The sequence below is a fragment of the Homo sapiens genome, chromosome 7, assembly GCF_000001405.40.
Source record: "Homo sapiens chromosome 7, GRCh38.p14 Primary Assembly".
Lineage (NCBI taxonomy): Eukaryota > Metazoa > Chordata > Mammalia > Primates > Hominidae > Homo > Homo sapiens.
The window spans coordinates 287,190-1,373,319 of NC_000007.14; the positions used below are offsets into that span (position 1 = coordinate 287,190).

General features: G+C 55.8%; 14 protein-coding genes, 18 long non-coding RNA genes and 1 other non-coding gene across 189 annotated transcripts, besides 218 other annotated features; 21 read left to right on the forward strand and 12 right to left on the reverse strand.

The window, feature by feature from the left end:
* The first annotated feature begins 2,980 nt into the window (after positions 1–2,980).
* FOXL3 (forkhead box L3) lies at positions 2,981–4,299 on the forward strand. Its single transcript, NM_001374838.1, has 3 exons — positions 2,981–3,087; positions 3,464–3,632; positions 3,874–4,299. Exons 1-3 carry the CDS (start codon positions 2,981–2,983, stop codon positions 4,297–4,299), a joined length of 702 nt encoding a protein of 233 aa, NP_001361767.1.
* On the forward strand, positions 4,040–7,233 carry FOXL3-OT1 (FOXL3 overlapping transcript 1). The gene is made up of 2 exons (NR_164665.1): positions 4,040–4,494; positions 7,044–7,233. It is a non-coding gene; the product is annotated as an FOXL3 overlapping transcript 1 (long non-coding RNA).
* Positions 34,995–35,244: a silencer, noted in NCBI's record as "silent region_17803". NCBI's record gives its function as "represses an Ori minimal core promoter by ATAC-STARR-seq in GM12878 lymphoblastoid cells {active_cell/tissue: GM12878}" and the evidence as "EXISTENCE:reporter gene assay evidence [ECO:0000049][PMID:35858748]".
* On the reverse strand, positions 42,438–46,076 carry LOC105375118 (uncharacterized). 2 transcript variants are annotated; one of them, XR_926965.4, is made up of 3 exons: positions 45,899–46,076; positions 44,858–45,020; positions 42,438–44,174 (listed from the first exon to the last, which is right to left on the reverse strand). It is a non-coding gene; the product is annotated as an uncharacterized LOC105375118 (long non-coding RNA). The 2 variants fall into 2 exon arrangements; XR_926966.3 differs by having other exon boundaries at positions 44,881–45,020; positions 45,899–46,000.
* Positions 45,547–45,736: a silencer, noted in NCBI's record as "silent region_17804". NCBI's record gives its function as "represses an Ori minimal core promoter by ATAC-STARR-seq in GM12878 lymphoblastoid cells {active_cell/tissue: GM12878}" and the evidence as "EXISTENCE:reporter gene assay evidence [ECO:0000049][PMID:35858748]".
* Positions 45,996–46,657: an enhancer, noted in NCBI's record as "H3K27ac-H3K4me1 hESC enhancer chr7:373151-373812 (GRCh37/hg19 assembly coordinates)". NCBI's record gives its function as "activates a minimal SCP1, AML or CMV promoter by ChIP-STARR-seq in naive H9 embryonic stem cells {active_cell/tissue: H9 hESC(naive)}" and the evidence as "EXISTENCE:reporter gene assay evidence [ECO:0000049][PMID:30033119]".
* Positions 46,658–47,317: an enhancer, noted in NCBI's record as "H3K4me1 hESC enhancer chr7:373813-374472 (GRCh37/hg19 assembly coordinates)". NCBI's record gives its function as "activates a minimal SCP1, AML or CMV promoter by ChIP-STARR-seq in naive H9 embryonic stem cells {active_cell/tissue: H9 hESC(naive)}" and the evidence as "EXISTENCE:reporter gene assay evidence [ECO:0000049][PMID:30033119]".
* Positions 49,000–49,811: an enhancer, noted in NCBI's record as "H3K4me1 hESC enhancer chr7:376155-376966 (GRCh37/hg19 assembly coordinates)". NCBI's record gives its function as "activates a minimal SCP1, AML or CMV promoter by ChIP-STARR-seq in naive H9 embryonic stem cells {active_cell/tissue: H9 hESC(naive)}" and the evidence as "EXISTENCE:reporter gene assay evidence [ECO:0000049][PMID:30033119]".
* Positions 49,812–50,621: an enhancer, noted in NCBI's record as "H3K4me1 hESC enhancer chr7:376967-377776 (GRCh37/hg19 assembly coordinates)". NCBI's record gives its function as "activates a minimal SCP1, AML or CMV promoter by ChIP-STARR-seq in naive H9 embryonic stem cells {active_cell/tissue: H9 hESC(naive)}" and the evidence as "EXISTENCE:reporter gene assay evidence [ECO:0000049][PMID:30033119]".
* Positions 56,404–57,033: an enhancer, noted in NCBI's record as "H3K4me1 hESC enhancer chr7:383559-384188 (GRCh37/hg19 assembly coordinates)". NCBI's record gives its function as "activates a minimal SCP1, AML or CMV promoter by ChIP-STARR-seq in naive H9 embryonic stem cells {active_cell/tissue: H9 hESC(naive)}" and the evidence as "EXISTENCE:reporter gene assay evidence [ECO:0000049][PMID:30033119]".
* Positions 57,672–63,751, reverse strand: LOC124901809 (uncharacterized). The gene is made up of 2 exons (XR_007060633.1): positions 60,996–63,751; positions 57,672–57,950 (listed from the first exon to the last, which is right to left on the reverse strand). It is a non-coding gene; the product is annotated as an uncharacterized LOC124901809 (long non-coding RNA).
* Positions 64,904–65,638: an enhancer, noted in NCBI's record as "H3K4me1 hESC enhancer chr7:392059-392793 (GRCh37/hg19 assembly coordinates)". NCBI's record gives its function as "activates a minimal SCP1, AML or CMV promoter by ChIP-STARR-seq in naive H9 embryonic stem cells {active_cell/tissue: H9 hESC(naive)}" and the evidence as "EXISTENCE:reporter gene assay evidence [ECO:0000049][PMID:30033119]".
* Positions 77,605–78,105: an enhancer, noted in NCBI's record as "H3K4me1 hESC enhancer chr7:404760-405260 (GRCh37/hg19 assembly coordinates)". NCBI's record gives its function as "activates a minimal SCP1, AML or CMV promoter by ChIP-STARR-seq in primed H9 embryonic stem cells {active_cell/tissue: H9 hESC(primed)}" and the evidence as "EXISTENCE:reporter gene assay evidence [ECO:0000049][PMID:30033119]".
* Positions 78,541–78,756: a silencer, noted in NCBI's record as "fragment chr7:405696-405911 (GRCh37/hg19 assembly coordinates)". NCBI's record gives its function as "represses an EF-1alpha promoter that drives an FKBP-Casp9 reporter gene in an ReSE screen in HepG2 liver carcinoma cells {active_cell/tissue: HepG2}" and the evidence as "EXISTENCE:reporter gene assay evidence [ECO:0000049][PMID:32094911]".
* Positions 81,841–82,365: an enhancer, noted in NCBI's record as "H3K27ac-H3K4me1 hESC enhancer chr7:408996-409520 (GRCh37/hg19 assembly coordinates)". NCBI's record gives its function as "activates a minimal SCP1, AML or CMV promoter by ChIP-STARR-seq in primed H9 embryonic stem cells {active_cell/tissue: H9 hESC(primed)}" and the evidence as "EXISTENCE:reporter gene assay evidence [ECO:0000049][PMID:30033119]".
* Positions 84,785–84,985: a silencer, noted in NCBI's record as "peak6332 fragment used in MPRA reporter construct". NCBI's record gives its function as "represses an SCP1 promoter by STARR-seq MPRAs in K562 erythroleukemia cells {active_cell/tissue: K562}" and the evidence as "EXISTENCE:reporter gene assay evidence [ECO:0000049][PMID:32103011]".
* On the forward strand, positions 92,236–95,690 carry LOC442497 (uncharacterized). The gene is made up of 3 exons (NR_033960.1): positions 92,236–92,354; positions 93,229–93,325; positions 93,660–95,690. It is a non-coding gene; the product is annotated as an uncharacterized LOC442497 (long non-coding RNA).
* Positions 104,196–104,737: an enhancer, noted in NCBI's record as "H3K27ac-H3K4me1 hESC enhancer chr7:431351-431892 (GRCh37/hg19 assembly coordinates)". NCBI's record gives its function as "activates a minimal SCP1, AML or CMV promoter by ChIP-STARR-seq in naive H9 embryonic stem cells {active_cell/tissue: H9 hESC(naive)}" and the evidence as "EXISTENCE:reporter gene assay evidence [ECO:0000049][PMID:30033119]".
* Positions 127,619–128,167: an enhancer, noted in NCBI's record as "H3K27ac-H3K4me1 hESC enhancer chr7:454774-455322 (GRCh37/hg19 assembly coordinates)". NCBI's record gives its function as "activates a minimal SCP1, AML or CMV promoter by ChIP-STARR-seq in naive H9 embryonic stem cells {active_cell/tissue: H9 hESC(naive)}" and the evidence as "EXISTENCE:reporter gene assay evidence [ECO:0000049][PMID:30033119]".
* Positions 132,893–133,649: an enhancer, noted in NCBI's record as "H3K27ac-H3K4me1 hESC enhancer chr7:460048-460804 (GRCh37/hg19 assembly coordinates)". NCBI's record gives its function as "activates a minimal SCP1, AML or CMV promoter by ChIP-STARR-seq in naive H9 embryonic stem cells {active_cell/tissue: H9 hESC(naive)}" and the evidence as "EXISTENCE:reporter gene assay evidence [ECO:0000049][PMID:30033119]".
* On the forward strand, positions 138,273–152,200 carry LOC116435278 (uncharacterized). 3 transcript variants are annotated; one of them, NR_165239.1, is made up of 2 exons: positions 138,273–138,527; positions 150,515–152,200. It is a non-coding gene; the product is annotated as an uncharacterized LOC116435278 (long non-coding RNA). The 3 variants fall into 3 exon arrangements; NR_165237.1 differs by lacking the exon at positions 150,515–152,200 and adding an exon at positions 140,092–143,645; NR_165238.1 differs by lacking the exon at positions 150,515–152,200 and adding an exon at positions 140,106–141,152.
* Positions 138,354–139,271: an enhancer, noted in NCBI's record as "H3K27ac-H3K4me1 hESC enhancer chr7:465509-466426 (GRCh37/hg19 assembly coordinates)". NCBI's record gives its function as "activates a minimal SCP1, AML or CMV promoter by ChIP-STARR-seq in primed H9 embryonic stem cells {active_cell/tissue: H9 hESC(primed)}" and the evidence as "EXISTENCE:reporter gene assay evidence [ECO:0000049][PMID:30033119]".
* On the reverse strand, positions 139,860–144,612 carry LOC112267991 (uncharacterized). The gene has a single exon (NR_165236.1). It is a non-coding gene; the product is annotated as an uncharacterized LOC112267991 (long non-coding RNA).
* Positions 145,850–146,686: an enhancer, noted in NCBI's record as "H3K4me1 hESC enhancer chr7:473022-473858 (GRCh37/hg19 assembly coordinates)". NCBI's record gives its function as "activates a minimal SCP1, AML or CMV promoter by ChIP-STARR-seq in primed H9 embryonic stem cells {active_cell/tissue: H9 hESC(primed)}" and the evidence as "EXISTENCE:reporter gene assay evidence [ECO:0000049][PMID:30033119]".
* Positions 146,687–147,522: an enhancer, noted in NCBI's record as "H3K4me1 hESC enhancer chr7:473859-474694 (GRCh37/hg19 assembly coordinates)". NCBI's record gives its function as "activates a minimal SCP1, AML or CMV promoter by ChIP-STARR-seq in primed H9 embryonic stem cells {active_cell/tissue: H9 hESC(primed)}" and the evidence as "EXISTENCE:reporter gene assay evidence [ECO:0000049][PMID:30033119]".
* Positions 148,269–149,468: an enhancer, noted in NCBI's record as "MED14-independent group 3 enhancer chr7:475441-476640 (GRCh37/hg19 assembly coordinates)". NCBI's record gives its function as "activates an origin of replication core promoter dependent on BRD2, BRD4, P300/CBP and CDK7 cofactors, and independent of MED14, by STARR-seq in HCT116 cells {active_cell/tissue: HCT116}" and the evidence as "EXISTENCE:reporter gene assay evidence [ECO:0000049][PMID:35650434]".
* Positions 148,269–150,030: a biological region, named in NCBI's record as "MED14-independent group 3 enhancer GRCh37_chr7:475441-476640".
* Positions 149,195–150,030: an enhancer, noted in NCBI's record as "H3K27ac-H3K4me1 hESC enhancer chr7:476367-477202 (GRCh37/hg19 assembly coordinates)". NCBI's record gives its function as "activates a minimal SCP1, AML or CMV promoter by ChIP-STARR-seq in naive and primed H9 embryonic stem cells {active_cell/tissue: H9 hESC(naive and primed)}" and the evidence as "EXISTENCE:reporter gene assay evidence [ECO:0000049][PMID:30033119]".
* Positions 158,236–158,896: an enhancer, noted in NCBI's record as "H3K27ac-H3K4me1 hESC enhancer chr7:485302-485962 (GRCh37/hg19 assembly coordinates)". NCBI's record gives its function as "activates a minimal SCP1, AML or CMV promoter by ChIP-STARR-seq in naive H9 embryonic stem cells {active_cell/tissue: H9 hESC(naive)}" and the evidence as "EXISTENCE:reporter gene assay evidence [ECO:0000049][PMID:30033119]".
* Positions 159,039–160,259, forward strand: LOC124901566 (uncharacterized). The gene is made up of 2 exons (XR_007060174.1): positions 159,039–159,195; positions 159,455–160,259. It is a non-coding gene; the product is annotated as an uncharacterized LOC124901566 (long non-coding RNA).
* Positions 164,457–164,526: an enhancer, noted in NCBI's record as "active region_25469". NCBI's record gives its function as "activates an Ori minimal core promoter by ATAC-STARR-seq in GM12878 lymphoblastoid cells {active_cell/tissue: GM12878}" and the evidence as "EXISTENCE:reporter gene assay evidence [ECO:0000049][PMID:35858748]".
* Positions 165,157–165,476: an enhancer, noted in NCBI's record as "active region_25470". NCBI's record gives its function as "activates an Ori minimal core promoter by ATAC-STARR-seq in GM12878 lymphoblastoid cells {active_cell/tissue: GM12878}" and the evidence as "EXISTENCE:reporter gene assay evidence [ECO:0000049][PMID:35858748]".
* Positions 172,491–173,218: an enhancer, noted in NCBI's record as "H3K4me1 hESC enhancer chr7:499317-500044 (GRCh37/hg19 assembly coordinates)". NCBI's record gives its function as "activates a minimal SCP1, AML or CMV promoter by ChIP-STARR-seq in naive H9 embryonic stem cells {active_cell/tissue: H9 hESC(naive)}" and the evidence as "EXISTENCE:reporter gene assay evidence [ECO:0000049][PMID:30033119]".
* Positions 173,219–173,946: an enhancer, noted in NCBI's record as "H3K4me1 hESC enhancer chr7:500045-500772 (GRCh37/hg19 assembly coordinates)". NCBI's record gives its function as "activates a minimal SCP1, AML or CMV promoter by ChIP-STARR-seq in naive H9 embryonic stem cells {active_cell/tissue: H9 hESC(naive)}" and the evidence as "EXISTENCE:reporter gene assay evidence [ECO:0000049][PMID:30033119]".
* Positions 183,775–184,731: an enhancer, noted in NCBI's record as "H3K4me1 hESC enhancer chr7:510601-511557 (GRCh37/hg19 assembly coordinates)". NCBI's record gives its function as "activates a minimal SCP1, AML or CMV promoter by ChIP-STARR-seq in naive H9 embryonic stem cells {active_cell/tissue: H9 hESC(naive)}" and the evidence as "EXISTENCE:reporter gene assay evidence [ECO:0000049][PMID:30033119]".
* Positions 187,603–187,897: an enhancer, noted in NCBI's record as "tiled region #3057; HepG2 Activating DNase matched - State 8:EnhW". NCBI's record gives its function as "activates a minimal TATA promoter and a strong SV40 promoter by Sharpr-MPRA in HepG2 cells {active_cell/tissue: HepG2}" and the evidence as "EXISTENCE:reporter gene assay evidence [ECO:0000049][PMID:27701403]".
* Positions 188,220–189,114: an enhancer, noted in NCBI's record as "H3K4me1 hESC enhancer chr7:515046-515940 (GRCh37/hg19 assembly coordinates)". NCBI's record gives its function as "activates a minimal SCP1, AML or CMV promoter by ChIP-STARR-seq in naive H9 embryonic stem cells {active_cell/tissue: H9 hESC(naive)}" and the evidence as "EXISTENCE:reporter gene assay evidence [ECO:0000049][PMID:30033119]".
* Positions 192,731–193,251: an enhancer, noted in NCBI's record as "H3K4me1 hESC enhancer chr7:519557-520077 (GRCh37/hg19 assembly coordinates)". NCBI's record gives its function as "activates a minimal SCP1, AML or CMV promoter by ChIP-STARR-seq in naive H9 embryonic stem cells {active_cell/tissue: H9 hESC(naive)}" and the evidence as "EXISTENCE:reporter gene assay evidence [ECO:0000049][PMID:30033119]".
* Positions 203,451–204,230: an enhancer, noted in NCBI's record as "H3K4me1 hESC enhancer chr7:530277-531056 (GRCh37/hg19 assembly coordinates)". NCBI's record gives its function as "activates a minimal SCP1, AML or CMV promoter by ChIP-STARR-seq in naive H9 embryonic stem cells {active_cell/tissue: H9 hESC(naive)}" and the evidence as "EXISTENCE:reporter gene assay evidence [ECO:0000049][PMID:30033119]".
* Positions 204,231–205,010: an enhancer, noted in NCBI's record as "H3K4me1 hESC enhancer chr7:531057-531836 (GRCh37/hg19 assembly coordinates)". NCBI's record gives its function as "activates a minimal SCP1, AML or CMV promoter by ChIP-STARR-seq in naive H9 embryonic stem cells {active_cell/tissue: H9 hESC(naive)}" and the evidence as "EXISTENCE:reporter gene assay evidence [ECO:0000049][PMID:30033119]".
* Positions 208,258–209,179: an enhancer, noted in NCBI's record as "H3K4me1 hESC enhancer chr7:535084-536005 (GRCh37/hg19 assembly coordinates)". NCBI's record gives its function as "activates a minimal SCP1, AML or CMV promoter by ChIP-STARR-seq in primed H9 embryonic stem cells {active_cell/tissue: H9 hESC(primed)}" and the evidence as "EXISTENCE:reporter gene assay evidence [ECO:0000049][PMID:30033119]".
* Positions 209,180–210,100: an enhancer, noted in NCBI's record as "H3K4me1 hESC enhancer chr7:536006-536926 (GRCh37/hg19 assembly coordinates)". NCBI's record gives its function as "activates a minimal SCP1, AML or CMV promoter by ChIP-STARR-seq in primed H9 embryonic stem cells {active_cell/tissue: H9 hESC(primed)}" and the evidence as "EXISTENCE:reporter gene assay evidence [ECO:0000049][PMID:30033119]".
* Positions 210,069–233,511, reverse strand: PDGFA (platelet derived growth factor subunit A). Of its 17 annotated transcripts, none has more exons than XM_011515415.2 (8): positions 233,208–233,511; positions 231,750–231,879; positions 230,209–230,301; positions 225,162–225,266; positions 223,620–223,807; positions 213,927–214,053; positions 213,242–213,310; positions 210,069–211,385 (listed from the first exon to the last, which is right to left on the reverse strand). In XM_011515415.2, exons 1-7 carry the CDS (start codon positions 233,277–233,279, stop codon positions 213,255–213,257), a joined length of 771 nt encoding a protein of 256 aa, XP_011513717.1. In that variant the 5' UTR covers positions 233,280–233,511; the 3' UTR covers positions 210,069–211,385; positions 213,242–213,254. The 17 variants fall into 17 exon arrangements, 15 of the variants coding, with proteins under 15 accessions (XP_011513717.1, XP_011513718.1, XP_047276413.1 ...); XM_011515416.2 differs by having other exon boundaries at positions 230,205–230,301; XM_047420457.1 differs by lacking the exon at positions 233,208–233,511 and adding an exon at positions 232,771–233,037 and having other exon boundaries at positions 230,205–230,301.
* Positions 216,509–217,286: an enhancer, noted in NCBI's record as "H3K27ac-H3K4me1 hESC enhancer chr7:543335-544112 (GRCh37/hg19 assembly coordinates)". NCBI's record gives its function as "activates a minimal SCP1, AML or CMV promoter by ChIP-STARR-seq in naive H9 embryonic stem cells {active_cell/tissue: H9 hESC(naive)}" and the evidence as "EXISTENCE:reporter gene assay evidence [ECO:0000049][PMID:30033119]".
* Positions 223,107–223,614: an enhancer, noted in NCBI's record as "H3K27ac-H3K4me1 hESC enhancer chr7:549933-550440 (GRCh37/hg19 assembly coordinates)". NCBI's record gives its function as "activates a minimal SCP1, AML or CMV promoter by ChIP-STARR-seq in naive H9 embryonic stem cells {active_cell/tissue: H9 hESC(naive)}" and the evidence as "EXISTENCE:reporter gene assay evidence [ECO:0000049][PMID:30033119]".
* Positions 223,615–224,122: an enhancer, noted in NCBI's record as "H3K27ac-H3K4me1 hESC enhancer chr7:550441-550948 (GRCh37/hg19 assembly coordinates)". NCBI's record gives its function as "activates a minimal SCP1, AML or CMV promoter by ChIP-STARR-seq in naive H9 embryonic stem cells {active_cell/tissue: H9 hESC(naive)}" and the evidence as "EXISTENCE:reporter gene assay evidence [ECO:0000049][PMID:30033119]".
* Positions 225,139–225,646: an enhancer, noted in NCBI's record as "H3K27ac-H3K4me1 hESC enhancer chr7:551965-552472 (GRCh37/hg19 assembly coordinates)". NCBI's record gives its function as "activates a minimal SCP1, AML or CMV promoter by ChIP-STARR-seq in naive H9 embryonic stem cells {active_cell/tissue: H9 hESC(naive)}" and the evidence as "EXISTENCE:reporter gene assay evidence [ECO:0000049][PMID:30033119]".
* Positions 227,763–228,057: an enhancer, noted in NCBI's record as "tiled region #8552; K562 Activating DNase unmatched - State 14:Gen5', and HepG2 Activating non-DNase unmatched - State 10:DNaseD". NCBI's record gives its function as "activates a minimal TATA promoter and a strong SV40 promoter by Sharpr-MPRA in K562 cells, with weaker activity in HepG2 cells {active_cell/tissue: K562 | HepG2}" and the evidence as "EXISTENCE:reporter gene assay evidence [ECO:0000049][PMID:27701403]".
* Positions 228,433–228,934: an enhancer, noted in NCBI's record as "NANOG hESC enhancer chr7:555259-555760 (GRCh37/hg19 assembly coordinates)". NCBI's record gives its function as "activates a minimal SCP1, AML or CMV promoter by ChIP-STARR-seq in naive H9 embryonic stem cells {active_cell/tissue: H9 hESC(naive)}" and the evidence as "EXISTENCE:reporter gene assay evidence [ECO:0000049][PMID:30033119]".
* Positions 229,604–230,526: an enhancer, noted in NCBI's record as "H3K27ac hESC enhancer chr7:556430-557352 (GRCh37/hg19 assembly coordinates)". NCBI's record gives its function as "activates a minimal SCP1, AML or CMV promoter by ChIP-STARR-seq in primed H9 embryonic stem cells {active_cell/tissue: H9 hESC(primed)}" and the evidence as "EXISTENCE:reporter gene assay evidence [ECO:0000049][PMID:30033119]".
* Positions 229,684–229,783: a silencer, noted in NCBI's record as "silent region_17805". NCBI's record gives its function as "represses an Ori minimal core promoter by ATAC-STARR-seq in GM12878 lymphoblastoid cells {active_cell/tissue: GM12878}" and the evidence as "EXISTENCE:reporter gene assay evidence [ECO:0000049][PMID:35858748]".
* Positions 231,449–232,370: an enhancer, noted in NCBI's record as "H3K27ac hESC enhancer chr7:558275-559196 (GRCh37/hg19 assembly coordinates)". NCBI's record gives its function as "activates a minimal SCP1, AML or CMV promoter by ChIP-STARR-seq in naive H9 embryonic stem cells {active_cell/tissue: H9 hESC(naive)}" and the evidence as "EXISTENCE:reporter gene assay evidence [ECO:0000049][PMID:30033119]".
* Positions 231,627–231,716: a silencer, noted in NCBI's record as "silent region_17806". NCBI's record gives its function as "represses an Ori minimal core promoter by ATAC-STARR-seq in GM12878 lymphoblastoid cells {active_cell/tissue: GM12878}" and the evidence as "EXISTENCE:reporter gene assay evidence [ECO:0000049][PMID:35858748]".
* Positions 232,177–232,316: a silencer, noted in NCBI's record as "silent region_17807". NCBI's record gives its function as "represses an Ori minimal core promoter by ATAC-STARR-seq in GM12878 lymphoblastoid cells {active_cell/tissue: GM12878}" and the evidence as "EXISTENCE:reporter gene assay evidence [ECO:0000049][PMID:35858748]".
* Positions 232,597–232,686: a silencer, noted in NCBI's record as "silent region_17808". NCBI's record gives its function as "represses an Ori minimal core promoter by ATAC-STARR-seq in GM12878 lymphoblastoid cells {active_cell/tissue: GM12878}" and the evidence as "EXISTENCE:reporter gene assay evidence [ECO:0000049][PMID:35858748]".
* Positions 232,787–233,126: a silencer, noted in NCBI's record as "silent region_17809". NCBI's record gives its function as "represses an Ori minimal core promoter by ATAC-STARR-seq in GM12878 lymphoblastoid cells {active_cell/tissue: GM12878}" and the evidence as "EXISTENCE:reporter gene assay evidence [ECO:0000049][PMID:35858748]".
* Positions 233,202–238,043, forward strand: PDGFA-DT (PDGFA divergent transcript). The gene is made up of 3 exons (NR_033963.1): positions 233,202–236,127; positions 236,891–237,091; positions 237,665–238,043. It is a non-coding gene; the product is annotated as a PDGFA divergent transcript (long non-coding RNA).
* Positions 234,215–235,136: an enhancer, noted in NCBI's record as "H3K27ac-H3K4me1 hESC enhancer chr7:561041-561962 (GRCh37/hg19 assembly coordinates)". NCBI's record gives its function as "activates a minimal SCP1, AML or CMV promoter by ChIP-STARR-seq in primed H9 embryonic stem cells {active_cell/tissue: H9 hESC(primed)}" and the evidence as "EXISTENCE:reporter gene assay evidence [ECO:0000049][PMID:30033119]".
* Positions 234,792–234,871: a silencer, noted in NCBI's record as "silent region_17810". NCBI's record gives its function as "represses an Ori minimal core promoter by ATAC-STARR-seq in GM12878 lymphoblastoid cells {active_cell/tissue: GM12878}" and the evidence as "EXISTENCE:reporter gene assay evidence [ECO:0000049][PMID:35858748]".
* Positions 234,992–235,131: a silencer, noted in NCBI's record as "silent region_17811". NCBI's record gives its function as "represses an Ori minimal core promoter by ATAC-STARR-seq in GM12878 lymphoblastoid cells {active_cell/tissue: GM12878}" and the evidence as "EXISTENCE:reporter gene assay evidence [ECO:0000049][PMID:35858748]".
* Positions 235,452–235,761: a silencer, noted in NCBI's record as "silent region_17812". NCBI's record gives its function as "represses an Ori minimal core promoter by ATAC-STARR-seq in GM12878 lymphoblastoid cells {active_cell/tissue: GM12878}" and the evidence as "EXISTENCE:reporter gene assay evidence [ECO:0000049][PMID:35858748]".
* Positions 243,498–243,694: a silencer, noted in NCBI's record as "fragment chr7:570324-570520 (GRCh37/hg19 assembly coordinates)". NCBI's record gives its function as "represses an EF-1alpha promoter that drives an FKBP-Casp9 reporter gene in an ReSE screen in phorbol 12-myristate 13-acetate-treated (for megakaryocytic differentiation) K562 erythroleukemia cells {active_cell/tissue: K562(+PMA)}" and the evidence as "EXISTENCE:reporter gene assay evidence [ECO:0000049][PMID:32094911]".
* Positions 245,833–246,390: an enhancer, noted in NCBI's record as "H3K4me1 hESC enhancer chr7:572659-573216 (GRCh37/hg19 assembly coordinates)". NCBI's record gives its function as "activates a minimal SCP1, AML or CMV promoter by ChIP-STARR-seq in naive H9 embryonic stem cells {active_cell/tissue: H9 hESC(naive)}" and the evidence as "EXISTENCE:reporter gene assay evidence [ECO:0000049][PMID:30033119]".
* Positions 251,473–252,416: an enhancer, noted in NCBI's record as "H3K27ac-H3K4me1 hESC enhancer chr7:578299-579242 (GRCh37/hg19 assembly coordinates)". NCBI's record gives its function as "activates a minimal SCP1, AML or CMV promoter by ChIP-STARR-seq in primed H9 embryonic stem cells {active_cell/tissue: H9 hESC(primed)}" and the evidence as "EXISTENCE:reporter gene assay evidence [ECO:0000049][PMID:30033119]".
* Positions 252,417–253,358: an enhancer, noted in NCBI's record as "H3K4me1 hESC enhancer chr7:579243-580184 (GRCh37/hg19 assembly coordinates)". NCBI's record gives its function as "activates a minimal SCP1, AML or CMV promoter by ChIP-STARR-seq in naive H9 embryonic stem cells {active_cell/tissue: H9 hESC(naive)}" and the evidence as "EXISTENCE:reporter gene assay evidence [ECO:0000049][PMID:30033119]".
* On the reverse strand, positions 262,008–441,745 carry PRKAR1B (protein kinase cAMP-dependent type I regulatory subunit beta). 11 transcript variants are annotated; one of them, XM_047420607.1, is made up of 11 exons: positions 440,681–441,745; positions 424,140–424,338; positions 393,367–393,537; positions 390,040–390,131; positions 320,202–320,263; positions 319,004–319,050; positions 308,957–309,115; positions 297,319–297,379; positions 292,067–292,188; positions 264,200–264,281; positions 262,008–263,413 (listed from the first exon to the last, which is right to left on the reverse strand). In XM_047420607.1, the coding sequence occupies exons 2-11, from the start codon at positions 424,314–424,316 to the stop codon at positions 263,241–263,243; spliced, it is 1,146 nt and encodes a 381-aa protein (XP_047276563.1). In that variant the 5' UTR covers positions 424,317–424,338; positions 440,681–441,745; the 3' UTR covers positions 262,008–263,240. The 11 variants fall into 11 exon arrangements, with proteins under 11 accessions (XP_047276563.1, NP_001158231.1, XP_047276564.1 ...); NM_001164759.1 differs by lacking the exon at positions 440,681–441,745 and adding an exon at positions 440,466–440,487; XM_047420608.1 differs by lacking the exon at positions 440,681–441,745 and adding an exon at positions 425,147–425,165.
* Positions 265,256–265,756: an enhancer, noted in NCBI's record as "H3K4me1 hESC enhancer chr7:592082-592582 (GRCh37/hg19 assembly coordinates)". NCBI's record gives its function as "activates a minimal SCP1, AML or CMV promoter by ChIP-STARR-seq in naive H9 embryonic stem cells {active_cell/tissue: H9 hESC(naive)}" and the evidence as "EXISTENCE:reporter gene assay evidence [ECO:0000049][PMID:30033119]".
* PRKAR1B-AS2 (PRKAR1B antisense RNA 2) lies at positions 274,769–278,430 on the forward strand. Its single transcript, NR_132384.1, has 2 exons — positions 274,769–274,821; positions 277,912–278,430. It is a non-coding gene; the product is annotated as a PRKAR1B antisense RNA 2 (long non-coding RNA).
* Positions 284,927–285,695: an enhancer, noted in NCBI's record as "H3K27ac-H3K4me1 hESC enhancer chr7:611753-612521 (GRCh37/hg19 assembly coordinates)". NCBI's record gives its function as "activates a minimal SCP1, AML or CMV promoter by ChIP-STARR-seq in primed H9 embryonic stem cells {active_cell/tissue: H9 hESC(primed)}" and the evidence as "EXISTENCE:reporter gene assay evidence [ECO:0000049][PMID:30033119]".
* Positions 285,696–286,465: an enhancer, noted in NCBI's record as "H3K27ac-H3K4me1 hESC enhancer chr7:612522-613291 (GRCh37/hg19 assembly coordinates)". NCBI's record gives its function as "activates a minimal SCP1, AML or CMV promoter by ChIP-STARR-seq in naive H9 embryonic stem cells {active_cell/tissue: H9 hESC(naive)}" and the evidence as "EXISTENCE:reporter gene assay evidence [ECO:0000049][PMID:30033119]".
* Positions 303,820–303,966: a silencer, noted in NCBI's record as "fragment chr7:630646-630792 (GRCh37/hg19 assembly coordinates)". NCBI's record gives its function as "represses an EF-1alpha promoter that drives an FKBP-Casp9 reporter gene in an ReSE screen in HepG2 liver carcinoma cells {active_cell/tissue: HepG2}" and the evidence as "EXISTENCE:reporter gene assay evidence [ECO:0000049][PMID:32094911]".
* Positions 314,344–314,453: a silencer, noted in NCBI's record as "silent region_17813". NCBI's record gives its function as "represses an Ori minimal core promoter by ATAC-STARR-seq in GM12878 lymphoblastoid cells {active_cell/tissue: GM12878}" and the evidence as "EXISTENCE:reporter gene assay evidence [ECO:0000049][PMID:35858748]".
* Positions 315,194–315,253: a silencer, noted in NCBI's record as "silent region_17814". NCBI's record gives its function as "represses an Ori minimal core promoter by ATAC-STARR-seq in GM12878 lymphoblastoid cells {active_cell/tissue: GM12878}" and the evidence as "EXISTENCE:reporter gene assay evidence [ECO:0000049][PMID:35858748]".
* Positions 315,656–321,313, forward strand: PRKAR1B-AS1 (PRKAR1B antisense RNA 1). 2 transcript variants are annotated; one of them, NR_110054.1, is made up of 2 exons: positions 315,656–316,108; positions 320,676–321,313. It is a non-coding gene; the product is annotated as a PRKAR1B antisense RNA 1 (long non-coding RNA). The 2 variants fall into 2 exon arrangements; NR_110055.1 differs by lacking the exon at positions 315,656–316,108 and adding an exon at positions 316,209–316,427.
* Positions 316,349–316,398: an enhancer, noted in NCBI's record as "active region_25471". NCBI's record gives its function as "activates an Ori minimal core promoter by ATAC-STARR-seq in GM12878 lymphoblastoid cells {active_cell/tissue: GM12878}" and the evidence as "EXISTENCE:reporter gene assay evidence [ECO:0000049][PMID:35858748]".
* Positions 316,459–317,144: an enhancer, noted in NCBI's record as "H3K4me1 hESC enhancer chr7:643285-643970 (GRCh37/hg19 assembly coordinates)". NCBI's record gives its function as "activates a minimal SCP1, AML or CMV promoter by ChIP-STARR-seq in naive H9 embryonic stem cells {active_cell/tissue: H9 hESC(naive)}" and the evidence as "EXISTENCE:reporter gene assay evidence [ECO:0000049][PMID:30033119]".
* Positions 316,459–317,188: a biological region, named in NCBI's record as "H3K4me1 hESC enhancer GRCh37_chr7:643285-643970".
* Positions 317,079–317,188: an enhancer, noted in NCBI's record as "active region_25472". NCBI's record gives its function as "activates an Ori minimal core promoter by ATAC-STARR-seq in GM12878 lymphoblastoid cells {active_cell/tissue: GM12878}" and the evidence as "EXISTENCE:reporter gene assay evidence [ECO:0000049][PMID:35858748]".
* Positions 317,459–317,818: an enhancer, noted in NCBI's record as "active region_25473". NCBI's record gives its function as "activates an Ori minimal core promoter by ATAC-STARR-seq in GM12878 lymphoblastoid cells {active_cell/tissue: GM12878}" and the evidence as "EXISTENCE:reporter gene assay evidence [ECO:0000049][PMID:35858748]".
* LOC105375119 (uncharacterized) lies at positions 325,772–327,385 on the reverse strand. The gene is made up of 2 exons (XR_007060176.1): positions 326,650–327,385; positions 325,772–326,382 (listed from the first exon to the last, which is right to left on the reverse strand). It is a non-coding gene; the product is annotated as an uncharacterized LOC105375119 (long non-coding RNA).
* Positions 326,256–326,756: an enhancer, noted in NCBI's record as "H3K4me1 hESC enhancer chr7:653082-653582 (GRCh37/hg19 assembly coordinates)". NCBI's record gives its function as "activates a minimal SCP1, AML or CMV promoter by ChIP-STARR-seq in naive and primed H9 embryonic stem cells {active_cell/tissue: H9 hESC(naive and primed)}" and the evidence as "EXISTENCE:reporter gene assay evidence [ECO:0000049][PMID:30033119]".
* Positions 326,757–327,257: an enhancer, noted in NCBI's record as "H3K4me1 hESC enhancer chr7:653583-654083 (GRCh37/hg19 assembly coordinates)". NCBI's record gives its function as "activates a minimal SCP1, AML or CMV promoter by ChIP-STARR-seq in naive and primed H9 embryonic stem cells {active_cell/tissue: H9 hESC(naive and primed)}" and the evidence as "EXISTENCE:reporter gene assay evidence [ECO:0000049][PMID:30033119]".
* Positions 353,070–353,270: a silencer, noted in NCBI's record as "peak6334 fragment used in MPRA reporter construct". NCBI's record gives its function as "represses an SCP1 promoter by STARR-seq MPRAs in K562 erythroleukemia cells {active_cell/tissue: K562}" and the evidence as "EXISTENCE:reporter gene assay evidence [ECO:0000049][PMID:32103011]".
* Positions 364,150–365,349: an enhancer, noted in NCBI's record as "BRD4-independent group 4 enhancer chr7:690976-692175 (GRCh37/hg19 assembly coordinates)". NCBI's record gives its function as "activates an origin of replication core promoter dependent on BRD2, P300/CBP, MED14 and CDK7 cofactors, and independent of BRD4, by STARR-seq in HCT116 cells {active_cell/tissue: HCT116}" and the evidence as "EXISTENCE:reporter gene assay evidence [ECO:0000049][PMID:35650434]".
* Positions 388,737–388,911: a silencer, noted in NCBI's record as "fragment chr7:715563-715737 (GRCh37/hg19 assembly coordinates)". NCBI's record gives its function as "represses an EF-1alpha promoter that drives an FKBP-Casp9 reporter gene in an ReSE screen in K562 erythroleukemia cells {active_cell/tissue: K562}" and the evidence as "EXISTENCE:reporter gene assay evidence [ECO:0000049][PMID:32094911]".
* Positions 409,224–409,724: an enhancer, noted in NCBI's record as "H3K4me1 hESC enhancer chr7:736050-736550 (GRCh37/hg19 assembly coordinates)". NCBI's record gives its function as "activates a minimal SCP1, AML or CMV promoter by ChIP-STARR-seq in primed H9 embryonic stem cells {active_cell/tissue: H9 hESC(primed)}" and the evidence as "EXISTENCE:reporter gene assay evidence [ECO:0000049][PMID:30033119]".
* Positions 409,725–410,225: an enhancer, noted in NCBI's record as "H3K4me1 hESC enhancer chr7:736551-737051 (GRCh37/hg19 assembly coordinates)". NCBI's record gives its function as "activates a minimal SCP1, AML or CMV promoter by ChIP-STARR-seq in primed H9 embryonic stem cells {active_cell/tissue: H9 hESC(primed)}" and the evidence as "EXISTENCE:reporter gene assay evidence [ECO:0000049][PMID:30033119]".
* Positions 425,289–425,368: a silencer, noted in NCBI's record as "silent region_17815". NCBI's record gives its function as "represses an Ori minimal core promoter by ATAC-STARR-seq in GM12878 lymphoblastoid cells {active_cell/tissue: GM12878}" and the evidence as "EXISTENCE:reporter gene assay evidence [ECO:0000049][PMID:35858748]".
* On the forward strand, positions 439,510–499,286 carry DNAAF5 (dynein axonemal assembly factor 5). 3 transcript variants are annotated; one of them, NR_075098.2, is made up of 13 exons: positions 439,510–440,126; positions 442,536–442,658; positions 453,630–453,754; positions 454,158–454,276; positions 467,400–467,632; positions 469,593–469,805; positions 474,564–474,707; positions 476,617–476,785; positions 483,282–483,429; positions 486,859–487,009; positions 487,817–487,973; positions 492,764–492,955; positions 498,328–499,286. NR_075098.2 is itself a non-coding variant. In NM_017802.4 (13 exons), the coding sequence occupies exons 1-13, from the start codon at positions 439,532–439,534 to the stop codon at positions 498,462–498,464; spliced, it is 2,568 nt and encodes an 855-aa protein (NP_060272.3). In that variant the 5' UTR covers positions 439,510–439,531; the 3' UTR covers positions 498,465–499,286. The 3 variants fall into 3 exon arrangements, 2 of the variants coding, with proteins under 2 accessions (NP_060272.3, XP_024302581.1); NM_017802.4 differs by having other exon boundaries at positions 442,474–442,658; XM_024446813.2 differs by lacking the exon at positions 492,764–492,955 and having other exon boundaries at positions 442,474–442,658.
* Positions 439,583–439,782: a silencer, noted in NCBI's record as "silent region_17816". NCBI's record gives its function as "represses an Ori minimal core promoter by ATAC-STARR-seq in GM12878 lymphoblastoid cells {active_cell/tissue: GM12878}" and the evidence as "EXISTENCE:reporter gene assay evidence [ECO:0000049][PMID:35858748]".
* Positions 440,033–440,082: a silencer, noted in NCBI's record as "silent region_17817". NCBI's record gives its function as "represses an Ori minimal core promoter by ATAC-STARR-seq in GM12878 lymphoblastoid cells {active_cell/tissue: GM12878}" and the evidence as "EXISTENCE:reporter gene assay evidence [ECO:0000049][PMID:35858748]".
* Positions 440,143–440,252: a silencer, noted in NCBI's record as "silent region_17818". NCBI's record gives its function as "represses an Ori minimal core promoter by ATAC-STARR-seq in GM12878 lymphoblastoid cells {active_cell/tissue: GM12878}" and the evidence as "EXISTENCE:reporter gene assay evidence [ECO:0000049][PMID:35858748]".
* Positions 440,293–440,372: a silencer, noted in NCBI's record as "silent region_17819". NCBI's record gives its function as "represses an Ori minimal core promoter by ATAC-STARR-seq in GM12878 lymphoblastoid cells {active_cell/tissue: GM12878}" and the evidence as "EXISTENCE:reporter gene assay evidence [ECO:0000049][PMID:35858748]".
* Positions 443,677–444,176: an enhancer, noted in NCBI's record as "H3K4me1 hESC enhancer chr7:770503-771002 (GRCh37/hg19 assembly coordinates)". NCBI's record gives its function as "activates a minimal SCP1, AML or CMV promoter by ChIP-STARR-seq in primed H9 embryonic stem cells {active_cell/tissue: H9 hESC(primed)}" and the evidence as "EXISTENCE:reporter gene assay evidence [ECO:0000049][PMID:30033119]".
* Positions 464,636–465,835: an enhancer, noted in NCBI's record as "BRD4-independent group 4 enhancer chr7:791462-792661 (GRCh37/hg19 assembly coordinates)". NCBI's record gives its function as "activates an origin of replication core promoter dependent on BRD2, P300/CBP, MED14 and CDK7 cofactors, and independent of BRD4, by STARR-seq in HCT116 cells {active_cell/tissue: HCT116}" and the evidence as "EXISTENCE:reporter gene assay evidence [ECO:0000049][PMID:35650434]".
* Positions 480,316–481,515: an enhancer, noted in NCBI's record as "P300/CBP strongly-dependent group 1 enhancer chr7:807142-808341 (GRCh37/hg19 assembly coordinates)". NCBI's record gives its function as "activates an origin of replication core promoter dependent on BRD2, BRD4, P300/CBP, MED14 and CDK7 cofactors, with strong dependence on P300/CBP, by STARR-seq in HCT116 cells {active_cell/tissue: HCT116}" and the evidence as "EXISTENCE:reporter gene assay evidence [ECO:0000049][PMID:35650434]".
* Positions 480,965–481,492: an enhancer, noted in NCBI's record as "H3K27ac-H3K4me1 hESC enhancer chr7:807791-808318 (GRCh37/hg19 assembly coordinates)". NCBI's record gives its function as "activates a minimal SCP1, AML or CMV promoter by ChIP-STARR-seq in naive H9 embryonic stem cells {active_cell/tissue: H9 hESC(naive)}" and the evidence as "EXISTENCE:reporter gene assay evidence [ECO:0000049][PMID:30033119]".
* Positions 494,618–495,817: an enhancer, noted in NCBI's record as "CDK7 strongly-dependent group 2 enhancer chr7:821444-822643 (GRCh37/hg19 assembly coordinates)". NCBI's record gives its function as "activates an origin of replication core promoter dependent on BRD2, BRD4, P300/CBP, MED14 and CDK7 cofactors, with strong dependence on CDK7, by STARR-seq in HCT116 cells {active_cell/tissue: HCT116}" and the evidence as "EXISTENCE:reporter gene assay evidence [ECO:0000049][PMID:35650434]".
* Positions 502,264–510,630, forward strand: LOC124901567 (uncharacterized). The gene is made up of 2 exons (XR_007060175.1): positions 502,264–502,334; positions 509,914–510,630. It is a non-coding gene; the product is annotated as an uncharacterized LOC124901567 (long non-coding RNA).
* Positions 510,400–510,900: an enhancer, noted in NCBI's record as "H3K4me1 hESC enhancer chr7:837226-837726 (GRCh37/hg19 assembly coordinates)". NCBI's record gives its function as "activates a minimal SCP1, AML or CMV promoter by ChIP-STARR-seq in primed H9 embryonic stem cells {active_cell/tissue: H9 hESC(primed)}" and the evidence as "EXISTENCE:reporter gene assay evidence [ECO:0000049][PMID:30033119]".
* Positions 522,936–523,436: an enhancer, noted in NCBI's record as "H3K4me1 hESC enhancer chr7:849762-850262 (GRCh37/hg19 assembly coordinates)". NCBI's record gives its function as "activates a minimal SCP1, AML or CMV promoter by ChIP-STARR-seq in naive H9 embryonic stem cells {active_cell/tissue: H9 hESC(naive)}" and the evidence as "EXISTENCE:reporter gene assay evidence [ECO:0000049][PMID:30033119]".
* Positions 523,413–523,573: a silencer, noted in NCBI's record as "fragment chr7:850239-850399 (GRCh37/hg19 assembly coordinates)". NCBI's record gives its function as "represses an EF-1alpha promoter that drives an FKBP-Casp9 reporter gene in an ReSE screen in K562 erythroleukemia cells {active_cell/tissue: K562}" and the evidence as "EXISTENCE:reporter gene assay evidence [ECO:0000049][PMID:32094911]".
* Positions 525,880–526,444: an enhancer, noted in NCBI's record as "H3K27ac-H3K4me1 hESC enhancer chr7:852706-853270 (GRCh37/hg19 assembly coordinates)". NCBI's record gives its function as "activates a minimal SCP1, AML or CMV promoter by ChIP-STARR-seq in naive H9 embryonic stem cells {active_cell/tissue: H9 hESC(naive)}" and the evidence as "EXISTENCE:reporter gene assay evidence [ECO:0000049][PMID:30033119]".
* Positions 526,445–527,008: an enhancer, noted in NCBI's record as "H3K27ac-H3K4me1 hESC enhancer chr7:853271-853834 (GRCh37/hg19 assembly coordinates)". NCBI's record gives its function as "activates a minimal SCP1, AML or CMV promoter by ChIP-STARR-seq in naive H9 embryonic stem cells {active_cell/tissue: H9 hESC(naive)}" and the evidence as "EXISTENCE:reporter gene assay evidence [ECO:0000049][PMID:30033119]".
* Positions 528,368–587,745, forward strand: SUN1 (Sad1 and UNC84 domain containing 1). Of its 75 annotated transcripts, none has more exons than NR_160282.1 (23): positions 529,454–529,484; positions 545,316–545,412; positions 551,609–551,797; positions 554,757–554,941; positions 556,017–556,043; positions 556,152–556,331; positions 561,229–561,426; positions 562,331–562,414; positions 562,734–562,844; positions 564,195–564,293; positions 564,761–564,854; positions 565,420–565,478; positions 565,621–565,763; positions 566,220–566,396; positions 567,731–567,817; positions 569,169–569,212; positions 570,639–570,768; positions 572,939–573,193; positions 574,191–574,275; positions 578,763–578,878; positions 582,197–582,327; positions 585,281–585,373; positions 586,026–587,745. NR_160282.1 is itself a non-coding variant. In NM_001367705.1 (23 exons), exons 2-23 carry the CDS (start codon positions 545,336–545,338, stop codon positions 586,140–586,142), a joined length of 2,751 nt encoding a protein of 916 aa, NP_001354634.1. In that variant the 5' UTR covers positions 529,454–529,484; positions 545,316–545,335; the 3' UTR covers positions 586,143–587,745. The 75 variants fall into 75 exon arrangements, 72 of the variants coding, with proteins under 72 accessions (NP_001165417.1, NP_001354634.1, NP_001354607.1 ...); NM_001367705.1 differs by having other exon boundaries at positions 566,220–566,429; positions 582,160–582,327; NM_001367678.1 differs by having other exon boundaries at positions 565,624–565,763; positions 566,220–566,429; positions 582,160–582,327.
* Positions 528,447–529,188: an enhancer, noted in NCBI's record as "H3K27ac-H3K4me1 hESC enhancer chr7:855273-856014 (GRCh37/hg19 assembly coordinates)". NCBI's record gives its function as "activates a minimal SCP1, AML or CMV promoter by ChIP-STARR-seq in naive H9 embryonic stem cells {active_cell/tissue: H9 hESC(naive)}" and the evidence as "EXISTENCE:reporter gene assay evidence [ECO:0000049][PMID:30033119]".
* Positions 529,140–529,569: a silencer, noted in NCBI's record as "silent region_17820". NCBI's record gives its function as "represses an Ori minimal core promoter by ATAC-STARR-seq in GM12878 lymphoblastoid cells {active_cell/tissue: GM12878}" and the evidence as "EXISTENCE:reporter gene assay evidence [ECO:0000049][PMID:35858748]".
* Positions 529,800–529,909: a silencer, noted in NCBI's record as "silent region_17821". NCBI's record gives its function as "represses an Ori minimal core promoter by ATAC-STARR-seq in GM12878 lymphoblastoid cells {active_cell/tissue: GM12878}" and the evidence as "EXISTENCE:reporter gene assay evidence [ECO:0000049][PMID:35858748]".
* Positions 531,143–531,437: a silencer, noted in NCBI's record as "tiled region #7003; HepG2 Repressive non-DNase unmatched - State 4:PromP". NCBI's record gives its function as "represses a minimal TATA promoter and a strong SV40 promoter by Sharpr-MPRA in HepG2 cells {active_cell/tissue: HepG2}" and the evidence as "EXISTENCE:reporter gene assay evidence [ECO:0000049][PMID:27701403]".
* Positions 543,005–543,900: an enhancer, noted in NCBI's record as "H3K27ac-H3K4me1 hESC enhancer chr7:869831-870726 (GRCh37/hg19 assembly coordinates)". NCBI's record gives its function as "activates a minimal SCP1, AML or CMV promoter by ChIP-STARR-seq in naive H9 embryonic stem cells {active_cell/tissue: H9 hESC(naive)}" and the evidence as "EXISTENCE:reporter gene assay evidence [ECO:0000049][PMID:30033119]".
* Positions 544,720–544,819: an enhancer, noted in NCBI's record as "active region_25474". NCBI's record gives its function as "activates an Ori minimal core promoter by ATAC-STARR-seq in GM12878 lymphoblastoid cells {active_cell/tissue: GM12878}" and the evidence as "EXISTENCE:reporter gene assay evidence [ECO:0000049][PMID:35858748]".
* Positions 544,840–546,039: an enhancer, noted in NCBI's record as "P300/CBP strongly-dependent group 1 enhancer chr7:871666-872865 (GRCh37/hg19 assembly coordinates)". NCBI's record gives its function as "activates an origin of replication core promoter dependent on BRD2, BRD4, P300/CBP, MED14 and CDK7 cofactors, with strong dependence on P300/CBP, by STARR-seq in HCT116 cells {active_cell/tissue: HCT116}" and the evidence as "EXISTENCE:reporter gene assay evidence [ECO:0000049][PMID:35650434]".
* Positions 560,069–560,118: an enhancer, noted in NCBI's record as "active region_25475". NCBI's record gives its function as "activates an Ori minimal core promoter by ATAC-STARR-seq in GM12878 lymphoblastoid cells {active_cell/tissue: GM12878}" and the evidence as "EXISTENCE:reporter gene assay evidence [ECO:0000049][PMID:35858748]".
* LOC124901568 (uncharacterized) lies at positions 579,727–584,961 on the reverse strand. The gene is made up of 2 exons (XR_007060177.1): positions 584,681–584,961; positions 579,727–580,504 (listed from the first exon to the last, which is right to left on the reverse strand). It is a non-coding gene; the product is annotated as an uncharacterized LOC124901568 (long non-coding RNA).
* Positions 586,372–586,431: a silencer, noted in NCBI's record as "silent region_17822". NCBI's record gives its function as "represses an Ori minimal core promoter by ATAC-STARR-seq in GM12878 lymphoblastoid cells {active_cell/tissue: GM12878}" and the evidence as "EXISTENCE:reporter gene assay evidence [ECO:0000049][PMID:35858748]".
* Positions 588,946–589,835: a silencer, noted in NCBI's record as "silent region_17823". NCBI's record gives its function as "represses an Ori minimal core promoter by ATAC-STARR-seq in GM12878 lymphoblastoid cells {active_cell/tissue: GM12878}" and the evidence as "EXISTENCE:reporter gene assay evidence [ECO:0000049][PMID:35858748]".
* Positions 589,365–609,247, forward strand: GET4 (guided entry of tail-anchored proteins factor 4). Its single transcript, NM_015949.3, has 9 exons — positions 589,365–589,611; positions 598,867–598,945; positions 599,380–599,461; positions 600,181–600,330; positions 603,739–603,877; positions 605,089–605,229; positions 606,551–606,626; positions 606,710–606,782; positions 608,145–609,247. The coding sequence occupies exons 1-9, from the start codon at positions 589,457–589,459 to the stop codon at positions 608,231–608,233; spliced, it is 984 nt and encodes a 327-aa protein (NP_057033.2). The 5' UTR covers positions 589,365–589,456; the 3' UTR covers positions 608,234–609,247.
* Positions 589,886–590,025: a silencer, noted in NCBI's record as "silent region_17824". NCBI's record gives its function as "represses an Ori minimal core promoter by ATAC-STARR-seq in GM12878 lymphoblastoid cells {active_cell/tissue: GM12878}" and the evidence as "EXISTENCE:reporter gene assay evidence [ECO:0000049][PMID:35858748]".
* Positions 590,915–590,964: an enhancer, noted in NCBI's record as "active region_25476". NCBI's record gives its function as "activates an Ori minimal core promoter by ATAC-STARR-seq in GM12878 lymphoblastoid cells {active_cell/tissue: GM12878}" and the evidence as "EXISTENCE:reporter gene assay evidence [ECO:0000049][PMID:35858748]".
* Positions 596,873–597,629: an enhancer, noted in NCBI's record as "H3K4me1 hESC enhancer chr7:923699-924455 (GRCh37/hg19 assembly coordinates)". NCBI's record gives its function as "activates a minimal SCP1, AML or CMV promoter by ChIP-STARR-seq in naive H9 embryonic stem cells {active_cell/tissue: H9 hESC(naive)}" and the evidence as "EXISTENCE:reporter gene assay evidence [ECO:0000049][PMID:30033119]".
* Positions 598,435–599,148: an enhancer, noted in NCBI's record as "H3K4me1 hESC enhancer chr7:925261-925974 (GRCh37/hg19 assembly coordinates)". NCBI's record gives its function as "activates a minimal SCP1, AML or CMV promoter by ChIP-STARR-seq in naive and primed H9 embryonic stem cells {active_cell/tissue: H9 hESC(naive and primed)}" and the evidence as "EXISTENCE:reporter gene assay evidence [ECO:0000049][PMID:30033119]".
* Positions 599,149–599,862: an enhancer, noted in NCBI's record as "H3K27ac-H3K4me1 hESC enhancer chr7:925975-926688 (GRCh37/hg19 assembly coordinates)". NCBI's record gives its function as "activates a minimal SCP1, AML or CMV promoter by ChIP-STARR-seq in naive and primed H9 embryonic stem cells {active_cell/tissue: H9 hESC(naive and primed)}" and the evidence as "EXISTENCE:reporter gene assay evidence [ECO:0000049][PMID:30033119]".
* Positions 600,387–600,556: an enhancer, noted in NCBI's record as "experimental_100798 CRE fragment used in MPRA reporter constructs". NCBI's record gives its function as "activates a minimal promoter by MPRAs in K562 erythroleukemia cells, with activity observed for the introgressed 7:927298 or rs79351189 variant allele {active_cell/tissue: K562}" and the evidence as "EXISTENCE:reporter gene assay evidence [ECO:0000049][PMID:34662402]".
* Position 600,472: a transcriptional cis regulatory region, noted in NCBI's record as "Neanderthal adaptively introgressed variant 7:927298 (GRCh37/hg19 assembly coordinates) or rs79351189 in the experimental_100798 CRE". NCBI's record gives its function as "modulates activity of the experimental_100798 enhancer by MPRAs in K562 erythroleukemia cells {active_cell/tissue: K562}" and the evidence as "EXISTENCE:reporter gene assay evidence [ECO:0000049][PMID:34662402]".
* Positions 605,839–606,038: a silencer, noted in NCBI's record as "fragment chr7:932665-932864 (GRCh37/hg19 assembly coordinates)". NCBI's record gives its function as "represses an EF-1alpha promoter that drives an FKBP-Casp9 reporter gene in an ReSE screen in K562 erythroleukemia cells {active_cell/tissue: K562}" and the evidence as "EXISTENCE:reporter gene assay evidence [ECO:0000049][PMID:32094911]".
* A 1,463-nt stretch (positions 609,248–610,710) lies between the features above and the next one.
* On the reverse strand, positions 610,711–668,218 carry ADAP1 (ArfGAP with dual PH domains 1). Of its 5 annotated transcripts, none has more exons than NM_001284308.2 (11): positions 668,104–668,218; positions 648,186–648,316; positions 639,364–639,455; positions 632,779–632,861; positions 617,871–617,983; positions 616,937–617,083; positions 613,344–613,427; positions 612,913–612,975; positions 612,230–612,301; positions 611,844–612,072; positions 610,711–611,760 (listed from the first exon to the last, which is right to left on the reverse strand). In NM_001284308.2, exons 1-11 carry the CDS (start codon positions 668,216–668,218, stop codon positions 611,732–611,734), a joined length of 1,158 nt encoding a protein of 385 aa, NP_001271237.2. In that variant the 3' UTR covers positions 610,711–611,731. The 5 variants fall into 5 exon arrangements, with proteins under 5 accessions (NP_001271237.2, NP_006860.2, NP_001271238.2 ...); NM_006869.4 differs by lacking the exon at positions 668,104–668,218 and adding an exon at positions 667,207–667,491; NM_001284309.2 differs by lacking the exon at positions 668,104–668,218 and adding an exon at positions 658,573–658,627.
* Positions 611,585–612,172: an enhancer, noted in NCBI's record as "H3K27ac-H3K4me1 hESC enhancer chr7:938411-938998 (GRCh37/hg19 assembly coordinates)". NCBI's record gives its function as "activates a minimal SCP1, AML or CMV promoter by ChIP-STARR-seq in primed H9 embryonic stem cells {active_cell/tissue: H9 hESC(primed)}" and the evidence as "EXISTENCE:reporter gene assay evidence [ECO:0000049][PMID:30033119]".
* Positions 612,173–612,759: an enhancer, noted in NCBI's record as "H3K27ac-H3K4me1 hESC enhancer chr7:938999-939585 (GRCh37/hg19 assembly coordinates)". NCBI's record gives its function as "activates a minimal SCP1, AML or CMV promoter by ChIP-STARR-seq in primed H9 embryonic stem cells {active_cell/tissue: H9 hESC(primed)}" and the evidence as "EXISTENCE:reporter gene assay evidence [ECO:0000049][PMID:30033119]".
* Positions 614,388–614,457: a silencer, noted in NCBI's record as "silent region_17825". NCBI's record gives its function as "represses an Ori minimal core promoter by ATAC-STARR-seq in GM12878 lymphoblastoid cells {active_cell/tissue: GM12878}" and the evidence as "EXISTENCE:reporter gene assay evidence [ECO:0000049][PMID:35858748]".
* Positions 614,818–614,877: an enhancer, noted in NCBI's record as "active region_25477". NCBI's record gives its function as "activates an Ori minimal core promoter by ATAC-STARR-seq in GM12878 lymphoblastoid cells {active_cell/tissue: GM12878}" and the evidence as "EXISTENCE:reporter gene assay evidence [ECO:0000049][PMID:35858748]".
* Positions 620,513–621,211: an enhancer, noted in NCBI's record as "H3K4me1 hESC enhancer chr7:947339-948037 (GRCh37/hg19 assembly coordinates)". NCBI's record gives its function as "activates a minimal SCP1, AML or CMV promoter by ChIP-STARR-seq in naive H9 embryonic stem cells {active_cell/tissue: H9 hESC(naive)}" and the evidence as "EXISTENCE:reporter gene assay evidence [ECO:0000049][PMID:30033119]".
* Positions 621,726–621,945: a silencer, noted in NCBI's record as "silent region_17826". NCBI's record gives its function as "represses an Ori minimal core promoter by ATAC-STARR-seq in GM12878 lymphoblastoid cells {active_cell/tissue: GM12878}" and the evidence as "EXISTENCE:reporter gene assay evidence [ECO:0000049][PMID:35858748]".
* Positions 635,711–635,770: an enhancer, noted in NCBI's record as "active region_25478". NCBI's record gives its function as "activates an Ori minimal core promoter by ATAC-STARR-seq in GM12878 lymphoblastoid cells {active_cell/tissue: GM12878}" and the evidence as "EXISTENCE:reporter gene assay evidence [ECO:0000049][PMID:35858748]".
* Positions 636,361–636,410: an enhancer, noted in NCBI's record as "active region_25479". NCBI's record gives its function as "activates an Ori minimal core promoter by ATAC-STARR-seq in GM12878 lymphoblastoid cells {active_cell/tissue: GM12878}" and the evidence as "EXISTENCE:reporter gene assay evidence [ECO:0000049][PMID:35858748]".
* Positions 637,560–637,669: an enhancer, noted in NCBI's record as "active region_25480". NCBI's record gives its function as "activates an Ori minimal core promoter by ATAC-STARR-seq in GM12878 lymphoblastoid cells {active_cell/tissue: GM12878}" and the evidence as "EXISTENCE:reporter gene assay evidence [ECO:0000049][PMID:35858748]".
* Positions 638,512–638,661: a silencer, noted in NCBI's record as "silent region_17827". NCBI's record gives its function as "represses an Ori minimal core promoter by ATAC-STARR-seq in GM12878 lymphoblastoid cells {active_cell/tissue: GM12878}" and the evidence as "EXISTENCE:reporter gene assay evidence [ECO:0000049][PMID:35858748]".
* Positions 640,846–641,432: an enhancer, noted in NCBI's record as "H3K4me1 hESC enhancer chr7:967671-968257 (GRCh37/hg19 assembly coordinates)". NCBI's record gives its function as "activates a minimal SCP1, AML or CMV promoter by ChIP-STARR-seq in primed H9 embryonic stem cells {active_cell/tissue: H9 hESC(primed)}" and the evidence as "EXISTENCE:reporter gene assay evidence [ECO:0000049][PMID:30033119]".
* Positions 641,688–641,777: an enhancer, noted in NCBI's record as "active region_25481". NCBI's record gives its function as "activates an Ori minimal core promoter by ATAC-STARR-seq in GM12878 lymphoblastoid cells {active_cell/tissue: GM12878}" and the evidence as "EXISTENCE:reporter gene assay evidence [ECO:0000049][PMID:35858748]".
* Positions 649,766–649,815: a silencer, noted in NCBI's record as "silent region_17828". NCBI's record gives its function as "represses an Ori minimal core promoter by ATAC-STARR-seq in GM12878 lymphoblastoid cells {active_cell/tissue: GM12878}" and the evidence as "EXISTENCE:reporter gene assay evidence [ECO:0000049][PMID:35858748]".
* Positions 657,712–658,626: an enhancer, noted in NCBI's record as "H3K27ac-H3K4me1 hESC enhancer chr7:984537-985451 (GRCh37/hg19 assembly coordinates)". NCBI's record gives its function as "activates a minimal SCP1, AML or CMV promoter by ChIP-STARR-seq in primed H9 embryonic stem cells {active_cell/tissue: H9 hESC(primed)}" and the evidence as "EXISTENCE:reporter gene assay evidence [ECO:0000049][PMID:30033119]".
* Positions 657,712–659,235: a biological region, named in NCBI's record as "P300/CBP strongly-dependent group 1 enhancer GRCh37_chr7:984861-986060".
* Positions 658,036–659,235: an enhancer, noted in NCBI's record as "P300/CBP strongly-dependent group 1 enhancer chr7:984861-986060 (GRCh37/hg19 assembly coordinates)". NCBI's record gives its function as "activates an origin of replication core promoter dependent on BRD2, BRD4, P300/CBP, MED14 and CDK7 cofactors, with strong dependence on P300/CBP, by STARR-seq in HCT116 cells {active_cell/tissue: HCT116}" and the evidence as "EXISTENCE:reporter gene assay evidence [ECO:0000049][PMID:35650434]".
* Positions 658,464–658,758: an enhancer, noted in NCBI's record as "tiled region #8554; HepG2 Activating non-DNase unmatched - State 4:PromP". NCBI's record gives its function as "activates a minimal TATA promoter and a strong SV40 promoter by Sharpr-MPRA in HepG2 cells {active_cell/tissue: HepG2}" and the evidence as "EXISTENCE:reporter gene assay evidence [ECO:0000049][PMID:27701403]".
* Positions 661,721–662,366: an enhancer, noted in NCBI's record as "H3K27ac-H3K4me1 hESC enhancer chr7:988546-989191 (GRCh37/hg19 assembly coordinates)". NCBI's record gives its function as "activates a minimal SCP1, AML or CMV promoter by ChIP-STARR-seq in primed H9 embryonic stem cells {active_cell/tissue: H9 hESC(primed)}" and the evidence as "EXISTENCE:reporter gene assay evidence [ECO:0000049][PMID:30033119]".
* Positions 662,367–663,011: an enhancer, noted in NCBI's record as "H3K27ac-H3K4me1 hESC enhancer chr7:989192-989836 (GRCh37/hg19 assembly coordinates)". NCBI's record gives its function as "activates a minimal SCP1, AML or CMV promoter by ChIP-STARR-seq in primed H9 embryonic stem cells {active_cell/tissue: H9 hESC(primed)}" and the evidence as "EXISTENCE:reporter gene assay evidence [ECO:0000049][PMID:30033119]".
* Positions 665,941–666,552: an enhancer, noted in NCBI's record as "H3K4me1 hESC enhancer chr7:992766-993377 (GRCh37/hg19 assembly coordinates)". NCBI's record gives its function as "activates a minimal SCP1, AML or CMV promoter by ChIP-STARR-seq in primed H9 embryonic stem cells {active_cell/tissue: H9 hESC(primed)}" and the evidence as "EXISTENCE:reporter gene assay evidence [ECO:0000049][PMID:30033119]".
* Positions 666,678–666,887: a silencer, noted in NCBI's record as "silent region_17829". NCBI's record gives its function as "represses an Ori minimal core promoter by ATAC-STARR-seq in GM12878 lymphoblastoid cells {active_cell/tissue: GM12878}" and the evidence as "EXISTENCE:reporter gene assay evidence [ECO:0000049][PMID:35858748]".
* Positions 667,178–667,667: a silencer, noted in NCBI's record as "silent region_17830". NCBI's record gives its function as "represses an Ori minimal core promoter by ATAC-STARR-seq in GM12878 lymphoblastoid cells {active_cell/tissue: GM12878}" and the evidence as "EXISTENCE:reporter gene assay evidence [ECO:0000049][PMID:35858748]".
* LOC124901569 (uncharacterized) lies at positions 667,665–668,301 on the forward strand. Its single transcript, XR_007060178.1, has 2 exons — positions 667,665–668,075; positions 668,179–668,301. It is a non-coding gene; the product is annotated as an uncharacterized LOC124901569 (long non-coding RNA).
* Positions 667,687–667,842: a silencer, noted in NCBI's record as "fragment chr7:994512-994667 (GRCh37/hg19 assembly coordinates)". NCBI's record gives its function as "represses an EF-1alpha promoter that drives an FKBP-Casp9 reporter gene in an ReSE screen in HepG2 liver carcinoma cells {active_cell/tissue: HepG2}" and the evidence as "EXISTENCE:reporter gene assay evidence [ECO:0000049][PMID:32094911]".
* Positions 667,687–668,384: a biological region, named in NCBI's record as "H3K27ac-H3K4me1 hESC enhancer GRCh37_chr7:994600-995209".
* Positions 667,698–667,797: a silencer, noted in NCBI's record as "silent region_17831". NCBI's record gives its function as "represses an Ori minimal core promoter by ATAC-STARR-seq in GM12878 lymphoblastoid cells {active_cell/tissue: GM12878}" and the evidence as "EXISTENCE:reporter gene assay evidence [ECO:0000049][PMID:35858748]".
* Positions 667,775–668,384: an enhancer, noted in NCBI's record as "H3K27ac-H3K4me1 hESC enhancer chr7:994600-995209 (GRCh37/hg19 assembly coordinates)". NCBI's record gives its function as "activates a minimal SCP1, AML or CMV promoter by ChIP-STARR-seq in primed H9 embryonic stem cells {active_cell/tissue: H9 hESC(primed)}" and the evidence as "EXISTENCE:reporter gene assay evidence [ECO:0000049][PMID:30033119]".
* Positions 671,039–671,098: a silencer, noted in NCBI's record as "silent region_17832". NCBI's record gives its function as "represses an Ori minimal core promoter by ATAC-STARR-seq in GM12878 lymphoblastoid cells {active_cell/tissue: GM12878}" and the evidence as "EXISTENCE:reporter gene assay evidence [ECO:0000049][PMID:35858748]".
* Positions 675,691–676,278: an enhancer, noted in NCBI's record as "H3K27ac-H3K4me1 hESC enhancer chr7:1002516-1003103 (GRCh37/hg19 assembly coordinates)". NCBI's record gives its function as "activates a minimal SCP1, AML or CMV promoter by ChIP-STARR-seq in primed H9 embryonic stem cells {active_cell/tissue: H9 hESC(primed)}" and the evidence as "EXISTENCE:reporter gene assay evidence [ECO:0000049][PMID:30033119]".
* Positions 677,301–677,410: an enhancer, noted in NCBI's record as "active region_25482". NCBI's record gives its function as "activates an Ori minimal core promoter by ATAC-STARR-seq in GM12878 lymphoblastoid cells {active_cell/tissue: GM12878}" and the evidence as "EXISTENCE:reporter gene assay evidence [ECO:0000049][PMID:35858748]".
* On the reverse strand, positions 677,663–688,360 carry COX19 (cytochrome c oxidase assembly factor COX19). The gene is made up of 3 exons (NM_001031617.3): positions 688,239–688,360; positions 685,992–686,103; positions 677,663–682,267 (listed from the first exon to the last, which is right to left on the reverse strand). Exons 1-3 carry the CDS (start codon positions 688,318–688,320, stop codon positions 682,189–682,191), a joined length of 273 nt encoding a protein of 90 aa, NP_001026788.1. The 5' UTR covers positions 688,321–688,360; the 3' UTR covers positions 677,663–682,188.
* Positions 679,881–680,381: an enhancer, noted in NCBI's record as "H3K4me1 hESC enhancer chr7:1006706-1007206 (GRCh37/hg19 assembly coordinates)". NCBI's record gives its function as "activates a minimal SCP1, AML or CMV promoter by ChIP-STARR-seq in primed H9 embryonic stem cells {active_cell/tissue: H9 hESC(primed)}" and the evidence as "EXISTENCE:reporter gene assay evidence [ECO:0000049][PMID:30033119]".
* Positions 680,382–680,882: an enhancer, noted in NCBI's record as "H3K4me1 hESC enhancer chr7:1007207-1007707 (GRCh37/hg19 assembly coordinates)". NCBI's record gives its function as "activates a minimal SCP1, AML or CMV promoter by ChIP-STARR-seq in primed H9 embryonic stem cells {active_cell/tissue: H9 hESC(primed)}" and the evidence as "EXISTENCE:reporter gene assay evidence [ECO:0000049][PMID:30033119]".
* Positions 687,583–688,465: an enhancer, noted in NCBI's record as "NANOG-H3K27ac-H3K4me1 hESC enhancer chr7:1014408-1015290 (GRCh37/hg19 assembly coordinates)". NCBI's record gives its function as "activates a minimal SCP1, AML or CMV promoter by ChIP-STARR-seq in primed H9 embryonic stem cells {active_cell/tissue: H9 hESC(primed)}" and the evidence as "EXISTENCE:reporter gene assay evidence [ECO:0000049][PMID:30033119]".
* Positions 687,583–688,534: a biological region, named in NCBI's record as "NANOG-H3K27ac-H3K4me1 hESC enhancer GRCh37_chr7:1014408-1015290".
* Positions 687,765–687,834: an enhancer, noted in NCBI's record as "active region_25483". NCBI's record gives its function as "activates an Ori minimal core promoter by ATAC-STARR-seq in GM12878 lymphoblastoid cells {active_cell/tissue: GM12878}" and the evidence as "EXISTENCE:reporter gene assay evidence [ECO:0000049][PMID:35858748]".
* Positions 688,075–688,234: a silencer, noted in NCBI's record as "silent region_17833". NCBI's record gives its function as "represses an Ori minimal core promoter by ATAC-STARR-seq in GM12878 lymphoblastoid cells {active_cell/tissue: GM12878}" and the evidence as "EXISTENCE:reporter gene assay evidence [ECO:0000049][PMID:35858748]".
* Positions 688,255–688,534: a silencer, noted in NCBI's record as "silent region_17834". NCBI's record gives its function as "represses an Ori minimal core promoter by ATAC-STARR-seq in GM12878 lymphoblastoid cells {active_cell/tissue: GM12878}" and the evidence as "EXISTENCE:reporter gene assay evidence [ECO:0000049][PMID:35858748]".
* Positions 688,466–689,346: an enhancer, noted in NCBI's record as "NANOG-H3K27ac-H3K4me1 hESC enhancer chr7:1015291-1016171 (GRCh37/hg19 assembly coordinates)". NCBI's record gives its function as "activates a minimal SCP1, AML or CMV promoter by ChIP-STARR-seq in primed H9 embryonic stem cells {active_cell/tissue: H9 hESC(primed)}" and the evidence as "EXISTENCE:reporter gene assay evidence [ECO:0000049][PMID:30033119]".
* CHLSN (cholesin) lies at positions 690,775–851,068 on the reverse strand. Of its 24 annotated transcripts, NR_188533.1 has the most exons (8): positions 741,069–741,180; positions 722,761–722,954; positions 713,281–713,362; positions 710,457–710,615; positions 698,026–698,245; positions 696,010–696,187; positions 693,075–693,282; positions 691,970–692,864 (listed from the first exon to the last, which is right to left on the reverse strand). NR_188533.1 is itself a non-coding variant. In NM_001424326.1 (6 exons), exons 2-6 carry the CDS (start codon positions 840,194–840,196, stop codon positions 691,759–691,761), a joined length of 678 nt encoding a protein of 225 aa, NP_001411255.1. In that variant the 5' UTR covers position 840,197; positions 851,010–851,058; the 3' UTR covers positions 690,775–691,758. The 24 variants fall into 24 exon arrangements, 11 of the variants coding, with proteins under 11 accessions (NP_001411255.1, NP_001411254.1, NP_001411256.1 ...); NM_001424326.1 differs by lacking the exons at positions 691,970–692,864; positions 693,075–693,282; positions 696,010–696,187; positions 698,026–698,245; positions 741,069–741,180 and adding exons at positions 690,775–691,872; positions 840,068–840,197; positions 851,010–851,058; NM_001424325.1 differs by lacking the exons at positions 691,970–692,864; positions 693,075–693,282; positions 696,010–696,187; positions 698,026–698,245; positions 741,069–741,180 and adding exons at positions 690,775–691,872; positions 840,068–840,197; positions 851,000–851,058.
* CYP2W1 (cytochrome P450 family 2 subfamily W member 1) lies at positions 695,992–702,451 on the forward strand. Of its 3 annotated transcripts, none has more exons than XM_011515441.4 (10): positions 695,992–696,196; positions 697,223–697,385; positions 697,761–697,910; positions 697,977–698,134; positions 699,435–699,608; positions 699,918–700,056; positions 700,158–700,342; positions 701,088–701,229; positions 701,446–701,518; positions 701,772–702,451. In XM_011515441.4, the coding sequence occupies exons 1-10, from the start codon at positions 696,023–696,025 to the stop codon at positions 701,839–701,841; spliced, it is 1,428 nt and encodes a 475-aa protein (XP_011513743.1). In that variant the 5' UTR covers positions 695,992–696,022; the 3' UTR covers positions 701,842–702,451. The 3 variants fall into 3 exon arrangements, with proteins under 3 accessions (XP_011513743.1, XP_011513742.1, NP_060251.2); XM_011515440.4 differs by having other exon boundaries at positions 701,936–702,451; NM_017781.3 differs by having other exon boundaries at positions 701,446–702,451.
* Positions 701,199–701,268: a silencer, noted in NCBI's record as "silent region_17835". NCBI's record gives its function as "represses an Ori minimal core promoter by ATAC-STARR-seq in GM12878 lymphoblastoid cells {active_cell/tissue: GM12878}" and the evidence as "EXISTENCE:reporter gene assay evidence [ECO:0000049][PMID:35858748]".
* Positions 701,578–702,178: an enhancer, noted in NCBI's record as "H3K27ac-H3K4me1 hESC enhancer chr7:1028403-1029003 (GRCh37/hg19 assembly coordinates)". NCBI's record gives its function as "activates a minimal SCP1, AML or CMV promoter by ChIP-STARR-seq in primed H9 embryonic stem cells {active_cell/tissue: H9 hESC(primed)}" and the evidence as "EXISTENCE:reporter gene assay evidence [ECO:0000049][PMID:30033119]".
* Positions 705,878–705,967: a silencer, noted in NCBI's record as "silent region_17836". NCBI's record gives its function as "represses an Ori minimal core promoter by ATAC-STARR-seq in GM12878 lymphoblastoid cells {active_cell/tissue: GM12878}" and the evidence as "EXISTENCE:reporter gene assay evidence [ECO:0000049][PMID:35858748]".
* Positions 708,503–708,552: an enhancer, noted in NCBI's record as "active region_25484". NCBI's record gives its function as "activates an Ori minimal core promoter by ATAC-STARR-seq in GM12878 lymphoblastoid cells {active_cell/tissue: GM12878}" and the evidence as "EXISTENCE:reporter gene assay evidence [ECO:0000049][PMID:35858748]".
* Positions 710,049–710,589: an enhancer, noted in NCBI's record as "H3K4me1 hESC enhancer chr7:1036874-1037414 (GRCh37/hg19 assembly coordinates)". NCBI's record gives its function as "activates a minimal SCP1, AML or CMV promoter by ChIP-STARR-seq in primed H9 embryonic stem cells {active_cell/tissue: H9 hESC(primed)}" and the evidence as "EXISTENCE:reporter gene assay evidence [ECO:0000049][PMID:30033119]".
* Positions 712,046–712,635: an enhancer, noted in NCBI's record as "H3K27ac-H3K4me1 hESC enhancer chr7:1038871-1039460 (GRCh37/hg19 assembly coordinates)". NCBI's record gives its function as "activates a minimal SCP1, AML or CMV promoter by ChIP-STARR-seq in primed H9 embryonic stem cells {active_cell/tissue: H9 hESC(primed)}" and the evidence as "EXISTENCE:reporter gene assay evidence [ECO:0000049][PMID:30033119]".
* Positions 716,970–718,882, forward strand: LOC124901570 (uncharacterized). The gene is made up of 3 exons (XR_007060184.1): positions 716,970–717,223; positions 717,600–718,256; positions 718,599–718,882. It is a non-coding gene; the product is annotated as an uncharacterized LOC124901570 (long non-coding RNA).
* Positions 735,744–735,837, reverse strand: MIR339 (microRNA 339). Its single transcript, NR_029898.1, has one exon. It is a non-coding gene; the product is annotated as a microRNA 339 (primary transcript).
* Positions 735,948–736,505: an enhancer, noted in NCBI's record as "nonconserved acetylation island sequence 100". NCBI's record gives its function as "activates a minimal heat-shock promoter by reporter assays in Jurkat T cells {active_cell/tissue: Jurkat}" and the evidence as "EXISTENCE:reporter gene assay evidence [ECO:0000049][PMID:17135569]".
* Positions 740,356–741,090: an enhancer, noted in NCBI's record as "H3K27ac-H3K4me1 hESC enhancer chr7:1067181-1067915 (GRCh37/hg19 assembly coordinates)". NCBI's record gives its function as "activates a minimal SCP1, AML or CMV promoter by ChIP-STARR-seq in naive H9 embryonic stem cells {active_cell/tissue: H9 hESC(naive)}" and the evidence as "EXISTENCE:reporter gene assay evidence [ECO:0000049][PMID:30033119]".
* Positions 740,356–741,824: a biological region, named in NCBI's record as "hESC enhancers GRCh37_chr7:1067181-1067915 and GRCh37_chr7:1067916-1068649".
* Positions 740,568–740,777: a silencer, noted in NCBI's record as "silent region_17837". NCBI's record gives its function as "represses an Ori minimal core promoter by ATAC-STARR-seq in GM12878 lymphoblastoid cells {active_cell/tissue: GM12878}" and the evidence as "EXISTENCE:reporter gene assay evidence [ECO:0000049][PMID:35858748]".
* Positions 740,808–741,587: a silencer, noted in NCBI's record as "silent region_17838". NCBI's record gives its function as "represses an Ori minimal core promoter by ATAC-STARR-seq in GM12878 lymphoblastoid cells {active_cell/tissue: GM12878}" and the evidence as "EXISTENCE:reporter gene assay evidence [ECO:0000049][PMID:35858748]".
* Positions 741,091–741,824: an enhancer, noted in NCBI's record as "H3K27ac hESC enhancer chr7:1067916-1068649 (GRCh37/hg19 assembly coordinates)". NCBI's record gives its function as "activates a minimal SCP1, AML or CMV promoter by ChIP-STARR-seq in naive H9 embryonic stem cells {active_cell/tissue: H9 hESC(naive)}" and the evidence as "EXISTENCE:reporter gene assay evidence [ECO:0000049][PMID:30033119]".
* Positions 743,477–743,576: a silencer, noted in NCBI's record as "silent region_17839". NCBI's record gives its function as "represses an Ori minimal core promoter by ATAC-STARR-seq in GM12878 lymphoblastoid cells {active_cell/tissue: GM12878}" and the evidence as "EXISTENCE:reporter gene assay evidence [ECO:0000049][PMID:35858748]".
* Positions 743,637–743,766: a silencer, noted in NCBI's record as "silent region_17840". NCBI's record gives its function as "represses an Ori minimal core promoter by ATAC-STARR-seq in GM12878 lymphoblastoid cells {active_cell/tissue: GM12878}" and the evidence as "EXISTENCE:reporter gene assay evidence [ECO:0000049][PMID:35858748]".
* Positions 748,697–749,219: an enhancer, noted in NCBI's record as "H3K27ac-H3K4me1 hESC enhancer chr7:1075522-1076044 (GRCh37/hg19 assembly coordinates)". NCBI's record gives its function as "activates a minimal SCP1, AML or CMV promoter by ChIP-STARR-seq in primed H9 embryonic stem cells {active_cell/tissue: H9 hESC(primed)}" and the evidence as "EXISTENCE:reporter gene assay evidence [ECO:0000049][PMID:30033119]".
* Positions 749,220–749,741: an enhancer, noted in NCBI's record as "H3K27ac-H3K4me1 hESC enhancer chr7:1076045-1076566 (GRCh37/hg19 assembly coordinates)". NCBI's record gives its function as "activates a minimal SCP1, AML or CMV promoter by ChIP-STARR-seq in primed H9 embryonic stem cells {active_cell/tissue: H9 hESC(primed)}" and the evidence as "EXISTENCE:reporter gene assay evidence [ECO:0000049][PMID:30033119]".
* Positions 753,465–753,972: an enhancer, noted in NCBI's record as "H3K4me1 hESC enhancer chr7:1080290-1080797 (GRCh37/hg19 assembly coordinates)". NCBI's record gives its function as "activates a minimal SCP1, AML or CMV promoter by ChIP-STARR-seq in naive H9 embryonic stem cells {active_cell/tissue: H9 hESC(naive)}" and the evidence as "EXISTENCE:reporter gene assay evidence [ECO:0000049][PMID:30033119]".
* Positions 754,480–754,987: an enhancer, noted in NCBI's record as "H3K27ac-H3K4me1 hESC enhancer chr7:1081305-1081812 (GRCh37/hg19 assembly coordinates)". NCBI's record gives its function as "activates a minimal SCP1, AML or CMV promoter by ChIP-STARR-seq in primed H9 embryonic stem cells {active_cell/tissue: H9 hESC(primed)}" and the evidence as "EXISTENCE:reporter gene assay evidence [ECO:0000049][PMID:30033119]".
* Positions 756,476–757,031: an enhancer, noted in NCBI's record as "H3K27ac-H3K4me1 hESC enhancer chr7:1083301-1083856 (GRCh37/hg19 assembly coordinates)". NCBI's record gives its function as "activates a minimal SCP1, AML or CMV promoter by ChIP-STARR-seq in naive H9 embryonic stem cells {active_cell/tissue: H9 hESC(naive)}" and the evidence as "EXISTENCE:reporter gene assay evidence [ECO:0000049][PMID:30033119]".
* Positions 757,137–757,626: a silencer, noted in NCBI's record as "silent region_17841". NCBI's record gives its function as "represses an Ori minimal core promoter by ATAC-STARR-seq in GM12878 lymphoblastoid cells {active_cell/tissue: GM12878}" and the evidence as "EXISTENCE:reporter gene assay evidence [ECO:0000049][PMID:35858748]".
* GPR146 (G protein-coupled receptor 146) lies at positions 757,357–772,072 on the forward strand. 6 transcript variants are annotated; one of them, XM_011515116.4, is made up of 4 exons: positions 768,181–768,294; positions 768,915–769,059; positions 769,458–769,640; positions 770,303–772,072. In XM_011515116.4, the coding sequence occupies exons 3-4, from the start codon at positions 769,611–769,613 to the stop codon at positions 771,326–771,328; spliced, it is 1,056 nt and encodes a 351-aa protein (XP_011513418.1). In that variant the 5' UTR covers positions 768,181–768,294; positions 768,915–769,059; positions 769,458–769,610; the 3' UTR covers positions 771,329–772,072. The 6 variants fall into 6 exon arrangements, with proteins under 6 accessions (XP_047275820.1, XP_047275821.1, NP_001290402.1 ...); XM_047419864.1 differs by lacking the exons at positions 768,915–769,059; positions 769,458–769,640 and adding an exon at positions 757,357–757,469 and having other exon boundaries at positions 758,148–768,294; XM_047419865.1 differs by lacking the exons at positions 768,915–769,059; positions 769,458–769,640 and adding an exon at positions 757,357–757,469 and having other exon boundaries at positions 766,875–768,294.
* Positions 757,807–757,856: a silencer, noted in NCBI's record as "silent region_17842". NCBI's record gives its function as "represses an Ori minimal core promoter by ATAC-STARR-seq in GM12878 lymphoblastoid cells {active_cell/tissue: GM12878}" and the evidence as "EXISTENCE:reporter gene assay evidence [ECO:0000049][PMID:35858748]".
* Positions 764,810–765,790: an enhancer, noted in NCBI's record as "H3K27ac-H3K4me1 hESC enhancer chr7:1091635-1092615 (GRCh37/hg19 assembly coordinates)". NCBI's record gives its function as "activates a minimal SCP1, AML or CMV promoter by ChIP-STARR-seq in primed H9 embryonic stem cells {active_cell/tissue: H9 hESC(primed)}" and the evidence as "EXISTENCE:reporter gene assay evidence [ECO:0000049][PMID:30033119]".
* Positions 768,280–768,985: an enhancer, noted in NCBI's record as "H3K27ac-H3K4me1 hESC enhancer chr7:1095105-1095810 (GRCh37/hg19 assembly coordinates)". NCBI's record gives its function as "activates a minimal SCP1, AML or CMV promoter by ChIP-STARR-seq in primed H9 embryonic stem cells {active_cell/tissue: H9 hESC(primed)}" and the evidence as "EXISTENCE:reporter gene assay evidence [ECO:0000049][PMID:30033119]".
* Positions 768,280–769,691: a biological region, named in NCBI's record as "H3K27ac-H3K4me1 hESC enhancers GRCh37_chr7:1095105-1095810 and GRCh37_chr7:1095811-1096516".
* Positions 768,912–769,131: a silencer, noted in NCBI's record as "fragment chr7:1095737-1095956 (GRCh37/hg19 assembly coordinates)". NCBI's record gives its function as "represses an EF-1alpha promoter that drives an FKBP-Casp9 reporter gene in an ReSE screen in HepG2 liver carcinoma cells {active_cell/tissue: HepG2}" and the evidence as "EXISTENCE:reporter gene assay evidence [ECO:0000049][PMID:32094911]".
* Positions 768,950–769,279: an enhancer, noted in NCBI's record as "active region_25485". NCBI's record gives its function as "activates an Ori minimal core promoter by ATAC-STARR-seq in GM12878 lymphoblastoid cells {active_cell/tissue: GM12878}" and the evidence as "EXISTENCE:reporter gene assay evidence [ECO:0000049][PMID:35858748]".
* Positions 768,986–769,691: an enhancer, noted in NCBI's record as "H3K27ac-H3K4me1 hESC enhancer chr7:1095811-1096516 (GRCh37/hg19 assembly coordinates)". NCBI's record gives its function as "activates a minimal SCP1, AML or CMV promoter by ChIP-STARR-seq in primed H9 embryonic stem cells {active_cell/tissue: H9 hESC(primed)}" and the evidence as "EXISTENCE:reporter gene assay evidence [ECO:0000049][PMID:30033119]".
* Positions 775,215–775,384: an enhancer, noted in NCBI's record as "active region_25486". NCBI's record gives its function as "activates an Ori minimal core promoter by ATAC-STARR-seq in GM12878 lymphoblastoid cells {active_cell/tissue: GM12878}" and the evidence as "EXISTENCE:reporter gene assay evidence [ECO:0000049][PMID:35858748]".
* Positions 777,164–777,458: a silencer, noted in NCBI's record as "tiled region #11358; K562 Repressive non-DNase unmatched - State 7:EnhWF, and HepG2 Repressive DNase matched - State 12:CtcfO". NCBI's record gives its function as "represses a minimal TATA promoter and a strong SV40 promoter by Sharpr-MPRA in K562 cells, with weaker repression in HepG2 cells {active_cell/tissue: HepG2 | K562}" and the evidence as "EXISTENCE:reporter gene assay evidence [ECO:0000049][PMID:27701403]".
* Positions 778,515–778,684: an enhancer, noted in NCBI's record as "active region_25487". NCBI's record gives its function as "activates an Ori minimal core promoter by ATAC-STARR-seq in GM12878 lymphoblastoid cells {active_cell/tissue: GM12878}" and the evidence as "EXISTENCE:reporter gene assay evidence [ECO:0000049][PMID:35858748]".
* CHLSN-AS1 (CHLSN antisense RNA 1) lies at positions 778,542–790,873 on the forward strand. Of its 5 annotated transcripts, NR_187851.1 has the most exons (5): positions 778,542–778,895; positions 786,369–787,344; positions 787,444–787,585; positions 788,752–789,022; positions 790,575–790,873. It is a non-coding gene; the product is annotated as a CHLSN antisense RNA 1 (long non-coding RNA). The 5 variants fall into 5 exon arrangements; NR_187850.1 differs by having other exon boundaries at positions 786,369–787,585; NR_187852.1 differs by lacking the exon at positions 788,752–789,022.
* Positions 782,610–783,393: an enhancer, noted in NCBI's record as "H3K27ac-H3K4me1 hESC enhancer chr7:1109435-1110218 (GRCh37/hg19 assembly coordinates)". NCBI's record gives its function as "activates a minimal SCP1, AML or CMV promoter by ChIP-STARR-seq in naive H9 embryonic stem cells {active_cell/tissue: H9 hESC(naive)}" and the evidence as "EXISTENCE:reporter gene assay evidence [ECO:0000049][PMID:30033119]".
* Positions 783,394–784,176: an enhancer, noted in NCBI's record as "H3K27ac-H3K4me1 hESC enhancer chr7:1110219-1111001 (GRCh37/hg19 assembly coordinates)". NCBI's record gives its function as "activates a minimal SCP1, AML or CMV promoter by ChIP-STARR-seq in naive H9 embryonic stem cells {active_cell/tissue: H9 hESC(naive)}" and the evidence as "EXISTENCE:reporter gene assay evidence [ECO:0000049][PMID:30033119]".
* GPER1 (G protein-coupled estrogen receptor 1) lies at positions 799,929–806,621 on the forward strand. 3 transcript variants are annotated; one of them, NM_001039966.2, is made up of 3 exons: positions 799,929–800,055; positions 801,009–801,132; positions 804,218–806,621. In NM_001039966.2, the coding sequence occupies exon 3, from the start codon at positions 804,540–804,542 to the stop codon at positions 805,665–805,667; it is 1,128 nt and encodes a 375-aa protein (NP_001035055.1). In that variant the 5' UTR covers positions 799,929–800,055; positions 801,009–801,132; positions 804,218–804,539; the 3' UTR covers positions 805,668–806,621. The 3 variants fall into 3 exon arrangements, with proteins under 3 accessions (NP_001035055.1, NP_001496.1, NP_001091671.1); NM_001505.3 differs by lacking the exon at positions 801,009–801,132; NM_001098201.3 differs by lacking the exon at positions 799,929–800,055 and having other exon boundaries at positions 800,924–801,132.
* Positions 808,304–809,013: an enhancer, noted in NCBI's record as "H3K4me1 hESC enhancer chr7:1135129-1135838 (GRCh37/hg19 assembly coordinates)". NCBI's record gives its function as "activates a minimal SCP1, AML or CMV promoter by ChIP-STARR-seq in naive H9 embryonic stem cells {active_cell/tissue: H9 hESC(naive)}" and the evidence as "EXISTENCE:reporter gene assay evidence [ECO:0000049][PMID:30033119]".
* Positions 813,320–813,820: an enhancer, noted in NCBI's record as "H3K4me1 hESC enhancer chr7:1140145-1140645 (GRCh37/hg19 assembly coordinates)". NCBI's record gives its function as "activates a minimal SCP1, AML or CMV promoter by ChIP-STARR-seq in primed H9 embryonic stem cells {active_cell/tissue: H9 hESC(primed)}" and the evidence as "EXISTENCE:reporter gene assay evidence [ECO:0000049][PMID:30033119]".
* Positions 821,056–821,599: an enhancer, noted in NCBI's record as "H3K27ac-H3K4me1 hESC enhancer chr7:1147881-1148424 (GRCh37/hg19 assembly coordinates)". NCBI's record gives its function as "activates a minimal SCP1, AML or CMV promoter by ChIP-STARR-seq in primed H9 embryonic stem cells {active_cell/tissue: H9 hESC(primed)}" and the evidence as "EXISTENCE:reporter gene assay evidence [ECO:0000049][PMID:30033119]".
* Positions 823,002–823,842: an enhancer, noted in NCBI's record as "H3K27ac-H3K4me1 hESC enhancer chr7:1149827-1150667 (GRCh37/hg19 assembly coordinates)". NCBI's record gives its function as "activates a minimal SCP1, AML or CMV promoter by ChIP-STARR-seq in naive and primed H9 embryonic stem cells {active_cell/tissue: H9 hESC(naive and primed)}" and the evidence as "EXISTENCE:reporter gene assay evidence [ECO:0000049][PMID:30033119]".
* On the forward strand, positions 825,586–844,503 carry LOC102723758 (uncharacterized). Of its 3 annotated transcripts, XR_007060183.1 has the most exons (4): positions 825,586–837,353; positions 838,465–838,557; positions 842,767–842,882; positions 842,992–844,503. It is a non-coding gene; the product is annotated as an uncharacterized LOC102723758 (long non-coding RNA). The 3 variants fall into 3 exon arrangements; XR_428090.4 differs by having other exon boundaries at positions 842,767–843,388; XR_007060182.1 differs by lacking the exon at positions 838,465–838,557 and having other exon boundaries at positions 842,767–844,503.
* Positions 829,212–830,411: an enhancer, noted in NCBI's record as "BRD4-independent group 4 enhancer chr7:1156037-1157236 (GRCh37/hg19 assembly coordinates)". NCBI's record gives its function as "activates an origin of replication core promoter dependent on BRD2, P300/CBP, MED14 and CDK7 cofactors, and independent of BRD4, by STARR-seq in HCT116 cells {active_cell/tissue: HCT116}" and the evidence as "EXISTENCE:reporter gene assay evidence [ECO:0000049][PMID:35650434]".
* Positions 837,116–837,285: an enhancer, noted in NCBI's record as "experimental_97501 CRE fragment used in MPRA reporter constructs". NCBI's record gives its function as "activates a minimal promoter by MPRAs in K562 erythroleukemia cells, with activity observed for both the introgressed and non-introgressed 7:1164026 variant alleles {active_cell/tissue: K562}" and the evidence as "EXISTENCE:reporter gene assay evidence [ECO:0000049][PMID:34662402]".
* Positions 850,618–850,667: a silencer, noted in NCBI's record as "silent region_17843". NCBI's record gives its function as "represses an Ori minimal core promoter by ATAC-STARR-seq in GM12878 lymphoblastoid cells {active_cell/tissue: GM12878}" and the evidence as "EXISTENCE:reporter gene assay evidence [ECO:0000049][PMID:35858748]".
* Positions 850,678–851,127: a silencer, noted in NCBI's record as "silent region_17844". NCBI's record gives its function as "represses an Ori minimal core promoter by ATAC-STARR-seq in GM12878 lymphoblastoid cells {active_cell/tissue: GM12878}" and the evidence as "EXISTENCE:reporter gene assay evidence [ECO:0000049][PMID:35858748]".
* Positions 851,188–851,287: an enhancer, noted in NCBI's record as "active region_25488". NCBI's record gives its function as "activates an Ori minimal core promoter by ATAC-STARR-seq in GM12878 lymphoblastoid cells {active_cell/tissue: GM12878}" and the evidence as "EXISTENCE:reporter gene assay evidence [ECO:0000049][PMID:35858748]".
* Positions 851,328–851,467: a silencer, noted in NCBI's record as "silent region_17845". NCBI's record gives its function as "represses an Ori minimal core promoter by ATAC-STARR-seq in GM12878 lymphoblastoid cells {active_cell/tissue: GM12878}" and the evidence as "EXISTENCE:reporter gene assay evidence [ECO:0000049][PMID:35858748]".
* Positions 858,253–858,946: an enhancer, noted in NCBI's record as "NANOG-H3K27ac-H3K4me1 hESC enhancer chr7:1185078-1185771 (GRCh37/hg19 assembly coordinates)". NCBI's record gives its function as "activates a minimal SCP1, AML or CMV promoter by ChIP-STARR-seq in primed H9 embryonic stem cells {active_cell/tissue: H9 hESC(primed)}" and the evidence as "EXISTENCE:reporter gene assay evidence [ECO:0000049][PMID:30033119]".
* Positions 861,661–873,007, reverse strand: ZFAND2A (zinc finger AN1-type containing 2A). 4 transcript variants are annotated; one of them, NM_001365383.1, is made up of 6 exons: positions 872,775–873,007; positions 870,969–871,068; positions 870,467–870,561; positions 868,264–868,395; positions 865,884–866,035; positions 861,661–865,155 (listed from the first exon to the last, which is right to left on the reverse strand). In NM_001365383.1, the coding sequence occupies exons 2-6, from the start codon at positions 871,021–871,023 to the stop codon at positions 865,047–865,049; spliced, it is 543 nt and encodes a 180-aa protein (NP_001352312.1). In that variant the 5' UTR covers positions 871,024–871,068; positions 872,775–873,007; the 3' UTR covers positions 861,661–865,046. The 4 variants fall into 4 exon arrangements, 3 of the variants coding, with proteins under 3 accessions (NP_001352312.1, NP_001352310.1, NP_872297.2); NR_158186.2 differs by lacking the exon at positions 861,661–865,155 and having other exon boundaries at positions 865,718–866,052; NM_001365381.2 differs by lacking the exon at positions 861,661–865,155 and having other exon boundaries at positions 865,718–865,942.
* Positions 872,109–872,623: an enhancer, noted in NCBI's record as "H3K27ac hESC enhancer chr7:1198934-1199448 (GRCh37/hg19 assembly coordinates)". NCBI's record gives its function as "activates a minimal SCP1, AML or CMV promoter by ChIP-STARR-seq in primed H9 embryonic stem cells {active_cell/tissue: H9 hESC(primed)}" and the evidence as "EXISTENCE:reporter gene assay evidence [ECO:0000049][PMID:30033119]".
* Positions 872,624–873,136: an enhancer, noted in NCBI's record as "H3K27ac hESC enhancer chr7:1199449-1199961 (GRCh37/hg19 assembly coordinates)". NCBI's record gives its function as "activates a minimal SCP1, AML or CMV promoter by ChIP-STARR-seq in naive and primed H9 embryonic stem cells {active_cell/tissue: H9 hESC(naive and primed)}" and the evidence as "EXISTENCE:reporter gene assay evidence [ECO:0000049][PMID:30033119]".
* Positions 872,624–873,650: a biological region, named in NCBI's record as "hESC enhancers GRCh37_chr7:1199449-1199961 and GRCh37_chr7:1199962-1200475".
* Positions 872,946–873,485: a silencer, noted in NCBI's record as "silent region_17846". NCBI's record gives its function as "represses an Ori minimal core promoter by ATAC-STARR-seq in GM12878 lymphoblastoid cells {active_cell/tissue: GM12878}" and the evidence as "EXISTENCE:reporter gene assay evidence [ECO:0000049][PMID:35858748]".
* Positions 873,137–873,650: an enhancer, noted in NCBI's record as "H3K27ac-H3K4me1 hESC enhancer chr7:1199962-1200475 (GRCh37/hg19 assembly coordinates)". NCBI's record gives its function as "activates a minimal SCP1, AML or CMV promoter by ChIP-STARR-seq in primed H9 embryonic stem cells {active_cell/tissue: H9 hESC(primed)}" and the evidence as "EXISTENCE:reporter gene assay evidence [ECO:0000049][PMID:30033119]".
* ZFAND2A-DT (ZFAND2A divergent transcript) lies at positions 873,185–878,769 on the forward strand. 6 transcript variants are annotated; one of them, NR_110070.1, is made up of 5 exons: positions 873,596–873,637; positions 875,163–875,354; positions 875,580–875,702; positions 876,263–876,306; positions 876,972–878,769. It is a non-coding gene; the product is annotated as a ZFAND2A divergent transcript (long non-coding RNA). The 6 variants fall into 6 exon arrangements; NR_110065.1 differs by lacking the exons at positions 873,596–873,637; positions 875,163–875,354; positions 875,580–875,702 and adding exons at positions 873,185–873,434; positions 874,175–874,492; NR_110067.1 differs by lacking the exons at positions 873,596–873,637; positions 875,163–875,354; positions 875,580–875,702 and adding exons at positions 873,185–873,434; positions 875,773–876,028.
* Positions 873,496–873,545: a silencer, noted in NCBI's record as "silent region_17847". NCBI's record gives its function as "represses an Ori minimal core promoter by ATAC-STARR-seq in GM12878 lymphoblastoid cells {active_cell/tissue: GM12878}" and the evidence as "EXISTENCE:reporter gene assay evidence [ECO:0000049][PMID:35858748]".
* Positions 873,651–874,163: an enhancer, noted in NCBI's record as "H3K27ac-H3K4me1 hESC enhancer chr7:1200476-1200988 (GRCh37/hg19 assembly coordinates)". NCBI's record gives its function as "activates a minimal SCP1, AML or CMV promoter by ChIP-STARR-seq in naive and primed H9 embryonic stem cells {active_cell/tissue: H9 hESC(naive and primed)}" and the evidence as "EXISTENCE:reporter gene assay evidence [ECO:0000049][PMID:30033119]".
* Positions 882,260–883,235: an enhancer, noted in NCBI's record as "H3K4me1 hESC enhancer chr7:1209085-1210060 (GRCh37/hg19 assembly coordinates)". NCBI's record gives its function as "activates a minimal SCP1, AML or CMV promoter by ChIP-STARR-seq in naive and primed H9 embryonic stem cells {active_cell/tissue: H9 hESC(naive and primed)}" and the evidence as "EXISTENCE:reporter gene assay evidence [ECO:0000049][PMID:30033119]".
* Positions 882,797–883,186: an enhancer, noted in NCBI's record as "active region_25489". NCBI's record gives its function as "activates an Ori minimal core promoter by ATAC-STARR-seq in GM12878 lymphoblastoid cells {active_cell/tissue: GM12878}" and the evidence as "EXISTENCE:reporter gene assay evidence [ECO:0000049][PMID:35858748]".
* Positions 883,236–884,209: an enhancer, noted in NCBI's record as "H3K4me1 hESC enhancer chr7:1210061-1211034 (GRCh37/hg19 assembly coordinates)". NCBI's record gives its function as "activates a minimal SCP1, AML or CMV promoter by ChIP-STARR-seq in primed H9 embryonic stem cells {active_cell/tissue: H9 hESC(primed)}" and the evidence as "EXISTENCE:reporter gene assay evidence [ECO:0000049][PMID:30033119]".
* Positions 889,975–890,024: a silencer, noted in NCBI's record as "silent region_17848". NCBI's record gives its function as "represses an Ori minimal core promoter by ATAC-STARR-seq in GM12878 lymphoblastoid cells {active_cell/tissue: GM12878}" and the evidence as "EXISTENCE:reporter gene assay evidence [ECO:0000049][PMID:35858748]".
* Positions 893,606–894,805: an enhancer, noted in NCBI's record as "CDK7 strongly-dependent group 2 enhancer chr7:1220431-1221630 (GRCh37/hg19 assembly coordinates)". NCBI's record gives its function as "activates an origin of replication core promoter dependent on BRD2, BRD4, P300/CBP, MED14 and CDK7 cofactors, with strong dependence on CDK7, by STARR-seq in HCT116 cells {active_cell/tissue: HCT116}" and the evidence as "EXISTENCE:reporter gene assay evidence [ECO:0000049][PMID:35650434]".
* Positions 906,134–906,635: an enhancer, noted in NCBI's record as "H3K4me1 hESC enhancer chr7:1232959-1233460 (GRCh37/hg19 assembly coordinates)". NCBI's record gives its function as "activates a minimal SCP1, AML or CMV promoter by ChIP-STARR-seq in naive H9 embryonic stem cells {active_cell/tissue: H9 hESC(naive)}" and the evidence as "EXISTENCE:reporter gene assay evidence [ECO:0000049][PMID:30033119]".
* Positions 935,984–936,278: a silencer, noted in NCBI's record as "tiled region #5475; K562 Repressive DNase matched - State 12:CtcfO". NCBI's record gives its function as "represses a minimal TATA promoter and a strong SV40 promoter by Sharpr-MPRA in K562 cells {active_cell/tissue: K562}" and the evidence as "EXISTENCE:reporter gene assay evidence [ECO:0000049][PMID:27701403]".
* Positions 938,329–939,493: an enhancer, noted in NCBI's record as "VISTA enhancer hs293". NCBI's record gives its function as "enhancer in: midbrain (mesencephalon)[8/10] | forebrain[8/10] | branchial arch[3/10]" and the evidence as "EXISTENCE:transgenic organism evidence [ECO:0001131][PMID:17130149]".
* UNCX (UNC homeobox) lies at positions 945,683–950,137 on the forward strand. The gene is made up of 3 exons (NM_001080461.3): positions 945,683–946,102; positions 946,331–946,506; positions 948,643–950,137. The coding sequence occupies exons 1-3, from the start codon at positions 945,829–945,831 to the stop codon at positions 949,786–949,788; spliced, it is 1,596 nt and encodes a 531-aa protein (NP_001073930.1). The 5' UTR covers positions 945,683–945,828; the 3' UTR covers positions 949,789–950,137.
* Positions 946,688–947,232: an enhancer, noted in NCBI's record as "H3K27ac-H3K4me1 hESC enhancer chr7:1273513-1274057 (GRCh37/hg19 assembly coordinates)". NCBI's record gives its function as "activates a minimal SCP1, AML or CMV promoter by ChIP-STARR-seq in naive H9 embryonic stem cells {active_cell/tissue: H9 hESC(naive)}" and the evidence as "EXISTENCE:reporter gene assay evidence [ECO:0000049][PMID:30033119]".
* Positions 947,405–948,233: an enhancer, noted in NCBI's record as "H3K27ac-H3K4me1 hESC enhancer chr7:1274230-1275058 (GRCh37/hg19 assembly coordinates)". NCBI's record gives its function as "activates a minimal SCP1, AML or CMV promoter by ChIP-STARR-seq in naive H9 embryonic stem cells {active_cell/tissue: H9 hESC(naive)}" and the evidence as "EXISTENCE:reporter gene assay evidence [ECO:0000049][PMID:30033119]".
* Positions 954,465–955,363: an enhancer, noted in NCBI's record as "H3K27ac-H3K4me1 hESC enhancer chr7:1281290-1282188 (GRCh37/hg19 assembly coordinates)". NCBI's record gives its function as "activates a minimal SCP1, AML or CMV promoter by ChIP-STARR-seq in naive H9 embryonic stem cells {active_cell/tissue: H9 hESC(naive)}" and the evidence as "EXISTENCE:reporter gene assay evidence [ECO:0000049][PMID:30033119]".
* Positions 961,580–962,125: an enhancer, noted in NCBI's record as "H3K27ac-H3K4me1 hESC enhancer chr7:1288405-1288950 (GRCh37/hg19 assembly coordinates)". NCBI's record gives its function as "activates a minimal SCP1, AML or CMV promoter by ChIP-STARR-seq in naive H9 embryonic stem cells {active_cell/tissue: H9 hESC(naive)}" and the evidence as "EXISTENCE:reporter gene assay evidence [ECO:0000049][PMID:30033119]".
* Positions 967,222–967,722: an enhancer, noted in NCBI's record as "H3K4me1 hESC enhancer chr7:1294047-1294547 (GRCh37/hg19 assembly coordinates)". NCBI's record gives its function as "activates a minimal SCP1, AML or CMV promoter by ChIP-STARR-seq in naive H9 embryonic stem cells {active_cell/tissue: H9 hESC(naive)}" and the evidence as "EXISTENCE:reporter gene assay evidence [ECO:0000049][PMID:30033119]".
* Positions 973,590–973,790: a silencer, noted in NCBI's record as "peak6338 fragment used in MPRA reporter construct". NCBI's record gives its function as "represses an SCP1 promoter by STARR-seq MPRAs in K562 erythroleukemia cells {active_cell/tissue: K562}" and the evidence as "EXISTENCE:reporter gene assay evidence [ECO:0000049][PMID:32103011]".
* Positions 984,021–985,582: a meiotic recombination region, noted in NCBI's record as "meiotic double-strand break mapped by DNA meiotic recombinase 1 chromatin immunoprecipitation followed by single-stranded DNA enrichment and sequencing in the germ cells of some male individuals with PRDM9 AA, PRDM9 AB and PRDM9 AC genotypes". NCBI's record gives the evidence for it as "EXISTENCE:chromatin immunoprecipitation-seq evidence [ECO:0000229][PMID:25395542]".
* Positions 984,021–985,950: a biological region, named in NCBI's record as "MS31A repeat instability region".
* Positions 984,869–985,949: a repeat instability region, noted in NCBI's record as "repeat instability region; instability of the VNTR region has been observed". NCBI's record gives the evidence for it as "EXISTENCE:polymerase chain reaction evidence [ECO:0000082][PMID:9670029]".
* Positions 984,871–985,950: a tandem repeat.
* Positions 1,002,787–1,003,661: an enhancer, noted in NCBI's record as "H3K27ac-H3K4me1 hESC enhancer chr7:1329612-1330486 (GRCh37/hg19 assembly coordinates)". NCBI's record gives its function as "activates a minimal SCP1, AML or CMV promoter by ChIP-STARR-seq in naive H9 embryonic stem cells {active_cell/tissue: H9 hESC(naive)}" and the evidence as "EXISTENCE:reporter gene assay evidence [ECO:0000049][PMID:30033119]".
* Positions 1,014,222–1,014,723: an enhancer, noted in NCBI's record as "H3K4me1 hESC enhancer chr7:1341047-1341548 (GRCh37/hg19 assembly coordinates)". NCBI's record gives its function as "activates a minimal SCP1, AML or CMV promoter by ChIP-STARR-seq in primed H9 embryonic stem cells {active_cell/tissue: H9 hESC(primed)}" and the evidence as "EXISTENCE:reporter gene assay evidence [ECO:0000049][PMID:30033119]".
* Positions 1,033,814–1,034,314: an enhancer, noted in NCBI's record as "H3K4me1 hESC enhancer chr7:1360639-1361139 (GRCh37/hg19 assembly coordinates)". NCBI's record gives its function as "activates a minimal SCP1, AML or CMV promoter by ChIP-STARR-seq in naive H9 embryonic stem cells {active_cell/tissue: H9 hESC(naive)}" and the evidence as "EXISTENCE:reporter gene assay evidence [ECO:0000049][PMID:30033119]".
* Positions 1,063,990–1,064,190: a silencer, noted in NCBI's record as "peak6340 fragment used in MPRA reporter construct". NCBI's record gives its function as "represses an SCP1 promoter by STARR-seq MPRAs in K562 erythroleukemia cells {active_cell/tissue: K562}" and the evidence as "EXISTENCE:reporter gene assay evidence [ECO:0000049][PMID:32103011]".
* Positions 1,070,653–1,070,702: a silencer, noted in NCBI's record as "silent region_17849". NCBI's record gives its function as "represses an Ori minimal core promoter by ATAC-STARR-seq in GM12878 lymphoblastoid cells {active_cell/tissue: GM12878}" and the evidence as "EXISTENCE:reporter gene assay evidence [ECO:0000049][PMID:35858748]".
* Positions 1,082,053–1,082,172: a silencer, noted in NCBI's record as "silent region_17850". NCBI's record gives its function as "represses an Ori minimal core promoter by ATAC-STARR-seq in GM12878 lymphoblastoid cells {active_cell/tissue: GM12878}" and the evidence as "EXISTENCE:reporter gene assay evidence [ECO:0000049][PMID:35858748]".
* Positions 1,082,968–1,083,492: an enhancer, noted in NCBI's record as "H3K4me1 hESC enhancer chr7:1409793-1410317 (GRCh37/hg19 assembly coordinates)". NCBI's record gives its function as "activates a minimal SCP1, AML or CMV promoter by ChIP-STARR-seq in naive H9 embryonic stem cells {active_cell/tissue: H9 hESC(naive)}" and the evidence as "EXISTENCE:reporter gene assay evidence [ECO:0000049][PMID:30033119]".

Consider the following 1,086,130-nt stretch of genomic DNA (forward strand, 5'->3'; position numbering starts at 1 on the left):
CGTGGTGGCGGGCGCCTGTAGTCCCAGCTACTCGGGAGGCTGAGGCAGGAGAATGGCGTGAACCTGGGAGGCAGAGCTTGCAGTGAGCTGAGATCGCGCCACTGCACTCCAGCCTGGGCGACAGAGCGAGACTCCATCTCAAAAAAAAAAAAAAAAAAAAATGTGTCTGATGTCTAAGGAAATTCAGCACTAATAAATTTGTAGTTAGAAATTGGCAGGTGATTATTCATATTATGAGGTTCCTGACATTACGTGCTCCCCAGATACATTTCATTATGTTTGATAAATGAATTCTGACACATTCAACAGTCCATAGACATCAGAAATCAAGTTTTTGAACCATATTCTATGACGGCAGTTTACAAACAGCACTGACACTCCAGAATTAGAAACACAAACACCACAGTGTGAGCAGCGGCCAGCTCGGAATCATGGAGTTCTAGGAGATGTTTTATACCTTCTTCTATTTTATAAGCTTTCTGCAACAAAAACTGCTTTTAATTAAAAATGTACAAGTAAGATATAACCTGGCCGGGTGCAGTGGCTCATGCCTGTAATCCCAGCACTTTGGGAGGCCAAGGCAGGTGGATTGCTTGAACTCAAGGGTTCAAGGATCAGCCTGGCCAACATGGTGAAACCCCGTGTCTACTAAAAATACAAAGATTAGCTGGGCATGGTGGTGGGCGCCTGTAGTCCCAGCTACTCCAGAGGCTGAGGCAGGAGAATAGCTTGAACTTGGGAGGCGGAGGCTGCAGTGAGCCGATATCGCGCCACTGCACTCCAGCCCAGGTGACAAGAGCGAAACTCCGTCTAAAAAAAAAAAAAAAAAAAAACAACAACAACAACACATAACCAGCATAACCAGATATCACAGAGATAACCCTGAAGTCCCCCATGTTCCCTACCAGTTTCATCCTCCTCTATCCCCTCTAGGCCAAATACAAACATAGATTTGATGTTTATCAAGATTACAATTTTATATTTTTGCCACGTAGATATGCATCAGAAACAACCTAAGTCACTGTTCTATTTTCGGGGTTGATTAATGGCGTCTTATTGCTCGTGTTGTCTAGAACTCACACATTTCGCTGGATGTGTCTGAGAGCCGCTGGATTTGTGAGATTCACTGCTGGTCTTTGAGAACGTCCCCAAAACAGGCTGCAGCTCCCGACTGGCTGATCGCCGGCTCTCTGTTTCCCTTGCGCGTGTGGGAATCAAGTGATTCTCCTGCCTCAGCCTCCTGAGTAGCTGGGACTACAGGCGCCCACCACCACGCCTGGCTATTTTTTTTTTGTATTTTTAGTAGAGATGGGGTTTCACCGTGTTAGCCAAGATGGTCTCGATCTCCTGACCTCGTGATCCACCTGCTTCGGCCTCCCAAAGTGCTGGGATTACAGGCGTGAGTCACCGTGCTGGCCGCGTTTTTAGTTTTGACATCCGATTAAGGGGACAATACGGAGTCACTGAAGTGTGTTTCAGCTTGAGTGTGACTCGGATCCCGAGCGAGGCCAGGCAGCCACAGTGCCCACTGCAGAAGGAGGAGTTGCATGTGCCCACCCCCACGTGCCAGGCTTCTCCTCCAAGGGGGACCCCAGGGGCGCTGAGCCCGCCTGCAGATGCGGTTTTACCAAGGGCAGCGACAGCTCCAGGCACCCCTGGGGCCAGCTGGGTGCAAGCAGCATGAGTCACCTCGTATTTTAACAACTTCATTCATTCATTTATTTTTTATAGAGACAGGGGTCTCACTCTGCTGCTGAGGCTGGTCTCTAACTCCTGGTTTCAAGTGATCCTCCCACATCGGGCTCCCAAAGCGCTGCGGTTTCAAGTATGAGCCCCCAGGCCCCGCTGTCTGGGTCGTTTCAGAGCTGAAGGTGCTGCTGTGAAGATGACATTTCCTGGTGAAGGCTGTATCTATCCCGGGCTTTCTGGCCTCAGGCCGACTCACAGACACGGCTGTCGGTCAGAATTCTGCAGATTATTCCTGGAAATACTATTCAGTCTCATGTCTACTGTGAAACAAAACCCCCTACTCCCGTAAGATCCCGCCTCTCTACTTTTCTCCAGAATTTCCTAACCCGGATGGCTTCTCTTCTCTTCCCTCTGCGTGCGCCTAAAACGGAGCTTCGACCCAGAGGGGACCCGTGAAGCGGCGACTCTGCGGATGGGAAGTCCCCCTCCCTCCGGGCCCTGGCGGGGACTCACTTCCAGGCACTGAGAGGCCGCTGGACGGGAGCACAGGGCGCTGCAGAAAGCGCTGGGACCTGGGTCTCTGGCTCAGCTGACCCCCTGACCAAGGCCGGGAGACGCCCGCCGGGCCCCACGGATTTGGCCTGGACCCCCCGGCCGCTCTGGGGTGGAGAGCGGCGGACAGTGCAGGTGGCGGAGGGGGCCACAGTCCTGGTCTTCGACGCCGGCTCCGGGCTGTGCTCTCTGCTGAGACCCAAGGGTCCTCCCGGGGATCCCGGCGCCCGGAAAGCACCACCGAGTCTCAGGCGCGCCCAGGGCGCACGGGACCGGGGCTCACGGCACCGGGGCGCTCCGAGGAGACTTCCGCCAGTGCAGGGAGCCTGCGAGGACACCCCAAGCTGCCTCCAGGGACGGGGACGGAGCGAGCCCTGCCCTGAGCGCCCCAGGAAGGGAGCCGGGTAGGGGGGGCCGCCCCGCCCGTCGGACCACCCAGCGCGCCGCCTCCTCCTCCCTCCCCCCGCGGCGGTCAGAGGGTCACCCAGACGCCCCACACCGCTCCCCTCGGCCGCTTTACCGGTGGCTGGGGCCTCCCCCGCGCCGGGATTGGATGCGAGAGGACGGGGTGGGGGCAGGCGGGGGACCCCAGGAGCCCAGGTTCCCGCTCCGGCGGAGAGAAGCCCGCAGTGCAGTCGTTGCTGGGCCGCGTAGAGAGGGCTCTGCGCGAAGCCGGCGGGCGGCGCGGAGGAGGCGGCAATTGCAGCCGGGACCCCCAGCAAGCGCCGAGCGCGCCAGGATGTTTGACAGCTCGCAGTATCCCTACAACTGCTTCAATTACGACGCCGACGACTACCCCGCCGGCAGCTCCGACGAAGACAAGAGGCTCACGCGGCCCGCGTACAGGTGACTGCGGGGGCGGTGCTGGGGCTTTGGGGGACAGTGACACCCCCTGCAAGGGTCCCAGGTAGCCGGGACCTGCCTGGGACGAAGGAAGGGCGGGGGAGCTTTCTTCTCTCCGGCGGCGGAGCTCAGAGAAAGGACGCATTTGTCCCTACTTTGGGGAGAGCCAGGGAGGGTTCTTGGCCTCGCGGGGAGGGGCCTCCGCAGGTCGGGAAAGAGCTTCTGGGGTCTGGGTGGCGCCGGGGACCGCGAGCTGCGGGGACACTTTCCCCAACACCGCCTCGCTCCTCCGCCTCTGCGCCCCACGGCGTCCTGCGGGATGGGGGGAAGGACGGGGGGCTGCCCGGTGGAGACCCCGCCTGACCCCCGGGCTCCGCAGCTACATCGCCTTGATCGCCATGGCCATTCAGCAGAGCCCCGCGGGGAGGGTGACCCTGTCCGGCATCTACGACTTCATCATGCGCAAATTCCCCTATTACCGCGCCAACCAGCGCGCCTGGCAGAACTCCATCCGCCACAACCTGTCCCTCAACAGCTGCTTCGTCAAGGTGAGCGCCGCCCCCGACGGGCCCCGGGTGTCCCAGCGTGGCGACACCTGCGCCAGGGCCTCGGTGGCGGGGAAGGGAGGGCACCGCGGCGGCTTCAGGGAGGTCCGTCCTCAGCCCACGGGGCCGCCTCCACCTGCGCAGTGCGCCACCCTCGCCCCGGTCCAGGGCGCCCCGAGGGGACAAGGCGGGCGGGCGCACCGTGCAGCGGAGCCGCTCCCAGCCCCTCCCTCCGCGCGCGCAGGTGCCGCGGTCCGAGGGCCACGAGAAGGGCAAAGGCAACTACTGGACGTTCGCGGGCGGCTGCGAGTCGCTGCTGGACCTCTTCGAGAACGGCAACTACCGGCGGCGGCGGCGGCGGCGCGGCCCCAAGCGCGAGGGGCCGAGGGGTCCGCGCGCGGGGGGCGCCCAGGGGCCGTCGGGTCCGTCCGAGCCGCCCGCCGCTCAGGGGCGCCTGGCCCCGGACAGCGCTGGCGAGGGCGCCCCGGGCCGTGAGCCCCCCGCCAGCCCCGCTCCCCCGGGGAAGGAGCACCCCCGGGACCTCAAGTTCAGCATCGACTACATCCTGTCCTCCCCAGACCCCTTCCCTGGGCTCAAGCCGCCCTGCCTCGCACAAGAGGGCAGATACCCGCGGCTGGAGAACGTGGGACTCCACTTTTGGACAATGTGATGTGGAGCCACCCTGGAGGCCCCTGCAGTTCAGTCTGGGGTCTTCCCCGGACCCTCCCTGGAAAGACGATTCCAGCCCCACCTTGAGCCAGGAAGCCAGGGTTCGGCAAATCCTACAATTTCTCCTGCAGACAGAAGGTCAGGTGCCACACCAGGCCTGGACTGGGGGGACAGGCGGAGGTGGAGCTCCTTAAAGGTATAGACTGTGAGGCTGTGACTTGACCTGTTGGGAAAACAGTTCTCTTGCAGGGAAAACCCCACTGGGTTCCGGTTTTACCTAAGGGTTTGCTCTGGACTGACCTAGTGCTCTTGCTCTGAGGGATAAACACAGGGTCATGTTCCCTGGAGCTGGGAGATATTTCATTCCTCAGTCACTTGAGGGCGAGTTTTCTAGGCAGCCACACCCCAATAAGCCACAAGTGCCCAGTGTGCGGTCAGTGGGCTGGTTCGCGTCGTCCCCATGGTTAAAATAATAGTGGTAAGGCACAAACCGTGAAGAGAGAGGGCAGTCAGCCCCACGAATTAGTCACCCCAAAGCTGATGATGGTGTCCGTGCTAGCGGTGACGTGCTCAGAAGTGACAAATGTATCTTGTTGTGTCAGCTGAGTATTTTGGTGACAGTTTAAGAAATCCATTGTGCTTTTTATACCAGAAGGGAGAAAGACAAGGTGGGAAGGAGGGGCCCAGATTTGGGATGATACTGGGGCAAAGTCCAAATTTCTTGATTCTTCAGAGCAGGGAGTAAGCCCTGATTCAGGCACCTTCCATCAACTGGATTCCCAAAAAATCAGGCCCCCAAGAGAGCAGGCTGTTGATAAAATTCCTGTGACACCTCTCAGTGCACGGTTACAAGTATCCGAGGTGGGTGCACTCCACTTGAAATGTAAAGGATTTAATTACTGTGTGGAGACGGGCATTCTAAAAACACAATTATGCACAGTGAAACTATTTGACCAGCCTCATCATTTTTCACCAGCTCATTTTTGCAGAGTTAATTGCTTTCAGTGACTTAATTTGAACATTAGTATGGATTACACCTAATCTGATTCACTCGGTGACAACGAGTGGCTAATTTTGTGAATGGCAAAAACACGCCCAAGGAGGCTGGCTGTCTCGTTTGGGAATCACATAGTCTTGCTCTATTGGACCCTTAAAAACAGGGGCTGGGCGGCCGTGAAGGCAGGCGGGCTGCAGAGACAGACCAGAACATGCAAAAGATGCTTGGCCCTAGCTTCGTCTCTATTCGGAAGAATCCAAGTATTCCCCCACTCACCTGCCCTGTAAATAGACTCGATGTGTTTGGTTCATTGTTTTGAGAAAAGGGAGGAAGCCGTTGCTGACAGACGCTGTGAACGCCTGGCCCGGTGGTGATGCACCCACTCCCTGGCCTCCGGGCCCGGACAACCGCAGCCTCTGCCTACAAGGGCACCCTTTGCCCAGGGAGAAGGAGTCGGAGTCCGGCCTCAAATGCCTGTTCCTGGAAGTGGAAATGAGGCTTGCAATGTGGACACCTTTCCTTTGCAAATATCAGCTTCTGGTTTCCAGAACTCTCTGCTGGGAGAGCAGCCACGTTCCTGGTGCTCCCGCCGCCCACCGGGTGTAGGATCCTAGGAGATGGGTGCTGCGGCTCTCACACCCGTTTCACAGATGGGAACCTGCATCACAGGCATGCAGCTCCGGGTTGGCTCCTCACCCCCTCCATGCTGGCTTGCACAGGCTACCAGCATGGTGTGTACACGTATGTGTGTGTGTCTGTGTGTATCATGGTGTGTGACCTGTGTCTGTCTGTACTCCTGTTATTTATATCCCTTTGCTGGTTGTGCTAAAAGCATAGATTTAAATCATACAAGATGTAATTTAGATGGTCATAAGAGGCAGATGCTCCCATACATAAGTATATGGCAAAGAAAGTATCTGAAGATATATTTTTCTGCTACCAACAGAGGAAATAAAATTTACATTTTGTCTTTTGAGTTCCTGCACTTTGCTCTGGTAAGCAAAGCCTGATTTGGAACAACAACAGCAAAACCCCTTTTCCTAAACACTCTTGGGGGCCTCAAAATAAGTCAAGGTCTTCATAGCTCATCCTCTCTGAGGATATATTTGCGGCCAAAAGTAGACTCGACGCCTGGGAGAGGCAAGGGCGGCACTGGGGGAAATCTGTGTACTATGAGGTGTAGCATTTGTTTTGCAAAGGATATCAATCATATTTTTAAAAGCAAAGGGACATTTTCAATTTGCCAGTGCATGACACCCTGCAACTTCAGAAAGGTTCCCAGCCCTTAGAGTGAATGGCATTTAATACCAGCAACAAAACAGGGTGAGGGCTGGCTGTGACCTATTCAAATGTCGCCGCCACCACGCACGCTTGCCCAACGCAATTATAATTAAATACTTTATGCCTTTCTTGCAAATCCACTGATTGATCATCGATATGTACATTACCCCCGAGCAGATGTCTGCCACACGTGGGTTACGGATCACCAGGCTTCCATTAACAAAGCTGGGAGGTGCTGCCGAGCGGACGTTTGGGGCGGCGTGTGCAAATGACTGTGCTTGGGACCAAAGTTCCCAGGCTGGGTGGCACCTGGGCCCTGAGCTCCGTTTCCCGAGACTTTAGGGCGCCCCTTCTCACAGAAGCTGGGCAGAGGCTCCTCTACCAAGTGTCGCAGGAATGAGGGGTCGGCCCCCGGTTGTTCCTGGAGGGTGGAGAATCCCAGCCACGTTTATCCCTCCCTCCCACAGATGGAAGCAGGACAGCGGCAGATTTGAGAGCAACCACCAGGTCCCTGAGTGCAAACTGACCACAGATGAGCCCCTCCTCCCCACTGCTGACTTGCTGGGTATAGCGGAGCAGCACCCCTCCAGAGAGCCCTCCTGGGCTGACACCTGCCCTTTGCACCCAGCTGAAATAAAACTCTTGGAATCTGCTGTCCATTGGCCCCTGGTCTGCCTCCTGGGGAAGAAGAGAAAAAAAGCCTCCTTCCTCTTCAAATTCCTTCGGTCCTTGATTGAGCAGGGTGGGGGCTGCTTGTTTATTCATTAGCAAACATTCGTGAGCCCTGAGCTAGGAGATGGGGCGCAACCATGAACCCAAGAGGCCCAGACTGCAGCCCCACAGCACACGCGTGAAGTAGACAGGCGGCTTCTGCGTGCTTGCAGAGCCCCGCGCCGGATGTGTCAGGAAGGGAGCGCACAGGGCGCTGAGCAGAGGATAACTGAGTGTGCAAAGTGCATGGCCAGGCCGGGCTCTCGGGAGCTGAGGCCGTGACGGTGAGCTGGAACAACGAGCCAGGAGGAAAGGGCATTCCGCGTAGGGGGCAGCCTGTGCCAAGCCCTGTGCTGGGAGCCAGAGGCCAGTGTGACCGGAGGGAGGTGCAGGCAGGGAGCTACGCCCGCCCGGCCCCCAAGTCCAGGCCAGACTGACTGTCTCTTCAGCCCTTGATATGCAGCTCCTGCATCTGCCTCCATTTGTCCCTGTTCCTTCTGATATGTCGAACTCCTGCACAGCCCAGAAGGATAATCACCTCCCATGGTCTGGGCGCTTGGCCTTGGTTAATGTGGCCTCAGCATACACCACACACTACTCTTGCTCCTGTCCCCAAGTGTTTCTTCCTGGCCAGTTCCTTCCTGTGCTCATGGAAGGTGAGGATGGTGTGCAGAGGGTGGGGGTCTCCATGAGCCCCTCCTCAGTGTCGCCCAGCCAGGACAGCTGCCCTGGAGGTCTGCAGTGGCACTGGTTTTCCTGGGAGAGAGGGGCACCAGGCGGGAGTCGTGCCACTGTGTGTCCTCGGCAGGGTCCTCTGCCCACTGGAGTCTGAGGCTCCTTGCCCGTGGCACAGGCTGTGCACAGCACCATCCAGGGCTCAGGCGAGAGGCTCTCAGCTGGACTCATGGGCCCTGGCCCAGCTCTGCTCCCACCTCACGCCCCAGTGCATCTGCCTGGCCCTGGGACCCAGAAAAGGAAGGGGCCAGCTCCCTGGGGTATAAAGGCCTGAGCTGGGCGTCCCCGTGGAAACTGGCTCCCCGCAGTCCCCAGGCCACGGCGGCTTTCTGGGCACCTCCCTTCCCGGAAGCAGCCCCCGGACTCCCTGCCTCTTTCCCTGGGACACCGTGGTCTGCCCATGGGCACTGTCAGCTTCCTCATGGCCCCCTCCCATCTGACTGGCAGGCCAGGGGACAAGGACTTCCTCAGGATGGCACCTGGGCTGTGAGGGGCCAGAGGACATGGCCCCTGGTGGGCTGGGACTGGCACCAGGACACAGCTGGGTGTTTCCCACCTGGATTCTTCTGAGAGGCCTACACTGGCCTCCGCGCGGGGGTCTGGCGGCCCTCCCCTCTCTATCTTGGTTTCCTCTGTGGTTCTGCCTGGGTTTGGGGATCAGGGGTGCCACCACTCCCATCACCCCAGGCTGTGACAGGGCTGGGCTCCTGAAACTGCTCGGTTCTAACTTTCCGGCCCCCGCCCTGCCCCAGGGCCAGCCAAGTTCCTCTCCATGCTGAGGGCCCTGGAGTCTCTCCGTGTACACATTCCAGAGGAGGAACCCAAACAGGCTGTTTCTCACCAAAATATGAAACTGAAAACAAGCACAGGGCCTGCCGGAGGCTGCCTGCGGCCTGGGGACTCAGGGTCCGACTTTGCCCCCTCCCGGCACTGCCTCACCACCCCTACACTCCCCAGCCTCCCCTTGGCCCCACCAGGCCCCACCTTGCACCCCCGCCTCCCTCCCCCAGGTCCTGCCCAGCCCCTCCTGGTGCCCTCAGCCCTGCCTGGTCCTCCTGGCACCTCCTGGTCCTCCTGGGTCTTTTCTGCCTCCTAGCCCCTCCCATTCTCCCCCCAGCCCCTCTCTACCCCCAATTCTTACTGGCCCTGTGGCACCCCCAGGTCCCCAGGCCCCTTCTGGACCCCCAGCCCTTCCAGCCTTCCCCCCGACCCTTGAACTCCCCCAACTCTCCTGGCTCCCCATGCCCCTCCTGGCCCTGCCTGGTCCCTCTTGCCCCCCCCCACCCCGCCCCTCCATCCTCCCCGAGCACAGCTGGCCCCCAGCTGCCAGGAGTCTGGGGGCCACCGGCGGCTTCATCAGACACAGGAGACTGTGCTTTGCACTCAGGCCAGTGCACCTGAAATAGCTGCACGTGTCCAGTGCCTCAGGCCACCCCTGGGGCTAGACTGAGGGTCTCACTGACAAAACTCCACTAAAGATGGGGCTCAGGGGAGCAAGGTTTTGAGGGTCTTTGGTCAGGCTGAGGTCCCACAGTAAGTGTCTACTGAGAATGCCTGCCCCAGCATTGATGACGGGACGCAGGGCTGCGGGGTGGCGGGAGGAGGTGCTGGGAGGCACTGGACGCGTGGATGACGGGACGTGGGGCTGCGGGGTGGCGGGAGGAGAAGCTGGGAGGGAGTGGACTCGTGGATGATGGGACGTGGGGCTGCGGGGTGGCGGGAGGAGGTACTGGGAGGGAGTGGACGCGTGGACGATGGGACGCGGGGCTGAGGGGTGGCAGGAGGAGAAGCTGGGAGGGAGTGGACACGTGGATGATGGGACGTGGGGCTGCGGGGTGGTGGGAGGAGGTGCTGGGAGGGAGTGGACGCGTGGACGATGGGACGCGGGGCTGAGGGGTGGCAGGAGGAGAAGCTGGGAGGGAGTGGACACGTGGATGATGGGACGTGGGGCTGCGGGGTGGCGGGAGGAGAAGCTGGGAGGGAGTGGACACGTGGAAGACGGGACGTGGGGCTGCGGGGTGGTGGGAGGAGGTGCTGGGAGGGAGTGGACACGTGGACGATGGGACGCGGGGCTGAGGGGTGGCGGGAGGAGGTGCTGGGAGGCACTGGACGCGTGGAAGACGGGACGTGGGGCTGCGGGGTGGTGGGAGGAGGTGCTGGGAGGGAGTGGACACGTGGATGATGGGACGCAGGGCTGAGGGGTGGCGGGAGGAGGTGCTGGGAGGGAGTGGATGGAGCACATTCAATCTTGAGAATTCCTACGTGTGGGTCACTTCCTCTCCTGCACACGGTGGGCGCCCTGCACACAGATGATGAGTAAATTCACAGGGTCCCAAGAAAGAAGCTTCTGTGAGGGGAAGAGATAGATGGGGAGGTCGTGTCATTCATGACTGTGCCATATCCCAGCAAGCCCAGGCCCAGTGTCCCGGGGTCAGCCCAGGAGGACATCCTAATCCTGGTAGAAAGAAGGGCTGGCGTTTGCCGAGGGCTCTCCATGTGCTGGGCATGGTTCTGAAAACACTCAGAACACTCACCCCCCAGGACCCCACGGAGCCAGCAACACGACACCACCCAGGGCACGCGTGAGGCTTGGAGAGGGTCACGTGCCTGGCCAGTGTGCGGAGGGGTCTGAGCTCAGGGGTCAGCAAATTGTCTGAAGGGACCCACAGGGTCAGTGCCAGGGCCCTGAGAGTGGCCGACAGCATTTGGAGGAGGGGAGACAGGTCCTCCAAGCACAGGTGCAGGTCCAAGGGCCCAGTGTCTCCACACACCCAAGCCTCTGGGGCTGTGCCGCTGCCTCGCAGGGCCCCCAGCTCTCCCCACCGAAAGGGGACGATGTAATGACAGTCCAAGAGAGAATGGAGGTGCGGTCCCCTGCAGTGTGAAGCTCGGGGCTGTAGGCGGTGGGCCCCTTGGCAAGATGCTAGGGGCCGCCACTCTCATCTCCTCAGAGGTGTGGACCCCACTCCAGCAGGTGCAGAGGGAACCCCAGTCCAAGCTGAAATGTAAAGGAGCTCGGTTCTCGTGGCTCTGCTCTCCCGCAGGGGTCCCGCCCTCCTCCAAGCCCCAACAGCCCTGTGAGCAGAGCACGGGGCAGACTCCACAGCTCCACGGTACAGAGGAGGAAAGTGAGGCTCAGAGGGGCCTCTCAGAGCCTGCTGGTGCAGAGGCTGGACTCGCCTGATCCCAGGAGCCCAGGATGCCCAGCCGAGGGCAGAATGACATCCTCTAACCTGGAAGTTAACGGGCACAGCCTCAAGGCCTCCTCCATCCCCTAGCTGTGGTTCTGTTCGACTCCTGAGCGAGCGTCAGAGACGGTGGGAACATTCCGGATCCCAGGGGTCCCACATCGGGGTGTGGCCGTCTCCCCACGCACAGCCTAACCTCCCCCGGCTCTGGAACGTGGCTGGGCAGGACTCACTGCTGCGAGGTAGCCCTGCTTCTGGGGGACACCAACCGTGCTCACCCCTCCCACTTCCACCAAGAGGGGCCTGATGTTCCACGCTTGTCATAATTACATGAGAGACCCAGGAAAGGGGAAGTGCACACAACCTATTACCTGTAATTTGATTTTGCTCTTCAGCCAAATTAACAATCTATAAACATTTGCAAAATTACATGTTTTCATCCTGTGAGAAATACCAAGTGCCTCTTATGCAAATGTGCCCGGTCCTCGTGCTCGGCCGTTCTGGAGAACGGCTCCTCAGAACCCAGCGCGGGGCTTGTCAAGCCAGGCTGTTCACCGTGGATTGCAAATTAACGGGCCTCACATGCTTGTCTACAATTACATTCCCACCAGCTTTAGGCAACTGTAGACCCAGATTCCAAATAAGATGTGAGTTCACTCAACTGAAACTTGCAGTATTAGATTTATAATAAACGAAGAGAGGTCACGCGGCGATGCCATTTTTTAAAAGAAAAGGAAATTGAATGACACCACCCGAACCTGGCTCAACTTCCCCTGTGTGTTGGTGTGACTTCAGCATACACCACACACTCCCACTCCACATGGGCCTGCACTGGTCCCTGGTGGACTCTGTGTCGAACGAGTCACGTTCAGCTTCCCCTGCACTGTGTGGAGCGAGACAACAGAAGAGTACAGAGCCTTCGCCAGCCAATGGAGGCACCACAGCTGGCAGCCACACCTGATGCCCGCCCGCTGCACCCTCCCAGTCACCTGCCCCGAGCCAGGGCCAAGGGGGCCTTTAGGTGCCTGCACCGACCGCTTCCAGCATCCACACTGCTCGCCATGGAAACCCGTCCCGTCCTTTGGGACCGCCTAACAGGTCCTTCTGTGCCCCCAGCAAGCCTATGTCCAGAAACCCACCCACGATTGCTAATTCTCACCCAGGGACACCACCTCTGGATCCTTCACATGGACTCAGCTCCTGCAAAGTGAGGTCAGGTAGCAAAAGAACCACCGCATTATTTGTTCCCGAGTTTGGGGTAGGAAGAAGAGAGGGTTTGGACCAGGCCTCTCTTAAGACAGTTACCTGAAGCAATTTGGTTCCAGAGAGCAAGAAAAATCTGCCCACTCGTGCAGTTCATTGTTTAACGTCGTTAACAGATGTGATGCTTCTCCACAGGTTAGCCTGGTGGAGTCACAGGCCCTGTCTGTGCAACGCCGCTCCGTCCTGGGGCTGCATGGGGTGCTGGACAAACAGCAATGGACATGGGCAGAGCGATGCCTGCAAGGGCCCTGCCCCGTGAGGGCACCCCGTCCCATTCAGAGGCTCCTCACGATCTCTCGATAGGTGCTTTTGGCCACCAGTAACAGAAATCCTGGGTGACGACGGTGTCAACAAATACAGGACGAAGTCTGGGGCAGGGCATAAGGCTCCTCCCTGGGGCAGTTTAATGTGTGAACCCAGCAGGAGGGATGAGGGCAGCCCCGGCCACAGATTCTGGGCCTCGTCCACACAGGGAAGGCCAACTGCTTTAGCCAGAGAAAGACAACACATGAGGAAAGGCAGGTGCATTTGGGGGAGAGGAAGAGGGGAGACGGGTTGCCCCCCTCAAAGACACTGCGTCCAGGCGGAGGGCTCCAACAAGGCAGGGCCTCGAGAAAGTTCTGCGAACCGTTTCACCCACAGCCTCCTTTGTTTCTAGCACCCAGGGAAGGTGCATTCAGGCTGCAGAAGTCAGCAGGCTGCAGGCTGGTGAGCCTGTTGATGGGAAGTTCTGGTGTTGAAAGTGTGTCTTGTGTATCATTCACCGCGAGGTTCTGCAGAGGAGGAGGACTTTTCTTTGGGGACTCCGAACAGCCACCACCTTATCACCCAGGGAGGCTGCAGGGCAGAGAACACTCTCCTCTGACAAGTGGGGAAACTGAGGCTTGAGAGGGACCACAGGTTTAAAGCAGCCAAACCCAGGAATAAATCCAGCCCTTCAGATTCCCATCCCAGGCTTGTTTCCAGACAGAGGAGGGAGAAATGGTTTATTTCATCCAGTTCTCCCACTTGTCCCCAGGACCAGCAGGTCCCCTCTCTGGCGTCCTGAAGCCTCCTTGCGTCTGTGGCTGACCAAGTGCAGATGTGCCTGGCTGTCTAGTGGGCCTGGCTTCATAGGCCTGAGATGCAAAGACAGAACATCACATGGACATGCACACACACACACATGAACACACACACATGTACATAGACATATGTGCACACACACACATGCACACCAACATAGGCACACACGTGAACATGCACACATGTACACAGACATATCAACATACACACATGCACCTGCATGCACACCAACATAGTCACATACATACGTGAACATGCATGCACATACACAGGCATATCCACATACACACATGCACATGTGTGCACACCAACATAGGCACACACACGTGTGAGCACACAAACACGTACATAGACATATATGCACCTACACACATGCACATCAACTAGGCACATGCACACGTGAGCATGCATGCACACACACGCCCGTATGCACAAGCACGCACACATATAGCCACACACATGTGCATGCACAGCGCACAGCGTGTGAAATGCCCACGGCTATGCTTGGGCAGAGTGAGAATGTTCCTCTCTCTGTCTACAGGCTGGGAGAGAGAATGGGTCCTGCTGAGCTGAGGCTGCTGGCTCCGTCTGACCCGCCACGGTCACGCTTCCACGCCCTCACGCTTGGTTTCCTCCCTCTGCAATGCCTTTTTCATCTTTGTAGCCTCGTAAAAACCCACTTGGCTTTCAAGGCCCTGGTGCAAAATGTCCTCCTCTGCTCAGCCCCCAGGTAGAGCAGAGCTGTTTGGGTGCACGCTCCCAGGCCGGGAAGTGAGGAGGCATCTCATATTTAATGGGGACATCTCATCTCCTCCCCGTGTTACAGACGAGGAAACTGAGGCACAGAGACCTGCCTAGGGCCGTGTGATTTGAGGTGGGGTAAGGATTTGCACAAGTCATGCTGGTTCCAGGGTCCCTGCCGCCGCCCACCCGAGGGAGGCGGGAGGTCCTCACGCTGGTGCCCCCAGCTGACCTCCCGAAGCTCCTGTACCTCCCGGCTTCCCGGCCTGCCGCTGACCCCACACACAGTAGGTGCTGCGACGTGTTTCTTGGGCATGCTCCTGCCTACCGTAAAGCCTGGGCTCGCAGAGCAGGCACGTAGGTGGCTCGGCCGTCCCAAACACAGAGACGAGGAGCCACATGTGTCTGGAGTTTCTGAAAAGCTGGGAACAATTTTTCTCACTGTTTTCTGTTTAGATGAACTGATTCGGCCAGATGTGGGCCAGGAAAACCCTGTTTCAAGGTGTCTCCCTCAACACAGAGGAAGCCGGCAGCTCGGTCCCAGAAACCTCAGGCTTCCCTGCTCGCAAGGGGCCCACGCCTCTCCTCCGTGGCGAGTGGTCTAGGCCCGGGTGGATGGGGGGACCCTAAGCTGTGCTGGGTCTGGCCTGAGGACCCTGGGATCCCCAAGGGTGTCTGCCCAGCTGGGGCTGGGAGACACACTCTCCCTGCCTGTGACTTCTGGGGCCTGCCTGGGCCCCACCTTCCCTGAGTCAGGACCAGTGCGCTGGGGAGTCTGCTATCCTGGGCCTGAGCTGGAGGACCCCATGGGCCTCCAGAAGCAACAGCCCTCCCAGGCTCAGTGCTCAGCGCCCGGCAGCATTTTCAGCGTTCACAGCAGCTCCGTGAAAGGTTGGATCGGTTGATTTGATCCCTTTCTGTAGAGGAGGAGACTGAGGCCTAGAGAGGAGGGACTCCTGCAGCAGACAGGCTCTGGGACCCCCCAACAGCCATCCATCCCAGGGCCAGGTGTGGCCTCCTGTCAGCCGTGAACCAGGCACAGCGGGGCTAGGAGCCACTTTCTCTCCACACTGGTTTGCTTCAACAGGGCTAAGGGAGGTTTTCACTTTGGTCCTGTCATGCCTGGGCCATGGGGGCCTCTTCCTGGGAGCATGAGGACAGGGAGGGTCCCGTCTGTAACCGGCCATTTAGAGTCACCTTTGATGGGGTTTCCTCTGGGGAGCAGCCCCTTGTCCCCTGCCTGCTGGTTAGGGTGGGGGTGACCTCCCTCATCCTTTTTTGTTTTTTTTTTTTGAGACAAGGTTTGGCTCCATCGCCCAGGCTGGAATGCAATGGTGCGATCTTGGCTCACTTCCACCTCCACCTCCCAGGCTCAAGCAATCCTCCCACCTCAGCCTCCCCGGAAGCTGGGATGACAGGTGCGCACCACCACGCCTGGCTAATTTTTATATTTTTTATAGAGATGGGGTTTCACTTTGTTGCCCAGGCTGGTCTTGAACTCCTGAGCTCAAGTGATCTGCCCTCCTCGGCCTCCCAAAGTGCTGGGATTACAGGCGTGAGCCACCACACCCGGCCCACCATTGCCTTTGAGTGGGTCCCTGACCCAGGCCTCACCACCTGACCCCTTCCCATCGGCTGCAGAGATTGAGGTGGAGGCATCACGTGACCCAAAAGCAAGGAATGGACCCCAGCCCTGGGCTTCTACTGGAATGGATGGGGAGGGAGCGTTCACACAGTGGAATGTGGTCTGGGCCTGTAGGTGCCACCTGCGGCCGCCCAGGGAAAGCCTGTGGGAAGATGGACTGCACAGCGGAATGCAGAGCCAAAGGGCGGGAGAGGCCGGTCCCTGAGGGCTTGTTTCCAGCACCAGGCTTAAAGCCCAGTGTTGCCTTCCAGTCACCTAAGACAATCATTCTCCACTGGGCTCAGGGCGGTTTGGGTAGAGTCAGACAGATGCAATGGAAAGTATCCTGATTTATACAAAAGCAATTCAGTATTTGCTTAATAATGGGGGATAAGTACTTTGATCCAAGAAACATATCCCTAAAGGTGGAATCGTGACGGACAAGATGGGCACAGCAGCCTCAGGGCCCCAGGGTAAGTGTGGCTACCAGCCGTTACGTGAGAACTGCCTGGGAGATCGGACGCAAATGCAGGTTCTCCCTCAAGTTCTGAGCGGCTGCAGCTGAGGCGGGGCTGGAATCTGCTTTCCCAGAAGCTGCTGAGGCCCAGGAGAGCGTGGGAGCTGTGGTCCTGGCCTCTCCGCTGCTGGGGACAGTTGTGAGGGGCTGGAATCTGCATCCCCAGAAGCTGCTGAGGCCCAGGAGAGTGTCGGAGCTGTGGTCCTGGCCTCTCTGCTGCTGGGGACAGTTGAAGTGGGGCTGGAATCTGCATCCCCAGAAGCTGCTGAGGCCCAGGAGAGCGTGGGAGCTGTGGTCCTGGCCTCTCCGCTGCTGGGGACAGTTGAGGTGGGGCTGGAATCTGCATCCCCAGAAGCTGCTGAGGCCCAGGAGAGCGTGGGAGCTGTGGTCCTGGCCTCTCTGCTGCTCAGGACAGTTGTGAGGGGCGTGCCCTTTGGGTGGTCAGGACCCAGGGCTGGGGGCTTGGTTAGCGAGGGGACAGCTCTGCAAAGACCTTTGGGAAGAAGAGGGGACGGCAGAGGCACTGACCACCTCACCGTTTGTTCCCTGCTATCCCGTCGGTCCCCGTCCAGGGCTGGGCTCAGCCTAGGGCCCCTACACAACGCTCGTGACTCTCAGGGTCCCCAGTGCACTGAGCCCCAGGTGCCCGGGCCACAACCTGCCCTTTAACCTGCACTTGCTGCCCTCCCGCCCCTGTCTCCATTCCCCACCATCTCCTGGAACCCAAAACACACTGCCCCACATCTGTCTGTGGAACTTCCTGGATCACCTGGCCCGGCCACCTTCATCCAGGTGTGAGTTGAAGTCCCGTCCTGCACAGGCACCCTGGGGTGAAGGGGGCGCTGGGGTGTCTGTTCCATTGCTTCTGCCATCCGCGTATTCCGTGTGCGAGTGAGCATCGGGTGTGTGCCCACGTGTGCACGTCTGCTGGGTGTGCCAGTGTGTCTTTGAGTGGGAGTGAGTCTGTGTCCTTGGATGAGTGTGCACGAGTGTGCATGAGTGAGGGTGAGTGTGCATGTGAGTGTGATGTGTGCAGTGTACATGTGAGTGAGCGTGAGTGTGTATTGAGTGTGCATGAGTGTGCATATGAGTGAGCATGCATGTGTATGTGAGTGAGCGTGCATGTGTGCATGACTGTGCATGAGTGTGTGTGCAGTGTGCATGTGAGTGAGCGTGAGTGTGTATTGAGTGTGCATGACTGTGCATGTGAGTGAGCGTGTGTATTGAGTGTGCATGACTGTGTATGTGAGTGAGCGTGCATGTGTGTATGACTGTGCATGAGTGTGCATATGAGTGTGTGTGCAGTGTACATGTGAGTGAGCGTGCACGTGTGTATGACTGTGCATGACTGCATGTGTGTGTGCAGTGTGCATGTGAGTGAGCGTGCATGTGTGTATGACTGTGCATGAGTGTGCATGAGTGTGTGTGTGCAGTGTGCATGTCAGTCAGCACACGTGCTTGTGCCAAGTGAGTCTGCCCATTAGAGTGTGCACACAAGTGTGTGGTGTGGGTTTCTGTGCACTCGTAGGGTGGGGCTGTGACGGGGCAGCTGTGGGAGGCTGCAGACATGTGAGGGGGTCTCTGGGAACCCACACCCCTGTCTGTCAGCTGAACAGTCTCACGGCCCCGCAACTGCTCACATCAACACAAACTTGGCAGCCACTGTCTTTTTCAACGCTGTTTGTACAGAGAAAGGGGTGCACAGAGCCGTGGACCTGCAGCTCCTGGAGCTTCCCGGAGCTGGTCCTCCAGTAGAGGTGCTGGGGATGGGGGGACGCAGCCACGGCCTTCATGCACCAACCTGGGGTCTCCACGAGCAAACTCTGTGTTCAAGGAGGCACTCGGCCTGGGGACGCGGTGGGAAGAGCTATCGGAGGAGCCCCTCGGAGCTGCCTCAGCACAGCTGATGAAAGCAATCAGCGCCCGCCTGAGCTGGATGTAAAGGTTAATACATAAATCAAAGGGAAATGTCAGGTGCCTTTTAACACTGATTGAGATGTAATTGGGCAGGGACCGTGCGCCAGGCACCCGCGCTCACGGAACCACGGCAGGACGTGGAAGAAATTATGTGGCTTGTTTGTGTGTCTGCAATCGCGTCAAGACCGATGGTCCCTCGGCTCTGGACAGACGCCCCCCCAGCCAGCTGAGGATGCGAATATTCATGGCCTGGTGCCGGGTCCGGGGCTGGCTGGTGTTGCTGGGCACTGAGGATGTGCCACGTACATGGAGTCCAGACCATGAGAGCTTTTCAGATGTCCCCAAGAAGCCACCTCATCTGCAGTCATCCCTGGGGTCACGGGGCCGACTCGGGGCAGAGTGACCTGCAGTCATCCCTGGGGTCACGGGGCCGACTTGGGGCAGAGTGACCCAACCCCTTGCAGGCGCGGACCTCCCGCACACCCTGTGTCCTGCGCCCTCCAGCCCGGGCCTCTGCCCTCTCTGTCCCGGCCCTGGGCACCCTCTGGCCAGGTGGCTCCCAGCCCCAGGGAGGGGCTCCAAACAGAGCTAAGTTCCTGCCCAGGGCAGCCTTGCTGCTTCCTACGGCCGGAATCCCAGCCCAGGGTCTCAGGCGTCGGGACGCAGGGGGCTCCAAGCTTCACATGTGTGAGGGCTGCAGACAAGGACGCTTTATGAGATGAGATTGCACGCAGACATGTGTGTGAGAGAGAAATGTGTCAAATTACTCAAAGTAAACATTAAAAATTTTAAATAACAATTTAAAAAGGTATAGTTATGTTTGGCCAGTCCTCCCATTTTTGAAAATAATCCCTTCTCCCGCCTTTTTTTTTTTTTTTTTTAAGACAAGGTCTCACTTCATTGCCCGGGCTGGAGTACGTACAGTGGCGTGATCACCGCTCACTGCAGCGTCAACCTCCTGGACTCAGGTGATCCTCCCACCTCAGCCTCCCAAGTAGGTGCCACCACGCCCAGCTAATTTTGTGTGCGGGTGTATACACACTATATATCTAATATTTATCATATATTAGAGACGGGGTTTTCCTATGTTGCCCAGGCTGTTCTCAAATCCCTGGGCTCAAGTGATCCACCCACCTTGGCCTCACAAAGTGCTGAGATTACAAGCCACCATGCCCAGCCAGTTCTTTATTTTTTTAACATTCCTGTGACGGCAGTAGATACAAGTGGCCTTGTTCCCTCTCTGCCTGGAGAGACCCTGACCACACTCCCCCACCCAGAACTGGGCACCCTCAGCTCCCCCACCCAGAACCGGGCACCCTCAGCTCCCCCAGCCAAGCCTGCTTTCCTCGCTGCTTCTCTGTCAGCCTCCGGAGCTGCTCTCTGCCTTGTTCTTCGTCTGCTAAAAAACAAAATGTTAGCTCCTGTGCTTAGGGAGGGCATCTTTCCCCCTCTCAGCTCAGCTAACCCCTATTTGTGCCCCGAGATGCAGCTCCCAGGCTGCCTCCTCCAGGAAGTCTTTCCTGACTGCCCCTCCTCTCCAGGTGGGGTTGGAGACACCTGCCCCAGTATTTCTGACTTCCAAGCACCAATTTCCGTCTATTTTGATCACAGCACCTCCTAGAAGGGCCCTGATGTTCATGAGGAAGGATTCCAATCTTCCCTTTATTCCTTTTGGTGCAGAGCCCACCAGGCACCGGGACCCTGCCTGCCTGGCCTCCACCTCACCTGCCATGTGGACCCTGATCTGTCACCAATGGCTTGAAACTTCAGAGACTCAGATTGTGCTTCACCCAAAAGCAACACTGATGATGACAATGGCTTGCACTGTATGGAGCTAACCACGTGTGGACGCTGCTTTACTTTACCTATATTTACTCATTTAATCATCACAGCAACCCTCTATGATAGGCACCACATCATCCCATTTTACAGATGAGAAAACCAAGGCACAGAAAAGTTAAGTTACTTGCTTGAGGTCACATAGCCAGCAAAGTGGTGAGGCGAGCATTTGAACACAGGCAGCCTGGGTCCAGGGTCCACACTTTTAGGCTTTTCTTCCCACAGGGTGGCAGATTTAATTTTTAAAAAAGATACCAGTACCATGTGAAAAGCCTTGGCTGAGGCCGAGCAGCTCAGCGAAGTTACTGCTGACACAGGTAATCAGAAAGGCTCATCCAAGGTCAAGAATGTTAGACAGAAATATGGAAATGCAGCCAGGGAAACCAGGACGGTAAACTTTGGGATAAATGCAGGTGTATATTAATTGTACAAAGCAACAATTATTAGGTCTTGTGGAGTTAAAATATGCAAAGAAATAAAATGCAAGAAGACCACAATGCAAAATGAGGAGGGTGTAGAATTCAAAGCTTCTAAGATTATAGCAACATAAATACAGCTGTTATTAGTAATGGTAATAATTGGATTAGACCATAATAAGTCAAGAATACATTTTATAATTGCTAGGGCAAACCTTATAAAAGAGGTAGTAAAATAATATACAACTCACAAATAATGGAAGAAAAATGTTAACCCATTCAAAGAAAGTTAAGAAAGGAAGAAAAAAGGAAACAAAAAACTAATGGACAAAAAAGAAAACAAAACAGTAAGAGGGTAGATCTAAATCCCATTAAATGTAAATGGATAAAAAACCCACTGATGGTCAGACTAGATCAAGAAAAAATCAACTGTATGTTGCTTACAGGAGACACATTTTAACTGTAAGGACACAGAAAGGTTAAAAGTAAAAAAACTATATAGCACGAGGACACTAACCAACAGAAGGTTGGTGTAGCTATATTAACAGACGAAACAGACACTAGTGCAGTGGCTCACGCCTGTAATCCCAGCACTTTGGGAGGCTGAGATGGGTGGATCACCTGAAGTCAGGAGTTCAACACCAGCCTGGCCAAATACTGAAACCCTGTCTCTACTAAAAACACAAAAATCAGCTGGGCATAGTGGTGGGCACCTGTAATCCTAGCTACTTGGGAGGCTGAGGCAGGAGAATCGTTTGAATCTGGGAGGTGGAGGTTGCAGTGAGCTGAGATCAGGCCACTGCACGCCAGCCTGGGTGACAGAGTGAGACTCTGTCTCAAAAAAATAAAAAAACAGATAGTAAAGTTAAAAACTTTTCTATAGATAAAGAGTGACATTTCATAATGGTAAGATCTAACAACAAGCTTAACCACATGTCATATACACAGGCCAGTACTCCAGAACATGGAGTCACCATCCTCCCAAATTCACATGAAACATTTGCTAAATTGATCGTACGTTGGGCCATTAAGAAGCCTCAACAAATTTTAACAGATTGTAAAGTATGTTCTCTGAATACAATAAAATTAATCTAAAACTTGATTAAATATAACTAGAAAAACTCCAGCTGCCTGAAAATTAAACAACACATTCCTAAATAGTCCATGATTCAAAGAGGAAATCAAAATGGAAATGATAAAATATTTTGTGGCCGGGTGCAGTGGCTCACGCCTGTAATCCCAGCACTTTGGGAGGCCGAGGTGGGTGGATCACCTGAGGTTGAGAGTTTGAGACCAGCCTGACCAACATGGAGAACCCTATCTCTACTAAAAATACAAATTAGCCAGGCGTGGTGGTGCATGGCTGTAATCCCAGCACTTTGGGAGGCCGAGGTGGGTGGATCACCTGAGGTTGAGAGTTTGAGACCAGCCTGACCAACATGAAGAACCTCATCTCTATTAAAAATACAAATTAGCCGGGTGTGGTGGTGCATGCCTGTAATCCCAGCTTCTCGGGAGGCTGAGGCAGGAGAATTGCTTGAACCTAGGAGGCGGAGGTTGCGGTGAGCCGAGATCACACCATTGCACTCCAGCCTGGTTGACAGAGTGAGACTCTGTCTTAAAAAACAAACAAAAAAAATAGTTCTAAAAGGTAATGAAGATGCACCCAGCCAAACTGTGGGATGCGGCCTAGGCAGCCCTTCGGAGGAGACTTACACCCTTCACGGAACGCAGTAAAAAGAAGAAAGGCAGAAAGATCAACAGTGTAAGGGTCCCTCTTCATCAGAAAAAGAGCAATGAACCAAACCTATGAATAAAAATACTAGAGATGAGAACAGAAAAACAACAAAATATGAAACAAAAGTACAATGGGGAGGCTCAACAAAGATTTTTGAAGATCAATAAAATTCACCGAGGTGTGAGAACCGAAAGCCCGGGCTTCGGGTGGGGATTTCGGCTTCCGCGTGGCCCTGGGTGAAAGTGCAGCCGTGGGATCTTGGTGGAGAGAAACGCTGGGCAGGGAAGAGGGTGGGACAGAAACACGGAAATGCGGGGCCCAGGCCCTGGGGCTGTTTCCACACAAACTGGGTCCCCAAGCCCTTCAATTCATCAAAAGAACCCAAGTCCTCAAGGACAAAGGGAATGTGGACAGCAGTGGCTGGAAAAACCAACTGAGAGCTCAGATGAGAAAGGGGCCATGACGGCTGTCCTCGCATCCCTCCTGAAGGTGCCACAGCCATCGTCTCTGCGAGTCTCCACCCCTTTGCTCTCCTGCTGCCCTGTCCCACGCAGGCAGTGCTCTCAGCGGGGGTGGTTTACCTCCAGGGCAAATTCGGCAAAGTCTGAATATATTTTTGGTTGTCATGACTGAGGGGTTCCCAGTGAGAAAGGGCAAGGATCCCAGCAAACACCCTACAGTCCCCACCACAACGAATAATCCAGCCCTAAATGTCGATAGTCAACAGTGCCAAGGTTGAGAGACCCTGATATGGGTGGTGTGGTGGGGTTTAACCTTTAATTTTTTTTTGTTATTGTTGTTCTGTTTTTTGTTTTTGTTTTTGTTTTTGAGACAGAGTCTTGCTCTGTCACCCAGGCTGGAGTGCAGTGGCGCGATCTCGGCTCACTGCAAGCTCCGCCTCCCGGGTTCACGCCACCCTCCTGCCTCAGCCTCCCGAGTAGCTGGGACTACAGGCGCCCGCCACCACGCCCAGCTAATTTTTTGTATTTTTAGTAGAGACGGGGTTTCACCGTGTTAGCCAGGATGGTCTCGATCTCCTGACCTCATGATCCACCCGCCTCCGCCTCCCAAAGTGCTGGATTACAGGCGTGAGCCACCGCGCCCGGCCTAACCTTTAAATTTTAGGACATTGGTTGTCAACATGGGTTATGACTGGACCAGAAGAAGAGTGAACATTACCCAGAGGCACTGGATGAGGAGGTGGATGTAGTAACTGACGAGGCTTTGCAGGGCTGCTGAGTATAGTTGTACAGGTTGTGTACTGCACAATCAGAAAGTACCACTCACACTGTAGATCCTATAAATGTGTGTATTTTTTGGCCGATTTTCTAGCAGATGGCAGTAAATGGTCTGATTCTAACAACATCAGCATGTACTAAAATTTTCTGATATGCATAAATAAAGCCCCCTGAGGAACCTCAGTTTTCTAATTTTTATTTTTTCTAATTTTCTAATTTGCACATGGGGCCACATGGGCTTCCAGTAGCCCTGAGATGCTGGGCTGCCACGATCAGGCAGAAGGTGAGTGCGTTTTACTCTGTACTAGGAATAATTGGATTATGTGAACTGGGGGTGCAATCGCGTTGCCTGGAAGTTCAGGTTCCTTTGTTGGTTGGGCATCTGAGAGAGGCTGTGGTGAGCGTTCGACATCCCACCAGACACACAGCGTCTCCGAAGGATCTTCTCGCACGTGTACAATTCCCTGCATTGTGATTTCCGACTCTGTGGCAGAAGACATGCAGCAACATCTCTATCACCCTCGTGGCAGGGTGTGGGTGTGTAACGCGGCTCTTCCCAGACCAGGGGCACCAGATGGATTTGTAAGTAATCTCTGTGAGTCTGTAGCCGGGTGCAGAGGGACTGTGGCCAGCTTGCTGGGAATCCAGTGCTTCAGGGACAACTGTGGCAGAACCTCTGGGAACCCGCGCCGTGGTTCTCAACCAAAGATGGCATCTCCTCACCCCGGAAGGCCTTGGGAACGTGCTTGTATTTTTGGTGGTTGTGATGACTTGGGAGTATATTGACAAGCGTTGGGTGTGGACTGAGATGTTAAACACTCAGCAGTAAACGAGACCACCCCCGCCCCCCTCCTGGAGGAGGCAGCCTGGGAGCTGCATCTCAGGGCACAAATAGGGGTTAGCTGAGCTGAGAGGAGGAAAGATGCCCTCCCTAAGCAGAAGGGCTAATGTTTTGTTTTTTAGCAGACAAAGAACAGGGCAGAGAGCAGCTCCGGAGGCTGATAGAGAACTAGCAAGGAAGGCAGGTTTGACTGGGGGAGCTGAGGGTGCCCGGTTCTGGGTGGGGGAGCAGGGTGTGGTCAGGGTCTCTCCAGGCAGAGAGGGAACAAGGCCACTTCTCAAGATGCCAGCCTGCCCTACTGAGAGACACTGTCCAACGTGGCAGGTGCCAGGCAGGGGCGACAGTGAGGCTCCCAGGGAGAAGCCCCCACATCAGGGCTGGGCTTTGTTTCTGGCTGGGCACATTCAGAGTTCAAGTGCCCTGAAGTTTGTTAATAAGTGTTCTCTCTGCTTAATCTTAGCCAGAGTAGCTGCGTTGCTTGCAACCAAGTATCGTGACTGACACAAGTTCCAGCTTGTTCTTATAAACCCCAGATTGCTCACTGTTCTTATTGTTTTATGTAGCAAATACCTGGATAGCTGTTTCCAGATGTTTGCCATTTTCTTCACTCATACTTTGTTCTCAGGTCCCACTCCTTCCTTCTGGGATAGATTTCCTTCTTCCTGAATTAGATCCTTAAGTAGTTATTTCTGTTTGTGGTGATATCTCAGTCTTAGTCTGAAAAGTAATGTCTTCCTCCATCCTTCCCTCCCTCCTTCCCTCCTTCCTTCTCTTTCTTTGTTTCGATTCTAAAACAAGTATTGCGTTATCTCCTGGCATATATTGTGGTTATTTTAAAATTTGCTGTCTATCAATTGATCAGTCCTGACCATTACCATCTCGATATTTCCCACTGACATCTCATTATCAAAATTTCAAGCAGGAAGAATTGCGCAGTGAACAGCCATAGACCCACCACTTAGATTCTGCAACTGTTACCATTTCATTATATTTGCTTTACCACGTGACATGAACCATCTAATCATTCATCAACTTCAAAGTGAGTTGCTAACATCTGCGCAGTGAACAGCCATAGACCCGCCACTTAGATTCTGCAACTGTTACCACTTTGATATACTTGCTTTCTCACATGACATGAATCCATCTAATCTTTTATAAACTTCAAAGTGAGTTGCTCACACTGGTGCGCTTCACCCCTGAATATTTCAGCATGTGTATGACTAACTAGAGCTCGACAGTTGTTTGCAGAGTTTTACTTTTTTAGGTAAACTTTACCCGGAGTGGAATGCAGCCATTGTAAAGGTGCCATATTGTGCATTTGCATAAATGCCTGCAGTCGGTGGTCGGACCTGAAGGAAGAGAAAGACAATTTCCCCGACTCCAGAAAGTTGTCTCCTCAGTCAGCGCCGCGGGCAAACCTGTTCTGATGTTTTTCCCCACAGATGAGTTTTGTGTGTTGTAGAACTTCACACAATAGCTACTTCCTGGGACAGGGCTTTGAGACTTGTCTGGATCTACGCGTGCATCCGTACTCAGTTCCTTTCCATTGCCGAGTAGCGTTTTGCTCATTTATGTTGGCATTTTCTCTTTTTTATATTTGAGTTGTAGGACTTCTTTATACACTCCTGATAAAGTCCTACGGGTTTTGCACAACTTTTTCTCCCAGTCTGTGTCTTGCCGATTTATTTTCTTCATGGAATATTGACAAAAATAATTTTTAATTTGATAAAGTCTGATTTGTCAAAAATTTTTTCTCTGCCTTAAGAAACCTTCCCTATATCCAGGACATAAAGACATTACCCTGCACTTTTGTCTGGAGGCCTTACAGTTTTATATTTTACATTTGGTAATATCTCCACCTAGAATTAAGTTTTGGGTAATGGTGTCAGATAAGTGTCAAAGTTTTTTCCCCATAAAATCATCCTGGCACCGTTCGTTGAAAAGATTTTGTTTCCCCAATGAGATTGTTTTGATGTCTTTGCCGAAATCAATTTCCTATATGTGTGAGGGTCTATTTCTAAACTCTCTGTTCTATTCCATTGATCTATTTGCCTATCTTAACATAAATAGCACGGTATTTATAACTGTACCTTTACAATACATATTGAAATCAGGTACTGAGAGTCTTACAGCTTTTCTTTTTCAAAGTTGTTTGGGCTATTCTAGGTTCTTTGCAATTCCAAATAAATTGTATAATCAGTTTGTCAGTTTATACGAGAAAACCCGCTGGGACTATGATTAGGATTGTGTTGAAGCCATAAATCCGTTGTGGGAAAACTGACATCTTAGCACGTAGCTCAAATTTTTATAGTACTCTAAATGACGTTTTTAAATTTTCCATTTCTGATTATTTCTCAGTATGCAGATATAAAATTAATTTTTCTCTGCTGATTTTATATTTTTCCATCTCACTAAACTCACTTATCAGTTGTAATTGCTTTTTGTCGATTCCGTAAGATTCTCTACCTACAGCCCGTCTTCTGTGAATACAGGTTTACCGTTTCATTTCCAGTCTGGATGCTTTTCACTTATTTTCTTGCTCTACTGCCCTGGCTGGAGCCTCCAGGACCGTGTTGAATAGTAGGAGCAAGAGTAGACATCCTTACCTTGCTCCTGGTCTTAAGAGGGAAGCATTCGATCTTTATACCCGTTATAAAGTTTATAGGCCACAGGTTTTTATACATAGATACCCTTTATCAGGTTGAGCAACTTTCCTTCTATTCCTAGTTTACTGAGAGTTTTTACTGGGAATGGATGTGATATTTTGTCAAATGATTTTTCTGCACTTACTGAGATAATTATAGGGATATTCTTTTCTGCTTTACTAATATGCTTCATTACACTGATTATTTTGCAAATGTTAAATCATCCCTGAATTCCTGGAATAAGCTCCATTTGGCAATTATAGATATACATACATATATGTGTTTTTAGAAACAATGTTTTACTCTGTCATCCGGGCTGGAGTGCAGAGTATGGGGGCACGATCGTAGCTCAGCGTAACCTTGAACTCCTGGGCTCAAGTGTTCCTCCCACCTCAGCCTCCCCAGTAGCTGGGGCTACAGGTTTATGCCACCATGCCTTGTTAATTTTTTTAAAGAATTCTTTTCACACCAGGTCTCCCTGTGTTGCCCAGACTGGTCTCGAACGCCTGGCCTCAAAGTGATCCTCCTGCATCACCTTCCCAAGTAGCTGGGATTACAGGTGTGAGCCTGGCCCGGCTCTAGTAGACTTTTTATATGAGGAGTATTAGCCTTTAGTTTTCTTTTCTTCTTATGACTTTGACCTGTTTGGGTATTAAGGTAACGATGACTTTGTAGAATGAGCTAAGAAGTATTCCCAGCTTTTCAATTTCAAATGGGCCATTTTCAAGCCTTTATTTCTTTAAAAACATTTGCTGCCCCACCCCCTGCCTACTTTCGGGCACCCCAATTATACGTACATTAGTCTCCTTGAAGTGGCTTCTGCGCTCACTGATGCCCTGGTCATTTTCTCACTCTGTGTTTGCCGTGGTTTTACCTTAGATCGTTTCTATTGCTATGGCTGTAAGTCCACTAACCTTTTCTTCCGCAATGTCTCATCTGTTGTTACTATCATTTGTCGGTTTTTCATCTCAGGCATGATCATTTTCATCTCTGGAAGTGCAATTTGTGTTTTTTAATATCTTCCACATAACTACTGAACTTTTGGCGGGGGGCGCATAAAGCACAGTTATAATAAGTGTTTAGTGTCTTTGCCTGCTAATTCTAACACGTATTCAGTCTGGGCTGGTTTAGATTGAATAATTCGTCGTCTCACTCTGGGTCATGTTTTCCTGCTCCTTATGTGTGGTAATCTTTAATTAGATGATAGACATTGTGAATTTTTCTTGGTTGGATTCTGGGTATTTTTATATTTCTATAAATATTCTTGTGCTTTGTTTTGGGAAACTTCTCAGCCAATATCCCTTCAAATATTTCCCTTCCCTATTTTTCCCTGTGAAACCGCAGTTAGACATATTACAGCATTTTAACTGAAGTTACTTGGAAACAGTTTGATCCTGAGCAGGAAAGATCAGTGTTTGGTTTAGGGCCAAACAGTTCCCGCTATGGAAGTGAGACTCCTCTGTGCTCTCTGCCCAGTGAGCCATGAACACACGAGGCTTCCGGTCTGGCTGGTGGGAACAGGCACTATTCCCTTCTCCTGTGTGGGCACCAGGAACTGGTGCCACTAATCCTTTCAGGTGGTTCTCTCTGAAGCCGTGGGTACTCTCCTCACATAAAAATAACGCTGATGAATATTTAGCTGAATATTCAAGCGGCGGGGGTTTCCTCAGCAGATACCAGAACTCGCCTGTGCCCCTCTGCCCTCTCCTTCACTCTGTCCTGTGAACTCTCCCGTCTTAGTTTGTTCTTCCTGAACCCTCAGTTCTGTGTCCAAACTCCAGGAGTCTGCTGGGCTCCCCTGGATTCCGCCTCCCTGAGCCATGTCCTGAGAACGTCTTCAAGGCAGTAAGCCGGGGCGGCTGTAGGGCTCACCTTGCTGTTCCCATCGCTCAGAGATCATTATACTTTGTTACTTGATGTCTCGTTTCTTGAAAGCTCTTGTTTCACATAGTCTGTCTGGTTTGGGTTATTTTAGGTAGAAGGGTAAATCCAGGTCCTGTTACTCCATGTTGGCCAGAAGCAAAGGTCTCCAGCTGCCTTTTTCTAAATCATCTTTGCCTTTAGTTTTCTTCTCTTTCATTACAACGTGCCATGTGAGAATTCATTTTTTTTTTTTTTTTTTTTTGAGACGGAGTCTCACTCTGTCGCCCAGGCTGGAGTGCAGTGGTGCGATCTAGGCTCACTGCAAGCTCCGCCTCCTGGGTTCACACCATTCTCCTGCCTCAGCCTCTGGAGTAGCTGGGACTACAGGCACCTGACACCACGCCCGGCTAATATTTTGTATTTTTAGTAGAGACAGGGTTTCACCATTTTAGCCAGGATGGTCTCGATCTCCTGACCTTGTGATCCACCCGCCTTGGCCTCCCAAAGTGCTGGGATTACAGGCGTGAGCCACTGCACCCGGCCAGAATTCATTTTTATTCAACCTGCTCAGGACTTAGGATTTTGCATCTGGAGATGCATGACTTCCATCAGTCCTGGAAATCTCTCAGCCATTATCTCTTCAAATGTCTCCCTTCCCTGATTTTCCCTGTGGAACTCCAATTAGACACATATTACAACATTGTAATCTTTCAGGTAGATAGATCTGGGAAAGGAGACGTTTAAAGAGATAATGGTTGAGAGATTAACTTCCACAAAGATTAACTTCCAAAACAATAGCTATTTATCTATCTGTCTCAATCTTGGTAATTGATTCAGATCTATCTTATGAACTCTCAGTAGCTGTATCTACATTGTTTTAATTTCAGTGACTGTATTTTTCATTTTTAGGAGATTTTTTGTTGTTGTGGTTCTTTTCCAAATTTGCCTGGTTTTGTTCCATTGTTTGCTGATCTTTACTCATTTTTTAAGATAGCTTCTTTCCATGTTTTTAATTGTTTGACAATTTTTAATGCTGTGTATTTGATGACTCTTTTGTCTGAATTTCTTGAAGACATCGTCTTGCTGCCACACTGCTTTGCATACTTTGCATTTCTTCTTTGCAGGGTGTATAGGTTTCTCCTGTGAGTTCGTGGTCTGTAGTTTTATCTGGAAATCCTGCGTGGCCGCTGTTGAGGGTGTGTCCCCAGGGTGGTTTGCAATTTGCTGTTGAGGGTGTGTCCCCAGAGTGGTTTGCAATTTGCTCCTGCCAGAGGCCCCCAGGGATTTCCAGGCTCATCCCACTTTTCCCCCAGTTCCTCATTTGGGCATTCCCTGGCCTCATGGTGGTGTATTTTCTCAGCCTGACCACACTGCGGGCAGTTTTATTGTTATAATTCTTAGCAGAAACTTTCTTCCCACGAGAGCTCAGACTAAAACAAACAAGCTCCTCTAGCGCCTGGGCTCCATGCGAGGGTCACGGTTCTAACCCCCGGCTTGTGTGAGTCCAAGGTCTCATCTTTTTTCCATTGACGGGCATTGAAGCACAAGCCCGCTCACACACCTCCCGCGGCCGTTTTCAGCTTGGACTTTTCCTAGTTTCTCAAAGCGCAGGTCTGCATTTGAAAGGGATCTGCCATGTTTTGGGATCTTTCTAAGGGATTTACTAAGTGATTAGTCAGACGTCCTTTTGGGGCAGTCCACAGCATTGCTTACACCAGATATAACCCCATTTTACAGGTAAGCAGACTGAGGCCACAAGCCCTCCCCAGTGACACAGGCTAACACGTGCGGAGCCTTGGATGACAAGGAAACTTGCTCTCGTGGAGACAGCAGAGATGCCTCAGTCAACAGCAGGGAGGCAGGACACGCACATTCTGACGGCACACCCTTCCCCGATCTGCACCAGATGAAACGCAGAGAAACTCCAGTAACTTCCAAAACGATAGCTAACCAGGAACCAAGGATTACCGCTACACCCGGCCCACCCGAATACACCCTGAATTCCCTCTGTGCAGATCCCAGGACTTCTACGTTCTATTTCTGGCATTCTGGGATTCAGCCCGTTGACAAACCTGCCCCAGGCCAGGCCCAGCCAGGCAGGTCCTGAGAACAGGGTGCCACTGTGCCTGCGGGCAGCCCGCCGTCAGCTGGGAGGGATGGAGAAGCAGCAACTGCACCGGACATCTGCCAGGCAGTGTCGACGGCCACAGGGCACGGGGGCCAGCCAGACGTTATGAGACAGAATCAGCACCCTGTTTATTTGAAGCCACCTTTTCTCTCTAAAGGATAACCAATTTGGTCTAAGTTTCTTAGATGATAGAGTAAAAGGTGAAAACCCCATGTATCCTCCCTTTGTATGCGTCAGCTCTTGCCATGACAATGCAGGGGAAAAGCCACCCAGCACCCAGCGGCTCTGGCAGGAGTAACCGCTGGTCAGGGCAGGCGCAGCCAGTGGCCATTCACAGGCTTGGGCAGCAGTAACCACCAGTCAGGGTAGACACAGCCAGTGTCTATTCACGGGGAGCTGAGCTGTGCTTTGCCTTGTGGGTTGGGCTCAGCCATCTGTGCTTTTTTCTGGGGCTCAGGCTCAGGTGGCAGCTACCCAGGGGGACGCTTGTTCCAGGCGGGTCAGGAGAGGTTCTGGAGTGCAGCCCTCACAGCGTACACAGCAGCTCAGCACTGAAGCCCCATGTTCAAACAGGTTCCACGCCAAGCCCAGTGTCAGGGAGTGGGGACGTGCCCTCCTTCCACAAGAGGGTGGGGATGAACGTTCTTTAATAACAGTTTTATCCACCTCACCTGCCTCCCTTCAACCCCAAACCCCAAAGGCAGCTGCCCTGAGCACCAGCGTGTGCCCTCTGCACACTCGTTTCTCTGCAGACGCAGACCTCGCATTCTAGTTTTTGTCACACAGATTGGATCCCGCTCTGTGTACCATTCTGCCTTTTCCTCACCAGTAATCCCTCCCAGGTATTCGAGTCAATATTTGCCGAGCTCTATTTCCCCAGCTCTGTGCTTGTGATCTTGCCAAAAAGGGTCAGGCGTAGCCTCTGATCTCTGGAAACGTGCACCCAGCATGCGTCTCTCTGCTTGTCTGAGCTGGCTTCCCTGAGAGAATCTGAGAACATTTTGGGATAACAGCACCCTCCTGTTTATTGCCTGATACCACATGAGCTCTCAGTCAGCCTGGGAGGTCAATCCCACAGGTTAGCCCTATTTTTGGCGAGGGCACATGGATGCTAGAGAAGTGGCCAAGATCACAGAGCAGCTGAGAGGCTAAGTTTAGTCCAGCCCCAACCCGGGCAGCTGCAGAGCCATGTTCTTGACCCCTCTCCACGCCCAGGGTTGGATGGTGCTGGAAGCGGATGATCTTCCTGATTCCAGGTGGTTCGTGGAGCAAGAGGGGCAGCCATGAGCACTCGGAGATCAGCAGGGAGAAGGCTGAGGTCACAGGGATCCCCTGTTACAAGGGTCAGGGGAACTTGGCTCAACATCACAGGTTCTGGGGGAGGGCAACGGTGGCGCAGGATTGGGGTGAGGGTTTTTGCCAAGGAATGCAGGAGATGAGAAGAGCAGGAGTGTGGGATGGGTCACCCACAGCCTCCCCCTTCTCCCCACTACCTATCTATAAGTTATCACTGGCTCACACACAGAGGATGCTGTGGCAGAGAAGGAACTCACGCCCTGCCCAGACAGCTGCCCCTTGCTTGAGAGCACTGTTTGCTGAGCACTGTAGAACTTTATGCAGAGCCCAGGTAACTTCAGCCAGAGAGGGAATGCGATTTAAAATCTGGCCTAGACTCAACAGTAAAAAGACAAATAATTCAACTTGAAAATGGGCAAAGGATTTGATAGACATTTCTCCATAAAAGATTGGCCACTAAGCACCTGAAAAGATCATCAATGTCACTAAATTATTAGGGAAACACAAATGAAATCCACAATGAGACTCCACTCCACACCCACTAGGATGGTTATAATTTTTTTAAATGGGAAATAACAAGCGTTGATGAGGATATAGAGAGACTGGGACCCTCATACCCTGCTTGTGGAACATAAAATGGTGCTGCCACTTTGAAAAACAGTTTGGCATTTTCTCAAAAAGGCAAACATAATTACTGTAAGACTCAGAAATTCCAATCCTAGGTATACACCCAAAGGAACTGAAACAGGAACTCAGAGAGATACTAGGATACAAAGGTTCACAGCAGCATCACTCACAACAGCCACAAAGTGGAAGCAACCCACCTGTCCATCAACAGATAAATGGAGAAACAAAGTGTGGTTTGTCCATGCCGTGGAATATTATTCAGCCATGAAAAGGAATGAAGCACAGACCCAGACCATAACCTGGACAGCCTCAAAGTCACCCTGCTCAGGGAAAGAAGCCAGGCACAGCAGGCCACTGTTTCCATGATTGCATTTGTATGAAATGTGCAGAATGGGCAAATCCACAGGGAGGGAGAGCAGATGGGCGTTGCCAGGAGCTGGGGGAGGGACACTTATGAGGGACAGCTAACAGGTACAGGGTTTCTTTTTATGGTGATGCAGATGTTCTGGGATTAGGTAGTGGTGATGGCTGTACAATATTGTAAATCTACTGAAAACAGCTGGCTTGTACACCTTAAAATGGTAATTTTCTGTTACAGGAACTGTGTCTTTTTTTTTTTTGGATGGGGTTTCACTCTGTCACCAGGCTGGAGTGTGGTGGTGCAATCTTGGCTCACTGCAATCTCCGCTTCCTGAGTTCAAGTGATTCTCCTGCCTCAGCCTCCAGAGTAGCTGGGATTACAAGCACACCAGCACACCCAGCTAATTTTTTTTTTGTATTTTTAGTAGAGACAGGGTTTCACCATGTTGGCCAGGATGGTCTCGATCTCCTGACCCCGTGATCTGCCCGCCTCGGCCTTTCCCAAAATGCTGGGATTACAGGCGTGAGCCACCGCACCTGGCCCTGTGTCTTCGTTTTAAAATGGCACACACACAGTCTGGCCCAGGATGAATCCTGCAGCCCCTTCCTGCTGGGTAAGACAGAGCACTTCAACTCTCTCTGAGCCTTCAGCTTCCTTGTGCCTGAAATAGGGGCAATAGTGCCTGACTCACAGGCTGTTACGCCAATTAAGCGAGATAAGGAGAGAAACACCCAGGACTATTGTGCTGAATTAATGAGATCATGCAAACAATGTAACCCCGGGATCGAAAATAGGGCCATTTAAAAACGTCACTTGGCCCTGTTCCCATCACACCTGTGGGTGACTTGGCTTGACACCTGGCAGTGGGCCATAACCTCCCTGGATCTCTCCCCAAAGCAAATCCTTCAGCCTCTGTGCTGAAGTCCTAACAGCCTGGCCCTAAGCCCCTTTGCCCAGGACACTCACCTGAAGCCAGCATGTCCCTACCCACTCCAGCCAGGCCTGCAGGGAGGGTGGGACTTCTGAAACCACATCATGTCACACTCCTTTTCCCCGCAGCCCCCTTTAGGAAACCCTGCCAGGTACCTAGAATAAAGTCCACGTCTTTATGGCCCACAGAGCTCTGGGATCGCCCTCCTCCACCTGCCCCAGGCCTCGGCAGCAACCGGCTTCATGCATCACTCCACACCCAGCCCACCCAGCCACAGCAGCGCCCATGGGACAAGCCCAGGCTGTGGCCTTCCGGCTTTGCTGTGTTTTCCACTGCACTTCCCGCTGTGGGAAGTAGCTATGCCATGCTTTCTGATGTTAGGCTGCGTTCATTGCATGACAGTTTTGTGTGCCTGTTTCCTTGTTTGCCCCACAGGCTCCATCCACAGACCAGGCGGCGAGTGGTCAGCGCACGGGAGGACTGCCCTTGGGAAGCGCCGCCAAGGCCTTTCTAGCCTCAGTTTCCCAGCTGGAAAACGAGGGGTGCGGGCCCCTCATGCGCAGCCCCTCCTAGCTCTCGAGGTGCAGCGCGGGACTCCCTAGCCCAGGTGGCGATGTGCTTGTCATAAGCCCCTCTCCCTGTCTGGCCACGGAAGCCGAGGCCTGACCGGACGCTGAGGAGTGGGCAGCTTTCCCGTCATCCCACCCTTTCCAGATCTGTCCCCTAAAGCCGGACGTCCGCGCCCGCCCAGCAGCCGCCTTCCAGGAGCTCGGTGCACCTGCTGTCCCGCAGGTGAGGCCGAGGCTGCACGGCCGCGCCACGCCACCAGGTGGCAGCAGAGCGCCAGGGATGGGCCGGGCCGCGGGCTGGGCCAGGCGCAGAGGGCGGTGATCCGGGCCCCGCCCCAACCCCCGGCCACGCCCCCCGAGGCCCAGGCCCCGCCCCCGCCGCCCCGCAGACCCAGGTCTGGGGTCCAGGCCTGCAGCCCGACGCCCCGAAAGAGAGCAGCGCCCTGGACGGAGCGGGGTTGGGGTGGCAGTGGGAGGGCTCCACCAAGAAGGCTGGCTCTGTAAGCCCCTGACACCCATCTTCTCGCGCAGTCACTCCCACAGCCACCCTGTAAGAGGGGCTGAAACGCGGGGAACGCTTGCAGAGCAGCTGTCCTGGTGCTCAGCGAGACAGTGACCTGCTCAGCCCCTGGCGTCCAGTCCGGCTGCCCTCAGGCCCCTCCCTACCCCATCTTTTCTCAAATGCCCTTTAGGGCCTCTGCACCAAATTGAAGCCGAGTGGTCTCTGGATTCACTCCTGTCCTGACCTAGGAGGGGTCTTGCCCAGACCCCAGGCCTGGGGCCTTGCTGGGGCCAGGAGGGCAAGGCGGGGAGGGGGCCCAGGGATGTTGAGCAGGAGACAGACCCAGGCCAGAGGTTTGCTGAGGACAGAGGGGCAAGGAAGGGCCCCAGGGACCCTAAGCAGTTGCCCCCTGGAAAAGACCCCACCCAGGGCCCTTGCTGAGGACAGAGGGCAGGGGACAGGGGGCTCAGGGACCCTGAGCAGCTGCCAGGAGAGGGACCCAGGAAGTCCGGCCTCTCAAACTGAGGTGCCATCCACTCCCCTTGAGGGAGGCTCGGAGTCGGGAAATCCAGGCAGGTGGGAAGGCGCCCCCCTAGTGTCTTCTTCCTCCGCTGTGCTAGTTACATAAAAATTATGGAAGACCATGGTTTTGAACTAAGCGCCTGCTCTGGGTAAAAATCAAATGCAGTCACCCATGGTCAGGCTGTCTGTCACCAAACCCAACCGAAGTTGTCATCTGACCTTCCAAAAAATCAAGAGAGGGCGATTGGCCAGACACGGCGGCTCACACCTGTCATCCCAGCACTTTGGGAGCCTGAGGCAGGAGGATGGCTTGAGCTCAGGAGTCTGAGACCAGCCTGGGCAACACAGTGGAACCCTGTCTCTATAAAAATAATAAATTATTTTAAAAAACAAAAAAGAAAGAAAGAAAAGGAGAGAGAGAGAGAATGGCCAATTTCCCAAACAGGCCGGTTCCAGTCTTCAATCAGTGTGGAATGAAGTTCCCTCTGCTTTAATCCTTAGCCTGAAGTCACCCGATGTGAGACAATCGATTGGTTGTTTTTGTATTTTTCTGCTCCCTGTCCCCGCCCTGCAGGGACAGTAACTTTGAAACGACCCCTCCGCCTGTGTTCTTTGCCTCTGCTTTCTTCTAGGAAGCCCTTTCCATCTGTAAAGCCGCCCCCTCTGCTCAGCTCGAGGAAGCACTAGTTCTGTTTTACAGAGGGACACATTGCCCGATTCTAGAATCGAAATAGAGTCCATTAAGATCTTTAAACTACATGTGTTGTCATTCTGTCCGTTGACAGTGGAAAACCATTTAACACATTGTTTTGTACTAAAGCAAACACAGATGTCCTCTGGAGTTGAATGCAAAGTTTCCATGAAATCCTGTTTAAAAAACAGAAATGTTGAAGCAATTTTGAACCTGGTGGGTGCTGTGTGGGGTTGTGCCCCCAGATCACAGTGGGGCCACACATTTGGCGTCCTCTGATTTTACAGGTACGCCCACAGAGATGTTTGAGAAACCACACAAAACCCATGGTCCCCACTAACAGGGTCATAGGAGAGAATTTGCTGGAAGTCTGGAGGGATGTCAGTGCTGGTGTGGGCAGGACACCAACGCCACAGGGTGGGGTGCGGGGTTGGCCCCCATGGCCACTCTAGCAGTGACCATTCCAGCCTCATGTGCATTGGGGGAGGCCAGCGTGGGGGCAGTGCTACGAGGAGGGACTTGTAGACAGGCCGGGAGGTCGTACTTGCAAACCCTTCCCTCTACGTCCCCAGGCAGCATCTCCTCCCATCTTTCCCTGGACCTCCCACCCCAGCCTCCCCCAGCTCTGCCCTCTCCTGAGCCCCAAACCCACCTCTGATGGTCAAGAGTCATATTAATAGAGTGTTGAATTTTAAGGTAAAAGCATGACTATCCTACAAATATGAAATGCAGCGAGGATTTTATTGAACGCCTTAATTAGCAAGGAAACCAATAAGACGTTAGAACTGGCTCACAGGAGAATTCAAAGCACATTATATAGAAAATAAGGAATGGGCCGGGCACGGTGGCTCACGCCTGTAATCCCGACACTTTGGGAGGCCAAGGAGGGTGGATCACTTGAGGTCAGGAGTTCAAGACCAGCCTGGCCAACATGGCGAAACCCCATCTCTACTAAAATTACAAAAATTAGCCGGGTGTGGTGATGGGCACCTGCAGTCCCAGCTACTTGGAGGCTGAGGCAGGAGAATTGCTTGAACTCAGGAGGCGGAGGTTGCAGTGAGCCGAGATCGCGCCACTGCACTCCAGCCTGGGAGACAGAGCGAGATTCTGTCTCAAAAAAAAAAAAAAAAAAAAAAAACAAGGAGCACCGAAGTGGATTTACAGATGATGTAATGATCGACGGCATTCCACCAGACAAGGTTAACTTGCATTTTTACGGACACGCATCATTTGTATTATTGTATTATTGTCAGGTTTCTGCAAAAGAGCGTGAAAGGCCGCAAGACCCCGGAAGGGTGCGGGAGACGGGACACACAATCCTTTTTGCCCATTTCAAAGTCTTAAAATTTTCCCGACACAGGCAAAACTGCCTACTTACCCACCATTGTCCCAAACACTAAAGGTCGCAAGCCAAGTCGGTCCTTACCTCCCCCGTCCCGCCAGTCAGCCCCATGACCGTCTCCGCAGGTGTCTGGGTCTTCACCCATCTCCTCTCCGAGTATGAGCCTCTGGTCTGCCCAGAAGCTGCCACCCGCCACCTCCCTGTCCCTCAAGGGTGTCATGTGGGAGTGGGTTCCACAGGCCCAGGTTCAAATCCTTTACTGGCTGTGTCATCTTGAAACCTGTGGTTCTGTGTCTCAGTCTCCACATTTGAAAATGGGAGTGGCATTGGCAGCCACCTGCCCACCCTTCTCCTTCCACGATGGAGGGAGACGTTGCTGCCGAGTGGTTGTGAGGACGGCGTGAGTCCACAGTGTGGGGTAGAGCAGACGGCTTCCAGTGCCCCACCCAGCCCCTCTCCCTTCACCCACTGTCTCTGCCCCACACACCTCCTGGCCCCAGCCCCCACACCCCACCTCCCCCCTCTCCAGCTGCATAGACCTCCCTCCCTCCAGCCGAAAGCATTCCTAGCTCCTGATCATCTTAAAAATAAAACCTGAATGCCTTGTGCAGGGGCAAGCTCCCTTCCATCCGGCCCTGAGTTCCAGCTCTGGCTCCACTGTTCAAGCGTCCGTCCCCCACCCATCCGTCTCTGTGTGCTTGGGCCAAGCTGCCCACAACCCCTCTTCCAAAGGAGCCGTGATTCCCTCACATTCGTCACACAGTCCTCTCCCCTGGCCGTGTGCTCACACAGTCCTCTCCCCTGGCCGTGTTCTCACATAGCCCAGGCATCCAATCAGGGTGCTCCTCATGCAGACTGCAGGGACAGACACATCCTCTCTCCTGGGCAGGGTGGGATATGCGATGTGAAGCCTGGCACTGCAGCAGCTATTTTGTGCCCATGAGGAAGAGCTGGCTTTGGAATAAGGCCAACTATGCAGAGGGCAGAGATGGAAAGAAATTGAGGCCGTGACAGCCTCGTTGAGCCGCTGGGTCAAGCCAAGCCTGAACGCCACCTGCCTCCAGACCTCCCGGCATCAGTCCGTTCCCTCTCAGTGAAGGCAGTTGATTTGTCTTTTCTGTTCCATGCAGCCCATTGCTTCCTAACTCATTTCTTCCCCTCATCTGCACCTGTAGCTGGTTTCTGTCCTTGTGCTGTTTTCCTGGATACCCCAGGCACTGCGTGGCCTGCTGTCTGTGTGTCCAGCCCACTCACTCCCTGTCCTTCCCACCAGCTAGCTGGCACTTATGGCCAAGTTTCCAGAGACCCACAGAGGTGGCCACTGCTCAGAAACAAGGCTTGTTCCTGGGGCGGTTGAGACAGAGATGGGCGCTGGTCCCCGTGTGAAGCTGTGGATACACCAGTGGGCAGCTGTCATGTTCAGACCCAGGACCCAGTACCCGGCGTGGCCGCCCTGGCTGTCGTCACGGCTTCTTTTAAGGGGGCAGAGCAGATTGGCACAGATGTCAGGGGCCCATGCATGTCCCTTGGCCTGGGGGACTTAGAAGTTTTCTCTGTATTTGGTTTCCCCTCTCTCAGCACTTTCTAATATACAGACTAAAACCCCAACTCACTGGGAGGCCAGGATATCAACGGGCTGGAGATTTATGAGGGAAGAGCCGGGTCCCACCAGCAGGCACTAATAGCTCCCTAATTCCTGTCATTAGTTAACGAGAGCCCCTAGGTTCTCTCTACACAGCAGCTCGAATGTAATTACCAGCTGGGAGTGCTGGGCACACAGGCCTTGTGTCCTGTGTTTTGCAAAATTCCCTGAAATGCACTTCATGATTCTGGAAGCTTCAGTCGGCTTGCAATTACAAGTAGCCCTTATTAAAAATCCATGCAGCCTCCCACATCAAACAAAATTAATCAGTAACAAGCTGTAAGGCTATTAGGTCATTTCCCAACACAGAGCAACTCAGGAGTGGCCCTATCTGATTGGCCCATGCACGGAGGCAGGAATTCTCCCATGTTTCTCTGAATGCCGTGAGCCTGACATGAGATGTTTGTCTTTGCTTGAATTACGTTTGGGTGTTATTCTGCTGAATCTATTCCCATTGGCCTGGCAGGCTCACTTTGCAGCGCACACACCACCAAGATGGTCATCTCATTTTGGCCAAGAGCATGAGGAAACATGTGGTCCCTGTTAGGGGAGGACCTCAGGTGTGGCCCTCCTCACCTCAGCCAGGGGGCCGAGCAGGAGCTGTGAGACAGGGTCCTGCCCAGTCTCCCCGCACCCACCTTGCCCTTTGCATGCAGCTCTGGCGCACAGGCAGCCAGGATGAGTCCTTTCAGCAGGCGCTTTGAATCTCATAGCCACTGTCCTTCCCGTCCACCTGGCCCATCCCGGCCCGCCAGGCACCTGCACTGTCGGGTCTCTGCCGGCCTCTATGCCTGGCTCTTCACTCTGCCCACTGGCTGCCCCATGGTGGCCACAGCGACATCTCCCAGCCCAGCCAGGGGCTCTTCTTATGAGAGACTGATAGGAAGGTGGGGTCCAGGCCCCTGCCCTGGCCTCCAGGGTGGGCTTGTGGCAACGGCAGAAACCATCTGCGTGACTTGTGGGGTCTGAAGTCACGGGAGGCGTCGGTGTCAGCCTGGTCTCTGGGAACAGGCACGTGCAACCCCGAGCTGTCCAGTTAGCCGTCTGGATGCTCCGAGGCCACCGTGCTGTGAAACTATCGCACGTGGAGAAGCCCTGAGACCATGGGGAGAGAGAGAGATGCCCGCCTGCCCGCCACGGCTCCCAGGCAGAGCCTTGGCTCATTCTAATCTCTCTGCCTGGACCTCTCCTCCCCGCTGTCTCCACGCGGCCGGCCCCTTTGCATTCTTCACCTCTCTGCTCAGATGCCACCTCCCCTTCATATCACCCTCTGTGAGGGAAACGCCGGCCCCATGGTCCCCCACAACTCCCTCCCTCAATGTCCCGTTCATTCCCTCTTGTGGGGTGATGCTGGTCACAATTCACGCTCCCATATTCACTTGCTGACTTGGGTATTGTCTGCTTCCCCAGCCAGAACATGGTTTCCCACACCTGCCTGGTTCTCTGTTGCTTGCCCGGGGTGCCTGGTACGCAGGACACGCTCAGGATCATGGCCCACTGCCCCGCTGCCCGGACAGGTGCGTAGAGGGATGGTGGCCATTCCCCTCCGCCTCTGTTTCTGTTGAAGACTCTCCTACCCAAGGTTTTACCCTTGAAGGAAATCTTTGCCACTTCGTTGGGCCAGTAAAATGTCATTTTTTTTTAAGTACTGGAGAGGAGGGTATGTTTTTCCTGTGTTCATCGTGGGTGTTCCTTTTTTCTCTTAGAAATTGCTTGGCCAGTCCTCTGCCCATGTTCCTGTCGGCCACAGTCCCCTTTCAACCCACCCTGCTGCCACCCGGAAGGCCTGAACGCCAGCGCCCGTGATGACCTCGGTGCCTGCCCCTCACCTGGGGCCGCCCACCTGTCCCCACCCAGGCTGTGTCTTTGTGTCTCTCTATGTCTTTTTCAATCAATTTTGAACAACTTAAAAGCGAGGATTGATTGAATCTTCTACTCTCTTGTCCCTGCAACACCCAACATGGCAGCTTCATTCCGACAATATTGTGAGGACGATATAGAGGCTCAGTAAGCACTTGCTATTTGCTCGGTTGGTTGGTTAACTTCGTTTAGTTTCCCGTAGCTCTGGCCTCAGTTAGCAAAGTTAATGACATTAAATAGCATATTTTAGCAGTAGCAAAAACAACAAACTTCTAGGAATAAGCCTAATAAGAAATATGCAGGACATCGGTCGGGCGTGGTGGCTCACACCTGTAGTCCCAGCACTTTGTGAGGTCGAGGCAGGCGGATCACCTGAGGTCAGGAGTTCAAGACCAACCTGGCCAACATGGTGAAACCCCATCTCTACTAAAAATACAAAAATCATCCGGGCGTGGTGGCATGCGCCTGTAATCCCAGCTACTGGGGAGACTGAGGCAGGAGAATCACTTGAATGAGGGAGGTGGAGGTTGCAGTGAGCCGAGGTTGTGCCACTGCACTCCAGCCTTGGAGACAGAGTGAGACTCCATCTAAAAAAAAAGAAAGAAAGAAAAGAAATATGCAAGACATACATTTAAAAATATTAAAATACTGCAAGCCAAAGTTAACAGATAGCCAACCAACTGAGGAAGAGGTATTAGCAACTCATACGGTAGACAAGATGCTACTTTCCCAAATACATTTAAAAAAACCCTCCTGAAAACAATGAGATAAAGACCAGCAAACTCATCAAAACATGAGTAAAGAACTTAAATGGGCAACTGGCTTTTTTTTTTTTTTTGACAGAGTCTCGCTCTGTCGCCCAGACTGGGGGGCAGTGGACCAATCTCGGCTCACTGCAAGCTCCACCTCCCGGGTTCACACCATTCTCCTGCCTCAGCCTCCCGAGTAGCTGGGACTACATGTTCCCGCCACCACGCCCGGCTAATATTTTGTATTTTTAGTAGAGACGGAGTTTCACCGTGTTAGCCAGGATGGTCTCAATCTCCCAACCTCGTGATCCACCCGTCTTGGCCTCCCAAAGTGCTGGGATTACAGGCGTGAGCCACAGCGCCGGCCGGCAACTGGCATTTTAACACATAGAAAGACACCCAACCACACTGGTAACAAGGAAACACAAATTGAAACTAAATGGAGGTTCCATTTTATGACGGGTCAGACTGGCAAAAAGCAAAATGCCAGGCAACCCTCAATGTTGACAGACTTGTGGGGAAGCAGGCGCTCTCGTACATAGCTGATGAAAGGACAAGTTAGCACAACGTTTATGGCCACGAAGTTGGCAACATCAATAAAAATGTAAATGCATCTGCCCTTTGGCCCGGCAATTCTGCTTATCCTATAGATACCATTGCGCACAGGTGAGGCCGTCTATGTGTGAAATTACTCACTGCAGCATTATTTACAATGGCCTAAAAGCCCGTTGATAAGAGGTTGTTATATAAATCATAATAGATCCATAAAGTGAAACACAACTGTAAGAAAAACGAGGAGGCTGGGCACAGTGGCTCACACCTGCAATCCCAGCACTTCGGGAGGCCTAGGCGGAACGCTGGGCAACATGACGAGACACCGTCTCTACAAAAATAAATTAACCGGGCATGGTGGTGTACACCTGTGCTCCCAGATACTCAAGAGGCTGAGGCGGCAGGATGGCTTCAGCCCAGGACGTTGAGGCTGCAGTGAGCTGTGACCGCATCACTGCACTCCAGCCTGGGCAAAAGAGAAAGACCCTGTCAAAAAACAAAAAAATAAAAAGGAGTCCACTTTTGGCTTCCATCAACCAGGTTGGAGAAAACAAATGACCACATGTGTCTCAATGTGTCAGAGAGTTACCAAGGCAGCCAGGACCTGAAGGCCCAAGACATTGTGGGGGAGGGAAACGCGTTGAGGTGACCCGAACTTCTGCACCCTTTGGGGCAACCGCAAACTCATAACTGGCATGAGCAGAGATGCTGAGAAGCTGAGCAGGGAGGTCTGCTGAGAATCCGAGAAGCTCAGAGGAGCTTTCAACACTGTCGTGCCAGCAGGAAGACGAGAATCAGAGTGCAGGACTGCTCACACAGCCAGGGCTTGGAGAGACAAGATCCCGGGGAGAGGAAAGGATCCCAACAGTCCAGGGTGTCTGTTTGCAAGCAGCACAGGGTGAGCGCAGAGGGGCTGAGCAGAGGCTGCTAGGAATCTAAGCAGAACTGCGGGAGCCCTGCAGTGCCGGAGAGGGAAAGACGGGCTCAGACCTGTCATGCCAGAGGATCCCTCGGAAGCACCTGAAGCTTTCATATGGACCCCTGAAGGACAACCTCTCCTCTCAACTCTAGATTTAAATCCAAGAGGTTTCTTGAGCTTGAAGTCCAGCAGGCATCTCAGCCAGGACATGCTCAGAACAAACTCCCCATTGTCCTCCCTGCACTGCCCTTCCCCACTCCCCACTGGGTCAGCGTGGCCTCATCCCTCTAGCTAGTTAGGCGAGACCCTGGGCTCAGCCCAGACTCTCCTTTCCTCTCATCCCCACGCTGAATCTGTCAGCAACTCTTGTTGGCTTCACCTTCAAAACATACCTGGAATCAGACCCCTTCTCCCCACTTCAGCACCATCCTTTGGCCCAAGCAACCATGTCCTCTCCCCCGTCCCCCGGCACTAGTACCCAAGCCACCATTTCCTTCTTTCTGCATTGGTATAATAGCTGTCCGGCTGGTATCTCAACATCCACTTGGTCCCGAGAGACACACCACCTGCAAAAGTAAAATCATTGTGCTGACACTGACAGCAAAGCCCAAAACCCTTAGAGTGACCCACAGGATCCAACCTTAGAGTGACCCACAAGATCCTATATTATATCCTCTCTCAACTGTTTTTAATGAAACTTTTATTTTAGATTTTATGTTTAGATTTTTTTTTTTTTTTGAGACGAAATTTCACTCTTGTCACCCAGGCTGGAGTGCAATGGCTCAATCTAGGCTCACTGCAACCTCCACCTCCTAGGTTCAAGCAATTCTCCTGCCTCAGCCTCCCGAGTAGCTGGGATTACAGGTGCCTGCCACCATGCCCAACTAATTTTTTTTGTATTTTTAGTAGAGACGGGGTTTCACCATCTTGGCCAGGCTGGTCTTGAACTCTTGACCTCAAGTGATCCACCGGATTTTATGTTTAGATTTACAGCAAACTTGTGGAGATAGCACAGACAGTTAGGTCTACCCTGCACCTGGCTTCCTCCATTCCTGGCATCCTACCCGAGGACAGGGCACTCGTCACATTAAGGATGCAATACTGGCACACCAGCATTAACTAAACTAGACCTTTATTTGGATTTCATTACTTTTTCCCCACTGGGTTCCTTGCGATTTCCAAACCTGCCTGTGACTGAACTATTGGTTAATGAAACTATTTATTTTTTAAAAGTATTTCTTAATCCCACCTGGCCCAGGAGTGGACACAAACCCGTGAGTCAGGTTCCGGGACTCACAGGTCCCCATCTGAGACACATGACGTAGAGAGTGCCGGGGAGGTCAGGCCGCTGCCGCTGTGTGTTTCAGGGTTGGGGGCTGCCCTCCGGGGTGCCAGGAGCTCCTGTGTGTACACTGGGCAGGACAGAGGGCGGGTGGTGAGGTGCTGTGCCTGGGAGCTTGTCCAGGCCCGATGGCTTTTCTGCAGGCTGGCTGAGGAGCTAATTATCGAGGCGGCGGACCGAGGGTGTTTGCCTCTTGACCTTTTGTGATGCCGCCTGTCGAAGCACGCTTGGCCTCTTCCCAGGGGAAATGCTATCCGAAGTGCGAAGTTGCCCACCGCTGGGGTAAGGGGAGAGGGCGCCGCAATCACCCAGCCCTGACCTGGAATGATCATTTCCTGGTGTGGTGTGGCCGTCCCGTGGATGCTGACAGCCCCAGGGGCAGGGGTGAGCGGGCTGGGGGCTCTGCCGGCAGGTGCCAGGGCAGGGGTGGGCGGGCTGGGCCCTCCCACCGGGCGCCGGGGTCTCCCTGGTCCACACACCCTCGCCTAGCCTCAGACCGCCAGGGCTGGAACTGTGCAGGCTGCGGACTCCAACAAGAACACCCAGTGGAGGGCCTGGGGAGAGGCTTGGAGGCGCTGAACCCAGTCCCGTGCCCCCACCCCAGGAGAGGGCTCCTTCGTCTCCACGTGGCCTCGGGCCCTGCAGGTCCCCCGAGGGCGCAGCCGCCAGCAGGGGGCGCCTTTCTCTAACCTCCCGGGGAAGCGCAGGTGCCGCCCGCACCTCAGACAGCGCTGCCGCCCGCGCCCGCCCTGCGCCGTTCCGTTTGCTCCGGTGTCCCCCAGCTTGGGAGCGGGGCCCCCCAGCCCTGGTTTGAGGCATGACGTTGGTAGGAAGAGCCCCTTCCGTGGAGCGCGGGGCCCGCCGGGGAGGCGGCCCTGGAGCCCCCTCCTCCCACCCGCCCAGGATTGACAGTCCCTGCCTCGGGCGCCCTCTGACCCCCGCGCTCACCGAGAGAGGACGAGGCCCCAGACAGGTTGGGCCGCGATGCAGGTGGCCCTGGGCTCAGGTCCCAGCACCGGGGTTCCTGCTGAACGAGCTCCGCCCTTGCCCAGGGAGGGGCCGGCGGGGGGGGACCCTGCGGAGGGCATTGTCCTGAGGGCACCACGGCCCGGCCGCCCCGCCCAGCGCCGCCTGCCCTCTGAAAGGCCTTTCATCCCGGAGCCGGCAGCGCCACTGGCCGCATCAAAGAGCGTCTATGGAAAGTCATATTTTTCCCCAAACCAGAAAAGTTCAGGCTGGGAGCACAGACATTCAGCTCATTATTTAGAAATAACAAGTCCTCTGGGCCCTGGTATCAGATCAAAGCTCGGAAATTAAATTCTCCAGAAAAGGGGGCGGCCCGGGATCAGCAGATTTGTGTTTGCTTATTTTTTTTCATTCAGCAGCTAAAAAAAGGGACTCAAAATCTGCCTAGCGGTTTGGAAGTCTGGCCCGCGGTGTGTGAGCGGCGAGGAGAAGCGAGCTCCGGAGGCTTCTGGGCGTGGAGGCTGAAAATATTTGGTTGACATGACAATGGGGACGGCCTGGCAGCTTGTCAAGCGCCGGGTCCAGGAATGTCCTTGTCCCGCCCCACCCCCCCAAGCCAGTTCAGACACAGGCACGCACATGCACGCAGAAACACACACACACACAAACGCGCACACATGCACACATGCACGCAGAAACACACACACACAAACGCGCACACATGCACACATGCACCCACATGCACGCAGAAACACACGCACAAACAAACGCGCACACATGCACACATGCATCCACATGCATGCAGAAACGCACACACAAACGCGCACACATGCACACATGCACCCACATGCACGCAGAAACACACACACAAACGTGCACACATGCACACATGCACACATGCACCCACATGCACGCAGAAACACACAAACGTGCACACATGCACACATGCACCCACATGCACGCAGAAACACACGCACAAACGCACACACATGCACACATGCATCCACATGCACGCAGAAACACGCACAAACAAACGCGCACACATGCACCCACATGCAAGCAGAAACACACGCACACACGCGCACACATGCACACATGCACACATGCACCCACATGCACGCAGAAACACACACACACAAACGCGCACACATGCACCCACATGCATGCAGAAACACACACACACAAACGTGCACACATGCACCTACATGCATGCAGAAACACGCACACACACAAACGTGCACACATGCACACATCCACCCACATGCACGCAGAAACACACACACAAATGTGCACACATGCACACATGTACACATGTACCCACATGCACACAGAAACACACGTGCACACACAAACGTGCACACATGCACACGTGCACCCACATGCATGCAGAGACACACACACAAAAGTGCACACACACACGTGCATCCACATACACACACAAACACATACAAAAGCTCATACATGCACACACAAACATGCACACACAAGCACACACACATATACACAAATGTGCATACATGCACAAAGAAACACACACGCACACGCAAACACATACAAACGTGCACACATGCACACGTCCACCCACATGCACACAGAAACACACATGCAGGCACAGACGCATACACACACACACAAACACGCACATATGCACACATGTACCCACCTGCACACAAACACACACATACATACGTGCACACAAGCACACATGCACCCACATGCACACACACAAATGTGCACGCATGCACACATGTACCCACGTGCACACACAAACATACACACAAAAGCTCATACATGCACACACATGCACACACAAGCACACACATATACACAAATGTGCATACATGCACACAGAAACACACACACAAACACATACAAACGTGCACACATGCACACGTCCACCCACATGCACACAGAAACACACATGCAGGCACAAACGCATACACACACACCCACACACCCACATGCACACAGAAACATGCACACACATAGGCACACATGCACCCACATGTAAGCAAAAACACACATGCAAAACCCATGCACATACACATAAGCACACAGAAACACACACACAAACACATGTGCACACACAAGCACACATGCACCCACGTGCATGCAGAAACACACAGTCATACAAAGCACATGCCTATGCACGTGCACACACGCTCACTCACACAAACACAAACATGCATACACACACGTGCCTGTGCACAGATGCTCACCTGCCCAGGAGCTCACATCCCCAGGGCACACATATGCCATATTTACTCGTGTACACACAGGGACACTACAGTGGTTAAAACCAGCTGGCACAAGAATCAGGAGTGTGGCTCTTTGCTCTTGCCCCAGGAGTCGGGGCCGGTTTGAAATTTGTGGCACACCAGAGGACCACAGACCTGCTCTAGAGAGCGCAGGGGCCTTGCTGCCTCCAGATGTGGGCAGAGACGCCCTTGGCAGTGATACTGCCTCTTGCTGTTCCATCCTCATCCCCTCCAGAGGTCCCCAGGCCCTGGCTGCAGGTTTGCGTGGCCCACCAAGGGTCACAGGTGCACAGAAGGCACTGGGCACGGTGCAGTGGCCATCACATTCCCCTGGGGTGCCCTGGATGGGGCCACCTTTGTCCTCTCCAGCTGGGGCCATACTGGGATTATGGCAGAGGTGCCGGCAGGACAGGAATCTCTAAGAAGAAAAGACCACATAGCCTGTGTGGAGGGCAAGAGGGAAGGTGGGCCCCTCCTGGCCCCACTTCTGTGCCCCTAAGCATGCCCAGGTGAGCATCCTACACCTGGCCACTGGGGCACCTGACTCAGGTCCAAGCCGAGCACCATAGTCCCACTCACAGGGCACCAGGGTTGCCTCACTTATGGGCATATGGCCCAGTCTCAGCAAATGAGATGGCAATGCTTTGGCTGCCCAGGCCCCAATCCTGAGCAGCATGGACGGGGGGACACCCGGGCCCCTCCACCACCATGGGGACATCCAGGGCCTCTACCACAATGAAGGAGGCCCATAGTGGTAGACAGTTCTCCACCACCCAGGCCCCTCTACCATCATGGGGGACATCCAGCCCTCTCCACCACCATGGGGATGTCCAGGCTTCCATCGTTCCCATGATGGGGAACATCCAAGCCCCTCATTATGGGGGACATCCAGGGCTTCTACCAGGATGATGGAGACCCAGGCCTCTCCACCACCACGGAGGACGTCTGGGCCTCTCCCCCACCACGGGGACGTCCGGGCCTCTCCCCCACCACGGAGGACGTCCGGGCCTCTCCCCCACCACGGAGGACGTCCGGGCCTCTCCACCACCACGGGGACGTCCGGGCCTCTCCCCCACCACGGAGGACGTCCGGGCCTCTCCCCCACCACGGGGACGTCCGGGCCTCTCCACCACCACGGAGGACGTCCGGGCCTCTCCACCACCACGGGGACGTCCGGGCCTCTCCACCACCATGGAGGACGTCCGGGCCTCTCCACCACCACGGGGACGTCCGGGCCTCTCCCCCATCCACGGAGGACGTCCGGGCCTCTCCACCACCACGGGGACGTCCGGGCCTCTCCACCACCATGGAGGACGTCCGGGCCTCTCCACCACCACGGGGACGTCCGGGCCTCTCCCCCATCCACGGAGGACGTCCGGGCCTCTCCACCACCACGGGGACGTCCGGGCCTCTCCCCCATCCACGGAGGACGTCCGGGCCTCTCCCCCACCACGGAGGACGTCCGGGCCTCTCCCCCACCATGGAGGACGTCCGGGCCTCTCCACCACCACGGGGACGTCCGGGCCTCTCCACCACCATGGAGGATGTCCGGGCCTCTCCACCACCACGGGGACGTCCGGGCCTCTCCCCCATCCACGGAGGACGTCCGGGCCTCTCCCCCACCACGGAGGACGTCCAGGCCTCTCCACCATCATGGAGGACCTCTGGACCTCTCCACCACAACGAGGGAAGCTGTCCCAGGACAGGGCCAACACCACAGATGGCCCAGGCAGCCAGGTCCTGGGTCACATAGCAGAGCTGAATCAAATTCACCCTGAAGTCCACAATGGCAGCCAACCTAAGAGTCTCACAAGCCCATTTAAACCCTTTCTTATGTGGGGTAGTCTGAGCCGGGCTTCCTCCTAAATGCCACAGACATGAAGCCTGCGGGCAGAGCCCCTCCTCCAGGCATCCTCCTGGCCTCTGTGAAACAGTCCCAGGTGCAGAGGCTGACGCGTGGACACAGGCCCCACGGGCAGCCCCAGGTGCAGAGGCTGACGCGTGGACACAGGCCCCACGGGCAGCAGGATCAAGGGCTCCCCCAGGCGCCGCAGAGTCGTTTCCCTTCAAAGCCTTGAAGTCAGCCCCGCCCCTCGCAGAGCCCTTTCTTGCTATATAAGGGAACACCAGGTTCCAATGTGGGTATCGTGTCTCTTTGGGTGGGTGGGCGTTATTCTGCCTTCTGCCTGTGCGTGTGTGAACAAAACAGACGTGTGTGCACCCGGCCCCATGCCCACCTGTGTCTGCAAACAGACAGACAGACAGACACGCTGCCTTAGTCCAGATTTCCCAAAAAGCAGAGTCTGAGGCAGGGATTTCGGTGCAGGTGGTTTATTTGGGAGGAGACCCGAGGAAGCCGGAGGAGCGGAGGGGAAGTCAGGAGAGGACATATCCATGAGCTGACCGCTGCCCTGGCCACTGCTAAGCACACACGGGACCCCGTAGCTAGGGATGCGTCTGTGGACTTCGCGCCCCAATCAGGGCCTCCCTGGACCAGTGGAGGAGCCTGTCGTCCTGGTCCCTCATGGGTGAAGCTTGTTAACCCCGAGGGCCCCTGGACCAGCGGAGGAGACTGTCGTCCTGGTCCCTCGTGGATGACGCTTGTTAACCCCGAGGGCCCCTGGACCAGCGGAGGAGCCTGTTGCCCTGGTCCCTCGTGGATGATGCTTGTTAACCCTGAGGGCCCCTCACCAGAAGAGAGGCGTGTTCGGGTTTAACCTGTGGAGAGGCTGATATCCTTGCAAACGTCTCCCAGCACTCCTGCCTCTAAGTTTAGTGCCACACAGAGACCAAATAAAGGGGAAGGAATGGGAAACATCTGGAAACACTGACAGTGTGACTCTTTTTTTCCTAAAAAACTGATAAAAATAGTGTCATAGACAAGTTCGTTTTCTAGGCAATGTTATTTTAGGCAGGATGTGTTAATGGCATGAGAATTAGTACAAATTAAGTAATTAGGCTAGGCTGGCAGCTAGAGCTGGCAGGCGCCAACAGCCCGCAGTTCGACAGTTTCTGTCCTGACGCTGCGTGTTTGACAACAGCGGTGAGGGAAGCATGCCACACAGCAGAGGATGCGGGGCAAGGGCACGGGTCGGTGGCCAGGGTGCTCTTGAACACCTGTGTCCTCTGGGTGTCCCTCTGGGACTCGGGGACAGGGCAGCCCAGACTCAGACTAATCCCGTGGGCCTGGAGTGCTCAGTGGACACCAGGCCAGCCAAAGCCCTCCTGCCGGCTGTCTGGGCAACGACCTTCACTCTGGACAGAGCTGTGGGGCCAGGAGACCCTGTGAGGCTCACCGACCCCCAACCCGGTACCCCGCTCTCTTGCAAGGGTGTCTGCCTGTGCCAATTTTCACAGCAGCGGGTGGGTTCCGTGGGCCTCCACAGGTGCCTGGCTGGACAGCAACGTTGGTGATGGCTCCCTCATAGCGACCCGCTCTGAGAGAACTGCTAGCCCCTTTCACAGATGGGGAGACTGAGGCTGCAAAGATGAGCGGATTTCCCAGAGCATCAGAGCCGGGGGTGGGAGAGCTGGATCGCTCACTCTCCTCCATACCTTCCCAGGTCTAGGGCAGGCAGGACTCCGTGCAGGACCCCCAAGAGCCCCGCTCTGTGCGACGAGGATGGCAGCGTCCAGGGCACGTCCTGGCTGCCGGTGTCCTAAGGGCAGGATGGGCAGCTCTGCTGGAGGCCTCCAGGTGCTGCTGGTGGGAGCCATGCACCCAGCAGCTCTAGCACGGCAGGTTGCTGTGCATGGCCCAGACAAGCCCCTCCTGTGCTCTCAGCCTTAGTTACCTCCACTGCAGGAGAGGGCTCCAGGCTCGTTGGGAGGGTTTAAAAGTGAGATGCACCCTGGGGGACACAGGAAACACTCAGCAACCATCATCCTTGCCGCTACTGTGGGCCCTGGACACACCCTGGACTGAAGTCCTGTTCCCTCTGTGACCTCCCAAAGCCCAAGCTTCAGTTTCTCTCTTAGTCAGTCCATCTTCCAGAGAAACTTAGCTTTCAGCAGAATCTCCTTTCTTTCTTAATTTTTTTTCTTTTTTTGCGACAGGGTCTTGCTCAGTCACCCAGGCTAGAGTGCAGTGGCGTGATCATAGTTCACTGCGGACTTGACCTCGTGGGCTCAAGGGATCCTCCGCCCTCAGCCTCCCAAGTAGGTGGGACTACAAGTGCACGCTGCCACACCCAGCTAATTTTTAAATGTTTTGTAGAGACCAGGTCTTGCTATGTTGCACAGGCTGGTCTTAAACTCCCAGCTTCAAGCCTTAGCCTCCAGATCCTTCTGCCCAGCCAGAACATTCCCAGATGGAACCAGGTGCCTTTTCCCCATTATACTCCACTCCCCTCTCACTGGTGCACCCCCAGTGCATCCCAGCACCTTGCCCAGCACACACTCAGTGCCCAGAAATCATTCACTGGGGGCTTGGATGGCCAAAGCCCATACCAGCCCCTCCTCCCCAGAGGCGGCCCTCCATCCCCAGGCTGCTCCAAGCTCCGTAGGAAACAGACCACATGCCTCCCTCACAGCACTGGGAAATTCCTGGAGGCGGCCACCATTTGGGGCCTGCCATCTTCCCACAGGGGCCTCGGAGGAAGCCCCAAGACCCAGCCTCTGGCTACCTTGTGACATCCTCTCCTAAAGGACTGGCCTAAGCAGGAGAGCAATTGGATCCCAGCACGGGTCTCACTTTGGATTTGCCAAAATCAGGACTTAAGGCAACGGTTCGGTGGAGGATGTGCTTTGGGAGGTGGTCTCAGAAGCACAGGGAAGGTGTGGGTTGAAGACCCACAGAGGAGCAGGTTCTGCTGCAGGCAGCTGGGGCTCCACCGTGCTGGCAACCCCTGAGGAGCTGTTGTGAAACACACCTCGACGCCACCCTATGGAGGGACAGGAATCCCGGGGCATCTCCAGGACTGGCATCTGTCACTGGCCTGAGGTTGCCCCTGGAAACAATAACACCTGGCACTTTGGGGCTGTCCTGAGTGAGGCTGAAAACGTTTCCAGCCCCCTATGCGAAGCTGCAGTGGCATACAGGGACCTGAGAGAGGCGTCAGTCAGGGTGCACGGGAGCCGTCCGATGCACCTGCAAGTGGACTGAAAGGGGACCCAAGGGGCCGTGGGTCAGTAGGCTTAGTGTCTATTAAAGCAACAAATCCCTCTGAGGGAGGAACGGCACCATCTGTGTGGCACCCCTCTACGCGGCACACGGGAGGGTGCAGTGAGTGTGCCATGCACAGGAATATGATAGCGACCTTGCCCGAGGGTTACTGAGGAACAGGGAAAAGGCTGTGTGAGGCTCCTGGGCATCTCATCGGAATACATTACCGTGCACAGCAGGGCTTAACGCAACAGAAGGGCGTCTGAACTGAGGAGGCCGGCAGGGTGGGTCCCCCTGAGGGCCACGAGGGAGCGTCGGCTCCAGGCCCCTCCCGCCTCCGGTGCTGGCCGCGGTCCTTGCCACTCCTTGTCTTCTGGCCATGCCACTCGGATCTCTGTCTCCATGTCTCTGTGGCCCGCTTCTCTCTGTTCTCCTCTTCTGATAAGGACACTTGTCATTTGATTTACGGCCCACTGGACATCCAAGAGGATTCCAGCTTGAGGTCCTCAGCTAATTACATCTGCGAAGACCCTGTTTCCAAAGGTCACATTCGAGGGTTTGGGTGGGCACGAATTTTGAGGGGATACCGTCCGATCCGGTGCAGGGACTTTCCAGCCGCAGGCTCTAGGGAAGGCTCTGTGCTAAAATGCATCCCCGGTTCACACTGCAGGGCAGGAGTGTGCGGGCGGAAGGAGCCATGCTGTTGAGGGGCCTGGGTAACTGTATAACCTGAGGGTCTCCATGTTTTCCGGCCTGCGTGGGTGCCTCTTCCACGTGAGCTCTCCCACCCCCCCACTCCAGAGGGGCGTCCCCTCAAATTGTCATCTCTCACCACCCTGGACTCTTCAGGGCAAACCGAGCACTGCTTAATGGAAACATTGTTTCTTCAGAGGTGACAATTCCCCCACACCAGCGTCGTCTCCAGCCTGGGTAGTCGAAGTGGGGTTCCTGGGCCTGCAGCTCCAGCATCACAGGGCTCCGCCCCGACCTCCTAAATCACAAGACCCTCAGGCGATTCCTGCATTTGACAATGTGTGAGAAGCACCGGCCTGTGTGGCCAAATCAACGGACAAATTCTCCCCCGGCATCCACGCTTGTCCCCCGGCATCCACGCCTGACCCTAGTGGTCTTCATCTGGTCCAGAGCTGCCCGAGGAGACAGGACAGAATGCAGCAGTAAGGACGACATTTCCTTCTGCTCACGGGTCCACACCAGGCATGTTTCTGACAGCAAGGGTCCCCAGCAGCCCTCAACACTCCAGAGATACTGGGATCCGGTGTGTAGGTTCCCACTACCCCTGCTCACTTCAATGACTCCAAACTTTTTCTGACCATCAAGCATGTTTTTCTAGAAACCCTGTCTTGCCGGGGCAGGTGTTATCAGCCACGTCCTGGTCTGTCCTGCAAAAGGAGGAAATGGCCACGCGCCACCTCCTAGTTCACCTGCACCTGTGTGGGCAGGTCCCGTGCACCCTGACTGCTGCCACACCTGCTGGGGCGTGAGGACTTTCTCGGGCCCCTCGATGTGGCTGTGTGTCCAGCTCCCAGGCACTCAGCGCCCTGTCCCTTGTCCCCTGTCTCCCGCCCCCTTGTTTACCAGTGGGGAAGACAGGCCTGGCCGGTGGGGGTGTGAGTCTGTCCCTGGCCCCAGCTGTGGAGCAGCTGAGCTCATTGGAAACCAGGCTGCGGGCCTGAATGCAGCCCTTGTCTCCTGGCCCCTGTTAATAGCCTCTATAACTGCCCAGCATTTCTATTGACTCAAGATAAGTTCCGGGGGCCGGAGAACAGCTCACTGTTTGGCACATGTCTGCTGGCCAGGCCTGGCCAGACCGGGATGGCAGGGTTTGGTGAGTCCTGCAGGCCAGGCCCCAGCGGTTGGTGCTGGCAGCTCAGCAAACAGCCTGCCCGGGCCACATGTTGCCCTCCTTATCCCTCGGGCCCCGGCCAGTAACCTTGCGGCGATTACACTATCAGCCTCCCTTGGCAGTGCCAGCGTGTGACACACGTCACATGTTCTCGAAACTCTGTCCAGAAACAGGTGTTCGAGGTGACATCATATCTGACCAGAGATCACTAAGTCTTCCGACTTCTATCAATATTTGCATTTCCAGCTCCACGGAGAATCTAATCAGACTTCTGATGACACCTGCCGTGTTTCTGACCCACTGTGCTCCTGGCTGTGGGTATCGAGCCCCCGTCTCCACTCATTTTGGATTTTTACCCTCCTGAGGGCCTAGTGAGCTGACAGGAAGGGCCTCTGGGGTGGCCAGATGAGGGGAGCAGAGCCAGGGGGTCAGGAAGGAGGCCCTGGAGCAGGAAGAGGTGGGGTCCAGGCTGCAGGCCTCAGCCTGGGTAGGAAGAGCCCTTGCTGGGCCCTTGGCCTTTGGTGGCTCTGTCCACACCTCTCCAGGACAGAAGCTCAACATGCAGGCCCCAAGCGCAGCGGAAGACCCAGACTCCAATGGCCAAATCAGGCCCAGTCCACAAGTGCATCCCAGAGGCCGGAGCAGGGCAGCCCTTGGCCACCAGACAAGAGCCAACACTCTGAACCACCACGGATGGGTCCCTGCTCTAGCGGAGGAAACCGCACCCTTTTTAAAAGAAAGAAGCAGAAATAAGAAAACAGAGCCCCGTGGCACCTGCAGGCGGTGGCGTCTCTCAGGCCTCTGGAGCTCAGGCTCTGGGGAGGGGTGAAGCCCCTCGTGGGCAGTGAGTCCCCTCTCAACCAGCCCCAGAGGGCCCCAGAACCCCAGAGAAACTCCCAGCAGCATCTGGGGTTGTATCGAGAAGCCACGAATTGGAGATAACGCCCACCTAATGTCAGAACAAATACGAGGCTGAAACCAGAGAGGCCTGGGAGAGATAAGACAGGCGCTCGCCCGGGCCGTGACCCCCGGCCACCCGCACCCCCATCCCAGCCCAGGAGAAACAAAGCCTCCAGAGCCTCCCGCGTTAATCATTTCTGGGCAGTCCGGGGCAGGGAGGCCCCGTTTCTTGGCTCCCTGGAGGCCCCGCCTGCCAGACCAGGCCAGACCTCGAGGTTTCTGGGGGTTCCCGTGCCTGGAACCCAGCACCGTGAGACCAGAGGACCCAGCAGTGAAGGAGGCAAACCCTGTCCCCGAGCTGCACACGCTGGAGCTGCACACGCTGGAGCTGCACACGCTGAGGGTCAAACGTGACATGCAGGCTATTCAGAGAACCACACAACCACACTAGTTAGCGGACAAAGGGCGGCGTGCCCTGAAGCCCGGGGCCGTACAGCACTGTGGGGTTCCTCACAGGCAAGGGGGATGCGGTAACAGCTTGAAGACGCACATTCCGACTTCAGGAAGCGCCATGAGGCCGGGAAGGGCTCCGTGCCTGTCCCTGGCTGAGGCTTCACTGGGCATATGAGGAGCATGAGAGGGACAAGCTCCTCCAAACCCAGGCCCATGTTGAAGTCAGTGTCCCCCAGCTCCCCTGCTGAAAGAACTGGGTGTGACTGGGCAGGGGAGGGAAGGGGAGGGGAGGGCCTCTCAGGATTCCGAGGAGTCTGTGCTCATGGGGATGCCCAGGCCGCCCCCCAGCCACTGGCAGAGAGGAGCCGTGGTGCCCAAGCCAGGCGGTGGGTCAGAGGCCGAGCGGAGCCTGGCTGGCTGGCTGTCCATGGGCGGCCTCGGTCCGGTTCTTGTCCATTCTTGTCCAGGGCAGTGAAGCTCAGCCCTGCAGAAGCCGAGTGGCTGGGGGGAGCCTGCTTGCACCCACCCGCGGGCAGAAAAGACGCCCTGGCTGGGTGGGGCGGGGAGTCTAACCCCTGCCCTGGCAGGTCAGGTCTGCGGCAACTTCTCCGACATGGGGGGCAGGTGGTCTTCTGGGCCAGGCTGGGAGTTGGCAACTGGGAGAGGGAGCAGGAGGAGAGGGAGGCTGAGGGCCCTGGGGGCCACTAACAGGGGAGATGGGGAGGGCCAGAGTCGCCCCCACAGCGGCCACAGGACAGGACAGCGGCGGGACAGTGGCTGAACCCAGTCCCAGGTGCCAGGTGCTCCTCACCTGTGGTGGAGGACTCCACGCACACGCCAGTGGGATCTTCCTTCGAACGGACACATTCCAGGGGAGTGTAGATTATTGGGCTCACACAGAGGAAGTCGGGAAGCACAGATCAGGACCTGGGAACCCCGTTCAAGACCAAGCAAAGACCTGGGCCACAGAGCAGCAAGAGCTGGAGTGTGGGCTCAGCCGTGTGACCCCAGGTCCTCCCTGTTTCCATGAAGGAGAGGCACGTTCCAGGCAGGGCAGGAGAGCTCAGCTGGCCCCAGGCAGGGAGCGTGTATGCAGGTGCGTGCTCGTGTGTGCACGTGTGTCTGAGCGCGTATGTGTGCGTGTGCAGAGTGAGAGCGTGCTGACCCTGGTAACAATTTGAATTCCAAAAGCTTTATTATAACCTTGCCTTTGTTCGTGGATGTTCAGTGAAAAGGTATTTTCCAGAGCAAACACTATCGATCCGGTGTCATGAATCCTGGACCAATGGTCTAACCTTGAAGTCCGTTTCCAATCAATTTTTCATTTGCCTGAAATTATGTTCACAGAGCTCATTTTTCTTCCATTTCCGTTTTACAACAAAATTATGATTTACTCTGAGTTCTTTGTATCCGTGTTCATGATCACGGCTTCTCACACGGGGGTCCTTTGGGAACCTGTGGACAGGGTGAGATCAGTCGCTGGGGCAGATGCAGGCCTCTCCCCACTCACTCCTCAACATCCCCATCTTTGTGGAATCAACATCCACTTTTTGGGAGGTCAAATGTTGCAAAATTCTTTCCCTCTAGCCCAAAGGAAAATTGGCTGTGGATATGTTAGTGGGTAACGATTACTCTGTATGGACGATTTCTGCTGTTTTTTTTACTTCTTAGAGAATTATGTGATCTCCTGAGCTCGTGATCCACCCACCTCGGCCTCCCAAAGTGCTGGGATTACAGGCGTGAGCCACCACACAGACCATCCTGGCTAACACGGTGAAACCCCGTCTCTACTAAAAATACAAAAAATTAGCCGGGCGTGGTGGCTCACGCCTGTAATCCCAGCACTTTGGGAGGCCAAGGTGGGAGGATCACGAGGTCAGGAGATTGAGACCATCCTGGCTAACACAGTGAAACCCCATCTCTACTAAAAATACAAAAAAATTAGCTGGGCGTGGTGGCGGGCGCCTGTAGTCCCAGCTACTCGGGAGGCTGAGGCGGGAGAATGGTGTGAACACGGGAGGCGGAGCTTGCAGTGAGCCGAGATCATGTCATTGCACTGCAGCCTGGGCGACAGAGCGAGACTCCATCTCAAAAAACAAAAGAAAAAAAAATGAATTATATGAAAGGCTGATATTTTGTGGGGTTTTCGTGTTGTTTTGTCTTGGTTTTGTTGTTTTGGTTTGTTTTCAGTGAATCCTGGAGAAAATCGTGAGCTATTTTATGTGACTGAGAAAAGAGAGAGACAGGAGAAGAGGGAGAGGGGGAGGCAGAGGGGCGCAGGAAAGAAGAGACAGATGGTCAGGGTGGGCAGGGTGTGAGCGGGACAGCCTCCAAGCTCCACAGGATGCATGATTTGTGTCCCCTTGACTGGGTCACGGGTGCCTAGTATCCGCCTAAGCATTATTTCAGGGGTGTCTGAGGGGGTGCTTCCGGAAGAGCTTGGCATTCGAACTGAAAATGAGCGAAGATGCCTCCCCAGTGTACACGGGCACCACTCCAGCCCTGAGTGAGGCTGGTTTGCACTCTGCCTGCCTGAACGGGATCATCTCATCTCCTCCTCCTCCTCTCCTGCCCTAGGACGGGGCTCACTCCATCGGCTCCCGCGGTTTCAGGCTTTCAGGCTCGACCGGAACGCACTGTACAGGCTCCCTGGGTCTCCAGCCTGCAGACGCAGGTGGTGGGACGCCTTGGCCTCCTTAGTCGATGAGCCTGGTCCTCACGGGACATCCCTATACCTCTGCCTCCTGTTGGTCTGTTTCTGTGGAGAACCCTCAAAAACACACCATGAGGTCAAGAGCCCCCAGCCTGGAAGTGATGAGGTTGTGTCTCACGCCAACCACCACCGCTGCCACCCGGGGTCACACGCCAACCACCACCGCAGCCGCCCGGGGCTCACACGCCAACCACCACCGCCGCCGCCCGGGGCTCACGCGCCAACAAACACCGCCGCCGCCCGGGGCTCACACGCCAACCACCACCGCCGCCGCCCGGGGCTCACACGCCAACAAACACCACTGCCACCCGGGGTCACACGCCAACCACCACCGCCGCCGCCCGGGGCTCACACGCCAACCACCACTGCCGCCGCCCGGGGCTCACACGCCAACAAACACCACCGCCACCCGGGGCTCACACGCCAACCACCACCGCCGCCACCCGGGGCTCACGCGCCAACAACCACCGCTGCCACCTGGGGCTCTCATGCCGACAAACACCGCTGCTGCCCAGGGCGGCCTCTGGCATCGGATGTGCAGCGGTGGGCGTGCTTTGGGCCTCAAGACTCAGACAAACACCCCAGTGACAAGGGGGTGTGGGCGGGAGGCAGGGGGTGGCCACGTGGTCACCCTGGGAACCAGTGGGGAAGACCATATGGCCAAGGCCACCGCCCCTCCCATAAACCCTCCTGTCCCTCCCAGAAACACCCTCTAGGGTGGGCCTCTGAAGCTAGTGGAGCGGGAGTCCCCCCAGGGTGTCTAGACATCTCCCTGGTCCACAAGCAGACACATGCTCTGAGTGAGACGGGCCGGGCGACCCCAGCTCTTGCCTGATCCCTGGACACACGTTCTTGCCCTTGGAGACTGAGGTTCCTCCTTGGTGGACAACATCAAGCTCTGCCCAGGGGTCAGGGCAGGGCCTCGGCGGGCTGTAGGGATCACCCCAAGACGCTTCCAGGTAGTCCTTCCCTCGGGCCAAAGATGTGGCCAACAATTTGCAGAAGGGAACGACGCCAACGCTGACCCCTTTGCCATCACTGACCCCTCCACCAATGCTGACCTCCACCAACACTGACCCCCTCCGCCATTGCTGACCCTTCCACCAATGGTGACCTATCTGCCATTGCTGACCTCTCCGCCAACGCTGACCTCTCCTCTGTCGCTGACCCCTCCGCCATTGCTGACCTCTCCGCCATTGCTGCCCTGAACTCACCTTGACTGGTTCAGAGCAGAACCAACGGCCCTGCCCTCCCGGAATCTTCCCGCACTTGGGAACAGCAGTTGCGCTCGCTTCTGCCCCTTGGGAAGCTGCCCACAAGCCCTGAGGGGCCTCCCAGCCATGGAAAACCCTGCCCTGTGGGTTGCATTCCACCAGCCTGCCCCACAGTCCCCGCTGAGTAGCGCGGGAAGGGAGGCTCCTGACCCCCCAGCCCCCCTCCGCTCCTCACCACGACCTTCTCGTTGACCCCAGGCCGCGGGGACGGGGTTCAGGGTCCCTGCCACCAATCCCATGTCCACTATTGCCTCGACAGAGCTCCAGCCCCAGGGTGCATGGGGCAGCTGAGGGGCCCCAGCTCCATCCCAGGTCTGAGCCATTCCTGAGAAGGTGGAAGACAGCACCCAGAACACAGAGGCCCCCACCGGGCGTCTGGGGGCAGGGCCACAAGCGGAGGGAGGGACATCTCACAGCAACATCTCTCTTGCTGGGCTGGAGAAAACCAATTTCCTCTCCCTGCTGTGTCTGTGGGCACGCCAGTCCCTTTTTAATTTAACCTGAATTAATTACCAGGGCAGAGGCAGGTGTTCCTCCTCGGTTTCTCTCTCCGGCTCTTTGCCTTGTCGCTTGCAAGCGCTGGGCAGCCTGCGGGGAGATCTGTCCAACAGTGCCAGGGTCCAAAGACCGAGGGGCCCCGTGCAGGCCTGGGCACTCACGTCCGTGGCACCTCAGGACCACCAGCAGCTCCGGGGGGCTCAGAATCCCTCCAGTCCCTGCTGGGGGTCCCTTGTTGCTTTATCTCTGCAGCTCTCGATTCCTAAGCCTTTCCTGAGTACAGAGATTCAGATTCTAAATCAGCACAGGATCAAAGAACCAGGGGCGACCCACGGACATCCTTGCTGGGCCCCGGAAGTGTGGCTGAGCCCCTGGTGGTCCGGGGAGAGCACAGCCTTCCAGGCCTGACCATGGAGACCCCGGCTTGGTCCCACCTAATCTCTGCAGACCACAGGTTGGTGACGGGTCTCTGGGATGAGGCTGGAGCTGGGAGCACCTCAGGCTCAAAGGAACTTAGCATTTTGCTCCAGGAATAGATAGCCCAGGGTGGGCGGCTGCGTTTCCATTTTCAACACACCCAACCTCAGCACAAGACTCCCAGATCTGCAACGGGGATGGTGACAGTCTCAGTCGACTGTGGCCAGAGGGAAGAAAGGCCCAGGGGCCGTCAGTGGCTTTCACTTCACTTTACAAACGGAAAAACGGTGTCCAGGCGGGGCAAGGTCAGTGGCAAAGACAAGATTCATGCTCAGGTCCCCTGGCCCCAGACACTGCCTCTCAGTGAACACTGGCTGCCAAACCTACCAGCATTCCTGAGACACAGAGAACCCAGTGGGGTCCTCACAAGGCCAGGCATCGAGGTCCTTATCAGGGACCCTCCAGAAAGGAGACCAGGCATCTCGTGTGCCCAGCCCCGCTGGGTGCTTGTCCCACAGGCACGGTGGAGGAGAATCAGCAAGTACAGGAGTCATACACCAGTGATCGGATGTGGCTTAGACTCAACAGGACCCACGGGCCCAGGACGCAGGAGAGGAGGCACTCGCCCACCTGGACCTGGACACCGCCCCTGCATGGGGGACTCAGGAGAGCAGGACCACGTGAGCTGCTGGGATACACATGAGCCGCCCGGGCAGCGGGTCTGCACCCCATGGGAAACACTGCAGAGAAGATAAGAATCAAATGTTTAGTGAAACAGGAATCCTAGCAGCTCCTGACCTGCACCAAGGACCGGGCTGGGAGCCAGGGCAGCCTCAGAGGCTGCCACGCAGGTGACCCAAGGTCCCCTCGTGATCCTGCCATCTCAGGCCCGGAGGAGAGCGTCCCATCTCCTCCCCGGAACCGCGGCATCTGGCAGCCGGCCAGCTTCGTGTGTCCTTAAAGGCGGGGTTCTCCACCTCAAGGGTGCGGCGCCCACCTCCTCCGGGGCCTGTGCCTCTTCAGGTCTCGCCTCAGTGCCAGCGGCAGACCCTCTCAAAGCGTGGCCTGCCGACGCCTGTGTCCATCCTCATTAACAGCCAGATTCAGGGACACCAGCAGGGTGTCACGGGGCAAGTACCTCATGTTCGAGTTCTCCACGCCACAGCCTTGCTGCTGAGAGACCACCCACTATGGAAAGAGCAGGCGTGCACAGCTATGGGTCAGCAGGGCCTCAGATGGACGGTCTCTCCCTCTGCAGGCTGTGGTCAGCAGGCCCCTGGATGCAGGCTGGCCCTGGATGGACGGTCCTCCTCTGCAGGCCGTGTTTGGTGAGTTCGGTTCACATGCATCTCGTCCTCCATGGTCCAGTTGGCTCACTGGACTGTTCGCTTTTCGGCCTGGGCAGGACCACAAGAGAGCAAGGCCGAAGAAACCCGCACTGGCACACATCAAAACACAACTCCACACAACGTCCAAAACTCATGCTCACACACATCAAAACACAACTTCGCACAACGTCCAAAACTCACACACACACACATCAAAACACAACTTCGCACAACGTCCAAAACTCACACACAAAGACACGACTTCACACAGCGTCCAAAACTCACGCTCACACACATCAAGACACAACTTCACACAACGTCCAAAACTCACGCTCACACACATCAAAACACAACTCCACACAACGTCCAAAACTCACGCTCACACACATCAAAACACGACTCCACACAACGTCCAAAACTCACGCACACACACGTCAAAACACAACTCCACACAACGTCCAAAACTCACTCTCACACACGTCAAAACACAACTTCACACAACGTCCAAAACTCACGCTCACACACATCAAGACACGACTTCACACAATGTCCAAAACTCACGCTCACATACATCAAAACACAACTTCGCACAACGTCCAAAACTCACGTTCACACACATCAAAACACAACTTCGCACAACGTCCAAAACTCACACACACACACACAAGACACGACTTCACACAACGTCCAAAACTCATGCTCACACACATCAAAACTTCACACATCCAAAACTCACGCTCACACACATCAAAACACAACTTCACACAACGTCCAAAACTCACGCTCACACACATCAAGATACGACTTCACACAACGTCCAAAACTCATGCTCACACACATCAAAACTTCACACAACGTCCAAAACTCACGCTCACACACATCAAAACATAACTTCACACAACGTCCAAAACTCACGCTCACACACATCAAAACACAACTTCGCACAACGTCCAAAACTCACACACACACACATCAAAACACAACACACAACGTCCAAAACTCACACACACACATCAAAACACAACTCCACACAACGTCCAAAACTCACGCTCACACACATCAAAACACAACTTCGCACAACGTCCAAAACTCACACACACACAATCAAAACACAACTGCACACAGTCCAAAACTCACGCTCACACACATCAAAACACAACTTCGCACAACGTCCAAAACTCACACACACAATCAAAACACAACTGCACACAGTCCAAAACTCACGCTCACACACATCAAAACACAACTTCGCACGTCCAAAACTCACACACACACACGACACAACTTCACACAACGTCCAAAACTCACGCTCACACACATCAAAACACAACTTCACACAGCGTCCAAAACTCACGCTCACACACATCAAAACACAATGTCCAAAGCTCACGCTCACACGCGCGTTGAAAGCAGCCGGAACAACACAATTTCCTCCAAGGGGAAATGCCGATTCGAATGACAGCGAATTTCTCATCGGAAACCATGCAGGCCAGAAGGAAGAGGCACAGGTTTTCGGGCTGGTGGGGGCTGCAGAGGAAGCCGGCGGGGCCAAAGCGTTCTGTGATTGAAGGCGCTGACATCGGCTTCCTGGTTGTGACACGGCGCTCAGCTTTGCGAGATGGAACCATAGGGGACATTGCAAAAAGGGCACACAGAATCTCTCCGTATTAATTCTTAAAATTGCACAGGAATCTACAGTTATCTCAAAATAAAAATTTAATTAAAAAAAAAGTGATATCCTAGAGTCCTGCCCCACCCCCAGTATCTTCCAAACAGGACCTGTTGTCACCAAGTCCCGCTCCCAGCACCGCAGAGAGACCTTGAGCCTGTGCCTCGTGCCTCAGCGCAGTCCGCACCCAGCTCACTCCGTCCCCGGAGCCAGCGGCTCTGCCTTCCCATCGTCCTCTCTCCCTCCAGCAGCCGGGGCCACAGCCTTCAGAAGCACGTGAAAGCAATGCCCCCCGCTGCTCACACCCATTACGGGCTCCCTCTTCCTCCAGGGACGAGCGCCCCGTGGGCCTCCATCAGAGACCTGCTCCCGCCCAGGGTCTTGGCACCTCCGCCCTCCAGCCCGTCCCCAGATCTTGGCTTTGCTGCTTCTCGTCACGCAGGGTGTCCTTGCGTCTAAGTCAGCAGCCCCCTCCTGCCCGGCTCTCCCCACCCTCTTGCCTTGCTTTGGTTTCTTCTGTGTTTGATGTCAGCTGACTGATCTTGCTTCCCTCTCTGCCCGCCTGTCTGTGTCCGTCCCCGCCCCAGGAACTGGTGTGTCTGTGTCAGGAGTCGGTCCAGGCTCCGGCACCTGTGGGGTGCCCGCCGTGTGGCCTGCCTTCCACATGGATGACCGGTTGAAGGGGTGCGGCCTCCACCAGCTTGTCCAGGCTGCGGGCGTCCATGCTCTGTCACTCGGATCCCCCCTAGCTACAGCCGGGGCGTTGCAGGGCTGGGATCTGCTCTGGGAGACCTCTCTGTTCCCACGGCCCACCTGGATCCACCAAGGTCCACCATGGCCTGGCAGTGTCCAGTGAGCGAGGGCCACGATTCTGGGGACGGATGTCTCCCTGACTCCTCTCCCAGATCTCAGCCCTCTTACCCCATCCATCCTCTCTGGCTCGCAAAACACCCTCCAAGGTGAGGCCAAGCCGAGCTCATTCCTGGCCCCACCGGCCCTCCCTGGACGCCCTCCCTGGACGCCCTTGTTCTTTCAGAAAGTCCCGCCCCTCCCCAAACAAGGCACTCTGTCTCCGGACACTCCTTTTCCTCCACCCTACTACACCACACAACCTCACTCCTATTAGCCCTTGGCCCTGTACTCAGCTGAGGAAGTGCCGTGGGGTGCACACCACCTCCCCACCTCACTTCCTCCACCCAGTAGGGACCCCTGGCTCCATTTTACAGGTGAGAAAACAGGCTCTGAGACCTCGAGGAACCTTCCAACGGGCCACGTTCTCTGTCGATTGGCTCCAGTGCTTTAGAGGCCCAGGCCGATAGGATGCATTTTCTCTTCCGGTTTCCAGATTCAGTAGAAACGCCACAGCCCCAAGGCACCAGCTTGTGGGTTCTCGAGCCGTAGAGCCCTTGGTTCCAACAGACTTGCAAAGAGGAGGGGGCCCTTGGGAGGCCCTGATTGGGACACCGCTCACCACCCATTTATGGGGTCTTCAGGGGGTGGGGGCTGGGGCTCTGACGCCCCCGGCTTTCCTGTCCCTCTCTCTGCCCCCTGCTATGGCCCCTTGGGAAGCTCTGAGTGGGAACCATTCACCCACCCTTTTGCAGGGCCTGGAGGGCGGGGGCTGGGGCTCTCGGCTTTCCTGTCCCTCCTCTGCCCCCTGGTACGGCCCTTGGGAAGCTCTGAGTGGGAACCATTCACCTACCCTTTTGCGGGGTCTTCAGGGGGTGGGGGCTGGGGTTCTGATGCCCCCGGCTTTCCTGTTCCTCTCTCTGTGATCCCTGCTATGGCCCTTGGGAAGCCCTGAGTGGGGCACCACTCACCACCCATTTGCAGGGTCTGCAGGGGGTGGGGGGTGGGGCTCTGACGCCCCTGGCTTTCCTGTCCCTCTCTCTGCCCCCTGCTACGGCCCTTGGGAAGCTTTGAGTGGGGCACTGTTCGCCCACACATTTGTGGAGCCTGGAGGGTGGGAGCGGGGAGTCTGATGTCCCCGGCTTTCCTGTCCCTCTCTCTGCCCCCTGCTACGGCCCTTGGGAAGCTCTGAGTGGGGCACTGTTCGCCCACACATTTGTGGAGCCTGGAGGGTGGGAGCGGGGGGTCTGATGTCCCCGGCTTTCTTGTCCCTCTCTCTGCCCCCCGCTACCGTGTCACCGGCCCCAGTGTCCGCAGAATCTGGGCGATTCCGAATTATGCAACGGCAACCGGGAGGCGAAGGGGATGGGGTACAGGGACACTGGGCGGGCAGGCCAGCTGCTCACAATTCAGGTCTCGCCCAGAGGATGTGGGCGCAGCGCCCAGAGGGGAAGCCCTTTAGGACCAGCGCCTGCCGTCCGGCATGCTCCGGGAACATTCCTTCCAGGCTGGATGTGCGTTGCCAGGGAGTGAGATGCCAGGAGGGAGTGTCATCACCACAGTCGGCCACCACAGGATGTGCCCAAGTCTGGCAGGGTCCCCAGGCTCACCAGACCCATTGAGGGCTCCAGGGAAGGGGCTGCAGGGGCGGCCAGTGCGGGGGCAGCCTGGGCGCTGGAGACGGAGGCCTGGGGCCGGGTCCTGTCCTTCACTCCGTAGCAGGACGGCCTTGGACAAGTCCCACATCACCTCCTCAGGCCCACGTGAGACCCTCAGCACCACAGCGTGTACACCGTACGTGCAAAAAGAGGGTAGTCTGTCTTCAAGAAGCATGGCCTTGTGCCACCCATGCCCATCGGGGGTGAAATGACGTCTTGTCCAGGGGAAGTCTTGACACCCCACTTCTCTCCAGAGAAGAGTCAAATTCCAAGCTCTGTCAACAGCTCTAGAAAGGGGGCCTTTGGGGGCTCCAGGGGTCCAGGCCTGGGAAAGAGACTCCTGGCCCGTGTGTGGCCTCATCGAGGAGGACGTTGCTAGTGCTTGTGGATGAAGTCGTGAGCTCACTGGAAGGGGTGTCATCCCTTGTCTCCCAGGAAACGGATGTTCTGGGAAACATAAAAATCAGTGGCAGCGTGTGTTCCACAGCAGAAAATCGAGCCTGAGCCAGGAGGGCCTTTGGGGTTCCAGGCGGACATGTCCTGCTGTCTCACTAGTCAGGCCCGAAGGAAAAGGGCCAGCCCGAGGTGGCAAAACTACACCCCAGTGGGGCCGAGGCCTCAGGATTTATGATGATCCAACATCACCGCTGCACCCTCCCAGCACCACTGACGAGCCCACGGGGCCAGCCCGGGGTGGAGATCCAACACTGTGTCCACTGCCTGGGCCCACAGCCCCTGCCCCGTACACCTGTGAGACCCTGCTGCCTACAGGCCCTAGTTCTTCCAAAGCGTCTCTGGGGAGCATCCTGATGGGTTCCCGGATGGGTCCTTTGCCCTCAGTGGCAGCGGGCAGACGTCACAGCTGCCCCTGTGCCAGGGGTCTCTGGGGGCTACTGCATCCGTCACAGCTCTGCCTGCCTCATGGGCTGTCCTCAGCCCTTGGGGGCCACAGCTGTGCCGACCCCCTTCGCAGTCAGCCTTGCCCTCGGTCTCCTGGGGCCTGAGGCAGAGCCCATGGGCCTCGGGCCTCTCACACTTCCAGCAGCTTCCTCTGCAGCCCATGTCCTCTCCACAGCAGTCAGGCCTGGGTTGGGGTGGGCCGTCCTGTCCTCCATTTACAGAACACAGTGGTCGAGAACACGGGCTCTGGAACGAGTTGACTGGGCCATGTGCCAGCTCCTGGCTTACTCACTCTGAGCACAGAGCCCCGAGTCGGGTTCTCATCATCAACATCCCCCTGTGCATAGGGACTGTCTGGCTCAGGGGGTGTCCAACTCTGGAATCACCTGGGGATGCTTAGCAAGCTCTGTGCCTGGCTCCCACCTCAGGCACTCTGACTTAGTTGGTATGGGACTGAGTTAGCACTGGAATTTTAAAAACTCTCCAGGTGGTTCATTGGTTCAGCAAAGTTTGGGAACCACTGACCTAACTCACAGAGTGGCTGTGAGGGGTAAATAAGATGACATATGCAAAATACATAGTGTCAAGCCTGGCTGCAGACTGGACTCGGTGGATGGCCAGTATCGTTATTGTCATTTTTAGTATCACCACCACCAGCACCACCAGCACCACCATTATCACCGTAACCACCATCATTACCACCATCACTGTTATCATCATCATCACCATCTTCATCATCACCATCATCATTGTGACCATCATCCTTACCACCATCATCATCATCACCATTATCATCATCACAACCGCCATCCACACTGTCATCACAATCACCATCAATATCACCATCACCACCATCACCAGCATCACCATCACCATCATCACCATCGTCATCACCATCATCACCATCACCACTATCACCACCATCACCATCACCACCATCACTATCATCATCACCACCATCACCATCATCATCATCACCATCACCATCATCATCATCATCATCATCATCATCACCATCATCATCATCATCATCATCATCATCACCACCACCATCACCACCATCACCATCACCATCATCACCATCACCATCACCACCATCACCATCACCACCATCAGCATCACCACCATCAGCATCACCACCATCAGCATCACCACCATCACCATCACTGTCATCACTTCTGGATTGCTCTTTCTATATTTTCATCGGAAACTGATGCATAAAATTCTTCGTTCTTTTTCCAGCCAGAAAGCTTATCTATATCCACTGCAAGTGTAGGCAGGTTGCAGGGGAGTTACTATCCTCTGAGTCAGTGTTGGCTTACATATACTTGGGACTGCTGGTTACTTCCACGTTTTAAATTTCTAAGGAGCTTCTCGTTTAAACCTCACTGTAGCCTTGGCATGTGGGCAGTTTTTGCTATCCCATTTTACAGATGAGAAAACAGAGGTTCAGGAAAGTTAGTTGATGTGTCCACGGTCCCACTGCCACCTAATGGTAGATCTGGGATCTAAATCCAGGTGTCTAATCTCAAAACACTTGCAAATTAATTGTCGCCTAGAGTCTGGGGCATGGGCTGACCTCCTGAGACTCTGGTGTCCCGGTGTTACCCTCAATGCCTTTGTTCCTCCTGCAGATGCCTCCCCTTCTGCTTGGATCACAGGAGGCCTTGAGAAAAGGCTTCCAAGGGCTTTGGGTCAGCAGAGCGGAGGAATGAGGCTTCCACGGCGCACTCTGTGCCAGGCCCCCAGCCCACCCCTGACCGCTCTGCCGGGATGTCAGGCAGGGCTGGGCTGTGTCTGGCTCAGGCAGCCGAGGGACACGGCACAGATCGGTCCCTCCTCTCTCCCCAGGGAGGCCTCCCTCTTCAGGCTCTCTCCAGCCTCACCTGCCTCATCTGTGCCCAGGGGCTTTGGCGGGCAGGGAGGATGCTCTGACCCTAGGAAGCCCTGCAGCAGGGAGGGGAAGGGGGTTGACAGACAGCGTCCGGAGCAGGCTGCTGCTGCGGGAACAGGGGAACCCTCAGACCAGAAAGACCTCAGCTCAGGCTCCAGCACGGGCCTCTGCCCCCCTTGGATGGAGGCTGCTCCCCGTGCCAGCTGCTGGGCACTCAGAGCCTGTCCCCAGCCTGGGCCAAGCAGTGCCGAGGGCCAGAGAAAGCCTTTGGATGACGAGTCCTTGAGGTTGTGTCCACAGCAATGGCAGCCCTGGGAAGCCGGTGGGGATGCAGTGGGCTCTGTGCTCGCCTCCTGAGAGGCACGGGGCTGAGGACCTGTGAGCGGGTGGGGATGCAGTGGGCCCTGTGCTTGCCTCCTGAGAGGCACGGGGCTGAGGACCTGTGAGGGATCCGGGAGGGGAGGTGCACAGGGCCTGGCAGTCTGACAGGGAGGGAGTGTTTTTCTTGCTGCGCTTTTTGAGGGAGAGAGGAAAGGAGAAGGGAGAGCACGCTGCCCCAGGACCTGTGACTGTGGGAAGCAAATGGTGTCTAACGTGCACGAACTGCTCCCTGGCACTCCAGGGAAGGGAATTTTCCCAAATCAAACTAGATCTGCTTCCCACCATTGGCTCTCCCCCAGGGATGATAAGTTCAAGTTAGAAGCTCTCAGCCCCGTCCTGCCCTGCGGGTGGGGCCCTGGGGCTCTGCAGGAGGCAACCCCACTGCCCTGACCCCAGGAGCCCTGGGAGCTGTGAGATGTCCCCTCCGCAGCCCAATCACTCAGCCAAGTGAGCTGGCTGTGCTCGCCGCCCAGGCCTTGGTGTCTGCACCATCTCCAGCCCCTTTCCTGCCCACCCACCCTGGGACCCTGCTTGGAGACAGGGCCGTGAAGCGGCTCTCCTCACATTCCCACATTAGCAAGCATCTACAGCCCCGACTCCATAGAGGCACAATGGTCTCCACTCCTGCCCCTTCCAAGAGGAGAGCAATGCTTAGCTTCTCTTCACGCCTGCTTACCCGCTTCTGGGAATAAGGCAGGCCTTGAGAACAAAGGCCTTCCTGTGAGACTCTGGAACGGTGACTGAAACAACAACAAAAAAGCCATCAATCTATCAACTTCACAAAGATAGTTTTGGCATGATGTACCTTGTAACTCCTGTTCTCCTGCTCTGTAAGAATCTTTGTCAATTTTTGTGATAGTCCGACTCCACAGTGGGCCTCAACAATCATGGCCTCCTGGTGTTCACACACTTAGCTGACCCCATGGCAGCTCATGACAGCCATTGCAAGGCCAGGCACGGTGGCTCAAGCCTGCAATTCCAGCACTTTCGGAGGCTGAGGCAGGAGGCTTGCTTGAGGCCAGGCATTCAATAACAGCTTGGGCAACACAGTGAGACCCTATCTCTACAACAAATTTTAAAAATTAGCTGGATGTGGTGCTGGACGCCTGTAGTCCCAGCCACTCAGGAGGTGGGAGGATGGTTAGAACCCAGAGTTTGAGCCTGCAGTGAGCTGTGATCACACCACTGCACTCCAGCCTGGGCAACAGAGCAAGACCCTGTCTCAAAAACAAAGTCACTGCAGCTTAGTCTCTTGGATTGCTCATTCTGTAGAGGCTGGCAGCCATGTTGTAAGGAGGCTCAAGCAGCTCTGAGGAGACCCCCCCCCCCCCATGGGGAGGAGCCACCCTTCCAGCCACATGCAGGAGCCACCTTGGAAGGGGCTCCTCCAGCCCAGCAGACTTTCAGCTGACAGCAGACTCATGAGACCCTAAGGCTGAGCCACTCTCAAGTTCATGACCCATAGAAGCCATGAGAGATGATAAATTATTATTATCCTTTGAAGCCATTAAGTTTTGGGGTGATCTGTGACACAGCAACAGATAACACACTTTTCAACAGTTCTGGAGTTTGCATTATGGAGCTTTTTCAGGGGTCACTGTGGTAAAGTATGAGGCCTTAAGGTTCAAGGTGGACCCCAGTGTCAAAGAGAGGCCCCAAGAGAAGAGGGGTTCCCTTCTCTCTGTCCCCTGCCCTTCGGGAGCCCCCTCCACACATGCCCCCACAGGCCCACGCACCCCAAGCTGTGCCTGGGGAAATAGGTCAGGCCTCCAGCCCAGACCCCTGCAGGTTTCTGCTCCAGAGGAGCTCTTCGAGGGGTTTCCTTGACCACCCCTCCATTAAAAACCGGGTGTCTGGAAAAGTCTTTTGCAGGGAGGACCCTGGGCATTGTCCTCGAGCCACGTTCTAGGGAGGCTGCGGGTGTCCCTGCCTGGGGATGTGGGTTCCTGCTTTGCCAATCCCGCATCCTTGGCCATTTATCCCATTGTGTTGCCAGCCTGTAGGGAGGAGAGAGACAGAGAAGATCCTGTTTCTCCTGCTCATATCAGAGGCTGGCAGGCCTAGAAGGGGCTGAGGGATGGAGCACGACCCTCAACCTGTACAGACAACGGCCCAGAAAGGCTGTGGAATCTGCCCGGGGCCACCCAGCAGGCAGGCAGTGGTGTGGCGGCCCGAGTCCCTCCTCCGAGCCCAGCCTCTGCCCCCGACCCAGGTTCCTCCCAAAGGGTGTTTTCTCACAGACGTCTCAGAGCTATTTTTTCTCTGAAAGCTAAACAATCACTCCTTTGCTCTTAGGATGAGATGCGGTTTGTGTCTACACACAGCAGACCCGGCTGCCCTGGTCCCCAGGCCGCCACCATCTGGCCGTGCACACACTCGCCTGGTCCTGGCCGGACCAGAGGGCGTCTGCACAGGTACAAGGTGGCGGGTGGAGCCCAGGACCCCTGGACAGCCAGGCCATCCCGGGGCTTGGCCGGAAACCAGGATGGCCTGGCCTGTTTTCCTGGCACCTCCTGCACCAGGGCCGTGGCTGCCTGCAGGTGGGGGCCCTCCTCCCAGGTGGTCTGGGGAAGGCGCCCAGTGAGTGGGGCCGAAGCCGCTTCCTGGGGAGGGTTGCTTCACCGCAGAGCCCAGCTGGGCACCCAGAAGTGGCTCAGGGCTGTGTGTTTACTCCTACCCTGACCACCGGCGAAAGGGATTTGAGGGCTGGCTCGTCTGTGGCAGCCACCAAAGTCAATGGAAAAACCACACGGGAGGAAGGGAGGGATGTGGGGTGTTTGAGCTGCAGGAGGGGCATCCCCAGGACGCACGCTGGGGCCACATCTGGGCGGAAGCAGGTGTACCAGCCCAGCCAGGGCAGGGCAGAGCCCCAGGGGCGGGTGGGGGCCACAAGCAGCCCAATCCAGCTCCAAGTAGAATCAATTCCTTTCTGTTGAAAGTTCCGTTTCTAAGAGTGATCGTGTTCCCAGCAGAGTGAACACAGACGTCGGTGTCGGCTCTGCACAACGGCGGTGCGGGGGCCCCGTAAGCACTCCAGGAGGACGCCGAGTGAGCCCTCCCCTCTCACACCCGACCCTCCTCTCTCAGAAGCCACTGCTCTGGTGTGTGGCGGCCGCTGCCTTGCCTTTTCCCATGCAGTTTTGCCATAGACTATTTAGCTTTGTTTCTTAACTCCCAAAACACAAAACTGAACCCCCAGCGATGGCCTGTGCCCCATTCCCCAGTGCACAACGCAAGCCTCCTTCCCGCCAGCGCCAGCACGTCGCCCCGCGGTGCTCCCCGGTGTGAAAGGGCTGAGCCATCCCTCTGCTGTGACTGGCTTCCGGCGGTTTCCAGCGTCTTGCTTTCTGAGCAACGCTGCCGTGAACATCCCACAAACTCCTTGAGTCTGCCATGCACGTCTTTAGAGATAGGTGGAGAGTCGTGCCGGCCCCACGCGGGCAGCCCAGCAGCTCCGGGTGTTGGTGCCACCGGGCACTGTCTGGCCAAGGGTCCCCTTGCTCCGTCCTCGCCAGCCCTGGGTAGGGCCAGGCTTTTTAAGTTTTGCGGATCTGCTGGTGCGTAAGGGTCCTTCGTGGTGATCTCAATTTGCGTTTTCCTGATTGCGAAGGAGCCGAGCGTTGGTCACGCCTGGGAAGCTGTTCAGTGACTCCGTGTGCCCATCTTCCGCCGTCGGGGGCTTTGCTTGTCGACGCCTGTTGACGTTTTTAAATCTTCTGGGCCTCCCTTTTTTGGTCAAATATATATATGGCACATGTCCTGCTTCGGGCTTGTCTTTTCACTCCTTTTATGGTAGATTTTAATGTAACAGAATGTCTTTATTTTAATGTTTTAGAATTTACCAATCTTTGCCTTTATGACGAATAATTTTGTAGATTGTTTCACAAATCCATCCCTAATTCAAAGTCATGAAAACAGCCCTTTAAATCCTCTTCTAAAACCATGACGGGGTTTATTTACATTTAGGAATTTAATCCATGCAGGTCTGCCTTTAGTGGTGTGGAGAGGGACAGCACTCTCTGCTTTCTGTATGTGGGCGTCCGGTTGTCCCAAAGCCACGCTCCCACTCACGCCGCTGCCTCCCTGTCCCGACTCCCTCCCACTCACGCCTCAGCCTCCCTGTCCCGACTCCCTCCCACTCACGCCTCAGCCTCCCTGTCCTGACTCCCTCCCACTCACGCCTCAGCCTCCCTGTCCCGACTCCCTCCCACTCACGCCGCTGCCTCCCTGTCCCGACTCCCTCCCACTCACGCCTCAGCCTCCCTGTCCCGACTCCCTCCCACTCACGCCGCTGCCTCCCTGTCCCGACTCCCTCCCACTCACGCCGCTGCCTCCCTGTCCCGACTCCCTCCCACTCACGCCTCAGCCTCCCTGTCCCGACTCCCTCCCACTCACGCCGCTGCCTCCCTGTCCCGACTCCCTCCCACTCACGCCTCAGCCTCCCTGTCCCGACTCCCTCCCACTCACGCCGCTGCCTCCCTGTCCCGACTCCCTCCCACTCACGCCTCAGCCTCCCTGTCCCGACTCCCTCCCACTCACGCCTCCGCCTCCCTGTCCGGACTCCCTCCCACTCACGCCTCAGCCTCCCTGTCCTGACTCCCTCCCACTCACGCCTCAGCCTCCCTGTCCTGACTCCCTCCCACTCACGCCGCTGCCTCCCTGTCCCGACTCCATGCTGTGTGGACTACTGTTCTGTCCCCACCTCAGCATCACCTTGTCACAAATGTTATGACTTTTTAATAAGCCTCAATACAGACATCCCCAGTTCCTGCCCTGATCTCTGCCCTTCGAGAGTGATTTAGCTATTCCCAGTTCTTTGACTTTCAACATAAATTGTAGAGTCAGTTTTCCATGAACCACCACAAACAATTGCAGAAGTCTGGCTATGGAGTACGTGAGATGCCTGAATTCCTTTGGGGAGAGTTGACATCTTTGTAACTTGGGACTTCTCGGTTCATGAATACAGTTATTTAAGGAACCATTCACTTGAGTCTTCTCAAATGTCTCTCAGCCATGTTTTTTTACATCAGCTTCCTCTATAAAAATCTTACACATTGTTTGTTCTTCCTAGTATTTAATAGGCTCAGGCTTTTGTAAATGACATCTTTTCTAAATTTCACTTTGTCTCTGGCATATGAAGAAAAACAGCTGATTTTTGTGTATATTGATTTTGTCTCCAGCAAACTGCCCAGCTGTCTTACTGATTTCATAATTTACCCTGGTGCTGTTCAGCTCTTCGAACACACATAACCGTATCCTCCGTGACTGTCAGAAGTTGTATTTCTTCCTTTCCGATCTCGTTAGCTTTCATTTCCTTTTCCTGCCTTGGCCCGGACCTGCGGAAGGACGCTGGTGAAATGGTGCTGGAACGCACCGCCCCTTGGTCCCGATATCAAAGCAAAAGCTTCCGGGGGTGCTTCTGCTGTGGGTGTTTGCACATTTATCAGGTTAGGGAGGCGCTGCTGTTCCTACTTGAAGTATCTTTTTCCTGAAAGGACGTTGACTTTTATCAAACATTCTTTTCTCATTTGTTGAAATGACTGTAAGATTTTTCCCTTAAACCTGTTGGTGTGGAGGATTCTATTCATTGCCATTGTGACACTGAACCACTTCTAGTCCTGGGATAGACACGGCAGCCACGAGGTGCGATCCCGTCCACGCGCTCAGCCGTTGAGCCTCACTGCCATGTTTTAGGAGCTGTTATCTCCCTTCTGTGTCAAGGGCCTCTCGCCCCCTGAGATGGGATGGAGAATGCTTGCTTCACTGCTGTTCTCTTGACGGGTTAAAGATAGTGTTATTTGTTTCTTGAATATATTGATAAACATCACCAGCGAGGGCATTTGAACCTGGAATTTGTTTTGTTTTGAGACAGGGTCTGGCTCTGTCACCCAGGCTGGAGTGCAGTGGTGCAATCACAGCGCACTGCAAGCTCTGACCTTCCAGGCTCAGGTGATCGTCCCACTTCAGCCTCCCGAGTAGCTAGGACTACAGGCATGCACCACCACATCCAACTAATTTTTAAAATGTTCTGTAGAGACATGGTCTCACTATGTTGCCGACACTGGTCTGAAACTCCTGGGCTCAAGAGATGCCCCTGTTTTGGCGTCCTGAGTAGCTGGGATTACAGATGCATGCCACTGCACCCAGCTACATTTTGCATTTTGTAGAGACAGGGTCTCACTATGTGGCACAGGCTGGGCTCGATCTCCTGGCCTCAAATGATCCTCCTGCTTTGGCTTCCCGAAGTGCTGGGATCATAGGCATGAGCCACTGCACTCAGCCAGGCTGCCCCCTTTCCTTAGTGGGAAGACTCTCATGCATTGCTGGCAAGGGAGCAGCTGATGCATGCTCTTCGAGTAACGGTTCTGTAACATCCACTCAGGCTCCGAAGCCACGTGCGACTGCCCAGCAGGCCCCTGGGACACACCAGAGGCTGAGTTCATGCACCTGCCCAGGACACGCACGAGCACCCACGTCTGCAATACTGGTGACCGCAAGAAGCTGGAGACCATGCAAACGCGGATCTGCAGGGGAGCAGGTCAGGGGACAGAACACGCCCGGATGGGCCTCGTGGCATGACATGGAGGGAAAGAAGCCGGAAGCAAAAGAGTGCACATAGGAGATTTCAGTTGAGCAGCCGGCAAGCCTGGGACGCGGGGGGCCCTGAGAGTCAGGCCCACAGCTACGCAAAAGCCGCGCTGACAGGAAGTGCAGGAGGCAGCCTGTGGCATCCTGAGAAGGTTCTGTGTCTTGTAAAAAAAATTCTCTGATCTGGGCTGGGCGCGGTGGCTCACGCCTGTAATCCCAGCACTTTGGGAGGCCGAGGCAGGTAGATCACGAGGTCAGGAGTTCAAGACCAGCCTGACCAAGATGGTGAAACCCCGTCTCTACTAAAAATACAAAAAGTAGCCGGGCGTGGTGGCAGGTGCCTGTAATCCCAGCTACTGGGGAGGCTGAGGAAGAGAATTGCTTGAACCCGGGAGGCGGAGCTTGCAGTGAGCCAAGATCACACCACGACACTCCACCCTGAGCGACAGAGCGAGACTCCGTATCAAAAAAAACAAAAAAAATCATTGATCCAAGCACTTAATATTAGCACACGTCACATCATACCCTGTGTGTTATACGGCAATAAAAAGAACAGACACGATACAACTACGTTGCAGAGATGCCCCCTCCCCACTGTCACCACTGCTGGATGTTGGCTGTTCTCTCTGGATTCTGTTCCTTGACAAGCCTGTGTGTGGGGTGCAAGGCCAGCGCCCACAACAGCTTCAGATCCTCTTAGGCCTCGACATGTCACAGGTAATTTTCTGATTCGCACAGGGCTGTGACACCACCAAAGTCAGGTCACGTGCATCCTTCACTCAGGGTCTTTCTGGTGAGCTGTTCCAAGTCAATCACCACACTCAAAGCTGGACACGTATGACCTCCCTCCACCTCTTCGGAGGTCCGAAAGGATCATACACCCATTTCACAGATGAGGCCACCGAGGCTTCCAGGCAAGCCACTCACCCCGGGCCAAGAAGAGAAACGTCTGGGCCTCCTCCTGCCGACTCAGCCCCTCTGACCCCAGCAGTCCTTAGAGAACCAGGACTCAGCCCCTCTGACCCCAGCAGTCCTTACAGAACCACGACTCAGCCCCTCTGACCCCAGCAGTCCTTAGAGAACCACACGGATCCTTGAGGCGATGCCTCCTGAGCTGTACATCAGCTGGGCTACTGGCTTTATCGCCCACTCCCTGCACTTTCTGTTTCTGCAGAGGGTCTCTGCTTGTCCTTCGCTTCTTTACTTACTGGGATCTCAGTGTTGTTGCTTTTTGTTGTTGTTTTTGTTTTGTTTTTTTGAGACAGAGTCTCGCTCTGTTGCCCAGGCTGGAGGGCAGTGGTGTGATCTCGGCTCACTGCAACCCCCACCTCCTGGGTTCAAGCAATTCTCCTGCCTCAGCCTCCTGAGTAGCTGGGACTACAGGCACCCGCCACCACGCCCGGCTAATTTTGCATTTTTTTAGTAGGGACGGGGTTTCTCCACATTGGCCAGGCTGGTCTCGAACTCCTGACCTCAGGTGATCTGCCCGCCTCGGCCTCCCACAGTGCTGGGATCACAGGCGTGAGCCACCTGCGCCTGGCCAGCGTTGTTGTTTATCATCATCAATTTGCATATGTCTGCATGTCATTAAAATGCTAATTCCTTGCCATGGTTGTTGCAAATGTGGCACCCATTTAACTTGCCTTTTACCTTGATACACAAAAGCTTTGAATTTCCACTTAGATAGATGTTTATCGGAACATACTAAGTTCAGAAAAAAAATCCACAGGTGCCGAAGTGAGGCTCCCATTCACTTCTGTGTAATCCTTACTCTTCCGCACCTCGACGGCTTCGAGGCCAGCTCTGACGCTTGTTGGTGCCAGGGCTTGTGAGTCTCACTCTCTATGAGCCTCAGTTCTCTCATCTGAAAAATGGGCACGAATTCCCCGACACTGCTGGTTGTTTCAGGATCCCCTGAGATAAAGTGTGCAAGGCGGTGCCGTCCTCATGCAGGCCCTCCGCCGGCCGGGGAGCGGCTGGGGACCACGTCAGCGTGTGGGTTTTTGGGATGACAATGAAACAACTGCGCGTGTGTGTGGCATCGAGACCGATGTTGGGACTCGTGGATGCAAAGCGTAGTGATCAAATCAGGGAGATGGGCGAATCCAGCCCCACTGACATCATCCTTTCTTCCCGTTGTGAACATTCAAAGTCCTCCCTTCTAGCTTCAAAAATACACAATAAATTATCGTTAACTGGAGTCACCCTCCAGTCCCACAGAACCCTCAAATCCATTCCTCTGGTCTCACTGTAATTTTGCATTCATTAGCCAAGGTCTCCCCCACCATCCCCCTCCCAGCCTCTCATAGCACAGCGCTCCTCTCTAGGAGCTCAACGCTTTTAGCTCCCACACATGAGTGAGGACCTGCGGTATTTCTCTTCCTGTGCCTGATTTATTGTATGTGGCAGAATGTCCTCGGGGCTCCTCCGTGTTGCCTGGAATGACAGGATTTCACTCTCTCGTATGGCTGAATCGTAGCTGTACTGTGTGCATAGATCACATTCCCCTAACCCCTTCCTCTGCTGATGGACATGCGTTTATTCCACATCCTGGTTGCTGGGACTCGCGCTGCAATGAACAGAGGGAGCAGATCACTCATTTCTGTGCCGATTTCCTTTCTCTCGGACAAACACCCGGTCCCGGGACTGCTGGATCACGCGGTCATTCTGTGTTTAGCTTTTTGAGGAAGCTCCATACTGTTTTTCACCGCGGCTGTTACTAGTTTACATCCCCCCATCTGTGTGTGACAGCTCCCCTTTCTCCACATCCTCACCAGCATGGTTTTTTGTTTTGTTTTGTTTTTTGTTTTTTGTTTGTCTTTTTGGTAATAGCAATTCTAACTGGGACAAAATAGTATCTCACTGTGGTTTGGATTTGCATTTCCCCAATGATTAGTCATGCTGAGCATTTTTTCATATACTGTCTCTCAGCATATACAAAAACCCACTCAAAATAGGTTGCAGACTGAAATGTAAAACCCAAAACAATAAAACTATGAGAAGAAAAACATAAGGAAGACACTGCAGAACATTGTTCTGGGGAAAGATTTTATGGCCAAGACTTCAAAATCACCAGCAATAAAAACAAAAATAGACAAACGGGGCTACATCAAACTAAGATGCTTCTGCAAAAGGCCAAGGAAACAGTCGGCAGAGGGAAGAGGCAGCCACAGAAGGGGAGAAAATATTTGCAAACTATTCATCTGACAAGGGACACATATCCAGAATCTACAAAGAACTCAAGCAATTCAACAGGAAAACACACACACACACACACACACACACACACAAGTAACTTGACTGAAAAGCAGGCAAAGGATTTAAATAGACATTTCTCAAAAGAAGACACACAGATCACCCTGACATTTAAAAAAATTCCTGGACCTCACCCAGCCAGGTTCTCCAATGTGAGCACCTTCAGAGTCACCGGCAGGGCTTGAGAAGGCCCCCGAATTTGCATTTCCAGTGGTTCCTGGGTGACACCGACACGGCTGGTCTGGGGGTCATGTTTTGAGAACATCACCTTCTCCAGAGAAGAGACCTGGAAGTGAGTCTTATAAAGCCACATACAAGATTGTGTCACACACACACCTGCCTGGGGCCTTGGGGGCTGGAGTAGAAGGCGCAGAGGCTGCTCCAAAAGGAGGAGGCCAGAGGGCACTTCTGCAGGGGGGCTGCAGCACCCACACCAGGAGGGCAGCAGAGTGTTTGCAAACAAGCCACCCATCCAGACTGCAGCCTGGGGAGGAGGGAGGGGGCCTCTCCAGGCCTCAGGCCGCTGTGCCCACGGTAGGCTGGTGGTGTGAGCCGTCGTCCATCCATGATGGTGAAGAAAGCCTCTCCAGCTCTAAGGCCACCTCCTGTCACCCAGGCATGGGAGAAAGTGGCTGACGCTGAAGACCCCAGCCCCCTCACCAAGGGAACCCCCAGCCCCAGCCCCTTCTGGAAGGCATGGACTGCCTGGAGCCCAGCCCGGTCAGCCAGCTGAGCTAAGAGGATCTGGTGAGTTTAAAGTCGGTCACACTTCTCTGGGCTCTGTAACGAGGGAATGGACTAGATGGGTTGTCAGACATGAGAAACTCTTGGTTGGGGTGGCTACTAGACAGGCCCTCATGAAGAAAGGGGCTGTGGCCATCAGCTCACTGAACAGGTGGGGAAACTGAGGCCCAGAGAGGGATGGGCCTGCCTGAGGCATGGAGGGAGTTGCCCAGATCTGAGCCAGGGCCAGACACCCCTGGTGTGCTCGTCTTCCAGCTGCCACGTGGAGCAGATCACAACATCCCCCCGACCCAGCGTCCCCCCACGGACCCCAGCTCAGAGCACACGTTCTCAGAGTGTGGCTCAAAGACCCCCACAGTTGGCCGGGCACGGCGGCTCACGCCTGTAATCCCAGCACTTTGGGAGGCCAAGGTGGGTGGATCACGAGGTCAGGAGATCGAGACCAGCCTGGGCAACATGGTGAAACCCCGTCTCTACTAAAAATACAAAAAATTAGCCGGGCATGGTGGCGGGCGCCTGTAATCCCAGGTACTTGGGAGGCTGAGGCAGAAGAATCGCTTGAACCCGGGAGGTGAGGGTTGCAGTGAGCCGAGATCGCACCACTGCACTCCAGCCTGGCAACAGAGTAAGACTGTCTCACAAAAATTTTAAAAAAGATCCCCACAGTCGGCAGCAACAGAGGGGGCTGCCGGGCCCACCAGGGCTTATCGAATCATAGCCCTCAACAGCCTATTCTGTGGGTGCTCAGAACAGTTGTCCCCAGTGACCCCACTTCTCCAGGGGTCCACCTGACCTTGATGTGGTCTGCGCACCGGCCACGGAGGCCTGGTGTCTCCCCGGCAGCGGGCACCCTGCACTTCACCAGGAGGGTGGAGAGAGGAGAACGCTTTAGAGCGCCAGCAGCCATCGGGGGTGGACAAGCCCTCCCGGGGCCGCAGCACAGAGCCCCGCCTGGACCACGGCGTCTGGTGACCAGCAGCGTCTCCTAATGTCCCACAGGGTGCCCCGCGTCTGTGGCTGGAACACACCCTCCCACGCCTGCTGTGGTCCAGGTTAGCTGCTCCTGAATCTCACTGGCTGGCTGCTCAGGGACACGATGTGGCTTTAATCACCTGGGTGCTGTTTCAGTATCCACAGGCCCCGTGCACCGTGAGCCCGGAGTCACCCCCGCCTCAGGGAGCCCCCGGCCGAGATCCCTTCCCTCTTCTCGGATTCCTGTGGCAACACCCGCTCCTCCTGCAGGCACTGGGTCTGGCCGCGACTGCGTCCTCCCAGAGGCTGTGAAGGGACACGTTGTGTGCGGTGGCTCCTTAACCTGTTGTCACGGAAGGGGGAACAGACGCCTGGGTAGCAGACGGCTTCGGGAGGGGCGTGGGGCATTCCTGGGCAAGAGCAGACACGGGCCTCGGCGGCCAGGAAGCCGCCCCAGCCGAATTCCGGATGTGGGACCCGGCACATGCCTGGTCTTGTGGGACAGGGGGCCCCTCCCGGTGGTGCTGACAGCCCAGCCCCCCAGGGCAGCCTCTCCGTGCTGCAGGTGGCCTCTCGGAGGCGGAAGATCAGTCCCTCGGGGCTGGGAAGATGGGTCGCATTCCTGGGTCCCACCACGCACCCTGCGTGCCAGGCCCGGGGAACGGATCACGGCACTCATGCCCTTAGACGCGGGCTGACCGAGGCTCCAATCCGCCGTGGCCAGACGCCCGGCGATCGTCCACTGTGCCGAGGCCCCGGGCCCCAGGCTGGCTGCAGAGGCGAACGACGCGGCCGGCCCCGCGCTGCAGACGGGCCGCCTACCCCAGCGGTGCCACCAAGGCCGCTCTCAGGCTGCCCCACAGCTGCGTGCCAAGCCCCTGACGGGCACTTTATGGCACGTTATCTCGCCTGTGCCCCACAACAACCCGGCCGGGTGGGAATTCCGCTCCCATTAAACAGATAAGGAACCGGGATTCGGAGAGGCGAGGGCGGCCCCAGGTCCCGCGGGTTATAAAGCAAGGGCTGGACCCAGCCCGGGCCCACCTGACTCCGAGCCCACCTGATGCTCCGGCACGGGCCCACGCCCCGTTAATAAAATGTAATAAATAGACTCTTTGTTTCAAAGAAAATGTTTTTAAAAGCAAGGCAGCCAAGCCGGGCCCAGGTAACAAGCAGAGGGAGGAGGCCTCAGAGGGAGGAGGCCTCAGCTTCGGACTCAGCCCAGGCCTGGCCTCCCGACTCCCACCACCAGGGGCCTGGCTGTACCTGTGGGGGCTGGAGCCCCAGGGCAGACACTTCGCAGACTCTGTGCAGGGCCAGGTGAGCCCCAGGGCGGAGCTGGCAGCTGAGGGTGCTCCGTGGCTCGGTGCACTGGCCCTGACTCACGAATGCCGCAGCGCGTCCTACGGGAAGCCATGTCACAGCCTCCGTCCTGCAGGGCAAAGGGGGCTGCTGCGGGCAAAGATGGCCAGTGATCTTCTAGGTTACTGGGTGCAGGAAGCAGGAAAAGGCCCAGAGACACTCTCAGTTCTTCCAGAAAGCCCTGGGGGATTTGACTTTGACCACAGTGCGTGCGTCCAGGTATTACCTCATTCCTTGGCTTTTCGCTACAGACAGACTGACCTGGCTGGCCGGGTTGCCGCCTCCCAGTCACAGCTATCAGGTGCAGACCGTTATCTCATAAAACCCAAGGCGGCCTATTAGACGCACCTGGGTGAACACGGGGGGCTGTGGCCACATGAAGGCCAACCTCGGACATGAAAGGCGTCTGGTCGGGGCCATGCTTCCATCTGCCTCCTGTGGACTTTGTTTCCCCAACTAAACATTCATTTCTTGGAGGGCAACGACTGAGCCTTACACTTCTTCCAACACCTGAAGGGTCCAGCGCACAGTAGGCATCCAACACACCCAAAGGGCCCAGTACACAGTAGGCACTCAACACACCCGAGGGGTCCAGCACACAGTAGGTGCTCAACACACCCAAATGGCCCAGCGCACAGTAGGCGTCCAACACACCCGAGGGGCCCAGCGCACAGTAGGCGTCCAACACACCCAAGGGGCCCAGCGCACAGTAGGCGTCCAACACACCCAAAGGGCCCAGTGCACAGTAGGTGTCCAACACACCCTACGGGTCCAGCACACAGTAGGAGTCCCACACACCCGAGGGGCCCAGCACACAGTAGGTGCTCAACACACCCAAATGGCCCAGCACACAGTAGGCATCCAACACACCCAAGGGGCCCAGCACACAGTAGGCGCTCAACACACCCAAATGGCCCAGCACACAGTAGGCATCCAATACACCCAAGGGGCTCAGCACACAGTAGGCGCTCAGCACACCCGAGGGGCCCAGCGCACAATAGGCCTCCAACACCCCCGAGGGGCCCAGCGCAGAGTAGGTGCCCAAGACAAAACGAGATGTTGCCTGGGGCAGGTGACTGCACAGGGCCTGTGAGGGGTGTGGGAGCCTCCCTTGGAGAGTGACAGTCCTTTGGGAGCAAAGGTCAAGGGTGCTGAGCTCTCCCTGTCCTCTGTGTCCTGAGTTGCCACACCCTCCCTTCCAGGTATCTGGAGGACAAAGCACCAAGGCCAACAGCTCAGTCGAAACCGCAAGTCCATTATTCTCTGGGTGGCTCAGTCAGATGAGCCTCAGTTTCCTCCCTTGTGAAATGGGCACATGGACCTCACAGAGTCACTGTGTGAAATCACGGAGCTGTACATCACGACTCTGGTGTCTGGGGAGGGTGTCCCTCTGCATGTACCCAAGAGCCTCCATTCTGAGCCCTGTTACCAGGAGGATGCAGAGGTGGGGCCGTGGTGGGCGACCCTCACTCTCCTCCTTCCTGGTGGGGGGCGACCCTCACTCTCCTCCTTCCTGGTGGGGGGTGACCCCCACTCTCCTCCTCCCTGGTGAGTGGCTACCCCTCTCTCCCTCTTCCTGGTAGGGGGAGATCCTCCCTCTCCTCCTCCCTGGAAGACCCAGGTCAAGCCTCACGGACCCAAATGCCTTTGAGACCATGAAGGAACAGCCCCGCCAGCCAGGCAAGAGGGAAAAGCAGCAACTGAGCCGAATCCACTTCTGGCTTTGGGAGCCGGGGGTGCCTTCAGCAACAGCCTCCTGCTGCCATATGAGCTCGGATCCAATGCAGGCTACAGGCAGCTACGATGGACCAGGCCTTCCCACCTCACGGGCGGCCCTTCACTGCCTCTCCACGGACTGCCCTTGAGGCAGGATCAATCCACCCTGTGCAGAAGAGACGCTGGGCCCGCCCGGCCACACGTCCACCCCACACATCCACCCCATGTACGCTGGGCCCGCCCGGCCACAAGCAGCAGACATCGGGCCTGGACGGGACCCCAGCGAAGCGACTCTGCTCCCTGCGTTCCCCTGCGTGCTGCTCGGGTGGCCGGAACGCCGGGCTCTGGAGAAAGTGTGAGCCGCACTCAGGACAGCCATCCTCACGGGCCTGTGGGTCAGTGGGCTCAGAAATGACCCAACGGAGGCCGCGTGCAGTGGCTCACACCTGTAATCCCGGCGTTTTGGGAGGCCGAGGCGGGAGGATGGCTCGAGCCCAGGACTTCGTGACCAGCCTGGTCAACATGTCGAGCCCCTGTCTCTATAAAAAATTTAAAAATTAGCCGGGTGCGGTGGCGTACACATGTAGTTCCAACTGCTTGGGAGGCTGAGGCAGGAGGATCGCTTGAGCCCAGGAGTTTGCGACTGCAGTGAGCTGTGATCGCACCACTGTACTCCAGCCTGGACGACAGAGTGAGACCCTAACACTCTCCCACTCCCCACCCCCAACGCCAAAAAAGGAAAGAAACGCTCCGAGGGCAACCACGACCGAGCTTGTAGTCCAAGTCCAAGCAGCCCTGTCCACACTCACACCAGCCCTCGACCCCCTGGGCATCAGGACCGCAGCCAGTGCCTCTCACCCAGACTCTGTGCTCCACCCTTGGAGAGTGGGGCAGGGCTGGGCAGAGACCCCCTTCTCTTCCCCACTGTGAGGCCTCCAGCAAGCCCTATTCCCTCCCCGAGATGGCCCCTCCTCTGCAGGAAAACTTCTCCACGTGTGGCCCTAACACGTCGTCTTTAACCGCCGGTCAGCCCCAGAAGGTGCCGGACACCACCTGGGCACCACCAGCCCACAGACAGACATCTGCGTCTCTCTTCTCCCCGGGGCACAGAGGCCAAACCTGCCCCAGCTTCCTCCTCACCCAGCCGCCAAGCTGGGGCTTAGGGGCAAGGATTCCAGAAGCGCTCGCAGAGCCAGAAACCATTCTTCAAGTCAACAAATCACCCCGGCCCCCACCTCCACCGCCGTTTTTAATGGTTAACCAGCACAATAAACACAGCGATAATAGGTTTCTGATCCCTTATCGCCGTCACACCGAGGAGGCTGCCGAGGCTGCAAGTGCCCCCTCCGGGCCGGACCGCAGGCTGGACGCCCCTTTCATCTGCAGCCAAGCAGCTCAAAGGGGAGAGTGTTTCCAAACCAAGCCCTTTCCAGTGCAAATTTTGCAGCAAAAATAGAAAAGGAAATTCTTAATCTGCTGTTTCATGTGTGACGAGCGGTTCTGTGGTGGGACAGCGGCCCCGAGAATGCCCTGTCGCTTTATCTGAGGCCTTCCCCACACAAGTAAGGCTGCATAGCCCAGGCCTTTTGTGCTCTGCGACCAGTGGGCCAGGGCTTTGTTGTGGGCACCCGAGACTGGGCCGGGCTGCCCCATTCCATCGGCCTTTGATCTGAGTTTGGCACCGTAAATGTGGCCGACCGCCTATCCGGGCCTCGGATGCCTGGAGCCTGGTTCCCCACCATGCAGCTTCATCAGGCTTTGAAACAACCGTGCAGGGAGCTAAGCCTGGACGCAGAGGCCGCACCTGCAGCTGACAGCGAGGGAAAGTGGAGGAGGGTTTAAAGCAAAGTCCAGACTCGGAGAAGTCCCGCAGGGGGACCTTGGGCGGTGGAACCTGCTCCGTGCACCCTTCCCCCTTTTATCTCTTAGGAGGGCCTGGGACTTGTGAACACACTTTACCAAAAAACCATAAAGGAAGAAAAGAAGGGGGGGGGAGGGAGAGAGAGAAAAGAAAGAAGAGAAGAGAGGAGAAGGGAAGGGAAGGAGGGTGGGCAGGAGGGAGAGGGAGGGAGGGAAAGGGAAGGAGGGAGGGAGGGAGTGAAAAAAGAAGAAAAAGAAAAGAAGGAAGGAGAGAAAGGGAGAGAGACACAGAGGGAAAGAAGGAAGGGAGGGAGGAAGGAAGGAAAGAAGAAAAAAGAAAGAAGGAGAAAGAGACAGAGGGAAGGAAGGGAGGGAGGAAGGAGGGAGGGAGGGAGGGAAGGAAAGAGTTCAGAAAAATAGTTCCGAGCGACACTCTCTGAAGTTTTAAGAACCTGGCCTCTGTTATGTGATGGTGCCAAGGGCATGAATTGAGGGAGTCGGTGAATGAATGAGCTGAGCCAGCCGTGTTCCTCCCCAGCCGTGTTCCTCTCCCTCTTCCAGGGAACAGCGGGGCCAGCGGGGGGGGACCCCCTTTCCAGTTGGGAGGCCTCAGAGATTCTTCTTTCCCCTTAAAAGGCCTGTCTCCGTGGAATGCCTGCCTCCCAGTGGAACCAGCTGCTGCTTCCCAGTGCAAAAACTCACCCGGGGACCTGGGGTGCTTTTTGCAAACACTGTCTCAGAAGAGCAATGGCGGGGTTCCAGGCCTCGCACCTCACCCCACTCCCACCGCGGCGGCTACCTCTTTCCTCGCACGCTCCATGGAGAGCTGGACCTGCGGGCCGACGGAGGGAACCCTGTACACGCCCCCTCACTCACTCGCCATCCCCTGCCCCAAATGCAGTGAATCTCTCCTGTGGTCCCGGATTCACCGTCTCCACTCAGAGTCGCTAATTCTAGAGACAAGGACGGCCTTGTTCCAGCTGGAACGCACACGGAATGGGAAGGTGAATGGGGTGGGAAGCGTGCGTGGGTCCTGCCACTTGGCTCGTGGGCAGCCCTCTGTGCTGGGGGTCACGTGGGGCCCACGGCCGCCCGTGAAGGAGCCTCCCCTGATGGAGGAGACCTGAGCCCAGGCCGCTGAGTGAGCCCTGAGGTGTGGAACTTGCAGGAGCCCACAGGGGTAGGATGTCTCACAAAGGGTACGGGGTCCGTGTCGGCACCCACGCCACCACCGGACCAGCTGGGAGATCCCGGGCTCAGAGGCAGCCTCTGCCCCAGCGTCTCCTGTGCAGCTGGAGACAGCCAGGTCCTCACTTGGGGACCGAGCCGGCCTCACCTGAGACAGGCCCTTCTGCCCTCAGGCCTGCCTCTCACAGCCTAGCTGCCCATCACAGCTTCATGTTCTGGGCGGGCCGCTCGACCTCTCTGACCCCCAGTGACCCACATCCAAGCTCCGTTTTGGCTAAAGGCGCTGAGATTCCAACCCTGCGGTCCGCGAGGCCCACGGCCCAGAAGCTTGGAACTTGTAGCGTAAGACCTGAGCCTGCTCTGGACTTTCAAAGCTCCACGGGGGCCTCAGCCTGCACCGCATGCATCTGGGGAGGTGGACGAGCAGAGCTCGCCGGTCTCACAGATGGGGAGACTGAGGACCAGATGCTAGAGCCAGAGGAAGGTGCCAGAAGTCCCTGGAAGCAGCAGGGCCTGTGCGTCCATCCCCAGGGCAGATGCTCCTGAAAAGACGCGGCTGCAGAGCGGGACCCGGCAGCGCCCGGAGAGATACTGGAGTGACTCGAGTTAAGACACAGAGGCCACTTTCAGTTCACTGACTGTCCCGGTGCCCGGACCACGGAAATCACTTCCTCGGGCCGTGGGAAAAAACGCAGCCACGGGGTGGGGGGAACCGAACGGGCACGGGGAGGGGCCGCTTTGCATCTTCACACTCGGAGGGGCCTGGCCCTGAGAGGAGAGGAGCCAGGGGCATCCCCGAGGATGGGCAAACAGGCCACCGGCTGACGGAGGCACAGCGGGGCCAGCACTGGGATCCAGCAAAGACGCGGCCGGCAGCTGCCCCGAGAGAGCGCGTCCGTCAGGGAAGAGCGCGTGGGGCTTCCGGTGACCACCCTTCCTTTCCTGACCTCACACCTCGCACCTCTGATAGCTCTTCCCTTCTCAAGAGCTGTCCGTGGCTCCCACTGGCTGCCAACTCAAGCCCCAACGTCTTCCCAGAGGAAGTGGCATTTACACAGGGCCTCGGAGTAGGGGAGGAGGGAGGGCACCGGGCAGGGTGTGGGAACAGAGACCCAAAGGAGACCCGAAGGAGTGGACGTGCATGGCCAGCGCGGCAGGAAGGGGGGTGTGAGGACGGAGGAGAGGGCGGCCCCCCGAGGAGCTGGCAAGCCCATCCTCTCCTGAGGGGACTTGGTGGCTCGGGAAGACCCCCGGGAGTGAGTAGCCCCGGCTGCCGGTGCCCCGGAGACAGGCTACCTGGCCAGTGGCTGCTCAGGAAGACGTTCTGCTTTCTCTCCCGCTGGAAATGGAAGGAGGGGAGGGCGGGGATGGGGGAGCTGCAGAACAGGGGGCCCAGCGAGGGCTGCGAATGGCAGGAAGGCTGTGGGCGGGTGGCGGCTTGCTGAGGCTGGAGGGGCTGCCTGGCCAGGCATTTGCCGTGCAAGTCGGGACGTGCAGCCACCGGCAGCCTCCCCTCAGCCCCCGACTCACAGCCGCAGGCCCCGGCCCACCCTGGGCCCTTCCTGCCCCCGCTCCTGACTGTTCTGGGATATTCCTGGCTTCACGTCCACACTCCGCTGTCTCCTGCTCCGTCCTCGCGGCAGGTCTGGGCCTGTGCGCTGTGGCGACTTGGGCCCGAGGTCTGATGTCTGCTCCGTGACCAGCCTGGCCCAGGCTGTGGGGACAGAGGGTTACTTCTGCAGCCCAGCAGGCACGAGACACAGGCTGGCCCCCAGGGAACAGCCAGACGGTGGGTGGAGATGGGCTGTGTGCCCCCCAGCAGGAGAGCAGGCACCGGGGTGGGCTCATGGCTGGGAGCCCCGTCCTCGGGTGGCCTCTGGGCTGGGCGTCTTTGGGTGGGTGTCTTTGCTGGATCCGTCAACCCTACCTGAAGCCGGGGTTTCTGAGGCATGAGACCCAGGCCCCGAGGTGCAAGGGTGGTGGGCGGGGCGGCAGCTCCCGGCGGACACACCCAGGGCGTCCTACAATGCATTTGAATGTTCAACGCAGCATTCGCCTCTCTGGGCCTCAGTTTCCTCCTCTGTGACTCAGGACAATGGTCCCAGCCCCGTTTCCAGGAAGGCAGAGGACCTTGAGGCCGGAGTCTCGGACGGGGAAAGCCTGTGGTCCCCTGTGCCCATGGGAGAGGCCGTCATTCTCACCGGTCCCATGTCAGGAAAATAAATCAGCGCTGACCACCCAGGGCTTGAGGCCGGCCCCCCCTGAGTGTGGCAGAGGACAAGGCAGCCGGGGCGCCTGGGGCAGTGGATGGAAGGGGGTAGGTGGAGGCTCTGCTGGGGAGGGCATGGCAGGACCCCAACAGGCAGCCCCACCCACTCCCACCCTCAGGGCAGGGACCTGACTTGGCACGGGGGGGCCTTAGGGGCGGGAGACCAAGGGCTTCTGAGACCGGGGCCAGGGCGGGACGGCCTTCTCCAGCGAGCAGGAAACAGATGGGCTGACCAGGGCAGCTTAGGCCCCCAGAGCAGGTAACCAGCCTCTGCGGAGAGGGAGTCGGGGGCTGGAAGTGAGGTTGACCTAGCGCCCCTGTCACAGCCCCACCCAGGCCTGGCAAGGCCACCTCCGACCCAGCCACACCCCAGGTGCCCCTGTCAGCACGGTGAGGACAGCAAGTCTGAGGCCAGGCACAAAAGAAGCCGAGGGGAGTAGGGCCGGGTGGGCGGCTGGGGCTCCTCCCTCTCCTGGGCTCAGCAGAGAGCACGGGCGTAAGGCTTCCGTCCGCACCCCGCCCATCCCAGCCTGACCCTCCTGCCGGCTGACCAGAGCCTCAGGAAGCGGGAGAGAATCTCTGTGGGCTCAGCCAGGCCAGGGAAAGGTGACTGTCCACAGCACGAAAGACCTGCCCCTTCCTGCCCGCCAGGTGTGGACCTGGCCCTGCTCCTGGCATTGGGTACTGGGCAGAATCCCAGAGGTTAGAGCAGCTCACACCCCTCTCGGTGGGACACCCGGCTGTGAACCCCACTCACAGCCCTGCGGCCTTGGGCCAGGGACTCACTTTCCCAGGGCCTCAGTTTTCTTCTTCTTTCTTGTGAGACAAGTTTCCCTCTGTGGCCCAGGCTACAGTGCAGTGGTGTGATCTCCACTCACCGCAGCCTGGAACTCACGGGCTCAAATGACCCTCCTGCCTCAGCCTCCTGGGTAGCTGGGACCACAGGCGTGCACCACCATGCCTGGCTAAAGTTTCTATTTTTGTAGAGACGGATCTCCCTGTGCTGCCCCGGCTTGTCTTGCGCTCTTGGACTCAAGCGATCCTCCCGCCTTGGTCTCCTAAAGTCCCGGGATTACAGGTTCTAGCCACCATGCCCGGCCGAGCCTCAGTTGTCTTATCTGTGAAATGTGAAGACAATAATAGCCACCTCCTAAATCACTGGGAACAGTAAACCGGGAAATCCTCACTGCTCGGAACACAGAAAACAATGAATAGCAACAATTTTCTTCACCATTAATTTATTTTTCATTCACGAAGAAGCCCGTGGGGTACAACTGAGTTAGAGACACAGGACGCTGCGCCGGCGGTGCCAGCTCCTGAACCCGGCCACCTGCAGTCACTCACACGTCCTGGGAGCTGACAAGCTCAGCCCCACTGCGTGGCGGCCCAGGGCCAAGGGTGTGGAGGCTGCCCCGTCTGCGCCCATTTCACGACTGTGGGACTGCTCCACACCTGGGGTCTCAACAGACCCCCACACCAGTCCTAGCGTAGAGAACCGAGGATGCCCTCCTTGCAGATGACAACCCCAAGGCCAAGAGCAGGGAAGGGCCCTGGTCACCCAGCCAGGCCGGCAGAGCTGTGGCTGGACCACGCCGGGTGAGAGCCTCCCCCACCTGGACGCATGGTCTGGCCCACGGCCTGTCCCCGCTCTCAGGCTGCTTCTGTGCTTGCCACGGAGCAGGATCCTCACACTTCCTCCCGCCCAACAGCCCCGCAGGCGCCAGGACCCCCAGGCCTGGGGTGTATCTTCTCCAAGAGAAGCTCCCAACCGCCCCTCTGTAGGTCCCGGGCTGCTGCCACCTCGGGCTCCTTCCCTGGGTCGCAGGGGTCTCTGGGGGCAACTCCTCTCCATGTGTGGCCCGACAGGGAAATCTCCTTCATAGCAAAGCATGGGTGGGCCCGGGTCCCGCCGACCACGGCCCCTGTCCCAAGGCCGCCTCTGGACACTCCAAGCTGTACTGCCTGGAGGACGAGGCCGGCCCGGGACCAGGGAGGCTCAGGTGCGGCTCCTCAGGTGCAGGACGCGGGGCAGCAGGTCTGGGGAGGGCACAGGGCTCGGAGGACTTGGCTGTGAGCAGCCGGGCACTGCCCGAGCTTCCTGCTTCCACAGCCCCGCGGCTGTCCACGTCCTCCCTGCTCAAAGTCCGGGGCGGGACCTCCTGTCACAGACTCTTCTGAAGCTGCCCCGGAGGGGAGGGGCCACCCACAGGACTCCTGCCCCATGCTGGCACCGCCATCCACTTCTCTGAGCCTCGTCCGCTCATCCGTGAAGTGGCCGTAACTGTGGCACCTGCTCAGGACGCCTGGAGACCAGGAGGAGAGGGGTGAGGGCCTCGCGTGGCTCCCAGGAGAGGGGCCGCCCCGGAAGGGCTCGTTTCGTCCCTGGGGGCTGGGCCACCTGCACTCGAGTTTCCCGGTCTGTAAAGCGAGGACGCGGCTCTGGATCAGCAGACCGGAGACTGGGGCCAGCCGGGTGCTGGGCGTGCGTTGGAGGCGCTGTCTGACACCTTGGAGGCGTCCTCCCGGCTTCGTTCCAGTTTCTCCAAAGGCGAATCGCGCCAAGGACCCGGCCCAGCCCAAGAGGAAGGCGCATTGTCCCGAGACTGGCCTGGGCCCGGGAGGGGAGGGAGCGGTTGGGGGTGGCCCTTGCCGGGAGCCCCTCTCTGGGGGGCGTGGCCTGGGCGGGGGCCAGTGTCCTGCGGTCTTGGACCCTGGGCTGAGGTAAGCGTCGTCCTGGGAAAGTGTGGCTCAGCAGGAAGGAGCGGAGCACAGTGAGAGCCGCAGGGACTTCCGGGAATTGGAGAGGGAAGTGTGGGGAGAGGAGGCCGCGGCAGGTGCCTCTGGGGTGGCTTCCAGGCAGGCGAGGAGCTGCTCTGGTGGCCCCCCCGGATGATCCACCCCCAGGTCAGCAGGACTCTGGGCTCCGGTCGCCCCTCCCTCCTCAAGGGTTTATTCCACATGCCCCACGGCCCACCCCGCTCTGCGCAAATTTCCCCTTCGTATAAGGTCGCTGGGTCCGCCCTACTCCTGTGACCGCATCTAAACAAATCACAGCTGCGACAACCCGGCTTCCAAATATGGCCACACACGGAGGCCCCAGAGGTTCGGACTCCACACATGGATTTGGGGAGACACGAATTGGCCTATAACAGGCTCTTGTGCAGAAGGGGAGGTGATGGAGGTGGCTTCTATTCCCAGGACCCTCAATGCTCAGAACGGAGAGTGGCAGACAAGGGGCCTGGTCTGGAAAACTGATCCCCAGCAAAGCCTCCTGCTGAGTGACGTCTTCGTGCAGGTGCAGCTCGGACAGAGGGAGGGAGGGGAGGGGGCAGGGGGACAGAGGGAGGCAGGGGAGGGGGCAGGGGGACAGAGGGAGGGAGGGGAGGGGGCAGGGGGACAGAGGGAGGGAGGGGAGGGGGCAGGGGGACAGAGGGAGGGAGGGGAGGGGGCAGGAGGACAGAGGGAGGGAGGGGAGGGGACTGGAGCAAACAGCAGGTGGTGAGCTCCTGGGCCAGACACAGCCAATTACCAGACACAAGGGACAATCCCATGGCCACTTGGGACCCCAGCCCTCTCCCCGGGAGAGCCAGGGAGGGAAATTCACCTGCCTGCCCCTTCTCATCTCCCAGGTCCCGCTGGTGACCGTGGCCCATGGGATGTCTCTGACCTGCAGCAGCGTCACTCACCCCTCTGAGCAAGCTCTGGGAGGCAGCGTCCCTGTGGATCTGGCATCTGTAGAGACTGCACCATGAACAGCCTTCACTCAGGAGGCAGGTGATGGCCAGGACTCCCTGAGACAGGGGACGCAGAAGGAAGGGGCAGCGGGCTGTGCCCTGGGGGGATCACACTCCCCTGCTCGCAGCTCAGGGGAGCTGGGGGTGGGTGCTGGATCCCCTGAGGCAGCAGGAGACCCCTGCCTTCAGCTCAGAGTGAGCCTCCCCTTTGTCCTGCCTCCCATCAGCTTGAAGCTGCCTCAGTTTCCCTCCCTCCTGGCCCTCATGAACCTCCTGGTGGGTCCAGGGCTTTGGCCAGCAGAGCTAGTGCATGAAGTGTGGAGATGCGGGATGGCATTGCCCCCGGCAGGGACCCCGCGAGCCTGCATGCACGCTGTGCAGACTGATGAGCCGTCCACGGCACTGACTCAAACCATCCAGAGGGGAGTGGGGGATGCCCACAGGTGGGGACACTGAGGCACCGAGAAGGGACCGACCCAGGGTCCTGCTTAAAGAGAGACATCAGGAGACGCCTGGCACAGACAAGACTTATTTTTCCGGGTGCCTCCCACTAAGCCCTGCTATAAATCCAGGAAACTGCACGTGCAGTGGACAGAAAATTCCAAAGCATGCAAGTGGTCAGGGCCCAGGTGGGAGAGACGGCCGGGTGACAGGAAGGAAGAGAGCCAGGCTGGGCATTTCCTGACTCCCAGCCTAGCAAGAGAAGGCAGCTGGGGGGTGGGAGCCATTCCCCTGCCAGGTGCAACAGGGGCCTTGAGCAGGGGGCTCGGCACAGCAAACCACGCCCAGAAAGCCCCTTGGTCCCTGTGGGCCTGAGACCCTCCTCCCCACCAAGAAGTACGGGTGGCATCGGTAGGGGAATGCCACAGCATGCTGGCTCAGCACAGGAAGCGACCATCGGGTAGAAACTTCCTTCCCCACCTAGAGCTGCCACATGGCCGGGGAAATCCCCGGCCCCTCAGGAAGCACCAGTGGAAACTCTGCCAGCACCAGATCAACCAAGGATACCCAGACGGCACCACCCATCCCAAAGAGTAAAAATGTCAGGAACCACAGTTCATGACACCAGCCAGGACCTGGTGCCAACCTACAGGGCGGTGGCCTAGGAAAATAAAGTACATCCACAGGACTCAGAGTCTCTAAGCAGGGCCAAAATGCCCAGGATACAAGCAAAAGCTGCTCATCACAGCAAAAGCTGGAGGACACACACGTGAATGAGAAAAGACAATGAATGACACCAGTGCCAGGACCAGCTCGAGGCTGAGGACACGACCAGGAGGCCAGGGTTGTCACCACAGGGCACCATGACAAAGCAATGCACTCTCCAGAAACAAATGAAGTAGAAGACCTCAGCAAAGACACAGAAGTTATCAGAAAGAACCAAAGGGAATACACAGAGCTAACAACTACAAACACAGAAACAAAACTCTCCGGATGTACTCAGTAGTAAAGTGAAGATGGCAGAGGACACAGCCAGTGAACCTGAGGACACAGCAGTAGAATGGGCCCAATAAGAACCATAGAGAGAGAAAGGGAGGGAGGAAGGGAGGAGGGAGGAAGGAAGGGAGGAAGAGAGGGAGGGAGAAAGGAGAGGAAAAAGGGAGAAGTGAGGGAGGGAGGGAAGGAGGAGGGAACAGAGGAAGAAAAAACGAACAGAGCTTCAGGAACCAGTAGAACAATAACCAAAGACCCACCCGATTTTCAGGAAGAGAACAGGACTGACTGAGGATTTGAATAAGTAATAATGGAATACTTCTCAAATGTGGTGAAAAACATAAACTCACAGAATGAGTGAAAATAAAAATACATCAAAATGTGTGGTATGAAGCAGAGCTTAGAGGGAAATTTATAGTACCAAATACTTAATATTAGAAAAAGAGAAAGCATCTCAAATCAATCATCTAAGTTTTGGCCTCAGGAAACTAGAGAAAGAAGAACAGATTAAATGAGAAGTGGGAAGAAGGAAGGAAATGATAAAGGACAGAAATTAATGAAATTGAAAACAAGAAAACAACAGAGAAAATCAATCAACATAAATTGGTTCTTTTGAAAATCTGTAAAATTGATAAACCACTAGCAAGACTGACAAAAATAAAAAGAAGACGCAAATCACCAATGTCAGAGATAAAACAGGGGATATCACTACAAATCCTGTGGTCATTAAAAGGATCATAAGAAAATACTATGAATAACTTTACACTCATGAGTTTGACAACTTAGAAGAAATGGACCAATTCTTTAAAAACATAAGCCATCAAAACTCAACCAAGATGAAATAGATCATTTGAATAGTCTTAGAACCATCACAGCAGTTGAATTCATAATTTAAAAGTTCCCCAAAAAGAAATCTCTCAGATCAGATGGTTTTACTGGAGAATCTTACCAAACATTTAAAGGAGCAACACCAATTTTACACAATTTCTTCCAGAACACAGAAGAGGAAGGAACACTTTCCCACTTATTTTGTGAAACTGGCTCTATCCTGACACCAAATTAAAGACTAGTTTTAAAATCCTACTACAGACCAGTGTCTCTCCTGAACATAGAGGCAAAAATCCTCCACTAAATACAAGCAAATATAATCCAACAATGTATAAAAATAATTATACACCAAGAACAAGTGAGACTCATACCAAATACGTGAGATTGACTGAGCACTGAAAAATCAGATGATGCAACCCATCAGATTAACAGGCTAAAGAAGAGGAAAATGATATAACTTTATCAATCTATGCAGAAAATATATTTGAGATTGGCTGAGCATTGAAAAATCAGATGGTGCGATCCATCAGATTAACAGGTTAAAAAAAGAGGAAAATGATATAATCTTATCAATCTATGCAGAAAATGTATTTGGCATAATTCAACACACATTCTTAATAAAAATTATTGGCAAATTAGAAGTAGCAGGGAACTTCCATAACTTGCTAACAAGCATCTACAAAATCCCTGCAGCTAACCTCACTTAATATAAAAGGCCAAATGCTCTTCCCTGAGATCAGGAGCAAGACAAGGATATTCATTCCCACCACTTTCATTCAACACGCTGGAAGTTCTATTCACTGCACTAAGGTAAGAAAAATAAATAAAAGGCACACGGATTGGAAAGGAAGAAATAAAATGATCTCTGTTTATCAAGGGCATTATTATTCACATGGACCATCCCAACAAATGTACAAAAAACAAAAAACTAATTAGTGAGTTCAGTGCAATCACAGGATACAAGATCGACATTCAAAAAATCAATCACATTTCCATAGACTAACAATGAAAATGTGGAAACAAAATTTTAAAATGTATTATCATTTACAAGCACTCCAAGAATAATGAAATGCTTAGACATAAACTTGATAAAATATGTCTAGTACTTGTAGGCTGAAAATTACAAAATGCTGATGAAAGGACCAAAAAAGACCTAAACAAATGAAGAAAGATATACCATGTTCATGGATTGGAAGACTCAACATAGTGTCACCTACCATGAGACTGATCTATTGATTTAATGAAATCTCTATCTAAATCCCCCAAGTCTCTTTGTAAATATAGACAAGCTTATTCTAAAATTTATATGGAAAGGCACAGGCTCCAGCTAAACAATCTTGGAAAAAGCATGAAGAGCTACTCTGCTGGGTATAAAAGATTACTGTCTTCACCAAGTCCGTATCAAAAGAGGTTTGGACACATAGATGAATGGAACAGCAGGGAACTCAGACATAGACCCACACAAATATGCCCTGCTGGTTTCCAACAGAGGTGCAAACATAATTCCGTGGAGGATGGGTGGCCTTTCAACAAATGGTGTTGGAGCAATTGGACATCCATAGGCAAAAAATGAGTATCCACCAAAACCTCACACCTTATACAAAATGCAAACAAACAAACAAACAAAAAACCTGTTATATTGAAACCAAAGTTTGAAAACTCGACACCAAAGGAAAAATTCGTAAATTGCACTTCATCAAAATTAAAGACCTTTACTCTGCAAAAGACCTTATAGATGAAAAGGTAAATGCAGACTGAGGGGAAATGTTTGCAAACCATATTTCTAAATAAGAACTAGAATCTCATATATATAAAGAATACTTAAGAACTCTCAGCCAGGCGCGATGGCTCACGCCTGTAATCCCAGCACTTTGGGAGGCTGAGGCGAGTGAATCACGAGGTCAGGAGATCAAGACCATCCTGGCTAACACAGCGAAACCCCGTCTCTACTAAAAATACAAAAAAATTAGCCAGGTGTGGTGGTGGGCACCTGTAGTCCCAGCTTCTCGGGAGGCTGAGGCAGGAGAATGGTATAAGCCCAGGAGGAGGAGATTGCAGAGAGCCGAGATCACGCCACTGCACTCCAGCCTGAGCTACAAAGCAAGACTCCATCTCAGAAAAAAAAAAAAAGATTGCTAAACGTGAACTACCATATCACCCAGCAATTGCACTCTTGGGCATTTATCCAGAGAAATGGAAACTTATGTTCACACTAAAACCTGGACTTGGAAATTTATATCAGTTTTATTCATAATAGCCAAAAACTAGAAACAGCCTAGATTTCCTTCAGCAGACGAGTGGCTGAGTAAACTGGGTGCATCCACGTCACGGGATGTGGCTCCACAAAGAAATGGAAGAAACTAGAACTCTGATGACTCTCTAGGGAATTTTGCTGAGTTAAAACAACCCCAAAAGGTCTCATACTATGTGATTCTCTGTATATAACATTCTGGAAATGACGAAATTGTGGAAATGGAGAACAGGTGAGTGGTTGCTTGCGTTTCCAGAGAGAGAGAGGGGTGTGGTTATTAAAAGGCAGTGGGGTTCTCATGCTGACGCGTGTCTGCCTCTTGACTGCAGTGGGGGCTCAACCACCTGCACCTGTGATCAATTGCATGGGGCTAAACACACACGTGTGTGGTACACCTGACATGGCTTAAATGCTTGTCCTCAAAAATCTCATATTGAAAACTGATCCCCCGTGTTGGAAGTAGAGCCTGCTGGGAGGTGTTGGATCATAAAAGTGAGTCCCTCTCAAATGGCCCAGCACCATCCCCTTGGTGACGAGTTCCTGCTCAGTTAGTTCATGCAAGGATCTGGTTGTGTAAAAGTCTGAGACCAGACCGGCACAGTGGCTCATGCCTGTAATCCCAACATTTTGGGAGGCCAAGGCGGGCAGATCATCTGAGGTCAGGAGTTCGAGACCAGCCTGGCCAACGTGGTGAAACCCCGTCTCTACTAGAAACACACACAAAAAATTAGCCGGGCGTGGTGGCGGGTGCCTGTAGTCCCGGCTACTCGGGAGGCTGAGGCAGGAGAATTGCTTGAACCCGGGAGGCGGAGGTTGCAGTGAGCCGAGATTGAGCAATTGAACTCCAGCCTGGGTGACAACAGTGAAACTGTCTCAAAAAAACACAAAATGTCTGGGGCCTCCCCATTGTCTGTCTCCTGCTCTGGATCTGCCTTCAACCTTCCGCCAGGTTGGAGCTCCCTTAGGCTCTCACCAGAAGCGGATGCCAGCGTCATCTTTCCCGTGCAGCCTGCAGAAACATTAGCCAAATAAACCTCTTATAAACCACCCAGCCTCAGGCAGTCCTTTCTAGCAACACGAGAATGGCCTCACACAACACACAAATGAGAGACTCAAACAGTGCAAGGTTCTGGTCGTGGGGCAGCGCTACAGACGCCACGGGAGGCTGAGGGAATCAGGAGTGCCCCCTTCACCCTTTTTCTATTCTTTCTTACGGCTGAATATGGGTCTACAATGATCCCAAAAGTTGAAAAATGTATTTCAAAAAAGGGCCCAGAAAAGCCTAAAATCCCAGCCCACTGATGTCGGTTGTGCTCTTTCTGTGATGTGACTTTGTTTTTGTTTTTGTTTTTGTTTGTTTGGTTTTTTTCTTTTTTGAGACAAAGTCTCACTCTGTTGCCCAGTCTGGATGGAGTGCAGTGGTGCGATCTCACCTCACTGCAACCTCCGCCTCCCGGGTTCAAGCAATTCTCCTGCCTCAGCCTCCCGAGTAGTTGGGGTTACAGGCACGCACCACCACACCTGGTTAATTTTTGTATTTTTAGTAGAGATGGGGTTTCACCATGTTGGTCAGGCTGGTCTCGAACTCCTGACCTCAAATGATCCACACACCTTGGCCTCCCAAAGTGCTGGGATTACAGGCGTCAGCCACCGCACCCGACTTGTGACGTGACTTTGATGCGTGTGCAGGTGGGAGACAGCATCATAAATGCTGCTGGTTTGAAAAACCACGGCCAAGTACAGGATGCGGCGTTAGAGTGGGCTGGGGCGACGGGACCGTGAGCGGCAGAGGCCAGCGCCCAGCAGGGTCGGCAGCCAGGCCCGGGGGCTCCTCGAATGCCTCCAAACAGGCCCCCTCTCTGTTGGGTCCTGCACCACTGAGGGTTTCAGCTCCAAAGGTGGACAGTGGTGCAAGTACGCAGGACTGCTCTTGGGGTCAGAAATAATCCCAAACAGCAGCAAATCTTAATAAAGGGGAAAATCCAGAGACAAGCAGCAGAAACAGCTCTGGGCCCTGCTGTGTCCAGGTGCCCTCCCCGGCCCTTGGCCACCTCTGTCTATCCTCCACGACCCCAGGCGAGAATGCAATCCCCAGTTCACAGATAGGGAAACTGAGGCGCAGGAAGGGCACGGGGCCGCCCGCGGTTCAGCACCTAATGGGGCTCCGTCCAGAATTCTGCCCAAGTTTTCCTCCGTTTCCCTGGTCCTGAGCCCTGGGGAAAGTTGTGTCATTTTTCCTGTATTTCTTAATGCAATTTCGGCTCCTGGTGAAATTGTTGCGGCTGTGCTGGACCCGGACGTCCCTCCTGACAGCTCCGAGCCGTGGATGGGGACAGATGGCTGAACTGCTGGGAACCTAGGCTGGGAGGCAGCCCCCTACCTTCAAGGGCACCCCTGGTTTGGGGTAGACAGACAGTCGGCTCAGCTCCCAGCAGGGACCGGCCACTTGTGGGAACATGGAAGACCCAGGGTGGCCACATCAGAGGGCTGCGGCGGTCTCTTGGCCTCACCCTGACCTGGGCTGGCCGTTCACTTCCAAAACACCCTGGCTGGGTTTGAATGGTACGTGGGATGTTCTGTTTCCCAGAAACCAGCAAGATGTGAAGCAAGATGGCAGAATGTCAAGGTTTGGCCGAGCTGCAGGGTGGGTGGAGGGGCCTCCACCATGTTCATCCTAGGTATGCGGGATCCTCTCATTCACCACATGTGGGGCCTCCTGGTTCCAGCTGCCCTGAAATGGCCTCTCCAGCCACCGACTTCCTTTCCTGTGTGTCTGGACGCCCTGGGCAGGGAGCCGTTGCTAAACGTCCCTCGGCCTCCAGATCTGAGCCTGTTGTGGAGATGGAGATTCCGGGAGGAAGAGGGAAGGCTCATCCCCTCCCCGTCCACCTTCCTGCAAAGGAAGATTGGCTGGCAACAGGGTAAGGGAAAGAAAGCGGAGAGGGGCAGATTGGACCCACATAACGAGGACCGAGAAGGGGACAGAGCTGGCTCTGGCCACTGGGAGTGGAGGGGCAGGGCCCCGGCTCAACGCCCCGTGCGGGAGGAGGAGGAGGTTGGGGAGAAGCATCACCGGCCGCTGCTCTTCGCGGGAGAAGTGAGGGGATCCAGCTCACGAGGCAGTTGCTGGCGTTTGGGCTGTGAGCTCTGACCAGGCCCCATCCTGAGGCTGGACGACAGGGATACAGGAATCCCCAGGAACCCATGAACCTCAGCGCACGGCCCACAGAACACCACGTACTCCTCAGCGCCAGGCCTGCAGCCACAGGGAATCGCAGCAGCCCAGCCTATGCAGAGGCCATAGCAGGGCTGCCCCATCCTGCCCCATCGACCTTGCAGGCAGATGCCCCGCCTCCCTGTGAAGTGCTCTCCACCGCTCACTCCAGCCGGCTCCCGGGCAGGGAGCCAGGAGGGAGCCGGACACGGAGCGGCCCCGCTCTTCCACCCCCGGCCTGGCCTCTCAAATCCTGGCCTTTGGCTTCAGGACAGCGATGCTGCATCCACATCACCCAGAAGGTGAGGGCTGTGTCCGCCCAGGGAGCCGGGATCAGCTGCTGGGTCTGGAGATCTGAGAGGAAACGGAAATGGCCCCTTCCAAAACGCACCACGAGGGTAGAGCCTCCAGGCCTCTGGCATTGCCCTCGTCCGCACACCCCGTTTTCAAAGTAATCACCCCAGAGAGCAAGGCTGCAGCTGCCGCCCGGGCGAGGGTCCACTCTGGATTTCCAGTCAGAACAGGAGCCACTGCGGTAGCTGCTCTTTCGATCCCCCAGCCTGGGGATGTTTGTCGCGCGGCAGTAGCGACTGGAGTATCCCTGACTGGTGCTCCCTGCACGGCCAGTTCTCTGCCTGGGGCTGGGGCCTGTGCTCTTCTCTGAGGGGCTGACTCCTGAGCTGGTGAGTCTCGGGTGGTTCCCCTCCAGGAGCCCTCACGACCCTGCCCTAACCACTGGTCATGCACCAGCCCCTTCTTCATGCTCTAACATGCTCACTGGACACCTGCTACATGGGATCCCCGTCGGTGAGACTACCCTGTGGTTGAGATAGACAGGTCCCTGCATCCTGAAGGAGCCAGGTCCAGGAGTACATTGCGTGAAATCAAAGCGTGCAGTTAGCGAGGGGGCCCCAGGGTTAAAGCGTAAACCCAACTCCTCCCCAAGGCCCACCGGACTCTGCGAGACCCCGAGCCTGCCAACCTCTCCGACCCCAACCTCTCAACCCCGTGAAGAGCTTACCCCGCCCTCTGCCCTGAGTTCTGTTCAGGGGCATCTCTCTGGCTTTGCCGAAACTCACAGCACAGTCAGTGGTCATGTCTCAGAACGGTGAGAAGGGACAGAATTCCCTTGATACCCTGTCTTTTTCCGGAGCCACACTAGTGTGCTTGTCAGATGTGTGGGGCTTAGAATCCTTGCAGTGGGTCAGCCCCGCCCTGACATCGGCACTGTCTTAGCTCCTGCTTACATGGGGAGCTCACCTCGCCACGCAGCAGGAAGTGGGGCCCCCTGTGCTGCACCACCCCCCAGGCTTTGCAAGTTCTTCCTCACTGGAGCCCAGGGCTGGCTTCCTATGGACAGCAGCCGTGAGCCCCAAGCCTTCCCTCTGGCCTTCCCACAGCCGAGGGACAGGGGACCAGGCTCCGGCCCCACGGCCCCACCTGCCCCCAGATGTGCTGAGTGCTGGTGCCACCCAACCTGCAGTCCATTTGAGGGTCAGCGACCAAAGGTAGAAGAGAGCCTGGGGCTCATTCATTCGTTCAACAAACACCTGCTGAGATCTTTCCTCCGGGCACACGCAGGGCTGTGTTCTCAGGGAGAGACAGACCAGGAAGGGAGACACAAGGCGGAAGGCGTGAGGGCAGGAGGGTGGGAGGAAGGGGAATAGCGGGCAGATGGGAGGATGAAATCACAGCAGGGTGGGGCCAGGTGGCCAGGGAGGGCCTGGCCGGGAGGCAACAGTCTCCACATGTGCAAAGGCCTCAAGGCAGGGTCCACTGGGTGAGGCTGCAGCCGAGTGCAGGAGGTTGGGAGAGAGGCCAGAGGGTGGGCCCGGCCCAGCAAGGGGGTCCTCTCCTTCCGGCAGGCAGCGGCCCTCTGAGAAGGCGCCTCTGCCGGACTCTGGGAAGGCCCCCTCCCCGGCTCTCCTCCTCTCTCCCCGCTGCGGGACCCGTGTCTCAGGGCCTAAGCTAAAACACTTGTTTCCCTGGGGATTTGTCTAACTGCATGAGGCCTTTCTGAACCAGACTTTAGGGCGGAATTTTTTCCTCTCCAAAGAGAGGAATTGGCTGTCAGGAGTTAAAGACAGAATCTTGTGGCAAAGCCAAGCTCAGAGCCTGGGTCCAGGCTGGCCAAGGAGAGGGTGTGGAGGCCACCCAGACGCTGGCCTGGGGGCTGCAGGGGCTGGCGGTCCTGGCCAAGTGACTTTCACCGAGTGGCTGGGGCCGGGGTTGAGTTGGGACTCACCAGTGAGACCCACAGCTGTCCACACCCGTCCTGTGAGGGGGTAAGAGCTGGGGCCTCCAGGAGCTCCTGAGACATGCAGACCCCCTCCTGAGAGGGCTGGGGGGCTGCACGCAGCCTGGGCCTATTCGGAGGCCTTCCTTGGGGAGCGGGAGGGGGCTGCACGAAGGACGGTGACCCCGGAACCACCAGCAGCTCAGGGCCTGAAGGGTAGGGGCGGGCGGTCAGCACGGGGCCTGATGGGGAGGCCTGAGTGAGTGTCAGCCCAGGGGAGTCGTGAAAGGAGGTGAGTGTCGTGCAGCTGGTGTCCCTGCCCAGAGTGGGGTCCTGAGGTGCCCTGAGGGAAGTGGCTGGGGAACAGCTGACCAGAGCTGACCGTCCCCCAGCAGCCCTCAGCCCTAGGGGAGGGTACGGGCTCCTGGGGGCAGGCTCTGTTCCTGTCCCTGAGGGCTCCGCTCCACCTCCTGGCTCATCGAGGCTGGCTCCAGATGTGGGGTGTGTGGGCTCCACTCCCGGGCTCACCCAGGCCAGCTCTGGATGCTGAAGCCACCAGGCACGGGGCTGTGTGTGCAGAAGCAGCCAGGCAGGGCGGCCCAGCAGACGCAGGGAGCGGCCGCCAGCCGCTAGGATCCCGATGCCGCCGCAAGTAAGGACAGGCCCGGGTGCTGCCGCAGGAGGCCAGGCCTGCGCTCGCCGCTGTGGAATGTGTGTTTGTCTGATGAGCATCCCTGCAGGGCCCCAGATGGAGGGTGTGACAAGGATGGGGGCTGAGTCTCCAGGGCCCGGGGGCACCTGCACGCTGCCCCTGGCAGGGGCCCGGGCATCCCACCTGAGCTGGCAGCCCTGAGCCTGAGACCAGGGCTCTGACTCACTTCTGGGCCGCCCTCCTCACAGAGATCTGAGAGGGGCTTTCCCGGAGCCAGGCAGGGAGGCGGCCGTGCACCTGCGGGGGGACTGAGCCCCCCGGAGGGACGAGCTGCATGATGACAGGGAGGGACCCTGGCCTCGCCACCTGTGTGCCTGGGGCTCCCTTCCCAGGGCCTCTCTGCACCCCTCAGGCCCCCTGGGCTTGGCACCTGGGCCCCCAGAGCTCTGCCTAACCAGTGTTGGAAGAGGTTGGGTAAGTCCTGTGGGTGGGAATCCATAAGGGATCAGGCCCCATGACAGAGTCCACAGCGAGAACAGACGCTTCCAGCCAGCCAGGATCGGCCAAAGCCTAATCACGAGCCGACCTGAGCTCGCAGTGTGGACGTCCACCAGCTGCAGTGTTCAGATATGGGAAGGAGGGTGCAGCAGCCGCCGTGGACGCTTTCGCCCTGCAACAACAGAACACACATCAGCGGTGTGCAAACCGGGGCCCAAGGCCAGACAAGACGCAGGCCTACGTCACAACACAAGGTTCTGCCCGAACGCCGCGACGCCCACTGGTTGGAGTATCGTCTGGGGCTGCTGTCTCACCACAGGCGCGGAGTTGAGAGGTTGTGAAGGAGATTGATGGCCCAAAAGCACAAAATCTTTACTGTCTGGTCCCCCACAGAGAAAGTCAGCAAGCCCACGCACACATGATAGCAAAACGTGGCAAAATGATTAGGAAGTGGTGAGTTTTAAGGATTTATTACATTCTTAAAAACAACTTTAGGGTGGGTACGGTAATCCCAGCACTTTGGGAGGCTGAGGTCTAGAGTTCAAGACCAGCCTGGGCAACAAAGTGAGACCCTAACTCTGCAAAAAACGCAAAAATTAGGGGCCGTCGTGGCTCGTGCCTGTGGTCCCAGCTACTGAGGTGGCTGAGGTGGGTGGATCGCTTGAGCCCAGGAGGTGGAGGTTGCAGTGAGCTACGATTCCGCCCTGGGCCACAGAGCCAGAACCTATCTCAAAAGGAAAACAAAACAAAACAAAAAAACAAAAACAAAACTTTATAGTGGTATAATTATCATAAAATAAACTGCATTTTTAGGGTAAAATTGATACATTTGACATATAAATGAATTCCTTCGAAACCATCACAGCAAAATAACGAATATATCTACCGCCCCAGGCTAGTTTGCATTTCCTAGAATTCTGTACAATAGAATCATATCATATGACATCATAGTTTTTAGTTTGTTTTGAGGCAAGGTTTTGTTTCTAGTCACAGCTTTTGTCTTGAAGTCCATGTTGTTTGATGTCAATAAAAGCACCATGACTTTCTCACAGCCACTCTTGGCATGGTACATCTTTTTCCATCCTTTTTTACTTTCAATGTATTTGCACCTTTGGACCTAAAGTGTGTCTCCTGTGGACAGCATAGAGCTGGATCTTTTTCCTTTTAATCTGCTCAGACGATCTCTGCTTTTGATTGGATTGTTTAACCCGTTCACGTTTAGCGTTACTACTGATATGGTTGGATTTACGCCTGCCATTTTACTTTCTGTTTTCTTTCTTTTTTTTAAATTTATTTATTATACTTTAAGTTTTAGGGTACATGTGCACATTGTGCAGGTTAGATACATATGTATACATGTGCCATGCTGGTGCACTGCACCCACTAACTCGTCATCTAGCATTAGGTATATCTCCCAATGCTATCCCTCCCCCCTCCCCCCACCCCACAACAGTCCCCAGAGTGTGATATTCCCCTTCCTGTGTCCATGTGATCTCATTGTTCAATTCCCACCTATGAGTGAGAATATGCGGTGTTTGGTTTTTTGTTCTTGCGATAGTTTACTGAGAATGATGATTTCCAATTTCATCCATGTCCCTACAAAGGACATGAACTCATCATTTTTTATGGCTGCATAGTATTCCATGGTATATATGTGCCACATTTTCTTAATCCAGTCTATCATTGTTGGACATTTGGGTTGGTTCCAAGTCTTTGCTATTGTGAATAATGCCGCAATAAACATACGTGTGCATGTGTCTTTATAGCAGCATGATTTATAGTCTTTTGGGTACATACCCAGTAATGGGATGGCTGGGTCAAATGGTATTTCTAGTTCTAGATCCCTGAGGAATCGCCACACTGACTTCCACAATGGTTGAACTAGTTTACAGTCCCACCAACAGTGTAAAAGTGTTCCTATTTCTCCACATCCTCTCCAGCACCTGTTGTTTCCTGACTTTTTAATGATTGCCATTCTAACTGGTGTGAGATGGTATCTCATAGTGGTTTTGATTTGCATTTCTCTGATGGCCAGTGATGATGAGCATTTTTTCATGTGTTTTTTGGCTGCATAAATATCTTCTTTTGAGAAGTGTCTGTTCATGTCCTTCGCCCACTTTTTGATGGGGTTGTTTTTTTCTTGTAAATTTGTTTAAGTTCATTGTAGATTCTGGATATTAGCCCTTTGTCAGATGAGTAGGTTGCGAAAATTTTCTCCCATTTTGTAGGTTGCCTGTTCACTCTGATGGTAGTTTCTTTTGCTGTGCAGGAGCTCTTTAGTTTAATTAGATCCCATTTGTCAATTTTGTCTTTTGTTGCCATTGCTTTTGGTGTTTTGGACATGAAGTCCTTGCCCATGCCTATGTCCTGAATGGTAATGCCTAGGTTTTCTTCTAGGGTTTTTATGGTTTTAGGTTTTCTATGTCTCATTAATATTTGCTCCTCTGTTCCTCCTTTACTTTTTCCTTTTGTATTTAGTGGAAATTTTTGACAATGTCATTTTAATTCCTTTGATTACTTTTCTCTATCTATATATTTTTATATATGTCAAATATATTGTATTTCTATATGTTACAGTTCCAACAGTAAAATTGTATACATATTGCTTTATTGCAATTGTTTTTTAAATCAGTTAGGAGAAGAAACATGAATTTATACTATCTTTTACAGTCATTTTCACTTTTGTAGTAGTTTCTCTAGGGCTAATAATTTATATCTTAATAGCACTTTTACTTCAGATTTATAGTCATTTATTTCAGGCAAGATCTAGAAATTTTACTACTATAACTATATAAGTCCATTCTATCCCCCGTTTGTTCTCTTATTGTTACACCTATGCCCAACATGTTATATAATTACTGTTTTAAAAGATTTCATGCCAACCTGGGCAACATAGCAAGACCTCATCTCTACAAAAAAAAAAAAAAATATATATATATATATATAAATTAGCCAGGTTTAGTGACACATGCCTGTGATCCCAGCTTCTCAGGAGGCTGAGGTGGGAGGATCACTTGAGCCTGGGAGTTCAAGGCTGCAGTGGGCTGTGATCACACCACTGCACTCCAGCCTGGGTGATGGTGAGACCCGGTCTTTAAAAAAGCAAAATTTTTTTAAAAATTAAAATAATGATTGTATGCCTTTCAAAGAAGCAAAGAGAAGAAAATACATTTACAGAGGTTTTTAAGACATACATGTTAGTTTCCTTATTTGCCACGTCTGGTTCTCTTTGTTGCATCCTGTGGATTCCAGTCACCTCTGAGCACCGTTGCCTCACTCTGATACAGCTTCATATCTGCCAGGCTCCTCATGTTGTCCTTGTCAAATATATTACATTTCTACATGTTATAGGTCCAACAGTAAACTTGTAGAGATATTGCTTTATTGCAATCATTTTTTAAATCAGTTAGGAGAATAAATGTGAAATTATTCTATCTTTTACAGTCACTTTCACTGGCACTCTTTGTGTTTTGGTGTGAATTCGAATTTGAATTTGAAATACTCAAGGGAGTTTCTCAGATGCCCCTCCTTTTCACTTGAGAAGCCTCCTTGACTATTTCTGTTAGTCAGGTCTGCTAGCAAAAAATTTGCTTGTTGTTTTCTGTTTGTTTGTTTGTTTACTAGGAATATCTTAATTTCACCTCTGTTTTTGAAAAATCATTTCCCTGGCTATAGAATTCTTGGTTAGCAGGACTTTTTTGTTTGTTTGTTTGTTTGTTTGTTTGTTTTTTCCAGCACTTTGAATTGCCATCCCACTGCCTCTGGCCTCCATTGTCTCAGATGAGAAGTCTGCTGTTAATTTTCTTGAGGTTCCTTTGCACCCAAGGAGTCATTTTTCTCTTGCTGCTTTCAGGATTTTTCTCTTAATCTCTAGATTTCAACATTTTGGCTGTGATATGCCTGGGTGTGGATCTGTTTGCATTTATCCTACTTGGAGGCTGTTGAACTTCTTGGAAGTAGATTGTTGTCATCCATCAAATTTGGGAAGTTTTCAGCCCTAATTTCTTCAAATATTTTTCTCCTCTCCTTCTATATTTCCATTATGCAAATGCACATGTTGGTGTGCTTAATGGTGTCCCACGCTTCCCCTTGGCTGTGTTCATTTTTCTTCATTCTTCTTTCTTTTCTTCTGGTTATATAATCTGTATTGATCTATCTCAAGTTCAGTGATTCTTCTAGCCAAAATCTACTGTTGAGCCCCTCGAGCGGATTTTTTATTTAGGCTATTGTACTTTAAACCCCAGAATTTCCATTTGATTCTTTTTATAATTCATCCTTTTTTATAGTCCCTATTTTACAGCTCATTATCATCATGCCTTTGTTTTATTCTTTCAACATGGCTTCCTTTAGTTCTTTTGTTTGGTTTTGTTTAGTTCTTTCATATTTTCAATAGCTTCTTTTAAGTCTTTGTCTGCTCAGCTCAACATCTTGGCCCCTTTGAAGCAACTTCTATTGCCTGTTGTTGTTTTTTTTTTTCCTGTGTATGAATCACACTTTTCTGTTTCTTTGCAAATCTTAATATTTATTGAAAATTGAACACTTGAGGTAACATGATATTGTAGCAAGTCTGAATCCTCATCTGCCAACCAGGGGCTTATTATCATTGTTGTTATTTGTTTGTTCACCTGTTTTCTTGTTTGGTGATTTGACTGAAATAATTCTGTGACATCTATATCTCCTGCAGTATGCATCCTGCTCACACTTGTCCCCTCATTTTTATCTTTAAGCCAGTCCTAAGTGTCACCCCTCGATTTAACACAATTTAGTGGTCAGCCACTTGTTCTTAAGCCTATGAGGCCTCCCAACCCTTTGCTGATGGATCTATCTGTGGTTGGAAACTGCTCACAGAGAGTGTATTCATTTATCCCACATTCAGGCACGGACTAGAGGTTCCAATGTCCCTCCCATCACTCCTCAAAGAGTGCAGTCTTAGGCATGCACACAGTCTAATGGACCGCCAGGGACGATGGTGTTAGCTGGAGTCTCTGCCGCTTCCCATGATAAGCTTCTGGTTGTTCTGCCTCTATTGGCATCACCCCACGTGGATACTACCTGATTGCTCTATTGTTTTCAACAATGCCCTGGAGCATTGTTGCTCCATAGCCCACAGTCTGATCCAAACAAAGTAGAATCACTTGGCCAGAAAAGGTGTTGCTTTGAAGCTTGCTATGACCCTCCCCTGAGCAGAAGCTCTGTGCTATGGAGCAGGAGCTGGGAAGTGGGGGACCTCACTCTTCACCAATCACCCCACCTGTATCTCACTATGGAGCAAGCGTTTAGGAAAGGCAAGAGCAGTAACTGAGGTACCACCTGGCTGACTCCACCACCCAAGACATATTTTTAGCAGCACAGAGCCAAGGAGGATGGGATTCCCAATGTTCACTGGTTGCCAAATACACCCTAAGTAGCTCTTCTACACTAGGATGCTGGAAGACGGGAGCTGCCACACTGCTGCTGAACCCACCAGGATAGCTCTTCTGCAGCACAGAGCCTGGGGGAGGAGGAGTGTTGTGTTATCTTCTCTGCCTAGATCTTTCCTATGGAGCAGTTGCTGGGATGGGGGAAAAGATAATTCCGCCCAGCTGCCTGCTCAGTATAGCTCTTCTGCAGCATGTTGCTGATAGAGACTATTAGGAGAGAAATCTACTAATAGTGTCTGGCCATTGGATACGCCCATGGAATGGCTCTTCCATTTCAGGGAGCTGGAAAGGTGGAAGCTTTGCACTCAGCCACCAAGGCTTCTGGAATAGCTCCTTTGCAGCAGAGCCACGGGGGGATGTGTGCAACCCATGGCTCAGATGCCAAGGCCTTCCACAATGTTTGGCAAATTTCACAGATTTTATTGAATAAATGCTTCTCAATTTTTCTATGAACCTTTTGATCAGTCTCCAGAGACTTCAAACGATTGTCTCTGTTTATTTTGATTAGTCTAACAGATGTCTGTCTGGGGAAGAGGTGTTGCCAAACTCCACACACTGCCATTTGCAAAGCCCAATTATCTTTTAAGGAGACTTAAATAATAAGAGTAAATCTAGAACTCGGTGTGGTGGCTCATGCCTGTAACCCCAGCAACTCAGGAGGCTGAGCCAGGAGGATCACTAGAAACCAGGAGTTCAAGGCTGCAGTGAGCCATGATTGTACCACTGCACTCCAGCCTGAGTAACAGAGTGACATCATGACTCTAAACATAAAAAAAGAGTAAATCTTACAGATTTACCCTGTGCTTACCATTTGTGGTGCTGTGTGTGTGTGTGTGTGTGTGTGTGTGTGTGTGTGTAGATAAAGGCTTTCTTATTATACAAGTCTGCTGTGGTGATGGATTCCTTCAGCTTTTGCATGTCTGAATAGTCTTTAGTTCACCTTAAAAAAAAGATATTATTGTTGGGTATAAAATTCGAGACTTACAAGATTCTTCTCTATCAATAGTTTAAAGACACCATTCTCCTGTCTTCTAGCTTATATTGTTTTCCGGTGGGAGATCTGCCATCACCCTCACATCACTGTCCTGGTGGGAGATCTGCCGTCACCCTCGCATTGCTGTCCCGGTGGGAGATCTGCCGTCACCCTCCCGTTGCTGTCTCAGTGGGAGATCTGCCATCACCCTCCCGTTGCTGTCTCAGTGGGAGATCTGCCGTCACCCTCCCGTTGCTGTCTCGGTGGGAGATCTGCCGTCACCCTCACATTGCTGTCCTGGTGGGAGATCTGCCATCACCCTCACATTGCTGTCTCGGTGGGAGAACTGCCATCACCCTCACATTGCTGTCTCGGTGGGAGATCTGCCGTCATCCTCACATTGCTGTCTCGGTGGGAGATCTGCCGTCATCCTCACATTGCTGTCTCGGTGGGAGATCTGCCATCACCCTCACATTTGCTGTCTCTGCACATGGAGCATCACTGCTTTCTCTCCAGCTGCTTTTAAGATTTTCTATTTATTACTAGTTTTGAGCAATTTATAATGTAGTTTGGTGTGCTTTTCTTTGTGTTTCTTGCACTTATATGTTATTGCGTTCTTGGATCTGTGGATTTCTATCTTTTATCAAATTTGGAAACTTTTCAGTCATTATTTTTTCTAATATTTTTTGTCCCCTTCTCCCCATCTATCCATTCTTTCAGGAACTCCACTTACACTTCTATTAAGCCACATGTATTATGTATTGTCCCAAAGCTCACTGATGCTTTGTTCATGCTTAAACTTTTTTCTCTGTGTGTTTGATTTTGGATAGTTTCTATTGATACGTCTTCAAGTTTGCTAATCTTTTTTTCAATAATATCTAATCTGCCTTTTTTCACTCCAGTGAATTTTTCATCCCATTGTGTTTTTTTCATCTCTAAAAGTTTGGTTTGATTGTTTTTCCTATACTTTCTATACCTCTATCTAACTTTGCACATGCAGAATAACATGCTAATAACAATTCTAATGTCTTTGTCTGCTAATCGTAACAGCCATGTCAGCTCTGAGTCAGTTTCAATTGATTGATTTTTCTCCTTTCAAGAGTCAGACTTTCCTGCATCTTTATATGGCTGTTATTTTTGTTGGGTGCCACACATTGTAAAATTTGCTTTGTTGGTAACATGGTCCACACTTGAGGCTAGACCTTCTGAATAATCTCCCCCATTCCATGAATCCTGAGATGTTCCAGTTTGGCAGATAAAAACAGCCTCAATTCCTGACTCTGTGTGTGCTACATACTGTTCCCTCTAATAATTTCAGGTAGGTTTTCTTCCCCTTGCCTTGAACACCCAAGCACCAATCCATCCTCTCTTAAATATTTAAGGACCATACACAATTTTATGGAGTTTCCTTTCATGCAATTATGTGTCCTAAGAACTCAGCCACTGTGGTCTCCCCACACTCTCTGCTGTATCTCCTCCACACAGGGGGTCTGCTGGGCTCCATCTCATTTCCCGCTCCCTACCTCACAGCCCAGAAAGTGTCCCCAGGCAGTGACTATAGAAGATGAGGATTCTTCAGGGCTTGTCTCATTGCTTCCCTTCTCTCTGGGATCACCACCCTTCACTTTCTGGTGCCCAGTTTCTTGAAGACCATGATTTCATATATTTTGTCTGTTTTTAGGTTGTTTCTGGTAGGAGGGTAAATCTGGTCCTCTTGTCAATGCATCTTGGTGACACAAGTTCTCACATATAGATTTAGTTGTGTAGAAGAAATATGGTTGCTCTAGTTTTCTGTAACTCAATGATCTCAGGGCCAAGGGTTACACCTATTCTATTTCCTCCCATCTTCCCAGCACCTAGAGCAGTACTTGCTACATAGTAGGTGCTCAGTAAATGATCAACCCACTGTGTGACTGAGAGTTTTCTCCCTCATTTAATTTCCCTCCTTTTCTCCTGTTATACGTGTGTAATGGAACGGCCCTCAGGGTGTTGGGACCCTGGCCAGGGGTAACAGACAGAGGTGTTGGGGCCCTGGCCAGGGCGAGCAGATAGGACAGGGGAGATAGAAGCAGTGAGATAAGCTCACCCACTGCCAGGGCTGTGGGTACAGATCAGGCAACGGCTGTGAGGACATGGGGAGGGGGGTATGGAGGAAGAGGATAAACCCCACCCAGGTGTATTAGGGGAGGGGGCTTCTCAAGGGAGTCCAGGCCTGTGAGAAGGAGGCAGAGGACTTAGCCAGGGGCAAAGGAAGAGAAAAGACAGCAGACCCATCAGCACATGGCCCCCACGAGAAGCCATCAGGTGAGCCAATGATTCCATATGCTCCAGCCTCATGTGAATGATGACATTTAACAGCATGGACATGGTATGCTCTGCTGTGTTTTTGTGTTTCTTGACATGCAGCTTACATGAAGTGCACAAATCTCAAGTGTGCAGCTCAGGGTGGGACCCAACGTGGCACTGAGGGGCCATAGGGGTGGGAGATGAGGGGCTTCTGCTCCCAGGGCCAGGGTGGGACACCCGTCTCGAAGGAGCAGGAAACAGATGGGCTGACCACAGTGGCATCAGCCCCTGGAGCAGGCACCCAGCGTCTGCAAAGAAGGGGTGGAGGATCCGGAAGTGAGGTCAACCTAGAACCCCCTGTCACAGCCCCACCCAGGCCCAGCAAGACCACCTCCAGCCCAGCCACACTCCAAGTGCCCCCATCAGCACAGTGAGGACAGCAAGTCCAAGGCCGGGCACACACACAAAAAAAAGCCGAGGGGAGCAGGGCTGGGCGGGCCCCTGGGGATCCTCCCTCTCCTGGGCTCAGCAGAAAGCATGGGCATGAGGCTTCCGTCCACACTCCACTCACCCCAGCCTGACCCTCCTGCCAGGGATACAGAGAACTCTGGCCAAGTCCAAGCCAAGGGCTCATGCCTGGGGTGAAGGAGGGTGGGTCAGAGACTCTTTGCCAAAAAAACCCCACAGAATGAGCAAAGCAATGTTGGGGGGCAGTGGTGGCCTCCCCAAGATGTGTGCAAGGCAGGCAGGTGCATTCTGCCACCTCAGTGGCCAGGAGCAAGTCTCACAGCCTCTCTGGGCCTCAATTTCCCTCTCTGTAGAGGACGATGGTGAGACAGTTCCATCCACAGGTGCGTGGGAAGGGCAGGCCTGCAGGATGGACAAGGGTGGGCGAGGTTATGGGCCTCACTCTCTGAATCCTGGAACACCATCCTTGGGGTCCCGTGCACACTCTCTCCCACCGAGGGACTTAGAAATGTTGACAAGGGAATGTCTGAGCAGTTTAAAGGGGACAGCAGTGGCCGGCAGGGATGGGGGTGGGGAGGGGTGGGGAGGCCCAGCAACGTTGAAGACGTCACAGTGCCACTGGAGGAAGCGGGTCCTCACACCTGCAGAGGAGACAGATACCGTGAGCTTTCGAGGATGCCAGTTCCCTGTGATGCCGGCCTCAGGGCCACACTGTGCTGGGTGGCTCAGGAAAAAGGCCTCAGGGAGCACAGAATGCACCGTGCAATGGTTCCTTAAAAAGGTCAATAGGCCTCGGCCCCAGCCCATCGATCTCACTCCTGGATATCTGACCGAGACAAACGAAGACAGCCACAAAAACAGCCACAGGAGAATGTTTATAGGAGCTTTCAGGTAGGAGGTGGGCCTCAGACACTGGACCAGATGGAGGACTAACTAAAACAGGGCCAGAGGAGAAGCAGCTTTCCACAGAAACCTCCACCAACGTGCCACATCAATTTACCATTGCGATGGCAACACCTGGGAGTCACCGTGCTTTTCCATGGCAATGACCCAGTGAGCCAAAAGTTCCTACCCCTTCCCTAGAAAGGTCTGCATAAACGGCCTTTTCATCTGGGTGACATTAAATGTGGATATAAACATGGCTGCAAAACTGCCCTGAGCTGCTACTCTCTACTTGCGGGGTACCCCTGCTCTGCAGAAGCAGCCGCGGAGCTCTAACACTGCCGCTTCCATAAAGCTGTTTTATTCTCCCTACCACCAGCTGACCCTTGAATTCTTTCCTAGGTGGAGCCAAGAACCCTCACAGGCTAAGCCCCACATTGGGGTTCACCCGTCCTGCATCAGCTTCGCTTACGGGAGCCAAAGCCAGGAAAAAACACACGTCTGACAACAGGAGAACACGTTCATACACCAGATGAGCACAGGAGAAATCACCCGACAAGAGCACGCGTTCATACACTAGATGAGCACAGGAAAAATTACCCAACAGGAGAACGTGTTCATACACTAGATGAGCACAGGAGAAATTACCTGACAGGAGAATGAGTTCATATACTAGATGAGCACAGGAGAAATTACCCAACAGGAGAACCCATTCATACACTAGATGAGCACAGGATGAAATTACCCAACAGGAGAACGCGTTCATACACTAGATGAGCACAGGGTGAAATTACCCAACCGGAGAACCCGTTCATACACTAGATGAGCACAGGATGAAATTACCCAACAGGAGAACCCGTTCATACACTAGATGAGCACAGGATGAAATTACCCAACAGGAGAACGAGTCCATACACTAGATGAGCACAGGGTGAAATTACCCAACAGGAGAACGCGTTCATACACTAGATGAGCACAGGAGAAATTACCCAACAGGAGAACGAGTTCATACACTAGATGAGCACAGGAGAAATTACCCAACAGGAGAATGCATTCATACACTAGATGAGCACAGGGTGAAATTACCCGACAGAAGAACGAGTTCATACACTAGATGAGCACAGGGTGAAATTACCCGACAGGAGAACGCGTTCATACACTAGATGACCACAGGAGAAATTACCCGAGAGGAGAACGTGTTCATACACTAGATGAGCACAGGAGAAATTACCCAACAGGAGAACGAGTTCATACACTAGATGAGCACAGGGTGAAATTACCCGACAGGAGAACGCGTTCATACACTAGATGAGCACAGGAGAAATTACCCAACAGGAGAACGCGTTCATACACTAGATGAGCACAGGAGAAATTACCCAACAGGAGAACGCGTTCATACACTAGATGAGCACAGGAGAAATTACCCAACAGGAGAACGAGTTCATACACTAGATGAGCACAGGGTGAAATTACCCGACAGGAGAACACGTTCATACACTAGATGAGCACAGGAGAAATTACCCAACAGGAGAACAAGTTCATACACTAGATGAGCACAGGGTGAAATTACCCGACAGGAGAACGCGTTCATACACTAGATGAGCACAGGAGAAATTACCCAACAGGAGAACGCGTTCATACACTAGATGAGCACAGGAGAAATTACCCAACAGGAGAACGCGTTCATACACTAGATGAGCACAGGAGAAATTACCCAACAGGAGAACGAGTTCATACACTAGATGAGCACAGGGTGAAATTACCCGACAGGAGAACGCGTTCATACACTAGATGAGCACAGGGTGAAATTACCCAACAGGAGAACGCGTTCATACACTAGATGAGCACAGGAGAAATTACCCAACAGGAGAACGCGTTCATACACTAGATGAGCACAGGAGAAATTACCCAACAGGAGAACGAGTTCATACACTAGATGAGCACAGGGTGAAATTACCCGACAGGAGAACGAGTTCGTACACTAGATGAGCACAGGAGAAATTACCCAACAGGAGAAAGCGTTCATACACTAGATGAGCCCAGGGTGAAATTACCCGACAGGAGAACGAGTTCATACACTAGATGAGCACAGGAGAAATTACCCAACAGGAGAACGAGTTCATACACTAGATGAGCACAGGAGAAATTACCCAACAGGAGAACCCGTTCATACACTAGATGAGCACAGGAGAAATTACCCAACAGGAGAACGCGTTCATACACTAGATGAGCACAGGGTGAAATTACCCAACAGGAGAACGAGTTCATACACTAGATGAGCACAGGAGAAATTACCCGACAGGAGAACGCGTTCATACACTAGATGAGCACAGGAGAAATTACCCGACAGGAGAACGAGTTCATACACTAGATGAGCACAGGGTGAAATTACCCAACAGGAGAACCCGTTCATACACTAGATGAGCACAGGGTGAAATTACCCAACAGGAGAACGAGTTCATACACTAGATGAGCATAGGGTGAAATTACCCGACAGGAGAACGAGTTCATACACTAGATGAGCACAGGTGAAATTACCCAACAGGAGAACATGTTCATACACTAGATGAGCACAGGGTGAAATTACCCGACAGGAGAACGCGTTCATACACTAGATGAGCACAGGAGAAATTACCCAACAGGAGAACGCGTTCATACACTAGATGAGCACAGGAGAAATTACCCAACAGGAGAACGAGTTCATACACTAGATGAGCACAGGAGAAATTACCCAACAGAAGAACAAGTTCATACACAGGATGGAGCGCAGGATGGAATCACCACTCAGCGAGAGAAGGAAGCCAGCCACGACACATCAACAGACAATGAGTCCCAGAAGCAGCACCCTGCGTGAAGAGCCAGGCGCACAGACATGAAATCCTAGCACAAGCAAAACCGGCCAAGCTAAAACTCAGCTCAGTGTTGCTTTGGGAGGGCCGGTGCCGGGGACAGGTCGCCGGGAACCTCTGGGGGACATACATGTTCTGCCTCAGTAGGCTTATGTTGAAACCAGCTGAACGGTACAGCTAAGATCTGAACTCTCTGCTGCATCCAAATTCCACTTCCAGAAAAGACTGCCAAGGAAATGAATGAAATCAAAAATCAAAAGCCTCACAAAAGTAATCAATGGGTAGAAGTGGGGATGACAGCCACCCTGAGTCAGGGAAGGGGCAGGCGGGCTCTGGGTGCTGGCTGTGTTCTGTTTCCCGGCGTGGTGCTCCCTCCTTGGACAGGCTCACTTTGTAGTGAAAGGATTGTGCTGTGCATCTGAGATGTGTGTGGTTTTCCACACGCGTGCGATATGTGGATATTCAAAACCACAGAATTTAAAAGTAGGTTCTGCCTAGACTGGGAGCCACGTATGTCCAGGGTGGAGGCCACACAGCCCCCTGGCCCACAGCACCCTCCTGGCCGTGGCCATGCCCCTTCACCACCCCAGGACCACACTATTGACCTGAGTGCAGCTCCCTGAGCGGTGACGGGGGAGTCCACCTGCTGAGGGAAGTGAGGGGAGTCTGTGGGACGCCCAGCTCTCCAAGGCATGGCAGGAGCTCCGGACTTGCTTTCGCTTCCCGCCTCTCAGGCCCTGGGCCTGAACCCCCACACCCCCCATGGAGGGGCCGTTCCCCTCTGAGGCCGAGCCTGGCCCCCCCAGAGCATCTGTCTCTGAGTCTGTGCCTGTCCCTCTGCGAAGGTGAAGTCCAGACAGCTTTGAAGCCCCCATGCCCCCATCCTCGGGGTGGCCCGGGACCAAAGACGAGGCAGGAGCCAGCTGTCAGAGTCTCTGGAACCCAGCAGGAGAGGGTAAGGGCTGGACTACCAGCTGGTGTTTTGAAAGAATGAAGACCTGCAGCTCCAGGGGGAGGGCCTGGCCTGGCCAGCCGCCGAGCCTCCACCCCCTCACCAGAAACCCCTTGGGCTGCGGGCCACCGCCTGACTCTCCCTCCCTCCTCCAGACCACCCTGGTACTCACTCAACCTGCCTTCGCCAAGAGCTGGGGGCGGGGAATCTTTTGCATGACCGGCCCTGGGCCTGACTCCTCTGGTGCAGGAAGAAGCAGATCCAGCAAGGGGGTCCTCCCATCCCTGGTGGGGCCAAACCTTCTCCAACAAGCCCTCAGACAGAGCAGTGTACGGAGGCTTCCTTTGAATGTCGAGGTTTTCCAAAGATCAAAACAGAAAGCAAGGTATTTTGGAAACACCTCATGTGCCAACTAATTAAGTGTCTGGCTGTTAGCAAGCCCCTCACAGAGGAGGGAAGAGCCAGCCGGATCCTCAGCCACCCTCCATAGAAGTCAGATAAGGAGAGAGTTTCTCATCAGAAAAGTACAGGCAAGAAAACCAAAAATAGACAAATGGAATTGCATCAAACCTAGGAGTCTCTGCACAGCGACGGAAGCAATCAACAGAGTGAAAAGGGAAACCCACAGAGTGGGAGAAAATATTTGCAAACCGTCTATCTGATAAGGGGTTAATCTCCAGAATAAATAAAGAACTCTTACAACTCAGCAACACCAACAAAACCAAACAACACGATTTAAAAAATGGGCCAAGGACTTGGGTAGACATTTCTCCAAAGAAGACAGACAAATGGCCACCAACATCTGAAAAGATGTTCAACACCTCTCATCAGTGGGGAAATGAAAATCAAAACCACAGTTAGATATTGAGAGCTCCATAGATAAGATTTCCACATGATCCAGGAATTGCACTGTTGGGGACACACCCAACAGAATCGAAGGCAGGATCTTGGAGAGATGGTTGGACACCCCTGATCTTGGAGAGACGGTTGGACAGCCCTAATCTTGGAGAGACAGTCGGACAGCCCTGATCTTGGAGAGACAGTCGGACAGCCCTGATCTTGGAGAGACGGTAGGACAGCCCTGATCTTGGAGAGACGGTCAGACAACGCTGATCTTGGAGAGATGGTCAGACAACCCTGATCTTGGAGAGATGGTCGGACACCCCTGTTCACAGCTGCATGATTCACAATGTAACCCCAGAGTCCATCAAGGCATGAGTGGGGAAGTGCAATGTGGTCCGTCCACATGGTGGGAAAATTTTCAGCCTTAAACAGGAAGGAAGTTCCAACCCCTGCTACAGCCTGGAGGGGCCTTGAGGACGTCATACTCAGTGAAATAAGCCAGACTCTGAAGGACAAATACCGTCTAATTCCACTTATATCAGGTAGTAGAGAAATTCACATAATAGAGACAGAGAGTGGAATGGTGGGTGCCAGAGGCTGGGGTGAGAGGAATGGGGAGTCCATGTTTAATGGGGACAGAGTTCAGTTTTGGAAGGTGAGAAAGTTCTCAAAATCTGTTGCATAATCATGTCGACATATTTAACACTACTCACCCATATGCTTAAAATGGCTAAGGTAGTAAATTGTATGATATGTGTTTTTACCACAAAAATAAAGAGAGGGAGACACAGAGAGAGAAATAGAGAGATTCTCCTCCCACATCCTGAAACCTGAATTTTCACAAAGGGTCCTGACCATCACAAGAATAAGGCTGTACACTCGTGGTGCCCGCAGCCACCCTACTGACTTGGATGGCTGCAGAGTGGGCACAAGATTGGGGGGTTGGGGGATACCACATCAGGACCGCTCCCCACACCCAAGGCTGTGGCTGCCCCTCCCTGAGCTTCTTCATCTCTCCTCAAAAACCTGACAACTGCACCCTCTGCTTCACGGAGGGCAACCAGTAAGGGCTAATGAGACGGGGACTCACTGTATGAACCGAGGGTGGCAGCTGAGGCAACTGTGGTCAGAGAGAAGAAACGTCCTGACCCCAGTGGCCCAGGGCTTGTTACCAACAGAACCACAGCTGGAGCTCAAGCCTCCTTCCTCCCTGCTAACAGGTCTCAAAAAAACTGCCAAACATTCATCCATCCACGTACTCATCCATCCACCCACCCATCCATCCACCATCCACCCACCCGTCTATGCACCCACCCAGTCATCCATCTATCCATTCATCCACCCATCTATCCACAACCCATCCATCCACCCATCTATCCACCCACCCACCCATCCATCCATCTATCCACCTACCCATCCATCCATCTATCTATCCACCCACCCACCCATCCATCTATCCATTCATCCATCCATCTATCCACAACCCATCCATCCATCCATCTATCCACCCACCCACCTATCCATCCATCTATCCACCCATCCACCCATCCATCTATCCATTCATCCATCCATCTAACCACAACCCATTCATCCACCATCCACCCACCATCCACCATCCATCCATCTGTCTATCCACCTATCCACCCATCCATCTATCCATTCACCCATCCATCCACCCACCCATTCATGAAACAAATATTCATCATATGCTTCTGTGCTGGAAGCATAGAGAGGATGAGACCAGAAATGCCCCTGCCCTTCTGGCACTCACAGCCTAGGTGGGGAAGATGAATACATGGTAGGTAGATAGGCAAGTGACAAAAACAATACCAACCAGGTTACTAGGATCTCAGGAGAAGGCAGCAGTCATTTTACAAAAGTAAAATAGGATACAGGAGTGGTGAGTGGTGGGGACAGCAGTGGGGGTGGGGGAGTCCCCTGTTGGGAGGGGACCCTGGAGCTGCTACCTGCAGCACCGGCAGCTGTGGGGATGGAGGGAGGAAGCTCCCACCTGGGGAAAAGGCTTCGGCCAGGGAGGCAGGCAGAGGACAGCACCTGTGGCTGGAACAGGAAGGGCGAGGGAGGCGCTAGGTGGGAAGAAGGGCTGTGGAAGCCCCTGGAGAGTCAGAAGGAGACACCGCCAGGCCCTGCTCTGCACCACGCGTGGGGCGAGGGAGGGGAGCCGCCCCTTATCTAGGGTTCGATGAACAACGTGATCCCGGGTTCAGTGGCAGCAGCTCAGGCCAGACTTTGTATCCTCCATCGTACTGACTCCTCCCACACCCCTTCCAGGGTCTGTCCACCCAGACATGAGACATGGGGGGTATCCAGGGCCTTCGCTCTGTGCTGGAGGAGGCACGGGGAGACCTGAAGGCTTTGAAGGCCCCAAGATGAATCCCTTTACCTCAACTAATCCGGGCTCAAAGGCAGCCCTGCCCCCAGAAGGGTGGCCCTGGCAGGGTTGTGGGAGCCCTCACCTGGAGAAGGGGCCGCCGGGCCGGCTAATCCCCACCAGACGATTAGGGCCTGATCAGGTTTCCTGACCGACCACTGAGGCCCGGCTTTCCCAGGGCCCGGATGTGTGCGGGACCTCGGAAGACCAAGGTGCTCTCAGGGTCATTCAGACCGTGCTAAGTGCAAAGAAAAGGGAGATGGCTCCGAGTGTCCAAAGGGTAATTATCTGGGATTAGCACCACAGCCCAGCTGGCTCACTCTGCCCGCCTGCTCCCCGCCCGGCCCACCTCGCCCCGGCCCCACTCAGCCCCGCCAGGACCTTGGCTGGGGGACCCTGCTGTTCTCTGGGCCCCTCCAGCCTCCCCCTCCCTAACAGAGCCTCGTCATGGACGAACGCGTGAGTGCCTTCCCAGGAGCGGCGTGGAAGTCGCACACGCTGTTTCCTCAAACGTCAAGCGATCTCCCCTTTGGCATTGGATAAAACGGGAGCGGGGCCTGTCCTCTTTTCCATCTCCGGGGGCTGGTTTCACACTTGGCTGCCTCTGGTTTGGGATTTTCAAGGCACTTGTCTGCAGGGCTGCAGGTGGCATCCCAGGAGGGCTGGGGGCTGGCAGGAGGCCTGGGGGGACAGAGTCACAACCGGCTTTCCCCTCCCTGGCCTCCAAAGACTCCTGCCTCTGCCCCCGAGAATGACACCCGGCCCACTCATCCCACTCCCTTGCTGTGTTGAGTCTTCCAGATTCAGAAATTTTGAGGCATGGTGCTTTGGTGTGTGTGAGGCACGACTCAGCATGCAGAAACGCACCCAGAATTCACGCTGAACCAGGCTTGTCCCACGGTTTCCTGCAGGAGCTCCTCAGGCCAACAGAAATTCGTGTTCCGTGCACAGCTGGGGACCTTGGCCCCACTCGGCTCCCGGGACCTGGGACGCCTGGACCTGTTGACGCCCAGGGAGGGGGTTGTCAGCAGTGTGACCCCAGGAGCATGGGTGCAAGCCCAGGAGGGAAATAGGTGAAGAGGAGGGAGGGGAGGGCTGGGGCAGGAAATGGGGGAATGGAGGGAGGGATGCACCTGGGGGAGGTTGAGGCTGTGGTCAGGCTGCAGCAGCAATGTACTGACCCTCTGGCCCCCAAGAGGACAGTCGGGTGGACATTCCCAAGCTCATGCTGGACACTTTACGTAGGCAGCCACCTCCCCCCTCAGCAAACCCTGCTCTCCACAGCAGGTGCCAGCAGGACACAGAGCCACCGGATCTGAGGGTGCTGAGCTGTGCCACAGGCCTTCGACACAGCTTTGGCTGCCTAGCAGGGAAAGGACAAGCCGGGTCACGCGGGGTGTGACTTCTGCAGGGGCAGCCGCACACCCCAGGACAGGGCATCATGTATGGAGACGCGGACCTGCGGCAGGTGGCAGGGATGCCTGTGGCGTTTCATGTCTCCACCGTCTTGGACAGCAGGAGGGGCCCGGTGGGCCGGCCGGCACAAGGACAGGGCATCCTGCAGGGAAGACACAGACACAGACCCTGTGAAGGAGACAGCCACGTGGTGTGCGTGGCCTCCCCGCAGCCCGCAGCAGCATTCCTGCAGGGCAGACCCCACCCGGGTCTATGGCTCTGTGCTGTAGACAGCCTGCTGTCATCGTCACCATTGTGAAGGACTGGAGGGGTCCTCCCCATGGCCCTCCCTGCAGCCCCAGCTCCAAACCACACCTTGCAAAGGCCCAGCGAGCAGACCTGTCCCCAGGACCTGCACACCAGGGGCAGCCTCTCCAGCCCGCAGGACCCGCACACCAGGGGCAGCCTCTCCAGCCCGCAGGACCCGCACACCCGGGGCAGCCTCTCCAGCCCCAAGGACCCGCACACCCGGGGCAGCCTCTCCAGCCCGCAGGACCCGCACACCCGGGGCAGCCTCTCCAGCCCCAAGGACCCGCACACCCGGGGCAGCCTCTCCTGCCCCCAGGACCCGCACACCCGGGGCAGCCTCTCCAGCCCGCAGGACCCGCACACCCGGGGCAGCCTCTCCAGCCCGCAGGACCCGCACACCAGGGGCAGCCTCTCCAGCCCGCAGGACCCGCACACCAGGGGCAGCCTCTCCAGCCCCAAGGACCCGCACACCCGGGGCAGCCTCTCCAGCCCGCAGGACCCGCACACCAGGGGCAGCCTCTCCAGCCCCAAGGACCCGCACACCCGGGGTAGCCTCTCCAGCCCGCAGGACCCGCACACCAGGGGCAGCCTCTCCAGCCCCAAGGACCCGCACACCCGGGGCAGCCTCTCCAGCCCCAAGGACCCGCACACCCGGCGCAGCCTCTCCAGCCCCCAGGACCCGCACACCCGGGGCAGCCTCTCCAGCCCGCAGGACCCGCACACCCGGGGCAGCCTCTCCAGCCCCAAGGACCCGCACACCCGGCGCAGCCTCTCCTGCCCCCAGGACCCGCACACCCGGGGCAGCCTCTCCTGCCCCCAGGACCCGCACACCCGGCGCAGCCTCTCCTGCCCCCAGGACCCGCACACCCGGGGCAGCCTCTCCAGCCCCCAGGACCTCCACACCCGGGGCAGCCTCTCCAGCCCCAAGGACCCGCACACCCCACCCAGGGTAGCCTCTCCTGCCCCCAGGACCCGCACACCCGGGGCAGCCTCTCCTGCCCCCAGGACCCGCACACCTGGGGCAGCCTCTCCTGCCCCCAGGACCCGCACACCCCACCCGGGGCAGCCTCTCCAGCCCCCAGGACCTGCACACCCGGGGCAGCCTCTCCAGCCGCTGAGGGTTCACCCACCCAGCCGTCCAGGACGGGGACCCACAGTGGGTGCTGGTGGACCATAACGGGTGATCAGGGAGGGACCCCAGCATGGGGCAGGTGGAGAACAATTAAACGAGTATTTGCAGCCGCCTCCGTGTGAAGGAGGTTCTGGGACATGCTCGGAGGTGAGAGCACGCTCAGTGAGCCGCCTCGGCCACGCGGCAGCCCAGCAGCAGGAACAGGTGGGAGGCTGAACACACACGTCCACTTCCTGGAGGAACGAGTCCCCGGGGAGGTGCTCCTGCAGCCACCAGAGGCCTGCCTAGGTGCAATCACTGAAAATCGTCGCATTCTGCGGCAGGACAGATGCAGAGAGCTTCAAAACTGGAGAACTCCTCAGAGAGTCTTTGGACAAGCCCTTCAGGTGACCAAACGGAGGCTCAGAGAGGTGACAGCTAACCCAGGGCCTGTGTCAGGCTCAGCATGGCAATCCACACCACGTCACACCACACCACACGCTCACACCACGCCACAACATGGCAACCCACACCACGTCACACCACACCACACGCTCATACCACGCCACAACATGGCAATCCACACTGTCACACCACACCACACACACACACGCCACGCCACGCTGCACCCAGTAGGTGAAACTCGGCTGAGGCAGGACACAGATCCCCCAAGGGGCTCCCACATCCCCTGGAGACACCTGGTTCAGTGAGACATGACCCTGCCTGTCACAGCAGGGTCTCCGCAGGCCAAGCTTTGTCCGTAACCTGCTCTCCTCGCTACCAAAACAGGTCCTGCCACCCCAGAATTCAGCTGGGACTTGGGGGAATATTCGGAACACCTAGGCTGTTTTTCAGTCGAAATCGGAGCTGCTTCCTTCTTTTCTCTCTGACCTCCTCTGTAGCGTGCAAACATTCTCTAGATGAATCCATTGCCCTGCATCAGCGGGAAAGTGGTGAACTGCTTCGCTCTAAACCACAGCCAGGCCGGGCGCGGTGGCTCACGCCTATAATCCCTGCACTTTGGGAGGCCGAGGCAGGCGGATCACGAGGTCAGGAGTTTGAGATCAGCTCAGCCAACATGGTGAAACCCCGTCTCTACTAAAAATACATAAACTTAGCTGGGCGTGGTGGCGCATGGTGGCGTGGACCTGTAATCCCAGCTGCTCTGGAGGCTGAGGCAGGAGAATTGCTTGAACTGGGACCCACGAGGCGGAGGTTGCACCGCTGAGCCGAGATTGCGCCATTGCACTCCAGCCTGGGCAACAAGAGTGAAACTCTGTCTCAAAAATAAATAAATAAGCCACAGCCAGATGCTCAAGGCCTGCAGTCTGCCAAGGGGTCTGGGAGGGAGGGGGATTTTGAAGGAGCCCTTGGATGACGGCCCTGACACCTTTTTTTTTTTTTTTTTTTTTGAGACAGAGTCTCTCGCTCTGTCACCCAGGCTGGAGGGCAGTGGCGCGATCTCGGCTCACTGCAAGCTCCGCCTCCCGGCTTCACCCCATTCTCCTGCCTTAGCCTCTCGAGTAGCTGGGACTACAGGCGCCCGCCACCACGCCTGGCTAATTTTTTGTATTTTTAATAGAGACGGGGTTTCACTGTGCTAGCCAGGATGGTCTCGATCTCCTGACCTTGTGATCCGCCCGCCTCAGCCTCCCAAAGTGCTGGGATTACAGGCGTGAGCCACCGCTCCCGGACCGACACCTTGTTTTGAAAGAGCTGGTCCACAAGCATTTTTCTTTCAGAGCTCCACGTTTTGCTCATCAGCTTCTCCAACTGCCAAGCAGAGGCCCTGGCCCCCGTGAGTGTCTCCCACGGCCACACCACGCCGGAGCAGAGGAGCTCGAAGCCTCAGTGGTCGGGCCTTTCCTGACACGCCCCGGCCGTTCAAGCCCCTGGCAACCTTGAGAAGGTGCCCTTGCCGGGTGGCTGAAATGCTCCTCGAACTTGTCCAGCGGCAGTAACGGAGTCTCCAGCCTGGGCGGGGTCCCAGCCCTGACCACTCTGAGCCATATGAACACGGGCATGTCCGGTCACCTCTCCACGCCTCGGCTTCCTCGGCCGGGAAGTGGAGCCCACAGAGGCTGCCTTTGGGCTCTGGGAGGCCTGTATTTTCAACCACTGAAGACCCCTCCTCCTCCCCCCTCCTCCCCTCCTCTTCCCCTTTCCTCCCTCTCCCCCTCCTCCCCGACTCTTCCTTCTTCCTCCCCCTCCTCCCTCACCCCCTCCTCCTCCCTCCTCCCCCTCCTCCTTGATCCTCTCCCTCCTCCTCCCCTCCTCCCTCCTCCCCCTCCTCCCTCCTCCCCCTCCTCCCTCCTCCCCCTCCTCCTTGATCCTCTCCCTCCTTCTCCTCCTTCCCCTCCTCCCCCTCCTCCCTCCTCCCCCTCCTCCCTCCTCTCCATCCTCCCTCCTCCCCCTCCTCCCTCCTCCCCCTCCTCCTCTTCCCTCCCCCTCTTCCTCCCTCCTCCCCCTCTTCCTCCTTCCTTCCCCTCATCCTCTATCCTTCTCTCCGTCCCTCTTCTTTCCCCCTCCTCCTTTTTTCTTCCCCCTCCCTCTCTTCCGCTTCCTCCCTCCTCCCCTTCTCTTCCCTTCCTCCTTCCTCCCCCGTCCTCTCCGTACTCCCCTTCCTCCTCCTCCCCCTACTCCCCTTCCTCCTCTTCCTCCTACCCCACTGTTGTCACCGTCACCATCATCTCATCATCACCATGAAGCACCTGGGCCACCCACCACCCCATGTGTGAGACATGGGTGGGGCTTCCACCTGTCACCCCTGGCCAGAGCCCTGGTGTGAAAGGAGCTGATTTGCCACTTTCCACAGACAAAGGGGACCCCAGTCACTTTGTAGCCAGGCAGGGAAAGCAAACGTGACTTGAGTGTTCCTGACCCCATGAGTGTCGCTGAGACACTGAGGCTGGGAGGGAGTGAGCACACCCTGAAAACGGGGATCCCCTCTCCCTGGAACAGGCCTCATGCTGGGTAAAGGGATCTCCTCTCCCCCCGGAACAGGCCTCGTGCTCTAAAGGCTCCGGATTCCTGGCGCCTGCCCTGTCCTGAGTCCTCATGTTATATAACCCGGCACTGGCATCTGTTTTCGTCCTCACTTCACAGAAGGGAAACCAAGGCATGGAGAGGTTGTGCGGCTCACCCTGGGTCACACGGCCAGCTTGCAGGGGACGCGGCCTGTGGTGCCCTCCAGGCTCAGCCTGGGTGACAGGGCCAGCTCACGGGGGATGCGGCCTGCGGTGCCCTCCAGGCTCAGCCTGGGTGACAGGGCCAACTCACGGGGCCCGTGGCCTGCGGAGTCCTCCAGGCTCACCCTGGGTCACAGGGCCAGTTTGCAGGGACAGCAGCCTGCGGTGCCTTCCAGGCTCACCCTGGGTCACGCGGCCAGTTCGCGGGGCCCGTGGCCTGCAGAGTCCTCTAGGCTCACCCTGGGTCATGCGGCCAGTTCGTGGGGACAGCAGCCTGAGGTGTCCTCCAGGCTCACCCTGGGTCACGCAGTCAGCTCACGGGGGCCGCGGCCTGCGGTACCGTCCAGGGAAGCGGGGCCCTGTGGGCGGGATGGGATGAGACCTTCAGCAATTGTGGGAGGAGGGGAGTGGGGGTCAGAGAGAGGCACCAGCCGGCTGTGAGGAGTGAATTGTGTCCCCCAAAAAGATGCACTGAGTCCTGGCTCCAGCACTGTAGAATCTGGTCTTACCTGGAGAAGAGGCCTTCACAGAGGTGATTAAGTTAAGATGAGGTCATCAGAGAGGCCCTAACCCGGCATGACACGTGTCCTCACAAACGGGAGCTTTGGACACAGGCACGCGGGGCAAACGCTGGGGGAAGACTGCAGCGACGCCGTGGCTAGCCAAGGAGCTGCCGAGCCGCCGGGAGCTCAGAGGGCCTGGCGCCTTCCTGAAACTCCTCATGCTGGTGTTGGGGACACAGAGGTGGGTCCCACAGGGTGGGTCTGCTCTCGAGGGGCACCAAGCAGGGGAGAGAAGACAGAGCAGAGATCAGTGAGGGAACTGCACGCCGATCCCGGGCCAGACCCCGACTTTCACAAGGAGACACACGTCGGGGACGCCAGGGAGGCAGGAAAACGTTCCCAGACACTCAGCGGGGCCCGCAGGCTGCCCAGGAGCAGAGACTCCAGACGTTCATGCCACAGAGGCAGAGAGGGAGAGGAGGCACTGGGGCCCCGAGGCTGAGAGGGGCGCAGGGAGCAGCCTGCCCACCACGGGGCTGGGCCTCACCTGCACCTGTGCTCTCAGCGTGGAGGCAGAGACCGGGAACCTGTCCAGGGAAAACCAACAGCCTCCCCAGGAGACCTCACAGTGTCCGCTTGGCAAAGACACCCCTGTCCACCCCTGTGTTCTGGCAAAGCCCCCACAGAGTCACCCTAACCCCCTCAAAGCCGAGCACCTCAAAACCCATGCCCGCCTGGAGAGTTCTTGCCCTCTTTCTCATGCGATGTTTTATTAAAAAAAAAAAGCGGGGGGGTGTAAAGGATATTAGAACTATTAGAACTGAGGCCTGGCCTCAGAGGGTAGTGAGCACTAAAGGGAAAAGGAAAATGATGGTCAAAATCATTTTAAAGCCAGGACAATATGGTGAGACCCCACCTCTGTAAAAAATAGAAAAATTAGCTGGGCGTGGTGTTGTGCACCTGTAGCCCCAGCTACTCGGGAGGCTGAGATGGGAAGATCACTCAAGCCCAGGAGGTTGAGGCTGCAGTGTACCAAGGTCACACCACTGCACTCCAGCCTGGGTGGCAGAGCCAGACCCTGTCTCCAGAAAAATCATTTTGGTTGGAAGAAGGTAGCTGATGAAAAGTCCTAGTTTAGGTTGACTACTGGGAAGATGCTGATCTTAAGCACTGAGATGGCATCAAGCCAGATTCCCCGCCGGAGCCGCCTTACTCCGTGGTGTGGTGTCCAGCGCAGTGGCAGGTCACTGCCCGGGGGACCGGACCGCCGAGGCCATCTCCAGGGTTTTTGGGAAACTGCAGAATGGGTTGTTCTGAGGGTGCAAGGCCCTGGGTGGTGCCGGGGGGGTGGGAAGAGGCAGGAGTGGGGTCCCGTGGGGCCTGTGGGCTCCCCATTGCCCCCCAGCTCCTGGCTTGCTCAGCTATCTTTGTGGCAAGTCAGAGCCCCTGGGGTTCGCTCCCCGGGCCCCTGAGCCAACCTGAAATCAACAGGAAGCCCCTGAGCTGGCCCGGTGCCTCTGGTTTCAGAAGCAGCCAGCGGCCACTGCTGAAATATAGCCCTGGAGTGATGCGGGCCTCAGACTGGCTCCAAGGACTGAACCACAACGCAGGCTGCAAAGGTCATTTTGTGAGAACCCATAAAGTCCTCACCCAGCATCCCCTGGGCTTCAGCCCTTACCTGTCCGCCAGGTGCAGGCCAGCCTCAGAGCCCAACCTCGCCCAGCAGGCCCAGTCCCCATCCTGGACCCTCCCCTGCTCCCACGATCCTCCCAGCAGTCATCTGACGGGTCACCTATACCCATTCTAAGATGAGGAAACAGGCCCAGCCGCTGAACTCAGCCACAAACCTAGGAGGTGAGCGAGCTGAGCCTCTCGGCCAGGTTAGGGGTAGACACTGACTCAGGAGTGTTGTGCCCTCCCCAGGGCACAGTCTTGTAACAACCTGGTGTTCTGATTGACGAGACACTTCCAAAACAGCATCCTGAGGACTCACATGTGAGACAGGCAGTGTCCTCAAGCTGAGAGGGCCTGAGCTCGCTGCCTCCGTTCAGCCTCCCCTTTTGGGTCTCTCACCCCCGCCCCTGGGCCTCAGTTTTTCATCTGTAAAACAGAGCATGCGAGATGCTCTAGACAAACCCTGTGACCCACCTCTACTGAATTAGACCCTCATCGAATGCTGGCTGATGATCCAGGTGAGCCTGTTTTCACACCTGTGCACTGTCTGAGACAGGATAAAAACCCAGAGGTCCAGCTCTCAGTGTGGTTGCAAAGAGACTTACGCGAGACGCATGGGGAAGATGTTGAACAAATATCACTAGTGCTTGGAAGGAAGAGGGTCTCTGAGCCCAGCTTATAATCCCCTAGACCCTGAGTCCTCGAGTGGAGACAATGTTTGAATCATCTTTAGCTCCCCAAGGCCTGTACAGGGCCCAGCATATAAGGGCTCAACATACATTTGAGGTAAAAAACAGTGGGGAAAGCATGTTTTCCTAAAGATGTTGTCTCCAGCCACACACCAGGGTGCCTGACATTCCACTGCTGGAGGTGCCTCCCTTCCCCAAAGGGCTGGCAGGGCAGCAGGGTTTAGTCCATTTACGTTTATTGTACATATCAAAATAGTTGAATTTAAGTGTGTCATTTTGCTACTTGTTTCCTATCTGTATCATACATATTTTTGTTCTTCTGATTTTTCTTCGTCTTCTTTCCTGCCTTCTTTGGTGTAATCAAATATCTTACATCATCAGTTCTCTAAGTGTAACCTGGGGACCCTTGAGGCATCCCGAGACCCTTTCAGGGGATCCATGGTGTCCAAGTCATCATGTGCATAAGCTGTCATTTGTCCTTCTGGCTCTCATTTTCTCATTGGTCTAATGCAAACGCGGATACGAGAATCCAGCTGCTCTCTTGCAAGTTCAAACATTAGAGAAATTTGCAAAAATGTAAAACAATGCTATTTATTTTGTACTGTGGAGAATATAGTTTTTTCTTTAAAAATATTATTTATGTCAATGTGTCATGGGCTTGTTATTGTGAATAATTATTTTACTGAGATTTAGTAAAAAAGACTCAGTTTTTATTCCCATTTCAGGGATGAGCACACAGCAGTTCTCCTCCTTCACCTTGATGTGACTTTGGGCTGAGCCGGCTGTCAGCCTTGGCCTCAATCCTTGATTCCAGGACAGAAGTGCTCTCTCTGCCCGCTTGGCCTCTTCTGGTCTTGGCAGGAAAGGTCCTTGCTGACACCTTCCCTCCCCACCCCCAGTCTGTAGGAGGCCATGTGGGCAGTCCAGCCAGGATGGCCAGGAGAGCAAGATGTTTTTCTGGAATCGCATCCCAGTTGGCCAGAGGCAACTCCGTTTTGTCCAGGGAACCCTTGGCTCCATCCCCCTGGAATCCTGCCCCTGTCTGAAGCTCAAGTCCAGGCCTGGAGGGGCAGCCAGGAGTGAGCGGGAAGGCTCTGGGCCAGGCGCGTGGCCTGGGAGGGTCTGCAGGAGCTGACTCTGGAAGTTGGAGGCCCGGAGGCTCTCTCCACGTCAGTTCCTGTCTTAACTTCCAGTAGCCCCAGAACAGCCCTTCCCATCACCATCCCACGGACAAGCCTGGGGTGTCCGGGGCCCTGGGACTGAAGATGCAGCCCTGCCCAGGACAGGCAAAACCTCCTCAGCCCTCTCAGTCCCAGCTCCCCTCAGTCACCCCTGCAGCCTCACCCAGGGCAGGCAAAACCTTCGAAGCCGTCTCAGTCCCAGCTCTTCCCAGTCACCCCTGCAGCCTCGCCCAGGGCAGGCAAAACCTCCGCAGCCGTCTCAGTCCCAGCTCCCCCCAGTCACCCCTGCAGCCTCGCCCAGGGCAGGCAAAACCTCTGCAGCCGTCTCAGTCCCACCTCCCCCCAGTCACCCCTGCAGCCTCGCCCAGGGCAGGCAAAACCTCTGCAGCCGTCTCAGTCCCAGCTCCCCCCAGTCACCCCTGCAGCCTCGCCCAGGGCAGGCAAAACCTCCGCAGCCGTCTCAGTCCCACCTCCCCCCAGTCACCCCTGCAGCCTCGCCCAGGGCAGGCAAAACCTCTGCAGCCGTCTCAGTCCCAGCTCCCCCCAGTCACCCCTGCAGCCTCGCCCAGGGCAGGCAAAACCTCTGCAGCCGTCTCAGTCCCACCTCCCCCCAGTCACCCCTGCAGCCTCGCCCAGGGCAGGCAAAACCTCCGCAGCCGTCTCAGTCCCAGCTCCCCCCAGTCACCCCTGCAGCCTCGCCCAGGGCAGGCAAAACCTCCGCAGCCGTCTCAGTCCCACCTCCCCCCAGTCACCCCTGCAGCCTCGCCCAGGGCAGGCAAAACCTCCGCAGCCGTCTCAGTCCCACCTCCCCCCAGTCACCCCTGCAGCCTCGCCCAGGGCAGGCAAAACCTCCGCAGCCGTCTCAGTCCCACCTCCCCCCAGTCACCCCTGCAGCCTCGCCCAGGGCAGGCAAAACCTCCGCAGCCGTCTCAGTCCCACCTCCCCCCAGTCACCCCTGCAGCCTCGCCCAGGGCAGGCAAAACCTCCGCAGCCGTCTCAGTCCCAGCTCCCCCCAGTCACCCCTGGTGGCCCCAGGCCTGGCCATCTCTGATGGCTATCAAAGGACAGAGGTGAGAGCTGCAGGAACCCCCAGAGACCCATCCCTGGGCCCTCCCTCTGGAAGGCCAGGGCATCCCCTTTGATGAGACCAGCAGTGTCAATCCTGACAGGCACCTGAAGACCCCGGGGCCTGACAAGCGGGCCCAGGCAGCACAGATGGGCTGCCCACCACTGTCTGGGTCTATGATCAGTGCCCCCCGCCCAAGGGGCCGCTGCCCACCCCTCACTGCAGCTCTAAAGATGGAGGGTGCTTCCTGTGTCCCTGCCAGTGGCTGGTAGAGGAGGCCCACTATCTCAGCGGCTACTTCCGAGGGCAGGCTGGGCCTCCACCCCTCAAAAACTCGCTGTTTCCCAAGCTCCTGCAGGATACCGTGGAGCCCTTGGTGTTTGTCCTGAGTTTCTGCTTTGGAAGTACTGCCCGACATTGTGAAAAACCCGACACAGAGGAACCCAGGAGCCACGGCCTCCAGCCAGCTCCAGGCTGGCCTTCCCCTTCAAAAGGGGTGGGGGACACAGCCAGGATGGGGCCCTGAGCAGTTCACAGTGGCAGAAGGTCTGTGTGAGCATTTCTGCACCCAGGCCCTCCTCCAGGAGCACTGGCCCAGGCCCCTGAGGCAGACGGACAGTGCAGGGGCTTCTCTGCAGGGGCTCCGGGGAGCAGCAGCCCTGGGCACAAGCCCCCCGCCCACTCTCCCCCGTCCCACCCCTCCAACCTCAGTGACTCCACAGTGAAGGTCAGGGGGCCACGTTATGCAGCCTGGCCCAAGAACAGCTCCCCTGTCCCCATCAAGAAACACCAAGCGGTGGGACCCAGATGCAAGGCTGTCCTGACACAGCCACAAAGGGGCCCCCACGGCCCCTGCCTGCAGGGACCTAAGGGCCTCCGAGTGGTGACCAACCTACAACCAGCTCACGAGGAAACGATGCTCCGCACGGTGCACCTGGAAACGACGCTCCCCAACATGCACCCGGAAACAACGCTCCCCACCGTGCACCCGGAAACGATGCTCCCCACCGTGCACCCGGAAACGATGCTCCCTGCCGTGCACCTGGAAACGACGCTCCCCAACATGCACCTGGAAATTACGCTCCCCACCGTGCACCCGGAAACGACGCTCCCCACCGTGCACCCGGAAACGATGCTCCCTGCCGTGCACCTGGAAACGACGCTCCCCAACATGCACCTGGAAACTACGCTCCCCACCGTGCACCCGGAAACGACGCTCCCCAACATGCACCTGGACGACAACCTTCGAGTCCCGCCCACCAGCTCACGAGGAAACGATGCTCCCCCTCCCCACCGTGCACCTGGAAACGATGCTCCCCACTGTGCACCTGGATGACAGCCTGCGCGTCCCGCCCACCCGCCTTCTCTTAAAGGGCCCCGGGAGCCGCTGGCGGCCTCTGGCTGGGAGAAGACCCTACTCATACTAAGAGAGAGCCAGGCCCCATGAATCCACAGTCCGCAGGCCAGCCTCAGTCTCTGCAGCCCGGGGACGGCCCTCCCTGTCCCAGGAGCTGTGGTCATCAGGCGCGGTGCCCAGGATCAGGACAGGGGCAGCCCCAGCCCCCTTTGAGCCCTCCTGAGGTCCTTCCTGTCTGTCCATCACGGCCAGGGCCCTGCTTGCAGGACACGACCTGCAGGCCCATGTACAGGGCCCGGCCATGCCCACCAGAGGCTTCCTGGTGTGACCAGAGCCACCGCCTCCTCTTTCCCAGTGGACACAGATGCTCTGGGGAGGACGGGCCACCCTGAGCGTTGGGGACCCTAAGCCCTGGATAGGAAGGGTCCCGTGCAGCTGCCTTGGAAGCAAGACCCCAGCTGTACACTTTGGGGTCTTTACAACACCAAGGCTGAAGAAGTGCTGGGGGGGGGTGATGGTGGGAGCCTAAGGCGAGTCGTGGGGAGAGGACCCCATGCCAAAAACAGTTAATTTAGGGAAAGGCGGTCAGAGAAAGGAAAGCTGAGCCCCTGTGGGGGGAATGAGGGAGCTCAGGACCCCACCGCGGCCAAAGGGTTCCCTCCACAGGCTGCAGGGTCCTGCAGGCGGACGTGGGTGCAGGACAGCTGGTCCGGGCAGGGTCCGGGTGCTGGGCACACCTGCCCACGGCAGAGGATTCCTTCTCAGACACCGCGCAGCCTGCGGGGCAGGGGAAGCTCCCACGAGGGGCTGCGTGCCTGACACTCCCCTCACCCTCCACTCAACTAAGCTCGGGCTTGGGGGAAGGAATAGGAGAGCTTGGAGCTTTGTGAACGGAGGCAGCTTCTTGCCACCTGCCCAGAGGGGAAAGCCTGCCGGCCTCCGGGGCCGCATCGTCTGACCCTGTTGGACAAACACCTGCTGGGCTTCGACCGGGAGCCAGGCCTCTTCCAGCTCTTTATAAATCCGAGCTCATCTGAGGCTCAGGAACCCAGGAACCAGGCACTCTGCGGCCTTCCCATGTGACAGATGCAGCCACTGAGGCCGGAGACCTCCAAGACTCCCCCAATATGCCCAGCATCGGACGGAGACCCCCGAGACTCCCCCAACACTCCCAGCATCAGACGGAGACCCCCGAGACTCCCCCAACACGCCCAGCATCGGATGGAACCCGGGTGTTGGTTCCAGGGGTCCCCGCCCTATGCACCGCACCCCCTGCTCAGGCCGGCTTATCTTCGAGGGAATAAGAAAGCATCGTGTCCACCCCAAGACCCCCGCAGGCCCAGTGTCCCCAGAGGGCCGGGCGCCCCAGGCCTAGTGAGGAAGGGGCACCCACTGAGGCTGCTGGGAGCTTTCAGGGTGAGGGGTGTGGCACCGGGGACGGAACGCCCAGGCCAGGTTTCAGGCTGGGATTAAGGGTCCTCCAGACCCTCCTTGAATTTTAGGAGAAGCACGAAGGGGTGGGGGCGTCTCTCTCTTCTCTTAGGAGATCTGGAGGAGACTTCGGGCACTGCACTGTGGCCTCCACGACAAGCCGAGGAACAAGGCCGTCCACCCCTGAGAAGGCCACGCAGACCACTCACCGAGGGTCCTGGGGGCTATGGACAGAATGTTTGTGCCCCAAACTCCTGCTCTGAAATCCTCACTCCTAAGGTGTTGGTGTTTGGAGCGGGGCCTTGGGGAAGCGATGAGGTGAAGCCCCGTGGATGGGTTAGTGCCCTTACAAAGGAGGGCTCCAAGAGCTTCCTCACCCCTGTCCCATGTAAGGACACAGCCAGAAGGCACCATATATGACCCAGGAAGCCCTCAGCAGACGCTGAACCTGCCGCCGCCTGGTGTCCACTTCCAGCCTCTGGAGCTGTGAGGGATGAATTTCGGCCGCTTATGAGCTGCCTGGTGCAGAGTTTTCTGTTCCAGCAGCCGGGAGGGACTAAGACGAGGTCCCACAAACTCCATGTGGAGATGGCCCCATTGGGGGCTGTGTGGCCACTCTGGGCCCAGAACACACCCCCTGCCTGGCCCCCGGCTTCCGTCTGGGACCCTCCTCGACCTCTCATCCTTGTGTCTAGGGGGACCAACCCTGCTCCATCTCAGGTGGGCACCTTCACAGATCCGGCCTACGAGAGGACCAGTGATGGCCAACAGTGAGCAGGAGGCCCTGGGGACCCACACACACTGCCCAGGCTGTCCTCAAGAAACACTGGGAGAGCTGCACATCTTTAAGCCTGGCAGGGGTGAAGGAGGTCACACCTCTTTACACGTGGAATGTGGGTGCCTCCCTGCAGCAGAAACCATCCCAGAGGGCAGCAGGACAGAGAGGGAGGCAGGTGCAACCGTGGCTGAGCGTCCAAGTCCCTGGATCAGACCAGACCTGAAGCCGCACGTTCCCCCAGACTTTGCAGCCCTGTGACCCATGCGTTCTCGCTGAGATGGAGGGAGTTTCCTTCACTTGCAGCCCAGAGAGACCCAGCATCGGGAGCCGCCCACCCCTGCCCATCCCGCCCTGCAGGATGCCCCTCAACCTCCTCCTGGCATGCACGGTGGCCAGTGACGCCATGCCCACACTCCACCCCCCAGAGAACACACTTCCTTTCTCGCTGTCTACACCGCCCTTAGGATCAGGCATGTGGAGGGCCCTGGGGAAGGAGCCCAAGAATGTGCTCTGCCCTACCCGGACCCATGGGACTCAGGCTGAACTCTCTCCAGCACAGCTGCAAGACCCTGAGTTCTAGGAGAAGCAGCCCAGACCTGCAGCCCCATGGGCAGCCGGCACTGGACATCCTACCCCAGGGGCCTCAGAAGGAGGGAGCTGGGCTGGGGTGGGCACATGGGCTGGAGACACCAAGGCCTCTGCCCCACTGAGGCTCTGCTCCAGCCAGGAGTCACCCCAGGAAGTGGAGGTCAGCCTTCTCCCTCCTACCTCCTTCCTGGTGGGCTCATGGGCTCGGGGCTGGGAGGGGAGAAGGGGGGCCTGGGAGGAGGCAAGGTGTCTGTGCCAGAGACTGGTCTTTGCACCGAGGCTGCTGACAGGTGGTGTCAGGGAACCTGGGTGCACGTCAGCACCTGCTGTCAGCAGAAGGCAATCCTGCTGAGGGCGTTCAGCTGCCAGGTGGGCAGGGCCCATCTGTCTCTGCGTGGACCCCGTGTATCTGGATGCTGCTCCTTGACTTTGAGGGAGGGGGTCAGGGATGGGGAACACCCTTGGGGCTTGGAAGCAGCCCCCCCCACACACATCAGGCCTCCCGCCTGGTGGAAAATATCCCCACAGTGGGTGCATCCGGTTGGCGGGGAGTTTGGCAGGGCAGGCCCCAGGGGACGTCCCTCAGGGCACGTGAGCCAGCCTGACCCCAGGGCAATGGACGGGAACCTGCCCACTGGGAAACTGAGGCCCTGCAAGGATAGGCACCCTGGCCAGCGAGGCCGTCCATGGGATGGGAGCGGCCCCTTGGAGCTTCCCCTGCCCCGTGACTCAGCGTGCCCTGGCACAGAGCCCCCGGCCCGGTCCCCGCTCCCCAGGGGCGGCCGCTGCTTTCTTCTCGGCCCTGGCTCGGTTCACAAACCCCTTTCACTGTGTGCCCAGCCCTGGCCAACAAGGGCTTATTCAGCACCGGCCTGTGTCCCGTTGCTGGGGAGGGCAGGGCCGGAGCGGGAAGAACATTTGTGTAACGTGGAAGGCATGCTTCTCTCAAAGGGTGGGAGCAGGCGATTCCCAGAGAAGGACACGCAGGGAGGCCGTCCGTCGGTGACCAGACGCCTGACCTCATACACCGGCAATGATGCACATGTCAGACCCAGCTTGTAGCCGCTCAGCCCACCCGACAGACAGCACCAGTGCCCAGTGGCAGCCAGCCCCATGCAGATGAAAGAAAAAGGCACAGCCCAGGGCGGATGCTTCTGAGGTGCAGGTGCCTGTCTGTCATCGGGCAGGAGCCCGCAGGTGGACAGCATGGGGCCCGCACACCTGGGGACCGGGCGAGGGGTGTGGAGCGCCGTGGGGCACCCTGCAGCATCGGGTACATCTGCGTGTGGACAGCAGGACATCAAGAGTCGAAAAGGTGCGATTAACAAGTTGCAGAACAGAACGGCCGTGAACCCATTTTATCTAAACGTGGTGTGTGCGTGTGTGTGTTCGAGGGTGTGCGTGTGTGTGCCTGTGTGTGTGTGTGCGTGTGCGATAGTGTGAACTGAAAAGCCACTGGGCCTCTGGTCAAGGCAGACGGGGCCACTCCCCCCCCAAGCCTGCTCGGGAACTAAGCCCAGGGATGCATTCCCACGCCCAGGGCTTGTTCTAAATGCTCCGCGGGAGGGAGGTCGGTCCCTGGAGGCAGAGATTGTCCTGCTGCTGCTCATGTGAGGACACGGGGAGGGGCTGGGCCCCCAGACCAGGTGGGGAGGGCCCCTCACGGGGCCGGAGTTTGGCCACCTGCCTCTGTACCTGTGTAGCCGAGGAAGGCCCTTGCTGGGCCCGCTGAGGAGGAGACAAACTCTAGAGGGTGGCGACCCGATTTGCAAATGGCCCTGAGCCATCTGATGAATGACTGGCCCTTCGTGGGCCGTCCAGCCGATGGGTTTGGGGCTCAGAAGCCACACTGAGCTGCCCCAGGAACAAGCACGGCTCCTGTAGGGGTGGAGAAGGCAGAAGGAGGGGCACCTCAGTTCCAGGCTTGGAAATATAAGAGGTGTCTGGACCCACCCTCTCCTCCCCTCCCCTCCCTTCCCCTCCCCTCCACCCTCCCCTCCCCTCCACCCTCCCCTCCCCTCCACCCTCCCCTCCCCTCCAACCTCCCCTCCCCTCCAACCTCCCCTCCCCTCCACCCTCCACCAACACTCGCTGTCCTGCACCCGTCCTGTTTCCACAGCAAGTCCACACACGAAGGCCGGGCACTCACTCTGGGCCAGGACTTGTGCTGGGTGCAGGAGGCACAGCAGAGTTGATGCTGCCCTGGCCTCAGAGACTCTCCCTGAGTGCAGGCGGCACAACCCAGTCGAGGCTGCCCTGTCCTCAGAGACTCCCCTGGGTGCAGGTGGCATAGCTGAGTCGATGCCGCCCTGTCCTCAGGGACTCTCCCTGGGGGATAAGGCAGTGCCTCCCTGCCACTCCCCGTGCTGTGCTGGCAAACGTCTAACAATCAGCAACCCAGGAAGACCCTGACTCGCAGCGACTGCCAATTTCCGTGGTGTAAACGCTGCTGCCACAGCCATATTCATGCAGCCCCTGTGATGTCACTGAACATGGCACTGGCAGAAGAGAGCATGGTGGCTCCCAGGAGCTGGCGAGAGGCAGTTCCACTCCCCACCACCCACTCCCATTGCTTTCTGATTCTCCTAATGGGGGAAACTTACACCATGACCCGCCCAGAGTAATAAGAGAACACTCCATCCCTGACTGTATTTGGAGCTTCTTCAGCACTTTATTGTGAAGCCCGGCACCTCTGCCTGGATTCTACGATCAACACTGGCTCATTTCTTCACCATAGACCCAGTCACCTCTCCGTCCCCCCACCCCTCCGTCAACCCATCTTATTTTATTGGATGCATTTCACAGGAAGTTGTAGACAACAGTATATTTCAATACAAATATTTCAGAAGTATTAACTAGAATCCAATATCTGTCAACAGTTCTCTTGTTTTAGGTAAAATTTACAGTGGAATTCACAGATCTTAACAGTTCCGTGAGATGAGTTCTGAGACGTGCACACACCTGCGTCTCCCAAACCCTCACCGGGAATATTGTCAGCCCCTGTGGAGCACAGTAAAGAGATTTATCAAAGAACTGAAAACAGAACTCATCCAGCAATCCCACTGCCCCAGTAAAGAGATTTATCAAAGAACTGAAAACAGAACTCATCCAGCAATCCCACTGCCGGGCAGCTACTCGAAGGAAATGATTACATCAAAAAGACACCTGCACGTGCACGTCCATCACAGCACCATTCACAACAGCAAAGACACGGAATCAGCCTAGGGCTCCACCAACAGACGGCTGGAGAAAGAGAATGTGGTGCATATACACGATGGAGTACTATTCAGCCATGAAAAAGTGTAAAATTGTGCCCTTTGCAGGAACGTGGATGGAACGGGAGAACATAGTGCTGAGTCAAACAGTTCAGAAACAGAAGGACAAAGAGCACGTGTCCTCACTTACAGGTGGGAGCTAAATGATGTGTGCACGTGGACACAGAGTGGGGAACACTCACCCGTGGATGCTCAGGAGGGTGGGGCGAGGGATGAGAAAGTTCCCGGTGCGTTTGATGTACGCTCTCTGGTGATGGCTACACTGACAGCCCCGACTTCACCACTACACAGTGTTTCCATGTAACTGCACTTGTACCCCTTATATTTACAAATAAAAAATAGGCCAGGCACAGGTGGCTCACGCCTGTAATCCCAACACTTCAAGAAGCCAAGACAGGAAGATGAGTTGAGCCTAGGAGTTCAAGACCGGCCTGGGCAACATAGCGAGACCTCATGTCTACAAAAAGTACAAGATTAGCCATGCGTGGTGGCACGTGCCTGTAGTCCCAGGTACTCGGGAGGCTAAGGTGGGAGGACGGCTTGAGCATGGGAAGTTGAGGCTGCAGTGAGCTGTGATCACCCCCCTGCACTGCAGCCTGGGCGACACAGCAAGGCCCTGTCTCAAAAATTAATTGATTTAATTAAATAATAATAACGATACAACCACTTTAAAAAGCCAAAAAAAAAAGACAATATGTCATCAACCTAGACATGGTCCGATATGGTAGCTATTTATGTTTACACTTAAATTCATTAAAATTAAATAAAATTTAAAAGCCGGCTCCTCAACTGCACAGGCCACACTTCCTCAACTGTACGAGCCACATTTCAAGGGCTCAGCAGCCACACGTGACCAGTGACCACCACGTGGCTCACACAGACACGGGCATTCCCGCCACGTGTGACCAGTGACCACCGCGTGGCTCACACAGACACAAGGATTCCCGTCTCCACATGTGACCAGTGACCCACCGCGTGGCTCACACAGACACGGGCATTCCCGTCTCCACATGTGACCAGTGACCACCACGTGGCTCACACAGACACGGGCATTCCCATCACCACAGACACTCCCACTGGACAGGCTGCCCTAGGAAGTTCCCGCAGACCACACTTGGTGTTTAAAACTGGGCTTTCTTCCTCCCTGTTACCCAAAGCCTTTTTAAAAGGCTCTTGGTGGTGTGCTGAGCCCCCTGCACCGGGCGGTTTCCCCGTGGCCTGTGGGTGAAGGTGGAGCTGAGGATGAACTCGTGGGTCCCAGGGGAAGACCATTCCCTTACTCCCTGGTGAGAGGCGCGGTGTCTGCAGGATCTACAAGGCCCCTCGCACGAGGGACATTTGGCTCATCCATTGGCAACATGGGCGGCAGGACCGGGGCGCTGACAGCCAGTCGGCCGTGCGAGGACCCCTGCACGGGCGTCGCGAAACTTCCCAGCGGCTTCCCGACGCCATCATGCATTTTTCATGCAAGGCAAATGGTCTGCGCGCTACGTGGGCCCAATCCTGACACAGCAGCACGGGACCCCTGCAGTACTTCAACCCCATATAAATAAATCACAGGGTGCAGATTGCAAGCCGTCGGTTATGCGTTCCAGGCAGCCCTGGAGAGCCGCCTTCTCGCAGGGAGGCTGCTGCCCCAGGAAGGAAGCACCTTCTATCCTCAGGCACGACGGGGCCCTGCTCTGCACTCCCTCCTGCACGTCTGTGTGGCCTCAGCCATGCTGCCTGGCTCCTCTGAGCACCTGGATCACGGAGAGGAGGCAGGAGGTAGCCGCTGCCTGTTGGCTCCCGTCACCCCTGGGGCAGAGTCCAAATTCCTCAATGAAACCCACTGAACCCTGCACAACCTGGGATCCGCTGAGCCCTGGGGCCTCCCCTCCTGCACCCCCAACCCTCAGTCTGGACCCCTCGGAGACTCTCAGGCAGGGAGAGCTCACTCTTCCCTCCTCCCGCCTTCACCGGCTGTGTTTCCACCGAGAACACGCCTGCACCGTCATGGACGGGGCCTAGAGCTCTGTGGAGGCCCAGGCACTACATGGGCATTTAAATACAGCCGACCCGGCCGATGCCCTAACGCAGGCAGGGCCCAGAGACCAAGAGAGGCCCATACACTGCACGTCCTGGCGTTAAATAACACCGCCCCGGCTGATGCCCCGTGGAACTCGCAGAGTAGCCTCCGTGCTCCCGCCGTGACAGACTTCACACCAGCCTGGACGTTCAGACTCAAGGTTAGAAATCTCAGCTTCCCGAGGACACACAGCCATGCCTCCTGCCTCCCTCCATCGCCTCCGGCTTCACTCTCACGGGAAGGGGGCTTCGGGATGCCGGGCCCGCACTCCGAGTGGCCATGCTGGGTCCGGGTCCTGCACAGAGCGCCCTTGGCTGCCCCCACACCAGGCCCAGCACCGCAGGCAGAGGACTTGGAAGAGGAAGACACGTGGTGCTCGTGGGACCTTTGGGGCAGGAGCCTCGGGAACCCCAGGGCCTTGAGGTACTCAGGATGGGATTGCGAAGGCAGCTCAGGCCTCAGCGGGGCTGGAGGGGAACTACAGGTCCCCTCTTGCCTGGGGCTGAGGGTGATGCTGTCCTCGCCGGGGCCTTCACGGTCAGACCAAAGCCTCGGTCTTGTTGGGGTCTGGTGTGAATTGCAGCCGTCACACAGGTGGTGTGCAGAGCCAGCTCCTAAGAGCTGAGCCTTCATGTCCTGGAATCGGGTGAGCTGGCCGTCATACACAGAACTATTAAAATTAAATCAGCCTGGCGTGGGGGCTCATGCTGTAACCCCAGCACGCCAGGAGTCCGAGGAGGGAGGATGGCTTGAGGACAGGAGTGAGAGACCAGCCTGGGCAACACAGCAAGATCTCATCTCTGCAGATAAAAAAATAAATAGGCCAGGCGCGGTGGCTCACACCTGTAATCCCAGCACTTTGGGAGGCTGAGGCAGGCGGATCACGAGGTCAGGAGACAGACAATCCTGGCTAACACGGTGAAAACCCGTCTCAACTAAAAATACAAAAAAGTTAGCCAAATGTGGTGGCAGGCGCCCGTAGTCCCAGCTACTTGGGAGGCTGAGGCAGGAGAATGGCGTGAGCCCGGGAGGCGGAGCTTTCAGTGAGCCGAGATCGCGCGGCTGCACTCCAGCCTGGGTGACAGAGCGAGACTCTGTCTCAGAAATAAATAAATAAATAAATAAATAAATAAATAAATAAGCTGGATGTGGTGGCGTGTACCTGCGGTCCCAGCTCCTCGGGAGGCTGAGACAGGAGGATCACTTGAGCCCAGGAGGTTGAGGCTGCAGTGAGCTGTGGTTGCGCCACTGCCCTCCAGCCTGAGTGATGGAGCAAAACCATATCTCAAAAACAAATTAAATCATAAGAACTTACAAATAAAGAAGTCACTAAAAACAGAAGCGCTGAACACAGCACGCGCCACTGCCTCTCACGCTGCGGCCCTGTGCGCTCCTCCAGGATCCAGAGGTTGGTCGTGGGTCGTGTCTGTCTGAGGTCGGGTCACGTGGGTGTCACCGCAGGGTGCCCGCCCCTGCCTGCAGCATGTCCCCTTGGCAGCTCGAAGCCAGCCCCGGTGGGAGCATTTGCACCACAGGTATTGGCAGACACTCCCCATCTGGGCTCTTTCTTCCTCGGAGCCGGTGGTCACGGTCAGCAGCCCACCCCGAGCCGCGGAGGTCACAGCAATGTCAGCCTGACTGCGTTCCCCCATTCCAGGCTGCCCTCCGTGGAGACGGAGATGCTCCTCGCTGAAAAGCGCTGCTGGGGTGGAGGAAATACCCGCTCTTAGGAAACCCACTCAGCCAGCAGCGGGGAAAAGCTGAGCTTCTTTTCTGTAGGATGTTTTCTTTTTAAAGTTCTTATCTGAAAGCAAAGAAGAGGCTGGATATGGGCTGTCCGAGGGCTTCAGCTTGCCTGGGTCCTGGGGGCCTCTGGGCTCTGTACCTCCGACCCTCTGCTCCCTGTGGCCTCCCACCTTGGACCGAAAAGGCCACGGTCAGCAAATGCCCCAACCAAGGGAAGAGGAGGTGGGGCCGGGCAGCTGCTGTGAGGTTGGGCGAGGCCTTGTGGCCACAATGGATGTTCCCCTCCAGCCTAGAGCTGGCCGCAGAGTGCTGCCGAGAAGGCCGGCCCCATGGCTGGGGCTGTGGGGGGCAGGGGCTGGAACAAAGGAGCAGCTGGGCTGGACAGCCTTGGCCCTGTCCCCAGAGGCTTCCAGACACATCTCTGGCCCTGAGCTCGAGTGCCTTGTGGCCTTCCAGGGAGGCCGGCACCCGCTTCCCCAGACTGGGCAGCCTCGCCTGGTCCCGTGGTCCTGGGGAAAGACAAGCCTGGGCCGGGGACAGGGAGAGAGCTGCGGAGTTGAAAAGGGATGCAGGCCCCTGGGAGCAGCTGTGGGGCGGAGGCGGGGGGTGGGGGCCATGGCCAGCACTCGGTGGGCTGGGAGAAGTTTCAGGGCTCTGGGTTCTGGGTTCAGGGCTGGAAGATGGATGGAGGGACCAGCATTGGCTTGAGAGCAAGGCTCCGCCGTCCTGGGGCTGGGCTGCTGTGAGCCCTCAGGCCATGCGTCTGGGAAGCTGGAGGTGGGGGTGTCCGAGGGACAGGGGACAGTGGACTGGGCCTGCACCAGGAGACTGGCCGGGGCAGCCATCATAGGCAGGTGTGTGTGGGTGGCGGTGAGGCTCAGCCTCGGGACACAGGAGGCCACACATGAGCTGTGACCTGCACTGGCACCCAGACCAAGCTGCCCTGGAGCTGTGGGTCCTCCCAGACAGGCACGAAGGCCCAAGACCATCTTCCTCCTGCGTTTCCCAGAGCTCCTCCCACCCAGGGCCCGGGGAGTTCTTGGGGCTGGGAAGCATCATCCGTTCTGCAGGGCAGGGGCTGAGCACAGACTGCTGGGCTTGCAAAGGGAGTGAGCGCCAGCTGCCCCTACAGGCCACGGGGTGGCCGTTGCCCTTCAGGGGCTCCATGAACAAGTTTCCTCAGACGTGATGAGCTCCCTGTCACGGGAGGTAAGCAAGAGGGGTCCTCGGACGTGATGAGCTCCCTGTCACGGGAGGTAAGCAAGAGGGGGGGTACTCAGCCCTCTGTGGTGTTTGCTGGCCAATCTTCAATTTTCCCTTCCAGCTAAGACTCTGATTTTCCTTTGGGAAAGTGCTCCATCTCAGTCAGTGTGGCTGGGGGCTCCCCCACCCTAGGCCCCCAGTGGGCCCTCCACCCAGGGCTGGCCCAGACCCCGGTGATTGTCCCAGAGGTGAGCAGGGACCCAGGCCGAGTCACTCAGACTCTGGGACTGGGACACTCAGAGGCCCCTCCCTGCAGGGCCACCAGAGTGTGGGGAACCTGCCTGGGAATGCAGCCCAGGTGGAGAAAAGCAGAGCCAGAAGTGGGAGAGTCCACGCCCTGATCGTGCTGTTGGAGCACCTGAATCCAGCCGTGCCTGAAGCCCACCACCCCGCACTTTCTGGTAGGAGCCAGAAATATCCACCTTGTAAATACCCACCTTGACCTCAATCAGTCTGAGCAGGTTTCTGTCACTCGGACCTGAAGAGTCCTTGCTAACGCCCTCTGCTAGGATGCAGCCCGCCCGGTCTGTCTGTGGCTCTGCCAGCTTCCCGAGCGCCTCTGCAGCTGTGCCTGATGACAGCCTCCTGGGGTTGCCATCTCTCCCTGCCCCTTTGCCCCCCTTATCTTGCATCTTGGGGCGAAGCCTCCTCCCTTCCCTCCCAGAGTCTTCAGGCCCTCCGGAGCCCCACCCAAGGCTGCAGTGCCCCCACCCTCGTTCCAAAGACACAAACTGAAGCAGCCACACGGGGAACCCAGAAGAAGGTCTCTGAGGCACAGCCTGTCGCCCCATAGAAGCCGACTCTTCCTCAGCCTGCCTTGCCAGCACAGGGCGAGGTGGGACATGGGGAGAGGACCCCACACAGACCCCATGTCAGATCCCCATTCCCCGCCCCCTGTCATTTCCAGCTGTGTGACCCCAGGCAAGCCACGTCACCACTCCAAGCCTCTCAGGTTAAAGATGGGGCCAGTAACTCCAGCCGCCTCCTCCTGGAAGTGTGGAGAACACGCCCGCCCAGGCTGCCCGGCCACGGCTGCCCTGCTCCCAGGCAGCGGCACAGGGCTGGATCCCAGGGGTTCCTTGGGCCAGGGGTGGGGCTCAGCTGGATCCTGCAGTGCTGGGGCATCCACCTGACAACCGCTATCCTTCTCACCGACTCCATAAAACCCACCAAGAAAAGCCGTGCAGGACATCCCGGCACACAGCAGTTCACAGTTACTCAGATGCTGCTGCGTCCAGCTCAAGGAGTGAAGGAGGGGAAAGGAAAAAGGAAGGAAGGGGGTGCGTGCAGTGGCTCACACCTGCGAGGTCAGCACTTTGGGAGGCTGAGGCAGGAGGATCGCTTGAGCCCAGAAGTTCAAGACCAGCATGGACAACTTAGGGAAACCCTTCTCTACAAAAAATAAAAGAATTAGCCGGGTGTAGCCGCAGGCCCTGTAGTCCCAGCTACTCGGGAGGCCGGGGCAGGAGGATCCCTTGAGCCAGGGAGGTCGAGGCTGTAGTGAGCTGAGATCGCACCACTGCACTCCAGCCTGAGTGACAGAGCAAGACCCTGTCTCAAAAAACATTTTTTTATTTTAATTTTTTTTTTTTTTTGAGACAGAGTCTCGCTGTCGTCCAGGCTGGAGTGCGGTGGTGCGATCTCGGCTCACTGCAAGTTCCGCCTTCCGGGTTCACGCCATTCTCCTGCCTCAGCCTCCCGAGTAGCTGGGACTACAGGCGCCCGCCACCACGGCCGGCTAATTTTTTGTATTTTTAGTAGAGATGGCGTTTCACCGTGTTAGCCAGGATGGTCTCAATCTCCTGACCTCGTGATTCACCCGCCTCGGCCTCCCAAAGCGCTGGGATTACAGGCGTGAGCCACCGCGCCCGGCTGATTTTGTTTTTTGTATTTTTAGTAGAGACGGGGTTTCGCCGTGTTAGCCAGGATGGTCTCGATCTCCTGACCTCGTGATCCGCCCGCCTCGGCCTCCCAAAGCGCTGGGATTACAGGCGTGAGCCACCGTGCCCGACCCCTGTTATGCCCCTTACGATTATTATTGTATCTTTATGAGCTCAAGCTGCTGTCCCCTCCGAGTCTGGCACATGCTGGCTGGAGACCGGCAGCACCCGGATGGGGAAGAGCAGCCGTTTGGAGTCAGCATTGACAGAAAATCGAACACTGCTGCTCGAGGATTCAGAAGCGGCCCTTCTGAGCTCTGCTGTGCACGCCGCGGGCTCTGGAGAGATTGGCTGGGTCGTCCCCCACCTTCCTGGGGCAAGGGACCTGCCGAAGAGAGCCGGGGAAGAATGTCAACATTGTTAGGAAAACAAGCTTCAGACAGAAGCTCTGCATAGCGGCCACCCGGAGGGAGGTGGAATTTTGCAATGCGCCCCTCCCCGTGCAGGGCGAGTGGCCCCAGGGCACACGAAGGCCCTGGCTGCCGTGAGTTGATTTAAAGCTCGGCTGCCTATCTCTGGTGACAGGTTATTTGTGTAACCTACAGTTTTCTATGCACGTAGTAATTTCCACCTCCCTCCATGTCACACAGAAGACACGTTTTTACCCTGAGTCGGAGCAGGAGAAGTGTCTAAACGAAAGTGACTTCACAAAGGGCTTGACTGACAGGCGGGCGCGGGGAGAGCCGGGATAATGTCCGGGTTATCAAAGCAGACGCAGGTGGGCAGGTGAGAACGGGCATGCTCCCCAGCTCAGAAAGGCCCGTTCGGCTCGCAGGAGGTCCCAAAGCAGGAACTAACAGGCACAGGGATCGCTGGCCCCGTGCGTTTCCCTTTAAACACTGTCTAAGCTGTAACGAAGTCTGATTACAGTTTAGCTGAGATGGAAACTGAGAGGAAGGAACTATAATATTCAGCAATTACAATCACCTTCCTCTTTGGACAATCCCATTTCACTCCTCGGCTTATGCCTGTTCCCCGTGGATCCTGACTACACACCCTAACCTCATGCTTGGCAGTTCGTAAACAAGATGCCGCTCTGTGGTGACGGCGTACGCGAAATGAGAAGCACGACTCTGGGGGCCAGAGAGGCCTGATCTCGGTAGCTCCCAGGCTTAGTCTCTGCGCTACCTGGGCCGAAAGAGCTGAATTCTGCGAAGCTCTGTGTCCTTGCCTGTAGAAGGGGGAAGAACGGAACTTACTTGGAAGACTTGTGTGACTCGGGTGAGGATTCAGCTGTGCACACACAAAGGGACATGAGTGAGCAAGCGTCTGGCACGGACACAGCCGGGTGTGGAACAGCAGCCCCGCCCCGTTGGCTCAGAGGCAGCCGCACGCACAGAGGAGCTGTCTCAGCTCAGAGCCTGGCCTGGCCCGTCCACCTGGCCCTCTGGGAGGGCCGCCCCCCTTGCTTCTCTGGCCAAATTCCTACATCTGGGGTCTCGAGGGGAAGAGGCCGGGATGAGTTGCTGGGTGGCCCAGCAATAAATCTTGAACAATGAGGTGGCTCAGTCTCCCTCCTACCAAATGGACCAAGTTACCTCTGAGGCCGTGGGAGGTGAATGAGTCAGTGTTTGTGAAACACTCTGTGGATCAGATGAAAGGGCTCCAGGAGGGGCTGCCCATTAGAGGTGATCACAGGGAGCTTGGCCCACGCCCCCCAGAATGAGGGCCAAGGGGCGGGGGCGGCAGGAGGCCTGGACGCAGAGGAGGCCACAGCCAGGCCCCACTAAGCCACCTGTTCCCGGCACAGGCATCCGAGGGCCAAGGCTGCAGGAACCGTCTCTGCTGGTCACGTCTGGAGTGTGAGGCCCTGGAGGCCCCCGTGCACGTCCGTGCGATGATGCCGCCCACAACCACCGAGATCGGCCGGAGGGAAATAAGGCCGGAGGCAGCAGCACCCGGGGTGGGGCCTGGCGTGGCCCGGACCACGTAACCTCCTGCGCTTGGACAGCTTCTCCCACCTACCCGGGTCTCAGCACCCTCAGTGGTCTGCGGGGAGCCTGCTGCCATGCAAGTCCCTATAATCTGAGGGTGTGGACGCCCTTTTCTGCCACCATGGCCTGCTCCAGTCGGGGGCCGTGCCTGAGAGTGGGTGAGGGGGACCTCCCCAGCCCCTGGAGACCCTGGCTTGCCCAGGCCATGTGGCCCAGTGGACACAACAGAACCAGAGGCCAGATCCACCCCGGTGCCCACCTCCAGGCCTCAGGCAGCCCAGGGTGCACCGACCGAGGGCCCCACACTGTGCACCACGGCGACCCCTCCCCAAGGCCCCACCCTGCCCCATCCAGGCCCTCCCATCTCTATCTCCAGCCTGGGGGTCTCTGCCTCTCTCTGACCTGGGGCCTCCACTGCACCCACTCAGAGCCTGAGCCAGGCCCATTAAAGGTGCAAGGATTATCACGGAAGGTGGAGAGCTGTGCCAGCCACAGCGGCCCCCAGCCCCTTGCATCCACGGAGCACCTGGGGCACGTCCTGGTGAGACCAGCCACAGGTGGGAGGGAGTCAGCGCCGACTCATGACCGAGCTCTCACCAGCAATTTCTACATTGACTGCACATTGCAATGACAATGTTTGGGTGATGGAGTTAAAATATAGGCTCAAACTAAATATTACCTTTTTTTACATGTTTTCAGGCAGCACAAACAGATTTAAAACCAGGCATGAGGCTGCCGGGCAGCTCTGACCTAGAACAGCCACCTTGTTTTACGGCTGAGGACAGGAGGGCTGAGAAGGAAAGCCCTGTCCCTGCAGGGGCTAATGAATGAGAGGAGGGAGAATGAGCTACCCCCGGGAAGAATCAAATTCCGGAGGCAGGTGACCTCTGGGGCAGGCTGCAAGGACGCGGGCCTAGGGAATGGCTGCCTTCTTCTCTGGGTTTTTCTTTAAACCGCACTGCTCAGCCCAGCCATTTCCAGGAGGCCTCGCCATGGGCACACGCTGAGGCAGGTGGCGGCGCCCGCCTGGCCATTGGCAGACGTGGCTGTGCTAGGCGCCTTTTCTTTCTCAGCAGGACCCGGGGTGAGGAAAGAGACATGCCGGTCACTCAATGAAATAACCATGGAAACGCTGGATTCAGCGGAGGCGTCCACCTGCCCAGCCGCTCCCCCCGGAACTTCCTCCTTCAGTCCGGGGACCGCATCCAGCTTCTCCGGGGCCCGCGTGAAACAGGCTCGCCCCTCACCCGGCAGCCACCCAGAGTCCCGGCTTATCCATCACTGTCAGGCTCCGAGAGCAGCTCTGTTCTGAATGCCCGGCCGCTTCTGCAACACACAGGAGGGAACAGGGGTCCACGTGAGACCGGCCACTGGCAGAGGCCTGGGTCAGGCTGAAAGGTGCCTTGCGAGATGGGCACTCGCCAGCCTGCTCCAGCCAGAGCCCAGTTCCTTCTGAGAATCACACGGCCAGACAGAGGCTTGCTGAGAAGTGGGTGTCCTCCTCTCTGTCCAGCCCCAGCTGCACGGAAGCGAAGCCGGCCCCAGCGTGACTGAGTCCAGAGCCCAGCCCTGAGCACTCACCAAGGGCCAGGACGAGTCAGTGTGTGGGGCAGGTGCCGCCCCCACGACCTCATTCCCAAGCTCCCTCTGTGTCCCCGCAGCCCGTGCTGGCCAGGGAGGCAGGAGGGCATGGCAGGTGCTCCCAGAGCTCGCTTCTCTGCGCGTTCCCGCCGCCCTCCCTCCCTGGTCCTGCGGGCTGCCGGCCTCAGGATCCAGGTCACCTTAGGTGGCAAAGTTGGAGCCGTGCCCCACCTGCCTTCACTGGCTCATGTTGACTCCTTCATCTACGAGACAGTCTGAGCTTGAGGCTTGGAAACTCTCCTCTGCCGGACCTAGCTCTGGGCCATGGATGCACAGAGCCCTGAGCTCAGAGACCAGGAGAGGCTGGCACCATGCTCCACCCAGCAGGTGGCTCCAGGTCATCTGGAGTGTCCCAAAGCTGCAAGGCTGAGGGAGGCTCCCCCTTCCTGGAGGGGCCCAGGCAGCCCTTGGGATGGAGCCAGGGACGGTCCCTGACCCCAGGAGCTCCCTCTCCTCCCACGCCTTCCACAGACCCATCTCCCTCAGGACTGCCTTAACTTGGGGTCACCTAGAAATAGGTTTATGGGGAGGCCATCCCAGGGAACTTTCGCAGGAATGAGGGCTGAGATGGGGAAGGGCTGTTGTCACCACCATGGGGGATTGCTCCAGTGAGAGGGCCAGCACGGGACCCTCAGAGTCTTCCCACCCAAGGGTCATGAGATCCGGGTCAGAGGTCACAGGCTGCTCCTAGGGCCTCTAGATCTCTGGAGAGCCCTTGGCTGCAGTTTGCCGATGCCAATGGCTGGAGGTCAGCTGGCACTCCCACCACGATGGCCAGCGGACAACAACAGTGTGGGCACAGTGATGGGCACCCCCCCGTGTCCACTCGGCCGGGCTGCAGTGCCCAGCGGCACGGTCAAGCCCCATCCAGATGCCACTGTGGCTGTGCTGCAGGTGTGATGGACACGCACAATTGGCTAATTGCAAGTGCTGCAGATCACGAGATGTGGCTGGGCCTCAGCTGCAGCTGAAGATGAACGCCGAGGCTTCCTGGAGAAGGATTTCTGCCCCAAGACTGCAACATAAAATCCTGCCCGGGCTCCCAGCCTGCTCCCCTGCGGGTCTGCCCTGCAGATTTCAGATTCATCAGCCTGGACCATCACATGGGCCAGCGCATTAAATCAATCTCCCTGTGTCTGTGTCTCTGTCTCTCTCCCTCCAAAGGGCGCTGACTGATACGGGACCCTCTGTGTCTCTGCCTCAGGGCCAGGCTCCAGCCCCCGAGAGCCCCTGGTGGCTCAGCCTCTTCCCCACAGCCCTGCCCTCCACGAGGACGCTTTCGGCCCTTGGTGCTCTCTGTGTTACGGATTTATAGGGCTGTGCCCTGGGCCTGGACCTAAGGGGGTCGGGAGCAATGTCTGGACTTCCTGCCACCCTCAAGGTACGCAGGTATGTGTGTGCTCAGGATGATTTATGTAGAGGAAACTGGGGGGAAACTCCTTGCAAATAAACCTCTGAGATCCTACAGACCTCAGGGGGATGGCAGCAATGGTCGGAGCCCACTGCTCAGTCTGCAGATGGAGAAACTGAGGCCCAAAGAAGGCTTTGGCCTCTAGGTATGCCCTTGATTTCTGACCCTTAAGAGAAGCTGAGGAGTATGAGCATTTACTGTGCACTGTGTGGGCTGGTTCCACCTCCCTGAGATGTGGAGGACAGAGGCCCCTGTAACCAAGGCGAGAGTGACGGTCCTGGGGACTCCCGCCAGGCAGGCTGGAATCTGGTGGTACTGAGAGTGTCCTCTGCACACTCCAGGGGCAGCCATCTCAAGGACAGTGGCCATGCAGGGATAACCCTCATTCGAGCCAACTGGGCATTCTCTATGGGTCCCTGTGCCCCCAAGCCCCAGGAATGGACTGGAGCCCTGGGTGTTGGCCACGATCACTGCAGAAGGGAAGGTGAAGAGGAGGCAGAGGTCAATGTTCCTTCTTCCGGGTCCAGGGCCCAGCTCACACACCAGGCCTTGTTCTGGGCCCTGAGAGTATACTGCTGCCCTTACCAAGACCAAGCCCTCCCTGCACTGAGCAGTGGCCCCAGACCCAAGATGCCAGAGAGCTTCTGGTGTGGAGAATCGTGTAGAGACCACTGGGCCCAAGGTCTCCTTTTTACAGTGGGGAGACAAAAGAGACTTGTCCAAAGTCAGCTAGGGCCCCAGTATCCCAGAACGCCCATCCCCAGCCCCTGCCAGCCCTCTTTTTCATTCTCCTACTCCTGAGCAGTAACGGGAGATGGGGCCCACATTGTGATGGAGTTTGGAAAGTATTTTAGGGTACTGCAGCTGTCATCACAAAAACCACAAGCGGAGGGTCTTAAACAACACGGATTTATTTCTCACAACTCTGAAGGCTGGACGTCTAACATTAAGGAACCAGCACAGCTGGTTTCTCCACAGGCCTCTCTCCTCAACTTCTAGATGGCAGCCTTCCCCCAGATCCTCACACGGCCTCTCCTCTGTGCACAGATAGTGGGGATCCCTGGTGTCTCTTCCTCCTCCCATAAGAACACTGGTCCTACAGGATTAGGATTAGGGCCCCAACCTTATGGGATCATTCAATCTTGTTACCTCCTTAAACGCCTTGTCTCCAAATATAGTCACATGGGGGATACAGCTTCCACCTATAAGTTTGGAGGATGCCATTCCATTCGTAACAGAATCAAATGCTAGAGTGGAACTACTCTATTTAAAAGCTCCAGTGTATCCAGGCCGCAGCACATAACGAGGTAGGAAGAGCCGGAGAAGGCCTGGCTGGCCCTGGGAGACACGTCCATCTCACTGCTGGTTCATAAGCATGTGGGCACCCGGGAAGCTGGAGCGTGGCCTGTGTGACGTGGGCGCCCACCACCACGATGAGGCCGGTTCATAAACATGTGGGCACCCGGGAAGCTGGAGCGTGGCCTGTGTGACGTGGGTGCCCACCACCATGATGGGGCCGGTTCATAAACACGTGGGCACCCGGGAAGCTGGAGCGTGGCCTGTGTGACGTGGGCGCCCACCACCAGGATGAGGCTGGTTCATAAACAGGTGGGCACCCGGGAAGCTGGAGCGTGGCCTGTGTGGCATGGGCGCCCACCACCACGATGGGGCTGGTTCATAAAAACACGTGGGCACCCGGGAAGCTGGAGCGTGGCCTGTGTGACGTGGGCGCCCACCACCAGCATGAGGCTGGTTCATAAACATGTGGGCACCCGGGAAGCTGGAGCGTGGCTTGTGTGACGTGGGTGCCCACCACCAGGATGGGGCTGGTTGTGTCACCATCAGGCGAGGAAGCCATCACACACTGCACTGCCGAGGGGGAAGGAAGGAGGAAGAAGACGAGAAAACGACAGTGACGCCACTGCTCCCGCCCGAGTCACCTCATTGGACCCTCACGGTGATCCATGCTGAGCCCGCATTGGCCAATTTTTAAAGAAAGGGTCATTGGTTTGCCTCAAGTCATGCTGACTTCCTTGGGGTGAAGTCGATTTGCACCCAGGGCCCTCAGACTCCAGGTCCAGTGCTCCTTCCACCCCTCCACGCTCGCCACACCCACACACAACCAGCTGTGCAGAGGAGGGGCAGGCTCTTTCCGGAGCTGGCCGGGCAGCGAGAGGTCCCTGGCTGCCAATGCTGGCTGTTCCCGCAGCTGATACTTGAGCCCTGGACATGGTTATTTTTTATCCATTAAGTAATTCCGGTGGAGGCCAGAAAGAAATTGAGACCCACCTTGGCCAGGGCCAGCAAGGCTGCCGAGATAAAAGGTCACACTGAGGGTGGCTGTCCAGCCTCCTCTTGTTCCAACCCAGCTTCCGAATGAAAGCAGGACTCCAGGAAACTCACAGGTGTCCACCCACAGCACCCAGCCACCACCCAGCCCTTGGGGCAGCTCCCTGCTGAGAAACGGCAGCAGGGAGACTGACCGCCTGGGTTCAGACCCCAGCTGGCTTCTCCCCAGCATGTGGGCTCCTCCCCCAGCTCTTCTCCTGTCTGCAAATTGGAATCTCCCCTACAGGAGTTCAGGTGAGCTCATTGCTGTGTGAGGAGCCCAAAGTGTGCTCGGCGCACAGCAGGTGCTCAGTAAATGTGGCTCCCAGCCTGTTGCCTGCCACAGGCTCAAGGGCTCTGTGGAACAATGCCTGGCACTCAGAAATGCCCCCACAGGGCCCCCAGCCCTGAGGGCAAAAGACATCGTGAATCCCTTTGGTTTCTGTGCTTTATTTCCCCCATGCCTTAAAGCACTGGAGTATCAGCCTCATAGGGTGGGGCTGTGTCTTGTCACTGCATCCCCTCACCTAGAGCCACATCTGACTCAGAGGAGGTAACAATGGCTAATGGATGGATGGATGGCAGATAAAGGATGGATGGAGGATGGATGGATGGCTGGACGGATGGGTGGATGAATGGATGGATGGATGGAGGGATGGATGGACGGATGGACGGACGGACGGACGGATAGATGGATGGATGGATGGATGGTAGATGGAGGATGAAGGATAGATGGTGGAAGGACGGATGGTGGATGGTGGATGAATGGATGGTGGATGAATGGATGGTGCATGAAGGATGAATGGTGGATGGATGGTGAATGGTGGATGGATGGATGGATTGTGGATGGTGGATGGATGAGAATGGAGGATGAATGGTGGATGGATGGATGGATGAATAGATGGATGGATGGTGGATGGATGGTGGATGAACGGAGGATGAATGGTGGATGGATGGATGGATGAATAGATGGATGGATGGTGGATGAATGGAGGATGAATGGTGGATGGATGAATGGATGGAGGATGAATGGTGGATGGATGGATGGATGGATGGATGAATAGATGGATGGATGGTGGATGGTGGATGGATGAGAATGGAGGATGAATGGTGGATGGATGGTGGATGGTGGATGGAAGAGAATGGAGGATGACTGGTGGATGGATGGTGGATGGTGGGTGGATGGATGGATGGAGGATGAATGGTGGATGGATGGATGGACAGATGGATGAGAATGGAGGATGGATGGTGGATGGATGGATGAGAATGGAGGATGGATGGTGGATGGATAGATGGATGGATGGTGGATGGATGGATGCATGAATGGATAGATGGATTGATGGAGGATGAATGGTGGATGGAGATGGATGGAGGATGGATGGTGGATGGATGGATGAGAATAGAGGATGGATAGTGGATGGATGGATGCATGGATGGATGGATGGTGAATGGTGGAGGGATCGTGGATGGTGGATGGATGGGTGGATGGATGAATGGTGGATGGATGGGTGGATGGATGGATGGATGGTGGATGGAGGATGGATGGATGGATGGATGGATGCATGAATGGATGGATGAATGGTGGATGGATGGTGTATGGAGGGATGGAGAATGGAGGATGAATGGTGGATGGATGGATGGTGGATGGAGGATGAGTGATGGATGAATGGATGGATGGATGGATGGATGGATGGATGGATGGAGGATAAAGGATAGATGGTGAATAGATGGATGGTGGATGGAGGATGGTAGATGGGTGAATGGATGAGTATGTGGATGGGTAGATGGATGGGTGGGTGAATAGATGAATGGAGGGATGGATGGATGGATGGATGGATGGATGGATGGATGGGAAGGTGGGCGGGTGAATGGATGAGTGGGTGGGTGGGTGGGTGGATGGATGGATGGGTGGGTGGATGAATGTGGACAGACTGGCATAGCCCACATGGGTTCTAGCCCTTCAGCTGGGCAGTTGGAGGAGGTTTCTCAGCCTGGGGCTCTTAGCCTCTGTTTCTCTGAGGAGTCCCAGGCCCTTCTTTGCAGCTAGGAAAGTCAATTCCCCAAACCCCTCCCCTTTCAGTATCTAAATTGAGCAGATTCTACTTGAGGGAAAAGAGCCCCAGGTGAGCTGGACATCTCCCATCCCTCCACACTCTCCCAGTGGCTCCAGGGACAGGTGAGAACTCCCTGCTGCTCCCTAGGCACCCACTGGGTGCTCCCTGTGCCACAGGAGTTGACGCACAGCACCCTGCAGGGGCTCTGCTGGGGAATCTCATCCTGTTTACACGGCAGAGCCTGTGGTCTATCCCATAGCCACTGCCTACCTTGTCCATCCTGCAGCCACCACCTACCTTCTTGGCCACTGAGTTAGGATCTGGGGTAACCCCGAGGCAGCCCTTACCCTCCCTTGACCTTTGAAACAGGGTCTTTGACCCCACTGGTGGGCTCTGAGAAATATTTCCCCTTTCCTTCCACCCACTTCCCCACCAGGAGGCTGCACCTGCCAAAGCCCTGTGACGTTCTAGGGACATTCACTACCCTTTGCATGAGACGGAGGCACACGCAGAGACCCAGAACCTGGGCCGTCAGCTAAGGGTCAGCTCAAAGCTTCCCAGGTCCCAGATACCAAAGGGTCCTGGGGCCTCCACTCTGACACAGGAGCTGGAGCCCTGCCCCAAGCTTGCCCACACTCACAGAGCCAGAGCCAGAACCATCCATCCTGACCCAGGAGGGCCTCCCCGGCCTCACAGCCTCCGAGCCCAGCTCTGCAGAGGTGGCGCGCCCAGCGGGAGCTGTAAACGGGATGTGTCTTTAGCCTTGCTGCCAACTCTTGAGAAGCACGCCCCAGAGGCACAGGCCCTTCCAAGTTTCTCCCTTTTCTTTCTTCAAAATGCAGTCATTGGCTCCCCATCAAGAGGCCTCCTCTGAGTTGTGAGTGTTTCTCCCTCTGCGAGCTCAGCCTTGTGTCTTGACCCCCAGAAATGGTCTCAGTGCTTCTTCCTGAGACCCCCGGAATCCAAGGGGCATGGCCCCCAGCCAGGGTCCCCGGGGTCCTGACTCCACCCAACCACACACAGACTCCACTTCCAGCAGTGAGTGAGGCCCCTTGCCTCCGGGGCAGCAGCCACTTGTGTGGGGAGAGGTTGGGGTCAGCTGATGTGGGCTGGGGGCACCCCAATCTCCAGCTGGCCTAGAGTCTCCGAGAGCAAAGCAAGTCGGAACCGGAGCCGTGTGAAAGTCCGGCAGTGGCGGTGGTTCTCCTGCTGCCCTGCACATGCCATGGTCAGAGTGGCCACAGTGCCCCCATGATGTGCTGCAGGGGCGAGGCGGGGCGAGGCAGGCCTGCGCCAGGGAGAGATGGCCTGGCCCCACCAGCCAGCGCCCCGTCACCAGCACCCCATCACCCTGCATGCCCTCACCCTGTCTCCTTGGGTCCCTCTCCCTACTCAGCACACACGGTGACCTTTCAGGTTCTCCAGTGGGTCCTTTTGGACTCAGAGTAAGACCCTCACCCCTCCCTGGCCTGCCAGACGCTCTAACATCTGGTCCCCATTCCCCCAAGCCCTGCCTGGCATGCTGTCCTGGTCACCCCCCTAGACCCCGTCCTCGTCCTCCAGCTCTTGGCTCAGGTGTCCCCTCAAGAGGCCCCTGAGGCCCCACCCCACTCTCTGCAGCCCCTGGCCTGCCCCTTCCCCACTGCGGGCTTGGGCCCAGGTCCGGACTTGTTGAGGCCTCACCTCCTCCACGGCCACAGCGGCAGCCCAGGGCCTGACAGAGCACTGCAGTCTAACAGGCGCCTGCAATCTGCCCGGAGACGAACTGCCCTGAGCATTTGCTGCAATCTGCCCATGGATGCAGGAATGAGTGCCTTGAGCATTTGGGAAGGAAGAGAAAGGGAGGGAGGGGGAGGGGGAAGCAGTGGGGAGGGAGAGGGAAGAGGAAAAGATGGAGGTGGGGAGAAGGGAGAGAGGAGGGAGGATGGAGAGATGGAGAAAAGAAGGAGGAGGGAGAGAGGGAGGAGGGAGAAAAGAGGGAGGAGAGAGAGAGGGAGGAGAAGGAAAGGAAGAAGGAGGGAGGAGGGAGTGGGGAGGGAGAGGAATGAGGGACAATGGAGAGGGAGGAAGAAGAGGGAGGGGGAAGAGGGAGAGATGGAGGGAGGGAGGACTACTCCAATAGAGGGGGCGCCTCTTGTCCGAGGGGAGCGAAGGGACACCCTGGTCAGGGGAACCGGAAGTGGTTGGATTCCACGGGCAGAGGGGGAGGCCCCAGGATGACAGGAATGGCCCCGGCACAGGAGCAGAGCAGCGACCCTGCAGGACATGTTCAGGGCGCCCGGCCTCCCATCTCCCTGCCTCGTGGGCCTGGATGTGCAGGAAGGTAAGTCAGAGCCTGGCTCAGCCCAGGCTGCCGAAGCTTTGTAAGAAAAATAAACCCCACGTTCCAGGGTTTCCCTGGCCTCCCGGTCAATGGTGCCCTCCGACGTGAGCCCTGACGGGGGCTCAGGATCAGCCTCCACCTGCCTCTCCCCCTCCCAGGACCCTGCATGGCTCCCCGTGGCCCATGGTGAGGCAGGGAGGGCTCCACGTGCAGCCCCAAGCCATGCCAACTCTCTTGTTCTCTGCCCCTGGTGCCCTAGGCTCGAACCCCCCCTGTCTGCAGCACCCAGTCCGATTGTTCCGTTGGGGAGTTTCAGGTGGATCACGCCTTCCTCAAGACCCTCCCAATCCTGCCTGCCCCACCCTGCACCAGCCGAGGACCCAGACTCTCCCCTGGCCCAGCAGTGACAAGTGCCTTGCCCGGCGCCAACAGTGTGTGTGCTCGCGAAGCCGGTGTGGTTCCCTGGACATCAGTGAGGGCCCCACATCACCCGGCGCGGGGCTGGGTGCTGAGGAGCTGCCTCCCGAGGACTGGGTGCTGCCGCTGCGGAGCCCAGGTCCAGGTTCCTTCCCCCACCCTGCTGCCCCAGCTCATGTGGCCTGCTGGGCTTGTTTATGTTGCTATTGTTTTTGTTGCTGTTTTGGGGGGTTTTTTTGAGACAGGGCCTCGCTCAGTCACCCAGGCTGAAATGCAGTGGCAAGATCATGGCTCACTGCAGCCTCGACCTCCTGGGCCCCAGGGATCCTCCCACCTCAGCCTCCCGAGTAGCTAAGATGACAGGTGCACGTCACCACACCCAGCTGATTTTTTAATTTATTTTTATTTTTTGTAGAGATGGAGTCTTGCTATATTGGTGGTCTCAAACTCCTGGCCCTAAGCGATCCTCTTGCCTCAACCTCCCAAAGCGCCGGGATGACAGGCGTGAGCCAGTGCACCTGGCCTGACCTTGATTTCAGTGGTGGTTTCACAACATCCACTTACGTCAAAACATATTGGATTATATTCTTTAAGTATGGGCAGCTTGTTGTTGACAATTTCAACTCAATAAAGCTGTTTTACAAAAATATATATATATATATTAAAAAGACAGAAATGTGATATTGAAATGAGACGGTAGTCATAGGAAAAAAGGTTAATGTGGATTACTTTCTTACACTTTACACCAGAAATATATGTGAATTATCAGAGATCTAATGTGAATGGATCAGAGATAGAATCATAAAATGACATAAAACCACAACGAGGGGTCGTCTGTGCTGGAGGACAGCTCCGTGTCTGGATTCCGTGGTGAAAAAGGGCGCAGAACTGCGCAGTCATCCCCGTGACAATTTCCCGGCTGTGACTCAGCTTCTAGTTCCCAAGATGCCACCATTGGGGGAGGAGGGACCTCCTGTGCCATTTTCACAACTTCCTGGGGATCTCTAACCATTTCCAAATAAAAAGCATTTGAAATTGATGAGCAAAGCCTGAAGGCCTGGAAGGAAACACGAATGGGCTTTGCTATATTCTCTATATTTAAAAAACAACTTTTGCTGGGCGCAGAGGCTCACACTGGTAATCCCAGCACTTTGGGAGGCGGAGGCGGGTGGATCACTTGAGGTCAGGAGTTTGAGGCCAGCCTGGCCAGCATGGAGAAACCCCGTCTCTACTAAAAATACAAAAATTAGCTGGGCATGGTGGCTCACGCCTGTAATCCCAGCTACTCAGGAAGCTGAGGCATAAGAATCGCTTGTACCCGGGAGGCGGAGATTGCGGTGAGCCGAGATGGCGCCACTGCACTCCGGCCTGGGCGAAAGAGCGAGACCCATCTCAAAATTAATTAATTAATTAAATAAAATTAAAAACAACTTTTGCTTTTACAAAAAAGATAAGAAATTAAACAGATGAATGACAAAATGGGAAAACATTTTCAAGTCGTATCATGGGCAAACTTGGGTTTGGGTTAATAGCTCTGACGTATTAATAGCTTCTACAAATAAAGAAAAAGGCAAACATTATTTTTTAAAATGGCCCAAAGAAATGAATAAATAACAGAAAAGGAAAATTCCAGTGTCCTTTAATTATATGAAAACATTCTAACACAAAAAAATAGCAAGTAGAAAAATTTTAAACTGAAGCAGTTTTACCAATGGAAGTGTGAATATTAATTTTTTTATGTTGGTATGCTAATCAGTTAGTAAATTTTTTAAGTATAGTTCAGGCAACTCAGCTAAGTGATCCACTTGTCAACTATAAGTTTTATGAAATCTTAATGTAGGCAGAGTATTTCTGATGAGAATGTCGTGTGCATATTCAGATGTTCTGTAAGTGTGAAATACAAACAAATTTTGAAAACTTTGTATTAAAAAAGAATGACAATATCTCATTACTAGATTTTTTATTGATTACATGTTGAAATGATAACATTCTGGCTATATTGGGTTTGATAAATAAATACATTACTAAAACTGATTTCACCTGTTTCTTTTTACTTTTACTGTGGCTACTAGAAAATGTAAAATTACGCCTGAGACTCAGATTTTATTTCCGTCAGACAGCACCAACCTGGACTTTCTCATTTTCCAGATGAGAAAACTAGGGAAGGGGCTGGACACGGTGGCTCACACGTATAATCCCAGCACTTTGGGAGGCTGACAGGGGGTAGATCATTTGAGGTCAAGAGTTCAAGACCAGCCTGTCCAACATGGAGAAACCCCGTCTCTACTAAAAATACAGAAATTATCTGGGTGTGGTGGTGTGGCCCTGTAATCCCAGCTACTCGGCAGGCTGAGGAAGGAGAATCGTTTGAACCCAAAAGGCAGAGGTTGCCATGAGCTGAGATTGCACCACTGCACTCCAGCCTGGGCAACAGAGTGAGACTCCATCTCAAAAAGAAAGAGAGAGATAGAGAGGGAGAAAGAAAGAGAGAGAGAGAGAGAGAGAGAAAGAAACTACAGAAGGAAGAAAGCACAGCCCTCTCTCCAAGCCTGGCCGGAAGCTTCCTGTCACCCTCTCATTTTCTGTGCCCCCCAAGCTGACACACTGGGGACCAAGCAGCTACTTCCGCACCTGCAGGCATCTGCCTTTCCGAGAAGGAGCGTTTGCTCGCCACTCACTCACTCCCAGGTGCCCACAGGCCTCCTGTGCACTCCTCAAGGTCCCCCCTCCTACTGTGAGCTCCCCAGCATCCCCCCTCCTGCCATGAGCTCCCCGGGGTCCCTGCCCTCTCACATTCTCCTTCCTTACTTAACAATGTTCTTTATTTTGTGTCCGATGAGCTCACGTTTTGCTTCCTGACATCGAAGCCTCGTCTCTGCTCCCCCTGCAATTCCCAAAATGGGAGACAAACGTGTTGGGGTTGAGAGATGGTTTTAGGAGATACGAAGACAGTTCGAGAGTGAGGAAGTTCTTATACGAGGAGAATGCACCTGTTTGCTGCTAATCCGCCCCTTTGACACTCACAAGCTAAGGGCCCTGCCCCCAGGAGCACCAGCCAGAAGCACGCACCAGTGTTTCATTCTGTCTGTGTGTGATGTTCGAATTAACCTCAATTCATGGCAGGAGATGCTAGGTTTTTACTGGAGATACTGCATTTCTCTTTAATTATTTAAGTTTTTTTAAGTGATCTAATTTTATATCAGAGGGAGAATGCAATTTTTAAAAAAAGGAAGGAAAAAATGAGTTAATTTTTTAAAACACACTGAGTAAACAGCAAACAACATCGCGCAGGTCAGGGAGCGAAAGCAAGAAGGGCACCAGGCAGTGGCTGAAATTTAAGGACCCGAATTGGGCCACACCCTCACAGCACAGGGGGATAAACTGAGGCCCAGTTGGACACGGCGGCTCACACCTATAATCTCAGCCATTCAGGAGGCTGAGGCAAGAGGATCGCTTGAGCCCCGGAGTTCGAGGCTGCAATGAGCTGGGATCACACCACTGTACTCCAGCCTGGATGACAGAATGAGACTGTCTATAAAGAAATTTTAAAATTAGCTGGACGTGGTGGTGAGCACCTGTAGTCCCAGCTCTTCTGGAGTCTGAGGCAGGAGGACGGCTTGAGCCTGGGAGGTTGAGGCTGTGGTCAGCTATGATTGTGCCACCGCACTCCAGCCTGTTCGATACAGTGAGACCCTGTCTATAAAAGAAAATTTAAAAGCAAATAAAATATAAAAGGTAAAACAAAACCGAAGCCCCCCTCCCTTCCTTCTAAACCCTTGTTCTCCCTAAAGCTGCTCTGCCCGGGCCCTGTGGCCAGACCCTAGAACCCCCACGTGGTCCCTCCCCAGACCCCTCCCACCTTCCTGCTCTGAGACCCTGCTCTGCTCGCCCCGCTACCTGTGTGGAGCCCACAGGGTGGCCACCCCCAGCCCCTCCCGCAGAGCCCACACAGCATGGCTGTGCCATCGGCCGATGAGGTTTCCTCCCCCCACCCCCCAACCCACCCACAGGCAGGGGCCTGGCAAGGGCAGCTTCCTGCTAGACCCGGCACCGGTGGCAGAGCTGATGGTGACAGGAGCTTGTGCACCTCAGCTCCACAGCATGGAACAGGATCCACAGCCCATGGGAGGCTCAGAGTGGGCGCCCAGGGGTGTTTGTCAAATGAATGAGTGAGCACAGCGAGCCTCCCCAACACCCCGGAAGTCGGCTTTAGTCCCCTTCCTGCCTCTGCTGAGTCTGGACGGCCTCCCATTGCTGCAGGACCACCCCCAACTTCATGTCCAGGAGGGCCCTGAGGCCACAGAGCCCTGGGTCCCACCCGACACTGCCTCAGAGGGGCCTCTGCTCCCTCCCATGCTCCTGCCCTCCTGCCGCCTCTCAAGCTCTCTCCATCTTTCACTTCCCCTCCGCCTCTCCCCCTCCATCCGTCTCTCCTCTTCCTCCATCTCTTCCCCTCCCTCCCTCTCTCCCCATCCCTCTGTCTCTCCCCTCTATCCTTCTGTCTCTGTCTCTCTCTCTTATGCTGTCTCCTCTCTCTGTGTCTTTCCCCTCCGTCTCTCTCTCTCTGTCTCTCTCTGTTTCTCACTCTTCTGTCTCTCTCTGTCTCTGTCTCTCTCTGTCTCTGTTTGTCTCTCTCTCACCCTCTCTCCCCTCTCTCCGTCTCTCTCCCCTCCATCTGTCTCTCTCTCTCTCTCTGTCTCTCTCCTGTCTCTCTCTCTCTCTCTCTGTCTCTCTCCTGTCTCTCTCTGTCTCTCTCTCTCTGTCTCTCTCCTGTCTCTCTCTCTTTCTCTCCTCCTCCCTCTCTTTCCATCTCTTTCCCTCTCTCTCTTGTCTCCTCTCTGTTCCCAGCAGGGCGTGGCTGCCCCAGGAGAGCTGAATGAGGTCTCTGAGCGCTTTGTTCTGCCCTGGGGGAGGGACAGTTGGGCCGGAGGTGCCTTTGCAGCATCACTCAGCAGCCAGGGGACTAATTAAGAGCTTGAGTTACCCTAGCGAGGCTGGAAATGGGACCTGCCTCTGCCCCTCTGCTGCTCCCCCAGGGGGCTGCTGAATCCCTTCCCCGCTGGGCTGCTGGGCCCCTGCCCCCCTCACCCCCCAGCAAACAAACAAACAAACATTCCGCCCAGTTTCTGATTTTCCCAGACGCGCACTGACGTTTGAGCGGCCTGGAGGTCTCTGGGGGCAGCGTCCTGCGCAGAGCCCAGCACAGGTGACCGCCCTGAGGCCTCCCGCCCCAAGAGCAGAGCACGGGGTCACACCCTTCCCCACCCGGCCCCACTCCCTTGTAATTTGGGAGTGACGTCACCCCCTCCTCAGCCACGTTTGAGGAAAAGTCCCCATTCACAGGAAGGCGAGATTTGTGGTGATCCTGAAATAGCCCCAAAGAGCCGCCTGCCACCCCCGTCAACCCCCGTCATGCCCAGAAACCACACCAGGCCAAGGACAGAGGGCAACGGCTCCGGGGCCTTTGAAGCCCACGGGAGACTTGAAGAAACGTCCGGAAGACCAGGCTCTGCTGTGGGCCAGCCCCCGGAGCCATGTGTGAGAATCGCTCGGGGAAGGAGCGTGTGAAGCAGAGGGGAGGGGAGGGAGGGACGCAGCCCTGCGCACTCTGAAACCCGGCTTCTGGCCTCCGACGGGGGAGAGTGCATTCCTGTGGCTCCCGGCCCCACGCCCCAGGGAGGGAGGGACCATCCTCACTCTTGGCAGCCAGGACCCCGAATGCAGAGCTTCCAGGACTTGTCCCAGGCCACGCAGCCACCCCGAGGCAGCCGGGACGCAGAGCCTGGCCCCAGCCCCAGCTCCGCGGTGCACAGTATGGCCTCAGACAGCGGCCTCACGCCTCTGCACCTCAGTGTTTGCACCTGTAAAACGGGACTGGTCCTCAGCCTCCACCTCGAAGGGTTGTGTGGGGTTGCATGGAATTCGCCAAGGGAGCGAAGAGTCTGCGGAGATCACCGCTAATATCCCCAGGGCCTGAGCCAGGAGGGTCCACACCCTGAGGCCACTCAGGCCCCATCAAGGGTCAGCAAGAGGGAGGAAGCCTGGCAGCTCCGTCCACCCCCTCGGTCCTTCCTTGCTGAGCCAGCCCTCCCTGGGTCCCAGAAAGACGACGGGGGTGTCAGAGGTCCCTCCTGCAGGCCGGCCCAGGGCCCCAGCGAGCTGGGGGTTGGAGGGGAATTCCCATCCGCAGGGAGGCACCGGGGCTTCAGGAAATGCCTGGGCAGAGGGAACAGGGCAGGCCAGGCGGGGGTCCGTGCTCTCACCCCTCTCCAGGTGTGCTTCTGGCTGTGGCTTGGAAACATGAGGACCTGAAGAGGGGCTGGGGCCCAGGTGGGCACCATTGCGTAGAGAAGCTGCGTTTGAGGCACGCAGGGGAAGCCCCAGCCCCCTGAAGAGGAGGAGCCTCCACGGCCAGCACAGGCCGTGGTCCCTGGAGACACTGTGGGAGCCGGTGCCTCAGGCCTGGACAAGTGCCATGGGTTGGGGGGGGCGCCCGCACCAGCCATGCTCTCCTGGCAGGATGGGGTGGCTCAGGCATCCCCATGCTCTGGGTAGAAGGTCTTCCTGCCACACTGAGGCCGGCCAGCACCCTCTGCCCCTGCGCCGTGTCCACCATTGTCTGGCTGGAGCCCTGGGGAAAGGCCCCAGAGGCCTGGACTGTCCAGACCCACAGGCACAAAGCGAACTCAGGAGCAGCCCAAACCCGGAAGGAACCTGCTTTCATTCCAGCAGACACGGGCTCCGTGTGTCACGTTCAATGATAACACCTGATTGTTGATCACTGTGTCTAATGCCAGACATCGTTCTAAGGGTTTGTATCTATGAACACACTCACAGGGACCTTGAAAGAGGTTCTGTGATCTCCCCATTTCACAGATAAGAGAAATCGAGGACAGGGAGATGTACGCAGCGTCCCCAAGGTCGTGCAGCTGGTAAGGAAAGGCCCGGAATCCAACCCCGGGCAGCCCGCGCCTTCCGCCCACGTTAGGCTCCCCCACTGTTAAAATTGCACGTTTTTATTGTATGGTTTGGTCTGTTTTCATTTTGAGTTGGTTATGGAAGGCGAGGGCCTGGGGGCGGGTGGGCTAGGCACATACTCCAGGGGCCTCTGAGGTCCTGACCCAGCAGCAGGACCAGGAACCACGTCGATTCTCCAGCATCTTCCCATGGATGGGCACTCCCGGCCGGCATTGCTGTTCCCTGGAGTCAAATGATGCTTGTCCTGCATCTCCAGGCCCCACAGGTGGACGGGCCCTCCTGGGCAGCATTGCTCTTCCCTGGAGTAAAACGATGCTTGTCTTGCATCTACACGCCCCGGAGGCAAGGGCTCCTCAGGCTCTTGTGGGGAGGAAGAGGAGAATGCCACCCCCTCAGCACCCCCACCCAGCACAGGAACGCCCACCACCCTCGTGGTCCTGACGCCACTGTCCTGAGCTGCTGTGACAGGTCTGGGGAGACCCCTGGATCCTCCAGCCCTCCCCCCCCGGGTGGCGAGGGGTCTCTTGCCCACAACAGCTGAGTAAACAAGCCCAGGTTGGGCAAGAGACTCCCCAAGTGGGTGGCAGAGCCTGGTTCTGACTCTATGCAGACTCCAAGTCAGAATTCTCTCCAGGGGTCCACACGGCCACCTGAGGAAGGGGTAACAATTCCTGCACCTGACTGGGCTTTGGGCCTGCGGAGCCGATGAAGTGGGAGCTCACCAGCTGGGGTGGCCAGACCCCCACCTACATGCACGGGTCCCTCTACAGCCCTTCTTGTCACAGCTGCAGGCAGGCCTCAGTTTCCCTGTCTGTAAGAGGGAGGCGGACGTCCTGGGCAGGGTGTCCATTCCCAGGGGCTGCCCTGGGACACAGCAGCACCAGGCATCTCCCCCTGGACAGCACCCGCAGCACCCACAAAAATCTGCCGGGGGCCACCGAGCCGGGGCCGCACAGCCAGAGCAAGGAGGCCTTCCTGGTGGAGGGGGCTCGTCACCTGGCCCTCAGTGAGGTGTGGGTCTGCCGGCGTCTATCCTGAGTCCGTCCGAGCGCCGGCGTCTATCCAGAGTCCATCCGAGCGCCGGCGTCTGTCCGGAGTCCTTCGAGCGCCCGCGTCTGTCCGGAGTCCGTCCGAGCGCCCGCGTCTGTCCTGAGTCGGTCCGAGCGCCCGCGTCTGTCCTGAGTCCGTCCGAGCGCCGGCGTCTGTCCTGAGTCCGTCCGAGCGCTGGCGTCTGTCCTGACTGCATCGGAGCGCCGGCGTCTGTCCTGAGTCCGTCCGAGCACCGAGGTTACAGCCCCTGTGCTGGGGCAGAACAGCATGTCCGTTGGGCTGCAGATGGGACGGTGCCCTGGGGACCCAGGAGGGGTGGACGCCTCCACCAGGGCCTTCTCCACTGGCCCAGCCTGGGCAAGACGCGGGCCCAGGTCAGCATCCACCCTGTCCCCCGTGTGTCCTCGGGGGCCCAGTCAGCCAAGCTCTGCCTCTCCTGACCTCCACCGGCCCATGCAGGCCTCGCCCGGACAGGTGGGAAGCTCAGAAGTCAGGAGCAGTCTGAGCCCAGAGTCAGGTTCCCGCCCTGGAGCATCGCTGGGGCCCATCTCCACGTGGATACAACGGGGCAGCATCCACCTGAACCCGAGGCCATGGGCAGCTTCACAACACAGAGTTCCCACAGTGCCTGGCCCTTCCCTCCTCCCTGTGCCAGGCCTGGGCTGGACGCAGGACGTGGGGACGGCTGTGTCCGTGTCCCCGGGGAGCACAGGGGCCACTGTGAGTATCACATGCAGTCGCTACTCCCCGCTGAGCCTCCGTTTCCCCACCTCTGAGTGGGGCTCCCTCTGCCCCCCGCCCCCACGCTCACACGTGCACAGACGGGCTGGGGTCTGAGGGTGACCTTGCTTCCCCGTGGGCTCCCCCGGAAGGGGCCTTTTCCCTGGGCTGCCCGCCCGCCCGGCCGCCCACATGCCCACCAGGCAGCCGTAGGGACACTTCCTGGCCACCCGCCAGCTCCCCGACTCGCCTATGGTGATTGCTGGCGCCCGGCCAGCCGCTGTCACTGGCCCCGGGGGCCCCTCAGCATTCTTGGCTTTTGTTTCCGATGACGCTGGGTCCACTGGGAAGGGAGAGACCAGACCAGGAGGGGGTTCAGGGAGAGCCAGCGATGCGACGGCAGGACCCCCAGGCCTCCCACCCCAACGCCGGGACCCCCAGGCCTCCCACCCCAATGCCAGGACCCCAGATCTCCCACCCCAGACCTCCCACTCCAACACTGGGACCCCTGGGCCTCCCACCCCAATGCCGGGACCCCCAGATCTCCCACTCCGGACCTCCCACTCCAACGCTGGGACCCCCAGGCCTCCCACCCCAACGCCAGGACCCCAGATCTCCCACCCCAGACCTCCCACTCCAACACTGGGACCCCCAGGCCTCCCACCCCAACGCCGGGACCCCCAGGTCTCCCACTCCGGACCTCCCACTCCAACGCTGGGACCCCCAGGCCTCCCACCCCAACGCCAGGACCCCAGATCTCCCACCCCAGACCTCCCACTCCAACACTGGGACCCCCAGGCCTCCCACCCCAACGCCAGGACCCCAGATCTCCCACTCCGGACCTCCCACTCCAACGCTGGGACCCCCAGGCCTCCCACCCCAACGCCAGGACCCCAGATCTCCCACCCCAGACCTCCCACTCCAACACTGGGACCCCTGGGCCTCCCACCCCAATGCCGGGACCCCCAGATCTCCCACCCTGGACCTCCTACTCCAACACTGGGACCCCCAGGCCTCCCACCCCAACGCCAGGACCCCAGATCTCCCACCCCAGGCCTCCCACTCCAACGCTGGGACCCCTGGGCCTCCCACCCCAACGCCAGGACCCCAGATCTCCCACCCCAGGCCTCCCACTCCAACACTGGGACCCCCAGGCCTCCCACCCCAACGCCAGGACCCCAGATCTCCCACCCCAGGCCTCCCACTCCAACGCTGGGACCCCCAGGCCTCCCACCCCAACGCCAGGACCCCAGATCTCCCACCCCAGACCTCCCACTCCAACACTGGGACCCCCAGGCCTCCCACCCCAACGCCAGGACCCCAGATCTCCCACCCCAGACCTCCCACTCCAACACTGGGACCCCCAGGCCTCCCACTCCAACGCCGGGACCCCCAGGCCTCCCACCCCAACGCCAGGACCCCCAGATCTCCCACCCTGGACCTCCTACTCCAACGCTGGGACCCCCGGGCCTCCCACCCCAATGCCAGGACCCCAGATCTCCCACCCCAGACCTCCCACTCCAACACTGGGACCCCTGGGCCTCCCACCCCAACGCCGGGACCCCCAGGTCTCCCACCCCGGACCTCCCACTCCAACGCTGGGACCCCCAGGCCTCCCACCCCAACGCCAGGACCCCCGGGCCTCCCACCCCAATGCCAGGACCCCCAGGCCTCCCACCCCAATGCCGGGACCCCAGATCTCCCACCCCAGACCTCCCACTCCAACACTGGGACCCCCGGGCCTCCCACCCCAACGCCGGGACCCCCAGGTCTCCCACCCCGGACCTCCCACTCCAACGCTGGGACCCCCAGGCCTCCCACCCCAACACCAGGACCCCTGGGCCTCCCATCCCAATGCCAGGACCCCCAGGTCTCCCACCCCAATGCCGGGACCCCCAGGTCTCCCACCCCGGACCTCCCACTCCAACGCTGGGACCCCCAGGCCTCCCACCCCAACACCAGGACCCCTGGGCCTCCCATCCCAATGCCAGGACCCCCAGGTCTCCCACCCCAATGCCGGGACCCCCAGATCTCCCCTCCAGACCTCCCACCCCAACGCCGGGACCCCTAGATCTCCCACCCTGGACCTCCCACTCCAATGCTGGGACCCCCGGGCCTCCCACCCCAATGCCAGGACCCCCGGGCCTCCCACCCCAATGCCGGGACCCCCAGATCTCCCACCCCAGACCTCCCACTCCAACGCTGGGACCCCCCAGGCCTCTGGGGCCCACAGAGGAGGGGTGGCAGTGAGGGTGGGGGGCTGTGTTGATGTGCGACTTCCAGTGTGGGATGGGAGTCGTCTCCCTGAAGAGGAAGAGGGAGCACAAGGGGCCTTGGGTGCTGCTGGCGCTCCCGAGCTGAAGGCGGGCAGAATGGACTCAGCACCAGGCCTCGGGTGAGGGGCTGGGGACAGCAGTGAGGCCTTGTCCTCCCGCAGACTCCCAGGGGTGTGAGGGTGAGGTCGAGAGGGCCACAGGTCAGGGTCTGACCCTGCCCCACGGGGACATCGCTGCCTGTACGGCCCTCCCCTAGGCCCCACTGTCCACGGGGGCCCCTCTGGGTTAAGAGCAGCGACAACTGTTCCTATTCATACCGCCTGGCCTCAGGTCCACGGCTGCGGCCACAGAGCCCATCCAGGAATTCTGCTGCTCTCAGTTTACATTTAAAATAAATGTTTCCTTAACTCGCATCTCATGGCCGGCGGTGAACGGCAGGAATTGTGAGCGCACATCCCGCCCTCCCTGCTGGACACTAAGGATGGGGGTCCCCTGGACCGAGCCTGGACAGTAGGGATGGGGGTCCCCTGGGCCAAGCCCAGACAGTGGGGGCAGGGGTCCCCTGGGCTGAGCCCGGACAGTAGAGGCGGGGCTCCTGTGAGCCGAGCATGGGGGTCCCCTGGGCCGAGCCTGGACAGTGGGGACGGAGGTCCCGTGGGCCGAGCCTGGACAGTGGGGATGGGGCTTCCCTGGGTTGAGCCTGGACAGTAGGGACGGGGCTCCCGTGGGCTGAGCCTGGACAGTAGGGATGGGACTCCCATGGGCCTAGCTGTCCCCAGACACTGGAGACCTGGCTATCAAGAGGAGAGCCTGTGTGTGTGAGTGGCCACCCCCATCCACCATGACCCGGAGGCTTCCTGTGGGCTTGCTGTGCTGTGCCTCGGTTTCTCACCTGGCCAGGCACCCCGCCCCCAGACGCTGCACCCAGGGTTCCAACCAGGGCATCACCTGGTGTGGCCCAGGCCTGGCAGGGAGCAGAGGCTAGCTCAGCTGTGGTGGGGGAGTTTACAGAAGAGACTTGACGCTGCCTGGGCAGCTCGGGGAGCACCCAGGAGTGACAAGCCCAGGGCCCTGCAGCAGCAGGAAGCCATGACCTTAGTAAGAGCATCCTAGGAGAAGCATCCTGGAGACACAGGGCTACTGTGGGAAACCCAGGTGCAGAGAGAGCAGAGGAAGAAATACCCTCACCTCTCTTCCTCCCGCCTTCCAGTCTCTGACTCAGTGCTGCCATTAGCTAGTCTCAACAGGATCAGTGCTTCTCATTGGCCAGCCTCAACAGGATCAGTGCATCCCACTGGCCAGCCCCAACAGGATCAGTGCATCCCACTGGCCAGCCCCAACAGGATCAGTGCATCCCACTGGCCAGCCTCAACAGGATCAGTGCATCCCAATGTCCAGCCTCAACAGGATCAGTGATTCCCATTGGCCAGCCTCAACAGGATCAATGCATCCCACTGGCCAGCCTCAACAGGATCAGTGCATCCCACTGGCCAGCCCCAACAGGATCAGTGCATCCCACTGGCCAGCCCCAACAGGATCAGTGCATCCCACTGGCCAGCCTCAACAGGATCAGTGCATCCCAATGTCCAGCCTCAACAGGATCAGTGATTCCCATTGGCCAGCCTTAACAGGATCAATGCATCCCACTGGCCAGCCTTAACAGGATCAATGCATCCCATTGACCGACCTCAACAGGATCAGTGTCTCCCACTGGCCAGCCTCAACAGAATCAGTGCATCCCATTGGCCAGCCTCAACAGGATCAGTGCATCCCACTGGCCAGCCTCAACAGGATCAGTGATTCCCATTGGCCAGCCTCAACAGGATCAGTGCATCCCACTAGCCAGCCTCAACAGGATTAGTGCATCCCATTAGCCAGCCTCAACAGGATCAGTGCATTCCACTGGCCAGCCTTAACAGGATCAATGCATCCCATTGGCTGACCTCAACAGGATCAGTGCAGCTATTGGCCAGCCTCAATATGATCAGTGCATCCCATTGACCGACCTCAACAGGATCAGTGTCTCCCACTGGCCTGCCTCAACAGAATCAGTGCATCCCATTGGCCAGCCTCAACAGGATCACTGCATCCCACTAGCCAGCCTCAACAGTATCAGTGCATCCCATTGGCCAGCCTCAACAGGACTGGTGCCTCCCATTGGATTAAACAGGACTAGTGCCTCTCATTGGCCTCAACAGGATCAGTGCCCCCGCTTTGCTGGCCTCAACAGGAACCCAGCCCCTGTGCACACCAGCACTGGATAATAGGTCCAGGATGGCCCAAGGAGAGAAGCTGGCTCACCTGCTGGCTGACAGGTGACCCCGGACCATACTAAGCCTGCCTGTGTGCACCACAATATTCAAGAGAGAGGCTGCGACCATGCACCCACCCAGAACCCACTGGACCCCTGGGTCCCACCAGCTGCCTCCGGCACTCCTGCCCTAGGTGACTGGAGCTGTTTCCAGGGCTGAATTATTCCCAGCTGGCCTCTCCAGCTCTGAGGGTGAACCTGACTCCTCACCACCCCAAGGGAAGCCCTTCTCCCGCAGCTTCCAGGACCAGCAGCTCCCCAGAAGGCGTTGTCTCCTCTGGCTGTGGGCTCAGCCATGGTGGGGCTGGCAGAAGGAGGCGGGAGGAGTTAGCCTGAGGAAACCGCTGGGCACACTTTCATGTATGGGCCACTCCAAGGAGCTCACTGTCCTTCCAGGGCTGGAATGCTAATTACCTCCCCCGCGGGGACAGAGGAATCCTGTGAGGGGGGCCACTCCGGCCTGGAGATCTGCAGCCGCTTGGGCCCTCCCTTCTCTCAGGCCGAGAGCGCCTGTGAGGGGTGGATGGTTACAGCTCGCACGGCCGGGTGCCTGCAGGGCCGGGCTCTGCACCACCCTCTCCATCTCCAGGTCCTCACATCGCTCTGAGATCGGCCTGTCAGGCCCATTTACAGAAGGGGAAACCGAGGCTCGGGAGTCGAAATTCCGAGCTCAGGGCAGCAGAGCCAGGATTTAAACACAGGCTTCCTGACTTCTAGGCTAGGGTTTCAAGCACCTCCCACTCAAAGGGGAGGGTGATGTCAGAAACAGCCACAGGGCTGAGTCCACACAGATCCCCGGAGGCCGGGAATTATGCCCTGACCCCAACAGCCATCTCCCGGCTGGCCGAGGGGAAGTTTGCTGAAATTTCAAGAGCTGCACTTCCAAGCCCAGCAAACACCAGGGCCAACCGTGTGTCCCACGGGGTGCTGGGGTGTCGGGACACAGGGAGTCAGACAGGTCCTCTGTCCACTGAGACCTCTCAGCCTAGTCAGAAAGATACAGAGTGGGTGGGTGGTTCCAAGGCATGGATCTGGCCTGTAAAACTGGATGGGTGGGGACAAAGCACCTGTGAGGGTGGGGAGCTTCAAGGACAGCTTGATCAAGGAGCTGCTGCCAGAGCTGGGTTTTGAAGACTGAATAGGAGTTTTCTACTGGGGAAGAGCATTGCATGTGGAGAAGGCTATGTGCAAAGTGTGAAAGAGCGTGCAGAAACCCATGCACATCATGAGCCAATTCTCAAGCTCCTCATCACCAGCAGGGCAGCCCAGAGGGAGCCCCACGTGGGCAGCAGCAGAGGGAGGACCCCACTGTCCTGGCTCCAGTTCCCAGTTTCTCCTCTGCCCTGCGGCCCCCTGTCTGTTTCCAAATTTCCCCTTCAATGCCGCTAGCTGGGAACCGGAGGTAGCACTGGGCAGGCACCCTCCCAGCGGGGGCACGAGCTCCTCCAGCCAAGACACCAGGCACTTCCTGACTCTGGGCTCGAACGGGGGGCACCGAGGGGGCGGCATTCCAGATGGCATTCCAACTCCTCCTCAACAATCTGTCCATTTCCTGCCTGGCTGCAAATTTCAACATTTCCTCCCCAGGCCACCTCCGGTCTCTGCCCGCCGCCTGCCCTGTGCTGACCGGAGGACAGAGGACGTCCCTTGTCCTGCCAGCTCAGCATGGACCCAGCCCTGCCCTTGCTTGAGCCAAGAGGCCCAAGGGTGAGGAAGCGGGGCAGAGCCGGGGTCGGGGGGGATCTCGGGGTCCAGCCCCCATGATACCACTAACCTCATCTGTGCGCCTAACCTCAGTGGGCACATATGCAGCGCCTTCCATGTGCCAGCCCCTCTCAGACATGAGACACGGCCCAGGGGAGGACATGGCACACGGGGTCTCCCTGCTGATACTTGGGGCGCAGGCATTCCCTGCGGGGAGCTGGACCCACACATGGGAAAGGGACTCCAGGAAGGGGAGCGTGTGAGCAAAGGCCTGGAGCCGGGACCAGCCCAGACGGGAGGCACTGGCCCATTCCAGGTCCCCGCACCCGGAGGCCGGCTCCCCAGCAGCTGACTGACCTGAGCAGATCCTGGGAGAGGCTGGCAGTGGGCAGAAACTCAGCAGAGGACAACTTTGTTTCTTTGCAGGACACCCTCCCTAGGTTTGGGGATGTCCTGCCTAATGACAGCGGGGATCCCCAAGATGCAGTGAGGGCTTCCCCAGCCTCCCTCACACTAAAGAGGTGGCTCCTTCCAGCACTTCCAATCAGACAGGTTCTTATGGGGAGGTGGGTACAGGAGCCTTGTTCTGGGGAAGGCTGCGGCCCAAGGCCCCCTCCCGAGGTCTGCGGGCATGTCCAGGCTGGGCGCCGGCTGTGGGCTGTGGGCTGTGGCCCTGTGGCCTAGGGAGCCCCCGGCAGGGTGCCTAGGGTTTGTTCAAGCCCTATCCGGAGAGTCCAGGGCCCACCCTCAATCTTTGTTTTTTTGGCTTAAAGTAGCTGGAGTCTGTCTGCTGCTAGGAGCCGAGAGCGCCGCCCGCAGTGGGACGGAGCCGGCCCCACAGCTCCGTGCACTCGCGACGTGCGGCGGACGGCGGTGGCTGTGGGTGGTGCTCACCTGACCCAGGGGCCTTCCTGGCCTGCCGTGGCCCGGAAGGACCCTTCGTGATGTCCGATGAGGCGGACGGTTCTGCCCTTGAGTGCAGGAGCCCAGCCGGGCTTCCGGGGATGGGCGAGAGAGCCCCGGCCGCCCACCCCTCCAGGAGCACACTAAGGCCTGGGGGCTTCCCGGGGGGGAGGGCGGACCTGGCTCTTGAGAAACACAACTGACGGCTCCTGCGGCCCGAGACCTGGGCCGGAGCCCCCACCTCCTTGGCGCGGTTCCCAAAGCCGCGTCCCGTGAGTCCCACGAGCTGGAGGAATAGCCATCAGGGGAGGCACCCCCTGGCCTGGCCCTGATACAGCGGGGTCGTGGGTGCTCTGGCGGGACGGCCCCCAGGCAGCCCCGGGCCAGGCCAGCCCAGAAGGGCCTAGGAGGCAGCCGCGTGGTTAAAGTGGGGGTGCTGTTTTTGTTGCGGGATGTCTGTGGGTTTGAACCCCCTTGCCCTCATCACACTGGTGGTGTGAGCCTTGCTCGGAAAGCTGGATTTGAACGTCGTCTGGGTTTGGCGTTGGCCCTCAGGGCCCGGCGTCCTTCCCCGGCGCTGGGACCCAGCCTCCGGGGAGCCGTGAAGCCCTGCCGTCTTGTGGCTCCAAAGCCGGTCCACCAATGACCTCGTGCCAGCGGCATCACGACGCTGCCTCACACCGCACAAGACTCGCCGGGAAGATGCGAGACCCATGACAGAGCCCAGAAAGGCGACGGGGTGGCCCAAGGTCACACCCACGCCAGGCCCAGCACTCTGCTCTTCCCGCTCACCCACTCGGCCGGGCCTGTGCCCTCCCGCCCGGCCAAGTGGGGGCTCCAGGAAGGGCAGCGAGTGCCCCGCGGCCCCGGCCCCACTGCGGGCGGCCGGAACACAGAGGGCGGTGAGGAAGGAGGCGTTCCCTGCCGGGTGCCCTCCAGCAGGATTCGCGAACCCAGGGGAGCGAGCGGGAGGATTTTCCATGTGAGGCCGGCTTCCTGGGGCGAGGCCCACCCGGCGCCAGCGTGGAGAGAGGAGAGGAGCAAAGCGCCTCGACACATTCTCCCTCGGTGATTTAATGGCCGGAGCATTCGTGCGATATTTATGCAGTAAATCCTTCCACTGGGGGGTTTCACTGTGTCACGGGAGGCTCCTCCCAGCCCGTCCCCATCCCGTCCCCCCCAAAAAAAGAATCCTGAGAAAATCTCATTTCACAGTTTCCCATCGAGCCAGGTGCACAGCAGCTGCGGTGGGCATGGCGGGCGCGGGTCCTGGGGAACACCCTCTGCTGGCGTCCGCAGCCCGGGAGGGAGCGTGAAGTGGAGGATCTCGGCAGGCGTGGCTGTGTCCAGGCAGGCGGGTGCTGCCGCGTCCCCGGCTGCAGGGTCTTGGTTCCCCGGAGCCACAGGACGGCAGGGCTTCACGGCTCCCCGGAGGCTGGGTCCCAGCGCTGGGGAAGGACACCGGGCCCTGAGGGCCAACGCCAAACCCAGACGACGTTCAAATCCAGCTTTCCGAGCAAGGCTCACACCACCAGGAAAGCCGATACACTTTCTAAACTCCACTTCTGAGTTGAATATTCGAAATAGGCTCTTAAAGCAAATGTTGGCCCCCACGTCAGAGTCAACCATGTTCATCGGATGCCTCCAGCCCCACCAAACAGTCCACCTTCACCCCACCCTGCCCTGGAAAGTACACCAAAGTGCCCCTGGTACTGTGGGGTTGTGGGGGGCAGGGTGGCACCCGCAAGCGTCTTCTTCAAAAACAGCTGCAAATCCGAGCTGAACCTGCCCCAGCCACGCTGCCGAGCTGAGCACTAGGAGCTGGGCTTGAAGCCACCAGGAGGGGCCCATCCCCAAAAGGACAGCCAAGCCCTCAGCAGCACAGAGCGGACGTCTCTGGGGTGGTCGCCACATACGGGGCTCACCCCACCCTGTGCAGTAGGAATGACCATGTCCTAGACAGATGGAGGCTCGGAGCCTGGGAAGCTGTGGAATTTGCCCAGGGCCCCCAATCAGAAATGGAGAGACAGGGCCCCGAACCAAGCCACTCCCTCTGCCCCAGCACTCCTGCCTGCCCTGGCGCCTTGGGGCTGCCCTGCCTCCTTTACGGCTGTCCCTGCAGAGTGGACTCAGGTCATTGGCCCTGGGGGGCCTGGGGGAGGCTGAGTTTCCAGCAGATCCGTCCTCAGGCTCAGCCGTGCAGAGGAGACTGGCAGATGTGGGCCTGGTTCTCCCAGTGACCAAATGAGGCCCCCATGTGTGTGTCCCCAAGAGACCAGACCAGGTGGGTTGGCTCTTTCCAGACCCCTGCGTGGCTCAGTGCTGAGCTCGGCTGACCGGCCACCCAGCGCCCGATGCCCCAAACATCCACACGCATAGAAGAAACATGACCAGGGCCTGGGAGGGTTTCCGGGCGTCCGCCTCCCCAGGGCCGCCGGGGCTGCTGGTCAGTAGCAAACACAACTCTCCTCTAATAAAACCAATCGTCTGAGGCTGCGGACGCCACAAGAGGAAACAGCTGTGCACTGCTGGCTGCGAACACATGTTTCAAGGCCATCTCTCAGGCAGCCTGCTCCTGCTTCTGAGGAATGCTGGAATCCTGGCCATTTCTGACAACAGAATGCTCCGGGCTATGGAGAGGAGAACCGCCGGGCCGTGGAACATACATTATCACGCACACACACCGATCAGTTCAGCAGACCACCACGGAGATCCTGCTGCGTGCCAGAGACCGTCACGGATGCATAAAGGGGCTCTTAGCCCCTCCCACAATCCTGACCTACTGTGGCCTCCACAACCACAGAAACGACAGATGTCAGAAGTAAAGGGTCCCATATACCCCAAAAGACACGCAGGAGTATCCACGTCCACTGTTTATAAGGGTCCAGAATCCCAATGTCCGTCCGGAAGCGTATGGACTTAAAAACTGGTATACAGCCGGGCACGCGGTGGCTCATGCCTGTAATCCCAGCACTTTGGGAGGCCGAGGTAGGTGGATCACCTGAGGTCAGGAGTTCAAGACCAGCCTGGCCATTGTCTGTCTCTACTAAAAATACAAAAAATTAGCCGGGCATGGTGTCAGGTGCCTGTAATCCCAGGTACTCGGGAGGCTGAGGCAGGAGAATCGTTTGAACCCGGCAGGTTGGAGCTTGTGGTGAGCCGAGATCGTCCACCTGCACCCCAGCCTGGGCCACAGAGTGAGACTCTATCTCTAAACAACAACAACAAAAACTGGTATACAATGGAACACTACACTAACAATTTTAAAAAGACTAAACTATTGATAAATGCAAAATGGATTAACCTCAAAAGGGTTATGGCAAGTGAACAAGGCCCAAACCGAAAGCGTGTGCCTGCAAGATTCCTCCTCCGCGATGTTCTGGAGCAGGCCACGCTAACCGGTGCTGATGAAAAGCAGGAGAGCGGCATCCTCCACGTGGGGATTGTTCTAAGGGCAGAGAAAGCTTTCTGGGCACTGGGAAGACTTCCATTGCCTGGCCTGGAAAGGTGGTGGCCCAGGTGTTTACATGAGCAAGAAGCCCTGCAGCCATACCCACGGGTCCACAGATTTCACCCCGTGGAAATTCTTTCTCAACAGACTGCTGGGAAAGCCAGGTAAATGCTTGAGGAATGTCAGCCTCCTCCCTCACCCTCCTCCCTCACCCTCCTCCCTCACCCTCCTCCCTCACCCTCCTCCATCCTCCTCTCTCACCCTCCTACCTCACCCTCCTACCTCACCCTCATCCTTCACCCTCATCCGTAAACCTCATCCCTCACCCTCATCCCTCACCCTCCTCCTTCACCCTCCTCCATCACTCCTTCACCACTTACCCTCCTCCATCAGCCTCCTCCCTCACTCTCCTTCACCCTCCTCCCTCACCCTCCACCCTCACCCTCCTCCCTCGACTTCATCCCTCACCCTCCTCCTTCACTCTCCTCCCTCACCCTCATCCCTTACTGTCATCCTTCACCTTTCTCCTTCACTCTCCTCCCTCACCCTCATCTCTCACCCTCATCCCTCATCTTCCTCCTTCACCCTCCTCCTTCACCCTCCTCCCTCACCCTCATCCCTTACCCTCATCCTCATCCCCCACCCTCCTCTTTCGCCCTCCTCCCTTACCCTCCTCCCTCACCCTCCTCCCTCACCATCATCCCTCTTTCCATTGAGCCTCAAATCATGAAACAGTAGGAGGCAGAGGCCGGCCTTGGGGAGAATGGGCTGACCACTGCTGCCTACACAGCAGAGAGGTGAGGCAGGTGTCCCTTCAGGCCAAGCCGAAATGTGAGTCCACCTCGAGTCTCAGGCCGAAGGTGTCACAATGGGTCTTTAAAGGTGGAGACCAAGAGCTGACCCCAGGTCTCCCAGCCATGTGACGTTAGGGAAAAACATATCAGGCCCCTCAGACTAGACGGGGGCTCCCCAGCCTTTGTTGACACAGGAAAAAAAAATAGGAAAGTCTAGAGTATTACATAGGAGATTATCCTACCTCCTCATGGCCATCACCTCCTCACAGCCATCACTTCCCATGACTATCACCTCCTTCCTCAACCATCACTACCTCCCACAACCATCACCTCCTCCCACAACCATCACCTCTCACGGCCATCACCTCTTCCCACAAGCATTACCACCTCCCACAAATATCACCTCCTCCCACAACCATCACCACCCATGACCATCACCTCCTCCCACAACCATCACTTCCCATGACTATCACCTCCTTCCTCAACCATCACCACCTCCCACAACCATCACCTCCTCCCACAACTATCACTTCCCACAACCATCACCTCCTCTCACAACCATCACCTCCTCCCAAAACCATCACCTCCCATGGCCATCACCTCGTCCCACAACCGTCACCACCCATGACCATCACCTCCTCCCACAACCATCACCTCCTCATGGCCATCACCTCCTCCCACAAGCATTACCACCTCCCACAAATATCACCACCTCCCACAGATATCACCTCCCATGACTACCACCCCCCATGAGTATCACTTCCTCATAACCATCAGCTCCTCATGACCATCACCTCTCATGACCACCACATCTCACGACTATCACTTCCCCATGACTATCACTTCCTCATGACCATTACTTCCTCATGACCACCACCTCTCATAATCATCACCTCCCATCACTTCCCATGACTATCACTTCCTCATGAACATCACCTCTGATTGACCACCACCTCCCATGACCATCATCTCTCATGACTATCACTTCCTCATGACCATCCCTTCCTCAAGACTGTCACTTCCCCATGACCATTGCCTCCCATGACCATCACCTCTCATTGGCCATCGCCTCCCATGACCATCACCTCTCATGACTATCACTTCCTCATGACCATCACCTCTCATGACTATCACTTCCTCATGACCATCACCTCCTCATGACCATCACCTCTCATTGACCACCACCTCCTATGACCATCACCTCTCACTGACCACCGACTCCCATGACCACCACCTCTCATGACTGTCACTTCCTCATTACCATCACCTCTCATGACCATCACCTCTCATGACCATCACCTTCCATGACTGTCACTTCCTCATGACCATCACTTCCTCATGACCATCACCTTCCATGACTGTCACTTCCTCAAGACCATCCCTTCCTCAAGACTGTCACTTCCTCATGACAATTACTTTCTCATGACCACCACCTCTCATGACCATCACCTCCCATGACCTTCACTTCCTCATGACCGTCGCCTCCCATGGCCATCACCTCCTCACGACCATCACCTCTGTCACCATCACCATCTCTGTCATTCCTGCAACTGTCCTACCACCACTGCCACATCACTGTCATTGCCATTACCATCCCCCTCACAGCCTATTTCCTTAATTAGTGAGATGCGGGTGAGTGTTCCAGTGTCTGAGGACCCCAGGCTGGCAGAAGACGCTGAACTCAAGCCCAGGTCTTCAGATGCCAACTGCATGCTCTCTCGCCTCTGCCCTGGGTCCTACAGTCCCACCAGGCCCCTGGCCAAAGGCTCTATCCCCAGTGCTGAGACATGGTCACCAAAAGCCTAGCTAAAAGTCATTTCTGAAATCCTGTTTTCAAACCTCTACATAAGCCACACATATCTGGAACCTCCTCCTTTTTCCTAATGAAGTCAAAGGTGTTAACTTTACGGTGACTGCATGACTGGTACGAAGCACCCTGGCTGCCCACGGAGCCAACACAGAGCCACTTCCCCCTCCCAGAACCCCACACTCACGCTTACGTAACCCTCGGAGGAAGTCTCACATGATGACCGGCCTGCTGAAGAATGACTACCACCAATACAACTTTTTATGGGGTTGGTGGTAGAGTCTATATTTAAAACAATTCTGCAAATCCCTGGGAAGTGAATGCTCATTAGGATCTGGGGCAGCTTGCAAAGTAGAGACGGAGGTTTCAGCTAAGCCCTGGGGTATTGTAAACTGCAGAAAGAAAAATTGGATGTCAGGAAAGCCAGATCACTTCGACAAAGCTCAGCCGAGGACTTCCTTCCTCTGTCTGGGACTCTGCCTGGGCCTGAAGGCACCAATACGAACAGAAAGGCTGGCCTGTGGGAAGTTCCCAGGGTGTCCCAGTGACCCACACGCATGGGTGCAAGTGCCATGGAGAATGGGAGGTCCAAGAGCTGAGCTCCCACCCAACAGCCCTCCCCACGTGGGCACCTCTCAGAGTTCTGGGAACTAACTTCCCTGCACAGCTGTGTCTCACAGGGGACTCCAGGGTGGCTGGTCCAATAGGAGAGCCACGAGCCCCTGTGTGGGTACTTATGTTAAATTAAAGATGGATGACGTTTTAAAAGTTGAGAACCTCAGCTGTACCAGCCACATTTCCGGTGCCCAGTACACACATGTGGCCGGTGGCTGCCATGTTGGACGGTGCAGATCCAGGGCACACCCTAGAAAGCTCTATCGGCCAGCCTTGGTCCACAGGCTGGGAGCCCTGCAGGACTGTGGTGGGGTCCAGAGCTGAGGGTCCGGACGCTGCCTCAGTTGGCTCCAGCTACCGTGACAAAGCACCACAGACTGCGTGGATTAAACCGCAGCAATGATTCTCACCCTTCCGGAGCCAGAAGCCTGCAATCAAGGCATCGGCGGGGCTGGGTCCCTCTGGAGGCTCTAGGGAGTCATCCCGGCCTCTCTCAGCTTCTGGCGGCCGCCCTCCTTGTGTTCCATGACTTTCAGACGCGTCTCCCATCCCACCTCCCTCTTCACCCACCCCTTGTGTGTGTGAGTTTCTTCCATCTCTCATGAGGACACCAGTCATTGGTTTAGGGCCCACCCTAATCCAGGGTGGTCTCATTTAAGACATGGATTTAACTAGTTACAAGTGCAAAGACTATTTCCAAGTAAGGCCACATCACGGGTTCCAGGTGGACATAAATTTGGGGGACTGCTCAACGCAGCACACCCCTCCCCCACCACCCTATATCTCCCTGTGCCCCGCAGCACACCCCTCCCCCACCCTATATCTCCCTGTGCCCCGCAGCACACCCCTCCCCCGCCACCCTATATCTCCCTGTGCCCCGCAGCACACCCCTCCCCCACCCTATATCTCCCTGTGCCCCACAGCACACCCCTCCCCCACCCTATATCTCCCTGTGCCCCACAGCACACCCCTCCCCCACCCTATATCTCCCTGTGCCCCACAGCACACCCCTCCCCCACCACCCTATATCTCCCTGTGCCCCGCAGCACACCCCTCCCCCACCCTATATCTCCCTGTGCCCCACAGCACACCCCTCCCCCGCCACCCTATATCTCCCTGTGCCCCACAGCACACCCCTCCCCCACCCTATATCTCCCTGTGCCCCTCAACACACCCCTCCCCCGCCACCCTATATCTCCCTGTGCCCCACAGCACACCCCTCCCCCGCCACCCTATATCTCCCTGTGCCCCACAGCACACCCCTCCCCCGCCACCCTATATCTCCCTGTGCCCCACAGCACACCCCTCCCCCACCCTATATCTCCCTGTGCCCCACAGCACACCCCTCCCCCGCCCTATATCTCCCTGTGCCCCACAGCACACCCCTCCCCCACCACCCTATATCTCCCTGTGCCCCACAGCACACCCCTCCCCCGCCACCCTATATCTCCCTGTGCCCCTCAACACACCCCTCCCCCGCCACCCTATATCTCCCTGTGCCCCACAGCACACCCCTCCCCCGCCACCCTATATCTCCCTGTGCCCCACAGCACACCCCTCCCCCACCCTATATCTCCCTGTGCCCCACAGCACACCCCTCCCCCGCCACCCTATATCTCCCTGTGCCCCACAGCACACCCCTCCCCCACCCTATATCTCCCTGTGCCCCACAGCACACCCCTCCCCCGCCCTATATCTCCCTGTGCCCCACAGCACACCCCTCCCCCACCCTATATCTCCCTGTGCCCCTCAACACACCCCTCCCCCGCCACCCTATATCTCCCTGTGCCCCTCAACACACCCCTCCCCCGCCACCCTATATCTCCCTGTGCCCCTCAACACACCCTCCCCCACCACCCTATAGCTCCCCCATGCCCCTTCTCCCCTTTCATGCTGTTCGGGGCGTGTCCATCTGTTGACCGTCTGTCTCCCCCGCCAGGATCCTGTGCACCCCTGCACACGCCCAGCCTGGGCACACTCGGCAGACCGCTGATGATCTACTGGAAGAGCAGACGAGGGTCTGACTTCCTAAGTCATGGTGTCAGCCTCGAACAGGAGTGTTCTGGGTCCAGGGAGATGTCATGGAGTGAGCTGGGCCTGGGCTGGAGGCCTGGCTCTGCTGGCGGGGCTGAGCCCATTCACCCATCAAGCCCCCGTTTCTCATCTGTATGATGGGAGGCTCCCCGCACCACCCTCTCTTCCCTATCACCTTTCCGACTGACCTGGGTGGGGGCCAGGTGTGACTGTGGCCAGGGTCTATGGGGGATCACTGAGGTCCTCAAGATGGCCCCGGACAAGGAGGGGCATCAAAGCAGGGGAGACAGAGGAGCTCTGGCCCCGTCTTCCCCAGCAGCCCATGAGCCATGGATCAGCCGGGGGCGCCCATGTTGAGCAGTCCCAGGGAGCCCGCTGCCCTGAGCCATTTGACCAGAGGGGTGGCCCGGCCAGCTCGGCACAGTGCTGAATTCTGGGGACCTCATCGCTCCTGCCGGTCCCCTAGGGGCTCACAGTGGGGCTGGAACGAAAGGGAGCCTGATGGAGCCTGCAGCTGACTGCCCAGGAAGCTTCCGGAACGCAGCCACGTGGGAGCGGTTGCTGGAACTTCCTCACACTGCCTGTTCAGGCCGGGCCCGCATTCCCCCTCCAAGGGAAGGGAGGGCCAGAGCCGGTGCGAAATCTGTCCTGGCAGCTCCCCAGGGACTCCCGGGGCAGGCTCAAGTTTCTAAGGAGCATAAACTATGTCTTACAAGTCGAGATAGTGACTCCAGTGACTGAAAACATCAGAAATAGCTCTGCTGAGTCAGTCCCTTCCCAAAGTTCTGTGGGAAAGAGTCTGTCGGCCAGAGGGCTGACCCCACAGGCCCCAGCTCACTTGCAACAGCTCCTGCAGCCCAGGGAGAAGGCATGGGAGGGACCCGGGTGGTGGCACCTGGCAGCTGGTGAGCAGCCCTGAACCGTCCCTGGTGACAAGGAGGGGACACAGCTTAGAGGCACCCGCCATGCCACCTTTGTGGAGCTGGGCAGGCCTGGGGTTTAGGGACTCGGCGCAGGTCCCCCGGCCCCCTCATCCTGACACTTCTTTTCCTGGAGCTGCCTTTTCACAGCCTTCCCCCGAGGAGGAGTGACCTTTGGCTTGTTTGGATGTTAAGCGGGGAATCCGCACACAAGCCACAGTGTATGCGCACACACACAGAGGCACTGACGCACGGTGGCTTTACATGAAGGAGGTGCGTTATATCACATGACAGGAAGTTCAAGGTGTGCACTCAGTGATTCTGTGATACCACAGGAGCTGGGATTCCTCCTCCTCTCTACCCTGCCATTCTCAATTGGCCTCACACCTCATAATTGTCCCCTCGTGGTCACAAGAGGACTGCCATAGCTCCAGGCATCACGTCCTCATCCACCACCCTCTAAAGGCATCCCTGCCTTCTGCCCCTTTTATGACTTTTTATTTTTATTTTTATTTTTATTTTTAAAGATGGGTTCTGGCTCTGTCACTCAGGCTACAGTGCAGTGGCACGGTCATAGCTCACTACAGCCTCAACCTCCAGGGCCCAGGCAATCTTCCCACCTCAGCCTCCTGAGTAGCTGGGACCACAGGCATGCACCACCATGCCTGGATAATTTTTTTTTTATTTTTGTAAAGATAGGGGTCTCGTTATGTTGCCCAGGCTGGTCTCGAACTCCTGGCCTCCAGCAATCCCCCTGCCTTGGCCTCCTAAAGTGCAAGGATTACAGGCATCAGCCACTGCACCCAGCCTTGTGCCCCTTTCTGAGAGCCGGGAAGATGCTCCCAGGAGCCCTCGGGAGGCTTCCCTCCGGTCTCGTGGCCAGAATTGTCTCCTGCTCGTGTGAGTCGGTGGCGGGCCAGGCGAATGGAGCTACCGGGGCTGCCGCTTTGGACTGCTCGGCATTTGCCCCATGGGGCTGCACAGGGGCCCAGGCTGGCTGAGAATGTCCCTGGGTCCAGGAGGCAGACGGAGGTACAGCCCAGCAGCCAGGAGGTGTGTCAGGATGTTCCCCAGTCAGCACCCGTGGAGGGGAGGGAGGAGGCAGGGTGGGCGAGGAAGGTCCAACAGTGGACGGCCTGCCCACAAGAAGCTCTGAGGCTGGGAGCTGGCAGAGTTGCTGCAAGTGGGTTGGGCCAGGACTGCTGGGCCTGTGCACCTGCCTGGATGCATCAGTGGTCGTGGGCTGCCCTGGGAAGGGCGTGAAGCTCCCTGCAGCCAAGGATCCTGGAGGTGCTGACATCACCCAGCCACCGGACAACAGCCTGCCCTACTTCGAGGAGCTCTGGGCAGCCCAGCCCCATGTCCCCCTCACGCCCCACCCCACAGCTGACAAAAAGACCACAGGAGTCCAACAGCCAACCAGGGGGAGGCCGTTGAATTCGGGGGACAACCAGAAACGCCTGAAACAGAGATAAAGAGACTGATATGGAAAAGACTGGGCTGGCATGGTGGCTCCCAACTGGGATCCCAGTGCTTTGAGAGGCCGAGGCGGGAGGATCACTTGAGCCCAGAAGTTCAAGACCAGCGTGGGCAACATAGTGAGACCCCGTCTCTTTTAAAAATCCTTTTTTAATTAGGCAGGCATAGTAGTGCGTGCCTGTTTTCCCAGCTGCTAGGGAGGTAGAGGCAGGAGAATCACGGGAGTTTCGAAGTCCAAGGTCACAGTGAGCTGTGATTGCACCACTGCACTCCAGCCTGGGCAACATGGCAAGACCCCATCTCTAAAAGAAAGAAACAAGAAGACATGGAGAGAAATATCCAAAAATGTTTACAATAATGATTTCTGGATAGAAGGATTATAGGAAGTTTGTCGTTTTTTTCTTTGTCCTACTCTGTCTAAAGTGAATATGTATTTCTTTTATAATCAAAAAAACTTAACTTTTTTATAAGAAGTCCTTTTGTCAACAGAGCACAGGGTCTGGATTCAAAGACATGGGCTCAGCTCCTTTTGGGGCAATCCCAGGGCCCGCTGACGAGATCCGGGACAAAGTGAGTTCTGGGGACAGTCGGCTGTGCCTGCAGCCTCTGCTTCAGGATTCCCCACTGTGTTCTCCAGCCCACACTCCAGCACCCTGAGACTGGGGTTAGGTATGACCTTTCCCACGAATTAGCCATGTGATATTTTTTGAAGACATGAATTGTCATACTGCCAGATTCTTCATCCATAAAGTGGATCGTGCCCTTAGCTGGCTCACGAGTTGTGTTTGTTGAGATGGGTAACTCTAGCTGCTCTAATAGAGCCTCATACTCCCCAGCTTGACACAGTAGAGTTTATTTCTCGGTCAGGGGAAGGCCAACCTGGATTGTTCCCAGATGGTGGGCAGCAGTCCACATGGTCATGCAGGGATCCAGGCTCCACTTGACTCAGCTCTGCTGTGCTGCCTTTGGCCCCTCCAAATTCTCCACTCAGACAGAGAAAGAGGGCGAGGATCATGGTGGGGCAGGAGTAGGGCCAGGCTTGGAAATCCCCCGAATCCCACTGGCTGGAGCCCAGGGACATGGCTGCACCGGAGGCCAAAGGTCAGGCAGCCAGGAAGCGCACTCAGGCAGGCAGGATGTGTGTTAGGAGGGGGTGGGGGTGGATCAAGGTTGGCCTCACAAGCGTGGGATTTTGCTGATTGGGCTGTGAGGGTCTTGGCCTCCCAACACACCCAAGCCCCCGGCCATGCACGTGGAGCATGCGTGGGGGGCAGGAGGAGCTGGGTTCCCCCTCAGACGTGGAGCCTCCCTCTCTCTCTCTGGAATGGGCACTCATGTGCTTCTGTCCAGGGATTTGAATCTTGAGGGACAGATGAAGGCGCTGGGACACTTTAGAAATTATTCACAGCAACAGCAGTGTCGTCCTAAACCCGGGGGACGGCCCCGCCCTGGCTGGGACCCCAGGGGTCATGTGGCTCTACTGTGTCCCCAGCCCTCCTGCCGTCAGCCGTCCCATTATCTATCCCACCACCATCTACTCTCGTAGTTTGTAACCAAGACGCGCGGCGGATAGGAGGTCAGTGATGTAAGACTGACCCGGAACTCTTCTGGGAGCTTCAGGGTCACAGGCTCTGGTCCTGGCTCTGTGGAGGCTTCTCAGCAAGGCTGGGGAGAGTGCAACACAGCTGGGTCACCTGAGATCCAGGAGAGAATACAAGATGCACAAGGGGCCAGGTGCAGCAGCTACACCGCCAGCACTGCGGGAGGCCGGGGCGAGAGGCTACATCACCAGCACTGCAGGAGGCCGGGGCATGAGGCTGCAGGACCAGCACTGTGGGAGGCCAGGGCATGAGGCTGCAGGACCAGCACTGTGGGAGGCCGAGGCATGAGGCTGCAGGACCAGCACTGTGGGAGGCCAAGGCATGAGGCTGCAGGACCAGCACTGTGGGAGGCCGATGGGGGAGGCTAGAGCCCCAGCACTGCGGGAGGCCGGGGCGAGAGGCTACATCACCAGCACTGCAGGAGGCCGGGGCATGAGGCTGCAGCACCAGCACTGCAGGAGGCCAGGGCATGAGGCTGCAGGACCAGCACTGTGGGAGGCCGAGGCATGAGGCTGCAGGACCAGCACTGTGGGAGGCCAAGGCATGAGGCTGCAGGACCAGCACTGTGGGAGGCCGATGGGGGAGGCTAGAGCCCCAGCACTGCGGGAGGCCGGGGCGAGAGGCTAGAGCACTGTGGGAGGCCGAGGCGGGAGTCTACACCATCCAGCACTGCCGGAAGCGGAGGCAGAGGCTACACCACTAGCACCAAGGGAGGCCAGGGTGGGAGGCCATGGCAGCACAGGAAAGCTGGGATGTTTCCCAAAGCCCCTTCCCAATGTGGTTCCGGATCAGGGCTGGCCACAGGAGGACGTGGTCTGGACTTGGGAGGAGAAGCTGTGGTTTGGTGTCTGGAGTGGGTGTGGGCCTCGTGGGGCGGGTCTGCTTGTCATCTGGGTGGTTCAGGAGAACGGCCAGCACCTCCGGCTCCTGCAGGCCTCACCCCACAGCCCTTCAGGGCCCTGGGCTGGATGCACGTGTGCTCCACAGCCAAGGGCCCGGCTGTCCTGCAGGGGCCTGGCTAAGACAGGAGGTGGGGAGAGAGCAACACGGGGACATACCAGGTGTTCTCAAGGGCCCCAGCCTGACTCCACTGTCCCTCACTTCATGTCTCTTATGGGCTGGACTGTGCCCCCAGATATTCATATGTCCAAATTCTAACCCCCAGGACCCCTGAATGTGACCTGATTTGGAGACAGGGCCCTTGCAGATGAGATTGAGGGGAGATGAGCTCACAGGAGGCCCCGATCTGGTGGGACTGCTGTCCTCATGGAAAGGGGGAACCTGGACCCAGGGAGAGGCTCACATAGAGGGAAGAAGATGGGAAGAGACACAGGGAGACGACGGCCATCCAGAAGCCAGTGAGAGGGACCAGGACGGATTCTCCTTCAACCCCCAGAAGGAGCCTGTCCTGCAACACCAGGGCCCCAGACCTGTGGCCCTCAGGACGTGAGAAAATCAATCCCTCAGAGGCCCCCAGAACATCCGCCTTCCCATCCCCACGGTGCTGGGCTCAGCACTGCACAGGCCACACGCCCTGCCCGTGGCTGCTTCACCTGCCCCCAGGACATTGCTGAGCACCCTGTTTTCTGTCGGAGTCCCAACGGCACAGAGGCAAGAGCTTTCAGGGCTTGGCACCCGAGCCCTCAGACGGCGGCAGGAGGCATCGCAAGCCTCCCTGGAGGTCTTTTAGGAGAGCGGCGCCAGCGGCCCGCGGGGGCTTCAGAGGGCGAGCAGAGCTGGGCCCCCCGGTGGGTGCCCCTGGGAGAAGCGCATGTTCCAGCTGCCTCCCACCCTGGGCGCGCGTCTCAGGGGCTACGTGAGACCCTCCGCCACGGCCACCGTGGAGGAGCCTGCATGCGAGGCTGGGTGGGGGAACCACAGCACCGTTTCGCGGCTGTTTTGTTTTTGTTTTTGTTTTTTGTTTTGTGGGTTTTTTATTTTGTTTTTGTTTTTGTTTTTTCGAGACTGACTCTCACTCTGTCGCCCGGGCTGGAGTGCAGTGGCGTGATCTCGGCTCACTGCAACCTCCGCCTCCCGGGTTCAAGCCATTCTCCTGTCTCAGCCTCCCGAGTAGCTGGGATTACAGGCACGCGCCATCACACCCGGCTAATTTTTGTATTTTTAGTAGAGACGGGGTTTCACCACGTTGGCCAGGCTGGTCTCAAACTCCTGACCTCAGGTGATCCACCCGCCTCGGCCTCCCAAAGTGCTGGGATGACAGGTGTGAGCCACCACACCCGGCCTTGCTGCTGTTTTTATCACATTAAAACACAAAATTAATTCAGCCATTTCTCCTGACCCCAAAATGTCTGAGGAGTAGAGCAAGCAGAGAGGTGAATGATTCATATCTTTGGAATCCCTACTGCAAACGCGTGCAGAAATAAACTGGGTTTTCCTCCTGTAACAGGGCCGTTTCACCTGGGGGGCTGCACGTCTGCAGAGTGAGGCTCCGCAGGCAGATGCTACAGGGAAAGGCAGCCCTGGGGACCAGGAAATGATGCCGTCCTCTTGGACACTGGGGAGAGTGACCTGGGGGAGGTGGACACAGCGCGGCTGGGGCGAGGCCTGGGCTCCAGGTCCCCATGCAGGGCAGTCCGAGGGTGTCCTCATCCACCTCCCTTTGTACCGTGAGTTTGCTGAGCCAGATGGTGACACAGGGCTCCTGAGGGCTCAGCCTGGAGTCTGTGAGTCTAAATCAGAACTTGCCTGGTGGTCGTCCTTACGTTCATCTGAGGTGAAGGTCTGGGTCCTTCGTGCTTGAATCTCACCCAAGGCAGGAAGTCTTTGCTGCCCTTCTGAGTTGCAAAGCCCCTCCCAGAGGAACAGCACCCTTCAGGGCTATGGGAAGGACCAGGGTTTCCCAAGAGGGAGGGAGGGAGGGAGGGGGGAGGAAAGGAAGAAAGGAGGGAAGGACAGAGAGAGGGAAGGAGGGAAGGAGGAGGGAAGGAGGAAGGAGGAGGGAAGGAGAAAGGAGGGAGGGAAGGAAGGAAAGGAAGGGAGGACAAAGGGAGGAAGGAGGGAGGGAAAGAAGGAAAGAAGGAAGGAAGGAAGGAGGGAAGAAAGGAAGGAAGAAGGGAGAGAAGGAAGGAGGGAGGGAGAGAAGGAAGAAGGGTAGGAAGGAGGAAAGGAAGAAAGGAAGGAAGGAGGGAGGGAAGGAGGGGGGGAAGGAAGGAGGGAAGGAAGGAGGGAGGGAGGGGGAGGGAGGAAGGAAAGGGAAGGGAAGGAGGAAGGGGAGGGAAGGAGGAAGGAGGAGGGAAGGAGGAAGGAGGAGGGAAGGAGGAAGGAGGAGGGAAGGAGGAAGGAGGAGGGAAGGAGGAGGGAAGGAGGAAGGAGGAGGGAAGGGAAGGAGGAGGGAAGGAGGAGGGAAGGAGGAGGGAAGGAGGAAGGAGGAGGGAAGGAGGAAGGAGGAGGGAAGGAGGAGGGAAGGAGGAAGGAGGAGGGAAGGGAAGGAGGAGGGAAGGAGGAGGGAAGGAGGAAGGAGGAGGGAAGGAGGAAGGAGGAGGGAAGGGAAGGAGGAGGGAAGGAGGAGGGAAGGAGGAGGGAAGGAGGAAGGAGGAGGGAAGGAGGAAGGAGGAGGGAAGGAGGAGGGAAGGAGGAAGGAGGAGGGAAGGGAAGGAGGAGGGAAGGAGGAGGGAAGGAGGAGGGAAGGAGGAAGGAGGAGGGAAGGAGGAAGGAGGAGGGAAGGAGGAGGGAAGGAGGAAGGAGGAGGGAAGGGAAGGAGGAGGGAAGGAGGAGGGAAGGAGGAAGGAGGAGGGAAGGAGGAAGGAGGAGGGAAGGGAAGGAGGAGGGAAGGAGGGAAGGAGGAAGGAGGAGGGAAGGGAAGGAGGAGGGAAGGAGGGAAGAGGGGAGGAGGGATTGGTATGGTCAGTATTTTTTATTTGTCCGTCTGATGGCCAGGTAGTGGTGTCTGATTGCGGCTTTACTTTATGTCCTCCTAATGGCAACTGGTGTGAAACATCCTTCCATTCGCTCCCGTGCTGTCAGCGGATCTTCTTTGATGAAACGTTAGCTGATGTGGGAACAGCTACTCTGCCAGGCTCTGTGCCAGGCTCTGAAAATCTGTGACAGAGGCACATAAGACATCCTTGCTCTCTTCATGGTGTTTACAACCTCATGGGAGAGGCAAACACATAAATAAACCTGGTGCCTCGAAGGTTTGGAAACAGAGCAACAGAGCTTTGGAAAGGGCTGGGTGGGCCGCTCCTTCCCTTGTTGCCCCCTGCACACGAGACCCAGCAAAGCTCCAACTCCTCGTCTGGGAACTGAGGGTGATACGGCACCAACTGCGTCAGCGGCCCAGTCCACAGCACCAGGGGCTGGGAAGAGCTTTGTAAAACTTTGCTACCGTTGCCTCCACCACCATCAGCTGGAGGGTCACAGAAGGCGACCCCAGAGCCGGAGCCGGAGCCAAGCCTCAGCCACGAGTCAGCCTCTGCCGGCTCTGAGGACCCCCAGAGAGGGTGCCCCTCCCCAGTCATGGTTTCCAGGCAGTGACGCAGGGTGGTCTGCACCAGGCACCCTTTTCCAAGGATTTCAAGTTAGGTTTGTTTTCCAGAAAGCCAGTACTGGGGCCAAGCCAGCTCCAGGTGAGACAGGCGCTGGGGGTGCTGGGCTGGCCACTCACATCCACCCTCCCCCGGCCAGCGGGCAGGGAAGACCCCCCAACCTCCCTTCCTAGAAAGCGGCCCCATCTAAGAGAAGCCTTGAAATCGGAGCGTCAGGAAAGGAGTGTGGGGCTCAGCCCAGAGCTTTGTCAGCCTCACCAACACGGGGTCCATCCAGAAGGCTCCCGGCCTCCCCGGCCCTTCCTGGCTTTTAGTCACTGCCGAGCTTGTGAGCACTTGTGTGCTCCGGTGAAACGGCCGAGGGCAAGAGCCCTGGGGGGCAGGGGCGCTGTTCTCAGTTCCTGGAGGCAGCAGAGTGGGAGGAAGAGGCCCTGAGATGCCGTCTCAGTGCCCCCACCCCCAGCTTAGGAGAGAGATTACCTGGCCAGGGCCATCTGAGCAGCAAGATAGAGAACCTCTCTCCCTCAGACCTAGGAAACAACATTTGGGGTGCAATCGCCCAGGGAACCCAAAAAGGAGCCCCGGGAGGTCCCAGCCCTAGACTCACACTGACAGGTGCTTCTCCAAAGGAGGGGGCTTGTGGGTGGGGGGCAGCCATGCAGATGGGCCCAACAGCCCCTGGGAGCCAAGGCAGGGGCAGCTCAGGCAGGCAGGGCAAGGAGCGAGCGCAGGCCGAGGATCAGGGTGGGGCAGCATGGGGGCTGGGACCTCTGGTGCCCCCACCACCACCCTGGTGAGGACAGGAGGCACTCCCGGGGCTCGCATGGCTGCTGACCGCAAGCTTATCTCTCCCTGTGTGCATGTCTGCCCCTGGAGACAGGACTCTCTAGCTGCCAGCCTCCCGGAGAAGCCCCAGGCTGAGCTCACCCAGTCCCCTCCAGGCCCTGAACTGCCTCTCCTCGTCCCGAGCAAGCACTCTCCTCTGCCCAGACCCCTGGCTCCAGGCCAAATCCAGGGCTGCTGAGGAGCCCGAGGCCAGGCCCAGGGGAGATGGAGGAAGTGTCAGGTGCAGGCCAGGTCGCTGTTTTCTGATTGATAGGAAAAGAGGGCCAGGCAGGGCCCTGCGGAGGGCAGGGAGGAGTCCAGGTGGAACCTGGGAGGGGAGGCAGCTGGCCAGGGCTCCAGGGAGCCTGAAAAGAAAACAGCCCCTCTCCGAAGCCTGGCACTGTCCTTCCTCTCCCCTCAGGCCATGGGCTCCCATGGAAATCAGGCCAGGTCAGAGGGCACCACAGTTTAAGTGTGAGCCCCTGCAGATCTCAGATCCGTGAGCTGGGGACAGGTTCCCTGGGGCTGCAGGAGCTCCAGAGGAAGGCCGAGGTGGGGCCAGCCCGGCAGGACACAGGTACCTGGTCCCGCTAATTAATTGCTTCCAGCAGGCTCTGAAGAGCAGCTGGGCCCAGGAATGCCCCCTCCAGTGAAGACCGACTCTGTCTAACTTGTGAAGGTTTGGATACTGACGGCGAACCGCTCTTAATAAATCTCTCTCTCCTTCTCATGCGCAGCTCATCTGCAGGGCTTGGTGCCTCTGGGGGGCCAGGACGGTGGGCAGCCCTCCTCCCGTCCCCACACTCCTCCCCTCCCCACCCTCCTCCCTCCCTTCCCGCCCTCCTCCTGTCCCCACCCTCCTCCCCTCCCCAACCTCCTCCCCTCCCCACCCTCCCCTCCCCACCGCTGGGGCTGGTCCTGCTTCTTAGTGCCCTCCTGCCTTGAATGAGCACAACCCATGCGGTGGTCCTCCTGCGTGCCACCTTCTCTGTGCTTCACCTGCATCCCTTGCTGGTCCTTGGGTTCAATAACACTGTGGGGAGTCTCCAGAGATCCCACTAGACCAGATCAGGGGCCCTTATGGACCCTCCCCACCCACCTGAGAGGCAGAATAGCCTAGAGATTAAAAACTCAGAAGGGCCAAGTTCACATTCTGACTCCTCCACTTACAAGATTTGGTGTAAGATCCTTCCTGAGCCTGTGCCTCAACTTCTCCATTTTTGAAGCATAGGTCTCTGGCAGCACCTACCCATGGGTGGTTGTGAGAATTAAAACCTAAAGCATCTAACACCCCATCTGCCCCCAAGCAGCACTAGTCACTGCTGTCATTTCCTTCAGGCACTTACTTCAGTCTACGATTATGTTCCTTTTTGTGTATGATTAATGTCTAAATTTCCCTCTTAATGGTTAGCTCCAGGAAGGCAAGAAATTCATGGTGTCTGGCAGAGTGACAGGTCCCTGTTAGGTGCTCAAGAACTTATGTTGTATGGATGGATGGATGGATGGATGGATGGATGGATGGATGGTTGGATGGAGGACAGTTGGATGGATAGATGGATGGATAGATGGATGAATGGGTGGATGGATGGATGGATAGGTGGATTGGTGGATAGTTGTATGAATAATAGACGGCTGAACAGATTGATGGTTGGATAAACGGATGGGTGAATGGGTAGGCAAGTGGGTGGATAGTTGGATGGATGATAGATTGTTAGATAGATGAATGAATGGATGAGTGGATGGAAGGGTGAAAGGGTAAGTAGATGATGGGTAGATGGATGTGTAGGTGAGTGAGTGGATAATTGGATGGACAGATAAATAGGTGGATGGATGGATGGATCAGTAGATAGTTGGATGAATGATTGATGGTTGGAACAGTTGGGTGGATGGGTAGGTGTGTTGATAGTTGGATGGATGATAGATGGTTGGATGGATTGATGGATGGAAGGATGGATGGATGGATGGATGGATGGATGTGTGAATGGATGGATGGGTAAGTGAATGAATGGGTGGATAGTTTGATGGATGGATAGATGATAGATGGATGGATGGTTGAACACATGACTGACTGGATGGAGGGATGGATGGATGGATGGGTAGATCAGTGGATAGTTGAATGAATGATAGATGGTTGGACAGATGGGTGGATGGGTGGGTGGGTGGATACTTGGATGGATGATAGATGGTTGGTTGGACTGATAGATGATGGATGGATGGATGGATGGATGGATGGATGTGTGAGTGAATGGATGGGTAAGTGATGAATGGGTGGATAGTTCGATGGATGGATAGAAGATGGATGGATGGTTGGACACATGACTGGATGGATGGATGGACGGATAGTTGGATGGATGGATAGATAGAGAGATAGATAGATGGATAAGTGGATGGGTGGATGAGAGGATCTAGTACCAGGGGGATGGCTCCACCTTGATATCCAACTGAGGCCCCTGCCAATGGGTCCATCCTGATTTTGAGGAAGAACTTTGGCGGGGACCTGGGCCAGTCCTTGGCCCCCCCACCCGTGGGATATTGGGCGGGCGGGGATAAAGGGACAGCCTCGGTATCATGGACAAAGGGGCTGCACAACATGGGTGGGATGGGAAGACTGGCGGTGAAATACGCGGGTATGGGTTAAAAAATGGATGGATGGATGGATGGATGGATGGATGGATGAGTGGATGGATGGATGGATGGATGGATGGATGGATGGATGAGTGGATGGATGGATGACAGGAACTAGGACCAGGGGGATGGCTCCACCTTGATGTCCAACTGAGGCCCCTGCAATGCGCACCATCTGATTTGAGGAAGTATCTCTGCTGGAACTGGCCAGTACTTGCCCCCTCACTGTGGAATTTGGGCTGAGCCTGGAAAGCTGCTCCAAGCTATTTGCAAAGGGGTTTCCAGCCTTGGATCCCTAAAGGCTGCCAGAGAGAGGCTCCTGTGGTTCCCTGGGACAAGGAGACCTCCTTCATCCTCCATGCCTGTTTCTCAGACAGTGAAGACAAGGCACAAATGTGTGCTTTGGAGGTGGCTGAGGGGCTCAGACACTGCAGTGTGCAGGCGCCTGCCAGGCCTGATGTGGTGATGCTCGCTCAGGGCCTCTAGGGCAACCCAGGGTCATGTTTGATTTGACGAAGGGGTTAAGTGCGCTGCTCTTTAAAAGCCGGAACACAGACAATGTGAAGCTTCCTCCCTCAGACCCACCACATTGGTGGGCTTTACTTCAGCCCTAGGGACTCCTTCTGTCCCCTCACCCCTCTCAACTCCAACCCCCCCTCCCCAGACTGCAGAGAGGGGCCGGTTCTTGCCAGAGTCGCTCTTAGCCGTTTTGTGAAAAATCCATTTATTGTCTTCATTGCTTGGGAAGTTATAATCTTGAGGCTGCAGCTTCCTAAGGCGTTGCCATGGAGATGAATTTTCTGTCATAAATAAAAGTATTCTGGGGTCAGGAGATCTCAAGCATAACTAGGACAGATTTTGAGGGGGAAAATGCAAGAATTTCAGAAGCACATGAGATGATTTGGGCTGCCTTTTCCGGAGGGTGTTTTTTAGGCTGTCCTGAATTTGGCCTCTAGATGTGGGACCGTCCCTCTGCCGTACCCCCAACCCCGTTCCCCCAAGCCGACACTGTGTCTGCCTGCCCCTCCCCTCCTCCACCTGCTCAGGGCCAGAGCCTTGGGGGACCTGGTTTGGAAATCCAGGTTGGGGTGACGTCTGGGGTCACCCAAAGACGGGCTGGCTCCCAGTGTGTCCTCAGACAAGCCTTTCTGTCCCTGGCCCTAGACCCTGCCTGGGTGAGGGCCTCATTCACTCAGCCTAGGATTTTTGGAACATTCCTCACACGCCTCCTACGGGCCAGGGCTCACTCAGGTATTTCCCCTTGGGCTTGGGGCAGGCAGGGGGACACTCCCACTCCCGCATGACCCCTGCTTCCGAGGGCCCTGACCCCACCCCCACTCTTGCTCACTTCCCACCAGCCCCCATGGACATTAGCTTTAGGGATTTCCTTTTGTTCAGGGTCGCTGCAGGTCTGTGTTCGAGAAGGTGGGGGAGGCGGGACTGGAGCCCGGGAGGAAGGTATGCAGGGCTGAGGGGCCTCTGGAAGCCACCCAAGCCGACAGCCTCCGCCAGCAGTCAAGGGCTGTTTGCCAACCCCCATGCACCCCCTCATTAGGTAAACACAGAGTCCTCCATCAGCACAGGGCCCCAGAGCCATCCCTTGCACAGAGGCCCCAGGGTCCCCCGCGCTCGAGGGCCCCCCATGACCCTGGGACTGGGACTGCGGCACCCTGGGCCTCTCCTCCCAGCCCCGAGGCTCTCACTGGAGGACCCATCTTCCAAGGCTGCCACAATCCCAGGAGGCGGCTCCAGCCCCAGTAGCTCCAAAAAAACGAATGGAGAGGTGAGGAGGGAGAGAACAAAAGAAAGGAGGGAATGAAGGAGGGAGGAGGCTACGGGGTGAACCCTTTGCAGTTTGGACCTCAGACTGTGGTCCCCTCACCTACCTCCCCGGACAGCACCACCCTCCCTTCCCACCTTTGATGGGTCCCTGTCCCAGGAGAAAGCCCATAGAGACATCACACGGGAAGATCCTGCAGGAAGCCCTTCCTCCCTTGCAAACACTCGCAAAAAACGGCCCTTGATCATGGAGAAACAGGCTTCCAGGGCCCCCAGGGGCTGGGGTCCACGGTTGCAGGCCAGCAAGCCACAGCTCCCAGGCTGGGGCTCTAGTGAGTCTAGCCTCCCCAAGACCCACTTCTGCCAGGGGTTCTCTGCCTCCTGATAAATAACTGTGACACTATCTGCCCACATCCCTTGCTGAGCAGCAAAATCAACACAGGACAGGCTGTGACTCGCCAGGCCACGAGGAGCTGCAGGACGTACACACTGCATCGCCATCTGTGGGGCTTGGACAGCCACAGGAGGGACATGGCCCCAGAAGCCTGGCAGGGCATCCCACTGCGAGGGCCCCTCAGTGCCAGCTCTCGTGGCCTCTCACCAAGTCTGGCCCCAGCCCAGCTTTCCATCGCCACAAGCTTGTGCAGTCCACACCCGCCACCAAGAAGGGCGCTGGGGGTTGGGGCCAATGCCAGGTGGGGCAGGGAGGGGACGCTGTGGGAGGGAGGGGTGGCTGAACAGGATAAGGGCCCTGGAATGCACGGCTCCACCCCTGGATGGCTGTGTCCTCGTCCACAGAACAGGGACAGGGCCGCAGAAGGGCACTGTCAGGAGGCGGGATCCCTGTACCCTGATGACTCCCGGGAAGCGGCAGAAATCACGGTCATGAAGGATTCGTAACCGGGGCAGGGCTCTTCTCAGAGCGGGAGAAACAGACAGCGTCCAAGGAGCACCCCACACTGTCCCAGCTGATAAATGAACACAGCTGCAGACCATAGCAGGGTCCTCAGTGAGTCCGAGCTCTCCTGACTCCGCGTCGGACTGAAGCATCCTCGAGGGTGTCTATATGAGCCTGTGTGTGAGCTTGTGTGTGAATGTGTGCGTGCCTGTGTGTGAATGTGTGTGCCCGTGTGAGCCTATGTGAGCCTGCATGTGAATGTGTATGCCTGTGTGTGAATGCATGTGCTTGTGTGTGAGGCGCGCTTGTGTGTGAGGCATGTGAATATGTGAGCCTGCATGTGCCTGCATGAGCCTGCGTGTGCCTGCGTGAGCCTGCGTGTGACTGTGTATGCCTGTGTGAGCATGTGTGTGCGTGTGACTCCATGAGCCTGTGTGTGAATGTGTGAGCCTGCATGTGAATGCGTGTGCCTACGTGAGAATGCGTGAGCCTGTGTGTGAATGTGTGTCCCTGTGTGTGGACCTGCACGTGAGTGAGTGTGCCTGCATGTGAATGCGTGTGAATGCATGAGCCTGTGTGTGAATGTGTGAACCTGTATGTGAATGTGTGTGCCTGTACGTGAATGTGTGTGGTGCTCCATGTGTTTTTGTGTCTATGTGTTTGTCTCTGTGTGGCTGTAACTTTCTGTGACTCTCCAAAAACCCTGATTCAAAACCAAAGACACCACAGGAAAAGAGGACTACAGAACAATTTCCCACTTAAGCATGGACACAAAAATCCTTAACAAATGATTAACAAGTAGAATCAATATAAAAAGAAACGTATTTAATGACCAAGGTGGGTTAATCTCAGGAATGCAAGGTTAATGTAGCATTTGAAAAACTAATCAATGTAATTCACAATAATAGAATTATGTAAAAAAAAATCACATGGTAATTTTAACAGATGCAGAAACCATACAATGAAATGCAATAGATGCAAAAAAAATGGACACAATTCAACAACTTTTCATGATTTAAGAAAAACAAAAAACCCTCTCAGAAAACTAATAGGAGAAGCAAACCTCCTCAACTTCATTAAAGGCATCTACAAAACAGCTACAGCTAACATCTTACTCAATGTTGAAAGGCTCATTGCTTTCTAGCTAATAACAGGAATAAAGCAAGATTGCCCATTCTATTGTCACTTCTATTTGTTCTGGAGGTCCCAGCCAGTACAACAAGGCAAGAAAAAGAAATAAAAGGCATACAGAATGCAAAAGAAGAAATACAACAGTTCTTATTTCCAGATAACATGATCATGTATGTAGAAAACTCAAAGGAATTTCAAAAGAATTCTACTAAAACTAATAAGTGAATTTAGCAAGGTTGCAGGATCTAAGGACGATATACAAAAACAAATTGAAATTGAACAACTAGACCAAAGATCAACCAGCAAGTAGAAGACCTGGACAACATCATACACCAACTCGATCTTATGTGCATCTACAGAACACTCCATTCAACCATAAAGGTATACACATTCTTTTTCTTTTGGAGATGGAGTCTCGCTCTGTCACCCAGGCTGGAGTGCAGTGGTGCAATCTCAGCTCACTGCAGCCTCCACCTCCCGGGTTCAAGCGATTCTCGTGCCTCAGCCTCCTGAGTAGCTGAGATTACAGGCATGCCCAACCATGCCCGGCTAATTTTTGTATTTTTAGTAGAGACAGGGTTTCACCATGTTGGCCAGGCTGGTTTCAAACTCCTGACTCAAGTGATCCGCCTGCCTTGGCCTCCCAAAGTGCTGGGATTACAGGTGTGAGCCACTGCGCCCATCCAGAAACACACATTCTTTTCAAGTGCACGTGAAACATTCTCCAGGATAGACCATATGTTTGGCCATAAAAGAAGTCTCAATAAATTCAAAATAATGAAAATCATACCAAGTATGTTCTCTGACCATAATGAAATAAAATTAGAAATCATTAATAGATGAAAATTTATGAAATTCACAAATATGTGGAAATTAAACAACACACTCCTACATAACCAATAAGTCAAAGAAGACATCCCAGCGAAAACCAGAAAATACTTTGAGATGAAAGAAAACTCAACTTACCAAAGCTTATGGGATGCAGCTTAAAACAGTGCTTAGAGGGACATTTATAGCTAGAAACTCCTAATTTTTTAAAATAAAAAAGAAAAGACGTCAAATCAATAACTTAATCTTCCATCTTTTAAAAAATGGAAAAAAAAACCAAACCAAACCCAAAACAAGCAGAAAAATGAAATAACAAAGATTAGAGAGCTACTTGAAAGGCTGAGGCAGGAGGATCACGTGAGCCCAGTTCAAGACCAGCCTGGGCAACATAGCAAGACTCTGTCTCAAAAAAAAAAAAATTACGGGGGAAATAAATTTTAAAAATAAAGAGTAGAAAAACAATAGAGAATATTAACAAAACCAAAAGTTGGTTCTTGAAAAAAATAAAATAGACAAAACTTTAGCTACACTGACCAAGAAGTAGACAGAATAATCAAATTACTAAACTCAGGAATGAAAAGAGGGAACATTAGTATCAGCCTTACAGAAATAAAAATAATAAAGGAATGCTGTGAACATTGTGTGCCAAGAAATTAGATAACCTAGATGAAATGAACAAATTCCTAGAATCACAAACTGACTCAAGAAAAAGAGGCCCGAAGAAATATGAAGACTTATAGTAAGCAAAGAGATTGAATTAGTAATCAAAAAACTTCCTACAAAGAAAAGCCCAGGACCAGATGGCTTCACTGGTGAATGCTACCAAATATTTAAAAAGGAATTAACACAAATGCTTCCCAAACTCTTTGAAAAAATAGAAGAGGAAAGAACTCATTCTGTGAAGCCAGTCATAACCTGTCACCAAAACCACACAAAGACATCACAAGAAAACTACAGACTACTATCCCTCATGTATAGACACACAAAATTTCAATAAATAAAAATATTAAATAAATAAAATATTAAAAAGCCAAATCCAGCAACATACAAAAATAATGACTGTGCTCCATGACCAAGTGGGATTTATTCCAGGAATGCAAAGGTGGTTCAACATACAAAAAAAAAATCAGTGTAATATACCATATTAACAGAATAAAAATAAAAATCACATGATCATCTCAACTGATGCAAAAAAAGGACAATCTAATATTTTTTCATAACAAAAATAAATAAACACTCAACAACTAGGAATAGAAGGGAACTTTCTCACCCTAATAAAGGACATCTACATAAAACCCACAGCTAGCTAAGGCAAAAGACTTAGAACTCTTCCCCTAAGATCAGGAGCAAGACAAAGATGTCGGCTTCAGCCACTTCTAGTCAACATTCTACTGGAGGTACTTTCTAGCCAGGGCAATTATAAATGAAAAGAAAACAGTTTTTACAAAGAACAAAGCTGGAGGACTCACAATTTTGGATTTCAAACTTACCACAATGTCAGTAATGAAGACCCAAGGCATAGGGAGAGACATATAGATCAATGAAATAGAACTGAGAGTTCATTTAAAAAGCTATACATTCATGGTTGATTGACTTGTCAAGGGTGTCAAGACTATTCAGTGGGGAAGAAGAGTCTCTTCCACAAATCGTGCTGAGACAATTGGATTTCCACCATACAAAAGAATGCAGGTGGACCCCTGCCTCACACCACATACAAAAATTAACTGAAAGCAGATCAAACACCTAAATATGAGAACTAAACTATAAAACTCTTAGAAAAATATCATAGTCACAAACCTTCATGAATGCATCTTGTGTACAAAATTCTGAGCAACTCTGGTCTAATCTGGTTTAATCCAACAGTTCAACCACCTTACAGTTGAGGAAACTGTGGCTCAGAGAGGGGTGAGGCTCTGCTGAAGGTCACTGACCCCCCATGAGCAGAAATGACCTTCAGAACACCCCTCCCTTTCCTGCACCAGGCCAATTCACTGAGCCATTTTGGTATGCAACTCTCTGCTGAGCCAAGAATGAACAAACAAATTAACTTCTCGGCAGGGTGCAGTGGCACTTGCCTATAATCCCAGCACTTTAGGAGGCTGAGGTGGGAGGATCCTTTGAGCCCAGGAATTTGAGACCAACCCGGGCAACAAAGAGAAGCCCCGAGGCCACACCAGTCCCACCTACTCAGAAGGCTGAGGCTGGAAGGATCAGTTGAGCCCAGGAGGTCGAGGCTACAGTGAGCCATGATCGCGCCACTGCACTCCAGCCTGGGCGACAGAGAGAGATACTGTCTCAAATGAATAAATACGTATAAAAATAAACAAGTGACTTTCTTGAGACCCAGTAGCCATAAGTCCTCCCTGACATCCACAGTGCAGGGTCTAGGCTTTTCCATCCATCAGGGCTGGAGGTCTGGCTGTGTAGACAAGTCCTAGCTCTTGGTTCCTGGGGGAGGGGATTTGGGAGTCGACCGTGCCAGTGGACGCTGAGTAGCACAAGGCTGTGCCAGGAGGTCCAGAGGAGCCCAGGACAGGGCAGAGCCTGGACTAGAGACAGGCAGGTGGTCCTGAGGTCAGGTGGGGTTCACCACTGAGTTATGAGTCTCTGCCTGACAAGCTTGAGAAGCCTCCCACGCCAGGTGGCAGCTGCCTCTCTGGACCACAAGCCCCGGCACGCCAGAGCGGCTGCATTCCCTTCTGAAATGCAGCTGTAGGGAAAGACCCAAAGCTCCGACCGCTGACCCCTCCCTGGGGATTCAGTGAGACCTCGGAACCCCTGGGGCAGGCGTGCTGGGGACTACGTGGGGGGATACCTGCGCCATTCCCCAGACGCCTCTGGGGACCTGCTGGGGCTGAGCAGGGACAAGGAAGCCTCAGTGTTGGGAGCACCTAGATGGAAAGATTCCCAGCCAGGCCTCCCTGGCAAGGAGGTATGGAAGGGCAGCAGAAAGTGCCAGAATGGGGCTCCCAACCCAGCCTCTGCCCCACAGCCACATCTCCCAGCCCTCTCCGGAAGGGGTGTCACAGTACTGGCACCAATGGCCCTAGTGGGGGACAGGGGCTGTGAGGCTGGTCCTGCCTCGTGTGTGCTCTGGGCTTTTTCCTCCCAGAGTCCCCTGAGGGAGACAGATGGGGGTTGCAGCTGGTGCTCTGTGGCCCGCAGGGGATGGGGGGGTCTGTCGGCAGTGGCTCCTGCAGCCTGGGTCTAGGGCCTGCAATGGGCTTCCCTGCCTGACTGGGGTTGCCTAGAAGTCAGAGTCAAGGAGGGGTGTTTCTGTCTGTCTATATGTCCTGCACACCAGACGACTAAGGGCCTTGGTGGAGCCCCATGTCCAGGGCCTTGGGGCCACCAGGCTCCAGCTCAGAAACCAGAAGGGCCCGGGATGGCTTCCACCACCCAGGGAGGGGCGAGCAGGGGCCTCAGCCGCCGGATGCTGGTGCGTGGCTGGGTGACCGGGGGCCGGATCATAAATACTGCACATTTTTTGGTGGCTCAAAGGCCGGGATAGAAACAGTGGCTGTTTTATTCTGTAGAAACCACACGCTTTTCATCTGAGTACCCTCAGGGAGTGGGGTTGGACTCCAGCTGTGCCAGGCCAGGGTGGGAGTCCAGGGGGCAGGCCAACTCCCGCTTGCTGCAGTCACCTTTGAGGCCCCGCTGGGTCCCGGCTCCCACCCCAGGGAGAACGGGAGCAGCCTCAAATGCTGACGGCGAAGACCCAGGGCCCCCAGAAGTGCGAGGGCCTCCTTCAGTGCCCGCTCGGGGCCAGGGACTCTGCCAAGTGACCTGGTGTGCCCAGAAAGGACTCAGCCCCCAGCGCTGGGCAGGGCAAGGTGGCCTGGGAAGTCCTTCAGGGAGGGCAGGCAGGGACGCTTCAAGAGCCTGGGGTCTAGAGGTCTCATGGTGCCGGCCCTCACCACAGCTCCTGCAGCTCTGTGCCTCTACAAGGGCCGGCCACTAAGGAGTCCTCTCACTCAGTCTTTCCATCAGGGAAGCCACTCACAGGTGGGCAAAGGGGGGTAAGGGTTGGCGGTCCTGGAGCTCAGCCCATCCCACCGAGCCTCCCTCTCTTCCAACCAGGGCAGTGGTGCAGCCCAAGGTCACAGTGAGGTCATCCAACATCAAACAGCTGGGCAGAGCCCAGCAGAGCCCAGTACTCTCACCCCATGCTTGGCCGAACCTGGGAGGGGGCACCTGTCTCCCAAGCACTCTGACTCCCTGACCCCAACCCAGACCAGGCCTACCAAGTACCTGTGGTCCAGCTCACACCGGGCCCTGTCACCAGGCAAGCTTGGAGGTCTGGACGGGGGGCTCTGGTTGCCAAGGCCCTGCAGACGGCCATCCCATAAACAGCCCTCCCCGGCCACTCACTCCGTTTTCCCAGCTGCCGCCCCATCAGAAAAGTCCTGCGCTTCAACCCCGTTCCTTCAGCCTGGGCAGCCCCCCTGCTCCGGTTCCCCTGTGCCACGACAAAGCCAGCTCAGCTGAGGTCATGAGGTGGCAGACAGGGGCCAGGGTGTGACTGGGACAGTCAGGGTCAGACAGGGCCCGGAGCCCTGGAAGCTTCTCAACTTTGTTCTAAGCCTACAGAGCAGCAGGGGCTCTAGGAGGGGTGGGGAGAGCAAGGTGGCCTTGGGTTTGGAGAAGATAACCCTGGCTGCTCTTGGGAGAGCAGGTGGCTGAAGATGGCACGCAGATGGGTGGGCGACAAGGTTGTCCAGGTGAGAAGCAGCCAGCCATGGGGAGGCTGGTGCAGGACCCGGAGCAGTTGGGGCCATGCATACACGGGATCTGCCCTCGGGCTGCATGTATCCTCCTGCCCACCTCTGCTCAGCTCCTGCTGCTGCCACCTGGCTTCCTGCCCAGGCCTTCTCCAAGCCTCTGGGGGGATCCTGGAACCTCCCGGCATTCATGTGTGCAGGCTCCAGGTCTCAGGATTTGGAGCCCGGAGCTGATTCAGTGAGGTCTCCCACTTGAACATTTCACACCCCAGCCCCTCCCTGTATTGCTGGTATCTGCCCTCCCGTAAACCATATGCCCACAACTCTGTCCTTCAGGTTCTGCCTCTGGGGCACCCAGGCCAAGGCAACCCCCAACATCCCACTTAGTAGCCTCATCTATGAACGGCACCCCGATTTCCTCGGGAAACCCCGTCCTCCCCCATTTTCTGTCTTGTGCTTCTGATGGAAATCTATCCCACAACAGAAACGGTACATGGGACTCAGACCCAGCGGATCCCAGGACTCCGGATGGAGCCAAAGTGAAAGGTGGGGCCTGGCGCGGTGGCTCACACCTCTCATTCCAGCACCTTGAGGGGCCGAGACGGGAGGATCGCCAGAGGCCAGGAGTTGGAGACCAGCCTGGCCAACATGGTGAAACCCTGTCTCTACTAAAAATACAAAAAAATTAGCCCGGCGTGGTGGCAAGTGCCTGTAGTCCCAGCTACTCGGGAGGCTGAGGCAGAAGAATCACTTGATCCCGAAAGACGGAGGTTGCAGTGAGCAGAGATCGTGTCACGGCACTGCAGCCTGGACGACAGAGCCAGACTGCGTCTCAAAAAAGAAAAGAAAAGAAAGGCTGGGCGAGGCAGGCGGGTCCCCTGGACACTGGGGGACGATCCCGCGGCAGGGCTGGGGGGTGGTTCATGGCACCCCTGGACCTAAGAGTAGGAGGCACGAGGCCATGCCAGGCCCCACCCCAGGCCCCACACCTGGGGCTGTCAGCTTGGAGAAGCGCAGGGTAAGGGGGCACCGGGAAGCCGGACCCCGCGGAGACCAGGCACCGCGCCGAGGTCGTGGGAGACGCTTCGGCCCCCTCCCGGCTCAGAGGCCCCACCACTCTCCCCGGCTGGCGACCCCTCGCGGATGCTCTTCGGGACTCTCCTCCCGCCTCGGCGCTCTGGGGACCCACGTCCTCCCGGGCTGCCACAGCCGCCGCCCACCCTGCTCAGCGCCACTCACGGGTTCATCCTGCGGCGCACCCGCCTCCCGACGGCTAGGGGGGAAACTGAGGCTCTGAGGCGTCAGGAGCCGGCCAGCGTGGCCGCAGGGGCAGGGCCACCGGACTGTGAGGCGCTGGCTGGGCCGTGGGAGGAGCCCGGCGTCGGCCGCTGGGGCTGGGGGCCGAGGCGCGCCCACCTCCAGGGTCCCCGGCACGGGAGCCGCAAGGGCCAGGCCTCCTTCGCCCGCACCGACCCTCCTAGCCCGCCCGCCCCCGGGGCGCCGGAGCCTGGAACCAAAATTCTCCCTGCAAACGGAGGAGGCCACCTTCAGCTTCATCGCTGGGCACGGGTGGCGGTCACAGCGCTCCCGGGGTCTGTCACCCTCGCCGGGCGCCCCGGGAAGCGGCGGAACCCACAGGCGGCGGGAACCTGCCACTTCCGGTCCAGCCTTGGCCCCGGGCCGCGTCCACGTATCGGGAGCCTGGGGTCCCCGTTCTCAGGACTGGGCCTGTGTCCCCTCCTCCTGCCCATCCCGGAAACCCGGGGACCTCAGGACCAGGACTTCCTGGAAACGGCTGTACAGAGGGGACGGGGGAATCCGTGAGGGGGATGGAGGGGATCCGTGAGGGGACGGGGGATCTGTGAGGGGGACGGGGGATCCGTGAGGGGGATGGGGGATCTGTGAGGAGGACAGGGGATCTGTGAGGGGACGGGGGAATCTGTGAGAGGACAGGGGATCTGTCAGGGGACAGGGGATCTACGAGGGGACCAGGGTTCTGTGAGAGGATGGGGGGCTTCTGTGAGGGAACGGGGGTCTGTGGGGTGCAGGAAATTCTGTGATTTTTGCTACTTGAGTTCAAATACCTGCTCTTCCTTTTGGACCTGGAGGTCGCCATCTTCCCTGGGGTCTGTATCTTGGTCCTTGCTGACCCCATTTCCAGGGAGCATGCAGAGGCAAATCTCTGTGAATCTTGGCCCTTTGGTGATAGGTGCAGGGCAAGGAGCTTCAGTCCCAGGCTGGGCACCTGCCCAGGACACAACCCCAGAAGAGCCTGGCTGGCCCTGCTGTTTGCAGGCACTTGGGGAGCTCCCGCCCCAATGCTGCTCCGGAGTCTGGGGCCCAGCCCACCCCTGGGGTGGGGCAGAGTCAAGGCCCAGGAGATGGAAGGGCCCCTGGATGCCCGGCCACAGCACAAGTCCTGCCTCTCTGTGTCCTGCGACCCTTCTACTTGGGGCCCCCTAGGCGTTCCGGGCCTGCCAGGGGCACAGCTCACTCATCTTTAAAATGGGAGCCAAGCCCTCAAGTTCCCACCCCTAGAATTCTTGGAGGAACCCATGGCTAAGTATGAAAAGCCCAAAAAAACCAAGGAGGTCCCAGGAGGGCCGTGGCTTCTTGTGCTTGACAAGAGGGCACAAACCAGAAGGGCTTCTCTGCAGAACGGGATCCCCGAGCCTGGCCCAGCCCAGCAACTGCTCTGCGCACTGGACCCAGGCAAAGACCCAGGCCTCGGCTTCACCTACCGCTGGGAATCCCAAGACAGCTGTAGGGACCCACGGCTGGAGACCACCTGCCGTCACTGACTCTCCCAGCCAGTTCCAACCCCCTCCACAGCCAGGACACAGAGGCCTGGGTGAAGAAAAGGAAACACCCCCAAGCTAAAGGAGAAGCCCAGCAAAGGCTGGGCCCCAGCTCTCATGACCCCTGGCAAGGGCACGGTGTGAGCAGGTGCATTCAGGTGTCCAGGCAGGTGCAGGAACCTCGTTTTAACAGGCGGCACCATCGCCGCTCAGCAATCCCTGAGCCCAAGGGCTCTGTCCTCTGCCATGCTGGGGCCTAGAAACACTAGAGGCTGGAGTGAAGTCCCAGCAGGAGGAGGCAGCAGACAAGACCTGCACCAGGTGAGTCAATGGCGAGGCGTCCTTACCCTGCCTGAGCTGCAGCTCCGTTTCACAGATGTGCACGCCGACATGCAGATGGAGGCCCCTCGGTCAAGGTCACAGGGCTCACAAGACATGAAGAGCTGACCCTGGGCAGAAAGTCACCTTCCTGAGCCCAGATCCAGGTGCAGCCCAGGGCTAGGGGCCGGGAGGGGGCCCAGGCAGGAGCAGAAATCCCGGGAACGCAGGGCAGAGCCGCGACAAAGGCTGCAGGCCCACGTGGGTGGAGAGGCTCGGAAAGGATCCAGCCTCAGACCACAGCCCCCGCCACACTGCAGCCCTTCCTGGCTGGAGTGGCCTCCACTCTGCCTGCCCCTCCCCAGGGCTCTCCCCATGTCGGGACAGGAGGGGCTGGCACTAGGGCCCTCGCCTGCATGGATGAACCAATGAGGGAGAAAAGGAGGGAGTGAGGGAGGGAAGGAGTAAGTAGGGAGAGAAAGCAGGCCTGAGTTCCCACCTCTACTGCTACCTCAGCCACCCCTGGGCTCCAGACCTATGGAATTCTTATGGAATTCTCTCTTCCCCACCTGGCTTTTCTGCCCCATCACTTTAATGGACACGGTATTACACCAGACGACTTTATACAAAAAAGAAAAATGGAGCATTGTCGCCAGCATCTCATGGAAACAAATACATGTTACATTGCCACACGTCACATCCAATGCACATTCCTGGGCAAGGCGCTGTAACCGGTGCAGATCTGGACAGCAGCCCACAGGCCCAGGCAGGGCCCCAGCAGGTGTCCAAGGAACAGGAACCAGCTTGCAACCACCTGGCCCTGCACTTCCCCTCCAGCCTCCAGGCTGCCCTGACGAGGCTGAAAACAGCACCATGAAGATGAGCTGTTGAAGATAATCCTTCGTAAGAACCTTCCAGCAGCACATGGACAACAGACGCCAGCCGGCCGCCAGTCCACAGATGGTCCTCGAAGAACGCGGGGTCAAGATTGAAAGCAACCTCGATGGTTTGTCTCGTGGGCCTGGAGGTGGTGGAGGGGCCAGCCCGGGCAGGGTATGGTGAGTGCTGCACATGGACACACCAAGACAGGTGGGCTCCCTTCTTGGATGAAACTCTTCATGGTCTTCTGGCTACTCTGACACTCCTCATCCGCTCCAGGGAGTGGAGCCTGCAGGAGGATGTCCTCGGCCTAACCCCCATAGGTGCTGAAGTCCGAGGTAGGCAGGCATCCCACGGGTGCCACCATGGAGGCAGGTCCAGGGACCCCACCCAGAAAGCTCTGACCTCCGTTTCCACCCAACACAGCACCGCATGACCTGGCAACCAGGGTCTAGACTCAGTGCTAGAAAAACGTACCACAAAACGCTTCTCACGTCCACGGGTTTTGTTGGTGGTATTTTTTTTTTTAATTTTGGATCAACAAAAAAAGAACATAGCAGGCTCTCAGGTATACAAAACAGGTAATATTAGGTAAACATACAAACTTCACCTTTACAAAAAAACAAACCACACACACACATTTCTGTTAATACAGGTAAAGCACAATATCTTACCAAAAATAAAGAATTTGGGTTCTGTCCAAACACTGGCAGCAGAGGGAGTGACCGCCACCACGGCACCAGGGCACACCAACAACACAGACAGAAGCGGCAATGCATCTCACGTGCCGCGTGGGAACACAGCATTCTAGGTGTGCACTGCGGGGAACAAGTTGTCACTCAGCCACAAACGGGCTCTGGGGCAGGTGCCGCAGGGACGGCGTACGATTGGTTGACGCATAGTTCTTTCAAAATGGCTTAAATTAACAAATAAAGCAGGGTAAGGGAGAAACACAAAGCCAGAAACATTTAGGAAATGATGCATAGGTAGGTATACCATGTTTATTTTAATACATCTCATTAGTTTGCATCTTGCTAGGAAAAATACCGTCGCACTGTCCTGACAGTTACAGCAGCCTGTGTGTTATCGGTGTAAATGTCATCCAAGAGATAATTAAAAAAAAAAAAAAAAAAAAAAAGCTAGCCAAAGAGTAAAAAGGAAAGCTTAATAATCACTTTATGGTGTAAAAAAAAAAAAAAAAAAACAAAAAAAAAAAAAACAAAACAAAAACAAAAAAAAAAACCACTTAAGGCTCTCAGGAAGGTTTCTGTATGGGCTTAAATACTACAGCGAGGAGGTGTGGTTTCTAAAGTTCGCGTGGCGGTTTCCAAGACATTCCTGCTTCCTGCGGGCCCCTGCAGAGCCCACCAGCACCCCTCTGGAGTCGTTCCCAAAGCAGGCTCTGCATCCTCGGCAAAAAAGCACCTGTGACCACCCGGACAGAAATCCAGTCTGCTGAGACCTCTGCACTTCCATCCCACGGGGCGACCCTCCATCTCATCGAGTTTAGATATTTTTGTGAGTCCGTTTTGTTTTTGTCATTTGTGGTTTTGTTTTCTCTCTCTCTTTCTCTCTCTCTCTTTTTGACAAGGAAGCTTCTTACTGCTTCACCGAGTGCTACAATACTTGCTTTGATGTCACATTAAACAAATGTGCACTGTCTCTTTGTTCTCCCGAGTGTTCTCGGACACAGTTTTTCACGGAGGAGAACAAAGACCGCACACTGGCAATAAAGCACCGTACATAGTAGGTTCAGGAATGTAACACGCCATGTACATCCATGTCCCAGGAAAGGGCTGCGGCTCATCCTCACCTCACATCTGCAGGGAGAAGGGAAAGACAGACACTGAGACCACCGACCAAGTGAACCACCCAGCACACACATGGCTGCATAGGAGGAAAACAGGGTGAAAACATTTAACCCAATCAGGGGCACACAGGGATTTCAAGTTTTCAAGAAATTTCCAGAATCACATTTGCCACATTGGCCATGTTGCAGTACCCTGACAGGAATTGGGATTAGGCTCACAGCATCTCACAGAACATGTCTAGAGACCAAGCCCCATTCTCCCATTGTACAGATGGGGGAAACTGAGGCCAAGAATGGCTCATTTGCCCTTCTCTCTGCCTTCCTTTCTTCCAGCCTAGGGCTTAGATGTGATTTCTGGAGCTCTGGCAGCCACCTTGGGCCATGAGACAACCCTGAGGATGGAGGCCACCAGCCAGACAGAAGAGTCTGCACCCAGGCAGACCTATGCTGATCGTTTAAGAACAATTCTTCCACATCCCATGTGGCCTCTCCATCGCACACTCCAACACGTGGGCTGCCTATAGGCTGAACATGAGTACCAGCCAGGCATGGGACAACAGGAGTGCCAGCCTCTCACCATGGGGTCTGTCACCAGCAGGCCCATGGAGGCCAGAGCCTAACGCTCTGTAGAAATGGGACCCACAGGCAGGCACAAAACCACCCACCAGGCCACACTTTCAGCAAACAAAGCCAAGGCTGACCAACAGTCCTGGACTGCTTCAAAGACCCGCCCAAGTGGACAATTTCCTCCCAAGAGGCTCCTCATGAATGGACCTCACCCGCAGGCCCAAGTCCCACATTGCAAACAGGAGCCAGGGTTCTCAGACACCCTATCTCTGAGATCCTCCTCTCTTCTAAAGAAACTATTTGTTTTGGCCACCATGGAGTCCCACGTGCCAGGAGGGGGAACCAGGCCAGACAGGGCTCCAACTTTCCCAAGCCAGACGGGCCAATGCCAAGGACCAGGAAGGCTTGAAACTGCCTCCTCCGTGATGATGGCGGCTGCCCAGGTCCCACCTCCATCTGGGAAGCGACATGTCTTGCTAGGAGACATTTCCCAAGCTCCCTTGCAGTGGAGGGATGGCAGCTGAGAAAAACACAAAAGTCACTGGGTGGGATTTCCAGGATAGCTCTCTAAGGGTGTTATTTTGCCCTTCCCCCCCCCCCCCGCTCACTCCTTCTTCCAGCCTGGAGCACAGATGTGGTTTCTGGAGCTTTAGCAGCCACCTTGGGCCATGAGGCAACTGCAGATGGATGCCACTAGCCAGACAGAAGGCGGACACTGATGATACCTCAAGACTACCCTCCCTGCTCTGCAATCCCACCCTTAGATGAAAGTCATGAAGCTCGATCTTATCTCAATCCCTGTGCTGTCTGGTGTTACTAGCAGCCAAATGCAATTTCCAACACAGTAGCCAACAGCCCTGCACGTTTATAAAGGATTTCCAGATATATTCAGCCTCCAACAGTCCTTATCTGTAATCTCAGTTAAGCCTCAGTTTTTTCATCTGTCAAATGGGGTGGGTGATCCCAGAGTGGCCAGGCGCTCAGAGCTGCCCCACCGCTGCTCAGGTCGCCCAACCTGTTCCATTCATGTGCAATGCTCCTGCATCCCCAATCAACGACAAAGAGAAGGACAAAGCTGGAGGCAGGCTCCCAAGCGGGAGTGAGCCACGGGCCAGGGCGTTCTGCGAGGCAGGAGCGGACGGGGAGCAAGGAGACCCAAGCCCAGCAGACACCATCAAGGCCAATCAGGGCCACATCCCCGCCGCACCCGGCGAGACAGGAAGCGTGATTTGCTGGTGTGATCAGTCAGTTGCACCTCCCCGCCCTGCAGGACTCAGTGTGTCCGGCAGACAGTCCTACCTGGTTGGCTGCTTTAGGTGGGTTTTAACCTTTTTCTTTTCCGTTTTTTACCTGACTCCCTAGGCCTTCCTGTTAACAAAAGGGCAGGGCGGTGAGTGGGCCGAGGGACGGCCGTCGGGGTGAAGAACTGAAGCAACAAATACCTACGGCATTTGTTTATCTTTCCAGAAGAGAAGGCCAGCACCCTGGCACCGAGAAACTTCTGAGTCCCCTCATGCTCCCAGGGCCCAGCCATAGCAGGGCACAGAAGCCATTCTGCTCCTGGGTGGAGTCCGCGTGGCGGGGTGAAGGAGAGACCCCAGCCAGCCAGGGCAACTGCAGTCCTCGAACCTGCTCCTCCCGCCCACCCTGGCAGGAGGCCCTTCTGCAGATTCTTCTCAGCTCAGCCCCGCAGCCCACTAATGAATTGGGTGTCTTATGCACTCCCAGCCCCTCTCAGTGAGACCTGAATCTCCTCTCCTGCCAGTGCCGCAGCTTGGGCCACCCTCCCCACCGGACACCTGCAGGTGTGGGATCCGTCTCCCCCGCAGGCATCTGGCCCGGGAGCAGGGCAACGAATCCTTCAACAGCAGCCCAGATGCTCACAGCAGTAAGCGTTGCGCTCAAGGGGGCCACCTAACACCCCAAAAGCAAGGCTCTGAAGACCTGTTCTCCAACACCGATGCCGACGAAGGCAGCCACTCACCCGTGTCCTCTTCCCGATAATCCGGATTCAGGCTTGTGGTCGCGCAGGCGCACTCCAAATGCTCCTCTAACCTCACCTGGACTTCTTTTAATTTTGGCTTCTTCCTGACGTATTCCACCTTGGCCACCTGCCAGAGAGAACAGAGCCCGGCCATGAATGCCTGCATGGAGCTTCGGACATCACGACGTGCTGGGAGCCGGGGACAGGCTGAGAGGGAGGAGAGAGCAGCCTGACCCCTGACCTCCTCCCAGAAACACTACCTTGTGGTGGGGAGTGTAGCAGTACCAGGTGAAAAACCTACAAGCTGCAGTGCAGTTTTGTGTGTGTGTGTTTTAGTTTTTTCTGAGTAGGGTCTCACCCTGTCACCTAGGCCAATCATAGCCTCTGCAGCCTCAAGCTCTTGGGCTCAAGTGATCCTTCCACCTCAGCCTCCCACCTGTAAGCACAGGCCACCATGCCCAGCTAATTTTAAATATTTTTTTTGTGTGGAAGAGATGAGATCTCGCTATGTTGCCGAGGTTGATGTTGAACTCCTGGACTCAAGTGATCCTCCTGCCTCAGCCTCCCAAAGTGCTGGAACTTCAAGTGAGAGCCGCCGCGCCTGGTGTTGGAGCATGGTATTTAGCAGACTCATCCTATTTTTGTTTAAAATAAACCCAAAGGTTCACGTGTGCCTGGGGGGGCTGAAGGATGCACACTGCTAAGGTGTGGAAGTTTGGGAGTTCTGGGGTGCAGGTGGCCAGGGAAAGTGTTTGCTTGTGTGTGGATGTGCAGCTGGGAAATGTTTTCAAATGATCACGTTGTTTTTAAATACATTTTAAAAGCCAGGCTGAGCATGGTGGCTCACGCCTGTAATCCCAGCACTTTGGAAGGCCAAGGCGGGAGGATCACTTAACTCCAGGGGTTCAAGACCAGCCTGGGCAACATAGTAAGACCCTGCCTCTAAAAACAATTTAAAAATTAGCAAGCCATGGTGGCACCTGTAGTCCCAGCCTACTTGGGAGGCTGAGGTAGGAGGATCGCTTGAGCCCAGGAGTTTGAGGCTGCAGTGAGCTGGTATCACACCACTGCACTCCAGCCTGGGCAATACACCAAGACCCTGTCTCTATTAATATTAAAAAAAAATTTAAAGCCATGGCCTAGGAATGGGGGGTTCGTGGCTGTATCCTAGCCCAAGGTTGCTGTGGACTTGAGCGTCCAGATGATAATCCCAGCTGCTGGCCTGATGAGGGCCCCACCTCCCCGCCGGCCCCAGGCAGCAGGGCCAGCAGACCCATACCCAGGGTCCCCTCATGGCTCCCCCAGGTCCGAGGCTCTCCTTGGGCTCGGAGAGGCCTGACCTCGGAAACCAGGGCCAGGGATCCTGGGCCATCACCGAGGCTACACAAGATGATCCAGGAGGAGCACAGGCCAGCAGGCCGTGGCTATCAGGCACAGGCAGCTCAAAAGCGAACCAGACCTCAGCTGGGTTCCCCTCTTCGGACTGGACTTTGCCTGTCTGCGAGCCACGCCTGCCCTCAATTCTCCAGGCACAAAACCACAACATGGGGGTCCTGCCTCCACAGCCCCTTCCCCGGGGAGCTGCAGGCAGACAATGGCCCAGTCCAGGCCAGAGAGGGGAGCTTCAGGCATTCAACAAGAGAGGCAAGAAATCACACACACACACACACACACACACACACACACACACACACATAATGCACATATAGGCCCTGTCACGGGAACACAACTCCACCCCACACACACACCTGTATAATGCACACACATACCCTGTCATGGGGAGGCAACTCCACCCCCCACCAGTCATGCATGTGTAATGTACACAGGGGCCCCATCGTGGGAATCTTACTACACACACAGAGTGCAAGCACGCACACGCCTGGCATCAACAGACCCCTAATACACAGCCAGGGACTGCATGAGTAGAGTATTGGCTCTCCCAGCCCAAACCCCAGCACTCATTTCATCCTCCCAACCATGCTACAAGGAGGCAAGACTGGCACCTCCATTTACAGAACAAACTGAGGCGCAGGCAAGCTCTAACTAAGCCTGTCCCTAATTGCTAGGCTGTCCCACCTGCCCCCTGGAGCACACACCAGGGAATAGCCACCACCTTCCTGCCCTCCCAGGCCCTGGGGAGCTGAGCACCCAGCAGGCGCTCCATCTGTGCCCACGGAACCAGCCCTGCCGCATGCAGGGTCTAAATGCAAGAACAGCCACTATGGATCACCCACTTCACCCCTCACGGTTCATGGGGAAACTGAGGCTAGAAAGGAAACGGAGGCCGGGTCACCCCCTGAGCACAGGGGCGTGGGGGAATGCACGCTGCTGGGTGAATGAGGAGACCTCAGCCCAAGGCCAGATGCCCCCAGCCCAGTGGCCCTGCCTCCCAGGCAGTCAGGAGGGTGAAGGAGGGAGGAGGGGAATGTTTCCCAACCTTCTTGGGGGGAAGGGGGGACTCCAGACTCTGGAGACTGGGCATCAGCAGGGCCCCCAGGGAGAAGGTCAGCTCTGCACCCTGGGACCAGGCAGGCTCCGAAGGTAAGCCGGTCCCTAAGGCGCTGGGGACCAGGCTTGTCCGAGGCTGAGTTAATGGTTAACCCACAGTGCAAAGGGTGCCTGCAGGCGTGTGAAGTGGTCTGGGCTGCCTGGGGCGTGAGCAGACAGCCAAGTATGAGCTCAACAGTTGCAGGGCGTGGGGCGCCTGGGGTCAGGAGCCAGCTCAGAAACAGGACCTGGCCTGGGAGGTTTCGCTACGTCACAAAGCGTGAGAGAAAGCGGCCAGGACACTGCCGCTTCCTACATGGGGCTCCGTTCCACTCGGGAGGCCTCAGATCAGCCTCCACACTCCCGCGGCAATCTGCCCCTTTCCCCAGGACAGAATCCTCCAGAGAGAGGCCTCCGCAGGCCGTGCACACACTTCCACCTCCCATCTGTAAAACGGAGACCAATCACACCCACCCAGGAGTTGAGGAATAAATGAGGCTGCACATGCAGAAGGCCCCAGAAACGAGGACAAAGCCAGCCTTCAAGAGTGGGCTGCCACTGGCGTGGATTCTAATCCAGAGCCCCAAAACCAACCCACCCCCTGGTCCCCAAGCTCAGCACAGTACCACCACCCACCCACCACAGGCAGAGAGTGGGTCTAGAGCCACCCTCCTGTTGAGGGCCTGGGGTCGGAGAGGCCCGGCCCGAGGATGAACTGCAGCAAAGCCCCAAGAGGAGCAGCAGGGCCACCTGGGACCTCAGCCACCCCCAGCCCTGCAAGCATGTCCTCAGCCCTCCCTGAGTCAAGAACTGCCCAGGTAGTAAGTAACTAGGGATCCCAGTGCGCAAAACCAGGCCCAGCCCCCTCCTGCCTCAGCAGGGACCGAGTTCCTTCCTCCCCTCCCCTGGAGGCCCTGGACACAGGTCCCAGCAGGAGGAACAGCACCAGCCTCACACCCTGCCATCTCCCAGGCTCGAAGCACCCATACTCTGCTGCTCCCACCCACCCCCAGCCTCTGCAGGGGTGGCCAAGTGAGGCATGGGGCAGGTGGGCTCTGAAATCTGGGTTCGTGGGGATGGGCTCGGGCAGGGCGCCCTGTTCTGCTCCCGGCCCTGACCCTCCGGATGGCACAGCCTCTTTGGTCAACAAGCAGCCTCACCTAGTTCCCTCGGCAGGGCAGATACCAGGGCCTGGCTCGGCAGAGACCGCAGGCCCGTCTGGCCAGACACCAGACGCCCAGGCGAGGGGCAGGCTCGCTCTCAACCACTCGAGATGGCCGGCCACCGCGGGCGCGTGGGCTCCCAGGACACAACAGAAATGCCACCCCTCTGGGCACCGTGCGAAAGGCACATGGCACGGCCGCTCGTCTGGGAACCCACTGCCTCCTCAGACAAGCCCGTTTTTATCAAACAAAAACAAACAGCGATGATTGCACCTGTTTCTGAGTATGCCAGGATTCCGGGCCGTTCCGCCACCTCTGTCTGGCCAGGAAATAGCTACATTTTTCTCCCAAGAACACAAAATGAATATTGGATTCTCACAAAAACCTCCTCCATAAAAGAAGGCCAAGTCCAAAGAACAGACTACAATGTCCTCAGGACCCCCACGGGGGGTACCCCGGCCCCCAGGCCCCAAGCCGAAGCCCAAGTGATGGGGGGGGTCCCCATGTCCCTCCCCTTTTTCCGTCCCAGAGATGTGGGCTGCACCTTATCACACCAGACATTCCGATTCCCCACGGCTGAGTTCATCTGCGTCGTAAGCCGCCCCACCTCAACACTCCCGGCGCGAACTCACCCAAGACTACAACCCAGGGATGCCGTCACCCCTCTAGACCTGGGATGCCGAGTCCCTACTGCTACAAAGCCCAGAAGCTGCAGAGACCCCCTGAGGAGGGCTTGGGACAGCCACTCCCTGCGGGGGACCCCACCCCAACTCCAGGTTACGGCCTGACCCTTTCAAGGCTCCAAGACAGAGTATTAGCCATGAAAGACACCTGACTGGACCGCACGTGCCCGTCACTGTAACCCTCACAGCTACCCTGTGAGGACACCATCGTGGTCCATTCTAGAGATGAGAACACACAGCACAGACAAGGGAAGCCCCTTGCCCAGAGTCACACAGCGTTGAATCTCCATCCCTAGCCTGCACTCCTTCTCACCTCTTTCACGGAAAGAAAGCCTAGAGTCCAGAGCCCTGGCCCCACCGCCCCACAGCCCCACCTGGGTGTCTCTCGACAGAGACTTGGAATGTCACTCAATCCAGATGCTGACTTGGGTCATGAGGACCCCAGCTGGGTGCGGTGGCTCACGCCTGTAATCCCAGCACTTTGGGAGGTCGAGGCGGGCAGATCACCTGAGGTCAGGAGTTCAAGACCAGCCTGACCAATATGGCGAAACCTCATCTCTACTAAAAAAATACAAAAAATAGCCAGGCGTGGTGGTGAGTGTCTGTAATCCCAGCTACTCGAGAGGCTAAGGCAGAAGAATTGCCTGAACCCGGGAGGTGGAGGTTGCAGTGAGCTGATATCGGGCCACTGCACTCCAGCCTGGGCAACAGAGTGAGACTCTGTCTCAAAAAAAAAAAAAAAATCCCTCAAGTCGGGCGTGGAGGAGGTTCATACCTGTGATCCCAGGAATTTGACACCAGCCTGGCCAACAAAGCAAGACCCTGTCTTTATAACAAAGAAAAAAAAAGAAGATCCTGCCTCCTTCAGCACTGCCCCCATATCCATTAAGAATGGAAGCAATGCCCAGACCTCAAGCTCGTGTAAGAGGCCCCTGCCCAGCCTGGCTCAAGAGGACCTCCACTCCGCCCACCTAGAGACTCCTGCACCAGACCCCAGAGAGTGGACAGAGTCGTGGCTGGGAGCTTCTCACCCGTAACACCCCAGCCACTCTGTTCCAGGGAGCAGAGGCCCATCCCAAGCACCAGGTGAGCACACACCTTCTGGAAGCCTCCAGCACAGCAAGGTGGGCTCAGAGCCAGCTCCGTCCAGGCTAGACCCCTGCAGTCCTCGGGCTGGCATCTCATCCCCATGGTCCACGTTCAGGCCCACACTCCTGTCCTACCCCCGAGGCTTGGGTCTGGGGGAGAGTCGGGCGTCCAGGCACCAAGAGCTAACTGTGCCAGGCAGAGTGCAAGGAAACACCCACCCAGCTAGGGACCCCGGCCAGTCACTCCCCCAGGGCTGCCGGTCAGTCACATCCTGGTGATCCCAGCAGGGTCTGTGCCAGGCAGTGACACTCCCAGCTTCACTACCATCCATCTTCTAACAAGAGACCTCTGAATGTTGACCGGAAAGGCATAAAAACTGGAAATGGGGGATGCCATGCCCATCCTGGGTGGACAGACTTTGGGGGCCCCTCCCGGCCAGCCCCAACCCCTTTGACCTCAGCTGACCCCATCCATGCCCACTCACAGGCACAGAGTCTGAGGCTCTGGGGCCCATCTCCTCGCCAGGTTGACAGCCGCCTCCATCCGCAGCGGCAGGACCGGTCTCTTGGCTGAGCCTCCAAAATGGGCCTCCTGTTCCCTCTGACCTTTGTCCCCTCAGCCAAAGCCCCCTGGGTCCAAAGCCGGATGTTTTCCTCCAACCCTCGGATGGGTGGGCAGGGAGAAGACGCCTCCCAGAAGCGGGAACATGAAGGGGGCCTGGGTCTGAGGAGGTGGGAACTGGGCCGCCAGGCTCTGCTGCAGGACACAGCCCTGAGGCCTTAGGACACCCTGTCCCGGCAGATGAGACCCAGAGGGAGAGCCCTGGTCCTGGCTCTACCACTGCACAGAGCAAAGCAGGGGCCACTCCCAGCGGGGAACTGGCCCTCACCCCCAACACTGCACTGGCCAGAGGGTGCTGGAAGCCTCTAGACCCCACCCAGCCTCCTCAGGGGGCCGGGGGAGGGAGAGAACACTGCCCTGTAGGGCCAAGCCCTCCTATCCTCACCCCATGACAGGCCAGGGTGGGAAGGGCAGGGGCTGCACAAGGCTGAGCCATGGGCTGAGAGCCTCTCCCCGTACCTCCAAGCCTCCCCCAGCACCCAGAACTGACATGAGAATCTCTAATGAGAACAAGACCACAGGCATCCCGGACTCAGAGCTCACAAGGGCCTCCAAAATATAACCAGGGAGGATGCCAAGGCCCACCGAAAGGCAGAAACTGCGCCCCAGGGAGGCACACAGGACAGAGGGGATGGTGCTGGGCTCATGCCAGGGGGGCTCATGCCAGGGGGACCCAGCCACACCTGGACCTGGAGGCCTGAGTTAGGCCCTCCCCTCCCCTCCTTCCCTGACCCCCCGGCGGTAAATATCCTGAGGACAGAAGAGTGCCGCAGACAAGCACTCCCAGGGCCCTGGAAAAATCTTGGGGCTTCAAAAGGGGAGTGAGTGGCCTTGGAGATCCCGGGTAGTAAGATGTGGAATCTGCTTACTCAATACCCAGCACCTCAGAGGACCAAGTCCCCAGAGGCCAAGATAAGTCCCAGTTATGGGTCTAAAGTGCCCGGTCGTGTGACGAGGAAACGACCCGGCTGGCTGCAAAGTCCTTCCCGGAGAACCTTCTCCCCGCCGCCCCATCTCCCTCCGGGGCCTAGGAGTCACAACAGTGGGGGGCGGGGGTGTGAAATAATTCTTTTCTAAAGTTAAAGAATGGTTACTAATGTAGCCCCAAAACTTAAATCCTCAAACATCATTTCAGTGACCCCATATTCCAGGAAAAGCAGGCTCAGCTGTCACCAAATCCTCAGCTGACTTGAGCCCAGGGGGTCCAGAGCAGGCTGGGCAACACAGCGAGATCCCCGACTCTGCAAAGAATTTAAAAATTAGCCAGGCATGGTGGCATGCACCTGTAGCATTCAGGAGGCTTAGGTGGGAGGATAGCTTCAGCCTGGGAGTCCGAGGCTGCAGCAAACCATGATCGCACCACCACACTCCAGCCTGGGCAACAGAGCAAGAAGCTGTCCCAAAAAAAAAAAAAAAAAAAAAAAAAAAAATTCTCAGCTGAGGCCAAGCCAGGAGGCTCTGAGTCAAAGCAACAGCCTCCTGGACTAGGGGCCGCACCCGCCTGTGCCCACTGCTCAAACTCATGGGTCCTGCAGGTCAGGTGGGAGCATCAACAGCACTTTAACCCAACTGAAGCCAGTTTCCAGGGAGAAGAGCCCTAAGAGAGCCCATCCCTCCCAGATGGGAGCCCCAGGGAGGTGCCAGCCCCAGCCAGGCCTCACAGAAGCTAGAAGATACCTTAGACACTCACCCTGCAACCCCATCCCGAAAACGGGAGACTGATGCCCCAACAGGCAGGAAACCTCCCTTGCAAACAAGATGGCAGCAGCCTCGGCTCTCCCAGAAGGGCCAGGCCCTGCCTCAGACCCATTGCACAGGTGAGGAAAATGAGGCCAGAGAGGCGCAAACACAGGCCAAAGCCAGCCCACCCAGGGCGCTGCATCCTGCAGGTCTCTGGGCACACTTCCCTGAAAGCAGGGAGAAGGGGCCCAGCCATGAGCCCCAGGGCCTCAGCAACGCAAGAAGACCTTCAGCAAGTTCACCCGGGTGCTGTTCCTCCCCCAGCGCAACCCCAGGGAGGAAGGCCCTGCTGTGGCAGGAACGCCAGCACCCCCAGGATTCTTACGCTGAAATCCCAGATGAAGGGGACGGCGTTAGGAGGTGGGGTGTCTTAAGGTAGCCATTAAGTCCTTTTTTCTCTTTTTTTTCTTAGAGACGGAGTCTTGCTCTACTGTCCAGGCTGGAATGCAGTGATGCCATCACAGCTCACTGCAGCCTCAACCTCCCGACTCAAGGGATCCTCCCACCTCAGCCTCCAGAGTAGCTGGGACGACAGGCACTTGCCACCACGCCTGGCTAATTTTTGTATTTCTTGTAGAGATGGGGTCCTGCCATGTTACCCAGGCTGGTCTTGAACTCCTAGGCTCAGCGATCCTCCAGCCTCAGCCTTCCACGGTGGCTGGGACTGCAGGTGTGAGCCACCTCGCCTGGCCCGATTAGTTTCTAGGGTAGAGGCTTCATGAATGGAATTAGTGCCCTTCGAAAGCAGCCTAGGGAGCATGTTCATCCCCCGCCCCTCACACTGATGGCAGAGCGAGAAGGTGTCATCTATGAACCCAGAAAACACGGCTCCAGCGGAGACACAGTCTGCCGGCGCCCTGATCTTGGACTTCCAGCCTCCAGAACTTTGAGAAATACATTTGTTGCTAATCAGCTCCTAGTGGATGGAATTCTGCTAAAGCAGCCTGAAGAAGGCAGGCACCACCCCCAACTTAAAGAAAGAGGGGCTCACCCTGGGATTCTATGGAAGGAAGTCTGCTGTCTGGCCTCGAGCCCACCCCAAGCACTCCTTCTCCTTCTCCTGGGCTGCTTTAGGGGGGAAGCCGGGGGGGCCCTCCAAAGGTCAGGCACTTCAAAAGGCAATGCAGGCTCTGAATATCCACCCCCTACTCCTCCTGCCATGCACCTCGGCCCCCACTGAAGAGCCCGCACAGGACCCTCCAGGGCCCGGGGACGCCAGACAGCTTCCGGCTAAGCAGCTCGACACCTCGCAAGGCCCAAAACGGCCCCCGCACTGTGGTCTAGGGCGTGGAAAGGAGGCCAGGCTCGTCGCCAGAGCAGCAGAGCAGAAGCCCCGGCCGGCCCTGCCTTTCCCGCACCCCCAGGTGCTCCTTCTCCTCCCTGGGCCTCAGTGTACCTGCCAGGGAGATGGGAGCGCAGCCGTGCACCCCCACCAGCCACACCAGGGGCACCTTGTGGCCTCCCAGGAGGGACCCTGGCAACCCAGTAGGGGCGACCCTCAGGCCTGCGTGGGGCAGGGCTCACCTGGATGCTGCAGTGTTGGATGCGTGAGGGACCCTGGCTGCTTGGTAGGGGCGGCCCCGGGCTCGGGTGGGGAGGGGAGGGGAGGGGCAGGGCTCACCTTGACGCTGCGGTGGTGGACGCGGGAGGGACCCTGGCTGCTAGGTAGGGGCGGCCCTTGGGCTCGGGTGGGGAGGGGAGGGGAGGGGAGGGGAGAGGAGGGGAGGGGCAGGGCTCACCTTGACGCTGTGGTGGTGGATGCAGGAGGGACCCTGGCTGCTTGGTAGGGGCGGCCCCGGGCTTGGGTGGGGAGGGGAGGGGAGGGGAGAGGAGGGGAGGGGAGAGGAGAGGAGGGGAGGGGAGAGGAGAGGAGGGGAGGGGAGGGGAGGGGAGGGGAGGGGAGGGCTCACCTTGACGCTGCGGTGGTGGACGCGGGAGGGCTGGCACTTGACACTGCTCGTGTTGCAGCAGCCGGTGCAGCGTTTCACCTCCACGCACGGGGGCCAGATCAGGAAGTTGGCGGACGTGGGGTCGACCTGACTCCGAGGAATCTCGTAAATGACCGTCCTGGTCTTGCAGACAGCGGGGACAGCTTCCTCTGCAACGGCGGGGGCACAGTGAGCGGGGACCGGCCTCTGCGACCACGGCCCCACCCCAGGGCTGAGGCGGCTCCAGCTGGGCCTGGGGGGCAACCAGGGTAAGCCACAGGCCAGGATTCCTCCCAGGCAGCAGAGGCTGAGCTGGGAGCAGAGGCTTAGGGGCTGGGTGGGCAGGAGCACCACACATCCAGAGGAGCCCAGCCCGGTGCCTGCAGGCTGGAGGGACCTGGACAGGTGGGGCCAGTGGCTCGGAGGGGAGGGGAACTTAGTCCAGGTGGGGCCAGTGGCTGGGGGTGGGGAGAGGGGAACTTAGTCCAGGTGGGGCCAGAGACTGGGGGTGGGGAGAGGGGAACCTAGTCCAGGTGGGGCCAGAGACTGGGGGTGGCAGGGGCAGAGGGGAACCTAGTCCAGGTGGGGCCAGTGGCTGGGGGAGGAGGGGGCCTTAACAGTGAATCCTACAGCACTTGCTGCATGCTCTAGCCTTCAAAAGTGGTCTGAAGGGTGCAAAATGCAGACCCCACAGCAAATGTCACCTGGGGAGGGCCTGCTTGCATCAGCTGGGACTAGCCAGCCACACATGACACTTTAAGGTGGAAGATACAAAATCCATCTTCATGGAGGAAACCACAGCTCAGAGAGGGGGGTCCACCTGCTCAGGGCCCCAGAGCCATGAGCAGCACCAGGGCTCAAACCCATCAGGTGGGACCCCCGAGGACGCGGGACTTGGGTAGAAAGCAGGGACTGGCCCCTGAACTCCCCAAACCTGCTAGTTCCTCCTCAGGGGGCTGGAGGGCCATGGGGCTGTCCTGTAAGAAGGGACAAAATATCCCCCAAATGGACGCGGGGGTGGAGCCCTGGAGCCAGGTGTGAGTGGGGCGGGGCACACGGGTGTGGTGAGGGTGTCGGGGGGCAGCCGCCGGACACAGCACGCGCGTCCCCACCAGTTCAGCAGCCGGCGCAGGAGCACGATGCCCACACTGCGAATTGGAAATTAGGCGCGACCACGTTTCCGGCAAGGCTCCTGGGGACAGGCCCCGACAAGACAGGGCGCTTAAGGAATTTATGATGGCTCTTCTCTCCTGGAAGCTCTCTTGGCCCAGACCAGGACTCCAGGAGGAGCAGGCGGGCTGGGGCAGGAGACACCCTCGAAGGAGGGAGGCCTCGGGAGAGGCCAGAGCCAGAGGCACCAGGGCCAGGCCTATTTTAGGGAGGAGGGAACGGGTGGCTTGCCTGAGGCCACTGCGCTGGGAGAGCGGGCAGCTCCTCCCCACCCGGCCCTGCCCTGCCCATCGCGGCCTCCTGGACTCACCCTGACCCGGCCCTGCCCTGCCCATCGCGGCCTCCTGGACTCACCGATGCTTCTCTTCCTCCGAATGGGCAGGGGCCGCTTCTCGGGCACATGCTTAGTGGCATGGACCCCGTGAGCTCTCAGGCTGGTGTCCAAAGAATCCTCACTCCCTGCAGGCGGAAGGAGAACACCGTGAATGCCCCAGGCCCGTGCGCTGTGCCCTGGGCCTGTCCAGCCGCACTTCCCACAGACCAGCTTTGGGAGCCACTGGGGAACAGGCACCTGGCGGCACAGCCCCTCACAGCTCCCGCCATTAGGGGCCCTCCAGGAGAACCTCGATTCCCACCAGGGCTTTCCAGAGATGCAGGGCATGAAACACTGGAAACCGCAGAAAACGCCCCGTTAGCACAGAGGTCCCCACATTCAGGGGCCCGTGACGAAGCGCAGGGCCCTTCGGGGAAGAGGTTGCAGGTGGTCTCCCCTACGGTGCCTCCTCCAAGGTAGCCCAGGTGAGGGCTGCCCCGGGGCAGGAGGGGCCTGAGGCCGCCCAGCTCCGTGCACCTCCCCGAGGGGCACAGGGCTAAGCCAGGCCCCACCTCTGTCTGGGGGCTGGAGCGAGGGAGAAGCAGAGGCCGCTGAGATTTCTGCAGGTGCCTGTACGTCTCCCTCCCTCCCCCTCACTAAAGCACTCCTGGAAGAAGTGGCCTAACCTCTGAGGGGCACTGGAAGCCGCCAGACTGGGCTGCGGGCCAGACCCCACTCATTCCTGAAATGAGTCTACTCTAGGGCCAGCGGCCATGAGGAGAGGCAGGAGGGCACGTGGCCTCTCGTGGAGGCTACACGGAGGAGTTCCCGCAGCCTGACAGAGGGAGGCGGCCTGCGGAGAGGGGTTGAGAGAAGCTGGCATCTGCGAGCCGTGTTTACAGCCAGGCGGCCAGGTGCAGGTGGGGCAGTGGCCCAGAGCCAAGACCAGCACTGACCGGGGAGCAGAACTGAGAACCTATCCCCGCCACCCCACCCAGCTGCACACACCACCCCTTCACAGGCGCTGACGGCTACAGCAGACAGGCTGGGGGAGTCTCAGGTCTCTCCAAATCCCGCAGTAGGGAGAGGACCCACAGTCCTGCCCATGGACACACTGCCCGCACCTGGGCACCGCGGGTGGCTCTGGGCCTCCTTGCCTTGGCCCCCTGGTCCCAGCTGGGGAGTCTCTTCCCATCTCCCTCCATCCTGCCCCCCCCACCATATAACCAAGGGTGAACAGGCGCGGAGACAGTGAGCCTCACAGCCAGGATGCTCCAGAGGCACAGAGATCTCCCTGCCCCCTCCTGGGAAGCTTGGGAAGTCCCGGTCACCAATCCAGACGGCTAATGGGCTCTGCACCTCCTGGGTTCAGGACTAGCAGCCCAAAGTGTCTCTCCCCAGCCCATCGAGGCATCCGTGACTATCCACAAACCAACCGGAGAAACCTCAGCTTCCTCCGCACCCCCGAGGAGCCTGCGGATTTAAAATGAAGCCCGCAAACCTCACAGAAGGTGTCAGGCAAAGACGAAGCTCGCCCGGAGCCCAACTTTTTACCGAAAATGACTCAATGTTCCAATGACACTAATTTTTTTTGAGACCCAAAATAAGATCAGAACAGAACTACTCATGCAGTAAGAATTTCCCATCAACCAACTGTTACAAGCAGCATTTCTTTTCATGAAAAAGTGACACTTATGAATCACATCCTGGTGGTGGCCATCTTGCCATGGCCAAACCAAAGAGTAACGGGTCCGTTCTCCACTCGTAGGAGAAAATTCAATAACACCAGCTCCCATTTTCCGATGCCTTGTGATAGCCACGTTTGCATTAGCTGCTTTACCAATGACTTAGCTTCTGAGTGTGCGGTGGGTGCTATCACTTCTTCACATCCGAGGAAACTGAGGCCCAGAGAAATATAACAGGACCAGAAGTGGCTCGCAGGAGACTCATGTGGTCTGCGTCCACAGAGCACAGTCCCCGTGCCCCGCCACCCTCTAGCCCTGGCTTAATAAACAGAGAAGACGGCAGCCGTGCTAGCTCATTGACCCCCAGAAAGCCTGAGCTGGCAAATTTCTTGAGACAAGGGACAGAGGGGGAATAGCTCCCAGTCTACCAAGCCCACCCTTTGCTCCCAGCTCAAGATGCCGAGAGTGGACCACGCTCACCAAAGCCGCCCACAGCTCACCAAACACAGCTCTGAGCAGCCCAGGCCCAGGTGGCCTGGCCGGCAAGAATCACCCCTAAAACTGCTCCCAGGACAGTTAACCAGGAGGCTTTCCCTTTTGTCTTTTAGGCACAGATGTCCCAAGGACAACTCCAGGACAGGGAGAATCTCCCAACCATCAGTCCTGGTCTGGCATTACTGGCCCGAGATGGGGCTATTTACGTTATCAGCCGCTCAATGAACCACGGGCGCCAGGCCAGACCACTTTGGGGAACAAAGCTCCCCAGCTGCCACTGCACACAGGACAAACAGGCCCTAAACGCGGGCTGCCGGTCATTAAAAGACCACATGCTGGCCTCTGGATCTAAAAGCCACAGGTGAAAAGCCTTCACTCTTCACTCCAGCACACCCTCCGAATGAAACGCTTGGGCTCCGGGAGGATGGTGAGGAATCCCACTACCCGTGCTCCTCCAGCCACAGTCAAGGAGCGGCCAAGACCCCAGACGGTGCCTGGCTCAGTCTCCCCAACTGTACAGTGGGACGCAGCCTGCATGCTGGGAGGAGCCAAATGCCAGTCACAAAGCCCCACCCACCTGGAGGAGGAGTCAGCATAGCTGGGGCGCACCCCTGGGATTCCTCAAAGCCTCTTTTCTGCTTCCTACAGCGTGGGCCTTAGAGGCACCTAATGCCAAGAACATCAGCCTGGAAGGGTTATAAAGGGACTCCGAGGGAAAGTTCGTTGCGTTGGGTTTCTCCCAGCACCCAGCCCCTTCCTCATGAGCCCCTGCACTGTCCCCTGCCCCTAACAGACCAGAAGCACCTCTGGATTGAAAAGGGAGTCCAGGACCCGGAGGGATGCTTACCCAATGAGAACTGACCTCAACCAGTTTACAACCCTCCCTACGACAGAGAACGGGAGTTGAAGAAAAGACACCCCCTACAAGCTGGAGGAGCAGCCGGTGCCTCTCCTGTCCTCAGGCGAGAGACTGTGGGTTTCTCTGGTTCTGTTTTCAGCCACACCTGGGGAGGGGACTGGACAGGACCAAGGAGGCCCCCCTATGTTACAAAAGGTCCCCCACCAGGGGCAAGAGAGGAGGTAGATGCCACCCCCATATTCTCACACACAAAGCCTCCCAGACACTAGGAGAATCCTATTCAGACCCCAAAACCTCTCACGGACACAGGAGGGCTGAGATCCACTCTGCATTCCCTGGGGCAGGAGGAGAGAGCTCCTGGGACATGACTGCAGAGGGAATTTGAAACCGGCCAGGACTAGCTTAGGGGCATCCTTGTTTTTTTCTGTTCGGACCCTACGACCTAGAAGCCCCCGGGTGAGGAATGCCATCAGCATACCCCACGAAGCTGCAATGCTAAAGGCGATAATGGGTGGGGGTGGAGGAGGCGGGGCGCCAAGACCAGAATAAGAATAGTCCCAGCAGAAAGTGAATGGCCCATTTCCCTGCAGCTTCCAAAGCCAGTCCCACGAGGAGGCCCAGCTCTCCACAAGCCTCCCCTTCTGCTAGCACCCCCCCCCAGAAAAAGCCCTGAAACCTTCTCCAGGAAGCAGCCCCCCCCCCCCACTTTTCCAAACCCATCCAGGACCAGCGAGATTCAGGCAAGGGATTCCCCCCCACAAACCAGAGCCAGATCCTTTTCCCTAGAGTTATCCACTGAGGGATCCGGTCAAAATCCCCCCGCCCAGCTGTGCTGTGGGAGTGAAACTCTACCGCACCCCCCACCCTCCGCCCCCGATAAGGATCAGCCCAGGGATTTCCTGGGTCAAGAAACTACAGAAACCATCGGCCTTGTTAGAAAATGGTTTTGGCATGAAACGAAAATAGTTCAGGCCTCTCCACCACCATAATTAGGTACAAATTTCCAAATGACTAGACCATGTGATTTCACTTAATCCCCGCATGCCCCCCCTTTTTCAGAGTCCTTTGCAGGGAGAGAAGAATCTTCATGTCACGTAACTTCTTCCAATTCTGCTGCCTTTAGTTACTCTTTTTAACAAGTTCATCGCAGAGCCCCTTTTTAAACCAGGTTAAGGCTCCGACTGGAGTTCCCAGGCCGAGTGCTCATTTTGAAAAGAGCGCCACGCACGCCTGGAAGAGAGACCTCGCCTTCTAGGAAGGGGCTCTCTAGCCCTGAGCGGGCGGGCGGCCACCCTACACCCTCGCCCCTCCCACCCACCCGTGGTCCACCGGGGTCCCCCGGGGTGAGAGGCCCCTTTAACCCTTGCCAACCCGCAGCAAAACTCTGTGCTTGCAAACAAGCTGTGTTCTCTAGTGGCCCGGCCCCAGGGCCCGAGGGTGAGCCGCAAAAATAGCCCCCAGGCAGCAGATGCGTCCAAGGCTTTTCATTGGGTCGTGAAAACAGAAAGACACCGGCTTCTGCAGCCACAGAGGCCCAGCCCTGCGGCAAGAACGCGGCACCAGCTCGCAGGGATTACAGAGGGGGCCGGGCCCTGACCCGGGGGCCGCCTCCGCCCGCCCGCCCGTCGGACCGGGAGCCGCGCCTGCCCTTGGGGCCTCGCTCCGCGGGCTGCCCGCCCGGCGCACGGGCCAGGGCTCTGCGCCCAGGGTCTGGGCCGGATCCTGCCGCTCCCCCGGCCCGAGGGCAGGCGCGGGGCCCGCACACCTGGCGGAGGCCGCGGCTGAACTTTGTGTGACACACGCGGCGTTTTCCTTAAAGGCGAAAACAATCCCGGGGCGAGCGAGCAGCCCTCGGCCGCCGCTGGGAGAGAAAGTGGAGACTGGAAGAGAAACTCCTGACTCATCCGCCCGGGCGCTTATGGCTGGGGATTGGATTCTGACCTTTCGGTGCGCTCCTGCGCGGCGCCCCGCCCGGCCCCAGCTCGGGGCGCACAGGCCGCCCGCCCGCGCCCTCCCCGCGCGCGGAGGGAAGGGGCGCGATTTACCTACGGAGTCTATCTCCAGGAGTCGCTGGAGGTCCCGGATGCTGTGGATCTGACTGCGGGCCAGCCTCTCGATCACCTCGCGGGGGATCTCGGCTTCCTGCAAGCAGAGGCCACACGGTCAGCGCCCGCGGCCCCGACCCCGCCGGCACGCGCCCCCGGCCGCCAGGAGCGCCGCCGCCCCGGGCCCGAGGAGACCCCGCGAGCGCCGGCCGCAGTCCCCGCCCCAGCCCCCGCGGAGCCCTCGCCCCGGCCCTGGAACCAGAAGCCGGGGGTGGGGCTGGAAGAGACCCCAAATTCTCCACCCGCATCCATGTTCCGCCCTTTGCAAAATCAAAGCCCCCCCCCCTTTATATTTTCAGACAAAAGCCCCCGCACTCCGGCCCCTCCACCCGGGGTGTCAGTTACAGAAGGTCTAGGGGGCAGCGAGGGGGCCGAAAGTTTCTGATTTAATAGTGAGATCAACATCTAGAAAGATCAAGTTAAAATGCGTCACGGGTCGGCGAGAGTCACGGCAGCCCTAACACTTTAATCCAGGCAGGGCTTAAATTTCACGCCCCGGAATCCCGGGCCGAACCCGTGGAGAGGTCTCTCCGTCTCACAAACACACGCACGCGCGCGCAGACACACACACGCGCACACACATCTCACTCACACACTCGCCCCACCCCGGGCTCCGGCCCAGCCGCGGCCCTAGCGCCGACTAAGACGCCCAAATCCAGCCGGCGGCCGGGAGAAGAAGCCTCCAGGGAAAGCGAGGGTTAAACTTCCACCTCGCGCAGCTCTCCGTGCCCTGCGGAGACCACCCTCACCTCTGGCCTCCCCCACTCCCCTCCCCGATTTTTAAGGAGAGTCGGGGGTCGCTGGGGAGCCTGAAGCACTAAGTTCCCACGACGGGGGCTGTGGAAAGTCATTCATCACAGCAAAGCTCCCGGGGATGGGGATGGGGATGGGGATGGGGGGGCGGGGACGCCGCGGTGGGAGGGTGCGGACGCCTGGCCCAGCCCCAGCTCGCCTCGCTCAGCCACCTGTAAGCAGGCCCGGGCGGGCGGGACTGCGCCGGCCCTGAGCCCCGCCGGGCTTGGGGACTGGGAACCGAGGGCTGCAGCTTGGCGCTGCCCACCCTGCCCGGCCAGGGGCTTCCGCAGCAGCCGCCCCTACCTATTTATCCGCCGCCCTTCTCTCCTCCCCAGGCTCCGCCGGCTCACACACACCCCCTTCCCCGCTCCCCGCACCCCGCTGCTGCAGCGCCCGCTGCGCCCCAGCTCCCCTTCCCCGGAGAGGACACTGCGCCCCCCGAAGTTTCTGCCCACTCGTCCACCTCGCTGCTCCCCGGTCCCCCCGAGGCAGAGCGACCGACGCAACACGCTGGAAACTCCCCACACACACTTAGGCATGGCAGAAAATAGAACCCAGTTGGGAAAATCTAAACATCGACCACCCTGGCAGGAACCAAAACGCTCTCTGCAGAGCCCGTGGCGCCCCAGCCGGCGGGGGGTGTGCGCCGGAGGAGCCGGCGCAGGGACGGGGCGCGGGGGCGGCACCAACCTCGGCCAGAACATGGGCGAGGTATCCGCAGCCGAGGAGCAGCAGGCAAGCCAAGGTCCTCATCGCGTCCCGAGGCGCTGGCTGCTCGGAGGAGAGGCGAGGCCGCGGGGCGGGCGCTCCAGCCGGTCTCCTGTGGCGGCGAAATTCAGTACCATCCCTTAGGGAGCGCGGCCCGGAGGAGGGTGGCGCGGGGAGCACGGAGCTGGCGGAGCGCGCCCGGCGCGAGCAGTGAGTGCGGAGAGGCAGGCAGCGCCAGCCAGGAGGAGGAGAAACAGGGAGTGCGCGCCCGCAGCGCGGGGAGCCTCCTGGGCCGCCGGGTAGGGGGTGGGGACGGAAGGGGCGGAGGGCGGGGGCTGGGCTTCTTCCTCGGTGCGTTCCCGGTGCTGGCCGCCGCCGCGCTCGCTCCCCGCGCTGGCTTCAGGAGCGACCCGGCCGGTAATTCTGCATATTTGCGGACATCAGCCCCAAGAAGAACTCCGGAGGGAGTCTGGGGCCGCCGCCGCCGCCGCCGCCACACCGATCACCTGCCTGGACGCCTGGCCCGGCCCCGGCTGCGAGCTGCGAGCCGCCCTGCGCGCCCACCGCCGGCCCCGCGCTCGCCTCCGGCCTCCTCTTGCAGCCGCCGCCCGGCCGGGCACAGCGCGGCCCAGCACCCCCTCCGCGGCGCGCCCTCGGCTCCGGCGCCGCGCTCCGCCCTCCGCTCGCCGGGGCCGGGCAGCGCCCGCGGCCGAGCCGCCTGGCAGCCACCACCCGCCGCCCGGGGCCTCGCTGCGCCGCCCGCGCGGGCCTGAGGGCGGGCGCAAGGCCGAGTCGGCGCCTCCGCCGCAGCCGCCGCCGGGAGAGGAGGAGGAGGAGTAGGCGCAGGCCCGGCTCGCCGGAGTTGGGCGGGCTCCGCAGGGCGCGCGTGTGGAGCCGGCCGGCGGCGGGGAGAGGGTTATAGCGCCGCCGCCGCGCCCCTCCCCCGCCCCCGCCCCCGCCCCCCCCCCCCGCCTCCCCCGGATTCCGGGCCTGGGACCCGCACCTCGGAAGCGCTCGGGGTTCGTGCGGACCCGGCAGGGCCCGGGCGCCGCCGCCGCGGCAGGGAGCACACACGCGCTCGCGCAAGCAGCTAAATCCATCAAAGCCCCGCGCCCGGCTCCGCGCCGGGGCTCCGCGCCCCTCCCTCGAGCTTGCCCACCCTCCAGTGCCAGCTGCAATCCTGCGGCACCGGGTGGGGAGGGAGGAGGCCGCCGCAGAAGCGCCGCCGTCGCCGGCTCGCCTCTCTCGGGCCCCAGCGGCGGCAGCGGGCAGCGCCCAGAGCTGCTGCGCCAAAAAGGGCCAGAGAGCCGGTCCCCGCCCCCGCCCCGGCGCTCCGGCCGCTCTCCACGGTTCGGATCCAGGGCCCCAGCCTTCCTCTCTCCATAAAAGGAGGGGGAGTCAGTCTTTGGGGAAGGAGGGGGGCGGGTTTGGGGCACTCACCTGGCGGCTGCCACGCGCCCCCGCCCAGGATCCGAGGCCTGGGGCATCTGAATGAGGACCCTCCACCCACATTTCCACTTGGGAGCGAGCTCCAGTCGGGGAAAGGGCCTGCAGCCCGCCTCGTCCCCACCCTGGGACCCCGCGCCCCCCAGTCCCCCACTCCCGCGCCGAAGGCAGGGCCGCGCCCTGAGCCGGGAAGTCGAGGGGATGGAAGGGAAAGGAGCCACCGGTGAGGGTCCCCCGGGTTCTGAGCCTCCCGCGTCGGGATCCGTGGGGCGCACAGAGCGCCACCTCCGGCCGAGGCGCAGCTCAGAGCGCGATGCGGGGGAGGAACGCGCGCGGAGGCCGAGGTCTGAGCGTGGCTAGACGGCTCCCACGCCGAGAAAGGGCGGGTGCGCCTGGGCTGGATGGATTTCGCCTCCCTAGACCAGGAGGGATTGGACCCTGACTACAGGTCCAGGTGCTCGTCAGTGCCCTGCCAGGGGGTCTACGCGTCCTGGTACCGGGTCCAGCGGGGTGGCGTGCTGTGCAGACCCCGAGGCTAGACGGCCTAGGCCCCTGGAGCCCAGGAGACGCTTCCTTGGGTGAGCAGCGGAGAATCCCGCCCGGCCCAGCCGTCACCCCCAACCCTGTCGATTAAACCCCTGCCCCCGTCGCGGTCGCCCTCCCTCCAGACAAAGGCCGTTAAGGCGCAGCCCCGCGGGCGGTCTTTCATCCCCAGCTAGGCCAGCTCTAGCATTTCAAAGGCCGAATCCGGAGAGCGCTTCGGGGGCTCTCCCCTTCCCCCAAATATTTGGGGAGCGACGCCTCTCCCTCCGCTCCCAGTGGGTCGCGTCTACACGCGCCCTTCCACACACCTGCAGGCCCCCTCCCCACGTCTCTCCCTTCCGTTGGCCGCAGCCCCACACCACGACCCCCGCGGTCAAGCATGCCCTCTGGGTGGTCAGGACCAAGCGGGACCGGGACAGAACCAGGGGAGCCTTGGAAACGTGGAGGAGCCCCTTAAAGCCAGGCCTTGTCCCTCCAGGGGGAACTTGCGGCTTGGGAGGGGACACCCACTGCATGGCTTCTGGAAAGAGCCGGACTCGCAGGGCCAGGACGCAGGCCGGACCCCGGCCTCATTCTTCGGCCAGTTATCCCGGAGTGGCGCGCATCCTGTCTTCCTGGGCCTCGGACTGCTCGCGCGCAGAGGGGGCCCGAGGACACCTCTGTGGGGTTAGAGGACTCGGTAAGACGGTGTGGAAGGCAAGGAGGAAGGTCGCGTTGTATTGGGGATGGGGTACCCGTCCCTCCCAGCTTGAGGGATCCTGGGGGTCCTCGCCGCCTCTGAGGGCCTAGATGGCTGCTTCCCTCGGCTCCCCTGCCCGGCCTGGAGCTACGGGTGCGCCCAGCTAGAGTTTAGGGCCACCTGGGGACGTGCAAGGGGCGCTGGAGCGAGGCGGGGGCTGGGGCGGGGCGTGGGTGCTTCACCCGCGGGGGACGCAGAGCTTAGGCGAAAGCGGTGCAGGCATCTCTCTAATCGCCGGCCGCTATTAAAAATAAAACCGCGACCCGTCGCCATGGCGACCACAACAACAGCGGCCGCGCGAGGGAGGCGAAAACTTGTGCAGCCGCGCGACAGCCGCCTTCTGGGGAGACTCGGGGCACGACGCACCCGGCGTGGGACTGGGACCCCCCTGCCCGGCCCCGCCACATTCTCCGCCGGATCCCCGGAAGACACAAGGAGACGTGGACCCCCACAGGCTTTTTTGGGGGGATTGGGCGTTGAAACCGCAGGGCTGACTTAACCAAGAGGTCACCGACTTGGATAAAAAACCCACGCCCGCGCGGACCCCCCTCCCCGGCCTTCGTTTCCATTCAAACTCCCAGCGTCCTCATTGCAGCCCCTGGGGAGGGGGACGGAGGGACGAGGTGGGTTTCAGGTGCTCGGCCCAGGAGGGGACGGTGCGACCCGGGCCCCGCCGGCGGGTTTTGCGCGCGGAGGCTGCGGCACCTGCCCCGCCCGCCCTGCCGCGATCCTTGCAGACGGGGGCGGTCACATGCTTCTTTCTGGCCAGGAATCGAGTTTCACTTCCAGCCGCTATTAGTCGGTTCACACAGTTCACTGCAAACATTTGATAATGAGGCTAAATATACTCCCGCGTCGGAGGAGGCGTGGGCGTCCCCGCCCAGGCCCGGGAGACAGAGGCGCTGACCCCGGGACAGAGCCTGGCTTTGTGCGGGAGGCAGACGCGCCCCGCGCGCCGCCCCCGAAACATTCGCACCCCATGCTGAGGCGCGCGTCTGGGAGTCCGTGGGCGCCCCGAGGTGAGCCCGGGGCCCCTGGCGGAAGCAGCGGGGAGCTCCCGGCGGGTGCGGGGAGGTGCTGGTGGGAAGCAAGGTGCACCTGGCGGCCTGGGATGTCCGGTCGCCCCCGGAGCCGGTGCATCCGGCCTCTCCCGGCGCGCCCCGACGTGCCCGCGGGCTCATAATTACCGTGAGTCAGGTGCCCCAAATAGGCCGAGCGAGGGGGGCCGTCGCGCAGCAGGGGCGGGTGGCCGGACGTCTGCCCGGGACTGGTTGCCTCCCGCCCCTCCCCAAGACCCTGGCACCCAGGGAGGGCGGGAAAGGCCTTGGCCATTCCTCTGGGTAGGGGACTGGAGAGGGGAAGAAACTTTCGCCGAGTCCAGCGCTGCCCCCTCATACCCATCCCCACCCAGGCTGCGTGTCCGGGGCCCCTCCGGGGCTTGGCACCAGCAGGCACGCAGCGATCGCCGTCGTTGTTATTTAGTAGTAGTAGTAACGGCTGACATTTACAGCGACGTCGATGGCGCCAGGTGCCAAGCTCTTTCCTTGTATAATTTCATGGACACTCACGCATCAACTCTAAGCGAAGACTTGGAGCGGGGCTCAGCACCCCAGGGGTACCTCTGCAACCTCGGTAAATATAGACTATCCTCAATTCGCAGGGGCATTTGTACGTGGGGTGTACAGGCAGGAACAGGAAAGACGCTGTGGCCACCCAGGAGTAGGGGCGGCAGCCAACACCCCCTGGATCCCCAGTTCCAAGGTGCAGGGAGGGGGGCAGAGGCCAGTTCCCTCCGCTCTCTGCCCCTTGACCTTGGCCTTGGTGAGCTCTGTCCCTAGACTGCCCTGGGTGTCTGTTCCCTCATCTGAAAAGCGTGAGGCCCACAGCCGTCACTGCACACAGCTGCCGTCACTGCACACAGCTGCCTCCACTGTCGGGAAGCCTCCCTCCTGCCCACCTGCCCAGGAAAAGCTGCGCTAGCGTGCCCTGGGCAAGCGCCCTGCTGGCCACCTGCCTGCACCTGGGTTGGGGGTGGGGGGACCAGCTGAGCACCCAAATCCTGGCCTCTGCCCCCAGCGCCAGAGCAGATTTCAGAACAATTTGTAATGACGAAACCCCACGTTTCCCTTTATCTCTGGGCAAGGCTTTCTTCGTCCTAGGCAATTAATCCAAAAGCAACACCAGCCGAGTGGGCTGGACTCCTTGAAGATCAAAACTGCCCAGCGCAGGCATTAATTAAGTCATTATCTCAGGCCCCCAGCGACTAGGGATCAGGCCTTTCCAGTTCACACTCTCCAGAAAGGGAGATAACTGCCCCGCCAGCAGGGTGGGAAGGCTCTCTCTCCATGTTGTTTTAACTCCCTATTAAATCATTTTATTTTAAATACACAAACAGAAATGAAGTTGAAAATAGCACAGGAGCCCACTATCACTGTGTGAACATTTTGTGAATGAAGACATGTATGAAAGGATGTTTGGAGGCTTCAAGAAACGAAAGCCGAGAGTCTAGCTAGACCAGAGCCATCCAGCCCAGGAGCGATGGCCACGTGTGGCCGCTGGACACGAGAGACGTGGCCAGTCCAAACTGTGCAGTGCGGTAAGGGCAGAACACATGCCAGCTTTCGAAGGCTTAGTAAAGAATGCAAAATTTCTCAATTGGGAATTTTTGTATGAATTTCAGGTTGAAAAAAACATTTTGGATATATGGTGTTAAATAAACATGATTACAATGACTTTCGCTGTCAGCCTCCCGGAGGCTCATTTTGCTCCTCTGGGCCACAGCCAGCTCAGAGGGTTGCTCTAGGAAATATCTACACGTTCTTGAAGCACAGGTTTATGTGCCAGGCACTGTACTAAGTGCTGGGGACACGGCGTTAAGACCAGGCCCTCACGGAGCCCTCACTCTCTGAGGAGGAACAATAAGTCAGAGAGCGCGCGAGTGCAGCCCTTCAGGCAAAGGATTTCAGGCCCAGGTCAGGAAGGCCTTGTCTGAGGAGTCTGAGAAGAAGTCAATTGACAACAGCTAGAACATCTAGGTCAGGCACTCCAGGCCGACACGACAAAGCAGGTGCAAAGGCCCCAGGGCGGGAACCAGCGTGGCTTGTTCACAGAACAAGGAGGTAGATCGCTTGCCCTTGGGACCAAAGGAAGGCTCTGGATTTTATTCTAGGGGCAGTGGAAGCCGTTGGAGGGCCTCAGGCAGGAACACAAGGTGTCGTGGCAGAAAGGAAGAAGGGGCCGGGCACGGTGGCCCACACCCGTCATCCCAGCACTTTGGGAGGGAGGCCAAGGCAGGAGGATCGCTTCAATCCAGGAGTTCAAGATCAGCCTGGGCAACACAGCAAGACCCCGTCTCTACTAAAACCCTAAAACTTAGCCAGGCTTGGTGGCATGTGCCTAAGGTCCCAGGTCCTCGGGAGACTAAGGCAGGAGGATTGCTTAAGCCCAAGAGTTTGAGGCTGCAGTGAACTATTATCACACCACTGCACTCAGCCTGGGTGACAGAGTGACTCTGTCTCAAAACTAAATAAATAAACAATAATTGTGTTATTCTGTCTCCATTTCTCGCATACTGAATTTAAGGTGGACTCAGCCAGCGGGTTCAGGCCCAGGGTCTGTCCTGCAGCTACAGTCAGGGTTGGTGGCTGCAGCTGTCATGGGGGAGCGGTGAGGTTGGGGGAACAGGGGGGCTGGCCTGCATCCCCCACTTTCAGGTGGGCTCAACTCCGTCTCGTGGCCTATTGGGGGCCAGCATGGGCTTCCTTACAGCATGGAGGCCTCCAGGGTCAAGCTGCCTCTGGGATGGCAGAGGGCTTTGTGTTCGTGCTCCCACGCCCACAGTGGAGGCAATACACCCTTTCCAGATCTAGCAGTACAGGTGCGCAGCACCACACCTCTGTACGCTCTCAGCCTAAGCTGTCCCCAGCCCTCCTGGCCTCTGGAGGAGGGGACGCAGAAACTCCATCCCGGACAGAGGGAGAGCCAGTGTGTGCACAGGCAGCTTCTAACACTGCTTCGTGGTTTCACACGGCTCCCTCATGGAGAAGGGGCTGGAGGAGGACAGGGAGGTGTGCAGTCATCTGGGTGACATATGAGGGTGGCTGGGCTTCCAGATGGCTGCAGTGGAGACCGTAAGAAGAGTGCACGAGGTAAGGCTTCCGAAACGCCCAGCAGGTTCCTGGCAGCTGCAGACAACTCAATTCTTAGCACTTGCCAATAGCTGGGGTGTAAACACTCCCGCCGTCGCTATTTCGGGCTATGCTCCTTGCCTCCACTGGGTCTGGCTCTTAAAACAGCAAGAAAGCAACTCGGAAGCTGAGTCAGCCCCGTCTCTCCACCGTGCCCACAGATCCTTCCCTGTTCCAGAGCTCCCGTTGGCAGCCAGCTGGGCTTCTCAGGGGGCATCTCCAGTCCTGTGCAGTCAGAGAAAACCAGGGAAGCATCTTGATCTCACCTAGAAATTAAGGCCATCACATCCAACACCTGCATTTTACAGGTGAGGAGGCTGACATTACAAGTAGTGGTGGTGGTGACATTTGAACCCAGACCCCTGTCCTCCGGGGCCTGTTTCCCTGGGAGCTGCGGACTCTGCGTGGAGACACAGAAATAGAGACCCAGATGGCTCCCGTAGAAACAGAGTCACCCCCCAGGGCAGCTGGAAGGGAGTGGGAGAGGACAGGTCCTCAAGGGCCTCTGCTCTCCACTTCCCTCCCCGCCTCGCCGTGTCCTCTCCCTTCCTCTCTCCAACCCCTGCAGGGGGAGGCCTGGCTGGGAAGAGACGTTTTCTGAGTAGATGTTTTGGCTGGGCAGACTGAGCTTTGAGAAGCAGCCAGGCCGAGCGGGGCTAGGGAGTGAGGGCATTGGGGAGCCTGAACTTTAGTGACCACTGCCCCTCCCAGGCCAAAGCCGCAAACCCCTCCCATCCCCAAGGGCTTCAGACTCAAGGCCCAAGTTCCTGCATGTTGGATGTGAATTCCGAGTTCCAAGGTGGGGCAGGCGTGGGCCTGAGTCATCCGGCAGGTCACTGGGGTCACCCGGTTAAAGCCCAGGCCAACCCCAGAGCGCTTCCCCTGGGCGCTGCCCACAGCCTCTGTTCCTCTCGTGACCGTGGATGGTTGGGAGCAGCCTGTGGTCCCTCATTCCATCCGGTTTTGAGGGCCTCACCGCTGTCTAAAGGTGCAGGTTAGACATCGGGAGAGGCGAAGGAGCCAGGCCAAGCCCCCGCGCCCCTGACCTTCCTCGGCCTCTGCTGAGGGAAGAGGATGAGACGCCGGCCCTGCCCCATGGAAAAGACCCCAAATCGGGGTGACCAGCACCTCCCTTGAGCAGAAGCACAAATCTGACCTTCACCAGCAGGGCTGAGGTGGAGGGGACCCGAGCTCATGGGGCAGAGAAAGGAAGTGGCCTGTCGCGGCCAGAGAGAGGGGCAGCCAGAAAGCCACATGCATGTATGCATGGGAAGCACAGAAACTTCTAGAACAAAGAAAGTATGTGGGTGGGAGGGGGAGGAGGAAGGTTAAGCATACTGTACTTTTATTTATTCATTTGAGACAGGGTATCTCTCTGTCACCCAGGCTGGAATGCAGGGGCACGATCTCAGCTCACTGCAATGCCCACCTCCCAGGTTCAAGCGATTCTCCCACCTCAACCTCCCGAGTAGCTGGGACTACAGGAGGGTGCCACCACGCCTGGCTAATTTTTGTATTTTTAGTAGAAACAAGGTTTTGCCATGTTGGCCAGGCTGGCCTTGAACTCCTGGCCTCAAGTGATCTGCCTGTCTTGGCCTCCTAAAGTGCTGGGATTACAGGCGTGAGCCACCACAAGGCCAACCATATCTTAGAGCCACAATAATCAGAACAGTGTGGCACCCATGTGACCAGAGACCCCAGAAAAGGCTCTGTTGTAAATGAAGAATTTTAAAAGACATTGAAAGGATTGTGGATTAAATGCAGTTGAAGCTGTTCTAAAAAAAAAAAAATCTGATGAAATCCTCATTTTACCCCACACTAACTTCAGATGTATTAAAAATTAAGTTTATATATATATATTAAAAGGTTCAGGGATAAACTTGTACCACGTGAAGCAAGGATAGGCACACATCCCCTGCCACATTCCTGCCAAAGATGTTTAGCCCTGATCGGACCTCAAGGAAACAAGGAGACAACCCAGACTGAGACACATTCCACTTAACACCTGGCCTGACCTGCAAAAACATCATTGCCATGAGAAAAGCACCAGAGGGCGACCGTTCTAGACTAACAGGAACTTAAAAGACCTGACAACTCAATGCCATGTTCCATTCTTGATGGACTCCCACATTCAAACCAGCAGGCAGCTCAAAAGCTGATTGGGACCACTGGGGAAATATTAGATTACTTTATTGTATCACTGTTGAGTCCTTTGGGTGTGCTGATGGTGTGATGGTGGTGCAGGAGGACCTCCTTGTTCTTGGGTGATGCCATGGCAGTTGGGGTAAAGTGTCATGATGTTTGCAGCTTATTTTCAAATGGTTGGGAGGGGAATATAGATGATGGACAGACAAATGATGAATAGATAGATGATTGATGGAGGGATGGATAGATAATGAATGGATGGATGGATACATGGTGGATGAATGGATGCATAGATGAATGAATGGATGGATGGATTATGGATGGATAGGTGATGAAGGAATAGATGATGGACAGATGGGTAGATGATGGATGGATGAATAGAAAGATGGATGGATGGATAGATAATGGATGGATAGATGATGGATGATGGATGGATAGATGATGAATGGATGAATGGATACATGGTAGATGAATGGACGCATAAATGAATGGAGGGATTACAGATGGATAGGTGATGACGGAATAGATGATGGACAGATGGGTAGATGATGGATGGATGATGGATGAATAGACAGATGATGGATGGATGGATAATGGATGGATGGATACATGATGGAGAGATTGATAGATGATGGATGGGTGGATGATGGATGGACAGACACATGATGGATGAATGGATGGATAGACAATGGAGGGATGGATACATGATGGATAGATGGGTGGATGAATGGATAGAAGATGGATTGATGGATATAGATACATGATGGATGGATGGATAGGTGATAATGAATAGACAGATGATGGATGGATGGATAGGTGATACATGGGTAGATGGGTGGAGGGATTGATAGATGATGGATGGATAGATGATGGATGGATAGATGGACAGAAGATGAATGGATATATGATGGATGGATGGATGGATGAGTAGATGGATGGATGGATGGTAGAGTGATAGATATAGGTAGATAAATATAGAGATAGATATAGATAGAAATGAGAGATAAAATGGGGACAACAGGTGAATGAGGTGAGGGGTATACAGCTGTTCATTGTATTATTCTTATGACTTTTCTGTAAAATTGAAGTTTTCAAAACAAAAAGTGGTGGAAAAAAGCTAATTCCTATTTCCTAGTTTTCCCATAGTTTATCAAACTTCTAAAATGGAGAGAACGTTCAGAACTTAGAAAGCACAGAGCAAACCCCAAATAAAAGACTAGAAGGAGTGTTACGTTTCATGTTTTATTATTTTTAAAAGGCTCTCCAAACCTTTTTATTTTATTTTTTGAGATGGAGTTTCACTCTTGTTGCCCAGGCTGGAGTGCAGTGGCACGATCTCGGCTCACTGCAACCTCCACTTCCCAGGTTCAAGTGATTCTCCTGCCTCAGCCTCCCAAGTAGCTGGGATTACAGGTGCCCGCCGCCACACCTGGCTAATTTTGTATTTTTAGTAGAGATGGGCTTTCTCCATGTTGGTCAGGCTGGTCTGGAACTCCTGACCTCAGGTGACCCGCCTGCCTCGGCCTCCCAAAGTGCTGGGATTACAGGTGTGAGCCACCGCACACGGCCTTTCATGTTTTAAGTTTAAAAAAAAGACCGTTGGGTTTGACAGTGTAGACAATCGAAAGATCTCGTAAAAAATTTAAAATCTAAACAAATGGAATCCTTTAGTTTTGCGTTACACTTAATTTCCAGTGTCCCTGTGTTCTTATCTGCATGTACAGAACAACATATTTGCCACATTTTTAAAGCACATTTATATATCGGGGTCTCTGCTCATGCTCAGAAAACCACTGATGATGTGCAGGAGAATCACAGCTGGGAAGAAACACAGGAGGACCTTTTCCTTCATCACCAACCATGCCCCCCCCCAGCCTCCACCCCCGCCCCGAGGGAGAGGCCTGGGGAGCACAGGCTACTTTCTGAGCTTCCGGAAGTTGCAGGTCAACCTGGCGGCAATTTGGCACCAGGAGCCACCAGTGTGGCCGCGGCCCCTGACCCTGTAATCCCACATCGGGCACCCAGCCTAAGAAAACGACACGTTTGCTTCAAGGGCTCAGAGCACCAGGATTTAAAACAGCAACTAGGAACAACCTAAGATCCTAGGTGCTCCGAGATCAAGATGCCAGAAAATAAATCAAATCAAATCAAATCCCAGGCGCAAACGGCCCTCGTGTTCTTACCCCTCCTCTCGCTGTTGGAAATCGCGGCTCCATTTATGGGTGGACAGAAAGACAGCCTCCTAGCACCGGGCTTATAGCTTCCACGCCCTGTTCTTCTCCAAGCCCTCGCCCGGCGCTGCCCGGTCCTCAGGGCGCGACACGACGCTGCCCGCTGAGGCGTCAGAGCTTGGGGCTGCTTGTCACGTTTCCTCCACACCCAGCGTCCGGATGCTCTGTGATGTGTTAATGTTACTTCTCTAAGAATCACTGTTGCTTCTGGGGTTTTTTTGTTTCTGTTTTTGTTTTGAGACGCAGTCTCGCTCTGTCACCCAGGCTGGAGTGCAGTGGTGCAATCTCGGCTCACTGCAACCTCTACCTCCCGGGTTCACGCCATTCTCCTGCCTCAGCCTCCCGAGTAGCTGGGACTACAGGCGTCCGCCACCACGCCCGGCTAATTTTTTTGTGTTTTTCAGTAGAGACAGGGTTTCACCATGTTAGCCAGGATGGTCTCGAACTCCTGACCTAATGATCTGCCCGCCTCAGCCTCCTGAAGTGTTGGGATTACAGGCGTGAGTCACGGCGCCTGGCCCCAGAAATGCTGTTGCTTCTGTTTTATAAGAGGCACTGGGGCATGAAAAGCTATATCTCTGATGGGGCTGTGTGCCTGGCGGGTCCTGCCTGGCTCTGGCCCCCAGGTGCCCTCTGAACGGACAGTGCTGCCTGGGGACGCCCCTGGCCACACAGGCCAGCCCCCGCCACTGGGCCAGCAGAGCTGGGCTTTAGAGTTGACCTCCTGCCGACTGTGTGACCTCAAGCAACTCACGCTGACGCCCTGAGCCTCAGTTTACCCGTCTGGGATGCGATGACTGCCACTCCAGTGCTGCTGTGATGGGAAAAACAGAAGCCGTGCTGAAGACCCTCCCGGCCCCTGCAGACTTGCCACCAGCCTGGTCCCTGTTCCGCCAAGCCTGGGAGTGGGGCCGGGCAGGGGCAGGCGGGGCAGGGGCAGGGGCGGGGGGCGGGGGGCGGGGGCCAGGGTGGCAGGGGGTGGGGGGCAGTGCTCAGCGGGTGGGCTGGTTGGGGGCGTGGCTGTCCTGTGACGGTGCCGTGGCTCGGTGGGCTGGCCTCAAGGGGAGGCTGGAGGGTCTGGGTGACTCCTCTTCCTGGCTGAGAGAGACTGCTTCACCCACACTGCCCTTGGGGGCCAAGTGAGGTGTGGGGGCAAATGGCTTTCTTGTGAAACAGACTCCGAACACCCTGGGGTAGGCACCAAACCATGCTGAGGAATAAAGAGCTGAGAAGTGGGAGGGAGACAGTAAACTGAAGGAGAATAGGAAAGAGGAGGAAAAGGAGGTGAGCAGGGAGGTGAGCAGGGAGGTGAGCCACGAGGTGGGGGGTGAAACAGAGAGAGGAGGTGAGGGAGGAGGTGAGCCCCAGGGTGGGGTGAGAGAGGAGGAGACAGGGGAGGTGAGGGGGACAGGGGAGGTGAGGGGGACAGGGGAGGTGAGGGGGACAGGGGAGGTGAGGGGGACAGGGGAGGTGAGGGGGACAGGGGAGGTGAGGGGGACAGGGGAGGTGAGGGGGACAGGGGAGCCACGAGGCGGAGGGTGAAACAGAGAGGAGGAGATGGGGGAAGTAAGCCACAGGGTTGGGGGTGAGACAGAGAGGAGAGGGGGTGAGAGAGAAAGGAAGTAAAAGAGCAAGAGAAGGTGAGAGAGAGAGGAGGTGAGAGTCAGAGAGGGAAGTCCCCAGCCCCGTGCCCACTCCATGGCTGCCTGGTCTTTCCCCTCAGCCCACGCAGAGAGCAGGGGGAAGCTGGTCCTCCCACCCCAACGCCCGTCAGGACCACGCTCACATCACTGCAGCAGACGGGACTGCATACGTACAGCATGGTGCCAACCAGTGGGACATGGAGACACCATCTCTCTGACCCCCAAACAGAACCTGACGTGCGCAGGTGTCCTAAACCAGCAGGACTCCCCAGTAGGCCCTGCAGGTGCAAGATCGAGCTCCAGTTTGCGGCTGAGGAGACCCATTGACGTCCACGCTCATGGTGGCCCTGACCTGGGAGCTCAGGGGGTGAGGCCAGGCGGGGGAACTCCTGTGTCCTTGCTGAAGTTCTGCGTTGGGGGCTGGTGACCTGACTGCTTAGCCTCCTGCAGGAGGATCCAGCTGCCCGTCATCTCCCACCTGTGAGTTTCCAGACAGGAAGAGAGAAAGCCACAGCCCACCCCACCTGGGTCTATCCTTAGACATCATGACCCTTGGCTGTAATGACAAGAACCCAATGCATTCTGGCCCAAGAAAGCAAGAGAATGCATTGGTCTATGTACCTGTTGAGCTCAGGAGTGAGCAGTTTCAGGCATGGCTGGATCAGGGCCCTCGGCCCGTGTCTTCAGAGCTGTCTCCTGCCCTCATCTCCCTTTCACGGCGGCAGGAAAGCAGACTAACACCCTCGCTGCCCCAGACTCTTGGAGTGGCTGGATCAGGCACTGGGACCTCGTCTCCCTTTCACAGCAGCAGGACAGCAGACTGACACTCAGCCTCACACTCACTGCCCCAGACTCAGAGCTGCGAAGCTGCATCTCACTGGCTAAGTCTGGGCTCGTGCTGCCCCAGGTCAGTGACCATGGTTGGGGACAATGCTCTGCTTGGCCAGATCTGGACACAGCACCCAGGACCCCTAGGGTCACCAATGAGAAATGGCCCCCGGCCCTCCAGGCAGAAGAGAACACCACGCTCCTCCCTTCCCAGGCCTGCCTGAGGGGACTTCCCTGTCCTCACCCAACTGCAGCTCCCGCACTGTCCTGGCTGGGCGACCTGTGACCCCTGGCAACTGTAACCCCAGACATAGCTGGCGAGCACTTAGCTGGAGCACTGAGGCGTGGGGTGGGAGAGACCTGGGGCTCAAACCTCCCCTCTGAGTGACCTCGGCACACTCTTCCTCCTTGGGGTCTCACCCCCTGGCCATTGGGCGAGGATTCGGGTGAGCAGTGGGTGAGCTCTGAGGTCCCTCCCTGTCTGGACCACTGGAGAAGCCATTTTGGCCTGGGGCTGTTTTTCTGGACAGGAGAGAACAAAATACATCAGATAATCTTATCCTCGCCTCGCTGTGACCCAAGGTGCACCTCTGGGCTGTGGCACAGACTCCCCTCTGGTGGGATAGCATCCCCCTGCCCCTGCGTGGAAATGGCAGAAACCAGGCTTCCCCCAGCACCCGGGACGTCCAGTCCCGCGGGGTGCCAGACGTGGGTGGAGGGAAGGAGGGAGGTGGCAGCTCCGCCGCTGGCTGCTGTGCACCTTGGATGGGTTGCTTTCGTCTCTGAGCCCCGGTGGCCTAAAGGTGATAAGGCGCAATGCAGCCCACGTGGCTGCTAGTGAGGGCTGTTTACAGGAACACCGCAACAGGCTCAGCACAGACATGGTGCGTAGCCCAGGGCAGCTGGCACTCGTCCTGGCCTGGGGGAGAGGGCTGTGTGTGATGAGGGGTGCACAGACCCACTGCCTGGCATACAGCAGGTGCCCAGTGAACAGGAGCAATTCTGCCCCACCCTGGTGGGACAGGAGCCCGGTCAGTGCCCTGCTCTTCACAGCCTCGTCTGTTGGGCTGGACAGCAGGCAGCCCCCTGAGCCGCAGGTGCCCGGTGATCCCACCTAGCACAAGCCAGACCTTCCAAGCCCTCAGCCGCAGCCAGGACCACAGCGCACCCCTCATCCTCGAAATCCAAAATAATCCACACAGCAAACTGTGGTGTCCAGAATGATCCCCAGATCTGCTGACTGTAAACTTCTGGGTGAGATTACCAGAGAGGGCCCGTCACTCTGTCTCCCCACTCATCTCGCTATCTCTGTATTGCTGTTTCTGTTCTGGTCTCTCCCCCCGGTCTCTGTCTCCCTCTCTCTCCATCTCTCCCCATGTCTCTGTCTCTCTCCATCTCTCCATTTCTCTCTCTCTCGCTCGCTCACTCTCCCCCTTGCTTTGATAGTGTGATTTAAGACACTTCCATTCAACAGTATTTTAAGTTTTTGTAGCAACAGGATCTTGCTAAGTTGCCCAAGCTGGTCTCCAATTTCTGGCCTCAAGCTATCCTCCTGCCTCAGCCTCCCAAGGTGCTGGGATTACAGGGGTGAGCCACTGCGCCCGGCTGCATTCAACAGTATTTATTTTGCACGTACTGTGTACTCTGTGTCCACCCCGTTCTAGTCAGGGGACGCAGCAGGGACACAGTCCCACCCTCATGGGACTGGACATCTGGAAGGTGAGGATGGGTGACAAACACGTGAACCAGGGGCTTAACCTGCCTGTTGGACAGTCTGGCTATTTCAGCTGATGCGTTCAGCTCCAGAAAATAGAAACTCAGCCCAAACACAGTCAGGGATCTTACTGGGAAGCCCAGAGGCGGGATTCAGGAGAGGTCTGATCAAGGGTCCGGCTCCACATCTTGGTCCTCCTCTTGGGTTCCCTCATGGTGACAAGACGGCTGCCAGGAGCGGCTGGAGAGCCCTGGTTCTCGTCAGCAAGAAAGAGTGCGAACCACCCGTCTGCCTACCGGTAAGATCAATGAAGCTCTTTCTCAGAACGCAGTCCTTGGCCAGGGGGCTGAGATGCCCACTCCTGAACTGCCATCCGACCCATGGATCGCCTGTTGTGAAGAGCGCCACGACCTCGCCAGCACTGACCCCTCTGGTCAGTTCTCTTATCTGATAGGACATCACTGCAGCATTGCACACCTGCCCCCGATGTGCCGCCTTCTCCTGTTTCAGGACCCCCAGCCCTGTGTTCTGGAGTCAACCCCGGCTACTCCTTCCCGGGCTCCTCTTTTCTTTATTGTTTTATCTTGTGAGACAGGGTCTTGCTCTGTTGCCCAGGCTGCAATCACAGCTCACTGCAATTTCCACTTCCCAGGCGTAGGTGATGCTCCCACCTCAGCCCCACGAGTAGCTGGGACTACAGGTGCAAGCCACCACACCTGGCTAATTTTTGTATGTTCTGTAAAGTTAGGGTCTCACTGTGTTGCCCAGGCTGGTCTTGAATTCCTGGGCTCAAGTGTTCCTCCCGCCTCGGCCTCCCACAGTGGTGAGACGCCAGGCGTGACCCACCATGCCTGGCCCGGCTCCTCCTCTTCACCCTGGAGGGTCCAGAGCTCACTCTTCACCGTCTTCTCATGGGGGCAACACTGCCTCCGTCCTGACAACTGGACTCGGGTCCAGCTCTGCCCAACACCTCTGCATGGGTGTCTAAAGACAAGCTGATCTCATTATGGCCCAAACAGAGCCCCAAACCCACAGCGCCCCAGCTTCGTCCCCCAGGCAACAATGACACCACCTCCCAGCCACCCAGGCCAGCAAGGGGCACCCGGCCTGCACCTTCCCCCTCACCTGGTGCCTCTGGTCTGGGGGAACCCCTGTTGACTCAACCTCTGAGCCTCTCCCAAACCTAACCAGGTAGAACCTCCACCTGGCCCCACCTCTTCTCCAGGGATAACTGTGGCCTCCCTTCAGCCTTCTCCCTGGATCCCCTACGGTCCTAGAGTGAGCCTTAATTTTAAAACCTAAGCCAGCCGGCTGGGTGCGGTGGCTCACCCCTGTAATCCCAGTACTTTGGGAGGTCGAGGCGGGCAGATCACCTGAGGTTGGGAGTTCGAGACCAGCCTGATCAACATGGAGAAACCACGTCTCTACTAAAAATACAAAATTAGCCGGGCGTGGTGGTGCATGCCTGTAATCCCACCTACTTGGGAGGCTGAGGCAGAAGAATCGCTTGAACCCAGGAGGGGGAGGTTGCAGTGAGCCAAGATCGCGCCACTGCACTCCAGCCTGGGCAATGAGAGTGAAACTGTCTCAAAAAAAAAAAAAAAAAAAAACCCTAAGCCAGCCAGGTCACAGCTCTGCTCCGTGGATACCCCAAAAGCCCAAGGAAAAGGGAAATCCACCATAAGACGGTAAAAGGAACCCCTGGCAGGAGAGGTGAGGGGCTTGGCTCCTGAAGACACCGCCCTTGCCAAGTCTGGGGCCTTCCCCTGAGTTACAGAGCACTTCCCTGGCAGATCACAGGTTAAAAATAATTCTGTCCTCCCTGCCCGGGCTCTTGTTGGAGGAGCTGATGGGGGCAGAACCCAGACCCACCTTCCATTAGCAAACCTCAGGGGCTAGGTCTGGCCTGGGCCCAAGCCAGCCCCACCTGGTCCCTAGGGAGCTCCTAGGAGGCAACACCGCCGGCTCTTGCTTTTCAAAGCCATTGTGGTCTTCTGGCCCGTCGGCGAGGCCGTGTGTGAAACCCAGCAGGAGGGGTCTCCAGGAACCACAGGGTGTCACCCAGAGTGTCCAACAGAGACCCCAGAATTCCAGAGAGGCCGTGAGGTACCACGGATGAGGGTCACTCAGCCCTGACGGCCCGGGGTCCAGAGTCTCCTTCTAGCCTGTTCCTGGATGACAGCCACGCTTACCCTCAGTATCCCAGAAATGATAACATTTGCTGCCATGGTTCTCTATTGCTGCCTAATAAACCACCTCCAAATGCAGAGTCTCAACCCAACAGTGAAGACCTCATGACAGGCACCATGGCCCACGCCTGTGATCCCAGCACTTTGGGAGGCCGAGGCAGGAGATCATTTGAGCTCAGGAGGTTGAGTCCAGCTTGGGCAACACAGACCTCATTTCTACAAAAAATTACAAAGTTAGCCAGGCGTGGTGGTGCGTGCCTATAGTCTCAGCTACTTGGGAGGCTGAGGCGGGAAGATGGCTTGGGCCCAGGGGTTGAGGCTGCAGTGAGCCGTGATCGCACCGTTGTACTCCAGCCTGGGCAACAGAGCGAGACCCTGCCTCAAAAACCAAAAACAAAACAAATTCATGACTTCACGGTGTCTGTAGTTCAGGAATTCAGAAACGGCTTCCCCGGGATCCTGTGGACCAGGCCGTGGTTGTTAGGTGTCGGTTTCTCACCCTGCAGCTGCTTGAGTGTCCTCACAACATGGCGGCTGGCATCCCGGGGAGCAAGAGGCCCAAACAGCAAGGCCAAAGCCACCGTGTCTTCTCTGACCACTCCTGGGAAGCCCCACCCCAGCACAGGCCCTGTCAATGCAGGAAGGGCTATGGGAGGGCACAGACATGGGGAGGTAGGACCTCGGGCCCACCTGGAGGCTGGCAGCCACCCTTGACTTAATGCTGCAGTGAGGATGAAATGAGCCAATGCCAGTGCCTGGCACATGGGGGAGTTTTCTCACCACTGGGCACCCCCAGCTTCTCCTCGGGAGACTTGCAGGGGCCTAAACTCATCCATATTCACTTCCAAGAAGTGGGCTCCGTGAAGCCTTGCCGAGCCGGGGAAGCAGCGACGGAGGGTGCCTAGGTGTGATGGAGGGTGCCTAGGTGTGATGGAGGGGGCCTGGGTGTGGTGGAGGGGGACCTTGTTCAGGGGCCAGGGGGCACTCACCTTCATGGTGCTGGAAGCCCCCAGGGACAGTGAGCCTGGCTTTCACCCTCCTGAAGAGTCCCCCCCCCAAAAAAGACATTGGCCAACCCAGCTCCCAGGCTTTCACTCTCCTGGTCCCCGCCAAAAAAAGACATCGGCCCACCCGGCTCCCAGGTGGGAGAGGGACCTGATCCACCTCCGGGGCCAGCCTGCCAGGGACCTGGCCTTACCACGACTGCCCTCAGCGTCCTCAGCTGTGAAGTGGGGCTGATTTGCCTACACTCCAGGGAAATCAGGAATAGAGAGAGTGAGTTAATCCATGGAGAGGGCTGGGAACAGCGCTGGGCACAGGAAGCACCAGGAAATCGACTCCCCCACCAGGCTGTGGCCCTCACTCACACGCCCCCCTCCCTCCACGCCTGGCCGCCGGCCTTGGGTGCAGGGAACACACCCACCCCAGCTCCGTGGTTGTGGGCGGCCCGGCCAGGCCCTGCTTAGGTTCTGGGGTGCACTGCAGGGGTGCACAGCAGGAGTGCGCTGCGGTGGATCAGGGCCGTGGAGGGCCCAGCCTGGGGCTGACCTGACCAGAGCCCAGGGGAGCCGGGGTCCCTGGAGGAGGGCGCCCCTGGTCCAGGGGCTGCAGAGGAATCTGAGGCGGCTTCCAGGAGGAGGTGGCATTTGAATCCAGCCTTGAAAGACAGCAGCAGCTGTCCCAGGCCTGGAATTTCCTCTTCCCATGCAGCCAGGCCCCACCCCTCTTATCTGCCTCCTCGGGGAGCTGGATCCCAGGGACCTTCCCGAGAAGGGCAGCCCAGCCTGGCCCCACCCCACCCCAAGGCCGCAGGCTGTGTCACCCGCCTGGAATGCACTTTCCAGTCCTCCCCTCCCTCCCCCATGCCAGCCCTTCACTTCCTGACCCAGCCGGCCAGGCCAGCCCCCAGGCCTCAGAAAATCTGGGGGCCCCCCCGGGCCTGTCACCCCAGAAAGGTGGGGGGAAGGGGGCACCCCCTAGACAGGAGGAAGGAGCTCCTGAGAGTCTCACCTTACAACCTCCCCATGGGGACAGCAAGCCCTCAGTGTCCCCTCCTAGGCCCCCAAGGAAGCCAGACTTGCTGAGAGGAACACAACTCACACATCCCCCCAGGGCCCCCACTTCCTCACCAACCCAATGGGGGCTCTAGGGGCGTCAGCATCCTGCGGTTTCTTAAAGACGCTGGCGACCCTCCTTCACTCCGGTGGCTCCTCCAAGCCTCTCTACAGCCCAACTGGACAGATGGGCATGGCCCCAAGGTGTTTCGAGCCAGCCAGAGTCCAGAGCTGGGGTCCCCTCTCGGGCACAGTTGCCCGCCCTACCCTTTCCTTCCCCATCCCTCAGACTGGTAGGGTCCCAGGAGCCGGCCTGGAGGTCAGACCAGGAATGCCCAGAAGCCAGTGGAGTCAGCAGGGCTCTGAGCATTCCCCACACGGGACCCTGCCTGCCACATAGGACCCCGCCTGCCACACAGTCACCTCCCCAGGCCCTGAGCTCAGAGCAGTTGCCCTCTGTCGCCTGCACAGGGGGTCCTGTCTGCCTCCCCTGGACTTGGAAGGACCCTTCCAGCTGGCGGGGGGCTCCCGTTTGGGGACAAGTGCCTCAGCTACGCCGGTGGAGCCTTGGTGAGGAACCCCTGTGCCCCCACTCACTGCGGGCAGAGGCACCACCTCTGGGGGCCGGTGTGAAGCCAGACTCCTAGCCAGCCCTGCAGCCTGTCCCAGGGGCCAGTAGAACCGGGAGGGGGCCGGGTGTGTAACTGCCTCCTGAGGCCGGCGAGTAGATTCCTGAGGCTCAGGGCGGTGCCCTCCTCTACCTGCCCACACACTCCAAGGGAGCTTCAGTCCCCACCTGCCAGCTGGAACAGGGGCTCCCTGAGGGCCCGAGTCCCCAACGCTAACACAGGAGGCACCAGGGAGCGTCTGCGGAATTAAACCAACACTCTGTGTGCACGTCACACGTTTAGCGGACACAGGCCCAGGCTCCCTACACTGGGGTCCCCGCCCCTGCTCTCCGGCGTTCCGAGCCTAGACGTGGAGGTGAACAGACACGTGGCCTCCTGCGCCGGGGGTGGGGTGGGGTGGGGTGGGGTGGGGTGGGGTGGGGTGGGGTGGGTGGTGAGGGGGTGTGCAGGGCTGCCTGGATGCACTCGGCCTAACGGCCCGGGAAGAGCCTGGGGCCTGAGAATTCCAGCCACCACCACCCCAGGGGTGCCGCCCACTGCTCACAGGGCCACCCACACCTCTAGCCACCTCATCGGGCCTCCAGGCGGCTGCCCTGTGTGGTGTGGGGGGACTCCCAGAGGGAGTGAGCCCGCCCTCCTAGGAGAAGCCTGGCCAGGTTCCAGTGGGGTGGTGGCCCGGCCCATAAACAGGAGGGGTTTATGGCCCAGTGACAGGCAAAACTGGTGGGGCAAGCCCAGGCTAGATCCCAACCCTGAGCCAAGGACAAGAGGATTCCAGAGTGGGAGCAGGAAGGCAGGGGTCCGTGGAACCAGCCTGCTCCCCTGCTCCCTACGGGCCTCCTCCACCCTATCTCAGGGACCCAGGCCCCAGTCCCAGAGCACCCAGGGGCCACCCCCACCCCGTCCCTGGCCAAGCCTCACCCCCTCCAGAGCGGCCTGTCACCACCTCGGGGTGGGAGCAGCCTCTCTGCTCTCCATCAATGCGGAGAGTTGATACCAGGGTTGTCTACCTTCATGAAAGTTACTTGTTGTGATTTCTTCGGCCTACAGAAAAATATAAACGTGGGCTCCTAGGAGCACCAGCACATGACCAGGACCTCGTCCTTCTAAAGCGTGTAAAGTTTGCTTTACTGTATTGACAGCAACAATAATCAGACCAAAAGCAAGATGACAAGACTCCTTCTCACTCGGGTAGTTCGGAGGAGCAAAGTGTGAGAGGCCCAGCGGGGCTGCAGCCTCAGCTCTGATACCCCAGCCAGACCCGCTGTCTCCCAGACTCAGTTTCCCCACCCCGCCTAAGGTCTCCGGGGCTCCTCCGCGCAGCGATTCCATTCCTTCTGACCCAGGCTGCCTCTGCAAGAGTCCCGTCTGGGTTTAGAGTTGGTCGTACATTCATTCATCCAACATCTGAGTGTTCCCTGTGTGCATGGCGCACAGTGTGGCCAGACACACACTCTGGTGTAGAGGAACCAGCCGGCCTGTGCCCGTATCATGAACGCCGTAGCCTGTCCCTGGGACTAGACAGCCAATCAGGCGTTGTGCGCAGCATAACTAGCTTGATGCCTGCTGACCCCCAGCCAGAGCTCACCTGGGTCAAGAGTTCCTGGACCCTGGAAGGTGTGGTGGTTTGAAAACAGGACCACCAGTCCCTTGATCTCTCACATCAGCAAGTGGGGGTCTGTGTCCCCCTGGATCCAGGCAGGCTGTCTCATCATCAACCACAGACTGTGCTGGAAACAATGCTCTGTGGCCTCTGAGACTCGGTCGCAAATGGCCACGCAGCTCACACCCTGCCTGCTGGAACAGGGGCTCCCTGAGGGCCCGAGTCCCCAACGCTAACAGCTGGCTGGAACCAGCTGGCTTTTGGAGCCCTCAGACGTCTCGAGGGAAATCTAGCTCCACTAGAGCCACCATGCTGGGAGGAAGCCCAAGCCACACAGGATGTAGGCGCCGCCCCACCCAACCCCAGGGAGCCCGCTGAGCCCCCCACCCCCACCTGCAGGGAGCTTGCTGAGCCCCCTCCCCCACTCCCAGGGAGCCCGCTGAGCCCCCCACCCCCACCCCACCCACAGGAAGCCCACTGAGCGCCCCCACCCACCCCGACACCCAGGGAGCCCGCTGAGCCCCCTACCCCACCCCCAGGGAGTCTGCTGAGCCCAGACCCCAAGCATCACGGAGCACACAAGCGCCACTCACCGGGCCCTGTCTGAGGTCTGCAGGGCAGCATCCGTAGTGAACATGAGGCGTCTGTTTCGTGCCACCACGTTTTGGAGTGTGATGCACACAGCAATCACCCGACAGATCGAGGAAGGGCCACAGGACAGGCTGCGTCCATGGAGACGTTTGCCGCTTTTCCAAAACTGGGGGCCGCTGAGAGGCACCTGGGCGTCCCTCGTCAGGGAGTTCTCGGGGCCAGCCACAGGTGGGGAGACGCTTGGCTTAGGTAATAGGAGGATAGGAGAGGAGGCCTCACTTCCAGCTGCTGTGCTCAGGGTGGGGCACGCAGAGGCCTTGAAGAGTAGGAGCAGGCAGTATTCCAGGATGACTGCAGGCCCACCGGGCCCACTGGGAGCTGAAGGACATGGCGCACACAGCAGAAGCTCCGGGAGGCACATGCCGGACGTGGGGAGGGCCCAGTTCCCATCACTGTTGGGTGTGACAGAGACGTCATACGCGACAGCAGCTCCACAGCCGTGAATGTCCTCTGCACCAGACCCCATTCAACCAGCTCCACCTACACAGTCTCGCGTCAGCTCACCCCCAACCCCACGCAACCAGCTTCACCTGCGCAGTCTCGCGTCAGCTCACTTCCAACCCCCTGCAACCAGCTTCACCTGCGCAGTCTCGCGTCAGCTCACCTCCAACCCCACGCAACCAGCTTCACCTGCGCAGTCTCGCTTCACCCTCACCTCCAACCCCCTGCAACCAGCTTCACCTGCGCAGTCTCGCGTCACGCTCACCTCCAACCCCCTGCAACCAGCTTCACCTGCGCAGTCTCGCGTCAGCTCACCTCCAACCCCCTGCAACCAGCTTCACCTGCGCAGTCTTGCTTCACTCTCACCTCCAACCCCACGGGGCAAACATTATGACCCCACTTTAGAGATGAGCAGTGTCAGAGGAGTTAAGGAACGTGCCTGGGGCCACACAGCAAGGAAGAGCTGGGACTAGGGTTTGAGGCACGTTAGGTGACCGTGTAATTCTCTGCTTTACCCAGCACAGCGCACGCCAGCCAGCCCGGGCAGGGCCGCAGCATCCCAGGCCGGGGATCGCCAGGCTCCTTTTCAAGTGCATTTCTGAGATACAACAGTCAATTTCCCCAACTGCGCAAGTGAAAACAATGTTTGGCTAAGGAGGCTGGTGAGGGGCTGACAGTCTTAATTCTAAGGGACGTCTCCAGCGGTGACACGGGGCTCCGTCCCCAAGCAGACCCCCTGCTGGGATCAGTGGAACCCGACCCAGTGACCTTCTGCCTGGCTGAAGAAAGCCCTATGGGTGGATTATACAACGCGCTGCGTGCCTGCAAGATCTGACTGTAAAGCTGTTCCCATGAGCAGCCTCTGAGAGCCTTCGTGGCCCCCAAGCAGGCCAGGGGCAGGCCCAGACTGAGGGGTGAGGGGAAGGCCTCCCTGCACTTGGTGGAGAAGTTAGAACCAGACGAGAGGAACCCTCGAGGAAGGGAAATCCTTTGACCAACTGGAGGTGGAGCTCGGGTAGGAAAGTTAGTCACCAGCCGCCTAATTTGGTCACATTCCAGGAGGCAAGAGCGGCCCAAGAGGGGAGAGAGAGGTCAGCGTGGCTGGTAGCTCTGGAAGGGGCAAGGATGAGCTGGACTCTGACGAGGCCAGGGCAGGCCCACAGCCCATCTGGACCGGGGAGTCTCCTAGGCCAGAGCCCTTGGGGCCGAATGGAGCTCCGAAGGGTGGGGCCCAGGATCCCGGAGCCACCCCTGCCGAGGGCCTCCTGGCCCGACCTCCAGACATGAAATCACCCCCAAGTCCCAGGCCCCATATGGCAGGGCCTGCCTGTCTCCCCAGCGTGGCAGCCGGGGGGCCCGGGAGGAAACTGCCTGGCCTCAAAGTGAGTCACCCCCGCCGGCTGATTCAGCCACCCTGAGCCAGGGGAGGTGAGGCCGGGACTGTCCGTGGTCTGGAGGGGCCTCGGCCAAGCCCAGTCCCCAGAGGCCAGCTCACCCCAGCAGGGCGCGTGGGCCGGTGCCACTGTTCAGCCTGGGACCCCTGCCGAGCCTCTTACGGCCAGTAATTAGCTCATTCCACCAACAGCCTGGATGGGTCGTGACACCCATCTTACAGACGGGAAAGCTGAGGCCCTGAGAGGTCCAGGCTTGGGGTCCATATCGGGCAGGGCTGGGCAGCCCCAGGCAAAGCCCCTGCATCTAGAATAGTGACAGGAGCCTACAGTCACCTGCTGGCTTCTGGACCCAACAGAAAGTCCACCCTGCTTGGAATCCTTTGGCTAGAATTCCAGCCTCTGGAAAACTGTCTTTCTGGGGAAAGCTAGGCCACCTCCCAACTGCCAGGAATGTGTGAAAGGGGCTCAGACTGTAAAAGGAATCGGAATGAGTGAACAAATGAAGGAATGAACTAATGAATGAAGAAATGAACGAATGGCTAAAGGAATGAATGGACAAACATGAATGAATGAATCAACAGATAAACAAATGAGCCAGTGCTTTGTCAGGACAGCAGGTGTATGAGTCCCCACTGGTCTGCCTCCTGCCCCAGGGGAAGCGGTTTCCCTGCCCCCATGGCCAGCAAGGGGCAGAGGCCAGCGAGGTTGTCCATCCTGGATGTTCTCAGTGGTTCCAGGCCGAGTCCTGGGGACCCACCCGAGGGCCCAGTGTCTGCTGTGTCTGTCAGAGACTTGGCTGGTGGCACCAGACAGGCAGGTGGGGCCCAGGCTGGCCGAGGAGCAGCGTTTCCAGTTACACCTGCCTTCTGGGTGGCCCTAGGCCAACCTCTGCACGCTGGAACCTCTGTTTCCTCATCTGTTCCTTGCACGGGACCTTTTGCTATTTAGCAGCCTCCCTTCAGGCCCACAGGATGCTGGGAGTCAGGCTGTGCAGGGCAGGCAAGGGGTCCGAGGCTTCCGGGCGGCCTCCCCCAGGCAGGGAAGCCTCTGACTCTCTCTGGGGCTGAGCCTGCCTAAGGTCACTCGTTTCTCCCCACACCACAGCCCCCAGACCCAGCCCTTGCCTGGGCCCCACCTGAGCTCACCCCAGGTAAGACTTCCTGGGTAAGGTAAGGTTCCCACTTCGTTCTCTTCCCGACACACTGGAGGGGGGATGTGCATTCCTAGGCTATATCAGAGCAGAGAGGGCGAGGCACAGAGAGGCCAAGGGGTTTGCCCAAGCTCACACAGCAAGGGCAGAGGGAAACTTGGCGGGGCCTGCAGGGCTTCTGTCTGGGTGGTGTTGGGGAACAGGGGCTGGAAAGGGGCCTCCACGGGGCTTCAGGACAGAGAAGGGGGTGCCCCCACTAGAACGTTAGCACCAAGACAGCTGTTTTCTGCTATATCTCTAGGGCTGAGTTCAGCGCCAGGCGCACATCAGGAGTTCTGTAAACACTGCCTGGCCACCTTGGAGCAGGCAATGATTTTTTATTTTTATTTATTTACTTTTCTGAGACAGGATTTCACTCTGTCACCCGGGAGTGCGGTGACATGATCATAGCTCACCACAGCCTCCACCACCTGGACTCCAGCAATCCTCCTGCCTAAGCCTCCTGAGTAGCTGAGACTACAGGTATGCACCACCACGCCTGGCTATTTTAAACAATTTTTTGGGGGGGGGCATAGGGTCTCACTATGTTGCCCAGGCTCGAACTCCTGGCCTCATGCAGTCTTCCCACCTCCGCCTCCTAAAGTGCTGGGATTACAGGCATGAGCCACCTCGCCTTGCAATTTTTAAAATAGGACGTTGAACCAAAAAAAAGGTGGATAAATTGGACTCTATAAAAACTAAAGACTTTTGCTATTTAGAAGACATCATTTAAGAACATGAAAAGGCCAGCTGCAGGCTGGGAGAAAGTATTTGCAGTGTGTGCGTCTGACGAAGGAGCTATGTCTAGAATACACAAAGACCTCCTCCAGCCCAGTGATAAGAAGACAGCCCAATTTCTGTAAATGGGCAGATTTTGAGCAGACATTTCACGAAAGAAGATCTGCAGTCAATACAGACATGAAGAGATGCTTCACGTCGTCCGTCATCAGGAAATGCAATTACAACCACGGCGAGATACAACTACACCCATCAGAACTGCCAAAATTAGAAAGCCTGATTACATCAAGTGCTGGTGAGGATGCGGGGCACCTGCGACGCCCCCACACTGCTGGCGGGAAGGCAACGTGATGGGGCCACTTTGGAGAAGGGTTCGGCAATTTCTCGTAAGTGAAACACACACTTACTGTGCGATCCAGCCCTTCCATGCCTCAGTATTGACCCAAGACAAGTGAAAACATATGTCCTGGCTGGGCGCAGTGGCTCATGCCTGTAATTCCAGCACTTTGAGAGGCCGAGGGGGGAGGATCACTTGAGCCCAGGAGGTTGAGACCAGCCTGGGCAACATGGTTAGACTCTGTCTCTACAAATGATCATTAAAAAAAAAAATTAAGCTGGGCATGGTGGCACATGCCTGTGGTCCCAGCTACTCAGGAGGCCGAGGTGGGAGGATCGCTTGAGGCCAGAAGTTTGAGACCAGCCTGGGCAACATAGTGAGACCCTGACTCTACAAAAAATTTAAAAATTAGCTGGGCATGGTGGTGACTGCCTGTAGTCCCAGCTGCTTGAGAGGCTGAGGTAGGAGGATCACTTGAGCCCAGGCAGTCAAGGTTGCAGTGAGCTGTGATCACACCAGTGCATTCCAGCCTGGGTGGCAAATGGAGACCCTGTCTCATAAAAAACCACCCCAAAATACAGAGAGATGGGTGCACCCTTCACCCAGTTTCCCCCAGTGGTTTAACATCTTGCTAAGCTACCCCAGCATATCACAGCCAGATCTCAACATGGATGCCCGAGCCACAGAACAGCTACGGCTGCCTTTTTATTTTTATTTTTTGACAAAGTCTCGCTGTCGCCCAGGCTGGAGTGCAGTGGCGGGATCTTGGCTCACTGCAACCTCCGCCTCCGGAGTTCAACCGATTCCCCTACCTCAGCCTCCCAAGTAGCTGGGACTACAGGCATGCACCACCACGCCTGGCTAGTTTTGTATTTAGTAGAGATGAGGTTTCGCCATGTTGGCCAGGCTGGTCTCCAACTCCTGACCTCAGGTGATCTGCCCGCCTCTCCCAAAGCCCTGGGATTACAGGTGCTCACCACCACCCCCAGCTAATTTTTGTACTTTTTAGTAGAGACAGGGTTTCACCATGTTGCCCAGGCTGGTCTCAAACTCCTGACCTCAGGTGATCCGCCCACCTCAGCCTCCCAAAGTGCTGAGATGACAGGCGTGAGCCACCGCGCCCGGCCCCAGCTGCCTTTTTATAGCCACACTGCCTCCTCCTCAACTGCTGGCCCTGATTTTGGCATCCGCAGAATGTCGTGTAAACGGAATTGCAGAGTGCACGGCTTCTTTCCCTCAGCATCGTTCCTGACAATTCCATCCTGGTTGCTGGGCACACTGCTAGTTCCTTTTCGGTGCCGAGTAGCATTTCGGAGCATGGATGTACCACGGTTTGTTCCCCCCGCTGAAGGATGCCACGGTTGGTTCCAGCTTGAGCCTCTCTGAGTCAAGCTGCTGTGTTCATGAGTGTGCGGGTCTGTGTCTTCACTCTCTGGGATAAATGCCCAAGAATGCCATGTGATGTGTTGTATGGTAATTGCATGCTTAGTTTGGATTTTTGTGTTGTTAAGAAACTACGAACTATTTTCCAGAGTGACTGCCCCATCTTATGTTCCCAGAAGCAATGTCTGAGTGATCCTGTTTCTCTACAGGACAGAGTGCTGCTGTGTGTGGTTTTTTTTTGTTTTTTTTTGTTTTCTTTTTAAGGCAGGATCTCACTCTGTCACCCAGGCTGGAGTGCAGTGGCATGATCTCAGCTCACTGCAACCTCCGCCTCCTGGGTTCAAGCGATTCTCCCTGCCTCAGCCTCCCAAGTACCTGGGATTACAGGCGCCTGCCACCACACCTGGCTAATTTTTTTTGTATTTTTAGTAGAGACAGGGTTTCACCATATTGGCCAGGCTGGTTTCGATCTCCTGACCTTGTAATCCGCCTGTCTCGGCCTCCCAAAGTGCTGGGATTTCAGGCATGGGCCACCGTGCCCGGCCTGCTGTTTCTCATTCTAGCCATTCTGATAATAGGTGTGTGGGGGTGTCTTACCGTGGCTTTAATTTGCATTTTCCTACTGGCTGGTGGTCTGACATCTTTCCCTGTGTTCACTGCCGTCCGCATGTCCTCGTGGGGAAGTGCCTCTTCATAACCTAGTTGGATTGTTTGCATTTTATGGTTGAGTTTTGAGAGGTTTTTTTTTTTTTTTTGAGACGGAGTCTCACTCTGTCACCAAGAAGGGAGTGCAGTGGCACCGTGTCGGCTCACTGCAACCTCCTTCTCCTGGGTTCAAGCAATTCTCCTGCCTCAGCCTCCCGAGTAGCTGGGATTACAGGCACCCACCAAAACATGCCCGGCTAGTTTTTATGTTTTTAGTAGAGATGGGGTTTCCCCATGTTGGCCAGGCTGGTCTCGAACTCCCAACCTCAGGTGATCCACCTGCCTCGGCCTTCCAAAGTGCTGGGATTACAGGCGTGAGCCGCCGCGCCCGGCCGAGTTCTGAGAGTTCTTTAACGATTCTATGTATTGGTCTTCTCTGCGATACACGTGGTTTGAAAATGTTTTCTCCCAGTCCCTGGTTCGTATTTTCATCTTCTTCACGAGGTCTGTTGCAGGCACCAGTTTTTAATTTTGATGAATTCCAATTTATCAAATCTCCCTTTCATGGACCGGTGTCAAGTCTAAGAGCAATTTCCCTATAGTTTCATATTTAAGTCTGTGATCCATTTTGAGTTAATTTTTGCATAAGGTGTGAGACTTGGGTCAAAGTTCCTTTGTGTTTGGCCTATGGATGTCAGAGCCTGAATCTCCCAAAGTTTCTCTCCTGCAACCCTTATTCACTGTTGTTTATTTATTGAAATATTTCCTGCAGGCCTACCCAGTGCCCAGCCTGCAAGAGATCCCGGGGGCTTGAGGTGCATGAGTGAGCTGTGCCTGCCCTTGGACCCCAAGTTTACCATCCCATCCAGAGGTTGAGGGCACCCTGGTCCTGGATACACCCCAACCCCTCCCGGGGCAGCCTTGGGATCTGGGTGTCCACGTCAGGGCCCACGAAAGAGCCACAGGGAACAGAGCCACCCGGGACCACGGTGAGACATGGAACCTCACAGTACAGAGACAGGGAGCTGGGCCCCGTCTACTTAGCCACCCTGGGATACGGCGTGGGCAGCACAGACCCTCCTGTATACTGACAACGCTCATATGAGAACGTCTGGATACACAGGGCTACACACGGACCCTCCTGTATACTGACAACGCTCAAATGAAAACGTCTGGATACACAGGGCTACACACAGACCCTCCTGTATACTGAAAACGCTCAAATGAGAACGTCTGGATACACAGGGCTACAGAGAGTGGACGGGTGGCTCCTTGGGCTGGAAGCAGGAGCTGTTGTTTAACAGGTGCAGAGTTTCCGTTTAGGAAGATGAAAGGGCTGGACATGGACAGTGGTGATGGCTGCACCGCGGTGTGGATAACGCCACTGCACTGCACACGTAAAAGTGGTTAAAATGGTAAGTTTTGTGTTATGTGTATTTTACCACCATAAAAAAAAGAAAAACCCTTATCTACAAAAGACTTCAGACCAAGGCCTCCCGAGCCGGGAAGAGGTACTTCATTGCACGTTTAATGCTTCATGCAGTATTCAGAGCAGAGATAAGGGGGGGGATGGCTCACAGGTCCACAGGGACGTCACAGGCACAGGCGGGACACGGCGACGTGGCCGGGGCTGGGTGGGGAGGGGGACCCCACGCATCGTAACCGCCAGCAGGGGAGGGGCTGCAACGAGCAGCCTCGGACCAAGGACAGCCTCCCCGGGACGCACGGGACAGGAGCAACATCAGGTGAACTGCAATGACCTCGCTTGTCTTTCGGGGGAACCCAGGAATCCCCTGGGAAGCTTCTCTGCACTGGCCTCACCCTTTCGGGCCTGGCTGGCTCACGTCATCACTGCGGGATCCAAGACACATTTAAGGGACAAGTCGGTTGAGCGGGTCGGGGCGTGTGGGGCCCGCGGCTGGCTTGACTTCTGCTTTCCCCCAACATCAACTTGCCCTGGGTGGACTTTCTAAGAAAGGTGAGGACGGCCTGCTGGAGTCCCGCCAGCCCCTCCCAAAGGAACTTCGAGCCCGGCCCCCCCTACTGGGGTCTACCTGCGGCCGCGGCCCTGGCTCCCAAGGCAGGAGCCCCGTGTGTCTTGGCGCCCGGCTTCCTCTCCAATTAGGGGCAAGATCAATCTCACAGCTCAGAGACTCTCCCACTCCGGCATCCGCAGCAGGGCCCCCGGGGGAGGTGGGGGTGCGGCGGGGTGCAGTGGCGCGGGCAGGGGTACACATTTGCGGGAGGGGCCTTGACTTCTTCGGCCTCAACTCCCTGCTCTCAGCCTCATCTCCCCTGGGGGGCAGCCCCTTTTGACACACTTGCCCACACTCAGACCTCAATCTGGGGGACCTGACCTCACAGGGTCACCAGGCCCCAGGGGCAACGTCCTGGCCTGGTTCTGGGGAGGACCGATCCTCAAGCATCTCCAGGAGACTGGCAGGGGTGGGGTGGGCCCCCCAGGAGAAGCCCACAGAGGCAGCCGGGGAGGCGTGTGGGGAGGAAGCTGGCCTGTCCCTTCCTTGATCTTGGGATGCATTTTGTCCGCTTGTCCTTTGATTTGGAAATGCACAAGGTGATCATTTATTCCAAAAAGTGAGTCCGGGGAAGGGGCAGTCCTCACGCTGCCGGGACCCAGCCCCACCCGGCCCACACCTCACACAGCGGCTCCCGGGCCCCCGACACAGACGAGCAGGGCACGGCCACCACACTGGGGAGCTGGGGCTGCAGGGCGGGAGCTGTGCTCAGACGGTGAGGGAGATGAAGCTGTTGTAACGCTGAATGTTCCTCTTGAGGATCTCAGAGCAGGGCCCCAGCACACGCTCGAAGCGGGGCCGGTCCAGCTTCACACACTTGAGGGGCCCCCGGGCCACGACAGTGGCCGCCCGGGGCCGGTTCAGCAGCAGTGCAATCTCCCCTGGGGGTTGAAGAGAGAGGTCAGGGCTGGGCCTGGGGGTCCTGAGGCTGCAGCAGGGAAAGATTATGTCCAGGACCCTGGAAGCGGCTCCCTTTTAAGGATAGGATGTGCCAGGCACACGTGAATTTCAAACAAACTTGTAGCATAAGTATAGCCCGAGAACTATTTGGGATATACTTATGCTAATGAATTGTTTATTATCTGAAATTCACGTTCAGCTAGCCATTGTCCTGCACTTTTTTGGGCAATCCTGCAGGAATGCCCAGGTGTGCCCAGGCCTCCCTTAGGACCCAGACCCCCAGCTGCAGGAATGCCCAGGTGTGCCCAGGCCTCCCTCAGGACCCAGACCCCCAGCTGCAGGAATGCCCAGGTGTGCCCAGGCCTCCCTCAGGACCCAGACCCCCAGCTGCAGGAATGCCCAGGTGCACCCAGGTAGGCCTGGGCCTCCCTCAAGCCCACCCACCCCCAGCTGCAGGAATGCTGGTGGCTGATGGCTACACTGTGCCCCCTCATCCCAGAAGCAGGAGGCTGCCTCCCCCAAGGTCATGCCCTCTGGGGGACCCCACGTCCAGGGCTCGTTGCTCCTGGGGACCCAGACCTGGCCCTGGGACTTCAATTTGGGGGAACAGGACTGAGCCTTCTGTTGCAGCCACACTGGGGCTCAGCCAAGCCCCACTACAAGGCCCCAGGGAAGCCCCCCAGCAGCTCCTCACCTCCAGGCCCCTCCCGAGACCCCAAATGAGATGGCCACAGCCGTGCGAGGGAGGGGACGCCCACTGGACTCACCGAAGTAGTCAGAGGGTCCCAGGCGCCCCACCTCCACGTACTCCTCATTGGGGGACCGGCGCTGCAGCACGGACGCGGTGCCCTGTGGGTGGAGGTGGACAGACGTGAGTGCCAGCCAGGCGGGTGCAGGGTGGGACACACGTGAGGGGTCACCCCACAGGGGGTCACCACCCAAACCCCCACCTCCCACCCAGGTCCTTCTCCCAGAGCCACTGCCGACACCACGTCACCACCCAAACCCCCACCTCCCACCCAGGTCCTTCTCCTGGAGCCACTGCCACCACCACATCACCACCCAAACCCCCATGTCCTGCCCAGGTCCTTCTCCAGAGCCACTGCCACCACCATGTCACCACCCAAACCCCCACCTCCCGCCCGGGTCCTTCCCTCGGAGCCACTGCCATCACCATGTCACCACCCAAACCCCCACCTCCCACCCAGGTCCTTCTCCCAGAGCCACTGCCACCACCATGTAACCACCCAAACCCCCACCTCCCGCCCAGGTCCTTCTCCAGAGCCACTGCCACCACCACGTCACCACCCAAACCCCCACCTCCCGCCCGGGTCCTTCCCTCGGCGCCACTGCCATCACCATGTCACCACCCAAACCCCCACCTCCCACCCAGGTCCTTCTCCAGAGCTACTGCCACCACCACGTCACCACCCAAACCCCCACCTCCCACCCAGGTCCTTCTCCAGAGCCACTGCCACCACCACGTCACCACCCAAACCCCCACCTCCCACCCAGGTCCTTCTCCAGAGCCACTGCCACCACCACGTCACCACCCAAACCCCCACCTCCCGCCCAGGTCCTTCTCCAGAGCTACTGCCACCACCACGTCACCACCCAAACCCCCACCTCCCACCCAGGTCCTTCTCCAGAGCTACTGCCATCACCACGTCACCACCCAAACCCCCACCTCCCGCCCGGGTCCTTCCCGCAGAGCCACTGCCACCACCACGTCACCACCCAAACCCCCACCTCCCGCCCGGGTCCTTCTCCAGAGCCACTGCCACCACCACGTCACCACCCAAACCCCCACCTCCCACCCAGGTCCTTCCCGCAGAGCCACTGCCATCACCACGTCACCACCCAAACCCCCACCTCCCACCCAGGTCCTTCTCCAGAGCCACTGCCACCACCACATCCAATGCTGCTGCTTCTCCCGTTCCCGGCACCTGTGACCAGGGCATCTGAGCACCGCGGGACCTGCCCAGAGACCACCGTCCGGCCTGGCCCAGCTCCCATTTTTGTTCAGACACACAGCTCCTCGAAATGGAACTCACTGGCCCCCCGCACCTTTGCCGAGGCGAGCGGAGGAGCCGGGAGGGGACGCGCTGGGACCTTCCCTGGGGGTCGGTATCTTTGTCACAGGGCTGCCGGTCTCCAAGCTGACCTTGGACCAACTCTCAAGGACTGGGAGCTCATCCAGCCATCCCGGCCTCCCCGGGGAAAGGGGAGGGGGGCGCTGTCTCAGGGTCACATGCCTACTAAGCTCCCTCCTGACCCCCGACACGGGGAAGTGGGGAGGGGTCTGCGGGTTGCCCAGATCAATGATTAACACAGAGGCCGTGGGCAGCATATCACAGGGCACCGCCGCAGCACGTGCTACGCACAGATGCAGCCTGCGGACGGCGGGGCTGGGGTAGCTGAATGTCCCCTGGACTCTGGTCCCTCCAGGGCCCCAGGTGTGGAAACCGCGGCCTGGCACAGGGAAAGCGTGGGCTGTGTGGCCAGACGGGGCTGCCGTGTCACTGTCCCCCCTGAGACTCCGCCTGCCGGGAACCTAGGAATGTCCCGCTGACACTAGAGCCGCTGGGAAGACACACTAGAGAAGCTTCCTCTGAACAGCCGGGGAAACGGTCTGTCCTCAACACCAAACACCCTCAGCAGGTGTTGATGAATGTAGCTCTGTCGCCGGCCCTGCACGCCGCCGGCCTCAGACACTCCCCGAATTCCACTCTGAGCAGCTCTCTCTGCACCACGCTCCGACCGGTCCCTAGTCCCCGGAGGCAGGGCCCCGCGTCTGCCGCAGAAGTGCAGCACCTGCGTGAGGAATGTCACCATCCCATTTTACAGCCGGGGAAGCTGAGGCCCAGGAAGGTGGCAGCACCTGCAGCCTGGCCCTCCAGGGTCCGGAGACGGCACCATCCGGGTACCCAGGGATCACGTCCCCACAGCCCCAGCCGGCCTGGCAGACGGCGGCCCTCTGAGAGCAGCTGCTCTTGGAGAACAAACACTTCATTTCAAGGTGGGCTCGGTTCACCCTGGCTCACCCAGACCCAGCCTCAACAAATGCCAGCCAGGCTGTACCTGGGTTAATGAGTAACTCCCCACCTCATCAGTCTGGGAGAGATGTGGGTCAGGAGACCCTGCTGGTGCCCGCCACGCCTAGAATCTCCAGGCACCAACTGGCAGCCCCTGTGACAGCCAGACCGCTGCCCTGGCCCCTGATCCGGCCGTGGGGCCACTCGGCTCCCAGGCCTCTGCCGTGTTTATGAATCCAGCTGATGGATGAGCAGGACGTGTAAACAACAGACCGGGCGGCTGAGTGCCGCCACTGTGGGCAGGGGGAGACAGGGAGCGTGCCCTCAGCCGGGTGCCCACAGACTCAGACCCCGGGCGCTGGAGAGAGGGAAGACTCCGTGGGCCCCCACCCACAGGAACAGCTCCCAGCTCTCCTCCCAGTCCTGGCACTGGCTCAGGCCAGACCCGGGCACAGCTCTGGGCTCTGAGGCCCATGTGGGGGCAGATGGCGGAGGGTGAAACTCCTGGGCTCTGAAGCCACCGGCCCCAGCCTTCCCATAGGTGAGAACTCTGCTTCCTGGTCTTCAAAGCTGTGGCCACTCTGAGAATTCGGTGCGAGAAAATTTGGTTAGCTGGGGTCTGGAGCAGGCCAAGCCCCCGCACAGGAGAGCCGCTGTGAGCGGCGTTATTTGTCTGGACAGCCCATCACGCTGACCTTGCGGACAGACGTCATCGATGCTCCCTTTGTGGCCATTTTTAACACTTTCTGTTTCACAGCTGGGATTATTTTCCTCTCTCAGAATCCAGGCGATGAACCTGACGGCCTCTGGTTCACAGGATTACTTGGTGAAACCTGGGTGTGGAGCAATGTTCAGGTGCTTTTGACCCCAAATAGCAGAAAACCCAAATTGAGGCTGGTAAGGTCTAATAAAGGCCACGGATCCCACAGAGCCAGAAGACAGGGGAGGCCACGGATCCCACAGAGCCGGAAGACAGGGGAGGCCACGGATCCCACAGAGCCAGAAGACAGGGGAGGCCACAGATCCCACAGAGCCAGAAGACAGGGGAGGCCACGGATCCCACAGAGCCGGAAGACAGGGGAGGCCACGGATCCCACAGAGCCGGAAGACAGGGGAGGCCACGGATCCCACAGAGCCGGAAGACAGGGGAGACCACGGATCCTGCAGAGCCGGAAGACAGGGGAGGCCACGGATCCCACAGAGCCGGAAGATAGGGGAGGGCTCCCAGGCCCATTTCATGGCTCGGAGGTGGCAGGGACCCAGCCTTGCTCTTGCTTCCTGCTCTGGGACCTCGGGGAGGTGCAAGGTCCTCAATCAGGTCCCTCATGGGGGCACAGAGGCTGCCGTGGCTCCGGGAGTCACCACAGGCCACCCCTACACCATCAGCAGAAAGACAGAACCTACCTCTTTCTCCTGCACTTCTCCCCTCAGCAGTGAGAAACCCTTCCAGAAACTCCTGGAAACATCCCCTCACTCCTCATTGGCCAGAGAGGGTCTCACGCTTGCCCTAAACCAGTTGCTGGGGAATATGACCCATGGGACTGGACGTGCCCCGCTCTGGGGAGGGGCTGAGGATTGGGATTCTGCCGGCAAGGAAGCGGCAGGGATGGGTCCGGGGAGCCCCCACGGGGCTGCTGTGCCGACTGCTCCCGGACACACCACACTTTGTCACTAGTCACGCTGTCTGGATGCAAGAGCACACTGGCCGTGCTCGGTGGTCTCTGGAATCCGGTTCTAAGTGGTGGCATCTCCTAGAGGCCATTTGGAAATCGGCAGCATAATTACCACACGGATGACTTTTTTAATTGGAGGCATTCTCACTCTTCACACGCCCTGATAGGAAAGGATGCACAGGTACCTTCAGGCTGGACCCTCCTCTGAGGCTCTGGAGAGATGTGTTTTGTAAACCTCTGCTGTCTTTCCCTCCAGCCCGACCAGGGAGGGACTGACCACTGTCTGGGCAGCTGCTGCACCCCAGACCTTCACATGCCCCCTTTTTCAGGGCCCCAGCATGTTGTGGGGGGCATGAATTTCTCCACTTCGCAGATGGAAGCCCAGAGAGGTTGAGCAACTTGGCCAAGGCCACACAGTCAGAGTCCCGCTGCCTCCACAAGCAGATGACATCCAGCCCTACCCGAAGGCTGCAGTCACCCGTGGTGGTGGCCAGCACACCTGGCTCACAGGCCCTGTTGCAGGAGGGGTGCTGCGAATTGGCAGACGGGAGCCCGGGAGGCAGACCCAGGCAGCGTGGGCTTGCATCCAGGCCCCCCACCTCAATGCATGACCAGATGCCCCCGCTCCGGGGACTCAGCCAGGTACAAGCCGTCTTCATCCCTCCTATGCTCATCCCAGCAGTGCGGCCCCTCCGGGCCCCTGTCTCCCTCTTGCATATGCCCCGGGAGTGGCCAGCACGAATTTTGCTTCAAGGACGCTCGGCTCCTGGCTGTCTCCAAGCTCCCAGGCACCCCCAGGCCACCCTGCACCCCTGAAGCCTTTGTGAGAACCACCATGAAGCCCCTGACCAGAACACAGCTCAGGTGGGGGCATTCGTGCTTCCCACCAAGAGTGACTGGACACCCACCACGTGCCAGGCACCGTTTTAGGCCACGGAGGAAACTTCTGGAAACCGACCCCTCAGAGGCATCCCAGAGGCCACCAAAGCAAACCCACCCACCCCGACCCCAATCACCCCCAAACACAGCTTCACTGAGTTTCCACTGCGACGTGGGTTTGCCTGATGTGAATGCAACCCTGCAACCGGCGGCCTTCGGATAATTAGAAGGGCCTCTGGGGACGTCCAGGAACGGAGTCACATAAAGGGGTAAAACACCGTCAATAACGCGGAACAGTCTTCCGCACGGAGTCATTCTGCTTTTGGAATTTGTATTCTTAGGAGTCACTGCCAAGACGGCCGGCAGGGGCCCCACCCGTGAGGCAAAGGGGTCGGTCCCCGAGGCGTCCGCGTTCATCCCTCCCGGAAGGGGCTGTGGCGCGGCTGGACAGGAGGGGCCGAGGCCAGAGGAAGGTGTTTGGTGCCTGTGGATCGGGAACAGTTCCCCACGCACCTCCGGCACGTCGACCCTCCACCTTTAAGGTCAAGTTCATCCTTTCACCTTCTCCAAACACACCCCAGTAGAGCTGTGTCTTGAGCTCAGATGCCATGTTTCTGGAATGGAGAGGGGGACGCTGCCTCTGTCCCTGGGGCCGGGAAAGTCTGCGTCATAAAAGACACAGGTGCCTCCCCCGGCTCCCAGGGTACTGAAGAGTCCCCGTGCAAAGCTACCAAGTTCACGTGAACTAGACGCGGCCACTCAGCTGCCCCTTGCCCTCCCACAGCCGACCCCCACCTCTGACCTCCTGAGCTGCAGAGAACCAGGTGCGGCCCCTCCCACCCCCGGCCTGGGCCGGGCAGCTTCCGTTTCCAACCAGAGTCGGGGAGGAACTGGGAGGAGGGGAGCGCGGTCTCCTCAGCGGAGTCTGGTGGCCCCGGGACTCCCTCCTCCTGCCCTCCCATCTCCACCAGGATCAGCAGCCAAGGAGGGAAAGAGGCAGGACCCTCAGAGCCCAGCAGACCTGGGTTCGAATCCCTTCCTCACGTCTCAGCCGCGTGACACCCGTGACCAGGCCCCTGGTGGAGCCACGACTCGGGAGGGCCACATGGGACAGACACCCACCCACCTGACACACAACCATCACTTCTCAAGAAAGGGAGACATTTCTCCGTTCTTTCCACCGCACTGTTGCAGGGACTGTTTGTTACAGCAGCTCGGCCTCTCTCCCTAGCTGATACACCACCCTGCACACTGACGGTGGTGACAGTCCCCGTCCTGTGCCTGCGCACCCATGGACATCTGTGCCAGATGCCTGAGTCCGACAGCAGAAAGACAGGGAACAGCAGAGGAGGGAGAAACAGGATGGACATGGACCAGGAGGGGCAGGGGTGCCGACCTCCAGCTGGCAGAATCCAGCACTCCCACGACATGGGCGGCCGCCGCAACCACCACGTACCCTCAGTTTCCGGGAGGCCCAGCTTGAGACGCACCACGGTCTCTCAAGCTGTCGAAACCTCTGGAAATAGACACTCCTGTCCAACTCCACTTCCCAGACTGCCACGAGGCAGCACAGACGCTCTCAGGAGGATTGAGAGTCTGGGTTTTTTTGGGCTGGAAAAACATGCTTGCCAAAACTCTAGGTCATACTCCCCAAATTTTCTCACTATTGATTCTAACCCGACTCTAAAAATAACCCAGTGGCACAAACCTGGGAGGAGACGCCGCAGAACGTCCTGCCCTGGCCGTTGTCCGCAGCAGGGGAATCACAAAGGATTCATTTTCCTTGCGACTATTTTGATTTTTTAAAATTTCCTGCAAAATCAGCTCAGACGTAGTGGCTCACGCCTGTAATCCCAGCACTTTGGGACGCCGAGGTGGGAGGGCGGCTTGAGGCCAGAAGTTTGAGACCAGCCTGGGCAACATAGTGAGACCCCATCTCTTAAAAAAAAAAAGAAAAAAAACACAAAAATGCTGGGGTGTGCTGGCATGTGCCTGTGGTCCCAGCTACTCAGGAGGCTGAGGTGCGAGGATCGCTTGAGCCCAGGAGGTCGAGGCTGCAGTGAGCCATGATTGTACCACTGCACTCCAGCCTGGGTGACAGAGCGAGACCCTGTCTCAGGAAAAAAAAAAAAAAAAAAAGGAAGGAGGAGAAGGAGGAGGAGGAGGAGAAGAAGAAATAATAAAATTTCCTATAAAATCAAAACCAAAATCAACTTTTTGATTTTCTACAATGGGCAGGTATGACTTTGATCAGAAGGAAAACCAGGCCAGGCGTGGTGGCTCACTCCTATAATCCCAGCATTTTGGGAGGCCGAGGTGGGCAGATCACCTGAGGTCAGTAGTTCGAGGCCAGCCTGGCCAACATGGTGAAACTCTGTCTCTACTAAAAATACAAAAATTAGCCAGGCGTGGTGCGCGCCTGTAATCCCAGCTACTGGGGAGGCTGAGGCAGGAGGATTGAATGAACCGAGAGGGGGAGGTTGCAGTGAGCCGAGATTGCGCCACTGCACTCCAGCCTGGGCAACAAGAGCGAAAGTCCATCTCAAAAAAAGAAAAAAAAAGAAGAAGGAAAACCAGCCAAGGTCTTAGCATCAGCTTCCTTGGAAGGGGCCCCGGCTTCCTGTCCCTTGTCACAGCCTCCCTTGCCCGGCCGTGAGCCTCCAACGCTTCGGCTCAGAGGTCAGTCGGATCACAGAACTGGGGGCAGACGGGGAGACAGGGTCCCTCCCTTTGGGTCCAGTGCTCCAGGGAGAACCTGGTGCCACAGGCGTGGACGGCGGCCCCGTCCCAGCCAGGTTCCCATGGACACAGACCATTTGCCTTCCTCGGAGCTGCCGATGCATCTCCCTTCTGTTTATTCTTCCAGGCTCGCCTTCAGTCACTCGTCTACTGCATTAGGGCTAGGACTACGGCCGTGAACGAGGAGGCCACATCCCTGCCCGGACCAGGACTCGGCACCCAGAGGGGAGGCAGACACAACCCACAAGGCCACAGGTGCCTGACGCCAGGAGAGCCGAGAATCAGTTCAGGGGGCGGCCAGTGAAGGCCCAGCCACCAGCAAAGTGGCCTCTGAGCTGAGACCTCGAGGGCAGGAGGAGCCAGCCGGAGAAGACGTGGGGGCCGCATCCCAGGCCGAGAGAGGGGCTGGTGCCACGGCTGGGAGAAGAGGCTGGAGCAGGGGGCAGGGCCAGGACGGGGGCTCAGGGCAGTCAGAAGGGATCTGCTCCGTCTCAGGGCTGGTGGTCGCACTTCCCCATGCCCGGCAGGAGCCCCGAGTGGTGCAGGAAGGGCTCCCCGATACGAGGGGACCCCGATCTGGGGCCGACGCCAGGGAAGCACCGGAGCCCAGGCCCGCTGTGCTCATAGCCCAGACCAGAGACCGTCTGGACACCCCCCGGGAGGAGACACACTAGGAAGCCCATCTCTTCCTATGCGGGACGCCACACGCGTGTGCAGGCAGTGAGCCGGAGTCTCGAGGCTCGCTGTGGAGTCAGGGAGGCCAGGAAAAGGCACATGCACCCCAAGTCCCTTATGTGAAGTTCTACAAGAGACAAATATATTCATTTTACTTAAATAAATATTTTAGGCTGGGCACGGTGGCTCACACCTGTAATCCCAATACTTTGGGAGGCCAAAGAAGGAAGATTCCTTGAGCCCAGGTGTTCAAGGTCAGCCTGCGCAACATGGCAAGACCCCATCTCTACAAAAAGTAAATTAGCTGGACGTGGTGGTACCTGTGGTCCCAGCTACTCAGGAGGCTGAGGCAGGAGGATCACTGCAGCCCAGGAGTTGGAGACCAGCCTGGCTAGCAAAGCAGGACCCTGTCTCTAATAATGACAAGGTTTGGCGGTGTCCCCACCCAAATCTCATCTTGAGTTGTAGCTCCCATAATCCCCACGTGTTGTGGGAGGGACCCAGGGGGCGGTAACTGAATCATGGCATGGGGTGACGGTTTTATAAGGGGCTTTCCCCGCTTTGTTCAGCTTTCATTCTCTTTCCTGCTGCCCTGTGAAGAGGTACCTTCCACCATGATTGTAAGTTTCCTGAGACCTCCCCAGCCAGGCAGAATCACAAGCGATTAAACCTCTTTTCTTTATAAATTACCCAGTCTCGGGCATTTCTTCATAGCAGTGTTAGAATGAACTAATACAAATAATAATAATAATAATAATAATAATAATAAATATATTTTAAAAGAAACTTTGTATCACGACCATAAATGGAAACTGCTATCACTTTCCATAAATTAAAAAGTAACTAAAAGATTAAGCACAGCTGGAAAGGTGTTCAACACACGAGCTTAACCCAGGCTTCCCCCTGACCTGGCCAGGAACAAATGGGACTGAGGAGGCTCCTGTCCTGCACCTTGGGCCAGGTCATCAGCACCAAAATCGGGCCGCAGACCAAGAGTCGAAGAGTCTGGGTCCAGCCTCAGCTCTGCAATGCACCAGCCAGTCTCAGGCAAGGCCCATAGCTGCTCCAGCCTCAGCTGCCTCATCTGTTATATGGGACAACGCCAACCAATGCTACAGAGCGGCGGTGAGGCCAGATTACCCCAGCTCCAGGAGTTCCAGCACGTCAAACGGGACAGTCATCATGAGGGCGGCGGCCATGAGTGAACGTAAGAGTGGACAGACACCAAATGCCTTCTCAGGGCCACGGGGGCCACGACACGTTCCTCCCTCCAGTGAGACTCCTCAGAGCCTGGAAAATTCAGGCTCACTCCAGTGCCTTTACGTTTCCTGTGCACACATTTCCTGCCTGTGTGCTTCTGGACTTAGGCAGAAGCAGAATCCTATACATACACACACACGTGTGAACACACACACATACACACAGATGCATATTTGTGCACGCAAACACCTGCGCACACACACACTGGTACGTGCATACATGCACACACACCCCACACACAGGCACACAAACACACACACACACACACCTGTGCACACACACACGGGTACGTGCATACACACATGCACACACACCCCACACACATGCACACACAGGCACACAAACCTGTGCGCACACACCTAGGCACAAACACACAGGCACACACGCCTGTGCACACACACACACACACATCCACAGAGGATGCAAGCAGCCCCTGCCTCTAAAGCACTCCCAGGTGCTCTGTGATTTCTCCTGAATAAATAAGCCCCATGGATGCATTTTTATGTTTTTTTAAGCAACCGTTGCAATAACTGTTTTTTCCACATGGAAGGCAATTTCACCTGAAGCTCCCTTCCACCCAAATCCCTTCCTGCTCCCTCAGGCGGTGACTCCTCGGAGCGCTCCTGAGCTGCGTGCAGGCTCCGGGTGTCTTGGAGGTGACCGAGCTGTCCCTCTGCCGTTTGTTTCGGGAGGCTGAGCCACTTCCCCGCAATCATCCCCTGCCCGCTCCTCAGGCCCGGCTGGCCGAGACGGAACTGATGTACGTCACACACCCTGGGCTGCAAACTGTCCTCGGGACGACAGCGAAAACACACTTCAGCGGGCGAGCCGCCCAAGGTCAGCTCCTGTGCCAGCGTTTAATGGATCATCCATGAGGTCTGGGGCCCGGCAAAGGCACGGCCCAGCAGCTTCCGTGGGAAACAAGCCGTTCCCGCGGACGTCGGCGCCAGGGCTTGGGGTGGGAACAGGTGCGGGGCTGCGTCCGCCCCCGCCTGCATGCCAGAGTGAGGCAGGCCTGGCCCCGTGTGAGACGAGCCTTTCCTTCTGCAAACCCAGTTATCCCCTCGGTTGTCTCTGCAGCCAGGCACTGTCCGTCCCGGGACCTACGCAGCTGCCATGGAAGCTCCGGTGGGTGCTCCCGGCGCGGCCGGGGGGTGGGGGTGACGAGATGCCTGTGGCTGCGCCAGCAACCACGGTTAGGTGAGAAGCGTGGAAGGAAAGGGGCATGTGGCTGCCCGGGCCTTGCCCTCAATGCCCTTCTGTGGCCCAGTTACTCCCGGCCATCTGTGTGGGAGTCTCTGCAGGTTCCGGGGAACCAGGGCGAGCACAGGCCCCAGGCTACAGAGGCTCCTGCTGCCTGCCAGGCGGGGAGGTGGGGGCAGCCATTCCTGCTCCAGCCCCAGGCACCTCTCAGGGTGGGTGGGTGGGAGTGCTCACTGCCTGTGGTTTGTGTGGCTTCAACCCCAAGCGTCCCAGTGAGGGCCCTGTCGCCTCCAGCTCCACAGGCCCAGCCCAACTCCTCGTCTGCCCCCATTAGGCATCTCTGTCCACAGGACTCCTCCCAGACGACGGCAGACACCTCCCTCGGCCTCACCTCCCAACCAGGGGTCACCAGCACTGAGGATTCTGCCCCCTGCAGAGCCTGGAACGCGTCCCTTCCAGCCCTCTCCACCAGGCCTGCACTCATCACCTGCAGGTGGGCCAAGCCCCGGCCTCCAGGGCCTCTCACACCCTTTCCTCCATTACTGCCCCTCCATCTGCCTGGTCACACCAGGTTCCAGAAAGAGCTCTTAAAGGGTCTCTGTCACACACAGATCACAACCAATCTGCCCATCATAGCTTTGCGGCCAGCAGCATTTCATCTTCCCTCCAGCTGTTCTCTTCCTCCCTGGATCTTCTTTGCAAGGCCATGGGGTCCATGCCCCCCAACCATGACTCCCTCCACCATGCTGACCCCCGGCCAGGATGTCCTGACCCCAGCTGAGATGCCCAGACACCAGCAGAGATGCCCTGACCCTCGCCCGCCATTTCAGCTGTTGCTTTCTCAGCCAAGTCTCAATCTTTGGATGAACAGACATTGAGTCCTTCCAGGTACTGACCAGGGTGCTGGACACCAGAAACCTAACGGGCGCTGATGAAATCTCCACTGTGACTTCACAGCAACCCCAACCCTTCCACACACCAGCACCTCTCATCCCAGGAGAGCCTGGGCCCGGAACTGACACGGCTTCTGCTTCCTGGGATCAAACATGCCCCCAGCCCTCCAGGCAGCCACCAGGGCAGGTGCAGGTGGGCAGGCACCTAGACCCAACCCGGAGCTGATGCCCCGTGCCCTCGGCCCCCACCCTGAGGGTCCTCTGAGAGCACCTGCCAGGTCAGGCTGCAAGTCCGCCCCAGGACCCCCTCCACGGGATACCCCAGTTTTCTTTTCCAATGAGCCTAAAAACCCTCCACAGGCTGCCTCTGCAGACACCATTCCTTAGGCCAGAAGGGAAAGGAAAGGAAGGGGTGCCACTGCTGAGAGCCCAGGCTGTGCACTGTCCACTCAGCAGGCGTCCAACAGCCCCCCGGCTTGGGTGGGCCAAGACCCACAATGTCCCAGCCCCAGGGGGCCCCAAGCTGCTTCAGCCTCTGCAACCTCTGCACGCTGGGTGTGTGTGTGCATGCATGTGTGCACGTGTGAGTGCGTGCACAGGTGTGTGTATGGGTGTGTTATTGTGTGCACAGGTATGTGTATGCACTGTGTGTGTGCATGTGTGCCAGAACAGAAGTCTGTGTGAGCATGTGTGCACGTGTGCATACATGCATGTCTGTGCGGTGTGTGCATGTGTGTGTGTGCATGGGTCTGCTTGGAGTGTGTATGTACGTGTGTGTGCTCAGGTGTGCATGCATGTCTGTATGTACATGTGTGTACGTGTGTGTGCACAGGTGTGCCTGTGTCCATGTGCACACGGATCAGTGTGTGTGCATGGGTTGTGGGTGTGCATGGGTTGTGGGTGTGTATATGTGCATGTGTGCACACGTGTGCATGGGTGAGTATGTGCGTTGGTGTGCATGGGTGCACACTGGCTGATTATGTTCTAAAGAGGCAGAAAGCACTTTCCAGCCTGGCCCGGCTCCAGCCTCCTCCATTGACAATTCAGCAGCCCCCCTCTGCCCGCTCCCCACTTCCCGTTCTGATCCTGGTGTTCCCAAAGGGTCTCCTCCCTCCCTGTTCAGTCTCCCCACAGAGACCATACCCCACGCAGCCACCACCCATCATTCTGGACCTGGCCCTCAGCCCAGTGGGCCCCTCCGGGTCCAGCCAGAGCTGTGGCTCCTGGACACCCCTGTGGGAACCTGAGACTTGGAATCTGGATGGACGGGAGGTGGGGCCAGGGTGGGACACAGGCCGCCGCCCCCAGCGTCAGCCCATCCAGCCTCAGGCCTCCTCCCAGGTCCTCCCGTGGCTCCGTGGCCAGCCTCAACCTCCGCCGCCAGCCTCAACCTCCGCCCTTGCTCCCTCTGGGAGGACTCTGTGTTCCCAGCAATCCTGGCCCTGTCTCCGTGGCTCGAAGCTTTGCACTGCCTTCCAGGCAAGCCTGTGGCTCGGAGCTTTGCACTGCCTTCCAGGCAAGCCCACGTCCTCTCCACGTGGGCAGTCACACACTCAGGTCCCCGCCCCACCGCATTCAGGCCCTCGACTCCAGCCACAGTGACACCTCTGTGCCTCTGCACACAAATGTTCCCTCAGCCTGGAGGGCATTCCTAGGCCTCTTCCCGCAGCATCCCCAGAAACTGCCCAGGGCGCCAGCACTGACTCCGGCAGTGCCCAGATGCATCTATAAATCCTCACAGCTCAGGGGAGGGGGGATCGGCCGGCCAGGACCAACAGGCCCAGGGCCCAGGGCACTGGCCCCCAAAAGCACTTCCAGAGTGAACTCCCGAGACGAACACATCAGCTTTGGAGGGAGGAAGTGTTGCAGGCGGATGCCCCCCAACCTTGCATCTGGGACGGGAGCCCAGGGGTATTTTTCCACCATCCCTGAGTGGAGATTTATTGAGCTGCCCATTCTGGGAGCCACTGTCTGGGAACCCAGGAGTGACAACTGACAGGTGTTCACATTCACCTGCCTGGCGACTTCCTGGGCTTCCACCCAAGGAGGGGTGATTGGAACTTGCACAGCCAGGAGTGGAAGGAGGGTAAACCTAACCACACGCTTCACTTCATTCCTTCAGGGTTTCGCAGGAGACTGGAATAAGATCGGAATAATTCCAACAGATGCTCCAACCATCCCTCATGGACCACACGCACTCTTGGATGCTGAAGAGCAGGCTGGGGTCTGGGGCAGCCTTTAGGGGCTCTTGGGACCCCAAAGGTGTCCAGCTTGGATGTCTCCAGCAGATCTTTCTGGAAATCTGGGACACCAAGGAGGAGCACAAATGCTGGTCTTACTACTAAGCAATATGTCCCTCGGATCCAAAGGAGAGCAGGTGACCTGGGTGCAGCCACAGCCAGCTGCCACCTCCCTGGAGTCCCTCATGAAGCAATGCATTCAGGGCAGAATCCATTGCTGCCTCAGCCCCCTTCAAAGACCAGGCCCAACACCGCACCAGCTCCTTGGACACTGCCCATCTTCCCAGGGAGAGTCTCGTGCTCAGAGAGGCTATAAATATACGCCGGACAGTCAAGAGTTTCCGTCGCCAACAGAAGAGCTGAGCAAAAGGTGAAATAAACATCCCGTGGCTGCAAATTAATTGATTTTTATCTTGCCTGAATTGCTATTTAAAACTGGTCTGGTGATTGTGGGGAGTTTCTGAAGGACTCAGCAGGACAGATGAGGCACACGGGACGTTTTCTGGGCCCCTGCGCAGCTGCGGTGCTTGACTGGGGTAGCTCAGGCTCCGTGAGGATCTGGACTTCAGACTTGGCCCAGCTGGGTGGCTAAGGACATGCTACCTCACTTCTCCAAGTCTCAGTTTCCCCACTGTAAAATAATATAAACCTATCCAGAATCCACCAGGTTCTGGGGAGATTTAGGCAAGGATGTGGGTACCCCCGGAACACTGCCAAGGGCTTTACCTCTGCAAAAGGCTGGGGGTTATCAGCTGGTGAGGTCTGAACTCATGGAATTTTCCTCTCAGTGCATTTTCTCATCAGACATATTGGGAGGATAATGGTCATTACCTCAGAGACTCGTAAGGATTAAATGAGTTAAATATGGAAATGTTTGAAACAGAGTAAAAGCTAAAAAAGTGTTAGTCACCACCGCTGCCACCTTTATCATTACCATTACCATCATCACTATCACCATCATCACCATAACCACAACCACCATGGCCATCTTCACCATGACCATCATGGTCATCATCACTATCATCATCACCATGACATCATCATCACCATCTTCACCAACTCATCTTCACCTTCATCATCACCATCATCATCACCATATTCACCAACTCATCACCTTCATCATCACCATTATCATCATCACCATATTCACCATTTCATCACCTCATCACCACCATCACCACCACTTCCACCATCATTATCACCATCACCACCATCACCATCACCACAACCATCATCACCATCTTCACCATGACCATTGTCATCATCATCACTATCATCACCTTCATCACCATCATGATCATCACCATCATTATGGCCACCACCATCACCATCATTGTCATCACCTTCACATCACCATTACCACCATTACCTTCATCACCATTGTCATCACATCACCTTCATCACTATCATCACCATCATCAGCACCTTGATCACCATCATCACCATCACCTTCATCACCATCACCATCATCACCATCACCTTCATCATCATCACCATCATCACCATCATCATCATCATCACCATCACCATCATCACCATCACCACCATCATCATCACCATCATTGGTGGCAGCAGCAGCAGTAGCAGCATAATAACAAACAGGCTTGGCTGGATAATTTCTATGAGGGCCACTCAAACAACGGAATATTATTCTGCCTTGAAAAGGAAGGACATTCTGACACCTGCTAGCTACAACATGAATGGCCCTTGAGGACACTACGCAACTGAAATAATCTACTCACAAAGGGACAAATCCTGTCAGATCTCCCTTATAGCAGGCAGTAGAGTTCAAACTCATACAGACAGAAAGGAGAAGGGTGGTTCTACTTTCTAGAACGACTGGGAGAAAGGGGTGGGGAGTGTGACTTTGTTGGGGACAGAGCTTCATCCTGCTAGAATGAAACATTCTGGAGAACATGGATGGGAACCGCCACACAGCAAAATGACCTACTGAATGCCAGCTGAACTGTACCCCTAAAAATGGTCATGAAGGATAATTTCCACGTTATCTGTTTTTTTAACCAAATTGTTAAAAACCAACCCAATTTGAAAAAGGACCTGGCCCCATGGAAACATCAACCCACTCCACCCTTATGGCCTCACCTCATAGCTACGTCCAAATTTGTCATCACATCACCTTCATCACCTTCATCATCATCACCATCACCTCCATCATCATCACCATCACCTCCATCATCATCACCATCATCACCATCATCATCACCATCACCTCCATCATCACTATCACCATCATCACCATCACCTTCATCACCATCACCATCATCACCATCACCTTCATCACCATCACCATCATCACTATCACCATCATCATCACCATCACCTTCATCACCATCACCGCCATCATCATCACCATCAGTGGTGGCAGCAGCAGCAGTAGCAGCAAAATAAAAAACAGGCTTGGCTGGATAAACACAATGTGGGCCACTCAAACAACGGAATATTATTCAGCCTTGAAAAGGAAGGACATTCTGACACCTGCTAGCTACAACATGGATGGCCCTTGAGGACACTATGCAAGTGAAATAAGCTAGTCACAGAGGGACAAATCCTGTCAGATCTCCCTTATAGCAGGCAGTAGAGTTCAAACTCATAGAGACAGAAAGGAGAAGGGTGGTTCTACTTTCTAGAAGGGCTGGGAGAGGGGGGTGGGGAGTGTGTGTTTGGTGGGGACAGAGCTTCAGCCTGGGAAGATGAAACATTCTGGAGATGATGGTGGTGACAGCCACACAGCAAAATGACCTGCTTAATGCCACTGAACTGTACACCTAGAAATGGTCATGATGGTAAATTTCACGTTATCTGTATTTTATCACAATTTTTAAAAACAAAACATTTTTAAAAGGGCCTGGCCACTGGAACCTCAACTCACTCCACCTATGGCCTCAGCTCATACTGCCTCACAGTCTCACCCATGCTCGGGGGTCATGGCCAGGGTGAGGTCACAGCCCCCCGTGCCGCTAAGCACCCCCTCGGTCTGGCCCCACACGTTTCCCACCCCTGTCCTGGAGGCATGGCCGAGCCACAAGGTAGGTGACCTTGTGTCCTGCTCCTGGGGAAGCTGCCCCCTCAGGAGCCTTTTCACCAAGTTCCTCCGGCAGCTGACTCTGGGGAGGGACAGCAGGGCCAGCAGGCCACAGCTGTGGGACTGAGAACCTGGCTGTTGAATCAGAGAGACATGCGTGGCCAAATTTAGAACACAGGAGGACAACTTCCTCCCAGAGACCATTGTTCACCACCTGGAGCTGGCCCGCCCCGGGCATGCGGACTTCCCAGAAGGACCAAGTGCTCAAGGGCCCCGGCTTCACTCAACATCATCAGAAGGTCTGGGAGGAGGGGAGCAGACCACCCCCCACAAGGGAGGGAATGTCCACAACCCACTGCCTGCAGGACCACAGCCACCACGGCCAGCCCCTGCTGCGGGGGGTGGACGACCGTGGGGTGCTGCAAATCGATTTGTCCAGAACTGCGCATCTGTTAGGATGTTCCCAGCCAAAACATCCGTCTTTACGGCAATAGTCTTTGCATGGTGCTTAAGTCTCCTCGCTTTGCTGCCAGGAATCTGGTCAGGGTAATCCGGGACCTTGGAACCAGCCACTGCATTCCACATCTGTCTCGTCTGGGAACGCCTGCGCGGCGGTGCCCCGAGATACGGGTGGGAAACAAGATCTGGAAATGTCTGCAATGGAAAGCCGGGGCCCGCGGGGGGTGGTTCGGTCTCTGGGAGGGGAGGGTTGAGGGAGGGAGGAAGATGGTGCTTTTTAGAGTTGTTATTTTTTTTTTTTTGGTGGGGGAGAGGGTGTTAAACTTTGTATAATGTTACTTACATTAACAAAAAAAAAAATCAGAGAGAAAATATCAAGGCAAAGGCACTTGTCAAAGGAACCACACAAATGGGACCATCCTTTGCTGAAGACGCCTCGGCGTCCCTGTCTCAGTCCGCAAGCGGCATTTTACTTGAAGAAATTACTTTGAAGGTTCTTGTCTCCCAAAGCAGAAACCCTGAGCGTGAGCTGACCAAGGCCTCAGCCTCACACCTGGCCCTCTATCCACGCAGAGAACAGCCTGCCGGCCGCCCCAATTCACATCGAAACTCACTTACGCTGAAAGGCAAGTGAAGACGTCCCATGCCTTTGGGAAAACAGTTGTCCCCTGGAGCCATCTCACAGTTCAGCCGGGTGCTGGGAAGCTCTCCCCGGCCCCCAAGCTGCTGGGCCGAACGTCCAGCTCACTGGGAGAGGGCAGCCGTGACGTGCCCGGGACACAGCCCGTTGTGCCCAAGGCCCTGGGGGAGCTTTGCCTACAAAGGGGGGCCAGGGGGCATGCAGCCCCTCCCCTGCTCCTGGGATGACGAGGCTGCCCTGCAACAAGAGGGATGTGGGTCAGAGCCGGGTGGACCTGTGTGTCCCTCTCGGTCAGCTGTGGCCGCTGGAGCACTCAGGAGCCTGCCCCAGCAGGGTCTGAGCAGAGCAGGGGCACTCGCAGCCCAGGGGAGGGATGCTGGCACCTGGTGGACAGCAGGCAGGGTGAGGCCGGAGTCCCTCTAAGCACCGAGGAAGCTCTCACACCCGTAATGACCCTGGCCAGTGAGCCCGCAGACCCCACGGACAGGGCCACCCCAGGGCCAGACCCCGAGGGCCCTGGAACCGTCACTGTCCCCGCGCAGATGTCCGCATGCACAAAGTCCACACAGGGCCCAGGTGGAGGGCTCAGAGCCCAGCCCCGGGGTTCTGGAAAAGTGTTTCTTCCAGTCCAGCCCAGAAGGAATGTTTTTATTTTCCTGCTAGAGGCCAGGCCAAATGGGCCCCCTTTCAAGATGCGCTGAGATTTCCCTCAGACAGGGAAGACTTGGCACCCACCCACAGTGACCGCTGGGCAGAGGCCAAGCCCGGCACCTCGGCGGATCTCACCTGCCCTGACCCGCGAGAGGAGGGAGGACGCGCGGCCGGTGCAGGTTCCCCCACAGGCACATACTCCTAGGCCTCCGGAAGGTTGACCGCAGGCTCGTGGCAGGGCCCTGAGGCCAAGGGTGGGCCAGGGATTTGGTTCTGAGCACTTCTCACTTGGCTCTCAGAAGAGGCTGTGGTGTCCAGGCAGAATGTTATAAAGCGACTTTCATACCCCCCGTCAAGGAGCTCGGGGGGCCTGGGAGCCTTCCCTGCCCAGGGTTTGCAGCTCCGCTCTTGCGTAGCCTCGCCCCACCCTCCCGCGCTCCTGTGTCCCCGAGGCTGTCAGGATGCCCTCCATCTGGCAGACTCCTACTCCTACTTCAATACCCGTCCCCCCACTGCCTGCCCAGCAGTCCCCGAGCCCTCCCTCATCCCCCGCCGTCCCCTCAGGGTGACTGCCCTGTGCTGTGGCCGGCCTGCTCCTGTCTGGTTTATTCGCCACGTGGCACGGCCCTCGGCAAAGCAGCTGGACTATCTCCCTCCTCTGCAAATCAGCCCCCAACTCCGGCCATTGCGGCCGTCACACCCAGAGTAACGCTGGCGTTCCAACCCCGGTCAGCAGAGCTCTGCAACCGGAGCCCCCCAGACTCACCCTGCCCGCTCTCCCACCTTGGACCGCTGCCTGCAGCCCCCTCCCTCCCGGTATCCAGGCCCCTGCCCCACGGCCCCCACCACCCTCCCTGCAGCCCAAGCGACACCACTCCCAGCACTCTCTGTGTCGGGTCCTGCTTCACGTCTCTTCCAAGCCCTCATGTCCTTCCAAAGCATCTCACGCCCCTAGAACGCCAGCCGGAGAGAGGACAGGGCGTGTCTGCGGCCCACGGCATCTCTCCAGCCCCGGGACCGGAGCTGATGCCTGGGAAACATGTATGGCTTAGGCCCCTGTGGCTCCGGCACTCCAGCAGAGCCTCCTCCAGAAGGCGGCCCCAAAAGAGCGACAAGTAGGAACTGAAAGGGCCACCACAAGTAAGCAGCACCACGAGTAAGCAGCAACGCTTCAAAATGTGGCACCGGCACTGTCCAAGACCCCAGCCAGGAGCCTCGCAGCGCAGGCCGGGTCTGTCCGAGACCCCAGCCAGGAGCCTCGCGGTACAGGCTGGGTCCCAGCTGACCCCACCCGATGACGGGGTGTGCACGGGGTCCTCCAGGGGTGCTGTTTTGCAGGGGTCCCTTTCCTAAAAGCATCCAGCAGCGACCCGTGGATTTTGAACAATGGGCCGTCCCCTGGTTCAGGCGTCGGCGGGGAGGAGGCGCGGGGCTCTGATGAGCCAGGAAAAGTTCCCAGGCCCAAGGGCAGCTTTGCAACGTGTTGTTTTGCAGTTGTTTCAACGTTGTGGACATTCATAAAATTAATTTGCTAAGAGAGGAGATAAATCCACTCTAGCATTCCCATAGCAACACCTCCCAGGCCGCTGCCGCCCCGTATAGGAGGAAGCTGGGGAATTTCGGTCTCGGGATTTTTACGGGGAACCGGCTCCCGGGGTCCAGCTGCCCCCAGGCTGTGGGGAGGTCTCCGGGAGGGGAACTCCAGGGGCCTGGAAAAGCAGGCGTGCGGCCCCAGATGGAGGAATGTGCGCAGGGAACCTGAGATGGTGCCCGGGCGGGCACCGCCCCACCCAGCCCCGGCCGAATGCCGCTCCACTTTCCCGTCCGCGGTGAGGTGACGGAACAGCTGGACCGTCCCCGCCTCCGGGAGCCCGCACAGCCCTGGCACACACTGCCGCCTCTCCGCTAGGCCCTGGACGCCACTCTCACTGGGGAGCGAGCCGGGTGTCCGCCGGAGGCAGGGCACAGAGATGACACTTCTGCTCCCATTGCCACAGGACCGAGGACTCTGTCCCCATTTAGAGCTCCTGGGGCCTGGGGCTGCCCCCCAACCTTTGGTAAGAGCCCCTAGAAATATCCAGCTCCCCTCACCCCGAGGCTGACGGCAGGTGCAGGCCTCACAAGGACGCAGGACGCCCAGGCCCTGGGGCTCAGGGCTCCCGCTGACGCACAGGGTGCGGTGGGTACCATAGCTCTCCATCTCCATGTCTGCAGCTCCCAAGGTTCACAACCCACAGGCCTGCGGAGGAGTGACCGCTCCAGTCTGCTGAGAATATTTTCCAACAGCTGTGGGGATCGGGTGTCTGAGGGGCTGGCAGCTCCCCACAGCTTCAGAGACAGCGGGCGTGACCCCGTGGGGTTGGGGACAAGGAAAAGCAGCCTCCACCCAGGAGGGGCCTGCTCCTGCAGAGAGACCCGCGGGGGTCTCGGGAGTTGGGGTTCCTGCAGCCTGGCCCTGCCTTCCCAGCTGCCTCCATGGCGCCCAGCTCAGCTCTGCAGTGGAGTTGCCCCCGAGGCCTGCAGGTATTCATGCCTCACAGGTGTGAGCAGGGGCTGTTTTCCACACCTGTGCGGGGCTGGGGTCCCCACACCTGAGGGAAATCAGCTCCCAAAACAATCACATCTTCGGGCGGAGTGGGAGCAAGGCACAGCAGGCTGCCATTGCAGACTGGGCCAGCCCTCACTGGCGTCCACCCTGGAGAGCCGAGGGGAGCAGGAGGCCCCAGGTGGAGGGTAGGCGGGAGGAGAGAAAGGTGAGGCGGGAGCTCCGTGGCCCTACAGGGATGAGGCCTCATGCACAGGGCATCTGCGACCCACCAAGGCCGTGATTTACAAAACAATGTGCTTTAGAAACTGCTGGAGGAAGAATGACAGTGAGCAGACAGGGCAGGACGCCGGCCCCAGGGAGAGCGAGGGACCGGCATCTCCTCCACGCGCTGCTTCAAGAAAAACAAACGGCGGCCACGAGGGCAGCCACTGAGCCTCCAGCGCCTGCCGAGAAGCCGCCCCACCGGCCGGGCCCCGCCGCACCTGTCTGATGCTGTCGGTGGCCGCCCTGGACGTGCGGTCCACAGCTGGAAACCGCAATAAGCTGCGAAGCGCGTCGGTTCCGAGCCTCTGATCCCTGCACCCCGGGGTCACACTGACTTACCAAATTTGGCTGATCACAGAGGAAAAGTGAAAAAGATCCAGGTTGCCAAGGAGACCCTTTCAAATACATTTTACAGCGCTATGAAAGCGATACCTTCCCTCGGGTTGAGTTTCGTCCCGGAGGACGTGCAAGGCGCTGTTTTATGTGAATCTGCACAGCCCCCCTCACCTCCCCTCCCGACCCCCACACACTCTGTCAGTGGTCAGGGCACCCTGCGCAGCGCTCTGCTCTCCCCACAGACACCAGCAGGCCCCTCCCCACATGCCCCTCCTCAGAGCCTTTCCGGGAAGCCTGTGCAGGAGCGCGTGGGGGCTCCTGCGGAGGGGCAGCCAGCATCTGACCCCAGCACCCCTCCTGGGGACTCTGCAGAGAGCCTGTAGAACCTCCGGGAAGCAGCTGTTCCCAACACAAAACCACACTGCCGGAGAGCCGGGTGAGCCCCCCAAGATCACGAAAATCAGCCGTAACGGCCTTCAGCAGATGTGCCACTGCGGGGCCTGGCTCCCACAGCCCGCAAAACACCCAAGAAGGTAAAATCCGAGTCGTCAACCAGGGAGTGGACAGAGGGTCAGAAAGCGGAAAACACTGGAAGTTGTGCTCGCAAGACTGGGATCGCGGAGTCGGGCACACCCATGGTGGAGGCACAGCTGGCAGAGCCTCCCAGCTGCGGGAGGCAGCGTCTGCCCCTCGCCGGTCCCCACACCTGTCCTCAGCCGATGACCCCGGCGTGGATGTGGAGGGCGTGGCTGGCAGAATCCCCCCGCCGGGGTGCGGTTGGGTCACACGCGGTGTGCGTGGGGGGCTCCCAGGACGCCCGGCACATACTCAACACTCAGAACACGCCGCGCGACTCGGTGATGCCATCTCCTCTGTTCAGGGGTGAGAACACCGCGCGTGCGGCCTTGATCTGCTCTCTGTGAAGACGCACCCACGATCCACGCCCCCCACACACATTTTCATGATTTTCCTACACGGGTCCTTGGGCTCAGCTGGGAGGGGCCTTGCTCTGCAGTGAATAATGGGTGATTGTCTGAATCAGCCACAGCTACCCATTCTCTCAGTTTCAAGACCATTAAAGCCGAGGCTGCCAACTCAGAAGCCCCCGAGTGCCTGCAGAGACGGCTGAGAAGCCGAGAGCAGGGCAGGGCAGGGGCTGAGAAAGCTGGGAAGCCTTTCACACCAGAAGGGGCATCTGCCTCTCAGCTCCAGCTGGGTAGGGCCAGACAGGGCTGCAGGTCCAGTGTGGCCGGATGTCAGATTTTTAAAGAGAATTAACAGATCCAGATTTTTTTTTTTTTTTGAGACAGGCTCTTGCTCTGTGGCCCAGGCTGGAGTACAATGGCGTGATCTCAGCTCACTGCAATCTCTGCCTCCTGGGTTCAAGTGATTCTTATGCCTCAGCCTCCCAGTAGCCGGGATTACAGGCACCTGCTACCACACCCGGCTAATTTTTGTATTTTTAGTAGAGATGGGGTTTCACCATGTTGGCCAGGCTGATCTTGAAGTCCTGACCTCAAGTGATCCATCTGCCTCAGCCTCCCAAAGTGCTGGGATTATAGGCGTGAGCCACCACGCCTGGCCAGCGACCCAGATTTTTATGTGAAATCTCCTGACTATAAAATATCAACAAGTAATCCAAATGTTTAAAAAAACACTGCACAGGCCAACACAAATTTGTCTCTGGGCCAGATTGAGCCTGTAAGCACCAGTTTCTTGTCAATGGTTGTAAAACCTAGAGCAACTAAAGATATCTGCCTTTCCACCTGTCACCGCAGTCGTCCTGCTGGCGGTGGAGCGGCCGGGAGAGCCACCGCCATTGCTCTGTTGTCTAGGCAAGGAAGGGCTCTACTGACGTACTAATTTCAGTAGCGAGAACTGGTGATAACTGAGAAGCCATTCCTGAAGTCAGCGACTTAAACCACAATTTGTTGTTACCCTTCACAGTTCGGGGGTTGGAGGGGCTCAGCCGGGCGGTTCTCACTCGGGGTCTCCCCTGGGGTTGCATCCAGATGGAGGCAGGGGTGACCTCATCGGAAGACCCAGCTGGCGGGACGTCCAAGATGGCACAGTCATATGGCAGCTGTTGACACTGGGCATTCACGGCTGTGCTGGCTGAGGCTGGGGCTGCGCTGGCTGGGTATGCGTCTCAGAGCACAGCTGCTGGGCCCCAAGAAGAGCATCCCGGGAGCAGGGCTCCCAGAGGCTGTGGTGGAAGCTGTAAGGCTTTGGAGCACCCAGTCTTGGGTAACCTACGACATCATTCCACTGCATTCTGTCTGTCAAGTGTGTACCTAAGCCAGCCCAGCATCAAGGGGAGGGGGTTAGACTCCCCTTTTCCACAGGAAAGACAGCCAAGAATTTGAAGCCATCTTTTTTTGTTTTTGGTTTTGGTTTTGGTTTTGAGACAGGGTCTCTCTCTGTTGCCCAGGCTGGAGTGCAATGGCGCAATCATAGCTCACTGTAGCCTTGAACTCCTGAGCTCAAGCGATCCTCCCGCCTCCGCCTCCCAAGTAGCTGGGACTACAGGCGTGCACCACCACACCCAGCTAATTTTTTCACCTGTCTTATGGTGCTGATAATTTTTAAATTTTTAGTAGAGATGGGGTCTCACTATGTTGCCCAGGCTGGTCTTGAATGCCTGGGCTCGAGTGATCCTCTTCCTACCTTGGCCTCCCAAAGTGCTGGGATTACAGCATGAGCCACCGTGCCCAACAGCCGCCTTTAATACACCAGATTTCAGCTGTCGGTTTGCAATCCTCTCCTCTGCTCACGGGCGAACATGACGCTGGCATCCTCTCCTCTGCTCATGGGCAAATGTGCACGCTGGCATCCTCTGCTCTGCACATGGGTGGGTGTGCATGCTGGCATCCTCTCCTCTGCACACGGGCAAATGTGCACACAGGCATCCTCTCCTCTGCACACAGGTGGGCGTGCACGCTGGCATAGTCTCCTCTGCACACGGGCGGGCGTGCACGCTGGCATCCTCTCCTCTGCAGACGGGCGGGCGTGCACGCTGGCATCCTCTCCTCTGCACATGGGCAGGCGTGCACGCTGGCATCCTCTCCTCTGCACACGGGCGGGTGTGCACGCTGGAATCACGGCTGGGGTCACTCCCCTCTCGGGGCCCGCCAGAGCCTCCTTCAACGCTGGCCAGAATAATCACTTGGGCTGCCTGTGGTTTCATCCTTTCCCTCCTCCTTCTCTCCTTTTAAAGAAGCATCACTGTTGAACGAGTCCTCTACTCTACCGACCGGAAATACTGCCTGATAACGGCTCCCCCGCAAGGACCCCCTTCGTGAATGTCCGTGCAGCCTGCTGTACTTTTAGGTTGGAGACAAGCATCATTCCTTCATGCATTCATTAATTCATTCACACAATGAGCATTCTGGGACGTGGAGACGGAAGTGACTCAGGTCCGGGAACCCCAAATCCACCGTGTGGAGCTCCGTGAAGCTGGCTGCCCTGTCGAGACCTGCCTTGGTGCTTCTTCCAGGTCAGCAGAAATCTCCCGGCATCTCGGATGCCCCAGCCGGCCTGGTGCCCTCTGGCCTCTGCTGTTTCTCCTGCTCTACCCCAGCCTTCCAGATCTTTCCTTATGGTAGAGCCGCAGTGGGAAGCACCGGGAATGAGGGGCGGGAGAGGCCCTGAATGTGCCCCTCAGGGAAGGGTAGTGAGGATTTGCAGGTGCAGGGGCCCGAGCCTGGGTCTCCAGCGAAACACACACTTCCTTCCCGCAGGCTCTTACTCCAGCCTCCTGCTTTTCGGCCTGTGTTCCAGCGGTGGTGAGCATCTTCCAACGCCATCAGCGGCCTCGTCCAACGCCATCAGCGGCCTCATCCAACTCCATCAGTCGCCTCACCCAACGCCATCAGCGGCCCCGTCCAACTCCATCAGTCACCTCACCCAATGCCATCAGCGGCCTCATCCAACTCCATCAACGGCCTCGTCCAACGCCATCAGCGGCCCCGTCCAACTCCATCAGCGGCCCCAGCCGCATTGCTGGGCTTCTGTTGTTTCGAACCAAGACACTGGCTCCCGAATTTGCCGAAGTTGCCAAACATCCACTGGGACTTGAGCTCTTTGCTGACCTCCTGTTTCTTTCCAGCAGCCCCCAGGGCAGAGAGGTGCCCTCCTTCTGGACCCAAAATGATCCTCGTCACTGCCCACAGCTGCGGGTGTTTCGGCGAGGACGGGACCTTAAACTCCGCCACCCTGACGCACGCATTTCCCGATGACAGGTACAGAGTTGGGGCGTGTGCTTAGGGAGCATGCAAGCGTGAGATCCTGCTCACCCTTGAGGGCCGGAGACATGGGGAACATGTCAGACACACGGGAGCATACGTGTAGCTCTGCAGAGCCGGGCAGGTCACCACACAGCCTGGACAGGTCACTCATTCCTGCCCGGGGCCACCTGGGGAGGGGGTTCCTCTCAGGGAGGCCCCAGGCAGAGCCTCCGGACGACGGACGCACTGCCGGCCCTGGGGTTCCGGCCCAGTTCCTGCAGCATGAATCCGAAGGGAGGGGGCTTCAGATCGCCGGGCAGGCCACAGTTCAAACAACCATGGGGCACAGGTGATGCATGTGGGCCCCAAAGTGGGGCTTAGCCCACGAGGGTTCTTGACTTTGCCCAGGACAGGATTCAAGGGCCAGCAGGAGGTGGAATGAACAGCTTTACTGAGGTGGCAGTGTTTGGTGTTACAGCTCGGAGCCGCTCCCGCTAGGCAGTGCGCTGAGGGTAGCAGCTCAGGGCGCTTTTGCAGTCCCATTTATACCCACTTTAAATTATGTGCACATTAAGGGGTGGGTTATACACAGCTCTCTGGTTAAGGGTGGTAATTTTCCGGGTCATCAGACCACATTGCCATGGAAAGGGGCGGGAGCGCCCGGGTGTTGTCATGGCAACGGTAAACTGACAATGGTGCACGGGTGGGCGTGGCTTACGGAGAGTGGCTTGCACCCTGGCCCTGTTTTAGCCAGTCCTCAATTAGGTCCAGTGTCCCAGCCCCACCTCTGGAGTCGAGTCCCACCTGCTAACTCTCAGGCACGGAGTCCCTCGCCGGCACCCGGAATGGGAGTTCACACGCGAATTCCTGCCGTGTCCTCAGGACAGCTGCTCGGCCCACCCAACAGTCTGCGTGCGGCCACCACGGACTGCGGCCCCAGCACATCCCGGGAGCTCCACGGAGCCACCTGTCGCCTGCCTGTGGTGGGGCCGTGGCGTGAGACGGCAAAAATGACTCACACACACATCCAGATAGAGAAGCTGCCACCGTCTTTTTAAAATTAAACTTTTAATTTTGCCATCATCGTACATTTGAGTGCGGTTGTTAGAAATAATATAGAGAGATCCTGCGTACCCTGAATGTATGCGATGTCCCCAACAGTGACCTGCTGTGTACACACAGTGCCACGCCATGGCCGGGATGCGGACGCGGTGCCATCCCCCACCCCACTCCCTCCTCAGCTCTACCCACCCTCGCACGCCCTGTGTGCAGGTTTTGTGCAGGTTTTTTATTTTACTTTTTTTTTTTTTTTTTGAGACGGAATCTCACTCTGTTGTCCATGCTGGAGTGCAATGGTGTGATCTTGGCTCACTGCAACCTCCATCTCCCGGGTTCAAGCGATTCTCCTGCTTCAGCCTCCCAAGTAGCTGGGATTACAGGCATGTGCCACCACACCCGGCAAATTTTTGTATTTTTAGTAGAGACGGGGTTTCACCATGTTGGCCAGGCTGGTCTCGAACTCCTGACCTCAGGTGATCCACCCGCCTCAGCCTCCCACAGTGCTGGGATGACAGGCGTGAGCCGCCGCGCCCGGCCAGTTTCATGCAGTTTTATCACACGTGCAGCTCAGGCACCAGCCACCTACCTTTCTAAGAAGGGAGGCTTTTGATGCTAGAGGGCAGGAGGAATCTCAGTGGCAGGAATGTGAGGCCACAGACCACCCACCCCATGGAGGCCCCGGACGGGCGTGCGGTCACAGGGCAGCACTGACTCCAGAGGGAGGGTGAGGCGGGCAGTGGAAGAGGAGAAGGTAAGAAGTGCCCCTGCCCCAGTGCACACCCAGAGCGCCCACGTGGGAAGCACGTCTCACCTCCGTGATGATGTAAAAGTCGTCCCCAGGCTCTCCCTGGACCACAATTTTCTCTCCATCTTCAAACTGGACGGGCTCCAGCGCATCCGCCACGGTCAGACGCTCCCACTTCTCCAGGGACTCTGTCGGGGGAGGATGAGGACAGGTCATCCCGGGGCCCACGCCCCCACAGCCACAGTCCAAGACAAGGGCCACCGCTCTTCCCGAAAGGTGTCCTCAGAAGCAATCACAACACCAGCTCCGTGACCAGTAAGCTGCATAAGATGAGGCCGTGACGCTGTCCCCCAGCACCTCTGTGCCAGGGGGCCTGGGTTTTCTTGCAGTCAGTGGGTCCCAGACGCATGCAGCTCATGTGCCCTCTTCACCAGTTGCGGAGGGAGCTATTCTGACACTTATCCCTGGCTTAATGTAAATACCCAGCAGTGAAAACTGACTCCAGGTTAACTCAGTATGAAAATACTTTTGTTACTTCAAAAGAATAGAGCTGCTTACATTTTTGCAAACAATGGAGTCCCAGCTAAGCACAAAGCCTACTAAGTGGTTTAAAATAACTCAGAAGCCAGGCACAGTGGGCTCACGCCTATAAATCCCAAGACTTTGGGAGGCTGAGGCAGGAGGATCGCTTGAGGCCAGGAGTTCAAGACCAGCCAGGCCGACATAATGAGACCCCATCTCTACAAAAAATGTTTTAAATCAGCCAGGCATGCTGGTGTGTACCTGTAGTCTCAGCTACTCAGGATGCTAAGGCGGGAGGATCGCTTGAGGCCAGAGTTCAAGACCAGCCTGGGCAACACAGTGAGATCTCGTCTCTACAAAAATTAAAAAATTAGCCAGGCGTGGTGGTGTACACCTGTGGTCCCAGCTCCTCAGGAGGATGAGGCAAAAGGATCACTTGAGCGCGGGAGGTCGCGGCTGCAGTGAGCTATGATCACGTCACTGCACTCCAGCTTGGGAGACAGAGCAACACCCTGTCTCAAAAAAAAAAAAAAAAGAAAAAAGAAAAAAACAGAAAAACTGGCCGGGTGCAGTGGCTCAAGCCTGTAATCCCAGCACTTTGGGAGGCTGAGGTGGGTGGATTGCCTGAGCTCAGGAGTTCGAGACCAGCCTGGTCAACATGGCAAAACCCCATCTCTACTAAAATACAAAAAAAATAATAATAATACATGAATAACAAAATAATTCAGAATGGTAACTGCCCATCGAAAAGAAACACTGTTCATCAGGGGACTGATCAAACAACATGGAACTGCATTTATGTTGCAACATTAAGGCACAGTATACGTTCTACTATTTTAGGTCAAAATGCTTACTTCCCATGCCAAGTTTATCTTTAAATGCTTGCAAACTCAATGTTATCTTTCCGCCCTTCTCACAAGGTCTTCCCTTCCCTGTCTTTATTCATCCCTAACCCTTGGAAGGAAAAAAAATTTACTAACGTCAGATTTTATAAGAAAATAATGATCACCTGATTAACGATTTCTTTTTTGACAAAAAAAAAAAAAAAAAAACAAACGTTTCCTGGCCTATACAAATCAGATGCTACCTATGTAGGTCAGAAGCTAAAAATAAAAAGCAAAGCATTTATTTTACATCTAGGTTAGGAGGGAGATTTCTCTCCTTAAAAATCCCTGTCGGCGCCGTAGGTTGCAAAGGAAAATGCTTCCCACGAACCCCAGGGCCGGGCAGATTCTGCAGCATAGGGAAGGGGGGCGAGGACCCCACAACCAGAGCTGTTTGACCAGCTTCCTAAAAACAGGGTCCGTACCAGCTGGGCGCGGTGGCTCACGCCTGTAATCCCAGCACTTTGGGAGGCCGAGGCGGGCGGATCACGAGGTCAGGAGATCGAGACCATCCTGGCTAACACGGTGAAACGCCGTCTCTACTAAAAATACAAAAAATTAGCCGGGTGTGGTGGCGGGCGCCTGTAGTCCCAGCTACTCCGGAGGCTGAGGCAGGAGAATGGCGTGAACCCGGGAGGCGGAGCTTGCAGTGAGCCGAGATAGCACCACTGACCTCCAGCCTGGGCAACAGAGCAACACTCTGTCTCAAAAAAAAAAAAAAAAAAAAAAAGTCTGTACCAGACAGAAGCTGCTGAATAATTCAGAACCCAGGCGTGCTCCCAAGCAGGCCAACACATCAGTGCACACCTGACAATTAAATGATGCAGGTGATTTTTTAGAGCAATTATGGTTTGTGTTCAGGGTGCAGAATGAGACCAGCATATGAATTTGGAGTGTTTTCTTTACTGGTTTCCTTACAAGGACAGTAATACGAGGCATCTCATTTCAGAAGTCAGCTGCAGTTAGGAAGTTCATTTCCACATATTTGATTAGCAAATGCTTACTCTATTACATTTGAAACCTGTAGTATTCTGAGTTCTAAAAACAAAAATTATCTCCTGGCTACATTAATCTTGGATGAAAACTGACAGAAGAAACCACAGGGAGATGGCACTTTTGGCCCCATTTTTTTTTTCAAGAGACAGGGTCTCGCTCTGTCACCCAGCCTGGAGTGCAGTGGCGTGATCACGGCTCACCACAGCCTTGAACTCCTGGGCTCAAGCGATCCTCCCACCTCGGCCTCCCAAAGTGCTGGAATTACAGACATGAGCCACCACACCCGGCTAACTTTTTAAAAATTTTTTGGAGAGACAGGAACTCGCTATGTTATCGAGGCTGGTCTGGAGTTCATGGCCTCAAGTGATCCTCCCACCTCAGCCTCCCAAGTAGCTGGGACTGCAGGCATGTACCATCATGTCCAGCTAATTTTTTATTTTGCACAGATGGGATCCATCCCCATTCACCATGTAAACTGCAGAATAAACGCAGTCACGTGTCCCAAAAAGCACCTGACAAGGGCAGCCTGCAGCCACAGGACGAGACGTCGTAAGGCTGCGTGCACCTGCCCAGGGGGGAACCCATCGTCAAGCTCTGTGCTGGAATTCTGCAGACTTGCAGCTCCCATGTGGGCCATGCTGATTCTACGGGGTCTCCTGTCCTAGGGGCCGAGCCCTGCGCGTTCAGGAGAAAGCGGGGTCCCAGGAGCATCCAGGCACAAAAGCCGTTCCCAGGTTTCTGGTGTGGGGACAGAAATGCCGAAGCCCACGGCTTCAGGCTCATCCAGGGCCATCCCTCCGGCCAAGCTGCCTGCGGAGACACCGCCCCGCCAGCCACTTTTTGGAGGACTTTGTGCCGATGCTGACTGGGCAGGAAAAGGGAATCGTGCCTTGTGGTTACTCTTCTGGGAGGCCACGGAGAAGCCGGTCACATTGCTGGCTGCTGCATTAATCAGAGGAACATAAATGGGCGGACGGAGGCCACGCGGCCAGGGCGTGCGACGGCCCCTAAGAGCCCGGGACGCAGGAAGCAAGAAGCCACCTCCAGCCGGGGGGTCACCAGCCCTCGCCCGGAGCAGGGAGAGGGTCTCGCCCTTCATGGCCTGCAGCAACCGTTGTCTCGACAGCGCTGGTGAATGAAGGAGTCTGTGGGCACAGGGCTGACTATGCAGTGCCTGGTGGGCACCAGGGGCCGGACCACCCAGGTCTGGCTGAAAGGCAGCGGGACGCCCAGACGGGCGGCAGAGGCCCTGCGTTTGGGATTTTGCAGAGGGAGCAAATGTCCCCCTCTCGGCCCCTATAAAATCTGGCGGACCAACTCGTTTTGTGTTTCCAAGTATGACATTTTCAAAATGGCACTAGAATTAAAACCAGACACAAAGCCACACAGGTGATTCCATTCCCACGAAACGTCCCGAGCAGGCAAATAATCCACAGAGACCAGGAGGGTCCGGGGGCTGCCAGGGCCGGGAGGGCAGGGGGGGTGACGGCTCACAGGGACGGGGCTCTGTCTCGGGTGAGGACGGGGCTCTGGGATGGGAGCGGTGCCGACAACGTCGTGTGTAGACTCAACGGCCCTGAAATGCGCTTCCGGGAAAGGTCAAAACGGTCGGCGTGCTGTGACGTGCATTTTACCACAATGGAAAGACCCGCACGCTCCTTTCTCGACATTTCACAGAAGGATTTCAGAGAGAACAGGGGTCAAAGTCCTCCCCAAGAAGGAACACAGGCACAGCCACACTGCATACACACACGTGCACACACACAGGCGCACACACCCACTCACACATGTGCACACTCACACCCCCCACACGTGTGCACACCCACGCACACACGCACACACCCACAGTGCACACTCACACCCACTCACACACGTGCACTCACACCCACGCACACACGTGTGTGCACACCCATACACACCCACACACGCGTGCACACACCCACTCACACACGTGCCAAACACATGCGTGCACACCCATGCACACACACTTGCACACTCCCAGGTGCACACACACCCCCTCACACGTGCACACTCAAACCCCCACACTCACATGCATGCACACCCATGCGCACACACCCACACACAACCCACACGGTGCACTCACACCCTCACACACGTGCAATTCACACGCATTCTACACACATGCACACACCCATGCATGTGCACTCGCACCCATGCACACTCACGTGTACACCCATGTGCACTCACATGCACACTCATGCACACACACGCACACACACCCCCATGTGCACACTCACCCCCACACACCTGCACGGTTCTGCCTGCTCTAGCCCAAGGAGCCCCCACTGGCCCAGCTGGCGCCATCGCGTATAACTCAGGCTTCAGCAGCGTCTTTCCTGCCAGGCCGTTAAGCAGGCTCACCCGAAGGTGAAAGGGCCCTGGGCACACCTGAAACCCCAGCCTGCCGTTATCCTTCCCGGAACTGAGAGCAATGATGGCGGCGTAGAAAGGGCAGAGGCGGCTCCCAGAGAAACTGCGCTTAGAAGGGAACTAGCACAGGTCAGGGAAAGCAGCTCGACCCAGCTCACACGTGTACCGGGAGCCAACACTGGCTTTCAGCTCTACACGGACTGGTGTGGAGGGAAGGCTGGGGGCGCGGCTCTGACAGCAAAGGGAGAAGCAGACAGGAAACGCACAGGATGGCAGAGACGTTGAGAAGCAGGGCAGCCCCGCCCACGAGAGAGGAGGCAGGCTCTTGGGGTTTGCCAACAAGTGACAGTGTGTGTCATCTGTGCACGTGTCTGTGCGTGAGCATGCCTGTGTGTTGCACCCCAAACCTCCATAATACCAACAACACTCAACTGCCAGCCACGCAGGGAATGGGGAAGAGGCCGGGGTGGCCAGCAGGCGCCCAGATGTCGGGACACACAGCCGTGCAGGGGCGCAGCCACTGACCTAGGATGGAGACCTTGCTGAGGAACTCCTCGTACATCTTGCGTTTCCTCAGCGTGCTGCCCTGTTCGGGAGAAAGTAAAAAACAGACAAGAAGGTGAATCTTCATACCTGGATCATCCTGACGTTTCCAGATTTCCCCAAATGACTCTCAACTTTTAAATGAGACCCTCCAAGCATTCCAAGTCCCCAAAGCCCTCGACGACTCGGAGTCTGCGTGAGCTGCCACGGTGTCCTATGCCCCCCACCTCCCTCCTCCCGGGGGGCTTCTGGAGAAGCTCCCGGCATGGTTGCTAAGTGTCCTGGCTGGCAGCAGAGTTCCCCACCCAGCCAGGACCCGTGGTAGTTCCACACGGTGAGCGCACAGCCAGCCAGAGCCTGAACCCGGGTTTCTAGCCATGAAGGGCAGGGAGCTCATAAACACATCTGGAGAAACTGAGGCCAACACAGAGACTCAAGCACATGACGTAGAAGGGAGAGTGCGGCTGACGTCAGCTAAGACCCTGGATCCAGCCGTGCCTGAAGCTGCCTCGTTACCCATTAAAAGCCGATACTTGACTTCCCTCAACCCTGGGAAAAGCATGCTGAATCATACAATACCAACAAACACGGCCCTGTCAGCGTTATGTGAATTAGAAATTAGAATTCATTCTAGAAACTAGGATTATAAATGTGAATTAGAAAAACACACCCCTTCTTTAAGCACACACATCCCATCAAGCTGATGGGCCCTGGTGCAAACAGGAACGAGGCCCCTGCTCTAGGCAGTCAGCTCCAGCCTGGTGTGCAGAAAGCAGCCTGGGTCTCAGCCCCTCTCAACCCTCTGCCTGGGCCTTTGTACAGTGCACGAACTCCACAACTGTACAGAGCAGCCGCACGGTGGGTACGATTCAGCACTGCACATTCCAAAAACAGAGACACAGAGTCCACCCGGACAGCAGCAAGCTCGACTTTGCTAAAATTCAAATGGTATCATCCACTGACAGAGGCCACGCGTTCGAGTAGGGTGTACGCCGGGATGTGAGTCAGACCGAGAGACGACATGCTAGTGATGAGGTTTTTCCGTGACCCTAGATAAGTCCCCTGGGGTGTGGAGAAAGGAGGGAGGAGGGAACTTGCTGTGTTGAACGCCCACTCCAGGTCAGGGAGGGGGGCTCTTGGACACACTGACCCACATCGACCTCGCAACAGATAACCCTGAGAGGGGAACATACTTTTATCCTTATTTTCCAGAGGCAGAAACTGCAGCTCCGCAGGGCTGAGTGACCACCCTAGATAGGAACCACGGAACCAAGAAGGAAAGCCTAGACTGGGCCCTAAAAGCCCCAAAGCTGCCCCCGCCTCTCAACTTGAATGGGGACGTATTTTACCCCTTCCTGACATGCTGTTTTGCAAATTCCCGTAATGCCCTGAGACAGAAAACCACAGTGAGCAGCATTTACCAGGTGCCTCCCACCTGTGCAACTGACCAAGTGCTGACCAGGGGCACGCAGACACAGTGGCATGTGCAGTTTCTGAACATGTCCCTCCCCTCTCCTCCTTCCTGCTGACTGGCATGTGGAGATGATGGCTGGGGCTGCAGCAGCCATCCTGGGCCCCTGAGGAGCATCAGTAAGAGAAAGCTGGTTCTCGGGCCCCATGGAACAACACACCCACCCTAGACAGACTCCCAGAGCGTGAGAAACAGCCGTGTGGTTTAAGACACTGTTATTTTGAGTATTTCTGTTACACCTGGCATGGAGGCAGCCGGCCCCCAATGATCCTCACTCGCCTCCTGGTGTCCACACCCTGTGTGCTCTGTCCCACGATGAATAGGGCTGACGGATGCAACTAAGACCACGATGAATAGGGCTGACGGATCCAACTAGAGAATGCTAAGGAAATGAGTCTGAGATTTGCAAAGCCAGGTTGTAAAAGATACTGTGGCTCCTGCCCTGCTCTCTCCTGGATCGCTCAGCTGCAGAGAAGCTCAGAGGAGGAGCAGCACCTTCCTGCCACCCTCCAGCCCTGTTGGGGGGAAGCCACCACAGAAATCTCCTCTGCCCCATAAGACCTTCTGATCCCCCCAGCCCGAGGAGGGTTCCAGGCCAGAGCCGAGCAGCTGCTTCCTCCATGACCCACAGGAAATGGAACAAATGTAACACTGTTGACAGAGGCCACTAAGTTTGAGGGGAATTTGTTACACAGCCACAGCTAACTAATACATCCAGCAAAATTTAATCCTAAGGGTAAGGATAGGCTAGGAAACCTAGGTTAAGATAGAAAACTATAAACTCTTCTGAGTCCTGCAGGCGGCTGGCATAACACCCTGCTGCCAGGGACCCTCCCAGCTGCCACAACGCCTGGGGGCAATGGTGAAGGAGGGTCATTTATCCCACCTTCTTTTTTTTTTTTTTTTTGAGACAGTCTCACTCTGTTGCCCAGGCTGGAGTGTAGTGGTGCGATCTCGGCTCACTGCAAGCTCCAACTCCCGGGTTCACGCCATTCTCCTGCCTCAGCCTCCGGAGTAGCTGGGACTACAGGCGCCCGCCACCATGCCCAGCTAATGTTTTTTGTATTTTTAGTAGAAACGGGGTTTCACTGTGTTAACCAGGAATTTATCCCACCTTCTAAGCAACGTATGTAGGAAGGAGATGTCAGGAAAGAGAGATGGACTGGACAGGAGAAGCAAGACCCCTGACACTCAGAGGAGCCCCCCAAATGCCTGTCAGTCTCCCCAAACTTTCTTCTCCTGAGGGGTGCTGTTCAAAGCATCTTCCCATCCACTCCAATCACTCACAGGAATGGAGATCGCAATCAGGCACCACTTGGTGTTTACTGAGTGCCCTGGACAGGGGTGGGGGCTGTGCTCAGGGCTGTGCCCATCACATTGTCACAACTCAGAGGGCCGAGGAGGAGGAGAAAGTGGAGGTGAGTGCTTCGGAGGTGTGTGTCTGAAGTTACCCACTGCCGTGGTGAAGTGGGGGTCTGCCCTGGCCCCGCCTCCAGGGCCTGCGCCTACCCACTGCCCCCTCTCCTATCTCTCAATGCCACCCACAGCCAGATGCAAACTTACTTGTGTCTCCCTTAAAAAGGGACTCCTTGAGCACACCAAAGGTGGCCCCATCACATGGGAAAATGAGGGACCACCACACAGCCCCTTCCACAGTTGGGGGTGGGAAAGAGCAGCCCTGGGGACACCGAGTGAGCATAGGGGAGGCAGTCCGCAGCCCTCCTGTGCAGCCCTCCTGGCTGGGATGGAGCGGGACTCCAGCTGCTGGGGCAGGAGGCCCTGCAGGAGTGGAGCAGAGGATGAAGGAAGGGAGATGGATTGCTGTGGAAGGAAAACAGCTCAAGGGGGAAGGGCTGGAGGAAAGGCACGTGATGTTAAACGCCTGTCCCTGGAAAACTATGACAAAAATGCAAGCTCCAGTGAAATGGGGGAGGAATGGCGCGCAAGTCCCCGAGGCACAGCAGTGACTTGTGTGGGGCTCAGGCCGGGTTGTTTCCACAGTTGCTTATTCTGGGCCCTGGTGGCCAGGCTGACCTTTCCCATGGGCACAGGCCATTTCCGGTAGCGTGGCCCTCCCCACTCGCTCCCAAGCCGCCCTCAGTGTCCAGAAACAGACTCCTGGAGCTGCACCAAGCTTCCCACTCACAGATCAGACGACTGAGCCCAGCGAAGGTGTGGCTTGAGCCCAACTTCCATGATGGGGACAAGGACCCTAAGGACACCCACCCTCCCCTGCCTTCCAGAGCCTCAGCATGGAGGACACAGTGGGCAGTCCACTCAACGTGGACAAGTACAGGTTTGAATGTGTCACCTGCATCATTGGGCTTTGGTGAAATGAGACCATAAAAATCCCTGCCTCACTGGGTCATTATGAGAACTGATTCTCAACAAATGTTATGTTGCTGCTAATGGTGATGGTGGTGATGTTGGTGAGGATAGTGACAGTGGTGATGGTGATGGTGATGGTGGTGATGGTGATGGTGGTGATGGTGGTGAGGATAGTGACAGTGGTGATCACGATGATGGTGGTGACGGTGGTGATGGTGGTGACGGTGGTGATGGTGGTGATGTTGGTGAGGATAGTGACAGTGGTGATGACGGTGGTGATGGTGATGGTGGTGATGGTGATGGTGGTGATGGTGATGGTGGTGATGGTGGTGAGGATAGTGACAGTGGTGATGACGATGATGGTGATGGTGGTGATGGTGATGGTGATGGTGGTGATGGTGGTGAGGATAGTGACAGTGGTGATGGTGATGGTGATGGTGGTGATGGTGATGGTGGTGATGGTGGTGAGGATAGTGACAGTGGTGATCACGATGATGGTGGTGATGGTGGTGATGGTAATGGTGGTGATGGTGATGGTGGTGATGTTGGTGAGGATAGTGACAGTGGTGGTGATGGTGACGGTGGTGATGGTGATGGTGGGGATAGAGATGGTGGTGATGGTGGTGATGGTGGTGAGGATAGTGACAGTGGTGATGACGATGTGATGGTGATGATGGTGACGATAGTGGTAGTGATGATTATAGTGCTGATGATGGTAGTGATGGTGGCAATGATGATGGTGGTAGTGGTTTTTACCGGGTACACAAAAGTGTGCTGACGGGGAAAGTCAGGACATTGCAATTCCAACCCCAGCCTACCCATGACTCCCCATGCCCTTGGACTAGTCTTGTCCCCTCTGGTCTTCGGTTTCTCCATGAGAAGAGTGATTGAAATGAGCAGCTGTTCCGTGTGTCTCTGGCCTGGGCTCCTTCTCTGTCCTCCCAAATTCCTCACCACCGCTCCACGGGTGCCATGTCCACCTTGGTCCTTGTCTGCTTCCCATTGACTAGCAGGGGTATGTCAGGTGCCTGAGCTCAGAAATGGGGTCAGACACCCCTGCAAACAGCTGCTGACCCAGCCCTCGTCCTCAGCAGCCCCCACCACTGCCAAGATTCCTCCTCCTCCCAGAAGGTGATGACGATAAGCACGGCTCACTATGCTGAATGCTCCCCAGCAATCAGGCACCTCCCGAGATCCACACTTTCAGCTGAGCCTACTATTATCTCCACTCTATGGAAGAAACAGAGGCTCAGGGTCGGTGTGGCCTGCCTATGCCCACCGAGCTGCTAAGTGCTGAGGCCAAGAACTGAAACGGGACAATCTTGTTCCAGAATGGATGCTCGCACGGCCAGGCCCCACACTGTCCTGGAGACAACAAGGTCATCCCGAACCTCCACTCACACACTCAGCATCTTATCTGCTCTGGAAGAACAGAAGTGGCATCCACAGAGCACCTACCGTGTGCACGGCACCACGTCATCATGCTGCACCCTCACGTGAGACTGGAGAAGGGCAGCTCAGAGCATGCAACGTGCCCAGGCTGCCCGGGACAGAGAGAGGAGCCGGGACGATCCAGCCCCTGGATGTTGCTTTCATGATGCCAACACCAAGCCCACGGCCCTGTGAGGGTCAGGCAGCTGGGGCAGCTCTGGACATGTTCAATGGCACGGGGCCACTTTCAGACGGAATCTGCTGCAGGGAGAGGGGGCTCAACACCACGCAGAGAGAACCGGAAATGTCGGTGGCCTGGCTCCCTGGGCCCTGCCTCCCCCGGTGCCTGGAGACCAGAAGACAGAGGGGGCTCTGGCACTCTGCTGTGCAGCCCCACGCCCTTCAGGACACTCCAAGAGGAGTGTGGCTCCCACAGCCCTGAGCACCACCGGCCCAGCAAAGGGTGTGAAACCATAAGGGGACTCTGCTCCAAAGTATGTGCACATCAGCACAGCACGGCAGGACTCTGTCGCCCAAGGCACGCACCGGTGAGGAGAAGAGCTGCAGCTGAGAGCACAGAGCTGAACATGGCTGCAGGCCTGGTGGGCACAGCTGGGTGCAGCCACTGGAATCCTGGCCTGGCGGCACTGACCTTGCCACTCCAACGTGTGGCCCTCGCGTGCCCAGTCCAGGGGACCAAGAGACCAGCAGGGTGGGGGCGGGGCCCCGAGAGATGGGCACTTGGAGCCCAAGAGGCCAGCATCCGGGGAGAAAACAGCCCCAGGCCTTGCAAGTCACAGCAGACGCAGACGCAGGAGATGCAGGTGGGAACCCAGCCCTCCCCGATACCCAGGTCTCAGTTTCTCCATCAGCTCTGGGTCAGAGCAGCACTAAAATGGCTGTAAGCCCCAATTTTAGAGTCCAGGGGGTGTCCTATCTTCTGCCAAAGCCCTCCCCAAGGTCCCCTCTTTCTGGCAAAAGCCCACAGCCCAGCAGGTCCAGAAAAACCTCAGGAACTTGGCCCAAGACCAAGACGGTGCAGACGGCACTTCTCCACCCGCTGCGGGTGCCTGAACGAACCGGGCTTCCTCAGTGACAACGATCTTTTCAGAAACGCCGAGCCCAGGCCCGTCGGCAGCAGAAAGTGCCGCGTGTCTGCCCCCGAGAGCGGAGAGCGGGCCGGATGCCCGGGGCAGTGGCAGGCGCAATGACCCAGCCCAGGCCATTTTAGATTTCTGCCAGCCATAAAAAAAGCACTTCTTTTGAAAAATAATTTATAATTCACACTGACTGCCCAGCAATTACGCCCAGCCGGAGGAATGCAAGCGTGTTTTGCCCGGGGAACCTCAGACATTAAAGCCTCGTGCACCCGTCCATCTCTCGCGGCGGGGTGACAGCTGAAGGCTGCCAGGGGCCCCCGGGGGAGGGCCCGGCCCCAAAGACTGCCCCTTTTGGGATCATGTTCCTTCTGTGGCTGAGACGGTCGGTGAGGCAGGGCTGGGAGCTGGCCTCCGAGCTGGCCGGTGGGCACTGGGACCCCCACGTGGGGGCTCTGCAGTGTGTCTGCCGGCATCCCCAAGGGGGGCTTTGTGTGGGAAAAGGCAGGTGACCCCCATTTCCAGGTACAGGGCTTCCTCAAGCCCACGGCACGGGGAGGGCGGGGGCGCTAGAAGTGGCTTCTTAACACCGGTCCCACCCACTTCCCATGAGTCGGCTCGGGGGGCACGGGGCCTGGGTCCCGGCCTCAGCTCTGCCCCATCTTGCCAGCACCTACACACAGAAAGCCTGGAAAACTGGAGCGTTGATAACGGCTGCCAGGTGCAGCAGCTCACGCCTATAATTCCAGCACTCTGGGAGGCCAAGGCGGGAGGGTCGCTTGAGCTCATGAGTTTGAGACCAGCTTGGGCAACATATCAAGACTTCACCTCTATTAACAGAAAAAAAAAGGAAAAGAAAAATATATACAGCAGCCACTTCTCCAGCCTGGAGACGCACTGTCAGTGGGGTGAAATGACTGGTGATGCCTGACCCTCCCCACAATGGCCCCAGATGGCTGCAACACGGCCTCATCCCCTCACACTTCAAAGCCAGGAGGAGCAGATTCACACCACAGCCACACACCCCCAAAGTCGTGAGGTGAAGCCCACCAGAAAGCCAGCCCCGGCTCCCACGCACGGCTGTGGGGTTGGCAACTTCAGTCTGAAGGCACCGCTGTGGAACCCAGCGTGACAGACCCCAGGGCCAATGAGAAGAGAAAGAGGCCCAGGCAGGCGGAGCAGGGGTCGCCAGCTGTGAACGGTGCCCACTTTTCCTCCCACCAGGGCCTCCGTGAGGTGGACTTGCCAGGCAGGTCCCGGCTCTGATCCCCCCATGGATCAGGGTCCCCACGTGCACACTGTGTGACCCTCAGCACATCACGGCTGCCTCAGAGCTCCTGAGCCCACCGTCCCGCCCGAGTGAGGGTGCACACGGGCCCTCCCGGCTGCCGTGGCCTCACGTGGACACTGCAGGGCACTAAGCCCCGGTCGAGGCTCGGGGACCCTCCGTGACCTTAGCAGCGTCCTCGAGGCTACAAGTGACAAACTGCTTGTGCTGAGAAATGGAGAAGCCGCGTCCCTTCCCGGCCCCATTGGCTGTGCGGAGTCACTCCGGACACTGGTCCCCTCCTGGCCCCACTGGCTGTGCCGAGTCACTCCGGACATCGGTCCCTTCCCGGCTCCACCGGCTGTGCCGAGTCACTCCGGACACTGGTCCCCTCCTGGCCCCACTGGCTGTGCCGAGTCACTCCGGATACTGGTCAGCGGGGGCTGAGGGGCGGGGAGGGTCCAACCTCCACCAAAGACTCAGGTTCCAAGGGGGTCTTGGGCTCTGGATACCCCAGCACAGCCTCCACCACAGAATTCTACATCCATTGCTTCCAAACGCTGAGGTCCTGGGTAAGGATCAGGGTGAACAGAGGACTCCAAAGCTTACAAGAAAGAAAAATCAGGCCGGATACGGTGGCTCACACCTCACACCTATAGACCCAGCACTGTGGGAGGCTGAGGCGGGAGGATCACTTGAGCCCAGGAGTCCAAGACCAGCCTAGGTGGCATAGTGAGACCAGGTCTCTACAAAAAACAATTTTTTAATTAGTCAGGCGCGGTAGCACACGCCTGTAGTCCCAGCTACTCGGGAGGCTGAGGAGGGAGGATGGCTTGAGCCGGGGAGGCGGAGGCTACAGTGAGCCGAGATTGTGCCACTGCACTCCATCCTGGGTGACAGTGAGACATTGTTTCAAAAAAATTAAAAAAAACAAAAAGGTAAGAAAGAAAAAGCAAGTCTGGGGAGTGCTGGCCCCGGGCTGGGCCCCTGCCTGGGAGCCTAGAGGTGGGGTCACCCCATCCTTCCTCGGATAAAACGTGAAGCGGTGGAGGAAAGAGACGGGCATCAGGGAGTCTCCCAGATCAGACACTCTGGGATCCTAAACTGGAGTCAGCGTTCACATTTTGGGCGGTGGTCTACTTCCTGGAGACACCAGACCGGGTCTCCCGCGTCCCCCAGGTCCCAGCACGTCCCAGCTCGGGACTAAGGCAGAAACAGGAGCTGTGTGAGGAGCTCGGGGCCAATACAGAAACAGACACCATCCTGCAAATGCTCCCGTCCAAACCAGCCCGGCGCGGCCAGCTATTCTTAGCGCACAGGGACCCAAAATTAAAACAGAGGAAGCGCCAGCTCCCTCAGTGGTTTGGGAACTTCCCTGAATATAAGGTTCCAGCCACAAAAATCCCCCAGCCGGGAGCGACAGGGCGTCAAGGATGGTGGGGAAACGGCTTATGCAACGCCGGGCCAGGTGCGCCCAGAGGAGATGGGAACCGCTGTGCCCTCTTCCTGCCCCAAAACCGCTCCAGCCCCTCTCAGGGGGAGGGTGTCTCAGGGGACCCCTCCCACGCGGCGACAGAGGCCTCCCAGTGAAGGCAGGAGTGAGCGGGTTCAGACAGAAGAGAGGGAGCGTGCAACTCCTCCCAGGAGGCTGCACATCATCTGTTCTGTGTACTGGAGTATCCCCAGCAGCACAGGAGCCCCAGACCCAGGGTGGGCACCCCAGCAATGCCCCACAGGTGCATAAATGAGAAGCTCATGGGGTGCAGAATCTGATGAAACAGCCGCCCCAAAGACTGTGCGAACGCGCCATCCACAAAACACAAGAGCCGGCATCGCCGTGGGGCCGGGACAGGCCAGCGCCAGCAGGACACCGTCTCTCAGCTGGCCCATGGCCATCAAATCCTTGTTCCCCAATCAGACGACGCACTTCCAAGAGGGAAACCCAGGGTTGAACTTGCTCTCCCAGCTCACGGGGCTCCATCCTAAACCATCCCCCAGGACTCTCCCCAGTCCTGCCCTTGGGCGTCCTGGAACTGTGGCTCCCTCCTTAGGAATCACACCCACCCAGGCTGGCCTTCCAGGAGTCAGCCAAGCCCCCTAGAAGACACCAGGCCATTCACCTCCTGCCATAGCAACCAGGCTGGCCTCGGGCATGGAGTGGAGGGAACCATCCCAAGCAGGGGATGGAGGAGAGGCCGAGGACCCCGGCAACACCCACCTGGCTCAACCCCTCCTCGGCCGGGCTGGACCCCGGGACCCCAGGCCCCGAAGGAGAGGGCTCGGAGCAGACGCTGTCCGGGGCTGCATTGGCAACAAGCCCACCGCCACCAGGTTCTGCTGTGTCACCCCCAACCAGCTCAGAGGAGCCCCTGGCCCAGCGGTCATGGCTAGGTAAGGACAGAGTGGAGGGGTGCGGCCACCCAAACCACAGGCGCTGGCTCCTGGAGGCCTCTGCCCAGCGATGGGACAGAAGGAGCTGAGGAGGAGACCTGAGGCCATAAGGGGACACCTCCAAACTATGAAGGAACCCCAAGACCATGAGGGGACCCCCTAGACCACAAGGGGACCCCAAGACCATGAGGGGACTCCCCAGACCACAAGGGAAATCCCAAACCATAAGGGGACCCCTAGACCATGAGGGGACTCCCCCAGACCATGAGAGGACCCCAAATTATGAGGGGACCCCAAGACCATGAGGGGATCCCCTAGACCATGAGGAGTCCCCCCCAGATCATGACGAGACCACCCAAACCACAAGGGGACTCCAAACTATGAGGGTCCCCAGACCACCAAGGGACCCCAGACACTGTGGCAGACCCAGAGCTTCCCAGGATGAATGGCCGCACGGGGTGCTGTCTACGCTCACTGGATGGCCCCAAACCGGCCCAGGGAACTGGGTCCACATCTGGTCACAGCTGCCCTCAAGCTCCCACCGTGGCTCCTGAGCACTCTGACAGGGTGCTTCCTGCAGAAGCTGCGGGTCCTCGGCCTGGAGCCCTCCCCGCCCTCTCTGGACAGCGCCTCACTGCCCCACGCGGGAAGGCCTCCTCATCCACACAGGCCCCTCAGCCCTGGCCCAGCCCTGTGCTGCTGTTCCTCGGCCCTCACGCTCCTGGGCTGCTTCCGGCACCCGGGCGTCCTGCCCTGAGGCTCTGCTCAATGCCACCTTATCAGGGGGGTCTCTGAGGCCCCTCCACGGAACAGCAGTCCCCCCCGCCCCACTCCGTCTGCCTCCACCTGCTTCTCGGCTTGGTCCTTCTCCACAGGAATCACCCTCTGGGGCCGGGTGTTCACGGCCGCCTCCACCAGGACAAGACTCCAGCTGCCCTGCCTGTGTTCCCCACAGACCTGCACCCAGAACAGGGCCTGGCAGGTGGGGTGTGTGCGGGGAGGGCGTGGAGGGTCTCCTCTCCCTGGAAAGGGTCCTCCCCGGGCTCCCCACGAGCTCACCTCCAGGAGCCCCTACAAACACCAGCCGTGGCAGCTGAATCGGCCCATAGCACCCCCGCCGCCCACAGCAAGCACAGGCATACACCCACGTGTGCACACAACACACACAGTACAGGGTACGTGGCTCAGAGTAGATCTGGCCACATATAAGAAAAAAAGCTAAAAGCCCAAGAGTCAGTCCCCACACACAGGAAGCCCGTGGGTGAGCAGCCACCGTGTCGGCAGGGAACCACGCTCCTCACACCTCTTTGCTCCATCACCATGGTGAGTGGGTTTCACGCTCATAGTCACCTCCTGGCCCAACATGGCAGCTGGAGCACCAGCCATCACAACCACAGTCCAGACAGTGGGAAGGAGAAAAGGAGGACGGTGAAGGGGCCTCCCCAGCCACCTGTCTTCTAAGAAGCTTCCAGAATCCCTCCACCCCTTTCCACTCCTCTCACAGGCCAGATCTGTCAGGGAGGTTGGAAGTGTCTTTTCTCCAGGTGCATCCCCACCTTGAATAGAGCTAGGGTTCCCAGGGACGCCTGGCCAAGGGTGGGTGTTGGCCTTCTCTGTGCTTGGGCACCAACTCACCATAAGGATGCGCCGGTAGCTGTCCCGGTCGATCCCCCAGAGCTTGAGGTCCGTCTTGGCTTTCACGGTCGCAGCCCTGGGGGTGCCGTAGATGAGCGCCAGCTCCCCGAAGCTGCCTCCCTCGCTGATGTTGGTCACCCACTCTCCGTTCACGTACACCTTTGGGGAGCAAGAGAGAGAAGTGTCACGGGGGCCAGGCAGGGTGACCTCCTCTGCATCCCATACAGAAAGTCCCCCTTAGCTCTCTCCAGAAGAGGGTCCCCGCAGGGCGGGGCACAAGCCCTTTCGCTTGTGGGCAGAGCCCTGCGTTCCCCAGCAATGGGCCTGTGGACCCCAGTGCTCACCCCACCCCCAGCCCTGCTGAGAGCCACGGTGGGACAGCATCAGACCTCCACAGCAGGAGGGCCCAGCCGCCAGTGCCAATGAGACAACCACACCAGAGGCGGACGCACCCGGCCCCCGCTCTGCGGCACAGCGGCCCCAGCCTGACTCCCAGGCAGTGTCTGATTCAATCCGTCAACTTCTCACTCAGCCTCTCTGGGCCTCAGTTTCCCTAGCTGCACCGTGATGAGCTGGAGCCTGTGATCCCCACGGGGCTCTGCTCTGGGGACCTGTGTGCTTCCTCTCCACCCCAGGCCATTCCTCTGTCCCCACCTCCACCAGCACACACCACTGGGCCCCGAAGGAGCCGGGCGGCCTCAAGTGCAGACCTCTCCTGCCAGGGCCTCCCTCCCTACAGGCAGCGCCTGAGCTCCTCGGGCTGGAGTCTGAATGGGCGCCCTATGGCTGGGCGCTGCGGCCGAGCTGCGCCTGGGAAGGAGCCCAGACAAGATTCCCTTTCAGCCCGGGTGGGCCGCCGCCCCCGCACAGGGTGCCTACTATGCATTGAGCATCACAGTTGGGTCCGTGCAAGAATGGTGCAGATTGTTTATTATGCAGTGATTATGCAGATTCCGTTACTATAAATTGACACAATACACGCTTTATCCCCTCTGGGTGTCAATGAGCTTAAAGAATAGTTCCCATTGGCAAAGCAGTTCCCATTGGTTGCATATCGGGAAAGAATGGATTGCAATGAATCATGGAATCAATTCTTACTGAAATCAATGACTCATTATCTGGATAATAACTGAGGCACAGAGTCTTCTATCTGAAAGAAAAGGCCACGCAGGTGTAACTCCACAATTAGGTACAAGTGAGCGCTGGGGAGAACTGGTCGACCACGAACTTTCGGAGGCACAGGGGCGACTGCTGTGCAAAGGCAGACTCTGCCTGGCGGGGATGTGGGGATCATCTCCACCTGGCCCACCAGGCTCCCCAGTTCCTGGAGGGAGGCTGGAGCAGGATTACGGGGCAGAAGAAACACCAGCTTCCCCCCAGTGATCCCCTCCAGGAATCAGAAGACGGCCGTCCTTCCACGGAGCCAGAGAGTACCCACCCGCGCGTGCAGGGATACGTGGAGGAGGCAGCAACTCCAGCGTTTTAGGGGCGAGGGGACCTCAGAGAATGCCCTCCAGAACCTCTGCCTCTTGCTTCTCAAAGGGGACCCAGAGCTAGGGGAGGACTGGCGATGAAGCCGGGGGAAGGGCCTGCGATGGCCGGGGCACAGCCTGGCCTGCGGGCGATGAAGCTGGAGAGGGCCTGCAATGGCCTGGGCACAGCCTGGCCTTCCGCCTCGCAGTGGACACTCCCACTTTGCCTAAGGTTTTGTCAAAACCAGTTTATGGAGGCAGAACTTGCAAATAGGAACGTGCCCAACTCTTGCAGCACAGTGAGTTTCACATCGCTCAGATCGGGGCCTCACAAACTCCCAGGGGACTCTTCCCCAGAGGGATCCGGAGCTCACCCTGTGGGTCTCACCGTGTCTATCCACGCTGCAGGTGACGGACTCCAGGGTCCACAGCACGTCGTGCTGCCAGGAGCATCCCTGTACGTGACATGCACGCCTGGGGTGGCAGTCGCCACTGGCACAGCTTCAGGAGGCATTCTGCACTAAACACCATCACCCTCCAGCACCCTCCAGACTAAACACCATCACCCTCCCTCCAGCACCCTCCGCACTAAACACCATCACCCTCCAGCACCCTCCACACTAAACACCATCACCCTCCCTCCAGCACCCTCCACACTAAACACCATCGCCCTCCCTCCAGCACCCTCCACACTAAACACCATCGCCCTCACTCCAGCACCCTCCGCTCTAAACACCATCGCCCTCCCTCCAGCACCCTCCACACTAAACACCATCACCCTCCCTCCAGCACCCTCCACACTAAACACCATCACCCTCCAGCACCCTCCACACTAAATACCATCACCCTCCCTCCAGCACCCTCCACACTAAACACCATCACCCTCCAGCACCCTCCACACTAAACACCATCACCCTCCAGCACCCTCCACACTAGATACCATCACCCTCCAGCACCCTCCGCACCAAACACCATCACCCTCCACACTAAACATCATCACCCTCCCTCCAGCACCCTCCGCACTAAACACTATCACCCTCCCTCCAGCACCCTCTGCACTTCTGTTCCGATGCAGGGGCCTCTTGCTGAGCCACGAAAGCAGTGTGGACTCAGAAGATGTGAATCTGAGGTCGGGAGGGGTTTGCTTGACATGGGAGAGCCAGGGAGGCGGGTAACATCTTGTGCCCAAGGAGGTGAGTGAGCCTCTTGGCCCCTTCAGGGAATGAGGACACCACCCCCTCGAATGGCTGCCCAGGCAAGTGGCAGGACATCCCCCTGCCTTGGCAAAGAGGATGGGGGCTCTGGGAGCAGAGAAGGGTGAGTCTCCACAGAGCCAGCCCGGGACGGCCGCACCTCCCAGCTTTCTGGGATTCTGTCTCAAAGCGGGGATCCGTGGCTGCTGCCGCTGCAGGCAGGACCCAGGGAAGCTGGACCAGGACGCGCTGCCCATGAGGCCTGGAGAAGCCCAAGGCCTCCGAGAGCTCCCTCCGCAGCCTCAGAGGAAGCCATTGTGCGGGTCCCACAGACGGCCAGGGCCACACTGTGCTCGGCCGCCCGGAGGACAAAGGGGCCATCCTTCTCAGGACACTGGCCACTGTCACCACTCCCGGCGCAGTGCGGGCCCCACCCCAGCTGGTACGCAAAGGGGCTACTTCTTGTTGTGTTTCATTTTTTTGTTTTCTCTCTTTTTTTTTTTTGAGATGGAGTTTCGCTCTTGTTCCTCAGGCTGGAGTGCAATGGTGCGATCTCGGCTCACCGCAACCTCTGCCTCCCAGGTTCAAGCGATTCTCCCGCCTCAGCCTCCCGGATTACAGGCAACTGCCACCACGCCCGGCTAATTTTGTATTTTTAGTAGAGACGGGGTTTCTCCATGTTGGTCAGGCTGGTCTCAAACTCCTGACCTCAGGTGATCCACCCACCTCGGCCTCCCAAAGTGCTGGGATTACAGGCGTGAGCCACCACGCCCAGCTTCTCTTCTTTTAAAAGAAAAAACAATGGGGGTCCCCCGCGGGGCAGCATTTACACCCCACCATCACTGCAGCTTCTCTGGCGCCGAGCTCACACCTGGCTCTGCCCTGCCCCCTGCCCACCTTCACTCGCTCACCCTCTGTGTTTAGAAGTCAATGGTGGGACAGAGGTGCCAGGAGCTGGGGGAGGCACATGGGCAGGCCCCCCATTCACCTTCACTCGCTCACCCTCTGTGTTTAGAAGTCAATGGTGGGACAGGGGTGCCAGGAGCTGGGGGAGGCACACGGGCAGGCCCCCCATTCACCTTCACTCGCTCACCCTCTGTGTTTAGAAGTCAATGGTGGGACAGGGGTGCCAAGAGCTGGGGGAGGCGCACGGGCAGGCCCCCCATTCACCTTCACTCGCTCACCCTCTGTGTTTAGAAGTCAATGGTGGGACAGGGGTGCCAGGAGCTGGGGGAGGCGCATGGGCAGGGAGTGTGTAATGTGGACAGAGCTTCAGTTTAAGAAGACAAGAACATTTGGGAAATGGACAGTGGTGACGGTTGTAAAACAACGTGAATATTCTTAATGCCACCGAACTGCACAAAATGGTTAGAATGGTCAGTGTGGTGTGTCTTTTACTACAATTAAAGTAGGGCCGAGGGCAGTGGCTCATACCTGTCATCACAGCACTTTGGGAAGCCCAGGCGGGAGGATTGCTTGAAGCCAGGAGTCTGAGACCAGCCTGGGCAACACAGCAAGACCCCGTCTCTATGAAAAACTTTAAAATTAGCTGGACGTGGTGGTGCACAGTGGTAGTCCCAGCTTCTCGGGAGGATCGCTTGAGCCCAGGAGTTCAAGGCTGCAATGAGCTATGATCACGCCACCGCACTCCCAGCCTGGGCGACAGAGCGAGACCCCATCTCAAAAAATTAAAAAACGAATTTTAAAAACACACAGAACACAAGACACAACCTGAATAACATCTGATCAGATCACCAAGCTGAGGCGCCCTGCTCCGGGGTACACCCAGCTGCCTGGCGGTGCTCCCCAGCCCCCCAGAAAGAGCTCTTCCCCCAGACGTGTTGTGTGAAACCGAGGGAAGCCCGGAACGGCCAGCGTCAGTGGGGACGTCGTGATGCCTGGGACGGGGAGCAAAAAGAGGGAGTCGGGATAACGGGCCCAAAAACAATCAGGGGAAGAGTCGAGCCCCAAACAGGGCTTGGAAGGGAGCTACGTTCCCAGGCCTGCAAAGTCAGCAGCTGAGTGTCCTTTTAAATAGAAATGCTATGTTCCATGAATAAAATACATTGGAAGATATTTTTATACTTAGAAAAATGGATTATAGCTCTTGGCAACACACGGACGGCAGCAGGCACTTTCGGAGTCTCTGGAAAACCGTAATTCAAACTGAACCTGGTGCTCTTGGCATTTTGTCACCTGGCCGTCCCCCTGGACGCTGCTGGTCAGAGGGCAGCGTCCACCCTGCAGAAGTGGGTGACGTCCACCTCCAAGCTCTGCTGGCTTAAAGGGCCAGGGCCAGGTCCTTGAGGGGACGGCTTCCTGATGGGCCTCCGGCACTTGGCCAGCGCAGTTAAATACCCACGGCAAACGGCCGTCCCTTCCCGCCACGCAGAATAAAACCAGGGAAAACCGCTAGCCTCAGAAACCCACTCGGACCCTGGGTAGCCGTAGTCCTGCAGCCCCGAACCCAGGGTACATCCATCCCATTGCCCCAGGGAGGCGATTTACAGAAACCAGCAAACAACATGCAGCACCCAGGGTTCACACAGCAGCTGGATGGGGCTGCCTGGGGCTGCCATGCGGCCGTTCCCCCGGGTGCTGTAATAACAGTAATTATTATAATACATATGCCCATAACTCACCCGGGCTACCCAACATGCCACTTTTTCATTCCAGATTCCTTACTGAGCATCCTTTGATTCCCTTAAATGTGGCCTTCACCCACACGGGCCCTGCGGATTTACCCTGCATGCGAAGGGCCTCCCACATCACAGGAGGGCCCCTGCAGGCAGCTCCTGCGCCCGGCCCCGCCCGGCCCCGCCGGGCACTCCCTGACGCCCACCCCTGCCCTGGCTGGAAAATCTGAAGTTGATGGAGGTGCTTGGTGTTCGTGCACAGCCGCCTGGGACTCACGGGACAGCCCCATAAGTCACAGCCGGTTCCCGCAGGGGGCCCGGCCATCCCACGTGAGCCTGTAGCCAGGAAGTGGGCATCCACCCACGGGGCTCAGACATCCTGGCTCTGGAGGGCCGGGTCCAGCAGAGGCCTTAAAGCTGCCTTTGTGCCTGACCCGGGGGGGCTGGGGAGGGGTAGGGACGGGCAGGGGGAGGCGCAGGGACGGGCAGGGGGATGGGGAGGGGGAAGGGGAGGGATTTGCCAGGACAATATATTTGGGGAACTCCAGTTACACGAGGGTGACCTCACTCTTTCCTTTCTCAAAATTGCCTCCCAACGTCCCCGGGCCTGGCGAGAAGCCAGGCAGGACGCCACGACGCGTCGTGTCTGAGAGAAAACCGTCTCCCCTCCACTCAGGCTTCAGCCCCGACCCCACGCTAACTGGGCCAGGGCAGGGGCTGGGCTGGGAGGGGACCCAGTGAGCTCAGGGCTGGAGGAAACGGTCCCTGCTTTGAAGTGGCTCCGGCACCGGCCTCTCCCACCACCCTGTCATGTATGAAGGAGTTACAGACGGCGGCGGGGGGAGGGGGGGTCTGTCCTGCTGGAAGGACGGAGGGAAGGGAGATGCCTCACTGAGTCCAGAGGTCGAGGGGTGGGTGGGGATTCTGCGAGGATGAGGAGGAGGAGGAGGAGGTCCCGCCAAGGTCAGCCGGGGCAGCAACACCTCCCGGCCCCTTTGCCGAGGTCCTGGCCCAGGTGGGGCTCCCGGGAGCCTGGAGGCCAACGGCGGAAAGACAGGGACCTGATCCCTCCAGCAGTCCCAGCCGCCGGCCCCTCACACCCTCACCTCTCCCAGGAAGTCCTCAGCATGCTGCCGGCTGGGGCCTGGCGCTGGGGCAGGAGGGTGGCCACCCGCGCTGAAGATGAGGACAAGCCCGGGGCGTGGGTGGTGGGCGTTTCCTCTGTGGGGTGGACGAGGCTCTTGCGGTGCGTGTGTTGGGGACATGAGACGGGGCGGGGCAGCTGCCAGGCGGCCAATGGCTTCCACACCAGGGGCCAAGAGCAGAACCCCAGGAGGGTTATCTCAGTCTTCCCGGCAGCAGTGAGCTCTGTTCGTTTTTCTGAGTAATATGGAAATGGCACGGCTCAGCCACACAAGGGCCTGGGCAAAGGTCACGGCCAGCAAAGAACACAGCCTGGGTCCTCTGAGTCCCGAGTCCACGCGATCCTGACCCGTCCACCACCCTCCTCGAGACACGACAAGTTAGGCGGGAACATAACCTGGGAGCCCCATGTCGGTTTCAGGCTCCACAAGGGATCTCTGGGTAAAGGGTTTGTCTCTTCCACATCTGTTCATTTAGGAGAAGCAAAGAACATGGAAAGCAGAATTCCTGGGGGTGGCCTCAACCCCAAGCCCTGCCGATGCAAACCGGCACCTTGAAGATGCCTTTGGAATTTAACTGGAAGATTTGAATGACATGGGCAGACACAGAAGAGGGAGAAGCATTCCACAGGGGAGGAAAGGCCTCAGTGGGGACCTATGGAGCTCCCAGGCCCACCGCAGGGAGGCAGGTCCTCGGTCATCTGCGGAGGTCAGTATCTATCAAAGCCCAGCCGCAGATAGATGAGCTGGGCCTGGCGGGGTCTTGTAGGATGTGTAGGAGTTTGTGAGGCAGAGCAGGAATGAAAGCAGAGGGGACAGGAGGGGCAGAACCAGAGTCAGGACATTCATTGGCTAATTTCCTGTTCTTGGTCCCTCTCCCCCATTAAGCCACAACCTCCCCCACACCAGAGCAGGCACCAGGTCCTCCTCGTCACAAGTGCCAGGCATAAAGCAGGCACTCAATAAACATCCAGGAAGGAGACGGCAGGGGAGGAGGCGACATGATGACTCCAGGACCCAGAGTGGAGGTGATGGGGGAGGAGGTGACACCAGGACCCAGAGTGGAGAGGGCAGGGGAGGAGGTGACACGGTGACACCAGGACCCAGAGTGGAGGGGATGGGGGAGGAGGTGACACCAGGATCCAGAGTGGAGAGGGTGGGGGAGGAGGTGACACCAGGACCCAGAGTGGAGGGGATGGGGGAGGAGGTGACACCAGGACCCAGAGTGGAGAGGGCGGGGGAGGAGGTGACATGGTGACACCAGGACCCAGAATGGACAGGGCGGGGGAGGAGGTGACACGGTGACACCAGGACCCAGAGTGTGAACTAGAAGAGGGGCTATAAGTAGTAGCATGAGATTTGGGGCTGGGATAAAGCGGTGGGTCCAGTCAGGAAGCTGCCCATCCCATACCTCCCGCAGAGGTGGCTCTGCCTTCAGCACTGCTGACCACTGGGCAGGCCTGGGCTGCCAGGGTCTCTCTGGGATCAGCCCTGCCCCATCTGCTGGGGGCTGAGCCCCATTCCCTGCAGCCCCCCATCAGGCCCTGGTGTCTGGATACCAGGCACAACGGGGCCACCTCCTGGGACGGGCCCAGGCCCCAAGACGATGCCCGGCTGGGATGCTGGCCGCATCCTCCTCTGTCTTCTCTATTTCCTGGGCTAGGCTTTTTTTAAACTCGAAGCAAAGCCAGCAGGAGATGACTCTGCGGCCTGGCAGCTGAGCCCAGGGTTGACCCGCCAGTGCCGCCCTCCAGCCTTCCCCCTCCACACTTCCTCTGAGGCCGGGCAGTACCCGGGACCTTTGGCACCTGCCTCAGTTTCCATCTCTAGGGGAGACAGGAGCACCCCCACTCCCTGACACAAAGGTCTGCCCCAGAGGCCCTGTCTAGGGGCCCAGCCCGTGGGTTCCGGCTCAGGACAGAGCACACCAGGGAGAAGAGAAACTGGCTCTTTCTCCGCCTGCGCGGGCCAGGCCCGAGGCACGTGCCCCCCACGGGGAGGCGGGACCCCTGAGTCATTTCCTGTGCTATCAGCTCCGGAAGCAGAGTGGGCCTGCTCAGGTTCCCAGAAACACAGCGCGATGGGGGACAGACTCCGCGGCTGCCACGGAAACAAATGAGTAAATGCCCTCCCCAGAATAGCGTGGCCGGGACAGAGGCACAGCCACCGGAGGCCAGACCTCGAAATAGCTCGTGCTGGGCAGCCGGGGGTGGCGTTGCCTGCACGGAAGAGTGCGGAGGCCACCTCCTGGGGCAGGTGGACAAGGAGAAGGGCAGGCGGACAAGGAGAAGGGCAGGCAGGCATCCCAGACCCAGAGAAGACTCAGCCAGCCTGGGAAGCAGTGACCGTCTCGGGTAGCAGAATCCCCAAAGCGTCCTGCACTGTGGGGGCTTCCAGTCTGTGTGCAGAAAGGCCGTAAAGAGACGGTCTCATGAGATGTCATCACCACGAGCCGCAGAGGGTCCTACGAGGGAGGCGTGGGACATGTCTGCTGATGCCCACTGGGAAGTGACATTTAGCAGAGAGCAGAAGGAGAAGCAGGAGCTAACGGGGTTCCCGGCAGAGCAGGGGACACACACCAAGGCCCTGGGGCCGCCAGTGCAGGCGGATTCCAGGAACCGAGGGAGGATGATGTCACTGAGGTCCTTCCCGCTGACTCCGCAGGGGCTCGGGCCTGATTCAAAGGGAAACAAACTCCTAGCGGGCGTTTTCCCAGAGGCTGCACCATCAGCTCCGCACCAGCAAGGTCAGGCTGCCGTGCGGGGGGCGGCCTGCAGAACAGGAGCCCAGCGGGGGATGAGGGGGCCTCAAAGCCTTCACACCAGAGCACCCAGGCTCTAAACCGGACGGCAGAAGAGATGGGAGCCAGAGGCTCTGGGCAAGACTGGGCTGCGGGGCCAGGGGTGATGTCATGTGCCGTGTGTATGTGTTTATTTACTTAGTTTTATACATATATGTATCTATTTTATACATACACATACACATGGCCTGGCCATCGGGCACGAGACGGGGTCTCCAGCGGAGGGGAAGCTTCTCCTTCCAAAACAGTGGGAGCATCTCATAAAAGATGCTCTTGAGACAAGCGTGGGAAGATGACACAGTGAGACCCGACTCACGGCTGGGACGTTCCAAGCTGGGAGCCAAACGCAGGCGCAAAAGGCAGCCGTTGTTTGATCGTGAAGTCGTCGGTCCTAGGGGGTCTCTAAGCACGTCGCTCTCCCACCCACTTTGAGATGTTAACATCCCATGTGGTGGGTGAGCCTGGTGTATTCATCGGCCTCGGATCTGGAGACGGCGCTGGGTCAAACAGAACCGCCCTGGCCAGCCCCAGCAGTCGCAGCCCGGGGGCAAGCGGAAGACAGCGGCCCTGGAAAACCTGAGGCCGCTGCCGGCACCTGCCAGCATCACCCTTGTTTCCCTCTGCACTTTCTCATATTCCCATATTCTCTTCCAAGAGATAGCAGTTGCATTTCTGGATTAAAACACTAGGAATACGGCACTCAGCGCAGTGTTTGTTGGGGGCCTGGTGCTGCCTGGAGGGCAAGTCTTCACACCGGACATGCAAAGACGCGCTATTTTCCAAAGACAAGTTAGCGACACTCACATCCACTTCCCCTTGATCAACGACATAGAAGTTGTCTCCTTCATTCCCTGTAACAAAAGAAGAAAGTCAACAGATACAAAGTACATCCAGACATACAAGTTACAGTTTCTCTTGCAAACGACTTTCGCAACACTGTTGCAGAGACCCTCGAAGCAACATCCTGGGTGCTACCAATTCTTTTTAATGACAAGATTATACAAACATTGAGATAACTTGTTAAAGAGCCTGTTCTTAAGTTTCATTAGTGAACTTTCTCTAAACAATGAGAGGTGTTTTTCTTTTTGTTTGTTTTTTGTTTTTTTTGAGACGGAGTCAGGCTCTCGGCTCACTGCAACCTCCACCTCCCAGGTTCAAGCGATTCTCCTGCCTCAGCCTCTGGAGTACCTGGGATTACAGGCACCTGCCACCACGCCCAGCTAATTTTTTTGTAGTTTTAGTAGAGATGGAGTTTCACCATGTTGGCCAGGCTGGTTTCAAACTCCTGACCTCAGGTGATCCACCCGCCTCGGCCTCCCAAAGTGCTGGGATTACAGGCGTGAGCCACCGCGCCCGGCCTCACAATGAGAATTTTATGCGTGTGTGTGTGTGTGTGTGTGTGTGTGTATAATTTTATATTACTTTAGTTTTATACATATGTATATATTTTATATTTACTTAGTTTTATACATATATGTATCTATTTTATACACACACATATGTATATATGTGTACATATATGTATACATGTACACACATATGTGTGCACATATACGTGCATATATATGTAGACATATATGCATATTATATGTGTGTATGTATGTACAAGTCTATATATATCCTTTTGAAATTTGAGACAGAGTCTTACTGTATCACCTAGGCTAGAGTGCAATGGCGTGATCTCAGCCCACTGCAACCTCCGCCTCCCAGGTTCAAGCGATTCTCCTGCCTCAGCCTCTGGAGCAGCTGGGATTACAGGCACCCGCCACCACACCCAGCTAATTTTTATTTTTAGTAGAGACAGGGTTTCACCATGCTGGTCACCTGGACCACCAGGCTGGTCTCGAACCCCTGACCTCAGGTGATCTGCCCACCTCAGCCTCCCAAAGTGCTGGGATTACAGGCGTGGGCCATCGTGCCTGCCCTTATGCTATTTTTTTTTTAAGTGCATAGTCCATTTTTCCCCTCTGGACTTTGGCTCCGAGGAGCAGGCAGAACGTACCTTGCTGTATAACAGTCTCCCCAGCGATGTGAGTGACAGGGAACATGGCATCGAATATGTCACTGAAAAGCAAAACACGCCAAATTAGGGCTGCAGGCAGCACAGGGACATTTAAACCCTTCCTCCCCTCATTTCACAGTCTTGTGTAAATCGCTTCACAGTCATTGGGGAAAATGAGAAAATCCATGAGAGTTCAAAGAAGAAAATTGAAATCCTTCATGACCCGAAGGCCAGAGATGGCACCGCCAGCCCTGGGCACACAACCTCCCAGCCCCATTTCTGTTCTGTGCACAGACGCAGTTTGCTGTTTTGGTTTTTACAAAAATGGGGTCATGCCATACATGCATTTTGAACTCCATTTAGAAAAACAAAAGTAACAATAGATTGTGAACATTCTCCCATCGGTAAATACAATTCTACTAGAATACAACCAGCAATCTTGATGACATGTTTTCTGCATTGTTTTCCTTTCAGGGAGAACACTTTCAGTCGAAGGAGCCTGGGACCCTTGACACAGAAGTGACATGTGCATTCGGAACCTCTCTGTGGAAAACACAGACCCTTCATGACACGCAAACTCGAAGCCGGTGAGGCCGAGTCTCAGGGCTGCGCCAACCAGGAAGCCTGGCTGTCCAATGTTCCAAATCTGGATGTGAAATGGACCATGCAGACAGGACCCAAGGGGCATGGGGGAGCTGGCAGAGGCACCCGGGACAAGTGGGGAAGCACCTGTCGGCCAGGAAGGTAGAGAGGCACCTACCCCAGAACACGGTGCCAGCGTCACACTCTTATTAACAGATGCAATAACCACCTTCGGAGACCAGACCCCTCAAAGAGCACTCAGCCCACAATGTGACGCAGAGAAACCAGAGACCCAGGCAGGGAGTGCACCCACGGGGACACTCCGAGGGTGGCCTCCTGCCTGCCCTGATTACTTAAAAAGGAGATTCTTGGAAACCTTTGCGGGCCCACAGGTGCACCCTGACTCCCAGGGATGGGGGCTGAGCCACCCAGGAAACAAATATGAAATCAAAGATCCAGACAGCCCTGACCCTCCTGATTCCAGGGTCCATAAATAAGTCATTCTTAAAATAGTGGTTGTTTTCTCTCTATTTAAGAAGTGCTTCTTTTTTGAGTCCTTGTTCCCAACTTCCCTGGCAACTCAGTTTCCTGTTTCCTCCGGGAGGAAGGCAGAACTGCAGGAGAGGTCAGTGTGTGGCAGGGCTGTAGGGAGGGCTGGGGGGCCTCCACTGTCCTCCCACCTGGGGAGGGATCAGTGTGTGGCAGGGTTGTAGGGAGGGCTGGGGGGCCTCCACCGTCCTCCCACCTGGGGAGGGGTCAGTGTGTGGCAGGGCTGTAGGGAAGGCTGGGGGGCCTCCACTGTCCTCCCACCTGGGGAGGGGTCAGTGTGTGGCAGGGCTGTAGGGAGGGCCGGGGGGCCTCCACTGTCCTCCCACCTGGGGAGGGGTCAGTGTGTGGCAGGGCTGTAGGGAAGGCCGGGGGGCCTCCACTGTCCTCCCACCTGGGGAGGGGTCAGTGTGTGGCAGGGCTGTAGGGAGGGCCGGGGGGCCTCCACTGTCCTCCCACCTGGGGAGGGGTCAGTGTGTGGCAGGGCTGTAGGGAGGGCCGGGGGGCCTCCACTGTCCTCCCACCTGGGGAGGGGTCAGTGGGTGGCAGGGCTGTAGGGAGAGCTGGGGGCCCTCCACTCTCCGCCCATGGGTGGTGGGGCTTGGCCATGCTGCCCCAGCCCCAGTCCCGGGCACCTGGCCCCGGTGGGGACATTTCCTGGCCACGGCCTCCCTGGTGCACGCATCTGCAGGAGCCGCCCTGGCACCGTTCTCTAAACTGCATTTCTTCAAAACCACAAAGTATGGGTTCTCAGAATGAACAGACCTTTAAGAAATCATTTTACAATTCCTCCCTCTTTTTTAAAAAAATATTTCAACTTATAATGGTAAAATATTCCATTAAATGCCTTAAGTAATCAAATGGACACTGTGTACCCCCCACCACCCAGCTCAGGACCCTGCTGCCTCCACCACTCTCTCCTGGAAAACTGTCCAGCATCACAGCTGCGGCTCCAGCCTCCTCCGGGCCCAGGTGTGGAGGGCAAGTGCTGCCTCCACCACCCTTGCTATGCGTCTCCACTTCACACATGGGCATCCGTGACCACACGTGTGCACCCGTGAAAAGCGTGCATTTCCAGTGGTGTCTGCATCATTTGCATATCACTGACAGAAAGATACCCTTTCACAATTCTATTCTCCCTCCTGACCCATATTTTCTGAAATGCACCTGGGTGAAAACATAAATCTGGAAGCTTCTTTGCTCCTTTTACAGCTGCCTAGTATTCTTTTTTTTCTTTTAAGAGATGGGGTCTCATTTTGTTGCCCAGGCTGGAGTATAGGGGTGCGATCACAGCTCACCGCAGCCTCCAACTCCTGGGTTTAAGGTGTCCTCTCACCTGAGCCTCCCAAGTAGCTGGGACTACAGGCACGTGCCACCACGCCTGCTTATTTTTATTTTTTATTTTTTAATTGATGGGTCTCGCTATGTTGCCCAGGCTGGTCTCCAACTCCTGACCTCAAGCAATCCTCCTACCTTGGCCTCCCAAAGTGCTGGGATTACAGGCATGAGCCGCTGCACCCGCCCTGCCTGGCATTCTCTATATGAAAACCCTCGCTCCTTCACCTGTTCCTGCCCAGATGGACGTTTCCAGTGCTTCTGGTTCCTGCCATCACACGCTGGGCCACGATGGACATGACAGAACTCCCCATGAACAGGGGGCAGGTCAATGTGGCTGCACCCCAGTGACTCGAGGCTCACGTTCCACTCACGTGCTTCTACCACAGCCTAAGCAAAGGCAGGGGTGGGCTGAAACCCTTCCTGGGAGGTTTCAGTCTCCAGAGGGGGCTGTTCAGTCCTTGGTATCAATGAAAGCCGACTTTCCACACACCCAGGTGCCTGGGCGTGGCCCCGCTCAGAGCAGCCCCTCCTGGAGTGCCTCTTAAATGAGCCTCACTGGGTTGCTCCGTTGGCCACACAGGTGTCCCTCATCTCCCCAGGGACGGAGGAACACAGTCCCCAACTCTCTGTGATCAGCAGAGCCCAGAGAGCCCAGCCTCGTGTACCAAAAAGGTCTGGGAGCCCCATTTTTCTTCAGAGGAAATGTTAATGCCCGAATGTCACCAGCTCATCGCCGACAAAGGCCTGAACACAAACGTCTCCAGGCAACAGCCCCGAGGTGAGGTCAGCTCTGTCCATGTCCCCCCCGCACGGCTTCACCCTCTTTTTCCACTGTCTGCCCCTTTCACACAAAACCCCCATGGCTTCCTCTTTCTCTCAGCACTTAATGGCATTAAAAGGCCCTGGCCTCTTCTGTCTGTAAAAAACAGTTTTCTCTTCTCATCCAGCAGTCACTCTGGAAGGTTACGTGAAGCTGCTGGCTCAGATTTTAAATCGTCTCACATGTGGGTTGCCCCACCTACCCCATCAACAAACACAGCTTCGCACTTCTGCATCAGAGGCTGTGCTGGGTTCTGGGGACACGGAAGGCCCCCAGCTCTCAGGCCTGGTAAGAGAAAGAAAAACACGAAGACATTCCAGCCGGCCCTTCCTGCGGGGGCCGAGGGCAGAGCCCCTGGTCTGTCTCTTGCTCCATCCTCACCCGCCCCTATGAGGTCAGCACTGCTGTTCCGTCCAGTTTCCAGATAAGGAAACAAGACACAAAGTAACTTCACCCAAGGTCAAGAAGCCAGGAAGAGGTGAAGTCAGGCTGAAGCCCCTATCATGAACGCTCCTCCACGGTCTGGCTTCCCTATAGGGGCAGAGCCCTCCTCCGAGCAGAGCATGTGCCTCCCTCTCGTCCACCCCTCCCTCTCTCTGTCTCTCTCTCCATCTGTGCCCTGGACTGGTCTCTAAGCTGGGGATTGAGGGCCTGAGCGTCTGGGACGGCCACCCCCAGCTCTCTCTGGGCAGGCGTCCAGTAAGGAGCCCCTGCTATTTGGGTCAGGGCTGGCCAGTGGTGCTGGGTCAGGACAGTTTCCAGGAAACGGCCTGTCCCGGGTTCCAGTCCTACCTGGCCTGTGGCTCAGAGATCACAAACCTTTTGAAAGCCCCCGCCCACACCACTCCCGATCCTGATGCCTCCCCCTCCTGCAACACCTCAGTTCCTGTGCTTCTCACTCCACGGATGGCTTCCGCCTCCCACAGCTGACTGAGCTCTCAGATGGAGACCACATGTTCCTTGCAGGCTCTAGTGCCCAGCCCGGGTCTGACGCAGAAGCTCCTCAGCACAATATGGATGGTTGGATGGGTGGGTGGATGAACGGATGAGTGAATGGACACATGGATGTACAGGTGGGTGAGTAGACGAATGAATGGATGGATGGATGGATGGATGGATGGACAGGCGGGTGGATTGAACAGGTGGGTGAGCGGATGGATGGATGGACAAATGGGTGAGTAGATGAATCGATGGATGGATGGACAGGTGGGTGGATGAACAGGTGGGTGAGTAGATCAACGGATGGATGGATGGATGGACAGGTGGGTGGATGAACAGGTGGGTGAGTAGATCAACGGATGGATGGATGGATGGATGGACAGATGGATGGACGGACAGGTGGGTGGATGAATAGGTGGGTGAGTAGAATAACGGATGGATGGATGGATGGATGGATGGACGGACAGGTGGGTGGATGAACAGGTGTGTGAGTAGATTTGAGTAGATTAATGGATGGATGGATGGATGTAAGGATGGATGATGGATGGATGGACAGGTGGGTGGATGTACAGGTGGGTGAGTAGATCAACGGATGGATGGATGGATAGATGGACAGGTGGGTGGATGAACAGGTGGGTGAGTAGATCAACGGATGGATGGATGGATAGATGGATGGACGGACAGGTGGGTGGATGAACAGGTGTGTGAGTAGATTTGAGTAGATTAATGGATGGATGGATGGACAGGTGGGTGGATGTACAAGTGGGTGGGTGGATGGATAGATGGATGGATGGACAGGTGGGTGGATGAACAGGTGTGTGAGTAGATTTGAGTAGATTAGTGGATGGATGGATGGATGGATGTAAGGATGGATGATAGATGGATGGATGGACAGCTGGGTGGATGAACAAGTGGGTGGGTGGATGGATAGATGGATGGATGGACAGGTGGATGGACCGACAGATGATGGATGGGTGGCTATTAGAGGAGAGGAAGGAAGGGAAAAGTGAATGAAAAAACGGATGCCTGGAAGGATGAATGGAAGGATGGCACTGCCTCTTTAAGGGCATTGCAACAAATATCAAAAGCTGCTGGAGTGGCCACCCTTGGGACCCTCAGTTCCACATTTAGGAACTTGAAGAAACAACGGGATGACTATGAAAAGATGTAAAAATATTGTAATAATATTCACCGAAGCACTGCCAGCAACAGAGGCTTTATTAAATAAACGACACTGAAAAGATGTGTGTGTGTAATAATATTCACCGAAGCACTGTCAGCAACAGAGGCTTTATTAAATAAACGACAATGAAAAGATGTGTGTGTGTAATAATATTCACCGAAGCACTGTCAGCAATACAGGCTTTATTAAATAAATCACAGTCCTTCTCAACAACCTAACACCGTGTGGTCATTAAAAATGGTGGTGTAGATACATGTAACAAGGAATAAAGGTGTTCACAGTGTTGCCAGTGAAAATAGGGTGTCGATGAAACTGTACAATTTAAAAACACAACCATAAAGTAAATAACCTAGAGGCTATGCACCGTAAGGCTAATAGCAACTGTGGGGTGGAGAGGGGGTGGGGTTGGGGTCATTTTCATGTGTTTTTTTCTTTTTCTTTTGTTTTTTTTTTTTTGATTACTTGTACTGACGTGTATTTTCTAATTTTCTATAATTACATTGTAAATCTGTGTAATTTTAAAAATGAGGCCGTTCATCATTGGAGAAAACACGACACGTACGCTTAAGGGCAGACTTAAGGCTCTTAACATTTTTAAAGCAACCAAAAGAGGCAAAATGTAGACTTTAAAACACAAAAATGTGCTTTTCTGAGTGTGGCACAGACTCCAAGCCCACAACGTCTGAGGAAGCGTACGGGATCAGAACCAGCAGCTCCGTTCACAGCCAAACTCGCCTTCAAAAGGCAAGGAGATGGCGCGCCAAGCTCAGCCCCTGAAATCACACACGCGGGGTTGAACGTGAGTAACTCAGCCCATCGTTCCGCACTGTGAATCTGCTCCAATACCTGCAGAGACAGGTCCAGCTCCCACTACGAGGGCCCACCGACCAACACGGTACACCGAGGGTGAAAAAGCCACGACCAGGCCCACCTGGAAAACACCATCAGCTCCTAGAAATGCCACTTCCTTCCTCCTCCCGCCGCTCCGGGCCTCCCGAGCCAAGACAAGCGCAGGTTGGGACTTGCACGGGAAAGCTCACCTGAGAATGTTTCCAGAAACCCCTCCCCAGCCTGCAGAGACCTCTCCCGGCCCCAGGACAGGGAAGCCTGCGGAGCCAAGAGGGTGCAGTGCTGGGAGGTCCCCGCAGGGGCAAGCAGGGCTGCCACCAAGCGGGTGGGAGACACCCAAGGACTCGTCCACCACCCAGGGAACCGGACTGTGAGGTTCAGGTCAGCATGGAGGGCGGGAGGCGTGGCGCCCACAGAGGGGAGGGGAGCCAGGCCCAGATGACAGACGCCTGCAGACTCCACGCCCCGCACGCCCGACCAGGACAGGCCAACGCAGGGCTGGGCACTTCTTCGGACTCACAGGAAGCCTCTGTCCATAGTCTGGCTACATCTGCCCAACCTCAGCCACTCAGGACTGTCTACACAAAACACTCAGCAGCATATACGACAGGATGCGCAGAATGACAGATTCAACCTGCCTCATCAGCTCCAAGATGGTGGAACACGGCTAAGACCCAGGTCTTCTGACAAAAGGCTGGGTTGAATGCCTTTCACCTGAGAGAACGCCCCGTTTACATCCCCTCCTCTGAACTTCACCGCCACAGGCCCCATTACTGCCCCACTTCACAGACAAGGAAGCTGAGGCTTAGGAAGCTGACATGGGCCAGATGTGGTGGGTGGCTCATGCCTGTCATCCCAGCACTTTGGGAGACCGGGCACCATAAGGAGGTGAAAGGATCGCTGGGCCCAGGAGTTTGAGACCAGCTTGGGCAGCATAACAAGACCCCATTTCTATAAAAAGTAAAAAAATTGGCTGGGCGTGGCCAGGCACAGTGGCTCACGGCCTATAATCCCAGCACTTTGGGAGGCCGAAGCAGGCAGATCACCTGAGGTCAGGAGTTCGAGACCAGCCTGACCAACATGGTGAAACCCTGTCTCTACTGAAAATACAAAAATTAGTGAGGTGTAGTGGCACACACCTGTAATCCCAGCTACTTGGGAGGCTGAGGCAGGAGAATTGCTTGAACCTGGGAGGCGGAGGTTACCATGAGCTGAGATCGCACCACTGCACTCCAACCTGGGTGACAGAGCAAGACTTTGTCTCAAAAAAGGTAAAAAATTCAGCTGGGCATGGTAGCATGCACCTGTGGTCCCAGCTACTCGGGAGGCTGAGGCAGGAGGATTGCTTGAGCCCAGGAGGTTGAGGCTGCAGGGAGCTGAGATTGTGCCACTGCACTCCAGCCTGGGTGACAGAGCAAGACCCTGTCTCTAAAAACAGAAAGAAGGAGAGAGAGAGAGGCAGAAAGAAAGAGTGAGACAAAGAAAGAGAGAAAGAAGGCCAGGTGCAGTGGCTCACACTTGTAATCCCAGCACTTTGGAAGCCCAAGGCAGGCGGATCACAAGGTCGGAAGATCGAGACCATCCTGGCTAACATGGTGAAACCCCGTCTCTACTAAAAATACAAAAAATTGGCTGGGCATGGTGATGGGCGCCTGTAATCCCAGCTACCCGGGAGGCTGAGGCAGGAGGATTGCTGGAACCCGGGAAGCGGAGCTTGCAGTGAGCGGAGATCGCGCCACTGCACGCCAGCCTGGGAGACAGAGCGAGACTCCGTCTCAAAAAGATAAATAAATAAAAATAAAAAATAAAAAAGACAGAAAGAAGGAAAGAAAGAAGAGAAAAGAAAGGAAAGGAAAGGAAAAAAGGAAGAAAGGAAAGAAAGAGAGAGAGAAAGAAGGAAAGAAAGAAGGCCGGGTGCGGTGGCTCATGCCTGTAATCCCAGCACTTTGGGAGGCCGAGGTGGGCGGATCACGAGGTCAGGAGATCGAGACCATTATGAAACCCCATCTCTACTAAAAATACAAAAAAAAATTAGCCGGGCGTGGTGGCAGGCGCCTGTAGTCCCAGCTACTCGGGAGGCTGAGGCAGGAGAATGGCATGAACCCGGGAGGCAGAGCTTGCAGTGAGCCGAGATCGCGCCACTGCACTCCAGCCTGGGCTACAGAGCAAGACTCCATCAAAAAAAAAAAAAAAAAGAAAGCAAGAAAGGAAGGAAGAAAGGGAGGGAGGGAAAGGGAGAGAGAAAGAGAAAAAAGGAAGAGAGAAAGAGAGAAAAAAAGGAAGAAAGAGGCAGAGAAAGAAAGAAAAATAAAAAAAGAAACAGAAAGAGAGAAAGAGGGAGAGAGAAAGAAAAAGGAAGAAAGAGAGAGAGAGAGAGAGAAAGCAGCTGAGGCTGAGGCTGAGCCCAGGCAGGGGCTGTGCTCTCACCACTGCCGAGACCCTCCCAGGCCCAGCCCTGCCCGCGGGTGCACACGCAGAACACACTGGGTGGGTCTCAGCCCCTCTTGGCTGCAGGTACAGGCCCTGTCTGGTGTAGTGGGTCCTCGCCCCAGGTCCTGGCCCCCTGTGCTGGAGGCAGCCCCCTGGCTCTCACTGACAAAACGAGGTCACTCCGGACAGACTCGCAGGGCCTGGAGAGGTCAGAGATCTCCATCAACCACAGACCACCGCAGATGGGGGACCTTCCTTCCCCCTCCACCTGCCCAGAGTCACGCTTCCACCTCTGGCCAAACGCAGCCACCACCTGTGCCCACCAGGCCTGCCTGGCTCACTTTGTCCTCACTGATCCGGGGGACCAGGGGACCAGCTGGGAAACAGTGATGGAGCCCAGGGTCTCTCCGGAGCTGCGTCCTGCCAGCCGGCGGGGCTCATCCAAGCTAGGCAGGCCTGGCTTCCTCAGGCTGTGGTCCCAGAAGCACGCTCCACCCAGTTCTGCTGTGGCAGCCATCGCACAGCGGCTCCTCACCGGCCACCAGACCCCAGTGCCACGCACCGCTTTGGCTGAGGGTCCGTCGGCCTCCCTCCCTGCTGACGGCTACAACTTCACAGCCCAGCCTTTTCCCTCCACACCCAGCTCTAAGGTGTGGTTCCCAGTCATGCCCGCGGCATCGATGTTTTCAAAGACACATTCAGGACAAGATCTGACCCTTGAAGCCAAAAGCCATCCATGAATCCCAACCTCATGTATTTTTGGGAAAAAAAGTACAAATGGGGTGAAGCGCCTCGGGCCCTTTATTCTCCATCCAATCAAAACAGCCAAGTGCTCATCCCGGGTAATTTAAACAACAAGGAAAGTTTGGGGTTTTCTTGTTTATTTTAAAATCTAAACCCCAACACCCAAGTGCTTTTTTTTTTTTTTTTTTTTGAGACAGAGTCTCGCCCTGTCGACCAGGCTGGAGTATAATGGCACGATCCCAGCTCACTGCAACCTCCACCTCCCAGGTTCAAGCAATTCTCCTGCCTCAGCCTCCCGAGTAGCTGGGATTACAAGCACACACTGCCATGCCCAGCTAATTTTTGTGTTTTCAGTAGAGACAGGGGTTTCACCATGTTGGCCAGGCTGGTCTCGAACTCCTGACCTCATGATCCACCTGCCTTGGCCTCCCAAAGTGCTGGGATTACAGGTGTGAGGCACCACGCAGGACCAAGTGCCTTTTTTTTTTTTTTTTTTTTAAAGAGACCGAGTCTCACTCTGCCACCCAGGCTGGAGTGCAGTGGTAGCATCACAGCTCACTTCAGCCTTGACCTTCTGAGCTCAAGCGATCCTCCTGCCTTAGCCTCCCAAGCAGATGGGACCACCAGCCCGAACCACCACCCCCAACTAACGAAGTGCCATTTTAAAAGCAAGCTAATTTTTGGTGTGCAAATGCATGTGTTGGGCACAACCTATTGCTTAGTCACTTGCTCAGACCCACACTAACATCAGGCCAGCTGGTCAAGTCCCACCCAGCCCTGTAGGTTAAGAACAGTCACACTGGGTGATGGGTCCTTGTCACCGACTGTCACCCTGGTCCATTCCAGATACTCTCCCGGCCCCAGCTTTCCATCTGTTTCCCCCGTCCTGGCAGGAGGCAGAGCCTGGGCCTGTGAACCCAAGGGGTGGCAGCAGGCACTAGGCCCCTCCCGGAGCAGAGCCCAGGACGTGGCAGGTCGGACGGAAAGCAAACCCCTCCTGGGCCCCGCGTAGCACTCACCCAGCTGGAACTCGCAGCCTCTATCCGGGCAAAGGGCTGTATGGGAAAGCCTAGACACCCCGCCCCTGCACAGACACCTCCAGTTTCTCTTAAAACACAGACTCTTGAGCTGTGTTCACTTTCCCCAAGCCTGGAGGCCTCCAGGGAAGCAGAGGCCCCACCCACTTTCCCCCACCCTCCGCCTGGGACCCCCTCACCGCCCCCACCAAACCCAGGACCAGTGCAGGCTCCTCCCCACCAGTGGTAAGTGCCGGAGTGAGGGTGGGAGAGGTGGAGGCAGGGCAAGGTCCAGGAACACAGCCCGCACACCCATATCCCTGCACTCAGCTCACAGGCAGCCACAGCACTCAGACTGGGTCCTGCTGGGGCCACAGGGCAGCAAACCCCGCCGTTCCCGACAGGCCCACAGACCATGCATTTGGCAACACCTGTGTTTCGTGGGACATCCTATTCCAACATCTTTTCTTTAAACCCCAGATGTAAATATGGAGCACTCAGTTCATGCCGCTCTGTGATCTGTTCTTGTTTTGCCTATACATTTATTCCTCTCTTCCCATAGCCCTCTCGGTCTGTGGGCAATTGCTATAAGATACTTGAGGTCTCCCCTCTCGTTTGTATGTTTTCTCTTAAAACATAGAATCTTAAGCTATGTGCATTTAACCAAAAAATGGTATCCTGCTGCAGATTTCATGCTGTTTCTTCTTTTTCTTCAAGGAGTCCACATACTCTAGATCTACCCACGTCACCACATTGCCTGACACGTTGGGGCTGCGGCTTTGAACTGCCGTTTTGTTTGCATTTCCATTTCCCTGATCTCTAAGCTCTGAGCTGCTCTTCAAGGGCTTCTCCTCTGGTTGTGTTTCCTCTTCTGTAAACTTCCTGTTCATATCCTGTGCCCATCTTGATAGAAGGGTTGGTACCTTCTTTCCTGCTGATTTGCAGAAATTCCTTGTGTGTTTTAGATACCGGTTGCTTGTCGGGTTTAGATATTGCAACTATCTTCTTACACGCAGTCACCTGTTAACTTTTTCATGATGTCCTTAATTAGGTAGACATCTTTCATCTGATGTAACCTCTTTTTTGCTTTATGGTTTGTGCTTTGTGGGTTTTGTTTAAGAAAGTGTTTCCCCACAACCAAGTAATGAAATACTCTCCGACATGTCTGCCTGGGCTGCCATCACAGAGCACCACAGACTGGCAGCAAGACCCTGTCTTGAAAAAAGTGAGGTCCTACTGGAGTAGGGTTGGCCCTAACTCAATATGATTGGTGTCCTTATAAAAAGAGGAGACTTGGACACACACAGGGAAAACACAGTGTCCACGCAGAGCGAAGAGTCGGACGAAAGCACAGCAGGGAGGCAACACGGCACCTACAAGCCAAGGAGAGGCCAGGCCAGATCCCCACACACAGCCCTCAGGGGGAACCAGCCCTGCCCACATCTTGAGCTTGGACTTCTGGCCTCCAGAAGCATGAGACGCTTGATCACTGTTGTTAAGGCCAAGTTTGTCCTTCTGTTATGGCAGCCCTAGAAACTAACACAGTGTTTTACGCACAGTTGCTCATTTAATTCTCACAACAACCTTGTGGCATATATGATCATCACTCCCCTTATCCTCACATACAAGTGGGAGCAGGACAGAAGCACAGAGAGGTTAAGGAACCTGCCCAAGGTCACACAGCTAAGGAATGGTGGTGCTGGGATTCAAAACCGGGTGATCTGGCTCCAGAGTCCTTGTCTTAACCACTGCACTAAACTACCTCTTGCATCTATTAAATATGGAGCTCCCATGTGTGCCTGCACCTCCTCTCAGCTCTCGGCCCCACGCCATTGTTCTGCCGTCCCTTCCTGCAGGGCACCTGGCTCCATTTATGATCAAGGCCTCCTGCTGAGCCTCAGCTCTTGGTAGGAGAAGTCCCTCTTCTTTGTGCTTCTGTTTCAAAGATGACTTAGTTATTTGCAAATTTTTATTCTTTCCTTTCCTTTTTCTTTCTGTTGTTTTGTTTTTTGTTTTGTTGTTTGTTTTTTAGAGACAAGGTCTCACTCTGTCACCCAGGCTAGAGTGCAGTGGTGCGATCATAGCTCACTGTAGCCTCGAACTCCTGGGCTCAAGTGATCCTCCTGCCTCAGCCTCCTGAGTAGCTGGGCCTACAGGCACATGCCATCATACCCAGCTACTTTTTTTTTTTTTTTTTTTAGAGATGGGGTTTCTCTGTGTTGCCCAGGCTGGTCTCAAACTCCTGGGCTCAAACAATCCTCCCACCTCAGCCTCCCAAAGTGCTGGGATTACAGGCATAAGCCACCGCACCCAGCTCATTCACATTTCCGAATGTGTTTACTGCCTCACAATATTCCAGCTGCAATTTGAAGTGGAGCTGCTTTGAAGGTAGAGATTAATGTGAGGGAGAAATGACATCATCACGTTGAGTCATTCCACCCAAGAATACAGACCGCCTCTCCCTATTCAGATCGTGTTTTATGTCCTTATAGAGGTTTAAAACTTCCTCCCTAGAGTCTTCTGTAATCTGTTGTCAAGCACATTCCACTTCTCAGTGGCTGTTGCCCTCATGAATGGCATCCTTTCAAATTCTATTCTCCAGTTACTCCTCATCTGTGTCTCTTTTCTCATTCCCTGCACCCACCCAGCCCCTTGGGCTCTTTTTTTTCTCTCTTTCTTTCTGTTGAGACAGATTTAATATCTTCATTGTGATGGGAAGGAATCCGTATTTTTAAATTTTCTTTAAATTGACAAAGAAAAATTGTGTATATTTATTTATGGATTCCTTGGGCTTCTTAATGATGATTTTTGTAAGTTGAGCTTGCACCAACCCTGCTGAACACTCATAAGAATGTAAGAGTTGTTCTGTGTATTCTATGCTGGTTTCCATAGACATGATCAAATTCATCTTCTCTCTACCCTTCCAATTAGGACTCCTCTTATTTTTCTTTCTTTATAGCATTGCCGGGACCTCCCAAGCACAGTTAAACCATGAAAGCCATCAGAGCCTCATTGTGGTCCCTCCCTTAAAGAGCATGTAGCCAAAGATTCTCCATTAGCATGTTTGCTCTGTGTTGGGTATGTATGACCTTTACCAAGTTAAGAAGTGACCCTATTCTTAGTTTGCTAAGAATTTATGCAATAGTTGTTGAGCTTTGTCAAAACCTTTTCCAACACCTATGTGACATGTCACATGCTCTTTCTCTACAATCTACTAATATGGTGATTTACATGGATAGAGTATTCTGAGGTTGAACCATCCTTGAATTCTGGATCATCTCCACCTGATCACAGTACAGTACATACAATGATCTAGCAGCTTCCTCTTGTTTTCTATTTTCTGTAGCAATTTGAGAAGTAAGAATAGACAGTTTGCTGATGTTTGAAAGAACTCAACCAGTGAAACCATCAGAAAGAACCCTTTGGGAGGAAAGGTCTTTGGTTACCATTTCAACTTACTTAATGCTTCTAGATCTCTTCAGGTTTTCTATTTATTCATGTGCCAATGTTGATGGTATTTTCAAAATCATCTCCCAATATTTAAAAATTTACAAAATTCATAAAATCCAAATTGTTGGCTTTCCTTTGAAAAAAGAAAATAAAAAGAAAAGTCTGACAACACAGGGACCTTGTACTCCCAAAGCAAGAATTCAGCTCACCCCCACTTTGGAAGGAGCATGACCATCTCCAATCTGCCACAATTCCCAAGGACTCCACGTTTTCCACTTAATTCCTGAACCCCCAGGATCCCGAGTTTGCAACCCTTCCCTAAGGGGCTCACTATTGAGCAGTGGTGACAGATGCTTGTGTGGGGTGATGTCACAGCAGGTGGGGTCATCCCCATGACAGATGCTTCCTGGCCATCACCTCATCATGTGTGGTACAAGTCCCAACCTTGCCTGGAGGGACCCAGGGGACTGAGTTTCTGAAGAGTTAAGCCATCTGTAAAATGGGCACAGTAACACTCTCAGCCTCTAAAGCAGCAGGGAGGACTCAGTGATCATGAGGCTTGTGAAGCACTCAGCAGAATAAGGGGCTCCCACGGTCAGCAGCTGCTGCCATAGTGTCTGCTGGTTCCAAACCCCATGCAGCCGCTCCCCCAGTGCTGCTAGAAGGGTCACACATGTCCCAGAATCCCCCAGGAGTGATGCAAATGGAGCGGCCCATGCCCCGATCTCAGCCAGTCTCTTCACCACTCTGGCTTTTTTATTCCTTTTTGTTGGCTTACATTGCTAATATATTGTGGAACTGCAGCCAGAGGTGGCCTGACAGGTAAACACCTCCCCGCCCTCACCCATGCAAAGAAACCTGCTGAAGCAAACAGGTTCAGCCAGTTCTCAGAGCCGAGGCCACCTAAGGGGGACAACAGAAAGGATGGGCACCCACAGCCCCTCAAAGCTGCACCTCAGACCCGAGCACCAGGTGCCTGCCAAGGCTGGGCATGCATTCAGAAGAGCAGCGAGGTGAGGGGTGGCAGCAAGGACCCCCGCGCCACACAGGGCCTCCCGCTCACTCCTCCCGCTCCAACAATCTGCATTTCTGTATGTTAGAAATGTCTGCCTGAGGCTAAAAGAAATAAAGAATTTTTGTGACTTTTAAACAAAAGCATCATGACATTGACCTGGGAGAACATGAATGTGCTAGGATCGTATCCAGTAATAAAGAAGGCAAACTGAGTTATTAGCACTTCCAACATGTCTGATCTTTAGTTTTTTTCAACTCTCTATTTTGAAAATCTTTGAACCTTCCTAGGGATGGAAGGGGGATGTCAGAGTCAGGACACGGGTTGTTATTCCCCCTCCCATGATGTCAAAGAGCAGAACACACAGAGGCACATATGCACCAACAGTAGGTCTGCAGAGAATGTGCATATGTGTATTGACAAGGAGCAGACGGGAATGATGAGTGAAGAAAACAGAACATTTACCAAAAAGGACCCCGCTGAAGGCAGAACACTTGTTCCAGCGCATACTAATATGTTTTTCTGACTTCTTATGTTTTTCAACATGACGCTATCCAGGGGGAAAGAGTGGCCTGCTCAGTCTGTCCTCCTTTAGAAGTGGTTCTGAAAGACCTAGACATGCTGCCCTCGCTGGGGAAGAACCTCTCTCCATTGCGGATTTAAACCTTAGGTCAATGTTATTTAAGGAAAGGAAGTGGCCTAAACCCTTGGGCAGACCCTGGGTGCTGGCATCACGGTCCTATCTCTTCTGTCCCAGCCCAAGACCCAGGGTTCCCATCTGCTGGGATCCCAGCGCCCCAGACACAGCATCCTGGCTTGTGTTTAGCCTCTTCCACTGTTTAGGTGAAGGCTTGTTCCGTGACTCTGTTGACTACAAGTTTCCAAAAAATTCTCTCTAAATAGCAATAACTCAGTCCTGGCATCATGGAAAGCAGAGCTCCTGCTCCCGGCTGGGGTGCCAACAGCACGGTGTTCTCAAATCCCCTGGGACCCTCGGCCACACTCTTGACTGTGGGTCTGGTTCCTAACCACAAACATGTGGTAACAACAATTCTCTCTCTGGCCAAACTTTAGTCAGGTTCCAGAACCTTCTTCTAGGCCCATCTGTACTTCCTTGTAAAATAATCCTGCCAAATCAGTTCAGCCAGAACCGATCACCCACCATAATCAATATGTGATCATCTTTGATATCTGATCATCCTCAGTGTCTGATCAGGCTCCTCACACCCACCACCCCATGGGGGATGTCTGGTCACCCTGGCCTCTCTTCAGCAACAATCCTGTTAGGTCAGTGAAGCCAGAACCCCCCAGCCCCTGGTGTTTCCTCTCGGTCATTTTCCATCCACTGCCACTTAGGTGGAAATTCTCACGTTCTCATCTCATATTCGGAGGCAAGCCCAAGCTCCTTCCTCCACCGCAAGACCCCATTGCAGTGATCCCTGTACCTAGTGCAATGGTCCAGAATGAAGTCTTCCATGCCATGCTTTAACACACGTCACTGAATAACGTTTTCTTGGCATTGGAGAGAGAAGCGCGTGAATGGCCAGGGTTCAGGGTATGGAATGAACCTATGGAGTCCCAGAAGGGAGGTACAAGCCAAGTGTCCGCTCTACCCTGTGGATCTAGGGAAGGAGGTGGAGGATGGCAAATTCCTTCTGTACATTCTTGGGCTTCCAACCAGAATTGCTAGTCCATGCCACTGGCCATGGCGTCCAGCCCTGGATGTTCACAGTATCCCCAGATACCCACGCCAGCCCTGAGCTTCTGAATCAGAATCCACTTTGGATGAAGACCAGCACCCGCAGGTTTAGGTTGGTGACAGCAAACTTTTATCTTAAAAATATGCATGCTGACCAAGCATGGTGGCTCACACCTGTAATCTCAGCACTTTGGGAGGCTGAGGCAGGCGGATCACCTGAGGTCAGGAGTTCGAGACCAGCCTGGCCAACATGGGGAAACCCCATCTCTACTAAAAATACAAACATTAGCCAGGCTTGGTGACATGTGCCTGTAATCCCAGCTATTCAGGAGACTGAGGCAGGAGAATCGCTTGAATCCAGAAGGTGGGGGTTGCATTGAGTGAGATCGTGCCACTGCACTCCAGCCTGGGCAACAGAGCAAGACTCCATCTCAAAAAGAAAAAAAAAAAGTGCATGCTCTTTGAATGGGTTTTTCTTTCCCCTAGCATTTCCTCTATAGAAGCAATTTTTAAAATATATAAGATGTGGCTAGCAGGCTGTTTATCACAGAGCTGCTTGTAGCCATGAAGGTTTGAAATATGCAATAGTTGGTGATTGGTTAATTAAGTTACAGAATGGAACACAAGGAGGTATTAAAAAACAGTGATGTGGAGACACATCCACGGAGACTGGATGATGGTCACTATAGGCCTATTAAATTTAAAAATGGGTCATAAGGCAAAATCTGATCAAACTGCAAGGAGAAACAGACAAATGCACCATTATAGTTTAAGACTTTAACGCCCCTCAGCTAGTTATTGACAGATCCAGCAGGCAGAAAATCAGTAATCTAGTTTGAAAAATTATACACAGGAAATAAAAAAAGAGAATCAGTAAGAACATAGATTAACTGAATGGCACCATCAGTTAACAGGAAATAATTGACATTTACAGACTTCATCAAACAAGAGCAGACTACACATTCTTCTCAAGCTCACATGAAACATTTACCAAGAGAGAAAACATTCTGGGCCATAAAATATCCCTGAACAAATGTAAAAGAACAGAAATCATATAGTGCATGCTCTCACACCGGAAGTGAATTAAACTAGAAGTCAGTAACAGAAAGATAGATAGGAAATCCCACAATATTTGGAGATTAAATAACATACTTCTAAATAATGCATGGGTCAAAAAAGAAGGCTCAAGAGAAGTTGAAAAATATTTTGAACGAAATGAAAATGAAAATAGAGCTTATCATAATATGCAGGAGGTAGCAAAAGCAACACTTAGAGGGAAATCTATAGCACTGAATGCATATATTAGGAAAAGATCCAAAATCAACAACCTAAGCTTCCATCTTGGGAAACTACAACAAGAAGAGGAAATTAAATCCAAAGCAACAAAAAGAAAAGTAAGAATAAAAATTAAGACAGAAATAAATGGAATTGAAAATAGGAAAATACTAAAGAAAATCGATGCAGCCAAAGCATCTCTAACTTCAGAAATGAAAGAAGGGACATCACTACAGGTCCCATGGACAAGAGACATCACTACAGGTCCCATGGACAAGGGGCATAACTACAGGTCCTATGGACAAGGGGCACCGCTACAGGTCCTATGGACAAGGGGCATCACTACAGGTCCCATGGACAAGGGGCATCACTACAGGTCCTATGGACAAGGGACACCACTACAGGTCCTATGGACATTAAAAATAAAATAATATTATGAAAAACTCTATGAGACCAGGCACGGTGGCTCATGCCTGTAATCCCAGCATTTTGGGAGGCCGAGGCAGGAGATCACCTGAGGTCAGGAGTTCGAGCCCAACCTGGCCAAGATGGTGAAACCCCATCTCTAGTAAAAAATACACAAAATTAGCTGGGCATGGTGGCAGGCACCTGTAATCCCAGCTACTGGGGAGGCTGAGGCAGAAGAATCACTTGAACCCAGGAGGCAGAGGTTGCAGTGAGCCGAGATCGCGCCATTGCACTCCAGCCTGGGTGACAAGAGCAAAACTCCATCTCAAAAAAAAAAAAAAAAAAAGAAAGAAAGAAAAACTCTATGACTACACATTTGATAACTCAGATAAAATGGGCCAGTTCCTTGAAATACACAATCTACTAAAATTCACACAAGAAGCAACAGATAATCTGAACAAGCTTGTATCTATTAAAGAAGTTGAATCAGTAATTATTAACCTTTCAAAACAAAAAGCGTCAAGCCCAGGCTGGGCACAGCAGCTCACACCTGTAATCCCAGCACTTTTAGAGGCTGAGGCAGGAAGATCACTTGAGGCCAGGCATTTGAGAGCAACCTGGGCAACATAGCAATACCTCATCTCTACTAAAAATTTTAAAAAAATTAATCAGGCCTGGTGGTGCACACCTGTAGTCCCAACTACTTGGAAGGATGAGGCCAGAGAATCACTTGAGTCCAGGAGCTGGCAATTGCAGTGAGCTATGATTGTTCCACTGCACTCCAGCCTGGATGACAGAGACAGACCTTGTCTCTCAGAAACAAAAAACAAAAATAAAAACAAAAAAGGACTAAGCACAGATGTGTTCACTAGTTAATTCTACCAAATATTTAGGAAGAAATAATACCAATTCTCTACATTAGCTTCAGAAAATAGAAGCAGATGAAACACTTCCTAAATAATTCTATGAGGACAGCTTTAACACGAAAACAAATTAATCTGATCTTGGAGGAAAAAAAAAAGGAAAGATAAAGTGAACTTTTTTTTTTTTAGAGACAGGGTCTCTGTCACCTAAGCTGGATTCCAGTGGCATGATCATAGCTCACTGCAGCCTTGACCTCCTGGACACGAGCGGTCCTCCCGCCTCAGCCTCTCAAGTAGCTGGGACTACAGGTACAGCACCATGCTCAGCTAATTTTTATTTATTTATTTATTAAGATGGAGTCTCACTCTATCACCCAGGCTGTGCAGTGGCGTGATCTCGGCTCACTGCAAGCTCCGCCTCCCGGGTTCAAGCGATTCTCTTGCCTCAGCCTCCCGAATAGCTGGGACTACAGGCACCCGCCACCACGCCCAACTACTTTTTGTATTTTTAGTAGAGACAGGGTTTCACCATGTTGGCCAGGATGGTCTCAATCTCTTGACCTCGTGATCCGCCCACCTCGGCCTCCCAAAGTGCAGGGATTACAGGCATTTTTATTTATTTATTTGTAGAGATGGGGTCTCGTCGCATTGCCCAGGCTGGTCTCAAACTCCTGGGCTCAAGCAACCATCCCGCCTCAGCCTCTCAAAGTGCTGGGATTCCAGGCATGAGCCACAGGGCCTGGCCCCAAAAGATAACATTTTAATCAGCACTGGCGGAGGGTAGCGGTGGGGGCCGAGGGATCCAGGGTTCCCTAAGAGCTCACAGGGTCCTTCTGAGGACTTCACTCTCACCTGGAACTTTTACAACACCCATTTTACAGACGGGACACTGAGGCCGAGACTAACTCATGACTCCCCCACGCCTGAGGGTTTGCAAAGGGCAGAGCCAGGTGCGGACCCAGGCGGTCGGACAGCCACGGCCAACGCCACCCGGCACTCTACACGGCTGACCCCCCCAATCCATCAGGACTGCAAGGCCAAATATCACACCGTCCGGGGCACCCCAGTACTGAGCTTGACAGCAGAGGGCACTTCCAATTGTCCCTTCCTAAGGAGGGCACCAACACCCCCCAGGGTGGGCAGGGGCTCGGGCGCTCTCCATCCAGAGCCCCCCGCCCAGCTCACGCCCGCCCTCCCCGGGCACTGGGGGAGGAGGTGAGCACCCGCCACTCAGGCTCAGGCAGCCTGGAAGATCCAGGCCACGACTGCCAGCGCTCAACTCCACTCGGCCCTCACTGGTATTTTCCGAGTGCCCGCTATGTACAGGCAGGTCTGTGCTGGGCGCCAGGTTGCCGGGAAATGGGGCACACACAGCCCCTGTCTCATAAAGGCACCAGCAAAACAGGGGTGAACATCGAATGGGTGGGGCCCTTCTGACTGTCACTCACGGAACAAACACAGGCCGAGGCCTCATCACAGGGGGACAGCGGTGGGGGGAGTGGGACTGAAGGCCCCCCGAACTCATCTCCCCAAAGACCATGCGAAAGGGACCTGTACTGCCTCATAACCAGCCATCCACGGCCACGCGGCTTCCTGTGCTCAGCCACATCAGGCACCCCTGGGGCAGCAAACAGGTTTTGCTATTTGCTCAACCAGACTCAGCGATGGGCTCTGCGGGCACCGGATCTGCCTCTGCATCCCACAGGCTGGACCCAGCCTAGAGCTGGAAACCTCATCAGAACCTCTCTGTGCCGAGCAAGTCAAAATCGGGGACGTGGAGCCAAGGCGAAGGCGGGCACGAGGCGGGAGCCGCCAACAGCCAAGGCATGCTTAGGTCAGCAGAGGGCAGGCGGGGTCCCCTCCAGAGGCCTCTCTCCAGACTGGGATGCAGGATCTTTCTTCTCCAAGGATTTCATTCCTGGAGGAAGAAAAGAGCCCCAGCTGTCTGCCATCAAACCGGGTTGCCGGGCTGGAGCTCCTCCCAGGCCCGTGTGAGGAAGAGCAAAGGCCGGCAGGGGCTCGATGGGACCAGTCGCTCGCTCAGGCCCAGGAAAACCACACAGCTGGGGGCTGTCAGGATTGGACCAGGGTCAGGCCGGCCAGGCGATGGCGGGAAAAGCAGGCCCACTCTGCAGACCTCAATGTCTCAGGTGCACTGCAGGGCAACCCCGCCTACCCCGGGTAGAGTTGGCAAAGCCCACGGCCTTGTCCATTTCACCCCCCTGACCATCTCCCTCCCTCGCCTTTTCCAAGAAACCCTCTGAAATTCCTCGCCCACCCCCAAGTCAGGCTCAAGGACCCCCCAAGTCAGGCTCAAGGACCCCCCAAGTCAGGCTCAAGGACCCCTCAGGGTTCGTCGGGGACGGGGTGGAGGTGCCTGCTCTGCAGCCCACGGCGGGCACTCGTGTTCTGACGCCAAGGTGCTTGCAACGTCCTGTGAGCCCGTGCCACTCCGCCACCGCGGGACGCCATTGCTACACCACCTGTGTGTCGGACATTACAGCCGATGGTGACAGAGCCCGCTCCGTGCAGAAGATGAGAAGCCCTGGAGACATTCCCAAGCCTGGCTGCCTTCCTCAGCCATCACCTCCCAGGACAGGGCACGTTTTCCAGAGTGAAAGGCACCGGGCTCATGGCACAGTGACAGGATTCCAGGCAGCTGGTTCCACTGTAGCCCTCAGACCCTGGCTCCAAGCGCGAGGGCTGGAAAATGCTGCAGGAGCGGGGCCACAGCCTCCCAGGGCGCCACCACCCCAGGGCTGGAAAACGCTGCAGGAGCGGGGCCACGGCCTCCGAAGGCACCACCACCCCAAGGCTGGAAAATGCTGCAGAAGCGGGACCACGGCCTCCGAGGGCGCCACCACCCCAAGGCTGGAAAACGCTGCAGGAGCGGGGCCACGGCCTCCGAGGGCGCCACCACCCCAGGGCTGGAAAACGCTGCAGGAGCGGGGCCACGGCCTCCGAAGGCACCACCACCCCAGGGCTGGAAAACGCTGCAGGAGCGGGACCACGGCCTCCCAGGGCGCCACCACCCCAGGGCTGGAAAACGCTGCAGGAGCGGGGCCACGGCCTCCGAAGGCACCACCACCCCAAGGCTGGAAAACGCTGCAGGAGCGGGGCCACGGCCTCCGAGGGCGCCACCACCCCAAGGCTGGAAAACGCTGCAGGAGCGGGGCCACGGCCTCCGAGGGCGCCACCACCCCAGGGCTGGAAAACGCTGCAGGAGCGGGGCCACGGCCTCCGAGGGCGTCACCACCCCAGGGCTGGAAAACGCTGCAGGAGCGGGGCCACGGCCTCCCAGGGCGCCACCACCCCAGGGCTGGAAAACGCTGCAGGAGCAGGGCCACGGCCTCCCAGGGCGCCACCACCCCAGGGCTGGAAAACGCTGCAGGAGCGGGGCCACGGCCTCCCAGGGCGCCACCACCCCAGGGCTGGAAAACGCTGCAGGAGCGGGGCCACGGCCTCCCAGGGCGCCACCACCCCAGGGCTGGAAAACGCTGCAGGAGCGGGACCACGGCCTCCCAGGGCTCTGTGGGCTGCAATACTTGTTTTCTTTCCACGGCTGCTGCTTCAAAGCACAGGCCGGGCCTTGGAAGTGGAGCGCAGTGGAAGAGCCAGGCACACCCCCACCTCCCCCTTCCAGGACCAGGGCACTTGAAAGGTGTGGAGGGGGCTGGGCCAGGCCAGGCGAAGGTGACCGTGGCTCCTAGCAGGTGAGCAGCTGAGATGTACCTGAGGGCTCGGCCAGCCCCATCGGAGAGGCAAACCCCCAGGCAGGTGGTCCTGTTGTCAAAACTGGCCGGCCGGGAGCTGGAAAACAGGCCCAAACTGCGCCTGTGCTGGCAGGTGGCAGGCAGGCAGCGGGCAGCGGTTGGGGTCCTGGCTGGGGGTGCAAGGTCAGCCTGCATCTGAGGCCTGTGGGTACCCAGGGGGTGGCCTATCCCATTGCCCTGGGGGTCCCACGGCTCCCTGTACAAACTCAGATGCACTTGATTTTGTTATTATTGTTTTAATTTGGTCTGAACCTTTGTTCTAAGTGAAGAGACATAGCTTTCCAAAGGCCATACGGGTGAGGCTGGCCCCGGGGGGATCAAATGCCTCCCTCCTGGCCTCACTGCCAGGCTCATGTTAAAGACGCCCAGGGGATGTGCCATAGGCACTGCATCACCAAAGCTGGAGGCTCCCTCAGGACCAGGGAGACAGACAGGGATTGCAAACTCAGCCACCCCCAGGCCCAGTCAGGTGCAGGGATGGGGAGCACACCCCCCCCACCATCTCCAGGGAGCACCATCACCCAGGTGGAGCAGGGCCCACACGTGTGACCTTCCAGCTTTCAGATAAGATGGAAACTCAGAAGCTCCCTGACCATCGCCTGGTTTCAACAGAGGGCTTGCAGCTGATTCGGATTTTTTTTTTTTTTTTTTTAAAGACAGAGTCTTGCTCTGTCACCCAGGCTGGAGTGCAGTGGCACAATCTTGGCTCACTGCAACCTCCACCTCCTGGTTCAAGCGATTTTCCTGCCTCAGCCTCCCGAGTAACTGGGATTACAGGCACCCTCACCAATCCCGGGTAATTTTTGTATTTTTAGTAGAGACAAGGTTTCACCATGTTGGCCAAGCTGGTCTCAAACTCCTGACCTCAAGTGATCCGCCCACCTTGAACTCCCAAAGTGTTGGGATGACAGGCGTGAGCCGCCGTGCCAGCTTGATTCAAACTGGTTTTCAAGAGCAGTTGTTCAAACAGCAAGATGGAAGTTGACAGTGGCCAGGTGTGGACAGCGGCCCACCTCTCGCCATGTCATGCCATAGACCTTACAGATACGGCACCCTCAGGCCCAGACAGGGGTGGTCGCCGGCCCAAAGCCACTCAGCACCTAACCTGGGATGACTCAGGAAGGAAAACAGGCAGAAGCCGGTCACCTTGGCCAGGCCAGTTCCAGGGTCAGCCAGCACCCAGACAGAAGCCAGTCTCACAGCCCAGCACACACAGCCCGAGGGGGAGAAAACACGGCCCCACAAAGGTGCTGCGTGGAAAAGCCGGGGCACGGTGTGCAGGCCCACCACGCAAACCCAGCCCACTGTCCTCCGAGCACACTGGGGATCCTGTGAGACTCCAAAAGAAGGCGGATGCCAGACGCGGTGCCTCATGCCTGTCATCCCCGCACTTTGGGAGTCCGAGGAGAGGTTCGCTTGAGCCCAGGAGTTCCAGACCAGCCTGGCCAACATAGAGAGACCCCCATCTCTAAAAAAAAAAAAATTGGAAATTAGCCAGGCATGATGCCATGCACCTGTAGTCCCAGCTACTCGGGAGGCTGAGGTGGGAGGATTGCTTGAGCCCAGGAGATTGAGGCTGCATAGAGCTGTGATGGCACCACTGCCCTCCAGCCTGAGCGACACAGCAAGACCCTGTCTCAAAAAAAAAAGCAGCGGGAGGAGAGCACCTTGTGTCCCGATCTAGAAAAATCTCCAAGAGAAACCGTAAAGAGAAAAAGGCAACTGGCACAGCTGTGTGTAGCCCCCAGGAAGACCGAGCTCACGTGTGAGCCAGCGTCTCCGTGTGACCCTCCTGCGCACACGCAACAGAGCCTGGGGGGAGCAGGTGCTGGCCAAGGTCTGTTATCTCTCTCTGCCTTGTCTGTGTGAACCCTGTGTCTCTGTTGCCTCATTAAAAATCATTCCTTTTAAACACTGTGAAATTCTGCCAGACGCCCAGCAGCTCGGCCCCTGCAGAAGGGCGCACATCTTCTCAACCTCAAGGGGCGTGGAGACCACCCACCTCGCCGAAGCCGGCACCGGCTTCGCAGAGACCCGGACTCGAGACGAATCCTCCTGCTGCTGTCTCTCCCATCCACTGCCCCCCAACACAGCCCCCCGAGCCGCAGGCTCCACCGGGGGGGTCTTCCCACTGCCCCTGGCTCAGCTCAGGACGGCCACTGCGTCTGAAGACCACCAGTGTCCCCGCTGCCGGGTCATGGCACTGGTACTCCCAGGAGCCATTCTCTTCTGTGGGGATTCCCTTGTTCCGAGCACACTGGGTGGGGCTGCCTTGGTACAGATGGATCCAGGCCTTCAGGACACTGCGGCCCTCATGATGCTGCTGCGTGTCTGCTCTGCAGGGCACAGGGCGAGGCTGAGCTCACTCCGGTTCATCCTCACACAGAAATGCCACGGAGGCTGCACTCTCTACCGGATGTTCCTGAGCCCCCGGCACTGCCAGCCACACGTGATACAAGCTACAGAGCCATCAGGAGGATTCCGTGGGCCACACCCGCAACAGGTCTGGGACTCTACGGGGCTGTGTGCCCAGCCACAGCCTCAAGGAGCCCCCGACGGCCGGCACCCGTCAGCCCTCCTGAGCCTGGGGCCACACAGTGCCTGTCCGGGAAGCAGACACCAGGTCCCGGCCGGCTCCGGCAAGCCTCCACTTTCTCCTCTAAATCACGGGCAGAGGGAAGCCAGGCGCGCGGGTCGTAGTGAGATCAGCTAGATGGAGTCATGTCGTGCCGACGCCATGCGTGTGAATTCATTCTCTGCTCCCACCACTGCTCCGACTCTGGAATACGCTCAGAAACAAACCCTTCACGCTGTCAAAATCCTCCCCCAGATATCGCTATAAACAGCAAAGACGTGATCTCCAGGACATGATGTCAAATGAAAAACACCAAGTGGAGAAAAGTGTGTCTCGTGTGCAAACATCTATCTAACACAGGCAGGAGGGGCCGTGACTCCATGTGCGTATTTGCTTATTTAAACCACACATAGGCAAATCGACACAGAAAATATTAAGATAGTCACCCACAGGTGAAAGGAAGGGGCTCTGTGCACAGGAGACGGGACCCAGGAAGGCGGCAAGACTTCTGTAATATCCCACGACTTGGGAGCCATATTAGTATTTCATGTAATTATACAAACCAAATTCAGATTTAAAAAGTAATACAGGCTGGGCATGGTGGCTTACACCTGTAGTCCCAACATTTTGGGAGGCCGAGGCGGGAGGATCACTTCAGGCCAGGAGTTCAAGACCAGCCGGGGCAATACAGCAAGACCCCATCTCTACAAAAAATTTCAAAATTAGCTGGGTGTGGTGGTGCATGCCTGTGGTCCTGATTTTATTGAGCTCAGACTCTGTGCTTAATAAGGCAGCTGAATGCTGGGACGCAGGTTGGGCCCGCCTGGCCTCCCAGGTTCCTGAGGTGATTTAAAGGAGCTGCCCACCTTGGAAAAAGTCGGGGAGGGGAGCAGCGAGGACACAGCTCCTGTTCACGGCCTTCCCAGCAAAAGTAAGGAGGCTGTGTGTAATCACGGGAAACAGGCAGACCCAAGACCTTGTAAACCACCTGCCTGGGCTCCTCAGGGATTTGGACCAGGCACAGTGGCTCACACCTGTAATCGCAGCACTTTGGGAGACTGAGGCAGGGGAACTGCTTGAGCCCAGGAGTTTGGGCAACATAATGAGACCCCATCTGTACAAGAAAAAATAAATAAATTTTGTTTTTTTAAAGGGAGTCTAGTTCTGCCTCCCAGGCTGCAGTGCAATGGTGTGATCTCAGCTCACTGCAACCTCTGCCTCCCAGGTTCACGCCATTCTCCTGCCTCAGCCTCCCCAGTAGCTAGGATTACAGGCGCCTGCCACCATGCCCGGCTAATTTTTGTATTTTTAGTAGAGACGGGGTTTCAAATGTGTTGGCCAGGCTGGTCTCGAACTCCTGACCTTGTGATCCGCCCGCCTCAGCCTCCCAAAGTGCTGGGATTACAGGCGTGAGCCACTGCACCCGGCCCAAAAAAAAACATTTTTCAACTTAGCCAGGTGCAGTGGCTCAGCTACTCGGGAGGCTAAGGCGGGAGGATCACTTGAGCCCAGCAGGTTGGGGATGCAGTGAGCTGTGATCTCATGACTGCACTCCAGCCTGGGCAACAGAGCAAGACCCTGTCTCCAAAAAAAAAGAACTGGGACAGAGTTTGAATTTGGGTGGGGGTCAGCTCAGCTCAGGGTGCTGCGTGCAGGGTGAGCGCTGTGCCTGTGATGATTTTCCTGCTTGTTCTTAGGAGACACCCAGTGAAGCATTTAAGGCGTGGGGTCCTGGTGTCTGCAACTTACTGTTTTTTTTTTTTTTAAGGTGGAGTCTCGCTCTTTCACCCAGGCTAGAGTGCAATGGAGCGATCTTGGCTCACTGCAACCCCTGCCTTCAGGGTTCCAGTGATTCCCCTGCCTCAGCCTCCCGAGTAGCTGGGATTACAGGCACCCGCCACCATGTCTGGCTAATTTTTGTGTTTTTAGTAGAGTCGGGGTTTCACCACGTTGGCCAGGCTGGTTTCGAACTCCTGACCTCAAGCGATCCGCCCACCTCAGCCTCCCAAAGTGCTGGGATCACAGGTGTGAGCCACCGCACCCAGCCTGCAACTTACTCTCAAATGATCCAAATAATAAAAAGAGTAAAAATAACAGTATGCGAATGTAGAACACAGAACTGATGAAGCAAATGCAGCACAAATACGTCCCAAAATGCTGAGTGGCAAAGGGTACACAGGGCTTCATGATACTCTCCTTGCAACGTTTCTGTGTGAACTATTTTCAAGGTAAAATTTAAAACAATAAATAAAATTAGGAGATTTCACCAAAAAACCGGACTTCCAGCTTCTCTGGAAAAATCAAGATCTGACACCCTGGGACCCACATTCCACAGGCTGGAAACCAGCTGAGCAGGGGTCCCTGTGGGCCCCAAGGCCCAGCCCTCCCCTGGCAGCTTCCACATCTCAGGACCAGACTGGCCCTGAATGTTCCGGATCTGGGCCAGATGTCATGTTCGCGCCCAGGCAGACTGTGGCATCGCTGCTCTGAAAACAGGGGTCAGAGCAGCAGGCCTGGGCCACAGAGCCTCAGAAGGATCGGAGTGGACGGCAACCTGCCTGCACCCCCCTGGGGCTCAGGGAGCGTCCCCAACACTGACTCCACAGTCCTCTCCTGGCAGACGCACAGCTGGGACCCGAGGGCCCCTTGGCAGCCCTAGGCCTCTCCCCAGGGCACTGGAACCCAGGCCTGGAGCCCGGAAGGCTCGGGACTCCTCCGCTGCCTCCCAGGCCCTCCCAGACTATCCTGTGAACAGCTTAGGAAAAAGGGCTTCTCCCTCCATGATGGCTGCAGGACGGTCTTTGAGCAGGGGAGAGAAGGCACAGCGAGGGAGACGGGGAAGCCTCAGGTTTTCTGGAGCTCAGTGCAAAGGTAAGGAGGTGAATGAGCTTTGGAGGCAGGAGTTGGTCCAAATCACAGCTCCGACACTTACTAGCTGGATGATTTCAGCAGGCCACTTAATCGCCAGGCCTCAGTTTCCCCATCTGTGAAACAGAGCTACGGACAGCAGGTTCACGAAGCATTGTAAAAGTACCAGCACCGCGCCCACACATCCTCCACCGGCCGCGCCCTCACGTCCTCCACCGGCCGCGCCCTCACGTCCTCCACCGGCCGCGCCCTCACGTCCTCCACCGGCCGCGCCCACACGTCCTCCACCGGCCGCGCCCACACGTCCTCCACCGGCCGCGCCCTCACGTCCTCCACCGGCCGCGCCCTCACGTCCTCCACCGGCCGCGCCCACACGTCCTCCACCGGCCGCGCCCTCACGTCCTCCACCGGCCGCGCCCACACGTCCTCCACCGGCCGCGCCCTCACGTCCTCCACCGGCCGCGCCCACACGTCCTCCACCGGCCGCGCCCTCACGTCCTCCACCGGCCGCGCCCTCACGTCCTCCACCGGCCGCGCCCTCACGTCCTCCACCGGCCGCGCCCACACGTCCTCCACCGGCCGCGCCCACACGTCCTCCACCGGCCGCGCCCACACGTCCTCCACCGGCCGCGCCCTCACGTCCTCCACCGGCCGCGCCCACACGTCCTCCACCGGCCGCGCCCTCACGTCCTCCACCGGACTGTGCCCACTGTGCCCACCGGATGCTGGGGCTCCTTCACCAGGGGTGGGGGGTTTCCTGCCAGCCCTGCCAATGAGGGCTGGTCCTGGGGCCCCTCCTGCCCCACCCAGAATGGTCCTTTCTGACAGCCAATGCTCTGCCTCTCTCAACTGCTGGAACACAGTGACCCCAGGTGGCCAGCACCTCCCCAGCCCGTGGCCACTGTGAGGACAGCAGCTCAGACAGAAGCATTTCCACCCTCACAGAGGCTGTGCTGTAGAAGCCTGCTGGGGAGGGGGCCGGCGGGACCTGACGGGTCGGGTCCATCTCTCTGTCTCTGCACCTGCACGCCCCTCCCTCCTGGGTGAGGAATGGGTATCACACGCCAAACTCCCTGCTATCAAGAGCAGCTCCCAGGTGTCTGCAACTTCCTCAACAACTGTGACCCCGCAAACCACGGCGAGTGGGAAAGAACGGCCGTGAGGGAAGGGGCCAGGTGCTGAAGGTGGGGGGTGGGGAGTGCCGGGACAGGCCAAGCTCCAGGACCAGTCAGAAACCTTGAAGGAGGTGAGGTGTGGTGGTTCACACCTAATCCCAGCACTTTGGGAGGCTAAGGCGGGTGGACGGTTTGAGCTCAGGACTTTGAGACCAGCCTGGGCCACACCGCGAAACCCCATCTCTACAAAAACATACAAAAATTAGCCGGGCGTGGTGGTGCACACCTGTAGTCCCGGCTCCTCGGGAGGCTGAGGTGGGAGGATCGCTTGAGCTTCGGAGGCAGAGGTCTAGCCTACATGGTGAAATCCCGTCTCTAACTAAAAATACAAAAATTAGCTGGGCATGGTGGCGCACCTGTAATCCCAGCTACTTGGGAGGCTGAGGCGGGAGAATCGCTTGAACCAGGGAGGTGGAGATTGCAATGAGCCGAGATTGCGCCACTGCACTCCAGCCTGGGTGAAGGAGTAAGACTCTGTCTCAAAAAAACAAACAAACAAATCATGTTTATTAAAATGCTTTATACAGTCTTTAAACCTAAGGAAAAAATAAAATGTTCATTTCCTGATATTTGTAAATCTTCAGTGCACCTTTAAAAGAATCAAGAGCAAATAATGGGCCGGGTGCGGTGGCTCACGCCTGTGATCCCAGCACTTTGGGAGGCCGAGGTGGGTGGATCACCTGAGGTCAGGAGATCGAGACCAGCCTGGCCAACATAGTGAAACTCCGTCTCTACTAAAAATACAAAAAATTAGCCGGGTGTGGTGGCAGGTGCCTGTAATCCCAGCTACTGAGGAGGCTGAGGCAGCAGAATCGCTTGAACCTGAGGTGGAGGTTGCAGTGAGCCGAGATCGCACCACTGCACTCCAGCCTGGGGGACAAGAGAGAGACTCCATCTAAAAAAATAAATAAATAAATAAATAACAGGGAAGATGGGGGCTAAAACAGGCAGCACAGAGCTTGTGTTGGACAATGAGAACCCTGCATGGGGGGCAGCTCCGTGTGGACGCCCAGATTGTCTTCTGCAGCCTCTGAAGTGCATGACATAGAGGAGTGTGTCCTCTTCCTATGGTGCCCCGTGTTCTCATCCTGCCCCGCCGGCGGAGAAGACGCGGGGCAGGACCCTGTGCCCACCTAGCTGGCAAGCACCAGCGTTGTCTGTGTGCCTGGCCCAGGCCCGCGTGGGCACCCAGCAGGCACTTAATAAACACCTTGGAATGAGCCTGGGACTGAAAGCCTAAAATATCTTTAGAAACCCCTGTGAGCTCCTCGACTTGGCACATTTTAATTTGAATTTCAGCCCCATGCCCGGATAAACAGGGCAACGAATGTTTAGCTGTGGAATTGCTTTTCCCCTAAACAGGTCCCGGAGGCATCCTACTGAAGTTGGTGGTGAACACACCTCACATAATTAAAAACCAGTCTGGAGAGCTCCCCCAGCTCCCTTCACTGGGGCTGACAGATCGTCCCCCGGGGGCCTCGGGACAGGTGAAGTCGGCTCAGCAACTCCTCTGTGCACTCAGCCACCTGCCTCTCCCCGAGGGTCTCTCCTAGACACATCACGGGGCACAGGGCTCTCTCCTCGCCAGGCTCAGACATTCTTGCCTACTGGCGACCCTTCCTCAATGCCAGCCAGCCCTGCTAAGAACATTGTCTTCCTCGTAATGACATTGAAAGGAATGAAATGCAGGGGAAACATTTACGAGAAGACGGGCAGGACTTCGAAATACTGCTGAGAAGTTAAAGATCTAAATACAATCTTTATTGAGAAGATTCAATATTGACAAGATGACACCAAACTGATCTATCAATTCAACACACACTCTTACAACTGCTAAGCTGACCCTAAAATTCACATGCGGCCGGGCGCGGGGGCTCACGCCTGTAGTCCCAGCACTTTGGGAGGCTGAAGCGGGCGGATCACTTGAGGTCAGGAGTTCGAGACCATCCTGGCCAACATGGTGAAACCCCCGTCTCTATTACAAATACAAAAATTATCCAGATGTGGTGGTGGGCACCTGTAATCCCAGCTACTCGGGAGACTGAGGTAGGAGAATCGCTTGAGCCTGGGAGGTGAAGGTTGTGTTGAGCCAAAATCGCGCCACTGTACTCCAGCCTGGGTGACAGAGCGAGACTCTGTCTCAAAAAGATAAATAAAAATTTTAAAAAATGAAATTCATACAGAAATGTAAGGGCACTTGGAAATAGCCGAGACAGTTTTGAAAAGGAACGGAGTAGGGGGACTTTGACTACCTGATCTGAAAACCTACTACAAAACCACTGTAATCAAGACGGTGGTGGTATTAGTAAAACGGATTTGTACTGAGAGGCCAGAAATCCACCCTTACATTTGTGGTCAACTGATTTCCAACCAGGGTGCCAAGGCAAGTCAATGGGGAAAGAAAGAGTGCTTTCAACAAATCGTGCTGGGACAACTGGATACCCACTAAGAACAATGAACTTGGACACTTACTCACTCCTCACACAGAAAGTAACTCAAAATGGATGACAGTCCTAAATGTAAGAGCTGAAACTATAAAAGAAGACAAAATCAGAGAAAATCTTCATTAATGTGGGTGAAGCAAAGAGATTTTAGATGTAACCGCAAAAGCATAATTGAAAAAAGATAAAACTGCCAGGCATACTGGCTCACGCCTGTAATCCCAGCACTTTGAGAGGCCAAGGCGGGAGGATGGCTTGAGGCCAGGAGCTCTCAGCCTGCCTGGGCAACAGAGTGGGACCCCATCTCTACAAAAAAATTAAAAAATTAATTAGCCTGGCATGGTGGTGCAAGCATGTAGTCCCAGCTATTCAGGAGGCTGAGGCAGAGAACTGCTCGAGCCCAGGAATTCGAGGCTGCGGTGAGCCATGATCATCGCGCCACTGCACTCCAGCCTGGGCAACAGAGCAAGAATCCATCCTTAAAAAGAAAAAAAGAAAGAAAAACTGGCCGGGTGCAGTGGCTCACACCTGTAATCCCAGCACTTTGGGAGGTCAAGGTGGGCGGATCACAAGGTCAGGAGTTTGAGACCAGCCTGGCCAACATGGTGAAACCCCATCTCTACTAAAAATAAAAAAGTTAGCCAGGCGTGGTGGCATGCGCCTGTAGTCCCAGCTACTCAGGAGGCTGAGGAAGGAGAATCACTTAAACCCGGGAGGCGCAGGTTGCAGTGAGCCGAGATCGTACTATTGCACTCCAGCCTGGGCAACAGAGCGAGACTCCGTCTCGAAAAAAAAAAAAAAGATAAATTGAACTTCATCAAAATAAAAATTTTTGCACTTCAAAAAACACCATTAAGAAAATGAAGACAGCAAACCACAGACTGGGGAAAATATCTGTAAACCCTGTGTCTGGTAAAGGACTTGTATCCAGAACATATAAAGAACACTTACAACTCCATAATAAGACCAAGAACTCAATCTTAAAATAGACATACGATTCGGACAGACATTTTACCAAAGAAGTTAAACGACTGGCTAAGAAACACCTGAAAAGCTGTTCAACCCCATTAGTCATTCAGGAAATGTGAATCAAAACCACAAAGAGGCTGGGCGCGGTGGCTCACGCCTGTAATCCCAGCACTTCGGGAGGCCGAGGCGGGTGGACCACCTGAGGTCAGGAGTTCGAGACCAACCTGGCTAACATGGTGAAACCCCATCTCTACTAAAAATACAAAAATTAGCCGGGTGTGGTGGCAGCTGCCTGTAATCCCAGCTACTCGAGAGGCTGAGGCAGGGGAATCACCTGAACCCAGAAGGTGGAGGTTGCAGTGAGCAGAGATCCCACCATTGCACTCCAGCCTGGGCAACAAGAGCAAAACTCTGTCTCAAACACACACACACACACACACACACACACACACACACACACACAGACACAAATGAAATACCACTTTGCATCCACTAGAATGACTACAATAAAAGACAGACAATACCAAATGCCAGCAAGGATGTGGAGAAATGAGAACCCTCATACGTTGCTGGTGGAAATGCAAAATGGTGCAGCCACTTTGGAAAAGAGACAATTCTTTTTTTTTTGTTTTGAGTCTCACTCTGTCGCCCAGGCTGGAGTGCAGTGGTGCCATCTGGCTCCCTGCAAGCTCCGCCTCCCGGGTTCACGCCATTCTCCTGCCTCTGCCTTCCGAGTAGCTGGGACTACAGGTGCCCGCCACCACGCCCGGCTAATTTTTTGTATTTTTAGTAGAGACGGCGTTTCACCGTGTTGGCCAGGATGGTCTCCATCTCCCGACCTCATGATCCGCCCGCCTCGGCCTCCCAAAGTTCTGGGATTACAGGCGTGAGCCACCGCGCCCGGCCGGAAAAGAGAATTCTTTAAAGGCCGGGAAAAGACCCAGCAATTCCACTCCTAGGAATCTACTCCAGAGAAGTGAAAACGTACGTTCACACAGACACGCATAAGGCTGTTCACGCCGTATTGTTCATAATAGCTCCAAACAGAAAACAACACAAATGATGCCGCATTGTTCATAATAGCTCCGAACAGCAAACAACCCAGATGACGCCGTATTGTTCATAATAGCTCCAAAGCGAAAACAACCCAAATGGTGCCGTATTGTTCATAATAGCTCCAAACTGAAAACAACCCAGATGACGCCGTATTGTTCATAATAGCTCCAAACTGACAACAACCCACAGGTCCATGGCAGGGAGCGGGCGGTGATCAAATTACAGTAGATCCATACAATGGGATATTGTCAAGAAAGTACATAAATGTGCTAAAATATGGATGAACCTCAAAAAACACCCTGAGTGAAAGAAGCCAGACACAAAAGACCACGTATTGAACGACTCTATTTATGTGTTTATTTACTTATTATCACTGTGTTATTTTTAGTCACGTATTGAATGACTCCATTTATTTATGTATTTATTTACTTTTATTATCACTATTTTTTATTTATTTTTAGAGTCACATATTGAATGACTCCATTTATTTATGTATGTATTTACTTTTGTCACTTTTTTTGAGACAGGGTCTCACTCTGTCACCCAGATTAGGGCACAGTGGCACAATCCAGCTCACTGCAGCCTCAACCTCCCGGGTTCAAGGGATCCGCCCTCCTCCCTCCTCCCCAAGTGGCTGGGACTCCAGGCACGCACCACCACACCCAGCTATTTTTTGTAGAGATCGGGTCTTGCTATGTTGGCTAGGCTGGTCTTGAACTCCTGAGCTCAAGCGATCCACCCACCTCAGCCTCCCAAAATGTTAGGATGACAGGCATGAGCCACCGCACCCACCCGACTCCGTTTATTTCAAATGTCCAGAAAATGCAGGCAGATTCATGGTGGACGGGGGTGGAAGTGAGGATTAACCATAAACAGGCACAAGGGAACTTTCTGGGATGATGGAAACGCTCTAAAATTGGATCATGATGATGGTGGCATAATTCTGTAAATTCGTTCAAAGTCACTGAATAGGCTACTTACAGTGGGTGAATTTTATCATATATGAATTCTACCTCTGTAAAGCTGTTTAAGAAACAAACTCGGCCGGGCGCGGTGGCTCACGCCTGTAATCCCAGCACTTTGGGGGGCCGAGGCGGGCGGATCACGAGGTCAGGAGATCGAGACCATCCCGGCTAAAACGGTGAAACCCCGTCTCTACTAAAAATACAAAAAATTAGCCGGGCGTAGTGGCGGGCGCCTGTAGTCCCAGCTACTTGGGAGGCTGAGGCAGGAGAATGGCGTGAACCCGGGAGGCGGAGCTTGCAGTGAGCCAGTGAGCCGAGATCCCGCCACTGCACTCCAGCCTGGGCGACAGAGCGAGACTCCGTCTCAAAAAAAAAAAAAAAAAGAAAGAAACAAACTCTGCCCCCTGCCGCAAGACCCCAGTCAACCCCATTTCCTAAAAACTAGCTGGTTTATCAGGCAGCACACTCGGTTCACCACAGCAGGGCGTGGAGGGGGCAGTGAGACCGTGGGTCGCAGTCATCTGTCCTGGGTTCAAATCCCCGTCCCGCCACCTTGTCTTGAGCAGTGATTTTGCCACTCTGAGCCTCAGTTTCCCCTTCTGTAAAGGATGGATGGTGCTAACCCCGCACTTCACTGGGATGTGGAGTAGTACCTGGAATTCTGTGTACGGCAGAGCCTGGCACATAGCCGGTATTCCATCAAGTGCTGAGCACATTGGCCGTTGGTATGAATGCTATAATTACCTTGAAAATAATCAGACTCTGCCATTGCAAAAGAGAAAGACAACAGTCTTTAATTTTAAACTTCCTGATACTATATTCAGTCACTCTTTCATGCCATCTTCAAACTGCATTGGCATGACAATTTACATTTACAATTTTGGATGAGAAATACCGCAAGATTTACTCACACCTTCCACCTCCCAGGACACACTTTAAAACCATGAGCTTAGGCAGCGCGAGGCACGGGGAATCCCTAAAGGAATAAGACCTGGACCCTGCGTCCTTCAGGGAGGAAAGCGTGAGAACAACTGGACGATCCTTCGCAGCTCACTCATAAAAAGTCATAGCTTTGGACAGGCACAGTGGCTCATGCCTGTAATCCCAGCACTTTGGGAGGCCGAGGCAGGCAGATCACCAGAGGTTGGGAGTTCGAGACCAGTCTGACCAACATGAAGAAACCCAGTCTCTAATAAAAATACAAAATTAGCTGGGCATGGTGGCGCAGGCCTGTAATCCCAGCTACTCGGGAGGCTGAGGCAGGAGAATCACTTGAACTGGGGAGGTGGAGGTTGCAGTGAGCCAAGATTGCGCCACTGCACTCCAGCCTGGGCGACAGAGCGAGACTCCATCTTGAAAAAAAAAAAAGTCGCAGCTTCCTGGAATACCAGCTATTAAAGCCCAGAGCTGCCAGGCAGGAGGTCTGTCAGCTGAGGCGGCCATGTTGTGAGGGAGCTCAAGCCCCCGTGAGGCCTTACACAGATGCACAGGGTTCAGGGTGCCCAGTGGCACCTCCATATTATCCAACCCCCAGCCACTCCCGTCGCCCCAAGTCACACCAGCCTTTCCAGCTGAGGTCCCAGACATCGCGGGGCAGGGACAAGCCATCCACACTGTGCCATTCGAATTCCCACCCACAAACCCGTGAGCATGATGAAATGCCGGCTGCCCAGTGCTACGAAGCTAGGGGCGGCTGCTACACGGCCCACTACACTAAGCCCTAAGTCTTCATCTTGCAGACAAACAGAGGTGCTAAGTCACGGGCCACATGCACCCCCTCCTGTGCCCTCACCTACACAGGCAGGCAGCACAGGGCACCGACAGGCGGGATGTTCAACCTGCGTCAGGATGAACCCTCATATTATAGAATGACTCCCCTGTTCAAGGCATCGTTGAAATGTCCGTGATGCTCTTAAAATCCTGCTGGAATCACTCACTCCCGGCTCCTGCTCCACCCCACACTGTGAGGAGCTGGAGGTACACAATGAGGTGGGGAAACTGAGGCGCGCACATTCGGAACGGGGTTTTGCTCCTCCTTGGGTGTGCAGAGGCTGAGGGGGGTCTCCACGGGAAGCCCTCTCTGCCTGCAGGCTCTTGCATCAGGAGGGAAGCCCCACTCGGACGCCATCCCGGGGTCCAGCATCCCTCCGAGGGCCCACCCTCCACTCCCCGCTGCCAGGGAGCCCTCCCAGCACTGAGGGGGCACCAGTCTGGCCATGCGAGTGCCCACAACTGGAAGGAAGCAATGCAGGGCCGTTCTCAGCCTCAGCAGCTGAGCGTCCACCCCCAGGCCTCCGGACAGGGAGACTTTCAACCCACCAGGGCCTGGGTGGCTGGACCACAGCCCAGCAAAGGGCAAACCCCAGCTCTCCCTCCCAGAGGGCAGGCACCAGGGCCAGACCCTTCCCCCAGACACCTCCCATAGCCTTCCAGGGAAGCGGGCCCCAAAGAGGCTGGACCGGGCAGTGCCGTCGGCCAAAGGGTCCCGTGTGCTGCAGAGCTGAGTCCTGGGCCTGCTCAGAGGCCGCCCAGGCCACCCCGTCTCACGATGGGGAGATGTGAGACCCTGAAAAGGTGACCCAAGACAAGCCTCTTCTCCGCAATGAGCCGTCTCTTCAGCCTCTATAAATAAGGCGCAGTGTGGACGAGTGAGGGCAAAGGGCCCCGTGATTCACTGCAGATCCCTGATTTAGAAATCCGGAAGAGAAATCTGGCAGGGATGCCTCCTCCACCACATCCTCCCCTCACACCCCTCGCGGAGGCCAGAGAGGGCAGCACCCACCCAAGGTCACTCGGCAGGCAGCAGGCACAGCATGAGAACCCGGCCTGCAGCACCCAAGTCCGGTCCTCTCCCTCCTACAGAAAGGAGCAGAGAGAGCCGAAGACGCGGCAGGAGGGATCCAGGTACAGGCGAGACCCAGGTGTTTCTGAGCCAGGCTGCAATGCTTCTAAGATCTCACCTATGCAGATTTCTTAGAAGAAAGATCAATCTCACTCAGTCTACTTGGGCGCAGTGGCTCAAGCCTGTAATCCCAGCACTTTGGGAGGCCGAGGCAGGAGGATTGCTTGAGCCCAGGGGTTCAAGACCAGCCCAAGCAACATAGCAAGACCCTGTCTCTACTAAAAATAAAAATAATTAGCCGGGTGTGATGGCGAGCCCCTGTGGTCCCAGCTACTCAGGAGGCTAAGATGGGAGGATCACTCAAGCCTGGGAGGTCAAGACTCAAAGCCAGTCCCACAGCCGTCACGGACAGGCTGTTTCTCTGAAGCTGTTCAGGGAATAAAGTCTGGGAGGGCCTGGGAGGCAGTGAGACGAGTTCCAAGCCCTCCAGCCTCCAGGCCTGTGTTCCAGTGCCCTGGGGAGAGGCCTGGGGCTCCCAGGGGACCCTGGGATCCCGGATGTGCGTCTACTGGGAGGGGACCGTGAGGTCAGCATGCGGGGGTGCTCCCTGAGCCCCAGGGAGTACAGGCAGGTTGCCGTCCACTCGCCAGTCAGACCCCTCTGGGGCTCTGTGGCCCAGCCCCGATCTGGTCCCTGTTTTCAGAGCAGTGATGCCAGGGTACCCGGAAAGGGCAGGAGCTGACAGCAAAGTCCAAGTGTGCACCTGACCCCACGAGGCCCACAGCTGAGATTCCGGCTCCTTCGTCACCAACATGTTGCTCAGTAACCCCAACTGCACGCTATTTTTTTTTTTAAGAGGCAGAGTCTTGCTCTGCCTCCCAGGTTGAAGTGCAGTGGTGCAATCATAGCTCACTGAAACCTCAACCTCCTGGGCTCAAGCAATCCTCCTACCTCGGCCTCCCAAGTAGCTGGGACCACAGGTGCACCACCATGCTCAGCTGATTTTTGAATCTACTGTAGAGACAGGGTCTTCCTATGTTCCCCAGGCTGGTCTCAAACTCCTGGATTCAAGCGATCCTCCCGCCTTGGTCTCCCAAAGTGCTGGGATTACAGGCGTGAGCCACCGCGCCTGGCCTGAGTGCTACGTTTTAAGAGAACAATTTCAGTGATTCTAGAAGGACGGTGCATAAATTCTAAACCTGGGGAAATCCAAATTCATGAACTTTTCTGCTTCTGCAATTCCAAGTGCCAAGCAGCTCGATGGTGGGGCAGGAAGACACAGAAAATGGTTCCTCCTTCTTCTTGGCCCCGAGCTAATGACAGCTCTGGAGTAACTGAAAGAAGAGCGGAGCTCGTTTCCTAATGGGGCTGCGTGCAGAATCATGGCTATTTCCACACAATTAAACCTTGTTTCCCATAAAAACATCACTTAGAAATGGCTTCACGCTTCTCCCTCTGAACCCCTGAACTCACAATGAGATGCATGAAATCACACGATGATGAAATGGCTCAGAGTGCTCAGCATCCTACGACGGGGCCGCTACTGCACAGGTAATTAAGACTAAGCCATGTTAACCAAACTAAATTAAAACCAAGATTTAAATGCTTAAATTGGCCATCCGCCCGATCATAACAGGAAGAGGGTCCAAATCCAAAAAGGCCATTAGCTGAGCTCACACCCGGCAGGATCACAGGCGAAGGGCCCTGGGCTGAGGGCGGCAGCGGTACACCTGGCAGGGAGCCGGGGGCCCTGGCAGGGGTGACACTGCCCCCCACTCCTGGCCCAGGCTGCTCAGCTTCCACAAAAGTGAAACACCAAAGGGGCCACCCAGAGGTGGGGAAGAAAGGGGCATGGGACGCAACATGGCCGGCCAGAGCCACACAGCCGACCACCTGTCCCCTCTCTCCCACGTCCTACAGGGCGCCCAAACTCTTGTGGCCAAAACCAGCCTGCCTGCCCACCTCCTCCGGGGTTGGGGGCACCAGCAACCCCCAACCTGCGGATCAGCCTTCCTCACTCCCGTTCTCACCCTCCCATGTCAGGTCCTCAGCAAAACCCGTTGGTCTAACCAAGGGCCATCACCCAGTCTGTCCACTGTCCCGTCTCCAGCCCACCCAAGCCAGCATCACCTGTGGCTGGGACAACTCTCCTGGCCTCTCCTGCTGCCCCGTAGCCTCCTCGTCCTCTCCCATCCATGCCCCCTCTATGATCCCAACACCCCCCAGCAGCTCCCACTCCGTCCGGTCTTTAATCCCATAACCATGAATAACCACCCATTTGCTATCCAAAGAGTTTTCTTAAAACACGTACCTCCAGGCCAGGCGCGGTGGCTCATGCCTGTAATCCCAGCACTTTGGGGGGCCGAGACAAGTGGATCACAAGGTCAGGAGATCGAGACCATCCTGGCTAACACAGTGAAACCCCGTCTCTACTAAAAATACAAAAAATTAGCCGGGCGAGGTGGCAGGCGCCTGTAGTCCCAGCTACTCAGGAGGCTGAGGCAGGAGAATGGCATGAACCTGGGGGGGCAGAGCCTGCAGTGAGCCGAGATCGCACCACTGCACTCCAGCCTGGGCAACAACGAGACTTCGTCTCCAAAAAAAAAAAAAAAAAAAAAAAAAACCTCCTCGCATGTTGTTTTTCAGTTAGCACCTAAAATGCTTCATTATGGCCGGGCATGGTGGCTCACACCTGTAATCCGGTGCTTTGAGACGCTGCTTGAGGCCAGAAGTTTGCGACCAGCTCGAGCAACACATCAAGACCCCAGCTCTACAAAAAATTTAAAAATTAGCCGGGTGTGGTGGTGCGCACCTGTGGTCCCAGGTACTTGGGAGGCTGAGGTGGGAGGATTGCTTGAGGCTGGGAGGTTGAGGCTGCAGTGAGCTATGATCACACCACTGAACTCCAGCCTGGGCCACATATCGAGACTCTACCTCCAAAATTAAAAAAAAAAAAATCTTAAACTACGTACCTCTTCACTTGTTTTTAAGTTAGCATCTATAATGTTTCATTACAAGTTTAGGTAGTTGCAAAAAGGAGTAATTTCTGGCCTATTGTGAAAGTTGGTATTTTAACTGCCCTTCTCTCTTTTAAACATAGCCAATGAAATATAAACCCATAGGCAGGGCATGGTGGCTCACGTCTGTCATCCCAGCACTGTGGGAGGCTGAGGCAGGCAGATCACCTGAGGTCAGGAGTTTGAGACCAGCCTGGCCAACATGGCAAAACTCCATCTCTACAAAAATACAAAAATTAGCTGGGCATGGTGGTGCGTGCCCGTAATCCCAGCTAGTCAGGAGGCTGAGGCGGGAGAATCACTTGAACCCAGGAGGCGGAGGTTGCAGTGAGCCGAGATCACGCCACCGCACTCCAGCCTGGACAACAGAGTGAGACTCCGTCTCAAAAAAACAAACAAACAAAAAAATTAGCCAGGCGTGGTGGCAGTGCCTGTAATCCCAGCTACTCAGGAAGCTGAGGCAGAAGAGTCACTTGAACCCAGAAGGCAGAGGTTGCAGTGAGCTAAGACTGCACCATTGCACTCCAGCCTGGGTGACAAGAGTAAGACTCCATCTGAAAAAATAAATAAATAAATAAATGAAATATAAACCCATAGGGATTGGACACTCACCAAAACAAGATATCACGGAGAAAATTTAAGAACTTTTAACATTTGGCCAGGCACGGTGGCTCACACCTGTAATCCCAGCACTTTGGGAGGCCGAGGCAGGTGGATCGCCTGAGGTCAGGGGTTCAAGGCCAGCCTAGCCAACCTGGTAAAACCTGGTCTCTGCTAAAAATACAAAAATTAGCCTGGCATGGTGGCGGGTACCTGTAATCTCAGCTACTCGGGAGGCTGAGGCAGGAGCATCATTTGAATCTGGGAGGTGGAGGTTGCAGTGAGCTGAGATCGTGCCACTGCACTCCAGCCTGGGTGACAGAGTGAGACTCCGTCTCAAAATAAATAAATAAATAAAAATTTAAAAGCTTTTAACATTTAGAATGTTTCCACTGCTCCTTTTCTCCTCGAATGAGTATTTCTAGCCCATTTCCCACAGAATTTATCCCAATGTAAAAATGTTTTAATTTAAAACGTATCTTAATATTTTTTGATCTCCCTATCATGCTTCCTTGTAAAAGACGCGTTGAATGTTTGGAATTATTTTCCCTGTGAACACAAGGTTATAAGCATCATATTTTTCTTCAGGATTTCTTTTTAGTGTTAGCAGACAGTTAACTAAACGTTTATACATTAACATTTTTGGTAAGTAATTATTCAATTGAAGAAGTAAAGCTATTTTCGAAATACATCATTTAGTGTGTTTTATATTTACACTGATTTATATGTAGCGCCTTATTTATTTATTTATTTATTTATTTTTATTTTTTGAGACAGGGTCTTGCTCTGTTGTCCAGGCTGGATTGCAGTGACGACCCTGGGTCACTGCAGCCTCCAACTCCCAGACCCAAGCGATCCTCCCATCTCAGCCTCCTGAATAGCTGCATGAGCCACCAGGCCTGGCTAATTTTTTGTTCTTTGCAGAGATTAGTGTCTTGCTATGTTGCCCAGGCTGCTCTCAAAGTCCTGGACTGAAGCGATCCCCCCATCTCAGCTTCCTGAGTAGCTGGGACCACAGGCAAGCACCACCACACCTGGCTAATTTTCTGTTTTTTTGTAGAGCTTGAGGTCTTGCTATGCTGCCCAGGCTATGTTCACGTGATCCTCCTGCCTCAGCCTCCTGAGTAGCTGCATGAGCCACCAGGCCCAGCTAATTTTTTTTTTTTTTTTTTGTAGAGATTAGGGTCTTGCTATGCGGCCCAGGCTGGTCTCAAACTCCTATGCTCAAGTGATCCTCCTGCCTCAGCCTCCTAGAGCTCTGGGATTACAGGCATCAGCCATCATGCCCAGCCTGTAGTGCCTTGTTTATAAGAAGCATCTGGCCATGCCGTTGTGAGGTGACTGCAATCTGTGCAGGCAGGACCCAGGTGTGTGAGTGAGTGTGCCTTCTCTGATGAAGAGGACAGGTGGCCTCAATGGCAGTTCTGAGAATGCAGACCTGGGACTGTGGACCCTGTCTGAGGGACCCTAGAGGGTCTGCATCCCAAGGGTCTGTGTGCCCTGCTGGAAAACCACAGCCCCCAGAGCCACTGCCACCCCAACTCAGCCCCTCCCTCCCTCCCTGCTCACTCCACCTGATCAGTTCCAACCACGAAAGGCTCTTTCCAGCCCTCCAGCCTTCACACCGGCTGCACCTCCGAACCTCCAGCTCTGGGCTGCAAACACCCCCTCCTCTGGGAGTCATTCCTGGCTCTGGTGCCCTCACCCACTGCCTGCCTGGTGCACTTCTGGCACAGCCTCCCGCCCCTGCACACGTCCCGCCATTGCCACCCGAACAGCGTGGGGCACCTGTGGAATGGAGGCGCAATGGCGGTGGGTGGGGGCTCTGCCTGGGGACAGCCCCTTTTCTGCCTTTGACTGCGCCAACTTCAAGGACAGAGGGAACAGGCCTGAAGCTCAGAGAGGTCATGTCATTTGCAAAGGTCACGTGGCCCACAGGCAGCTCAGAGACGTCACGTCATTTGCCAAGGTCACGTGGCCAGCAGGCAGCAGGCTGGGACCGAGCCCAGAGGCGTCTGAGGCAAAGCTGCTGCCTCCCTCCCTGCCCGTGCTGGCGGATGCCTGCGGGACTCATCCTGGAGCACCCCTGGCTCACCGGCCACCGAGAGCCCTGACTCAGCTTCTTCTGTGCAGCAAAACAGTCCTAAGCATCATCACCTCTCTGGACCAGGAAGCTCAGAGGCACAGAGGCTAGTCCAAGCCATTCAAGCCCTGCTGCCTTCTGGAAGCTTCCCCGGGTTCCTGCTTTGGTGCTGAAACTCCTTCAGGTCTGGAATTTGGGGGCTGCTCAAGAGCAGGTGCCAAATCTACTCTGCCCTGTCTCTGCCTCCTACAGGCACCCAGACAGGACCCAGCATACAGCCAGGCTCCTAGGGGCCTCTGGCCCTCAAGTCCGCAGGGACCTGCCATGAGGGGTGATTGCAAGGGGCAAACCAGGCTGTGCATGTAGCATGCCTATAGGGACGTGTGCCATGGAGGAAGCATGATCCATGTTGACTGACAAAGCCAGCCTGAAAATTCATACGAGTTCCATGTTCCTCGGAAAGGACCCCGAAACACATGATGCCTTACAGAGCTCTTCCACGAGGCTTTAGCAATCTCTGACTCCCAGGGCCCTGTGTTATTTATCACACAGACTTCACGTGTCAACAAAACACTCCCACTAGGAACCTGGGAAACCCCCTGTCAGAAGACAGTTCACACCCGTGCAGCGCTAGGAACCTGGGAAACCCCCTGTCAGAAGACAGTTCACACCCACACAGTGCTAGGAACCTGGGAAACCCCCTGTCAGAAGACAGTTCACACCCACACAGCGCTAGGAACCTGGGGAAACCCCTCTCGGAACACAGTTCACACCCACACAGCGCTAGGAACCTGGGGAAACCCCTCTCGGAAGACAGTTCACACCCACACGGAGCTAGGAACCTGGGGAAACCCCTCTCGGAACACAGTTCACACCCACACAGCGCTAGGAACCTGGGGAAACCCCTCTCGGAAGACAGTTCACACCCACACGGAGCTAGGAACCTGGGGAAACCCCTCTCGGAAGACAGTTCACACCCACACAACGCTAGGAACCTGGGGAAACCCCTCTCGGAACACAGTTCACACCCACACAGCGCTAGGAACCTGGGGAAACCCCTCTCGGAAGACAGTTCACACCCACACGGAGCTAGGAACCTGGGGAAACCCCTCTCGGAACACAGTTCACACCCACACAACGCTAGGAACCTGGGGAAACCCCTCTCGGAACACAGTTCACACCCACACAGCGCTAGGAACCTGGGGAAACCCCTCTCGGAAGACAGTTCACACCCACACAGTGCTAGGAACCTGGGAAAACCCCTCTCGGAACACAGTTCACACCCGCACAGCGCTAGGAACCTGGGGAAACCCCTCTCGGAACACAGTTCACACCCACACAGCGCTAGGAACCTGGGAAAACCCCTCTCGGAAGACAGTTCACACCCACGCAGCGCTAGGAACCTGGGGAAACCCCTCTCGGAACACAGTTCACACCCACACAGAGCTAGGAACCTGGGGAAACCCCTCTCGGAAGACAGTTCACACCCGTGCAGCACTAGGAACCTGGGGAAACCCCTCTCGGAAGACAGTTCACACCCACGCAGCGCTAGGAACCTGGGGAAACCCCTCTCGGAAGACAGTTCACACCCACACAGTGCTAGGAACCTGGGGAAACCCCTCTCGGAAGAAAGTTCATACCCACGCAGTGCTAGGAACCTGGGGAAACCCCTCTTGGAAGACAGTTCACGCTCACACAGGAGACTATTTTGTAAATCTGGAGGTTCTGCCCTAGGGACTGGCAGTCCAGGCTCACCATTTGTGATGTGGGAGTGTCTCGTTTTCCCAGCTTGCTGTCCAGGGTCGCTGGAAGGGATAGAGATTTGGAGCCAGAGACAATTCCCAACCCATTCAATAAGGATTTCTTGGCTCCAATAACTGGTACTCGGGTATTTTGGTTATTTATTGTTACATAACAAACCACCTCAAACAGAGTGCCTTGACAAAAAAATTCACTCTTCCTCATGGTTCTGTGGGTTGATGGGGCAGGCCTCCTCCCTCCCATGGTGTTGGCTGGGATGGCTGATTTCCACACAGGGTGGTTGGTGGTGGCCACCGGCCTGGCACTCAGGGATGCCACTGGCCAGGAGTCCCAGCTCCACCCCCAGGAGTCCCTCCACATGACTGCTTGGGCTTCCCCACTGCATGGTGGCTGGGCGCCAAGAAGGACCCGCTCCCAGTGGACAAGTGCTTCTCCAGCCTCTCCTGGCATCACACTTGCTAATGTACCATTGGCCAAACCCAGCCACACAGCCAGGCCCAGAGCCAACGCAGAAGGAACTACACAAGTGGGGAGCCAGGCCAGTGTCTGAGGCTCTTTGGGGGCCACCAATGTCAAGTACACCATAGGGAACCTTGGGGTGGGTTGAATTCAGGAATTCAACGAGGCCTTCAAAGACCCAGGTTCTGTCCATTTCTGTACTTTGCAGCAGCAGCCTCTTCCCAACACTGCCTCCCAAGCTTCCCATTCACCCACCTCATCGTTCAGAAGGAAAGTGAGGGCTGGCTTCCAGAAGTGTAGTTATCCCCAGGGAGCAAGGTCCCTTTCCCAGAAGCCTTTAGTAAACTCTCTTTGCTTCTCATGGGACCACTGCTAAGCAAGGCCACCTGGCCACTGGACAGGGGCCTCAGGAACTGTCCTGAGCTGGTTGGCTTAGTCTTGGGTTACCTGATCCAGTCACAGTCGTTGATGGATGGACTCATCCAGAATGGGCTAAAATAAGGGCTACTCCAAAAGCTCATGGTAGATTCAATCCCCTCCCAAACCACATGGTGCTACATAGCTGGGGAGGGGTGGGAATAATGGAGAATCAACTCCAACATCCATTGCAGATGATTTCTAGGAAAGCACAACAAGAGGCCAAATGGGTTATATACACTTAATGTGGTGTTATAACTAGTGCTCATCACCCTTATTACCATGATAATTATCATCATCACTATCACCATCATCACCAACATCACCATCATCACCTTCATCACCATCACTACCATCATCACCATCACCTTCACCATCACCACCACTATCTTCATCTCCATCACCATCATCACCATCATCATCCCTTCATGATCATCATCATTGCCGTCTTCATCACCATCTCTATCTTCACCACCGTCACCATCATCATCACCATCCTTATCACTTCACAATCACCATCTTCATCACCATCACCATCTTCATCACGATCCTCACCATCCTCCTCACCATCTTCATCACCATCACCATCATCACCATCATTTCTTCACAATCACTATCATTGCCATCTTCATCACCATCACCATCTTCACCACTATCACCATCATTATCACCATCTTCATCACCATCATCACCATCCTCATCACCATCATCACCATCCTCATCACCATCTTCACCACCATCACCATCATCACCATCTTTATCACCATCATCACCATCCTCATCACTATCCTCATCACCATCTTCATCTCCATCACTGTCATTACCATCATCATTTCTTCACAATAACTATCATTGCCATCTTCATCACCATCACCATCTTCACTACTATCACCATCATCATCACCATCTTCATCACTACCATCACCAAATCACCATCTTCATCCCCTCACTATCACCATCACTGCTATCTTCATCACCATCATCACCATCCTTATCACCTTCACCATCACCATCATCACCATTTACATCACCATCACCATCTTCACCACCTTCACCATCACCATCATCACCATCCTCATCACCTTCATCATCACCATCATTGCCATTTTCATCACCATCAATATCTTCACCATCACCATCCTCATCACCTTCACCATCACCATCATCACCATCTACATCATCACCATCCTCATCACCGTCACCACCATTCTTATCACCTTCACCATCACCATCTTCATCACCATCACTATCACCATTTTTATCACCATTACCATCAACTTTAACATCACCACCATCATCACCACCAACACTCATTATCACCATCACCACCATCAACATCATTGTTATCATTGCCGTTGCCTCCAAGGAATCTCATAACCAAGAGAGGAGCCCAGCACTGGAAACAAACCTCATAGCTGAACCATCTCAGGCTAGACAGGGCCCCTTTCTTTAGAATCAACTAACCACTTACCACTGCCAGTGGTACTGCCCTGATCCCAGAAATCAGCATCTCCTGCCTGGAATTAGCAAAACAACCTCTTAACTGGGTTTTCCACTTCTGCCCTTGTCCCCCTACCTTCTATTCTTAGTGGAGAGCCAGACAGACCCTGCTAAATAAAACATGTAAGAGCCGACATGCTATGCCTTCTAGGGCCTCCCATCTCAGAATAAAAGCCAAAGTCCTTGCAGTGACCCAGAATGCCCTACAAGATCTGGCGCCTCTTCCTCTGTGTTTTCATCACCTGTCAATGGCCTCTTCCCAGGCTCTGCTCTGGCTTCACTGGCCTCCTTGTTAATTCTTGGACAACCAGGCATGCCCCTGACCACAGGGCCTTTGCACCTGCCCTCCTGCTGCCGGCAATGCTCTTTCCCCAGATAAATTCCTGGTTCACTTCCTCTTTCCCCCAGGTATTTCCTCAATCTTCCCTTCTCAGCATGGCTTTTCCAGGCCCCCCTCCAAAACTGCATCCCCATCCCCTGCATCATCTTGTGTTTCTTTTTGGCACTTCTTACTGCCTCATCCTATATTCTAACAATTTATTTCATTTACTCATTGTCTCTTCCATTAGAAAAGAGTTGAGTAAAGCCAGGTATGGTAGGGGTGGTCTGTGTTGCGCATCTTGTATCTGCAGCCCCTCGGGCAGGGCCTGGCCTGAAGGAGATCCTCACTAAACATTTGTTGAATGAATGAGTGAGTGTAGCTTCCATCCTAGTGGAGCACCTCCAACTGCCACATATGATTCAGAGTTGGTTCCCTGATTGATGAGAGCATGCCCCAAGTGAGTCTCTCCAACCTCAGTTACCCTCTGGGTGAAACAGAGCAAATGACGCCCCTACTTCCTGGGTCCATTGGGGAGTTACATGAGACAGCATGTGAGGCTGCTCTCTGGGATACAAGGTCTGCCCCCGCGTAAGTGGTTGGGTTTCTCACTGAGTCAGAAAAATCCATTTATGAGCCTTTGAAAGACAAAGATCCACCTCCACCTCCCCAGAAAGTCATTTTCTCCTTGGGCTCTCCTCCCACTTGTGTCTACATCTGTGAGCACGATTTCCAGCACTGGGCACAGAGGAGATCCAACCAGGATTTACTGGATGGGTGAATGAATGGATGGGTGCCTGAGTGAATGTGTGGAGGGGTGAATGAATGAATGGAAAAATGAATGAATGGATAAATGAGTGACTGAATGGATGGATAAATAGGTGAATTAGTGGATGGGTGGGTGAATGCATGGATGGATGAATGAGTGGATACATGAGCTAATGAATGAATGAATGGGTGAATGAATGGATGATGCATGGGTGAATGTATGGATGCATGAATGAATGGATGACTGACTAGATGAATAGATGAAGAAATGAATGTATGAATGGATAGATAAATGAATGGATAAGTGGGTGAATGAATGAGTGGATAAATGAGTGAATGGATGACTGGATGGATGTATGAGTGAATGTGTGGATGGATGACTAAATGTATGGATAAGGGGGGAATTAATGGATGAGTGAGGGAATGGATGGATGGATGGATGGATGAATGAATGGATAAATGGAACAAAGGAATGGATGCATAAGTGAATGCGTAGATGAATGAATGAATGAGTGAATGGATGAATAAGTGGGTGAATGAATTAATGGATTCATGAGTGAATGGATGGATAAATGGGTGAACAAATGAGTGGATGGATGTGTAAATGCATGGATGGATGAATGAATGAATGGATAAATGTCTGAACAAAGGAATGGATGCATGAGTGAATGTGTGGATAGATGAATGAATGAGTGGATGCATGAGTCAATGTGTGGATGGGTGAATGAATGAATGGGTGAACAGATGAATGGATGCATGAGTGAATGCATGGATGGACGGACGGATGGATGAATGAATGAATGAGTGAACGAATGAATGGATGCATGAGTGAATGCATGGATGGACGGACGGATGGATGAATGGATGGATGGATGGACGGATGGATGGATGAATGAATGAATGAGTGAATAAATGAATGGATGCATGAGTGAATGCATGGATGGGTGAATGAATGAAAGGATGCATGAGTGAATGCATGGATGGATGGATGGATAGATGGATGAATGAATGAATGAATGAGTGAACAAATGAATGGATGCATGAGTGAATGTGTGGATGGGTGAATGAAGGAATTGATGCATGAGTGAATGTGTGCATGGATGGATAAATGAATGGATGGATGAATGGACGGACGGATGGATGGATGGATGGATGGATGGATGGATGGATGAATGAATGAGTGAACAAATGAATGGATGCATGAGTGAATGTGTGGATGGGTGAATGAAGGAATTGATGCATGAATGAATGTGTGCATGGATGGATGGATGGATGGATGGATGGATGAATGAATGAATGGGTGAATGATTCATGCTGACCTCTTCTCCCTCAATACCCCATATTTAGACTCAATTAACTCAGAGGACTTCGTGTCTCTGGTCAAGAAGTAAGAAGGCATTTTTTCACCGTTAGAAAATACAAAGCTATGGGGGTGGTGGACAGGAATGAGGGGCAGTACCCAGCGGCGCCAGGGGCTGAGGCGCCGTTTTGGGCAGTCTGAATATTTGGACATAGCAGCCGACAGGACACCCTGTCCTTCCACAGCTGTTCCTGGGAGTCAAAGCACATCTTTGTTTGTGGGACTCTTAGCAACTGTTGCTTTTTTTGAAGGACAAGCATGAACCAGCTGTCACCACACAAGACGTAAAGCAGAAAATGTCGAGTCTTCAGCAACAGGCTTGTAAAACAAGAAGAAAATAATTGTCTGGGCTCAGGGGCGCTTTCATTTCTTCTCACAGCCTCCACCTCCTCATGAACCAGCGAGGCTTGCGTAATTCCCACTGAGCCCAGCTTTGCAGCAGCAGAAAGAAGCTCAGAAGCAGACCCACCTTCTAAAGAGGCTCCCAATTAAATGCAGAGAGAAATGCAAACCCGACAAGCAAGGCCCACGTCAGAAACACAGGCCGAGACAGCAGCTCCGTGAGCCAGCATATGGACGGCGAATGTGCTACCCCAACCTCACCTATCCACAGTGATGTGATTATGAAGACAAGAAACTAGATCAAAAATTAGCAACTTGGCGGGGTCCGGTGGCTCACACCTGTAATCCCAGCACTTTGAGATGCCAAGGAGGGAGCACTGCTTGAGGACAGGAGTTCAAGACCAGCCTGGGCAACACAGCGAGACCCCCATCTCTACAAAAAAAATTAAAAATTAGCCAGGCATGGTGGTGCACACCTGTAGTTCCAGCTACTAGGAGGCTGAGGCAGGAGGATCACTGGAGCCCATGAGGTGGGGGCTGCTGTGATTTATGACTGCACCACTGTGCTCCAGCCTGGGCAATAGAGTGAGACCTTGTCTCAGAAAAAAACAAAGTTAGCATCTTACACTGAAATATTCACAGACAAAATGATCTGATGGCTGAGGTTTGCTTCAAAATAGATCAGGGTCGGGAGAAAGTGGGAGGGAAGAGAGATGAGAGCAGCCTGAACATGACCTTGTGCTATGGAAGCCGGCGGCTCACGAAAGCCACTCTTCTTTCATATACTTTTGAAGTTTTCCACGATAAAATGTTTTTTGTTTTTTGGGTTTTTTTGAGATAGAGTCTTACTCTGTTGCCCAGGCTGGAGTGCAGTGGTGCATTCTCAGCTCACTGCAACCTCCACCTCCCTGGTTCAAGTGATTCTCCTGCCTCAGCCTCCTGAGTAGCTGGGACTACAGGCACCCACCATCATGCCAGGCTAATTTTTGTATTTTTAGTAGAGACAGGGTTTTGTCATGTTGGACAGGCTGGTCTCAAACTCCTGGCCTCAAGTGATCCACCCACCTCAGCCTCCCAAAATGCTGGGGTTATAGACATGAGCCACCGTGCCTGGCCTAATGTTTTTAAAAAAATATTATCTCGCAGTCATTTGTAAGCTAAGAAAGAGTCACCAACATGGGTCTCATGACACCAGGCAAATAAAAACCTCACACACACAGCACAGACACTCTGCGGAGATGTGCAGGACGGCTCACAAACCATGAGGATGACACAATCCTAAGACGCTGGTCTCTACCAAAACTGCATCCCCACCCCCTGCACCACCTTGTGTTTCTTTTCAGCACGTCTCACTGCCTCATCCTATATTCTAACAATTTATTTCATTTACTTATAGTCTCTTCCATTAGAAAAAAGCTCAGTAAAGCCAGGTACGGTAGGGGGTGGTCTGTGTTGCGCATGCAGTATCTTCAACCCCTCGGGCGGGGTCTGGCCTGAAGGAGATGCTCACTAAACACCTGTTGAATGAATGAGTGAGTATAGCTTCCATCCTAGTGGAGCACTTCCAACTGCCACATATGATTCAGCCCACAGGCACCGAAGTGACCACGAAAGGGGGAGAGGAGGGCACCCACATGGTGGCCGCACACGCCGTCCCGAGCCGGAATATTCTGCGCATGCAGGCAGCTGTGAGGAAGGGAGCTGGGAGCCAATGGGGAGAGGAGAAACAACAACACTGGTGAGGCAAGAAGACGACGGCTGCAAAAACCAGCCCAGGGAGGAAACCCCAGGCCGCGACCATGGACACCGGCAGGACAGCAAGAGGCTGCTTCCTCCACAGCTCTGCACGTCCAGACGCATGGGCCTTGTGAGGGCTTTTGTTTTTGTTTTTGTTTTTGAGACGGAGTCTCGCTCTGTCGCCCAGTGCAGTGGCGCGATCTCGGCTCACTGCAGTCTCCACCTCCCGGGCTTAAGCGACCTGCCACCTCAGCCTCTGGAGTAGCTGGGACCACAGGTTTGTGCTACTGTGCCTGGCCCAGATTCCCAGATTTTTATTACAATAAAAAAATGTAATGTTAAGGAAGAGAAGGGGGAGGAGGAGCTGCCCCCAGTCCTGTAGATCTCCCCAGTGAGCAGAAAATGTTTGAGCCCTTGAGGCACGAGGAGCCAGTGGCCTCTCTCCCTTTAGTGACAAAGGCTCTAGGCTCTCCCAGCAGGAGAGAGGTGCCGCCGCCTTGGGCTCTCCATCCCCTACTCGGAGTCAGTGGGGAAGCGACTCCCCTCCCCAGGACAGTTCCCTCCTGCAGAGAGGGGAGGAGCCCATGAGCCCATCCCAGCCTTCTCCCGGCTCCATGTTCCGGGTTCTGGTTCCACCCAGGCCTGGCATCACCTCCCTGCTCAGTCTCCCCGGGGACATGGGCCCACCGAGTTCCCGTCTACCATAGCTCAATGGGGCCCAAGTCTGTGAGCCTGCTGCCTCTCGACACCTCCCCGGGTGCCACAGGCCCCGCTCCAACGGGTCCAAATACCTACAATCCCTCCCATGGCACAGGTCCCCACCCCAACAGATCCAAATACCTACTCTCCCCCCAGTGCCACAGGCTCCCCACCCCAACGGGTCCAAATACCTACTCTGCCCCCAATGCCACAGGTCCCCACCCCAACAGATCCAAATACCTACTCTCCCCCCCATGGCACAGGTCCCCACCCCAACGGGTCCAAATACCTACTCTCCCCCCCATGGCACAGGTCCCCACCCCAACAGATGCAATTACCTACTCTCCCCCCCATAGCACAAGTCCCCACCCCAACAGATCCAAATACCTACTCTCCCCCCCATGCCACAGGTCCCCACCCCAACAAATCCAAATACCTACTCTCCCCTCCATGGCACAGGTCCCCACCCCAACGGGTCCAAATACCTACTCTCCCCTCCATAGCACAGGTCCCCACCCCAACAGATGCAAATACCTACTCTCCCCCCCATGGCACAGGTCCCCAACCCAACAGATCCAAATACCTACTCTGCCCCCCATGGCACAGGTCCCTACTCCAACGGGTCCAAATACCTACTCTCCCCCCATGGCACAGGTCCCCAACCCAACGGGTCCAAATACTTACTCTTCCCCTCCATGGCACAGGTCCCCACCCCAACAGATCCAAATACCTACTCTCCCCCCCATGGCACAGGTCCCCACCCCAACGGATCCAAATACCTACTCTCCCCCCCATGGCACAGGTCCCCACCCCAACGGGTCCAAATACCTACTCTCCCCCCCATGGGACAGGTCCCCACCCCAACGGGTCCAAATACCTACTCTGCCCCCCATGGCACAGGTCCCCACCCCAACGGGTCCAAATACTTACTCTTTCCCTCCATGGCACAGGTCCCCACCCCAACGGGTCCAAATACCTACTCTCCCCCCCATGGCACAGGTCCCCACCCCAACGGATCCAAATACCTACTCTCCCCCCCATGGCACAGGTCCCCACGCCAACGGGTCCAAATACCTACTCTCCCCACCATGGCACAGGTCCCCACCCCAACAGATCCAAATACCTACTCTCCCCCCACCATGGCACAGGTCCCCACCCCAACGGGTCCAAATACCTACTCTCCCCCCCATGGCACAGTTCCCCACCACAACGGGTCCAAATACTTACTCTTCCCCTCCATGGCACAGGTCCCCACCCCAACAGATCCAAATACCTACTCTCCCCCCCATGGCACAGGTCCCCACCCCAACGGGTCCAAATACCTACTCTCCCCCCCATGGCACAGGTCCCCACCCCAACGGGTCCAAATACCTACTCTCCCCCCCATGGCACAGGTCCCCACCCCAACAGATGCAAATACCTACTCTCCCCCCCATGGCACAGGTCCCCACCCCAACGGATCCAAATACCTACTCTCCCCCGCAAGGCACAGGTCCCTACTCCAACAGGTCCAAATACCTACTCTCCCCCCCATGGCACAGGTCCCCACCCCAACGGGTCCAAATACCTACTCTCCCCCGCAAGGCACAGGTCCCTACTCCAACAGGTCCAAATACCTACTCTCCCCCCCATGGCACAGGTCCCCACCCCAACGGGTCCAAATACCTACTCTTCCCCTCCATGGCACAGGTCCCCACCCCAACGGGTCCAAATACCTACTCTCCCCCACATGGCACAGGTCCCCACCCCAACGGATCCAAATACCTACTCTCCCCCCCATGGCACAGGTCCCCACCCCAACGGGTCCAAATACCTACTCTCCCCCCCATGGCACAGGTCCCCACCCCAGTGGGTCCAAATACTTACTCTTTCCCTCCATGGCACAGGTCCACACCCCAACAGATCCAAATACCTACTCTCCCCCCCATGGCACAGGTCCCCACCCCAACGGGTCCAAATACCTACTCTCCCCCACATGGCACAGGTCCCCCACCCCAACGGGTCCAAATACCTACTCTCCCCCGCAAGGCACAGGTCCCTACTCCAACAGGTCCAAATACCTACTCTCCCCCCCATGGCACAGGTCCCCACCCCAACGGGTCCAAATACCTACTCTTCCCTCCATGGCACAGGTCCCCATCCCAACGGGTCCAAATACCTACTCTCCCCCCAGTGCCACAAGTTCCCCACCCCAACGGGTCCAAATACCTACTCTCCCCCCCATGCCACAGGTCCCCACCCCAACAGATCCAAATACCTACTCTCCACCCAGTGGCACAGGTCCCCACCCCAACAGATGCAATTACCTACTCTCCCCCCCATAGCACAAGTCCCCACCCCAACAGATCCAAACACCTACTCTCCCCGCCATGCCACAGGTCCCCACTCCAACAGATCCAAATACCTACTCTCCCCTCAGTGGCACAGGTCCCCACCCCAACAGATCCAAATACCTACTCTCCCCATGCCTGAGCTCCCCTCCAGTCCCACGGGCACCCACAGCAGAGTCTGAGCAAGTCTCCTGGGACACCCTCCAAGCAATGCTGAGTCCTGGGCCCCAGCCTCCAAAGCTCCCCCCACCACCTGGGGCCCAGGCTCTCACCCTCGGAGCGGCCACAGCAGGGGCCTTCCAGAAGCACCACCCTGTTCATCACCCTCTTCCTTCCTAACATTTTCTGATGCTTTCAAACAGACTGAAACCCAGAAAAGATCTAAGAGTGTTCAATGAACAGACAGGACAGAGTCCTGAAAGAGGCCCCAAGACACTCAGGAACTTAGTCCCCCCTCTTCTTTGCCTGGAAAATCCCTTGTGGATGTGGCTGAAGTTTCACTAGGTCTGATGAACAAGGGCCCACCCGCGGGAAGAATCAGTCACTTCCTCAGTGGTCCAGCAGCAACTATCACACCCATGAGACAACCAGACAATAATCCACTTTTTATTGATGTGTGTTTATTTTTACTTATTTTTCTTTTTGAGACAGGGTCTTGCCCTGTCACCCAGGCTGGAGAGAGGAGTGGTGCAATCACAGCTCACCGTAGCTTCAACCTCCCAGCCTCAAGCAATCCTCCCACCTCAGCTTCCTGAGTAGCTGCAACTACAGGTGCATGCCACCATGCCCAGCTAATTTTTTAATTTTTAGGAGGAGGGTAGAGATGGGGTCTTGCTATGCTGCCCAGGCTGGTCTCAAACTCCTGGGCTCAAGCAATCCCCCTGCCTCAGCCTCCCAAAGTGCTGGGATTACAGGCGTGAGCCACCGTGCCCGGCCCATTCACTTTTAAAATACTGGTCCCTACTAGAAAAGAAAAGGCTCTCGGTCAGGAGGGGAGGGGACGGCTGTGTCCCAGGGTCCTGGCCCTACACAGACCGTGGTCAAACCAGGGTGCATGTGGTGGTCTGGGCAGCAGCGGTGGCCCGAAGCAGGTGGCCACAGCTCTCCGTGTGTCAGATCCTCACCTGGAACTTGGGGACAGTGTTACCACGTGCCCTCAGGGCTGCCATCAGGACAGCGAGACAGCACACTCACAGCTCTCAGCCACACACCTGACCCCAAGCAGAACTCAGGGAGCGTGAGTTACAACTGCCTCCCGAATCGGAGTGGCTTCCTCATTCTGCAGGGAGCAGACAGGTGGGCGTGCAGGGCCTGGTCTCAGGAGGGCTGATCTTTCCCACGGAAACCGTGTGACCTGGGCAAGCCCCCCGCTGTCTCTGAGCCTCAGGGTCCCCCCCGACAAGTGGGAACAGGGTCACCAAATTGCTGACAAGATGCTTTGTATTACAAGGAGCCCCATAGGGCCAGGACCAGCTCGACGGTTACATTCCCCTCCATGGAGGGCCCTCCCCACGCAACCTTCCCTTCGCCTGGCCTCTCTCCACAGACCCCCATCCCCAGCCAGCTGGTGAATTCCTCACACCCGCTGGCAGGCGACGGGGCTATTTTTAGTGACCAGGGCTCAAGAATGGAGCCATGCCAGGACCCATGGCGTCCGTCGGAATGTGAAAGCTGGTGCATCCCTCCTTCTGGTCGCTATGTGGTCCCCGACACAGCACAGTGGCCAGTGCTGCACCAGGGCTTAGCCTCAGGCCTGCATGAACACAGCCTCTGCCCTGGCACCCTCCATCTGAAGGACAGCCCCATTCCCTGCCCGGGGCAGTGGGCCTTCCTGCACCTTCTCTGGGCCTCGGGTCCCCATCCACATACTGGGTGCTGGAGGCAGAGGCCACGTGCAGCATCTCAGCCCCCAGGTCTGCAGGGGCTTGTCAGTGACAACAAAACGTGAACTGGCTAGGGGTCAGAAGATGTGGTACCGGAGACCACACACCACCAAATTCCACAAGTTTCAAAATGTTACAGCAGCTGCTGGGTGTGGTGGCTCATGCCTGCAATCCCAACACTATGGGAGGCTGAGGCCAGAGGATCGCTTGAGCCCAGGAGGCTCAAGTCCAGCCTGGGCAACACAGCGAGACTCTGTCTCTACAAAAACTAAAAAAAAAAAATAGCTGGGTGTGGTGGTGCACGCCTGTGGCCCCAGCTAGTCGGGAGGCTGAGGCAGGAGGATCACTTGAGCCCAGGAAGTCGAGGCTGCAGTGAGCCAAGATCGTGCCACTACACTCCAGCCTGAGCAACGGAGCAAGACTGTGTCTCAAAAAAACAAAAACAAAAATCTCAGGGCACCAAACAGCCAGGACCACAGGCAAGATCCACGCAGGCCACGATCACCTGGGGGAAGTGGTAAGAAAGACCTGAGGTTCTTCTCTCCACTCACAAATCAGACAAAGCAAGAGGGCTTGTTGTCACTGTGGTATTAGATAGCGCCAGCCCTGGAGACCCTTTGAAACAGGCTCCACGGAGAGCTGCAACTGCCCCGCAGCTCCAGGCGCAGGCCACGAGACTTGTTATTAGCTGGAAAACGCTAGGCGTGTGGAAAATGACTGTTCTCTTAAAAAGGTTGTTGTCTTTTCCCGGCAGGTTAATGAGCTGTGTGTGCATTCACGGTGGGCAAGTCAGCCCCAAGCAGCCACATCCCAGCCAGGTCAAAGTCCCAGCTTCTACTCCAAGCTGGGTGGCCCGACGCAGCCTGCTTAACCTCTCTCTGCCTCCCCTGCCAAACGGCAGCCTCGGGGGCCACGGGGGAGCTCTAGAAAGACAACATGCCCGAGGCCCATGGCCCAGGGACTGGCCATTGCATACATCATCTGATGCAAGCTTCAAACCCCAGGCTTCAGCCTCCGTTGAATTCAGCTTCTAAAGCCTCCCGGGCTCACGTGGCCCCTGATTTGCTAACCTCAAGGTCTCCTCTGCTGAGATCCAGCTGGGCTTTCTGCAAATGGAAATCAAATTCTTTGCATGTTCAAGCCATTAAGCATCTCCTCGGATGAGGCCCTGCATTTTCCAAAATGCTAATTTTGTTTTTTTAATGTTGCCCGAAAGGGAAGCAGAAAGTCCCAAAGCCCAAGCCAGAATGGGGAGAGGGGGCCGTGAAGGCTCAGAGAAGCCAGGAGACAGCTCCCTTCAGCTGCCCGTGAATTCGGCAGAAGGGCTTGTTTTTCCCATCACCTGAGGATCCGAGCCAGTTTGTGGAAAAACAGACTGCAGAGATACGCGGGTGGGAGGAAGAGAAACAGCGACAGATAACAGACAGCTGCGCAGGCCAGCGGTGCTGCTCAAGCCAGAGGCCTGTTTTAATTAAAGCAGCAGAGAGCTGGAGCCACTGCCAGGAAGGCCGCCTCAAGGGTGAGGTGCCCTCGCCTGTGCCCGTCTGGCAGCTCCAGTAATGAGGTCCCCGCCGGAGGCCCAACGCACAACACAAACACGCACGGTGCCACCCAATTATCACGTTTCTCGGCTCCCAGGAGCTCAGCGATGCTCCCCCTACAGGCGCCCTAATCAGGGAAAGCCGGGAAGGGACCGGGATAGAACCCAAGGGCCTCCACCTCACTCCCCAAGGCCTGGGACACACGCTCCAGGGACAGCCTTCATGGTCCTGGCACATCAGAGAGCTCCGGAACATGCGGGGCTGCTTCCCTGGGACACACGCTCCAGGGACAGCCTTCATGGTCCTGGCACATCAGAGAGCTCCGGAGCACGCGGGGCTGCTTCCTGAGGCTGCTGAGGTCCCTGGCCGAGGCGTAACTGCCCCGGGCACCCCAGGTAGGATGCGGAATCTGCTTCGCTCCAATAGCTGACACAAGGTGAGAAGGCTGCACCTACCACCACCCTGGGGCCTGCCCTGGGAGCTACTCAACTCTGCAGAGGGGCTGTGCAGGTGCCGTCCCAGGGGATAAGGACACCCCACTCCAGCCCCAGCTGGACAATTGCTGTGTGGGTCAGTGCAACAGGCCAAGGCCCCCTCTCACTGGGTCTCAGAGCTCTGTTCAGTACAGTGAGGTGGGGACAAGGTGGCCTCCTAGGGATCTTCCTGCTGACTGTGGGTGCTGGGAGGCCCGGAGCGGCCTATTCACCAACTCAGGCCCAGGGTGGAGCAGAGAATGACTCAAGGCTACCCCAGCCTCTTTCTCAGACCAAGTACTGAGTGGGGCCTGACTGCGGGGTCTGTCTGGATAGCCGGGCCAGCCTCCAAGGGGCAAGGCACCATCCAGAAGAAGTACCTTCATGGACTCCACTGCCACACAGCCAAAGGGCCACAGAAAGATGGTGATGACAATGACCACAACAGTGATGATGATGGCGGTGATGATGATGATGGTGATGATAAAGATGATGATGGCAATGGTGGTGATGAGGATGGTGGTGGTGATGGTGATGATGATAATGATGGTGATGATGACAGTGATGATGGTGATGGTGGGGATGGTGATGATGATGGTGGTGATAACGATGATGATGGCAATGGTGGTGATGAGGATGGTGGTGGTGATGGTGATGATAATGATGGTGATGATGACAGTGATGATGGTGATGGTGGGGATGGTGATGATGGTAATGGTGATGACTATGATGGTGATGATAATGATGGTGGTGATAACAGTACACACATAGATATTCTTGCTTTATATTCTCACAACAACCTCAAAGTAGGTTTTATTATCTTCATTTGACACCTGAGGAAACTGAGGCTCAGAGAATGTTATTACTTATAAATGACATCCACAACTCTCTCCTTCCAAAAGATGTTTTAAACACACCTTAAATTCTGTGGTATCTGAGTGAGATTGTGTGTGCATGACTGTGTGCATAGGCGTGCCTGGGAATAAGACCACTCCAGCCCAACACCTGTGTGATGGGAACTCCTGGTCCTGTCTCACCCCTGAGCTGTCTCCCTGCAGCTGCAGTTCACTACAGGACAGTATGGACCCCGCTCACTGGCAATGCCTAAATCACCCATTCTCAATCTTCCTTCACCATGCAGGCAGGGTAGCGGCAGGTGCAGGTGATGTGTCCTTACAGGGGAGGGAGCACAGGCTTAGGTGCCCAAGAACTCGAGCTCAAACCCTAGCTCTGCTCCTGAGGAGTTGTGGGGCCTTGGACAAGGACAGGGAAGGAAACTGAGGCTGTGAGGTTGACACTATGCCTCTCACAGATCCTGTGCAAAGGCCCAGGGAAACCCTTCGATCAAGGCCAACTAGCAATACCACCATCCTAGAAGGACAGGCAGGCGGTCTGGGGGAGTTGCAGCCTCCCTCACAACCACGTTGCACTATCTTCCTTTAAATCAAAGGTCTTAAACATAATTTCTACCCTTCTCCAAGCTTACGTATCTCTCGCACAACCTTATGTATCTCCCACACTGTTACGGATCGACAAGAGCAAAGTCACACAGCCTGTGATGATGGGGATATCTGTCTTGAACCTGAACTTGTACGGAGGGGTCATTAGGCCAGCAGGTGTGCAAACCCTGCAGGTGGATGCATCTGCAAAGGATTCTCTGCCGCACTCTTCCTAAGCGGGGAAGCAGAGAGAAGAAGAGCAGGCAGCCTCAAAGTCAGGGGTGTGCCAGACGCCCTGTAAACTTGGAAGGAATTTGGCTTTGCTCGCCAAACCACAGCTGAGCAGAGGCAAAGCTATGAAGCTCAGCTTCTAGTAAACTGGAAAAAGCAAACTATCTGGATGCTGCACAGGGGAGACATCACGTGAAAGGTCCAGAGACAATCCCTCCCCTGCCCACTCCCTCTGGAACCGGTTTCCTGAGCCATCAGCCTGTTTCTTTAGAGACCGTGGCCAGAAAAAGGAGCCCACTGGGGCTTCGATATGGAAAGTGAGTTTTCCTGTGTGCAAAACAAAAGAGCTGAAACCGACACACACACCCTGTGCAAAAGCTTCCTTTTCAAGCCAGCCTTACAAAGAGGAGTTTTTAAGCCAACCATCTGCTTCCTCTGTTTCTTGTCCGCGTAGCTCTCGGATCCAGAGGGGTCAGAGATGGAGGGCGCATGTCGTTCTGATTCTCAGGGCCAAGGGCACAGGACCCAGCACTGGACATAAACAGCTGGGATGGCCCAGAGATATCATTTGACTCAGCTCACACTCAGGGTCCAGGCTGGCCCTAAAATAAGAGCTTTACTGAACCTACCTAGAGCCTGGGAGCTGGGGAGGAGCCCAGAAAGGATTTGAGGAGTTTAGCTGAAACGCAGTTGCCACCAAGAGGGCACAGAAAGGAATGGGAGGCTCTGAGTTCGGTCAGGCTGGAAGGGAAGCACAATCTGTGGTTCCTCAAAAAGCTAAACATGGAACTACCATATGACCCGGCAATTCCATCCATCAGCATCTGCCCAGGAGACTCAAACAGACACCTGCACACCCATGTTCACAGCAGCACTAATCACAATAACCAAAAGGTGGAAACAACCCAAGTGTCCATCAGCAGACAAATGGATACACAAATGGGGTGTGGCCGTGGAGTGGAATATTACTCGGCCCTGAAAAAGGAAGAGAGCATTGATACATGCTATGCTGTGGATGCACCTTGAAAACACTGTGCTCAGTGAAAGAGCCCATCACGAAAGGTCATATATCATGGTTCATTTAAGTCCCATAATGACTTACATGAAATATTTAGAATAGGCAAGCTCATAGAAAGAGAAAGTAAATTGGGGCTATCAGGGGCCCAGGAGGGGGTGATAGGACTGACTGCTGAATAAGTGTGGGGCTTCCATTTGGAATGATGAAAATTTTGGAAACAAAGAGTGGTGATGGCAGCACACCATTGTGAATGTAACTAATGCCACTGAATTAAACACTTAAAAATGGCTAAAATGGGCTGGGTGCAGTGGCTCACACCTGTAATCCCAGCACTTTGGGAGGCTGAGGTGGGTGGATCACCTGAGGTCAGGAGTTCAAGACCAGCCTGGCCAACATGCTGAAACCCCATCTCTACTAAAAATACAAAAATTAGCCAGGTGTGGTGGCGCACACCTGTAATCTCAGCTACTCGGGAGGCTGAGGCAGGAGAATCACTTGAACCCAGGAGACGGAGGTTGCAGTGAGCCGAGATAGCGCCACTGCACTCCAGCCTGGGTGACAGAGTGAGACTCCATCTCAAAAAAAAAGAAAAGGTTAAAATTGCAAACTTTATGTGATATATATTTGCCACAATGAAAACAAGAGCGAGAGAGAAGGCTGGTGGGCAGGTCCACGTGCCATATTTTTTTTTTTTTTTTGAGACGGAGTCTTGCTCTGTCGCCCAGGCTGGAGTGCAGTGGCACGATCTCAGCTCACTGCAAGCTCCGCCTCCCAGGTTCACGCCATTCTCCTGCCTCAGCCTCCTTAGCAGCTGGGACTACAGGCTCCTGCCACCACGCCCAGCTGATTTTTTTTTGTATTTTTAGTAGAGACTGGGTTTCACTGTGTTAGCCAGGATGGTCTCAATCTCCTGACCTCGTGATCCACCCGCCTCGGCCTCCCAAAGTGCTGGAATTATGGACGTGAGCCACCGCGCCCAGCCCCACGTGCCATTTTTTTAGGGTTTGGATGTAAACATTGCACATGCAGGGAGGACAGATGTTGGAAATGAGATGGAGCTACAAGTTCATGAAACCCCACTTCATATTCCTCCTCCCTAGGCACCCAGGGAATGACTGCCCAGCATCCCTGCAACCACGCCAGGCCAGGGGACCAGTCCATGGCCCATGCTCACCTGTGACATGTGACAATTCTGGGCTGAGGTGGTGACAAGCCTGTGCCTCCATGAACATGGAAGCCCGTGTTGATAGCTGAGCCCAAGAGCTAGGCGGCCTGGGCCTCTGAGCTCCCCCATGCCACAGCGTCCAGCAGAGGGGCTCAGGACCGAGGACGGCCTCTGAGCTCCCCGACGCCACAGCATCCAGCAGAGGGGCTCAGGACCGAGGACGGCCTCCGAGCTCCCCCATGCCACAGCATCCAGCAGAGGGGCTCAGGACCGAGGACGGCCTCCGAGCTCCCCCACGCCACAGCATCCAGCAGAGGGACTCAGGACCCAGGACGGCCTCCGAGCTCCCCCACGCCACAGCATCCAGCAGAGGGACTCAGGACCGAGGACGGCCCCCGAGCTCCCCCACGCCACGGCATCCGGCAGAGGGGCTCAGGACCGAAGACGGCCTCCGAGCTCTCCCACGCCGTGGCATCCGGCAGCGGGGCTCCGGACCGAGGACAGCCTCCGAGCTCCCCCATGCCACGGCGTCAGGCAGAGGGGCTCAGGACCGAGGACACGGCATCAGCCCCAGATACCGGAGATGATCGTGGCTGCAGCACATCCCAGCCCATCTTCAGCCAGAGCTTTCCCGACCTCGGCGCTCTCAGTGACCCCAGGCTCATCAGCCAGAAGATGGGGACACAGATTTCGCGTGAGTGGTTCTGTCTGACAAATGGGTCAAGAGCTGAAGCGACCGTCCACCTCCTTCTTCCTCAGGTTGAGGACTTGAGGGTTTCTAAAGGGCCCTGAACACCACCCACCCTCCCCAACCCACCGCTTCTCCGTCCCTCCGTTGCCTTCATCGAGCTCCGCAGAATTCAGATTCTGAAGGTGGGCGTGGATGTCATTTGGCCAGAGCCGGGCTTTTGATAAGCTCTAAGCTCACGGGCTGCCTCTGGAGGGAACAGCTCAGGGGGCTCCCCACGCCCAAACATTTGCCTCTCACTGTGGCTACTTCAAGAGGAACGAGCCATGCAGAGGGACGGGTGAGTTCCAAGAAGCACCAGAACCCCTGGGAACTCCAAGCACATATCTGGGTGTTTGGGTGGGGTTTTGGGGGATTTTTTGTTTCTGCTTTTGTTTTCAGACAGGATCTCGCTCTGTTGCCCAGGCTAGAGTGTAGCGACACAATCTCGGCTCACTGTAGCCTTGAACTCCTGAGCTCGAGCACTCCTCCCACCTCAGCCTCCAGAGTAACTGGGATTATAGGCGTGTACCACCAGGCCCGGGTAATTTTTTTAAGAGATGGGGTCTCACTATGTTGCCCAGGTTAAGACACATATTTGAATCCCAGGAGGACATTGAGATCTCCATTTTCCTGGCTACCCTCCAAGTGATGCCTTGTTCCCTGTGGCCCCAGCACCCCCACAGGCAGCAGGTTCCTGCTGAAATGAACAAAGCTGTCCTACCATGTGTTCACCAGCTCTCCCCTGCCCCAGCCATGCCTGGAACGGGCCCCAGGCCCTTTGCTGCAGCTGTGCCATGCCTGGAACAGCCGTGCTGGCTCTCACCTTTCTGCCCATCCTGAATGAAGCCATCCCACTCTATGACGTGCAGGCCTCTCTCAATGTCCTTCACCACACACCATCTCTAAAAATGTATGTGCTTCATGACTGTGTGCTGCCTGCTCCCCGGAAGAGCCAGCCCCATGAGGACAGCACCCGTTCCCTACCCCCACTGTGTTCCCAGAACCCTGCACGGAGCCTGGCACACAATGAATCCTCTGGAAGTATTTGTCGTCTTAAATTCTGTGGAACCGAATTTGTTTTTTTTTTTAAGATGGAGTCTCGCTCTGTCGCCCAGGCTGGAGTGCAGTGGCATGATCTCGGCTCATTGCAATCTCCGCCACCCGGGTTCAAGCAATTCTCCCGCCTCAGTCTCCTGAGTAGCTGGGATTACAGGCATGCGCAACTGTGCTCAGCCTAATTTTTGTATTTTTAGTAGAGATGGGGATTCACCATATTGGCCAGGCTGGTCTTGAACTCCTGGCCTCAAGTGATCTGCCCACCTCAGCCTCCCAGAGTGTTGGGATTACAGGCATGAGCCACCGCACCCGGCCTTGTTGAACCAATTTTGAATTCAGGTGCAAAGCTGTGCTCCACCCACCGCACTGTTCCCACATGTGGGAATATTTGAGCCAGAAAAAGAAAACGTTGGATGGTCTTCATTACTGTTGCTAGAAATAAAAATAATAGCCAGGCGCGATGGCTCATGTCTATAATCCTAGCACTTTGGGGGGCTGAGGCAGGAGGATCACTTGAGGTCAGGAGTTCGAGACCAGCCTGGCCAACATGGTGAAACCCCATCTCTACTAAATATACAAAAATTAGCTGGGTGTGGTGGCACATGCCTATAATCCCAGCTACTTGGAAGGCTGAGGCAGGGGAATCGCTTGAACCCGGAGGCGGACATTGCAGTGAGCCAAGATTGCAAGACTGCACTCCCGCCTGGGCAAGAAGAGTGAAACTCCATCTCAAAAAAAGAAAAAATAATTTTTTTTTAATTAGCCAGGCATGGTGGTGCACACCTGCAGTCCCAGTTATTCAGGAAGTTGAGGTAGGAGAATCACTTGAGCACGGAAGGCCGAGGCTGCAGTGAGCTATGATGGTGCCACTGCACTCCAGCCTGGGTGAGAGAGTAAGGCCTTGTCTTTAAAAAAAAAAAAAAAAAAAAAAAAAAAAAAAAACACACACACACAGAATGGACAGCTGGTCTGTGTGGCCAGCAGCTGTGGACCAGGGACCTCCCGCTTCAGGGCTGACTCTGTCTGCAAAGAGGGAGCTGCAGAGGCTCTAGCAAGGCGCAGCTGGGACCAGAAAGGGCTCTCTCTTCCTCAGGGTCCCTTCGTGATCTTCCAAACTGAATTTTCAACCGGGTGAACGTAATATCCGTTCAAAAACGACATTTCAATTGCATTGTAAATTGATGTTTAAATTCAAGTTAAAATAAATTCAAGTTAAAATAGTCTTCAGCTCAGCCGGGCGCGGTGGCTCACGCCTGTAATCCCAGCACTTTGGGAGGCCGAGGAGAGTGGATCACAAGGTCAGGAGATCGAGACCATCCTGGCCAACACAGTGAAACCCCATCTCTACTAAAAATACAAAAAATTAGCCAGGCATGGTGGCGGGCGCCTGTAGTCCCAGCTACCTGGGAGGCTGAGGCAGGAGAATGACGTGAACCTGTGAGGCAGAGCTTGCAGTGAGCCGAGATCGCCCCACTGCACTGAAGCCTGGGCAACAGAGTGAGACTCCATCTCAAAAAAAAAAAAAAATAGTCTTCAGCTCTTCAGTATCTGACTCCTCCTGGTGACCAGGTTCACCACTGCCAGGCAGACACCTCTGTGCACGTATCCCAGGGCCGCTGTGAGCAAGTACAGCAGGTCCTGAAACAACAGAAACGTATCGTCTCTGCAGTTCTGGGGCCAGAAGTCCAGATCCAGGATCAGCAGGTGGAAATCAAGGTGCCACAGGACCACGCCCTCCAGAGGCCCCGGGCAGGCCCCTCCTCGCCTCTTCAGGTGGCTGCGGCCCTCCTCGGCGTGTGCCACATCTCACCAACTCCTGCCTTGTGTTGCATGGCCTCTTCCCCTTCTGTGTGTGGCATCTCCTCCTGCCTCCCCTTAGAAGGCACAAGTGATGGCATCAGGGCCCTCCTGGGAAACCCAGGGCCACCCGCCCACCTCGAATCTCACTTCATCACATCTGCAAAGTCCCTCTCTGCCACTCAAGATGACACATCCAGGTCCCAGAGACTAGGTCGTGGGTATCCTGGGGGGCCTGGACACCTCCCAGGATGGAGTAGCCATGCCCAGCTACTCCAGCCACACCCAGCTACTCCAACCATGTCCAGGCTAATCCTGAATTCCAGCCACACCCAGCTACTCTAGTCACATCCAGCTACTCTAGTCATGCCCAGCAACTCCATCCATGCTTAGATACTCCAGCCATGCCCAGCTATTCCAGCCACACCCAGCTACTCTAGCCACATCTAACTACTCCAGTCATGCCCAGCTACTCCATGTATACCTAGCTACTCTAGCCACACCCAGATATTCCAGCCATGTCCAGCTACTCCAACCAAACCCAGCTATTCCAGCCACACTCAGCTATTCGAGTAGGCAGCCATGCCCAGCTACTCCAGCCAAACCCAGCTATTCCAGCCACACCCAGCTACTCTGGCCACATCTAGCTACTCCATCCATGCCTAGCTACTCTAGCCACACCCAGCTACTCCAGCAACACCCAGCTATTCCAGCCACACCCAGCTACTCTAGCCACATCTAGCCACTCGTCATGCCCAGCTAACTCTCTCCATGCCTAGCTACTCTAGCTACACCCAGATACTCCAGCCACACACAGCTATCCCAGCCATCCTCAGCTACTCTAACCACTGCTCAACCACAGAAGCAACAGGTGTTCCTGCTTGGGGTAACTGGGCACCCTGGACCCAAAGTATCCAGCCTGAACCAGCCACATGCTCTGGATAAGATAGGGTATTTCAGCATGATGTGAGTGGCTGGGTGCCAAGACCCTTGAAGGCCACTCCTCTGCACAGCCCCTGCCACCCTTTCTGAGTGAGATTCCAGCAAAATGTATCAAAAGCCTGTTAAAAACACACACACCAACACCCATCGGGATCTTCACAGGCCAATCTCTGACCCAGCAACCTGAATACCAGGAGTCTCCTGCCTAACCACAGCATCACTACTCACGGAAACATCGGAGCACGGAGAAATCAGAAGCCTCCCACGTGACCTTGGCAAAGGCAGCAGTTCATAAACTCTGATTCATTCTTACAATGGAACGCTGTGCAGATACGCACAACAATTAGATCTGTACTTATATGGAAGGACTTCCTAGACCCATCACCCCATCACTGGCGAGGAGCACAGCAGAGAACAATGCGTCTAGTGTGTTCCCAGGGTCCCCACCTGCACTCACGGGCACACGCCTGCAAACACACAGGGCGGCTGGAGCCCCCACCAGACCACCACACCGTTGCCCTCCGGGAGGGGGAGAAAAAGACACTTTCTCTTTGTATTTTATACATATGGAGGTCATTTAGATTTTATATAGGACTAGTATCAAAATATGCTCAGTTAATGTAATAAAGAATTATAATTTGTCAAAAAATTGTTTTAAAAGAGAGAATTTTCAATATGTTACACATCCTTTGATCACATCAAGGAATTTATCTCAAAGAAAGAAACGAACAAGTACTCCAAGATGAAAACACAAGGATGACCACCCAATGTTCATAAAGTTAAAAATGCAGGCCGGGCGCAGTGGCTCACGCCTGTAATCCCAGCACTTTGGGAGGCCGAGGCAGGTGGATCATGAGGTCAGGAGTTCGAGACCAGCCTGGCCAACATGGTGAAAACCCATCTCTACTAAAAATGCAAAAATTAGCCGGGCGTGGTGTCGGGATCCTGTAATCCCAGATACTCAGGAGGCTGAGGCAGGAGAATCGCTTGAACCCAGGTGGCGGAGGTTGAAGTGAGCCAAGATCATACGACTGCAGTCCAGCCTGGGCAACAGAGCAAGACTCTGTCTAAAATAATAATAATAATAGAGATTTAAAAAATGCAAACAGCCGCAGTAGGAAAACAGCTAATTCACATAGAAATTGACAGCACAAGACAACTGCAGCACGCTAACTGGCATGGAAAGGTGTTGAGGACGCCCCGAGTATGGGAAAACAGGGTAGAATGAGATGCTGTTACCGACGGGATCTGTGCACAAGGGCAATCCTTAACGCCTGTCCCCCAAATATCCCCAAGGATCATCCCTAGGCATCAGATGGAGACATTTTTGCTTTCAATCTTTTCAAAATTTTCCAATTTTTCCAATTATGTCTATGATCAACATCCCCACACATGGCGTCCAAGCCCCTTCACGCTCAGCCCTCTCCCTGAATAACCCTGACCTCCTCTGTCCCCTCACTGCGACCCTGCAGACCTCATCTGCTGTCACCTCCTGCCTCAGGCCTCCGAGCTCCCGGCACAGGCAGGAGCCGCAGGAAAGGTACATCCCGGCCCCATCTCCCCAACGAGGCTGTGAGCTTAGCAACGGCAAGGTATATCCATGCATGCGGAAGAGGCCGGAACACGAAGCCCACGGTAATCACACCACCTGTGCCTGCCTAGGTATAGCGCGCGGGGGAACCGCAGATCCAGACCCCCTATTTGAGGAAGGCAGCCGGGCCTTCCCAGAGCAGGGACTCAGCTCGGCAGCAGGGCAGGTGCACGCAGCATAGTATTTCGGGAAGCCACCCCTGCGTGGTGAGCCCACGTTTCCTGAGAGCTGTGACACGCTTCTCCTGGCGCCGAGCGTTCTGTATTCCATGGCCCATGAGTCAGAGAAACGGCAAAGCCTCCCTGGAGGCCGGGGAGGGCGGCGGTGATTCCCAGGAGAGCAACGGGGGCTGCCTACCTCCCCGAGGGCAAGGAGGGTGGTGGTGATTCCCGGGCAAGCAACGGGGCCTGCCCACCTCCCGGAGGGCAAGGAGGGCGGTGGTGATTCCCGGGCAAGCAACGGGGCCTGCCCACCTCCCGGAGGGCAAGGAGGGTGGTGGTGACTCCCGGGCAAGCAATGGGGCCTGCCCACCTCCCGGAGGGCAAGGAGGGCGGTGGTGATTCCTGGGCAAGCAACGGGGCCTGCCCACCTCCCGGAGGCCGGAGAAGGCAGCTGTGATTCCCAGGCGAGCAACGGGGGCTGCCCACCTCCTGGAGGCCAGGGAGGGAGGCAGTGATGCCCAGGCAAGTGGCGGGACCTGCCCACCTCCCGGAGGCCGAGGAGGGCGGCGGTGATGCCGGGGCAGGGGACGAGTCTGCCTACCTCCTCTCGTTGTCATCCAGGTGAGCGAAGAGCACGTTCTTGGAGATGGCCTTGGCCAGCGCAGTCATGGTTTTGTAGTCCTTGGGAATCACCTGAAGCGGAGCCAACACATCACCGTGTGAGCCACCCTGGCCTGATGCTGTGACGCGGCCTGAAATCTCCCTACTCCACCCTCAGCCTGCTGTTATCAGGCAATGGTACAAATATGCAATTTGAAGTTTAATGTGTATTTCACCACTGTTTTTTTCTAAACAGAGTCTTGATCACAGCTCACTGCAGCCTCAACCTCCTGGGCTCAGGTGCTCCTCCCACTTCAGCCTCCCAAGTAGCTGGGACCACAGGTATGCACCACCACACTTGGCTAACTTTTTTATTTTTAGTGGAGATGAGGTCTCACTATGTTGCCCAGGCTGGTCTCAAACATCTCAGCTCAAGCAATCCTCCCATCTCAGCCTCCCAAAGTGCTGGGATTACAGGTGTGAGCCACCGCACCCAGCCTCTTGTTACTTTTGAAATGCAGTCACGTGTCACGTAATGATGGGGAAGCGTTCTGAGAAATTCATCATGAGGCAATTTCATCATCATGCGAACATCACAGAGCAACAGACACAAGCCTAGCTGGTATAGCCTAACTATGCACTGAGGTTATAACATGATAGAGCCTATCGCTCTAGGCTACAAATCTGTACAGGATGTGGCCATCCTCAACACTGCAGGCAGCTGTAAGACAATGCTAGGTGTATCTAAACATATCTACACAGGCCGGGCACGGTGGCTCACGCCTGTAATCCCAGCACTTTGAGAGGCCGAGGCAGGCGGATCGCCTGAGGTCAAGAGTTCGAGACCAGCCTGCCCAACATGGTGAAACCCCATCTCTACTAAAAATACAAAAATTAGCTGGGAAAGGTGGTGGGCACCTGTAATCAGCCACTCAGGAGGCTGAGGCAGGAGAATCACCTGAACCCGGGAGGTGGAGGTTGCCATGAGGCAAGATCATGCCACTGCACTTCAGCCTGAGTGACAGAGGGAGAATTTGTCTCAAAAAAATAAACAAATAAACATATCTACACAGAGAAAAGGTACAGTAAAAAATATGGTATCATAATCTTACGGAACCACATATATGCAATCTGTCAACAACCAAAACGTGGTCATGTAGTGTGTGCCTGTATGCAGTACACTGTTACTGGCTGCAGTCACCCCACCGTGCAAAGATCTCAAAACCCATTCCTCCCGTCTGTCTGTCTGTCTGTCTGAAACTCTGCACCCTTTGATCAACAATTCCCCACTCCCTCTCTGGATGAATGAGAAGCACTACGAACATTTCAGATGCCAGGATATCCCCCGCTTAAAATGAAACCACGCAGGAAGGTCATTCGGGCCACAGTGAGACCTCCTGTTGTGCCTGGGCCACCCAGGAAGTCCCTGTCTGTCCAGGTGCAACTGCGGACCACGCAGGCTTAGGTGTGCTGCGTGTAACGCAGAGAGCCCCTGTGCAGACGTCTTTGAGAGACAGCAATGAAATCTCCTAAAAAGCCACTCCAGTTCTAACAGACTTTTAAAAATGTAAGTGTTGGATGGGCGTGGTGGCTCACACCTGTAATCCCAGCACTTTGGGAGGCTGAGGCAGGTGGATCACCTGAGGTCAGAAGTTCAAGACCCGCCTGGCCAACATGGTGAAACCCCATCTCTACTAAAAATACAAAAAAATTAGCCAGGCATGATGACAGGCACCTGTAATCCCAGCCAGTCAGGAGGCTGAGACAGGAGAATCACAGGAACCTGGGAGGCAGAGGTTGTGGTGAGCTGAGATCATGCCATTGCACTCCAGCCTGGACAACAAGAGTGAAACTCCATCTCAAAAAAATATATATAAATGTTTTGTTTTCAAATACTTTCTATTTACAGAGAAATTGCAAAGATCATTCTCGTGCACCTTGCAGTTCCCTGATGTTACTACCTTACATCCTATGATGCATTTATCACAACTGGGGAAGCCATGTCGATACATGACAGACACTGAGCTCCACACCTAATCTGTTCTTCCTTTGTTTGGCCTGAATGGCCTTTTTCTGTCCCAGGACCCCGTCCTGTCTCCCCCGTGGCCTCCGGTCTGCAACAGTTCTTCACACTCTCCTCGTGTGCCGTGAGCAGGGCTGGTCAGGCATTCTGCGGAGCATCCCGCAATTTAGGTTTATTTGAGGTTCTTCTCGTGGTTAGACTGAAGTTCTGGGTCTTGGGGAGGAAGACCCCAGAGGTGGAGTGCCCTAATAAATTTTTAACAATGCTTGCGCTAGCTTTAATTAGCTGATTATAAAAGTATTAAGTACTGCGGAAAGGAATGGGGTGTGCGTGTTTAGGGAATAGAGTCTCAGTTCTGCAAGGTAAGAAGGTTCTGGAGATGGTGGTGGTGATGATTCCACAACAATGAGAATGTGCTTAACGCCACTCAACTGTGCACTCAGAAATGGCTAACAGGGTACTGGGGACTGACTTGTGTCTCCCCAGAAATTCACATATGGAAGCCCTAACCAGCCATGCTATGGTATTTGGAGAGAGGCCTTTGGGAGGTGGCTGGGGTTGGATGGGGTCATGAGAGAAGGGCCCTGAATAATGGGATTTGTGCCTGTATAAGAAGAGACCAGAGATGCTGGGCATGGTGGCTCACGCCCGTAACCCCAGCACTTTGGGAGGCCAAGACGGGCATATCACAAGGTCAGGAGATTGAGACCATCCTGGCTAACACAGTGAAACCCCGTCTTTACTAAAAATACAAAAAATTAGCTGGGTGTGGTGGTAGGCACCTGTAGTCCCAGCTACTCGGGAGGCTGAGGCAGGAGAATGGCATGAACCTGGGAGGCGGAGCTTGCAGTGAGCTGAGATCGCACCACTGCACTCCAGCCTGGGGGACGGAGCAAGACTCTGTTTCAAAAAAAAAAAAAAAAAAAAAGAGAGAGACCAGAGAGGCTGCAGGAGCATGGGAGGCACACAGCCCAGGACAGAGCCTCTGCTCACTCCAAGGACCTGGATGCCAGCGAGTCCCTTCCCTTCCTGAGCCTGTGAGGAACCTAAGGCCGCCATGGGGCTGCAGTGACCCCACACAGAGCTGCTCCCATAAATTTGAGCTCAGCTCATCTGGCAAAGACAGTAGCAAACCAAGCCCACCCAGAACTGCCTCTGCCATCACCCACATAGTCCTCCCTCCAACCAGGATGACACTGAGACCCCCAGGAGGATGAGGGTGCCCCGTGGGCTTCCAGGGAGCTCACAGGTGACAGCCACGTGCCGAGGCCTGGGGACAGGAACCCCGTGACCCGTGAGCCTCACCTTCCTGACGTAGGACACGGCGTCCTCCTCGGTGTACACCTCGGCACTCACGCCTCCTCGCCGGCGGCGGGCCTTCACCACAGGGTTCGGGGGGGTGGGCGACACCTCCTCATCATGGGAGTCCGACTGTGAGTTTGACTTTTGCCGCGCCAAAATCTGCCTGTTTTCTTCCTGTGTGGGAGAGGAAAACACAGAAAGGAAGTAAGAACCTGGCTGTCCCGGCCAGGCACAGGGCCCATGCCTGTGATCCCAGCACTGTGGGAGGACTAGTGGGAGGATCGCTTGAACTCAGGAGTTGGACATACGGTTAGGCTTTGTGTCCCCACCCAAATCTCTTTTTCTGTCCCCACCCAAATTTCACTTTGTGTCCCCACTCAAATCTCATTTTGTGTCCCCCACCAAATCTCATCTTGAATTGTAATCCCCATCATCCCCATCATCCCCACTTGTCCAGGGAGAGACCAGGTGGAGGCGACTGAATCATGGGGCAGTTTCCCCCTTGCTGTTCTCGTGATAGTGAGGGAGTTTTCACAAGATCTGATGGGTTTCCAAGGGACTCCTCCCCCTTCACTCAGCACTTCTCCTTCCTGCTGCCTTGTGAAGAAGCGGCTCTGCTTCCCCCCTGCTGCCTTCTGCTATGATCATAAGTTTCCTGAGGCCCCCCGAGCCATGCAGAACTGTGAGTCAATTCAACCTCTCTGTAAACTACGCAGTCTTGGGTGGTTCTTTATAGCAGTATGAAAATGGACTAATACACCCTGTCTCTATAAAAAAAAAAAAAAAAAGAATTAGCTGTAAGTGGGTTCACCTAAAGTTGCAGTTCCTAAGAACCTGTCAACATTTCTGTGTATGTACCAGTTTTGTGAGACATTAAAAAATAAAGTGGGTGAGGCTCTCCAGGTAATTTTTATAACTGCCTGCACATCCACAATTATCTCAAAATTAAAACTTTAATTTGCTTTTTAAAGTGAGTGAGAGGCTGAACTGGTGTGGGGTTTATGGAGGCTGAGATGACAAGCATCTGGAGGTCTGCTGGGAGGAGGGGACTGGAAGTTGAGCCCCGAGTCACCGTGGAACGACCATGGTTGTGTCCTCCACGTGGGCTGGGGTTGCTCCGAAGCCCACCCTGCCTTGAGCTGTGGATGGCAGGATGCACCACCACTGCAGACCTTGCTCCTGCCCACAGACAAGTGCTTCGACCACTGTCCCCAGCTCTTCAGCCACTCTAAACCTCATGCATCCGGCATGGTCTTAGCCAGCCTGGGCATTTCAATCCCACCAGGGCCAATGTGCCTTTCCTCCTGCACCTGGAGGACCTGAGTTTGCATAACCTGCAGCCTAAACACTGACCTCCACCACGCTCAAAGGTGGGCTTAGGACCAGAGGCAGGGGGCTCTGTGGTCTGAGGACACACCGGGCCCTGAGCTGAGCCCCTTTCTCACTGCAATTCTGCCTCTTTGGGAAAAGGGTGAATGAAGTAAGGGGAGGGAGGGAGGAAGGAAGAAGGGAGGAGGGAGCAGGGAGGAGGGAGAGGAGAAGTCAGGAATCAGCAGGGCCAGGCAGCCTGGAGAGCCCAGGAGCTCAGTCCTCGTCCTAAGGCCACACCGGGTAGCTCACAGGGACCACAGATGAGCACACTCCTTTCCTAGAGTGCTGTGTGACCCTGAGTAAGTTGCTTGACCTCACCGGGACTCATCTGTGAGGGGAAATGAAGACACATGTCCCTGGCATCGTAGTAAGAAGAGACTTCAGGCCAAGTGCGGTGGCTTCAGGCTGGGTGTGGTGGCTTCTGGCCGGGTGTGGTGGCTCACGCCTATAATCCCAGCACTTAGGGAGGATCATTTGGCCCCAGGAGTTCAAGACCAGCCTGGGCAACATAGTGAGACCATAACTCAAAAAAAATTTGTTGGCCAGGCACGGTGGTTCACGCCTGTAACCCCAGCACTTTGGGAGGCCGAGATGGGTGGATCACGAGGTCAGGAGATCGAGACCATCTTGGCTAACACGGTGAAACCCTGTCTCTACTAAAAATACAAAAAATTAGCTGGGTGTGGTGGCAGGCACCTGTAGTCCCAGCTACTCCGGAGGCTGAGGCAGGAGAATGGCGTGAACCCGGGAGTGAGCTTGCAGTGAGCCGAGATCGTGCCACTGCACTCCAGCCTGGATGACAGAGCGAGACTCTGTCTCAAAAAAAAAAAAAAATTGTTTTAAGGAAAAGAGATTTCAACCTGTCCTAACAGATATGAATGGCTCTGTGTGCAGAAGCAATGCTGGCTCACATGACCTGAGTGTTCACCTTGGTCACTCATGCCCTATTCAGCCTCGAGGTGGGTGCGGCCCCCAACCCCTCACACAGATCAGGCACACAAGGCCCTCGCTCTCCCTCCCGGCCTCACCCTGATCCATCCCCTGGCTTTCCTGCCGGTCCTCTGAGGGCTTTGGTCCCCCACAGCTCGGGAGCTTCCCGAAAAAAGATGGCGGCCCTATCAGGCAGGGCCTTGCGTCATGGACCAGGAGGTGGAGGAGGAATTCAGGGGCAACCAGGCCAAGTTCCCTACCAATGCCTTCTGACATCCCAAGACCCAGACGTGCCCACCTGTGACAAGGCTGAGACCACGGCTCTGAGATGCTCACTCTCCAGGGGTACAGGAGCTCTGGGGTCCTGGGGTCTGACAGATGCAGACACCACGTGAATGCCAAGGCCGGGGTGCCACCAGCCCTATGTCTGGGTATCCCCTTCCTTGACTTTCAAAAACCATCCCTTTAAGCAAATGGTTTGCTTATTGGTTCCAAATATTGAACCCAAGGATTTCTGAGAATTGGCCATTTAAAGTCAGCCAGGTGCACCGGTCCAGGTGGGTGAGGTGATCACCAGATCACACCAAGGTAGAGGATGCAGGAGAGGAGTCTGAGACCCCAGCCCGCCCTGGCTTCCTGCGGACTCTGTAGCCATTCCTCCTGTTCCAGGAACCTCCAGTAAACAAATGACTGTCTCCCCAGCCTGTTAAAACTGGGACATGGGTGGGAGCTCCTGCTGAATGCCAGCCGCCATCCATCCTGTGGGTGGTGGACATGAGTGAAGGGTCCCCACAGACCAGAGTGGGCCTGGCCGGCACCCACATGGAGCAGCGGGATGCAGTCACAGAGACGCCCTGACCAATACCGGCCTCAAGCCCCACTCCTGGCCCACCTGCCACGTGCCAGGCACGGCACCCACTCCCCACGGAAGGGCAGCCTGGAGAGCTGCTTGTTGCTCCCTCAGAAACAATCCCACCCGCTCCTCACCCAGCCCGATGTGGCCGTCTGTCAATCACAGCCAAGGGCAGTTTCCCCAGAGGCCCCCACTTCTTCTGCAGCTGATGCCCACCTCCATGTGTGCCAATGCCCACCTCCACGTGCACTGATGCCCATCTCCGTGTGCCAATGCCCACTTCTGCATATGCCAACGCCTACCTCCACATGCACCAATGCCCACCTCCACACGTGTGCTGATGCCCTCTGTGTATGCCGATGCCCACCTCCATGTGCTCCAATGCCCACCTCCACGTGCACCAATGCCCACCTCTACGTGTGTGCTGATGCCCACCTCTGTGTACACCAATGCCCACCTCCATGTGCTCCAATGCCCACCTCCACGTGCACCAATGCCCACCTCTGCCTGTGCCAGCCAATTCTGTCTCCTCAAACACCTATCAGATGCTAATTGCCCAGCCGGGAAGACGCTGAGTACACGGGGATTGCCGGGTGAAGCTTTATGCGATCATTTAAATATATCTTGACGGAGCTTCCCCAAAAAAAATGGCAGATGGAAAGTGCACGTTTCCTCTTTTCCCTCTAGCGACCTCTCGAATGACAGCAAAATAAAAATATATGCATATATACATCTACCACAATGACCAGAATGGCAGGAACGCTATCTGAGATTTCTGGAAAACAGACAATGACCTGAAGCATGGAATTTGACATTCAGACGAAGTACGCAGCAGCCCGGGGTATGTGAAGCAGGTTCTCCCGGATCCACGGAGGGAACGGTTCTGCTGCAGAGCCCCACAGAGCAGAGGACAGAGGTGGTGAAAGTCATCAAGATCCAGACCCAGGACCACAGGAGCTCGGAAGCCTGGGAGCCAGGCAGCCCCCCAAGGCCAGGAGCCCAGGTGTCCTGTGGCTGCTCCTTCTCTTCCCTTTTACAGTGGAAATTCCCAAACTACACAAGAGTAGACAGAGTAATACAATGAATCACCAAACGTCCATCACCCACCCTCAACCATTATCAAAATGGAGCCAGTCCTATTTCATTTCACCTCCACCCACTTCACACAGACACACACACACACACACACACACACAGAGGATGGAAGCAAATCTCAGATACAGCATTTCATTTTAAATACTTCAATATCTAGCTCTAAAATACACTTGTTAAAACATAACCACAATCCCCATTACCATCTGCCATGAGTTGGATGTGGTTTGTCCCTCCTGAAATTTGATCCTCAATGTGGTGATGTTGGGAGGTCCATGAATGTAACCTTTTATATTAATTAATATAATTCATGTTACACATATAACATACACATAACAGTAGGAAGATACAACATGAAAATATCTTAAAAAGAGACAAAGACAGAGAAAAACCATGTCTGTATATACATATATATAACATGTTATATATATATACACACACATATAACACGTTTTATATATACATATATACGTATATATACGTATATATATGTATACATATATATATACGTATATATACGTATATATACGTATATATACGTATATATATGTATACATATATATATACACATATATATATATACATACATATATATATATATATGTATATATATACCAAAAACATTCCAGGAGGCTCAATATCTGATTAACAGCAGTTCCAGAAAGTAAAATAAAATAGAAACTTGTCAGAAATAAAAGAAAAATTTCTCTAAACTGAAGAACATGAGTGTCTTGGTTGACAGAGCCCACAAGATTTTCAGTCCTAGTAAAAGGATCTCTTACACTGTACTTCCAGGGATAAGAATTTTCCAAAAGCTCCCATAGAGAAAAGTCAGTTCACCTACAAAGGACTGACAATAAGAATGGCTCAAACTTCTCAAAAGAAACACTAGATACTAGAGGACAATGAAACGAAGCCTCCAACATTCTGAAGGAAACTTCCTTTCAACCTAGACTTTTATACCCAGCTAAACTAGCATTCATGTTTGTAGTTATAACAAAGGCATTTCCCCAGTATACTTGATCAATACTTTTTAACTTTCAGAATTTACTTACAAAGCATAAAAGGCATAATTCTAGTTTTTTAAAAAATATATAAATATTATCAATATGGACAATGCAAAATGAAAAGTTCAGATAACAAAAACATAATAAAATTTTGAAAAGGAAAGCTAAGCAGGGTGGATATGTGAAGACCTTTGCCTTTTAAAATGGAGAATCGGCCAGGTGTGGTGGCTCACACCTGTAATCCCAGCACTTTGGGAGGCCAAGGTGGGCGGATCACGAGGTCAGGAGATTGAGACCATCCTGGCTAACACAGTGAAACCCCGTCTCTACTAAAAATACAAAAAAATTAGCTGGGCGTGGTGGTGGGCACCTGTAGTCCCAGCTACTCGGGAGGCTGAGGCAGAAGAATGGTGTGAACATGGGAGGTGGAGCTTGCAGTGAGCCGAAATCGTACCACTGCACTCCAGCCTGGGCGACAGAGCGAGATTATGTCTCAGAAAAAAAAAAAATGGAGAATTAAAGAATACAGTTCACAATGAAATTGTAAAGGGGTTAGTGTATCATTTAAAATTTAGGATTTTAGAAAGGAAATAGTAAAAGATTTTAAAATGGTGATACAACTATACTGGGAAGATGGAGAGAGAAGGTGGGGTCATCTGGCATTGCCCAAAGTCAACAGAGGGTGCTGAAAATTTTAGTTATTATTTACTACCACTCTGACCCAAGCCAGCATTCATCTCTCATCTAGAATATTGACATGGTTGTTCTTGCAGTTAGAGATTTTATTAAAGTATAAATCAGGTTTTTACTCCTGTTAATGACTGACTAGGTTGTTTAGATTGAGCTTTCTGGAGAGATCAACTAGAAAACCTTGATGAAAGGTTAAAAACATATTTTTGAAAGCATCAGAGAGCTACCACAGCAGAGAAGAATTAATTACAAGGCCAATTTCAAGGAGAAGACAGAAACCCAGAGAGATGAACACAGCAGTTGGAACCACAAGAAGTGTCTACAACAAGCAGCCGAGAAGCTGACAGGCTGAGGTTTCAACACATTTGCAGAGGTAGGAAAGATCAAAACTGGAACTTATGGCCTGCCTAGGAAAAGAAATCCTAGTAAATCCTCCAGATTTTGTGCTTTGGCCCAGAAGATTTTGTGTGGACACTAGAAAGAAAGATGAGCTGGGATTAAGCCAGCCTCCCTGGGACTGAATCTCAGCTCAAATCATCTCAGTCCCTAATTGGATAAGGGTGATCCAGGATTACTAGCACCCCTAGGCTAGCCATTTTTCCAAAGCAATTATACATTCTCTCAAAAGGAATATATCAGCCTCAAATTTTCTCTTTAATTTTTCATATGTAATGTTGGGAACTCAATCAAAAACAACTCAGATACAAAGAGACAAGATCATGTAATCAAAACCCAGGAGAAGCAAAAGACAATACAAAAAGATCCCCTCAGGGGATGCAGATCATGGAGTTAATGGACATAGACTTTAAAATAATTATGCTCAGTATGTTCAAGGAAATAAAAGATGAAATTGAGAACACTGGCACGAAACTAAGAAAAAAAACTATAAGGCACGTGGAAATGCTAGAATCAAAAAAACATAAAAATTGGAACTAAGAACTTGGTGGATGGGTTTAACAGCAGATGAGAAACACAAGGGAAGAAATTAATAACCTGGAAAATAGATGAAAATATCCAGACTGCAGTACAAAGACAGGAAAGGAAAGCAGCTACAGAAAAGTGCTGAAGAGCATGTGGACTATGGCAAAAAGCTCCAGTTTATGTGAATTCGAGTTCCAGATGGAGGGGAGAGAATATGGCAGAAGCAACGTTTGAAGAGATCATGATGAAGAATTTTCCTAAACTAATTAAAGACATCAGGCCACAGATTCAACAAGAACACAAACTCCCACACAGGATAAACCAGCATAGCGTGGTAAACCGCAGGAGCTAAAGACAGAGAAGAACCTAAAATGCAGCCAGAAAAAAAGGCATTACCGGCCGGGCATGGTGGCTCATGCCTGTAATCCCAGGACTTTGGGAGGCCGAGGCAGGCGGATCACCTGAGGTCAGCAGTTCAAGACCAGCCTGGCCAATATGATGAAACCTCATCTCTACCAAAAATACAAAAATTAGCCGGGCATGGTGGCAGGCACCTGTAATTCCAGCTCCTCGGGAGGCTCAGGCAGGAGAATCATTTGAACCCAGGAGGGAGAGGTTGCAATGAGCCAAGATCATGCCACTGCACTCCAGCCTGGGCGACAAACCAACACTCCACCTCAAAAAAAAAAAAAAAAAAAAAAAAGCTGAGCACGGTGGCTCACACCTGTAACCCCAGCACTTTGGGAGGCCAAGGCGGGCGGATCACCTGAGGTCAGGAGTTCGAGACCAACCTGGTTAACATGGCAAAACCCCATCTCTACTAGAAAAATACAAAAAAAGTAGCTGGGCGTGGTGGCATGTGCCTGTAATCCCAGTTACCCAGGGGGCTGAGACAGGAGAATTGCTTGATCCGGGAGGTGGAGGTTGCGGTGAGCCAAGATTGTGCCACTGCACTCCAGCCTGGGCAACAGAGTGAGACTCCATCTCAAAAAAAAAAAAAATACAAGACAGATTGCACACTCCCCTGCCCACTGGAACCCTCCAATGGCCTCCGATCTGAGTTGAAACAGAATTGTTTATGTCAGCCAGCAAGGCCCTGCGTGATCTGCCCTCAGCCCCATACCCCTCACCTGCCCCAGGGCTCTCTGCTGTCCTCCCACACGAAACACACTTCCGCCTTTCACTTGCAATTATCTGCCAAGGACAGCCTTCCTCAATGTCTCAGGGCTCCCTCCCTTCCCTCCCCAAGTCTCCACTGAAATGTGACCTTCTCAGTGCAGGAAAACCCTCCCAATACGCCTCTCCTCCCCCTCCAGAGCTCTGCGGTCCTCTCAGCAGTTACGTATTGCTGTGAGCAGCAATCTCACAGTTACCTATCTGACGTATTTTGCGTCTTAACCATGGTTATTGTCTGTCTCCCTCACTAGAATACTGCCTGGGCTTGATTCACTGCTAAATCTCTGGTGCTTAAAACAGCGCCTGCATACAGTAAATGCTTAATACATATTTGTTAAATAAATATCAAAGAGGCAAGATCATGTGATCAAAAATCAAGAGAAGCAACAGACAATACAAAGAGATCCCCCCAGGGGAAGCAAATCATGGAATTTGTGGACAAAGACTTTAAAATAATTCTGCTCAGTATGTTTGAGGAAATAAAAGACAAAATTGAGAACACTGGAACAGAACTAAAAAGAAAAAAAAATTTTTTTTTTTTGAGGCAGAGTCTCGCTCTGTCACCCAGGCTGGAGTGCAGTGGCGCGATCTCGGCTCACTGCAAGCTCTGCCTCTGCCTCCCAGGTTCATGCCATTCTCCTGCCTCAGCCTCCCAAGTAGCTGGGACTACAGGCGCCCACCACCACACCCGGCTAATTTTTTGTATTTTTAGTAGAGACGGGGCTTCATCATATTAGCCAGGATGGTCTCGATCTCCTGACCTTGTGATCCACCCACCTCAGCCTCCCAAAGTGCTGGGATTACAGGCGTGAGCCACTGCACCTGGCAATGTTTTTAAAGCCAAATGGAAATGCTAGAATCCAAAAACATAATAATAAACAAAAAAATTATTTCAATTTTTGAAGAAAACAAAATTTGAAATTCACATCACAGAGTAACCCAGGATACATTAAAATTGTAAACACTTTCCTTCTTTTCTTACTTAGTATTTTATCTAGACTTTGACTACAACCATGCAACAAAAGAAAAAGATGGGGAGGATAAGGAGGGGAGGGGGAGGAGAGCCTGCATATAAAAAAAGACCCAAAGAGAAGACTTTTTTTTTGAGACAGAGTATCGTTCTGTTGCCCAGGCTGGAGTGCAGTGGTGCAATCTCAGCTCACTGCAAGCTCCGCCTCCCAGGTTCACGCCATTCTCCTGCCTCAGCCTCTCGAGTAGCTGGGACTACAGGCACCCACCACCAAGCCTGGCTAATTTTTTTGTATTTTTAGTAGAGAACTGGGTTTTACCATGTTAACCAGGATGGTCTCAATCTCCTGACCTCGTGATCCGCCCGCCTCGGCCTCCCAAAGTGCTGGGATTACAGGCATGAGCCACCGCGCCTGGCCGAGAACACAGTTTTTAAAGAGCTGAGGGAGGGAGGCCAGGCACGGTGGGCTCACGTCTGTAATCCCAGCACTTCGGGAGGCCAAGGCAGGAGGATCACTTGAGGCCAGGAGTTCGAGACCACCCTGGGCAACATGGTGAAACCCCGTCTCTACTAAAATACAAAAATTAGCCAGGCGTGGTGGTGTGCTCCTGTAATCCCAGCTACTCTGGAGGCCGAGGCAGGAGAATCGCTTGAACCCAGGAGGCAGACGTTGCAGTGAGCTGAGATCATGCTATTGCACTCCAGCCTGGGTGACAGAGTGAGACTCTGTCTCAAAAAAAAAAAGAGCTGAGAGAGGAAGGGAGCGAGGGCTGAAAAGCGACGGCTGGGTGCTATGCTCACTACCCAGCTGCTGGGGCCATCCATACCCTAGACCTCAGCATCACGCCGCATCCCCACGTAACAAACCTGCACACGTACCCCCAAACCTAAAATAAAAGTTGGAAAAAAAGAAATTAAATAAGAAGCCATTAACAACAACAACAACAAATTTCAAGTGCTGAGCTATTGGGATCAGGGTGGAATTTCTTCAGCTTCGTGCATGTTGCTGTAATGTTAACACAACACAAACAAATTGGAAGGAACTATGTCATAATAAAAGTAAACTACTGTGTGCCACTGTGCAGACATAAATACCACTAAAACCACCTAAATAAATAACAAGTCCCAGAAGGAATGCCCCCACCAGCTGCACACCCAGAAGACGGGGCTCCTCAGGAAGGGGCTGGTGCTTCTCAGACGCTCAGAGGCCTGATGCCTGGGGCTGTAAAAAAAAACAAAAAAACACAACACCCAGCAGTCCTGTGTCCAGCTGCACAAATGGGTGCCAGCTCCAAGGCTGACCGGTCTCCACTGCATCCTCCTCAGCGGGCCTGGCGGCTGGTGTCTCCACTGCCAGCCACCACAGGCTCCTCTCAGCCTGCACTTGGGAATTCTTCCCAGCGGCCCATCGGCTCTGCTGCAAATCCTACCCGAAGGGTCCCGCGCCCACCCACACTGGCCAGTCCGCTGCAAATCCTACCCACAGGGTCCCACGCCCACCCACACTGGCCAGTCCGCTGCAAATCCTACCCGAAGGGTCCCACGCCCACCCACACTGGCCAGTCCGCTGCAAATCCTACCCGAAGGGTCCCGCGCCCACCCAAACTGTCCACTGCGCTGCAAATCCTACCCAAAGGGTCCTGTGCCCACTCAAACTGGCCAGTCCACTGCAAATCCTACCCGAAGGGTCCCGCGCCCACCCAAACTCGCCAGTGGAAATGGGTTTCCATCCGTGAAATGAGCCTGCAGGTGATGGGGAAACTCGGCCAGGCCAAGATCAGGACCTCTCTGCCAACAGAGATATCTCCTCTAAAAGCAGTGAGATTCCAAATCCCCTGCCTGGTCAGGAGGGGTGCAGGAGGGTGGCTTTGATGGAGAGGGAGTGCCTCCACTCCCACGGATGAAGATGCAGGCAGGGCCCCCCAGCGCACCACAGCCATCCAGGGAGAGCAAATGAAGAGGAGAGCTGGGCATTACCAGTGGATCCATGTCCACACGCCCTTCCGCCTACACGCAGTCCTTTCGGACAGCCCAAAGTGAGGTGGACGCCCTGCCGTGTGCTGAATGGCATGTGGCCTCCGCCCAGGTCTCCAGGGAGCTGTTGGAAACCCAGTGCTGTGACCTCACACGGTCAAAAGCAGCTCCTCGTGGACAAAACCCCGGGGAGGGGAATCCAGGGTGCTGAGGGGATGGACCACAGGGCTCTACAAACACCGGCAATCACCTCCTGCGGAGGACGGCGCATCCCCTGAACTCCCTGCCAAGTAAACACCTCATCACTCTCCGGTCACCATGACAACGGGCCATCTCACAATCTCTCAGAATGGCACAGACGCCTCCCTGGAGCTGCGAGTCCCTTGCTCACATCCATCCCCAGGCTGAATCACTGGGAGACGGAAATCAAGGGTGAGACGCTGCAAATACTTTCTCAAACCTTTGCATCCTTCTAATCGACCTCAGGTATCGGCTGTATGGGACCCGCTCTTAGGGAAATCATCACATCGTCATCCACTGCTCCTACACAAACCAGGAGGTCTCACTAGAAATGGCAGGTGGGCCAGGCATGGTGGCTCATGCCTGTCATCCCAGCACTTTGGGAGGCCAAGGCAGGCAGATCACCTGAGGTCAGGAGTTCGAGACCAGCCTGACCAACATGGTGAAACCCCATCTCTACTAAAAATACAAAAATTAGCCACATGTGGTGGCGCACGCCTGTAATCCCAGCTACTTGGGAGGCTGAGGCAGGAGAATCGATTGAACCCAGGAGGTGGAGGTTGCAGTGAGCTGAGATCGCGCCATGGCACTCCAGCCTGGGCAACAAGGGCGAAGCTCTGTCTCAAAAAAAGAAACAGAGAGACAGAGAGACAGAGAGAGAGAGAGAGAAGGAGAAGAGAAGAGGAGAAGAGAAGAGAAGAGAGAGAAGGCAGGTGCATCACAAGTGAGGGGCTCTGGGCCTTTGTAGAAATTACTAGAAATAGTAGCAATAATAGAGTCGGCAGGAACCTGAAGCCAGGGAGTTGAGAGAGGTTGGTTGGGACCGCTCCCCTGACGGCAGTGCAAATTGTTTATATCAACACTGAGGCCCTGCAGTCGCCCGGGAGAAACAGAAACCTCAGGCCAAACTGCGCTCATACCAGAGTAATTTTTCAGCAGTTCACATTGCCTCCTGAAGGTTGGGGAGGCAGGAACACAGCCGGAGACCGACCCGGGCACTCAACGCACGTTCAGTCAGGGAGAGGGCAAGAGGCAGGACAGCCCTGGACAGGGAAGGGCAGGTTCTCAACCCCATAGTAGGAAAACCTGGGGCTTCATCCCAGATGCCCTGCAGGCTGGAGGGGGCTGAGAAGAGGAGTTTGTTTGAGCAGGTGAGTGGGACTTTTTTTTTTTCTTGAGATGGAGTCTCGCTCTGTTGCCCAGGCTGGAGGGCAGTGGTGCGATCTCGGCTCACTGCAAGCTCCGCCTCCCGGTTTCACACCTTTCTCCTGCCTCAGCCTCCCGAGTAGCTGGGACCACAGGCGCCCACCACCACACCCAGCTAATTTTTGTATTTTTATTAGAGACAGGGTTTCCCCATGTTGGCCAAGCTGGTCTCGAACTCCTAACCTCAAGTGATCCTCCTGCCTCGGCCTCCCAAGGTGCTGGGATTACAGGTGAGAGCCAGTGGGTCCTGTCGAGCTTTTTTTTTTTTTTTTAATTGAGGTAAAAGTCACATAACTTAAAGTTAACAATCAACTGTATTAAAGTGCACAATTCAGCCACGTCGACACATTCACCGTGCTGTGCAACCACCACCTCCATCCAGATCCAGGACCTTTGCAGACCCTGTGCCATTCAGCAGCTGTCCCCCGACACCCGCCCCAGCCCCCGACAGCCCCGAATCGACTTCCTGTCTCTGTGCAACTGCCTGTTCCTGCTACTTCACAGAAGCGGAATTGCGCAGCATTTGGCCTGTTGCGTCTGGCTCATTTCACTGGCATTACGTGTCCCAGGTTCGTCCGCGCTGTGCTGCGTGTCAGGTGATTCACTCCTTTCTGTGGCTGAGGGACTTCCCTTGCGTGGAGAGGCCACACTGTTTGTCCTCTCGAGCTGACGGACGTGCGAGGTTTTCACATCGTGGCTCCTGTAAGCAGTGCTGCTCCAAACGCTCATGTAGAGGCGTGTGTTTGAAGACCTGTTCTCAATTCTTCGGGCTGTGTACCTAGGAGTGGCACTGCTGGGTCCTGTGGTCACTGCATGTTTAACTTTCCTGGGAAATGCCAAGCTTCCTTCCACTGTGGCTGTACCAACTCACATTCCCGACAGCAGCGCACAAGGGTTCCATGTCCCCCACACCCCCACAACATCCATCTTATGTTTCATTTTTGCTTTTGTTTTTAATATGGACAGCATGCATTGGGTTTGGGATGTACTGCCTTTGCGATAACCGCGAGACCTGGACTCGGCCGGGCGTGGTGGCTCACGCCTGTAATCCCAGCACTTTGGGAGGCCGAGGTGGGCAGATCACGAGGTCAGGAGATGGAGACCATCCTGGCTAACACGGTAAAACCCTGTCTCTACTAAAAATACAAAAAAATTAACTGGACTTGGTGGTGTGCGCCTGTAGTCCCAGCTACTCGGGGGGCTGAGGCAGGAGAATCACATGAACCCGGGAGGCACAGCTTGCAGTGAGCTGAAATCGCACCACTGCACTCCAGCCTGGGCGAGAGAGCGAGACTCCATCTCAAAAAAAAGAAAAAACAGTGAGACCCGGACTTGGGAATGGCCCACAGAGGGCTAGAGTTTAGACCCGGGACCAAGACACAAGCTCCAGGGTTTAGACCCCGGACCAAGACATCAGGTCTCGTCTGGACGCTCAGCTCCAACAGATCCCACAAAGCCAACCCCAAAGAGACTAGCCTGGAGTCAGAGTAGCTTGCCAAGGAGAGAAGGATGTGGGGCCTCCTTCCCCTAATGCCCAGGCCCCAGGCGATGTGCCTGGCGAACTCCTACATATACTTTAAAGCCTGTTTCAATGCCACCTCCATAGGAAGTTTTGGGTCCCCTTCCCCTTCCCCCACCCACCTCCAGTGCATTCTGCTCAGACCTCTGTGAGAGCTCACATCACGTGTTCCCAAGATGATGTCTTGCACGAGTTCGTTACTGCCCCCATCTCAGAGACACAGTGCCAGGTGCACTCAAGAACCAGGTGAAGGGCCGGGCATGGTGGCTCACACCTGTAATCCCAGCACTTTGGGAGGCCAAGGTGGGTGGATCACCTGAGGTCAGAAGTTCGAGACCAGCCTGGCCAAAATGGTGAAACCCCATCTCTATTAAAAATACAAAAATTAGCCAGGCGTGGTGGTGGGCACCTGTCATCCCAGCTACTCGGGAGGCTGAGGCAGGAGAATCGCTTGAACCCAGGAGGCGGAAGTTGCAGTGAGCTCGTGCCACTGCACTCCAGCCTGGGGGACAGAGCAAGACTCCGTCTCAAAAAAAAAAAAAAAAGAACCAAGCGAACAAACGAGAAATGAATGAGCAAATGAACAAAAATGTAGTCGGGACAGAAGTCGGAGCCCCACATCCTCACGCCATATAAACTGTCATGACCAGACGACCGCTCAGCTACTCACAGTCGCTCTGTGATCGGCAGGTGCAGGGATGGTTTTGGGGCTGAAGACGTGGGATCAGAGGTGGCCGGCGAGAAAGGCAGGATGATCTCTGCCAACCGCAGCCCAGAATGTGCCCCAGAATCGAGTAACCCAGCCCTGGGGATTGTCCTGGTCCTGTCCCGTCCCACACGGGGATGAAGTACAGACGTCCAGCCCAGAAAAGAAAATATCTGGGCGGGTCCTGGGGTCGGGGTGGAATCTAAGAGAGAGCCCCGTGCCGGTCAGGAAGGGGTCAGTGGTGCTGCCTTCCCAAGCCTAGACTTGTGAAGCGCCATCTGAATTACGATGACCTCGTGTTCCATGATGGAGACTGCAGTGGAGGCAGAAACAGTTTCAAGTGAGATGGGCGAGGTCACAAGACAGAGCCCACTGGAGTCTGCAAGCTACAGGAATTGTGACCAAATAAAGTGCCTCAGCCAGCCACCGGTGGGGTCAATAGGGCTTGTTTTTTTTGTTTTTTGTTTTTTTTTTGAGACGGAGTCTCGCTCTGTCGCCCAGGCTGGAGTGTAGTGGCGTGATCTCAGCTCACTGCAAGCTCCGCCTCCCGGGTTCATGCCATTCTCCTGCCTCAGCTTCCCGAGTAGCTGGGACTACAGGTGCCTGCCACCATGCCCGGCTAATTTTTTTGTATTTTTAGTAGAGATGGGGTTTCAGCGTGTTAGCCATGATGGTCTCGATCTCCTGACCTCGTTATTCACCCCTCTTGGCCTCCCAAAGTGCTGGGATTATAGGCGTGAGCCACTGCGCCCAACCCTTTTTTTTTTTTTTTTTTTTTTGAGATAGGGTCTTTCTCTGTCACCCAGGCTGGAGTATAGTGGCGTGACCATAGCTCACTGCAGCCTCGACCACCCAGGCTCAAGCAATCCCTCCATCTCAGCCTCCTGAGTATCTGGGACCACAGGTGCACCACCACCAGTATGCCTGGCTAAATTTTTTTATTATTATTTGTAGAAATGGTGTCTTGCTATGTTGCCCAGGCTAGTCTCAAGCGATCCTCCTGTCTTGACCTCCCAAAGTGCTGGGATGACAGGCATGAGCCACAGCACCCGGCCCCAATGGAACTTTTTTTTTTTAAAGAAAGATGGAGTTTCACTCTTGTTGCCCAGGCTGGAGTGCAGTGTCGCGATCTTGGCTCACTGCAGCCTCCGCCTCAAGGCTTCAAGCAATTCTCCTGCCTCAGCCTCCCGAGTAGCTGGGATTACAGACATCAGCCACCACACCTGGCTAATTTTTGTATTTTTAGTACAGACAGGGTTTCACCATGTTGGCAAGGCTGACCTCTCAAACTCCTGACCTCAGGTGACCCACCTGCCTCCATCTCCCAAAGTGCTGGGATGACAGGTGTGAGCCACCGCGCCCGGCCTCAATGGGACTTAGCTTTTGAGATCCATGCTAAAAGTAGTTTACTTCATAGAGGAGAGACTGGCCCAGGGCCTCACGGCTCCGGCAAGGACCCTGGGCTCTCCCTTTGCAGGAACCAGAAGCCGCTTCTCTTCAAGGAACGAGGTTGGGGTCCCAGTCTCTTGGCTGAAAGAGCTTTGCCTGTCCAGGCTCGACGGGACTTCCCATCTTTGGCAGGTGAAGAATCAGACTAGGCAGGATACAGGTGGTTCCATACACACAGGCCGCTTCAGGAGGCCTTGGGAGAAAGGGGGACAGCGAGCAGGGCCCCTCCCCAGGGCTGCATGGGGGTGACCTCTCACGGGCTCTGCCTGTGCACATGCCAGGCTGCTCTTCCCCTTCCCCTCTTGGGATTCCGGGAAAGCCTCTCATTTTGCAGCCCCCACTTCCTGTCTCCTGTTTTCATACTGATGCATTGTCTGAGCTGCAGGACGGTCGAGGTCGTGGGGCCGGGACAGGCTTTCCAGGCCAAAGCCATCTTCGTAACAACACTGTGGGAACAGGGTTTCCAGAAAGCTCCGTGGCCAGAATGTGCCCCAGAATCGAGGAACCCGGCCCTGGGGATTGTCCTGCTCCTATCCCGTCCCACAGAGGGGGATGAAGTGCAGACGTCCAGCCCAGAAAAGAAAATATCTGGGCGGGGCCTGGGGTGGGGGTGGAATCTAAAGAGATTTCCTAGACCCAAGTTTATCCTCCCGAGAGAAGCCTACACGCAGGGATTACAGGCAGATGGAATTCCTCAGTCCTGCCTGCGGCCCGGTTCTCGCTCCTGTGGGGACACAGCCTGCCCCGTCCCACTGAAAGGGTTTTCTGAGAGGCGGCTGATCCACCCCGCCTGATGCCTTCAACGGAGGGCGTCTAGGCTTCCACGGGGTCATCCACTGCGTGCCGGGCAGGCATGAGTGGTGTTTCTGGACCACCTCCTCCGAGCAGTTCCATGAGCGGCCCTAAGACAGCCCCTCTGCACTCTGTGAAACCCTAAATCTCAAGCGCCAGTTGTATTTGAGGACCAGGGGTCTCCAGGAGAGGGCTCACATGGTACCAACCCCAGGCCAGGACCCATAAGCCCACCTAGCAGCGGCAAATCATCCCCAGCCATGAGGCGGGGAAACTGAGGCCCAGAGAGGGTAAAGGATTTGTTCAGGGGAACCCAACCATTCAGTGGCAAGGTTGGAAGAGAAACGCAGGTCTTCAATCATTTACTGAGCACCTATTGTGTACCAGGCCTCACATAGAGAGTATAGCAAACAAGGGAAGGCGAAGGAAAGGAGAAAAGAGAAGGGAAGAGAAGGGAAGGGAAGGGAGGGGAGGGGAGGGGAGGGAAGGGAAGGGACGGGAGGGAAGGGAAGGGAAGGAAGGGAAGGGAAGGGAGCGGAGGGGAGTGGAGGGGAGGGGAGGGGAGGGAAGGGAGCGGAGGGGAGGGGAGGGGAGGGAAGGGAAGGGAAGGGAGGGGAGGGGAGGGAAGGGAGCAGAGGGGAGGGGAGGGAAGGGAATTAGAAATTAACAGGCTGGGCAGGGCACCATGGCTCATGCCTGTAATCCCAGCACTTCGGGAGGCCAAGGCAGGTGGATCACCTGATGCCAGGAGTTCAAGACCAGCCTGGGTCACATAGGGAGACCTCATCTCTATAAAAATATTAAGAAAATTAAAAATTAAATTAATAAAATAAAAATAAAAATAGAAGATGAAGATGCAAGTCCCAGTGAGGCTAGGGGCAGAGTGTACACAGGAGGGTGTGAGCACAGGCGAGAGCCCTGCTCACCCTCAGAAGCAGATGGCATGACTCTATGTGTGCACATCTAGGAAAGTACGTGTGCATGTGTGTCTAGGTAAGTACGTGTGCGTGTGTGCATATCTAGGTACGTATGTGTTAGTGTGTGTCTAGGTAAGTACGTGCGTGAGCATGTGCACATATGTGTGAACATGTACATATCCAACTAAGTACATGTGTGTGCACATCCAGAGAGGTACATGCATGTGACCATATGCACATCTAGTTAAGTACATGTGTGAGCGTGTACACATGCATGCAAACACACCCCTTACATCCACCACTCTCGGAGTAAACTGAGTATGTCCAGGTGTGCGCACAGCTATGCATCTGGGTAAGTGCGTGTGTTTTAATGCATGTGCACACACGACTCCACGTACCCTCCTCCTCGGTGGCAACAGTACATCCTTGCCTGTGTGTGCATGTGTGTGCATCTGGGCGAGTGTGTGTACATGTCACTCACACACACTTGCACTCACTCCCTCACCCACCATGGCGGCTGTCTCCCCACCCCACCTCTCCCCACGCAGCAGCAGCAGCTGGTGATTCAGCCTCTCCCTCCTGGAGGGCAGCACCCCAGCTCCAGCCTGCCACACACAGGGGCACCAGCCTTGCAGGGCAAAGGCGGAGAAGCCTGAGTTCCTAGGACGGAGGATGAGAAAGAAGCAGAAGGGGGGGTTCCACCATCAAAGCCAACCCCAGGAGAACCCTGCACCCTGCCCCAGCACGCCAGGGGCCAGAGCCCACAGGCAAGGTGGGAAGGGTGTGGCCTCAGAGGCATGCCTGGGTTTGCGCCCAGCTCCATGACTCTCCCTGGCTGATGGTGGGGAACCCACGTTCTCTCTCCAAGCACCCGTTTTCTCATTTGTAAGATGGGAATGTAAATATCTCATCTGGCCAGGCCTGCGTGAGAATTCGATGAGATAAAGTATGCAAAGCACCACGTGCCATATCTCGGTGTTCCTGCACTGGGAGGCACTGAGTCCCAAAGCAGGAAGGCACTGACGGTTAGGGCCCCTCCCAACGCAGGAACAGCCGGGGTAGGAAGGGCAGAGGTCACAGCTGGAGGAAGGAGTGGGCAGTTACCCCCTCAGTCCATCACACACTGTCATGCTCACCAAGTAGTGAGCTAGGAGGGCCAGAGGACACTAAAGACCCTCCCTCCCTGCAGAGCTGGGACTTGGGGTTGAAGCTCAAGCCGAGATCTCCTCCTCTGAGCTCACCCAAGACAGGGTCGTGGTGAGAGGCTCTCTGAGGAAGCAGCCGTGGCCCTAAAGCAAGTGCTGAAGAGCGGCCAGCTGCAGGAGGGGTGGGGAGGAAGTTCCAGGTGACAGGACAGTGCTGGCCGGAGCCCGTGGGTGGCCATGGGCTGCAGTGGAGAGGCAAGCAGGAGCCAGACCCCGTGAGGCAGGAAGGAGCTTAGATTTGTTAGGAGAGCACTGGAAAGGTTTGGGAAGGTTTTAAGAAGGGGGAGCAGTTCAATTTGTGTTTCTGGAAGATGGCTCCAGCTGTGACTGATATGGAAAATGGAGCTCGAGGCCCGATGGGAAGCAGAGAGGCTGCTGCAGTCATTCAGCCGAGGGGACAGCGGCGTGGGCGGGGGAAGGGGCGGCAGGGAGAGAAACAGGCATATCTGTGTGCCAGAGGTAGGATCTCTCTTGCATGGAGAATGTGAGAGAAACCCCAGAGGAGAAAGGACAAAATGGGGGTCCCCGAATTCCATGAACTGATACGAGTGTGAGGTTCAACCCCAAGTTTCGTATGCACAGAACACAGAGAACCACAGAAAAGGTGCTGAGGACTGAGCTGCAAGCAAAACAATGTCCAAGTCCCAGACCAGCCCCCAAGCGACCCACACAAGGGTGCGCCCAAGCAGCACCCCAAAGGCTTGGAAACGGAACTCATGTTGGCATCGTCACCCACCAAGGATGAGAGAGAACTTGCAGCATGGACCTCGTCAATTGATTTCCTGCCAAAACAAACAAAAATATCAACATTCTCTCTCCATAGGATTTTAATGGGATTCAAAGCTTGACAACATAATATAGAAAATGTCCAGGATATAATCCAGTTCCTTGACAAATTATTCAACATATCAAGAACTAGGAAAGTCTGGCCAGTTCTCAAAGGAAAAGACAACCCATGGCTGACAAGCTTCAGATGCTAGAGATGACGGGATTATCAGGTTAACACTCTAAAGCAGCAATTTTAACTATTTTCCATGAAGTGAAGGTGAATACTCTTGGAATTGGTGGGGGAATCAGCAAAGAAATCAAATTTATTTAAAAAAAAAAGGAAGAAGAAAGGAGGAGAAGGAGAACAGGAGGAGGAGTAGGAAGAGGAGGAACTACCAAATAAATTTAGAACTGAAAAATAAATACAAATTTTAGAACTGAAAAATAAAGTAACAGAAAATCTTAAATTCACTAGATGGGATCATTTGCAGAATGGATATGACAGAGGAAAGACCTTGTGAGTTTGAAGAGAGATCAACAGAAATCATCCCACCAAAAGGACAGGTGGGCAGGGCATCGTGGCTCACGCCTGTAATCCCAGCACTTTGGGAGGCCGAGGTGGATGGATCACCTCAGGTCAGGAGTTCGAGAGCAGCCTGGCCAACATGGCTGAACCCCATCTCTAAGTAAAATACAAAAATTAGCTGGGCATGGTGGTGCGCATCTGCAATCCCAGCTACTCGGGAGGCTGAGGCAGGAGAATCTCCTGAACCCAGGAGGCAGAGGTTACAGTAAGCCGAGATCGCACCACTGCACTCCAGCCTGGGCAAGAGAGCGAGACTCTGAAAAAAAGAAAAGAAAAGAAGGAAGGAAGGAGAGAAGGAGGGAAGGAGGGAGGGAAGGAAGGAAGGAAAGAAAGAAAGAAGGAAAAAAGAAAGAAAGAAAGAGAAAGAAAGAAAGAAAAAGAAAGAAAGAAAGAAAAGAAAGAGAAGAAAAGAAAAGAAAAAGAAAGAAAGAAAGAGATTTAACAGAGCCTCAGGGACTTGCGGGAAAATATTTTAAAATCTAACATTCATGTCACTGGAGTCCCTGAAAGACAGGAAAAAGAGATTGGTACAGAAAAATATATTTGAAGACATGATGGTTGAAAACTTCTCAAATATGTTGAAAGGTATAAATATTCAGATTCAAGATCAAAGGAAAACAAGAGAAACTCAAAGAAAATCAAACTCAGACACATTGTACTCAAACTCTGACAAACTAAATACACAGGGAAAATCATGAAAGAAGCCAGAGAAAAGAAACATAAAGCAAATGAGGGTTCAAAAGGCTGATTTGTCATCAGAAACCATAAAGAACAATGGGAAGACATCTTTAAACTGCTGAAATAAAATCACTCTCCACTCAGAATCCTGTATCTGTAAACATGTCCTTGTCCTTCAGGAATGAAGGCAAACCAGAGAGATTCTCAGATGAAGGAAACTGAGAATCTGTCACCAGCAATCCTGCTCTAAGAGGAATGCTAAAGCGAGTTCTTCAGGCTGGTGGGGGAAATGATCACAGAGGGAAAGAAAAACACTTCAGGAACCACGGAAGAGTGACAGAAATGGGAAATACCCAGGTACATCTTCTAGACTATTTGCCCCTCTTAAATTACTGAAAATACGTGAAAGTGTTAAAAGTAAAAATTATAACATTGTCAAGGGAGTGGGGGAAAGTTCAACATGTGTAAAGATGATACGTACAACAACCAGAAATAATAAGGGGAAGGTAAATGGGCCTATGTGATGGAAAACTTGTATGTTTTACTTGAAATGGTAAAATATCAACTCTAAAAAGTCTGTGTAAAGTTATGTATGTATATTATAATGCCTATAGCAATCACTTAAAGAAAAACAGTAAAAAAGACAGTAAGTACTAAAAAATAATCAAATAATCTAAAAGAAGGAAGGAAAAAAGAAACATAGGAAAAAAAACAGAGAAAACAAATAGAAAAATAATTAAATGGTAGACCTAAATCCAACCATATCAATAATTACATTAAATGTACATGATCTATACATGAGGTAAGATATATAAAAGTAACCATCTTAAAAAATAATGGTTGAAAACTTGCCAAATTTCTTGAAGGACATAAATTAACATCAAGATTTGCAAAGGGAAACCAGACAAACTCAAAGAAAATCATATTAAGATGCATCATAGGCTGGGCGTGGGGCTCACACCTGTAATCTCAGCACTTTGGGAGGCCGAGGCAGGCGGATCACGAGGTCAGGAGATCGAGACCATCCTGGCTAACACGGTGAAACCCTGTCTCTACTAAAAATACAAAAAATTTGCCGGGTGTGGTGGCAGGTGCCTGTAGTCCCAGCTACTCGGGAGGCTGAGGCAGGAGAATGGTGTGAACCCAGGAGGCGGAGCTCGCAGTGAGCGGAGATTGTGCCACTGCACTCCAGCCTGGGCAAACGGGGCAAGACTCCGTCTCAAAAAAATAAGTAAATAAATAAATACATAAATAAATAAATAAAGATGCATCATAATATATACTATACTATATATACTATATGTACTACATATATAGTAATAAACAGTATTTTCTTTTTAAAAAGTGGATAATCTAAACACACCAATTAAAAGACAGAAACTGTCAAATCATATAAAAAAAGAAAACCAAGTATATGCTATCTATAAGACACACACTTTACTGATATAGCTAAAATAAGAGGATAGAAAAAGATTAATCACACAAATCCTAATAATGTGGCTGTATTAATATCAGATAAAGCAGACTTCAGAACAATGAAAATTACCAGGAACAAAGAGAAACATCGAATAATGATAAGAGGGTTTATTCACATGAAAACATAGCAATCCCAAATGTATATGCAACTAATAACAGAGCTCCAAAACACATAAAGCAAAAACTGATAGAATTAAAGGAGACACAGACAAATTATAATTGGAAGTTTCAATGCTGTTCTTTGGTAGTAGGTATAGCAAGGGGCCAAAAAGAATCAGCAAGAATGGGCCAGGTGCAGTGGCTCATGCCTGTAATCCCACCACTTTGGGAGGTTGAGGTGGGTGGATCACGAGGTCAAGAGATCGAGACCATCGATCTCCTGTGGCTAACACAGTGAAACCCCATCTCTACTAAAAACACACAAAAAATTAGCTGGGCGTGGTGGCAGACGCCTGTAGTCCCAGCTACTTGGGAGGCTGAGGCAGGAGAATGGCACGAACCCGGGAGGTGGAGCTTGGAGTGAGCCGAGATCACGTCACTGCACTCCAGCCTGGGCAACAGAGCAAGACTCTGTCTCAAAAAAAAAAAAAAAAATCAGCAGGAATGCAAAAGACCCTAACCTGAACAACCCCTCAAACAACCAGACCTAACCAACATTTCCAGAACACAGCACCCAACAGCAGCACACAGTGTTTCTAAGGGCACGTGTGATATTCACCAAGATAAAGCATATGATCAGCCATAAACCACACCTTAACAAAATAAAGATTCAAAACCATATAAGCTATGTTCCCTGACCATAATGAAATTAAACTAGAAATAAATAACAGAGAGATATCAAAAAAATCCCCAAATATTTGGAAATTAGACAACAAATTTCTAAATAAGATGAACCAAAGAGGAAATCTCAAGGTAAAATGGAAAATATTTTGAGCTAAATAGAAAATGAAAATACAGCACATCAAAATCTGTGAAATATAGTTAGAACAGTGCTTTAGAGAAAAATCTGTAGCATTATATATTTCTATCAGATAAAAAGCCTTAATCATCTAAAATTTCACCTTAAGAAATTTTATGAAGAACAGATAAAACCCAAAGACTGAAGAAGAAATGAAATAATAAAAATAAGAGGAGAAACAGATAAAATCTAAACAAAAATAGACAAAATCGATGAAATTAAAATCTAACTCTTTGAAAAGATCAGTAAAATTGATAAACTTCTAGCCAGACTGATCAAGCAAAAAAGAAAAGCCAGAAATTACCGTCTCAGGAATGAAAACCATCTCAGAAAACCACCTCAGGAATGAAATAATACAAACACTACAGACATTAAAAGGATGAGGTAATATTACTCTATATTGATAAATGTAACAACTTAAATGAAACGGAACAATGCCTTGAAATACACAAACTATGGCCGGGTGCGGTGGCTCACGCCTGTAATCCCAGCGCTTTGGGAGGCCGAGGCGGGTGGATCACTTGAGGTCAGGAGTTCGAGAGCAGCCTGTCCAACATGGTGAAATCCCGTCCCCACCAAAAATACAAAAATGAGCCAGGCGCGATGCCTGTAATCCCAGCTACTCGGGAGGCTGAGGCAGGAGAATCACTTGAACCCAGGAGGGGCGGGTTGCAGTGAGCTAAGATCGCACCACTGCACTCCAGCCTGGTCAACAAAGCAAGACTCTGTCTCGGAGTAAATAAATAAATAAACAAGCCACATACTAGAAGAAAATATTTTGTAAATTAAATATCTGACAGTTTATAAAAAATTCTGAAACTCAGTAGTAAGAAAACAGACAACCTAATAAGAAAAATGGACAAAATACATGAACAGACACTTCACCAAAGAAGATATTTGAGTGGAAAATAAGCGTATGAAAACATCCTCAACAACTTTAGTCATCAGGAAATGTAAAATAAAACCACTTTAGGGCCGGGCGCAGTGGCTCACGCCTGTAATCCCAGCACTTTGGGAGGCTGAGGCGGGTGGAGCATCTGAGGTCAGGAGTTCAAGACCAACCTGGCCAACATGGTGAAACCCCATCTCTACTAAAAATACAAAAACTAGCTAGGCATGGTGGCACATGCCTGTAATCCTAGCTATCCGGGAGGCTGAGGCAGGAAAATCGCTTGAAAATCACCTGAACGCGGGGAGCAGAGGCTGCAGTAAACCGAGATCACGCCATTGCCCTCCAGCCTGGGTGACAGAGCAAGACTCTGTCTCAATTAAAAAAAAAAAAAAGAAAAAAGAAAAAAAAAAACATTTTAGGTGCCACCATATACCTATTAGAATGGCTAAACGTTTTTTAAAACTGACAGTATCAAAGGCTGCCGATACTGAGGAACAAGAATCACGGCTGCTTGGAACACGAGATAGGACAGACATTCTGGAAAACAGTTTGGCAGTTTCTTATAAACATACACTTACCCTATGACCCAGGAATCTCACTACTAAATATTTACTCAAGTGAAATAAAAACCTACTTCCACATTAAAAACCTGTAAGACGAATATTTATAGCAGCTTTATTTGTAGTTGGCAAAAACTGGAAAGGATCCAAGTGTTCCTAGACAGGGTACAGGACAGACAAGCTGCAATCCATCTATGCAACAGAACACTGCCGGCAATAAAAATGCAGGACCTGTTGATGCAGAAAAACACAGATGAGGCGGGCACTGTGGCTCACGTCTCTAATCCCAACACACTGGGAGGCCGAGGCAGGTGGATCACCTGAGGTCAGGAGTTCAAGACCACACTGACCAACGTGCTGAAACCCCGTCTCTACTGAAAATATAAAATTAGCCGGGCGTGGTGGCAGGCGCCTGTAATCCCAGCTACTCGGGAGGCTGAGGCAGGAGAATTGCTTGAACCCAGGAGGCAGAGGTTGCAGTGAGCTGAGACTGTGCCACTGCTCTCCAGCCTGGGCAACAAGAGTAAAACTCTGTCTCGAAAAGAAAAACAGATGAGCCGGGCGTGGTGGCTCACATCTATAACCCCAGCACTTTGGGAAGCCGAGTGGGGAGGACCGCTTGAGCTCAGGAGTTCAAGACCAGCCTGGGCAACATGGCGAAATCCCGTCTCCACAAAAAATACAAAAATTAGCCAGGCATGGTGGTGGGCACCGGTACTCCCAGCTACTCAGGAAGCTGAGGTGGGAAGATGGCTTGAGCCTGAGAGGTGGAGGTTGCAGTGAGCTGAAATCATACCACTGTACTCTAGCCTGGACAACAGAGCCAGACCCTGTCTCAAAAAAGAAGATTGATGGTGTCATTTTGGATAATCTTCGGAAAGATCACATCTTGCTGGGGAAACTCCCACGCTGTGTTTTGCCATCAAATAAGGAATTTTTTTTTTTTTTTTTTTGAGACGGAGTCTCGCTCTATCACCCAGGCTAGAGTGCAGTGGCGCGATCTGGGCTCACTGCAACCTCTACCTCCTGGGTTCAAGCAATTCTCCTACCTCAGCCTCTCACTGGGACTACAGGCACCCGCCACCATGCCCAGCTAATTTTTTTTTTTTTTTTTTTTTAGTAGAGACAGGGTTTCACTGTGTTAGCCAGAATGGTCTCGATCTCCTGACCTCGTGATCCGCCCGCCTCAGCCTCCCAAAGTGCTGGGATTACAGGCATGAGCCACCGCGCCCGGCCCAAATAAGGAATATTTTATCTGCTTAAGTCTCCACCACAGAAGAACTCACTCACGAAGGCCAGAGCACCAGAGGCCCAGCCCGGACGGCACTCCAAGAGCTGGGCCATCCCTGCTGGCCTGTGTTTTATCCCAGGTGCTTTATGAAAGCCTCACAAACATGCACCCTGCTTGGGATACAAGTGAAGAAAAATCCTCCATCAGGGGCTTCTGCCCTCCACTCAGCCCTGGCTGGCCTCGAGGGGGTGGCCCAGACCTCACCCTCTCCACCAGGGCTGCCGCCCTACCCAGAGGCACACTTCCCGGTTCTATTGTAAACATTCCACAGCACCTCACTGGTCCAGAACACGCAGCAGGAAATGAGACTCCATGGAATTTTAGGGCCCTGTTAGCTGGTTTATATTTGGGGATCTCAGCTCCATTTGAGAATCCATCGCAAGCTAAGAGGAATTCTTCCCAGTTAAACGCACCCACATGTAGAACACGCATGCAACTTCAAAGACTTCACTAAAGCTCCCCAATGCCTGTCCCTATCAGCTACTGCAGAAAACAAACAAAAATCACCTGCAATCGTGCCCTGAGACGCCACTCTTTTCAACATTTTGGCGGACGCCCCTCAGATTTTTTTCTTTGCATATAACACATTATTGTCGGCAACCCTTTCGACAAAAATGGAATTGTACCATAGATCCTGTCTTGCAACCTGCTATTTTCACTCAGCAAAGGCTTGCTGTTGGAGGAAGGCCTGAGAAAAATTGCCCTGCCCACGCCCAAGAAGGCCGCTGGGATCCGTGAATCGTGTCCCCAGAAATAGACATTCTGGAGTCCTAACCTCAGAACCTCAGAACCTCAGAACCTCAGAAGTTGACCTTACTTGGAGGCAGGGTCTTGACGGAGGTGAGGAAGTTACAAGAGGTCATTGGGGTGGCCTTGGTCCAGGATGACTAGTGTCCCTATGAGAAGGGGAAATCTGGACACAGACACTGTCAGGGGGCAGAACACCATGTGAAGATGAAGGCAGGACCCGCGATGCGTCTACCAGCCTGGACCACCCACAATCGCCAGCACCACCCGGAGCTGGGGGAGACACAGAACCTTCTCCCACATGGACCCAGAAGGAGCCATCCCACCACACCTTGGTCTCAGACTTCCAGCCTGGACCACCCAAGATGATCACCAGCACCACCTGGAGCCGGGGGAGACACAGAACCTTCTCCCACACGGACCCAGAAGGAGCCATCCCACCACACCTTGATCTCAGACTTCCAGCCTGGACCACCCAAGATGATCACCAGCACCACCCAGAGCCAGGGGAGACACAGAACCTTATCCCACACGGACCCAGAATTAGCCATCCCAATACACCTCAATCTCGGACTTCCAGCCCGGACCACCCAAAATCGCCAGAACCACCCAGAGCCGGGGGAGACATAGAACCTTCTCCCACACGGACCCAGAAGGAGCCATCCCAATACACCTCGATCTCGGACTTCCAGCCTGGACCACCTAAGATCTCCTTCTCCCACACAGACCCAGAAGGAGCCATCCCAATACACCTTGATCTCAGACTTTCAGCCTCCAGAACTGTGGGAGGAGACATTTCTGTTTAAGATGCCCGGTGTGTGGTACAGTCATCCCCTGGTATCCATGGGAGATGGTTCTAGAATCTCTAAGGATAACCAGAACCCATGGATGCTGAAGTCCCTGATATAAAATGGTGTCATATTTGCATGTAACCTACACACATCCTCCCATATACTTTTTTAAAAAATTTATTTATTTTTGAGACAGACTCTCGCTCTGTTGCCCAGACTGGAGGGCAGTGTTGCAATCAGCTCACTGCAACCTCCGCCTCCCTGGTTCAAACAATTCTCCCGCCTCAGCCTCCCAAGTAGTTGGGATTACAGGCACATGCCACCACGCCCAGTTAATTTTTGTATTTTTAGTAGAGATGGGGTTTCACCACGTTGGCCAGGCTGGTCTCCAACTCCTGTGTGCAAGCGATCCACCCTCCTGGGCCTCCCAAAGTGCTGGGATTACAGGCATGAGTCACTGTGCCCGGCCCCAATTTTTTTTTTTTTTTTTTCTGAGACGGAGTCTCCCTCTGTCGCCCAGGCCAGAGTGCAGTGACGCATCTTTGCTCACTGCAACCTCCACCTCCCGGGTTCAAGCCAATTCTCCTGCCTCAGCCTCCTGAGTAGCTGGGATTACAGGTGCGTGCCACCACACCCGGCTAATTTTTGTATTTTTAGTAGAGACGGGGTTTCACTGTGTTGGTCAAGGTGGTCTCAAACTCCTGACCTCATGATCCACCTGCCTCGGCCTCCTAAATTGCTGGGATTACAGGTGTGAGCCACCGCACCCACCAGCCCCAATATTTAATACTAAAAAAAAAAAAAAAAAAAAAAAAAAAGGAAACAACTCAATTGTCCATTCACTCACGGAGGAAAGGTTGAAAAACCTTAGTATAACATTATGCAGTCACTTAAAGAGAGGTCTTTAAAGAATATATAAAAAATGAAAAATACAAAATACGAATTGCATCTATAACGTGACTGCAACTAAGACTTATGTACGTATGTATCCACGTATGCATGTATGTATGTGTGTGTATGCATGTGTGTATGCATGTGTGTGTGTATGTATTTCTTTTTTTTTTTTTTTTTTTGAGACGGAGTCTCGCTGTCGCCCAGGCTAGAGTGCAGTGGCGCCATCCTGGCTCACTGCAAGCTCCACCTCCCAGGTACACGCCATTCTCCTGCCTCAGCCTCCTGAGTAGCTGGGACTACAGGCGCCTGCCACCTCGCCCGGCTAATTTTTTGTATTTTTAGTAGAGACGCGGTTTCACTGTGTTAGCCAGGATGGTCTCGATCTCCTGACCTCGTGATCTGCCCACCTCAGCCTCCCAAAGTGCTGGGATTACAGGCGTGAGCCACTGCACCCAGCCGTGTGTATGTATTTCTGAGACAGGGTTTCGCTCTGTTGCCCAGGCTGGAGTGCAGTGGTGTGATCATGGTTCACCACAGCCTCAAACTCCTGGGCTCAAGTGATCCTCCCACCTCAGCCCCTGGGTAGCTGGGACCACAAGCAGGTGCCACCACACCCAGCAAACTTTTTAAATGTTTTTGAGAGACAAGGTCGAATTCCTGACCTCAAGTGATCTTCCCACCTCGACCTTCCAAATGCTGGGATTACAGGTATAAGCCACCGTATCTGGCCTACAACTACGTTTTTATAAAAACATTTGAGGGGGAATTCGGTGGAGAGGACTACAGAGCGTTTTTATCTCTTCTTTCCACTTCCGAACTTTTCAAATTTCCCTTAATAGGCATATGCATTACTTTAAAATGTTTTTGCATGGACTGCTTCCAAGGGAAGAGTTATATTCACTCCTTTGGGTTAGGACTATGTGATCACAGGAGGCCCCTGTCGAAAGCATAAACACCGCCGGATGGGGACCTGGTGGCTCACAGGCACTCAAAGGCAGATCTTAGCCTGAACTGGGCTTCCCAAGTTCCCATTTGGTCCCCAGGAGAGATGGGCACAGGAGATAGTTAAGTTGTGATAAAAGGACCAAGAGGAGAAACATTAGGTGATACGCAGACAGCCTGGGGTGGGGCCCAGAACAAGGACAGGAGGAGCCCACGGCGAGGGGGAGGGGACACAGCAGGAGGTGTCACAGGGGCTCCTGTCCCGGCCTCCACTTCCCAGGCACGCACGTCTACGAAAAGAGCCCAGATGCAGGAGGCCAGGAAGGGGGTGAGAGGCATCATTCCCGGAGAGAAGACCGTGAGCAGGCCTGAGCTTCTCCCCGACCACACGTGCCGAAGGGTACTTTCCTCTCCCACTGCTGCAAGATCAACGTGGAATTCGACCTCAAACCCCACATCACCTTAGCCATGGGAGCTATTTTCTTTTTCCTTTTTTTTTTTTTTTTTTTTGAGACGGAGTCTCGCTCTGTCGCCCAGGCTGGAGTGCAGTGGTGCGATCTCAGCTCACTGCAGCCTCCACCTCCCGGTTCAAGCAATTCTCCTGCCTGAACCACCCCAGTAGCTGGGATTACAGGCGCCGCCACCACACCCAACTAATTTTTGTATTTTTAGTAGAGAGGGGGTTTCGCCATGTTGGCCAGGCTGGTCTCGAACTCCTGACCTCAAGTGATCTGCCCGCCTCGGCCTCCCAAAGTGCTGGGATGACAGGTGTGAGCTACCCCGTGGGAGCTATTTTATCCCAAGTGGTGACAGCATCTGTAACTAGGCTGAAAACTGTCGGTGAGCCCCACAAGCTAGCGAAACACCTGGACCTAAAACCCTGAACCTCCTTCCAGGAGAGCTCTGAAGACCTGGAACCCCCTGGAAGCCGAAGGGGGAATTCTGTGGCTCAGAGGACCCCACCTAGAGGCATGAATCTCGGGAGACCAAACAAGGGACGGTGGGCCCCAGGTCGGCCTCTCTCCCCGCGCTTCTGGAAGGACCTGCAGGACGGCAGACAGTCTCTGGGGCACCCAGCCTTCGAGGACCACGGGACAGAGGGAAGGCTTCCCCGGCTGCCGCCTCTGCCCCAGGACACGTGCGAAGGGAAGCAGCGGGCGGCGGGGGCCACTCACCTTCTCCAGCTTCTCGAAGTGCTCCCGGAGGAACTTCATGGGGCGTTCGGGCTTGGAGATGCAGAGGTGGACGATACAGTCTTTGAGGACCTGCTGGATCCCGTGCAGCTGCACGTACAGCTCACAGCCCTTCAGGCTCTCGTCCTCCTCCGAGGGGCAGGCGGGCGGGGAGGCCATGGCGAGGGTGGCTGCTTCCTTCCTGTCCAGAAAACACACAGATCCCCAGGCCTGAGAGCTGCCCGGGGCTGCGCGCCGGATAAACGCAGGCGGCGTGAACCAGGCTTCTCCCAGGAGCGTGGAAGAAAGTCACTGATTCTGCATTTGTCAAAGATCTTTCATTCTGTGGGGCCAGGTGAGGTGTTAAACGTGACGGCCCCCAGAGCCTTCCCTCCCCACAGACCCCCGGCAGGGGTGGAGGGGGCTCAGGCAGGGGGGGAGGGGGCTCAGGCAGACAGGGGTGCACGCGGCTGAGAAGCCCCTTCTGCAGTTCTGAGGATTCCGGGTGGGAAGAGTGGGGGGGCCCGGCGCCCTGAGGGTCCAGCCGGGGGGTTCCAGGGCCTCGTCCTCCTCCATCCCCCCTTTTTGGGGGCACTTATGTGAAATGTGAATGCTGGGGGCCCCTGCGCGCGGCCTCAGGGGAGGGGGAGATGAGGGTGAGACTGTGGATGGGCTGGGGCGGCCTCTGCACAGGAAAAGACAGAAACGCAGGTAAACAAGGGAAGCTGGCGGTGGTGGGGGGGTGGGGTGCGGGAGAACAAATGCGGCGGCCGCGCAGCGAAGTCACCATGGCCAGGCCAGGCCGGCACCGCACCGCGGGGCGCAGGACCCCAGCCCCCCGCCACGCCGCCCCCGGAGTGCCCAGACCGCCGGGAAGGCGCCCACCCAGAGACCCCGCGCCCCCCGCCCCAAACCCGGCCTCAGCGCCGGCGAGGACCCTCCCGGGACCCCTGACCGGGAGCCCCAGGCCCGGCCCCGCCCCGCGCGCCCCACTCCCGGCGGGGCCGAACCCTTCCAAATGTCCGCATCCCCGGGGGGCCTCCCAGGCCCGGGGCTCCCGGCGCAGACCCCAGCCCGGCCCCGCGTACCTGGATGCGCGGCGCCCGAGGCCAGGAGGCGGCTGCGCGGGGACGCGGGGCGCGGGGACGGCTGGCGAGCGAGCGAGCGGGTCCCCGCACTGCAGCGGCGCCGCCCTCCACGCCCGCCCCCGCGCCGCGCGCAGCTGCTGCACCCCCAACGCCGCCCGCGCGGGCCTGCAGCCCGTCTCCCCCCGACCGCCTCCCCGCGGGGCCCCCAACCCCGGCCCCCACCCCCGGCTCTCCCCGCCCCCGCCCCATCCCCCACCGGCGCAGGTTCAGGCCATCGCTGCCAGGACCCCCCGCTGTCGCCGCCCCCCGCCCCCTCCACTCAGACTCTGAGTCGCCCACTCCAGCCGGTGCAGGCCGCGGGGCCGCCTCTGATGGCCTGGGCACCCCCCACTCCCGCCCCGTTCACGACCACCGCGGCTGCCTGAGCTGCTCACACCTAGGGGATCACATCCCTGCCTCTGCAGGACACCCGGTACCCAGCAAGCACGCCCGTTCCCTGGGGTCTCACTCTGCCTTAGCGGCCAGAGAGGGTGGCCAGGTGGGCCCAGCCCCGCTTCCCCAGGTGACTCCCAGCGCTTAGGCGCACCAGCTTCACCCCGATGCCCAGTGGGAAATCGGAACCCTCCTAAATTCTTTCCCACCTTTCTTGGGGATCCAGAGGTCACGGAGGCCTAGGAGGAGCCTCTTGGTGACGGTCCTAACCCACAAGCCCAGCCCTGCAGGAAAGGGAATCAACCTCATCCTCCTACCGCACACCGTTGCCCCATCCTGCCAGGGTGGCGGCGGCAGAAACTCCATCTTCCCTCCCCAGAGGCTCCAAATGCCAGGAGAGGGGTAGGCAGTTCCAGCTGTGAAGGAGATGATACCTGCCTCCCTGTGCACACTCACCTGTCTACCCCCGGGGTCCTCCACCCACCTGCCCAGCCCCCGGATCCTCCACCCGCCTGTCCAGCCCCCGGGTCCTGCACTCACCTGCCCGGCTTCCCTGTTGCCTACTCACCTGTCTCCCACTATGCTGCCCCATCTTCACCTGTCTCCCACTCACCCGTACACACCATCTCCCACTCACCCGTCTCTTGCTCACCTTTTCCACACTCACCTGTACACAGACACCATCTCCCACTCAGCCCTCCCATGCTCACCTGGTCCACACTCACGTATACACACTCACCGTCTCCCAGTCAGCCCTCCCATGCTCACCTGGTCCACACTCACCTGTACACACTCACCGTCTCTCACTCAGCCCTCCCATGCTCACCTGGTCCACACTCACCTGTCCAGCTTTCTTGTTCATTGCTCAGCTGTCTCCCACTCACCTGCCTGCACAGGCACTACACAGGTCACCAGCCCTGCCGAGCACATTCCCCAGCAGGGCTGACATTGCCTCAGCCTCTTCCTGCCAGGGTGAACGTAAACCAAGCAGGCCACCCTCGGGGGTCAAACACGAAGGTCCTTGGTCCTCAGCCCTCACCCTCAGCACCCACTGGCCCCAGCCCCGTCTCAGGCAGACCTGCATTTGTCCTGAGACTTTCTTAGGGATCCAGGCCTGGTCTCTGAATTAGAACTCCATCCCACAACCCACTCAGACCTCTGGCTCTCCCAGCCCTGGCCTGCCTGGAGCTGCTGCTGACCAGCAGTACCATCACGTGCTCCCCGCGGCCCCTCCACTCCCTCCTCCTCCTCCTCCAATTACTCCTGCTCCTCCAGGGTAGACTGGTGAGGACAGCAAAAAAGACCCAGGTGCCACCTAACCAAGGCGACGTCTCGCTTCGGGGGGCAGATGCTCCAGGCCTGGCTGCTTCTCTCCCGGGCTGTCCTGGGGTTCTCTGGAGACTCCCTGTAAAGACTTCCCCCACACCGTGCCTCTAGAGGAGAGTGGAGGCACCTCTCTGGCTGACCTCACAGGACAGCCCTCTGATCCCGAGGCGCACACACAAGCCCTCCTTCTGCTGCAATACCTCCTCAGGCTGAGCCTCCTTGCCTGCGTCCTTTTGAGACAAGGATCTCCCAGGTTTGGGGGCTGGCAGCATGCACGTGGCCAGCCAGACATGCGGCCCCTGGCCCCACTGAGCTGTGACGTCTGCTGAGCTCCTCTCCTCATTGCCACGACGGCAGCTCCCACTGCCTCTCTCTTTCACACTTTTCCCCGCCACTCAGATCCCTGTTCCAGTGGCCCCCACCCCACACAAGGACTCCCTCTCCAGACTGGCTCTGGTAGGAGTGCGAGGCGTGGCCCCCACCGCCCCAACCTGCAGACAAGTTTCTGCCTGACTCCCAGGCCTCTCTTGCTTCAGCCTTACTGGCTTGAGCCAAGGACAGACGCTTCCTTAGTGTCCTGCTCACTGTCTGATCATTGCCAGAGGATGAAATCAACACAGAAGTGGGAAGAAACAGGATCCTAGAGAAATGGAGCCACGGCCGTCCTCAAACCAAACCTGAGGCCCTTCCCGTATCTGGACTTCCCAATTATGTTCATCAATAAATACCTTTGGCCGGATGCGGTGGTTCACACCTGTAATCCCAGCACTTTGGGAGGCCGAGGCAGGTGGGTCACTGGAGGTCAGGAGTTCAAGACCAGCCTGGGCAACATAGCGAAACCCTGTCTCGACTAGAAATACAAAATTAGCCGGGCATGGTCATGCACGCCTGTAATCCCCAGCTACTCAGAAAGCTGAAGCAGGAGAATCACTTGAACTCCAGTGAGCCCAGATCGTACCACTGCACTCCAGCCTGGGCAGCAAAAGAGCGAACGAAACTCCGTCTCGAAATAAATAAATAATAAATAAATACCTCGTACTACTGCCTGAGCCCGTTGGCTTTTTGCTTTTTGTTAGTCGCCACTGAGGACATCCAAGTGAATACACCACTGATCTGACACAATCCCCCCAAAACACACACTGACAACCCCATTAAATGCTCCTGGATGAAGACACAAAGAGGGGTCTGGTGAGCTCAGAGGAGCTGCGCTTGGTCATCGGACCACGTGGACCTCAACAGGTCGGTCGCCACCCTGCCACACGGTGACAAACCCTGACGTGTGACACTGTGCCCAAGCAGCTATGCCCTCAACTGAAAATGTGCTGCTGGTGACTGGGTTACCCATTCAGAAGTCCCAGTAAATCACATATCTTCCCATAGGGAAGGACCTACCCCCTGGGGTAGGTTATTTTTCTCAGCAAAGGTATTCACATTTCTAAGCCCTGTGGGGTCTTACTTCACCCATAGAATGTGCCTGTAGGATTCATCATGACTAAATGTACTTACAGTGACCACGCTTTGCAGAACTCCAACCAAAGAGCCACATTTTATTTTTTTTTTTTGAGACAGAGTCTCATTCTGTCACCCAGGCTGCAGTGCAGTGGCGTGATCTCTGCTCACTGCAAGCTCCGCCTCCCGGGTTCACGCCATTCTCCTGCCTCAGCCTCCCGAGTAGCTGGGACTACAGGCGCCCGCCACCGCGCCCGGCTAATTTTTTGTATTTTTAGTAGAGATGGGGTTTCACCGTGTTAGCCAGGATGGTCTCGGTCTCCTGACCTCGTGATCCGCCCGCCTTGGCCTCCCAAAGTGCTGGGATTACAGGCGTGAGCCACCGCACCCGGCCTAGCCACATTCTTTATATATTTTTTTTTTTAAATCTTTTTGTTGTTGTTTTGAGACAGGGTCTCACTCTGTCGCCCAGGCTGGAGTGCAGTGGTGTGATCATAGCTCACTGCAGCCTCAAATTCCTGGGCTCAAGCCATCCTCCCACTTCAACATCCAGAGTAGTTGGGATCACAGGTGCACACCGCCACACCTGGTACTTAAAAACATTTTTTTTTTTTTTGTAAAAAAAAAAAATCTCACTATGTTGCCTAGGCTAGTCTCGAATTCCTGGCCTCCAACAATCCTCCCACCAGCTTCCCAGAGTGCTGGGACTACAGGTATGAGCCACCGCACCCGGTCCGAAGCCACATTCTTTTCCCAATCACCACATACCTCGCACTTCTAAACTTTGCTCTGTCAGCTCCAATTCACCCTCCAAGATTCAACCAAAACGTTACACAGGGAAATTCCCTAAGGCGCCAGCACTGCCTCTGGAGGGCCCGGGGCTCCCAGGACTTCTCCTTGGTAGCTCTTATTACACGTGCAATTGAATAATGACGGCAAGGCTGCCAGCTTAATTGCTGTCTCCCCTGCTAGGTCAAAAGCACCAAGTATGCATGGATGGTGTTTGTCTTATTCTTTATTCACTCTGCATGGCGAAGAGACCAACACAGCTATTTTCTGGGGTGCAGAAAGGAAACAAAGATGCTTTGTTAAGCTGCTCTGGCCACTGGGGAGGCTGCAGCATGTCGTGGTTTGAGGTGGGATCTGTAGGTGGGCTTCCTGGGTGCGGTTCCTGAGCCTTCCCCAGCCAGCTGCATTCACTGCGCAACGTCCGTATGCTCCCTGAGCTGAGGATAGAGGAGAAACTGCATGTGATTGTGGCTGATGGGAGAGGCCACTCATCCTCAAATCTAGGTGGATATACGAGGAATGAGGACTGAGAGGCTGAGCATGGAGCACGCAGCACATAGTAGGAGCCCAAGAACCGTGAACAGTAATAATTATTCTCCAGCCGGGCGCAGTGCCTCCCACCTGTAATCCCAGCACTTTGGGAGGCCAAGGCAGGCAGATCACCTGAGGCCAGGAGTTCGAGACCAGCCTGGGCAACATGGTGAAACCCCATCTCTACAAAAAATACAAAAATTAGCCAGGTGTGGTGCCGTGCCTGTAGTCCCAGCTACTTGGGAGGCTGAGGCAGGAAGATCACTTGAACCCAAGAGGCAGAGGTCATAGTGAGCTGAGAGCATGCCACTCCGTTCCAGCCTGGGCAACAGGAGTGAAACCCAGTCTCAAAAAAAGAAAGAAAGAAAGAGAGAGAGACAGAAGGAAAGAAAGAAAGGAAAAAGAAAAGAAAAGAGAAAAGAAAATAACAATGTGGCCAGGCATCGTGGCTCATGCCTGCAATCCCAGAACTTTGCGGGGCCAAAAGAGGAGGATCACTTGAGTCCAGGAGTTCAAGACCCATCTGGGCAACAGAGCAAGACCCTGTCTCTACAAAAAAATACAAAAATTAGCCAGGCATGGTGGTGCACACCTGTAGTCCCAGCTATTCAGGAGGCTAAGGTGGCAGGATCACCTGAACACAAGAGTTCGAGGCTGCAGTGAGCTATGATTGCGCCACTGCACTCCAGCCTGGGCAACAGAGTGAGACCTTGCCTCAAAACCACACACCCACACACACAATGTTCTCTAATATTCAAGTTTTGCATTGTTCACTATGTAGGTAAGGGATGCAAAATTTCACGGGAAATTTTGCCACAAACCTCAATAGTCTTCTCTACACATGGCTCCTGGGTGTGGCAGGCACTCTCAGATGGCCACAGGGTCCCCACCTCCCAGTGCTCATGGCTTGTGGGGTACCCTCCCCTTGAGTGTGTGTAGGTCCTGAGGCTCACCCCTGCCCGGTGGGGTACAGCAAAGGTGAGGAGTGAGCATCACATATGATTCATGGCAACATCTGCCTTGCCAGGGGACTCTCTCCCTTGCTGGCTTTGAGGAAGCCAGCTGCCCTTTCATCAGTGGCTGTAAGAGGACCCCGTGGCCAGGAGCTGAGGGTGGCCTCCAGTCCACAGCTAAGAAAGTGAATGCTGGAAACAACCAAGTGCACTTGGGAACGGTCCCTTCCTCAGTCGAGCCTCAGATAAGAATGCAGCCCCAGCATGGATTGCAGCCTTCAGAGGACCCAGTAAAGCCATGCCTGGACTCCTGACCCACAGACAGCCGGCCCCAGGCCTTCACTGGGGGAAGCTTTATAGATACACACACACACACACACACACACACACACACACACACACATACACATATATACATACATATATATGTATGTATGTATATATATATATATATCTCCTCCTGCTTCAGCCTTTTTTTTTTTTTCCAGAGTCTTGCTCTGTCACCCAGGATGGAGTGCAGTGGCACAATCTCAGCTCACTGCAACCTCTGGCTCCTGGGTTCAAGCAATTCTCCTGCCTCAGCCTCCCAAGTAGCTGGGATTACAGGTGGGCACCACCACTTCCAGCAAATTTTTGTATTTTTAGTAGAGACGGGGTTTGACCATGTTGGCCAGGCTGGTCTCGAACTCCTGACCTCAGGTGATCCACCCGCCTCAGCCTCTTAAAGTGCTGGGATTATAGACGTGAGCCACTGCACCTGACCTGACCCATTTTTAAGTCTAGAAAATGTGCCTTCATTATCCCTTCAAATACCTCCTACTTCCCACTTTTCTTCTGCCTTCCTGGGACATCTATTCAACAGATATTAGCATTGTTGCTTCTGTTCTCCATATCCCTGACCTTTTCTCTTACATACTTCTTGTTCCTGTTTCATTTTGGTAACATACAGAACTTCATCTCTTTTATAGGCTTTTTTTTTTTTTTTTTTTTTTTGATGAGATAAGGTCTCGCTCTGTCATCCAGGCTGGAGTGCGGTGGCATGATCATAGCTCTTGGCAGCCTCAACCTTCCTGGCCCAAGTGATCCTCCCACCCCAGCCTCCTGAGTAGCTGGGATTACAGGTGCACCCCATCACACCCAGCTTATTATTTTTTCTTTTTCTTTTGAGAAGGAGTCTTGCTCTGTCACCAGGCTGGAGTGCAGTGGCCTGATCTCAGCTCCCTGCAACCTCCGCCTCCCAGGCTTAAGCAATTCTCCTGTCTCAGCCTCCCGAGTAGGTGGGATTACAGGTGCCTGCCACCACACCCGACTAATTTTTGTATTTTTAGTAGAGACGCGGTTTCACCCTCTTGGCCAGGCTGGTCTCAAACTCCTGAGCTCAAGTGATCCACCCGCCTTAGCCTCCCAAAGTGCTGGGATTACAGGCATGAGCCATTGTGCCCGGCCATAATTTTGTATTCTTTTTGTAGAGATGGGGGTCTCACTATGTTGCCCAGGCTGGTCTCAAGCTCTTGGGCTCAAGCAATCCTCCTGCCTCAGCCTCCCAAGTACCTGGGACTACAGGTGTGAGTCACTGCATCCAGCTAAGTTTTAATATTTCTTTGTAGCGACGAGGTGTCACTATTTGGCCCAGGTGGACGTGAATGCCTGGCCTCAAGTGATTCTCCCGTCTCAGCATCCCAAGGCCTGTTTCATTTGTTGTAACGTGTTGGCCCTCCTGTCCTACTGCCCTGCTTCTGTCATCCAGTTTATAGCTATTCCGTCTGGCAGTGTGTCTGGGGAAAGAAGAGAGGTCATGACCCCTCTGGGTATTCATGCAGTTGCCACCACAATCCAGGTACTATACTGTACCAGCTCCACAAGGCTCCCTCCTAGTGACCCTTAATAATCACGCCACCCCATCCCTAGCCCCAGGAGATCAGTCATCTGTTCCCCATCTCTGTTACTTTATGGATGTCATACAAACAAAACCACAAAATATCCCTTTGGGATTGGTTTTCATCTGCATAATCTTTTAGAGGTTCGTCCAAGTTGCGTGCAGCAATTCTTTCTGAGTAGAATAACTGTCTAATCTCCATGTGTGAAGATTTTCCTGCTATCTGCTGTTGATGGTAAGTGTGATTCCATTATTGTCAGAGAAGGCGTTCTGTGCAAGTCTTTTTTTTTTTTTTTTTTTTTTTGAGAGGGAGTTTCACTCTTGTTGCCCAGGCTGGAGTGCAGTGGCACAATCTTGGCTCACTTCAACCTCCGCCTCCTGGGTTCAAGTGATTCTCCTGCCTCAGCCTCCAGAGTAGCTGGGATTACAGGTGCGTGCCACCACACCCAGCTAATTTTTTGCATTTTTAGTAAAGACAGGATTTCTCCATGTTGGCCAGGCTGGTCTTGAACTCCTGACCTCAGGTGATCCGCCTGCCTCGGCCTCCCAAAGTGCTGGGATAACAGGTGTGAGCCACCGCGCCCAGCCCTCTGTGCAAGTCTTCTACATTTGCTAAGGTTTGCCTTATGGCCCAGGATATGGTATATCTTGGTCTCTGTTCTGAGGACACTAGAAAATAATGTGAATTCTGCGATTGTTGAGTGGTGTGTTCTGCAAACGTCAATTAGATCCTGTTGGTTGATGGTGTTGCTCTGCTATACCTTAATGACTATCTGCCTAGTTATTCTAGCAGCTGCTGAGTTGGGGGCTGAAGTCGTCAACTGCAACAGCAGGCTTGTCTCTTCCTCCTTTCAGCTCTATCAGTTTCTGCTTTATACATGTTGAAGGTCTGTTGTTTGCTGTACACACATTTGGGATTGCTGTTATCTTCCCAGTGGGTTCTTTTATCATTATGTAATGTCCCTCTTTTTCCCAAGGAATTTCAACAGCCACTCCCGCTTTTTAAAATTTATGTTTACATGATACTCTTTTGCCATCCTTTTACTTTCAATGTGCCTATGTTATTATGTTTGAAGTGAGCTTCAGCATATAGTAGACATCATACAGTTGGGTCATGTTTTGTATCCACGTGGCGAACCTCTGTCTTCTAATTGGTGTGTTTAGGCCATTTACATTTAAATTAGTGATATATTAGGGCTTACGCTTGCCATTTAATCATCTGTTCTCTCATGCTTTACTGTGGGATACCTGAATGTTTTTTAGAATTCCACGTTATGTTTTTGAGGATATCACCATATACATATGCAACCCATCGGTCTATCGGCATCTATGATTTTCCACCTTGAGTGAGTGGACAAACCTTCCTTCCACTTAAGTCCCTAACCCTTCTCACTGTTAAATACCTAGCTGTAGATATTTCCTCCACATACATCACACACCACATGAGTGTTGTAATTTTTGCTTCGATCATCAAATATGATTAAAGAAACTCATGAGGTGAAAGATGGTCAGTGACATTGACTTCTATTTTTATCCAGTCCATTGTCTCAACTTTCTGGAGGCCCCAGCCCTCTTCTGTTAAAATTATCTTTCTGGGCCGGGCACGGTGGCTCACGCCTGTAATCCCAGCACTTTGGGGGGCATTGAGGCAGGTGGATCACCTGAAGTCAGGAGTTCAAGACCAGCCTGACCAACACGGAGAAACTCTGTCTCTACTAAAAATAAAAAAATACTCGGGCATGGTGGCACATGCCTGTAATCCCAGTTACTCGAGAGGCTGAGGCAGGAGAATTGCTTGAACCTGGGAGGCAGAGGTTGCAGTGAGCTGAGATCATACCATTGCACTCCAGCCTGGGCAACAAGAGCGAAATTCCGTCTCAAAAAAAAAAAAAATTACCTTTCTGTTTACAGGGTATCCTTTATGCATTCCTTAAAGGTAGGTCTGCTAGCAATAAATTCTATTAGTTTGCCTGTCTGAGAACATCTTTACTCCTCTTCCATTCCTGAAGGATAGTTTTGCTGGGTAGAGGACTCACAGTCAACAGCTCTTTCCCCTTTACAGTTGAACAATGGCAGGTCACTTCTTTCTGGCCTTTTGTGGTTTTGGTTAAGAAATCTGCCTTCATTCAAACTGGTGTTCCTCTCTAGGCAAGGCATTATTTCTCTCTGTCAGTTAGTACTTTTCCTCCTTCTGTCTTTAGTTTCCAGGAGTTTAATTGTGATGTGTCTTAGTATGGGGTTTTTGGAGGGCTTGTCCTATGAAGCCTTGTTGAGCTTCTGGAATCTGTGGATTTATGTTTTTCATTGAATTGGGGGAGTTTTCAGCCTTTTTTTTTTTTTTTTTTTTTTGAGATGGAGTCTTGCTCTGTCACCCAGGCTGGAGTGCGGTGGCATGATATTGGCTCACTACAACCTCCACCTCCTGGGTTCAGGCAATTCTCGTGCCTCAGCCTCCCCGAGTAGCTGGGATTACAGGTACCCACCACCACACCCAGCTAATTTTTGTATTTTTAGTAGAGATGGGGTTTCACCATGTTGTCCAGGCTGGTTTCAAACTCCTGACCTCAGGTGATCTGCCCGCCTCGGCCTCACAAAGTGCTGGGATGACAGGCGTAAGCCACTGCACCTGGCTAATTTTTCTATTTTTAGTAGAGATGGGGTTTCACCATGTTATCCAGGCTGGTTTCAAACTCCTGACCACAGGTGATCTGCCTGCCTTGGCCTCACAAAGTGCTGGGATGACAGGCGTGAGCCACCGCGCCTGGCTAATTTTTGTATTTTTAGTAGAGATGGGGTTTCACCATGTTGTCCAGGCTGGTTTCAAACTCCTGACCTCAGGTGATCTGCCCGCCTTGGCCTCACAAAGTGCTGGGATGACAGGCGTGAGCCACCGCGCCCAGCTGGTTCTTATGACTCTGCTTTAAAATTCTTGGCAGATGATTCCAACATGTGACCTATCTTGGAATTTACATCCGTTACCTTACCATGTTCAGGTTGTGGCTTTCCTTGTTCTTGGTATGACAAGTGATCTCCAGATGTATCCTGGACATTTGGGTTACGATGTTTGCAGACTCCTTGTCCTACTCTATTCCACCAGGCAGTTGCTCTGTTCAGGTCCAGGGTGTAGATTGCAGCCTGTTTTTGTGGTCTGTCATTCCAACAGCAGTTTCGTCTTCAGAGCCCTGGCACTGCCCTCCTCGTCTGCTTTATTCTTCTGGCTCTCCTGGGACTGCTGCTCATTTCCCATGGGTGCTGCCTGCAGGGGTGAAAGGTACCTCCCTGGGCCGCCTGGTGTCACTGGGCTACCTTTTGCTGTGTCAGGACAGAACATGCTCGTTCTGGGTCTCTTTGTGCTAAGAGAGGAAGGGCAGATTTCAGGCTCCTCTGACACTACCTGTGCAGTGCAGACTGTCCACTCGAACCCCAGTTGCACAGCACAGGTTAATGCACCTGCAGCAGCTTTAAAATCGGCCCTGAAAGCAGACTGTGGGGTGAAGGTGGCAGCTACCCTCTAGGTCTCTGTTGGGCGTCCCCTTTCCCAGGGCTTTGGCCAGAGAGAGGAGGCTTTCCTTGGAGAATTTCTGTCTGTGCCTGTTGGCTGTTCTGGGCCACAGGCTTCCCTGGGGACTAGTGCAGGAACACATGAGAGAAAAAGAAAACCCAGGGGACCCACCACCTTGCTATTCCTCCAGTCCAGAGGTCTCCAGCCCGTCTGTCAACTCTCAAGCTCCTTTCCTCGTCGCCTGCTATGTGCAGGGTATTTTGTTGTATTTCAATGGGAGGAGCAAGGAAAAGTGAAGTCCCACCACCGTAATTCAAGCGCTTATTCTTTCTCGTCTTCAGCACTCACTGCCACAGCCTTCCCAGGGCTCCCGACCAATCCGTTCAACGGAAGCCAAAGGGGTCCTTGAAAAATGCAGACTCGATCTTGCCAATGCTCCCACCTTGAAATCCTCAGTCTGCCATGTTTTAGGACAGAGGCCCCCATGGCCTGGCCCCACCCATCTGCTCACTCCCTGCCTGCTCCCCTGTGACCAGGGTCAGCCTCCCTCCCTGTTTGCTACCTGAGGCTGCCGTAACAAAGCACACCAGGCTGGGCAGCTGAATGAAACAAATTTGATTTCTCAAGATCAGGGTACGGGCTGGCTCCTCTTGAGGTCTCTCTTCATGCTCATACTGCATTCTCCCTGTATGCACGTCTATCTCCAAAATTTCTCCTTTTATGAGGACAGCAGTCATATTGGATGAGTGCCCAACCTCATGACCTCATCTCACCTCAATCACGTCTGCAAAGACCTTGTCTCCAAACAGGATCACTTCCTGAACTATGGGGGTTAGGACTTCAGCATATGAATTTTGGGGAGACGCCATTCAGCCCGTAACACTCCCATGAGGCCTTTGCTCATGCTATTTCCTCTCTCTCCAACACTCCCCGTCTCCCACCTCCGCCCTTTCACCTGGCTATGTGACATGGTTTGGCTGTGTCCCCACCCAAATCTCATCTTGAATTGTAGCTCCCACAATTCCCACGTGTTGTGGGAAGGACCCAGTGGGAGGTAACTGAATAATGGGGGCAGGTCTTTCCTGTGCTGTTCCTATGATGGTGAATAAGTCTCACGAGATCTGACGGTTTTATAAGGGGGAGTTTCCCTGCACAGGCTCTCTCATTTTCTCTTTGCCTGCTGCCATCATGTAAGATGTGACTTGCTCCTTCCCGCCTTCGGCCATCATTGTGAGGCCTCCCCAGCCATGTGGAACTGTGAGTCCAGTAAACCTTTCCCTGTATAAGTTACCCAGTCTCGGCCATGTCTTTATTAGCAGCGTGAAAATGGACTAATACACTGTGTTTACTTATTCTTCATATTTCACCTCTGCTACCATTTGTTCAGGGAAGCCTTAAAAGTCTAGTTCAACATCCCTTGACACTCATTCTCTCAGGACCACCACGGTTAAACACATACTAATTTATCCTTCCATTAAGGGCTATCTCATCCTGCAAGACCCTAAGATCTGGGAGAGCAGGGACCATGGCCAGTTTCTACATCATTGTCATCCTGTCCCACATGTTGCAGACAGTGCCTGGTCAAACAAATGCCTGTTGGAGGAAACAATGAATGAAGGTTACTGAATATGCTACATAACAACTTTTCAGAAGTACTGATGGGCCGGGCGTGGTGGCTCACGCCTGTAATCCCAGCACTCTGGGAGGCTGAGGCGGGCGGATCACGAGGTCAGGACATCGAGACCATCCTGGCTAACACAGTGAAACCCCGTCTCTACTAAAAATACAAAAAATTAGCTGGGCGTGGTCGTGGGCACCTGCAGTCCCAGCTACTTGGGAGGCTGAGGCAGGAGAATGGCATGAACCTGGGAGGCAGAGTCTGCAGTGAGCGGAGATCGCGCCACTGCACTCCAGGCTGGGCGACAGAGCAAGATTCCATCTCAAAAAAAAAAAAAAAAGACGTACCGACAAACACCACCATTTTGCAACACGAAGATCAACAACAAAAAAGAAGGTCAAACTTGAAGTTCTGTCCTAAAATTACACACATTCTGCCTTTAGAAAACTCAGTGCATGGTCACAGATGAGAAGTGCCTGGCTAACCAGACTTGGGGACTCCTGGTTTGCAGTGAGTGCTGTCAAACTCGCGTTCTAGGCTGGGCTCACAGCAACTCCGACTCCAAGCTGTTTAGGCGCCTCTGTCTCCACTCAAGTCCACAGTCAAGGTCACTACTGTGAAACACTGTCTTGCTTTTAATTTCCAAGCTGCCTTGTTATTTCTTGGGAGTAGGCCAAGCTAACTTTAGGAGGAACTTAGTTTATAGTTTAACTTTGAAACAAAGATGATAACAGCCCTTTCCTGAAGCCAACCTCCTTCTTGCCTGGGGACCAGAATGCTTTTGTAAGACTAACACATGAGCCACAAGATTAGAAATTGTGGTTTGAGTCATGCAGCTAGAGGCCACAAGATTCCAAACCTCCCCAGTTGCTCCTTAGGATAACACCACTATCATCAACTCTAAGATTGGTGCTCAAGATATTTTTCAGGCTCTGCATTCTGATGCACCAGGTGCCACCACCCACACCACTAATCTGGCTCAACCAGTTCTGTGATCCCACCCAGGAACAGAAGACAGCAAGAGAATCAACTTTGACTCTCCATGGTTTCATCTCCAACCCGACCAATAAGCACTGCCCTCTCCCTGGCCCCCTACCTGCCTAATTATCCTTAGATGACCCATCTCAGGATTTTCAGAACCTGGTTTGAGCAATAAAGCTCCAGTGTCCTTTAGCCAGTTTCTGCATGCAGCCAGTTTCTGCATGCAGCCAGTTTCTGCATGCATTAAACTCTCTATTGCAATTCCCCTGTCTTGATAAATTGGCTCTACCTGGGCAGCGAGTAAGGCGAACCTATTGGGCGGCTACGCCTGAGATCTAATGACAGGCTGCACGTGAAGCCCAGACCAGGCACCTGTCTTACACCACAGGGGGATCCAGTCCACAGAACCAGCGTCCTTCCCTCCTGGAACGGACCTTCCCAAAGCCAGAGGGGCTCTAGGCGGCTCAAACAGGGGCTTCCCGGCTACCCTGGTCCCAGGCGGGACCACTCAGGTTCCTTCTCCAAGCCCCCTAGGCTGCAGGGCAGGCTTCCCTAGGGGCAGGCCCAGGCCTATAGCCCGGGACCCGCATCCCGGGCGAGCTGCACCCTCCCGAGACCTTCCCCATCTGTACAATGGGGACAGGACAAGGCCCAGCAGGCAGGCTGGCGGGGGTTCCGGCGACAGAGGGGGACAGCGGGCGAGCACGACAAGAGCACAGGCCCACGTGCGCACCGGCGGGGAGGAAGTAGCCCGGCGCCCCGCCCGCAGCGCGGACCGGAAGTGCTGCCGTAATCTGCGCTGAGAGTCGCGAAAGCGCTGTTCCCCTTAGTGACCGGCGACGCGGGCAAGATGGCGGCGCTGGGGGTGGCGGAGGCCGTGGCGGCCCCACACCCGGCTGAGGGGGCCGAGACGGCTGAGGCGGTGGAGCTGAGCCGCGCCCTGAGCCGCCTGCTGCCGGGGCTGGAGGCCGACAGCAAGCCGGGCCGGCGGCGCGCCTTGGAGGCCCTGCGGCGCGCGCTGGAGGAGCCAGGCCCTGCCGCCGACCCCACCGCTTTCCAGGGCCCCTGGGCGCGCCTACTGCTGCCGCGCTTGCTGCGCTGCCTGAGCGACCCCGCCGAGGGCTGCCGCGCGCTGGCAGTGCACCTGCTGGATCTGGGCCTGCGCCGCGCCGCGCGGCCCCGCGATGCCCTGCCGCGCCTGCTGCCCGCGCTCGCCGCGCGCTTGGCCGGCCCCGTGCCCGCGCGCCGCCCGCCCGAGGCCTGTGAGGAGCTGCGCCTGGCGCTTGTGCAGCTGCTGGGCCTGGCCGTGGACCTGTGCGGCGCCGCGCTCGCGCCCCACCTGGACGACGCTCTGCGCGCGCTGCGCTGCTCCCTGCTCGACCCCTTCGCCGCCGTGCGCCGCGAGAGCTGCAGCTGCGCCGCCGCCCTGGCGCAGGCCACGCCCGGTGAGCACCCCGGGCCCCGCTCCCACACGCCACCCCACACTCTCACCCCCACCTCCACCTCCGCGGCCCCTCTCACAACCCCCGCGGCTCGGCCCCGCCCCCCTCCACGCCCGCACCCCCCAACATCCCGGACCCCCCATGCGCCGCTTCCCCCACCCGCCTGCCCCAAAGCACCCCGCCCGGCCCCCTCCTCCCACCACCACTGCTTCCCCTGCCTCACGTCCCGCCACCAACGCGCCCTTCAGCTGCTCCCTTGTCCTCTACCCCCATGTACCTGTTTCCTGCGCTGCCACGTGCTCCTTGCCCCGTGACCCCTGTTCCTGCTTGGCCCTCACTCACCTCACTCCCCTGTCCCCTTGCTCCCCGCCTCCACCCTCCACGCCCCAAGCCCCGCCCCCCACCTGCCTGCTCCCTGTGCCCCCTCCACCTGCCTATCCTGTGCCATCCTCCTCCTTGCACGCCGCCCTCCCGCGACCCTCACCTCCCACCCTCCTCCCTGCCTGAGCCCCCTCCACCCCACCCGGGCCCACGAGCCAGCGCTTCTGTCCAGATACCTGGAAACCACCGCAGAAATTCCTGTTAGGCGGTTTGGGGTGGGGTGTGCCCTGATAGCTGCCCCCTTTCCTTCCCTCGGGGGCTTGCAGGACTTGCACCTGGTTGAGGGCACGCGCTTTGAGACTCTGCTCTGGTCATTTCACTTTCTGTCCCATTCATCCTACTCCCCTGCCTTTCCGCTCTGGCTTGGACCACTGTCCTAAGTGGAAGGAGGCCGCTTCTCCCCTCCACTTTATAACGTTCCCCATCTTTTTTAGAGCTCTGATCTGATCCGGTCGTTCCCTTTCCTTAGCTGGCCATTCCTGCAGGGTCTTGCCCTTTCCCTCCCCTGGCTGGGATGTGGAATGATAGCAGGCGCCTGCTTCCTGCTGGCGGGAAGGCTTTCCGAAGGAGGGAACACTGATGCTATAAATCCGTGGGCGGTAGGGAGCAGGAAAGCAGTGAGGGATCTGGCCAGCTCAGGCCGTCCCAGTGATGTCCCAGTGATGGTCTGAATGTAGTGGGAAGTGCAGGGGGTGTCAATAGAAGTGATAGACCCGAGTTCAGGTTGTTAAAAGATCACTGCAGCTGCGTGGAGAATAGATTCCAGAAGTAGAGGAAGAGCTGGACTTGGGGAAATGCCGAGATTTCCACGTTGGTTAACTTTGGATTTCACATGGTCCAGAACTCCTGTGGAGCTTGGGGAAGAACCTTGGGCTGGATGGACATGGCCATTGAGAATTCCTGGCATTTAATGTATTTCTTCTTCATCCTCAACCACTTCCCTACCCAGTCTGTACATCAGCCCCACGAGCTCCCTCCCTGGACCGTAGGTTCCACAGGACAGCACTGTGCCCATCTGTGCCCCAGCCCCAAGCGCAGCCTGCTGGGGTATGTGCTCACTGGTTGCTGTGGGGTGAGGGACTGTGCCTCTGCCTGGAGCATCCCCTCATCTCCAGCACCTCTGGCCTTCCTCTCCCCTGGGTGGGGGGCCTCACCTCTGGTCTCGGTCACACTGGGCAACGGCAGAGAGGTTGAGGCGCTCACCCAAAGTCTCACTGGAATAGCCGTTTCCCAGACGGGCCCCAAGTAGTGCAGAGCTGAGGCAAGAGGCGGCCTGGATGCCAGAGACCCTTTGGTTCTGACTTTTTTTTTTTTTTTTTTTGAGACAGGGTTTCACTCTGTCTCCCAGGCTGGAGTGCAGTGGGGCGATCTCAGCTCACTGCAACCTCCGCCTCCTGAGTTCAAGCGATTCTCCTGCCTCAGCCTCCCAAGTAGCTGGGATTACAGGCGCCTGCCACCTCTTGTTCTGACTTTCTGCGGGGACTTTACAAATAGGAAGTGCAGTGGCTTTGCCTGGAGTGGTGCTGGCCCAGCTTCCTGGAGGAGCCTGGGGTCTCGTCTCAGGTGGGGCTGGGAGTGTGGCCTCGCCTCTGTCTTCTGGGCTCGGCTTCTTTCCTCTGGCCAGTGTCCCCGTCAGGCCTCCACCTTGGCTTCAGCAGGTCCAGGCTCTCTGGTCTTCAGCCACAATGGGTTTGCACCCCCAGCCTTTCCCCGCTGGTCCTCCTAAGCCTCTGGGTTGCACAGGTGTCATCAGGGTGGGACGCTTGTCCCTGAGCCTCTTCCTGTGCCGGGCGGTACAGAGCTCTCCTTGGCAGCCTGGATTGTGTACTGTTCATGCAGCAAGGACCTGGCGTAGGAGAGGAAGGGAGGTGAGGAACTCATAGGCAGGCAGCCGTCCTCTGGAAGCCCACAGAGCTGGGCGAGGCGTGTGGGAGCAGCTCTGGTAACTGGGGGCCTCCCTGTCCCTCAGACCACTTCCACATGCAGTCGGAGTCTCTGATCGGGCCCCTGATGCAGACCATCTCCCACCAGCACTGGAAGGTCCGTGTGGCCGCCATTGAAGCCACAGGCGCAGTGATCCATTTTGGCAACGGGAAGTCCGTGGACGACGTGCTTTCCCATTTTGCTCAGCGACTGTTTGATGACGTCCCGCAGGTAACTGGTGTTTCTCCTGGACAGTCTGTTCCTCTCTCCAACACAGGCGGGCTGACGTGCTGTTTTTAACTAACTCACTTGTTCTTTTTTCAGAGTGCTGTATGCACCAAATGTCCTTTCATTATTCCTAGTCACAGGACGTTCCTGTTCACATCTTGGAAAAACTAGAAGAGAGCTGAACTGTTTTAATGTTTGATGTTATGAATTCCAAGGATGTTAGAAAGGATGACTTGTGTAGTTATTGTCTCTTAGGCACAGTGTGCACTTCAGCAGTTGCAGAAGGTTCCTTAGTGCTCCCATCCATCAAGACGCACTTTCCCGAAAAGCCACCATGGTTGGTGGACCTGGACTGGGAGAAGAGTGGAGTCGGGGTTGGTTTGTTGGGGATAATTATGTCGTTGGGCTTTGGAACCCACCAAGAGACGGGCAGGCAGGCAGGCAGGAGTCCTACAGATGGGGCTGAGTGTTGGCTTTACTGCTGGCAGAATCTGGCCTGGAGGGCATGTCTTGGATCTGAGGCCCCAGTGACTTGCTAAAATGCTACACACTGTGGCCACCGGGGAAGCTGAGTGACCTCTGATCTTTCTGTCTCTGAGTTACCTGTCATCGTAGTCAGACATGTGATCTTTTGTGTCTGGCCTCTTCACTGTGCATGGTTCCAGGTTTCAGCCTTGAAGAGGTAGGTTTCCTGATGAGAAATGGCTTGAAGGTGGTGAGTTGAAGAGTCACTCGGGGTATTCTGGGGCCAGGATGGAAGCCCTGACTCGCTCCCTCGTCTGTGCTGCTGGGGTCCACCCGTAGGGCCGGCTCCAGGTGTGACATAGCACCTGCTCAGGACACCCCTGCTTTGCCTCCATGGCCAGGCTTCATTCTCCGGCTCTCTCCCTCCAGCAGCAGAGTGGCTGCCTAGGGGCTGTGCGCAGAGACACAGGGGGACCCTTTCCCACCAGGAGCCTTTGTTCACCCCCCTTGGTCTCATCAGGCCAGCGGAAGTTGAGTCACCATGTACGCTGGCCGGCCCCTCCTGGAGCTGGCGTGGGTTCGGCACCAGGCAGCACAGAGGGCCCCTGAGGACATCAGGCTCTGCCCAGTGGGGAGAAAGTGGGCAGAGTGCGGGGTCAGTGTCCATGCTGCCCGGCACTTGCAGCAGGCACTTCTGGCACTGGCTAAATATTTGGGCTGCGGAGGGCAGTTCAAGGGGCCAGGGCAAGAACAGAGCCCAGCAAGAAGTGCAGGCGGCCGGCTGGTTTTTCTCTCCCACCTTCCTTAAGCCTGAGGCAGAGCATGGCCCACAAGGAAAGTGGAGTCTGTGTCATGGGCCAAGTCTTACTCCTCAAAACAGTGTGATGACTCTGTATGGAGAGCTCTGTGTGAATACTGAAGCTCCATAGCTGATAGCTGTCGGTGTAAGCCTACTGTCACTGTCTAAAAATAACCATCACTGTCTAAAAATACCGTCACTGTCTAAAAATACCATCACTGTATCGATAGCTGTCTGTAAATACTGGAACTCTGTGGAGCACGCTCTGTAAATACTGGAACTCTATTGCTAGCTGTAAACGGTGTAACTCAGTATAACTATACCGTAACTCTAAAAATACCATAACTATGTGTCGACAGCTGCCTATAAATGCTATAACTGTATTGGTAGCTATGTATAAGCAGCCTACTCTGTATCAATAGCTGTCTGTTAGAAAGCTGACATCACATTGTTGATCTAAAGCAAGCTTGTCCAACCTGCGGCCCGTGGGCCACATGCAGCCCGGGACGGCTTTGAATGCTGCCCAACACCAATTCATAAACTTTCTTAAAATGTTACGAGATTGTTTTTGTGATTTTTTTTTTTCTTTTAGCTCGTCAGCTATCATTAGTGTTAGTGTTATTTTATGTGTGGCCCAAGACAATTCTTCCAGCATGGCCCGTTTCTTCCCAATGGGGTTTGCGTCCTATTAGAGACCCTGCACGGCCCTTCACGTGAGTTTCGTGTGGAGTCACGGTGCTGCCCCTTTTACTCTGATCAGCCCTGCGACCCCGTCCTGGAGCTCCATGTGGGCTCCTTGCAGACACCTCCACCCCCTCAACAACCCAGGGACTGGTGCCCTGGGACCCCATCCTCTCTGCACAGAAGGTCCTGACTGCCTTCTGACTCGTAGGAAACCTTCCAGCAGCCTGCTAGACTCGGCTTAAATCACTGAACTTCACTGGAAGGGCCTGGAAATAACTTCATCTCCTCCTTACAAGGCTCAGAGGCCTCAGAGCTCACTCAGGTAGCACAGCCAGGTGAGCCTCAGAGCAAGGTCAGGACACAGGCGGTCTAGCCGCCCTGGAGCCTTAGGCCCCGGGATGGTGTCTGAAGTTGTGGAAAGGGGGTGTCCCAGTGCGGCAGGGGCTAATGCATCTCCCCACGCTCACATGACTGCAGCTCCGAGCCCAGGACACTGACCACACCCAGAACCCCGGCGAGGCAGGCAGGACGGACGTATGGCCGTGCAGTTGTGAAGCAGGCCTTGAACAAACTGCCCTGTGCCGCCCTCAGGTGGGTGACTCATGGACTTCGCCCTGCAGGGGTGCCCTGGTTGTCGCCAGGCCTGCAGTCGGCAGCTGCTCAGCTTTGCTGCAGTTTTCCTGCTCGATGTGTGCTGCTGGTGAGGCCACCAGGCCTGTTCTTGTCAAGAGAGACCTTCCGGGAGCAACAGATGTTACAGGAGAGACTGGGGATGCATGGACAGCTTTTCAGAGATGAGTGTTTGTCACGTTCCTGCCAAGTACCTGTTTGCCATTTGTATGCCTTCTTTTGAGAAATGTCTATTCAGATCTGTCCATTTTTAAATCGCGTTATTAGATTTTTTTCTATTGAGTTTGAGCTCCTTATGGATTCTGGTTGTCAGTCCCTTGTCAGATGGGTATTTGTGCAGCTGTTTGCTCCCATCCTGTGGGTTGTCTCCTCACTATTGATTGTTTTATTTGCTGTGCAGAAGCTTTTTAACTTGATGTGATCCCATTTGCCCAGGCCATGTCCCAGAGAGTTTCCCCAATGTTTTCTTTTAGTGGTTTCATAGTTTGAGGTCTTAGATTGAGGTCTTTAATCTATTTTGATTTGATTTTTGTACATGGTGAGAGATAGGGGTCCAGTTTCATTTTTCTGCATATGGAGTTCCAGTTTTCCCAGCACCATTTATTGAAGAAACTGTCCTCTCCCCAAGATATGTCCTTGGCACCTTTGTCAAAATAAGTTCACTGTAAATGTATGGATTTAATTTCTGGCTTCTCTATTCTGTTCCATTGGTCTGTGTGTCTGTTTTTATGCCAGTGCCAAGCTGTTCTGGTCGCTGTAGCTCTGTAGTATAAATTGAAGTCAGGTAATGTGATCCCTCCAGTTTTTTGTTTGTTTTTGTCTTGTTTTGTTTTTTGCTCAGGATGGCTTTGGCTATTCAACGTCTTTCGAGGTTCCATATAAATTTAGGATTATTTTTTCTATTTCTGTGAAGAATGTCATTGGTATTTTGATAGGGATTGCGTTGAGTCTGTAAATTGCTTTGGGTAGTATGGACATTTTGGGTAGTATGGACAATATTGATTCTTCCAGTCCATGGAGTATGTTACCATTTTTTGTGTGTGTCCTCTTCAGTTTTCTCATGTCAGTGGTTTATAGTTTTCTTTCTTTTTTTTGAGACAGTCTCGCTCTGTCATCCAGGGTGGAGTGCAGTGGTGCGATCTCTGCTTACTGCAAGCTCCGCCTCCCAGGTTCACGCCATTCTCCTTCCTCAGCCTCCCGAGTAGCTGGGACTACAGGTGCCTGCCACCGCACCTGGCTAATTTTTTGTGTTTTTAGTAGAGACAGTTTCACCATGTTAGCCAGGATGGTCTCAATCTCCTGACTTCGTGATCCGACTGCCTCAGCCTCCCAAAGTGCTGGGATTACAGGTGTGAGCCACTGCGCCTGGCCTTATAGTTTTCATTGTAGAGATCTTTCACTTCTTTGGTTAAGTTAATTCCTAGGTATCTTATTTTGTTTGTAGCTATTGTAAATGGAATTACTTTCTTGATTTCTTTTTCAGATTTGTTAACTGTTGGCATGTAGAAATGCTACTGGGGCTTTTTTGGTGATTTTGTATCCTGCAACTTTACTGAATTTGTTTATCTGTTCTAATAGGTTTTTTGTGGAATCTTTAGGTTTTTCCAAATGTAAGATTATATCATCTGCAAACAAGAATAATTATCTTCCTTTTCAATTTGGATTCCCTTTATTTTTCTTGTCTAATTGTTCTAGCTAGAGCTTCCAGTACTGTGTTAACTAACAGTGGTGAAAGCGAGCATCCTTGTCTTGCTCCAGATTTAGAAGAAAGGCTTTCAATTTTTCCCCATTCAGTGTGGTACTAGCTGTGAGTCTTGTATATGGCTTTTATTGTACTGAGGTGTGTTCCTTCTATACCCAGTTTTTTGAAGATTTTTATCATGTAGGGATGTTGAATTTTATCAATACTTTTCAGCATCACTTGAAATAATCACGTAGTTCTTGTCCTTCATTCTGCCGATATGATGTGTCACATTGATGGATTTGTGTATGTTGAGCCATCCTTGCATTCCTGGAATAAATCTCACTTGGTCATGACAAATGATCTTTCTCATGTGCTGTTGAAACAGTGGAAACTTTGCGTCAGTGTTCATCAGGGATATTGTCCTGTAGTTTTCCTTTTCGATTGCATCTGGCTGGTTCTGGTATCAGGGTAGTACTGGCCTCATAAATTAAGTTTGGAGGTATTCCTTCCTCTTCTAGTTCTTGGAATAGTTTGAGTAGGAGTGACATTAGTTCTTTAAACGTTTGATAACATTTGGCAGTGAAATATTGCGACCCGGGCTTTTCTTTGCTCAGTGGCTTTTCATTGCGGCTTCAATATCATTACTTGTTACTGGTCTGTTCAAGGTTTGGATTTATGATTTAATCTGTGTAGGTCATATGTGTCTAGGAATTTATCCATTTCTTCTAGGTTTTCCAATTTATTGGCATATAGTTGCTCACAGTATAGTTGCTCACAGTGTAGCTGCTCACGGTGTTGCTCACAGTGTCGTTGCTCATATTGTAGTTGCTCATATTGTTGCTCATAGTGTTGTTCTTCATGGTATAGCTGCTCACAGTGTCGCTGCTCACGATGTCATTGCTCACGGTGTAGTTCATGGTGTAGCTGCTCACGGTGTAGCTGCTCACAGTGTCGTTGCTCATATTGTAGTTGCTCATACTGTTGCTCATGGTGTTCTTCATGGTGTAGCTGCTCACAGTGTCGCCACTCACGATGTCATTGCTCACGGTGTAGTTCATGGTGTAGCTGCTCATGGTGTAGCTGCTCACGGTGTAGCTGCTCACGGTGTCATTGCTTATATTGTAGTTGCTCATACCGTTGCTCGTGGTGTTGTTCTTCATGGTGTAGCTGCTCACAGTGTCGCCGCTCACGATGTCATTGCTCACGGTGTAGTTCATGGTGTAGCTGCTCACGGTGTAGCTGCTCATGGTGTCGTTGCTCATATTGTAGTTGCTCATATTGCTCATGGTGTTGTTCTTCATGGTGTAGCTGCTTACAACGTCGCTGCTCACGGTGTAGTTGTTCATGGTGTAGCTGCTCCCGGTGTAGCTGCTCATGGTGTCGTTGCTCATATTGTAGTTGCTGATATTGTTGCTCACGGTTTTCTTCATGGTGTAGCTGCTCACAGTGTCGCTGCTCACGATGTCATTGCTCACAGTGTAGTTGCTCACAGTCTCTAATGATGCTTTGAATTTCTGTAGTATCAGTTGTTTGTAATGTCCTCTTCGATCTCTGATTTTATTTACTTGGGTCTTCTCTTTTTCTTAGTCTGGTTAAAGGTGTGTTGATTTTGCTTGTCCAAAAATCTAACTGTTCATTTTGTTGGTCTTTTGTATTTTTTTTAATTTCAATTTCATTTATTTCTGCTCTTATTTCTTGTCTTCTACTAATTTTGGGTTTGGTTTGCTCTTGCTTTCCTAGTTCTTTACGATGCAGTGTTAGGTTGCTGTTTGAAGTTATCTGCTCTTTGAATGTAGGTGCTAATTGCTATACACTTGCCTCTTAGTGCTGCTTTTGCTGTTTTTGCATATTGTGTTTCCATTTTCATTTAAGAATTTTTAAAATTTCCTTCTTAATTTCTTCATTGACCCACCGGTCATTCAGGAGCATATTATTTAATTTCCATGTATTTGTGTAGTTTCCAAAGTTCTTGTTATTAATTTCTAGTTTCATGTTTTAAGGCTTGTTTCGTGGCCTAACATATGGTCTGTCCTTGAAAATGATCTGTGTGCTGAGGAGAAGAATGTGTATTCTGTAGCTGTTGGATGCAATGTTCTATAAATACCTATGAGGTCCATTAGATCTATAGTACAGATTAAGTCTGATGTTTCTTTGTTGATTTTCTCTCTGGATGATTTGTCCAGTACTGGAAGTGGGGCATTGAAGCCTCTAGCTGTTACTGTGTTGGAGTCTGTCTCTCTCTTTAGCTCTAGTAATATTTGGTTTATATATCTGGATACTCCAGTGTTGGGTGCATATATATTTAAAGTTGTTATATCCTCTTGCTGAGTTGACCCCTTTATCATTATATGATGACCTTTGTCTCTTAGTATAGTTTTCGTCTTGAAATCTGTTTTGTCTTAAGTGTAGCTATTCCTGCTCTTTCTTGCTTTCCATTTGTATGGAATATCTTTTTTCGCATCCCTTTATTTTCAGCCTACGTGTGCCTTTTTAGTGACGTGTATTTCTTGTAGGCAACAGATTGCTGGGTCCTGTTTTTCTTTACCCATTCAGCCGCTCTGTCTTTTGAATGGAGAGTTTAGTCTGGTTACGTTCAATGTTGTTATTGATAAGTAAGGACTTACTCCTGCCGTTTTGTTGTTTTCTGGTTGTTTCGTGGTCTGCTCTTCCTTCCTTCTTGCCTTCTTGTTTTCCTTTTTATGAAGATGATTTTCTCTGGCGGTATGTTTTAATTTCTTTTTTGTGTGTGTGTGTATCTGTTGTGGCGTTTTTTATTTGAAGTTACCATGAGGCTTGCAAATAACATAACCCATTATTTTAAACTGATAGCTGAACACTGATTCCAAAAACAAGCAAGCCAAGAAAAAAATGAATAAAAACTCTACACCTTAATTTTATGCCCTCAGCTTTTTAACTTTTTGTTGTTTTTACTTATATCTTTGTCTTGAAAAGTCATTGTAGTTATTTTTATTTTTATTTATTTATTTATTTTTATTGTTTTATTTTTGAGATGGAGTCTCACTCTGTCACCCAGGCTGGAGTGCAATGGCGCCATCTCAGCTCACTGCAACCTCCGCCTCCCAGGTTCAAGCGATTCTCCTGCCTCAGCCTCCCGAGTAGCTGGGACTACAGGCACCCACCACCACACCCAGCTAATTTTTGTATTTTTAGTAGAGACAAGGTTTCATCATGTTGGCCAGGCTTGTCTTGAACTCCTGAGCTCAGGTGATCTGCCCACCTCAGCCTCCCAAAGTGCTGGGATTACAGGTGTGAGCCACTGCACCCAACCAGTTAGTTATTTTTCATAGGCTCATCTTTTAGTCTTTCTAGTCAAGATGTGAGTAGTTTACACATCACAGTTACAGTGTTACAACATTGTGTTGTTCTGTGTGCTTACTGTTACCACTGAGTTTTATCCTTTTAGATGATTTCTTATTGCTCCTCAGCATCCTTATTTTTCAGATTGAAGAACCCTCTTTAACATTTCCTGTAGGACAGGTCTGATGTTGATGAAATTCCTCAGCTTTTGTTTGTCTGGGAAAGTCTGTCTCCTTCATGTTTGAAGGATTTTTCACTGGATACACTAGGGTAAAAGTTTACTTTCCTTCAGCACTTTAAATATGCCAAGCCACTGTCTCCTGCCCAGTGAGGTCTCCTCTGAGAAGTCGTTGCCAGGCGTACTGGAGCTGCGTTGTACGTGATTTGTTGTTTTTTCTCTTGCTGCTTTTAGAACCCTTTCTTCATCTTTGATCTTTGGGAGTTTGATTGTTAAATGTCTTGAGGTAGTTTTATTGGGTTAAATCTGGTTGGTGTTCTGTAGCCTTCTTGTACTTCAGTGCTGGTATCTTTTTCTAGGTTTGGAAAATTCTTTGATATTATCCCTTTGAGTAAACTTTCTACCCCGATTTCTCTCTACCTGCTCTTGAAGGCCAGGAACTCTTAGATTTGCCCCTTTGAGGCTATTTTCCAGATGCTGTACATGTGCTTCATTCTTTCTATTCTTTTTTCTTTTGTCTTCTCTGTGTATTTTCAAATAGCCCGTCTTCAAGCTGCTCACTAATTCTTTCTTCCACATAGTCAGTTCTGCTGTTGAGAGGCTCCAATGCATTCTTCAGTATGCTAATTCCTTTTTTCTACGCCAGAATTTCTGCTTGATGCTTTTTAATTATTTCAATATCTGTTAATTTCTCTGATAGGATTCTGAATTCTTTCTCCATGTTATCTTGGATTTTGCTGGGCTTCCTCAAATAGCTATTTTGAGTTTTCTGTCTGAAAGGTCACCTATCCCTGTCACCCCAGGATTGGTCACCGGTGCCTTATTTAGTTCACTTGGTGAGGTCATGTTTTCCTGGATGCTCCTGATGCTTGTGGCTGTTGGTCGATCTTGCTAGGTATTTACTGTCATCTTTGCAGTCTGGGCTTGTTTGTACCCATCTGTCTTGGGAAGGCTTCTAATCCATTTATTTTGCTTTTTAGAAAAAAAAATTGAAAAACGTCCTGCTTTTTTAAACTCTTATATGGCAGTTCGGTGTTCAGTGCTGTTTTTGAACTAAAAGAAAAGGGATAATTCGTCTCATGCTAATTGGAATTTGCAGGTTTCTTATGATACTAAGTAGAGACTGATAGAAAAGGTGGCAGTCCGTGAGACTCAGGAGCAGCCCCAAATCCCGGCCCTAGCTGTCCTTGCTATCAGGTGAGATGTTTGAAGCTCCTTTCTGCAAAAGAAGCCTATCTGTGGGTTCCGACAGACAGGTGGCCGTCCTGGGTGGGGCCCCGCAGAGACCCTGGCACACAGTGCAGGAGGTCAGGGAGGAGAAAGCAGCGAGGCCAAACCCAGCGAGTTCAGACTGCTCCCTGGCTGCCGGCCTGGGGCAGAGTGTGCTCAGGCCTTGTGGCCCTGGACGCCTGCCCATCTCCCGGAGAGGGCCCCATCACTGTACACCTGTTTGGGCTGGGGGCTGGCTGCAGTCTGGCTTGTCTCAGCCACGCCCTCTGCCCCATCACTGTATACCTGTTTGGGCTGGGGGCTGGCTGCAGTCTGGCTTGTCTCAGCCACGCCCTCTGCCCCATCACTGTATACCTGTTTGGGCTGGGGGCTGGCTGCAGTCTGGCTTGTCTCAGCCACGCCCTCTGCCTGACAGGCTTTGCAGCATCTCAGCACATGGCACTGGGTGAGCTTGGAGTTTGCCGCTCACCTGGATTAGCGTCGTGGCAGGTGCGGCCGTGGCAGGTGTCGACTGCATTAAACCCTGGGCTGTCTCTGCTCGAGACCTGCCGGCGCCATGGGTGAAGACGACAGTGACAGTTTGTTCTGTGGGGACTCTCTAGCCAGGTGGTGGAATGGCCGTGGAGCTGATTTGGGTTTCTCTTAGTTGTTATCTGGGCATTTGTATTTGTGGTTGCTAGTAAGGCCCTGTGTCAGTTAATGACCCCGGCAAACGCGCCACACATTCCTGTGTCCCCTCGCGTGCTTCCCTGCTGCTCGCACGCCGAGAGTCGCCTGTGCGCACCGCACGGGCAGCGGGAGTCAGGCGCAACGGGCCTCTCCTTGTGTGAACTTGCCCTCCCCTCACGGGACCTTAGTGACGAGCCCTGTCAGTCATTCTTTCCCATCTTCCAGGTGGCAATGAACTTCGGAGCAGTCAGGCCAGGGCCCGGGTCCCAGGCCGGCAGGGGCGGATCCTAGGTGCGTCTGCTTGGCTCTGGGCCTTGTTGGAGCCGGGGCGGAGCAGCCCCTCCTCCGAGTCCCAGCGAGTGACCACGCCATGGGCACAGCTGCTGCTCGGGTCCCCTGCACCTACGACTGGCTGTGAGCGCTATTGCTAATGGTGCATGGCTGGGCAGAGACGCTTCATCCAAAGTGTCAGGAGGGATGAGGCTCCTGCTCCCCACGGCCCAGCCAGGGACTGATGGCACCACGGAGTCGGCCCCTGGCCTCACAGGGGACAGCTCTGTAGCTCGTTCACACCCCAGAGCTCCCAGGATCAGTCTGCGGCTGGCTTCAGCCCCACCGCTTCCTCACCTGGCTTCTTCCTGGCCGTTCCCGCTTCCCTTAAGGAGTGTTGGTGCTGGTCCCCGTCTCAGGCATTGCCCTTTGGGAGCTTGGCTAGAGCACCTGGTGTGTGTGAAGCTGGTTTCTTCCGCCTGCATAGGCAAGGTAGGCAGAGGCCCTCGTGCCCCCTCTTCAGACACCCAGCAGCAGAACTGGGGACCCTACTGGTTTCCTCCAGAGTCCCTGGGCTCTGGGACCAGACGCCTTTGAGGTATGGCCACGGTGCACCACACTTGCTGTAGCCACGGCTCACCAAGCACCCAGGGTGAGACAGGCCCAGCCCGGCCAGGAGGTTTTCATGCAGAAGACTTTGAACACGCTGCACGGCTCAGGTAGCAGCTGGGAGCCTGCTCTCGCCAACAGGACCAGGCCGGGGCACGGGGTATGTGTGTGTGAGCCTGCAGGACAGCAGCATTCCTCTCCGGCCCAGCCAGGAGGGACTGGCGGAGCTGGCCGGGACCCAGGCTTGGTGGCGCCCAGGACCCCGGCCACGCGCCTCTGTCTTGGGGATGGCATCTAGGCGGTGGTAGGTGGCCCAGGACCTGGCCGTGCCTCTGCCTCAGGCAGCGTCCGTATGGCAGCACTCAGAGCCGCACCGTGGCGTCAGCCCCGGCATCCCCTTTGCCTACACGAATCCTTATCCCTTCCTCTCATGCGCAGGTCCGGCGGGCGGTGGCCTCCGTGGTGGGCGGCTGGCTGCTGTGTCTGCGTGACCGTTACTCCTTCTTCCACAAGCTCATCCCTCTGCTGCTCAGTAGCCTCAACGACGAGGTGCCTGAGGTCAGGTACGTGGGCAGGCGGCCGCGGGCCTTGTCTTCCTAAACGGTCATGTGTAGCAGTGGTGGTTTCTCTTTGCTCCCAGTCTCTCACAGAAACCTGCTGGTGTCCCTTTGTCCCTGTGCTCCGAAGGGATGTGCCGTACAGAAGTCGTCTCGTTTTGTAAATGGCATTTCCCATCTTTTTAACATTGGACTGAGTATATCGACAGAGATCAGACGGCCCCCTTTGTGTACTGTCAGTAGAGTGCTCACAAGATGAAGTGGAATTTCTGGTCCACCTTTTCTGGGGTTGGGGAGCTTCCCGCTCTCACGCAATGGGGTCTTTGGGTGACCCGTGTCCTGGCGCAGCCCTGCGGCCTCCCCTGCGTGCCCTGCCCTGAGCCACTGTTGTCTGTCTGTTGTGCCTCAGGCAGCTGGCTGCCAGCCTCTGGGAGGACGTTGGCCTGCAGTGGCAGAAGGAGAATGAGGAGGACCTGAAGGACAAGCTGGACTTTGCCCCTCCCACCCCACCCCATTACCCTCCACATGGTGAGTGACCGCGGCAGAGGGGAGCGCCAGGAGGCGAGCCCTTGTTGGGTGGGAAAGGGGCTTCTGAGCCTGAAGGAAGCTTCAGCTCTTGCAGTTCTGAGCCCAGGCGGCCGCGTCGGAAAGGTGCAGGCGTCTCCCCACTGGGCTGGGGCTCCTGCATCCTGGGCAGAGCACGTCTCTCCTCAGCATCTGGAGAGCCCCCATGTGCCTTGCAGTGACCTCTCCCCTCCTCTGGCCAGCTTTATTTTAAAAAGGCTGTGGGCTTCTGAAAGTGTCCAGCGCACTGCCAGATGGTGTCCGCCCCCCTCCGTTGGCTGTGCACACAAGGGTGCATTGAACTCTGGGTTCCTGGGCAGCTCTGCTGGTGGTTGGGGGGTGTTGGAAACAGTGGGATGAGGGGCTTATCATTTCACCAAGACAGAGCTCAGCACGAGGGCCACGGGTGAGGTGAGGTCTTCTTCATGGTTCCACATGATTTCCAACCTGGGAACAGGGTCTCCTGCTGCGTGGCCTCCCCGCCCTTCCCACATTTGCTCCCTGGCCATGTTGCGGGCACCCATGTGCATCTCTCCGCAGAGCCCAGCAGGTCTGGCTGAGTCTGAGTGGAGGCTCCCAGGTCCAGCCCCAACACATTTGCTCTGCCACGCCGCCGGCCCACCTTGGGCTTCATCTGTTTAGAAACCGCCCTCCTCTCGCGGGGCTGAGTGTCTTCCACTTGCACGCGGTCAAGTGCTTTCATCACTTGAGTCTATCTGCGGGGCATCTTCTTAAAAGTAAATAATAGATACGCACTGACGAGGACAAAAAGTAGGTGAAGCGCAGCCCACATCAGATGCCCAGCCCAAATCAGATGCCCAGCTCAAATCAGACGCCCAGCTCAAATCACATGCCCAGCTCAAATCAGACGCCCAGCTCAAATCAATCAGATGCCCAGCCCAAATCAAGACGCCCAGCTCAAATCACATGCCCAGCTCAAATCAATCATGCCCAGCTCAAATCACATGCCCAGCTCAAATCAATCATGCCCAGCTCAAATCAATCATGCCCAGCTCAAATCAGATGCCCAGCTCCAATCAATCAGATGCCCAGCCCAAATCAGACGCCCAGCTCAAATCAATCAGATGCCCAGCCCAAATCAGACGCCCAGCTCAAATCACATGCCCAGCTCAAATCAATCATGCCCAGCTCAAATCACATGCCCAGCTCAAATCAATCATGCCCAGCTCAAATCAATCATGCCCAGCTCAAATCAGATGCCCAGCTCAAATCAATCAGATGCCCAGCCCAAATCAGACGCCCAGCTCAAATCACATGCCCAGCTCAAATCAATCATGCCCAGCTCAAATCACATGCCCCGCTCAAATCAATCATGCCCAGCTCAAATCAATCATGCCCAGCTCAAATCAGATGCCCAGCTCAAATCAATCATGTCCAGCTCAAATCAATCATTCCCAGCTCAAATCAGATGCACAGCCCAAATCAGATGCCCTGAGAGATTTGCAGTCTCAACTTACTTCCCATGTCACCTCCCTGGCCTAGTTGAGGCGCTGAAGTAGCCCGGGGTCAGGTCCTGGAGGGAAATGTATTCCGTCAAATACAGCATTAAAGTAGCTTCTTGGCCGGGCACAGTAGCTCACGCCTGTATCCCAACTACGCGGGGGGCCAGGGTGGGAGGATCACCTGAGCCCAGGAGTTGGAGACCAACCTGGGCAACACAGCAAGACTCCTACTTTACAAATATTTTAACAAAAACAAAACAAATTAGCTGGGCGTGGTGGTGCATGCCTGTATCCCAGCTGCTCCAGAGGCTGAGGTGGGAGGATCGCTTGGGTCCAGGAAGTTGAGGCTGCGGTGAGCTATGACCACACCCCTGCACTCCAGCCTGGGTGACAGAGTGAGACCCCGTTTAAAACAAACAAACAAACAAAAAACAGTTTCTCATGTCTGGTATTGATGTTTGGTGCCCTGTTAAATCCACGCCTACAGAGCCGTGGCTCCTCCCGAGCCTGTGAATCACAGGGTTGCTTTTCCTCCCGGTCGGCATTCTCCACCTTGCAGCCCCACCCCACGCTGCACAGTTGCTGTACAGGGAAAGCACACATGTTTGGAAAAGGCACAGAAATTAGTTGCAAGCAAGGTTTGTTCTGATGGAGTGAAGCCAGTGAGAACGCTCGATCTTTTTTTTTTTTTTTTTTTGAGACAGAGTTTCACTCTTGTTGCCCAGGCTGGAGTGCAATGACTCAGTCTCGGCTCACTGCAACCTCCAACTTCCAGGTTCAAGCGATTCTCCTGCGTCAGCCTCCCAAGTAGCTGGGATTACAGGCACTCACCACCACGCCCAGCTAATTTTGTATTTTTAGTTTATATTTATTTATTTATTTTTGTTTCAATAGGTTTTTGGTGAACAGGTGGTATTTGGTTACATAAATAAGTTCTTTTTTTATTTTTTTATTATTTATTATTTATTTTTATTTTATTTTATTATTATTATACTTTAAGTTTTAGGGTACATGTGCACAATGTGCAGGTTAGTTACATATGTATACATGTGCCATGCTGGTGTGCTGCACCCATTAACTCGTCATTTAGCATTAGGTATATCTCCTAATGCTATCCCTCCCCCCTCACCTCACCCCACAACAGTTCTCAGAGTGTGATGTTCCCCTTCCTGTGTCCATGTGTTCTCATTGTTCAATTCCCACCTATGAGTGAGAATATGCGGCGTTTGGTTTTTTGTTCTTGCGATAGTTTACTGAGAATGATGATTTTGAATTTCATCCATGTCCCTACAAAGGACATGAACTCATCATTTTTTATGGCTGCATAGTATTCCATGGTGTATATGTACCACGTTTTCTTAATCCAGTCTATCATTGTTGGACATTTGGGTTGGTTCCAAGTCTTTGCTATTGTGAATAGAGCTGCAATAAACATACATGTGCCTGTGTCTTTATAGCAGCATGATTTATAGTCCTTTGGGTATATACCCAGTAATGGGATGGCTGGGTCAAATGGTATGTGGGCGAAGGACATGAACAGACACTTCTCAAAAGAAGACATTTATGCAGCCAAAAAACACATGAAAAAATGCTCATGATCACTGGCCATCAGAGAAATGCAAATCAAAACCACAGTGAGATACCATCTCACACCAGTTAGAATGGCAATCATTAAAAAGTCAGGAAACAACAAGTGCTGGAGAGGATGTGGAGAAATAGGAACACTTTTACACTGTTGGTGGGACTGTAAACTAGTTCAACCATTGTGGAAGTCAGTGTGGCGATTCCTCAGGGATCTAGAACTAATTTTGTATTTTTAATAGAGACAGGGTTTCGCCATGTTGGTCAGGGTGGTCTCGAACTCCAGACCTCAGGTGATCCGCCTGCCTCAGCCTCCCAAAGTGCTGGTATTACAGAGGTGAGCCACCACGCCTGGACCACTCAATCTGTTTTAAAATGTGGAACTTAGACACGAGGCCACTTACGAACTCACTGTTGAACTCACACTCTTGTCTCTGCATCAGTGATGGGAGTGGAATCCCACGCGTGCTGTGGTGCTCTGTCAGTGCCTCTCCCTCCAGCCGCCTGTGGTGGGCTTCTGCGTTGGTCGGACCTTTAAGCTAAGCTGTGGGTTGTTTGCTCCTGGTGATTTCAGCTGGGCTCTCCTCACCAATGAGGAAATGCTGCTCCTTAGAGAGGGTCCAGCCTGTCTGCCTAATTCATGCTACACGGAGCCCAAGCTGCATGGCAAATCGTTCTCCACGTGCTCACTGAGAAACCAGTGGAAGACCCTTCAGGTGTCAGTGGGGCAGGAATGGCAGTCCCCAAGACCCAGGAGGGTCCAGTCCTTCCCGCTGTGCACCGGAGAGGGAGGCGGGGGGTCGGGGGGACTGTTTCTGGAAGGTACGATCTATGATCCTTGGAATGCGGTAAGGGAGAAGACAGAGCGAGGCGCACACGCATACACACACACACACATATTCACATGCATGCACATGTACACACACACCTGTGCACACATGTACATGCATATCGCACACACGTGCACATATGCACACGTGTGTACATGCATATCGTCACACGCGTACACACATCCTCGCACATGTGCACACCCATATACACATCTGCACACGTATACACATACACACCTGTGCACACACGTGTACATGTATATCCTCACACACGTACACACTTATCCTCACACACGTGTACACACATATACACATCTGCACACGTGTGTACATGCATATCACACGTACGTGTGTGTGCACATACATGTACACATGTACATACACATCCTGCCCTACCCCGCCAACTGTCTGGCCCTGCTAGTAGGTTCCCGGAAGGGGCTTCCTCCCTGTGGTGGAAACACAGGCTCTTTGGAGGCTGCCTGATTTAGAATTGGTTCAAGGACTTGGGAATGTTCCTGACTGATAATTACAAAAACACAGTTAGTTATCCGTGCCGAGGCGTAGAGAGTGTCGTTAGGCACAGAACTTTTGTTTCAAGTGGAGCAGAGTAAATTTAGAATTGAATGACAGTCAGTCAGTCGCATAAGCACTACGTTGTGTTAGATTTTTGGCATTTTCTCCTCAAATTACTTTTCTCCAGTCTGTAGATTTGAATTTTAAATACGATTTCTCAGATTTTTTTCTACAGTATTTTAAATGTCAGATCAGAAGATTTTTTGAGTCTCTTCCTCAGAAGTTTGCACTGGCCCTGTATTGCCAAGCACACACCCTCCCTGCCGTCCTGCCACCCCCCGCCTGCCGTGCCCAGGGTCTGTGACGCTCTCCTTACTGTCTTGCCCCCCCCTGCCCGCTGGGCCCAGGCTCTGTGTCCTCACTTTCCCCCGCCCGTCATGCCCAGGGCCTGTGACGCCCTCCTTACCGTCCTGCTGCCCCCCACCCAACATGCCCAGGGCCTGTGACGCCCTCCTTACCGTCCTGCTGCCCCCCACCCAACATGCCCAGGGCCTGTGACGCCCTCCTTACCGTCCTGCTGCCCCCCACCCAACATGCCCAGGGTTTGTGACGCCCTCCTTACCGTCCTGCCCTGTCCAGCGTCTGTGTCATCCCTTTCCCCCGCCCGCCGTGCCCAGGCTCTGTGTCGTCCCTTTTCCCCGCCCGTCGTGCCTAGGGACTGTGACGCCCTCCTTACGGTCCTGCCACCCCCCACCCACCTTGCCCAGGGTCTGTGACGTCCTTACCATCCTGCCACCCCCTGCCCACCCTGCCCAGGGTCTGTGATAGCCCTTCCCCCGGGACCACGCTGCATTCACCCTTCAGGGCTGCAGCTCTGTGAGTTTTGAGCAGCACCGCCTCTGTCCCCTGCATGTGGGCATCTCCACCGCCCAGAACTGCTCATGGGCCCTGGCACTGCTGCTGTGGGCTGCGTCCTGTGTGTCCCTTCCAGGATGTCACTTGCATGAGGTTGTGGGAGCGTGGCCGCTGGCGTCTGCTCTTTCCTCTCTGTGTCGGAGGCTCATGCATGGCACCTGTGTCTGCAGCACTTTCCTTCTTCGCGTGAGTCACGTTCCCTCCCGTGGATGGACCATCTGGTCACCAGCAGGGGCATATTCGGGTCCTTTCTAGTTTTTGGCCATCACAGGTAAAGCTGATGTAAACACTTGCAGACTGGTTTTTGTGAGAGTGTTTTATTGGATAAACACTCAGGCGTGGGGTTGCTGGGCCATAGGTACAGTCCTTACTTTGTTAGAAACTCACCACACACTGTTTTCCACACCCTTCGCGCCATGTCGCATCCCCACGGGCACTGGATGAGATTTCCAGGTGCTGCAGTCAGGCCAGCGTGTGGGGTGGAGTTTGCTGTTTTTAGTGTGTCGGTTGGTGTGCAGTGTTGGCACACGGTGTTGGTGTCCAGTGTTGACACACGGTATTGGGGTTTGCTGTTTTTAGTGTGTCCAGCTGGTGTGCAATGGTGGCACAGGGTGTTGGTGGGGTTTGCTATTTTCAGCGTGTCCGGCTGGTGTGCAGTGGTGGCCCACGGTGTTGGTGGGGTTTGCTGTTTTTACCGTGTCTGGCTGGTGTGCAGTGTTGTCACACAGGGTTGGTGGGGTTTGCTGTTTTTAGTGTATCCAGCTGGTGTGCAGTGTTGTCACACAGGGTTGGTGGGGTTTGCTGTTTTTAGTGTGTCCAGTTGGTGTGCAGTGGTGGCCCACAGTGTTGGTGGGGTTTGCTGGTTTCAGTGTGTCCGGCTGGTGTGCAGTGGTGGCCCACGGTGTTGGTGGGGTTTGCTGGTTTCAGCATGTCCGGCTGGTGTGCAGTGGTGGCCCACGGTGTTGGTGGGGTTTGCTGGTTTCAGCGTGTCCGGCTGGTGTGCAGTGTTGTCACACAGGGTTGGTGGGGTTTGCTGGTTTCAGTGTGTCCAGTTGGTGTGCAGTGGTGGCCCACGGTGTTGGTGGGGTTTGCTGGTTTGAGCGTGTCCGGCTGGTGTGCAGTGGTGGCCCACGGTGTTGGTGGGGTTTGCTGGTTTCAGCGTGTCCGGCTGGTGTGCAGTGTTGTCACACAGGGTTGGTGGGGTTTGCTGGTTTCAGTGTGTCCAGTTGGTGTGCAGTGGTGGCCCACGGTGTTGGTGGGGTTTGCTGGTTTGAGCGTGTCCGGCTGGTGTGCAGTGGTGGCCCACGGTGTTGGTGGGGTTTGCTGGTTTCAGCGTGTCCGGCTGGTGTGCAGTGTTGTCACACAGGGTTGGTGGGGTTTGCTGGTTTCAGTGTGTCCAGTTGGTGTGCAGTGGTGGCCCACGGTGTTGGTGGGGTTTGCTGGTTTGAGCGTGTCCGGCTGGTGTGCAGTGGTGGCCCACGGTGTTGGTGGGGTTTGCTGGTTTCAGCGTGTCCGGCTAGTGTGCAGTGGTGGCCCATGGTGTTTTACTTTGCGATTCCCTAATGAGAGGACATTGGGGCCTTTTCCTGTGCTGTGGTGTGCTTCTGTGCACCCGTACGTCGTCTTTGGTGGCCATTCAGAACTGCCATCCATTAAATCGAGTTCTGTGTTTCTGAGTGCGGAGTTTGAGGACCCCTTCCGTGCTCTGGATGCAGGTCCCTCATCAGACTGTTTTAGGCTCCACAGCCAGGCCTCAGCTCCAGCTCCCGCTCCTCTCCTCAGAGCTCCGGCAGCTGCCGCCCCCATCCCCCCTGCTCTGTTTCCTCCTGCCCCCTACCACAGTGGAGGTGCTCCTTCTCCTCGGTGGACTCGGGCCCTGTGCTCACCTCACCGCTCGCTCCAGGGGCCAGTCTGTCTGCTGCCATCCTCTGCACCCAGAGGCGGTGAGCCAGGCTTAGTGGCTCTGTGAGCACCCAGCGAGCTGATGAGTGGCTGCGTGTCCTGTCTTACCAGCAAGAACGGACAGTCCAACCGTGTGGTTGGGTTGCCGAGTGCGTGAACAGGCAAAGTTCGGTAATATTTTCAGACCACTGCTAATGCAGACGGTGCTCAGAGGTAATGACCTATCAATAAGGAATTCACATGGGCCTGGATCTGAAGTTTCATCAGAGTCCAGTTTTCCTGTTTCCTAAGAAAATAAGGTACACACCATGTGGAAATATAATTCGTACCATATAATTTGTTGTTAGCTTTGCAGACACAGCGTAAGTTTCCATTAACAGCACTGAAACCTCCGCCTTAAAAACCAAGCTTCGTGCTGGGAGGGTTGGGAGGGCACCACTTACCGTCCTCAAGTCGGTCATTTCCCTGAACAGAGTGCCCTTCTCACACGGAAGCACACGTTCACGCCTGGTGTGTATCTGACAATCACACTGCCAGCCGCCAGCAGCAGATGGCTTGGTGACAGCGGCTCCAGAGTCCTTTCTGCTTTGAGATTATCCCTCTGTTAAGATTGTTTTCCTTGGCAATGCCTGAGCGTAAAGGAAAGCGTCTCGATGCTGGTGAGTGGCCGGCCAGAGCTTTTCACACAGGAGGACAGAGTTGGCTCTTCTTAAAGCCTGACTTAGAAGTGAGCAGGGTTCCCTGTGGATGAACGCTGCCACGTGACAGCCTTCCCCCTTCATTCTCCTGTTCTGCCTTGGAGCTCGCACCCATTCTGCTTTGCTTGTGTGTTTCATCCATGTGTTTGGAAAGATGGAAGCTTGAATGGAAATTGTCAGAAACGTTACGTTGTGCAAATGGGCTGGAAAAGCTGGTTAACATTGTTTGAAGCCAGCAAGGTCCCACGAGCATTGGCCCACTCTGAGTTAGCCGGGGGTGTTACAGAAGAAGGAACTTCTTTTTCTTTTTTTGAGGCAGACTTGCTCTGTCACCCAGGCTGGAGTGCAGTGGTGCGATCCCAGCTCACTGCAACCTCCGCCTCCCAGATTCAGGCAACTACTGTCCTGCCTCAGCCTCCCGAGTAGCTGTGATTACAGACGCGCACCACCGCACCTGGATAATTTTTGTGTTTTTAGTAGAGACAGGGTTTCACCATATCAGTCAGGCTGGTCTCCAACTCCTGGCCTCAGGTGATCCACCCGCCTTGGCCTCCCAAAGTGCTAGGATTACAGGTGTGAGCCACGGTGCCCAGCCTATGTCTGCTATAATATTAAGTATAGAAAAACAGGCTTCAGAACCATGTTCAGAAGCATGTGCTGAGTAACAGCGTTTGAGTCCATAAGGACCACGTGGAGGAGGGTGGTCCCCTCTGATAGTAACATTGTGTTTCTCCTTTTTCTGTGTTTGGAAACACTCACTCACTGTCTGTGCTACAGTTTCTGCGTGTTGAGTGCAGTCACCTGCTGCACAGGTTCGTGGCCTAGGAGCCTCACAGGCTATATCGCACAGCCCAGGCATCGCACAGCCAGGCACGTAGGAGGCTGCGCCATCTAGGCTTGTGTACGTCACTGTAGTACGTTCACACGGCAACGAAATCACCCAATGACGTGTTTCCCAGAACGCACCCCCCACCGTTCAGCAACGCTTGACTGTACCAGCGGTCCCCTGCCATTTTGGCACCAGGGACTGGTTTTGTGGAAGACAATTTTTCCATGGGTGGGGCAGGGAGCAGGGTGGTTTCAGGTTGAAATTGTTCTACCTCAGATCATGAGGCATTCAATTCTCATAAGGAGCACGTAACCCAGGTCCCTCACACGCACAGTTCACAGGAGGGTTTGCCCTCCCCTGAGAATCTCATGCCGCCACTGATCTGACAGGAGGTGGAGCTCAGGCGGTCACACTCCTTCACCATCTGCTCACCTCCTGCTGTGGGGCCCAGTTCCTAACAGGCCTTAAACCAGTCCCAGCCTGTGTCCAGGCCTTGCGTACCCCTGCCCAGCACCGGCCAGTATTTCTTTGGAAACACCCAGAAGCCCAGGTGCCCACAAAGCTCTGTTCAGCTGTCAGCAGACCCCTCCCCGGCTGTTCCTGGTCACGCATCTCTCATTTTGCAAACTTTCCAGAGCGGATCGTCATCAGGAAGAAAGGTGCAGCTGGGCGTGGTGGCGCATGCCTGTAATACTGAGGTCAAGAGTTCAAGACCAGGCTGGCCAACATGGTGAAACCCCATCTCTACTAAAAATACAAAACTTAGCCAGGTGTGGTGGCATGCACCTGTAGTACCAGCTACTCAGGAGGCTGAGACATGAGAATGGAGAATTGCCTGAACTCAGGAGGTGAAGGTTGCAGTGAGCTGAGATCGCACCATTGCACTCCAGCCTGGATGACAGAGCGAGACTGCATTTCAAAAAAAAACGAAGAGAGGTGTGTTTGCACCCTGGCTTTTTTGTTTTTTACAAAATGATGACAGGATCATTTAAACAGCCAGCAGAATTTTAATTATTTGGAACTAATTCCATAATACAGGATAAAAACAGAAAAATAACCAGAAAAAGGTTAAAAATGGGGTGTCCTGGTACAAGCTGTTCTTATTAAAACATACCCTTTAGCCTGGATGCAGTGGCTCACACCTGTAATCTTAGCACTTTGAGAGGCCGAGGCAGGAGGGTTACTTAAGCCCAGAAGGTCAGTGCTGCAGTGAGCTGTGATCGTACCACTGCACTCCAGCCTGGGTGACAGAGTGAGACCCTTTCTCTAAAAATAGAAAAAGACCCTTTAAATCCTGACATATCATGGTTTCATTTCTATCTTTACAGTTGTTCTGAATTTTTTTTTTTTTTTTTTTTTGAGATGGAGTCTCACTCTGTCGCCCAGGCTGGAGTGCAGTGGTGTAATCTTGGCTCACTGCAACCCCCACCTCCTGGGTTCAAGTGATTCTGCTGCCTCAGCCTCTGAGTAGCTGGGATTACAGGCGCTCGCCAGCACGACCGGCTTATTTTTTCTATTTTTAGTAGAGACGGGGTTTCACCATGTTAGTCAGGGTGGTCTTGAACTCCTGACCTCAGGTGACCCGCCTGCCTTGGCCTCGCAAAGTGCTGGGATTACAGGCATGAGCCACCGTGCCCGGCCTGAATTTTGAAGATCAGAATCTTTTCATCAAAGTCCCTGAAGGCTTTTCTGTAGAAATCGACAAACTGATTGTGAAATTCTCGTGGGCGTGCAAAGGACCCACAGCTGCCGAAACACTGGGGAGGAGTGAAGCTGAATGGCAGCAGGTCCTGGGTGCAAGACTCACAAAACCACAGTCATGGGGCCACGTGGTGTTGGCTTTCAGACCGATGAGCAGAACGAGAGCGTCCAGAAACAGGCGCCCGCACGCGGACCACTGACTTGATGAAGGCTCAAAGACCATTTAATGGCATCTTTTAATAAGGATACTGTAAATGATAGGATCACTCATACACCAGAAAGTGAACTTGGAGTCAAAAAATTAACCCCAGATGCGTCAGGGATCTGAAGGTAAAGCCCAGAACCGCAGAGCTAGGGCGAAGCCTTTGTGACAGTGGGCCGGGCCACACTTCGTGGGATACGTCCTCAAAAGACCGCAGAGTGATGACGAAGCCTTTGTCACCGCGGGCCGGGCCACGCTTCCCTGGGTGCATCCTCAAAAGACTGCAGAGTGACGACGAAGCCTTCGTGACCACGGGCCGGGCCACACTTCGCGGGATACGTCCTCAAAAGACCACAGAGTGATGACGAAGCCTTTGTCACCGCGGGCCGGGCCACGCTTCCCTGGGTGCATCCTCAAAAGACTGCAGAGTGACGACGAAGCCTTCGTGACCGCGGGCCAGGCCACGCTTCCCTGGGTGCATCCTCAAAAGACCGCAGAGCTAGGACGAAGGCTTCGTGACCGTGGGCCGGGCCACGCTTCCCTGGGTGCGTCCTCAAAAGACCGCTCTGTAACAGGGTAAAGCAATGTGTGGACTTCATCAAAATGAACACTTCTGCTTTTTCAAAGGCCTGTTGAAAAAACGAAAAGACAAACCAAAGACTGAGATGTTTGGAGATGATGTATGTAAGGATTTATCTCCAGAGTATAGGAAGAGCTCTTGAAACTCAGCAGGAAAACAATCCATTTTTTTAAATGGGCAGAAAACAATTTGGAAAGACCCTTTACCAGGGAAGATAGGCGGCAAACAAGCCTGTGAAGAAGACGCTCGGCGTCGTTAGTCATCGGGGAATGCAAAGGAAAAGCACACGGAAATGCCACTGTGCCTCTCGGACTGCTTTCAATTCAAGACTGAGCGTACCGCGTGCCGCTGAGAGTGGGAAGGAGCGCGGACTGGCTCAAACACTTTGGAAAATGGTTGGACAGTTTCTAAAACAGTTAAACGTGCACCTTCCCTGTGGCCCAGCCCTTCCACAGCTGGTATTTGTCCCGGCACAGTGAAAGCCCAGGCCACACAGACTTGCCCTGGACACCATTTGAATGCTTCTCCACAGAGGAGCGGGCACTAAACTGGCATCTCCCCAGAACAGGCCACTTCCCAGGTTCAGAAAGGAGCGGGCACAGGCGGGCCTCAGAAAACGATGCAGAGTGAAAGAAGCGGAGAAGGGAGGAGAGTGAACGAGAGGCTTCCACTTGTGTCAGGCTCTAGAAAGTGCAGCTCAGTCACGGGACAGATCCAGGGGTGCCGGGGTGCCTTGGGGGCTGCAGTGCAGAGGAGCAGAGGAAGCCGGGCGAAGGACGCAGCTGTCACCCCCACCATGCCGATGGCTTCGCAGCCGTGTCTCTCATATGGCGATGGCTTCGAAGGCATGTCTCTCTGATCATATGGGGACGGCTTCACAGACGTGTCTCTCATCATATGGGGACGGCTTCACAGGCGTATCTCTGTCATCATATGGCGATGGCTTCGCAGGCTTGTCTCTCTGATCATATGGGGACGGCTTCGCAGGCGTGTCTCTCTCATATGGGGACGGCTTCGCAGGCGTGTCTCTCTGATCATATGGCGACGGCTTCGCAGGCGTGTCTCTCTCATCATATGGCGATGGCTTCGCAGGCGTGTCTCTCTCATCATATGGGGATGGCTTCGCAGGCGTGTCTCTCTGATCATATGGCGACGGCTTCGCAGGCGTCTCTCTCTCATCATATGGCGATGGCTTCGCAGGCGTGTGTCTCTCTGATCATATGGGGACGGCTTCGCAGGCGTGTCTCTCTCATCATATGGCGATGGCTTCGCAGGCGTGTGTCTCTCTGATCATAGGGGGACGGCTTCGCAGGCGTGTCTCTCATCATATGGCGATGGCTTCGCAGGCGTGTGTCTCTCTGATCATAGGGGGACGGCTTCGCAGGCGTGTCTCTCTGATCATACACGTCAGCACGTGTGGCAAGTGTGTTGTTTGCATCTCTGTGTGGCTCTAAATGTTTGTTTTTTGAGACAGGGTCTCGCTCTGTCACCCAGGCTGGAGTGCTGTGGCGCAATCCTCCCACCTCAGACTCCTGCGTAGCTGGGACCACAGGCATGCACCACGGCACCTGGCTAATCTTCCTGTTTTTTATAGAGATGGGGTCTTTGCCATGTTGCCCAGGCTGGTCTTGACTTCCTGGGCTCTAGTGATCCACCTGCCTTGGCCTCCACAGGGCTAGGACTGCAGCCGTGCACCGCCTCTGTGAATGTTCTGAACGACGGGGCATTTGTCAGCTTTGCGTCCACCCCAAGACTTGTTTTGAAATGGTGAGGTTGAAACTCACAGGTGTCCCTTAAATGTGATGTGCGGTAACTTGAGTTGTTGAGGTTTTGCTTGTGAATTTCTCATTCTTCTTTCCCTTTTTCGTTCCAGAGCGCCGCCCTGTGCTGGGCTGCCGGGAGCTCGTCTTCAGGAACCTCTCCAAGATCCTCCCTGCCCTGTGCCACGACATCACCGACTGGGTGGTGGGGACCCGAGTGAAGTCGGCACAGCTGCTCCCAGTGCTGCTGCTGCATGCCGAGGACCACGCCACGCAGCACCTGGAGGTCGTCCTCCGGACCCTGTTCCAGGCCTGCACCGACGAGGAGGCAGCCGTGGTCCAAAGTGTAAGTGGCCGTATTCCAGTCGTGGTCGCGGAGCTGTAACTCGAGCTTAAGATCCCGCCTCTGTGGTGTGCGGGGCCCGAGGCTGTACTGTAGCCAAGACAGCGTTCCCCTCACCCCCGGGCCGCAGGCCCTCCCCACACCCAGCCCCTGGGAACAACTGATCTCCTTTCTGTGCCCGTAGGTAACAGCGTGTTGAGGGTGAACCCTTCATGCTCATTTTCAAGCACACTCGGGGGTGCAGTGCCAGGTGCATGTTGTGTAGACGTGTTGTGTAGACGTGCCGTGCACCAGACAGACAGGGCCCGGGCTGCTGACACAGGACCGAGATGCCCAGCGTTCAGCATTGACATCTGGACTGTCCTGAGGGCCCTTCCAGGCCTCGCAGGGGCTGTGGGAGCACCCAGACGGGGGATGATGGCACAGCTTCGGGTGTCCTGCGAGTGGTGTCCCTGGTGCAGTCCTCTTTCTCACTCCCTGTCCACACTCGGCTGCTGGTTATCGCCTCGTCACCACTGGGTACGCACGAGGGAGTCCCATGCTCAGGCCTCTCCTCCTCACTAGGCCGGGCCACGCCCTGCGCTGACAGTCACCACCATGAGGACTTCACACCCACCTCACAAGGATGCTTCCTAGTGCTCAGGAGAACAACTAAAGCTTTGACTTGAGATTTCAGTTGAAAATATCCTCATCTTGAACCTTAAATTCCATTGCAAGGTAGCCTGGCCAGCAGCTTTTACTTCTAGTGGTCCAGGTCACTGTTACTAGCCCAGCGTAGTGGCGTGCACCTGTGGTTCCAGCTCCCGGGAGGCTGAGGTGGGAGGATCGCTTGAGCCCGGGAGTTTGAGGCCTCAGTGAGCTATGATTGCGCCACTACTCTCCAGCCTGGGCGACGGAATGAGACGCTGTCTCAGATAAAACAAAAAAATCTAAATCATTGTGACTGATTTAAAGTAAATGTTCCAGGTTCCATGTTATTTACATGTCATGTTTCTGCTTTTCAAAAACTACCGTGAATTTAAAATTGTCTGTAGTTCTCTGTGGAACCTACAGGAGAGCAAGAGACACGGGGGTGAGGCTGAGAGGACGAGAGACGTGTGTGGGATCCGCTGTGGAATCCCACGGTGCAGAGGGGCTGGTGTGTGTGTGATCCACTGTGGAATCCCACAGTGCAGAGGGGCTGGTGTGTGTGATCCGGTGTGAAATCCCACGGTGCAGAGGGGCTGGTGTATGTGTGATCCGCTGTGGAATCCCACGGTGCAGAGGGGCTGGTGTGTGTGTGATCCACTGTGGAATCCCATGGTGCAGAGGGGCTGGTGTGTGTGTGATCCGCTGTGGAATCCCACGGTGCAGAGGGGCTGGTGTGTGTGTGATCCGCTGTGGAATCCCATGGTGCAGAGGGGCTGGTGTGTGGTGTCCACTGTGGAATCCCATGGTGCAGAGGGGCTGGTGTGTGTGTGATCCGCTGTGGAATCCCACAGTGCAGAGGGGCTGGTGTGTGTGTGATCCGCTGTGGAATCCCACGGTGCAGAGGGGCTGGTGTGTGGTGTCCACTGTGGAATCCCACGGTGCAGAGGGGCTGGTGAGTGTGTGATCCACTGTGGGCTTCCACGGTACAGAGGGGCTGGTGTGTATTGATCAGCTTAGTGATGGGAAGGTTGGGTCACTGGTGTCCGATGAGGGGTGTGTGGTGAACCCCACAGCTGGGACACAGCATCCTTTGGGCCAGACTTCACTGCCTGGGAGGCGTGTCCGGCTCGCTGGCCTCAGGGACGTTCTGAGACCACACCCGGACCCTTGTACCTTTCCTGAGGGCTCTGAGCATGTGCCAAGGACTCACTCTGCCTAACACGGGGCTCTGTCTGGTGCACGGCTGTGTCTGGGAGGCCACGGCGCCGAGAGCAGGAGCCCGGCTGAGACCCTCGGGTTTGGCTCTGAGTTTTCTCATGTTTCTTTCTCGCAGTGTACCAGATCCGCAGAGCTCGTCGGGACGTTTGTCAGCCCTGAGGTGTTTCTGAAGCTGATCTTATCGACGCTGAAGAAGACGCCCTCTGCCTCCGGCCTCCTGGTGCTGGCCTCCGCCATGCGGGGTTGCCCCCGAGAAGCCCTCCAGCCGCACCTGGCAGCCATCGCCACAGAGCTGGCACAGGCCCACATCTGCCAGGCATCTGAAAACGTAAGAGCACTTGGGAGATGCGGGAGTGGAGAGGAGGAGCCTCCCCTGCCCGGCCGTCAGCCATCGTAATGACATGTCTGTGGGTTGCCCTGTGCCGCCAGGCTGGGCTGTCGGAAGCACCCAGCGACGTGTCTGTGGGTCCGCCCCGTGCCGCCAGGCCGGGCCATCGGAAACACCTGCAGTAACCGGAGTGCCCTCGCTGATAGCCCTTGTTCCGGGGCCTCGTCCTGGGCTGTGCAGAGCTCCAGCCCCAGCCCCAGCCCCAGCTGCAGGCGGCCGCTCACGTTTACATTCGTTGCTGCCCCTTTCTTGGCCACACACCACAGTTCACGTGTTTGATGACTCAGGAGGCGTCCATGGCCGGGACCCTCTGGCCCATGCTGCTGGGGGTAGATGTGGGGTCCACGTCATCCCACCCCTGAGGAGCGTGGTCGCACGTCCACCATCCCATCCAGTCCCCAGGGTACCTGCACAGATCGCACGTCCTCAGGGGGCACTGACAGCCTGTTCCCCATCAGCCCTGCCTGGCGTTCCGATCTGTGCTTCTCACAGCCCAGCTGAGGATTTGCCAGAGACATTTGTTTAATTTTAAATTGAGCAGCAAATCCTTGAGCTCAGAAGCTGGAACAGCCTGGGTAGTTGGGCTCAATTGTTTGGAATAATCCATAGTTGTATTCCATGGAAGAAGAGGTGATGGCTTTGCTTTCATTTGAAGGTGAGTGGTCCCTGTCAGTGTGTGTGTTGGACTCAGCACCCCAGATATTTCTGGGACACAGGGCTGCCCCCACCAGGCGGCCGTGCCATGCAGGGCGGGCCTCAGCTCACCCCTGGAGGCACTTGCTCCGGCTCGATCGTTTCCGGCGGCTTCTATGGCCCCAAAGCTGGCCTGGGGCACGGGGACTTGCCACTGTGCTCTCAGCCCGGCCTGTCCTGTGTCAGGCTCCCTCTCCGTCCTCAGAACGAGAGGTGGGGCTGTTGACAGTCATTTTTGTAAACTGTTTTAAGAAACCTGTAAGCAGTTCCTGGAATACATAGAGGGAAGGAAACGGAGCTGGGGTAAGGAAGGGAGCGGGGGAGGGGCCCGGGCCGCGTGCTCATGGCATTTCAGCCATGCTTCAGCTTTTCCCAAAACCCGTTTTTAACACATCATCGAATGTGTGTCAGTTCTCCACTTTCCTTCACCCACGAGGGGTTATGAGGATGCCTTTGATTTCTGTATACAGATTTGCAAGCCAGAAGCATTTTTTCCTAGAAGGGCATAACTTGAAAATGTGCACAGGTGCCTAAATCCTTATCTCACAAACTTTATAGCAAAGAAAGTGTAGTTTTCACATCTCCATGTTGGTTACAGGAAAACGGAATTGTGTCATCCCACAGTTGTGCATTTGGCTCCCCATCTTCCAGTTTTATCGAGGAAAAATTTAATCACAATCTTTCAAACAGAGACGTCTTTCTGACAAAGTCCAGTCACACGGGACCCCTGGGAAGCCAGCCTCAACCTTCCAGGCTGCGAACGTGTGTCGGCCCTTTGGCCAAGGAGCCAGTCACAGTGAAAACCCAAGACGTACATTTCACTCCTTTCTTGTTTTTATTTTTTTGTTTTAGGTTGATCCTCCCACCTCAGCCTCCTGAGTCACTGGGACTACAGGTGTGCACCACCACACCTGGGTAATTTTTTTTTATTTATTTTTATTTATTTACTTTTTGGGACAGAGTCTTGCTCTGTCACCCAGGCTAGAATGCAGTGGCGCAATCTTGGCTCACTGCAGCCTCCGCCTCCCAGGTTCAAGCGATTCTCCTGCCTCAGCCTCCCAAGTAGCTGGGATTACAGGCATGCACCACCACACCCGGCTAATTTTTGTGTTTTTAGTAGAGACGGGGTTTCTCCATGTTGGCCAGGCTGGTCTTGAACTCCTGACTTCAAGTGATCAGCCCACCTCGGCCTCCCAAAGTGCTGGGATTACAGGTGTGAGCCACCGCACCTGGCCCCATTTTACTCCTTAACAGACTTAAATTTTTGGCAAGAAAGGGTGAAGGTACTCAGGTCTCAGTCAGAATCAGGCCCGTGGTTCTGTGCTCTTCCCACGCCCCTGTGCTCTTCCCGCGGCCGGCCGGGCTTTGTGTCATGTCATTTGGGAAGTCGATTATGTTTCCCACAGCTATTCTCCAGTAGCTATGAGAACAGGTTGAAAATGTCTTTCAAGAACAAACCGAAATTGTTTTAAAAGCTCGTGTTTAAACAGAGAAGTCCGTGTAAATGTATTCTAAACTGAGCCTGGCTTCACTCCCTGCCCTGGGGTTCACAGGAAATCTGGCTTTAGCAGTAGGTACTTCCAGGTGTCTCGGGCCCAGTAGGTCCCCTAGAGCTCGACAGACGGGAACTGGAGTCTCCTGGGAAGGAGTTTAGGACAGGTGTCTAGAGTGAGGAAATGGGTAACTCACCGATTTGCTTCTCACACAGGGAAGCCAGCAGTTGTGGGATGCCATTGCCATTGTTGAAATAGGAGTCTCTTGTGCTTTTCTGAATTAAAAACCTTTGCAGTCTTAGATAACATTGTTTCAGAAAACAATGTTTGAAATAGTATTTCAAAAAATACTGAGAATTATTTCCTGCTGTATCTTTTTTCTTTTTCGTTCTGTGTGTGTGCGTTGTATGTAGGCAGACACTGAAAATTGTCTGGTCAAATATAGAGAAATCTATAAATGTGAAGTCTTGTCACTTCCTCAGAGACGGTGCTGCGTTCGTGGCAGGAGGGTGGTGCTTGCTGCAAAGGATGCCTGATTCCCTGTTTGTTCCTGTGCTTGGAGGTGTGGTCAGCCAGGAGGGGCTGTGTCTTCTAAACGCACCTGCCTTTTGATTTTAACCGAAAAGATGATCGCTCCTGAAATGTACATGACAGGTCATTCTAGAAACTAGCCAGATATTGTCCTCAGAAGTCAGCCAGTTAGTACAGGCCTTAGAGAAATTGGGCTGTGGGAAAAATCAGGAATGGAATAAAAACAAATCTGTGGCTTCTGTGGGAGTTGGGGCCACGACAGGGCCACACGGCTCCTCCAGCTCCGAGGGAGACGGGGCCGCGCGGCTCCTCCAGCTCTGAGGGAGACGGGGCCGCGCGGCTCCTCCAGCTCCGAGGGAGATGGAGCCATGCAGCTCTGTGTCTTCTGTGGGTCAGGGCGGGGCCGGGGTGCAAGGACAGAACGCTGCTGTAGTACAGTGGGAGTGTTTTGTTTAGTCTTCCATGATTTACGTCAGTGGGGAATGAGGCTTAGAGTTTTAGAGCTGATTAGGAAATTTAGAACCAACCCATTGTCTAGCCAAATAATTACCAAACTTCTTTGAACTTGCACCCCCATTAGTAAAAACAGTTTTTAAGCATAGGCCTCCAATATATGTACACTGTTGATAAATCACGTGTTTAAATTACATGGCCACGGTCCTGACTCACTCTGTACTTTATGAAACATACATAAAATAGACATTAGAGGGACGTTATAAGAAGTAAATACAGGCCAGGCGTGGTGGTTCTTATCTATGATCCCAGCACTTTGAGAGGCCACGGCAGGAGGATCACTTAAGGCTAGGAGTTTGAGACTGCAGTTAGCCACGATTGCACCACTGCACTCCAGCCTGGGCGACAGAGCAAGACCCTGTCTCTAAAAAATAAGTTAAAATTTATTTAGAAAGAAGTAAGCACACGCAAAGCCTTAGGAATTCTTGGGTCCAGCACACGCCTGCTGTGTTGCGGGCTTCAGAGCCTGGCTGATTCACAGTGGATGAGGCTGGAGCCGGGAGGGGAAGCCATTCATCCAGCGCAGCCGTAGGTGCAGAGCTGAGACTCCACCTCCCCGTCAATCAGTAAACATGTTAAGCCATAGAATTTTATTTGTCTTAAAACTTGGTGTTATAGAAAAGCTCAAAAATGCACAGAAGAGGGGCAGGCAGCAGAGCGACTGCCAGCTTCAGCGCTGACCAGCCCTTGGCATGCGTGTTCTGCCTGCCTGGGGCCACTTTTCTTTTTAACTTTGGAGGGCGGGGAGAACTTGGGCATGTTGTAAAGCAGATAATGCAGTGCGCCGTCATTTCCCTCACAGGTGCCGTGTGCATCACTAACGCAGCTTCTCCACCACATAGCTCAAGTGCCTGTTCACATTTCACAAAATAAGCACAGATTCCTTAGCTCCCAGTCTGTGTTCAGTTTTCCCATCAACAAGCACGCCCTTTTATGGTTGACATGCCGGCACCCTACCTCCAGCGCCTGGGGGCTCTCCCTGCAAGGGCTCTCCCATGGCTGCTGCCCCTCGTGAGCCGTAGACTAGGAGCCCCGGGCGGGCTCTGTCGGCCCTGACACTGGGGCCGGAGCGGGAGCCCTGTATTAGTCCATTCTCATGTCGCTAATAAAGATCTACCACAGACTGGGTAATTTATAAAGAAAAAGAGGCTTAATGGACTCAAAGTTCCACATGGCTGTGCAGGCCTCACCATCATGGTGGAAGGCAAAGGAGGAGCAAAGTCACGTCTTACGTGGCGGCAGGCGAGAGAGTGTGCAGGGGAACTGCCCTTTATACTAACATCAGATCTCGTGAGACTTAATATCAAGAGAACAGCACGGGAAAGACCCACCCCCATGATTCAGTTCCCTCCCACAGGGTCCCTCCCAGGATACGTGGGGATTATGGGAGCTACAGTTCAAGATGGGATTCGGGTGGGGACACGACCAAATTGTACCAAGCTCTGACGGTGCTGCCGGTCTCTTCCAGGACCTCTACCTGGAGCGCCTGCTGCTGTGTGTGCAGGCTCTGGTGTCTGTGTGTCATGAGGACTGTGGCGTGGCCAGCCTGCAGCTCTTGGACGTGCTGCTGACAATAGTGGCCCTCGCAGGTGCTACCGGCCTGAGGGACAAGGTAAGGCTGACAGTGGTGGCTGCTGCTTGACCTAGCGGAGCTCACAGCTGGAAGGCATCTCTAAGTGAGGTGAACTGTCTCCTATGCATCCCCTCTGTGCTTGACCAGCAAAGACCAGGGATTGAGAACCTTGCGGGTGAGTCCCCGGGCAACGGCCTTCGGGGCAGCTCTCCAGCTGCCAGTGTATTCTGGCATCAGGGAGTGGAGACAGCTGTTTAATGTTAGGGTCTTCAGCAAAGAAGCAAACAAGAAATAAGACGTAACCTTTAAACCTGCGCACTTGAGTAGGGTTTAATAGTGCACATGTCGCTGGGCGTGGCATCTCACGCCTGTAATCCCAGCACTTTGGGAGGCCGAGGTGGGCGGATCACCTGAGGTCAGGAGTTTGAGACCAGCCTGACCAACATGGTGAAACCCCGTCTCTACTAAAAATACAAAAAATTAGCCAGGCGTGTTGGCATGTGCCTGTAGTCCCAGCTACTCAGGAGGCTGAGGCAGGAAAATTGCTTGAACCAGGGAAGCAGAGGTTGCAGTGAGCCAAGATCGTGCCACTGCACTCCAGCCTGGGCTGAGCAACAGAGCGAGACTCCGTCCAAAAAAAAAAAAAAGTGCATGTGCATGTGTGACTGAGTCGAGAGAAGATACCGTGATTTCCCGCTCTCATTGCAGCACAGCGTTCAGAAGTACTTCTCGCCCATGGGCTCCCTGTTTATGCCCAAAAATCATCTTTTTTCTTCAGTGGAGTCTCGCTCTGTCACCCAGGCTGGAGTGCAGTGGCGCGATCTCGGCTCACTGCAACTTCTGCCTCCCAGGTTCAAGTGATTCTCCTGCCTCAGCCTCCTGAGTAGCCGGGATTACAGGCGCCCACCACCATACCCGGCTAATTTTTATATTTTTAGTAGAGACAAGGTTTTGCCACGTTGGCCAGGTTGGTCTCAAGCTCCTGACTGCAGGTGATCCACCTGCCTCAGCCTCCCAAAGGGCTGGGATCATAGGCATGAGCCACCGCACCTGGCCATTATGCCCAAAAATCTTTTAACCCCAACCTTCTAATGGGCTTCTAGGGCCCCTGGAGGCCCCAGTATCTGTCTGCCTCTCTGGAAGCTGAGACTTAGTTCCTCCTCCCATTCTGTCTCTGTGGACAGCCCCTCTCGGCAGATTCTCTCTCTGGGAGATTTACGGCCTGAATGTACTATGGGGAACCTGGTGTGGAGGAGGCTGCTGCCCTCCCCTTCCTTCTTGGGGCCTCTAAAAACAAGCTTCCCAAGGGGCGTGTGTCTCAGCAGATGCTGTCACTGTTAGGGCCTGAGGTACCAGCAAAAGCAAAGTCTTTGCCTGCTGGTCATGGGGGACGAAGCCAGGTAGCCCCAGATTCAGACTCCAGGCTTGGGGCAATGGCCACCGGGGAGCCTCAGCCCTTCCTCTGTTCCTAAGCCCCCAAGGAGAGCAGCCAGCTAAAAGTAAAAGGTGGCCAAGGTTATCATCTCTGTCTGCCCAGTTACTTTTACCTGGAGGTCTGGTCTGCTGGGCTTAACTCTTTAAGCCACTTGCCCGCCCCTCTCTGCTCCTCACCACCTCAGAGGAGCCCTGCCTGCCCAGGCGGACACCACGTCCGTGTAAGCCCCAGGACCACCTGTGCTGTGTGCATCCCAGTGTGCACAGTGCCTGCTTCATGATTCGCTGCAGAGACGGCGTTGGTGTGAACGGGATCAGGGTCTCGCCCTGCACCCGCGGCTCTCGCTCTCCTGCACCCTGGGCGGGGCTCCCTGTGGCAGCCTCCCTCCCGATTATCCTGGCAGGCCCGGCCTGTGTGGTTCTTACGCGTGAGGGGGATAGTGAGTCCCAGCAGGCAGGCAGGCTTGAGCCCTGAGTGTTGGAATTGTCTCAGTCTCTGACTTGTAACCTCCAGGCACAGGAGACGATGGACTCACTGGCCATGGTGGAGGGTGTCAGCAGCTGCCAGGACCTCTACCGCAAGCACATTGGTCCCCTCCTGGAGCGGGTGACCGCGTCGCACCTTGACTGGACCGCACACTCGCCGGAGCTCCTGCAGTTCAGTGTCATCGTCGCACAGTCAGGTGAGCCGTCCCGACAGCTGGCGTGCCGTGCCTGGCCCCACTCAGGCTACACACCTGCTCCCCCAGGTGCTCAGCAGGTACCAGCGCCGACCAGCTGAGCTGTGGTTCACTGAAGCGTGTTGTTAAAAGTACCCAATAGTCACTCTTGCCTGGGGAGAAGCAGCATTTTAAGGAGCATCGCATTGAAGACTGTGGGACGCAGCTCTTCCACTTGGCCCGGGCACACGCTTTCATGTGAAACCTTCAAAGTGTGCTTTTCCGTGGCCTGTTTTGTAGCCTGGCTTCTTAAATACGTCTGGATTTTGTTGCAGAATCTAGATGTCTAGCCGCATGGGTGCTGTGTGTGTGACATGGGGGCCTTAGCCCCAGCCCCTCTGAGACCAGCATTTCTGTGGTTCTCTTTGAGCCTGCGGATCAGCCACTTTTCCTGGGATGGACAGTGTGGCCCAGTGGGGCTTCAGCGCGGGGCAAGATCCACTGCAGAACCCTAAGGAGACGTCCGCTCAGCAGCCATAGTGCCTTGGGACACACGGCCCGCGCTGCTCCACGGGCCGTGAACTCGCCGCGGTAGCTCTTCCTCGTTTGCCTCCCCGGCCCTCCCGCTCCCGCCTGCAGCTCCGAGTGCCCCCGCCTCCTGTTGGATGTGTGCACCAGGGTGGTCGTGCTCTGCATCTGAGGATGCTAAGATCGTTCTTACACAATCTCTGTGCCTGGTAGGGACTCACCTTTTTTTTCCTGAGACTTGGAAAAATACCCAAAATTGTTCTTTGTCAGTTGCATTCAAAACTGTTTCCAAATTAGAAAAGAAAATACTGGCTGGGCGTGGTGGCTCACGCCTGTAATCCCAGCACTTTGGGAGGCTGAAGTGGGAGGATCACTTGAGCTCAGGAGTTCGAGACCAGCCTGGCCAACACGGCAAGAGCTCATCTCTACAAAAAGATGAAAAAAACCGCACGTGCACCTCTGAATCTAAAATTTAAAAATAAATAAAATACAGTTAGCCAGGCGTGGTGGTGTGCGCCTGTGGCCCCAGCTACTCAGGAAGCTGAAGCGGGAGGATCCCTGGAGCCCAGGAGTTCGAAGCTTCAGTGAGCTGTGACTGCACTGCTGCACTCCAGCCTGGGCAACAGAGCAAGGCCCTGTCTCTAAAACCAAACAAAAAACAAAGCTGGCGATTGCTGACGTGCACTCGGGGCATTAAACACTTTATGCCAGACGCTGCTCTGCAAGCCTTAGGGCCGTCAGCTCATCTACCCTCACAGCCGGCCTGTGTGGTGGGAACTGTGACCCCGTTTCACAGACAAGGAGGCAGAGCACAGAGAACTCCCGAGGCAGCGACTCCAGAGCCTCCCTCAGCCCCTCTCCCACGGGCCTCTTGGATGGGGGCCCAGGGTGTTGCATTTCAGATTTTTACTGAATGTTACTCCTAACAACCTCTTGCACCAAATTACTCCAGCCTTCACCTCACAGTCCAGAAAATTGGGCACACAAACCCCGAGAGACGTGGCTTGCAGTGAAGCCAGGACTTGCATTTACTGCAGCTCTGGTGGCTTCTCCACCATCTGTTCTTCCTCTTTGCAGAAGCATTTCTTATGGTGTTGGCGGAACTGATTGGCAGCTTGGAACACACATCTCTTTGGGCCCACATCTCCTGTCATTCACTGAAAGGCAGGAAGACTGCAGTATGCCGTTCAGTGTCAAGAGCTGGGTATAAAACTGTATGGGTTTTTTTGTTTTTTGTTTTTTGAGACGGTCTCACGCTGTCACCCAGGCTGGAGTGCAGTGGTACGATCACAGCTCACTGTAGCCTCAAACTTCCGGGATCAAGTGATTTTTCTGCCTTAGCCTCCTGAGTAGATGGGATTGTAGGCATACGCCACCTGGCTACTTCTGTATGTTTTTCTAGAAATGGGGTCATATATGCTGCCAGGCTAGTCTTGAACTCCTGGGCTCAAGCGATCCTCCTGCCTCAGCCTCCTGAGTAGCTGGGACCACAGGCACCCACTACCACGCCTGGCTAATTTTTGTATTTTTTGTAGACATGGGGTCTCTTTATGTTGCCCAGGCTGACCTCAAACTCCTAGGCTCGAACAGTCTTCCCACCTCACCCTCCCAAAGTGCTGGGATTAACAGGCATAAGCCACCATGCCTGGTTTAAAACTGCATTTCCCAATGATGATTATGTTCTCTGAGCCCCATCTGAGCGCACACATGTGTGGTGCTCTTGGGAGTCGGGGGCACAGCCTCAAATATAATACAATATTTCCAACATCGTGTCCTTGGAATACAGATGATTTTTATTTTCTTCTTTATTTTTTTCTATGTTTTTCTAAGCTTTCTCTAATGAGCATGCACTACTGTAATAAACAGAAGACAAAAGGATTAAAACAATTTTTTAATAGGAGAAATTTTTAAATTTCTCATTTACAAAAGTTCTATGGGAAGATACCTTTTAAATTTTAATTATTTTAAACATACAGAAAGGGATAATTTCTAAACTTTGAGAGGATGGGGGATCTACAAAGACATTGATTTGACTATATACATTTGAACCAAAATAAAAGGAACATAGACTTAGGAAAATATTTGCAATAAGGATGACAGTGTGAGATCTTTGTTACATAAAGCTGACACAAAATGAGAACAAAAGCATTAAGAGTTGGGCACGGTGGCTCACGCCTATAATCTCAGCACTCTGAGTCCATAACCGAGCAGCCTGCTCTGATGATAGAGGCTGAGGCAAGGAGGCTCACGTGAGCTCAGAAATTGAGGCTTCAGGGAGCTGTGATTGTACCACTGCACTCCAGCCCGGACAACAGAGAGAGACCATGATTCCAAAAAACAAAAAGCATTAACTCCCAAACAAACAGGCAAAATATCCACATTTTATAAAAAAGAATTAATACAACTAATAAGCAAATAGAGTGGGAACTATCCAGCCCTTCTAGTGATGAGGAAATATGAATTAAAGACTGTAGGGTCCCGCTGGGCGTGGTGGCTCACGCCTGTAATCCCAGCACTTTGGGAGGCCGAGGCAGGCAGATCCCGATGTCAGGAGATCGAGACCATCCTGGCTAACATGATGAAACCCCGTCTCTACTAAAAATACAAAAAATTAGCTGGGTGCGGTGGCGGGCGCTTGTGGTCCCAGCTACTCGGGAGGCTGAGGCAGGACAATGGCGTGAACCCAGGAGACGGGGCTTGCAGTGAGCCGAGACTGTGCCACTGCCCTCCAGCCTAGGCGACAGAGCGAGACTCGGTCTCAAAAAAAAAAAAAAAAAAGACTGTAGGGTCCCATTTCTTCATTTATCCAATTAAGTGAAATAGCTGCTGCCTAGGGTGGCTGAGCTGGGAGTGCCAAGGTGCTTTTGGAAAGCCGTGGGACGCTGCGCATCTGGAATTGCCAATGTCTTCACTCCTTTCATCCAGCAATCACATTCATGAGAATCTATCCTTCCAATTCTAATTATGGAAAAAGCTATGCACCCAAAAATATGCATCGGGGCATAATTTAATAGAAATTGTAAGTGACCCAAATACCTCATACGAAGTTAAATACATAATGATATTTCCATAGAAGAAATGCTCTGGCAACCATTAAAAACAATTATCCTAAGCCTTTATAGCAAAATGGGAAGACAGGTGTGGTGTGATATGGAGGGAAAGTGAAGCCAGTGCAGAAGTGTCCGTGCTGCAAGCAGGAACTCGCACTGGGAGGGGAGACACGTGATCAGGGCGGAAGTGTCCGTGCTGCGAGGCGGAGCTGGCGCTGGGAGGGGAGACACGTGATCCGGGCGGAAGTGTCCGTGCTGCCAGCAGGAGCTCCCGCTGGGAGGGCAGACACGTGGTCCGGGTGGAAGTGTCCCTGCTGCGAGCAGGAGCTCACGCTGGGAGGGCAGACACATGGTCCGGTGGAAGTGTCCCTGCTGCAAGCAGGAGCGCTAGTGCTGGGAGGGCGGACACGTGGCTCCGGGCAGAAGTGTCCGCCAGCAGGAGCGCTCGTGCTTGGAAGGTAGACACGTGGCCCGGGCGGAAGTGTCCTTGCAGCGAGCAGGAGCTGGCGCTGGGAGGGCAGACACGTGGTCCGGGCGGAAGTGTCCGTGCAGCGAGCGGGAGCTCGCGCTGGGAGCGGAGACAGGTGATCTGGGCGGAAGTGTCCATGCTGCGAGCGCTCGCGGCTGGGAGCGCAGACACGTGGTCCAGGCGGAAGTGTCCATGCTGCAGCAGGAGCTCGCACTGGGAGGGGAGACACGTGATCAGGGCGGAAGTGTCCGTGCTGCGAGGAGGAGCTAGCGCTGGGAGGGGAGACACGTGGTCTGGGCGGAAGTGTCCGTGCTGCGAGCAGGAGCTCTCGCTGGGAGGGCAGACACGTGATCCTGGCGGAAGTGTCTGTGCTGTGAGCCGCAGCTCACACTGGGAGGGAAGACACGTGGTCCGGGCGGAAGTGTCTGTGCTGCGAGTGGGCGCTCCGGCTGGGAGGGCAGACACGTGGTCCGGGCGGAAGTGTCCGTGCAGCGAGCAGGAGCTCGCGCTGGGAGGGCAGACAAGTGGTCCAGTGGAAGTGTCCGTGCTGCAAGCAGGAGCGCTAGTGCTGGGAGGGCAGACACGTGGCCCAGGCGGAAGTGTCCACGCCTACCTCGAGCAGGAGCGCTCATGCTGGGAAGGCAGATGGGTGGCCCGGGCAGAAGTGTCCGTGCTGCAAGCAGGAGCGCTCATGCTGGGAAGGCAGACACGTGGCCCAGGCGTCAGGTTTGAACATTCTTGACAGCAAGTGGCTCACCCGTCAGCGTGCTTCTTTTTCCCATCCCAGGAGTTGGACTTGACCTGTGGACATTTGGCTGTTTTCTTTTTGTTTTTAAGCCAGAAACACTGTCTTGTTTCCAGTTTAAGATGTAGAGAGGGTGAAACAGTCAGAAACTGGGTCAGAAGCAGCGTGGTTCTCGTGGCAGGGCGGCACTTGGCCCAAGACTCGTGCTCTGGCGGGAGGCTCAAGTCAGGCGTCCCAGCAGCTTCGGTGCAACGCCTCCTGCCCGGCTGCGTGGGGAGGCCCTCCAAGACACCAGCTGGTCTCACCGCGAGGCCTGACTTCGAGCCAGAGCAGCGAGTACATTGCGTCTCCGTGTGGCAAGGGCAGGTGCGGGGGTCTCAGTCCACTACCGAGCAGCCTGCTCTGATGACTGGCGGCGCCAGGGAGAAGGCTCACATCGCGAGGTCCCCAGCAACGGCTCAAGGTGACTCACAGTTGCTTGGATAAGCCAGTGGACGCTCCCTCTACACTGGCCCGGGGCCAGAGCGCCTCCTTCTGCGGCCCCAACCCAGTCCCCACCCTGAGCCTTCAGCTCCTGGGCCTGCAGGCTGAGCCTGGCAGGAGACGCTGCAGGGACTCTCAGAGCTGTCCTTGCCCTGTCATTCATGGAGACTTACAGGGAGGCGGGGCGGCCCTACTGCAGTGGGGACCCCTTGGGGCGTAGGATGCACAGTGCAGGCGCCCAAGCCTCGCGCCCACCGGAGAGCAGCCACGGTGCAGGAGCTTGGCCCTGAGTGTGGGCGGGGTGAGGGCTGCAACGCTGAGAAGCAGATATTAAAGAAGTTCTTTCACTGAAACAATTGATTTTGGTCGTTGTTTCAACTATTGCTTGACTTTAATTTTTCAAAAAAATTTAGAAAAGTTTAAGAAAAATGGAAGGTTGTTTTGTTTTTGAGATGGAGTTTTGCTCTTGGTGCCCAGGCTGGAGTGCAATAGTGCGATCTCAGCTCACCGCAACTTCCGCCTCACGGGTTCAAGCAGTCAAGCAGCTGGGATTACAGGCGCCCACCACCACGCCCAGCTAATTTTGTATTTTTAGTAGAGATGGGATTTTTCTCCATGTTGGTCAGGCTGGTCTCGAACTCCCGACCTCAGGTGACCTCAGGTCACCCATCTTGGCTTTCCAAAGTGCTGGAATTATAGGCGTGAGCCACCACGTCCAGGTTTTGTTTTTGTTTTTGTTTTTTTGAGACATAGTCTCACTTTGTCACCCAGGCTGGAGTGCAGTGGCACGATCTCGGCTCACTGCAACCTCCACCTCCCAGGTTCAAGTGATTCTCCTGCCTCAGCCTCCCAAGTAGATGGGACTACAGGTATATGCCACCATGCTAGGGTAATTTTTGTATTTTTAGTGGAGATGGGGTTTCACCATGTTGACCAGGCTGGTCTCAAACTCTGGACCTCAGGTGATCCTCCCTCCTTGGCCTCCCAAAGTGCTGGGATTATAGGCATGAGCCACCATGCCTGACCAAATAGGTTTTCATATGGAAAAACGTGATTTTGGGGGGTTAAAATTTTCTGCTGCTTTTCTGTGATAATCACCTTACTGATTGAGAAAGAGGAAGCGGGGAGGTGGTGGCCGATAGTGCCCTCTCCCAGGTGGGAGCGCCTGAGCCTGGGCCTGTGCTGGATGGGGCCTCCTCCCGTCTCCTGAGGGCCGTGCACAGGAGCCTCTGTTGTGTCTTACAGGCCCTGCCCTGGGAGAAGCCCTGCCACACGTCGTGCCCACGCTGAGGGCCTGTCTGCAGCCCTCCCAAGACCCGCAGATGCGCCTGAAGCTGTTCTCCATCCTGTCCACCGTGCTGCTCAGAGCCACGGACACCATCAACTCCCAGGGGTAGGTCCGGGCTCTGCCTCTGCACGGCCCCCAGCTGGGGCCTGGGCCAGGGGTCCCCATCTCCCTCCCCAACAGCTCACTGAGCAAGGGGGTTCCCACCTCCTTCCCCAACACTGCACTGCGCAAGGGGTTCCCCATCTCCCTCCCCCACACTGAGTCAAAGGTGGGCCGGGGGTCCCCACCTCCCTCCCCCACGCCGAGTCTAAGGTGGGCCGGGGGTCCCCACCTCCCTCCCCCACAGCACTCTGGGTGAGGGTTCCCCACACCAAGTCTGAGGTGGGCGTGTGCAGTGACCCCTGAGCTTAACTGGCCTGGAAGCAGCTAGTCCATCCTCACTGGGTAAACACAAGCTCTCGGCAGGGAATGCACAGAGAAGCACTAAGTCAAAGTCATCTCCGTGTGGTCATTAAAATTCCAGTGAATGAAAAAGTTTTAGGGAACATTAACTGTTAATGGCTTATGTATTAGCTGTTCTCTGTTTTAAAAGCCTTTGGGCACTTTTCAAACCTAACAAACAACTGATTGAATTTCTATTGATGGTCAAAGTGGTAAAAATACCTCTTTGTTATCTAAGACAACTTTTAGGTGGCATTAAGACCCCGAGGGTCTAGGGCCTCCAGGTGTACGGCTTTGAAGTAAGGGCAAGAAGCATGGGTGCCCTCTAGGAGCACTGGGAGGGACAGTGGAGGAAGAGGCCCCGCCCGGGTGCCACTGCTGAGGCAGCTCTTAGGGCCCTGCCACTTACTTTGCTCAGAGCAAAAGGTGCCGTCAGCTGGGTCCTACCCCCGCCTGTGCGGCTGGATCTGGGCTGCGTCAGCACCGGGACCCGCCCCAGCAGCACATCTGTCAAAGCGGAAAGCAGTTCACACACCAGAGCCTCATGTGGAAAGAGTCCAGGCGCTCAGACTTTTCTCCTTCATGACCCTCATCTCTGCTCTCGGGCCTCAGCCCGCCTGTCGTACTGCAGGAAATTTTGTTTCCTGCTTGTCTTCAAAGACTTCAGGGCTTAGAACGGACCATAGAAAGATATGAACCGAGAGCCGTGGCAGCTGTCCAGCTTGCAGGCTGATATTTGTGTAGATGCCATGCAGATAACACAGCAGGGTCCAGGCCCTTCCCTCTGGAACTCACACTCGGCTGTATTTTGGGAGGAACCGCTGGGCAGGTTCTGCCCAGGAACAGTTAACTCTGCAGAGCACAGTTTCCACATCTGGGCTGAGTTCCCAAAGAAAGTGCGCCTAACAACGTCTTGTGGAAGGCGGTTGGCGTCAAGAGAAGTAAAGTGTTCAGATGGCAGTGATTTTAATGAACTTACTAGCTATTTTAATAGGAAAGATTTTTTTTTTTATCCGTTTGGTTTTTATTTTTAGAATCATGAAATAGCAAGTTGGCTCTGCTGAAGTAGAAATGGTGGGCGGGGAGTCGCCACTGACCATCGTCTGCGCAGAGCACCTTCCTGCTGACCGCAGCTGTGAGCGCCGGCTGTACGCAGGTCCCTGCTGTGCGGGTGCCCAAGAGGGCTGAGGGCTGCGTCTGCCATGGTGTCTCCACCTTGGACACCATGAATCATGAGAGGTTCTCAGGGCTGCCTCCCACAGGCTTTCTGTGTCTTACCTGGGACACTCGGGACTAGTTGTGTTTAGGTTTTCTTAAAATTCTGTAGTAATTGCATTGTAGAGCATCCCTAATCCGAACTTCAGAAATCCAAAATGCTCCAGTGAGTATTTCATTTGAGCATCATGTCAGTGCTCAGATATGGTCAGACCCTGGAGCACTTTGCATTCTGAAGTGAAGGATGCTCAGCCTGCGTCTGACAGAAGCTCCAGAGAAGTGGCTGCGAGTTCAGGGCAAGAGGCTCCTGGCTTTGAGGCTGCACCGTTTCTGGAAGTCAAGCCCCACAGTGGACCTCGAGTCCCTCTGTGAATAGGAATGTGCTCGGGCAGGGAACCCGGAGCACCAGCCGCTGGGCCCCTCGTTCCCCGGCTCTGCAGCGTCTTCGGGTCCTGTGGGTCTGGCTGTGCCCAGCCCTGCTGCCCGTGGACTATAGTGTCTTGGGGTCCTGCAGGCCTGGCTGTACCCGGCCCCAGTGCATGGTGGCAAGTGCCTGTGATCCCAGCTACTCAGGAGGCTGAGGCAGGAGAATCACTTGAACCTGGGAGGCAGAGGTTGCAGTGAGCGGAGATTGCGCCATTTCACTCCAGCCTGGGCAGCAAGAGCGAGACTTTGTCTCAAAAAAAAGGAACGTGCCTCATTCAGTGGTTCGATGGTGGTTCTGATCAATGCCCAGAAGTTCTGATGGAGCTTCTGTCAGACACAGGCTGAGTATCCTTCACCCCAAAATTAAAAAAAAAAAAAAAAAAATTTAAAAAAACCTAAGCACTCCTAGGTGGCGCCCGTGTGGCACGCCTGGCCCACACTTGGACCCCACACCCTGAAGGCCAGGACTTCCAGGCCATTTCATGTGGTGACCATGGAGCAGGCGCTGGGTTCGTTCATTCCAGAGAGCCCTCTTGCAAGTCACGGTGCCGAAAATGGCAGCTCTGCTTAAAAACGAACCCACGCCAGAAACCTCGCGGAATGCGTGTAAATCACACCACACCAACGTCACTTTCCACATCTGCTCATCTACCTGGCTGGTCCCAACATGGCCCCTGCCAGGAGCAAGCCGGTGGCGCCTCCAGAAGAGGAAGGGACGCTGTGCAGGCTTCACGGACGCTGGAGGGCTGCGGGCTGTGGAGCTGGTCTTGGAGACCAGAGCCACCTTTGAAACATACCGTGGTGTTGGGATGTCACTAATGAGTGTGTCATTTTGCTTTGAGTTTGTCTTGGTGGCACTTTGACCTGACTGGTCACCATCAGGACGAAGTCGCCGACAGGGTGGGAACTGCCCGTCTCTCTGAGCTGTGGCCCTTGGGTCCCCGGACCGCGCCTGTGGCCCTCCCATCCCGCCTCTGTGAAGCCGCAGCGACTGTCCTTGCTGGACAGAGGGTTCTGTGGCTGGAGAGACTTGGCCTTTTTCTGGGGGAGGGATGCAGATGGGAAAGGGGCTCACTGGGTGCTGCCGACACCACCGCACCTGCCCTAGCCCAGGCGTCACTCAGGCCTCCTTTTGAAGCTAGGAGCGGCGAGGGGCTGAAAGTGCACCCTCGGCCCAGGGCCTCTGGCTCGCCTCTGGAGAACAGGACCTACGCGGGCCGCAGGAGAGGCCAGGGGCACAGGCACCCCTGTCTCCCCGGTAGGGTTGGGCCTGGAGGAACCTCCCAATTCGCACTGAGAAGCAGCTCCTGAGAGGAGGAGGGGCCTCGTGTTTTGGGGTCGAGTTCGTTTTCCTGTTTGGCTCCCCCCTCAGCCCCATTCATCCCTAGTCTGAAACGTTTCTTCCGAGCACCTGTCCGGTCTCCTCATCCACCCTCTCCGTTCCGGTTCCAGGCAGTTTCCCAGCTACCTCGAGACGGTGACAAAGGACATCCTGGCCCCCAATCTGCAGTGGCATGCGGGGAGGACAGCCGCGGCCATCCGCACGGCTGCCGTGTCCTGCCTCTGGGCGCTCACCAGCAGCGAGGTCCTGTCGGCAGAGCAGGTACGGGGCTCCCTGCGTGCTCGGTGGACACCGGCCGGGGACTGCGCAGGCTTCCTGGCGCCCGGCAGAGCTCCCGCAGCAGGAACTTGGGCAGGCAGCAGCTGCACCTCCACCTGGGGCCCGTACCCCAAGAGGCTCTCCCCACACTGGCGGCGGAAGGGCAGGAGCCGGCGGCCGGGCTGCGGTTCAGACAGCAGGCGGGAGAGCGGGAGCCAGGCCGCGGGCCCAGCCAGCCCGGTCGTGCTGCGGGTTTTGCAGCCGCTCATGAGCGTGCGGTTTCTCGGTTTCCGGCCCAATGCTGGCTGCAAGACCAGGAGTCGAATCCCAGGATCCAGGCCAGAGGACGGGCCTGGGCTTTCCGCATCGTTTCTATGAACACCTCCGGCTGGTACCAGGTGTCAGAAAACAGACACTGATGCCCGCCCGCGTCCTGGTCGCCGCCCGGCGGGAAGGCGCTGCCCTGGGCGCCCGTGCAGCATCAGCGCCACCTCCTGGTGCACGCGGGGTGGTGCGGTCGGTGCTCCAGCCGAAAGCCCCACGTCCTTGGGGCCCAGGCGAGCCATTACCCTGGTTTAGGGTTAGTGCCTCACCTAGGAGTTGTGAACAGTGTGCGTATTTTCTAAAAATCAAGTAAGCAAGTTAAAAATTGCTCAAAATCTAAATTTTACAATGAAGATTCAAGCCTACTTTTTAGGTAAAGCTTTCAAGCCCCCTAAGTCCTTCCAGGCAGGAGTGCACGGATGGTGAGCACCCCCACCCCACCCCAGGACAGATGTGAGTCACGTCGTATGTGTTTGCTGATTGCAGATACGGGACGTGCAGGAAACACTGATGCCCCAGGTCCTGACCACCCTGGAGGAGGATTCGAAGATGACGCGACTGATCTCATGCCGTATTATCAACACGTTCTTAAAAACCTCGGGCGGCATGACGGATCCAGAGAAACTCATCAGGATTTATCCTGGTAGGACATTTCTGTTGTTCACAGCCTGTGTATATGCAGTCAGCCCTCCGTGTCCCTGGGTTCCGTTTGCATCCATGGAGTCACCCAAACTCAGATCAAAACTATCTCGGGCTGGGTGTGGTGGTTCACACCTTTAATTCCAGCACTTTAGGCAGGAGGGTTGCTTGAGCCCAGGAATTTGAGACCAGCCTGGGCAACATAGCCATACCCCGATCTCAACAAAAAATTTAAAAATTAGCCAGGGCTGGTGGCACACACCTGTAGTCCCAGCTACTCAGGAAGCTGAGGCAGGAGGATCGCTTGAGCCCAGCCTGGGCAACAGACCAAAACCTTGTCTTTAAAAGTAGGGGTGTGTGTGTGTGTGTGTGTGTGTGTGTATGGCTACATATATACATGTTTGTGCATTTATACATACAAATACAAATTTGTACTTACATTTGCATATATAAATATGTATGTATTGGGGGGCAGAATTCCACAGTTCCAAAAAGCAAAGCTTGAATTTGTTGGGCACCAAGTACAACGTTGAACCCGCATGAAGAAAGCATCATGTACACATTGCATTCGGCCTTAAAACAACATTGGACCCTCGTGAAGGAAGCGTCGTGTGGACGTTGCGTTCTGCCTTAAAACAACGTTGAACCCACGTGAAGGAAGCGTCGTGTGGATGTTACATTTAGCGTTAAACGTAATCTAGAGACAGTTTAAGGTGTGCCGGAAGATGTGTGTGGGTCATGTGCAAATACTATGCCTTTTTTTATCAGAGACTTGAGCATTTGAGGATTTTGGTATCCTAGAGGAGGAGGATTCCTGGAACCAAACCCCACAGATACCAAGGGACGACTGTATTTAAGTTTGATGGTGGCTTGTTTTATAGAAAAAAAGCAGAAAACGTGGCCGGGCACGGTGGCTCACGCCTGTAATCCCAGCACTTTGGGAGGCTGAGGCAGGTGGATCACAAAGTCAAGAGATAGAAACCATCCTGGCCAAAATGGTGACCCTGTCTCTACTAAAAATAAAAAAATTAGCTGGACATGGTGGTGCGCGCCTGTAGTTCCAGCTACTCAGGAGGCTGAGGCAAGAGAATCGCTTCAACTCAGGAGGTGGAGGTTGCAGTGAGCCAAGATCGCACCATTGCACTCCAGCCTGGGTGACAGAGCCAGACTCCATCTCAAAAAAAAAAGAAAATAGAAAATGCTCATCTTTGACTTCTGTTCAAGTTGGTACTATGAGAACAAACAGCAATGACAGATGAAATACCACAAATTAAACGGCACAGCAAGAAGCAAGGCAGAGGTCTCCAAACCAGCACTGGGTGGGGGTGACAAGGCTCAGCTTCCACGCGGCCGGGAAGGGGGACCTCAGGGTGGGGCGGCTGGAGCTGCCTGTGGGGAGACGGGGCCGGGCCACCCTGCAGCAGGACCAGGGGCACAGCCTCAGTGTCGCCGCCTCCTGGAGCCCAAACCCCAGACCAACCCCAGGTGAGAGCAAGCACTGGGGAGGGGAATGGGGTGGTTGGCTTGAAGCCCCCGAAAAGCAGCAGCACTGAACAGAGTCATGAATTCAGAGAGCCCCTCACTCAGGGCAGCCTGCACACAAACCCCTCAGGACAGGGCCCCCGCCACCCAGGCCATGGGCCAGTACCTGTCCGGGTCCTGTTAGGAACCAGACTGCACAGCAGGAGGTGAGAGGTGGGCAAGCGAAACTTCATCTGTGTTTACGGCTGCTCCCCATCTTTTGCATTACCACCTGAGCTCTGCCTCCTGTCAGATCGGCAACGGCATTAGATTCTCATAGGAGCACAAATCCTATTGTGAACTGTGCACGCGAGGGATCCAAGCTGACGCTCCTTATGAAACTAATGCCTGATGATCCGTCACTGTCTCCCATCGTCCCCACATGGGACCGTCTAGTTGCAGGAAAACAAGCTCAGGCCCCCACTGATTCTACAGGATGATGAGTTGTAGAATTATCTCATTATATGTTACAATGTAGTCATAGAAATAACGTGTACAATAAACGTAACGCACGTGACTCATCCTGAAACCATCTCACCCCCTGGTCCATGGAAAATTGTCTTCCATGAAACCAGCCCCTGGTGCCAAAAAGGTTGGGGACTGCTACCTCAGAACACCGAAGACCCGGCGCTAAGGGCAGCCTCGCACCCAGCCCGGGAAGGAAGTGCCGATAATAGAACCACCTCAAAGTTACCTTTATTGAGGCGTGTTTAAGATCCTCAAAAAGCTAAAAGAACAACATCCACTAAAAAACAAGTTGAGAAACAAGAAGACAAGCAGGAATAAAGAACAGATGGAAACGGAAGCGATCGCTGGGAAGTCCGGAGTGACACGGAATGGTGTGCTGGCACTACTTTGAGGAAAGGAGTTACCCAGCGAGGGAGAAAGGGGATGGGGTGGGCGGGAAGCGGCCACTCAGGCGTTCCTGATTAGCTCTACTTAATGTGATTATCTATATTTTGTGTATTTATGCCAGAAATGTTTAGCAGTTTTTAAAAGATGGTTCTTGCTAATTCCCGGAAATGAATGGAGTCATCGGAACTTCACACTCTGTGTACTGGGTCAACTCTAGACTGAATGTGGCTGAAAACAAAGTTAGTGACGTGAAAGCCAGGAATGTGGAATTCCTCAAGATCACGAGACAGAGAGGGGTGCAAGGCCTGGAGTGGGCGAAGGACACGGGACGGGGAGGGACGCGGGGCCTGGAGCGGGCAGAGGACACGGGATGGAGAGAGGTGCCGAGTGGGCCGAGAGGCTCCCGGGCTTTTCTGAATCCCAGGAGAAGAGAATGGAGGAGAGATGGTGCCTCAGAATCTTCCAGAACTGGAGACAGACATGAATTTTCAGATTCACAGTACACACGGCGCTGGGCAGAAAAACCGCCGCCTGCTGAACTCTGAGGTCCGGGGGCCTTTGTCACTCATTCTCTCACCTTTGCTTTTCTGTTTTTATTCTTTAGTAACAAACATCCTGTTCCCACTGACTCTGGAACAAGTTCAGTCCATGCGATTGTTGGGAATTCACTCACTTTTTAAAACAGGAGCTGGCGGAAAGGCTGCACGCGTTTGGGCATCTGAGCGCATTTGGGCATCTGGGCCACGGCCCCCTGTTTATTTTCACTACAAAAGGTTCCTTGAGAGGCCCCTTGCCTATTAGTGCCAGCTCTGGGCTTCCCAGGGTGAAGTGTTGGATGAATCATGGCCTCCTTGGTGGGGAAGGAAGGATGTCCTGAGTTGGGAGCACAGACATCCAGGCCTCCCAGGACAGACAGACACAAACATGAACAGCAGACAGGCCAGCGTGAGCCGATTCTGCCTGGCTTAGTCGTGCATGAAAGGAACCCTAAACTGGTACAAAAGTGGACCTGCAGGCCATCCAGGGAGTGACCATCGTAAAAACACAATAGCCAGTGCCACTCTGTGTACTTCCATAGTCGACCGCGCCAGCAGGAGGCCTCGGAGGATCCTGTCCGGGCCCATAGATGTTTGCTAGCGGGACAAGCTTGGGTGAGTTGAGCATCTGACTCCGTCCTTCCTCCTGAGACACGTGCAGCGAGGGCACCCACTGTGCAGCGAGGGCTCCCGCCGTGCAGTGAGCATACCCCCTGTGCAGTGAGGGCACCTGCCGTGCAGTGAGCATACCCCCCATGCAGCAAAAGCACCCCCCATGCAGCGAGGGCTCCCGCTGTGCAGTGAGCATACCCGCTGTGCAGTGAGGGCACCTGCCGTGCAGGGCTGCTTCAGGGTTTGGCACCATAATGCCTGGATGTGCTCCGTGGCTTCCTCCTTGGTGCCTGTGTTTGGTGGCTGGAAGGCCCAGCACCCTCAGGGCCCAGAACCCTCAGGGAAGTGCCTGGGCATCTGCCAGGAATTAACCCACTGGGTCCCACTTGTCTCAAAGCCTGGCTTGGTAGGATGGCCTGAACTTTGGATGTTTTTCATGCCTTTCGTTACATAGGATCCTCTTGCTGAGGGTGGATCATGCCCTCCACATTGCAAAAGCATCAGAGACCCAGCCCACCCTCGCGTCTGCAGCGGGAAGATGGGCCTGGTGCCAGGCGCGGGCAGCCGCCCCTCCCAGCGTCGGGAAGATGGGCCTCATGCCAGGCATGGGCAGCTGCCCCTCCCAGCGTCGGGAAGATGGGCCTCCGGGTGGTTTTGCGACTCAGTCATCTGCGAATTTCCGGATGCTGCACAGAAGGGGGTGCCAAAGTTTTTTTAAGATGATGTAAAAAAAGCATAAATTTGATAAAAATTATGTCCATTAACCTCATAAGTTTCTACCCATCGGGAAGGATCATCCTTCTGTTTTCAGCAGCAGAAAACTGACCACAGTAGGGGGTTGTCTGTCACTGAGTCCTCAGCTCTGGTGGGAGGGCAGGGTCAGAGCTGGGCAGGGTGGCCAGCTCGGGGATCTGAGCATCTGGGAGCAGGAGGTGGAGGGCCAGGTGAGCACACAGCTGCGAGGAGGTGGAGGACCAGGTGAGCACACAGCTACAGCTACAGGGAGGCTCTGCGCCTGCAGGACAGGTTATTACAGGGGCCGCAGCAGGGCCTGGGCCGCCTCCACTCTGTTGGCTGGGGTTCAGGGGTCCCAGGTCGCCAGGAGCACCTTGCATGTGGCTCGGGATGCACGGAGTCTCCCGTGAGGTGTGGGTTTCTTAGGACCCCAGGGCAGGTGTCCCATGGGAGTATGAACTAAATGCCTTTGTGGACGTTTAGACGTGAAATGTCTGCTCTAGACTCACACACCTGTCTCGCTCCCTCCTTCCAGAACTCTTAAAACGCCTAGATGACGTGTCCAACGATGTGAGGATGGCAGCCGCCTCCACCTTGGTCACCTGGCTGCAGTGTGTCAAGGGTGCCAACGCAAAATCCTACTATCAGAGCAGTGTCCAGTACCTGTACCGAGAGTTGCTGGTTCACCTTGACGATCCAGAGAGGGCCATCCAGGATGCAATTTTAGGTGAGACTCCGACGGCTTGGCCTTCGTTCCGATGCCTGCTTTCGGCGCCTGCCACGGGCATCTGTAGCTGAGCCGTGTGACCGGCCACAGGGCCCTGGGGCACAGGAGGGGCCTCAGCTCCGGCCTGGCACACTCTTGAGTTCTTGGCAAACCCTGAGAGCGGCTGTCTTTGTGGTGATAGCTGCTGACATTTCCTCTAACAGAAATCAAAACTGAGAGTATTCTAGAATACTTGTTAGTTGTTTAAAATAACAATAGTAAGCCCAGTATATATTGACACAGATGGCTTGTGTTTTTGAAAAATACTTTCCAAAACAAAATCATCTGCAAGAACGATTTTTGCAAATGTCTTAAATGTGTAGCTTGATGGAAGACACTGGACTTTCACATCTTCCATACAGTCAGTCATGATGTGTATGGCTCTGGCTGAAATACGTGGAAAATAATCTGGCCTCGCCTGTGGCTTCAAGTGTAGTTGGACAAAAGAAGAGTATTTTAGTAGCCTTTTCAGATAGGCGTGGGACTTCTTCAATACCACGCCAACAGCGACACAGGCCGTCCCTTGAAGGTCACTCACAGCACAGGGCCTGAGGCCACACACCACAGAGCCTTCCACGCTCAGTGCATTAAAATCCGCTGGTCCATCTCACACTTGGAATGTAACGATTTGCTTTTTTTTTTCTTTTTTTTTTTTTTGTTTTGTTTTGTTGTTGGTGAATATAATGACGTTGTTCTTTTTTTTAATAAAATTTGTATTTTTAATTTTTGTGGGTACACATAGGTGTATATAAGGCATGTGTGATACTGTGATACAGGCATGCAGTGTGTGTAAATCACATTGGGGAAATGGGGTCCCCGTCACTTCAAACACTTACACTTTCTTTGTGTTACAAATAATTCAGTGATACTTTTCGTTATGTTTAAATGTGTGATAAATTATTGTTGACCATAGTCACCCTGTTGTGCTATCAAATACTAAATCTTACTCATTCTGTTTTTGTACTCATTAACCATCCCCACCTCTTCCCCCGGCCCCATTCCTCTTCCGAGCCTCTGGGAGCCATCCTTCTGCTCTATCTCCATGAGTTGAATTATTTTTATTTTTAGTTCCCACAAATGAGAATGTGCGGAATTTGCCCTTCTGTGCCTGACTTATTTCACTTAACATAGCGACCTCCACTTCCCTCCATGTTGATCCAATGACTGGATCTCATTTCTTTTGTGGCCGGATAATATTCCACTGCGTGCGCTCCACGTTTTCCTTCTCCCTTCATCTGTCCGTGGACACCCCGGTTGCTTCCACACCTTGGCTGTCGGAACAGTGGGGCATTCGGCGTGCGCGTGCAGCTCTCCCCCATAGCTGAATTCCTCTCTTTTGGGTATTTGCCCAGAAGTGGGATTGCCGGGCTGTATGGGGCTCTATTTTTAGTTTTGGAGGGACCTCCAGACTGTTCTCCCAGCGGTGCTCATTTACATTCCCACCAGCAGCGTGAGGGTTCCCTTGTCTCCACATCCGCGCCGGGACTTGTTTCCGCAGCCATTTTAACTGGGGTCAGAGGATGTCTCACTTGTTTCTATGTGCATTTCTCTGAGGAGCGGTGGTGGTGGGCACCTTTTCAGACGCCTGTTTGTCATTTCCATGCTGTCTTTTGAGAGCTGTCTGTTCAGGTCTTTTACCCATTTTTAATTGGATTATTAGATTGTCTGCTATTGAGCCTGAGCTCCTCATATATTCCAGTGATTAATCCTTGTCAGGCGGCGGTTCTAAGATACAGTCTCCCATCCCGTACCCGCGGGCTGTCCCTGCGGCTGTACTCTGCTCATTCTTCCCTTTGCTGTGTGGAAGCTTTGGGCCTGGATGTGCTGACTTTGCCTTTTGCCTCCTTTGGAAAATACTTAGACCTTCCCCGCGCAGCTGCGTCCGGTTTCCCGGCGTGGCTACATCCGGTTATGCGATGTCGGATCTTCCTGGTGTGGCCGCCTCCCGTCGCGCAGCGTCAGAAACTCGGATCTTCGCGGCGTGGCCGCCTCCCGACACGCGGCGTCAGAAACTCGGATCTTCCTGGCGTGGCCGCCTCCCGTCGCGCGGCGTCAGAAACTCGGATCTTCGCGGCGTGGCCACCTCCCGACACGCGGCATCAGAAACTCGGATCTTCCTGGCGTGGCCGCCTCCCGTCACGCGGCGTCAGAAACTCGGCTCTTCGCGGCGTGGCCGCCTCCCGTCACGCGGCGTCAGAAACTCGCATCTTCCCGGCGTGGCCGCCTCCCCTCACGCGGCGTCAGAAACTCGCATCTTCCTGGTGTGGCCGCCTCCCGTCACGCGGCGTCAGAAACTCGGATCTTCCCGGCGTGGCCGCGTCCCGTCACGCGGCGTCAGAAACTCGCATCTTCCTGGTGTGGCCGCCTCCCGTCACGCGGCGTCAGAAACTCGGATCTTCCCGGCGTGGCCGCGTCCCGTTACGCAGCGTCAGAAACTCGATATTCCTGGCGTGGCCGCCTCCCGTCACGCAGCGTCAGAAACTCGATCTTCCTGGCGTGGCCGCCTCCCGTCACGCAGCGTCAGAAACTCGATCTTCCTGGCGTGGCCGCCTCCCGTCACGCAGCGTCAGAAACTCGATCTTCCTGGCGTGGCCGCCTCCCGTCACGCAGCGTCAGAAACTCGGTCTTCCTGCCATGGCCACCTCCCATCCGGCGGCATCAGAAACTCGGACCTTCCTGGCGTGGCCGCGTCCCCTCACACAACGTCAGAAACTCGATCTTCCTGGCGTGGCCACCTCCCCTCCGGCGGCATCAGAAACTCGGATCGTCCTGGGGTGGCTGCTCTTGTTACGCAACGTCAGAAACTCTCCTGCGTGGGCACCAGGCTCAGAAGAGTCCGGCTTGTGGTGGCAGGGCCAAGCTTTGGCTCATTGTGATTTTTTGTGTGAGAGCTTGACTTGTATCCTCGGCCACAAACCCTGTCGGTTGTTCTGGGAGTGAGGGACTTGGGCCGTTCACTTTCACGCCGTGCTCTGCCAGATCCCGCGTCCGCACAGCCAGGGTGGGTGCACTGCTCGTCCGTCCGCCATTCTTCCTGGGAAAAGCAGCTCTGCTGCACGACCCTGGTCCTCCGTGTGAAGCGGTGCACCTGGTGCCCACTCGCGGGTGTAAGCCGTGTGCGTGAGGGTGAGTGTGGCAGGTGAAGCCGTGTGCTCGAGGGTGAGTGTGGCAGGGGGCGTGGGCCTCAGCTGCTCCCGCATCTGCGCAGGTGTGAGCACAGTGACGGGCAGGCCGGGCATGCTCTGCGTGCGACCACATGCCTGGCTTTGACTCACAGACCCTCTGAAGGGTCCTGGGGACCCCGAGGGCCTTGGAGCCCATGTCGGGAGCCCCTGCCTTGAGTCGTGGAATCAGGTTGTCAGCCAGTGAGGGAGCCCCAGAGCCCATTGATCCACGGCGGGGCCCGTGGTCTCTCCAGGTCACGGAAAGAAGCTGCGAATTGGAGACCAATTGGAAATTGTTTAAAAGGAGGACAGCAGCTCACGTGCAGGCCTCGCTGGGACAGCCCATCCTGCCAGATCCACGCAACGCCCCCAGCTCCCCACACTCCCTGGCAAATCCCAGCCCTGCCTGCGCCCTCCCAGCTCTCCTGTCCTGCACTACACACCATCAACCCGAGTTCTGAGCTTCTCCTACTCTCAGCCTCAGCCTCACTCGTCCTCAGGACCTTGCTCTAGGCCGAGGAGACCAGTGCCCCTGTGCACCAGCTCAGCCTGCAGCCCCGGCCCTCTCGCCTCCCCAGGACTGCACAGGGCATCTCCCTTCCCCACTGCACGGTACAGGCCATTCTTTCTCCTGTCTTTAAAAAAACAAAACACAGATGCCCTGTACGCCGCCCCCACCTCCCCCACCTCCCCCACCGCACATCCGCCTGGCAGCAGGCTCCCTGGAAGCAGCCCGCCTTACCCCTCCTCGAGGCCCTGGGCCCATGGCAGGCATCTGCAGCCGTCCACCTGCCTGCACCTCTGAGCAGCGCCAGGCACAGCTGGCGGCCACGCACCCTCCTCTGGCTGCGGGACGCCCGTGCTCAGTCTCTTGGTCTTTCCCTCGCCCATGTGGGCCCCTCACTGCTCCTCTGCTGTGTCTGCACCGCTCCCTCAGAGCTCTTCTCCTGGCCTCAGCTCCACACACAAGTGCAGCTGCCTGGTGCCGAACCCTGGGCCGCTACCCCCCTCCCTGACTGCCTGCCGGGTTCCGCCACCCTCAGTGGCTCAGTGGCCATCTGTCCTCAAGACTGAAGGCGGAGACCTTGAGGTCCTCCTGGACCCCCTCTTAACTCCCAGCAGAATCTGATAGACTCCCCAGCCACTGCAGCAACCTCCCCATCCTCTTCCTGCCTCAGCTAGACACGCCCAACCCTTTCTGGCCCCCACCCCTGCAGCTCCCACTGCCCCCATCACACACACCACCACGAGCCCCTGACACGTTTGCCTTCCTGATTTTCATCATCGGCCACTGCTTCCCGATGAACCCTCCGTAAGCATGGGTTCATTTCCGGCTGTGTCGGTGATGCCTGGCCCGTGGGAGGTTTGCAGTCACTGCGGCAGGTGAATTGGCATCCGCAAATTGGATAAGAAAGTCGCCTGTTTTTCTGAGCCTATTTGCTCCTGTGAAACCTGTTTCTAAGCCCAAAAATGCCACCTGAAGACTCTGCAGGACATCATTTCATGGTCTGCCCACAACTGCCAGGAGGCGATTTTCAGTTCTTTGAATGCACGTTGTGACTGCCGTGCACCCACCCAGCAGCATCAGGTTCCTCATATTCACATAGTGACCATGCAGCATCAGGTCACTTGTCCACGTTGTGACTCAGGTCATTCGTATCCACATTCTGACTGCCGTCCACCCGTCCAGAGTGTCAGCTTACTTATATCCACGTTATGACTACTGTGCACCCATCCGCTGCATCAGGTCGCTCGTGTCCACACTGGGACTGCCGTGCACGTGGCCAGCAGCATCAGGTCACTTGTATCCACATTATGATCGCTGGACACCCATCCAGCAGGATCAGGTCATTCGTATCCACATTGTGACTACTGGGTCCCCATCCAGCAGCGTCAGGTCATTCGTCCCCAGATTGTGAGTCGGGTCACTCGTATCCACATTGTGACTACTGTGTCCCCATCCAGCAGCGTCAGGTCATTCGTCCCCACATTGTGAGTCGGATCACTCGTATCCGCATTGTGACTACTGTATGTCCACCCAGCAGCGTCAGGTTATTTGCAGATGCTTTTACAGATGCTTGAACTTCACTACAAAGCCAATTTGCACGAGAGGTAAGATTGGTTTCATGTTTGTTTCTGGCATGTTCAAGGTGTTTTTCTGTTTTACAGAGGTCCTCAAAGAGGGCAGCGGGCTGTTCCCAGATCTCCTGGTGAGGGAGACGGAGGCCGTCATCCACAAGCACCGCTCGGCCACCTACTGCGAGCAGCTCCTGCAGCATGTGCAGGCCGTGCCAGCCACACAGTGACCACGCTGGTTTCAGCCACGGCACACCCTTGTCCCCACCTGAGCCAGAGTTTGTGGCCTTTAAATCTCATAAACAAGGCACCTCTGTGCCAGCAGTGAGACTGTGACAGCAAGAATGTACTCCTCAGGACACCTGCCCACTCTTTCCCTGGAATAACAGCCTCTGAGTGGATTCTGCATGTTATGTGATTTGTTCTGTTCATCGAGAGGGCTCCCAAACATCTGCAGCTGATTTGAAATTAAAAGTAAGTCGCAGCCGCTCCTCCCGCAGCCACTTCAGCAGCATCTTAGATTTTAAGCCTCACGTGCGCAGCTGGTTCATGAACTATTGGCTGCATCCTGCTTAGGTGCCCACCAAGAAGGTTTTTACCTACTTAACAAAAAAGAAAGAAGCCAAAGTGATTAGAAAGAAATGAAATCTCTTTTTGGGTTCTGTCTACTGAAATTTAATATCTCAGTGAACAGACTAAAAGGAATTTAGAATCCTAACAACTTATCAGATTTCTCCTGTTTTAAATATACTGGGACTTTAAAGGTTATATGTCCGGTCACCGTATGTTTTAAGTCGGTGTTAATGCTAACAGTGTTGAAAACAATATTTCATGAGATCTAATTGTGGTTGCCCCTATAGGTAGCAGGAAAGTAAAGTTGCATTTCCCTCTCGCACATTCTACACCCAAGTGCCTAAAAGATCTCATTGTAAGTGGGTAGTGTTACCGGAAGCCATTGTGTTCACACGGGGGAAATGCCGTATATATTTTTCAACAAATATTAACGTTTATACTTTCATGTTTGAAAATTTAATTAAAAATGTTTGTTTTAATGATTGTGTATGCCTGACTTTGTGAGTTGGTAACTAACCGACATGTCAGGCAGGGATCCCAGCCTCTAGAATTCCAGAGTTCCTCTGTGGGGTGTCGTAGTGCCCGCTCTGGACACCAGGGGGCAGGAGCTCCCAACACGTTCGGGGAACACCCCTGGTAAGGAGGGCCCCATAGGACTCACCTTGAGAGGGGCTGGGGCATCAGGGTGAGGGCAGGCCAGCCTTGGGGGGGTGTCAGGGTTGGGGGAGGTCAGCCTTGGGGGGCATCATCAGGGTGAGGGCAGGCCAGCGTTGGGAGGGGTGTCATGGTTGGGGAGGTCAGCCTTGGGGGGTGTCAGGGTCGGGTGAGGTCAGCCTTGGGGGGCATCAGGGTGAGGGCAGGCCAGCCTTGGGGGTGTCTGGGTAGGGGGAGGTCAGCCTGGTTGGCAGGTGGGGTGTCCAGGTGCAGAGAGGTCAATCTGGATGGGGGTTGGTTTCAGAGTTGGGGGACGTCAACCTTGATGGAGGGTGTTTTGTCTGGGTGGGGGAAGGTCACCTTTGGGATTGTCTGGGTGGGGGAGGTCAGCCTTGGGGGAGGTCAGCCTTGGGGGTGGCTGGGGTGTCCAGGTTGTGGGAGGTCAGCCTGGGGGGGACGCCGGGGTGGAGAGGTCAGCCTTGGGGGGTGTCTGGGTTGAGGGAGGTGAACCTCGGAGGGTGTCAGGGTTGGGTGAGGTCAGCCTTGGGGGGTATCTGGTTTGGGGGAGGTCAGCCTTGTGGTGTCTGGGTTGGGGGAGGTCAGCCTTGGGGGGTGTCTGGGTTGGGGGAGGTCAGCCTTGGGGGGTGTCTGGGTTGGGGGAGGTCAGCCTTGGGGGGTGTCTGAGTTGGGGGAGGTCACTCTTGGGGGGAGTCAGGGTGGGAGGAGGTCACTCTTGGGGGGTGTCTGGGTTAGGGGAGGTCACCCCTGGGGGGTGTCAGGGTTGGGGGAGTTCAGCCTTGGGGATGGCTGGAGTGTCCGGATTGGGAGGTCAGCATGTATAGCTGAGCCTGCCCCATGGACTCACATCCCCTGCCCTAGACACCCTCGCCACCCTCTGGTCCCCTTCAGAGTTGCACCGTCATGGCTGTTCCCTGCGCCAGCTTCTGTAACTCGTGGCCACAGGGATTTCGGGGGCCCTCAGGGGTGGTCTTCCACCTCTTCCTTGTGTGCCCTTTGACCTCTGTGGCTTCTGCCACATCCTTGAAGAGCCCTCAAGAGCCCCTGGGTCGGTGGTCCTTGGTGGCGATGGAGCCAGTGGCAGCAGCCTCACCTGGAAGCTTGTTAGAAAGGCACATTGCAGGGCCTCAGGCCAGACCTACTGAGGCAGAGACAGGTGGGCCGCAGTCAGCCCTGCAGGTGATTCTGAGGCTGCGGACTGGGAGGACCCCCACCTGTGCACCAAGCAGTTCCCATCCAGCTCCCATCCAGCACGAGGCTCCGTCGTCTGTCTCTGTCACAAGACCCAGAAATGAATGGCAGGGAGCTTGCCCGAGAGGACACACGTGTGAGGGGCCCCTCGACCCCTCGGACGCAAGTGCACCAACCCCTGGGCCGTCCCTCGCCCTGCATGCTGGGGCCACAGCATGGGAAGAGACATCAGCGCTGCCGCTCCGTCTCTACACATCTGTAAAGGGAGCTCCCAGGGACCTGGCACGTCCACAGGTGCGTGTGTTCAGAGAAAGACGGAAACCCAGCCTACAAGGGTTCACAGACACCCAAGAGGCATTACGTCCCTCTCCACTTAATTCTTTGAAATGTTGATAGGCCGGGTGTGGTGGTTCATGCCTGTAAAATCCAGCACTTTGGGATGCTGAGTGGAGAGGATCACTTGAGCCCAGGAGTTCGAGACCAGCCTGGGGAACAGAGGGAGACCCCATCTCTACCAAAAATTTTTAAAATGAGCCGGGCGTGTTGGTGGCCCATGCCTGTAATCCCAGCACTTTGGGAGGCCAAGGCGGGCAGATCTCTTGAGGCCAGGAATTCAAGACCAGCCTGGACAGCATTGGGAAACCCCGTCTCTACAAAAAAATTTTAAAAATGAGTGGGCATGGTGGCGCACACCTGCAGTCTGAGCTACTCAGGAGTCTGAGATGGAAGAATCACCCGAGCCTGAGAAATCGAAGCTGCAGTTACCCAAGATTGCACTCACTTTTTTTAAACAAGTGAGACCTTGTTTAAAAAAAAAATTTTGTAAATCATAAATGAGTGCATTAATACAACATGTACTTTTTTTGTCTTGCCTCTTTCACTCATCAGTTTTGATGTCCATCTATGTTGGGGTGTCCATCAATAGTTCATTCCTTTTTGCTGCTGCGTAATATTCCATTCTATAGATAAGCCACAGTGTGTTCACCCACTCAGCTTTTGACGTGTGTTTGAGGTCTTTCCAGGTTTTGGCTATTACAAATAAAGCTTCTTCCAACATTTGTGTACATGTCTTTGTATGGATAGGTACTTTCATTTCTCTTGGATAAACATCTAGTAGAATGGCAGTCATGGTGGATGTATACTAAATTTTTAAGAAACTACCATTCTATTTTCCAGAGTGGCGGGACCATTTCCACCAGCCCTGTGCAAGAATTCCAGTTCCTCCCATATTTGCCAACACTAGCTAATCAGTTTTTAATTTTAGCCATTTTAATAGGTACATAGTTGTATCTCATTATGGTTTTAGTTTGCATTTCCCTAATGTCTAATGAGGCTGAGCATCTTTTCATATGCTTATTTGCCATCTGTGTATCTTTTTTGGTGAAGAGTCTTTTTAAATATTGACATGGTTTGGCTGAGTGTCCCCACCCAAATCTCATGTTGAACTATAATTCCCAGTGTTGAGGGAAGGACCTGGTGGGAGGTGATTGGATCATGGGGATGGATTTCTCCCTTGCTGTTCTCATGATAGTGAGTTCTTATGAGATCTGGTTGTTTAAAAGTGTGCCTTCTCTCTCCCGTCGCCATGTGAAGATGTGCCTGGTTCCCCTTCACCTTCTGCCATGATTGGAAGTTTCCTGAGGCCTCCCCACCCATGGAGAACTGTGAGTCAATTAAACCTCTTTTCTTCATAAACAAGCCAGTCTCAGGTAGTTCTTTATGGCAATGTGAGAACGGACTAATACAAATATCTTGCCCATTTAGACAAAACTGGGTTGTGTTCTTCCTGAATATTGAGAATTCTTCATATATTCTAGGTACAAGTCCTTTATCATATATCTATGATTTGCAAATATTTTCTCTCATTCCATAGCTTGTCTTTTCATTATTTTAACAATGTCGTTTGAAGAAGATAAGCTTTTTATTTTGAATGAAGTCTAATTTATCAATTTCTTTTTTAATGGATTGTGCTTTTGGTGTTGTATCTAGGAAATCTTTGCCTAACCCAAGGACACAAAGTCTTCAGTTCCTGAAGCTCAAAAAGCTGTTGTTGCCAGGCACAGTGGCTCACGCCTGTAATCCCAGCACTTTGGGAGGCCAAGGTGGGAGGGTCGCTTGAGCCCAGCTTGGGAATCATAAGGAGACCCTGTCTCTCCAGAAAAAAAAAAAAAAAAAACTAACCTGGCATGTTGGTGCATACCTGTAATTCCAGCTACTCGGGAGGCAGAGGCGGGAGGATCTCCTGGGCCTAGGATGTTGAGGCTGTAGTGAGCTACGATTGCACCACTGCACTCCAACCTGGGCAATCGTGCGAGACCCCATCTCAAACAAACAAACAAAAAGCTCTTGTCATAGGCCAGGCACGGTTGCTTATGCCTGTAATCCCAGCACTTTGGGAAGCCAAAGGCTGGTGGATCACTTGAGGTCAGGAGTTCAAGACCAGCCTGGCCAAGATAGTGAAACCTCATCTATACTGAAAATACAAAAATTAGCCGGGGCTGGTGGTGGGCGCTTGTATCAAAGCTACTCAGTAAGCTGAGGTGAGAGAATTGCTTGAACCCAGGAGACGGACGTTACAGTGAGCTGAGATCACGCCACTGCACTCCAGCCTGGGTGACAGAGTGAGACTCTGTCTCAAAAAAATAAATAAAAACAACTCATCTATTTGTTCTTACCTACACTGTGATTCAAAGGCAATTTCTACTTCCCTTTGTAATCCCCTTTCTGTGACCTAAATGAAGAGCTGAGGTTACTGGAGGGTGGGAGCTGGTTGGTTGAAGAAAAAACACTCACCTTTTTGTAGCCAAAGACAGCCTTCTATATCAGTATGGGATGATCTCCAAAACACATTGTTAATTTTAAAAAACAAGGAGCACAGGCTGGGTGCGGTGGTTCACGCCTGAAATCCCAGCACTTTGTGAGGCCGAGGCGGGCAGATCACGAGGTCAGCAGTTCGAGACCAGCCTGGCCAACATAGTGAAACCCCGTCTCTACTAAAACTACAAAAATTAGCTGGGTGTGGTGGCGCATACCTGTAATCCCAGCTACTCGGGAGGCTGAGGCAGGAGAATTGCTTGAACCTGGGAGGTGGAGGTTGTGGTGAGCCGAGATCTTGCCACTGCACTCCAGCCTGGGCGACAAAGTGAGACTCCGTCTGAAGAAAAAAAAAAAAGGGAGCTGCTTCTTTTGCTTAGGCATAAAAAATTTCTGGAGGGGACAAAAGAAACCAGTTGAACAGTGAGGCCTCTGGAGAAGGGACCTGAGTGCCCCAGGGACTGGAGTGAGAGTCCAGTCTTTACCTCTTGGTACCATGGAATTTACTCCTCTCGGTTCCATGGAATTTACTCCTCTCGGTACCATGGAATTTACTTTTAGTGCACGTATTTATTACCCAGTCAAAAACAACTCTGCTGAGACTAACCTGTAATCGAAGCCTCACTGACACCTGATGCTGTTCTCGGCTCACAAGTCAGCACACTTGTTTCTTCTGTATCACGAACCCCTGTCCCAGGGAAGGGTGTTCAGGATGTCAAAGCAAAAGCTTTATCAGAAAGTTGTCTTGGGCAGGGTGTGGTGGCCCACGGCTGTAATCGCAACACTTTGGGAGGCTGAGGCAGGAGGATTGCTTGAACCTGAAAGTGGAGGCTGCAGTGGGTCTTGATGGCATCATGGCACTCCAGCCTGGGTGACAGAACAAGACCCCATCTCAAAGCAAACAAACAAAACTTGTCTTATTGAGAAATGAAAATGCAGAGACTTGTAGCCAAGTGCTCATAGCAGCTTTATTCTAGCCTCAAATTGGAAAAAACCCAAATGTCCATCAACAGTCCATCTGCAGTATAAACAAACTACAGTCTATCCAGACAACAGAATACGATTCTGTAGTCGAACGACAGGGCACACTGCAACGGAGACAGCTCCCACAGACACCAGGCCAGTGAGGAAAGACTGTATCTCATATAATTTATATGGAACTCGAGAACAGGCAAAGCTGTTCTATAGTCCTTTCTTTTTTCCTCTGAGCCAGGGTCTCACTCTGTCACCCAGGCTGGAGCACAAGGGTGCCCTCACAGCTCACTGCAGCCCCAGCCTCCCAAGCTCAAGCGATCCTCCCGCCTCAGCCTCCGGAGTAACTGGGACTACAGATGCACACCACCACCCCCAGCTAATTTTTTATTTTTAGTAGAGACGAGTTCTCACTATGTTGCCCAGACTGGTCTCGAACTCTCCGGCTGAAACGAACCTCCTAACTCAGCCTCCCAAAGTGCTGGGAGGACAGGCATGAGCCGCTGTGCCCAGCCTACTCCTTTTTAAATCACCGAATCAATGATGACTATATGGAGGCTCTTTATGTTTATTATATTATTCTCTCTACTTGTGTATGTGTGAATTCTGCATGAGTTTTTATAATGAAAAAATCACACTTCAAAAACAGTCACCTGGCTAAGCATGGAAGACACAGGCTCAGCCTGAGTGCTCTTGGAGGCTCTTCTCCAGGTGGGAGCAGGCCGGGCGGTGTCCCTTTTACTGAGCACTTGATTTTCCACTACCAGGTGTCTCCTCACTAGCCTGAGAACTTAGTTAAATTTTCTTTAAAGATAAATCTTTCATCCTAGCCAGAGCAATCAGGCAAGAGAAAGAAATAAAAGGCATCTAAATTGGAAAATAAGTCAAATTATCCCCATTTGCTGATGATATGATCATATATCTAGAAAACCTTCCAAAAAGCTCTTAGATGGGATGAATGCAGTTAAGCTGCAGAATACAAAATCAACATACACAGATCAGTAGTATTTCTGTCCGTTAATAATGATCTAGTTGACAAAGAAATCAAGGCAATCACACTTATAATAGCTACAAAAAAATAAAACACCAGCCGGGCGCAGTGGCTCACGCCTGTAATCCCAGCACTTTGGGAGGCCGAGGCGGGCAGATCACAAGGTCAGGAGATAGAGACCATCCTGGCTAACACGGTGAAACCCCGTCTCTACTAAAAATACAAAAAAAAAATTAGCCGGGCGTGGTGGCGGGCGCCTGTAGTCCCAGCTACTTGGGAGGCTGAGGCAGGAGAATGGCGTGAACCCGGGAGGCGGAGCTTGCAGTGAGTGGAGATCGTGCCACTGCACTCCAGCCTGGGTGACAGAGCCAGACTCCGTCTCAAAAAAAAGAACGAGATCCTGACTTTTGCAGCAACATAGATGGAACTGGAGGCCATGATCTTAGTGAAACAAGCCAGGTGCAGAAAGTCAAATACCACATATTTTGACTCATGAGTGGGTGCTAGAAAATGTGAACACGTGGACATAGAGAATGATAGACAGTGGAGACTCAGAAGGGTGAAGGGAGAAAAGGGAGTGGATGATGTAAAATGACTTAGTGGGTACAACATATGATATTCGGGCGATGGATCCCCAACAGCCCTGACTTGACCAGTATCCAGAATGCAATCTATGCATGTAACGAAACTGCACTGTACCCCACGTTCTTACAGCGATAGAATATTTCTCCTGACTTCTCCCCATTTTCCAGAATTCTATTTTTTTTCTTTTTTTTTTTTGAGACAGAGTCTCGCTCTGTCACCCAAGCTGGAGTGCAGTGGTGCGATCTCGGCTCACCGCTACCTCCACCTCCTGGGTTCGAGCAATTCTCCTGCCTCAGCCTCCTGAGTAGCTGGGATTACAGGCGCATGCCACCACACCTGGCTAATTTTTGTATTTTTTGTTTGTTTGTTTAGTAGAGATGGAGTTTCACCATGTTGGTCAGGCTGGTCTCGAACTCCTGACCTCGTGATCCACCCGCCTTGGCCTCCCAACGTGCTGGGATTACAGGCATGAGCCACCGTGCCCAGCCCAGAATTCTATAAATAGCATTGTCCATCTGATGTCAGAGAGAGAAACAATCCCTGGATGTTACTCAGGCTGGTGGGCTATGAATACCATGGTTTGTTGTTGTTTTGAGACGGAGTCTCGCTCTGTCACCCAGGCTGGAGGGCAGTGCTGCAATCTCAGCTCACTGCAACCTCTCCCTCCTGGGTTCAAGTGATTCTCCTGCCTCAGCCTCCCAAGTAGCTAGGGCTACAGGCGCCCACCACCATGCCCAAATGATTTTTGTATTTTTAGTAGAGATGGGGTTTCACCACATTGGCCAGGCTGGTCTCAAACTCCTGACCTCAAATGATTCACCCACCTGGGCCTCCCAAAATGCTGGCATTACAGGCGTGAGCCACCGCGCCCAGCCTTTTAAAAGCATTTTAAGAGGTCTCAGGCAGTGCCTTTCACAGAGAGGAGGCTGCAGCCTCCACGCAGGCCTCACCCTCTCCGCCTTCTTCCTTTGACCTCGGCATGTCCTTGATGTTGTACCCAAGGGTCTGTGCCGCTCTCCTGTGACTCTTCTTACAAGCAAATGATGGCTCCAGGAGCTGGCCTGGACCCTGAGGCCTAGAACCTGCCCCAAGGGGAAAAGCACCTGCTCATTTGTGTTTAGGCATTTACTCAACGCTTCTCTTAATGTCTTGGAAAGTGTCACTTAGGAGACAAGGCAGTGCTCACTCTTGGCTGACAACAAGGTAACTGTAGACAGAAGAATCTATTATTAGGCGTCTCCATGTTCTCTTCCTAGCTCATTGCTGGCACTGTCATCCTTACGTTAGTTTCCTTATATTTTGTTTTCTTTTCTTTTTTCTTTTCCTTTTTTTTTTTTTTCTGGAGACGAGAGTCTTGCTCTGTTGCCCAGTCTGCAGTGCAGGGATCCGGGTCCAGGGGATGTCTCTGAGCCCCCAATCCTTTACGGGGCCTTTTCCTGGGGTCCCTGTGGGCTCCATCCCGGGATGCAGGACAGAGATGTGGGATGCGGAAGGGTTCCCCGCAGGGATCCAGGTCCGGGGGCAGGAGGAGCCCAGAGGGTGGCACCATCACGCAAAGGCCTCCAGAGGCGTGGCCCGGGACAAGCACAGCGCCAGCCGCCTGCGCTGCCAGGGCAGGGTCCACACCCACAGACTGTAACCTGGACCCGGGCAGGGCGGGGTCCACACCCACAGACTGTAACCTGGACCCAGGTGGGGTCCACACCCGCGGACTGTAACCTGGACCTGGGCAGGGCAGGGTCCACACCCGCGGACTGTAACCTGGACCCGGGCAGGGCGGGGTCCACACCCTTGGACTGTAACCTGGACCCGGGCAGGGCGGGGTCCGCACCCGCGGACTGTAACCTGGACCCGGGCAGGGCGGGGTCCGCACCCGCGGACTCTAACCTGGACCCAGGCAGGGCAGGGTCCATCCACACCCACAGAATCTAACCTGGACTGGGGCAGGGCCTAAACCCAGGGACTCTAACCTGGACCCGGGCAGGGGAAGGGTCCACACCCGCAGACTCTAACCTGGACCAGAGCCTGGGAGGGTCCACACCCGCAGAATCTAACCTGGACCTGGGCAGGGCAGGGTCCACACCCACAGAGTCTGTCTAATCTGCAGAGGACAAGGGTGGGGTCTCCCACAGAGCCAGCCTGAGGGGTGGGTGCACCTGAGGGGTGGGCGCACCTGAGGGGTGGGCTCGTCGCCCTCTGCCTCATGCTGGCAGGACCCGAGAGGCCTGGGAGTGCTGGGAACTGAGAAACAGTCATCACCAATTAAAAGTCCCGCTGCCTTTTATTAACACCATGCGTCACCCTTCTGTACAATATCAGTGAGAAAACACTCGCCTAAAAAAAACCTTTTGTTGCTCTAAATTCTAAGCTGAACAGTTGCTGCAATCGCCAGTGAGTTTTAATACAGCTTCCGATTAGCACATTTTAATTACCCTTTATAAACATGCTCTAAGTGAAAGTCAATTCAGACAATGTCCAGTGAGGCAGTGGGATCCCATCACACACGGACTCACAGCGCACACTACTCCAATATTTAGGTAAATTCATGGCCGGGCGCGGTGGCTCACGCCTGTAATCCCAGCACTTTGGGAGGCCGAGGCGGGTGGATCACGAGGTCAAGAGATCGAGACCATCCTGACCTACATGGTGAAACCCCATCTCTACTAAAAATAGAAAAAAATTAGCTGGGCGTGGTGGCGGGCACCTGTAGTCCCAGCTACTCGGGAGGCTGAGGCAGGAGAATCGCTTGAACCCAGGAGGTGGAGGTTGCAGTGAGCCGAGATCGCGCCACTGCACTGCAGCCTGGGTGACAGAGTGAGACTCTGTCTCCGAAAAAAAAAAAAAAAAAAAAAGACTTTTAGGCCTTCAGTATTTAAAGGAGGAAAGTGGGCTGGAGGGGAAACAGGGACGGTGTGGTCACATTGTTGAATCCTCAAGTTTCAAGAGAAAAGGAACAGGCAGGGGAAGAGCCGGTGCTCCAAAAATCCACTCTTTACAAAAGAGAAGGTGAACCTGGAATGCCTTACCCGTGGATATTTAAACTTTTTTTAATTTTATTTATTTATTTTTTTATTATTATTATACTTTAAGTTTTAGGGTACATGTGCACAATGTGCAGGTTAGTTACATATGTATACATGTGCCATGTTGGTGTGCTGCACCCATTAACTCGTCATTTAACATTAGGTATATCTCCTAATGCTATCCCTCCCCCCTCCCCCGACCCCACAACAGTCCTCAGAGTGTGATGTTCCCCTTCCTGTGTCCGTGTGTTCTCATTGTTCAATTCCCACCTATGAGTGAGAACATGCGGTGTTTGGTTTTTTTGTCCTTGCGATAGTTTGCTGAGAATGATGATTTCCAGTTTCATCCATGTTCCTACAAAGGACATGAACTCATCATTTTTTATGGCTGCATAGTATTCCATGGTGTATATGTGCCACATTTTCTTAATCCAGTCTATCGTTGTTGGACATTTGGGTTGGTTCCAAGTCTTTGCTATTGTGAATAGTGCTGCAGTAAACATACGTGTGCATGTGTCTTTATAGCAGCATGATTTATAATCCTTTGGGTATATACCCAGTAATGGGATGGCTGGGTCAAATGGTATTTCTAGTTCTAGATCCCTGAGGAATCGCCACACCGACTTCCACAATGGTTGAACTAGTTTACAGTCTCACCAACAGTGTGAAAGTGTCCTATTTCTCCACATCCTCTCCAGCACCTGTTGTTTCCTGACTTTTTAATGATCGCCATTCTAACTGGTGTGAGATGGTATCTCACTGTGGTTTTGATTTGCATTTCTCTGATGGCCAGTGATGGTGAGCATGTTTTCATGTGTTTTTTGGCTGCATAAATGATGTTTAACCTTTTATCTGTAGCACCCTGCTGAGGAGCAAAAGGAAAGGCAGTTTCTCACTTGGCCCCGCTTTCAGCTTAATGTTTTCCTTCTGGCAGAGTGAACTGGGGACCTCAGTTGTTATTTTCTTCTCAAAGAGGAAGAAGGAGTTTCAGATGATCCACTCTGGATGTCATGTTTTGAAGGAGCAAGTGTATTACATAAAACACGATCACTCTGTCTCACAAAAAGACTCAAAAAGTAGAAATAAAAGTGAGAACTCCCACTACTTAGTGAAAATTCTCAAAGTGGGGGATACGGAAGGAGACCGCTACTACCCCTGCTGCCCTCCTCCCTGCACCTTGCCTAGTTCACAAGACAGGAGGAGAGAAGAAGCAAAAAGTTAGAAAAAAAAACAAAAGTAAGATAAATAGCCAGACAACCTTGGCACCACCACCCAGCCCTAGGAGTTAAAAAAAGTAATAATAATAACATCAACCCCTGAGCTAAACTACTTGTGTTATCTGTAAATTCCAGGCACTATGAAAAAAGCATTGTAAGACTTTCTGTTCTGTTAGCTGATGATGCTGCCCCCAGTCACGTTTCCCACGCTTGCTTGATGTATCACGACTCTTTCACGTGGACCCCTTAAAGTTGTAACCCTTTAAAAAGGCCAAGAATTTCTTTTTCGAGGAGCTCAGCTCTTAAAACGCAAGTCTGCCGACGCTCCCGGCCGAATAAAAACCTCTTCCTTCTTGAATCCAGTGTCTGAAAAGTTTTGTCTGCGGCTCATCCTGCTGCAGTATGACAGTGAACCACCTGGACAGGCGAGGGCGTCCCGTCAGAAGACCAGTGAGAATGCAGCCAGCACAGGGCCGCGGGGTTCCTCCATCTGCCTGCGGCCCAGGAAACCTTCCAGCCCAGATTCTTTCCCTCCCGGGGCAGGGCTGGGAGCACGGCCCCGTGTTCACCACCCATGGATCCCGCCCCTCCAGGGATGTGCTCACATAACAGCCACTTTGTGCCCGTCCAGACTGGAAGACTTGCCGTCACTGACAGGTGCTCCAGGCTAGCAGCCTCTGCATGTCTGAATGTTTATTTACAGTATGCGATGGCCAGGCACAGTGGCTCATGCCTGTAATCCTAGCACTTTGGGAGGCCGAGGTGGGCAGATTGCCTGAGCTCAGGGGTTTGAGACCAGCCTGGGCAACACGATGCAGCTCCATCTCTACTAAAATACAACAAATTAGCCAGGTATGGTGGCGTGCACCTGTAGTCACAGCTACTTGGGAGGCTGAGGCAGGAGAATTGCTTGCACTCGGAAGGAGGAGGTTGCAGTGAGCTGAGATCACGCCACTGCACTCCAGCTTCGGCGACAGAGCGAGACTCTGTCTTAAAAAAATAAAATTAAAATAAATAAATAAAAGAATGGAACAAAGGGGCCATGTGCAGGGGCTCATGCCTGTAATCCGAGCATTTTGAGAGGCTGAGGCAGGCAGATCATTTGAGGTCAGGAGTTTGAGACCAGCCTGGCCAACATGGTGAAACCCTGTCTCTAGTAAATATAGCCAGATGCAGTGGCTCACGTTGTAATCCTAGCACTTTGGGAGGCTGAGATGGGTGGATCACTTGAGGTCAGGAGTTCGAAACCAGCCTGGCCAACATGGTGAAACCCCATCTCTACTAAAAATATAAAAAAATGAGCTGCTCGTGGTGGTGCGCACCTGTAATCCCAGCTACTTGGGAGGCTGAGGCAGGAGAGTCGCTTGAACCAGGGAGGCGGAGGTTGCAGAGAGCTGAGATGGTGCCACTGCACTCCAGCCTGGGCGACAGAGCGAGACTCCATCTCCAAAAAAAATTAAATAAATAAATAAATAATTTGTTAATAGCTCATTCATCCCACCAGGGAAGAGATGGCTTCCAACAAGAAGACAAGCACTAACAGACAAAATCGGGACCCAGAAGCAAGCAGGCTTGTGGATAGAGCACAGGCCCCGCTGAGGTCCGGCACCTTGAAGGAGGTGGAGCACCAGCTCCCAGGGGCCTCTGCTCCTGACCACACCAAGACCGTCGTTTACAGCAGGGGTCCCCAACCCCCGGGCCACAGAATGTGGCCTGTTAGGAACCAGGCCACATAGCCAGAGGTGAGCAGCGGGCCAGCCAGTAAAGCTTCATTTGTATTTACAGCCGCTCCCATCGCTGACGTTACCGCCTGAGCTCCACTTTGTCAGATCAGCATCAGCATTCAGTTCTCACAGAAGCATGAACCCCATTGTGAACTGTGCATGAGAGGGATTAGGTTTCACACTCCTTATGAGAATCTAATGCCTGATGATCTGTCATTGTCTCCCATCACCCACAGATGGGACCATCTAGTTGCAGGAAAACAAGCTCAGGGCTCCGACTGACTTTACATTTTCAAAGTTGTAGAATTATTTTATTATTGGCCAGGTACAGTGGCTCATGCCTGTAATCCCAGCATTTAGTAGAGACAGGGTTTTGCCATGTTGTCCAGGCTGATCTCGAACTTCTAACCTCAAGTGATCCTCCCGCCTTGGCCTCCCAAAGTGCTGGAGTTACAGGCATGAGCCACCACGGCTGGCCATATATTTTAAATTCTTTATTGAAATAACTTTAGGGCTGGGCGTGGTGGCTCACACCTGTAATCCCAGCACTTTGGGAGGCTGAGGCGGGCGGATCATGAGGTCAGGATATCGAGACCATCCTGGCCAACATGGTGAAATCCCGTGTCTACTAAAATACAAAAAATTAGCCAGGCGTGGTGGCATGTGCCTGCAGTCCCAGCTACTTGGCAGGCTGAGGCAGGGGAATCACTTGAACCCAGGAGGTGGAGATTGCAGTGAGCCGAGATTGCGCCACCGCACTCCAGCCTGGTGACATAGCAAGACTCCGTCTCCAAAAAAAAAAAAAAACAGAAAAAGGAAGGAAGGAAGAAAGACAGAAAGAAACTTTACACTTCTTAACAGAAAAATTGCAAAAATAGTACAGTTCCCATATATACACTTTGCTCAGGTTCTCCTGGTGTTAACATTTTACATGACTGTGGGACAGATATGAAAAGCAGGCATTGGCTGGGCATGGTGGCATGTGCCTGTAATACCAGCACTTTGGGGGACTGAGGCAGGACGCTCACTTGAGGCCAAGAATTTTTCTTTTCTTTTTTTTTTTTTTTTTTTTTTGAGATGGAGTCTCGCTCTGTCGCCCAGGCTGGAGTGCAGTGGTGCGATCTCCACTCACTGCAAGCTCCACCTCCCAAGGTTCACACCATTCTCCTGCCTCAGCCTCCCAAGTAGCTGGGACTACAGGAGCCCGCCACTACGCCCAGCTAATTTTTTTTTTTATTTTTAATGGAGATGGGGTTTCACCGTGTGTTGGCCAGGATGGTCTCGATCTCCTGACCTCGTGATCCTCCCGCCTTGGCCGCCCAAAGTGCTGGGATTACAGGCATGAGCCACCATGCCCGGCAAGGCCAGGAATTTCAAGACCACTCTGGGTAACAAAGCAAGACTGTCTCTACAAAAAGTTAAAAAATGAGCTGGGCATGGTGGTGCACACCTGTAGTGTTAGCTATTCATGGGGCCAAGGTGGGAGCATCACTTAAGCCCAGAAGTTCGAGACTTCGAGGCTGCAGTGGGTAGCAGAATGAGACTCTGCCTCAAATAATGATAATAATTTACAGGACTTAAACCTCTGTCTCTTGTCCCACCAACTTTGGACAGTATCTTTCCTCTGTTCCCCGGAAGATGAGGGTCCCATCCTTTCCTCTTTCTCTCCCTCCCACCCACCTCCCAACTCATAACAGCTGGACAGTTGCAGTTCCAGAGCCAAGGTTACTATTTATAGTTAGAACAGATGGAAAATATTCACCTTTTTCATGGTTTACATGTAGATTGATGCCAAAGACTAAAAATAAATCCGCAGTATTTTCTGATTATGGCTATATATATTTTGAGACAGAGTCTGGCTCTGTCGCCCAGGCTGGAGGGCAGTGGTGCGATCTCGGCTCACTGCAACCTCCACCTCCCGGGTTCAAGCGATTCTCCTGCCTCAGCCTCCCAAATACCTGGGATTACAGGCATGCACCACCGCACCCAGCTAATTTTGTATTTTTGGTAGAGACGGGGTTTCACCATGTTGGCCAGGCTGGTCTTGAACTCCTGACCTCAGGTGCTCCACCTGCCTTGGCCTCCCAAAGTGCTGGGGTTACAGGCGTGAGCCACCACGCCTGGCCTATTGTAATTATATATTTTGATGAGTTTTTGCAAGTATATATAGTTATGTCATCACAATTACCATCAAGATATAGAACATTTCTGTTACCTCTAAAAGTTTTCTTGAGCCCCTTCGAAGTCAAACCACACCCTCGCTCCCGGCTCTGGCAACCCTGAACTGCCTCTGTCACTGTAGATTAGTTGTCTTTTTTATGTAAGTGGAATCATACAGTATGAAAAAACATTTTTTTTTTTTGAAACAGAGTCTTACTCTGTCGCCCACACTGGAGTGCAGTGGCGCCATCTCCAGTCACTGCAGCCTCCGCCTCCCAGATTCAAGCAATTTTCCTGCCTCAGCCTCCCAAGAAGCTGGGATTACAGGTGCACACCACCACACCTGGCTAATTTTTGTGTTTTTAGTAGAGATGGGGTTTCACCATGTTGGCCAGGCTGGTCTTGAACTCCTGACCTCAGGTGATCTGCCCGCCTCAGCCTCCCAAAGTGCTGGGATTACAGGCGTGAGCCACCGTGCGCGGCCGTTCTCTGCTATTTCTGAATCTCCTTGCTCTCGCTGGAAGGAGTCCTTTTGTCTCCTGGTCTCTGGTCCTTCTCTTCTGGGCTGCTGGTTTTCCTGGTGTCTCCCAGTTACGAATGGAGACCTTGCTTCATCCTCCAGGTAGCTCACCTTCCTCTCCGGCCTCTCTCAGAAACAAAGAGGTTGACGGGAAGCCTCGTGTCCAAGGGGAGGGTTTCCAGGTGTCCAGCCTTGTGAGGCGTGGAAAGGGAAGAGGCATTGGGAACCTCGCCAGATGCCAGACTGAGGAAGGAGTGGCTTGGGGAGCCTGGCCCTCTCGAAAGCCCTCTGGAGCAGTTGCTCCGTGGATCTGGTTCCTTGACTGGGGACGCTGGCCAGCCGCCAGTTGCCCCGTGGCCTCGGTATGGAGGATCATGGGTTCCAGCCGGGAGCTTTGTTTAATCCCCACGGTGCCAGCCCCACCCCCAGACTTGCCACGCGCAGCCTCAGAGGCCGCCTCCACTCAGCTCCGGGGTGCCTATTCTTGTCTGGTGCTTCCGCCTGGCCCCTTCAGACACCCCCCACTCTACTGCTTCCCCACTCCCTGAATTCCCTCCCCCACCCTCCCCACCCACCAGTCAGTGCCGTGAGGCCCCGGGTGGGGAGGAGAGACACTGCCTGGGCCCGGTTCTTCTCCCGGTGAGATCTCAACTTCTGTCTGTGGACAGGCGAGACCTCCACGTGTGCTGTTAGGTAGAAAAAGCAGATTACAGGCTGGACGAAGTGGCTCACGCCTGTGATCCCAACACTGTGGGAGGCTAAGGCGGGAGGGTCGCTTGAGCCTAGGACTTTGAAACCAGCCTGGGCAACACAGTGAGACCCTGTCTAAGACCAGCCTGGCCAACGTGGTGAAACCCCGCCTCTACTAAAAATACAAAAATTAGCCGGGCATGGTGGCGTGTGACTGTAGTCTCAGCTACTCGGGAGGCTGAGGCAGGAGAATCACTTGAGCCTGGGACGCGGAGGTTGCAGTGAGCCGAGATCGCGCCACTGTACTCCAGCCTGGGTGACAGAGCAAGACTCCCTCGAAAGAAAGAAAGAAAAAAAGAAAGAGAGAGAGAAAGAGAGAGAGAGAGACAGAGGAAAGAAAGAAAGGGAAGGAAGGAAGGAAGGGAGACACAGAAAGAGAAAGAAGGAAAGAGAAAGAAAGAAAGAGAAAGAGAGACAGAAGAAAGAAGGAAGGAAGGAGACAAAAGAAAGAGAAAGAAGGAAAGAGAGAAAGAAAGAGAAAAAAAGAGGAAAGAAGGAAGGAGACAAAGAAAGGAAAGAGAAAGAAGGAAAGAGAAAGAAAAAGAAAGAAAGAAAAAGAAGGAAGGAAAGGGCAGATGACAACAAGGCATCTCCAGCATCCACTTTTATGAAAATACACATATATGTTCATGGGAAAGTCACAGAACAAACAAAAATGTTTACAGAAGTCACCTCTCGGTGATAGAGTTGAAGTGATCTGTGTTTGTTTAAAACTTTTTAAATACTTCTGTGTGTTTTCTAAAAAACTTTTTGTTTCCTCTCGGGAGCCAAAACATAAACATTGTTGTTAGGAATGTGGCAGTTTGCATCGTGGCTGAGGCGTCGGGTTGTGGAATCACTGGGATCTGGATTGTTTGTTTGTGACACGGTTTCCCTGTGTCACCCCAGGCTGGAGTGCAGTGCTGCCGTCACGGTTCACTGCAGCCTTGAACTCGTGGGCTTGAGTGACCCTCTCATCTCAGCCTCCTGAATAGCTGAGGCCACAGGTGTGTGCCATGACGCCTGGCTAATTTTTTCTTTTCATATATATATATATATTATTATACTTTAAGTTTTAGGGTACATGTGCACAATGTGCAGGTTTGTTACATATGTATACATGTGCCATGCTGGTGTGCTGCACCCATTAACTCATCATTTACATTAGGTATATCTCCTAATGCTATCCCTCCCCCCTCTCCCCACCCCACAACAGGCCCCGGTGTGTGATGTTCCCCTTCCTGTGTCCAAGAGTTCTCATTGTTCAATTCCCACCTATGAGTGAGAACATGCGGTGTTTGGTTTTTGGTCCTTGCTATAGTTTGCTGAGAATGATGGTTTCCAGCTTCATCCATGTCCCTACAAAGGACATGAACTCATCATTGTTTATGGCTGCATAGTATTCCATGGTGTATATATGCCACATTTTCCTAATCAGATTAAGTAGAGATGGGGTCTCGCCATGTTGCCCAGGCTGGTCTCGAACTCCTGGGCTCAAGCAATCCTCCCACCTCAGCCTCCCAAACTGCTGGGATTAGAGGCATGAGCCTGCACACCTGGCTGGATCTGGATTTTTGAGTGTTACCTCCCACTTAGGAGCAGAGTGAGCGTAGACAAATCGTTTCTCCGGGCCTCAGTGTCCTCGTGTGTCACAGAGCTGTCCGACTGTTCAGTAAGATTGCAGTGCAAAGAGCCCTGAAAACTGCTGGCCCACAACAGGAAGCGCCCAGTAGACCACGGCAATGACGACGCTTCATCTTCAGACAGAAAAGAAATGGTCAGGCGGGCACAGTGGCTCGTGCTTGTAATCCCAGCACTTTGGGAGGCTGAGGCAGGAGGATCGCCTGAGCCCAGGAGTTTGAGGCTGCAGTGAACTATGATCACACCCCTGCAATCCACCCTGCATGATAGCGAGACCCTGTATCAAAAAAAAAAAAAAAAAAAAAGACAGTGTTTGCCCCAACAAACGCCAGGCTTTATATTCAGACTTTAATATTCAGACTTGTCATGTAATTTCCTCTGAACTCCCAAATAAACAAAACGTGAAATAAATAAGGCTGGCCAGGCTGGGTGCGGTGGCTCACACCTGTAATCTCAGCACTTTGGGAGGCCAAGGCACACGGATCACTTGAGGTCAAGAGTTCGAGACCAGCCTGGCTGACATGGTGAAACTCCATCTCTATTAAAAATACAAAAAATTAGACGGGTGTGGTGGTGCGTGCCAGTAATTCCAACTACTCACGGGGCTGAGGCAGGAGAATCGCTGGAACCCGGGAGGCGGAGGTTGCAGTGAGTCGAGATGGTGCCACTGCACTCCAGCCTGGGCAACAGAGCAAGACTCTGTCTCAAAGAAAAATAAATAAAAATAACAAAATAATAACAAAATAAAAAAGAAACTGTTAAAAACAAAACAAAGGGCCGGACGTGGTGGCTCACGCCTGTAATCCCAGCACTTTGGGAGGCCGAGGCGGACGGATCACCTGAGGTCGGGAGTTGGAGACCAGCCTGGATGTGAAACCTCATTTCTACTAAAAATACAAAAAAATCAGCCAGGCGTGGTGGCGCGTGCCTGTAATCCCAGCTACTCGGGAGGCTGAGGCAGGAGGCTGAGCTTGAATCTGGGAGGCAGAAGTTGCAGTGAGCCGAGATCGCACTATTGCATTCCAGCCTGGCAACAAGAGTGAAACTCCGTCTCAAAAACAAAAAAAGAAAGAAAGAAAGAAAACAAAAACAGAGTCGGGACACTCGGAGAGTCAGCGGAGCTCCTGGCAGCCCGAGCCGCTCTGCCCCCGCCTGGGGTTTGTTTTCCAGAAGGCGTTGCCTCCACTGAGGACCTTTCTGGAGGACGCAAGTCATAAAAACGTCCCCACCCTTGACCCAGCAGTTCCACTTCCGGCAATTTATTCTAAGGAAACCCCAGGACAAGAGGGCAAAGGTGAGTTCAGGGATGTTTCTCGGAGCGTGATTAACGGCGAGCTGGACGGGACTGAGCGTGTTCATTCTGGGGAGAGCTGTCTCCAGTCACGGCAAAAGGCAGCAAGGCCAATTTACTCAGACAAATGAAAAAGCCTGGTCACAAAAGCCAGTCTGTTGTGACTCCATTTTGTCTAAGGAAAAGAAGTATGTTGGCCGGGTGAAGTGGCTCACACCTGTAATCACAGCACTTTGGGAGGCTAAGGAGGCTATAGGTGCCCACCACACCTAGCTAGGCAGATTCCTTGAGCCAGGAGTTTGAGACCAGCCTGGGCAGCAGAGCAAGACCCCGTCTCTACAAAAAATAGAAAAATTAGGCCAGGCGCGGTGGCTCATGCCTGTAATCCCAGCACTTTGGGAGGCCAAGGCGTGTGGATCACGAGGTCAGGAGCTCAAGACCAGCCTGGGCAACAGAGCAAGACCCCGTCTCTACAAAAAATAGAAAAATTAGCTGGGCATAGTGGTGTGTGCCTGTAGTCCCAGCTACTTGGGAGGCTGAAGTGGGAGGATTGATTGAGCCCAGGAGGTCGAGGCTGCAGTGAGCTATGATGGCACCACTGCACTCCAGCCTGAGCAACAGAGCAAGACCCTGTCTCAAAAAAAAAAAAAAAAAAAAAGCCAGGCACGGTGGCTCACACCTGTAATCCAAGCAATTTGGGAGGCCGAGGCAGGTGGATCACGAGGTCAGGAGATCGAGACCATCCTGGCTAATACGGTGAAACCCCATCTCTACTAACAAAATACAAAAAAATTAGCCGGGCGTGGTGGCGGTCACCTGTAGTCCCAGCTACTTGGGAGGCTGAGGCAGGAAAATGGCATGAACCCGGGAGGCGGAGCTTGCAGTAAGCCGAGATGGTGCCACTGCACTCCAGCCTGGGTGACAGAGCGAGCCTCCGCCTCAGAAAAAAAAAAAAAAAAAAAGGGCTGGGCGCGGTGGTTTACGCCTCTAATCCCAGCACTTTGGGAGGCTGAGGCAGGCGGATCATGAGGTCAGGAGATCGAGACCATCCTGGCTAACATGGTGAAACCCCGTCTCTACTAAAAATACAAAAAAAAATAGCCGGGTGTGGTGGCGGGTGCCTGTAGTCCCAGCTACTCAGGAGGCTGAGGCGGGAGAATGGCGTGAACCCGGGAGGCGGAGCTTGGAGTGAGCTGAGATTGCACAACACTGCACTCCAGCCTGGGCGACAGAGCGAGACTCCGTCTCAAAAAAAAAAAAAAAAAAGAAAAAAAGAAAAGAAAAAGGATTATGTGAGGTCATAGTGCAAAATATGAACACTGGCAATTTCTTATGGGCCACCATAATGATGTCTAAAAGTGTTATTAGGCCAGGGCTGGGCGCTGTGGCTCAAGCCTGTAATCCCAGCACTTTGGGAGGCCAAGGCAGGCGGATCACAAGGTCAGGAGATCAAGACCATTCCGGCTAACATGGTGAAACCCTGTCTCTACTAAAAATACAAAAAAAATTAGCCGGGCGAGTGCCATGTGCCTGTGATCCCAGCTACTCAGGAGGCTGAGGCAGGAGAATGGCATGAACCTGGGAGGCAGAGGTTGCAGTGAGCCGAGATCGCGCCACTGCCCTCCAGCCTGGGTGACAGAGCGAGACTCCGTCTCAAAGAAAAAAAAGTGTTATTATAATCCCAGCATTTTGGGCGGAACACTTAAGGCCAGCCTGGCCAACATGGAAAAACCCCATCTCTACTAAAAATACATTTAAAAAGTAGCCAGGTATGGTGTGCACGCCTGTCATCTCAGCTCCTTGGAAGGATGAGACACAAGAATTGCTTGAACTCTGAAGGCAAAGGTTGCAGTGAGCCAAAATCATGCTACTGCACTCCAGCCTGGGCAACAGAGTGAGACCCTGTGATATGCTTTGGCTGTGTCCCCACCCAAATCTCATCTTGAATGGTAGCTCCCATAATCCCCATGTGTCATGGGAGGGACCCGGTGGGAGGGAATTGAATCATGGGGGTGGGATACTCCTGTGATGTTCTAGTGGGAGTGACTAAGTCTCACGAGATCTGATGGGTTTATTTTATTTTATTTTTTTAGATGGAGTCTTACTCTGTCACCCCCCAGGCTGGAGTACAGTGGCACGATCTCAGCTCACTGCAAGCTCCACCTCCCAGGTTCACGCCATTTTCCTGCCTAGCCTCCCGAGTAGCTGGGACTACAGGCGCCCGCCACCACGCCCGGCTAATTTTTTGTATTTTTAGTCGAGGCGGGGTTTCACCGTGTTAGCCAGGATGGTCTCGATCTCCTGACCTCGTGATCTGCCCGCCTCGGCCTCCCAAAGTGCTGGGATTACAGGTGTGAGCCACTGCTCCCGGCCGAGATCTGATGGTTTTATAAAGGGCGGTTCCCTGCACATGCTCTCTTGCTGCCGCCATGTAAGATGTGACTTTGCTCCTCCTTCACCTTCACCATGATTGTGAGGCCTCCCCAGCCATGTGGAACTCTGAGTCAATTAAACCTCTTTTCGTTATAAATTACCCAGTCTTGGGTATGTCTTTATTAGCAGCGTGAGATCAGACTAATACAATCTGTCTCAAAAGAAGAAAAAAAATTCTATTTAGTGTTAATTTTTTTCTCTTGACACTGACGGTTGTTGTTGATGTTTTTTCAGCAACACATATGTATTGCTGGTCAAATGGAAAAAGAATAAAACGTAAAACCAGTTGCCAGGATGACAGCTGCTCTTCTCTTTAGCAAAGCTCTGCTCCAGATGCCCAGCAGTGTTGCCCTGGGACCCAGCTCTCCTGGGTCCCTTTCCTGGGTCCTGGGCTCTGTCACTCTCTCTCCTCCCTCCAGCCTTGTCCTGGGCAGGTTCCCAGCAGCACATTCCCAGGCGGGTCAGGGGCCCTTCTGGGCTCCCCTCCCAGAGACACTCCTCTCATCAAGACACAGGTGCAGTTTGCCACCCTCTCCCTTCCGGCCCCTGGAGTCACTATTTTCAAATCTGCCATTTTCCCTCTGAACAGGGTACATACAGTCTCAAACAGGTGGATTTTACAACCAAGCGGGAGGATTTTGCCCACAGGAAGACCTTGGAGGTGGCTGCCATCCAGATGGCTCGGGCAGCCCAGCTGACCTGCTGCAGAGGCCTTCCTGGAGGGTCTCGGGCATCGGGGTGTCCACACTGCATCCTGGACAAGAGTGAGCCTCCGTCTCTGGGAGACACGCTGAGTGGGAGCCACACGTGTACCCTGGAGGAAGGCCTTCTGTGTTACTCAGCTCTCACATTGCTGTAAAGAAAGACCTGGCCAGGCGCAGTGGCTCATGCCTGTAATCCCAGCACTTTGGGAGGCCGAGGTGGGTGAATCACAAGGTCAGGAGTTTGAGACCAGCCTGACTGACATGGTGAAACCCTGTCTCTACTAAAAATACAAAAATTAGCCGGGCATGGTGGTGCGCACCTGTAGTCCCAGCTACTCAGGAGGCTGAGGCAGGAGAATTGCTTGAATCTGGGAGGTGGAGGTTGCAGTGAGCCGAGATTGCGCCGCCACACTCCAGCCTGAGTGACAGAGTGAGACTCTGTCTCCACAAAAAAAAAAAAAAAAAGACAGACCTGAGGCTGGGTAACATATAAAGAAAAGAGGTTTGCAATATGGTTTGGCTCTGTGTCCCCACCCAAATCTCATCTGAATTGTAATTCCCATCTGTTGAGGGCGGGACCTGGTGGGAGGCGATTAGATCATGGAGGCAGTTTCTGCCATGCTGTTCTTCTGATAGTGACTGAGTTCTCACAAGATCTGATGGGTTTTTTTGTTTGATTTTTTTTTAGACAGAGTCTGGCTCTGTCGCCCAGGCTGGTGTGCAGTGGCACAATCTCTGCTCACTGCAACCTCCACCTCCTGGGTTCAAGCAATTCTCCTGCCTCAGCCTCCCAATTAGCTGGGATTATAGGTGCCCACCACATCTGGCTAATTTTTCTATTTTTAGCAGAGACGGGAATTCATCATGTTGGCCAGGCTGGTCTGAAACTCCTGACCTCAGGTGATCCGCCAGCCTCAGCCTCCCAGAGTGCTGGGATTACAGGCATGAGCCATTGCAACCAGCCAAGATCTGATGGTTTCAAGCCAGGCGTGGTGGCTCACGCCTGTAATCCCAGCACTCTGGCAGGCCAAGGCGGGTGGTCACCTGAGGTCAGGAATTCAAGACTAGCCTGGCCAACATGATGAAACCCCGTCTCTGCTAAAAATACAAAAATTAGCTGGGCATGGTGGCGGGCGCCTGTAATTCCAGCTACTCGGGAAGCAGAGGCAGGAGAATCACTTGAACCCGGGAGGCGGAGGTTGCAGTGAGCCGAGATTGTGCCATTTCACTCTAGCCTGGGCAACAAGAGCAAAACTCCATCTCAAAAACAAGCAAATAAAACAAAACAAAGAGATCTGATGGTTTCATAAGTGTTTGGCAAGTTCCTCCTTCACACACTTCTCTCTCTCACCTGCCACCATGTAAGACGTGCCTGCTTCCCCCTCCCCCACGACTGTAAGCTTTCCGAGGCCTCCCCAGCCATATGGAACTGTGAGTCGATTAAACCTCTTTTCTCGGCCGGTCACGGTGGCTCACACCTGTAATCCCAGCACTTTGGGAGGCTGAGGCGGGTGGATCACGAGGCCATGAGATCGAGACCATCCTGACTAACACAGTGAAACCCCATCTCTACTAAAAATACAAAAACTTAGCCAGGCATGGTGGCGGGCGCCTGCAGTCCCAGCTACTTGGGAGGCTGAGGCAGGAGAATGGTGTGAACCTGGGAGGCGGAGCTTGCAGTGAGCCGAGATCGCGCCACTGCAGTCCAGCCTGGGCAAGAGAGTGAGACTCCATCTCAAAAACAAAACAAAACAAAACAAAACAAAACCTCTTTTCTCTATAAACGACCCAGTCTTGGGTAGTATCTTTACAGCAGTGTGAAAACAGGCTAATACAGTTTATGTGGCCCACGGTTTTGCAGGCCGTACAGGAAGCAGGGCAGCAGCATCTGCTTCTAGCAAGGCCTCAGGCTGCTTCCACTCATGGCAGAGGTGAAGGGGCAGGTGCATCACATGATGACAGCAGGAGCAAGAGAGGCCGTGAGGAGGTCCCAGCTCTCGCACGAACTGAGTGAGGGTTCACTTATCACCAAGGGGATGACGCTGGGCAATTCATGAGGGATCCGCCCCCATGATCCAACACCTCCCAGCAGGCCCCACCTCCAGCAGCAGGGATCACATTTCAACCTGAGATCTGTAGGGGACAAACATCCAAACCACATCCGCCTCTCTCCTGGGCCCTCCAGGTGTGGCCATGGCAGGGCAGGCCCAGCATTGCCAGATATGATTTTTCAAGAGAAGCTGGAAGTCCAGATTTTAAAAATATATTTTTTAAGTCCTTTAATTTTTTTTTTTTTTTTTTTGAGACAGAGTCTCGCTCTATTACCCAGGCTGGAGTGCAGTGGCGCTATCTTGGCTCACTGCAAGCTCCGCCTCCCAGGTTCATGCCATTCTCCTGCCTCAGCCTCCCAAGTAGCTGGGACTACAGGCGCCCGCCACCACGCCTGGCTAATTTTTTGTATTTTTTAGTAGAGACGGGGTTTCACCATGTTAGCCAAGATGGTCTTGATCTCCTGACCTTGTGATCCGCCCGCCTCGGCCTCCCAAAGTGCTGGGATTACAGGCGTGAGCCACTGCGCCTGGCCAAGTCCTTTAATTTTTAAATATTGGCAACTCGTTTATTTTTGTTTGTTTGTTTCTTTTGTTTTGCTTTGCTTTTTTTGAGATGGAGTATTGCTCTGTTGCCCAGGCCAGAGTGCAGTGGCATGATCTCAGCTCACTGCAACCTCTGCTTCCCCAGTTGAAGCAATTATCTTGCCTCAGCCTCTCAAGTAGCTGGGACTACAGGCATCGCCACCACACCTGGATAATTTTTTTTTTTTTTGGAGACAGAGGAGTCTCTCACTATTGCCCAGGCTGGAGTGCAGTGGTGCGATCTCGGCTCACTGCAACCTCTGCCTCCCGGGTTCAAGTGATTCTCTTGCCTCAGCCTCCTGAGTAGTTGGGAATACAGGCGCATACCACCATGCCCGGCTAATTTTTTGTATTGTAGTAGAGACGGGTTTCACCATGTTGGCCAGGATGGTCTCGATCTCCTGACCACGTGATCCAACTGCCTCGGCCTCCCAAAGTGCTGGGATTACAGTCGTGAGCCACCGCGCCCAGCTGCCTCCTTTTATAAGGATACATATTGGATTCAGGGCCCACCCTAAGCCAGGATGGTCGCATCTCTAGATCTTTACCTTAATTATATCTGCAAAGACCCTTATTCCAAATAAGATTGCATTCTGAGGCTGCAGGTGGACACATCTGGGGGCCGCTATGCATCCTGCTGCTGTTTAACAGACCTGCCGAGAGATGACCTAAACCCCAGGGATCAGCTAGGTAAAAGAGCAGGCATCCTAAAACAAAACAGAACAAGGTGCCACCCAAATATCCCTGTCCCTGCTTCCTCGTTTCTCTTGAAAGACCTGTCTGTCCTGCCTCGCTCTACCTGCCTCCTCTGTTCTCTCCAGAACCCATCCTTACCATCCTGCCAAAATAACTCCCACCAAGGCCGCTGTCGCCGCGACTCACTAAAGCCCTCACTAAAGCCCAGCAATGGCTCTGTGGCCAGGCTGCACCCTCCTGTCCCCTAACGTCCTCCCCAATCCTGTACCCTCTCATCCCCCACCATTCTCCCCACAAATCCCAGCTACTTGGGAGGCTGAGGCAGGGAACTGCTTGAACCTGGGAGGTGGAGGTTGCAGTGAGCCGAGATCGCACCACTCCACTCCAGCCTGGTGACAGAGCGAGACTCCGTCTCAAAAAAAAAAAAAAAAAAAAAAAAAAAAGAAGGCCAGGTGAGGTGGCTCACACCTGTCATCCCAGCACTTTGGGAGGCCAAGGGGGGAGGATCGCTTCAGCCTAGGAGTTTCAGACCAGACTGGGCAACATGGCAAGACCCTATCTCTACAAAAAGTTAATAAAATTAGCTGGGCATGGTGGTGGGTACCTGTAGTCCCAGCTACTCGAGAGGCTGAGGCAAGAGAATCACTTGAGTCCAGGAGTTTGAGGTTACCATGAGCCGTGACTGTGCCACTGCATTCCAGCCTGGGTGACAGAGCAAGGCTCTCTCTCAAAACTAAGCAAGCAAATAAATACATACATAAGTAAATGAAACGCTCTTCAGGGCCCAGCATGCATGTCTGCAGTCTACAGTGAGTTCAAACCCTCTGTCAATGCTGGGAGCATCTGTGTATGGATTTTGGATTCTGTGTATTGGGAAATCTGGCTGAGTTCAAACTCTGTCAATACTGGGAGTGTCTGTGCATGGATTTTGGATTCTGTGTATTGGGAAATCTGCCTGAAATCTGTTACAGCTCTCCGGCAAGTTCCTTTCACCACTCCCCACAGTCTCACACACTGAAACCACAGCAGGGGCCGCCCTCACTCACCGCAGGGGACAACCACCCACCAAAAACCATTTCCTCTGCGGATGCTTCCCGCCCAAAGAAGGAACCAGAAGCAGGCAGGATGGGGAAGCAGCTGGTGGAGAAGCCAAATTGTTTCCTTAAGAGAAAGGGATTTACGGGAGGTGGAGGTTGCAGTGAGCCAAGATCGCACCACTGCACTCCAGCCTGGGCGACAAGAGCAAAACTCTGTCTCAAAAAAAAAAAAAAAAAAGAGAGAGAGATACGGATTTCCTGAGCCTCCAGGAGGTCGGCTGGGTAATTTTCCTTCGTCCGACTCTCTCCCTGGCCATTGCGTAGCCACCTCATCCAGATGGCACGAAGCCTCCGGGCTCGGGTTTCTGACTCGTCTCCCAGGAGCCGGTTTCTGTTTACCGCTGAAAGGCACGCCTGCTGCCAAATTTGAGGTGTGAGCTCACCGAGAAAAAAGCACTGTGCTCCCCCGGGAGCTTTGCAAAACGGGCCGCTGCTGCCCTCCGTTCTGCAGCAGAGATGGTGGCCTTGAAGACAGCGAGCCTGCCTACGGGGTCGCTGCGTCCGGTCTCACTCCAGCCAGGCTGCCGGCCTGGCCCCTGCCTCCGTTTCCCTTGCTTTGAAATGTCAGTGGCTGCACTACCTGCTCCGTCCTGCTCTGCAGTGCTGGGAAGATGGGAAAAGCCTTAGGAACTGAAGCCCAGCCTGTTGTCCAATGTCCTCTTCTGAAATGAGGACAGTTGGCCAGGCCAAAGAAAACAGACCCAAGCTGTGTTTCGGGAGACACAGAAGCCCCCCAGACTCTCCTACCTGCTTGTTCTTGTTCCTCCCTTAACCCACTCCACGGACCGGGGCCTTACGGGGAGGCCGTACTGGCCCCAGGGTGGGCAGGGTGGAGGCCAGCCTTTTTGGGGGCACGATCCTAGTATTTGAATGTCCATCTTCTCTAGTGACAGACCCAGGCGGTGGGTTCTGGCACGGCCATCTGCCAAAATCTTTCCCCCAAACAGATGTGTCTGTTTAAAAAGGAGATCTAATGCAGGCTTTTAGCAGCAATGTAAGGTCCATCAGAGTTAATGCTTGGTTTAAAAAAAAAAAAAGTAGTCAGATGTGGTAGAGGGTGCGGGGGGACGCTGAGGCAGAGGATCGTTTCAGACCAAGAGCTCAAGACCAGCCTGGGAAGCCGGGCGCGGTGGCTCACGCCTGTAATCCCAGCACTTTGGGAGGCCGAGGCGGGCGGATCACGAGGTCAGGAGATCGAGACCATCCTGGCTAACACGGTGAAACCCCGTCTCTACTAAAAATACAAAAAATTAGCCAGGCGAGGTGGCAGGCGCCTGTAGTCCCAGCTACTTGGGAGGCTGAGGCAGGAGAATGGCGTGAACCCCCGGGGGGCAGAGCTTGCACTGAGCCGAGATAGCGCCACTGCACTCCAGCCTGGGCGACAGAGAGACTGTCTCAAAAAAAAAAAAAAAAAAAAAAAAAAAAAGACCAGCCTGGGCAATATAGTGAGACTCCATCTGTACAAAAAGATTTAAAATTAGCCAGACATGGTGGTGTCTGCCTGTAGTCTCAGCGACTCAGGAGGCTGACGTGGGAGAATGGCTTGAACATGGGACGGCGAGGCTGCAGTGCGCTATGATCATACCACTGCGTGATCACTCCAGCCTGGATGACAGAGCGAGACCCTGTCTCTAAACAACAACAACAAAAAGCAAAACAAAAAGGAAAAAAACAGGAGTTCCAGACCAGCCTGGCCAACATGGTGAAACCCCGTCTCTACTAAAAATACAAAAATTATCCGGATGTGGTGGTGGGCACCTGTAATCCCAGCTACTCAGGAGGCTGAGGCACAAGAATTGCTTGAACCCGGGAGGTGGAGGTTGCAGTGAGCCGAGATCGTGCCATTGTACTCCAGCCTGGATAACAAGAGCGAAATTGTCTCAAAAATAAGTAAATAAATAAAGGCCTTATTGGCCGGGTGCGGTGGCTCATGCCTGTTATCCCAGCACTTTGGGGGGCTAAGGTGGGAGGATCACTTGAGGTCAGGAGTTCAAGACCAGCCTGGACAACATAGTGAGACCCCCATGTTTACAAAAATATACCAAAAAAAGGCCGGGTGCGGTGGCTCACACCTGTAATCCCAGCACTTTGGGAGCCCGAGGCAGGCGAATCACGAGATCAGGAGTTCAAGACCAGTCTGGCCAACATGGTGTAACCCTGTCTCTACTAAAAATACAAAAAATTAGCTGGGGGTGGTGGCAGGTACCTGTAATCCCAGCTACTGGGGAGACTGAGGCAGGAGAATCGCTTGAACCCGGCAGGCAGAAGTTGCAATGAGCCGAGATCGCGCAAATGCACTCCAGCCCAGGCGATGGTGAGAGACTCCGTTTCAAAAAAAAAAAAAAAAAAAAGCCAGGCGCGCCTGTAGTCCCAGCTACTCGGGAGTCTGAGGTGGGAGGATCACCTGGGCCGGGGAGGTTGAGGTTACAGTGAGCTATGACTGCGCCACTGCACTCCAGCCTGGACAACGGGAGGGAGACCTTGTCTCAAAAAAAAAACAAAAGAGCAAAAAAGGTGAACATGATTGTATGTAAATTACACTTCGTTTTAAAAGTGCAAAGAACAAATCAGTATTTGCAAGACGCGGTGCAGTCCCCAGCACGGAGAAGAGAACCTGCGAATTCCACGCGGGAAGAGCCGGCGTTTCCATCAGCAGGGGCCCTGCAGGAGACCTCGCGTGCAGACCCCACACATTCCCCAGAAGGGCGCCTGGGGAGGAGGGGCCGCGGGAGGAGCCCGGCCTGCGAGCGCCTGCGCACGCCCGGAGCGGCGGGGAATTGGGGTGGGGGCGGCGGCCAGCAATGGGAGACGTGCGGAAGGCCAAGGAGGCACTGGCCGAGGTGAGCCCCGTCGGAAGTGGGGGCTGCCTCCCGGAGCCGCAGCTGCCCCTCCCCCAAGACGCGGACGCCCTCCTGGAGATTCAGACCCTCTCATGGAGATGCAGACCCCTCCCCCGGATCCAAACCTCTCCCCAAGATGCGGACGCCCTCCCCCAGATGCACACACCTTTCCGAAGATGCAGACCCTTCCCCCAGATGCAGACCCCTCCCCAACGTAGACCGCGTATCTGAGGGGCAGAGCCCTCCGCGATGCAGACCCCTCCCCCAGGTGCAGACCCCTCCCCCAGGTGCAGACCCCTCCCCCAGGTGCAGATCCCTCCCCCAGATGCGGGCCCCTCCCCCAGATGCAAACCCCCCCCAGCAGGTGCAGACCCCTCCCCTAAATGCGGAGCCCTCCCTCAGATGCAGGCCTTTCCCCCGAATGCAGTCCCCCTCCTCCAGGTGCAGCCCCCATACCGGGACGTGGCCTCGCCCGTCCCACCCCGTGACGCATCCAGGCCCCTCCCCCTCCCTCCCTCTCCCCCTCCCCTTCCCCCGCCTGGAGTCCTCCTCGCCCCTCCGCCCGCGGCCCGTAGCCGCCTCGTCATTGGCCAGAACGCTTCGGGTGGCGCGCTCGGGACTGGTGAAGGCCTGCGTTGCTCCCGCCCTCGGCCCGGGGCGCGGCCCGCGATTGGCTGGCGTGGGCAGAGCGTCTTCTCGGGCCTGGGCGGCGCAGACGAGGCCTGAGGCGGCGGCGCGAGGCAGGTGAGCTCCCGGCGGGCCGGGCCAAGGGCACCCCGGGGCGGGCGCCGGGCTGCGGGGACGCGAGGCGGGGGCCCGGGGGCCGGGGGGACGCGGGGTCGCGGCCTGGGCGCCCTCAGCGCGGGCTGCGCCAGGGCCTCCTGGGCCAACGGCTGCCGCCCCCGCCCGTCCCGCGCCCCGCAGCTACCCCGGCCCGCGCAGGTGAAGACGCCCGGAGACCCTGGCGGTCGTGGCGCAGGGGTCCTGCTCCTCCCCGGGGTGTCGCCAGCCGGCTCGTGGCGCGGGGTCGGGGGCGGAGCGGGGAGAGGCGCGGGAGGCCGCGGCGGGCGGCCCGGGCTGGGCGTGGAGGAGCGTCCTCCCCGCGTTCTCAGGCCTCGGCCCGGGCTGCCCGCCTGGACCCCGTTGCGGGGTCCCAGCCCCTGGAAGTAGCGGCGGGGCCGTGGGTGGGGTGGTGGGAAGACGGTTTTATTTAAGAGGGGGGGTCTCGCTGTGTTTCCCAGGCTGGTCTCGACCTCCTGAGCGCGAGCTATCCTCCCGCCTCCGCCTCCCGAAGCGCTCGGATCACAGGCGTGAGCCACCGCGCCCGGCTGATAGTCGTATTTTTTGTAGGGTTGTGGTCTCTCCATGCTGCCCAGGTCGGACTCCTAGGCTCAAGCGATCCCCTCGCCCCAGCCTGCCTGGAGGCGCGCGCGTGGTCTCCGCGCCCTGTTGCGCCTTCAAAGTGCCCAGAATGGTGTCTGGTGCAAAATAAGCAGCGGCGGGGAACACCTTGCCACTGTCACCGTCATGGGGAGGATTTCTCCCGGCTCCCCAGGGCTCCCCAGGACAGGTGGGCGGTGCGGTCCGAGGTCTCTGCTCTCGCTTTGCAGCTTGTGGTTGCTGCGTCTGGCTCTGATTCCGGGTGGGAAGCTGCCCATAATTGTGTCTTCTAAGCTTCAGTCATAGTATTGCCCATGAAGTGCTTGCGGCTCTAATTGCTAAAGCTTTGTATGAAGGCTTTTGTGTGTAATCTGTTTTTACTCCCTACATCTCCACTGTGGAGAAACACCGTGTGTTTTGGTTTATCTCATCTGTTGTTGGACACTTGATAGTTTTTTGAAGCCTTTAGTTTTCTCAAATTATTTCTCTAATAATTTCCTTTTCTTTGTTTACCCTTTTTTTCTGACTGTTCTGGAAATACTACTGTTTGGGCTGGAAGGCTTGGGCTGGCTTTATAATTTTCTTGTCTTTCTCCCATTTAATGTTTGTTCTACTTTCTAGATTTCCTCTTTTTCTTCCAGTATATCTATTTAGCATTTTAGTTTGGCCATGGTATTTTAAATTTCCCAGAGCTGTTTTTTTTTCCTCCTTTAAAATTTGTAATATGTTCTTACTTCATAAATGGAGTATCCTCTCATTCACCTGCTTTTTGTTTTTGATTGTGCTAAAATACACGTAACGTAAAACAACATCACCACCTAGTTACATAACTTTTTCATCATCCCAGATGGAAACCCTATACCTGTTAAGCAGCCACTGCCCATTCTTCCGTCTCCCCAGGCCCCGGCAACGGCTAATCTGCTTTCTGTCTCTCTGAATTGGGCTGTTCTGGACATTTCATGTAAATGGAATCATACAATATGCAGCCGCTTGTGTCTGGCCTCTTTCACTTAAGATAATGTCTTCAGAGTTCACGCATGTTGTAGACTGTATCAGTATTCCATTCCTTTTTATGACTGAATAATTGTCCATTGTATAGATATACCACATTATGTTTATCCTTTAGTCTGTTGATGGACACTTGGGCTGTTTGCACCTGTTGGCTAGTGTGAGTAATGCAGCTACTATGAACATTTGTGGATGAGTTTTTGTTTGAGCATCTGTTTTCAATTCTTTGGTTATATACCAAGGAATGGAGTTGCCAGGTCATATGGTAACTCTGTGTTTAGCTTTTTGAGGAACTGCCAAACTGTTTTTCACAGTGTCCGCACCATTTTACATGTCCATTGGCAACAAGTGAGTTCACTTTCTCCACATCCCCCCAACACTTAGTTTCCAAAAAGGATGACCATGCTAGTGGGTCTGAAGTGGCGTCTCATTTGGCTGTGATTTGCATGTCCCTGATGACCAGTGAAGTTGAGAATTGTTTCATGTTCATGTTGGCCGTTGTGTATTTTTGGAGAAATTCTCATTCAGGTCCTTCCCCGCTCCCCTCCCCCCCTTTTTTTTTTTGAGACGGAGTTTCGCTCTGTCGCCCAGGCTGGAGTGCAATGACAGGAACTCAGCTCACCGCGACCTCCGCCTCCCGGGCTCAAGCGATTCTCCTGCCTCAGCCTCCCGAATAGCTGGGATTACAGGTGCCTGCCACCACACCCGGCTAATTTTGTATTTTTAGTAGAGATGGGGTTTCTCCATGTTGGTCAGGCTGGTCTCAAACTCCCGACCTCAGGTGATCTGCCCGCCTCGCCCTCCCAAAGTGCTGGGATGACAGGTGTGAGCCACCGTGCCTGGCCTCTTTCTCCGTTTTTAAATTGGGTTGCCTCTTTTTTTTTTTTTTTGAGTTGTCAGAATTCTTTATTCTGTATACTAGACCCTCATTAGACATATGATTAATAAATACTTTCTCCCAGTCTTTGGATTGTCTCTTCACTCTCTTGTTGGTGTCCTTTGATGCACAAATTGATGAACTCTAAATTGATTAACTCTAATTTTTCTGTTTTTTCTTTTGTTGCTCATGCTTTTGATGTCATACCTAAGAACTCTGCAAAATCCAAGGTCAGGAGGATTTGTCCTGTGTTTTCCTTTAAGAGTTTATCATTTTAGCTCTTGTATTTAGGTTTTTGATCCATTTTGAGTTCATTCTTGTGTATGATGTGTGGTAGGTTCTGACTTCGTTCTTTTGCACGTGGATTTTGTTCAAGCATCATTTGTGACAAGACTGCTTTTTCCCTATTGAGTGGTCTTGGCACCCTTGTCAAAATCAATTGATTAGATGTGTGGGTTTATTTTTGGACCCAGTTCTGTTCTGCAGGTCTGTATGTTTTTATGCCAATGCCACCCTTTTTTTTTTTTTTTTTGAGATGGAATCTTGCCCTGTCGCCCAGGCTGGAGTGCAGTGGCGTGATCTCGGCTCACTGCAACCTCCGCCTCCCAGGTTCAAACGCTTCTCCCGCCTCAGCCTCCCAAGTAGCTGGGATTACAGGCGCCCGCCACCACACACAGCTAATTTTTGTATTTTTAGTAGAGACAGGGTTTCACCTTGTTGGCTGGCTGGCCTTGAACTCCTGACCTCATGATCTGCCCACCTCGGCCTCCCAGTGCCATACTATTTTGTAGTAAGTTTTGAAGCTAGGAAGTCGGGGTCCTCCAACTTTGCTTTTCTTCTGGAAGATTTTTTACTATTTGGGACCCATTGCAGTTCCATATGAATTTAAAGATCAGTTTTTCCATATTTGCAAAAAAGACCATTGGGGTTTTGATAGAGATAGTATTGAATCTGTACATCACTGTGGGGGTACTGCTATCCTAACAGTACCTAACAGTCTTTCCATCCATGTACATGGAATGTCTTCCCATTTATGTAGGTTGTCTTTAATTCTTTCAACAATGCTTTGTGATTTTCAGTGTACAAGTGGTGCACTTCCTTGGTTAAATTTATTCCTAAGTTTTTAATACTTTCTGGTGCTATTGTAAAATGAATTGTTTTCCCAATTTCACTTCCAGATTGTTCATTGCTAGTGTGTAGAAATGCAACTGACTTTTTATTGATCTTGTATCCTGAAACTTTGCTGAGTTTGCTTGTTAGTTCTAACAGCAGTTTTTTTGTTGATTCATTAGGATTTTCTAGATATGAGATCATGTCATCTGAGAATAAAGATAGTTTGACATCTTCCTTTCCAATTAGTATGCCTCTTGACTGATTGCTCTGGGGAGAACTTCCAGTATAGTGTTGAAGAGCAGTGGTGAAAGTGGCCGCCCTTGTCTTGTTGCTCATCTTAGGTGAAAAATTTGAATATGACATTCACTGAGTTTTTCATAGATGCCCTTTATCATGTGAGGAAGTTCCCTTCCATTCCTGGCTTGTTGAGTGTTTTTACTATGAAAAGGTGTTGGAGTTTGTGAGGTGCTTTTTCTGCACCAATTGAGATGATCACATGGCTTTGCCTAATTGCTTCTTGAAAAGATTGTGAGTATTCAGTTTCTCCTGTATTTTGGTTCCATCTTACACCCTCACTTCCAATTGTAAACTAGTGCCACTATTTTTGGAGCCTTCTGGGGGTTCCATGATCAAAGTTAGATTGTTCTTCCATGTTCTCCATTGCATGCTTATGACTCAACTTCTTCTGGCCTAAGTCAGTTTTTATTCATCTATCTAGCTCCCCAAAATGTATTGCTATTTTCTTTTCTCCCTTTCATTTTGTTCTCAATGAAATATGCCTTTAAAAAATAGCCCTTTCTCAAAGGGGTATGTGGAAGAGAGTGGATGCTAACATCTATATTCAGCACATCTTTTTTTTTTTTTTTTTTTTTTTTTTTTTGAGACAGAGTCTTGCTCTGTCGCCCAGGCTGGAGTGCAGTGGAGCGATCTCGGCTCACTGCAACCTCTGCCTCCCATGTTCAAGTGATTCTCCGGCCTTAGCCTCCTGAGTAGGTGGGACTACAGGTGCACGCCACCACGCCCAGCTAAGTTTTGTATTTTTAGTAGAGACAAGGTTTCACCATGTTGGTCAGGCTGATCTTGATCTCTTGACCTCGTGATCCGCCCACCTCAGCCTCCCAAAGTGCTGGGATTATAGGCGTGAGCCCGGCCTGGTGACCTGTTTTCAAAGAACGCTGATATTTAATGGGGTGTGTTGTCAGGTCATAACCATTGTTTCCTGGTCCTGAATTTATGATGATCGAATGGTCTCCTAGTCTGCTTTATAGTGTCTCCAGATTCTGAAAATAAATCCAATTCAAATCTGCTTACAGTAAATGCCAGGGAGTGTTTTTTTGTGGGAGAAGTAGTGATGGGATGAAAGCATCCTTCAGCGTTCAACCCTTGCCCTTACCGCAGCGTTTCAGGGTGAGGTGAGAGTCCTGGAATTACCTCTCCTGGAGGCTGTTGAATTGCATGTCATAACGCCCACTGGTGATTCCAGTTAAGCGGTCCTGAACACAGCGGGAAAGGGAGTTCCCACATCGGGGTTCATCAGGCAGATTGGAAACAGGACTATCTAGGCAGTAGGCCCAGTGTCGTCGGCCTCACCTTTCCCTGTGCGTATTTGGTGGGGTGGTTGTGCTTGTGTTGCCCTGCCAGAGGGTTGCAGTGTTGTTTCATTGATTGAAAGCCTGCCCTCGTTTTCTTCTTCCCCTTGCTTCCTAAATGTGGAGCTCGTTGCTATTTTGGACTGCTCACCCACTTGATTTATAGATAGAGGAGACCAGGCCTGCTACATCACATTTGAAGCAGTTTGCTTCCACTGGGATAAAATAAACTAGGAAGTGTCAGATGAAAATACAGAAAATGATGTTGCTTCTTATAATACACTGTTTATATAATTGTATGTTCTAATTGTTGCTACTTTATTAAGCATCTCTTGTAATTTATTAGTCAGTTTTACGGTTTAAATTGTGTCTGTAATTAAGCATGCTTGTTCTGTTGGTACTTTGGTTTTCATTTAGTCGCTTAGGGGCATACAGTGAATGGCTGTAGGTTGTGAGTTTAGGCGGTAACATCTGTGTGACAGACACTTTTGACATTTGTGCAGAATTAAACTGTAGGTCTCAGACAAGCAGCGTGGATGTCATCACATCCAGGTGCCGGGTTCCCTGGGTCCCTACGGTGGGGAGACACCCCTCGGGCATGTGTAGTTTGAACACAGAGCAGCCCTTTGGTCGCTTTGTTCTCAGCCATTCTATTTATTTTGATTTTTAATATTATTGTAAGATGTGAGCTGTATCTGCAGTATGAAAAACAGATGATTTTATTGCTACAAACTGAAAAGTATTCACCTTGAGCCTGGTACTTGGTGCTGGGGAGAACAGAGCGCTAGAAGGGTGATCTGGACGTGGTGTGGATGTGTATTCCAGAACATGTAAGACCGTGAGACTGCTGTTGACAATTACTGTTGGGAATGGAGCAGCTGACATACCTGTTCCGGTTAGACGAGGAAGCATATGAAGGCCTGAACATGCCGGGAGGAAGAATGAGAGGCCCAAGCGCAGCACACACAGCCCTGTGGCCACCCGCGAATTCCCGCACACACACGGCCCTGTGGCCACCCGTGAATTCCCACACACACACGGCCCTGTGGCCACCCGTGAATTCCCACACACACACGGCCCTGTGGCCACCCGCGAATTCCCGCACGCACGTGGCCCTGTGGCCACGCATGAATTCCTGTACAGGATTTTTCCGGAGCGTAGTCAGGTAAGGAGTAGAGAGCGGTGGAGACTGGAGGATTGTCAGCTTAGTGGCAAAGCGAGCAGGGTGCGTGGCGTGGAGAGCGCCCCCTTCCAGTCACGTGCAGCGTTCACTTGTTCTCCAGGCAAGGATTAGAGCCGAAGGTGAATGAGGCACAGTTCCTGCCGTCACAGAGTTCAAGGGCCGCTTGGAGAGAAGGACTCATTGAGAAATAATCATTATGATTTGTGTTCCTGCTGATCACCAGTGAGTGCTAGAATTGACAGTAACTGGGGTAGGATGAGGCCCATGGGGGCTTCCTGGTGGTGGTATCTCTGCTGAACATTAAGTGTGAGGAGAAGTTAGCTAGGCAGAGTTTGGGGTGTAACTAGACCAAGGAGATGCGGAAGGGGATCAGGAAATAGGAGGGCACCTCAGGCAGGAGGACATTCATTGCAAGGAAAGAGTGGAGGAGCGGCATGTAAATGGGTGGGGAGGAGAGGGTTCCCTGGAGCCACGGTGGATTCTAAGGCACGGATGGGAAGTGAGGAGGGAGAAGTAGCAGCATTTGCACCAGTGCCGTGTGTGCAGGCAGCCATGGGGGGAGTCTGTGCGAACAAGGTAGGCAGATTTCTCTGTAGATGGGTCATTCAGGTGGTTTTCTCAAGGATTGGCTTGAGAGGCAAGACTGGAGCCAGGGAGACGGTCAAGGCACTTGCAGGGAGCCAGCCAGAGGTGGCATGTCAGGGCGGGAATGGAGAGGGGGCATGGGGCACGCGCCCTGGGGAGGGAGGAGCAGGCCTGGGGCGTGATTTGGACCTGTGAGCCTGCCTGACATCCAGGCGGAAATGCCCAACAGGAAATAAAACGATGCCTGTGTACCAACTGGAATTACAGATGGGTTACATGAATTATTAATGGCTTGCAGTATAAACATCAAAACAGTAAGAGTAGGAGAGTCCGTTGCAGACCATGCTTGTGTTCTTGGCTTAGGGAAAGTCTTTCTAAGAAGTGGGACATGAGTGAGGGAAGGGAAAGACCAGACATGGTGTGGCCAAAGTCACCTGGGTGAAGTTAAGGACGGGAGTATCCCTGCCATGTAGTAGTGGATTCATATCCTTATGTGTATGTGGTCCAGTAAAACAGAAGAAGACAGATCTCCGCACAGGATGAGAAATACCCCTGGCTGAGAAACACAAAAAGATGTTTCACGTCACTGATAATTAAGGAAATGCACATGAAAGCTGTGTGAGCCTCTGGGTCCAGACCCAGCACGGGCTCTGCAGGAGGAGGATGCTGAGTGTGGCTGCAGCACATCCCTGCTTGAGGGCCGCTGGCTGCAGATGAGTTCTCCAGGAGACATTTGGTTGGCGGTCCCCATCGTACTGGTTATAAGGAAATTCTGTGCACTCTAGGTTTGAAGCAAATACAATGAAACTATTTAAACTATTTAATAGTTTTGTCTTCCTAGACGCTTTGCAGTAATATGTATAAACTAAATAATTTGGCCTTGGGCTTTTGCTGAAACACTGTGATGACCACCGTTCTGTAAGAGGAAGTGGGGTTTGTATTAAAAAGATTCAGTGCCCTTATGGTAAGGAGATGTGTGCACGTGATCATCGGTCTTCTGGTAGAAGTCGTCGTTTTCTTTGACACTCAGCTGTTTTCTTGATGTTCAGGCTAGATGGGCTTGCTTACCTTTTCCTGTTGTTTCATCATTTCCAAAACAAGTGAAGAAACGTTGCATCTTGGCTAGGAACTATCTGTCGATATGGCTTTGCTGCTGATGGGGTGTGCTGGGAGGCAGTCCAGAGCAGGGCGGGTGCGGGGTGGGGGCGTCCGCTGGCTGGGTGCTCCAGGGGTGCTCGGAGGAGCAGCTTCTGTTTCTAGCCCCTGTGAACGTGTCCACACCTCACAGCTAAGGCAGTGGGAGACCTTGAATTGGACCCCAGAGGACTGTCTGCCTGTCCTGCCTCACAAATGAAGATGAAATTTGTTTCTTTTTGAAAGTGATATTTATTACGATAATTTTTTTTTTTTTTTAGGCGGAGTCTTGCTCGGTCACCCAGGCTGGAGTGCAGTGGCACGATCTCAGCTCACTGCAAGCTCCACCTCCCGGGTTCACGCCATTCTCCTGCCTCAGCCTCCCGAGTAGCTGGGACTACAGGCGCCCGCCACTGCGCCCGGCTAATTTTGTTTTTGTATTTTCAGTAGAGACAGGGTTTCACTGTGTTAGTCAGGTTGGTCTTGATCTCCTGACCTTGTGATCCGCCCATCTCGGCCTCCCAAAGTGTTGGGATTACAGGCATGAGCCACCGCACTTGGCCTATTATGTTAATTTTAAAAATTATAAAACCAATACCTGCTCTTTAAAAAAATTTTCAAACAGCCTGAAAGGGGTTAAATGACAAGTAGAAGTTCCATCCGCCCGAATTTACTCAAATCTAGTGTTATTTTTCGAGAAGTACTAAAAGCGTGTTCACTTGTGTGTATGCGTGTATAAAATATGTGGCATACAGCCCTTTCAAATATTTTTAGGTTGTAGTCATTTATTTCTGATTTGTTGTTTTGAATAATCAGTTCATTTTTAAGGATTCTCAGTCAGGGTAAATCATCCGGTTTTCATAAACCAACAGTTGTTTTTCTTCCTCTAAATGAAATTGGAGATGCAATGCCAATTCTTGTTTATTATGTTGTAGAAGTAATTACATGAGCATGATCTTTGGAAAACATCTATTTCTAAGACAGTTTCTTTTTATTTTTTAATCTGCAGGAAAAATAATGTTTTTATTAGTCTCTACATTATTTACTTTCAATAATATGAAGATCTAAGGACGATAATTATGTTAACATTTAGTACTGGTTTTTTTTTTTCCAGAATTTTAGTTTTAAATAATTATTTACAGTGGACTTAAGAAACAAACCGGGCTGGGCATGGTAGCTCACACGTGTAATCCCAGAACTTTGGGAGGCTGAGGAAAATCGCTTGAGGCCAGGAGTTCAAGACCAGCCTGGGCAACATAGGGAGACCCTGTCTCTAAGAAAATAAAAAGATTAACCAGGTGCCGTGACGCGCCCCTGTGGTCCCAGCACTGTGGGAAGCTGAGGCTTGAGCCCAGGAGATGGAGGCTGCAGTGAGCTGTGATCACGCCCCTGGCACTCTAGCCTGGGCGACAGAATGAGACCCTGTCTCTTAAAATACATACATAAGAAAGAAAGAACAAAGAAACGAACTGCCTGATGTCAGGCTAGCTGCCGTTTGACAACCCTGGTCTGGGGTGCTTAAGGATGAGCGAAGATGAGGATTGAGCGAGCATGTGTGTCTGTGTGTGTGCGCCTGTGTGCTCATCATGCCCCGCTCGGTGTCTCTCGGGAAGGTCCCTGAGGGAAGGATCTGGCGAAACATCGCTGCCCAGCCGGGTGGAGCAGGCGTCCACTGCTGGTAGGCCCTGCCGAGGCCGGGGGCTGCAGCTCTGGGTGTCCCTGTGGACGTGGGGCTTGTGGCAGATGGCGCTCTGGGAGGAGGGGCCTGTGTGTCCCCCCGTGGATCAGTGATAGACTGACAGAGTTTTGCAGGTTTGAGTCGTAGGTGTGACTGTTGTTTCAGGAGGTAGGCTGCCATTTTAAACCAAGGCTTGCGGGATCCGTGTGGGCAGGTTCCCCACGGTTTCTGATGGGAACGCTGCGTCTCACTGGGCTCCCTCTCAGTGTTAGTCCACATCGTCAGTGACCAACGCTGGGGCACAGGAAATGCAGCCTGTGCATTGTGCTAATGTCTGTAAACGGTGCCTTTGCAGGAGATCCCATTGTTCATGAGTGTTTCGTAGAAAATAATTATCAACTCGGTATTGACGGTTGCTGTTTATAGGCTGAAGGGAAGTGCTGCCTGCAGGTTTTAAAGTTTGCCTTTTCCAGTTTTCTTTAGAGCTGATAGCATTTCCTGAGAAAAGATGGTGTGTTGATTTTATTTCAGAACACTCAAGGTTTGTTTTTTGTTTTTGTTTTTGAGATGGAGTCTCGCTCTGTCACCCAGGCTGGAGTGCAGCGGCAGATCTCAGCTCACTGCAACCTCTGCCTCCCGGGTTCAAGCAATTCTCATGCCTCAGCCTCCCAAGTAGTTGGGACTACAGGCACGTGCCACCACGCCCGGCTAAGTTTTGTAGTTTTGCTAGAGACGGGGTTTCACCATATTGGCCAGGCTGGTCTCAAACTCCTAACCTCAAGTGATCCTCCTGCCCGCCTTGGCCTCCCAGAGTGCTGGGATTATAGGTGTCAGCCACTGTGCCTGGCCAGACCCATTTAGTTTTGTTCTGTTTTCAGCCTTGTATGAAGATTTTTCAACCATGTTCTCTGGATTATTACTAGATTAGTACAGATATTCTGAATAGTAGACTCAAGTGATATGGAGAGTAGGACTAAAATCTAAAGTCCGTTTTTTTTTTTTTTTTTTTTTGAGATGGGGTCACGCTCTGTCCCCCAGGCTGGGGTGCAGTGGCGCAATCTCGGCTCACTGCAAGCTCCACCTCCCGGGTTCACGCCATTCTCCCGCCTCAGCCTCCCGAGTAGCTGGGACTACAGGTGCCCGCCACCACGCCCGGCTAATTTCTTGTATTTTTAGTAGAGATGGGGTTTCACCATTCACAGGATGGTCTCGATCTCCTGACCTTGTGATCCTCCCACCTTGGCCTCCCAAAGTACTGGGATTACAGGCGTGAGCCACCGTGCCTGGCCTAAAATCCATTTTTTACCAAAGCATTCAAGAAAAAAAACTGAGCTGTATATTTTCGTGTCTACCATATAATATAAATTATATACTGTAAAAGGTAAATGGTATTAAAAGAGAAACCTAGTATAACTTACGTAGTTTTTGTTTGTTTGTTCGTTTGTTTTTTTGAGACAGAGTCTCACTCTGTCACAGGCTGGAATGCGCTGAAATATGGGCTCACCGCAACCTGCGCCTCCTGGTTCAAGTGATTCTCGTGCCTCAGCCTCCCGAGTAGCTGGGATTACAAGCACGCACCACCACACCCGGCTGATTTTTGTATTTTTAATAGAGGGGTGGTTTCACCATGTTGCCCAGGCTGGTCTCGAACTCCTGACCTTAGGTGATCCACCCACCTCGCCCTCCCAAAGTGTTGGGATTACAGGCATGAGCCACCCCACCTGGCCTTATCTAATTTTAAAACCCTGCTAGGATATATATGTATGTTTTTGTTTTTGTTTTTGTTTTTTGTTTTTGTTTTGTTTTGTTTTTTGAGACAGAGTCTCACTCTGTCACCCAGGCTGGAGTGCAGTGGTGCTGTGTTGGCTCACTGCAACCTCCATCTCCTGGGTTCAATCAGTTCTCCTGCCTCAGCCTCCTGAGTAGCTGGGATTACAGGCGCCCGCCACCACACCCAGCTAATTTTTATATATTTAGTAGAGACGGGGTTTCACCATGTTGGCCCCGCTGGCCTCGAACTCCTGACTTCAGGTGGTCTGCCTGCCTCTGCCTCCCAAAGTGCTGGGATTACAGGTGTGAGCCACCATGCCCGGCTGGATGTATATATTTGTAAAGAAACCTAAGCCGTAGGTTTGAAACCAAAGTTTGCAACCTTAACAGAAGCCCTCTACTTTTCCTGTTTTTGTGAGCTTGTAAGCTCTCTTGGCCACCAGCAAACACAAGATAAAAGGGAGAGACTTTGTCTGGGTGACAGGCATCCCTGGCCGCTGTCTCCTGAGGTGTGTGCTTCTCTAGTGTCGATGGCTCTCCACCCGTCCATCCTCCAGAAGCCATCTCGTAGGAGGACCAGCAGGGATCTTCCCACAGTCCCCTCTGTGCACACCTGTGCTGAGCCGGCCAGCCTGAGAACCCATGTCCAGGGCTTTCTGAGGCCCAGCTCCTATTCTCAGCATCCTGCACAAAGCTGGGTACCAGTTAGTCCGTTTCCTTCCACCAGGCCAGGGACACACACTCGTGTGGAACACAACTCTCCCAAAGCCATGCCAGGCATGACACTCAGGGCAGGGCAGCCAGGGAGGCACAGATGCCAGCAGGAGCATCACGCCTGCAGACCGCACATCTATGCAGAATGTCAACTTCAGATTCTTTCCAGGTTTTTCTGATGCCATTGAAAACATGCTGGATCCGTTTTTCACTTACTGTGTGGTTACTGATCAGATTATAAATGCAAAAAACATCTCCCTTGAGTCTCTCAGACAGGTGACCGAGGCAGCCTCCTCTTCACATGGGAAGGCTCTAATGTTACATTTCAGTTTTAATTAGCAGCGATGTAATGGAGACTGGGAATGGTGTTGTGAAAATGCTGAGTACTCTTTGGCGGTCAGTAGAGCTGGTCTCAGAACCATGCTTTTGCCTGCAGGTGTGCCGGCGAGCAGTGCAAGGGCTGGGGGCTCCCGCCTGCTGGCTGAGTCCTAGCTGTAGGGCTCATCGGTGGACCTTTGCCTTTCATTTAGGGTAGGGTGAACAAATCTTTTGTCTCAGGAATTGCACACCCAGAAGAAAAATAACTGGTTTTTTTTTTTGTTTTTTTTTTTTGAGATGGAGTCTCGCTCTGTCGCCCAGGCTGGAGTGCAGTGGCGCTATCTCGGCTCACTGCAAGCTCCGCTTCCCAGGTTCATGCCATTCTCCTGCCTCAGCCTCCCGAGTACCTGGGACTACAGGCGCCCGCCACCAAGCCCAGCTAACTTTTTGTATTTTTAGTAAAGACGGTGTTTCACTGTGTTAGCCAGGATGGTCTCGATCTCTCGACCTCATGATCTGCCCTCCTCGGCCTCCCAAAGTGCTGGGATTATAGGCGTGAGCCACCGAGCCCGGCCATAACTGTTCTTTTTTAAAATTTAAAACATCGGCCATATCGCTTTACTCTTCAAAATAACCGCAGCTGACGCCTGAGTGCTTGTCACCTGTCAGGCATTGCCTGAGGTACACAGTTTCATTTAATCCTTTTTTGACTTCATTTTATTTTATCCTATAATTTAATATTTGATTTCGTAAAGGACTAAGGATGAAATTTAAAATCTTCCATTTCCAAATTTAAAATGATCCGTGTCGTGGTCTGTTAAGGGGGAAGGAGGAAGGAGGGAGTGAATGAGACTGCAGGGTGGGGAGGGGAGTTGGGGAGCTCTGGGAGCCTCTCACCTGGCAGCAGGCCTGTGGCCCATGTGGGAGAGCGCAGAGCACCTGCCTTGGGGACGCTGGGGCACATTGTCACAGCCTCTGCTGCCGCTGCCTCGCAAGGTTCTGCTTGGCATGAGCCTGGGCTTCGGCGCTTGTCAGGGTGGGGTTATTTTCTAGGCTGAGAGATAATGGCCAGGACATTTCCCTAGATCCTGGACAGGTGTCATTACGCGGGGACTGCATCAGGGTGGGTAAGGAACCCTGTTACCTCGTTTCAAAGTGTTAGGAAATAGAGAAAATGATAGATTCCGCATATTTTGTACATAGATGCATTTTACTGGGGAACATAAACTTAAAATTCACGTGATTATGAAAGTGAAATCAGAATGATGAAGACAGATTAAGGGTCTGTAATCACAGACTCCACATCCTCACTTCCTCAGCACCTGCTGAACCTGGAGTGTGACCTCTTTTCCCTACCATCCCCATCTTCCTTGCTTTGCTTTTCTCTGGCCTGGCTGCCCTAATGGCCTTATTGCTAAATTAGCCCAACATCTGAGCAGGAGTGGATGTCCATAGAACTACTGAGTTAGCCCAGTGTCCCCCAGGGTGGGAGCGGGAGTGGGTGTCCATAGCACTGAGTTAGCCCAGTGTCCCCCAGGGTATAGCGGGAGTGGGCGTTCGCTGAGCCCAGCTTTGGGTTGTTGCTCGGCAGTGCAGGCAGAGCCCATTGTTGCATTGCTGCTGGGCGGGGCTGGGTTCTGCAGAAGCTGCCAGAGCAGGCCTGCGCACCTCAGGAGCCCAGGCATGGTGTATAGGTGGAGGGTAGCCTACATTGGATCCAGGCCAAGGCCCTGTCCTGTGCCGGGCTCCTCTGCGTGTGGGTTGAATCTAGATTTAGGTGTTGGTTAAAGTAGGTAGACAGGTGGGAGAGAGACAGTTAAACAGGTATTAACTATTACGTGGATTAAGTGATCACAGTTAGTTTTATTTGCAAAAGGCTGTTGAAGCGTAAGTTCCTGGAATGCCGAGCAAGTGTGAACTGGACTTGCCGAGCCTGTGTCTGGGTCGGACGCTGGGCTGGGTGTCCCTGGAAAGAACAAGAGTTTTGAAACGTGCTTTTTTTTTTTTTTTTGAGATGGAATCTCGCTCTGTCACCCAGGCTGGCGTACAGTGGTACGATCTCGGCTCACTGCAAGCTCCGCCTCCCGGGTTCATGCCATTCTCCTGCCTCAGCCTCCCGAGTAGCTGGGACTACAGGTGCCCGCCACCACGCCTGGCTAATTTTTGTATTTTTAGTAGAGACGGGGTTTCACCGTGTTAGCGAGGATGGTCTCGATCTCCTGACCTCGTGATCCGCCCACCTCGGCCTCCCAAAGTGCTGGGATTCCAGGCGTGAGCCACCGCACCCGGCCGAAACATGTTTTAAAATGCAGGAGTTTCATCATGCTTGTCGATACTTGTAGGTGTAGTACAATTTTTATATGTAAACAATGGTCTTTATTTCTGTGATACTTTATTTCAAAGAAGGTAGCATGAATTAAAGTACTTTTGGCTTGGTTTATGGAGCTCAGTTATTTGTACAAAAGTGTCTTTTGTCCAGGAGGTTCTTTTAGTTATATCTCCCTCAGATATTTCAGCAGCCGACTGTGATTCACATTGCTTCTACGAGGACTTTTTGAAAGTCAGGGTGTGTGCATGTGAGTATTTTTAGCCAGAGGAAAGTATGAGTCATTCCAAATAAATCTAGATGACAACCTGAGAAACAATATACTCAACACTTTCTAACCTAAAAAATATCCTGTTTTTTGGTGAGGAAAAAAGTGTAAATAGTGCCTTAAGCTTTTTTGTTATTCACCCTGCAGTTTCTTTTCTGATTCTGAGATGCTTGTGAGAGCTTCAGCCATCTAGGAACGCATACGCTGCTGCTTGACCACGCTGTAGCAGGTAGTTCTATTTTAGTTAGTAAAATAAAAACTGATTTCAGAAGACCGAGAACATTTTGACACAGTGAGGATTTAAAAACACATCTTGAAGAGAGCTCTGAGTTTCTCTCCGTGTTTCTTGGAAGGTGCCCCTGGTTTCACGAGTCAGCCACTTTAGGGTTCCCCTGGTCTTTTTCTCAGGATATATGAGGGGACTAGATTATGATAGAAGTGTTCCTGGGCTTGTAACTATGGAAACACTTGTCTCGTCTGTTTAGAAAACACTGCTGCTGGCCGTGTTTCCTGTGAGTTTTGAGGGTGACCTGAGTTGAGTTGCGTGTAGGCAGCTCAGGTTGACTGAGACAGGAATGCGCTCGATTTCCTGCCCGTTAAAACACTCTGCATTTCTTTCCCGCCCTCTGCAGTATGGTTTGAAGTGGTGAACATGGATTTTTCTCGGCTTCACATGTACAGTCCTCCCCAGTGTGTGCCGGAGAACACGGGCTACACGTATGCGCTCAGGTGAGTGTGCACCTGCACGTGGGGTCCTGGCCTTGCAATGCCCACTCGCTGTCGCGGTGGCGTGGACCTTAACAGGAACTCCATAGTACTACCGACTACATGCTGTATTTTGAAGGTGAAAAAAAATAATAAACTGTATCTTATGGCTTTAGAGGTGGTTTTTTCTTACGGCTTTAAGGTAAACTGAATCTGTTCATCCTGGTGACTGGGTGGTTAGTCATCGCACATGGCTTGCTGGCTTCGACCCCACCCAGGTGGTTGTGATGTTGAGAAGATGTCTCTGTGGTGATGCCTGGTGTTTGTGAGAACGTATCAGTGGCTTGGTATTTTTAAGTTAACAGAAATAACCTGGAAAATTATTTCCCATTTCAAAGGAAACATCATAGAACAGCGTTGAAGCTCAGGGTTTTGAGAACACAACTTTTGTCTGAGGCGGAGTTTTCTGCTTTTATTCATATTCCGATCCACTGAACCAAGACATTGGAGTCTGAAGAGGCGCTGCCCTGCCCCTTCTGCTTTCAGTTTTCCAAGTAGAAAGAGCGACTGAAACGAAGTTTGCGTTTGATGACATTACGGGTCAGCAGCAAGGGAAGGTACACAGCTAGACGGGCCCGGATTTGATCAGCAGGTTGGAAAACTTGTGCACCCAGCAGATGTTTAAGGCACCAGGAAAATGCTTGTGTAATTTTTTTCAGTGGCTTATCCTTTTTTTTTTTTTTCGTTTTTTTGGAGACAGAGTCTCACCGTCGCCCAGGCTAGAGTGCAGTGGTGCAATCTCGGCTCACTGCAACATCCGCCTCCCAGATTCAAGCAGTTCTTCTGCCTCAGCCTCTGGAGTAGCTGGGATTACAGACGTGCGCCACCACGCCCAGCTAATTTTTGTATTTTTAATAGAGATGGGGTTTCACCATGTGGACCAGGCCAATCTCGAGCTCCTGACCTCAGGTGATCCACCCACCTCGGCCTCCCAAAGTGCTGGGATTCCAGGCGTGAGCCACCGTGCCCGGTCTCAGTGGGTTATCCTCTAAAGGGTGAAAATGTAATGGAAACTGTAAGAAAATTAGAAAATATTTTAAGAAAAATACTTGTTACCAGCATTAGTCAGAGCTCACATTCGATGATCGAGTTTTTAATTCACAGTTCTAGGTCCATCACACTTCCATAGCAACACACTCTGTTTTCTAAGAGTCCTGTAGTGGTGAGAACAGAACGGGCAGGCCAGCTCAGGGGAGACTGCTGCTTCCTTCAGACCGTGCAGCATGAAACAGTGATTTGTGGTCACTTATTTTTGCTTTTCTGACCTATTTTAATAGAGTTTTTAAAATGCCTCTGTTTCTTTACCTTGGGAGAGCAACACTTAATTTCACTGAAATTCACAGCCTTCCTTCAGTGAGACCTGTGGGCAGACCTCTGTGGCAGCTGGAGTGGGAAATGCAGAGGGAAGGTGGGCAGGGGCTGGCCGGAGTGGTTGTAGGCTGGGCTGGGAATTTAGACTCTTGGTGGGCAGGGGCTGGCTGGATGGTGTAGGCTGGGCTGGGAATTTAGACTCTTGGTGGGCAGGGGCTGGCCGGATGGTGTAGGCTGGGCTGGGAATTTAGACTCTTGGTGGGCAGGGGCTGGCCGGATGGTGTAGGCTGGGCTGGGAATTTGGACTCTCGGGCACTGGGAACTCCTGAAAGGATTTAAAGGTGGGGGGCTCTCTGAGGTTGCTGCAGGATAGAGGTCAGGGGCTGTCCAGGAGATGGCCGGAGTGCCTCGGGGAGGTCCAGCTCTGGATCAGGACCAGAGGGAAGGACCAGCCGCCTCACCTGAGTGGAGGCCCGTGGAGCACAGCCGGAGACTGGAGGTGGGGGCCTCAGGGCTGGTCTGGACATCAGTGCCTGGGTCCTCCTGGTCCTGGGCTGGCCTCCCGCAGACCTTGCCACCTCAGCTGGCCGGCCTTGCGTTGGGTCCTTACACTCTTCTCTGCTTCCTTTCCTTTGGCTCCTCGTAGCCCTGACCTCTTTTCTGAAAGTTCCCCTTGTCTTGCAGCCCTCCCCGCACAGCTGGAAGGTGGAGCGGCCGTTCCTGATGGCTTTCTGTCTCCATCACTACCCTTGTCTTGATTCTTAGCAATTTCAGTAAACACTGAAAGGATAGTCCAGCATTCTGGCCACTCACTTTCTTTAATTAAATTTTTTTTCTCTTTTGGGGGCCAGGCGCAGTGGCTCACGCCTGTAATCCCAGCACTTTGGGAGGCTGAGGCGGGTGGATCACTTGAGGTAAAGAGTTCGAGAGTAGCCTGGCCAACATGGTGAAACCCCGTCTCTACTAAAAATACAAAAATTAGCTGGGTGTGGTGGTAGGCTCCTGTAATCCCAGCTACTTGGTAGGCTGAGGCAGGAGAATCGCTTGAACCCAAGAGGTGGAGGTTGCAGTGAGCTGAGATCGCGCCACTGCAGTCCAGCCTGGGAGACGGTGTGAGGCTCTGTCTCAAAAAGTAAACAAAATAAAATTTTTTTTCTCTTTTGGAAAATGATAATATGCAGGTTGAGAGAATAGTGACAAGCCCATTTGCCGGCCACTGGCTTCGCCAGTGATGCATGCGGGTCTTCCGCCCCCACCCAGCACTTCGGAGCCTCTGCGACTGGTGCTTCAGTTCACGGGTTCCCCAGCCCGCTGTCCTGCACCAGTGGCCTGGCACTCTCCTCACTGGGACAGGGTGGGCCCGAACACTTACTCTCAACTTCCCCTGGAACTTCACTGGATTCTTTAAAGCCAGTCTCTAAAAGATAATGATATATTTAAAATAACCCAAATACCACTATCATCCCAGTCATTTAAAAGGGCTTCTTAATGTATTTAGTCAGTGTTCCAATATCCCAGATCCTTGAATTTTCTCTTTCACAATTAATTTTTTTTTAAATTAGCCTAAACAGGATCCTCATGTTACATTGGGTGATTTCCCTCTTAAATCTCAATCTGTAATTCTTGTCAACTGGTAGTTAAGTCTGGAAGTGCAGTCATTCTTTGGTTTCTTTCTTCATTGGCGTGACTCTGTGACAGATGGTGTTACGGGATGTTGCTCCCTGTCACAGCTTGAGTCTGTGCTGTCTGACGTGTCTCCTCTGTTAGCGCTGAGGCTGATGGATGTTGTCAGCTTGACCCACCCGCAGTAAAATCCAGCCATTGGTGATGGTTGCCTTGAACTTCAGGGTCAGAGGAGGATGTTTCCCGGAGCCCTCGGAACCAACGTGCTGCTGCCCATGCTCAGATCCAGGGGGGCTGGAGACATGAGGGTCCCACCATCCAGCCTCTCATGGGGGTGTTGGCTGTGGAAGCCGAAAGAAGAGAGTTTCCAGAATGGGGGACTTGTCAGCAGGGGCAGATGCTGCTGGACAGGCGGGAAGAAGGGGCAACTCAGCCATGGAGGCCGGGGGGCCTGGCAGAAGCCGCTTCAGAGCCTCCACGGGGCAAGGAGCGAGCCGAAACTAGCCGGCGCTGCAACCTGTCGGCTGCTGGGGGAGGTGGAGAGGCGTGGCTTTGAGGGGAAGTTGTTTTTTACCGTGGGCTGAGCCAAGCGTGTGTCTAGATGCTGGTGGTCAGGAGCCAGTAGAGAAGCTGAAGATGTAGGAGAACGAGGAAGGGCCTCCTGCAGAGAGAGAGGAGGGAAGGAGGAACTCCATCCAGAGCACGCAGGCTTGGCTCGGGATTACTTTTCCATCGCAGCAGGCAGGAAGGGTGTGTCAGGGTAGAACATGAGTAAACGTATGAATAGGTGCATAGGAATAGATTGATTATGCGGAATTGGCTCATGGAGGCTGGCAAGGCCCAAGATCTTCAGGTTGAGTTGGCAAGGGGAGACTCAGGGCAGCCGATGGTGTAAGTTCCAGGCCAAGTCCAGAGGCCCAAGACCCAGGAGAACCACGGTATAGTTCCAGTTTGAAGGTCAGCTGGCTCATGGAAGAGCTCATGTTCTGGTTTGAGTCTGAAGGCAGTTTGTAGCTGGCGTTCCAGGTCCAGGCTGTCCAGCAGGAGGAGCTCCTTCTTACTGAAGCCTTCGTGTTCTGTCCAGGCCTTCAGCTGACTGGAGGGCAGTCTGCTTTCCTAGTGTTTTAATTTAAATGTTACTGTCATCCAGAAATAACCTCACAGATACACTCAGAATAATGTTGGAGCAAATATCTGAGCGCCCAAGGCCCAGTCAGGTTGACACATGCAGGTAACCCCTGCAGAGGGAAAGGATGGGCGCGGTCAAGGAGGAGGCAGTTTTCTGATGGCATCTGGCTTTTCTGGGAAGAAAAATGCAGGGCATTTCTGACAGAGACCGAGAGCTGGAGGGAAGGAGGTGGTGACGTCAGACGTGGGGCGGATGGAGGGGGTCTGAGAAGGCCATTGAGGGCTGGGCACACATGGCCCCCGACGCATGGATGGCCTGAGGACCTGGGGACTGCGAATCATGACGCACTCACACCTGCAACATGGTGAGCTTGGGAGAAAGCGTCTAGGCCCACCCTGTCCTGGCAGGGAGAGTGCCAGGCCCCCTGGGGCAGCAGGACAGTGGGCTGGGGAACCCTCGTGAGCTGAAGCCCTGGTTGCGGAGGCTCTGAAGTGCTGGGGTGAGCAGGGTTCCGTGGCTGGAAGAGCTGGGGCGAGCCGGGGTCTGTGGCTGGAGTCGGTGTCAGGGCACAGCCGTCACACTCTGAGCAGCGGTCTGAAGCACGTCAGTCTCAGACACGTGGACTGTGCCGCTTTTGGTCCGGCTCCCCTGAGCTGAGTTAACCTCGTGTGCCTTTGTCGGGCAGGTGCTGTGGGTCCAGGGATGCTTGGTATCTGTCTCTGGTTTTCAATTGGAGTCAATTTTTTTCAATCTTTTGATACAAAGTACATCTAAATAACACATTTTTAAAAGAACAGTGCATAACTAATCAGAGAGAGACGTTAAGGCCTAGTGGTCTTAAAGGTGAGATCTCTTATCTTCAGAGTTTTTGTCAGTCTTGTCTCCTTGTTCTGTTACTTAATTCTCTCTAATCCTAGACTGGAGACCTCCGTTTGAAATTTTATGTTCCCCCAAACATTGCAGAAAAGGTAATAAAGTGCTTTAATACGATAGCCTACTGGGCTGTGTTGATTCCTGGGATGGTGCTGGGCCAGCATCCGTGTCCTCCTGTCTCCACTGGACACTGGTGTCCTCCTGCAGGGCTCTGGGCATACCTGTCTGTAGGAACCATGTTATGGATGGTGGCTGGGTTCACAGGTTTTCTTAAACTAGAATCACAATTGTGTAAAATATTCTGCTAGAAACAAACCCTTCTTGAGATGACACTGAAATTCTGTCTGGCTTCATAACAGTCATCAGCATTCAACATAGCTTAGTGCAGTCTCTCTCTTGTCCCCACCTCAGCCTCTAAGTTAAAGAAGAACCTCTTTCTTAAATTGTGTGTAGTGACTCAAAGCAGTTTGTATTAACTTACTGTTGGTCATGAACGTATGACAGGGTCTAGCTCTGTTGCCCAGGCTGAAGTGCAGTGGCACAGTCATAGCTCACTGCAGCCTCAAACTCCCAGGCTCACGCAATCCTCCTGCCTAGGCCTCCCTAAGTGCTGGGATTGCAGGCGTGAACCACTGTGCCTGGCTCATCTTTTTATTTAATTACATTAGTTGAATAATTATATGGAAGGTATTGGAAGTGACTGTCTTTTGGTCACAGGCTCAAAGCAGTTGTGAATTGTCTGAAGCCTTTAGATAAATTCTAAATTTAGAAGGGGAGCATTGACGGCCCGATCACTTGGCCTCCTCTCCTGCGTGGATTCATTCTACGGCGCACTGGTGTATTGGATTAAATCTCACGTCCGCGTAGTGTTGACGAGGAAACACACTCTGATGTGTTTATAGCAAGGACGTAGGTGGGGACTCAGGGCTCTAGCATATGCCCTCAAGCAGTTCTTAGGGTGAGTTGTAGACGCTGGGCCCCAGCATCTGGGAATGTGCTGTCCTACATCTGATGTGAAGGAAGAGTGGCTGGGGCAGATGTCAGGAGCCCATGCTGGCTGACCTGTGTGCCACCGTACGTTTGCTTTAGAGTGAGGTTGTCACCCAGTAATAGTTGCTCTTGAAAATCCACAGTACATTGCACTTTCAGTTTATGGTTTGTTCATTTTGTTTCAGAATGGGGGCTATAAGCACTGCTTACCTCTGATGAGCTTTTTCCTTCTAGTTCCAGCTATTCTTCAGATGCTCTGGATTTTGAGACGGAGCACAAATTGGACCCTGTATTTGATTCTCCACGGATGTCCCGCCGTAGTTTGCGCCTGGCCACGACAGCATGCACCCTGGGGGATGGTGAGGCTGTGGGTGCCGACAGCGGCACCAGCAGCGCTGTCTCCCTGAAGAACCGAGCGGCCAGGTGAGCACCGCTGCACTTCCTCTCCATCTGATCTCTAACACCAGTTAAAACCAAGCTTCCATACTTTTTGGTCTGTAAAGCCGCACCCTGTCTCGAGCTTAAGGATATGTGTGTGTATGTGCGTGTACAGACACACAAACCTGTCATATAAAGTGGTAGTTTGCTGCAAATAAAGACTGAAAGGAACTCTGGAATCTGTGTGGCTTGTCTAGTATTGATGTTCTGCTGTTCTTGTTTCAAGTTCTCTTCGCTGGTGCACGCCACGTGCAGTGCCAGCACTCAGGTCTGGAAGCTTTGTGGTCCTGTGGTGGGAGCTCAGCTACAGCTGTCCTACCACATGTGTAAAGAGGAAGGAATCTTACAGATTACACATGCTGTCGTGGACGATCTCCGTGTCCAGTTCATTCTTTTTTCTGGAGACGGAGTCTCGCTCTGTCGCCCAGGGTGGAATGCAGTGGCACGATCTCAGCTCACTGCCTCCTCTGTCTCCCGGGTTCAAGCGATTCTACTGCACGCAGCCTCCTGAGTAGCTGGGATTACAGGCGCCCGCCACCACGCCTGGCAAATTTTCCTTTTTTTTTGAGACAGAGTCTCACTTCGTTGCCCAGGCTGGAGTACAGTGGTGGCGTGATCTTGGCTCACTGCAGCCTCTGCCTCCCGGGTTCAAGAGATTCTCCTGCCTCAGCCTCCCGAGTAGCTGGGACTACAGGCACCCACCACCACGCCCAGCTAATTTTTGTATTTTTAGTAGAGACGCGGTTTTCACCATGTTGGCCAGGCTGGTCTCGAACTCCTGGTCTCAGGTGATCCGCCCATTGCAGCCTCCCAAAGTGCTGCGATTACAGGCGTGAGCCACTGCGCCCGGCCCAGTTCATTCTTTAGGTCTTTATTAAAAATCTGTGTGTTAACTGACAAATACATAAAGTTTAGGTTATTTACCTATATTTGCGTTCGTCGAGTTCATTTGATCTCTGAACTCTCCACGTGCCCACTTCTGTGCAGAGAAGGAACAAAAGTCTACAAGATCTTTGTGCCATTTAGGGATAATAAAAGTGACAGCTTTATGTTGCTCATGTAAGAATAAGAGCTTCCGTTCCAGTCATCTTTCTCTCGAGAAGGAAGACGGTGGCTGTTAAGAGCGATGGCGGAATGGTTGATGGGTGGAGAACTGCCTGGGATCTGAACAGCCACTCCCAGCCGGTGGCTTCCACAGGCACCACAGTCATCTAGGGAGTTCACTGCGCAAAGAGTTCGATTCCCAGCCTCACCCTTGGAGATGCAGGGTGTGAGTTCATGATGCAGCTGAGGACCAGCAGATCCCATTGGGTAGCTCCGTGTCAAGCACCCAGTTACCAGGGTCGCACAGCAGCCCAGTCTCCGTCTCCCAGTGGCGTGGAGAGCAAGTGTGCTGCAGCTGTACTGCCACGCCGCGCTCTGCCGCGCCACGCTCCTGTGGCCGTCGTCCTCCCTCTGCCGGGTGTCACTGCTGCCTTTGGCCTCCCAAGCTTCCTTCGAAGGGGAGGATCTTGTTCATCGTCCTGGGTTCCCCCTACCTGACGGTGGTAACATTCACAGGGTGTTTTCATCTGATGGCTTTCCTGTTGTCATTTGTGGTCAATATGAATGCAGAAATTATTTTTTGACCATCTATTCTTTTTTTTTTTTTTTTTTTTGAAACGGAGTCTCACTCTGTCTCCCAGGCTGGAGTGCAGTGGTGCAATCTCGACTCACCACAAGCTCCGCCTCCTGGGTTCACGCCATTCTCCTGCCTCAGCCTCCCGAGTAGCTGGGACTACAGGTGCCCGCCACCATGCCTGGCTAATTTTTTGTATTTTTAGTAGAGGCGGGGTTTCACCGTGTTAGCCAGGATGGTCCCGATCTCCTGACCTCGTGATCCACCTGTCTTGGTCTCCCAAAGTGCTGGGATTACAGGCATGAGCCACTGCGCCTGGCCCTTATATTTTGAGACAGAGTTTCGCTTTTGTTGCCCAGGCTGGAGTGCAATGGCGCGATCTTGGCTCACCGCAACCTCTGCCTTCCAGGTTCAAGCGATTCTCCAGCCTCAGCCTCCCGAGTAGCTGGGATTGCAGGCATGTGCCACCATGCCCAGCTAATTTTGTATTTTTAGTAGAGATGGGGTTTCTCCATGTTGGTCAGGCTGGTCTTGAACTCCCGACCTCAGGTGATCCGCCTGCCCCAGCCTCCCAAAGTGCTGGGATGACAGGTGTGAGCCGCCGTACCTGGCCTATGACCACCTATTTTTTTTTTTTTTTTTGAGCCGGAGTCTGGCTCTGTCACCCAGGCTGGAGTGCAGTGGCGTGATCTCAGATCACTGCAACCTCTGTCTCCCAGGTTCACTCCATTCTCCTGCCACAGCCTCCCGAGTAGCTGAAACTACAGGCGCCCGCCAACACGCCCGGCTAATTTTTTGTATTTTAGTAGAGATGGGGTTTCACCGTGTTGGCCAGGATGGTCTCGATCTCCTGACCTCGTGATTTGCCCATTTCGGCCTCCCAAAGTACTGGGATTCCAGGTGAGAGCCACCGCGCCTGGCCATGACTACCTATTCTTGTTGTACTTAACACAATTCCATCTTTACCAGCAACTTAGAAATCGTTTTTAGAAAAGGGGAGGATTAAATTTATAAATCACAGATGTTTTTATTTTCAGATCTTTTTTATTTCTAGTTTATTTTAGCTTTTAACCACTTGGGGTCATGGTGCCCAAAATAACCTGGAAACTATTTTGTGTTTACAATTTTAGAGGGAGTTCTTGGATCCCAGCTCAAAAATTCCTTTTTTATATTAACAGTTGATTCATTACAGCAGAAAAGGCATAGGAAAATGGTTTGCCTTAAAATGCTGTTTATTCCCAGATTAAGAGTTTGTGTTGGTCAAATGTAATCATTTTGTATTTGCTAGAAAAGATCTATAAACTTGCTGTTTTTTTTTCTTCTTAGAACAACAAAACAGCGCAGAAGCACAAACAAATCAGCTTTTAGTATCAACCACGTGTCAAGGCAGGTCACGTCCTCTGGCGTCAGCCACGGCGGCACTGTCAGCCTGCAGGATGCTGTGACTCGACGGCCTCCTGTATTGGACGAGTCTTGGATTCGTGAACAGACCACAGTGGACCACTTCTGGGGTGAGTCCCTGCGAGACACAGATTGTCCCGCCTACAGTTGGGGTGTTTCTCAGATTATGCTGGGGAGAGGGGAGGCGGTGGCCAGGTTGTCGGTTTGCATGGATTATGCTAGGGAGAGGGAGGCTGTGGCCACATTGTGGGTTTGCTGCGTGACTGGCTGGTAGGAGCATCAGTTAGGTTCCAGGCTTGTCCTCAGACTTGATCAGGACGCTCCTTGGAAGCTGCTTCCATGTGCGCCTTGTCGGGTGGTCATTGGGTTATGCTAACGTGTAGTGACTAGTTCCAATGGGGAGATGAAGCAGCAGGTAGTAATCTTATAACTCTGTTTTTATAAATGCATTACTTTTGTAGGATGTTTGAACAAAGACAATCCAAAAACTTCAGTGTGTTTCCAAGAAAGCTCTAAGCAGTGAAGCAGCCAGGGTTAGAGAGTTCTTAGAGAATGCTGCAGGGTGAGGCACTGGCGCTCAGACTTGGCTGACGTGGAGTCTGGGCAGTGGGAGCCCCAGCCTGGCTGGCGAGAGCATGGGGTCCCAAGGCTGTGCATGGAGAGGGAAGCATGGTAAGGGGCGCCCAGCCGCTCATCTGCATTCGGTTTATGTTCTGGTTGGCCCTTTTGAGACAATTAGAAGATCCAGATTAGTTCCAGAGATCACATGTGCTAATTTTGGGAAGCCTTGGTATTGGTGTTTGTTCTGTTTTGCTCAGCTAGTGAGAGTGGTTACCAGGCAACAGAGAGGCATCTGCTGCTGCTGAGGCTTGTGCCTTGCTGAGCGGGCTGTGAGAAGATAGATGGGCTTTCCTCTCCTTCCCTCATGTTCTGCTTTCCTCCTTAGGCCAGGTGCTGTGTGTGCTGCCGTCTGTCTGTATTTTCTTCAAGGATAAGCTTTCACCTTCAGTCAGAAGATGGTATCTGCATATATCTGGAGGCATTTTAGGAAATAAACTGTGACCAGTGCCATAATGCTGATTTATTAACCATTGTAACCTTTACATTTTTTAATGGGTTTTGTTCTTATTTGATAAGCTGAGCTCAACAGCAAAAATGTGTGTGTGTGTGTGTTTTTTTTTTTAGGTCTTGATGATGATGGTGATCTTAAAGGTAATTATTTTAGTCCTTTTATCTTCATATACTTTTCAAAATAGAAGTTTTAGTTAAATATCTGCAGACTGTGATAAACAGGTTCCATCTACTGTTTGAAAACTTTAGGTGGAAATAAAGCTGCCATTCAGGGAAACGGGGATGTGGGAGCCGCCGCCGCCACCGCGCACAACGGCTTCTCCTGCAGCAACTGCAGCATGCTGTCCGAGCGCAAGGACGTGCTCACGGCGCACCCCGCGGCCCCCGGGCCCGTGTCGAGAGTTTATTCTAGGGACAGGAATCAAAAATGTAAGTCTCAGTCCTTTAAAACTCAGAAAAAGGTGTGTTTTCCAAATTTAATATTTCCTTTCTGTAAGTCTCAGTGTCTGCACTATTTGTCTTGGAGACTTAAAATTATCCCTTGAAAGCATAAGAAGTACACCCCAAACCAGCTTTGTCCTTCCTGTCCTCTTCTAGTTTACATTTTATGTGGTTAGTAATTTTGTACCTAAAAGTATTTGAAATTCTATAAATTTGGACTTGACGTGAGCAAAAGAAAATTTCTACGTAAGCGAAACTAATAAAACTACAGTCACTTTCAGATGCACACCTTTATTTTTATAAAACGGCACAGATGTTCACACATACTGAAGGAGTGGCTTTGGGACGCTGCTCTGGTCTGTCCTGTGAAGAGTGGTTATGCCAGTGTTCGTGTCGGGAAAACATTTCCCGTGGTCGCTAGCCCTGTGCTTATGGTGATGGAGGGGCCTTCAGAGAACCTGTAGGTCTGGGAAGGACACACGTGACTCTGGTTTGTTCTGGGACAGCAGCAGTCACTGCAGGAAACCCCCTGATGTGGACATGGGCTTCCCTCAGAGGCGACTGGGCAAGAGTGTGGGTGTCACCGCGGGGGGCCTCCTCCTGGGCCTGCAGGAGAGACAGAACCACAGGCCCCTTTGCGGCTTCCAGGCGGGACTGGGATTCCCTGGGGGGCTGGGATTCTGTGCCCTTCATGACTGCCTGGCCCAGGATCTCTCTCACCTGCAGCAGGAAGAGGCTGGGACCCTCGGCCGGGCCGGGTGCTGCCTGGTTCTCAAGCCCTTAGCAGCTTGTCCTTCGAGCTCACGTTCTGCTGTGCCTGGAGGTGCTGGAAGCCTCAGGAGGGCAGGGCCAGGTCTGTCTTATCCACTCCGAGCCTGGCATTGCCCGGGACGTGGGGCGTTTGTCCAGTATTATTCAAATGACCGGACATAATGAAGGATGGCGACAGGACGAAGGCTTCTGCCCTAAGATTTCTCGCATCTCGTTTTTACCATCTTGTCTTCGTGGCCCTCACTTGTGGTTGTGTCTGCTGTGGTGTTATGGACACTGCTAGTGTTAATACAGCACAATAAGAAAGTGTGAAAGGGGCCGGGAAAGGTGGCGGGAGCGGGGCGGCACGTGGGTTCCCCTCACAGCACTGTGCACGGTGCCTGCTTGGGTTCCTCCATGTGGACCAGCACCGCTGAGCGGCCACTCTGCGCCAGGCACTGTTCATGGGTGATCACGGCAGCCCCCTTATTACAGACAAGCAAACTGGGGCTTAGCCAGCTCAGGAGGCTCGCAGGTAGGTGGGGGAGCCTGGAGCTGAACCCAGGCGTCTGACCCAGGTGCTCCCCCTTAGCCACCTGCCTCCATGAGCACTTGGCACCCCAGGGCCCCGGGGGTGCTGCACGTGAGCCGTGGCGTAGCTTAATCGACGCGCACAAGGATTCCGTGTATTCAGTGTTTATTGAGGCTGTGTTTTGAAGCATGCCATTGATAGGTTGAACATAACATTTTTCTTAGAATAAAAGCACATTCCATACACTCTACTATGGCAGAATAAGGAGGTTCACAGATAATTGAGAGAAGCCACCGAAACGTGCTGTTTTCTGAAGGTCTCCCTACGCGTGTTGTAGTAAATGTGTGTCTCTCTGTGACTGACAGTATGCTGGCGGTCAGGGCCCAAGCTCAGCCTTGCGTTTGAGTGTATCTTTAGATGGAAAAGGCGTTGGTGTGGTGTGGATTGTAGCTTCCCGAAACTCATGGCGCCTCCCCTCGGACGTCGGTGTCGTGGCGCCTCCCCGCGGATGTCGGTCTTGGGTGTTTTGGGGGAGAAAACAAGCCCCATCCTTCCCGCGGGGTTTCTGGGCTTCACGCCTGCCTTGCCCTCTCAGACAAAGGCCAGGACTTGTGCGGCCCACACTAGTGTATCGCCCTGTATTAGAGTAAAACATGTTTATCAAAGAACATTGGAAAATCAGACACAAAGAAGAAAATAAAAATCACCTACAAGCTGCCACACCAGAAAAAAAAAACACACTTCCAGAAATTTCCCCTCTGCATACTTATAGTCAGATTGCATGAATTGTTTGCATAATCATATTTACTTAAAATAAGTATAGCTTTCCTTAAGTATAAATTGTCCCTCCACATTTTGTTTGTTTTTGTTTTTTATGTATGTACTAATGGTAATTCTCACTGTAAAGTCTTTCAGTAGTACAGATAAAATAAGTCCTTTTCCCCCACCCAATCCATCTCCTGGGGGAACCACTGCTAATGATAATAGTTGAGTGGGAATTCTTACGCTTTTTAAAATGAGGTAAAATTCAGATAACATGAAATGAACCATTAACGTGTGCGGCTTGGGAGTCGTTGGCCTCCCCAGTGCTGCGTGGCTGTCCCGGGGTTCTCGTCAGCCTCCCCGGTGCTGCGTGGCTGTCCCGGGGTTCTCCTAGGCACCTGCAGGACTGTGCAGTTCTGGCTTTGTCTTTCCTGAAATGCCATCACGGTGTATGCACAGTTTAGCATCTCTTTTCATTTTGTATGTTAATTGAGGTTAACTTTATTCTTTTTGATGCCTGTACAGTTTTTTGTTTGTTTGTTTGTTTTTTGAGATGCAGTCTTGCTCTGTTGCCCAGGCTGGAGTACAGTGATGTGATCTCAGCTCACTGCAACCTCCACCTCCCGGGCTCAAGCGATTCTCCTGCCTCAGCCTCCTGAGTAGCTGGGACTACAGGCGCCCACTACCATGCCCGGCTAATTTTTGTATTTTTCGTAGAGACGGGGTTCCACCATGTTGGCCAGGCTGGTCTTGAACTCCTGACCTTGTGATCCGCCCACCTTGGCCTCCCAAAGTGCTGGGATTACAGGGATGAGTCACCATGCCCAGCCCAACACACATTGTATCTTTTAAAGTGAGAGGTGGCACGTACCTGTAGTCCCAGCTACTTGGGAGGCTGAGAGGCAGGAGGATTGCTTGAGCCCAGGAGGTTGAGGCTGCAGTGAGCTGAGATCATACCACTGCACTTCAGCCTGGGCGAGAGTGAGACCTGTCTCAAATAAATAAATTAAAAAATAGGCTGGGTACTGTGGCTCATGCCTGTAATCCCAGATCTTGTGGGAGGCGGAGGTGGGAGGATCACATGAGGCCTGGAGTTTGAGACCAGCCTGGGCAACATAGCAAGACCCCATCTCTAAAAAAGCAGAAACAAATTAGCTGGGCATGGTGGCATGTGCCTGTACTTCCAGCTACTCAGGAGGCTGAGGTGGGAGGATCGCTTGAGCTCAGGAGGCTTGAGACCAGCCTGGGCAACACAGTGAGACTTCTTCTCAACAAAAAATACAAAACGTCAGCTGGGCATGGTGGCCAGCGCCTGTAATCCCAGCTACTTGGGCGGCTGAGGCAGGAGGATCACTTAGGCCCAGAGTTGAAGGCTGCAGTGAGCTATGATCATGCCCCTGCTAGGCCACAGAGCAAGAGCTTATCTCTAAAAAAAATTAAAAATAAAAATAATAAATAGCAAAGGAGGAGATTCTGGTGCTCCAGTGTCCCATTCTTAAGCTGGTGGGTCAGAGGTACGAAGCAAATGGCTGTTTGGCAGTATCTGAATGTCGTAGTGTATGTGTGAACAGCATTGGAGTGAAGTGGCCACGGCTCGGGTACTCTGTAGATGATTGCTAGTGCGCCAGCGGAGTTGGCGGCCTTCCCCTGGGGGTTACCCCGCAGTCCAGTCTCCGGGGTCCCCTGGGGGTTACCCCGCAGCGCCGTCTCCGGGATCCCCTGGGGGTTACTCCGCAGTCCAGGCTCCGGGATCCCCTGGGGGTTACCCCGCAGCGCCCTCTCTGGGATCTCCTGGGGGTTACTCCGCAGTCCAGTCTCCGGGATCCCCTGGGGGTTACCCCGCAGCACCCTCTCCGGGATCCCCTGGGGGTTACTCCGCAGTCCAGTCTCCGGGGTCCCCTGGGGGTTACCCCACAGCGCCGTGCGCCAGCGGAGTTGGCGGCCTTCCCCTGGGGGTTACCCCGCAGTCCAGTCTCCGGGGTCCCCTGGGGGTTACCCCGCAGCGCCGTGCGCCAGCGGAGTTGGCAGCCTTCCCCTGGGGGTTACCCCGCAGTCCAGTCTCCGGGGTCCCCTGGGGGTTACCCCGCAGCGCCGTGCGCCAGCGGAGTTGGCGGCCTTCCCCTGGGGGTTACCCCGCAGTCCAGTCTCCGGGGTCCCCTGGGGGTTACCCCGCAGCGCCGTGCGCCAGCGGAGTTGGCGGCCTTCCCCTGGGGGTTACCCCGCAGTCCAGTCTCCGGGGTCCCCTGGGGGTTACCCCGCAGCGCCGTGCGCCAGCGGAGTTGGCGGCCTTCCCCTGGGGGTTACCCCGCAGCGCCGTCTCCGGGATCCCCTGGGGGTTACTCCACAGTCCAGTCTCCGGGATCCCCTGGGGGTTACCCCGCAGCGCCCTCTCTGGGATCTCCTGGGGGTTACTCCGCAGTCCAGTCTCCGGGATCCCCTGGGGGTTACTCTGCAGTCCAGTCTCCGGGATCCCCTGGGGGTTACCCCGCAGCGCCCTCTCTGGGATCTCCTGGGGGTTACTCCGCAGTACCCTCTCCGGGATCCCCTGGGGGTTACTCCGCAGTCCAGTCTCCAGGATCCCCTGGGGGTTACTCTGCAGCACCCTCTCCGGGATCCCCTGGGGGTTACTCTGCAGTCCAGTCTTCGGGGTACCCTGGGGGTTGCTCCGCAGCACCCTCTCCAGGGTCCCCTGTCCACTGCCAGCTGGGCTCTTCCCCAAGTGATTATCTTTGGTGTCCATTCTAAAAGTGCCTGAAATGAATAATTTGGCTACCTGACTTATCAGGAAGTAGATATTGGCTTTATGGGAAGAAATAACGCATGTTCATGGTTTTTTAATAGGCGGTGCGTCTTTCTACGTGAATAGGATTTTGTGGCTGGCCAGATACACTGCATCATCTTTTTCATCATTTTTAGTTCAACTTTTTCAAGTGGTTTTAATGAAGCTCAGTTATGAATCAGAAAATTACAAATTGAAAACTCATGAATCAAAAGATTGTGAATCCGAAAGCTATAAGTCAAAAAGCCATGAATCAAAAGGTATTTAAATATTTTTTCCCTCCTTTTTCCACCAATCACACTTTCGCAGTGGAGAAAGTGCTGTGACTTTCCTCGCCAGGCGCCTCCCTCGCTGCCTCCTCCTGTGGTCTTGGTGCTGGCTCTCTCCTGGCTTCCCCCTCTGGATCTTGCATCCCTGGGAGCTTGTGGAACTTTTCGTTTGTTCTGTGTGTGGTTTGGTTCCCTCAGAGCTGATCAGTGTTGAAACATCTTTAAAGTTATTTCTTAAACAAAAAGTTAATGTGCTCAACTTTTGATTTTTATTACCTTTTTAAAGCAAAAACTTTACCTGAGTGGTATTTAGAACCTGTTTTTTCAGAACTTTTTTTCTTTTTGAGACGGAGTTTCACTCTTGTTGCCCAGGCTGGAGTGCAGTGGTGTGATCTCGGCTCACCGCAACCTCCGCCTCCTGGGTTCAAGCGATTCTCCTGCCTCAGCCTCCCAAGTAGCTGGGACTACAGGCGCACGCCACCACGCCCGGCTAATTTTTTGCATTTTTACTAAAGTAGACATGGGGTTTCATCATGTTAGCCAAGATGGTCTCCAACTCCTGACCTCGTGATCGCCCGCCTCAGCCTCCCAAGTGCTGGGATTACAGGCTTGAGCAACTGCGCCCAACCCAGAACTATTTTAAGCAGGCCAATCTTTGTATTGTTTGGGCCACACACACGATTCAGCCAGAGGGTGGGGGCCCTTTCACGTCTCTTCTCGTGGCCCGGGCCCTGTCAGCGGCATTCACCTGTGTGGTAGGAGCCATCGGCTGTGGGAACTCTGTGGAAGTGGCTAGCCTTGCACATCCTCTGATCATGTTGACTTCATCAGGGTGCGAGAAGCACTTGAGCTTGGCGTCGGTGAGTTCCCTAAGCCTCTTTTGCGTGTGTTGCAGCTCATGCCAGTTACTATGGGAGAATGAATGTGAGAGAGGTTCTCAGAGAGGATGGCCACCTCAGTGTAAATGGGGAAGCGCTGTGTAAGTATGGCTTCGTTTTCCTGTGGGCGTCGGTCGTGGAGTTGGTCCCACACGCTGTCATGTTGGGTACTAGCAGTAGAGAATGAACGGCCCGTGTGACATGGTGGTCCTCACTGATGACGACGGGCTGTTGGAGCTGCTGCTTAAGCCCTCATCACAGAAGCTCATAGCCACCAGATCGCATTTGCTTTGATTGTTGACTGTCTCGTGTGTAATTGAGTTTCCCAGTTTCTACAGACTGCCATTGCTATGCACGGCTGAGATGGACAGAGTTTGCTTGTGAATCCGCCACACTCACTGCCTGTCACCACACCTGCAGGCGACGACTGTAAGGGCAAGAGGCACCTCGACGCGCACACAGCCGCCCACTCGCAGTCGCCACGGCTGCCCGGTCGGGCAGGGACCCTCTGGCACATCTGGGCATGTGCAGGTTGTCTCTCGCCCCGTCTCCGTCTCATCTCGCCCTGTCACCATGCTATTTGTGTCTTGTGTGGTTTGTGCTTGGAATTCAAGTGCTTTAAAGTCTTGCTGTAAAAACTGACAGGAATAGTATTAACTTTGGTTTAAAACAGGGTGAATCTCTCTCGAAAAGCTCCCTTGTAAATATTTTTTGGAAGCGGAGTCTCACTCTGTTGCCCAGGCTGGAGTGCAGTGGTGCAATCTTGGCTCACTGCAGCCTCCACCTCCAGAGTTCAAGCAATTCTCCTGCCACAGCCTCCTGAGTAGCTGGGACTACAGGCGCACACCACCACACCCAGATAATTTTTTTGTATTTTTAGTAGAGACAGGGTTTCACTGTGTTAGCCAGGATGGTCTCGATTTCCTGACCTAGTGATCTGCCTGCCTCGGCCTCCCAAAGTGCTGTTGGCATCTTAAAAAAAAAGTTAGTTTCAAAAATAATTGTCTCACCTGCTAATGAATAAACATAAAGCCATTGATTTTTCTTTTAAATTCTCATAAGCCATATTTCTTTGCATGTCAACCATGTTGTAATTACATAGTTGCAGGAATTCACAAGCAGGTGTTAAGTCACTGTGAGGAGATAGCCACCCACAGTGAGAACTGGAACAAAACTTACTTTGGGAGGCTGAGGCGGGTGGATCACTTGAGGCCGGGAGTTCAAGACCAGCCTGGCCAATGTAGCAAAACCCTGTCTCTTAAATTAAAAAAAAAAAAAAACAAAAAAAAACTGGAACAAAACAGATTTCATGAGCAGTTTCCTGCTTTTTGTAATGTGAGGTTTGATACTAAGTTGATTGTGGCACATTCCGTCATCCGGCAGTGCTGTGTTACCATTCTGAAACACTGTTTCACTAGAAAATATTAGCCTTTAGAATAATGTTAGTTTTGGTCTTAATTATTTCCTCGCCTAGCACATATGAACTGCAGGTGTCTATGGAATTTCAATCTGCTTTAAAATATGGTATGATCTTCCCAATATAAATTGTGCTGGCACCAATGGCCAATATTTGTAGGGCGGCTTCCAACCTCCGCCCCCTGGGGTTTTTAGGAGATATCTGCATTTTACACCTGAAGTATCTGCAGGCAGAAGTGAGTGAAAACTATTAAAAAATAGAACTGAGCTTTTCAAATGGTCATGTCAGTGCAATATTGCCAGCACTTACAAGAGTTATTTGGCTTTTCATATTTTTTGAGGAGACTCTTGACCCACCGATGCAGGCTTTGGTGAAGTGTGTGGCTTGGGCGTCCCCACCGTGCTGTCACTGCAGAGGCTGGTCCCTGGCGTCTGTCTGAGGCCACACACGTCTTCCCTGCACAGGTTACTTCTTGCTGCAGATTCTGCGCAGGATCGGAGCTGTGGGCCAGGCTGTGTCCAGGACGGCGTGGTCGGCCCTTTGGCTGGCCGTGGTTGCTCCAGGTGGCTATTTTGGGTTTCTGTGTTGCGTTCTCTCCAGAGCTTCTGGCAGCTAAGCACCTGCACTCGATTTACCTAACCAAGTAAAAATCTCATTTAGGCTCTCATGCTTTGACCCTTGGCGTAACGTGTCTCGTTCTTTATGACGTAGCAATGTTAACTGACTGTACTTGCTGCATGAGCGCCCTTGGTTTCTCTGGGGTTGGGTCTGGGGGAAGTCCGGCTGCCTGAATGCCCGGTGCAGAGAATGCATGGATCTGGGGCTTCCTCTCCTGCATTCTGTCCTGTGTGTTCATCAGCATGATACGTTACTGCCTTGCTTCCTGCCGTGGCGACTAGCATCACCGAACTTCTTCACCTCCAGCTTCATCTTCATGTGCTTCTAGCTTGGCCTTCACAGAAATGGTCCATTTAGGAGCTTGGTTTTCCTAAAAACATTTCCTTAGAATGTTTGGTGTTTTCTCTTGTAGGGAAGGCAGCCTCTGGAGTGTTCTGGTGGCTGGGGATTGGATGGTACCAGTTTGTTACTTTGATTTCTTGGCTGAATGTGTTTCTTCTTACCAGGTAAGGAAATGGATATCATGTCAGCGTGGTGCTTTAAGGAACCAATTTTGTGCCAATTGCAGGCTCTCATTTGATTTGTTATTTTGTAAGGATTTAGCTTATATTTACATAGTGTTTGTATATTTTACAAAAGTGCTTTTATATTCTTATTTTTCAAACCAACCTGTGAGATAAGAAAAGCAGATATCATTAAGGAAAACAAATGTGCAGAGGTGAGGCAGCTGGGAGGGCCTGGGCAGGATGGGGGACCCAGGTCCAGGCTTCTGCCCTGCTGCAGTTCCCAGTGGCATCAGTCACCTCAGAAGGCTGTGATCCGAAGGGGCAGCGACTCAGGGTAGCTCAGGCCATTCCCACAGCACCAGAGAGTTGGTAACGTAGGTCTCAAAGACACCATTTTACATGAAGGTTCTCCTGAAGGCATCAGAAGCCTTGTAGATAAAACCGTAACTGCTTTTCTAATACTGGGGGGGTGGATTTTGCACAAAATTATCTAGAGGGGGAAAACAGATTGGTGAACCCTGACTTTCATTTTTTCTAAGTCAAAGGTTTTCATTGTTACTCCCAGGTGCCTTCGAAACATCTGCAAGTTTTTAGTCTTGCTCATCCCACTCTTCCTTTTACTAGGTAAGTCAAATCTGGCTGAGTTGCCTCCGATGGCTAAGCGGTACACACATATGTGTAACTTAGTGGAAAAAAATGAGCGTGTAAGTCCATGTTTTGAGAAGCGTGGTGTACCTGTGTGTGTGTGGTGGCTCTTCTCTTTTAGCAGGTCTCTCCTTACGGGGCCAGGGCAATTTCTTTTCGTTCTTGCCCGTGTTGAACTGGGCAAGCATGCATAGAACACAGCGGGTGGATGACCCCCAGGACGTGTTTAAACCCACGACTTCTCGCCTGAAGCAGCCTCTGCAGGTAAGAGGGTAGAAAGGCCTCTCAGCTGGCACTGCACATGTGAGGTCTTCAGGGACGTTCCACACTGCTGTGAGCCAGGCACTTCAGTTGGGTGTCCTGTTGTAAGAAGTATTTTTAAATGTCAGATAAGCAAGTCTTTGGAGCTCCTTAAGTGTTCTAGGATAGTTCAAATGCACATTTAAAGTACTCTCATGATTCAGTTAGTTTTAATTTTAAAAACATAATAGTATTCATCACTGTACAAAGTACAGAAAGTATAGAGAAGAAAATGAGAAGCACCCATAGTCAGCCATGTAAGGATCAAACCTGATACTCCGGGTTTCTGTGGATTCCTCCATTCGTGTGCCGTGCGCCCCAGAGCTGGCGTCTTGCTGTAGGACACTGTTTGGAGGTTTAACTGACTCTGTGCTCATGCTTGTTTGACTACCTGGTTTCATTTCTCTCTTGCCATTTCAGGGTGACAGTGAGGCTTTTCCGTGGCATTGGATGAGTGGCGTGGAGCAGCAGGTGGCCTCTCTGTCTGGACAGTGCCACCACCATGGTGAGAATCTCCGAGAGCTGACCACTTTGCTACAGAAGCTGCAGGCTCGGGTGGACCAGATGGAAGGCGGCGCTGCCGGGCCGTCAGCTTCGGTCAGAGACGCTGTGGGACAGCCCCCGAGGGAGGTGGGTGCTGCCGGGCTACCAGGCTCCATGGTGACACCAACGCGCTTCTGGGTGCCATGTTCTCTCCTTTTGGGAGACAGAGGGGACAGGAGAGGTGCCGTTGTGAAAAGGGGTTGCCCTTTCTGTTCTTAGTTGTTGAGAGCAGTGTGCCGGAGAGGGAGTGGGTTTCCCGTCGTCTGCCGATGACCAGGAGCTGTGGGTTCCATAGCGCACATGGAAGTGGTGGGCGGGAGACTTGTGATAACCCCAAGCGGGAAGTCCAGCGGTCGTGGAGAACCGTGGTCTTTCCTGTCCTGTTCTCCAGATTGCCCTCTTAGTGGCAGGTCATGGCGCTCTGTCCCTGCAGACAGGACAGCCGCTGAGATGGACACAAACCGTCTCGTGTGGGTCCCAGACGCACTTCTCGGAGGCAGCCTGAGATGCTCCCACCCACTGCAGGGATCGCGTGGGGGGACCCAGGAACCTCTGCTTCAGAGGATGCCTTCTCTTGTGAAGAAAACAGCCGACAGCTGTTCAGAACCGTTGCGTGAAAACTGAACTGTGTGTGAATTGAATTGTGTGTGGCCTGAGCTCACTTTAGCACGGATTGAGCCTGTTCTTAAGCCGTCTTCCAGCACGTGCCTGTGGGTGTGATCATGGCGGCGACTGGAACGCAGAGCAGGGCTTCCCTCCGAGGCGGTGCGCGCAGCGTCAAACGCTCAGCCCCCGAGCCTCTAGCTCACGTTTGCGTCTGCACTGCCTAGTGGAGGATGCCGCTACTCACATATGGCCGTGTACATTTATGTTCATCAACACCACACAGAATTTTAAAATGCAGGTTCTCACTCGTATGGTCCCATCTCAGGTGCTCAGTAGCCATGAGTGGCTGGTGCTGCCCTGCTGGACAGCACAGATGCAGCACGTCCCACGATGGCCCGAGGGGCGCTGGATGGCGTGCTGGAGACGGCGAGGGCCTTGGGCTCTCACGTGGTCTGGTGTGTCAGTGCACTGGGCTCAGGCCTGTGGTCCCAGCTACTCAGGAGGCCGAGGCGGGAGGGTCACCTGAGCCCAGGAGGTGGAGACCCATGGCCCAGGCTGGAGTGCAACCTTAAAATAAATATATATATAAATAAAGACCTCTGGAGCCAGGGCTGAAATAAGGATATTGTTATGAAGCGGATTATTCCTTTAGGGTCCGTGCCACATTGCGACCACAGATTCTCTGATTGTCGGTATTCCGTGTAGAAACGCCTTGGCCTGATTTGCCAGGTTTTTGTTGCTTAACTTTCTCCATCATTTGTTCACTCCTTCTCTTTCCTAAGACTGACTTTATGGCCTTTCACCAAGAACATGAAGTGCGTATGTCACACTTGGAAGATATTCTGGGAAAACTGAGAGAAAAATCTGAGGTATTTATTTTTGACCTTACGCTTTTTTAAAATAAAAAGAAAATCAACTATGGCTAATATTTTAAAGCCCTTTGGTCATTTAATGTTCCTCTTTTTAGGCTATTTGCTGTTTGTTTTGTGTAAAATGGAAAGAAACACTTGTTCTCTGGTGTGGCAGCGGCTCTGGGGCTCTAACATTGAATCGGGTGTGTAACTCACGCATCCCCGTGTCTCTCGAGGGCACAGAGCAGGGCTGCACACGCCAGGAGGTGGTTCTGCCGATTCCAGGCGGCCTCTGGGTTCCCATCCAGCTCTTTCCGGCTCCAGGGTGCTTCCTCACTGCCACACACCCACCTTGCAGTGTCTTCAGAGGGGGGATAAAGGACCTGAACCTTTTGACAGACAGCACTAGCTTTGGGTGGGAAGGCCGGGACCATTTGTTGCTGGGAATGCCAGGGGAGGGACTGGGCCTCTGTGCTGCCCTCAGCCATGGGGAGTCGGGTCGGGCTCAGGTTCCGGCTCTTTGTGTCTCTGGTGCTTGACACAGAGCCTGGCGTGTCACATGTGCGTGTGTGTATTGAACTACCTTGAGAAGTGTGGTGAGCCTAAGGGTTGTATGTAGCACACCCTTTTGGGAATCTTGGGACCCACTCCTGGACCTTGGACCCTGTGAGATCAGGCAGGTTTACCTGGGAGGGAGAGGTGGGCTGAGAGGAGCAGGCAGAGGCGAGAATGTACCCGCCTGCGAGGGTCTGCGGGGCGCCTCCTCCTGTGTCCGCCTGAGAAGGTCTGTGGGGCGCCTCCTCCTCTGTCCACCCGAGAGGGTCTGCGGGGCGCCTCCTCCTCTGTCCGCCCAAGAGGGTCCGCGGGGCGCCTCCTCCTGTGTCCGCCCGAGAAGGTCTGTGGGGCGCCTCCTCCTCTGTCTGCCTGCCCTGGGCCGGGCTGTGGAGACCTCCATGGAGTGAGACTTGGGGCTGACGCTGGTGCTCAGCGTGGTGCTGCTGCGGATGGCACAGGCCAGCACGGCTCAGCTTCATGTGTGCCTCTGCCGTGTCCCTGTCCTTCACGTTTAGAACACACTCTGGAGGTGTGACAGGGAGCTGACTCCCAACCCGGGTGCTGGTTACAGGAGCTGCATGTTCTGAGCCCGCCAGGCCGTTCTCATGTGATTTGTGCTCCTTTCTGCGCACACGTAATGAAGGTTACTTTGAAATGTTCAATGAACACTTCCTACCTGCCACCCACAGGCAGATCTGGACTTTGAATTAAAGGGGGTATTCCAGATAAATCAATGGAGTTTTAAGTATGTGGTTTTATGAAAAGTTAATATATAACTTATGTGTTTCAGTAGACTATTTCTCATACTTTTTAGGCCATCCAGAAGGAACTAGAACAGACCAAGCAAAAAACAATCAGGTAGGAGGATTTGGAAAACATTCACTTTTGTCTTCGGTGTGTGTGTGTGGTTATGTGGAGCGGCAGCAGAGTGATGAATGGGGGACCCGGGGCCGGCCTCCCCCGAGGGTCACCTGAAGGCCCTGAGGTTCGTGCCGACAGACACTCCTGCTGGGCTGCGTGAGGACAGAGGGGTCCTGCGGGGCTTGCCACATCCCCCTCCACGCGGCGTGGACCTCTGTAGTTAGCACTCTCAAAGGTGCTGTCCGCGCCCCTGCTGTGACCCGGAGGGCTTCATCTCCAGGGTCCTTGCAGGGCCAACCTCAGGGAGTAGGTCAAGGCCCATGTTGCAGCCCGTGCCATGGTGGGTGTCAGGGTGGGCTCTGCACCGGGCCTCCGCTGGCACCGTTGGCATCTAGGTGGGCGGGGTTACAGCTCAGCCTCATCTCTGCTGCTGCTCCTGGACGGCAGTCCCTGGTGGACAGGACACCTGCTTCCAGAACCACCGGATTTGTGCTGGGCGTGTCACGGTGGGCCTCTCCGCGTGGCTGTCGGCCCTGCCGCCCTTGGAATCCATGGCACAGCCGGGTCCCTCTGCAGTTCCTGGGGAAGCTGGCATTTTGCTCCTCACTCAGGGCGGCTTTCTTCCACACGACCACTGATTTGCCAAGTCCCCTTAAGTGGGGTGCTTGCCTCTCACAGGTGTTCCCAACATGGCAGCTTTGTCTTTCTTACTTCATTTTATGCACGCAGCTCGTATTCCCCACAGCCCTCCCCGCCTGTAGATTCGGCAGCCTTGGCTTGGTTGTGGTTTCCCGAGGTCCCCGCGTCTGCACTCGGGAGGGTCCATCCTCTCCTGTGCCCCATGTTCCTCTTCTGTGAGGACAGGTGTGAGAGCTGGAGCACGGTTTTCTCTCCTTCCAAAGCTTTTATTTCAGTAAAAAAGTTGCTTTAACGTGTTAATATGTCAATCCTAAAGTGTTGATCTGGGAATGGGCTTTTTGAGATATGAATTGTTAGTATCTCAACAAGTATGTGTGCCTGTAAAGACCTCAAGTGATCTGCCTGCCTCAGCCCCAAACTACTGGGCTTACAAGCATGAGCCACCGCACCCAGTCCAGAAATAAAGTTTCTAAATGCTTAAATCGTTTTCAGAGAGAGCTCTCACTCGCCACTGAGAAACACTGCTAGCAGCACTTTTGTAGATAGCCTCCTTGTGCAGTGTGAACATTTGTATGTTACAGACATAAACTGATGCAGAAGACAACCTCTCTGGGAACTGTATTTGAAACTGGCATCCAGTTTCCACGTTAGTGTGGCACAGGATGACATCTGTACAGTTGTGACACCCAGGAGTGGGATCGGGTTCCCCTCAGCCTGTGTGTAGTGTGGGAAGCGTATAGGCTGGGAGGCTTGTGTGTGACCCATTCTCACTGTTGGATTCCAGTGCGGTTGGTGAGCAGCTCCTGCCCACAGTCGAGCACCTCCAGCTGGAGCTGGATCAGCTAAAGTCAGAGCTGTCCAGCTGGCGACACGTGAAGACCGGCTGTGAGACAGTGGATGCCGTACAAGAAAGAGTGAGCTTTCTGCATGTTTACTTTTTGTTTTATAATAGAAAGTAAAAGAAAACTTGAATTGATGACTTAGGTTTATTAGCTGTTTAATTTTTTATTTATTTATTTATTTTTGAAACCGAGTCTTGCTGTGGCACGCAGGCTAGACTGCAGTGGCGCGATCTCAGCTCACTGCAGGCCACCTCCACCTGCCGGGTTCAAGCGATTCTCCCACCTTAGCCTCCCGAGTAGCTGGGACTACAGGCATGTGCCACTATGCCCGGCTAATTTTTGTATTTTTAGTAGAGGTGGGGTTTCACCACAATGGTCAGGCTGGTCTCAAACTCCTGACTCCAAGTGATCCATCTGCTTCAGCTTCCCAAAGTCCTGGGATTACAGGCCTGAGCCACCCACCATGCCTGGCCTAAGTTGTTTAATTTCAACTCCCTTTAAAAACTTTTTTTTTTTTTACTATATGTGAACTTTTTAAATATTCCAAAATAACTAATTCAGTGCTCCGTAGACTTCCCCGTTCCAGCACCACTGTGCGTCAGCACCCACCATGCGTCTTCCCAGTCTCCTTGGTATGCGTCCTTGGTGTGCGTGCAGCCCAGGGCCAGCACTGACTTGGGGCTGGGTTGTTGCTGTGTACCTTTCATTAGATAGACCCACGCTGTACCTGCTGCTTGCTCTGTTTCGTGTCGAAACATATCATAGACATTGCTTCAAGTCCATCATCCTTAGGCAGAGGAGAAAATCTAGACATTTAGAGCTGCTTAAGAATGAAAACACAATCATTTGATTGGCAGAAGTCATCAAAGTCAGACAGTAGATTGGTAAAGGCATTTGCAATACGTGTGGTAAGATTATCTCTGATGTGCAGAGAGCCCCTATAATGGGTAGGAAGAGAAGCAGTGGTGACAGAGAAAGCATGCGATAGGCCGGGCGCCGCGGCTCACGCCTGTGATTCCAGCACTCTGGAGGCCGAGGTGGGCGGATCACCTGAGGTCAGAAGTTCAAGACCAGCCTGGCCAACATGGTGAAACCGCGTCTCTACTAAAAATACAAAATTAGCCGGGTGTGGTGGTGGGTGCCTGTAATCTCAGCTACTTGGTAGGCTGAGGCAGGACAATTGCTTGAACCCAGGAGGTGGAGGTTGCAGCGAGCCAAGATCGCGCCACTGCACTCCAGCCTGGGTGACAGAGCAAGACTCCGTCTCAAAAAAAAAAAAAAAAGAAAAAGAAAAAGCATGTCACCGTGCTATCAGGGAGCTGAGTCCTACTGATGGGACTTGCAGATTACAGCAGGCTCTCATCTTTAGTCTGCAGGCCCACGAGGACGATGGCTGCTATCAGCGCTGGCTGAGGCAGTGGGCTTTTCCCTGGCCAGGAGGACTGTCATCAACTACGGCCTCTGGGGGAAAATCTTAGGATATTAACCAGTGACAAATACATGCACTTTTTGAAATGAGCAACCATGCCCTTGGGAATCATCCTACAGAAATAAAGGCACCAGTACAGAGGCCACACAGGCAGGAGGGTCAGCGCTGGGAAGTGTGTGTGGGGAGGAGTGAGGGTAGAAAGCAGCTACGTGCCATTGTTAGGGGGTGTGGGCTAGAGAAGGGTGTGTCCACACGTGGAATGTGGGAGGGCAGCTGTGATGAACGGTCGTGTCCTAGGAGGCTTTGCCCTCTCCTTCACGGTCTGTTGTTACGAAGCAAGAAGAGAAAGGTATACACATATGTGTTTGTGTGCTTAGAAATAACATGGGGTGTATTTAGCTTACATAAAGCTATAATTTAGGTTCATTTATATGACTGTTTTCTCATCAGACCAAGTTTGTTGATGGCAGGGCCTCTCCGATGCACCTGTGCGCCTCGCTGCGGGGTGCCCGGTGGGTGCTTGCGGGATGGACACGCACCTCCAGAGGGTGTGGACATGCCCCACTATGTCCTTCAGCTCCTAGGATGTGGGTCGCACACATCCCACGAGCTCACCTATTTCTGTTCTTTTTAACATGGTCCTGCATTATTGGAGGGGTTATTAAATTTAATATGAAGGAAAACACTGTCACAATGACATTCTAGATTTTGAGAGGATATATAATTCTTCTGAGGTATCTAAGATAATGGACCCGAACAGTGGAAGTGATTTAGTTAAAATAGGACATTTGTGTCCGTCTGCTGTTTTACTAGGTGGACGTGCAAGTCAGAGAAATGGTGAAACTCCTGTTTTCCGAAGATCAGCAAGGCGGTTCTCTGGAACAGCTGCTGCAGAGGTTCTCATCACAGTTTGTGAGCAAAGGCGACTTGCAGACGATGCTGCGAGACCTGCAGCTGCAGATCCTGCGGAACGTCACCCACCACGTTTCCGTGACCAAGCAGCTCCCAACCTCAGAAGCCGTGGTGTCTGCTGTGAGCGAGGCGGGGGCGTCTGGAATAACAGAGGCGGTGAGTCGGCGAGTCGGCGGCAAGAGATGCTTACAGTCCATTCTGTGCTGAGACTGAAGACCTAGCTGTGAGGTGTGGATGTTGATGTCTTGTTTTAAGAGTGGTCTGGCTGGGGTGTGCTTAGCTGACGTAAGTGAGATGAGACGTGCCTGGGCAGTGCCGTGTGTGGAGGGGGCACCTGTGCGGTGAGCTTCAGCTCTTGCTGTCAGTGTCATTACTGAGCTGCTTCTTGGGAGTTCTTTATACTTTGTGAATCTTTTTGTCCCAAAGAGCCCATCTGCCTGTGTGGTGGCCACACCTTCTGCAGTTCCATGAAAGTCTCTCCGTGTATTAGTCTGTTCTCATGCTGGGCAATTTAGAAAGGATCATTGACTCACAGTTGCACATGGCTGCAGAAGCCTCACAGTCATGGGGGAAGGTGAACGAGGAGCAAAGTCGTGTCTTATATGGCAGCAGACAAGAGAGTGTATGCGAGGGAACTCCCTTTATAAAACCATCAGATCTCCCGAGACTATCACGAGAACAGCACGGGAGAAACCCCCACCATGACTCAGTTTCCCCCACCCGCTCCCTGCCACAATGTGGGAATTATGGGAGCTGCAATTCAAGATGAGATCTGGTTGGGACACAGCCAAGCCCTATCACTCAGTAATACCTAAATTCCCAGAATTTCCTGTGTTCCAGGCTTGAATGCTCATCCTTGCTTTATTCGTGTTTTATGGCATCTGGGGGATTTTTCTGGTTCAAAGATTGATGGTGGCCATGGCTGAGACCTGGGGGAAGAGGCCTCGTGCCCTCCCATCTCCATCTGATGGCCTTGGCAGTCGGGCGCAGGACTGGAGTGTGGAGTTGACTTCTGCCATGCCTAGGAACCCTACATAGTTTCCGTTGAGAAGATGCTCTAATGTAAGTGTCTGGTCCTCATCCATGGCACTAAAACCCACGTCTCTCCTCTCCTGTTCTGGTGTTTGGTCTTCCGTCCCTCGTGTCTGTCCAGCAAGCACGTGCCATCGTGAACAGCGCCTTGAAGCTGTATTCCCAAGATAAGACCGGGATGGTGGACTTTGCTCTGGAATCTGGTGGTGAGTAAATAGACGTTCTGATTACTAAGTTAGATGATCACCTGTTAGCAGGGGTGTGCACTTGAGAGGCTGTTGCCTACCCCACTTCCAGCAGTAAGGACTCCTAACTTTTAAACATCTGAGAAAGGGAGCATGATTCTGGGCATGACCCTGGTGTTCTTTCTTCCTGGCCAGTTGTGTTTGGGGGGCACAAGTTCTCCCCTGGAAGGGCTGGGGGTGCATGCTTGTGGCTAAGTCGAGGTTCACAGCACAGAAAGTGTGCTCGACTGTTCACTCTCTCCTGTGCTGTGATCGGGGATTGTTCAGTGCCTTCAGGAGAGACTCAGCAGTGACCACACAGCTCTCCCCGAGGGCGTCCACTCAGCAGCAAGACAGACCGAGAGCAGAAGCAGGCTAAGCAGATGGAATGATGGGGGCTGTGTTTCAGGACCTCAGAGAAATACAAAGGCCGCTGTGGTCGGGGTTTGGGAAACCCTGCAGGGGCACAAGCCTAGGCCAGACCTCTTGGGGCAGATGCATTTGAAAATCAGCATCGCAGCTGAGGAAAGTCCTGGGGTCCACACAGCCCACTCCGTGGTGAGTGGGGCAGCACACCTGGATCAGACACGAGCATTTCCGAAAGAACCGTGAGAGGAGAGCTAGACCTGCTTCACGTCCGCTCAGGGAAGGTGTGCACCACACCTGTTATGGAAATCAAAATCTTGGTTTTCTGAATTTTTTAAATGTAGGATTTGCAAATAGGGGCTGGGGGACTCACATCACTCAGAAGATGCTGTGTTCAGTACACGTTAGTGTGTGGAGGGGCTGGAGAGCCTGCAGGGCAGGAGAGATTTCTAAAACCCACGATGATGTAGGGCTGGGTAGGGACTCTGCCATGTGGTTGCGCAGGATCCTAATCCCATTAGTACGGGAGCAGCTGGGTTTGATTTCAGTCATTTGCCACCCTCTGAGTTCTTTCTGTGGTGGCTGCAGACTGAAGTCGTGATAAAAATGGCTGGATTCTTCCAAATGGTAGACAGACATCAACAAGGCTACTGGTGTGATCGGTGTGTGTTTGTTTAAAATGACCTTTTTAGAATATTAAGTGCTTTTAGTTATATATTTTGAAATTCAGTGATTTAGGAAGAAATTATTTTCCATTAAGAGGCATCAATTGACATGAACCATACAGTTTGGGCCGAGAGATGTCATTTATTCTTAAAACCCTAGTGAATCCTTACAGGTTTGTGTGTACCTCAGAACACTGGTAATCCTGATGAGGCTGCACCGAAGGTTCCATTATTGAAGAAAACATTGATTGACACTTTGTGAGTTAGTTAAAAAGATAATTCAGTGGTTTAGAAATTCACATCTCAATCAGCTACATTAAAATCCCATGGTTTTCCTGTTTAAAACATCAGTTTCTGGCCGGGCGCAGTGGCTCACGTCTGTAATCCCAGCACTTTAGGAGACCAAGGCAGGCAGATCACAAGGTCAGGAGATCCTGGCTGACAGGGTGAAACCCCTTCTCTACTAAAAATACAAAAAATTAGCTGGGTGTGGTGGTGGGCGCCTGTAGTCCCAGCTACTTGGGAGGCTAAGGCAGGAGAATGGCGTGAACCCGGGAGGTGGAGCTTGCAGTAAGCTGAGATCGTGCCACTGCACTCCAGCCTGGGTGACAGAGCGAGACTCCATCTCAAAAACAAAAAACAAAAAAACCCCATCAGTTTCTGCCTCTCCTGCCTGTGGTTCACCAGTGCCAGGGCCCCTGGAGTGCCGCCCTCCCGAGCTCGCCCTTGCTGCCCAGCATTCACCAGCGCCAGGGCCCCTGGAGTGCCGCCCTCCCGAGCTCGCCCTTGCTGCCCGGCGTTCACCAGCGCCAGGGCCCCTGGAGTGCCGCCCTCCCGAGCTCGCCCTTGCTGCCCGGGGTTGTGTGCTGCCTTCACGGCCAACTTGGTTTTTGTTTCTTGGGGGTTTTTTGTCCTGCTTTGACAACAACATTCTGCCTGTCCTGTATCCTACTAAGGGCCAAACTGGACTTGTTTTTTATGCTTCCTCTTATTATTGAGATGTAATTCACACAAAAATTCAGCGTTTTTAAATGTACAGCTCCGTGGCTATTAACATATTCGCGGTGCAGCCATCACCACTGCCTTACCCCAGAATCTTTCTCACCCCAGCTAGAAACCCTGTGCCGCAAGTAGCCATCCTCACAGCCCCAGCCTTTTCACTGTAATTGGTAATTATTGTGACGGAAGGTCTGCTCTTCAGGGCCTGAGAGCTCACCTGCTGGGTGACACCAGGCTCAATCGGATGCTTTATTCTTCATTGAGAAAAACCAACAAAAAGTTCATTTGGAGTAGCTCTCTCTCTAGCAGTAGTGGGGGAAGGCCAGTATTTTAAGAATTTCCCAGTTTCAGTAAGTAAAAATTGTGTGTCCTAAAGCAGTTGTAAACTCTTAACACTCAATTTGAGAAAGTACAATTAATTAAGAAAAGGACTAGTCTAAAAGTAGGAGGTTCTTTGTATATGTAAAAACTTGAGAAGTTTAAAAACACTTTTTTTATCCGAAAATTTTATTAGCTGGTATTAGATAATATCCTTCATCATTTTCAAACTTATGTATTTTAATGGCTTAACTAATTATCTATTTTTTAATTTTTGTGGGTACATAGGTGCACATATTTATGGGGTATATATTTTGATACAGGCATGCAATGTGAAGTAAGTACATCATGAAAAATGGGGTACCCATCCCCTCCAGCATTTATCCTTTGAGTTACAAACAAAAATACTCTAAGTTATTTAAAAATGCACAATTAGGCCAGGTGTAGTGGCTCATGCCTGTAATCCCAGCACTCTGGGAGGCTGAGGCGGGCAGATCACCTGAGATTGGGAGTTTGAGACCACCCTGACCAACATAGAGAAACCCCGTCTCTACTAAAAAAATGCAAAAAAAAATTATCCGGGTGTGGTGGCACATGCCTGTAATCCCAGCTACTCGGGAGGCTGAGGCAGGAGAATCGCTTGAACCTGGGTGGTGGAGGTTGTGTTGAGCCGAGATCGTACCATTGCACTCCAGCCTGGGCAACAAGAGCAAAACTTTATCTCAAAAAAAAAAAAAAAAAAAGCACAATGAAGTTCACTACAGTCACCCTGTTCTGCTATCATATGGTAGGTCTTATGCATTCATTTTTCGTAGAGACAAAGAGTCTCGCTCTGTCGCCCAGGCTGGAGTGCAATGGCGCAATCTCGGCTCGCCGCAACCTCTGCCTCCCGGCTTCAAGCAATTCTCCTGCCTCAGCCTCTCGAGTAGCTGGGACTACAGGGGCGCGTCACCACGCCCGGCTAATTTTCATATTTTTAGTAGAGATGGAGTTTCACCATGTTGGTCAGGCTGGTCTGGAACTCCTGACCTCAGGTGATCCACCCACCTCGGCCTCCCAAAGTACTGGGATTACAGGCGTGAGCCACTGCACTCTGCCTCATTCTTTTTTTCTCTGGACCCATTAACCATCCCCACTTTCCCTGAGCCCCAACTCCCCTTCCCAGTCTCTGGTACCACCCTTCTACCCTCTCTGTCCATGAATTCAGTGGTTTTGGTTTTTAAATAAGTGAGAACATGGGATGTTTGTCTTTCTATGCCTGGCTTATTTCACTTAACATAGTGACCTCTGGTAGCCATCCATGTTTTTGCAAATGACAGGCTCGCTGTATCACCCAGGCTGGAGTCAGTGACGTGATCTCGGCTCACTACCGGTTCAAGCGATTCTCCTGCCTCAGCCTCCCAAGTAGCTGGGATTACAGGTGCCCGCCACCATGCCCGGCTAATTTGTGTATTTTTAGCAGAGATGGGGTTTTGCTATGGGGTTGGCCAGGCTGGTCTGGAACTCCTGACCTCAAGTGATCCACCGGCCTCGGCCTCCCAAAGTGCTGGGATTACAAGCGTGAGCCACTGCACCTGGCCTGCTCTCACTGTTTTTTATGGCTGAATAGTACTCCATTGTGTATATGTACGCCATTTTCCTCATGCATTCATCTGTTAATGGACATTGAGGTTGCTTCCAGATGTGAGCTACTGTAAACAAGCAGTGCTGCACAAAGATAGAAGTGCAGGTCTGCCTTCAGTAGACTGCCTTCCTTTCTGTCGGGGGTGCACCCAGGAGTGGCATTGCCAGATCATATGGTAGCTCTGTTTTTAGTTTTCTTGGGGACCTCCAAACCACTCTCCATGGTGGTTGTACTAATTTCCATCCCACCAACAGTGCGTGAGGGTTCCCTTTCTCCACATCCTCGCCAGCATTTGTTACTGCCTGTCTTTAGGATAGAAGCCATTGTAACTGGGGGGAGAAGAGATCTAATTGTAGTTTTTACTTGCATTTCTCTGAATATCAGTGATGTCGAGCACTTTTCTTGGAAACATTTTAATAAATCCTGAAGTGGTGCAGTACTATTGCTTCCAAAATGGTGGAACTGGACACTGAGACCGATCTGAACTTTGCTTTAAGGTGGCAGCATCTTGAGTACTCGCTGTTCTGAAACTTACGAAACCAAAACGGCGCTGATGAGTCTGTTTGGGATCCCGCTGTGGTACTTCTCGCAGTCCCCGCGCGTGGTCATCCAGGTGAGTGGCCGCCGGTGGCCGGAGCTGCTCCTCTTCAGCATGGACTCGGTTAGTGTTCACGGGTCGTAGGTCCACAGCTCCATGGAACTTCGTAAGATGAACACGTCTGTGGAACTGGTACCACAAGAAGTGGCAGCGTTCCCACACCGAGGAGTCCCCGGTGTCCCCGTGTAGCCTCCACGCTACACATCTGTTGGCTTGGGTTTAGCGTCACACAGATGGGACCGTGTGGCACATGCTGGTCCTGTCAGCCTTCCTCCCTCCCTCTTTTGGGTGTTCCAGCCATGGTGTTGTGAGTGGCAGCTGTTCCTGCTCGGGCCGTGGGTCTTCCGTCACGAGAGTGGCAGCTGTGCTTTCTCAGGTGTTGAGAGACAATAGGTGGGGAGGCCCTAGCTGTCTGGCCTCGGCATGGGCCTTCACCCCCCCATCCCTCCGGCCTTTGCCCCCCGTCTCCCCGGGCCTTCTCCCCCACTGTCTCCCCACCATCTCCCCGTACCTTCGCCCCCACTGTCTCCCCACCATCTCCCCGGGCCTTCGCCCCCACTGTCTCCCCACCATCTCCCCGGGCCTTCGCCCCCACTGTCTCCCCACCATCTCCCCGGGCCTTCGCCCCCACTGTCTCCCCACCATCTCCGTGGGCCTTCGCCCCCCCCCCGCCCCCCGTCCCACCGGGCCTTCACCCCCACCGTCTCCCTGGGCCTTCGCCCACCCCTCCCCGCCCCCTTCTCCCTGGGCCTTCAGTCCCCGTCTCCTGGACCTTCTGCTGTGGTCCTCGTTGTGCACTGCTTTTCTGTGGCTTCATTTAATACTTTATACTATTGGCTGTACAAGTTTAAAGCACTAAAGGATGGAGAATTTAAATAGATTTATTTTGCCTCAATACTCAAATCCTGCCTCATATTCATGACATGTTTTGAAGAAAAATCCAATAATTACTTGTATGTGGAACAACGCCAAGACGGCTTTCACTAGGAAAACACAAGTCCAGCCTGAAAGAATTCATGAAGTGCCTGTGACCTGACGTTGAGGATCACATGGGACTGTCGTCATCATGATCTCGTCCCCAGGCTGCCCCGGCGGAACTGTCCGGTCAGCGTGACTGTTTGGCTTTCTGCAGCCATCAGCACCGCACGGGCTCACCAGCACTTTGCTCCTGAGGGCACAGCCGGAGCCCCTCCTCACTGCAGGCAGACGCAGCCTCTGCTGCCACGAAGCCACACAGCCCTGCGCTTGGCATGCGGCTGCTTTTTCTGTGCCAGCTCACGAGTGCCACCGGCACAGTCTGTGTCACCTGGCAGGGCCAACAGGTTTTCTGCACAGGGTTGCCACAGTGTTCCTGCATGGCGGTCCTGCTCCTGGCCATAACATCCTTCTCACAGGGCTTGGTGATCCTGACCCTCCCAGAGGAGCTCACTGGCCTGCAGTGTTGTCAGTGTGATGCTGGTGGGGATCTGGTGGTGAGAGCACAGCATGGCTTCAGTGTCTTAGAGACTGAGGGAGAGGGTGGAGCTCAGCCCTCCCCTGGCACAGTTCTCTCTCAGAAGGAAGTGCACGGTCACTGGAGGGGCAGACTTCATATAAATCACCAATCACTGTGCTGGGACTGGACTGAGAAACTGTCGGCTCCTGGGAAGTAAAGAGAATGTTTACAGAACATAGGGATAGCAGATATAAGGGACCAGCTCCCACCCCAGGACCAAGGTGGAGCCTCGCCAGAGCGTCTCTCCAGACCGTTGGGCGGAGGGTGTGGCCCAGCTCACTGAACGTCAGGGAGGTTGCTGTGGTGCCACACGGTGGAATGTACCAGCATGCTGGGAAAGCCTGTGCACAACAGGGTGACTCACCGGGCGTTTGGCTGCAACACCCCCAAGAGGGGTACCAGGGAACCTCAGTGTCCACCCAGCACCCTGAGCTGGCAAGGGCTAGGCTTTGGGCTGGCAAAGGGAGAGCAGTTCAAGGCTCAGCTCCGTCTTCACAGCGCGGTAGAAGACGGCTTGGGGGCTGAGGGGCAGTAAATCCACAGCTGGCATAGAGGAGAAGCCGGCGGGTACGTGCCCATCGTTCACCATCTCTTCTAAACACGAATGAAATGCGTGTGTCGTCCTCACACACTGAAGGCAGGCTGCGTGCACGGTCTCCTCCTCCGTTGCGCACAGCAACGTGGCTGCCTGGGCGCAGCGTCTGCAACTTGTCAGTCAGTCCCTGTGTGTGCCTGGGGACGCTGTGCTGCGAACAGTGCTCTCCGGTCACATCTGCCCTGCACCTGGAGGTGGGGGTGCGATCGCAGGCCAGAGGCAGATGTGTGCGCAGCAGGCCGACCTTGCCAGGCTGTGCTTCTGGGGCTGCAGGCTGCACCGTGGCCGGGTTAGGTTAGAACGTGCATTTTCCCAGGGCATCAGCAGCTGACCCTTGATGTTGGTCGGATGGGGGGGCAGTGCTGGTTCCCTGTGGTGTTGGTCGGATGGGGGGGCAGTGCTGGTTCCCTGTGGTGTTGGTCGGATTGGGGGGCAGTGCTGGTTCCCTGTGGTGTTGGTCGGATGGGGGGGCAGTGCTGGTTCTCTGTGGTGTTGGTCGGATGGGGGGACAGTGCTGGTTCCCTGTGGTGTTGGTCGGATTGGGGGGCAGTGCTGGTTCCCTGTGGTGTTGGTCGGATTGGGGGGCAGTGCTGGTTCCCTGTGGTGTTGGTCGGATGGGGGGGCAGTGCTGGTTCCCTGTGGTGTTGGTCGGATCGGGGGGCAGTGCTGGTTCTCTGTGGTGTTGGTCGGATGGGGGGGCAGTGCTGGTTCCCTGTGGTGTTGGTCGGATGGGGGGGCAGTGCTGGTTCCCTGTGGTGTTGGTCGGATGGGGGGACAGTGCTGGTTCCCTGTGGTGTTGGTCGGATGGGGGGACAGTGCTGGTTCCCTGTGGTGTTGGTCGGATGGGGGGACAGTGCTGGTTCCCTGTGGTGGTGTCCCTTCTTGCTGTGCAGGGTGGAGGGCATCTTGCCACGACCAAGGACCATTGACCTTCACCTTTTCTTTGAAGTATGTTGTATGTCTCACCCATTTTTCTTTAAGGTTCTGGTCGTTTTAACTTTTATACAACATATGGGTTGGAGATAGTGGCCCTCTGAGGAGTGAATTACAAATGCCTTTCCCAGCTTATCTTCGGATTTTGCTCATGGCAGTTTCTACCATGTAAAACTTATTTTTATCTCAGTATAATCAGTCTTTCCTCTTCCTGCTGCTAAGTGGGTAAGAGCATGCTCACACTCTGAGTCCTCATGTTTTTCCTTTCCCCAGCCTGACATTTACCCCGGTAACTGCTGGGCATTTAAAGGCTCCCAGGGGTACCTGGTGGTGAGGCTCTCCATGATGATCCACCCAGCCGCCTTCACTCTGGAGCACATCCCTAAGACGCTGTCGCCAACAGGCAACATCAGCAGCGCCCCCAAGGACTTCGCCGTCTATGTGAGTGCCCTTGGCCGACCCTCCTCCTCCCACACCTTCCTGGGAGTTCCCACAGATGAAAGCAAGTGACGTGAGCGCACTGGGGACGGCTGCCTCCCGCTGCCCCTCCGCCCTCTCTCAGATTCGGTGTTGAGGGGAACATTCCAGTGCTTTTCTAGGGAGGGTAACTTAGAAATGGCATATTACCTGATGTCCATTTTACATACAGTACTACACTGACCAAGGTAGACACGCCTAAGAATTTTGCTCCTCACCGCCCTTGCCAAGTTGCCTGTGAAAGGTGTTCTGGCAACTGGATGACGTGGGAGCAGCTGGCTGACAAGAGGACTGCCATGATCCCAGCCCCAGAGAAACCCACCATTCATACTGTGGTATTTTCTGGTTTCTTCACCATGCCTTTAAAAAATACAGTTGAGCCTGGAATCCCAGCACTGTGGGAGGCCAAGGTGGGCGGATCACCTGAGGTCGGGAGTTCGAGACCAGCCTGGCCAAGGTGGTGAAACCGCGTCTCTACTAAAATATACAAAAAAAAAAAAAAAATGAGCCAGGCTTGGTGGCGCACGCCTGTAATCCCAGATACCTGGGAGGCTGAGGCAGAAGAATCACTTGATATAGGAGGTGGAGGTTGCCGTGAGCTGAGATCCTGCCACTGCACTCCAGCCTGGGCAACAGAGTGAGACCCTGTCTTTAAAAAAAAAAAAAAAAAATTACAGTTGAGACAGTAGTGTTTATGAAGCTTTAAAATTTTCATAAAGTATTTCATAAAAGTATTTTTGCCTTTAAAGAAAATTGGCCAGGCGCTGTGGCTCATGCCTGTAATCCTAGCACTTTGGGAGGCTGAGGTGGGTGGATCACCTGAGGTTAGGAGTTCGAGACCAGCCTGGCCAAAATGGTGAAACCCTGTCTCTACTAAAAATACAAAAGTTAGCCAGGCTTATGCGTGCCTGTCATCCCAGCTATTCGGGAGGCTGAGGCATGAAGATCACTTGAACCCAGGAGGCGGTGGTCACAGTGAGCCAAGATTGAGCCCCTGCACTCCAGCCTGGGCAACAGAGCAAGACTCTGTCTCAAAAAAGGAAAGGAAAAAAAAGAGGAAATTGTATTATGAGCATTTTTCCATGGCAGGTACACTCTTTGTGGCCATCCTCAAGTAGCATCAATCCCCCGTGTTTATCTGGCCGCTTCTCCTCTCACTGAGTATTTCTTTCCCTTTTCCGCTTCCCTGTGTGAGCGTCGCTCCTTTACACCTTCACTAATTAATTCCCGTGGACGAGACACTCACAGGTGGCGTCACGGTTTCAGAGGGCAGCAGCATGTTGTACGGCCGAGTCGGTGCACTGTGTTACTAGCATTTTCTTTTTATTTTCTTTCTTTTTTTTTTTTTTTTTTTTGAGACGGAGTCTTGGTCTCGTTGCCCAGGCTGGAATGCAGTGGCGCGATTTCAGCTCACCACAATCTCCGCCTCCCGGGTTCAAGCGATTCTCCTGCCTCAGCCTCCCAAGTAGCTGGGATTACAGGCGCGTGCCACCACGCCCGGCTAATTTTTGTGTTTTTAGTAGAGACGGGGTTTCTCCTTGTTGCTCTGGCTGGTCTCGAACTCCCGACCTCAGCCCTCTTTTTAAAATTTCTGCTAACTTGATAGGTGAAAAACAGTAGTTTATTTAATCTGCATTTCTCTGTATTTCAGATGCATGCTGCCTTTTTTGTAAATTCTAGTCTTCTTTTTGTTCATTTACCTTTTGGGATCTTAGTTTCCTTATGAATATTTGAGCTTTTTAGTATGTAAATAATAATCATGTGTCATTCTGTTACAGACATACTTTCCATTGTTGCTCTTAATTTTGTATTAACACTCAGATGCCCTGAGTCTTTCAGAGGTTTTTATTTTTTGAGACCGAGTCTCGCTCTGTCACCAGGCTGGAGTGCAGTGGCACGATCTCAGTTCACTGCAATGTCCGCCTCCCGGGTTCAAGCGATTCTCCTGCCTCAGCCTCCCGAGTAGCCGGGACCACAGGCGCCCGCCACCACACCTGGCTAACTTTTTGTAGTTTTTAGTAGAGACAGGGTTTCACCATGTTGGCCAGGATGGTCTCAATCTCCTGACCTTCTGATCCACCCACCTCGGCCTCCCAAAGTGCTGGGATTACAGGCGTGAGCCACTGTGCCCCACCCCGTATTTTTATTTCACTGGTGATTATCAGAGGCAGTAGTTACATCTACTCACTCGCTGGAACTTCTTCCATAGCATTTCTTATCCCTAGAAGTCCTTTCCCATTTCAAAATAGATATGCAAATAGTCCCTTGTGTCTTCTGCTAGTTCTCTGACTCGGATAAAAGATAAGATAGAGCTTACTGTTCTAATAAGTGCACAGTCCAGTGGCGTTAAGCCCAGTCACACTGTTGTGCAGCCATCACCACTGTCATCTCCAGAGCTGCTCCATCTTCTAGTCTGAATCTCTGTCCCCATTGAACCCTGACTCCCCACACCCCAGCTTAGGCCGGCACTCGCTCCCTTCTGCCTGCTCTCTTCCCAAAGTCGGTCTTCTGTGGCCCCTCCTCCTGCTGGTGAGGCCTCATCTCCCCGGGCTCAGCAGGTGCTCCAGAGCTTCCACTGTGAGTGCTGAGGGCAGCAGCTGAGCATGGTCTGTGTGTCCGGCGGGGTCACTTCTCTGCCACTCATTAGTGTGTCCTGTTTTGGCCTCAGTTTTCCTAATGTGTATAACGGGGAATCGTGCTGACCTCAGGACATGTCGTGGGTTACATGAAGCCCTCAACAAAACACACCCCTTCCTTCCAGGGAAGGCCTCGTGACTGCCATGGAGGAATGACCTTCTCTTACTGATGTGGAGGGAAACGGTCCTGTTTGCTTAGTGCTGGCTGTGGAAGGGAACGGTCCTCTCTGCTCAGTGTTATTTTTCCATTCGTTCATAATTGTGTATGGTCTTGTTTTCAGGGATTAGAAAATGAGTATCAGGAAGAAGGGCAGCTTCTGGGACAGTTCACGTATGATCAGGATGGGGAGTCGCTCCAGATGTTCCAGGCCCTGGTAAGAACTGGGACTGGCACTGCCTGGGGTCTCTGAGTCCCACAACTTCTCGTGACAGCAGGGCCCAGCTGGCATCAACAGACTGGAAAGCAGCGTGAGGACCATCCTTTGAAAAATGTTAACCTGCGCTTCCTGGCTCTGCGTTAATGAGCCTTTCCATGGCTAATAGCGTTCTCAGTTTTACCCGTGCTTCATGCCCTGTGATACATTACTTAGAAGGATCATATTTAAAAAGTTAACTTCCAGCTGGGCGTGGTGGCTCACGTCTGTAATCCCAGCACTTTGCGGGGCCGAGGCAGGCGGATCACGAGGTCAGGAGTTCGAGACCAGCCTGACCAACATGGCGAAACCCGGTCTCTACTAAAAATACAAAAATGAGCTGGGCGTGGTGGCGCACGCCTGTAATCCCAGCTACTCAGGAGGCTGAGGCAGGAGAATCGCTTGAGCCCGGGAGGTGGAGCTTGCAGTGAGCTGAGATCGTGCCATTGTACTCCAGCCTGGGTGACAGGGCAAGACTCTGTCTCAACAACAACAACAAAAGGTTAATTTCCAACTCAGCTGCTTCCTGTCAGACGTCATATTTGGGGAAGTGATTGGACTTGGGGTTATTAATATGAAATACATGTGTGTGTTTTTCCCACCTTGATTTCAGAAAAGACCCGACGACACAGCTTTCCAAATAGTGGAACTTCGGATTTTTTCTAACTGGGGCCATCCTGAGTATACCTGTCTGTATCGGTTCAGAGTTCATGGCGAACCTGTCAAGTGAAGACACTACTCATTATTTTTGTACATTTTTGTATATACTGGGACAGCGTGAAACACTGGAATCCTTCATGGACGAGGGCATATACAATGATGGGACAGTGCCACACTCCTTCAATAAACGTGGCTGCTGGCCAGAGGACGTGAGCGTGTGACGGGCGCCTTGGCGCCACCTGTTGGGTGCTCACTGCCTCTGCAGGTGCAGAGGGGTCAGCAGCAGGAGAAGCGTGTTGAACACGTGGCTCTCAGACACTCCTTGTTTTTAACGGGAAGCTCTTTGCATTTGCATTTCCTCAACAAAGGAGCAAAGCAGAGGAAGCTGAGAGTCTGGCGTGTTCTTGACGCTTTGGTCTTCAGCCTTGCACTGGCTCTTCTAAAGGACTTTTGGAGGGCAGATAATTTCATCTGTTAAATCCAACACACATTTCTTTCAGGGAAAAACAATGTCACCAAATTTTCAGAGTTCTAAACTCCTTTCCTTCAAGCCGGAATTTTCCTTTTTTCAGCACCAGTAGGTACTAAGTCTCCAGATGGGGAAATAACTAAAATGTGTTTTTCTGCTTTGTTCGCTCTTACTTCTGAGGAAGGTTTCCAGTCAGGACTCGCTGTACCAATATCCATGGAGGAATATGGGAGCGTTTCGCTCTCCTTGTAGGCTGAAGTCAGTCTGACTTGAAGGGGCCTGGTTTGGATCTAAGCAAACACCCAGATGGGGTTCTCTGGTCTCAGCAAGGCTTTTCCTGTTGGGAGTCACAGTAAACAGAAACCCAAAAATCTCATCTTGGGTGTTTTCAGGGCTTGTTTTGAGTTTTGCTGAATAGGGAGCGCAAGACGCCCTGAGCCTCCCTCTCACTGGTGGTGATAAGAGGAGCCGTCTGGTGTGTCAGGGTCACGAACCCGTTACATTTCAGGACGATCCTTTTTCCTTCAGCAGCATTTCTTACTGGCTGTGGCTGGAATCTGCCTTTTATCACAGCTGTCACCATTCTCACGTGATTCTTGTGAGACTCTTTTTGGTTATAATTACTATTTAATATTTAGACTATTTTACTGAGCAGACTTTATAAATGAGATATCTACAAGGCACTTAAAGTGTTACAGATGTTTTACCTTAAGAATTATTTAAGTTGTGTTGGGTTAAGACAGTTTTCAGTGTACCGTAAATGTTGTGTTTTCAGAAAAAGACAAAACGATGGTGCTGACTGGTTTTCTGTATATTGCACAACAGTCCTCAAATACACTGATGTATGAAACTATTCATACATCAAGCAGCATTTTTTTCACTCTCCTTAGAATTGGAACTATGCAGTTAAGGCAGATAAAATGTACAGATGTTTCATATATTACAGGTTACATATATAAATCAAAATTTCCTATATAAAACTGATTTGGGATTTGGGGTGGAAATATTTTGAATATTAATTTATTTTTAAAGATGCAAGATAGGACTTTGTGCAATGTATTTTTGTAAATGCTTTTCAAAATATCTGTCTTTGGTAGTGCTTCTGCTGCTGCCACCAAATTGATAAGATGCTATTAAGAGGTTTAAATAAAGAGTTTTAATTTTTAAAAGGGCATGGGATATAAACAGTCTATTTCTTTTCTCAGTTTGTCTGTTTCTGCCCCTGGGATGTGGGAGGGACTGGGTTTGCTGGTTCTTGTTGGCAAGCTCTGTAGCACAGCCTTTGAATGGTAACCTGTCCTCCAAGGCCTTGAGGCCTCAAGTGTGCCAGGCACCTCTTTCTGTAGGGCACCATTTCCACTTGGAAAACGGACTGAATTACAAGTTGCTTGATGGGCAGAACATTAGGAAAACTGATGCCTTTCCTCAGGACACAGTTTTCATCGCTGCTTCTGTAGCTGAAGGCAGGTGCTGGCACCAGGTCACAGACGATAGCACACACACCACACTATTTTGCACCTGGCTTTTCCCCAGTTACCAAGTGTGTCCCGTAAGAACCTTTTTTTTTTTAACAGCTGTTTTTGTCCATTGTATGCACGGCTGGATCATGTTGATTCAAGCAGGGCCCAGCTTAAAGGCCTTTGTTTCTTCTTTTTTATTATAAACAATGCTAACCTGTGAGAGTGGGCTGACCCTGTAAATCCAACGGAGGAGTCTTCGGACCGAACGGCGAACCGCCTTCAAACCCCAATTCTTACAGCCAAGCCGTTCCCAACCCTGCACGGCTAGGGCTGGGCCTCAGGCCCCGTTTCTAACTCTGACTGGGGTTTGGACCCCGTTTCCGCAGCCTGACAGGGCTGGAAGCTCTAGGCCGACCCAGTTCCCCCTTCCAGCAGGACCCGATCCTGGAGGAGTGAGCCGTCCACCCAGGCACAGCCGCAGGTCCCCAGCCACGGCCAGGGAAGGACCGCAGGTGGCCTTTCAAAGAGGAGGAACGCCCCTCAGCGATCCTAAGAGGTTGTTTCTGTTTGTTTGGAGACACAGTCTGGCTCTGTTACCCAGGCTGGAGGGCAGTGGTGGGATCCCGGCTCACTGCAACCTCCACCTTCTGGGTTCAAGCAGTTCTCCTGCCTCAGCCTCCCGAGTAGCTGGAATTAGAGGCGCCTGCCACCACGCCCAGCTCATTTTAGTATTTTTAGTAGAGACGGGGTTTCGCCATGTTGGCCAGGCTGGTCTCGAACCCCTGACATCAGGTGATCCGCCCACCTCGGCCTTCCAAAGTGCTGGGTTTACAAGCGTGAGCCGCGGCGCCCGGCCCTATAAAAGTATTTTTAATTTATAAGCATTTTACACATTGAACTGTATAGCTCAATGGCTGCTGTTACACCGCGCGCGTGGGGAGGGTCCCACCCCGGGACGCTTCCTGCTCGGGGTCAGCCGCCGCCGCAGCCTGTTTACGCGCAGCGCCCCGCCAGGCAGTTTCGTGCCACCCGCCATTGTGGCGCGAGCCAGTCCCGGCCCCGGGTCACGTGCCGCTCCCGGGCCCGCCCTGGGCCACGTGTTGCCTGCGGACCCGCCTCTGGGCCACGTGTTGCCTGCGGACCCGCCTCTGGGTCACGTGTTGCCTGCGGACCCGCCTCTGGGTCACGTGTTGCCTGCGGGCCCGCCCCTGGGTCACGTGTTGCCTGCGGACCCGCCCCTGGGTCACGTGTTGCCTGCGGACCCGCCCCTGGGTCACGTGTTGCCTGCGGACCCGCCCCAGGTCACGTGCAGCTAGCCGGCGCGCCCGCCCCCGACTGCGCGCGACTCCTCGCGGGCCACCGTAGAAGGGCGTCGGGCGGCCGTCGGGACGGAAGCCGGGAGGCGCTGCCGACCGCGCCTGCGACAGCGTCAGCCCTGCGCGGAGCGCCGGCCCGATGGCGGCGGCGGCGGCGATGGCCGAGCAGGAGAGCGCCCGGAACGGCGGCCGCAACCGCGGCGGCGTCCAGCGTGTGGAGGGCAAGCTGCGCGCCAGCGTCGAGAAGGGCGACTACTACGAGGCGCACCAGATGTACCGGACCCTGTTCTTCAGGTACCCGCGCCCGGCCCTCGCCGCAGCCCAGCGCCCGCCCCCGCCGCCTCCCATTGGCCGCGCCGCCTCGCCCCGCGCCCCCATTGGGCCGCGCCGCTGCCCGTCGCGGGGGCGAGCTGGACCCAGGGGCCGCGGGTCGCCCGGCGGAGGGTCTGGGCCGCGTCTCCGGGGTCTGGCCCTGTGTGGCCCGGCGCCCCCGTTCCCTCGGCCTCTGACTCCCGCCTCGGCTTCCTTCCCCTCTCCTGCGTTCCTCCTCGGCCTTCCCCTACTCCCAGCCTCCACCTGTTCCCTCCTCCGTCCCCACACGCCCCTCGGCCTTCCTCTGTCTCCTCGGCCGCCTCCCGCCTCGTCCTTCGGTCTCTGTCTCTCTCCGGCCGCCTCCCCCGCCCCACCTTGGTCTCGCTCTCTCTCTCTCTCTCTCTGGCCTTCTCCTTCTTCCTTTGCGTCTCTCTCCCCGGCCTCTCCCGGCCCCTCGTCTCTCTGTCCTCGGCCTCTCCTTGCCCCCCGCCTCGCTCTCCCTGGCCTCCCCCTGCCCCTCGTCTCTCTCTCGCCGTCCTCCCCCTGCCCCTCGTCTCTTTCTTCCAGCCTCCCCCTGCTCCCTCCGTCTCTCTCTCCCCGGCCTCCCCCTGCCCTCACTCCCGTCTCTCTACCCTGCCTCCCTCTGCCCCCCGCCTCTCTCCCTGTCCTCCCTCTGCCCACCCCCCGTCTCTCTCTCTTCCTGCTGCCCCCAACCCCGGCTCTCTCCCCAGCCTACCACTGTCCTCGTCCCTTTCGGCTTCCCTCTCCTAGCCTCCACCTCCCCTGGACCTCCCCCACCTCTCCCGTAGTCTCCCCAACTCCGCTTCCTTCCGCCGGGCCTTCACCTGCTCCCCACCCCATATCTCCCTGTCCCAGATCTCCCTGCCCGGCCTCCCCCTCCCTGTTCTCCGGCTCCACCGCCCCTCCCCCACCTCCCTCCACCTCTCCCTTGGCCCCCACCTGTTCCCCTCCCCGTGGCCTTCCCAGATCTTCACCTTCCCCCCCGGCCCCCCGCCTTTCTCTCTCAGGCCTCCCTGCCCGGCCTCCCCCTCCCCTTCCTCTGTCTCCACCCCTCCGGGCCTGCCCCTTGCCTCCCCCACCTTCCCCCCTGGCCTCCACCTGTTCCGCATTCCCCCACCTCCCTGCCTCCCTCCTCCTGGCCTTCAGGTTCTCCAGCCGGGCCCTACACCGGGCTCCGTAGGAAGTCGCTGGCGTTCCTCTCACCGAGGGTCCAGGCTGAGGGTGAAACCGCTTCTCTGTTGACGCCGCCCGGCCTGCCGAACCGAGTCAGCCGCCTCTGGACCTAGGCTCGGTGACACCTGCACGGCCGGTGTAGCCTGGAGGGCGAGCGCGAGCAGAGCTGGCTATGCTGGGTTAACTGCACGCCCCTCGGGACTGTGACCGCTTGGAAGTTCCAGGCTGCTGCGTGGCTTGGTTGATTGTCTTCAGGACTGCTCTGTTCCAGTATTTTTGCTGTCATACAGTTACTGCAGAATGTTCAGTTGTTCTGTGTGTGGCATTCTGTAAATTATGCATATCAGATTATCTCTTATGGTTCAGGTCAGGGAACAGTCTGGCCAGTCACTAGGAATTGGGTCTGTTTTAAAGATCATTTCAGAGGATTTAGTATTTTCCATGGGGTACCTTCTAAACTGCCACAGGGCCGTGAATGTTTTGATATTGTATTTAAGGGCAGTTGGTCTGGCCTTTATACAGTTTGGGCCTGGTTTTCAGGGGTTTTTTCCTTTTAATAAACTTTTTTTTTTTTTTTTTGCGACGGAGTCTCGCTCTGTCCTCTGTCCCAGGCTGGAGTGCAATGGTGGGATCTCGGCTCACTGCAACCTCCACCTCCCGAGTTCAAGCTATATTCTCCTGCCTCAGCCTCCTGAGTAGCTGGAATTACTGGCGCGCACCACCACCCCCGGCTAATTTTTGTATTTTTACTAGAGACGGGGTTTCACCATGTTGGCCAGGCTGGTCTCGAACTCCTGACCTCGCGATCCGCCCACCTCGGCCACCCAAAGTGCTGGGATTACAGGCGTGAGCCACGGCGCCCGGCCAGTAGACTTTACTTTTTAGAGCAGTTTTTGGTTTATAGCAAAATGGAGTGTGGTGTGTCCTGAATTCCCCCTTTGGACAGCCTCCTGCCCCACAGACACCCCCCCCCGAGTAGAGTCCCTCAGGGACCCATCACTCACATCGGGGTGCATGCCTGGTGTGTGGGGGGATGAGGAACCCCATGAGAGCATCACGCAGTGCAGCTCCACTCCCTGAAGACCCTCTGCTGGGCCTAGATTTTAAATATTTTCTTTCCATAGCAAGTGGAATTGTTACCTGGAAAACTCTGGAGGTGCCACTTTGGTTGTAGTTTGCTAGTTCATGTTTGAATTAAACACCGTCTGTCACGCCCAACCTGTGCCTGCGCCCCGCTGGCTGGAATGTAGCCTGGGTAAGCGAGTGGCCGGCACGCCGCGGTGCCACGTGCTGGTGAGCCCAAGCGAAGGTGGACTCAGCAGCCCCAGCCACGGAGTGGATGCCATTTCGTTGCTTAAAACACTTGTTTGTGCCAGGAAATGAGAAAAGAGGAGTGTTTGTGTCGGTAGTTGTCAATCTTAGCTGACCTGAACGGGCTGGGATGAGGTCCTGGCATCTGTGTTTAGTGTTCACATTGTTTGTACGGACCTACTGAGCAGCCCGGGCTCAGGACAGTGCATGTGGGCCCCTGATCGTGGCTTATGAGGAGACATCTTACATGACCTGAAGGGCAGCCTTGTTTCCAGAATTTTCTATTAACCTCAACATAGTATAAATACACACCAGCCAGGCTACATCGCATTTTACTGTTGTGTTGTAGATGCTTTTCTTCTTTGAAAACTGAGCTGTTTAATTGGTTTAGAAAGAGATTCGCGTTCCTCCTTAGATGGAACTACTAATTTTATCTCTGGAAGAAACAAGTCTTTGATGCATGACGTTTATAGCAATACGTTTTTAATGCCAGTTGAATTTGTCACTGAACATTTAGCAGCTCCCAAATGGCACGGGTTGTGATAGCGCCTTCAACCCGATTGTTCTTCAGGGATCAAGGCAAAGGTGTCAGGAGGCACTAAACCGTACAACGCGAGCCTTCCCGTGGGTAGAGGGGCCAGCCATAGAGCTGTGTGATGGGGAACTTTTATGTTGTTCAGCATTCACCCTGATGCCTGCCGTGCCTAGGAATTTGTATATAAATATTTGCCCAATTTGCCGGGCGCAGTGGCTCATGCCTGTAATCCCAACACTCTGGGAGGCCGAGGCGGGCAGATCACCTGAGGTTGGGAGTTCAAGACCAGCCTGGCCAACATGGAGAAACCCTGTCTCTACTAAAAATACAGAATTAGCTGGGTGTGGTGGCGCATGCCTATAATCCCAGCTGCTCCAGAGGCTGAGGCAGGAGAATCGCTTGAACCCAGGAGGCGGAGGTTGTGGTGAGCCGAGGTCACGCCACTGCGCTCCAGCCTGGGCGATGAGAGAAACTCTGTCTCGATAAATAAATAAATATTTGCCCAGTGATTAACCAGCAAAAATGGATCTCCCCCGAAATAAACACAGTGTTCCTTGTTTTGAGCCACTTCTACGGTGACGAGGGATTTGTCAGTTTTGGTTTTCAGTGATGAGTCCCTGGTCAAGGGTGAATTTTCACAGTGAAACGGGGGGTGATGAGCATTCTGCTCCCTTAAGCCCTCTAGACAGCAGGCCCTGCTGGCCGCATGTGACATCGTGAGGTCACCTGGCAGGGGCACGGTGTGGCTTAGCTCGGAAAGCCTGGGCTTTGGGGTCACACGCCACCTCTTACGGGGCCCGGGACACGTTACTGAACCTCTCAAACCTTGGCTTGGAGCCTTTCAAGCCAGGAATGAAGACTGAGTCAGCAGCGGCAGCTGTCACCTCGCTGTCACCCACTGAGACACTGTCGTTGTCTTTCCAGGGTAGAATTCCGTGTGGATTCCCAGCTCTGCTTCAGAGTATTCCATGGGTGTATCGCCGCCAGAGAAGTCACATTCCCCAAGTTACGCTTTTTGTTTTTTGAGACAGAGTCTTGCTCTGTCGCTCAGACTGGAGAGCAGTGGCGCGATCTCAGCTCACTGCAGCCTCTGCCTCTTGGGTTCAGGCAATTCTCGTGCCTCAGCCTCATGAGTAGCTGGGACTACAGGTGCCCGCCACCACGCCTGGCCAATTTTTGTATTTTTTGTAGAGACGGAGTTTCACCTTGTTGGCCAGGCTGGTCTCGAACTCCTGACCTCAGGTGATACGCCCGCCCCAGCCTCCCAAAGTGCGGGGATTATAGGTGGGAGCCATAGCACCCAGCCATTTTTTAAAATGCTTTTATGTCAATAAATATATGTAATTGCACATTTACATTTAAATATTTATGTAAAATGTATAATTTGGTGAGGTCTGACATGAATGAACTATGACCAGTCAAGACACAGAAGATACCACGGCACTGTGGGGCTCTGCAACCAGGCCTCCTCGCCCCCACTCCCACCCCACCCCACCCCATCCCCGGCACCCGTGCATCTGCGGGCTGCACTTAGGTGAGGTGGTGTTTCCTGGAGTTTTACGTATGTGGAATCACAGTGCGCACTTTCTGTCTAACCGCTTGAATTCATTCACCACGGAGGCTGGGAGACTCCTCCTGGAGCGTCCGCAGTTCCTTTTATCGCTGAGTGGTTTTCCCTGTGTGTCTCCAGCACAATTGTTTATCCCTTCAGCTGTCGGGTAAATTTACCAAAAGATACTGTTTGTTGACTTATTTTTAAATATTCTTATGTTTATTTTAGCCTCGGGCAGGTGTGCAGGCTTTGTTGATTTATTTTTAAATATGCTAATGTTTATTTTAGCCTCAGGTCTGTGTGCAGGCTTGGTATATAGGTAAACTAGTGACTAGGGTTTGTCCTACAGATCATTTCAGCACCGGGTACCAAGCATGGGTACCTGACAGTTTTGTTAAAATGGTTTTCTGAGCCTCTCCCTCTTCCCTCAGGCCGGCCCCAGTGTGTGTTGTTGGCCCCTTTCTGTCCCTGTGTTCTCATCATTCAGCTTCCACTTGTAAGTGGGGAAGTGTAGTGCCCGGGATTCTGTCCCCGCATTAGTTTGCGAAGGATAATGGCCTCCAGCTCCATCCAAGTTCCTGCAAAGGGCATGATCTTGTTCCTTTTTATGGCTGCATAGTATTCCGCGGTGTATATGGACCACATCCTCTTTATCCGTCTGCCGCTGACAGGCCCCAGCTTGATTCCATGTCGGTGCTGTTGTGAGTGGTGCTGCAGTGGGCATTTGAGTGCGTGTGTCTTCATGGTAGAACCATTTAGAGTCCTCTGGACATAACCCAGTAGTGGGGTTGCTGGGTCGAACGGTAGTTCTGTTTTTAGTTCTTTTAAGAATTGCCAGACTGCTTTCCAGGATGGTTCAACTAATTTACACTCCCACCAGCAGGTACAAGCGTTCCCAAGAGATGCCATTTTAACTCACAGCCACAGCAGTTGAAGGTGAAGGAGAGGGAAGGAATTGGGAACCCAGCAGGTTGGTGTCCTTGGATATGTGCCCCGCAGAAGTCGGGCAGCAGTTCCTGGTTCGTGTGGTTACGCTAGAGAGAAACTGACCTGGTTCATCTGGTTACGCTAGAGAGCAGCTGACCTTGCCCCATGGATGGCGCGAGTTATGGGCGGCCGACCTTGCCCCGGGGATGGCGCGGGTTGTGGGCGGCCGACCTTGCTCCAGGGATGGCGCGGGTTGTGGGCGGCCGACCTTGCCCCGGGGATGGCGCGGGTTGTGGGCGGCCGACCTTGCCCCGGGGATGGCGCGGGTTGTGGGCGGCCGACCTTGCCCCGGGGATGGCGCGGGTTGTGGTCATCACCTGCTTTCTCCAGACTTCTCCCTGCTGGGACGGGGAGTCATCTCCCAGGCCAACTGGATTATTGGGGCACTTCGGAGCCACCATCCAGGTCTTGAGGAGCCTCAGCCTTGGCTGTAGTATTTGTACATTGGCATTTAGAAACTTGGTGTGGCTGAGACCACAGCCCAGGAGGCTGTGACCTGCAGCAGCTGTCCCCCTGTCTGCCCACACGGTCGTGGGTCTGGCTCTTCCTGCCACTTGGCTCCTCCTGCAGTGTGTTTGCGTGATTTTTTTTATTGCGGCCTCTGACCTTCTTTTGTCTCTTCAGTCATCTAAAGAGATTTTTAAAAGGAAAACGGTCTAGTGTGTGCGGTGCACCCCTAGCCCAGGGCCTAAGAGGAGCGTCTTGTGAAGGAGCTGTACCTGCCGGCTCAGGTCCCTTCTCGGAGTGACTCCTGGCAGAGCAGAGCAGGCCTCAGCCCTCCTTACAGGCGCGTCCAGCCAGCCCTGCGTCCGGGCGTGAGTGCGCTTTAGCTCGCGGCAGTCGGCGGAGGGGTCCTTGTGAAATCTCCTCTGGCCCCCTGTCCCGAGGCACCTGTGTGTGTCTTGAGTATTTCCTCTTCATCCTTCACGTGTCCCTGACAGCTGAACGCGCAAGCCAGCTTCCGTCTGCCAAGAGAGAAGGGCGGGATTCGCCCCATGAGCTCGGTCTTTCTTCATTTGACACCGACAGTCTCGGCCACTAGTTCTAATGCTTGCGTTTCTGTGTTCTGCTTTTTAATGTTTTTGTAAGAGAAGAGCAAAATCAGCTAGATTGTTTGCCCAGACACTTTGCTCTGTGGATACAGATGTTTTGGCCGGCAGAGAGCACCAGCGCTCACTGGCTCTCAGCGCCTGTCAGCAGGCAGAAGCCATTTCCCTATCTGGAAGGCACGTCTGGGTGTCCACATGGCACGGCCAATAGTGCGCAGCATGCAGAGCCGGGCCGGGAGAAGGCCCGGCCATGCCCAGCTGCCCCCCACTCTCCCCGGCCTCGGGCTTGAGAGGGTACCTGTCCTGGCTTAGTCACCTGGAAACCAAAATCCTTCGCAGCTTCCAGAATTCTCCAGTACAGGAGGAGAAGCCGTCCACGTTCAGAGCCGCCTTAGACGGTTTGCCTGTCACCGGCATTCCTGGACCTGGAAACGGGTGCCCCCAGCCAGGCCGGGGACCACTGTGTGCCCAGAATTCTCCTCCCGTCCTTTTTCCCCTTGCCCGGCTCCCAGCTGCCCAGGGAAGAAGGGAGCCGGCTGCAAGGCGCAGTCCAAACCAGGCCGGGGGCCGTGACCATCGGCAGTGCCCCCCAGAGCAGGCTCCTCGTGCAGGAATATGGGTCACTGCCTTCCAGGGAGTCCTTTTTTTCTTCTGGTTTCTAAGTCGCCACCTCTTGCTTTACCTCAGATAGAAGCATCCAGAACGCTGTAGTATCGGCAAAGCAGAAGCTGGTGTGGTGCTTGCTCAGGGTCGGTGCATGCGGTTCTGCCCGTGGCCCCACTGGCGGCATCGTGAGGCCAGGCGTGTCTGGGAGCTTGTTTTTCCAGAGTGCCCTGTGCCAGACGGCTCCCGGCCTCCTCTGAGTCAGTCATGTCCCTGCAGGACTGGAACTAGGACGGCCGGTCACAGAGTCAGTGGTCCTGTCGAGGCTCCTGCTGTGGTGTTGGGGTGGGTCTCCCTCCAGAACCTTCACTGTGCGGGGAGCACAGCAAAACCGGAGGCCTGCCAACGGCCTGCAGGCTGACGGGGGTGCGGGGGCACTTTCTCTCTTGGGTGCGGGCTTTTCCCTCCTGGTGCCCTGCCTCTGTGCAGCACGAAGCGGTCTCCTGTGGGGGGAGGGCCTGTGTGCCAGGCTAATGAGATGCCCGGATGTGGCGGGGCTGTCTGTGTTTGGGGTCCCTGGCTGTGGTGCCTTCTGAAGAGGAGCCCTTTTCTGTGGTTAACTGAGCATCCAACCCTTTGCGTTCTCGGCTGGCCTTCCCGTCCTGGCAACACCAAGGTCATTCTGGTCCTCAGTGGCGTTGCTGTGGCTCTTTATCACCTCCACTGCAATTGGTTTTTGTTTGTTTGTTTTGGGGGGATGGCGCCTCGCTCTGTCATCCGTCTAGGCAGTGGTGCAATCATGGCTTACTGCGGCCTTGACTACCCGGACTCAAGCAGTCCTCCCACCTCAGCCTCCCGAGTAGCTGGGACCACAGGTGCACACCACCATGCCCAGCTAATTTCTGTGTTTTTTGTAGAGACAGGGTCTCACTATGTTGCTCAGGCCAGTCTCAAACTCATGAGCTCAAGCGATCCTCCCACCTCAGCCTCCCAAAGGGCTGAGATTACAGGTGTGAGCCCCCGAATCCGGTGTGCACTGCTGTTTACTTAGTATTTTTCTTTAACTAGATTTATTTTTAAACAAGGCTTTGTCCAAGGACATTTGGCTCGCAGGCACAGAGCTGATTAACTCGTTATGTATCTTTTGATAATAAGGCAGCGATCATTAAGAAAAACGTGTAGCCAATGAAATAACATGTTCTGGGCCCCACCACTGGACTGGGAGGTGCAGCGCATCCAAGCAGAGGCTGCCTCCTGCCCTCCACGCCTGCTGCTCTCGCAGGCAGGGGCTCTGCTGCTTACAGCAGTGCGGCCATCTCGGCTTCTCTCCACATCGTCTGTCACGCGCTGGTCCCCACCATACCTCTCGCCACCCCGTGCCTCTGTCCCCGTGCGGCCTGAGGAGCTCCAGCTTTCCCTGCCAGCGGTGCTCTGGGAGTGGGGACGTGATGCAGGGCGAGCATGATGCAACGGGGCACCCCAGACCCTTCCCTCCCGTGGGGGGAGGGGTGTGGCACGCAGAGGGGCAGAGGGCGGGGACACTGGCCCCGTGGGGGAAGAAGGTGCTGTCACAGCCGTTACTGTCCCCCGTGGGACCCCAGCCTGGAGCCCCCCATCCTTTGGCTCCTGCCTGTGGCCACTCAGCTCTCAGGTGGCCACATGCACATCCCCTGCTCCTTCCCTGCGCACCTGCCCTGCCCAGTGGCCTTTCTGGTCCCAGCTACTGAAACCGGTGAGCTGCTCCAGGGTGAGGCTGCTTTCTGGCTCCTGGTGTATTTGGACACAGATAGGCCCTTAGTGTCCAGAGGCGCCCCATGCAGCCCTCATGGTCAGCAGGACACCCAGGATAGACCCCCTCCACGCAGCACCTGGGCCCTGGGAGCGGCTGCTTTTAGGATGCCACCTGTTCCTGGGCGCCTTGTTTTTAGCTTCTGACCTGAAGATGAGCGGGGGAGCGCGGTGGCGAGGGCACGTGGGCGTGGCTCACGGTCTCCTCTCTGTGGCAGGTACATGTCCCAGAGCAAGCACACGGAGGCCCGGGAGCTCATGTACTCGGGAGCCCTGCTCTTCTTCAGCCATGGCCAGGTAAGCCGTCTTGCTTCCTCCTGCATCCCTTTCTGCTCCGGGCAGGCAAGTGGAGGTGGGAATGACCTCCCACCTCCACTGATGGGCAACCTTGCGCTGCCCTGGGCCTCGGCCACTGGGGCTGTGGGTGGCAGAGGGGCCCAGAGTCCCCCCTGGCTTGGCTGCTCCACTCTCAAGACTGGGGCTCTGCGCTGCGTTTGTGCACGATGGGGCTGAGAGGGCGTTGTGTTGGTATAAACGTCCCCGTCCATTTTCATGTGATTCTCGGCCAGGAGCTCTCTTTTTCGGCGGCATTGCCAAGGGACGTGGTGCTCAGAAGAGACTCCTCAGCACCGGCCGCACTCTGGCTTCTGCTGGAAACCCAGCCTTGTCTTTGCTGTCCTGAACAGGTCAGGGCTTTGTTCTTGATTCTTGTGTGTTGCTTTCTCTTGTAGCAAAACAGTGCAGCAGACTTGTCCATGCTGGTCCTGGAGTCCCTGGAGAAGGCGGAAGTGGAGGTGGCTGACGAGCTGCTGGGTGAGCATCCGGCCCTTCACCCCGGGACCCTGTGACAGCGGCCCCAGTACGCCCCTCCCCGGGTCTCTGCGCTGTGTTTCGTGTCTGCGTTTGGGGGTCTTGTGTGCTGTGGGGTGAACTCTGCTGCAGAGGCAGTTCCCACCCGGTCTCAGTGAGCCAGGCCCCCTGGCTGACCCTGGCGCGAGCACACGGCAGGCTGAGCAGGACCTGCTGTGATTCGTAGGCAGGGCATGACTGGGGCCCTGTCCTCTCCACTGCTCCGATGGACAGTGGCCTCCCCGCCAGCTGGCAAGGTGGGGCACCACTTTGGCTTGTCGGCCTGTCCTGTCGGGTGACGTGCGGTTGGCAGAGCCCTTCTGTGAGCTGCCTGGCTGCAAGTCCCACTCCTAGTCCCTGCTGCTCTGGGAGATGCCCCGGGCCAGAGCCAGGTACCCAGAGCGGCCACAGCTGTTCCTGGACTCCAGCTCCCCACGGCACCTTCCCCAGCCCCCGCCTCGGCCAGGGCGTCCGTCCTTCCTTCCTCGCTGTGCTCTGGGGCACATGGCGCTGGAACTGCGGTGGGCAGCTCAGTGTGGTGGTCCACGGCTCACTCAGGGACGCCCAGCAGGTTCCTCTCCCTGTTAAGTAGTTGCGAATGGAAATCCACTTCTGTGGGGAATGTGGGACAGAGAGCCGGAGTGGCCGTGCGTTCCTCTGATGAGGGTCTGTGCTGTTTGCAGAAAATCTGGCTAAAGTGTTCAGCCTGATGGACCCCAACTCTCCTGAGCGCGTGACCTTTGTGTCCAGAGCCCTGAAGTGGTCCAGTGGGGGCTCCGGGAAGCTGGGCCACCCCCGGCTGCACCAGCTGCTGGCCCTCACCCTGTGGAAAGGTAGGCCTGGGGCCAGGGCAGGCGTGGGCACCTCTCTGCTCTCGGCGTTGATTTGCACTGTGCGTTCCAATACATCAGGGTCACCCACCAGGGCAGAGATGGGGTTTCACCCTGTGGTCACGCGGGCCGGTCCATGGAGACCCATGCGCCATGCTAAGCCCGGGATCAGAGCCACTGCACCCGAGAAGCTGCGAGAAGGGGGGCAGGCGGCCGCCTCTCCAGGCCTTCCCGTGGGACGTTCTGACCCTCAGGGAGGCAGCCGTGCCTTCACGGGGCCTATGCGTGCTGCTGCTCCTTTCTGGAACATTCTTTCCAGCGCTGGGATGGTGCTGTGCCCTGTTTTTCTCCTTTACGCTGACCTCATCTTCTGATGAAGCCTTTGCGGGGATTAATCACCCTGTGGTGGGGTCTGGCTGTCTGCGTGGTGTGGTTGGTGTTTTTAGTTCCAGGTCTGCAGCTCTGAGGCGGGAGTGGTGCTGGGTAGATATTCATTGAGTGACTTGAACGAGGTGCTAATGGGGGTTTAGAAGCGTCCTCCCCAGGGCATTCCCTGGGATGGCAAGTGGCACCAGCGCTGTGAGATGGTTTCCTTCCTGCCGTCAGGCGTCAGGAGGCCTGCTCGGGTCTGCATGTGCCTGGGCTTGGCAGGTGGGGAGGCGGCACCCAGGGCAGCCCCCGCATTGGAAGCTCTAGGAACTTGGATCTAGGCTGAAGGCCTTTGCTCTAGAGTTCCGGATTGCTGAGCTTGGAACAGCTCCTCCTAGACACAGTGTGGCGCGGGAGCAGCTGCATGAGGGCCCACGTACTCTGCACACATCAGCAGCCCATCCGACCTTGTCCCTGGTCATGCGAAACGCATGCCCATCCGACCTCCGACCTTGTTCCTGGTCATGCAGGTTCCGCCTGGGCTGTGACAGGAGGCTCGGCGCCCTCAGGCACCTGGCAGGCTTTCCCGACCTTCTCCCTGAGCGACAGGAATGGGAAGTGAGCAAATCCAAGTAGAATTAGGAGGCTCTCCTCAGAGGAGCCTGGCGGAACCCGGTCCTGGCTGTGTGCCGAGTGGCGGGGCACCCACAGGGAGATGAGCCAGTGCCTATCTCTTGCCTCAGTCTCCCCGTGGTCGCCTCCTTCCTCAGAAGGGGCTGGCCCAGGCTGGTGCCTCCGTGGCCCCTGGAGCATACCTGCTGCCGCCTTCCCTGGCCTCTGGCGACAGCAGGCCTTCCGTACTCCACCTGTCCCCCAGCCAGCATGGCTCCACACAGAACACGGCCGCAGACAACCCTCCTGTGTCCTGCATAGCGAACTGCCACTCTGCGTGGGCCCCACTGCCAGGTTAGGGAGGCAGGAGCTGCCCCCACCCCCTGCCCGGGAGCTGTCGTCTGTCTTTCGGATGAGTCAGGAACAAATGCGTCAACACTGGGTGGCCGCCCTCGCCACTCCTGCGCACGGGCCCTGTGGGGAGAGCCAGGCAGTGGGTGGCGTGGGACAGGTGATGCCCATGCCCAGTACTCAGGAGACCTGCATGGCAGCTCCTAAGATGGGTACAAGCGATCATAAGGAGGGATGTACGTGTCTCATCTCCCCACCCACCACGGGATCAGGTTGAGGCCGTCCAGGGAGTGCATGGGAGGGCTGCGCTCGGCGCATCTGCAGAGATCCCCTGAAGAGGGGCCCTGGCTGCCTCCCACTGGGGTAGGTGCGGGCCCAGGTCCCCGACACCGTGACGGTGCTGTGGGACTTTGATGGACCTCACCCGGGGAGCCCAGGCCTGCTCCACGGCAAGGTGGCCACGCACTGCCTCTGCAGTCCTGAGCACAGGCTCCATACGGGACCTGAGGCCTGGGCTCCATGACACTTGGGCTATGTGCTTCCCTGGTGCTTCCCTCCTGGGGATGAAATCACACCCATAGGTAAAGGTTTGGGAGTGGAGGGAGACAGCAGGAGACAAAGCAAGGGGACGAGGACTCTGGCAGCCACAAAGGCAGCGGGAGGGCCCTGGAGGCTCCTGTTGGGCAGCGCAGTCAGGAAAGGGCCCACTAGGTGGGAGAGGCAGGCGCCTGGTGAGTGCTGAGATCTGCACCACGAGAAGGGCTGGGCTCCCAAGGCATGCATGGGGCCTGGGAGTGGAGGGAGTGTGAGCGGGTGTTAGGACGGGGTCTGGGGCGAGCGGGTGTTAGGACGGGCCTGGGAGCGGAGGGAGTGCGAGCGGGTGTTAGGACGGGGTCTGGGAGTGGAGGGAGCGCGAGCGGGTGTTAGGACGGGGCCTGGGAGTGGAGGGAGCGAGAGCGGGTGTTAGGACGGGGTCTGGGAGTGGAGGGAGCGCGAGCGGGTGTTAGGACGGGGTCTGGGAGTGGAGGGAGCGCGAGCGGGTGTTAGGACGGGGTCTGGGAGTGGAGGGAGCGAGAGCGGGTGTCAGGACGGGGTCTGGGAGTGGAGGGAGCGCGAGCGGGTGTCAGGACGGGGTCTGGGAGTGGAGGGAGCGCGAGCGGGTGTTAGGACGGGGTCTGGGAGTGGAGGGAGCGCGAGCGGGTGTTAGGACGGGGTCTGGGAGTGGAGGGAGCGCGAGCGGGTGTTAGGACGGGTCTGGGAGTGGAGGGAGCGCGAGCGGGTGTTAGGACGGGTCTGGGAGTGGAGGGAGCGCGAGCGGGTGTTAGGACGGGTCTGGGAGTGGAGGGAGCGCGAGCGGGTGTTAGGACGGGGTCTGGGAGTGGAGGGAGCGCGAGCGGGTGTTAGGACGGGGTCTGGGAGTGGAGGGAGCGTGAGCGGGTGTCAGGACGGGGTCTGGGAGTGGAGGGAGCGCGAGCGGGTGTCAGGACGGGGTCTGGGAGTGGAGGGAGTGCGAGCGGGTGTCAGGACGGGGTCTGGGAGTGGAGGGAGTGTGAGCGGGTGTTAGGACGGGCCTGGGAGTGGAGGGAGTGTGAGCGGGTGTTAGGACGGGCTTGGGAGTGGTGTGTGTTCATGAGATGTTGAGGGTTGGTTGTTGGGTCAGTGTGGTGAGAACATCAGGCTGGTTTCTGCTGTTGATCTACATCCGAGGTGCACTGGCCTGGGCCCTGATTATATTGCGCCCTGTAAGTTGCTTCTGGTAGGTGAGAAGGGTCACATGGTAACACTAATTGGTTATCACAACGAACATTAGTGCAGTTGGATTAAGCAGCTCCAAGAGCTTGGAGAATCAAGATGTTGCATAGCTGAGTGACTTTTCCCCGTGGATCTGTTGATTTGGTGCTGCGTGTGAGGCCTGGGCTGGCTCTGAGTCCCTATCAGGACCTCTGCCTGTGGGCTCTGGCTGGGCTCTCCTCCAGGGCGGGCAGGTGGGCTAGAATTAACATGGAGTGTCTTTCCCCCTTTCCTTTTCTGTGTTATATTCGTGAAATGTATTTACATTTTTCTGTCTTTCCTTTGCAGAACAAAACTATTGTGAGTCGAGGTATCATTTTCTGCACTCAGCGGACGGGGAGGGCTGTGCCAACATGCTGGTGGAGTATTCCACGTCCCGCGGCTTCCGCAGCGAGGTGGACATGTTCGTGGCCCAGGCCGTGCTACAGTAGGTGTCTGTGGCTCTTCGGGTCTCGGCTTCCATTGCTGCCTTGGCTGGGCAGCCTTAGAACAGGTCCCCTTGTCCCCTGTCCGAGCCGAGCTGCAGGATAAACTGAGTTCACTCTGGGCAGAGCCCACAGTGCACTTGTCAGCCTGACCCATGATTTTTCATAAGTTTAACCAATGTTAAGAAGTATTTTAGAAACTCCCCCTTTCCCGACGGGCACTGGAGTGCCCTACACACGCCCCTCGCCTCTCGCCCACTGCCGGGAGGCCCTGTGGTCTCTGCTGTACTCAGGCCTGCCTCGGCCAGTTCTTTCCCGCACTATCTGGAAATGCGTGGAATTGTGAGCATCTACCCCGCGGCCCCTCCCGCCAGCTCGCTGGGGCGTCCTGCAGGCCAGGCTCCGGGCGCTGTCTGCTCCTGCGTGGTCCCTTCCGCCAGCTCGGGCGCTGTCTGCTCCTGCGTGGTCCCTCCCGCCAGCTCGCTGGGGCGTCCTGCAGGCCAGGCTCCGGGCGCTGCCTGCTCCAGGGGCTGGCCTTCGCTTCCTTTCTCACGAAAGCCTTACTTGTGCCCGTCAGTTTCTTCCCACAGAACAAATATGGATTTCAAGGCGGGCGTTGGGGATTTGATGTAGGATTTGGGGACAGACATCCTCTGACCTCAGCGTTGCCCGCTGCGGAGCTTTGCCAGGAGCTGGCGTCCGTGACTTAAGTGAAAAGCTGGGTCAAACCCAGAGCTCCCTGGCTCTGCGCTACGCCGTGTACATGTTTTCTCTGGGCTGACAGGGGCCCTGCCCCTGGGGCACTGAGCCCTCCCTGTGGGTCCTCGAACAGAAGCCAGGGTCTGTGCGGCACCCACCAGCTGCTGGGCCATGGCGGAGTGTTCTGGTGCGGGCCAGCGCCTGACCGGTGCGGGCGGCCTCAGGAGAGGAGAGCTTGCTCAGTGCGTCACGTAGTCAGGGCTCAGGCTGGGGCCCGGCTCCAGAGCCTGGTCACATTCCCAAGCTTCATTCTCTTCACCTGTGAATTGCAGGCTTCCCTGGTGTGCCCTGCACATGAGGGAAGACACGCGTGAAGCACTGGGTCCCTCCATGGCCTTGGGCCGCAGGAACCGTGGGCGCACGAGCTTGGGAAGGACATGTCGGAGGCCGGCGCCTGTGCGGGCAGAAGCTGTGTCCTCCAGCCCTTCCACCACCAGCATGTTCTCATTTCCAGGTTTCTCTGTTTAAAAAACAAAAGTAGCGCATCGGTGGTCTTCACGACGTACACCCAGAAGCACCCGTCCATCGAGGACGGGCCTCCGTTTGTGGAGCCGCTGCTTAACTTCATCTGGTTCCTGCTGCTGGCTGTGGACGGGTGCGTCTTGGGATCCTGCAGGGGGAGGGGGCTGTGAATGTGCGGGTTGTGTGTAGACGTGGTGTGGATAGCTGTGTGGGTGTGTGTGCAAGTGTAGCCATGGTGTGGGTAGCCGTGTGGGTATATGCATAGGGTATGAGTGCTGGGTGTAGACGTGGCATAGGTGTGTGTGCAGGTCTGTTGGGTGTAGACATGGTAGTGCGGGTAGCTGTGTGGGTGTATGTGCAAGTGTAGACATGGCGTGGGGGAGTGTAGGTGTTGGGCCTCTGGTAGTGTGGGTGTGTGCAGGTGTGGGGTGGTGTGGGTGCAGACGTCTGGGGGGTTGTGTGCGGGTGTTGGGTATCCATGTGGTGTGGGGGTGTGTAGACGTGTATACAGGTGTGAGTGCAGGTGTAGACGGCGTATGTGCAGGTGTTGCGTGTCTGGTGTGGGTAGTTGGGGTGCGTGCAGGTATGTGTGTTGTGTGTAGACGTGTGGGTAGCTGTGGGGGTGTGCAGGTGTGTGTACTGGGTATAGACGTGGCATGGGTTGCTGGGTGTGTGCAGGTGTTGGGTGTTTGCAGGTAAGTGTTGGGGGCGGGCGTGGTGGTGTTTGCAGGTGAGGGGTGTAGGCGTGTGTGCAGGTGAGTGTTGGGTGTGGGCGTGGTGGTGTGTGCAGGCGAGTGTTGGGTGCGGGCGTGGTGATGTGTGCAGGCAAGTGTTGGGTGTAGGCGTGGTGTGTGCAGGTGAGTGTTGGGTGTAGGCGTGGTGGTGTTTGCAGGTGAGTGTTGGGCGCGGGCGCGGTGGTGTGTGCAGGTGAGTGTTGGGCGTGGGCGTGGTGGTGTGTGCAGGTGAGTGTTGGGCGCGGGCGCGGTGGTGTGTGCAGGTGAGTGTTGGGCGCGGGCGCGGTGGTGTGTGCAGGTGAGTGTTGGGCGCGGGCGTGGTGGTGGTTGCAGGTGAGTGTTGGGTGTGGGCGTGGTGTGTGCAGGTGAGTGTTGGGCGTGGGCGCGGTGGTGTGTGCAGGTGAGTGTTGGGTGCAGGCATGGTTGCAGGTGAGTGTTGGGCGCGGGCGCGGTGGTTTGTGCAGGTGAGTGTTGGGTGCGGGCATGGTGGTTGCAGGTGAGTGTTGGGTGTAGGCGTGGTGGTGTGTGCAGGTGAGTGTTGGGCGTAGGCGTGGTGGTTGCAGGTGAGTGTTGGGCATGGGCGCGGTGTGTGCAGGTGAGTGTTGGGCGCGGGCGTGGTGGTGTGTGCAGGTGAGTGTTGGGCGCAGGCGCGGTGGTTTGTGCAGGTGAGTGTGGTCCTGTTCTGCTCACCCAGCACATCCCTGTGTGTCTCTGTCCCAGTGGGAAGCTGACGGTGTTCACTGTGCTGTGTGAGCAGTACCAGCCATCCCTCCGGCGGGACCCCATGTACAACGAGGTGAGAGCTTGGGGCTGGGGAGGGAGGAGGGGACCCCACGGTCTGGGTCCACCCCCTCTGAGCCCGCTGCCTGTGCCTTGCAGTACCTCGACCGCATAGGACAGCTGTTCTTCGGCGTCCCGCCCAAGCAGACGTCTTCCTACGGGGGCCTGCTCGGTAAGCCGGGGCGCCCTTGTCACACCCACTCCAGCCCTGGGTCGGTGTGGGGTCATCATCTCTGCCCAGGCAGGTCCAGTGCGGTCCTTCACGTGGAAGTGGTTTTCTGATCTTTTAAATGTTTCTCAGTTTACTTTTGTTAGTAGGAAATTATTAGATTTCAGAGTTGAGAATTCTGGCACGGTGGCTCGCAGCCCCGTCTCCACTCCAGAGCTCCCCATCCCTGAGGTGTCTTCCATTTCCTGGCAGGGATCACATCACGTGGCTGGCTGCGTGCTCCCCCGTCTCTCTGTGCGCCATGCTAGGTGGCCTCCGTGAGCCTGGTGTGCCCGGGACGCTGCCAGCCGTCGTGCTGGGGCAGGCAGTGCTGCCGTGGCTTTGGGGTCGCGGCGGGGCGGGTGTCTCACTGTGGGTGGTGGTTCGTGGCACCGCGGGAGAGGCCCCTCACTGAGCCGCCTGCCTTCCCAGCGTCACCTGTCTGGGTTTATTTTAGTGGGAGGTGTGAGGTGGTGACCTCTCCCCACAGATGTCTGCCCTGGTGCAGCTGCGTCCTGTGGCAGGCCCTGTCCTCCCCGGATGCCCCCCCCAGACACCCTGGCCCTCACCGTGCCCCGTGACACAGGCACCTCCACCCCAACACCCGTCAGGAGCGCCCTGACTCTTCTGACTCTCCAGTCGAAACCGCAGCCTGAGCTCCCGTTCCACAGAAGCGCCGTCAGGGCGTGTCCTGAGATGGGGTGACGTCGTGGATAAGAGAGGGTGACACTGCCACGGCCGTGTCTTTGTATTCAAAGAACACGGTGTAACGTCTCGTTTGGGTTCAGGAGACTTTTGGAGCTTTGGCTTTGTACGTACAGAGTAGTTGTTGATTGGATAAAAATCAGATGACAGTGACCGCAGTTGGCCCCTGTGGGAGCAGCCGTTGAAGCTTTGGCACATCCAGTTGATTCATGTGTCACTGTAGGGCGCAGTGTGCTCTACAGCCCCACTTCTCTGCTCAAAAATCTCTTTCCGTGAGGTGGTGTTGGTTCTGTAGGTCCCTCCGTGGCTCCTGTTGGTGGGTGTGGAGGGTGGTTCTGTAGGCCCCCGTGGCTGCTCCATGGCCCCGTTGGTGGACGTGGGAGGGCCGTTCTGTGGAGTCCCCCGTGGCTGCTCCATGTTTGAGTATCTCTGTGGTCGTCGGCTCCCTGGCCTCCAGAGTGTCCTGTCCCGGGGTTCCTGGGTCGTAGACAGTAGCGATGTGAGGCTTTTGCTTGTTCCATGGGACACTGGGACACCTTGTGAGACGTTTGTGGGAAGGAGGGGCTTGGGGGCCTGTGGGAGGCTGCCCAGGCGTGACTGCCACGGTGTTCTTCTTTCCAGGGAACCTTCTGACCAGCCTCATGGGCTCCTCAGAGCAGGAGGATGGGGAGGAGAGCCCCAGCGACGGCAGCCCCATCGAGCTGGACTGAACTGGCCAGGCCACGTGGAGACACCACGGTCGACGACGGCTGGAGGGACGTTTCAGAGGCGAGTCCTGGGTGGCTCCTCGCCTTGGGGGCTCCTGGCCCTGAGGCTGGCGGTGGCCGCATGCCGGCGCGTGTCTGTTTCTGTGCGGCGGCTCAGGGTGGCGCGGCTGCTGCTCACTGTGCTGCTGGGACCCAAGAGTGGGGCGTCGCCCCTGCTGGCCGCCGCGTCCCCCGAGATTGACCCACAATAAAGCACAGGCCTTACCGCGGCGTCACCCTCTCCCACTCCTTTGTTCTGGGTCCTTTCGGGAGGGCTGATGGGCAGCACAGGAGGCCCGTCCTCGGGGGGCTGCGCACATCACGCTCCTTGCCGGGCGTCCGGCACAGCTGCGGTCACCAAAGCAGGTGCTGGCCCTCGGACCTGAGAGCCCAGCCAGGGCCCATGTGGTCTGCAAATGGGAGCGGCTGTTTTTGAACACGGGGTCATTCTGCAGTCAGGACGAACCGGTCCCCGTCGCAGACGGAGTGCACGTGCCCTGCGCCACATCCTCACGCTCGGTGGAGGGACGCGTGCGGCGGGACGGTGCCTACGGGTACTTGCAGCTGTGTCCCATGTGGCATCCCAGAGCTGCGCCCTGCTGGTCTCTGTGAGCGCCACGCTGCTGTGCTGGAAATGCCGCTTTAAAAAGGGATACCGTGGGACTCTGCCCGTCTCTTTCATAACGCAATATTTATTTGTATTGGGTGATGATTGATTCTTTCGACCTAACATTTTGGGTTTTAACCAAATAACCGGTCCAGGAGTGAGCAGCTCCGTTCTGTCAGATGCTACTCCAAATGTTACCAGAACGATGACAAAAGGGGAGACGCTCTATTTTTTCACAGTTAAATGACAGTTGTAGATTGATACGCAGTTGTGCATGGGAAGGGGAAACGCACAGCTTTATTTACTGTAAAGTGGAATTTCAGGAAGGCTTGTGTGAACCGTTGCGCATAAATAAACCCTTTCTACCGGGCTGTGCAACGCTGGTCCTTTCTTGGGCGCTGGTGTGGGGGATCTCTCTCTGCTCTCAGGGCTGTGCCTGGGAGCCCCCAGAGGAGGCGTACCCTGTGGCCAGACTGCCCGTGCGTGGACGGAGCAGAGGGCTATCAGGAAGTCACGTTCACTTGGCTGTGATTTTAGAAATAAGTTTTGTGTAATTTCATCAAAATTCATAAAAATCAAATCCACCAGGTCTGGGTGTCACAGCCTCAAAGAGCAGGCCCTTGGGCTGCAGGGGAGACAGTGGCGCAGAGCCCTGACCCTGTCCTAGGTGCTGACAGGACACCCGTCCCTCCCGTGTGGCACTTGCTTTGAGCAGCGAGTTCGATCCGGAGTGACCAAGGATTTTGTGTGCGGCGTCACTCGGGCTTACCGTGAGACGGCAGGAACAGCCGGCCGGAGCCCCGCAGGCGGCCCCTCGTGGCCCGTGCTGAGCCTGCGCCGCGGCGTCTGCCTCTGCCTGCCTCAGGACTTCGCGGCGGAGTCACGGTCCGTCCCTGTGCCTGCTGCCAGCAAGGGGATGCCCTTCCCCACAGCTGTGTCCACGCGGGGAGGTGTGGACAGCGAGTGAGCGACCACCTTCTGTGCCTGCGCCACCTCCCCTGGTTCAAAAAATTCTTTCCCCCCATTAGAAAGTTGTTCTGTGGTTTTTAAAATGTGACAGTCGTCAGTGTCCTCAGCACACACGTGGACACGTGCACATTCGGGGACACGCACACACTGAGCACGTGCCCACACTTCCACGCCATGGGGAGGGCTGTGGGCACTGCTGGTTTCCCCCGGGGGTGTGTCCAGCACAGCCCAGGGCTCTCCCTGACCCAGGCCCACTCCTCTCACCTCGGGTTAGGACCGTGGCACCTGGTGAGGTTGCGGGGCACTTGCCTGGGGTTTCAGCTCCAAGTGGGGGTACCTCGCCCACATCCTCGTCACCAGCACAGCTGCCTTGGGGACCCCTAGGCTGGGATTGGGAGACCTCTACTCCGCCCTAGAGTCCCAGCTCCTCATTGGAGAAGTGGGATTCAGCATGTTCTGTGTGAGGGCTGAGGGGCCCAGCATTGGGGGGGTGGGCTGGCAGGCACAGGGGACCCCCGACCCGGGATGCATCCCCCACACTGTCCTTCATGCTGAGCTTGGCTTGGCTTTCAGGCTGTGGACTCTGCCCAGGAACTGCCTGGCGGGCCTCAGATGGAGGGGGCACCTGGGGAAGGGGGGCACCTGGGGAAGGGGTGCTGGGGGGCACCTCGGGTAGGGACCGTCTCCCGTGTACAAGGAGCATGGCGCTGTGACTAGCTCAGACACCGTGTCCTCCCTCCAAACCTCAGGGAGCGAGGGCCCTGTCAGGTCCCTGGGAGCAGACGAAGATTCTCCTGAAGCCAGGGAGGCAGGGCCACGTGTTCCCAGCCCAACTTCCTCCCCACTCCATCCTCGGACACACAGCTGGAACCATGCCAGAGCCACATTTTATTCCAGGATGCGACACGGGGCGGCGGATGCCTGGCCTCGGAAACCCCCTCCCTGCCTATGAGGGCTTGTCCAGGGCTCCCCTGGAACACAGCTCAGCCAGGCAAGGCTGGGAGAGGGCTGGGCCCCCCAGGTGACCTGCAGACGCCTCCCCCACCTACATGCCCCACGCAAGGGGAGCCCTGGAGCCCGGCCTGCCTTGACAGGAAGGAGATAGGTGAAAAATAAATACACGGCTGGGCCGCCTGCAGCAAGCGCGACAGTGCCCGGGACCCCCAGGGCCACTCCTGCCTCTGGTGGCCTCACCGCGGCCCAGGCCCTCGTCCCCAAGGGTTCAGACACCACTGTCGGCGAGCACCGTGCTGGGCGCAGAGGCCACGTGTGGTGGGACGGCAGCCTGCTGGCCCCTCCAGGTGAGGACCAGGAGCACAGGCTGTGGCAACTCCAGCCCGGGCAGGGGCCGGGACCTGTGTGGATAATCCACCCAAACACCCCACGGCCCTCATAGCCCCGTGACACACAACAGGCGCTCAATAAATAGTCGTGGAGGTGGGGGGAGGGCGGGGCGGCATGCGAGCAGGGCCCAGTCCCCAGCGGCCGGCAGCTGCCCACCGTGCTGGCCCCAAGCAGGGCTCTGCGCTGAGGCCTGGAAGTTCCCACAGCCGTGGTGGGCGGCTCCTGGGGGCTGTGTCTGAGCTCGGGAGCCAGACTGGGCCCTGGAGGAAAGGGGGCCCCGGGTCAGGGAGGGGCAGGTTGGCTGGGTGTGGTCAGCAGCAGCATGACGGGGTTAGAGATCAGGCCCAGGGCCTGGGCTGCCTGCCTTGAGGTTCCAGAGAAGCATCCTGGAAGCTGAAGCTCGGGCCCTACCTGGCCGCGCCGGGCTGCCCTGAGGAGCAGGTGGGGCCAGGTGGCCTCAGGACGCCAGAGCCCCCCCATCCACGGGTCCCCTCCGTCCAGCCACAGTGAGTCCAATGTCCGTGGTCCTCCAGCCGCACTCGCTAAGGTTTATGCTTGAAGTGCGCCTCCACTGCAACGGAACAGGGTCCAGCGTTGTCACAGCGGCGGGGAGCTGGGAGCCCTTCCAGGCCGCCGGCCGCCCGCCCCCCTCACCTGCGTACTCCTGGGGCAGCATGGGCCTGTCCACCGCCTTCTGGAAGGCCGCCACCCACTCCCTCTGGTCGGACTCCGTCTCGCAGGCAAACAGAAACTTGCGGTCGGGCGTGACGATGGTGATGCCATGTGGCCAGTGGTGGCCCTGGGTGGACGGCGGGAACCCATGCAGCACCGTGTAGCCACTCTCCTTGCTGCCAATGAAGACTTCCCCTCGGGCGAAGGCGTCCTGTGGGTGGGGACCGCACTGGAGGCGGGGCCATGTCCCTTCCAGCCCCGCTTCACTCAGGCCAGGACTCGGGAGGCCACCCGCCCTCCTGGTCACGCATCTGGCAACCCCAGCCAGTGAGCTGCCCTCCCGTGCTGGGGCCACAGCTCCTCCTTACCAGGGGGTCTTTGAAGTACATGAGCCTGCGGTCATCCATGGTGAACCAGCGCTTCCGGAAGCCTTCCGTTTGCTGTGGGTCAGAGAGGGCCCGTGACCGGCAGGTCGCCGAGGCAGGCCCTACATCCAGCTGACCACAGCACACCCCGGAGGGCAGGGCCCAGACTGGCCCGGGTCAGTCACCTCCATTCACTCACGCCTGCCGCTGGCCACGCCCCACGAGGCCTCCGCACACGCCTGTCCTCCAGCCTCCACACGGCACCTCCCTCCTGCTCCTCCAGGTCCCCCAGCCCTCCCTGGGCCCCAGATGGGGGCCCAGGCCTCACTTACGAGCCCTCACACCTGCACTTCTCCTCCGGGACCACCAAGACTCCCAGGATTTGTGTCTCCCTCCCACATTATGCCTCAGGGAATGGCAAGATGTGGGCCCCTGGCCGCGCAGGTGCACGGTCCCGTGGGTGAGGAAGCTGGTCAGACGTGAGCGGGCAGGGAGGGTCTAACCAAAGCCTAGGACAGTGGCCCGAGTCCTCGGGGACCCCGGCCAGGCACAGACAAGGGGCTGTGAGGACCCACCAGACACCAGTTTAAAACACAGGCGGCAGCTGGCAAGGCTGCTGCACTTCAGTCCGAGACCCACCATGGCGTACCCCAGGCCACCCCAGGCCGCACGTGCGGCACACCCACCTTGGGCCCCGTCTTCTCCATGTAGCCTTCCTTCAGGTAGTTCCTGGAGAGCTTTGGCACCAGCTAGGGCAGGACACACCAGGCAGGGGACCTCAGAAGTGCAGCTCAGGCCGAGCCCCTCCCTGGCTGTGCCCCTCTGTGCTCCCCTCACCCCGGGCCACCAGGTCAGGGCCCAGGCCTGGCTTAGCCTCCGCAGGATCCACATTTCTGCCTCTGCTTGCCACCCCTTCCCTCCCCGCTTTCCCCTTTGGCTGAGCTGAAGTTCTAGAGTGAGGCAGGAGGGCTGCAGGCACGTCAGGGTGAGCCCTTGGCCAGTCCCAGGCCCACCCTAGGGCTCAACATCATCCCAGACTCAGGGCACGAGGGCTCCGTCCACCCCCCACCCCACCACCCCTGTCTGCCCTGGAGCTGACCGCAGGGCCGCCACTCACATCTGCGTCGCCGGCCCCTGGGAATGCCACCTGCAGGTAGTGGAAGCGAGCAGCTCGGAGTGCATTGAACCAGTCCACAATCTCCTAGGGGCAAAGGTGGGCACAGGCTTGGGCTGAGGAGGCTGCAGCGCTGGGGTCCCCACAGAGGGGCTGGGGTCCCCACAGAGGGGCCGCTTCCCCCAGAGCCCAGCCCCTTCCTCCTCCCCGGCACCTCAGCTCCCAGCAGTCCTGCCGCAGGCCTGGCCCCTGTGCCCACGCTGAGGCCGGGGCTGCTACACAGGGGCTGCCCCTCTGCGGGAGGGCAGGTGCAGCCTCCCCCGGCGAAGTCCTGAGAAGGGCCGAAGGGCCGAAGGGCCGGGCCGGGCCGGGCTGGACAGGGTCGGGGGCTGCCATCCAAGCTCACTCTGTGGCCCTGGTGCTGCTGGGGCCTGGGCCAACTTGCCTTCCTTTCAGATGGTGCTATTTTTATGAAGATCCTTATTTTGTAGCTCAAGCAAGTCTTGGGGTGGTGGGAGAAGGGAGGCTCATCTGTTTATAAACGCCCTTGGAGCTGTGGCCCCTACCGAGAGTGGGCAGAGAGCAAAACTGCTCTCCAGGGAGCCGCCCTGGTCCTCTGGAGAGCGTGGGGTGGGCCAGCACCCTGGAACAGAGGGCCCATAGCCCAGGCCTGGCACCCAGCCCCACGTCGGGTGCCCTCTGGGTCTAGACTTCAGCCTGGCTGTCCCCTGCCCCTAGACCCAGCGCCCCTCCTGGGGTCTGCCCAGACCCTTGGCCCCATGACATTATAACCTGCGCCCTGGGCCTCCTGTTCAGCCTACAGCCTGGAGCTGGTGACCTCTGGAAAGGTGCCCATCTTTACTCTTGGCTGCACCCTCTCCTGCCCAGGAAGAGCCAGGGAGCCCCATCCCTCCTCAGGCTTCTCCCCAGCCCCTTTGGCCTTGACTTTTGTCCCACAGGCAAAGCCCCCAGCACTGGACCAATCCAGTCACGGCTTCTCCAGCTGGCACCCGGCCCAGCACCAGCTGGAGGATGGTGTAGCCCCAGGCTCCTCCCATAGCAGTGGGATTGCCCTGTCCTCTTCCAGTGGCCCCACCCAGCAAAGCCCCACCCACCCCGACTGCCCCTCATCGGCCTCCAGCCCTGCTTTCTCCTGTGGCCCTTCCTCCTAGGCCACGCCCACAAGCCACACCCACGCCACCCAACCAGCCCGAGGCCCCGCCTCCCCTCCTTCCCCCGCCCACCCTTTCCTCCGGCCCGCCCCGTCCCATTTGGCCCCGCCCTCCCTCCTCCTAGAGGAAGCTGAACCCGTCCACACCACACTGCCCCAAAGGCCTTGGGAATTCACAGCTCCAGGTCCCCCGGAAATGCAGGGGGCTCTAAGCAGAACTGGTTGGAAAATCGCCCCTTTTCCCCCAGCAGGAGATGGAGCCGACTCTGGGGCTCCGGGCAGACGGGGCATGCCTGGTGCACTCCACGCTGGAGCTCTGTGACCCTGCAGGCTGCAGCGGAAACTCCCTCAGCTCCCACAGCTGGGGGCCAAGCGTCTGCCCTGGGCGGGGGGAATTATCTTTGGAGGATCAGGAGTTGGACACCAGCCTGACCAACATGGTGAAACCCGGTCTCTACTAAAAATACAAAAATTGCGGCTGGGCGCAGTGGCTCACACCTGTAATCCCAGCACTTTGGGAGGCTGAGGCAGGTGGATCACCTGAGGTCGGGAGCTCGAGACCAGCCTGACCAACATGAAGAAACCCCGTCTCTACTAAAAATACAAAATTAGCTGGGTGTGGTGGCGCATGCCTGTAATCCCAGCTACTCGGGAGGCTGAGGCAGGAGAATGACTTGAACCAGGGAGGCAAAGGTTGCAGTGAGCCGAGATTGCACCACTGCACTCCAGCCTGGGTGACAAGGGCGAAACTCTGCCTCAAAAAAAAAAAAAGAAAGAAAAGAAAGAAAGAAAAATAAATACTCCAAGAACCAAAGGCTCTCTGAAAAACTAAATGCATGACAGCAGAAACAAAACCCTCAACACAGTGTTGGAGACAAAGTTGAAGAAATTTCCCAGAAAGTAGAAGAAAAATGAACCAGTTTAAGAGCACCAATAACAGGAGTTTCAGAAAATGAGAACAGGGAAAGTGGAGGGAGGAAATCATTAGATAAGAAAGCAATCCCTGACCTCATGGAAACCAGTAACTGGACTGGAAGGGCCACCCTGGGCCTGTACCCAGCACATGAAAAGACGAGGGACCCTTGCCAACACACGCACAGCATTGGAGAATTTCAAAACCGCGGGACAAACGTACTAGGATGGAGGAATCCGTGGTGCAAAGCCTTCAGAATTAGCAGGAAAATTAATTCCAACCTAGAATTCTATATCTAGCCACAGTCTAAGCCAGGCAGGAGGTAGAACAGTCCAAGGTGCCAGGTGACCCCTTTCCCTCCAGGCACATCACTTCTACCAAGAGGAATAAGTAAACGAGAAAGACGTAGGACCCGGGCAGCAGGGCTCCACCCAGGAACCAGATGAGGCTGCAGGAGCGAGATCTCCAGGCCGTGGGAGTCGCAGGCTCCTGGTGCCCGACTGCCTCCAGAGACAACAGTCTGCGGAGAGTCTGCGGCAACACATGGTCAACTGCGGCAAGGAACACAGCCGCTTACTGTGGGAAGAGCGATCACAGCGTGCTCTGAGGCCAGGGGCTGCACCCGACTCGGCCCCCTAACAAACCCAGGGTCAGATGCCAGCGGAGCACGGCAGGCAGGGGACGGGCACGTGGGAGGGGATGGAAAGAGCTGGAACCTCTACTTCCACGTGGGAAGTTGTCAGATGGTGCCTAAAGTGGGTAAATCTGCAGCGACACCGGCAGCTTATTTTTGGATATGGGGACCAATTCCCAACGGGGGTTAGGAGGGACCTCAAACTTCTGTTTCTCAAGATTTAGGAACGATATAGCGCTTTAGACCGTGTGCACACAGACGTGTGATAAACATAGAAACAAGAACCTAAGTAACAAAGAGGCTGGGCCCACCGCTGCGCCCCCTGCAGCCTGGCCCAAAGACAAAAGGATAGCTTTTGTGGGGGTTTTACCTGGGTTCCCCCCAAGCCCTCCAGAGATGCGGGGTACACCCACCCTCCCCGCCGCCACACCAAGGGCAGCCAAAGGAACCCTACCCAAACCACCCCAGAGCCGGCTACCGTCCACATCTCCTCCCCGTAGGACCCCAGTTCCCCCCGAGGTCCCCTCTGGGCATTGTGGGGGCGGTGGATCCTCTAGCCCGAGCTGGCAGCCCCCACTGACAGGGCCAAGCTGGGTGGCCCCAGAGACAGCGTGGTGATCCGGCTCCTGGGCAGCCCGGCCCTGGGAAGCTGCCTTCCTGCACCTGTCTTCCCATGCTGCCCGGCGCCAGTGCCCACACTCCCACACGTCCAAGCACCCGCCTTCCCACGCTGCCCAGCCCGACTTCCCGCCTTCTCATGCCGCCTAGCTCAAGTGCCTACCCTCCCGTACCGTCCAAGCACCCACCTTCCTGCGCCACCCGGGCCTGAGGGCCCACCCTCCTGTGCCACCCGGGCCCGAGTGCTCGCCAGCACCCACCTTCCCGTCCTCATGGTAGATGAAGATGTTACGGGTGCTGTTGTCCTTCAGGTAGGTGACCTGCAGGCCGTGGGGGTGGCCGATCTTGGCCGGCTGGAAGGTGGCGTTCAGGTGCTCGATCTTCATCACGGCCTTGGGCTCCTTGGCCTGAGAAGGGGTGGGGTCTAAGCACCTCACAGGGGCCGTCGTCCAAGCTCAAGGGAGCAGGAAGGGCAGACCCTGTGGGTGCTGGCGGCGCACCTGCTGTGCTGTGTGGCTTTGGGCAAGTTACTTAAGCGCTCTGAGCCTTGGCCTCCCGGTCTGTAAGCAGAAGGTAACAGCACCTCCCTCCCAGGAGTGATGGGGACCTCAACGACACTGTGCAGGTGGCACTTGACATCAGACACTGCACCTCCCTCCCCGGGGGCAGCCCCGGGCCCCACACGGCACGGCAGCTCCCACAGGGGCAGGCCCCAGCCACCAGCCCACCTCCAGCCAGTGCCCGCCACGGCTCAGGGCGGGTGCTTCTGACCATCAGCCCATGGGTCTGGGGCCACCTTGTGAAGACCCCACTGTTCTTGCCAATGTGTTTGTCCTGTCCCAGTCCAGTCTCCCCAGGGTACCTCCAGGAAAACTAGGGGCTTTCTGGGGTCCTGGCTGGCTCCAGAGGGGCCCAGTGACTAGGTTCTCCCTCTCCCACGGCTGGGCCTGAGTTCAGGGGGCCCCGCCCGGCCGCCCAGGCTCCTGGAAAGCCTCAGCTGCCCCACCCTGGGGGACGCTGGGTCCGGCACACAGAGGCTCAGCCCAACACAGGCCGGTTCTCCTGGAGCGTCCCCATCGGGGGGGGCAGCAGGGAGGGCAGCTGCGGATGGACGCGGCCACCACAGGCCCCAGTGTGGGAGGCCGGGATGCCGCCCTGGGACAGGCCCCCACCCCACCCCCGTCTGTGACTCACATCATTTCTGTTGAAATACTTCAGAGCACCCTCTCGTTCTGTCAGCACAAACTTCCGGCTCAAAAACTGCCCGTTGTCCCGGCCACGCTTCCAGAGAAAACCCTCACGGTACCCTGTGGGGGAAAGGGGACACGAGTCGGTGACAGTGGATGGGGGGGAGGAAACAAAAGGAGTGACGATGGACAGGACAGAGGGGACATGGGGAGAAGACACGGGGGACACGGACGGGGGACACGGACAGGGGGAGACGGACGGGGAGAGGGGACATGGAGGAGACAGGGAGATAGGAAGATGGGCAGGGAAAGGGAAAGGGAAAGGAGAAAGGAGAAAGGAGAAAGGAGAAAGGAGAAAGGGAGAAAGAGAAAGGAGAAAGGAGAAAGGGAGAAAGGGAGAAAGGGAAAGGAGAAAGGAGAAAGGGAAAGGAGAAAGGAGAAGGGAGAAGGGAGAAGGGAGAAGGGAGAAGGGAGAAGGGAGAAGGGAGAAGGGAGAAGGGAGAAAGGAGAAAGGAGAAAGGAGAAAGGAGAAAGGAGAAAGGAGAAAGGAGAAAGGAGAAAGGAGAAAGGGAAAGGAGAAAGGGAAAGGAGAAAGGGAAAGGAGAAAGGAGAAAGGAGAAAGGGAAAGGAGAAAGGAGAAAGGAGAAAGGAGAAAGGAGAAAGGAGAAAGGGAAAGGAGAAAGGGAAAGGAGAAGGGAGAAGGGAGAAGGGAGAAAGGAGAAAGGAGAAAGGAGAAAGGAGAAAGGAGAAAGGAGAAAGGAGAAGGGAGAAGGGAGAAGGGAGAAGGGAGAAGGGAGAAGGGAGAAGGGAGAAGGGAGAAGGGAGAAAGGAGAAAGGAGAAAGGAGAAAGGAGAAAGGGAAAGGAGAAAGGGAGAAAGGAGAAAGGGAGAAAGGAGAAAGGGAGAAAGGAGAAAGGGAGAAAGGAGAAAGGGAAAGGAGAAAGGAGAAAGGAGAAAGGAGAAAGGGAAAGGAGAAAGGAGAAAGGGAAAGGAGAAAGGAGAAAGGAGAAAGGGAGAAAGGAGAAAGGGAAAGGAGAAAGGGAGAAAGGAGAAAGGGAGAAAGGAGAAAGGGAGAAAGGAGAAAGGGAGAAAGGAGAAAGGGAAAGGAGAAAGGAGAAAGGAGAAAGGGAAAGGAGAAAGGAGAAAGGAGAAAGGAGAAAGGAGAAAGGGAAAGGAGAAAGGGAGAAAGGAGAAAGGGAGAAAGGAGAAAGGGAGAAAGGAGAAAGGGAGAAAGGAGAAAGGGAAAGGAGAAAGGAGAAAGGAGAAAGGAGAAAGGGAAAGGAGAAAGGAGAAAGGGAAAGGAGAAAGGGAGAAAGAGAAAGGAGAAAGGAGAAAGGAGAAAGGAGAAAGGGAAAGGAGAAAGGGAGAAAGGGAAAGGAGAAAGGAGAAAGGAGAAAGGAGAAAGGGAAAGGAGAAAGGAGAAAGGAGAAAGGAGAAAGGGAAAGGAGAAAGGGAGAAAGGAGAAAGGAGAAAGGGAAAGGAGAAAGGAGAAGGGAGAAAGGGAGAAAGGGAAAGGAGAAAGGGAAAGGAGAAAGGAGAAAGGAGAAGGGAGAAAGGGAGAAAGGGAAAGGAGAAAGGAGAAAGGAGAAAGGGAAAGGAGAAAGGGGGCGGGAAAGGGGACATGGACAGGGGACACGGGGGACATGGACATGGGGGACGGGACATCGGGGACGGGACATGGGGGACAGAGTACATAGGGGACATGGACAGGGGACATGGGGGACAGGGGACACGGGGGACGGGACAGGGGACATGGGGGGACATGGGTCAGATGGTGATGGTGGATGGTTGGTGAGGGGATATGACAGTGGACCAGCGCTGTTGGCTGCAACCCTGGCCCAAGCCAGCCTGAGGACGGCCTGGATGAGCGGGACTCCAGCTGTCCTTTACTGGCCCCCAGGGACCCTCCCCATCCTGAGTGGACATGGCCAGAGCCACCATGGGCAGAGGCAGGGCTGGGTCCAACCTCGTGCTGCCCGGGAGGACCAGGCTGGCCTCCTCCCTCCTCCCTCAGCCGTCCGCAGCTGCTGGGTCCAGGTGGTGCCATCCCCTCTTTTTTCAGGAAAGCTCATCTGAGGGGAGTCCAGCTCAAGCCCTCATCTCCGCCTGTGGCCTCACGCACACCACACACAGCCACAGAAAAGTAGCCCGGGCATCCCCCTGGGAGCCTAAGCACCTGGACACGCCACCTTCTATGGCAAAACACACCGTGCACGGGTGGTTAGGACGCTGCTGTGGCAGACGATCACAGGGGAGGGAGGCAGAGATATGAGGACAGGAGGGAAGGGGACGTGGCCGTGGAAACTGAGGCCAGAGGGGGCCCCAGAGCCCAGGAGCACCAGGGAGAGGCCAGAGGACCCGTCCTGAGCCCAGAACCAGCTCTGCCCACTCCGAGTCTCGGGCCCGTGGGATCGTCCTGGAGCTCTGCCAGAGCTGTGGGAGAACAAACACGTGTGGCTTCACGTCACTGAGCTGCGGTCAGTGACCCACGTGTGGCCACTCAGAGGGGCGTTCCCATCCCCCCCAGGCCCCGCTCCCACTTCTGCTCCCTGTCCGTGGTTCCTATCGTTGCCCGTCCTTTCTCCTGCTCTGGAACTCTGTGTCCTGCGGACTCAGATGCAGCTTCTTCTATGGCCCTGGCTGTCCCGCCCCAACAGCATGTGGCTTGCAGCATCCGTGTCCTGGGCTCCGTCTGCCAGGCCTTGGGTCGCGTGCAGGTCCCGCCGTTGGCAGCAGCTGCGTGGCCAGGGTCGAGCAGGTCCTCAGTGGGTGCAGACTCTCCTGGGATCACGGGGCCGTCTGCCAAGCATCCCCAGTGGGCGCCGCCTCTCCGGAGGTCGCGGGGCCGTCTGCCGAGGAGCCGTCTGCCGAGCATCCGTGGCCCCTCCAGGGGTCGCGGGGCCGTCTGCCCAGTGTCCGTGGGCCCTTCCCGGGGTCGTGGGGCCGTCTGCTGAGCATCCGTGGGCCTGTCCGTGACCCCTCAGTGACTTCAGAGAGCACTTGCTTGGGGACAGCATCCCATCCTGCTGGCCATGTGGCCTGGGAGCCCCGGTCATCTGAGGGCAGGGGCTGCTGACCTACGCCACAGGGACGCGAGGGGGCTGTGGGCTCCAGGCGGGGCTAAACAGCCCCCTGCAGCAGCCAACAGGCCAGACAGAGGCTCAGATTGCAGACACCGCCCATCAGCCCTGACCACCAAAGCCCCCTGCTCCCCAGCATCCCCTCCCCAGCTCAGACAGCCCCATCCCGACACCAGAGACCAGGGGCTATTTTCTCTGCTGAGATGCAAGCCATAAAACGCCTGGCGTTGGGGAGGGGACAGCTGGTGCCCTCGGGGAGGGGGCCCTGGGCTGTCTTGGATGGTGCCAGACGGGGCCTGCTCCCCTCACTGCCCGGAGCTCCCCGCTCCCCAAGCCTCTACAAGGCTGCTGCCCCAGCCCCGTGCGCACAGCAGCAGCCAGGAGCCCCCTTCCCATGGAAGAACCCCCTTCTCCTGCTTCTCACTGTGAGAGCGAGGCCACCAGTGTCCCTCAGACCCAAGTAAGGCCTGCTCAGAACGCCTGTTGACTCAGTGAGCCCCTGCCCAGGCACAGCTGGGTGTCCCCACGGCTCTGCCTCCGACATCAGGACCTCTTTGGACGCGGCGCTTCGTGGCTGAGGGTGGACGCCGAGAAGTGCCCGGGGAGGCATCGCAGCAGCGGGCCCAGCGGCGCTTCCCGGCCTCTGCCGCTCACGGCCTTGTGTGCACCCCGGGGAGCCTCCAAGGCGTGCGTGTCCGTGTCACCAATGCAGACGACAAGTTTGGGCCACCTCGCCCACGGGGGTGGAGCTGGCTGGGTCCAGTGTGTCGGTTCCACAGACCCCTGCCCAGGACACAGCGGGGGCCCCTTCCAGCGACCGGGCTCCCTAGGCCACAGGGTGGGGACGCGCCCCTGCCATGCCCGCCGCGCCCAGCAGGTGACAGCAGTGCTCCGGAAGCGCGCAGGCCGCGGGGTCTGGGAGGCCACTGCCCCTCTGCACGCGCGCAGCTGCTCCGGTGTTCTCGGGGTCCAGACGCCAGCGGGAACCCCGGTCCTCCCGACAGCAGGCGCCAGCGGGAACCCCGGTCCTCCCGACAGCAGGCGCCAGCGGGAACCCCGGACCTCCCGACAGCAGGCGCCAGCGGGAACCCCGGTCCTCCCGACAGCAGGCGCCAGCGGGAACCCCGGACCTCCCGACAGCAGGCGCCAGCGGGAACCCCGGTCCTCCCGACAGCAGGCGCCAGCGGGAACCCCGGTCCTCCCGACAGCAGGCGCCAGCGGGAACCCCGGTCCTCCCGACAGCAGGCGCCAGCGGGAACCCCGGTCCTCCCGACAGCAGGCGCCAGCGGGAACCCCGGTCCTCCCGACAGCAGGCGCCAGGACGCCGCATTCCAGGGGCAATGACGACGCAGGAGTGTATTTCAGGACGGCGCTGGCCACGGTCCCGGACGCGCCCCACGCCCAGTCCAGACCTCAGGCTGAGCCTCTGCTCTCCCCATGCCTGGCCAGCCCCTTGGCCTCGCTGGGGAGGGCCAGGACCTCAGGGGCCTGCAGCCCCCAGTCGGCACCAGCAACAGCCAGTGAGACGGGGCTTCTCCCCACAGAGCAGCCCCTCACACGGCAGCGTCCTGGACAGCCGGGTGGGCTGTGGCCAGAAATGGCCATTTTCTCTTAAAGGACTCGTGAGTCCTGGGGCAGGACTCGACCAGTATTTATCAAACAGCTACCGCGTGCCGCGCCCTGCTGTGAGCTGGTCCCGCTGTGTGTCGGGTCCTATGGTGTGGGGTGGGGGGGGTTCTACTGCACACCAGGCCCTACTGTGTGCCGGTCCCACTGTGTGCCAGGTCTTGTCCCACCTGTGGGGAGCTGGGTCCAGTCCACACCCCATGCCCTGCTCAGACGCCTCTGAGGAGCCCTTCTGCCCACCGCACGGCTAAGAGCAGGAAAGACGTTCAGCATCGCCATGACCCACGAGAACGGCAAAACCAAACCAGTGTGCACACACAGGCGCCCGACTGTGGGCGGGGACGCCGGCCCTTCCACGCTGCCCGTGGGGATGTAAGGTGCCCCAGTCCCTGGAAAGCAGCCAGGCCGTTTCTTCCACCACAGTGAAGCGCGCACATCACGTGCCTCAGAGAGAAGTGAAATCCGAGGAAACAGGAACAGCCTTCACATAAAGCCCACACCCGTTTACGAGGCTTTTTTTTTTTTTTCCCCACCCAGGCTGGAGTGCAGGGGCACTATCACAGCTCACTGCAGCCTTGACCTTCCGGGCTCAAGTGATCCTCCAGCCTTGGCCTCCCGAGTAGCTGGGACCACAGATGCACGCCACCACACCCGGCTAAGTTCTGTATTTTTTTGTAGAGATGGGAGCTCACTGCGTTGCCCAGGCTGGTCTCGAACTTCTGAGCTCAGGTGACCCTCCTGCCTCTCCTCCCACCATACTGGGGTTGCAGCGTGAGCCCCACGCCTGGCCCGAGACTGCTGGGTCTTGGATTTGTCAGAGCTGGGACTGCACTCTAAATAGGATATGCAAAGTAGATGTAAATCACACCTCACGTATGTGATTTATATGCTAATTGTCTTGTAAACTGGGGCAGGGAAGCACGTGGCCCTGCTCTGAGTGACAGCTCACAGGGTGGTGGACCCTCTGGGGTGGGAACTGCATCCCCATATCTCATGGGGCCTCTGGCCTTCCACAGGGAGGGGTGCACCATGGATGGGTGGCCTCTGAGAACGGGGCCGAGGCCCTGATCACTGCACCCCGGCCGTCCCTGTGAAGGGCCTGGACCTGGCTTCCGGCCTTTGGGTCCTAGTGGCTCCTGCCCTCCCTCAGGAGGCAAACACCGGAGCCCACGGCAGAGCAGTGTCTCCTTGCTGGGTAAGGCCTTAGAGTTGAAGGCCTCCTCTGTGAGCCCGCACAGGGCTCCGTCTCTCCCTGCCTGGCCCGTCCACCCACGCTCTCCGACCCATTAATGCACCTTCTCCAGGTTGGTGCGTCTGGGGCCGGCAGAGGCTGAGAACCAGCGGGCCGTATCCTGCGGAGGGCTCCAGGTCCCAGCTTCGCCCTGCGTGGAGCTCTCTCTCCAAACAGCCAGGACAGGGAGGCTTCCCTGTTCCCAGGGGTGAGGCCAGAGGGTGGACGAGGGCTCCTGGGGTCAGCTCTCACCCTGTTCCTATTCTCATATAGCCCCCAGCATGGGGCCCGGCCCCCGACAGGCCTGGAGAGACCCCCCCACTCACACACGGGTTCACAGTTTCCACAGCGCCTTCCTGCCCAGAGTGACGTGTGGATGCCCCCATCCCCGCCAGGCTGCCCAGGCTGCAGGAGGGGCCACCCTCAGGGCCAAGTCAGCCCCAGGGTACCCCCCTCCCCAAGCCCCAAACCCTGAGGCCCCCACACAGGGGCCCCAGCGCCCAAGAACAGCGAACCCTGACTCCTGTAAGACAAACATGCCAGGAAAGGGGCGGGGATCACACGGAGGGCCAGGAAGGGGGCGGGGGTCCCACGGAGGGCCAGGAAGGGGGCGGGGGTCCCACGGAGGGCCAGGAAGGGGGCGGGGGTCCCACGGAGGGCCAGGAAGGGGGCGGGGGTCCCACGGAGGGCCAGGAAGGGGGCGGGGGTCCCACGGAGGGCCAGGAAGGGGGCGGGGGTCCCACGGAGGGCCAGGAAGGGGGCGGGGGTCCCACGGAGGGCCAGGAAGGGGGCGGGGGTCCCACGGAGGGCCAGGAAGGGGGCGGGGGACCCACGGAGGGCCAGGAGCCGACACCCACCCAGAGAGGGGCAATGGGGCAGCCCTACCACCTCTGGCCAGGCCCCAAACACCCGTCCCCCCGAGGGGCAGCCCCACAGCTCTGGCCTGGCCCCAAACACCCGTCCCCTCATGGGCCACGTAAAGCCTCGCGCTGCCTGCGAGGAACGGCTGGTGATGTTCCCAGTAGCGCCCTCGTGCCGCACACCATCGTCCCCACTATATGGACGGGGAAACCGAGGCCCCAGACCTCGTGCACAGCCCCAGCCCCCTCCTGGGCTCCGTCTGCCCTGTGACATTTACGGCAACGGTCGGCCCATCCCTGCCTGGTACCACCAGGAGGGGCCGTCCTGAACCACAGGGGAACCACAGAAGCTCCGACAGGAGCACGGGGTCCGGAGCCTAGAGCAGGAAGCCCCGCGTCTCAGCGAGACCAGGGCCTGGCCCTCAGGACAACATGAGGCATTGTCCAGGCCCCTGTGAAAGCCGCCATTGAGGCTGCGGCCCGAGGCGGGGCCAGCCCGCGGTGGGAGCAGCTGTCACCAGGGTCACCCCCAGGGGCAGGCGGGGGGCAAGTCTGGCTCAGACACAAGGATAAACCCCCACATCTGGGGGAGGGGTGCGGCGCGTCCCCACGCAGTGACCTTGGCCCAGGGAGGCGGCGCAGAGGGTGGGGGAGCCCTGCTGGCTCAGCGGGCTGAGGTTCACCTGGGGCCACAGCGACGCACCTTCCGCTACGCACCGACACCAAGGGCTTCTCCCCCGGTCCTTTGTCGTCAAAGAGCATCTTGGGGAGACACAGCGGCCACAGAGGGGCTTCCCTGCCACAGGTTACTGCAACGTGCACCTCGAGAGGTGTTTCCGCTTCCCTCACTCCTCTTGCATTTATTTTATTTTGATACGGAATCTCGCTGTTGCCCAGGCTGGAGTGCAATGGCGCGATCTCGGCTCCCTGCAACCTCCGCTTCCCAGGTTCAAGCTATTCTCCTGTCTCAGCCTCCTGAGTAGCTGGAGCTATCACGCCAGGCCTATTTATTTATGTTTTAAGACAAGGTCTCTCTGTGGCCCACACTGGAGTGCAGTGGTGCAATCACAGCTCACTGCAGTCTTGACCTCCTGGGCTCAGACCATCCTCCCACCTCAGTGTCCTGAGTAGCTGGGACCATAGGCGCCTCCATGCCCAGCTAATTATTAAACTTTGTCTTGAGACGGAGTCTCCCCACGTTGCCCAGGCTGGTGTTGAACTCCTGGCTCAAGCAACCCTCCCACCTCGGCCTCCCAGAGTGCTGCAATGACAGGCATGAGCCCCGGTGCCCGGCCTTCTTTTGTATTAACTGGAATTCGTGTGCAAAGGCTGCTGGCCTCCTCCCCTTCCTTTTTTTTTTTTTTTTTTTTGAGACGGAGTCTCGCTCTGTCGCCCAGGCTGGAGTTTAGTGGCGTGATCTCCACTCACTGCAAGCTCCACCTCCTGGGTTCACACCATTCTCCTGCCTCAGCCTCCCAAGTAGCTGGGACTACAGGCGCCCGCCACCACACCCAGCTAATTTTTTTGTATTTTTAGTAGAGACGGGGTTTCACCGTGTTAGCCAGGATGGTCTTGATCTCCTGACCTCGTGATCCGCCTGCCTCAGCCTCCCAAAGTGCTGGGATTACAGGCGTGAGGCACCGCGCCCGGTCCTCCCCTTTCTCTTTACTTGTTCCATTCTTTATGTATATGTCTATGGACTTGGGGGTGTGTACCTTGCTCCCCTGTTATAATCCCCTTATACCATCTTCCTTTTGTTGCTCAAATTACTCCCCCAGCTTTAGCCATTAAAAGCTCCTTCAGAGGCCAGGTGTGGTGGCTCACGCCTATAATCTCAGCACTTTGGGAGGCCGAGGCGGGCGGGTCACCTGAGGTCAGGAGTTCCAGACCAGCCTGGCCAACATGATGAAATCCTGTCTCTACTAAAAATATAAAAATTAGCCGGGCGTGGTGGGGGGCGCCTGTAGTCCCAGCTACTCAGGATGCTGAGGCAGGAGAATGGCGGGAACCCGGGAGGTGGACATTGCGGTGAGCTGAGACCGCACCATTGCACCGCAGCCTGGGCAACAGAGCAGGAAAAAACAAACAAACAAAAAACTCCTTCAGAAAAGCCCGGTGGTGATCCTTCCTTTTGGGTGGCCTAACAGAGGGATGGAGTGGGGCTCCGCCTTCCTCAGCCATGGTCCTGGGTGGCGTGGCCCACACACAGGACATCTGGGGCCCCCGCCCTGTGAGAACAACCCGGCCATTTCCACCCACAGCCAAGGTGCAGGCTGTGGGCACTGGGCGTGGCACAGCCTCTAGGAGTTCTTGGTTCCGGCTCATTCCAGGGCAGACCTGCAGCCACTCCTCTGTGCAGAGCGGGAGCCACCTGGCCCAGGCCTCACCTGGCCAACGTGGGGTTGTGGGTGTGGCAGGCCCTTCCCAAGCCCCGAGCTTCCCCTTCCTCCCGGGCCCTGCCGCAGGGACTTCTATATTTCCCTGTGGTCGTGAGGTGTCGCCACTGCCGTGATAAAGGGCTCTGGTGGCAAAGCCAGGGAGCAGGGCAGGAACGCCGCCGGGAATCCCCAGTGCACTCTGGGAGGGGTTGGGAGGCCCGGGAACTGCCAACTGGCGCTGGAGCCCTGTGGAGGAGGCTCTGCCCACGGGGCCGCCCCAGACAGGAGGACACGTCCTCTCCTGCTGCTGCACCCACCCAGACATGGGCTCAGGGTGGGGGCCATGGGGAGGCTCGGGGGGTCCCTGAGGTCTAACCCTGAGCACCAGATGGACACCTGCTCCCTCATCCATCCAGCAAAGGGCAGAACCTAGGGTTCCAAATAGCAGCGGGCAGCTAGGTCTGTGGGAGAGGTGCCCTGGAGCCCCTGAACACACAAGGAGACAGGCAGGGCATCTCACAGGGCCCTGGAACCCCGCCCTGCACAGCACCCAGAGACAGCAGCCTGGAGCACAGACAGTCACCGCCTGCTGGTCCCCAGGCACTTGGCCGTCTGAAGCAGCCAGGCCTTCGTGCCTACTGACCAGGCTGCAGGGGCAGGGTAGAGGGGAGGCTTCAAGGAGGGGTGAGCCCTGCCCTGAGCAGGTGGGTGTCAGTGGGCCCTGAGCACAGGGCCATACGACTCAGCACCTCTGGGTCCCTGGGATCCCAGCAGCCTCCCTGCAGCCGGGGCTCTGGGGCCCGAGGCCCTCTGGCTGGCGTGCCTGGTGCCTCCTGCGCGACCTGGAAGGTGCCGTGGCCCAAGGGAGACAGCAGCCACACACTCTGGAGCAGCCGCAGTCTACGACCCCATGCCCTCTGCAAGAGGCTGCCACCCTGCTGCCAGGTAACACCTGGCCACGGCACTCACGGCACCTTCACAAAGGGCCAGCCCTGCACTCACACCTGCACACCTCGCCTGTGCATCTCACCTGTGCCGCACACACCCGTACATCTCGTCTGTGTACCTCACCCGTGCCTCATGCACACTGTGCACCTCCCCACCATCCTCACACCCATCCAGGGGAGAGAACAGAGGGCACAGCCCATGCGGCCTGGTCTCCACAGGCAGATCATGAGCCTGGTGCTGCGGACGTGGCCGCCCCGCCGGGCCTGGTATGAGAAGCGGCCATTCACTCAGCGTGGGCTTCAGAGGCCGGCAGGCAAGGCCAAGGCCTTGGGCTCCGACCCTGCGAGCAAGCGTGTGCCTGAAAACCTCTGCCCCGACTCTACCCTGCTGGGAGGCCTCTCCCTCCCTCCAACCCCTGCCCGAGGGTCACACGGGAGGCTTTAGCTCATCTCAAATGCTCTCAAGGGAATATCTCAGACAACAGCAAAGGCAGGAATGGGATTCCAGTGGGGCAGGAACAGGATTCCAGTTGGGCAGCCTCGGGCCTGGGGCAGGAGGCGTCTTGGGTCACCAGGCCTGTCACCACCTCCTGGCCCTGAGCCCAATGACACCCATATACCCCTGCAGAACCTACGCCCACTGCCGACGAGACGCTGTCTGCCACCCGCCTGCAGAACCCAGAACCCGCGCCCACTTTCCACGAGACGCTGTCTGCCACCCGCCTGCAGAACCCAGAACCCGCGCCCACTTTCCACGAGATGCCGTCTGCCACCTGCCTGCAGAACCCACGCCCACTGCCCACGAGACACTGTCTGCCACCTGCACGCACCCCCACTTCTGGAGCCCAGACCTGATCTTCCCCAGAAGGGCCACTCCAGGGGCCAGAGGCGGGCACGCCACCTAGGGCGCCACGTTTCCCAAGTCACATCCCGGCCCGACCAGTCAGAGGTGACGAGACAGGGACTTTTTCCAGCACTTCTGTGAGCCACACCTGACCTTTCCTGGCAGCCCGGGAGAGCAGGGATGTAAAACCCAAACTTGCCAAAGGAGGTGGCCACCAGGAGGATTGGTGCCAACCTAGAGACGCAGAACTAGGAGATAGAGGTGCTGAAACCAGGTCCCAACGACACCAGCTAAACCCCTAGATCAAGCTGTGCCCTGTTATTCCAGTCAATCCATTTCCAGTTTTGCTGACACCCAGTGAAGTTGGATTTTCCATCCTTTACAACCAGAGGGTTCTGATACAAGAACAGACACAAAACTCAGTCCTGTGGTCACGCCAGCCCAGCCCATGCCTGCCTCTGAAGTGAGGCCACGTGCCACCTTGCTACAAATTGCTAAGATGTTTCTGCCGAGGGAAACGGAGGGGCTCTGGGGTGATTCTTTGGGGGTTTAAGGCAGGAGTGGAGCGAGGGGTGTGCTGGGTGCTGAGCAGGTCCAGGTGCCCGCGTGTTCATCCCCTGACCGTTTCTTGCTCTCTCCCTCACACACACAGGGATTCTTGAGAGGAAGAAATTGCTGTCTGGGTAGACAGTAATTGAATCAGCGCCTGCACAGGCTGGCTGTGTGCCAAGTGGGGGTTGGGGGGGCAGGAGCTGCCCTGGAGGAGGGCAGAGCCGACAGGACCGCTGCATGAGACCCCAGCCTGACCTGGGGAGGTGCCTTGCTCAGGCCTGGGGCAGCCTCCCACCGGTCACCCCTGCTCACCCCACGCCGCTCCTGGGAGAAAATCCACGGTCCTGACAGAGCCCAGGGAGGTGCACGGGAGGGGGGCGCAGTGCCAGCTCTACCGGGGAGGTGCACAGGAGGGGTGCGCAGTGCCAGCTCTACCGGGGAGGTGCACGGGAGGGGGGCGCAGTGCCAGCTCTACCGGGGAGGTGCACGGGAGGGGGGCGCAGTGCCAGCTCTACCGGGGAGGTGCACGGGAGGGGGGCGCAGTGCCAGCTCTACCGGGGAGTTGCACGGGAGGGGGGCGCAGTGCCAGCTCTACCGGGGAGGTGCACGGGAGGGGGGGCGCAGTGCCAGCTCTACCGGGGAGGTGCACGGGAGGGGGGCGCAGTGCCAGCTCTACCGGGGAGTTGCACGGGAGGGGGGCGCAGTGCCAGCTCTACCGGGGAGGTGCACGGGAGGGGGGGCGCAGTGCCAGCTCTACCGGGGAGGTGCACGGGAGGGGGGCGCAGTGCCAGCTCTACCAGGGAGGGCTGGGAGGGGTTGGAGCACTGGGGGTCAGGGGCTTCTCCACTGAACCCACCTACAACACCAGGACTGTGTTCAGCCATTTCAGGGCCGCCTCTCTTTCACATATTTTGAGACAGACTTTTGCTCTGCCGCCCAGGCTGGAGTGCAGAGGCGCAATCTCGGCTCATTGCAACCTCCGCCTTCCAGGTTCAAGCGATTCTCCTGCATCAGCCTGCCGAGGAGCTGGGATTACAGGCACCTGCCACCACACCTGGCTAATTTTTGTATTTTTTACTAGAAACAGTTTTGCCACGTTGACCAGATTGGTCTCGAACTCGTGGTCTCAAGTGATCCATCCGCCCGCCTAGGCCTCCCAAGGTGCTTCTTTTATTCTTGGGGTGAGATTCACAAATACGATTCATCTTTTTTCTTGTTACAGACACACTCTCGCTCTGACGTCCAGGCTGGAGTGTAGTGGTGCAACCTTGGCTCACTGCAGCCTCCGCCTCCCAGGCTCAAGAGATCCTCCCGCCTCAGTCTCCCAAGTAGCTGGAACCACAGATGTGCGCCAACCACGCCCAGCTAATTTTGCATTTTTTGGTAGAGTCCAAAAAATGAGCAACATGGGGTTTCGCCACGTTGCTCAGGCTGGTCTTGAACTCCTGAGATCAGGAGATCTGCCCGCCTTGACCTCCATATAAAGTGCTGGGATTACAGGTGTGCGCCAACCGTGCACAGCTAATTTTTGTATTTTTAGTAGAGACGGGGTTTCACCATGTTGGCCAGGCTGGCCTCAAACTGCTGACTGCAACGGATCCACCTGCCTCCCAAACTGCTGGAACCACCGGCGTGAGCCACCGTGCCCGACCCTTTTTTGTTTCTAAGACAGAGTCTTGCTCTGTCACCCGGCCTGGAGTGCAGTGGTGCAAACACAGCTCACCGTAGCCTCAAACTCCTGCACGTAAGGGCTGCTCCTGCCTCAGCCTCCCGAGCAGCTGGGACTACAGGTGGTGCCACCATATCCAGCTAATTTTTTCTTTTTTTTAAAGGGAGGGCATCTTAGATGTTGCCCAGGCTTGTTTGACCACCAGTGATCCTCCTGCCTTGGCCTCCCAAAGTGCTAGGATTACAGGCCTGAGACACGGCTCCCGACCTCGTGTTCCGCCATTCCAGGGCAGCCTCTCTCTTACACAAGGGCAGTGGGGGCAGTGCTGGGGTTGCAGGTCCGGGCCCTGGGGGCTGCTTCCTTCCTCACGTGGCCATGCCCAGCAGCACCAAACATCCCCATCCAGCCTTTGGACCCCGCCCTGCCCGTGCTGACGTTCAGAACCAGGCCCTAGGGCTAGGCTTGCCTCCGTTTCCCTGTCGACACGGTGGAGAAAGGGGCACTCAGGAAGCTCCAGTGTGCAGACGCCCAGCTGCCCTGGGGAAAAAACCACTCAAGGCCCACAGTACCCGAGCCCACCTCCTACAGAGCAGACAGGAGGAGGAAGCCAGCCCACCCGGCTGGGGGCTCCAACTCAAAGCCCCAGGGTTTAAATGAGATGCCAGGAGAAGCAGGAGTTGGGGACTGCTGGGGGGCAGAGTTGGGGACTGCTGGGGGGCACAGCCAGAGGCTTGGCCAGCTAAGCAGCACTGGGGAGACCGAGGCTGGGGTGGGGAGACCGAGGCTGGGGTGGGCTGGCCTCCCAGGCCCCCATGGCACTGCCTCCCAGCGCCCACCTCCACAGCCCCGCCAGCCCACGAAGCTCCAAGACGCTGCCTGGATGTTTCTGCCACCCGAGGGCCCCCAAGGGCACCCAGGCAGGCCTAGGGGAGGTGGAGGCCGCAGGCCGGGGCCGCACCCTCCCCACCTGCAGCACAGTGTTGCCACACAGAGGACGCCCTCACGCCCCTCACCCGGGCCTTCAGGTCCTGCCCACACTGCTGGAGACAGGGGTCCCTGCAGGCCACCCCCGAATGGAAGTGCGTGGCCACCACCAGCAGAGGAGGGGCCAGCCACGGCCCCACGAGGTCCCCATGCACCCCACTCCTTCAGGGCTGGACTGTAGACAGCTGTGGCGACCCCAAGCCCTCAGTCACGTCACTCAGAGGGCAAAACAGGTCCGGGGACGCGGGTTCAAACTCACGAGTGTGTTACCCAGGTTAATAATGACTCTGTCCACACGAGAGGGAGGGAGGGAAGGAGAGAGAGAGGGAGAGACAGAGATAGAGAGAGGATGAGATAGACGTGAAGAGAGAGGAAGAGAGACAGAGAATGAGAGACAGACATGAAGAGAGAGTAAGAGAAACAGAGACACAGAGAGATAAAGAGAGACAGAAGGAGGGAGAGAGAGAGAGATAAAGACAGGGGAGAAAGAGACAGGTGGGGGTGGGTGGGAGAGACGGGGAGAGGGAGGGAGATGGGGGGGAAGGGGGGAGAGGGAGGGAGATGGGGGAGGGAGGGAGATGGGGGGAGGGAGGGAGATGGGGGAGGGAGGGAGATGGGGGGAGGGAGGGAAAGAGATGGGGGAGGGAGGGAAAGAGATGGGGGAGGGAGGGAAAGAGATGGGGGAGGGAGGGAGAGAGCCAGGGAGAGGTAGCCGGGAGGCCCCACCCCACCCGGGTGGCCTCACCTGCCGAGTAGGGCTCCTGCTTCTCCGGGTAGATGAACTCCTGTCGCTCGTACTTGGCCCGGATCCACTGCTCTCGAAGGAGCCTGTGGGGAGAGGAGAGACTGAGCCACTGGGCCAAGGCGGCCTCCGACCCAGCACACGCCGCTCTCTGGCCCGGACCCTGGACATCTCAAGAGGCTCATAGGGACCCCCGGCAGACTCGAGCCGCCCCTCTGGGCACAAGATCCCGGAAGAAATGCAGGGTCAGCCTCCTGCCCGGGACGCTTCTCACTCTGATATTAGTTTATTGGTTTCTTGTGCGTTCGGCCCCCGGAGCATCAGGCCTCACGTTCTGCACAAGCGTTCCCGGTGGACGGGCTGGTGCCTCCCCTCTCCTTCCCACCTTGGCCTCAGCTGATGCCCCACAGGGCTGGGGTACAGGGGTTGAGCCAGGCCCCCCCACCCCGAGTCACACGCCCCTGGGCCCTCCCCGACCCTCCCCACCTCGTTGGACCGGATCTGGGAAGTGGCCGCGGCGCCGCCCTCCACCCACCGTGCTGCCACCTTGCACCCCCCGTGCCGCCCTCCACCCGCCGTGCCGCCCTCCACGTGGTTCTGAGACACAGGACGGAGCTATCAGGGCACCCGTCGAGGTCAGGAGGCGTCCGGGGCATCAGGAGAAACTACCGGCAAATACCCAAGAATCCAGGAAGACCCGGGATGAGGAGAAGCCCCCGAGAGTAAAGCCCGGGACGAGGGCCCCCCACGGCACCCACTGAGCCCAGACATCCCTGCCCAGAGCCACCCACCACGGCCTCCCCATCCACCGTGACTCACTCGAGTGAAGCCAATACCATTGCAGAAACCACGACCCACACACAGGCCCGGCACGGCCCAGGTGCACAGGCAGCCGCCCCAGCCTTTTCCACTCCCAGGGAATTACGCGGCAAAGAACAAATAGGAACCCTGTGGCTTCCTGCTGGGCCCACGTGAACAGCCTTGGAGACTGGGCGGGAATCCTCGCCCACAGGATCTGATGGGTGATGGGTCCCAGCTGGGTCTCTGGCCCCTGGCCCCAGGTGTGTGTGTGTCCCCCACCTGCTACAACGATCACCCCAAAATTCGGTCCCCGAAAGCAACAGAAATGTATCATCTCGGTCACGGAGGCCAAACGTCTGAGATCAAGGCGTCGGCCGAGCTGGTCCCTCCAGGTGTTCTGGGGAGAATCTCCTCCAGGGTCCCTCCCACCCCTGGAAGCCGCCAGTGCCCCCACCTCGGCGCCGTCCTCACCTGGCCTTCCCTGTGGGGTTTGGGCCCACCCTACTCCAGGACAACCTCACAACCTTATCTTAACCTGAAGACATCTGCAAAGATCCTACTTTTCTTTCTTTTAGAGACAGGGTCTCACTGTGTCTCCCAGGCTGGGGCACAGTGGTGCGATCACAGCTCAACGCAGCCTCCAACACCTGCACTCAAGGATCCTCCTGCCTCGGCTTCCCGAGTAGCTGGGCTAGAGGTGTGCACCACCACGACTTGGTAATTTTTTATTTTTTGTAGAGGTGGGAGCTCACTCTGTTGCCCAGGCTGGTCTGGAACTCCTGAGGCCAATCCTCCCACCTGGGCCTCCTACAGGGCTGCGATTACAGGTGTGAGCCTCGCGTCCGGCCCCTATTTCCAGATGAGTTCACCTTCACAGGGGCGGCGGGTTAGGACTTTAACACGTCTTTTCGGGGGACACCGTGCAGCTGCCTGAGCCGCTCCGGCTGTGTGACCACGGAGGAGTTGCCCCCTAGCACCCAGCGTCCCATGACCCCAGGGTCACACAGCGGCCTCTCAGAGTCACGGGAGGACCGAAGGCCGCATGTGTGGAAGCCGGGGGCCTGTGGATGAGAGGCAGGTGCCAGGGACGGCTTTGACAACCACGCCTGCCAACGGCCCTCAGGGCGGGGCACCCACAGGGTCGGCAGCCCTGCCCTGGTGCAGAATGGGCCCCCAAGGCTCACACCCGCACACAAGGGCATCCCAGGGCCTGGCACAGAAGCTTCCAGAAGCAGCAGCAGCAGGAGGAAGCCTGGGAGTGAGCACCAGGAAGTCGGGGGCTGGACCCCATCCTGCCCAGCGGAGCCCTCCGGAAGCCCCTCATCTCCTGAAAACCAGTACTGCCCGGAGCCCTCCCGACTCCCACAGCCCTGGAGGGGCCGCACTGACACCCCACGTGGTCACGAGGAGGTGGGCTTCGGGCCACCTGGCAGCCGGGACGGAGAGCCACCAGGAAAGCTCCAGCCACACCTCAGCCCACGCCCCAGGAAGTGCCCCAAGTTCCAGGGCTCAGGGGAGCCAGGCTTCAAGGACCCCTAGGCCACCCCTTCAAGGCCAGGGCCTCAGGGTCAGGTGGGTCCCCTCAACGCAGAGCAAAATGTGAGCTGGGGGCAGGGGGCCGGGCAGGTGCTCAGGGCGACTGCCTCCCCTAGGTGTGGACTCACAGGGGAAGACGCTCTGAGCCCCAGAAGCCACTTCCCCACAGGGCTCCCCCAGCCCAAGATGCCATGGGAGACCCCTCCCCGCTTTCCCCAGGACGGGTCCAGTGGCCACTGTGACCCCCATAGCGGGTGCTGTTCACACAGCTGGCACGTCCATCCCTGAGGGTCCACTCCTGAGTGTGCCTTCTGCCCGAGTTCTGCCAGTTTCCACCGCATGGAGTTCAGGACACCATCAACACCCTTCCTGGAGGCTTTGCCTCTTGCGAAAGTGACCCCCCAGGGCCCCCGGCTTTGCTTCTACGTGGTGGACCAGTGGCTCACCCAGATGGGTTTTTTCCCTTTTTATTACAGGAAAATAGCCCGGGTGGTGTTCACGCCCCCGCCCACACCCCCGCCCACGCACCTGCCTCTCAGCAACACCCCCACCCCCGCCACCCCCGCCCCCATTGTCTATCCTGGGTGTTTCCGAGGCTGCTACCACCTGAACCGCGACCCCATCCTACTGGGAGCCCTGACCCCCGGGCCTGAGTGTGCCTGTATTTGGAAATACCGTGGTTGCAGATTAGTTAAGATGAGGCCACAGGAGCAGGGTGGCCCCCAATCCAACGTGCCCGGTGTCCTTAGGAAGGGGAATTAGGACACAGACAGGTACGCAGGGCCCACGATGTGAGGAAGCACCCCGGAGAGGCCTCGGGAGAAGCAGCCTTGAGCCTCCAGCCTCCAGAGCTGGAAGAAAGTAGATTTCTGTTGCTCTGGGCCGCCGGGCATGTGGTGCTGTGTTCCAGGAGCCCCAGACATGCATGCAGAGCCCTGTCCAGCCCGGACACCTGCTCCACGGGGGGCTTGCTGGGGCTGAGGGCTCCAGGGCTTCGCTGGGATGGGCAGAGAGGAGCCCTCCAGCCGGTGCTGCCAGCAGCCAAGGGCTCCTCCCACAGCTTCCCTCACTCGCCCTGATCACCCCTCACCACACAGGAAGCAGGGAGGGGCCGGTTTCCACCCAGAAGTAAAACCAAGCAGAGCGGCCGCACGACTTTCTTTCCCCGACGTCAAGATAGAAACTGGAGAGCTCTGAGGGTGACACAGGAAGAGACGGGTCCCGGCCTCTGAGTCACAGGCTGGTGCTGAAGATAAAGAGGGCACACGAGACCCTCTGCCCTCCCCTGCGGGTGCAGCCTCCCCTCTTATAGCTGGGCAAACTGAGGCCCTGGGCCTCTGCTTAGCTGGAGGTGGGCACGGTGCTCGACCTGCCTGGAGGGACCCCAGTGTGTGCCGGGAGGCCGCAGGGCATGGCGTGGGGGGCCTTCCAGGACCCTGCTCCGGACGCTGCCCGCCACTCTTAGCTCCTGCGAAGACGCCACCCGGACATCTGTGCAGCAGAGCTTTCCCCTGAAGACCTTCAACTCAGACCCGGGCTTGTCCAGGCTGCACGGAGGCCGTGGGCACCAGCGCTGCTGGGGCTGGGAGAATCTTGGTGGGGGCAGACGTGGGAGGAAGGTGGACGAGTCCCCTGCCCACCTCGCCAGGCTGGACGTTTGGGCCCCACGAGCCACAGAGCCGGACCACAAAATGGCAGGATGTAGGCACCCCCCGCCCTCCAGGTTACACTGCAGGTCCACGCTGCACCCCCCGCCCTCCGGGTTACACTGCAGGTCCACGCTGCACCCCCCGCCCTCCGGGTTACACTGCAGGTCCACGCTGCACCCCCCGCCCTCCGGGTTACACTGCAGGTCCACGCTGCACCCCCCGCCCTCCAGGTTACACAGCAGTTCACGCTGCACCCCCCGCCCTCCAGGTTACACAGCAGGTCCATGCTGCACCCCCTCCCCGCCCTCCAGGTCCACACTGCACCCCCTGCCCTCCAGGTTACACAGCGGGTCCACGCTGCACCCCTCCCCCACCCTCGAGGTCCACGCTGCACCCCCCACCCTCCGGGTTACACTGCAGGTCCACGCTGCACCCCCCGCCCTCCGGGTTACACTGCAGGTCCACGCTGCACCCCCCGCCCTCCGGGTTACACTGCAGGTCCACGCTGCACCCCCCACCCTCCAGGTTACACAGCAGGTCCACGCTGCACCCCCCGCCCTCCAGATTACACAGCAGGTCCACACTGCACCCCCTGCCCTCCAGGTCCACGCTGCACCCCCCGCCCTCCAAGTTATACTGCAGGTCCACACTGCACCCCTGCCATGCCCCAGCATCCACGGCTCATACAGGGATTCACACCCCACCCCAGATAGTGGGTGTCAGCCCTGGGAGTCTCCTCACCCAGGACCCAACAGCAGCAGCCCCTGAGTCCACGAGCACCCCCAGCCCCCCGCACCCATGTCAGCCCCCGGTCCCGACTCAGAACAGCCAGGGAGTGGGAGGAACTTGGAGACAGTGACCCAGGCCACAGAGCAGCTGGGGGCGGGGTGATAAAATAATGTCTTAAAAATAGCTGTGCTGGGGCTCCATGATTCATACCGAGAGCCCGGGGCACGGCCAGGGCAGGGTTCCCCTGTGAGGGCTCAGGGGGAGACAGCAGCTGGCACCTGGGGCCTCAGAATGAGAGTACGGGGGGCCAGGGCGCCAGGCCTGCCCGGGTGGGAAGGGAGAGGTGCATGCACGGGGCTGAGTCGCCAGCCTCGGCCTTCTCAGTGGCGATGTGGGGATTGCAGCTGGACCTGTCTCCAGGCTCACGGGAGGCTCATCAAGAAAACGCCTGCCAAGCACCTGGACGGGGGCCTCGTGACCCCAATAACAAATCAACATGCAGCCAAAGAAACTGAGTCGCTCGTGGCCTGAACACACCTCCAGCCCCTGCTCCCCGAAGACCCCGGGAGGGCCGGTTCATGCTGCAATCCCAGCACTTTGGGAGGCTGAGGCAGGAGGATCGCTTGAGCCCAGGAATTTGCAACCAGCCTGGGCAATGTAGGGAGACCCCGTCTCTATATTTAAAAAAAAAAAAAAAAAAAAAAGGCCCAGGATGGTGTGTAGGGTTGCAGCCGGGAAGTCCGTCCTTCCTCCCCTCTCCCTCCTCCCTCTTCCCTCCGGCCTCCCCTCCACCCTATCCCCCAACCCCCACCCGCCTTCCAGGGGCCTTCGGATCCAGTGAGGACCCCTGATCCCACTGCCCCTTCATGGAGCTCACTGCAGGGGGCACAGACCCCAAACAGGGCCCCGGATGCTGGGGAAGACCCCCTGGTCACTGCAGTCCCCACCAGCAGCTCCTGGGCAGGCAGAGCCCAGGCTGTCTCAGCCCCCGAGTCAGGGCAGAGCCAGCAACGGCACGTGGGCCCCTCATGGGCTGGGAGGCCAGGCGCCCGCCGCTTTCCTGCGGCACTGTTGGCTCACACCCAAACCCTGCACCCAGCTCGTGCTCGGGGTATCTCTGCGGGGTGGGCCCTCTGCTGAGTGGGTTCACGGAGTGAGTCAACGGAGGGCGGTGCCCAGTGAGGCTGGGATTGAACCAGGGCAGGAAGCATGGGGGGCCGGGAGGGCACCCAGTGGGCCAACACGTCTTTCCCCTGTGACAGGTACGAGGGGGTCGGTGCGAACAGTCAGGCTGGGCCCTGTGTGGTTGTCACCTCTCATTCCCACCGTCCGGGCAGATGGGGAGACTGAGGCTTGGAGGGGCGGGTGTTGGTGAAGGCGGCTGATGTGATACCGAGCAGGCCTCATTCCCTCTCTCCACAACCTCCCGATCCCAGGATGCTCAGAGGACTGGGTCTCAGGCTTCCCCAACCGGCCACCGGTACCCACGTCCGCTCCCGCCCTGAGGAGCCAGGGCAGGCCCCGAAACAACAGCCGCCCCTCCCGTTCCCCTCCCAGACCGCCAGGAGCACCTGGGAGGGCCCCTCAGATCCACCCGAGACCCCCAAGGCCTCAGCGAACCTGGGTGGGCTGTAGCTACTGATGCACAATGACCTTCCCAGCCCCACCCCAGCGCCCCCCGCCCCAGAACCAAAGCCCGGTGGTGGCCAGCAGACACAGGCGGCACCTCGGGGTCTGGGGGACGCAGCTGCGGCTGGCTTCTCCCCGACCCTGTGGGCGGCACCCAACTCCCCACCCTGCCGGGTCCTCCCGGGGCCATCTCGGAGCCACCCAGCACTTGACCATGGCCCTGACAAGGCCCCTTTGTACTCACTGGCAGTCGGAGGGCGTGGGCCGGTAGTAGAAGGAGGGTACTTTGGACTCAAACCTGGCTCTCGCGGCGTCGTTCCCGTGGGAGGCCATGAACTGCAAGAGAGGAGGGGCCGGGTCAGAGGCCTGGGGTCCCAGGGGCAGCCTAGGAGGTGCCAGCTGCCCTTGGGGCCGTCACCACAGTGACCCGCAGACCCAAGGCTCTGAGGGCTCCACCAGCACCAGGACGGGAACGCCACCTCCTCCTGCCCCAGGGACACCATTTCTGAGTGATCGACCCTCCCCTGGGACAGGGAAGGAGCCAGCGTCCCTAACGACGGGGTCCCGGCAAAGGGGGCCCAGGGGCCAGGCCCCTTTTGAGGATGGGTCTGAGGTTTGCCCCACCGTTTCAACCCCCAAGTCCACCCACACCGGGTGTCCCGTGGGAGAGAGCTGGCTGCATCCTGTGACCCCCATCTCTGCCCCAGAGAGCGAGGGCTTCCTCGTTCACCCAGCTCCCCAGCTCACATTTAGCAAAGAGCCAACAGGCGCCAGACACGGGGGCCTGGAGATGGGCTGGTGAGCGAGAGACCCAGATGTGGCTAGGACAGAGTCTCTGAGGGGACTCTGCAGGGACACACTGCAGGGACCCAGAACATGTTTACGAAACAGGCTGAGGGAGAAGGAAACGGCGCCGTGAAGGAGGGGAGGTGCTGCAGGAGGCTGTCGTTCCAGGAGGCTCGTGCTCCAGGAGGCTGTCACGCACACTGTGCTCCTGGCAGGCGCAAAGGCCCTGAGGGTGGACGCTGGCAATGACCCTGCCGCCAGCCAGGTATGGTGAGCCTTGAGCAGCAGGAGGGGCCGCCACACCCCACGCCAGCCCCGAGGGCATGGGAGAGGTTCTGCTTGCTATGCTGTAAGCCCCCAAGGCAGCTGCTGTTTGCACCTTCAAGCTCCTGAACACCACTCGCCTGAGGCCGCAGCCAGGCCCAGCCAGACTGAAGTCCCCTGACATCACCCTGCTCCGAGGATCACATGGCAGTAAACAGGGAGGGCCCAGAAGAGCAGCTGGAGAAATCACAAGCAACAAGAGGCTGGCACCAATTTAAAATTCGAAAACCAATGGCTTTTCCATAGAAAACTCAAATACAAGGAGAGATCCTGTCACCAACAGCAACAGGACAAATCACCTGAGTGGCTGGATGAGAAATGTCCCAGGTCTCCAAGGGAAAACTGGCGTGTGCTCCCGAGGACGAGAGCCTCGACCCGAGACACAGGGAGGTAGAAAAATGTCTCCTTATGGGAGTCTACATGTTTTTTATAATAATTGCCAAAAAACAGCAACAGAATTTATTATATTTTTTTACCTAGAAATGGTTCTAAAGTTGAAAAAATTAACAAGGGCCAGCCGGGGACAGGGGCTCACATCTGTAGTCCCAGCACTTTGGGAAGCTGAGGTGGGAGGACCCCTTGAGCCCAGGAGTTCAAGACCAGCCTGGGCAACATAGTGAGACCCTGTCTCTCAAAAAAAAAAAAAAAAAAATTAGCCAGGTGTGATGGCGCACACCTGTAGTCCCAGCTACTAGGGAGGCCGAGGTGGGAAGATGGCCTCAACCTGGGAGTTTGAGGTCGCAGTGGGCTATGGTCGCACCACTGAACTCCAGCCTGGGCGGCAGAACAAGACCATGTCTCCACTGGACACAGCGGCTCACACCTGTAATCCCAGCACTTTGGGAGGCCGAGGCGGGAGGATCCCTTGAGCCCAAGAGGTCAAGGCTATGAGCTATGGTTACACCACTGCACTCCAGCTTGGGAAAAAGAGCAAGACCCTATCTCTGCAAAAAAAGGAAGGTAAAAATAAAAAATAAATAAAAATGGGTAAGGGTTTTTAAAATTACTTTTACATGCATATGTATACTTTTAATTTGTTTTAATGGAGGTGGGGTTCCACTCTGTTGCCCGGGCTGGTCTCAAACTCCTGGGCTCAAGCCATCGTCCCACCTCGGCCTAAAAATGGGGAAGGATTTGATCGGACATTTCTCCAAAGAAGATGCACAAATGGCCACTCGGCCACGCAAAGGCACTCAACACTGTTAGCTGTCAGGGGAACGCAGATGAAAACCTCAATGAGCTACCACCTCTCCCCACTAGGATGGCAAGGTCAAAGTGGCACAGGGGAGTGAGCTGGAGAGAATGTGGAGTGATCAGAGCCCCCGCACGCTGCTGGTGGGAACCTCCGGCTCTGGTGACTAACAGTCTGGCAGTTCCTCAAAACGGTAAACACAGAGTTACCATAGAGTCCAGCGATTCCTCTGCACCGTAAGAGACGCGAAGACGCAGAGACATGCACATGAGTGTTCACAGCACATTCTTCGTGACAGCTGAGAACGGGAACAAGCCCCAGCTCCGTGAACGGAACCACAGATAAACTAAATGTGATCGAGCCACACCATGGAGGGTTCCTCGGCCATAAAGAGGAATGCCGGCCGGGCGCGGGGGCTCACGCCTGTCATCCCAGCACTTCAGGAGGCAGAGGTGGGCAGATCACGAGGTCAGGAGTTCAAGACCAGCCTGGGCAACACGGTGAGACCCCGTCTCTACTGAAAATACAAAAATTAGCCGGGCGTGGTGGTGCACGCCCGTAATCCCAGCTACTCGGGAGGCTGAGGCAGGAGAATCGCTTGAACCCGGGAGGCAGAGGTTGCAGTGAGCAGAGATCGTGCCACAGCACTCCAGCGTGGCTGACAGAGCGAGACTCCATCTCAAAAAAAAAAAAAAAAGAGCAACACAATTCTGACACACGCTACAACCCAGGCGATCCTTGGACACACGGTGCCCATGGAGGAAACCAGACACAAAACACCACGAATCGGCCGCACGTGGTGGCTCACACCTGTGATCCCAGCACTTTGGGAGGCTGAGGTGGGAGGATCGCTTGAGCCTGGGAGTTCGGGACCAGCTTGAGCAACATAGTGACACCCTGTCTCAAAAAAAAAAAAAAAAAAAAACAAGACCACGTATTGCATGATTCCATCTGTTTGAAATGTTCAGAACAAGCAAATCCACAGAGACACAAAGCAGCTCTGTCTACATTCAGTAACGGCTGGGGCGGTGGTGATGGGAGGGGTGGTGAGTACCGGCTGTGTTGGGACGTTAAAATGTCCTGAAGTTAGACAGTGGTGATGGTCGTGCAGCCCTGTGGCTTCACTAAAACTACTGAACTGTACGCTTTACGGGAGTGAATTGTATGTGGATTATACCTCAACAAAGCTGTTATTAAAAAATAACCTTCAGGGTTGGGTGTGGTGGCTGAAGCCTGTAATCCCAGCGCTTGGGAGACTGAGGCGGGAGGATCACTTGAGGCCAGGAGTTCAAGACCAGCCTGGGCAACATAGTGAGACCCCCGTCTCTACAAAAAATACAAAAATTAGCCAGGCGTGGTGGTGCACGTCTGTAGTTCCATCTACTCAGGAGGCTGAGGTGAGAGGATCGTTTGAGCCCAGGAGCTTGAGGCTGCACTGAGCTGTGATTGAGCCACTGCCCTCCAGCCTGGGTGACAGAGCAAGACTGTCTCAAAAAAAAAAAAAAAAAAAAAAAAAACCCTCAGGCAGAGAAGGCCTATTTATGTATGCTATAGACCCTAAAACCACAAAATAAAACGCTGACCACTTTGACTATGTCGAAGTAAAAATTTCCACGGCAAAAACCACCATGAGCAAATTCGAAAGACAACCTAGAAAAAAATGTTTTTGGTATCTCAGATTAATTTCTCTAACATACCAGCAACCCCTAGAAGATGAAAACAGCTAACATTGCAGCAGAAAGGCAGGCAAAGGTGTGAAGAGAGTTCACAGGCAAGAAAACACAGGGCCGGGCGCGGTGGCTCACACCTGTAATCCCAGCACTTTGGGAGGCCAAGGCGGGCGGATCACGAGGTCAGGAGTTTGAGACCAGCCTGGCCAACATAGCAAGACCCCATCACTACAAAATTTTTTTTTTTAATTAGCCAGGGCTGGCGCGGTGGCTCACGTCTGTAATCCCAGAACTTTGGGAGGCCGAGGGGGATGGATCACCTGAGGCCAAGAGTTCAAGGCCAGCCTGGCCAACATGGCAAAACCCCGTCTCTATTAAAAATACAAAAATTAGCTGGGCATGGTGGCACACACCTGTGATCCCAGCTACTCGGGAGGCTGAAGCAGGAGAATCGCTTGAATGTGGGAGGTGGAGGTTGCAGTGAGGTGAGATCACACCACTGTACTCCAGCCTGGGAGACAGTGAGACTGTCTCTAAAAAAAAAAAAGTAGCCAGGCACGGTGGTGTATGCCTGTGGTCCTAGCTACTCCTTGGGAGGCTGAGGCAAGAGGATCACTTGAGCCTGAAAGTTCAAGGCTTTAGTGAGCTATGATAGTGCCACTGCATTCCAGCCTGGGCGACAGAGTCAGACTGTGTCTCAAAAAAAAAAAAAAAGAGAAAGGAAGGAAGGAAGGAGGGTAGGGAGGGACGGAGGGACTGAGGGAGGGAGGGAGGGAAGAAAGGAAGGCAGGAGGGAAGGAAGGACGGAAGGAAGGACGGAGGGACGGAGAGACAGAGGGAGGGACGGAAGAAAGGAAGACAGGAGGGAAGGAAGGAGGGAGGGAGGGAGCGAGGCCCACACAGACCCCTGGCTGCCTGGCCAGGGTGGGGACGGTGCTCAAAGGTGGGAGACAGGGAAGGAGACAGCTCCCTTCTGTGACTGTCCTTGGAAACTGCTGAATGTGTCACTAAATTGTCGAAATACATTAAATAAGGTAGAGACGACCCACGTGTCCATCAGAGGGTGAATGAATAAAGCAAACGTGTTCCATCCACACAAGGCATGTTCTCCGGCCTTGAAAGGAACGAAGCTGTCACACAGGCTGCAGCGTGATGGGCCTCGGGGACCTGGCACCGCGGGAAAGGAGTCGGACGCCGAAGCTCACACGCCGTGCGATCCCGTTTTTAAAAGTCCAGAACCCACAAATCTACACAGAGAGAAAGTGGATTTGCAGCTGCTTTGGGCTGGGCGGGGGTAAGAGCCAAAAGGCACGGACTTCCTTTCTGGGGTGATGAAAATGTCCTAATATTGGCTTCAGCGAAGGTTGCACAACTCTGAATTTACTAAAAAACCTTCAACTGTGCCCTTTACACGGTGAAATGTATGGCTGTGAACGGCATCTCTAGGAAGCAGTTGTTTTAAAAGGTATTATCAAGGAATAGAAAGTAGGGAGAAAAAAAAAAAAAAACATAAAATGTGAAGAAAAGGAAAGAAGAGAAGAATCTTTGGTTCCTGGCCCTTCAACCTCGGTCCGGTCCTCAGCAACGGCCACCTCAGGCCCGTTTCTCCCTTAGGGGTGGGAGCAGGCTTAGCCCCCGGATGTCCCCGCTGACCACCAGCCCAGGAATGGCCAAGGGGCCTGAGTGCAGGGAGCCAGGGGGGGCCCAGTGCAGCTCCCGCCCCACAGAGTCCCCAGCAAGAAGCCGGGCTGAGACCCAGCCCTGCCTGGGGGCCGGGGTGCAGGTGCTCTCAGGAGACAAGCCCCCAGGCCTGCCTGAGATTCATCTTTGGTTTTTATCGCACCAGTGAACGTGCAGACAACAGAATGGGGATGGAATCTCCTTGTGGCCCCCAGCTCAGTGCTCTCCCAAAGGCCCCATCGCACCAGACCTCTGCGGCAGGAATCAGGGGTTTCTTGGTAATACCCACGGTGGGCCCTCCCCAGCCTTCCTCTCCAGCCTTCCTCTCCGGCCATCACCCCAGGCAGATCAGGACAGCACCAAGTTGGCCCCTGTCCTCTCCCGCTGATTACATTTAGGGTTTTTCCAACAACAGTGAACGCCCCACCCCTGGGCCCTTGCCCCGTTTGCCCTGGAATTATGGGGACAATAGCCACGTCTTCTCCCCGAGCCAAGGAGTCTGTGCCCCTGGAGGCCCTCCAGGGACTCAGGGCTGTTTCCTCCAGGAGTGATGGCAGAGCAACTTGGAGACGGGACACCCGTCCCATCATCTTTCTGACATTGGTCCCCTGTTGTCCGGGGAGGGGGATGGTCCAGGGGCCACCCTGCCCATTTTTTAGGGAAGGAAACGGAGGCTCAGACAAGCCCACAGCCTGGCGAAGGGATGGATGTCACATCCCAGTGTCCCCCCCTGGGTCAGTGAAGGTGGGTCGAAGGGCGAAGGGACGGATATCACATCCCAGTGTCCCCCACCCAGGTCAGTGAAGGTGGGTCGAAGGCGGTGAGCCCAAGGTGGGCCGGGGTCCTGAGGGGATTCGCAGGGACGCCCTCAACTCAGGGTGTGGGGGATCACGGCATTAAGTGCAGAAGCTGATTTGGGGTCGCCCTGGGTGGGTCAGGGACTCTGCTGTCCTTGGGTCTTTTTCTGTCTCCCAGGCTGGAGCACAAAGGTGCAATCACAACTCACTGCAGCCTCGAATTCCTTGGCTCAGCCAGGCATGGTGGCTCACGCCTGTCATCCCAGCACTTCGGGAGGCTGAGGTGGGTGGATCACCTGCGGTCAGGAGTTCAAGACCAGCCTTGCCAACATGGTGAAACCCTTCTCTACTAAAAATACGAAAATTAGCCGGGCGTGGTGGCGTGCACCTGCAATCCCAGCCACTCGGGAGGCTGAGGCAGGAGAATTGCTTGAGCCCGGGAGGTGGAGCTTGCAGTGAGCCGAGATCATGCTACTGCACTCCAGCCTGGGCGACGAAGCCAGACTCCGTCTCAAAAAAAAAAAAGAATTCCTGGGCTCAAACAATCCTCCTGCCTCAGCCTCCTGAGTGGCTGGGATTACAGGCACCACCCCCACACCTGGTCGAGGCACTGGGATCCCAGCTGTGATTTCTAACAAGCCTCCAGGTGTGACCCATGCACCAAGGCTGCCTGTTAGAAGCAAATGAGCTACTCCCAACCAGGGGCAGGGGTCAGTGGTGCTGGAGAGCCGGGGGCCGGGGTCAGTGGTGCTGGAGAGCCGGGGGCCGGGGGCCGGGGTCAGTGGTGCTGGAGAGCCGGGGGCCGGGGTCAGTGGTGGTGCAGAGCCGGGGACCGGGGTCAGTGGTGCTGGAGAGCCGGGGACCGGGGTCAGTGGTGCTGGAGAGCCGGGGGCCGGGGTCAGTGGTGCTGGAGAGCCGGGGGCCGGGGTCAGTGGTGCTGGAGAGCCGGGGGCCGGGGTCAGTGGTGGTGCAGAGCCGGGGACCGGGGTCAGTGGTGCTGGAGAGCCGGGGACCGGGGTCAGTGGTGCTGGAGAGCCGGGGGCCGGGGTCAGTGGTGGTGCAGAGCCGGGGACCGGGGTCAGTGGTGGTGCAGAGCCGGGGACCGGGGTCAGTGGTGCTGGAGAGCCGGGGACCGGGGTCAGTGGTGCTGGAGAGCCGGGGGCCGGGGTCAGTGGTGGTGCAGAGCCGGGGACCGGGGTCAGTGGTGCTGGAGAGCCGGGGGCCGGGGTCAGTGGTGCTGGAGAGCCGGGGGCCGGGGTCAGTGGTGGTGCAGAGCCGGGGACCGGGGTCAGTGGTGCTGGAGAGCCGGGGACTGGGGTCAGTGGTGCTGGAGAGCCGGGAGCCGGGGTCAGTGGTGCTGGAGAGCCGGGGGCCGGGGTCAGTGGTGGTGCAGAGCCGGGGACCGGGGTCAGTGGTGCTGGAGAGCCGGGGGCCGGGGTCAGTGGTGCTGGAGAGCCGGGGGCCGGGGTCAGTGGTGGTGCAGAGCCGGGGACCGGGGTCAGTGGTGCTGGAGAGCCGGGGACTGGGGTCAGTGGTGCTGGAGAGCCGGGAGCCGGGGTCAGTGGTGCTGGAGAACCAGGGGCTGGGATCAGTGGTCCTGGAGAGGGGGTGCCAGAGTCAGTGGTGTTGGAGAGGGGGGGCCCAGGGTCAATGGTGCTGGAGAGGGGAGAGACATGTACAGGAGGCCACCAGCCTCTACGACCCTCCCCATCCCCACAGCAGCCCCCAGACCACCACTCTCACCTCCATGCGGCCCTTCGGTCCCACTCACAGCAGTCAGGAAGATCAATGGCTTCCAGACCCCAAGTCCCACGAGTGGGGCTGGGGTGACCCTCCCACCGGGTCTTCAGGCCCCACGCTCCATCCGACCTGCAGCCCCCAGCCGGGGTCTTGTTCCTTCTCCACCTCCCTCGGGGTCTCCCTACGGGGCCCTTCCTGCCGCCTCCAGCATGCGTGGCCCCTCCCTGCACGCCAGGGCTTCCTGGTTGGCTCACACCCGTCTCCCTCCCCATAGGGGCGTCTCTAGGGCCCCACGAAGCATCTGTGGCTGGTGTCCCTGCCTGGCCATGCCAAGTGCTCCGTGAAGCCTCATCAGATGCATGGGTGAGAGGTGGGCAGTGGCTGTGTCACCTCAGAGGCCGCCCAGGGGACAGGTAATGGTGCCCTACACGGCAGCGGGCCGGGGTGCACGTGGACTGCCGTGTAAATGCGACCCTGACTCTGGGTCGTGCCGCGCGGCCTGGGACGCTGCATTCTGTTTCCTTAGAGACAGGGTCTCTTTTACCCTGAGCCCAGTGCTCCAGGTGTGGGGATTTGAGGGGAGCACTCCGGAGCTCCCAGGGCACGGGAATCGGCGACCCGCCTTCGCTCCCTGGCCCACCACACACACCTGGAGCTGCTCACAGAGAGGTTGGACCCGGCACGGGGTGGGTGGAGCAGCCACACAGGCGGAGCCGCTGGAGAGGGGGCGGGGTCCTCGGGTCCAGCCAGCCAGGCCCCCAGAGTAGCCCAAGGCTCCAGGGGCCACAGCCAGGCCGCCCGGCATCTCTGGCTCCAGAGGCCCGGGCTGAGGCCACCCGGGGACTGCGCGGGTCCCCCCGCCCCTCCCCCTCCGTACCTCCACTTGGGCCTCCTCCCAGGCGTCCAGGCGGACGGACTTCACCTTGCTGACCTGGGGGATATTCCGGTGGATTCCCGAGCAGCTCAGGCAGATGAAGACGCCCAGAGTGTAGGAGGCCCAGTCGGGATCTGCAAGGGAAAGCCGGACGTTCACGGAGGCTCAGCCCAGGGACCCCGGAGGGAGGGTGGACGGAGCCTCGAGTCAGGAGCCCCCGGCCATGCAGTGGGGGGGGCTTCAGCGGAGACCCCCGGGTACACCAGGCTCCGTGCGCCCCACAGGCACCTAACCCCAGCTCCCCCCCCGCCCTCTGCCCGGTGCAGACGGGGCTCTCCCCAGACACCCCACGGCATCTGAGGAAGCCGATCTGCATGCACCTGCTCTGCCCCGCGGGTGCCGGGAACCTCCAGCAGAGGCCGGCCCCACAGGAGCCCATGCCCCGGGCTGGAGGGCACCCGGCACTCGTGAGGATGGGTCCACCTGCTTTCCTCGTGTCCGCTGCCCTGGGAGAAGTCTGTGGGCCCGAATCCTCCTGGGTGATGGGGCCAAGATTGGGAAATTCAGATAGGATCTGAGTGCAGGGGGTGCCTCACACCCAACGCGCTGCACACCCCCGAAGGACGGATGGTAGCCGCGGATGACGACGCACCCTGCGTGGGGTGACAGCGCCCGGCGGCCACTAACTTTGCAGGTGTGACAGCGGCGCTGTGGCTTCACCCTGCATGTGGCCTGTCTAGGGATTCCACGTCTCGATGTCTGGTTTGCCTTAAAAGGTCCAACAAAGCTGGACACAGTGGCTCAGGCCCGTAATCCCAGCGCTTTGGGAGGCTGAGGGAGCAGAATTTTTTTTGAGACATAGTCTGTTGCCCAGGCTGGAGTATGATGGCACGATCTCGGCTCGCTGCAACCTCTGCCTCCCGGGTTCAAGCGATTCTCCTGCCTTAGCCTCCCGAGTAGCGAGGCACGCACCACCATGCCCGGCTAACTTTTGTATTTTTAGTGGAGATGGGGTTTCATCATGTTGGCCAGGCTGGCCTCGAACTCTTGACCTCAAGTAATCCACCTGCTCGGCCTCCCAAAGTGCTGGGATGACAGGCGTGAGCCACTGCCCAGGGTGTGGGTGCCACAGCGCAGTCTTTCTGCTGCTGCACGTGTGAAATGTCTCATTCTGAAACGGCAAAATGTGGGGAGCGTCCAGCCCCGCCCTGGGGCGATGGCTAAGAGGGCTGCTGTGTGACTCTCCTGTTTTCTTCTGGCTCCCAACGACCCTTCACAATAAGTCAAGGGAGTGGAATGGCTGAAAGGCACCCTAGAGAGAACAGTCTCTCTGGGGGAGATGAGTCATCTCTGAACTGCTTTTATTTTTAAGTGGAGGCTCTCCTGGGTGAGGCTGGTGGAAATCGAGGCGCTTCCCCACAAGCAGGTGCGGCTGTGGACCCAAGCCTGTTTGGGGAATCATGAGTGGAGAGGACCCCACCCTTCAGGCCTGGCGGAGGATAGCCCCCCTCCCAACGCTGATCGGGGCCCACCCCTGGCTGGTGGGGGACTCCCATGCCAGGCGGCGGAGGCCCAGTGGGGCTGGGGCTGGGCCTGGGCTCTGAGTCACTGCCAGGAGGAGAGGCACCCAAGTGAGCCCCCGGCCGGGGATGGTGCGTGAGAACCAGCAGGCTGAACCTCGGATTTGGGGGTCATGCCCGGCCTCTGGGATTTGGGGGTCACGCCGGGCCTCGGATTTGGGGGTCACGCCCGACCTCTGGGATTTGGGGGTCACGCCCGGCCTCTGGGATTTGGGGGTCACGCCCGACCTCTGGGATTTGGGGGTCACGCCCGACCTCTGGGATTTGGGGGTCACGCCCGGCCTCTGGGATTTGGGGGTCACGCCCGACCTCTGGGATTTGGGGGTCATGCCTGGCCTCTGGGATTTGGGGGTCATGCCTGGCCTCTGGGATTTGGGGGTCACGCTGCACATCTGGGATTTGGGGGTCACGCCGGGCCTCTGGGATTTGGGGGTCACGCCCGACCTCTGGGATTTGGGGGTCACGCCCGGCCTCTGGGATTTGGGGGTCACGCCCGACCTTTGGGATTTGGGGGTCATGCCCGGCCTCTGGGATTTGGAGGTCATGCCCGGCCTCTGGGATTTGGAGGTCATGCCCGACCTCTGGGATTTGGGGGTCACGCCCGGCCTCTGGGATTTGGGGGTCACGCCCGACCTCTGGGATTTGGGGGTCACGCCCGGCCTCTGGGATTTGGGGGTCACGCCCGACCTCTGGGATTTGGGGGTCATGCCCGGCCTCTGGGATTTGGGGGTCATGCCCGGCCTCTGGGATTTGGGGGTCATGCCCGACCTCTGGGATTTGGGGGTCATGCCCGGCCTCTGGGATTTGGGGGTCACGCTGCACATCTGGGATTTGGGGGTCATGCCCGGCCTCTGGGATTTGGGGGTTTTCTGTCACAGCTGTTAGGCTCCCTGATTAATGAAGCCTGTCTCCCCATTAACGTGGGCTTCTTGAGGACCCCAGACCCAGCACCCCCGGATCTGGCACAGAGCTCAGTCCGGAGCAGGTCTCCACGGGAGTCATGAATGAAGGGGCCACTAACAGCCCTACTTCAGCAGAGCCCCTGTCTTCGAGAGAGACCACAGGCTTTCTCCTCACCCCTCAGTCAGTCAAACATTTGCCCAAGTGACCCTGTCTCGGGTACCAGGAGTTTTGCCTGTGCTGAGTAGGGCGGCTTTTGGGAGAAAGAATGCGGTTACAGGATCAGCCGTTGTTTGGTTTTGCGGGGTTTTTTTTGTCTTGTATTGTATTGTTTTGTTTTGAGACAGGGTCTTGCCCTGTTGCCCAAGGTGGAGTGCAGTGGTGCAATCACAGCTCACAGCTCACTGCAGCCTCCAACGCCTGGGCTCAAGCGATCCTCCTGCCTCAGCCTTCCAAGTAGCTGGGACCGCAGGCATGCACCAGCATACCCAGCTAATTTTTAAAATTTTTGGTAGAGATGAAGTCTCTCTATGTTGCCCAGCTTGGGCTTGAACTCCTGGGCTCAAGCGATCCTCCTGTCTTGGCCTCCTAAAGTGTTGGGATTACAGATGTGTGACGCCGTGTCTGGCCTGCAAAGTATTTAGTTACACACACCCCTGGAGAACAGGTGGGGAAGAACCACACTGAAGTCCCAGAAGAGAGAGACCTGACTCCCCCCGGGCTCCGTCTTCTCCCGAAGCCTTGGTGAAAGATGCCGCAAATGCTCGGTACGTGGCTGTGCGAGGGGCGCCCAGAAGGCACGCCAGTCTCCGGGCCTCGGTCTCCTCATCTGTCGGATGGGACAGCACGAGCCACTTACAGGGGTAGCAGGCAACATGAGCCCAGCTGGGAACATCACCGCTCGGGGTGCAGTGGGGGGCCCTCCTTCTCACCGCATGGCAATGCTGTTGGTTCTGCTCCGACAGTGTGGACCACGGACCCAGGCTTCCTGTCTCATGGCCTTTATCTGCCCATCTAGAAATTCTGAGGGAGGCTGAGCAACGGCCACCAACAGCTCCCGCCCAGCCCAGGGTCCAGAATGCCTGTGCCCACCTCCAACCTCACTCGGGTGCTCCGGGACAGGCTGTCCCTCTCCTGGCCTGGAAGGAGGCCTGTTCACAGAACCCAGGGAGCTGGGCCTGGAAGGAGGCCTGTTCATGGAACCCGTAGCAGGAGCTGGACTCTACGGCGTGGACCAGCTGCCTGTTGTTGTAAATAAGGTGTTACTGGAACTCAGCCATGCCCATTTATGAACTGTCTATAGCTGCTTTTGTGAGCGGTCGTTGACTAGCTGTGATGGAGACTCTACGGCCCTAAAATATTTACTGTCATTTTTGTTGTTTTTTGAGACAGAGTTTCGCTCTTGTTGTCCAGGCTGGAGTGCAATGGTGTGATCTCAGCTCACTGCAACTTCTGCCTCCCAGGTTCAAGTGATTCTCCTGCTTCAGCCTCCCGAGTAGCTGGGATTACAGGCGTGCACCACCATGCCCGGCTAATTTTCTATTTTTAGTAGAGATGTGGTTTCACCATGTTGGCCAGGCTGGTCTCAAACTCCCGACTTAGGTGATCCGCCTGCCTCGGCCTCACAAAGTGCTGGGATTACAGGCGTGAGCCACCACGCCCAGCCTACTATCTGTCTTTTTAAGAAAAAGTTTGCTGGCTGCGTGTGGTGGCTCACACCTGTAATCCCAGCACTTCGGGAGGCCAAGGCGGGTGGATCACCTGAGGTCAGGAGTGTGAGAACAGTCTGGCCAACATAGTGAAACCCCGTCTCTACTAAAAATACAAAAATTAGCCGGGCGTGGTGGCGGGTGCCTGTAATCCCAGCTACTTGGGAGGCTGAGGCAAGAGAATCACTGGAACCCGGGAGATGGAGATTGCAGTGAGCCGAGATCGTGCCACTGCACTCCAGCCTGGGCAACAGAGTGAGACTTTGTCTCAAAAAAAAAAAAAAAAGTTTGCCAATGTCTGCTTAGAGGGAAAAATGGGGGTGGCACAGATGAGTGAGCCCAAGAAGGGCTTGTAAGTAGGACTGATAGCTTACAGCCATTACTAATATAGCCTATCTTTGACAAACCAGCTACAAGTGAGGCTAAGGAGTGGTTACAACCTGTCCCGACCTCTTGCAACTGGCACAAGGTCCCCCGGTGTAAAGTTAGAGGTTGTCTGATGCAAACCTGTCACATCCTCCTTGGTATTTGTGTGTGAGCATATACATACGTGCGTGCATACCCACAGACACAACATGAACAGCCTACTGGGGAGGGCTCAGGGAGTTAAATGTGAAGAAATAGAGACACCAGCCAGGTGTGGGTGCTCACACCTGTCATCCCAGCATTTTGGGAGATTGAGGTAGGAGGATCACTTGAGCCCAGGGGTGGAGGTTGCAGTGAGCCGAGATGGCACGACTACACTCCAGCCTGGGTGTCACAGACCCTGTCACACACACACACACACACACACACACACACACACACACACACAATATGGAGACATGACCTTTTACATAAGAATCAAAAGACGAGAGCCAGTTAAATCAAGTGTGTTGGAGACAGGAGCAACACAAGGTTGTCACTGGTAGGGCAGGAAGTTTGTATCATTTTTAAAAAGCTTTTGTGGAGTTTTACTAGGATGACTAAAATTTAAAAGATGGATACTACCAAGTGTTGATGAGGATACAGAGCAAGTGGAACTCTCATCCACTGCTGGTAGAAATACAAATTAGTCCAACCCACTCTGAAAACAGCTTGGCAGTTTCTTACATAAAGATATATCTCCCATATGACACAGCCACCCTACTCCTAGGAATTTACCCAAGGGAAATCAAAATGTAGGTCCATAAAAAGATGTACATCCAACAATATATAAAAAGAGTAATACACCATGATCAACAGGGGTTTTTACCAGTAATGCAAGGTTGGTTTAACATTTGACCATCAATCAATGTCATTCACCATATTTACAGGTTAAAAAAGAAAAAACATACAATTGTTTCAATAGATGCAAAAAATGCTGGCAAAATGCAACATCCTGATAAAATTCTCAGAAAACTAAGAATAGAGGGGAATTTCCCCAATTTGATATAGAGGATTCAACAGATGCAAAAAATGTTGGCAAAACGCAACATCCTGATAAAACTCTCAGAAAACTAAGAATAGAGGGGAATTTCCCCAATTTGACATAGATGATTCAACAGATGCAAAAAATGTTGGCAAAATGCAACATCCTGATAAAACTCTCAGAAAACTAAGAATAGAGGGTAATTTCCCCAATTTGATATAGAGGATCTATGAAACATGTACAGCAAATGTCATATTCAAGGGAGAATGACTGACTGCTTTCCCCCAAGATCAAGAACAGGACAAGAATGTCTGTTCTAACCACTCCTAGTCAACGTTGAGCTAGAGATTCTAGTCAGTGCAATAAGGCAATATAAAGAAATAAAAAGCATCTAGATTGGAAAGGAAGAGCTAAAACTATCTTCATTAACAGACAACATGATTGTCTATGTAGAAAATAGAAAAGATTCTATTAAAAACAACTATGAGAACTAACAAGTTTAGCAAGGTTGAAGGATACAAGATAAATATACAAAAATCTATTGTATTTCTATACACTAGCAACAAGCATTCAGAAATTGAACATTTAAAAATACCATTTATAATAGCATAAAATGTATGAAAGAGGGATAAATGTGATGAGAAATGAAACATAGGACACTGAAAACTACAAAATATTGCTCAGAGAAATTAAAGAAGACCTACAGATTTTGGAAAGAGATAACGTTTTCGTGGGATGGGAGACTCAACATTAATAACACATATATTCTCTCCAAATTATAGATTCAATGCCATCCCAATCAGAATTTCAACAGGATTTTAAAAATAGAAATGAACAAGCTGATTCTAAAATTCATATGTAAATGCAAAGGACCTAGAATAGCTAAAACAACTTAGAAAAAAAAGACAAGGACGGGGAACTAACACTACTTGTTTTCAGAACTCATTAAAAAATTACAGTTATCAAGACAGTGTGGTGGTGTTGGCACAAAAACGGATAAACGGATCAATGGAACAGAATCGGGAATCTAGAAATAAACCCACACATATGTGGACAACTAATTATCGGCAAAGATATAAAGCCAGTTCTGGAGAGAGCGAACAATCTTTCCTACCAACGGTGCTGGAACAATCCGGTATCATCCACAACACAGTAAACAACCATCCCTCTCACCATATCCAAAAATTATCCCCAAATGCATCATGGTGCTAAAGGTAAAACCTAAAGCCATACAATTTTAAAAGAAAACAGGAGAAAAGTCTCCGTAACTTTGGGTTAGGCAAAGATTTTTTTCAGATACAACACCAAAGGCAGAATCCACTGAGAGAGAGAGGAGGAGGAAGAGAGAGGAGGAGGAGGAAGAGAGGAGGAGGAAGGGAGAGAGGAGGAGGAAGGGAGAGAGGAAGAGGAAGAGAGAGGAGGAGGAGGAAGGGAGAGAGGAGGAGGAAGGGAGAGAGGAGGAGGAAGGGAGAGAGGAGGAGGAAGGGAGAGAGGAGGAGGAAGGGAGAGAGGAGGAGGAAGGGAGGAGGAGGAAGAGGAGGAAGGGAGAGAGGATGAGGAAGGGAGAGAGGAGGAGGAAGGGAGTGAGGAGGAGGAAGAGAGAGTAGGAGGAAGAGAGGAGGAGGAAGGGAGAGAGGAGGAGGAAGGGAGAGAGGAGGAGGAAGGGAGAGAGGAGGAGGAAGGGAGGAGGAGGAAGAGGAGGAAGGGAGAGAGGATGAGGAAGGGAGAGAGGAGGAGGAAGGGAGGAGGAGGAAGGGAGAGAGGAGGACGAAGGGAGAGAGGAGGAGGAAGGGAGAGAGGAGGAGGAAGGGAGGAGGAGGAAGAGGAGGAAGGGAGAGAGGATGAGGAAGGGAGAGAGGAGGAGGAAGGGAGGAGGAGGAAGGGAGAGAGGAGGACGAAGGGAGAGAGGAGGAGGAAGGGAGGAGGAGGAAGAGGAGGAAGGGAGAGAGGATGAGGAAGGGAGAGAGGAGGAGGAAGGGAGTGAGGAGGAGGAAGAGAGAGGAGGAGGAAGGGAGTGAGGAGGAGGAAGAGAGAGTAGGAGGAAGAGAGGAGGAGGAAGGGAGAGAGGAGGAGGAAGGGAGGAGGAGGAAGGGAGAGACGAGGAGGAAGGGAGGAGGAGGAAGAGGAGGAAGGGAGAGAGGATGAGGAAGGGAGAGAGGAGGAGGAAGGGAGTGAGGAGGAGGAAGAGAGAGTAGGAGGAAGAGAGGAGGAGGAAGGGAGAGAGGATGAGGAAGGGAGAGAGGAGGAGGAAGGGAGTGAGGAGGAGGAAGAGAGAGGAGGAGGAAGGGAGAGAGGAGGAGGAAGGGAGAGGAGGAGGAAGGGAGAGAGGAGGAGGAAGGGAGAGAGGAGGACGAAGGGAGAGAGGAGGAGGAAGGGAGAGAGGAGGAGGAAGGGAGGAGGAGGAAGAGGAGGAAGGGAGAGAGGATGAGGAAGGGAGAGAGGAGGAGGAAGGGAGTGAGGAGGAAGGGAATGAGGAGGAGGAAGAGAGGAGGAGGAAGGGAGCGAGGAGGAAGGGAGAGAGGAGGAAGGGAGAGAGGAGGAAGGGAGAGAGGAGGAAGGGAGAGAGGAGGACGAAGGGAGAGAGGAGGAGGAAGGGAGGAGGAGGAAGGGAGAGAGGAGGAAGGGAGAGAGGATGAGGAAGGGAGAGAGGAGGAGGAAGGGAGAGAGGAGGAGGAAGGGAGAGAGGAGGAGGAAGGGAGTGAGGAGGAAGGGAATGAGGAGGAGGAAGAGAGGAGGAGGAAGGGAGCGAGGAGGAAGGGAGAGAGGAGGAAGGGAGAGAGGAGGAAGGGAGAGAGGAGGAAGGGAGAGAGGAGGACGAAGGGAGAGAGGAGGAGGAAGGGAGGAGGAGGAAGGGAGAGAGGAGGACGAAGGGAGAGAGGAGGAGGAAGGGAGGAGGAGGAAGGGAGAGAGGAGGAGGAAGAGAGAGAAGAGGAGAAAGAGAGAAATTGACCTCATCAGAATTATTACTATTATTATTATTATTGAGACAGGGTCTTGCTCTGTTGCCCAGGCTTGAGTGCAGTGAGGCAATCATGGCTCACTGCAGCCTCGACCTCCTGGATTCAAGTGATCCTCCCGCCTCAGCCTCCTGAGTAGCTGGGACTACAGGTGCGCACCACCATACCCAGCTACTTTAAAAAACTTTTTGTAGAAACAAGGTATTGCTATATTGCCCAGGCTGGTCTCTAACTTCTGGGCTCAAGCAGTCCTTCCACCTCAGCCTCCCAAAGTGCTGGGATTACAGGCATGAGCCACTTCGCCTAACCAAGTCCCTGTTTTATTTATTTTTCTTTATATTTTTAACCTTTTTTTTTTTTTTTTTGAGACAGAGTCTCACTCTATCACCCAGGCTGGAGTGCAGTGGTGCAATCTTGGCTCACTGCAACCTTTGCCTCTCGGGTTCAAGCAATTCTCCTGTCTCAGCCTCCCAAGTAGCTGGGATTACAGGCGCCCGCCACCATGCCTGGCTAATTTTTGTATTTTTAATAGAGACGGGGTTCACCATGTTGGCCAGGCTGGTCTCAAACTCCTGACCTCAGGTGATCCGCCCACCTCGGCCTCCCAGAGTTCTGGGATTATAGGCCTGAGCCACCGAGCCCGGCCTATTTTTAACAATTTTTAATCTTTAATTTTTGTGGGTACATAAGAGGTGTATATATTTATGGGGTCCACAAGACATTTTGCTACAGGCATGCAATGTGAAATAATCACATCACGGCAAACACGGCACCCATCACCTCAAGCGTGTATCATTTCTTTGTGTTACAAACAATCCAATTACACTCTTTTAGTCATTTTTAAAAGTACAATAAATTATTGTTGACAATCGTCACCCTGTTGTGATATCAAATACTAGATCTTATTCTATTCTTTGTACCCATTAACCATCCCCACTCTACCCACCCTGAGACTCTGTTTTAAAGAAAGATTCAGACCCTGGGAGGGAAGAGCCCGGGGGGGTGACTCTGGGTGACTCTGGGCGATGTCTTAAGGCCTCTGGTCTCTGGGAGAGTGACCTCGGAAGCCCTTGAAGGCACTGAAATAGAAGGTGGCCTTCTGATTTGAGTATGCTGAAGCTCTGCAGGGTGGGCTCACGTGTGTGTGTGCAGGTGTGTGTGTGTGCAAGGAGATGGGGAGCTAGAGTCCCCCAGCTTCCAGTAAGGAAAAAGCCTGGCTGGTCCCCAAGGCAGAAGGGACGGGCTGACCCTTCTGTTTTCCAAGTGACTGAGGCTGGGCTGGGCAGGCCTCCTTCTCAGGCTGCTGGGCATGGCCAGGCCTGCCTGCATCCGCAAATGCCCGCAGCCCATCGGAGCGAAAAGGGGCGGGGCACGCACTCTCAGAGACCCTCCAGGGTGGAAGGGGAGCTGGTCTGACGCCCCAGCAGCAGGGCCCCCACAGGCCCACGCAGGAGAGCCTCTCCCTAAGCCTGGGCTGCACTCCAGCTGCCCCCTCCACTCGGGGCACTGAACCGTGGGGCCGGCCCTGCTTCTGCCCAGGACCACTTCTGGGTTCCCAGGACTGTGGAATTTTGTTCCAAAATGCCTGGAGTCAGCACCCACGGCCTGTGGTGCCCCCAGAACAGGCCACAAGGCCAGCAGGTACACACTGGGCCCAAGGGTGGCTGCGGCATGGCTGATGTGGTGGTGGAGATGGAGGCCCTGAGTGCCAGGTAGGGAGGGGCAGGCCCAAGACTCCAGCCCCCACAAACATCCAGGCTGCCAGCACCGTCTCCAGGAGCTGCCTCCTCCTCGGAGACTGCCCACAGCCGCCAGCCTCTTTCCCTCCCTCCTCCCAGCCCCGCTCTGCCCTACCTGCTCCCAGGACGCCCGAGGTGACTCAGCCGCTCACCATTTCCGGAGCTGGTCTGGGGCACCTGGGCAGGTGAGCCACATTCTTGGGCGGAGCCAGGTGGGGCAGGCGTGTCCCCCAAGCCAAGGCCCAGGCTGGGGCACGGGCAGGGGGAAGGGCAGTAGCCAAGCCTGTCCATGGGGCCCTGGTTCCAGAGACCTTTGCCCTCCCAAGGCTGACGCACAGCAGAGATCCCGGTGCAATCGAGGCCGGGTCGGACGCTGGCTCTGGCCAGGCACGCAAGGGGCAGCCGAGGTGGGAGGGTGCCCTTGTGGGAGGGGCTCCGGTGCCCACCACCCTTCACAGCTACGTGAGGCGGGGCATGCATGGCTGTCCCCCAGGCACACAGCGCCCCACTCCACGCCGGGACCCAGGCCCCTCTCCAACTCCACCTCCGTGTTTTCCGCATATTGTCTCCCAGTTACCCGTGGCCCCTGCAGGGATCCAGGCTCCCGCCGGCCGGTGGATCCCCGCCAGCGAGGCAGTGACCTCTGGAGCTCCTGGGTGGGCTGGCAGCCCACACCTCCTCTCTGCCCAGGCCCCAGGCCCCCACCCCCTCACGCTCACGGGCGGCCCTGGTCCCATTCCATTGTGAGGATGGGGCCCTTTGGCCCTAGGAACAGGCCCTCCCAGGACCCAGATCCGCTGGCCCCTACCCGGTTCAGGGACACGTGCCCCTCTCCTGGATCCCTCCCAGCAGCACCCGGACACAGTCCATTTTCAGAATCCCCCAAGGACCCCCCCAGGCTCTGCCCTGCCCCTGCCCTCCCACCCTCTCTCCCTCCTGGTGCTCCAGCCCCATGGCGGGAACCCCACGGTGAAGGCCATCCCCAGTCCTCCCTGGACCCACCCTGTCCCGGAGCCCACTCTCTGGGGCCCCCACCCCGCGCCCCTCCAGGCTCTTCAGGGCCCTCGCACAGGGCCGACTCCTCTGCGGCCCATCTGGTCTCTCGGCTGTCAAACCCTATTTTTGGAACTCGATAGAGGTGGTGGTTGAACAGCATGGAGAACGTTCTAAATGCCACTGAATTTTCACTTTGAAATGATTAACCTGAGGCCGGGCGGGGCGGCTCACGCCTGCAATCTCAGCACCTGGAGAGGCCAAGGTGAACGGGTGGAGCCCAGGAGTTCGAGACCAGCCTGGGCAACATAGTGAGACACCGCGACTCCATCCTTATGAAAAAATTTTCTATAAAAGGTTAATTTTTCATATGAATTGCACCTCGATTTGGGGTTTTGTTTTTTTTCATTTTTTGTTTTTTTGAGAGAGGGTCTCTGTCACTCAGGCTGGAGTGCAGTGGTGCGATCATGGTTCACTGCAGCCTCGGCCTCCTGGGCTCAGGTAATCCTCCCACCTCAGCTTCCTGAGTAGCTGGGACCACAGGTGTGCACCACCACATCTGGCTGATTTTTTGGTTTTTTTTTTTTTTTTTTTTTTTTAGAGATGGGGGTCTCACCATGTTGGCCAGGCTGACCTTGAACTCCTGGGCTCAAGCGATCCTCCCACCTCAGCCTCCCAAAGTGCTGGGATCACAGGTGTGAGCCACCGCGCCTGACCTTGATTTTTTAAAAAAGGAGAGAGAGAGACATTCACACACTGGCAACCCCTGTCTCTAGCTCGGGCCTCTTTCCTCCAGAGCTGCCCGTGTGGCTGCTGTCCCCTTGGCGGCCACCGTGGCTTCTCACAGAGCCTCACATCGCAGGTCCCTCCCGTCTCCCTGGACACTGCTCCCACGTCCCCATCTCAGCGAGTGAGGTGCTGGCTAAAGGCCTGGGTGTCCTCATTTCTACTCTGCCCACCACACCCCGACATCCCGTTGACCAGCAAATATTTCAAGACGATCCAGGCTTTGACCCTCCCCACACTCACGCCCCGCCCTAGGCCTAGCCACCGCCACCCGGCCTCGGTCACTGCAGCAGCGTCCCACCCACCTCCCGCTCCCGCGCTGGCCCTACCTGCCCTGGACCCTGTGACGCGTCGTGGGCTGGGACACTCCTCGGCTCACAGAATTCCCATGGTTCCCATCCCACCCAGAGTCACAGCGCAGCCCTCACAGCGTCCCCCAGCCCTGCGTGGCCCCACAGCCACCTCTGACCCCGTCTCCCCGCCCTGGCTCTGGGCACACTGGCCTCCTCACTTCTCCTTTGACCTGCGAGGTGCACGGCTGCCCCCACCCCCGACACCACCAGCCCCTTTACCCCACTCCCTCTTCCGGAGGGGCCGTCTCCCTCCTCCACTGAGGACCCAGCACTGCCAGGGACCTGCTCCTCACCCCACACCTTGGCCACCCCACGGCCTGCCCTGAACCCACTCTATTCCAGCTGGGCCTTTCCCGCTCACAACCCCCGAGCCCCAGCCCCCATCCTGAATCTGCAGGACCTGACCCAGCCATGTCTGTCCCTCCCTCCTCACCCCATGTCTGCCCTGCCCCCTTGCCCGGGTGGGATCCCAGGTCCATCAGTGCAATGCCCTCTGCCCCTCACCCCTCCCTCCATCATTCAGTACGGAGCCCACCTCTGTACCCACCGAGGCCTGAGCTTCTGAATGGAACACGCCCTGCAGAAGCGCTCCATGGTGGCCCGAGTTTCGGCTTCCCTCCCCGCCGGCCCATGGCCTGGCCTCGTCCTCCATGAGGAAAACAGTCACTTCCAAAGCCTTCCCCTGCATGCCAGGCCGAGCTCCCACTGCAGGTCTCTGCCCCGGTCTTAGCAGAACTTCTCCAAATGCATCTCCAGGTGCCACGACCCCCTCTGGCCTCTCATTCACCTGCTAAGCTGTCACCACCACCACCTGGACAGTGACTTGGGGTCAGTTTGCTCCTCCCTGACCCACCTCCCAGCCCATAGGTGCCCAGTACTCCTTCCTGAAAACGCGTTTACGGGGCATCCAAGATTCTATGTCCTTTTTTTTCCCTTGAGACAGAATATCACTCTGTCGCCCAGGCTGGAGTGCAGTGGCATGATCTCGGCTCTCTGCAACCTCTGCCTACCAGGTTCGAGCGATTCTCCCACCTCAACCTCCCGAGTAGCTGGGATTTCAGGCGTGCGCCACCACACCCAACTAATTTTTGTATTTTTAGTAGAGATGGGGTTTCACCATGTTGGCCAGGATGGTCCTGATCTCCTGACCTCGTGATCCTCCCGCCTCAGCCTCCCAAAGTGCTGGGATTACAGGCGTGAGCCACCATGCCCGGCCCTCACTCACAATTCTTACTCTACCCTCGGCCCTCCTTGTCCCCAAGTGCCATCACCATCTGTCTGTCTTTGTCTCCCCACCAAGGAACAGCAGATGCTGAGAGTGAAGGGCTGGTCTGGTCCGGTCTCCCTGAGCCCCAGTGACTGCACAGGGCAAGGCACTCAGTACATGTGTACGGAGCGGGGGAAGGCGCCTTGCCCGCCGGAGTCCAGGGTAGGGCACCACTGGAGTTCAGCCCTTGTGGGCCTCTGCCTCCCCCGGGCACATGAGCACATACCTCCTGGCCACACGGCCACGTGCCGCCTCAGCCACCTTGGACCCCACCAAGTCCCTTCCTGTTTCCTCATTCTTTCATTTGCAAAATGGGGCCATGCAGCCACCTGACGGGTGACGGGAGAAGCAGTTGGGGGATGCGGCTGGCTGCCAGGTACTGCCACAGAGCAAGGCTTGGCAAATGCCTCTGAGTCTAAAACGGCAGTGGCCTAGGAGCACAGGGCCTGGGGGCAGGGGCAGTGCCACACCTAACCTGAGATATGTCCAGAGCTGAGGTCTAGCTCACAGCATCTGTGCGTCGGGGAAGCTGGCTGCGGTCACGGCCGGTGCAGCGGCCCAAGGAGTCCACAAAGCAGTAACCTTGGCCCACACCACAGCTCCGGTGCATTTGGAGAGGGGGCCCAGTCTAGGCTGAAGTTGGGGGGAGCCTGGCCAGGGCCTGGGCACCAGGCGCAGGACAGAGGGAAAGGCCTCCAGCTCCTCCCAGCCCTGAGTGCCAGCTCATCGCCCACACCAGCCCTCCACACCCGGCCACAGGGCAGGCAGGCAGGAAGCGGGCACGTGTGACCTGCTGGCCTGTGGCTTGAGTGCAAAACCAGGTAGGGGAAACCTGTCTAGCAGTTCTTCAACCAGGTAAGCACAGAATCGCCATGGGACCCAGCAACTCCAGTCCTGGGTACAGACCCAAACAACCTGAAGCAGGGTCTCAGAGAGACATCTGCACCCTCGTGCTCACACAGCACGATTCACAATGGCCCAGAGGTGGGAGCAGCCCAGTGTCCGCCTGCAGACAAACGGGCACACGCAATGTGGTTCATCCACACAGGGTATGATCCTGTCTTCACATGCAGGGAAATCCCAGCACTCGCCACAGCATCTGTGAACCTGGAGACGTTAGACTGAGTGAAACTGGCCAGTCACAAAAGAATGAATACCAGCCGGGCATGGTGGCTCACACCTGTAATCCCAGCACTTCGGGAGGCCGAGGCAGGCGGATCACAAGGTCAGGAGATCGAGACCGTCCTGGCTAACGTGGTGAAACCCCATCTCTACTAAAAATACAGAAAACTTAGCCGGGCATGGCAGCGTGCACCTGTAGTCCCAGCTACTCGGGAGGCTGAGGCAGGAGAATGGCATGAGCCTGGGAGGCGGAGCTTGCAGTGAGCTGAGAAGGTGCCACTGCACTCCAGCCTGGGCGACAGAATGAGACTCTGCCTCAAAAAAAAAAAAAAAAAAAAATGAATACCGCATGGTTTCACTTCTACAAGGTCCCTGGAGTCATAAGATTCATAGAGACAGAAAGTTGAGGCCAGGCACGGTGGCTCATGCCTGTAATCCCAGCCATTTGGGAGGCCAAGTTGGGAGGATGACCTGAGGTCAGGAGTTCAAGACCAGCCTGGCCAACATGGCGAAACCCTGTCTCTACCAAAAATACAAAAATTAGCCGGGCGTGGTGGCAGGCGCCTGTAATCCCAGCTACTCAGGGGACTGAGGCAGGAGAATCGTTTGAACCCAGGAGGCAGAGGTTGCAGTGAGCTGAAATGGCGCCACTGCATTCCAGCCTTGGGAACAGAGCAAGACTCCGTCTCAAAAAAAAAAAAAAAAAAAAAACAAGAAAAGAACAGAAAGTAGAAGGGTGGGTGCCCCGGACTGGGGAGAGGAAATCTGGAGCCCTTGTTGAATGGGGACAGAGCTTCAGTTTGGGAAGATGAGGAGGTTCTGGAGATGATGGTGGTGGCGGTGGCACGGTGAGTGAACGTGCTCAAGGCCCTGGAACTGTGCACTCGAAACGATGAGAAGGTAAATTATTATTTTTAAAAAATCCGGCCAGGCGCGGTGGCTCATGCCTGGAATCCCAGCACTTTGGGAGGCCGAGGCGGGTGGATCACGAGGTCAGGAGACGGAGACCATCCTGGCTAACATGGTGAAACCCCATCTCTACTAAAAATACAAAAATTAGCCGGGCGTGGTGGCGGGTGCCTGTAGTCCCAGCTACTCGGGAGGCTGAGGCAGGAGAATGGTGTGAACCTGGGAGGGGGAGCTTGCAGTGAGCCGAGATCGCACCACTGCAGTCCAGCCTGGGCGACAGAGCGAGACTCCGTCTCAAAAAAAAAAAAAAATATCCAACCTAGTTGGGCCGCTGCCCTGGGGAGTGAAGGGAGTCTGCCCAGCCCCCGCCCACACTCAGCAGCCTTCTTCCCACCCTCACCCATGCCGGCCAAATTCCTGAAACTGGGAGTTGGAGGTTGCAGTGAGCAAAGATCGTGCCACTGCACTGTAGCCTGGGTGACATCGAGAGACTGTCTTAAAAAAAAAAATTAGCTGGGCATGGTGGCATGGACCTGTAGTCCCAGCTACTCAGGAGGCTGAGGTGGGAGGATTGCTTGAGCCCTGGAGGCAGAGGCTGCAGTGAGTTGAGATTGTGCCACTGCACTCCAGCCTGGGTGACAGAGCGAGACCTTAAAATAAAAAAGAACAAAAGAGCTCAGACACCCCAGTCCTTCCGGGGCATCAGATGGCCTGAGACTCAAAGAGGACAATATGTGTGTTTTTCTTTTTTTTGAGACAGGGTCTCACTCTGGCCTAGGCTGGAGTGTGATCACGACTCACTGCAGCTTCCAACTCCTGGCCTCAAGCGATCCTCCGGCCTCGGCCTCCCAAAGCACTGGGATGACAGGCGTGAGCCACCGCGCCCGGTCCCTGTCCTCTGTTGCGATTTGGCAGGCAGCTCCAAGGATGTACGGAGGCACCCCTCCCTCCCCCAAACCCCCTCCCAGGATGGAGACCCCCACCCAGGTCTTGCAGGACAGTGGGTCCAGGCACGCCCCAACTCGCCCACCTGCCAGGCCTGTGATGAGAGGCTCTCTGGGTGGCCGCCGGGCGAGGCCCCCTGTTCAAGGTCAGGGGAACCCACTATTGGGACAGGTCATGGGGAGAGTTTGGAAGGAGCTTCTGTGGGGGCCGCAGAGACCCCAAGACTGCTTCCCTCACACGGCCAGTGGGTGGGGCCTGCTCAAGTCCACCCCAGCAGCCCCAGGCCTGGCGTTCAGAGGTGGTCTGGGACTGTCTGATGTCCTGCTGTCCAGGTCTGCACCAGCCGTGAGCCAGTGCACAGGACAGTGTTCTGAGGACAGCAGAACGTGCCGGCCACCCCAGCCCCCATCAACACTGGAGTGGCTCCTTGTCACCCAGCTGGGCCACAGCAGGTACAGGAGGCCCCAGAGCAGCTGGCATCAGCAAAGAAGCATAGAGCCCTCGAGGATGTGCCATGGGGTCATGGGGGGCTAGGCAGCCCCCTGCCTCCTGACACCGCCTGTTCCACCCTGTGGCCACAGCCCTGGGGAGCGGGGACAAGCAGAGCGGCCGGGTGTGGCTCATGTCCCCTAAGACAGCTCCCTTTGCAAGGCATCAGTCTCCCTGGCTGTGAAATGAGAGTGACCCCTCACAGCATCCCCCCTCCATGGCGCTACCCGACAGAGGAGACAAGTCACTGAGGTCATGGACAGATTCTGAAAAGGCAGAGGTGCGGCCCTCTACCCGGCAGCGTGGGGCATAGGGACGGCAGAGAACAGCTCTGGGGTGGGCCAGGCTGGAAGCTTAGCAGGTGGGCCGGGCACACCTGCACCCACTGGGAGGGGAGGACCACTGAAGGACCCAGCAGGCCAAGGAAGTCCCCTCTTCCTCCTGCCAGGCTGGGAGGCCCAGAGGGTGGCTGGAGAGGGGCCCTGAGTCCAGAGAAGCTGCTCCCAGGCTGTGTGGCCAGGGAGCAGAGGTTCAGAGGCAAGCCCAGCTCCCCTCCCCGTGGGCCACAGCAACCCCAGGCCAGGCCCTTTCCCACTGGCTTTCCTGGGGAGCGTTCCTGAACAGGAGGAAATAAAGGTCTGTGGGGAGAGAGTCTGGGGTGAGCCAGCCCAGGGGGCCACCCCCACCGCACCATTGCACGGGCCCTGTGGCCGTCCTGTCTCAGGAGACCATGGAAAGGCCGTGGGTCCTGCCTGTCTTTCCAGAAAAGCCTGTCGCTATCTCCCCTCTGGGACACCCCAGCTCCTGATGTGGCCTTTCCAGCCAAGCTGCAGCTGGACAGCAGCCACCACGACCTGGGGCTGGCAGAGACCCCTCCATCCCAGAGGGAATCAGGGACACCCCTTTTTCCGGGGTGTCCAGAGGCTGCATATTGAACCAGGGCCTTGGAGGCAAATGCAAGGTCTTCCCCCGCTCCCTCCCTGGGGGCCTCAGTCACCGCCGGTGAGTTTAGGTTTGTTCCGAGGGGCTTAGACTATTGGCCCCCAGATTCCTGGTGTGCCTGGGGTGGCGGGACTGCTCCGGCGGGGCCCTCTCTCCACAGCGCAGCCGGCCTGGGGCTGACAGCTCCCGAGCAGGGCAGGGCTGGTCTGGGCACTGGGCCCCGTTCACAGCCAATGACAGGACCAGTGGCCTGGAAGGGAGGGACTCCGCGCCTTTGGACTCCAGTGCCTTGAAATCCCACAGACCTGGGAACCGAGTCAGGGATGCCCGGCCGGGAGAACGAACGGGCGGGCGGCGGGTGGACCAGGACCTGCGTCCGGCCCCACCTCTCCCAGGCCTCACCTGTCCTGGCGCCCGCCCCGGAGCAGCCAGGTGCAGGGAGCCGGGGGCAGGGGCGCCGCTCACACCCAGGGACCCCCGGTGCGGGAAGGGCGTGAGGCATGACGTCACCGCGAGGTGGCCCCGGAGCCGGCGGACCCCACAGCCCAGCAGAGACCTCCGGCTGGCGGCCCGTTCCCTCCCTGCAGCCAGCCCCGATTTCCTCTTTCTGTGCGGAGCCCGAGCTTTCGCAACGCGGCGGGCGGTCCGCGGTGACCGTCAGACACGCAGCCCGGCGGGGGAGGGGAGGCGGCGGCAGGGGGGTTTCCGGGGGTCCTGGGGGGGGCCCCCCCGCTGCGCCCGGCCCGGGAAGACGTCCGGGTCCCCGCAGGTGCAGCCGGGCCCGGGCCCCATCCGAGCGCCGATCCGGCCCGGTGTTCAGCGCCGCCACCCCCGCGGCGTCCGCGCTCCCCCGCCCGGTCCCCGGGGCCCACCCAGGACCCGCCCGGCACCCCGCGCCCACCCCGGACCCACCCGGCCCCGCGCCCACCCGGCCCACACCTACCCGGGGCGCCGCAGTCCGCGCAGCGCGCGTTCCCCGGCCGCTGCAGCAGCTCCAGGACCGCCCTGCGCCGCTCCTTGGCCATGGCCGCGATGCGCCCGCGATGCCGATGCCGGGGCCGGGGCCGGGAGCGTCAGCCCGGCTCGCTAGGGCCCCGCGCAGGCCGCCCGCCGCCGCCGCCCCTGCGCCATCCCGGGCGGCCTCAGCCCGCGCGCCGGTTCCGCATTCCCGCCGCCCTCTGGGCTCCGCCGCCGCCGCTCGTGTCTCCGCCGCGGTCGCTGAGCGAGTGCCGGCGCGGGGCCCGGGGCGCACGCTGCGCTCTGGCCGGCAAGGCCCGCGGGCGGCCCCCAGCGGTGCAGGCGAGCGTGTGGCCTCCTCCCTCGGCCGCTCCGGCGCCCCCAGCCCGCGCGCCCCGGGGACCCGCTGGGAAATCGCCCGCCGCCCGCCCCCCATCCGCGCGCAGCGTCCCACCTGCCTGGGCGCGAGGCCGCCCCAAAACCTGGCCGGCCTGGGTGGGACCCTCGTGCCGCCGCGCGCGGTGGGACGGAGCCTGCACACCTACTGTGGGGGGCGCAGAGGGCACCTGCCGAGCCCCCCAAGACCATGGGCATGGGGGTGCTCGTGGAAGGCAGGTGTGCGTGTCCTGTGCTACGGACCAGGACCAGGGCGCTCACACCATCCCTGCCTGGGAGGGACGGCCAGCAGGTGACAAACGCCAGCGTCCCAGGGCACTGAGGCCACACAGGGCCCAGACGGAGCCTCCCCCTGAGACCCACCCAGCCGCCCACCACCCACAGATGGGACCCTCTGGGCACCCCTCCCACTCAGGCAGGCTGAGGGGCCCCGCCGGGACTTCACATGGGGGCTGACAGGTAACAAAAAACCTGGTTTTGATGTCACCTCTTCCCAGACTCGCGTGCCCTTCCTCTGCACACCCCAGCATCTTTTCAAATTCTTTCCATTTTCTTCTTGCAGGGTTAATGCAGTACACCCGGCTGAAAACAAACTGGAACATACCAGACTGAAAAAGGAAAGCCTCTCCCCACTGCCTTCCAGGCAACCACTGTTAACAAATTCCTCAGCACCTTCCAGAACGAACGTCTGAGGCCTGTAGCCTTTCATTTATTTATTCATTTATCGAGACAGGGTTTTGGCTAACGGCTGTAATCCCAGCACTTTGGGAGACCCTGGCGGGTGGATCACTTGAGCTCAGGAGTTTGAGACCAGCCTGGGCAACATGGTGAAACCCCGTCTCTACTAAATACAAAGAAATTAGCCAGGCGTGGTGGCGCATGCCTGCAATCCCAGCTACTTGGGAGGCTGAGGCAGGAGAATCGCATGAACCTGGCAGGCAGAGGTTGCAGCGAGCCGAGATTGCGCCATTGCACTCCAGCCTGGGCAACAAGAGTGAAACTCCGTTTCAAAAAAAAAAAAAAAAAAAAAAAACCAAACAAACAAACTCAAAAAAAGTTCAACTGAACCATGACTTGTTCACCCAGTCACTGGCATAGGGGCATTTAGAGCGTTTTGAATGCATCAGAATCATGGTCTACACAACCTCATCTTTGCAAGAGTTTTGTGTGGATTTGCTCTCAAAGTGGCATCGCTGGGGCAATGGTATGGGATGTGGAATGGCCTCCACTGAGGCTGCACTGACCAGAGTGCCACCAAAGGCACCTGTCCCCCTGCTCCAGCTGACGTGGAATCATGGAGCTGCTTAAGCTCTGTCTACCTGAAGCAGAACGCGGCAGCCCGTTTTGGTCTGTGTCTCTGGGATCTGTGCCCTGTGGCATCACGTGCTCTTTCCCTGTAACCGTTCACATGGGTCTTTCTCCTCCCTCAGACGGGAGGCTTTGGGGTGGGGACAGGTGGCATTTTCATCTCTGGGTCCCTGTGCCAGGCTCGGAATCCACCACACAGCATGAGCTTGGAGAATGTCGCCTAATAAAGACAGACGAACATTAATAGCAGCAGCTCAGCACTAGGTATTAGGAGAAATAGCCTGACTTGTATTTTCTATTTTCTTTTCTTTTCTTTTCTTTTTTTCCTTTTTTTTTTTTTTTTTTTGAGACAGGGTTTTGGTCTATCGCCCAGGCTGGAGTGCAGTGGCACGATCTTAGCTCACTGCAACCTCTGCTTCCTGGGGTCAGGTGATTCTCCTGCCTCAGCCTCCTGAGTAGCTGGGACCACAAATGGGTGCCACCATGCCCAGGTATATTTTTATTTTTTGGTAGAGACAGGGTTTCACCATGTTGCCCAGGCTGGTCTCGAACACCTGACTTCACGTGATCTGCCTGCCTTAGCCTCTGAAAGTGCTGGGATTACAGGCCTGAGCCACCACGCCTGGCTTGACGTGTATTTTCTTTTTTCTTTTTTTTTTTTTTGAGACAGAGTCTTGCTCTGTCACCCAGGCTGGAGTGCAGTGGTGCGATCTCGGCTCACTGCAAGCTCCGCCTCCCGGGTTCACACCATTCTCCTGCCTCAGCCTCCCCAGCAGCTGGGACACAGGTGCATGCCACCACGCCCGGCTAATTTTTTTGTATTTTTAGTAGAGACGGGGTTTCACCGTGTTAGCCAGGATGCTCTCGATCTCCTGACCTCGTGATCCGCCTGCCTAGGCCTCCCAAAGTGCTGGTATTATGGGCGTGAGCCACCGCGACCGGCCGACATGTATTTTCTTATTAAAGCCCCATTTTCAGCTGGGAAGACTGAGGCACGGGGAGGTTCGATCCCTTGCTGGAGGCCACACACCTCAGGACTGGAATATACATAAAACAATATAACAAAGCAACACACCCTAACATAGCCGTTACCCAAGGTCCCCAAAGACGGGGAGGCCATCATACAAGGCATAGAAAAGGCAGCAGGGAGGCCTCAGGGGAGCCGGTGCCCAACAGGCCAGAGCTTCTGGCACAAGCCAAGGCCATCTACTGCCTGCTGTTCCGGGGCCTCCTCCGTGGGGCAGCTCCAGCAGGCGAGTGTCTTGCCTTCTCTGTCCTTCCATCCCGCTAAGGGAACTGTGGCATTGCTCGGGGGGCAGGAGGGCGTGAGGATGAGACAGAGGTGGGTGAACCCCTCAGATCTAAGAGATGTCGGGGCTGAGGGGGATTCTTCCAAAGAGGAGGCTGCTCGGCCGAGATCCGCAAGTACCTGCCTGGACCCGAGAGCACAGCCGTCCTGAAATCCTGCTGCCCTGACTGGCTGTGGTCAGGGCTGGGCGGGGCAGTAGGGGAGCCCAGGACTCAGGAAGAATCCGGAAGGTAACAGCATAGCTCAGGGTGGGCCAGACCCAGACCAGTGCTGGTCAAAGGCTGTTCCGGCCAGCAGCGGCTGGCGAGGGGCCTGGACAGGCGGCGTGCCTGCTCCTGCTCATGCCCAGTGGCCTACAAGCTCTGCTGAGCCTCCTGCCCCTTGTCACTGACCCGCACGGCTGCACCAGGGACCCTGACACTCATTCCTCAAGCATCTCCCTAGTCCAGAGCCAGAGGCAGCCGCCTCCTGTGACCACTCGGCCACACAGCAGACCCTGGGCAGGGGGCTCCCGAGAGCAGGGCGAGCTCCTCCAGCGTCGCCTGAGCACGGGGCCTGCGCGTGGTAGGCCAGCAGGCGACTTTGATTGGAAGCTGGCTCCTCCCAGGCCTGCAGCTGCGGGGTGAGCCTCTCAGCACAGGCAGAAGGGGGCTCTCCCCAGGGAAGGGGCAAATGGACTGAGGCCGGGCTGGGCCCTGCTCTGCGACCATCTTGCCCAACAGTCAGCCGAGCTTGCTCAACCAGGAGCTGCCTCAGGGGAGGGGAGGTTGTGGAGGTTCACTTCCCTCTCCACCCCGCACAGGGGCCGGGGCTAATTCAGTCAAATTATCTGCGCTTGGACAGCGTCTGGCACGATGGCCGTGAGCTCAGTAGGCCGCCCTGCAGGCCAAGCAGGGGTCTTCAACATCCAGGCTCAGCGCAGGGGTGGGCAGCTCCTGGCTCTACCTGCCTCAGCTGTGGGGATGGGGGTCGTGATGTTGGGCCCCCATGTGGCCGGCCCCCTCCAGGGAAGCCCACTGGCTGTGGCCTCCACCCTGTCCTCTGCGACGTGCCTTTGGCCCTGCGCAGACCCTCCTGGGCCTTCTGACTGCTGTGAGGGCCCTGCCACCCCTCGGGCACCTGGAGTAGGAGTTCAGCAGCATACGGATCCTAAAGAGCTCTGCTCAGGAGGGGCTTAAAGGAGACACGGGGATTCCCCAGAAATAGCCACTGCGCCCCGAAATGCAGGGGAGGGGGAACCACCCAGGACCAGAGGTGGTCTCAGCACAATTTTCTGGGAGTGGGGCTAGACCCGGAAACCCCTTTGGAAGCAGGGAGTCCTCAGGGGCCTCCCCAAGATGTCATGCCATGGAGGTGGGTGCACAGGTTGGCTTACTGGGTTTTGGGGCATTTGAACATATCTTTTGCTTGGTTTTCCAAACAGAGATGGGGTCTGGAGTGGAGAAGGGGGTCGTGGAGAGCCATCCCCATAACCGACGGGCTGGTGGCAGGTATGGAGCTGGGCACTGCGCCCGGGCAGGGGTCCTGCCATCCCCCATCCTTTCCTCCCCCGCTGGGCAGCTGGCGTTGGCCTGACCACTCCAGTCACGGCCCAGGTCTCCCCAGGTGCCATCTCTTGAGGCCTGGGACCAGCAGGGTCCTCGGGGGCCGGAATCACGCACTTGGCATGGGGAGGAGGCCCAGACCCGACGCGGGACCCCGGGAGGTGCTCTCCCCCCACCAGCCCTGGCCCCTTTCCGCAGCGACCATCGGGCAGTAGTGTTTACAAAGTTCACACCCAAATTGGTGCAGCCTCAAGAAACAGTTACTTATAAAGAACCCATACAACTCAGTAATAAAAAGGCAAGTGAACCAATTAAAAAAAGGGCAAAGAATCTGAACACATGCGTCCCCAAGGAAGACACACAGCCGCCGACAGGCACCGGAAATATTCAGCACCATTAGTCGTCAGGGAAATGCCAATCACACCAGGATGCAGTGAAGACCTGGCGGGGGGCCGGTGGAGGGAGGCTAGGATTTACAGACAGACAGTGCCGGTGAGGATGGGGGAAGCTGGCCCCTCCCACAGCGCTGGTGGGTGTAAGACGGTGCAGCCGCCCTGGAAAACGGGCTGGCATGGAGCTACCGTGGGACCCTGGAAACCCACTCCCCGGTATGCGCCCGAGGACGGCAGAAAACACGTCCACACGCACCTGGACACGAGTGTTCTCAGCAGCATCTTTCCTTTTCTCTTTTTTTTTTTTTTCTTTTGAGATAGAGTCTCGCTCTGTCACCCAGGCTGGAGTGCAGTGGCATGATCTCGGCTCACTGCAACCTCCGCTCCCGGGTTCCAGCAATTCTCCTGCCTCAGCCTCCTGAGTAGCTGGGATCACAGGTGTGAGCCACCACGCCTGGCTGATTTGTGTATTTTTAACAGAGACGAGGGTTTCACCATGTTGATCAGGCTGGTCTCAAACTCCTGACTTCGTGATCCGCCTGCCTCGGCCTCCCCAAATGCTGGGATTACAGGCATGAGCGCCCAGCCTTATTATTTATTTTTTCAAGATAGGGTCTTGCTCTGTCACCCAGGCTGGAGTACAGTGGTGCAATCATAGCTCAGTGAAGCCTCAACTTCTTAGGCTCAAGCCAATTCTCCCTCCTGAGCCTCCCGAGTAGCTGGGAATACAGGTGTGCGCCACCATGCCCAGCTAAGTTTTGTGGGGTTTTTTGTATCTTGCTACGTTGCCCAGGCAGATCTTGAGCTCCTGGCTTCAGGTGATCCACCTGCCTCAGCCTCTCAAAGTGCTGGGATTACAGGCGTGAGCCGTCATGCCCAGCCAGCGTTACTCAGAACAGTCCCAAATGCAGACAGCCCACACGTCCACCAGCTGATGGGTGGATAAGCCAAGAGTGGTCTGTGCCCACCACAGAGTGCGACTCAGCCGTGAACACACCACGACACAGGCGAAGCTTGAACACACTGTGCGAAGTGACAGGAGCCAGGCACAGAGGAGCAGATGGCGGGTGCTGTGGGAACTGACAGGAGCCAGGCACAGAGGGTCGGATGGCGGGTGCTGTGGGAACTGACAGGAGCCAGGCACAGAGGGTCGGATGGCGGGTGCGGTCACACGCAGGACGTGCCGTTCACGTGAGCCCTGTGCATGCAAGTTCTCGTTCTGAAGGCCGTTTCTCTCGTGTTTAAATAAGAATCCAGCAGCTCTTCCTGCTTGGCTGCATGGGCTGAGCCCATGAGGCCGACTCTGCCCCAGAGTGTAGGGTCCAGCCCTCCGGGGCTTAGCGGGTGTTTTCCCCGTGTGCAGAGACAAGAAGAGATTGTAATAAATAAAGACACAAAACAAAGAGATGAAGAGAAAACAGCTGGGCCCGGGGGACCACTACCATCAAGACGCGGAGACCGGTAGTGGCCCCGAACGGCTGGGCGCGCTGATATTTACTGCATACAAGACAAGGGGGCAGGGTAAGGAGAGCGAATATTCTAAGTGATTGACAAGGTGAAGCAAGTTACGTGATCACAGGACAGGGGTCCCTTCCCTCTTAGGTAGCTGAAGCAGAGAGAGAAGGCAGCACATGTCAGTATTTTCTTCTCTGCACTTACAAGAAAGATCAAAGACTTTAAGACTTTCACTATTTCTTCTACCGCTATCTACTACGAACTTCAAAGAGGAACCAGGAGTACGGGAGGAACGTGAAAGCGGACAAGGAGTGTGACCACTGAAGCACCATAGGGAGGGGTTTAGGCCTCCGGATGACTGCGGGCAGGCCTGGAGAATATCCAGCCTTCCACAAGAAGCTGGTGGAGCAGAGTGTTCCCTGACTCCTCCAAGGAAAGGAGACTCCCTTCCGCAGTCTGCTAAGTAAAGGGTGCCTTCCCAGACACTGGCGTTACCGCTTCACCAAGGAGCCCTCAAGCGGCCCTTATGCGGGCGTGACAGAGGGCTCACCTCTTGCCTTCTAGGTCACTTCTCACAATGTCCCTTCAGCACCTGACGCTATGTCCGCCGGTTATTCCTAGGTTATGTTAGTAATACGACAAAGAGTAACATTAAAAGCTAATGATTAATAATGTTTATAATCATGATTGATAATTGTCCATGATCATCTGTATGTCTAATTTGTATTATGACTATTCTTATTCTAACTATCTTCTTTATTATACTGAAACAGTTTGTGCCTTCAGTCTCTTGCCTTGGCACAATCCTCCGCCCACACCAGAGTCCACTCCAGCCCTCAGTGCCCAGGTGGGCTGATACCATATGCCTTTAGCAGACAGGGAGACTGAGGCTGAGTCACCCATCTCATGGGGGCTTTTGCGGGAATGAGCCACAGGCCTGTCTGTGCCAGAGGCAGGCACGAGATAGCACCCTGCAGAATCAGGCTGGAGAAGCCCCAGAGCCTCACAGAGAGGGAGGCATGGACGCGCGTCAGGAAAGGCGGAGGCCATCTCAGACGGGGCTTGCCTTTCCCAAGGGGCCCTGACTGTGCCCCCCACCCTCACCATCCCCCTCTGTCCATCCGTCCATCATCTATCTGTGCGATCTGTCATCTGTGTCTATATGACCTGTCATCTCTGTTTATCCATCATCAAGCAGTCTCCCTGTCCTCTACCTCTGTCATCTGTTTATCTGCCATCTGAGAATCATCCGTCACCGCCATCATCTCTATCCACCATCTACACACCTATCCTCTCCCAGCGGTTCCCTCCCCTCCCTGACCCCTCCTCCCCACAGTGTGTTTAACACGTAACACTCCTCTCACTCCCACCTGCGATGTGGGCCGCGACCGTCCCGGCCCGTGCAGGACCACTGTGGGCGAGGGGCTGTGACCGTCCCGGCCCGTGAAGGATCAATGTGGGCGAGGGGCCGTGACCGTCACGGCCCGTGCAGGATCAATGTGGGCGAGGGGCCGTGACCGTCCCGGCCCATGCAGGATCAATGTGGGCAAGGGGCCGTGACCGTCCCGGCCCGTTCAGGACAGTGGCCTATAACCTCTGACATGGGGTCACAGGAGAATGCGGCTTCTGCCTTGCCCCTCGCCCCTGCCCCGCCTCCACATACACAGCTGGGCTCCCCTGCAGCCTCCACGCTGCAGAGGCCACGCGGACAGAGCCCAGGAACAGAGGTGCTGGGCCCAGCCCTGCCCGCCCAGGGGCTGGAACCCTCCCCTGGAGGGCAGAGCTCAGTGACTCCAGCCTCGTCACACCTGCGTGTGAACCACCCGGCTGAGCCCAGCTAGCCCCAGAGCCACAGGCGTGGGAGCCGGAAGATGCTGTGTGAGGCCCTGAGTTTGGGGTGGTCTGTGACACAGGGATTGGTATCTGCACTGGTGGCCTCAGAGAATCCCAGCCCCGCCAGCCCCACGTCCAGACCACTCCTCTCAAAGAGAGGCCTCGGTGAAGCAGGATCCCTACCCCAGTGGACGCCCATGAGGGCTGGTGCCTTCCCATGTCTGCCTTGAGAAGAGCTGGGACCCCAGGGAGGGTCTGTGGCTCTGCTGCCCAAAGGGCCCCTACCTGGACCATCCTCCCCCAGCCCCTATTGCAGCCCCCACCAGTGGGGAGACCCCTGCCCCGCCCAGGCTCTGGCTCAGCCCCTGCAGCCCCTCACTGAACCCCACACTTCATAGGCACCTGCCCTGTGCTGCCCTGATCTGGGCCACATCTGGGTCTCCAAATCCCCTGAAAACTGAGCTGGCAGGAGTGGTGGGGGGTGAGTGGGGGGCTGAGGGTGGTGGCAGGCAGGTGTCAGCGGGGGCAGGTGGTAGGAGGGGGCTGCCCAGTCAGGAAGGCCTGGGGCTTCAGGACACACGACCCTGGCCCTAGCCTGTGGCTCCTGGAGCACGGGCCTAACTGCACAAGCCACCGTCCCCGCCGCAGCCGACAGCTACGCACCTGGCTCTGCCTCTGCAGGTGGCCCTCAAGGGTGCTGTGGTGCTGCCGCCGTCCAGCAGGGGCCACCCCCACCACAGCGCTTCTGCTTCCTCCAAAGTCACGCAGCCCCTGCAGGCTAAGAGGGGTGGGCTCCCATCCCCCGCCCCAAAGCACCACGCTCTGCCCGGCCCTGTCTGGCAGGCGGCCCCGCAGACCAACCCCACTGCCCTCAGGGATGACCCCCACCCCCTGGCTCTTCAGAGTGGATGAGTAAGCCCCCAGCCTCCCCTCTGAGTGGGGACACCTGTCGAGGTGCACAGCCGTCCAGAGCCACGAGGGGACCAGACGGACCTGCTGCCGCCCCGGGCCAAGACTGAGCCACCCACACGCCTCACAACCAGGTGTGGGGACAGAAAAATGTCCCTGAAGATGTCTGCATCCTGGCCCCTGGGACCTGTGAACATGGTGCTTACATGGCAGATCGGGTTGTTTGGGACCAAGATGGGGATGGTCCAGGATTAGCAGGACCCGGTGCAGTTCCAAGGGTCCTGAGAGGGAGGCAGGAGGTCAGAGCCGGAGAGACAGGAGCACAGGGGCAGGGGTCGGAGGGATCGGAAGGGGCTGCACTGCTGGCTGGAGGTTGGACCAAGTCCCAGCCCTGACTGAGGTGCCTCGACTCCAGAGAAGGCAGGAAACGGTTCCCCCCAGAGCCCGCTGAGGCGGGAAACGGTTCCCCCCAGAGCCTGCCGAGGCGGGAAACGGTTCCCCCCCAGAGCCTGCCGAGGCGGGAAACGGTTCCCCCCAAGAGCCTGCCGAGGCGGGAAACGGTTCCCCCCCAGAGCCTGCCGAGGCGGGAAACGGTTCCCCCCAGAGCCTGCCGAGAGGACACAGCCCTGTTGGGCTGTTTGTAATTTGAGACAGGGTCTTGCTCTGTCTCCCAGGCTTAAGTGCAGTGGTGCCATCATTGTGCACTGCAGCCTCTATTTCCCAGGCTCAGGCGATCCTCCTGCCTCAGCCTCCTGAGTAGCTGGGACTACAGGTGCATGCCACCACACCAGGGTAAGTTAAAAACAATTTTTTTTTTTTTTTTGTAGAGACAGGGTTTCACTACGTTGCCAGGGCTGGTCTCAAACTCCTGGCCTCAGGCGATCCTCCCACCTTGGCCTCCCAAACTGCCGGGATGACAGGTGTGGGCCATCGTGTCTGGCCTGGGCCCCTTTTGGACTCTGCTCTGGAATAGTAATGCTTGCGGTGCTCTAAGCCGCTGGGCTTGCAGTAATCTGTTACTGTGGCCAGAGGAACCGATACAGGAAGCTTCAGGAAGTCAGTTTGCCTTGCTCCTGAGGCCTGGGTGGAACAGGTCCAGTGCTGAGCTCCGGCTACACGGCCTGTGCAAACGAGGCCCCACGCATCAGCCCTGGGGCTGCAGACCCGACCCTGGGGGGCTCTGGGCCTCCAGGTCAGACCTCCCCTCCTGGGAAGCCACACCGGGCCAGGCCTGCGACCACGCTACCTCCGGTTTACCTCATGCCCAAGGGGAACGCTTGGAAAACGCTCTGGAAATTGTCTTTGGGAGCCTTTTAATAATGTGGCCAGCTTATCATGACAAGCGTCTATGAGAAATAAAATGCATTCTGCACATGACAGATGATGAACTACCCGAAATATCTCGTGAGAAGCTCTGGCAGGAACAGCAGGGTGTCTGGATTCTTAAGCACAACACATTCAGCAGCCAGACCCAGAAACTCAAAGGCAGCGTTGGGAAGCCACTGCACGTTTGTAAGGAGTCAGGTTGTCCACACAATGGCGCTATTTTGGGATTCCGGCTTCTCTGCCTGTGACCTGCTGAAACCATTCATGCCGGCATCATGCCTATTGGAAACTCTTTGAAGTTATTTTGAAACGAGAATCGACTCAATCTATTCCACTATAGTTTCATACAAAGCATATTTTTTTTTCCTCATTTCAAAATAATTTCAGACTTCCAAAAAGTTCCAAAAATAGGACAGTGTGTATACCCAGTTCCCCAAATAACATCTTACATAACACTGGGCCAGCGCTGCCAGTCACTTCGCAGAAGGCTCCTCGGTTTGGGTCTGTGTCTGTTGTCTCCTTGGGATTACATTCAGGCCATGCAGTTGGGCAAGAGAACCAGAGGTGATACCGTGCCCTCAGGGACGCCCCCAGGTCGGTGCGGCCTGTGCGGCTCGCTCCCGGCGGTGGCTGCTGGGTTAAGGGGGCCTCTGCCGTTCTGCTGTGACATGACTGTCTCCTCGGAGGTCACTATGCATCTCAAGGGGAGGTTTCTCAAGACAGCAGACACCTGCTTCACACCACACGTCACCACTCACTTCATGGCAACTGAGGGTTTTTTTTTGAGACGGTTCTGTCGCCCAGGCTGGAGTGTGGTGGCACAATCCCTGCTCACTGCAACCTCTGCCTCCTGGTTTAGGCAATTCTCCCACCTCGGCCTCCCGAATAGCTGGATTACAGACACACGCCACCAGCCCCAGCTAATTTTTGTATTTTTAGTAGAGACAGGGTTTCTCCATGTTGGCCAGGCTGGCCTTGAACTCCTGGCCTCAAGTGATCTGCCTGCCTCGGCCTCCCAAAGTGTTGGGATTATAGGCGTGAGCCACTGGCGCCCGGCCCGCTGAGGGTTGTAATCTGCACCTGTCACCAGTGTGGTTTCTGCAACAGCAGTTTCCTGTTCCCAAAATTTCTTCTATATTAGAATTAATAAGACAGACCTGGCCCTCCCCCCACTGACATGTTTACGCAATTACTTATGTTGTATAGACTACTGGATATCAATTTATTCTGAGGGCTACAGCCCATTACAATAATTAATTTTCTTTCTTTTTTTTTTTTTTTTTTCCTTTGGTGAGACAGGGTCCGGCTCTGTTGCTCAGGCTGGAGAGCAGTGGTACAATCACAGCTCACTGCAGACTTAACCTCTGGCTCAAGTGATCCTCCTGCCTCAGCTTCCTGAGTATCTGGGACTACAGGCGGGTGACACCACGCACGGCTGACTTTTCTTGTTTTGTAGAGACAGGGTTTCACCCATGTTGCCCAGGCTGGTCTTGAACTCCTAGCCTCAAGTGATCCTCCCACCTTGGCCTCCTAAAGTGCTGGGATTGCAGGCGTGAGCCGCTGCGCCCAGCCTGTTTATTTTCACGCTCACACTGCCCCAGGCTGGCCACCGTATGCTCCTTCCCATCCCCCCGTGTTATTTCAACAAGTCTCCTCATCCCAGCAATTCTTCACTCTCTAGCTCATCTGATACCTTCTCTGGCCTGGCCCTGGTTCCTTTTGGTTACAGAATGGTATCAGGGCCAAGACCCTGAGTGCACGGGTCACTGCGTCCAGGCCCTCAAGAGCTGGGAAGCATTTGTGCACAGCCCCTCACAACAGTCCCCCTTACACACGGTTTCAGTTACCCATGGTCAGCCACAGTCCAAAAATACTAAGTGGAAAATTCCAGAAATAAACCATTCATGAGTTTTTGATTCTGTGCTGTTCTGAGCAGCCGTCCTGCTGGGACATCAACCCTCCCTCCGTCCAGCGTTTCGGGCCATCCACGCCACCCTGCCTGCCAGGCACTCAGCAGCCATCTCGGTGATCAGACCAGCCATCGCGGTGATGTGGTGCTTGGGTCCAAGAAGCTTTTATTTTACTTAAGAATGGCCCCAGAACAGGACAGTGGTGATGCTGGCGACTCAGACACACCAGAGAAGCTGCCAAGCGCTTCCTTTAAGGGAAAAGGTGGAAACTCCTGACCTATAAGAAAAACAGCCAGATGCCGAGGTTGCTAAGATCTCCGGTAAGAACACAGTGCCCATCTGTGACATTTTGAAGAGGGAAGCACGAAGTTCTGTCAGTTTTGCTGTCACATCTCAGACTTGATCACAGGTACGTACAGGAAAAAACAGCGCCTGGACAGGATTCGGGACTATCCGCGGCTTCGGCACCTGCTGGGGTCTCGGAGCACACCCTGGCCAGGTGAGGGCGATCACTCCGTTTCTCTATCCAGTTACCTTTGTACGTTAGAAAAGCAGGAGCTCAATACACCTGGCTCTCATCATCCACGATGTATTTCTAGTTTTTTCCATCTCAGAATACAGCTTCAGAATCGTCCACGCAAAAAACAAATTTACTACTTAGAGTACAGTATCTTTCCTGTCTTTCCCACCTTTGGTCGACGGTCTTCCCCACACTCCTGATGGGTCAGAGTGCGGTGCGAGCGGAGAGGCAGGCCCGACCCGGGCCTGGGCACTCCCGACGGCGGGTCAGAGTGCGATGGGAAGAGGCCCCGGCCTGGGCCCGGGAGCTCCGTCGGCATGGTCTGTTGTGTTCCCCTCACATCCTGGTTCATTTACTTTTTGAGCATGTGAAACCCTCTGCCATGACAGCCAGAACTCCACCCCCAGGGGTGCTCGGAGGGGCTCGCGGCCGGCTATGCCCATCAGTTCCAGCTCCTCCTTCTGGATTTCTCGTTTGTAGTTTCCTGTGTCCCTGCCTGTCTCCACTTCACAGTAAGCTCACGCCATATAGCCGCACTGCGTTGGCGAGCTCATGGCACGTGGCCACACCGCGTCAGCGCCGACTCCACGGTGGCTGCGTCACGGCTCACGTGCACTGTGAGGACACTGGGGTTGCTATAGACAGTGCTGGGGCAACCCTGTGCCTACACAAAATATTCTAATAAGAAACAAGACTTTCCATCAACTAGCGGTGATATGTTAATACGTCTGCAGCACTCAGAGGCCTGACAGAGAGCAGACACGGGACAGTGACAGCTGCAGCCGAATCAGGTGGTAGAACCCATGGGTGCAGGGACACAGGGTTGGGCGGGCCCAGCCGCAATAGGTACTCAGTTCTGTGAGGAGGGGAGGGACATGTTTAACCACGAAAGGGCCACCACTGCAGGACAGAAACAGAGGGCCTTTGCTGCAGAGAACTGGAGATGGGCTGAGAAGCCTCAGCCACCCACAGGCAGAGGGACGAGGGCAGCCTGTTTCCCAGAGCCTGAGGTCGGCCAGATTGGTGGCCCCACCTGCCAGGGCTTGGAGACAGCCACTGCCAGGGTCGCCAGAGAGGACGTGACCTGGACCTCCCCACCCCGTCTCCTGCCACCATCCTCCACTGACCAGACAGGAGCCAGCCCCTTTCCGACAGTGCCTGGGAAGGAGACAGGTCTGGCTGAGGCCCCAGATGTGCAGGCACCTGCGTTCCATCCACAGGTTTGGGCCCCGGCTGGCCTGACGCACTGGGTGGACATGGGCCGGGTTTCCGTGACCCACAGGCAACTTTGGCACAGACGGGCTGAGAACTCCGCTCAGGGCCCCTGCCAGGCTGTGCTGCGAACACGTGCCGGGGTCTCGGGCGGAGCTGGCTGGCACAGAAGACAGCTGGTGCGAGCCTAACTGCAAATGGACTCAGGTTCTTTTTCTGTTAAAATACAGGAGTTACTGAAATTAAATACCCAACTTTATAAATACGGTCTGATACAAACCAGAAAATGACCCTTTGATTATGAAGCTACTTGGTGTTCAGGCAAAACCAGAAAGAATCAAGAAGTCAATCCATCCAAAGCCAGAAGGTTCTCACTTCCTACTTTGTGTTCCACTTTTTTTTTTTTTCAAAGGAAATGAACTGGCATATACGAATACAAACACGAAAACATCCTGCTAGGGAATGGTAATTTTCTGATGATATCTGTGTTCAGAAGGGACTGAAATTTATACATTTACCTCTTTGAACTCAGAAAGTATCAGAGGACTGCAACATAAAACCGCCCCATACAAGAGGGCCCCGGCCTCGAAGACAAGGGTCTTGCCCCACGCTCGCCTCCCTCCCAGCTTTGCCGGGAACGCCGTCCCACTCAGGGGTTCAATGCAGAAACACCCTCCTAAGGGAAAACGGGACGCCACTCCCTACCCAGGAGACGCCCCCACAGGGCTGGAGCTTCTATTCGAAGCCCATTTCTAAGGACACCACACGCAGGCCTCAGCCAACCTAAGAGGCAGGATGATGCCCTCCGTCCTGAGAGACCACTGAACACGGCCCAGGGGTCTTCTCATCAAAATTCATTTTTTTGCCTCTGATTTTCCACTAGTCAAGTCTCCAAATCCCAGTTTCTCCAATGGTTCTTGTAGCATCAATTTTCTAAAAGAAAAAGAGAAAGCTGTCAGGGCGGGAGGTGCAGAGAGGACAAGAGGGGCCCTTGCAGGCCCCGGCTTCCCAGCGCACACCGGGGGTCCTGCCACCTCCATCTATGTCCTGGGAGAGTGGCCCCTCGGCCTCGGCCCCCGTGGCTGGTGCCTTCCCCACTGGGCAGAGTCAACAGGACAATGAGGACATGACCACCTAGAGACGTCCCAGGGCCTAAGGCCTGGGGCCTCTTGGGATGTCCAAGAGGGGCAGCTGCACCCGCTGCCCCCAGCACACAACACTTCCCCACGTCCTGCTAAAAGATGTATCTGGACAACAGCTTCACGCTGACCTCTCAGACTTGCTTTGATTGGCAGGATAATGACCCCTAAAGGTGTTCACGCCCTAATCCCTGGAACCTGTGCCTGCCACTGTCCACGGCACCCTGGCAGAGGAGACCTCAGGCTGCCATCCACCCAGATGGAACTGAGACTCAGGTCGACAGTTATCTGATATTTTTTTTTTTTTTTTTTTTTTTAAGAGACAGGGTCTCATTTTGTCTCCCATGCTGGGATGCAGTGGTGTGATCAGCGGTTCAAGTTCACTGCAGCCTTGAACTCCTGGGCTCAAGTGATCCTCCCGCCTCAGCCTCCTGGGTAGCTGAGACTGCAGGTGTATGCCACCATGCGTGGCTAATTTCTTTTTTTCTCCCAGAAACAGTCTCGCTCTATTGCCCAGGCTGGAGTGCAGTGGTGCAATCTCGGCTCACTGCAGCCTCCGCCTCCCAGGTCCAGGTGATTCTTGTGCCTCAGCCTCCTGAGTAGCTGGGAGTACAGGTGCACATCACCACGCCCGGCTAATTCTTGTAGTTTTAGTAGAGACGGTGTCTAACCATATGGGTCAGGCTGGTCTCGAACTCCTGACCTCATGTGATTACCCACCTTGGTCTCCAAAAGTGCTGGGATTACATGCATGAGCCACACTGCCCGGCCAGCTAATTTTTTTTTTTTTTTTTTTTTGAGACGGAGTCCTACTCTGTTGCCCAGGCTGGAGTGCAGCGGCATGATCTCGGCTCACTACAACCTCCACCTCCCGGGTTCAGGCAATTCTCCCTGCCTCAGCCTCCCAAGTAGCTGGGATTACAGGCGCCTGCCACCATGCCTGGCTAATTTTTATATTTTTAGTAGAGATGGGGTCTCACCATGCTCGTCTTGAACTCCTGACCTCAAGTGATCTGCCCACCTCAGCCTCCCAAAGTGTTGGAATTACGGGCGTGAGCCACTGCACCCAGCCAGCTAATTTTTAAAGAAATTTTTTGTAGATATAGGGTTTCACTATGTTGCCCAGGCTGGTCTTGAACTCCTGAGCTCAAGTGATTCTCCTGCTTGGCCTCCCAAAGTGCTGGGGCTACAGATGTGAGCCACCACTTCTTGCCAAAATAATTCCCAGCTGTTTATCGCAGTGCAGCCATCTTAGAGGCGTGAAATTCACGACTCAGCATGACTCTTTATGGGCCCCACACTCTTCAGGACAATAGTTACTATCATGTGAACTCACACATGGTGACATGCCCCCCGATCCTGCTGCGTGCTTTACAGGGATGGCCTCCTTTACCCTCCCCACAACCCAGCCAGGAGGCCCAGCCATCATCCCATGAGGCCCCCACACACTCTGTGCTGCTGGCAGCGGGTGAGGCTGCTCCACCAGCGTGTCTGTGTGACACCCGGTGCCTAAAACTAATCCCCAGGACAGGACGCGAACTTCTAAATCACTGCAGAGGCTTGAGATCTCAGACCACGGTGGTCATCTGAAACACACCTATATTTTCACATCAGGCAAACATGGTCCAAGTCCTCAAGAGACAACTTTAAAAACTCCATTGTGGTCCATTTTCTAAAACAGACACACACGGAGGTTGGAGTAAAGTAATGTCTAGGATTTTAGCACAGAAGGAAAAAGGAAGAAAAGAAATGGCTAAAAACAGGGTGGGTGCCGGTTATGGGAGGTAGACTCCTCAACTTCTGTATGTTTGATGATTTTCATGAACAAATAACCAATCGAAATTCTACGGTCAAAATAACTGACCTTATAGAAAGAGCAGAATTTTTAAAAAGAAAAAAAAAACAACAAAAACAAAAAACAACAAAAGCCTGGGCGTAGTGGCTCACGCCTGTAATCCCAGCACTTTGGGAGGCCGAGGTGGGCGGACCATGAGGTCAGGAGATCCAGACCATCCTGGCTAACACGGTGAAACCCCGTCTCTACTAAAAATACAAAAAATTAGCCGGGCAAGGTGGCAGGCGCCTGTAGTCCCAGCTACTCGGGAGGCTGAGGTGGGAGAATGGGGTGAACCCGGGAGGCGGAGCTTGCAGTGAGCTGAGATCATGCCACTGCGCTCCAGCCCAGGCGACAGAGTGAGACTCCGTCTCAAAAAAATAATAAAAATAAAAATAAAAAAACAATGAAATCAGAACACATGCCCTGAACATTTGCCTAAACATTGCCTGGCCAATCTGCGAGACCACCTGAGGCACTGGCCCTGGCTCCCTTCCTCCCAGCTGTCCTCGGGAGTCTCAAGGGGAAGCTGAGCATGAGGCAGGAGGCCTGCTCACACCCTCACATGAACACAGCTCAATTCACACCGTCTCTAAAGCTTGGCAGCGCCATGGAGAAATTCTCAGTTCCAGTTTTCTAAAGATGCATTAATTTAAGACTAATTTAAACACGTGGCTCCAGCCAGCGTGCTACTTAAACAATCAGAGATGGTAAGAGACAGATTCAGTGTGGCCCTTGGACAAATGTGAGCCCTGGAAGAGCCTAAGCGACAGCCCCAAAGGCAGAACGTGGCCTCACTGAAGTCCACACCGCTGAGAAGGCCCATCATCCTTACGGCCCCAAATGTCCACACGAATAACCCCGAACACACCTGTGTGGCCGGAAAGGCACAACGGATTTTTGCCTTGAGGGAAATGTCTGAGTATGTTATGGGAACATGAAAAGAGCTCAAAGTGGATGGGCGAATTGTCAACCTGTCTTCAGCACAGACACAGCTGTCTGAAGACCGAAATGCTTAGTGAGCTAATCATGGCCTCGAAAAGCAAAAATAAAAGCTCCCACTACCATCATATAATTATATGCTACATGCTTTTTTTTGCATAAGGGATTAGAATAGCTCTTATTTTAAGTAAAAGCTGTGGGGATCATAGCTACGAACGCGTTTGTTTTGTTTAAAAGTGAGCGTTGGTGAGTTCTGGTTACGACAGGAAGAATCATTCATCTTTCATCATTTCTTAAATAGTCTATTGTCCTCCCTGTCACATTCCCAACAACTCAAAGTGGAGCAAAACAACCCAGTGCATATTTTTAACATCTGAGAATGCAAAAGAAAGAAACTGTGTACCCACGACCTTCGGTCTTTTGACTCAGTCAGCATTATGATGCACGATTTGGAAACCTTAATGACAGGTCGGTAGCAACCAAATGTGGAAAGAAAATGCTCTCAGGAATGCAATCATGTATAACGCTATCGCTCAAGAAGAGGTTCCCAAGATTGTGAAACAGCTTTTGGTACAATTTCATCTGATAAGCCTCCATTTCAAGGGCAAACAATTCCACAGTCCTGAAAAACACAAGCTGAATCCCAGGCCTGAAAAAGACACACTGTAATGGCCTTTCAGGAAAAAAAAAGTTTTAATTGGAGTAGTGGGAGGTGGAAATCATAACGCTTAGCTGTACTCACCTCTCCATCCTGCATTCTAAATATTCTTTTGATTCCTTTCTGCACAAAGCATTTTCAAAATTATTGTTATGAAGACACTTCATGAATTTCTCTTTAAAGCTTTTACATTCACCTAGAACGAGAAAGAAAACAGCATGTTCTTTTCAGAGTGAAAAGTGATGCAACCACACAACAGCCTTAAGAGCTGCGCTGCTTTTCCTTTCAAAACTTGTTTCCTCAGGCCGGGCGCAGTGGTTCACACCTGTAATCCCAGCACTCTGAGAGGATCACCTGACCCCAGGAGTTTGAGACCAGCCTGGGCAACACAGTGAGACCCCCATCTCTACCAAAAAAAACCTTAAAAGTTAGCTAGGTGTGGCGCACGTCTGTGGTTCCAGCTACTCAGGAGGCTGAGGCAGGAAGATCGCTTGAGCAAAGGATTTCGAGGCTGCAGTGAGCTTGATCACACCACTGCACTCCAGCCTGGGCAACAGATCAAGACCTTGTCTCCTAAAAATAATCCAGGCTGGGCACGGTGGCTCACGCCTGTAATCCTAGCACTTTGGGAGGCAGAGGTGGGCGGATCACCTGAGGTCAGGAGTTCAAGACCAGCTCGGCCAACTTGGTGAAACCCCATCTCTATTAAAAATACAAAAATTAGCCGGGCATGGTGGCGGGTGTCTGTAGTCCCAGCTACTCGGGAGGCTGAGGCAGGAGAATTGCTTGAACCCAGGAAGCGGAGGTTGCAGCGAGTCGAGATCACACCACTGCACTCCAGCCTGGGTGACAGAGTGAGACTCCATTTCAAAAATAAATAAATAAATGATCCAGCCTGGTCAACATGGGGAAACTCCATCTTTAAAATAAAAAATAAAAAAACAATAATAATTAGCTGGGTGTGGTGTTGCACACCTATAGTCCCAGCTACTCTAGAGGCTGAGACAGGAGAATCGCTTGAACCCGGGAGGAGGAGGTTGCAGTGAGTCGAGATCACACCACTGCACTCCAGCCTGGGCGACACAGTGAGAGTCCATTTCAAAAATAAATAAATAAATAATCCAGCCTGGGCAACATGGGGAAACCCCATCTCTAAAAAAAAAAAAAAAAAAAAAATTAGCTGGGTGTGGCGCTGCACACCTATAGTCCCAGCTACTCTAGAGGATGAGACGGGAGACTCCCCTGAGTCCAGAAAGGAAGGAGGCCGAGGCTTCAGTGAGCTATGATTGCACCACTGCACTCCAGCCTAAGCAACAGAGTGAGACCGTGTCTCAAAACAAAAACAATCAAACCCAAACTTGTTTCCTTCATAAACATGCTGAAAACAACAATGGAAAAAACCCACAACGAGGTAAAGTCAGCCCAGTACGAGGTTAAGGTGCAATGTAGGTGATGGTCACAGGAGAGTTCAGGGTAAAAATTCTTTCATTTTTGCTATTTGAAAATGTCACAATAAAATGTTGGGAAAGAAACAGTAATTCACAGATCGTTTTTCTTTTCTTTTCTTTCTTTTTTTTTTTGAGACGTTGTCTCACTCTGTCGCCCAAGCTGCAGTGCAGTGGCCCGATCTCGGCTCACTGCAACCTCCGTCTCCCGGTTCAAGCGATTCTCCTGCCTCAGCCTCCCGAGTAGCTGGGACTACAGGCGAGCCACATCACACCCAACTAATTTTTGTATTTTTAGTAGAGACGGGGTTTCCCCATGTTGGGCAGGCTGGTCTCGAACTCCTGATCTTAAATGATCCGCCCACCTCGGCCTCCCAAAGGGCTGGGATCACAGGCATGAGCCACCGCGCCCGGCCCACAGATCCTTTTTCGAAGCCTTCATGTCCACGGAGGCAACCCCACCGGAATACGGCCAGAAGCACTGGGAGATCAGCAGCACTTTTGAGCTTTGCAGCAGACATCGCTAGGCACCGTCTAAGCCTCGGCTGCAGCTGCGGGCTTCGTGGCCGCCGAATGCCCCGCTCTGCAAACCCGGGGCACAGACAGCCCGCCGGGTGAGTCAGGGCGGAGCCGGAGACCCGGAAGCCTGACGCAAGGAGTCGGTGTCGCTGCCCTCGTCACGGGGGCCACGGTCCTGCCAGCTCCCACCTGCAGGGTCCATGCCGCAGCAGTGACCCAGGGCTGGGTGGGGCGGAGGGGCGGGCCGCCGTGCCTCAGTTTCCCCGCCTGCACCGCGCTAGATGCCGGCACCCCATAGGGCTCCGCGCTGGGCCGCGACCCAGACCCCCCATCGCAGACCCCTGCCCGCCGACCTTCCGCCGCTCACCTAAGTGATCCAGCGGGAAGCTGCCCTTGTCCGGGGGCCGCGGCTGGAAGCTCTTGGTCCCGAAATTCATGGCGGTCGACATGTTGGCGACTCCGGAGTCTGCGAGCGCCTTGCGAGCGTACGCAGGGCGGCCGGCGGAGCGCCGAGCAGGCACCCCGGGAGCGCCGAGCACGTCGAGCAGGCCCCGTCCCCGCCCCTTGCCCAGGCCCGGCCCCACCCCTTGCCCAGGCCCGGCCCCACCCCCTCGGAGTCAGCAAGCTCCTGAGCCCCGGTGGGCGCTGCCCGGGCTTTCCCGTCCCCTGGGACCCTCACAGCAGTCGGTAGCAGAATCAGCTTTTGGAATTGGTGAGAAACCGAGGCCCAGAAAGGTTCAGCGAATTGCCCGAGGACACATAGCGGTGCCGGCGTCTCTGCATCCCAGGTGTCTGCTGGGGCCTCGGTTTCCCCATCGCACAGAGACCTCATCACGGGGCCCATCCGGGGAGGAAGGCGGCACAGGAGGGACAGGAGAGCCTGTGGACTCGCTGCCTGCGGCTGCTGGAGCCAGGTGACACCACCGAGCAGCTTCAACAACAGGAATGTGCTCTCAGTCCTGGGGTCTGGAGTCCAAGCAGTGGGCAGAGTGGGGGCCCTGGGGACAGTCCCAGCCTCCCAGCTTCTGGGGGCCGCCAGCCTGTGAGGTTCCTTGGCTTGCAGAAGCACCACCTGGTCTCGGCCCCTACGTTCCCATGGTGTCCTGCGCATGTCCAAATTTACTATTTTTATTTATTTATTTGAGACAGGGTATTGCTCTGTTGCCCAGACTAGAGTGCAGTGGCATGATCACGACTCACTGCAGCCTCGACCTCCTGGGCTCAGCGATCCTCTCACCCCAGCCTCCTGAGTAGCTGCGACCACAGGCACACACCACCACACCAGGCTAATTTTTCTATTTTTCGTAGAGATGGAGTCTCCCTATGTTGCCCAGGCTGGTCCTTAACTCCTGGGCTCAGGCAATCCTCCTGCCTCAGCCTCCCTAAATGCCGGGATTATAGGCATGAGCCACCATGCCCAACCTAAATTTCCTCTTTTTATAAGGATAGCAGTCATGTTGGGTTAGGGGCCGTCCCAATAACTTCATCTTAACTAATTATATCAGCAGCAACCCTATTTCTTTGTTTTGTTTTTTAAAACGGAGTCTCTCTCTTGTTGCCCAGGCTGGAGTACAGTGGCTCGATCCTGGCTCATTGCAACCTCCACCTCCCAGGTTAAAGCAATTCTCCTGCCTCAGCCTCCCGAGTAGCTGGGATTACAGGCGCCACCAACACACCCAGCTAAGCTAATATATTTTTTTTCAACACAGAGTCTCACTTTGTAACCTAGACGGGCGTGCAGTGGTACGATCTCGGCTCACCGCAACCTCCACTTCCCGAGTTCAAGAGATTCTCCTGCCTCAGCCTCCAGAGTAGCTGGGATTACAGGCATGCGCCACCACACCCGGCTAATTTTTTGTACTTTTCGTAGAGACGGGGTTTCACCATGTTGCCCAGGCTGGTCTCGAACTCCTGACCTTAAGTGATCCGCCCACTTCAGCCTCCCAAAGGGCTGGGATGACAGGCGTGAGCCGCCGCACCTGGCACCTATTTCCAAAGCAAAGGTCACATCCTAAGGTCCTAGTGGCTTCACCATACGAATGGGGGTGGAGGGTAGTTACAGCTCAACCTAGGGCAGAATGAAAGTGTACTGTAAGCGGTAAGGCCCGGCCTTTGCGTGTCGATGTTGTCATGGCAACAGCAGTCGTGGGAAAGGGCTCAGTGAAGACCCCAGCGTCCACCCGCGGAGTCTCTCCCAGCCCTGAACCTGTACCCACATGCCCTGGCCATGAGGAAGTCGAACACTGGCCCGTTTAGAGCACCATGGGCGGCCCAAGCTCCAGCCTCCACTCACTCATCCATCCCACCCATTTCACAATCACTGGCCAGGCCTTCGTGGTAAGCACAGTGGGTCCCCAGCAACACCGAGTTCGCTGCCTGGCCCCCCGCTCTGGACCCTGGTGACACCTGAACCCACTGTTGCTTAGGAGCCAGTTCCTGCAACTTCCCAGGGGTTGTTTGCAGACAAGGGCTTGGTCAAGGCGGCCCAACAGCCCCCACCCCGGGGCCTGCCCTTCTTCAAGCCTGGCCCAGGCGTCCCCTCCCCATGAGGCTTCCAGCTCTCCCCCTTGCTGGGCCCTGGTGAGCCCGCCCCTCTGCAACGCACACCATTAGATTCCTGCGCCCAAGGTCGGACTCTGCTCTGTGTGCCCAGAGCTGAGCCGCGAGTCTGGCACTGAATGTTTCTGAACCGCAGGGCAGTGGGGACCTCAGGCCAAGGCCCCAAGGAGGGCCCAGGGCTGCAGAAATCTAGTTGTCAGGGCCTTGATTGGCCTGTGGCTCTGGGCCCACTGAAAACTACAAAAGGAAAATTGCAGCTTGTTCCTGTCATATAAACAACTCTTTTTACCCGGTTAGAACCAGGGGCCCACACACTGGGTTACTCATTAATACGTTTCCAGGGCTGTGAACAATGGGAGCTTTTATTACCCAGCAAAGAAGCGCTCACTCACTTGACTGCAGCAGCCGCTTAGCAGTGGAAGGACAGCCCCTCCGTTGGGGCTGCCCTAAGCCTCTCTGTCTGGGAGCCCCGAGGGACCTGTGGCCTGGAGGTGACAACCGGCTTTTAATTGACTGTCACCTGGCAAATGATTATTGCTTTATATGAGATCTTTAGCTGGGAGAGAAGAGGAAAGAATTTTTATGAGCAGTTCACCGGTGTAAAAAGTGGGGAAGGGGCTGGGGGCGGTGGCTCACACCTGTAATCCCAACACTCTGGGAAGCCGAGGTGGGCGGACCACTTGAGCCCAGGAGTTTGAGACCAGCCTTGGCAACATGCTGAAACCCTACGTCTATAAAAAATACAAAAATTAGCCAGGTGTAGGGGCGCACACCTGTGGTCCCAGCTACCCCAGAGGCTGAGGTGGGAGGATCGTCTGAGCCCTGGGAGGTCGAGGCTGCAGTGAACCAAGATCGCACCACTGCACTGCAGCCTGGGCAAAAAAGTGAGACCTTGTCTACAAGAAAAAAGGAAAAGCTCAGAGGAGGGAACGAACCTTGTTTGAGCCCCAGCAATCAAGGTATTGCAGGTATTTCCACCCGGATCCCCAGAGCCTGGAGCAGTGCCTGGCACGCTGGACATGCTCCGTTTATAGCTCGAAGATGAATGAATCCAGCTAAGTAGGTCTTATTATCCTCATCTGACACAGAGAAACAGACTCAAGGGGTCACAGCCCTTGCTGAAGCTTACGTGGCCGTGTTCGCGTTATCTGCCGCTGCATAACAAAGCACCCCAAGCTTAGCAGCAGTCATTACCCGTGAACTTGCACTTGCACTTGGGCAGGGCTTGGTGGAGACATTCCACGAGGCCTGGGCCGGGTTAGCTCCACTTCGGACTGGAGGATCCACTCACGATGGCACACGTGGCTGGCAGGCAGGTGGGCTCAGTGTCATGTGGAAGCCTGGCCACGGTTCCGTGGGCCTGGGTTCCCCTCCACATGGGCCCCTCTACGAGCTGCTGGGCTTCCCCACAGCATGGCGGCTGGGTCCACGGCACAGGTGTCCTGGGGAACCAAGAGGAAGCTGCATCACTGTTTGGGATCCAGCCTCCACTGTGACCACAAGTGCCCACCCAGATTCAAGGAGTCAACTAAAGGAAAATTTTGCTTTCGAAGAAGTAAAGTTAGTTTTATTCAGATTCCTATTGAGCATTGCAATCCGGGAGGGTGTTTCAGAGTTTCAGTTCGACTGCTCCAAAGCAATGTTTCGGGCCTCAGCTTATCAACGGGTGGCGGAGGCTCTGCACCTGCTCAGGGGGTACCTTAGAGCCAAATGCGATCGTCAAAGTTTCGGTGCAAGAGTCCATCTCGTCATAGATTACAGCCACTGATCCTGTCAGACGTTATCTTATGTGCAGGAGGAGACAAGGGCTAGGATCGTTGACCTTATCTTTTTAAAAAACGCAGTGATTTGGCCGGGTGTGGTGGCTCACACCTATAATCCCAGCACTTTGGGTGGCCACGGTGGGCGGATCATCTGAGGTTAGGAGTTCAAGACCAGCCTGGCCAACATGGTGAAACCCCGTCTCTACTAAAAATACAAAAATTAGCCGGGCGTGGTGGTGAGTGCCTGTAGTCCCAGCTACTCGGGAGGCTGAGGCAGGAGAATCGCTTGAACCTGGGAGGCGGAGGTTGCAGTGAACTCCAGCCTGGGCAACAGAGAGGGAAACTCCGTCTCAAAAAAAAAAAAATGCAGGGATTCAAGCAAGAGCCGTGGGCACCTGCGCCATGCCTGCTCAGTCTCTGGGACATTCTTCCAGGGGGCGCGCCCAGTCACTGAGGCAGGGCGCACACTTTTTTCCGCACAGTTGCAAGGATGCCTTAAACTAAATTTCTGGAAACCGGGTCACTGAGCCAAGGGACAGTTCCTTTTTGATGTCTGGTGGATCTCTAGTACACTGCAAAAGCGTCCCGTGAAACTCCACTGGTGGAATGAGCAAACACGGCTTCTGGCCTCTGCTACTTTGTGTCACAAAGGGGGAAGACCACAAGCCCTCCTGTGGAGGGAGAAGCGCAGTGTTACGTTACGCAAAGACAGTGTGGTTGGGAGAATCTGTGCGGCCATCTCTGGAAGCCGCCATCTGCCACAGCCGACAGGTGCGGGCCTGAGTTTGGAACCAGGTCTGTCTGACTCCAGCCCCTCCGGGGGAGCCCACCTACCCACCCACCTCACCCACCCTGCCTCTGATGTCAGGGGCAGGCAGGACCTGAGCCAGCCAATCACAGCACTGCATTCCTCCTGGTCACAGAGATGGCTCAGGCCTGAGTATCTGTCTGGCAGGCCTGGACCAATCAGGTCTGATCAGAACAGTCCCAAGTTCCACTTGAGCAGCCAGGCTGCAGTTGGCACACGTCTCTGCAGGGCGCTGGAGGTCCACCGGACATCAGAAAGCAACAATGCCTTGGCTCAGCCACCTGGTTTCTAGGAATTTATTTTAAGATATCCTTGCAACTGTGCCCATCCTTGCAAGTATGCACACAGATATTTTTATCAGGATGTTCTGTGACAGCCTAAGATTGGAAACAATGTAAATATGCAAATATGCACACCCGGCCATGCCCCCCAGAGCAAGCAACACGTACAGGCAGCCGTTAGAGGAGTACTGTTAATTCCCCAGTAACAGTTACTTTTTTTTTTTTTTTTTTTTTGAGATGGAGTCTCACTCTGTTGCCCAGGCTGGAGTGCAGTGGTGCCATCTCAGCTCACTGCAAGCTCCGCCTCCCGGGTTCACGCCATTCTCCTGCCTCAGCCTCCTGAGTAGCTGGGACTACAGGCGCCCGCTATCACGCCCGGCTAATTTTTTGTATTTTTAGTAGAGATGGGGTTTTGCCGTGTTAGCCAGGATGGTCTCGATCTCCATCTCCTGACCTCGTGATCCGCCCACCTCAGCCTCCCAAAGTGCTGGGATTACAGGCATAAGCCACTGCGCCTGGCCAACGAGTTACTTTTAAAAGAGGGCTGGGCACTGTGGCTCACGCCTGTAATCCCAGTGCTTTGGGAGGCCAAGGCAGGTGGATCACTTGAGGTCAGGAGCTCGAGATCAGCCTGGCCAACATGGCAAAACCCCATCTCTACTAAAAATACAAAAATTAGCTGAGTGTGGTTGCATATGCCTGTAATCCCAGCTACCCGGGAGGCTGAGGCAGGAGGATCACTTGAACACGGGCGATGGAGGTTGCAGTGAGCCAAGATCATGCCACTGCACTCTAGCCTGGATGACGAGAGTGAGACTCCATCTCAAAAAAAAAAAAAAAGAAAAGAAAAGAAAAAGAGGCCGGCCCGGCATTGGCTCATGCTAGTAATCCCAGCGCTTTTGGAGGCGGCCACAGTAGGATCGCTTGAGCCCAGGAGGAGTTGAAGACCAGCCTCTAGACTCCGTCTCTAAAAGAAACTTACAAAATTCCCAGCACTTTGGGAGGCCGAGGCGGGCGGATCATGATGAGGTCAAGAGATCGAGACTGTCCTGGCCAACATGGTGAAACCCCGTCTCTACTAAAGATACAAAAAGTAGCCAGGTGTGGTGGCATGTGCCTGTAATCCCAGCTACTCGGGAGGCTGAGGCAGGAGAATCGCTCCAACCCGGGAGGCGGAGGTTGCAGTGAGCCGAGATCACGCCATTGTAGTCCAGCCTGGCAACAGAGTGAGATTCCGTCTCAAAAACAACAAAAACCCAAAACTTAAAAAATTAGGCCAGGTGCAGTGGCTTACACCTGCAATCCCAACACTTTGGGAGGTCGAGGCAGGAGGATTGCTTGAACCCAGGAGTGTGAGACCAGCCTGAGCAACGTAGCAGGACCTCCATTTCTACATAAATAAATAAATAAAGTTAGCTAGGCTGGGTGGTGCATGCCTGTAGTCCCAGCTATTTGGGAGGCTGAGGTGGGAGGATGGCTTGAGCCCCGGAGGTGGAGGCTGCAGTGAGCCTGTACTCACAGCACGGTAATCCAGCCTGGGCAACAGAGCAAGACCCTGTCTCAAAAACAAAACACACAAAAATCAAAAGTATTCCCTGAATTAATTAAGTAAGCTTTGCTAGGCAGGTAGGACCCCCAGCCTACCCAGTAGTGGCCCTGGTATGAGGCACTCCCTCCCCGCCGCAGCCGCCCAGCCCTGGCCCTGAGGCTGTACAGCAGGATAGAGGTAGTGAGCTCCCCACCACAGGAGGCGTGCAACTGTGCCTGGGGCTTTCCCTCCCAGCTAATCAAGGGGGACCAACCCGGGAGGGGTGAGGGCCTCAGGCTGCCTCGGCTCTGCGGTTCGTACAGGGCATGGGCAACGCCCCAGAGACAGGCTGTGGGGAGGGTCCCGCCTGCTGGCACCAGCTCCAGCTGCCTCATGTCAGGGCAGGCTGTGCAAAGCAGGCCCGGCCGCTTCTGCTGCCAGCAGCCCTCCCACCCCTCACAGCGGTTTAGGAGACAGATGGACAGGGCTCGTAAACCCCGCCACCTGCCACCCGGCAGCCCTTCCATGTTCCTGTCCTAGCTCAGAGGGTTGCATCCCCTGCCCGGGCGGCAGCCCTCGAAAAGGAGCAGGCTGCTACCTGGGGCGAGAACACCCTCAGGGAGATGCAGGTGGTGGCCTGTGAGGACTGTGGGATTTGAGTCCCCTCATGGGCCTCCCTGAGGTCTCACTCCTGTCCCTTGCCCCGTGGGGAGCTGATCAGAGAAGAGCTGGGTGCACACGGATGGGGTTTGGGAGAGGCCTGCAAACCCTGAGCTCCACAGGGTCCCACTCAGAGCCTGTGAAAGGCAGGGGGCTCCCCTCCAAGCCAGGGCCTCGGCCCCAAAGCCCTGTGAATCCCAGTTCTGAGGGGTGGCCAAGGCCAAGGGGCCTGGACTGGCAGGTTCAGCAGAACCAGGGGCAGAACAGTCCACGTGCCACATCCTTCTCTCTGGCCAGGAGACATGGATGCCTGACCCCAGAGGGCCCCCGTCCTGCCCTCCCCTCCCCGGCCCCACCAGGGCCTCAGCCCCACATTCCACGCAGGCCTGCAGCTTTAAGCCATCCGCTGGGGGCTGCCCTGCAAACTGCTCGTTCCACATTCTCGGGGTGGTGGGGTGGGTGGGGTGCGGGCACGCCCTCCCGCGGAGGCCTATAAGGGTGCGGGGGGGACGGGGCCCAGGAGGGGAGTGGAGCCTCACCAGCCACGTCCTCATGGCCCTGCTGCTCTTGCTGTTCCTGGGCCTCCTGGGGCTCTGGGGGCTGCTCTGCGCCTGCGCCCAAGACCCCTCCCCAGCTGCCCGGTGGCCCCCGGGGCCTCGCCCGCTGCCGCTCGTCGGGAACCTGCACTTGCTGCGTCTGTCGCAACAGGACCGGTCCCTGATGGAGGTAAGTCAGGGAGCCCGGGCAGCTCTTGCCGCTTGGACAGCTGCCGTGTCCTGGCCCCCCTCCTGGGGAAGCCCAGCCCGGTTTCCACTGCCTGTTCCCACATGGTGCCGGGCCCAGCGGGGCACGCAGGAGGCCGGAGGGCCCACCCTGCTTTTGGGAGGGGAAAGCCACCCCGTCCCACAGGGAAGCAGACACACTGAGTACGAAGAAGCCCTGGAGGTGCCACCCAGGGCCCGGCGCGGGAGCAGGAGTCTGGAGGGCTCCCTGGAGGCGGTGGCGTCTGCTGAGAGCCCGCAGGAGGCCAGGCTTAGGGACAGCAGAGGGGAGGAGGGCCTGGGCCTGTCGGCTGCCTGCTCAGCCCCCCTCGGCCCTCAGGTGTTCAACAGCAAACACTTCCCACTTTTGAGCCTCTGTTTCCTCATCTGTGAAATGGGAAGAGGACCTGTGCCTCCTGGGCAGGGATGCTGAGGACAGAGGGTACGGGGACACGGCACGGGGCAGCCTGACTAGCACTGTCGCTCTGTCCTCGCTCAGGCAGGCAGGGTCAGTGGGACAGGGCTGACCAGTCAGGCCCGGGCCCTGCCTCCGGCTGCCCCCAACTGCGGGCTGGGGTGCTGCTGGCCGGGCTGTAGCCGAAGACGGATCAGGGTCTCTGGGGGCCGAGCCTGTCAGGCCCTCACTCTGTGCAGACTCTGGCCTTTCAGAATGTGCCACCCCAGCAGACAGCCAGCCCCCGACCTTGCCGCCTGGACTCAGGGCTTGAGCCCCCCAGGAATTTTGGCTAAAAAGAAAATCCCACAACAGCCATGCCAAGCACCAGATGGCGAGAGGGCTCTGTGGGCTCCAGGCTGGGCGCTGCCCCCTCCACCCTGCACCACTGGCTTTATGGCATCTAGGCGTGCCCCCTCCACCTGCCCCCATTTTCCCTCTGTCCCCACCCCTACCCAGCACAGGCCCGGCCTGAGGGGACCTAAGGGGGGTCTTGTGGGTGAGGGCTGCCCGGGTGACCCCCGCCATCCCTGCCAGCTCTCAGAACGCTACGGGCCGGTGTTCACCGTGCACCTGGGGCGCCAGAAGACGGTGGTGCTGACGGGGTTCGAGGCGGTCAAAGAGGCGCTGGCGGGCCCCGGGCAGGAGCTGGCCGACCGGCCTCCCATCGCCATCTTCCAGCTCATCCAGCGAGGTGGAGGTCGGTGTGTGGCCGGCGCTACGGGGCCTACTGGGTGTGGGGGCACCTGGACCCCAGGAGGGGTGGGGGCTCCAGCAGCGGGAGAGGCTCCCAGGGTGGCCTGGGGAAGAGCAGGCAGGAGCTGGGCCTCCGGGCTGGTGCTGAGAAGGGCCAGGTGTCCACACAGCAGGTCAGGTGCTCAGAACCAGCAAGCGGGGTTCTTTTCATCCCAAGTCAAGAGGGGCCAGGGCCAGCCCAGGGGGACGGGAGTGGGGATGGGGGTGAGGGCCCAGCCAGTCTCGCTGCCCTGTCAGCCTGCTCACTTCCTGCCCACTTGCCTGGCGGGGCTGGCTGGGGTGGGAACCTGGGCTCACCACGCACTGTATCTGCCTACAGGCATCTTCTTCTCATCTGGGGCGCGCTGGAGGGCTGCCCGCCAGTTCACGGTGCGTGCCCTGCACAGCCTGGGCGTGGGCCGGGAGCCGGTGGCTGACAAGATTCTGCAGGAGCTGAAATGCCTCTCTGGGCAGCTGGATGGCTACAGAGGTGAGCAGGGGGCCGGGGACGCCCCTCCCCGGGCCTGGACGTGCCTGAGGCCCGTCTCCCTCGCAGGCCGGCCCTTCCCGCTGGCCCTACTGGGCTGGGCTCCCTCCAATATCACCTTCGCGCTCCTCTTCGGCCGCCGATTTGACTACCGGGACCCCGTGTTTGTGTCCCTGCTGGGTCTCATCGATGAGGTCATGGTCCTCTTGGGGTCCCCTGGCCTGCAGGTGAGGAGCTGCCTCCCATCCTTGGGGTGGGGTGGAGCCTGGAGTGATGGGCGTGCAGCAGGAGGACGGGGGCCCCAGTGCTGTCCCCTCTCAGCTTCTCGGCCCTCCCACCTTGCAAAAGGAATCAGATGCAAGGGCCTGAATCAGGACCCATCCGACGTTAGCTGGTCATGTGGCCTCAAACCAGCCCCTGTGCTCTCCAGGAAATGGGGGATCCCCATCTCCCCCACGCCCTCATCAGTAACAGATGCATCTGCTCAAGAGTGGAGGTGGGAGGCAGGCATGGCTTCCCCAGAATTGCGGGGGGCTCCATGTCTGCCCCCCAAGCCCTGACAGTCCAGGCACCTTCCTGCTGACGCCCTTTACAGTGCCCCAAAACCACAAAAGTTCACCCCTCTGATGTTTGGAACTCGTGTATTTCATTTAGCTTCAAAATGTAAAGATCCCCTCTTTTTGGTCCTCATGGTATTTGATGTGCGTTTACCGAAGCCTGCATCTCAGGTGTGATACCTGCATCACGGCTGGACCCAGAGACCACGGGTCCTAGTCCTCCTGGCTTCCCAGAGGCAGGGCCGTGATGGGAGTGAGTGAGCAGCGGTGGGTTCACAAGCGAGAGCAGGGGGCACAGCTTCCACCCGTCCTAGCCAGGGTGAGACCACCCTGCCTGCTGGTGGAGCCAGGCAGGCCCAGAGCCCACCTGGAAGATGGAGGCTGCACGGCACTGCGTGGTCCGGGGCAGCCCCAGGGCAGCAGAGCATTCCCTGGCCTTCCCTGCTGGTGCCAGCTCCTTACCACAGAGACGCCGCGTGGAACTCACTACTGGCGATCGCGGACGCCCCAGGAAGGCGAGTGGCACGAGGTGTGGCGGGGCTGCCACAGGCAGTCACGGAGCACCCGCTGGTGCCAGGCTCACCCCTCAGATACAGCCTCGTGGGCTGGCTCAGTGGCGGCCCTGACTCTCCAAGGTCTGAGGTCTGCTCTGTCTTCCATTCCATGACTCACAGGAGGTTCAAGGTTACTTCCACTGTGGCAGCTGCCTCCCTCCTCCCTCTCCAGGATGGAAGGAGGTCCTGCTGTGCAAACCTGCCTGGCTGTCCCCTTCCGGGACACGGACAGGGGGTTTCCTGGCAGTTCCTGGTCCTCCCTTGAGGGCTAAGGGTCCCCCCGTTCTGTGGCCGCCTCCAGCACATCCACCCAGAGTCCCTGGGCGTGAACACAGCCGCTGGGGACGATCACCGCCTGCCCAGCGTGCAGCCCTGGGGCTGCGTCCTTATCTCCGCTCCTCCTGCCTCCTGCCCAGCTGTTCAACGTCTACCCATGGCTCGGGGCCCTGCTCCAGCTGCACCGGCCCGTCCTGCGCAAGATCGAGGAGGTCCGTGCCATTCTGAGGACCCTCCTGGAGGCGCGGAGGCCCCACGTGTGCCCGGGGGACCCCGTGTGCAGCTATGTGGACGCCCTGATCCAGCAGGGACAGGTGTGTCGGGACCCAAGACCTCCTTGAAGGCCTGTAGGGGTCCTGAGGGACACCCCAGGGGAGCACGGCTGGGGAGGGGTCCATACCGGTCCTGCACCAAGCTCCCTACCTCCTGGCTGGGGGCCTCTCAGAGCCTCAGTCTCCTTGTCTGTGAAACGGGGCATCCATAGTGCCTGCCTCGGGGACGCTGAGGGATGGCTGAGCCCAGATCACCGGGGCATCCATAGTGGAGCCCAGGGCTGGGCTGGGTCTGTGGGGTGGGGGACAGACCCCAGATCATCCCACGAGCCCTGCCCCACGCCTCTGCAGGGGGATGACCCCGAGGGCCTGTTTGCTGAGGCCAACGCGGTGGCCTGCACCCTGGACATGGTCATGGCCGGGACGGAGACGACCTCGGCCACGCTGCAGTGGGCCGCACTTCTGATGGGCCGGCACCCGGACGTGCAGGGTGAGACCCCGGCGCCTGGCGAGACGGCTCCTTCTGCCCCCGGGGGACCCCCAGGGACGAGGGATGGCGCTGCCACCCAAGCGGCCCACCCTTTGCCCCAGGCCGGGTGCAGGAGGAGCTAGACCGCGTGCTGGGCCCTGGGCGGACTCCCCGGCTGGAGGACCAGCAGGCTCTGCCCTACACAAGCGCCGTGCTCCACGAGGTGCAGCGGTTCATCACGCTCCTGCCGCACGTGCCCCGCTGCACCGCGGCCGACACACAGCTGGGCGGCTTCCTGCTCCCCAAGGTGGGGCTGGGCCTCCCTTGCCCCTTCCATCTCCTCTGGGGTAGGCCTCGGCGGGGGTCCAGGGGCACTGGGACGGCTGAGCGTCTGGTGGGTGCCTGATGGCCCAGCGCTCCCCGACCGGAGGCAATAAAGGGCGTCCAGCCAGGAGCAGGAGGGAGGCAGCCCTCTCACCCCACAGCCCAGCACTTGGCCTGGCCAGCAGACCTGGCGCCTCCCTGCATGTCCTGGGGTCCCCTCCGTGTGTCCTGTGGGCATCCCTGTCCATGTGTCCTAGGCGATCCCCTCGGTGTGTCCTGGGGGTCCCCTCTGTATCCTGGGGGGGTCCCCTCTGTGTGTCCTGGGGATCCCCTGTGTGTCCTGAGGGGTCCCCTCTGTGTGTCCTGGGGATCCCCTGTGTGTCCTGGGGGGGTCCCCTGTGTGTCCTGGGGGTCCCCTCTGTGTGTCCTGGGGGGGTCCCCTCTGTGTGTCCTGGGGGGTCCCCTCTGTGTGTCCTGGGGGTCCCCTCTGTGTGTCCTGGGGCGTCCCTCTCCATGCATCCTGGGTGTCCTCTCTATCCTTGGGGCCCCTGGCTGTGTGCCCTGGGGTCATGTGGCCTCCCTGGGTTTGGGTGCCTCACCTGCAAGGTGGGCTAACACCAGGTGTGGTGGGTGTGGCAGGAGCTACATCCTGGAATGAAACTTCCCAACCCAGGCCCCATCCCATCTTCCCCGGGGCCCCTCTCTCTGTGCCCCGGCTGCCCCCACAGGGCACGCCCGTGATTCCCCTGCTGACCTCGGTGCTCCTGGATGAGACACAGTGGCAGACCCCAGGCCAGTTCAACCCCGGCCATTTCCTGGACGCGAATGGGCACTTTGTGAAGCGGGAGGCCTTCCTGCCTTTCTCTGCAGGTCAGCAGCCCTCGGGGCCGGGGTGGGGCGGCACCTCCAGGGCTCCAGGGGTGGGACGGCCCCAGCTCCGCCTGCCGCCTCTGCACCCACCTCCTGATCTCAGGTTCTGAAGGCGGCTGTGGTGGCTGCTCCTGTGCTCCCCTGGGGAGGTCCCCACCCCTCCCCTCCAGGAGCAGGCCTGGTGCAGCCCACTCTGTGCCTGGACATCCCCCGCAGGCCGCCGCGTCTGTGTTGGGGAGCGCCTGGCCAGGACCGAGCTCTTCCTGCTGTTTGCCGGCCTCCTGCAGAGGTACCGCCTGCTGCCCCCGCCTGGCGTCAGTCCGGCCTCCCTGGACACCACGCCCGCCCGGGCTTTTACCATGAGGCCGAGGGCCCAGGCCCTGTGTGCGGTGCCCAGGCCCTAGGAGCTCCCCCAGCCCCCAGGTCCTCCTGACCACTCCCCTCCCAGCCCTGGGTCCTCCCACCCTCTCTCCTCCCACCCCACAGCTCGGACTGCTCTGGGAGGGCCCTGAGGACTCCCACCCTCACCCCCACCCCCACAGGGTCAGCAACTGCTTCCGGTTACACCCAGGACTACCCCTGCCCGACCCTGTGGGACCCCCACCCCTCTGATGCTGTCTGCAGCTCAGTCCCTGCCAGCCCCCAGGAGCGCCTCCAGGGCCCCGCCCACTCTCCCACCCCTGAAGCTGCACTCCCACCCACCTAGCTCCCCCCAGGGCCCCCCAGCACCTACAGCTGGGGCTGCAGGGAGACAACGGGTGGCTGCATCCAGCCAGAGACAGGCGCAGGTGGGTGTCCTCAGCGTGCGAGCCCTGCACCCCCCAGGTCCTGGGACTCCTGCAGACCCCACTCCATTCCCGCTCCTGGAACACTTCCTGCAGCTGTGCCTGGAGGCAGTCGGCCTGCAGTGCCAGACTCTGAGCCAAGCCACTGGGGCCATGCGTATGACTGGTGCAGGGAGGCAAGGCCCACATTCTCCTTCAGAGACAGGCACTGGCGCCAGAGGCTTCCTTGGGGCGGGGGGAGGGCACCTCAGCCCCTGAAGACAAGCAGCACTGCAGTGGCAAAAATGGAAACACTGACCCGGTGCGGTGGCTCATGCCTGTAATCCCAGCACTTTGGGAGGCCGAGGCAGGCGAATCACGAGGTCAGGAGTTCGAGACCAGCCTGCCCAACATGGTGAAACCCTGTCTCTACTAAAAATACAAAAAAATTAACCGAGCATGGTGGCACGTGCCTGTAATCCCAGCTACTCAGGAGGCTGAGACAGGAGAATCGCTTGAACTGGGAGGCAGAGGTTGCAGTGAGCCGAGTTCGCACCACTGCACTCCAGCCTGGGTGACAGAGCGAGATTCCATCTCAAACAAACAGAAGGAAATGTCGAGCCACACAGTGGCACATGTGCTGGGGGCGGTGTGGTCGGCAGTGTGACAGTGGCACGTGTGCTGGGGGCGGTGTGGTCGGCAGTGTGAGTGGCGCGTGTGCTGGTGGCGGTGTGGTCGGCAGTGTGAGTGGCACCTGTGCTGGTGGTGGCGTGGTCGGCAGTGTGAGTGGCGCGTGTGCTGGGGGCGGTGTGGTCGGCAGTGTGAGTGGCGCGTGTGCTGGGGGCGGTGTGGTCGGCAGTGTGAGTGGCGCGTGTGCTGGGGGCGGTGTGGTCGGCAGTGTGAGTGGCGCGTGTGCTGGGGGCGGTGTGGTCGGCAGTGTGAGTGGCGCGTGTGCTGGGGGCGGTGTGGTCGGCAGTGTGAGTGGCGCGTGTGCTGGGGGCGGTGTGGTCGGCAGTGTGACAGTGGCGCGTGTGCTGGGGGTGGTGTGGTCGGCAGTGTGACAGTGGCGCGTGTGCTGGGGGCGGTGTGGTCGGCAGTGTGACAGTGGCGCGTGTGCTGGGGGTGGTGTGGTCGGCAGTGTGACAGTGGCGCGTGTGCTGGGGGCGGTGTGGTCGGCAGTGTGACAGTGGCGCGTGTGCTGGGGGCGGTGTGATGGGACACCTGCTGTCTGAGACGGCCCTGGCCCCCGTCCCAGCGCTGACCATGCACGTGAGCGGCAGGCGGCCCCTCACCGAGAAGAGAGGATAAGCCGTGGCACATTCCCACCTGCGCCACGTGAAGCGGCGCCCCAAGGCCAGGACGTGGTGGCCGGGACACACGGGTGCACGGCAGGCCTCACACTCCCAGGTGGGGCCGCAGGGTCCCTAAGTCATGGGTGGGGCTGCTGCTACGGAGGCTGCTGCAAGGACGAGAAGGGGACGGAGGGATGGAGGCTCGGCTGCGTCCGCTCACCTATTTCTGGGGAAGAGCAGGGAGCGAGTGCTGGCTTCACTATTCTCCCCTCAGACATTTGAAATATGACACTGAAAACTTGAAGGGCAGAAAGAACGGGGTCCTGGCGCCAGGTGGGGCCACGCGACGCCCCGCCCAGTGTGACTGGTGAGCCCCTCTGGAGCTCTGGAGGGTGCGGAACATTCCAGGGCAGGGGCTGTGGAAAATCCCTCCCAGCTGTTGTCAGGGCTCCCGGGTGGGGTGGAGGACTCAGGCCCAGCCCTCCCAACCCTACAGGGGACCCTTGTGCCCCCAACTTAGTCGGCCTCCTGGGTGGGGTGAAGGACTCAGGCCCCGCCCTCCCGGCCCTGCAGGGGACCCTCGGGCCCCCGCCTTACATTGGCCTGGGGTATTCATCTCCTTGGGCCCAGGGGAGCCCGAGGCCCACGTGGGGAGGAAACGCTGACCCTGTCCCGCCCCGCTTCATGGAGGCCCAGCCGACATGAGGGACACCAAGTACAGGGTGATGAGTGACGGCTGAGCTTCCCCTCAAAGCACTAAGACAATAAACATAACCCCAACCCCAACCCTGACCCCGCTCGCCCGACTCACGCGACCTCTCACCCCATCTCACCCAGCGAGATGACAGGGCTCCTCCACGGGGTACAGCCAGGGCCCCCCAAGTTAGGCGGTCCAAATGCCTCATCCTCAAGTGTAAACAAGCCTAGCTTAGTGAAAACAGAGTAAGCAGGTATCAAATCTCCTTTAACTCATGCCCATGGGCGTGGGCAGGGGTGTGGGGCGGGCAGGAGGGAAGGGGGGGGCCGAGTGAGACCCGAACCCCGGAGGTGCCACCTTCTCGACCGGGCAGACCTGGGTGCCCGTTTCTCACAGCTGCACTCAGGCTGCCGGCCAGGTGCACAGGCACGTCCCGGGGGCTTGCTGGGAAATGCCGGGGCTTGGCACGGATGGGACAGGCCACTGTCTACGCCTCATTTCCAAGTGTTTCTTTGTTGCTATTTTTAAAAATGGTGATAAAATACACGTAGAGAAAATTCACCATCAGCCATGTTGAAGTGCACAGTTCAGGGGCACAGGCACATTCACGGCCACCACTGTCACCTCCAGAGCCTCCTCATCTTCCCGGGCTGAAGCCCTGCTTGCGTTAAACACCCACTCCGAGTCCCTCCCCAGTCCTTCTCCTTCCTGGTCTGTGGGTGTGAGGGCTCTGGGGACCTCGAGTGAGTGGGGAGTGGTGGATTTGTCCTGCTTTATCCACGCACCTGCCAATGGGTCCTTTTCAAGGGTCCCAGAGAACTCAGGCAGCAGGCAGCCCGCGAGCCCAGCTTCCTCACGCATGGATTTCGGGAGATGCCTCTGTGGACATCCACCCCATGGTGCCCAGATGTCATGGGAGAGGCAGACACCCCGAACCCCATGGCTCACGACGTGGCTGAACTGCTCCCCGGACGTCTGTCCTCAGCAGCAGGAGGGACGCCGACCCCGGCCCCTGTACCCCCCCGCCTCTAGGTCTCCAGGGAAGGACCCTCCTGGGGTGGGCAGGCTGCTCTTGGCCCCAGATCTGCTTCTGGGTCTGAGGCTGGCCCTCAGCCGTGCTGCACGTGCCTCCCATTACCATCCTAAGTCAAGGCAAAACAAAACCACACAGTCCCCGAGCCATCTGCAAACCTCCCGCAGCAAGCTCGGAGGGTGAGGCCCCCCCACAGTAAGCTCGGAGGGTGAGGCCATCTGAGTGCCGGGCTGGCCGGGCTTAGGAGGAGACCAAGCTTTACCCACGGAGACGCCGTTTAATGGAACCCAAGTGACCCAAGGGAGCTGCCACGCCACCGCTCAACCACACCCACAGGGAACACACATGTAGGGGCCTGGGGCCTTGTCCAGTGCGGGGGTCCTGGTTCAGATGTCCTGAAGCTCCTCCCTCGGAGTGGGCAGCCCCCATTAGGAAACTTCTGGAACCCAGAGGCTGGAAGCCGGCCTCACTCTGGGACCTGGGCCCTCCCCGTGATTGCTGGGGCTCCCTCAGAGCGGGGGTCTTCTTCCCACCTTGGATGCTGAGGGGGAAGGAGGTAAGACACTGGAGGGCTGGGTGGGCTCACCAGGCTTCAGAGGGCAGTGGGACTTGGACAGCTCAGCCTAGCGCCCAGCTGTCTCTCCGGGCAGGTCTCACAAATGCCCCGAGGCAGGCCCATCGCTGGCCAAATTCCCCACCCCTCCTGCCTGGACTCAGTCCCTTGTGAAATCTAAGCAAAGTCCTAGGGTGTCTGAGGTCAGAGTGCATCGGGTAGCTCCTGCTGCATAACAAGCGGGGGAGGGGGTGGCCCATGGCTCTGGACTGCTGGGCCACAGGGGTGATGAGGTGAGGCTTGGAGGAGTCTGTAGGATCCTAACTTTGATGACTATTCAGGGTTTGAGGCTGCACTCAGCTTTATCGCCTGTGAAACCCACGCAGCCAGCAGGGGTACGAGTGCTTCTGAGGTCCCAGTGGGCGGGGGGTGGCCTGACCCAGACAGGGCAGGGGGACGGCAGCTGGAGCGCGTGGAGAGAGCGCCCGTTCCCTGGGAGCCACTGGAGGGCGCATGGCACACGGCGCCCGGCCAGGGCCTGACTGTGACTGGAGCAAGAGCCGAGGGACTGGACGGACGGCAGGTGGCGCCACCTGATCTGTGCAGGGACAGGCAGGGACAGGCAGGCAGAGAAAGAGCCCAGCTGGAGGCTGCCAGCGCTCCAGGGAGAGGAGTGGGGAGCGGACAGCGCCGGCCCGGGCTGGAAGGTCAGCTTGAGGCTCTGGGATGTGAACACTGGGCACCGAGTCATCCAGAAATAAATCCCAGGCACGGTGGGAGGCCGGGGTGGGAGGATCGCTTGAGCCCAGGAGTTTGGGACCAGCCTGGGCAACACAGTGAGGCCCCCCGCTTCTACAAAAAATACAACAATTAGCCGGGTGTAGTGGTAGCAACTGTGTTCCCAGCTACTCAGGAGGCTGAGGGAGGAGAATCGCCTGAGCCCAGGGGGGTGGAGGTGGCAGCGAGCAGAGCTCATGCCACCGCACTCCAGCCTGGACGACAGAGCGGGACCCTGTCTCTAAAAAGATGCCACTCTCTTGGGGGCTTGGAGGGAGGACAGTGCTCTGAGGGTGATTCAGCGGCCGAACCTGTGTCACTCTTGGTGGAGTGAGCAGACGGCACTTGGTGTGAGCTGTTTCTCAGACATCAATCCTGCAAGAAACTGCTCAGAGGCCGCTTCCTCAGAGGGCTGGGTGGGCTGGGGCAGGGGACGGTTTCCGGAAGCCGCACAGTGCTGTGAGAGGTCTCCAGCCTGCTCTGCGTGTTCGCACCCCCAATGTCAGGGAGGGCCCTTTGGCCTGGAAAGCCCAGTCTCCACAGGTCTGCTCACCCCCACAGGCAATGTGATTCTGACTTCCAAACAATGCTCCCTTTGATTATTTAAAAACATTACTTTTATTTTTATGTATTTATTTTTTCAGACAGAGTCTCGCTCTGTCACCCAGGCTGGAGTGCAATGGCACGATCTCGGCTCACTGCAACCTCTGCCTCCCGTGTTCAAGCGATTCTCCTGACTCAGCCTCCTGAGTAGCTGGGATCACTACAGGCGCCCACCACCACACCCAGCTAATTTTTGTATTTTTAGTAGAGATGGGCTTTCACCAGGTTGGTCAGGCTGGTCTCGAACTCCTGACCTCATGATCCGCCCACCTTGGCCCCCCCCAAAGTGTTGGGATTACAGGCGTGAGCCACTAAATTTAGTGCTCACCGCACTAAATTTTTTTTAGATGCCGGCTCTTGCTGTGGTGTAATCACTGCTCACTGCAGCCTTGACCTCCCGAGCTCAAGCCATCCTCCCACCTCAGCCTCCCGAGTAGCTGTGACTTCAGACACATGCCACCATCCCCGGATTTTTTATTTTTTGTTGGGGGGCAGTTTAGCCATGTTGCCCAGGCTGGTCTCAAACTCCTGAGCTCAAGCGATCCTCCCGCCTCTGCCTCCCAAAGTGCTGAGTTACAGGTGTGAGCCGCCGCACCCGGCATGAGTTATCAGTGTGTGGCTTGGTGTTTCTGACACCTGCACACACTTGCATATCTACTGCAGGGGACATTTCTCCCTGAGCTCAGCCCAGATGTGCTTTGTCACAGCCCATCGCTTATGGCCTTGGACACATGTAAAGAGAAAAGCACGCATGCCCACGCTAAGTTTGGCCCCTCACTTGGCACAAATCTTGATCCGCCACCTGGCTTGCTGCAGGTCAGCAGCTGCCCTCTCCACAGTGAGGAGCACTTGCCGAGGGACAGACGTGAGGGACGGACGTGAGGGTCGTCTCCAGGCTAAGGCGGGGCTTCCTTAGCCGGAGGCTTCCTGGCTCAGGAGTCCCGCACAAGCGCCAGCTGAGACAGGGACTCACAGCCCGTTCTCTGGCACACACAGCCCCAGCACATGTGGCCCGACGTGGCTGGCCCCTGGGGTTGCATGGGCGGGTGCCCTCACTGACCTGCACGGGGTAGGGAGACCCCAGGGCATTGCGTGGTTCTCTGAGCCACATTCCAGGTGACTTCTCTGCGCCACCCTTCGGCATCTTTCGCCAGGGAGCCCTGAGGAGCTTGGCACCTTACGATCCACAGAGGTGGGAACCCCTGACAGGAGAGCACTCCCCAGCCGGTGTCAGGGGAGCATCTGTGCTGTCGAAGGGAGGCCCAGGTCTTCAAGACCTTTTCCCACTAATGGTCGGTGAGGACTCAGCAGTACCCACCCCATTTCCCTTTCTGACTCGGCTGCTGGGAAGCTCAGAGCTCTGGTTCCGGATCCATCAGCCCTGCCTTCTGGAGGCTGCTGCCCCTTCTTTGCACTTTGCGGGTCTCCCTCTGCTGTTTGTTTAAGGTGCCTCACAGCATAGGGGCCACTGAGCACCCTGACTGCTGGGCTGAACACGGACCCTTCCCAGCAGCTTCTCTGCAAAGCTGTGCTGCCAGCAGCCGGATCGCAGGCACCGCCTGGCAGATCTGAAGGTTCGTGCTGTGCAACGTGCCTTCCTGTTTGTGAGTTCACCTGACCGACACCAGGAGGGGCTGGACTCCTCGCCTGCCGCCGGCAAGGCCCGCCCTGGGCCAGTGGGGTGCACACAGCAGGCCCTGTGTCGTGGGTGGTCAGAATTTTGGCCACAACAGTTGGGGGACGGGGCTGGATGCTGGCCAAGGAAGAGCAAACAGCCTCATCTCCTTCCCACAGCTTGGTGGGTGCAGAGAGGACCTGGGGACACGGTCCTTAGGGTCTCCTCCGGCCCCGAGTCTCGATGTCCACATAGAGATGGCCTGAGTGGTCAGCCAGACCTGCCCAGACCACATCTTAGCCCAGCCCTGGGTGTCTTCAGGGAGCTAAGGAGGAAGTCACAGTAGACGTCCGTGGGTCACAGTGAGGCCAGTCACCGCTCTGAGGTGCAGGCCCCGAGGGCCACGGCTGAGGAGGCCCAGCCAGGCCAGCAGTGGCCACGGGAAGCCCCAGGCCCTCCCCACAACAACAGCCCGGAGCCTGTGACTCTGCTCTCACAGGGTGAGGCCGGCCGTGCTCCCGCCTCCCGGCTTGCATGCAGCTCTGTGCGTTGGTGGCAGCCAAGGCAGGCAGCCTGACCTCAGCCTCAGGAGCTCTGTTGGGGGGCGGGGCACCCAAGGGGGCACTCAGGGCCTGAGCCAGCGTCCCAAGGCTGCCAGGTGGCGGCTGCAGCTACTTTTCTGCTCCACCGTCAGTTGGGGGAGCACTGAGACGGCAGCACAAACCCCCAACCTGGGCTGGGCAGGAGGCGGCCCCGGGGCAGCAGCACCTGGGTGTCTGCTCTGTGGAGGCCCAGACCGGAGCCACTGGCCTCAGCCCTCCCCGGGGCCCATCCTGGAACAGACTTGGCCTCACAGTGGGGCACGGACCTCCTCGCCATGGCCACCCGGCCCTCCCCGGCAGCTGCCCAGAGCTCTGCGGTCACCACGGCCTTCCCGGTGCCCCGCGGCACCTCACATCACTTGGGGGCAGGGACCACGTGCTGCTGGGAACAGGAAGTGTGTGGCTTGATTCTGTGCGGCCTAAGTGTGTTTCCTGGCAGGGTCAGTCACTGCCAGCGCTGGGAAACGGCCGGCCTGAACGCAAGCGATCAGCCAGCACCCACTGCCAGGAACGCCACACACAGAGCGCCCCCAATGCCATCCTGGGGTGGCCACCAAGGGCGGGGTCTCAGCCTGGCGTGCGCTGGCATGGGGGACACGAATTCCGCAGTCCACAGGCAGGGGACGCACCGCACAGAGCAGGACCCACGGCTGCTGCTGGGTCGGGTTTTATTTCAAATGCAGCCACAGAGGCGGTTTCTGCACAGGTACGTGATCCGACTCCACAAGCTCCCACCAGGGGCTCCCCATGACCCGCAATGACGCTGTGTGGGGTCAAAGGAAAACAGGCCACAGCCAGGCCCCTCGATGGACGCAGGCAGGGGACCAGGAATGCGGCCCACGCAGGGGGATCGGGAATCAGGCGGAAGGTGCAGGTTTGCAGCTGGCGGGAGGAGCCAGCATGCCCCAATCTCTAAAATATTCCCGGTAGAAAAATAGACATTTCCCTCCAAAGCAGATTCCTGGGGCTGGAGGGTCCCTCCAAGGCCAGGGGTCCGGGTGATTCCAGAGCATCCACGCTCTGCGCTGAAGGCACTGAACCTGCCATCACTGTCACAGCCGTCACCGGCCAAGGAGGGTCTGGAGGAGGGAAGGGGCCCTTGCGAGGCTCTGGTGCTGGTGATCCCGGCCCCCACCACCGGAGGAGCTGAAAGCCCTTGCTCAGCCGCTGCCCTGCTGGTGAACCCGGCCCCCACCGCCGGAGGAGCTGCACCCTGTGTGGTCTGAGGCAGCCCTGCACTGGGCAGCGGCCCCGCCCCGCGCTGAACCCACTAGGAGAGCAGCTGCAGCACCTGTCGGATGCGCTGGGCCCTCCCCGGCAGGGGGGGATCAGAGCCCTCCTCATCCAGCTCCCGCATCAGGGCTTCCGCCTTCTGCACCGTCAGCTCTCGGGCCCGGCCCTGCAGCCCCTCCAGGTAGGCCAGCAGGGTGGAGAAGTGCTCATCGGGAACCTGGACGGGAAAGAGATCGAGTTGGTCAGGGGCGGGGCAGGGAGGGGCCGCTGAACAGCAGGAGACAAGACGCTGCAGCCAAGGACACCCGGGCCTCAGGCTTCCGTCCTCCCACTGCGGCCCGAGGGTGTGGGCGGCCTGGCCACAGACCCTGCCCCAGACACTGGAAGAAGAAATGCCTGTTTAGAGGCAGACAAAACACTCAATTAACCTGGGTAAAACAGAAGCCATGTGGGGAGAACATTTCACAAACATCGTAAAAATCCTCAGAAAAACGAGAAAATACGACACAAATTAAACAGGGGTAGGCGGTGATGAAAGGTGCATTCAGAACAAAAAGCCAAGTACGCGCCGGCACTTGGCACGCTCGCCTTTCTGCTCAGGGCGGCAGTGGCCAGGTGGCATCTCTTGGTGGCCTGACCCTTGTCTGCTGGTGGTGGGGGCACCTCTGCACAGGCTCACCAGTCACCTGACAATCTGCTCTGCAGGCACGTTTCCTCAGGTCCCTGTGGCAGCGGCTTTCAACACTGGGCTCTTTTTATTATTGAGTTAGCAGAGTTCTAATTCCATGTGGGACTTGCAAACGTCTCCCATTCTGTAGCAACCATTTCACTTTCCAGCTAGTTCTGTATGCAGTGCAAAGTCTTAGATTCTTTTTTTTTTTTTTTTTTTTTTTGAGCCGGTCTTGCTCTGTTGTCCAGGCTGCAGTGCAGTGGCACGATCTCCACCTCCCAGGTTCAAGTAATTCTCCTGCCTCAGCCTCCCAAGTAGCTGGGATTATAGGCAAGCATTACCACACCTAGCTAATTTTTGTATTTTTAGTAGAGACGGGGTTTTTGCCATGTTGGCCAGGCTGGTCTCGAACTCTTGACCTCAAGTGATCCACCCGCCTCAGACTCCCAAAGTGCTGGGATTACAGGCGTGAGCCACCACGCCCGGCTACACAGTCTTAGATCCTGATGAAGGCACTTTCTCGACTTTTTCCTTTGTCGCTTGTGCTTCTAGAGTCACATTTAAGAAACTGTTGCCTCACCCAAGGGCACGAAATGGACTCTTAGGCTTTCATCTAAGAGTTTTGGTTTTAGCTTTTAAATTTAAGTCTCTGATCCATTTTGAGTTAATTTTTGCATATGGTTTGAAGCTGGGGGCTGCGTGCATTAAGTATCGGCATGTTCGTAAATATGTACGGTTACATATGAAATAAAAATGTATAAGTAAAATGCACATTTGTGTGTTTGTAAATATGTTTAATTACAATAGTGTAAGATAACTTTGCGTGTGTGTGTGTGTGTATACACACATATAAATGGCTAACCAAGGATTTGCCTAACCAAGGATTATTTTTCTGTATAAAAAGTTTTGTATAAAGTTTACTTTTGGTAATAGTAACATATAAATAAAACCACGTAAACTTTGGTTAAAACAAAACAAAACGTGGAAACCCAGTTGTCCCTGGCTCTGTTAAGAAGAGGTTTCCTCCACATGGAACAGGCTTGGCCCGCATGCTGGAATCAGCTGCGCCGGGCGTGAGGGTTTCCAGGCTTCCCAGGCTGTTCCAGTCAATTCTACTTCCACCCTTGTGCCTGCCCCAGTGTCGCGATTACCGGAGCTTGCAATAGGGCTTACAATCGGCTTGCAATAGGGCTTGCAATGTGTATGTCCTCTAACTCTGAGGAGGGAGAGTGGCTTGAGCCCAGGAGGTCGAGGCTGCAGTGAACTGTGGTCGTGTCACTGCACTCCAGCCTGGGCGGGGCCCTGTCTCAAAAAACGCCCACAAAAAAACAAAAACAACAAAATAATGAAAGCAAGTGGCTGCAGGCTATGCCTGGAATGTCCCAGGGCTGTGAGTGGGGCTGGTGGGCCTGCCCCGCTCTGAGAGTCTGCAAACACAGGCACGGCAGGAGAAAACCGCCCCCTGCCCCCAGCGCGCACGCAAAGCCTGGCCTCTAGTAACGTGGGCGCAGGAGAGCCAGCGAGGCAGGAGGCACTGCCCACCGGATGCAGCTCAGCAGAACCGTGGGCTCCTCCAGCCTCACAGGACATGGGCAGCTCCAGCCCGCCGCCCAGCAGCCGGGTTTAGTTCAGAATTCTGTCTCGTTTCATCCTGTGAAACTCTATCTCACATCCTGCCCCTGAAAAGGGCAGCTGCCCACACGTACATGTGTAGACACACATCACGCGCACACACGTGTAGACACACGTCATGCACACACGCACGTGTAGACACACGTCACACGCACACGTGCAGGTGGCCTCCCTAAGGTTACCCCGTGTTGGTTTCTGCCCTGAAGGCCGGCGGCAGGGCTCCTGGAGGAGGCAACGCTGCTCATCTCTTAGAACAAAGGCACCGGGAGACCTGCCCTGCAGTGGGGCCCTGAGGGCGGCCCCTTCAGACTGTGGCTTCTGCTGTCAGGGCCCCAGTGTGCACAGGAGACGTGCCTGCCCCGCCGTGCACAGACCTCAGCCCCCAGGAGACGTGCCTGCCCCGCCGTGCACAGACCTCAGCCCCCGGGAGACGTGCCTGCCCCGCCGTGCACACACCTCAGCCCCCGGGAGACGTGCCTGCCCCGCCGTGCACACACCTCAGCCCCCGGGGGGACGTGCCTGCCCCGCCGTGCACAGACCTCAGCCCCCAGGAGACGTGCCTGCCCCGCCGTGCACACACCTTGTCACTGTCATACATGTGCAGCAGGAGCCACGTCTGCCTCGTCTTCTGAAACCTCCAGTTCTTGTGCTTTTGGGCCCATCTAGGGAAAGAAAGACAAACATCTCAGGGTGCTGGGCAAAAGACTCCCGGGCAGCTGTCTGCCCTGAGAGATCGGGGACGCCTCATCTTAGGAGAGGGAGCCCCACCAGGTACTACACACCAAGGCCTCATGTGAAGAGGGTTTTTGGAGCCCCTCCCCTGCCCGAGGCGAGGAGCCGCAACCCCACGCCCTGCTGCCGCCTGACCAGGAAGCATGTGGACGCCACTCTTACCTTGGCCACCCCGGGGCTCACCACTGACCCCAAGTCCCCGTGGGCTCCCCCACCCCATGGGTCACACGGATTTTACAGGGGGGGAAGGATGAAGTGAGTTTCTCTGGGAGGAAAGGGAGCGATGTAATTGATGATGTATTTTCTACATGAAAATGGGAAGACTGTAAGGAACAATACCCTGAGTCCCAGGCCCTCACAACAAGGGGCCAGTGGGCCTGGGGACGAGCAGCTCCCGGCTGCTAGAGGGGCCGCTCCCCAGGGCCACAACCACCCCGCCCCCGTCCCGCTCCTGCACTAGGGCCTGTGGACATCAGGCAGCTGCGGATGGAGCGAAGCTGGCGCTGTGGGTAGGGCAGGGCCAGGCAGGGTTTACTCCAGAGACCTCCTCCCAGATACGTGTTTCCAGGGCCAGGCAGGGCAGCCGAGCCCAGAAGCCTCCATCAGTGTGCAAGCCCAGGTCTGAAGACTGTAGGCTCAGCACGGGGGAGGGCCCTGTGCCTGTTGTGAGCGCTGCCCAGCTTGCCTGACCCCACTGCCATGTGGGTGAGTGGAGTCCTGTGGGTGTGGAGCCCTGTGGGTGGGGAGTCCTGTGGGTGAGTGGAGTCCTGTGGGTGGGGAGTCCTGTGGGTGAGTGGAGTCCTGTGGGTGGGGATTCCTGTGGGTGAGTGGAGTCCTGTGGGTGGGGAGTCCTGTGGGTGAGTGGAGTCCTGCGGGTGAGTGGAGTCCTGTGGGTGAGTGGAATCCTGTGGGTGGGGAGTCCTGTGGGTGAGTGGAGCCCTGTGGGTGGGGAGTCCTGTGGGTGAGTGGAGTCCTGCGGGTGGGGGGTCCTGCCGGTGGGGAGTCCTGCGGGTGGGGAGTCCTGTGGGTGAGTGGAGTCCTGTGGGTGAGTGGAGTCCTGCGGGTGGGGAGTCCTGCGGGTGGGGAGTCCTGTGGGTTAGTGGAGTCCTGTGGGTGGGGAGTCCTGTGGGTGAGTGGAGTCCTGCGGGTGAGTGGAGTCCTGTGGGTGGGGAGTCCTGTGGGTAGGGAGTCCTGTGGGTGTGGAGCCCTGTGGGTGGGGAGTCCTGTGGGTGAGTGGAGTCCTGTGGGTGGGGAGTCCTGTGGGTGAGTGGAGTCCTGTGGGTGGGGAGTCCTGCGGGTGGGGAGTCCTGCGGGTGGGGAGTCCTGTGGGTGAGTGGAGTCCTGTGGGTGAGTGGAGTCCTGTGGGTGGGGAGTCCTGTGGGTGAGTGGAGTCCTGTGGGTGGGGAGTCCTGTGGGTTAGTGGAGTCCTGCGGGTGGGGAGTCCTGTGGGTGGGGAGTCCTCTGGGTGAGTGGAGTCCTGTGGGTGGGAAGTCCTGTGGGTGAGTGGAGCCCTGTGGGTGAGTGGAGTCCTGTGGGTGAGTGGAGTCCTGCAGGTGGGGAGTCCTGTGGGTGGGGAGTCCTGTGGGTGAGTGGAGTCCTGCGGGTGAGTGGAGTCCTGCGGGTGAGTGGAGTCCTGTGGGTGAGTGGAGCCCTGTGGGTGAGTGGAATCCTGTGGGTGGGGAGTCCTGTGGGTAGGGAATCCTGTGGGTGTGGAGCCCTGTGGGTGGGGAGTCCTGTGGGTGAATGGAGTCCTGTGGGTGGGGAGTCCTGTGGGTGAGTGGAGTCCTGCCGGTGGGGAGTCCTGTGGGTGGGGAGTCCTGTGGGTGAGTGGAGTCCTGTGGGTGAGTGGAGTCCTGTGGGTGGGGAGTCCTGTGGGTGAGTGGAGTCCTGTGGGTGGGGAGTCCTGTGGGTGAGTGGAGCCCTGTGGGTGAGTGGAGTCCTGCGGGTGAGTGGAGCCCTGCGGGTGAGTGGAGCCCTGTGGGTGAGTGGAGTCCTGCGGGTGGGGAGTCCTGTGGGTGGGGAGTCCTGCGGGTGAGTGGAGTCCTGCGGGTGAGTGGAGTCCTGCGGGTGAGTGGAGCCCTGTGGGTGAGTGGAGCCCTGTGGGTGAGTGGAATCCTGTGGGTGGGGAGTCCTGTGGGTGGGGAGTCCTTGGGTGAGTGGAGTCCTGTGGGTGAGTGGAGTCCTGTGGGTGGGGAGTCCTGTGGGTGAGTGGAGTCCTGCGGGTGGGGAGTCCTGTGGGTGAGTGGAGTCCTGTGGGTGGGGAGTCCTTGGGTGAGTGGAGTCCTGTGGGTTTGGAGTCCTGTGGGTAGGGAGTCCTGTGGGTGAGTGGAGTCCTGTGGGTGAGTGGAGTCCTGTGGGTGAGTGGAGTCCTGTGGGTGGGGAGTCCTGTGGGTGAGTGGAGTCCTGCGGGTGGGGAGTCCTGTGGGTGAGTGGAGTCCTGCGGGTGGGGAGTCCTGTGGGTGAGTGGAGTCCTGTGGGTGAGTGGAGTCCTGTGGGTGGGGAGTCCTGTGGGTGAGTGGAGTCCTGTGGGTGGGGAGTCCTGTGGGTGAGTGGAGTCCTGCGGGTGGGGAGTCCTGTGGGTGAGTGGAGTCCTGTGGGTGAGTGGAGTCCTGTGGGTGGGGAGTCCTGTGGGTGAGTGGAGTCCTGCGGGTGAGTGGAGTCCTGCGGGTGAGTGGAGTCCTGTGGGTGAGTGGAGTCCTGTGGGTGAGTGGAGTCCTGTGGGTGGGGAGTCCTGTGGGTGGGGAGTCCTGTGGGTGAGTGGAGTCCTGTGGGTGAGTGGAGTCCTGTGGGTGGGGAGTCCTGTGGGTGAGTGGAGTCCTGCGGGTGGGGAGTCCTGCGGGTGAGTGGAGTCCTGTGGGTGAGTGGAGTCCTGTGGGTGGGGAGTCCTGTGGGTGGGGAGTCCTTGGGTGAGTGGAGTCCTGTGGGTGAGTGGAGTCCTGTGGGTGGGGAGTCCTGTGGGTGGGGAGTCCTGTGGGTGAGTGGAGTCCTGCGGGTGGGGAGTCCTGTGGGTGAGTGGAGTCCTGCGGGTGGGGAGTCCTGTGGGTGAGTAGAGTCCTGTGGGTGGGGAGTCCTGTGGGTGAGTGGAGTCCTGCGGGTGGGGAGTCCTGTGGGTGAGTGGAGTCCTGTGGGTGAGTGGAGTCCTGTGGGTGGGGAGTCCTTGGGTGAGTGGAGTCCTGTGGGTTTGGAGTCCTGTGGGTGGGGAGTCCTGTGGGTGAGTGGAGTCCTGTGGGTGAGTGGAGTCCTGTGGGTTTGGAGTCCTGTGGGTGGGGAGTCCTGTGGGTGAGTGGAGTCCTGTGGGTGAGTGGAGTCCTGTGGGTGGGGAGTCCTGTGGGTGAGTGGAGTCCTGTGGGTGAGTGGAGTCCTGTGGGTGGGGAGTCCTGTGGGTGAGTGGAGTCCTGCGGGTGGGGAGTCCTGCGGGTGTGGAGCCCAGCTGTGCAGCTGCTAGGTGACACGCCAGCCCCATGTGCAGTGACGCAGGGCTCCTGCGTGATGAGAGGGGCCTCCAGGGAGGTTTAATTTTAGTTCCTTTCTTTTTAGACAGCCCCTCGTCGTCTGCTCCCCGGATGGCCGACCCGGCCAGCGTGGGCCCCTGTGAGGTGCACCCGGGCCAGCCAGGCCATGGCATCTGCCTGCTGGGGGCTGTTTTACTGCTGCAGGGCAGAAGTTGGCATCTCAGCTCTGCCACTTTCTAACTCTCCCACCTTGAGCTGCTGCTTTCCACCAGCCTGTTTCCTCCTTGGGAACGTGGAGTGGTGACCCCACTTCACGGGTGTTCCCAGAGCCCACGCACGGTGAGTCAGTCACAGCTGCTCTGCACACTGCCCTCCCATGGGGCCCGAGGCCACAGCACTGCTGGCCCACGGCACTGCTGCCTACGGCCCTGAACCAAGGGCGCCTCTCTCTCACCGAGCCCCCACCAGGCAGACTTCAAGCCAAGCCCATCTCCCTCACCACCGAAGATGAGCCGTCCCGCTCTTGGCCTCGTCACTGGGGGAGCAGACACAGCGAGGGGCGGGTGGGGTGCTCAGTGTCGCCTGTGGCTCCCACGGCACTGGGCGAGGCCTCCTGAGTGATGGCCGCCTCTGCCACCCACCCTGGGGACTGGTCCCTGCGCAACTGCAGACAGTTCACAGGATGCCTGACACAATCCTCTTTCTCTCTGCCTAGGTGGGGCAGCAGACAGGAGATCCCATCTTGGAAAAGGAAAGAGAGCAGTCAGAGGGAAGTCCCTTGTCCCCAGCATAGCGGGGGCCACGGCCACTGCAGGGTCATCTGTCCAGAGCTGCCTAGAGCGTCCCAGAGAGAAGAACCTCCTCCCCTGTGGTACTCACCAGCTGGGTGGAGAACCAGAGTCCCTGCTAGCCTACTGGGCTTTAAAAAAAAGCAGGGGCGGCTGGGAACAGTGGCTCATGCCTGTAAGCTGAGCACTTTGGGAGGCCGAGGGCGGATCACAAGGTCAGGAGACTAAGACCATCTTGGTTAATACGGTGAAACCCTGTCTCTACTAAAAATACAAAAAATTAGCCGGGCGTGGTGTCGGATGCCTGTAATCTCAGCTACTCAGGAGGCTGAGGCAGGAGAATCGCTTGAACCTGGGAAGCAGAGGTTGCAGTGAGCCGAGATTGCACCACTGCACTCCAGCCTGGCGACAGAGTGAGACTCCATCTCAAAACAAACAAATCAACCCACAAAAAGCGGGGACTTCTTGCTGAACCCCCTTCCAAAAGAAAACTGAGCGAGGGTCTCTATTGAGACAGCATCTGAAGCCGGCCCGCAGCCACAGCGTCCACGTGCTCGTAACTGCACCAGGAACTGCCAGCCGCGGTGAGCTGACGACCCAATGCCCATGAAGGCCCGAGCGGGGCTGGCGCGGACAGGGGCCGGGTCTCATGGGTTGGCCGCTCCTCCCATACTTGGAGCTGGGCTGTCCCTCGGCAGCGGGGCAGTGGGCCTGGGTAGGGAAGGACACCCAAGAAGTGTCCCCTAAGCTCCGCTGATGGGACAGTTTGGCCTCTGCTCTGGCCTGTCATTCCAGGGTTCCAGGCCCGGAGGCCACGGGGTGCAAGGAAGCTAAGACACCATGCTGTGCTGGGCAACATGGGGACCTGAGGAGGGTGGGCTTGGGCTGCCCCACGGCAGGAGTGACTTGCTCTCGTCCTCCCGCAGGTGAGTGGGGGACCCCGTCCCGGCTGGATCCGTGTGGCCCGGGTCCCAGTTCCTCTCTCTCCTGTGGGGGCACCACCTCCCGCCTCGAGCAGACCCAGGCAGGGGGCCGGCCCCCGAAAATGGTGAGCTAAAGCCTGCAGGGACCAGGGAGGCAGCGGTCACCTCGCCACCTGCCCCCAACGTGAACACCCAGCAGGCGTGTTCTTTTCTTTTTTCAGTTATATGGAAAGTAAATCTTCAATTTCCTGCGTTAAGCATATAAATAAACTCTTTTTTCTCTTTAATGAGGAACAGGCTTGCCCGCTGACAGCCGTGTGCCTCGCTCGTGTAACTACCACAGTGGACCCAGCAACCCAGAGACCCACAGAAAGTGGAGGGACTGCTTCCAGCACTCCCAAACTTCCGCCTATGCAAGGCCAGAGCAACACGGCTCTGAGCTGGAAAAACAGAGCTGGGTGACCAAGCCTGGGGCCCCTGCTGGGAAAACGAGGGGACAGTCACAGCACAGGGAAAGAGCACACGACGGCCACAGTGCAGGGAAAGAGCACACGACGGTCACAGCACAGGGAAAGAGCGCACGACAGCCACAGCGCAGGGAAAGAGCGCACGACGGCCATACTGCAGGGAAAGAGCGCACGACGGCCACAGCGCAGGGAAAGAGCACACGACGGCCACAGCGCAGGGAAAGAGCACACGACGGCCACAGCGCAGGGAAAGAGCGCACGACGGCCATACTGCAGGGAAAGAGCACACGACGGCCACAGCGCAGGGAAAGAGCGCACGACGGCCACAGCGCAGGGAAAGAGCGCACGACGGCCACAGCGCGGGGAAAGAGCGCACGACGGCCACAGCGCGGGGAAAGAGCGCACGACGGCCACAGCGCGGGGAAAGAGCGCACGACGGTCATACTGCAGGGAAAGAGCGCATGACGGTCACAGCGCAGACAAAGAGCGCACGATGGCCACATTGCAGGGAAAGAGCACACGACGGCCACAGCGCAGGGAAAGAGCGCATGACGGCCACAATCCCCCATCCCACCCTCTGGACCCTCCTCTCCCCAGCCCTGCTGCACAGCTCCCACCAGCCCCAGCTTCACACAAAGCCAGGAGCACCCCAGGAAGGCTGCAGAGAAGATGAACCCTTGAGATGCAAGAACAGCCCAGGGTATGGTCACAGGTCACAGGCCAAGGTCACCGTGTGGGGATGCTGCCCAGCCTGCGACCCGGGTTCTAGGGACGGGGCATGAAGACCCCACGGGCGCTGGGTCGACGTGTCTTGGGGGCAGAGCCTTCGGGGGATCTGGAGGGGAGACCCCCAGGGCATCCTGGAATGGGTGGGGTGCCTCCCAGAGAGATGAGAGGAAACTCTCCACCATGAGGGCTCACCAGAACAATCCGGGGTCTCCTCCACACACAGCCCACCTGGCTGCAGATGGCTTTGCCTCCAGGAGGAACCCCTCGTGGAAAGCCCATAAGATGGCCATGGGCCACGGCGGCCAGCATGTCCTTCCTGAGTCCCAGTCCAGGGCCTCTGCAGGGGGAGGACAACTCGGGCACCTACCTTCACCGCTGCCCCTGGGCTGGGGGCTCTGTGGTGGGCCAGCCGTGGCGTGGCCAGTGGTCCCCAGCAGCCCCCAGGCTGAGGACACTCCCCTGTGGGAATCCCCGGGCTCCCTCTCTTTGGAAAACCCTGAGTTGCCAGGGATACCGTGGGCTCCACACATCCACGTGGGCTCTGATCTGGCAGCCAGATGCGGCTGGGCTTGCGGGCACCCTTGGAGACCCCCAGGAAAGAGGAGAAGCTCCTGCCGGGGTGCCCGTGTCTGTGGCTGGCCTCCTGGTGTGTGGATCCCAGGCCTTGGAAGAAGCTCCTGTGGGAAGGGGCTGCTTTGTTTCTGAGAAGTAAGAGTCCCCCCTCCTCCCACACGCAGGACACAGTGCCTCCGCACAGGACTTGCCGCTGGGGGGTTGCGAGTAGCATGAGGGGGCCACGGGAAGGTCCCAGAGGGGGAGAGGAGGGTGAGGCTGAGGACAGGAGCAGGGCATGCTCCCAGGCACTCAGGACCTTCCCGTGGGGTGCTCGGAGGGTGTGTGATCATGGGAGGGGAGTCAGGGCGCCTCCAGGGTGAAGACCAGGGAGTGGCAGCCACGTGGTGGAGCGGATGGTCCCCCCTCTCCTGCCCACGTCCCCAACGTCCCCCTTGTCTAACAGTCCACACTGAGAGCAGCGGAAGGTGCTGGCAGGCCTGGGGAGGAAGGCGGACAAACCCCGCCCACCCCAGGCATCAGGGCAGGTCCAGAACAGCCACGCCCCGAGGCACCTGCCAGTGGAGACAGGCAAGGTGCAGGTGGCACAGCTGCAGGCCCCAGTCGCCCTCTGCCTCCCACAGGGAGCCTACAGTCCATTCCTGCGGCTGGCACCTTCCAGGCCTGTGTCCACCTGCTCTGCCCAGCCCACACCTTGCCCACACCTGGGCTCGAGACGCTGCACTAACGGCCTCTGAAGCCCTCTCTGTCTACAGCGACTGACCCTGCGGTGGCTTGTGGCCCTGCCTGCAGAGAAGCAGGAGCAAGCGCAGGAGGCAGCAGCCTCACACCACAGCCAGCACCTTGGGTCCCCTGGGCCAAGCGCGTTCTTGGAGCAAGAAAGAGCTCTTGGGGTAGCCCTGGGCACCTGGCCTCAGCCCCACGTTCCTCAGGGAGAGGGAAGCTAAGCCTCCCAGAGAACTGACCAGTGCAGAGACCCATGATGACTCAACTGGTTCCAGCCGGATCCACCCAACGCTATGGCTGAGCTCATTCTATGACCCCCAAGGCAGCCTCAGCTCCGAGAAACAGGAGGCTTGCCCCCATCCCCATTTCCTGAGCCCGGCGCTGAGCCTGGTGCAGGGCAGCCAAGAGCCCCTCTCCTGTAGGTGGAGGACCGTCCTGGGGATGCACACACAACACACATGTCCACACATAAACACACACGTGCATAAACACACACGCACACACGCACATGTACACACGTGTATACATGTACACACGCACATATACACAACGTGTATACACACGCACACACGTAAACACACGCACACACGTGTACGCAACACTCGTATACACATGCACACACGTACACAACACACGTATACACATGCGCATACATGCACACGCACACCCCCTCATGCGAACACACATGCGTGCACACACACCCATGCGAACACACATACACGCACACACACACACATACACATGCACACACGTACACACATGCACACACGTACACGTGCACGTGCACGCAGCGTGCACATCCACGCAGGCCCCGCTGCTCATTCCGCTAGCTGCACAGCCACACTGGGGGTCATCTCTCCGAGGAGGTCATCTCTCCGAGGGCCTCCCACAGAGGTGCGGCTGGAGCCTGTCCTCCCAGGCAGGGCCAGTGCCCCCACAGGACACCCTGCCCCTCAGGGTGACTTCATCACAGGGACCCAGTTCTTGTCTCTGAGGAAGCCAGCCACGTGGACGCCGTGACACCCCTTATTCTAGGTGCAGTCAGCACTCAGGGAGACGGACAGGAACGGGCAGCAGCCTGTGCTGGTAAGCGCCGGGGAGGTGGCCACAGCCCGCAAGGCTGTGGAGCCCACGCCAAAGCCTCTGACCCCTGCAATCCTGCACCGTCCACCCAGCCACGCCGCAGGCACCATCCACCCAGCCACGCCGCAGGCAGCCAGGGAGATGGCACCCTGTGCCCAGCACCCCACAATCCCCGTCTTCCCGCTCTTGGGTGGCAGTGGCGCCTCCTGTCACTGTGAGTGAGGGCTGAAGGCCACCACGAGTTCCCTCCTCCTCACCCCCACGTCCAAGCAGCACCCAGGCCCGTGGATTCTTCCTGTGGTGACGTACACCTGGGGCAAGGTTCACCATCAGACCCATTTCTAAAAGCACAGTTCCAGGCAACCCCTGCACGGGCAGCGGCTCTGCTGCCGCCCCTGAAAGTTCCTGAAGGCTCTGGGCCATTCAGACAGAAAGGGCAGCGGCGGCAGCACAGGCCTGGCATGAACGCTCATACCTCACTGCTCTAGAACCTTCCACACAGTGTGTGCGAGTGAAGGCTTCGACCCCCTCAGGCAGGGGTTGAGACGCACGTCCGGGACAGAACCGCGTGGGGCAGGGCCGCTCACCTGCAGAGGTAGTCCAGGGCCAGTTCGGCCCCCGAGCGCCTGGCAGGCGGGTGCTGGGCCACAAGGCCTGCCTCCCGCAGACGCTGCCTCTCCTCTTTCTTCCGTTCCTTTTTCAGCTTCCTTTCCAGGACCCTCTGCTCCTCTGGGGACAGCTCTGGCTCTGCGTCCAGCCCGGGCCTGAGCACAGCTTCGCCCTGAAAGTCAAGGAACACATTAGGCTTCGGGGATGGAGGGTATCCAGAGACGGGTGCGCTGCCTGGGGCTTCCCGAGCCCACCCTCACCTCAGTAGTGGCCAAAAGCTCTGTCCCCAAGCACTGGGTCTGGCCCCAGCCGACACCATCCTGCTAAGCCTGTGCTACGACGAAGAGACAGACAGGTCACATGAGGATGGCCAGTCCTGCGGGCAGGCGCCAGGTGCCAGGATTAACTGCCCAGAGGCCCCTTCCCCACCCCCGTGGTCCACCTCCCACAGACTCCCGGCTCCCGAGGCTCTGTGAGGTCCTGCCCCACCCCACACAGTGTGGGAAGATCCGGGCCGGCCCCCAGGGAGGGCTGAAGGTGTGCTGGTGTCTGTTATCACACAGGCCAGGTGCTGGCCCCAGACCCGACCCAAATCCCGAGGACGGTGCCTGGGGCCTGCTGCTTTCTGGCAGGTCACTGGCTGCCTGGCTCCCCCTGGGCTGCAGGCTGGGGACAGGGAGGGGGCCAAGACCCCCAAGGGAGGGAGAGGGCCCGCTGTGACAATGTGTCCCCAGCCACATCTTGCCAGGAAAGCACAGGCCCTCCGTCTTGCCCACCCTCCCCTCATTAACAAAAGAAGAGGACGGTGCAAAGCGTCAAAGCCGGGGCAGCCGGGCCACGGGGTGACCATGAGGTGACCCCAGCCGCTGTCCACATGCTTCGTCTTTTTTGGAAAAGTCAGAACATCAGTGTAGACTCCGAGCAAGGCCAGGAGCCCAGGGAAACAGCTAGGGGCGTGGGAATCAACCAGGCAGCGCCCACCGGGAGCTTCCAGGAAGGGAGGCCGGGCACAGCCCACGCCTACGCATCCCACCCCAGGGAGAGCAAAGAAGAGTGAGGCAAGCCCCCCTACATACAGATATATATGCAACCCACCCCCCCGACACAGACACACACATTCACAGACTTCACCCCTACAGCCAAACACAGCCCCCAACCCTCACCCATGTACCCACACCGACCCACACCCACCCACACCCACCATACACCCACACTCACCCACCCACACCCACAGACACGGACACATACCCACACCCACAGACACCCACATACCCACCCACCCATACCCAACACACCCACACCCAGATACCCACACATAGACCAACACCCACACGCCCAGACACCCCCACATGCCACACACCCACATACAACCACACACACCGACACCCACACACATCCAACAAATCCACAGACACCCAGACACCCACAGATACCCAAACACCCACAGACACCCAGAAACACCCACACACCCAAACACGCCCACAGACACCCAGACACACCCACACCCAGACACACCTTCACACGCCCAGACACCCTGACACACCCACACCCAGACACCTGCAGACACCCACAAACACCCAGATACCCAAACACACCCAAACACATCCACACACCATCCCAACATACCCACAGCCACACACGCCCACACCCAGATACACACCCAGACACCCACAAACACCCAGATACCCAAACACACCCAGAGACACCCACAGATGCCCACACACCCAGACACCCACAGATACCCACACACGCCCACAGACACCCACAAACACCATACACACACGCCAACACACCCACAGCCACACCCCTAGAGCCTGCCAGGGGTCCGCAGCAAGAGACAGGGCCTGGGGGACGAGGAGCACCGTCCCTGGCAGATGCCTGGCACAGAGAGGCTGAAGAGTCCCGGTGGGAAGGCCTGGGCCGCCCACACACACAGGCAGGAAGCTCTGAGACCCACCAGGCCAGGCACGCAGGGCTCTGGGGAGCAAGATTTTCATGGTGGGGATGTGGACACCCCCAGGGGAGCCTGGTGACTGACCGGCTCCAACCAGCTCCATGCTCACCTCCTAGGCCCACAGCCGCCCACAGCCGCCAACGGGGCAGGCACAACAACTGGCCCTGAAAGGTAAAAACCCTCCTGGCACAGGCCCAGCCTCGGCCCCCACTCCATGGGCCACGCAGTCCACGGCTGATCACACGGGCCAAAGTCCATAACACTGTTAGGGCTGCACAGGGGCCGCCGCGGTGGCCGAGGGTCTGTCAGCCCACATGCGTGGGGCACCCGGACAGGCCCTGAGCAGGTGGGCAGGGCCCTGTGGTAGGGTCCCAGGTTGGTGGCCAGAGTGGTGAGGACGGGGCCAAGGCTGTGGGCAACAGCAACGTGGGCGCTGGCCTGGGGTGGATGGCGAGGGGAACCCAGGCCGTCCCATATCGGGGCCAAGCCGGGGACCCGCAGGCCCAGCTGTTTCCCGCAGGCTTCCTGAGCGCCCGGTGCAGGGCTGCTTCTTGTGTCAGGCACCAGCCTGGATGCTGCGGAAACAGCTTCCTTCACACCCACTCTTGCTTCTGGCCACCAGCGCTCCCGACCTGGCAGGAGTCACAGCCCAATTCCCGTGTCCCCGAGGGAGCCACTGTGGCCACGAGGTGGGAAGCTCAGGAGTGCCACCCACTGCCCTGGGCTGTGCCTGACACTGGCCGGTGCACCTTTAACTTTTCCAAACTCCTGCTTTCTGTGCTGGGCCTCAACAGAAGACGCAGGGGCAGCTGGAGTGAGGGTGCTGCGCCCGGAGAGCCAGGGGCCTTGGGGGTGCCCGGCTCCACTCTGCGCCATCGGCTGCCCCGTGCTCGCGCTCGCTGCCTTGGGGGTGCCGGCTCCACTCCGTGCCATCGGCCGCCCTATGCTCGCGCTCACTGTCCTGGACCAGGCAATTCCCCAAGGCTGTGACCACGACGTGAGCGACCTCAGCTATCTTGGGATGACACAGGCGGGCCCCGGGAGGGTGTGCAGCTGGAGGGGGCGGGAGGCAGCAGGTCCAGGCAGGCTGGAGGGCACAGGCCGCGGCAGGTCGTGGGGAATGGGAGCAGCGCGGGAGGGTGGTGGGGCCGCCAGGATCGGGCGTGGTAATGCCGGGACCTGCTGCTTGCTCTGCTTGGCCTGCACAGTGTCTGGCCCGGAGAGCACAGGTGAGCAAGGTAGGACGGCTGTCACCCACAGACGAGCAGCGGAGAACTTTCTCTAACTGCCACCCACGTGCCGACCCTCCAAAGAACGCGGGTTTCACTAGCAAATAAGAACGTGGGTTTAATTAGCAAATACTTTTAACAAACTTGACACTATCACATAGAGCTCCCAAAGTTGCCCCAAGGGCTTGTAAATTACCTAAGTACACACCAAAAAATTTTTAAAAGAATCCCAGTGTCAAATAAAAGCCTGTGAGGGCCCCTTCTAGGGACTTGAGTTTCAGGCCTAGGATGCAAAGCCTGGCGCAGCAGCCAGGGGTGACTCCAGGCTCCTGCCGGCTCCAGGATTCTGGGAAGGGGCAGACTTTGGGCCCCCTGGAGCCCCTCTAGGCCCAGTGTCCACCCCACAGACCCTGCAGTCTGGGGCCACTCTTCTGGGAGAGGTGTTGTGGGCGGCTTTGAGCCGACGCTGTCAGGGCAAGAGTCTCTCTCCTAACATGAAGGCTTTCCAACACAGATGGGACGGGCCTCATGGAAGGAAGCACCGGCCTGTCACAGACGTGTGATGTCTAAAGCCGGCGTCTCTGGACCATCCCAGGGCAAGCAGAAAGTCGTACAAAAGTACAGTCACCCTATCTCAATGCTAGGACAGTCTTCAGCATTTCAGACTTGATGAAATACAGACACTCATATGAAGTACAGAAAAATAAAAATTCCAGCCACACATTCTGTCTCCTGCGGTTAGATGTCTTGAGGATTACATTTGAAAATGCATAAAACAATTCAATGTGCATGAAAAGCTTTACGCAGGACCTGCACCCACACAGATAAACTGCGACCCCGAGGACTGGGATGGGGAGGCGGCCAGCGGGCCTGTCACTGCACCTACGCTGTGTATTTCACAACATGGACACTTCCACAGGCTACCTCAAGCAACGCGGCACTCGTGCAGTCAAACATGAAATCCTTACCATCAGGCAATGAAAATGTTCACTGTACTCAACAAATACACTGAAAACAAACCACAAAGCCAAACCCTACAGGCTGGGAGGAGCAAAGTGGATCAGCTGCCACAGCACCTTCCAGAGAAGAGAGCCGTGAGATTCTTACAGAGAAGCTGACACTGTTTGAGAAAATACAACTGCATGAAAACTATGTTTTTCCTTTATGCCTTTAACTCCTGGCAAGAGACACAGAGAAGAAATGACACTAATTTGATTTTAAAAGGTTCCCGTAGACTCGACTGAGGCAGCAGAGACCCAACAGCTCCTTTCCGCCCACCCCACCCGTCCATCTGTGTGACACGGGCCCTGTGTGAGCCGTGCTCCCCAGCGTGAGGCTTCGCCACAACACACTGGCTCTTCCTGGAGATGTCCAAGGTGGGTAACGTGCTAGTCATACCCCAACAAAAAGAACTGGCAAAAATAAAAACCATCATCATTTCCCAGGTTTGTGAATTTAAGCCAACAGGAAACGTGGGACAAACACGCGGGGCTCCATAAAGCCAGCCTGGCACTGGCTCTGGCACCAGGTCCCTGGACTGGACACCAATCTCCACGGTTCCGAATTTTCCTAAGTGATGACTGTGAACACCACATGCACAGAAACGAGCCCTGAGAAGGGGGCCACATTGGCCGCCGGCCACGGCAGCGATCCGGCCACGGCAGCGTTCCGGTTGGTGTCACCCTGTCCCGGCCTGAGCCCAGCTCTCAGATCCGAGCACCAATTCTGTCTACAGCCCCTTCCTGCCTGCGGGCCCTCCCTGCCCTGCAGGGACGGTGCAGTGAGCACAGGTGTGCAGGCTGTGCGGTGAGAGCCCCAGGGCTGGGAGGAGCAGGCAGCCTTGGTCCAGCAGGTCCTGTGTGGGGGCCGCGTTGCCGGGCAGGGCCTGACACGGCTGCTGTGGGCTCTGAGAACAGCCCAAAAGGACAGTGACCCCTGCCCAGTCTCTCCAGCCTGGGAATGACCTTCCCCAGCCGTGGCCTCACACCAGGGAGGTGTGATGGGAAGTGACCTGGGTGGCTCCTGGGTCCCTGCTAAATTGTTTGGGGGGGCTGAGGGGTGAGGAAAGAGAGGTGGGGTCGGGAAGAGGCGTGGCCTCCCTGTCCCTGAGGCATGAGAGCAGGTGTGGGCTCCCCGTCCCCCGGGCATGAGAGCAGGTGTGGGCTCCCCATCCCCCAGGCACCAGCAGGTCTTTGTCAACCTGAGGCTCAGGGAGGAATGTGCAAGTCCCTGTCTCATGAACAGGGTTTGGGCCATCGGAGCCCCTGCAGAGGCTGGGTTCATGCAAGCTGTCAGCTGCCAGTGCCCACAGGCATCCACGCCGCTCTGGACTCAGGGTTTAGAAAAAGTCATCTGTTCCAGCCAGACCTTCCTGTTTCCCCCCAAGTCTAAGGGAGCAGAGCCTTCACCTAAGAAAGGAGGGCAGAGTGGGGAGACCCAGGGCTGACCCAGAGGGCAGGGAGGACCCAGGACTGACCCAGGAGAGCAGGGAGGACCCAGGACTAACCCAGAGGGTTGGTGGGCGGGGCCAGGACTAACCCAGAGGGCCAGAGGGACTGAAGCTGCGGCCTGTGGGCCCCTAATGCCCAGCCCTCGTGGAGGCACCAAGGCAGGAGCGCATCCCAACACCCAGCCCGGGCTTCCTCGGTGGGCAGCTCCTCACCCACGGTGAAGCGAGGCCAAAGGTCATCGAGTGCTGACCGCCACTCTCCTTCCTCCAGGGGCCCCTCTGTGAGCAATGCCCATGTGACACTGATGTCACCTGACCAGACGGAAATACTCCTGACGCCCCTCAGTGACCCTGGACCGGCGTCTGTCTGGGCAGGACCATCTAGTGTCTGAGGTGTCACATGAGGATCCCAGACAAAACACGCTCCCCCTCCGGTGTCACGCCAGCACACAGCAGCACACGCCAGCGCACAGCAGCACACAGCAGCGCACAGCAGCACACAGCAGCGCACAGCAGCACACAGCAGCACACGCCAGCACACAGCAGCACACGCCAGCACACAGCAGCACACAGCAGCACACGCCAGCACACAGCAGCGCACGCCAGCACACAGCAGCACACGCCAGCACACAGCAGCACACAGCAGCGCACGCCAGCACACAGCAGCGCACGCCAGCACACAGCAGTGCACGCCAGCACATAGCAGCACAGCAGCACACAGCAGCACAGCAGCACACAGCAGCGCACGCCAGCGCACAGCAGCACACGCCAGCACACAGCAGCACACGCCAGCACACAGCAGCACACAGCAGCGCACGCCAGCACACAGCAGCGCACGCCAGCACACAGCAGCGCACGCCAGCACATAGCAGCACAGCAGCACACAGCAGCGCACAGCAGCACAGCAGCGCACAGCAGCACACACCAGCACAAAGCAGCGCACGCCAGCGCACAGCAGCGCACACCAGTACACAGCAGCACACAGCACCACACAGCAGCGTACAGCAGCGCACGCCAGAGCACAGTAGCGCACGCCAGCGCACAGCAGCACACAGCAGCGCACAGCAGCACACGCCAGGGCACAGCAGCGCATGCCAGCACACGCCAGCGCACAGCAGCACACAGCAGCACACGCCAGCGCACAGCAGCACACGCCAGCGCACAGCGCACAGCAGCGCACAGCACACAGCAGCACACAGCAGCACACACCAGCGCACAGCAGCGCACAGCAGCGCACGCCAGCACACAGCAGCACACAGCACACAGCAGCGCACAGCAGCACACACCAGCGCACAGCAGCACACGCCAGCGCACAGCAGCACACAGCAGCACACGCCAGCACACGCCAGCGCACAGCAGCACACGCCAGCACACACCAGCGCACAGCAGCGCACAGGAGCACACAGCAGCACACAGCAGCGCCCACCCACGCACCCTGGTCCTCTGCTGTGCATGTCATTGAGGGTGTGGGGTCTGCGGAGAGCCCGGACCACTCGGAAGCCTTGGTCTGAGGGCCACGCGGGCCCAGAGCACCTCAGGCTGTGGGCATTGGGCCTCTGCCTCTGGCCCCAGGCTCAGGCTCCCTGGGGAAGTGGTGGCCGTGCTGCATCAAAGAATGGCAGAGAAAGGACCCACTGTCTCTCAGAGGGAAGATAAGGAGCTCCCTGCTCAAATTGGAGCTGCGGGGAGGGACGCCACCAGCCCAGCCTGCCGTGCCCTGCTGTGCGGGTGAAGGGGCTGCAGGGAAGGACACCACCAGCCTGGCCTGCCGTGCCCTGCTGTGTGGGTGAAGGGGTCACCTGGCCTGGACCCCGTCCAGTAGCCATGCAGGGGATGGTGTGCATGAGGCAGGCGCTGCTGTCCTACGATGTCAGCCGGGTGACGGGGCCAGGGCTCCAGTGTCGCTGCCATCGGGCCCTTGGGGAGCATCCCTGGATGGCAGGGGAGGTGGGGAGGGCTCCACACAGCGGGGTGGAGGACAGCGAGACAGCTACACACCCTCCTGCACCTTCTTCTGGGGAAACAAGACACGGACTCAATGCTTACGAACTTTCCTGGAGGGGAGACTTCTCCAGTGGGATCACCCCAACACGTGAACTGACTGCCGCGGGCAGCCGCGGACGGCGGGATAAGGGGCAGCCGCGGACGGCGGGGAAGGGGCAGCTGCGGACGGCAGGGTAAGGGGCTTCTCTGCCCCCGCCCCCCACTGCACACAAGGCCAGGCGCTCTGGGGCCCAGCATCCAGGGCTCAAAACCACACCCGCCTTGGTGGGATGGCGCCTCGCCTTTCCCATGCTGCGGTAGGAACACCCCATGTTTGTTCGGTGCATTTTATTTTCTAAAATGTGGCAGAAAGAAAATAACTCCAGCAGGTGACAGAAGACCTAGTAGAACTTAGCCCAAATTTAAATAATGACCCAAAGTCCCCACGGGGCTCAGACGTTCCCACACCCTAGGCAGAAATCCCCACTCACACGAGCACGCATACACACGCGTGCACACATACCCCTGCCATCATCTCTGCTCTCTCCATTGAGCCCTGGCTAAGCACCAGCTCCCACCAGGCAGGAAGCACAGGCCCAGGACACGCACACTAGGGCTTGGCGGGTGGGGTCCAAGTCAGGAAGTGAGAGCCGAGGCCCTACAGGAACAGGGGGTTGCCCCTTCAACAGGTAACCCATATAAAAAGTGACTAACGAAAGCACGTCTTTCTTCTCACTCCACAGCTTTGAAACCAGTGTGCATTGTACACGTGGAGCCATCTCAGACCCAGACTCAAAGTCCGCCTGGCTCCGGCCATCAGCCTGTGGCGTCTCAGAGCCTGGCCCCGAGCAGAGAGGAGATGTGATGAGGAGACATGACGAGGGAGTCGTGATGGGCACACCCATGGCCAGCAGGCCCAGCCTGTGCCTCTCGGAGGTCCGCACTTCCTGCCCAGTGGGAGCAGGCACCTGGCGTGGGCTCCAGCTGAGGTGTGCACGCGGGCGGGTGGGGTCCAGCCCAGAGTGTGGTCTTTATGTAAATCAGGGTGGAGCTCAGGTGCACTGGCTCACACATGTTAATCTGAGTGCTTTGGGAGGCCAAGGTGGGAGGCTGGCTTGAGCCCAGGAATTCGAGACTGCAGTGAGCTGTGATCACACCACTGTACCCCAGCCTGGATGAGAGTGAGACCCTCAAAAAAAAAAATCAATAGATCAGGGCTGCGCCCCAGGTCTTCTACCTCGGGGGTGGGTGATAGGCTCGTCCAGCTGGTGGTCCCAGGACAAGCTCTCTGTCCCTCCCAGGTGTTCCATAGTCTAGGACAGTGCAGGAACTGCAGACTTGTCAAGAACTGGGGAGTGGTCCGGGCGTGGTGGCCGAGGTGGGTGGATCATCTGAGTCAGGAGTCCGAGACCAGCCTGGCCAACATGGTGAAACCCCGTCTCTACTAAAAATACAAAAATTAGCCGGGCATGGTGGTGCACGTCTGTAATCCCAGCTACCCGAGAGGCTGCGGCAGAACTGCTTGAACCCGCGGGGGGCAGAGGTTGCAGTAAGCCAAGATCGCGCCATTGCACTCCAGCCTGGGCAATAGAGTGAGACTCTGTCTCAAAAAAAAAAAAAAAAAACGGGGGGGGGGGAGTGAAAGGGAGGGAGGAAGAGGGTGAGGGTTTGGAGGGGCCCAACCAGGCCCACCTGTGGTTGCATGGATCTCTAGCCACCTGCAAAGCCAGAAGGTACCTTGAGCTGACAGGTCCGTGTTGTTCAATGGTTCTATAGGGAAAATCCTGCCCCCATGCCAGGTTGTTGATCACCCACGGTCAATGCTGGAAGGGGCAGCTGCTGCTCTGGGCCAGAAGGAGAGGCTTCCTGGCACCGTGAGGAGGCTGGCCTGGCTGCTCACAGCTCCCGGCAGAAATGCGGAGCGGGGTCCTCACTGCAGCACCCGGGCTTTTCAAAACAGTGAAGCCCTGAGTCCAAGAAGGCAAACCACAGAGCGGAGGTGGCCGTGGGGCTGCCCTGTGGGCAGAGGGGAGGCTGCGCAGGCCTAGTGGCTGCAGGAAGCTCCAGTGGCCGCCAAGAACCTCCAGGCCCATCACCACGAGGAGGGCCCCCACTGCAGCCAGGGCTTCCAGATGGGCAGAGGCGGTGGGAAGCAAGCAGGAAGCGGAGACTGGTTGGCTGTGGCCCTGACCCCTCTTCTCCTGATGGAGTGTGGGGGGCTGGGGCTGCCTGGGGTCACCCACTCAGGTCTCTCACTCCTGCCCTCCCAGGAAGTGGACAGTTCCCACAGCCTGGACCCAGAGGCCCGCAGGCACTGACCGCGGCCCGGAGGCCAAGCTACAGTGCGTTTCCCGAGGGAGGCCACGGGGCACCTGGACGAGGGCAGCTTAGGACGCTCGGCTCTCGTCTCAGGAATCCCAGGGCAGAAGTCCAGCGAGGCGGCAGGTGGCCGGCCCGTCCCCAGCCTCTCTTCCCACTGAGGAGAGATCCAAGGGCCGGCGGAGTGGTGGTGTCTGCTGCTCTGCGGGAACACGGGCACCAGGCCCAGCAGTGCATGGATGCGGCAGGCCCCGCGTGCGATGCCCTGGTCCCCACGACTGTTTCTTCCCACGCCGCGGAGTGCATTCCCTCATGCTCCCGTCCTGTGAACACGCGCTGCAGCCTCTGCCCTCCTGGGGCTCCCTGAGAGAGGGGGCACCCCTTGCTCCCATCACAGTCCTCCTGCAGCCTGGGGCCCCGCCCAGCACGCCCACCAAAGGGGAGGCCCGCTCTCCTGTCAGAGCCAGGACAGCCTCTCCAAGAACTCTTCCTGGGCCCCAGAGAGGAGCCCCCTAGGTTCGCTTCTCGCCAGCCGCTGCCCCATCTTGCGTCTCCACCCAAGGGCCCCTCGGCGCCCCCACCTGGAGCCCCCACTATCGAGATATGTCTGGCGGATACCACACACAAGGGGGCTGTAGCGGGTTGGGGAACAGGCCAACCCCTCCCAGACTGCAGGGACAGCTAGTCTCACACAGCTAAGACCAAGATGATGTAAGGAAATGAATGACAGTAAACCCAGCCCTTACCGAACCCACCTCCCGAGCAGGGAGGACCTGCAGGAAACAGAGGCTCCCATTCCTGTTCACCTCTGATCTCAGGGGCAGACACCAGCCCATCACTGCCGTCTGCTGACCACCCCTGCAGACGGCCTGGGCCTTGGATGTCCTGCTCCTCTGGGCTCCCCAGGCTGTGTGAAACGGAGGAGTGCAGGGGTCAGGACCCCTCGACTTTCTTGGGGGCAATCAGGCCGTTTGTAACGTCCTGATACAGCAGAGCTGGGGACTGGGGTTACGAAAGACACCACCAGGTGGAGCCTTCAGATGGGACCTCCCAGCAGGGCCTCCAGGCTGGGGACCTTCAGGCAGGTACCTCCAGGCTGGGGACCTTCGGGCAGGTACCTCCAGGTTGGGGACCTCCCAGCAGGGCCTCCAGGCTGGGGACCTTCAGGCAGGCACCTCCAGGCTGGGGACCTCGCAGCAGGGAACTCCAGGTTGGGAACCTCCAGGCTGGAGACATTCCAGTAGGGACCTTCTGGTTGGGGATCACCAGGTTAAGAACCTCCAGGTTGGGGACCTCCAGACTGGGGACCTCCCAGCACGGACCCCCAGGTTGGGAACCTCCAGGCTGAGGATCTCCCAGCAGGGACCTCTAGTGTGGACCTCCAGGCTGGCACCCATGGGGCAGGTTTCTTTCTTCTTCCCCAGAAGCCTTTTCATCGTGGCAGTAGGACCTGACCTTGACAGAGATGATATTGCGGATTTCAGTGACTGAACCAGAGTCGGAAGCTGAAGGGCTCTGCCCAGCCTTCCTGTCTTCATCCATTAAGTCTGATCGGCAGTGGTGGCCACCTGGGCTGCTGCTTTGACAAGATGCCAGTAGTTGGAGCTGGGACCCCAGGGAGCACTGTCCATCCACCGCACAGGAGTAGGGCTTCAGCAGCTGTCAGTCATCAATCATTTCCCCATGCTGTTGGATGGGAGAGGGACAATCTGCCAGCCCCAGTGTGACTGGCTTTGCTGCCACCGCAGTGCCCTCTGGGAACCCCGGCAGGTCGGCTGGAGGCAGGACACCACCCCCCTAACCCCTCCCTACTTGTCACCAGACAGAAACCACAGCTCACCAACAACCATACACAAACAGCGCACTAAAAGAAAGCATGCGGCAAAAATACCCGCCCAGCGAGAACTGTGCCTGGCACAGGGAAACACACTGGGATGCGCGCCCTTCCGCGGGGCGAGGCTGGGTTTTGGGGTATAAACTGAGTCCTGGGGAGCAGGAGCCTGAGGGGCACCCAGGGCAGCTCCCTCGGCCTGGGTCACAAGGTTCGATCCTCCGCGGGGGTGGCAGGAAAGCCCAAGTCCCTCGGCACACCCAGGTGACAGCGATGACGGCCCACAGGCGTGGCGCCTGGGCCACATCGGACAGGCCATGTCCTGGAGCACTCGAGGCCCCCTGGACAGGGCAACCAACCCTGAGTCCACCGGAGTCTGCTCGCAGACCACCAGGAGCCCCGCTGCACTGTTCGTGAGCCACGGTGGTGACGGCAGCTCAGGAGGGAAGGACCAGAAGCCTGGCCCCGTCCCACGAGGACAGACGCAGGCCTGCGGGGAGGCATGTCCCCACCCACGGGCGCCTCCTGGACCACGAGCTCCTCTTTCTCCTGCATCGCCTCAGACCCCACCCAGGGGTTCCAAGGTCAGGAGCCTGGTCCCACGTCCCACAGCCCTCTCATGGGGCACCCGTACGGATTCTGTTCCAATTTAAAGAAAACCTTAATCAGATTTGTCACCTCAATTATTAGAATCCCACGGCGTTAACTCACAGTAGTAAACTGCTTTTTCTGAGAAACAAGAGTTTTTTAAATTAAGCCTTTTATTTTAACGCAATCGCAGGTGACGGCCGTCGTGAGGGAACACGGGACGCCCACGTGCCCTCCACCACCTCCTCCCACGGCAACCCTCGCAGAGTAGCCAGGACCACATTCGGATCCGGACTCTGAAATGACAGTCCCACAACCAACAGCATCGATGTGGTCTTCTTAATGATCAGAAACACACAGGGGATTAATTTACTCTTATTCTGCAAAATAAACAAGCTCTCAAATTCTTTAAAGGTGAATCCCCCCCAACCGTCCTCCCTCCCCAGTTACTTCCTCCCTAGGACACCAGTGGAACATCCCATGCTCTCCCCCTTCCATGTTGATACCGAATAAAACACACTGCATCAGAAGACCCACGCATACGAGTCCAGGGGCTGCTACAAAGCGCGGCGACGTCTCCGCGGCGAGCTGGCCACTCCATGGTCCCGGCGCAGACACTGGGGCAGGCGCCGGCTCTGTCGTCGAGGCGCTCACAGGCAGGCACACGTGAGCTCCTGGAGGACAGGGAGAGCGGCCGCCCCGCCCCTGCGGAGCACAGGACGCTTCCTGCCACCCCTGCAGAGCATGGGACGCTTCCTGCCATGGTGCCGTGGCAATGGGTGGCACCTGCCTGTGGCCCCTTCTCAGAAGGACGTTTTAAACGCGTGAGGTCTGATGCACAGCCACAGGGAGACACAGACGAGCAGATGTGGGCATCCGAGTATTTACAAGGTCTGGTGGCTCCTGCAGCCGCGACACGGGCTGAGCGCAAGTGATGTGTGAGGTGTCCCCAACAGATGGCACGGGGAGCGCCCACACCCGCCACCGCGGGGTCTGCGGAAGCTCGTGTCAGCTGGAGGTTAGGGAAGACGCACAGGGGCTCATTCTCCACCCAGGTTCAAACTCCCTGAACTCACGAGACCCAGGCTGAAGACATGGACAGACTCCCAGCCCCAGCGCCCCTCTGACAGCACACCCGAGGCCTCCTGGGAACCTGGGACCCCTTGCAGGGTCCCCCGCAGGCTCCTTCCTAGGAAGGAGGTTCCTGCCCTACTCCACATTTCTCTCCATCCAACTTCCAACTCCTTCCCACTGGGCCCTGGAGAACATGACGAAGACTGTGGGGGCCTCCTCCCAGGAAACACACACACACACACACACACACACACACACACACACACACACACACACACACCAGCAACGCGCCCAGACCCCAATCCCTGGCAGCCCAACTCCTCGTTCTACAGAGAAGGGGTGAGGATCTCCAGGGGTGACTGCTCACATCTCGGCACATGTAGAAGGCAGGGCTGGAGCAGCGGCCCCTGCAGCCCAGGCCAGGGGACTGGAGGCCCTTCCACAGCAGCCCTTTCCTTTTGATACACGGTCTTGCTCTGTGGCCCAGGCTGGACTGCAGCGGCACCATCACAGTTTACTGCAGCCTCGACCTCCTGGGCTCAAGCAATCCTCCCACCTCAGCCTCCCAAGCAACCAGGACTATAGGCATGTGCCACCATGCCTGGCCAGTTTTTAAATTTTTTATAGAGATAGGACCAAGGCTGCTCTCACACTCCTGAGCTAAAGTGATCCTCCTTGCCGGCCTCCCAAAGTGCTGGGATTATAGGCATGAGTTTTCAAACTCCTGGGCCACAGCGATCCTTCCGGCCAGCCTCAAAGTGCTGGGATTATAGGTGTGAGCCCACGGTGCACAGCCCCCACTTTCTTCCTAAAAACCCTGCAGCTTGGCTGACAGTGGGACCTGCCTCCCTACTCCCGCCTGCAGGAGCTCAGAAGCCTCAGCTCAAGAGGAGCCCTTGCCAGAGACGTGGGACCAGGAATGGGCCCCACAGAGCCCTGCCCGTGGGCTTCCTAAACAGCCTGAGTTCAGCTGCACACACCAACGATGTAGGCGGGTTGCAATAAACAGCAAGAAACGGACCCATGGGACAGGAGAGACGCAGGAGCCCCAGGGGACAAGAGAGACGCAGAAGCCCCAGGTGCCTTTGGTGGCCAGTGCTGAATTTCGCAAGCAACATTAGAAACTTTTTATTTCTGCTTTTCTCTTAACCCAAGGGTGAAAATGGAAACCTGTGGTGTGGGGCAGTCTGCTGAACGCTAGGATGAGGGCGGGGAACAAGAGCCACCCTCCCCGCTGCCACCTGGCCCACAAGAGCCTTCCCAGGGGCTCTCCAGTTTCAGCCCCTCCTTGCCGAGCCAGACAGCGCTGCTGGCCTGGACGGGAGGGACACCCAGGCTGACTGAGTGGGGGAGCACTTTTTATAAAGATCAGATCAGGTTTCTGAAAACAAAAAGCCCCCAGATCCTGCGAGCGGCTATTTAGACTTGATGCACACTCCACCATTTCACAGGTATCCATTCCCCAGCGTCACACATGCCCATCCCCAGCTGGAGCACACTCTTCAGTGTGGAGGACAGAAGGAGCAGGCAGAAGACGACCCCGGGGCGCTGGGGGAGCAGGTGCGGGCTCCCACATACCTGCTCTATTCTGGTTGGAGGTGTCACAAGGGAAGGCGTGGAGATGCTGCCAATGGGGACATGCGGCAAATGCGCCCCCTTCGCCCCACACCTGTCAGCAGCTAGCAACAACTCAGTCCTGACTGCTGGAGACCCAGCCCCAGGGGCAGGCAGGTTGGGATCCGCTGCTCAGGAGGCAGCTCTGGGCCAGGGTGGAGGCCGGAGAAGCCAGGCACCTCCCCGCAGAGCTCTGCAGAGGCCAGTCTGCTAACGGCTTCATCACTGGAGTGGCGGCTGCTAAGAGCAAAGCCTGTGCTTGGTACCTCAGGGACCTAAATAAGAACCACTCCCTGTTCCAAGGATCCCAAGTGGGGGGAGGACGAGAAGCAGCTGAGCCTATAGGGCACAGGAAACTCACTGGGGTGTGGGTGCTGGGGACTTGGGTTGGGTGCTGTACTGAGCAAGCCTGTTGTGGGGGGACACTGCTGGCGGTGGGTGACGAGGTGCACAAGTCAGGTCAGGGAGGGGGACTCTGCCCTGGCACCACTGGGGCACAGGACACTGGCTCAGGTGTCAGCTGAGGACCCCCCAGTGTAGGCGAGGGGCTCACAGCCGCTGAGGCCTGTGGACACAGCTCCGTGTATTCTGAGGTCGCAGAGCACAAGAGGTTGGGGGTGTGATACGGACCGACCTCGCCCATCCAGGAGGAATGGGGCTGGTAACAGAGCTTTGTAACCCCTCAGCACCGGTAGAGGTTGCGTGGCTCCCCAGTGGAGCTGAGGGCTGGCGTTTCTTGCTCTGTATTTCCCTGCGCTCTGGAAACTCCTGCATCACCAGCCTTGGGCCCTTCACTGCCTCCCCTGGGCCTCCAGAGGCAGGCTGGGGTCCTCTCCTTTCTCAGCCTCTGTGGCCAGTGTCTGGCACAGGACAGACACCCACCAGGACGCTGCCTGGGACGGAGGGCTCCCTTCTGCCTCCGGCCAGGTGGGCCCCGCAGCAGCTCAAGCTTCAGCTGCAGTGGAGGGAAGAGTGAACTGCTGGGCAGAAGCAGAAGCAGGCCTCCTGGAACTCGTGACCCCAGATCCCAGAGGCCCTGCCCCCTTGCCACCTCCCAGAATGTTGGCAGGGCCTCTGGGTGATTTTCATCCACATGCAGGGGTGTCACATAGGCCCCTCGGCTCCAGCTCCCCACTGAACGGCAGCTTTGTATCCACAGGTAGGGCTGGGCGGCTCCAATTTGAACTTAGGCATATGGACGCTGTCTAACGATTCACGACACTCCTCGTTTCTTTCGCTACTATTGGACCAGTTGAGGGTGGAGCCCAGCTGCACCTGGCATTGCTGAAGAGCCCTCGCAGAGCCAGCGCTCCAGCTGCTGGGCGCGCAACAGCTGTCCCGGGAGGCAAGGGTTCGCACGGCAGTGCTTCTGTGTCGACAGAGGCTGTGCTGCAGCTCCCTGCCAGGCCCGTGTCCTTCCTAGCTGTGAGAACACTAACCTGCCTGGGCTTCACCTGTGGAAGCCACCGCTAACTAGCAGTCGGAGGCGGCGTTGTTTCTAAGACAGGCAGGCAGCTCCGGCAGGAGCAGCCGCTAAGCACAAGGACGGCCAACCACACAAAGCCTGCTTCTCAACCACTCGCAGGAAATCGGCTCACAGTTGCTCCCCATTCTTCAATGCTGATCCTGCCACTTTACTGAAAATCACATTATTAACGTTTAAAAAACGTATGGGAACCATGCAAAGACATCCACGCCCCTCAGTTGCTGCCGCTCCAGCACCTGGCTCCGAAGTCTGTGCAGAAGGCGAGGCTCCCGTAGTGCTCGAGAGGGCCTTGCACGCTCCCCGTGGAGGGAACAAAGCTACGTGGATTTTCCAGCGCGCCGCCCACTTCACCAGGCAGCCTCTGGGCTTCATCCTGCTCGCGTGACAGGTGTGCTCTGTGCTGTCAGGAAACTGCAGGGCTTTGAGTATAAACTGAAAACAGCAAAACTATGTTCTCATCTCAGAGGCCCCTTCCTTCTCACCCCGAGGTCACCTGGGCCCGGAGACACAGCACCCGCCGTGCAGGAGCCTGGAAGATGTTTGAGCAACGAGAAAAAAACCAGAACATGTTACCGCCTCTAAAATGAGGAAATGGCAGGATCAAAATTAAATGTCCGTGAAGTGTATCATCATGTCAATTTTGTTAGTTGTTACACATAGTTTAAAACACTCACATCTGGGAACTAAGTACGGGTTAGGTTTTCTCACTTTGCCACAACTCCTCAGTGAACACAACGAATTCATAAAAATCACTGTCAATTCGGTGAGTTACTCATAAGCAAAGGACTCTGAAGCAACGGTCACCATTCCCGCCGTCTCTGCAGCCGTGAGGCCCAGCAGCAGGCTAGGCAGCCCGGTTCGCGTGTCCGTGCGGACGCCTGGTCCACGGCCCCCGGCTGTGCGCGCAGCAGCTGAGGACGCTCCGAGGACACAGCGCAGGACCAGCACGGGGCCGCCACCTGCCCGGGCCACCGCCTCCTCAGAAGATAAAAGACCTACTCCAAGCACCTCTGCGCTCTCCAACCCAAACCCGGCTGAGCCCCGACGCAGCAGCGGCAGAGCCTCTTGAAGGAGCTGCCGGCCTGCTCCGCCGTCCTCAGGAAGGCTCCCGAGTGAAGCTATCCCAATTGTTTTCATCATGAGTCTTTGCTTTAGTTGACACAGCTTCGCACTAGCACCCACCGCGCCAGTGGGGGCCGCCTTGCCTCAGGCAAGAAAGCCCCTGGCTTCCGAGCGCCCGACGGGGTCCTCTACCCCGGCACAGGGAGGGGCGAGGCGGCGCTGCGGGCGACACAGGCCCTCTCAAGGGTCACGCGGCGGCCGACGACTCCAGCCCACCCAGGGTCCTCAGAGCTCGTGTCTCCCCCGGGGGCTGCTGCATCGCGGCTGGGGGCCCGGTCCGCCCCCACAGCGCAGGGGAGCCTGGCCGGTTGCGGGGCCGCTCGAGGGCTCGCAGTGCCTGCAGGGCCTGGACCCCCACCCTGCCACCCGCGGCCCGGCCCTGCGCCCCCAGGAGAGTAAGTGGGAGGAGGGCGCGGGACCGTCCAGGGCCTGCTCGGGGACCGGCGCGCAGCGGAGCCCCGAGAAGCGCGGCTCGGCCGGCCCGGGGTCTGCAGGGCGGAGCGGGGCCCGCAGCAGCGTCTGGACGCCACGGCCTCCCACGGGAGCGCCCACCTGTCGCCGCGGGGCGGGGCTGGGGCAGGGCCCCTCCCATCCCCTCCCTGCAGCCCGAATGCGGGCCCTGGCCCCGCGCACTGACCTCTGACCCGGCTGTCAGGTCCCGCGGGCACGGACGGCGCCGGGGCAGGGATGCGCCCGCAGTGCGCACCGCCCGGCCCGCGCCTCCAGCAGCCTCAGCGCCTCCACACTGCGCATGCCCGGCCGGCCCGGCGCGGCTGGAACCAGATCCAGCCGGCTGGACCGTGACGCCAGCGCGCCTGCGGGGACTGGACCTCGGCGCGGGGGTGGGAGAGCCGGGGCGGGGCCTCGGCGCTGAGAAGGCGGGGGTGGACCCTGCTGCAGCCCCCACTGCTCCTCCGACGAGGCTCTCTGGCCGCCCGGGTCTCCGGTCCACCTGCGCGAACTGCGGGGAGGGCGCACCCCCGCCCGCGCAGGGCCCCTGCCAGCTGCACGTACTTGCCTCTGACCGCCCCCACCCAGCCCCTATCGTCCCCCTACTTCCCTCATCTCCCCCATCTGCCTCCATTATCCTCTCATCTCCCCCAATCTGCCCCCATAGACCCATCTCCCCCAGTCTGTCCCCATCTCCCCTAGTCTGCCGCCATCTGTCCCTATCGCTCCCCCAATCTGACTCCATGGCCCCCATCTCCTCCAGTCTACCCCCATCTTCCCAGTCTGCCATCTCCCCAATCTGCCCCATCTCTCCCCAGTCTGACTCCATGTCCCCCCATCTCCCCCAGTCTGCCCCCATCTCCCCTGCCCAGGCCCTGCAGGCAGAGGCCTAGCCCTCCCATGGCATCCACGTGTCCAGCAAAGGGGAGGTGCTCAATACCGGCTGGCTGAATACGTGGATGAGTCACGCAGCCTTTTCCTCACCACACAGAGGGCGTCTAGATCTCTTCTGGCTTGTGAGTTCCCTGCCCTGGGACTAAGACTGCAGATCAGTTTTTTTGCTTGTTTGTTTTTGGAGATAGGGTCTTGCTCTGTCGCCCAGGCCAGAGTGCAGTGGCACCATTGTAGCTCACTGCAGCCTTAACTTCCTGGGCTCAAGTGATTTTCCCACCTTGGCCTTCCGAGTAGCTGGGACCACAGGAGTGCACCACTGTGTCCAGCTAATTTTTAAATTTTTTGTAGAGACAGGGTCTCACTACGTTGCCCAGGCTGTTCACGAACTCCTGGGCCCAAGTGATCTTCCTGCCTCGGCCTCCCAAAGTACGGGGATTACAGGTGCGCCACCATGCCCAGCCTAATTTTTAATTTTTGGAGAGATGGGGTCTCACTATGTTGCCTGGCATAGGAGGCTGGAACTCCTGGACTCATGTGATTCTCCTGCCTTGGCCTCCTAAAGCACTGACTGGGATTACAAGCATGCACCACGGTGCCTGCCTTGCAGATCAATTTTATGGTGCGAGGGAGCCGCACTGGCCACCCAGAGCACAGTGAGCCCGGAGGCTGGGCCGGTTCCAGGGCGAGGAGAGGCTTAGACTCCCTCTCAAGGCGTCAGGGTCCAGGACACACTGAGCTCTGGTCGCGGGGCCCTGCTCTGGAGGCCACCCCTGCCTGGGGAGATGGTGTGGGCACCCCAGTCCCCCGCTGAATAAGGATCTGCAAGGCCGGAGTCAGGCCTGGGGCTGGCTGTTTTCCTCCTAGCTGTTTCACCATCTCCAGGCCTGTTCCCATGCAGAGGCCTGCTCTGTGGTGGCAGCGGGGCAGGCAAGGGTGGACTGGAGGCCTCCTGGAGCTGGTGGACACGAGGAGGCCAGGAAGGGATGTCCTGCCCACTGCCTGCAGCGGCTATGCAGCAGTGCTTCCGATTTAGTGTCTCTGCCACTGGTGTCCGCACCCCGCTTTCAGAGAAGGAAGTGTGTGCTCAGTCACCGGTTTCATGGGAGGGACTCAATTCTGGGCCTTCTGAGCCCCAGTGGCCTTGTGTGCTGACTCCCCAGTGTGTCCCCAGCATGAATGCGCCAGCCCACACAGTCACCTGCCTCCATGAACGCGCCAACTCCGCGCATCCACCTGTCTTCCCGAACGCAACGACCCACGCATCCACCCACCTCCATAAACGCGCCAATCCTGCTCATATGCCGTCTTCACCAACGCACCAACTCGCACAGCCACCCGCCTCCACACCTGAGCCCGGGGACCAGGTTTCTTCTCCCCGTAGTTCTGTGCTGGTGGCTCTGGGCTGCTTTGGGAGACAAGGACAAGAGCAGGAGCGGGAGAAGCTGGCCTGGCAGTGGGGTGCAGTCCCCCGGGCTGGGCCACTAGCCCCACAGGGATGGGGACGTGGTGCCGGCTGAGGACCCAGGGGCTTCACTCCACTCCATCTCACGCTTCCAGCTACCCTGCTCTTTGCACTTCACAGAGGGGGAACCAAGCCCAGCAAAGGTGGACACATACCAGCTGCTATGCCTTCCTAGGTCCTGCCCAGTGACCCACCTGTAGGGCTGTGCTGTCCCCAGACCCATGAAGGCACACATAGGCTTGTGGCTTTGGGCAGGTGGGACTCTCTCCCCAGGCAGGCGGGGACTCTCTCTCTCCCGGGGCAGGGGGGGACTCTCTCTCTCTCCCGGGGCACGCGGGGACTCTCTCTCTCTCCCCGGGCAGGTGGGACTCTCTGGGCAGGTGGGGCTCTCTCTGGGCAGGTGCCACCATGCCTGCTTTCCCACAGCCCACACCCCGGGCCCCAACACAGAGCAGCAGGTGCAAGGCTGCTTACTGCACCGGCACATCCAACCACCTCCACAAACGCACCAGTCCATGCATCCACCCAGGCTGAGCTAAGGGCCCCTTGTACCTAGTACAGTCTCAAGGGTGGAGTGGCCAGGAGGGAGCCCTCCCACTGCCTTGGCTTGAAGCATCAGTGGCCAGTGGTCCACACTGAGACCCTAGAGCCCCCTCCCCCAGCAGGTCGGCAGGTCCTGGTCAGGAGGAGGGGCCAAGAGGAAAGGAAGGGCCCCCAGATAGCTGGTGAACTGCTTCCGTACACGGGATGCCGTTCCACACGCTACATATCTGGACAGAACAAGACAAAGATGCGTGCCCATTGAGAGGCTATGCTGAGGCTGTAATAATACTGAGGAGAAAAGTTAAGGGTAGGCTGTTTTTCTGAGATTTAAAATGGTTGGGGGAGGAAGGAAATCAGCGAAACAGCACCACAGGCGGCTCCTGGGCAGAGACCAGAGACCTGCAGGGAGGGCAGAGTGGTCCGGGGGGGCAGAGACCTGCAGGGAGGGCAGAGTGGTCCGGGGGGGCAGAGACCTGCAGGGAGGGCAGAGTGGTCCGGGGGACCAGAGACCTGCAGGGAGGGCAGAGTGGTCCGGGGGGGCAGAGACCTGCAGGGAGGGCAGAGTGGTCCGGGGCGGCAGAGACCTGCAGGGAGGGCAGAGTGGTCCGGGGCGGCAGAGACCTGCAGGGAGGGCAGAGTGGTCCGGGGCGGCAGAGACCTGCAGGGAGGGCAGAGTGGTCCGGGGCGGCAGAGACCTGCAGGGAGGGCAGAGTGGTCCGGGGGGGCAGAGACCTGCAGGGAGGGCAGAGTGGTCCGGGGCGGCAGAGACCTGCAGGGAGGGCAGAGTGGTCCGGGGCGGCAGAGACCTGCAGGGAGGGCAGAGTGGTCCGGGGCGGCAGAGACCTGCAGGGAGGGCAGAGTGGTCCGGGGCGGCAGAGACCTGCAGGGAGGGCAGAGTGGTCCAGGTGCGGGGGGCGGCCAGCAAACACCACCCGGGGAACGGGCCGAGAGTGCGGGGTGGCTGCGAGGACGTGCCGAGGGGGTGAGAGCAACCTGGTCACCAAACCTTCCCCAGGTAATGAGAATTCGCCTTCGAAACCTGGGCCCAGGCACCCCAAGACCATGTGGAACATTCTGAGTCATTCAAAAAAGACATAACTATGTCTGACGCATTCTTTTAATTAACTGCCCTGCTCAGGTGGTCAGTGGGCCCCACTTCCCAGACACACCACGCCCCAGAGAATGCAGGGTAGATGGGCCCCAGATCCAGAGAACTGCTCCCGGCCCACGGGGCTGCCCCAACACGTCCCTCGCACTCGGCCCGCCTGAAAATAAAGTCTCTGAAATGGAACCTGGGGCTGAGGATGAAGCCCCCCGCAGGTGGATCTGCTGTTGGCCAGAGCAGAGAAGGTGCCGTGGAGGCCTCGGCGAGGCTCCTGTCTGCCAAATCACTTTCGTGGCATCACGAGAATCCACTGTGGAGGTGTGAGGGCCAGGAGGCCCTGAGAAGTGGAGGCCCTGGCCCTAAGAGGCCACAGCCACCCACCCACACCGCCAGGCACCCCCAGGTGACAGTGGCCCTCAGAGGCCGCAGCCACCCGCCCACACCGCCAGGCACCCCCAGGTGACAGTGGCCCTCAGAGGCCGCAGCCACCCGCCCACACCGCCAGGCACCCCCAGGTGACAGTGGCCCTCAGAGGCCGCAGCCACCCGCCCACACCTCCAGGCACCCCCAGGTGACAGTGGCCCTCAGAGGCTGCAGCCACCCGCCCACACCGCCAGGCACCCTCAGGTGACAGTGGTGCCCTTGGGCTGCTCCAGTCTGTCCATGACAGGCAGGGGCAGGAAAACCACCCAATCAGCAGGTCCCCAAGAGAAAACACTGGTCGGAGTCGCCAGAAAGCACGATGCTAGGGTACTGCACGTATGTGGGCAGCGCCTCTGCCCCAAGCATCCTTCCTCCAGCCCAGTCACACTGTCTGCCTGACCAATCCTGCACGCTCCTCACTACCCTGCCCGGATACCCCCTCTCTGGGAAACCTGTGAGCCCCAGGTTGCTGGAGGGCCTCTCCTCTGTGCACTCGCGGTGCGGACCCAGGCCACGGACAGTCTCGGCAAGTCCGTTACACACTGAAAGAAGACCTACCACTACCTCGATACGAGGGAACACAGCCCAGCTCGGTCTGTGAAGCTAGTAGAACCCTGATACCCAAACCAGATGAAAACAAAACTACGGACTAATATCCCTCATAAATACAGACGCAAACATCCTACTCAGCAACATGGAAAAAGAGTCACACACCATGCATGACAAGTGGAGTTCACTCCAGAGGTGGAAGGCTCGCTCACTATTTAAAAATCCATTGGGCCGGGCGCAGTGGCTCACGCCTGTGATCCCAGCACTTTCGGAGGCTGAGGCGGGCGGATCACCTGAGGTCGGGAGTTCAAGACCAGCCTGACCAACACGGAGAAACCCCGTCTCAACTAAAAACACAAAAATTAGCCGGGTGTGGTGGGTTATGCCTGTAATCCCAGCTGCTCAGGAAGCTGAGGTAGGAGAATCATTTGAACTTGGGAAGTGGAGGTTGCAGTGAGCCGAGATCACGCCATTTGCACTCCAGCCTGGGCAATAAGTGCGAAACTCCGTCTCAAAAAAAAAAAAAATACCATCGATATAATGCACCCTATCAACAGGCTACAGAAGAAATACGACGTGGTCAAACCAACTGATGCAGGGGGCATGTGACGAAGTTCAAGACCCACGCGTGGTAAACACCCAGGAAATCGGTAACGGAGGTGCCTCCTGAGTGAGGTGAGGAGACACCCAGGAAATCGGTAACGGGGGTGCCTCCTGAGTGAGGTGAGGAGACACCCAGGAAATCGGTAATGGGGGTGCCTCCTGAGTGAGGGGAGGAGACACCCAGGAAATCAGTAATGGAGGTGCCTCCTGAGTGAGGTGAGGCACATCTGCAGGTGCTCCTCCAAGGCCAGGAGCAGGGCAAGGGTGTCCACCCTCCCACTGTCCCCACTGCTATCCAGCATCAGGCTGGCCGGGGGCCACAGGCAGGAAAAGGACCAGAAAGGAAGAAATATAACTCTCTGTATTTGCAAGCGGCATGACCGTTGATGCAGGAAATCTCAGAGAATCTACGAAATAAATCCTGGGACTGTGAGTGGGTTCAGAAGGCATGGGACCGCAGACAGTCAGGGAGCTGGCAATGGGCTCGCGGAAACTGGCATTCCCGTGCTACCACCACCTACGACTGCTCAGCAACAAGGAAATGCTTAGCTGTAAATTTAACAAAACCTGTATGGGACTTAAATGCTAAAAACCACAAAACACTGAAGAAACAAACTTTGAAGAATCCAAATAAATGGAGAGACACATTGTGTTAATGGACAGAACAGACAGCAGAGTCAAGACATAAATTCTCCCAAAATTGAGGTACATGTTTCATGCAACTCCTACCGTAAATTTCAGGGTTTTTTTTTTTGTAGGTAAAGACAAGATTATTCTAAAACGTATATGGAAAAGCAAAGTAACAAGGATAGCTAAAACAGCGCTGAAATACGATGACTAGAAGGAACTGCATGCCTGATTTCGGGACATCGGACAGCTGTGGTGCAGCACGGGCAGTGGGAGACACACAGAGGAACAGAGAACAGTGAACCCAGGAGGTGCCCCATGTTAGCAATGTGATTTTTTCAAAATTTTATTTTAGGTTTAGGGGTGCCTGTGCAGGTTTGTTATACAGGTAAACTTGTGTCATGGGGGTTTGTTGTATAGATTATTTAATCACCCAGGTACTGAGCCTAGTACCCAGTAGTTATTTTTCACCTTCTCTCCCTCCTCCCACCCTCCACCCTCCTTTTCCTCCTCCCTCCTCCCACCTCCACCCTCAAATTCACTCCTGTGTCTGTTGTTCCCTTCTTTGTGCTCATGAGTTCTCATCATTCAGCTCCCACTTATAGTGAGAACATGTGGTATTTGGTTTTCTGTTCCTGCCTTACTTTGCTAAGGATAATGGCCTCCAGCTCCATCCATGTTCCCAGAAGACATGATCTCACTCTTTTTAATGGCTGCATAGTATTCCATGGTGTATATGTACCACATTTTCTTCATCCAATCTGCCATTGGTGGCATTTCAGCTGGTGTCATGTCTTTGCGACTGTGAACAGTGCTGGGCTGGTGTCATGTCTTTGCTATTGTGAACAGTGATGGGCTGGTGTCATGTCTTTGTGACTGTGAACAGTGCTAGGCTGGTGTCATGTCTTTGCTATTGTGAACAGTGCTGGGCTGGTGTCACGTCTTTGTGACTGTGAACAGTGCTGGGCTGGTGTCATGTCTTTGCTATTGTGAACAGTGCTGGGCTGGTGTCATGTCTTTGTGACTGTGAACAGGGCTGCAGTGCACATTTGCATGCATGCATCTTTATGGTGGAAAGATTTATATTCCTCTGAGCGTAAACCCAGTAATGGAGCAATCTGATTTCTGACAAAGTTTGTAAAGGCAATTCCATGGGGACAGAAATCTTTTCAACAAATGCTGCTGGAACAACGGGATGTCCACAGGAAAACAATAAACCTCGAACCAAAGAAGATTTACAGATGGCAAATAAGCATGGGGCCAGACGCGCGACATCCTTTGACGTGAGGGAGCGCCCATGAAAATAGCAGTGAGGCACCGCACACCTGTCACGATAGCCCAAATCCAGAGACCGACATCACCAAATGCGGGTGAGGATGTGGAGCAACAGGAATGCACTCATCGCTGTGGGAAGTGACTGCAAAATGGCACAGTCACTTGGAAGTCAGCTGGTGGTTTCTTACCAAAGTTGGCAAAATCCTGCCACAGGATTCAGCAAATGTGCCCCTTGGTATTCACCCACATGAACTCAAAATTTAGGTTCACATGAAACCTGCACACAGATATTTCGAGCAGTTTTATTCATAACTGCCACAGATTGGAAGCAACCAAGATGCCCTTCAGTAGGGGACTGGATAACTGTAGTCCATCCAGACAGCACAAGAAAGGCTCTGTCATGCCGTGAAAAGACGTGAGCAAGTTTAACAGCATTCTGCGAAGTGACAGGTGCCGGCTGAAAAGGCTGCACGCTGTGGGGTCCCACCGCATGACATTCTGGAACAGGTAGCACCATGGAGCCAGGAAAGGGTTCCGTGGTGGTCAGTGGTGGTGGGGAGGGAGGGATGAATGGGTGGTGCACAGGGCCCTTTTGGGGCAGTGAAGCTGCTGCGTGTGGTGCTGTAACAGTGGATGCACAGTGGATATTCATTTATCAAAACCCACAGAGCATGCCATACCAAGAGGGGCCCCCCATAAGCTGCGGACTTCGGGCGGTTGTGCTGTGGCCATGTAGGGTTCGGGTGCTCGTGCTGTGGCCGTGCAGGGTTCGGGTGCTCGTGCTGTGGCCGTGCAGGGCTCGGGTGCTCGTGGTGTGGCCGTGCAGGGCTCGGGTGCTCGTGCTGTGGCCGTGCAGGGCTCGGGTGCTCGTGGTGTGGCCGTGTAGGGTTCGGGTGCTCGTGGTGTGGCCGTGTAGGGTTCGGGTGCTCGTGGTGTGGCCGTGTGGGGTTCGGGTGCTCGTGGTGTGGCCGTGTAGGGTCATCACTGTTGTAAATGCACTATTCAGGGTGCAGGGTGTTGATAATGGGGGAGGCCGTGCATGTGTGTCAGGAGGGTGTACATGCAAACTCCATCATCTGCTCAATTTTGCTGTGAACCTAATATTACTCTTAAAAAAAAGTCTATTAAAAAAAATCCGATAGGGGAAGATGGCGGCTGCTCCTTTGGAGGAGCGGGATTGAGAGGATCGGGGTGGGGAGACCAAACAAGAGAGACATTTCTGGCTCTGAAGGCGAACGCTTCGCTGGCCATTTAGGAGCTCTGCTCAAAGCCAGACGGCCAAGCGTGGTGGCTCATGCCTGTAGTCCCATCACTTTGGGAGGCTGAGGCAGGAGTATCTCTTGAGCCTAGGAGATGGAGACCGGCCGGGGCAGCATGTCGAAACCCTGTCTCTACTAAAAATAAAAAAAATTAGCCAGGCGTGGTGGCATGCGCCTGTAGTCCAAGCTATTCTGGAGGCTGAGGTGAAAGGATTGCTTGAGCCTGGGAGGCGGAGGCTGCAGTGAGCCGAGATCACACCACTGCACTCCAGCCTGGGTGACAGAGTGAGACCCTGTCTCAAAAAAAAATTTTTTTTAGCAAACCAGTAATAGAAAGGATTTACTTCAGTCTGATAAAGGGCATCTACAAAAAATCTGTAGTTATGTCATACTTAATAGTAAAGGAGAAATGCCTCCTCCCTAAAGTTTGGAACAGTACAATAAGGCAAGAAAAAGAAATGAAAAGGCTTTTAGAACAGAAAGGAAGATGCGGAGCCGAAGCTGGACTGTACTGCTGCCATCTCGGCTCACTGCAACCTCCCTGCCTGATTCTCCTGCCTCAGCCTGCCGAGTGCCTGCCATTGCAGGTGCGCGCCGCCACGCCTGACTGGTTTTGGTGGAGACGGGGTTTCGCTGTGTTGGCCGGGCCGGTCTCCAGCCCCTAACCGCGAGTGATCCCGCCAACCTCAGCCTCCCGAGGTGCCGGGATTGCAGACGGAGTCTCGTTCACTCAGTGCTCAATGGTGCCCAGGCTGGAGTGCAGTGGCGTGAATCTCGGCTCACTACAACCTACACCTCCCAGCCGCCTGCCTTGGCCTCCCAAAGTGCCGAGATTGCAGCCTCTGCCCGGCCGCCACCCCGTCTGGGAAGTGAGGAGCGTCTCTGCCTGGCCGCCCATCGTCTGGGATGTGAGGAGCCCCTCTGCCTGGCTGCCCAGTCTGGAAAGTGAGGAGCGTCTCCGCCCGGCCGCCATCCCATCTAGGAAGTGAGGAGCGCCTCTTCCCAGCCGCCATCACATCTAGGAAGTGAGGAGCGTCTCTGCCCGGCCGCCCATCGTCTGAGATGTGGGGAGCGCCTCTGCCCCGCCGCCCCATCTGGGATGTGAGGAGTGCCTCTGCCCGGCCGAGACCCCGTCTGGGAGGTGAGGAGCGTCTCTGCCCGGCCGCCCCGTCTGAGAAGTGAGGAGACCCTCTGCCTGGCAACCACCCCGTCTGAGAAGTGAGGAGCCCCTCCGCCCGGCAGCTGCCCTGTCTGAGAAGTGAGGAGCCTCTCCGCCCGGCAGCCACCCCATCTGGGAAGTGAGGAGCATCTCCGCCCGGCAGCCACCCCGTCCGGGAGGGAGGTGGGGGGGGGTCAACCCCCCGCCCGGCCAGCCGCCCCATCTGGGAGGGAGGTGGGGGGTCAGCCCCCCCGACCGGCCAGCCGTGCCATCCGGGAGGGAGGTGGGGGGGTCAGCCCCCCACCTGGCCAGCCATGCCGTCCGGGAGGGAGGTGGGGGGGTCAGCCCCCCGCCCGGCCAGCCACCCCGTCCGGGAGGTGAGGGGTGCCTCTGCCCGGCCGCCCCTACTGGGAAGTGAGGGGCCCCTCAGCCCGGCCAGCCACCCCGTCCGGGAGGGAGATGGGGGGGTCAGCCCCCCAACCCGGCCAGCCGCCCCGTCCGGGAGGGAGGTGGGGGGGTAAGCCCCCCGCCTGGCCAGCCGCCCCGTCCGGGAGGGAGGTGGGGGGGTCAGCCCTCCGCCCGGCCAGCCGCCCCGTCCGGGAGGTGAGGGGCGCCTCTGCCCGGCCGCCCCTACTGGGAAGTGAGGAGCCCCTCTGCCCGGCCAGCCGCCCCGTCCGGGAGGGAGGTGGGGGGGTCAGCCCCCCGCCTGGCCAGCCGCCCTGTCCGGGAGGGAGGTGGGGGGGTCAGCCCTCCGCCCGGCCAGCCGCCCCGTCTGGGAGGTGAGGGGCGCCTCTGCCCGGCCGCCCCTACTGGGAAGTGAGGAGCCCCTCTGCCCGGCCAGCCGCCCCGTCCGGGAGGGAGGTGGGGGGGTCAGCCCCCCGCCTGGCCAGCCGCCCTGTCCGGGAGGGAGGTCGGGGGGTCAGCCCTCCGCCCGGCCAGCCGCCCCGTCTGGGAGGTGAGGGGCGCCTCTGCCCGGCCGCCCCTACTGCGAAGTGAGGAGCCCCTCTGCCCGGCCAGCCGCCCCGTCCGGGAGGGAGGTGGGGGTGTCGGCCCCCCGCCCGGCCAGCCGCCCCGTCCGGGAGGGAGGTGGGGGGGGTCAGCCCCCCTGCCCGGCCAGCTGCCCCGTCCGGGAGGTGAGGGGCGCCTCTGCCCGGCCGCCCCTACTGGGAAGTGAGGAGCCCCTCTGCCCGGCCAGCCGCCCCGTCCGGGAGGGAGGTGGGGGTGTCAGCCCCCCGCCCGGCCAGCTGCCCCGTCCGGGAGGGAGGTGGGGGGGGTCAGCCCCCCCGCCCGGCCAGCCGCCCCGTCCAGGAGGTGAGGGGCGCCTCTGCCCGGCCGCCCCTACTGGGAAGTGAGGAGCCCCTCTGCCCGGCCAGCCGCCCCGTCCGGGAGGGAGGTGGGGGTGTCAGCCCCCCGCCCGGCCAGCCGCCCCGTCCGGGAGGGAGGTGGGGGGGGGGGTCAGCCCCCCCGCCCGGCCAGCCGCCCCGTCCGGGAGGTGAGGGGCGCCTCTGCCCGGCCGCCCCTACTGGGAAGTGAGGAGCCCCTCTGCCCGGCCAGCCGCCCCGTCCGGGAGGGAGGTGGGGGGGTGTCAGCCCCCCCGCCCGGCCAGCCGCCCCGTCCGGGAGGTGAGGGGCGCCTCTGCCCGGCCGCCCCTACTGGGAAGTGAGGAGCCCCTCTGCCCGGCCACTACCCCGTCTGGGAGGTGTGCCCAACAGCTCATTGAGAACGGGCCAGGATGACAATGGCGGCTTTGTGGAATAGAAAGGCAGGAAAGGTGGGGAAAAGATTGAGAAATCGGATGGTTGCCGTGTCTGTGTAGAAAGAAGTAGACATGGGAGACTTTTCATTTTGTTCTGCACTAAGAAAAATTCCTCTGCCTTGGGATCCTGTTGATCTGTGACCTTACCCCCAACCCTGTGCTCTCTGAAACATGTGCTGTGTCCACTCAGGGTTAAATGGATTAAGGGCGGTGCAAGATGTGCTTTGTTAAACAGATGCTTGAAGGCAGCATGCTCGTTAAGAGTCATCACCAATCCCTAATCTCAAGTAATCAGGGACACAAACACTGCGGAAGGCTGCAGGGTCCTCTGCCTAGGAAAACCAGAGACCTTTGTTCACTTGTTTATCTGCTGACCTTCCCTCCACTATTGTCCCATGACCCAGCCAAATCCCCCTCTGTGAGAAACACCCAAGAATTATCAATAAAAAAATAAATTTAAAAAAAAAAAAAAAAAAAAATCCAGGCTGGGCATGCTGGCACATACCTGTATTCCCAGCTGCTTGGGAGGCTGAGGTGGGAGGATTGCTTGAGGCCAGGAGTTTGAGACCAGCCTGGGCAACACAGTGAGACCCCCCATCTCTGCAAAAAAACTTTAAAAATTAGACAAGCATGGTGGCACGCACCTGTACTCCCAGGTACTCAGGAGGCTGAGGAGTGAGGATTGCTTGAGCCTGGGAGTTCAAGGCTACAGTGAGCTATGATTGCACCACTGCATTCCAGCCTGCATGACAGAGTGAGACCCTGTCTCAAAAACAAAAAACAAAACCAAAACAACAACCTAAACCTCACAAAAAATGAACTCAAATAGATCATCTATTTAAATGTCAAATGTAAAACTATAAAACTTTGATAAGAAAATGTAGGAGAAAATGTTTGGGACCTGGGAGTCATTGAGGAATTCTTAACCATGACACCAAAAGCAGATCCTTAAAATTAAAAAGAACAAAAAAAAAAAAAAGGATAAATTAGACTTCACCAAAATTAAAAAGAAAACAGCCTTTTCTCTGCAAAACCCTCATTAAGAGGATGTAAGAGATAAGCTATGGACTGGGACAAAATATGTACAAACCACACATACACAAAAGCCTAGCGTCTAGAACACATAAACAACGAGAAGGCGCAGCTCGGAGCAGGGCTGGGAGGATGAGCAAAGGCAGACGTGCCGGCTGCAGCCGCGCTCCGTGAGTGAGTGGCTGCTGCATGCCGGGCCTCCAGCTGACAGTGCCTCCCGGGGTCAACCCGAAGCCAGAGGCTCGGCAGTATGCTGGAGACCCATCCTGGGCACCTCCCACGTTCCCTGTGGGAACAGCTGCTTCTGCAGAACATGGAAAAGGTCCAGGCTGGAAGCTGTGCAGACGGAATTTAGGAAGAGGGAATGGAGAGACTGCAGGAGGGAGGGAGGCCCCTGCACGGCAAGGTGGTGGCCACATGCTCCAGAATAGGACTTGGGCTCCGCACTGCAGGGAACGGGACCTGGGCTCCGCGCTGCGGGGAAGGGGACCTGGGCTCCGCGCTGCGGGGAAGGGGACCTGGGCTCCGCGCTGCGGGGAAGGGGACCTGGGGTCCGCGCTGCGGGGAAGGGGGCCTGGGGTCCGCGCTGCGGGGAAGGGGGCCTGGGGTCCGCGCTGCAGGGGAACGGGACCTGGGGTCCGCGCTGCGGGGAACGGGACCTGGGGTCCGCGCTGCGGGGAAGGGGACCTGGGCTCTGCCCAGGGACTCCACAATTCCTTACTAATGTTACTGCCGTTTATGGGGGCTCTGAACAACACCACGTTTTACTAACACATGCACAGAGTGTCAGATGATGACATGCTGTCTCACTTATGCTAAGGCTCACTCTCATTTTATCATCTGTAACGTCAGGGTGCGCCTTATAATCAACAGGCCACAAAGAAAGTCACAAGCCATACTCACAAGAACTAGGAAGTTCGTTGCAAAATATTCCTTGTCCGTGATCAGCACGGCACACACTATCAGACTCACTCTGCCAACACAATCACTAGAGAAGGTTCATCTCCGAGGGGAACGCCAGCCAGCTTTTCCCACCACTCCCCGCCCCCCCGAGAAAGCCCACGTGCAGACAGACCCAGGCCAGCTGGGCCCCTCTCCAGCTCCTGACCAGCAGCCCCGGATCCCTGGGTGGCGTGCAGCTGACCTTCCGGACCGCCACTCAGAATAAGCAAGAAAGCCTGCCGACCCGCCTGAATGCGGCAGGGGAAGGGGAAGGGCGGCCCCAACATCTCCGTGAGACACGCGGCTGCATCACAGCAGCCTCGGCAGTGCGCGGGGCTGCAGAATCAGGTGCACAACTAGGGCATCCCCCACCCGCAACACACACGGCACACAGGAGCCTCGGCAGTGTGCGGGGCTGCAGAATCAGGTGCACAACTAGGGCACCCCCCACCCGCAACACACACGGCACACAACCACAGAGGCACGGCCCCAGGCCAGGAGCGCACAACTGCCCTCAAATGCCCTCAGCAGCCACGGCACACAGCCACAAACACATGACCCCAGGCCAGGAGCACACAACTGCCCTCAAACACCCTCAGCAGCCACACAGGGGAGGCCACGTCCACGTGACTTCAACCATCAACACTAGACTAGGGTGCAACCGCGAAGCTGAGTCAGGGCCACACGCCCCCCTACGCCCCAATCTGTGCCCACCCTTCCCCCCACCAACTGAGTCTTGTACAGGGGCTGGCCAGGACCCTTGGATACGCAGCTGCAGCCTCTGGAGAGTGTTTACACCTCCAGCTACGAGTACTTATTGTGGTTCAGGTGGAGGGTGGTTCCCTCTGACGATCTCCCCAGGACACACACGAGCTTTCTGCCATTCTCCCTGGCAGGACTGGCCTGCTTGGCACAGGAAGTCTCTGCAGATAAGGCGGTCTGCAGTGACCTGAAAGCTCAGTGGCTCAGAGGAAGCTAACCTCTAGCATTCCCCAGCCACAGAGCACCCCTGTGGGTAGGACCCACAGAGCCTGGCATTACAGGGACCAGACAGCACGGTGCATACTCTGACCAGGGATTCTGAGGTCTTGGGCCATTTATACCATGGAGATAACGAAGCTTACTCTTAGGCGGGCTGCTAGGAGGGCCCAAAGTCCCAAACCCTGATCTAAAAAGCCAGAATACCCCTGGGTTCAAATCCTGGCTCCACGGCCTGCAGTGTGACCTGGGCTAAGTTGCTTAAGTTTTCACAATTAAATTTAAAATGCATGGCCGGGCACAGTGGCTCACACCTGTAATCCCAGCACTTTGGGAAGCCCAGGCAGGCGGATCACTTGAGGTCAGGAGTTCGAGACCAGCCGGACCAACATGGTGAAACCCCATCTCTACTACAAAAAAAAAAAAAAAAATTAGCTGGGCATGGTGGCACGCACCTGTAATCCCAGCTACTCAGGAGGCTGAGGCTGCAGTAAGCCAAGATCGTGTCATTGCACTCCAGCCTGGGCAACATGACAGAAACTCTGTCTTTAAAAAAAAAAAATATTAAAATGCACATGGTGACCTATCTCATTGACGCTAAGGCGTACTCTCACTTTATCATCTCTAATGTGAGGCTGCGCCTTAAAATCAGCAGTATGTCGGAATGCAGTGGGCAGAGGGCCTTCTTTTTAGTAATCCATAAAGTAATGGCATAGCTAACACTAATCAATCGTGTCTTAGGTTTGATGAAATACGGACGTATCTACCTCAAAACAATGGTTGAGGCTCAGAACAGAACCTGACACAGAATACGCCCTCAGGTATCGGTGTTGGCTGCTTGTGACTGACTTTGGCAAGTAAGATCAGTACCCGGCACCTCTGGGCACACAGGGCCCGGGCTGCATCCACTGTGCCAGGGACCTGGTGCCGGGCTGGGCAGCAAGTCAGTATCACATCAGCAGGCGTGGGCCGTGGTGAGCCTCTCCCTGCCCTCCCGCTGGAATAGAAAGCTGATCCCGACGTCCCACTCCGACCCACGGTCAGGAAGCCGTCCTGTCCAGGAAGGTGGCTGAGGTACATCCCTGAACACAGTAGGCCACAGCATCATGCAGCGGAGGGCCAGTGGCCGCTATTCTTCCTGCTGGTGTTCCACTCGGCCCGCAGCTCACAGCAAGTCTATGCGGAACTGTGCAACCCACATGCTTTGATTTTCAGAAATGTTCTTAGATCCTGAACCAGAATGTGCTGCAGGGGGGACTGTTTCACCTCAAAAATTACAGCAAAGTAAATGTCCTTGTTTCAACTTTTCCAATGTTTAACTTGTAACAATAGCTACAAAAGTAATCAGGCAGCAATGTGTTTCTTTAAACGGCTTTCCTGTGAGTGTTCCGTTTACAAAGAAAATCCTAAAACCAGGAAGTAATTGGTGACTTTGGAAACAGCAAGCAAACTTCGGTGAAGAAAGAGGGGCAGGTGTACCTGGAAGGACTAACTTGCAGCCACTCATTTCCTTTGGAGGGCGGTGGGGCCTGCACCCTGCAGATTAGGGTATATTCTGACTCAGCAAAATAGGCACCAGCGCCTGTAAAAAGAAACCGCGCTGGGCACTAAGAGAATTCTCAAAAACTCCCAGAGCCCTGGGTGTGTGTCCTCCCACAGGGAATCTCGCACGAGTTCGTCAAATGGCTGGTCTCAGGTTACACAACCAGCACTGCCTCCACCGCCACCGCCCCCCAACCTCACTGGTCCGAGCGGTTCCCCGCGGTCTAGCCGCGAGGGCGGGGCCGGGGGGCGGAGGCCAGGGCGGGACCAAGGCTGGGGGCGGGGCCAGGCATGGCTGCCGCTCGCCGGCCGGGGGCGGGGCCGACGGTCACGTGTGTACACAGGGCCCGGGCGGCGTGCGCGCCGTGAGCCCCGCCGCCTCCGCCAGCCCGAGCTGCCCGCCCGGCGGCGACTGCGCCGGCCGCCGCCCAGCAAGCCGGTGAGTGGGGCCCGGGAGCCTGGGTCGGGTCGGTGGGGCACACCCCAGTCTCCGCCTGGGGAGGGAGCCAGCCCCAAGCTGCTGTGGCTCCCACGGCGGGCGCTGCGCTTACTGGGACCCGGGTCCTCTGGCCGCTGCCCACTGCGGGGCTCCGTGCCCTTGCCAGGAGGGGACCGCTGTCCTCCGGCCGCGCTCCGAGCTGAGCCCCGGGGGCGGGCTTTCGGTCATTAACCTGGTGATGGCAGCTGAATCTGCTGCTGGCGTAGGCGGCACAGCGCCGCCACCGGCTCTCCCATGTCCGACAGGGCACCACTGATCCTGCTCTCCTGGGCCACTATGGTGACTGCTTTCGGCCCCTTCTGTGATTAGTATTTTAAAGTGAGTTTTGGATCTGTGTCTACATGGAGGTGTCGGATCTGCTGTCAGTTGTCTTGGACAGTTGGCAGGGCATGGGACGGCTCTTTCAAAGCTTCACTGGAAGGCAGTGCTCTCCAGCCGCCAAACCACCACTACCAGCAGCAGAAAACCCACTATTAAGTTAGTATTACAAACCTGGCAAGTCAGTTCTCTAAATTAGGCATAAGTCTATGAATCTTGATGTGACTGGTCACAGTGGCTTATCTCTGCATGCATGCTACGTGGTGGACCAGAGGATAATTCTGTATTCGTCGTCCACAGCCTTTGATCTCTTCCCTGCCCATGAAGATGTACTTGAGTCCTCCATTCCACTTTAAATAGCCAGCTCCTGTCCACACGGAACAGCACGACATCTTTTATCTTTTGCTACCTGCAGCACCTAGCAGAGGCCAGCATTCAATAACAGAGGGCCAAGAGGCTTGCTTTAAAGGCCTCTGCAAACTTGTATGAGTAAAATGGTTCTGACCATGTTCCCAGGCTCCTCACGCATAGTGGTGATGAGATAGTCTACCGTCCTAACTGGGGCACCGTTGAGAGTGAACGGAGGCACTGTTAATAATTAGACGAAGTGCACACTCACAGTACCCATGACCTGCTGTGCAGCTCCTTCAAGAACTACTGTAAGGCCTGGCTCCCCAACCAGAACCCCTGTTGTCTTCCTCAATGAAGAAGGCCTCTGAAGACAAGTGACTTAAGAACATAGTTTATATGTATTGAATACTGTTGTGCCTTTTCACAGAGAAGAGGTCGGGGCCAGAGCAGCTCACTGCCCGACGCCACACACATCCGTGCTGGCGTCCACGTGTCATCCTGCCTCTCTAGCCAGCATGGACATATCCTGAGGATGGAGGACAGAGGAACACAGATTTAGGGCAGAATGTAAATGTGAAAGTTGACTTGGAGTCCCTGCAACTCATAAGCCCCAGTAGGCTGATGAAGAGAGAAGGGCAAAGGGCGCGCACCTCATGTGGGTCTTAGGTTAGGATGTAAAGGCTGATTATGTCTATCATACAATGAATCAATGGCATACTGCACAGATCGCTGCATGGGGAAATATGCTCGTGTAATTTACAGTCGGAAGAGGGACATGCTGCTCACTGGGGCAGGGAGAAGAAGGGGCTCCTCAGGGAGCTGCAGCTCTCACAGCCCCTAGGATGTCACCTGGAATCCTGAAAAAATAACTGCCGCCTGGCCTTTAATGACCCAACCACAGCGAGGTCTTGCCTTTGCAGAAGGAAATTATCACCCAGAGAACCCGGCCGACCGTGTCATGCACACGACGATCCCACGGTGCTGTTTTCTGTCAACAGTGTTTCCCAGCCATTCCCTCCTGCCTGCCAGCTCCTCTGCTCTCCAGGGCTTTCACTAACCCACCTGCCCAACTGACCAGCATTAGGCTGTCCAGTTAGCCCACATCTGTCCAGGGGTCTCAAAGGCTCAGGACCCCAAGACACCATCCAGGTAGCCAAGAGGACAGGGAACCCAGTCTGGAGAGTAGAATAACGTTTCGCTCCAATTTGAGATCCCAAAATGAGATGCTGCCCGGGACCAGAAGTCAGTTTCTTAGGAGCGTGCTGTCTACCCAGGAGCCTCCGTGTGCAAACAAAATACCCCCTTGAGCAGCAGAGGGACAAGGTGGAGGTGGGGCAGGTGTCTGTTCATCCCCACAGAGCCACACCCAGGTCCCTTCCTGCAAAGGCCAAGGACTTTCCCCATTTTAATTGGAACCAAAGCAAGCCTTGCAGACCACTGTCGCTACCACAGCTAGTGTGATGAGGAGAAATAACCTGCTGGCTCCTCCCTGGGAAACAACCAAGGTGGTGATAAGATCTGCGGCTCAGAGCACTTCCCTGCAGGTTAAGGCCACGCCTAGTAAACCGGGGCTCGACTGAGGAGCCCCGGCAGGTGCCAAGCCTGCCCAGAGTCTGCAGTAGAGACTCTCTGTTCTTGGCCATGTCTTTGAATTTCTGAGGAAGTCTTTTTTGTTTGTTTTTGTTTTTCCCTGGTCTGATGTACCTGGAGAGGGAATTAGCCTCACACCCAGTTAGGGAACAAAAAGCCAAGTAAACAAAAGAATGCTGTTCCACCTTCCTCCAGGGAACTGGCGCCCATAGCTGCAGGCACAGGTGCCCAGCCCGCTCACTGGCCCAGCAAGGTGCTTGGTCTCAGGCCCCCAGAGCCCGTCCTGGAGCCGCAAACATGCTCGCTATTATCCATGGAAAAAGAGAGGCATTCTCTTTGTTTATAGTCTAAGCCAAGTCACCTGATTCACTCTCACTACTCTGCAGTTTGGAATTGTAAAAAGCAAAAGGCTACAAAAATCAAAACCATCCACCTATGTAATGAACCATTTCTTATCACAGCCCAGGAAGGCACAGATAGGAATCAGTGTGCGTAAGCTCTCCACGTGGAAACCCTGTGAAAACAGCAGCCTTTCCTAAGCATCTGGCTCCTAGGAGCTGGATGTTAATTGTTGCTAAAGCCTGGGTTCATTACTACAAAAGAAAATAAACATTCCAGAGTCATTTTGAAAGCATTTTGATTGTTCTAGAATATTCACCCAAGGTTGAGCGTCTCATGGTGCATGGCAGGTTCGGCCAGGAGCTGGCCGTGGCCTTTCCACTCCTTTCCTGCCATCCTGAGGATGCAGTGCCTGGGGCCTCGCAGTTCTCTTTCCACTCAAATCTAAGGCTCTAAAGCTTCAACAACTGTCCGGGGACAATAAGAAGCGCTGAGTCCCCATCCTGCCTGCTCTCCTTTCTACTCAGTGGGGAAATTGGATCACTCGCCTTGGTGGATCACTCGCCTTGGGGAAAAGCCTTTTACGTCACTGAATACATCCCCTTCTACGGTTTTCATCCAACAGTCAGCCAGGCTGCTGCAGCACACATAAAAACTTCCCCTGCCTGCAAAGAGCTCCAAGTAGGTGGGAAAGAGATGGATGTGCGGACAGGCTTAACCCAGCAAAGACTGGCGGAGGGGTGTGGAGACAGTGGTCAGGGGTGGGTTCCCGGGGGTACTGATGCCCAAAATAAAATGTCAAGGACGAGCCAGTGTTTGCTGAGAGAACGAGGGGAAGCGAGAAAGGGTGTTCTAGGCAAGGGATCAACATCCGCAAAAGACAGTGTGAAAGAGAGCACCCGGAAACTTCGTGGGGATCACCGGGCGTGGGACTTGCCGGCCCCAGCTCTGACAGGGCCCTAAGCAACAGAGGAAAGAACTTCCCGACTAACAGGGACAGCAACATCAAAAGCGATGGCTTTTGTGAAACTAATTCAGCCACCTTGGAGCAGAGGATTCCTCTGCTGGTTTCTGTTTCTGCCAGCTCTGTGCAGTGCAGGCGCTATGATGCTCTCTCTCTCTCACACACACATACAGGGACCCGGGTGCCTCTCAGGTTGAGAGGGGTGGTCACCATCCCCACACTCAGGCCCCCTCTGTCTCCAGGCCTGCTGCTTCTGAACAGGCCTGGGGCAGTCCATTTCTATTGGGAAACCCTATCAAAGTTAGCCCCGGGTTTCAGCCAAGTTCACCTCACTGCTCACAGACATTCATTATTAACAGACTGTTTGATAGCACTTTGGGCTCTTTTTAAATAAGACATAGGAAGAAAGATGCCAACGTCTCACTTGAAATGCTCCTGACAGCTAGCCTGACGGGGTCCTGTCGCCCCTGTCCACACCCTGCTATGGCCATGGTCTCCACAGCCGCACATGGGCTCCAGACATTTTCACGAGTTATGAACCAAAGAGAACCAAGACCCCTGGAGCAGGTTCTCCTTCTCAGTCCCATGTTCCTTTGAAAGCAATGAATAGAGGCCAGGGAAGCAAGTGTTTATACTCCAGTTTAGTACTAGTGAAACATCGGGAAATTCATTGTGTTGGTATCAAAGCCCCAACTCAGAACATAAAAACCATAAAACTGCAAAGCCTCTGCAGTCTGAGCGTGCGCTCCCCAGGCCTCCGCTGTCTGAGCGTGCGCTCCCCAGGCCTCCGCGGTCTGACCCTGTGCTACCCATGCAAGCGCCACCCACAGGTGCGTCCTGGGGGCTGCCTCCTCCTCCACGTTGGCCAGCAGTGTGGGGTGTGACGGGGCCCATGTTGTTGTCACCCCCACCCTGCCCCACGTTTCCCCTGCACACGTGTCCGTTCACAAAGATTCTGAGCAAAAGGTCACAGAACAGCTTCCTCTGCCCTTTATATGTGGGGAGGAGGCCAAAGATCTGCAGGCGTCATCATTCCAGGCCAGGGCTGGTAACAGGGAGCAAGTGCCGGCACCCTCTTGTGCTTCACATGGGTTGGTTTACTTAACCCTCCTGTCTCATGAAGATTTTTACTAAGCCTGGGGAAACCGAGGCACACAGCAAGGATGTCACCTGCCTGCAAAGGCACCTGTGTGCAAGCCAGGACTGGAAAAGCTCAGCCTGCAGTGCACATGCTTGCTGCCCGCTCCAGAGCCCAGGCCCTTAACCACTTCCTTCCTAGGAAGACGGAGGGCGAGGGAGTTTCTTACAGCGCTTTATGTCAACTCCTGCTGCTGCCCACCACTAATCCAGGCCCCTGCAGACAGCAGGGCACGGTCCTTCCTATTAGCAGGCTTACTACGAAGCCCTGTCTAACATTCCCTCATGTCAGGTAGAAGGAATTAGACCAGAGGTCAAGGCAGCGGCTGGAATCAGTGGTGCTTTCTCAAAGTAGGAAAACAGTTTTAGGACTGTTTTCGGTCAAATTTTGGGCACCACTGTACTGGGTTCTATGACAGAGAAGCCACCAAGGTCCCGTGCGAGGAGCCCTGGGCAGGGACAGCTGAAGCTGTGCACCTGGGCCCTCCTGATTGCCTCCCACCAGCCAGGCCTGGCAGCAGCCAGCAGCCACCCCACCCCACCCCAACAAGGAGAGCTGCCCCACACTGTCGGCCCCCAAAGCTCAGGACACACGGGCCCTCCCAGGTCTCTCTGGCGGGCTAGGCCTTGGCAGGGCCCCCTCAGCGGGCCCCACTCTGAACCGCAAGCACAGGGTCTTCTGCAGTGTGAGACCTGCTGTCAGCACAGGCCTACGGGCTCAGGGCTGTGCAGGGACACAGGGGCCAGCACCACTGGGCACCCTGTCCTTTCCCAGCCTGCCTGTGCACCCTGTGGGCAGTGACTCCTCAGGCACAGTGGCCCAAAGTCACAGGTGGTCTGTCAGGGGCTCTCCAGGGAGCTGCACACACTCAGGTTTAGATCAGGAACAGAACAGATCCCCAGGGCATTTGCTCAGGCTCAGAGCAGAGCAGGGAGCCGTCCACCTGCGGCGGGCACATCCATGGACTTCCAAGCCAACAGGGACAGCTGCCCAGACGGGCTGCCCAAGCCAACCAAGGATCCTGTCCCATCGGTCCCTGTGGCTTGGGAGTCTGGCACTTTTTGGCTTTCGTTTCTCAAGCTGCCCCAGCTTCTCCAAGTCCTGAGCCTGGGGCTCCCAGCTCCGAGCGGATGCTCTGCAAGTGGCGTCCCTGCACCCTGGTGCAGGCGGACGGACGCGGGAGAGCCTGCAAGGAAGTAAGGCCCAGCAGCCTTCCCGGGCTTGGAACGCCGCAGCCTAGGAAGCATCTTCCCAGGAAATCGCAGTCGGAGCCCAGCACGGGGTCTTGGAAGAAAAGACCCCACCTTCTATCCTCACGAGTACGCATTAGGAGTGAGCACCGCTCAGTAGATGACACAGAGGCACAGCTGAGGACCCAGAGACGGGCACACCGGAAACAGCGACATCCACAGGCGCTCGGCAGGGACCAGGAACCCAGAAGGCTTGACGCGCAGGGGGTCTCGGAGAAACTCTACCCCTGTCCTTCCCAGCCTCCTGCTTAGCTGGGCCTCACCCTAGCCTGCTGGAGATGGCGGCCATGCCGTCAGAGAGGGGGATGGACAGATTGGCTGAGGTCACCCCACAGGCCAGCAGAGGCCTGGGTGGGAGTGCGCAGCCCCGCAGATGGCTGCTTATGGGGCCCAGAGGCCACCCCTGCGTCGCAGAGGGCACCAGCACACCCGGACTTCTCGGAGGCTTCATACAGCTCCCAGGCCCTACAAGCAGCGTGTGGGCAGAGGCCCAGGCCCCTTCCTGTCACTCAGAGAAGCTGCTGCTCCCAGAAAACGGGGCGCCAGCCTCCCATGAACACTGTGTCCCAACCCCGGTCCTCTCAGGATTCCTGTGTGGAAATGTCACTTCTGTCTCAGCTCTCTAGGGTGCACCTGGTGTCCAGCTCTGCCCCCTTTCTGCTTAAGCAGCTGCTGGGAGACCCTGAGCCAGGCCGCCGAGGTTCTGAGCTCGTAAGGGGTGCAGCAGTTTCCCGCACAGCGTGGGGAGCACATTTGCTCACGTCTCCCAGGCTGGCTGTACACTCTGAGGCCAGCCCTGGGCTCTGACACTCTCCCGATTCCGCTGGGCTTTCTAAGCCCTCCTCTCCTGTCCACTGCTGGCCCATGGCCCAGGCCCAGCCTTGAAGCTGTAAAGACCTCTCACCCCATCCAAATGAGACTGGTCAGATATCTCCCGCATGTCAGCCGCCACTGGATTGGGAAGGACGGGCAGTAGGTGCAAGGCTGGCCCTTTTTATGAGAGTTATTTAAAAAACAAAAACAGGTCAGGCACAGTGGCTCACACCTGTAATCCCAGCACTTTGGGAGACTGAGGCAGGAGGGTCACTTGAACCCAGGAGTTTGAGACTAGCCTGGGCAACATAGTGAGACCCTGTCTCAAAAAACGTTAAATGAAAACATTAGCCAGCTGTAGTGGCACATGCCTGTAGTCCCAGCTTCTTGGGAGGCTGAGATGGGAGGATCGCTTGAGCCCAGGAGGCAGAGGGTGCAGTTAGCTATGATGGTACCACTGCCCTCCAGCCTGGGTGACTGAGAGAGATCCTGGCTCCAAACAGAAAAATAAAAACAGAAGGAGGAACAGATGAATCCCATTTGTGACATTAATGAATTCTCTTATAGGGAAAATAAAACGATTGAAACTGGGCCATCTTGGACAGCTGAGGCCCAGGCAGGGCCAGCTCCTTCCACCTTCCCAGCCAAGATGCTGCCTGCAGCCCCTCCCCTCCTGGCCCGAGATGCTGTCATTGTCCCTAAGAGACCCTGAGGCCTGCTCCAGGCTGAGTGGGTGAGGAGCCTCTGAGCAGGCGCCTGCGTCGAGGCGTGCCCTCCTGAGAGGCAAGGCTGACCTGCAGCGTCCAGCTCGGCTGGGGACACTCGCCTGAGAAGAGCCCAGTCCTGGGTGCCTCCCTAGGGGAGGGCCTTGGGGCTGCTTGTGCTGGCACCGACGTGGGCCTGGGGAGGGACCTGTGTGTGGGTGGCAGGTCTTGAGGAGTCGTGGGGGAGGGTTTCGGGGGGAGATGCTGGTGGTAACAGTGGGAGGTAGGCAGTGAAACCAGCAGTGTGACTTTGGAGGTGCTGGAGGAGCAGGGCCTGGCGGAAGAAGTGGGGGAGCCAGGAAGGAGCAGCTGCCAGGGACGGCCTGGCCTGGGAGGGTGGCCAGGAACTGGGGGAGAAGCTGGTGGTCAAGCTGGTGGTCTCTCAGTGCAAGGGTGGGGCTGGCCTGGAGGAGAGGCCCACAGGGTCCCTGCTGGCTGAGGGTGCAGTGGCGGGCCCCGGAAGCTGAATATCACCCCCGCCACCGGGCAGGCAGTGCTCAGAGTGAAACGGGTGACTGGAGGGCATGTGCCAGCTCTGTTCCTCAAGCCTGGCCCAAGAGGGACCTGCAGCATGGGGTTGGGGGGCAGGCGGCCCTTCTCTGTGGTCTCTCCTGCCTTCTGAGGGAGCCTCCAGAATCTTTCATCGCCGCCACAACAAACTCAGGCTTTCGTGTAGGAAAAGAGCCCACTTCTGAAGAGGCTCATCTGGGCTTTCTCTCCCAGCCTCTAAGTCTCCCATCACCTGGCTCCCCGTTCCTCTTTCCCTTGAAGGAAGTCAGCAGAGTGCATGGCTGACGGGAAAGAAGGCACAGCGGGCCTGCCCAGTGGGGGGAGAAGCCAGGCCATTGTTCTCCAGTTCCAGGATGCCCTGCTTCCCCAGACAGCCCGGCAGCCAGGAAAAGGAAGTCTCTGGGCACAGAGGCAAGCGGGAGACCACGGACAGGCAAGGAGTCGAAGGCTCCACCCGCCTGGGCCAGGCCAGGCTCCCACAGAACCCCTCTGCGTCCAGGCAGGCACATGGGGCCCAGGCCATCCCCCTCACTCGGACGCAGGTGTGGCGACGGCGGGGGAGGGGCGTCCACAGTAGAGCCCAGAACCTTGCGCAGGACAGGACCCCGGCTAATGTGCCCGGAACAGCTCAGTGACAGGGAGCTGGGTTGGCTGTGAGGGTCGGGCACGCGTCACGAGTCTCCTGTGACCAGGAGAGGTGGGAACACTGGCTCACATGACTCGCCAGGCCCTGGCACGCTGTGGTTCTGTGGGTGCCCCCTGCAGCTCCCAGCCTTCAAAATGTACACCTCGCTGGGCATGGTGGCTCACGTCTGTAATCCCAGCACTTTGGGAGGCCGAGGTGGGCGGATCACCTGAGGTCGGGAGTTCGAGATCAGCCTGGCCAACATGGAGAAACCTTGTCTCTACTGAAAATACAAAATTAGCTGGGTGTGGTGGCAGTCGCCTGTAATCCCAGCTATTCGGGAGGCTGAGGCAGGAGAATCGCTTGAACCCGGGAGGCGGAGGTTGCAGTGAGCTGAGATCGTGCCACTGCACTCCAGCCTGGGCAACAGAGCGAGACTCCATCTCAAAAAAACAAAAACAAAACCAAAAAACCATACACTTCATGCTCACTTCTCTGGGAGCCATGGCTAACAGCCTGCAGGCAGGAGACTCTCAAACCAGCTCCTGGAGGGCACTCCCAGGGACCCTGTTCCTACCACGAGCCAGAGAGGAGGCGGGTCAAGGAGACTTGTCCACCCAGGCGTGGCCGAGGAAGGGGTTTCCTCACGCTCTGCTGACCTGCCTTCCTTCCATGCCTCTCAGCCCAGCTCCTGACAAAGGCGGGAACCTGAGCTCCTCGGCTTTAGGAACGTCCCCCAGAGCCCACGGAGCAGCCCGCCCCAGCTGCCTTCCCTCCCAAGATCTCCAGGTAATGCCTGGTAAAAGGAGGGCTCCAGGGAGAATGTTGGGGCCAACACGCAAAGCGCGTCACCTTCCAACCGGCGGAGAGTGAAGGAAAACAGGTACGGCTCGGCTTGTAACCTTCACTGGAAACAGAAACCATCCTCATCATTGATACCTGGTGAACTGCACAGAGAGCAACCTGCAGCTTTGGAAGTTTATAAATCCTTCAGTATTTGTCAGCTGCCAGTAAACAAAAATGCACACAGGAGAACTTTCCACCTGAACCCCACCTGGAGGCCGGCGTTCCCAGGTCCCGGCTGGGGTGACAGCACGCACTCGAGAGCCGGTTCAGGGCGAGTGGGACGCACGTGAGCGCAGGGAGGAAATGCCAGCAGATCCCACTCCACGTGACCGCCTCCCAAGAATCGAGCCATTCTTAGCCCTGCAGACGCTGGCTGCCTCCCTCTGACTTGGCCTCACGGCGGGGCAGGCATTAGCAGTCCAGGCAGCTTCTCTCTGACTCCCTGCAAGGAGGGGTGCGGCGGGCAAGAGGCTGGCCCCACGCGGTTCCACCTGCAGGAGAGCCCTCGCAGGAGGCTCCGTGTGTGGGGCCGGCTCAGCTTTTCTCTGGCCATGCCCATGTCCCTTCTGTGCACGGAGACACCAGATGCACGTGCTCCCCTCTCTGCTTCCGACCTGAACCTGCCCTCGGCCTCCGCTGTGCCTCTGAGGACTCCTGTGTCCTGTGGGCTGAGTGAGCATGGCCAGGCCTTCGCTCGACAGTAGACCCTTCTGTTGATTTCCTCACGGAAAAAAGGGTTCGTAACCAACATCTCAAGCACACTGAACACCAGGGGCGGCTGCATGGACCTGGACACGTGTCTGCCTGACCTGCCCCCAGGCTCTCGGTGGGATGCCCCGCAGCGATGCAGACAGGGGCCTGCGGGCAGAGGCCACGGCCTCCATGAGCCAGGCTATCAGAAAGGTGGGACAAGAGGCCAGCTGTGCTCAGTTTGCAGTGCGGTCCCGTCCAAGCACGGCCCCTCGTTTCTGGAACCCGGCTGTAAACAGCAGGAGGGAGGGGCGGTGGCGCCTGCCAAGGGAGGCAGAGGCCCTGCGGGGAACTTACCAGAGGAAAACAAGTGCTTGCATCCTGGGGCCCTCACACGCACGCGCAGGCGGCCAGGCGCGCTGCTGATAAGAGCCTGCGGGTTTGCAGAGAAGCGCAGCAGCGCGCAGGTCCTCACCAGAGCTCTGGTGGCCACCTCTGTCCCGCCATGCTGCTCACCGACAGTGGCCAGGGCCCACAGCACCAAGAGGCTTGGGCCACAAAGTAAAGGTGAGAGCCTGTGGTGCCCGCAGGTGGGAGAGGGGACGTGGGGGGCTCTGTGCAGTACAGGCAGGAGAGGGGACGTGGGGGACTCTGTGCAGCACAGGTGGGAGAGAGGACGCAGGGGGTTCTGTACAGTGCCACCGGTGGACATCTCTAAGTAGGGAATGAAGGGGTGCCGAGACAGAGCACACTGAGGGGTCCCGGCCCTTGGCAAGCTCTGTGGGGTGAAGGTGGCCGGCCGGGTGTGCCCTCCTGTCAGTGACTGGAGGCAGCACACAAGGCACACAGTGAGACAGCCCTCCCGCTCCGATCTTCTAATCACAGACCCTGGACAGATCCGGGGGCCCTGGGCGCCCCGTGAGGCCAGGCCAGGCTGCTGACTGACACCCAGTCACAGTGGCCTGTGTTTCCTGGGGACTCAAGTGGAGTCTGGGGGGTGACGTCCCCAAACTGGGCTGCCACTCTGTGACAGCCAAAGCCACGCAGCCTCGCAGGCAGAAGCTGGGGTGTGGAGGACCACGATCCTGAAGAACCCCGTCCTCTGGACCCTGGCGCAGCAGGAGGGGAGAAGCCCGCAGAGGCCCGGACGCCCCCCTCACCGGCCCCCGCCACTGTGCTTGGAGCAGGTGCATCCTGTCTGGAGCTTGTGCTGGCCCGGCGAGTGGAGCCCAGAGCCCATCCCCCACTACCAACATCCCCCAGATTGCTGCCTGCCTGGCCGAGGAGGTGCTGGTCAAGATGTGTTAGTGAGGAGCTAGACAAGATGAGCACGTGAGAAGCAGGGGCCAGGGAGCCTGGACCCAGGACCTGGGGGTGCTGTGGCAGCGCTGTGGCGGCACTGTGGCTGGGCACACCCAGCAGCGGCCTAGCTCTGCATGCCTGTCACCACCTGACCCTCACTGCGGCTGCTGGGCGGCATTCACCAGGATTGCACAATGACCCACACCTCCCGTCCTGCCCACCAGCCTCTGGATGGGAATTCCCACATCTACCCACCCGCCCATCTGCCAGCTGCCTGCATGCCTAGCCACAGGGCCGTGTCTCCTGCTGTGGGGCGCACACTGCTATTGGCACTGGGGACCTCGGGCCCTGGCCCCTCCGTGCTCTCCACCTCCCGAGCCTCCTCTTCCCGCCCTGCTGTGGCCCTGTGTGTGGTGTGGGTCTTGCAGTGGCAGGACTCCAGTGGCGGGTGAGGACCCACTCCCGCAGCCGGCCTCCTCACTGCTCTTGCCTCCGGGCATGGGAACGATGCCGTCTGCTCGTCTGCCTGAGACGCTTTCTACTCCACTCCGAGAGTAGGAGGTCAGCCGGGGCCAAATGACATGGTGGACATCAGGCTTCCCGAGATAGCTGTAGGTCCCTGAGGAATGCCTGTGCTTTGGCGGGGTGGGGGGGTGGGGGTGGCGAAATTCTTACTCTAGGATGGCTCCAGCCGCCAGGTTCTCATTCAGTGACGTCAAGACTGGCTATGTCCCCATGTCCCCAGAGCCTCCTGTGGGCTGCGACCCACAGGTCACCCTCCCTGGAGCCCAGGCTCTGCAAGGACTCCAAGGCACCGGGTCCTGAGCTGCCGGGAGGGAGGGAGGGAGGCTCAGGGCTGACCGTCCACATTGCCTGTCCCTCCCGGCGCTGGCAAGATGCGAACACCACAGACATCTAGTAAACTTCGGGAATCACTGTGCGGGGCCCGTCCAACCAACTCAGGACGACCACCCAGGCCTCGCAGCAGCCCGTGAAGAGTGGGCTCTGAGAATGTGGGGCACACCAGGCTCCCTCTCTGGTCCCCAACCCCAGCCGCTGAAATAAGTGCAGCCACAGCAGCCCCCGGTCACGACCCGAGACGGCCATTTTTCAACGCTCAACTTCACTTTCACAGAAATGCACCAAAGGCAGCCTCGCTCTGTGGTCTGCAGCGATTACTGCACCAGGAGAAGGCACCCCTGTACCTGCAGCACTTCTGGGCCAGGGCTTTGGGACGGGACGCGAGCTGACCACCTGTTCCTTCTTTCCGCAGGGTCGCGGAGCCTCGCCGGCCGCCATGTGGAGCTGCAGCTGGTTCAACGGCACAGGGCTGGTGGAGGAGCTGCCTGCCTGCCAGGACCTGCAGCTGGGGCTGTCACTGTTGTCGCTGCTGGGCCTGGTGGTGGGCGTGCCAGTGGGCCTGTGCTACAACGCCCTGCTGGTGCTGGCCAACCTACACAGCAAGGCCAGCATGACCATGCCGGACGTGTACTTTGTCAACATGGCAGTGGCAGGCCTGGTGCTCAGCGCCCTGGCCCCTGTGCACCTGCTCGGCCCCCCGAGCTCCCGGTGGGCGCTGTGGAGTGTGGGCGGCGAAGTCCACGTGGCACTGCAGATCCCCTTCAATGTGTCCTCACTGGTGGCCATGTACTCCACCGCCCTGCTGAGCCTCGACCACTACATCGAGCGTGCACTGCCGCGGACCTACATGGCCAGCGTGTACAACACGCGGCACGTGTGCGGCTTCGTGTGGGGTGGCGCGCTGCTGACCAGCTTCTCCTCGCTGCTCTTCTACATCTGCAGCCATGTGTCCACCCGCGCGCTAGAGTGCGCCAAGATGCAGAACGCAGAAGCTGCCGACGCCACGCTGGTGTTCATCGGCTACGTGGTGCCAGCACTGGCCACCCTCTACGCGCTGGTGCTACTCTCCCGCGTCCGCAGGGAGGACACGCCCCTGGACCGGGACACGGGCCGGCTGGAGCCCTCGGCACACAGGCTGCTGGTGGCCACCGTGTGCACGCAGTTTGGGCTCTGGACGCCACACTATCTGATCCTGCTGGGGCACACGGTCATCATCTCGCGAGGGAAGCCCGTGGACGCACACTACCTGGGGCTACTGCACTTTGTGAAGGATTTCTCCAAACTCCTGGCCTTCTCCAGCAGCTTTGTGACACCACTTCTCTACCGCTACATGAACCAGAGCTTCCCCAGCAAGCTCCAACGGCTGATGAAAAAGCTGCCCTGCGGGGACCGGCACTGCTCCCCGGACCACATGGGGGTGCAGCAGGTGCTGGCGTAGGCGGCCCAGCCCTCCTGGGGAGACGTGACTCTGGTGGACGCAGAGCACTTAGTTACCCTGGACGCTCCCCACATCCTTCCAGAAGGAGACGAGCTGCTGGAAGAGAAGCAGGAGGGGTGTTTTTCTTGAAGTTTCCTTTTTCCCACAAATGCCACTCTTGGGCCAAGGCTGTGGTCCCCGTGGCTGGCATCTGGCTTGAGTCTCCCCGAGGCCTGTGCGTCTCCCAAACACGCAGCTCAAGGTCCACATCCGCAAAAGCCTCCTCGCCTTCAGCCTCCTCAGCATTCAGTTTGTCAATGAAGTGATGAAAGCTTAGAGCCAGTATTTATACTTTGTGGTTAAAATACTTGATTCCCCCTTGTTTGTTTTACAAAAACAGATGTTTCCTAGAAAAATGACAAATAGTAAAATGAACAAAACCCTACGAAAGAATGGCAACAGCCAGGGTGGCCGGGCCCTGCCAGTGGGCGGCGTGTGCTAGCAAGGCCTGCCGGGTGTGCCGCAGTCACCACAGGGTTCTGAGAACATTTCACAGAAGTGCCTGAGACGCGGAGACATGGCTGGTGTTAAATGGAGCTATTCAATAGCAGTGACGCGCTCTCCTCAGCCACCAAATGTCCCTGACACCCTCCCCAGCCCCCACAGATAACATCAGCTGAGGTTTTTTTCAGTATGAACCTGTCCTAAATCAATTCCTCAAAGTGTGCACAAAACTAAAGAATATAAATAAACAAAAGAAAGGTGTGTTAGGATTTCTGACTGAATACCAGAGCTGAAGGGCCCCCAGGGGACAGAGGGCTGGAGGCTGTGTCACACGGGGTCTGGTGGGAGGGCCAGGGTGGAACCTTAGGCCAGCTCCGAAGGCACCTGGGACCAGCATCCGTATCTCCGCGGCCCTCGCAGCCTCAGATGGGGCCCGGACCGGCCTGTTCCACTTGAGCGAACAGGTCTGCAGTGAGGAGGGTCCATAGTGGGGCGGGTCCGTAGTGGGGCGGGTCTGTAGTGAGGCGGGTCTTAGTGAGGTGGGTCTTAGTGGGGCGGGTCGGTAGTGAGGCGGTTCCTAGTGAGGCGGGTCCCGAGTGGGGCGGGTCAGTAGGTGGTTCTTAGTGGGGCGGGTCTTAGTGAGGCAGGTCTTAGGGGGGCGGGTCCATAGTGAGGCGGGTCCGTAGTGGGGCGGGTCTGTAGTGAGGTGGGTCTTAGCGGGGCGGGTCTTAGGGGGGCGGGTCCGTAGTGAGGCAGGTCTTAGTGGGGCGGGTCCGTAATGAGGCGGGTCTTAGGCAGGCCCGTAGTGGGGCGGGTCTGTAGTGGGGCGGGTCTGTAGTGAGGCGGGTCCGTAGTGGGGCGGGTCTGTAGTGGGGCGGGTCCGTAGTGAGGCGGGTCTTAGTGAGGCGGGTCTTAGTGAGGCAGGTCTTAGTGGGGCGGGTCCGTAATGAGGCGGGTCTTAGGCGGGCCCGTAGTGGGGCGGGTCTTAGTGGGGCGGGTCTGTAGTGGGGCGGGTCCGTAGTGAAGCGGGTCCGTAGTGAGGCGGGTCTTAGTGAGGCGGGTCTATAGTCAGGGGCAATTGTTCCTCGTCAGCCTGGCTGGAGACCTTCCACCCATTGGGATTTTGTAAAACATCTACTTTAAAATGTGGCCGTGAGAAAAGCCCCCATTCCTCCCCACCATCTGTTCGCCTCTCCCCGATTTTCTAGGATTAAAGTATAGGCCTGCAATCCCCTACCTCCAATTCTAAAGCCCACAAAGCTCTGAAAACAGGAAGATGTTCCCCCCAAGTTTGCGGCAAATTCACTGGGCAGCGATCCCTGACCTGAAGGGGTGTGAGAGCTTCATGTCCATGAGGACCCCACCCCTTCTGAAGACGGGCGATGTGGCTGTGGGAGCTGCCCTGAGCGCCCCGGGGTTCTGTGGCACACTTCCTCCCCACAGCCTGAACGCGCTGGAATTCTGAGTATGCCCGGCCCCAGGGACAGTGGGGGTAGGGTGGGGGGAGTGGCACCTTGCAGCCATCGACGTGGGGACGTCACGCTCTGGTCCCAGTCTCCTGGGAATTCAGCCACGAGGTCACTGGCATTATTCATCACGTGCTGCAAGCAGGTCAGAGTCGGCCTCGTGAGGACGCGGCTCTGGGTGGCTCCTGCGGGGAGCTCAGACCCGCGGGACAGGCTCCTAAGCCGTGGGATTAGAGAACAGTTTTCTGAGCTGTTTCTGTCAGTGTTTGGTTTTCAGGTGTGAACCTTTAAAGCCGCAGGCCTGACCTCCCTCCCAGTCCCTCTGGAGCCGGAGCTGGTGTAAGGGCCGCGTCTCTGATGGTCCTGGGCTTCCCATCTCCATGCCTGCGCGGAAACCCTGGCATCCGATGAGGAAGTGATCACACAAGCCCACAGAACCCTGCCCAGCGGCTGGCGCCGTCAGCCCAACCCTCCTACCCCTGCAGCCCAGCTCTGCAGGGTGGGGTGTCCGTGCTTGAACCAGGAGACCCTCTTCCTGGCCGATACTTTCCAGCCCCCCTTGGCTCCACGCTGAGCTCCCAGGAAAGGGGCGGACCCCACACACAGGTGAGGGTGGCACTGGGCTGCCTCTGCCCGGGAATTACACCATCCAACTATCCTCCCCAAAGGCAGGAGGGGCCTAAAATCACTATTTCAATTTCTCAGTGGCTTTGGGTGCAAACTGGCTCATTTCTGTGGGTCTGTTGCAGGGACTGGCCTGCATTCAATACCCCTCATCCCACCCTGCTGGGTGGCCCTGTGGAGGGCCCCAGGGACACCCTGCTGCCTGGTCAGCTGTTTGTTCCTGGTGGGCCCCACACAGGGCAGGCACATGCCTCCAGCGCAGACCCTCGCCTGCTACCTGAGACACTTCACTGTGCACCATGGCCTGCCCCAACCCCCTACCCAGCGAGTCCCCTCCTCATCCCCAGGTTCCCGCCAGCCTCTGCTGCCTGAGACCCTCCACTGAGCGCCAAGGCCTCCGTCCTCATCCCCAGGCTCCCGCCAGTCTCTGTGGCTGCTTCCCAGGAGCTGCGTCGCTGACTGTTCCTGAGACACCTGCTCATCTATATTCTATGTTGCCTTCACCTGGGAAGATTCGGCACCTCCTGAGCCTCCTGCCGCCCCTGAGAGATTCCCAAAGCCTTCACCTCATCACACACAGAACACAAGAACTTGAGCCACTCGGGGCAGAAAAAGGAGCTACTTGTAAAAAGTCAAGGTAGTCATCTGCCCAACTCCCCAGTTCTTCCAGGCAGCCGTCTCCCCAACTCCCCAATTCTTCCAGGCAGCCATCTCCCCGACTCCCCAATTCTTCCAGGCAGCCATCTCCCCAACTCCCCAATTCTTCCAAGCAGCCATCTCCCCGACTCCCCAATTCTTCCAGGCAGCCATCTCCCCAACTCCCCAATTCTTCCAAGCAGCCGTCTCCCCGACTCCCTAGTTCTTCCAGGCAGCCATCTCTCCAACTGCTTAATTCTTCCAGGCAGCCGTCTGCCCAACTCCCCAATTCTTCCCCAGTTTGTGAGACACCAGGATGCGAGTTTTTCAGCGCGTGACGTCCCAGGGTCAATGATATTGCTACCAACACTTCTTGACTACTATAGTTCAAAAATCATTCATCTTATTTTTGTTTATCCACAAAAAAACCTTGCCCTGCTTCCTTAAGTAAGATTCCAGAAAGGGAGTTTAGTTGTAGATTCACTTCATTAAAGTTCTAAGAGTTATTGTAGGAAGCTGGATCTAGTGTGAATTGTGGCGAAGAGATCAGGAAATCTACACACGTCTTCTTTCATACACAGCACACGACAGAGGGAAAGCAGGAATAGTAACCGTAACAGAAAGTATCATAAAATTGGTTATTTCCCCTCGAATTGTACGTCTTAATACTTTCGGTTACCCCTCTGTAGTTCCTCTTTGCAGAAATTCTGTCCACCCAATCACCCAGGAGTGGTTCCACTTCACACACGCCCGGCACGCAAACCATGTCTCCACACGTCTCAAACGGTAGCAGAGGGAGTACCTTGGCTGCTGGCGAAGGAGTAAGCCACGCGGGCTGAAGGAGCAGGCCTGCCCCACACAGGCGTTACTCCTCCCAGAAAAATAAGAATAAAGTCACCATTGACTACACCCCTGAGGGCTTCTGTGGCCCTGAGGATGGAACTGAGGTGTTGGGGTATCCTGCAGCCCTCCCAAGGATTCCGGCAGAAGTGAGAGCACACGTTCCTGCCTCCGCCCTGCTGCACAGGGCAGCCTGGCAAGAGCTGTATGGCGGTGCGCACGGTCCGCACTCCGTCAGGTTGGGAAGTGAAGGAAGAGCAGAGAATCTAGGCAGGAAGCATAACGTGAACATGCCCATTTCACATGTACCCCTACTCCTACCCCTAACCCCTAACTCTAACCAACTTAAACCTCACCTAAACACCCTATTCCTAACCCCCTAACCACCCTAACCCTAACCCTCAACACCCTCATCTGAACCCTAACCCTTACAGAATCGCTCTGGGCCTGCCTGGCTTTGCCAAGCCTGAGCGTGTGAGTGCATCTGACCTGCCCCCTCCGTTCTCTCTGGGCTCCTCCATCCTGTGTCTTCTGGCATCGCTCACAGACCCACGCCCCATCCTGCTCAGCCACCTTGACTCGCTGGGGGACCACAAGATGAACACAGCTCTGACACTGCCAGCTGACCCCGGCCACATCTGGGGCTTCCACGCGACGCTGTCCCCAAACAGCAAATCTTTGGGTACAGATGGGAGGTGTCCTGAGGCTGGGACAAGGACTGGGCAGGGGCTGGCAGCCGGTCTGGCAACATAAGCAAGCCCCTGGCTTTCCCTCTGCTCACTGCCTTGGCTCTCTTCCTCACTCTGTGACTGATCGGGTGCTCCTGAGAAACGGGCTCCCTGTGCTGCTCCTGGGGTGTGCGTCATTTTCCCGTGTCCCGTGTCCTACGGGTTCCAGGCACTACAATTCACTGGTCCACTCTGCTGCTGACAAACATGGGGACTGTTTCCAACTTCAGGCGTTCGTGCACGAAGCGGCGCTGTTCTGCCGTGTCTCCCAGCGCCCACCATGGGCCCCTGCGTGGGGCACTCCTCGGGCAGACACAGCCTCAGCCGCGCACGCTCACCAAGTGTGGTCTCACGTCCTCACCTGCCCTTGGTGCCATGTGTCTCTGGTATTTTGTGCCAAGCCAGGGGAGGATTAAGGCATTTCCCATCTTAATGACGTCTTGGCCTCTCCAAAGAAGCGCCTCTTTAGGGATTCTGCCCACGTTTCTAAGTGATGTAAGGTCCTTCCTGGTTTGATCTGAATGTGGGCCCTTGCCACGGCTCCTTAATCTAACTGTACCCCTGTACCTGTGCTGTTCTCTTTCCACAGAAGGGCGAGCTCTACCACACCACAGAGAAGTCAGAGCTCCGCAAGTCCCCACCTGGAAGATGGAAGACCCCTCAGAAACAGCCTGTTCTTCCCTCTGCAGAGGTGGGGGGCAGGGGGACTAGCCACACTCAAAACTGGCAGCCTCTGAGGGGAGGGAGTCACTTCAACATCTCGAACTTTAGACAGATGTGTGTGCCTCAGGCAGCATACACACACACATACATGCGTGCAAGCATGCACACATATGCAAGCACGCATGCACACACACAAACACACACGTCTGTCTCCTCCCCGGGAACACCGTGACCGGAAGAGGCTTCACACGCGTCGGCTGCAGGGTAGGAGACCCGACACAGCGCCGGGTCCTGATGGGCTGTGACGTGAAGATGGGGAGACCAGGCCCTTAGCAGCCACAGAACAGGCCCCGGAAAGACGCACGATGGCTCCACTCTTGGAAGCAGATGGTGGCTCTGTAGGGAGACAAGGCTTACCTTGCTCCAGGGACTCTGAGGAGACGCTGTGCAGGGAGGCTGCCCCCAGCAGGAGACATGGAAGGTGAGGGCAGAAGGAACAGCGGTGGGGAGCAGGGGCACTGACAGGTTCCAGACCCTGACCCTGAGCTTCCCACAGCGCCTAAACGCAACACCCTGACTCCTGAGAGGAAGGGAGGGAATCCCGAGCTGACCTCACACAGGAGAACCGAAGCTCAAAGCTCAAGTGTCACCCTGAAAGGCACCGGCAGACAAAGGCTGAGTCTCCAGAGCCAGCCCTGCATCCACCCAAACTAGCGTGGTGCAGGGACTCCTCCCTCGGCCGAGTCACCTGGCCCCAGACTGTCGGATGTGGGGCCAGCAGGGACCCTGGGGGACGCCCCATGGACACGAGGGAGACTGAAGCCCAGAGGGTCCCACAGCAGTGAGCAGCCCCTGCTGCCAGGCTCCAGGGCTCCAGAAGCCCCAGCCCACCCCACACTCAGGGCGCACAGAAGGCCCCAGGAGGGAGGGTGGGAAACGCCGGGTCAAGCGAGCAGCATCCGATTCTTTTCTGCAGGACATCTGAGCTGTGCCACACACACTAAGGCTTCTAAAGAGAAAAGACAGCGTTCCCCGCTGTCCAACCCTAATCATCACAGGACGCTTTCTGCAGAGCCCCTTGGGGCACGAAGATTCTTCCCAGCACCAGTCTGAGAAACGATGAGGCCCTGGGCAGGAGGAAACATGGCCCCATCCTGTTCTAGGGGCCACGGCACCCCTTGGGGCCCCTCTCCAGACCCAAGGCTGGACAGGCTGGCTTCCTGCCCAGCTCCAGCCAACTGGCATACACTAAGTGTGCAGCTGAGGTGGTGGGAGGAAGGTAAAACGTACCCCACTTGGCAGCCACTTCCAAAATTAAACATGGTTAACATCTGTCCCCGCTGTCCCAATTCCAGACATTTACCCAAGAAAAATGGGAACGGAAGTCCACACAAGCACCTGTATACAAATGTTCACGGCAGCTTTGCTCATAAGAGCCCAACACTGGAAACAACCCAACTGCACATCAACAGGTGGACAGATAAACAGATGTGGCCTGCGCATCGAAGGAATGCTACTCGTCAGCGAAATGGACCCACCGGGGACAGGCGCGGCAACAGGGTGAACCTCACAAAACATGCAGCTGCGGGGACACAGCTAGATGTGAGCACGTGCAAAGTACTGGAGCCTCTTCAGCAGCTCCAGAGCAGGGAACCCACCTCACCAGCGACACAGCGGCGACGAGGGCCGGGTCTGGGAGGGCGTGGGCCAGGGAGGGGCGACGGAGGCGGTCTCCCTTGCCGGGGTGCTGGTGACACAGCGGCTGCACCTGTCAGAACACGCCAGGGTGGAGACAGGAGATCTGTGTGCTTCCCGAGTACAGATCACGGCTCAGCATCTCATGGGAAAGGGACAGGGCTCTCTTCAGGACACGCAGTAAGATTTCAAGTGCGGGCACTTTTAATACTCCGCGATCCAAAGGCAGCTCCAGGGCCAGCCGCGGTTTCCGGCCTCAAGGGCAGGCTCGGTTCTGGAGCTCCCTCCAGTGGCCGTCGGGGTGCCGTCACTTTCAGGGCCCCACCAGGAGAGCAGGGGCCCCGCCGAGGACCAGAGCGCCTGGACCAGAGGGAGCCCTGCGCGGCCGGCACGGATGCCTCTCAATAGGCGGCATGGGGCCGACACGACTCGGTGAGTTCCCGCCACGGCTTTCGCCGGCAGCCGGCGGCTGGAGGACAAGGAGAATGCGCCGGTTCTGTTCCTGGACAAGCTCCATGGCGCTGCGGGGTCCCGGCCCAGAAAGCCCACCCTCCCCCAGAATTTCCCCAGGCCCACAGAAGGGGACCGGAATGGGAAAAATACCGACAAACGCAGCAACGGTGCGGCCGTAGGTGTCTGCGCATCCGGCGGGGCTCCTACGGGACCCCCACGCCGCCTGGACGCCGCCTAGCAGATTTGGGGCCAGGCTAATTGGGGCCCATCGTGGCCCACAGATGCCAGCTCCGGGCCATGCTGAGGGACAGGGGAGCGGAGGATACTGCCTGTTTCCCGGCGGGGGGCCCTGCTCAACAGCCTTTCCCTTCCCTACAAACTGTCCCAGGATCCCGGGCCATTCCTTCCAGTAAGTTGGGAAGTCCAGGACCAGACCTCAACGTGGAAAAAGCTGGAGGAGAGAAGGGGGGACGAGGGGTTCTACCTGCCCTCTACCTACCTGCCCTCCTACCTGTCTGTCCACGGGATGCCCAGAGGCTCCCAGACCACCAGCCCCAGACCCTTGGTACTGCGTCCCCAGCTGTCTGCCAGGGGCCTGCTGGGGAGGCCGATGCCCATCCCTAAGCCTGAGCCTCCAGCCCGGCACGAGGGAAGGCCCCACATGCCCCAAAGGAGAGGGTTCGGGGCACAATCTTCACAAAGGCTGGAGTGCACCCCAGAGGTGAGGGTTTGGGGCACAGTCTGTTGGCGGAGGCAGGAGTACACCCCAGAGGTGAGGGTTTGGGGCACAGTCTGTTGGCGGAGGCTGGAGTGCACCCAGAGGTGAGGGTTTGGGGCACAGTCTGTTGGCGGAGGCTGGAGTGCACCCAGAGGTGAGGGTTTGGGGCACAGTCTGTTGGCGGAGGCTGGAGTACACCCCAGAGGTGAGGATTTGGGGCAGTCTATTGGCAGAAGCTGGAGTACATCCCAGAGGTGAGGGTTTGGGGCACAGTCTGTTGGCGGAGGCAGGAGTACACCCCAGAGGTGTGGGTTTGGGGCACAGTCTGTTGGTGGAGGCTGGAGTGCACCCAGAGGTGAGGGTTTGGGGCACAATCTTCACACAGGCTGGAGTGCACCCCAGAAGTGAGGGTTTGGGGCACAGTCTGTTGGTGGAGGCTGGAGTACACCCAGAGGTGCGGGTTTGGGGCACAGTCTGTTGGAGGCTGGAATACACCCAGAGGTGAGGGTTTGGGGCACAGTTTTCACACAGGCTGCAGTGCACCCCAGAGGTGAGGGTTTGGGGCACAGTCTTCACACAGGCTGGAGTGCACCCCAGAGGTGAGGGTTTGGGGCACAGTCTGTTGGTGGAGGCTGGAGTACATCCAGAGGTGCGGGTTTGGGGCACAGTCTGTTGGAGGCTGGAATACACCCAGAGGTGAGGGTTTGGGGCACAGTCTTCACACAGGCTGCAGTGCACCCCAGAGGTGAGGGTTTGGGGCACAGTCTTCACACAGGCTGGAGTGCACCCCAGAGGTGAGGGTTTGGGGCACAGTCTGTTGGTGGAGGCTGGAGTACATCCAGAGGTGCGGGTTTGGGGCACAGTCTGTTGGAGGCTGGAATACACCCAGAGGTGAGGGTTTGGGGCACAGTCTTCACACAGGCTGGAGTGCATCCCAGAGGTGAGGGTTTGGGGCACAGTCTTCACACAGGCTGGAGTGCACCCCAGAGGTGAGGGTTTGGGGCACAGTCTTCACACAGGCTGGAGTGCACCCCAGAGGTGAGGGTTTGGGGCACAGTCTTCACACAGGCTGGAGTGCACCCCAGAGGTGAGGGTTTGGGGCACAGTTTTCACACAGGCTGGAGTGCACACCAGGGAGGCTTCCCGCCTCTGGCAGAATCACCGCCATGCTCAGTCACAAACCCAGAGCTGCGTTTGGACGCTGCAGCACACGCTGCGGCCCCAGCAACGGTCCTGCGCACCAGGCTCCTCTCCCAGTAAGGTCCGCTTCTCTGTGGAGCTCAGGGGTCCCTGCAGTGCCCACCTTAGCAGAGGGCAAAGCCTTGAGACACGGATGCTTTGTCCTCAGGTCTCCACTGGCTCCTCAGAACAGGGCCCCTCAGCGCTGCAGTGTGTCACATGTCCCCAGTTTCCCCTCGTGGTGCTCACGCCACACCCCTGGCACGGAGGCTGGAACCCAGGTGTCAGTCCTGGCTCTGACCATGACCTTGGACAAACCACCCCTCAGACCTAGAGCCCTCATGCACATCCCCATGGTCACTGCCACCCGGCAGGGAGCAGGACAGCCCCGGGGGTCTGTGACTGTCCCCGGGACATCAGTCTGAGAAACAGCGCTGAGTTGGACGCTGCCTGGTGTGGACACTCGCCCTCCACAGTCACACAAACTCGGCTTTGCAAAATCAGTTCTCAGTGAAGGAAATAATGTACACAGTGGTCCACTTCCAAGACACAGTGTCTTGCTTGCTTAGGTCAGCAAGCTACAGAAGACCAGGCCCCTGCCTGGGTTGCCGATGCCTGCTTGTCGGCCTCCCCATCCCCAGTCTTCCCCCCAACGCTTAGTTGCCTTCACCTGACCCAAAAACTTTTAGTCTATGACGAAAGTTTTACTCGTCTGCAACATAGCTTGTTTTGTCTGTTCTTATCAGTCTGCCCAGCTACTTAGGTCATAAGTCAAATACCTGAAAAGCCCCTGAGCTGACTAGGATTGCAACGCATTGTGGGCTGCAACAAAATGCAGCAGGACAACCCTAAAAAAACACCTACAGCCCCTGCCCGACAACCAATAGGTGATGTCCGGGAAGACTGTGACCCCAGAGTACTCAGCCTGTGAGGAACCGGGGGAGGGGCCTGCGTACTGGGGGATAAATGGCTTGTTGTGACCGTGCTGGGTGTGCCTGCCCACCAGACACCCGATCTTGCAAGACCGTCATTAAAAGTCTCACGTTTAGGCCGGGCGCGGTGGCTCATGCCTGTAATCCCAGCACTTTGGGAGGCCGAGGCGGGCGGATCACCTGAGGTCTGGAGTTCGAGACCAGCTTTACCACATGGAGAAACCCCGTCTGTACTAAAAATACAAAATTAGCTGGGCGTGGTGGCACATGCCTGTAATCCCAGCTACGAAGAAGGCTGAGGCAGGAGAATCGCTTGAACCTGGGAGGCAGAGGTTGCGGTGAGCCAAGATTGCGCCACTGCACTCCAGCCTGGGCGACAGAGCGAAACTCCGTCTCAAAAAACAATAAATAGCTCTCCCTCTCCCCTCTCCCCTCTCCCCTCTCCCCTCTCCCCACGGTCTCCCTCTCATGCGGAGCCGAAGCTGGACTGTACTGCTGCCATCTCGGCTCACTGCAACCTCCCTGCCTGATTCTCCTGCCTCAGCCTGCCGAGTGCCTGCGATTGCAGGCACGCGCCGCCACGCCTGACTGGTTTTGGTGGAGACCGGGTTTCGCTGTGTTGGCCGGGCCGGTCTCCAGCCCCTAACCGCGAGTGATCCGCCAACCTTGGCCTCCCGAGGTGCCGGGATTGCAGACGGAGTCTCGTTCACTCAGTGCTCAATGGTGCCCAGGCTGGAGTGCAGTGGCGTGATCTCGGCTCACTACAACCTACACCTCCCAGCCGCCTGCCTTGGCCTCCCAAAGTGCCGAGATTGCAGCCTCTGCCCGGCCGCCACCCCGTCTGGGAAGTGAGGAGTGTCTCTGCCTGGCCGCCCATCGTCTGGGATGTGAGGAGCCCCTCTGCCTGGCTGCCCAGTCTGGAAAGTGAGGAGCGTCTCCACCCGGCCGCCATCCCATCTAGGAAGTGAGGAGCGCCTCTTCCCAGCCGCCATCACATCTAGGAAGTGAGGAGCGTCTCTGCCCGGCTGCCCATCGTCTGAGATGTGGGGAGCGCCTCTGCCCCGCCGCCCCATCTGGGATGTGAGGAGCGCCTCTGCCCGGCGAGACCCCGTCTGGGAGGTGAGGAGCGTCTCTGCCCGGCCGCCCCGTCTGAGAAGTGAGGAGACCCTCTGCCTGGCAACCACCCCGTCTGAGAAGTGAGGAGCCCCTCCGCCCGGCAGCTGCCCCGTCTGAGAAGTGAGGAGCCTCTCCGCCCGGCAGCCACCCCATCTGGGAAGTGAGGAGCGTCTCCGCCCGGCAGCCACCCCGTCCGGGAGGGAGGTGGGGGGGGTCAGCCCCCCGCCCGGCCAGCCGCCCCATCCGGGAGGGAGGTGGGGGGTCAGCCCCCCGCCTGGCCAGCCGTGCCGTCCGGGAGGGAGGTGGGGGGGTCAGCCCCCCGCCCGGCCAGCCGCCCCGTCCGGGAGGTGAGGGGCGCCTCTGCCCGGCCGCCCCTACTGGGAAGTGAGGAGCCCCTCTGCCCGGCCAGCACACATGCACGCACATACGCACACGGGCACACGAATGCACGCGCACACATGCACACATGCATACACATACACCACGTGCACAGGGACACACGCACACACGTGCACACACGCAAACACGCACACACGGACACGCACACACATGCACACATGCATGCACACACGCACACAACACGCACACGGACACACATGCACACACATGCACGCACATACGCACACGTGCACGATACACATGCACACGCGAGCACATGAACACGCACACGCGCACACATGCACGCACATATGCACACAACGCACGCAGACATACACATGCACACGCACGCACACGGACACGCACGTGCACACATGCACACACATCCACACGTGCACACATATACACACAACGCGTGCACACGGACATGCACACGGGTGCGCACACGTGCACATGCACACACGTGCACACACATGCACGCACACACACAGCACGCACAGACACGCACACATGCACACACACACAGCACAGACACGCACACGGGCACATGCACACGGGCACACACACACGTGCACACGCACATGCACACACATGCACACACATGTACATGCAGCCCCGAGGCAGTGCCACCGGAGCCAGCCTCATGGAGTAGCCTCCTCCAGGGTAACAGGAGCCATGGGGGGGCCATGAGACTGGATTCCACTCATAGAGGCCCCGCACGCGGCTGTTCAAGCAAAGCCACACTGACATTTCTGGTATCAAATTTAAGTCAATCTTTTAATGACCCTCCCGCACGTCAGCAGCAGATCAGGTGCAATGGCAAGAAAAGCAAGCGAGAAACAGCTGTACAACAACATAGGCTTAAAAATTCTTTTTGAAAGAAACTTTAATAAACGATGCATTGGTGAGTGGTGAAACCGGAAGGTGCTGTGGCCCCGGGCTCTGTGGCACTAGCACTGGTAGTCTCAGGTGCGCTGAGAGGACCAGAGCTCCTTGGAGAAAAGCTGATGTGAGGTGGGCCTGGGCACTGGTGGGGGCAGCTGGGGGGCTCCCACTGGCCACACAATACATTAAAAACCACAAAAACTGATGAGTCCACAGCGACACTCCAAAAAGCAGGCAGGAGAGGGAGGAAAGGGGAGAGGGAGGAGAAGTACCACTGTGAGTCTTCATAGAAGCCACTGTTTCCACAGACCCTGGGCAGGAACAGGTTCAGGAGACGCAAAGGCACCGGGTGGGAGGGGTCAGGAGGGCACCGTCGCCACAGGACGCATTGCCAGGGAAGTCCTATGATGCACGCCCACCTCAGTCAAGTGACCACATTCGGTGTCACCAGCATGGGACAAGGTGGAATGGCATGCCTGCGGGCGACACCACATACAACAGGCAGCCTTGCCCCTGTGGGACTCACCCACCTGAGCGGAGCCAGCCTAGGACACCTTAGAAGGAGGGCTTCGGCACCCAAGACTGCACCCCCAGGCCCAGGCCGCACGGCCGCAGCACAGGCTCTGCACCTGGTCGGCACACGTGGGGAGGCTGCAGGACAGAGCCAAGCAGCTCCGGGCAAGTGGCACCCAACAGTCACCCAGCCACACAGGGGAAGAGCGGGGAGGGGCCCAGCGCTCAGGATGGAAGAGCCCTGGGCAAGGCATCCATAGACACCTTAGACTCTGGCCTAAGCGGGGATCCAAGATGGCCTTCCGATACCCAGACCCTCCCATGCACACAGAGTGCCCCCACCTCCCCATGGTCCTGGAGCCGTAAGCATCCTGGCTGCCCACGGTCAGCACACACTGACCCGCCCACGGTGCCTCTGCTGCCCTTCTTCTCTCGCCACTCCCCATCTGCAGCCCGTGTGCTGAGGAGGGCACGGAAAACGTCCAAAGCACGCACGACTGCAGCGAAGCTCATGAATGCCCCTGCACACACGCAGTGGGGCAGACACCGGTTGGCCCTGCCAGGCCCTGCACACTCACGGGACCACGACTGCTCCTCGGATTTCCAGGGTCAAATGGGGTCCAGTCAAGGAAGGGCTGTGCGTTCTGCTTCTGCGCTTAGGCATATGATTAAACACATTTCATAATTAGATATGATCATTGCATCTGAGACACAGAGCTTTCCAAAACGGTCTGTGGGCTGAAGTTACTGCTTCCCTAAACGTCTGAGGGGCAACACCAGTGCCGCCAGCTAGGCCTGCAGCCCTCCTTGTAGAAAGGCTTTAATTATGGAGTCAATTTCTTTTCTTTCCTTTTTTTTTTTTTTTTTTTTTTTGAGATGGAGTCTCGCTCCATCGTGCCCAGGCTAGAGTGCAGTGGCGCAATCTCAGCTCACTGCAACCTCCGCCCCCTGGGTGCAGGTGATTCTCCTGCCTCAGCCTCCCAAGTAGCTAGGATTACAGGCGTGCGCCACCACGCCTGGCTAATTTTTGTATTTTTAGTAGAGATGGGATTTCACCATGTTGGCCAGGCTGGTCTTGAACTCCTGGCCTCAAGTGAGCCACCGCGCCTGGCCTGGAGTCAATTTCTTTAATCGTTACAGGACTGACAGAGCCTTCAAAAGTTCTTCTTGGGTCAGTATGGTAATCTGTATCTTAAAACAATGTGCCCAGTATTGGCATAAAGTTGTTACAACGTTCCCTTACTGTCATTCTGTTGTCTCTAGAAGGATCTGAAAATGTCCTAGGCCCACCGACCAAAACCAGGTCCTGAAAACCAGGACTGGCAGCAGGAGAGGAAGGCGCTCCTCTGGCCTCTTTCTCACCCACTCTGCAGCTTCACACACAGGAACACCTTACACCCTCCTTCGGTGTGAATTTCAAAATACATACAATGACCAGAGGGCAGCGGAAGGGAAGGGCAGAGAGCTTTCAAGCAACACTGCCCTCCCTCCTCACCTCCTCACCGCATTCCACTCCCGTTTCGGAGACAAGTGGCCGGCAGCTACTCCCCGCGCAGGCAGCTCCTCCGGCGCCCCAGCTGAGCTCCCGCCGCCCCTCAGGCTCTGCTTCCCACCCCCTAATCCCGCTGGAATCTGCCACAGCATCGACCTGCTGCTCCTCAACATCGTAGAGCTTTCTTACTTTCTCACAACTCCTTGAGACACTTTTTTTACTGTGGTTTCCTTCCCCAGCCCATATTTGGTTCTCATGAAAACAGAAGCTCCGTGGAGAAAGCGAAGAAAGTCCTTGAAAGTCGCCTGTTCAAAGCCGCCACTGCCGTGATGCCCCCTGACTCCGCACCCCGCCGCCGTGACGCCCCCCACGACCCCGCACCCTGCTGCAGTGACGCCCCCGACCCCTCACCCCGCTGCCGTCACACACCCCGACCCCGCTGCCGTCACTCCCCACGACCCCCCACCCCGCTGCCGTCACGCTCCGTGACCCCCGACCCCGACACCCTGCTGCCGTGATGTTCCCCCAACCCTGCACCCCGCTGCCGTGACGCCCGCCCCGACCCCGCACCCCGCTGCTGTCACGCCCCCGACCCCGCACCCCGCCGCCGTCACGCCCGACCCCTCACCCCGCTACTGTGACGCCCCCCGACCCCTCACCCCGCTGCCGTCACACACCCCGACCCCGCTGCCGTCACTCCCAACCCCCCACCCCGCTGCCGTCACGCTCCGTGACCCCCGACCCCGACACCCTGCTGCCGTGATGTTCCCCCAACCCTGCACCCCGCTGCCGTGACGCCCGCCCCGACCCCGCACCCCGCTGCCGTCACGCCCCCGACCCCGCACCCCGCCGCCGTCACGCCCGACCTCTCACCCCGCTACTGTGACGCCCCCCGACCCCGCACCCCGCCGCCGTCACTCCCCCGACCCCGCACCCCGCTGCCGTGACACCCCCCGGCCCCCATCCCGCTGCCATCACGCCTCCCGGCCCCCGCACCCTTGTCTGTGTCCCACAGCACAGGACCTGTCAGCGAGCGTCTGGCGCCTTCCTCCCTCCCCTGCAGAGACCCGCCAGGCCCCTCCAACAGGTGCTTTCTAAACTGCAATTTCCTCATCTACAAAAGGACAATCACAACAACGGAACCCAGGGGACAGGACTGCATCAACTACAACCAGACGGCGTAGACGGCAGCACACGGCCCTCGGCAAATCAGAGGTGCTCAGTGACCACAGCCACCATGACAGCAGGGCGGGGCGGGGGGCAAGGAAGCAGCGCTGGGAGACTTGGAGACACCCCAAAAAACGCCTTCCTCAGAAACACTGCTGTGCAAGAACCTGCAAATCCCTAAGGCGTCTGTGTCCGATGGCCCCGGCCCCATGCTCTGAGGTCGCGCAGGTGTCCAAGGCCAGGAGGGGCACCGAGGAGACGAAGAAGAAACAGCACAGCAGCTGGGGAGGTGAGGCCCGCGCCTGGGATGTCATGCAGCCTGCCGAGCAGCCGCTCGAGGGACCCGCCCATGTGTCATCAGCTCTGGCCTTCCTCCTCTCACAGATCAGAGAGCAGAGGGCAAGGTGGGCAGAGCCCAGGGTGGGTGCAGGGCTGAGCGCAGGACAGACGTCCCTCCAGCCTGGTGGCTGCCCCGTGTGGTGAGCGGGAGGACGTGTGAGCTGGGGGGCTCCTCCTTGTGACTGCAGATGTGTGGGCCATGGGAGGGCGCAGAATGGACCAAGAACCGAAAGGTCTGTGCAGGGGCCCTGCAGCATCCCAGGAGCAGCCTTGCCGCCACCTCCATCCAACACAACCCGTCCTCTGGCCTCACTGAATTCTCCTGAGGACCAAACACGGGAGGGGTGTGGTTCCTAGGCCATCTGAGCAATGACAAGCTAGACGGGTGGTTAGAAACAGCCATTTTAGGCCAGGGGCGGTGGCTCACGCCTGTAATCTCAGCACTTAGGAAGGCCAAGGTGGGCGGATCACAAGGTAGGAGATTGAGACCAGCCTCTTCAACATGGTAAAATCCTGTCTCTACTAAACATACAAAAATTAGCCGGGGAAAAATACAAAAATTACAGGCAGGCGCCTGTAATCCCAGCTACTGGGGAGGCTGAGGCAGGAGAATCGCTTGAACTGGGGAGGCAGAGGTTGCAGTGAGCCGAGATCGCACCACTGCACTCCAACCTGGGTGACACAGCTAGATTCTGTCTCAAAAAAAAAATTAAAAAAAAAGGAAAAGAAACAACCGTTTTAGGGCTCTTGAAGCTGACCAAGGCCGCACAACAAATCGGGTCACTTTTTTTTTTTTTTTTGAGACAGAGTAGGAGTCTTGCTCTGTCACCCAGGCTGGAGTGCAGTGGCGCAATCTCAGCTCACTGCAAGCTCCGCCTCCTGGGTTCACGCCATTGTCCGGCCTCAGCCTCCCGAGTAGCTGGGACTACAGGTGCCCGCCACCACTCCCAGCTAATTTTTTGTATTTTTAGTAGAGATGGGGTTTCACCGTGGTCTCGATCTCCTGACCTCGTGATCCGCCCACCTCAGCCTCCCAAAGTTCTGGGATTACAGGCATGAGCCAGCGCGCCCAGCCCGGGTCACATTTATTAAAAAAAAAAACCCTCCTGACCTCAGGTAGGAACAGCAGAGTCTGAGTCACCAAAGCCCGGGGCTGCCACTCTCCAGGGCGCCCCACTCCCAGCTCCAGCGGCTGAGTCCACCAAGCCAGGACAGGCCCAAGGACCAGAGGGCGAGGTGATTCACAGTGGAGCTCGGAAAGACCCATCCATGCCCAGCGCCTTGTCAAAAACCACAGGGGTCTTGGTGACAAGCAATTGAGGGAGGCCAACATGGCAGAGCCAGGGCTGCAAAATCGGCTGGAATAAGCATCAGACCTGCTAGAAGGGTAAGAAGAGCAGTGCAGTGTGGTACATGCCAGGGAGGAGCATCGCCAGGGAGGAGCACCATGAGGGAGGAGCACCACCAGGGAGAGGCAGGCCAGGGAGGAGCACCGCCAAGGAGGAGCAGGCCAGGGAGGAGCACCACCAGATAGGCTGCAAGGAGCACCCTTTCCTGAGCCTGCATGCTGCTCCGCAGGAGGCTGGGGAGCACCTCCCTCCCAGGCATGGGCTCTGGGGAGGAGTTCCCCTGTGGCACCGGTGGTTTCCCATGGATGTGCCACGCTGGTTTTCGGAGCCTGCAGGCGGACTGGGCACCGTGTAAAGAGGCCCGAGAGGGTTCCCCTAACACAGGCAAGCGTCATGCACAGGGCACAAGCACCGGGGAGGGATGTAAGAAAGGTCTATGCTTTCAGTTTCCAACAGGGCTGGCCCTGGGAAAAGCCGCAGAGGGAAGCTGGCTCTGAATTAATGTCCAAGATCTTTTCCTCCACTTGGCAGGGCTCTCTCCCTTCAGGGACCGGTGGCCTTGGCCAGGACTCTTCCCAGCCCAGCGCCACAGCCTTCTCGGGAAAGCCGGGGGAGGAGAGCATGGGGACTTGCACGCCTTGCCTGGCTGGGGAGAGGACCTGCCTTCTAGCCACACTTCCTGCACAGCCCACGCCCAACCCCTGGGTGACGCTCCTGGCACAGGCTTACGGGGTGGTCAGCGAGGGGCTGGCCCCTGCTCTGCAGCCAAGACTCAGGTTACCCAGTGTCCAGTCCGGAGCTCCTGCTGTTCTGGGTACCCTGCTGTTGCGGGCAGAGGGCCGAGACCCCCGGCCTGGGCCAGATGCCAATGCTGGCTCTTAGCTCGAGACTGTACGACAGGGTCCGAGGAAGGCGCTCTTGGGCTTACAAAGGCCTGAGCACTTTTCCCTGGTATTCTTGGGGGCTTTCAGGTCCTATTTTTATTTATTTTTATTTTTTTGAGATGGAGTCTCTCTCTGTCGCCCAGGCTGGAGTGCAGTGGTGCCATCTAGGCTCACCGCAAGCTCCGCCTCCCGGGTTCACACCATTCTCCTGCCTCAGCCTCCCAAGTAGCTGGGACTACAGGCTTCCACCACCAAGCCTGGCTAATTTTTTGTATTTTTAGCAGAGATGGGGTTTCACCGTGTTAGCCAGGATGGTCTCTATCTCCTGACCTTGTGATCCGCCCGCCTCGGCCTCCCAGAGTGCTGGGATTACAGGCGTGAGCCACTGCACCTGGCCTCAGGTCCTATTTGAAGTTGCTCTGGTCCTCCCAGAGTGCTGGGATTACAGGCGTGAGCCACCGCGCCCGGCCCCAGGTCCTATTTGAAGTTGCTCTGGCAGGGCTGCTTTCTGAACGTGCAAGCCCTCAGGTGCCCCGTGCACAGGCACACACCACCTTTTCCCTCTGCAGTACTAAGCTGGCTGCCTCCTACCAGGGCTAGTTTGAATTTTCCTAGGTCACACGGGCAAGCCAGACGCTGCTTACGTGCATTGAGTGTGGTGTGAGCGGCTTCAGACCAGATTCCTGTCTTCTTTACACAACTCTAGGTTTTCTGTGCCTGTTTTCGGTGAGCACAGAACAACTGAAGGAAGCGCGGGACAGACACAAGGGCGGGCCTCGGTGCCACGGCTGGCCTTGGGCAGAGGGAAATGCTTTGTGTACTTTCTCTGGGAAGCAGCAGCCCCAGCGCGGCCTCGGCGTCCTCTGCCGCCAACTGCTCCGTGACCGCTGGGCGTGTGTGCGGGGACATGGGAGCAACTTCACAGTGGTGGGAAGTTTCTCTCCTAAAACGAAAGCTTCTCTATACTACAGATTGGCCCCATTAAATAAAAGAAAATACGGTGTATTTTTACAGCGTTTGGGATTGGAAATGACTGAGATTCACGGTGGCTCTAGTCCTGTCTCCTGAAGACGGAGCTGGACGAGGTCTGCGGACAGTCAGAAAACACGTCAGGGTTTTGGCTCAGCTGCCAGATATGCAGCTATGGTGGGATTTCTGCGGCAGGGCAAGGAAGTGGAGACAGTTCGCGTGGCAGAGCACAGCGGGTGCCCTATAGTGGGCACGCCTGGAGAGCGTATATTTTCACAGGGCCCGAAACCTGAATGGAGGATTCTTTCCACCAGCTGCGGGGTGGGGGGGGGCTCAGGCACATCAGTTTTCCCACCCAGAAGACGAAGGCCTGCGAAGGGGGCCCCATGAGGCCTGGGAAGGGGGCCCCGTGAGACCTGGGGTTAAATCTTCCACAGCAAGCAGGGACCCCAGCCAGGCTCTGCACAAGGCAGGCGCTGCGCTCAGGTGGGAGTCCTGTGAGATGCTCCTGCACCCCACACTCCCGTGACCACAGGCGAGGCCTAACGCCCCCCACGCCGGTTCATCTCGTCTCCTCAAACTCCCACCAAGATGCTCACGACAGGGCCCAAATGCACTCCCGGGGGGTTGGCTAGTCTGCAGGATCACAGGCTGGCCCAGTGAAAACCTGGGCTTCGCTGCCTTACAACCATGCAGAACTCATAGCCAGGCCATGTGCCCACCTGCCCACTGGGACCCCGGGACAGTGCCTGCTCCAGACAGAGGCTGGGAGCTCTGTGAGGGGCACATGGAGTGAAGCAGAGCCTGCGGCTCACCTGTTTGGCTCTGGCTGGCCAGGTGCCCCCTCAAGCCCCAGCTCAGCCTTCCCCCAAACACTCAGCTCCATCCCCCACCCCAGCGGGTCAGGGCTCCATCAAGACTGCTGGTGAATGGCCGGCTGAGGAGGCAGCGAGGCAGCGGGTCAGGGCTCTGTCAAGACTGCTGGTGAATGGCCGGCTGAGGAGGCAGCGAGGCAGCGGGTCAGGGCTCTGTCAAGACTGCTGGTGAATGGCCGGCTGAGGAGGCAGCGAGGCCTTTGGAGAGGGAGGGCCAGGGTCACAAGACCAGCAGGGCACAAAGGTGGCTACGGGAGGAGCAGGAAGTCAACAGCCGCAAACAAACCTCCCAAGCCACTCGAAGCTGACATCCGCAGGCCACAGGGACACACCTGAGGCTGCGGAGGGGCGGCCACAGACCTTCACAGCCATCCTGGGTCCCCAGGCAGGCAACGCCCGGCTGCTCGTCTGCTGTCCACCTCCCTATGGGGACACCTCAAATCACACGAGAATTGTGACCTCAAAAGCTTATGCTGCTTTTGCACAGAAACAGTGACGTGTGAACCATCCTGGGATGGTATGAAAGACAAGCGCAGGTCTGGAAAAGCAGTTCAGAAGCCACTCAACTGTCTACGCTGGGGAGACGGTTTCGTGAGCTACCACCACAGCCTATAACTACTTATCCATTAAAAATGATAATAAAACCCAGGAAGAGGCCGGGAAAACATTCAATAAACCAGCGTGCTGAGGGAATCTGCACAACCCCCCTCCCTGCCCAATGTAGACGTGTGACGGGAAGTGGCAGGGGCAGCAGCTCCTCTGAGGGGCCCCGTGGCAGGCAGGCCCTGGCGGGGGCTGGGAGGGCTCAGGGGCAGGGGTGACTCCCAGATGCCCTCCAGAGGGTCCAGGGCCCTGCAGGAGCCACCAGCCCTCACCACTGGAGTCCCCGGCCTCCCAGCTCTGGGGAAGCAGCCCTGGAGAAGTGGCGCCCATGCTTTCTAGAACCTCTCTGAAGGGTTGTTTAAGCAGCGAGGGCCCATGCTGCCGTCAAGAACACACAATTCTCAAGGTCCCGGCTTTGGGGAGTTCCCCCAGGCCCCGAACCTGACCTTGGCAGCCCCTCTGCGTGGCTCAGGAACGAGTCCCACAAGCCCCTGGCTCTTGGCCGGAAACCGGCCACCAAAACAGACTGTGAAGGGCCAACCCCTCCTCCCAGGGAATTCCAGGGCTCAGTAGGACCCTTTGCTTTCCCTGGGGTTAGAAGGACAGGTGCTGGCAGAAACGCAAAACAGAGTGGCCACTTTGGCAGCTTTGTATGAAGCTAAATGTGCACACACTGTAAGAACCAGCGATGCCCAATCCTAGCGATCCACCCAAAATAAAATTACGCTCACATGAAACCCTGTATGTGAACATTTAAAGCAGCTTTATAATAGACACAATCTGGAAAGAACTCAAATGTCGCTCCCACGATGGCGGGACACAGACCGCGGCACAGCCCCCCGTGCTCAGTGGCGAGCAGCCACGGCCACCTGGTGTGCACGACGTGACACACCATCTCAAGCGCAGGAGGCACGGGGACAGCCAGGCTCGGAGGCTGCACACGCACAGGTGCCACCCGCGTGACGGTCCGGGGAGTCTGATCACGGGAGCAGAGTGCAGCCGCACGGCCGCCAGGTTGGGTGGAGGGAGGGGCTGACCACCCAGGGACGGGCAGAGGAGTCTGGAACAGGACGGTTTGTGCGCTGCCTGCGAGCACCGTGCTTCCACGACTAGATGCCTCTGTGGTGAAAGCCAAAAGGAGTATTTTACTGCACACAAATTCTCAGAAATGATCATCTGAAAACTACAGGTTCTCGGCTAAGGCACCCAGGCTCAGACTGCCGACACATCGTTAAGCAGCTGGGTACCAGCAGCAATGACCTCATCCCTCTGACTCCGTGACCTCGGCTGCAGAGGGTCACGGCGAATTATATACACAGTGCCACGCACATGGGAAGCTCTCAGTGAGAGAGGGTGGGCTGAGAGCCGCTTGGCCTGGGCCCTGCACCTCGTCCCACTCTGCATGAACTGCCTTTGCGGGTAAGGTCGGGGAGAAGGTGCCAGGCTGTCAAGGCCCAGGGTGCAGGGGGCCAGGTGGGAAGAACAGGAAGGCCGGCCGAGCTGGAGCCTGCACGGCCCTGCATTTGTTACTCTGCCTCTTAGACTATGCAGTGGTAGCAGTGGAGGAGGGGGAGCACGCCCCCCACCCGGCAGCCCAGCAAGGCTGCAACCTGCAGCTCCCAAAGGGCTTGGTCCCTCCCCGCGTGCCGTCATCCAGGGCCACCAGGGCCGGGGACGGTGCCGGGCAGTGCCGCTGGGAGACGGGCTTGGTGCCTAGGCCGGGTGGGGGTGAGCTAAGCACACCCAGCCCCGCTCCACCAGACTGACCTTGCCAGGCTGGGATTTGAGAGGGCTTCGGGGATAACTGTGAGGACCCCCTCTCCTAAGACCCCCAAGTCAGGGGGCCATGAAAGGTGGGGGAAGGGGAACCTGTCTGGGACCACTCAGAATTCTTCCCTTTCCTTGTAGAGCCCGAGCCCGGGCAGAAGAACCAGAACAAAACCTAAGTACAAACACGGCGGGCTCGAGCGGGGCTTGGCACGGCGCAGGGGTGGCGGCAAGGGGGCAGCCTGGACTGGAGCCAGAAAGCCTGTGCTGGCATCCGCCACGCGGACGGGGAAGCTGAGACCCAGGGCTCAGGTCACGCTTACGTCGTTTGGTAGCCAGGTACCAGGACCTCATGCCATACACAGCACACAGGCTGTGGAGCTGGAGCCAGTCGAGGAACCTGGAAGCCCCGACCCAGACAAGGCGCAGCCTGGGGGAGGGACAGGGAGGCCTCTCGAACCCATGGCTTTCTTCTGCCCACTGCAGCCTGGGGGAGGGACAGGGAGGCCTCTCGAACCCATGGCTTTCTTCTGCCTGCACAGGGGCCCCTCCTGTCCACGATAAAAGCCCAGTAATAAGGAGAAAGCAGTCAGCAGCCTTCACCTCAGCTCCAGACTCCGTTCTCGGGGCCAAGTTCAGGTGTGTGCCTGTCCCCCCACCCACCAGGTGGCCAGGCCTGGCTATGACCGCACGGGAGAGCAGGGCGGACCCCGCGAACGGGGACAGCACCTGACGGCGACATCCACAAACGCCGCCCCGCAGGAGCACGCACTCCCACACAAAGCGCCTGCAGCTGACAGCCGCCGGGAGGGGACATCTGGACAGCCTCACGCAGCTTTCAGACCTGCAGTCCATGTTAAAAGGATCTTGTTTCCAATTTGCCTTAATTAAACAAACATTCCAAACCACTTCCTCTCAGTCTGACCATTGTTCTTCATTCCATGGTACTCGGAGTCCTGGGAACCACTCATCACTGTCGGGTGCAGGTGGACGTCCCCTCACGGTAAGGTCAGAGTGCTCCCGCCCAGCGCGTGGCTCCGCGGCGCCCTGTGTGCCTGGGGGGTGAGAGAGGGTGGCGGGGGCGAGGTGCTTGTGAGGCACATCACAATGGGGCCCGAGGGCGCTGCGTGCACAGGACTCTACAGCACAGTCTTCATGGGCCGTTGGTCTGAGTTACTCAGAGCAGGGGATGATCCATCCCCACTTAAAGACAAAGTGAATGGGGTTAAACAGGTGCTGTGAGTGGCTGGGACGGGCTCACAGGAGGAGGGGCCAGCATGGGCCACGCACCACACTCTCACCCAAGACCCAAAGCCGGCCAGGCCACCGATGGGCAGAGATGACTGCAGCTTCCAGAATAGTGGGCTTCATGGGGTGGGCATCCCAAAGCATATCACAGCCCCTGGGGGGCAGGGCAGGTGCTGCATGATCCTGGTCCTGTGTCCAGCTCCTGCCACTGCCCCATCTCGTAACCCTCTGGACACAGAGAACGCAGAGAACAGGCAGTGTTCCATGTTCCCACCAAGGGGAAGATCCAGCGCCCGCAGAGAACTAAGGAAGCACCGGGGAGTGTGGTGCTACTGAAGAGAGGATGCGTCATTTGCATTTATCCAAAGAAAGGGTTCACGATGTCTTACGTTCAAACAGATAAAATCAGACTGAGGTGGGGTGGGAGGAGCCTCCCCGAGGCTCCTTGAGGAACTGCCTGGCAGTGACCGAGGTGGGGCTGGGACAATGCCCAGGTGCTGGCCTCTCCTCGGATATTCCGCCATGTGCTCCTGGGGGCGGAGGGTCCCCCAAGGGCAGAGCTCAGCCAGCACCACCCTGCCCACTCTTCTGTAAAGTGCCCCTGGCACGACGCTCCCAGAGAACCCAAGGATGCGCCCAGAATGCTCCCAGCAACCACTGAGGGGGCCCTGCTGGGAGACCCGCAAAACTGCCAATGCCTTGTAGGCCAGCAGCCGCACGCGCCTTCAGTGCTGGAGTCACGCCCAGGGGCTGACGGGCCAGATGGTCTCTGAGTGCAGCAAATTCCGTCTTGTGAGGGAAAGTGATAGAAGATGAGAGTGTGGGCCGGGCGCGGTGGCTCAAGCCTGTAATCCCAGCACTTTGGGAGGGTGAGGCGGGTGGATCACGAGGTCAGGAGATCGAGACCATCCTGGCTAACACAGTAAAACCCCATCTCTACTAAAAAAAAATACAAAAAATTAGCCGGGCCTGGTGGCAGACGCCTGTAGTCCCAGCTACTCGGGAGGCTGAGGCAGGAGAACGGTGTGAACCCGGGAGGTGGAGCTTGCAGTGAGTGGAGTTCGCACCACTGCACTCCAGCCTGGGCGACAGAGCAAGACTCCATCTCAAAAAAAAAACAAAAAAAACAAAAAAAAACACGAGAGTGTGGAGGCGCAGACGACGGGAGCACCTGAGCTTCCGTGCTCAGCATGCTGTGGTCAACTGTGGTCTGCACACACCCACCGTTAACTGGGCCCTCCAGCTGCAGACACCAAACAGGGACAGGACGGCGGCACCGACGCGCCCACGTCCACCAGTGCCAGGCGACACAGCAGAAAACCAGGATGCCCTGCCCCTCACCGCACTGTTTCCGGGCTCGGCAGGCACACACCCTGAATGAAAGGCTCCAACCTGGCGCGGAGCCACGGCCTGCGTGCTTCTGAAGGAACAAGAGAGACGAAGTCACTGTGGGCCGCACCACGTCCTGACAGCAGCTAACCTCCCCAGGCCGGAATGGAACAGATGGAAGACATGGCAAGTCTGTCTGAGGGGAGGTCACAGGATGTCCCTAAAGTCAGGATATGGCACGGAATGCAGAAATTGGAGCAGAGTTCCAACCCCGCCTGCCACTGGTGCGGCAAAACCCGCACACCCCACACACAGCTTCCTTGGGACCTGGGCTCTTTCTATAAAGGGGCTGCTGGTGCATGTCTCCTTAATGCTCCAGGCCTGTGAGGATCGGATGCCCGAGGGTGCTCCTGCATGTCACGCGGAGGCGGGGGACGCCAGCGATGCCCTCCCGGGGGCGTGGGAAGGGGCTCTCGGCCTCCCTTGACTCTCCATCATCAGAGAATGTGTCCGCCTGGCATGTGAGACACGGCGCACTTCTCCGAACCTCGGGCTGTCTTCCAGCATGTGTTAGCTCTAGAATTCCTTCTGCACACAGCTTGATGTCTCCCCTGTAAGGTGGATCCGGCGCGTGGTACTGTGAGCACCTCCAACCAACTGCTCCCTCCCTTGTGCCTATGGGGGAGAAGCGAATGAGCCAGGACTGGGCTAATCTCAGGCAGTGCCGCCCCACCCTTGCCCCTGGTGGACCGCTCCCCTTGAAAAGGAGCAGCAGTTGGTGGGAAGGGAAGCCTCACTCCGCCCAGCAGAGACAAGGGGTGTGTGGGATCTCACAGAACCGTGTAGACCCACGCACCCCCACTGTACAGATGGGCACTGAGGCTCAGGAAGGTTAGAGACGTTGCCCGGTATCACACAGCACGTGGGGTGAGGAAGTGGAACCCGGGCTGGAGCCGGCAACGCTGAAAACCAGGGTTGTTTGGACGGCGACATGCAACTCCCTGAGGGCTCTGCTCCTGCAGAATCAGGGGGACCCATGCTGCTGCCTACCATGGAGGGCATGGGAGAGGACTGGGGATGGGACAGGGAGCAGGAAGGGGTTGCTCAGTCAGTCAGTGCTGGCAGAGGGAGGGGCGCTGGGAAGGCACTGCAGGCCCTGTGTCTGGGGCCTCTCAGCACAAGGACTGGGCTTTGCACGCGAGGACTGAAGGGTCAAAGGCGAGGGCCAAGGTTTCCTACGTGGCATTCACTCGGGAGGGCTCCTGAAGCTGGAGACACACTGCCTTACTTTGTGCGTGTTTTTCTCTATGCATTATCCAGTATTTGGCTATGTGTGCATTTAGCTCAATAAGCAATGATCAGATGAAATTCCCCTTGAAGTTCTTTCCTTTTATTCTATCCTGGGGATGAACAGAAAAATATTTTCACTTCTTAAAAATTCATAACGACATCAGATCCAACAAGGAAATCAGTGCCTGAAAAGATGACTATTGACCCAGGACGCCTCTGGTGTACAGGCCGAGACCATGTGCTCAGAGTCAGCCGGCCCCTCCCAGATCTGCTCCTGGCCAGCTGTGAGGCCGCGGTGACACCACCTCCCTGCAGTCAGTTTCTGCAACCATGAGACGGGGAGAAGGACAGCCCTGCCTCACAGGCTCTGAAGGAGGGTGACCTAAGATCAAGCACGCAGAGCACCGCACAGCGCCCAGCATGCATGTGTACAATGTCACATTCTACACTGAAGGAGGCTGAGACAGGAGGATCTCTTGAGCCCAGGAGTTCAAGACCAGCCTTGGCAATACAGTGAGACCTTATCTCTACAAAAAAATTAAAAAAAAAAAAAAAATTAGCGGCTCGCATCTGTAGTCCCAGCTACTCAGGGGCCGGGGTGGGAGGATGGCTTGAGCCTGGGAGGTGGAGGCTGCAGTGAGCTGAGATCAGGCCACTGCACACTGGCCTGGGCAACAGAGCAAAATCCTGTCTCAAAAAAAAAAAAAGATTTAAAAATCGGCAAAAGGTCTCTATGCCTTACAAATAGTCCACGAGATTCCTGCCATGCCGTCACACATCAAGTATTAAGTAGGTCTTGGAGACGGAAGTTCCTGCAGTCCGGGCCCTGTCTCTTACATCAGTAGCTGTACAGTACAAGTTACTTACCCGCCCAGTGCCCACAGGAGAAGGCTGCGCTCCAAGACCCAGATGCCCCGATCCGCTGACTCTATGCTGCAAGCAGGAAATCTAGGAGTATCGGCCACTCGCCCGCCCAGGGCAGGCTCCCCAGGAAACCCAGGGCACGTGAGTGGAGAGCTTGGGAGCTGAGCTCTTCCTCAGCCGCTGGGATGGGCAGAGAGACCAGAAGCCATGGGTTTGCACTAGCAGGGTGCAGCTATTTTTAAGTGACATGTCTCAGCTATTTCAAGGTTTGAATTTTTATTTTACTTATTTTTTTCTGTACTTTCTCATGACTCACATCTTTCAAAATTGTGTCTCAGGCATTTTTAATGCTGAAATCATCTCAACTTCACAGCTGGTCAAAAAATGTCTAAGAGCAAATCAGCTCTTTATCATCCAAATACAAAAAGGTACATATTAGAGTTGTCAACTTTCTACTGCTGGAAGAAAACTCCACGTTAGTATTTTTCCATTAAAAAATTAACACAGCATTCTGTTTAGGAAATGTGTGTATATTTCCTAAAATACACATCTGAAAGACTTTAAATTGCTATTGCACAGATGCCTTGAGCCCCAGCAGGTCCCGAGGGGCCGAGTGCCCCTGGAGGCCCAGCACCCCACTCTTGCACCTGCACCAGCTCTCCTGGCGGGGAGCAGGTCCCGAGGGGCCGAGTGCACCTGGAGGCCCAGCACCCCAGTCCTCTGCCTGCACCAGCTCTCCTGGGGGGGAGGGGGAAGGGGGGAGCCCACGCAGGTCTCTGAACCACGCCTCAGGCTGCAGCAGCCGCATTACTCATACTCAGCGGACAAAGGATCACTCAGCATTCAATCTCACCACTTCAAAACATTACAGAGGGAAAACGACACCTAGAAGTAGGAGTGAGATTCGCTGAAGTTCCCTTCTGAGGAAGACCCACCCCTCCGCCTGGAGAGCCGGGGCTGGCGGTGCCTGAGGACCCCTTCGGCCTGGACAGCCCACGCGGGCTTGGGGGGCCTCGCTCTGCCCTCATGGGGCGGCCATCGGTTCCCGAAGCGGCGAGTGAAAATTCAAATGGCCAGTAGGGGGCGCACTCGGAAGTGGCCGCCCCGCATGAGGCAGTTCAGCGGCCCCGAGAGTCCGGGGAGGGAGGTTTATTCTCCGCCTGCACGAGACTGTGAAATCCGCAACCATGAGCAGGAGAGGCGGCCCTGGTGGGGAAGAGGCCACCAACATCTGGACGGCAGGTAAGTTCCGACGCTTCTGCAGCGAGCGCGGGAGGAGGGACCTGAGGCACCGCTAACACTCAGAGAAAACTACCGGCTGAGGGTCCCTGGTCTGAATGCTTGGGACCGGAAGAGTTTCGGAGTTCAGATTTTTGCAGATTTTGGAATATCTGCAGGTACAGAATGAGAAAGCTAAATACGAAATTCATTTGTGTTTCATACACACCTTATACACACTGCCTGAAGGCAACTTTATAAAAACACTTTTAACAATTTCATGCATAAAACAAACTTTGAACTGCCTGGACTGCAGCCCGCCACACGAGGTCAGGTGTGGAATTTTCCACTTGTGTCACGACGCTCCAACAGTGTCGGACTGTGGGGCACTCTGGATTTCAGATTTCCAGATGCTTAACCAGTACTCAGATTCCTAAGTTACTTGTCAGAAATGCCTATTTCTTGGGATTACACTTCTCTCTGCAAATGTCTGTGAAATTCCTGTTAAATTCTTTATGGATCATGCACATGCTACTAAGTTAATTATGAAATTTAGTGTTTAACGCAGGTCAGTTGCAAAAACAAGAATATTGCTTGCTTCAACCCAGGAGGACAGGTTATTGCCTAAAAGATACACAACACCTAGTATGATGCCTTCAAACTTAAAGAAAGGTTTGTATCTGTGGGTGAAGAAAAGCAGTTAAACCAGAAACTTCCACAAAAACAAGTCTAGTAGAACTGAGCTGATTGCCAAAGTGTGGGAGAAAAAGGGCCAGCAAAAAAATGGTTAACACTAGCCTTCTGAGGAGGCCGCCCAGAGCCTGGCCAGAGAGGAGCCAGAGAGGAGCGGGGCGGAGGGGGCCTATAAAGCCCTGTGCCAAGGGGCAGACTCACTGGCTCAGAGGGAGGACGCACCCGCCAGCCAGCCGGGAACCTTCCCTCGCGGGCTCCCAGGGCGGGTCTCTTCCTCTCTCTAGCCCTGCTCAGGCATTCGGCAGGTCCAGCAGAGGTACACCTCCTGCAGCGGGTTCCAAGTGCACCTCCAGCCTGATGGGCCTGACCAAGGAGGCTTCCAGGAGCACAGAAGGGGCTGCAACCCAGGTAGGACTCAGCCTCGGCCTGGCGGTGCCATACCACTGACTAGGGGAGCGGGTGGGTGGTGCCACCCAGGCCGCTGTCCTGTTATGGGAACAGCTGAACACAGACCAGACACCTCACCCCCTGGTGAGAGCAGCACCCAGCTTCCCAAACTCAAGGCACAGACCCCTCTCCCCCGGAGCTCCGGTGGTCTCAGCGTGACCGCAGCAGGGGCTTTGCCTGGACGGCCTTTCTAACTCGTGCTGAAAGCAGGACCCAGTATTCCGTCACGTTCTGTCCCAGCAAGAACGTGTCTCACTTCAAGAAAATGAGGGTGCCCACTCTGCCCTGCCCTGCGGTGCCCCAGTCACTCTCACCAACCCTGAAGCCCTGGGAGGGCCACACGCCTTTTGACAGATGCAGACTTAATACAGCTGACTAAAGTGTGGCTTTATTTCTCTATGACAAGCAGAGGAAATCTGAAATGAGGTATTGCACTGTTTATAACTCCATGGCCACCTCCAGTGAGGACGTGGGGCCAGTGGTGAATGGCACACTAGGTTCCTCTCACCCAGGACCACATCAGACACTAGGACACATCAGACACCAGGTCCCGTATCTTCTCGGTGTCTGGCAACGATCAAAAGACTCAATTTACATGGGAAAGAAATGAATGACTCGTTTTTAAACTATTTTTCCCTTGGAGTTCATTTAACAAAATTAGGAAAGAAAATAAACGTTAAGTTGAGGGTTCTGCCCACCTTTAAACTTCCTGCCACGCCACGGTCTAATACGTTCCAAAATTTCTACATTTAAAGAGCAAAACAAGTCCTCTGTGCCGTTTTTAAGAAATTAAATACAGAGGCGAAATGCGGAGTCTTTCAACCTTCCCGACAGAGCCTGAGAGCAGAGGCATTTATGCTGTTCAATGGTATTATCTACTAAAGATGAATCAAGAGTGCAAAATAACCAAAATCAAATTCACCAGCCCCAGCTAAGTGAAGGTTATTCAGTACTTTTAGAATAACTGACACAGAGGCAGTGATTCATCTTGTCTTCCCCACCCGCCTGTTTTTGAGATGGGGCCTCACTGCAGTAGCTCAGGCTCGAGTGCAGTGGTGTGATCTCGGCTGAGGCTCGAGTGCAGTGGTGTGATCTCGGCTGAGGCTCGAGTGCAGTGGTGTGATCTTGGCTCACTGCAACCTCTACCTGCCAGGCTCAGGCGATCCTCCTGCCTCAGCCTCCCGAGTAGCTGGGACTACAGGCGCACACCACTATGCCCAGCTACTTTTTTTGTCTTTTTTTAGTAGAGACAGGGTTTCGCCATGTTACCCAGGCTGGTCTCGAACTCCTGAACTTGAGCAATCCTCCCACCTCATCTTCCTGAAGTGCTGGGATTATAGGCCAGCCTTTTTTTTTTTTTTTTTTTTAAGTAAGTATTTTCAAGCAATAGGTCAACAAATCTCTAGTCTGGTTTTGCAGCACTTCAAAACAATAACCCCTGGCCCGGCGCGGTGGATCACACCTGTAATCCCAGCACCGTGGGAGGCCAAGGCGGGCAGATCACTACAGGTCAGAAGTTCGATACAAGCCTGGGCAACATGGTAAAACCCCATCTCTACTAAAAATATAAAACATTAGCCAGGCGTGGTGGTGCACACCTATAATCCCAGATACTCAGGAGGCTGAGGCAGGAGAACCACTCTAACCCGGGAGGCGGCAGTTGCAGTGAGCCGAGATTGTGCCACTGCACTCCAACCTGGGTGACCAAAAAAAAAAAACATTCAAAACAATAACTCCTAATGATTTCAAAAGGTAAAATGAAAATTCCCAAAGGAAAAACAACTCAAACCCATTTTGAAGTGTTAGTTTACTCCAGGGCACCAGCACCATCTGGGCCAGGTAATTCTCTGCTGGGCTTGGGCACCTGTCCTAGGCACTGTAGGGAGCTGAGCGGCAGCCCTGGCCCCACCAGCACCCCCCTGTGACTGCCCCCGCATCCCCAGAGACTGCCAGTGTCTGCAGGCTGAGACCCCCGTGGCCCGCTGCATAGAGAACTTCCAGGAGCACAGTGACACGGGGCAGGTGACGGGACCCTCCCCACTGGCGGCAGAGCCGGGGTGACACGGGGCAGGTGACAGGACCTCCCCACTCGCAGCAGGGCCAGGGTGACACGGGGTGGGTGATGGGACCCTCCCCACTGGCGGCAGAGCCGGGGTGACACAGGGCAGGTGATGGGACCCTACCCACTGGCGGCAGAGCCGGGGTGACACGGGGCGGGTGACGGGACCTCTCCACTGGCGGCAGAGCCAGGGTGACACGGGGTGGGTGACGGGACCCTCCCCACTGGCGGCAGAGCCCGGGCACCGCCGTGGGCGGACAGCCCACTTCTCCCTCTCTGCAGAGGATAAGCTCGGGAGGGACTCTCTCCCTGGAGTTTCTTCCTAGGTTACAAACAGCATTGCAAAAACATATTAGGTTTTACAATAATTTGTTAAAACATGAAATAAAAACGTACATATTATTTCCCAAAACAATGACCCCTTTCACTCTATATTACGAAAATAAGTTTATTTTTGGTACCTAGAACACAGAACTAGCATGAGGAAACCGCTGAACTTCTGTTTTATCGTAAGAGAAGATTCTGCTCTGATGTCCAGCTTTCTGGACCCACTCTCTCTCTCTCAGAAACACTGGCTTTCCCTTCCTATCTTACTTCTCCATCAGCTGCTGAAATGCATTTTCCCCTCTCCTCACAAATGCCGTTGTCCTGGGGCGGCCGTGCCCATACCTTCATTGCTTCCTGGGCCTGCTCTGTGGCTATAAAGGGAAAAACACCCCTGCCTGTGGGAGTGACTCACGTCCAGCCTCCAGCTGCAGCTGAGCAGCCGTGGGACCTGCAGGAAAGAAGGCCATGTACTTCCCACAGGCGACTCTTCCACCTCAGCTCAACCACAGCCACCTCCCGAGCTCATAAAGCTGAGGTTCTGGCCCTCCCCAGTGCTCCTGACACACCCAGACTCTACAGACACCCGGCCAGGGGAGCCAGGCCTTGTCCCAAAGCTGGGGCCACTCGATGAGACTTCATCCTCTCCTGTTGCTTCTCCAGGTACCCAGAGAGTGAGCAGCTCCACGCGGGACTGTGCACGGTGGCCGACACCCGCAGGGACGCCCGCCGGACGAGCACGCGGAGGGCCCTCGCCTCCACGGATGCACCATGCCGGTGTGAGGAGCATCTGTTCTTCCCACTCTCTGCAGTTAACAAACCCAACCCAAACCACCACAGGTGCTCCTCCTGGGGAGTTTCCTGTCTGACAAATGCCAGGCTCACTTCAAGGAGAATCACGCTTCTTTCTAAAGATGGATTCACCATTTAAAACAGAGCTCTGGGAGCCTTTCGGCAAATCTTGAAAGCTGCACGGTGCAGAGACATGGATGTGACTTCCCAAGCCCGGGGCGTGGGCCTGGAGATGTACCCAGGCACCGCGCAGCCTGCGGCCCCCAACACCACCTCCCCCGAGCTCAACCTGTCCCACCCGCTCCTGGGCACCGCCCTGGCCAATGGGACAGGTGAGCTCTCGGAGCACCAGCAGTACGTGATCGGCCTGTTCCTCTCGTGCCTCTACACCATCTTCCTCTTCCCCATCGGCTTTGTGGGCAACATCCTGATCCTGGTGGTGAACATCAGCTTCCGCGAGAAGATGACCATCCCCGACCTGTACTTCATCAACCTGGCGGTGGCGGACCTCATCCTGGTGGCCGACTCCCTCATTGAGGTGTTCAACCTGCACGAGCGGTACTACGACATCGCCGTCCTGTGCACCTTCATGTCGCTCTTCCTGCAGGTCAACATGTACAGCAGCGTCTTCTTCCTCACCTGGATGAGCTTCGACCGCTACATCGCCCTGGCCAGGGCCATGCGCTGCAGCCTGTTCCGCACCAAGCACCACGCCCGGCTGAGCTGTGGCCTCATCTGGATGGCATCCGTGTCAGCCACGCTGGTGCCCTTCACCGCCGTGCACCTGCAGCACACCGACGAGGCCTGCTTCTGTTTCGCGGATGTCCGGGAGGTGCAGTGGCTCGAGGTCACGCTGGGCTTCATCGTGCCCTTCGCCATCATCGGCCTGTGCTACTCCCTCATTGTCCGGGTGCTGGTCAGGGCGCACCGGCACCGTGGGCTGCGGCCCCGGCGGCAGAAGGCGCTCCGCATGATCCTCGCGGTGGTGCTGGTCTTCTTCGTCTGCTGGCTGCCGGAGAACGTCTTCATCAGCGTGCACCTCCTGCAGCGGACGCAGCCTGGGGCCGCTCCCTGCAAGCAGTCTTTCCGCCATGCCCACCCCCTCACGGGCCACATTGTCAACCTCGCCGCCTTCTCCAACAGCTGCCTAAACCCCCTCATCTACAGCTTTCTCGGGGAGACCTTCAGGGACAAGCTGAGGCTGTACATTGAGCAGAAAACAAATTTGCCGGCCCTGAACCGCTTCTGTCACGCTGCCCTGAAGGCCGTCATTCCAGACAGCACCGAGCAGTCGGATGTGAGGTTCAGCAGTGCCGTGTAGACAGCCTTGGCCGCATAGGCCCAGCCAGGGTGTGACTCGGGAGCTGCACACACCTGGGTGGACACAAGGCACGGCCACGTCATGTCTCTAAACTGCGGTCAGATGTGGCTTCTGGCTCCTCGGGGCCTCGCGAGGGTCACGCTTGCCTGGTCACCCTGGGGCTGCTTAGGAAACCTCACGACTGGTCACCTTGCACTCCTCACACAGAATTGCTACAATCCCAAAGCGCTCGCCCCGCAGGGTCCAAAGGCCAGCGGTGACCAGCCTGTCACCCAGCTCCTCCCCGCCAACCCTGCCTGCCGCTGCACCTGCCTGCCGCTGCAGGAAACATTTCTGACACCGTCGACCAGGAAAGCCACACGGAGAGGCCACTGTGGGTGAAGCGCCTCAGTTACACAGGAACCCTAAAGCAAATCTGCCACCGTGGGGGAACTGACGCTGGAGATGCAAGGTGCTGGTGGGTCTGAGCTGGACGTCGCGGTGTGTCCTCTGTGCCCACGGTCTGAGCTAGCTAGCGCACCGCCGAGTTAAAGAGGAGAAGGAAAACATGCTGCTCTGGTGCACGCCTGAGCGTCCTCCATCTTCCAGGATGGCAGCAATGGCGCTGTGCGGCCTCACCAGGCCCACGAGGAGCAGCAGCGCTCGGCCCGGAGCAGCAGGAAGGCCCCTCTGTGGAGCGCCCGCCGTCTGCTCCGGGGTGGTTCAGTCACTGCTTGTTGACATCAACATGGCAATTGCACTCATGTGGACTGGGACCGTGCGAGCTGCCGTGTGGGTTAGTCGGGTGCCAGGACAATGAAATACTCCAGCACCTGTGGCTGACGAATTTGTTTCTACAGAAATAACAGCTGGGGACAACTGCGGTGATGATGTAAAAACCTTCCCATAAAATGTAAGAAAAGCTGATGAGGCTGGTGACGTTCAGCCTTTGTCAATAAACCTGTCATGTGCGGATCCTTCCGGAGGCTCTGTCTTGGGGGTCTGCCAAGTGGGGTGGGACGTGGGGTGGGCATGGGGCACTCGGGAGAATCCCTCCCCCCTCACAGAAAACACAGCCCTCCCCTGCCACCCTGAAAACTCTCACAAGGCCAGCCTCTGAGTCCGGCCAGCCGGACCTAACCTGGCATTTCCAGGCTGTCCAAAATGCCGTGGGGGCACTTCTGTGTCATGCTTGGGTGCCATGACAAGCTTCCCATGAATGTAGGAGGCAGGGCTCAGCCTTGTCCAGCAGCCTGTGCGACCTAAGCTGCCTTTCTAGAAGGCTCTCGGCCGCGTGCGAGGCCCAAGAGCTCTGCGGCACCCAAGCGCTCCTGGAGCAGCCGGCCGGGAAGGTTCCTGCTCCTTCTCCCATCACCGGGGCTGGATCCTGGCGCTGCTCCCCTCCTTTCCCGCCTCACCCACCTGGCAGCAGCTGTCCCTGATGTTAACAAGGTGCACCTGAACCAGTGCCTGCTTCTCCGTCTTCACAGAAACCTGCGCAGGGCGTCGGGATGTGTGGGTGAAGGGAACTAGCCACCTGTACTACCCCCTCACTTTTCCTGTGTTTGCGGTTCTGGTCTGTTTAAAAGCTATGATACTGTTTTTTATTTGTGATAACATAAAGTTTGATATGCAAACATATTGAAAGGAAAAGGCCAATTAAAGAAAACATCTGCAAAAGAGCAGGGGGTGAACGGGTGCGGCACAATGAAGACTGAACGCAGCCATGTTGAGTCCAGGAAACTCTCTCCTCCTGTCTGTGGGACATAACACAACCACAGTGAGTCCAGGAAACTCTCTCCTCCCGTCCATGGGACATAACATAACCACACATGAGCCCAGGAAACTCTCTCTCCTCCTGTCTGTGGGACATAACACAACCACAGTGAGCCCAGTAAAACCTCTCTCCTCCCGTCTGTGGGACATGAAGCTGTGTGTCGGTGGGTGTGGGAAGCCTGGGTCTCTCAGGCAGGTGGGGCCTGTATTCTCCATGACCCCAGCACCGTGGTGCTGGGCTCCTCAGGAACAGAGCGCTGCCCAGACCGTGGCCTGCAGGAGCGGCCTCTGTGCCCACTTCTATCAGGATTGCTTTCCTCATAAATGGCTCACCGGGAAGCCTGGGAACAGGGCGGCTCCCACACACTAACAGGTCTCGTGGAAGTGGAGATTGCTGTGGGGTGGCCAAGCCAGAAGCCAGGCTCACGTGTGGCACAGTCCTGCAGAACACCGTGCGTGGCTTGAGCCACGACTCAGGCCCGGCGCACCCCTCCCTCTGCCCTTCCAGAGCCTGCCCTGCAAGTCACCCCAGCTAAAAGGACATGGCCATCACACTGACATCCGTGCTCTGGAGCTCCTTCCAGGCCCCAGGGACGAGACTTGCCCTCCTCCCCAGGGATGTACTCGCTCAATGCCCAGGACAGCCAGGCAGCAGCCCCCCAAACCCCCACCCCCCACACCTGGGCGCTGTCTTTACAACAATACCCAGGACAGTCACGCAGCAGCCCCCAAACCCCCCTCCCCGACACCCGGGCACTCTCTTTACAAGATGCATGCTTCAATGAAGCTCCCCTTTTGACCTCAGTGTTGCTGATGGGGAAAAACCATCCAAGTCCCAGAAAGCAGGCGGGGTGGGTGCTCTACCACCAGGCACCCAACTACCTGTCAGGCATTCCCCACACACAGTCCCGTTCACATAGCTTCAACAGGGGCAAGGGCAGACGCTTTAAAATACGCAGACGAGAGACCCAGCATTTCTGACTTCCAGTTCTGACGAGCTGACGTGGGGAGACCCACACGGAACGTGGTCTGGTCCCCACCCCTCACAGCAGCCCCGTGGGGTAAGCGCTGTCCCCACCACACCAAGGAGGCACTAGAAGGGTCAGTCACTGCTCGAAGCCTTAAATGGTGGGTGACACAGCCAGGAATTCAGCCACGCTCTCCTGGCTCAAAGCCCACAAGCTCTGTAGCACTCGGCAACCCCTGGCGTCTAACTGGCAAAAGCACGCCATGCAGAAATCATACAGGGCTGGGGGCCATGGGCATCGAGGGGTCACCCAAGGTCACCAGCCCAACCTCCTCTAAAGCCTGCTGTGCGGGAAGTGCAGGGACGGCAGCAGCGGCAGCGGGGAGGGCTCCCTTAAGGTGATCTGGGTGGGAACTGCGTCTGAACAGAGCCCCAGGCATCAATCAGGGACGGGACTCAACTCATTCCTCCACGTCAACCCACCACAGGGAACAGTGCTGACTGTGGCGTCCTTCCCTCCCTGCCACAGACGCGGCTTCCATCCTGCCCGCACCAGACACCGCTGTTGAGTGCGTGGAAGCGTCACGCCGCCCCACTACGCCGCTCCTCTCCGCCAGGTCTCTTCTGGGGACTTGCCCAAGGCTCTGGGCAGACAGAGCTGACACGCCGCCATCTAGCCGCCGGAAGCAGACTCTTGACCTGTGAAGCTGGCGGCGGCACTGCTCTGAGGCCAGTCACACGAGCGACAGGCACCCAGCAGCCAAGCCACCGGGCTGCGGTAAGGGCAGGTGCAACACTGAGGTCCCCACGCAGTAGAGCCAGCCTTGGACCCTGGGCCCTGGAGTCCCTGACCCTGAGATCCCAGAGCTGGGAGCTGTAGGACAGAGACCAGCAGGCCGGGCAGGGACTCCGTGGGTGCCGCCGGCGCAGCCACACACGCCCTTCTCAAGCGCTTGCCTGGGAGCCAGGGCAAATGTAATTGTTTTTGGCAGGCCCACGGTGAGATAAAATCAAGGCGTCTTAACTGCTCTGCTGTCTCCTGGTAACCCAACTCTCCTACATGAGTGCTTTTTAAACCCAGAAAGAGCTCAAAAGTACATAGCTGCAAGCATGGGAAAAACCCCCGTGTTAGCACTGAACGTGACCTCCTCGTTCTTTGTGCTTAACAATTAACTCTTGACCTCACGAGAGTGACACGGCTTACCCGCCCTTCCCAGGCCCCGCACCTCCCACTCAGTGAGAAGCGGCAGCGGTGGGCTCACTAATGCTCACGCGCCCACTCACCTGCAGTCTTGGGGGGCAGGGTGGGGGAGAGAACTACAAAGAAACCTTCTTAGGAGGGTGTTTCTGTGGCGGGGTGGGAAGCCATTCCAAAGCCGTCCTAGACACCCCGTGAACTGGGCACATGAGGCAATGTGAGGAGGCTCCTGAAGCCGGGGCTCTCCCAGCAGAGGCGGGAGACAGGGCAGGCGAGGGGAGCCCATGGGAACGGGTCAGGGCTGAGGACAAGGCTTAACCCAGACATTGAAAGTAAGAAGCAGCACACAGACTACGCGAGTACGTTTGAACACTCACAGACACACGCTCACATGTTCCAAGCTCTATCTCTGCAGCCCACCTGCACAGGGCCTGGCCCCGAACACTGCCACCCTCCAGAAGGGCCCAGGACTCCGGGAGAAATGGCTGATTTGGGCCGGGGCAGGGAGAGACAAGATGAGCCTGGGACAGGTGATTCTGGTTGAGACAAGAAAGGCTCCAAGAGCACGTCGGGTGACACCCAAAGGACACGGTGTCCTCGCCAAAGCTGGGACAACGTGAGCAGTAAGATGAGTAAGAAGAGACAATCGTGATAGACCATGAAAAGCAGGAGTCTGCAAGTCTACTCCAACAACAAACAGACCTAATATAATTTAAATAAAATGAAAGAATGCATGAATGGGAAGAGTCTCGTTTCTAATAAAGTGCTGGCTGGTAAAGTAGTTGGAAAAGCATCACTCTGCACCTTTCAGAGGGAGACGGGGGCAGGTAAGAGTCACAAATGGAGGGCGAATCTCAGGGGGCAGTGAGGTGCAGGGGACTGCAGAGCCTACCTGTCCCCCACGGATGGCTCATTAGTGCTCGGGGAAAGGTCACCACACAGTGGAGACGGGACAGCCCCTCGCTGGGTGATCACATGGGCAGCACCAACAAGGAGGCCGGTCCAGATGCTACACCCTGAGAAGGGTGCGTCTCGTGCTGTCATCTAGGAACGCACAGCCTGAGTCTCATCAGGAGGGAATGTGAGATAAACAGGAAGGGAGGACGGGGAACCAGGATGCATCAAAAATGTCCATGTGACAAAAGACAAAGGCAGAGCAATCATCCCAAACTCAGAAGGAGGAAAGAGATGTAACAATTCGACACAACAGGGATCCTAGATGGGTGCTCTACCAGAAGGAAAAGAGCGTCGTGAAGGATTTTATGGGGTCAGTCGACAAGAATGGAATACCCCGGGAGATAAAAGTGCTGCCTCAAAGTCCATTTCCCGAGATGGGCAACAATGCCTCTTAGGAAGCCCACACTGGAGTGTGCAGAGGGAAAAGACGGGACTGTGCGAGTCACCCCCAAGAGGCTCCGTGGCGGCAGGATGCACACAGCAAGTGGGGTGGGTGCACAGCAAATGCACAGGACAAACGTTATCCACTCCACGCCCATGGATCAACCTCAAAGAACCGGAAACATGCATCCAAGCAAGCATTTGTTCGTGAATGTCCACAGCAGCACTGTCCACAAGAATCAACACGTGGAAACAACCCAGATGTCCATAAGCCAATAGACGGAGAAACGAAATCAATCTATCCAACAGTGGAATATTACTCTGCCATGAAAAGGAACAAAGCGTGGACCACACCACAGCATGGTGGACCTGGAAATGCCACAGTCAGGAAGATAAAGTCACAGTCAGGGAGATAAAGCAGACACGAGTGGAGACGCCACGCTCGGTGAGATAAAGCAGACACGAGTGGAGCTGCCACGCTCAGTGAGATAAAGCAGACACGAGTGGAGCTGCCACGCTCAGTGAGATAAAGCAGACACGAGTGGAGCTGCCACGCTCGGTGAGATAAAGCAGACACGAGTGGAGCTGCCACGCTTGGTGAGATAAAGCAGACACGAGCACAATGTCCACTGCGTGCGTCCGCCAATGTGAAACGTGCAGGGCAGACAGGTCCACAGGACAGAAGGCTGGGAAGCGGCTGCCGGGGCTGGGGTGAGCGGGGGACGGGGAGCCACTGCTGACAGGCAATGGAGTTTCCCTGGGGGTGAAGAAAACGTTCTAAAATTAGATTGTGGCGATGGCTGCACAAGTCTGTGACTAAAAATCACCGAGGTACACACTTCAGAAGAGTGGATTTCTGCTATGTAAATTACATCTCAGTAAAGCTGCCATTGAGACCACAGTACCCATTCAAGCGCCGGGCTGTGTTCCTGCAGCTGGCCTTCCTTTTCAGAGCCTCACTGTCACGTTCTTGCAGCGGCCTCCCCTTCCGGAGCCTCGCTGTCGCGTTCCTGCAGCCGGCCTCCCCTTCCGGAGCCTCGCTGTCGCGTTCCTGCAGCCGGCCTCCCCTTCCGGAGCCTCGCTGTCGCGTTCCTGCAGCCGGCCTCCCCTTCCGGAGCCTCGCTGTCGCGTTCCTGCAGCGGCCTCCCCTTCCGGAGCCTCGCTGGTCTCTGCAGACCAATTCTGTCCCTCTGAAGCACAGGCCACCATCGGACAGTGCTGGCTAACAGCCGCCCTGTGCTGGTGGGCCACGGGGACGCCAGCCCAACACTCCACACACACTTCGTTAGCAGCCACAAAACATTTCCTAAGAGCGGAAGGGTTTCCGCCATCTGGAATCCTAGACGCCATCCAGCATTTATTGTAAAGCTTCTAATTAAAGCTTTCTCTTCTCGCTCACCGCCTGGTAAGTCGAGCTTTACTTTTCTTCTCCACGGTGGGAAACTCATTACCTGGAGTGTCTTTGGATGTACTTTTAAATTAAAAATGGAGGAAAAGAGCGTTAGTCAAAATTAGAGCTGAACTGACTGAGTCTCTCTGGACTCCCTCAGAAAGTGGAGATGCCAGCTCCGCCTCCTGCAGAGCTTGGTTGCCAGGGCTGGGTCAGGCTGCCTGGGCGTTGCCGTCTGACCTGTGCACAGATGTGGCCAGGTGAGGACACAAGCTGTTGTCTCGTTTGCTGTGTGCTGTTCGCAGACACGTCTCACTAGGCGGTTTGCTCAGAACTCCAGAGGACAAGGGTACGTCATTCAGGCCACGGTGCAGCAGACGCACCTGACGGCGGGGACTCAACCACGGCAAACCCTGAGTAATACCGTGCGGCAGATGCACCTGAGGGTGGGTTCGGAGTTCCAATCTGAGCTATGGAACCTGGGTATGGACAACTGGATAATCCACTTCTCATTTAAGAGGAACATCTGAGCCCCCGTCCCCGTTCTGTGCACCGCAAGCCAAATGGGAGGGAGAGCCTGTGTTCTGGGTTACATGAAGGTTGCCAGGTGGAGGGTGCTGAGTGGAAATGCTATACATGCCACTTGCCTTTTTCAAGCAGGTGCGTTCTCCTGTCCAGCCGGCCACCACTGCACCCTGCCCCGTATGAGCCCTCAGTGGAGCCCCATGTCTCGTTTGCTGGCACTAGGCCTCTTCTCAGGCCTCCTGAAGCTGCTGCCAGCCCACAGGAGCCGACAGAGGCTGGGTGCCGTGTTCAGGCCACTCTCGCTCTTCAGGTCCGGCTGGTGAGCAATTCTCTGGGAGAGAGTGGACACCAGAGGCAGGCAAAGCCACACCTGTGGGTGCAGGCCACACGCAGGCTGCACAGACCCGGGACAGGTCTGAGCTCTGAGGCGTGCGGCCCATCTCCGCGGCAGGAGCTTCTGTCTGAGCCTGGGGAGGAAAAGCCTCCACCTCACCAAGCGGCGTCAGCTGGGGAGCCTGGGCCGTGCGCCCTCAAGAAGCCATGGCTGGAGGCCTTTGCTCCAGACATGACCAGCCCCTGCCTTCCTGGCTCTCTGGCAGGTGGTGAGTCAGCTGACCCAGCTCTAGCGGAAACAAAGTGGGGGCTGGGGGAGGGGCCGTCTGTGAAATGTCCCCAGCCGGAGCCCCTCACTGTCCCCTCTGCCTCCCTGCCTCCCGGCCTCCACAGGGGCTTCTTGTGGTTAAAAAAAAAAACAAAACAAAACCCTTTCTGAGCACTTTACCCATCTCGCCCACAGGCAGAGACGACACCCCGAAAGGACAGCTGCGTCTACATCCATCAGCAAGTCTCCCGGGAACGGCTGAGGGGCAGAGATGGGAGAGGCCACAGACGCAGGCACAGAGCCCCGTGCACCCCTGCTCCTGGCCTAGGCGGGGTCTGCAAAGGCCCTTCCACCGCAGGCACAGCCCGTCAGGGAGGCTCACGCTCCACTCAGAAGGACACAGCCCGTTTCAGGGAACACAGGCCCAGGCGGCCCTGCCACAGGCTCCCAGTGTCATGGTGGCCCCTGAGGTGACACGTGCGCCACGAGGGCAGGCGTGTACGTGCGCACACTCCCGCAGACTCTGCTCTCGCACACACCCAGGCTGCGTTGCTGGGAAACGTCAGCTGCTGCGGTTGGTCTGTCTGATTTCTGCCATTGTCTGGTGGGTGGAGGATGGAGCCTGGGAACAAGGGTTAAAAAGCCAAAGGCACGCAGAACAAACGCCCTGGACGCTGGTGTGCTGCTGAGCCCAGGTACTGGGGTGGACTCCACCTGAAACCTACTGCCAGAAGTCAGCTGCTGGGAGTCCCCAGAGGGGCCCAGCTACTCTCAGAGCAGGCGCGTGCGGCGTCGGACCAGGGGCTGGCTCTGTAGAATGTGAGCATCTGCCAACTGAGCCTCTGAACATGACACAGTGAGCGGCTCCTTACACAGAGCCCCTTCCTTCCTGCTCCCGCCCCTTCCCCGGCTATTCCTGAACAACTTCTAGAGCTCTGCACCTTCAGCCTCCTGTCTGATTCTCGCCGGGATCAGCCTCCGCGCAGCCGCCCAGGTTCCTTGCAGGGTGGACCGTCCCGTGTCCCAGCACCGGGCCCTGCCCACGGCGTGCCTCCTGAGAGGGCCCACTCAGCACGGCCACGGCAGCCTGAACTCCCAGCCTTGGTATCCACGCAGCCCGCAGCTCTCTGCAATGAGGGGCCGGCCGCAGGCCCAGGGAGATGTCAGCTGCCCCAGGCAATCACAAGCAAGGAGGTGCGCGTCGCGGACACAGCACGAAGCCCTGCTCGGCCTCCAGAAAACGAGGCTCGCTCCTGAGTCTTGGCTCGCTGGGCCACCGTCACCCTGCTCTCTGGTTCAAGAGGCAGCGGCCAGGCCAGCCGAGCCAGGAACAAGCTGCAGTGCCTTGGCAGCGTGTGAAATGCAGAAGGTCTTGCCCATAGAAGTCATCACAGCAGAGCGCTCTCCCCACAGGGGCTGGGCAGCATGTCCGCTGACCACAGACCTGGCTTTGGGGCACGTGCACCACCCACGTTAACCATCCAGAGCTACAGGCAACAGCCCAGTGCCAAGTGCAGCCAGCCAGAAAAGAAAAACACACAAAAAAACGGCAAAACACAAACTCCGTCCAAAGTCCACCCACGAGCAAAGCCAACCGCATTATTCAGAGCTGCGTGCCCAGCACACGGCTCTAGAGAGAAGCGAGGAGCTGGGCCCAGCGGCAGTGGCAGTTCCCTTCTCCACCGCGCAGTCCCACTAAAGCTGCGGGCAGCTCTTGATTTGTGTATCTTACAAGAAGAAGAGGAGGGGGAGAAGAAGGGAAAAGTCGGCGTCTGCAGCCACACTCAAGTTCTTCCGCTCATCCACGACTGTGAAGCTCACAGCTCCGGCCACGCTGGCGTTCAACACCAGGTCACTGTCACTTCCACAGGGGACGGTCTTGCTTCTTTGGTAAAACCAAAGGAGTGTTTCAAACCATGCCCACCTTCCATTCACCTGTTTTTAAAATTTTTTTTTTTTTCAGAGCAGGAGCGGACGTTTATTAAAAAGCTTTAAGAGAGAAAGGAAGGTGCACTCGGAAGAGAACCCAGCGGGCGACCTGGAGAACAGGTGACCCACTGAACTGTGATCCTGCGCCCCTTTCCGTGAGGGTGGGCCGCCCGCAGGCACGGTGCCCGCCTCACCCTTGGGAAGTGAGCACGTGTGCTGGGATTGGGAAGTTGCACACGGGCAAGAAAGCAAGCACGGCGTCAGCAACATCAGACACAGAATCAGGGGCTTCAGTAAGAAAAAGGACAGCAGCTCTTCCTTGCAGGAAAATAGAGTCTGGAGGAAAAATGCCCCGTCCCCTGCAGCAGCTTGAACAGAAACACTGTACAGGGAGGTGGGCACACCAGGGAGCGGGAAGAGAGAGACACTCTGTTGCCGTCTAGACCCCGACCCCTTACCCGTGACACGGAGCCCACCACATGTCTGAGAGCAGACCTCTGCAGCGTGCGGGCCGGGGTCTGGATGGGGTCTCCCGGGCCCTCCTCCCTGGCAGCCCCGTCCGGGAGGCGCGGGTGCAGCCAGTTCACACATAAACGGTGTGGAACATCGCAGGCCACAGGGAAAGGCGTTTACGTGGCTATCCAAACTAAACCTCCTCCCACGCCCGACCCTGTGGTAAAAGACAAGTGTGCATGCTGGGCAAGGACGAAAGCTTCATCCCCTGGGCTGAGATTGTCGGGTGAAAGCGTCAAAGTGGAAGTGGCTACTGGAGAAAAACCCTCGCGCAGGGAGGCACAGTCATTCGGCTTCTTTAAGGAAAACCCCAGCTATCAGGCGCTATGCACACAACAGTCGTTAGAATGACCTTACACCCCACAAAACACACAGTCCTCTTGGAGGTGTATCTGCAGCTGAGGAGGCTGTCACCACACGAATTAGCCCTTATTTGTATTTCCATTTCCCAAGTTCAACTGTATCAGGAGACATTGGCTGATGAAACTGTTGACAAAGCCAGACTTCCTGCTACAAAGCCTGACTTCAGAAATTCAGACCACGCTTTCATTATGATCAAATTTAAACCCAACTTCAGAAATTCAGACCACGCTTTCATTATGATCGAGTTTAAACAAAACCAACAGCGACGTCCCCACCCTGCACAGGAGAGGGCTGTGCTCCGTCTCCCGTGTACTCTCATGGCATCTCCCCAGCCCCTGAGACGGGTCTGCGGTTGTCCCCACTTCACGGTGAGACACAAGTGTGCAGAGGGTGCCCAACCCGGAACTAGCTTGGGGGTGGGCTCCCAAGGACCAGGCAGCGTGGAGAGCACCCGGTGGGGCAGGGGAGAGCTGGAAGGATGGAAGGAACCCTGGCCTGAACGGCCCACAGCAGCGCTGGCCCCTGCCCAGGGAGTAAGTTCCCACCAAACTCCAAGCTCTGTGCTTTGGGATCTCGGTGCCACCTAAGCACCAGCCCCGTGCTAGCACCCACCAGGCTCTGCCATGGCACCCACAGGTTTCGCCCCATCTGGTTACCATCTCACACTGCCAGGCGGGACCAAAGTACCTGGGTTGAGGTGGCAGCTATGCTGAGTCCTGAACCGTGGGCAGGGCTCTGTCAGGCCACAAAGGCTCTGGAGAAGGCCAACCTCCACTGTCAGCACCGAGGCAAGGGCCTCAACACTGGATTTATTTACCAGCCTTTAAAAGCATCATCCGCCATGCATGCAGTGGCCCGGGAGGCTGAGGCGGGAGGGTTGCTGGGCCCAGGACTTCGAGGCTGCAGTGAGCTATGATCATGCCTGTGAATAGTGACTGCACTCCAGCCTGGGAAACAGCGAGACCCATCTCTAATGCATTCACGTCATCTATGAGCAGCAAATGAAAGCTCAGACACCTGAGAGGCCGGTGGCTCCAAGGTGCTGCACACCCTGACGCCCGCATGTCAGTACTGCAGCTCCGGGCAAATCACAGCAGAGCTTTCCTCCAGGTCAGCGCAACTGTGTTCCCGAGGGGCCCATGCAGCTTACGTGGAAAGGCCACCCCGTGCCACTCAGAATTACCAGGAGCGCAGCAAGTTTAAACTAGACACTGTTTATGCGCCTGACAGCAGGAGACGTGAGCCGGGTGCCTGGGAAAACCATCTTCAAAGCAACAACTGTTTTCCCAGCTGTGAATGCTCCATCCTGGGAAATCTGCTCATACCACTACAAAAATAATTTTGAAAAGACCGTACAAATATGCAGCCTCATCTGTCCATTCTGGTACTTTAGACCCAAAACTGAAGAACTTTCTGGAGCACACTATCCGCTTAGCCAGTGACTAATATTCTTTACAAACATGAGTGAATGTTATAATGAAATAAGCTTCCTTGAATAAATGTGATGTTAGTTCACTTAACTGAGAACAGTAAGTTCAGAGGCTTCCTTTGAACAGTCAGGAAGTGGAGATAATCGCAGTAGAAGAGAGGGACAGACAGGAAGACTACTCTTCTGCACTCTCTATTTTCTTACTATGTATCGCAATTTTATAAAAGAAAAATAGTTGTCATGAAGGAAGAGGTGTTACAATCCTGGGTAAAAGGGCCAGGGCAGGAGCATGGACAAGCCACAGGCTCTGGGCACCTCTGGAATAAAATCTCACTTCAGCTTAAAATACCAAACGTATACTGTGACCAGCAATTTCAATATGGTGACCAACTGACATGCCCTTCGAACGCCAAGAAGACAACAGCCCCAGAAACAGCTTCAGTCAGGAGACCCAGGGTGCTGGCCCGGTTCTGCCGCCGGCCGGCTGTGGAACAGGCTTCTGGAGCCCGAGGGTGACGCCCCAGCCTCTAAGAGCAGGTGCTTGAGAACAACAGGGGCTGCCTCATGGGGTGGCCTGTGGTTCAGTCTCAAAAGCAGCAAAGGAATCAATGAACTGTGAGACGCTGATCGTTACTCACTCCACAGATTACTGTGGTGACACTATGTGCAAAACCAGGAGGCCAGCCATGCTTTTAAAAATACTTAGAAAAAAAAATTACAAGCATGTGAAAATGTACCAAATATTTCTCTTTATTTTATTCATATTTTAAGACGAAGTCTCACTCTGTCGCCCAGGCTGGAAGGCAGCGGTGTGATCTCGGCTCACTGCAACCTCCGCCTCACGGGTTCAGGCAATTCTCCTGCCTCAGCCTCCTGAGTAGCTGAGATTACAGGCACACGCCACGCTTGGCTAACATTTCTCTTTCTAAATGTTTTCATGTTTTCTGTATTTTTCATAATGGGTGTGTTTTACTTTTAAAAAGAGGAGGAAAAGGCTTTGTTTTTAAAATTAAATTAAGAATGATATTAAAAGACCATGTATAAATCAAATCTATGCTGAGAGTTCGGCCGTGTCAGAAAGACGCGTCCATATCACAGGAACAGAGAGGAGCACACGGAGGGGAGAGGAGAGAGGTGAAGGGGCAGAGGGAGTTGCTTTCCTTGCTCAACTTTTCCTTGTATGATTTCGATGCTGTTTATTTAGGAAACGAACGGGAAATGCAGAGTGTTTCCAAGGCATGCATCATGCAGATGCTGCAGAAGTAGCTTCTACCCGCTGCTCACCGCTCCCATCCTCGAGTCCCGCACACTGCCCGGCCGAGCACTCAGCTGTCGGGCTCTGCCAGCCACGCGGACTCTCCACATGCGGATGCCACCACCAACTTGCCCAACAGAGACAGCCACCTGGTCCCTGCACAGACTCAAGGGTGTGTGTGTCTGGGCATCAGAGGGCCATCCAGACCCAGCCAGAGCGAAACCCCAGAGACACGTCCTTCCAGCGCTTCTGAGGGCCCCTGTGTTCTGGGTGCCGTGTGGGGGAGAGGACAGAGCCAAGAGAGGCCAGGACAGCGTGGCAGGGAGAGGATGCAGGAGGGGATCAACGTGGAGAGGGGCAGGCAGGGGCCAGACTCAGGCTGGAGGGGCCGAGAGCTTCCACAGAGTCTGCTGGCAGCATAGACGGATTGACACGTCAGGAGGAGCCCGGCCCACATGAGCAAAAAGGCAGGCAGGCGGGAGAACAGGTGCAGCCTGGTGAGGGTGACGGGCCTGGGGCAGGCAGAAGGGCCCCACTCAGGGTGTATTTCAAAGGTAGACAAGACAGGGCTTACTGGCTGTGGGGTGCGGCCAGAAAAGAAACCAGAGAAGATGCCGGTGCTGCCGGAGGGAATCCCTGGCTGTGCTCCCAGCTCCCAAAAGACCAACTGACCTCAAGTCTGAATCTGCCGCCCCCTTCCCTCCGTGCTGTTTCTGCAGTGGCGAAGGGCAGCTGGGCCAGGTGAACACACAAAGAGGAAGCCAAACCGTGGTGCAGAGCCAGGCCGGACAGAGGGATGTGGCTCCCTGCCCACCGTGACCACGGCCAGGAGCCCCCAACAGCAGGTCCTGCTGGGACTGCACCAGGCCACGGGGAAGCGCAGCCCTGCCAGCACCAGCCTCCTTGCCTGCCCGCCCAGCATCAGCTCTGCCTGGAAGGAACGCAGACTCGACTCCGGGAAGGAAGGAAGCTCAAATGCTCTGTACTGCAGGACCATGAAGAGAAGCGGGGAAGGGAAAGAGCCACAGAGGAAGCCATGTGTCCATGTGCACTGTGAGCAAGGCCAACACCCACCCGGAAAAACTGCCGCTTAGCCCTGTCTGCAACCCACTATCCCCAAGCTCAGTGGGCACTCCACAGCCCGCCTAGGAATGGGAGAGAGCCCATGATGCGCTCACAGACACCCAGCTATGCACGGGTCAACAAATACGGTCCCATCTGCAAAAAAGAGAGAAAACTGCCATTTACCAAGAACCCACTACACAGAAGCCAGTGACTGTGGAACCACCAACAGACATGACTCTGCCTCCTGCTTCTTAACCCAGGGAAGCTGGTAGCTTCTTCCCACTCTACAGAGAATAAGACCATGAGATGAAGGTTCTGTCTCCCAATCACAGAATTCGCCGTGGCTTCCAACACCATGCTGCCCACAAGCTGCAAAGCACATGCCAAAAGCTCAGTCAACAAGACAGAACTACTGGACAGGGCTCTGAACTCTTTTTGACAATCTTATGAACACTAGGGGTTCTCTCCCCACAACTGTACCACCGTGACGTACAGTCTGCAAGTTCTTCCCTGAATCCCACCAGTGGCCTGCAGGGAAGACCTTCCTGCACTGGAGCCCCACGCCCCGGGAGGAAGCAGAGGAGGGCTGTGTCCCACACTGGAGTCCTGCACCCCTGGAGGAAGCAGAGGAGGGCTGTGTCCCACACTGGAGACCCGCACCCCGGGAGGAAGCAGAGGAGGGCTGTGTCCCACACTGGAGACCCGCACCCCGGGAGGAAGCAGAGGAGGGCTGTGTCCCACACTGGAGACCCGCACCCCGGGAGGAAGCAGAGGGGGGCTGTGTCCCGCACTGGAGACCCGCACCCCGGGAGGAAGCAGAGGGGGGCTGTGTCCCGCACTGGAGTCCCGCACCCCGGGGGGAAGCAGAGGGGGGCTGTGTCCCGCACTGGAGTCCCGCACCCCGGGGGGAAGCAGAGGGGGGCTGTGTCCCGCACTGGAGTCCCGCACCCCGGGGGGAAGCAGAGGGGGGCTGTGTCCCGCACTGGAGTCCCGCACCCCGGGGGGAAGCAGAGGGGGGCTGTGTCCCGCACTGGAGTCCCGCACCCCGGGGGGGAAGCAGAGGAGGGCTGTGTCCCGCACTGGAGTCCCGCACCCCGGGGGGAAGCAGGGGAGGGCTGTGTCCCACACTGGAGTCCCGCGCCCCGGGAGGAAGCAGAGGGGGGCTGTGTCCCGCACCCCGGGGGGAAGCAGAGGGGGGCTGTGTCCCGCGCTCTGCGGGGAAGCAGAGGGGGGCTGCTCTCCTTGGCGGGCCCTGTGGGCAGCTTTGCACCTATCTGCTGCGGACTCCACGAATCTCACGGCCCAAACGCACGGGTGTGCTGACTTGTCAACTGGGGGTTCCCATGAGGCGGGGGCAGTGCAAATCTGCCTGGGGTTCTGATTCTGTGCGGATGGCTTTCTATCCACCCCAGCTTCCCTGCCATGTGTCTCCGCCAGCTAAAAGGATTTTGTACCTCCCATTTTAAGGACAAGTGGCTCTCGGCTAGGAGGGCAGTTGAGTTCCACTCTCTGCCGCCTGAGTGTCTGAGATCACCCGGGTTGCCGTGTCACTGCTGACACACACGCCCCTACCGTGTGCACCCGCTTTGATGCCGATGGGGGCCATCCAGTGTGCACCCCCCTCACTGGAGCGGCTGCTGGGTCTCTTCTTTACCACCTGCTTTTGAATTAACTATGCTAGAAAATTCGGCTGTGATATTTCTCCCAGGCATTTTTTTTTTTTTTTTTTTGAGACGGAGTCTCGCTCTGTCGCCCAGGCTGGAGTGCAGTGCTGCAAACTCGGCTCACTGCAACTCTGCTTCCCAGGTTCAAGCGATTCTCCTGCCTCAGCCTCCCAAGTAGCTGGGATCACAGGCGCCCCACCATCACACCCAGCTCATTTTTCTATTTTTTGTAGAGACAGGGTTTCAACATGTTGGCCAGACTGGTCTCAAATTCCTGACCTCAGGTGATCCACCCGCCACAGCCTCCCAAAGTGCTCGGAGCCACCACGCCCAGCCTCTTCCAGTATTTTTATGTGTGTGAGGCAGAAGGGACGATTTCCCATGTTGACCAATCCACCATATTGACAGAAGTTCCATATATCTGCATTACCTAAACTTTCATGACAAGCATGTATTTGTTTTAAACAATTTTAAAATACCTTAATCCAATAAAAGAATTAAGACCCTTCAAGTGGTCCTAATCCCAACAGGCTGAAAACCACCGGCCTGAAGATCACCTTGGGAATCCAGCCGACACGCGTGGCCCCTGAGGCCCCCCATTCCTGCGTGGTTCCTAAAAGCATATAAAAAACTCTTTCACTGCTCATTTTCGTAAAGGCTACAGTGTAACACTCCATTTCACTTGCAGCTCAGCACGCAGTCGCTCCACACCCTGGGGTGCGGTGAGTTTAGTCTGCAGGTGCGAACACGGAACAGGTGGACATGCCCTCCCCACTCACCTCTGCGTGGGCGACGGAGCCTTTCCCGCCCGCCGGGCCCTCCCCACTCACCCCTCCATGGCCAGCAGGGCCCTTCCCCTCCCCCGCCGGGCCCTCCCCACTCACCCCTCCGTGGGCGGCGGAGCCCTTCCCGCCCGCCGGGCCCTGGGGCAGCACAGCTTCCCGATTCCCACGTGCCTCTGCGTCTCGGCGCCACGGGTGACTTTCGGTCCAGATGCCAGCAAAGACATCTCTCTGTCTACCAGGCAACCACCTCCATCCTCACCTCCTCACGGGCAGACTCTAACTACCTCCGCTCTCTCCACAAATGCCAGTGCGAGCGCAGCCTCGCCGGGCCGTGGGCTGCGTCCAGGGCTACAGTAATGAGCCGGAGGGCAGCGTGGGGAGGACACCAATGCCGGCACCTTCTCCCGGGCCCTCCACGCCCAGACACGGAGGCTACGCAAATCTGCCCCAAGCGCAGAGGCGAGCGGGTGCCCACAGGAGACAGAGGACCTCGCGCCGGCCGAGGCAGGGCTCAGTCCGTGGAAGAGCTCTGGCGGCACCAGCGCATGTGGTAGCAAAATCCCCACGCAGCCGCTCCTAGCTTCCCGCCAGAATACCTCGAGATGCCAGGAAGGAAAGCGCACACACCACCACAAAAGCTAAGCTAAACAATCCGCTGTGAAAATCAGGGAGGCACGTCCTCCGACGACAAGGATGCCGAGCAGGGCTTCCATCTTCATGGTGCGGCTCCGAGAGGAAAAGCCAGCCACCAAAGACCCCTCACCCCTCTCCCCGCGCCGGCACCTCCCGGGCCAAGGTCTCCAAATCTAACGGAGGCTGGGAAGGGCCCCTCAGTGCGAAGGCACGGCCGCCTGGGCAGCCTGAGCGCTCTTCCCGCGCCTCCCGCCACGTCTTCCCATGGCTCCCGTGGGGCAGAGCGGGAGCGGGTGTCGGGGGTTTGGGGAGATCCACCATGGGGCCGCATCCCGAGGGAGCAGACCGGGACACGGGCCTCGCGGGGCCTGTGCGGCCACAGCGCTGTGGGGCGTGGGAGGCCGCTGTCTGTGTAGGGCAAAAGCCATAAACACAAACAGCCCAACTGGAAAAATATTTGAAACATGAAGGATAGATAAAGGCTCTTAGTTTAAGAAGTGTGTTTGCAAATCAGTACAGAAAAGATAAATTACAATAGAAGTGGTTAAAAAAAAAAAAGCAAAAACCACACACAGGCAATTCACAAAAAAAAACCAAATGACCAATATGTACATGGAAAATGACCATCAACCGTAATCTTAGAAGCTGAAATTAAAGCAATCACGCCAGGTGTGGTGGCACACGCCTGTAGTCCCAGCTACTCCAGAGGCCGAGGCAGAGAACTGCTTGAACCCAGGAGGTGGCGGTTGCAGTGAGCCGGGATCGCACCAGGGCACTCCAGCCTGGGCGACAGAGCGAGACTCCGTCTCAAAAGAAAAAAGCAAAAAAAACAACAAAAAACATTTAATGTCTGGCTTGGTGCTTTGCAGTCTGCCTGTCTAATCTGTGGTAAACTTTTGAGGAGGCGGCACCAGATATAACATGTCTCTGTTATTTTTAGAATTAACTGATTAAAATGTTTTGCTATTTAAAATAAATAAATAAAATAAAGCAATCACCAGCTATCACTGCTTCCTGTCACACTGGATCACAACACCCAGGGAGGACACAGGGTAGCAGGTGTTCTGCTGCGGCCCAGGCCTCATATAACCATCTTGATGGCAAAGGTTTTCTCAAAGTGCAACTTTAAGGGAAAGACATAAAATGAAACCAACTACTATTCTCATCCATGGCATAACACAAAGGTGTTGAACAAAACAGTCTTTATTCAAGGGCCTGCTGTTTGTCGTTTTGCTTAAAGTCACAGTTTCTGGCCAGGTGAGGTGGCTCATCCCTGAAATCCCAGCACTCTGGGAGGCCAAGGCGAGAGGATCGCTTGAGCCTGGGATTTCAAGACCAGCCTAGGCAACGTAGGGAGACTCTGTCCCTACAAAAAATACAAAATTTAGCTGGGCATGGTGATACATAAACCTGTGGTCCCAGCTACTTGGGAGGCTGAGGTGGGAGGATCACTTGAGCCAGGGAGGTTGAGGCTACAGTGAGCCAGGATCACGCCATTGCACTTCAGCCTGGGTGACAGAGGGAGACCCTCTCAAAAAAAAAAAAGTTGCAGTTTCCAAGGGCCTCGGGGCGGGTGACACTGAGTGAGGACTCGCTGTGGATGGAAAAGCAAACATGCCCACTGCAGAAATCCTCAGCACACGCGGCTGCTACAGACGTTAACCACGGCGTCATTTCACGGTGGCAGAATCAGTCTTTCTGGTTTCTTCCATAAATTTCTCTGTATTTTCTAATTTCTTTTACATTAATCATGTATAACTCAGGAAAAATAATACACATTACTTTTTTAAAATTACATTTTGCTGAGTTCGTTTCTGTTGACCACAAAGAAGCAGCGCTGGCAAACATCTGGGCTGATCACAGCAGCAATGACAGCATTAGATGGAAATTCCACTGACATGGAAACAGTGGGCTTTCTGGAATATGGGGAAGTGGATCCTGTTTTCTTTGGCCCAGAATGAGGATGGTCAGATCTCCATGGCAGTGAGGAAGGCCGGCGAGCCTCCAGTTTCTCAGCAGTTCTTTGGATCTGACCAGCAGGCTGAGAAAGCCCAGCTTAGAGATGAGAGAGGCCGGCCGGGAGCCCAGTGCCAGCTAACAGCTCACCTGCCCTGCGGCCCGGCCTCCACCTGCTCACTCTGAGAGACGCCTGGCAAGGTGGCTGGGACGGCTACCCCCAAAAGGCTCCTGGAGAAAGAGACCACAGGAGTGCCCCACACAGACAGGGTGAACGAGCCTCCTCGGACAGGAACACCGTGGATGGCCCCACATGAAGCCAGGAAAGTCCCACGGAACCTGGCAGCTTCCAGCAACGATTGGGCCAATAGCACATATCACGAGCCTTGGAAAAGCAAACGAGCTTTAATTCTGCTTCTCCTAATTCCTAGGACATTAATCGGCTGTCCTCTTCGAAACGGGAGTGCTGTGATCCAAATGGCTAAAAAAAAAAAAAAAAAAGAAAAAGCGATCACACCATGTGCCAGTGAGGGTGCGGGGTCCGGCCTCAGCTGTGCTTGCAGTGCGAACGCAAAACGGCACGGCCACTCTGGAGAAGCGCAGCGGCTTCGTAAACATCTAAACATGCATGCACCATGCAACCCGGCAGCCACGTCCTGGGCACTTACCCCAGAGCGATGGAAACGTATGCTCAGGCATATTTACAGAGCTTTACTCACAAAAGCCAAAGCCCAGAGATCCAAATGTTCTTTGCACCGTGGATGAATAAGGGTCTATAAAGCAGCAGCACCAGGAGCCGTGCAGTGCAGGATCCTCCTGTATCTTGACCGCCACAGTGGTGGTTACAGGAAGCTATGCACCTGGAAAAACTGCAGGGCGCACACACACGCACACACCCGCACGTACAACCGTGGACTCTGGACGAGCTCTGTGCGAGGCATCCACGTCGATGTCCTGGGGAAGCCAGGCCACACAGGCCCCTCATGCTTTTTTTTTTTTTAATTTACTAAGAATCTACCGTTATTTTAAACATAAACTTGCTTTAAGAGAAAGTGCGAGTGAGCGCCCTGATGGCACTGGCTTGCTGAGTACTGTGTTTTCACACTGTCCCCCAGCAACCAATGCCCTGAAAGCCAGGAGTGCCCGCTCCCAGAAGGCGCCGCCCGGGCAGCAGCAGCTGCTCCTGTTCTCTGCAGGCTGGTGCTGTTCCTGTTCGGAGCAGGTGTGCGACCCACATGGCAGGGGCACGGACTTGCTTCGACCGTCCACACTGAGAAGATTCTGTAAGCATCACGAGGTGCTGATGGGTCACCACGCCCCACAGGATGCAGAACAGCTGGAATCGGATGGCAGCGCTGGGCAGGGACTCGGAGCTCATCTACTTCACATCTCACGCTCCACAGGACTCCTTCCCGGGCGGCCCTTACGACACCCACCTCGTCCCAGCCCGAGCATTTCCCAGGACAGACTCATTACCTCCTCTTAGACAGCACTGATTTTCCGACAGCGTGCCTCATCCCAAGCCACCACCTGTGCCTGTAATTCCTACCCGCGGGTGCCAGCTCTGACTGCCAGGCAAGGAGCGGTGCAGAAACTCTGAGCCATGGCAGGCTTCGAGGGGCAAAGGGGCTCCAGGACCCGGCCTGGACGGCAGGAGGCCACGCTCTGCTCCGGGGCTCTTCTCAAACTTGTCTCCAGGGAGCGAATGGAGAGGCCCGAGCTCAGAAAGAAGTACAAACCTCTCAGTGGCTCAACTTCCCGTCGACATAGATACTAATTTTATATTTCAAGTTAAATGTCCTCTTGTTGCTCACTGATGCCCTATTCTTCTCCTAATTAACCCGCAGTGCAGCGGTGCCCATGGCAAGCTTTCCCACTGTAGCAAGGACACGGCCCTGATCATTTCCCACAATAAACCCAGAGTCCTGCCAACTTCCCAAGGGGTGCAGGCCAGACTGTGCGGCCACTGGCCCATACAAGGGCCGGGCTGTTCCTTACTCAAAGTGCAACCACTGGGCCTCTTCCACGTGGTAGGAGACGCAGAACTGGAGGCAGAAAGACCTGCTGCCTAAGTGCCACGATCTGTCAGGGCAGAGGCCGCCCGCAGCTGGGGAGTGACCTCAGACGCAGGTCCTAAGCTGCAGGTTAAAGAGGCAAATGCGCCCCTGTCACCAGCGTGAATTGTGGTGAGCCTGGAGAAGTGCTGTTTCTGCCTTGGTTGGACTCGATGTTTAGACTCGGAGAATGAAACTTCAGCCCCCTGGTCAAGTCCCCGGCAGCCTCTGTGGGTAAATCAGCTTTGGTTGGACACGGCTGCCCCCGCTCGGCCGCTCATGGCCTAACGCTGTTCCTGCTCCACAGGCCGTGATGGGCGCGGGGCCCAAGGGCTACCCCCTTCCCCAGCTGGCCTTTACGGAAGGACTGAGGCCAGCTCTCCCATGGGTGAGGGAAAGAGATGGTGATCAGGAACACCAGCAAACCAGGGCTGACAAGAGCAAGGAATCGCCAGGCCCAAACCGCGGGGTGAGCCAGGGCTCAGAAACGAGGGTGGCCCGGGAGCCATTCTGCCCGGGCGATGGGCAGGTGTCTGAGGCCCCACGGGGCAGGAGGGGAGGTGGAGGGGCTCGCAGGAGAGCTGCCCCTGCCCCGCACAAAGCAGCTGCTCTCACAGGGTTGCAGGGTTGGACGTGGGTGGGAGCCATGGTCACTCTGCAGCCTTCCCAGCAACCCCATAAGCACCAAACTCCCTGTGTTAAACCCCTTCCTGTTTGAGATGCCTGTGGGGGTCCTGTTTCGCCTTTGTGGATACCGTGGGCATGTCTGTTACCAGACTGCAGTCCACAAAAGTGAAAGCTCATGCTTTGGCGGAGACAATTCAAAGTCTCTACTTGCTTAAAAATTCTCATCTTTTGAGATAAATAAGATCCAAAAAGATATGCCTCATTTTATAATAAATCTTTGCTGTTTTTTAGGAGTGTTTCTTGGGGAGAGGGAAGAAACTGTTTGATTTTCATCATGTCTGGGTGTTAAATTTCTCCAAACACTTCTTGGGCATTCACTGAGATGAGAAACGGCCCCGGCCCTGCCACTGCCCACCCTTCGGGAAACGCCCCACCACAGACCCAGCCCCCAGGCTCGCCCTCACCGGGCGCCAGGGGATGTTTGCTATTTAACACAGAGAACAGGAAATCAGGAGGCGCTCCCCATCACCTCCCAGGTCAGACGCCATCCACCCTCCTCATCACCAACGCCCACGCAGGATGACTTCACTACAGCTCTACGGACCGGCTTCCATCACCAACGCCCATGCAGGATGACATCACTACAGCTCTACGGACAGGCTTCCATCACCAACGCCCAGGCAGGATGGCATCACTACAGCTCTAGGGATGGCTTCCATCACCAACGCCCACGCAGGATGATGACATCACTACAGCTCTAGGACCGGCTTCCATCACCAACGCCCACGCAGGATGACTTCACTACAGCTCTACGGACCGGCTTCCATCACCGACGCCCACGCAGGATGATGACATCACTACAGCACTACGGACCGGCTTCCATCACCAACGCCCACGCAGGATGACATCACTACAGCTCTAGGGATGGCTTCCATCACCGACGCCCACGCAGGATGATGACATCACTACAGCTCTAGGACCGGCTTCCATCACCAACGCCCACGCAGGATGACATCACTAAAGCTCTAGGGACGGCTTCCATCACCAAAGCCCACGCAGGATGATGACATCACTGCAGCTCTACGGACCGGCTTCCAGCACCGACGCCCACGCAGGATGATGACATCACTACAGCTCTACGGACCCGCTTCCATCACCGACGCCCACGCAGGATGATGACATCACTACAGCTCTAGGGACCGGCTTCCATCACCAATGCCCATGCAGGATGACATAACTACAGCTCTACGGACCGGCTTCCATCACCAACGCCCACGCAGGATGACATCACTACAGCTCTAGGGACTGGCTTCCATCACCAACGCCCACGCAGGATGACTTCACTACAGCTCTACGGACCGGCTTCCATCACCAAGGCCCACGCAGGATGACATCACTACAGCTCTACGGACAGGCTTCCATCACCAACGCCCATGCAGGATGATGACATCACTACAGCTCTAGGGACAGCTTCCATCACCGACGCCCACGCAGGATGATGACATGACTGCAGCTCTACGGACCGGCTTCCATCACCGACGTCCACGCAGGATGATGACATCACTGCAGTTCTAGGACCAGCTTCCATCACCGACGCCCACGCAGGATGATGACATCACTGCAGTTCTAGGACCGGCTTCCATCACCGACGCCCACGCAGGATGATGACATCACTACAGTTCTACGGACCGGCTTCCATCACCGACGCCCACGCAGGATGATGACATCACTACAGTTCTACGGACCGGCTTCCATCACCGACGTCCACGCAGGATGATGACATCACTACAGCTCTACGGACCGGCTTCCATCACCGACGTCCACGCAGGATGATGACATCACTACAGCTCTACGGACAGGCTTCCATCACCAACGCCCATGCAGGATGATGACATCACTACAGATCTAGGGACCGGCTTCCATCACCGACGCCCACGCAGGATGATGACATGACTGCAGCTCTACGGACCGGCTTCCATCACCGACGTCCACGCAGGATGATGACATCACTGCAGTTCTAGGACCGGCTTCCATCACCGACGCCCACGCAGGATGATGACATCACTGCAGTTCTAGGACCGGCTTCCATCACCGACGCCCACGCAGGATGATGACAGCACTACAGTTCTACGGACCGGCTTCCATCACCGACGCCCACGCAGGATGATGACATCACTACAGCTCTACGGACCGGCTTCCATCACCGACGCCCACGCAGGATGATGACATCACTACAGCTCTACGGACCGGCTTCCATCACCGACGTCCACGCAGGATGATGACATCACTACAACTCTACGGACCGGCTTCCATCACCGACGTCCACGCAGGATGATGACATCACTACAGCTCTACGGACCGGCTTCCATCACCGACGCCCACGCAGGATGATGACATCACTACAGCTCTACAGACCGGCTTCCATCACCGACGCCCACGCAGGATGATGACATCACTGCAGCTCTACGGACCGGCTTCCATCACCAACGCCCACGCAGGATGACATCACTGCAGTTCTACGGACCGGCTTCCATCACAGACGCCCACGCAGGATGATGACATCACTGCAGTTCTACGGACCGGCTTCCATCACCGACATCCACGCAGGATGATGACATCACTACAGCTCTAGGACCGGCTTCCATCACCAATGTCCACGCAGGATGATGACATCACTACAGCTCTATGGACCGGCTTCCATCACCGACGCTCACGCAGGATGATGACATCACTACAGCTCTACGGACCGGCTTCCATCACCGACGCCCATGCAGGATGACATCACTACAGCTCTACGGACCGGCTTCCATCACCAACGCCCACGCAGGATGATGACATCACTATAGCTCTAGGACCGGCTTCCATCACCGACGCCCACGCAGCATGACATCGCTACGGCTCTACCGACCAGCTTCCATCACCCACACGCCTTTTTCATTTTGTTTTGTTTTCTAGAGACCAGGTCTTGCTACATTGCCCAGGCTGGCCCTGAACTCCTGAGCTCAAGGGATCCTCCCACCTCGGCCCCCCTAGAAGCTGGGACCACAGGCCTGTGCTTATTCAAAAACAGACAAAAAGGAAGCCCATCGTTCCTGCTACGGGAATGCTGCCAGTGTCACATGCTGCCCATCTTCTCATCCAGAGAGCCACACTATGTTTCCTTCAGAATTCAACTGAGACCAAAACAAGAAAACCACAGCACAACGCTTACCCAGCAAAAATATGAAAACACCAGGCTTCTGGGTTAAGCCAGAAACAAAAAAGTAGTTCTGCTTTGGAAAATGTGAATTATATGGTCATATTAAAGATGATCACCTCTATCATACAACACTGGCTCAAAAGTCCTAGCCGTTGCTAGAAGAAAAACAAAGACGGCATGAACACGAAGTGGAGACACACCTGCCATTCTCTGCAGACCTTTTCGCTTACTTAAAAAACCCGATACAAGAGAATCAATTGACAATAGAATTAGAAAGCTCAGCATCATTGTTAGCTCTAAGATCAACATCCAAATTATCTATAACTTCCCAATACACCATCAATAACCATTATGACACACCAAAGGAGGAAACAGACTCAAAAGTATCAAGAATCCTAACAAGAAACAAGCAAGACCTTTCCAGAGAAAACCATAAAACTTTCCTGAATGACAGAAAAGACAACCTCAATAAGTCGCAAAAAAATGTTCGTGGAGTAGAAAAGCTGATTCCAAAATTCACACAAATAAGAGGCCAAGAACACTGTCCAAAAAAACAATGAAGAAAGAGTTTCTTATGGCCGGGAAAGGTGGCTCACGCCTGTAATATCAGGACTTTGGGAGGCCTGAGGAGGGAGAATCACTTGAGCCCAGGAGTTTGAGACCACCCTGGGCAAGATAGTGAGACCCCATCTCTACCAAAAAAAAAAAAAAAAAAAAAAAAGAGGTACTTACTTTGCTAGATATTAAAGCATATTTTTTTTTAAAAAAACTAAAGTATTAAACAGTGTGGTAAAGACCTCACTAAATAAATTACGGTATAACAAGACAATGGAATACTATGAGACTCTTAAAAAAAAATAGGCTATTGTGGGCTGGGCGCAGTGGCTCACGCCTGTAATCCCAGCACTTTGGGAGGCCGAGGCAGGAGGATCATGAGGTCTAGAGATCGAGACCATCCCGGCCAACATGGTGAAACCCCGTCTCTACTAAAAATACAAAATTAGCCAGGCGTGGTGGCACACACCTGTTAATAGGATATTCTAACCAGGATTCTAAGACAATTCAAATGACAAAAGAACTGTCTTTTCAACAAGCAGAGCTGGGGCAAGTAGATATTCACATGCAGAAGAATGAAACTGTATCTCCACCTTGCACTACACTCAACAATTCACAAAAAACAAATCAAAAACGTAAATGTAAAGCCAGACACAGGGGCTCACACCTGTATTCCCAGCACTTTGAGAGGCCAAGGCAGGAGGCTTGCTTCTTAGATGTGGTATCAAAAGCACCGGCAACAAAAGAAAAATAGATCAGCTGGTCTTCATCAAAATCGAAATCTTAAGCGCCTCAAAGGACATCAAGAAAGTGAAAGAGAAGCCACAGAATGGGAGAAAATACCTGCAAGTGTACTTCCCAGACACACTAGGATATCTAGAATCAGAAGGTCACATATCACAGTGCTGGCGAGGACATGGAGAAAGTGCAACTCTTGGCTGGGCGCAGTGGCTCACGCCTGTGATTTCAGCACTTTTGGGAGGCCGAGGCAGGCTGCTCACCTGAGGTCAGGAGTTCAAGACCAGCCCAGCCAACAAGGCGAAACCCTGTCTCTACAAAAAAATACAAAATTAGCTGGGCGTGGTGGCACATGCCTGTAATTCCAGCTACTCGGGAGGCTGAGAGAGGAGAATCGCTTGAACCCGGGAGGCAGAGGTTGCGGTGAGCCGAGATTGTGTCACTGCACTCCAGCCTGGGCAACAAGAGCGAAACTCCGTCAAAAAAAAAAAAAAGGGGGATAGAATGCTCAACAAAAGATTCTAAGGCAAGTGTATCTTTCTTTTAGAACAAAAGAAGTTAGATCCCTATCACACATAAAACAAATTTAAATTGGTTCTAAAAAATATAAAAGAGAAGCACTTCTTTCGGAAGAAAAAAACAGAAGTCATAAAGAAAAAAACTGACCTTACATCAATTATATCTCAATAAAAAGCTGTTTTTTAAAACCACATACTCAGAATGATGAGACTACACCTATAAGAGCAGCCAAAAATTATACCTCAATAAAAAGCTGTTTTTTAAAACCACATACTCAGTATGACAAGACAGCACTTACCAGAGCCGCCAAGATTAAGAAGCTAGCAGCACCACGTGTCGACCAGTGTGTGGAGGAGCCAGGACCCTCATGCTTCTTTTTTGTTCAACATTTTGGGGTTTTTTTTATTTTTAGACAGGGTCTCGCTCTGTCACCCAGGCTGGAGTACAGTGGTGCAATCTTGGCTCACTGCAGCCTCCGGTGATTCTCCCATCTTCGCCTCCCTAGCAGCTGAGATTACAGGTGCACGCCACCATGCCTGGCCAATTTTTGTATTTTTTATACAGACAGGGTTTCACCATGTTGCCCCGGCTGGTCTCAAACTCCTGAACTCAAGTGATCCTTCTGCCTCGGCCTCCCAAAAGTGCTGAGATTACAGGCACGAGCCACCGTACCTGGCCAGCAGCTTCTCAAAAAATTAACCACGCACTTACTATAGGATCCAGCAATTCCGGTCCTCGGAACGAAAGCATAGAAAGTCACAGATGCAAATGTTCACAGCACATTCATAACAGCCCCAAGCTGGAAACAACTCAGTCTCCAAACCCTAGTAAACGGGTGAGAGAATCTGTGATCATTCCGCACCATGGACTATTTTACTCAGCCCCAAAAATGGATGGACACGGGGCGTAGTGTGGCCGGCAGGCGGCCCATGGACTATTACTCAGTCCCAAAAACGGATGGACACAGGGCAGCAGGGCCGACAGGCGGCCCATGAACTATTAGCCATGAAAACGGATCAAAAACAGATGGACATGGGGCAGCGCGGCTGGCAGACAGCCCATAAACTATTACTCAGCCCCAAAAACGAATGGACATGGGGCAGATGGACTATTTTACTCAGCCACAAAAACGGATCAAAAACGGATGGACACGGGGCAGCGTGGCCGGCAGGGATGAAGGAGGGAGCCGGCCTCCCGCTGCCTACGCGGGCTTCAGGGAGACCACACAAGTTCTCGGGGTCTCAGTTCCCCCACACGTAAGACTGTTCCTCAGGTTCCACCTGCCTTTCAGCCCTGTACATGTATGAGTTCAAAATTCAGTCGGCAGACAACCCGGCATGCAGCAGTCAGACAGGAGAAAATAAAAACAATGTGGTGGGGGTGGGTGGAATTCTACTAAGAAAAACAATTCGGGCTCCCAGGGAGCCTCCACAGACACCAGCCACCACTCAGCCCCAAGAGTTCAATGACACACAATCCCACTGCCAGGGCAGTAATGCTTCTTGGGGCAAAATACCATTGGTCTTAAGTATTTTGGATCAGAGCAAATTCTCAAGGCCATGAAGTTCACGGCCTCATTTGATGGTTTTATAAAGCTGCGGTCTTCATGCTCTAGTAATACACACTGATTTTCAAGATTACAAAAGCAGCAAATCCAGAGCCTCTACACGCCGGTTCAAGCCAAGTAGCCCTGCTCCCTTCCGCTGACCACCACCTGTGCCCCGCGTTCTGGCTGTGCGAGGCGCAAGCCCCACAGCCAGGCGGTCACGCCAGACGGGTTTACAGCCAAGACCATGAAACACCCAGGGCCAGAAAGACTGCACCTGGGAACATGGTACCCTGGGCTTACTGTGGCCCACGAAGCCTTCTGTGGCCACTGCACTCACACAGGGCAGCATGCTGCACCCACCCACTGCACTCACACAGGGCAGCGTGCTGCACCCACCCACTGCACTCACACAGGGCAGCGTGCTGCACCCACCCACTGCACTCACACAGGGCAGCGTGCTGCACCCACCCACTGCACTCACACAGGGCAGCGTGCTGCACACACCCGAGGCCTTGTCTGAGCCCTCATGGTCCTTACACGGCACCTTGACACATGGACCCTGCCCTCGACTGAGGCTCCGCCGGCTCGCAGCCAGCCACAGGAAGGGATCCTGGTCTCTGCTAGTGGGCTCCATGAGGTAACCAGAGTCAGAAACCAGGGGTGAGTCTCTTCCCCAGGACCAGCTGGCCAGGTGACTGAAACCAGCACAGCACCCACGCCTCTGCCCCTGGCACCTCCAGGCTGCTAAGAATCAGCTGTCAAGATGCTCGTGGGGACGGAAAGTGTTGCACACATAAGGGATTCTTACGAGGCAGAGGAAGCCAGGGGGGTTCTGCTGACATGCTGACAGCAGTGGACTGAGGGAGCCCACCTTCCATTTCCAGGCAGCCAAACAGCACTGACAGCAGCAGGGAGGCGGCCAGGTCATCACAGGGGCCTCCACACCAGCAGCCACTCGGCTGGCTCTGCATGGGGTGGTCACGCGTATGCCGCCTTCCCCCGCATACGGCTCCGTGGCTTCAGACAGAAACAGAGAAGCTAAGGGTCCCCTTTAGTGAGACTGGAGAGGCAGGGGGAGGGTGAAAGACAGAAAGACCTGCCGAGTCACATGACCTCCCACCATGTCCGCCGACCCCAAGGGATGCTGGGCAGCAGGCCTGGCTCAGCCGGGGCCCCACAGTCCTCCCGAAGGACATGTGTCATTTGAAACCTCATCCTCACAACCCGCTCAAGTGGGAAACCAGGCCTGGAAGGGTTAAAGGAACGTGAAAACAGAACTCCTAAACCCCAGCTCCCCGGGGAGGGCTTAGCTATGAAACAGGAAGCAGACAGGGCAAACCCTGGGACCCCTCTGGTCCACAAGAGGAAAGGCCCAAGGCGCCAACCCCAGCGGCAGAACCTCCTGCCCGCAGAGCTGAGGAGGACAGAAGCGGCAGGTGCCAGTCCCTCCTAAGACCAGTGGGCAATCATACAGCCCAGTCACCAAGACACGAGACAGGCCCATGGGAGCAACTGTTCCTCCTGCCGGGCCACCACAAGCCGCCCACCTCCCCAGCACTCCAGGCCAGCAGGGCCCTCCGGGATGGGGAGCTCAGCAAACAACACCCAGAGCCGAGACCCTGAGGCCCTGGTGCCCAGGACCGAGGAACGGCCAAACCTCACCAACGCCAGACAGAGGCACCAGGGACTGAAGCCTGGGAGAGTGAGTGCACCCGGCCCAGGAGGCTTCCCGGGCCAAGCCCACAGGCCTGAGTGGGAACCGGAACGCTGAAGGAACACTCCCCAAGGGGCGATGAAGTTCCCATCACTTGGGGACGTGGCGGCGATCCTGGCGCAAGCTCAGAGTGCTCATGCTGTGGGAAGAGGCTGCACGGGGCCCCGGGAGTGGCCGCTGACCCGCAGGCTCCCCAGACGGACGTTGCTGGGAGGACAACACAATGGCCCACGGGGGGACACAGGCTTCTCCATCCTCGATGGTGGATTCCGGAGGTTCATCCAGGATCCACTGGGGGAGGGGAGGGAAGCAGCGCAGTACTTTTCCACACGCTCCCCCGGAGCCCAGGAATGCTGCTCCCCAGGCCCAGCCGCCCACCCTCCTAAGCACTTGGGTTCAGCTTCACAAAACGCTTGAAACTTTTTTTTTTTTAAAACAATTTCCCATGAGAACCAGGGAGAGTCAGCAAGGAAATATCCATATTAGCAGAGACACCCCATTTCACTGGGAGACTGGCTCCCAGACATACAAGAACATGAGCCCCTGAGCCCCCACACTCCATCTGAAAACCCTCCCAGTAGCCCGGAAACTGGCCACAGGGGCATGCAGTTTGCAGAGAATCCAGCTGAAGGCAGCTCCCTCCGCCAGCTCCCTCGGAAGGAACGTGCTGCCGACCCCTGCTGGTGAACCGGGCTCCACCGAGACCGCATTCCCTGGCTTCCCAGGCCCTCTTCCCGCTGCCAGCTCCTCCAAAGGCTAAGGAACCAGCTCCAGGTCGCTTCCCAACGCTCAGCTGGGCGGGCCTGAGACCAACTCCACGCCAGTGGCCGGAAAGCCAAGTGAAAGCTGGTGACTCTGCCGGCAGCTGCGTGTTACAGACCAGCAGAGTCCAGCCCTCAAAGCGTAGCTGGAGGAAACAAAGGCTTTCTTCTTTCCCCTCTTGCTTTCCAGCTTTCTTTTAATCAACACGTATTTTAATAATGAAAAATAATCACATACTTTAAAATAATTACTTGAACCTAAACAAAAGGACAGACACCACTCCCTCACTTGGGCAGGAGTTTTAACCTCTGCCCACAGTCACCGTAAGCCGAGCTGTCTTGGGGGTGCTGCCAGTGACCAGCGGCCTGTGTGGGGATCTGGCTGGAGGAGGGTTCACCAAGAAGGGAGAGCCAGAAGCCTCTTGACTCAACTCAAAAAGTCCAGGGTGACGCCGCGCCCACCAAAGTCGTGTGTGCCTGAGGCTCTGCGGAATTGAGACTGGGCTGAACCACAGAACAAGAGCTCCAGCAGCTCTCGGGAAACCAGCGTCCATCTGGAACCCAAACTAAAAAGCACAACTGGACCTCAGGCTGTGAAGAAGGAGTGAGTAAGAGGCAGTCGGGGGGTGGGGGGGGAGGGGGGAGGGATAGCATTGGGAGATATACCTAATGCTAGATGACGAGTTAGTGGGTGCAGCGCACCAGCATGGCACATGTATACATATGTAACTAACCTGCACAATGTGCACATGTACCCTAAAACTTAAAGTATAATAATAAAAAATAAAAAAAATTTTAAAAAAGCACAAAAAAAAAAAAAAAGAGGCAGTCAGCCTGGGAGACACAGGAATTCAACAGCCTGCGGAGGAGGAGCCGAAATTCAAGGTGAGGCTCAGGTGGAACGCGGGGCTGCCTGCTGACCCGCTGCGCGGGAGCCGCAGGACCTCTGCACCTGCCAGGCCTCAGCCTCCGGGTGACCTTGGGGTGTTCTGCTAGAGAGCCCAGGACAAGCTGTCTGGCTGTGCTTGGGGTGCTGTCTGGCTTCCCTCGCCCGGGGGGTGGCAGTGAGAGACGACCCTCTGAGACAGCCAGGAGCTCCTCTAGGCACACACCCCAGCTTCTCCCCTCCACCCACGCCTGCTGAGCCGCCTGCAGCCACAGACGTGGTGGACGTGATTTCACACCACCTTCCGAGAGCTCAGCACTGCCTCATTGGACAGGATCCCAGAGTGAGCTGGGCCACACCCAGCAACCAGGCACACTCCACCGTCCCGGGCATCCGTGGCTGGGTAGCCCAGGGACCCCTCCAAGCACTGGCTGTGCCCACCTCCTGCTGGAAGCCGCTTTGAAGGGCCCACGTGGGCTCCCCCTTTCCACCTCCCTTTGCACAGCGGCCATTTTCTCATTTCATGAAAAACAGGGCCACCTGCCACCCCACATCTCACAATGGCACACTGCCCCAGGCACGAGACCTCCAGCACTAATCAATGGCAAAGCTTGAACCCTGGTGTCACCCTGGGGAAGTGAACAAATGTAACAAGCCAGCACCGGGCCCCTGCACAACTCAGGGACCCAGTCCACCTGTCACTTACTGATAGAGCTTTAAAATAAATCCTGAAAATATGTGCCCAAACCACAGAATGGTCTCAAAGTTTAAGGACTTAAGCAACAAAGCTACAACACTACTCTTGTTCCCATTTACTCATCTATGTCAGCAAGGGCGCTCAGCACTGAAATCTGACATGAGAACAGGAACAAAGCCTGTGGAAACCCGCTTTCTCTCGAGCAATGACAGCGCGGATCCACAGGTGAGTGTGCCATCCGCAGACACGGAAAGCCCTGCCCTTCCACGGGGTGGTAACACGGGGTGACAATGCTCTTACCACGATGTGACGCGCGCGTCGTCAGATTTCACTTTATGTAGAATCATTTGTGAAAATTCCTAATCTATTATGCTGTTTCGATCAACTGCATGCTCCTAATGGTAAACACAGCTCAATGCAGAAGAGAAATTTTAACACTCAGAACTTGGTGGGTCAAAAAATTTTTTATATTTTCAAATTTAAATGTATATGCATCTTTTTGTGGAAGATAAACATGATACAGTACATAATAAAATACTTTCAAGAATAAAAATGCAGGGCCTGGAGCAGTGGCTCACACCTGTAATCCCAGCACTTGGGAGGCCGAGGCAGGTGGATCACGAGGTCAGGAGGTCGAGACCATCCCAGCTAACATGGTGAAACCCCGTCTCTACTAAAAAATACAAAAAATTAGCTGGGCGTGGTGGTAGGCGCCTGTAGTCCCAGCTACTCAGGAGGCTGAGACAGGAGAGTGCATGAACCTGGGAGGCGGAGCTGGCAGTGAGCCAAGATGGCGCCACTGCACTCCAGCCTGGGTGACAGAGCGAGACTCTGTCTCAAAAAAAAAAAAAAAAAAAAAAAAGAATAAAAATGCAGGCCAGGTGCGGTGGCTCACACCTGTAATTCCAGCATATTGGGAGGCCGAGGTGGGTGGATCACTTGAGGTCGGAAGTTTCAAGACCAGCCTGGCCAACATGGTGAAACCCGGTCTCTATCAAATATACAAAAAACTAGTCGGGCGTGGTGGTGTGCACCTGCAGTCTTGGCTACCTGTGGGGCCGAGGCAGGAAAATCGCTGGAACCCAGGAGATGGAGGTTGCACTGAGCTGAGATCCCACCACTGCACTCCAGCCTGGGCGACAGAGACTGTGTCTCAAGAAAACGAAGAATAAAAATGCATCACTTTAGGAGAAGATGGCTCACGTGTCTTTTCAAGTGAATGGTGGTGGATACTCAAATCTCAACGTTATTCATAACCCGCTGCACACCGTTTAGAAAGTGATACCAATAGGTGATTTTCAAACGGACAATAATCGTGTTATTCGACACGAACATTTCTAGATGTGCATTTTTAAACACAGGCTTTCAGGACACGCCTCTGCACATGCCCAGGTGAGGAGCCGCCCCTCGCACCTTCCCAGGGCCCAACCGAAGGCCTGCTGCAGGCCCCTCACCATCCTGCATGCCGCCACCAAGTCCCCTACACAACACAGCACCCAAAACAGCAGTTTCCTGGCAGCTAAGAAAGGCAGTCATAGGGTTCCAACTCAAAATTTACTAAAATCCTTCTTTGTCCTACAATCGCTTCTGGAAGGCACCAAGCCCCACCACGCCTCCGCACCTGTTCCAGGCTCTGCTCCACAGAGACCAGCAGGCTGAGCCACCCCCTCTCCCTCCAGATCAGATAACAGGTGGATCCCAGAGGGCAGGGCCAGTGAAGCACAGGCGGCCTTACCTTGGAGCCGGCTCCTTCGCCACTTGGTGCAGCCTCAGGGCCCAGCAGTGGCCCCTCTGCTGACGCCTTCTTCAGCTTTTTGTTCTTTTTCTCTGTCACTTCAGGAACTTTTCTCTTCTGTTTTGCCATCCTGCAACAGAGAAAGTAAATTGCTGAAGACAAGGAAATGAAAGGCTTAACTCATGTAAGATTTTTAAATAAAAAGAGGTAGGGCACTCTCCCATTAAAAAAAAAAAAGAGTATTATGGAAAACATATAAAAGTTAAAATAAACTCAAACTCCCACATTTCATAACCTATGGACAACCAACTTGACACATTTTGGTATATTTCCTTTCTGTCTTTTTTTTTTTTGAGTCAGGGCCTCACTCTGTCACCCAGGCTGGAGTGCAGTGGCACAATCTCGGCTCATCCCACCGTCACCCGGGCTGGAGTGCAGTGGCACAATCTCGGCTGATCCCACCGTCACCCGGGCTGGAGTGCAGTGGCGCGATCTCAGCTCATCTCACCGTCACCCAGGCTGGAGTGCAGTGGCACGATCTCGGCTGATCCCACCGTCACCCGGGCTGGAGTGCAGTGGCACAATCTCGGCTCATCCCACCGTCACCCGGGCTGGAGTGCAGTGGCACGATCTCGGCTCATCCCACCGTCACCCGGGCTGGAGTGCAGTGGCGCCATCTCGGCTCATCCCACCCTGTCACCCGGGCTGGAGTGCAGTGGCACGATCTCGGCTCATCCCACCGTCACCCGGGCTGGAGTGCAGTGGCACGATCTCGGCTCATCCCACCGTCACCCGGGCTGGAGTGCAGTGGCGCGATCTCGGCTCATCTCACCGTCACCCGGGCTGGAGTGCAGTGGCGCGATCTCGGCTCATCCCACCGTCACCCGGGCTGGAGTGCAGTGGCGCCATCTCGGCTCATCCCACCGTCACCCGGGCTGGAGTGCAGTGGCGCCATCTCGGCTCATCTCACCGTCACCCGGGCTGGAGTGCAGTGGCGCCATCTCGGCTCATCCCACCGTCACCCGGGCTGGAGTGCAGTGGCACAATCTCGGCTCATCCCACCGTCACCCGGGCTGGAGTGCAGTGGCGCCATCTCGGCTCATCCCACCGTCACCCGGGCTGGAGTGCAGTGGCGCCATCTCGGCTCATCCCACCGTCACCCGGGCTGGAGTGCAGTGGCGCCATCTCGGCTCATCCCACCGTCACCCGGGCTGGAGTGCAGTGGCACAATCTCGGCTCATCTCACCGTCACCCGGGCTGGAGTGCAGTGGCGCCATCTCGGCTCATCCCACCGTCACCCGGGCTGGAGTGCAGTGGCGCGATCTCGGCTCATCCCACCGTCACCCGGGCTGGAGTGCAGTGGCGCCATCTCGGCTCATCTCACCGTCACCCGGGCTGGAGTGCAGTGGCACAATCTCGGCTCATCCCACCGTCACCCGGGCTGGAGTGCAGTGGCACGATCTCGGCTCATCCCACCCTGTCACCCGGGCTGGAGTGCAGTGGCGCCATCTCGGCTCATCGCACCCTGTCACCCGGGCTGGAGTGCAGTGGCGCCATCTCGGCTCATCCCACCCTGTCACCCGGGCTGGAGTGCAGTGGCACGATCTCGGCTCATCCCACCATCACCCGGGCTGGAGTGCAGTGGCGCCATCTCGGCTCATCCCACCCTGTCACCCGGGCTGGAGTGCAGTGGCGCCATCTCGGCTCATCCCACCCTGTCACCCGGGCTGGAGTGCAGTGGCACGATCTCGGCTCATCCCACCGTCACCCGGGCTGGAGTGCAGTGGCGCCATCTCGGCTCATCCCACCATCACCCGGGCTGGAGTGCAGTGGCGCCATCTCGGCTCATCCCACCGTCACCTGGGCTGGAGTGCAGTGGCGCGATCTCAGCTCATCTCACCGTCACCCGGGCTGGAGTGCAGTGGCGCGATCTCGGCTCATCCCACCGTCACCCGGGCTGGAGTGCAGTGGCGCCATCTCGGCTCATCTCACCGTCACCCGGGCTGGAGTGCAGTGGCGCGATCTCGGCTCATCCCACCGTCACCCGGGCTGGAGTGCAGTGGCGCCATCTCGGCTCATCCCACCGTCACCCGGGCTGGAGTGCAGTGGCGCCATCTCGGCTCATCCCACCGTCACCCGGGCTGGAGTGCAGTGGCGCCATCTCGGCTCATCCCACCGTCACCCGGGCTGGAGTGCAGTGGCGCCATCTCGGCTCATCCCACCCTGTCACTCGGGCTGCAGTGCAGTGGCACAATCTCGGCTCACTGCGTCCTCAAAATTCCAGGCTCAAGCCATCCTCCCACCTCAGCCTCCTGAGCAGCTGTAACCACAGGCGCATGCCACCATGCCTGGCTCACTTAAATCTTCTGTAGAGGCAGGGTCTTGCTATGCTGCCCAGGATGGTCTTAAACCCCTTGGTTCCAGCCATCCTCCGCCTCGGCCTCCGCAAGTGCTGGGGCCACTGCCATGAGCCACCATGCCCAGCCCCGTTCGGTCTTTTTTCTGAGTGTTTTTATTTAACATAGCTGCAATCATACATGGATTACATATTCTATATTTCTAACTGGACATGAACACAAAGCGTTTAAGATTAAGAGAAATACCATTTTTAGTGACATTATCATAATTTCCCAAAGGTGAAAATCTGCCTGCTCTCTAATTACTGAATATTTTGAATTGTTTTCACTTTCTCCTATCAGGCTCACTCATGCTCCCCATCAACTAGCAAAGCTGTGGCACCACACGGGCTGCGGGCACCGGTCCTGCCCATCACAGGACACCTGGCACCCTCGGGTGGAGGGGCTCAAGGACCACCGTGAGTCTGGGGTCTCCTCTGAGTGGGCAAGGAGCATGGAGCAGGCCACGTATGAGGGTGGATGCGGCATTCAAGGGGCATGTGGTTAGGCCTCCTTTCTCCAGCACAGCTGTCTCCAGAACACCACGCCAGGACGGAGAAGTCCAGGGACGGCAGAACCCGTGTCCTTTGTGGACTGTGTGATGAGGGAGCCGAAAGAGGCAGCTGAGGCCACCAGACTTGGGAGCCTGCTGGAGGGGCTGGGATAGCAGGCCCTGGGCCCCTGATGGAGGGGTGCTGGTGGCTGTGGCCAGGACCTAAGGAACAACCTGGGGTGGCAGCGGGCAGGGACAAGGCTGCTTCTAGGAGGGAGAAGCAGGGGCCCGGCCCACGCCTGCTGCTGCAGCGAAGCCTCCTGCATGGGCTCACTCATGCAGGACAGCAGGAGCAGAAGAAGCCCTCACCTGACCCCATGCCCCTGTCCCCACCCCTCCCTTCCTATCCCCACCCTCCCCAGGGCCACCCCCTCACCCACACTCCTCCCTACACTCCTCCCCACCCTCCAGCTCCCAGTCTCCTCTGCCGCCCCCACTGGGTGCAGCCGAAAAGGAGCTGAGAACAGAAAAGTGTCCTGCAGAGCCCCAGGCTATGTGGGCCCCGGGCGGGTGGGGGCGGGGGGGTGCCACAGAGGTGCTGGGGAGCCAAGAGACAGGAGCTCAACAACCAGCACACGCGGCATGCACGCTGCTTCACCACGGCCTCCAGCCCGGACGGCTCAGACACACACCCACAAAGGACCACGTCAGTAAGCCAGGGAACACCCAGAAAGCCAGATCCCACCCCAAAAGTAAAACAGTCCAGGCATAGTGGCTCACGCCTGTCATCCCAGCATTCTGGGAGGCTGAGGTGGGCAGACTGCTTGAGCCCAGGAGTTTGAGACCAGCCTGGGCAACATAGCGAGGCTCCACGTCTACAAAACATTTTTTAAAAATTGGCTACGCTTGGTGGTGCACACCTGTGGTCCCAGCTACTCAGGAGGTAGAGGTGGGAGGATTGCTTGAGCCTGGGAGGTCGAGGCTGCAGTGAGCCATGACTGTACCACTGCACTCCAGCCTGGGCAAAAGAATGAGACCTTGTGTTTAAAAAAAAAAAAAAAAAAAAAAAAGAGTAAAGCAGGATAGGTTACAGAAGAGCAGCAGTTTAAAAAGCATGATCATCATGGAAAGGGCCTGGCAGCATTGAGCCCACCTAGGGCCCAGGTGTGGTCTAAATACCCCTCGCTGTGAAAAAGAGTCAGGGGAGGTCAAGACAGGCCTGGGATGCCAGGTGAGGCCAGAAACCAAGGAGACAGTCAAAGAGCAAAGGCCCTGTCCAAAAGGCAGAGCCTGCACAAGGGTTCCCCCCATCCCACTCGGGGCTATCACTGGTAACAGCACATTGGAAGAATATTCCTATTGTGGAATCAGAAAACCCCAAGCCCCTTATTCTTTAATTGAGCCTTATCTTTAAAAAGCATCAGAAGCCAGAGGCTACAGATTTCAATTAGCTATGTAATAAGAAATCTTGGAAGAATGAGATACTGTTGACACAGGGGCTCTGGAAAGACAAGAGACCATGCCAGCCAATTACCTTGTGAGAGAAATAAGAAAAGTTCAGCAAATATTTACACACCCATTACTATAAAAGTTAAGTAAAATCTATATTCATTCTGTAAGTTATCATTTAAAAACTTAATCACTATGTCTATTTGCTAATAAGGGATAAAAGACTTTTCCATATTATGGAAAGGTTCCTTTTAATAGTTCTAAGGGAAAGTGACTCAAGCTTTGAGATAATGAATGTTTGTTATGGAAAATGACGTTTACTTTCATTTACTGTCAACTGATTTTCAACAAGAGTGCCATGACAATTCAGTGGGAAAGACAAATGGTGCCAGGACAACTGGCTACCAACATATAAAAGAATGGATTTGGAGCCCTACCTCACACCATACACAAAACTAACTCAAAATAGATCAAAGTCCTAAATGGAAGAGCTAAAAGTGTAAAATTATTAGAAGAAAACACAGGATTAAATCTTCATGACCTTGGATTAGGCAATGGCCTCTTACATATGGCACCAAAAACACGTGGCAAAAGAAAAAGAGATAATAAATTGGACTACAACAAAATTTAAAATTTTTGTGCTGCAAAGGATGCCAGCAAGAAAGTAAAGAGGCTGAGTGCAGTGGCTAATGCCTGTAATCCCAGCACTTTGGGAGGCCAAGGCAGGAGGATCACTTGAGGCCAGGAGTTCCAGACCAGTCCCGGCCACACAGCAAGACCACATCTCTACAAAAAACAAAGCAAAAAGAAAACCCAGGCTAGGCACTGTGGCTCACGCCTCTAATCCCAGCACTTTGGGAGGATGAGATGGGAGGACTGCTTGAGCCCAGGAGTTCAAGACCAGCCTGGGCAACATGGTGAGGCTCCATCTCTACAAAAAATACAAAAAATTAGCTGGGCATGGTGATGCACACCTGTAGTCCCAGCTACTTGGGAGGCTGAAGTGGGAGGATGACCTGAGCTCTGGAAGTCGAGGTTGTAATAAGCCATGATTATGCCACTGCAACCCAGCCTGGACAACAGAGTGAGAACCTGTCTTTAAAAAAAAAAAAAAAAAAAAAAGACACCACCCATAGTATTGGAGAAAATACCTGCAAATCACTTATCTGAGAAGACACTAGTAACTAGAATATATAAAGACCTCTAACAACTCAACAACAGGAGACAAATAACCCGGTTTTTAAATGGGGAAGGGATCTGAAGAGACGTCTCTCCAAAGAAGATACACGAATGACCAACAGGCACATGAAACACAGCTCAGCATCGGGTCATTTAGGAAATGCCAATCAAAGAGAAACGAACACATCTCCATAAAAATGTGTCCAATGATGTTCACGGCAGTATGTGCCTAATATTCAAGCGGTGGAAACAACCTCCGTGTCTGTGCATCCATGGACGAAGGGGGAAACAAGACGTGGCGTATTCACACAGGGGATACTATTCAGCCACCAGAGGAAATGGGATACTGACATGTGCCACAAGACAATAAACCCAGAAGACACTGTGCCGGGCAGGAGAAGCCAGACGCCCAAGACTCCACACTGCAAAATTCCACTTCTGTGAAAAGCTCAGGATACGCAAATTATACTGACAGAAAGGAGATGAGAGATTATTTAGGGATAGGGCAAGTGGAGGGAAGAGTGGGTGACCACTAAGGGGCACAGGGTTTCTTGTGGCAGAAGGAAAAAGTCTTAAAATTAGATTGTGGTGATGGTTTCACAATCCCTCGATATACTGCAAAAAAAAAAAAAAAAAAAAACTATAATCCCTCTCAAATTATTTACCATAAATTTAAAAATGTAACACCCAAGTGCGGCCAGGCACGGTGGCTCACGCCTGTAATCCCAGCACTTTGGGAGGCTGAGGCAGATGGATCACGAGGTCAGGAGATCAAGACCACCCTGGCTAACACAGTGAAACCCTGTCTCTACTAAAAATACAAAAAAAAAATTAGCCGGGCGTGGTGGCAGGCGCCTGTAGTCCCAACTACTCGGGAGGCTGAGGCAGGAGAATGGCGCGAACACGGGAGGCGGAGATTGCAGTGAGCCGAGATCAAGCCACTGCACTCCAGCCTGGGCGAGAATGAGACTCCATCTCAAAAAAAAAAAAAAACACCCAGGTGCTACTTTACGATAAATAAATAAATAAATGGGAGAAAGATCATTTGCTATAATGTTTGTTGTGAGACAAAATTTAGGCTGGAACACAGTGGCATAATCACAGCTCACTGCAGCCTCGACCACCCAGGCTCAAGCAATCCTCCCAACTCAGCCTCCGGAGTAGCTGGCACTACAGGTGTACACCACCACGTAGCTAACTCTTGTATTTTTTGTGGGAATGGGGTTTCGCCATGTTTCCCAGACTGGTCTCAAACTCCTGAGCTCAAGTGATCCTCCCACCTTGGACTGCTGGGATTGCAGGCGTGAGCCACCACACCTGGCCCCAAAATATATATATATATTTTTTTAATTCGCTGGGCATGGTGGTGCGTGCCTGTAGTCCCAGCTACTTGGGAGGTTGAGGCAGGAGAATCACTTGAGCCTAGGAGTTCAAGGGTGCAGTGAATCACGATCACGCCATGATACTCCAGCCTCGGCGACAGAGTGAGAGACTGTCTCTTAAAAGGGTGGGGGGCAAGGCTGAGCGCAGTGGCTCACACCTGTAATACCAGCACTTTGGGAGGCCGAGGTGGGCAGATCACCTGAAGTCAGGAGTTCGAGACTAGGCTGGCCAATATGGTGAAACCCCATCTCTACTAAAAATACAAAAATTAGCCAGGTGTGGTGGCGTGTGCCTGTAGTCCCAGCTACTCGGGAGGCTGAGGCAGGAGAATCACTTGAAACTATGGAGATTACAGTGAGCCGAGATCGCGCCACTGCACTCCAGCATGGGTAACAGAGTGACACTGTGTCTCTAAATAAATAAATAAATAGGCCGGGTGCGGTGGCTCACGCCTATAATCCCAGCACTTTGGGAGGCCGAGACAGGCAGATCACAAGGTCAGGAGATCGAGACCATCCTGGCTAACATGGTGAAACCCCGTCTCTACTAAAAAATACAAAAAATTAGCTGGGCATAGTGGCGGGTGCCTGTAGTCCCAGCTACTCAGCTACTCGGGAGGCTGAGGCAGGAGAATGATGTGAACCTGGGAGGCGGAGCTTGCAGTGAGCCGAGATCGCACCACTGCACTCCAGCCTGGGCTACAGAGTGAGACTCCTTCTCAAAAATAAATAAATAAATAAATACATAAAGAGTCATCTACCTGCCCTGTCTCTGACTCCTTTCCTTCCCCCATCCCATCAGGCTTTTGCCCCAAACACCCTACCACAATGACACCCACGTGGCTAAATCCCATTGCCAACTCTCAGTATGCAACTTATTTGACCTAACAGCGTTGGACTGTTGATCCTTCCTTCTCTCTTGACAGGCATTTTTCACTTGGCATCCAGCACAGACAGCAGAACTTCTGCTTTTGCTCCCACCTCTTAATCGCCGTGTCCTTGAACACTGAAGGACCCAGGCTTAGTGCTCAGCCTCCTCACTCCCTCGTGATCCCATTCAGTCATGTGGCTTCAAATACCAACTAGACGCTGATGACTTTGTTTCCTCTCTTTACAGTCTCTTATTAACCCTCTCCTTCAACTACACGCCAACTCAACTGTGTATATATATAGCTATAGTTGTATGTATATACATATAGTTATATATATATACATGGTCATATATGTGTACCTAGACATATATACACATATATATACTTGAACTCCTGACCTCTGTTTACACTGTTTATACACATATATCTACATGTGTGTATATATATGTATGTGTATGGCCGGGCACGGTGGCTCACGCCTGTAATCCCAGCACTTTGGGAGGCCGAGGCGGGGAGATCACTTGAGGTCAGGAGTTTGAGACCAGCCTGGCTAACATGGTGAAACCCCATCTTTACTGAAAACACAAAAATTAGCTGGGTGTGCTGGCACCTGCCTGTAAACCCAGCTACTCGGGAGGCTGAGGCAGGAGAATCGTTTGAATACGAGGTGGAGGTTGCAGTGAGCCGAGATCGCGCCACTGCACTCCAGCCTGGACAACAGAGTGAGACTCCACCTCAAAAAGAAATATATATATATATATATATACACAATTTATTTATTTATTTATATAAAATAAATATATAAATATATTTACATAAATATGTATTTATATAAATATATAAAAATATATATGAATATATAAATATATAAGTATATATAAAAATATATATAAGTATATATAAATATATAAGTATATATAAATATATATAAATATATATAAGTATATATAAATATATAAGCATATATAAATATATATATAAAATATATATGTATATATAAATATATGTATAAATATATAAGTATATATAAATATATATAAATATAAGTATATATAAATTTATATAAATGTGTATATAAATATATATACATAAATATATATAAATATATACATAAATATATAAATATATATACATAAATATGTATAAATATACATAATTATAAATATATACACAAATATATAAATATATATAAACATATATAAATATATAAAATATATATAAATATATATAAACATATATAAATATATAAAATATATATAAATATATATAAACATATATAAATATATATAAACATAAATATATAAATATATAAACATATAAATATATATAAACATATATATAAATATATATAAATATATAAACATATATATAAATATATATAAACATATATATAAATATATATAAACATATATATAAATATATATAAACATATATAAACATATATAAATATATAAACATATATAAACATATAAATATATATAAACATATATAAATATATATAAACATATATATGAACATATATAAACATATATAAACATATAAACATAAACATATATAAACATATATAAACATATATAAATATATATAAATATATAAAAATAAATATATATATGCGGATGTGTGTATAAACTGTGTATATATATAACTATATATATAACCATATATATGTACTTATATATATCATCTACACATATATCATCTCAAGCTTAAGAATTCGTAATCAATACCCCTGATCACCCTCCACAAACCTGAGCTTCCTAGTGTTCATCCTCTCCATAAACATCCATCTGATGAGGTTCACATAGTAGCTCAAGCTTAAAACCTTGGTCCATCCATAAATCCTCTCTTTCTCACATACTCGTCCAACCCACCACAAACTCCTGTTGGTTTACCACTGAAATACACCCAGAATGTGACTCCCTTAAGATCCCATAGGTACCCAGTCCAAGCCACCACCTCTCACGATGGCTTTTAAACTCCTAAATCAGATGGTGTGTCACCTCCACTCAAAAAACTTCCCAAGCTGTCCCCTTCCACTTGGAGGGAAAGTCAAGGTCCTTGCCACTTGGTAAGGTCCACACGACTGCCCTGGCCCCTCCTCGCATCTCTGGGAACTCACCTCCTCTTTCTCTCTCTGTTCCCAAATTGGCTGCAGCCACACTGGGCTCCCTGCTGTTTCCCCTGCACCTGCTGTTTCCTCGACCTGGAATGTTCTGGTGCCTCACTCCTCCTCCTGCTTCCTTTCCATTCTCAAAACCCCTGTTCTCATCTTCTCCATGGCACTTACCATCACCTGCTCTGTGCACCTTGTTCATCTGTCTCTCCCCTCCAGAATGGAAGTTCACTAGATCACAGACTTGTCTCCACTTGTTGACAGCTGTAGCCCAATGCCCCGAACAGTGCAGGAGGAACCCAATGAACGTTTTTTAAAAATGAATGAATGAATGACGGAAGGAAGGAAACGGAAAGCATGCTTATGATGGAAAGTGAGGCCAAGCGCGTTGGCTCACTCCTGTAATCCCAGCACTTTGGGAGGCCGAGGCAGGAGGATCCATCGCTTGAGCCCAAGAATTCGAGACCAGCCTGGGTAACATGGTGAGACCCCATTTCTACAAAAAACATTTTTAAAAATTATCCGGGTGTGGTGGCGCGCGCATGTGGTCCCAGCTACTTGGGAGGATGAGGCGGGAGGACGGCTTGAGCCCAGGAGGTGGAGGCTGCAGTGAGCTATGATCACGCCATTGCACTCCAGCCTGGGTGGCACAGCGAGACACTGCCTCAAAAATTGAAAAAGAGAAAGTGGGAGCTGAAAGCCTCGGAGGGCAATCAGGGCGTCTTCAGAGAAAGACAATGAAACCAGAGCCACTGCAAGCCCTGACGGCCTGAAACCTAGGAGCCAGCTGAGTCCCTTCCACTCGCCCGCGCTGAGTTAACCCAGAGGCGGGTGCGGGTGTCGGAGCCCGCGCCGGGACGCACCGGCCGCACCGGCCGCACCAGCCTCCCCAGCACCGCGGACCCCAGGGCCGCCGCCCGGTCGCGCCGCGCCGGGCCTCCGCGCACCCACGTGGAGGGGGCGGAGCCCCGCGGGAGCCCGCCCCGGGGCTCTGGGTCTCCTGGCGCCCTGACCCGCCGGCCACCCCGCCGCCGCCCCACGCGCCTACCTGCGCCCACCTGCGCCCACGTCGCCCACCTAAGCGTGAACAGCTGCGTCGCGGACGCCGCCTTCCGGCAGGGACCCGCGCCCCAGGTAAGCGTTAGTCCCGCCTTCAGGAGTGCGGAGCCTCCCATTGGACGAGGTCTGCGTCCGTCTCTCCGCCGGCTAATGGCAAGCGGCGGCAGCACGGGGGGCGGTTCCAGGACCGGGCGCGGGCTACTGACGCCATCTCTAGAGGCCTAGAGTTGCTTGGAGAGGAGCTGGTTGCCAAGGCAACCCGCCCTGCCCAGAACAAGTGCAGATGACTAGGTTTGGGCCCCGCAGGGCTTGGGGGTCTGGGGTGCAAGCTGCCCCGGCCGGGCTGGCGTCCCGGGGTGGGGCCTCCGCCGAGGGTCCAGGGTATGGAGCTCGGCTCGGAGTCGAAATGGATGAGCTACGGCTATTGGGATCAACAGGGCTAGGACTTAAACTTCGTGCTGAATTTAAAAAATCAGGATAGGTGCTAAAAAATACACAGGGTGGGTAGTGTTATAATAATGCTTGTGTCCGGGAGCGGTGACTCACGCCTGTGATCCCAGCATTTTGGGAGGCCCAGGCGGGCGGATCGCTTGAGCTCAGGAGTTCGAGACCCGCCTGGCCAACATGACGAAACCCCGTAACCCCGTCTCTGCTAAAAATACAAAAATTAGCCAGGCGTGGTGGCAGGTGCCTGTAATCCCAGCTACTCGGGAGGCTGAGGCAGGAAAATCGTTTAAGCCCGGGAGGTGGAGGTTGCAGTGAGCCGAGATCGTGCCACTGCACTCCAGCCTGGGCGACAGAATGAGACTCTGTTTTAAAAAATAAAAAATAAATTAAAAAAATAAAAATTAGCCGGGTATGGTGGCACGTGCCTGTAGTTCCTGATACTCTGGACGCTGAGGTGGGAGGATCGCTGGAGCCTGGGAGATGGAGGCTGCAGTGAGCTATGATCAAGGCACTGCACTCCAGCCTGGGCAACAGAGCCAGACCCCGTCTAAAAAAAAAAAAGAAAAAAAAGCATGCTTTCAAGTCACCCAGTAAGTTAAGTGCTTGGCAGCCGTATCAAGTATGATGTACGTTGCCTCAGGAATCCAAAGGTGACAAGCAAAGAAGGTGCACTCTTCCTTACTGGTAGAAGATTGTATTTGGTTCCTTTTTCTGCATAACAAATTAACCCAACATTTAGCAGCCTAAAAGAACATTTATTTTTTCATGGTATCCGCGGTCAGGAAAGTGGGCGTGGCTAAGCTCTGTGCCTTTGCCTCAAGGGTTCACCAAGTTGTGGTCAAGGTGTCCCCCCAGGGTTGTGGTTTCATCGGAAAGCTTATCTGGAATGATCCACTCCCAAGCTCACACACACGGATATTGTAAGGACTCAGTCCTCCAAGGTCATTAGAGAAGGGCCTCAGCCTTGCTGGCTGCTGCCCAAAGGCCACCCTCAGTTCCTTGGTACATGGGCCTTACCACAAGGAAGCTCACAACACTGCAGCTGGCTTGCCTTAGACGGTGCAAGCACACACAAGAGGAGGCACACACAAGACGCACATCACAGTCTCCTTGCACCCTAATCTCAGAAGTGACTTCCCTAGGCTTTTGCCATATTCTGTTCATTAGAAGTCGGCCGGGTGCGGTGGCTCACACCTGTAATCCCAGCACTTTGGGAGGCTGAGGTGGATGGATCACTTGAAGTCAGGAGTTCAACACCAGCCTGGCCAACGTGGCAAAACTCCATCTCTACTAAAAATACAAAAATTAGCCAGGCATGGTGGCATGTACCTATAATCCCAGCTACTCAGGAGGCTGAGGCATCAGAACCTATTGAACCCGGGAGGCAGAGGTTGCAATGAGCTGAGACCGCGCCACTGCACTCCAGCCTGGGCGACAGAGCAAGACTCCAGCTCAAAAAAAAAAAAAAAAAAAAAGTGAATCATGGCCAGGTGCAGTGACTCAGGCCTGTAATCCCAGCTCTTTGGGAGGCTGAGTCAGGAGGATGGATGGACACCAGGAGTTCAAGACCAGCCTGGGCAAACAGTAAGACCTCATGTCTACAAAAATAAAAATAGAAAATTAGCTGGGTGTGGTGGTGCACGCATATAGTCCCAGCTACTTAGGAGGCTGAGGTGGAAGGATTGCTTGAGCCTGGAAGATGGAGGCTGCAGTGAACTATGATCACACCACTGCACTCCAGCCTGGGTGAAAAAAAAAAAGGAAAAAAGGAAAATAATTTTTTTTCATTTTTATTTTTGGAAATTGATATGGTTTGGCTGTGTCCCCACCCAAATCTCATCTTGAATTGTATCTCCCATAATTCCCATGCATTGTGGGAGGGACCTGGTGGGACATAATTGAATCATGGGGGCAGTTTCCCCCATACTGTTCTCTTGGTAGTGAGTAAGTCTCATGAGATCTGATGGTTTGATAAGGGGAAACCCCTTTTGCTTGGTTCTCATTTTCTCTCATCTGTTGCCATGTAAGATGTGCCTTTTGCCTTCCGCCAAGACTGAGAGGCCTCCCCAGCCATGTGGAACTGTGAGTCCATTCAACTTCTTTTTATTTATAAATTACCAGTCTCAGGTATGTCTGAATAGCAGTGTGAATACTGACTAATACAGAAATGCTGAAAGGACTTGGATGCAATGACATCCCAGTGGCACTGAGCACTCCTGGCACCCAGAACACTGCTCCTAAATACCATCCCCCATGAATACGGACCAGGGCTCCTGGGAGAAATGGCTGATCCCAGGGCTGTGGCAGGGAGAGCTCAAGATGGGCCTTGAATAGGTAAATCTGAACATCCTTTACAAGATAGCCTTGTAAGGCTCTCTGGGGTCATCTTCACACATTCTCAGGCGATACCCTTGTCAGGCTATCTAGGGTCATCCTCACATACTCTCACGTCATGTCTGGCACCCGTCTTTCTTGGTTGTTGAGTCTTCCAAGAACAAGGACTGTCTTTCCATTGATTTGCATCTACTATTGTACCTTTCATGAAACACACATTTTTCTCTTTTCTTCCCAAAATAATACTTCATGAATCATGTTTTAAAGTTTTATCCAATATAGGTCTTACGTATGTCCTAAGTTTATTCCTATGTGTTTTATCTTTATTACCATTGTAAATGGAGTTTTCCTCTTCCATTACATCTTCTGATTATTGTTTGTGTGAATGAAGGTTTTTGATCCTGTGTGTTGGTTTTATATCCTATTATCTTAACTAGGTTCTTTTATTGTTTGAGGAGGTATGCAAGTTTTATAATATTAAGGAGTTATATCACTCATTTCCTACTTTATTGAACACTAAATCATTGACACCTGAGATATGAAACTTTTTTTTTTGAGACAGTCTTGCTGTGTTGCCCAGGCTGGAGTGCAGTGGTACGATCTCGAGTCACTGCAGCCTCCACATCATGGGCTCAAGCAATTCTCCTGCCTCGGCCTCCTGAGAAGCTGGAACTACAGGCGCCCACCACCATGCCTGGCTAATTTTTGTATTTTTAGTAGAGACAGGATTTCACCATGTCAGTCAGGCTGGTCTCAAACTCCTGACTTCAGTGATCTCTCCACCTCCGCCTTCCAAAGTGCTGGGATTACAGCTGTGAGCCATCGTGCCTGGCCGTTACTAGCTGTTTTAATAAGACCATGAACCACAGCTGATCAACCCAACTGTTGCAAAATACTCTTAACCATCTCCCAAGGATCTCTGGCCCTCAAATTGGATTAAGTTGGCTTTTCTCGTTTACAGCAAAGCTTAAAGTGATACCATTTTCTCCACGGTATCTTTCTTCCTACAAACTTCATCTCACACCTTGGATGCTTGTTGTCTGTTTATGCTAGATTCAGTATCTGATGCATCTGGTGTTGCAGAACACTGCATGTGCAGCACTCAGTTCAGCTGTATTCTTGGTAGGCCGTGGAAGGCCAAGACTGGTTGGGTTTCTGACACCTGAACAAGTTTAGGAATCACTGCTTCAGACAGAACTTCCAAGATTTACCGCCAAGAGACCCAGCTGTGTAGCACGATGGAAGATAGGCTTGGCTCCCGCAGAACAGGGAATCAGAGGCTGCGAGTGATGGACAAAGCGTGGGTGCCACAGAAGTCCTGGGGAAATGGGCGAACACCCAGCCAAACGACTGGCCCAAATCACCCCTGCAAACGATCACACTGCTCAGCACTGTGTGCGCTGACCCCGGCTTGTTGAACAGCCGATTTTATCTAGAATCTCATCAACTTTTTACCCAATTGCCATAGAAACAGTAACCTTTCTAATTGCCCTCATTCTCCAGGGACTGTTTAAGTGAAACCAGAAGAGGGAAACGCTGGTCCTCTGAGTGGACTGCTGTTTCATTTTTTTCTTAAGATTCACCACAGCACAACTATCTGCAAAAATAGCTTCAGTGTGGAACGAAACATCCAGAATGAAAAATTACAGAGCTGCTCTAAAAAGCTTTTTTTTTTTTTTGGAGACAGAGTCTCGCCCTGTCGCTCAGACTGGACTGCAATGGCACGATCTCAGCTCACTGCAACCTCCACCTCCCAGGTTCAAGCGATTCTCCTGCCTCAGCCTCCCGAGTAGCTGGGATTACAGGCACGTGCCAACACGCCTGGCTAAATTTTTTTGTATCTTTAGTCGAGACGGGGGTTTCAACATGTTGGCCAGGCTGGTCTCGAACTCCTGACCTCGCGATCCGCCCACCTCGGCCTCCCAAAGTGCTGGGATTACAGGAGTGAGCCACTGCGCCCGGCCAAAAAAGGCCATTTTAAAAGGCATTTCTTGCAGCATCGATTGCAAGAAAATCTTAGCTTTTAATGTGTTCTAAGATGATGTCATAATGTAGCTCAGGAGTGGGTGCAGCCTCAACACTGCATGTCAGCAGAGCCTCCCCATCCCGATGTCGGAACAATGTGAGGTAGAAATCAAAGAACAACATCCTCAAACAAAAGAAATGAAAAACAGGGCCGGGCACTCACACCTGTAATCCCAGCACTTTGGGAGGCTGAGGTGGGAGGATCACTTGAACCCAGGAGTTAGAGACCAGCCTGGGCAACATAGCAAGATCCCACCTCTACAAAAAAAATTAAAAATTACCAGGGCATCGTGGCATGCACCTGTGGTCCCAGCTACTTGGGAGGCTGAGGTGAGAGGATCCCTTGAGCCCAGGAAGTCAGGGCTGCAGTGAGCTGTGATGACGCCACTGCCCTCCAGCCTGGGCAACAGAGCAAGACTGTCTCTAAATAAGACAAACAAATTGAAAAACAGCAAAAAATCTCTCTAACAGCATTCAACTAATATCTCGGCCTAAATACTCTCCTCTTTCCTTTATTCACCTTGTATAATAAACTGTGATTATAAGTTTTTAATATCATTTCAGCAAAATGAAGTAAATCAACATTTATCTGCAAAAACTTCATATGCATCCACGCAGAAAAGTCAGACTAGTTTCTCTGTCACCGGGTTCCCCAGAACACAATGATCCTCTCAACACATCTGCAATATTGAAGGCCAGGCACCATGGCTCACGCCTATAAGCCCAGTACTTCGGGAGGCCAAGGTAGAAAGGTCACTTGAGGCCAGGAGTTCGAGACCAGCCTGGGCAACGTAGTGAGACCCTATCTCTATAAAAAAATATATATTTTTAAATTAGCTGGGCATGGTGGTGCACACCTGTAGTCCTAGCTACTCGGGAGGCTGAGGTAGGAGCTTCACTCACGCCTGGGAGTTCAAGGCTACAGTGAACCATGAATGCACCACTGCACTCCAGCCTAGGTGACAGAGCAAGACCCTGTCTCCAAAGAAATACAGACATTTACAATACTGAGCGGATGTCAAAGATCCTCATTCTTAAGCTCAGCATTTGGAAAACTACAGCAATTTCAGCCGCTGACCTATTTTAGGAACTCATCTCTGAGCTGATCATTCAAGTGCAGTCTTAGGCTTACTGCAAAGAATACATCTGGAAGGTTAATGAAGAGTACATTAAAAAATATCCCCGATCCCTTTTAACTTTGTTAACCTGGAGAAACTGAGTTAGGATTGATGGGCTGGTTATATCCGTCCTTCCTGTGACGCTGGACCTAATTTCTCACCAGGAATACCGGACGCTGTCAACCCTCACTCTGACTTAAAAGGCCTTTTGGGGACATCTTGTGAAAATGTTTTGATACTGCAGCCCGTACACCAGAAAGGGAAGTAGCAGCCAGGCTCCCAGGCTCCTGTCCAAGATGCCAGGCACCAGGGGTGACGGCACGGCCCTGGGCCCTGCACAGATAAAACAGTGATGCCAGCCAAAGCCCAACTCAGGCAAAGGAGAGCCCCCGAGGCAGGGGGCGAGGACACTTCCCGAGACGCGCTTCCCCTGCTGTAGGCAGGTGGGGTGACGCGAGATGCCAGGCGCGGGACTGTGAGCCTGTCCAACCCAGCCAGAGAAAACGTTCAGCATCTGCAAACATCTGCTCCCGCGGCCGCACCAGCCCAGGTCCAAATCTGCTTTTGAAAAGGCAGAGCCTCGGCCGGGCGCAGTCGCTCACACCTGTATCCCAGCACTTTGGGAGGCTGAGGCGGGTGGACCACCTGAGGTCAGCAGTTCGAGACCAACCTGACCAACATGGCAAAACCCCGTCTCTACTAAAAAATACAAAAATTAGCCGGGCGCGATCGCGGGCGCCTGTGATCCCAGCTACTTGGGAGGGGGAGGCTGAGACATGAGAATAGCTTGAACTCAGGAGGCGGAGGTTGCAGTGAGCTGAGATCGTGCCACTGCACTCCAGCCTGGGCAACAGAGTGAGACTCCATCTCAGAAAAAAAAAAGGCAGGGCCAGTGACCTCCACGGTTGACTCTGACACTCCAGCCGGCAGGGCCACGGCCGACTCGCCCGCTCTCAGTGGCACTCTGGGGACACCTTCATTTCCATCAGGTAGGCTTTGGGTTCCATCAACTTTTTTTTTTTGAGAAGGGTCTCGCTCTGTCATCCAGACTGGAGTGCAGTGGCACAGTCATGGTTCACTGCAGCCTTGAGGGCCTGGGCTCAAGCGATCCTCCCACCTCTGTCTCCCGAGTTGGTGGGACTCCAGGCACGCACCACCACACCTGGCTAATTTTTGTATTTTTTGTAGAGACAGGGTTTTGCCACGTGGCCCAGGCTGGTCTTGAACTTCTGGGTTCAAGTGATCCACCCGCCTTGGCCCCCCCAAAGTTTTGGTCTTACAGGCCTGAGCCACCACACCTGGCCTCACTCTTAAGTTTTTTTTTTTTTTTTTTTTTTTTTTTTTTTTTTTAATTAATTTATTTTTTTTTTATTGATCATTCTTGGGTGTTTCTCGCAGAGGGGGATTTGGCAGGGTCATAGGACAATAGTGGAGGGAAGGTCAGCAGATAAACAAGTGAACAAAGGTCTCTGGTTTTCCTAGGCAGAGGACCCTGCGGCCTTGGCCTTCCGCAGTGTTTGTGTCCCTGGGTACTTAAGATTAGGGAGTGGTGATGACTCTTAACGAGCATGCTGCCTTCAAGCATCTGTTTAACAAAGCACATCTTGCACCGCCCTTAATCCATTTAACCCTGAGTGGACACAGCACATGTTTCAGAGAGCACAGGGTTGGGGATAAGGTCACAGATCAACAGGATCCCAAGGCAGAAGAATTTTTCTTAGTACAGAACAAAATGAAAAGTCTCCCATGTCTACTTCTATCCACAGAGACCCGGCAACCATCCGATTTCTCAATTTTTTCCCCACCCTTCCCGCCTTTCTATTCCACAAAACCGCCATTGTCATCATGGCCCATCCCCAATGAGCCGCTGGGCACACCTCCCAGACGGGGTCGTGGCCGGGCAGAGGGGCTCCTCACTTCCCAGTAGGGGCGGCCGGGCAGAAGCGCCCCTCACCTCCCGGATGGGGCGGCTGGCCGGGCGGGGGGCTGACCCCCCCACCACCCTCCCGGACGGGGCGGCTGGCCAGGCAGAGGGGCTCCTCACTTCCCAGTAGGGACGGCCGGGCAGAGGCGCCCCTCACCTCCTGGATAGGGCGGCTGGCTGGGCGGGGGGGCTGTCCCCCCCACCTCCCTCCCGGACGGGGCGGCTGGCCGGGCAGAGGGGTCCTCACTTCCCAGTAGGGGCGGCCGGGCAGAGGCGCCCCTCACCTCCCGGACGGGGCGACTGGCCAGGCGGGGGGCTGATCCCCCCACCTCCCTCCCGGACGGGGCGGCTGGCCAGGCGGGGGGCTGACCCCCCCCACCTCCCTCCCGGACAGGGCGGCTGGCCGACCCCCCCCCCCCCGCCTCCCTCCCGGACGGGGCGGCTGGCCGGGCAGAGGGGCTCCTCACTTTCCAGTAGGGGCGGCCGGGCAGAGGGCCCCTCACCTCCCGGACGGGGCGACTGGCCAGGCGGGGGGCTGATCCCCCCACCTCCCTCCCGGGCGGGGCGGCTGGCCGGGCAGAGGGGCTCCTCACTTCCCAGTAGGGGCGGCCGGGCAGAGGCGCCCCTCACCTCCCGGATGGGGCGGCTGGCCAGGCGGGGGGCTGATCCCCCCAACTCCCTCCCAGACGGGGCGGCTGGCCGGGCGGGGGGCTGACCCCCCACCTCCCTCCCGGACTGGGCGGCTGGCCGGGCGGGGGGCTGACCCCCCCACCTCCCTCCTGGACGGGGCGTCTGGCCGGGCAGAGGGGCTCCTCACTTCCCAGTAGGGGCGGCCGGGCAGAGGAGCCCCTCACCTCCCGGACGGGGCGGCTGGCCGGGCGGGGGGCTGACCCCCCCACCTCCCTCCCGGACGGGGCGGCTGGCCGACCCCCCCCCCCGCCTCCCTCCCGGATGGGGCGGCTGGCCAGGCAGAGGGGCTCCTCACTTCCCAGTAGGGGCGGCCGGGCAGAGGAGCCCCTCACCTCCCGGACGGGGCGGCTGGCCGGGCGGGGGGCTGACCCCCCCCACCTCCCTCCCGGACGGGGTGGCTGCTGGGCGGAGACGCTCCTCACTTCCCAGACGGGGTGGTTGCCGGACGGAGGGGCTCCTCACTTCTCAGACGGGGCGGTTGCCAGGCAGAGGGTTTCCTCACTTCTCAGACGGAGCGGCCGGGCAGAGACGCTCCCCACCTCCCAGACAGGGCTGCGGCCCAGCAGAGGCGCTCCTCACATCCCAGACAGGGCGGCGGGGCAGAGGTGCTCCCCACATCTCAGACGATGGGCGGCCGGGCAGAGACGCTCCTCACTTCCTAGATGGGATGGCGGCGGGGAAGAGGCGCTCCTCGCTTCCCAGATGGGATGGCGGCCAGGCAGAGACGCTCCTCACTTTCCAGACTGGGCAGCCAGGCAGAGGGGCTCCTCACATCCCAGACGATGGGTGGCCAAGCAGAGACGCTCCTCACTTCCCAGACGGGGTGGCGGCCGGGCAGAGGCTGCAATCTCGGCTCTCCGGGAGGCCAAGGCAGGCGGCTGGGAGGTGGTTGCAGCGAGCCGAGATCACGCCACTGCACTCCAGCCTGGGCACCATTGAGCACTGAGTGAACGAGACTCCATCTGCAATCCCGGCACCTCGGGAGGCCGAGGCTGGCGGATCACTCGCGGCTAGGAGCTGGAGACCAGCCCGGCCAACACAGCGAAACCCCGTCTCCACCAAAAAAAAACGAAAACCAGTCAGGCGTGGCGGTGCGCGCCTGCAATCGCAGGCACTCGGCAGGCTGAGGCAGGAGAATCAGGCAGGGAGGTTGCAGTGAGCCGAGATGGCAGCAGTACCGTCCAGCCTTGGCTCGGCATCAGAGGGAGACCGTGGAGGGAGAGGGAGAGGGAGAGGGAGAGGGAGGGGGAGGGAGAGGGAGAGGGAGAGGGAGAGGGAGAGCACTCTTAAGTTTTATACTTCAATACTCCGTCAAATCGAAGACAGAAAACGCAATGCATGAACCAGGCGCCGCCTCTCCCCGCTGAGAAAATGTGCCAGGGCTGTTTGGCCTTTGGTGGGAGAGCTAGACAACGCCATCTAACAGGGACAGCACCGAGCTGACCACCCAGTTTCAAAATTTTGAGCAGTCACAGTAAAACCCAAGTGAAATTCATTTTAATGTTTTATTAACCTAGCATATTCAAAATATTATTTCAACATGTAAATATTTTTTTACTCTTCAGGCCTTGGTTTTATTTGCATTTCTAGAAATATACACACACTTCTAACTCTGTGCTACAAAAATTATACAGCAGTCCCCGTTTATCCTCTGGGGATCTGTTCCAAGCCTCCCAGTGGGTGCCTGGACCCCACTCTACAATAAAGGCAACATGTAAACAATACCTTTAACAGTGAGATATAGATAGATAGATAATTTGGTATTATGTTCAAAGCCCAGTGTGTTTTGGATACTTTTTTTTTTTTGAGACAGAGTCTCACTCCGTGGGCCAGGCTGGAGTGCAACAGCACAATCTGGGCTCACTGCAACCTCTCCCTCCTGGGTTCAAGTGATTCTCCTGATTCCTGAGTAGCTGGGATTACAGGCACCTGCCACCATGCCTGGCTAATTTTTGTATTTTTAGTACAGACAGGGTTCACCATGTTGGCCACGCTGGTCTCGAACCCTGACCTTGTGATCCACCCGCCTCAGCCTCCCAAAGTGCTGGGATTACAGGCGTGAACCATTGCGCCTGGCCTTGTTTTGTTTTTTTTTTTTTTTTTTTTTTTTAATGAGACAGTCTTGCTCTCTGTGACCCAGGCTGGAGTGCAGTGGTGTGATCACAGCTCACTGCAGCCTTGACGTCTCCTGAGTAACTGGGACCACATGCATGCACCATCTGTCTGGCTATTTATTTTTTTTGAGAGACAACGTCTTACTACATTGCCCAGTCCTATCTCAAACATCTGGGCTCAAGCAATCCGCCCACATCAGCCTCCCAAGGTACTGCGATTACGGGCATAAGCCACTGGGCCCGGCTGGATACATCTCAGTTTGGACATTAAATTATCAGAACTTTGTTTCTCAAGACTTTAAAAATTAAAAACATTTTTTCATTAGAACACCTGATCTGCAGATTCACAGTTCACACACCCAGGTTCCTAACGTACCTGTTTTCCACTGACTGAACCAAGTTAGTGGTTTTTAAACTTAACCACACCGAACACTGTGCTGGCTGCGTTTTCCTTGCTCCACAGCACACGAGGCCAGAGGTGCTGCAGACGCAGGGAAGTGGCTTGTCCAAGTGCAGTCCCAGACCAGACGTGTCACCCGGGCAGCTCCAGGTGTAAACCTGAGTCCACCTCAGACCACAGAACCAGGGCCTCGGGGTGGGGTCCAGCACCCTCCCGTAAGGAGCCCTGTGTTTTGACACAGGCTAGGGCTTGGGAACCGCCGGCCTAGGACAGACACCATGAAATAAGCATAGCAACGGTCACATGTCACCCACCGTCAGGGATGTGCACGGCCAGGTGATTGCATTGTCGTGCAAGCATCCTACAGGGACTTACACAGAGCTCGATGGTGCGGCCTCCTCCACACCCAGGCTGTAGGGCATAGCCTGTGGCTCCCAGGCTACAAATGCGTGCAGAGTGCTACTGCGCTGAATGCTGTAGGCCACTGCGGCACGGCGCTGCGTGTTTGTGCTTCCAAACCTAGGCGTGGTGCGGTCCAGCTTGCTGGGAGGATTCCATCCCAGTGTTCTGTGGGACTGCAGGGTGACTAGCTTGTTCTTAAGTTTTTTTTTTTTTTTTTGAGATGGAGTCTTGCTCTATCACCCAGGCTGGAGTGCAATGGCACGATCTCTGCTCACTGCAACCTCTGCCTCCCGGGTTCAAGCGATCCTCTTGCCTCAGCCTCCCAAGTAGCTGGGATTACAGGCATGCACCACCACGCCCGGCTAATTTTTGTATTTTTAGTAGGGACAGGGTTTCATCATGTTGGCCAGGCTGGTCTCAAACTCCTCCAAATACCACAATGTACCCCATCAATATGTACAATTATGTCAATTAAAATAAAAGCAAAAAAGTTTGTCAGATTAAAAAAAAAAGATATAGTGAAAATACAGTATGTTCTGCGATCACCAACATATACACGGTCCGTCATCGACAGAAACATCGTTCCCCTGACTGCAGGTCTGACCACCTTTTTGCAGAACGCCAACAGAATACAAACCCTTCCCGTTACATTTTTAGATGGTGAAAGCAGAAAAAAAAAAGGCAGTGGCTTGTGTTTTTGTGAACTGTCTCAGCGGGACATCTGGTGGGCACAGCTGGATGGCCAGGGCAGTTCAGAACAGGACAGAACTTGGGGGAATTTTGTTTCACCTTATTCCCTGACACCCCCTAAGTTCCCAGGAAATCACTGCACTCTTGATGAGCAGAGCGGCTGTCAGTATAAATCTAACACCAGTATTTACGTTACCCGTGTTCATCACTTCACAAAATCAGACGGTGGTGGAAAGTGTCAGGCCACGAAGGCCGCATCTGTCATCTGAGCCACAAAGGACTGTGCACCTCACTACCCCCCTTCCCTCCCGTTTTGGCTTTCTGCTCTTCAAACCTATAAAACCCAGTCTCCTGTAATCTCTGGCACTTGTGGAAGCCCTAGTTCCTGCCATTGTAGTTTTAAGTCACTTCTGGAAGTTTCCACTGCTTCATCACTGGACAGAGCCATCTTCAACAGGTGGCATTTTGCAACTTTCTTGTTGGTGCTGAAATAGATCCAGGTGCAAAGCAGCTCTCGGGCTTGCTGGCTGCTGACAACTGTGCCTTTTTTTTTTTTTTTTTTGAGATTCAGTCTTGCTCTGTTGCCCAGGCTGGAGTGCAGTGGCACAATCTGGGCTCACTGCAACCTCCGCCTCCCAGGTTCAAGTGATTCTCCTGCCTCAGCCTCCTGAGTAGCTAGGATTACAAGCGTGTACCACCACCACACCTGGCTAATTTTTGTTTTAGTAGACATGGGGTTTCACCATGTTGACCAGGCTGGTCTCAAACTCCTGACCTCAGGTGATCCGCCTGCCTCCGCCTCCCAAAGTGCTGAGATTACAAGCGTGAGCCACTGCGCCTGGCTGAACTGTGCCTGTTTTAAGAAGTTGACCGTGGCAGGGACAAGTGGTCCAGGAAGACACACCTTCTCTCACACAGTGTCCCAGCCCCTTGGAGGTCAGGAACGGGCACGCAGCTGTGCCCTCAAACAATGCGAGTAGCACCTGTGGCCGCCGCTGGACAAGAACCCTCGGCCAGGCAGGTGGATGTCCTTCCCCCTTCTTGGCCAGATAGTCACATCGTTACAGAGGTGACATGGTGAAGAGCGCAAGTGAGCTGTCTGGTGTTTGCTGGTTTTGAACTCCTGACCTTAGGTGATCCACCCACCTTGCCCTCCCAAAGTGCTGAGATTACAGGTGTGAGCCACTACGCCCGGCCTAGTTTGTGTATTTCAGTGGGGAAGTTTCAAGGTTTCAGGCTAACCATCTTCACTAAAATATAAAAGATTAGCCGGGCATGGCAGTTTGGTGCCTGTAATCCCAGCTACTCGGGAGGCTGAGGCAGGAGAATTGCTAGAACCTGGAAGGCAGAGGTGGCAGTGAGCTGAGATTGTGCCACTGCACTCCAGCCTGGGCAATAGAGCAAGACTTCATCCCTTTTAAAAAAAAAAAAGCAAAGCCAGCCAGCATTGAAGCTGGGGATTCCCGTGAAGATGGCCCGGAGGTGCTGCTGGGCCATTAGAAGTATGGGGAGTACCTGAAGGCGGAAGTTACCTAGAGTGGAAATAACCCACACGGCAGTGCAAACGGGAAGGACCTCATCACTTTCCACCAAAAAGAACAAAGAACAGCTCTTTTCAGGTTTGTCTTGATGATGCAGGAATGTTGATCATGTCAGAGGATCTTGGAGGGCAGAAAAGGTGTTTCAGAAACCAGCTGTATGATGCTGCTGCTGCCGAAAGGTTGTGCTGGAGCGAGCTGCTTCTGTAACTTGGGGTCCCAGTCCTGTGTCCTTCATCCATCCTGACGAAGTCGCACCACTGGAGCATCGCGTCACACTGTGCAGTTACACACAGCAACCTTTCCGTGTTCACCAACCAAGAGCTGCAGCACCCCACACAGACGAAATTGCGTTCACATGAGCCGGGTGAACCAGTACCCGAGTCGCTGGGCCAGCCCGCCAGGAGCCAGGGTGAGGAAATCTCCCAACGGCCTGGATTCAGAGACTGTCATGGGTGAGCACCTACAGAGAGGGTGGATGGATCAGCTCAGCCTCCATGTGCTGACCGCAAGAACCCACACAGCTTCCTGCAGGTAAGCAACTACCACTGGCCTGGCCCAGGGATGGACGCCAGACACCACCAGGTGCAACAGTTGAGGCAAATACAGATGCTTCTCGATTTGACAAACATTAGCATTACGAGTTGAATCATGTCCCCACAAGACATGCTGGAGCCCTAGACTCGGGACCTCAGAGTGTGACCTTCTGTGGACACAGGGTCTTTTCAGAGGTCACGACTGTGGGATCACATGACCAGCATCCTTACAAAAAGGGGAAGTCGGGACACACACAGAATGCCATGTGAAGATGAAGGTGGAGACGGGGGTTGTGCATTGACGAGCCCCGAGATGCTGGGGAGACGCAGCCGATGCTCCCCGCAGCCCTCAGAAGGGGCTGGCCCTGCCGACATCCTGCGCCTGGACCTCCAGCCCCCAGAACTGTGAAAGAACCGATTTCTATGGTTTGAGCCACCCAGTTTTTAGTACTTGGTGACGGCAGCAGTGGGCAATGAGAACAACTAGAATCAACTTCAGCATTCAATTTTATTATAGTCCCATCTCCCTCAACAAACAAGATCAGCAGCCAGTGTGGGATGGTGCTCAATGGGGCTCCACTTCCCACTAGAGTGTAAGCTGCTTCCACGCATGCTACTGCGTGCTCCGAGCCATCGCAGCGGAGTCTCTTCTCACCCAGCTTTGATGGTGGGGCGACTCCCGTGTCTGCAGCTGTGGTCCAAAGGGTGTCTGTGCTGGATACAGAAGTTGCCGTGACATTGGGCACATACCATCTGCAGCATCTCTTTCTTCTTGCAGCCCTCTTTTGAGCAACGGTATGTAAAAATCTAAGAGAGCAAAGTGACTTCAACAAGCAATTCTTTTTTTGGAGACAGGGTCTCGCTCTGTTGCCCAGGCTGGAGTGCAGTGGCTTGATCTTGGCTCACTGCAACCTCTGCCTCCTGGACTCAAGTGATTCTCCTGCTTCAGCCTAGTACCTGGTACTACAGGCACACACCGCCACGTCCAGCTAATTTTGTCTATTTTCACAGAGATGGGGTCTTGCCATGCTGCCCAGGCTGGTCTCAAACTCAGCCTCAGGTGATCCTCCCGCCTTGGCCTCCCAAAGTGCTAAGATTACCTGTGTGAGCCACTGTGCTGGCCTTAAATTCTTTAACAGCCTCCGGTAAGAACATTCCCATTTAAACTGGACACAGTTCCTGTCTGCACAGAGTACAGATGCAAAGTTTCATTTGACCATCTCAGTGCAGGTAAGAAGAACATGGGGCTGGACCCAGTGGCTCACGCCTGTCATCCCAGCACTTTGGGAAGCCAAGATGGGTGGATTGCCTGAGCTCAGGAGTTCGAGACAAGCTTGGGCAACATGGTGAAACCCCATCTCCACTAAAATATAAAAGATTAGCCAGGCATGGTGGCGTGGTGCCTGTAATCCCAGCTACTTGGGAGGCTGAGGCAGGAGAATTGCTAGAGGAGGCAGAGGCGGCAGTGAGCTGAGATTGTGCCACTGCACTCCAGCCTGGGCGACAGAGCAAGAGTTCGTCCCTTTAAAAAGAAAGAAAAAAAAAAGCCGGTCAGCATTGAAGCTGGGGATTCCCGTGAAGATGGCCCGGAGGTGCTGCTGGGAGGACAACAGAGAGAGGCAGCCAGGAAGCAGGGAGCGGGAGGGAAGGAGGCCAAGCACAGATGACAGGCAAGCCCCACAGAGGCACTGGCTCCAGGAGCCCTGGGACAGTGGAGGTTGTCCCCATCAAGGGAATATCTATCATGTCCCAGTACCCACCGGTCATTTTTTTTTTTTTTTTTTTTGGTGCCAGGATGTAGGCAGCGATATAAAGTCCTAGGAGTCAGAACTCCAAGAGGGGAAGGCAGTGAGGAGAGTGGGGAGGGTTCCAGCAGCCGGGGGTGGCCCTCCGGCCAAGGCAGGCAGGCATGGCCATGCTGAGCGACCATGCAGGAGGGACCCGTGCAGGGATGCAGGCAGAACACAGGGCGTGCCCACCAAAAGGACAGGAGCACAGCGGGCCAGGAGCAGCCGGGAGGGCATTCCTGTGTGGGGGCCTTGGGGCAGTGCTGGGTGAGCCCCCAGCAAGGGAAGCTGTGTCATGTGGAAGAAGCGGGTGTGCCAGAGAGCTGTGATGTCTCAGAGGCTTAAGAGACCTCCAGAGGCTGAGGGTCCCAGGGCACAGCCACAGCAGGGAGAGCTAGACAGGGCCAGAAAGTGGGGACCAGAGCAAGCTTCCGCACAGAGAATTTTGTGTGGCAGACTAAGGAACACTGATTTTATTCTCTATGTTTGAGACCAAAAGTTATTTGGTTTATGGTAATATAACTGTAAAGTATTGAACATCATATACTAAGATAGTTGGTAACCACCAACCAGGACCCATGACTAGGAACGGATTAAGCCTGACAGCAGCCAGTTCACTAGAGAAGCTCCTTGAGCTGGGCGTGGTGGCTCACACCTATAATCTCAGCACTTTGGGAGGCTGAGGCGGGCAGATCATAAGGTGAGGAGTTCAAGACCAGCCCGGCCAACATAGTGAAACCCTGTCTCTACTAAAAATACAAAAGTTAGCTGGATGTGGTGGCATGCGCCTGTAGTCCCAGCTACTCGGGAGGCTGAGACAGGAGAATCGCTTTAACCCGGGAGGCAGAGGTTGCAATGAGCCGAGACGGCACCATTCACCATGGCACTCCAGCCTGGGTGACAGAGCAAGACTGTCTCAAAACAAACAAACAAACAAACAAACAAATGAAACGCACATGAACAGAATGGATCTAGAAAGCCATGTGAATTCTCCATCTCAGGAGGGAAACTAGTAAATTCCAGTCAAGAAAGACGAACCTGACCTGGGATCCCTCATATTAAAGAACATTTATAAAACTGAAAACTCAGGCCCCTCGCAGTTTAGGACAGGGATAACGCAGCGTTAGGACTCTTCTTTTCTACTTTGTACATAAACTATTGGGAGTAATTTTCAGGTAGCAAACTGACTCTTCCCAAGGAAAAACCAGGCTTCCCAGATGAAGGAACTGAGGCGGGCTCTGTCCTTACCTTCTCTTTCTTCTTCCCAGGGTGAGAGTCACAGTCTCTGTCAATGTGATCACCAACCACCACGTCTGGTATCTGGCCCTTTTTTACTGGGATGGGGGTATTACAGAGTGGGCATACTGGGACGTGAACATCCTAAAAATAACAAAGGTAAGATGGCATCTGAGACTCATGCAACTTAAACTCACAGAAGTTTTAAACGAGTACTCCTGTGCGGCACACTTAAACACAAAGAGAGGACAAAAACCGGTCTCCCGAGCCCTCCGAGAACAAAGCATCACTGGGTCATGGATTAGCGGCAGCCATCTCTAGAATGTGGGCATCAGCTGCCCTGAGGAGTCTAGTGAAGTTTCAACGAATGGACTTCAGCCGACTGCAGAAACCAGCTGGGGCCATCTCAGGCTGGCACCGCCCAGGTGAGAACAGAGCCTGCCCAGACACCTCCACAGGGAGGAGATGGAGGGAAACATGGACCACAAAGACCCTCCAGCTCCCCTCAGTCGCCAACGGCCTGATCCCTTTGCGGTTTCCCCAGTGGCTTCTACGTACACAGAGAGTTGCTTGCGCCCAGATGAGGCCACGTGTACCTAGGGTGAGCTCCCAGGTACTAACGACCGTCACTGGCTGCAGGCCAAGGTTGTGAGGGCTCCAAAGGGGTGGACCGCCCAGCAAGGCTAAAAACCTGAGCTGGGGGCTCCGAAGGGGTGGACTGCCCAGCAGCTGAAGGCCCAGCAAGGCTAAAAACCTGAGCTGGGGGCTCCGAAGGGGTGGACCGCCCAGCAGCTGAAGGCCCAGCAAGGCTAAAAACCTGAGCTGGGGGCTCCGAAGGGGTGGACCGCCCAGCAGCTGAAGGCCCAGCAAGGCTAAAAACCTGAGCTGGGGGCTCCGAAGGGGTGGACCGCCCAGCAGCTGAAGGCCCAGCAAGGCTAAAAACCTGAGCTGGGGGCTCCGAAGGGGTGGACCGCCCAGCAGCTGAAGGCCCAGCAAGGCTAAAAACCTGAGCTGGGGGCTCCGAAGGGGTGGACCGCCCAGCAGCTGAAGGCCCAGCAAGGCTAAAAACCTGAGCTGGGGGCTCCGAAGGGGTGGACCGCCCAGCAGCTGAAGGCCCAGCAAGGCTAAAAACCTGAGCTGGGGGCTCCGAAGGGGTGGACCGCCCAGCAGCTAACGCCCAGCATGGCTAAAAACCTGAGCCAGGGCAGGAATTGATGGAAAGGTCAATGAGAAAACCGAGGTGGCAACCGACATGGAACGGGTGGCAGGTGCTCACGGAATTATGAGCACACCCGTCTACAGCCCGAGCTGGGAGAGTCACAGGTGGTGGTGCTTCCTCATTTGGTCAAATGAAATAAAGTATTAGTAAACGGTCTCCAGCCAGACCCCACCCCATGCTGGGGCAGGAAGGGGCAGTGGGAAGACAAGCTGGGCAGTCTGGCTTAGTCATCCGTGCCTAGTAAACGCAGGGAATGTGAGTCACCCTCCCCACCCACCGTGATGGCCTAAAAATGGCTGGAGGGTCAGACCCTGGCCAACACTGGTCAAAGCACAGAATGCTGGGCCACCCACATTACCACTGCCACCACGGTCAAGTGGCAGAGTTCACTAAAATGACCTGTGACCCATCCAGAGACAAAGTAAACACGGGCTGGGAACCATCTGAAAAGTCAACAACAAGTCTCAAACCTCTGGACTCGGGGCAAGCTCATTTCCTTAGGTCCTCTTTCAGTTTCTGCTGTGTACTCTGGGAGTCACCTAAATACTATGTCAAGGCTGCAGTTATTCAAATCAATAAGCGTATTTACTGCCTTCCTGATTGGCTTCCAAGTCAAATATTAAAATCTTTCTTGCATCTGGTGAAGACACAGCTATGGTGTAACAGCTATGGTGTAACAGATCAAAGGAACCAAGTATTTGAACATCTAAAGTAAGCTTGGAACATAAGGTTACAACTAAGTGACTCCATGAGTCCCTGAAAATAAGATCTCAGTTGTCTGAGAGTCATCCAACAGAATGTCCTGTGAGGGCAGACACGCTCCTCTGTACTGCCTAACAGCAGGCACCTGAAACGAGGCTAGTGGGACTGAAAAACTGGATTTTAAAATTTAATTTTCAATGAGTTAGCCATACGTCGCTAGTCCCTACCATACCAGCAAGACAGTGCAGCTTCAGACGGTGAAGATGAGAATCTTTTGAACAAAGGATCAATTACCTTCTGGAATGCAAACGGACACTTATGTGCAGCGTATGGAAAATGATCTTTACAGAAATCTTGTTTACATGCATCACATTTTACTGGAAGAAAATCTAAAAAACAAAAAACAGGGAAGTGTTTTAACGACTGGAACAAAATACTTCCAGATAGTACTATCAAAGTGTTTACCTACACTAAGTGTTTTAGGCCTATGAGATGGACAGGTCCTCGAGGGCCACACATGTGAAAACAATCCCAGGGTCAGGCTGTCTTCTAGAGACCCCCTATGGCATCGCAAGTATTCCAGCAGCCCCCTGGATCCACCTGGCCCTGCTAGCCAGCCTGCACTCCTGCACCCAGCCTCTGGTGGATGCTAAGTGTCAAACAGAACCTGCACCAGCACAGTTCCCAATACTGAGGAGCCAGGAAGGCCAAGACACAATTATCAGCTAATTAACAGAACAGCCAGCTTTCCCCCAACAAAATACCATTTTCTATTAAGTCTCTTAAAAGTACTCACCTAGCTGCTTGCAAGTCTTTTCTGAACAATGCTTCCCCAAATCAGGAAACTCCATTATGAGAACAGTGCTCAAAACGCAGATGGCGGAGTTAAGTGTCACCTACAAGAGAATCAGAATAGTTAGGAGGAAAGCTGGACTGCCCTTCAGTCACCAGGATTTACAATGTAATTACAGCTAATGAAAGTCAACAAACGCACTGTGTGGGGAGCATTCCATGGAGTTTTAGTACAAATACCAGGTGTCCGCCATTCGTAGTCAACCCCATTAAGAGACACGGACTCCTTCACAGGCCTTTTAATTCCTAGTCTATGAAGCACTCCTTGAACTCGGGTTTCTATTTAAACTCACACTGAGGGGGCGAGAGCTAATTCACACAGCTGCCAGTGATGATTACGACTTTGGTGAATTTTAAGTCACAATTTTATCCATGGAATATACTTGTTCACATAAACAAAACTCTGTTACTAGGTGCTAAATCACATCAGTTGACTCCATTATCCAGAGAAGATTTAACTCTGTCCCTCGCCTCTCTCTTCAACTCCCTTAGGCATTGAATCTTACTGTGAACTTATTCCTCGATGACATCAACCTGGAGTTGATCAGGGAGAAGCGCAAGCTGTTAAGTCACTATGGAAAACAGGCAGACAGCTGGTGAAACTACCGCACTCGAGAGAGAATCAAGGGGCTCACGAGGTCCCCTCCATGATCTAGTACCCACCAGCCCTCCCGGGGCCTTTTCCTGGGGCTCACGAGGTCCCGTCATCTAGTACTCACCAGCCCCTCCCGGGGCCTTTTCCTGACCTTCCCATCAGCTCTCTCCCCACTCCTGGAGGCCTCCTAGACTGTCGCCTAAGACTGGAACACTCTCGCCCATGGCAAACGTCTAGTTATCCCCTCCCGCCTCAGTTTAAAGCCATTCCCACCCTCCCCAGTTCCCTCTATGTTACACGCCCGCTACTTAAGGTGCCCATTAGTCCTTTCCCAGCCCTCCTTCGCCCACAGCTTCCAACTACAGATCCGCTGCTTTACTATTAGCTCCCGGTGCCCGACACACAGCAGGCGTTCCGAAATTGTTTTGTTCAAGGAATTCACAAGAGTTTGATGTGAATCCCCAAATGATTTTGTTCTGGACGCACAGCACCCGTCCTAGGAAACCAACACCCTACCCTGGCGGGCCGGGCCCGCAGCAAGAAAACACACATCTACGTGGCTGTCACTCGGCTGGCGGGTTAACGACCCCGTGCGACCCGGTACTACGGCCCCGATGGCAGGCCCGGCCCCCAGCAGACAGCCGGACTCCCAGCAGACAGGCCGGACCCCCAGCAGCCAGACCCCGGCAGGCCCGGTCCCCAGCAGACAGCCGGACCCCCAACAGCCAGACCCCGGCAGGCCCGGTCCCCAGCAGACAGGCCGGACCCCCAACAGCCAGACCCCGGCAGGCCCGGTCCCCAGCAGACAGGCCGGACCCCCAGCAGCCAGACCCCGGCAGGCCCGGTCCCCAGCAGACAGGCCGGACCCCCAGCAGCCAGACCCCGGCAGGCCCGGTCCCCAGCAGACAGCCGGACCCCCAACAGCCAGACCCCGGCAGGCCCGGTCCCCAGCAGACAGGCCGGACCCCCAGCAGCCAGACCCCGGCAGGCCCGGTCCCCAGCAGACAGGCCGGACCCCCAGCAGCCTGACCTCCAGCAAGCAGCCGGACTTTCAGCAGCCGCACTCCTAGCAGACAGGCCGAACCCCCGAGCAACCTGACCTCAAGGCAGGCCCGACCCCCGGCAGACCCTGTCTGCGCAATCCCGGCCCCGTACCTGGCTCTCGTCGGGGACCCAGGCAGCTGAGGTGAGCAGCAGATGGAAGAGACGTAAACTCAGGTGTCCTCCTCCGTAGTCGGCTCCGGGTAGCTAAGCAGAAAGAACCTCGACACTGGCACCGAGACGCCGTCGGAGGCACACCCACACCCACACCGGAACGCAACATCTCGCTGCCCGCGGCCTACGGGGATTTATCCGCAGCCCCCGGATCTGAGAGCCGTCTGGGCCTTGGGGTTTCCGGGCGCGCCCCGACAACGTCACCCGCAGACCGGCCAATCCCGCCAGGCCGCGGCCCAGTGGCGCCGGCGCACACCGAAGACGACACCAGCCATCCGGCCAATCCCGCCCCGCCGCGCCCCGCAGGCCCGCCCACTCCTCGCTTCTCCACTTCCCTTCTCGAAGTGTCCGGTCGCTTCTCGCAGGCGGCGCGCTTGCTGGGTCACAGTGAGGCGGCTCCGCGCAGGCGCAGCCGGGCGGGCGAGGAGCGGGGAAGCTGACTCAGGGCTGCGGCCGGGGTCCTGCGGGGTAGGAGCGCGAGGCCGGCCTGAGGGAGGAGGCCTAGCGACCCATCCGGCGCCTCCCGCCCCGGGCACCCGCCCGCGGCCGCGCATCCTGCGGGCCCCAGGAGGCCTCCATCTCAAAACAACGTGTTTTTAGGTAATTTCAAACTTAGGGAAAAGCTTCAAGAATAATACCGAAAATGTCAGTGTCCCCAGCACCTAGATCCCCCAGTTAAATCCTTTTCCATTTCACCGCGCTGCCCCCCGCCCCCTGGACGGTTATGTGGCCGCGTGGGGTTGGCTCTGCCCAGGGCCGCGGTCACTGCACAGAACGCCCTGCACGTAAGGGGCTCCGCCTGGGTAAGACCCCGCCCAGCTGGGCAGGAGGAGGGCGTGGGCCCAGGACATGGAGACCAGCCTGGGCAACATAGCGAGACCCCATCTCTGCAGAAATAAAATATTAGCCGGACGGTGCACGGTGGCTCAGGCCTGTAATCCCGGCACTTTGGGAGGCCGAGGTGGGAGGATGGCCTGAGGTTAGTGTCTCACATGTCTGTGTGAAGAGACCACCAAACAGGCTTTGTGTGAGCAACAAGGCTGTTTATTTCACCCGGGTGCAGCCCGGCTGAGTCGGAAAAGAGAGTCAGCAAAGGGCGATGGGATTATCATTAGTTCTTACAGGTTTTGGGATAGACGGTGGAGTTAGGAGCAATGTTTTGCAGGCAGGTGGTGGATCTCATAAGGTACATTCTCAAGGGTGGGGAGAATTACAAAGAACCTTCTTAAGGGTAGAGGAGATTACAAAGTACATTGATCAGTTAGGATGGGGCAGAAACAAATTACAAGGGTGGAATGTCATCAGTTAAGGCTGTTTTCACTTCTTTTGTGGATCTTCAGTTGCTTCAGGCCATCTGGATGTATACATGCAGGTCACTGGGGATATGATGGCTTAGCTTGGGCTCAGAGGCCTGACAGGAGTTCAAGACCAGCCTGGTGAACATGACGAAACCCTGTCTCTACAAAAATAAGAAATGAACGCAGCATGGTGGCATGCACCTGCAGTCCCAGCCTCTTGGGAGGTGGAGGCATAAGTCAGCTGTGAATGCGCCCTGCACTAGAGCCTGGGCAGCAGAGCAGACCCTTCCTCAAACCCAAAAAGCGTCGTGCCAACCAGACCAGATGGTCGCCTAATCAATAGAGACCATGCCCAATCAGGTAAGGACAGACACAACCAGGCATGCTTTTTCTTGTTTTGTTTTTTGTTTGTTGTTTTGAGATGGAGTTTCACTCTTGTTGCCCAGGCTGGAGTGCAGTGGTGTGATCTCGGCTCACCGGAACCACCACCTCCTGGGTTCAAGCGATTCTCCTGCCTCAGTCTCCCAAGTAGCTGGGATTACAGGCATGCACCACCAGGCCCGGCTAATTTTGTATTTTTAGTAGAGACGGGGGTTTCTCCATATTGGTCAGGCTGGTCTCAAACTCCCAACCTCAGGTGATCTGCCTGCCTCGGCCTCCCAAAGTACTGGCATTACAGGCGTGAGCCACTGCGCCCAGCTTGTTGTTTTTCTTTAGACAGTGTCTTCCTCTGTGGCTCAGGCTGAAGGGCACTGGGATGATCACAGCTCACTGCAGCCTCCACCTCCCAGGCTCAAGCCATCCTTCTTCCTCAGGCTCCTGAGTAGCGGGAGCTACAGGCATGCGCCATCATGCCTGGCTAATTTTTGTATTTTTTGTAGATACGGGGTTTTGCTATGTAGCCCAGGCTGGTCTTGAACTCCTGACCTCAGGTGATCCCTCTGCCTCAGCTTCCCAAAGCGCTGGGATTACAGAACATGAGCCACTGTGCCCGGCTTATTGTACAGTCTTTACTCTCGGTTTTCACCAGAGAACTCAAGGGCTGTGAAAAGAGCAGGACCTCACCAGCTGCACGGCGGTGGTGACTGGCTCCATCTTGCTGTCCCTCCCAATCACACAACATCTCCCCTTGAAGGCTCTGCCCAGGCCCGGACTCCCACCTTTCAAGATGTCTGGATCAGTGCAGGACCTCCTCCTTGGCCACATCGCTCTCCTTGGACTGGTTCGTTAACCCTGTTTTACCCACATTTTCTTTTTTTTTCTTTTTCTTTTTTTTTTTTTTTCTGAGACAGAGTTTCATTCTTGTTGCCCAGGCTGGAGTGCAATGACTCGGTCTCGGCTCATTGCAACCTCCGCCTTGCAGGTTCAAGTGATTCTCCCACCTCAGCCTCCCAAGTAGGATTACAGGTACACACCACCACGCACAGCTAATTGTTTTGTATTTTAGGAAGAGATGGGGTTTCATCATGTTAGCCAGGCTGGTCAGGTGATCCATCCGCCTTGGCCTCCCCAAGTGCTGGGATTACAGGCGTGAGGCACTGTGCCCGGCCTGCCCCCCTTTTCTCTTGATGTAAGTGGACATTTTAATCCATAATCTGTAACATTTATGTATTAAGTTTACTACTATCTTTGGTTTGCAGTGTTGACTCACCTGTGGAGTGGTCTGAGCCTGAATGCCCGGGGCTGTGGCCACCGAGTGAACGGGCTGTGCTAAGGGGAATTGCCACCTTGGGAAACCTGTGTAGTTGCGGCTTTTCTGATTAAGTATCAATAAAAGTCTGACCTTGTGAAAAAAGCAAACGTGAGTGGCCCTGCTTATGTTTCACCTTGCGTTGCTCAGTGATAGTTCTGCAAAGTCGCAGGAAACCTGGAATCATCTAATTATCGTGAGTGTTGGTGAGTAACACCCATAGGCACTGGCTCCCGGGGAAATACAGAGTCAGGTTCCTCCGAGCCGCTGGCCACAGCATTTTTGTTAAGCAGTTCATCGTTAACCTTGTTGTACATGTCTCTCTCTCAAGGTTCCTTATTTAATAATGTCTAGTTGATTCATTAACATGGAATTCATGGCCAGTACCTCTGTCACTCATGCCTGACTGAAGTTGATCAGCACGTCTTTTTCTCCCTTAGGCACATGACAGCCTTCTTGCAATCAAGAAACTACGTGTGGCCAGGTACGGTGGCTCACGCATGTAATTCCAGCACTTGGGGAGGCCAAGGCGGGTGGATCACCTGAGGTCAGGAGTTTGAGACCAGCCTGACCAGTATGGTGAAACTCCTTCTCTAGTAAAAATACAGACATTAGCCGGGCATGGTGGTGCACACCTGTAATCCCAGCTACTCGGGAGGCTGCGGCAGGAGAATCTCGGGGGTGGAGGTTGCAGTGAGCTGAGATCGCCCCACTGCACTCCAGCTTGGGCAACAGTGAGACTCCATCTCAAAACAAAACAAAACAAAAAAATTGGCCAGGTGTGGTGGGGGGCGCGGCGCACCTGTAATTCCAGCTGCTCAGGATGTTAAGGCAGAAGAATCGCTTGAACCTGGGAGGTGGAAGTTGCAGTGAGCCTAGATTGTGCCACTACACTCCAGCCTGGTTGACAGAGTGAAGCTCTGTCTCAAAAAAAGAAAAGAAACAATACTAAGTTCTGATTCTCAGACCCCATTCAGTTTTTTTTTGTTGTTGAGACGGAGTCTCGCTCAGTCGCCCAGGCTGGAGTACAGTGGTGCGATCTTGGCTCACTGCAACTTCTGCCTCCTGGGTTCAAGCGATGCTCCTGCCTCAGCCTCCTGCAGATTTTACAGACAGTATCAACAATGTCTCTTTTCCTTTCCGCTCCAGGATCTCATCCACTATCACAGTTTCAGCTTTCCCCAAACTGGAATGTGTCTTTGCAGACGCCCATCCTTATTAAAGGGCAAAGACTTCTCATACACCTAGGATGGATCTTATATTCTTGGCGGGACTGCAGAGAAGGTGCCGTGTCCTGAGTCCTCATGTCAGGGCACAGGCTTCCAGCCAGTTCTACCTGGGTTATGTTTATCTCAATTCCCTGGTGGTATTGGTGTCTGCTGGGTTTTGCCAGAATGAAGACACCGTGTTTTCATTTGTCAGTTGATTCGTATTTTCCAGGAAGACATTCTGAGATTACAGCATTGTCTTAGTCAAGGTGCTGCAGAAGGACAGAACTAATAGGATATATGTACATATGAAAGAAAGTTTATGAAGAACTGGCTCACACCATCACAAGGCAAAGTCCCATGACAGGCCATCTGCAAGCTGAGGAGCGAGGAAGCCAGCAGTGGCTCAGCCGGAGTCCAACAGCCTCAAACGGAATCCAACAGTTCAGGCTTCAGTCTGTGGCCAAATGCCCAGAGACCCCGGAAAGCTACTGGTGTTAGTCCCAGAGCCGGAAGGCCAAAGAACCTGGAGTGTGATGTCCAAGGGCAGGAGGAATGGACAGAAGCATCCAGCATGGGGTAAAGACGAAAGCCAGAAGACTCAGCAAGCTAGCTTACCTACTTTCTTCTGCCTGCCTTGTTCTAGCCGCGCTGGCAGCCGGTTGGAGGGTGCCCACCCCCACTGAGGGTGGATCTTCCTCTCCTAGTCCACTGACTCAAATTTCAGTCTCTCTGGGAGCACCATCACACCAGAAACAATACCAGCCATCTAGCCACCCTTCAGTTCACCATCACAACCATTGTCTTATTCATGAAACTTCTGCAGACCCACCTTAACCTCCATCGGTGACTTCTACCTGAAGCCCTCTGATTGTTGCCCAGTGGTGCTTTTTAAAATAATTTCCATAGTTTCTTCTACACCTTTAGTTGGCATTCTACTGTAAAGGAGAGATTTTATTTTCTTACTCATTTATTTGTTAGTTTATAGTCACCACCATATGGATGCAGAGTTCTGTCTCATTCACTGGGAAGTATTCTATTGCAGTCATGATTTATTTTGATGTTCACATCCCAGAGTTGGTGAGTGAGCGCCCCTTCACGCTGGCTCCCGAGTGCTGACGTGTCCCCGTCCTTCTCTGCACTTTTCCTTACCTCCTGGCCTCAGATATTCCAGGGTCATTTGTTCTCTCCCTGCTCCAACCCTGCAGTCAGCCATCTCCCTAGGGACGTTGGTTCCTTTATGGAAGGTGGCATTTAGAAGCCAGGATTTGGGCTGAGCACTGTGGCTCATGCTTGTAATCCCAGCACTTGGGGAGGCCGAAGTGGGCGGATCGCTGGAGGCCAAGAGTCTGAGACCAGCCTGGCTAACATGGTGAAACCCTTCCCCGTCTCTACTACAAATAAAAAATTAGCTGGGTGTGTTGGCACGTGCCTGTAATCCCAGTTACTCAGGAGGCTGAAGCACCAGAATCTCTTGAACCCAGGAGGCCGAGGTTGCAGTGAGCCAAGATTGCACCACTGCACTACAGCTTGGGTGACAGCGCGAGACACCGTCTCAAAAAGGATAATAATTTAAAAAACAGCAGGATTTGGGTGAGCAGTGCGCTCATTGCTTCTGGGCTCTCTCGGTGGACATAGGCTAGGAATGTAAGATGTATGTGCCTGTGTATATACACACGTCTGTAGCTATGTCTATGTTGCATACATGTGTTTTTCCAAAAACCAAATCCATAACCATGCCTTCAGTTTCAGCCCAACACCTCCGGGCTCTTTCTAGCTTTCTACCTTTCATGATTGTGAATACCTTCTCCAGCAGTGAGAAACCTGGCTCCTTTGTCCTCAGTGGATTTTCTTATTTGCTCAATTTTTTTGTTTTTTGTTTTGTTTTTGTTTTTGAGACAGAGTCTTGTTCTGTCACCCAAGCTGGAGTGCAGTGGCATAATCTCGGCTTACCGCAACCTCTGCCTCCTGGGTTCAAGCGATACTCCTGCGTCAGCATCCCGAGTAGCTGGGATTACAGGCATGTGCCACCATGCCTGGCTAATTTTTGTATTTTTAGTAGAAACGGAGTTTCACCATGTTGGTCAGGCTGGTCTCGAACTCCTGACCTCGTGATCTGGGTGCCTTGGCCTCCCAAAATGCTGGGATTACAGGCGTGAGCCACCACACTCGGCCAAGTCAGAATTTTAAGTTTCATCTTTTTTGTAATTAATTGAACACCTGCATTCAAAGAAACAGAGAAGTACCACCACGCATAAGTAAGGTGGCCATGGCGTACCTAGGTTTCTCAGCCTATCAAGCTTAGGGGCTTCTTTTTACGTGAAGTCCTCCTAAGACAGCCTCTGATAGCTGCCTTGTGGTCAGCAGGGAAGAAGGGCCTTGTAATAGCACGACTCTGCAGGGAGGCGGGCAGCTCTCATGGCCTTAGTTTGCAGACCTCGAGATGTCCACTAGAAAGGAGGAGATCGTGGCTGGCTGCGGTGGCTCACGCCTGTAATCCCAGGATTTTGGGAGGCCGAGGCAGGCGGATCACGGGATCAGGAGATCGAGACCATCCTGGCTAATGTGGTGAAACCCCGTCTCTACTAAAAATACAAAAACTTAGCCGGGCGTGGTGGCGGGCGCCTGAGTCCCAGCCACTCGGGAGGCTGAGGCAGGAGAATGGCGTGAACCCGGGAGGCAGAGCTTGCAGTGAGCCGAGAATTGCGCCACTGCACTCCAGCCTGGGCGACAGAGCGAGACTTCGTCTCAAAAAAAAAAAAAAAAAAAAAAGAGGAGGTCGCAGCGTCTCCAGTAACACATCAACTCCGCAACAAGGGGCCACAAGTGTTCCTCGCCAACGGGTCCCTGCTACGATCCCTATTTTAAATAAGGGGAAACTGAGGCGTGGAGGGGGTAAGAAACAGAGAAGTCAGAATTCAAACCTGGACGACGCCTGTTAGTTTTTTGGGATTACAGGGGTAAGCCACTGTGCCCGGCCACACGTGTTAGTTTTTTGGGATTACAGGGGTAAGCCACTGTGCCCGGCCATGCCTGTTAGTTTTGTAACTCCAGCATTCCTGTCTCTCCTGCATTTGTCAATAGCACTAGTCCTTTGTGGTGAGTTTTTTTTTTTTTTTTTTTTTTTTTTTTGGAGACAGGGTCTTCCTCTATCGCCCAGGAGTGCAATGGTGCGATCTTGGCTCACTGCAACTTCCATCTCCCAGGTTCAAGCAATTCTCCTGCCTCAGCCTCCCGAGTAGCTGGAATTACAAGCACCCACCACCACGTTCAGCTAATTTTTGTGTTTTTGGTAGAGACAGGGTTTTGCCATTTTGGCCAGGCTGGGCTCGAACTCCTGGCCTCAAGAGATCCGACCACCTCGGCCTCCCAAAGTGCTGGGGTTACAGGTGTGACCCACTGCGCCCAGCCTTTTTTTTTTTTTTTTTAATACAGATTGGGTCTTGCTATGTTGACCAGGCTGGTCTAGAACTCCTGGCCTCAAGCGATTTTCCCACCTTGGCCTCCCAAGGTGCTGAGATTACAGGCATGAGCCACCGTGCCCGGCCAGGACCACCCCTTTGGAGTGATACCTCTCCCCAATTTTATGTGGCTCTGGTGGGTCATCCCTCAGTGTCCACTTAACAGTGACAGTGACGTTATGTCCTGCTTTTCCCAGAAGAGTCCCAGGTTATGTTAACTGTTCTAGCAAAATTATTCAGAGCACCCCATTTTCAGTCTCAGAAATGTCTCCATTAGTGTCATGTGAAGTCACCCTAAACGAGGTCAAGAAAATCATCCAGGCTGGGCGTGGTGGCTCATGCCTGTAATCCCAGCACTGTGGGAGGCTGAGGCAGGTGGATCACTTGAGGTCAGGAGTTCGAGGCCAGCCTGCCCAACATGGTGAAACCCCGTCTCTACTAAAAATACAAAAATCAGTCAGGCGTGGTGGTGGCACCTGTAATCCCAGCTACTCGGGAGGCTGAGGCACGAGAATCACTTGAACCCGGGAAGCGGAGGTTGCAGTGAGACCAGATCGTGCCACAGCACTCCAGCCTGGGCAAGAGTGAGACTGTCTCAAAAACAAACAAAAAAACTCCTCTTAGTTCATGCGTGGATTCTGATGCAGGCTTGCAGGGAGACCCTCAGGTGCTGCCCATGAGTAGCTGCGTTGACGGTAGCTGCTTCCTGGCTACCCCGAGGGGCTGCTCTGCAGTCAGGGGAGAGGGGCCGGCTCTCAGGGAAAGGCATCAAGAACCACACTTGAGTTCCTGGATCCGGGCACATCTAAAATTTAGGAGCCCATAAACTCCCGTTTTCACAGAACCTATTTTGAGTTGGGTTCTTGCCACATGCAATCAGAAGTCCTGGCCGACACACAACTTTGGCTTCAGCAGTCTCCCTGGGTGTCCCCACCCCATCCCGTTCCCTGTGTTCAAAGGCGCTTGGGGCCATCCTCCACTGTGAAACTCCCAGACACGCCAGCCCAGCTGCTTCAGGTGTGCGCTGGGAAATTTTCACTCCCTGAATTCCAAAAATGATGGCAGCCTCTGCCTCACCCTCATAAACGCAACGTTTACATTTATTGTCCAGTTGTTTCAGGACGTGGATTTTCTTTGTTTTGCTTTTTTTTTTTTTTTTTTTGAGACAAGAGTTTCACTTTTGTCCCCCAGGCTCGAGTGCAGTGGCGCGATCTTGGCTCACCACAACCTCCACCTCCCAGGTTCAAGCGATTCTCCTGCCTCAGCCTCCTGAGTAGCTGGAACTACAGGCGCTGCCACCACACCTAGCTAATTTTTGTATTTTTAGTAAAGATGGGGTTTCACCATGTTGGCCAGCCTGGTTTGGAACTCCTGGCCTCAGGTGATCCGCCCGCCTTGGCCTCCCAAAGTGCTGGGATTACAGGTGTGAGCCACCGCGCCCAGCCCTTTTTTCTGTCTGAGAACAAGAAGACAGTAAGCTCTGGGGAAAAAACAGGACCCACCTTCATCTTTCTTATCTTTGCTGTGCACTTCTTACAAATATTTGCTGAGGCTGTGAATTATAATTGCAAAAGTAGAATCCACTGTGTCCAAGCAGAAGAGAGGGTGTCATGGGGAGCGGGCAGTGGGGAGTCACCTGTCTGCCAGGCTGGACGGGTGAACACATTCATCATCTTTAGGCATGCGAGCTTCTCCTACCTCTATCCATCCTTCCTTCAGCCCATTTCCCCCGACTTCTGCCACCACCTCCGGGACGTCCTGAAGGCGAACCGGCCTCCCACCTGCTAAGTCCAACAGACACTTCAGCCTGGCTCTCACCAGCCATGGCGGGTTGCCCTCCTACCTCTTGACAACACGCTCTTCCTCGGCTGCAGAGACACCTCCTCTCCGTATTTTCCTCCCACATTAGCAATGACCACACTCAGGCTATGTCACTCATGGTATTTTTGCATCAGAAATGCCATCCTTGGGCCGGGCGCCATGCCTCATGCCTGTAATCCCAGCGCTTTGAGAGGCCGAGCCGGGTGGATCCCTTGAGGCCAGGAGTTCAAAAACGGCCTGGGCAACATAGCAAGACCCTGTCTCTACAAAAAGAAACAGTTTTTAAGTCATTCCTGATTTTACAACGCTACTCTGATCTGAGCCCCTGTGGCCTCGGGATCCCCAGGCGTCTGTTCCCGAGAACGCGGGGCAGAAAGCCTAGTCCTGCACGCAGTACCAACAATGCGGAGTCAGCGGGTTGTTTCGACTTTGTTCTGTTTCCTGAGGGGTTCTGAATAAGGGCCACCCCCTTCCTCCTCTGTGCCGCCATGTTCCCTCCCGGCCACGCCCCCTTGCAACCCCTCCAATCTCCGCCCTGCACCCTGGCAGCTCCCCCTGGCGGCAGCAGCGGGTCTTCGTGGAGTCAGCCCCTCCGCTGCTTGGCCGCTGGGTTTGTCCCTTATTTTAATGGATGCGCGTTGGCTAGGACTGCAACATTGTTTCTTTCTTCCACAAATTTTAGTTTGAAACAGACAGGAAGTTAATTTCCCGTCTGGCTGCCACACCTGCTGGTGGCGTGGACTGCGGCCCTTAGGCTGTTCCTTGCTCGATTTAACCCTGGGAGACATCGAAGCCTTCCCACCCAAGCTGTAGGGAGCTGTTGAAGACCTGGTTCACACGAGATCCTTTGCGGGGTGCAGCTGGGGAAAGCATGATTTCAGCTTGTAAGCTGCATGGAGAATGCAAATGTATGTGTGTGTGTATATATATATGTGTATATATATATATATATATATATATATATATATATATATACTTTTTTTTCTTTTCTTTTTTTTTCTTTTTTTTTTTTTGGAGACAGAGTGTCCCTCTGTTGCCAGGCTGGAGTGCAGTGGCACGATCTCGGCTCACTGCAACCTCCTCCTCCCAGGTTCAAGCGATTCTCCTGCCTCAGCCTCCCAAGTAGCTGGGACTAGAGGTGCACGCCACCATGCCCGGCTAATTTTTGTATTTTTAGTAGAGACAGACTTTCACCACATTGGCCAGGCTGGTCTCGAACTCCTGACGATGTGATCCATCCGCCTCAGCCTCCCAAAGTGCTGGGATTACAAGCGTGAGCCACTGTGCCCGGCCAATGTATATATTTTTTCAAGACAGCTCAACCCAAAGTAGCACCAGCATGGACAGGCCGAGTGACGAAGACAGTGCTGGAGGCACACAGAGGCTGTGGGGGCAAGTATGCGGCCGGCTGGACCTGCGGGGACCCTGCCCGTGGCTGGAAAGGGGACCAGGGGGTCCCTGGGAAACACAGGGCTCTGACCTCTGTGCAGGGTGAGGAAGGGTTTTACCAGCAGAGGGAGAGCTCAGCCCAGGCCCGAAGTCAGCACGACGAGCAGCTGACCCCTGGGATCTTTGAGGAACCTGAAAGTGCTTGATGGTCTTTGTGAATCTGAAATCCGAGCGAAGCGTCAGACCCTCGAGTTTCCCCAGGGGAACTCCGTTAGTCTCCTGGGATTTGATGTATTCACGCTTTGTTCCTTCTGGACCAGTCACGCCCCACGCCAATCTGAGCCGTCGGGGGTTGGCCCTTCCAGGATGCTGTGATTAGGTCTAGGGAATTCCACCTGGAGGGAAGGGTGGGCTGTGTCCTAGGGAATTCCACCTGGAGGGAAGGGTGGGCTGCGTCCTCGGGAGGGAGACAGCAGGTGGCAGGCTTCGGCCTCCCAGGCAGCCCTATTGAAAAGTGAAGCCACCTGGACTTCCTGGGTCAAGTGGGGACTGGGACAACTTTTCTATCTAGCAAGAGGATTGTAAAATGCACCAATCAGCGCTCTGTAAAATGCACCAATCAGCACTCTGTAAAATGCACCAATCAGCACTCTGTAAAATGCACCAATCAGTGCTCTGTAAAATGCACCAATCAGCACTCTGTAAAAATGCACCAATCAGCGCTCTGTAAAATGCACCAATCAGCACTCTGTAAAATGCACCAATCAGTGCTCTGTAAAATGCACCAATCAGTGCTCTGTAAAATGCACCAATCAGTGCTCTGTAAAATGCACCAATCAGCAGGATTCTAAAAGTAGTCAATCGCAGAGAGGATTGAAAAAAGGGCACTCTGATAGGACAGAAATGGAACATGGGCGGGGCCAATAAGGGAATAAAAGCTGGCTGCCACCAACCACCCCCGCCCCCCCCCCCCACCTCTAGCCAGCAGTGGCAACGTGTTCGGGTCCTCGTCTATGCTGTGAAAGCTTTATCCTTTCTCTCTTCACAATAAACCTTGCTACTGTTCACTTTTTGGGTCCGTGCCATCTTTAAGAGCTGTTAACACTCACCGCGAAGGTCCCTAGCTCCATTATCGAAGTCAGGGAGACAACGAACCCACCAGCAGGAACCACCTCCGGACACACTATGTCCCTGCATCCCCGAAGCTCCCGCTACTCCCTGGAATATTCTTTGAAAAGGGTCCCTGTGTCCTTTTTTGCCAGCAACAGAAACTCTAAAAACAGCCACCATTATAGCAATCAATTACCAAACTCTTCTGCTGAGGCCAGGCAGAAAGCAAAGCACAACGGACCTTACCAGGAGGCCCCGCCGCTCCTGTCCAGCCCCTGCCCACTCACTCAGGTGCTCATCACCCCCAGGAGGCTCCACTGCTCCTGTCCAGCCTCTACCCACTCTCTCAGGTGTCCATCACTTCCAGGAGGCTTTGCGCTCCTGTCCAGCCCCTGCCCACTCACTCAGGTGCTCATCACCCCCAGGAGGGCCCCCCTCCCTGCCCAGCTTCCCCCTACTCACTCAGGTGCTCATCACCCCCAGGAGGCCCCACTGCTCCTGTCCAGCCTCTACCCACTCTCTCAGGTGTCCATCACCTCCAGGAGGCTTTGCGCTCCTGTCCAGCCCCTCCCCACTCACTCAGGTGCTCATCACCCCCCGGAGGGTTCCCCCCCTCTGTCCAGGCCATCCCCGCTCTCTCAGGTGGTTGTTGCCCCCGGGGAGGGGCCCTGCTCCTCATCCAGCCCCTCCCACTCACTCAGGTGGTCATCTAGGGGCGAGGTAGACAAAGCCCAGGTACCGACGGCCTTTCCGTCCTCTCTGGTCCCTCTTGGCTGGAGTTCAGGCAGCTAGGTGGCTGGATTCTGTGTTAGGGTGTAGGACAGTGCTAGCCCGGGGTGGCGGGTGCCAGGTCCCTGACATTCCGGGTCTGAGCAGCTGGCAGGAGACTGGGGCAGGAGCCAGCAGTAGCTGCCCTCACCCACAGCACCAGGCTGGCCTGCGTGGGAATCAGAACCCACTGCCTGGTGCTCACAGAGAAGGAGTTTACTCTTCCCCCACCCCCAAAACTGAATGGATTTAATTAGCAGTTTGGGGTTCTCCCCTGTCACGGCTTTGGTCTAAGCTGATGAGGAAACCACAGACTCTCCCACTTTTGTACCCTTTCTTTGATGGGCAAGCGGACGCAGGCGCTGGAAGCCACGTGGCCTGAACCCGGCTCCTCTTGGGGCCTCCCGTGCAGGCCAAACTCCTTTTCTCTGATTGTTATATTATCCCAGAGAGGGCAGAATGGAGCTGGCCGAAAGCTTTTGAACATTGAGTCACGAGTGCAACGCAATGGAGGACTGCGGATATGAAATCTGACAGAGCTGCTGCCGCTGGCCATGCGGCGCCCAAGGGTGGGTGGGGTGTACTCTGTGGCTGTCCGTCATCAGCAGGAGACAGCTGCCCTCTGCCAGGTTGCCGGGGCCGAATTCTCCCTGGCTTCGGATGGCATGGTCCAGGTAGCTGGGGGTGGAAGATTCCGTCCCCTGGATCCACACAGTCACAGCACACTGTTGCCCACTGCATGGCAGCCTTGAGGCCGCCATCTCCTCTATCCTTGGCTCTCACACATGGGGCTCAATCCTGTCTCTTCTCTTTTTTTTGTTTTTTTGAGACGGAGTCTCACTCTTGTCGCCCAGGCTGGAGTGCAGTGGTGTCATCTCAGCTCACTGCAACCTCCGCCTCCCGGGTTCAAGTGATTATCCTGCCTCAGCTTCCCGAGTAGCTGGGATTACAGGCATCTGCCACCACACCCAGCTAATTTTTGTATTTTTAGTAGAGACGGGGTTTTGCCATGTTGGCCAGGCTGGTCTTGAACTCCTGACCTCGGGTGATCCACCCACCTTGGCCTCCCAAAGTGCTGGGATTGCAGGCGTGAGCCACCTCACCCGGTAAACCCCGTCTCTTCTCTAAGGACACATAGGCCCCAGTGTGCCTCCTGCTTCCCCTCCTCCTGCCACATCAGTAGCCATCCACTCTGCACGTCTCGGCGCCTCCCAGAAGCTTGCTCAGAGCACATTAGAAACGCCCGTGATGGAAATCCATTCCTGTTAGGTTTAAGCAGGAAAGAGGATGGCAGGTGCCAGGGTGGCTAAGTGGGCACATAAAGAACCCAGCGACACAGACTCGCAAACGTGACCAGACCCTAGAACCAGGGGAAGAGTGTGCCGTGAAGACAGGCACAAACAAGGCAAATGAGTAATTATGTGGCTGCAGCTTCCGCAGCAGAGCTCGATAAGCAGCGCTAAGCTTCCCCAGCCCCATCCATCCAGGGCCAGGAACCCGGGGGGGAGATGGGCCCGATGTGCCACATCCACACAAGCATTAAAATTGAGTCCCACAGGCACAGGACCCCATCCCTTCCCATTTTCCCTGACAGTCTCTTTCAGGGTAAAGGTATAGAACACAGTTAAGGTTTCTTACCTCCTTCCCCGCAATAATAATTGGCAGTTACTCAGCTCTCTGGGGTGTCGTAAGTAAGGGGCGCACGGGGAGACCAGGCTGCTATCATTAGGAAGTACTGATTTTAGCTGGACTGGACGCGTGTCAGCCAGGAGATGCAGTGAATAGAGTGAGGTGAGAGCACCCCCACTCCACACACCAATTTATTTTTTTTAATTTAAATTAATTTTTTTTTTTGAAACAGTCTTGCTCTGTCACCCAGGCTGAAGGGCAGTGGCACAATCTCGGCTCACTGTAACCTCCGCCTCCTGGGTTCAAGTGATTCTCCTGCCTCAGCCTCCTGAGTAGCTGGGATTACAGGCACATGTCACCACACCTGGCTAATTTTTGTATTTTTAGTAGAGACGGAGTCTCACCACGTTGGCCAGGCTGGTCTCGAACTCCTGACCTCAGGTGACCCACCTGCCTTGGCCTCCCAAAGTGCTGAGATTACAGGCGTGAGCGGCCGCGTCTGGGCCTTGTCCCTGTTTCAGCTAGTCCTCAATTAGGTCTAATGTCCAAGCCCCGCCTCTGGAGTCAAGTCCCCGCTCCCACCTCACTTCCAGGCCCCTGACAAAAGAGCCACGCCACCCGCCACCGCCCGTGGGCTGTGTGTGTTCTTACCGTGGGCCACTGTTCTTCCTACACAGAGGAGTGGACGGCCAGATGCGTGGCCTGAGGCTCTGGCCCGGAGATTTCTGTCCACAGTGTCTTTCAGGGCCACCTCTGAGTGGGCCTGTAACGTGGCAACAATCCACTTTCAGTGGGTGCTCAGTACTGAGCCAACCCACTTGCGAACCAAGGGCGGCTCTGTTCTTCCTCCGTCTGCTGGTCACCAAGTTCCCCTCCCATGACCGCAGGTGGGAACGGGCAGAAGGTACTGGCGTGGCAGTGGAGGGTGGTGTCCCCCCCGCACTCGGACCTGCTTGGGCCTGTCCCATGGACCCTTCCACTCGGAGCCCTGCGGCTGGGCTGCCTGGCCTGTGACTTGTTGGATCTGACGGGGTCCAGCTCAGAAGGGAAGCTCTTGCCACATAGTTGCTTCATGCCCCCTGGCCAGATAGTGCCCTGTTCCGTCTCCGCCAGGGCCAGACGGTTCCCTGCTGCAGGGGACATGGGGCAGGGGACACCTGGCCTTGCTGTGGAGCCTTGGGAATACAGTGTGTTCTCTGGTCGGGCTGTCATGAATTCCACACACGTCTTTTCCCACCCCAGCTACCCCTAGTGCCATGAGGGTCAGCAGGTGTGAGCCACCATGCCCAGCTAATTTCTGTCATTGTTTTTGTAGAGATGGGGTTTCGCCATGTTGGTCAGGCTGGTCTTGAACTCCTGTGTTCAAGCGATCCACCCGCCTTGGCCTCCCAAAGCACTGGGATTCCAGGTGTGAGCCACCACGCCCGGCCGGGACAAAATTTTAAACGCATGCTTTTGTCCTTCCGTGTGAACAGGAACTGCTTCTGATCTCCGTACTGACAGGGATGGGAAAAGGCCCTTTCCAGCTCAGCGGCCAACGTCGCATCCCTGAGGCCGTGTGCCTGCTCCGGGGAAGACGCCGTGCCTGTAGCCGTTTCGGGCTTTGACTTGGTGAGGTCTGCACCATCCTCGGTCGTATTTCATGACTGGTCTTGCTTTTTTGCAGGGGCCAGAATAATTATTTAAACGGGCATGGGATGGGGACCTCTGGATCTTTACAGCTGGCTCAAAGCCCTGCCCGTCTCCCAGGAACACATCATTGCTTTGATTTCTTATCTTGCAAGGGGAGCCGGGGCAGCAGGGGCTGCAGTTTCAGAGGCTTCTGCGTGGCCGTGTCCGCCAGGACAGCTTCCGGGACACCGAGAAACCCATGTGGGCGTTTTCCAGGTACCACGCGCGCCCTCCAGTGGTGGTTGCGGGAATGACGGCTGGTCGGGACCAGAAGACCCACTGGGCACCATGAGCGTTTCCTCCCTAAGCATTAACGGCAGCGTAGACCCCCGTCCAGCCGTCCCTGAAGTGTCCGGCATCTCCTTCGAGGGAGGCTGTAGGGTCCTCTCGTGCAAGGCCCAGGCGCATCGTGACAGCTTGCACGCGCTGTGGTTCGGGGAGGTCTTCCTGCAGGCACTGAGTCACAGGTCAAAGGCTGGCTCAGGTCAGGAAGCCAAGCAAAGCACCGAGACGTTGCCTTGCAGTGGCTTCCCGCCGCCCTCTGGTATCCATTGTTGACTTCTCTTGGTTCGATCTTTAAGTAATATTCTTGTTGGCTGTCTGTCTGTCCCCTAGGAATACCACGTTTTATGAACCATCTTCATAGCCGTCTGCAGCTCCCGCTTCCCCGTCACCACTCAGCCTGCTGCCCTCGCAAGGATTCCACCCACCTGGCTTCTGATGAGTCAGCACTACCACCTGACCCCAATTATTCTGGGGTCCCATGATTTTCATTGCTACTAGGGAAACCTTTCTAGAACCACGTCTTGTATCGTCTGCTCTGGCTTACAGAGGACAGACACTCCTGAGCCCCTTGACAGCACCGGTGCCCCCGGCCAGCCCATTCCTTGTTGATACCAGGTTGCATTCCCCTGGGCCCTCCTGTGCAACGTGGTTGGCTGGCGTTTTGGTTTTATTGTGTTTTCCCGCTGTATGTGGTATCTCCCTGTTAACTGCCCACTTCTCGGAGCCTTCTTTTTTTAAATTTTTTCTTATGGTAGAGACAGGATCTTGCTCTGTTGCCCAGGCTGGAGTGCAGTGGCATCATTACAGCTCGTCACACCGAGGAACCCATGTGGGCGTTTTCCAGTTACCACGCGCGCCCTCCAGCGGTGTTTGCGGGAATGACGGCTGGTCGGGACCAGAAGACCTACCGGGCACGAGGAAGCTTTCCTCCCTGAGCATCAACCGCAGCCTAGACGCCCGTCCAGCCGTCCCTGAAGTGTCCAGCATCCCTTTCCAGCTTTATGTGGTATCTCCCTGTTAGATGCCCACTTCCTGGAGCCTTCTTTTTTAAAATTTTAAATTTTAGAGACAGGATCTTGCTCTGTTGCCCAGGCTGGAATGCAGTGGTATCATCACAGCTCACTGCAGCCTCGAACTCCTGGCCTTAAACGACCCTCCTGCTTCTGCTTCCTGAGTAGCTGGGATTACAGGTGCACCCCACCGTGCCCAGCCAATTTTGTTTTTTAGTTTTTGTAGAGATGGGGTCTTGCTATGTTGCCCAGGCTGGTCTTGAACTCCTGGGCTCAAATGATCCTCCTGCCTCAGCCTCCCAAAGTGCTGGGATTACAGGTGTGAGCCACTGCACCCAGCCAGATCATTTCTTTTCTTTTTCTTTTCTTTTCTTTTTTTTTTTTTTTTTGAGACGGAGTCTCACTGTTTCGAGGCCAGGCTGGAGTGGTGCAGTGGTGTGACCAGGGTGCAATCTGGGCTCACTGCAACCTCTGCCTCCCAGGTTCAAACAACTCTCCTGCCTCAGTCTCCCAAGTAGCTGAGATTACAGGTGCCCACTACCACGCCGCTAATTTTTTGTATTTTTAGTAGAGATGGGGTTTCACCATATTGGCCAGACTGGTCTCGAACTCCCAACCTCATGTGATCCACCTGCCTTGGTCTAACAAAGTGCTGGGGTTACAGGTGTGAGCCACTGCACCCGGCCTCATTTCTTTTTATTGTCAGATAATATTTCCCCAGACGGATGGGCCACACTTTGCTTATCCATTCAACATTTCCCTCTTGAAGGTCACCTTGGTTGCTTCCAAATTTGAACAATGGTGAATAAAACTGCTACAAACATTCACATGCAGGTTTTTGTGTGAATATATGTTTTCAACTCATTTGGGTAGATTCTAAGAGGCACAATTGCCGGATCTGATGGCAAGAATATGTTTAGATCCGTAAGAAAACACCCAAGTGTCATTCTCACAGCCATGATGAGAATTCCTGTTGCTCCACGTCCTCACCAGCATTTGGTGATGTCGGTGTCTGGATTTTGGTCATTCTAACAGCGGTGTGGTGGTTTCTACATTGTCGTTTTCATTGGCAGTTCCCTAAAGACATAAGATGTTGAGCATCTTTCCATATACTTATTTGCCCTCTGTATATCTTCTTTGGCATCTGATACCCTTTATAAGGTCCAACTTATCAATCTTTTATAGATTATGTTTTTGGTGTGGTATCTAAAAATTCATTGCCAAGCCAGGCGTGGTGGCGTGTGCCTGCAGTCCCAGCCACTGGGGAGGCTGAGGAGGGAGGATTGCTTGAGTCCAGGAGTTGGAGAACAGCCTGGGTAATGTAGCAAGACTCCATCTCAAATAATAATAATAAAGATGATAAAAACTCATTGCCAAACCCAGGGTTACCTTGATTTTCTCCTATGTAATCTTCCGGAAGTTTTATAGCTTTGCATTTTATAATCAAGTGATTTTAAGTAATGATCCATTTTTGAGTTAATTTTTGTGAAAGGTGTAAAGCCTGTGTCTATATATATGTATATGTATATATATACACACATATATACTTAATTTAATTTAATTTAATTTTGAGATGAAGTCTCACACCGTCACCCAGGCTGGAGTGCAGTGGCACGATCTTGGCTCACTGCAACATCCACCTCCTGGGTTCAAGCGATTCTCCTGCCTCAGCCTCCCAAGTAGCTGGGACTACAGGTACACGCCACCATGCCCGGCTAATTAAAAAAAACTTTTTTTGTAGAGATTGGGTATCACTGTGTTGCCCAGGCTGGTCTTGAACTCCTGACCTCAAGTGATCCTCCTGCCTCAGCCTCCCACAGTGCTGGGATCACAGGCGTGAGCCACCGAGGCTGGCCTAGATTCTTTTTTTTTTCTTTTTGTATATGCATGTTCACTTGTCCCAGCACCATGTGTTGAAAAGACGATTCTTCCTTCATTACGTTTCCTTTGCTCCTTTGTCAAGGCTCGGCGGACGGTATTCGTGTGGCCAATTTCTGTGCTCTCCCTTCTGTTCCATTGATCTATTTGTGTTCTTTCACCGATATCACTGTCTTGATTATTGTAGCTTCATGTTAAGTCTTGAAGTCAGATGTTATTAAAAGCCTTAAAAATGGTTTCCCTGCACCTGCTAGGGGTTATCAGAATGTAATCCACAACCACTGGTGATGGGTGCTGGTGGCCAGCCTTGATACTGGCTGGCAGGGGCCCGGCTCTAAGCCTCCCCTGCAGAGTGTACTTGCTGGGACCGCTCCTGGCACTGACTGCTGTAGGTTGGGTTCCCTGGAAACAGACTCAGACGGATCATCGCGTGCAGGGGCCTACTGAGGGGTGCATTCGAGGACAGCACCTGGAAGGCCCTGCAGGAAGCTGGGGGGCAGAGGGTGAAGCTGAAATGCAATCCAGTGGGCCGGGCATGGTAGCTCACACCTGTAATCCCAGCACTTTGGGAGGCCAAGGTGGACAGATCACCTGAGGTCAGCAGTTCGAGATCAGCCTAGCCAACATGGCAAAACCCCGTCTGTACTAAAAATACAAAAAAAAAATTAGCTGGTCTTGGTGGTGTGCACCTATAATCCCAGCTACTTGGGAGGCTGAGGCAGGAGAATCACTTGAACCCAGGAGGCAGAGGTTGCTGTGAGTTGAGATCGCGCCACTGAACTCCAGCCTGGGCGACAGAGTGAGACTCTGTCTCAAAAAAGGAACACAATCCAGTGGCATCCTGAGGGCACCCAGGGGCTCTGGAGCTGGGATGTCCCTTCACCATAGTCCCAAATTGAGGCCAAGGGGCTGGGCATCGTCCCTGCATCTCGTAATGATTCCGTGAGACCCTGGGTGCGGAGGCCCCTTTGGCGGAGGGAAGTTCCCTTGCAGAGACAGGCAGCTAGGGGAATAAGCACCTCCGTTTTGCAGGGCTCTGGATGGTGGACTCCAGCACCCACTACCCGCTTCAGATCTCAGCCGAATCTCACTCATCAGAGAAGCTGTCTGCGTTGACAGATGCGGCTCGAGGTTAAGTGGTCCACCCGGGCCGCCTCACGGTTGGGAGGCCTTTTAAGCCAACCTCAAAATCTGGAGGCCTGTCTCACCGTGCAGGGTGCTGATAATGGAGAATTTAAAATTTAATCTATATGTTAAGATACTGTTGGTTTCTTGCCTAACGAGAGAGTGAGACGGGGAGAGAACACTCCGAGTTACCTGAAGGGCTTTCTGTGGCTAAGCTGGTCTCCGGACCCCCGCGAGCCAGAATCCCTTCCTGCCTGGTGCTCTAGCCAGAGGCGGTCATATTGTCAACAATCACATTTTCAGGAAAAGATTTGAATTCCTTAATCAAGCAAGGACAAAGGCTAAGAGACGAACGGTCAATATTAATAGAAGCAAGGATTAGAAATTAGTTGGTGGCTTAACTGATATTTTTAGAATCCACTAGAAAGGGATAAGGAATCTAAAAACAGGAGCGTGGTAAATGCTACATAATTCAGCACCGGATCACGGTTAGCTTAATGTCCTTTGTAAAGAAACGATTACAAATTATGTGGGAGGACTTAGCTGTAAAACTGCTGGAAAAGCAGAATTTGATCAGAGACAGGCAGCCTAGATTTATGAGAAGAAACAGGCCCGTGCGTCGCGTTGGAGATTTTAAAAGATATTATATTTATGACAGACAATGAGGGTGCTTTGTGTGGCCTACATCTGTGAAGAATTTGCTAATACCGGACTTAGAGATTTATTCTGAAGGTAAGTAGTGGGAACAGAGGTAAGAAGAAATCCCGCACCTCCAAAGCCCCACGTCTCCTTCAGGCAGGTGCCCTTTGAACGACACTGGAGGCAAAGCGAGAACGGTCCGTGGGTCGTCTCCCGTGCCGTCCACTCAGCCCAGCACGGCGGGGGGCCTGGTCACGGATTCCTATGCGTGTGAGTGGTGGATTAATCTCGTTTCACCAACACCTGGTCACACAGGAAGCCGGGGCAGTGAGGAACGGCTCCGACATGATGTCGAAATGACCCTCCTCACCCTTTCTTTTCAGTGGAGACAGCAGGGATTTCTGTGTCTTGTAGAGTCCTTGAGGAAGCCGTAGGCCACGGAAGTGTCTGGTCTCAGGCGGTCCTTTGAGAGGCAGCTGGTGAACGTCCCCCAAGGAGACAGAGCCTCTGGGGACAACAGGGGCTTTCATCTGGGAGCAGTGAGGACCCCCGAGGGGGCGTGGCAGGGAGGGGGCAGGACTGCTCAACTGGGCGGCTCCACGGGGCTGTGGGGCCTGGAGGCAGGCAGGCAGGTAGGGCAGGGCCCGAAGGAAAGCGGTATGGGGGCCCGAGGCTTACAGAGCCAGTGCTCAGCGGTTCCCGGAGCAACTCAGGGCCCAGCAGGCGGAACTGAAGGGAGCCACGATCAGGAAGAGGCAGGAACGTCCCCTCCCACCACCCCATCAGGCCTCAAACTGGGAGTCCCCGCTAGAGCAAAAAGACCGGAAAAGGAAATCACCAGTATACAGATTGGGAAGGAAGAAATAAAACTTCTTTGTTCACAAATGACGTGATTGCAGAAAATCCTACAGAATCCAAAAAGGAAAAGAAAAGAAAAACACAATTTTTGGAACTCATGAGCAAATGTAGGGTACAAGGTTATGAAACAAAAGTCAGTTGCTTTCCTATACATCGGTGACACACAGCATTTGAAATTAAAGACAGGCCGGGTGCGGTGGCTCATGCCTGTAATCCCAGCACTTTGGGAAGCCGAGGCAGGTGGATCACCTGAGGTCAGGAATTCAAGACTGGGCTGGGCAACATGGTGAAACCCCGTCTCTACTAAAAATACAAAAATTAGCCAGGTGTGGTAGTGCGTACCTGCAGTCTCAGCTACTCGGGAGGCTGAGGCAGGAGAATCACTTGAAACCGGGAGGGGCAAAGTGGGCAAGGGATATGAAGAGACATTTTTCAAAAGAAGGCAAACAAATGGCCAAAAGGTATATGAATGATGCTCAGCATCACTAATCATCAGAGAAACTCAAATTGAAACCACAAGGCCAGGTGTGGTGGCTCATGCCTGTAATCCCAGCACTTTGGGAGGCTGAGGCGGGTGGATCACCTGAGGCCAGGAGTTCGAGACCAGCCTGGGCAACATGGTGACGCCCCATCTCTACTAAAAATACAAAAATTAGCCAGGCATGGTGGCGGGCGCCTGTAATCCCAGCTACTTGGGAGGCTGAGGCAGGAGAATTGCTTGAACCCAGGAGGCGGAGGTTGCAGTGAGCCAAGATCATGCCATTGCACTTCAGCCTGGGAGACAAGAGCAAAACTCTATCTCAAAAACAAACAAACAAACAAACAAACAAACACTCTCTAAAAAATAAATTAAATAAATGAATAAGTATTTTCTGAATGAGTGAATGCATTTGGCTAAAAACAGAAGCCATGCTCGGAATATTTGGAGGGTTCAGAGTTTGAGACCTGTCTCCTATTGAGCCTGGGCAAGTTTGCTTAGGGCAGGAAATGAACCCCTTTCCTACTTGCATGGGGAACACAATGGTAAGACCGGGCTTGGAGGGAGGGTGGCGTCCATTTAGCTCTGCACACCGTCCCTTACCCCGCTCAGCGTAGACATCACCTCTGCTGCGAACTCCCCCAGACTCAGGGAGCCCTGGAACCACAGCACTCAGCACCCGGATGCGCTGCTCTTGCAGACACAGACCCGTGGCTACTGCCGATGCGCAGCCTTCTGGATAAATCCTATGCACTGGATGACTTGCTCTCCAGGAGCCATGATTTGCTCCTGGGAAACTGGGGAACGAGATCCAATTCTCCTTCGGTCAACACGCTGCCACCAAGTGGTAAGAGGCAGGAAAGACACCTGTTCTAGCAGCCGACCCGGTCCTGGAGGGATGAGAACCTCCTTTACAAAGCTTTACTTTCTTTTCTTTTCTGTTTTGAGACAGGGTCTCACTCTGTCACCCAGGCTGGAGTGCAGTGATACACTGTCAGCTCACTGCAGCCTCCACCTCCTGGGCTCAACTGATCCTCCTGACTCAGCCTCCCCCATAGCTGGGACCACAGACACACACCACCACACCTGGCAAAGTTTTTCTTTTGTATTTTTTTGTAGAGACAGGGTCTCTCTATGTTGCTCAGGGTGATCTCAAACTCCTGGGCTCAAGCGATCCTCCCACCTCAGCCTCCCAAAGTGCTGGGATTAGAGGCTTGAGCCACTGCTCCCCACTGAAGGTTTTCCATTGTGATTTGCTCCTGGGAAACTGGGGAAAAAGATCCAATTCTCCTTTGGTCAACACGCTGCCACCAAGTGGCAAGAGGCAGGCAAGACACCTGTTCCAGCAGTGGACGCCGCCCTGGAGGGATGAGAACCTGAGTCCAGCTCAGCTGGGCCCATGGGAGGCACAAGGACTTTACCTCCGTTCAGGGTGTGGAGTGCCTGCCTTTCCTGGCGATATTGCAAAGCCCAGAGTCAGGCTTTTTTTTTTTTTTTTTTTGAGACAGAGTCTCACTCTGTCGCCCAGGCTGGAGTGCAGTAGCACGATCTCGGCTCACTGCAACCTCCGCCTCCCAGGTTCAAATGACTCTCCTGCCTCAGCCTCCCGAGTAGCTGGGATTACAGGTGCCCGCCACCACGCCCGGCTAATTTAGTATTTTTAGTAGAGACAGGGTTTTGCCATGTTGGCCAGGCTGGTCTCGAACTCCTGGGCTCAATTGATCCTCCTGCCTCGGCCTCCCTAAGTGTTGGAATTGCAGGTGTGAGCCACCACACCTGGCATCATTCCTTTTTTTTCAGACGGAGTCTCGCTCTGTCACCCAGGCTGGAGTGCAGTGGCACGACCTCGGCTCACTGCAAGCTCTGCCTCCCAGGTTCACACCATTCTCCTGCCTCAGCCTCCCAAGTAGCTGGGACTACAGGCACCCACAACCACGCCCAGCTAATTTTTTTTTTTTTTTTGTATTTTTAGTAGAGACGGGGTTTCACCGTGTTAGCCAGGATGGTCTCGATCTCCTGACCTGGTGATCCACCCGCCTCGGCCTCCCAAAGTGCTGGGATTACAGGCGTAAGCCACCGTGCCCAGACTAATTTTTTCTATTTTTAGTAGACACGGGCTTTTGCCATGTTGGCCAGGCTGGTCTCGAACTCCTGACCTCAGGTGACCCACCTGCCTTGCCCTCCCAAAGTGCTGGGATGACAGGCGTGAGCCGCCGCACCCGGCCTCGGGTTCTGTGAGGTTCATCTGTGTGGCCATGTGCAGCAGTTTTCCTTGCTTCCTTATCGTGTAGTATTCCATGATGAGTGCATTTCACACCCACCCGTTCTGTGATGGGCATCTGGGCTGCTTCCTTGGTTTTTTGGTTTGTCTTTTATTTTTTCCCCTAGAGACAAGGTCTCACTCTGTCACCCAGGCTGGAGTGCAGTGGTGCAATCATAGCTCACTGCAGTCTCGACCTCCTGGGCTCAAGCGATCCTCCCACCTCAGCCTGCTGAGTAGCTGGGACCACAGGTGCCCACCACCATGCCTGGCTAACAACTTCGGGAGGCCAAGGCAGGTGGATCACCTGAGGTCAGGAGTTTGAGACCAGCCTGGCCAACATGGCAAACCCCATCTCTACTAAAAATACAAAAATTAGCCAGGTGGGGTGGCGGGCACCTGCAGCTACTCTCAGGAGGCTGAGGCAGGAGAACTGCCTGAACCCAGGAGGCAGAGGTTGTAGTGAGCCAAGATCATGCCACTTTGCTCTCCAGCCTGGGTGACAGAGCGAGACTCCGTCTCAAAAAAAAAAAAAAATTATTTTTTTGCAGCAATGGAGTCTCACTATATTGCCCAGTCTGGCGGATGCTTCCATTTTTTGACTGTTATGAATATCATGCTCTGACCAGCGCTGTTTCTGGGTGGCCACAGGCACCCCCTTCTGTTGGGCACCTGCCCAGGCGTGGAACTGGAGTCTGACATTCACGTGTTCCTGGTTCAGCAACATGCACTGAGAATGTGCCACACACGCGGCCAGCCCTGTCCCAGGGACAGAGCTGGGAACTTCTTTTCCAGCTGCCATTGAAATGGCTGGTGAGGACTGTGGCCTCAGGAGTCAACGCCTCGCTGTGCACCTCTCCCCTGCCTCGGTCTCCCGACCTGCCATGCCCTGAAAGGATGGCGCCTCTCAGCGTGGCGACGCGGACCGAGCTGTCTCCATGGTCATGCTGTGGCCCCGACACCCACGGCCCCTCCGTGGACTTTCCCTGCCGCCTTTTCCGTCCACCCTCCCCCTCCGTGGAGGACTTTCCTTGCCGCCTTTTCTGTCCACCCTCAGCCCCCAGCAGGGAAGACTGGCTGAGCACTGGGTGTCCACAGGCTGTATGTGGACAGGGTCTACAGGGCCCCCGCCAGGTGCAGCAGAGGCAGTTAGATTGTCAGTCCCGGGGTCCATAGTGGTCCGAGCCAGGCAGCAGGATCTGAGGAGAAGCTTCAGGCAGACGGGGGCAGGCACAAGCTGATGTTATCATTGCAACGGGGAAACCGAGTGAAGAGCTGCTGGGGAGTTCAGAGGCCCCCAGGAGTGCCGGTCTCGACCCAGCACCTGCTCCCCACGGGGGCCCTGCAGCCAATCGCCCTACCCGAGCCCCCCGCCTTGCCATGGAAAGTGTTTAATGAACGAGGCCAGGCATAGTGGCTCATGCCTGTAATCCCAGCTGCTTGGGAGGCCGAGGTGGGCGGATCACCTGAGGTCAGGGGTTCGAGACGAGCCTGGGCAACATGGCAAAACCCCATCTCTACTAAAAACGGAAAAATTAGCTGGGCATGGTGGTGTGCGCCTGTAGTCCCAGCTACTTGGGAGACTGAGGTGGGAGGATCCCATGAACTCAGGAGGTCAAAGCTGCAGTGAGCTATGATTAAACCCTGAGCTCCAGTCTGGGTGACAGAGCGAGACCTGTCTGGAAAAAAACAAAACAAAACAGAAAAGAAAGTGTTGAGTGAAAACGTCTTCAGGTGCCTTTCACCTTGAGAGAGGGCACGAGGCTGAGGGCGCCTTCCCGTCCTCCGAAGCCTCCATCCCTCCCCTGGCATTTTGCCTTTCACACTGTAATTTCTTTCTTGAGAATCAGCCGACCGAAATTAAGTCTCCCAAATTCCTGAGTAAGCCGAAAAGCTATTTTTCTTGCAAATCTTAGATGAACATAATTTAATATAAGGCATAAACTAATGCAATAAAGACCATATATTACAGCAGTGGCACAATTAAAAAGCAAAAGCCGACGGAAGAGACTGACAGACAGCGTGTTAACCACAGGGAAAATAAAATAGAAATAAGAGGTAGGTTATATTCTGTGCATAAATAACTTTAAAGAGGAACAATAAATGACTTCTATAACTTTTAATATATGTGTTGGAGATTATTTAATTGCAGTGAAGTAAGAAGTGATAAATTGAGCTGAAATTTTACATGATCGGGATTAAGTTAGTTCCTGGCCAGGCACAGTGGCTCACGCCTGTCATCCCAGCACTTTGGGAGGCTGAGGCGGGAGGATCACCTGAGGTCGGGAGTTTGAAACCAGCCTGGCCAACATGGTGAAACTCCGTCTCTACTAAAAATACAAAAATTAGCCGAGTGTGGTGGCGGGCGCCTGTAGTTCCAGCTACTCAGGAGGCTGAGGCAGGAGAATGGCAGGAACCCGGGAGGCGGAGCTTGCAGTGATCCGAGATCGTGCCACTGCCCTCCAGCCTGGGCGACAGAGCGAGACTCTGTCTCAAAAAAGAAAAAAAAAAAAAGTCGGGGGGGAGATTAAGTTAGTTCCTTAAAAAAGAGACAAGCAAGTAGAATTTTTAGGCACATTTGAGACTCTGGAGATATGCGAGAATGTGTTTTTGTTTGAGTGCCGCAGACCCCAGCAGGGCGAATCCCCCTTCATCTGAAAAGTGCACGTGGTCTTTAAAACTGTTCTTGTCTTTTGAAATCTCTTCAGGTGGAATCTGTTTAGCAAGAAGGAGGAAGGGATGTTGACACACACAACGTGGGTTAATCTACAGAGAATTGTGCTGGATGAGAAGAAGTCAGTCCCAGAGGCTGTGACCCACATGGTTTCATGCCTACGATATTCCTGAAATGACAGCTGTGTAGAAATATAGGTTACGGGCAGCGCGGGGGCTTACGTGTGTAATCCCAGCACTTTGGGAGGCCGAGGCGGGTGGATCACGAGGTCAGGAGTTCGAGACCAGCCTGGCCAACATGGTAAAATCCTGTCTCTACTAAAAACACAAAGAAATTAGCCAGGCGTGGTGGTGGGCACCTGTAATCCCAGCTACTTGGGAAGCTGAAGCAGGAGAATCACTTGAATCTGAGAGGCGGAGGTCACAGTGAGCCAAGATCTCGTCGCTACTGGACTCCAGCCTGGGTGACAGAGTGAGATTCCATCCCCCTGCACCAAAAAAAGAAGTCTGTCTCTATCTTCTCTTTTTGTTTTTTTGTTTGTTTTTTGTTTTTTGTTTTGAGACAGAGTTTCACTCTGTCACCCAGGCTGGAGTGCAGTGGCACAATCTTGGCTTACAGCAAACTCCGCCCCCTCGGTTCAAGCAATTCTCTGCTTCAGCCTCCTGAGTAGCTCGGATTACAGGCGTGTGCCACCACACGTGGCTAATTTTTGTATTTTTAGTAGAGATGAGGTTTCACCATCTTGGCCAGGCTGGTCTTGAACTCCTGATCTCATGATCCACCTGCCTCAGCCTCCCAAAGTGCTGGGATTACAGGTGTGAGCCACCGCGCCCGGCCTCTATCTTCTCTTTTGAGAAGTTTTGAATTTGAATTATTGAGTCTTTGAGTCTGTTTTTGTTTTTGTTTTTCTAGACAGGGTCTTGCTCTGTTGCCCAGGCTAGAGTGCAGTGCAATCGTATTAATAGCTCACTGCAGCCTCGACCTCCAGAGTTCAGGCAATCCTCCCACCTCAGCCTCCTGAGTAGCTGGAACCACAGGCGTGAGCCACCATGCCCAGCGAATTTTTAAATTTTTTGTAGAGTGGGGGCGGTGGGGGGGGGTCTCTATGTTTCCCAGGCTGGTCTTGAACTCCTGGCTCAAGGGATCCTTCTGTATTGGCCTCACAAAGTGCGGGGGTTACAGGCATGAGCACTGCTCCTGGCCTGCCCAGGCTTCTGGGAGTGCCAGAGGCACCTTTTTTCTCTGGCAAAAACTCTAGCTTACTTCTCTTTGACCAAAAAGAAAGAAGCAGGCATCTCACCACATTCTGTACATTAAGATGATTAATCTACCATGACTTTTTAGTCTAAAATGATGGCATTGCTTCCCATAAACCTAACCCTAACCCTAACCCTAAACCTAACCCTCCTCCTGCCAAGGCAGGAGAGTTGCCTGAGCCCAGGAGTTTAAGACTGGCCTGGGCAACATAGGAAGACTCCATCTCTACAAATAATAGGAAGAAGAAGAAGAAGAAGGAGAAGGGGAAGAAGGAGAAGGGGAAGAGGAAGAGGAAGAAGAAGAGGAAGAGGAAGAAGAGGAAGAGGAGGAAGAGGAAGACGAAGAAGAGGAAGAGGAGGAAGAGGAAGAGAAAGAGGAAGAAGAGGAAGAGGAAGAAGAGGAGGAGGAAGAAGAGGAAGAGGAGGAAGAGAAAGAGGAAGAGGAAGAAGAGGAAGAGGAGGAGGAGGAAGAGGAAGAGGAGGAAGAGGAAGAGAAGGAAGAGGAAGAGGAGGAAGAGGAAGAAGAGGAAAAGGAAGAAGAGGAAGAGGAGGAGGAGGAAGAGGAGGAGGAAGAGAAGGAGGAAGAAGAGGAGGAGGAGGAGGAAGAGGAAGAAGAAGAAGAAGGCGGGCAAGGCCTCCTTAGTCTGTGACCCCACCTCCTCCACTGTCCGTGGCGCACCTGGCTAGACGGGCTGTCCACTATGGGCAGCTCTTTAACGCTGAGGTTTGGGGACCCAGGGGATCCTGTAACAAAGTAAGAAAATGGTCTCAGCCAGGTGCAGTGGCTCATGTCTGTAATCTCAGCACTTTGGGAGGCCAAGGTGAGAGGATCGCTTGAGGCCAGGAGTTCAAGATCAGCCTGGGCAACATGGAGAGACTGCCAAATACACAAAAAATACAAAAATATTAGTTGGGCATGATGGCATATCCCTGTGGTCCCAGTTCTCCAGGAGGCTGAGGCTGGAGGATTGCTTGAGCATGGGGAGGTTGAGGCTGCAGTGAGCTGAGCTGACACCACTGCACTGCAGCCTGGGTGACAAGTGAGACGCTGTCTCCAGAAACAGAATAAAAATAAGAAGAAAGTAGTCTCAGGGGAAGGAGACTAAATTAACGATGGGATGTGCTTGATGTAAGGATTTTCTCTCTACAGCTTTGTCAGACCCTGGGTACCCAGGACTGCTACCTGCTGCCAGGGAGGGCGCCCGGTTGCTTAGCTGTCCAGCACCAGCTGAGCTTTGCCATGACCCTGCACGTTGGATTTACTAAATAGACTTATGAAATGTATTTCTGTCTAGCGAAAATGGGGTTTCTTGAAATATTATATTTTTTAGAGTGAATTTTTAGGTGCAGAGAACTATATGCAAATTGCCCCTGGGGAAGTTTATTGATGAGGGAGTCAAATGTAGGCGGCAGTCAAATGTAGGCAGGAATCAAGTGTAGGCGGGAGTCAAATGTAGGCGGGAGTCAAATGTAGGTGGGAGTCAGTCAAATGTAGGTGGGAGTCAAATGTAGGTGGGAGTCAGTCCAATGCAGGACAGAGTCCAGTGGAGGCGGTAGTCAAATGCAGGTGGGAGTCAAATGGAGGTAAGAGCCAAATGGAGGTGGGAGCTAAATGTAGGCAGGAGTCAGTCAAATGTAGGTGGGAGTCAGTCAAAGGTAGGCGGGAGTCAAATGTTGGTGGGAGTCAAATGTAGGTGGGAGTCAGTCAAATGTAGGCAAGAGTCAAATGTAGGCGGGAGTCAAATGTAGGCAAGAGTCAAATGTAGGCGGGAGTCAAATGTAGGCGGGAGTCAGTCAAATGTAGGTGGGAGTCAGTCAAATGTAGGTGGGAGTGAAATGTAGGTGGGGGTCAAATGTAGGCAGGAGTCAGTCAAATGTAGGTGGGAGTCAAATGTAGGCGGGAGTCAGTCAAATGTAGGCGGGAGTCAGTCAAATGTAGGTGGGACTCAAATGTAGGTGGGGGTCAAATGTAGGCAGGAGTCAGTCAAATGTAGGTGGGAGTCAAATGTAGGCGGGAGTCAAATGTAGGCAGAGTCAGTCAAATGTAGGCGGGAGTCAAATGTAGGCAGGAGTCAAATGTAGGTGGGAGTCAAATGTAGGCATAGTTCTAAATGTTTAAGAAAACTCCCATGACCTCTGGAGGCTCTGCTACCTGAGATAACTTGAGATTCACTGGCATACAGGGAGTAACCATCTCTGCCTTCTGGAATGTTCCCATGCCAACTTAGGGGTAAAATTCAGAAGTGAGGCTAGGTGGGGTGGCTCATGCCTATAACCCCGGCACTTTGGGAGGCCGAGGCAGGCGGATCACGAGGTCAGGAGATCAAGACCATCCTGGCTAACATGGTGAAACCCCTTCTCTACTAAAAATACAAAACAATTAGCCAGGCGTGGTGGTGGGCGCCTGTAGTCCCAGCTACACGGGAGGCTGAGGCAGGAGAATGGCGTGAACCCGGGAGGCAGAGCTTGCAGTGAGCCGAGATCACGCCACGGCACTCCAGCCTGGGCGACAGAGCGAGACTCCATCCCAAAAAAAAAAAAAAAAAATCAGAAGTGTATTTCAAGGAAGGGTCAACTTTAGTCCCAGACAAAATTGGGACACAGCCTCCTGCCTTCCTTCCCCCTTGGGCAGCAGCTGCTGTGAGCACCCAGCTGCTCCCTGGAACTTGGACAAAGCGCGTTTGGAACAGAGCTCCAGAGCCGCCTCCTGCAGCCGCCCCGGCCAACACCCAGGAGACTCAGATGTCTTGTTTCCTTCCTAACCCCCAATTCCATCCATCACTGCGTCCTGTTGACCAGGGGTCCCCAACCCCCGCGCCATAGACTGGCACCCATCCATGGCCTGTTAGGAACGGGGCAGCACACCAGGTGAGCAGCGGGTGAGCAGTGGGCAAAGCTTCATCTGTATTTTTTTTTTTTTTGAGACAGAGTCTCACTCTTGTTGCCCAGGCTGGAGTGCAGTGGAACAATCTTGGCTCACTGCAACCTCCACCTCCAGGGTTCAAGCAATTCTCCTGCCTCGGCCTCCTGGGTAGCTGGGATTAAAGGTGAGCACCACCATGTCCGGCTAATTTTTGTAGTTTTAGTAGAGATGGGGTTTCTCCATGATGTCCAGGCTGGTCTCAAACTCCCGACCTCAGGTGATCCACCCACCTCAGCCTCCCAAAGTACTAGGATTACAGGCGTGAGCCGCCACAGCCAGCCCCTTCATCTGTATTAACAGCTGCTCCCATTGCCGACGTTACCGCCTGAGCTCCACCTTGTCAGATCAGTAGCGGAGTTCGATTCTCACAGGATCGTGAACCCCATTGTGAACTGTGCATGCGAGGGGTTAGGTTTCACACTCCTTATGAGAATCTAATGCCTGATGATCTGTCATTGTCTCCCATCACCCACAGATGGGACCGTCTAGTTGCAGGAAAAGAAGCTCAGGGCTCCCACTGATTCTACACGATGGCGAGTCGTAGAATTATTTCATTCTATATCACAGTGTAATAACAGTAGAAGTAAAGTGCAACATAAATCGAATGTGCTTGAATCCTCCCGAAACCATCCCCTGCCCCCACTGTCCGTGGAAAAATTGTCTTCCACAAAACTGGTCCCTAGTCTCAGAAAGGTTGGGGCTCCCTGCTATTGATGACCCCCAGGCATCTCCCCAGCCTGCCTGCAGCTCCCTGTCCCTCTCACCGCAGCCGCCCTGGTCCAGGCCGCGTCCTCTCTCCCCAGCCAACCTGCCTGCTGCTGTACCCCATCCGTCTCACTGCAGCCATCCTGGTCCAGGCCGCGTCCTCCTCCCTAGGACAGCTGTGATGCTTCCCAGCTGGACTTCCTGCTTCTGCCTTTACCCTATAACATCCTTCTTTAACACAACGGCCAGAATGATTTCCTTCAAAAACAGCAATACGATGATGTCATTTGGCCGTTTAAAACTTCCTGTGGCTTCACGTTAGTCAGAGTCTAAACAGGAAAACAGAGCCGCCTTCAGGTTGTGTAACCAAAAGGGAGTTGAAGGTGGGGAGTCGTTTACTAGCTTGGGGCAATCTACACGCAACCTGGGGACATGGGGAGCACCAGCAGGGACCCTCAGTCACCTGCAGAGTGGGGAGGCACCAGAACAAATGGAACCGAGGCCACAGGTGTGCAGGCCCGCACCCGAAACCCCAACACTGTGGGAGGCCAAGGTGAGAGGATCGTTTGAGGCCAGGAGTTCGAGACCAGCCTGGCCAACAGAGAGAGACCCCATGTCTATAAAATATTTAAAAATTAGCTGGGCGTGTTGGCTCATGCCTGTAGTCCCAGCTACCCAGGAGGCTGAGGTGGAAGGATTACCTGAACTCCAGAGGTTGAGGCTGCAGTGAGCTATTAATACAATTGCACAACTGCCCTCCAGCCTGGGCAACACAGAGCAAGACCCTGTCACCCACCCCCCACCAACAAAAAATCAAAAAGCAAAAAACAAAAATGAGCTGAGTGTGGTGGCTTAAGCCTGTAATTCCAGCACTTTGGGAGGCCAAGGCATGAGGATCACTTGAGCTCAGGAGCTTGAGACCAGCCTGGCCAACATGGTGAAACCCCATCTCAACTAAAAAAAATACAAAATTAGCTGGGCATGATGGTGGGCGCCTGTAATCCCAGCTACATGGGAGGCTGAGGTAGGAGAATTGCTTGAACCCGGGAGGCGGAGGTTGCAGTGAGCCAAGATCGCACCACTGTATAATTTAAAAAAAAAAAATTGAAAAAGTAGCCAGGCGTAGTGGCAGGTGCCTGTAATCCCAGCTACTCAGGAGGCTGAGGCAGGAGAATCATTTGAACCTGGGAGGCGGAGGTTGCAGTGACCTGAGATTGCGCCACTGCACTCCAGCCTGGGCGATGAAGCAGAAAACAAAAAACAAAAAACAAAAAAACCGAGGCCACCGTAGCTCCAGTGCCTGGAGCAGGGCCTGCGTTGAGGCCGTGGTGGATGTCGGAGGGTGGGTGAATGAATGAACAGTGAGTTCACTCCACATTGGGTGCCTCAGTCCAGCCGTCCCCGTACACCCGAGGGGCCCCACGCAGCCACACCTGGCTTTTCTCAGGCAGTGGCTCTTCCCACCTGGGTCTCCGTCCTAGGGGTCTGTCGCCCTGATGTCAGGGAGCGGGCGCAGCTCTCAGACGCGCTGGTGTTGTCTCCTAACTCTGCCGCTCCCCAGCTGTGTGGGCCGGTCTGCCCCAGTTTCCTGCTCTGAAGAAGAGAGATTGAGATACAGGTGGCAGCCTCGGAGGGTGATTGTGAAGGGTCCAGGCGGTTCCCGCGTGCAGCCTCGGGACAGGGCTGTGCTGGAGCCATCGAGCTGGAGAGAGAGTGAGCTTCACCCCAGGGCAGCTGTCTCCCCAGACGAGCCCCGCTCTGGGACATTGCATGGGAATCTCAGCTGCTCCGGGATGTTCATTCACCCTACCTCTCTCAGGACACCCTGGCTTTGCAGAGCCCGTGCGTGAGTGTCTCTGAGCCGGGTGCCAGGGGGTGGCACTGTTTGCTCACCGTTGGCCTCTGCTGGCAGCGTGGTGCCCGGCGCGGCGTGAAAGCCCTCGGCCTCCCAGGCGCTTTCGGCCTCACAGGCATCCCTCTGGCTCGAAGTGCTCCTGCTCCCACAAGGCTCAGGAAACCTGTGCTGCTCAGAGCTTTGCGTTTAAAAATCACGTTGTTCTGGTTTGGACCACGCAACTTAGACATTTCTTTCAGGAACTGGATTGGCTGTGGAGGGGCCATTTAGAAATCTTTTATCTAGTCAGTTTCCTTCATCTGTATTTTGGAAATGCAGAGAAGGTGATTGAACCTAGCGGAATCTTGGGAGCATGTCCTTGAACACGGCAGGTGTCCCCGGGACAAACAGGTGCAGCTTTCTGCAGAGGACAGCGATGCCCCGGACAGCCTGGGCTCCCAAGTTCTCCCATGTGCCCCAAGGTGCCGTGCTAGGGTACAGGGGGTTGTGGAGTTTACTCATTCCTGGAGGCAGGTATTCAGCCAAGATCAGCGGTCTTGATGTTGCATAAATGTTGGGGAAGAAATCTTTCTGCTTGGGGAGCTGTTGATTTCAGTATTGGCTCTTAGCTGATAAAAACAGTAGTTCCAGCCAGGCCCGGTGGCCCACGCCTGTAATCCCAGCACTTTGGGAGGCCGAGGCAGGCGGATCACGAGGTCAGGAGATCGAGATCATCCTGGCTGACACGGTGAAACCCCGTCTCTACTAAAAATACAAAAAAATTAGCTGGGCGTGGTGGTGGGCGCTGGTAGTTCCAGCTACTTGGGAGGCTGAGGCAGGAGAATGGCATGAACCCAGGAGGCAGAGCTTGCAGTGAGCTGAGATCGTGCCACTGCACTCCAGCCTGGGCGATAGAGCGAGACTCTGTCTCAAAAACAAAATAAAACAAAACAAAAAAACCCAGTAGTTCCTGCCAGCCAGGTGCAGTGGCTCACACTTGTAATCCCAGCACTTTGGGAGGCCAAAGTGGGCAGATCACCTGAGGTCAGGAGTTTGAGACCAGCCTGACCAACATGGCGAAACCCTGTCTCTACGAAAAGTACAAAAATTAGCTGGGCATGGTTGCAGAAGCCTGTAATCCCAGCTACTGCGGCACGAGAATCGCTTGAACCCAGGAGGTGGAGGTTGCAGTGAGCCGAGATGGTGCCGTTGCACTCCAGCCTGGGTGACAGACTAAGACTCGGTCTCAAAACAAAAACAAACAAACAAAAAACCAGTTCCTACCGTTTATGAAACGCCGCTCGCAGCCTGCCCCTGTGCCCTTCACGCCGTACTTTGTCCCGTCTTCTCAGTGACCCTGCAGGTCAGTGTGGGTGATGGTCACAGACATGAAGCTCAAAGCCGCGAGGGACCTTGCCCAAGGTGTCCAGCCCAGGAGGAGCGGAGCCAGAATTCCACCTTGGGCCGTCTGACCCCAAAGACCGCAGTTTCCAGCGCACAGACTCTCCAAATCATCCTCTCAACTGGAGGAACGTCACCTTCCCTGCAGCCCACGGCACCTTCCTTGATTTTATTACCAGATCCATGGTCCAGCCTGGTGTCTGGTTACTATTTTCCACCTGCTGTAAAGTGATTTGGGGCCAGGCACAGTGGCTCACGTCTGTAATCCTAGCACTTTGGGAGGCTGAGTCAGGAGGATTGCTTGAGCCCAGGAGTTCGAGGCCAGCCTGGGCAACGTAGTGAGACCTCATCCCCACAAAAAAATTAAAAAATTAGCTGGGCATGGTGGTGAACCCCTGTGGTCCCAGCTCCTCAGGAGGCTGAGGCGAGAGGATCACTTGAGCCCAGGAGGTTGAGGCTGTAGTGATCTGTGATTGTGCCATTACACTCCAGCCTTGCAACAGAGCAAGACCCTGTCCCTCTCTCTCTCTCCACACACACACACACACACACACACACACACACACACACCACACACACACACGTTGGGGGGATAGGACTGTGGTCAGCATTTCCAGGATTCACCTCCCAGGGCTGGAGAATGGATGAAGAGGGGCGGGTGGGGGGAACACAGGAGGCTGTGATGAAGAGGGGCGGGTGGGGGGACACAGGAGGCTGTGATGAAGGGGGGGTGGGGGGAACGCAGGAGCCTGTGATGAAGAGGGGCGGGTGGGGGGAACACAGGAGCCTGTGATGAAGAGGGGCGGGTGGGGGGACACAGGAGGCTGTGATGAAGGGGGGGTGGGGGAACACAGGAGGCTGTGATGAAGAGGGGCGGGTGGGGGAACACAGGAGGCTGTGATGAAGAGGGGCGGGTGGGGGGACACAGGAGGCTGTGATGAAGAGGGGCGGGTGGGGGGACACAGGAGGCTGTGATGAAGGGGCGGGTGGGGGGACACAGGAGGCTGTGATGAAGGGGGGGTGGGGGGAACACAGGCGGCTGTGATGAAGAGGGGCGGGTGGGGGGACACAGGAGGCTGTGATGAAGGGGGGGTGGGGGGAACACAGGCGGCTGTGATGAAGAGGGGCAGGTGGGGGGACACAGGAGGCTGTGATGAAGGGGGGGTGGGGGGACACAGGAGGCTGTGATGAAGGGGGGGCGGGTGGGGGGACACAGGAGGCTGTGATGAAGGGGGGGGTGGGGGGACACAGGAGCCTGTGATGAAGAGGGGGGGGTGGGGGAACACAGGAGGCTGTGATGAAGAGGGGCAGGTGGGGGGACACAGGAGGCTGTGATGAAGGGGGGGGTGGGGGGAACGCAGGAGGCTGTGATGAAGGGGGGGTGGGGGGACACAGGAGGCTGTGATGAAGGGGGGGTGGGGGAACACAGGAGGCTGTGATGAAGGGGGGTGGTTGGGGGAACGCAGGAGCCTGTGATGAAGAGGGGCAGGTGGGGGAAACACAGGAGCCTGTGATGAAGAGGGGCGGGTGGGGGGAATGCAGGAGGCTGTGGAATCCTTTACAGTTCACAAACTGCGTTCACATCAGTGACTTTGGTCTTTTGCTTTTTTTTTTTTTTGAGACAGGGTCTCACTTTGTTGCCCAGGCTGGAGTACAGTGAAAAGGTGCAATCACAGCTCACTGCAGCCTCAACTTCTTGGGCCCAGAAGATCCTCCTGCCTTGGCCTCCCCAGTAACTGGGACTACAGGCACTCGCCACCATGCCTGGCTAATTCTTTTTTTTTGGGGGGGTAGAGAGTGGGTCTTGCTGTGTTGCCCAGGCTGGCCTGGGACTCCTGGGCTCAAGCGATCCTCCCGCCTCAGCCTCCCAAAGTGCTGGGATCACAGGCGTGAGCCACCACACCTGCCTCACATCAGTGATTCGGGACCTGAGCTCTTCTTTGGGCCTGCCTGTCCCCTGGTGGGGCGGATGTCAGGTTAAAGGTCACCTCCCCAGCGAGGGCTGTACTTGCCACCCGACATCTCAGAGCCACTCTCTTTTTTGAACCAGGACACCCTATTTTAATTTTCTTTGTACTTTTTGCTGTTTGGTATTTTCCTTTCTATTTAAATGACTATTTTTATTTTCTGTCTCTCTCCCCTAAAATATAAGTTCCATGAGATCAGAAACTTTGTCCTGTTCCCCTAGCCAATCGATAGTCATTAAATGAACCACCAAATTAGCGATTCTCACATCAATAGATGAAAAATAAAGGAGAGACCTCACAGCTTGAGAGAAGAAAATGCATAGTGATTGTTTTAAAGAAATGGCTAAGGCGGGCGCGGTGGCTCACGCCTGTCATCCCAGCACTTTGGGAGGCTGAGGTGGGCGGATCACTTGGGGTCAGGAGTTAGAGACCAGCCTGGCCAACATGGTGAAATCGCATCTCTACTAAAAATACAAAAAATAGCCAGGCGTGGTGGCACATGCCTGTAATCCCAGCTACTTGGGAGACTGAGGCAGGAGAATCGCTTGAACCCAGGAGGCGGAGGTTGCAGTGAGCCAAGATCGTGTCACTGCAGTCCAGCCTAGGAAACAGAGCAAGACTCTATCTCAAAAATAATAATAATAAATAATAATAATAAAATAATAAATGGCTAAATTTTAAGTGCATACATAAACTCTTTTAAGATAGAGTGAGACCGTATTAACAGCGGATTTTTTCCTACAGTCTTACATTTGGGGCCAAGTTGGCTGGAGCTAGAAATTGCACGCATTCTTGTGAAAATCTCACCAACAAAGGAAGGCCTACCAGATACCTTTGAACTGGGCACCAGACCAACGTGGCCATGTCAGCAGCGTCGCTGGCACCATCTGGCCCGGCTGCCCGGTGTTGGAGGGGTTTAAACATTGTTACTGACCCGCATTGGTTGTAACTCTGTTCTTCATTCAGAGACGAGAGTGAGGAGAGGGTTTTCTGGAGTGTTAGAAACACACTTTGGTGAAATGACTTCTAACCCAGCACAGAACATCGACCAGGGTTGTAAAATGAGTACAGAAATCCTTGTAATGTGAGAGGATTACGGTTGCCCATAAATATTTATGGGGTAACAGCAGCTTCTCAGATGTGTCATACACAAGACATCTGCCACCGAGGCTGAAGCCCAGACTAGATAGTTCAACACAGACTCACGTAACATGTTTATTGTTTATGAAGAAAAGCCGTATTTTTTTTTTTGAGACAGAGTCTCACTCTGTCACCCAGGCTGGAGTGCAATAGTGCGATCTTGGCTCACTGCAACCTCCGGCTCCTGGGTTCAAGCGATTCTCCTGCCTCAGCTTTCCAAGTAGCTGGGATTACAGGTGCCTGCCACTATGCCCAGCTAAATTTTTGTATTTTTATCTATCTGTCTGTCTGTCTGTCTGTCTGTCTGTCTATCTATCTATCTATCTATCTATCTATCTATCTATCTATCTATCTATTTTTTGGAGACAGAGTCTCACTGTGTCGCCCAGACTGGAGTACCATGGCACGATCTCGGCTCACTGCAACCTCCGCTTCCTGGGTTCAAGTGATTCTCCTACCTCAGCCTCCCCAGTAGCTGGGATTACAGGCATGCATCAGCACGCCTGGCTAATTATTGTATCTTTAGTAGAGACAGGGTTTCACTGTGTTGGCCAGGCTGGTCTGGAACTCCTGACCTCATGATTCACCTGCTTCAGCCTCACAAAGTGCTGGGATTACAGGCATGAGCCACTGTGTCTGGCCAGAAAAGTCATATTTTTTTTTGAGTTGGAGTCTCGCTCTGTCGCCCAGGCTGGAGTGCAGTGGCGCAATCTCAGCTCACTGCAAGCTCCGCCTCCCGGGTTCATGCCATTCTCCTGCCTCAGCCTCCTGAATAGCTGGGACTACAGGCGCCCGCCACCACGCCCAGCTAATTTTTTTGTATTTTCAGTAGAGACGGTGTTTCACCGTGTTAGCCAGGATGGTCTCGATCTCTCGACCTCGTGATCTGCCCTCCTCAGCCTCCCAAAGTGCTGGGATTTCAGGCGTGAGCCACCGCGCCCAGCGAAAAGTCATATTTTTAAAGTGAAGTTAGGGGCTGGGCGTGGTGGCTCATGTCTGTAATTCTAGCACTTTGGGAGGCAGAAGCCAGAGGACTGCTTGAGGTCAGGAGTTCAAGACCGGCTGGGGCAACACGGTGAAATCCTGTCTGTAACTTTACTTTTAAAATACACAAAAATTGGGCCAGAAGGATGGCTGACACCTGTAATCCCAACACTTAGAGAGGCCGAGGGGGGCGGATCACCTGAGGTCAGGAGTTCCAGACCAGCCTGGCCAACATGATGAAACCCCGCCTTTACTAAAAATACAAAAATTAGCCGGGCGTGGTGGCGGGCGCCTGTGATCCTAGTTATTTGAGAGGCTGAGGCAGGACTATTGCTTGCACCCAGAGGTGGAGGTTGCAGTGAGCTGAGATCATGCCACTGCACTCCAGCCTGGGCGACAGAGTGAAACTCTGCCTCAATCAATCAATCAATCAATCCATAGAAATAAAATACATAATTTTTTTTAAGTGAAGTTTGGGTCAAGGGGCTTATTTTCTTCTAACCTCCTCACCTAGCAAAACTGCTGGCCTCTAAATTCTCAGAAGCCGCCCCGGGCCCCACGGAATTCTAATGAACGCACATTGTCTCCCTGCTAGAGATGAGTCTGTGCCTGTCCCAACAGTGCTGGGTGGTGGCTCCCCGACTCGGGGCCCCCCAAGGGGCGTGCAGTTCTTCGGAGGCTCTTGCCTACGCGCTCCCCGGCCTCCACTTGGCCTCGAGCCTGGGGAAGGCGCCGCGCTTGGCTCTTGAATCTTGCTGGCAGTTTTCCCAAGTTCCACAGAAGCCCCGGTGAGAAGTACAGTTCTGCCTCCTGTTGTTTTGGGCTGTTGTTTACGCGGTCCTGGGATACATATGGCGCATGGAAGCAATTAAGGTAAAGATGCTGAATGGGTCCGTCCCCCAGGGCTCCAGGCTGCCAATCTCCCATCCCAGGGAGGCTCCGCTCAAACCCATGAGCCCCGAGAACGTGCGTGCGTGAGAACAGCGCTCTTCAGAGTGGTTTGGTGTTGTTGCTTCTTAAGATTGATTTTTAACCTCAGCCAACAAAAAACCAGGAGTGGGTGGGGTGTGGTGGCTCATGTCTGTAATCCCAGCACTTTGGGAGGCCAAGGCACACGATCACCTGAGGTCAGGAGTTTGAGACCAGCTTGGGCAGCATGGTGAAACTCCATCTCTATTAAAAATACAAAAATGAGCCAGGCATGGTCGTGGGTGCCTGTAATCCCAGTTACTTGGGAGGCTGAGGCAGGAGAATTGCTTGAACCCAGGAGGTAGAAGTTGCAGTGAGCTAAGATCATGCCACTGTACTCCAGCCTGGGTGACAGAGCGAGACTCCGTCTCAAAAAAGCAACAACAGGCCAGGCACAGTGGCTCATGCCTGTAATCCCAGCACTTTGGGAGGCTGAGGCGGGCGGATCACGAGGTCAGGAGATCGAGACCATCCTGGCTAACACAGTGAAGCCCCATCTCTACTAAAAATACAAAAAAAAATTAGCCAGGTGTGGTGGCAGGCGCCTGTAGTCCCAGCTACTTGGGAGACTGAGGCAGGAGAATGGCGTGAACCCAGGAGGTGGAGCTTGCAGTGAGCCGAGATGGCACCACTGCGCTCCAGCCTGGGTGACAGAGCGAGACTCCGTCTCAAAAAAAAAAAAAAAAAAGAAGCAACAACACAAAAAAAAACCCAAAACCAGGAGTGCTTCCTCTTCCTTGCAAAGTTGTGCAGAAGATGTGCAGCTGTGAATGCTGCAGCTTGGCCATGCAGGCCACGGCCACATTTGCCACTTCTGCAGTGGAAATGATACCGGAGTACTGGGAAGGGAAGAGTGTGAACCCTTTCAATGATACAGGAGGGAAGTGCTGGGTAGAGAAAGGCAGGTCCCTGGCTAGGGCTCCACCCCCATGGACCTAGGTGAGGACAGGGATTTCCTGCCCCAATGTTGCATTTCCCAAGACCACCCTGGCCCGCCATGCCCCCATCCTGGGCCTCTGAAAACCTGAGACCCTAGCGGGCAGACACACAGGTGGCCAGAGGTGGAGAGGAGCACATCGGAGGAAGAAGATGCATGTGGCTGGTCGTCGAGAGGAGCACGCCAGCCAGGAGGGCTCACCGACAGACTCTGGCACGCTGGCCGACCATCGATCCATCAACCGGGGCAGTCAGAGGAGAGCTGGGCCCCCCGAGAGGCCCATCTCCAGGGAAAGACCATCTCCCTTCTGGCTTAATAAAACCACCTCCACTCAATAAAACTTTGCACTCATTCTCCCAGCCCAAGTGTGATCCTTCTGGTACACCAAGGCAAGAACCTGGGATGCAGAAAGCCCTCTGTCCTTGGGGCAAGGTAGAGGGTCGAATTGAGCTGGTTAACACAAGCTGCCTATAGGGCACCCTGGAACACACGCCCACTGGGGCCTCAGGAGCTGGAAACATCCAGCCTTAGACACTGCCGTGGGGTGGGAGCCCCACAGCCTGCCCGTCTGTATGCTCCCCTGGAGGTTGAGAGCGGGGTACTGAGGAAGCGAGACACATCTCATCACACATCCTGCGAGGGGGACAAGGGAACCTTTCCAGTTTCAGAGACGGCCCTGCCACATCGCCCGGGTGCATCTCTGTGGCTGTGAAAGTGAGAGCCGGAGGTCCCGGGGAGCAGAGGTCGTGAGGCCTCTGTGCTGGCTTCTCGGTATTCCTGTCTTGGTATTCCTGGCAGTTTGGTCCCCTGGAGGTGGCCATGTGGCATGGACAGGGGCCTCTATGCAGAGGCTTTTTCAGCAACTGTGCTGTGCTGCCGCCATGGCCACCTCCGTTGTCATCATCCAAAGGCACCTGCCGTCCACAGCACGGAAGCACGCTCAGGCACTACTTTTTTTATTTTTTATTTTTTACTTTTTTCTGAGATGCAGTCTTGCTCTGTTGCCTAGGCTGGAGTGCAGTGCAGTGACCTCACTGCAACCTCCTCCTCCTGGGTTTGAGCGATTCTCCCACCTCAGCCTCCCGAGTAGCTGGGACTACAGGTGCCCGCCACCATGCCAGGGTAATTTTTGTATTTTTACAAGAGACGGGGTTTTGCCATGTTGGCCAGGCTGGTCTCAAAGTCCTGAGCTCAAGTGATCCGCCTGCCTCAGCCTCTCAAAGTGCTGGGATTACAGGTGTGAGCCATTGCACCCAGCCTATATTTTTCTTTCTTTTTTTTTTTTTTTTTTTTTTTGAGATGGAGTCTTGCTCTGTCACCCAGGCTGGAGTGCAGTGGCGTGATCTTGGCTCACTGCAAGCTCCGCCTCCTGCGTTCACACCATTCTCCTGCCTCAGCCTCCCGGGTAGCTGGGACTACAGGCGCCCGCCACCATGCCTGGCTATTTTTTGTATTTTTAGTAGAGATGAGGTTTTACCATGTTAGCCAGGATGGTCTCAATCTCCTGACCTCGTGATCTGCCCGCCTTGGTCTCCCAAAGTGCTGGGATTACAGGCGTGAGCCATTGCACCTGGCACGCCCAGCCTATTTTTAATTTTTTAGAGGTGGAGTCTCACTGTGTTGCCCCGGCTGGTCTTGAACTCCCAGGCTCAAGCAATCCTCCCACCTCAGCCTCCCAATTATCTGTGACCACAGGTGTGTGTCACCTTGCCCAGATAATTTTAAAATTTTTCCTTTGTAGAGATGGGGTCTTGCTATGTTGTCCAGGCTGGTCTCAAACTCCTGGGCTTAAGCGATCCTCCTGCCTCCGCCTCCCTAAGTGCTGGGGTTACAGGCCTGAGCCACTGTGCCCAGCCTGCAAATTCTTTCCCTTCTTTCTTCCCCAAACTGCCACAGTAGTGTCATGCAGAATATACTTAAAACAGAGGGTCCCTAGTTTCTTATTTTTAGTCCCGATGAAAAGAGAATAGCACTTCACTAGTGAGAATCTGTGGAGCAGTAGAAGAAGAAGGTTTACACTATGCAATTACCAAAGTACAATGGCCTGCACTGACTGAAAGCTGACTTGAGAAGCCATTGAATGGGGCTAATTAATATGTGAAAATTCAAATTTGACATATTTGTGCAAAAGAGGTTGTGCAGCAGAGGCCGGGCGCGGTGGCTCACGCCTGTAATCCCAGCACTTTAGGAGGCCGAGGTGGGAGGATCACCTGAGGTCAGGAGTTCAAGACCAGCCTGGCCAACATGGTGAAACCCCCGTCTCTGCTGAAAATACAAAAATTAGCCGGGTGTGGTGGTGCATGCCTGTAACCCAGCTACTCGGGAGGCTGAGGCAGGAGAATCGCTTGAACCTGGGAGGCGGAGGTTGCAGTGAGCCGAGATTGTGCCATTGCACTCCAGCCTGGGGTACAAGAGCAAGACTCCGTCTCAAAAAAAAAAAAAAAAAAAAGAAAAAAAAGAGATTGTGCAACAGAAAGAAGCCAAATCACATTTAACCTAAAGGGGGCAGCAATTTATTCTCTCTAAGGTTGGAAGGAGTGTTCCTCAGAACCACGGGCGCTGAGGGAGATCTGGAAATGTATGTAAGTTACCGTCACAAGGCACAGATACATGGGAAGACATGACACATTCAGATTTTAGCAATACTTATAAACTCCAACAACAGGTGACGGAGGGAAAAGAGCCGCGGGTAAATTTCGATAGTGATTTAGGCTGGCCGAATGTGAAAATTTTCTCTTTAGTATTCAAATTTGTCAAGTAATTTACTCTGAACTCCCAAATAATAAACAAAATGTGAAATAAATAAGACTGGCCAGGTTGGGCGAGGTGGTTCACACCTGTAATCTCAGAACTTTGGGAGGCTGAGGCACACAGATCACTTAAGGTCAGGAGTTCGAGACCAGCCTGGCCAACATGGTGAAAACCTGTCTCTACTAAAAATACAAAAAATTAGCCAGGCGTGGTGGTGGGCGCCTGTGATCTTACCTACTCAGGAGGCTGAGGCAGGAGAATTGCTGGAACCAGGGAGGTGGAGGTTGCAGTGAGCCCAGATCATGCCATTGTACTCCAGCCTGGGTGACAGAGTGAGGCTCTGTCTCAAAAAAAAAAAAAAAAAATTAAGTAAGGCTGGCCAGAGACCCAGGGGAGGGATGCATGCCAGCCACTCCGCCCAGGCACCTCACTCTGTTTTTGTTTTAGATCTGAGCCTTTGAGGCCAGGGCTGGCTGGACAAATGCCCCCAAAACAGCACGTGTGCACTCCTCCATTGGCAGCCAACCGGGCTTTGCTGGAGCTGTGCGTGTGTGCGTGTGCGTGCGTGTGTGTGTGCGTGTGCGTGCGTGTGTGTGTGTATGTGTGTGTGTGTGCATGGCTAAGGATTTCGGAGAGCAAGACAGTTCCCCTGTAACTCTGATTCTATAAAAAATATGCTGCTTGCAGTCAGGGAGCGGGGTTTCTTTCTGCCCCTCCTGGGCTGTGTGAGGGGCTCCGTATTTATTCTGGCAAGCCTCACAAGTGGTGTTGCCGCGAATTTCTGGTAGCGTCTGGGCTCAGCTGTGCTGGGTGGGGCCTTCTTGGGTTCCAGGCCTTCTTGCCGGAGTTCATTTAAAACCATGATTGGTGACACCAGGAAGAGAACAGCACCAGAGCACAAGTCCTCAGCTGCGCATTTTGGTTTAAGAAAATAGATGACCTCCAGGGACACCAAGCAGCGACTTCATTTTAAATAGAACCACCCACAGATTCTGGTGTTACCTGAAAATCTAAAAGATGTAATTATGAGTGTTCATAGCATTAGTTGACAAGGGTCTGAAAATACTGAAGATAGCTTTCTTTCTTTCTTTTTCTTTTTCTTTCTTTCTTTTTTGAGACAGTTTTGCTCTTGTCGCCCAGGCTGGAGTGCAATGGCATAGTCTCAGCTCACTGCAACCTCTGCCTCCTGGGTTCAAGCAATTTTCCTGTCTCAGCCTCCCAAGTAGCTGGGATTACAGGTGCCCACCATCACACCTGGCTAATTTTTGTGTGTTTTTTTGTATTTTCTTTTTTAGAGAGAGTCTTACTATGTCACCCAAGCTGGAGTGCAGTGGCGCAATCTCTGCTCACTGCAAGTTCCACCTCCCAGGCTCAAGTGATTTCTCCTGCCTCAGCCTCCCGAGTAGCTGGGATGACAGGTGCCTGCCACCAGGCCTGGCTAATTTTTTTTTTGAGACAGAATCTCGCTCTGTTGCCCAGGCTGGAGTGCAGTGGTGCCATCTCGGCTTACTGCAACCTCTGTCTCCTAGGTTCAAGTAATTCTCCTGCCTCAGCCTCCGGAGTAGCTGGGATTACAGGCACCCACCACCACGCCCAGCTAATTTTTGCATTTTTAGCAGAGGTGGGGTTTTGCCATGTTGGCCAGGCTGATCTCAAACACCTGACCTCAGGTGATCCACCCACCTCGGCCTCCCAAAATGCTGGCATTACAGGCGTGAGCCACCACGCCCGGCCTAGGCCTGGCTAATTTTTGTATTTTTAGTACTTATGGGGTTACACTCTGTTGGCCAGGCTGGCCTCAAATTCCTGACCTCAGGAGATCCGCCCACATTGGCCTCCCACAGTGCTGGGATGACAGGCATAAGCCACCACGCCCAGCCTCAAGATAGCTTTCGAGGATTGCACAGGAAAAAAAAAAAATCCCAAACACTCAAACAAATTTGATATCCTTCAACTGAAACCAAGTTCTGTGACATCTGTTGCAACCATGTTTCCAAGCTTCAGTCATTCACACGCCCCGCGCTCAGCCATAGCCACATCCCCAGACCACCTGTATGATCAACTATGATATGTGTTTTTTAAACCAATTTGCTCTTTTAGCTTAAATAAATTCACTTGAGATGAAGCTCTACCTCACTGCTGTAGAATTACACTGTTGGGAGGACGGCAGTGCCCCCTGATTTGAGGTTTTGCTTTCTATTGTTTCAGTCTGAAAATGTTACAGTATCTTGGGAGAGAAAGACTACATTCGCGGGGAGGGAGGAGGGATAGCATTAGGAGATATACCTAATGCTAAATGACGAGTTAATGGGTGCAGCACACCAACATGGCACATGTATACATACGAAACAAACCTGCACGTTGTGTACATGCACCCTAAAACTTAAAGTATAATATTAATAAAATTAAAACAAACAAACAAAAAAACCAAAAGAATGTTGATAAACAAGAAAAAAAAAGAAACCATATAATTGGTTTCTGAAGATTGATACTAGTCAGGTTTAAAGAATCCGTTTGATAAAATCCCAAAAAGATAACTTTGTAAGAAGCCAAAATAAACTTTCATGGCAATGCAAAAAAAAAAAAAAAAAAAAGACTACATTCACATAACTTGTATTACACCCTATTGCTATAATTGCTCTATTTTATTAATAGTTGTTAATCTCTTCCTGTGCCTAATTTATAAATTAAACTTTATCATAGGTGTGTATGTGTGCGTAGGAAAATATCTAGTATAAGTAGGTTTGGGACTGTCTGTGGTTTCAGGCCTCCACTGGGGTCTTAGAACGTATCCCCTCTGGATAAGGGGGGACTCCTGTACTCCTGATTTTTTTTTTTTTTGAGATGGAGTCTCGCTGTGTTGCCCAGGCTAGAGTGCAGTGGTGCGATCTCGGCTCATTGCAACCTTTGCCTCCTGGGTTCAAGTGATTCTCCTGCCTCAGCCTCCCGAGTAGCTGGGATTACAGGTGCCTGCCACCACGCCTGGCTAATTTTTATATTTTTTAGTAGAGATGGGGTTTCACCATGTTGGGCAGGCTGGTTGCAAACTCCTGACCTCAAATGATCCACCCACCTCGGCCTCCTAAAGTGCTGGGATTACAGGTGCAAGCCACTGCGCCCAGCCTACTCTTAATATTTTTTTTTTTCCGAGATGGAGTTTCAGTCTTATCGCCCAGCCTGGAGTGCAATGGCGCGATCTTGGCTCAATGCAACCTCTGCCTCCTGCGTTCGAGTGATTCTCCTGCCTTAGCCTCCCAAGTGGCTGGGATCACAGGCACATGCCACCACGTCCAGCTATTTTTTTTGTATTTTTAGTAGAGACGGGGTTTCATCTACTCTTAATTTTTAATGGGCATAGTTGAATTAACAAAATCTATGATGAACTAGAATCTTACCCTCCTCCTGAACCAGACACAAGGACCTTAGGTTTCTTCAGTTGTAACAACCATCCTCTGTGTTACATGTTATTGTTCACCGGCATTTTGTTTCCATCTTGTTTTCAATTTTTTTTTTTTTAGACAGGACTTGCTCTGTTGCCCAGGCTGGAATACAGTGGTGCAAGCAGCTCACTGCACTGGGCTCAAGTGATCCTCCCATCTCAGCCTCCTGAGTAGCTGGGACCACAGGCGTGCACCACCATGCCCAGGTAATTTTTTCTCTTTTCGTTTTATTTTATTTTATTTTATTATTTTATTTTTGAGACGGAGTCTCGCTCGGTGGCCAGGCTGGAGTGCAGTGGCACGATCTCAGCTCACTGCAATCTCTGCCTCCCGGGTTCAAGTGATTCTCCTGCCTCAGCCTCCTGAGTAGCTGGGACTACAGGCATCCACCACCATGCCCGGCTAATTTTTGTATTTTTAGTAGAGACAGGGTTTCACCATGTTGACCAGGATGGTCTCGATCTCGTGACCTCGTGATCTGCCTGCCTAGACATCCCAAAGTGCTGGGATTATAGGTGTGAGCCACCGTGCTTGGCCAATTTTTCTTTTTTCACGATGGGGCTTGCCATGTTGCCCAGGCTGGTCTCAAACTCCTGAGCTCAAGTGATCCTCCCATCTTGGCCCTCTAAAGTTCTGGGATTACAGGTGTCAGCCACTGCACCTGGCCACTTTTTTTTTTTTTTTTTATGTCACCAATGCTTCATGCATCTCAGTTCCCTCTTCTGGAATTTCCTTATTTCCTTAGTAGTTCTTTGTGTTTTTAATTATTTTATTTGAGATACAATGTCACTCTGTCACCGAGGCTTGAGTGCAGAAGTACAATATTGGCTCACTGCAACCTCTACCTCCTGGGCTCAAGGGATCCTCCCACCTCAGCCTTCTGAGTAGCTGGGACCACAGGTGGACCATACCCAGCTATTTTTTTTTTTTGTATTTTTTGTAGAGATGGGGTTTCGTCATGTTGCCCAGGCTGGTCTTGAACTCCTGGACTCAAGCCATGCACCCAACTCAGCCTCCCAGAGTGCTGGGATTACAGGCATGAGCCGCTGCACCTGGCCCGATAGTTCTTTCAGCAAAGGCCTGTTGAGGTAAATGTTCTTGTTTGAAAATGTATGTCCTGGGCTGGGTGGGATGGCTGAAGCCTGAAGCCTGTAATCCCAGCACTTTGGGAGGCCAAGGCGGGCAGATCACCACGTCAGGAGTTCAAGACCAGCCTGGCCAATATGGCAAAACCCCAACTCTATTAAAAATACAAAATTAGCCGGGCGTGGTGGTGCGTGCATGTAATCCCAGCTATTGGGGAGGCTGAGGCGGGAGAATTGCTTGAACTCAGGAGGTGGAGGTTGCAGTGAGCTGAGATCGCACCACTGTACTCCAGCCTGGGTGATAAGAGTGCAACTCCGTCTCAAAAAAAAAAAAAAAAAAGTCCTTATTTCACCTTAAGACAGCTTAGCTGGAGCCTGGTGCGGTGGTCCGTGCCTGTAGTCCCAGCTCCTCAGGAGGCTGAGGCAGGCTGGAGTTGGAGGCTGCAGTGAGGCATGATGGCGCCAGCACACTCCAGCCTGGGCGACAAAGAGAGGCCAAGACTCTACCACAAAATGTTTTTGAAATGGCTCAGCTGGGTGTGCAGACTCCTACACTGGCCCCTGCTTTCTCTCAGCGTTCAGAGGCCTCGTTCTGTCGCGTTTCTGCTTGTTGCTGCCGCTAGGGAGTCTGCCGCCCCTCTCGTCACCCGCCCGTGGGTGACCGGTGTCTTCTCCCTGGAGGTCTGTGAGCCGTCTCCCTGTCTTTGATGGCCTGTGTTTTTTCCACTGAGGCCTGTTTCGGTTTGGATTTTTTCTCATGCATCCTGCTTGGGACTTATGTTTTCTGAGTCCAGGAATATCTATCTTTCATCAGTTCCATAAAATTCTCAGCCCTTCCCTCTGCCTCTGGCCTCTACCCCATTTCCATGTCCTCCCCGAGCACCTGTGAGAGGGACGCAGGTGGCCTCACTGGCCTGCAGGCTCTTAGCTTTCCTGGGCTGCCCTGTTGCTGGCCCTGAGTTCACCTCGCCCTCCTCTCTCTTCTGCCTGTCCCCACCTGGGTTTAGACACAGGAATCCTCTGACCCTCCTTTTCATCCTTGTTCTCTCTCTTCCTTTCCTGCTCCCAAATTACAGCACCCAAAACAATACCTTACTCATCATACAACCACAATAACCATTTGTTGATTTAATTTCATTTTAGGAAATTTCAGGCTGAGTGCGGTGGCTCACGCCTGTCATCCCAGCATTTTGGGAGGCCGAGGCAGGCAGATCGCTTGAGGTCAGGAGTTCGAGACCAGCCTGACCAGCATGGTGAAACCCCGTCTCTACTCAAAATACAAAAAATTAGCCTGGTGTGCTTGTGCACGCCTGTAATCCCAGCTACTTGGGAGGCTGAGGCAGGAGAATCGCTTGGACCTGGGAGGCGGAGGTTGCAGTAAGCTGAGATTGCACCACTGCACTCCAGCCTGGGTGATAGAGGGAGATTCCATCTCAAAAAAATAAATTAATTAAATAAATGAATAAATAAAAGTAAAATAAAAAAAATATCAAACAAATTAACCTGGTGTGGTGGTGGACACCTGTAATCCCAGCTACTTGGGAGACTGAGGTGGGAGGATCACTTGAGCCTGGGAGACAGAGGTTGCAGTGAGCCGAGATTGTGCCACTGCACTCCAGCTGGGGCAACAGACTCTGTCTCTACAAAAAAAAAAAAAAAAAAATCAAACAACAAAAAAAGAAATTTCAGGAAGAAACACCCAGAATTCCACTCAAAAAAGGTTTTCCTTGAGAACGCCATCCAAATAAACAGGATCAGCTTTATAGACTCCTCTCTGAGACGCCCGTGTTTCAGTTGGCAGCCGGCCTGTTTCTTTTAAGCCCGCCCTAATTTATTTTTGGTCCCATGCATAGGAGCCAGTGCTTATTTTGATAACCGCGTTTATGCTTTCAAGCTTTGACAGACAAATCATTGCCCTGGGCTTCCTGGCGGCCACGAGCTCCGGCTCACCTCCCGCTCTGAGGAGCCGCGGACCCTCCAGCAGACCCAGGTCTGTTCTCTGCAATTAGTTATCTTGCAGTTGAGCCCCTCCTGGACAGTTGTCCCTGAAAAGAGAAAAAAGACAAACGCAGGATGTAAAGCCCTTTCTAAACTCTCATCTTCTGTGTAAATGGTAGGAAGCGGTGCTCACTGTCTGTGGGGGTTAAAGAGGCATGTTAGCCACGGTGGGGGGACTCTCTTGGGCTGCATTGCTGGCGCAGGCCCCCTCCAGGCACGTCCTGGCTGCAGGTCCCCAGAGGGGAGTTTCCTAGTCTGGGAGGGTATTCCCAAAGCCCAGAAGAAGCCTCTCTTCACAACATTCCCAGGAAACTCTTCCCCCATCCGTGGGTGCCTCTCATCCCAGCTGCTCTAATTAGACAGGAGACGTCAGCCCAGCACCTCCTGCCCCTCCTTCTCCAGCCTGAGCATAGAAGGCAGGATCGAGCCAGGTTATGGGGTGAAAAGCCAAGCCCGGGCTCTCAGACAGAAGCTGCTTTGCCGTTTGGCCTCATCCAACTCAGGCAACGACTCCCAGTTGTTCCTCGGATAACACGGAGCACGGCGAGGTCAGAGGAAGGGGAGCGGAGTCCCGCCTGCTGGCCGGCTGCCAGGCGGAGCTGGAGCACCTGGGCACCACATGTGCCCTCTGCTCGGGGACCGCTGTTGACCCGACAGGCGCACGTTCCACACCCACACCGTCGCTGCTTTGCTCAGAGGGACCAGGGCTGGAGGCCGAGCTGAGACAGGCCGGGCCGGCTTCCTTTCCGCTGCCCGCCTTTCTCCTCTCTGCACCGCCCAGACCCGTGCGTGGCACCCCTTCCTGCCTGGCAGTGCAAAGGAGCGGCTGCCCGACCTCCGCTTGGTGATTGCAGCAGCAGATCCTGGTGCCCGTGTGGGTTCCTCATGCCTCGGTATCTCTGCTGGAATTCATCTGGGAGAAGCCACAGGAAGAGAACTCCGTTCTCATGAGCAGGTGGGGTTGGGCCATGTCACCGGCCGTCCATGTCATGGTTGGTCCACAGGGTCCCTGGACACAGACACTGGAGAGCTCCCCCGGGGCCCACAGCAGGACTTTCAACTGGCAAACCCACCAGTGTCGTCATTAGAGGAAGAGCCGGCTGCTGGGCACAGATGAGGACCGGTGGGGGCCAGGCACGAAAGCCAAGCTAGCCACACGGGCAGCCAACACGGCCCAGCCCGGCAGCCCCATGCAGGAGGCTCTGGAATGGCAGTGATGCCCTCTCAGCCAGGACTGTCCAGACCAGGGGGATGAAGGCAGCCAGGGTTGCCTCAGGTCCGTTTGTTATTCTTTTTTTGAGACAGGGTGTCACTCTGTCACCCAAGCTAGAATGCAGTGAGGTAAGCACAACATGCTTCAACCTTGACTTCCCAGGCTCAAGGGATCTCCTGCCTCAGCCTCCCAAGTAGGTGAGATTACAGGCACACACCACAGTACGTGGCTAACTGTTTTATTTTTTTCTAGAGATGGGGTCTTGCTCTATTGCCCAGCCTTGTCTCAAACTCCTAGCCTCAAGTGATCCACCCGCCTCAGCCTCCCATTCCTCTTGCTGGGATGAGAGTGGAAGCCCCCATGCCTGGCCTGTTTGTTATTTTATTTTTATTTTTTATTTTTTGAGATGGAGTCTCACCGTGTCTCTCAGGCTGGAGTGTAGTGGCGCAATCTCAGCTCACTGCAACCTCTGCCTCCCGGGTTCAAGCAATTCTCCTGCCTCAGCCTCCCAAATAGCTGGGACTACAAGCATGCACCACTACACCCGGCTAATTTTTGTATTTTTAGTAGAGACAGGGTTTCACTGTGTTGGCCAGGCTGGTCTCGAACTCCTGGTCTCAAATGATCCACCCACCTTGGCCTCCCAAAGTGCTGGGATTACAGGCATGAGCCACCACGCCCGGCTGCTGCTCACTTTAAAATAGTGAATTTTATATCATGTGAATCTAACCTCAATTTAAACTCTTAGAACGACATTCCCTGAAACTAAACTAAAAGAGTAAATCGGTATGTGTTTATTGATCAGAATTAAGAGCATCTTTCTTTGAGCGGAACTTCACCTGAATCTCTCCTAGACAAAGGGAAGCTTTCTTCTCCCAAGACGCCGCCTGGCTAACCTCAGTGCCTCAGTCACAAACTTCTTCCAAGTGTAAATGTGCGTTTGGAGATCACGCTTGCTCTTTCTCTGGCTTGTTTCACATTTGAGGTAATTTGGGATTGGCTCTGATACTTTTTTGCTTTAGAAGAGTAGTAGAAATTAATTAATCTACAACTGCACTGATAGCAAAAGTTAACATAAATTTTAATAAAAACACAACCTCAATAAGCTCCCCCATTCTTCTCATAAATGCAACAGTAGTTTAAAAATTGTAGATTAAAAAAATTAATAAAACAGCTGAGGCTAGGGACCGTGAGGCTCAAATACGGGGACACAGTGTGAGTTTCGACTGCCCGGTGGCGCAGGGGCCCGACAGATGCCCTCCAAGTGCCTTTCCCTCACTCTGTGCGTTGAACATCTCCCTGGGCCTTTAACTAACCCTCTTCTTTTGGTGGCTTATTTTTATTTATTTATTTATTTTTAATTTTTTTTGAGATGGAGTCTCTCTCTGTCACCCAGGCTGGAGTGCGGTGGTGCAATCTTGGCTCACTGCAGCCTCTTCTTCCTGGGTTCAAGCGATTCTCCTGCCTCAGCCTCCTAAGTAGCTGGGATTATAGGCATGCACCACCACGCCTGGCTAATTTTTGTATTTTTAGTAGAGACGGGGTTTCACCATGTTGGCCAGGCTGGTCTCGAACTCCTGGCCTCAGGTTATCCAGCCGCCTCGGCCTCCCAAAGTGCTGGGAATGTCAGGTGCAGTGGCTCACACCTGTAATCCCAGCACTTTGGGAGGCCGAGGTGGGCGGATCATTTGAGGTCAGGAGTTCGGGTCCAGCCTAGGCAACATGGAGAAACCCAATCTCTATTAAAATTACAAAAAAATTAGCTGGGCGTGGTGGCACATGCCTGTAATCCCAGCTACTTGGGAGGCTGAGACAGGAGAATCGCTTGAACCCAGGAAGAAGAGGCTGCAGTGAGCTGAGATAGCGCCGCTGCACTCCAGCCTGGGCGACAGAGCGAGATTCTGTCTCAAAAGAAAAAAAAGAAAGGAAAAACAGAAAGAGAAAGAAAGGAGGGGGAAAAAAAAGAAAAAGAAAGAGGAAAAGCAAGAAAGGAAGGAAGAAAGGAAACAAATTCCAGGTGTGATGTGTGATCACAGAAAAAGGGGGTTTTCCACCAGACGCGGCGTCTGCGGGAAGCATGACTGCTATGGTTTGGAAAAGCACCCGTGTCGGAGCCCAGGGCTTCTAGTCGGAGTCTACTCTGTTGAGAGATTCTCTCCCCGATCAAATGGGAGTGTTTTTGGTAAGATAGAGTTTTTTTTTTTCTTTTTGAAATGGAGTCTCACTCTGTCACCCAGGCTGGAGAGCAGTGGCTTGATCTCGGTTCACTACAACCTGTGCCTCCCAGTTCAAGCGATTCTCCTGCCTCTGCCTCCCGAGTAGCTGGGATTACAGGCACCTGCCACCACGCCGAACTAATTTTTGTATTTTTAGTAGAGACGGGGTTTCGCCATATTGGCCAGGCTGGTCTCGAACTCCTGACCTCGTGATCTGCCTGCCTTGGCCTCCTAAAGTGCTGGGATTACAGGCGTGAGCCACCGTGCCCGGCCTGGCAGAGTTTCTTTTAAAGGTGAGGAGAGTCTACAAATGAAAGCAGTAGGGAAGAGAAAACCTTGGTTAGTGTGGTCCTCATGCAACCAGCTTTCTTCCCTCAATGCCAGAACTAGAATTGGAAATAATTTAAACTTGGCCAGAAATCGGTGCCCTGCCCCGTGGGCAGACACCTGCGTGTCTGGGGGAGACAGAGCATAAGGTGTGAACCGCAAGGCTTCTAAGCCGGGGAATGCAGTGGGACTGAGGTCTGCATAGGGACCCTCAGGGAGCCAGCAGCGGCCCGAAGCCTCCCGACGCCTCCCCCTTGGGGCGCATCCCCGGGAGCCAGGGGGCACCAAGGAAGCCCTGCGTCTTGAGTTGCCGCAGAGAGAGGCGCGGGGAGAGCCTGCCTGCGTTCGGTGGGTGTCCTGGGTCTTGCTGAGGACTCCTTAGAAAGAGGGGCAAGAGCCACCCAGAGCAAGAAAGGCTGGCTTGGGATGAAGCCCATCAGGATGGAAGGAATGAGATCGAGCCCTCAGATTTCTGTTGGGACCTGTTCTACTTCCCCGCCTCCATGGACTTCACGGCTTTGCTGAAACCCGAATTGTGTTCAGCTGTGGCGTTCAGACCTGCCCAGCCGAGCTCAACCTGCACCCAAGACCCTTTTCCTGGGGGAAGCCCCACTTCTGCTGGGGGCCGGTTTGAGAAATATTTTCTTCTTTTTTTTAGTTGCTACGTAATAATTTATATCGTTTTTACTTTATTTTGATCATTAGGCATATTTATTTTGATCATTATGCATTGTATACATGTACCCAAATATCACCCTGTACCCCATATTCGGATATATGTATACAGTGCATAATGATCAAATCAGGGTAATTCTCAGACCCACCACTCTAACATCTATCATCATCTGTGTAGGGAACATTCCAGTTCCACTCTTGGTGGCTGTGATGGCTCATGCCAGTAATCCTAGCACTTTGGGAGGCCAAGGCAGGAGGACTGCTTGAACCCAGGAGTTTGAGATGAGCCTGGGCGACATAGTGAGGCCCTGTCTCTACAAATAAAAAAATTATCGGGGCATGGTAGTGCACACCTATAATCCCAGCTCCTAGGGAGGCTGAGGTGGGAGGATCATGAGCCCTGGAGGTGGAAGTTGCACTCCAGCCTGGGTGACAGAGCGAGACTCTGTCTCAAAAAGCAAAAACAAGGCCAGGTGGAGTGCCTCATGCCTGTAATCCCAGCACTTTGGGAGGCTGAGGCGTGTGGATCACAAGGTCAAGTGATCAAGACCATCCTGGCCAACATGGCGAAAACCCCATCTCTACTAAAAATACAAAAAATTAGCTGGGCGTGGTGGCACACACCTGTAATCCCAGCTACTCGGGAGGCTGAGGCAGGAGAATCGCTTGAACCTAGGAGGTGGAGGTTGCAGTGAGCTGAGATTGTGCCATTGCACTCCAGCCTGGACAAAAAGAGTGAAACTCCGTCTCAAAAAAAACAAAAACAAAAACCAAAACAAATAACCCCCCCCAAAGAAACCCAAATCTGCTTTTGTAGCGTTTTGAAAATGTACAATAAATTACAGTTAACTTGAGTCACCCGACAGTGCCATGGAGCAGTTGAACTTACTCCTCCTGACCCGCTGTGATTCTGCTCCATTAACCAACCTCTCTTTGCCCTCCCTCCCCTCCCCCTCCCGGGTTCTCTTAACACAATTCTCCTCTCTACTTCTACAAGCTCAGCATTTTTTTTTTTTGAGATGAAGTCTCACACTTGTTGCCCAGGCTGGAGTGCAATGGTGCAATCTTGACTCACTGCAACCTCTGCCTCCCGGGTTCAAGTGATTCTCCTGCCTCAGCCTCCTAGTAGCTGGGACGACAGGCATGCGCCACCACGCCCGGCTAATTTTGTATTTTTAGTAGAGATGGGGTTTCATCATGTTGGTCAGGCTGGTCTCAAACTCCCGACCTCAGGTGATCCACCCGCCTCGGCCTCCCAAAGTGCTGGGATGACAGGCGTGAGCCACCGCGCCCGGCCTGAGCTCAGCTTTTTAAGCTCCTACACATGAGTCAGGACAAGGAGTACCTGTCTCTCTGTGCCTGGCTAATTTCACTTAACATAATGAGCTCTAGCCTCACCCATTTTGCTGCAAGTGACGGGATCGAATCCTTTTTCATGGGTGAGTAGTACTCCATGGTGTATATATACCACATTTCCTTTTCTTTTAAATCAAGATCCTGCACAGTATACCACATTTTCTTTATTCATTTGTCTGTTTTCTTTTTCTTTCTTTCTTTTTTTTTTAAACGGAGTCTCGCTCTGTTGCCTCGGCTGGAGTGTAATGGCACGATCTCGGCTCACTGCAACCTCCACCTCCTGGGTTCAAGCGATTCTCCTGCCTCAGCCTCCTAAGTAGCTGGGATTACAGGCATGCACCACCATGCCCAGCTAATTTTTTGTATTTTTAATAGAGATGGGGTTTCACCACGTTGGCTAGGCTGGTCTCAAACTCCTGACCTCAGGTGATCCACCCGCCTCGGCCTCCCAAAGTGCTGGGATTACAGGCGTGAGCTACCGCACCTGCCCCTCTCTTAGTTTTTTGAGGAATCTCCATGCTGTTTTTCGTCACGGCTGTACTGGTTTACATTCCCGCCAAGGGCATATGAGAGCTCCCCTTTCTCCACATCCTCACCAGCACTGGTTATTTTTTGTCTTTTTGATAACAGCCATTCTAACTGGGGTAAGATGATATCGCATTGTGGTTTGGATTTGCATTTCCATGATGATTAGTGATGCCAATCATTTTTTCATATGTTTGTTGGTCAGTTATATGTCTTCTTTTTAGATAGTCTCTTCAGATCCTTTGCCCATTCTTAAACTGGAATCTTTGGGTTTATGCTGTTGAGTTCTTTGTATGTTCTGGGTATTAGTCACTTGTCAGGTGGATAGTTTGCAAATATTTTTTCCCCTTCTGCAAGTTGTCTCTTCACTGCGTTGAAGAGACATAACATAAAATTTTCCATGTTACCCATTTGTTTTTGTTTTTGTTTTTTTGTTTCGTTTTGTTGCCCAGGCTGGAGTACAGTGACATAACCAAGGCTCACTACAGCCTCGACCTCCCAGGTTCAAGTGATCCTCTAACCTCAGCCTCCCAAGTAACTGGGACTAAAGGTGCATTTTTAAATTTTAATATTTTTTATTTTATTTTAATTGACATTTAAAAAAATTATTTTTAGAGTCTCACTCTGTTACGCAGGTTGGAGTGCAGTGGTACAATCTCGGTTCACTGCAACCTCTGCCTCCTGGGTTCAAGTGATTCTCGTGCCTCAGCCTCTCGAGTAGCTGGGATGAGAGGTGGGTGCCACCACGCCTGGCTAATTTTTGTATTTTTAGTAGAGACAGGGTTTCATCATGTTGGCCAGGCTGGTCTCGAACTCCTGACCTCAAGTGATCGGCCCACCTCTGCCTCCCAGAGTGCTGGGATTACAGGCGTGAGCCATCGCTCCTGGCCATTTTCGCTCTTCTTTATTGAGATGCCCCCAAAACCCCCAGATAGATGGCCTCCCTCATGGCCATAGCAATAACCCGACCTGTGCAGGTGGGGCCTGGTAGTCTTGGTGGAAGACCCCGGATGCTGCCTCAAGCTGGGGCCTTTATGTGTGCCATGTACAGGGCAACGAGGTTGCTGCACCCCTCTGACCCCTGGGCACTCAGGGAGGTGGGAGCTTCTCCTGGACTTTGGAACAGCCTGTCCTTCGGGGGAGACAACGAAAGTCTTCTTTCTAGGACAGCTCCCAGCCACCCCCGCACACCACACCAGTCACCTTCTCGTTCACACACCTGAGCTCAGGAAAGCATCGCCCCCAGTTTCTCAGGAAGGTGGCCGCAGGAGCCTCCTGGTGACACAGGTCCTCTTCCCTGTCTCTGTTCTCCTGTGTTTTGTCTGAGGGCTGAGGCATTGACTCATGACCGTTTCCTCCATCTTGAAGTCTGTGGTTCTTCACCATTATACAGAACTCTGTTTGAAAGTCATTTTTTGGGAGGCTGAGGTGGGTGGATTGCTTGAGGTCAGGAGTTTGAGACCAGCCTGGCCAACATAGTGAAAACCTCTACTAAATACAAAATACAAAATACAAAAATATTAAATATTTAGTATTTAGTAGCCCGGCCTGATAATAATAACAAATTTTTTTAATGAAAAAAAATGAGTCACTCTCGTCTTAGTAAGTTTGAGGGTATCTTATTTAGGGGGAAACGAAGCCATAACCAAATGATGCAGAAGTTTCCTAGAGAAGGCAGAGAGAGGTTGGCCCGCCTTTGCCAGTGACCCTGAGCCAAACCTGAAGGTGAACAAGCCAGGTGCCCATTGTCTCCAGCGCACTTTAACAATGCTGATGAAAGCAAAAGAGGCCTTTTCAGCAATGCTGGCAGCCCCGTGAGCAGGGCATGGTTTCGCCGCTCCGTGGGAGTGGCCTGGGCCCCAAGACTCCAGAGACGCTACCATGGGGGAACTCGGTGGGCCTCTTCCAGCAGCCTGCCCTAGCCCGTGTAACCGGGCAGAGGAGGAGAAGCAGGCGGCCCCCGCTCACGCTTCCCACAGGCTATGCTCCCTCTGCTTTGCAGTGGTCCCGAGAATCCGATGGGCCACCCAGCCTCTACTCAGGCCATTGTGACACAGGCCCCCAGCGCTCCTCCTGCCTATTCTGAACGTGGGTTGCACCCCGGGTGCGTTGCAGTGTCAGACTGACCGGCCCAGAGCTGCAATGGCCCAGCGGGAGGTCACGAAGGGGTTCTGAAAATGAGCTGGGTGTGGGGGAGTAGGGGTCAGGAGGGGACCTGGAGTGGCAACCCCTGCACCTGCCATGCAGACGTTCCCCTGCGAGCTGGGCAGCAAGTCTCTCAGACAGAGCACCAAGAAGCTGCATTCCCCCGGTCTCCTGGGCTCACTCCCCTGACCCACTGCTATTAATAGTTGTGTCCAGGGGCCGGGCATGGTGGCCCATGCCTTTAATTCCAGCACTTTGGGAGGCTGAGGTGGGCAGATCGCCTGAGGTCAGGAGTTGGAGAGGAGCCTGGCCGACATGGTGAAACCCCGTCTCTCCTAAAAATACAAAAATTAGCTGGGTGTGGTGGCACATGCCTGTAGTCCCAGCTACTCGGAAGGCTGAGGCAGGAGAATTGCTTGAACCGGGGAAGTAGAGATTGCAGCGAGCTGAGATTGCACCACTGCACTCCAGCCTGGCAACAGAGTGAGACTCCATCTCAAAAAAAAAAAAATTGTGTCTAGGAATGAAAGCTGTTTGCAGCAAGCCAGAGAGAGCAAACAGCTCTCAGGTTCCTGTGTGGGGCCTGGAGACACCCCTGGTGGCTGGGGCAGGCGGGAGAACCGGGAACCTGGGAGACTGAAGGTTTAAACTTCTCTGCCACCTTGGCCCTCACTCACGACGACACCGGTGAGCTCCAGTTCGCACTCATGACCAGTTCTCACACATGACCCTAACTGGGATGTAATTTCTTCTTGCAGACTTGCTGCATATCTCTGTAGACAGATGTCCTATCCCCATCACCCCCGGAACTCACTACCCATGGACTCCTTAACTTGAGGTTACTGTGAACCATCTCAAGTTTCTTGTTTTTCTCCTGGTGGGTGGAATTTGACTGACCTCTGACTCTGTAGGAAGGTCAAAGGCAACAGGAACATTATTCCTTTAGCTATGCCTTTGTTTATGAAATCTTCAGAGCAATTTAGCCACCCTCTGACTGTCACACATCCCTGGGCAGGAACGAGTTGATAAGATGGGAGGGGCCTAAGTCATAATGGAGCAGGGGGGACGTGGGAAGAGCTCCCTTCCGCCCTGCCCCTCACCCCTGCCTCAGTTTGTCTGTGTGTAAGTAGCTGGAAGGGCTCTGCTGAGAATTAATTAACAAATGTCCATTTAATGTTTCTGGGGTAAGTGTCCCTTGGCTACTGAGCAGTGTTAAATAATTGCAACCCTCAAATGACGAGCCATCGTGTCTCTGATCTGGGGGGTGAAAGCGTTGTTACGTGTCTTTTCACAACGACTTTATTTAACGAGAGCTGATCTTTGCAATTTGGTTTATTTTCTCTATCCCTTTTAATTTCAGACTCAGGGGTTATTAGCAGATAACTGCTCATTTCTGCTGTAAATCAAGAAAATACTCATTAGAAGCCCAACGTTGAGATTGTCAGGAGCCGGGGCTTGTAAAGAACTGGGGGGAGGGCAAAATCTAGTGTGAAAATAGGCTAAGTTCAAAAGTATTTTTATTCAGGGAAAACGAAATGGCATTTTCTGAACTGAGCAACCTCTTAAGTTTTTTTTTTTTTTTTTTTTTTTTTTTTCAGACGGAGTTTTGCTCTTGTCACCCAGGCTGCAGTGCAGTGGCGTGATCTCGGCTCACTGCAACCTCCGCCTCCCGGGTTCAAGTGATTCTCCCACCTCAGCCTCCCGAGTAGCTGGGATTATGGGCACGCACCACCATGTCCAGCTAATTTTTGTATTTTTAGTAGAGACGGAGTTTCACCGTGTTGGCCACGCTGGTATCAATCTCTTGACCTCATGATCTGCCCGCCTCAGCCTCCCAAACTGCTGGGATTACAGGCGTGAGCTACCGCACCTTTCTCTTAAGTGTGTTAAACTCCAAATCGAACCTGGTAAGGTAGTAGGAGGACACCAACCCAGCAGATACGGAATTGAGTCCTCAAGACCAGGGAGTGGCGGGGACGAGTAGGCCAAGAGGATCCTCCCCAGGGACCCCTCGGGGGCCGAGCTGGCCACACAGGAGGGGCCGGACTGAGAGGACAGTTGTGACCTTCAGCATGCTGGCAGCCACCCTGCGCCCACAGAATGCAGACACTGCCAGCAGAAGGGGCTGGGGAGATATGAGAACATGTCTGTAGACTCTGAAAAAAACAAGAGTGCTGATGTTTAAACCATATGGCGGGGGCTGAGGACACAGGGACGCAGAGCTCAGCTCCTGGTCCTTCCCCGCCTCCAGTTCCCAGGTAGCATTTCTTCCCTTGTTTCTTTCTCTCGTGTTGATCACAGGAGAAAGTATTTTCAGTCCTCACCCCCCGTTTCCTCATTTTATACTCCTTTCCAGACGGTAGGATCTCTTCTTGCAAAATTATCCTCGCCTAATCCATGGAGACAGAAAGTGGATTAGTGGTTGCCGGGGGCTGGGGGAGGGAGCTGGGGACGGAGAGTGACTGCTAATGGGTGCCAGGTCTCTTTTCGGGGTGATGAAAATGTTCCAGAACTGGATAGGGGTGGTGGTGACGCAGCTCTGGGGATGTATATACAGATGCCGAATTGTATGCTTTAAAAGGATGGATGTGATGGTGCCAGTGATATCTCAATAAAGCTGTTATTTTAAAAATAGGCCTTGGCCGGGCGCAGTGGCTCACACCTGTAATCCCAGCGCTTTGAGAGGCCAAGGTGGGTGGATCACGAGGTCAGGAGATCAAGACCAGCCTGACCAACATGGTGAAACCCCATCTCTACTAAAAATACAAAAAATTAGCCAGGTATGGTGACGCATGCCTGTAATCCCAGCTACTCAGGAGGCTGAGGCAGGAGAATCGCTTGAACCTGGGAGGCGGAGTTTGCAGTGAGCTGAGATCCCGCCACTGCACTCCAGTCTAATGACAGAGAGAGACTCCGTCTCACACACACACACACACAAAATCAGCCTTGCCTGTTGTTACAGTCCTATTACAATTGCTGAGACTGCGTGTCTTCAGCCTCTGGGTGGGAACTCACGTGAAGTTACTCCAGTGGTTCTGTGAGTTGCCCTCAAAGCTTTAATTCACCCCTAGCTTTTGCCTGAACACTCGTACAAGTTGGCCAGTATGGAAGACCCCCTGGTGTCCCATCCAGAGTCCACGTGCTAAAAGCTGCATCTGGGGCAGACACAGGCCTTGGATTTCTTTTCTTTTTTTTAGACAGTCTCACTCTGTTGCCCAGGCTGGAGTGCAGTGGTGTGATCTGAGCTTACTGCAACCTCCAACTTCTGGGTTCCAGCGATTCTCCTGCCTCAGCCTCCCGAATAGCTGGGATTACAGGTACCCACTACCATGCCTGGCTAATTTTTGTAGTTTTAATAGAGACAGGGTTTCACCACGTTGGCCAGACTGGTCTTGAACTCCTGACCTCAGGTGATCTGCCCACCTTGGCCTCCCAAAGTGCTGGGATTACAGGCGTGAGCTACTGTGCCTGGCCAGGGCTTGGATTTCTAAGTTGTCAAATGGGTTTATAAAAATCCTGTAGCAGGGCCAGGCGCGGTGGCTCACACCTGTAATCCCAGCACTTTGGGAGGCCGAGGCAGGCAGATCACAAGGTCAGGAGATTGAGACCATCCTGGCTAACACGGTGAAACCCCGTCTCTACTAAAAATACAAAAAATTAGCCGGGTGTGGTGGGCGCCTGTAGTCCCAGCTACTCAGGAGGCTGAGGCAGGAGAATGGTGTGAACCCAGGAGGTGGAGCTTACAGTGAGCCGAGATGGAGATCGCACCACTGCATTCCAGCCTGGGAGACGGGGTGAGACTCCGTCTCAAAAAAAAAAAAAAAAAAAAAAAAAAAAAAAAAAAAAAAACTCCAGTAGCAGAAAAACTGAAATGTGACTTGAGCCCCAGTCAAAGGGAGATAGGGAGACAGTGAAGACCCTGCTCTTTCTGAATCCTTAGAGCCCACCAGACCCTCTAAAAGGAATAATACAAAGACCCTCCTTTCACCAGATCAGCCGCAGGAAATGGCAGAACTCCCAGAATTGGGCCTCTGGTCCAAGGAGCGCAAGGGTGGAGCATGGAGAGGCCCATCAGGCATGGGAGGTCCTGGCAGAGGGGACTGGGAGGTCTGCATCGGCCTTGCTATGCCCTTTCTTGTTCTTGCAACTTCCTAATTTCAAACGTTTAATGAATTTGAAAAACAAGAAGATAACCCAGGCTGAGTTTGACACTGGAACCCCTTCACCCAGCCTGGACACAAGGTGTCCCCATCCTCCCGGGGACCAGCTCGGCGTCTCCTAGGATGGCTCTGCAGAGAGCATTGCAGAGTCATAGGACAGAAAATAAAAACAGGTCAGTGCTGGGTGAAAAAAGTTTTCTCTGAGCTGGACTCCTAGACTACACTGGCTAAGCACCCATGGGCATCTCAGCACCAGCTGGACTAATGTGAGGCCTCCTGCTGAGGTCCCAAGCCCCGCTTCAGAGAACAAGCCCCGCTTCAGAGAAAGGTGACCTTCGGGTGGCCTGTAGGATGACACTCAGGTGACCTCCACCTTCCTCCTGCCACAGCGGTCAGAAGAAGGCAGCCCTGGGAGGACCCCTCCGCCCAGGAGAGGGAAGATGCAGGCCGCACTGCAGAGACAGGCGGCTTGGAGGCTCCCCTCTGCCCCCAGCCCTCTCCAAGGAGCTGCCAGGCGTCAAGCTACTGCACAGGTCCCAGGGAAAGCCTCGACCCCTTCCTCTCCCATGAGCAGTAGTCGAAGAGGCTGCACGGAGGTCCCGGCCTCCGTGAGGGCGGTGGGTTGGAGAGGGCGCCTGGGGCCTCAGGACCCTGCTCCCTCCCGGGATTGTGGGTTTCCTGCCCCAAGGGTTTCGCGGCGTGGGCATGAGCGCTGGCATCTGCGCGCCCTGAGGTTCGGCCGCTGCGTGGCCTTCTCCGGGAGGTGGGGGGAATCCGAAGAGGTCCCACCCCAGGTTCGGTTCCCGGCTTCCTGGTCTTTGTTTACCAGGCTCCGAGGAGGACCTGCCTCTCTCCTCCCGCAGCCCTGGGCCCCCCACTCGACAGTTTCACATCCAGGGAGGGACAAAGGGGGACGCGGCCGGATTAGCTTTCGCAGCGCGCGGTGCGTTCCCGGGGTGCAGCTGCTTCGGGGCCCCTGCCAAGGCTCCGGCTTCTGCAGGCGGGACTCGGGCTCGGGCCACCACCGCGAGCACTTTCCTGGCCAGCTCCGTTCCCGCCCCATCGGGCCGGGCCGGGCCGAGCTGAGCGGGGCGCGGAGACCGCGGCGGACGGTGGGGAGAGCGCGCGCGCGTCCATCCGATTTCAGGCCTTTGTTGCCGGAGCCTCGTGCCGATGGGTTAATGGGGCAGAAGAGATCGGTGAAGGGCGACAGAAGCGGCCTTTGAAAGAGGGTGTCAGCGCGGGGCAGCGAGACAAAGGCCAAAACACACACGGGCGGAGAGGGACAGATGGGGACGGGCGAGGGAAAACAATTAGGCCGCAAGTGCGGGGGCGGGGCGCGGCTCCATCGTTTTCCAGTTAACCAGGCCTGGCCGGCGCGGGCCCCACGCCCCAGGCTGGAGCGGTGCCGAAGCGCAGAGCAGACCGGCTTCTGCTGCGTGCGCGAGTCCTGCACCCCGGCCTGCACCCCGCCCTGACCCCTCCACTCCGTGCAGGGGGTGGGGGCAGAAGGGGGCAGGGGAGAGGGAGGGAGGGATGGATGGATGGATGGATGAGTGAGTGAATGAATGAATGAATGAATGAATGAATCCCCCTGCCCGTAAATAACAGAAGAGCTGCGTCCCGGTGCCGGGGGTTGGAGCGGAAGGAGGGGCAGGGGAGAGGGAGGGAGGGATGGATGGATGAGTGAGTGAGTGAGTGAGTGAGTGAGTGAATGAGTGAATGAATGAATGAATGAATGGATGAATCCCCCTGCCCATAAATAACAGAAGAGCTGCGTCCCGGTGCCCGGGGTTGGAGCGGAAGGAGGGGCAGGGGAGAGGGAGGGGTGGATGGATGGATGAGTGAGTGAGTGAGTGAGTGAATGAATGGATGAATGAATGAATCCCCCTGCCCGTAAATAACAGAAGAGCTGCGTCCCGGTGCCCGGGGTGGGGGCAGAAGGAGGGGCAGGGGAGAGGGAGGGATGGATGAGTGAATGAGTGAATGAATGAATGAATGGATGGATGAATGAATGAATCCCCTTGACAGTAAATTACAGAAGAGCTGCGTCCCGGTGCCTGGAGTGGCGGCAGAAGGAGGGGCAGGGGAGAGGGAGGGAGGGAGGGAGGGATGGATGAGTGAGTGAGTGAATGAGTGAATGAATGGGTGAATGAATGAATGAATCCCCCTGCCCGTAAATAACAAGAGCTGCGTCCTGGCGGCTGACCGTAGCCACCCCGTGTCTCCCTGCGGGATGACCTGAGAGCGTTTCCTGGAAGCCGCGCAGCCCCTCTCCCGGCCTCCACCATCGGGGCCGCTCACCCTCTGGGGACTCTGGCCCCGGGACCCCGGGATCCAGGCCCGGTGCGCGCGGCTCCGGCCCCGAGCGCGCTGTCCAGGCTGGATCCCCACCAGGCGGCGCTGCGCCCCTCCGAGCCCGCCCGGCCGCGCTCTGCAAACCGATGCTGTTTAATTAACGTGCAAATTGAGTAGATTAAATGACTCTAAATAATTAGCCACAGATCCTACAAACAGGATAACAGATTTAATTAAGCAGCGATATAGATTTTGGAAACTGTTAATGTATTTTTAGAATGGCAGCTCAGATCCTTCACTTTTCCCCCCTAACTTCAAACATGTAACTACGGCCCTCCGAACGTGGATAAATATCTGGAAACAAGATTACGCCTGTTAACTTCAACTAATAGAAATGTGGGTTTAACAGGAACTTGCACGGCTCCGGCGCCGGCGCCGCTGCAGCCCGCGTGGCCCGGGCCGGGCCGGTTCTGTTTGGCTTTGTTGTTCTTGGTGCGCGCGGTCTGGCGCCTGGGCCCTGGGCAGAGAGGGTCAGAACATACAGGAGGAAGGGGAAGGGAGAAGGTGAGTGAAAAATACAATCCAATTTCATTATATCAATCACATTTAATTGGCAATTTGTACGAGCAATGACCGGGCTGGCTTTAGGTAAAACTATTAGACGACAGGCGGATGTGCTACTAAAACTCTTGGTTAGTTAATTAGTGTCTGAACTGCGGAGGGAAAGGATCCTAGATTTACTCTCTACAAAGAGAGAGCAGCCCAGACAATTCATTAGGCAGGCGGCTTGTAAATTAGAGCTAAGTTAACCTGATTTCCCTTAATTAAAACATCTTTTCTCGTTTACGATGTGGATATAAGTAGATCTCCAGGGTTTTGAATTTTCTGCAACAGCAGATGGTCAGCTAGAAGCAGATAATAGTTAACGCTTTCTCTCTACCAGATCTGAACAACGTGAGCCGCCGGCCCATCTGAGGATTAAAAGGAGCCATAACAAAGAGTGTTAACCCTTCGCAGTCTTCCAGCTCCCCAGACTCCAAGGGCGGAGCTGCCCCTGGCCTGGGGGCACCAATAGGGCACCGGTGACCAGGACTGCAGATCCCCTGGACCTCTGAGGCAGAGGGAGAGGGGCCTGGGGTGTCGGGGAAAGTGTCCACGGGCTGTCCTCCGGCGAAGGGGGATGTTGGGAGGAGGGACGCTGACTGCTGCCTGGTGGGCTGGCACAATGAGGTGGCCGCCCCAGACTTCCACAGATGGGGCTCTCAGTGCCTGGCCACTGCCTGTCCCGCCAGCCCTCTGCTTGTCACAGCCTGAGCGACTTTTCCTGTGCCCTCCGGCCTCCAGCCCTAGCCCTGGTGCTGGGGCCCAGCCTGGGGGCGAATGGCTGGCCTGGGCCCAACGGACCTTCACACCTTCTCACACTGTGGGCTGGCACCACCATATAGCTGCTCCCTGGATTCTGGTACCCTCCGAGAGGTGTGGGGAGGAGACCCTGCAGCTGTGGGGACCGTCAGTGGGGTCCTCAGCTGTCTGCTGGTCTAGGTTTCTTCCCTAGTGCAAGAGGACTGGAGGCCTAGGGCCTAGGAGCTTTTAGGCCAACCTCCCCAACAAAGTCAGGCAGGGCCTGGGAAGGGCTAGCGGAGGCTCAGAACATCCCCCTGAACCACCTTCACGGGCTCCCACTGAGACCCAGGCCGGTGTCCATGGCCACAGACTTCAGAGGAGCTAGCGCGAAGGCCAGCTCCGCTTAAAACAACAGAGGAAGGCCCCCCGCCGGGCAGCCCCTTCTCCTCCTGGCCACATTCTGCCACTGGACCCCAGCTGAGTAGCTGGGAGGCTCCGGTCCCTCTGAGCTGGCAAGGCCCCACCGCAAACACAAAGCCGGCCACATCCCTCAGGCCCCTGCCTGCCTCCCCGCCCTGGGAGACCTGTACCCCCACCTCAGCCTGGGTCCGTGGGACCCGCTTTGGCCTGCACCCCACCTGGAGGCCTGGGGCTACCATCTTGGTGGCGTGGGTGAAAGAAGCCACCTGGATCCCGGCCGGGGAACTTGGCCCAAGGGGACTTGGGCTCTGGCCGTCTAGTGGGGAGGCGAGGCGGTTACAAATGGCTCACAGGAGGGTAACGCGGCGCAGATTGAGTTTATAAAATACAAGGCAAACACTGGAGCTAAAATTTTATTGTTGATAAAATATTAACCTCCTTATTACTTTCATCGCACTTTCAAATAAAGCACAGCAAATTAGAAGCAGCCTCTGAAACAAATCCATGGGTGATTAAATCAGGGGATGAGTTAGGAGAAGGGGAAAGTTGAGAAAGAGGAAGATGGAGACTGGGGCGAGGGAGGGGAGGGAAGTGGCAGGCGTGGGGAGGCAGCCTGGGGTGGAAATGGGAGAGGGGCCCTTCCTGGCCTGCCCCGGGAGAGAAGGCTGCAGCAACTCCCGGAGGAGTGGAAAGGCGAGCGGTGGGAAGTGCAGGAGAGAGAGAACTCTGCAGGAGGGAGCTCTGGGGAGTGCAGGGGCGTGAAACAAGGAATCAGTCGGGAGCAAGACGTCTTCAGAAACGGGGGTGTGTGGGGGGCGTAATAAAAAAGCTTTCTCTTGTCTCTTTGTATTGGGTGACATGTTGGAGGTTTTTTTGTGCCTGAAAAAAGTTATAAAATTTGGATTAAAATCTTCAGGCCTATGGGTTGCCTCCTGCCCCTCAATGAAGAATTCTAAAACTGTTTTTACCAGCAGAGAAATGAAGCTGATTTCCAATTCAAATCTCCCGTCTCCCTCTCCCTCTCAGCACTCTGAAGGTGTTGCAGAAATGAAATGGGGGTTATCTGAAGATTTGGTTACATTTTCTCTCTCATTGTGTTAAATTACTAAATTGAAGTTTTATAATAAGGAATAAGTCAAATTGCAAACCCCCATCAAATGGAGCTGTGATTAACAGAAAATGCAGGCAGCGAAAATGCAAATGGCTCCGCACAAAGAGCTTCTCACAAATTGGCGTCACCATTTCTCAAATTATATCATTACTATATTTTGAAAATGTTAATCTGTTGAGCGGATTTCCCGGGGGAGTAGAGTAAATTAGTTCCATTTCCGAACTGCCTCTCTGCTCTGGCACCGAGTCGACAAGCACCTCCGATTTCCTGATTACAATTAGACTCCTGATTTGGGCTCCTTCAAGCATTGATAATTTTCGGCATATTAAGCACGTTTTAGCAAAGGTGATAAGTCAGTTTTAATTGAAATGAAATTATTATTCTGATGGAAGTTTGGTTATTATTATTAAAAAGGCACACTCATTTCAGATTCAGGGTTTTTTAATGCAAGAGAAAAAGATTTTTGAAGGGCATTAGGGTGTCAGGATTGAACGAGGTAATTTGAAGCGAATTACTTTTTTCTTTCTATCAGAAATGAAGTGAATTAAAACTCAAAATCAATCGCCTTCACGTCCCTGCCCCCCCCACCTCCTTCTCTACTCCCCCTTTTGCTTTGACAGAATTACAATTATAGATAATTATGGAGGGAAGTTTTAATTGTCCGGATTAAGAAGGATACAATTTTCCGAGGATCAGAGGGACGTTTTGAAAAGTAGTTTCCTCATAAAATCAAATCAAAGGTTCCAGTTGTTGAAAACATCAACAAAATCTCTTTGCTGGTTAATTGGAATCTCATCCAGTTCAGCAGCGGATCAAATCACCTCCAACAATTAATTTAGATTTAATTCTGTAATTATCAGCAAATCGAGTAATGCGCAAGTTAATTTAGATAGTTAAAAATTAACTTGCGTGAAGTTAATTGAGTAATTAAAACCCTCAACTGCCGCCTATTAATTTGCTAATTAAAAATAAATTTGATTTTGTGTAATTTAAAGTAATATTGACATCAGTGTTGGATGGGCGATTTTATTAGTTTTATCTGGATGGGGAGATGGCTGCAGACACCTGCTTAGACGGCCCCGGGGCTGGCGGGCCAGAGGGGGAGGCGCTCCGGCCGCCCCCGACCCGGACCCGGACTCCGGGCCCCCAGCTGGGCCCAAGCGCAGGAGGCCGGTCCTCACGGTGCGCCCGGGAAGGGAAGGGCCGAGCGGCCTGGAGCTGCCAGAGGCCGCGGCCCGGGCGGGGGAAGGGGCAGGCGGAAGGCGGGCCCCGGAGGTCTCCGGCTGGGCCGGGCGCGCGCGCCTGGGCCCTTTGTCTCGCGCGGCCGTCGGGCCCGGGGCCCCAGCCCTGTGCGCTCGGGGCGAGGAGGTTCCCGGCCGGCCGCAGCCCCGAGCCGAGGCGGGCGCGGAGGATGAGGGGGGGTTTAGGATGCGGCCCCGCGACCCCCGTCCCCCTGGACCGCGGGCTGGACCGGGCCGGGGCGCGTCCGGCAGCGCTGAGACCCCCCACCCCGAATCAAAGTAGCGGCGGCTGCGGGGGCGGCGGGTGGGTGGGGGGGAGCCGAGGAACACGGCGAGGCGAGCGGCGTCCTGAATGCGAGTCGTGTGCGTCTTATTATCAAGTTAATTAAAGCTAGCATCTGACAATGTCACTCGGCTGTAGAAAAAGGGATTTAAATGCAGCGTCTCCCAGGACCGCGTGTCGAGGGCTGCTTCCCATGCAGTTGTTTGGAGGAACAGGGCCCGCGAGGGAGGGGGCGGGGGCGGGGGAGGGGCGGGGGAGGGCGCGGGGGAGGGCGTGGGGGAGGGGCGCGGGGAAGGGCGCGGGGGAGGGGGAGGGGGCGGGGGGACCCTTTAAAGCGACCGCTCCAGCGGCAGCAACTGACAAGGAGGCGATTATGAAATTTTGATGTTGAAAATGGGGGGCGGGGTGGGGGGGTGGGGGCCGAGAGCAGAAGCCGAGCGACTCCCCGCGGCGCCGCCGCAGCCGAGGGCCTCTGAAGAGCTCTCGAGCCGGGCGGGGGTCGTCCCGGCCGCCCCCACCGTCATTAAAGGCCCCTCTCAAACACTCGAGGAGGTTTTCGGAGCGCGAGCCGGCCCGACAGCATGAAAAACACAGGGCGATTGAAATGCGAGCATTGGGACGCACGGAGCCGCCGCGGCGCGGACTCGCTCTTGAGGTCAAGTGACGGACGGATTGTATGCTTCTTCATAATAATATTAATTAAACAATTTGCATGCTAATAAGGTAACAATTATCAGGGCCTCTGTTGAAAGATTCGGGTTATTACAACACGCCAATCTGAAGGCCAGGGGTCAGAGAGTGAGAGGCGAGCGAAATTTCAACTCAAATTAACATTCTGTCAGCTCCAGAAAATGGGATAAATAAAGTCGAATTAATTCATTATAATAAAGAGAGATGGGCGAGGGAGCTCGGCCGGCGCGCGCCCCTCCTCTGCCCTCCCCCCGGGCCGAATAGATTACAGCTCTGTATTCAGAAACACGCGCCGCGCGCATTCCTCCTCGCGAACCCAACAGAAGACCAGGCGCTTGTGGCTGCTGGCGAAATCGAGTCGGATGGACGGAGTTTACATTTAGTATTTATAGAGACAGAAATTAAATTATGGCGAAAAGTAGTGCTCTTGGCCTCTGACCTCGGAATGAATACTCGCAGCGTTTTCCTAGTGAGACTGGAAACAGGGAGGGGGCTCCCCAAATTCCAGGCCGCCTCTCGGTCTCCTGGATTGGCTGGGCCTGGTCCTCAACCCTGCGCCGTCCCCTCCTCTCCCGCAAGGAGAGACAAGAGGGTCATTGAAGTCGGAGTCAGCGTGGATCGGCCCGTCCACGACCTTCAGTTAGGAACAGGGCCAGACTGTGGGTCCAGTCGCAGGGACAGGCAGTCGTGTGGCAGGACGGGGTGGCCTTGCGCCCGCCAACCCAAGCATTCCCCTCCTGAGCGTTTCCGGCACCCCCCACCCTCCCCGGCCCAGGCACGGGCACCTGACCCGGAGGGACGCAGAGATGCGCACGGTCCCGGCCTGCCCTTCCCTCTCACGCGGGCTAGGGCTTGGAGGCCTGGCCCAAGTCACTTACTTACACCCAAAGCCAACTGGTCTGTCACTTTGCCCTGGGGTGGTGGTGGCTCCGCAGACTGGCCCAGCCCAGGCCGGAGCTCTCCTCCTCTCTTCCCCGCCCTGGGCTGGCCGAGGCTCGGGGCACTCACTGCTGGAGAGGTGGCCCTAACCCAACTAGTCCAGCACTGGGGTCCCGCAGCCAAATGCGACCACCCCACTGACAAACTTTTTTACAAAGGAGAGAGATGGACCGACATCCCCTCATTTCTTTCCTTGCTGCCCACAATCCTGATTTGCTGCTTATTTAAGAATATATCCTTTAGTGATTTAGCTTTGAGTCTATCAATATTTTATAGCAGAGAAGGGAGTGACACTTCTCTGAGAACATAATTTAATTATAATAAATGGGTTGGGTGCTTCAGCCCCATCCTTCAGAGGCCGAGTCAGAGCGGATGTATTTATCTTTATTCGAGCGTGTAAGGGGGTGGGGGCGGATCGGCCCCACCCCAAAGTTACTTTTCCCCTCCTGTCCCCATCCCTCTCTCCTCCTCTGCGCCCGGGCTTTATGGGGATGGGGGTCGGGGAGCCTCCGCAGCCCCCCCCACCTCTGTCTTTGTAGATAGGGCGACTGCCAGTCAATCAGAGAGGGCATTAGTTACGCCTCTTTATTGACAGGGTGCTACATTCTGTAGTTCTTCTCTTTCGGGATCGCCCTCCTCCTCCTCCTCCTCCTCCTTCCTCCTCTCCCGCCGCCTGCAGCCGGAGAGGAGGAGATGAGAAGCCTTGTAGTTTTAAATTCAATGTGACAGTTTCGGAAAAGCGGATGATGAATCTCCTATTATTGGATCAGTCTATTTGCCGCTCAATGTCTCTCTGTAATTGGAGCAACATCACTTTAAAGGTTCAGAGAGTACAGCATTTCTGGTGAAAAATCCCCACAACACGGCGCTGAATGTTTTAAAGGGAAATCTATTAGTGATTTGCGGAGGGGCGGGGAGGCGGCGGCTGGCGGGAGGCGCGGGCTCGGGGCCGGCCCCGAGTGAAGTGGGGGGCTAGCTGGGGGCCCCTGCCCCGGGCCCAGGCACCAGCCCGCGCCTGCCCGGCCCTGGGCGGCCCCTCCCTCCCTCCCTCCCTCCCTCCGGCTCCCCCCGCCCCCAGCCCGTCTTGTTGTGACAGTTCCTGATACTGTTTATTGAGGTGCATGTCAGGTATAATTAGCAATCGATATGGAAAACGTTTCCCTGCACCCAGCACGCCTCTGACGTCAGAGCCGATTAGCGCTTCTTATTGGTCCCAAATTCCCCGGGCCGCGGCTAATTATCGGGAGCTTGATGTTGATAAGTAAAGCGCCGGAGTGCGGGCGAAGCATGTGTGGGGCTCCGGGTCCCTGTCTCCGCCGCCGCCGCCCGCGCCTCCCGCCGCTGGCCCGCCCCGGCCCCGGCCCGCGCCCCCGCGCCCCGCCACCGGCCCCGCCGGCCCCCCGCGCGAGATGATGGACGGCCGCCTCCTGGAACACCCGCATGCCCAGTTCGGGGGCTCGCTGGGCGGCGTGGTGGGCTTCCCCTACCCGCTGGGCCACCACCACGTGTACGAGCTGGCCGGGCACCAGCTGCAGTCGGCCGCCGCCGCCGCCTCGGTGCCCTTCTCCATCGACGGCCTGCTCGGGGGCTCGTGCGCCGCCGCCGCCTCGGTGGTCAACCCCACGCCGCTGCTGCCAGCCGCCTGCGGGGTCGGCGGGGACGGCCAGCCCTTCAAGCTGTCAGGTAGGCGCGGCGGGCGGGAGGGCGGGGAGGAGTGCGGCTGGGGGCGGGGGCCCTGGTCCGGCCGAGGCGCTGGGGGGCCCGGGGCTGGCGAAGGAGAGCCGGCTCCTAGGCGGCCGTCTCTGCGCCCCCCCCCCCGGATCCAGGCGGCCAGCGGGTAGCGGGAGGGAGGGGTGGGGGTCGGGCCTGGGCCGGTGGCTGAGCCGCGCTGCGTCCTGTGACTGCCCGCAGACTCGGGGGACCCGGACAAGGAGAGCCCGGGCTGCAAGCGGCGGCGCACCCGCACCAACTTCACCGGCTGGCAGCTGGAGGAGCTGGAGAAGGCGTTCAACGAGAGCCACTATCCCGACGTGTTCATGCGCGAGGCGCTGGCGCTGCGCCTAGACCTGGTCGAGTCCCGAGTTCAGGTAAAGACCCGGCGTCGCTCCCGGATCTGCCATCCGGACCCCAGGCTCTGGGCGCGCCGGGACGCCTTTGTTCCAGGTGGCGAGATATCGTCCCCTTGCCGCGGGCCCGCTTCGCGCTCGCCTGCTGGGGAAGAGTGGAGGGGTGGGGGTTCTGGGGCTCGGCCCCTCACGGACAGCGGGGTGGGTAACTGCCCCCCAAAAGCCTGGGCGGCTTGAGAAGGGCCGGCGGCAGCACCCGAGTCACCAGAACAGCGGCTGCGTCCGAACCGGGAAGCGGCGTGGTGGGTTGGCGGAGGCCGGGCCAAGTGAGGTCTCCAGGCAGGGGCGAGGAGGGGAGGAGGGGCCGGCTTGGCTCCGACCCGGAGGAGAGAGGGAAGGGGACCCCCCCCCGCCCCCGCACCGCCTCAACCTTCCGCGCGAGGCTCTGTCACCCAGCCTGGAGCGAACGAGTCTGTTTACCTTGCGCCTGCAAAATATTCAGATGGAAACATGTATTTATTCATCGCTTTGCAGAAGGGAACAGCTGAGGAAGGGGAGGCAGAAGCTTAAACAGTTAACACATTGAGAAAGTGGGAGAAAAAAAGGTGTCTGAATTTTTAATAATAACCCCGGTCTCATCTTTTTCTTACGACTGTTTTCCCGTAAATTTGCTATCATTTGGAGATGGCTGATGGTATTGTTTTAAAAATACAGTGTCAGCTTGGTGGATTAAAAATTCCAAGATGATTTGTGCATAATTAAATGTTTCCCTGGAGCAAAGAAATCCTCTTTTTCTGCGGTGGGTGCGGTGTGGGGTCCAGGTCTGTGGTGCGGTGTGCGGTTGTGGGTGCTAGGCGTTGAGGCAGACGCTGGCAAAACGCCTGTTTATCACCAATAGCTTTGTCTAAAAAGGTGTGTTTGTCCTGCGCTTGGACCTCCTCTCATGACCTCTTCTGCTTGGAAATCCTTTCATCCAATTTGTTCTAAGTGTCTTAAGTGAAGTCAAGACCCCTCCATGTCTCCCCTAATACGATAATGACTAATTCTTACAGGCAAGGCAGTCCGGAATTCGCACCAAAAAAAAAAAAAAAAAAAGTTTAAAGAAGGAAAAGGCGGTTACAGCGTTGGGGGAGGGCTCGGCTTCATGCTGGAGACCTCCCCATGGACAAGGCTCCCTGCGACAAGGCTGGGCCTGCTATTGTGCAAGTCTCTGTGTGGCCGCGACAAAGAATCCGTATTAACGCGCCCTCCTGGGGAGGGCAGGACTGCCCGAGCTTCCGCGGGGCTCAGACGGATTTGACTGTGTGTGTTTGGTGGCTGGCGGTTGAGTGAGGGTGTAGCGCTGCCGTCCCCGGATGTCCTGTGTGGCTCCCCAGGACAAGGACTGCAGAGAGGATGGAAGAGACGCGATGGGCCCAGCCTCTCCTTCCGGCCTGGTGGTCGCCTCTTGCCTCCCCACCTGCCTTGGCCGGTGGCCCAGGCCAAGGACCGCAGGTTTGGGAAGGCTCCGTTGGCGCCCTGGCCCAGGGTTTGCGGAAAGAAGGCTGTGTTAGCTGTGCCCTGGGAGGGAGGCTGCAGAGGCCCACCCAAGTACGGCTCCCCAGGCCCTTCCGGACGAGAAGCACCCATATTTCCCTTCAAGGGATTCCGCCCCCACCCCCGAAATGTGGGCTTTGACACAGTCTCCAAGGGGCCGAAGACAGGTGTGGAGGGCGGCTGTGGCTCAGCGGTCCAACGGCAGGATGGTCAGCGCCAGGCCGGGCGGGCTGCTTAGAACACGAGCCGTGAGCGGCCAGGAAGGGTGAACAGGGGCCTTGCTCTCTAGCCTCCGGACCAGGAACCCGACGCTCTCCGTCCGGGGCCAGACCGGCCCCCCAAGTAAGGGGCGGCTCCCAGGTCCCCGAGGTGAGAAGCCAGAGCGGGAAGCTGGCCGAGAGGCCCCGTCTACGCGCCTTCCGGGTGGAAAAGGCGCTCGCTGGAACCTGCAGCTCCAGTGGCAAAGCCCAGCTCAGGGCCCGCTCGGCCGCGCGGCTTCACTCCTGCCCCGGCCGAGCGGAGGTTGTGCAGGCCCCTCTGGGGGGAGCGGGGAGGTCCTCGGCCCCGGCGGCCAGCCCGCCGCCTGATTGTGGCTTCCTCTCCCCTATCCGGCTGCTCTAGGTCTGGTTCCAAAACCGCCGGGCCAAGTGGAGGAAGAAGGAGAACACGAAAAAGGGCCCGGGGCGGCCGGCGCACAACTCGCACCCGACCACGTGCAGCGGCGAGCCCATGGACCCGGAGGAGATCGCGCGCAAGGAGCTGGAGAAGATGGAGAAGAAGAAGCGCAAGCACGAGAAGAAGCTGCTGAAGAGCCAGGGCCGCCACTTGCACTCGCCCGGCGGCCTGTCCCTGCACAGCGCGCCCAGCTCCGACAGCGACAGCGGCGGCGGCGGCCTGTCTCCGGAGCCGCCCGAGCCGCCGCCGCCCGCCGCCAAGGGCCCCGGAGCGCACGCCTCGGGCGCCGCGGGGACCGCGCCCGCCCCTCCCGGCGAGCCGCCTGCACCCGGCACCTGCGACCCCGCCTTCTACCCGAGCCAAAGAAGCGGCGCCGGCCCACAGCCGCGCCCAGGTCGCCCTGCGGACAAGGACGCGGCCTCGTGCGGGCCAGGGGCCGCTGTGGCGGCGGTGGAGCGCGGCGCCGCGGGGCTGCCCAAGGCCAGCCCATTCAGCGTGGAGAGCCTCCTGTCCGACTCGCCGCCGCGCCGGAAAGCCGCTTCCAACGCCGCCGCCGCCGCCGCCGCGGGGCTGGACTTCGCGCCCGGGCTGCCGTGCGCGCCGCGGACCCTGATCGGCAAGGGCCACTTCCTCCTCTACCCCATCACGCAGCCGCTCGGCTTCCTGGTGCCGCAGGCCGCGCTCAAGGGCGGCGCGGGCCTGGAGCCGGCGCCCAAGGACGCGCCGCCCGCGCCCGCCGTGCCGCCCGCGCCGCCTGCCCAGGCCAGTTTCGGGGCCTTCTCGGGGCCCGGCGGCGCCCCGGACTCGGCCTTCGCGCGTCGCAGCCCCGACGCCGTCGCCTCCCCGGGGGCCCCAGCCCCGGCCCCGGCGCCTTTCCGGGACCTCGCCTCGGCAGCGGCTACCGAGGGCGGCGGCGGGGACTGCGCGGACGCGGGGACCGCCGGCCCCGCGCCCCCGCCGCCCGCGCCGTCGCCCAGGCCCGGCCCTCGGCCTCCCAGCCCCGCCGAGGAGCCGGCCACCTGCGGGGTTCCCGAGCCTGGCGCGGCGGCCGGACCCAGCCCGCCGGAGGGCGAGGAGCTGGACATGGACTGAGGCCGCGGCGGCCGGGAGAGGCGCGTAGCCGGCCCGCGGCCGCTCGCTCAGGCTCCGACTCACGCAACGAATCAGGTGATCGGCTCTAGAAACACTGCTTTCCCTTCTTTTCTTTTGTTTTCTTTCTTTTATTATTTTTTTTAAGAGTAAACGAAAGTGCTGTATGAATTCGGACCCAGGCAGCAACCACAGGACTGGGGGTGAGACCCTCCTCCTCCCAAGAGAGCAAAAAGGACCCATGGCCCCCAAAAAACCCCACAACGAGAATCCTCAGCCTTGTAAAATGCAAAAATGTCTAAGAATATTTATATATGTACCATTTTTGATAAATAAAGCTGGTCAAACGCAAGTTTTCAGGTCCATCTTTTTAAATTTGCCAAGCGCCCAGCCCCGCCGCCCTTCCCACCTTTCCACGCCTCTCTCCGCGGGTGGGGCCCGGAGGGGGCCCCGCACTTCCCGGGGGTCTGCGCTTAATGCGTCCTTTTGTGTGCGTGTGTGTCTGTGTTTTCTGATTCAACACATTTATGCATCTGCGGCTCCCGGTCCCCGCCCGCCCCGGCGCTCCCCCTCCTACCCCGCGCCGCACACGCACGCTCACATCCGCCGCGCGCCCCCGCGCGCACTGGCACACGCCGGGGCGCGCGGCGCGGGGTGACGGAGCCGGGGGCTGCGAGGGCCGGGCCGCTGGGCTCCTGCAGAGTTTTGATATGAAAGTAATTATTTTCCGGTGGCTGCTGCGGGGACTGGGTTTCTTGCCCAAAGGGTTATTATACATTACCGATTTCTAGTGATATGGAATCACATAAACTTCCTACAATAATAGAATTAGCATGAAAGGCTGGGGTGTCAAATTGAAATTGGAGAATAATAGCGCCGGCAGCTGGGGGAGTGCGTGCGCATATTGGAGCGGAGATGGGGAATCGTGGGGCGGAATTTTCATGAGCTGCACTCTTTGTCAGCGCTCTTGTAGCCGGCTATATTAAGATAGATGCCCAATGATATCCCTCATTGTTCTGTCGCTTATATTGATGTTGCTGCGTTATCAGCCTATTGATCATGTGTCGCCTGTAATAGGACAGGCGCCGCCAACGCGACTCTTTACAAAAGCCGTGCACATTTGTTCTAATAGGGTCCGGGTCCCCAGGGGACCCTTCGGGGACTTCAGGACATCTGCAGCGAAGAAATATTAGCAAACTTGGCTGGAGCCTGCAGCCAGCCCCGCGCCCCCGCCCCTGCCCGCAGCCGCCCCATCCCAAAGTGAACCGCCACCCGTCCTCCATCTCCCCCCACCCCCCCAAAAACCCCAACCCACTGGCCTCAATTTTCCTGGGCCCTGGGTCCTCGTTGCCGCAAAAGCCACCAATTCCCCGAGAAATTGGGATCCCAATTATTAAAACCATTAATTCCAACGAGGCTGAGCACAGTGGAATTATGTTTACAGCCTCGTTAAATATCCCTGATCCCTCCTGGTCATCAGGCCTTTATTTGCAAATAAATTGAAAATAATCTGAAGGACAGCTTTCCTCCTCGCGCGGGCGCAAATGAATTTCGGAGCCCGAGTCCCTTTAATAATATTTACATAATTTTCGCTCAGTGACTCTGATATTTGCTCTCTAGGAGACCGAGCTTATAGGAAAAATAATTAGATCAAAAGAAAAGTGAGAGGGGGAAGGAAGAGCAGGGGAGGGGGCGGGATCCACGGGAAGGAGACCTCTGCGCTGGTTGCCCAACTCTGGGACAGGCCGCCCCCAGTGGAAGCCAGGAGTTGTCGGGGAGGGGACGCGGGGTTCCCATGGAGGTCGCAGGAGCTCGGCCGCAGAGCCTGGCCCTCTGCCCCTACCCCTGCTTCCTGGGGTCCTGCAGCCTGGGCCTCCCCACAGGCCGGCCAGGGCCGCGTCCCAGCAGCGCGGCCTCCAACCCTTTGTCTCCGGCCGGTCCCGTCTGGCCTCTGCGGTCAACTCTTCCTTCTCCCGCCCCCACTCCCACCCCCATTAAACTGTATTTAAAGTGTCATTTAAATTATGAAATTGTGGCAGAAAATTGTGCGTAAAATGCCGGTTATTTTATCTAAGGTGAACAATTTGTCTGGCAGCGATAAATCGCCTCCTTCCTTCAATTTGCAGCTGTTCATTTCGGTGGCGGCTGCACCGAGTTGGGGGGAGGCCTCATGTTTAATGGATTTGCAGTTTGAATGCTGGAGTATCGCTGGCTGCACACCCGTGTCCTTAAGGTGAAATTACTGATTTACTTAAACAGTTTAGCTTTTTTTTCTGAAAGCCCAAAAGCAGCAGGCTGTGTGATTCTAGACAAACTATCAATCGATCTGGTCGAGCCAGCCTCCAGGAGATGTATCCTTCATGAATCATACTTTATGAATTCAATTTCTACCAGGAGAAATTTTCAATTTGAACGCCGGATCATTATGGGAGAGTGTAAATTGTTTTTGCTCTATTATGCATCCGACGCCATCATTTTTCTTTCTAATTACGGAGGTGTCAGGTCGAGCTGTCATGCAGGCGCTGATTTTCAATTTAACTGATCATCATACATTCATTTTCCCATTTGATAAATCTGCTATCTAGACGGCTCGCCATGCCTAGAATATTAAGAGCCGAGCTGCAGAAAGGCCCCGTAATGGGGGGATGTGTATGCACCAATAAGTGCAGATCAGGCAGTTAATTTAGCGCCTCCTGATTCCCCATCTCCATTTCTCATCTCCAATTCTCCAAGGAGAGAGAAGCAGCCCAAAGGCTACAGCCGCTCCTCTCTCCAGCCGAGGAGGAGAGGCAGAGAGAGGGGGAGCAGGAGAGAGGCCGGGAGAGGGAGAGGAGGAGGGGGAGAGAGGAAAAAACACCCTCCAAAACGCTTGTTTTCTATTACACAACTTCCAAATTAGGATATCAAGCTTAATTAATGCTAATTGAGTTCTTCAGTACGTGTTATTTTTATTTAATAGAAACAAATTTGCACAATTAATTATCGACGTAATTTCAAGAGCTTCATTTGCAAGGCGAGCTCTTCTGAATCAACCACCCCGAGTCACCTAATGATTTTTTAATTTTGCAAAAGAAAAAAAAAAAGGATTTCCCCCCCATGCTTGGGTGTGGGGTGCTGTCGTTTTGGGGTGGCAGAGGGGAATAAATAGGGGTCGGTAGGGGGGCAGCAGAGGGATATAGCGAGGCCTCCTGGGCAATGGGAACCACTGTGGTTGTTCTTGGGTCATTTGGTCCCAGAACGGGTTAGGAACCGAGGCCGCGGTGAGGGCGGCCTTCCACTGCGGCTCCCTCCGCGTCCGATGCCAGGAGAGGGTGGGAGTGGAGGACGCGGCCCCCTGCTTCGCTAGGTAGGGGTTCCTGGCTGTTCTAGGCGGCTGCTCTTCTCTGCTAGGTGGTGCCTCTGGGCGGGGAGCAGGGGCCTCCTCCACAACGCGGCCAGGGTCTAGGAGTGCGGGGCAGGAGGTCCCCCTGGGCTGGCCAGGGTCTAGGAGTGCGGGGCAGGAGGTCCCCCTGGGCTGTCGGGTTTGATTGCTTCACGGGCCCAGGTTGTCTAATAAATGGCCAGGCCCTGGCGGGCGCCTTGGCCACAACACCAAGCTTCTGAACACTGCTGTTTGCTAGTCAATCGGTTAGATGCAGACTGGTTTAATTTTGTTGATAAATCGGTTCGTTGGGGGTGGGGACGGGGCGGGGGCTGTGGGGAGTGGGGAGTGAGGAGAGAAGGGTGTTGTTTCTTTGCTGATTTATTTTTAACCCGAGGTTGTACAAGCCCCTGACAGTTTGGATAAATTAGCCAGGCCTCGCAGTCTCCTAATGAGAGGGTATTATTTCGGCACCTCGGAAGGAGCGTGAAAAATGAGAGAGACTCCATCCGGAGGTGTCGGATCGATTCAGGATCAGGGTGTAAATTATATACAACTAAATATCCAGCCGCCCATACCGCTGCTTAATACGGAGCTTAGAAATGCAACATTAAACAAAGATTATGAGAGATCGACGCCTCTGGACCGAGCCCAATTCACTGCTCAGCCGGGTCAGCCCCTGCCCCGCGGGCCGAGGATGGGGAGGGGGCGCGCAAGGAGTGAAAACGGCGAGTTTGGGATGAGAGCCAGGGCCAGGAGGGGAGCCTCGCCCTCGCTACTCCTTCCCTTTCTTCTAAAGCCAGGGAGCTCCCCGCCCAGCATTGCCCGTTCCTTCCTCCCCGCCAGGGCCCAGAGAAATCCGGGCTCCAGCACCGGGCCTCAGTTTCCCGGAAGCGGACTTGGGCCCCGATCCCGGGCCCTCTCCGCCCTTCCCAGGTCTCAGGCGTCGCTGCGTGGAGGAGGCGCGCGTGGCTCCCGGCGCCGATGTCCCGGCCCGGAACCCTGCCCGCCGCTGCGACTCCGGGGCGGGGGTGGGTCAGCCTCGGGGGCGGCCGGGGTGGGCGTGGAGGTGGACGCGGGGCCGCATATTGGGCGCTTGGTTCTGTTTATCTCACTTAGCGGTGGAGGGACTGGAGGGAAGGGGCGGCCCGAAGGGAGGCCTTGGTGGGGCCCAGCGGCTCCCTGGCGCACCCCGGACACGGTGGCCACGAGGAGCCGGGGCTGTGGCCGAGGGCTGCCCGCACCCCGAGACCCTTCCTCGTGGGCCCCTCTGCCCGGGGCGCCGCCCAGAGGGGGCCCGGACGGAACCCCCCGCGCGGGGAACCACCGGGCCGGGCAGAGCTGGCGTGAGTATGGAGGGGGCGCGTGGGGACAGAAACCCCGAGCTGGGAGGAGCGGGGCGCGGGGCTGGCCAGTCTGCGGCTCTCTGGGCCCCGCTGGGCGTCCTCCCTTCCTCCCGGCCGCTCTCTCCTTGCCTTTCCGGGGTCTCCCCGCGCCCGGCGCCCCTCGCCCAGCCGTGACTCCCTTTCCTCTCGGCCGCCCGACTCCGCGCGCCCCTCTCGGCTTTTCCGAGCTGGGATCACCCTCCCCGAGAGAGGAGCGGGCCATTGCCGCGTGTGGGTGTTGCAGAAATGAAAAATCAGTGCAGTTACATCGTAAAATTTGGATTAAGAAGCTTGAATTTAATACACACGCACCACATTTATTAAAGCATTAGAATAATTGAAATTTGCTGCTGCCGCCGTCCAATCTGTTTAAATAATTCTATATGGGTGTCTTGTTGTGATAAAAGATTATCTAGAATTCTATTAAAGGCGCAGGAGCCTGCTTTGTAAATCCTATTTGGGGACTTTCAATAACTATCGATAATCTCATCTGCACAGAACCCCCCGCCTCTCCGCGTTATCGGAAAGTTTGCAGCGTTTCCCGAGCAGCGCGGGCAAGGCCGGACCTGCGGTGGAGCCGGCACCTGCCGCTCCGCCCGGGATTAGGGAGCTCCCGGCTTGTGGGGGGTGCGGGCGGCCGGTGGTCCAGCTCGCCCGCCCCGGCCGAGACGCTGGGCCCGGCCCCCACAGGCTGCGCCTGACGGGACCGGCGGGAGGCCTTTGTTCGCAGCCCGGAGGCCCCAGGCTCCAAACCACACTCGGGCTGCGGGGAGCGAGCGCGGGCGTTGCCGCTAATTGCTGCTAATTTTGTTCCATTAACTTTATTTACTCTTGAACCCCTTAATTGTTTTCCACTTATTTTTAGTAATTTTATAATGCACTAATAACCACCCCCCCCCCAGCCTGCGGACGCCTCCCGCCTCCTCCTCCCCGCTCCCTCCTCGCTTCCCCTCCCTGAGCGCGACCTCCCAGGCTTCCCAGCCACTGGCCGCGGGCTCCGCGTGGCGCTGGCCTCCGGGCACACAGAGAAGCCGCGGGGTGAGCGAGAGCTCGGCCTGGGGCCACGGGTGCCGGTGGGTCCCCCCGGGATTCCGCGGGGAGGGCAGCTGGCTAGGACCAGGACCAGTGTCTCCGCGCCGGAGGCCAGAGGGTTTCTGCTTGCAGGCGTTCCTGCAGTAGGAGGGCGCGCAGAGGCCCAGAGAGGGGAAGGGACTTGCCTAAGATCACACAGCGTCCCAGAGGCCTTACTGGGCAGGGGAGGGGGTGGCCCGGCCGGGCCCTCGCGCGCCGGCTTCTGCTGATTCTTTCTGCGGCCTGATAATAAGAGTCCCGGGGCCGGTCTGCAGAGCCGCCCAGCTCAGGGCTCGGCCGGGCGAGGGCTCCAACTCCCCAAGCTCAGCCCCTTCCCTGGGGAGCTCCTGTCCCCGCGGCCCCCGGCCACGGCCCCCAGGAACCAGCCCCGCGCCTCACCGGTTATTAGACAGCTCGCGAGGACTGTCTGCGAGCCGCCTCTTTCCTGCTAATTATCACTTTATGAAAAGTGTTTCATTAAGAAACTCTGCTTTTGATTAATTATCGACAGAATGCTGACCAGAAAGAAATGAAATTAATCTCTGACCCCGTCTGGGTAACACTGGAAATTCATCACATATCCTTTTAATATTGAAACACAGCGCAGAATTTTAATAGAAAATATTGTTTTTCCAAACCTCCAGTCTTTATTAATGCCCCTGGGCAGGGAATGATATTGCTGGCGATATAGCAGTCTTTGTTCATTTTAAATTTATTAAACATAATGCACTTCATTTTCAAACATTTTACTGTTTCTTTTTAATTTCACTCAGTGTAAGTACAGAATAAAACCTTTTTAAACATTTAAGATATTGAAAACCCATATACGGATATATAACGGAAACGCTCCGGCCATCAAATAAATTTAAGTAGAAGCAATTGTAATTTTAAGCTCCCAAGTATTATCCCCTTCAGACATTAAGGCAGTATCAGTAACCATCAAATGAGAGTGTGTGGAGGAGAGGTTGGGCGGCCCCCGCCCCGGGAGACCTCGCCAGAAAGACCCACCAGGGAGGGTGGGGCTGGCAGCCCCTGGGACCTCTCCTGGCGGCGGGGGCGGGCACTGGCCCCCTCCCTTCCCTTGGCCCCAGCAAAGTCTGTCTATGAAGCCAGAGTGATTGCATAAGATGCCCCCACGTCTCCGGCTCTGTTCACCTGGTCCAGGAGGGACTCAATCCCCCAGGGCACCCCCCCAGAGGGACACAGGGGCTTTCCGGGATCGAAAGGTGTTTCTTCCCTTTCTAAGTCACGTCAGGCCACCTCCGACCCCAGCCGACACGCTACCAGGCCTGCACCATAGAAGTGGGCTCTGAGAGTGTTCCCAAGCCCTGGGGGAGGGGGACTCCCCAGAGATCGTGTCCCCGACCCCTCCTTCCGGGCCCACTGCTGCCATCCCAAACCCAGCCCCCCAGCGTAACTCGCACCCTCATCCCCTTTCCCGAGGAATCCAAACTCCGGTTTAATGAGTCGTGAAGTGTGAGAACTTCCGGAGCCCGCAGCGCCCCTGATGCCAATTCCAGATGTGTGAGTTGGGAGGGGCGGGCCTCCCGGCCCGTGAGCACCCAGCCGCTGCCTTCAGAGCGAAGCATCCAGCACCCAGGTTCCAGCGATCGGGGGCCTGAATTGGAAACAGGCAACTTCTCCACTGAGAAATTACTCTTTTTATTTCTTGCAGTGTTCCTGGTGCCCTATTTCACGGCACCAACAAAAGGAATATTACTTTTAAAACACTATGAAATACCAGGTCCTGTCCTCGGAGCTATTTCGGGGGAATTCAATTTTCGCTGAATGGTGAGAAGCTCCAGCATTTCTTTTGGGGGCTGATGGGTGGCTCAGTGGGAGGAAGAAGAAAATTTTCAGGGATTGTCTTGGCATTCCAGAGAGGCCTGGGGGTGTCTGGGCCACACACTGGCACCCCTGCACCCACCCGCACTCACACAGACACCTGCACACTCTGTGAATGGGTCTTAGATGGGACCAGACACCACGCACGGCACTTTGCAACCGCTGGCCCTTGTGCCATTAGCACTCTATTACCCTGGGCTCAAAGTCTGGCCTAGGCGAGTGACTGTCTACAAGGTTATCTGTTATCTATCATCCGTCTACCAGCAGGACCTGCCCATCCCCTGCCCATCCCCCACGGCCCCCCTTGGCGTCCTAATGTTTGGGAGAACAGTTACTCTGAGCTGATAGGAAAAAAAAAAGTTTGTCTTCCCGTCCTCCCTTCCCTCCCATCTTGTCCCTCTTAGCAAATGTTCCATCCTCAGACCTCATGGGGGACAACTTTGTTTCCAGTGCTGCAGTCGGGCCTGGGAAAAAACAGAATGGGAAAAAACAGAAGACTTTTTGTTGTCGTTGTTGTTACTATTGTTGTGGAAAATTGGAGGCCCTTGGTTGGAGCTGAGATCACTGTCCCCTCTTGCTTCTAACCAGAGCAGTAGACTATTGAGAACAGGCAGCTGGGACCAATGGAAGCACCTTTCAGCACCTCCCTGAAACGCCAGGGCCTCCAGTCCCCAAGTCCTGGAGAGATCAGTCAGGCTTCTTGGAAACTTAGCTGGTGGTTCCATCCTGGTCCTGCAGCCCCGGGCCTGGGCTCCCCAGCTCAGGTGCTGGGAGGCCTGTGGAATCCCCCTTAGTCTGGAGTGGGGGCTACCGGGGTACATGTGGGAGAGATGAGGCTTCTGCTTATCCCCACAGACAAGAAAGAAGCTAGCATACAGTAACTTGGAAATACTATCAGACTCCCCAGTGCCCCTCCTAACACAGTCTTTCTTCCAAGTCCTTCCCTGCGTCCATGCTTCCTCCATCCTTGAAGGTGGAGAAACCGGGTGCAGCCAGGAAGGGCCGCTGGGCAGTTTAGAGGGCCACACCCAGGAGCAAGCCTCTGTCTCACCCAGGCATGGCCAGGGAGGAGCCCCAGAGGGACCAGAAAAGAAACAGCCAAGGGGCATGATCTGTGAATTTAATTTTTCCACTTAAACTAAAGACAAAACAGGCCCAGACTGCGGCTGGCGGTGCCCGTGCGGCAGCGTTCCCAGCTGCCTTCAGTACCTTCTCAGCCTCCTGGCTGCAGCTGGCTAAACCCACGGTGGAAGGTCTCCCTACAGTGTCCATAGTTCACGCCTGCTCTGATCAGGAGATCTGAGACCAGGACAGGGAGAACCCTCACCACTGACCCTACCCAGGTTCCCCAGGCCCCGGCCCTGCAAATACCCACTCTCTCCACTTTCCCGTAAACTACTGCTTACTAGAGTTTAGAGTTAGGACTCTCTGTCTCTCAAAAAAAGGAAATATAACAAAGTGATTTAAAGATAATTAATTGCATTAAACTATTGACTAACTACCTCGCTCAATAGTAATTCATTTAGAGAATATTAAAATCGGAAGAACAATAATAAAATTGATGCCAATTCCCACGGGGAGGGAGATGGCCAGCAAATTGGATACTTTTCTTAATCTGGCGTAAATAATAACACGCCTGCTTCCTTCTCTCTCAGGCCAATTCCCCTATCATTTATTCCAGACTCTAAAGCTGGGCTTCATAATTGATATCAGTTACTCAATGAGTGCTTTTTCATTTGTTCTTGTTATCCGTGATAATTGCGAAGTTCAGCCTCTCGGAATTGGGCCGGCCTGGTGCCTCCAGCGCCGGGCAGGGCGGGCAGAGGCCGGGCTGGGAGGCGGAGGCTCCGCTGCTCCCCTTTTTTCCCGTTGGAGGCGATGTGTCGGGTCCGGACACGACGTGGAGAGGCCACCAGTCCGGTCCTGGGGCGGCGGCGGCCTACAGGGCCGGGTCTTCCTTCTGCAGATGCCGGTTCGAGCCGCGGCCCGATCCCGATCCCGGGAAGAAACGCTCCGTGGCTCGCCCAGGGTTAAGAGCCGCGGTGACAACCCGTTTTTGTTTGAGAAGCGGTGGGTGGAAGCCACGAATCCCACACGACATCTGGGGACCAAACGCCCAGAGTCTGGAGGATGATTTGGGAGAGGAAGGAAGATGGGGTCAGGGTAGGGACACGGCTGGGAAACGGCCCCTCCCGGCGCCTCCCCGACCCCAGGGCAGGGCCCGGGACCACACAGACCCCCGCAGGCCGGCGGCCGGAGCCCTGGCAGCCGGGCCGCCCCGAGATGACGATTTCGTTATTTATTCACTTATTTATTCATTTATAAAGTGTTTACTTAGCTCGGTGCAGATGTAACATCTCATTTACAGCGTGGCCTCCGGGCATAGAAACAATTGGCAACAAAAGAGTAACTCCGGAGAATTAGAGAAAAAACCCACGCAACAACAACACGAGTCGGGGGCGGGGTGAGCGCTCCGGAGAGGCGCTGGTGGGGCGGCGGGGCGGGGGGTGCTCCGAGCCGAGCAGCCCGACGGACGCACCCAGGCCAGGGCTGCGGAGACCCCCGGGCCCGCGTGGGAGCAGCGCGCGGTCCCTCCCCAGGAGGCGGTGGAGGCCGAAGGGAGTCGCCGGGTACCCGGCTCAGGCCGTGTCTGAGCGCCAGGGATGCGCAGAAATGGGAGCCTGGCCGCGCCTCTGCAGCGGCCTTGGAGGAGCCTCTGGAGCGGGCCCCGCGGGCGCGTGGGGTGGGACCTGCTGGAGACCCGCAGGCGGCGGCGGCCAAGCAGGGTCAGGCGGTTGGCACCACAGGTCGCGCCCTCGGCTGCAGTCGGGGCAGCTCCAGGGGGCCGCGTACCTCCCGCTTCACGGCTACGCGTGGGGGCGGCTCCGTCCTGGCCTCACCAGCCTCCCCGGAGCCCCTGCCGGTCCCCAGCCTGGGGGCTCAGGGGTCCCGTTGGGCGTGTGTCCCGCCCGGGCCCCGGTGTGGGGGGCGCGCAGTCCTCAGGGCCGCCTCCCTCCCGCCCCCAGCACAGCGCCCCCCAGCTCTCAGCCGGTCCTTGCGGCCGCGGGATCCCAGCCCCAGCAGCGGGAAACTGAGGCCCGCAGCACCGATGCGCGTAAGGCAGCTCGGATGGGGTCAGAGGGGCGGGAAGGCGGAAGGCGGGCCGCACCCCCCGGACCCTCAGGACCTGGAGCGCGTGGAGGGCGTGGACCACCCCGGATCCCCCACCACCGGGCGTGTCTGCCAAGGGTGTCATTGGGCGCCGCGCAGAAGGGGCTTCCGAGGACCCGCCCCTCCCCCGCAGCCGTCAGGGCGCTGACGGAGGCAGCTGCGCCTGTTTAACTGGGAGCCGGTTGCTTGGCAACCCGAGGCGGCTCATTACCGCGGCCACAGTGATTAACCAAAAAAGAAAAAAAAAAAAAAAAGGAAAAAAAAAAGAGAGAAAAATACAAGGAAGAAAAAAATAGGGGAAAAGCGGGAATATGAAAGTAAAATGGATTATTTAATTAGCTAATTGATAATCAACTTCTTTTTAATTATTCACTTAATTAAAAAAGTGTAACTACAACACTGCCCTCATCAAGCTGCGGTTGCACCAGCAGGGTTTCAAAGCCGCCTCTCCCTCCCCTTCCTCCGCCTGCCCCTGGGCCGCTTGGGGCTGGAGCAACCTTCCTCGTCCCCAGCCATGTCCCCCACCCTTAGGAGGGACTATTGAAAACATATTCTTCCCCAACAGCCGGGACAGCTCCACCCACTGGTGTCCAGGGACCTTCCCGGAGGGGCCTGGGCACTCTGCCCTCCGCCTCTGCCTCAGTTTCCCCATTTCCAGGACCTGATTTCGGTGCTGAGGTGCGTGTAGGCAGGGCAGTTTGGGTCCCCGCCTTTGTGGAACTGGTGTTCTGTGCAGAAGGCGGGCGGGCAGTTGTCCCCTGGAAAACAGGAAAGGAGAGGATAGTGTTTGGGCCTCGGCGCCAGCTGTGAGCACAGCGGGTGGGCATTCCTCACGCAGGCAGCCTTGCGGAGCAGGGAGGTCCAGCACAAGGGTGTGTTCCAAAGGCTCCACTGGTGGCCGGGTTTTGAGTGGGATGAGAAGCTGGAGGATGCTGGGGCTGGGGGGCGTGGCGATACCGTGGTGTCACTCCATCTCCCTGTGGGGCAGGTGCTTGTGGGGCTGAGGGGAGCTGCCTCTCCTAGCACTGTGCTCCCGCTCTGGGCCACCCACATCCAACGCCCGCCTCCCTGCAGGTGCGAGGCCGGCCTGGGCCTCTGGCTGGGCCAGCTCTGAGGGAGCTTTCCGTGGGATGGCTGGGCCTCTGTTGCAGTTGCGACCAATGCTGCGGTTTAAATTCTCCCTGGGTCCAATCCTGCTTCCCTCCCCTAAGCCTCTCGCACACACACCTCGGCTCAGGCTATTCACCGGGAAAGCCACGCGGAGGCAGGGCAGGCAGCGCCCCGCCAGAGACCCCCGGATGGTGGAGATGGTGCGGTGGAGTCGGGACTGCTGGGGGCACCTGCTGATGAGGTGGGAGGGTAAAGCCACGGGGGATGCGGGTTTCTGGACTTGTTCGGGTGGGCGGGGCGGGAGGGGGGTGGGGATGTGGTGGAGGATTTGGGCTGGGAGGGGGGTGGGGTGACCTGGCATTGCTCTCAGCACAGTCCCGGTGGTCCCCTTCTCCTTCCTTGGCCTCCCCTCTTCCTTCATCCCCCCGCCCCCGGGTTCCTCCCAGTCCCAGATTGTACTTTCCCCTATATCTTCCTTCCCACGCTCTCCACGGCCCTGACCCTGGGCCAAGCCCCCTTAGGCTCCTTTTAACCTCTGAAAAGTCAACAGTAGCTTCGTCACCGGGGAGTGCTGGGGTTTTTTCCTTAGAGGGGAAGGAAAGGGGGGGCTGGTGACTCCCCCCTCCCCAACCCGCCCCACCTCCCCACCCCCCCACCCCCCCCACCAGCCATTGGCCTGGACCTGTCCCTTCCCTCTCGGGGTATGAGGGCCTGTGATCACGGGGGTGGGAGGGCTGCTGCTGGCACTGGAAAGCACCCACCGGGACCCCTGCACCCAGGCACGGAGACACTGCAGACCCTGGCAGGGTCCGGGACAGGCCCAGGGCTGGAGGGAGGGGTTCGAGACAGGCCACCCTTCCTGGGGCAGCCCCCCTCCGCTTCCTCCCACAGCTCTATTTAGGGCAGACAGGCCAAAGAGAGCCACGGAGGCGTGTTGGACAGCCTAGCAGCGGCCATGAACCCTGGCACGTTTATCTGCTGGAGCAGTGGAGCCCGGCCTCCCAGGGAGTGAGGCTGGAACCAGAGCCTGGGGGGAGGGACGGAGGGAGGCAGCGCGGCAGCCTTAGGGTCTGGACCGGGCTGAGAGGGGCCTCGCCCTCTTCCTGCCTTCGTCTCTGGTAGGCCATGGCCACATGGGGAGTCCCTAGGAGCCCCAAAGAGCAGCCCCTTGCTGATGTGACATCAACTCCGTGGCAGGGGTGAGGGGACAGATGTGACATCAACTCCGTGGCAGGGGTGAGGGGGCAGGGCTGGGCGGCTCAGGTGTTTTGCTTTGCTTTGCTTTTTTTCTTTTCTGCACGTCTGGGTCATCATCACCAAACCCTTTCCTCTATATCTGTGGTGAGTCTGAAAGTGAATTCCAGTAAATTCCAGCTATCAAAGCTGTTCCATAAGAATATCTTAGCCAAGTCTTATTTGGTCTTCAGGGTGGTTCATTGGGCTGGCGTGGGGGTCACTGTGCCCAGTGCCCAGCAGGGCAGGTGGCAGATTAGAGGTGAGAGGAGCTCAGGGCACAGTCTTTTTTGGAGACAGAATCTTGCTCTTGTTGCCCAGGCTGGAGTGCGATGGTGTATGGATCTCGGAGATCTGCAACCTCCATCTCCCAGGTTCAAGCGATTCTCCTGCCTCAGCCTCCCGAGTAGCTGGGATTACAGGTGCCCACCACCACGCCTGGCTAATTTTTGTGTTTTTAGTAGAGATGGGGTTTCGCCATGTTGGCCAGGCTAGTCTCGAACTCCTGGACTCAAGTGATCCACCCACCTCAGCCTCCCAAAGTGCTGAGATTACAGGCACGAGCCACTGTACCTGGCCGGGGCACAGTCTTTTCGCTGACAGAATGCTCCCCTCATCTATCCCTGGGGAGCTGTCTGGAAGGGCGGGGAGTGGAGCAGTGGTTGGGAAGTGGGGGCTTGCTGGGCAGGACCCTTCATTTCTGCAGGGAGCAACTGCGGGTTCCTACAGATCACCCAGGCTTCCTTGATCTCATCAGCAGCCAGGAGGAAGCAGGAGAAATTCAGGGTTGGACTTCTTGCCCCCCTGACTTCACTTCACTCTGGCCAGACTTCTTGTAGGTAGTTTTGGGGACCTGCATTATGAGTCATACTGGCTGCTAGGTGCCCCACTCTGAATGCTGAGGGGGTGCAGCTGGTCATGGGGTCACCAGGATGTCAGAAGCGTGGCCGAGGGGGCCGCCAGCAGGAGAAGCTGCTGGGGCCTGAGTTCCTTCGGCTTAACCTTGCAGGCCCATGTGGGGCGGTGACGGGGGTGGAGGGAGATACATACGTTAGGGGCTGAACTGTGTCCCCCTAAATTCCCATGTTGGGGTCCTCACCCCCAGGACCTCGGAATGTGCCTGTATTTTGGGATGGGGCCTTTAAAGAGATGATTCGGATAAAACGAGCTCATTGGGGTGGGCTCTGATCTAATAGGGCTGGGGCCCATATAAAGAAAGGAGACGAGGATGCAGACGGGTGAAGGAAAGAACCAGTGAGGGCTCAGGGAGAAGACGCTGTCCGCCAGCCCAGGAGAGAGGCCCCAGGAGAGGCCAGCCCTGCCCACACCTGGATCTCGGCCTTCCAGCCCCCAGGACCATGCAAAGTCAATCTCTGCTGTTTAAGCTGTCCCGTCTGTGTGTGTGTGTTACGGTGGCCCTGGAAAAGTAAGAAGACACGGATTGCAGGAAGGGACAGGCCTGCCACAGGTGAGGTGCCCAGCTACTGGCCCCTTTTTGAATGGGCACCTGGGTGCTGGGACCTAGGGCCCCCACTTTGGGATGGGGGTTCTTGCATCCCAGGCTCTGGTGTCCTCACTGGGGAAGCTGGTCCCTTGGCTTCTCCAAGGTTTGGAGGCCACTGTTTCCCTGAAATACGAAGGTCAGGGTGACCTTTAGCCTCTCTCCCAGGTCAAGCAGCCCAGGACAGTGGGAGGGGTCCCTTGCAGCCCTGTCCGGCAGTGATGGCTGTCCGCCCCCAGCTCCCCTAGGCACGAGGAGGGGGCCCTGGACTTCTCTCAAACCCCAGGCTCTGAGCTGGGACTGAGGGCCAGGGCTGCTTGGTGACATAGAGCCCCCCTGGCAGGCAGGGGCAAAGGTGTGGCACGGCCCTGGCCTCGGTTCCTGAGGAGGGGGCTGGCACGTGGGGTGGCAGGATGTTCCCGCGTCTAGCTGCAGATTTATGTCAATATGGATTATGGAATTTGGTTCCAGTTTTCCCTTCCCTTTCCCCTCCCCTGCCCCGGAACATCGTGGGTATTAGAGCCCTTTGGTTGGTGGATTTCTGCAGCCTGTCAACGAGTGGTGCTTAATTCTCGGCAAATGTCTACTTATCTCACTGTGCAGTGGGCTTAGGCCTCTGAAAGGGACTGCCTGGCTCAGGCTGGGAGGCGGTGGGAGGGAAGGGGGCGGCTGCGCAGGCGGGGGTGGGGCCGTGGCCACAGAGAAGCGAGGGTGGGGCTGTGGGCACGTGACCCACACTTGTGGCCTCTGGGCTCCGTGTCCACACAGCTGTTGCAGCCGGGCTGGCCTCTCCTGCGCGGTGTGACTCCAGGCAGACCCCTTTGTCTTTCTAGGGCTCGGTTCTCCTGTCTGAGTGTGGGTGGCCGTGGGGATGAGGCTGGTGGCTCAAGCGTGAATCCGCACCTTCACCAGGAGGCTAGGCTGTCACCCAGAGCTCACCCCCCTGTCACCTGTGGGCAGAATTCTGTCCCAAGCCCACCTTTAGTTCAGAAAGATGCAGGTGACAGGCATGTGCGAAGCTAAACTCAGGCAAGATTCTGGTCACCCAAGTGGAGCCAAGCCTCCCACCCCCTCCCCCAGGGCAGGGAAAGGAGCAGGTGGGGCAGGGACAAGAAGCAGGTGGCCGGCCTTGCACGCCGGGAAGACCGGCTCCGACATCTTAGAGAGCACTTCCCGCAGGTCTGGGCCTAGGCGGGCTTCCTCAGGGCCCCGCAGAGCTAACGGGGGCCACCGATCATTCAGAGGGGCTTTAGTTCAATGAGCCACGTAGAGGAGGGCGGGGCGGCCTGGCCAGGGATGCCATCAGCTCTGATCTCAGGACTCTGTGAGCTCGCTTGGCCTAGGCAGGACCCAGGCCCCATTCTGCAGAAGTAGGAGCTTCCTGGCCCCCCACTCCTCATCTTCACAGGGGCCTGGGGGTCCCCAAGGTGGGGTGGCCCCTGGCCCTTGGCTCCTGTCTCTCCCTGCCTTCGAACCCCTCCTCCCTGGTTTCAGAGCCACAAAAACCACAAAAGTAGTTCTAAAAAAATTACCCCTTCATTTCATCACTAATCCCGTAACTCCCTTAATTAAGTCAATGGTAGCCTAAATTGTTCTAAACATCTTTTGGGGGATTAAATATTTTAATCATCATTATCCAATGAATATTTGATTATATAGCCAGCATATAGTGAAGAATAAAAATTATAATCCAAAAAAAGGCATTTAATAACACTTTAAACGACCAGGCGTTTGATAAAGGGCATTAGGGGATTAGGTGCTGGATTGAAAGACTGGACTGAGCTTCCCAGTCAAGGACTCGAGCTATCATTTTATTTAAAAAAATAAGACCATGATTTAAAGAAAAGGAAAACAAAAACCCAAGCTGCCGCGTCTTCTCCCGTGCCAGCCCCCTTGCCTGGGTAACAAGGTGTCATATTTGAACGGCTGTTTTGAAATGACTCCTATAAATATCATTGGGTTTGGGGTTTCCGCTGAGTTTCGGGGGAGCCCTTGAGTTGGCTGATGAGGTGCAGGGTCTCCGGGTTAGTTTGGATCGTGAGGGTGCCACGGTGAGGCCCAACACACCCATCTCTGGGACGAGGATGCTGAAGTCTGGGGAGAGCCTGGACTCTTGTGGGTCACCCCTGGTTTGCTGTGCTGATCTGGAGCCTGGACCTCCCCCTCTCCAGCTTGGGCCCCTTCTGTGACCTCAGGTGACCGTCCCAGGTGACCGCCCCCAGCCCTGCCTGCCCCATGCAGTCTGGCGTCTGATGCCACTCACGCCATCCCAGACATGACTGCCCGTCTCCCTGCCTAGCACCCACCATCCCGGAAACAGGGGGCCCCAGAGGTACGGCCCCGCCCCACCCGCACACCTCCCATGTTGCATCTGTGGCAGGCGAGGCTGCGCCGCGGGGCCCCTCTATTGGTGTCTGCTGAAATCATTTGAGACAAAGTTACAGCACAGGCATTAGAGCCACTTTTCAGAGTGAAACATCTGTCATTTAGCTCGATGACGCTACGGGGATGGCGCTTTAGAACAATCTTGTTGCATTTAATTTATTTTCTTCCGGATACTGCAGAGAAAAGGACAACTTCCTAGGTGCTCAGTGTGGACAAATTCCGCTCCTGTGGGGGGAGGAAACCCCCACCCAGAGGCAGGACGTGGCCTCCGTCCCCAGCGGCCCTCCCCACCCACCGCCAGCAGATTGATTTATTCCCCTGCAGGCTGCCGGGGGGCCACCGTGGGAACGCGGCGGACCACCTTCTCAATGCCCCGGGAAAAAGGCGTCAGTCTGCTGGGGCAGAGATGGGGGCCACGTGCACTGAAATCTCAGCGTGGTGGGGCAGGGGTGGGCGGTGAATGCCCATGGGAAGCCTTCCTCTCCCCACTCTGTCATCCCCTCCTCCCAGCACCCAGAGCCTGGTCCTCTGGGACCCGCACGTCCCTCCTGCAGCCCGAGGAAACTGCAGAGTAAGCCCCCTGCCTGGTGTCCCCCCCACCCAGGAGCAACCGCGAGCTCCACCCTTGGAGACGCCCGAGAGTTCAAAAGTCCTTTCCTGGCCTCATGTCCCCTGGCCTGTTGCCATCTCTGAGAGGCTGATAGAGGGGGCCTGTTTTTACATCAGAGGAAGCAGAAACTCAGAGACGTGTGGACACTTGCCCGAGGACACACAGCTGGGCAGGGGCTGACGAGGGATTCGAAGGCGGGCGTGTGTAGCCCTGCAGCCAGAGGCTTCTGCAGTGTGCATCCTCCTCAGGGCGGAGGGGCTGGCCCCAAGGTGCCTGGGAGGATGTGGGAGGGCGGGTGGGGGCTGGAAGGGGCCGCAGCGGGAGGCGCCTGCCTAAGTTCCTGCTTCTCCACCCTGGTCCCTCCTCGTGGGGTCTCAGGGCAGTTCCAGAAGCTCAGGTTTTGGCTTCCTTGTCTCTAATACGGGGGTGCTGACACTGGCCTCAGGGGGGCCACCCCAGACTTCACCTCTGGGTCTGTGAATGCACAATCCTAGGATCTCCCTATCCTGGGGAAGCCCCTCCTCCCCTGCCCTGGGGCGGGGCTGGCCTGGCCTGGGGCACATTCTGGTGACCACAGCTCCAGTCGCCCTCCGGCCTGGGGCCTGCTCTGAGGGCAAGGCTGTGTGGCAGGTGCTGGGCGGAGTTTCCGCAGCCTCTCCTCCTCCAGGCGACATCCTGGTGTCTCCCGGACACTCCTTAACCCCGTGTTGGAGAACAGTGGAAGTCGGTCCTCAGTTCAGGGGTGCAGAGCCATGGGGACAGGAGGGGAGGGGGAGGCACCAGGTGAGCTTCTCCTCATTGTCCTCAGCCAAAGCCCTGGGTTTCCTGGGAGGCCTCCTGCCCTCTCCCCGGTCCCGTGAGGCCCCCAAAGCCTGGCTAAGAGTCAGGAGGAAGAGGCTGAGTGACCGGGGCTGGGGTGCCCAGCCAGTCAGCCCTGCCCCATGGCCAGGCCCGGGTATCTCTCTCCTGAGGTTGGGGTGCTGGGAGAGGAGCAGCCCAGCCCCTCCAGGGCACAGCAGGCTCCCCTTCATCTCATGCTGCATCCTCAGAGGGGGTGAGGGTCCCAGCCCCGCCGGCGGGCAGGTGTCGGTGCAGGGTGCGGCAGTCTGCAGGAAGACTGTTTTCCTCCTGCCGCTCATGTTTGACTCGAAGGGTTGGTTCCAGCCCGGCTGAGCCGGCCCAGGGCCCAGGCACCTCCCAAGCGCTCTGTCTCCCATCAAACGGCATGAATAATTTAGTCTCTAATTAAAAGTGAGGTCAAGCGATGAAAAATGGCTGGACGCATGGTGGCACGTGATGCATTACATTGCTGGCAGATCAGAGGCAGGCGGGCCAGGGGCTCTGGTTTACACACCAAACCTCCAGGGCTTCGGCTCCAGGGGCCAGCAGCTGGGTCCACCCTGAGGGAGAGTCCCCAGGTGAGCGAGAAGCTGCTGGACGGACCCCAGAGAGCCCCCGGCCGGCCCTGCCCCCACTTCACCTCCACCGCGCCCGAGGGGCTCCTCCCCAGCCTCCCAGCCTCCCGCCTTCCCCACGCACACCAGCTCATCCTGCCTAAGTCTGCGTGGTTCCTTCTGGAACACGCGTCCCCCAGGTGTCCGTGTAACGTGCTCCCGTGCTCCAGCGAGGTCTCTGCCGGATGTCACCTTGCCTGCCTGCCCCAGCTAAAATGCCACCAGCCACCTTCTGCGTCCCTGGCCCGTGAACTCCCAACTCATTTCCTCCCCGTACCTTGCCAGCACTTCTGCCTACTTGGGGTTCATTCTAGTTTATATTCGTTTACTTACTTGCTCATTCTCTGGCTCCCCAACTCCAATATAAGGGGAGGGTCTTGGCTTGGTCCCCCTGTGCGTCTGGCACAAAGGATGGTGCCCGGTACACAGTTGGAGCATAATGGAGTCTCCCTGAGCACAGAGTCCCTGTGCGGGCAGGGGCGCAGAGCAGAGGCTGAGCTGTTGGGTCCTGCTGCCTGATCCCTCCGTCTCTCCTGGTCCGTGGGAAGGTGGGATTGGGCAGAGCTCATCCTGAAAGTTCCACCTGTGCCAGGGCACTGTCGCCCCATCCAGGGACTGTCACCGAGGACAGCTTGAGGGCTGCAGCAGTGAGAGGCTGGTGCGGCTCCTGCCCCAGAACAGCAGCCCATGCACCCTACGGGTCGAGAATAACAGAAGGGCCAATGGGTTGGTGGCTGTGCCCCAGGGCACCGGGTGGGCCAGGGTGGACGGAGGGTGCTGCAGGGAAGGGGCCTGGATCCCCAAACCTTGCCCGCTCCCAGCCCACATGAGGTGGCAGATCCCCAGGAGGTGCTGCTGTGTGTCCCCTCCCCCTGCCTGCACCAGGCCCCACCTGGGACCCTGCCCTGCCTCCCCGCCAAGGGGCATGAGCCACTCACTGGGCCCTGTGCAGTGAGCCCTGTCTCATTCCTGTTTTCTAGAAGGGAAAGCCGGGGCTCAGAGAGGTTGGCCCGCTGGTCAGTAGCTGGGAGCTGATTAGGGTCAGGCCCAGCCCCTCCTGTGTGGCAATGAGGATCTGGGCAGTGCAAGGCCCCCCAGCCTTCAGGGACCCCTTCTGTAAAGTGGAGAGGCTGCAGCCTGGGAACAGAGATCACCAAGCTCCCGTCTGCTCCAAGCCCATTGCTCCCCAGGCCAGAATCTCAGCCTGGCCTCAGAGGTACCTAAAACTCTCTTCTGTGGGCTTTGAGTCCAGGGTGCTGTGGTTACCCCCTGAGGCCGCCATGGGGCAGGAGACAAGGAGGAAAACCCTGTTTGGAAGGGCAGGCTGTCAGTGCCCAGGCCGGCAGCCCACCCTACTGCAGGATAGGGGCTGAGGGAGGTGCCCAGGAGCCGGCTCGGGATTCGCACCCAGAGCTCTCGTGCAGGGCACCGCCGCCTTCCCGGCCAGCGGCTCCCAAGTTGGAACCTCTTTTGCATTTTCCAAGCGAGGAAAAGGTGGTGGGAGGAGGGCCTGGTTGGCCCCTGGGTAGCAGACTAAAGATGGATATTTTGTTTGTTACAATCAAGACCTCTGATTTCAGTTTTATGAATTTTTAAAATATTAATTATATTTTGGAAAGTGTGCGGAGGTGATGGCGCACGCCGCGGTTCTGCTTAGACGGCCCCTGTTTCGCGTTTGGTCCAGATTAGCTGCCGAGGAGGAGGTTGAGGCATTTTAATCCACCTTGTTAACTTATTAAATTTTCTTTATTTACATATGGATCCCACTTTCATTAGCATTGTAACAGGTGTTCATTAACAATTTATCATTTGGGAGGCAGAGTGAGACAACATCGGAAAGAGAGACATTGCTACAAAGTTTACTCTTAATTACAAGGAACAGCGCAGAGGGCAAAACACGACGGCTGCCCCCCACTCCACCCCCTGCCCCGCAACCCCGGGACGCCGTTCAGGCCCCAGGGACTCCCAGAAACCCACCCCGTCTGCCTGTTGTGCCTAATCTGGGGTTCTCAGGGAAGAACCCTGCAGAGGGAGCCCGGGCCTGGGAGTCGGGAGATGGGGTCTGTGCACTGAGGCGGGGTCTGTGCACTGAGGCAAGGTCTGGGCTTCTAGGATGTGGTTCTCTGATCCCAAGGCCGGGAAGGACCACCAGACTCTGAACCTGCAGCCTTGAGCTGGAATTCAACTGCAAATTACTTAACCGGTTGAAGTTTCCTTATTCATTTATTTATTAGAGACAGGATCTTGCTCTGTGGCCCAGGCTGGCGTGCAATGGCACGACCATAGCTTACTGCAGCCTTGACCTCCTGGGCTCAGGTGATCCTCCCACCTCAGCCTCCCAAAGTGCTGAGATGACAGCCCAGCCCCTCTTGAAGCTTCCTAGACCTCTTCTCTAAAACCTGTATACAGCTGGGCAGGATGGCTCATACCTGTAATCCCAGCACTTTGGGAGGCCCACATGGGAGGATCCCTTGAGCCCAGAGTTTGAGACCAACCTGGGCAACATAGCAAGACCCTGTCTCTACAAAAATTAAAAAAAACTAGACAGGTATGGTGGCTCATGCCTGTAATCCCAGCACTTTGGGAGGCCAAGGTGGGAGGATCCCTTGAGGCTGAGAGTTCAAGACCAGTCTGGACAACTTTGTGAGACTCCCATCTCTACAAAAAAACATTATTTTTTTTTGAGGTGGAGTCTCACTCTGTCACCCAGGCTGGAGTGCAGTGGCACGATCTTGGCTCACTGCAACCTCTGCCTCCTGGGCTGAAGCGATTCTCCTGCCTCAGCCTCCCAAGTAGTTGGGACTATGGGCATTCACAACTACACCTGGCATTTTTTTTTTTTTTTTTGAGACAGAGTCTTGGTCTGTCACCCAGGCTGGAGTGCAATGGCATGATCTTGGTTCACTGCAGCCTCTGCCTTCCGGGTTCAAGCTATTCTCCTACCTCAGCCTCCCGTGTAGTTGGGATTACAGGTGCCCGCCACCACACCTGGCTAATTTTTGTATTTTTAGTAGAGACGGTGTTTTGCCATGTTGGGCAGGCTGGTCTCAAACTCCTGACCTCAGATGATCTGCCCTCCTCAGCTTCCCGAAGTGCTGGGATTACAGGCGTGAGCCACCGCGCCCGGCCTAAAAATGTGTTTTATTTTTTTAATTAAAAAAAAAATTAACTGAGCATAGTGGCACACACTGTAGTCCCAGGTACTTGGGAGGCTGAAGTAGGAGGATCACTTGAGCCCAGGAGTGGGAGGCTGTAGCGAGCTGTGATTGCACCACTGCACTCCAGCCTGGGCAACAGAGTGAGACCCTGTCTCAACAAATAATAATAAAATAAATTAATTAAAAACCCTGGATGTTAACAGTGGAGGGGCTGTTTGCAGGGTTGTCTGGATGGGTATAGACGGTGCAGGGCTGAAGGGTGACATTCACCCAAAACTGGTTTGTCAAGTGCCTGCTTGACGGGGGCTGTTAGGGAGGGGCGGGAGAGGGGCTGACCCTGCTGCAATCCAGGAGCCCACGGGAGCCCACGGGGAGCCGGGCTATAGGAGGAGCTTGGAGGTTCCCTCAACAGGGCCACTGGGAGAAGGTGGTGACCTTTAAGGGGGCCTAGAGGGTCCTCCTGCCATCCGACTCCCCCGAGGGAGACCCCGAGTGTGAGCAGAGGGAGGGTGGCCAGGCCTCTGCACAGGACAGGCCTCCAGGGGCTTCTGGCTCGTGGCTGTCCCGGGCCTGGGTCAGGAGCTCCCTGCAGCGCGGGTCCTGTGTATGCAGCCAGCAGAGTCCGATGGTCACAGCCTCTTTGTCCCCTGAAAGCAGGGCCTGTGGCCTCCTCCCTCGTGGTGGTCCTGGGTGCAACGTGTGCACCGCCACCCCGCCTGCTGCCCCTGGGCCCCAGGCGCCAACATGCTTGGGGTGTGCGGGGGTGGGGGTGAGTGGAGGGCTGGAGGGGGAGATGGCATGGGCAGTGAGTCTTAGCCCCGGGGGGTAAGGATGGGCGTGGGGTGTGGAGTAAGGTCCCGGTCAGCAGGGCTGGGCTGTGGGTGCCAGCACAGGAGGAGGGGGGCACCCACTGAGGGCTTCTCACCGTCCTCCCGATGGGCCTCTCTCTCCCCCTGCCCCCAGTCCCCAAAGGAGCCCACACCCCTGCAGTCCAGGACTTGAGGCACCTACCGCCCCGTCCCCTCCACTTGTCCCTGGAGAAAGAGCCCAGATGCCCATCAGGCACCCCAGGCTCACCCATCCGGCCCAGGAAACCAAGGCCAGAGAGAGGTGAGGCGGCCACGGTCACCGGGGAGCCAGCGGCCAAGCTAGGGCTGGCACAGGGGAGCCGGTGCATCCAGCCCTGCCCTGACCACGTGTTCTGAGGCTGGATGGGGCAGGAGAAACAGGAGGTCTGCAGTGCGGCAGGTGGCGAGGACACGGCTGTGCCCAGGAGCGTGAGGAGACCCGTGACCCCTGGTCAGGTGCACGGTCCCCTGCAGACCCAGACCGGCCTCGGCGCCCACCTCCCCTCTCCCCGCGGCCGTGGACTCTCCCACTTCTCGCCTTCTGTCCTCGCTGGGAGCAGCGGCTCCTGCGGGTGCCCGGCCTGGCCTCTCCAGCTGCCTCAGATAATCGCCCTCGTAATCACCTTCCCTCACGCTGCTCCTTTAAAACATATTTCCAGGGTGTTTTTCACGGATAGGGCTTTGAATATTCATCTCAGTGCTGACAATTTTTCCTGCCTTGTTACGGAGAGCTGGTGTCGGTTTTTCATTGTATCTTTGGACAGTCGGTTTATTCGGAGCCACTTAAAGGCTCAAAAGTGATTCTCTTTTATAATTTGAGAAGTTTCATGGACCGAACATCAAAGTGATTGGCTGGGAATGTTTTCTGCTGCTCTCCGTCTCCTTCTCCTCCCTCCCTGGCGTTCTCCACCTCCGTTTTGCTAAATTATTAGCAAGACACTCTTCAGCCCCTCACCCCAGCCTTGCTGAACCTCCAGGCCTTGGGGAAGGTCAGGCCCTGCGGTGGTTTTGGCCTCGGGGGGAGGGGGTGATGCCTTTTAGTCTGGAGTTCCTGATGGACTGGGAGGATGGCAGGGGACGGACTGGGAGGATGGCAGGGGACGGACTGGGAGGATGGCAGGGGACGGACAGGGAGGATGGCAGGGGCAGGGGAGGATGGCAGGGACGGACTGGGAGGATGGCAGGGGACGGACTGGGAGGATGGCAGGGGATGGACTGGGAGGATGGCAGGGGCAGGGGAGGATGGCAGAGGACGGACTGGGAGGATGGCAGGGGACGGACTGGGAGGATGGCAGGGGACGGGTTGGGAGGATGGCAGGGGATGGTTTGGGAGGATGGCAGGGGACGGACTGGGAGGATGGCAGGGGATGGACTGGGAGGATGGCACGGGCAGGGGAGGATGGCAGGGGACGGACTGGGAGGATGGCAGGGGACGGACTGGGAGGATGGCAGGGGACGGACTGGGAGGATGGCAGGGGATGGATTGGGAGGATGGCAGGGGACGGACTGGGAGGATGGCAGGGGATGGACTGGGAGGATGGCAGGGACGGACTGGGAGGATGGCAGGGGCAGGGGGGGCTTGCAGAGCATCAGAGGGGCTCTCGGCATGGAACCTTGGACCTGCTGTGGGTCCCGCCCTGTCTCCAGCCTGCAAGGGCCATTTTCTCATCTGTAAAGTGGGTGTCTTGGCTCAGAGCAGGGCCATAAACTCACACAGTCCCAGTCATCAGGCAAGTCTCCTCGATGGGCGGTGCCAGCTGGGTTTGTCAGCAGAAGAGCGCTCCATCCATCATCCATCTATCTATCCATCCACCCACCCATCCATCCATCCGTCCGTCCATCCATCCATCCATCCATCCATCCATCCATCCATCCATCCATCCATCCAGCAGCGCTGTGGGCCCGGCCGTGTTCTAGGGGGTAGGGACGCGGCAGGGAACAAACAGGCAAAGCTCCGGCCGGGCGCGGTGGCTCACGCCTGTAATCCCAGCACTTTGGGAGGCCGGGTCGGGTGGATCACAAGGTCAGGAGATTGAGACTATCCTGGCTAACATGGTGAAACGCCATCTCTACTAAAAATACAAAAAAAAATTAGCCGGGCGTGGTGGTGGGTGCCTGTAGTCCCAGCTACTTGGGAGGCTGAGGCAGGAGAATGGTGTGAACCTGGGAGGTGGAGCTTGCAGTGAGCCGAGATCCTGCCACTGCACTCCAGCCTGGGCAAGAGAGTGAGACTCTGTCTCAAAAAAAAAAAAAAAAAAAAAAGAAACAGGCAAAGCTCTCCATCCGGGCAGGCCACTGCACACGGAAGACACTTCTCCTGGTGACAGGTTCTTAATGACGGGGCCTGGGGACCTGGAAAGCTGGAAAGTGGTTCTAACGGGCATGGCCACCCTCGGAGGCCCCTCGTCTCCTGTGGGGAAGCCCGTCCTGCCCACCATGAGCTGGGCCAAAGGCCCTGAGAGTTAGTGGAGGAGCTGAGCTGGTCCCTCTGGACTCCCAGGGCTGGCACGAGTGTGGGCCAGCCCAACCCTGCTCACCAATTCTTGCGCTGGGCAGGACAGGGCGCAGGGGAGGCCAGCAGCAGGGGCCGCGTCAGGCAGGCAGAGGCCCCAGCCCGGAGTTGCTGGAGCTTTTGTTCTGTGTGGGATTTGCAAGAGAAGCTGGAAGTCTACATCAACCTTTGGAATCTCCTGATTTGCAAATGCTGGCGACTATTTCATAGATGTTGAATACGCCATGTGGCTGTTGGCACAACATTGCGAGGTCCGAATGCCAGGGAGCTACGCATGTATAAATGGTTAAGATGGTGAGATTTATGTTATATATATTTCACCACAATAAAAAAAATACTACGTAGCAAATACCTGCTGGCCAGAGTCACCTGGAGGCTCAGTTTTCAAGCTTGGGTCTCGTCTGTGTTTTTTTTTTTTCCCACTTCACCATTAGTATGCCATCTTCTGGACATTTTAAAAAATTTTTTTCTTTTTTTTTTTTTGAGACAGGGTCTCGCTCTGTCACCCAGGCTGGAGTACAGTGGCACAATCATAGCTCACTGCAGTCCCGGCCTCCTGGGCTCAAGTGATCCTCCCTCCTCAGCCTCCCAAGTAGCTGAGACCACAGGCACACACCACCACACCCGGCTAATTTTTGTATTTGTCATACAGACAGGGTCTGTCACTATGGTGTCCAGGCTGGTTTCGAACTCCTGGGCTCAAGCGATCCTCCCACCTCGGCCTCCCAAAGCATTGGGATTACAGGCGTGAGCCACAGTGCCCATCCTGGACATCATTAACCACAGGTGTGTTTGATAAAAATGTACCCACTGCCGTTGGTCATCGAGGCTGGCCAGCCTGCTAAACCCTCAGGTGCTGACTTCCACCAAGAGAAGTGCCCAGAGCTCCGGGCAAGCGTGGGGAGGGGCCGTGACCTGTGGGCCGCGATCCTGGTCTCAGTCCCAGCTCCTCCCTGCACTCCCCGGAGCTTGCCAGGACTGCAGCCGGCCCTCGTGCCCCCGGAGTTTATTTGCACCTCACTCCTCCATAGCTGCCACCAGCACTGGCGTGATTTTATAATGTTTGCACTTTCAACTATAGCAAGATAAATGGGTGCGATTACCCCGCTCCCCGCCTGGGAACATGTGGCCTGGCATATGTGGGGCCAACCTCAGCAGAAATCCACGTGCACCTCCGCAGGCAGCGCGTCCCCCGCACACCCGCTGCCCGCCCGGCTTTCACTCCAGAATGGCGCTGCCCGTGCCTGTACAGACAGCTGGCAAAGCGTCAGATGGCATTACAATATTTTTACTTATAATCGAGAAAGCAATAAAAATACGCATTTAAGTAGAATATTGCTGTTCTAAAGGGGCTGGGGAAACCTGGGGAGGAAACCAGGTTTTGCCATAAATTCAGAGTCCAGGTTGAGCGTGGGAGGGGCCATCCCAGGCACGTGGGCTGCTGCGGCTGTGCCTGAGCCACACCTGGCGGGCAGGGTGGGGTTCTGTTTGTAGGTGGCTTTGGGGAGATGGTTTCCTCATCTGCGAAGGGGGTCTGCCTGCTCCAGTTCTTCAGGGGTTACTCCTGGGAAGTGGCCCTTTAGAGGCCAGAGACCCCTTAGAGGAGCTGGGGAGGGCTGAGAACGCTTACCCCTCAAAATGCCAACATGGCATTTGGTGACAACCAAACTCAGGGAGTTCTTAGGCCCTCCATAGGACCTCGATCGGACCCCGTCATGAACGTGGGCACTTTTGCAGGCGCCAAAGCTCTGCTCGTCTCCAAGCCCCTTACCTGGCCAGGTACCCCGTTCTGTGGATGAACGGATGGAGCTTCCTGAGACAGCAACACACCTAAAGTCCCGCAAACAGCCGGGGCCCGGCTGGGATTCCAGTCCCCAGCCCCCAGACTCCAGAACCCCAGACCTGCGCTTCTCCCGACAGGAAGGTGTCCCCGCTGAGGCTTACCCGCCTGTAACCTCCCTGGCCACCCACCCTGTGTGCACCCTGGAGGACCCCGGAGGAGCCTGCCATCCTAGTGTCCTTCCGGGGGTGACTTTGAGGAGCACCTGAGGATTTGGATTTGGACAAGCCTCCCAGCTGCCTGCAGGTCCTGCTCTTCCATGGGAGGTGTCAGGAGAGTGAAGCCGGGCCCCCATGCCCCGGCCAACACAACCAGCTCACCCTGCCTGCCTGCAGCCTTGCGCCCCTGCCCCCTGGAACTCTCCCAGCAGCCCCAAGAGAGATGGGGCTGCCATTTGCAGATGGAGAAACTGAGGCTAGGAAGGGTTAGGACGTAACTCAGTCCATTTGCACAGTCGAGGCTGGGCTGGGTACGAGGGTGACCCATGTAAGATCTGGAGAAGGAACTCCTCTGGGCAGGGACCATGGGATCCACCCCACCTGTCCCCAGACCTCAGAGCTGATCGTGCAGCAGCCCAGCCGGGCTGGGTCCAGGAGTGGGCAGAGTAGACACAGCCCCCGAGCTCCTGGGTACACAAATAAACATACTTGGTGCATACGAGCAGCTTCAGGCGCCTGGTAATGGGCGCTGCGTTAACAGTGGAGGGGGTCAGTCACAGGGAGCTGCTTCGGCCAGGGTGTGTCAGATACGGCCCCTTGGAGGAGGCGGCACCCACATACGGAGGAGGCACCATGAGGGATCTGGTGAGAAGCCCTCCCCTCAGAGAACTGTAGGTGCAGAGGGCCCGGACTCTGCCCAGCCTGGAAAAGCCCCAGTATGGAGGTGCCCAGGGCTGGGAGCAGAGGGAGGGGGGCGGGGATGTGGTCAGGGAGGGCGGCAGGGACAGACTGTGCAGGGTTGGGGGGAGATTGTGTAGAATTGGGGAACAGATTGTGTAGGATTGAGGGGACAGACTGTGATGGGTTAGGGGGAGATTGTGTAGGGTTGGGGGACAGACTGTGTTGGATTTGGGGGAGAGAATGTATAGGGATAGAGGGAGATTGTGTAGGGTTGAAGGAACAGATTGTTTATGGTTGGGGACAGATTGTGTAGGGTTGGGGGCAGATTGTGTAGGGTTTTTAGGAGGGATTGTGTAGGGTTGGAGAGACAGATTGTGTATGGTTGGGGGGACAGATTGTGTATGGTTGGGGGAGAGAATGTATAGGGTTGGAGGGAGATTGTGTAAGATTAGGGAGAGATTGTTTATGGTTGGGGACAGATTGTGTATTGTTGTTGGGAGGGATTGCGTAGGGTTGTGGGGACAGATTGTGTAGGGTTTAGGGGAGAGATTGTGTAGGATTGGGGAAGATTGTGTGGGGTTGCAGGAGAGATTGTTTATGGTTGGAAACAGATTGTGTAGTGTTGGGAGGGATTGTGTAGTGTTGGGAGGGAGATTGTGTAGTGTTGGGGGAGAGATTGTTTATGGTTGGGGACAGATTGTGTAGGGTTGGGAGAGATTGTGTAGTGTTCGGAGAGATTGTGTAGTGTTGGGGGAGATTGTGTAGGGTTGGGGGAGATTGTGTAGGGTTGGGAGAGATTGTGTAGGGTTGGGAGAGATTGTGTAGGGTTGGGGGAGATTGCGTAGGGTTGGGGGAGATTGCGTAGTGTTGGGAGAGATTGTGTAGGGTTGGGGGAGATTGTGTAGTGTTGGGGGAGATTGTGTAGGGTTGGGGGAGATTGTGTAGGGTTGGGGGAGATTGTGTAGGGTTGGGGGGACAGATTGTGTATAGTTGGGAGAGAGATTGTTTATGGTTGGGGACAGATTGTGTAGTGTTGTTGGCAGGGATTGTGTAGGGTTGGGGCCATAGATGGTATAGAGTTGGGGAACAGATTGTGTAGCATTATAGGAAGAGATGTGTAGGATTGGGAGAGAGTTGTGTAGGGTTGGTGGGATGGATTTTGTAGGGTTGTGGGGGACAGATTTTGTAGATTTGGAGGGATAGATGGTGCAGGGTTGAGGGGGACAGATTCTGTAGATTTGGAGGGATAGATGGTGCAGGGTTGAGGGGGACAGATTGTGTAGATTTGGAAGGATAGATGGTGCAGGCTTGAGGGGGACAGACTGTGTAGGGCTGGGGGACAGATTGTGTAGTATTGGGTGACAAATTGTGAAGTGTTGTGGGGGATAGATCGTGTAGCACTGGGGGATAGATTGGGTTGGGTATGGGGGAGAGGTTGTGTAGTGTTATGGGAGATAGACTGTATAGGGTTGGGGACAGACTGTGTAGGGTTGCGGGAGAGATTGTGCAGTGTTGTGGGAGACAAACTATATTGGGTTGGGGACAGACTGCAAAGGGTTGGGGATGGAGGGTGCCCCTGCCGCAGCCATTCTGGACCTGGAAGCCTCACACCTCCTCTTGGCCCATTTTCCAGGTCCTGCCTCTTCCTGGAAGCCGTTCTGTCCCCTCTCCTGCCCCCTCTCTTCCACTGGTTAACTCTTCCTGCAGAAGGGGGTCAGAGGCCACATGCCTCCTCCCTGGAGGTGACCTTCAAGCCCCTGTCCCGCTCCTTGATGTGGGGCCTTCATGTGGCTCCAGGTGGGCAGGGTCCAGGCCTTCATCCCTGGGTCCCAGCACCCCACACGGGGCCAGCACAGACCTGCGTGCGGAGGAGCGAATGGGGTAGGGCCCCATAAGGCACTGGGGTCCTGGCTGGAGGTGCAGGTGGTCAGTGGGGGCTGGCATGGACCTCACCGCTGTGCTCTGAGGTCACTACGTACCCTGAGGTCAGCAGGGCCCCTCCTGGCCCCACCCGTCACTTACAAGGGCCCCTGCTCAAGAAGTCACCTGCAGATGCCGGGGACGAGTGGAGGGCGGGGGCGCCGGTGTCCATACGAGGAGAAGTCTGCTCAGCATGGCTCTAGACAGCGGGTGTCCCCACGGGGTGTCCAGAAGCTGCTGCATGGACCATGCATCGATCCCGGTCAGCCTGGGGAGCACCAGTCAAGGGGGCCCCCCAACCCTGGCAGTCCGGGGGAGGAAGAGGAACCACTGAGGTTGGAGGCAGAGGCATCCCTTCGCCCCCAGAGCAGCCCTGGGCTGGGGGAGCTTTGGTGGGGGTGCAGGGTCCCTGTGAGGCGGCCTGGGCTTTCCCAGACCTGCAGGAGACCGAGCTGGGGGATGACAGGGACCTTTTCTGTCTGAGGTGGCCCCTGACATCCTGGAGTGGGCCTGAGACGTCCCCCGGGAGCACCAGAGTGTGCTGCACGAAAGGGGGCTCTAGGAAAGGACGGGCGTCCCACCTGCCACAGACGCACCCTCTTCACGACAGCTCGGCAGCCCAGGCCTCTCTCCCCAGCTCGTCCTGCATCTCAGGACAGAGTCTTCCTCAGGCCACCTTTGCTGCTTTCCTTTAAAAAAAAAAAATTTTTTTTGAGATGGTGTCTTGCTATTTTGCCCAGGCTGGTCTCAAACTCCTGGCTCAAGTGATCCTCTCGCCTCGGCCTCCTGAGTAGCTGGGACCACAGGCACACACCATCACGCCCAGCTAATTTTTTTTTAATTGTTGGTAGAGACAGAGTCTCACTATGTTGCCTAGGCTGGTCTCAAACTCCTGACTTAAGCGATCCTCCCGCCTCAGCTTCCCGAGTAGCTGGGGTCCCAGGTGTGAGCCAACGCGCCTGGCTTACTTGCTGCCCTCCTGGGCTCTGTTTTCTACACAGTGAAGAGAGGGTGGGTGTTGGGGGTCCCGGGGAGCCCTGTAGCAGCTGGGTCTGGGAGTGACAGTGAGGGGCTGCAGCTGAGGAGAGAGCTGTGCCAGGGTGGGCACTGGGCTCTCGTCCTCCTGGGTGAGGGGCTGGGCAGACAGGCCCCTCTCCTCCCTTCTCCTGGACAGAGCAGCACTGCCCTCTGGCCACCTACGTAAAGGCGCTGACGGGGCCAGGTGCCAGGTGCCAGGTGTCTGTGCTGACGCTGGAGTGCCTGGCTGTGTCCTGGGAGCCAAGCAGTGTCCTGGGAGCCTGGGTGAAGGCCCGCGACCCTGGCAGGAGGTCTCAGAGAAGACGGCTCGCCACAGGCCCTCAGAACACCCTCCTGGTCTACAGAGGGGACGCTGAGGCTGGGAGCGGGAATGTGGCTGGTCCCTGCTGCTCCCTCGCTCGCCCCTGTCCCCGAAGCCCCAGGACACCCAGTGGCCCTCTTTGGGCTGGACCCACCCTGGCCACCCTGGCCCTTCCGGCTGCCGGCTGGGGACGCGGGCGTGGTGCGGCAGGCCTGCCTTGATTGTGTCGATGGGAGATGATTTTCAAGGTGAAATTTCTAGTTCACTAGAGTCACTTTCGTTCAAGGCGACGCACAAAATGTCATCCCGGCCTGTTCCGCGTGCAACGCGCTGTTCTCCCATCCCATTTAAATTTTCCCCACTTCCCTCCCTGACACCTGTTTAAATCAATATCTTCCTCTCCAGGTCGCGGGGAGAATGTGCCCAGCTCTCCACACAACGCTTCTCAAATCCACTAAAATCAACACAATAATTGAAATATTTTCAAGCTGATTACACCGCAGCCCGAGGCTAGCCTGGTTGCTAAGGGTGAGCTCCGCGGTTGCTAGGGGGAGTAAATCATCTTGCATTATTTGATTTTTGTTATAGATATGAAACCGCTACTCCCGCGATTAAATGTCTCTCAGCCTAACACCTATGGGACCTGGGGAGAGGGAAGAGAAAGGCTCCAACCTTGACCCTGTCAAATAAATATCTCTAACTTTTTCTGTCCTCAGGCTTCCCAGCCAAACCTGTGTGTGGGTTTTTTTTTTTTCTTCCCTTAACCTGACTTTAAATAACAAAGCTATGGGGACGGGAGATGAAGAGAGGAAAGACTGTCTGTTCTATTAGAGGGTGCTCAGCGCGTGCACGCCCCGACACCTAGCCCAAACCCCGTGCGATGGCGAAGCTTCGCGGAGCTAATAGCCTTCTCGGCGACGGCCACCCCGGAGCCGGTCCCCTCCTGCCGCAAGTTCAGCTCAGACCAGGACGATTCCTTCCGTCCGGGCTCCTGCCCGACCGAGGGAGGGCTGCCAGGTACCTGGCTCCCCAGTGACCCCTGCCCACTCCTGACCTCTTGCTGTCTTGGCGAATTTTCTCCAGACCATGGCGTCCTGGGGTCACCACGTTCCAGGATGGTGGGACCAGAAGGGACAGCAGGGTGGAGCCCCAGAGAAGGTCAGGCCTGCCCCAGTCCAGCCCCTGGACCGGCTCACAGCGCTTTCTGCTGAGGGCAGGGGTCTGCATGGCAGACACTGGAGGTGTCCTCACGCCCCCAGTCTCCAGCTCTCTCAGAGGCAGGGTCCATCCTGAACACCCCTCATGTGGTCAGGCGCCCCCTTCCCCGGCCTCTGCCGGCCCCCACGCTCCCCAGGCCGGCCCCCTCGGAAGAGCATGGGTGTTCCCGGCCGGCCGAGGCTGCCCCAGCTGAGCTGTGAGCACTGTGGAGCAGAGCCGGCTGTTTGCGGCAGGTGGGCGGGTGAGGCTACCCTGCTGGGACCCAGCCAGCTGTTCCCATGAATGAATGTGAGTAAATTAGCAAACAGCACACAAACCTGCCACCTGAATCATTCCTGATGGCTCTAAGTGCCAGGCAGGCTGGGCGGCTCCCAGTCTGGGGCGACCTGGGCACGGTCCTGGGGGCTGCACGTGCTGGCCCCTTCCCCAGGGCTCCCCTGGTCCTGCCCCAGCGGCCCCTCATCCCTCAGCCTGTCCTCAGGGGGCCAGAGTTGACCTTCCTGTCACTGGGCCGCGTCCCTGGGTTAAGATCTTCTTCCCTCTCCCCCAACCCGCCAGGGCAGTGCCAAACTGCGGGACTCAGCCCCAAGCCCCACTACTGCCGCCATGGTGTCCCCACTCCAGGACAACCAGGGCCCTGCCTCACTGCCCTCTGAACAGCCTCATCCTGCGGGGCTAGTTCTGGTCCCTTCTTTTGCTGAAGTCCCCGCCGCCCACTCCAGTGGCATCCGGGCTGCCTGGCCTCCTCTGACGGGTACCACCCAGGTCACAGTGCCTGCTCAGGTGCTCAGCATGCTACAGTTTGCCCTCAGCACCCCTGGGAAGGCCGTCAGTGCAGGCCCTGTCACCTTTTCCCAGGTGAGGTGGAGGCTGGGTAACAGGTGACTACCCCGGTCCAGAGCTTGAGACCGGAGAGGAGCCCGTCCCCTCCTTGCTGGGGCGTCCAGGGCCACAGCAGAAAGTCCCGGGTGAGAGCGTGCTGGCTCCTGGCTTCCAGCCTCACTCGGTGGCCAGGTACCCCTTCCCCAGGTGCTGCCAGCCCCAGCCCTCCCAGGCATCCTGCAGCCCTGGCTCCTGCCAGTATTCCCCAATGGATGCATTCTTAAAGCCATCCTGTCCAGGAACCCAGGATCCCTTTTCCCCACCTCAGCATGGGCATAGCAGGAGCTGGTGGGCTGTGCACTCAGGGCAGGAGATGGACACGGAGGCCCCTGGAAGCAGGTGGACCCCCTTCCTGACAACCCTCTCGGGGCCCACAATTCATCTTCTCAGCTGTCCTTAGAGAACCAAGCACATGAGCTGCCCCCAAGTTCACACATGAGGAAACTGAGGTTCAGCCACTTGCCCAAGGCTGAGGGCAGGGCAAGTGCTTGCCCAGGAACGGCCACGCTGAGGGCAGGCTGCCATGGTGGGGGTGCCCCCAGAGCTGTCCCGGAGCTGCGAGCTTCATCAGAGCACCAGCAAAACCCAAACTCGTCGGGTAGAAAACAAACACTGGCCAGACGCGGCGCTCATGCCTGGAACCCCAGGAACTGGGGAGGCCGGGGTGGGAGGCCCGCTTGAGCCAAAGAGTTCGAGACCAGCCTGGGCAACATAGTGAGATGCCATTTCTACAAAAAATAAAGAAATTAGCTGGGTGTGGTGGCACACGCCTGTGGTCCCAGCTACTCGGGAGGTTGAGGTGGGAGGATCACTTGAGCTGGGGAGGCGGAGGCTGCAGTGAGCTGAGATCGCACCACTGCACTCCAGCCTGGGTGACAGAGTGAGACCCTGTCTCCAAAAACAGTAAAAAATGAAAACATCTATATTTCTTTCTGAGTATAAAATGCCCATTGAGAAGGATCTGGAAAAGACAGAAAAGGATAAAGAAGCAAACCTTGATCCACTCGGAACCACCTGCAGTTAGGAGCAAGCCTAGAATGTTCTGGAAGGATTGAAGCCAGCCTTGTCTGAGGCCCTGGGAAAGTGGCCTGGACATGGGGATGTGGCTGGAGGACCCGAGGAAGATGCTGAAGTCCTGTGTGAGGCCCGGTCTGGGAGCCACGGCCCCTCCCCCACTCAGCGTCCGGCCTGCTGGGGTTTCCTGCCGGGCCTCCCTCAGAGCCCACGGCTCCCCAGGTGGCTCTGGCCCGGGAGCCACAGGCACAACCTAGGCAGGGGAAGCCGCATGCACAATGTTGGCTCTTCCCTTTGCACGCTGGACGGTGGGCGTTTGCCTTGCGCCTTGGGCTCAGGAGGGGCTGGGGGGTCAGGAGTGGCCACAAAGGGGACCTGGCCTTGGCTGTCCACCTCCCACAGACACTGCCCACCTCCCACAGACACTGCCCACCTCCCACAGACACTGTCCACCTCCCACAGACACTGCCCACCTCCCACAGACACTGCCCACCTCCCACAGACACTGCCCACCTCCCACAGACACTGCCCACCTCCCACAGACACTGTCCACCTCCCACAGACACTGTCCACCTCCCACAGACACTGCCCACCTCCCACAGACACTGCCCACCTCCCACAGACACTGTCCACCTCCCACAGACACTGCCCACCTCCCACAGACACTATCCACCTCCCACAGACACTGCCCACCTCCCACAGACACTGCCCACCTCCCACAGACACTGTCCACCTCCCACAGACACTGCCCACCTCCCACAGACACTGTCCACCTCCCACAGACACTGTCCACCTCCCACAGACACTGTCCACCTCCCACAGACACTGCCCACCTCCCACAGACACTGCCCACCTCCCACAGACACTGTCCACCTCCCACAGACACTGCCCACCTCCCACAGACACTGCCCACCTCCCACAGACACTGCCCACCTCCCACAGACACTGTCCACCTCCCACAGACACTGCCCACCTCCCACAGACACTGCCCACCTCCCACAGACACTGTCCACCTCCCACAGACACTGCCCACCTCCCACAGACACTGCCCACCTCCCACAGACACTGCCCACCTCCCACAGACACTGTCCACCTCCCACAGACACTGCCCACCTCCCACAGACACTGTCCACCTCCCACAGACACTGCCCACCTCCCACAGACACTGCCCACCTCCCACAGACACTGTCCACCTCCCACAGACACTGCCCACCTCCCACAGACACTGTCCACCTCCCACAGACACTGCCCACCTCCCACAGACACTGTCCACCTCCCACAGACACTGCCCACCTCCCACAGACACTGTCCACCTCCCACAGACACTGCCCACCTCCCACAGACACTGCCCACCTCCCACAGACACTGTCCACCTCCCACAGACACTGCCTACCTCCCACAGACACTGTCCACCTCCCACAGACACTGTCTACCTCCCACAGACACTGTCCACCTCCCACAGACACTGCCGGCCGGATGGGCGGTGTGGGGATCAGGTGCAGGTGTGGGGACAGGGCGAGGGTGTGGAATGGGGTGGGGACGGGGTGCAGGTGTGGGGATCAGGTGCAGGTGTGGGGACAGGGCGAGGGTGTGGAATGGGGTGGGGACGGGGTGCAGGTGTGGGGATCAGGTGCAGGTGTGGGGACAGGGCGAGGGTGTGGAATGGGGTGGGGACGGGGTGCAGGTGTGGGGATCAGGTGCAGGTGTGGGGACAGGGCGAGGGTGTGGAATGGGGTGGGGACGGGGTGCAGGTGTGGGGATCAGGTGCAGGTGTGGGGACAGGGCGAGGGTGTGGAATGGGGTGGGGACGGGGTGCAGGTGTGGGGATCAGGTGCAGGTGTGGGGACAGGGCGAGGGTGTGGAATGGGGTGGGGACGGGGTGCAGGTGTGGGGATCAGGTGCAGGTGTGGGGACAGGGCAAGGGTGTGGAATGGGGTGGGGACGGGGTGCAGGTGTGGGGATCAGGTGCAGGTGTGGGGACAGGGCGAGGGTGTGGAATGGGGTGGGGACGGGGTGCAGGTGTGGGGATCAGGTGCAGGTGTGGGGACAGGGCGAGGGTGTGGAATGGGGTGGGGACGGGGTGCAGGTGTGGGGATCAGGTGCAGGTGTGGGGACAGGGCGAGGGTGTCGAATGGGGTGGGGACGGGGTGCAGGTGTGGGGATCAGGTGCAGGTGTGGGGACAGGGTGAGGGTGTGGAATGGGGTGGGGATGAGGTGCAGGTGTGGGGATCAGGTGCAAGTGTGGGGACAGGGCGAGGGTGTGGAATGGGGTGGGGATGAGGTGCAGGTGTGGGGATGAGGTGCAGGTGTGGGGACAGGGCGAGGGTGTGGAATGGGGTGGGGACGGGGTGCAGGTGTGGGGATCAGGTGCAGGTGTGGGGACAGGGCGAGGGTGTGGAATGGGGTGGGGACGGGGTGCAGGTGTGGGGATCAGGTGCAAGTGTGGGGACAGGGCGAGGGTGTGGAATGGGGTGGGGACGGGGTGCAGGTGCAGGATGGGGTGCGACTGTGGGATGGGGTGCGGGTATAGGGCTGGGCTTCAGGAGCTGCCCTGGACTCTGCCGCCCCAAAGTCCTCCAGCCTGGCACCCTGGAACCACGCCCCCCACCCACCTCAGTTTCCTCTTTCGTACGGGAGGAGAAGCCCCTGGGGTGCCCGCAGGCCTGAAGTGGTGGGGGTATGTGAGCCCCGCTGGAGGACAGCTAGGAGGTGCTTTGGGTGGTACACAGCAGACGCTCACTGAATGGTGCTGGCCATCCCTTCTGGGCCATCCCTGCAGTCCTGAGGTGTGGACCGGGCATCCGTTGCCCCAGCAGGGCATCTGCTCGAGGCCATGGCCCAGGCCACTACCCTGCTTGGGGGGCACCCCCATCCTTCAGGGTCCACTCCGTGCCCACCTCTGGAAACGTTGGGGACAGGTTCTGTCCCCTGCACTGCGGGCAGCGTCCCCAGCATGGCCCCGCCCACAGCCAGGCACCCTGGGCCGGGTGAGTCCCCGTCAGATGCACCCGGAAGCGCGGCAGCCCAGCCTGGGCCTTAGACGCCGCTCTGTGGTGTGTGTGGGGGGGCCTGCTCCTGACTGGCCTGTGGGGAGGGGTCCTGGTTTCAGCCCACCCGGCCATGGAGGCAGCTGCAGTTGACCGGGCCACTCTGGACGGCCTGGCGGGTGGGACTGAGTCCAGGCTCAGTGTCCTGAGGGAAGGGGCTGAAGCACCGCGTGCTTGGACCCCTGGACACAGGGAGGGCTTTTTCTGTCCGGGGCTGCATGTGTGTGTTGGAAGCAGCTGAAGGTGTTGGGACCCGGCTGGGGAGAGGCCCCAGGGCTGACCTGCATGGGTCCTGGAGCCGGGGGAACGAGGAGCTCTGGCTGGGGGCAACCAGGGAGTTGTCACCCAGGTGTGCCGGGCAGGTCGGGGTGCTGGGGTGGGTGTCTCCCCATATTGTGCCAGGGCTTGGGGCATGGCCTCTGGGCTCTGACAGCTGGGGAGGGCTTCAGGGAAACCTGCCCCTCTAGCCCCGGCAGATGCCTGCCCGTTGGCCCCGAGTCCCCGCCCGCCTCCCCCACCGTGGGGCGGCTTGGAGCCTATGGGGTTTGGCTGCAGGATCCCTTCCTTAGTAGGGGCTCCTCCCGGCAGGGGGACCCGCACCCCAACCACAGACACTGTTTACCAGAACCCCCCCTCCCCCGGACACCCCTGCTCCTGCCCCTGGACATTCTCCTCCTGGCACTTTGAGGGCTTCATCCGTCAGGGGAACCGTTCCCCACGAGCTGGGGATGGCCCCGGAGCCTGTCCTGTTTTCCCGGCGGCCACCTCCTACCCCGCCCGGCTGCGGGGACCCTCTGCGGCCATTCAGCAAAGCCATCTGCCGCCAGCGCCGCGAGTCCCCGGGCAGGAGCGTGGTGACAAGCTCGAGATATGTCAGTGCGGTTATCGGCAGAAGGCAACATCTGCCTACCCTGACATCAACAATGGTAGGCCATTTAGGCTGCGGCCCCCTCCCCGGAGCTGCAGACAACAGCTCCCTGTATTATATTTTCTCACTCAATTAGCACCACCGCCCCGCTGAAATAGAGGCCAATTTACCTATAATGACATCATTGTTAGGGAAGTGGCAGCGGGCTGGGCTGTCACCAGGTTGTGGAGACAGGTCCGTCTCTCTCCACTAACCCTGACGGGAAGGGCCGGGAGCCCGGGGTGGGAAGGGAAGGGGTGCCTCGCGGCCTATCGGCGGCCACCCCGTCACCTCCGACCACAGACATTGTTTCCGACAGTTCTCAGGAGCAGTGTGGCGGAAAATTGAGTCCAGATTCATTAGGTTTTTCAGTGTGCCGCTCAAGTCAGTTAAATTGATACATTTCCTAACGAAATTGAAGTGCTTTGTGCTGCCAGTGGAAAGCCGGGTGACCCGCCTCGGCCCGCTGAGCAGCCGAACGCGCTGACGGATCCATTAGGCCGCTCCCGGCCCCGGCCCCCTCTCCCTCCATTCCTGGCCGGCGCTGTAAATCTCCGCCAATTTCGGTCCTAATCATCATTATAAACCCTTCCTCTGCCCGCTCCCGCGCCTCACCTCGCTGGCAAAACAGCCCCTGGCATGATCATCGCACCGGCCTGCGGGGTCAGCAGCCCCACTGGCTCGCCGGGGCCTGGGCCTGGGCCTGGGGGGCCGGGACTCCAGGTGGAGGAGCACAGCGAGGGGCCCCTGGGCTGCAGGAGGGGCCGGCTCATGTGGTATCAGCCGGGCTCCAGAGAGGAATGTGCGCCCATTCGACAGATGGGGAAACTGAGGGCAGGTCTTGGTTTCCAACTGGACGTTTTTGTTTTTTAAAGGAGGTACATACAGAAAGTCCATACATGTCAAGGGCTCACTGAGATTAGTGTGCAGGCTCAAACACGCTGAGGGAGAAACCGGAGAAACCCCAGATGGAGAAACGGAACATTCCAGCCCCCTAGAAGGCCCCCTTTGCTCCCCAGTTCTGTGCCCCCAGCAGGGTGATGGCTCTTCTGATTTCATCACCAGGCGTGAGCGGGCCCCTTAGTGGAGTCACACGTCTTGTTCTCCTTGGCATCTGGAGCCTTTTGCTGCATGGATGCCTGTGAGATTCACCCGTGCTGTTGCCTGGATCTGTGGCGAGCACCTTTTCAGTGCTGCGTAGTATTCCACCCTGTGCCTTCATCGCCATGGACTCGCCTGTCCTCCTTTTGCTTCCAGGTGGGGCTCTCATGAGCGAGTCCACTGTGCATGCCTCTCATGAGTGTGGTCCAGCCATGAGCGCTCATTTCTTGATTCTTCTCTTGGCCACCCTCACCCTGTCCCCATCCATTGTTTAAAGTGCCATTGAGTGAGTTTTACAAATGTCAGGGTGAGTCCTCCCTCCCTCCCTCCCTCTTCCCTTCCTTCTCCCTCCCTCCCTCTCTCCCTCCCTTCTCCCTCCTCCCTACCTCCCTTCTCCCTCCTCCCTACCTCCCTTCTCCCTCCTCCCTACCTCCCTTCTCCCTCCTCCCTCCCTCCATCTTTCCTTCCTTCTCCCCCCTTCTCCCTCCTCCCTCCCTCCTTTCTTCCTCTTCCCTCCCTCCCTCCCTCCCTCCTTCCTTCCTTCTCCCTCCTCCCTCTCCCTCCTTCCCTCTCTTCTCCCTCCTTCCCCCTCCTTTCCTCCTCTTCCCTCCTCACTCCCTCCCTCCCCCCCCCCAGTAGGAAGGTGGCCGGGCAGTAACCCCGGGCCCACATGAAGAGGGCGTCCAACTGAGGCCAGGAGATCAACTGCATTATGGAGACTGAGTGGACTGCCGAGAATGGGCCCAGATTTCTCACTGTTGAAAAAGCTGATAGGATACAGATGGGGAAGCTGGAATGAGCTCTGCGGTGTTGTTGAATTGACACTGCTGCTGTCCTACACAGGGATGAGGAAATCGGCATAGATGCAGGAGTGTGTGCACCGTGCACACGCTGTATCATCCTACCTGGAACCCTGGAAATGCAGCACCTCAGGGGTGGTGAGCACACCTCGTGCCCAGACCTTGGCTTCTAACTGCCATTCTCTGCCAAGAGGAGCAGCGGCTCAGCTGATTTCCAGTGGGGAAAGCTGAGCCTGGAACGTCTGGTCCAGAAAGTAGAAGAGCGAAGTGAACGGAGGGCACTGGTCCCAGGTCACAAGAGCCAGCCCCAGGGCCCCATGGCCACATTCGGGACAATTTGCACATCCAGATAAATACGAGATCCTGGCCCATAGAATAAAACAGTGGCCACAAGTCCACAGTGACACACACAAAAGATCCCTAAACATGGGGATAGGAGGGAAAGGTGGGCTTTGAACAGCATTTGTCAGCCATCAGAGGGATAGCTGATTGTGGCAGGAGTCAATAGTGGATATTAAAACCGATGGGTGGGCCAGGCGCGGTGGCTCACGCCTGTCATCCCAGCACTTTGGGAGGCCCAGATGGGAGGATTGCTTGATCTCAGGAGTTCGAGAGCAGCCTGGGCAATATAGGGAGACCCCATCTCTCAAAAACAAAACAAAACAAAACAAATTAGCCAGGTGTGATGGCATGTGCCTATAGTCCCAGCTACTTGGGAGGCCGGGGCAGGACAATCACTCGAGCCGGGGAAGTCAAGGCTGCAGCGAGCTATGATTGCACCATTGCACTCCAGCCTGGGCAACAGAGTGAGACCCTGTCTCAAAAAATACAACAAAATAAAACAGAACAAACAAGTAAGACTGGGCACGGTAGCTCACGCCTGTAATCCCAGCACTTTGGGAGGCTGAGGTGGGCGGACCACCTGAGGTCAGGAGTTCGAGACCAGCCTGGCAAACATGGCAAAACCCCATCTCTACTAAAAATACAAAAATTAGCTGGGTGTGGTGGCGGGTGCCTGTAATCCCAGCTACCCGGGAGGCTGAAGCAGGAGGATCACTTGAGCCCGAAAGGCAGAGGTTGCAGTGAACTGAGATTGTGCCACGGCACTCCAGGCTGAGCAACACAGTGAGACTCCATCTCAGCAACAACAACAACAGCAAATCAGTGGACTCTGAGTGAAGCAGACGGCTCTCTGTCATGTGGGTGGGCCTCGTCCAAATAGTTGAAGGGCTGAATAGAACCGACTCATCTCCCCTGAGCAAGAGACCCTGTCTCTACAAATCGATAAATAAAAACAAAAAGTTATAGAAGATATTATGCTCCACGAAAGAAGCCAGACACCAAAGGCCACACAGGGTAAGTATTCTATGCACAGAAAACCTGCCGAACTGGCAAGTCCCCAGAGGACAATGGCGGAGACAGACCAATGGCAGAGACCGATGGCGGAGACAGATGGCGGAGACCAATGGCAGAGTGGTGGTTGGCAGGGCTGATGGGTAAGGGGTCTCCTCCTGGGGATGAGGATGTTTTGGAACCAGACAGTGGTGGTGGTTGCATGCCGTTTCTAAGGGACGAACCGCTACTGAATTGCTGAATTTAAAATGGTGAATTGTATGTGATGTGGATGTCACCACAATCACAATCAAAAGCGACAGGACGGGGAGAATACAGACCTGACCCTGAGTTAAACCGTTCAGGGGAGGGGCGAGGTGACTCATGCCTGTGATCCTAGCGCTCCGGGCGGCCGAGACAGGCAGATCCATTGAGGTTAAGCATTTGAGACCAGCCTGGGCAACTCTATCTCTACGAAAAATACAAAGATTATCCGGTGTGGTGGTGCATGCACCTGTAGTCCCAGTTACTCGGGAGGCTGAGGCAGGAGAATCGCTTGAGTCCGGGAAGCAGAGGTTGCAGTGAGCCTCCACCTCCCGGGTTCAAGCGATTCTCCTGCCTCAGTCTCCCCAGTAGCTGGCATTACACCACACTCAGCTAATTTTTGTATTTGTAGTAGAGACCATGTTGGCCGGGCTGGTCTTGAACTCCTGACCTCAAGTGATCTGCCCAACTTGGCCTCCCAAAGTGCTGGGGTTACAGGTGTGAGCCACTGCACCTGGCCATCATTTTAACCATTTTGAAGTGTACAATTCAAAGCAGTGAGCTATGATTGTGCTACTGCCCTCTAGCCTGGGAAACAGACGAGGCCCTGTCTCAAAAAAAAAAAAAAGTCCATTAAAAAGTCAGGAAACAACAGATGCTGGAGAGGCTGTGGAGAAATAGGAATCCTTTTACACGTTGGTGGGAGGGTAAATTAGTTCATCTATTGTGGAAGACAGTGTGGCGTTTCCTCAAGGATCTAGAACCAGAAATACCATTGGACCCAGCAATCCCATTACTGGGTATATACCCAAAGGATTATAAATCACTCTACTATAAAGACACATGCACACGTATGTTTATTGCGGCACTGTTCACAATAGCAAAGACTTGGAACCAACCCAAATATCCATCAATGATGGACTGAATTAAGAAAATGTGGCACATATACACCATGGAATACTATGCAGCCATAAAAAAGGATGAGTTCATGTCCTTTGCAGGGACATGGATGAAGCTGGAAACCGTCATTCTCAGCAAACTAACACAAGAACAGAAAACCAAACACCGCATTTTCTCACTCATAAGTGGGAGTTGAGCATTGAGAACACATGGACACAGGGAGAGGAAGATCACACACTGGGGCCTGTTGGGGGTGGGGGGCTAGGGGAGGGATAGCATTAGGAGAAATACTTAATGTAGATGACGGGTTGATGGGTGCAGCAAACCACCATGACATGTGTATACCTTTGTAACAAACCTGCACATTCTGTACATGTATTCCAGAACTTACAGTATAATGAAGGAAGAAGAAGAAGGAAGAAGGAGGAAGGAAGAAGGAAGAAGGAAGAAAGAAGAAGGAAGAAGGAGGAAGGAGGAAGAAGAAGGAAGAAGGAGGAAGGAGGAAGGAGGAAGAAGAAGGAGGAAGGAAGAAGAAGGAGGAAGGAGGAAGAAGGAGGAAGGAGGAAGAAGGAAGAAGAAGGGAGAAGGAAGAAGGAGGAAGGAGGAAGAAGGAAGAAGAAGGTAGAAGGAGGAAGGAGGAAGAAGGAAGAAGGAGGGAGGAAGAAGGAAGAAGAAGGAAGAAGGAGGAAGGAGGAAGAAGGAAGAAGAAGGAAGAAGGAGGGAGGAAGAAGGAAGAAGGAAGAAGAAGGAAGAAGGAGGAAGGAGGAAGAAGGAAGAAGAAGGAAGAAGGAGGAAGGAGGAAGAAGGAAGAAGAAGGAGGAAGGAGGAAGAAGGAGGAAGGAGGAAGAAGGAAGAAGAAGGGAGAAGGAAGAAGGAGGAAGGAGGAAGAAGGAAGAAGAAGGTAGAAGGAGGAAGGAGGAAGAAGGAAGAAGAAGGAAGAAGGAGGAAGGAGGAAGAAGGAAGAAGAAGGAGGAAGGAGGAAGAAGGAGGAAGGAGGAAGAAGGAAGAAGAAGGGAGAAGGAAGAAGGAGGAAGGAGGAAGAAGGAAGAAGAAGGAAGAAGGAGGAAGGAGGAAGAAGGAAGAAGAAGGAAGAAAGAAGAAGAAGAGAAGCAGCAGCAGCAGCAGCAGCAGCAGCAGCCAGGAGGACTCGCTGTGATGTCAGGACTGACTGGAGGTCAGGGGACAGCCTGGAGTCGCCCAGTCCTTCAGCCACCGGCCCCCGCCCGGGCCATAGAGCCCCTGGAAGGAGGCCCCACACGCCGCGTGTGCGTTAGGTGTGAAATACTCGTGGATCGGCAGCTCAGAGGAAAAAGCGTGGGAACGGCTTTGCTGATATTTTTCATAATAATTACTTGTTGAAATGATTACATTTTTTAGTGTATTAAGTTAAACAAAGTGTATTATTTAAATTAATTTCACCTGTTTCTTTTTACTTTTTCTGGTGGCCACTAGAAAATTATGTCATGTACGTGGCTTGTGTGACATGTCTTTTGAGTGGGCTGCTCTGGAAAACGCAGAAAGAGACTCAGAAACTCAAGGTAGATGCTTTCAGCCCAGCCTCAAAACAGTCTCCAGTTGGATTAAACTTGTTTGTTAACTGAGGTGAGGTTCACATAACATCCTTTTTTTTTTTTTTTTTGAGACAGAGTCTCGCTCTGTTGCCCAGGCTGGAGTGCAGTGGCGTGATCTCGGCTCACTGCAACCTCTGCCTCCCGGGTTCAAGCGATTCTCCTGCCTCAGCCTCCCCAGTAGCTGGGACTACAGGCACGTGCCACCACGCCCAGCTAATTTTTATATTTTTAATAGAGATGGGGTTTCACCATGTTAGCCAGGATGGTCTCGATCTCTTTACCTCGTGATCCGCCCGCCTTGGCCTCCCAAAGTGCTGGGATTACAGGTGTGAGCCACCGCGCCCGGCCATAACATCATCATTTTAACCATTTTTGTTTTTTTGTTTGTTTGTTTGTTTGTTTTTGTTTTTGAGATGGAGTCTCACTCTGTTGCCCAGGCTGGAGTGCAGCACTGTGATCTCGGCTCACTGCAACCTCTGCCTGCTGGGTTGGGTCAATTCTCCTGCCTCAGCCTCCAAGTAGCTGGGATTACAGGTGTGCACCACCATGCCCAGCTAATTTTTGTATTTTTTAGTAGAGATGGGGTTTCGCCAGGTTGGCCAGGCTAGTCTTGAACTCCTCACCTTAGGTGATCCACCCACCTCAGCCTCCCAGAATGCTGGGATTACAGGCGTGATCCACCGCGCCCAGCCCGTTTGTTTGAGACAGAGTCTTGCTCTGTCACCCAGGCTGGAGTGCAGTGGCGTAATCTCGGCTCACTGGCAAACTCTGCCTCCTGGGTTCAAGTGATTCTCCTGCCTCAGCCTCCCGAATAGGTGGGATTACACCATGCGCAGCTAATTTTTGTATTTTTAGTAGAGACAGGGTTTCACCGTGTTGGCCAGGATGGTCTCCAACTCCTGACCTCAAGTGATCTGCCTGCCTCGGCCTCCCAAAGTGCTAGGGTTACAGGCGTGAGCCACCGTGCCCAGCCATCGTTTTTACCATTTTGAAGTGTACAATTCAATGGCATTAAAGACATTGACAAGGATGTGCAGTAACCCCCTCTATCTAGTTCCAGAACATTCTCAACACCCCAAAGGAAGACCCCAGGCCCATTAACGGTCATTCCCCATCCCCCCTACCCCAGCCCCTGGCAACCACAAGTCTGCTTTCTGTCTCCAAGGATTTCTGTTTTCTGGACGTGGATGGAACCATGCACTGTGAGGCCTCTGTGACTGGCTTCCTGCCCTCAAGGCTCATCCACGCTGTAGCCTGTGTCAGGCCTTCCTTTCTTTTTCATGGCTGAATAATATTCCACTGTGTAGATGAGCCACATTTTGTTTCTCCCGCATCAGCTGAGGACACCTGGGCTGTTTCCAGCTTTTGGCCATTGTGGGAGTTGCTGCCATGAACATTTGGGTCCAGGTTTGTGTTTGATCACCTGTTTTCAATCATTGGATTAAAGTTTTTTGTTTTTTTTGAGATGGAAGTCTCGCTTTGTAGCCCAGGCTGAGGTGCAATGGCATGATCTCGGCTCACTGTAACCTCTGCCTCCCGGGTCCCAGTTCAATCAAGTCTCCTGCCTCAGCCTCCCGAGTAGCTGGGATGCCAGGCATGCGCCACCACGCCCGGCTAATTTTTGTATTTAGTAGAGATAGGGTTTCACCATGTTGGCCAGGCTGGCCTTGAACTCCTGACCTCAGGTGATCTACCTGCTTTGGCCTCTGAAAGTGCTAGGATTACAGGCGTGAGCCAACACGCCTGGCCTGGATTAAAGTTTTAAATGTAACATTATAATGATGGAAACAAGACCAGGATTCTCCCTTCGTCTCTCTGTGGTGTCTTTTATACACTTGAGACCTTGTTTCCGCATCTTCCCTGATAGCCTTCCCTGTCCTCACTGGATGAAAACCTCTGTATGCCGGCCCTGCCTGGGGGCTGCCCGGGGCCCAGCAGGGAGAGTGGAGGGGGCAGGAGATGTGGGCTGGGGCCTTCTATGTGCAGTGAAGGTCCAGGCACCGTTTAGAGCTGGGAGTGAAGAGGGGTGTGGGTGCTTCTGTGAAGGATCTGGGTCCAGATCCAGAGCCGGGCGCAGTGGCTCACGCCTGTGATCCCAGGACTTTGGGAGGCCGAGGCGGGCAGATCAGCTGAGGTCAGGAGTTCGAGACCAGCCTGGACAACATGGCAAAACCCCATCTGTACTAAAAATACAAAAATTAGCCTGGTGTGGTGGCTCACGCCTGTAATCCCAGCTACTTGGGAGGTTGAAGCAGGAGAATCTCTTGAGTCCAGGAGATGGAGGTTGCAGTGAGCCGGGATCGCACCACTACACTCCAGCCTGGGTGACAGAGTGAAACTCCATCTCACAGAATAAAAAAAGAAGGACCTGGGCCCTCTCTGGGGAGGCTATGGGGCCCCAGGGCTTGGGAATTCTGGAAAGTCCCCAGGGCTAATGGCCTCTTGGGGAGTCACCCCAACATCTGCTTTCAGGGGCCTAGGCGGGATCTGGCTGCAGCTGGTGTCACCCTTGGCTGGCCAGATGGGCAGGGTCTGCAGAAGTCCCGGGGACTGGCTGTGGAGCTCAGAGCCGTTGCTGGTATCTGTGGGTGGCCTAGAGGCCGTGGGGCTGAGGAGCGGGTGCTGGGTTGGCTGCCCTTCTGACCTAGTCTCTGCACCTGAAGGTTGTGGGGACCTTTGTGGGGAGAGGGCACCTCTTCAACCTGAACCAGCCCGCAGGGCGGGAGTGAGCGGTGTAACGGCACTGAGCCTGGAGTTCCGCGGGGACCCCTGCCGTCTGTGAGGCTTGGTGCAGATCCCGAGTAGCCCTGCGCCCCTCCTGAGCCCCTGCCCTGCTCAGGGCTGCCCCTGGCAGCTGCAGCCTGCAGCCACTGGGCACCCACCTGGCCAGTGTCGTGACCCAGAGTGGTCTTGACCTGGCCAGGGAGCCTCCTCTGGGAAGTGGGGTCCAGGGCTGAGGCCCCTCCCTCCTCCAGACCTCAGATTCTCTGGTTGTCAAATGAGCACATCCGGCAGTGCATGGGCTTCTCACAGACACACAGGACGGTGGCTGGAATGGTCCTGGGGCCGCCAGGGCTCCCTGCAGGCAGAAGCCACAGGGTTCACTTCAGATGAGCTAGAAAGCTGGGGAGGGGGGTCCAGCGTCTCCACACTCCATCGCTGCTCCTCAGGGGGCCCTTCCCACTCTAAGGCATGAAACCTGGAAACAGACCAAGGCTGGGAAACACGGAGGGGCTCAGGACATGGGGGCAGAGCCTAGGGATGGCCTGCTCGGCCTGGGGTCAGGGAGGGCCACCAGGGCCGGGCCTTAGACATGGCAGGTCCAGGGGACAAGCAGGGAGAAGGGTGACCCAGGGTGAGGGCGGGGGCTCCAAGGCTGGGCCCGCCTCACCCCGGATCACCCTTCTGGGGTGGCCTGAGGTTGCCTGAGCTGGGGCCCAGGGCGTTCCAGGACGGCTAAGAGGCAGGGCAGGCAGGGCTGCTCTCCGGAGCTTCTGGCCTGGTTCAGTCCTGGCTGCAGCTGTGGGGTCCGGGGTGGCCTGGTCTGCTCTGCTGTGTGTGGACTGTGCGGGAAGGTCCCGCTGGGGTCTTTGGAGCCTTGGGAAAGAAGCTGAGGGAGAGGCTGGCTTGGGGGCAGGAGGCCTGGTGGGCTGGGCCATTGTGGTTGAGAGCCGGGCACTGGGGTGTCTGGGGGAGCAATTTTCCTGGCGGCGGCAGCTCTGGGAAGCCGAACCCAGAGGGGCTGTTAGACCATCAAGCACCTCCTCCCTGCACGGGTGGACACCAGTTTACACAGTGCCGGGATGCCCAGATGGAAATTTATGGTGTGCAGGGAAGAACTTCTCACCCAGGTTCCAGCCAGCCGGGTGAGAGAACAATATTTCCCATCGAGGGGACGTGCAAAAGCTCTTAACAAATCGATGGGCTGCATTTAGTCAATAAACCACAGTGCTTTCCAGGGAGGCAGGAGCCCTCCTCCCCCAGTTGTCCCTGGGGCCCCTCAGGCTTCGCCGAGGGTGGGGGTACGGCCGGGCGGGTGGACGCCAAGGAAGCTGGGGAGCCTGGGTCTTATGTCCCCACCCATAGCTCCTGGCCTCAGGGCATCCTCCTGCCCTGGGGTGTGGGAAGGACAGCGGCTTCCCCAGCGGCGGACGCAGGGGCAGCATTGTCGGTGGTGCCAGATGGAGGTTTGGGGCTCACATCTTGCCTTCCAGCTGGGGAGCCCAGGTGCAGCCACCTCTGCCCCCCCAGCCCTGCCTTCCTGGCCACGGTAGCAACCTCTCTGGGGTCCCCAGCACAGCCGCTCCCTGCTTGCCTGCACCTCCCTCCCCAGATCCCCGCTGAGCCTGGCCCTGCCCCTCCAGCGCTGGGCACCTCTCACTCCTTTCCAGGGACCCCCAGGCCATGGCACAGTGTCGCCTGGGGACACACGTGGTGCGTGTGGCTTTTCAGCTGCTCAACACTCACTTCTGAGGCCCCCGCGGCGTGGCACGGCCTGGGCGTTGGATGCAGCAGTGAACGGGACCCACGCGGGGACTCAGGGTATGACGGGCAGAGGGGTAGGTGGGGTGGGGGCAGGTGAGGCGGGGGTGCCCAGCGGTCAGGGAGGGGCTCTCGGGAGGTGACATTCGGCCGAGACCGAGTGACGGTGTGGAACCCGGGCGCACTGGGAGGCACGATCCAGGCGGAGGGAGCAGCCGTGCCAGGGCCCTGAGGTGGGAGGGGCCGGGCGGCCTCAGGCTCAGCGAGGGGCTGAGGGGCCAACGTGGCCGGAGTGGAGTGGGCGAGGGGAGGGAGCGCTGGCCAGGAGAGACAACCACGAGCCACACTTGGGGCTGTTAATTTTCTGGGAACCACATTCAAAAGGTAAAGAAGAAACAGGTGACATTCATTTTTGGCCGGGATACAGCGTCTTGCTATGGGGCCCAGGCTGGTCTCCACCTCCTGGGCTCAAGCGACCTCCCACCTCAGCCTCCAAGTAGGTGGAACAATAGGAAATGAATTTTAATAATGTATGTTATTTAACCAGATATTAATACATCAAAAACATGGTCACTTAAACGTATCGTCAATATAAAAAATATCCACGAGACATTTTACAGTTTTTTTTTTTTAGAGACAGGGTCTTACTCAGGTGCTGAGGCTGGATTGCAGTGGTGCAATCATGGCTCACTGCAGAGTCCAGCTCCCGGGCTCAAGCGATCCTCCCACTTCAAACTCCTCAATAGCTAGGACTTCAGGCTCGTGTCACCATGCCTAGCTAATTTTTTATTTTTTATAGAGACAGGGTCTCACTATGTTGCCCAGGTTGGTCTTCAACTCCTGGCCTCAAGCGATCCTCCTGCCTCAGCCTCCCCAAAGTGCTGGGATTACAGGCGTGAGCCATGGTGCCCAGCCTGCTTCAGTTTTAAAATTTGTATATAAAATAATAAAGTTAAATACAACGGAAAGTTCATTTCCTTAGTTGCGTGGGCTGTGTTTTAGGTGCCCAGGGGGTCACAGACGGCCGGGGGACGGGAGGAGCTCAGGTCGGGGGCAGGCATCGCGTTTGCGGGGATGGATCCTTAACCCAGAGAGGAAGGTGGTTGCTCTGACCTCAGACACTCTTGGAGAAAAAGTGGGCAGAAGCCTCGCAGGTGGGGTCCTGGGAGAGGCTGGGGCCAGCCAGTAGGCCTTGAGAAGTGGCTATGGTTACAGCGTGGCGGTCATCGGTGGGGAGCAGGCTGTGGGCTGGGGTGTGGGACAGTGGAGACACAGGTCTTGAGGCGTTAGCAGCAAAGAACGGCTGAAAAGTGCGGCGGGGGCCTTGGGGGCCTGAGGCTGGCGTTTCTAGGCCCTCCCTGCTCTGATGCTCTGGGGTCCTCCCTGGGAGGCGGCGTCCCTGAGTCCTGCTGACCTTGCCTCCTTCCGGCTTCTCCAGGCCAGGGAGGTGTGGGGAGTGCAGGGGCCAGAGAGCAAGAGGCCTGGATGTCAGGCATCGGGCACTGGCCAGGCTGTGACCCTGGGGGCCCCCGACCTCCCTGGGCCTCAGTTTCCGCCTCAGTCTCGTGGGCATCCAGGCATATTAAAGGTTGGAATGAAGGATGTCTGCCTGTTTGCAAACTGTAGAGAGCAGTGCACACGAGTGTGAGGCAGCAGTGGGCTTGAGCAGAGTGAGGAGGCCCAGGCCTGCCCGCCCCTGCCTCTTGGGCAGCGAGTGCCATGGCTGTCTGCCCAGCTGGCCTCAGGGGATGCCACGTGGCTGGGACGTGTGGCCCCGGCCCTGCTTTCCATCTGGTGTGACTTTGTCTCTCTGTCGACGCCCCCCACCTTCCTGCGGCTCCCACCCTCGACGCCAGGACTGGCCCCCACCACGCCTGGGCAACTGGTGTCCTCGGCAGATCTTCCCAGCAGACAGGACTCGGTGAAGCCTGCGGGGCCACAGGACCAGCCTACTCACTGCCCAGCCCTCAGGCCGGGGGATGGAATCAGGGCCCTCTTTGGACATCTGGGGCCACGCCTGCCACCCTCAGGGGCCCAGGGCAGACAGGTGGGGTCTGTGTGGGCAGCACCCCTACCCCAGCGGGCAGAGTCCCCAGGACGTCCAGGGAAGCTTCCTTCTCACCGTGCCAGGCCCGGTGTCTGACTGGTGAGTTTGAGGCACTGAACAGGCTGAACTCAGAGTGTTGGGGAATCGGGGTCAGAAAAGTCCAGGCAGATCCCTTCAGGGGCTCCCTTGGGGGTCTCACAGGCCAAGGGCCTCCACCCCTGGGCACTAGCTGGGCCATGAGCCACTGTGATGGTGGCCGTGCTGGGCTCTCGGGCTGTGCCCCCTGTTTTGTGGGGCCTGGCTCTCTGTCCTGGCTGGGTGCCACTGGCTTTCTTTGTGTGGGTGAAGCTGTCTAGATTCCCAGCCGGGACTGGAGAGCCGCCTCCCATGGGCAGAAAGGTGAAGTCAAGCTCCTCTCCTCCACGGTCCTCCGGTGCCCAGAGAGGGGAGGGAAGGGCTCGGGGCCACACAGCACACGGGGGTGAGAGGGGGCCCTACTGCCTGCCACGTGCTACCGGGAGTGCGTTGGAGCCTCACGGGCACTGGAGGTAGACACTTCTCCCCATTTCACAGATGAGAAAACCAAGACACAGCCCTGACTCCCCAGCCCAGGCCCTTTCTCAGGCCCCTTTCCAGGCCTCTGCCGTGGGAGGTGCACCTCGTCTCCCCCACATCCCGGCTCAGCCCCCCGGGGGCCGCAGCCCCCCTGCCCACCAGGCTGGTGCCAGGGAGTGCTGGCTCCTGGAAACCCGGAGAAAGCAGACAACTCGTCCGCGTTGTCCTGGAGATGCAGCCGACATCGGCCTGCTTGTCCTGCTGCCAGGGCCGCTGGGGGCCCCATCGATGTCCACCCGGCCAGACACAGCTCCCGTCATTCAATATGGCAAAGTGTGGTGGTGCTGGCTCCGCAGACCCCACTGTGGAGGCGAAAGGTAAGAAGTCAGGGTTCGAGGTTGGGGTTCCGTGAACACAGCCCCGAGACCGGGTGTCTACCCCACCGAGAGGAGGGGTCTCGTCGGGGGGCCTCGCTGAGCCTCCGTGTCCCACCCGGAGCCAGGGTGGGCACCCTCCCGTCCCCGCAGCCCCGGAAGATCTGGCAGGTGGCATGACACCCACCCGGGGGCCCTGGTCACCGGCGCATGGGCAGCAGAGCCTCGGGCCAGACCCTGAGTCGGGAGAGCAGGCGGGAGGCAGCTCTGTCTTCCTAGCAGAAGCTGTGCGTCCAAGGAGGTCCTCCTGGCCGGATTAGCCGTGCCTACGCTCCTGAAGACGCTAAATGGGCAAATTGTCAGGGAGCAGGGCCCGGGCAGGGACACCAGCTCTATTAGCCCCGTCTCCGGCCTAATTAGCCCTAAGACTGCCCTGATTCTCGCCAGCACCGGGAAGTCCTCTAGCTGGGCCTTCTCAGGCCTTCCTGGGCCCAGGGCGCAGCCCACCTCTCCCCCCCGGGGGCTCCTTCCACCCTCCAAACCCACAGATGACTTTTCCTATCAAAACGGGCAATAAAGCCGGCCGGGCCCATTTCTTTTTTCTATTTTGAATTCTGTTAACTGACAATTTAACCTAAAATTCTCTGTATTTCCAGCTTGTACAGCTGTAAATAGAGACTGACAGTTTATTTTCACGTCCCGGCTCGAGGGGGGCGGCGGGGACGGGGGGAACCCATTTGAAATAAATACTTGTGAGTCTCTGACAGACTCCAGACGGGCCGTCGACGCCGCCTGGCAATGTCTGGGACCTGTCACACTCTGTGATCGGTCTTTTTACAAACACAAACGCTGCTGATTTCTTATCAAATGTAAAACCGGCCCGGCTCTTTCTTAAATGGTTACCACGAGCATGAAATTGACATTGTGAATCACATGTGACACCGGCTTGTCTGCGCCGTAATTGATCGGTGCTTAGGAGCAGGCGCGGCTGGCCCAGAGCTCCCAGCCCCACCGCGCCCCCCGCCGCCCGCGGCCCGAGCTTTGAGTCCGGGCCCCAGCAAATCGTTGGCAATGGGAGAAAACTCCAAGAAAACGCTTGATTCATGTACGTTGCGTTTCTTCCCCCTCCGCTGTCCTCCGAGGTGCCAGTTCCAATTTCCACGGTTCCATCATTACGCACATCAAACGGCTGTAATTGGCTGCTACAGAAATTTATCCTCCGAAAGGAGAGAGAGTGGGGGAGAGAGGGCAGGAGAGGAGGGAGCGGCGGAGGACGGGAAATGGTGGCGGTAATGAGATTTTGGAAGCCACAGCGCCACCCCCGAGGTTGGCAGGGAGAAGGGAGAGGCTGGCACGCTCGCAGGAACGCAGCCGCGTTCGGCCTGGCTAGCAAAACGCCGTTTGAAAACAAGTCTGGTGGGGTGTGGGTGTCACACAACAGCCGCAAACACACTGCGCCGGTCCAGGAACAGCCGGCGCCTTTCACAGCCGTCGTCGTCACGGTTACGGCGGGCGACGCCCGCAGACCCCCCTCCCCCTACTTCACAGTGTGCACAGCTGGTGGTGCCCAGTTCCTACCACACCAAGCCAGAGTTGCTCGGGGGTGATCGCTGTGTTGCAGAAGGGGAAACTGAGGCCCGGAGAAGGGAGGTTGCTCGGGAAGCCAATCTGGGGCACAGTGTGAGCCTCCTTTCTCAGGGTTTCGCTTCCGGACGTCCCCGGGAACCCCTCTGCAGCAGCTTGGCCCCACGGTGCCGGCATGTGACCCGCCTCTCTGCCTGCTCCTGCACCCCCATTTCCAGGGCTGCCTGCTCCCTCTGTCGGGCAGGCTCGGCCGGCACCCTGGCAGGTCGTGAAACTTGAATTGGTTTTTCAGGCCATGGATTTTTCCCGAGCTTTCTGGGGCGTGCGAGAGTCTGTAACTGAACAAATCAAAGATCCCGAGGGGCCGCCCTACAGTGTCCCCCCCACCCCCACCCCGAGCCTTTCTCCCTCCAGGGCTGGTTCCTCAGAGCTCACCCATCCCCTTCTGCATCCCCCCGGGCCCAGGACCTGCAGGCCAGGCTCACCCTCTGCCCCGAGTCAGCCCGCGCTGCCCCCCGGGACGTGCAATCCTCTCCATGGCGCGGCGCCCATGCTTGCCTCCTCTGGGCCCCACATGCGGTCCGGCAGCTCCCTGGGCGGGCGTATTTATGTCTCTGTTTTTCCATTTGGATTTTGTGACTGATGAAACAGTGGTGCTTAATTGCACGCACGGCAATGGTGCCTTGTGGCAGGCAGGAGGCAACCTCCCCGGTTCGCCGTTATGCAGCCATCCTCCTGCAACTGGCAACGCTGGGCGCCTTGCCAGGGCCTCCCCAGCACCCCACAGACAGGCAGGAAGCCACCCTGCCGTCCAGATGGGGAAACTGAGACCTACCAAGCAAAGCAGCTCCCTGGCCTGGCCCACATCCCAGGTGCCTAGGCCAGCGCCCCCTTCACCACACCACGTAGCCTCTGAGGCCACCTGAAGCCTCTCGGGAAATCCATCTGTGAGTGGCGGCTGGAAGCTTCTCAGGCCTCCAGAGCGGGAACGCCGAGCTCCTTCTGAGTGCCTGGCTTGTTTTTCTCTCACGGGTGCTGCGATGGATACGCTGCAATAGAATGTGTTTCCTTTTTCGCCTTGGCCCCCAGGAAGCTCAGAGTCAAGTCAGTCTCTCTTAATGACTCTATGGGCACCCAGGGAATGCACCTCTGAATGCTGATCTGTCCAGAGTCACTCAATTGAGTGTTGTGCCTTTTTCTAAGTGTTTCAGATCCTTTGAGGGCGTGAAGTGAAGCTCAGTGAAGCTTGGAACATCCCGAGGGTCTGGCGTTGGGGCCTCTCTGGGGTGCACATCAGCCCCTCCATCCTCTTCACACTTCCCTCTTGCCAGTTGTCCTCCCCAGCAGTTGTGCGCGAGGTCCATCCAGGGGGGCTAGCGCCACAGCGGGCACTATGACAGGGGGGACATTGGCATGAGTTGTGGGAGGGCAGGATCTGGGGAGGGGCGACACACACTGGTGGTGAGTTCAGGGCAACTCCCGGGGAAGCGTTCGCAGAAACTACAGGGTGGTTATTTAGTTGAGGGCCAGCAAACAGGTGTCACCTCTCTTGCCCTTTTCGCTTGAGAACAGCTTTCTGGAGCGCTATGTTAAGGAGTCTGTGGTCCTGTCTCAAAGGCATCCAGTGATTGATTAGTGATGTCTGCAGTCGACAAGGGCGGTGGCTGGGGCTGCCATGGTTTCCCAGTTGGGGCTGAGGTCAGGCTTTGTTGAAGCTGGGCTCACTGGCTGTGCCCACCCCAGCCACACAGACAGGCCTGTCCCGACACCATGGATGGGCAGGGAGGCCATCCTTACCAAAGCAAGCAGGGGCCTGGGGTGGCTGGATTTGGGGCACGGATGCCCAGGTGGGCTTCTCCCTGTAGGCTCGGAATGGGGACTGCAGAGGCAGGGACAGCCTGTCTCATGAGTCCACCCGGGGCAGGCGTGAGGGACACAGCTGGGCTCTGGAGGCCTGGGAGGCCTGGGGAGGAGTCCTTGAGAAGGAACCACGTTGGGGGCCACCACAGGGCAGATGGGTCCCGGGAGGGCTGGACTGGTGGGGAAAGGTGGCCCTGGACAAGTGAGGGGGTGTCTCTCAGCCTCACGTGAGCATCCACGGACACGTGGGGCCCCAACCTGTCTCCTCCACTCCTAGGGGCAGCTGCAGGATCCAGGGAGGGAGGAGGTGTCTCAGGGGCTCCTGGCTTTGTCCTGGGAGTAGGGATGGGGCTCTGCCAGGATGTCTCACGTCAGGGGCTGCTCGGGGCCTGCGGGACACCTCCTTCCTTACTTCCCCTGGGGTTTTACAGACCACCGAAGCCCTGCGGGATTTTCACATCCAGGCAGTGAATGGAGATGACACACTTTGCACTGAACATGTACTGTGTAAGCCTTTCCCGGCGCTGCGTGGCTTGGAAGGCACTGGGGGGCGGGGGTGGAGGCTGGGGGTCCCTGGACTGAGAGCCCCTCTCAGCCATGCTGTGCTGGGCAACCTGGGACTGGCCCCTTAGCCCCTCTGGGTCTTGATTCCTTGTGAAGAGTTTCTGCCCATCCCTTGAGCCTCAGAACGTCCTGGGGTGAAGCACAGCCCCTACTCTTGCTGCCCTGGTAGAAGACGAGGCCCAGAGAGGGGCAGGGCCCGCCCAAGGCTGCACAGTGAGTATGATCTGGAAGCCCCCAGGGCCGGCAAAGGGGTGCAGGGTGCTGGGGCTGAGGTAGTCCGGGGAGCTGGCCCCGCTGGGATGTGCTGGGCCTGAGACAGTCACAGCTTCCCCTGGGCTCCTCTTCTCTCATTTCTTTCCTCTTCCTGCCCCGCCCCTCAGCAGAATCTCTGCCCCCAACACCTACAGCCCCTGCCCTCCTTCTGAGGCTGTGGAAACGGAGTCACAGGGAGGTGGAGTCAGGCAGGAGATGTATCCAGGCTTCCTGACTGCCCGCTCCCTCTTCACGTTGCTTCTCCTGCCATCCGGTGCCCAGCGAGGCTCTGAGAAGCCGGGACACTCTGCCCAGGGACTGCCTCCCTGGCCCGGACCCTGGGGGCTGCGGGGACCTCCGGCGGGTCCCGGGCTGGGCTTCCCCGTCCCACCATCCAGCTGCCCCAGGATGAGCAAGGCTGGCCCAGCATCTCTGAGTGAGTGGGGAAGGGAGGGGAAAGCCAAAACTTTAAGGTATATGAACTGTGAAATTAAATCGAAATACTCAAATAAGGAATCACATAACAACATAAGCAAAGATGTTTACCAGAGCTTGAAGTTAAATACAGATTTTTTCATAAACCCAAACACAAAACACAATAAAGTTCTGTGGGATGTTAAATATAATTTACAGTGGGAAGGATGCTCCTCGCCGTCATAAACCCGCGTGCACCGCGTCACTCCCCGGGCGCCGAGTTCCGCCGGCCTGGCACGGGCTCACGGGCACCCTTGGCCCCCGAGGGGCTGTGGGACCCCGGGACCGGGTGCTCGCTGAGGGACGGCCCTTGTCTGCGGTCATCCCTCCCCTCCTGAGTGGAAGGTGATGCCGTGGGCCCAGGGCTGGCTGCGTCTGCCAGGCATGCCCTGCATTCAGGCAGAACTCGAGGGAGGACTCATCTCCAAACAGAAGAGCGGGCAGCAAGTGCCACTCAGGTGCTGTGGGTCCTTGGTCCCTCCCGGCCCCGCCGGAGCCCCTCCCACCTGCACAGCCAGGTGCCATGCAGGCCTGGACAGCTCCCCACTGGGGAACCCCAACCCGGACCAGGAGATGGGCCCCGGCACCCACTGTCCCCTTGTGGCCCCTCCTCCTGGTCACACCCCTGCCCAGGAGGGGAGCCTCACAGTCATTGACACTATAGTGAGAGTGAGCACCCTTCCCGTGCCCCTCCCGAGGACACCCCTCTTGGCTCTGGCTGTGGAATGTGGAGCTCCCTGGAAACCCACCGGATGGGAAGGGTTGGGGACGGGGAGGGGCTGCCCAGAGCCACATGGTGACTCTGATTAGAGTTGAGTCTCTGCCTTCCAGGGCTCTGGGGAGAACCGGTGATATCAGAGTTCTTGGTGGGGAAAATCTGCCCAGGGTAGTAGCTCCAGAGAGCAGAGTCACAGCTGCATTTCAGGGGTGGGTGTGGGTGCGTGGGTGAGTCTATGGGTGTGTGTGTGTGAGTGGATGTGGGTGCATGGGTGGGTCTGTGGAGGGTGTGTGTGTGTGTGTGTGTGCTTATGTGGGTGCATGGGTGGGTCTATGGAGGGTATGTGTGTGTGGGTGCGTGGGTGGGTCTATGGAGGGTATGTGTGTGTGGGTGCGTGGGTGGGTCTATGGGGCCTGTGTGTGTGTGCCTGTGGTGTGGGTGCATGGGTGGGTCTATGGGTGTGTGTGTGTGTGTGTGTGTGTGTGTGGATGTGGGTGCGTGGGTGGGTCTGTGGAGGGTGTGTGTGTGTGTGTGTGTGGATGTGGGTGTGTGGGTGGGTCTATGGAGGGTGTGTGTGGGTGCGTGGGTGGGTCTATGGGTGTGTGTGTGTGGTGTGGGTGTGTGGGTGGGTCTATGGGGCCTGTGTGAGTGTGTGTGTGTGTGTGTGTGTGTGTGGTGTGGGTGTGTGGGTGGGTCTATGGGGCCTGTGTGAGTGTGTGTGTGTGTGTGTGTGTGTGTGGTGTGGGTGCAGGGGTGGGTCTATGGAGGGGGTGTGTGCGTGAGTGCATGGGTGGGTCTATGGGTGTGTGTGTGTGTGTGTGTGTGTGTGGATGTGGGTGCGTGGGTGGGTCTGTGGAGGGTGTGTGTGGGTGCATGGGTGGGTCTATGGGTGTGTGTGTGTGTGTGTGTGTGGATGTGGGTGTGTGGGTGGGTCTGTGGAGGGTGTGTGTGGGTGCATGGGTGGGTCTATGGGTGTGTGTGTGTGGTGTGGGTGTGTGGGTGGGTCTATGGGGCCTGTGTGTGTGTGTGTGTGTGTGTGTGTGTGTGTGGTGTGGGTGCAGGGGTGGGTCTATGGGGCCCGTGTGCATAGGGTTGTGTAGGAGGTGGGGTATGTCTGACACATAGACCAGGAACCTGTGTTTCTTTGTGTGTGTGTGTGAACGTGAGTATACCTGTGTCCCTCGGGGGTGCCAGGGGTTGGGGTGTCCCGGGCAGCTGAAGACTCTGCATCCCTGTGAGACGGTCCCTGCCCAGGCAGCACCCAGGGGTGCAGTGCACAGTCTGGAAAGGGGGGCCCCTTCCTCTGCCGCCCTGGACCTGGGCTGTGGCACCAACTAGGGCTACAGAAGATGGAATTTGACCTCTCCCCCTGGGCCACCCACCCAGCCCCAGCCTCTGGGGCCCCAGGCCTGGGCAGGGGCCTGTGCACATTCTTCAGGACCACAGAGGGGGAGCAGCTGCTGGCAGCATTTCCATCTTCTCTGTGGTCAGTTCAGGGTGAGGGAGCCTCCCGCCCCTGTGGTTCCGAGGCATGACTGAGCTGGCCTCAGCCCCCAGGTCCTTCCTTGGCTCTCTGCTGCCCCGGGCTGAGGCTGAGTGAGCAGGGGCATGGGGCCTGAGAAGGGACCCAGTCACAGCACGAGCCCAAGGCTGGGCAGTCCTCCCCGGTGCCGGCCCATCGGGGTGCGTTAGGTAGGCTCACGGGGACCAGCCCGGGTCACCAGGTGCCACCTGTGCACAAGGGTGCCGACAGCAGTGTCTCCTTTACCCTCCTGAAGGAGTGTGAGGTGGCACTCTCATCCCCACCCAACAGGAGGGGCTCCCTGGGATGACACCGTGGAAGAGGAGATGCCACAGCCAGAGCTGGAAGCCCGGTCTGCCAGGCCCAGATCCGGGCCCCCTGCGCTGCAAGGCCACCTCAAAGCTCGAGCGGGTAGGCGCCCGTCCGTCCCTTGCCAAACCTGTGCTGTGGGCCAGGCCTGAGCTGGGAGCCGGGGACCCAGAGGACCAGATGTGCCCCACGCCCCTACCCGGGGGCTCCCATCCTGGGGCTGGGACAGAAGAGGCAGTCACAGCCGTGTGGCCAATCGATTTCTGTCCTCATCTGCGGGGCCTGGGAAGGAGCTGGCCCCCGAGATGGGCCACCTGGGTCCCGGGCCTCGGGGGTCCCTGGGACAGCCCGCGTCAGGGTCGACTGTGTCTGGCCCAGCAGGCGGTGTTTTGGCCCAAGGCCCTGCCTCCCGCTGTCTCTCCCATGGCCTCTCTGCTTGGCCAAAAGTCACCTGGTCACTCCCTGGCTCTTAAATTTGCAGGAGGCCGGTGGCATTTCTCCAGACTCCCGGCCTTCCTAATTTATGTGCTGCTGTGGCAGGGAGTATTTTCTCTAAAAACAGGATGGATGTGAGAAAAACAATAACGCCCCCAAACCACACTTAATGGGTGGGTCGCACTGGCTCGTTAGCGCTGAATAATCGGGCTTCAACCACACCGCTGGGGAACAAAAATAAACAAGGGCACTGGGAGAATCAGGATGGGGGGGCTTCCACGCTGGGGGGTGCGCTCGGCACCCAGGTGCGCGGGGTGCAGGGGACGCCGCTTGAGGACTCCCAGCAGCGTGGGACGTGAGCACCCCTGCAGCCGCCGTGCTGGGCACCCACCTTGGGAAAAGGTCGCTGGGAGGTGGTGCTGGTGTGTGTGTGGGAGGGGGTGGTGGCAGGGGCAGGCCAATCTGCCCTCCCCAGGAGGAAACCCTTTGTGGTGAACCTAAAACCTGCTCGGTAACTTAAGCTTGCTTCCTCCTGCCCTGTCCTCAGGAAAGATGGGGAACAGCTGGTCGCCACCCTTTCTCTAATAAATCCCATCAGACTGCATGCTGGGGGAGGGGCCGAGGGGCGATGGGAAAGGGTGGGGGTCCCGCCAGCTCCCCTGTCTGGCTGGACAGAGCGGGACAGGCCCAGCCCCTGCCTCCGAGGCCCGGGAAGATACGCAGATCCCTATCGCACCCCGACTCCCGGTTATCAGAAAGGAAGATCCAAGCGGGGCTTAAGCCCCCGTCACCCCACTTCCGCTGCCTTTGTGCAGGGGGTGGGGGCGTGCGGCACTGAGGGAAGCAGGGGTCCACGGGGAACGGCGTCACTCCTTTCGTGCAGCCAAGTTCCAGGCGCATTGTGTACTGGTCCGAACTTGAGCTCACAATTTGGGATTAGAGCAAATCCGAGTATTTTTCTGCTTGCCTGCCCGCTCCCGGGCGCCCAGAGCCTGCTGGGTAACTGCCTATTATCCGCCGGTTCCACTCCAGTGCCCTCCCCAATAAAACTTTTCATATCCTTATAAACGAACTCGATTGCTGTGTTATAAACATTTACACTGTGCTAACAGATCATCTCCGCACATCAGAATTGGCTAAATTCCCTTTTCCAGATGAATATATTGAAGGAGATTAGAGATATGATAGCTTTTCAGATTGCTGAACCCAGAGAAATTAGTTTAGTGAGCATTTACAGAGGCTAAATTGGAACCATTAAATAGTGGATTAAATTGATGGCACTTTCATTGTCTGTCCTTCGGTACCGCTGTAAAATCAATTAGCCGTCACCAACCCATTCTCCATATAGTGAGATTGTCCTGCTCGCTGGAAGCTGATGCAAAACCTCCCAGCGGCGGCCAGAGATGGGATCACACCTATTAGGTGGGGTGGCCTGAAATAGCATCCGGGACCCAGGTTGCTGCGGAAAGGTTCCCCCCCACCTCCTCGGCCCGGCTGGCACTGCCTGCCTCCGTGGGGACAGCTCTAAACCAGGGGCTGTGGGGACAGGCAAGAGGGAGCCTGGCCTGGCAGGGTTGGGACCTTGTTCTCTGCTCCTTGGGCAGCCCAGTAAGTCAGACTGAAGGTGGCCTTGGCTTGGAGGGCAGGGGCAGTCACAGGGGACTGTGCTGAGGATGATGTGGGGGGCCTGCCTGCACATCTCCAGACTCGTGGGTACACAGGATTTTTGGCATTGCAGCCTCAGGCTGGGGGCGGTCCCTGAGTCTTGGGCACAGGCTCCTGCAGTGCTGGAAGGCAGATACTATTCCTGTCCCCGGCTTACAAAGGGGGAAACTGAGGCTCAGGAGGTTACAAAGCTGCCCCAAGATCTGCAGTGCATCGGAAGCACAAGTCCAGCCTCCTGGTTCTCCCAGCCCGGGTTAGGGGCCGCTGTCCTGAACTGAGACCCTGGGCCATGTGGATTTCTCAAAGGTGAGCGCCATACGGAAGTGCTCGGAGAATGAATGACTTGGGAAATGACAGGCGACGGGCGTGGCACGCTGGTGCCCTGGCCGCCTTGGGAGTAAATGACACCGTCACAGGGGTGCAGCGCCCTGGGGAACCAAGCCTGCAGGTCCCCAAGGAGACCCGGCCCTTCCTTGCCCCAACCCTGGGAAGGGGAATGAGAGCTGCACCCCAGGGGGAGAGGGGGGCTGTGGGGGCCGGGACAGCAGGGGCTCCGCCCTCCCAGCAGCTGTCGAGCACGTGGGGTCCCAGGGGGCCAGGGGGCTGTGAAGGAGGCTTCTCCATGAAGAACCCTTTCCACAAACGTTCCGACAGCGCCCTCCAGCTTGCCAAAGCCTCTCCACGGCGTGACCTCTCCTGTCCCTCCCACCAACCTGGAAAAATCGTTAGCTCCTTCCACAGGCGAGGCAGCAGGAAAGGCTGGGAGCTGCCAAGGTCGGGCAGCGGCTGGGACGTCTCAGCTGCCCCCTCCTGCCCAGGCCTGCGTCCCCCTCCGTGGCCTGGCCTCCAGCTGAGCTGGGGGTGCCCTGGTCGTCGGAACCCTGCCCCAGCTGCACAGGGCTCCGTCGAGCTGGGGAGTCAGTTCTCCCCCAGCAGATCCAGGGTCAGGGCCCAGGGAGTCTACAGAGGTCCGGAGAGGAGGGCTGGGACCGGTAGCCAAGAATCCTGGCCACGTCTGGGTATCTAGGCCCGAGGGTGTGCATGCCAGTGTCTTCCCAGAGTCCGTGCATGTTGGCATGGGCCTGCCTGTGTGCTGTGATGCGGGGGTGCACAGTGTCCAAGGCCTGGAACCCCAAGGGTGGGCCCCCTGCCCTTCCTCCCATCAGGTGGGCTGCGTGGGCCTGACGTACAGGTGCTTGGGGAGGGGTGTGCATGCTGAGGCTGTGTCACATGTACCAGTGCCTCCTCTGCAGCCCCCAGAAGCTGTTTCTGCTCAGACACCTTTGGTGCCCAGGTCAGGGTGGGGCATCTGGGGCCTCAGCAGGTCATGCCCGCTGGGGATGGATAGAGGCTGGGTGATCTTTAAAATTTTCAAAGACCAGTGTGTGGGAAGGATGTTGACTTGAACCCGGTGAAATCAGGCTGGGCCAGGCCTCCCAAGAGCCCTTAAGCCTCCTCCCCTGGTGGCTCAGAAACCTAGAGAGAGGGCCAGGCGTGGTGGCTCAAGCCTGTAATCCTAGCGCTTTGGGAGGCCGAGGCGGACGGATCACTTGAGGTCAGGAGTTCGAGACCAGCCTGGTCAACATGGTGAAACCCCGTCTCTACTAAAAATACAAAAATTAGCCGGGCATGGTGGTGTGTGCCTGTAATCCCAGCTACTCGGGAGGCTGAGGCGGGAGAATCACTTGAACCCAGGAGGCGGAGGTTGCAGTGAGCCAAGATCGCACCATTGCACTCCAGCCTGGGTGACAGAGTGAGACTCCATCTCAACAACAACAAAAAAGAGACCAAGAGAATGGGCCCCTCCCAGATCGCCCCTCTCTGTGGGGCCCTGTCAGGGTCCTGGGGGAGGCCTGCCCATGGACCTACTTTTCTGAGCTCAGGGCAGAGCTTCCTGGCAGGCGGCAGCCCCAGTCCTTCCACCCTCCACCTGCAGTGTTGCGGCACCTGCCTCTGTGCCATCTCAGAACCTGCCCCTGGGTGAGGGGCTGAGCTGCCTGTCCCAGGAAGAGTGCAAGCCTTGCCGATGGGGAGGAGGTAGACAGAGCTTGGCCCTGAGTGTGGAGACACCGAGGCTCCCTCCTGGCTGCCCTGCGCACAGCACAGGGCACACCAGGCCAATTTGCAGGGGTCAGCGGCCCCTACACGCCTGCTCCCAGCCTCTGCAGGGGCCCAGTGTCCTCCCAGCATCCTCCCTGTCCTCACCTTCCTGACCCCTGACCTCTGGCTGCTCTGAGAACTGGCAGCCCCCCGGGCTGGTTGAGAGGCCCCTGTTCCAGCAGATTAACGCCCCCTCCTGAAAAAAAACACAGGGCCTGTTTCATCTGAGCCCGGCAGCTGGGCGGGGGCCTCAGAGGCACAGAGGCAGTGATGGTGGGGGTGGGGGCGCCATCCAGGTCAGCTGGGGCGGTGCACAGAGACGGAGCCCGGTCGGAAATCCGGGTCAGAGGCCACCATGCTGGGCAGGAGCTCAGCGCCCAGGGGAGCGCTGGAGGGCAGAGACCAGCTAGGATGGGCCGGGGCGTCCGCCATGGACCCCACGTGGCATTTGCTGAGCTCTTCCACTGCCTCCTCTGCCCTGCGGCTCCCTAGAGGCCCAGGAAAGGCCTCATTGACTCAATTTACAGATGAGCAAACTGAGGCCCAGGGAGGTGAAGACTTGCCCGGGGCCTTGGGTAACAGAGGGTGCCCCTCTGGTGTTCAAAGCCCAGGTGTCCCACTCATGCCTGGTCGGAGCTGCAGACCATCTGGCCATTTTCTCCTATTTCGCATGGGTGAGCTTTGGCCCAGAGAGGGGCAGAGATCTGCCCGAGGTCACACAGGAAGCTGGTGGCAGCAGGGCCAAGGCATAGCCCGGCCCCCTGCCCCGAACCTGGGCCTCTCCGCTGGGGGCCCCTGAGTCTGTCTCCCCCAAGCCCTTCCTGCGTGGTCAGGCACAGATCACTGGGCCAGGTGGATAAGGTTTCTGGACAACTGGGGGATGGGTACGGTGGGCTCGGGTGCAGGGGCGTGGAGGTAGGGGAGCACATGGGGGCAGGTGAGAAGGCAGGCTGCGGGAAGTTCTCACGCACGGGGTGACCTGGCCTGCCCTGGCTGTGCACCCACGGCCACTGACAACCGCTATTTAGGGTGAGCTGGGCAGTCTGTGCACGTGTGGCCCAGAGGCAAAAGCTCAGTCCCCACCCGGGGAGGGCACAGGGGCCCTGGTCCTCAGGACAGCCCTGCCTCCAGCTCCCGTCTGCTGGTGGGAGGAGGCTCTGTCTCTGGGAAGCCCCAGAGTCTCTAGTTGGGGATTGATTCTCTCCCCTGGGGATCGAGTGCTCAGCAGGACCGTGCAGTGTCTGGAGCAGCCTTGTGAGGAGGGAAGACCCCAGGTAGGGACCTGTAAGCTGAGGCTGTGGGCTCTGCCACCGGCTCACTGGGTAAGCACCTTTGACCCCGTGGGCCTCGGTTTCTCCTTCTGGATGATGGGCTGATGATCCCACCCATCCACCCCCACACACGGAGGGCTGCTGGGAGGAGACGGAGGACAGGCCAGGTCCCAGGCGGGCAGAAGATGAGAATACAGGGTCTGTTGTCATTGTTAACGCTTGTTACAGATGGAGTCTGTCCCAGCCCCAGGGAATGCCGGTGGCCCTAGGGGAGGGGCCTGGGGACCCGGGAGCCTTTCATCGCCTGGGCCGGCTCCAAGCAGTGCTCGTCTGGGGATGATGAATGACTGTCAGCCTGGGTCTGAAGCCTGGGAGAAACCACGTGGAGGCCCAGAGACGTGGGATCGAGAGGAGAGAGCCGCACCCTGGAAGGGCCCCGGCCCGTCTGCCCATCCCTCTGTCCAGGCCGTTATCCTCTGTCCCTAAAAAGAGAATGTGGCAGGAGGGGCTGGGGAATCGCCGCAGGGGCGCTAAGGATATTTCCTTCTTTTTTTCTTTTTCTTTTCTTTTTTTTTTTGAGACAGGGTCTTACTCTGTTGCCCAGGCTGGAGTGCAGTGACACCGTCATAACGCACTGCAGCCTCAAACACTGGGCTCAAGTGATCCTCCCTCCTCAGCCTCCCAAGTAGCTAGGAAAACAAGCACGCACCACCATGCCCGGCCAATTTTTAAATTTTTTGTAGAGATGAGGTCTTACTATGTTACCTAGGCTCATCTCCAATCCCTGGGCTCAAGCAATCCTCCTGCCTTGGCCTCCCAAAGTGCTGGGATTACAGGTGTGAACTGCTGTGGCCGGCTCTAAAAACGTTTTCTAAAAGGCTTGGGCTGGTGGGAGGGAATCCCTGCTGGGCCCGGCTTACTCCATGGTCATGTCCAGCAGATAGCCACCAAAGTCTTAGCCCATTGTGGGATGCTGGGCCCAGGGGTGCCCTGAGGCTTCCAACAGCCCCTGAAGATAGGCTGTGTCCTGGGAGGAGCAGAGCCCACTGAGGTGAAGAAGGAGGTCTCCTCTTCTGCCCTCCCCATCCTCCATAAAGATGGTGTTTATGGTTGTTTGGAAAAACTGGACTGTGGCTGGGCCCCAGACCAAGGCCGGAGTGGCCTAGCTACCCAAGGGGACAGGAGCCTGGCCTCTTAGGAACTTGTTCTGGCATGTCCTGGCAGGAGCTGTGTGATGCTGGGTGGATTGGCACTCTCAGAGCCTGGGTTTCCATCCGTTGGGGGTCACTCAAATCGGGGGTGTAGAGCGCCCAGCACGGCGCCTCCCACAGTGCAGGGCTGCCAGCTCCCGAGTTGGCTGCTCTTGGTCCTGGAGCCCCATCATCACTGACCGCGTTTCCATGGGTAGAGCAGCGTGGCTTCCTGCATGCCAGAAGGGAGAGGCTGGCACCAAGATGTTGTTGAAAACGTGGCTGGGTGCAATGGCTCACATCTGTAATCCCAGCACTTTGGGAGGCCAAGGTGAGCAGATCTCTTGAGTCCAGGAGTTCAAGACCAGTCTGGGCAACATAGCAACACTCCATCTGTACCAAAAAATACAAAAATTAGCCGGGCACGGTGGCACGTGCCTGTAGTTCCAGGTACTTGGGAGGCTGAGGTGGGAGGATGATTTCAACCGTGGAGGTTGAGGCTGCAGGGAGCTATGATTGCACCACTGCATTCTCGTGTGGGCCACAGAGAGAGACCCTGTCTCACACAAGAAAGAAAGAAAGAAAGAAAGAAAGAAAGAAAGAAAGAAAGAAAGAAAGAAAGAAAGAAAGAAAGAAAGAAAGAAAGAAAGAAGGAAGGAAGGAAGGAAGGAAGGAAGGAAGGAAGGAAGGAAGGAAGGAAGGAAGGAAGGAAAGGAAAGAGGAGAGGAGAGGGAACGAAAGGAAAGAGAAAGAGAGGGAGGGAGGGAAGGAAGGAAGGAAAGGAAAGAGGAGAGGAGAGGGAACGAAAGGAAAGAGAGAGAGAGAGGGAGGGAGGGAGGGAGAGCTGGTGTAAATCACAGATCAGCGTGAAAAATTTTGCAGGTCAAAATATGAAGAGAATTGCGGAAGTGATTCAAAGTTCCTCCCCTAGGTGCTTATTAATTTTTTTTTTTTTAGATGGAGTCTCGCTCTGTTGCCCAAGCTGGAGTGCAATGGTGCGATCTTGGCTCACTGCAACCTCTGCCTCCTGGGTTCAAGCAATTCTCCTGCCTCAGCCTCCTGAGTAGCTGGTATTACAGGTGCACGCCCAGCTAATTTTTGTACTTTTAGTAGAGAGGGGTTTTCGCCATGTTGGCCAGGTTGGTCTCGAACTCCTGACCTCAGGTGATCCGCCCACCTCGGCCTCCCAGAGTGCTGGGATGACAGGCGTGAGCCGCCGCGCCCGGCCTCTTCACTGTTGTAGGTGCACAGTTCAGTGGCATTAAGTACATTCACATTTGTGTGCGTCCATCACCACCATCATCTCCAGAACGTTCTCCTCTTCCCAAATTGAAGATCTGTCCTCGTTAAACACTTGCTCCCCACCATCCCCCTGCCCCAACCCCGAGCACCGGCCATCCTACTTCCTGTCTCTGTGGATTTGAGGATCTAGGGACCTCGTATGAGTGGATGGCACAGTCTGTGTCCTGTTGGGTCTGGCTTATTTCACTGACCAAATGTCCTTAAGGTTCACCCACACTGTAGCCTGTGTCAGAATTTCTTTCCTTTTTTTTAGAGACAGGGTCTCGCTCTGTCACCCAGGCTGGAGTGCAGTGGCATGATCCCGGCTCACTGCAGCCTCCGTCTTCCAGGCTCGAGCGATCCTCCCACCACAGCTTCCCAAGTAACTGGGACTATAGGCACACATCACCACACCCAGCTAATTCTTGTATTTTTTGTAGAGATGGGGTCTTGCTATGTTTTCCAGGCTGGTCTCAAACTCCTGGGCTCAAGCGATCCACCTGCCTCTACCTCTCAAAGTGCTGGAATTATAGGCATGAGCCACCGAGCCTGGTCTGAATTTATTTCCTTTTAAAGGCTGAAGATAATTATTAATGACAAAGAGAAAAAAACTTGGAGAAATGCAACAGACATCAGGGTAACAAAGCTGTCAATTAACCTCACCTGCAACTGACAGGCCAGACAGCCCAGCACCCCTGCTCCAAAGCCCCGAGGAGACACAGCATCCTTCTGTTACGTTCCCTGGCAGAAATGCACTGATCATGGGGAAACACCACACGTCCAAACCAAGGGGTGTTTTCCAAAGTAACTGGCCAGTGTCCCTTAGCAAATGTCAACATGTGAACCATCCTTCATTGGTACCCAGAATGAAGGAGGCCAAGGAGGCAGCTGCCTGCGGCGTGGGGTCCTGGGACTCAGATGTTGGCAAGACAACTGATGAGATTAAAATAAGACCTGAGACCCATGTGCATGGTTTGTACCATGGTTTGCTAGAGCAGCTCATAATGTCTTCTGAGAGTTGATTGTTAAATGTTCAGGAATTTTGCAAGCCAGTTGTTAAACCGTTGGTAGCTTAAAATTGGCCTTGGTGGGAGTATTTACACCATGGAAATCGGCAAATGCTATCGAGCAGACCTGGCTTGCATACAATCGGCTACGTAGATGTAAAATCTAGGAGAGGTTGGGGGCAGGTGCACCACTGGCTATGTACACGTTGACTCTAGGAGAAGTTGGGTGCCGGTGTACTGGAGTACTCGGTATTAGTTTGCAAATTGGAAATTATTTCAAACTAAAAAGTAAAATTTATCTTTAAATTATAAAATAAAAGACTGAGCTCATCAGCCTCCTGGGTAGGATCCCTGCCAAACCAGCTCCCTGTCTTCATCCCCTTTGAAGGCATCAGGCACCAGCCAAGGCAGACGAAGACAGGCCTGGTGTCTCTGCCTCCTTCTTTAAAGACACTCTTTCCCCAGCCCCTGGGATACCACCCTCTCCTGATTTTTCTTCTCTTCCTCAGTACCTTTCAGTCTTTTTGTACAGGTTTCAATTTCATTCCATCCACCCACCATCCATCCATCTACCCAATCTCATCCATCCATCCAGCCACCCGTCCATCTATATCCACCCATCCATCCACCCGTCTGTATCCACCCATCTACCCACCCATCCACTCATCCATCCATTCATCCATCCATCCACCCAGCCACCCATCCATCTGTATCTACCCATCTACCCACCCATCTGCTCGTCCATCAATTCATCCATCCATCCATCCATCCATCCAGTCTCATCCATCCAGCCAGCCACCCGTCCATCTGTATCCACCCATCCATCCACCCATCCACTCATCCATCCATCCATTCATCCATCCATCCACCCAGCCACCCATCCATCTGTATCCACCCATCTGCCCATCTACCCACCCATCCGCTCATCCATCAATTCATCCATCCATCCATCCATCCACCCACCCACACACACATTCATCCATCCACTCACCCATCCACCTGCCCGCCCATTCATCCACCCATCCACCCACCCATCCACTCATCCATTCATCCACTCACTCATCCATCCATCCACTCACCTATTTATCCATCCATCCATCCATCCATCCATCCACCCACCCACCCACCCACACATTCATCCATCCACTCACACATTCATCCATCCACTCACTCATCCATCCACCCACTCACCTATTTATCCATCCATCCACCCACCCACCCACACATTCATCCATCCACTCACTCATCCATCCACCCACTCACCTATTTATCCATCCACCCACCCACCCACCCACACATTCATCCATCCACTCACTCATCCATCCACCCACTCACCTATTTATCCATCCATCCACCCACCCATCCATCTATTTACTCACCACACATTCATTGAGCAATTTAAATGCAGGGCATCGTGCTGGTTCATTGTTCAGTAATGAACCAAACAGGCAAAACCCCCTGACCTCATGAAGCTCATGTACCAGTGGGGGAGAAAAACAAGCAAACAAGAGAAGAGATCTATGAATTATATATGAAGGAAGGGAATACATATGGGAGGAGGGCATTTACTCAGGTGGCCAGGGAAGGCTCTTCGGAGAGGTGTCATTTAAGCTGAGACCCGAAGGATGAGGTGGGGATAGTTATGTGGGGTTTGGGGAAGGGCATCACAGGCAGAGGCCATGGCACAGAGGAAGGCCAGTATGGCAGAGGGGCGGGGGGTGGATGAGGTGGGGGTGAGCAGAGCCAGATCTCTAGGGCCTGGGAGGCCTGTTGAGATGTGTGACTCATCTTCTACGTTTAACAGGAAGATGCTGGTGGGATTCAGTCATGGGAGGACATGGATTCAATATGCCCACCATGACTACTTTGAAGAGAAGGGGCCCAAGGGACAGAGCAGAGACAGGGAGACCAGTGAGGAGGGTGTGGGGTATGTCCAGGTGCCCCGGAGAGGTGGGCAGCACAGGCTGGCTGATGGAGGAAGACAGATAGAGCCACCAGGCCTTGCCAATGAATGGATGTACCGAGAGAGGGAGAGAGAGGGGGGTACAAAACCCACTCCCAGGTCCCCAGCCTGAGCAGCCAGGTTGATGACCAGTTCATGGAGAGGCTGGGACACCAAACCTACATCCTGCTGCAAGGGGGATGAGCTTATGTGCAGGACAGAAACCTGGGAATTGCACTCTGCAGCTCACCTGCTGTGGCCCCATCCCGGCCCTTGATGTCCCCTCTCCTGGCTCACCCCCCAGGAGCCATGAACGTCTCCTGCCCCCGCCCTGGCTCCACCATGAACTCCGAGCCTGCAACAGTGTGTCCACCATCTTATCCAGGGACGTGGCAAGGGTCAAAACCAGTCGATGGTGTTCGATGGGGGCCCGATGTGTGGGTTGGACCCTGATATCGGAGGCGCCATGCCTACTGCTTAGCGAACCAGCCCTTAAAACCAGGACTCTCCCATGTGGGGCGATGCAGTGAGACAAGAGGCAACCACGTTGCTGGGGGTGCCGAAGCCAGGCCAGCCCTTATGGAGAGTGACTCGGCAACATGCACTCTGCGCCATGGAAATGCTCAGCACCTCTGACCCAGTGACGCCGCCTCTGGGATGCTCTTCCGGGGGAAATTATCCACAATATGGGGAGAGATTTAAGCCAAAGATATTCATGGCAACATTATCTTTGATGACCAAAAAAAAATTGGAAGCAGCTGAAATGTCCAACAATCGGGGAGTTGTTTAGTAGATTACGACATACACACTCGGTGGAATACTAGGCAGTCATTAAAAGTGCTAATTGCGAAGACTGGGTGGTTATGTACAAACACGCCTACAGCATGATGCCGAGGGAAGCCGTGTATGGAATTAGGGGCACATTAAGGGTGTAATGATGTAAAAAACATATGCAGCCCGAGAACGCGTGGATGAAGAGGATGGCATGAGAGAGTGTGGCACTGAGGCAGCGACGTGGAGCTCATTATCTTTTTCTGTTTTCTGTGAAGTATTACATCACTTTGGTAATCTGAAATATGAATCGCCCAGTAGGATCATGGGTGGTAGGATCATGGGTGAGTCTTGTTTTTCCTTTGTACTTTCTTGGATTTTCTAAATGTTTTCCTATAAAGAGGGTCACCTTGGACCTGCTATCTCAGAGGAGATAAGATGGGGTTTAGAGTAGGGGGGCCTCCTGGGGGTCACCACCTCGGGAGGAGGATGTTGCTGGGGGACATCATTCTCACCGTAGGGAGGAGGAACAGATGTACCCACAGGGCAGGAGGGTGGGGCCAGTCCGTCAGCAGAAATCCTGAGCTCCCCAGGGAAGGGGAGGTACCTTAGGAGGGAGGGGCTCCCCGCCCTTGGGAAGAGTCTCGGGCTGTCACAGAGGGGTCTTTTCCAAAGGATAATGGGTGGTTAGACAGCTGTCAGGTGCACTCTTGGAGAACAACGTGATCAATTGCAGGCTATTTGTTCTATCCCTGCCCAGTGCCCAGGTTTTACCTGCGTCGCCTCACTTAAGCCTCAGAGTGGTCCTGTGAAAATCAACCTTGTTTTTTTAGGAGGAAATGGAGACCTCAAGCAACTTGCTCAGAGTCATGCAGCTGGTCACTGAGTGGGCACCATGGGAGTAGGTCTCCTAGGATTGTGCAGTCCACAACTTAGATCACTGTCCAGGGCCTGCGTCGGGATTCAAATCCAGGTCTACTTGAGTTCAGAGCCTGGGGTTTCCATTGCAGCCTCAGGCCCTGCACCAGAACCTTGGGGCCCACAGAATGAGATGCTTTCCTAGTCACTAGGGAGCTGAGAAACCAAGGAAAGGGAGGAAGGGACAGGAATGACAAGCATGAAGATGATGAAGATGATGATGCTGGAGACAAAGAAGGTGATGACAGAGGTAATGATAGAGTGGATGAGGAGAGCTGCAGCTGAAGATGATGGTGGTAATGGTGGTGATGATGAAGGTGAGGGTGATGATAATGGTGATAGTGGTAATGGTGATAATTATGATGGTGATGGAGGTGATGGTGTTGGTGGTGACAGTGATAATGATGATAATGATGTGGTGGAGGTGATGATGATGATGGTGATGATGGTGATGGTGGTGATGAAAGTGATGTTGATGATAATGGTGATGGTGATGAAGATGATATGATGATGTGTTGGTGATGCTGGTGATGATATTAATGGTGATGATGGTGACGGTGATGATAACGGTGATGATAACGGTGATGGTGGTGATGGTGATGATAAAGATGATAACAGTGATGGTGGTGATGGAGATGGTGATAATGATGGTGATGGTAAAGATAATGATAATGGTGATGGTGATGAAGGTGATGGTGAAGACGATAATGGTGATGGTGATGAAGGTACTGGTGATGGTGATGATGATGAAGGTTATATGGTGATGGTGTTGGTGCTGCTGGTGATGATGGTGTTGATGGTGATGGTGTTGATGAAGGTGATAATAGTGATGCTGATGGAGGTGATGATGGCGATGGTGATGATGAAGGTGATAATAGTGATGGCGATGGAGGTGATGATGGCGATGGTGGTGATCATGATGTGATGACAGTGATGATGGTGACAATCATGGTGACAGTGACTATAATTTATTCAACGTCCTCTATGCACCAGGCACTGTGCTGTCTTTTCAGAGAAGCTATTTGTGTGGTGGGTGCGAATCTGCCTATTTTACAGATGAGACTGACTTGCCCAATGTCACTCAGCCAGTAAAGGGTAGGGCTAATATGTCAGCCTGAGTCCGTGAGATTCCAGAGCCTGGATCGGACCAAGGCTTGAGGGAGGCTGGGGGAGGGGCTAGGGCTGAGGTCTTGGCAGATGGACCCCACTTGCCAGCCAGTGAGTTGTGCGGGAGGAGCGGAAAGCTGGCTGGGCACTGAGCTGTCCACGTGGGGGCTGCCCTAGCTGTGGCCGGCTGGGGAAACCAGCTATGGCCCCTCCCTGGAGGGAATAAGGTCAGGCCAGCAGCAGAGGTGACACAGGGAGTTAGGGGCTGAGAGGTCTGGGGTGCAGATGACCGGACCTGGGTGGGGGTTCACCTACTCCAGGTTCCCATTTTGCAGAAGGGAAGATGAGGCCTGGAGATGGATGGTATCTTAAGCATGTTTCTTCTCATCTATCTATATATAAATAATATGTAATAAATATTTATATATTATAAATTATAATAAATATATATATATTTTTTTTTTGAGACAGGATCTTGCTCTGTCACCAGGCTAGAGTGTGGTGGCATGATCTTGGCTCACTGCAACCTCCGCTTTCCGGGTTCAAGTGATTCCCCTGCCTCAGCCTCCCAAGTATCTGGGACTACAGGCATGCGCCACCACGCCTGGCTAATTTTTTGCATTTTAGTAGAGACAGGGTTTCATCGTGTTGGCCTGGAGGGTCTGCATCTTCTGACCTCGTGATCCGCCCTCCTCAGCCTCCCAAAGTGCTGGGATTACAGGCGTGAGCCACCACGCCCGGCCTCTCATCTATATTGATGATGTGTTGACATCATAGGGGCCTTGCTGGCCAGGGAGGGACTGCCTCTCCTGGAGCTAGCTGATTGCTGGGGGACAGCCAAGGCCCCTGCGACTTTGCCTCTCGTGTGCAAATGCGCCAAGGCCCAGGCTGCACCCACCTCCTCTTTGGGCTGTCACGCTCCCGGGTGGATATTTCCCTGCCCTAAATCACCCAGGCCAGGAAGGTGGTGACATGATGATTATGATGGAAGTGACGGTGGCTATGGCCGACCGGAGGCCACCCCCGCAGCCCAGCACCCTCCACAGTGACCCACACCTCCAACCCCAGGCCTGCCCGCTGCTCACCGGCCCCGATCCGCGTCTTCCCCTCGCCCCTGCGGCCTCCTGACCAAGCCTCTTCCCCTCGCGGCCCTTCATGGCGCGCCATGTGCCCCTCCTCGGGGAACTGTGAGTGTAACCTCTCCTTTCAGGGTGGTTGTTTCCGTGTCTGTCACTCTATCATCCGAGATTCAAACAAACCCAGGTACAGGTTCCCAGGTGGCAGGGGTGGCCCGGGGTACGTGTCCATGCGAGACAGGGCTCAGACACAGATCAGCTTCCTGGCTTCCCACGGGTGGGGCTGAAGTGGGCTAAGCAGAGGCAGGCAGGGACAAGAGGAGGACACACGCGGGCTTCTGGGGAGAGGGCAGGACCCACGCAGGCTTCTGGGGAGAGGGCAGGGGGCTCAGGTGGAGACACACGCATGCTTCGTCTGTACTGGGCTCTGAATTCTGTGCCTCTCCTGCCTGCTGGCGACCGGGGGCCCTGCCTGACTTTGGGCCTGGGGCCTGCTGTGTGAGCCAAAGAGGGAGTGATGTTCTGAGACCTGGGCTTTGGATGCTGGAGGCCAGCAGGGCTGGTGAGGGTGGCAGAGCCTTGGGGCCAAGTCGGGCCTTGGGCGCCCACCTGCATGCTCCCCTTCTTGGTTGAGCCATCGCCCTGCCCAGGACCTGCTTGGCAGCGCCTGAAGGTAACAGAGGGCTGGCAGTCCAAATATGGGGCATTGGAGCCATGGGCTGGGGCAGCAGCCGTAGCTGGGCGGTGTGGGCAGGGGGCTGGCAGGCGCCGGCCGCGGCTGTCTCCTCCAGGGCCTGCTGTTGTGGCGTCTGGCCGCGGCCCAGCACCGCCGTCATCTGGGCTCAGCTCTCTCTGTCCGCGGGGCTGTCTCCCTGGTGGTGCCGGCCCCAGAGCGCATGGCCACAGCCAGCCTGGTCCACCCGACATTGAAGCCTCCCTGTCATAATTGGCAATTTTGTCATATTTATTCACAACAGATCGGGCTGTCAGGAGCTTGTGGGGGCTCTCCGGAGGCCCGCCGTGAAATCGGTTTGAAATGGCGTGTCAGGTTTTTCTCTCCCTGCTGAAGCGACCATCTGGCTGATAGACTCGGCGCTGGGATGATACGCTGACCCGCGGAATCACGGCTAAGCCGCTCCCGGGGGGCCACATGCCGGCTGGGCAGCCCCTCGTGCCACACCTGACCTCCCTGTGGGTTCTGGGAGCCAGGCCACAGGGCAAGGCCTGGGCTGGGCAGGGACAGGGGTGGGCACCAGGCTGGGAGCTCCCCGGGTACCCCACTGGCCCTCTGTGCTCCACTGGGTTGGCACCTTGCCACCACCCCGAGCCCACCTGGCAGACAGAGTGGGGTGCAGGGTGGGGTGGGACGGCTCCTCCCCCTGCAGATCCACAGCCGGGCTTGGGCTTCCACTGGGAGCTGGTGTGCACATGGGTGTGTGTGATCCTGAGCACATGTTTGCACACATGTGTGGTTGCACACAGGCCACACGACCCAGCGCCCCATGTGCACCAACAGATGAGGGTAAGAGACATTCGCTGCCATAACAAGCATCCCCAAGTCTCAGTGGCTGCCCAGATTCAAGATGGAATTTCTTGATCACATGGCAGTTGGGGTTGACCCAAGTGGCTTTGCTCCATGCAGTCATTCAGGCCTCCAGGCGCATTCCTGTGAGCAGCCTGGACCTGCCAGCCTGTGGTTTGTGAGTACCAGTGTCACTCAAATGGGGAGGTGGAGCAGGGGAAAGATGGAGAAGGAGTTGCGTGCGGGAAGGTCCGAGCCGACTCCAGTGCCTTTTGCTTGGTTCTACGGATTTCAGCACTGATGCTGTGGTCCCACGTAGGTGCCAGGAAGGCTGAGAAATGTAGTTTCCTGGGAGCCCTCCCCTTCTGTCATCCAGGCTGGAGTGCAGTGGCACAATCGTAGCTCACAGCAGCCTCGACCTCCTGGTCTCAAGTGATCCTCCCGCCGCAGACCCCTCATGTAACTGGGACTACAGGCTTGCACCACTACACCTGGCTAATTTTTAAGTTTTTTGTAGAGATGAGGTCTCACTATGTTGGCCAGGCTGCTCTCAAAGTTCTGAGACCAATTCTCAAGAACTTCTCAAGCAATTCTCCTGCCTCGGCCTCCCAAAGTGCTGAGATGATAGGCATAAGCCACGATGCCTGGCTAATTATTTTATTTATTTATTTATTTATTTATTTATTTATTTATTTACTGAGACAGAGTCTAGCTCTGTCGTCCAGGCTGGAGTGCAGTGGCGCGATCTCAGCTCACTGCAACCTCCGCCTCCCGGGTTCAAGCGATTCTTCTGCCTCAGCCTCCAGAGTAGCTGGGATTACAGGCATGCGCTGCCACACCTGGCTAATTTTTGTATTTTTAGTAGAGACGGGGTTTCATCATGTTGGCCAGGATAGTCTTGATCTCCTGACCTCATGATCCACCCACCTTGGCCTCCCAAAGTGCTGGGATTACAGGTGTGAGCCACTGCGCCTAGCCTCTGTTGCTAATTATTTTACTTTTATTTTTTGTAGAGACAGGGTCTCTCTTTGTAGCCTACGCTGGTCCGAAATTCCTGGCCTCAAGTGATTCTTCGGCCTCAGCCTCCAAAAGCGCTGGGATTACAGGTGTGAGCCACCGTGCCTTGGCCAGGAGCCTGTCAAGCAGGCCAGGCGTGTGCTTTAGGCATCAGCAAAGCCGTGTCACCGAAAACATCTCTGGGCAGGTGTGGGTGGGAGGGGCCTGACCCTGGGCTGGAGTCTCACCCTGGGCCAGCACTTCGGGGCTGGGATGGGTCAGAGGAGGGGTGGCTGGCTGACGTCGCCTGGTCGTTTTTAACGCTGACAGCCACATCAGGAAAGTCTGTTAGGCAGCGGTGGCGAGAAATTGATTGGTTTTGGAGCAAAGACCAAAAGCCAGGGCCTTGGGAAGGTTGTGGGAACGACGGGGTGGCGGGTTGCCTGGCTGCTCGTTCTCATGTGTGTCTGTCCGTCTGTCCCCCGAGGGATCCAGGGTCAGGGGAGGGTCCAGGTGGCCCCATCCTGCTGCTGAAATCCCCAGCGTGGATTTTAGGGGATACTGGGTGCACAGGGGCCTGCCAGGGATCCAGGTTAGGGTCTGTCTCGGAGCCTCATTGGGGGTTGTGGCTGGCACTTCCCTTGGGAGGCCACTCAGGTTCCCTGCAGCCCCAACCCTCCCACACCTGCTGTCTCCCAGCTGGGCCAGTGTGGGGCCTAGCAGGGCCGGTGCCTGGGGGCTACCTGAGCCGTGTCCATCACACCCCCAGTCTCCCCTCCCCGTGGCCTCCGACCTGCTCTTGGGCCTGGGGGATGTTGCGTCCACACCTGGCTTCTAATCCCACTGTCTCTGCTCACCAGCTGGGTGACGCTGGACAGGTCGGCTCCCCTTTCTGATCCTCAGTTTCTTCCTCTGTGAAGTGGGGAGGAGACCCCAGCCTGCGGGGGCAGGAATCCTGGAGCGCGGAGAGCGTGGTGGATTCCCTCTTCCCCACTGCTCTCCCTGTCTGCACTGGGTGAGCCCTGGCCTTGCGCTGCCTGGAGGGATGTCAGGTGGGCCCTGCTGGCCCTTCCCATGGCCTGGTGTCTCATCTGCCCAGTGCCAGCCCCGGCCACCTGGATGCTGTAGGGGAGACCCCAGCGAGTGTCGGGGGATGGCAGAGAAGCCCCTGCCTCCAGCTGTGGTGGAGTCTCAGGGGAGGCCTGGCTCCTGGCTCGGCCGGCTAAGTGGGGTTTGCGTGTTTGAACTCCGAGCCTGGTTGCTATTTTTCTAAGGATTAGGAGAAGCTGCGGCTCTTCACACAGCGCTACCCAGGCCGAGACAGGCGTCCTCACTGAGCACCCAACACCCAGGCCCACCTGGGGATGGCAAGGGGGGCACAGAGGGATGGCCCCGGGCCTGATGGGAGGGGCGGGGCTGTGGGCGGAATTGGGGGCAGAGGCAGAGGGGAGGCCGGGTCCCAGGCCTCATGACCCCGAGGGCCCAGCGCCTCACTGGGCCTCAGGTTTCCAGCTGCTGAAATACACCGCGGTGCTGACACCATCCCAGCGCCACTCCTGGCTCAGCCCTGTGTTCTGGAGGCGCGCCCAGCCAGCCTCCCTCCCAGCCTCGGTCTCCTCATCTCTGAAATGGGCCGTAGCCCATGCAGGGCTGTAAGGGGGTTAATGTAACTCGGGACATGCAGTGGTCACCCCCAGAGACGCGCACCACCCAGATGGGAGTCTGAGCCCCAGGCCTGGGCACGCCACGCTGACCGGGGCCGTGCTGTCCACGTAAAATGCACACTGAGTCACAGACGCATAGTACGAGAAAAAGAACACACAATAGTTCAGTAACAATTGTGTTTATATTTAGAATATGTTGAAATGATGACTCTTTGGACTATTTAGGACTAAATAAAATATATTCTTAAAAGTAACTTCAGGCCAGGCGTGGTGGCTCACGCCTGTAATCCCAGCACTTTGGGAGCCTGAGGTGGGCAGATTGCTTGAGCCCAGGAGTTCAAGACCAGCCTGAGCAACATAACATGACCCTCATGTCTACAAAAAATAAAAAATTAGCTGGATGTGGTGGTGTGCGCCTGTGGTCCCAGCTACTTGGGAAGCTCAGGCGGGAGGATCACTTGAGCCTAGGAGGTCGAGGCTGCAGTGACCCGAGATGGTGCCATTGCACTCCAGCCTGGGTGACAGACAGAGACCCTGTCTCAAAACAAACCCACAAGCAAAAATCACAGAAAAAGTAGCTTCATCTGTTTCTCCTGGCTGTTTTTGGCTATGGCTTCTAGGAAATCTAAAATCGCATGCTTGCGTGGCTCACACCTGTTTCCTTGGGCAGGACTGCTGCAGCGATGTTTTCACGCCCCCTTTCTTTGCCTCTGTTTATTTGTAAAACTGCAAGGCTGCAGCAGGCAAAATACAGGACCCTCGTGCTCTAAGCTTGTCAGGTTCCAGCCTGGAGTTGGTCAGAGATCTTGAACCGACTCAACTTGCCGGAGGCTCAGTGTTCAGCGTCTCAGACTCTTGGAGGGTAAGGGGCAGGTTGGGGGTCTGGGGGTACCTGAAGCTGGCTGTGAAGGACGTCTAGGAATTGAAGAATGAGGATGGAGGGTGGAAAGCCGGGTGCACTGTGGGCAGGCAGAGTGGGTGGCCAAGGTGAGGGGGGGCACGCGGTGGGGCTGGCAGCGGCCGGAGAAGCCCAGGCTGGAGCTTAGTCCTCTCCCTGTGGGCCCTGGGGCCGTGGAAGAGGTTGTTTAGTTTTTACTCTGAAACCATCTCAAACACAAACAATATTGTAAGAATAGGCCAGGTGCCTTATGCCTGTAATTCCAGCACTTTGGGAGGCTGAGGTGGGAGAATTGCTTGAGCCCAGGAGTTTGAGACCAGCCTAGGTAACATAGCAAGACCCATCTCTAAAAAAAAAAAAAAAAAAAAAAATTAGCTGGGTATGGTGATGGGTGCCTGTAGTCCCGGCTACTCAAGAGGCTGAGGTGGGAGGATTGCTTGAGCCTGGAAGTGGAGGCTACAGTGAGCTGAGATTGTGCCACTGTACTCCACCCTGGGGAACAGAATGGGAGCTTGTCTCAAAAGAAAAAAAAAGTATATATTCTTCCTATGTATAGTAAGAACAGTACAAAGAACTTTGTCTTTCCTGAACCATTTTAGAATGTCTTGTTGACACAAGCTGCATTTTCCCCGAATACATGATACTCATTCTACAAAATCAGGAAACACAGGCTGGGTGCTGGATTGAAGGGACTTTCTTTCCTTTTTCCAGTCCTATTGCAATCATTTTTTTTTCTTTTTTTTCTTTTTTTTTTTGACAGGGTCTTCCTCTGTTGCCTGGGCTGGAGTGTAGTTGTGTGATCATAGCTCACTGCAGCCTCGACCTCCCGGGCTCAAGTGATCCTCTAGCCTCAGCCTCCCAAAGTGCTGGGACTAGAGGCAGGAGCCACCACACCCGGCCTTCTGGTGACTTTCTCGTGGATGTGGAGGGATCTCCCGGGACTTGCTAGGTTAGGTCTTGAAGAGGCTTGACCGGGCGCGGTGGCTCATGCCTGTAATCCCAGCACTTTGGGAGGCCGAGGCAGGTGGATCACTTGAGGTCAGGAGTTCGAGACCTGCCTGGCCAACATGGCAAAAACCCGTCTCTACTAAAAATACAAAAACTTAGCTGGGTGTGGTGGTGTGCACCTGTAATCCCAGCTATTCAGGAGGCTGAGGCAGGAGAATCGCTTGAATCTGGGAGGTGGAGGTTGCATTGAGCCAAGATCATGCCACTGCACTCCAGCCTGGGCAATAGAAGGTGACCCTGTCCCCCCCCCCCCAAAAAAAAAGAGTCCGGGCATGGTGGCTCATGCCTGTAATCCCAGCACTTTGGGAGGCTGAGGCAGGCAGATCACCTGAGGTTGGGAGTTCGAGACCAGCCTCACCAGCATGAAGAACCACCATCTGCACTAAAAATACAAAATTAGCCGGGCGCGGTGGTGGGCGCCTGTAAACCCAGCTACTCGGGAGGCTGACACAGGAGAATCGCTTGAACCCGGGAGGCGGAGATTTCAGTGGGCCGAGATCATGCCATTACACTCCAGCCTGGGCAACAAGAGCAAAACTCCATCTCAAAAAAAAGAAGAGGCCCGCAGCTTCTCTCTTTAGTCTCTTAGGACCCCGTTGCTGGGCCTCCCTAGTTGCCCTGGAAGAAACCTGATTATCTGGGACCGCCGTGCTGTTGAGGTCACCAGTGGGCGCGCAGCTCATCGTCCTGTGTAAATCACCCAGGCCCCTCCTCAGCTCAGCCCCAGCCCTATCCTGGGCAGTGAGGGACTGTGGAGACCGTGCAAGAGTCGCTGGCTGAACCCTGCCCGGATCACCGACCCACAAAATAGATAGAGACCCTGCAGCTGGTGTTGTTCTAAGTCACTCCGTTTTGGGGGGGTTTGTTAGGAAGCAGTAGGTGATCAGAACACAGGCTCACGACTCCCTTCTACTCCTCAGACCCCATTGCCCCAGAAACGCACTTCAGAGCAGAGGGACCCGCACAGAGCCACACGAGACACACCAATGTCACGCCTCTCCCATGCCCCCTGCCCTGCCCGGGCCTCCCCCTGACCCCCAGGACCCCTGCGCTCTGGGAGGTAACAGGCCATTGCAGAGCGCGCCTGTCCTGGGATGTGTCTGCCGTCTCCTCTGCGTTGGTTTTGTAATTTGGAGGGAGCAGCCCAGAAGGACCCTGGTTCCTCTCTGGGGCATCCTCCCAGGTACGCCTGGTTTTGGCTGCGCCTTGACGGACGCTGTTCATTTTGATTCTTTGATTCAGGGGTGTCCGCCAGGTGTCCCTACTGTAAAGTGACTCCCCGTTGAGACTGGATATCCCGTTTGTCACCAAATTGTCCATCTCCCCACTTATTTATTCTCCGTTTCGGTATGGACACCTGTTTCACTCACTGACTTAGAATCTGTGTGAATCATTTTCAACTTGGATGCACAAATGGTCCTAGTTTTGGCTGGAGGGAGCCCTCCAGGAGGTTCGTGTGTCCTTCACGGCGTCCCCGTCCCGTTCTGATACCTGCGTCCTGAGGCGTCCCCCTCACAGCTCACACGCGGGGTTCTGGGAGGGCCCACAGCTCCCGAGGTGTCAAAGTCACAGGACGACTTCTGGTGGGGAGTGCAGGTAGGGGGTGCGGCTCCGTTTCACCCCGACACAATCACACCCACCGATGCCGGCTGGAGGCACATGGTCCTTACAACGGGCCTGGGCCACGCCCACCGTCCCAGAATGTGACCTGTGGGACTCAGAAGGCAGCCCCCAGACAGGCCATGGTGCTGCCCACTCGGTCCCAGGAGGCCTACCTGGCACCTGTCCCAGACACGCAGGTCCAGGGACTGGGAGCAAGGATGTGTGTGCAAATGGGTGTGTGTGCTTAGCATGTGAAAATGGGCGTGTGTGTTAACATGTGCACCCGGGCGAGGGAGCAAGTGAACTTGCAGAGGGATCCATGTGCGTGTCTGTGTGGGTGCATCTGATGTGTGCGTGTCTGTGTGGGTGCATCTGATGTGTGCGTGTCTGTGTGGGTGCATCTGATGTGTGCGTGTCTGTGTGTGTGCATCTTATGTGTGTCTGTGTGTGTGCATCTGATGTGTGCGTGTCTGTGTGGGTGCATCTGATGTGTGCGTGTCTGTGTGGGTGCATCTGATGTGTGTGTCTGTGTGTGTGCATCTGATGTGTGTGTCTGTGTGTGTGCATCTGATGTGTGCGTGTCTGTGTGGGTGCATCTGATGTGTGTGTGTCTGTGTGTGTGCATCTGATGTGTGTGTCTGTGTGTGTGCATCTGATGTGTGCATGTCTGTATGGGTGCATCTGATGTGTGTGTGTCTGTGTGTGTGCATCTGATGTGGGTGTCTGTGTGTGTGCATCTGATGTGTGCGTGTCTGTGTGGGTGCATCTGATGTGTGCGTGTCTGTGTGGGTGCATGTGTGCGTGTCTGTGTGTGTGCATCTGATGTGGGTGTCTGTGTGTGTGCATCTGATGTGTGCGTGTCTGTGTGGGTGCATCTGATGTGTGCGTGTCTGTGTGGGTGCATGTGTGCGTGTCTGTGTGGGTGCATCTGATGTGTGCGTGTCTGTGTGGGTGCATCTGATGTGTGCGTGTGTGTGTGTGTGCATCTGATGTGTGTGTCTGTGTGGGTGCATCTGATGTGTGCGTGTCTGTGTGGGTGCATCTGATGTGTGTGTGTCTGTGTGTGTGCATCTGATGTGTGTGTCTGTGTGTGTGCATCTGATGTGTGCGTGTCTGTATGGGTGCATCTGATGTGTGTGTGTCTGTGTGTGTGCATCTGATGTGGGTGTCTGTGTGTGTGCATCTGATGTGTGCGTGTCTGTGTGGGTGCATCTGATGTGTGCGTGTCTGTGTGGGTGCATGTGTGCGTGTCTGTGTGGGTGCATCTGATGTGTGCGTGTCTGTGTGGGTGCATCTGATGTGTGCGTGTGTGTGTGTGTGCATCTGATGTGTGTGTCTGTGTGGGTGCATCTGATGTGTGCGTGTCTGTGTGGGTGCATCTGATGTGTGTGTGTCTGTGTGTGTGCATCTGATGTGTGTGTCTGTGTGTGTGCATCTGATGTGTGCGTGTCTGTATGGGTGCATCTGATGTGTGTGTGTCTGTGTGTGTGCATCTGATGTGGGTGTCTGTGTGTGTGCATCTGATGTGTGCGTGTCTGTGTGGGTGCATCTGATGTGTGCGTGTCTGTGTGGGTGCATGTGTGCGTGTCTGTGTGGGTGCATCTGATGTGTGCGTGTCTGTGTGGGTGCATCTGATGTGTGCGTGTCTGTGTGTGTGCATCTGATGTGTGTGTCTGTGTGGGTGCATCTGATGTGTGCGGGTCTGTGTGTGTGCATCTGATGTGTGTGTCTGTGCACATTCCTGTGACCACGTTCATGTCGTGGTGGGAGCCTGAGGCTCTGGGGGGGTGGGGGAGGTGCCTGAGAGGGTGAACGTCCTTGCACACGTGCTTGGGTGTGCTCACGCCTGAGCGTGTGTTCACTGAAGTCCTGGGTGTGGCGTGCCCGCCTGCGTGTGTGCACACATGTGCAAGCGTGGGTAAGCATGTCAAGTGCGTGCAAGCGTGTCTGTGTGAGAGAGGCATGCATGTGTGTACAATCATGTGTGTGTGTCCGTGTGTGAGTGCATGCATGTGTGTACAAGCATGTGCATGTGTGTAAGCGTGTGCATGTGCAACCTCAGGTAACTGTCACGTGGGAGGTGCTCATTGTGTCTGAGTGCACACGTGCTTGCCTGCATGTGGACATGTGTGTGCATGGGCAGTGGTGCCCAGAGGGCATGGGAGGGGGCGCTGCAGACCCTGAGGAGCTCCCCACCCCCTGAAGACGCTGACCATTGCCCCCTGACTGTGGCAGTCAGACTCTGCCCCGCAACAGCCTGGGCTGGGGTTGGGCCTGGCCCCAGCTGGACTTTGCTGCCATTGGGGGAGGGGATGCAGCAGACCCGACAGCTGGGGCCGAGTGGGGGGACCTGGTTCCCCCTGGGGCTGAGGCCCCCTCCAGGCTGTTCTAAGGCTGCTCCCAGCTGAGGCAGCAACATCTCCCACCCAGGATTGAGAAGGAGGGACTAGAGCTGGGCCTGGGGGTCAGGCAGAGCTGGGACTGCAGGGCCTGGGGGCTTGCGCTGAGGGGTCTGTGGGACCAGGGGCCTGGGGAGGGGGCCTCCCTGGGCTCTAGAAGCTTCCATGTTCCTGACTTCCATGGGGACAAACAGCTTTGCCTAGGGCTGGTGGGGAGGGCCTGAGGGTGCCACCCACTCCGCCCTGGGGGGAGCCGGCCTGGGGCACGGAGAGGCTGTTTCCGCTCCGAGGAGGCCTGCTGGGCCCCAGCCGTAGGCGCCGCGCTCTCCGTGGCCCGCAGGATGGGAAGGACCATCGATCCTCCAGGCGGGGGGCAGTGGTGCTGGGAGCCACGTCCCCATCGACTGCGCGGTCTGTGCTCAGTTCCTAATTGGCAGGGCCGGCTGCGTGAGTCTGTCTGGGAGCCCAGAACGCTGGCCACTCCCCCCACCGCTTGAGGGGCAGTGTTGGGAGCCAGGACCGGACACTGGTGTCCTGCCCCTTGGGCAGCTGGTCAAGGCCTCCTGGATTTGGAAGGAAAAACTCCCAAAGGAGGGTGGTCAGCGGCTCAGGGGACCCAGTGACGGGGACAACACAAGGGAGGGGTCAGTCCCCCACCCAAACTGAGCCCAGGGCAGCAGGAGCCTCCCACGGGGGCGGGGGACAGACCGGGAGATCAGGAGACCAGGCCTGTGGTGAGGGGCTCGGGAGAAACAGAGGAGTGGATTGCGTGTCGGGAGGAAGGGAGGTGGGGCGGCCCCAGAGCAGGGCCAGGGTTGGGACCATCGCTGTAGGCCCAGGACGGCAGTCACTTCCCTGTGGGGGTGAGGCCCCACTTGTGTCCCGAGGGGAGCCCTGAGGGCTTGGGCAAGAGATAGAGGGTGGCCTGGAGCTGCCTGGAAGATGCTGAGCTGTCCGTCTCTGGGGGGCGTGCAAGGGGAGGCCCTGAGAGGGGACCCTGCCCTGAGTGCGCAGGAGTTCGAGTGGATGAGGCAGACCTCAGAAGCGTCCCCAAGGGCCACTCTGCTGAGCAATTATGACGGCGGGGCCAGAAAGCCAGGCCCTTCTCCCCGGAGAGCCCTCCTGAAGAGATGCTTGCAAGCTGAGGCCCGACGGGGCTCCCTACTCCCTGCCAGGCTCACTGCCTGCCTGGTTGCTGGCCCCTCAACCCAGTCCCCCCAGAATCCAGCTGCCCCCAGTCAGGCCAGCCACTGCCTAGTGTGGCCACCAGTGACAACAGACACCCCACAACCTGAGCCTCAGACGGAGCATGAACCCCGGAGGGCGGCAGGACCCTCCTTGGCCCCCGGACGTGGCAGCCTGGTGTCCAGGTGTCCCTCCCTCCAGCTCCCCCCTGCTCCTGCCCCCAGGTCCCCCGCCCTCCCTCACCCCCGATGCCGGCAGCCCGCCTGGGTCCTGGGAGCCCAGCCCACTCAGGTCCCCCTCAGCCCTCCTACCATGCGGCCCAGACCCCAGGACTCTCGCTGCAGAAGGAAGGGAAGCATTCGCTGAGGTCAGACTATGGCTGGAGAGGCCCCACGCTGGCTGCTGGCCGTGGGCAGGGGCGCTGGGGCCACCTCCTGCCAGCTGGGACCCATCCGTGGGAGCTGACTATCCGCAGCTCTGCCCGGCTCCGTGCTCGGCCACCCCAGTTCGGCAGCTGGACATCGGCTGGGAGGGAGTGCTTGCACCACGGAACCTGGCAAACGCAGCATCCCAGGGCTTTATTTCCTGAGAGCGTTTACCAGCAGCAAGCAACACGCCAAAGCCTTATTTTGCTTCCGGCAAACTTGCCTAGTGGCTCATCTACTCCCATGTTCTGGATGGGGAAACTGAGGCCCAGAGAGGCGCAGGGGTGCCCGGAGCCTGCAGCCATCGCAGAGGGCAAGGTGGCTGAGTTGAAGCTGTTCCTGCCCCTGCCAGACAGCAGGGAGACCCCTGGGCCCCTCCACGCGCCTCCCACCCGGGGCTGGCCAGGGGCACCCGTCTCGCCCACTGCCCCAGACAGGTGCGCGGCCGCCCTGCCCACTCGCGGGCCCGCGGGCCCTGCCGGCCCATAAATCAGCCGCTAATCCTTCCCCTCCGCCGGCCTCTCGTGGGGCGTGATGGATGGGTTCCCGGCCTCGCCGACTGCTGTGAAATCACTCAGCAGCCAGGCAAGCCCCTAAATCTGACGCACAGAGTGTTGAAAGGAAGGATGTCTGTTTTCATAACCTACCTCAGTTACAATAAATATTTAAAATGCACATTAACATCCTCGGGCCGCACAATCGGCCTCTGTGGCCCCGGCCCGTGCAGATTTAATTAGGCCCCGGCTTCCCCTGCCGGCCGCGCTCGCCCGTGGACGGAAGGCCCCTGTTTTCTTAAACTCCCAGCCCGCCATAAATATCGGCCTCGCGCAGCTGAGCTGAAACAGAGGCTTTTTGTCTGCGTGGCCGCCCTCCGCTGGCCTCTCGGCTGGGCCTGGCAGGGAGGGCCCCCAGCGCCAGGCGGTGGGGGCGGCAGGGGCCCGGCGGGGTCTCTGGGCTTGTGAGTGCTGGGGGTGAGTCCCTGGGTGTCCTGGCTGCGGTGAGCCCCGGCTGGGGTCCCCCAAATGCTCCCCAGTACCAGAGGCGTTGGGAAGAGCTGGGGAACTCCAGAAATAAAGGGAGAGCCAGCCTCCAGCGTGGAGCGGCCGACGGGCCAGTGCTGCCCAGTGGTTCTTGTGCCCTGGACCCCAACGGCGGCATCCTGGGGCGGCAGGTACCCCGTCCGGTAGCGCGAAGCCGAGTCGTCAGGGCCCGTCCAGTGCCCTGGGGCCAGGTCCTGGGCTAAGCACCTTCCTGTGACCCGCTCAGAGGAACCCCTGGCAGTGGGGATGGCGTCACCCCCATTTGAGAGATGAGGAGACTGAGGCTCAGAGGGGGGACGCGGCTTGCCCGAGTCACACTGATTGAGAGGGGCAGACCTGGATTCGTCTGCAGCCCAAGCTCTTAGAGACCCCGGTGTGGCCTGCCGGGCAGCCAGCTTGTCCACAGCCTCACTCGTTTGTTCCTTCCTTCCTTCCTTCATTTGTTCATTTACCAGGAGTTTCTTCTCTCTCCCTCGCTCCCACCTGTCTTTGTTTTTTCAGGCATCTGACTCTGCCGCCCCCGGGAAGCGCCTCCCTGGGGCCCCACCCCGCTCTCTGGCTGGTGCAGAGGCTCCTCCTGAATGGGGTACCCAGCCGAGCACAGGCCTAGAGGCGGGAAAGCTTCTGGGGCTACAGGGCACAGGCAGGGGCTGGGAGGGGCAGGGGGTGGAGGGGACACTGGCCTTGGTTCTGGAGGCCCCGAATGCCAGGACGAGGCTGCCTGCCTGTCTCTGGTAGGGTTAGGAGCAAGAAGCGGGCAGAATGGAGATGGGAAGGGGCTGGGGTGGGGCCAGGCTGGCATGGAGGATGCCAGGAGTTCTCCCTGGAGGAGGTGGCTGCAGGGAGTCCCGCTTGCCCTGTCCTCTACTGTCTCGGCTCCCCAGGAAGGCGTCTCCGCAGCCCCAGCCTCACAGCCTCCAGGAGGTGCGGAACTGGCTGAGCTTTTCCAAGCTGTGGACGGGTCCCCCTTGGGCCGGCGAGGACCCCAGGCTGTAAACACACGGCTGGAATCAGCGCTCTGGGCACTGGGCTGAGGCTAAAGGAAGCGACCCAGGCCTGCCTTCTTTGGCCTCATGTGGTGGGGAAACTGAGGCCCAGGCCAGGGCTGCCTAACACACAGGTGGCCGAGTGTGCAGCCCCTGGTACCTGTGAGTATGGCCCTACTAGGAAATGAGGTCTCTGCAAATGACCAGGTGACTGTGGCTATGGGGGGTTCCGTCTAAGGTGACGGCTGTCCTCAGGAGAGGATGTGGCTATGGGAGGTTCCGTCTAAGGTGACGGCTGTCCTCAGGAGAGGATGGGGAAGTCGGACTCGGAGACACAGGGAAGAATGCTTCGTAAAGACAGGCAGAGACCCCGGAGCACCAGGTCTGCATGGTGAGGCCCACCCAGGAGTGCCGGCAGCCCCGGGGGTTGCAGGGGGCCTGGAGCTGGGCCCCCCAGAGGGAGGAGGGAACCAGCCCTGCCAACGCCTGGTCTCGGACTTGGCCTCCAGAACGGTGACGGCCAATTCCTGTGGCCTGAGGCTCCCGAGTTTGCGGCATTTTGTTCCAGCTTCCCACAAACCAGTGCCATGGCTCAGCCTGGGCGCCGCCGGGTGCAGGTCCTTCCGTGACATCCTATAGCTCCGAGGCCGGCGGGAGAACCCAGAAGGTCTCCAGCAGGCCGGGCCTGGGGCTCCGCCCAGAGTTTGAGAGGGTTTTGGCCTCTGGATTGCAAAGCACATGGAGGAGGCTGAGGGGATGGGAGAGTGCGGCCCCCAGGGAGGGGATGGGGGAGTGCGGCCCCCAGGGAGGAAAGCCTTTGCACCCCAGGCCTAGCCCCCCGGCCTGACTCTCCCAGATGTCACCAGGTAGGGGCAGTGTTCAGAGTCCTTTCTTGGGGCTGCAAGGTCCATGGTGTGGCCCAGGGCGTGGGTACCAGGGCCCCCCATGCAGGTCAGTGTGAGGCCAGCTGCGATGCGCGATGCACTGCCCTCCGCCCCATCCAGGTGCCCCAAGGGTACGGCCGGCATTTAAGGGCCCTCGCTTCCTGGGGGTGTGTACGTGGCTGCTGCTCTCCGCTCCCCTGGGCTGGGGTCTCACCGCCCTGCTCCTCTGCTGTCCCTGAGGGCTGGCTGGGTGCTTCCTGGGTTCAAGTCCAGACGCGGCTTGCTGGCAGTGTGGTCAGGGTGGGTCTCCAACTCTTCAACTCCAGGTCCCTGCTCTTTGGACGGGGCCTCTGGGGAGGGCCCGGAATGTGACATTGAGATGTGCTGCCCCTGAAGCACTCCACGTCTCAGTGGCTTCAGATATCGATTTTGCTCACAAACCGGGGACTTGGCAGGGCCAGCTTGTCTCTGCGGCAGCTGGGAGTTGGGGCGGAGGCTGGATCCAGGCAAAGGCTCTTCGCTTCCACGTCGGGTCACGAGGTCCAGGGCTGTGTGGCCTGGGCCTCCTCACAGCATAGAGGCCGGGTCCCAGGGCAGATGGGAGTGGCAGGGCCTTCTCCCACTCCGCTCGGGCACCTCAGAGCTTTCCCTCCCCCACACACTGGCCATTAGAAAGGAGGCACCGAGCCTGCCCATCTTCCAGGCAGGGAAAGCAGAGGTCTCTCTCTCGATGGCAGAGGCCAGTTCCAGACGGGTGTGTGGGAGGGAGATGCAGCCATGGCCGACTTTGGAGAATACTCTCGGACGCATGAGGTGCTGTGGCCACGTATAGTGCTCGGGGTCCAGGCGCGACCCCAACCACTGCCCCTGATGATGCCCCAGCGGCCCCCCACTGCCCCCCAGCCCGCCCTCCTCCAGGCCCTGCCCCTCCTTCCAACCACAGGGCCCTGGAGCCTGCTGCTGCCTCTGCCGTCCCTCCTATGCTCCCCTAGTTCACTCCCACTCTCCCCAGTCACCTCCTCAGGGAAGCCCTCCCTGACCTCCCCAGATCCTCCTTTCACAGCCCCACTCGAGGCTCCTGAGCTTCTTCAGAGCACAGGGCAGGCTGCAGGCCTGCATTATATTGAAGTATTATTATTATTCGATGTCTGTCCCCACACTCCTAGCCAGCCTCCACCCAGACTGTAGGCTCTAGCCCTTAGCATGGGGCCGGCATTCAGTACGTGTGGACACATCATTACCTGTGCATATTCTACACATCATTATATTTTATTATATATGTGTCTGTAATATATCTACATATATTATTCTGTTATACATAAAATGTAAATATAAGCTGGGCACAGAGGCTCACGCCTGTAATCCCAGCACTTTGGGAAGTTGAGACAGGAGGATTGCTTGAGCCCAAGGGTTCAAGACCAGCCTGGGCAACATAGTAAGACCCCCATCTCTACAAAAACTCTTTAAAAAAATTGGCAAGGTGTGGCCGGGCGCAGTGGCTCACGCCTGTAATCCCAGCACTTTGGGAGGCCGAGGCGGGTGGATCACGAGGTCAGGAGATCGAGACCATCCTGGCTAGCACGGTGAAACCCCGTCTCTACTAAAAATACAAAAAATTAGCCGGGAGCGGTGGCGGGCGCCTGTAGTCCCAGCTACTCGGGAGGCTGAGGCAGGAGAATGCCGTGAACCCGGGAGGCGGAGCTTGCAGTGAGCGGAGATCACGCCACTGCACTCCAGCCTGGATGACAGAGCGAGACTCCGTCTCAAAAAAAAAAAAAAAAAAATTGGCAAGGTGTGCTGTTGTGCACCTGTCATTCCAGCTACTCGGGAGGCTGAGGCAGGAGGATCGCTTGAGCTCAGGATTTCAAAGCTGCAATGAGCTATGATCACGCCACTGCACTCCAGCTTGGGCAACAGAGCAAGATCCCATCTCAAAAAACAAAAACAATATATGTATATGTGTATATATATGTATACATATATGTGTATATATGGATATGCCTATATGTATGTCTATATAGAGGTCTAGTAAGAAAGAAGACCACCACCTTTCCTGCTGCCTTCCTTTCCCCACCTTATGCCTAGTTTATAAGACAGGAGAAAAGGAAAAAAGCTAAAAATTGGAAAGAAACAGAAGTAAGATAAATAGCCAGACAACCTTGGCACCACCACCTGGCCCTAGGAGTTAAAATAATAATAATATCAACCCCTGTCCTAAACTACTTGTGTTATCTGTAAATTCCAGACACTGCATGAAGAAACGCTGTAAAACTTTCTGTTCTGTCAGCTGATGCACGTTCCCCCGCTTGCTTGTTTATCACGACCCTTTCACATGGACCCGTTGTAAGCCCTTAAAAGGGCCAAGAATTTCTTTCTTAGGGAGCTCGGCTCTTAAGACACAAGTCTGCCGAAGCTCCCGGCTGAATAAAGCCTCCTTCTTTCTTTCTTTTTTTTTTTTGAGATGGAGTCTCGCTCTGTCTCCCAGGCTGGAGTGTAGAGGCACCATCTCAGCTCACTGCAAGCTCCGCCTCCCGGGTTCACGCCATTCTCCTGCCTCAGCCTCCTCAGTAGCTGGGACTACAGGCGCCCGCCATCATGCCCGGCTAATTTTTTGTATTTTTAGTAGAGACGAGGTTTCACCATGTTAGCCAGGATGGTCTCGATCTCCTGACCTCATGATCCGCCCACCTCGGCCTCCCAAAGTGCTGGGATTCCGGGCGTGAGCCACCGCACCTGGCCTCCTTCCTTCTTTAATCTGGGGTCTGAGGAGTTTTGTTTGAGGCTCGTCCTGCTACATATGTATATATGCATATGTATATATGTATATGTGTATACATGTGTCTATATATGTACATATCTATGCATATATGTATATGTGCATATGTATATGTGTTTATGTACATGCACATATGTATATATGTATATGGAGATATGTATGTGTATGTGTATATGTATATATGTCTATATATGGATATGGATATATGTGTATGTATATGTGTATATGTACATATGTATATGTCTATATATGTATTTGTGTATGTGTATATATGTCTATATATGTATATGTTTATATGTATATGTATATATGTGTATACATGCATGTGTATGTCTGTATATATGTGTATATGTATGTGTATGTATATATGCATATGTGTATATATGTGTATGTGTATATGTATGTGTATATGTATATGTGTATATGTATATATGTGTATAAGTATGTATATGTATAGTATAGTCTATATATGTATATGTCTATATATAGGTACATGTATATATGCATACGTATATATGTATATGTGTTTATGCATATGTGTATATGTATATATGTTTATGTATATGTGTATATGTCTATATATGTGTGTATGTGTGTGTATATGTATATGTGTATGTATGTATATGTGTATATGTATATGTGTATATGTATGTGCGTATATATGTATATAAGAGAGACTTATTGTAGTCATCAGCTGCTGTGATCGTGGGGCTGGCAGGCAAGTCCCAGATCTGCACAACCACCCTCCAGGAAGGGCAGACTGGACGTGGGTCCAGGAGCAGAGCTGCTGTCCACAGGTGGACTCTCTCCTTCCTCTGGGAGCTTTGGTGCTGCCCTTACTGCCTGCAGCTGACTAGACCAGGCCCACCCGGCTAACCAGGGTCATTTCCTGGACCTAAAGTCGCCGGACCGTAGGTGTCCGCCGTATCTACAGGGCACCTTGCACAATGCCAGGGCCAGCGTTTGCTGCAGTCAGTTTGTTGCCCTGTTCCTCGGATGCTGGCGTTGGATGCCGCGGTGAACCCTCCTGGGGGCACTGTCCTGACAGGGGAGCTGGGCACCTGCCCCCCAGAGGGCTCCCTGAGGAGGCTGGGGGCCTGGGAGGCTGGGGGTCGGCCAGGTGGTTTCCTCTCAGCAAGTGGGGGAGGTGAGGTGGTGCTTGACCTTGGAGGGTCTCGGAGGTCGGAGGTCTGTCTAAGACGTCCATTCTGCAGGCATTTATGATTTGCTTACTGTTTGTCAGGCTCTGTTTCTTGCGGGGGCAGTGGAAGGGGTGTCCGGGGGCCTGGAGACGAATAGGGCAGGAGTGATGGGGGTCTGACCTTGTGGCCAGGGGAAATGGTAGAACAGGTGAGGTGGGGTCCCTGGAGTACAACACACAGCGTCTTCCCCTCACCTTCCTACAGGCTGGGTGGGGCTCACGAAGTCCTGCCCCCCAGGGTGGATCGGGAGAGAGAGATGTGGCTTCTGTGCCTGAGAGCTGCCTGCGGGCCCAGGGACATCCCTGCCCTCCTGGCCTCTGCCTTCGTACATGTGAAGGGTGTATGCAGGAGAGAGACAGAGAGTGAGACGGGATCCAGGTTCCCCATCCCAGGCCCCTGCCCTGGGGGAGGAGCAACGTGTGTGGTCTCTAGGGGATCGTGAGCCCCTACGATTGTTTGCAGATCTGTGCACACTGTAAATGTGCACGTGTGTGCCATGTGTATATGAGTGTGTGCATGCGTGTACACATCCACACATGTGCAGCGTGGTGGCCCAGGCCTTCGTGCACCAGCACCCTGGTCCTCTTCTGCCAGCCCCGGAAGCCTGTGCGGTCGCCTCTGACTCCTTCGTGCCTTGGCGCTGTCACAGACAACCCAGAGGCGGGACAGAGGGCGTTGAGCCCCTCCGTGGGTGGAATATCACTGCAGTTAGGAGCCATGTCTCAAATCCTCCATGCGTGATGGCTCAGGTGCGTCTTCCACGCAGATCACTCTGGCAGGGAGCGCGGATGGAGACCCGAGGCTGGGGCCTGCTGGCTTTGCCCCTCTACGCGAACAGAATGGCCTCTGCCCTGCAGGAATCTTGAGTCCAGGAGAGGAGAGTTTCCCTGGAGGTGGAGGTCAGGCCCGGCAGTCAGCAGGCCAAGCTCCTTCGGGCCAGGGCAAGCCGGAGGGCTTCCCAGAGCGGGCACAGTGGACAGCTGAGCAGGCCAGACTCTGACATGAGGTCTGGACAGGCCCTTCCGCCCTTCCGGATGCCAGTCCCCCTGCTTGTCTGACCACTGGCCCGCCTGCCCACGGGGCGGCTGAGATGCTGGCGTGTGCGTGCGCATGTGCACGTGTGTTTGTGTGCGCGTGGGGCTTTCTGACAGCCGATAATTCACAGGCGCCTCCAGAGCCGGCTCCCGCTCCCACCCGCTCACTCCTGTTTATGAAGCGAAGGGTAAGTGTTTAATTAGTCGCCTAATTGCCTGGGTAATTGGAGACGAACTCAGCTCTCCAAGTAATCAGTCGGAACAGCCTCGAAAATATCTGGCCCAATATTCATTAGTGTGGCTTGATCGTTAAACAGTTACCGTGTTTGGTTCATGACAAGGCCCAGCAAACAGCTGCGCGCCCAACAGCCCCCGCCAGCCCTGGCAGACAAACAGCTCCACGCAGACGGACGGACAGCCGGCCAGCACCGGGGCAGAGATGTGAGCGGCCAGCGGGGCACAGACGCGGGCGGCCAGCGGCACCCGCACGTTCCGTCTGTGCCCTGTCCGGCTGCCCTTTCCCCTGGGCCCCCCGGTCTCCCTGGAGCTGCAGAGGCTCCCTCGGTCAGTTGGGCCACCCCCACCCCGCCAGCCTCCTTTGCCCCCAGGGAGCCCGGTGGCTGGGATTCTGGGAGCAGAGCAGAGGCAGAAACCCAAGGCAGCTGGATGAACAAGGCTGGAAGGACGGGGCTCTGCCCCTGCCGAAGAGGGCTGTGACCATCAGCAGCGCCTCCCCACGCACTTCCCTGTATGGGTTACAAAGCAGGTGCACATCCACAGGGCTCTTTTGCTCTGTGTAGTCCTGCAAAGTGAGGGCCAGAAATGTGCCCACTTTACAGATAGGGAAACTGAGGCCCAGAGAGGCAGTGCAGCCTGGGATGGAGCCAGGTCTCTGCCCTTCATCAGCAGCCCCAGGGTCTCTTCTGGAGTCGGGGCTAGCCCATCTGCTTCCTCTCCCCAGAGCCCACCTCCCTGTAAAGAGCGGAGGAAGTGTCTGCCAGGGCAGGGCAGTGGCAGCTGGAGCCCTGGGCCTCCCGTGGAGCAAGACAGCCCCGCAGGCAAACCCACACCCATCTGCAGCTGTGGCTAAGAAGCCACCCGGTGCCCTGAACACGTTCATGCATCTGTTCACTCATTCGCTCACTCTTCATCTCACAGCTATTCTTCGAGTTCTTCCTCGAAGAAGAAGAGCCAGGCACTGTGGCAGGCTGGGCACGCCAGGGAACAAACCAGATCCGGCCCTGCCCCCAGCCAGGTCCCCAGGACATTCTGAAGGAGGAGGGTGTTCAGTGAAGGGCCCACAGGGTCTGCAGGAGGGGCTCCGGGACCTGAAGGAAGAGTCAGAGCCGGCTGGGTGGGGAGGGAGGGAAAAGCATTGGTGGGTGGAACAGCGTGTGCAGAAGTCCCTGAGGCTGCACCGCTGGGGAGGGGAGGGGCTGGGAGGAGCGGGGGTGGGGGCAGCCATGCAAGGTCTCACCCGCTGAAGCAGTGGGCTTCATTCTAAGGATCAGGGGGAGCCTTTGAGGGGACTGAAGGAGGGGAATCGTGCAGTTTGTGTGATATTTTTTAAAGGAGCTCTACAAGGAGGATGGGTGGGGCCCCTAGGGAAGCCGGGAAGGTGCAGCGGTCCAGGAATGGGGTGGTGTTGTGGACTGGAGAGGCCCCTCCACGCCCAGGCTGCACTGCACCTGTTCTGGGCCTGGGAGGGGAGCAGGCTTCACCCCCCACCCCCACCCCTAGCTCCCTGGTCTCTGGCTTGGGGCTGGGAGACAGAGAGAGGGGAAAGCATGCGTTTCCCTGGCTCCCTCTCCTAGGGCTGCCGTGCGGTGAGGGCTCCTTCCTCCTCCAGAGCCACAGCTCCCCCCGCAGCCCCCCTCCTGCCTCGCCCTCAACTATGCCCACCCTTCCTGCTGCTGTGGCCTGGGGCATCGGTGGCCTGCACTGCTAGTCCCAGGACGCTTGCCCAAGTGATCCTCCGGCTACAGCCCTGCCCACACCTCTGTGAACGGCCCCCTCATTAGAGCTCCTTTTCTGCTTGGAGCCAGCCCTTGGCCAAGTTCCATGTTCACCTGACTCCCACCGAGAACACGGCTTTTTGAGGTTCACGCGCTGAGGGCCCCTTTCCCTGCAACAGCAGGCACGTGACTTCGCGGCGATTGCACAGGAAGACCTGGACTTGGAACCAGGAGCCTGGGCTTGGACCCGGCCCTGCTGTGTGACTTTGGGCAGGCCGCTTACCCTCGCTGAGCCTCATCTCCTCAGCTATTGAATGGGTGTAAAAAGAATACCCACAGCAAGGCTGAGGCAGGAGAATGGCGTGAACCCAGGAGGCGGAGCTTGCGGTGAGCCGAGATCGCGCCACTGCACTCCAGCTTGGGCGACAGAGCGAGACTCCGTCTCAAAAAAAAAAAAAAATACCCACAGATGGGGTTGTGGGAAACATAAGCAAAAGCACTAAATAACTGGAAGAAATTAATTTGGGGAGCAGGTTGTAAAATAAATAGCTACTGTTGATGGTGCTTTCAGCAGCTGTCTGGCCTGGTACAGGTCTTTACAAATGTCACCCCACTCGATATAATCCTCCCATCATCCTCTTCCTCCTCCTTCCCCTCTTCCCTCCTCACCTCCTCCCTCCTCCCCCCTCCTCCCCCTCCTCTCTCCTCCTCCCCCTCTCCTCCCCTCCTCCTCCCCCTTCTCCTCCCCCCTCCTCCCCCTTCTCCTCCCCCCACCCCTCCTCTCCCTCCTCCCTCCTCCTCCCCCTCCTTCTTCTCCTTTTTTTAAAAAATTCTCTTACAGGCCAGGCACAGTGACTCATGTCTGTAATCTCAGCACCTTGGGAGGCCGAGATGGGCAGACCACCTGAGGTCAGGAGTTCAAGATTGGCCTGGCCCACGTGGTGAGACCCCATCTCTACTAAAAATATAGGTGGGATGACGCTGTAGTCCCAGCTACTGGGGAGGCTGAGGTGGGAGGATCACTTGAGCCTGGGAAGTCGAGGATGCAGTGAGCTATGATCACACCACTGCATTCCAGCCTGGGCGACAGAGTGAGACCTGTCTCTAAGAGAATTTTTATTTTTTATTTCTTTTTTTTGAATTTTTTTTGAGATGGAGTCTCACTCTGTCTGTGATCCTCCCACCTCAGCCTCCCAAGTAACTGGGGCTACAGGTGTGCACCACCACGCCCCGCTAATTTTTTAAACATTTTTGTAGAGACAAAGTCTTGCTGTGTTGTCCAGGTTGGTCTCAAACTCCTGGCTTCAAGTGATCCTCCCATCTCAGTCTCCCAAAGTGCTGGGATGACGGGCATGAGCCACCACATCTGATCCTTTTTTTTTTGAGACGGAGTCTCACTCTATTGGCAGGCTGGAGTGCAGTGGTGCGATCTCGGCTCACTGCAACCTTCACCTCCCAGATTCAAGCAATTCTCCTGCCTCAGCCTCCTGAGTAGCTGGGACTACAGGTGCACGCCACCACGCCCAGCTAATTTTTGTATTTTTAGTAGAGACGGGGTTTCACCATATTGGTCAGGATGGTCTCGATCTCTTGACCTCATGATCCACCCGCCTCAGCCTCCCAAAGTGTTGGGATTACAGGCATGAGCCACCACGCCCAGCCGATCCTTTTGTTTTAAATGGAGGGAAACTTCACATGACATAACATTAACCACTAGCCATTTCAGAGTGTACAATACAGAGGCACCTAGTGCACTCACAGTGTGCAAGCACCACTGCTGACTAGTCCAAAAGCTTTATCACCCCAAAAGAGACCCCATACCCAGTAGCAGTCACCCCCGCCCTTGGCAACCACCAGCCAGTCTGCTTTCTGCCTCTACGGATTTGCCTGTTCTAGGTATTCCATATCAGCATGATCATATTGTCTGGCTTCCTTTACTCGGCATCATGGGTTTTTTTGTTTTGTTTTGTTTTGAGATAGAGTCTTGCTCTGTTGCCCAGGCTGGAGTGCAGTGGCGTGATCTGGGCTCACTGCAGCCTCCACCTCTCGGGCTCAAGTGATTCTCCTGTCTCCGCCTCCAGAGCAGCTGGGATTATAGACGTGTGCCACCACGCCTGGCTAATTTTTGTCTTTTTGTTTTTGTTTTGTTTTGAGACGGAGGTTTGCTCTTGTTGCCCAGGCTGGAGTGCAATGGCACAATCTCGGCTCACCGCAACCTCCGTCTCCTGGGTTCAAGCGATTCTCCTGCCTCAGCCTCCAGAGTAGCTGGGATTACAGGCGCCCACCACCACGCCTGGCTAATTTTTGTATTTTTTAGTAGACAGGGTTTCACTGCTGGCCAGGCTGGTCTCAAACTCCTGACCTCAGGTGATCCGCCCGCCTCAGCCTCCTAAAGTGCTGGGATTCCAGGCGTGAGCCACCGTGCCCAGCCCCACTCGGCAGAATGTTTTCAAGCTTCCTCCATTTTCAAGCTTCCTCCCTTCTGCAGCCTGTGCCAGTCCTTCCTTCCTTTTTATGGCTGAGTCACGTATGGATAACATCCATCTGCTGGAGCAGCAGTTTTTAATCCTTGTTTTCCAGGTGTAGAAACTGAGTGTTAGAAAGATTTATCTTCTGAGCTCATGGCGTCAAGATGTGAGATTTGGAAATGGTGTGGTGGGGAAAGAGGAAGGGCCTGGAACTTGTTTCCCCCCAACTTTCTGGAATTTTCTCCCTCCAGATTCTACGTTTAAAACTTAGGTATTTTGTACATCATGTTTTTTTTTTTTCTGTTAGTTTGTATTAACTTTTTAAGTTTAAAAAATTTAGGTCAGGTGCAGTGGCTCACGCCTGTAATCCCAACACTTTGGGAGGCCAAAGCAGGTGGATCACTTGAGGTCAGGAGTTTGAGACCAGCCTGGACAACATGGCGAAACCCGTCTCTACTAAAAAATACAAAAAATGAGCCAGGTGTGGTGTTGGGTGCCTGTGATCTCAGCTACTCGGGAGGCTGAGGCAAGAGAATCACTTGAACCCGGGAGGTGGAGGTTGCAGTGAGCCGAGATCACATCACTGCACTCCAGCCTGGGTGACAGAGTGAGACTCTGTCTCAAAGCAAAAAACAAACAAACAAACAAAAACCACACACACAAATAAATTTTTGTTTTGAGATAATTGTAGGTTCACATGCAATCACAAGAAATAATACAGTGTACCCTTTGCCCGATTTTCCCCAATGGTAACATCTATAAAAAAACTATAATGCAGGCTAGGCGCAGTGGCTCACGCCTGTAATCCCAGCACTTTGGGAGGCTGAGGCGGCAGATCACCTGAGGTCAGGAGTCCAAGACCAACCTGGCCAACATAGTGAAACCCTGTCTCTACTAAAAATACAAAAATTAGCTAGGCATGGTGGCCCGTGCCTGTAGTCCCAGCTACTCAGGAGGCTGAAGCAGGAGAATCGCTTGAACACAGGAGGCAGAGGTTGCAGTGAGCTGATATCATATTACTGCACTCCAGCCTGAGTGACAGAGCAAGACTCTATCTCAAAAAAAAAAAAGCAAACCATAATGCAATATCACAACCATGATATTGACACTGATAGAATGAATCCCTTGGACAGTTTTTGTGGAATTGCTGTTGTACAAATACTTCAATATCTCCCGTCATGGGGTTTGTGCTATTGTCGGTATTCACTTTACTTATGCATGTGTTATAAACCTGACATTGTTATTTTTGTTTAAACAGTCAATTATCATTGTAAGACATTTAAAAAATAACAGAAAAATCATGTATTTTCCTATGTACTCACCATTCCCAGTGCCTCTCATTCCTTGTGTAAATTCACATTTCTATCAGCTTGAAGGACTTCCTTTAATGTTTCTCGTAGTACACGTGTGCTGCTGATGAGTTATTTCAGCTGTTGTTTGTCTGAAAATGTTTTTTATTTTTAAAAATTTTTCCACTTAGCCTTGACTTGAAACTCATGAAAATATCTTTATTTCATTGTCAGTTCTGAAAAATAGTTTTGCTGGGTATAGAATTCTAGGTTGGAAGGGTTTTCAGTACTTTCAAGATGTTGCTCCGGTGTCTGGCTTTAATATTTCCACTGAAAAAAAACCTGCTGTCATTCTTATTTTTAACTTTCTGTGTGTTTTATCTCTATGTGTCTTTTCTTTGCTTTTAAGATTTTTCTTGGCTGGGCACAGTAGCTCATACCTGTAATCCCAACACTTTGGGAGGCCAAGGTGGGTGGATCACCTGAGGTCAGGAGTTCGAGACCAGCCTGACCAACATGGTGAAACCTCATCTTTACAAAAAATCTAAAAAATTAGCTGGGTTTGGTGGTGCACACCTGTAGTCTCAGCTACTCAGGAGGCTGAGGTGGGAGGATCCCTTGAGCTCAGCAGGCAGAATCTGCAGTGAGCTGTGATTGCACGAGTGCACTCCAGCCTGGGTGACAGAGCAAGACCCCATCTCAAAAAAAAAAAAAAGCTTCCTTTAAGTAATTTCATAATGATATACCTGCATGTACTTTTCATCATATTTCTTAAACTTGGGGTATGTCAGACTTTTTATCCATGAGTTTATAACTTTGATCACATTTGGTAAATTTTCAGCCATTAGCTCTTCAAAATATTTTTTTCTCTCCCCTCTCCTTCAGGAACTCCAATTACCTACACATTAGGCTGCTTGAAGCTGTCCCACAACTTGCTGATGTTTGTAATTAAAATAAAATGATTTATTCTTCATTCTGAATAGCTTCTTCTGACATGTCTGATCTTCTATCATTGCCATCTAGTGTATTTTTAAATCTAAGACATTGTAGTTGGCACAACTATAAGTTCAATTTGGTCATTTTTATATCTTCTATGTTTCTTTTCTTCCTTTCTTTCTCCTTCACTTCTTTCTCTCTCTCTTCTTTTCCCTCCCTCCCTCCTTTCCTCCCTCCCCTCCCTCCCTCCTCTCCCTCCTTCTTTCTTTCTTTCTTTCTTTCTTTCCTCTCTCTTTTATATCTTCTATGTTTCTTTTCTTCCTTTCTTTCTCCTTCACTTCTCTTTCTTTTCCCTCCCTCCCTCCTTTCCTTCTTTCCTCCCTCCCTCCCTTCCCTCCCTCCCTCCTCTCTCTCCTTCTTTCTTTCTTTCCTCTCTCTTTCCTTTCTTTCTTTCTTTCTTCTTTTTCTTTCTCTCTTCTCTCTCTTTCTCCTTTCTTTTCTTTCTCTCCTCTCTCTCTTTCTCTCTTTCTTTCCTTTCTTTCGTCTCTCTCTGTTACCCAGGCTGGAGTGCAATAGCATGACAATAACTCACTGTAGCCTCAAACTCCTGAACTCAAGTGATCCTCCTGCATCAGCCTCCCAAGTACCTGGGACTACAGGAATGCACCCCCATTTCCAGCTAATTTTTAAAGATTTTGTAGAGACAGGGTCTTGCTATGTTGGCCAGGCTGGTCTTGAACTCTTAGCCCCAAGCAATCCTCCCACCTCAGCCTCCCAAAGTGCTGGGGTAATGGGTGTGAACCACCTCATCCAGCCTACATCTTCCATGTTTCTACTTCACTTTTTGAACATATAGTGAAGCCTGTCTGCTCATTCTAACATCTGTGTCAGTTCTTGGGTCAGTTTCCATTGATCAATTATTCTCCTTATTGTGGGTCATGTTTTTCAGTTTCTGTTAATGCCTGATAATCTTTGATTGGATGCTAGACATTGTGAACTTTGCCTCACTGGTTGCTTGATATTTTTGTATTCCTATAAATATACCTGAGGCTGTATTTTGGGATGTAGTCAGGTTACTTAGAAACAGTGTGATCTGGCCGGGCATGGTGGCTCATGTCTGTAATCCCAGCACTTTAGGAGGCAGAGGTGGGTGGATCACCTGAGGTCAGGAGTTCTAGACCAGCCTGGCCAACATGGTGAAACCCCATCTCTATAAAAATATAAAAATTAGCTGGGCATGATGGCGGGTACCTGTGATCCCAGCTACTCAGGAGGTTGAGGCAGGAGAATTGCTTGAACTTGGGAGGCGGAGGTTACAGTGAGTCAAGATGGTGCCATTGCACTCCAGCCTGGGTGACAGAGACTCCATCTCAAAAAAAAAAAAAAAAAAAAAGGCTGGGTGTGGTGGCTCACGCCTGCAATCCCCACAGTTTGGGAGGCTGAGGTGGGCGGATCACGAGGTCAGGAGATCGAGATCTTACTGGCCAACATGGTGAAACCCTGTCTCTACTAAAAATACAAAAATCAGCTGGGCGTGGTGGTGCATGCCTGTAATCGCAGCTACTCGGGAGGCTGAGGCAGGAGAATCACTTGAACCAGGGAGTTGGAGGTTGCAGTGAGTCAAGATGGTGCCATTGCATTCCAGCCTGGTGACAGAGCGAGACTCAGTCTAAAAAAGAAAGAAAGAAAGAAACAGTGTGATCTTTTCCAGTCTTGCTGTTGTTGTCAGTTTAGTGCATCTGGAGCAGTCTGGTGCTAATTATTCCTCACGACTGAGGCAACACCTTCCTGAACATTCTTCCTAGGGACCTGCAAACAATGAGTTTTTCCATCATGAGTCTGGCTGGGGAGAACACATCTCCCAGCCCTGAGTCAGCACTGGGCATTGGTCTCTAATCCATTTGGATGCTTCTTCCCCAGGCCTTGGACAATTCCCCCACATTCATGCACTGATGAGTTGAACACTTGAGAGGAAGCCTCTGCAGACCTCCCAAGTCCTCACTCTCTGTTCAGGACTCTCCTTTTATGTGCATTGTCCTGCAAACTCAAGCCACCTTTTTCTCTCCAGACCCTTAGCTCTGTCTCCTCAACTCAGGGGATTTGTTGGGCTACACTTGGGTCCCCCTCCCTGCACCATGGCCTGAAATCTCTCGTGATGACAAGACTGTCCATATTTCTCCCCCTTCTCTCAAAAGACAGGGAGCACTGTCTTTTGCTACCTGATGTCTAGCATCATAAAAGCCATTGTTTATTATACTTTGTCTGGTTTTCTTGATGTTTTGGTTGAAAGGGTAAATCTAGTTCCTGTTGCTGTATCTTGGGTGGAAGTCTAGATCCTTGGAAAATTTTTGGAGACTCAGGGTCAAGCCACCATCTCAGAAGAATCAGATCTCAGACATGGACCCTGGTGATGACAATTGAGCCCTGGATCAAGCCATGCCTGAAGCCAGAGATCTACCCCAGACAGATCAGCTCCAGGGGGCAACAAAGTTCCTCTTCTGTTGAAGCCAATCAGGCTGGGCTTCTTGTCCCTCAGGACTCGCAGCTTCCTATTGCACCCGGTGGCTCCCTGGAAGTATGAAATGCTACTGCAGGAGAGAGTGGGAGTGAGTACAAGGCAAATCCAGGCTGGGACAGGTTGGAGAGAGGGGGAAAAGGGGTGAGTTTTGCATCTTTGAATGCCCACACTTACCAGGTGAGGACAGTGAGTGGATCAGGTGTTCCCTATTCCTGACCCTCTAAGGCTTCTCAGAACATCTAACCTGGCCATGCCTCTCTCTGTCCATCCTCTCTCCTGTCCAGCCCTGCGGGTGCCAGCAGGTCCCCACCCAGGGCCTCTGCACCTGCTGTCCCAGCTGCCTGGGCTATTCTGCCCTAGGGTATCCTTGAGGCTCCAACGGCACATTTCAGGGTGCCCCAGAATCCCACAAGGGGCTGAGCATACAGCAAGTTAGTGCCTTTGCCTTCCTGGAGAAACTTAACACTAGGGAAGAAACAAAAGAGAGGGGTTAAAAAAAGAAGAAGAAAGGAGGGCTGGGGCAGATTCCTCAGAAGGTCCCGTGACCCCAGATCTTCCTGGCACCAGCTTCACCGTCAGCCCACTTCTTTGGGGCAGGGGACTGCATGGCCCTGGACCCCATGACTGCTCCCTGCCCCCTGTAAAATATCCCCTTTAGACAGAGAAGCTGGGTGGGGGCAGAGAGAAAGGAAAAATAATTACTTCTTAGCCTCTAACCTTTCCGGCAAGTGACTCGGTAATAAATAATCCCCACGTCCCTCCAGTGCGATCCATCAGCAGGAACTCCTAATTACTTCAGACTCACTTGAAACCGCTTCCAGTCCCACTTTCAAATAAATAAAAAATTAACGTGGATCCGGAGCAGACGCCCGCGTGCAGGACTCCCGACCCGCCTCCCAGGAGGTTTGCCTGAGACGTGTCGGGATGGACCCCCCCAGGGCGGCCTTGTGCTCCAGAGCCACCCCATCAGCGGTTCCACCCTGGACCCAGGACCCACCTGTCCCATCACAGGGCTTCTGTGCAACGACCCCCACCCTCAGCAGGCCGCTTCCTGGGCCGTCCTGTGGTCCCTGAGCACAGCGGTCTCGGGCCCAGGGTCCCCAGCCCAGCACTGGGAAGATGTGCTGGCCATGTCCATCGGCCCCCATGGCCTGGCTGCCTGTCTGGCCCAGCACAGCTCGGCCTTCCCCTTGGGGGCCTCACCGTGACCTCCGTAATTAAGCCTAGGGTTCGGACAAGGTGACCCCAATACCCTGCTGCTCTGGAATTGAGCCCCGTCCCACGGGGGAGCCCAGACTTGCCCTCTGCAGTGGCCTGGGGACCACACCGCCTGTCTCTGTGTCTTAACTCCACCCCATGGCACCTCTGATCACCCCATGGCTGGGGACTTCTTTGGGGGCCTCCTGAGAAGCCCTGTGCCCCCAGCCCTGGATCAGCCCCAGCTGCAGTGGGGGCAGGCAGGGGCCTTCCCTGATTGTAACCAGACAGATGGGGAGGCAGGGCCCCGACCCCATTTCCCCTCCGGCTCCGTCCAAACCTGGGTATGCTACACATAGCCACTGAACCCCACCTGGCGTGTCCACAGCTCCAGCCTCTGTCCCTCAGCTCCATGAGGCCCGGCCTGCACTGACGGGCAGGTGGAAGCCACTCCTGGGCCCGGCCTGCTGGACACGAGGGAGGCGGCTGGGGTGGGAGCTGCCCTCTGACCTCCCACAGCCACAGGTCAGCCCAGCGCGGGCCAGGGAAGGTGTCCTGGAAACAGAAGACCCAGGGCACTGGGAAGGGCATGGAAAGGTTTCTGGGGGGATCCAGGCAGGGGCAAGCAGGGAGAGGGCTCCTGGGGGGATCCAGGCGGGGGTGGGCAGGGGTGTGACCCCAGCGCTCACCTCCTGGGTAGGGTTGTGAGGGTGAGGGGCTGTCGGCGGTGCCAAGGATCTGGGCAGGCCCCACTGAGGCCTGGGCGGGTGTGGAGGGCAGTGGAGGTGGGGGGTGGGGCCACAGGCTGGACCCTCCACAGGAGAATTAATTAAACGCATCTCACTCTGGCACCACCAAGCCATTTCTGCTGACCTCACCAGGCTGATTAATATTTCATTAGCCTTTAGGAGGAGGGAGAGCACTTATTAACCTGCTACGTCAATCTGTCAGTGCTGGTCCTGGCGTCCAGTGTCCCAGGGAAGGACAGAATAAAGATCCGGTGCACCCAGCCTCCAGGGCCTCCTGGATGGAGTGGTCCCCCCATGCTCTGCTCCCCCGAGACTGCCCATGCTCAGTCCCCCGGCCTCAGGTCCTCCCGGGGGCAGAACTGCTGTGCTCCCCATCCCCAGCTATGGCCAAGGCCTTTGCAGCCTGAGCTGGGGTGGGCTGGAGATGGAGGCCTGGAGGATGCCTTCCCTGGGCTGGGGGAGTCCTCTGAGGGCCGTGCTGAGCCTTGCTGCTGCTCTGGGCTCCATACCTGGTGCTGATGTGTGGGGAGGGGCATGGGGAGCCCCGGGATGTAGGGGGCGGCTCTGTGCCGAGGCCCTGGGAGTGGTGTGAATCGGGTGGGGCTGGGTGCCCCAGGAGGTGCTGCCAGCCTACCCAGCGCCTCGAGGTGAAGGCTGAGTGTGTGACCTACACCACCACACCCGGCCGCCCTGCTGGAGCCCAGGCTCCCTGGGGGTAAGCTGCCTGCCAGCACCAGCTCAACTTTGCCTTCTGGGGACCTGCCCATGTTCTACAGGAAGCTGCAAATGCAGATTTTCTGTGAACTTACCTGATTTTTCAATCCTACAACAAATTCCATGCTCTGAAAAGCAGGGTGAGCCCAGCAGCTGTGTGTGGCATGGGGGTCTGTGTCAGCATCCACCACAGCCCCAGCACGTAGTAGGCCCTCAATAAACTCCCCCAGGATGGGAGTTTATTGTCACCCCACTGGCGTGGGTGGGTGACAGTGGAGTTGGCTTTGGCTGTGATGTGGTTTGCCTGTGTCCCCACCCAAATCCCCCCCGTGCCCCCACCCAAATCTCATCTGTGTGTCCACCCAAATCTCATCTGTGTCCCCATCCAAATCTGATCTTGAATTGTAGCCCCCATAATCCCCACTTGTCATGGGAGGGAGCAGGTGGAGATAATTGAATCATGGGGCCAGTTCCCCCATCCTGATACCATTGTGATAGTGAATCAATTCTCATGATATCTGATAGTTTTGTAAAGGGCTTCCCCCTTCGCTGGACACTCATTCTTCTCTCTCCTGCCACCTTGTGAAGAGGGACATGTTTGCTTCCCCTTCCACCGTGACTGTAAGTTTCCTGAGACCTCCCTAGCCATGCTGAACTGTGAGTCAATTAAACCTCTTTTCTTTGGCCAGGCACAGTGGCTCACGCCTGTAATCCCAGCACTTTGGGAGCTGAGGCAGGCGGATCATTTCAGTCAGGAGTTTGAGACCAGCCTGGCCAACATGGTGAAACCCTGTCTCTACTAAAAATACAAAACAAAAAAAAAATAGCCTGGTGTGGTGGCACGCGCCTACTCGGGAGGCTGAGGCAGGAGAATTGCTTGAACCCGGGAGATGGGGGTTGCAGTGAGCTGAGATTGTGCCACTGCACTCCAGCCTGGGTGACAGAGCAAGACTCTGTCTCAGAAAAAACAAAAACAAAAACCAAACAAACAAACTCTTTCGTTTATAAATTACCTAGTCTTAGGTATTTCTTCATAGCAGCATGAGAAGGGACTAATACAGGCTGACTCAGGAGGGGAGTCCCCAGCCGCCGGCTGCCCTGAGGCTGGGCCCCTGCCTGGTCCCCGCCATGCCCACCCTCACCGAGTGCCAAGTCTGCAGCCCTCTGCCAGCTCCCGACTGCCCCTCCCCTGAAAAGGCACGTGGACGTGGGGGAGCTCTTTGGTCTGATCATCAGGGTGCTCCCAGCAGGCAGGCAGGGCTTGCAGGGTGGAGGAGGACCCCTGAGAGCCCAGCAGGAGGTCCCCCGTGCAGACATGCCCTTGTTGAGGGCACGGTGGAGACGCATGTCCATCCCTGGAGGGACAGTGTATTAGGCCATTCTCACACTTCTATAAATAAATACCTGACACTGCATAATTATAAAGAAAAGAGGTGTAGGCCGGGTGCGGTGGCTCACGCCTCTAATCCCAGCACATTGGGAAGCCGAGGCAGGTGGATCACATGAGGTCAGGAGTTCGAGACCAGCCTAGCCCAACATGGCAATACCCTGTCTCTACTAAAAATACAAAAAATTAGCCGGGCGTGGTGAAAGGCAGCTGTAATCCCTGCTACTCGAGGCTGAGGCAGGAACATCGCTTGAACCTGGGAGGTGGAGGTTGCAGTGAGCTGAGATCGTGCCACTGCACCCCAGCCTAGGCGACAAGAGTGAAACTCCGTCTCAAACAAAAAATAAAATAAAATGTAAAGAAAAGAGGTTCAGTTGGCTCATGGTTCTGCAAGCTGTACAGGAAGCACCGCAGCTTCTGCTTCTGGGAGGGCCTCAGGAAGCTTCCAATCATGACGGAAGGCAAAGGGGGAGCAGGCGTCTCATATGGCGGGAGCAGGAGAAAGGAGAGGGTGAACTGTCGCAAGGCCAGGACAGAGATGGATGGTTCCTGAGAAACCCACCCCCACAATCCAGTCACCTCCCACCATGCCCCGCCACCAACATTGGGGATTACAATTTTGCATGAGATTTGGGCGGAGACACAGATCCAAACCATATCAGGCAGCTGCCAGGGGACACCTAGCGTGCGCTGGGGCTGCCTGCTGCTCCCGGCTCTGCCCGCCGGCCCCCAAGACTCCCCAGGAGCTCCGAGCCAGTCACCCCGGGCTAGCTTTCGAGGACCTCTCTCCCCCATGTAGGCAGGCAGCAATGAAATTTTTAAATAAGGCCAAAAAATGAAAACTCCCCCGAGTTTATTAAGTAAAATGCAGGTGGGTAATTACAAACTGGCTTAATTAAAATCCACCCTCTTAGAAAGCCCTGAGTGGGTGGACCCAGCAGGGAAGGGAGACAGGACGGGGAGGGGCTGGCTCACTCCGAGCCTCAGTTTCCCCAGCTGTAAACTGGGGAAGATAATGAGAGTTCCTGAAGGGCTGTCGGGCCTGAGTCACAGCTGTCATCAGCAGGACTGAGCTGAACCCTGAGAAGGCAGGCCTGACCCACAAGAGGGGGCTCAGATGGCTCTGGGACACCACACTCATCCTGGGGGAGGCTCACCTGTAGGAGCCCAGCACTGAGAGTGCAGTGAGGGCCACGGTGTGGTGTGGGAGGTCACGGACCCTCACGGCCCAGCCCAGGCTGTGTCTTGCTTCTGGATAGGGGCACGGTGGATGGGCAGGCTGCGCCGGGCTGATCCGCTGTGAACAGCGGTTTTGGAGATGGTACGTCTTGCAGAGGCATGGCAGGAACCAGCGCCTGGAGGTGCGAATGGCCCAGTCGGCTCAGGGGGACACAGCCTGGCGGGCCAGGGCCGGGAAGGCAGGTGGGCTGCTCCTGATGCCAGGCCGGAAGTCCACCTCAGCGGGGGACGGGGAAGCCCCTTGGAGTTCATTCTTAGTGAGGAGGGGTTTTCCGGTTGCCCCACGGGCCTGTGGTCTGTCTCCGCCTCTCTTCATGACTGGGGCATCCTGGAGCAGGCAGAGGGAAGGGCAGGAAGGCTGGGGGCACGTGGCTGGCATAGCTCGGGTGGTAGTCGCAGGAGCCCATGGGCCCCCCTGGGTGGAGGAGGGAGCCCTGCCCTTGTGGCTTCGGCCCTGGTGGGACCTGGATGGGAGGGTTGGTCCAGAGCCCAAGAACACGGCCAGGGAGTGGGGTGGGGTGGTGCTGTGTGGCTTTTGGTGTTAAGGAAGGGGAGGAAAGGTTGGGCTGGACCAAGACAGAGATGGAAACAGAGACAGAGACAGAGACAGGGAGAGACGCAGAGATTCCCCCAGGGTGAGAGATCAAAGGTGTCCCACGCAGAGACCCAACCAGGATGCCTCCAGCTCTGTGACCCACACCTGCACCTCACAGCCCAGAGGGTGTCACTGGGGTCCCCAGCCCAGGAAGGCAGGACTCCTCACGCCCCCAACCTTCCATCCTGGAGTCCCCTGACTCCAGCGCTGAGACCCACGGCGTCCCCACCGCCCACTGCCGAGGAGAACGCCCTCCCTGTGGACCTGCGGCCGGCGGGCAGCCCCACTGGGGTTGGAGGAAGCTGCGAGGTTGTCACTGGGCCTAATCCTGACTTGGTTGCTGTCTGGATGTGTGGCCCTGAGTGTGTCAGCCGCCCTGAGCCTCAGTTTCCCCCACGCTATGACGATAAGGACACCCGGCCATGCCTGGCACATGAGGGAAGCCTTCACCCCAAGCTCTGGCCCTGGGCTCTGAGGTCCTCCTGTCCCCTGCACCCCAGTCGGTCCCCTTAGAGCAGGGGCATCCTGAGATCCCAGGGCCAGGCCCCCACCCACCTCCAGCCCGTTCCGGCCTCTGCCCACTTGGCTCATAAACCCCTGAGCTTTGATCTTCGATCATTCTGTCCCAGCCGGAAGAGACAGGGGCTACTCCCAGGCCCAGCCACTGGCCCGGGGCCGGGCAGGCCCTCTCGGTCCCCAGCTTCCCCACCCTGCTGCCTCCATTAACCTCTGCACTCAGGGCCGGAAGGGGCGGCTTCCGTTCCAGCCATTCCCACGGCAGGGATGCCACCCTCAGCCCATGTGCGGGGCCCTGTGGGAGAACCCGGGGGCCAGCCTGGGAGAAAGTCCCCTGTGGGGAGGGCAGGAGACAGCCCTGAGTCCCGGGCACCACCTGACCGTCCCACCCCCAGTGGCCATCCTGAACAGGAGTCCAGGGGCCTTGGGTCTCCAAAGACCCAGGCCGGCAGTTCTGCCTCAGAGGGGCCCAGAGCCCCAGCCCCTCCTTTTCACCGGAGTCAGGGGGGCTGCCATCCCCAGGAGGGACAATTCTCTGTTCCATGGGATCCCCTCTGTGGGTGTCGTGGGAGAGACTGAGGCAGAGCCACTTTTCCACCCAAGGCTGCCCTACTTGTGCCCCTACTGCACCTTCCAGGCTCTGAACGCATGCCCCAGCGTAGCTCCTATCCCATGCTGGCCGGGGGCAGCATCTCTTCTACAGCTGTGATGCCTCCTTGGACGGGGGACTCACCACCCGGAATTGCGAGAGAGCTCCTCCGACCTCAGCCTGCCTCTCAGCCCCACCCTCTTCTCCCTGGTTCATGTCTCCATCCCCCTCCTGCCGGCTCCTGGGACCCCACGGTGAGGCCCTGGGCCGTGCCTTCTGCACCTTCCCTTCCTCCAAGGTTTTGTTTTGTTGTTTTTTTTTTTTTTGATACGGAGTCTCACTCTGTCTCCCAGGCTGGAATACAGTGGCACAGTCTCGGCTGACCGCACCCTCCACCTTCCAGGTTCAAGCAATTCTCCTGCCTCAGCCTCCTGAGTAGTTGGAATTACAGGCACCTGCCACCACGCCTGGCTGTTTTTTGTGTTTTTAGTAGAGACAGGGTTTCGCCATGTTGGCCAGGCTGGTCTCGAACTCCCGACCTCAGGCCATCCACCTGCCCTGGTCTCCCAAAGTGCTGGGATTACAGGCGTGAGCCACCACACCCGGCCCTTGGGAGGTTCTTCCACTGATCACAAGCACTGGGTCACACCCTGTCAGAGGCATGGGGCTCCCTTACACTCGGGACAGCAGGGAAGAGGGTGAGGCTGGCCCCGCCTGGCCCTGGGCACACACTGCCCACCGGGACCCCAGACCAACTCTCACCCGGGCAGGAGGTTCCAGCCTGTGCCCTGCACCCTGCTGTGTAACCTGGGCACCCATGAAGGCAGCCTCTCCCTAGTTATCCAGGCACTCAGCCCCTGTGTATGACGGGGTCCATGATTCGTGGGCACCAGGCACAGTGAGGACTGGATAATCGGGGCCCACCCTCAGGCCTGGAGGCTGCGAGCCCCTGTGCAGGGTCATCGCCGGCGCGGGAAGAGCCCAAGGGAACAGGTGCAATGGGAACCCAACGGCTGGTATCTCGGGGAAATCTGAAGTGAGCCCAGGAAGGTGGCCGAGGCTCAGAGCCGGGGCAGGAACCCGTGCAGGGGTAGAGAAGGAGGCAGGGACAGCTGGACCAGGACTGGAGGCAGGACAGAAGTCTGTGCATGGGAATTGGGGCGGGGGACACAGGAAGGTGGGGTGGGGGCTTCCAGCAGGGGAGATTTCTCAGCTTCCCCAGGAGGGAAGGAGAAGAGGGAGCCGGGCCTCCCGATTCTTCCCCCAACCTCCTGCCTCCGCGTGCAGGCAGGGCTGCCCCAGCTGGAGTCTCCAGCACAAGGTGAACCTGCTGCTGAGCCCCTGCCCTCCCTGCAGACCTTGCGGGGAGCTGGGCTCCCGGCTGGCTGTGCCCTTGCTGTGTGACGGTGGGCAAGGGCCTGCCCTCTCTGTGCTCCTGCCCCGTCTGGTTCTGTGAGCTCCATGGGAACAGGGCTACCACCCACCAACCCACTGCAATGCAGATAGAGGCTGGGACTCGGGGAGGCTCCGCCATGGCCCTAAGCGGGGGTCCTGCTGGCCTGCAGACTCTGCCTCCCAGAGCCCCTCACCCCGCCCCCACCCACCATCAGCTCCGTCTGGAATCGACACACTTCCTTCTGAGAAGTGATGCATGGCTTCCCCGTCAGATTTACAAATAACTTCAAATTTTACCGTTTTCTTTCCCTAATGAATTCTCTGAAGCGTGTTCCAGGCTCCCCGGTAATGAGCAGGATGCAGAGGCCTCCGTGCAGCTCTGTCTCCCGGCCTGCCTCGGCGAGGCCCTGCTGAATTAGCCCAGCCCCTCCCGGCGCGCAGCCCGGGTGCACCCTCGTTTAGTGCCCTTGGTGGGAATCCATTGTATTGACAATCTCCACTGGTGTAATTCCTGCATTAGGATTTTGTGCTAAACTGTGTTTTAAAAGCGCTCTGACCCCGATTACCTCTTTAATTGCACTTAAAAATCCAGATTAATTCAGAGGCGAAGTCAGCCACGCTGGGAAGGGGGCCTTGCTGGGCCCACACCACGGATGGTTCCCCGGTTTCTGGAGATGGCCGGTTCCCCAGGGTGGTCTCTCTGCACCGCCTCGAACTCTCAGGAAGCCTCGCTTGGAGCTGCCGGGAAAACCTCTAGCTCTGGGAGACCTGGAAGAGAATAAGAGCGTCTCAGGAGCGCTGAGCTGGTGCTGGCTTCGCGAGCCACGCCACGAAGCCAGGTAAACACAATTGCTGCTGTTCTCATTTTATAGGTGGGAAAGTTGAGGCCCAAGACTATCTCCAGCCCCGAGATCAGCAAGTGGGTGGGTGGAGCTGGGGCAGCTGTGGCTGAGCCTGCTGGGCCCCCAGAAGAGGCTGGGTAGGGCTTTCCGTGGCCTCTGGTCCTTCCTGCCATTCTTGGACCCCAAAGGGGCTCCAGGGTCCTCCAGTCCCACTCTCCCATGTTACAGGTGGGGAGACTGAGACCCACCAGCCACGGCTGTCACTGGGCCCATGGAGAGGTGGTACGCCGGCCGAGGCCAGCTGGGGAGGCCTGTCTCCGTGATAAACACCTGCCCCTCATCCTGCATGCTGGCTGTCCACGGAATGAGTGGGGACCTGGGGGCCGACCAGGCTGGTCCCAGCCCTGGCTCCTCTCCTGACTGCCTTGGACGAGCCCCCTCCCCTCTTTGAGCCTCAGTTTCTCCATCTGAACAATGGAATCCTGATCCTGAGCTTGCAGGTCTGTTGGGAGACGCGGATACAGCACCTGGTGGTCTGTGCGTGGCATCAGGGGACTCGGGGGCCACTGCCCTGGCTGTGATTCCTGCCCCATTCTGCCCAGCCCCGGGCGGGGGTCAGTGAGGTGCTCCAAGCCCTTGGGGTTATCACGAGGCATCCGGCCCTACAGCACAACAGATGTTTTTTTTCCTTTCACCTTCACCTCGTTTGGAGACAATAATACTTCTACGAACATGTGTGCACAGGCTTTTATGTGGATGTGTGTCTTTATTTTTTTCTTTTTATAATAAGAAGTATTATTTTTAATCAAAACAGAGCTGGAGTAATGTCTTCGTTTTTCCTGGGTAGATACGTGGGAGTGAGATCGTTGGGTCTTATGGTAATTCCACATTGAACATTTTTAAAATCTCCCAAACCAGCTGGGGGTGGTGGCTCACGACTGTCATCCCAGTACTTTGGGAGGCTGAGGTGGGAAGATCGCTTGAGCCCAGGAGTTCAAGACCAGCCTGGGCAACATAGCAAGACTGTGTCTCTACTGAAAATTTAAAAAATCATCCCAGCACTTTGGGAGGCTGAGGCAGTTGGATCACCTAAGGTCAGGAGTTCGAGACCAGCCTGGCCAACATGGTAAAACCCTGTCTCTACTAAAAACACAAAAATTAGCTGGGCATGGTGGTGCACACCTGTAATCCCAGCTACTCGGGAGGCTGAGACAGGAGAATTGCTTGAACCTGGGAGGCAGAGGTTGCAGTGAGCCGAGATCGTGCTACTGCACTCCAGCCTGGGTGACAGACTGAGACTCTGTCTCAAAAAAATAAAAGAATAAAAAAATAAAATTAGCCGGGCATGGTGGTGCACATCTGTGGTCTCAGGTCCTCAAGAGGCTAACATGGGAGGATCGCTTGAGTCCAGGAGTTCAAGGCTGCAGTGATCTGTGATTGTACCACTGCATTCCAGCCTGGGCAACAGCAAGACCCAATCTCAAAATAAACAAAAAGAAAGAAGAAAAGAAAAAGAAAAAACTCCCAAACTGTTTGTCAAAGTGGATGCAACCTTTTTCCCTGCCTACCAGCAGTGTGCTGGAGTTCTGACTTTCCAATTTCTCCTCCTCACCAATACTTGTCAATATCTGTCTGCTTTATTTTAACCGTCCTAGTGGGTATGAGGGGCCATCTCATTTTAATTTGTGTTTTCGTGATGGCTGATGGTGAGTATCTTCCTGTGCTTATTGGCCATTTTTATATCATCTTTGGAGAAGTGTCTCCTCAAATCCTTTGCTTATTTCAAAAATCGGGCTATGTGTTTCTTTGTTATTGAGTTACAATAGTTCTTTATATATTTTAGACATAAGTGTCTTATCAGAAATACGTTTTGCAAAAATGTTCTCCCGTTTTGCAGGTGGTTTTTTTCACTTTCTTGACGATGTCCTTTGAAGCACAAAGCCTTCTAATTTTGATGAAGTCCAGTGTATCTCTGTTTTTCTTTTTTCTCTCGTGACTTTCATATCATATCTAGGAAGGCTTGGTCTAACCCAAGATCACAAAGATTTACTCCTGTGTTTTGTTTTCAGAGCTTTATAGCTTCAGCTCTTACGTTTAGGTCTGTGATCTTTTTCTTTTCTTTTTTTTTTTTTTTTTACACAGGGTCTCACTGTATCACCCAGGCTGGAGTGCAGTGGCGTGATAATAGCTCATCCATACCCGCCCACTTGCTGACCTCAGGGCTGGGGATACTCAGTCTCTGGGCCTCAAGTCAAGCCCATGAAGTCAAGGCTTCCCGGGCGCAGGTGATCCTCCCACTTCAGCTTCCTGAGTGGCTGGAACTACAGGCGTGTGCCACCACGTTCAGCTAATTTTTAAGTTTTTTATAAAGATAGAGTCTTGCCATATCATGCAGACTGGAGTGCAGTGGCATGATCATAGCTCACTGCAGCCTCAAACTCCTGGGCTCCAGCGATCCTCCCACCTCAGCCTCCCAAAGTGCTGGGATTACAGGTGTGAGCCTCTGCGTCTGGCCCCTGTGACCTATTTTGAGTTAATTTTTGCATGTGGTGTGAGGCCGAGTCCACCTTCACACTCTTGCCTGTGGACGTCCAGTTGTCCCAGCACCGTCTGTGGAAAACGCCCATTGAATGCCCTTGTTGGAAAAAATCAGTGAACGAGTGTGTTTATTTCTGGTCTCTGAATTTTCTTTTATTCCCTTAATCTGCATGCGTGTCTTTACCCCAGGACCACACTGTGTTCATTACTGCAGCTTTGTAGTAAGTTTTGAAATCTTAGTAGGGGGTGGGGGCGAGGGGCAGCTGAGGGAAAGGCCACAGCCGCTGGAGTCCCCTGGCCCTCAGTTGGGGCCACCCAAGCTGCCCGGCCACTGGAGGCTGGGAGGGGCCCATTCCTGGTGGTCTCGGGACAGGCCTGGAGGCCCTCGGCTGTGGTGAGCCAAGATCTGCAGGGGGACTCGGGGCTGACCGAGCTGGCCCAGAGCAGATGGCGGCTCAGCGCCCAGGCTCAGGGCGTCCATCCTGCGTCCCATGAGCTATGGCTGCCGACCCCGATGGGTGCCGCGCTTTCCAGTTTGCTCCCTCCCGCGTCTCTGCTGACCATCCCCACCTGTAGGTGAGCACACAGAGGCTTGGAAGGTACTGAGGGTTTGTCTCTGCCCTGCAAGTCACACAGGGGAGTCCCCAGTCCCCTGGGCAGCATACGGGCCTCCCACGGGATCCCAACCCACAGCTCCTGGAGAGTCCTTTAGGACAAGACCCTAATGCTGCCCCTGAGGCCTTTGGGGCCTCAAACTCCAAAGAGAGAAGAGGCCATTCCCTGAGCAGGGGAGCCGCTGCGGCCGGGCCTCCTGCCCTAACACGCACGCCCGACGTGCTGAGCCAGTGCAGCGGCCCCACAGGTGCAGGCCCCCGCCCCCAGCTCCACACCATGCCCCCAGTACAGGGCCAGGACCTCCCCAGGCTAAGCTCCCGCTGCGTCCCAGAGGGATGTAAACCCCAGAGGGCCCCAAAGGAGCCCACGTTTGCCCCAACCTGTACATTCTATGCTCAGGTTTATAACCAGAGCTTCCAAGAGGAATCTGGGCAGCCACCGCCCACCCTACCCCACCCCTCCCTACATGGATAGCTACAGGCAGGGCCCAGGCCCCCATCACTCTCGGCCACCGGCACACAGGTCCAGGCCCTCGCCTTCTCCCAGGGCCCCCAATGCCTCTGCCAGGAAGCCTCCCCCACAGGCTGAGTTATTTACTTTCCTTAATAACCTTTTATGAGGGGCCTTGCCGCGGCCTTCAGGAGGACAGGGAACCGGCTTCGAGGTCATCCTTTGGCCGGGATTTTATTAACTTCAAGTCAGGCTCGAGGCAGGTGAAGGAGCCTCTCCTCCACCCCAAAGGGTTGTGAGGCGCTCCAGGTGAGGTGTGACTGCCCTGTTCAATTAAATCCTCCGTCTGCACCTCGGCCTGGGTGGCGGCGGCGGGCAGGAGACCCCGCAGCAGCTTCCGCGCGGCATGTCCCCTGCCCACCGCCTTCCCCACCCACTGGGCTCTGAACAGCAGACCTGGGGTTTCCAAAAAAATCAACTGTCAGCCGCGCGCGGTGGCTCACGCCTGTCATCCCAGCACTTTGGGAGGCCGAGGTGGACAGATCACCTGAGGTCAGGAGTTCAAGACCAGCCTGGCCAACATGGTGAAATCCCGTCTCTACAAAAAAAAAAAGAAAAAAAAAAAGTAGAAAAATAAGCCGGGCATGGTAGTGTGCGCCTGTAATCCCAGCTACTCGGGAAGCTGAGGCAGAAGACGCGCTTGAATCCAGGAGGTGGAGGTGGCAGTGAGCTGAGATTGTGCCACTGCACTCCAGCCTGGGCAACAGAGCAAGACCCCGTCTCAAAACAAAATAATAATAAAAATAAATTGAAATCGAGAGGAACGTTAGACAAACCCGAATTGATGGACATTCTACAAATATCCTGCCTGGACTTTTTGAAAATGTTAATTGCAGAAAAGATGAAGAAAGGCTGAGGGTCCCAGGCTGAAGGAGATGGGAGTGGTGTGCAGAGACAGCACCCTGTGGCCGTGGGCTGGATTCGGGACTCGGGATATGGTGGGATAAAGGGCATGATTTAAATGTGGGCCATGGAGCGGCCACCATCAACAAGACCTTGTCTTATTCTGCTCTAGTTGGTCACAAATGCAGAACCTCGGGCCCTGTCCCTGGCCAACTACACATTTTTAATTTTGCTTTTTTTTTTTTTTTTTTTTTTGAGACAGAGTCTCACTCTGTCACCCAAGCTGGAGTGCAGTGGTGTAATCTCACCTCATTGCAACCCCTGCCTCCTGGGTTCAAGCGATTCACCTGCCTCAGCCTCCTGAGTAGCTGAGATTACAGGTGCCCGCCACCACACCCAGTTAATTTTTGTATTTTTAGTAAAGACGGGGTTTCACCATGTTGGCCAGGCCGGTTTTGAACTTCTCACTCACCTCCAATGATCTGCCCGCCTCAGCCTCCCAAAGTGCTGGGATTACAGGCGTGAGCCACCTGTGTCCAAACCCTGGCTCGTTTCCTTGCAGGGCAATCTGTTTCCTCCTGTGTCTAAGCTTTGTCACCTGCGACATGGAGGTGCCTGAGGCACAGGCCTGTCGGGGATCCTGTATGGCCATGGTGTTGGTGACAGTGCAGGCAGGGGCAGGTTCCCGGCGAGGCTCTCTGAGCCCAGGCCTCTGCAGCTCACCGGGCAAGTACGGTTTCTCCGCTGCCCTGTCCATAGGCGCCACGCCGACCCCAAATCATTTGCACCCAGCACCTCTGTTTGGTGAAGACGATTTTGCAAACAGCAACTAGTTTAGATATCTAGAATGTTTCCCCAAAGCCTAGCACCCTTCAATTCCACCCTTTAATCACAATGAATAAAGCTGCACAGGACGTTGACTTCAGTGACGCAGGCGCTGGGGTGCCATTCTGTGCAGAGATGTTAAGGAAAATGCTTGGGAAACGGTTATAGCAAAGCATCAGCTCCCTCACCCCTTGCTCAGCACTCTGTGTCCAGGCCTTGCAGGTGCTGAGGACGCCCCATACCCAGGACGGCCCACCATGCCCAGGGAGCTCCTCTGCTGATGCCCACTGAGCCGGGAAGCACTTCCGTGCATGGCCCAGCCAGGCGGGAGAGTGCATTTGCTTTCTAGACGGAAGCAGGCTCCTTGCTCACCATCCCACGTTGCCCCTGGTTACCCTCCTCGCCCGGCCCTCTCCACAGTCCTCTGAGCAAGTGGGGGCCATCCCATTGCACGAATGGCCCAGAGCGGTGCATACTTTCCTGAGGCTGCCCAGACTGTGAGGGGTCAGGGGCACAGGGCTTCTGTCTCCAAGCTGCCTTGGGGCTGCTCCCAAGGGTGGGTCTGGCCCTGTCGGCCCCGCAGGCCCGCCTATCCCCACCCCCTGCTCACCTGCCCTGCACCTGCCGCCCCTCCCCTCGGGGCTGCCCCCGTCCCGGTCTTCGGCATCCAGCCTGGGAAGAGCCACCCAGCTATTTACCATGGACTCATTTAAGTTGGTTAATTTTTAATAATGTTGAAATTTCCATGTGAATAATTCAGGTAAATTATTTATTAAAGCGCAGGATAAAGGGACCAGGACAATTACCAGCTGACAGTGTTAGCTGCGGCATGGTGAGGTGGGTGAGGTGGGCGCGGTGCAGGCGGGAGGGAAGGCCTGCGGATGGGCGGTGTCACACTGACCCTCACCCTGGACACCAGGCCTAGGAGGGCTTGGCAGGGATGCCCTCCAAACCCTCTTCTCCCTCCACGGCCCCACTAACAGCCTGGCCACCTGACCCTGCAGCCAGATGGCCCCTGGCTCCCTCCTGAGCTCCATGCACCCACCTCCAGCCGCTTCCCTTACACCCCTGCGGCCCCTCTGGCATGAGGGAAGCCTGGAATCCGTCTGCCGAGGCCGGAGGGAAGTTTTCTATGCACCAATCTCATTCCGTCAGCCCGAGTCAGCCCCATGGCAGTGACTGACCATTGCACTTAGATAGGACACCCTGGACCCTGCGAGGCTCCTGGGGCCTGGCCAGCCTCGCTCCCCACTGCAGCCCGTGGCAGCCACTGGCTCCTCTGTGACCCTGCATGGCTGTTCCTCCTGCTGGCACAACGCTCCCTGAAGCCTCGCCCGCCCCGCCCACCATTCCAGCAGGAAGGGGCGGCAGCCACACCAGTCTGGGCGGTGTCCTCTGCATGTCAGCCAGCCCCTATGGGGTTCTGTGAGTTTGGCCCGACAGGCAGGGCAGGGGCTGCCCCAGAAGGGCCCCTCGACATCGGGAGCTGCCCCTCTGCTGCCCCCTGCCCAGCTGGACAGTCACCTCCACCCTCCCAGGGACTCCTGGCCAGCGCCCAAGAGCCCCCAACTCTGCTCTTTCCACACCCCTTACCCCACCAAGGCACCCAGGCCTGACGCCTCCTCTCTGTGGTCACCTGGGTCACCGTTCACGCCATCTCCTTGCTGCCTCCCGCCTTGTCCTCAACAGCCCTGAAGTCCGTCCTCCACTCAGCTTCTCAGGTGGTTCTCAAAGGTTAACACAACCATGTCCCTCCTGCTCCAAACCCTCCATGGCTCCTGAGTGCCCCTGGAATAGAGCCCAGGCTCCTCCGGGATCTGCAGGTGCCGCCTGCCTCTGCCATTCTCCGTCAGCCCACGTCAAGATGCCCCAAAAACATGAAACCCATCCAGATCCCAAAGTCCCAAAGACACAGTGCCAAAGAAAGTGTAAAACTTCTCAACATTGTGATTCCACGGCAAATGATAGTATTTGGGATAGGTTGAATTACATAAAACACATTATTAAAATTAATTTTACCTGCTTCTTTTGTTTTCTTCCTTCCTTCCTTCCTTCTTCCTTCCTTCCTTCCTTTTTTTTTTTTTTTTTTTGACAGGGTCTTACTGTGTCATCCACGCTGGAGTGCAGTGGTGTGGCCTCGGCTCACTGCAACCTCGACCTCCTGGGCTCAATGGTTTCTCCCATCTCAGCCTCCCAAGTAGCTGGGATTACAGGCACATGCCACCGTGCCGAGCTAACTTTTTTTAGTCTCACTATGTTGCCCAGGCTGGTCTCAAACTCCTGACCTCAAGTGATCCGCCTGCCTCAGCCTCCCCAAGTGCTGGGATGACAGGCGTGAGCCACCGCACCTGGCCTTCATTTTCCTTTGCGGTGCCTGTCACCTGCGTTATTATCATGGACATGTGTGTATCTGGTCACTGCCTGTCCGTGAGCAATGTGAGGACAGGAATGTGTCTGTCGTGGTCCCTGCAGTGTCCTCAGCACACAGTAGGTAAATCTTCAGCGCACAGTAAGCATAGCTTCAGCTTCAGTTCAGGACAATCGTGTCAGCAACACATAGTAGGTGTGCAGCACACAGTAGGTAAATCCTCAGCACACACTAGATAAATCTTTAGCACACAGTAGGTCAATCCTCAGCACATAGTAGGTAAATCCTCAGCACACAGTAGGTAAATCCTCAGCACACAGTAGATAAATCTTCAGCGCACAGTAGGTGAATCCTCAGCACATAGTAGGTAAATCCTCAGCACACAGTAGGTAAATCCTCAGCACACACTAGATAAATCTTTAGCGCACAGTAGGTAAATCCTCAGCACATAGTAGGTAAATCCTCAGCACACAGTAGGTAAATCCTCAGCACACACTAGATAAATCTTTAGCGCACAGTAGGTAAATCCTCAGCACATAGTGGGTAAATCCTCAGCACACAGTAGGTAAATCCTCAGCACATAATAGGTAAATCCTCAGCACACAGTAGGTAAATCCTCAGCACACAGTAGACAAATCTTTAGCGCACAGTAGGCATTTCCTCAGCACACAGTAGATAAATCTTTAGTGCACAGTAGGTAAATCCTCAGCACACAGTAGGTAAATCCTCAGCACACACTAGATAAATCTTTAGCGCACAGTAGGTAAATCCTCAGCACACAGTAGATAAATCTTTAGCGCACAGTAGGTAAATCCTCAGCACACGACAATTGTGTCATCAACACATAACAGGCGTGCAGCACACAGTAGGCATTTCCTCAGCACACAGTAGGTATGCAGTGCCTGCAGGAATGGAGCCCTGGAGGTCTACTGGACGGGGCAGCACTGCAGCTGGGAGTGGAGGAACCTGAAGGAGCAGACTGGGGGGCCCCACGAGGGGCCACGGGACACCCAGGGAGGGTGGGGAGCTGCTTAGAAGAGGTTGGAGCCCAGGGAGGGCCTGGGTGGGACTGTCACGGGGCGAGTGGAGAGATGGGCTGTGGGCCGAGACCCAAGGCTATAAACTGGGAGGGGCCGTGAGCCCGCCCACGGGGAGCAGCGATCCACAGCCGCCTCTGTGGAGCCCGATGTGTCTCAGCCCTTCCTCCCCTACGGGCCTCTCCATTTGCCGCCTCACACGTCTGCAACACCTTCTCTCGGAGGCCTCATAGGAACCCGGGTGGGAGACTGGGTTCTCCCCATTTTCCAGATGAGGACGCTGAGGCCCCAGGCGGCACATGGAGCCAGGGCTCATGCCCAGGTGTGTGCAACCCCAAAGTCCTTACAACCCGGCCCCACACTCCCTCACAGGCAGAGGCAGAAGTACCCCAGAGCCTCCTGCAGCCTCTTCCTGAGCCTGGGAGGAAACTGAGGCAGAGCCGGGCAGTCCCTGCTGTGACCCCATACGGAGCATCTCCCCAGAGGCTGGTTTTGCCCGAGGCCAGGAATCCCAGACACAGACCCCCAACCCACGACTTGGGCGCTGACCTTCCCAGGTGGTCACATGAACAGGTGCTCTCTTTTATGAAAACTCAATGCGTGTGGCCCCAGCCCCTCCCACCCACCCCAAAGCCGTCGGCCTCCTGCGACAGCGGCGCCCTGACTGCCTCCTCCGGCCACGGCCCCTCCTGCTTTAATTACCAGCATCTAGGGCAGCCGGCACGCCAGGCGGCTTCGCACTAATTAAAGTGGGGGCTTTACAGGATGGCGCCGTCCCCCCAGGCCCGGGAGACCTCACAGCGCCAGTGACCCACAGGCCAGATCATTCCCGAGTTAAACAGGCAGAGACCAGGCCTGGAGCCTGCAGCCAGGTAGGTGATGGGTGGAGGGGGGGTGCTGGGAGCCGAGGCTCAACCCCACCCTCTGCTTCTCTGCCCTGCAGCCTTGAGACAGTGACTCCACCCCCCTGTGCCTCAGTTTCCTCCCCCGTCCTGTGGAGAACACCTGGGCACTCTCAGGATTCATCCATTGCTTAGACAAACACCACAGTAGCGAACATTGCTGAGCCCTCTGACCACTCTGTGTCCCCACCTTGCAGGAAAATGGTGGATTCCTGGGGCAGGAGGAGGCAGTAGGGGTTCCCAGAGGGGCAGGAGGGGTTCCCAGAGGGGTGGGGGTCCCTGGCTGCAGTGCCTGGGTGGGCAGCCCTCTTGGGCCCCCTTTATGTGGTTCTGACCTCACTGATCAAACCCTGAGCCCAGGCCGACGACACGGACCCTGAAGGTCCCCAGGGCCCCTCCCTGAGCCTGCAGGCACATCCCTGCCCCACCAAAGCTCAAACCCACCTCTCCTGGAAATCCCCACCGCATGTGCTCTCCCGGGAGCTGCAGAGCTGAGGGGAGAAGTCCGCTGTGACATCCACTGTGAAGTCCGCCGTGAGCCCCTCGGGCAGGCCTGGGTCACACCCCACCTTGTCTCTGGCTCCTAGGGCGCAGTCCAAGGCATGGTTCGGGGCAGGTGACGGGAAGTTTTTTTTTGTTTGTTTTTTGTTTTTGCTTTTATTTGGGAGAGACAAAGTCTCACTCTGTCACCCTGGCTGGGATGCAGTGGTGCAATCTCAGCTCTCTGCAACCTCTACCTCCAGGGTTCAAGCGATGCTCCCATCTCAGCCTCCCAAGTAGCTCAGACTACAAACGTGTGTCACCATACCCGGGTAATTTTTTTGTATTTTTAGTAGAGATGGGGTTTCACCATGTTGGCCAGGCTGGTCTCAAACTCCTGACCTCAGGTGATCCGTCTGCCCTGGCCTCCCAAAGTGCTGGGATTACAGGCGTGAGCTACCATGCCTGGCCAGGTGTCAGGAAGTTTTTGCTGAATGGAATGAGTGAGGGGCCACCCCCAGGGATCCTGGACTGTGCCCACATTAGAGGCACCATTTCGATTTCATGGTGTGGCCCGGGGTGGGGCTGGGCAGCTGAGACAACGCCCATGACGCCAGGGCAGGGCTGGGGTACAGGTCTCCTCAGATCCTGTCTCCCACCCTGCTAGAAAAACACCCCGAGAAGAGCTGATCTGTGGGTGTGGGGCCCACCAGGAGGGAGGTGGGGAGACTGAGGCAGCACAGGGTGGGTGAGGACCAGCCCCTTGGGGGCCTCCTCTCCTAGGGATTGTAGCCTCCCCACCTGGCCCCAGGACATGACTGGCTACTTCTGAGAAGACCCTCAGCCCATTCCAAGCCTCTCTGCCTCTGCTGAGCCCCAGGGGCTCCCCACGAACCCCCTCTCCTCTGCTGGTCCATCAGATGGCTACGGAGCACTGTTTAAGGATGTACAGACGCCCCACACCCCAGGTCCAGATGCCCCATGTCCCGGGTACAGACACCTCACGCCCGGGGTCCAGATGCCCCATGTCCCAGGTACAGATGCCCCACATCCTAGGTACAGATGCCCCACGCCCCGGGTCCAGACGCCCCACGTCATAGGTCCAGACGCCCCACACCCTGGGTCCAGACGCCCCACATCCCGGGTCCAGACACTCTAATGGCCTGTTGCTCACTCCCAAAGGTGTGCATGAAGGGTCTGCATCTGTGTTGGAGGCTGGGGTCAGTGCTGGGGGCGGTGGGCACTCAGTGCAGCCCAGCCAACCTGACTCTGCTCCACGAAGTCATCCAGGACCCAGGATCCTCCCCACCATCGCTCTGAATCGTCTACAGCCTCAGTCCAGCTGAGGGGAGAGGACGGAGACCTCCCGGAAGGTGGCACAGGACACCACGGTGAACATGGCCTCAGCCCTGCACCTGCTGGGTGAGTGGGGAGGCTGCAGCAGGAAGGCCCTGAACCAGGAAGTTGGGGAGAATGCAGGTTCCCCTGGGGCACCCCCCATCAAAGGGCAGAGAGCTGGGGCCAGGCCAGAGCCACCCTCACCGGGCCGCCCAAGGGCTCAGCGGCACCGCTGTGAAGTGGGCATGGGCCCAACCCCTCTGGGAGCAGCGGGGATTCTGGGGCCCTGCCTCTGAGGGTTGCACTGGGGCCCCACGAGAGAAGGCTCGCAGGGAACCTGGGCAGGCCACCTGGGAGGCTGGGGCCAGGCTTCCTGGACCCCACCCCAGCTTCACCACTTACTGGCCTTGGGCAGCTGCCTGGCCCCTCTGAGCCTATCACTGTCCCCATCTGTCAAATGGGATAATAATGATTGCAAAGTGCTGGAAATCGGAATTATTGATACAACAGGGCCACAGTCTCACCCTGGCACTGGTTCATGTTGATTTCTGGCTACGGGAAGGCCTGCACAGGTGCCCTGGAAGTGCTGGGTGCCTGCAGAGGGCCCCGGCCCCCTGGGACAGAGCTGGACTGCAGGTCCCCATGAGGCCATTTCCAGGGAGAGGGGCCCAGCTTGTCCCTAGGTGTAGTGTCCATGGAGACAAAGAGGATCCACTGCCCCCAGTCTGGGGGTCACGGTGACCTGGGGCCCCAGGAGGGAGCCTGAGGGGGGCAGGAGCTTCCCAAGATCCAGCCTCAAAGGCTGAGTCCCTCAGATAATAATAATAAGATTATTAAAAATAATCATCAGGCTGGGTATGGCAGCTCACGCCTGTAGTCCCAGCACTTTGGGAGGCTGAGGAGAGAGCACCATTCGAGCCCCAGAGTTCAAGACCAGGCTGGACAACACAGCAAGATCCCATTTCTATATAATAAAATAAAATTTGCCAGGCGTGGTGGCGCCTGCCTGTCGTCCCAGCGGCTCGGGAGGCTGAGGCGGCAGGATCGGCAGAATTGCTTGAGCCCAGGAATTGGAGGCTGCAGAGGACCATGATCACGTCATTGCATTGCAGCCTGGGTGACAGAGCAAGACCCCAACTCTGAAACACAAATAAACACTTCTAAAAAGAATAACCAGTGGAACAATCAACATGGAGGGAGGCCTTGGTGCCGTGTCTCATTCGATTCTCACCCCCTCCCCAGGAGGGAGGGACTAGAGTATCCTGGTTTCAGAGATGAGGAGGCTGAGGCCAGAGAAGCTAGGTCGCTTGGCTGGTGCTGAGACCTGCCCGGGTTTTGGGAGAGCAGCCTGCAGCCCCCAGGGCCCCTGGCTGACGTCTAACAGCCGGAGCCGGCCACCGGGCCCCACGCCGGGAAGCATCTCTGGGAAAACTCGTCTTACAGATTTGATTTAATCACGGAGTGCTGATTTTTGCAGAGCAGGTCGTGACCCTGGTCATTTTGTGAAAATGAATTGCCTGGGAAAATGGAAATTGTCACTTTATTATAGGATTAAAAAAATTCAATCCCATTTGAATCAAATGGGAAATAGGGCAGGCCCGTGTCCTTCCATCCCCCATTATTAGTGAATTGGGGTCCGTGGGAGAGCTGGGTGGGATTTCATGAACAGGATTTAATTCGATCCTCTACCCTCCAAGCTGGGGTTGCCCTGAGTGGGGGTTTCCAGCAAAAAAACCCACCTCCCCCTTCCCCCACTTTCCTTCCTCAGCCCCGTCTCCCCTCCAAGGGACTTCACAGACTTTCTAGCCAGGGACCCCTCTGCCAGTGCCCCAGGCACAGCGACTCCAGCCCCCACACTGGGCCCAGGCTGGTCCTGCCCCAGGGTGCCAGTCCCCTCTCAGGCCTCACATCCCTCCAACCGGGGCTGCTTCTGCGTGAAGACCCGCCCAAGGGACGCTGAGGGGTGTGTGCCCTGACCCAGGCCAGCATCCGATTGTGTGGTCAGATATGAGCCTCCACCCTCAGGGAGTTGGGAACACAGTCCAGCTCCCTCCCATGGGGCCAGACACACCGGGCGCTCAGCAGATCCCTGCAGGCTGGCCGGCACGCCGAAAGCAGTGAGAAGCTGTGATTTTTATACACTCATTTTGTGTGATGAAAAATGTACCTGGCCTGGCGCGATGGCTCATACCTATAATCCCAGCACTTTGGGAGGCCAAGGTGGGCGGATCGCCTGAGGTCAGGAGATCGAGACCAGCCTGGCCAACATGGCAAAACCCCGTCTCCACTAAAACTACAAAATTAGCCTGGCATGGTGATGCATGCCTGTAGTCCCAGCTACTCGGGAGGCTGAGGTGGGAGAATTGCCCGAACCCGGGAGGTGGAGGTTGCAGTGAGCCGTGATCGTGCCATTGCACTCCAGCCTAGGCAACAAGAGCAAAGCTCCAACTCAAAAGAAAAATGTACCTGAGGTTCTCCATCTCGGTTGTGTGCGGTGGCTTATGCCTGCAATCCCAGCACTTTGGGAGACCAAGGTGGGAGGATCGCTTGAGGCTGGGAAGTCGAGGCTACAGTGAGCTATGATGGGGCTACTGCACTCCAGCCCGGGTGACAGAGCGACAGCCTGTCTCTAAAAAATAAAAATAAGAAAACAAACAAATAGAACACTGGCTGGTCACGGTGGCACGTGCCTATAATCGCAGCACTTTGAGAGGCCACTCAAAGGCAGGAGTTCCAAACCAGCCTGGGCAACATAGAAAGACCCCATCTCTACAAAAAATGTAAAAAATTAGCAGGGCATGGTGGCATGCACCTGTAGTCCCAGCTACTGGGGAGGCTGAGGTGGGAAGATCACTGGAGCCCTGGAGGTCAAGGTTGCAGTGAACTATGACTGCACCACTGCACTCCAGCCTGGGTGACAGAGCCAGACAATCTCTCTAAAAAAAAACAAACAAACAAAAAAAAAACTTAGGCCAGATACAGTGGCTCATACCCTCATACCTGTAATCCCAGCACTTTGGGAGGCTGAGGCGGGCAGATCGCCTGAGGTCAGGAGTTCAAGACCAGCCTGGCCAATATGGCAAAACCCCTATCTCAAAAATTAGCCAGGCGTGGTGATGGGCGCCTATAATCGCAGCTACTTGGGAGGCTAAGGCGTGAGAATCACTTGAACCCAGGAGTCGGAGGTTGCAGTGAGCCGAGATCACACCACTGCACTCCAGCCTGGGCTACACAGCCTGACTCCATCTCGAAAATAAATAAGTAAATATGTTAAAAAATTAAATATAACGAATCCCCACCGTCAGCATTGCTAGGCGCACAATTCAGTAGCGTTAAGCACATTCACGTCCTCGTGCGGCCATCACCACCATCCATCCACATAACATTCTCGTTCTCACCTTCCCAAACTGAAACCCTGCCCCTGGTGAACGCCCACTCCTCACTCCCCATCTCCATCTCCCCTGTGTCAGGCTTCTTACCTGTTCCACGGCCCTGACTATGTTCCATGGACACATCCAGAGCCGAGCCACGCCGTCTGTGTGGGGGCTATGGGAGACGTGTGTGTCCGGACACCCCTCTCCACCAGGTGCTCTCCAGACAGGGGGCGGGCGTTCAACCCACAGAGCCAAACGCTGCCTTCCTGGGCGTGCTGGGACCCGGCTGCTCCATGGGACCAAATGCCCCCCACATTCGTGTGCAAGTAAGACCCCCTGGGCAGGGGCCCACCGCCTGGGGGTGACGACTGTTCCCGGCACAGTAGGAGTGCAGAGGAGGCCGTCTTTGACCTGGGAGAATCCGGGAGTGAGTTGGGGGAGACGGCGGGAACCAAGGCAGGTGAGCTCAGGAGGGAGGCGTGGGGGCGGCTGGGGCTGCCAGGAGTCCACTCTCTACCCTGCAGGGATGGCTGGAGAGGAGCGGGGGCTGACTCAGGAGTGACTCAGGAGTGACAGGTGTTACTCCTGTGGTGAGACCCGGGCTGAGCTCCCTGGTTTACACTGGACCCCGGCACTCACTGGCCGAGAGGGGTGATGGGTGAGCCTCACTCCCCCTGGGCCTCAGTTTCTGGGTCCATCAAACGGGGCTGCTCCCCAGGCCTCCTCCCACTCAGTTTGTCGTCTATGCTCCCCACCAGCTCCGACTACTTCCATGGCATTTATGAGGGAGACCTGGCAGAGTCCAGCACCGCCGGCTGGCGTGGTCACCCACATCTGGGTGGGACACAGGGCTGCCTTGATTGTCTTCCCGGGCAGGTGTCCACAGGGGCCCGGCCACACACACCAGTCGGCAGAGCAGGCGAGAGGCATCTGCCTTCGCCAGAACAAAATAATTAAAAGAGGATTCGGAAGATCAGGCCAGCCTGTCGCTGGGGGAGGCCGAAACTTAACCCTTCCCAGGCTGGGCTGCATGGGCCAGGCCAAGGCCAGTGGGGCAGGCAGGAGCCAGCATTGTATGCCGAGGCCTAGGACCCCAAGGAAGAGGGCCTGGGGGCTTCCCCAGGAGGTACCCACCCTCCTGAAAGCATCCTGCAGGGCCCTCCCCACTGCATCCCCTCTGGGAGCTGCCCTCACCTCCTTAGCTGCTCCACCAACACCTTGGGCTCCTGAAGGCTGGCCCTTGCCTGGGCTCTGTTCAGCTGCAGAATGGACAGGATACTCAAGTGCCTCCCAGCCTGCCAAGCCTCTGCTCCCTTCCCAGGGGCTCCTCATCTTCTCTGCGAGGACTGACATGGTCTGTCGCGGGTGCCCATGGTAGCTGGGGCCAGCCCTCTCCCAGACAAGGGGCAGGCACCAGGCCTGAGGTGGCTGACCGGACACAGGATCACCAGCCTTTACCTTGAGCCACAGCAAAGGGGTAGAGGAGGATGGGGCCTCATGCGCCGAGCAGCGCGGTGACACAACCCTGGTCCACCTGTCCCAACCGCAAACTCCTGCCAGCTTCCTGCTGCACACCTCGCCAGGGGCCCTGTCCCACCCCTGCTCACCAGGGTCTTCAGCTTCCTGGGGCTCATTAACCACCATCCCTTCCTGAATATTTTTGGCTCCAATTAGTCAAAGCTGGTTTTTGTGACTTTGAACCAAAGACCCCAAAAGACACAGCACAGGGAGTGAGAGGAAGGCACGTCACATGCTCTGCAGCCAGGCTGCATGTCTGTTCACCTGAAAAGAACCTCCTGAGGCCCCTGTGTGCCAGGCACTGTTCTAGGCACTGGGGGGATGGCAGAGAACAAGGCAGACACTTGTCCTGAGTGTGCGTTCTACTGGGGCTGGCCAACAAGGGATATGTAAACCACAAATAAATTAGGCAATTTTAAGTAGAAAAGATACTGAGAAAAACGTCCATTAGGAAGGTACATTCTAGGTATCTACTGCTGTCCATCAAACCACCCCAGACTAAAGCAGCGATCATCTTACTGCGCTCATGAACTCTGCAGGTCCAGTTCAGCCTGGGTGCAGAGGATGCCTGCTCGTGGCACCTGCACGTCACTGCTTGAGCTTCCTCACAACATGGTGGCAGGGTTCTGTGGGCAGGTGTCCCAAGAGGACAGACAACAGCCTTTTATGACCTAGCCTTGGAAGTCACTTAGTGTCATTCTGCTGCAGTCATGGCCCCAGATTCCAGACGAGGGAAGATCACCTCCATGTCTTGATGGGCTGGGACCAAGGTCACATGGTCGGAAGAGCACGGGGGAGGGGAAATGCTGCTGCAAGGCAGGGTGGCAGGGTGGCAGGGCAGGCCCCTCTGCAGAGGTGACAGCAGTGGCCAGGAGAAGCCGACTGAGGCCCAGGAGGGTCCGACTGAGGACAGGTAGGGGGTTGGGTTCTGTTCTTATTGCAGTGGGGTGTCCCCTGGATGCCCCACCTTGTGCTGGGCTCTATTCTAGGTCCCGGGGTACTGAGGCAAGGAAGACCCAGTCCCAACCTCAGACCTCATGTCCAGAGGAGTCAGAGAAGCAAAAAGGCGCAGTTCAGGCTATTTCTCTTGGGGTGCTCTGGGCTGCAAAGGACGGAACACCCAGCTCAGCTCACTTGGCTGAGCAACTCAGGGGCTGGGGGGCCATAGCCAAGCAGGCGGACGCTGGGGAGGGATGCTCGATGCCAGGGGGTTCTTGCCAAGCTGGACGTGTATTCATTAACCCCTCCCACCCCATTCTACAGAGGAAGAACGGAGGTGCAGGGAGGTGAGATGGTCGCCCATGACCACAGCTAGCTACAGGCCTGAACTTGCACCCGACACCCGGCTCCACAATTCTTGTGCCTTGATCTGCCTTGGGGAGGGGTGTGGGGTCAGAAAAACACCTGGGTCCGGACGCCCCCAGCCAGTGAGCAGACCCCACATGCACAGTCTCTGCTGACAAGACCCTCGTGCTCTGTAAACGCAGGGCTGCCGTCAGCCAGGCATCCCCGGGGAACCAAGAGGCACACACAAAGCCAGGCAGTCCCAGGGGAGGCCAGCGGTCCCAGGGCACCCAGCCCTGCCCTCCTCAGCTGCCTGCGGGTGCCCTCGGGGCCTGGGTCTGCAGCCCAGATGCATATCCTATCTAGCATCAGGACTGGGCACAGAGAGGTTGCAGAGCCTATCCAGCAGCTCAGGCTGCTTCCCCTACTGTGACCTGATGGAATGCCAGGAAGCCCCAATGCCACCCCTTCAGGCCTGGATCCTGCCCCCGGGGCCCCCACATCCCAGCCCTCCTTCCCAGGAATCCCCTGCTGAAGGACCCCCTTCATCCCGTCCCTGCATCCTAGACCCCACCCTGTGGGAGAGAAACTGAAACCCAGGAAGTTGAACCGTTTGACTGGTGCAGAGCTGGGACACTAACCCAGGATGCCAGCTCGGGCCTCAGCCACACTCGCCGCAGATGCCACCCCTAGCCCTGCCAAGGCCCGGCGCAGACCCTCCCAAACACACACAGCGGGCTTTTATTAAACTTCCTTGTTAATTGCACAAGTAATGCACCAATACATCTGGAGTGAGTTTTAAAACAAATCCCAGACACCATATCATTTCGCTCATAAATACTTCAGTATACAAATGGGGCTTTAAATAATTTGCTGTTTAAATGATGTTTTTTCTCCCGTGAGCAACAGAGTCCATGCTTACAGGCCAGCCGAGGCAGGAAGGCTTCACCCAGGCCGGGTGGCGTCCCGCTCTGCCCTCGGCCGGCTCCGTGCCTGGGCCGTGTTTGTGCATGCGTTCTCTACCATACAGATTTCATTTTGCACCTTTTCTTCTCTTGAGTTCCACATCAGCAATTCCCCAGTGCTGCTCCCAGCTCGAGAAATATCCATCCCAGAGACCTCCTTGGACGCTGCTGTTAGGCTCAATTTTTCGCGGCTATAAACACTGACTGCCCTGAACATCTTTGAGCAGGAGGCGCTGTATGGTTTTCGGATCATTCTCGGAGGAGGGGTTCCCAGACGCTGGACTCCACAATCAAAGCACCCGTCCCCAAATTGCTTTCCAAGAAGACACAAACACTGTTGAAATCCTCGTAAATCATGGTTGTTGGGCAGAGGGGGGTGTGTTCTAATGCAGAGGTCACTCAAGCAGGGGGTGGTGGGAGCACACAGGAGCCAGTCTCCAAGGCCACCAACACCACCTTGCCCGTGGGGGTGACTGAGCACGTTCTTCTGCCTTTCCAGCCTCAGTTTCCCCATCTGTCAAGTGGCCACGGGTTTGAGTGTGCGGCCGACCCTGGGAAGATGGCTCTCCAGGCCTTGGTGGAGGCCGTCCCCAGCCCCAGAGGGAAGACGCGTCTAGCAGTGCCCTGTCCACCTCACTGCCTGCGCCTGCTCTGGAGGAATTCAGAGAGCGCTGGGGAGGGGCCTCCCACCTCTGCAGGGATTGAAGTGTGTTTGTTTTCATTCCCCCTCCCCAGGGCCTCAGCCCTGCCCCCAAGGGAGAAAGGCAGCTTTGCAGAACCCAGGCAGGAAAGCAGAAATCTCAGGGCCCAAGGCCCCCAGCCTGCATCTCTCCCAACCTGCTCCTTTCTGGGGGCCAGAGAGGGGGTGCCACCTGCCCAAGGACACACAGCACCTCTGCGGCAAAGCACCTCTAATCTGCGGGTTCTCTGGTGTCTGAGATCCTGTAACAGGATCTAACCCCATACAGCAGCCCCCCCGTTCCTGAGCGGCCTCCGGTGGCAGCACCTGCCAAGGCCCCACCTCCGGCCCCGTCCTTCCCCAGGCAGGGGCGCCCAGCAGCCGTTTCACAGATGAGGAAACTGAGGCTGAGAGGACCAAGGCTCTCCCCAGGACACCCAGCCGGGCTCTCAGCCAACCAGCTGAACCCCGGGCTGCGCTCTCCCCGCCCCTGCCTGGCGAGTGCAGATTCCCGCCTATTTTCCGACACCCGCCTGCAGAGGAGTCGGGCGCCAGATGGGATCGAACCCAGCAAGGTGAGAAATCCGGGCGGGGTGGCAGATGGGGAGGCCTTCCCCGGGGAACTCCAGGAGAGGGGAGGACAGCGAGGGCCCCGGGCGCGGCCTCTCGTGTGCCCCCAGCCGCGGGGCGCAGGCCCGCAGCCCCCCAGGGGCGCCGCAGCTGTCACTCCGCGGTGAGTGGCGCCATCCGGATCGGAGATGGGCGCGGCTGCATCGCCCCAGGGTAGGAAGCTCATCTTCGGAGACCGCGCGGCTCCGAGCGACCAGGAACGCCCCCTGCGGGCTGCGGGCGGGAGCGCGGACCCCGGCCCATCCCGGACCCCGCCCACCGCGGACCTCACCCATCCTAGGCCCCGCCCATCCCAGACACCGGCCCATCCCTGACCCCGCCCGTCCCTAGCCCCGCCCACCACCGACCCCACCCCTCCAGACCACGCCTATCCCAGGCCCTGCCCACCGCGGACCCCGCCCATCCTGCACCCCGCCCACCACGGACCTAGCCCATTCTTGACCTGACCGGCAGCGACTCCAGCCCATCCTGAACCCCACCTACCGCAGATTCTGCCCGACCCAGCCCACCTAGGACCTTGGCCCACCACGGACCCTGCCCATCCCGGACCCAGCCCACTGTAAGCTCCGCCTATCTCGGACCCCAGCCCATCCCAATTGCCGCCCACTTCATGGTCTCCAGCCACCGCGGACCCCACCCACCGCAGGCCCCGCTCACCGCAGACCACCCCCCAACATCGGCCCCCCCACCCCCACACTGATCCATCGCCCACCTCCGACCCCACCCAGGCTGTCTCAGCCGATGGCCCTGGGACGACTCCAGCACTAATTCGCTGAGGGTCCCCCCACCTCCAGGGCGCCCATTAACCTAAACATTTGTGTGCATTTAATTCCATTTTACAAACGAGGAAACTGAGGCCCGGAGCGTTAGATCACGTGCCCTACTAGGTGGGGCTAGCTGAGACCACTGCGACCCCAGGCAGCCTGTAATGGGATTGCTCCCCCAAAAGGGGCCCTGCTGTGTGGGATATGAGATGGCGGGCAAGGCGGGCAAGGGATTGCAGGCACGTGCTGTGGTGTGGCTGGTGAGGCTGGATTAGCAGGACCGGACCAGCTCATGTGGAGGGGCAGTGTGGATGGTGCAGTGTGGTGAGGGTTGCCCTTCCTTCCTTTGGACAGGGCAGTGGGGAGGTGGAGGCCGGGACGGAGACCCCAGGAGCCCTGGGGACACTCAGGCCAGGCACAGACACTGCCAGGTTTCCTGGACCCCTCCCCATTGCACCTGCTTCGTCTGCAAACTGCTCCCTGTGTGGGCAGAGAGGCCCTGGGGGTGGTCTGGGAGTAGAGACGGAAAACCCTGAGGCTCCCACAGCCAAGCCCCTCCCTGCAGAGAGGGGGCTTCAAAGGTGTGAGACGACAGAGGAGAGGTTGGCAAAGCGCCCCACATCCCCTTCCCTGGCCCACCTCCTCCCAGGGAGAGAGGAAGATGGAGAGGCAGAGAAACCAAGAGAGACAAGGGGGCCAGATCCCAAAGGGAAATGCAGCTGGACAGAGGCAGACAGAGGGACGGGACGGAGAGAGTCAGCGGGAAGAGGTTTCAGGGGAAGATTTTCAAGTTTTTCCTTGGGGTATTTGCACAGAAGGTTTTTAATCTTTGCTGGAACCTGCCTGTGGCTCTGCCCACTTCAGCCAGCAGTGACCACCATGTGACCCACGCAGAGTCGCTGGGCTCAACCCTCCCTGTCAGCCCCAGTGTGGATATGAGCATGGATACCGATAGTTCTGTCTCATGCAGGGCTGGGGCGCTTGGGAGGCTCAAGGCTCCAGCCCAGCCTTGGGAGTCCAGCACAGCCAAGCCAGCCAGCTACACCTGGCCTGGGCCAGAGCTTCGATCATGCAGCCTGCAGAGCTGTGGAAGTGCAGAGGCAAGGAATCGTAGAAAGGATTTTGGAAGTGACATTGACCTCCGCTTGAATGCTTCTGCTGACGGGGAGCTCACTACCTCCAGAGACAGCCTACGTTGTCTCTGGGCATCTCTATGAGTTAGCAAGCACATTCTCATTTTTAGCGGATTCTGTCTCCCTATCACCACCACCTCCCACGTCCAAACCCTTCCCCATGGTTTCCACCAATGACCCCTGGAACCACACACACCGCACACATTTATTTGACAAACATTTATTGAGTGCCTACTGTGTGCTGGACCATAGGCATGAACACGGAGATGAGGCCAGACCTCTTGCGGCTGTCTCCTTAGAAACTGAGGCATGGAGGGAGAAGGGACCCTCCAGGCCTGCACCGCCAAAACCAGAGGAGGCAGAGAACACGCCTCACCTCTGCATCTCCTGCGTGTCAGACCTCAGCCATCATCCCAACAACGTGGTGGGGGGTGTCATGATTATCTTCAATTTCCAGATGAGAAAACTGAGGCTCAGGGGGTCACGGCCCTGGGTCGGGCACCATGCAGGCTGCAATGAGCCATGCCTTGTCTTGGCTACATGATGGGTTTAGGGGTGATCACATGACCCAGTTCAGGCCAGCGAGTCATCAGTGAAAGCAAAGCTGGCCCCCTTTTCCTCTGGATTCAGTTCTGGTCTGGAGCCACGGCAGCTGTCTTGCCATCATGATGGCACTAAGAAAGATGCCAATGGCCGGGTGCGGTGGCTCACGCCTGTAATCCCAGCACTTTGGGAAGCCGAGGAAGGCAGATCACGAGGTCAGGAGATCGAGACCATCCTGGCTATCACGGTGAAACCCTGTCTCTATTAAAATTACAAAAAAAAAAAAAAAACAAAAACAAAAAATTAGCCAGGCATGGCGGCATGCGTCTGTAGTTCCAGCTACTCGGGAGGCTGAGGGAGGAGAATGGCGTGAACCCGGGAGGCAGAGCTTGCAGGGAGCCAAGATTGCGCCACTGCACTCCAGCCTGGGCGACAGAGCAAGACTCCGTCTCAAAAAAAAATAAATAAATAAAAATAGTTTTAAAAAAAGAAAGACACCAACACAGAAAACATCAGAACCAAGAGACAGAAAGACGCTGGGTTACAATGACATCATATGAACTCGGGGAACCCGCCGCTCCTGAAGCTGGTGCCCCTTGGATTTTCACACAAGTGAGAGAACAGATTCCTTCTTTGGCTTAAGCCAGTTTGAATTGTGTTTTCTGTCACCAGCAACCTCAAGTACCCTAAGTTCAAAGAGTTTACTGTCCACAAGAAGAGTTTATTGTCCATAAATAAATGGACACTTGTAAGCATCAGTGTGTGAGTGCTGAGTGGTGGTGGGAGGGCAGGGAGGAAGGCGGGGGCTACGTGCTATTATAACATCTGCTAACACTTATCCCACACAAAGTAAAGGGGTGCACATGAATTAGCTCACAGGATCTTTTTTCTTTTTTTTTGAAATAGTCTCTCTCTGTCACCCAGGCTGGAGTGCGGTGGCATGATCTTGGCTCACTGCAGCCTCTGCCTCCCGGGTTCAAGCGATTCTCATGCCTCAGCCCCGCAAGTAGCTGGGATTACAGGCACAGGCCACCACACCCAGCTAACATTTTTTTTTGTATTTTTAGTAGAGATGGGATTTTGACATGTTGGCCAGGCTGGTTTTGAACTCCTGACTTCGAGTGATCTGCCCACCTCGGTCTCCCACAGTGCTGGGATTACAGGCGTGAGCCACTGTGCCTGGCCGGCTCACTGGATCTTTACAGCAACCCTATGACATAGATTCTGCCAGGATCCCATATCTGAGGATAAATAGTGCTAGCTGCTATGTAAAACAGCCCATCAAAGGCCGACGATTTAACAAAACAGAAGTTTATTCCTTGCTCTTGTCCAGAGCAAGTAGGCGTTTCACAGTCTGCAGGGGTTCGGGGTCCTGAGCTGAACATGTAGGGGGTTCGGAGTCCTGAGCTACTTCCCACATGGGGATCCACCCTTCCTCGGGGACCCGGAACCCACTGGACCTGCCTGGTTGGCCAGTGAGGAAGGAGAGCGGAGGAGGACTCTTGGGAACTCTGAGAAGACTTAGGAGACAGGTCCGAAGTGGCTTCTGACACTTCTGCCCACATTTCATCCACCACAGCTCGCTCACATTTCTGCATCTATCTGCCCAGGAGGCTCGGAAACGTCATCTACCTGGGCCCCCAGGAAGCAAAGAAAAAGGTCTAGTTTTGCTTTGAGAGGTCAACAGGAGACGTCCAAGGTCGCACAGATGGGACAGGACTAAAAGCCAGGCACGACACTTCCGCATAGCTTTCCCTGCACCCTCGGAATCTCTCGAGTGGACTCTCTCCGGGCAGGGCAGTGGCCTGGGGAGGTTGGTCCTTCTAACTCTGGGACGGAGAAACATGAGAATCATGTCAATCATATC

What these genes read in the sequence shown, in the direction of transcription:
- UNCX (NM_001080461.3), top strand. Translation starts at nt 945,829, where the DNA reads ATGATGGACGGCCGCCTCCTGGAACACCCGCATGCCCAGTTCGGGGGC. An exon ending in CCAGCCCTTCAAGCTGTCAG is followed by an intron (nt 946,103 to 946,330) that starts GTAGGCGCGGCG and finishes GACTGCCCGCAG; the next exon opens with ACTCGGGGGACCCGGACAAG. An exon ending in TGGTCGAGTCCCGAGTTCAG is followed by an intron (nt 946,507 to 948,642) that starts GTAAAGACCCGG and finishes CGGCTGCTCTAG; the next exon opens with GTCTGGTTCCAAAACCGCCG.
- GPER1 (NM_001039966.2), top strand. Translation starts at nt 804,540, where the DNA reads ATGGATGTGACTTCCCAAGCCCGGGGCGTGGGCCTGGAGATGTACCCA.
- PRKAR1B (XM_047420607.1), bottom strand. Translation starts at nt 424,316, where the DNA reads ATGGCCTCCCCGCCCGCCTGCCCCTCGGAGGAGGACGAGAGCCTGAAG. An exon ending in GCTACCGGCGCATCCTTATG is followed by an intron (nt 297,380 to 308,956) that starts GTGAGTTGGTGC and finishes TCTCCCGAACAG; the next exon opens with GGCAGCACGCTGAGGAAACG. An exon ending in CAGCAAGGTCTCCATCCTAG is followed by an intron (nt 292,189 to 297,318) that starts GTCAGTGGCTGC and finishes CTCCCCCGACAG; the next exon opens with AGTCCCTGGAGAAGTGGGAG.
- PDGFA (XM_011515415.2), bottom strand. Translation starts at nt 233,279, where the DNA reads ATGTGGGTGGAGGGTCCTCATTCAGATGCCCCAGGCCTCGGATCCTGG. An exon ending in TCGGAGGAAGAGAAGCATCG is followed by an intron (nt 223,808 to 225,161) that starts GTGAGTCCAGGA and finishes CCGCCGTTGCAG; the next exon opens with AGGAAGCTGTCCCCGCTGTC. An exon ending in TTATCGGGAAGAGGACACGG is followed by an intron (nt 213,311 to 213,926) that starts GTGAGTGGCTGC and finishes TTTTGTTAACAG; the next exon opens with GAAGGCCTAGGGAGTCAGGT.
- ZFAND2A (NM_001365383.1), bottom strand. Translation starts at nt 871,023, where the DNA reads ATGGAGTTTCCTGATTTGGGGAAGCATTGTTCAGAAAAGACTTGCAAG. An exon ending in AAAGACTTGCAAGCAGCTAG is followed by an intron (nt 870,562 to 870,968) that starts GTGAGTACTTTT and finishes TTTGTTTTTTAG; the next exon opens with ATTTTCTTCCAGTAAAATGT. An exon ending in CTGGGAAGAAGAAAGAGAAG is followed by an intron (nt 866,036 to 868,263) that starts GTAAGGACAGAG and finishes TTGCTCTCTTAG; the next exon opens with ATTTTTACATACCGTTGCTC.
- DNAAF5 (NM_017802.4), top strand. Translation starts at nt 439,532, where the DNA reads ATGGCGGCGCTGGGGGTGGCGGAGGCCGTGGCGGCCCCACACCCGGCT. An exon ending in GACACCATCAACTCCCAGGG is followed by an intron (nt 483,430 to 486,858) that starts GTAGGTCCGGGC and finishes TTCCGGTTCCAG; the next exon opens with GCAGTTTCCCAGCTACCTCG. An exon ending in CATCCAGGATGCAATTTTAG is followed by an intron (nt 492,956 to 498,327) that starts GTGAGACTCCGA and finishes TCTGTTTTACAG; the next exon opens with AGGTCCTCAAAGAGGGCAGC.
- COX19 (NM_001031617.3), bottom strand. Translation starts at nt 688,320, where the DNA reads ATGTCGACCGCCATGAATTTCGGGACCAAGAGCTTCCAGCCGCGGCCC. An exon ending in CTTCCCGCTGGATCACTTAG is followed by an intron (nt 686,104 to 688,238) that starts GTGAGCGGCGGA and finishes TTCTCGTTCTAG; the next exon opens with GTGAATGTAAAAGCTTTAAA. An exon ending in TTAGAATGCAGGATGGAGAG is followed by an intron (nt 682,268 to 685,991) that starts GTGAGTACAGCT and finishes TTTTTCTTTTAG; the next exon opens with AAAATTGATGCTACAAGAAC.
- ADAP1 (NM_001284308.2), bottom strand. Translation starts at nt 668,218, where the DNA reads ATGTTCCAGTTTGTTTTCAGCCGGGTGTACTGCATTAACCCTGCAAGA. An exon ending in CCCACGCCCTCCGACTGCCA is followed by an intron (nt 632,862 to 639,363) that starts GTGAGTACAAAG and finishes CTCTCCCCACAG; the next exon opens with GCTCCTTCGAGAGCAGTGGA. An exon ending in GCAGGAGCCCTACTCGGCAG is followed by an intron (nt 617,984 to 632,778) that starts GTGAGGCCACCC and finishes TTTCCCCCACAG; the next exon opens with GGTACCGTGAGGGTTTTCTC.
- SUN1 (NM_001367651.1), top strand. Translation starts at nt 535,577, where the DNA reads ATGGAGCAGCTGACATACCTGTTCCGGTTAGACGAGGAAGCATATGAA. An exon ending in TAGGGACAGGAATCAAAAAT is followed by an intron (nt 556,332 to 562,330) that starts GTAAGTCTCAGT and finishes CGTGTGTTGCAG; the next exon opens with CTCATGCCAGTTACTATGGG. An exon ending in TGTAAATGGGGAAGCGCTGT is followed by an intron (nt 562,415 to 562,733) that starts GTAAGTATGGCT and finishes CCACACCTGCAG; the next exon opens with GCGACGACTGTAAGGGCAAG.
- GPR146 (XM_047419864.1), top strand. Translation starts at nt 767,820, where the DNA reads ATGGACCTGGACACGTGTCTGCCTGACCTGCCCCCAGGCTCTCGGTGG. An exon ending in GCTTGGGCCACAAAGTAAAG is followed by an intron (nt 768,295 to 770,302) that starts GTGAGAGCCTGT and finishes TTCTTTCCGCAG; the next exon opens with GGTCGCGGAGCCTCGCCGGC.
- GET4 (NM_015949.3), top strand. Translation starts at nt 589,457, where the DNA reads ATGGCGGCGGCGGCGGCGATGGCCGAGCAGGAGAGCGCCCGGAACGGC. An exon ending in GGCCCTCACCCTGTGGAAAG is followed by an intron (nt 600,331 to 603,738) that starts GTAGGCCTGGGG and finishes TTTCCTTTGCAG; the next exon opens with AACAAAACTATTGTGAGTCG. An exon ending in TTCCTACGGGGGCCTGCTCG is followed by an intron (nt 606,783 to 608,144) that starts GTAAGCCGGGGC and finishes TCTTCTTTCCAG; the next exon opens with GGAACCTTCTGACCAGCCTC.
- FOXL3 (NM_001374838.1), top strand. Translation starts at nt 2,981, where the DNA reads ATGTTTGACAGCTCGCAGTATCCCTACAACTGCTTCAATTACGACGCC. An exon ending in CTCACGCGGCCCGCGTACAG is followed by an intron (nt 3,088 to 3,463) that starts GTGACTGCGGGG and finishes CGGGCTCCGCAG; the next exon opens with CTACATCGCCTTGATCGCCA. An exon ending in TCAACAGCTGCTTCGTCAAG is followed by an intron (nt 3,633 to 3,873) that starts GTGAGCGCCGCC and finishes CCGCGCGCGCAG; the next exon opens with GTGCCGCGGTCCGAGGGCCA.
- CYP2W1 (XM_011515440.4), top strand. Translation starts at nt 696,023, where the DNA reads ATGGCCCTGCTGCTCTTGCTGTTCCTGGGCCTCCTGGGGCTCTGGGGG. An exon ending in TGGGGTCCCCTGGCCTGCAG is followed by an intron (nt 698,135 to 699,434) that starts GTGAGGAGCTGC and finishes CCTCCTGCCCAG; the next exon opens with CTGTTCAACGTCTACCCATG. An exon ending in GCGGCTTCCTGCTCCCCAAG is followed by an intron (nt 700,343 to 701,087) that starts GTGGGGCTGGGC and finishes CTGCCCCCACAG; the next exon opens with GGCACGCCCGTGATTCCCCT.
- CHLSN (NM_001424326.1), bottom strand. Translation starts at nt 840,196, where the DNA reads ATGGCAAAACAGAAGAGAAAAGTTCCTGAAGTGACAGAGAAAAAGAAC. An exon ending in GCGAAGGAGCCGGCTCCAAG is followed by an intron (nt 722,955 to 840,067) that starts GTAAGGCCGCCT and finishes CTTGACTTTCAG; the next exon opens with GGCGAAGCTGTGCTCAGGCC. An exon ending in ACATGTATGACAGTGACAAG is followed by an intron (nt 710,616 to 713,280) that starts GTGTGTGCACGG and finishes TTTCCCGTCCAG; the next exon opens with GTTCCCGATGAGCACTTCTC.